At 42.7% G+C, this 1,153,433-nt stretch overlaps 1 protein-coding gene across 6 annotated transcripts; it reads left to right on the top strand.

Moving 5' to 3' along the window:
* The first annotated feature begins 50,018 nt into the window (after window positions 1-50,018).
* Window positions 50,019-948,884, top strand: NAV3 (neuron navigator 3). 6 transcript variants are annotated; one of them, XM_077265345.1, is made up of 40 exons: window positions 50,019-50,370; window positions 276,852-277,252; window positions 645,383-645,500; window positions 646,051-646,103; window positions 683,742-683,814; window positions 717,044-717,227; window positions 735,100-735,168; window positions 773,305-773,444; window positions 785,830-786,799; window positions 793,363-793,478; window positions 804,815-804,923; window positions 806,111-806,494; window positions 814,691-814,810; window positions 832,054-832,186; window positions 834,021-834,267; window positions 834,380-835,058; window positions 837,814-838,305; window positions 839,693-839,755; window positions 845,109-845,269; window positions 847,372-847,560; window positions 847,913-847,965; window positions 877,165-877,188; window positions 878,996-879,073; window positions 881,861-881,944; window positions 885,756-885,867; window positions 889,852-889,976; window positions 897,410-897,430; window positions 904,190-904,362; window positions 907,020-907,173; window positions 908,526-908,700; window positions 909,317-909,414; window positions 911,370-911,465; window positions 916,529-916,697; window positions 918,676-918,911; window positions 920,542-920,693; window positions 924,962-925,033; window positions 925,252-925,448; window positions 933,760-933,878; window positions 934,355-934,555; window positions 946,479-948,884. In XM_077265345.1, exons 2-40 carry the CDS (start codon window positions 277,181-277,183, stop codon window positions 946,596-946,598), a joined length of 6,831 nt encoding a protein of 2,276 aa, XP_077121460.1. In that variant the 5' UTR covers window positions 50,019-50,370; window positions 276,852-277,180; the 3' UTR covers window positions 946,599-948,884. The 6 variants fall into 6 exon arrangements, with proteins under 6 accessions (XP_077121460.1, XP_077121461.1, XP_077121457.1 ...); XM_077265346.1 differs by lacking the exon at window positions 735,100-735,168 and having other exon boundaries at window positions 50,036-50,370; XM_077265342.1 differs by lacking the exons at window positions 50,019-50,370; window positions 276,852-277,252 and adding an exon at window positions 542,651-543,000 and having other exon boundaries at window positions 878,999-879,073.
* The last annotated feature ends 204,549 nt before the right edge of the window (window positions 948,885-1,153,433 follow it).

Consider the following 1,153,433-nt stretch of genomic DNA (forward strand, 5'->3'; position numbering starts at 1 on the left):
ATTATATGGGGTTCAGTTTTTGTGCGTGCTCCATACATATGGACCTGACATGCTCTGTAAATGTATGGCAGATGTTGGGAATGGGTGAAAAAGTTAAACTGAAATAATAATAAAAAAATTTGCATAAAAATAAATGTTTGAACTATTAAAATATTACATAATATATACCCCAAGGTGAACGTCGTAACAAAAAATGCCAGCATGGTATTTTTTTACCTGTCACTTCATCTACTCAAAATACATACAAAATAAGGTGATAAAAGGTAAAAAATGAGCAAGAAAAACTATAGGTCATCTTATGCAAAAAAGCCCTCACACAGCTTGACAAAAAAATATATGGGTCTTCTGACTGATAGAATAAAAATAACACATCAATTTCAACACACTATATTCAATAAAAATCAAACTCCTATCCTTATTGTTGAATATAATTTCCATATATAGTCACATAGGTTAAAAAATGACCTAGATCCATCAAGTTGAACCTTTTTCCACCAGTTATACATTCTCTAGATTATTTATAACCTACAATGCCATTTGTTGTGAGAACATCATCCAGCTCTTTTTTTTTAAAGCTGTTATAATGTCAGCCATTACTACCTCTTGTGGTCGGCATCCCACAGTCTGTCTGCTCTAACTGTAAAGAACCCTTTCCTGTTTAACTGCCGAAATCACCTTTCACATAATAAATGCCTCCTGGTCCTTTATCTGGTCCTTGGAAGGAATAAGTCATGTAGCAATCCTTTCTATTGACCACAGTTGTATTTATACCTATATAAGAAACCTCCTCTGAGACATCTTTTTTCCTAAGCTAAACAAGCCCAACTTTTCTAACCACTCATCATATGAGAGGCCTTCCATCCTCTGTAATAATCTAGTTGCCCGCCTTTGAACTGACTGTAACTTCTGAATATACTTTTTAAAATGCGGGTCTCAAAAATGGATCCCATATTCTAGATGTGGCCTCACAAGTGATTTATGGAGTATCAATTCAATGGGATCACAGGATTTTATCTTTTTTATACACACTAAAATCTTGTTTGCTTTTGCTGCTGCTGCTTGACATTGAGTACTGCTGCTCAGCTTACTTGTAACCAGAATATCCAAGTCCTTCGCCTGTCTGTAGTCAGATACAGGCATACTTGTTTTTCTGTTAAATTAATTATATCAGGTGGTGAACTTTGATTTCTGCCTTGCTGAATGATCCCTGGAACAGTCAGTTCCTTGGTGAACACATATGAAGAGTGCCTGTTCAATATCTCAGTATTATCTTTGTCCTCTATAATTATCTTGCCATGATCATCTTTTAAGGGGCTGATGCCATCAGAATTTTTTTTTGTCATTAACATAGTTTTGTAATAAAAAAAAAATATGTTGTTTTAGGGTATGTGCACACGTTCAGGATTTCTTGCAGAAATTTCCTGAAGAAAACCGGAAATTTTCTGCAAGAAATCCGCATTTTTTTTTTTGCGTTTTTTTTCCGTTTTTTTCGCGTTTTTTTAGCATTCTGCAAGCGTAATTAGCTTGCAGAATGCTAAAGTTTTCCAAGCGATCTGTAGCATCGCTTGGAAAACTGACTGACAAGTTGGTCACACTTGTCAAACATACTGTTTGACAAGTGTGACCAACTTTTTACTATAGATGCAGCTTATGCAGCATCTATAGTAAAAGATAGAATGTTTAAAAATAATAAAAAAAATAAAAAAATGCTTATACTCACCCAGACATCTCATCAGCGGCATCCGTTCGTCTTCCTATAGCTGGTGTGTGCGCGCAGGACCTTCCGTGACGTCACGGTCACGTGAGCGGTCACATGACCGCTCACGACCAATCACAGGACAGTGACGTCATCGGTGAGGTCCTTCGCCGCACATCAGCTACAGGAACCGAACGGCAGCGTGCAGTGGAGGCGGGAACACTGCGCGGGACATCGAGGGTGAGTATATCGCTATTTTTTATTTTATTTCTTATTTTTTGACCACTTATATGGTGCCCAGTGCGTGGAGGAGAGTCTCCTCTCCTCCACCCTGGGTACCAACCGCACATAATCTGCTTACTTCCCGCATGGTGTGCACAGCCCCGTGCGGGAAGTAAGCAGATCAATGGACCCCTAGGTGTGCGGAATCCCTGCAATTCCGCATTTTTAATGAACATGTTGCTTTTTTTTCCGCTATGCGATTTTTTTGCGGAAAAAATCGCAACATTTGCACAAAAAATGCGGAATACCTTGTAAATAATAGGAGGCATAGGTTAGCGTTTTTTTCGCGTTTTTATCACGTTTTTATAGCGAAAAAACGCGAAAAAAACGCTAAAAATCCTGAACGTGTGCACATGGCCTTAATGTCATTGGTGATGTGTGTTTCAGTGCATAACTTTGCTAGTTTGATTTATTTTTTACATTTCCAGTTGAGATCTTCATACTCCTGAAATGCTTTTACTGATTTATTGGCCCAAGGTTTTGAATGCCATTTGTTTTTGTCTTATTCGACTTTGTACTGTACTATTTACCCGTAATGTTTTTATTTCATTCCTGGACATTGTATTTATACAGGGTATATTCCTTCTAAAGGATTTTAGTAGGATATATTTAAACAAGTCCCATTTATATTCAGTATCTCCATTTACTAGGATATGATCCTTTTCTACAAGACTAAGCTCTTCCATAAACCTAGTGAATTCAGCTTTCCTAAAGTTCCAGGTTTTTGGATTTCCCCTTTGAAATGTTATATTGAATATTACATTGAAACTCACCATATTATGATTGCTGCATCCCAATTACTCCTAAACATGTACATCTGAAATTGTATCTGATCTATTTGGTTCATCTACCAACTGAGATACGTAATTGTCCTGAACTGTGGAAAAGAATTTGCAACTTTTAGCACAACCAGAAGGGTTTATCTCCTAATGAATGTCAATGAATGGGCAGCACAGTAACTCAGTGGTTAGAACTGTTGCCTTGCAGCGCTGCCGTCCAGGGATCACATCACACCAAGGACAACATTTGCAAGGAGTTTGTGTGTTCTCCCTGTGTTTGTGTGGGTTTCCTTGAAGTACTCTGGTTTTGTCCCATACTAAAAAGACATATGGAGAGGGAATTTAAATTATGAGCCCCCAATTGGGACAGCAATGATACTGTCTGTAAAGTGGTGAGAATACAATGGTGATTTATAAGCAAATCATAATAAATAATGTCAGGATATTTAAAATCCCCCATAACAAGCACTAGTATTATTTGTTGCCGTTTCCATTTGTTGAAGCATTTCCTCCTCTACTTGCTCAGCTATATTCAGAGGCTTAAAGCAAAGTCCAGTTATCAGGTTTCCATTACTGCCATCCCTATGTACATTAACCCATACTGACTTTACATTGTCACAGCTCCCCCCAATGTGGTCATTAAGCACAGGTCTTAAGCTGGATGTAACAAAAATACAACCCCCTCCACCTTTTTTGTCTTTTCTGATTGTAGGGTAACGCTACTTTCACACTAGCGTCGTGCACTGCATGTCGCAATGCGTCATTGTGGATAAAAAAACGCATCCTGCAAAGTTGCCCGTAGGATGCGTTTTTTCTCCATAGACTTTTATTAGCGACGCGTTGCGACGCAGTGCCACACGTCGCAACCGTCGTGCGACGGTTGTGCCGTGTTTTGGCGCACCGCCGCCACAAAAAAAGTAACTTTTTTTGTGCGTCAAGACCGCCATTTTCGACCGCGCACGCGCGGCCGAAACTCCGCTCCCTCCTCCCCGGACCTTGCAATGGGGCAGCGGAAGCGTCGTAAAACTGCTTCCGCTGCCCACGTCGGGCATTTTTTGCACAGTATGCATCGGTACGTCGGGCCGACGCAGCGCGACGGCACCGTACTGACGCTAGTGTGAAAGCAGCCTAACCCTCCACATTCATCACCCAGTCATGGCCCCTATTCAGCCTGGTCTCCATAATGCCCACCACATCATAATCAGTGGTAGACATAAGAGACTCCAACTTTTTTCAATTTCTATTAATCGGCCTTTTTTTCTGTTTTTTAGTCCATTATTTGAAACATCATATTATGAAGCTATTAGAAATACAACTCATCCTGCAAAAAAACTGCTTATTATTAAAATCAATGCAAATAAAAAACCTATATAAGATTTAATGAAATGAATACTTATTTGTCAAAGTACTATATCTAAATAATGTACCTTGAAGACTTTGTCTGAATAATGCTACAATATGCTTGAAAGTTTCTTCATGCATGTTGGAAGATATGATAATACACCAATATTTACCAGCTCTACGCCACCTACATACTGCTAAACTGAACTGATTGAGAACAACTTCTTTCTAGATCTAAGAGTTGTATGAATATAAAACATGTTCTACTCCTTGCAGTGAGCAGCTATTAATCTACAACATGATATCATCACTGTAATATTGCTTAGGGTAGAGGAAAAAATTCAATTTCCATTTGTTTATCCTCTTATCACAAATATCCTTACAAGATACACACTGAAGAACAGTTATCCATTTATTTAGTAATCATGGTTAAATATTTTTTTATTTGCACTAGTAAAGCCAAAAGGCACTGCAACTATTGGATATTCTTGCCTAAAAAGTTCACATTCCCCATGGTTGGAGTTGTTACTTGGACTTGAGGTAACCCATAGCAGCCACATTGCCTTCCTCTATGATGTTTATGCCTTTGATGACAGCATTCAGTGGGTACATGTGTAATGACTATTTTAGCTTTGATAGAAAAGTGTGCAGATTTTCTAATCTAACTAAAGACAATGGGCATGATTTATAAAGGCTGGCGTTGTTCCTGACAGTTTTGACGAGGAGGTATGCTGGAGTCAGACACTCCTGATACAGGCGCCTCTTCATGTATCCGGAGCGTCGGCCGCGGTGTGTAACACCAATGTGTGTGCCATGCTACAAATCCTACCCCAGTCCTTACTGTTGTAAATGTCGCCAACATCATGAATTTGATGAGCGTCGGTCGCTACGCCGGTCACGCCCCAGCTTTGCCCACTTTGGCAGAGCTAGAAGAACCTGGTGTGAAGTTGCCAAAAGTCGCAAAATTCCAAGTTTTGCCTAAATTTTGCCTCTTTTCAAAGCTTTTATGGCAGAACTCTGGCATGAAAGCTTTGATGAATGAGGCCCAATCTATCTTGGTGAGAGGTTGCTTTTAAATTATCAAAGCCGGCTGCATATTTTTCACATTAGTGAGCAGTTCACATTGTAAAAGCTAAATATTTCCTCCTATTAATATAGGAAATACACACAATTTCAACTATATTGCAAGTTTGATAAAATATCTAAATCATATCAAATTTTAGTATTACAGCTATGTCCTATTTATGAAGACATTTATTCTGATTTATTTGGGTGTTTTTGTCATTTATTGGTTGAACAAATAATTTTGTAGATAACCCTTACAATGTATAACGATCAGGACAAATCCATATAAAAAATGTACTTTACAACACTATTTTATTTGCTCAGATTGAAAGGAATAACAATTACACATACCATGCTCTGCTTGTGATTAAATAAAAACCCTAGATTTATGGAAAATGCAGACTTGGTCATTACCACATTCAGGATGGGCTGTGGAGTGGTACTCTTTCCAGAGGGCAGTAGTGTCCAATATGTATTCAATTCAACAAAGAACTGTAATAGTAGAGGCCGCCGTACACAAAAACTAATTCACAGAAGCACACAAAAGTTTTCTAATTTCTGGATCTTCCAGTTCCAGCCAAAAGGCAATATACATGGTTTGGTGTGACAATCACACACCACTGGATTCATTGCTCATGCCAAAGTAATATACAACCACATGTTGTTATTGCTGACATCCAAGAGATGATTGTTTGTGAGAAGCCAGAGGAAATTTGTGTGAACATTCTCCCAGACACTATACATAAGAACTATAAAGACCAGTTTGGGAAGGCACCACTAAAAGTGTATAAGCAAACTGCTTATTTTTCAGGCGGAACCCACCTAAAAAAAGCATAATAAAGGTCTAAAATAATGAACATATGCACAACTACACCGTGTTCCAAATTATTAGGCAAATTGGATTTAAGTGTCATAAAGATTTACCGTATTTTTCGGACTATAAGACGCACCGGACTATAAGGCGCACTCAGGTTTTAGAGGTGGAAAATAGGGAAAAAAATATTTGAAGCAAAAAAATGTGGTAAAATATTTAATAACATACTATTATATGTGGTGTTATGATATATAATAGTATGGTATTATGTTGGAAGCTGCGGGACCAGTGTGGTGTCTGTGAAGTACTATATGATGATGCTGGAGGGTGAGTATAAGAATGGGGGTACAGGGCTTATATTGAAAGCACCACTCCAGCACTGCAAAATAACACTGGAGTGCTGCTTTAAAATCCCATGGGAGAATTATAACTCCCAGCATGTCCTGCAGATCCTATGACATGCTGGGAGTTATAGTTCACTAAAGGAGTGGCAGAGTGCTTTATTGTGTTTTGGAAAGACTAACCTCTTAATTGTGGCAGCCAGCCACACTGTGGTGAGGTAAAAGTATCCCATGACTGCACACACAGAGCCCTCCCTCTTGTTGCCTTTCCACAGCACAGGTAATGGAAGTCAGCAGATTCGGGGAGTCTGAAGGACCTGTGATGATGTCAAGAAGAGGGAGGGCTCTGTGCTGCCATGTGATGCTCCAGCCCGCCCACTTCTGACATCATCACAGGTCCTCCTTGTGCACACTGCACAGCACTCAGCTCCAGCCCAGGAAGGTACCAGCGATCTCCTCTCCCCTGGACCCTGCTACTGCTGCCTCCTCCCCCGGACACACGGATCTTCCCAGCTGCTGCAGGAATCAGCACTGGGGAAACCATGTGTGTCCCTGCTTAAGTGCAGTATTCATTTGCTGCTCCCGGCTCACCGCTCAGGTGATAGGTGGGCGGGGAGTAGCTAATGAATATTCACTGCACTTAATCATCGGGACCACTGGTTTCCCCAGCACTGATTCCCGGCAGTGGGGACATTTTTCTGCCTCCTGAAGTGGGATAACATTGCAATCCCACTCGCTGCTGCCCCCCTCCCCACATGCTACATCCCTACCATAAGATGCACCCACACTTTCCTCCCAAATTTGGAGGAAAAAAGTGCGTCTTATGGTCAGAAAAATACGGTAATTGTTTTGTTTTTCAAATAAACTCATGGATGGTATTGTGTCTCAGGGCTCAATGGATCACTGAAATCAATCTTAAACACATGTGATAATTAGTTCTCCAGGTGATTCCAACTAAAGGAAAACTACTTAAAAATGATGTTCCACATTAGAAAGCAGGCCACAGTTTTCAAGTAACATGGGAAACAAAAAGGATCTCTCTGCTGCTGAAAAGCATCAAATAGTGCAATGCCTTGGTCAAGGGATGAAAACATTAGATATTTCCGGAATACATAAGCGTGATCATGGTACTGTGAAGAGATTTGTGGCTGAATCTGAGCACAGATGCATTCATACTGATAAAGGCATAATGAGAAAGGTTTCTGCCAGGCAAGTTCATCGGATTAAGAGAGCAGCTGCTAAAAAGCCATTGCAAACCAGCTAACAGATATTTGTAGCTGCTGGTGCCTCTGGAATCCCTCGAACCTCAAGGTGTAGGATCCTTCAAAGCCTTGCTTTGGTTCATAAACCTACTATTCTGCCACCCCTAAACAGTGTTCACAAGCAGAAACGGTTACAGTGGGCCCAGACATACATGAAGACTAATTTTCAAACAGTCTTGTTTACTGACGAGTGTCGAGCAACCCTGGATGGTCCAGATGGATGGAGTACTGGATGGTTGATGGATGGCTACCATGTCCCAACAAGGCTGTGACGTCAGCAAGGAGGTGGAGGAGTCATGTTTTATGGGGAAACAGCTGGTATGGCCCTTTAAGGTTCCTGAAGGTGTGAAAATGACCTCTGAAAAGTATATAGAGTTTCTGACTGACAACTTTCTTCCATGGTTAAAAAGCAGAAACGTGCCTTCAGGAGCAAAATCATCTTCATGCATGACAATGCACCATCTCATGCTACAAAGAATACCTCTGAGTCATTGGCTGCTATGGGCATAAAAGGAGATAAACTCATGGTGTGGCCACCATCTTCCCTTGACCTCAACCCTATAGAGAACCATTGGAGTATCATCAAGCAAAAGCTCTATGAGGGTGGGAAGCAGTTCACATCAAAAACGCAGCTCTGGGAGGCTATTCTGACTTCATGCAAAAAAATACAACTAGAAACTCTCCAAAAACTCACAAGTTCAATGGATGCAAGAATTGTGAAGGTGATATCAAAGAAGGGTTCCTATGTTAACATGTACCTTGGCCTGTTAGGATGTTTTGGAGTTAATTACCTTTTTTTGTTCAGTGAATGTGACCTCCTAATGCTGCAAATTCCACAAATGAGCATTTTCAGCTCTTTAAAAAAAATCGAATATTTAGAATTTCTACTGTGCCTAATAATTTGGAACAGTGCATTTTGAGTTTTTATTAATTTTGGAGATTATATTGTTATCATTGGGAGGTTTCTTCAATAAAATTTGATGTATACTCTAACGGGTGATGACTTTTATTAGACTGACTGTCATTTGCACCGACCATTTAGGAAAATCTGAGAAAAATATAATTTGCATAAAAATTTGGAACATGGTGTATGTCAAAACGACTTTCAGTACATACGTTTTATCCTTAACTTCTGTTAACTGCTTTAGGCTTCAAAAGCCATAAAGCTGCTATCAGAAGTTACCTGATCACTGTTTAGTATTAAAAACACTTAATAATCACACAAAGCCATATCCATGAAGTCAAGTAAAATATGGGATAAAACCCTCAACAACAATGCTCATATTCAGGGGCGTACATAGAAATCATAGTGCCCCATAGCAGAAGTTCTAATTGAGCCCCCACAAAAAAAAATTAACAGAAGAGCTTATCTCACAGAAGATTGTATGTCACAACTTTGCAGCATTCACAAAGTAATTTTCCTCCTACTGAAGCCCTAGATCCGCCTTTCATTGCACTTATAAAGTATAATGCAAACAAAAGTACCCCATAAAGACTGTATGATACCCCCATAGTGAATTCCTCCATAGTACTCTCCACACATTATGAGGACCCTACTTTACCCCACTTCAACTCCCTCGACAAAGTATGGTGACCCCAACACATTATGATCTCCAACTGTGGCCCTCTCACAGCACTCAATGCAATATAATGGGCATACATACAATATAATGGCACTCACACCTCTCCACACTATATAATGGCCCCCACTAGCCCTTCAAACAGGATAATGGCCCCCACATAGCCCTCCATAAAGTATAAATACTCCTATATAGCCCTTTAAATATTATAATGGCCTCCATATAGCCCTCCAAATATTATAATATTCCCCACATAGCCTTCCTTACAGTATAATGCACTTTCCATAGTCCTCCATAGAGTATAATGCACTCCCCAGAGTACTCCATACAGTATAATGCACTCCCCATAATCCTCCCGATAATATAATGCACCCCCCACAGTCCTCCATATAATATTATGCAATCCCCATAGTCCTCCATATAGTATAATGCACTCCCCATAGTCCTCTATATAGTATAATGCACTTCCTATAGTCCCCCATGTAGTATACTATAACCCATATTCATCCATAAAGCATAATGCACCACTTAATCCTCCACAGAGTATTATGGCTGTCATAATGTATTTACTGACATTAAAAAAATACAATACTCACCTCTCTGTCTCATTCTCCAATTGTTCTGGTCTCTGCAGCATGTGGTCTGAAGCACAGCACACCTCAGCGCAGCGGGCACCATACAGTGGCTTTTTCGTGCCTGCTAAACTAGGACTTCAGATGGCGAGGAAGAATAATGGAAGAGGAAGCATCAAGCGACACTCCCTATTTCATCATTACTTTCAACTTTGTCAGCATCTAGGATGCCAATATAGTTGAACACATGAGCCCCATAAGGGTAGCGTGGCCTGCCACCAATGCTGGTATGCCACTGCTCCTATTTCCTATGATTAAGAATGTATTTTTCTTTTTAAACTAAAATACCGCATTTTTCGGATTATAAGACGCACTTTTTTCCCAAAAATGTTTCCCCCAAATTTTCCCACACTCCTGAGTTCAGTTCAGGTCAGGCTGTGAGGGAGCGCAGCTTCAGTGACATCAGTGCTAGTCGCTGAAGCTCCGCACCCAGCATCTCATTCATTTATCAGTGGTTTACAGCCGGGGCGGTCGCATCTTGGCACCGTCCTGGTTGTAAATTGTATATGCCCCAAATATGGATTACAGCATGGGACACAGCAATGGACAGGTATGGTATATTGTTGCTTTTTTATTTTATGTTTATTACAGGAGATCAAGGGCGTCGCAGGAATTAGGTGTGTAATGAAGATGGGAAACTGTGTAGTGTTTTATTTAATTAAAAAACATTTTTCTTGCAGTTTCTTTATTTAACCTGTAACAACTACAGGATTAGTAATGAATAGGTGTCTTATTGACACCACTCCATTACTAAGCCGGGCTTGATGTCACGTTAAAATACAAAGGTGGCACTAACGCTCAAACTATTACCCCACTTGCCACCACTAGAGGGCAAGTGGGAAGAGCAAGGCTAAGTGCCAGAATTGCCACATCTTACAGATGCGCCTGAGTGCTGATGTTTTTAGCCGGGGGGGGGGCAATATCCATGGCCCCTTCCTAGGCTATTAATATCAGCCTGCAGCTGTTTGCATAGCCTTAATAATAATAATCTTTATTTTTATATAGAGCTAACATATTCTGTAGCGCTTTACAGTTTTGCACACATTATCATCACTGTCCCCGATTGCGCTCACAATCTAAATTCCAGTATGTCTTTGAAATGTGTGAGGAAACTGGACTACCCAGAGGAAACCCACGCAAACATGGGGAGAACATACATACAAACAGATGTAGATGCAGATGTTGTCCAAGGTGGGATTAGAACCCTGGACTCCAGCGCTGCAAGGCTGCAGTGCTATCCACTGAGCCACCGTGCTGCCCCCTTTTGCTGGTTATTAATTATAGGGGGACCCCACATCATTTTTTGGGGAGTCATCTATTTTAATAGCAGTAAAGGCTAAGTATACAGCTGTGAGCTTATATTAATAGCTTGGGAAGCTCCATGGGTATTACCCCCTTCACAAGCTATAAATATCTGCCCCCATTCGCTGGCTTTCCCTCTGCTGGTTTTGAAAATTGCGTGGTAGCCCATGCCATTTTGTTCCATAAAATAATCTTTTATTAATTAAATATGCAGCGCCCCAGAGTCCGGGTCGTTGCAGTACTGTCGCTCCGCCACTAAGGGGAGTGATGGTACGTCTGATGGCACTTAAGGAGTTCACCTGACCAGGTATCACAGTCACACATTACACTTCACACTCTGGCCACCAGGGGGAGCAAAGGGTTCTATGATTAGGCCACTCCTCACAATCTGGTAAAACTGGGGGCTGGATAGGAAGTTAGGCAGAAAGCTGACTGGGTTTTGCCCAGGCAACACCTAGTGAGAGAAGAGGTTGCTTGGGAGGATTCAGGGGGGTCCCTGTCAGGGATGGGATCCTGACAGAGGCCTAGCGAAAAGGACAGATTGTTACGGAACCGCGCCTGCACTTCATTGCGGCGGTATCTTAAGAAAGGATAAGAAGCGAGATTTATTGTGGAGAAGTGAGAAACGAGATCACAGCACAAAGGCGAAAGAACCAGTAAGAGTCGTGCCCCGAGATCGGCAACATCCTACTGAGGCGCGTAGCCGGTGGCCGGAACGCCGAGGAAGTATTGGGCTCCACGCATTACTTCAAACCAACGGCAGGGCAGTTAATTACAGGTTGGCTGCCTCACCTAAATCACCTAATGAAGACAATGGAGGCAATTGTGGGAGAGGGTCCCTATAAAATAACTCCAGGCCTACCCCGTCATACGGGTGCGTCCTATCCATATCATCTGGGGGACGGAGAGAAAGAACAGAAACATACATGACAGTTGTGAGGACTATCCCGTGGTGCTCAGCAGGGAAGTACTACAACACCCAGGCGCTAGTAGGTAGGCACTGATTTCCACCTGCAAAGGGAACTCTGGATGTGCCTTCGGACCGGCCGGTCTCAGCCAGCCCAGTTAACAGTGCTCTGGATTGCGGATGCCGAAGCCTTCAGTAAAGAGGTAAAGAGACTGCAACCCTGTGTCCTCGTTATTTACTGCGACCTACACCACCACCTACACCTTTCATTGGGCGCCCCTTAGCAGGACCACGGACCGGGTCAGGCCACCGTGACACCCTCAGAACTGATAGACCCGGGGGCTGCTCCAAATACATGTACAGTAATTTGCACACACTGTACTAATTGTATTTGTCACTGACATCTATTTATCTATCTATTCTTAAAGTATTTACTATATGAAATCCATTTCTCCTATCCTGTCGGCTCCTGCAGTGATTTTACAGAAGCCAACAAATGAATTACCGGCTTTTCTTCTATCTCTCTATGAAATATAAAGATATACATATACAGTACAGACCAAAAGTTTGGATACACCTCCTCATTTAAAGATTTTTCTATATTTTCATGACTACGAAAATTGTAAATTCACACTGAAGGCATCAAAACTATGAATTCACACATGTGGAATTATATACTTAACAAAAAAATGTGAAACAACTGAAAATATGTCTTATATCCTAGGTTCTTCAAAGTAGCCACTAGGGTTGAGCGACCTTTACTTTTATAGGATCGGGTCGGGTTTCACGAAACCCGACTTTTTCAAAAGTCGGGTCGAGTGAAATCGGCCGATCCTATAAAAAAGTCGGGGTCGGGGTCGGCCGAAACTCGAAACCCAATGCAGTGCATTGGGTTTCCAATGGTTCCCAGGGTCTGAAGGAGCGGAAACTCTCCTTCAGGCCCTGGGATCCATATTTAAGTGTAAAATAAAGAATTAAAATTAAAAATATCGCCATACTCACCCTCTGCCGGGCCCTGGTACTAACCGGGAACCTTCCTTCCTTAGAATCAGCCTTCCATGACCTTGCGGTGACGTAACGGTGACGTTGCGGCTTGTGATTGGTCCGCGGCCGCCCATGTGACCGCTCGCGCGACCAATTACAAGCCGCGACGTCACCGTGACGTCACCGAAGGTCCTAGAAGGGCTGATTCTTAGGAAGGAAGGCTGTCGGAAAGAAGCCGAGGGTGAGTATATTCCTATTATGTATATACTCACCCTCGGACATGCCCTGCTTCTTTCCGGCAGCCTTCCTTCCTAAGAATCAGCCCTTCCAGGACCTTCGGTGACGTCACCGAAGGTCCTGGAAGGGCTGATTCTTAGGAAGGAAGGCTGCCGGAAAGAAGCCGAGGGTGAGTATATTCCTATTATGTATATACTCACTCTCGGACATGCCCTGCTTCTTTCCAGCAGCCTTCCTTCCTAAGAATCAGCCCTTCTAGGACCTTCGGTGACGTCACGGTGACGTCGCGGCTTGTGAATGGTCGCGCGAGCGGTCACATGGGCGGCCGCGGACCAATCACAAGCCGCGACATCACCGTGACGTCACCGCAAGGTCATGGAAGGCTGATTCTAAGGAAGGAAGGATCCCGCTTAGTACCAGGGCGCATCAGAGGGTGAGTATGGCGATATTTTTTATTTTAATTCTTTATTTTACACTTAAATCTGAATTCCGATACCAATTCCCGATATCTTAAACATATCGGGAATCGGTATCGGAATTCCGAATCCAGATTCAGAAGATTGCCGACTTCATGGCCGACCCCACACAGGGGTCGGGTCGGGTTTCATGAAACCCGACTTTGCCAAAAGTCGGCGACTTCTGAAAATTGCCGACCCGTTTCGCTCAACCCTAGTAGCCACCTTTTGCTTTGATGACTGCTTTGCACACTCTTGGCATTCTCTTGATGAGCTTCAAGAGGTAGTCACCGGAAATGGTTTTCACTTCACAGATCTGCCCTGTCAGGTTTAATAAGTGGGATTTCTTGCCTTATAAACGGGGTTGGGACCATCAGTTGTGTTGTGAAGAAGTCTGGTGGATTCACAGCTGATAGTCCTACTGAATAGACTGTTAGAATTTGTATTATGGCAAGAAAAAAGCTGCTAAGTAAAGAAAAACGAGTGGCCATCATTACTTTAAGAAATGACGGTCAGTCAGTACGAAAAATTGGGAAAACTTTGAAAGTGTCCCCAAGTGCAGTTGCAAACACCATCAAGTGCTACAAAGAAACTGGCTCACATGAGGACCGCCCCAGGAAAGGAAGACCAAGAGTCACCTCTGCTTCTGAGGATAAGTTTATCCGAGTCACCAGCCTCAGAAATTGCAGGTTAACTGCAGCTCAGATTAGAGACCAGGTAAATGCCACACAGAGTTCTAGCAGCAGACACATCTCTACAACAACTGTTAAGAGGAGACTTTGTGCAGCAGGCCTTCATGGTAAAATAGCTGCTAGGAAACCACTGCTAAGGAAAGGCAACAAGCAGAAGAGACTTGTTTGGGCTAAAGTACATAAGGAATGGACATTAGAGCAGTGGAAATCTGTGCTTTGGTCTGATGAGTCAAAATTTGAGATCTTTGGTTCCAACCATCGTGTCTTTGTGCGACGCAGAAAAGGTGAACGGATGGACTCTACATGCCTAGTTCCCACCGTGAAGCATGGAGGAGGAGATGTGATGGCGTGGGGGTGCTTTGCTGGTGACATTTTTGGGGATTTATTCCAAATTGAAGGCATACTGAACCAGCATGGCTACGACAGCATCTTGCAGCGGCTTGCTATTCCATCCGATTTGTGTTTAGTTGGACTATCATTTATTTTTTAACAGGAAAATGACCCCAAACACACCTCCAGACTGTGTAAGGGCTATTTGACCAGAAGGAAAGTGATGGGGTGCTACGCCAGATGACCTTGCCTCCACAGTCACCAGACCTGAACCCAATCGAGATGGTTTGGGGTGAGCTGGACTGCAGAGTGAAGGCAAAAGGGCCAGCAAGTGCTGAGCATCTCTGGGAACTCCTTCAAGATTGTTGGAAGACTATTTCTGGTGACTATATCTTGAAGCTCGCCAAGAGTGTGCAAAGCAGTCATCAAAGCAAAAGGTGGCTACTTTGAAGAACCTAGAATATAAGACATATTTTCAGTTGTTTCACACTTTTTTGTTAAGTATATAATTCCACATGTGTTAATTCATAGTTTTGATGCCTTCAGTGTGATTTTGCAATTTTCATGGTCATGAAAATACAGAAAAATCTTTAAATGGGAAGATGTGTCCAAACTTTTGGTCTATACTGTATATATATATATATATATATATATATATATATATATATATATATATATATATATATATATATATATATATATATGTGTGACTCTGACATATATATATATATATATATATATATATATATATATATATATACACACACTGCTCAAAAAAATAAAGGGAACACTTAAACAACAGAATATAACTCCAAGTAAATCAGACTTCTGTGAAATCAAACTGTCCACTTAGGAAGCAACACTATTTGACAATCCATTTCACATGCTGTTGTGCAGGTGGAATAGACAACAGATGGAAATTATTGGCAATTATCAAGACACACTCAATAAAGGAGTGGTTCTGCAGATGGGGACCACAGACCACATCTCAGTACCAATGCTTTCTGGCTGATGTTTTGGTCACTTTTGAATTTTAGTTGTGCTTTCACACTCGTGGTAGCATGAGACGGACTCTACAACCCACACAAGTGGTTCAGGTAGTACAGCTCATCCAGGATGGCGCATCATTGTGAGCTGTGGCAAGAAGGTTTGCTGTGTCTGTCAGCGTAGTGTTCAGAGACAGGAGGCACTACCAGGAAACAGGCCAGTACACCAGGAGATGTGAAGGGGGCCGTAGGATGGCAACAACCCAGCAGCAGGACTGCTAGCCTTTGTGCAAGGAGGAACAGGAGGAGCACTGCCAGAGCCCTGCAAAATGACCTCCAGCAGGCCACAAATGTGCATGTGTCTGCACAAATGTTAGAAACCGACTGCATCAGGATGGTCTGAGTGCCCGACGTCCACAGATGGGATTGTGCTTACAGCCCAACACTGTGCAGGATGCTTGGCATTTGCCACAGAACACCAGGATTGGCAAACTCGCCATTGGCGCTCTTCACAGATGAAAGCAGGTTCACACTGAGCACATGTGACAGACGTGACAGGGTCTGGAGACGTCATGGAGAACGATCTGCTGCCTGCAACATCCTTCAGCATAACCAGTTTGGCAGTGCGTCAGTAATGGTGTGGGGTGGCATTTCTTTGGAGGGCCGCACAGCCCTCCATGTGCTCGCCAGAGGTAGCCTGACTGCCATTAGGTACCAAGATGAGATTCTCAGACCCCTTGTGAGACCATATGCTGGTGCGGTTGGCCCTGGGTTCCTCCTAATGCAGGACAAAGCCAGACCTCATGTGGTTGGAGTGTGTCAGCAGTTCCTGCAAGATGAAGGCTTTGAAGCTATTGACTGGCCCGCCCATTCCCCAGACCTGAATCCGATTGAACACATCTGGGACATCATGTCTCACACCATTCACCAACGTCACATTGCACCACAGACTGTCCAGGAGTTGATGCTTTAGTCCAGGTCTGGGAGGAGATCCCTCAGGAGACCATCCGTCGCTTCATCAGGAGCAAGCCCAGGTGTTGTAGGGAGGTCATACAGGCACGTGGAGTCCACACACACTACAGAGCATCATTTCCTTGTCTTGAAGCATTTCCACTGAAGTTGGATCAGCCTGTAACTTCCTTTTCGACTTTGATTTTGAGCATCATTCCAACTCCAGACCTCCGTTGGATATTAGTTGTGATTTACATTGATAATTTTTAGGTTTTATTGTTTTCAACACATTCCACTGTGTAATGAATAAAGATTTACAACTGGAATATTTCATTCAGTGATATCTAGGATGTGGGATTTTAGTGTTCCCTCTATTTTTTTGATCAGTGTATATACGTGTGCTTTGATAAATTTTTCCTTTGAAAAAGATGAGTAAATGACATAGAGAATTGCTGTATGTAAAAGCTCATGTTAAAATCGCATTGCAATCGGATGTAAATTGGATGTTAGGTGTGAAAATTGCATTGTACTCGCATGACACTTGCATAGCACTCATCCATTTTTTCGGTCCGGAAATCGGAGCGTTTTTTTTCTCGCAAATGGGTATTAGGCATTAGCCCTTTAAGGTAATTTCCCAAGTAGAAAAAAAATCACAGAATTTTCCACTGTATATTTACTTGTGGAAATTTGGCTGCACTTTAAATGTCCAGTATAGTACATGAAAATTCTAAGTCTCATTCACATGCTATGAAATATATCCACAGCAATAAATTTAGCAAAGCTACAGATAGAGATCCACAGCTTGTCATGAACACGCATTCAGTTGCAACATAATGCAGCACAAAAAGTCTCTAGCTTCCGGCACCCCAAAAGTTAGTATGGCCGCTGGCCTATCAGAGGCCAGCAGATTACATTGACGTGGGCGGCCTATGATGCCAATGCCATTTGCCGCCCACCTGCGCCACATACAGTACAGACCAAAAGTTAGGACACACCTTCTCATTTAAAGATTTTTCTGTATTTTCATGACTATGAAAATTGTACATTCACACTGAAGGCATCAAAACTATGAATTAACACATGTGGAATTATATACTTAACAAAACAGTGTGAAACAACTGAAATTATGTCTTATATTCTAGGTTCTTCAAATTAACCACCTTTTGCTTTGATGACTGCTTTGCACACTCTTGGCATTCTCTTGATGAGCTTCAAGAGGTAGTCACCGGGAATGGTTTTCACTTCACAGGTGTGCCCTGACAGGTTTAATAAGTGGGATTTCTTGCCTTATAAATGGGGTTGGGACCATCAGTTGTGTTGTGCAGAAATCTGGTGGATACCCAGCTGATAGTCCTACTGAATAGACTGTTAGAATTTGTATTATGGCAAGAAAAAAGCAGCTAAGTAAAGAAAAATGAGTGGCCATCATTACTTTAAGAAATGAAGGTCGGTCAGTCCGAAAGGTTGGGAAAACTTTGAAAGTGTCCCCAAGTGCAGTGGCAAAAACCATCAAGCGCTGCAAAGAAACTGGCTCACGTGAGGACCGCCCCAGCAAAGGAAGACCAAGAGTCACCTCTACATCTGAGGATAAGTTTATCCGAGTCACCAGCCTCAGAAATCGCATGCTATTCCATCTGGTTTGCGTTTAGTAGGACCATCATTTATTTTTCAATAGGACAATGACCCCAAACACACCTCCAGGCTGTGTAAGGGCTGTTTGACCAAGATGGAGAGTGATGGGGTGCTACGCCAGATGACCTGGCCTCCACAGTCACCAGACCTGAACCCAATCGAGATGGTTTGGGGTGAGCTGGACCGCAGAGTGAAGGTCAAAGGGCCAACAAGTGCTAAGCATCTCTGGGAACTCCTTCAAGATTGTTGAAGACTATTCCCGGTGACTACCTCTTGAAGCTCATCAAGAGAATGCCAAGAGTGTGCAAAGCAGTCATCAAAGCAAAATGTGGCTACTTTGAAGAACCTAGAATATAAGACATATTTTCAGTTGTTTCACACTTTTTTTTAAGTATATAATTCCACATATGTTAAGTCATAGTTTTGATGCCTTCAGTGTAAATGTACAATTTTCATAGTCATGAAAATACAGAAAAATCTTTAAATGAGAAGGTGTGTCCAAACTTTTGGTCTGTACTGTATCAGCAAGAGGACGCTGTTCACTGAGGAAGCACAGGTTGGTAAAAAGAATTTTTTTTCTGTGTGGCAGAACAGCAACTAGATTACTATTATTATTTATTATTATAGCACCATTTGTTCCATGGCACTTTACATGTGAAAAGTGGTTTGCATAAAAAAAACAAATGCAATCATCTTAAGCAATGCAAGTCATGACTGGTACGGCGAGGGCTCACAACCTCCAAGGGATGAGCGAGGATACAATAGGTGAGGGCAGAGCTGGTCATGCAACAGTTTGGTGGGTCAGTGGTTACTGCAGGTTGTTGGCCTGTCGCAAGAGGTAGGTCTTCAGGTTCCTTTTGAAGGTTTCCACGGTAGGTGAATCTGATATGTTGAGGTAGAGAGTTCCAGAGTAGGGGGATGCGCGTGAGAAAGCTTGTATGCGATTGTGGGAAGAGAAGATAAGAGGGGAGTAGAGAAAGAGATATTGTGAGGATCAGAGGTTCCGTGCAGGTAAGTACCGGGAGACGAGGTCATAGATGTATGGAGGAGACAGGTTGTGGATGGCTTTGTATGCCATGGTTAGGGTTTTGAACAGGAGTCTCTGAGTAATGGGGAGCCAGTGAAGGGATTGATAGAGAGGAGAGGCTGCGGAATAGCGGGGGGACAGATAGATTACTCGGGCAGCAGAGTTTAGGATAGATTGAAGGGGCGCAAGAGTTTTAGAGGGGAGGCCACAGACGGAGGTTGCAGTAGTCAAGGCGGAAGATGATGAGGGAATGCAATAGAGTTGGGAAGTCGAGTGAGACAGGTGAAAGATGATGAATTCTGTTTTGTCCATGTTAAGCTTTAGAAATCTAGAGGAGAAGGAAATGAAATAGCGGACAGACATTGTGGGATTTTGGTTAGTAGTAAGGTGATATCTGGTCCAGAGAGGTAGATCTGTGTGTCATCACCAGAGAAGTGGTACTGCAAGCCATGAGATTCTATGAGCTGTCTCAGTCCGAAGGTGTAAATGGAGAAGAGCAGAGGCCCTAGGACTGAACCTTGTGGGACTCGGACAGATAGGGGGTGAGGTGAGAAGATGGTGTGTGAGTGAGAGACACTGAATGTCCAGTCTGTTAGGTATGACGCGATCCAAAATAGGACCAAGTCTGTGATGCCAAGAGATGAGAGGGTCTGTAGTAATAGGGAGTGGTCCACTGTGTCAAAGGCAGAGAACAGGTCCAGTTCTGTAGACATGCACCCCGATAAATAAGCGGGCTTTCATTGCTACAGAACTTACAAACATGTGGATGTTAAATGTGATTTAGGTACACTTTGTGGCTTAGAAGGAGGGGGGGATTTGGATTTGGGAATGCAGAATTTGCGAGGAGTCATTTTGCTTTTCCAGAGCCTTTGTACTACCAGTAATGTAGAAGTCCCCTATATTTCCGTTAACAGATAATGGACCTGAGTGAGGACTTGCTTTTTTGTGGATTGAGTTGATGCTTTTATTGGGAACATTTTACATAACATTTTGGATGACATTTATCTTGCTCTACGCTGAGCAGGAAAATAGGGATTTCCATAGAAATCTCTGAATGATGGATCCAATCACTATAATCAGGCTGCATTTGGACTCCATCTGGCCTCTGTTCAGCAGTGTCCTCCTTTTCAAAGGTGAAAAAAACTGTGGCTGATCGCGCTTTTATGCATGCTTATAAAGAAGGACACTGCTGGATCATAGGCCAGAGAAAGGCGAAAGAGTCTCCATTTGCCTCATTATAGTGAATTTTCTGCTGAGGGTTCCATTTGAATCATGTAATTCAGATATTTACACTGAAGCTCCAGTATAACCAGTAAGCACGATAAATGGTCAATATTTTACACCATTTCTCGTGTGGTATAGATATGTGATTAGATGGCTTTATTCTTCGATTTGATGAGATTACAGCAATACTAGATTTATATCATTTTTTGAGTTTGGCTGCTCTCACACACTAAAAAACCCTTTTTTTTTGCAAAAGCAAGTTTTTGCATAACAATATTTTGAGACCTATAATTTTTCTTATTTTCTGCCTACAGTCGTGTAATGGCTTGTTTTTTTCAGGAGGAGTCGGAATTTTTAAAAGTATCATTTTCAGCACATAGCTTTTTTATAACTTTTTATTCTGATTTTTTGGAGGCATAATGAACAAAAACCAGCAATTCAGATTTTTTAAATATTTTTTTTTCTTTTTTTTTTAAAACCGATCACCATGTGGTAAAAATGATAAGACAGCTTTATTCTTTGGGTTATCACAGCGGTACCACATTTATGTCTTGTGTTTTTGTTTTGGTGCTTTTACACAATAAAAACTATTTTATAAATGTTTTTGCATCGCTATATTCCAAAGGCTATAGCTCTTTTATTTCTCCACTGACGGAGCTGTATGCAGCTTGTTTTTTGTGGGACAAGGTGACATTTTCAACAATACCATTTTTATTTATTTATTTTCTTTTCGATCACATTTTATTCCTATTTTGCTTGGTGTTATTATTAGAAAGTATAGCTTTTGTCTTTTTGCTTGTGCATCTTTTTCTACCACACTTTTTCCTTCCATTCAACCTTCCACTAATATGTATGGATACAGCACTCTGTGAACAGCCAGATTCTTTAGCAATGACCTTTTGTGGCTTACCCTCCTTGTGGAGTGTGTCAATGACTGCCTTCTGGATATCTGTGAAGTCAGCAATCTTCCCCATGATTGTGGAGCCTACTGAAACAGACTAAGGTACCTTTTTAAATGCTTAGGAAGCCTTTGCAGGTGCTTTTTGTTAATTATTCTAATTTACTGACTTTTTATTGGCTGTAAGCCATAATCATCAACATTAACAGAAATAAATTCTTGAAATAGATCAGTCTGTTTGTAATGACTTTATATAATACGAGTTTCACTTTTTGTATTAAAGAACTGAAATAAGTTAACTCTTTGATTATATTTTAATTTGGTGAGAAGCACCTGTAAGTTCAACAGAGAAATGAAACAGAGGACCACATGTTGCATTTGCATAGTTATATCCAATCAATATGGAATTATATAAAGGGTATAATACCAATATACATTTCTTAATAGATACAAACTTATCCTCCAGAGCTAGTGGAATCCGCCCTAGCCTGCAAGTTCGGCTGAAAAGATTTCACCCCAAAGATGATTGAGAAAAATCATCACTTCTCCCACCTCCCAAAAGAAAACGTAGATGCACCACCTGCACCATTGAAACTGGTGGAAGAAGGATATCAAATTATAAGGCTATTTGTGCACGTTGCGTATTTGCTTGCAGAAATTTCTGCAAGGTTTTTGCATCTCTTGGCAGAAAAACAAAGCTGAAAATACACGTGTTTTTAATGCATTTTTATGCGTTTTTTCATGCATTTTTTTCTTGCGTTTTTGTAAATCCATAGAGCTAAGTAAAGATATATTATTTCAAAAAAAAGAATGGTGATGTGATTTCCTTGTTCAATCTCTTCAGCCAGATACCCTCATTAATATTAAATAAAGACACACACATACAGTCACCAGCCTATGTAGGAGCATTAACATACTTAACCTACATATGCTGTAGCAAAACAGCAACTGTCAGAAATCTGCGTGAAATGCAATATCTGTTTTTCAAAAAATAAAAAAAAATTGTGGGCTCCGACATAATTTTCATAACCAGCAGAGGGAAAGCCGACGGCTGAGGGTTGATGTTAATATTCTGGGAAGGAGCCAATAGCCAAAGGTTATCAGGCTATTAATATCAGCTCACAGCTGTTTGCTTAGCCTTTACTGGCTAGTTTACAGGGGAACCCCAGAAAAAAATTGACATGGGGTCCCCCTATAAAATCAAACCAGCAAAGGGTAGGCAGACAGCTGTGGGCTGATATTAATAGCCTGGGAAGGGGCCATGGATATTGGCACCCCCAGGCTAAAAATATCAGCTCTCAGCCACCCCAGAAATGGCGCATCTTATGGATGCGCAAATTCTGGCACTTATTAACATAATCATAAAGCACCAGTGTATACTGTGACCGGGAGCGAACAAAAAACGCTCTCCCAAGACACCCCAAAGGTGTCACATCAAACGGACAACTCCGAAAAGATATAAGCAAGAAAAGTTGGAGTAAAAATGTCCCAAACAACATATTTTAAGATTAAAAAGTACAAGATTTATTTATTCAACAATACAAATAACAGGTGTGTAATTATACATGTACAAGTATAAAAACCAGGCGATAAGACAGAGGAAACATGACGGTACGCCGGGTTAAGGAGGGGTAACAAAGTTCATCCCCAGGGTGCAAGCATCACATAGAGAAGATAGAAATGATCCCACGGGCCTCCAGTAATAAAAGTTACAATGTGTCAATACAGATAAAGCCCAATATACCCCACAGTAATTTCAGTAATGCATGCTTACTAGTGTTGAGCGATACTTTCCGATATCGGAAAGTATCGGTATCGGAAAGTATCGGCCGATACCGTCAAAATATCGGATCCAATCCGATACCGATACCCGATCCCAATGCAAGTCAATGGGACGAAAATATCGGAATTAAAATAAACCCTTTATACACTTGTAGGTTCATTCTACATGAAGGAAAACAACTAAGAATAATGTAGGATGTATTGGGGGACGTGGCGGAGACATTAAAGGCACAGAGGTTTAGCCCAATGTAATAGAATAGCAGGATTTTTTTTTTTTTGGATGACGTTCGGCGTTAGAAAGAATTTGACTATGTTAATTTTTTTTTTTTTTATGCCACATATTGATGTTTCACTACTTCAACGCCCTTCACCTTCTTTTTTTCTTCTCCCACGCTTTCTTCTTCATTATCCTCATCATCAGCTTCTTTGACATCAACTTCTTCACCTTATTCATCTTCTTCTTCATCTTCTACCTATTATTTTTTGGGTTACATTGTTCATATTCTTTTTATTTTACTATTATCTTCATCATATTCTACTTCTTCATCATATTCTTATTTGTGACAGGCATTCCCGTAGTTGTTATCTATAAAAGTTTGAAGATTACACCTTCCGTTCTGCCTGTCACAAAACAGTTACATTTGTCCGCGTTCAGTTTGGCCTGCAGCATCAGGCTTTATCCAGGGGCACCACGAGGAGGAACGGACTCACCCCCATACACTGCTTAGTCTTCTTCTGCTTATAATTTAGATAATATTTTTTGCTCTGATATTTAGTGTTATGCTTAATGTTCTTCTGCTCTTTGTTCTGCAGCCTCTTGTTCTTCTGCTTCTCGGTCTTCCAGGTCGTCGTCGTCTCTAGGGTCGTCATCTCCCGGGTCGTCGTCATCGGGGTGGTCTTCAGGGTCGTCGTCTCCGGGGTCGTCGTCATCACGGTGGTCTTCAGGGTCATCGTCTCCAGGGTCGTCGTCATCACGGTGGTTGTCGTCTCTGGTGTCGTCGTCATCTTAGGGGTGTTCTTCCGGGTCATCGTGTTTAGTCTCTTGAACTTGGAAATGTAGCAGAAGGTACAAGAAGGCTGAGAAAATGCCGAGAACCAGCTGATGGAACTGGAACTCGGATGGCTACCCAAAGGTCCAAGAGCCAATGGAACTACCGAGGACCAGCTGACGTTACTGGAACCCGGTTACTAAGCAGGAGGTACCCGTGCCTGAAAGCACTACCAAGGACCACCTGACGTTGGTGGAACTCGGATACCCAGAGGGAGGCACCTAAGCCAAAGGCTCTGCCCGGAACCAGCTGACAGTACTGGAACCAGGATGGGGAGCAGAAGGTACAAGAGCAAAAGACAGTGCCGAGAACCAGCTGACGGTGCTGGAACCCGGATGGGTAGCCGAAGGTCCAAGAGCCAATGGAACTACCGAGGACCAGCTGACGTTACTGGAACCCGGTTACTAAGCAGGAGGTACCCGTGCCTGAAAGCACTACCAAGGACCACCTGACGTTGGTGGAACTCGGATACCCAGAGGGAGGCACCTAAGCCAAAGGCTCTGCCTTTGGAACCAGCTGACGGTACTGGAACCAGGATGGGGAGCAGAAGGTACAAGAGCAAGTGTCTGCGTGGCTTTTGCAGGACACGATGCCGGCTGCACAGCAGGGGAACAGCTGGCGGTGCTGAACCCCACTGACACATTGGCGAGGTGTTTTTCTCTGTGCAGCTAGCAGTACCGGGCCCCAACTGGCGGTGTTGGAGCCCGGGGTCAGCAGGAGGAGGAGAGGGAGCAGAGTGTAGGCCGAAGCCTGCACTGGCGGCAGCTTTGGGTCTGTTGTGCCTGCGTGGCTGTTGCAGGACACGTTGCCGGCTGCACAGCAGGGGAACAGCTGGCGGTGCTGAACCCCACTGACACATTGGCGAGGTGTTTTTCTCTGTGCAGCTAGCAGTACCGGGCCCCAACTGGCGGTGTTGGAGCCCGGGCTCTGCAGGGGGAGCAGAGTGTAGGCCGAAGCCTAATCGAACCAATTTCAAAGGTAACCTTTAACCCCCCCTCAGGGGTTACAAAGTAGAAGAGCCACAGCTTATGCAGCAGTAGTGGTGCACAAGTCAAAGGTTGCTCTTTTAATTTGGCTCCTTGCACACGCTGAATGGAACACGTATAACATTTAGCCCTTTATACAGTCAAACTGTGTTGGAGGCGCGAGTTCCCTTTGTAATGAGACGCAGCACAGATGTCGAGAATCCCACCTTGGTGCTGGGTGCAGCCTCCTGAGCGTTGTTATTTGCTGTACAGGAGTCTGCGCTGTCGTGTTATCCCCTGGCCTAGCGCTGTTAGCGCTGCCCATCTTCTGACCTCATTTAATGTTGGCTGGTGCGGTTCGCGATGCCCATGAATCACAGCCCCGCAGTGTATTGACATAGTTAAAACACTGCGGGGCTGGGATTCATGGCCTGGCGCAGTACATATGTTCGCCTCTCGCTTGGGTTCTTACACCTGCTTCAGACTATGTGGTGTCAGCTGATCCCTTATCGCATGCCACGGCCATGAAGCCGCACAGTCTGAAGAAGGCGGAAGGAGATGAGGGACAGGCGAACTGATGCACTGCTCATGCCCATCAAACACACCCTCGCAGTCCCAAGAAATAAGACACCGAGGGGCGTTGTGTGGGTCAGGGCGGCCGCAGAGGCGCAGGCAGCCAAACAATGATGCCAGAAGACGGGCAGCGCTACCAAGGGGGTTGCAGCGTGTCATTACAAAGGAAAGTCACACCACCGGGACGGTTAAATGGTCACACAGAGGACACATTTTAGACGTGTTTTCCGTTCCACATGTGCGAGGAGAATACGTTTATGAGCCACCTTGCACACATGCAGCATTACCGCTGTACAAGGTGGCCTTTAAAATGTACAAACGCCTGGGGGAGGGGGGACAGGTTCCCTTCAATTTCAGTTCTGGTGTCTGCGTGGCTTTTGCAGGACACGATGCCGGCTGCACAGCAGGGGAACAGCTGGCGGTGCTGAACCCCACTGACACATTGGCGAGGTGTTTTTCTCTGTGCAGCTAGCAGTACCGGGCCCCAACTGGCGGTGTTGGAGCCCGGGGTCAGCAGGAGGAGGAGAGGGAGCAGAGTGTAGGCCGAAGCCTGCACTGGCGGCAGCTTTGGGTCTGTTGTGCCTGCGTGGCTGTTGCAGGACACGTTGCAGGCTGCACAGCAGGGGAACAGCTGGCGGTGCTGAACCCCACTGACACATTGGCGAGGTGTTTTTCTCTGTGCAGCTAGCAGTACCGGGCCCCAACTGGCGGTGTTGGAGCCCGGGCTCTGCAGGGGGAGCAGAGTGTAGGCCGAAGCCTAATCGAACCAATTTCAAAGGTAACCTTTAACCCCCCCTCAGGGGTTACAAAGTAGAAGAGCCACAGCTTATGCAGCAGTAGTGGTGCACAAGTCAAAGGTTGCTCTTTTAATTTGGCTCCTTGCACACGCTGAATGGAACACGTATAACATTTAGCCCTTTATAAAGTCAAACTGTGTTGGAGGCGCGAGTTCCCTTTGTAATGAGACGCAGCACAGATGTCAAGAATCCCACCTTGGTGCTGGGTGCAGCCTCCTGAGCGTTGTTATTTGCTGTACAGGAGTCTGCGCTGTCGTGTTATCCCCTGGCCTAGCGCTGTTAGCGCTGCCCATCTTCTGACCTCATTTAATGTTGGCTGGTGCGGTTCGCGATGCCCATGAATCACAGCCCCGCAGTGTATTGACATAGTTAAAACACTGCGGGGCTGGGATTCATGGCCTGGCGCAGTACATATGTTCGCCTCTCGCTTGGGTTCTTACACCTGCTTCAGACTATGTGGCGTCAGCTGATCCCTTATCGCATGCCACGGCCATGAAGCCGCACAGTCTGAAGAAGGCGGAAGGAGATGAGGGACAGGCGAACTGATGCACTGCTCATGCCCATCAAACACACCCTCGCAGTCCCAAGAAATAAGACACCGAGGGGCGTTGTGTGGGTCAGGGCGGCCGCAGAGGCGCAGGCAGCCAAACAATGATGCCAGAAGACGGGCAGCGCTACCAAGGGGGTTGCAGCGTGTCATTACAAAGGAAAGTCACACCACCGGGACGGTTAAATGGTCACACAGAGGACACATTTTAGACGTGTTTTCCGTTCCACATGTGCGAGGAGAATACGTTTATGAGCCACCTTGCACACATGCAGCATTACCGCTGTACAAGGTGGCCTTTAAAATGTACAAACGCCTGGGGGAGGGGGGACAGGTTCCCTTCAATTTCAGTTCTGGTGTCTGCGTGGCTTTTGCAGGACACGATGCCGGCTGCACAGCAGGGGAACAGCTGGCGGTGCTGAACCCCACTGACACATTGGCGAGGTGTTTTTCTCTGTGCAGCTAGCAGTACCGGGCCCCAACTGGCGGTGTTGGAGCCCGGGGTCAGCAGGAGGAGGAGAGGGAGCAGAGTGTAGGCCGAAGCCTGCACTGGCGGCAGCTTTGGGTCTGTTGTGCCTGCGTGGCTGTTGCAGGACACGTTGCCGGCTGCACAGCAGGGGAACAGCTGGCGGTGCTGAACCCCACTGACACATTGGCGAGGTGTTTTTCTCTGTGCAGCTAGCAGTACCGGGCCCCAACTGGCGGTGTTGGAGCCCGGGCTCTGCAGGGGGAGCAGAGTGTAGGCCGAAGCCTAATCGAACCAATTTCAAAGGTAACCTTTAACCCCCCCTCAGGGGTTACAAAGTAGAAGAGCCACAGCTTATGCAGCAGTAGTGGTGCACAAGTCAAAGGTTGCTCTTTTAATTTGGCTCCTTGCACACGCTGAATGGAACACGTATAACATTTAGCCCTTTATACAGTCAAACTGTGTTGGAGGCGCGAGTTCCCTTTGTAATGAGACGCAGCACAGATGTCAAGAATCCCACCTTGGTGCTGGGTGCAGCCTCCTGAGCGTTGTTATTTGCTGTACAGGAGTCTGCGCTGTCGTGTTATCCCCTGGCCTAGCGCTGTTAGCGCTGCCCATCTTCTGACCTCATTTAATGTTGGCTGGTGCGGTTCGCGATGCCCATGAATCACAGCCCCGCAGTGTATTGACATAGTTAAAACACTGCGGGGCTGGGATTCATGGCCTGGCGCAGTACATATGTTCGCCTCTCGCTTGGGTTCTTACACCTGCTTCAGACTATGTGGCGTCAGCTGATCCCTTATCGCATGCCACGGCCATGAAGCCGCACAGTCTGAAGAAGGCGGAAGGAGATGAGGGACAGGCGAACTGATGCACTGCTCATGCCCATCAAACACACCCTCGCAGTCCCAAGAAATAAGACACCGAGGGGCGTTGTGTGGGTCAGGGCGGCCGCAGAGGCGCAGGCAGCCAAACAATGATGCCAGAAGACGGGCAGCGCTACCAAGGGGGTTGCAGCGTGTCATTACAAAGGAAAGTCACACCACCGGGACGGTTAAATGGTCACACAGAGGACACATTTTAGACGTGTTTTCCGTTCCACATGTGCGAGGAGAATACGTTTATGAGCCACCTTGCACACATGCAGCATTACCGCTGTACAAGGTGGCCTTTAAAACGTACAAACGCCTGGGGGAGGGGGGACAGGTTCCCTTCAATTTCAGTTCTGGTGTCTGCGTGGCTTTTGCAGGACACGATGCCGGCTGCACAGCAGGGGAACAGCTGGCGGTGCTGAACCCCACTGACACATTGGCGAGGTGTTTTTCTCTGTGCAGCTAGCACATCTGGGCCCCAACTGGCGGTGTTAGAGCCCAGGGTCAGCAGGAGGAGCAGGGGGAGCGGAGTGTAGGCCGAAGCCTGCACTGGAGCAAGTTGAAAGGAAACCTTTAACCCCCCCCCCAGGCGTTTGTAGCTGGAAGAGCCATCGTGTACAGCACTAATGCTGGAAAAGGTAAACTTAGCTCTTTTAATTATGGTCCTTGCAGATGCTGAACCTAACACTTATGAAATGTGTCCCCTCACAGCGTTCAACCGTCCGGTAGGTGGAACTTTCCTTTGTCATGTGACGCAGCACAGCCGTCATTTTTACCCCCTTGTCGCCGTGCGCCGCCTCCTCAGCGTTGTTTGAATCTGTCCCGGAGCCTGCGCTGTCAGGTTACCCCTTGGCCATGCACACATTTTGCGCTGCCCGTCTTCTGACATCATTTGCTGTCAGGCTGGCTGCGCCTGTGCGGGTGCGCTGTCCGAGATTCAGCCTCGCGGTGTCGTCTAATGTAATCCCACCGCGGGCCTGGGATCCGTGTCCATGCGCAGTGCATATCCTCGCCTCTCACTCCCCTCCCTACGGCTTCTTAAGACTGTGCGGTGTCACGGCCGTGGCATGCTATTAGGGATCAGCTGACACCGAACAGTCTTTAGAAGCCGTAGGGAGGGGAGTGAGAGGCGAGGATATGCACTGCGCATGGACACGGATCCCAGGCCCGCGGTGGGATTACATTAGACGACACCGCGAGGCTGAATCTCGGACAGTGCACCCGCACAGGCGCAGCCAGCCTGACAGCAAATGATGTCAGAAGACGGGCAGCGCAAAATGTGTGCATGGCCAAGGGGTAACCTAACAGCGCAGGCTCCGGGACAGATTCAAACAACGCTGAGGAGGCGGCGCACGGCGACAAGGGGGTAAAAATGACGGCTGTGCTGCGTCACATGACAAAGGAAAGTTCCACCTACCGGACGGTTGAACGCTGTGAGGGGACACATTTCATAAGTGTTAGGTTCAGCATCTGCAAGGAGCACCACGAAAAGAGGCACTTTTTCCCTTTGCATCATTACTGCTGCACAAGGTGGCTCCTTCAGTAACAAACGCCTGGGGGGGGGGGGACAGGTTCCCTTAAATTTAACTTGTTGTGCCTGCGTGGCGGTCGCAGTACACGTTGCCGTATACACAGCAGGGGAACAGCTGGCGGTGCTGAACCCCACTAACACATTGGCGAGGTGTTTGGCTCTGTGCGTACAGCACTTCTGGACGGCAACTGGCGGTGTTGGAGCCCAGGGACAGGTGGAGGAGGAGGAGGTTGGAGGAGGTAGGAGGGATTGCCACACACACAGCAGGGGAACAGCTGACGTTACTGAACCCCAATAACAGAGGAGGGACTGTTGACTGTGCGTACAGCACTTCTGGACGGCAACTGGCGGTGTTGGAGCCCAGGGACAGGTGGAGGAGGAGGAGGTTGGAGGAGGTAGGAGGGATTGCCACACACACAGCAGGGGAACAGCTGACGTTACTGAACCCCAATAACAGAGGAGGGACTGTTGACTGTGCGTACAGCACTTCTGGACGGCAACTGGCGGTGTTGAAGCCCAGGGGCAGGTGGAGGAGGAGGAGGTTGGAGGAGGTAGGAGGGATTGCCACACACACAGCAGGGGAACAGCGGACGTTACTGAACCCCAATAACAGAGGAGGGACTGTTGACTGTGCGTACAGCACTTCTGGACGGCAACTGGCGGTGTTGGAGCCCAGGGACAGGTGGAGGAGGAGGAGGTTGGAGGAGGTAGGAGGGATTGCCACACACACAGCAGGGGAACAGCTGACGTTACTGAACCCCAATAACAGAGGAGGGACTGTTGACTGTGCTTACAGCACTTCTGGATGGCAACTGGCGGTGTTGAAGCCCAGGGGCAGGTGGAGGAGGAGGAGGTTGGAGGAGGTAGGAGGGATTGCCACACACACAGCAGGGGAACAGCTGACGTTACTGAACCCCAATAACAGAGGAGGGACTGTTGACTGTGCGTACAGCACTTCTGGACGGCAACTGGCGGTGTTGGAGCCCAGGGACAGGTGGAGGAGGAGGAGGTTGGAGGAGGTAGGAGGGATTGCCACACACACAGCAGGGGAACAGCTGACGTTACTGAACCCCAATAACAGAGGAGGGACTGTTGACTGTGCGTACAGCACTTCTGGACGGCAACTGGCGGTGTTGAAGCCCAGGGGCAGGTGGAGGAGGAGGAGGTTGGAGGAGGTAGGAGGGATTGCCACACACACAGCAGGGGAACAGCTGACGTTACTGAACCCCAATAACAGAGGAGGGACTGTTGACTGTGCGTACAGCACTTCTGGACGGCAACTGGCGGTGTTGGAGCCCAGGGACAGGTGGAGGAGGAGGAGGTTGGAGGAGGTAGGAGGGATTGCCACACACACAGCAGGGGAACAGCTGACGTTACTGAACCCCAATAACAGAGGAGGGACTGTTGACTGTGCTTACAGCACTTCTGGACGGCAACTGGCGGTGTTGAAGCCCAGGGGCAGGTGGAGGAGGAGGAGGTTGGAGGAGGTAGGAGGGATTGCCACACACACAGCAGGGGAACAGCTGACGTTACTGAACCCCAATAACAGAGGAGGGACTGTTGACTGTGCGTACAGCACTTCTGGACGGCAACTGGCGGTGTTGGAGCCCAGGGACAGGTGGAGGAGGAGGAGGTTGGAGGAGGTAGGAGGGATTGCCACACACACAGCAGGGGAACAGCTGACGTTACTGAACCCCAATAACAGAGGAGGGACTGTTGACTGTGCGTACAGCACTTCTGGACGGCAACTGGCGGTGTTGAAGCCCAGGGGCAGGTGGAGGAGGAGGAGGTTGGAGGAGGTAGGAGGGATTGCCACACACACAGCAGGGGAACAGCTGACGTTACTGAACCCCAATAACAGAGGAGGGACTGTTGACTGTGCGTACAGCACTTCTGGACGGCAACTGGCGGTGTTGGAGCCCAGGGACAGGTGGAGGAGGAGGAGGTTGGAGGAGGTAGGAGGGATTGCCACACACACAGCAGGGGAACAGCTGACGTTACTGAACCCCAATAACAGAGGAGGGACTGTTGACTGTGCGTACAGCACTTCTGGACGGCAACTGGCGGTGTTGAAGCCCAGGGGCAGGTGGAGGAGGAGGAGGTTGGAGGAGGTAGGAGGGATTGCCACACACACAGCAGGGGAACAGCTGACGTTACTGAACCCCAATAACAGAGGAGGGACTGTTGACTGTGCGTACAGCACTTCTGGACGGCAACTGGCGGTGTTGAAGCCCAGGGGCAGGTGGAGGAGGAGGAGGTTGGAGGAGGTAGGAGGGATTGCCACACACACAGCAGGGGAACAGCTGACGTTACTGAACCCCAATAACAGAGGAGGGACTGTTGACTGTGCGTACAGCACTTCTGGACGGCAACTGGCGGTGTTGGAGCCCAGGGACAGGTGGAGGAGGAGGAGGTTGGAGGAGGTAGGAGGGATTGCCACACACACAGCAGGGGAACAGCTGACGTTACTGAACCCCAATAACAGAGGAGGGACTGTTGACTGTGCGTACAGCACTTCTGGACGGCAACTGGCGGTGTTGGAGCCCAGGGACAGGTGGAAAAGCAGAGGAACACAATGTAGGCCGAAGCCTGAGAAAGTCGAAAGGGAACCTTTAACCCCCCCCAAGGCGTTTGTAGCTGAAAGAGCCAGCTTGTGCAGCACAAAAGATGCAAAAGGAAAAGGTGGCTCTTTTCATCATGCTCCTTGCAAACACAGAACTAAACACTTATAAAATGTGTCCCCTGCAACCGTAAAACCGTCCCGGAGGTGGGACTTTCCTTCGTAATGTGACGCAGCACAGCCGTCATTCCTACCCCCCCGGCGCCGCGCACCGGCTCCTCAGCGTTGTTTTATTCCGTCCCGGAGCCTGCGCTGTTATGTTATCCGGTGGCCAGGCACACTTAGCGCTGCCCGTCTTCTGGCATCATTTGGTGTCAGGATGGCTGCGCCTGTGCGGCCGCGCTGGCCGAGAGCCCGCCTCGCAGTGTCTTCTGATTTAATCCCACTGGGGGCCTGGGATCCATGGACATGCGCAGTGCATATCCTCGCCTCTCACTCCCCTCCCTACGGCTTCTTAAGACTGTGCGGTGTCACGGCCGTGGCATGCTATTAGGGACCAGCTGACACCGAACAGTCTGAAGAAGCCATTGGGAAATGAGTGAGAGGTGGAGGTTCAGATATGCACTGCGCATGTCCATGGATCCCAGGCCCCCAGTGGGATTAAATCAGAAGACACTGCGAGGCGGGCTCTCTGCCAGCACGGCCGCACAGGCGCAGCCATCCTGACACCAAATGATGCCAGAAGACGGGCAGCGCTAAGTGTGCCTGGCCACGGGATAACATAACAGCGCAGGCTCCGGGACGGAATAAAACAACGCTGAGGAGCCGGTGCGCGGCGCCGTGGGGGTAGGAATGACGGCTGTGCTGCATCACATTACGAAGGAAAGTCCCACCTCCGGGACGGTTTTACGGTATCAGTGGACACATTTTATAAGTGTTAAGTTCTGCGTGTGCAAGGAGCTAAACAAAAATAGCTACCTTTTCCTTGTGCAGCATTACTGCTGCACAAGGTGGCTCTTTCAGTAACAAACGCCTTGGGGGGGGGGGACAGATTCCCTTACATTTCAGTTGTTGTGTCAGCGTGGCGGTCGCATGACACATTGCCGGCTACACAGCTGGGGATCAGCTGACGTTACTGAAACCCAATAACACTGGGTCGTATGTTTTGACTGTGCAGACGGCACTTCTGAGCCTCAACTGGCGGTGTTGGAGCACAGGAATTTAAGTTCAGGTGGTAGAAAGATGAACACAACAGGAGACCTGGATAACGTATACAGTGACCTAATTATTTAATCAGGAGGAGGAGTGGCAAATTCCTGCGAGATCCAGGCCTTGTTCATTTTCAGGAAAGTAAGCCGGTCAACGTTATCGGAGGATAGTCGCATGCGACGGTCAGTTAGTACACCACCTGCAGCACTAAAGACACGTTCCGATAATACACTGGCCGCAGGGCAAGACAGCACCTCCAATGCATACTGGCTTAGCTCTGGCCATGTATCCAGCTTTGAGACCCAAAACTTGAAAGGGGAAGAGCCGTCTGGGAGTACAGCAAGAGGGCAAGACATGTAGTCTGTCACCATCTGACGGAACCGTTGCCTCCTGCTGACTGGAGCCGTCTGTGATGGTGTAGACTTTTGTGGGGGGCACAGAAAACTGTGCCACAGTTGGGCCATACTGGTCTTGCCTTGGGCAGAGGCACTGCTTCTGCTCCCTCTTTGTGCAGAGCCTCCTCCACTGCCTGGACGCACTGAGCTGCTTTGTAATGCACTAGCAGCACTTCTCTCAGTTGGAATGGAGAAGATGATGGAATTGACCAGTGTGTCTTGGTACTCCCGCATTTTTCGCTCCCGGTTCAACGGTGTGATGAGGCTTTCTACGTTGTCCCGGTAGCGAGGATCGAGGAGGGTGAACACCCAATAATCAGACATGTTGAGAATGTGGGCGATGCGGCGGTCGTTTCTCAGGCACTGCAGCATGTAATCCACCATGTGCTGCAGACTGCCAACTGCCCAAGAAACGCTGTCCCCTGCTGGAGGCGTGATCTCTGCCTGCTCGTCATCACCCCACCCTCGCTGTACACACTGAGTACTGGACAATTCGGTAACTCCCTCCTCTGGACGGACGTCTTCCTCCTCCATTGACTCCTCCTCATCCTCCTCACAAACTGTCCCCTGCCTACGCGTTTGTGAGGAACCACGTGGCGCTGACTGTCCAGAAGATGATGGAAATGGTGAATCCTCATCCTCCACCTCTTCCACAACATCATCCCTTAGCGCTTGCAGTGATTTTTCAAGCAGGCAGATAAGGGGGACAGTCATGCTGACTAGTGCATCATCTGCACTCGCCATCCGCGTGGAATAATCAAAGGGACGCAAAACCTGGCAGACGTCATTCATAGTGGCCCACTCTGTGGTTGTGAAGTCTGTACGGCGCTGACTGCGACTTTTTTGCGCCTGAAGCAGCTGGTACTCCATTACAGCTTGCTGCTGCTCACACAACCGCTCCAACATATGTAACGTGGAATTCCACCTGGTAGGTAGGTCACATATGATGCGATGTTCCGGCAGGCGGTGTCGGCGCTGCAGAGCCGCAATGCGCGCTTTTGCCGTGCTGGAACGCCGCAAGTGAGCACACTCTAGGCGGACCTTGTGCAGCAGTGCATCAAGATCCGGATAGTCCCTCAAAAAGCTCTGCACGACCAAATTGAGCACATGTGCCAGACATGGGATGTGAGTGAGGTTGCCGAGGCCCAGAGCTGCCACCAGATTTCGGCCATTATCACACACTACCATGCCTGGCTGGAGATTCGCTGGCACAAACCACACATCGCTCTCCTGCTTGATGGCATTCCAGAGCTCCTGCGCTGTGTGGCTACGATTCCCCAAAAAAATTAATTTCAACACGGCCTGTTGACGTTTGGCCACGGCTGTGCTCATGTCGGTCGTAACAGGTACACGTTCATCACGGGTCCATGTGGAGGTGGACTGTGACGGCTCCTGCAGCGATGATTCTGAGGAACTGGTGTAAGAGGAGGAGTCAATGCGTACAGAATGGATTCCTGCAATCCTTGGAGTGGGCAGGACACGTCCTGCGCCACTCGCACGGTCTGTACCTGGCTCAACGACATTAACCCAATGGGCAGTGAGGGAAAGGTATCGCCCCTGTCCATGTTGACTGGTCCACGCATCGGTGGTGAGGTGGACCTTGCTACTGACGGCGTTCAGAAGCGCGTGTTTTATGTGTCCCTCCACATGCTTGTGCAGGGCAGGGACGGCTTGCCTGCTGAAGTAAAAGCGGCTGGGCCCATTGTACTGTGGGACTGCCAATGACATCAAGTCACGGAAGCTGTCAGTCTCCACCAGCCTGAATGACAGCATTTCCAGTGACAGCAGTTTGGCAATGCCTGCAGTCAGAGCCTGTGCTCGTGGGTGGTTTGACGAGAAAGGCCGCCTTTTCTCCCATGCCTGTACTACCGATGGCTGTAGACTGGGCTGGGAGTGTGTGGATGACTGGGAAAGTGGTGCTGCGGGTGGAATTACAGCGGGTCTCTGGACAACAGGGCCAGAGGTTCTTCCACGGCGATCCTGGGAGGAAGCCGAACCAGCTGCGTGTGAGCTAGAGGAAGAGGCAACACGAGCTGAAGAGGTGGTAGCTGCCGCTGTTGGTTGGCCTACCTCTTCAGTGTGTTTTTCTAACTCCGCCGGGTGCCTGTTGCGCACATGTTTCCACATGTTGGAGGTATTGAGGTTGCTGACATTTCGACCTCTTTTGACTTTTTGATGACACACGTTGCATCTGACATAGCAAATGTCATCTGCAACTGTGTCAAAAAAGGACCAGGCACTGCAAGTCTTGGGAGCGCCCTTTTTGGCTTTTGGAAGAGACATGCTCCTAACGGGTGCCAAAGCGGAGGCTGCAGGATCCGCAGTCTTACCCCTCCCTCTCCCTCTTTGGGCCGTACGGGGAATCTCTTCCTCAGAGCTGCTCCCACCACCTTCCTGTCCCTCACGCCAAGATGGGTCGAGGACCTCATCATCTACACTACCCTCTGCCCCCAACTGCTCCTCCTGGGTAGTCTCAGCAGCAGAGCACGCACCAGTAAGTGGCACCTGAGTGTCATCATCAGCTGATGCGGCCTGCGATGTGGTGACCGGAGCCACTGGCCCACCCGCCTCTTCAGAGGAAGACAGAAAAAGCTGTTGGGCATCACTGCACCCTGCCTCTTCTTCCATTTCTCCAATGCTGCTTGGCTGGCCCCCTGTTTCCAAGCCAAGAGATTCAGAGAACAGAAGTAGAGACGGCTCCTGTCCTGGGCTCTCTGTCTGCCTGGGCAATTTGGCAGGTGGTGAAGAGACAGATGGCTGCTCTCCAGTGCTCTGTGTCTGAGAGGATGTGGCACTAATGGAAGTTGATGCATTAGCTGCCATCCATCCGACAACAGCTTCAATTTGGTCTTGACGCAGCAGCGGTGTACAGCGCTCTGACACAAAGCTGCGCATGAACGACTGTTGCCTGGTGAAAGTGGGTGCTGATGAGTCACCGGTGCCCGCAGCAGGCACAGAATCCCCACGTCCCCTCCCTGCTCCGCGCCCACGCCCACGCCCACGTGCCTTACTCACTGCCTTCTTCATCTTGGTTGACTGATAAAGATAAGCAGAAAAGTACTAACGGATTTGTGTGCTTATTCCTGAGCAACTCCTCCTAACAGGTATAAGAAACACTAATTTTCTAAAGTGTGGACTAGACTTTAATATGAGCTAATGTGGCCTACAGAAATGTAAAGTGGTGTAACTGGTGTGTTTGGTGAACTTTATTATTTATTTCTTTTTTGGGGGTTGAACTGACAACAGATAGAGCTGCAGTCACACAGAGACCGTGCAGACAGACGTAAACGGCGCTGCAAGGCCCAAAAACCCTCCTCTACTTTATCCTATGTAGTGTTTTTGCACAAATTAGCTGGAGACGGGTGGAAAGACACTAATAGGATTTTTTTAAATTAATTAGCAGCAGACTACACTACTTGAAAAAAAATTAAAATTGATTTGGCGGTATGACGCAGTGAACAACCCTGAGCTGGAGACAACCAGGCTACGGCTGCTCACAGACTACAGGGCGAGCTGCAGTCACACGGAGACCGTGCAGACAGCCGTAAACAGCGCTGCAAGGCCAAAAAACCCTCCTCTACTTTATCCTATGTAGTGTTTTTCCACAAATTAGCTGGAGACGGGTGGAAAGACACTAATAGGATTTTTTTAAATTAATTAGCAGCAGACTACACTACTTGAAAAAAAATTAAAATTGATTTGGCGGTATGACGCAGTGAACAACCCTGAGCTGGAGACAACCAGGCTACGGCTGCTCACAGACTACAGGGCGAGCTGCAGTCACACGGAGACCGTGCAGACAGCCGTAAACGGCGCTGCAAGGCCCAAAAACCCTCCTCTACTTTATCCTATGTAGTGTTTTTCCACAAATTAGCTGGAGACGGGTGGAAAGACACTAATAGGATTTTTTTGAATTAATTAGCAGCAGACTACACTACTTGAAAAAAAATTAAAATTGATTTGGCGGTATGACGCAGTGAACAACCCTGAGCTGGAGACAACCAGGCTACGGCTGCTCACAGACTACAGGGCGAGCTGCAGTCACACGGAGACCGTGCAGACAGCCGTAAACGGCGCTGCAAGGCCCAAAAACCCTCCTCTACTTTATCCTATGTAGTGTTTTTCCACAAATTAGCTGGAGACGGGTGGAAAGACACTAATAGGATTTTTTTGAATAAATTAGCAGCAGACTACACTACTTGAAAAAAAAAAAAAAAAAAAAAAAAAAAGAACAGTATGAGGCAATGAACCACCCTCCCTGAACTGAATACAACCAGCTATGGATGGCCTATGTGGCTGCACTCAGACTAGAGAGTGGGCTGCACTCACACACACACACACACACAGACCTTGCAGATCGCTGTGAAAACAGCGCTACAAGGCAAAAGCAAGGTGAATAGTAGGTGAACACAGCGGTTGCTAAATTAGCCTTTGGAAAGCACAAAGAAGCAAATCGCTATCTCTAAACTGTCCCTCAGTCAGCAAACAGCGTCCTGTCACTAACTGAATTCACAGCAGAGTGATCGCAAAATGGCGCCAGCGACTTTTAAACTGCATCATGACATCATTTCAGCAGCCAATCACAGCCTTGCCAGTAGTTTCATGCCCTCCATGCTAAACAGGATGTGCCCACACTTGGAATCATTCTCATTGGCTGAATTTCGGAATTTTGAATCTGGGAACTTCCGATTCCGGTATCCGATACGCGGCAAGTATCGGAATCCCGGTATCGGAATTCCGATACCGCAAGTATCGGCCGATACCCGATACTTGCGGTATCGGAATGCTCAACACTAATGCTTACCCATTGAATAATCAGGGGAAAGTTCCCACCATGCCCAGCAGCCGGTTCCTGGTTTTTATACTTTGTATACAGCATGTATAATTACACACCTGTTATTTGTATTGTTGAATAAATAAATCTTGTACTTTTTAATCTTAAAATATGTTTTTTGGGACGTTTTTACTCCAACTTCTCTTGCTTAAATCCTGCCACTTAGCCTCGCTCTTCACACTTGCTCTGTAGCGATGGCAAGTGGGGTTCATATTTGTGGTGATGACGTCACCTTTGTATTGTCAAGTGACATCGAGCCCACAGGTTAGTAATGGAGAGTCGTCTATAAGATACCTATCCATTACTAACCCCATAGAGATATTGTATAAATACACAGACACGAAGAATAAAATCCAAATATGATTAGCCAGTGTTGCTTCTCTAAGTGTAACTGTGTTTCTTCTGCTGAACATGTAACCTTGGAATTCAAAGTTTGTTTTTTAAATCTCTTACAGAATTCAAGTTAATCATATAAAAATGTGTGTGTGGCTTACAACAGTCCATCAAGTGGGACCAGTGCCACCAGTTTTGGACCTTTAGTGGTTTTAGGCTATTCATACAACCTCATTCCCATAGAATGTAAGTCCGCAAGGACAGGGTCCTCTCCCCTCTGTACCAGTCTGTCACTGTAAACGTGTTTACTGTAAACTATATCTGTAACTCTGTATGTAACCCCTTTCTCATGTACAGCACCATGGAACTAATGGTGCTATATAAATAAATAATAATAATAATAATAATAATAATAATAATCTGAGTGAATAGTAATCAAGTAGATGTTATGTCTGCTGGTGCCTTCACATGGCTCCCCTCTTCCCACCATGCGGGGATATCGGCTTACTCATTGCCCTGGCCCCAGAATCAGCAGCTTCCTCGCGTGCTCCCTCCTCCTTCCCTGTGCACTGGCGGTATGTGTAGTGCACCCGCTCCTCTCTTCTTAAAGGGGCAGTAAGTACACATGGTAAAATGCCCCCAACTCACAGCTGGTAGGCATTTAGTTAATGTGTTCATCTGCAAGGTGTCTCCCAGGCAATTACTGGGAGATATCTTGAATAAAAGTCACTCTTCCCAATTGTAAGGTGCCAGAGCAACCCCTATAGTTTCTGCTAGGTAATTCGTTTGCAACAAAAAAAACTGACTGGCACATCCAAGTTAAGGTACCGTCACACTAGGCGATATCGCCAGCAATCCGTGACGTTGCAGCGACCTGGATGGCGATATCGCTGTATTTGACACGCAGCAGCGATCTGGATCCCGCTGTGAAATTGCTGGTCGCTGCTAGAAGGTCTGCACATTATTTGGTCGCTAGGTCGCCGTGTATCGCCGTGTTTGACAGCAAAAGCGACGATACCAGCGATATTTTACACTGGTAACCAGGGTAAACATCGGGTTACTAAGCGCAGGGCCGCGCTTAGTAACCCGATGTTTACCCTGGTTACCAGCGTAAAAGTTAAAAAAACAAACAGCACATACTCACCTGCGCGTCCCCCAGCCTCTGCTTCCTGACACTAAAGCGCCGGCCCTAAACTGAAAGTGAAAGCAACAGCGGTGACGTCACCGCTGTGCTGTTAGGGCCGGAGCTCAGTCAGCGTCAGGATGCAGAGGCTGGGGGACGCGCAGGTGAGCATGTACTGTTTGTTTTTTTAACTTTTACGCTGGTAACCAGGGTAAACATCGGGTTACTAAGCGCGGCCCTGCGCTTAGCAACCCGATGTTTACCCTGGTTACCCGGGGACCTCGGCATCGCTGGTCGCTGGAGAGCGGTCTGTGTGACAGCTCTCCAGCGACCACACAGCGACGCTGCAGCGATCGGCATTGCTGTCGCTATCGCTGCAGCGTCGCTTTAGTGTGACGGTACCTTAAGTCTGAATAGGTGCAAACCAGGAGCAGCTACCTCCATATACAATATACAAAAAAAGGTTGCAGTCTATCGTGCTAAAGCATGCCAATGTGAAATATATGAAATATGAATAGCAATATCGCTTTTGAATATTAGGAAAAAATTAATGAGACGCTTTGCACAAAAAGCCAAATAATGTCTGCCCATCAACCATCGTCAAGGTGGTCTCATAAGATTGATGGGTCCCTAACCAATGTGAATACCTCTCTTAGGGCTCATACTCACTTGCGACTGCGAGAAAAACAGAGGAGTGCAATCTGATAAAAAATTGGATTGCACTCAGACCAATGTTATTCAATAGGTTACATCTCATTTGCAATTTTTTTCTCGGCCGAAATCAAACTGAGAAAAAAATCTCAGCATGCTGCATATTGATGCGTATCTCAGATGAGACTCGCTAATGTAAGTCAATGGGTGCGAGAAAAAAATAGCACAGCACGCGCACCATGTGAGTGCTGTCCGATTTTTACACACCTGTGTCCTTTGAAAAGCCAGCAATTCATGTCCGGTGTACAGTAAAATCACACTGACATGTTAAGAATAGAAAAGATAGAATAGATATACAGTATACACATACTGTACAATACATATATATGTATACACTGCTCAAAAAAATAAAGGGAACACTAAAATACCACATCCTAGATATCACTGAATGAAATATTTCACTTGCAAATCTTTATTCATTACATAGTGGAATGTGTTGAGAACAATAAAACATAAAAATGATCAATGTAAATAAAAATGAATATCTCATGGAGGTCTGGAATTGGAATGATACTCAAAATCAAAGTGGAAAATCAAATTGCAGGCTGATCCAACTTCAGTGGAAATGCCTCAAGACAAGGAAATGATGTTCAGTTGTGTGTGTGTTGGCTCCATGTGCCTGTATGACCTCCCTACAACGCCTGGGCATGCTCCTGAAGAGGCTACGGATGGTTTCCTGAGGGATCTCCTCCCAGACCTGGACTAAAGCATCCGCCAACTCCTGGACAATCTGTGGTGCAATGTGACATTGGTGGATGGTGGGAGACATGATGTCCCAGATGCGTTCAGTTGGATTCAGGTCTGGGAAACGGGCGGGCCAGTCCATAGCTTCAATGCCTTCATCTTGCAGGAACAGCTGACACACTCCAGCCACATGAGGTCTGGCATTGTCCTGCATTAGGAGGAACCCAGGGCCAACCGCACCAGCATGGTCTCACAAGGAGTCTGAGGATCTCATCTCGGTACCTAATGGCAGTTAGGCTACCTCTGGTGAGCACATGGAGGTCTCTGCGGCCCTCCAAAGAAATGACACCCCACACCATTACTGACCCACTGTCAAACTGGTCATGCTGAAAGATATTGCAGGCAGCAGATTGCTCTCCACAGCTTTTCCAGACTGTCACGTCTGTCACATGTGCTCAGTGTGAACCTGCTTTCATCTATGAAGAGCACAGGGCACCAGTGGCAAATTTGCCAATCCTGGTGTTCTATGGCAAATGCCAAGCGTCCTGCACGGTGTTGGGCTGTGAGCACAACCCCCATCTGTGGACGTCCAGCACTCAGACCATCTTCATGTAGTCGGTTTCTAACTGTGCAGACACATGCACATTTGTGGCCTGCTGGAGGTCATTTTGCAGAGCTCTGGCAGTGCTCCTCCTGTTCCTCCTTGCACAAAGGCTGAAGTAGCGGTCCTGCTGCTGGGTTGTTGCCCTCCTACGGCCCTCTCCTGGTGTACTGGCCTGTCTCCTGGTAGCACCTCCAGCCTCTGGACACTACGCTGACAGACACGGCAAACCTTTTTGCCACAGCTTGCATTGATGTGCCATCATGGATGAGCTGCACTACCTGAGCCACTTGTGTGGGTTGTAGAGTCCGTCTCATGCTTCCACGTGTGGGAAAGCACAACCAACATTCAAAAGTGACCAAAACATCAGACAGAAAGCATTGGTACTGAGATGTGGTCTGTGGTCCCCACCTGGAGAACCACTCCGTTATTGAGTGTGTCTTGATAATTGCCAATAATTTCCATCTGTTGTCTATTCCATTTGCACAACAGCATGTGAAATTGATTGTCAAACAGTGTTGCTTCCTAAGTGGACAGTTTGATTTCACAGAAGTTTGATTTACTTGGAGTTATATTCTGTTGTTTAAGTGTTCCCTTTATTTTTTTGAGCAGTGTATATACATATATATACACCTATGCTATGTGTATATATCCATTCTATCTATTCTATTCTATACTGTACGCGGCAGATCATTTGCCGGCTTTTAATCTATCTACCTATCCATCTGATATATATACAGTATATATACTGTATATACATATATATATAGTGTATATATATATATATATATATATATATATATATATATGCGTGTGAGTTTTGATGAATATTTTGTGTTAAAATGAAATGACTTAAAGAATTTCTCTGTAAATGCTCATAATTATGACATGGTGGGGATATCTGAAACATGGCTGGATGAGAGCCATGACTGGGCTGTTAACTTGCAGGGCTATAGTCTGTTCAGAAATGACCGTACAGATAAGCGAGGGGGAGGGGTGTGTCTGTATGTAAAATCCACCTTAAAACCCATCCTGCGTGATAATATAGGTGAATCTAATAAAAATGTAGAGTCCCTGTGGGTGGAGATAAGGGGAGGGGGAAAAAATAATAAATTATTGATAGGGGTTTGTTATAAATCTCCAAAAATAATGGAAGCAATGGAGAATATCCTCGTAAAGCAAATAGATGAAGCTGCGACTCAAGGAGAAGTCATTATTATGGGGGACTTCAACTACCCTGAAATAGATTGGGGAACAGAAACCTGCAATTCCAGTAAAGGTAATCGGTTTTTGACAACTATGAGAGACAATTACCTTTCACAACTGGTTCAGGACCCAACAAGGAGGGGGGCACTGCTAGACCTAATATTAACCAACAGGCCAGACCGCATATCAAATATAAGGGTTGGGGGTCACTTGGGGAATAGTGATCACAAAATAATAAGTTTTCAGGTCTCCTTTAATAAGATGTGTAGTAGAGGGGTGACAACGACACTAAACTTCAGGAGGGCAAATTTCCAACGGATGAGAGAGGATCTTGGTGCAATTAACTGGGACTATATCCTGAGACATAAAAGTACACAAAGAAAATGGGAGACGTTTATTAGCATCCTGGATAGGACCTGTGCACAGTATATATCGTATGGGAATAAACATACTAGAAATAGGAGGAAACCGATATGGCTAAATAGAGCTGTAAGGGGCGCAATAAGTGACAAAAAGAAAGCATTTAGAGAATTAAAGGAAGTAGGTAGTGATGAGGCATTAAATAAATATAGAAAATTAAATACATTCTGTAAAAAGCAAATCAAGGTAGCAAAGATTGAGACAGAGAGACTCATTGCCAGAGAGAGCAAAAATAACCCAAAAATATTCTTTAACTACATAAATAGTAAGAAACTAAAAAATGATAGTGTTGGCCCCCTTAAAAATAGTCTGGGTGAAATGGTGGATGAGGATGAGGAAAAAGCTAATATGCTAAATGACTTTTTTTCATCAGTATTTACAAAAGAAAATCCCATGGCAGCCAATATGACTAGTGATAAAAATTCCCAATTAAATGTTACCTGTTTAACCCAGCAGGAAGTACGGCGGCGTCTAAAAATCACAAAAATTGACAAATCTCCGGGCCCGGATGGGATACACCCCCGAGTACTGCAGGAACTAAGTACAGTCATTGATAGACCGTTATTTTTAATCTTTAAAGAGTCCATAATAACAGAGTCTGTACCACAGGACTGGCGTATAGCAAATGTGGTGCCAATATTTAAAAAGGGGACAAAAACTGAACTCGGAAATTATAGGCCAGTAAGCTTAACTTCTACTGTGGGTAAAATCCTGGAGGACATTCTAAGGGATGCTATACTGGAGTATCTGAAGAGGAATAACCTCATGACCCAGTATCAGCACGGGTTTACTAGGGACCGTTCATGTCAGACTAATCTGATCAGCTTCTATGAAGAGGTAAGTTCCGGACTGGACCAAGGGAGCCCAGTGGATGTAGTGTATATGGACTTTTCAAAAGCTTTTGATACGGTGCCACACAAAAGGTTGATACATAAAATGAGAATAATGGGGATAGGGGAAAATATGTGCAAGTAGGTTGAGAGCTGGCTCAGGGATAGGAAACAAAGGGTGGTTATTAATGGAGCACACTCGGACTGGGTCGCGGTTAGTAGTGGGGGTACCACAGGGGTCAGTATTGGGCCCTCTTCTTTTTAACATATTTATTAATGACCTTGTAGGGGGCATTCAGAGTAGAATTTCAATATTTGCAGATGACACTAAACTCTGCAGGGTAATCAATACAGAGGAGGACAATTTTATATTACAGGATGATTTATGTAAACTAGAAGCTTGGGCTGATAAATGGCAAATGAGCTTTAATGGGGATAAATGTAAGGTCATGCACTAGGGTAGAAGTAGTAAGATGTATAACTATGTGCTTAATTCTAAAACTCTGGGCAAAACCGTCAATGAAAAAGACCTGGGTGTATGGGTGGATGACAAACTCATATTCAGTGGCCAGTGTCAGGCAGCTGCTACAAAGGCAAATAAAATAATGGGATGTATTAAAAGAGGCATAGATGCACATGAGGAGAACATAATTTTACCTCTATACAAGTCACTAGTGCGACCACACTTAGAATACTGTGCACAGTTCTGGTCTCCGGTGTATAAGAAAGACATAGCTGAACTAGAGCGGGTGCAGAGAAGAGCGACCAAGGTTATTAGAGGACTGGGGGGTCTGCAATACCAAGATAGGTTATTACACTTGGGGCTATTTAGTTTGGAAAAACGAAGACTAAGGGGTGATCTTATTTTAATGTATAAATATATGAGGGGACAGTACAAAGACCTTTCTGATGATCTCTTCAAACATAGACCTGAGACAGGGACAAGGGGGCATCCTCTATGTCTGGAGGAAAAAAGGTTTAAGCATAATAACAGACGCGGATTCTTTACTGTAAGAGCAGTGAGACTATGGAACTCTCTGCCGTATGATGTTGTAATGAGTGATTCATTACTAAAATTTAAGAGGGGACTGGATGCCTTTCTGGAAAAGTATAATGTTACAGGGTATATATATTAGATTCCTTGATAAGGCGTTGATCCAGGGAACTAGTCTGATTGCCGTATGTGGGGCCGGGAAGGAATTTTTTTCCCCATGGTGGAGCTTACTCTTACCACATGGGTTTTTTTTTGCCTTCCCCTGGATCAACATGTTAGGGCATGTTAGGTTAGGCTATGGGTTGAACTAGATGGACTTAAAGTCTTCCTTCAACCTTAATAACTATGTAACTATGTAACTATGTTAAAATTGCATTGCAGTCTGATAGCAATCGCACTGCATTCTGATGTAAATCAGGTGCTAGGTGTCAAAAATTGGATTGCATTCGCACAAAAAATGCATGACACTCGCATGACAATTGCATTACACTCGTCCGACTCTTCTGCATCAAAATCGGACCGATTTTTAAATCGCTAGTGTGTCTCCAGCCTAATATAGGTATTCACATTGGTTAGGGACCCATCAGTCTTATGAAACCACCTTGACAATGGTTGAGGGGCAGACAATATTTGGCCAAATTTTAAGCAAGGTATCTCATTCATTTCTAAATATTTAAAAGCCATTTTGCTATTCATATTTCATATATTTCACATTGACATGCTTTAGCATGATAGAGTGCAACTTTTTTTGTATACAGGTCAGTAGTGTAGCTATGGGGGGCAGAGGGGGCCATCTCCCCAGGCCCCGCCACATGAAGAGGCCCACCGAGAGCCCCTGTCACTTTTTTGACAAGGCACAACACAGCACAGGAGGAGAGCAAGAAAATGCCTGCTCCCCTGCCTGCCGGAGATTCTGCATCGGACTAGCTCAGTGGCAAGTTGCAGAGTCTGCATAAAGTGCAGGCTTTACTGACCTGAGGAGCTTCTGTCAGGCTGCAGTTTTGTACACGCTGGGTCCTAGTGCCCACCTTGCATTTCACTCAGACACTTCCTTGTCCTGCCTCACTGCCTGCAAACTTCACTGGTAAGTGGGAATGGAATTTATTAGATTGATTAAATGAAGGCATGTCATGGTCACTGGAGGGTTCCTGCTGCATGAGCCCCAATATCACTGGCATTTACCAGGCGGTCATGGATCCCATGTTTGCTATGTACTTGTGTCAACTAGAAAGGGTTGGCTTCTCTCAATAGAAGAGAATTGAGAGAAGCCAAAACAGTCATCACACGACCCCCTGCTGACATCAACGATACTGGGGCCATTGTTACTGTGCTTGGGGGGACTCAGGGAACATTATTTAATGTTAAAGGAAACCTGTCACCCCCAAAATCGATGGTGAGGTAAGCTCACCGTCATCAGGGGCTTATCTACAGCATTCTGTAATGCTGTAGATAAGCCCCCAATGTTACCTAAAAGAGGAGAAAAAGAGGTTAAATTATACTCACCCAGGGGCGGTCCCGCCGCGGTCCGTTCCGATGGGTGTCTCAGGTCTGCTTCGGGGCCTCCTATCTTCATTCCATGACGTCCTCTTCTGGTCTTCACGCCGCTGCTCCGGCGCAGGCGTACTTTGCCCTGTTGAGGGCAGAGCAAAGTACTGCAGTGCGCAGGCGATGGGCCTCTCTGACCTTTCCGGCGCCTGCGCACTGCAGTACTTTGCTCTAGCCTCAACAGGGCAAAGTACGCCTGCGCCGGAGCAGCGGCGTGAAGACCAGAAGAGGACGTCATGGAATGAAGATGGGAGGCGCTGTACCGGACCTGAGATGCCCATCGGAGCGGGACCGCCCCTGGGTGAGTATAATCTGTCTTTTTCTCATCTTTCAGGTAACATCGGGGGCTTATCTACAGCATTCCAGAATGCTGCAGATAAGCCCCTGATGATGGTGGGCTTACCTCATCATCAATTTTGGGGGTGACAAGTCCCCTTTAAGTGGGCACTTAAGCATTATTGTTATAGGAGCAATCAGAGTATTGTGACCATCAAAGTTGCATATGGGGTGTTATTACTTTTTAGGTACAAAATGTGGAGGGCACCAGCACAGGGCATTATTTTTTAGGGAGGGATTTTACTATCTAGAAAGCACAAAGACGTCATTATTACTATGTAAGGGGCACAGTGGAGGCACTACTATGTGGGGCGGTAAGAGGAGCCGTTATTGTACCACATAGCAGGTGCAGTAGGACAAATATGGCAGCAGCAGCTCAGTATTGGGGTATCAGCAGAATGAGTAGTTTGCACATAGATATGGACGGTGCTGGAAATGTGAGAGTCAAATTTGTCTTTGTTGTAGTCTCTGCAGCTGAGTCCTGGCTGGAGAAGTTGTCATGTCGGTCTGGGCCACATGGAAAAGACGGGAAAACTGAATGACTCCCTAAGAAAGAACATCCTCTGTAAGTCACCATCTATAACTGTACTGTGATCTCTTATATGGTCTGCAGGACTGGTATCTACCAAGATATGGCCCTCATATATCGTTTTTGTATATAGATTTATTTTCAATCACAGCGCAGTCATCTGTTGATGTTCCCCTATACTTGCAATTAGGGTGCGCCACATAGCTATAGTCAGGATTACCTGGTTAAAGGCCCACTCACATGTTTTGCCCTCCCTAAGCTGAAATCCTAGCTATACCATAGGTGATTAGTTTGTGCAACTGAATGTTGCCAGGTAACCCGTCTCTAGTCTGTCAATGTTTCCCATGTCCCATATACTGTGTCCCATTAGTCCAGTATAGTAATCCTTCCCGTGTCAGCTTCCGCGGTACCTGAACTGTTACCTGAGACCAGTGTCTCTAACCTGTCTCTGTGGCTGTCCTGTCTGCTATCCGGTGACTGCACAGTCTGAACCTGTCCCAAGAGGCCGTCCTGTTGGCACCATCTTAACCTGTCCCAAGTGGCAGTCATGTCCTGGGTAAGATTCTGAGTAAACGGCTTAGACCCTTGGGGTCAGCTGCTACTGCCGGACGTCACCCTAGAGTGACACCTGGCAGCTACCTGCCGCACAAACCTGATCTCACCACTAGAGGCTCCATTGAACACCAAGGTAACTGCTTAGTCTCGTCCCTCCAGGGTAAGTCCGGAGGTTGTTTTAATATGTTCATGATTATAACATTTTCTTTTTGCCATCTGATTTTGTGTGCTCTCTCTTAGTACATCCTTATGAAGGTCACTGATTTCTTTTAGAGTCCTAAAATTGAGATAATTAGATATTGTAGGTGGTTTTATAACCTGTGCCTGACAGACGCACTGCTCCTGAACTCGGGAGTGCCAGGTGCGCCTGGCGGAAGGTTAATTAACTTAATTTTATATCAAAAGAGCCATCCAATTTCATCAAGGTGTACCTAAATATGGATGGTCCCTATCACCGATGTCCTACCTCTCCATGTGCCAAACCAGCATCATCTGAATGGTGAAATGAAAGGGAAACCAGGCATAGGAGTGGGAAAGATGAGTAGATAAGGATGCTGAGCCCCCCAGCCTCCCCAGTGTATACTACTACCAAAAATAGGACCTGCACATCTCTAGTATTAAATGTACGGATGCACAATACGCCATATGGCCATACATGTATGATGCTCAGCACACTGTGATTTATGCATGCATGAACTCCACTATAGCGCGTACATGTAAGAACCGTAAGGTACTTATGCCACAAATGTTACCTAAGAACCTTGCGTTTTTACATGTACAGCAACAGTGGAGTTCCCACAGTGTATGGATATGTTAGTATATACTGTATATATTTGCTCATTTATTCCAGTTTCTTGACATTTTACTTTACAAACCTTAGTTCCTTCCTAGCAGAATGTGGGATTAGTGGTCCACCTGCTGGTACTGACCTCTGTCCTCCTGGATGCCCTCCAAGCAGAGGGGAGAGGGAGGCAATGATCAGCTGTCCTGGTGGCACTCAGTGCCTGCTCTCAGCTGTTACCCACCAGTCCTTACTGTACAGCCCCATCAGTGGGGGTGCTGCCATGGTGCCTGCTGGGGGAGCCTTGCAGCATACAAGGGGTTAGCAGGATTGATTCTTGCTAATAGCCTCTCCTGTGCTGGCCAGGCAGTGTGCAGCATGCAATGATCCAGTCTCTGCTGTGTGCAGAGCCTGCGTGGCTGCTGCTTTTGTGCCTGGAAACCAAGGAACAGCGCCACTTGCTGCAGAGCTCTCAGCCCAGACTGGTGTGAGGATGGCATGCTGCTTCCAGGCACTGGCACGGTGAGGAGCTGATCTGCTAGCCTTGTCCCCCCGGGGAAGGAGTCCTGGCAGCAGGCTGTGAGCCCCATCACTGGGTGTCACTAGGTGAATGGGATGCAGGGCTCAGCCTTGCCCATCTGGAAGAGCATTTCCATAGTAACCTGCTAAAAAGGGTTTTGCACTTGACCAACCTGGAATTACACCCCTGGAATGGCATCTGTCAGGTACCCTTCCTTCCTTCCTTTTGCTTTGTTTCATGCTTTTTGTGAGAATGTATCCCTGGATTGGGGGCTTCTGTACATTGTGTCTTCTAAGGTGATGCTAAGACTAGGGAAATGCAGCCAGCAATGAAATGGTTTGTGGTGGGTGTGTAATGCTGTGTACTGTTGTGTGACCCTCTCCTTGCCCATGTGTGTGGGGGGCCATGTCATGCCCCCTCCAAGGGGCTGTGGACCACTATGTGCCTGAACATGTGATGCTATGCTAGTGTCTGCCTCATGTCACAGGCACATGCTGGATGTGTGCAGGTCCCTGTGCTGTCAGAGCTGCTCCTTCACCAGCTTGCCATTGATCTAGCAGGGAACATTAGTAATTAATCATCACACATGCCCAACAGTTCCTGCCAGACCGCTAATGCTGTTCCAAGAGGACTCAGTGTGGATGATGCGGCATACAGAATTCTTCTAAGACTATGATCATATCTTCCCAGTGTTACTTGTGGTTATAGCAGGATTGTTCTGCTCCACCACTATGACATGCTTTTTTGGATTCATTGTTAGAATTCTCCTCCCATTGTACTGGAGCCAACAAAGGGAATATTCACACCTTTGTCTAATTTAACTGCTGGTTGTAAGATAATAGAAACTCCCTCCATGTTGTAAGACTCCGTGCTTGTAAAATAGCAAAATTGTGAGTATTGTGCCTGGCCTTAGTGAGAATGTGCCTGTACCTTCAGCTATAGTTTGGCTTGTAATTTGGTTACTTCCCAAAAACTAAATATTAGGTAAAGAAATGCTGAAATTCTCCCTTTTTTGTCCATGGTGGTCTGCTTGGAGTTATCCTTGGCTTTCTTTAATGAATGAAACTCTGATGGGTCATGGAGTCATAAGCTGCAGGTCTAACATGTAACTGACTTATTGTTGTATCCATCCGGTATCGTGATGTGTATAACATTTGGATGAAGCATAATGTTCTCTCCAAGCGTGCCTGCTTACTATTTACACTTTGCTTTTTTCTGGATATTGCTCTCTTAGGCTAGGTTCACACTCTCTGCACTGTATAAAACATAGGAGCATAATCAACCACCCCCGGGTTAGCCCCCCCTTATTGAGAATTTGGGTAAAAAATGATTCCATTCGTTAGATCTTTGTTAGATCCGGTTTGATCAACCAAAATTAACGTTAGATCTCCCCTACAAAATTAGATATTTACGATCTATTTCAGGGGGGGCTAACCCGTAGCTAACCCCCCCTACTTTGAAATTTGCCGTTTTTTGGATGGATTCTAATAGATATTCGTTAGATCCGGTTTGATCAGCAAAAATTAACGTTAGATCTCCTTTCCTTCCCGAGATATTGGGGGTGTCAGGTGGGGGGTTAGCTACGGGTTAGCCCCCCCTACTTTGAAATTTGTCGTTTTTTGGATGGATTCTAATAGATATTCGTTAGATCCGGTTTGATCAGCAAAAATTAACGTTAGATCTCCTTTCCTTCCCGAGATATTGGGGGTGTCAGGTGGGGGGTTAGCTACGGGTTAGCCCCCCCTACTTTGAAATTTGCCGTTTTTTGGATGGATTCTAATAGATATTCGTTAGATCCGGTTTGATCAGCAAAAATTAACGTTAGATCTCCTTTCCTTCCCGAGATATTGGGGATGTCAGGTGGGGGGTTAGCTACGGGTTACCCCCCCCTACTTTGAAATTTGCCATTTTTTGGATGGATTCTAATAGATATTCGTTAGATCCGGTTTGATCAGCAAAAATTAACGTTAGATCTCCTTTCCTTCCCGAGATATTGGGGGCGTCAGGTGGGGGGTTAGCTACGGGTTAGCCCCCCCTACTTTGAAATTTGCCGTTTTTTGGATGGATTCTAATAGATATTCGTTAGATCCGGTTTGATCAGCAAAAATTAACGATAGATCTCCTTTCCTTCCCGAGATATTGGGGGCGTCAGGTGGGGGGTTAGCTACGGGTTAGCCCCCCCTACTTTGAAAGTTGCTGTTTTTTGGATGGATTCTAATAGATATTCGTTAGATCCGGTTTGATCAGCAAAAATTAACGTTAGATCTCCTTTCCTTCCCGAGATATTGGGGGCGTCAGGTGGGGGGTTAGCTACGGGTTAGCCCCCCCCTACTTTGAAAGTTGCCGTTTTTTGGATGGATTCTAATAGATATTCGTTAGATCCGGTTTGATCAGCAAAAATTAACGTTAGATCTCCTTTCCTTCCCGAGATATTGGGGGTGTCAGGTGGGGGGTTAGCTACGGGTTAGCCCCCCCTACTTTGAAATTTGCCATTTTTGGGATGGATTCTCATAGATATTCGTTAGATCCGGTTTGATCAGCAAAAATTAACTTTAGATCTCCTTTCCTTCCCGAGATATTGGGGTGTCAGGTGGGGGGTTAGCTACGGGTTAGCCCCCCCTACTTTGAAATTTGCCATTTTTTGGATGGATTCTAATAGATATTCGTTAGATCCGGTTTGATCAGCAAAAATTAACGTTAGATCTCCTTTCCTTCCCGAGATATTGGGGGTGTCAGGTGGGGGGGTTAGCTACGGGTTAGGCCCCCCCTACTTTTAAATTTGCCGTTTTTTGGATGGATTCTCATAGATATTCGTTAGATCCGGTTTGATCAGCAAAAATTAACGTTAGATCTCCTTTCCTTCCCGAGATATTGGGGGTGTCAGGTGGGGGGTTAGCTACGGGTTAGCCCCCCCTACTTTGAAATTTGCCATTTTTGGGATGGATTCTCATAGATATTCGTTAGATCCGGTTTGATCAGCAAAAATTAACTTTAGATCTCCTTTCCTTCCCGAGATATTGGGGTGTCAGGTGGGGGGTTAGCTACGGGTTAGCCCCCCCTACTTTGAAATTTGCCGTTTTTTGGATGGATTCTAATAGATATTCGTTAGATCCGGTTTGATCAGCAAAAATTAACGTTAGATCTCCTTTCCTTCCCGAGATATTGGGGGTGTCAGGTGGGGGGGTTAGCTACGGGTTAGGCCCCCCCTACTTTTAAATTTGCCGTTTTTTGGATGGATTCTCATAGATATTCGTTAGATCCGGTTTGATCAGCAAAAATTAATGTTAGACCTCCTTTCCTTCCCGAGATATTGGGGGTGTCAGGTGGGGGGTTAGCTACTGGTTAGCCCCCCCCCCCCCCCACTTTGAAATTTGCTGTTTTTTGGATGGATTCTAATAGATATTCGTTAGATCCGGTTTGATCAGCAAAAATTAACGTTAGATCTCCTTTCCTTCCCGAGATATTGGGGGTGTCAGGTGGGGGGTTAGCTACGGGTTACCCCCCCCCCCCACTTTGAAATTTGCCGTTTTTTGGATGGATTCTAATAGATATTCGTTAGATCCGGTTTGATCAGCAAAAATTAACGTTAGATCTCCTTTCCTTCCCGAGATATTGGGGGTGTCAGGTGGGGGGGTTAGCTACGGGTTAGCCCCCCCTACTTTGAAATTTGCTGTTTTTAGGATGGATTGTAATAGATATTCGTTAGATCCAGTTTGATCAGCAAAAATTAACGTTAGATCTCCTTTCCTTCCCGAGATATTGGGGGTGTGAGGTGGGGAGTTAGCTACGGGTTAGCCCCCCCCCCCCCCTACTTTGAAATTTGCCGTTTTTTGGATGGATTCTAATAGATATTCATTAGATCCGTTTGAGCAGCGGTCTGAGGTGTAGATGGAGAAGAGGAGGGGTCCAAGGACAGAGCATTCGGGGAAGACCAACAGAGAGAGAGTGAAGTGAGGAGTTGGTGAGTGAGTGGTACAATCTGAAAGTTCGGTCAGTGAGTCATTGTCGCCCCCCGTGATGCCTACAGGCCCGCCTCTCCACAATTATCGCAGCACACTGCTCCCCTTCCCCACCGCGACACATCCTGATGCTGCCCACAACTGGCCCCTGCCGAAGTCGCCGCTGCTCAAACAGATCTAACGAATATCTATCAGAATCCATTAAAAAAACCAGCAAATGTCGGGGGGTAAAAAGTAGGGGGGTAACCCGTAGCTAACCCCCCACCTGACACCCCCAATATCTCAGGAACGGCAGGAGATCTAACGTTAATTTTTGCTGATCAAACCGGATCTAATGAATATCTATCAGAATTTAGAAGAAAAAATGCAAATTTCAAAGTAGGGGGGCTTGTTTTTTGCGTAGCAAGTTGTATTTTTCCTTGACACCACTTTGGGGTGCATATAATGTTTTGTATAACTTTTATTTATTTTTTAGGAGAGGGAAAATTAAAAAAAAAATAATTACGCTAATGTTTTTTGAGTTTTATTTTTAGTTAATTTCCCGTGCGTTAAAAATAACAGAATGACTTTATTCTCCGGGTCAGGTCGGACACACCAATACCAAATTTATGTAATTTTATTTTTTTTTACTACTTTTAAAAAGTAAAACCGTTTTTTTTAAATAATAAGAGAGGATTTTGCCTCGCCGCATGCGCAGCCCCGTAGCGCTTTTATTAGTCTGACTACAGAGCTGTTGGATGCCTCATTTTTTGCTGGAAGAGCTGTAGTTTTTATTCGGACCATTTTGGGGTATATCCGATTTGTTTATCGCGTTTTATGACTTTTTGACTCAAACAGAGAAAAAAAATAGAAATTATGGCTTTTTTTATTTTTTTGTGGCGTTTACCGTGTAGAATAAATATTAAAATATTTAATTTTGGGGGGTTGTGATCCCAGCTGACGGTAGGACAGCTGGGATCCTGCGATTGCCGACGGGGCTAGCTGGGGCTGCCATTCCCGCGCCCGACATGAAAACTCTATGTCGGAGGAATAAGGCCCGACTAGCCTCGTCGGCAAAAGTCAATGGCCGGTCATCAAGGGGTTAAAAATGCCTGTACATAGACTAAACAAAAACTCATGTGGTCTCATTTTTAATCAATTTAATTATCAGAAAAATAAATCTTACTTATTAGTACAGTGAAAAACACAAGTAAAAGTAATACCTTACAGAAATAGATATTTAACAATGGAAACCTGAAAGTTTAGGACTGCAAATCCCTGTAATATAAATAGAACACATATATTTTAACATCTAGACGGAGTTCCTGAGTTATCGGTGTTTGACTTATACAAAAAACAGAGAAAATTACTAATGTGACTAGATATAAATGTATTCAAATGTTTAATATCATAGCATACCAATAATAATTTACAATAAATATTCACGAAAGATGTAGGCTGTATCTAAAGAATAGAAGGACTGAAAATTCCCATGAGTGCAAAGTAACTCAAACAAAAGAAAGAAGAACACCATAAGACCCCAACACCGGGGTGTTACTGTTTTTCTTCTTCTTTCCTTTGTTTGAGTTATTTGGCACTCATGGGAATTTTCAGTACTTCTATTCTTTAGATACAGCCTACATCTTTCGTGAATATTTATTGTAAATTATTATTGGTATTCTATGATATTAAACATATTTGAATAAATTTATCTCCATTTCCCTTATAGTTTTTATCCACTCATACAAAAACCCTACTTAGGAATGGAAAACAGTCTTTGGATAGAAAGAAGTGCGTGGCGGTCAGAACGCTCCGAGGCTGGCTTTAGCTCCTAGTAGATGCTGTAGCTGTGCTCAGCCTGTGAGGAGCTGATTCAAGCAAAAGTCTTTGTTTTGTTGTATTCAGCCTCTTCTTTTTGACAGAGGAGCTGAATGAAACCCCCCTGACCCCCAGCCTTAGCTTTACAAGAAGTGTTTTAAAGAATAGCTTAACTTTCAAACCAGTTTAACTCAATTGGCTTCCCCACCCTCATTATAACTTACCTTAAGGTACCGTTACACTAAACGACTTACCAACGATCACAACCAGCGATCGTGATCGTTGGTAAGTCGTTGTGTGGTCGCTGGGGAGCTGTCACACAGACAGCTCTCTCCAGCGACCAACGATCAGGGGAAAGACTTCGGCATTGTTGAACCTTCTTCAACGATGCCAAAGTCCCCAGGTAACCAGGGTAAACATCGGGCTACTAAGCGCAGGGCCGCACTTAGTAACCCGATATTTACCCTGGTTACCATTGTAAAAGTAAAAAAAGAAACACTATATACTCACATTCTGAGTCTGTCACGTCCCCCGGCATTCACGCGCTGCTGCCGAGAGCTTTTCTGCACTGCACGCCATAAAGCAGAGCACAGCGGTGACGTCACCGCTGTGCTCTGCTTTACGGCCGGCGCTGACAGTCATTGCAGGGAAGCTGATGGCGGAGGACGTGACAGACATCGGGATGTGTGTATGTAGTGTTTTTTTTTTTTTTTTTTACTTTTACAAAGGTAACCAGGGTAAATATCCGGTTACTAAGCGCGGCCCTGCACTTAGTAACCCGATGTTTACCCTGGTTACAAGTGAACACATCGCTGGATCGGCGTCACACATGCCGATCAAGCGATGACAGCGGGTGATCAGCGATGAAATAAAGGTCCTGATTATTCCCTACGACCAACGATCTCCCAGCAGGGGCCTGATCGTTGGTCGCTGTCACACATAACGAGATCGTTAGCGGGATCGTTGCTACGTCACCAAAAAGCGTGACGTTGCAACGATATCGTTAACGAAATAGTTATGTGTGAAGGTACCTTTAGTCCTGCCAGTTTTGTGTTCCTACACTGTGGTATCAGCCATGGTTCTTGCCATTTACACCCACTCTGTCTACCTGACATCCACCCAATATTTTCTCTGGCAAGTGTCTACATGTGTAGTCACCCAAGATAGCATCAGCCCCAATCGGAGGCTTCCTTTCCTCTGAAATCTGATTAGCAATAAGGAAAGGAAGGCTCTGATCACTTCTGGTGCAATCTTGGGTGACTGACTACATATGTAGTCACCAGCAAGATGAAATATCTGGTGGACATTGGGGAGACAGTGCAATGCAGCGGCCAGTTGCGCTGTACTGCTGCAGGACTAAGTAAAGTCATAACAACAAGGCCCGAGGAGACAATAGAGGTAAACTTGCTTAAAAGTTTAGCTACTCTTTAAAGAGCGACTGTCTTTACTCATTTGTTATACCTGTAAACAGGAAAAGCTACATTTTAACATATATTACAACTTCTGCATTTCCACATAATTTATTTGGGTCTACGTTTTTTACAGAGTAGCTCATGTCGTCGTAAACTTCCCAACAACTGTCCTTTCTTCTACAATAAGAAATGTAATGGTTTCCTTGAACATGCATTATAATGGCTCCTAATGTATAACGTATATCTGATATGATCACTTGAGTGGGGAATTCAGAGATCCGTTGCTTTATCGGTAAACCAACACGTGGCTCTATTATAAGATGTGGTCCTGGTTTGTAGATAATCGTAGTACGTTGGCTGCAGTTGGGTGTACATGGTTTATTAATGACCTTAGATGAAATTTGCATAGCATGCTCAAAACCATGTTTTACATCATTAGTGTTGATTGGCCAAAAGATATTGCATCGTTCTTTGTTGTTTTTACATGTGACATTTTGACATGTAGATATTTCTGTTGAACTGGGGATGTCTTTTAAAAACACTTCTACTGTATGGCCAATGTAATCTTCTGCATCCAAACTCGTAATTCCACCTACAAGTGTGTGGCTTGTGTAATTTTCCAGTATCAACTGAGCTCTCTTTCTGTACATGTTTTGATTTGCTCCAAATTCCACAAAATACTTAACAACACCCAAAAATGGGTTTTTAGAGTTAATTATGAAGTTTCTGTATGAGTCATAATCAACAAACATGGTTGACAAACTATGCAGCAGAGAGTCAAATGGACATGTATTATTGACCTTATACACGTTATTATTTATATTAATGGTGTTCAAGAGATTCCCATTGCGCAGGATACCTAAAACTTTTCGTGTACAAGGATCATCAATTATTTGACATATATTTGGATACGGCGTTAAATATGTTGGTCTCTTCTTGAAAGGTATATTCAGTGGGGAAAGTAAATCCTTGGACTTCAATGATTTATCACCTTCATTTTGTGCTATGGGAGCATGTACAATTTTCAATTGAGAGTTGGTTTTACCCCGCCAACATTCTTCTTCCCTAAGCTCTACCACACTCTGTTCTGTGTTCCTACTTTCTAAAACACTTGTTTCTTTCGTAGATTGTTGAAGAGGCAGGAGAGTGTCTGTCAGTTTCTTTATGTTTTCACTAACCACTTCTTTTTCATTACTTTTTTCCTGCTGCCTATGTTTGTCTATGGCAGATTCATCGATGACCTCTTCCTTTTGCAATGTTACTAAACTGTTACTTTCTGTGACATGTACAGCAGCTGCTATTTTTGAGCGCCCACACAGAGCACTTAAATGTAATGCAACAAATTTGTCAACTCGCATTGGAGTTTGAATATGCTGAAGAATGGAGTTCTTCAAAAGGCCAAAATCTCCCTCAACTGATGCAGAAGAGGCTGTTTTATTTGGTGATTTAAAAACTGGTTGCATCACAGATGTCCAAATAGGAAAATACTTCAGAAGCTGAACTAGTTTATGAGAAAAATCTGGACAGAAGTAAGGGTTTGGCTGTTCCCCCTGTTCTAGACTTGCAGTTTCTGCTTCTTGCACAATGTCATTTAGCCAACCTGACAGTGGCTCACTATAGTTCTTTTCATTTTCATCACTGAGTATTTCAGTCTCCTGACAATTCTCCATATACTCATCAATAATTCTCAAGTTCCCAGTCTCGATGCAATGGCAAAGGTATGCCTTTGATGTTTTATATTTTGATGTTTCACGATCACTGACATTACCTGTTGTCTCAGATACACAAAGAATAAAGGTACTGAGAACAAGTTGTTTAAGAATGTCAAATGATTCACACTTGACCAGAAGTCCAACACATCGTATATAGAACTTCCTCACAAGTTTTGCATTTTTTGGAAAGCACTTCCACCGACATACAGTTTTAATCAGGTGGGCAACATCTCCTCGTATATAGCATTTCGGTTTTTCACTTCTATTGCCAAGTAAGAGGAACAAGCAAGTCCTCAAGTATGTGTTAAGGCTACAGTCATTTAGAGCTCGTGACAATGCACCAAGTAATGCATGAGAAAAGTCACAGACACATTCTTTAGGCAATTTCTGTACATCCTTTATCCATTTTTCCAGCCAAAAAGTTATAGTTGGAGTATCTTGAGTTTCACTCAACATTTGAGATACACTCATTTGTGTATTCTCAAAGTTAATAACAATCTCATATAAAAAAATATGAGCAGACAATTTTTTTTCTCGTTTTATTTTGCATACCAAACTCCCTGTGGCATCTACTTGAATGCGAGGGAAGCAATGCTTTGAACAATACTTCTTAAAAATATATATTTGTTCCTTTGACCAATAATGAACAAAAAAACCATCATATGAGATAGTATGAATATCTCCTGCATACTTATGAGTACTCTTCATCTGAGACAGTGATAAAACTGGATCTTTCAACTTTGGTGTACCAAACATCCTATCCATAGCTTCTTGCCTAGCATCTTGACAAATTCTTAGTGATGGTATGGTTGGTGGTTCCTTTTCTCCAAATGCTATTTCGGAATCAATTGTTTCTCGTCTCCAATTGGAGGGTAAAGTTTTTAACATTTCTTCTCCAAGTTTCCTTCTCTTCTCACCTCTCAACTGATTTTTTTTGGAATGTGGTATGGGTCTTGTGTCAGGGGCTCGAACATGAAGAATTAAAGGGTTTCCCAGATCAGGTTCCTCTTCTGCAGAAATATGCACTGCTGCTTTGCACTCTGTGCAATGCCCATCTGCAGTTAAGAACTTTCTTGCTTTGTCTTCACCCATACGAACTTTGTTCCTCCTAAAGGAGAAGGCACATGGGAGTCCATGCTGTTTATAAAGAACCTCTGTTATAATAGAAGTCCATGCGTGTTTTTTGAGCACCCTGCGCCTCTTTTTGCTGTCACCCTCATTATAGAACACTGTTTTGGGCTTGATCTCTAAGTATTGGTCATAAGGGATTAATACATGCCATAGAAGTGTTGGTTCTTGTCCCTGTGTGCGCACAAAGCCACCCTCTGAAGAGTGTTCGTCTGAAGAGTTTTCATCAGATGTGCTTGTGTCAGGCCACAACTCCTTAGGTTCTGTATCTTTTGATTGAGGCAAGATGTTATGTTCCATACGTAAGAATGTCTGCAAATCATACCTATTTTGAAATACATAGTCATGTATCTGTTTGGGTTTAAATATAGCCTGGGAAGTTTCTGATTCCTCCATCAAGGAGCTATATTTCTGCAAGGAGGGGTGAGAACATACTTCCCTCCAGATAGGATCAGAGGCTGACTTTAACTTTCCATTAGCATTGAAAATGCCAGGATAAGATTTTAATGTTTTTTTTAATGTCTGACTATCAATAGAGGGTTTTCGTGGCATCTAAAAACAAAAATAGGAAAACAATTAAATGGATAAGCTAGTATGTTTTTTTTTCTTGTCACTATTAAGATATTAAAAGGTATATGTCTAGTTTCAAAAAACATTATTATTGCATGTAACATGGAAAGTGATCCTACTTAATCGCCAATACACCAGGGACATCTCAGTGTTTTGGTTGGAATGTCATTGTAAAGTTGAACTGTCATCAAAAAATGGATTTTGTTAAAAGGGTACCGGAACCTTCTTTTAATTTTTCATTTTTTTTAATTCTGTCATGCTTTGGCTGCTGGCCACAGCATGACAGTAAGGTATGTGCTTTAGTGCTGTGGGACATCTGTCCCCAACGCCGCTGCACTGGTCGGGGGCCCCCCTAACCCGCCGAATCTGGTGAGTGGAAACCTTCAATGAGCTGGTGATGAACCAGGTCATTAGGCATTACACCGCCGCTGAGGCCCGCCCACCCACAGCCATTGAACGGGCCAAGAGCCGACGTCGCATGACGCGGCAGTCTGCTGCATCATGTGATGTTGCAGGGGGCGTGGCCTTCATTCCAGGAAGCGGCCACATCGCAGCCACTCCTGGCCTGCCCCCAGCGCGAGGACCTAGACTCATTTATCATTTTGCCAGATCAGTCAAGCGATTCCTGGCTCTGGCGGTGGGAGGAGGGGTGATGTGGCATTTGCAGCAGCACTGCGGGCTGCAGGAGGCCTGGAGCACAGCTGCAGCTGCACACAGTTTTCTGTCATGCTGTGGCCATCAGCCACAGCATGACAGAATACAGAGTAAAGGTTCAGGTACTCTTTAAGGCTGTGTCCATGCTCACAATTTTTCCCCATCAATGACTGCCATCATGGCAGGAAAAAAAAAGGCGACGTGACGGTCCCATTCACTTTAAATAGGACTATCATTACCTTTTTTTCCCCCACTACTTCACCGTCCCGTCATGTCATCGTAAGACTGGGTGGGAAAGTAGTGGGGAGAAAATGCTGCTCGCAGCATTATTCTTGCCGTCATTCCCTGATGGTCAGAGCACTGCCTGTCGTCTGCCCCTCAGAGAATTAATAAGTTTCAATGCAGTTTCAGGCCGCCGACTATCATTTCTCTGGCATCTCCTCTGGTCCATGAGCTGGAGGTGGTTGGATAGCTGACATCTGGCACACTCTTGTGTACTTGCAATCTGCACATGAGCCTGCATGGAAGTAAACAGTGCCAGCAGGGGAGTTCCTCAAGTATAGTGGATGATGTCGGCCATCTAAACACATAAGCTGGAGGAGGAGACAGATAAGATAATTAGCTGCCTCAGACTGCATGCCTCTGCACACCCATCAGTCTGGGAATGCCTCTTTAATGGGCATCATGCTTCTTCTTATTATTATTATTTATTTATATAGCACCATTAATTCCATGGTGCTGTACATGAGAAAGGGTTATAGATATCACTTACAGTAAACCAGTTTACAGTGACAGACTGGTACAGAGGGGAGAGGACCCTGTCCTTGCGGACTTAGATTCTATTCTTTTTCTTTTGTATTTATATATGTTGGTGTGCATAAAAGGGAATCTTCCACCTAATGCTACCCTATGCAGCTGTCAGCAGGCCTGTATTGTCCTGCAGACACACAGAATAATGACACCAGTGGCGCTCCACTCCGAGGTGCCGTCTGGGTGCTGCAGTGCCCGGAACTGAGCGCATGCCGGCTATCTAATAGCACGATTAGGCTGGCCATGTGGTCTGTGGTCACTAGACCCAGCTCTGCTGCCAGTTCTTAGCATTTCAGTGAAGCATTTAACACTTGTGTGAATGACTAATATTCTATATATGAATAAATTGGCCAACACAAATAACGTAATGGAGAAGCTTGAAGTAAAGGACTGGTTTGCAGCTACTTGGCACATTTTCCTATTGTGCACTTATGTGCTTAAGGCTACTTTCACACTAGCATCGGCCCGTCGCAGTGCGTCCGCCCAACGTACTGATGCATACTGTGAAATTGCAGCACAACGGGGGCAGCGGATGCAGTTTTACAACGCATCCGCTGCCCCATTGTGAGCTCCGGGGAGGAGGGGGCAGAGTTCCGGCCACGCACCCACGGTCGGAAATGGGGGACACGACACACACAAAAAGTTACATGTAATGTTTTTTTGTGCCGACGGTCCGCCAAAACACGACGCAACCGTCGCACGACGGTTGCGACGTGTGTCAATGTGTTGCAATGCGTCGCTAATGTTAGTCTATGGGGAAAATACGCATCCTGAATGACGCATAGCGACGTGCGTCGTACGACGCTAGTGTGAAAGCAGCCTAAAGTGGGATTTAATTTCCTAACACACAGCTCTCTACATCCATTCTCCTGCTGCCATCCATATCTGCATACATTGATCAGCAGATCCATACACACACTCATGCACAGATAAAGATAGGATAGTTACAAACAGTAGATCAGACCTTCCTGCATAGAAATATGCCATACATAGGAAATCAATACCTACCTTCACATTTAGTTAGTGAACACACTTGTATGAGGATGTGTTTCTCTGCCTGCTCTTATGACTGAAGTGAAAATGAGCATCCAAAGAAAGGGTCAAACAGAGGGTGGGATCAAAATCACTCAAAAGTTGATACATTGTGTTGATAAAACTACATGCAAATGTAAAAGGAGCTAAGTTGGTTTTCAAGCCATTGCCCCACCTGGTTTTTCCATATATGGTTTTCAATGGCATCATGCAGTGCTTAGGGAGCTGATAAGCATGTGATCGGCTCCATCATGCTGTGTTCCTCTGTTCCACTGCTATCCCACCTGTTAACTTTCAGGTAACTTTTGATATGTCATAGTGGCATATTAAAGTTTATCTGCTGACTTAAGGTACCGTCACACTCAGCGACACTGCAGCGATATAGACAACGAGCCGATCGCTGGAGCGTCGCTGTTTAGGTCGCTGTAGAGACGTCAAACACAGCAGCTCCAGAACGATGCAGGAGCGATCCAGTGACGTAACGGTGACGCACTTACCGTTCTCACAGGTCGTTAGCTCCATGTAAAACATTGCTGACATCGTTGCTTTTGCTGTCAAACACGACGATACACGCCGACCTGACAACCAAATAAAGTTCTGGACTTCTAGCTCCGACCAGCGATATCACAGCAGGATCCAGATCGCTGCTGCGTGTCAAACACAACGAGATCGCTATCCAGGACGCTGCAACGTCACGGATCGATGTCGTTCTCGTTGTAAAGTTGCTGAGTGTGAAGGTACCTTTAAGCTACTTTCACACTAGCATCGGTACGGGGCCGTCGCGCTGCGTCGGCACGACGTACCGACGCATACTGTGGAAGCGCCGCACAACGGGGGCAGCGGATGCAGTTTTTATACGCATCCGCTGCCCCATTGTGGGAGGAGGGGGCGGAGTTCGGAAATGCTGCACACGACACACCAAAAAACGTTTTTTGGTGCCGACGGTGCGACGCAACATGACGCAACCGTCGCACGACGGTTGCGACGTGTGTCAATGCGTCACAATGCGTCACTAATGTTAGTCTATGGGGAAAAAACGCATCCTGCAGACAACTTTGCAGGATGTGTTTTTTCCCCTTAACGATGCATTGCGACGTGCAGTGCACAACGCCAGTGTGAAAGAGGCCTTAGGCTAAGTTCACACTGCTTAAATATGACACCTGTTTTGTCTGAGCCGGAATTAACCCCTTCTTAACTTTTGGATTTTCCGTGTTCGTTTTTCGCTCCCCTCCTTCCCAGAGCCATAACTTTTTTTTATTTTTCCGTCAATATGGCCATGTGAGGGCTTATTTTTTGCGGGACAAGTTGTACTTTTGAACGACATCATTGGTTTTACCATGTCGTGTACTAAAAACGGGAACAAAATTCCAAGTGCAGTGAAATTGCAAAAAAAGTGCAATCCCACACTTGTTTGTTGTTTGGCTTTTTTGGTAGGTTTACTAAATGCTAAAACTGACCTGCCATTGATTCTCCAGGTCAGTACGAGTTCATAGACACCTAACATGACTAGGTTATTTTTTATCTAAGTGGTGAAAAAAAATTCCAAACTTTGCTAAAAAAAAAAAGTGCCATTTTCCGATACACGTAGCGTCTCCATTTTTCATGATCTGGGGTAGGCTGAGGGCTTATTTTTTGTGTGCCGAGCTGGCGTTTTTAATGATACCATTTCAGTGCAGATACGTTCTTTTGATCGCACATTATTGCAGTTTAATGCAATGTCGTGGCGACCAAAAAACGTAATTCTGGCGTTTCGAATTTTTTTCTCGCTACGCTGTTTAGCAATCAGGTTAATGCTTTCTTTTATTGATAGATCGGGCGATTCTGAACGCGGCGATACCAAATATGTGTACGTTTGATTTTTTTTTTTTATTGATTTATTTTGAATGGGGCGAAAGGGGGGTGATTTAAACTTTTATATTTTTTTTACTTTTTTCACATTTTTTTTTACTTTTTTTTTTACTTTTGCCATGCTTCAATAGCCTCCATAGGAGGCTAGAAGCTGACACAACTCGATCGCCTCTGCTACATAGCAGCGATCATTAGATCGCTGCTATGCAGCAGAAATGCAGGTGTGCTGTGAGCGCCGACCACAGGGTGGCGCTCACAGCTAGCTGGGATCAGTAACCATAGAGGTCTCAAGGACCTCTATGGTTACTATAAAGAAGCATCGCTGACCCCCGATCATGTGACGGGGGTCAGCGATGCGCTCATTTCCGGCCACCTGGCCGGAAGCGCCGGTTAAATGCCGCTGTCAGCAATTGATAGCGGCATTTAACTAGTTAATAGCGGCGGGTGAATCGCGATTTCACCCGCCGCTATTGCGGGTACATGTCAGCTGTTCAAAAACAGCTGACATGTCCCGGCTTTGATGCGGGCTCACCGCCGGAGCCTGCATCAAAGCGGGGGTTCTGACCTTGGACGTACTATCCCGTACAAGGTCAGAAAGGGGTTAAACTCTGAATGTGGTACTGCAGGGGCTCCTTGGTGTCTCCTGCTGGTGGGGTGACGTCGCCCCTCCAGTGTCCTATGCCAGGGAAACGCCAGGGAACCACAGACAAGCCCTGCAGTACAAGACCCACAGGTAGCCGACAGCAAGGGAGGCCGTGAGTACCCGTGCCGCTGCAGTGAAGTGGTAGGACGATATGCAGGGGAGCACTGCTCACCGGCATTTCTCTGTTGTGGCAGTGTAAGGATTACCTGAGCTTTCCCGCTGGCAGGGTGACGTCACCCCACCAGCGTTCTGCAGCCTGGGGAAATCCCAGGGAACCCCTTCAGCACCATACATCACATGCTCACATTGGATTACAGATCAGGTACTACCAGGGGTCAAGTTCTGGGAAAAAAGTGTGGGAACTCACCCAAGATTTCCTACTTGCCCCCACTCTGATGAGAGTTACACCAACGTAGTAATAAAATAATACTGCCATACTGTGACTAAATAAAACACCATGCAAAGACCAATATTACCCCCTTACAGTGACCATAGATAGGCAGAAACTAGCTCCACAGGCGCTCTGCAGACCGCACTAGTGATTGTTACCTTTAGGCCTCTTTCACACGATCATATGCGTATTGCGCGTTCTCACTGTGTATTTACCGTCGTATTTCACGCAGCCCAGTGATTTGTATTAATGGGCTAATCGTGTAATATGCTACAAAATAGAACATGCTGGATTTTTTTTTACACGCATTTGCGTATGCGTGAAAATAACACATGAGAATAAACGCATCGGTTTCAATGGGTACATTTCATCGTGAAATACACATGCGTGAAAAACAGAGTATTACACAACAAATCTAAGATCATGTGAAAGAGGCCTTATATCGAATGGTCACATGCGATGTTTGCTGTTACTGGGGTCATTTGCTTTTCCTATTTCTAGTCCAGACCGCCACAATGAATTTTCCCAGCCGCTACTTGTCTCTGTAGGATTTTGCATTCAGACAGCTACGGGTTAGCCCCCTCCCCCAGAAAAAGATTGTAAATATCTCGGGAAGGAAAGGAGATCTAACGTTAATTTTTGCTTATCAAACCGGATCTTACGAATATCTATTAGAATCCATCCAAAAAATGGCAAATTTCAAAGTAGGGGGGGCTAACCCGTAGCTAACCCCCCACCTGACAACACCAATATCTCGGGAAGGAAAGGAGATCTAACAATAATTTTTGCTTATCAAACCGGATCTTACGAATATCTATTAGAATCCATCCAAAAAACGGCAAATTTCAAAGTAGGGGGGCTAATCCGTAGCTAACCCCCCACCTGACAACCCCAATATCTCGGGAAGGAAAGGAGATCTAATGTTATTTTTTGCTGATCAAACCAGATCTAACGAATATCTATGAGAATCCATCCAGAAAATGGCAAATTTCAAAGTAGGGGGGGGCTAACCCGTAGCTAACCCCCCACCTGACGCCCCCAATATCTCGGGAAGGAAAGGAGATCTATCGTTAATTTTTGCTGATCAAACCGGATCTAACGAATATCTATGGGAATCCATCCAAAAAATGGCAAATTTCAAAGTAGGGGGGGCTAACCCGTAGCTAACCCCCCACCTGACACCCCAATATCTCGGGAAGGAAAGGAGATCTAACATTAATTTTTGCTGATCAAACCGGATCTAACGAATATCTATGGGAATCCATCCAAAAAATGGCAAATTTCAAAGTAGGGGGGGCTAACCCGTAGCTAACCCCCCACCTGACACCCCCAATATCTCGGGAAGGAAAGGAGATCTATCGTTAATTTTTGCTGATCAAACCGGATCTAACGAATATCTATTAGAATCCATCCAAAAAACGGCAAATTTCAAAGTAGGGGGGGCTAACCCGTAGCTAACCCCCCACCTGACGCCCCCAATATCTCGGGAAGGAAAGGAGATCTATCGTTAATTTTTGCTGATCAAACCGGATCTAACGAATATCTATTAGAATCCATCCAAAAAACGGCAAATTTCAAAGTAGGGGGGGCTAACCCGTAGCTAACCCCCCACCTGACGCCCCCAATATCTCGGGAAGGAAAGGAGATCTAACGTTAATTTTTGCTGATCAAACCGGATCTAACGAATATCTATTAGAATCCATCCAAAAAATGGCAACTTTCAAAGTAGGGGGGGGTAACCCGTAGCTAACCCCCCACCTGACATCCCCAATATCTCGGGAAGGAAAGGAGATCTAACGTTAATTTTTGCTGATCAAACCGGATCTAACGAATATCTATTAGAATCCATCCAAAAAATGGCAAATTTCAAAGTAGGGGGGGCTAACCCGTAGCTAACCCCCCACCTGACACCCCCAATATCTCGGGAAGGAAAGGAGATCTAACGTTAATTTTTGCTGATCAAACCGGATCTAACGAATATCTATTAGAATCCATCCAAAAAACGGCAAATTTCAAAGTAGGGGGGGCTAACCCGTAGCTAACCCCCCACCTGACACCCCCAATATCTCGGGAAGGAAAGGAGATCTAACGTTAATTTTTGCTGATCAAACCGGATCTAACGAATATCTATTAGAATCCATCCAAAAAACGGCAAATTTCAAAGTAGGGGGGGCTAACCCGTAGCTAACCCCCCACCTGACGCCCCCAATATCTCGGGAAGGAAAGGAGATCTAACGTTAATTTTTGCTGATCAAACCGGATCTAATGAATATCTATTAGAATCCATCCAAAAAACGGCAAATTTCAAAGTAGGGGGGGCTAACCCGTAGCTAACCCCCCACCTGACACCCCCAATATCTCGGGAAGGAAAGGAGATCTAACGTTAATTTTTGCTGATCAAACCGGATCTAACGAATATCTATTAGAATCCATCCAAAAAACGGCAAATTTCAAAGTAGGGGGGGCTAACCCGTAGCTAACCCCCCACCTGACGCCCCCAATATCTCGGGAAGGAAAGGAGATCTAACGTTAATTTTTGCTGATCAAACCGGATCTAACGAATATCTATTAGAATCCATCCAAAAAATGGCAAATTTCAAAGTAGGGGGGGGTAACCCGTAGCTAACCCCCCACCTGACACCCCCAATATCTCGGGAAGGAAAGGAGATCTAACGTTAATTTTTGCTGATCAAACCGGATCTAACGAATATCTATTAGAATCCATCCAAAAAACGGCAAATTTCAAAGTAGGGGGGGTTAGCTACGGGTTAGCCCCCCCTGAAATAGATCGTAAATATCTAATTTTGTAGGGGAGATCTAACGTTAATTTTGGTTGATCAAACCGGATCTAACAAAGATCTAACGAATGGAATCATTTTTTACCCAAATTCTCAATAAGGGGGGGCTAACCCGGGGGTGGTGCATTCATGTGTTGTGATATGGATGGAGGATGATGTTCTCTTCCCATCTGTACTGGCAATGACCTGACCTTATCACAGCAGAAATGGGCAGAATGCCTGAATCGCTCCGTTTAGAGAAGATCCAAAAACACAAGTAAATGTTGTTCTTTAACACTGGTATGTGCAATGTTCCAACCATTGGTGGCCTTTCTATAATTCTTGAGAACGATCCGGAACGGTTACATTGTTGCATGTGCCTGGATCAACTTTGTTGTTTGTTTCTAGGGTGTTTGCATGTTCCTTGGACCTCAGACGTAATGTGGCTTTGTACCTCCAAAGTGGAAGAAATGTGATCTGTTGACATGCTTTTAAGGCTCACGTAAAGACGTTTTGGAGTCTGCTGTGTATTTGCTTGCAGAAAATCTCTTAACGTAGCTGTGAATTAGATTTCAAGAAATCTCATTCATGTAATGCTAAGAAAATCTGCAACATAAACTGGTGGTTTCTGCACAACTGAATCTGCAGCTGAGGATAGGACTAGGGATTTTACCCTTTACAAGTAATGAAATGTGCATAACACTGTTGTATATTGGCAAGGGAACTGGAAGCAGATTTGACCACTTCAGATTTCACTGCAGATCGTTCGCTGTGAGAGGTCTGCATATACCCGAAAGGGAATTTCTTAGCAGTTTTGACCCTCTAAACTACTATTCGTGCTTGATAGGCTTTAACATATCCGTTTCCTGAGTCATCCAATGTCTTCTCCAAATCTGCTGGAGACCTCCCCATACACTTCACCGGTGATCGATCTCCCAGCAGACACCGGTAGACTCATTGGCCTAGTGCGCATGAGTGATTAAGGGTATGTGTCCACGTTCAGGATTGCATCAGGATTTGGTCAGGATTTTTCATCAGTATTTGTAAGCCAAAACCAGGAGTGGAACAATTAGAGGAAAAGTATAATAGAAACATATGCACCACTTCTGCATTTATCACCCACTCCTGGTTTTGGCTTACAAATACTGATGAAAAATCCTGACCAAATACTGATGCAATCCTGAATGTGGACACATACCCTTAGACTGCCGTCACACTAGCAGTATTTGGTCAGTATTTTACATCAGTATTTGTAAGCCAAAACCAGGAGTGGAACAATTAGAGGAAAAGTATAACAGAAACATATGCTCCACTTTTGCATTTATCACCCACTCCTGGTTTTGGCTTACAAATACTGATGAAAAATCCTGACCAAATCCTGATGCAATCCTGAACGTGGACACATACCCTTAGAATTCATTTTCAGTGTTACACTAGCGCTGTGATCGGCAACATGAATATGTGGGAACTTGTTTCCCCAGCTGTGATGGCACTTTAGGGAGATCATGAGAGTCGAAAGGTTCCATGTAAGCAGTGACCTACTGTATGTAAAAAATGAAAGTCTTCAGATTCCGATTCTTACTTTCAGAGGCTCTTTGGAAAATTTGAGCAGCTCCCTGATTTCTCACTATGGAAAATGCACCCATTTTTTGTTAAATTTATACACTTCATTTTCTAGGCTATTTTACCTTTAAAAAAGTCTTTTTCACGCACCCATATTGTTTACTGTGAAAAATGGCTTGAACTTTAAATATTTTCTATATCATAAATATTTGTAATTAAAATATCCTGATGTTTTGTGTCTACAGCACCTTACTGTGTTTCTATGATCACCGACTACAAATAAACCCCGTGTTGTCCAATCTTCCAGTCTGCTCCATACTTCTTATGACGGGTGCTGCAGATTTGAATGTTTAGGCCATGTTCACAGATTGGTTTTTTTCAGACGTGTTTAATCAAAATGCTCCAAAGATTGAAGATATTAATTTCCATATAAAAATGACTTGCTGTTCATATATCAAGCCGTTAAAATAAGTGAGCGGACCGTTCTTACACTCTGAAGAGCTTCAATAATTAACAATACAAGTCGATGGGAAAGCTTAAAAGACGCTTTGCTTCAAAAATCTCCTGCGGTTTCTTCATTGTTGAGTTAAAAAAACGTCAGTAGAAAAGATGCCAGAAAAAACTCAGGGAAGATCATAAAAAAAATAACCTGCTGGAGGTTCAAACCGTCAAAGTGTTCATGAAATGACAACGGGCAGCATATTTTTTTAAATACAACCCTGCAAAGTAGTTAAAGGGGGACGTTCAAGAATTTAAAGGATTGTCCAGGTTTGGGATGAAAGTCAGTACTCACACTATGTTACTACAGACATCTGGATGGTAAACACGCGGCGTGTGCATCGCAGACTACTAGGATTCTCCGGAGCAGGTGGTCACATGACAGCTAGTATTTGATTTGCATACTTCTGGCCACTGTCATGGTTCCCAATGGCAAGGGAACGTAAGAAACATATAAGTAACGAACAAGCTCTCGGGTGATGGAAACTCGAGTTGACCGTGAGCTAAATCTACCACACAACTAACAGTAGCCAGGGAGCATACCTACGGCTTCCTATATGCCACGCGCCAGCCGGAGGACTAACTACGCCTGGTAGAGGAAGAAACAGACCTGGCTTACCTCTAGGGAAATACCCCAAAAGATGATAGCAGCCCCCCACATGTAATAACGGTGAATTAAGAGGAAAAGACATACACAGTATGAAAGTAGATTTAGCAAAGAGAGGTCCACTTACTAGATAGCAGAAGGATACAAAAGAGGACTTCACGGTCAACTGAAAACCCTTTCAAAAACCATCCTGAAATTACTTTAAGACTCCTGTGTCAACTCATGACACAGGAGTGGCAATTTCAGCCCGCAAGAGCTTCCAGCTACAGAGAATAACAAAACTGCAAACTGGACAAAAGGTACAAAACAAAAGGACAAAGTCCACTTAGCTGATCAGCAGACTAGTAGCAGGAACATGCAACCGAAGGCTCTGGTTACAATGATGACCGGCAAGGAAAAGACTGGAGAGCAAGGCTAAATAGGAAACTCCCAAACACTGATGGAAGCAGGTGAACAGAAGCAGCAAAATGCAAACAAGTCACCAGTACCACCAGCAACCACCAGGGGAGCCCAAAAAGCGGATACACAACAGTACCCTCCCCTTAAGGAGGGGGCACCGAACCCTCACAAGAACCGCCAGGGCGATCTGGATGAGCCCTATGAAAGGCATGAACCAAATCCGAGGCATGAACATCAGAGGCAGTTACCCAAGAATTATCTTCCTGACCATAGCCTTTCCATTTAACCAGATATTGAAGTCTCCGTCTGGAAATACGGGAGTCCAAGATCTTCTCTACGACGTACTCCAATTCACCCTCCACCAGCACAGGAGCAGGAGGTTCAGTAGAAGGAACCACCGGTACCTCATATCTCCGCAACAACGACCGATGGAACACATTATGGATAGCGAAAGATGCTGGGAGGTCCAAACGAAAGGAAACAGGGTTAAGAATCTCCAAAATCCTATAAGGACCGATGAACCGAGGCTTAAATTTGGGAGAAGAAACCCTCATAGGGACAAAACGGGAAGACAACCACACCAAGTCCCCAACGCGAAGGTGGGGACCAACACGACGACGACGGTTAGCAAACTGCTGAGTCCTCTCCTGGGACAATTCCAAATTATCCACCACTTGTCCCCAAATCCGATGCAACCGATCCACCACCGCATCCACTCCAGGACAATCCGAAGATTCAACCTGACCAGATGAAAAACGCGGATGAAACCCTGAATTGCAAAAGAAAGGAGAAACCAAAGTGGCAGAACTAGCCCGATTATTAAGAGCAAACTCCGCCAACGGCAGAAAGGCAACCCAATCATCCTGATCCGCAGACACAAAACACCTCAAATAAGTCTCCAAAGTTTGATTAGTTCGCTCCGTCTGGCCATTGGTCTGAGGATGGAATGCAGACGAAAAGGACAAATCAATGCCCAACCTGGCACAGACTGCCCGCCAAAATCTAGACACGAACTGGGTACCCCTGTCAGAAACGATGTTTTCCGGAATACCATGCAAGCGAACCACATCTTGAAAAAACAGAGGGACCAACTCAGATGAGGAAGGCAACTTAGGCAATGGCACCAAATGAACCATTTTAGAAAAACGGTCACACACCACCCAGATGACAGACATCTTCTGAGAAACAGGGAGATCCGAGATAAAGTCCATAGAGATGTGCGTCCAAGGCCTCTTCGGAATAGGCAAGGGCAACAACAACCCACTAGCCCTAGAACAACAAGGCTTGGCCCGAGCACACACATCGCAAGACTGCACAAAAACACGCACATCTCGAGACAGGGAAGGCCACCAGAAGGATCTAGCCACCAAATCTCTGGTGCCAAAAATTCCCGGATGACCTGCCAGAGTAGAAGAATGAACTTCCGAGATGACTCTAGTGGTCCACTCGTCAGGAACAAACAGTCTACCAGACGGACAACGATCAGGTCTATCCGCCTGAAATTCTTGCAAAGCACGTCGCAAATCTGGAGAGACAGCAGACAAAACCACTCCATCCTTAAGGACACCAGCAGGTTCAGAATTCCCAGGAGAGTCAGGCTCAAAACTCCTAGAAAGAGCATCTGCTTTCACATTCCTAGAACCCGTTAAGTACGAGACCACAAAATTAAACCGGGAAAAGAACAACGACCAACGTGCCTGTCTAGGATTCAGGCGCCTGGCAGACTCCAAATAAATTAAATTCTTGTGATCAGTCAAAACTACCACCTGATGTCTGGCACCCTCAAGCCAATGACGCCACTCCTCAAATGCCCACTTCATGGCCAAAAGCTCCCGATTACCAACATCATAGTTTCGCTCGGCGGCCGAAAATTTTCGCGAAAAGAACGCACAAGGTCTCATCACTGAGCAGTCGGAACTTTTCTGCGACAAAACCGCCCCCGCTCCGATCTCGGAAGCATCGACCTCAACCTGAAAGGGAAGAGAAACATCAGGCTGGCGCAACACAGGGGCAGACAAAAAGCGGCGCTTAAGCTCCCGAAAGGCCTCCACGGCAGCAGGGGACCAATTGGCAACATCAGCACCCTTTTTAGTCAAATCCGTCAGAGGTTTAGCAACGCCAGAAAAACCAGCTATAAATCGACGATAAAAATTAGCAAAGCCCAAGAATTTCTGGAGACTCTTCAGAGAAGTAGGCTGCGTCCAGTCGTAAATAGCCCGAACCTTGACAGGGTCCATCTCAATAGAAGAAGGGGAAAAAATATACCCCAAAAATGAAATTTTTTGAACCCCAAAAACACACTTTGAACCCTTTACACACAAAGAATTCTCCCGCAAAACCTGAAAAACCCTCCTGACCTGCTGAACATGAGACTCCCAGTCATCAGAAAAAATCAAAATATCATCCAAGTACACAATCATAAATGTATCCAAATATTCACGGAAAATATCATGCATTAAGGACTGAAAGACAGAAGGTGCATTAGAAAGGCCGAAAGGCATTACCAAATACTCAAAATGGCCCTCAGGCGTATTAAATGCGGTCTTCCACTCATCCCCCTTCTTAATTCGCACCAAATTATACGCCCCACGAAGATCAATCTTAGAGAACCACTTAGCCCCCCTTATGCGAGCAAACAAATCAGTCAGCAAAGGCAACGGATACTGATATTTGACTGTAATTTTATTCAGGAGACGATAATCAATACAAGGCCTCAGAGAGCCATCCTTTTTAGAGACAAAGAAAAAACCAGCTCCTAAAGGAGATGAAGAAGGACGAATGTGTCCCTTTTCCAGGGACTCCTTAATATACTCGCGCATAGCAGCATGTTCAGGTACAGATAGGTTAAACAAACGACCCTTTGGAAATTTACTGCCAGGAATCAGATCTATGGCGCAATCACAATCCCTGTGAGGAGGGAGTGAACCAATCTTAGGCTCTTCAAAAATATCACGATAATCAGACAAAAATGCCGGAATCTCAGATGGAATAGATGACGAAATGGACACCATAGGAGTGTCCCCATGAGCCCCCCGACATCCCCAGCTTAACACAGACATAGCCTTCCAGTCAAGGACTGGGTTATGAGACTGTAACCATGGTAATCCAAGCACCAAAACATCATGTAAATTGTACAACACAAGGAAGCGAATCACCTCCTGATGGTCTGGAGTCATACGCATAGTCACTTGCGTCCAGAACTGTGGTTTATTACAAGCCAAAGGTGTAGAATCAATACCCTTCAGAGGTATAGGGACTTCCAGAGGCTCTAAATCAAACCCACAGCGCCTGGCAAAGGACCAGTCCATAAGACTCAGAGCGGCGCCAGAGTCCACATAGGCATCCACGGTAATAACTGATAATGAACAAATCAAGGTTACAGACAAAATAAATTTGGACTGTAAAGTGCCAATTGAAATGGACTTGTCAACCTTCCTAGTACGCTTAGAGCATGCTGATATAACATGAGCAGAATCACCACAATAGAAGCATAACCCATTTTTACGCCTATAATTCTGCCGCTCGCTTCTGGACATAACTCTGTCACATTGCATTTTCTCTGGCGTCTCTTCAGAAGATACCGCCAAATGGTGCACGGGTTTGTGCTCCCGCAAACGCCGATCAATCTGAATTGCCATTGTCATGGACTCATTCAGACCTGTAGGCGCAGGGAACCCGACCATAACATCTTTAACGGCATCAGAAAGGCCCTCTCTGAAATTTGCCGCTAAGGCGCACTCATTCCACTGAGTAAGCACAGACCACCTACGAAATTTTTGGCAGTATATCTCCGCTTCATCTTGCCCTTGAGATAGGGCTATCAAAGCTTTTTCAGCTTGAATCTCCAAATTAGGTTCCTCATAAAGCAACCCTAAAGCCAGGAAAAACACATCCACATTGAGCAACGCAGGATCCCCTGGTGCCAATGAAAATGCCCAATTTTGAGGGTCACCTCGCAGCAAAGAGATTACAATCTTAACCTGCTGGACAGGATCTCCTGAGGAGTGAGGTCTGAGAGAAAGGAATAATTTACAATTATATTTGAAATTCAAAAACCGAGATCTATCTCCGGAAAACACCTCTGGTGTAGGAATTTTAGGTTCAGAAATAGGAGTATGCATAACAAAATCTTGTAAATTTTGAACCTTCGTAGCAAGATTATTTAAACCTGCAGCCAAACTCTGAGGATCCATCTTTAAACAGGTGAGCTCAGAGCCATTCAAGGATTAGAAGGAGAGAAAGGCAAAGGCTGTAATTAGAGCTGAAATACAACTGATCCAACTATGGAGCAAACATAGGAAAAAAAAATAAAAAAATCTACAGACTTCTTTTTTCTCTCCTTTCTTCTGCCAATAAGTTTAACACAGGCCGGTCATACTGTCATGGTTCCCAATGGCAAGAGAACGTAAGAAACATATAAGTAACGAACGAGCTCTCGGGTGATGGAAACTCGAGTTGACCGTGAGCTAAATCTACCACACAACTAACAGTAGCCAGGGAGCATACCTACGGCTTCCTATATGCCACGCGCCAGCCGGAGGACTAACTACGCCTGGTAGAGGAAGAAACAGACCTGGCTTACCTCTAGGGAAATACCCCAAAAGATGATAGCAGCCCCCCACATGTAATAACGGTGAATTAAAAGGAAAAGACATACACAGTATGAAAGTAGATTTAGCAAAGAGAGGTCCACTTACTAGATAGCAGAAGGATACAAAAGAGGACTTCACGGTCAACTGAAAACCCTTTCAAAAACCATCCTGAAATTACTTTAAGACTCCTGTGTCAACTCATGACACAGGAGTGGCAATTTCAGCCCGCAAGAGCTTCCAGCTACAGAGAATAACAAAACTGCAAACTGGACAAAAGGTACAAAACAAAAGGACAAAGTCCACTTAGCTGATCAGCAGACTAGTAGCAGGAACATGCAACCGAAGGCTCTGGTTACAATGATGACCGGCAAGGAAAAGACTGGAGAGCAAGGCTAAATAGGAAACTCCCAAACACTGATGGAAGCAGGTGAACAGAAGCAGCAAAGTGCAAACAAGTCACCAGTACCACCAGCAACCACCAGGGGAGCCCAAAAAGCGGATACACAACAGGCCACATTCCTAATAGACATGCAAGGCCTTACTCAGTACAAGTCAACTGAGCAAGGCTGAGCATGTCTAGTCGGCATGTGACCTAATTTATTCAAATTACTCTTGCCGATGCCACCGGAGAACCCTGACAGCGTGCAGTGCACACATTGTGAGGAGTCAAAAGTCTGCGGTCACGTAGAATGACTGCAGACTTGAATCCAGCCCCTTTTGGGTGGATTCACATATGGCAGATATTAATGCAGACATTTCTGCAACTAAACATCCATTTGATTCAACTAAATGGGGTTGTGTTAGCTGCAAGCACATGGATTTTTGCACGTTCCAATAAGATGAATGAGAAAGTTAAAAAAAAATTGCAACTAAAACATCTACTCTTGAAGAGCCCTGGTACAAGAGCGTTTTTTCTAACACCGCCTTAAAGGAGTATTGTACATGAGTACCATTGCCCTTTAATTCCCAATAGTTCTGTCTCCTCTTATTGATAGCATATTAACTTGATTTTGGTGGGAGGGAAATTATTTTTATTTTTTCAATACTGCCATTTAATATTTCAAACACATGATATATGCAAAACTGAATATACTGACTGTCTTGTTTGTCCTTGTCCTCTGCAACATGTTTATTGTTAGGACTGCTGGTAACGTACCTTAACAATGAAGTGATGGAGCTTCTACGATTCATTGTTAGGTTACCATGGCAATATATTTTGACGATTCGTATGGGTTTTGTCCTTAAGTCAACGACAGAGCAAATTCATTAACCTTGACCCTATTTTTTAAAACATGTTCTTATATGCTAATTATAATTTATTTTTTTCATAGCAAACCACTTTTAGACATGTAACTGGAAGATAATCCAGTGGCATAGCTGCTATCAGGGCTTAATAACACCTGATCCCCATGTCACACAAGAGAAAAACATTGCAAATGATGTCTCATGTAAAATTTTGCCAGACAAATCTTGTTAATTCAAACAACTCCTTAGGACTATATATTTAAAAATATATATATTACACAGTGCCTTGAAAAAGTATTCATACCTTTTACACTTTTTTCATATTACACCCACAAACTTATATATATATATATATATATATATATATATATATATATATATATTTATTTATGTGATATAACAACACAAAATAGCAAGTATTTGTGAAGTGTAACAGAAATAATAGTTTTCTGAATATTTTAAAAATATAACTCTGAAAATTATGACGTGCATTTGTATTAGGACCACCTTTCACTGCAACTACTGCTGCAAGTCTTTTTGGGTATGTCGCTACAGGTTTTGCACATCTGGAGGTCGAAAATTTTGCCCATTCTTCTTGGCAAACTACCTCTAGCTCAGTGAGATAGGATGGAGAGCGTTTGTGAGCAGCAATTTTTAAATCTTGCCAAAGATTTAGGACTGAGCGATGACTGTGCCATTCAAACACATGATTATTCTTTGATCTAAACCATTCCATTGTAGTTCTGGCAGTATGTATGAGGACAATGTCCTGCTGGTAGGTGAACCTACTACCCAGTTTTAAGCCTTTTGCAGTCTCTGATGGGTTTTTCTCCAGGATTGCCCTGTATTTAGCTTCATTGATCTTCCTATCAGGTCTGACCAGCTTTCTTGTAGCTCCTGACGAGAAAGCATCCCCACAGCATAATGCTGCCACCACCATGTTTGACAGTGAGGATGGTGTTTTCAGGGTGATGTGCAGTGTTACTTTTCCGTCACACACAGGGTGGATTGATTTAAATCACGCCGATTTAAATCATGATTTAAATCACGATTTAAATCAAAAGATTTTTTTCTATTTAAATCGGATCGATTTAAATCATGATTTTAATCATGATTTAAATCACTGATTTAAATCAAAAGGGTTTTTTTAATATAAATCACGATTAAAATGAGAAGTGAGAGCAGTGCGCATGTGCACCCATAGTTACACGGACGAAACTAGGGGCAACGATCTAACGCCAGGGTGAGGGGGGGACCCCAAAGTAAGTAAAAATCTTTTTTGTTTTACTATATGGCAATAGGTAGGTGTTTAAAAGCAGCATGTCTTAATTGTATAAACTATTAATAGCCTCCACATTTTGTTCATACTGCCCCTTTAATTCCACACTTCTAGCTTGGTTTCACTTTTGGTTTAGTTTCTTTTTCCATTCAGTTGACATGCCCAAACTTGTTGGATAGTCAGCATCCTACAGAAACCTCTGGAAGAGCATGGCATTGTGAATGTTACACATATACAGCCTTTATTCTACTGAGTTAAACAACTCAGCTTTATCTCATGATGGAAGAACCTTTGGATGGTAAAATATTTTCCTCAAAAAGCAGTTTATTGAAAAAAATCCGATTTAAATCAAAAAAATCCGATTTTTTTGATTTTTTTAAAAAAACATTGATTTTTATCCACCCTGGTCACACATAGCCTTTTGCACTTAGCCCAAAAAATTCTATTTTGGTCTCATTTTACCAGAGCACCTTCTTCCACTTGCTAGCTGTGTTCCCTAAATGGATTTTTTCAAATTAGACTTCTTATGGCTTGCTTTAAAAATATGGCTTTCTTGTTGTCACTCTTCCATATAGGCCAGATTTGTGGCGTGTACAACTAATAGTTGTCCTGTGGACACTCCCACCTGAGGTGTGGATCTTTGCAGCTTCTCCAGAGTGCCAATGTGCCTCATGGCTGCTTCTCTAATTAGTTCACTCCTTGCTTGGAATGTTGGTTTAGGTGGACGGCGATGTCTTGGTAAGTTTGCAGTTGTTTCATACTCCTTACATATTTGGCTGATGGATGAAACAGTGCTCTGTGAGATGTTCTGAGCTTGGGCTATTTTTTTTTTGTAACCTAACCCTACTTTCCTCTTCTCTACAACTTTATCCCTGACCTGTCTGATGTGTTCCTTGGTTTTCAACACACAGAACAGCAGTAGTTATACTGAGAATAAATTACATTTAGGTGGACTCAATCTACAAATTATGTGACTTCTGTAGGCAATTGGTCACTTACATTTTCATTTAAGGGTATTGAACTACAGGAGGCTGAATACAAATACAGATCACAATTTTTAGATTTATATTTTGAAAATAATTAAAATAATTTCCTATACACTTCACAAATTAAATTCTTGAATTGGCATATCACATGAAATTTCTCTAAAATATATTTGTGGGTGTAATGTGAAATTTTGAAAAGCTCACAGGGTATGAATACTTTTTCAATGCACTAATATATATAATCTATGTAGACTACTTGTATGAATTAGGATTTGTTTCTCTTCGCCTTCCATTGCTGTAGGAGGATTGCTTACAGCTTCAGTTCAATTATTTACATGTATGTCTTGTTCTGAAGAGCGCTTAGAGAATTGGCTTGTTCCGTGTTTCTGAAAAACCATAATGTAAGTATAATGCAGGGCTCATTGATCCCAGTGCTATTACACAACAAAATGCTATAAGCTCAGGATGGGAGACAAAGATCAGACTACAAGGAGTGCTCTGTTGCATAAATCTAGAACTAAACATTATACCAGGCACTAATAGGATTAGCTTATTGTTAGTAAAATAAAAACTCCGTGAGTCATTCTACCAGACATCTTTTATACAACTTCATAAATCTAAAAATTTGACCATACTGAACAGAGACAATAATAGTGTAGTACGCCTTGGTGCTTATTCAGATATCAGTTTTTCTCATATAAGTTTGATCCCTGTTTTTCATGGCTAGGACCTATGATAGTTTATGGGGTAGTTCATATGTCCGTGTGTTCTTGTGGACTGAGTGGTCCATAAAAAATCACAGTGACTTGTCCAACTGTGATCCAAGTCTCTGATCAAAATAGCCAATGCAAGTCTTTGGGTTCTTGAAAAAATCATCCAGCACTTAGTTTCCATCTGTGTGTCCGTTTTTGATGGACCATTTGGTAGGAGAAGCTTGAAAATCTTCCTTCAGTTCATTTTTTCATCAGAGAAAAACTAAAAAAAACTAATGAAACTGTAACAAAACTAAACTCTGGTAAAAACAGGTTCCCTTTAGCATAGTGAGAATAATGCTTTAAATTTTACCTGTCACTATGTAAAAGTTTTTTTTATGTCTGACAGGTGCTGCACAGTGCTTCTGATTGGTGGAGGCCTGAGACCCCCAGTGATCAGTGACAACACTGCTCTGAAGTCCACAGTTCCTGCGTGAGTTGCGTGCATAGAGCTGTCTACCGTCTGTGAGAATACATGTACAGACCTATAGGCTTACTACTGAGCCTGTGTGTGCAACTCATGCAGGTGTCCCAGGACCCAGACCACCACTCATCACCAGCGCCCAGGCTTGGACTGGCCTAGAGGAGAACAGGAGAATCCTCTGGTGGGCCTCTCTTCAAGAGTGGACCACCACCCTCTTACATGAGCAGTACTTGGCACAATATACCTGAATTACTATGTACAGACAGAGGCAGCATCTTAGTTATTTACTAATCTACCCAGTTCATTGTTATATATTAGTGATTAAGGATAATGTTACATTTGCAAGTAGCTGAAAATAGAGGTCCTGGGCTTGGTTACTGGTGGACCCTTGGCACCACAGTCCGACACTGGCAGCTCCTAATAAAAATTTTATATATAAGTATTATTTTTTTATTTTTTTATGTAATGACAGTTACACTTTAGATCAGAGCTCTGACTTGTGAATTTATGTCACCAAGATAGTATATGATTATATGTTTTTCGTGCTCTTGATGTTCACCATAATAAATGCACAATATGGAGCCTTATATACCATGTGTTGGCGCATGATGCATTTGTTTTACCTCCATTACATCATACACTTGACAAAGTATATATTGAGGTGTAAATATACAGTTTGTTAATGCTACATTAAATATAGTTGTATCAGTAAATTGTAAGTATACAGCTTACCAATAAACTTGAACTAAGAAGGGTGCATCAGAACCATCAGAACCAGATCTCAGTGCCCAAGGGTCTGACACATGAGTGCTCAATGTTGGCATGCGATCAGAGCAGTGTGTAAAGGGGGCTGGCCGAGTGGCTCATGTAATAGGTAGGCCAGCTTACTTTTTGTCACAGCTGATGCTTACATGTCACTGATAGTAAAGAACAAGACGTGCACTCTCGCTGGTAATGGTGCAGACTGTACGTGGAGGAATCCTCCAAAGTCTGGTCTCAAACATAAACAGTCACACTCGAAAAAAGTATCTTCAGAGTGTTATTAGCCAAACAAGTGGTTTTTTTTTATTTTGAAGAACACCAACAATTAATATAAAGAATTCACCGCAGTGTTGCAAGGTAACGTTTCGACCCACAGGGTCTTTTTCAAACCTTACTTATGGAGGTAGAAAATAAGAGGAGGGCAAAGTCCCTGGAGAGGTGCAGGAGTCCCGTTTAGGGGCTGTCCATGTGTAGTATCAGATATTCAGCGGTGGTGGTGTCACTGATGACATACTGACTCAGAAAATCTCTCTTGAGTCTCTCTTGTGTTGAACTTAAGCTGGAAGTTGAATTGTTTGGACCCAGGACTAGCCTTGATTTCTTGAGATTGAGCCACCTTTTTTTAAAAAGTTGCCCATTTTCAGAAAATCTTAGTCTCTGGTTTCAGTTTGTTATAAAACAAACAAACCATGCTTTACTTACCGTCCCTGGGGCCGGTGCTGAGTCACTGGTGCCGCGCCCCGTGTCTGGCTGTGGCATTGACACCATATCAACAGCTTATTGCAAACAGCTTAAACATCTCTTCTACAGAGTAAGGGCCCCGTCTCACATAGCGATTCACCAACGATCACGACCAGCGATACGACCTGGCCGTGATCGTTGGTAAGTCGTTGTGTGGTCGCTGGGGAGCTGTCACACAGACAGCTCTCTCCAGCGACCAACGATCAGGGGAACGACTTCGGCATCGTTGAAACTGTCTTCAACGATGCCGAAGTCCCCCTGCAGCACCCGGGTAACCAGGGTAAACATCGGGTTACTAAGCGCAGGGCCGCGCTTAGTAACCCGATGTTTACCCTGGTTACCAAAAAAAACAAACAGTACATACTCGCCTTTCGGTGTCCGTAACGTCCCCCGGCATCTGCTTCCTGCTCTGACTGAGCCGCCGTACAGTGAGAGCAGAGCGGTGACGTCACTGCTGTGATCTGCTCTCACTGTACGGCGGCTCAGTCAGAGCAGGAAGCAGACGCCGGGGGACGTTATGGACACCGGAATGTAAGTATGTAGTGTTTGTTTTTTTTTACATTTACGCTGGTAACCAGGGTAAACATCGGGTTACTAAGCGCGGCCCTGCGCTTAGTAACCCGATGTTTACCCTGGTTACCAGTGAAGACATCGCTGGATCGGTGTCACACACACCGATTCAGCGATGTCAGCGGGACCTCAACGACCAAAAAAAGGTCCAGGCCATTCCGACACGACCAGCGATCTCGCAACAGGGGCCTGATCGCTGGTACGTGTCACACATAGCGAGATCGCTACTGAGGTCGCTGTTGCGTCACAAAACTAGTGACTCAGCAGCGATCTTGCTAGCGATCTCGCTATGTGAGACGGGGCCTTTAGAATTGGACTAGAATGGAGAACCCTTTACGTTCCTGATGCTAGTAGGGCTTGCAATTTAATTTTACCCCTGGAATGTCTTGAAGTTTCTGGAAAAAAGGGAGATACCCTGGGTGAGGACCAGCATTAAGTACTAAAGTGACATGAGCGCATGCTTGTTAGCTAAATCTAGGCTTATTGTTGTGTCCTTTCATTTAAAGTTAATCCATGGCTGCAGACTGTTATAAAGAACCAAACCAGACAGTAGTCACCTTCCTCGGGTCTACAGAGGAGGCTCCCGGTGTTTGGCTGTCACACTATTGATGCGACATCTGTATTGCAACCAGTGCCAGTCAGTGAGATCACTGGTTACAACTTGCTGGCCCTACGCCATTCACGTGACGTCATCGTAGCACCCAAAGCCAAGCAGAGCAATCAGGGTCTCTGAGCAGGACTATATGGGAACACCCCGCCAAGAGCTGCTGTGGGCACTGATTGGTTGCCTTGCTGTTGATGTCATGTCAGTGCTGCAACCAATGCCAGCAGCGGCGAGATTCATCAGTGGACCCGGTAAATGTGAGTACGCTGCAGTTTGTTTCTTTATAAAAGCCAGCGGCCAGGGATTACCGTACTTTTAATGAAAAGGAACAACCCCATTATCAGCAGCGTGACTGATTAGAGGTATTATCTGGCAGTCACTGATTACGGTGGTAGTCTCTTCTAGCACTGGTCTGTCTTGCTTGGGTTGTCCGCTATTCCATTCATAGAAATCATCCCTACAAGATATTTTGGTCATCAGAAGATTCGAAACGCCTTGATTTTTTTTTTTTTTTGTTTCTAACGGAAATATTGACTATAATGTTCTTTCCCTACTATCGGCTGTCTTAGCTAAATCCTCCGCGCCGAGACTATTTTCTTTTTCTGTGCTTCTAATAGTGTCTAGACTCATGGTGACGCTTGTGTCATGCTAGCTTAGTGAAGATTGAGCACATTTCCTGTGAAAAGCTAGGACAAACCATACATGCATTATAGCAAATGGTTTATCGCTGACATTACGCTAACATTTCCCCAGGACTGTAGAATGTGTGTGGTACTTATCCAACTCCTTTTATACCTTCCGGTTCCTCTGCGGATATTTCTAGAAATGCTTAGCATGTTGTAATCTCGTCTACATTTGATATCTGATAATACACACTGACTATAGGGAAATTGAGAATTCAGAAGCCAGCTTTGTGTCATTGGAAAATCCTCATTACGATTCTAGTTAATATACACGCTAAGCTGATTTTGGTTCAGTTGTATTTCTTCCAATTTTAAGTGTCAATCTTAAATACCTTAATCATAATATCAGTCAAGAAGTAAAGCCCTAACACGGTAAGGCAGATGGCTTTCTATATACTCGCTGTGGCGCTTCTTCTACCCCTTGTTACATTGCACACAATAGGAAGAATTTGTTAAGGATCTAATCTAGTTTTCCGGTGTGCGCTCCAGGCGACCTCTACCCAAAGAAATGGAGAGCTTCATGAGCCCGCGGAGTCGCTGTAGGCTGTGGGAGTTACTATTCGTCATTATTTAATGAAGAAAAGTGACCAAGAGAAAAGAATATTGGATTATTAAAACCATGTTATTTTATTGTCTTGGCTTGATCCTCTAGGTCAGTTAATGGCCATTTCCATTGTAGACTTTCTATGTCCTCGTTAATTCACATTCTGTATTGCATTTTTCTTTTATTATGGATTACACTATGAAACGAAATCAGAATTTTCCATACACTAATAGGAACCTATTCTCTCCGCATTGAGTAATTAAAGTGAAGGGCTACAAGCCATTGTTTTCTTCCGCAGCTGGCAGAAGAAAAAAATTGTAGTAGGCTTTTAATAAGTAACTTATTCCATGATATGAATCAAAATGTACTAAGGACTGCTCTTATCCCATAAAATTAAAGGGAATCTGTCACCAGGAATTTGTTATAAAATCTGAGAGCAGCATAATGTAGGGGCAGAGACCCTTATTCCAGACATGTATCACTTACTAGACTGCTTGGTGTAGTTTTGATAGAATCCCAGTCTTCTGGTTTAGGGTCCGTGCAGACAACGTATTTTCTGTTCTAGTGCTATCCGTCAAAACACCGCCGATTTTTCTTCCTCAGACCGAGTCTGTCCAATTAAAAAAAATCGCAGAATGCACAATTTGCATCCGTAAATCAGATCGACATCTATGAAAATCGGATCACATCATGATCACACTCAGAATCAGAGTGAGATCAGAGTATGAAAAGCATAATTTGACTGGTTTTATCAGATGAGAAAAAATATGGTTATGTAACAATAGCGTTAGGTGTAGCAGTGGTCAGACTGCTGAGATGTGTATAACTCCGTCCACACCACTGATTGGCAGCTTCCTTTATACATTGCCAATCAGAGTTGGGGCCAGGTCAATCAGATTATCTGGACTGGCTTACATGTGAGGCCTAGTCCAGTAGTGATAACTTCCTGCTTATAAAACGCTGATTGTATTGAAACTACAGCCTAGTAAGGGACACATCCCTGGAATCTGGCTCCCTGCCCCTATTCTGATCTCAGATTAAATTGCAAAAACCTACTGACAGATTCCCTTTAAAGTTAAGACTGCCACATGAATATGATGTACTTTTATATAAAAAAAATATTTGACTTCAAAACAAAAATAATAAAAAGAAAACAAAAACTGTGCGAAGTAGTTATCTGTGCCAAACAGTGCTACTTTTGTCCAAAAAAAGGGAAAAGGGACATTAATTTGACAAGTATAGACATCAAGTATTTTTTTTATTATTTATGACCCTTTTGCAGTTCAAGTTTTAATAGTTTAAAATGACTCATTCTTTCCATTTCCTATACAAAGTCGTATACAGTTGGAAACTGTGGAGTATTTTCTGAAGGCTTTGATATCCTTTTGTTTTACCAGTTATCAATTCCATTTTAAAGGCCACATCTACATTCCCACCCCCTGATGTTATTAAAGGCATTTTTTGGTAGATCTTTTCTCTTATTATAGGGTGTTGATTAAAAACTTTTACTTCTGAAGCTCAATTCCTGCAGGAGACCTCACAATATACTATTCTTTATCAAAGAATCAATCTCTTGTAGAATTGAATGGTTTGTTTTTTTTCGTGATCGAATGAACGGTTCTTGATCTGACTCACAAGTCTATTCTGCGGGAAACAGTTTTTCATTTCAAGCTTTTGTATACAGAAGCTATAATCTTCCAAAAGTCACAAATCTGCTAGGCTTTAGAAGTTCCTTAGAAGTAGATTTCCACCTGACGGCAAGGTACAGGAACAGTGACCTTGTGGGTTCAGTGTTTTGTGCAGCATTCACATGTTGCTCTGATAGAAGTTTTAGAATGCTAGATTAATTTTATCATGTTAATATCGAAAATTCAGTGAGGAAATTACATATTATGTCTTTAGACCGATTCAACCATGTATTCACTTAGTACACCATATTTCCTCTAATATACAAAGGATCGGTAAATTTATTACAAGTTTTGTTCCTACTTGGTTTCTTATGTTTTTGGAGCTAATTCATTCTGTAACTGGTCGTTCATTTGATCCAGAATGTGCACTGCAGTCAGAGGAAGAAAAACCAAATGCAAACTGGTGGATCATATACCTTCCAACAGGCATATATTGCCAGGACAATCCTGTGGCCCAAACCATCAAAGGGCATGCTCTCTGTAAACCGCGTTCAAAAATGGCTATTCTTATCCATTTTAGGGGTGATCCCAAACATAAATGTCCAGGATGTTGAAATGGTTGCAAGTGTTGCATCGTAGAGCTGTAATGTATTGTGTAGCAGAAGAAAATGTATTGTATCACATTCACTAGTACTGTATGCAGGTTTGGACTGGCCCATAGAAAAGCAGGCAATTCCCCGTTGGGCCTCCCACACACCTATCTGAACAATACACGTGATTGATACTTACCAAGGCAACATGTAATCATATATTGTCATTTTCTTCTGAGTACGCCGATACCCCATATGTGGTGGAAAACAGTGAAGATTTTGTTGTTATGGTTTAAGGGTGCCATGAACCACTGGAAGAGGCCCTGAGGTGCCAGAACAGCAGAAACTCCCATAAGTGACCCAATTTAACAAACTACACCTCTCAATGAGTTAATATAAAGGTGCAGTCATCATATTAACACCAAGGGTGTGTCTCAAAACCTTATGCCATTGAGCAGTAAAGAAAAAATAATTACATTTTTACCACAATAATGTTGTTATAACCCCAAATTTTACATTTTCACATGGGAAAATGAGTAAAAATTGCACCAAACTTTGTCACACAATTTCTACTGAATGTGGCCATACCTATATGAGTCTGTATCGTACTGCTTAGCCATACAGCAAGACTCAGGAGGGAAGGAGGGCTGTTTGACGCTTGGAGAACAAATTAGTATAGAATATTTGGCAAACTGCATTTACAGAGCCCTTAAGTTCCAGAAGAGCAGAATCCCCTCTCAAGTGACCTCATTTTATCAACCCTCTGGGAATTTATCTACAGGTGTAGTGCTGATTTTGACTCCATGGGTGTTATCCAGAAACGAGCAACTGTGTATGTTGTCGAGTGAGAATTGCAAATCTGCCATTCTAGAGCCCAGTACATTGTAGTGCCAATATATTATGCCCAGCTTGTGCTTCTGGAGACCTGCACCCCTAATTTTAGCTTGCTCTCATCGCTGCAGAAATGCTAAACATGTGGATTCTAAATGTGGTTTAGGCAGACTGTGGGGCTCAGAAGGGAGAGGGACGTTTGAATTTGGGAGCTCAGAATTTGTTGGAATTCTTTTGGGGGGTGAGGAGCCATAACGCTTTTCCAGAGCCTTTGTACTATTAGTAACGTGGAAGCCACCTATATTTCCATAATTTATAATAATAATTTTTTATTTATATAGCGCCAACATATTCCGCAGCACTTTACAATTAAGCGGAGACATGTACAGACAATAAATTCAGTACAAGTTAAGACAATTTAAACAGTGACATTAGGAGTGAGGTCCCTGCTCGCAAGCTTACAGTCTACAAGGAAATGGGGGAACACAATAGGTGAAAAGTGCTTGTTATTTCAGGTCTGGCAATTATAATACATAGGGATTTTCATTTAAAGCTGCATGATCCGGTCATCAGCCCGTGTGTTTAAGTGCAATAGTCAAGTATCAAGTGCAGTTAATCGTGGGCATGGAGGGTGTGGAGACAGGTGAATAGTAGGGTGCAGATTTAGAATAATATTTGGAAGGAGGGAACAGGGCAAAGTTAGTTTACTGAGTAGTTGATGTGGTAGGCTTGTTTGAAGAGATGGGTTTTAAAGCGCGCTTGACTAGGTCGGGGCTAGGTATCAGTCTGATCGTCTGGGGAAGTGCATTCCAGAGAGCTGGCGCAGCACAAGAGACATCTTGGAGACGGAGGTGCGAGGTTCGGATTATGGGGGATGTTAGTCTTAGGTCATTTGTAGAACAGAGGGCACGTGTAGGGCGATAGACAGAGATGAGAGAAGAGATATAAGGCGGTGCAGAATTATGGAGAGCTTTGTGGGTGAGAGAGATTAGTTTATACTGGACCCTGTAGCGAATGGATAGCCATTGTAATGACTGGCACAAGATGGAGGCATCGGTGAAGCGGCTGGACAGAAATATGACCCTGGCTGCATCCAAGATGGATTGGAGAGGAGAAGGTTTGGTAAGAGGGAGACCGATCAGAAGAGAGTTGCAGTAGTCCAGACGAGAATGAATAAGAGCGACAGTAAGTCTTAGCAGTTTCAAAGGTGAGAAAAAGTCGGATTCTTGAGATGTTTTTAAGATGCAGGTGACAAGAGCGAGTGAGTGATCGGATATAGTGAGTAAAGGAACGTTCGGTGTCGAATATGACCCCAAGACAGCGGGCTTGCTGCTTGGGAGTTATGGTTGAACCCTCCAGGGTAATTTCGATGTTGGGGTGTGTGCATTGTCAGGACCAAGTGGCACATGTAAGGTACAGATCCTCCTAATTAATTTCCTTTTGTTAGCACCTTGCACTTTGCACACTTTTGCCCTATGTATGGGCTTTTTGTTGCTTGATTTATTTGATCACGCTTCTTCATTGATTTTTCTCAATAAGGATACATGATTTGTTAGTTAATCCAGGGGTCAATGGGATCACTTGTGGAGTTTTTTTGATCGTATGTAGTTTCACAGGAGATTTTATATATGTTTTCTGGGTGCCTTAGGTTTCAATATATTAGTGAGTTTATGCATATTTGCTTTTATTATTCCTTGTCCTAAAACATGTGCACACAATGTATATTGTATTTTAACTGTTGCAAATAAAGCTTATTTAATTCTATATCCTTGCTAGTGTTTCTTTAGGTTTTGCTCCATAGTTCTGGTGACTGGTCTTACACTAATAGTTGAGTGGTTTCCACTTCCTTTTTTGTTGCACTGGGGAGGAACATATAATTTCACTTTTATATACTCATATATGGATTGCATTGATTATTTGATTATTTCTGAAAGGTATTAGTCCTCTGAGGTGTATACATTATTGCTTTGGGTAGAGTGAGGTTAGTAACACATGGAAACACACTGACATGCATGCCGACCCCTAGATTTGAATGGAGGAGGTCTAAAATACTTTTTTTTTCTTAAATAAAGTTTTTGCATCACCATATTTTGAGGCCTATAATTTTCCTCTATTTCTGCAAACAGTCATGTGAGGGCTTGTTTATTGCCCGCATGATCGTCATGACATAAATTTACATAATTTTGCGGTTACCCCTTCCCGACCATTACGTGAACATATGTCAAATGTCGTGAAGGGGCTAATAAACTATCCAGTTTACAATTTATATAAAAGCGAGGTAAATTTGTGAATCAGGGTAATGTAATATTTACATGTAGCTGAACAGTGGGCCTCAAGAATTATTGTTGGACCTTTGGCACCCCTTCCTGGCACTGACTTTGGGTATACATGAAATTGAGGCTATTCTGAGTTATCCAACTTTTCCTGTCTGTCAGGATATTTGAAATAAAGCAGTTTTTTAAACAGCATAGCACAACTTCTGTATTTCAAAGATTTACATATCACAAGAAGATGGTTCATACATTGAAGTGGCTCTAGTCCCATAGTGCCCAGCTTGATAATTAAATACTGTAGTTATTGAGGCTCTGGCAGCTGACTAAAATGCCAGTGATGTGAGGACGTTACGGTCTATTGCCATGTTAAAACTTAGTCGCTAAAAGAGCTTAAATTACTATATTAAAATCATGATGCTTGACTAATTATTTTCTATAACATGTTACTCGAAGCTCCCTTCTTTGTATTATAGTGGATTGGACAGAACGCTGGAATTGGAGACACCGATATTCTTTTTTGAATACCTAAGATCAGTGTTCTATTTTTGCCTAGCTTCTAGAACATTTGACAGACCTGTCTATCAAAGGCTGCCATTTGAAAAGGAAATTTATAATGGAGCAATGATGTTTTAGATTTAACATTATACCATTGTAAATCCTGGACTACTAATGCCTTAAAGGCTATTTACTTGGACGATAATTGTCATTCATTCATTTCCGATCATTGCCCAGTAGTCCAATGTGAGTTCAGTTGAATTTGTCATCAGCACATCCCTTTTGAGTAAACTAGGAATGTGTTGATGGTAGTAATATATATACTGTATGGAAGAGGGGAAATGAATGATCATTGTGGCAAAAAAAATGTGAGATATTTGCAACATGTATGATAGTAAAGCACCAGCTGAATTTTTAGATCATTGATCGACACTCATTAAGGGCAATTTCTTTGCCTGTGTAAAAGGATTGCTAGTTGCTAATACTACCAAATTCCTCAGTTCTTGTTTGCCAAGGTCTTGCACCCGTTCTAGCACTACGCCATCTTATGGACCCAAAAGAACATGTCCCTGGAACGTATAGAGAATTGCATGCTTGACAACATTCTGAAAGATTGGTAAAAAATCCTCAGTTTGTGTGATGACAAGTGAACATAAAATGTTTCTTGAGGCTACGTTCTTGAGTACTTGGTGCTTTGGGTTTTTTTATGCATTTTTATTGCCTTTTTTCAGCTCCAGTTTTTGTCTCCCTTCCATATGTCACGTTTTAAATAAAACTTTTGTTTTAGATACTTTCTGTTACCTTAAAGTTTTATCAAAGCTCCATATTTATGTGGAGATCATATGCTTCCATTGCATATCCGCTGGAAAAAAAGCAATTAAAACACACATTTTTGGGGGGGACTCTGATGATATATATATTTACTACAAGAAAAGTTGCCAAAATTGAATAACGAGTCCTATTCCACAGCATTAATAAGAAGCACAATGGGTATGAGATCTTTGTATAAATCCCATACTCTTTGGTAGAACTATAATACATGGGGGGGGTTTCAGGACAAAAATATGCTGTAAAAAATTTACCAAATACTTATACAAAGCGAATTACTACATAAAATCTCTGATTTATTTTTTGGGGCAGAGTTGACTAGTGGGCTTTAGTCCAAGCATAAGTCCAAAATTGGGCTCAGATATATCCTAAATACTCTAACATTTATGTAAACTGTAAAACAGATTGCAAGCCAGTGTACTTTTTTTTATCTTGCAGTACAATTGTAGTTAGTTTACAAGAATAATGAGTGGTGATGTATTTGTGTTTCTATTGCGATTTTGAAAACATCTCATATAGTCATATAGTCGCTATCTAGACTGAACATTATTTTGAGAAAGATTTCAATATAATGGAAAGTAAGCAATATCTAATCTTGTACGAGCCATGACTTCTTGTAGCCTCCTGTCTGAGTCTGTAGGAGAACTAGAACAGAAAGTAATCCCTGTTCGCTGCCAAATACTTAATAATGATGCTGTTAAGTCATGTGAATTGGTGTCATGGAAGAAAACAATCATGGCTGATTGGGATAAGGATGCAGTAGTGCTAATAGAAAAGAAGTAGGCGGTAATAGAACATGCAGGCCAAGATAAACTTTTTATGGAACTCTGTTTAATTAGCAGTCGAATCAAGCATGAAATGAAAGTTCACACGTTGACCTTCTAAAAGGTAAAGGAACCGTGCCTTAATGGTAAATTCACTATTGATGTCGTTCTTTGGATTACGGCGAAACGCTTGACATCCATAAGTGCTTCATTTAACATGTTACCATGGAGACCGGTGTAGCACGGGCCTGCTGTTATATCTTTCTACTTTCTGCCATACTTCTTCTGTAACAAGTGTACAGGTTTCCATGAATTTATGATGGAGTGAAAATACATACACACGTTGGAACATTTTACTATGTAGAGTAGGAATCCCAGTTCATACAAAAAGCGGAGAAAGGTTTTCTTTTCTTTACCATTGACATGTCACGGTGAAGGACCTGAAACCTACAAGTATTATCCCATCCCAGATTACTTTGCTTACATAAAAGAAAACATGTCGTTGTGAATACTACATTAAAGGTTTTCTGTTCGGTTGACACTTCAGGTGTTTCTTGGCTATATATATATTTTTTTTAAATGTGTTTTTTTTAAGATTACCGCTCCTCCCACAATTAGGGCTATAGATATATGAGAACCCACTGATCTAGGGAATAATATTTAGTGTATTTTTTTTTATTATTGCACATATACAGCCCTATTGCGAATGTTTTACTTTATGATGATCTATTAGTAATGGATTACAAAGTAGATGACCTTTTTATTTACAGTAAATACTCTTCAAAGATTCGCTCTCTAATTTAGACTTATTTTTCCATTTACAGCCTTAGAAATGGTAAGAAATTCAATATCCATTTGGAAGATAAAATCTGTTTGAAAAATAGTAATAAGATGCTAAAAAGGAACTGCGAACATGAAGACATATCTGATTATTAACACTTAAAAGGGTGTCCCCATCTTGTACATTATATGGCATTTCCAAAAGATATGCCACAAATGTATAGCAGACGTGGATGCCACCAATACCTGCACTGTCTTAATTACAGGGCCCCATCTGAAGCCGATCTTAGTTTAGAGGTGGTTGAAATACCCATACAAATGAATGAATAGGACCCCATTTAGAGCAAATAGCGAGGGGGACTCATGGATTCGTGGCACACTACACCCTATTCCTCCTTTTCTTTATTGATTTTACATGATTTAAGGTCTTTGGTTAAATCATGTTATCCTTTATTCTCCTCCTATTTTTACCTCCGAATTAGTTATGGTTTGACATGTTTCACCTCTCCATGGTTGTTGGGGGTATTGTTACTCGCCCTTTAGATAATTTTTTTAGTCGATCAGCTGACTGGGCAGATTTTGCTGACATTTTCCCAATTGTCAGATCATCACTTGGTGGGAAGCAGAAGATGGATATAAACCCAGCTTTATAGACATCGGTGTCCATGCCAGTCAGTGAAGTAGATGGAAGCATCTTCCCTCCTACCCTCCGCTGGTCATTGTTACAAGTTGTGGTTTTAATTAGTTTAGTGGTTCACCCACCTAAGGCCGGGTGGACACCATTTTATTCAAAGTTATTTGTAATTTTTATGGCACTTTATTAATTTTAAAAAATATTTGTTAATAATGTTTAACTAGAAAGTAACCCATTAATAAATACCACAGCCTCTATTCACCAAAAATATGCTCTTTTGTAATTATCAGTAGGGTTGAGCGAAACGGGTCGTTCATTTTCAAAAGTCGCCGACTTTTGGCAAAGTCGGCGTCTCATGAAACCCGACCCGATCCCTGTGGGGGTCGGCCATGCGGTACGCGATCTTGGCGCCAAAGTCGCGTTTCGTATGACGCGATTAGCGCCATTTTTTCAGCCAATGAATGAGCGTGGGCAGAGTGATGACATAGGTGTTAGGGGAGTGAACGCCTATCGTCATGTTATCGCTTGTGCGCAGTAGCGATTTGGAATGTGCAAATCGAAATTTTCTGTTCTGGGACGGAGGGGAGAGAGAGAGAGAGAGAGAGAGAGAGAGAGAGAGAGAAAAAAAATATATATATATATATATCTTCACTGGGTTTCGTGTTTCGGCCGAAACCCGACTTTTCACTGTGGTCGGCCGATTTCACTCGACTCGACTTTTAAGACAGTCGGGTTTCACAAAACCCGACTCGACCCTAAAAAACTAAAGGTCGCTCAACCCTAATTATCAGTATTTCTTGGGGTTACTTCGATTGGGTGGGGTGTTTTGTGGCATCTAAGAATCCAAGGGAATTCTGGTCACCTCTTCAGTGACTTCATGAAGCATGTTTTTTGAGATAGATGCAGCCATTTTCCACTATTCTTTCCACATCTACTACTCATTTATGGCATATTCTGTGGATATGCCATAAATGTACATGATGGAAATAACCTTTTATCAAAAGAACCTGTGACTTCTCAAAAGATGTTTAGTGAATCTTGTCACTTTAGTTTTATTTGTTCTTACTTTTTTTTTGTTACAGCATAGATGAAAATAGGAATTTACAGTTATATAGAACACTTTTTTCCTGAATGTAATTATTCAGTAAATCTAGTAGAAAGAACACTAATATTTCTGCTTAAAGAGTTAAGAACTTCACAAAGTTGTCTTCCTAATCATGGCAGATTTAGATAAATAACACCAGCATTACGTTTTACTCACTTCACTAAAGTGGAAATGTTATTGCTCTCATAAACTGAAATTTGATTGCCACCAGTATAACTGCATAGCTTCATCAGCAAGAAATCATTTCACTCACAAATATGAAGGTGAAGTAATAAGCCGTAGATGAGTTTATACACAGCACTGGCTGATGAATATCCCATGAGAAGACTGTCTTTGGGCACTTATCACATATAACGTGTCCAGAGGGCTTCTCCAATATGTGCGGCTTGTTTTGACATTGTGTCAAACCCACTGAAATCATCTGTCACTGCCACGAAAGCTTTTGTGTAGGTGCTCATTTTCTACCGCACCCTAAACAGACATTTAGTGATTTCTTTACATGCCAGGTCCCCAATTCCACAGTATTTATTACAACTTAGTTGGTTCCTCCTTATACTTTTTTACGTAACAGAGTCCTCCCTCTACAGGCTTTTTACTAGATTCTAGATAAAATTTATGACTGTATATGATAACATTAATGGGGTTGGGCCCAGATGTTGACAAAGCCAGCACTCTGCATTTCAGTGTGTTCGGTGAGGGTAGGATAGTTTTCCATTAAGTCAGTCTAGTTTTCTCTTTGTTAAGTATGGGGTCAGATGAGCGTATGGAAAACAGACAATTATTGATCTCTATAGTGTTCTATTCCTCCGTTCTTCTAAATTTCCCATCTGTATTTCATACTTGTATCCGTTTTTGACATGTGTATGCCATTTGTTTAGACATCCACAATTATGAAGTTATAAAAGTCCTATTGCTGCATTTGGTTCATTAAAACCTGGATGCCTTGCAGATATTGTACGACCGTGTTAAAACGACAGTATTTTATGTCCATATGTTTTTAGTGGTGCGTTTTTTTTGGGGGGGGGGTGAACACATTCATCTGCACAAGCCCATCCAAATTTATTGGGACAAATGCTCATCGTATGCTATTACTTTTGCACATGGACATATATCTTGACTGAAAAATTATATTTTTGCATGTTTTATGGCACCATCTAGGGTGAAACTTCAATGAGTGTTTCGCACCGGGGTTATGTTTCATAGGGTTTCCAACAGGTTCCTTTGGCCTGTATGGAAAAAAAACAATACTATTATCCCCTTTCCGATATCGGGCGTATATTTACGCTGATGTTGGACTCCCTCCCTTGGATATGGGCTCCGGCGGTCATCACGGGTCACCGGTGTGTTGGCATGACAACTGGAGGTCTCCTGGAGACCTCTATGGTTGTCAGTGCCAGATTGTGTGAATGCCACCCAATGGTCGGCGCTCATAGCAAGTGAGTAATTCTGCTATATAGCGGCGATCTGATCATCGCCTCTATGTAGCACAGACGATCAGGTTGTGGCCGCTTCTAGTCTCCCATGAAGACTACTGAAGCATGCTAAAAGTTTTTAAAAAATGTTTTTTAAAAAAATATAAAAGTTCAAATCACCCCCCTTTTGCCCCATTTAAAATAAAACAATAAAAAACGCAAACATACATATATTTGGTATCACCGCTTTCAGAATTGCCCGTTCTATCAATAAAAAAAAATTAACCTGATCGCTAAATGGCGTAACGAGAAAAATAAAAATCAAAATGCCAGAATTACGTTTTTTTTGGTCACTGCAACATTGCATTAAAATGCAATAACGGGCGATCAAAAGATCGTATCTGCTCCAAAATGGTATACCGTATATACTCGAGTATAAGCCAAGATTTTCAGCCCATTTTTTGGGGCTGAAAATCCTCCTCTCGGCCTATACTCGAGTCATACCCAGGGGTCGGCAGGGGAGGGGGAGCGGGGTCTGCCTAATCATACTCACCTGCTCCCAGCGCGGTCCCTGCAGGTCCATGGTTCCCCAGCTTCTTCCTGTACTGAGCGGTCACATGGTACCGGTCATTACAGTAAGGAATATGCGGCTCCACCTCCCATAGGGGTGGAACCGCATATTCATTACTGTAATGAGCGGTAATGGTGACCGCTCAATACAGGAAGAAGCTGCGGCGCCAGGGAACCAAGGACTGCACCATGCCAGGAGCAGGTGAGTATAATGGTGAGGGGGAGTGCTGCGTGATATTCCCCTCTCCTCGTTCTGGCGCCCCTCCGTCTTCAGCATCTTCTGCAGTGACGCTCGGGTCCCTCTGCCTGAACGACAGTGCAGAAGATGCTGAAGACGGAGCGGCACCGGAACGAGGAAAAGTGAATATAGCAAGTGCCAGGGGCCTGAGCGACGAGAGGTGAGTATGTGATTTTTTATCGCAGCAACAGCAAATGGGGCAAGTGTCTATATGGAGCATCTTATGGGGCCATAATTAACGTTTGTGCAGCACTGTATGGGGCAAGTGTCTATATGGAGCATCTTATGGGGCCATAATTAACGTTTGTGCTGCACTGTATAGGGCAAGTGTCTATATGGAGCATCTTATGGGGCCATAATTAACGTTTGTGGAGCATTGTATGGGGCAAGTGTCTGTATGGAGCATCTTATGGGGCCATTATTAACCTTTATGCAGGATTATATGGGGCATATTTTAATATGGAGCATCTTATGGGGCCCATCATAAACTTTATGGAGCATTATATGGGGCTCTTGATTCAATATCAATATTCTAAAACACTTAACCTACTGATGTCTCAATTAATTTTACTTTTATTGGTATCTATGTTTACTTTTGAAATTTACCGTTAGCTGCTGCATTTCCCACCCTAGGCTTATACTCGAGTCATTAAGTTTTCCCATTTTTTTGTGGCAAAATTAGGGGGGTCAGCTTATACTTGGGTCGGCTTATACTCAAGTATATATGGTAATTAAAAACGGCAGCTCGGCATGCAAAAAATAAGCCTTTAATCACCCTGAGATCACAAAAAATGGAGACGCTACGGGTATCAGAAAATGGCCCTTTTTTTTAACAAAGTTTGGAATTATTTTTCACCACTTAGATAACAAAGAAGCTAGACATGTTTGGTGTCTATGAACTCGTAATGACCTAGAGAATCATAATAGCAGGTCAGTTTTAGCATTTAGTGAACCTAGTAAAAAAGCCAAACAAAAAACCAGTGTGGGATTGCACTTTTTTTGCAATTTTACAGCACTTGGAATTTGTTTCCCATTTTCTAGCACACGACATGGTAAAAGCAATGGTGTCATTCAAAATTACAACTCCAGTATTGTCTCAAAAGAACAGCGCTCCACCGGGTGTATCAATCCAAAGCAGTCTTTATTTAGCCATATAGTATCAGCAACGTTTCGACCATGTGCTGGTCTTTTTCAAGCATGCTTGAAAAAGACCAGCACATGGTCGAAACGTTGCTGATACTATATGGCTAAATAAAGACTGCTTTGGATTGATACACCCGGTGGAGCGCTGTTCTTTTGAGACAATACTGAAGCTTTACCCAGGAGGGTTCCCTGGATATGGAACGAGCGCCCAAATGAGTGAGTGCTGTCAGCCACTTTTTTATCTCGTTTTCAAAATTACAACTCATCCCACAAAAAACAAGCCCTTAAATGGCTATATTGAAGGAAAAATAAAAAAAGTTATGGCTCTGAGAAGAAGGGGAGCAAAAAATGAAAACGCAAAACCGGAAAAAGCTCCTGGGGTTAAGGAGTTAAAGACTCATGATAGTTAATTGCTCTGTTGGCTATTTTGCATTGGAACCCAGAAGCTTCAAGTTTTGACAGAGTTCCAGGGTGCATTATGGGAAGAGGACAAGTGGAGGAGGTGTAATATTCTGGGCATTCTACTGAAACCTCTTGGATCCTGATATTCATATTAATCTTACACCATACCGTATTTTTTGGCATATAAGACGCACTTTTTCCCCCCAAAAAAAGGGGGGAAAATGGGGGGTGCGTCTTATATTCGCAATGCAGGCTTACCGTGGACCCTGGCGGTAGAGGTGCGGCGGCAGAGGTGTGGAGACGAGGAGGCACAGTGAGCGGGGTCCCTTTCCCCGGTGAGGTGATGCAGCAGCCCCGGTAATGCAGCAGGGCCGGGTGAATCCTGTTGTTATCGGTGCGCGCGGCCATCTTCCTGAGGCCGCGCGTTCGCAGATGGAGCTCTGCTGCCCGGGGCTTCAGGAAAATGGCCGCGGGATGCCGCGCGTGTGCAGATGGGGATCGCGGCGGCCATTTTCCTGAAGCCCCGGGCAGCAGAGCTCCATCTGCGAACGCGCGGCCTCAGGAAGATGGCCGCGCGCACCGATAACAACAGGATTCACCCGGCCCTGCTGCATTACCGGGGCTGCTGCATCACCTCACCGGGGAAAGGGACCCCGCTCACTGCGCCTCCTCATCTCCACACCTCTGCCACCACGGTAACCACAGGATTCACCCGGCTCTGCTGCATTACCGGGGCTGCTGCATCACCTCACCAGGGAAAGGGACCCCGCTCACTGCGCCTCCTCGTCTCCACACCTCTGCCACCACGGTAACAACAGGATTCACCCGGACCCCTCTCACGCCATACCTCTCACTGTGCCTCCTCATCCCAGCACCTCTGCCGGTAACCACTGCTGCCACCCTCCCATGGACACCAGGCCGTGGCGTCGCCCACCTAAGCAGGAAGGGACCCTGCTCAGGTGCACGCCGTACCGCCTCACCCCACCTCTGCCGACACCATGCCTCCTGTGACCCTGCTCTGCCACCGCCAGCCCACAGGTAAGATACTGTAAATTCGGATAATAAGACGGACCCCCCTCTTATAAAAAAATCTTTTTTTCTGCAATTTTCACCCCAAATTTGGGGTGCGTCTTATGGTCCGGTGCGTCTTATAGTCCGCGAAATACGGTAACTAGTTGTTCTCTGTGTGGCATTGACTATAGGTTTTGTATGCTCTTAGCATCTTTTTTCTACCTTTTGGTATTATTTCCACTGAAAGTGTTTTAGAGTCCAAATATACTGCTATGGTCCCTAGATATTGTTTTTATGTTTATTGTTGTAAAATATAAATAGCTGAGATGAGCGACTGACTTGACATGCTCTATTTGAGACCTGGAATGTACCTTTTTAAAGCTGTATATCTATAAATAAGGTTAAAACATCAACATATGATGTCACATAAATAAGTTTGTATTTTGGGGAAAAATGCTATATATCCAAAATAATCTGGATGTCCACATTGTATTGCTCACCCTTGTAAAATGTAGGTAACACTGTGGCAGTGATATCATTGCCAATGCACAGTGTAAGAACACTGGTTACCGTGGTTACTGAGATAGCTCATTGGTTACAATATTATCAAGATGGATTGAAATGCATCTATTGTTCTATTACCTGGAGAAATCAATGTCAGGCCGTGCAGTAAAGTCGCAGCGTTGTAACAATAGAGCACCTCCCTTCACAGGCTGGAGTGCTTACCCATGTGATTTTTGCTCATATTATTACTGCAAACCGAATTACATTTTCTGCAGTCCTATTTGCTTTTTTTATGGATTCTAGGCTGTCATTGATTTCAGGATAAAGTACATTTTGGAGGATCTGGCTTGATTATAGCATACACAGGATTACTGTTTTTCTGATTTACTAATTTACATGCAGTAAATCCAACACAAGTATGAAAGGTGTATCTAATTGCTTCCAAGTCCCCAGCTTTCATTACTGATGTCTCAGAAAAAAGAGAGAGAATGTAATTGCATGTTACACTGTAAACTGTTTTCCATCAATGTTTTATCATTTTCCTACAAAAAAAAATGAAACAACAAATCAACCTTCTTGCTAATGTGAATATTCCAAGTGGTAAAAAGCCATTTCATGTGAAGCAATATTGTGCTTAGTTCTATAAATATCATTTCTCTAGTAAAGTGCTGGCATTGGAAACCAAGGAATGATCTCAGAATATCCTGCTGGTGCGTGCACCATGGCAGATTGTAGGGCTGACCTAACATGCATGAGTTTCCCATGTGTTCTTTTCCGATGCTGGTTGGTGTATGTCTCTGCTCTGGATTTATATGCTGTCCAATGTTTTCTCCTCCTTATACCTGTACATTTATCTTTATTGGTGATTAATTTTTTTTATTCTATTATTAATAAAGTGTTTTTATTATACATTCTTGTTGGTGGTTTCTGGTTACTCCAATTAATTTGCTCTTTTGCCAGTTCCATGAACAAAAGGGAGGACTTTATGCTTCCTGTCCCTAGCCTTCAGTTATATTATGAGTTTTTTTTTACTTTTTTTTACTATTAAAGGGAAGTGTGAAGAACATTGGAGATATAATTCCATGTCAATCAATTGTATCCTACTTGGCATGGGATCATAAAACCTCTTCCGTAGGCATTTGTAATGGATGGAACACCTAGCAGCAGCAGGGGGTCCAGAGTCAAAGGGCTGTGAATGACAGATCAGAGTAAAACAAAAAGCTTGCTGCCATTTGGGTACCACTTGGTCAAAAATGCTTTGTTAAGTCAGCTGTGATTCCATCAAGAGTTATGGAGATGCTATACGTCTTAGCCGTACAACGTGTCTAATTCCGAGATCTCTGGACTGGACTGAATGCCTTCTAGGGTCTTGATCCGTTCAAGCCCCACAGGGTGGGGAGATACGTAGAACAGCTAGTAGGAAGCAGATTAAAAAAGCTTTATTTGGTCTTAACGCAAAACAAGGGCCTGGCCGGATCTGATGACGCCAGAACCGCTCCTAGGACCATCCAAAAAGGGCTTAGGATCGATCTGATTTAAACAGCTATCATGTGCTTTAACAGTTGCGTGCCTCTGACAGCGGCACACCCAGCAGGCAAGTAACGCGTCATTCCATGTGCTTATCGGCGCACCTGTGACATGATCGCAGGGCGCCAGTGAGTTGTCATGACAGCTTGGGGTCTGCTGTCATTACGATAGTCATGTGAAATGCAGCCCGCAGCTGGTGTTCATAGGAGATGGTGATTTTCTCTATACATAGCAATCCTGAAGCCCTGCTATGTATAGCACAAGTGATTGTAAAGTGTTTTTTTAAAAAAAAAAAACATACAAAATCAAAAATAAAACAATTAAAAAAATAAAATACACATTTGGTATCGCATCGTTTGTAAGAGTATCCTATTAAATATAAAGTAAATTAATCTGATCGGTAAACAACGTAACGAGAGAAAAAAAATGAACATGCCAAGCCAAAATTTTTGTCATTTTTTTGTTTTAATATGTCACAATCTTAATTAAAAAAGGAAAATAGAAATTTTACAACTTTCATACTGGCCAGAGTGAAAATTGCAATATTAATAAAAACATAACTTTACAATTTTATTTTAAATTGTGTTACAGATTGGTTTTATAACACCTTTGTCAAATTCATAACAATACTAAGCATAACCTAAGACAAAGCAAAACAAACATGTCACCTTATTAAATAAGTACAGCAAGCAAATCCCTTTTTTTATCAAGAACTATGAATTCAACAATAAAGATTGTATTAGTAATCTCTTTTAAATTGTGTCTCTTACTGATTACTTAGCATATACCTCAACTATAACTAGCAATAGTGAATCATACCTTACTCTTCTCATTTCCCCTATTCCACCATCTTAATCAGATCAATCCCAACCTATATCTCACCAGTACTCTTCACACAAGTCCAGAATATCATTCTGAAGAGTCTATATTTGTTCGAATTTATTAATAACTCCCTTTTTCCTATATGTACTGTGGGAAAGCCAGGTAGGCTTGGGGTTATGTCCTAACACTACAGGTCCTGATTAGGTGCACCTGGATAGCTATGACTAGAACCTGGCCATGTGTTCACTGGTCAATCAGCTGCGAAGCTGAGCAGAGTGGGTTGTTTTGTGTTGGAGCTGGTGAGAGAGACAAGCCAGAATCTCTCTGAGACTGCACAGACCATGTGCACCAAACTGCAAGAATCACTGGTTGCTATGGACCATAGCTGTTTTGTGTGACCAAGGTGGGAATAGCACCGCCTTGTCTGAATAGCCAGGGTCTATATTTTTTAGTTAGTGCCTGGACAAGGCTAGGGATTTTGTGTGTATGATTTTGTTTTTAGAACTGTACAACCAGTGGAAATAAACACTATTCTGTTTGTGATATAGAAATCCCTAAGGCTTTGTGTTCCAAGCAGCTACCCAAGAGGGTGTACTCCTATAGTTTCTTTTTCAAGATATAAGAGCCAATTTATTTTTTTATATGTTCCTTTTTATGGGGCTTTTACCGTCAGACCAGTTTTAAGCAATTTATTTTTGTGCCATATGTAACGTATGGACTATTGTCAATTTGCCAGGTTCAGTAATCTGGAGATCTTCCACATATCCCAAAACACAAACTAGCAGAGATGTCTCTAGATCTATCTCAAACACCCAACCAATGACATCAATTCGCCTTCTCCATTATCTTTCCAACTCCGTACAAGACCACATCATGTAAAACTCCATGGCTATTAAATCTTGGGAAGTTGTAAGGTTTTGAGAGATGGAAGGAAAGAGGAGTGAGGAGGATATCCCAGTTAGGAATGGTTAATATTATTTTTTTCTGTTTCAATAGATTTTTATTTATTTTTCCAAATGGGTAATATTTTTAAGTCCTTCTCATAATTTTAAGTTTAACATGATATGAGCTGAAAGAATTTTTACAAATGTTTACAGTTGCATCATGAAGTTTGTTGTTGAAAATTTTTCCAATATATAGTAGGTAAAGGTGGGAGGCTGAGGTGTGTCCCATACAGGAAGGGCAATGCTTGGAGATACTGGAAAAGATTCCCTGTAGTGAAAAACAGTTTGATAATCTGCAAGAAAAAAAGCACGCTGAGAGCATATCATGAGAAAACAATGAAAGTTGATGAAGTTGATGAAAATGTAAGAATTTAAAATGTAAATTATATATGCTTTATTTGCACTGATGTGTATCCTAAACTTCAAAAGTTGAGCCTTGTTTAAATATGGCTTTTATAATTAGTCAGCAGTGAGTGAATAGCAGAAAGCAAGCATGGAAGACTTTAAGAAAACATGCAAGACAGCATTGTTAAAAACTTTAGGTGACGTAAATAAAACAAACTTTTTGTAGTCCACTGCCACTGTGGCCCTAATATCAATAGGTCCAGGCGGTTAAATGCTCGATCAACAGGTCAAAGGATCATATGGAGCAACATTGATAGGCAATTTTACCTTGTATAGAGCAGGTTTATAAAAGGAGCTGGTGTCAGTGGAATCCACATTTAGAGAAGTCCTTCCACGATGGAGAAAGGTAATTACTATAAAGAGTCGTTATCTTCTGGGGCACTGTCCCGGCCAGTGACCGGCATCCCTCGGTGACTATCCTGCGTGATGCGGGAGCCAAGTCTCCACTATGAAAGCCAGCAAGGTGCAATGAACTTGCAGGACCTTACGTGACGTCACGATCATGTGATTGATCATGTGACTGGCTACGGAGTGCAATCTGGATCGTTAATCCAACGCGTTTCGGATTTCACGGATTCCTTCATCAGGGATGGTCCAGTAATTGTCATGGGTACTTTTATATCTCTAAATGATCATGCGACAGCCTATAACGTATTAAAAGCAAACAGTTCAATCTCACTGTTACCGTCCATTGGTTATCAGTGTCCAATTCAAATATTCATCTACTTTCTTTGTGGGACATTTGCTGAATGTAGTTGCCTTTTCTCCAGTCTTCCATGCTTGCTTTCTGCTAATCCCCCACTGCTGACTAATTATAAAAGCCATATTTAAACAAGGCTCAACTTTTGAAGTTTAGGATACACATCAGCGCAAATAAAACGCTATATAATTTACATTTTGCTTATTTGGACAAAGTTGTTGTATTGTCCTACTATTTGCAGCTGGTATCCTAACTACGCTAGCACCATTTTTTTTGTATATTTATTGAAAATGTAAACCTGATTAAGAATTCCCTTAAAAACTATAAAACATTAAATGGGTTGTCTGCATGAATTCAAAAGCTGTACAAAGGCAGCGGAACAAACAATAACACTCCCACCCATTTCAATCTTGCCTTCTAGGTCCACATTTCCAATACTCCTTGCTGACTTTTGTTAAACTTGGCTGCAGTCAGCATGTCATCACACATGACCGCTGCAGCCTATCACTAGTCTCAGTGATCTTGTGCCCCACAAGGAGTTTTGAAGCTTGTAAAAATATTTTTACATCTGTTTAAAATAATAAGAAAATATAAACTTTAAAGGGGATGTCCAGTCTATGCAGAAAATTCTGCAGTCTCTCTGTGACTGTAGACTGTAGAATTGTAACTATGTGTGATGTTTAGACTGCCATAATTTTCTTATATTAACCGTGCGAGCACGTGACCTCATGTATATAATTTACATACTTGCTGTCATGCGCTGACTAGACTCTGTTCCACTAGAAAAATTGAGAAGCGGAGGAGAGTCTTGAAGGCATGCAACAAACAGCAAGTGTGCAAATCACATACATGTGGTCACACTACTGCCCACCTACATGGGGAATACAGCTGAATCGTGACAGTGTGCCCATGGCACACTGTTACAATTTGGCAGTTTTGACTACTGAGTTTTTTTAGCTGAGTTTTTGAAGCAGAAACACTCCAAAAATTTCAAAGTTCAAAAACCACAAACTTTGGAGTGTTGGGAAACTTTTTTGCCCCGAAACCTCAGAAATAAAACTATGTTAACACACTTTTAGATGATTCGGCTGACCTGTTGTGGTGGATCCTCCAAGCTCCTGGCCTGGTTGGCCACACAGGCATCATAGCAGCAGGTAAGGCATTTGGGATACAAGGATTGAAAACACTGTGGACCACAGGTAGACCAGACACCAGAAAGTAGATATGGCTATGGAGCTGGTTCTGGAAACATGGGAGACCAAAGGCAGACAGGACACCGAAAAGCTGATCTGAAGCAGGCACTGGAAGCATTGGTGCTCACAGCTAGACAGAACACAGGTGGAACTAGGAGTCTTAATACCAAAACACAAGTGTGTCTTGGTGGCCTTTAAAGGCCTAGACAGATTATCACATAGGAGCAGGCTTAGCCACTTGCAAAGCCAGATGCGGACAAAGTTGAGCGGACAGTGGCGATAGAAGCAGAGCCTGGACCTTGGACAGGAGTGTAATATTAGACTTCACAACACCTTTAATTATCAAATATTAACCGATTACAGGTTTCAGCACTTCTGTTTAGAACTTAGGTATGACACAGATATTCTTATCTCGGCATGTGACCAGTGTGGTTTATAAGAGGGGCTCACTATGTAGATCATTTCAGTAGCTAAACAAGTCGCATGGCTGACACATAGAGAAGGGCACTGGCTCAGCTATTGCAATATGCCAGGCAGCCCTTTTCACACACTGCAGTGGTCATCATGAGCTGACACAGGAAACCATGTCATAGGTTAAACCCACTGAAGATGGAACTGCTGGGACCTGTGCTGATATCTGGAGATGGAGGAACCTTTTGTTATTTCAGTTATATTAGTACACTGTATATATTTCTATTACAAATGCATCTAAATATATGTTTTCTAAACTGGATAATTCTTGTATTTTGTCTTGCTACTGCTCCTAAATCTAATTTATTAATATATACATTCGGGTAGAAATACTCTTTCAATTGTCTTCAATCTAATCTTTAGTTTAAATACTTTATTAAGAAATATACATATTGCTTTGTAATTGAAATGCTGTCCTGTAGCATACAATATGAATGGATTCCTTAATTGCATCTAAAAATGTAGGCCTTGTCTGTATATTTGTTCCATCGGACTCATTCAGAGAAATCCCATTGTTTCCCATTGTCACTCAGTTGTCATCCAACCAGATTATCACTTCATCATTTCGGTGATGGTTCTTGCCAAATTACTAGCGCCACAACCCACCTATCTTGCAAATAACTTGGCACAAGTCTACAACAAATCAATTTGCGGGTTAGTCATGTCCTGATGTCCTACAAAAAATAATTCTATTTTCTTATAAATTGCTTTCTTTGTTTCTTCATTCTGCACAACCCTCACACATGTGTTACTGAATCAGAAGCCACCTGTTCTTTGTGGCATATTACCAGATCTGAGGTAGAAAGCCAAGTCTGACAAAATCCATTTGTTTCTATAGCTGCATTTTGCACTGCAGCTGAGATCTGATTGTTGCTTTCTGTTAACTCCCTACCAGGTGAAATAAGAATGTGCTGTCACAGTATGGGGGAAACACATTGACAGGCAGTGTAATTTATGAGTGGTCAATGTATGTGTTTACAAGCTAACCTTAGAATTACCACTGATTTAGCATTATAGACAGCTTTGTCCAATATATTATTGGTGACATGTTAAAGGGCTTCCCATTCCGAGAGCAGCACACAGAAGAAACAGAGTCCCCGATTCTAATGCTGGTTCACTTACTAGTAGAGTGAAGCAAAAAGATTCACACTACGCTGATGCGGTGTCCACAGTGCAAACTTTCTTGACCGTCATTCTAATCCTGGTATTCTAGGCACCTTTTTCGATTACTAAACCTCTTGTGATGTCATGATGACGTGTATCGTGCCAAAACATTATGACACAGGTCCTAGCAATCATAAAGGATGCTGACATTCAGATGAGAACATTTGTAATGCTCCCATTACTCTACACGGTGTACCGAAGTGAATGCTGGACAAGGGTAGTACCATTAATTTTGCTCATCTCCACATACTGGGCTTTTTTCTGTAATATTGTTCAAATCAGAAAACTTTCAATCCTTGGTGGGGCAGGATCATAAATATCAAGGACTATGTAGCAGAATGAGAATAGTAGCAGAGATGCAGCAGATGAAACAGTGTTTTATTAAAACTACAGCCCAGTAAGTGGCCCAGCAATAGAAGTAGGGTATTTGTGCCTATTGTATGCTACTCTTAGATTGGGTGCCATAAGCCAGGTGACAGATATTCTTTAAAGTAATTTAAACCCTTTCTGACATTGAGCGTAATAGTATGCTGATGTTGGACTCCCTCCCTTTGAGGTGGGCTCTGGCACTGAGCCTACATCTTTTCTGGCACATGTCAGCTGTTTTAAACAGCTGACATGTGCCTCTAACAGCCGCGGGTGGCATCGCAATCCACCCGCGGCTGTTAACTAACTCTGACAGCGGCATTTAACACGTGCCGGAAATCCCACCCATCGACGCCCGTGTCATATGACCTCGGGTTGCCGATGGGTTAGCATGACAACCAGAGGTCTCCAGCAGACCTTTATGGTTGTCACTGCCAGATTGGTATGAGCGACGTGCGGTGGTCGGCACTCTTAGCATGTCAGCAATTCTGCTACATACAGGCAATCTGATCATCGCCTGTATGTTGCAGAGCTGATTGGATTACGGCAGCTTCTAGTCTCCCATGGAGACTATTGAAGCATGCCAAAAGTTAAAAAAATGCTCTTTTTAAAAATATTAAAATAAAAAAATATATAAAAGTTCAAACCACCCCACTTTTGCCCCATTCAAAATAAAACAATAATAAAAAGAAAAACATACACACTTCTGGTATTGCAACATCACCCGATCTATCAAAATTTTTAAAAAATTAACCCGATCGCTAAGTGGCGTAACGAGAAAAAAAAAAGTAAAAATGCCAGAATTATGTTTTGTTTGGTCGCCGCAACATTGCATAAAAATGCAATAGAGGGCGATTAAAAGATTGTATCTGCACTAAAATGGCATAATTAAAAACGTCAGCTCAACACGCAAAAAATAAGCCCTCAACCAACCCGAGATCACGAAAAATAGAGATGCTATAGGTATTGGAAAATGGCACAATTTATTTTTTTTTTTACAAACTTTGGAATTTTTTTTCACTACTTAGATAAAAAAGAACGTAGACATGTTTGGTGTCTATGAACTTGCAATGACCTGGAATATCATAATGGCAGGTCACTTTCAGCATTTAGTGAACATGGTAAAAAAACAAAACAAAAAACAATTGTGGAATTGCACTTTCTTTGCAATTTCAACGCACTTGGAATTTTTTTCCTGTTTTCCAGTACACAATATGTTAAAGCCAATGGTGTCATTCAAAAGTATATCTCATCCCATAAAAAAACAAGCCCTCACGTGGCCATACTGACAGAAAAAATAAAAAAGTTATGGCTCTGGTAAAAAGGGGAGCAAGAAGCGAAAACGCAAAAATGAAAATTCCTCTGGGGTTAAAGAATTATTTAGCACCTTCTTTAACTGTGGGTTTTATTACAATAAGTGCAGCCTATGTTGCCTCCTAACTTAGTCTCCAGTTTTCAATATAGGTCACCCTACAGTAGTGTTCCTAGTATGCCAGTGTAGGATCTCTGTAATGTAGCCTGATTTTACTGTCAAAACTTCATTACATATATATTACCAGTACTTATCACTGATCTGAAGTTCTTTTTATTTGCAACCAGGGCTGTGGAGTTGGTAAGTCAAACCTCCGACTCCTCAATTTCTATGACACCGACTCCGACTCCACCAAAATGGGCTCCGACTCCAACTCCACAGCCCTGTTTGCAACCATAAAAACGTGCCCTAGATGTAATTACATGAATTTAACCCCCCATACACATTAGATTTAAAGCGCCACTCTAGTGTTTTTTTGGTATTTCAGTGCTGGAGTGGTGCCACTAATCTAAGTTCCCCTACCCTAGTGTTATAGTCTCCAGCCTCTGTCTTTAACTGTCCCAGATACCTCTCCGGTCTTGTGCCGCCATCTTGTAACCGCAACTTCTGACTGACTAGAAGTCAGAGGTAATGGTCACAAGCTCTCAATGTAATTCTGTGACCGCCTCGTTCTCACCTAATTTTTTCTCTCATAGACAATGAGTAGTGACCTACAGATCACCCAGAAAAAACTGAAACGATCTGGCTTGTCACAACCTGCAGATGATTGACCAGAGCAGCACTGATAAAAGATGAAGATGGTGGCTGGTAAGTATAAGACTGGGATCAGAGACCTTACATTAGTGTCACCACTCCAGCATTAAACAAAAAAAAAAAAACACTGGCGTGCTGCTTTAAGGTTACTGAACCCACTGATATTGGCGTGATCGAATATCAATTTAATGTGTGTATGGGCCTCCCAACTCTTCCCTTATGCAAGATGTCAGGGCAGATAAGGATCAACAGTTTACATTCAGTCCCCTTATTACTACCTCCAGGAGGTAAGCTATTGCCAGAGCTCGCTGGCAGTGGCTTTTTCCTGTTTCGTTAGCGAAAGCACATGAAGGTCATATGAGTGGGAAAATCAGGAGTGATAGCTGTTTGCTGGGTGAGTGTTCAGCTGAGAACATGTGTATAGCCACCTTTATTCTCCATATAACTGTGCCATGGTATACCCTAATGCCTATTTTTGTGCAAAGTTAGAATTATGAGTTTGATTCCATGAAGGTAAATTGCAGTGTAATCATATTTTCCTGAAATATACGTTTTGGGGAAAACATTTTATTCATTTTAGATGCATAAAACTTGGCCATCAATATACTTTATAAGTTATACTTTATTAGATCTGGAGTCTACAGTATTGCAAAGTGCAGTTATAGTAATTTACAGTTTTAGGCCCCCTTCACACTGTGCAATCAAAGTCTGAACGAGCGTTCGATTTGTGACGTTTATCCGTCCTCGTTCCGAGGTTGCAAAGTGTGACATGGCGTTACGATCTGCGACGCAGCCCAGCATCGTACGATGTGAAAGAAAGAGCAGAACTTTCTTTCGTCGTAAATGTCTCGCTGTGGCGGTCGAAATCGTAGTATGTGACGGCGGTCATACGAGCTCGTAATGCGACTACGTGGGTTGGGCTTCCGCATACCTGTCTCCTGATTGGGCGTGACGTTTTAGCACGCCCATGCTGGTAATACGTCACGCTCGGAGTCGTAGGACTATGGCGGTGTGAAGGGTAGCGTACGATTGCGACGCGTGACGTTCACATCGCAACTACGTCAGAAAAAGCGTTAACATCGTAGAGTGTGACCGCTGGCTACGAGCTCGTACTGCGATGTCGAATATGACGCAAATGCGTCGTAATCGTAGCAGAATCGACCAGTGTGAAGGGGCCCTTACTTGCAAAACCTTTAAAAGACCATTCAGTGTTTACTGGCATTATAACAATCTAGATTCCCTACGATAATTAATCTGCCTCTTGCCCTTCATTTTGTCAGCCTATTTTGCTGAGCAACAAGCAGCCAGATGTAAAGTAGGGGCCACTGGTGTGCTAATTTGTAATTTGCTGGTGTGAGAGACAATAGCTGATTAAACAGACTAATTAGCTGGTTTCCTTGTTAATTAAATGAAGAATTCCCTATTGTTGTCCAGACCACTATATCACATTGTCTATATTGTTTGTATATGCAAATAGCGAAGTTTCCTTTTGTTCGTAAATCTGTTTGTGCTTAGTGTTTATGACCATTGTAACCAAGAGGGGAAGGAGAGTTTAGCCATCCTACGTGTCCAATCGACTTCTGCCTCATCAATATGTTTCTAAATGAATTTTTCTAATATTGTAACCCTATCATACTCTTATATTGTTGCTGCCGCTCTGATCTTCTTTGCAACACTGCCAGAGTTGAGCTGCCCACTTGGCCACTCGGTAGGGCTCATTCCTACTTTTCCCAGCCTATCAGCGGGATGTCTCAGTTGCCAATTCAGATAAGGAGAATTTGTGGATAATGTGCGCTGCTGGTATCCCATATAATAAATCCAAATCCAGACAGAAAGTACATACTTTTTTTTTATTCAGTCAACTTATTTCGAACTATTACAGACTCCTTGCTCTGATGTATCGTAGGTAAGAGCGCCCCCCACTTTTTGCTCCTACCTACCAAACATCAAAACAAGAAGTTTGTGGTATTTCGAAACTCATTGGCTGAATAAAGGAAAACCTCATTTACTTTCTGTATGGATTTGGATTTATTATATGGGATACCAGCAGTGCAGATTATTCACAAATCCTTCTTATCTGTGTTTTCCCAGTATAATGACCCATTGGACCTGCAGAAGCTGGATTTATAAGTGATTGAAATGTTGTGTATACACAACTAAATCAGGTTAGTATAACCTTATTTAACACCCTTATCTCCCTTGGATAAAATTCTATTGTGCTGTCTCTTACCTTCCAGTTTTATTCAGTGTCCAATTGACATTTGTGATGACCTTTACCTAGTGGTAGTTGTATTCTATATGCTACCTGGTGGGTTTATACAGGATTTGTTTTTTGTGTGCTTACGTGGCTATTGTTTGACTACTCCTCTTTCAAGGGAAGGTGCCATAAAAGAAAAAAAAATCAACAATTGAAAAAATGTAAAGTATTAATGTTTTAATTTTTTTTTAAATATATCATTTGTTTTTAATAAAGTAAAATATGTAAAATAATGTTGAAAGGTTTGATATTTCCACTTTTAAACAATAGGGGGAGCACCTGCTGAAATTTGCCATGAAAACCTAGTGTACAACCAGCTCACATTACGATTGCAGCAAATATGGGCTAAGTCTGCTCACGTGTGTGATCTCACTCTTCTCCTCCCCTTCTGGGTGTTTGTTAAAGGATAAGAGAGGATGAAGTGTAGGATCATAGTGAGGAGCCATTTTGTTGATGACTGCCAGTGATACTGACGAGTACAGTGTCATCAAGGATGGCCGGCAGCACCGATTCTGTTAGTTAGTGATGCTCGCTGTAGTTTAAGCTGGGGATAGATATGGGGATTGAATCACATGCGGGATTAGTTACGCTTAGAGTAACACACTAGGATTAGACATAGGGCTCAGTCTGGAGTATCACATGATGGGATTAGTTATTGAGCTCAATGGAGTCTATCACACAGGATGTAGTATCTAATGTATGTAAGATATGACCCCGCTCCGTCCACTTCTATGGGAGCAGTGATGTAATGTGTGACGTCCAATAGCTTAACTATCGGGGGCAGAGGGAGTGGTTACCCCTGGCCCTGCACTCTGAGGGGCCCACCCAGAGCTACGCTACTGTAAACTGTATTGGCGTGCGCCGATGCAGTTAAACTCTGTGGCAGAGAAGGGAGACATGATCTCCCTGCACTGCCATGTGGCTGAGTGGGGCCTGTGAGCAGGGCGTGGAGAGGGGCCCATCACTGAGCCCCTGCCCATCATCAAAAATTCAACTGCATTGGCTGGATGCCCATACAGTTGATTGTAATGAGGGGGCGTGACACTTCCTCTGCCATCAATCCCTCTCTGCTTCTGATGTCACTGACATATATTAGATTTGTTAAAATCAGAGCTGGCATCAAGCTCTACATTAGTAATGTAGAGGCGCCTTGGACACCCCCATAACTAAACCAGTAATGAAAGAAAAATACGCAGGCATAAAAAAAAAAAAAAAAACCACTCCCCAACACATCCCCTGGTTCACCAGATTATTTTAAAAAAAGAAACCCGTGCAGGTCCGCTGTAGACCAGGGAATCTGCTGTAGTCCACAAATGGAAGCCTGAAAAATGAGAGATATAGAGACAAGGTACTGTCCCTTGTTGACCATTTTATTAGAAAACAAGTTCACACACAGGTCCGACGTAGCCCATGGCGTTCCCAAGACGATCCCGACTTCCAAAGGTTATGGAGAGAACAAAGCTCCATAGGCTGTAGCAGCAGAACCTGCGCTCCACGAGACCTGGCAGCGGTGATGAATGGTAATGCCAATAACCACACAGCTCATCAGAGTCGCCGAGCCCCTCTGTATAATTGCCACATATATTGCCTATAAGAGAAAAATATAGTCCCGGATAAACCCATTAATGACTGTTTGTCTCATGCTCTAGTTTTGACCTTGGACTGATTTTCCTCCTTCAATTGCCTGTATGTGTGTCTCCTAGATTTTAGTCTATCTTTTCAAGATATTGCTCTCACACTCTGATATGGAGATAATATGTAAGCAGTGCCTATTTAAAGTGAACCCGTCAGCAGGCTTTTGCTAAGTAAACTACAGGCATTGTCATGTTACCCCTGTTAAACTGATTAAAATGATACCTAGGTGTTGTGAATTCTGCTCTTGGGTTCCCTCCGGTGGTTGTTGATAGTAATGCAGTTGTCCCTGGGTTGCAATCCTGGGCAGGTGTCCCTGCTGATTGCAGCTCTGACTGGGATATTTAGGTGTGCAGGATTCATTAGCCCTTGCCAGTTGTCCAATGTTCTTGGAGGTTTTGCATCTCTGTCTGGTTCCTCCTGTCCTGTTGCCAAATCAGCTAAGATAAGTGTCCGGTTTTGTTTCTGCAGCACACATGCTGTGTGCTTTACAATTCAGTACTATTCAATGTTTTTTCTTGTCCAGCTTAGACTGTGTTTGGATATTTCAGTCAAGTTGGATTCTCAGGAGATGCAGATATACATTCCATGTCTTTAGTTAGATGGTGGAATTTTTGTATTCTCTGCTGTGGATATTTTTAGGGTTTTAATATGGACCGCTTAGTATTCTGTCCTATCCTTTCCTATTTAGCTAGCGTGGCCTCTTTTGCTAAATCCTGATTTCTGCCTGCGTGTGTCTTTCCTCTAATACTCACAGTCAATATTTGTGGGGGACTGCCTATCCTTTGGGGTTCTGCTCTGAGGCAAGATAGAATTCCCATTTCCATCTATAGGGGTATTTAGTCCTCCGGCTGTGTCGAGGTGTCTAGGATGTGTTAGGTACACCCCACGGCTACTTCTAGTTGCGGTGACAGTTTAGGGTTTGCAGTCAGTACAGGTTCCACCTACTCCTGAGAAAGTCTCATGTGGCTCCAAGGTCACCGGATCATAACAGTACAACTGGCCAACAATGAGTTAAATGCATCTCAGAAGAAGGGAAGAAAGAGCCATTTTTTTTTCTGTAGCCTGCTTTGTCTTTTCTTTCCTCTTTTTCTCTGGGTGGCTGAGGAGCCTTGTGCTGGCATGGATGTTCAGGGATTAGCTTCTCGTGTAGACCAGCTTGCTGCTAGGGTACAGGGTATTTCTGATTATATTGTTCAGACTCCAGTTTTAGAGCCTAAGATTCCTACTCCTGATTTGTTTTTTGGGGACAGGTCCAAATTTTTGAGTTTTAAAAACAACTGTAAACTGTTTTGTGCTCTGAGACCTCGATCCTCTGGTGATTCCATTCAGCAGGTTAAAATTGTCATCTCCCTGCTGCGTGGCGATCCTCAGGATTGAGCATTTTCCCTGGAATCTGGGAATACGGCCTTGCTTAATGTAGACGCCTTTTTTCAGGCCTTAGGATTATTATATGATGAAGCAAATTCTGTGGATCAAGCGGAGAAGACCTTGTTGGTCCTGTCTCAGGGTCAAGAAGCGGCAGAATTGTATTGTCAGAAATTTAGAAAATGGTTTGTGTTGACTAAATGAAATGATGCTTTGGCGGCAATTTTCAGAAAGGGTCTTTCTGAATCCGTTAAAGATGTTATGGTGGGGTTTCACACGCCTTTCGGTCTGAGTGATTCTATGTCTCTGGCCATTCAGATTGATCGGCGTTTGCGGGAGCGCAGAACTGTGCGCGCTGTGGCGTTGTCCTCAGAGCAGATGCCTGAGTCAATGCAGTGTGATAGGATTCTGTCTAGAACGGAACTACAGGGATTCAGATATCAGAATAGGTTGTGTTTTTATTGTGGCGATGCTTCTCATGTCATTTCAGTCTGCCCTAAGCGTACAAAGAGGATCGCTAGTTCATTTTCCATCAGTACTGTACAACCTAAATTTTTATTATCTGTGTCCTTGATCTGCTCATTGTCATCATTTTCTGTCATGGCGTTTGTGGATTCAGGCGCTGCCTTGAACTTAATGGACTTTGAGTTTGCCAGGTGTTGTGGTTTTCCCTTGCAGTCTTTGCAGAACCCTATTACTTTAAGGGGGATTGATGCTACACCTTTGGCTAAAAATAAGCCCCAGTTCTGGACACAGGTGACCATGTGCATGGCGCCAGCCCATCAGGAAGATTGTCGATTTCTGGTGTTGCATAATTTACATGATGCTATCGTGCTGGGTTTTCCGTGGTTGCAGGCACATAATCCTGTGTTGGATTGGAAGCCTATGTCTGTGACTAGTTGGGGATGTCAGGGGGTTCATAATGATGTTCCTTTGATGTCAATCTCCTCTTCTTCCACTTCTGAAATTCCAGAGTTTTTGTCTGATTTTCAGGATGTATTCGATGAGCCCAAGTCCAGTTCCCTTCCACCGCATAGGGACTGTGATTGTGCGATTGACTTGATTCCAGGCTGTAAGTCTCCTAAGGGCCGACTTTTCAACCTATCTGTGCCTGAACATACCGCCATGCGGAGTTATGTTAAGGAGTCTTTGGAGAAAGGACATATTCGGCCATCTTCTTCACCGTTGGGAGCGGGATTTTTTTTTGTTGCTAAGAAGGATGGCTCCTTGAGACGCTGTATTGATTATCGCCTCTTGAATAAGATCACGGTCAAGTTTCAATACCCTTTACCTCTGCTTTCCGATTTGTTTGCTAGGATTTAGCGGGCTAGTTGGTTTATGAAGATTGACCTTTGGGGGGCATATAATCTTGTTCGTATTAAGCAGGGTGATGAATGGAAAACTGCGTTTAATACGCCCGAAGGCCATTTTTAATACCTTGTGATGCCATTTGGGCTCTCTAATGCTCCATCTGTTTTTCAGTCCTTCATGCACGATATCTTCCGGACTTATCTTGATAAATTCATGATTGTATATTTGGATGACATTTTAATTTTTTCCGATGATTGGGAGTCTCATGTGAAACAGGTCAGGATGGTATTTCAGATCCTTCGTGATAATGCTTTGTTTGTGAAGGGGTCTAAGTGTCTCTTTGGAGTGCAGAAGGTTTCTTTTTTGGGCTTCATTTTTTCTCCCTCATCTATAGAGATGGATCCGGTTAAGGTTCAGGCCATTCATGATTGGATTCAACCCACATCTGTGAAGAGCCTTCAGAAATTTTTGGGCTTTGCTAATTTTTATCGCTGTTTCATTGCTAACTTCTCCAGTGTGGTTAAACCCTTGACCGATTTGATGAAGAAAGGCGCTGATGTGACGAATTGGTCCTCTGCGGCTGTCTCTGCCTTTCAGGAGCTTAAACGCCGATTTACTTCTGCCCTGGTGTTGCGTCAACCGGATGTTTCACTTCCGTTTCAGGTTGAGGTTGATGCTTCTGAGATTGGGGCAGGGGCCGTTTTGTCTCAGAGGGATCCTGTTGGTTCCTTGATGAAACTGTGTGCCTTCTTTTCCCGTAACTTTTCGCCCGCTGAACGCAATTATGATGTCGGCAATCGGGAGTTGTTGGCTATGAAGTGGGCATTTGAGGAGTGGCGACATTGGCTCGAGGGAGCTAAGCACCGTATTTTGGTCTTGACCGATCATAAAAATCTGATTTACCTCAAGTCTGCCAGGCGGCTGAATCCTAGACAGGACTAGTAGAGTGATTTCTGAGGTTCATTGTTCTGTGTTGGCTGGCCATCCTGGTATTTTTGGTACCAGAGATTTGGTTGGTAGGTCCTTTTGGTGGCCTTCTTTGTTACAAGATGTGCGTTCTTTTGTGCAGTCCTGTGGGACTTGTGCGCGGGCCAAGCCTTGTTGTTCCCATGCTAGTGGGTTGCTTTTGCCTTTGCCGGTCCCTGAGAGGCCCTGGACGCATATTTCTATGGATTTTATTTCTGATCTTCCGGTTTCCTAGAAGATGTCTGTCATCTGGGTTGTTTGTGACCGGTTCTCTAAGATGGTCCATTTGGTGCCTTTGCCTAAATTGCCTTCCTCTTCTGATTTGGTTCCGTTGTTTTTTCAGCATGTGGTTTGTTTGCATGGTATTCCGGAGAATATTGGGTCCGACAGAGGTTCCCAGTATGTTTCTCGGTTTTGGCGGGCCTTTTGTGCTAAGCTGGGCATTGATTTGTCTTTTTCTTCCGCATTCCATCCTCAGACAAATGGCCAGACCGAGCGAACTAATCAGACTTTAGAAACTTATCTGAGATGCTTTGTGTCTGCTGATCAGGATGATTGGGTGGCTTTCTTGCCATTGGCCGAGTTTGCCCTTAATAATCGGGCTAGTTCGGCTACCTTGGTTTCGCCCTTCTTTTGTAATTTTGGTTTTCATCCTCATTTTTCTTTGGGGCAGGTTGAGCCTTCTGACTGTCCTGGTGTGGATTCTGGGGTTGACAGGTTGCAGCAGATTTGGGCTCATGTGGTGGACAATTTGGTATTGTCTCAGGAGGAGGCTCAACGTTTTGCTAACCGTCGTCGGTGTGTTGGTTCCCGGCTTTGGGTTGGGGATCTGGTCTGGTTGTCTTCCCGTCATGTTCCTATGAAGGTTTCTCCCCCTAAGTTTAAGCCTCGCTTTATTGGTCCTTATAGGATCTCTGAGACTATTAATCCGGTGTCTTTTCGATTGGCCCTTCCGGCTTCTTTTGCTATCCATAATATCTTCCATAGATCTTTATTGCGGAAATATGTGGTGCCCGTTGTTCCCTCTGTTGATCCTCCGGCCCCTGTGTTGGTTGATGGGGAGTTAGAGTATGTGGTTGAGAAGATTTTGGATTCTCGCTTTTCGAGGCGGAGGCTTCAGTACCTTGTCAAATGGAAGGGTTATGGCCAGGAGGATAATTCTTGGGTTTTTGCCTCTGATGTCCATGCTGCTGATTTGGTCCGTGCCTTTCATCTGGCTTGTCCTGATCGGCCTGGGGGCTCTGGTGAGGGTTCGGTGACCCCTCTTCAAGGGGGGGTACTGTTGTGAATTCTGCTCTTGGGTTCCCTCCGGTGGTTGTTGATAGTAATGCAGTTGTCCCTGGGTTGCAATCCTGGGCAGGTGTCCCTGCTGATTACAGCTCTGACTGGGATATTTAGGTGTGCAGGATTCATTAGCCCTTGCCAGTTGTCCATTGTTCTTGGAGGTTTTGCATCTCTGTCTGGTTCCTCCTGCCCTGTTGACAAATCAGCTAAGATAAGTGTCCGGTTTTGTTTCTGCAGCACACATGCTGTGTGCTTTACAATTAAGTACTATTCAATGTTTTTTCTTGTCCAGCTTAGACTGTGTTTGGATATTTCAGTCAAGTTGGATTCTCAGGAGATGCAGATATACATTCCATGTCTTTAGTTAGATGGTGGAATTTTTGTATTCTCTGCTGTGGATATTTTTAGGGTTTTAATACTGACCGCTTAGTATTCTGTCCTATCCTTTCCTATTTAGCTAGCGTGGCCTCTTTTGCTAAACCCTGATTTCTGCCTGCGTGTGTCTTTCCTCTAATACTCACAGTCAATATTTGTGAGGGGGCTGCCTATCCTTTGGGGTTCTGCTCTGAGGCAAGATAGAATTCCCATTTCCATCTATAGGGGTATTTAGTCCTCCGGCTGTGTCGAGGTGTCTAGGATGTGTTAGGTACACCCCACGGCTACTACTAGTTGCGGTGACAGTTTAGGGTTTGCGGTCAGTACAGGTTCCACCTACTCCTGAGAAAGTCTCATGTGGCTCCAAGGTCACCGGATCATAACACCTAGGGTGAAGAAATCCATCTTGTGGTCCTTGTGTAATCAGTGTTAGAAGTTTTCAAGTAATGATATGCCCGTGCTCCGGGGTGGGACTATAGGTAGTCTTATCTAAGCCAGAGAAACCAAGGAAAGACCTGTCCATGGGACGCCCCTAAGCACAAACCTGTTCCTCATCATAGAGACAGACTGTGTGTGCTTTGGTTTCTTCACCCCAGGTAACATTTTAATCAGTATAACAGCGGCAATATGACAATGCCTGTAGTTTATTTAGCAAAATCCTACTGACCAGTTCACTTTAAGGTCAACAGCGGCCATAAATAGTTTTGTACACTGACTGCCCATGATTTGATGGCAAAGGGCTTCAAGGACTAATATATTTATATTAGTGGAAAATCAAAGCAGCATAGACATATCAAGTTACATAAGTTGAAAAAAGACACAGGCCCATGAAGTTGAAAAAAGACACAGGCCCATGAAGTTCAACGTTTCTCGAATAAGGTATCCATTATCTATTGCTAGATTATTTATAGCCCACAATGCAATTTGCTTTGAGAAAAGCATCTATCACTTTTTAAATGCTGATATAGTATCTGCCATTACTATGTCTTGTCATATGGCATGCCACAACGTGACTACACCAGTGATTCCCAAACGCCAGTCCTCACGGCCCCCATCACATCATTCTTTCTGGATTTCCCTAGTATTGCAAAGGTGATGGAATTATTATCAAGAACTGCCATATGTTCCTCTCAACATTAAGGAAATCTGGAAACATGATCTATTGGGGGGCATGAGGACAGGAGTTTGGGAAGCACTGGATTACGCTAACCAGTGAAGCACACAGACCGAAGACGGCAACTGGCTGTGCAGGAACACTATATGTGCCCTTTACTGTCCAATAGCTCATAATAATTCCCCATTTATGTGTATGACAGAAGCTGTTTGCTACTTTGGAGATAGGAGTGGCCCCCTTATCTCTTGGGCTCTTTTGTGGCTGCACAAGTTGCACCAATGGTATGTTCACTCTTGACTCTAACTATAAATAACCCTTTCCTATTTAGCTGTCAAAATAGAAATTTTTTCAAACATGCTGTATGTCCACTTTAAGTAATAAGTCATGTGCCAGGTCTTTATAATGACCAAACATGTATTTATAGATACTTTTCTAACCTCTCATAATAGGAGAAGCCTTCCATCTAATAATCTAGTTGTCCTCCTTCAAAATGCCTCTAGCTTTTCAATATCCTTTTAAAATGTGGAGCCCAAAACTGTATCCAAATTCTAGATGTGGCCTTACAAGTGATTTATAGAGGGTTTACCTAAAATCTTTTTTGCTTTTGCGGCTGCTGCTTGACATTGAGTATTGCTGCTCAGCTTTCTTGTAACCACAATATCCAAGTCCATGTGTTCTATAATCTATAGTATCTTTCCATGTATTGTATTTGCAGCTTTTCTATTCTTTTATATTGAGAAAATGCTGCCAACATCTTAGAAAGAAAAGACTCCTAATGATGTCAATTTAATTTGCTCTCCTAGTTCCATATAAATACATGGCCATGTACTTCTTTCAAAATTCTTCCTATGGTCTCATCTTCTCTTTTTTACAAGACTGATATTTTGTGAATCCCAACGAATGTCCTGTGCTCAATAAAAATGCACATGGATTCATATTTTGTGTCACATTTTTAGATTGATTTTAGAGGCTGAACAAACAGGAGCTGTCTATGGCGTCTTATCACCTAGTTCGTGTTCTCCCAAAAGTAATGTGTGGAACGATCGTTTTTCCTTGCCGGCCTCTGTGCTGAACACTGGGAGAGGATTTATGCTTAATTTGCTTGTTCAATTTGGAATGCTACCGTAAAGCATCGGTGGCCGCCCGCGCTGCATGTCCCGGCTCTGTGTTGTTGCCATAACAACCTGGTGCACCTCTCTCCTCTTCACGTTGACGTTCCTGTCTCTTCTGTACTAAAATACAGCAGTCATTTTGGAGAACTAAAAATATGTTCCCCCACTTAAACTGCTAATTGATACATAGTCAGCATAAAAAAATCCCATGTGATTAGCTAGTCTCTAGATAGTCCTATTTTTGCGGCTCATACTCTGCTCTGTGCAGACATGTTGTGTAGGCGCATTTTATTTTAAGCTTTCTCCGATTCTAAAAAGAAATATCATTCAGATATATACTTGAAAAATATACCGTTTATTGCGCTCCACTAGCAAAATGGAAGAACAGAGTAAGATAACACATTGCCTGGCTGCTAATTATTCATGCTACTGTGTGTGGTATATGTTTTCTCCCATATACGTAACTCGCCATTAGTTACCTTCATTAGAATGAGTGGAAAATCTTTACACAGTTTATAGATGTTTCACATGAAAGAACACGGATTTCAAGCTGATAAGAGGGCTGATTGACGTTTGCTTGTTTCGCCTATTAGCAAGTCTGGTGATTCAGTCTTTATCCGGAAATTACCAGACAGACTAAGAGGATTTTTTTTCTCGTATGTGAAATACAACTACTGAATTTTACCAGTGAGTCCTTTTTTTCATCTGTTTTTCTTGCATAAAAAAACTGATGCAAGTTTCTCAAGCTGAAAAGCAATCAACTCTTAGACAGTACTCAGACAGCTCACTGATGAAATCTTAGTAAGTTTTGCACAGACCCATAGACCTGCATTGGACGTTTGAACTGTGACTTGGATCAAAAATGGACGTCTCTTTTTCTTATTTTCATTGGGGACACTGTGTCCCCCCAAAAATCATGGAAACGTTAAGAGATCCATAGACTATAAAAGGTACATGATCTCTCTGAAGAAAACAAAAAATGGATAGAACTTGTATCTAACAATGGTCATATGAATGAGGCTCTAGTCTAGGGTATGTGTGCACGGTGTCTGTTAGGTGACGGCATACAGCTAGGTGTTAGAAATGGAAGATGTTTTGGGAAAACACCAGTGATAGTTTTCTGAAGTGTCTTCAGTGGTATCTAGTTGTTTTTGGGGCAGCTTTGCTGCCGGTGTCTGTTTTTTTTTTTAACAACTGTATATACGTGAGATGTATGGAAGCCACCAGAAGATTGGCCAATTCACTTTTAGACACTTTATAGCTCTCAAACCCTAAGGCTGTTATCTTTTTGCCTTTTTTAGCACTTTTACAGGGTAAATGCACTTGGAGTCTTTTTCAGCCTAGAATCTACCTGACAAAAGCACCACAAAACTGCTGCAAAAAAATGAACATGATGCACAGCAATGTAAAAACAACATCTCTGTGCAATTGTTTCATATTATTTTACTTCTTTTAGTTGCTTTATGGTTTGGAAACCATGAAGGGGTTAAAAGAAGTTGCATGTTCATTCTTCAGGCAGCATGCTAGCTAAGGCTCGCTCCCACTCGTGAGTAAATCAGATGACTGCAATTCGATTTAAAATATGATTGCTTTTGTACCAATTTAATCCTGTGCTTGTGTTCTCCATGCCTTTTTTACTGCTCCGATCGGAGATGTGAAACATCGCACTGCACTCGGATGTCACCAGAGTGCAGTGCGATTCCCTCGGACACAAGCAACAGAGTAGATAGAGAAATTAATTACTCCGTCTCCTCCGCACCTGTGCTCCGATCCTGGCATGTGAGAAGATCAGAGCAGAGATACTCACAGCAGAGCAGGAGTCGAGGGTCATCTCGCATCCGATGCTCACACTAATGACACTCCGACCTTATAGTTTAAATTGCTAAAAAGAGTTCTGGTATCCGAACCGATTTTTGGAGAAAAGTTCAGACAAGCCCGAACATCCATGGGTTCGCCTATCCCTAGCGCTGAGGCCGGAGGTTACCCTTTTGAAGGTGATATTACAATATGAAATGCACTAGCTGTAATGAATTTGTTTTGTGGCATTTTTGTAGTGTTGTAGAGTTATTTTTTATTTGCATGTTATAACTGGTGTTCTTTCCAGAATGTTTCTTATAGACTAGCTTATAAAGTGCAACAAAAGAAAAACATCATGAAAAATGCTATGAAAGACGCTTTCAAAATAATGGCATTTAACAAGCATTTGTAGTGCGATTATTATGGCCAGATGATGCCTTCAAGTCAACATTGAAATATAAATTGCACAGCATTGTGTTGCTGCTTAGGGTCTAGGCTTTTTTTTTTTCAAATCCGGGCATGCCCTTGTTATACTGGGTTTTTCGACTTGAAAAATGCATCTACAAGATGAGACCTATTAAACACCAATAAAAATACCATAAAGGAAGTTTTTTACATCTTAAAAATATTACATTTTAAAGTGCCAGAAAATAAGACCGTGTGAAGAAACCCCCTAAGGCTACTTTCACACTAGCGTCGGGCTCGGTCTGTCGCAGTGCGTCGGGCCGAGGTCACCGACGCTAGCGTTGTCTCCGCTGCACAACAGGGGCAGAGGATGCATTTTTCCAGCTGCCCCATTGGGAGGTGCGGGGAGGTGGGGGCAGAGTTCCGGCCGCGCATGCGCGGTCGGAAAAAGTGGACCGTCGGGAGCAAAAAACGTTACATGTAATGTTTTTTGCTCCCGACGGTCCGCCACAACACGGCGCAACTGTCGCACGACGGTTGCGACATGTGTCAATGCGTCGCAAATGCGTCGCTAATGTTAGTCAATGCAGAAAAAACGCATCCTGCAAGCACTTTTGCAGGATGCGTTTTTTCGGCAAAACGACGCATTGCGAGTGCGACGTATTGCAGTTAACGCCAGTGTGAAAGTAGCCTAAAAGGGATCTCCAGAAATACATGCTGTAAATGAGAATAATCACACTTCCTAATAATATGCATATTCCAAATCCCACACTCCTCATTCATTTCTTATAATAGACGAAGTGGGTCATGTATAAGTATTTCCTTTGTAAAACTGTTTGCTAGGGTCACAAAAGCACATAAAAAATTGGTTCAGTTTTCATCCAGAAAAGTGGGACGATTTATTCTCACTTGTCATCCATGTGCAGTCCGTATACAATCCATTTTTTTACTGACCAATTATTAATCATTTTCAAGAACATTTACAGTTTCCTGTGTAACAGATTTGCAATGTATCCATAAAAATTGGATGCTATACTGTGGCTCCGTATGGCATCCGATTTTTTTTTCTTGCACCCATAGACTTGCATGGATGAGTCTCATCTGATTTCAGAGTCAAATCGCAGCATGCTACAATTTTTTTTTCTTGCTCAGATAAAAACATTGCTCAGCACTGCCTCATTGAATACCATTGGTCTGAGTGCAATTCCTGTTTGCACTCGCCCGATTTATACGGTGGTGTGAGCAAGCCCTTAGGCTACGTTCACATTAGCGTTGTGCGACGCAGCGTCGGGCACTGCTGCGGCGACGCATGCGTCATTTCGCCCCTATATTTAACATGGGGGCGCATGGACATGCGTTGCACTTGCGTTTTGTGACTCATGCGTCACTGCGGCGCACGCGTCAGGGCGCAGAGGACGCAGCAAGTTGCATTTTTTGTGCGTCCAAAATCAAGCAAAAAAAGGACGCATGCATCACAAAACAATGCGTTTTGCATGCGTTTTGCATGCGTTGTGCGTTGTGTCGCCGATGCGTCGCCGATGCAACACACAGCAACGCAAATGTGAACGTAGCCTAAATGTGATGCTTTCGGAAACTGAAAGTATATATGTCAAACAAAATTTTAAAACACATAGGTATATGCATATGATAAGTATTTAGTGCTGCCATTTTGGCACCATTTCTGTATCACTTGGCAGGAAAAACACTGCTTAAAATATAGGTGCGTCTTTTATGTATTTTTTTACATGCCTTTTTTATGCAAATTTTTCCTCTCTCATTAGTATGAGGGATATTCATGCCAATAACGCGGACAGAATTCACATGCAGCAGATTTAAATCTGCACGTCAAAAACAAACAATGTGCATGAGACTTCGGTAATCTCCCTCCCATTGCTGGCATCAGGGCAGAGAAGTACGCCCACGAAGGATCGAGGTGCCGAGGAGACGCATCATCCAGGAGAGCGGCATCGCAAGAAGAAGGGAGGCGCCGGACGAAGAAGAGTGACACCCATCGGACCGGACCGCCCCGCAGGTGAGTATAATAAGTTATTTTTCTTCTCTTGCAGGTTGTGTTGGGAGCAGATATACAGTATTATAGAATTCTGTACAATATATCAGCCATGAAAGGTGGTGGCCGTATCTCTTATCGGCCAAACCTGGTGACAGGTTCCCTTTAACAATGACTGGAGAAAGGTGCCTCTGCCATTGGTCTTGTGGTCATTGTTGAAGGTGGCGTTTTAGAGGGACTCCTTAGTACTCATGATCGGTGCCACTCTAACACAGATCACATATTGATGGCATGTCCAAGACAAACTCCCAAAGGTATCTAGAACCGCTAGTAAGCTTGCCTTTATTCATAGGTCAGGCTTGCATTGCCCCATTTGACCTCCACAATATACCCCATAACATGCTGTCTTCATGTGGTGGGTAATGATGAATAGGCTTATGTTTAAAATTGCAGGAACATAAGTGGATTACATGTAAATCAGGTTGGGGGCTTTACAGGTGTACTCAGATATTTCCTACTTGTAAACTGCATTTATCAATGTGATAATGCAAAGCCCATATGATTTCCAGCATGCAGTGCAATAAGGGGTTTCCTGCCACTGATCATACACCTGTTTTGTATAACCGTAATAACCATAATCTGTCTTTTAATTCATTCCTTTATGATTAATAATTCCTATTTTGCGATGTTAAGAATCATCTGCATTAATGTATGCCACATTTTGTGCTGCTCAGAGGCGTTATTCCCTGTCTCTCCTAGTCAGACTCATAACATTAAATGTTTCTCTGACAGTCTTATTATGATCCCAACAGCCAAACGGATGTTGCAGATGCCAGATTGTACCAGTTATTGGTCAAATGACTCTCTATAACGTTTATATATTTTCCACCTGTAATTAGACTGACACCCGCTCTCGCATACTCTCTCTCTCTTCCTTTCATCCTTACCTGTCGCTCTTTATTCTCCCTTCCCCGTTCACTTTATCACTTTCGTCCTCTATTTTGCTCTTTTTTTCCATTTATTTCTCTCCTTTTTTATTTTTCTCATTCTCTCTTCCTTTTGTGTTCTCTTGTCTTTCTTTAGTTCTCATGATGACCATTTCTTTACTGTTTCACCATTGCAAGCTGTTAAATTAATTACAGAGATAGCCAAACAGATGAGTTTTACTTGTTAAGGTTACCCCAAATCACATATAAATGACATGAAAATAGTACTGGTACTCCGCATTATGAAGTTTTATCTCTCAATCACAGTTTAGACCTTAGAACGCTAAATCTAGGATTTCCCAATGGATGCCTCCAACATACGCCACTGATGAGACCTTTACTGGCATACATATCTCATAGGCTCCCATGTAGAAAAAATGTATATTTTGTGGAACACATTGTTTTACTGGATGTATTTGTATAAGACCTCAGACATCCGTTTTTCACATATGTGTTCTGTCTGTGGCTTTCAGATAATGAACACATACCTTTTATAGTCTTTGGGACTGTTCACATGTTTGTGTTTTTTTGCGGACTGTGTGTCTGTTCAAAAATCACAGATCCCAAATGAAGAGTAGATTTGTATTATTTATTTACCAATACAATGATGGCGTTCAGATCCAAAACACTGAAGACGCTCAGATCCAAAACACTGAAGACGCTCAGATCCAATACACTGATGACACTCAGCTCAGATCCAAAACACTGAAGACACTCAGATCCAAAACACTGAAGACACTCAGATCCAAAACACTGAAGACACTCAGATCCAAAACACTGAAGACGCTCAGATCCAAAACACTGAAGACGCTCAGATCCAAAACACTGAAGACGCTCAGATCTAAAACCCTGAAGACGATCAGATCCAAAACACTGAAGACACTCAGATCCAAAACACTGAAGACGCTCAGATCCAAAACACTGAAGACGCTCAGATCCAAAACACTGAAGACGCTCAGATCCAAAACACTGAAGACGCTCAGACCCAAAACACTGAAGACGCTCAGATCCAAAACACTGAAGACACTCAGATCCAAAACACTGAAGACACTCAGATCCAAAACACTGATGTCACTCCTGCCATTTTTTGTATACGGGAACAAATACAGATGACTGCATGAGTCCTTAAATAGTGTAGTATACTGTAGTTTACACTTCTTGCTGTAAAGAAAAGCAATATAAGCACCAAATGTATATCACAGAAGCCGTGAACTGCAGTGTGGATGCTGACTATGTTACCAGCTATGGTGACCAGACCAGATAACAATTTGTTGAAATAGTAAAAGTACACATTTTTAATCATAGCAATAGTCATGAGCTAGTGAATGTATTGAAATTAGTTTTGGTTCCATATTGTCTTGCAGCACGCACACAAGTTGTTTGATGCAACTCATTGGATCTCTACCTATTGGGAACATGGTGTGTCATACAGAAACCTTGATTTCCATGCCTTATCCGTGTATCCACAATGACTGAAGTGTTCTGCACTGCCGTGGGGTGCAGCTTGACATTTCTTACAGCCTCACCAGTGTTAACCCAATAACCCTCCATGGTTCTACCATGTGCCTGTGCAATACTGTAAATTACATTCCATATCCTGGCTTGCAATGTTACTATGTATCAATCTATGTCAAACTGAAAAATGCTTCAGAAATCCTGTTTATTATTCCTACCCACATTATCCTTCATGTAAAACCAGAGGATTTAGATGGCAAAACCACTTATCTAGTATCCATGAGGGATTTGCTAATACAAAAATTAAGGCACTGTACGCCTTTTGTTTGATAAGCACAGGCGCTTCTAGCTTCATGCCCTTCTTCTAATTTCTTTTGAAAAGATTAAAAAAATTATCTAAGTGAACGTAAATGGCAGATTTAAAGAAGGGCATTTATTGGTAGAAGAAGCGCCAGGTATTTCTATTATTCTTTTCTAGATGTGTGCACAGGTTAGGGGAAGATCATCAGATTATTATGTGATCTCATCCAGTCCTCTATAGTGCTAAATTATGTATGAGATGGCCCCTGAGACCGTAAAATGATTGTTCATTGCATCATTGCAACTCAAGGGTGGCATCATTGCTGCCTTCTCTGCCGAACACAAGCTACAGGAAAATGAAATCAGGTTCTGCTGGGTACATTTTACAAGGCGCAGCTCTATATTATTACATTTCTTCTATAAAATGAAGGTACATAGGAGTAATAGAAGAAACCTCCTTTCTATCCGCTAGTTTTTGTGCATGCTATAACGTACCGCAGTTTGAATATACAATTTGTTCTCCATTCTATAATTCTGATGCTTCAAGCAATTCTTAGCCATAAGACACAAATGGTGATTTACTTGTTGACGCAGCATATTGTACATTGCATTAATAAGTACCTTAATTCTCCAGGGGATAATATTAAGCCTCATTCAGATGGAAGATGCTGATGTGGCCGGGGGGAATAATTTACTATTGTAGAATTGAGCTTCCATCTGCAAGCAAGGTAATTTGCATACTTTTCTGTGCCTTTTACGGAGCACTTAAATAGTGTGATGAGAACGTAATTTACACATCACAAATCCACAAGATACAAGGTACTGACGTCTTCCTGTGATAACCTCTACTGTCCACCAGTTTTTGTATTTACCATTAGAATATTTTTTCTAATATGTTCATGGCCTTTAAGAGTCAGTCCCATGGTTGCAAGTTCTGAACTGGTGATAACTTGAAATTTTGCCATAATTCTTTATCGTTTTCTCTTTTTTTAAAATAACTATTGACTTACTAAAAATATTAACTAATGACCCTTAGTGTCTAACATTTTCAACTTCTATGTACATACGATTGCTGTAAGTTACACCTAAGAAATTAAGGCTGCATTCTGTAACACTATAGCATGCAAACATATAATATATGAAATTGGAATTACATTACTGTTTTAGAAAATAGGAAAAACAAAGATACTTAGCGCATGAATTGTCCAATTCATGTGTACCCAGCAGCCATGCCAAGGAGATCTTCTTTGCTGGGAACCTAACCTAATGTGTTTATGTTTCCTCTCTTGGACTGATAGCCTACATTTAAATGAGTAGGTAGGATCCTGCTTTGATTAAAACCGCCATAAGCTGATGGCTGGAGTGTTCAGTCAGAGAGCCTATGTATACAAATAGAAAAAGACAGAACATCACTTCCAAGCACAACAGGTGTGAACAGGTGAATACTAAGTGGAGTTTGCTACTCTTAGGCTTGGTTCCCAGCAAAGAAGATCTCCTGGCCGTGGCTGCTGGGCATACATGAATTGGCCAATTTATGCACAAAATATTTTTGCTTTTTTCCTATTCTATTCTTATTCCTATTCTAGAGCAGTAATTCAATTACAATTTTATATATTTCTTGTTTGCATGCTATAGCACTACAGAGTGCAACTTTTTATTTGTTAAATATGCAGATAGCTACTCTTAGTATGCCCAGGTTCACACCTGTTTTGTCTGAAAGTGATGTTCAATCTTTTGATAATTGCTGTAAGTTATAGATCGTAAGTCTCAAGCTGAGATTTTGGCTACTAGAAGCAATTTTTCCCCAGGTTACCTTGTACTGCAAAGTAGCGAAACCAACAGTGCCCACACAAGTTTATTTTAGCTACTTAATTCAGTTGAAATAGATGATCTCTACTGTATACCTATATATAGGAATAGTCTTTGGTCATATCAATCCTTAGCCATTAATGTGGCTTGCTGGTTCATAACATTGCTTTTCAATTCAGCCACAATATTTAGGGGCTAATTCATGAAGACCGTCATTGCGTACGCCTTTTCATAATGAAGTGTTTGCTGGAGTATACTGCTCTGAATTTATTAAGAGGTGCAAATCCACTTAGTGAATTTTCCTCATCTTTTAAGTGGCATGCACCTACCCAGAAATGTTAGTCCAGTTAGGGGACTGGAACAACTTTTTTGGTATAACAAAGCACCAGCACTTTTAAGGAATTTGATGGGTTAGAATAACTCCATTCTGCTCATTTTAATAGAGCTGCTTGGACTTGGGTAAACAGTTTTGCAATTTTTCAAAGTATTTTACGTCTGTTTTCTGGCAAAAACACCTAGATGAATTGCTTAGTTAATCGTTCTTCAGCACATGGATTTTCTTTAGGGGGAAGATTCCTAAGTGGAGACCAGTACCTAAATGGGTTTCTATTCTTGATCTTTTATTTTTGCGGCAATATTTGCTTAAATTTATGTTTTGCAATGTCCTAGTGATATCATTCTTTCCCCACCATTCATACTTTTTGGGAACTGTTTCTCACAGATGTGCGAGTTGAAGTGATGGAATGGTGAGCTGACTGTACCTTTGTTTAATTGTTGTCCCCAATAATGTGTGGGCTTTGGCAAGGTGCTCTGCCCCCTCTCTATGTGTCTGACATAGGGAAATTAGACTGTGAAATTACATATTCCTAGAACCATTCTAAAGCTCAAATCCTAAAAATTCTTTATAAAATAATTAGATTAATAAATTCTTATGAGGCCATTCCAGCTTTGGTTGGCTAATTGGCATATTTCTACCATTAGATGGGCACGAATCCAGGTCAGTTATTTCTGTTTTTGAATGAGAAAAGTTTAGACATTATCTCTTACTGAGATAATGAGGTATCCAATAAATTGGCAGTTCTCCATTATGTGTTGATCTCATTATAAAACTAATTTTTCTAAAACAATTACTCCCAATATAGCAAGGCATTGTCTGCACGTGGCGGTAGATTGCCGGTGACAGTGGTCTATCCAGATGCAGCTATATTATTTCACTGCTGTGCTTTTTTTTGTGCTTTTTTTCAGTCGCTTGAAGAGAGTGTTGTAAATTTTAAGTGCGTTGTAGGAACTGCAGCCGTTGCATAGTTCTTTTGATTTTATTAAAGTAGGAAAGAATATTGTGTTAAAGTTACAGAACTCATGTTTACGAGTTTTTCCCTAGAGTCTCTACAATAAAATCAATAACTTGCAATTATCTCCTGGGGCTTGACGTACCAACCACCACCCCATCCCCCAAGTTTGCCATCAATATATCACGAAAATGAGTTTGAAAATAAAAAATCCTGTTTAGTTGTAACATCCATGTGTTAAAGTAGTAGAATATATGATCTAATTTAATAATGAGGCAACCACTTTAATTTTTCCGACTGTCCCCACATGCCTACTTGTACTGGGAGTGCAATATGTTCTTTATATTATTGCCCTAAGTGACAGACCATGTTGATAATGAGGACACAGGCTTCACGGCAATTGATCCATGGCATTGCTGTCTTTTGAGACCACAGTATGCACTAGCTCATTAATCCACCGCTGTTGCTTCCTTGCAAAGCTTCAAAAAGTCATCCCTTTTGTTTAGATTGTCGATGTGTAGAAATGTTCTATCAATTACTGCTCTTGTGATTCACCCTGCCTAGCAACTATCCCAGTCTGCAAGGGTTCAGATCAACAAGGTGGCAGATGTAGAACATTACCTCTTGTGATTCATAACATACACTGCGTACTGAATATAGGCTGAATGGAAAGTAGGCATTGTAGATCAGTTTTATCTTGTGCACTTGTTAACAGAAGCTGTTCTATAAGATTTAAAAGGCTTTAATACAAGAACTGTTTTGTAGACCAAAGAAAGGACAATTCAGCATGTATTTTTTACCATTGCATAATGAAATAGTATATTATTTCACAGTAGTCTACCGTCTCATATATTAGACCATGGCTGACCATATTGTTTTCTAAGCCATGTTCTGATTTAGCATTTTACTGGAAATGTGAAGATCTTTTCTAAAGTCAACCATATTACTATAGCTTTTTGTGAATATACGTAAACGAAACCTGTCACATCCTGAACCACTGCATCAATAGGGGTAACCTGCAGGTATATAGCTTTTAAATCCCTTGTAACCAGCTTAGTGGAGCAGTGGGTAAAAGTAGAAAAAGAAGTTGTATTCTCCCTGCAGCTGCTCGCTGGTTATTACCACCATTTACAATACTGTGATTGTTCTGTAATCACTCCCTGACATATTGATTGACAACCTGCTCTACACACATACACTGCATATACACACACACACTCTGCAGAGCAGGCTGTCAATCAAAGTGTCGGGGAATGATTATAATGCGCTCACTGTATCACAGTTTCTTGCATCACCCTGATGACTGGATGTGAGCAGCTGCAGGGAGAAAATAACTGCATTTTCAACCTGTCGCTGCTTTATTAAACTCTATCTAACTGCAGATAACCTGCAGATTACAACAATATCTTCAGGTAAATAGCGATTCTGGATGTGACAAGTTCTTCTCATTGCTTGGTTGAACTTATGAGTGTCCACTTAAAAGGTCATATCTGGAAACTTAGGATATACTTGTAGACTTCATTTTACTGTGCATAGCTGGCTATTACCATTTGTTTTTATTAGAGCTTACAATTTAGTAGGTGTTTATCATACACATGATTTAGGGTATGTTCCCATGGTCAGTAAATGCTGCGGGTTGGACGCTGCGTACATCTGCAGCATCCAAATCACAGCGACCAGATGTTACAGCATAGTGGATGGGATTTCAAGAAATCCTATCTTTACTATGCGTGCACAGATTTATCTGGCTTCTCTGCGGAGACGGATATGCGGTGCGTCTTTCCAGACCGTAGCATGTCTATCTTGCGGAGATGCTCAGTCTCTGCAAGATAAATATCACCAGTCCAATATATTGGACGCTTGTGATTCCGCACGGTTCAGTGAACACATGCTGAATCACCTGCGTTCAAAAGCCAGCAGCGCTTTGGATGGAGCGGACATGTGCTGCGTCCAAAGCGCTGCCGGTTACTGACTGTGGGAACATACCCTAAGGCATCACATGGCAGAATTAAATAAGGGGCTCATGCACTCTTCCCCTTTATGGATTTGTGTTGTGTGGATCTTTAACGGTGCAGCTCTAGAAATCTAAGAAAGGAATATTTGTTCAAGTATTATTGCGGGAATGGTTCAATATGATTCATTCTCTGGCCCTCAGGCCAGAAAATGTAATGGCAGAAAGGAAACACAAAATGTGACATTCAACTACAAGGATAACTGAAAAATTATGTGTAACTAATAAGTCCAGTGAAGTTGCGCCCATCCTGTCATAGATTGACAGTCTACTGTGTAAGGTATATAACAGCACGTCAGTCCCTGCATGGTGGAAGCTTTGATTATGTATACACCAGACTTATAAACTATGGTAATAGACTGATATTCTATACTGGAGAATATTGGCGGAGTAAGATCTTCCTAATTCTTCCTAACATTCTTTAGGGGGTGCACACTGCTGAAGTTGTGGCTGCGCGTCTTCCAGAAATTAGGTTTTGCCTTAAACAAGCTTAGGTTTACACTGCTTCTGCAAAGTACAACCTTGTTTGGTAAACTTTGCTATGTTTTTTAAAGTGTGAAGAAGGGCAATAATGTGCAAAGATGGTGCACTAAAACTTTTTTAACAACATCTTTTTTAACACCTAAAGGCTTTGATTTTCCCCCCAGCTATATATGTATATGTGTAGCACATTCATTCAGCGCTTCCAGTAGCCGAACGGCACTCACCATTACGCAAAGCAGCAAATTAAGCTGGCAGAAAGCCTTTAATAGCTGTATAATTAATATAAGATTGAAACGACAAGGCCATATTCGTATTTAAACCTTATTTTAATGGCTATATTTATTGCTAGAAGTGAGACAAGAATAACGTAGAATGTTTTATTCCCCTCGTTGTGGATTCTATTTGTTCTTTACTTTCAGAAAGCGTAACATCTCCTGCCTCTTTAATCTATCATTGATTGTCTGCCTTGATCATTCCTCCTCTTGAGGGTAATACCCTAGTCTGCCTGTTTAATGTATTTTGCCCATCAGAAATACAGTGTAGTTCTTGACCGAGTTCAGATGAGGAATAGATCCAGAAATTGTGCAACAAAATCTGAACACTTTCTTGAACTGTAGTATTCTTGGTTGTATATATTTGCCTATTCCACTGAGACTTTTTCACAGCAGCACCATTAGCTCCAGTTTGTTCCACCTGACCTGTAATTGGTCTGTCTGCTATTAACTCAACGCATCCTGACTCGGAAAATGGAGGCAGACAAGGAGGGTTATATGCCCCACTGACCTAAATAAATATACAGACTGATTGAACAGGTGCCAGCATTCTCATGAGGTGAGGTTTCTGGTGCATCTTTGACCTTCTTCATAAAAAAAATAATATGTATACAACCAGTTGGCTACTGCTTGGTGCTTTTTTTTATCCAAACCTTGAATTTGCTTATTTTTATTATTTTCATTCCATCTCAAGCACTGCCATTTTGCCCCTTTTATTGTTTTGCAGTAGTTGTAAAACTGTTCCAATGATTGCCAAATGTATTATTTCAAGAAAAAAAGAACTATAATCACTACTTGTATGCAGAATGATGTTGGGAAGAAAGAAAATCAAATGTTTATACTTCTCTCCGCAGTGATGATATATGTAGTAAGATGGGAGTAGATTGCTAACGGTTTCTGGATATGAGACCTCTTTTCATATCTTCCTATCTGCTTATTCTGCTTCTGAAATGGATTTATCAAACTTAATCTCCCTTAGATTCATTAAACAGTGTGCTACAGGATTAATTTACATACATATATCACAGTTATACTAAAATGTTTCTTTTCTTTTGGAGTGGAAATAGCTGCAGTTCGTTAAAATGTTCTCGACAAGCCTAAAAGCAAATAGAAGTTTCATAAAAAGACTCTTTAATGTAGATAAAGAATGCAATATTTATGTGAGATATAATTCATGGGCAAAGTCTTTCCTCCGCCGATCCTGGAAAAAATACCTTTGAAGGAGTTGTCCAGTGAAAACAACGATTGACGGGGATCTTTTATCCTCTTTAGAAACTGGAGTGGCACTCCATTCATTCTTTATGTGGATACTGGATAAAACTGAGTGCGATGCTCTGCAGCCCCATAGAGAATGAATGGAGTAGTGGTCAAGCTGTTCCAGTCTAGCAGGGATAAAAGTTCCCCATTTTGCTAATCTCCGTGGACCCCAGTTGTCCGGACCCCCACCCATCAACAAGTTGTCGCCTATCCTACATATAGTTGATATCTTGTCTTCTTGTCTTCTCCAGACAACCCTTTTAATCAGAATTACAGCCTCAGACTTTGGTTTTTGAGCTTGTTATTTCAAAGTATCTCACCAAAAGTTACAAATTATTTCAATAATTCTGTTCATATTTGTTATGTATATTAAATGGCCATTAGACAGGTTGTCCGGCCTTAGCACTGTGCTAACTGTATGTGACTGCAGATTTGTGAATCCTCAAATAGCGCACACCATGCAATGTGAGGATTCTAAGGCAGTGGCGGGTGCGTGAACACAAATATGTGATGTGGTCACATGCCTACTAGACCAAAGCAAGTGTATTGAGCGAGTCCAGATACTCCTAGTCGGAAGGTGGCCAGAAGTATGGAAATCGCATACTTGTGGTCACATGCATCAGAAAATGCTCACAGTGTGCAGTGCACACATTGTGACCATTCACAAGTCTGCAGTCACTCCAAGGCCGGACAACCCCTTTAACGTTCTCTTTTTCTACATCTATTCGGCATGAATTGATTTCCGTTCAAATTTTTCAAAAGCCTTTGAGATTTGCAAACCGCTGAATTACTTAAAAATGGCAATTGACCTTCAGGACAGTCTAGCAGCCTTCCCCATAATGCATTAAAGCTGCCCTATCCTATAGCAAAGCCAGGCACAGTCGTAAGAGGCTGTAGGTGTGCCGACACAGGAGACTCATAGCCTCTATAATAGCCCAAGCAAGAAATGCTGCTGTTGCCATTTTGTGGGACTTGTGGCTAGGAGAAAGGACCGTGGAGCTCAGTCAGATATAGAGAGAAGGCGATAAAAGACACTGACACTGTGTTAGGCAGGGTTGCTACTGTCATTGCTGCGAAGCACCCGAACACCGTGGAGACCTCACTGTGTCAGAGCATCTTTTCAGGGTAGTTGGAAGCTTTGGAATACATTTCATTCATGCCGAATTGATTCTGTCCAAATCAACATTTTCGGCTGAATCAGACAAATTGAATCTGAAAAGAATTTCAGGAATTTGGCTCATCTCTGTTAATAATGAAAATCTGTTGTGATTAAGAAACTGTAAAGCAAGAACATCTATCAAAACACAGTGGACTTGATTTGTTCTAGTCTACTAATTAGAATTCCTTGACCTTTTTAAAAAGAATCACTCATGTGCATTGGCTGCATTGCTTGCTACAGTAGTTATAAGTCTGCTGAAAACCATGATAATGAATTATCTGGTATATGAGCTGCTGTGAGGCTTCCTTCTTCTAAGCATCCATAATTACATCTTGTCTAATTTAAAAAAAAAACATAGTTTTTGCACTTTACCTAGTTAAATATTGGTTTTATATCTTGCAAGCACTATGCATTGCAGGCATATATTCTAATGGACAGGCTATTAAAAAACAAGTCACAATTATACAGTTTAACCCCTTCATGACCAATTACATATATTTATGCCATCGGCCGTGTCCCTGCCTTTGATACGAGCTCATACGCTGAGCCTGCATCTTTCCATGCAGTTGATGGCTGTGTTAACTAGCCATCAAGTGCCACTAACAGCAGTGGATGGAATCGGGATTCATCCACTGCCATTAATGAGCTAATTGCTGCTGTTAATCACTGACCGTGGCATTTAACATGTTCGAACAGTGATTCCGCACATCGGCATCCTTCAATGGGTCGTCATGACAGCCGGGGGTCTGCTAAAGACCCCCTTACCTGTTATCATGATCCTCCTGTGAATGCTGAAGAAGCAGAATAAAATGCGCGTCGGGGCAGAGGGGACCCTATCATATGCATCACGGTTCACATAGCAAGGTAATAGTGACTTTACACCAAGTATCTTACCTATATATTAAGACATTTCTTGATAGCAAATGCACTTTAATAAATGTAGGCTATGTAGCCATTCACTAAAGCTATCATTTTAAAGTTCAGAAAAAGGATGACTGGACAACCTTGCTGCTAAATCCTGTATGCTATAAAGGAGTCCTATCCATTATACTGCACTAACACTTCCTTGCAGGCAATAGGCATATTTGTTTGTTTGACACATCTGATAAGGTGCATATTTTAACCTAATGCTTTGCATGCCTTGATTTCGTCACCCTCATGCTAGCACCTTTCTAATTTTAAATTGAATTTTTTACTTTGTGAATAAAGAAATTGTTTTTTAAATAGAAAAAAATGTGTGATTAAGGATTATTGAAGTGGAGGTATTTCTTATCAAATGGTAATGTTATTTACAATGGACTAATATTGGTAAAATCTAAGGATCGTGAATCTGGTTCTTTCCCTTGTCAAAAGATGGGTTCTCTTTAATAACAACATGTGCATAGACGCTGATGGTATGTTGTATATAGAGGTTGCAGTTATGCCTCGTCTATTGGTTTTATGTTTCTCTTTAGAAATTTGTTATACTGTCTGAAGGTATACAAGCACTAAGCCACTGGTGACTTGCTTGAATAGGCAATATAAAATGAAGGATTACAGACGTGTTTAATATGAAGAGCTATGAGTTGATTACAATTGTTATCTAAATTAAATTCTAAATGAAACCAATAAAATGCTCAACTAGATTAACCTACAGCAGATTGGATATGTCGGTAAATTGTCTTTGGCTAGATATGCTGTCGTTTAGGCTTTAATGCATTGTATTTTCCCAGCAACTATTGCATCATTTTATGGCATCAGATGTTCTTGGGACAGTGCAATGTGTAGATTCAAAGCGTCAGTTGAGTACTTACCCGCTATGCTATTTTTAATAGGTAAAATCAGACCGTGGCACATATTCCTTTTTTTTTTTTTCTTTTTTCTAAGCTGTTTTTATCTTTTGTTTTTCTAGATTTTGGATTAAATATTCAGTACATGAATATGGGAGCAGTCATCTTACCCGAGCTTCTGTTAAAAGGATATGATTACAGCTACACAGCCCCCAAAAAAACTCGAGAAGTTTATTAACTACTGTAGAATAGTTTTGCAGGTATTCTCTGTTACAATATATATGCCGTAACCTAGAAAGTAGGCTGCAAGTCAGTGGGCCAGTGTTTGGACAGATATAAAAAAAATATGGTTCTCATAGACTGCATGTAAACAGAAAACCTACAGATATGACAACACTTGTTATTAAAATAATAACTTTTACTATATCAAAGCATAAAATGTACACAGTAGACTAAAGAGGTAATGTCACACCAGGAAATTTACAAAAAAATATAGCCAAGCACCTTATATACATTTCACAATAAAGAGAATGTAGAATAAATACATAACCAAAATAGGTACTGTTTACACTGCAAGGTCAAAAAGAGGATGACTGGAGAGACAATATAATGAATCATAGAGGGCATGTGTAGATGATAAGTAAAATAAATAAGTAAAGTGTGCATAGTGCCAAGTAAGAGAGATACACTATGACGCCTGAGAAATCTAGTAATGGTAAACCAATCAACTGAACATTAGTTAAGAATACCTTTGCTGCACAAATGCATGATATATATTAGATTGTCAAAAGTCCACTGTCCATAGTGCATAGCCTATATTACCTTATAATCCCTGACACGCGTTTTGCCGTGTCTTTTTCAGGAGCAAAAATACACTTGAGAAGTTCATTGGCTACTATACAATAGTTTTTCAGGCATTCTCTGTTAAATGTGCAAGTCCCTGTACGATGAGGTGGAGGATGTGAGCTGTGACCATCAACTATTGAGAATGGTAGAGACTATACGTAGTCAAAAGAAAAAAAGGGGTTTGGTACCATTTTAGCCAGTTAAAAAAATAATGCTCTCAGTGTGAAAAACAAGATAATTTTGTAGTTATGATATCTTTTAATGGCTAACAAAAATAAAATGAATGATGTTACAAAGCAAGCTTTCGGAACTTCTTAGGTCCCTTCCTCAGGCATGGTATAACAAAGTTTCTGAAGAAACACAAATGTATGCACAAACAATAAAAAGAAATGAAAATATATATATATTTGTGTTTCTTCAGAGACTTTGCTATACCAAGCCTGAGGAAGGGACCTAAGAAGTCCCGAAAGCTTGCTTTGTAACATCATTGATGATTTTATTTTTGTTAGCCATTAAAAGGTACGTATAACTACAAGATTATCTTGTTTTTCACACTAAGAGCATTATCTATATGTAGATGATACCTTTCACTGTAATCCAACTTATGAAAACAGTGAGATGATTACCAAAAGTCTGAGGATCAAGAGCTAAATACAAACTACAAAGTTCTTCAAAATATAACTAAATTGTATTAGTTTTTTTAATTTTATTTCATAAATTAATAATACACATGAAAATCAGCAATTCTGCAATGTATCTTATAAGAGAAATCTGCTTCTTTTAAATTTTGAATTCTCAGGTAAAATCTGTATTCAGTGAAGACAGACTTTCCCATTACAGAGATAGGAAATGGTGGCTGCTACTGATAAAATTGTATGTGGAAAGAAGGGAAAGGCGCTTTAACTATAACTCATCCCTCCTCCCTCCCATTTACATAGAGTCTTATGAGCCGGAACTGATCATCTCCCATATCAGTAATGGAAAAGTCTGTCATCACTTAATACAGAGTTTACCTCAGAATTTAACATTTTGAAAGTGATTGCTTAGTCCTGGTGGACAAAGGATCAGATCAGATTACAAAGTTGCTTATTTTCATGTTTATTATTGATTTGTGAAATAAAAATTTACCCATTGGTAACAGAGCCATTTTGGTACTTAATGACCAAGCCAATTTTTACAATTCTAACCACTTTCAATTTATGAAGTTATAGCTCTGGAATACTTCAACGTATTCCACTGTTTCTGAAACTGTTTCTTCATGACATATTGTACTTCATGCTAGTGATAAAATTTATTCGATATAACTTGAGTTTATTTATGAAACAGACAGAAATTTGGCAAAAATTTTGAACATTTTGCAATTTTCAAACTTTTAACTTTTGTACCCTTAAATCCGAGAGTGATGCCACACAAAATAGTTCATAAATAACATTTCCCACATATCTACTTTAAACCAGCACAATTTTGGAAACATTAATTTTTTTTGTTAGTACGTTATAAGGGTTAAAAGTTGACCAGCAATTTCTCATTTTTCAACAAAATTTACAAAACCATTTATTTTAGGGACCACCTCAAATTTGAAGAGAGTTTGGGGGTCAATATAACAGAAATTACCCAAAAGTGACACAGTTCTAAAAACTACACCCTTCAAGGTGCGCAAAACCACATTCAAAAAGTTTATTAACCGTTCAGGTGCTTCACGAGAGCTAAAGCAATGTGGAAAGAAAAAAATGAACTTTTGTCATGCTGCTGCTATGCAGGTAGATGCAAGCTCCACTAGATGGCAATAGAGTGGTGGGAGGACTGCACACTGCCAGAACAGACCTGCAGTGCAGCAGCAAGGCTACCACCAGGTGGCAGCAGGATAGTCAAACAACCTGGGTCGATATTAGTAGCGCAGTACCAAAGGTATAAACAAACAGAGTCAGAGACAAGCCAAAATGTACTAAGTAATTATAAGGGGGCACCACGGATTGTGGGATCACACTTAGACCTGAAAAAATCACTGATATGCAAACAAGAGAGAACAGACCAGGTCTATATAAGAGAGAGTGCGGGTTACTTGCCCTATTGTGGGCTTGCTTCTATGGCAATTGTATGCCTTTTTAAATGTTTTTAAAAGTATATGTGGTTTGCTACGTGCATTGTTGTTTTGAATAAAGCTGTGTTTTTTGTATTATTCAGTGTGGTGATCCCTGTGTATATAGACCTGGTCTGTTCTCTCTTGTTTGCAGACAAGCCAAAATGGTCAGTACCAATCTAGAGCGGAAATACCAAAGACAAGAGACAAAAGAAGGTCAGGGTCCAAGCCAAGTCAAATACCAGGGAGTCCACACACGAAGGGGAAACACAGAGTTGGGACAGGAAGAGGGGAATAAACAGATGCGGGCACAGTTAGCAAAGGCAGCAGGACAAATCAGGGTTTAAGCAGAGTCAGCTACTCACGCCATAAGCAGAAACTATAACTGACACTGCCTGCAGGACACAGTGGAGAGAAATAGCCAAACAGGCACCAGAACAAGGCAGAGAAAAGTTAACCCCTGACATGACCAGACCGGGAAGGGGAGAACAGGACTCAAAACCCAGACTGGATCATGACACTCTTACTTTTTTCACAAAAAATTTACTTTGAAACCATTTTTTTTATTTTCACAAGGGTATAAGGAGAAAATGGGCCACAAAATTTCTTGAGCAATTTCTCCTGAGTATGCCGATACCCTGTATGTGAGGGAAAGCCACTGTTTGGGTGCATGGCTGGGGTCAGAAGGGAGGGAGCACCGTTTGACATTTTGAACACAAAATTGGCTGGAATCAATGGTGGCACCATGTCGCGTTTGGAGACCCCCGATGTACCTAAACAGTGAAACCCCCCAATTCTAACCCCAACCCTAACCCCAACACACCCCTAACCCTTATCCCAACTCTAACCATAACCCTAACCACAACCCTAACCCCAACACATCCCTAAACCTAATCCCAACCCCAACCATAATCCCAACCATAAACACAACCCTAACTTTAGCCCAACCCTGACTTTAGCCCAACTCTAACTTTAACCAAACTCTAACTTAAAAAAAAACACAAAAATTGAGCTTAACTTAAGTTGGTACACATGCAGCACATGAACGCATGTACACATTGGTCATAAATAGGGTTGAGCGAAATGGGTCGGCCATTTTCAGAAGTCGCCGACTTTTGGCAAAGTCGGGTTTCATGAAACCCGACCCGACCCCTGTGTGGGGTCGGCCATGAGGTCGGCGATCTTCTGAATCTGGTATCGGAATTCCGATTCCGAGTTCCGATATGTTTGCGATATCGGGAATCGGTATCGGAATCCATATTTAAGTGTAAAATAAAGAATAAAAATAAAAAATATTGATATACTCACCTCTCCGACGCAGCCCGATGTAACCGGCAGCTTCGGTACCTCAGAATGAGCGCTTGAAAGACCTTAGATGACGTCGCAGCCTGTGATTGGTCGCATAGCGGTCACATGACCGCCACGCGACCAATCAGAAGCTGCGACGTCATCTAAGGTGTTTCAAGCGCTTGAAACACCTTAGATGATGTAGCAACCTAGCGGAAAACAAGAGTGGACCCTCTGGACCGTGGGGAGCCCTACCCCTGGGCGAGCGACCTAGGAGGGAACGACCCCTATACAGGGACCGCAAGGAGCAAGCCCAGAGGTCACTTACCCATGGTGAGATACCAGCAGGGACGGCTCCAGGAAGAGAGACAAAAGGAGGCAGGGTAACGGAATGAAATACGGGAAGCAGACGAAGGGCCTGGAGAACGAGGAGACTGGAACGGAGGGAACCTGAGGAAAGGAAAACAAACCAAAGATCAGAGGTAAACAACAGGAGTATTAGAGCAGGGGCTGAAGGGAAGCTACCAAGGGAAGGAAGGGAACCAGAGGGTAGCACGGGCTAGCACAGAGTACAGGCACAGAGTATAGAGCAATACGAAGGGCCAAACGTAATAGCAAAATGCTAAAACAATCAGGCACCAGGAAGCAGGAGGAACTAGCCTTTATAGGAGGAGCAGGAACGGAATTGGATAGAAAGGAACACATGACTTCAGGAGGAGGAGGCAGGGATGCTGAGCCTGCTTCCTATAGGAAAGCTGGAGCGCCTGCGCAGGGAAAGAACACCAGCCGAGGGCCTGGCCACCGGAAGTGCCAGGGAAGCAGAGGAGCGTGCAGAACCGGACGTTGCAGCGGTGGATTGAGGACGCAGGAGCGCAGCGCTGGAGCGGTGAGAACGGGGACGCTGGAGCGCAGCGCTGGAGCGGTGAGAACGAGGACGCTGGAGCGCAGCGGTGGAGTTTGTAACAGATGACGTCGCGGCCTGTGATTGGTCGCGTGGCCAATGACCACCACGCGACCAATCTCAGGCCGCAACGTCATCTAAGGTCTTTCAAGCGCTCATTCTGAGGTATCGAAGCTGCCGGTTACATCGGGCTGCGTCGGAGAGGTGAGTATATCAATATTTCCTTCCTATATCCTTCAGACCCTGAGAACCATAGTATCCCATTGCACTGCATTGGGTTTCGTGTTTCGGCCGACCCCGACTTTTTTATAGGATCGGCCGATTTCACTCGACCCGACTTTTGAGAAAGTCGGGTTTCGTGAAACCCGACCCGATCCTATAAAAATAAAAGTCACTCAACCCTAGTCATAAAACATATAAAACCTACAGGAGAAAAACTGAGCAAGAACCCTGCTGTAAGTAAGTAAAAAGCAAAAAGTGCATCTAAATAAGTTTTTAATAATACTGTTTTTGATCAAAAATAGCATAAAAGCCATCCCACCACGATAAGGTAACTGATCAGGACAGTCCTACACTGTCTAATATTAAAAACCTTACCATGTGTCAATGTTGATCTCAGTGTGAATAAGGGCAGACAGCAGGACTGGGCCCAGCCAGTAGAACACCGGTCTGGGGGGAGCCTTGTATACAATTTCCAGCTCAGAAAAGAAACTTTATCCCAACCATAACTTTAGCCCAACCCTAACTTTAGCCCAACCCTAACTTTAGGGTGTATCACAGTGATCAAAATGAACCAATAGGAAAAATTTCCTATTGTTGCTTGGTGCCAGCCGGCAGATCTCGGCGGGTGCACTGGGCATGCGTATATACACCAGAGAGAGTAGCGGGCACCGCAAAAAAATAATAAATCTGGGATCAACCATATGCATATAAAAGAAACCATTAAACACTAAACAAGAAAAAAGATATGCATAGTGATGGGATCAACCAAGGAATAACTTTATTAATACAAAAAACAAGGTAGGACACACATTTAAAAGCATTTAAAACCAGAAAGCAAGCACGTGGTCAATACACTACATGCAATCCCCCCAGAAAATGGAAAATAAATGCCAACCAGCACCCAATAGATTACAATACATCGAATAAATGGCGTATGCATATACATGTCCAATCCAAGCCGCCCATCTATTACCAGCTATACCCTACCTATATCATACAATTAAACCACACAATAGTGCTAGGAACCGGACACAGATTTCATATCCCAAACATATTTGCATATATGCACTGGGCATGCGCCTGCCATTTTCTTCCTGGAAGATGCCGGTGGCCCGGGGGACTTCAGTGTCCCTGCAATCCCCCCTGGAGGTACCGGTGGGGAATCGGGGTAACCCATTTCTATCTCCTCTGATCTGCAATCACATCAGAGGAGAGAGAAATTACATGGGAAATCTGACTTTTTTTTTGCGGTTGCCATTCTAACGTTAAGGCCGGGGTCATACTTGCGTGTGTAATGCGTGAAACTCACGCTAGACTCTCGCATCAATACCCAGCAATGACGCCGGCACTCAGGACCAGAGTATTTCTATGCAGCTGCTGAAATCTCAACTCCCGAGATCTTGGTGCCGAGCTCTCCATCTGCGCATGTGCCGCCCCCCGGCGGACATTTTCCCGGAGTCTACCGCACAGGAAACCATGGAACTGCAGAGGCTCTGGCCTTTCACAAAATGTCGGCAGGGCCCCCGCAGCAGCATCGGAGACCCCCGCTTCACCAGACACCCGAAGCAGCACCGGACACCCCTGCAGCATCGGACACTCAAAGCAGCACCAGACACCTGAACACATTGGAACACCCCCTCATCCCAGCCTGCGGCCTGCAGCATCACCCCACTCCTGCCTCCTCGAGCAGCGACCCTGGGACCCCGCTTTCACGCAGCCACCACCCCCGGTAAGCAATAAGACACATGGATTATAAAAAGCACCACCATTTTATTAAAAAAATTCCCTATTTTTATCCTCAAAATTTGGGGTGCGTCTTATAATTCGGAGCATCTTATAATCTGAAAAACACGGTATATATTTTTCCAATTTTTTTAAACTTTTTTTAACATTATTACTTAGCCCTTTATGGGACTTTCACTTTTAGCAGTCTGACCACCATTGCAATGCTTTATAATGGTCAGTTGTGCACTGACACACAGGTTTGTTAGACCATGTCAGCTTGCCCCCTTCCTCTCCCTGCCTTCTAAATGCTGCGATCGATATCTGTCTCAGCATTTAGGGGGCACCGCTCCTGAAAATGAGAGCCGGTTGTCTGCTATGATGTTATAAGAACACCTGGTAGCTATCACACAAGCACAAGTCCTGCGTGTTCAAAATCGCTATGACATACCCACTACGTCCAAGGTCTGCAAGTCATTACTTTCCATGACCTATTGGGAACGTTCAATTTCGGGAAGGGGTAAAGGATGTGTCACCTACCCTACTGATTACTTGCCAGGAAAGACATAAGGGAGACTGCAGAGGTGGAAAGTATGCACTTTTTTTATTCTCTGCCCCAGACTGCAGCAATTAATAAGAGTATCACCTCCCCCAAGGATTCATGTGGTCATGTGCTTAACACGCAAATGGTGGGCTTATTACAAGACAGATCTGATAACTGTACTCTGTACTCTGCTACATTTTCAGAATAAGTTCAGCTATGATATCATTTGCTGCATATGACTAGCACATACTGTATGTGTAAATAGAAAATGTCCCCGGGTATTAGCAATATGACCAGGGAATCAGACATCCACTAATTATCTGAGTAGTAGAAACATCCCCAGGTAAAGGCTGTTGTTCATGTCAACCGGCCTCTCTCCATCTTTTTTAGCCATGATGTTAATATATCTCATGTTTTATCAAATTTCCTTGTCTTTCTTGTTAGTATATCTTAAAGCTTTTTCATTAATCATGTCCTAAACTGCTCTTAGAGAGTTGAATAATGAAGAAAATAATTAATGCTATTGTTTCTGTTCTTCTGGCTCATTTCCAGCGCCTGCAGCTTCTGTCTGACTGCGAGACAGTCTGTAGCATTTCATTCGTCTCTGTGCTGGACATCAAAGATCACTCGTGTTTCTGTGGACAAATACATTCCGAAGTTGTCAGGAATAATAATTTCACAAAAAGCCAATAGCGGTGCGGAACATCCTAAGTAGTTTAGCATCTTTTGACAGATCTGCATAGTAATGAAAGAGGGGAAGAAAGAATACTACCAAAATTGCTAGCTCAACAGTGCAATAATACACTGGTGGCGTATACTTTAGTACAAATATTGGTCTATCTAAGTGTATAAATAGACCTTGTCTCTATTTTTCATCAATATTTGTGTTCTTGTATTTCCATCTGCAGTGCCATGGTTGTCCTGTTTGACAATCTATCCCTCTATATTTGACATCTTTAACTTTTTATTTTAAAAAACCATTAACTCTTTAATGACCAAGTCAATTTTGACTTTAAAGGGAACCCGTCACCCCCCCAAGCATTTGTAACTAAAAGAGCCACCTTGTGTGGCACTAATGCTGCATTGTGACAAGGTGGCTCTTTTAGTTCTTGTTCCTGGCACTGCTGCAATAATCGTTTTTGAAATTTGCCCCTCATACCTCGAAATCGCCACAGGGGCAGGTCTTTCCCCCCTAAACCAGACGCACCACAGCCATCACTCATCGCCTCTGCGCGCCGGGTGGCACCTCCTCTTCCTTCATTAGTGTCCCCAGCACCTGCGCTGTAATTTTTTTTTCAGGCATGCGCAATTGCGCTGCCCTTCGAACTTAAAGCTACTGCAGTGAAATTATTGCAGCAGTGCCAGGAAGAAGAACTAAAAGATTCACCTTGTCAGAATGTAGCATTAGTGCAGCACAAGGTTGCTCTTTTAGTTACAAAAGCCGGGGGGAGTGACAGGTTCCCTTTAATGACCAAGTCAATTTTTAGAATTCTGAACAGTGTTACTGTGTCACTATGAAGTTTTAACCCCTTCACCCCCAAGGGTGGTTTGCACGTTAATGACCGGGCCAATTTTTACAATTCTGACCACTGTCCCTTTGAGGTTATAACTCTGGAACGCTTCAACGGATCCTGGTGATTCTGACACTGTTTTCTCATGACATATTGTACTTCATGATAGTGGTAACATTTCTTCGATATAACTTGCGTTTATTTGTGAAAAAAACGGAGATTTGGCGAAAATTTTGAAAATTTCGCAATTTTCCAAATTTGAATTTTTATGCCCTTAAATCACAGAGATATGTCACACAAAATACTTAATAGGTAACATTTCCCACATTTTATAATCAAACAGGGTGATCCGATATATATGTATGCCAACACAATATAAATCTCCGTCCGTGTCATCAACAACTCACTTGAGCAGTGACACAGAAAGCACACATGTTTTATATATATAAAAACATTCTTTTATTACATGTTTAAATATTTTAAAATACAGTACACATAATTAACAACCGGACAATTTCAGATAGACAAAGGGACCGACAGACTACTCCATAAAATAAGCAAAAATTATGCAACAAATATATAGGCAAATAAGATTTTAAATATACAGACAGGCTGAGCACCAATGGTCAATATATCCCTTCACTAATACCTAAACTAGTGGGTATAATCCAGTGTGCTACTGCCATTGTCTATGTTATGCAAGTTTGCCAGTGATTACCGTATCTCCACTACAAAATATCCCTAAACTACTCATAGGATTTGTGGAGTACCGTAGGCAAGGTCTTGCAAAAAACATCAGCCAGAAAAGGTATGCAATATGCATTGTTATGCTTACATTGCTGAATACAGAGTGTCCGGTCCCTCTTACCCCGACGCGCGTTTCGTGCCACAACTTCTTCAGGGGGCGTCACGCCCCCTGAAGAAGTTGTGGCACGAAACGCGCGTCGGGGTAAGAGGGACCGGACACTCTGTATTCAGCAATGTAAGCATAACAATGCATATTGCATACCTTTTCTGGCTGATGTTTTTTGCAAGACCTTGCCTACGGTACTCCACAAATCCTATGAGTAGTTTAGGGATATTTTGTAGTGGAGATACGGTAATCACTGGCAAACTTGCATAACATAGACAATGGCAGTAGCACACTGGATTATACCCACTAGTTTAGGTATTAGTGAAGGGATATATTGACCATTGGTGCTCAGCCTGTCTGTATATTTAAAATCTTATTTGCCTATATATTTGTTGCATAATTTTTGCTTATTTTATGGAGTAGTCTGTCGGTCCCTTTGTCTATCTGAAATTGTCCGGTTGTTAATTATGTGTACTGTATTTTAAAATATTTAAACATGTAATAAAAGAATGTTTTTATATATATAAAACATGTGTGCTTTCTGTGTCACTGCTCAAGTGAGTTGTTGATGACACGGACGGAGATTTAACATTTCCCACATGTCTACTTTACATCAGCACAATTTAGGAACCAAAATTTTTTTTTGTTAGGGAGTTATAAGGGTTAAAAGTTGACCAGCAATTTCTCATTTTTACAACACCATTTTTTTTAGGGACGACATCTCATTTGGAGTCATTTTGAGGGGTCTATATGACAGAAAATACCCAAGTGTGACACCATTCTAAAAACTGCACCCCTCAAGGTGCTCAAAACCACATTCAAGAAGTTTATTAACCCTTCAGGTGTTTCACAGGAATTTTTGGAATGTTTAAATAAAAATGAACATTTACCTTTTTTTTACACAAAATTTATTTCAGCTCCAATTTGTTTTATTTTACCAAGGGTAACAGGAGAAAATGGACACCAAAAGTTGTTGTACAATTTGTGCTGAGTACGCTGATACCCCGTATGTGGGGGTAAACCACTGTTTGGGCGCACCGCAGAGCTCGGAAGGGAAGGAGCGCCATTTGACTTTTCAATGCAAAATTGACTGGAATTGAGATGGAACGCCATGTTGCGTTTGGAGAGCCCCTGATGTGCCTAAACATTGAAACCCCCCACAAGTGACACCATTTTGGAAAGTAGACCCCCTAAGGAACTCATCTAGATGTGTGGTGAGCACTTTGACCCACCAAGTGCTTCACAGAAGTTTATAATGCAGAGCCGTAAAAATAAAAAATTATCTTTTTGCCCCCAGTTTTGTATTTTCCCAAGGGTAAGAGAAGAAATTAGACCACACAAGTTGTTGTGCAATTTGTCCTGAGTACGCCGATACCCCATATGTGGGGGTAAACGACTGTTTGGGCGCATGGCAGAGCTCGGAAGGGAAGGAGCGCCATTTGACTTTTCAATGCAAAATTGACTGGAATTGAGATGGGACGCCATGTTGCATTTGGAGAGCCCCTGATGTGCCTAAACATTAAACCCCCCACAAGTGACACCTTTTTGGAAAGTAGACCCCCTAAGGAACTTATCTAGATGTGTTTTGAGAGCTTTGATCCCCCAAGTGTTTCACTACAGTTTATAACGCAGAGCCATGAAAATAAAAATTCTTTTTTTTTTTCGCAAAAATGAAATTTTAGCAACCCAGTTTTGTATTTTCACAAGGGTAACAGGATAAATTGGACCCCAAAAGTTGTTGTCCAATTTGTCCTGAGTATGCTGATACCCCATATGTGGGAGGGAACCACTGTTTGGGCGCATGGCAGAGCTCGGAAGGGAAGGAGCGCCATTTGGAATGCAGACTTAGATGGATTGGTCTGCAGGCATCACGTTGCATTTGCAGAGCCCCTGATGTACCCAAACAGTAGAAACCCCACAAAAATGATTTTTAGCCCCAAAATTTATATTTTTCCAAGGGTAACAAGAGAACTTGGACCCCAAAAGTTGTTGCGCAATTTGTCCCGAGTACGCTGATGCCCAATATGTTGGGGTAAACCCCTGTTTGGGCGCACAGGAAAGCTCGGAAGGGAAGGAGCACTGTTTTACTTTTTCAATGCAGAATTGGCTGGAATTGAGATCGGACGCCATGTCGCGTTTGGAGCGCCCCTGATGTGCCTAAACAGTGGAAACTCCCCAATTCTAACTGAAACCCTAATCCAAACACACCCCTAGCCCTAATCCCAACGGTAACCCTAAGCACACCCATAACCCTGACACACCCCTAACTCTAATCCCAACCCTAATCCCAACTGTAAATGTAATCCAAACCCTAACCCCAACTTTAGCCCCAACCCTAATGCTATCTTTAGCCCCAACCCTAACCCTAACTTTAGCTCCAACCCTAGCCCCAACCCTAGCCCCAACCCTAACCCTAGCCCTAACCCTAGCCCTAACTCTAGCCCTAACCCTAACCCTAGCCCTAACTCTAGCCCTAACCCTAACCCTAGCCCTAACCCTAGCCCTAACCCTATTCCTAGCCCTAACCCTAGCCCTAACCCTAACGGGAAAATGGAAATAAATACATTTTTTTAATTTTATCATTTTTCCCTAACTAAGGGGGTGATGAAGGGGGGTTTGATTTACTTTTGCAGCATTTTTTATATCAGATTTTTATGATTGGCAGCCGTCACACACTAAAAGACGCTTTTTATTGGAAAAAAGTTTTTGCGTCTCCACATTTTGAGACCTATAATTTTTCCATATTTTGGTCCACAGAGTCATGTGAGGTCTTGCTTTTTGCAGGACGAGTTGACGTTTTTAATGGTAACATTTTCGGACACGTGACAGTTTTTGATCGCTTTTTATTTTGATTTTTGTGAGGCAGAATGACAAAAAAACAGCTATTCATGAATTTCTTTTGGGGAGGCGTTTATACCATTCCACTTTTGGTAAAATTGATGAAGCAGTTTTATTCTTCGGGTCAGTACGATTACAGCGATACCTCAATTATATCATTTTTTTATGTTTTGGCGCTTTTATACGATAAAAACTATTTTATAGAATAAATAATTATTTTGTCATCGCTTTATTCTGAGGACTATAACTTTTTTATTTTTTCTTTGATGACGCTGTATGGTGGCTCATTTTTTGCGGGACAAGATGACGTTTTCAGTGGTACCATGGTTATTTATTTCTGTCTTTTTGATCGCGTGTTATTCCACTTTTTGTTCGGTGGTATGATAATAAAGCGTTGTTTTTTGCCTCGTTTTTTTTTTTTCCCCCTACGGTGTTCACTGAAGGGGTTAACTAGTGATACAGTTTTATAGGTGGGGTTGTTACGGACGCGGCGATACTAAATATGTGTACTTTTATTGTTTGTTTTTTTTATTTAGATAAAGAAATGTATTTATCGGAATAATATATATATTTTTTTTCTTTATTTAGGATTTTTTTTTTTCTTTTTTTTTTACACATGTGGAAATTTTAACTTTTTTCCTTTGTCCCAGGGGGGGACATCACAGATCGGTGATCTGACAGTTTGCATAGCACTCTGTCAGATCACCGATCTCACTTAGAGCACTGCAGGCTTACCAGCGCCTGCTCTGAGCAGGCACTCGGTAAGCCACCTCCCTCCCTGCAGGACCCGGATGCCGCGGCCATCTTGGATCCGGGACCTGCAGCGAGGAAGGAGGTAGGAGACCCTCGGAGCAACGCGATCACATCGCGCTGCTCCGGGGGTCTCAGGGAAGCCCGCAGGGAGCACCCTCATGATTGATCGCAGTGTGCCGGGGGTTAATGTGCCGGGGGCGGTCCGTGACCGCTCCTGGCACATAGTGCCGGATGTCAGCTGCGATAGCTGACACCCGGCCGTGATCGGCCGCGCTCCCCCCGTGAGCGCCGCTGATCGCGCTTGACGTACTATCCCGTCGGTGGTCATACGGGCCCACCCCACCTCGACGGGATAGTACGTCCAATGTCAGAAAGGGGTTAACTCTGGAAGCCCTCAACGAAGAAATAGAAATTTGGCTAAAAAATTTTAAATTTTGCAATTTTCAAAATTTGAATTCTTATGCCATTAAAACAGAGCGATATGTCACACAAAATAGTTTATAAAAAACATTTCCTACATGTTTACTTTACATCAGCACAATTTTTGAAAAAAAATATTTTGTTAAGAAGTTATAAGGGTTAAAGGTTGACCAGCGATTTCTGATTTTTTTCCACAAATTTTACAAAACTATTTTTTTAGGGACCATCTCACATTTGAAGTGACTTTGTGGGTTCAATATGACAGAAAATACCCCAAAGTGACACCATTCTAAAAACTGTAGCCCCTCAAGGTGCACCAAACCACATTCAAGAAGTTTATTAATCCTTCAGGTGTTTCACAGGAGTTTTTGGAATGTGTAAAAAAAATAACATTTAACTTTTTTTCACAAAACAGTTCATTCACTTAAATTATTTCGGATCCAATTTTTTTATTTTCACAAGGATAACAGGAAAAAAATCGACCCTAAATTTGTTGTGCAATTTCTTCTGTGCACGCAGGTATCCCATATGTGGAGGAAAACTACTGTTTGTGCGCGTGGCAGAGCTCTGAATGGAAAGAGCTTTATTTGACTGTTGAAAGTAAAATTTGCTGGAACAATTAGCGGATGCCATGTTGTGTTTGGAGAGCCCCTGATGTGCCTAAACAGTGGAAACCCCCACAAGTAACTCCATTTTGGAAATCACACCCCTCAATGATTTTATCCAGGGGTATAGTGAGAATCTGGAACCCACTTGTACAACCCAGAATTTGATAACATTAGGTTGTCATATTTAATATGTCGTCATTAGTGTTGTAGTTCAAGTGCTCGCTACTTATAGTCTGATAGTCTGATAGTCCGTACATATCCAACCATCTGCTGCAAACTTGAGTAGAGATCATGTACGCTCAACACTTGCCATCATATCATCATTTTTATTTTTTACTTTTGAAAAAAACTCAACCTTAACACAACCCTAACCCCAACCCGAACCCTAACACACCCCTAACTCCAACCCTAACCCTAAGCCCAACTGCTAAGAATGGAAGAATGTAAAAAATAATATAAATAATATTTTATCATTTTAAGGTGACAAAGGGGTTTGATTTGCTATTTTTTTATTTTGATCAATGTGATAGGACCTATAACAGTGATCAAAAGAAACCAATAGTAAAAATGTTCTATTGTTGCTGGGTACCGGCCGGCAGATCTGTGCACCACCATTTTTTTCCCAGGAAGATGACGTTAGGTCAGGGGACGGAGCAGGAGGGACCGGGGGATGGCGGTGGTACCAAGGGGCCTCAGGAGGCATAATTTCTCTCTCCTCTGACATGTATATCATGTCAGAAGAGAGAGAAATCATTGAAACAGCCGGCACACCTTTTTTTTTTGTTGACTGAATAACGTCAATGCATGAACGGACACCGGAAAATGTGGCCCTGATCATTTTCTCCGGGGTCTCGACTACCCCGGTAGCTGAGACCCTAGAGATTTTCCACCTCAGGGGGTGCTACAGCCTTATTATATATATATATAAGAAACCTTAGCAGCCACCGTTTTAATGCGTATTGGCGGTCACTAAGGGGTTAATATGTACTAACTGTTTCAACAGAGATCATATATTTAGACTTTTTATCCCACCAAGGACAATATCTGCAAGAAGTTTGTATGTTCTCCCTGTATTTGCGTGGGTTTCCTTCGGGTACTCCGATTTCCTCCCACACTCCAAAAGACATACTGATAGGGAATTAGCTCCATCGGGGGCTGCAATGATAATGTGTGCAAACTGTAAAGCACTGTGGAATGTTAGTGCTATATAAAAATAAAGATTATTATTATTGTGGTTTAGTCCTGATGAAGAGGTTTGAAAGTCTTGAAAAGCGCTGACAAAAAAAGCATGTGTGATCATATGTTTGAACCTTGGGCAGCGTGGACTCTGAGCTGCCACATTCCTCATTTATTGCAATGTATCTCCTTGATGGTCGTACTGCAGCCTTTACATGCTTCTATAGGAGTTGTGTCTGTCACAACCCTATCAGGTGAGCGTACCTATAATGTTTTCTAGCACTTGGTTATCAGATAAGACCTTATTTGTACTTTTTTCTATGAGCAAGTGGCATATGGGAACATTAATGCTGATTTTTTTGGTTATGTTTTTGCGAGGGCCCAGTGCTATCAGTAGTAGTCTTGTACCTCTGGACATTTCAAATACAGTAGCCGTGTAAAGCTGGACATTCTTAAACACAGTAAAAGGACCCTCTTGAAGAGAAAATAACCCTTAAAGGGAACCTGTGACCCCCAAAATGGAAGGTGAGCTAAGCCCACTGGCATCAGGGGCTTATCTACAGCATTCTGGATGTATCCTGAAAGATGAGAAAAAGAGGTTATAATATACTCACCCAGGGGCATTCCCCGCTGCGGTCCGGTCCAATGGGAGTTACGGTCCGGGGCCTCATATCTTCATAGGATGACGTCCTCTTGTCTTCATGCCACAGCTCCGGCGCAGGTGTACTTTGTCTGTCCTGTTGAGAGCAGAGCAAAGTACTGCAGTGCGCAGGCGCCGGGCCTCTCTGACCTTTTCCGGTGCCTGCACACTGCAGTACTTTGCTCTGCCCTCAAAAGGGCCGGCAAAGTACACCTGAGCCGGAGCTGCGGCATGAAGACCAGAAGAGGACATGATCGTAAGAAGATGGGAAGCCCCGGACCGTGACGCCCATCGGATCTTACTGCCCGCCCAGGTGAGTATAATCTAACCTCTTTTTCTCATCTTTCAGGTTCCATCTTTCAGGTTCCAGAATGCTGTAGATAAGCCACTGATGCCGGTGGGCTTATCTCACCTTCCATTTTGGGGGGACAGGTTCCCTTTAATGTGGGTATATGAAAAATTAAATGGTTTGTCAATTGCCACTCACTTCTCATCGGAATTTGCGCTGATGACGTTTCGTTGGGAGATGCTGCAAGGAAGCATGGGCAATTGGCAAGTATCATGCACCTGTTAGATGTATGCATGATACCTATCAATTGTTCATGTATCCTGGTAGGCATCTGCTGAAGTAAAGAAATCAGCACAGCTCACCTCCCCCCTAGTGTTGAAGCCGCAGATCCCTTTCAACATTCTCAATAAAATGTTTAGTATTAACTTGTAAAAACAATATGGTTTCTGATGGTTACTGAAATTGTAGCAAATAGCACAGATGGTGAACTGTAGTATCATTACAGTCTCCAAACTCTTCCATTTAGGGCGCAGTCAGACGGCAATATAACATGGACGCCGGTTGCATCGCAATACTTGGACAGGCCGTTAGCTCTCCTGACATTAGCGTGACAGCTGCATAGAGATATAGGTTACAAAATACAAAAAACTGACTGGCACATCCAGACTAGTGTGAATAGGTGCATACCAGGAGCAGCTACCTCCATATACAATATACAAAAAATGTTGCACTCTATCATGCTAAAGCATGTCAATTTGGAATATGTGAAATTTGAATAGCAATACGGCTTTTGTAGGATTAGGAAAAAATATGAGACGCTTAGCTTAAAATTTGGCCAAATATTATGTGCCCATCAACCATTGTCAAGGTGGTCTTAGCATAATGGGTCCCTCCAAAGCCGTATTGTTATTCAAATTTCACATATTCTAAATTGACCTGCTTTAGCATGATAGAGTGCAACCTTTTTTTGTGTATAGAGATATAGGTTGTCATGTTCTGGCCAAATGAGCTGCCAGCGAGTCTGAGCATTGTGATGTGAAGTTCGTCCTTGTGTTATGGCCATCTGACTGCGCCCTTAGTTGTAATGTTTGTATGTCAGATGCCTTCTGTGGTTTCCTTGACTTCTTTGTGTACAGAGGTACTCAATGGTTTAGCTATTTACCACACTCTATAACTGTTCTTTTGCAGTTCCTGGCTTCCAGGCTCATATTGGAGAACTTGAGGTAATGCAAGCAACCAGTACCACTCTGACAATTTCTAACCATTGTTTGGTTAAATCTCCCGCCTGAATTTGGTGCACTGCACCACACTTCTCTATGAATAGTCTTCATACGTGACTACTCCGTTCCTCAGTCCTACTCTGGAAAGAGTGCATATTAGTTATCAGGGAATATAAGACTCATGCTAGCTAACATAACTTGTGTTGACAAGCACACACAAACCTAAATCTGCGAGGCAGCAGTTTTCCTAATTTTATGTACAATCCAGCAGGAGAACCAACTGAGTAACATCCAGATCTTCAGGATCCTGTTGTCAGATATATTAGTAAATTGTGATATTATATTTGGCCACCAATGATCTAAATCAGTAGTGTCTAACCTTTCTTTCCTTGAGAGGTCTGATGATCGCAAGCCACATTTAGTGAGAGCCCTACCACTTGCGCCATACCGACACCAAGAACCCCACACTTTCACTAAAATGACAGCCAAAACTTTCCCCAGAGAAAGTACAATGAAACCTTGTGCCTTCTTCCTCCCTTATAGGCAGAATACCTACATCCATAGATCCCACTTTACCATTTTTCTTAGTATTCTTACTTTAAGCACATTAATCAAATTATTACACCCAGACTCAAGCAACCCTCTAACTGGCAGTATCATCCTATCTCCAAATTACTATATTTATCCTCCCATACCCACCACTAAACATGCATTCAGATCTGCTCGTCCATGCTGGGCATCTCATAGAAGTCACCATTTGAAGACCTTCTCTTCATAGTTGTTTTCTAAACCTGGTGCTTACACACCAAGCTGGCAGGCAGTCGTGAAACACACAGCATGGGTCATCGAGCCACATGGGGTTGCTGAGTCACAGGTTGAGGAGCCCTGCTCTTTATACATAAATACAGTATAATACAATCCAAGTGGATTAAAAAGGTATGTGCATGTGTATTTCTTTACCTTTTCTCTTGGCTTAACATATCCCAAGGTGACCAGCTTTGAAAAATAACATGAGTTATGATACTCTGTTGGGAGTGTCTTTATGTGGCCTCCAAGTGGTTGTGTTGTTAGTAACAACATATCCAGGATATGTGTCTAAATTTATATTCTTTTATGTATTTCTGGAATGGTGAACACATCTGTATATATAGTTTTAAACATTTATTATACATTTCATCACATGTTCAGATCTTGGCCTGACCAATCAGTAGCACAATTTCTTTATCCAGAGAAATATAGCACTGCACAACATGCAACTAATTAATGATTTCTTTGTTAAAGGGAGATGTTTATAAGAACCAAGGGAAATTAAAAACCTTTGAATTTCTTCCTAACATCAGTGTTTATGGTTTTCATGTCTTTCTACTTAAATCAATTATTGTACATGAATAGGAGGCTTAGAATTGTGAAATCAATTACTCTGCCTTTTCAGAATTCATTAGCACTTAGTTTCACGTAAACATTGTTTTTATGACAATATATCGTTTTTCCTAGAGACCAACTATAGTTGGGATCTGGGACACTTTCTTTAATTGTTTTCAATATGTTTTCTGATCTTTTTAAAATGAATTGGTTTATGGATTGTCTTGCATAGAATCACATTTATTTGAACAGATAACTGCTCAACTATATATCTATATGTTGCAATTAAAATATTAGACATAAGTACCGTAGGTACTTTTTTTCTATTGAAAGATGAAAATAGAGTCATTTGTATACTAATCTTCTACTCCTCTACCATTCAGGAGTATAAAATGGTGAAATTTGTGTTGCTTAACATTTTTTTTTAAAGGAGACTCGTTAAGTCTGACATTAGATGGTTACGGTAATTTTGGAAAATTCTGTAGCTGAATATTCAGATGTAATGGTAAACTTTTGCTGCAATGAGAAACTTTGTTCACTATGAATTCTTCAATTCCAAAGGTGATAAATATGTTAATATCATTGAAGGTGTCTCTGTAGAATTTATGATACCGATGTTTTTTATATTTACTAGGTATTGTGGTGCACATTTTGTAATCCTAGCTAATATGTTTAATAATGATTATTTAAACCTGCTGTCACAGAGAGACTGTGGGATAGCAAGGGACAATAGGTTCCTACTCTGTTCCTCAGGCTATCGGACACTAGGATATCCCTGTCCGCAGGATAACCCCTCATGGTGGAGACACCTGGGTCTCGTTCTTCGCTATGCTTCTAAATAACATTAATCTGTCTCCCCTTGTTTTCCCTGGGAGGAAGGGCAGAAGTTTATGGGAAAACACCAACAAGATAGACAGGGACAAACAAGCACAGTCACATAGCACCCTCACAGGAATAAACAACAAGGAACAAAAAGTGTAAGAAGCAACACAAAGACACCAAATGGAAAGGAAAAGCTACACCAAAAACCGCTGTTAACAAACGTAGAAATAAACACCAGTAAGCCTGCATACATCCACCTCTTTAGACCAGGATAGACAAACTATAGCTGGCATTACGTGAATAGTCAAGCCAGCATAAATGGGAGAGAAGATGTGGCTGGTTCTGCCACAGCATGTGACTAAATGAGATTAATAACCTAGCCCAGCAGAAATGTAACTCTTGCTAACCTGTCTAGGAGCTACAAGTCATTGAGTCGACGCCCAATTCTCCCTGTGCTGATTAAAAGGAAGAGTGCAAGAATCTGTGGATTTCACAGACCCTAATGCCACCCTGACATTCGGTGGCCATTACATATCACAGTGGTAACTCCACCTTTCATATAAAATGAGCTCTGGAGGCAGATTATCAGGGAGATCAGTGTCCGGCCCAGAGATCTTAACAGCTCATTTACATATAAGGAAAATGTGGATTTTTATGGAATAAGACATCAGATTGCAGATATCAAGGTATCATTTTATTCACCTTCTTATGACATATATGTCCATACAGACAGCTTGATCCTACTGGAATATTCCCTTTAATGCTATAAGGTTCTTTTCACACCCTGCTCTTTTACGCCTTCGCATAGTTTATCACACTGTTAATCTTTAGCCCATACCTGTTGTCTTGAATACATTGTGAATTCTGCTTCAGTGACTGTTCAGCATCTTGAAAAACTGCACATTGAATATCTGACAGGATATTGATTACTTGCCCAGCAGATATCTTGTCATCTGTGTATCATTCATGTCTGCATCCTGAGAATAGGCTGTTTATTTGCTCATGTCATGGCCATCAATATACTGTCTCTGTTCACTCATCTATTCACTCAGGACCTCAGGCGTTTAGTAGAGATACAGTATTTGACCTTAATCACAAACCAATGTTCAGTCCACAAGAGTTCCATATTGGGAAGGTCTTGAAATGTCCCTAATATTAGACAATGAATCTATTGCTGTCACTGTAGCTTTGTACAGTATGTCAGCATTTCATTATCAAGCACACATTTTATCATATTTAAAGCTATGTTATTATTTTAGATTTCAGTGGTGTATCCTGGGTTGCAGGCATTTTAGGCAAGGCACATATTTTAGGTCTCCCTGACCAGTCTGACAGCAATCCCAAGTCCAGTACACCAGTGAAATATTGAAACCGTTATCCCTCAAGCACATATTGTATTGTAAGAAAATACTGATGTAATTATAGTTTGCCCTTTATTCCGCTACTTATTTTCTACCTGTTGCTGAAATTCAGTAATAGCAATAAACTTTGCACTTAGAAATGTATAAACTTGTAACAGATTTATTGACAATCCACAATATAACATATTGGTCTGGCGCTCTTACCAAAGCAACATGGATCGCGCTCTGACAGCAATCAGTTCTGATGAAGGTCTAAACAGACCGAAACGTTATATTGTGGCTTGCCAACAAATCTGTTACATGTTTATAAATTCCCGCGTGCCAGGTTTATTGCTACTACTGGATTACGGGTTGGAACCCTACTTGGGTACCTGGATCACTCACCAGCAGTGTCATATATTCCTTCTTTAAATGTTGCTGAAATTCAACATACAGTTTAAAAAATAAAAACTTTTATATTTAGTTTTCTACTTTTTATTACATTTTTTGTGTTGTGTTATTTATGTAACTATTACATCCAAGCTTTTTACCCTAACCGTAGTTAGGGTTAGAAAAATTATGTAGAAACATAGTTTATTAAACTCTTAGTGTTTGGGGGATTTTTACAAGTGATAACTTTTAAAAATTTTGAAATCTCTCATAATGGTTCTTTTTCTCTCCTCGCCTAAAAATAAAAGTGAAAACAGAGGTGGGGAGATTTGGGCATGCACAGTACAAGATTTGTCATCCCAGTTAATGGCTATGAGTTTGATGAGTTTGTCATTGGCTGCTGTGAGTCACCCATCAGGGCAGTGGGGTACTCGGCACCGGGTCCGGTCACAATTAAAGGGGTGGTCAAGGTGGCAGCGACCCGGTCCATGGCCCTTGGCACCCAAGTAAAATGGATGGTCTTTAAAGGGGTTGTGGAAATAATAATAGTTTGTGACGCCACCTGTGGTTCTCGGTCATAGGTGACCACCGCTGCTTAAAGAGGTCCTCTGGGGACGATGGTGCTGCAGCAAAGATGGTATCACTTCCCGGTGTATTTGGCATGGATGCTGAATGTCTGCAACTGGAGGACACAGGGTTGCAGTCTTTACCTGGCTTATTGGTGTTAAGCAGCCTCAGTCCAGGGTACCAGCAACAGGTGTAAATGGAGTCCAGGCAGCCTGAAGACAAGTGGAAATCCCCTTGACAGGTCAGTTTGGGAGCCTTCCACTATGCGCTGGTCTGTAGTCCCTTGCTGCCTGTAGTTGTCTAACAAGGTCCTCTTTCTTCCCTGTCCAGGGACAGTACCTGCACGGTAGGCAACTTGAGCCATCTCTTTGGAGTCTTTGTCAATGGTGACTCCGGACTCTGATTGCTGCGGTACCTCAGGTATTATGTGGGCAAGTCCCTTTTAGTTTCCTGCCCTCTGGTTCTGCCATGGGACCTGTAGTTCTTCACGACCTCAGGCTCCCAGTGCCTGGTTTCTGCGCTCATCTTAGAGAGGCTCAGTCACAGCCTTTCTCTATCTCCTAAGTCCTTCTGTACTCCTTCACTGTCTGCTACCAACTGGCAACTGTCTGCTTGTCTCCACCAGACTAACTGACTCCTCCTTCAGACCAGGATGTTTATAGGGAAGTTCCCCTTGAACCGGGTTTAGAGCTCCCCCTTCTGGCCTGGATTCAGAATGTGTTGCATGTAAGGTTACCTGCCAAAGGGATTCCTCCTGTCTCCAGGCATGGCACTGCCCTCCCTGAGAGGAAGGCAATACCACTGTGGTACCTTAACTTCTGGGCTGCCACATTCACATTCAACATTGACAGCAGCTGAGATGACAAAGGTTACTTCATCATACGGAGAGGTTTGTCATTTCAGTTGCTTCCTATGCACTTGTCATCTCAGTTAATGCCTATGCAGAGTACATCACTCAAGATGAATTTGTAATTGGCTGCTGCATTCAACAATGACAGCAGTTGAAATGACAAAGCTTTCTTCATTATACTGAGGGGTTTGTCATTTCAGTTGCTTCCTATGCGTAGTGCAGCAGCCAGAGACTCCTCTTGACTGCTGCACTCTGCAAAAGAACTTGCACCAACAATGTCATAGTAGCCACTGGCTTCTTTACTCATCTAGCTTACAAGCAGCCTGTTGGGCTATCACTATGACTGTATTGCTCAGGAAGTAGTGGCAGTGGGGGCAGAGGAGAAATTTTGTTCCCCAAAGAATTTGACGCCCAAGGCAAGCATCTTATTGCTTCCCCACAATACACCCGTGTTAGATGCTCCCATAATAGAATGGAGGTTATAGCAAATGACATCTGTAATTACATCCCTGTTGGTATCTGTAATAATTAATGGGCAATGATTAATGGGCATAACTTGGAGCTTCTACACAAAGTTCACTAAATGTTTACTTACAAATGGGAATGGTCAACATTTTCAGAAAATATATTTTGGTAAAATGCTTGTGTCATCACAAAATCAGAATATTCACACTTAAAAGTGTTCACTAGGAAAATAAATGAATAAATAAAGAAAATATGTTTGTAAATATATTCCTAAAATAACATGTCAATTGCTAGTTAAAATTTATTTTGTCTAGCAAGATAGTTGCTACTAAAATGACTGCATTTTTGGTACACTCTATAAACATACATACATTTAACCTAGAGTGTTAGTAGGACAGATGCCCCTGAACATGTGGAAATTCTGATCTGTGGTTTATTTAGGTTAATAAACCTGAATATTTAAGAAGGTAAAAGGTGAGGTTTTGTCTTTCTTGGGATAATATCTATTTGTGCATAATTATTGGGTTAGAGGGCAGAATTATTATGCAACTAGATGAAAAACATAAATTTTCCATCTCAATTGTTTCATCTGTTAAAATGAGAATAATAGCCGAACTAGTCAGAAATAATATGCCAAGTATTTTTAAAATTGTACCAATTTTATTAAACATTTAAGACATACATAATAAAAATTATATACTTCTTCAGTGGGTAAACACCAAAGGATCTGCAATTACAGGAACATAAATATCATTGGTTTTAACCATTGTAATTGTAGAGAAAGAAGCCCTTTAATAGAATGATCACATAAAGTTAGTGCCTATAAAATTCAACCTATGTCTCCAAACCCTTAATCTTTGGCTAGTAATAGGGATGATTGATTAAATTGGTACTTAGAGAAGTTACCATACATGCATGGATCTGGTTATATATGATATTAATAACTAAATAATGTATCCTTCATGTAATTTGTACAAAATTTTACATAGCAAAAGATAACAAACTGCCTAATAATTCTGCACACCTTGATAAAGGGTGTTGATATTCTAAGGCCACGCCCTTCTTCATTACACAAATACAGATCACCTGACCTGCTTCATCCAACAAGCATTCAAGTTTATACTGCTTGGAGTTGGAATACCTACATAGAAATTCTGATATGGTCAAAATAGTCATTTGCCTAATAATTGTGCAGTGGATTAGCAGTGTGCTTATTGTGTATTACCATCTATCCTACAAAATAACTTGGTGCTTAATGACAGCTGTTTAACAGTAGATATAGATTATTATGTTCAACTAGTGTTAAAAAATACTTGTCACTTGCTTGAAAAAATTGTGTTAAATACCATACAAACATCAATAACCTCCAGGAATTTGGATGCTTTTATTTTCCACTTTGCGCTGCATCACTCTATTGTGGAGATATTGACATTTATTACTTTTGGAGCACAGTATGTGACATCTCTGCTTCTAGACCACTCTGCATTTCTTCCGAGTCTTCTCTGAAGCCAAGTGCTTTCACTCCTCCCTCTCAGATGCTGCCAATCGCAATTTAGTAACGTCTGAGACTACTATACTGGTATATCTGCTGCTAAGTTTTAATTGGCAGTGTCTTGGAGGGAGGGGTGTAAGAATAAGATGCCTCCAGAGAAAACCTAGATGCAACATTGTACTACGGAGATGTCACATACTAAGCAACAGATGTGAATATTTCTGCAATGGAACAACGCAACGTAAAATGGAAAAAAGTGTCAAAATCGGGACTTAAAGTTTATTTACAAGTTTTAAAAATGGCACTGGCCACCACCATGGTCTTGTTACTCCACTTCCTCGGTTACTTGAAATGTGCATGGACCTGGAGGCTGAAGGGATGAAATTTGTAATAGATGAGTTATTCTTCCAGCATTATCATTTTTTATTTCCTTGTACTGAGTGGAGTTTTATTATTCATGAAAGCTATTTGTCTTTCCAAGAGCTTTCCTCATTAGGAAGTCAATTTTACTTCAATGTTTCACAGAAGTAATTTTGACATATATGCAAGGTACATGAATAACAACTCACTGACAGTTGGGAATGAATACGTCAAGTTATAAATCTACTCAACCAGATTATGTTCCTAGTGCAGTATACGATTAACTATGACATGTTTCAACATTTTCTATAAGTCACCTTCCGACCTTGTAGGAAATATGTCTCTAACTGGATTTGTCACATTAAGTGAAAATGAATCAATCTTTACCTTGATTTTTACATAAACACCTTCCTACTGTTTTCAAGGAGAAAATGGAGTTAAAAATAGTCTTCAAAAGCTCAGTGTGTGATATAATCTCTTCTTATTACAGTCATGAATCCTACCATTAAAATGTTACAGTGATGTACTAATTTTATGTTTTGCAAGGAAATTCGAGGATCCTCGCAGTGAATCACATCTGAAATTTCTTTGAAATTGCTATTGAGAATGTCTGCTTTAGGCAAATATACCATATCTGGTAAGAAATGTTTGTGTATTGAACAAGGGCCTGTAACTATTGTATTTTTCCATAAAGCATTAACAAAAAAAGCAAAGAGCATGTGTAGTTGACAATATGGCTATCATATTTAAAACTCACCTCCCATGCCGGAGCCGTTCCAGAGTTGTCTGCACTTGCGCTCCCGGGGCTTTTGTACGGTTGTTGTAAAATGTAACACCGGCGCTCAATCAGAGCTGGTGTCACTGTCTCCGCGTTCAAACGAATTGAACACAAAAAGGAAGTCAGAGATCAGCTAGAGCCCAGACTTCCTTTTCATGTTCAATTTTTATGAAGACAAGGACAGTGACGCTAGCGCTGATTGGGCGCCGGGGTTATGCGTCACAACAACTGCACAAGAGCCTGGGGACCATGAGTACCAAAATTGTGGCAACGGCGAGGTGAGTAAAGGCTTTTTTATTTTATTGTGGCCAAACATTTAGATCGAGAAGGGGTTGTCCTTGTAGTGGACAACCCCTTAACATGTTTATTGATGCTGTAAGGTCAACAGTTCCACAACTTTAACTTCTTGGTGTTCCAGTTTCAATCTTGAGGAGTTTGTTATAAATTGCTTAAAGAAAACCTTTAGGGTGATTCTTACTGCCCTACCTGTGGCCCTCATGTAACACGGAAAGGCTCCCTCATTGCAGACATTTAGGCTATTCTCTGGAACACTGTGGCACTTCAATGAAGACATGGTTTAGAAAGGAGATGTGAATTAATACAACAGTCATCCTGGGGACTGCAAGATTAATTCCCATTCCCTCTTGACTTTATTGACAGACTCTCTACATTAAACTGCCATTGGCTTGCGCAGAATTAATCGCTCAACAAGTTCATTTTAAAAACAATATTTCCTCAGTAAACAGACCTATGTATTGTTTAAAACACAAAATAAGCATTTGAATGTGAATTTATTTGGGAGACTATTAGATCTCGCTGTTTTCTCTCATAATTTGCATTTCATGCGTTTATCCTGAGAATTAGATCTTCAAACTTCAGTGTAGGAGTAACGTACCTGTAGTGTATAAGTCACAAATGACACTGGAAGCTTATGGCTGTGAATATGAGAATTGTAGAAAAATGTTCTCATGTAGATGAGTCATTCTCTGAATCTCTATGAAGCATTATGACTATGGTTACCAACTACTATACATTAATATTAGGTTTGCAGCGCTGCAGAAAATATTAAAAACTGGTGTTCCAATTGTACATGTATTTGTTATATTGGTTGTTGGTAGGGTTGAGCGAAACGGATCGTTCATTTTCAAAAGTCGCCGACTTTTGGCAAAGTCGGGTTTAGTGAAACCCGACCTGACTCCAGCGTGGGATCGGCCACCTGGTCGGCGATCTTGGCGCCAAAGTCGCGTTTTGTATGACGGCTTCCCCGCCATTTTTTCAGCCAATTAAGGAGTGTGGGCAGCGTGATGACATAGGTTCCGGCCTGGTTTCTGCTGCGTCATAGAGCCATATTACCGTTTGGGCTGCAGTGATTTCCGCAGTCAAACACAACATATGCTTTGCACGGAAGGGAGAGAGAGAGAGAGAGAGAGAGAGAGAGAGAGAGATTAAGTAAATGTAAAAAATAATCCACATTGACTTGCATTGGGTTTCGTGTTCCGGTCCGGAACCTGACTTTTCAGTAGAATCGGCCGATTTCACGCGATCCGACTTTCGAGAAGGTCGGGTTTCACAAAACCCAACTCGATCCTAAAAAAGCAAAAGTCGCTCAACCCTAGTTGTTGGTACTACAAGGTCATTATCTCTATTTTCCATGAGTCCAGTTATAGTCAAGTAGTCGAGTATAGAAATAGGACATTGGTTATGTATGTGATCCAAAAGCAATTGCTTGTGTCACTTACAGTATTAACAGTGACTCAATAGACGAGTTTCCTAAGTTATTTAACCCCTTCACAACAGGGCCCATTTTCGTTTTTTTATCTTCATTTTTTCCTCCCCTTCTTCCCAGAGCCATAACTCTTCTATTTTTCTGTCTACATAGACATAAGAACTCTTGTTTTTTGTTGGATGAGTTGTACTTTTCAATTACACCATTCAACTACATTCCTAGATAGGGCGTTGATCCAGGGAGGGAACTAATCTGTTTGCCGTATTTGGAGTCGGGAAGGAATTTGTTTCCCCAATGTGGAGCTTACTGTTTGTTGCATGTTTTTTTTTTGCCTTCCTCTGGATCAACATGTTAGGCTATGGGTTGAACTAGATGGATTTAAAGTCTTCTGTCAGCCTTAAATACTATGTTACTACATAGTGTACTTGAAAACAGGAAAAAAATTCCTTGTGCGATGAAATTGTGAAAAAAGTCACAATTCTGAAATTGTTTTTTGGGAACTGTTTTTAAGGTGTACGTTTTGTGGTAAAAGTGACCCTGCAATATGATTCTCATTATTAATGCAATTATCACGATACCAAATATGTCCATTTTATTTATTTTATTTTAAACTTGTAGTAATGATCTTCTGATAAAACAGAGGGCATAGGAAACCTGTCAGATAAGTTTCACGTCCCCGAAATCAGGGTCGCTGTCTTTAAATTATATTGCTGTCAGACTATGTGGCAAAAACCCGCTAACAGATTACCATTAATGATGAACAAAAAAAGTAACAAAACAGGTAAACACCTATAAAATACACTTTAAAGAAAGCGAAAATATAAAAAAGAAGGAGCAGATGTAAAATAGACTAAAACAACCATAAAACTGTTAAAAACGCAATAATGAATCTGGACCCAAATTCTATATTTTTATACTCTTTCCAATGTGATTTGATGTGTAGGTGCCCTAAAAAGTCAAGGATTTCATATATTGTAAGATATGCAGATGTAATTCAGCTCGAGGCTTAAGACATTTAAATGAACTCCATAATATATTCCTCTACATGGATATGTTTGGCTGCTATCCAGTATATTATATTGAAAACCGGTCAAGATGCACATATTAAAAAGAGGCAGAAGAACGCCAGCTAACTGAGGCGTGATGGTTGATTGCTTGAATTTGGCATGTGTGCTGTTCCAATTCAAAATCTAAGGTTCAGTGACGTTGGGACGGAGCCAAGTCAATTCTGGCTACAATTCTTCGTTAAGGTTAACTAATTTTCTGATTTTGAGATGAGATTAAATGGATATGCCTACTGTAAATTAGCTTTAGAACAGGCTTGTTGATGAGCAGCAAGCAGTTATTTGGCATTTAGGAGGTTTCCTCCCTTTCCACTGAACATAAAGGTTACGTTTCCTACTGCAGGGAAATGCATTCATATTCCGTCTGCATAATATGAATATATTTCTTGGTGGAATAAAGAATGAAGGCTAAGTGAGCACGCATCTCCATTGTGGGTATAATACTCATCTAGTATTAACATGATCTATTTCTGACAGACCTTCTAATTAGGATTTGTACAAGTGTAGTAAAGCTGGTTATTCTTACAGTAAGCGCTGGCATTTGGATTGACATTAGGGATTATTAGAATCCGGCACAGGGCATGGAGTCCATGAATCTTGTGGATGTTTGATGTATGAGGTGCATATCAAGTGGGTTTAAATGCAACTCCAGGAGCCTGGTTGTTTTATGTTTGGGTGTACCTGATTAGTCACGCTGTGGAGCTACCGCATGAGAAGCATCTTTTCTATTTCAGAACACTTGTGATGATTGGTGTGAAAGCTTTAGCTCCGTATTTTTAGCCGAGCTTTACCCATCATGAGCTTAATGCCAAGTGTTAATGATGAAAAGGTAAATGCCTACTCATTTTTAGTATGATCTGAACTGGGAATTTGTTTATAATGTCCCTGTCATAATGAATGGTTGATTAGATCACCATTTTGTCATTCTTAAAGGGAACCTGTCTCTATCAAAATGCTGTCTAGTTCACAGATATCCTGATATACACCCGGAGAAGCTTAGCCGTATCATACATAACGTGTGAAAATATTTAGTTTAACTTGTAGCTCATTGACGATGTCAAGCAAAGATTTATACAAAATATAAAATCACATTTTATTAAAACCAAATATAAAATTAGACATGGAAGCCCACTGGATTATCAGACATGAAAAATACGCATGGGTTAATAACAATGTCACAGATATGTAGATAGGTACCTATGTATGCAAAAATCAACTCAACATTTAATAGTGTCAATGCCTAGTGCAAAAAAGTCAAATATAGATATCTTAAGATGCCAGAAAAGAGAAATCTTCAGAAGTCAAAAGGCTAAGTAGCCATTGTAAGAGAGATACCAATGCTCACCCACCCAGGAGGAATCTGTCATGCTTCGTCTGGGTTTATTATTCGATTTAAATGGAAGCTGACAGGTTCCCCATGCCCTCCAATGCACCAGCATTTGTATATTTCTTTATAAATACCCTGCCTAATCAGCCCTTTATACTGTTTGTCACATAAACAGATATTTTAAAATAAGTCTTTTTATAGTCCATTTTTAAATGCAAATTTTCTTTTTACTAGCTGATGGGGCGTTTGTTTCCCCAGACTAGTCATCCCATTCAGCATATTATCACTTCCTGTGGGTGTGATAACATGATTTGCCGGCATCATCGCATCACATGCACACAACTTTCTTGTCTACACGTCATTGTGCTTCTGAAGCTAGGTGTATTCTTACCAACTTCAGAGCTGTACTGCGCATGTTCTGATCCTGTATTAATGTAGATATAGTAATGTTAGGCTATGTGCGCACGTTGCGGATTTTCTTGTGGAAATTTCTGCGCGGTTTCTGCATCTTTTTTAGCAGAAAACGCAATGGAAATTCCATGCGTACTTGATGCATTTTTGTTGCGTTTTAGATGCTGACTTGATTTGGATTTGATGTGGATTTTCACACGGATTTGTAAGCTAAATAAAGATAAATTATTAACAAAATGTGATGTAATTTCCTTGTTCAACATCTTCTGCCAGATACTCTCATTAGTATTAAATAAAGGCACACACACACACACACACACACACACACACACACACACACACACACACACACACACACAGCCTATGAATAAGTGCCACCACCTTTGACTGCTCCTGTATTTTTGGGGGCATACATGGGGAGTCAGGAGCTGACAGACATGTTTGTGGAATGCAGCACAGGAGCAGTTCATAGGCTCAAAATCTGGTGACAGGTTCCCTTTAAATAAAGACACACAGTCACCAGCCTATGTAGGAGCATTAACATAATTAACCTACATATGCTGTAACAAAACAGCAGCTGTTATTAGGCTACCTCTCCACAGTCAGTAATCGTCAGCGCTTTGGACGCAACACATGTCCGTTGTGTCCAAAGCGCTGCCAGCTTTTGGACAAAAGTGTCAGGTGTTACTGACTATGGGAAAATACCCTCAGAAATCTGCATGATATGCAATATCTGTTTATTTTTCAAAAAAATTAAAAAAATTGTGTGGGCTTGCAAGTAGCTTTAATAACCAGCAGAGGGAAAGCCGATGGCTGATGTTAATATTCTGATAAGGCGACAATAGCCATAAAGGTTCCCAGGATATTAATATCAGCTCACAGCTGTTTGCTTAGCCTTTACTGGCTAGTTTACAGGGGAACCCCAGAAAAAAATTGACATGGGGTCCCCCTATAAAATCGAGCCAGCAACGACTAGGCAGACAGCTGCAGGCTGATATTAATAGCCTGGGAAGGGGCCATGGATATTGGCCTCCCCAGGCTAAAAACATCAGCTCTCAGCCACCCCAGAAAAGGCGCATCTCTAAGATGCGCCAATTTTGGCACTTAGCCTCGCTCTTCCCAGTTGCCCTGTAGCGGTGGCAAGTGGGGTTCATATTTGTGAGGTTGATGTTACCTTTGTATTGTCAGGTGACATCAAGCCCACAGCTTAATAATGGAGAGGCATCTGTAAGACACCTATCCATTACTAATCCTATAATTATATGTAAATAAAAACACAGCTAGAATAATGTCCTTTATTTGAAATAATCACACAAACTCCTTTATTGAGTCTTAATTTGCCATACTTACTGAACGCCTAATCCCCAACGTCTTCGTTCTTCTGCAACAAAAATAAATAATAAACCAACATATAACACTCCCTGTCTGCCATAGTCCATTTAAGAATGAGTGTCCTACGATGATCCCATGTGTAGAACAGTCACATCAGAGATGTGACCACTCTACCTGGCCTCTGGCTATACACTTGCAGGAGGTTATCCCTCCCACGGCACCGCTGCATGGGAAAGTTCTCACACAGCAGTAGTGCCATAAGTCACAGCATCTGAGCTGATCAGCTGATACACTGGGAGATATTACCTCCTGTCAGTGTATCACCTTTGGCTGGGTAGAGCAGTCACATCTCCCGATGTGACTGTTCTACATGCGAGATCGCCGTGGGACACTCGGATTACCTGTGCTACGGTGGACAGAGAGTATATATTGGTTTATTATTTTACATTATTTCTAGGAGACAAGGACATTGGGGATTTGGTGTTGAGTATAATGGGTTTTTATTTTTATGTAAATATGTATGTAATTTTACTTTTTTTTTTAACTGTGAGCACAGGCACCGGCAGATGATACTACTCTTCCATCAGTGACACCTGCTGTCACTGTTATCAGTGACAGCAGACGTAGCCGGATGGGAACAGTAGTCAGCCCATGCCTGCTTTCTTTTCGCGGGTCACAGTCAGCTGCGGAATCATGCTGACATCTTCTAGTATGATCCCGCAGCACTGTGACCAACAGTACCGATGTTAGCATTACTGCACACAGCCGCAGACATCCGCACACACAGACACCCGCACGCAGCCGCACAGACACACACTGATACCCACACACACACACACACCCACACAAACCCACACAGACAGCCGCTGCTGATTTGACCGACTCAATGGAAGTCAATGGGTGCAGAAACGCTGCAGATCCGCAAAGAGAATTGAAATGCTGCGTAAAATGAAACGCTGAGAATAAGGACTGAAATTTCCACAGGATGTGCACAACAATTCAGGAATGTCAGTGATTAACATTGCTTTAATTATCCAGTGTGGATTTATAGCATTTCCGTGTGGAAAAAATGCTGTGGAAATGCAACAAATTTGCAACGTGTGCACATAGCCTAAGCCATAACAATAGATCATTGTATGGTCAGTATGTAGTATATTGCACACAAAGACAATGCAATACTGAAAATACAGTATTTTGAACAAAGTCATATACGTAAGTCAGCCAAACAAGTGTTTCACTGAAGCCCCCCCACACACACACACACTCTTAGATAGCTGTTGGCCAAATCATACTGTATTTCTTAGACTACAAGACGCACTTTTTTTCCCCAAAATATTTTTTGGGGGAAAATGGGAGTGCGTGTTATAGGCCAGATACACTTACCAGGAGACACATCCCAGGCTGATGTGCGGCAGTTTCAGTGCCGAGATCTCATTCTGCACATGTGCCGCCTCCGGAGGCTATTTTCATGGAGACCAATTCTTTACATCAGTGGAAGTGTGGGGGCTCTCGCCTTTCACAAAATGTCGGTGGAGCCCCTGCACCACCGAGCATCTACAAAAGTGCCTGGGATGGATGTGTGGGGGCTCCGGGATTTCCACAAATGCCGGCGGTGCCCCGCACCACCGATCATCTGCGAAACTGTTGCGCATCAGTCTGGGATGGATGTGTAGCTGCTTTCTCAAAATGGAGCCCCCGCACCACCGAACTTGCTGCACCAGCCTGGGATGAGCCAGAACACCAAACACCTCCTGTGAACCCGCTCCCCCAGTGCTCCCTATCACACCCTACCCCCCAGGTAAGCTGAATAATTCAGTCTGTAAGACGGACCCTCATTTGACGCATTATTTTTTTTCCCTATTTTTCATTGAATAAGTCTCTATGAGCTTTCCACATTTCACCACTTGGATTTTTTGCCCATTCATCAAGACAAAACTGCACCAGCTCCTTCAAGTTAAATGGTTTCTTCTGCTGAACAGCAATCTTCAAGTCTGTCTAGAGATTCTCAATTGGAATAAGGTCTGGGCTTTGACTAGGCTAATCCAAAATTTACATGTTTCCACTTAAACCTCTTGAGTGCTGCTTTAGCAGTATACTTTGGGTCATTGTCTTGTTAGAAGGTGAACCTCCATCCCAGTCTCAAATCACTAACAGACTGAAACAGGTTTTGCTCAAGAATATACCTGTGTTTCGCACCATCCATCTTCCCCTCGACTCAGATAATTTTCCCTGTCCCTGCTGCCAAAAAACTTTGCCACAGCATGATGCTGCCAGTCTGCCACCACCATGTTCACTGTGGGAATGGTGTTCTTGGGGTGATGAGCTGTGTTGGTTTGGCACCAGACATAGCATTTACAATGGTGGCCAAAAAGTTCAGCTTTAGTCTAATCTGACCATAGCACCTTCCTCCATACATTTGAGGAGTTTTCCACATGTCTTTTTGCAAACGCAAAATGAGCCTTACAATTTTTGTATGTAAGTAAAGGCTTTTTTCTGCCCACTCTTCCATAATGGCCACCACTATGGAGTGTACGGCTTATTGTGGTCGTATGGACAGATTCTCCAGTTTCTGCTTGGGAACTCTGCAGCTCCTTCATGGTTACCTTTGGTCTGTATTCTACCTCTCTGATTAATGCCATCCATGTCCGCTATGAGAGTTTTGGTGTGCAGCCGTCTCTTGGCAGATTTGTTTGGTGGCATGTTCTTTCCATTTGATGATCATGGATTTCATGGTGCTTTTTCTATAACCCAACCCTAAGGCTAGGTTCACATTGCATTAACAGCAGCCCTTTCAACACATAACGCAGGTGCCGATATGTCGTTGCGCTAGCGCAGATAAAGCTAGCACATGCTCTATCTGCACTAGCAGTGACAGATCCGGAAACGCTGCAGCCAGCGTCCCAGGATCCATCACTCAATGACGGTACATCGCTAGCGCACGCCCATTGTGGACGTGCGCTAGCGATGCGTCCGACATAGGACTTAATAGCGACATTAATGGACTGCGTTACACCGCGTTATGCCGCAGTGTAACATAGTCCGTCTAACAGACGCCTCTAACGCAGTGTGAACGCAGCCTAACTTGTCCTTCTCAACAACTTTGTTCCTGACTTGTTTGGAGATCTCCTTGGTCTTCATATTGTGGTTTGGTTAGTGGTGCCTTCATAATGTGGTTTAGTTAGTGGTGCCTCTTGCTTAATGGTGTTGCTGCCGCCTTTCAGAAAAGGTGTGTATATACTGACAGTCACTGTGACTGTTCAGTAAGCATGTCTTATGAAGGCAATTGCTTGCACAATACATTTTCAGGGGCTACATAGCAAAAGGATGAATATATATGCACATGTCAATTTTCAGTTATTTTATTCCATAAATTTAATTTATAACTACAGTATATTTTTCTCACTTCACCAACTTAGACTGTTTAGTGTTGATTAGTGATGAGCGAGTGTACTCATTGCTCAGGTTTTCCCGAGCACGCTTGGGTAACTTCCGAGTATTTATGACTGCTTGGAGATTTAGTTTTCATCATGGCAGCTGAAAGATTTACAGCTAGTAGCCAGGCTGAGTACATGTGGGGGTTGCCTGGTTGCTAGGGAATCACCACTTGTAATCAAGCAGGCTAGTAGCTGTAAATCATTCAGCTGCTGAGATGAAAACTTAATCTCCGATCAGTCATAAATACTCGGAGGTCACCCGAGCGTGCTTGGGAAAACCCGAGCAACGAGTGCTCGCTCATCACTAGTGTTGATGCATCACACAAATCAAAAATATTTAAACATAGGTATTAATGTATCAATATAGGTAAACAGCCAAGACCGATGGATACTTTTGCAAGCCACTATATATCTTTAGCTGCATGGAAGGACATACAGAAGGACAGGAAGGGTGGAGCAGACTGTGAATGACTGTAGTCTGACAGCTTTTAGAAGGGATTTGATAGTTGATGTCCTACTGTAGTTATAAGAAGGTCAGAAACTGACTTCCTGTGCAGACATTAGCGCATGTAATGGACTAGTTGTCAGACTAGAAATTACATAACCCGACTTTCCAAAATGAAACGGGGTAAAAGTATAGATGTAACTTTCATGGGATGAAATACATTAAATAATGAATACATGAAACTGAGAATATTAATCGTGAGTAACCATCATATGTGCAAAGAATAACGGCTGGAGTGTTTCTTTAAAGGGAACCTGTAACCAAGAATAACACTATTAACCTGAAGATATATAGTTAATCTGCAGGTTATTAGCGTTGTAGATAACGCCGGAACGTGAGATGTCCTCATGGACAGGAGGCAGATCAAGAGTTAACAGGTTTATTAACAACATGTATACTCCGTGCAGGGAGTGTAAGGTCTCAGGAGATGTGTAAGGGAGAAGGGCTGAACTGTGAGCTAGGATGGGATAGGGCAGGAACGAGCGATAGTTCGATAGGACGAAACAAAGGCAATAAAACTTATCAGTCTGTAGTCTTCTTGATTGCAGCGTCTCAGTTCTCCAACGATGGCACCGACAACAGCGGCACATGAAGTCTAGGAGGTGTCTGTAGAGGACGAGGTTCCAATCCACGGAAAGGGTGACGGGTCTCTGCAGGGTGAGGAGTGCTCCTGCACTCACGAACGCCAAATGCTGTGCTGAGTCCAGTACGCAGTACCGTCATAACGAAGCCTCGCTCCGCGGTGTATACAGGTACCTGGATAAGGGGCTCTGGCCTAGTCACCTACTTCTCACTGCGCTGGGTGCACATTAAAGTCACTGATTTAAACTGAGAGTCACTTACTGGTGTGGAGGTTAGCGGGAAACTGGCAGTTTGTCGTCCACTTACTGCCGACCGGTACGCAGTGGATGTCAAGTCAGCCTGCGCTCAAGGGATGCTCTGCTTTCACAGCTGACACTGCACCCGACTGTCCGCTTAGCTTTCCTGCTTGGACTATGAACTTTTTCCTGTGCGCAGTGCCTTTTAACACAGCCCCGCCTACCGCAATCACATGCAAGGGTCTGTCCTTGTCTGAAAATCATCCCCTCTGCAACATTGGTGATAGTCCCAGTAGTTCTGGAGGCGGCGTGAGAAAGGTAATAATATAAATTTTTATTTCTATAGCGCCAACATATTCTGCAGCACTTTACATTGGAGAGGGGACTTGTACAGACAATAGACATTACAGCATAACAATAAACACAGATCAAAACAGATACCAAGAGGAATGAGGGCCCTACTCGCAAGCTTACAATCTATGAGGAAAAGGGGAGACACGAGAGGTGGATTGTAACAGAACATGATGCGAGGAACCTGATTATGGTTTACGTTTTTTGAATGGGCCACACAGGGAATGCATTGAGATGGTAATCCAGTCTGAACAAATGCGTTATTAGGGCACGCTTAAAACTGTGGGGATTGAGGATTAATCGTATTAACCTGGGTAGTGCTTTCCAAAGTGTTGGTGCAGCATGTGAAAAGTCTTGGAGATGGGAGTGGGAGGTTCTGATTATTGAGGATGCTAACCTCAGGTCATTAGCAGAACGGAGAACACGGGTAGGGTGGTAGACTGAGACCAGGGAGGAGATGTAGGGTGGTGCTGAGCCACTGAGCCCTTTGTGGATAAGGGTAATAAGTTTGTACTGGATTCTGGAGTGGATAGGTAACCAGTGTAATAAGACATCGGAATAATGGTTGATGAGGAATATGATCCTGGCTGCAGCGTTCAGGACAGATTGGAGTGGGGAGTTTGGTAAGAGGGAGGCCGATTAGTTAGTTACAATAGTCCAGACAAGAGTGAATAAGAGAAACAGTAAGAGTTTTTGCAGAGTCGAAAGTAAGAAAAGGTTGAATTCTAGAAATGTTTTTGAGGTGCAGATAACAAGAGCGAGCCAGTGATCGGATATGAGGGTGAATTAAAGCTCGGAATCAAGTATGACCCCAGGGCAGCGAGCATGTTGTTTGGGACCCGTTGAAGCGCAGTCGGCGCAAAACGGCCGTCGTCCTATTTTATCACCCTTGCACCCTCGTATGTACCTGCCGCCTATGAATAATGTCCTCATCCCATGATATGGGGAAATAAAAGGACTTTTATTGCAACACAACCTGGTGAGTAATACATCTTCATTTTTTCTTTTTCGAGTGTATTATTTAAAATTGACAAACGATGTTGAGCACCATATTGCCAATGTGAATCAACACCAAAGAAACGGTTAAGCAGACTGTTCATTCGTGATGTTTGGATTGCCACTTGTCCTAGTGCCGTTCTACTAGCTCTTTTCTTGAAAAACTATGTTGCTTGGGAGTAATGGTGGAACCACACACGGAGATGGCAATGTCAGGCAAAAGTAAGATAGCAGAGGGAGAGAACACGATAAGTTCAGTTTTTGACAGGTTCAGTTTCGGATAGAGGGAGGACATGATGTTCGTGACAGCAGTAAGACAATCACTGGTGTTTTCTAAAAAGGCAGGCGTGATATCAGGAGCAGAAGTGTATAATTAGGTGTCATCAGCATAGAGATGGTACTGGAACCCAAATCTACTGATTGTTTGTCCAATAGGGGTGGTATACAAAGAGAAGAGGGGGCCTAGGACTGATCCTTGAGGAAACCCAACAGTAAGGGGAAGATGAGAGGAGGATGAAGCAGCAAAAGATACAGTGAAAGAGTGGTCGGAGAGATAGGAGGAGAACCAGGAGAGAAACGGTGTCCTTAAGGCCGATGGAGCGGAGCATAGTGAGGAGGAGCTGATGATCCACAGTGTCGAATGCTGCGGAGAGATCCAAGAGAATTAGCATGGAATAGTGACCATTAGATTTAGCTGTCAGTAAATCATTAGAGACTTTAGTGAGGGCAGTTTCAGTAGAGTGTAAAGAGCGGAAACCAGATTGAAGAGGGTCGAGATGAGAGTTATCTGAGAGATAGCAGATAAGACGGGAGTGAACAGGCATTCGAGGAGTTTAGAGATGAAGGGAAGATTAGAGACAGGTCTATAGTTAGCAGCACAGTTTTGGTCAAGGGATTTTTTTTAAGTAATGGATGTATGGTGGCATGCTTAAATGAGGAGGAAAAGATACCAGAAGAGAGAGAAAGGTTAAATATTTTTGTTAGGTGAGAGGTGACAGCAGGGGAAAGGGACAGGAGGAGATGTGATGGAATAGGGTCACTGGTGCAAGTGGTCGGGCGAGAAGATGCAAGGAGCCTAATTACTTCTTCTGTGACTGGTTCAAAGTCAGAAAGTGAGCTAGATGCAGTGGGGAAGAGAGGGCAGTGCATGATATGAGGAGATTGGGAGATAATTTCCTGTTGGATATGGTCAATTTTTTCTTTGAAATAATTGGCCAGATCGTCAGCAAGGAGATCCGTGGTTGGCGCTTGCACTCTTGGGTTGAGTAGGGAATGAAAAGTGTCAAAGAGACGTTTAGGGTTATTGGACAGTGAGGTGATGAGGGTATTGAAATAGGTTTGTTTGGAGAGGTGAAGGGCAGAGTTGTATGTTTTAAGCATAAACTTATAATGGATAAAATCTTCCGGTAGATTAGATTTTCTCCACAGGTGTGCGGCGCACCTGGAGCACCACTGTAGGGAACGTGTTTGCAGCGTGTGCCATGGTTGTCACCATCTGTGCTGAGTTGTTCTATGTATAGGAGGTGCAATTTCATCCAGGGCCCTTTGCAGGGTTCCATTGTAATGCTTCAGTGCAGAATCAGGACATGATAGGGAGGAGATTGGGGCCAATGAGGACTGCAAGTTCTTCATAAGTTTCTGGGTGTTAATGGCCTGTATGTTTCTGTAAGTGTGGAAAGTGGGAGTGACCTGAGCGGTATGGCAGTTCTTGATAGAGAATGAAAGAAGGTTGTGGTCAGAGAGCGGGAGAGGGGAGTTTGTGAAATCATCCACTGAGCAAAGCCGGGAGAAGACCAAGTCGAGGGAGTTTAAGTCTTCATGAGTTGAAGAGTTAGTATGCTGTGAGAGGCCGAAAGAGGAGGTTAGAGATAAAAGGTGAAAAGCAGATGGGGAGAGGGGAAAAGCAATGGGGATGTTGAAATCACACATGATGAGGGTGGGGATGTCGCAGGAGAGAAAGTGCGGAAAACAGGTGGCAAAGTGATACAGGAACTGATGGGAGGGGCCCGGAGGATGGTACACCACCACTCGCATGGAGAAGGCGATGTTGAGTCTGATCGCATGGACCTCAAAGGAAGGGAAGACAAGTGAGGGTACTTGGGGGATAACCTGAAAGGTACATTTGGGTGATAGGAGCAGACCAACGCCTCCACCTGCTCTGTTGTCCAATCTTGGGGTAGGAGAAAAGTGTAGTCCACCATATGAGAGAGCAGCAGCAGCGGTGGTGTCTGACTGCTGGATCCAGGTTTCAGTAAGAGCTAGAAGGTAAAGAGAATCAGAAAGGAAGAAGTCATGGATGAAGGAGAGTTTATTACACACTGAGCAAGAACTCCAAAGGGCACAATTGAAAGAGACAAAGGTATGCCCGATATTGATCTTCCTCTTACAGTGTTACTAACTGACCTGACGCCTGCACATAGCTGAATGCAGTGGGGAAAAGATTAACTTTATTTTCCTAACCAGCATTCAGTTTCAGTCATGAAGGAGCTGACTGCACTGGTTCAGTCAGGACTTTGAGAATACAAGGCGGCTGCTGTAACCACACCCCTGGCCCTAACTGACAGCTGGCCCTAATGCAGAGCCTGTGTCAGGGCCAGGGTCGCAGTTACAGCGGCCGTTCTGTATTCTCAGAGCAGCGCCTTCTCCATGACTCAAATCGAATGCTGGCGAGGAGAATAAAGTTAATTTTCTCTTACCCCCTCCACAATAGCACAGAGGAGGTTTCCTTCCCATCCTAATTAGAAACATGAAGCCCTCGCCTTCCCTCTATCCCCAGTGTTTTCCTATCCCTAAGGGATGAAGACTTTTTTTGTGCATTCCTGAGAGCTGGGCCGGCAACACTCTCTTGTAAATACCTTTAATCCGGGCAGGGTGGGCCAATCATCCTGGACCTTCCTCCCACAGTTGCTCCTGCCCCAGGCGGGACCTCACCATCCTCTGGCACCTGGCAATGCTGGATGGTGAGGAGTGGCTGGGGGCCTCCCGTAGCCCCCCAACCTCATAGTTTCTCTCCTTGTGCCTGCATGCTGGCAGAGGCTTCTGGGTTCTCCGGCAGTCCTGGGCATGCATAGGAAGTGACGTACACTGCCGAAAGAGATGGCACAACGTCACTTTTCAAACCAGGAAAGGCTCCAGAAAACAGGACCTATCACAGAGGGGGGGTAGATCTCATCCTATTGGATGAGAAGAAGCCCTGGGTCTCGGTTCCTGTATAAAATGACCCAAACTGAAGACTCCCCAAGGTAGGACTGAGGTTCTAATGATGGATGCTCCTTCTCTTAGATCTGCCTCTGCAGAACCCAGTGCTAACCCTGGCCTAGTGAGTATACCTGGTAAGAGTAGGCCCTTTGGTACAGGATCCATCCTTATGAAAATTTCCCTTCTCTCTTCTAGGAAGACAAGGATCCTGCATCAAAATCAAGTGAAAAAAAACTGCAAATCGCAAATGCGCCATCTGCAGTAAAAAACTTCCATCTGGCCATAAAAAAAACTTTGTCAGCTATGTATGGAGAACACTTTCCGGGAAGAACAGCCATCCCTGATGGATGAAATGAGAGGGATGGTGTGACAGGAGATCCAGTCGTCTCTAGCTACCTTCACCCAGTTATTTTCAGGGGGCCTGTTGTGAACTCTGTTTTTGGGCTCCCTCTTGTGGTCACAAGTGGTACTGTGTGAGTGCTGTCTTTGGGCTCCCTCTGGTGGCTCTTTGTGTCATTCTGCAGGTCTGAGGCTTGTTCAGCTGTCTTGTTATCTGTTAGCTGGTTTTCTATTTAGCTCACCTGGACTTTCAGTGGTTGCCTGCTGTCGATTTATTCAGTGCTATTTTGATCTCTCCTGAATCCCTTCGTTATCAGTCTCACCAAGAGAAGCTAAGTTTCTGTTTGGTTATTTTTTGCTCATCAGTGTTCAATATGTTTCTTGGTTATTTATTTGTCCTTGTCCAGCTTGCTAATATGTGATTTCCTTGCTTGCTGGTAGCTCTAGGGGGCTGAGTTTCTCCCCTCACACCGTTAGTTGGTGTGGGGGTTCTTGTATTCTCAGCGTGGATATTTTGTATAGGGTTTTTTACTGACCGCACAGTTCCCTGCCTGTCTTCTGCTATCTTGTATTAGTGGGCCTCATTTGCTGAATCTGTTTTCATTTCTACGTTTTGTATTTTCCCCTTACCTCACCGTTATTATTTGTCTTTTTCGTCGGCCTTCCATCCTCAGACGAATGGCCAAACCGAGCGAACTAATCAGACCTTGGAAACTTATTTAAGATGTTTTGTTTCTGCTGATCAGGATGATTGGGTGACTTTTGCCATTGGCCGAGTTTGCCCTTAATAATCGGGCTAGTTCTGCTACTTTGGTTTCGCCTTTTTTCTGCAATTCTGGTTTTCATCCTCGTTTCTCCTCGGGTCAGGTCGAGCCTTCTAACTGTCCTGGGGTAGATTCTGTGGTGGATAGGTTGCAGCAGATTTGGAACCATGTGGTGGACAATTTGAAGTTGTCACAGGAGAAGGCTCAGCGCTTTGCCAACCGCCGTCGCGGTGTGGGTCCCCGACTTCGTGTTGGGGATTTGGTATGGCTGTCTTCTCGGTATGTTCCTATGAAGGTCTCCTCTCCTAAATTCAAGCCTCGCTTCATCGGTCCTTATAAGATTTTGGAAATCCTTAACCCGGTGTCCTTTAGTTTGGACCTCCCAGCGTCGTTTGCCATTCATAACGTGTTCCATAGGTCTTTGTTGCGGAGGTATGTGGTGCCTGTGGTTCCTTCTGTTGAGCCCCATGCCCCGGTGCTGGTTGAGGGTGAATTGGAGTATGTGGTGGAGAAGATCTTGGATTCTCGTGTTTCTAGATGGAGGCTTCAGTATTTGGTTAAGTGGAAGGGCTATGGTCAGGAGGATAATTCCTGGGTTGTCGCCTCTGATGTTCATGCGGCCGATTTGGTTCGTGCCTTCCATGTGGCTCATCCTGATCGCCCTGGGGGTTTTGATGAGGGTTCGGTGACCCCTCCTCAAGGGGGGGGTACTGTTGTGAACTCTGTTTCTGGGCTCCCTCTTGTGGTCACAAGTGGTACTGTGTGAGTGCTGTCTTTGGGCTCCCTCTGGTGGCTCTTTGTGTCATTCTGCAGGTCTGAGGCTTGTTCAGCTGTCTCGTTATCTGTTAGCTGGTTTTCTATTTAGCTCACCTGGACTTTCAGTGGTTGCCTGCTGTCGATGTATTCAGTGCTATTTTGATCTCTCCTGAATCCCTTCGTTATCAGTCTCGCAAAGAGAAGCTAAGTTTCTGTTTGGTTATTTTTTGCTCATCAGTGTTCAATATGTTTCTTGGTTATTTATTTGTCCTTGTCCAGCTTGCTAATATGTGATTTCCTTGCTTGCTGGTAGCTCTAGGGGGCTGAGTTTCTCCCCTCACACCGTTAGTTGGTGTGGGGGTTCTTGTATTCTCAGCGTGGATATTTTGTATAGGGTTTTTTACTGACCGCACAGTTCCCTGCCTGTCTTCTGCTATCTAGTATTAGTGGGCCTCATTTGCTGAATCTGTTTTCATTTCTACGTTTTGTATTTTCCCCTTACCTCAGCGTTATTATTTGTTGGGGGCTTCCTATATCTTTGGGGTCATTTCTCTGAGGCAAGTGAGGTCTTACTTTCTCTATAGGGGTAGCAAGTTTCTCAGGCTGCGTCGAGACGTCCAGGAATTTAGGCACGTTCACCGGCTACCTTTAGTGTGTTTGTTAGGATCAGGTTTTGCGGTCAGTCCAGTTACCACCTCCCTAGAGCTCGTTCTATGTTCAGTAACTTAGCTAGTTCATTCTGTGATCCTCAGCCACTAAGGATCATAACAGGGGCCCTCTGTACCAAAAAAGAGGAAATACGCCCCTTAGGATAGCTCTGACTCAGAAGCTGAAATATCAGGCCCAGAAGAATGGATGGAAGAAGGTGATATTACTACGAGTCATATGGAGGATAATAAAAGATTATTATTATTATTTTCCTCTGGAGATATGGAGAAACTACTGCTGGCAGTCAGCAATACGATGGGAGTTAAAGAGGAGAAAATATCCCGTACTGTCAAAGATGAGATGTTCAGTGGTATGAAATCAAGAAGGAAAATGTTTTTTCCCATCCATGGCAATGTTTGAAATTTAATCCTGGATGAATGGGAATTCCCAGAAAGGAAACTGAACGTCCCAAGTGATATGAAGGATCACTTCCCTCTAGATGACGATGTCTCAAAGTGCTGGACTGAGATTCCCAAAATGGATATCCAGGTGGCTAGGGTAGCCAAGAAAACTACGTTAACCTTTGAGGACTCCTCTCAACTTAAAGATCCACTTGACTGCAAGATGGACAGCTAATTGAGGAAGTCTTGGGAAGCATCGGCGACCCTCTTAGGCTACTTTCACACATCTGTTTTTTGCTGTCAGGCACAATCCGGCAAATTCTCAAAAACGGATCCGTTTTTTTCCCATAGACTTGTATTAGCGTCGGATTGCGCAGATGGCCTTCCTTTTTGTCAATTGTTCGTCGGATCCAGCAAAAATTGTGGATCCGGCGGCCGGACGAAACGGACAGATGAACATTTTTTGTGTCCGGCTTTTCCTATAATGGAAGCCTATGGTGCCGGAATCCATCAATGACGGATTCCGGTGACGGATTCGGTTTTTTTTAACTGCACATGCCCAGAAATGGTATTTTTCCATTCTGGAGTCTCTCTCCGGAACAGGAAGTTCAAACTCTACTATCCACAGGTTTAAAAAAAACAAAAACGGATCCAGCAAAAAAATGCATCTTTTGCATCAGTTTTTCACAATTTGCAATGGATCCATTTTTTTAAAAATTCACTGGATCCTGAATGACGGCAAAAAACGGATGTGTGAAAGTAGCCTTAAAGACAAATGTCGCATCCACCTGCGTCACAAGAACCATATTTCTTTGGTTGCAACAATTGGAAGACCATATTAGTGGCAGTACCCTCAGAGAAGACCTTCTGGTCTCATTGGCTCTCCTACAGAAAGCTGCTGTTTCCTTGCTGATGCCTCAGCTGAGTCAGTTCGCATTGCTGCGAGGACATCGGTACTCTCCAACACCACCCGAAGGGCATTATGGTTAAAGATGAGGAGCGGAGACATCCTATCCAAGTCTAAATTGTGATCTATTCCCTTCAAAGTAGAATACGTGTTTTGTCCTGCACTGGACGAATTATTGGAGAAGGTGACCGACAAAAAGAAAAATCTTCCTGAGCCAAAAATCCTCAAAAAGAGGCCATTTCTTCAACCTCAGACACAGACCGCGCAAAACAGAAAGGCAAAACTGGGTGGTGGAGCTACCCGAAAGGGGGTAAAGGAAGAAATATTTTTCAAAACTCACGTTCAGATAGGAAATGACGCCAAATGAGTAGGGGGCAGGATTTCAAACTACTTCTCAAAATGGCGGGAAGTAACATCAGACCGCAAAATCCTGGACTCATTCAGAAGAGGAGTAGAAATAGAATTTTCCTCTGTTCCCCTACTAAGACTAGAAGTGAAATCTCTACCATCATCAAGGCCACAGAATATTCTGTACACAGAACTCCAGCAAATGCTATCCTCTGCGATAATATCACCAGTTCCAGAAGCAGAGCAAGACCAAGGTCATTACTCCTGTGTGTTACTTATAAAGAAGCCTAGTGGAGATTACTGGGTTATCATCAACTTGAAATGACTGAATCAATACATCGTGTATCGACAATTCAAATTGGAGTCGGTAAAATCTACAATCCCATTTATCTGAAAGGGGTTCGCCATGGCCACCATAGACCTCCAGGAGGCATACTACCATGTACCCATTTATGCAAACTACCATCGGTATCTGAGGTTTGCGGTCACTCTAGGCCAGGAGGTATGTCACTTCCAGTTCAAGGTCCTTCCCTTCAACACATCATCTGCCCCCAAACATTCCCAAATACCATGGCAGAGGTTGTAGCCTTTTTCAGGAAGCAAGAAATCTTCATTGTTCCCTACTTGAACGACCTTCTCATCATGGCTCCTTCCTGTGTTACTCTAAGAGCACATCTCCATTCAGTTCTTCATACCCTAACATCTTTAGACCGGATCATAAAGTGGGGAAAATATAACCTGAACCCATCAAACGAGAAGATCTTTTTAGGAATCCTCTTAGACTCCCAAAACCAAAAATCCTTTCTTCCGGTCACCAAACAATTAAGCTTAAGATCAAGGGTTTGGACCCTAAAAACTCAGAAGAGGGTGACCCTAAAATTTGCCATGTCATTCCTGGGATCAATGACATCATGTATTCAGGCAGTTCCCTGGGCCCAGGCTCACTCGAGGATCATCCAAAAATGTATCCTCTCTCGTTTCCTCAACACCTAAAACTATCCCTCAACTGGTGGCTCAGCTGAGAAAATCTGGCACAGGGAATACCTTTGATGACCCTCCTCATTTAAACATGCTATCATAACCCCTTTACTTAAAAAGCCATCCCTGGACCAGAACTGTACTGCTAACTACAGACCTGTCTCTAACCTTTCCTTCATCTCTAAACTCCTGGAACGCTTGGTCCACTCCCGTCTAATCCGTTATCTCCCGGATAACTCTCTTCTTGACCCCTTACAATCTGGTTTCCGCTCTTTACACTCCACTGAAACTGCCCTCACTAAAGTCTCTAATGATCTAATAACAGCCAAATCCAAAGGTCATTGCTCTCTGCTGATTCTCCTGGATCTATCTGCCGCATTCGACACTGTGGATCACCAGTTCCTTCTCACTATGCTCCGCTCCATAGGCCTCAAGGACACAGCCCTCTCCTGGTTCTCCTCCTACCTCTCTGACCGCTCCTTCACTGTATCTTTTGCCGGCTCCTCTTCCTCTCCTCGTCCCCTTACTATCGGGGTTCCGCAAGGCTCAGTCTTAGGCCCCCTCCTCTTCTCTCTTTACACGGCCCCTATTAGACAAACAATCAGCAGATTTGGGTTCCAGTATCATCTCTATGCTGATGACACTCAATTATACACTCCTTCCCCCGACATCACCCCTACCCTAATTCAAAATGCTAAGGATTGTCTGTCTGCTGTCTCTAACATCATGTCCTCTCTCTACCTGAAACTAAATCTCTCCAAAACGGAACTTCTTGTGTTTCTCCCTTCTACTAACCTCACTCTACCCAACATCAAAATTACCCTGGAGGGTTCAACCGTAACTCCCAAGCAGCATGCCCGCTGTCTTGGGGTCATATTCGACTCCGAACTTTCCTTTACTCCCTATATCCGATCAGTCACTCGCTCTTGTCACCTGCATCTTAAAAACATCTCCAGAATCTGACCTTTTCTCACCATTGAAACTGCTAAGACTCTTACTGTCGCTCTTATTCATTCTCGTCTGGACTACTGCAACTCTCTTCTAATCGGTCTCCCTCTTACCAAACTTTCTCCTCTCCAATCCATCTTGAATGCTGCAGCCAGAGTCATATTTCTGTCCAGTCGCTTCACCGATGCCTCCATCTTGTGCCAGTCATTACACTGGCTGCCCATTCGCTACAGGGTCCAGTATAAACTCATCTCTCTCACCCACAAAGCTCTCCACAGTTCTGCACCGCCTTATATCTCCTCTCTCATCTCTGTATATCGCCCTACATGTGCCCTCCATTCTACAAACGACCTAAGACTAACATCCCTTGTAATCCGAACCTCACACCTCCGCCTCCAAGACTTCTCTTGTGCTGCACCAGCTCTCTGGAATGCACTTCCCCAGACGATCAGACTGATACCTAGCCCCGACCTATTCAAGTGAGCTTTAAAAACCCATCTCTTCAAACAAGCCTACCACACCAACTACTCAGTAAACTAACTTTGCCCTGTTCCCTCCCTCCAAATATTACTCTGAATCTGCACCCTACTATTCATCTGTCTCCACACCCTCCATGCACACGATTAACTGCACTTGATACTTGACTATTGCACTTGAACACACGGGCTGATGACCAGATCATTACAGCTTTGTATGAAAATCCCTCTGTATTATAATTGCCAGACCTGAAATAACAAGCACTTTTCACCTATTGTGTCCCCCCATTTCCTTGTAGATTGTAAGCTTGCGAGCAGGGACCTCACTCCTAATGTCACTGTTTAAATTGTCTTAACTCGTACTGAATTTATTGTTTGTACATGTCCCCGCTTAATTGTAAAGTGCTGCGGAATATGTTGGCGCTATATAAATAAAAATTATTATTATTATTATCTAATATCCAGTGTCTTCAGTAACAACAGATACCAGCAAATGCTGTTGGGGAGCCGTAACATCTTGAGGAGTCTTTCAGGGAATCTGGCTCAAAAAGAGAATTGAGGACTGTAGAGGAGGCCCTGAGAGCAGCAAAACCAATACTCCAATACTCCGATTTTTCTCCGACAACATGACCACTGTGGCCCATCTACATCATCAGGGCAGCACAAAATTTGAGAGTCTGCAGCAGGTCTTAGCAAGATTTTCATATGGGTGGAACATCACATCCTGTCTTTATCTGTTCTTCACCTAAAAGGATCTGACAACATTGAAGCAGACTTTCTAAGCAGGAAGGATTTAGACCCAGCAAAATGGAGCCTCAGTACAAGAGTATTCCTGTTAATAACCAAAAATGGGGTCTTCCGGAGGTGTACCTGTTTGCGAACCAGCAAAACTCTCAATATAGCCAAATGCAACCCAATCACAGGTGGATGCCTTCTCTCACCCGTGGAGTTTCAGGTTGGCCTAAGTGTTCCCCCCAATTCTGCTGTTACCAAAGATTCTGCAAAATGTTAGAATGGACAGGGTCAAAACCATCCTGATCATTCCTCTCTGGCCAAAGAGGAACTATTTTGGGGCTCTGGAACTCCTAAGCTCAGAACAACCTCTGACCCTGCCACTGGACTACGACCTTCTACATCAAGGTCCCATTGTTCACCCGGCTCCCCACAGCCTAGGCTTGGCAGCCTGGCTTCTGAAGCCACAATCCTGATAGCCAGAGGCCTCTCAGATGCTGTCATATCCACTTTGCAAAAAAGTAGGAAACAGATCGCAAATGCCATCTACTCCAAAATGTGAAAGATCTTCTCGGTATGGTGTGGATCCACTCCCAGCGATTCTTTCCACACTGACATGACTAAAATACTAGACTTCCTACAGGATGGCTTATCAAAAAGGCTGAAACCCAGTACCTTTAAAGTCCAGGTGTCGGATCTGAGCTCCAACTTTGATCAGAACCTGGCAGACCACCCGTGGATAAGGAGGTTCATGTCAGCTGCCTCCAAAATCCGTCCAAGGAAATCGAATATAATTCCAACTTGGGATTTAATATAGTGCTGAAAGGTCTGATTATTCCACCATTTGAGCCTATGGACCAGGTCCAGATAAACAGACTATCCTGGAAAGTGGCACTACTTGTGGCCATTACAACAGTAAGAAGGGTTTGCGAGATCCAGGCCATATCCAATAGGGAACCTTATTTAATTAAGAATTCTGAATGACAGAATAATATCATTTCTGCCAAAAGTGTCATCTGACTTCCACAGGTCCCAAGAAATAATTCTGCCCTCCTTCTGTGACAACCCAAAGGATGAGCGAGAAGCGGGATTCCATCTTCTCGATGTTCGACAGACTATTCTGTTCTACTTGAGTCAAACAAAACCTTGGAGGAAGAATCAGAATCTTTTTGTCCAGTACGGTGGACCAAACAAAAGAAAGAAAGCCTCCAAGACCTCTCTGGCGATTTGGATCAAAAAAGTAATCGCAGACACGTATAGAAATCAGGACCTATCTCCTCCAGAATTGCTAAAGGCCCATTCCACTAGAGCTGTCACCATCTCCTGGGCTGAAAGGGCTAATGCTTCCATGGAGCAGATCTGCAGAGCTGCTACCTGGTCCTCGGTGAATACCGTCACTAAACCCTACAGATTAGATCTAATGCCCATAAGAGATCTAGCCTTTGGCAGGAAAGTCCTCCAGGTTATTGTCCCTCCCTAACCATTATTCTTTGGTATTTCTCTTGTGTGCTGTCGTGGAGGGGATTAGAGAAAATAGAATTACACTTACCAGTAATTCGGTTTCTAAGACCCTTCCCGACAGCACGGGATAAAACCCTAATAAAGTCATGTTCATTTGATTCCTTAGTGTAAATAAAAAAACTCAAGCATTCATTTTGTCTTGTCCTTGGAAAACACTGGGGATAGAGGGAAGGGGAGGGTTATTTAAACCACTTGTTTCCTGTCCCTAATTAGGATGGGGAGGCAACCTCCTGTGTGCTATCATGGAGGATCTTAGAAAACAAATTACCGATAAGTGTAATTCTGTTTTCTCCCCACTGCATGCGGCTACATGCAGGCGCCAGGTGGTTAGTAATGCTCTTAACCTGCAGTTTGACCACATATCTGCAAGTTAATAGCATTATTTCTGGTGACAGGTTTCCTTTAAATTGCTTTTCTGACATGTTTGAGGTAAATGAAATTACTTTGATAAGAAAATCCAAAAAAGAGATAAAAGGATTAAGATAAAATCTGTGATTTCTTCAGTAAAGGTACCTTCACACGAAGCGACGCTGCAGCGATAGCGACAACGATGCCGATCGCTGCAGCGTCGCTGTTTGATCGCTGGAGAGCTGTCACACAGACCGCTCTCCAGCGACCAACGATGCCGAGGTCCCCGGGTAACCAGGGTAAACATCGGGTTGCTAAGCGCAGGGCCGCGCTTAGTAACCCGATGTTTACCCTGGTTACCAGCGTAAAAGTAAAAAAAACTAACAGCACATACTTACATGCGTTCCCCAGCGTCTGCTTCCTGACACTGACTGAGCTCCGGCCCTAACAGCACAGCGGTTTCACTTTCACTTTAGGGCCGGCGCTCAGTAAGTGTCAGGAAGCAGACGCTGGGGGACGCATGTAAGTATGTGCTGTTTGTTTTTTTTACTTTTACGCTGGTAACCAGGGTAAACATCGGGTTACTAAGCGCGGCCCTGCGCTTGGTAACCCGATGTTTACCCTGGTTACCAGTGTAAAACATCGCTGGTATCGTTGCTTTTGCTTTCAAACACAACGATACACAGCGATCGGACGACCAAATAAAGTTCTGGACTTTATTCAGCGAGCAGCGACATCACAGCAGGATCCTGATCGCTGCTGCGTGTCAAACGAAACGATATCGCTAGCCAGGACGCTGCAACGTCACGGATCGCTAGCGATGTCGTTTCGTGTGAAGGTACCTTAAGTTGCACAATCTTATCTGTGAGCTGTATCTGGTTTGAAATAATGTCAGTTTTAGAAGTTCCAGGCAGTTATTGGTTAAACAATAGATCACAATCTACAGGAAAACTTGACAGAACTCCACTCCTACAAAAAATGGAGAGGTCTGTAATTTTTATCATGAGAGACATAATCTTAAAAAAAAATCTAAAAAAAATTGTATGATTTTTACATAATAAATTTGCATATTATTGCATGAAATAAGTATTTGATACAATAGAAAAACAGAACTTAATATTTGGTACAAAAACCTTTGTTTGCAATTACAGAGGTCAGACGTTTCTTGTAATTCTCGACCAAGTTTGCACCGACTGCAGCAGAGATTTTGGCCCACTCCTCCATACAGATCTTCTCCATATCGTTCAGGTTCCGGGGCTGTCAATGGGCAATATTGAGTTTCAGTTCCCTACAAAGATTTTCTATTGGGTTCAGGACCTTGAAATGCATCTTATGGAGCCACTCCTTAATTGTGTTTCGGATCATTGTAAAGCTGGAAATCCAGCCACAACCCATCTTCAGTGCTTTCACTGAGGGAAGGGGTTTGTTTTCTAAAATCTTGCGATACCTGACTTCTTTAAATACGGTACAGTTCTTCTGTCCCCTTTGCATAAAAGCACCCCCAAAGTACGATGTTTCCCTCACCATGCTTCACGTTTGGGACGATGTTCTTGGGGTTGTACTCATCCTTCCTCTTCTTCCAATCACAGCGCGTGGAATTGATACCAAAAAGTTCTTTTTTGGTCTCATCTGACAACATGACCTTCTCCCATGCCTCCTCTGGATCATCCACATGGTCATCGGTGAACTTCAAATGGGCTTGGACAGGTACTGGCATAAGCAGGATTTTAATCCATGATGGTGTAGTGTGTTACGTACGGTAATGTTTGAGACTGTGGTCCCAGCTCTCTTCAGGTCATTGACCAGGCCCTAGCATATAGTTTGGGGTTTATTCCTGACTTTTCTCAAAGTCATCCTTATCCCACTAGGCAAGATCTTGCATGGAGCCCCAGACCGAGGAAGATTAGTCATCTTTTGTGTCTTCCATGTTATAATAATTGTGCAACAATTGTTGCCTTGTCACCAAGCTGCTTGCCTACAATCCTGTAACCCATCCCAGGCTCGTGCAGGTCTACAAGTTTGTCCCTGGTGTCCTTAGACAGCTCTTTGTTCTTGGCCATGGTGGAGAGGTTGCAGTGTGATTGAGTGTGCGGACAGGTGTCTTTTATACAGATATCAAATTCAAACTGGTGCAATTAATACAGGTAATGAGTGTAGAGTAGGAGGGCTTCTTAAAGATAAACTGATAGGTCCATGAGATCCAGAAATCTTGCTGGTTAGTAGGTAATTAAATACTTATTTCATGCAGTAAAATACAAATTAATTATTTAAAAATCATGCAATGTGACTTTCTGATTTTTATTTTTATATTTAGATTCTGTCTATCACAGTTGAAGTGTATCTGCGATAAAAAAAATTACAGACCTTTCCATTCTTGTAGGTGAGAAAACTTGCAAAATCGGCAGTGTATCAAATACTTATTTTCCCCACTGCATTTTTCATTGCTGTGATCTTTCACCTTAGTACACTGATTTAAGGGCAGGTGCACATGTACATAGATTTCTAGGAGGAATTACATGAACAATTAAATGATGTTCATTTTTCTAAGTGAAATGCTCGACTTTTGTTAATTTATAGAAAATACAAGTATGTATTAGAGAGAAATGTCAGGAGACCTATCAGACACACTTTTATTGTCACCAAATTGGATGTACAGAATTTGTCTGATTTTCTTTGCTTGATTACTAGGGTTAAATCCTGTGTGTGTGTACCGTAGACCCATAGGTGCAGTATTAACACACCATCAAGGCTGTGCGTTGACTCTGCAGTCAATAATCGTAGGAACCTCAAACACTCAATCTGTTCTCCACTTTTTAGGCAATGAACTCCTTTATTACAAGTGAAATGTCAATCAAACTCCAGGCTGTTTTTGGTTTATTCATGAGTATTGTAGTTATTTTTTTTCAGTTCATGGCAGAAATCGGAGCTCAGATTGTGTCCTGGTTATATTTGTGGAACTCTCAATACATTGAAATGAATAGCTGAAAAGGTCAATGTCATTTGTATTTTGCGGCAAAAATGAGTTGGCATGTTACCAACATTACAAATAAAAGTAGATGCCGCAGAATTCTACAGAACATTAACCAATATCTCAGCTGATGCACAGCTGCCTAACTACTGAATAATTTCTAGTAACCAAGACTTGATGCGTTTTTGCACAGGGCATTTATTTGTTGCAGAAAGCCCCCATATAGATTTGTATTCCATGTATATAAAACTCTAGAGTTTTCTGAGAGTTAAAATGTGGTACTGATCGTGTATGGAATTATTGGATGCTGCAGGGCTTTTAATTTATTTCGAGCCCAGAAGTTGAAGTCCTATTAAATATCCTCCTCATCTCCTATGCATGTCATTCATGGTGCACATTTTCAAACTAAATGTAGAATTTTTGACACCTAATTTTTTTTTTTCATGAATTTTTTTCATAATGCGTTCAAAACGAAAATTAATTATCTTTTTTTTAAATTATTTTCCTTGCATACTCTTTCTGGAGCTATTGCTAAATGAAATGCCATTCTCAGATGTTCTGGGTATCTCTTTGTTATTAGCTGGGCTTGATGAGTTTAATTGTACCATTCACTACGGAGTCGCAAAGGTGTAGATTAGGTAAAATTCTATGTCACTGAACTGGTAATAATCGTGAAGTTTCAATTATGGAATAATTTTTTCCAATTATTCAGTTTCATTCTATGAAGCTAAGGTTGCTGGAATATATTTTCTGCCTGTGACTACGGTAGATACCAGAAATCTCATCTGTAGTTTCAGCATAAATTCTCACCAACGCACAGATCTCTACAGTTGTGTGTGATTAATGGGAAATTTTTGTAAAGGTGTCTAGTTATGAAAAGAAATTTGGAGGCAAGCTTTTTATTTTATAAAACTGGTTAAGTACAGTGTAATTCCACGTAGCGGCGTCCATTATATTTGCCCTATTCAAGAAATAGAATTTTAAAATTACAGTGGCTGCCCATTACCAAATTACTGCAGAAGGTCAGCCACAATTTACTGTGACTTATGGCCGGCTACAAAGTGTCTGACTAAAGGCATCTGATGGTATCAGGAAAAGTTACAGAGTATGAACCGGTATGTCAGAGATGTGATGCTGCTTCATGATAACTGCACAATAATATACGTTTAGGAAACTTGCTATATATAATTGAGTGCTTTTCTAAGGTTTTTAAGGTGTAGTTTGTTTTATAAAAAAAACCTGAAATTGACTTGTCCTATTTGGTTCCAGTGATGAGTCTAGTCCCCTACTCCATCAGTCTATTCTTGTCTGCATTGCTGGCGATTACGTTGACAGCACTGCAGCCATTCAGTAATCTCGGATCACAATCAGGCCAGTTTTCAAAATCCGAATTTCACGGTCTGAGTATGGACCTCAATGTCTGCACCAACTATGGATCTCACGATTCAAGCTCAAAAGCCTCAAGTATTCAAGTGGTTCATTTTGGGTGAGGAATCCTGCAGTTGGTCCCTATGATGCATCTTTACTCAGAGCGAGAATGTCAGACATGCAAAACCCTTCTAAGTTGTAAGAAAGGCATCTGTCTGCACATTAAACAACACACATATAAAGTATATACGGATAAAATCAAAGATGAAGAGCAAGCGAAAGAATACACAAATGACTCAAGAAACTCAGTTTAAGGGTATATGCACACGATGTGGAAAACGCTGCGGATCCGCAGCGTTTCCGCAGCTGTCGGTCCGCAGCAGTTTCCCATGAGTTTACATTACAATGTAAACCTATGGGAAACAAAAAACGCTGTGCACATGCTGCGGAAAAAAAAACGCGGAAACGCAGCGGTTTACATTCCACAGCATGTCACTTCTTTCTGCGGATTCTGCAGCGCTTTTACAGCTGCTCCTATAGAAAACTGCAGTTGTAAAACTGCAGTGAAATCCGCAGAAAAACCGCGGTAAATCCGCGATAAATCTGCAGCATTTTTTCCCTGCAGATTTATCAAATCCGCTTGATGAAACAGTTTTCTGTTATCGGCCCCATCTCCTGGCCATGTGAGATTAAAGATAGCCACCAGTTCTGTAATCTCACATCTGCAGATAATGGCACCACTACGATCAGATGTCAAGTAGAGATAGTTGGGTAGAGTTAGGCTATGTTCACATGTCCAGTAATGTTTTATTAGAACGGATCCAGCGCCAGTCCATTGGCAAAAAAGTTGTGGAGAGACACTTTTTTTTTTGTCCGTTTAAAAAAAAAAAATGATTTCATCTGGATCTGTTGTTTTAACATTGAACTCTATGGACAACAGATCAGTTAATAAGCCATACAATATTTTCCATTTGAAACGGATCCTGTAATTAAAAAATGGATCCTTGACAAATTAAAAAACAAAACAAATTACTGTTTAACAGATCCGTTGTCCATACACTGCGTTCCAAATTATTATGCAAAAAATATTTCCTCATATTTTCTCTAAATTACCTACAGTGCCTACAAGTAGTATTCAACCCCCTGCAGATTTAGCAGGTTTAATAAGATGCAAATAAGTTAGAGCCTTCAAACTTCAAACAAGAGCAGGATTTATTAACAGATGCATAAATCTTACAAACCAAAAAGTTTTGTTGCACAGTTACATTTTTATAAATTTTAAACATAAAAGTGTGGGTCAATTATTATTCAACCCCTAGGTTTAATATTTTGTGGAACAACCTTTGTTTGCAATTACAGCTAATAATCGTCTTTTATAAGACCTGATCAGGCCGGCACAGGTCTCTGGAGTTATCTTGGCCCACTCCTCCATGCAGATCTTCTCCAAGTTATCTAGGTTCTTTGGGTGTCTCATGTGGACTTTAATCTTGAGCTCCTTCCACAAGTTTTCAATTGGGTTAAGGTCAGGAGACTGACTAGGCCACTGCAACACCTTGATTTTTTGCCTCTTGAACCAGGCCTTGGTTTTCTTGGCTGTGTGCTTTGGGTCGTTGTCTTGTTGGAAGAAGAAATGATGACCCATCTTAAGATCCTTGATGGAGGAGCGGAGATTCTTGGCCAAAATCTCCAGGTAGGCCGTGCTATCCATCTTCCCATGGATGCGGACCAGATGGCCAGGCCCCTTGGCTGAGAAACAGCCCCACAGCATGATGCTGCCACCACCATGCTTGACTGTAGGGATGGTATTCTTGGGGTCGTATGCAGTGCCATCCAGTCTCCAAACGTCACGTGGGTGGTTGGCACCAAAGATCTCGATCTTGGTCTCATCAGACCAGAGAACCTTGAACCAGTCAGTCTCAGAGTCCTCCAAGTGATCATGAGCAAACTGTAGACGAGCCTTGACATGACGCTTTGAAAGTAAAGGTACCTTACGGGCTCGTCTGGAACGGAGACCATTGCGGTGGAGTACGTTACTTATGGTATTGACTGAAACCAATGTCCCCACTGCCATGAGATCTTCCCAGAGCTCCTTCCTTGTTGTCCTTGGGTTAGCCTTGATTCTTCGGACAAGCCTGGCCTCGGCACGGGAGGAAACTTTCAAAGGCTGTCCACGCCGTGGAAGGCTAACAGTAGTTCCATAAGCCTTCCACTTTCGGATGATGCTCCCAACAGTGGAGACAGGTAGGCCCAACTCCTTGGAAAGGGTTTTGTACCCCTTGCCAGCCTTGTGACCCTCCACGATCTTGTCTCTGATGGCCTTGGAATGCTCCTTTGTCTTTCCCATGTTGACCATGTTTGAGTGCTGTTCACAAGTTTGGGGAGGGTCTTAAATAGTCAGAAAAGGCTGGAAAAGAGATAATTAATCCAAACATGTGAAGCTCATTGTTCTTTGTGCCTGAACTACTTCTTAATACTTTAGGGGAACCAAACAGAATTCTGGTGGGTTGAGGGGTTGAATAATAAATGACCCTCTGAAAAAACTTTTTCCAATTTTTTAAAAAAATAAACAAAGAAATAACATTCTTTTTTGCTGCAGCGCATTTCACACTTCCAGACTGATCTACAGTCCAAATGTCACAATGCCAAGTTAATTCCAAAATGTGTAAACCTGCTAAATCTGCAGGGGGTTGAATACTACTTGTAGGCACTGTATCTGAATTGCAGTCATTGTTATTTTCCAGTCATCTACTATTCTAGTATAATTGCAATGTTTTGGAACAAACTGCCTATGAAAACAGTATCTTTTAAAAAAAAATAAACACTCAAAATGCATGTTCCAAATTATTATGCACAGCAGAGTTTTCAACCTTTTTTATTTTATTTTGAACAAAAAAATGGTCAATTGCGAAGTTATAAGCATTATCAGCTTATTACAAAATGAAATCAAACAGATTTCAAGTGAAAACTTTATTTTAGGTGATGTTACATTTGCACATAGGACCTCTTGTTCGAAAGAAGCTTCTGAACTCTCTCGTCCATTGAATTTGTGAGTTTTTGGATGGTTTCTGCTTCAATTGTTTTGCATGTGGACAGAATACCTTCCCAGAGATGTTGCTTAGATGTGAACTGCCTCCCGCCATCATAGACACTCCTTTTGATGATGCTCCAGAGGTTCTCAATGGGGTTGAGGTCAGGGGAAGATGGTGGCCACACCATATGTTTGTCCTCTTTTATGCCCATAGCAGCCAGAGATGCAGATGTGTTTTTTGCAGCATGAGGTGGTGCATTATCATGCATGAAAATGATCTTGCTGAAGAAAGCACGGTTCTTCCTCTTGAACCATGGCAGGAAGTGTTGTTTTAGAAACTCCACATAGATTATGGAGTTCATCTTTACCCCTTCAGGGATCATAAAGGGGCCGACAATCTCTCTCCCATGATTCCAGCCCAAAACATTACTCCACCTCCTCCTTGTTGGCACCTTAGCCGTGTTTTCATGGGGTGTCCATCAACCAGCCATCCTCCACTCCATCCATCTGGACCATCGAGCGTTGCACGGCACTCATCGGTGAACAAAACAGTTTGGAAGTCAGTTTTCATGTATCGTTTGGCCCACTGGAGCTGTTTCTGCTTGTGTGCAGTGGATAGAGGTGGTCGACAGGATGGCTTACGCACCTCTAAAGGACCCTGCATCTTGTTGTTCTGGGGACGTTGGAGGCACCAGCAGCTTCAAAAACTTGTCTGCTGCTATGACAAGGCATTTCTGCAGCTGCTCTTTTAACCTTATGCAATTGCCTGTTGGAAAGGGTCCTCAATTTTTCCTTATCAGCACGCACACGTGTGTGCTGGGAATCAGCTACATACTTCTTGATTGTGCGATGATCACGATGAAGTGTTTTGGCAATGTTGATTGTAGTCATGCTTTGACCTAAATACTCCAGAATTTGTTGCTTCTCAGCAGCCAACACATCCTTTTTCTTTCCCATTTTGGCCAAAAATGTAGGCTGCTTAATAATATGGAACAGCCTTCTTAAGTAGTCTTGCCTTTATTTGGACACACCTGCCAAACTAATTTGCACAGGTATCTGCAATTGCTTTCAGTGATATAAAGAGCCCCGACACACATCATCATCAATGAGTTTAAGTGACAAACAAAAAAATTCTAACCTTATCACTCCTAAACTCTTTGTGCATAATAATTTGGAACACAGTGTTGACTTCAATGTAAAAAAAAACCCCCGATAAACCTGAAATTAATTTTTTTAAAACTGACAGTCTACACAACTATTTTTGCTAATGGATTTCTGTTGGATCTGTTCTCATGGACTTATGAGCATAGCCTTAATTAGCTGAATGCACAATAAGTTTGGCTGTGTTTTCTTGAAAAAAAACAACTTTAACAATCATTTTCTGATCTCATTGTCAAGGGGGCGCAGCTTGTGAAAAGTGGGCATGACTTGCTGAGAAAGGAATCTTGGCACAAATTGTGGGCCCATGTGCCAAAATTGTGCTAGTTTGGTGCAAACTCTTCTTGCAAACTATGCCAACTGATGGACGGTATAAACTTAGACTAGATGTTCTTAAAGATGCCCCATATTTATTAAACGTCCTAAACCACTTTGATATTTTTTTCCATGTAAAGACTATGTAGTATAAATTTGCAGTTGTGGAGACACAGGACAGTGAGTGCTCTATTTTCCCTTCATTACTTTTCTTGTCACTACTCAGACAACATAGGGTAAGGGTAAAACAGTGTTGCAATAATTTATTGAACCAACAAACACTAACATATAGAACAGTCTCAGCAAATACCCAAGATAGTGCAAATTACACCCTTTTGCTAACTCCCCGGGATTAGAGCAGCTGCGACTTCCAGTCTTCCAAGGCTGGCTACCCCAACCAAGTGCACCCCGCATTTGACGGGCAACCACAAAGAGACGGTGATGACAAGCTTAGGATGCTTTCACACATCAGTTTTTTGCCTTTAGGGCCCCTTTCCACTTGCGAGGAAAACGGACGCGTGCAATCCGATAAAAAATCGGATTGCACTCGGACCAATGTTAGTTAATAGGTGTCTTTTGATTTGCGATTTTTTTCTCAGCCGAAATCGGACTGAGAAAAATCTGGATCGGCTGAGAAAAAAATCGCAGCATGCTGCGTATTGCTGCGATTCTCGGACGAGACTCGCCAATGCAAGTCAATGGGTGCGAGAAAAAAATCGCACAGCACTCGCACCATGCGAGTTCTGTCCGATTTTTAAGCACCGGTGTCCTTTGAAAAGCCGGTAATTCAGCGCGGTGTACAGTAAAATCACACTGACAGGTTAGAATAGACTAGATATATACACATAGAATGTGTCTATATACATATATATATGTCAGTGAGACATCTATATATGTATATTTATATTTAATGCAGCGCTAGATAGCATTAAAGCCGCTAATTCAATTGCCGGCTTCTCATTTCTCCTGCACAAACCCGACAGGATATGAGACATGGTTTACATACAGTAAACCATCTCATATCCCCTTTTTTTTGCATATTCCACATTACTAATGTTAATAGTGTGTATGTGCAAAATTTCAGCGCTGTAGCTGCTGAAATAAAGGGTTAAATGGCGGAAAAAATTGGCGTGGGCTCCCGCGCAATTTTCTCCGCCAGAGCGGTAAAGCCAGTGACTGAGGGCAGATATTAATAGCCAGGAGAGGGTCCATGGTTATTGGCCCCCCCGTGGCTACAAACATCTGCCCCCAGCCACCCCAGAAAAGGCACATCTGGAAGATGCGCCTATTCTGGCACTTGGCCACTCTCTTCCCACTCCCTGTAGCGGTGGGATATGGGGTAATGAAGGGTTAATGCCACCTTGCTATTGTAAGGTGACATTAAGCCAGATTAATAATGGAGAGGCGTCAATTATGACACCTATCCATTATTAATCCAATTGTAGGAAAGGGTTAAAAAACACACACACATGATTTAAAAGTAGTTTAATGAAATAAACACAGCGGTTGTTGTAATAATTTATTGTTCTCTCAATCCATCAGGAAACCCTCGCTTGGCAAAATAATAACCGCACAAGATACATACCTTCTGATGTCCGATCATGTCCCACGAGTTAATCCATCTGAAGGGGTTAACTAATATTACAGGCACGAGCTGCGATAAACCACTCACTGGTGCCTGTAATCCCCCGGGTGCTGAAAGGAAAGCAGGATCTGTACTTACATTGAGTCGTGGTGAGGCGCCCTCTGGTGGATGTTCTCATGAACTGCAGCCTGGGAACTTTTTCCCACGCTCCAGGTCATATGAGGATATCCACCAGGGGGCGCATCACCGCGACTGAAGGAAATGTAGGTCAATGACCTACATTTCATTCATTCGCTGGGGAATTACAAGCACGGAGCACAGCTGCATTTGCAGGGCTCCTGCCTGTAATATTAGTTAACCCCTTCAGATGGATTACATCGTGGGACGTGATCTGACATCTGAGGGTATGTATCTTGTGCGTTTATTATGTTGCCAAGCGAGGGTGTTCCTGATGGATTGAGAGAGCAATAAATTATTACAACAACCGCTGTCTTTATTTCATTAAACTACTTTGTAATCATGTGTGTGTGTCTTTTTTAACCCTTTCCTACAATTGGATTAATAATGGATAGGTGTCATAATTGACGCCTCTCCATTATTAATCTGGCTTAATGTCACCTTACAATAGCAAGGTGGCATTAACCCTTCATTACCCCATATCCCACCGCTACAGGGAGTGGGAAGAGAGTGGCCAAGTGCCAGAATAGGCGCATCTTCCAGATGTGCCTTTTCTGGGGTGGCTGGGGGCAGATGTTTGTAGCCACGGGGGGGCCAATAACCATGGACCCTCTCCTGGCTATTAATATCTGCCCTCAGTCACTGGCTTTACCGCTCTGGCGGAGAAAATTGTGCGGGAGCCCACGCCAATTTTTTCCGCGAGTTAACCCTTAAATTTAATAGCTACAGCACCCAAATTTTGCACGTACACACTACTAACATTAGTAGTGTGGAATATGCAAAAAAAAAGGGGATATGAGATGGTTTACTGTATGTAAACCATGTCTCATATCATGTCGGGTTTGTGAAGGAGAAATTAAAAGCCGGCAATTGAATTAGCGGCTTTTAAGCTATCTAGCGCTGCATTAAATATAAATCTAGATATATAGGTGTCTCACTGACATATATATATGTATATATACCTATTCTATGTGTATATATCAACTCTATTCTAACCTGTCAGTGTGATTTTACTGTACACCGCGCTGAATTGCCGGCTTTTCAAAGGACACCGGTGCGTACAAATCGGACAGTAATACGGATGTCATACGGATGATGCGATTATAAAAAACGGATGATGCGATTAAAAATCGCATTGTACTCGCATGACACTCGCATGAAAATCGCATACGTTCCATCCGTTTTTTCGGTCCAGATTACGGACCGTTTTTTATCTCGCAAGTGGAAAGGGACCCTTAGGCTCAATCCAGTTGCTCGGTGGATCCGTCGTAAATTGTGAAAAACTGATGTAATGGATCCGTTTTTCCGCCGGATCCGACTAGCGGATCTGGCAAAAAAACGGATCCGTTGCATCAGTTTTTCATCCGTTTTACGATGGATCCGTTTTTAAAAATGCTCATGGGAGGCTCCCAAATGTTATTGGCTACTGAAAACCTATATATACAGTGTTTCTACAGCCCATCTTTGACAGGTTGTAGAGCATGTGGCAAAGATGGAAGGCGTGATGGCAAACATTCTGAAGATTTATATGGAGTTCAATTTTGAGGTGAATTGTTTGAAAGCGATTGTTCTGGAGAAGGAGTGAGAAAGGCAGAGCATCATGCGTCTGCGCCGACAACGTTTTTGGATCCACTCAATCACAGCACAGAGAATGACACGTGGGGTGTATTCAACATTATACACAACATATCAGGGATTGTTAAGCACACCTGCCATGCATTGTGGGACTGTTTACATGAAGAATTTATCCCACATCCCACAACAGAGAGTTGGTTGGATATTGCAGAAAAATTCCCAAAAATGTGTCAGTTTCCCAATTGCTTGGGTGCAGTGGATGGGAAACATATCCACATCATCAAACCTGCTGCATCTGGCTCAGAATATTTCAACTAAAAGAAATATTTCTCCATTGTGCTCATGGCCATCGCAGACGCAGAATACAAGTTTATAGCGGTCGATATTGGGGCCTATGGCCGCTCCAATGATTCTCAAGTTTTTGAAGTGTCTGCAATGGGCTGTCATCTCTATGGAAACAGCTTCCAATTTCCACCACCAAGACCACTGCCTGAACCCTCTGGGCCAGCAATGCCATTTGTATGTGTTGGAGATGAAGTGTTCCAACTCTCGGAACACCTGCTGAAGCCATACTCAAGTAGTGGATTGATGCCAACTAAAAGTTTTTAATTACCGCCAAACATGAGCACGAAGAATGGTTGAGTGCACTTTTGGGATTCTAACATTCAAATGGCGAGTTCTGTTGACTGATATAAGCCTGAATACTGACACTGTGGATGATATGGTGAAAGCTGGTGTGGTCCTGCAAAATTTTGTGATATGCAAGGAACAGATTGCCATTGATGACCATTTCGAAGAAACCACCTTGAATGATTATCATAGCATTACTTTTAGAAATTCTGTGTCAGTTTCCAGAATGAGGGACACATTTGCAGAATACTTTATTTCACCGCAAGGAAGAGTACACTGGCAGGATGAGATAGTTTGAAAAATTTGTCTTGGATCTTGTTACCCAAAGTATTGGACCTTGTTTTACTCAAAGTATTATACCTGGTTGGGTTTTACCCAAAGTATTGTACCTGTTTTACCCAAAGTATTATACGTGGTTGGGTTTTACCCAAAGTATTGTACCTGTTTTACCCAAAGTATTGTACCTTGTTTTACCCTAAGTATTTAACCTTATAATTAAATAAATGAAAGGAAAATGTTTTTAAACTAAAACAATATTTTTTATTTACAAATTTTATACAAAAATTTATAAGTTTAAGTAGTGTGGGGTCGAGATAATACTGGAGGGGCTTTCAGATTGGACCACTTTGACAGTGGGAGTGTGGAGAGAGGACTGTGGTGGTGACGGATCAGAAGGTAAAACTGAAGGTGAAGGGGTGGAGAAAGAAAGAGAATGGGTGGACATAAAACCGGGAGTAGGGATGGGAATTTGGAAGGTTTGATGGGTGGAGTGGAGGCATTGGGAGGCAAAAGAGGTGGTGGGTGGAGGAGGGTTGTGTTTGGGGCATGATGGGTGTGGAAGGAGACTGGTGGTAGTGGGCAGGGAGTAGAGGTTGGGCAGGAAGTGGAGGCACAGATGATGTGATTGGGAACTGGTATGGGGCAAGAAGCTGGTACGGAGCAGGAAGCTGGTACGGGGCAGGAAGCTGATATTGTATAGGAGGGGGAGGAGAGACAGTGCGGGAGGAAGACGGTGCTGTGGAACAAAGAAAGAAAAATGTAATTAATATATTGTTATCGCTTGGCCCTGGCTGAAACCAAAAAAAGGTTACACATGTAAACATTTTTACTTAGTAAATGGGGTGAGGAATATTTACCTTCTGCTAACCATAGTCGACTGGAGGAATGACAGGGCTCTAGCATATTTGTATTTGCTCCTGCGTCCTTCCGATCCACTCAGGGCCTGCATCTCCTTGTTGAACTCCTTCTTGAAACGATCGTTGAGTGACTGCCACTGGTTGATAACTCTGTCACCTGTAAAGTAAAAGAACAAATTGGTTAGTATACAACACATTACATCCAGCAACTGTAACAATTATAGCGGTACACTCAGGAATCTCTTGGCTTGAGACAAATAAGTCAATATACCTATAACAAGGGCACTCAAAGTAAATGCTCCGCCATCGCAAAATGTCATATAAACGCCCCCCGAGGAAGCAGCATTTGCGAAACGCGCGTCGGGGCTCCTCTTTCCACGTACGGTCGCAGGGTGGGATTCTGTGTGTGCATCCACTATTCAGTAAGTATTATACTGCTTCACCCATGTACGCTTTTGGGACTTTCCCTGTATATGTGCACCCTTGTGCTGAGGGTAGCATGGCGGTATAAGGTTTTTTTGCCGTATTACTTTTTGCATTAGGCATTTTATCTATACTTTAATTTCTATGCATACTCAGTTTCTCCCTGCACCTGCTTATTATTAGTAAGCTATTCTATGCATTATTGCTACTATATGTCCGGTTGGTTCTCTCACCACTAATATCTAAGGTTTATATAAGCTATTCTTTGTATTTTTTGTACACCCCTGTGGGACAAGTATATACAAACCTTTCTTGCTCTTTAGCTTGTTATATACGTACGTGGCACTAGTGTTGCCTTTTGTTTTTCTATTGCATCGTTTTTATTTATATACTCATCTGTGTATTTATGTATTGTTTTAATGGTTTTTCAATAAAATTGTTATCCTTAGCTTTGGTGTCCATTTTTCTTTCGGTTTATTGAGACAAATAAGGCAGCAGAACCAAAGTGAAGTGTAAAGTCTGTATAATTCAATAAACACAGGTGCAAGGCGTGAGCAAGTACAAAGCACAGCAAACAAGGTGATATCAGGAGAAGATGCTTTGCAGCTCTGCTGCAGGCAGAGTCAATGTTTATATGCACAAACGTGGGTGCAGCATGTGCACATAAGTTCAAGTGAATGGTAAGCAAGGTCCTTCTTAGGAGTAGTTCATTTGCAGCTCCACTGCGGGCAAAGTCTTATGGGTGTAGCACTCTATGGAGTAAAGCAGATCATAGAACACAGTTCATACCAGGGTTCGCAGTCACTAGAAAAGAGTCCTGAAGCAGAGCAGAGCTTCGAGTCCAGGAACAGTCAAATAAACTGGCAACCGATACCAAACTAGATAGCTGCAGCAGGCAGAGCTTACATGTCCACACAGGCAGGAGGAGGATGCAGAGAAACACAGGCAAAACAGCTTGCAGCACAAACACCTCTGAGAGCTGGAAAGGTTTGCTGAGGAGGCGGAGCCGGAGTATCTGAAGCAGGAAAATCTCTTGCAGCACAAGCCAGGAGTACTAGCAGAATACACAAACAAGGAGTGGGATGTGAACCAGGGTTATAAAGACAGGGAATGTGGATCACATGGGCAGAAGTGAAGCCGCAGATGCCATCTTGGAAAAAGGCAAACAGTACCACAAAAGAAACAGGGAATCCAGAGTCTTGACAGCAACATAACTGAACTGTGAATACTTATGCTCTTGATTCTGGGCCCAAAACTCAAGGTCCTCCCAATGGTCCACTACTTCATGTCATACTTCCTCCCAGAGCCGACGGGTCACACCAAGATCAGTGTGGCGGCGGTCCCCCATATTCCACAGTGGCTCCCGCTCTCAGATTAGATCGATGAGGAGGTCGATATCTAGACCAGCCTCCTGTGAGCCTGTGAAGCCTGTTAAAAAAGACAAAAAACAAAAACATTACACTGAAATCATAAACATGAAGTGGAAAAAAATCTAAATAAAAAAGGTACTTATTCGATGGCGACCCCCCTGACGCTCACGCCGACAATCGTGGGTGGCGATTTGAGGACCTCTAGATCAAGCCCCAGAATCGGAAGACAAAAAAAACAAACATTATGTGCTTGGGTATTTCTCCACCCTGTCAGCCTCCTTCTGGAAGCACCTCCGATGCTGCAGCTTCCTGTTATACAAAAATTATATATTAATTATGTATATACAGTGTATATATATATATATATATATATATATATATATATATATATATATATATATATATATGTATTACGTGAACATCACCAAAAAGAAAATAAAAATATTTACCTTGCAGGGCTGACGACGCGGAGGAGGGGTCCCAGAAGAAGACATGCAGTGGTTGGCTGCTGGCCTGGTAGGCTGTGGCTGGCTGCTGGCCTGTAGGCTGTGGCTGGCTGCTGGCCTGGTAGGCTGTGGCTGGCTGCTGGCCTGGTAGGCTGTGGCTGGCCTGGGGCAGGTTTTAGCTCTGGCGGCAAGTTGAAGCTCTGGCGCAAGTCTGTTTCTTGCTTGCTGGCTGGTGAATGGAGCAGTGAAGCCCTACATGGCAGGCTTTATATATACCTTTCCTAACTGGGGGCTGGCCAATGATATCTGAGAATGCGCAGTTAAAAAAATCGCAATCCGGTGCCGGATTCCGTGATGTGATGGATCTGGCGCCCATAGGCTTTCGTTCTAGCAAACACCGGATGGGGCCGTATCCGGCACTGTCCGGCTGTAATAATTATAGGGGATAACTCAGGAGACTCTTTGCGTGGAATAAGACAACTACAGGACACAGTTCTATAAGTGGTAAAGTCTATATTATCACACGGTGATTCAAACAGGTGCAGAGAGAAACTCAAGTCCACCACACTTGGTGTAAATATTAAATGCAGCTTAACAGTCTATAGGGAACTTCAGAGGAAAATGTAATCAAGCAGAAAGTCTATGAAAAACACAGTTATACTTGAGGATACTTGACACGAATAAGTCCTTGTTTAGTCCAAACACATAGCTATGCTTATAAGGCAGTTCAAATAATATCTTAGCTCAACCAGGGAGGCCTGGGTAATAGTCTCAGGTTTTTGCAGGGCAGCAACAGCTTACCTATCCAACAAATGCAGATGGAAGTAAACACAAGTAGGCAAAAGAAGGGGGAGTACTGGAAACCGGTGTATGCAGCAGGAACTCAGAGCAGAGTAGCAGGATCACCACACAGGTACACAGGAGCAGGTACAAAGCCAGGGAGCCACCAGAGTCAGAAGCTGGATGCAAGGCAGAATACTCTAGCACAGACTAAAGGCTGGGGTGGAGTTATATAGCAGGAAGACCAAAGACACCATCTTGGAAAAGGGCAGTAATGCACAAAAGGTAATCAAAAATGTTCAGAATCCTGACACCGGCTTTTCGCCACAGACAAAAAATGTTACTTTGTTCTTTCCTGCCACCAGATCAACAATTTTCAATGGATCCGGCGAACGACGAATGAAACGTGAGGCCATCCATCGCAATCCGTCGCTAATACAAGTCTATAAGAAAAAAATGTATCCGGCGGCTTCATTCGCCGGATCCGTTTTTTTTTCAAAATTCGCCGGATTGAGCCTGATGGCAAAAAACTGATGTGTGAAAGGGGCCTTAGGCCTTAATTGTCCCAACCTTGATTTTTCAAGATGTCTGATGGTCCAGCGATGGTCAGTAGAGCAGATCTGTTTTCTTCCAACTGGAGCCATCGTCCTCTAAGCTGACATCATGTAGAATGTTCCTGGCTGTGGTTTTGTAAAGTCTCTCTGATTCTCTTCGCAGAATGATAGAAATCCCTTTTTTTACTCACATCTGTGGCTCATATCATCATCCACAGGTCAGGGGGGAGGTGGGATGAGTTTAACTATCATTGAGTATTTAATCAATCTGCATAACTCATTCTTATCTGTTTTGCAAGTCAACAAACTAGCTAGCCTGGTATGTGTTATCAATATATTATCAAACATCTTTTGTTCCATGACCCTGCGTCTGTGTCCTCCAGAGATAACAGACAATAAATTACAACAAGCATCAACTCAAGTGTCAACATTCAGACAATATGACAGTAGTCCATGTTTCTTGACCAACCGAAGAAATAAATACATACATTCACTAGTCAACATTCAGACAATAGCCTATGTCTCTGAGTCTACTGAATTTACGACTGGCATAATTAAGAACATATACTGTGTCTTCACAGCGCTAAGATTATGTTCACACATGGTGGCAAAAAAGCTTTGCCGTTCTATCGATATTTTGACAATACAATTCTTTGAGGCCACAACAATTGAGCAGAGTCTAAAAGGTCAAAAGTTTTAATAAATGAGCCCCAATGGGCTTCAAACTTTTTGCAATGTAGATCAGAATATTTGATTCTATGATTAAGCCAAAAAGGGTTGGAAATTGGGTAATAGCTTCCAATGTGCTTCAGTCCAAGGCGTATTGTGAATAAAGACCATGAACCAGTGGTTATGAGGTTTAAGCCACACTTTTGCCACAATTTCCGTTGATAGACCAAAAAGTGTCTTTTCATATGGCTGAGATTTATGTGGTTTCCATTACTGTGATCAGCCTATATTCCTTCTATATAGTGATGTCCACGATTCTTGAGTTACACTTACCTTTATGCACCTTATGTCAAACAAACAGTGCGTATATGAACCATTGTGCTCCCATCAATGCCTCATGTTTTTGTATTACAATTGCTTATTTTATCTCTTTGATGGTGATATGTCTTCATTGAATTCTATCATTGCAATTATTGCTATAGCCAAGATCACTGACCCCTTGGCATCAAGTTCTGCAGATATCTAGCGTATCATAATTGCTTTTTTGAACCGGAGGCTGTTCTGTCACCACAATGGGATTCTTATCCCTCCTCACCTTCAAGTTACATTGGATGCTGTATGTGTTCCAAATTTAAGGCTTTCAGATTTTGATAGTAACATTGTCTCAAGGCTCTTTGGTGGTTCTTTGAAAAATTACCTCCCATCTAATGTTATGATCACAAACCTCAGAATCTGAGGCTACGATTCATCTTCCTTACAACGTACAAAGATCTCAAAATGAAAGGATCAGGTAATGCTCTGATTGCAACTGTAGCAAACCATCAAGTGGATTGACTCTCTTTTTACTGTGATAATGAATTAGTAAAGTATAATATTACTAATAACGCATTCATATTATAAATCTATTGCTGGAAAATTATTTTAAAGAAAATTAATCTTCAAATCAGAAAAGGATATAAGACCCAAAAAAATTTTGTCACAGAAAAATGTCCATGTTCTCATCATTACTAGGAAATTAGAAGCCTGACCACCTTTTTCATAATGGCATAGCCCCACACACCTGCCAATATTCAGACCAGTGTAAATGTGGCAATGATTATGTATGATTATTTGGATGCAATGTATGTACTTATGACAAAGCCTAAATAGAACCTGACACGTAAAAAAATGGAATTTACCTGTAGATATAGAGTTTAAATTCTGTTCAGCCAGCTTACTGGAAAAGTGTCTAAAGGGAAAAAATGTGGTTACAGTAGCATGTAAAAGTTTGGGGACCCCTGGTCAAAATTACTGTTATTGTGAACAGTTAAACAAGTTGAAGATTAAATGATCTCTAAAAGGGCTAAAGTGACACATTTCCTTTGAATGGTTAAGCAAACAAAAAGAAATATATTATATTTATGCTTTCATCTTTTACATCTTAAAAATTAAAAAAAGTAAAATGGGCCAATGCTACAGTTTGGGCACACTGCATGGTTAGTACCTAGTAGCACCCCCTTTTGAAATATCATAGCTTGTAAACACTGTTAATAGACATCTAAGAGTCTTTCAATTTTTGTTTAAGGGATTTTCATCCATTCTTCCTTGGAAAATTCCTTCAGTTCTGTCAGATTCCCAAGTCATCTTGCATGCACTACTATTTAGAGTGCTAGCCACAGATTTTCAATGATCAGATCAGGGGACTTTGAGGGCCATTGGAAAACTTTCAGTTTGCGGTAGTCTATATTGTGAATTTTAAAGTGTATTCAGGATCATTATGCATTTATAGAAGCCATCCTCTTTTCCACTTCAGCTTTTTTACAGATGGTGTTATGTTTGCATCAAGATTTTTTTGACATTTCATTGAATCCATTCTTCCTTCTAGCCGTGAAATGTTCCATGTGCCATTGGCTGCAACACAACCACAAAGCATGATTGATCCACCTCCATGCTTAATGGTTGGAGAGATGTTCTTTTCCTGAAATTCTGTGCCCTTTTTTCTCCACCTATATCTTTGATCATTGTGGCTAATTTAATTTTATCGATCCAGAGGACTTGTTTCCAAAATGCATCAGGCTTGTTTAGTCTACGTTCACATTAGCGTTCGGCGCCGCAGCGTCGCCGCATGCGTCATGCGCCCCTATATGTAACATGGGGGCGCATGGACATGCGCTGTGCTGCGTTTTGCGACGCATGCGTTTTTTTGGCCGCAAGCGTTGGGCACAGAAAACGCAGCAAGTTGCATTTTTTTTGCGTCCAACTTTCGGCAAAAAAGGACGCATGCGTCGCAAAACGCAGCGTTTTAGCATGCGTTTTGTTGCGTTTTTGTTTGCGTTGTGCGTTGCGTTGCCGACGCTGCGGCGCACAACGCAAATGTGAATGTAGCCTTAGATGTTCTTTTCCATACTTCTGATGCTGATTTTTATGGTGAAAATGCAGTAGAGGTTTCTCTTCTTATGACTCATCCATGAAGGCTATATTTGTGCCTGTGTCTCTGAACAGTAGAACAATGTACCACAACTCCAGAGTCTGCTAAACCATTCTGAAGGTCTTTTGCAGTCAAGCAGGGGTTCTGATTGGCTTCTCTAGTAGTCCTAGGAGTAGTTCACACTGAAATTTTGCATGATTTTCTAGACCATATCTTGACCTCCACTGTTCCTGTTAGCTGCCATTTGTTAATTACATTTCAAACTGAAATACCCTTCTCCTGCTTTGTGGGCCTCCACCATTTTCATTTTCAGAGTTCTAGGCAGCTGCTTAGAAAAACCCATGGCTGCTGTTTAGAGGAGGCTGAGTTTTTAAAAAGATGGGAAATTTGCATCACCTGGCCTTTCCCAGCGATGATAATGAACAAGCCATAACCCTAACAGGCTAATTAAGATCTGAAATCCTGGTCAAATTTATTTGAGCACACAAATCTCCAAGGCTGCCCAAGCTATTGCTTTGGTCCATTTTCCTTTTTGTAATTTTTAAAATGAAAAAATTACAATATATATATTTTTTTTACCTAAAATACAAATTACGGTAAATGTGTCGTCATCTTTAACTTTAGGCCTTTTAGAGATGATTTCATCTTGAACTTGCTTAACTGTTCACAATGACAGTAATTTTCACTAGGGTTGGCCAAACTTTTACATACCACTGTATATTCTCCCTGCAGCCACTCATTTTCAGGCACTTTTATTGACAGTCTTCATCAGTCAAACAAAGAAAATACTAATACAGACTAAACTTTTGGGGAAAAAAAGACCTTTATTGTTTTTTTCTACAGGGAGCACATTCTTTTTTCTCCTGATAGAAGGTCTCTGAAGACTATTATGTATGTATGTATTTATAGCATATCCTGTGCATATGCCAGAATGTTTGTTTTATAGTCATTGAGGTTACTAAAAATAAAGTAAAAATAATACAGATTGTTTTAAAACATGTAATAATTCAAATATTCCACCTTTAGAAATACATTTAATAATATTAAGTATAATAGAAGAAAAAGTATTTGTTCCAGCTCCTTTAGAATAAAATCTTCAAACATATTTAATCCATTTATCCCTAATAGTGATGAGCGAATATACTCGTTACTCAAGATTTCTCGAGCACGCTCTGGGGTCCTCCAAGTATATTTTAGTGCTCGGAGATTTAGTTTTTTTTGCTGCAGCTGAATGGTTTACATCTGTTGAGTATATTTGCTCATCACTAATCCCTAATTAAAGACGCTCTCCTCCCATCAAAGATTTTATCTTCTTAATATATTGCCGTAATCATATTATATAGCACTGTGTACTTACAATTGCTCACTTTGCCTTTCTATCCAGTGAATTCTTCTTTTCTCTACTCTATCTAGAAACAGGCAGTCTTTTGTCCTTGCATGACTTATTCCCATCTTCAATTCCTGACCCAGCTGCTCTGCACCTTCCCCTGCCATAGACGTTTGCACTAACTCATAACTTGTGCAAAGAAAAGAGACTTCCTGTCTCTACATAGAGCTTACAAGGATTCAGCTAATCAGTTTTTAATCACGTGATGTCATAGACCTAATGAAAAAGAGAAGAAAAGAGAAGAATTATCTGGGTTCAAAGGCAAAATAAGCAATTGTAAGAACACAGTGCTGAATAATATGATGACAGCAATATATTAAGAGGATAAAAACTTTGATGGGAGTGCTTCTTTAGAAAGTTATCAACAGCTATAATATATGCCATAATATGGTATCAATAAAAATGTAAGCTTACCACACAAAAAATAAGTACTCACAATAAGTACTTCCCCATTGACGGGGAAAAAAAAATCTATGGGTCTCAAAAAAAGTTGACACAAACCAAAATTTTTGTTTTATAAATTTGAATTTTTTTTTACCACTTAAGGAAAAAAAAAGAAACTAAAAACTCATAAGCTGTACAAGTTTTGTTTTACCATAAGCATCCTAGCCTGGAGAATCATGTAGGTCATTTTTTATACCATAATGAGCACCGTAAAAACATAACCGAATAACAATAGTGAAATTGTGATTTATTTTGTTTACCATTTTTCTAAATGAAAACTGTTTTCCAGTTCATTGTATGGTAAATTGAAAAGCAATTGAAACTACCCCAAAAATAAATGAGATAAGAAAAATGATGGCTCTTATAAGAAGGGGAAGGAAAAAAACCCAAGAGAACAAAATCGCCTGGTCATGAAGGGGTTAAATTGTTGCTACTTTTTTTTCTTCTGTTTTTGGTGTCTAAATAGGTGCCATATTCAGTGCTGACATTTTTTAATATTTTTTTGTTACTTGATGCTTAAAACAGTCTTAAACCTAGATTATTTTCTGTCTCCAATGGTTTCCATTGTGCTGCTGATAATAAGTAAAATATAATAAGATGTAGGCACATTTGTGTTCTGCTTATGTGTAGTGTAATAAATATGCTCTGTAAGGGAGGAAACAGATAATTAAATAAAAATAAAGAACGGATTTATCTGTTGGTAATAGGATTACATGGGTCATTTCACCTTGGAAACACACAGAACTGGAAGGTGATAAAACATGACTGTAGAAAAGAAAGAATTAATCCGAGTATATGGAGAGATTAAAGTGGTAATTCAAGTGGGAGTAGTTAAGGGCTTGGACAAACAAGGTCATTAGGGGAATTAGGATGCAGAAGAGGGGTGTATGAGACAACAACAAAGAAACTGCTCATAATGCAATTTGTTATGGTTGGCATCTCGACTTTATCCAAGATCCCACCTGTCTGATTGGGGCAGGGCAGGACTCTCGTATTATTTTCCAGTTGATCGTGGCACCTCACAAAATGCACATAATAAACATGATAGGCCTGACTTGTGATGAAATATTGCCGGTATTCCATATCAGAAAGTAGATTTCAGTAACCCAACCATTGTAATCTTACATGAAAGTTTTATCTACCCTGTGTGAAGTTGAGAGGCACAATGAGTGTCAATTAAACCTTTTTATATAATTCTGCCATTTCATCCATTACAGTCATGGCTTAAAGGGGTTGCCCACTACTCGGACAACCCCTTCTCAATCACTATTTTCCTCCCTTATAAAATGACAGCTATAATCACTTCTGCAGCACCGTTCCAGCAGTGTAGGCACTGGCTCTCCCGGGGCTTGCGTGACATTACCGTATGCCACGTGATCATTGCAGCCAATCAGATCTGGCTACACTTCTCCTTTGGAAAATTAACATATCTGGAAGAAGTCAGATTTGTGGCTGCTTTATCACCTCCTCCAGTCTGAAAATGGTGAGAGTGAAGCAGCTGCTGATTAGCTGCAGGGATCACTTGACATAATGTCATACAAGCCCCATGAGAGACAGTGCTGACATGGCTGGACCGGCACCTAAGGTAAGCATATCTGTTATTATTTTATAAAGGGTGAACATTGTAATTAAAAAGGGGTTGTCAGAGTAGTGGAAATCCCCTTTAAGTGATCACTTAACACTGACACCTTCCCACAAAGTGCGTCCTATGATGAGCAGCAGGCTTTCACATCAATGACAGACACAGACCTCCATATACCCACATGTGACAGTGAATTTTCCCATACTAGCAACAGCTTTTCTTCCATCTTATTCCTCCCTGACAGGAATTGTCAAGTGAGCAAGTGGGTCTTTACATTTTGGAATGCGGCCTTATACCACAAGGGATCAGTGTGAGACAAATCTTATTGATCTGGTAGGACCAGTCCACTTCTGGCAGACAAAAAACACAAAGAAAACGAAACAAGGTCCAATATAACGTATATATCACAATATTTATTAAAATATATGGTAGAGTGGTCCGGTGGAAAAAATACCATAAAAAGCACTACTCCAGGGACAAATGAATGGCAATCAGAAAAAATCAGAAAAAATATATAACCACAGTGGGGATTCAACATATATGTGCATACCTATATATATATATATATATATATATATATATATATATATATATATATATATATATATATATATATATATATATATGCCATAAAAGTATAAGTAGCGGCAATACCAAATCCATATAATAAAGTGCATGTGCATCATGAATAAGGTGGCAGCAAAACCTAATAGGAAAAAGAACCTAATAGGAAAAAGTGTTGACACTGAGTGAAGTCAATCATAGACACCATAAACAAAGCAATGATGCAACTGGTCACTTTTGTATAGAAAAACTCAATATAATCTTTATTAATAATAATTTAAAAACACATCATCACATCAAACCAAATTTGGGAAAAAGGGTGAATATTGGAGCACCTTATACACTCTGTGTGTTACATAGGTGACGGACGTCCATGTCCGGACTCAGAACCCACCACTAGGTATATATAGCTGTGTACATGGTCCAACAATGTGGAGTTTAGCAGGCGTTTTTACTTCAATAGTATTGATACCGATCACCGGTTAACATAAGTACACACTGCTAACATTACCATATAACACATGCCCCCCCCCCAGAGAGTTACCACCAAAAGGTCATAAACAAGCCGAAAAAATCAGCTGAAATCATTACCTCTGTAGCGGGGGTATCACGGTGAGGCTGTAATCCGGGCGATGGCGTCTGCAGACATCGCGTCAACAGCACAACAACCAATCAGTGAGCTCAAAGTTTCTAAATGGGTAGTTCCATCTAAACAGCAACACCCTGCTAGCGTCACTGAATGATTGTTGTTTTATCCAGGTGGCATTGCCAAACACTGGAAGCAGCAGCTGAGACTCACAAGGAAGATTAGTACATCGCCGTTTGTTTGTTTTTTTATAGCAAACTGCAGCCAGAGGAGAAATTTATTTGCAAGGAAACAATCCCTTTAAGTTAGGGAAAACTGCGTGAAGACAAATTTTGTCACAAATTGATACAAGGAAAATTCCTATTTTAAGCATTTATATTATGTTGGGAGAATGTGGCTGCCTGTCGCGATTCCAACCTTCAGTGTGTCTGGGATGCTGTTACTGACAGCTCAGTCACCCAATGTGGTGCTGAGGCGAACTGAGCTGTCTGTTTTGATTGACAGTTCGGATGGTCAATCTGAGACTGGGAGGTTCAGGGCTGCACTCAGGTATTCCCTTCCCAGGTGATTGCCCTGTTACTTAGCTGGGCTGTCAGTCCCAGATCTCTGCCAGATGTACATTCAGCTCTGTGTGGTTTGTCTCCCTGTGCCTTGTGTTCTGCCTGACCTTGGACCTCGTTCTGGCCATCCTTTTTGCCTGCTCCATCTGCTCTGATCCGCTGTCCTCCTGGTATTCGGACCTCGACCGTTACCCGACTACTCCTTTGTCTTTTCCCTCTGTTTATGTTGTACCTTCCTGTTATTTTACCTTGGACTTCTTGAATACCCTGATTTTCGGCTTGTCCGTTGAGAAGTGACTCAACATCATACTGTTATGATTCAGACCTTCATTTTTCCCAATATGTTAAATTCCAAGGGGACTCATGCCTGTCAGCCATGTGAAATGCCACATGGATATGCTGTAATTACTTAGCATGGTATACCCCATTAAGGGCGTTATTAGTGGATAGTGGTGCATGTGGATTTATTTACCAGCCAATTAAAACCTGGAGAAAGCAGTGGTGTATATTGGCTTAAAAGCTGGCAAGACTAGCAATTTAATTAGTTGTGTGCTTTGCATTTGGCAAATTAATTGTAGCAGGTAATATATGGGCACTATGGCTTGTATTATAGGTGCTTTCAAGCATGTATTCTGTGTGCGCTACAAGTGATGTTTCTATATGAACACTGTTATACTGTTACGTGGGTATGATGAGTGTCGAAAATGCATGACTTTTCATCTACATGTATTCTCCAGTGACATTCAGGAGAAGCTAATGGGGTGAGCTTTAAACAAATCTCCATACACAGCTGAAATTCTCTGCATCTATTCCGCAGGGAAATCAGCAGCAATTGTCGATTTATCAATGTGGATTTCCCTGTGGATACTTGTAGAAATGCTGTAAAAATTTTCCACAGTCATTCCACTTTGTATGAATGTGGTCTTGTAGTTACGTTCTGTAGCTTATTTTTGCTTGGTATGTTACTTAGAATATAAATGTCATATCAGTCCCCATTGTTTTGGAGCTTTGAAGTCCCCAGGCCACATTTGCTGCTAATGTTTCCTCCCACTTATTGATCTGGCTGTGTTAGTGATAGAGTGTTTTAGTGTATGTTCACAAATGAGTAATAATTTGAAAATGTCCTTCAGCCGATGAGATTGTTGATTAAGTAAATTAAAGGAAGTTATTTCTGCATCCGTAGCAGGAAAAATAGCTAGAAAGTCTTAAATCAATAGAGAAAGAATGACCGGTATAAGTGGTATTTGGAGATCTAGGCTTTACCCTTATTTCTAAACTTGCAATAAAGTTTCTCAATTGCTTGTTCTAACCCTGCCATGGATTTGCTTGGGAATGATTTCATCACCATAAGGCATTTGGCACTCCTCCGATCTGCTATGGCAGTGCTAAATTCAGTAAAGTGACTTGGGATGTTGATAAAACACATATTTAAAAATGGAAATGGGATTAGAGCTAAATGTTCTGTCCACAGAGGCTCCATAAAAGTGGAGCAATAAGACATATCTGCAGGAGGAAGCGTTATTGAGATTTAAAGTGTAACCTTAGACGACCATTCCAGGGACAAGTCCAGGCATTGCTGTTCATATATACACACCACGAAATACAGCCTTGTGAGCGTAGTCTAAGGCCGGGGTCACACTTGCGAGTGTGATGCGAGAAACACTTGCGAGTCTCTAGCATCAATACTCGGCACAGCCATCGTCACTCAGGACCGGAGTGTGCGGCTGCATGTGTGACCCCAGCCTAATATGGTGTCTTATGAAAGCACCATAAAATGACACACACAGAAGTGTCTATGGGTCTGTTATACACATGGTCTGTATAATTGGCAGTGTACATAAATCCTTATCACAGAGAAGCATTTATTAGATAATTGGTAAATATAACAGTATTTTATCAATAGCTCCCGACGTCCCAGACTCAGTGGGACTGTGCCAAATTAAAGACTCAGTCCCACCACGTTAGGACTTCAAATACCTTTCTCCAATGTCTTCATCTCTTAGCCTCCTCCTCCTCGAGGGGCAAGGCTACAACTGTCTGCTCAGTGCATAAATGAAAGCAAACTACTGCCTTCTTGTCTTGTGATCGGGTCTCTCCCGTACACAATCTTATGTTTGCAGATAGCAGCTCTAGCAATGAGCCACAGCCCACAATGAAGTAGACAGGAGAATTTGGCAATGAACATTATAGCAGTCAGTGAACCCAAAAGCAGATTATACTATTATACATAGAAAATACATTGTATAAAGCAGTGTATTCCTATGTATTTGTATGCTACAGGGAAAGAAAGTCATATTTTTTGTTCCTGTAATACTACTAAACAAATTGAAAATCAACAGCAAAAAAGTAATTTTCTCTTTTGTGCGAGACTCAAACCAACAACCTCTATAATTGCAGGTAGGAGCTAAAGCTACTGAGCCACAGGGTCACATTATGTCAATTGGAGAACTTTGTATACTTTATCTGCATTGTATCTACTATCGCCACAGGCAGATTAGATATAGAGATACATGTTATATAACAGTGTATTTTTATGTCTCTGTATGCTAAAAGGAGAATAAAAGATTTTTTTTCTCCGATAAAATTACTAAAAAATAAAAATAAAAATAATAATAATAAAAAAATTACATGTCATTTTTGCTGCGCTTTTTAAAAAATAGTAATCATCACAAGCCAGCAAATAACATGGACATATTTGGAGTACCAGTAATTATAACGACCCACACAATACAATCATCTGATTATTTATGAGGATCGGTAAATGGCATGATTAATATTTTTTCTCTATTAAACCTATTAAAAATTGTAATAAAATGTAACACTGACATCGTGTTCACACATAGCATAAATACTACACTTTTTCTATTTCATTTTTTTTTTCTACAGTTTCCGTACACGATGCAATAACAATCTTCTCTGGTTATTGCATGCTTGCTGCTTTTCTTTTATGCGTGTTCCTCCATATTTAATGCGTTTTTGGTGCAGATGTGAATCTACATTTTTAATGTTTTTTTTATTACTACAGTAGAACTTTGATTCTACTCTTAAAAATTCTACAGCTTTTTTTCCTTGCATTTTTTTCAAGCACCATATAGAAGCCTATTGAGACATAAAGTACCAAAAACACAGAGTATAATAGCATTTTTATACACGCCGATGGCAGGAGATTTCATGAATTTACATCAAGTTTCCTTGGACATTTAAACCATGTTCACATGCTGCGTATTTTCTGCTGCTTTTTTTGCAGAGAAATGTTGATGTGTTTATCTCTCCAAGGAAATTGGATATGATTTCATGAAAACTGCGCCCCTGTGCTTCTAAAGACATTGCTGAACTTGGTGGCTTCGGTGCTTTCTTCTTTCAGGAGCTTTCTATCTGAAGCCTAAAAAAGCTAATGTAAAAAACTGTAGATACTTTTTAAGTAAAGAATCAAAACTTTTCTGTACTATATAAAAACACATTAAAATGCAACCTCACACCTTTCCCCAAAAAACACATCGAATAAGGGGGAAGAGGCATAAAATGCAGTAAAAATGCCAGAACCAGAGATGATTGTAATTGCATTGTTTGGTGTGGACACCTGCAGAAAACAAAAACACAGTATGTAACGTGTGAACACAACTTTACAGACACAAAAAAGCCAGATGTTGTGAAGCTACATGAATATGAGGTCGTTCTGGAGACTACAACTGTGAGTGAATGAACAAAAAGTAATTCCACAGATCCCAACAAAAGATGGCTAATCAAAAGCCTCGCAGGGGGCGCTGGAAGGTAAGAATTTGCTGGCCTGCATCCAGCAGCCAGGTACCACTAACTTGCACACTTTACCGGAGTCCCGTGAATCAATCTACTTCTCTCTAGTCCAAACTGCCCTGGATACAGCGGACAGTTCCAGATTTGGGTCTACGCCCAGTAGTCTCAAGCTGCTGCTGAATGTCCCTCACTGCCACTACTCCTCTGATATCTCATCCTGCCAGGGCAGAAATAAATGGTAAATAGGCCTGGATTGGATGTGGCCAGGGGCGTGGCCAAAATTTACCGCTCCACTTAATTTGTCCCTCTTTGTGACCTTAAAAAAAATGGGAGGCATGTTTTATGCACTTGAGAAAAGTAGATGGTAATTTCCGAATGTTTCTCCTATTGAAATTTTCACTGTCCTTGGTCCTGATTTCAGATTAATACAGGGGCAGTAATGTTCTATCATTTCACAAATTATTTTCCTTATTAAAATCTAGAAATGCACATACATTTTAATGATTTTCATTTATTTTTCCATATTCCTATAGATAGATATCCTGTTATAAGTTATGCACATGTTCTCACCCATAAATATGACACCCAAGAAAAAGTGATTCATAGTTTAGTCTCATTGTAGGTGTATCCAGTTATGGTATGGGTCACCATGGGCACACTGACCGATCTGCTGGTAGAGCGCCTTCTACATAGCGACCTGTGATGCACTACGCGTTCTGAAAATGTGGCATAGCCAGTATTATTATTTTCAGCAATTTGTGCTAAATTTTCTCTTCTTTTGAGATTGGACAGGACGGACTAGCCTTTGCTTCTTACAAGCATCAGTGAGTCGTGGTTGGAAGTTTGCTGCTCTGACCCTGCCATCTAGTTTGACTTTTGTCAAAGTTGCTCACATTGTAAATTCTTGCCCATTTTTCCAGCTTCTAACACACCATCTGTTAGAACTGTCTACTTATTGCCTAATATGATGCTCTTGTTGACATGTGTGACAAGTTACTTCAACTTTCAGGGTCTGTAACGCTATGGCTGATCGATGTAATCTCCAATGATTGCTCAATCATGATCACGCATATGCTGCAAACTGAAAAGATTAAGTCACATCAATTAGATTAAAAATATATTTTCAACAGGGTTAATGTATTGGTTTCATGCAGTGTTTAGACTTTATTTAATTAGTTACAGTTGTGCACAGACAAAATTCAATCCCACAACATGTCGTCTTTGATAAATACTATTAATATACTGTTGACTGCCCTAATAAATGAATTGAAAAACATGAAATATGCGTCCGTGAGTAATATAGCTGGAGCAGGAGAAGGCAGCCATTAAATCAAGGGTTACTCATCCAGTTTTAATTCTATCCAGTGGTTTGATCTAATTAAAAATAAATCTCACCTGTCTTCTGAGAACTGAATCACAACATCTAGAGATTGTGAGAAATATTGGTATGGCAGTGGATATTTGCCTACATTTCTCCCAGCATTTTTTAATTTGTAACAAATTTTGTTTTCTAATGTCAAGGATAATGAAAGTAAAAAGATGAGAGCACTTTTCCTCTAATTTAGGGCTCACTCACATGAGCGTATAACTTGGACGAGTGCTATGTGATGATTTATCTGATAGCGCTTGGACCAATGTTATACTATGTTGCAGTGCAGATCTGCGAGTGACTCCACAAATTGGATCACATAGATCCAATCAAGTCTATGGATGCGAGTAACACATCTGTCTGCACTCGAATTTCATCCAAATGCATTCTGATTTACACGGACGCAGACAATGGAGAAGATGGAGAAATTAAGTTCTCCGTCTTCTCCACACCTTTGATATGATCTCTCATGGAAGAGAATCGGATCACAATAAACTGACACTCTGAACAGAGTTTGAGCTGAGTGTCATTAGCATAAGGCCGGGGTCACACTTGCAAGTTCAATGCGAGAAACTCGTGCATCAATACCCGGCACTGCCGCCGGTTGTTCGGACTGGAGCGTGTAGCTGCATAGAAATACATGCAGCTGCAAACTCTGCTCCCGAGTGCCGTCGGCAGTGCCGGGAATTGATGCGAGAGACTCGCGCAAGTTTCTCTCATTGAACTCGCAAGTGTGACCCCCGCCTAATCGATGTAATTCTCTCGAAAGAGAGAATACTCGCTCATGTGAGAGAGCCCTTATATTGTGTAACACTGGAAACAAGATGGCCATCGACTACCAATGCAAAGAATGGTAGCCCATTGGTTCCAGAACCTTGCATTTATCTGCTACTACATAGAATTTGGAGACAAATGCATTGTAACATAAGCACTTGTTACATGTGGATATAAAGAGAACTTCACTCTTTGCATTGCAAAATTAAAAATTGTGTGACTTTTTTATTTTTGCCTGTAAAACCTCTTCATTAGCATTCTTCTTTGCTCTGGGGGAATGTTGTCCACACAAAGAATCAAAGACCAATCTGCCACTCTTCTTCTGGATTAATGCTGTATGTCTTAGAAAATACATAATATATACTGTAAATATGTTTTTGACAGGTCACATCATAGTCATCCATTATGACTCTTACCAATCTTTTTCTCTCTGTTTCCATATTGAATTAAGAATGATGTGAAATAAAGAACAGTAGCCACATCACAGTATCTATTCATAAAGTACGCTAGGTTCTCCAAGCTTTCTGTATGCTGCGTGGGAATACGAAGCAATGGTAGCTTAGCTTTGCCTCAGCAGCAGTCTCCTGTCATCATTGTGCAGGAATACCCCCAGTAAGGTGAAGCATGTCCAGTATAATACACAGTAGTAAGTAAAACATATTGGGCCTAGCATTATCCTATATGCTGACTAGTGTGTAAACAATATAATATGACAAGAATATTAAGCTTGCCCAGTAATGTACCCATGATGCTAATGCAAAGCTAAATTAGCCTCAGGCCTGCGTTGTGCTGAGAGCTTCTTTATATGTGTACCATAGTGTTGCCTCGGATGACCCCAGCTGTCTTTCTTAACATTAAATACTTTGCTTAGCTTCACATTTAGTCTCAAGTTGCCCTGACTGCTCCATTTGAGACAGTCTCAAGAATTTCTTGACTATTCAGCAAAAAAATGTCATTTAGCCAGTCAATTATTTTTAGTTGGTGTGCGCTGCTTGTTTGACTCTTTCCATAACTCCCAATAGCACTCAGGGGAGAATAATAGTCTGGAATTGCTTGAATTTCTTCCTTTTGCTTTTTTGTATCATTTCCATGTACAGTCATGGCCAAAAGTATTCACACCCCTGCAATTCTGTCAGATAATACTCAGAAAATGATTGCAAACACAAATTCTTTGTTATTAAACATAGATTACATACTCACCATTACTTGTCATTTTGATCCCCGAAGCCAGTGTCAACCTGTAAAAAATATGAAAAAAACAAACAACCAATATACTTCCTGTCCGCAGAAATCCACGAGTGTCCCACGACGATCTCCCGTGGAGAATGGTGGCAACAGCTGTTGCGACCGCTCTCTAGGGGCTCCAGGAACACAATGACGGGAGGAAGGTATTCCTCCACCGCTGTAAAAAAATAGTCCCTAGTCTCACTTATGGCATTGCTGGGTGAGACATTTTCTCACGCAGCAATTGCCATAAAGTGACACTTTGAACTATAGTAACCTCAGTGATGCACTGCAGTAGCCATTGTCTCCTGTCAGTGTGTCACTGAGGGTCCTATAGAGCAGTGACATCACCCGATGTCACTGTTCTATATGGGAGATCGTCATGGGACACTCGTTATTGATTGGACTACGGCGGACAGGTAGCATACGGTTTATTTTACATTTTTTGCAGGCGCTGAAGTATGGTAAGTATGGTTAAATGAAGAATATTAAAATACTTTTTCCTAATGTGTGCGTGTTTTATTAACCCTTTCTTACTATTGGATTAATAATGCATAGGCATCTTATTGACGCCTCTCCGTTATTAACCCGGCTTAATGTCACCTTACAATAGCAAGGTGACATTAAACCCTTATTACCCCATATCCCACCGCTACACGGGAGTGGGAAGAGAAGGGGCTAAGTGCCGGAATTGGCGCATCTTTCTGGGGCGGCTGCGGACTGGTATTTGTAGCCGGGGGGGTGCAATTTCCATGGCCCCTCTCTAGGCTATGAATATCAGCCAGCAGCTGTCTGCGTAGCCTTTCTGGCTATAAAATATAGGGGGACCCTACATCATTTTTTTGGGGGTCCCCCTATTTTAATAGCCAGTAAAGGCTACGCAGACAGCTGCGGGCTGATATTCATAGCAGGCTACAAATATTGGCCCCCGGCCGTCGGCTTTCCCCCTCTGGCGTAGAAAATTGCACGGGAGCCCACTCCATTTTTTTCATTTTTTTTGTGTTTTGTTTTAAAAATTCAACGCTCATAAAGGCCTCTTTCACACTTGCGTCGGTACGGGTCTGTCGCTATGCGTCGGGCCGACATACCGACGCACGTTGTGAAATTTGTGCACGACGTGGGCAGCGGATGCAGTTTTTCAACGCATCCGCTGCCCATTCTGAAGTGCGGGGAGGAGGGGGCAGAGTTTCTGCTGCGCATGTGCAGTAGAAAATGGCGGACGCGAAGGACAAAAAACCGTTCACTTGAACGTTTTTCATGCCGACGGTCCGCCAGAACACGACATGTAGTTTTTGGTGCAGTTTTTGATGCAGTTTTTGGTGCAGTTTTTGATGCGGTTTTTGATGCTCTTTTTGATGCAGTTTTTGATGCGGTTTTTGATGGTTTTTGGAAATAAATAAATAAACGGAAAATGTGCATGATTTGAATGGAAACATGCATGAAAAAATGGATTCGGAGGCCGGATTCATCATTTCACATCTCAGTTTCATCCGTTTTTTGCTGGATCCGTCGCTGTGCGATTTTTCGCCGGACAGAAAAACCGTTCCTCTGTATGTGTTTTCCGTCCAGCGGAAACAGCTTTTTTGATGGATCCTGCAAAAAACGGATGAAACGGGTGGCCATCAGGTGCAATCCGGCGCTAATACATCTCTATGAGAAAAAAAACGGATCTGGTGGAAAAAAACGGATCCGGTGGAAAAAAAACGGATCCAACACAAGAAAATGGATCCGGTGGAAAAAAACGGATCCGGCGGAAAAAAACATCCGGTGGAAAAAAAACGGATCCGGCGGAAAAAAAATGGATCCGGCGGAAAAAACGGATCCTGCAAATGTGCTCGCAGGAAGCGTTTTTTACCCATAAACTTGTATTAGCGACGGATCACGACGGATGGCCACACGTCGCGTCTGTTGTGCAACGGATCCGTCATGTTTTGGTGGACCGTCGGCACGAAAAAACATTTAAGTGAATGTTTTTTTGTCCGTCACGTCCGCCATTTTCTACTGCCCATGTGCGGCAGAAACTCCGCCCCCTCCTCCCCGCACTTCAGAATGGGCTATTAATCCAATAGTAAGAAAGGGTTAATAAAACACGCACACATTAGGAAAAAGTATTTTAATATTCTTCATTTAACCATACTTACCATACTTCAGCGCCTGCAAAAAACGTAAAGTAATAAACCGTATACTACCTGTCTGCCGTAGTCCAATTAATAACGAGTGTCCCACGACGATCTCCCCTATAGAACAGTGACATCGGGTGATGTCACTGCTCTATAGGACCCTGAGTGACACACTGACAGGAAACAATGGCTCCTGCAGTGCATCACTGAGGTTACTATAGTTCAAAGTGTCACTTTATGGCAATTGCTGCGTGAGAAAATGTCTCACCCAGCAATGCCATGAGTGAGACTAGGGACTATTTTTTTACAGTGGCGGAGGAATACCTTCCTCCCGTCATTGTGTTCCTGGAGCCCCTAGAGAGCGGTCGCAACAGCTGTTGCTGCCATTCTCCACGGGAGATCGTCGTGGGACACTCGTGGATTTCTGCGGACAGGGAGTATATTGGTTGTTTGTTTTTTTCATATTTTTTACAGGTTGACACTGGCTTCGGTGATCAAAATGACAAGTAATAGTGAGTATGTAATCTATGTTTAATGTACTGTATGTCTATATGTATGTAATGTACTGTATGTAGTATGTATGTAGTATGTATGTATGTAGTATGTATGTAGTATGTATGCAGTAGGTATGTAGTATGTATGTATGTAGGATGTATGTATGTATGTAGTATGTATGTAGTATGTATGCAGTATGTATGTAGTATGTATGTAGTATGTATGCAGTATGTAGTATGTATGTAGTATGTATGTATGTAGTATGTATATAGTATGTATATAGTAGGTATGTAGTATGTATGTAGTATGTATGTAGTATGTAGTATGTATGTAGTATGTTGTATGTATGTATGCAGTATGTATGTATGTAGTATGTATGGAGTATGTATGGAGTATGTTGTATGTATGTATGCTGTATGTATGCAGTATGTATGTATGTAGTATGTATGTAGCATGTATGTAGCATGTATGGAGTATGTATGGAATATTTTTTTTTTCATTCAACTTATTATCCGGATGATGGGACTAGTACTGTCCCATCATTGGCTAATGTGTCAATCACTGTCAGTGTAGCAGGCGTCGTCCAATGGGACTCGTAGTCCCATCGGACGATGCCTGCACACACGCACAGACCCCCCACGCCACACAGACCCCCGCAACGCTGCACAGAGACCCCCCACGCCGCACAGAGACCCCCCACACCACATAAAGACCCCCCACGCCGCATAGAGCCCGGGCAGCCCACAGAGATCCCCGGCACGCCGCATAGAGCCCGGGCAGCCCACATACAGCTCTGGCACGCCGCATAGAGCCCCGGTAGGCCCACACACATCCCTGGCAGGCCCTCACAGACCTTGCCCGCACACAAAGACACTCACAGTGTCTGCCCACGCACCGCCCACACTCTTCCCCCCTCCAGAACAGCATATAAAATGACAGAAAGGGCTTATTTACGTTCCGATATTTGTATCCCATTGACTTGCATTGGTATCGGGTATCGGTATCGGCAATATCCGATATTTTTTGGATATCGGCCGATCCAATCCGATACCGATACTTTAGAATATCGGAAGGTATTGCTCAACACTACTCATTAACAGTTCCCATCACCAGATCACATATAGAGCCAGCAGCTTTTGTTTTGGTCAAAAGATTTTTTAAGCATCCCCCACAACAAGGTAGCCTCTTTTGACCATGCCCCACTCTTTAACTCATTAAACATGTCTTAAAATATTCAATACTCTTTTTAGATATATTTTTCTTTATTTTTCTTCTAAGGGATTGAGTCACATACATTTTTTTTAAAATGACCAATAATACAACATTCAAGGGACAAATACTGTCACACCATGACCAGACCACATATTACCACCATATATTGACTGAATAATACCACATATGAAGGAAAAATAACACCACACCATGACCAGACAATATATATTACCGCCACATGCTGACTGAATAATATCACATACTACAAGGGACAAATACCGCCACACCATAACCAGACCACATATTACCACCACATAGTGACTGAATACTACAATACTGATCATAAATAAAAAAAACACAATACTAAGTGCCATTATACACAGGAGATTTGTATATACTGAACTGTACAGGTAGTACAGTGATCATCAGTGACATTATACACAGGAGCTGTGTATATAGTGTCATTGTACACATAATACAGTGGGGTCCCAGGGGTAACGTTTCTCCTTATGGAGAGTGACATACCAGCTGGCTTGTCAATGTAAGGAGGCTTATTCGCCGTGCAATGCTCCTCTGGAAAATTAAATATGCAAATTGCCTCTTCCGAGAAAAAGAGGACTTAAACTCTATAGCGCCACCTGTTGGAAGTAGCGATCCTACAAGTCACAATCAACCCTTTAACGAGTCGTGCAATATAATAATCTTTATTATAATAATCTTTATTTTTATATAGCGCTAACATATTAAGCAGCGCTTTACAGTATGCACACATTATCTCATCGCTGTCCCCAATGGGGCTCACAATCTAAATTCCCTATCAGTATGTCTTTGGAGTGTGGGAGGAAACCAGAGTGCCCGGAGGAAACCCATGCAAACACGGAGAGAACATACAAACTCTTTGCAGATGTTGTCCAAGGTGGGATTAGAACCCAGGACTCCAGCGCTGCAAGGCTGCTGTGCTAAGCACTGCGCCACCGTGCTGCCCTATATGACTTAGGATAAAAGCCAAATCAGTATCTCAATTCGCAGACACCAAAACACCGTGTCTGCGAATTGAGATACTGATTTGGCTTTTATCCTAAGTCATATTGCAAGACTCGTTAAAGGGTTTATTGTGACTTGTAGGATCGCTACTTCCAACAGATGGCGCTTTAGAGTTTAAGTCCTCTTTTTCTCAGAAGAGGCAATTTGCATACATAATACAGTGATCACTGGTGACATTATACACAGGAGCTCTGTATATAGTATACAGTATATAGTGTACAGGTAATATAGTGATCACCAGTTACATTATACACAGGAAGTATATATATAATGTCAGTGTAAAGGTAATACAGTGATCCCTGGTGACATTGTACACAAGAGCTCTGTATATAGTGTCAGTGTACAGGTAATACAGTGATCACAATGCAACAAATCATATGGCATGGTTTGATTATAAGGGTTGCATATGCATATGATTTTTTGCATTGTGTCAGGGATATGCCATTCATATTGACTTGTAATCCTCTATAGGTGACACTTCACTACCCCACTACCTGCTGTGTCCTCTGCAATTGTTTTTGACTATGTTGTACACGCATGCTCTTTCCCTTACCAGTATTTATTTTATTTTCTATTTTGAGATCAAATAAAGTATTTGTATATTTTGCATCTAGACTAGTGGATAATTTTTTCCCCTCCTTTTGATGTATTGCATAACGATTATCTTCTATCAGTCCACTACTTGGCAGATGTCGATATTACTCCATTGCACAATAAGGCTAGGTCCACATTGCGTTAGGGCGATCAGTTTAGCGGATCCGTTACTTAGTGGCACTAACGTAATGTAACATCTGTTAACGCGCCCATAGACTTACATTATCGTAACGCATCCTGACGCATGTCAAAATCGGCATACTTTAGCAATGATGCATTACTTGTGACGCACCCTCGAACGTGGTCTACCGTGTTTTCGGGTACGTTAGGTCTAATAACAACGAACAGACGCGTTCACTGTGCATAAGCCTATATTACTTGCGCATGCCAATGCAATGGTACCATGAGCGATTGTAGAAAAAAAGAGATTTTGGGCATCAGCGTTAGTGCATCCGTTAAACGGATGGCACTAACGCCATGTGAGCCTAGCCTAAGTTTATATATACACTTTTCTAACAATTATGCCAATTCTTTCTTTTAGCTGTTGTTATTGCTATAAAATAACATAGTTACCTAGAGCACAGCTTCCAGAGCACATTCCCCACTTTTTCACTTTCTTGTACACTACACAGCTGAATACAGAGGTGCACCTACAATTAATACATAATTAGTTATTATGCAACCCACCATTCCAAATATAAATTATAATATGCCATTGAGCCACCACCAACTATAAATAGCCACTTTCCCTACCTAATAAAGATATAAACTAATTAGCCCCTGTAGCCCCTGTACTCTTTCCCTCAATTCAATACCAGTCACTGCATCTTCAACGGCCCCCACTATGTACCTCCTGCTTCCCCGACTCATTATATTTACATGCCCCTTCTGCCACAATTCATTGTCATGTCCTCTCTCTCCCACCACCACCCTCTATTTCATTAATGCCTTCTCTCACCCACATTGAATACATCATTTACTCTCCCCCACCCTCAATTTCTCATTATTTGAAGCCCCACCCCAATTTGTTGTCCCTCATTTTCAATTCATCATTTACTGTCCCCATCCACCAGTCTCAATCAGGCTCGGACTGGCCCACCGGGGAATCGGTGGATCCCCCGGTGGGCCCAGGCACTGACACCTGCTGGCAGGGCCCCCACTGCTCCAGGGGCCCCCACTGCTCCGGGGGCCCCCTTGGCCGCCCCCCACCCACCCTCCTTGAAGACGATACTCACCCTGCTCCAGCGATGGTCTCGGCGTCTGCTCTGCACTGCATCTTCTTCCTGCTTGTGCGGTCACGTGGTACCGCTTCATTAAGGCCATGAATATGCGCATATTCATGACTTTAATCAGTATCACATGACCGCACAAGCACAAGCAGGAAGAAGATGCAGTGCAGAGCAGACGCCGAGACCATCGCTGGAGCAGGCAGCAGGGTGAGTATCGTCTTCAAGGAGGGTGGGAGGGTGGCGGCCGGGGGGCCCCCAGAGCGGCCCCCGGAGCGGCGGGTGCCCCTGGAGCAGTGGGGGACACTGATTTGGGCAGAATGCTGGACACCCACTGGGGGCAGATTGCTGGAGACACACTGGGACAGAACGCTGGACAGACACGGGGGGCAGAACGCTGGACAGACTGGGGGCAGAACGCTGGACAGACTGGGGGCAGAACCCTGGACAGACTGGGGGCAGAACGCTGGACAGACTGGGGGCAGAACGCTGGACAGACTGGGGGCAGAACGCTGGACAGACTGGGGGCAGATTGTTGGACACACGAAGGTAATATGCTGGACACACTGGGGCAGATTGCCGGACACACTGGGGCAGATTGCCAGACATACTGGGGCAGATTCCTGGACACACTGTCTGGGGGCAATGCTGGACATACTGGGACAGATTGCTAGACACTGGGGCAGATTGCCGGACATACTGGGGCAGATTGCTGGATACACTGTCTGGAGGCAATGCTGGACACACTGGGGCAGATTGCTGGACACTGGGGCAATATGCTGGACATACTGGGGCAGGTTGCTGGACACACTGGGGGTAATATGCTGGACACACTGGGGTAGATTGCTGGACACACTGAGGGCAGGACTGGAGGCATGGGCAGAATGTAGATACAGGGCATGATTGGAGACACGGGGCAGAATGAAAGACATGGGGCAGGATTGGATCATGGGGCAGGATGGATACGATGGAGACAGATGGGGCAGGATGGGGAGATCATATGGGGTAGAATGGATACTCATGAGGGCAGGATGCGAGAACATATGGCTGGAGCCAGGAATGAGATAAACGGGGCCAGGGTGGGGAATATTATTACCATAGGGGCTAATTAAGGGATATTATTACTGCAGTGATGTATTTATTTTATTTTTTGAGTATACTGTTTTAATTGGGGGGCGGTCCTGTTACTGTGTAGAGTGACACTATGTCGCCTCTTTTTCTTCATGTGGTGTAATGCAGAAGTTGTGAAAAATTAAGTAATGTGTTCTGCAAGTGGAGCTCGAGATAACTGTGTTATTTCCTGCAGAAATGAGTCCTGGCTGGAAGAAATGATGGTGGTCTGTGCTGGATGAAAGATGAAGGACTTCACCTAGAGACGTCACTGGTGAGTCAGTGTTACCTATACACTGACACTATACACTGTATACTATATACAGAGCTCCTGTGTATAATGTCACCAGTGATCACTGTATTACCTATACACTATATACAGAGCTCCTGTGTATAATACCACCAGTGATCTCTGTATTACCTCTACACAGACACTGCATACTAAGTACAGATCTCCTGTGTATAATGTCACTTAGGCTGCCGTCACACATTCAGTATTTGGTCAGTATTTTACATCAGTATTTGTAATCACACGTAATTGCTCTATGTTTTTACAAAGACAAATCCCTTCAAAACGAAGGGTATATGTACCACCCAGCAAAACTTCCACATATAGTGGGATCTATGCAATAAAGCGATCTCCACTATGGTACTACTATAAAATAAATTTTATTGAACATAATGTTAAAAACACAAATAGGATAAAATTACTACATGTAAGAAAGGTACACAATCCAATAAAAGGGACTATACTGCCATGGGAGATTGCAAGATGGCTCAGGCTGAATGCAGTATATATACAATGAGAAATACCTATGCTATGATATGAGAGTCCATGGATGGAAAGCTGCCTCTATCAACGATACCTAGCTTAATAATATGGTGTCCTAAATCAGACCCCTCAAAAATACATGGCATATGCTAGAGGGACGCCGGGGTCATTGCAGCAGGCGAACAGTAAGGTAATATCCTTTTACTACCTCTAGCATATGCCATGTATTTTTGAGGGGTCTGATTTAGGACACCATATTATTAAGCTAGGTATCGTTGATAGAGGCAGCTTTCCATCCATGGACTCTCATATCATAGCATAGGTATTTCTCATTGTATATATACTGCATTCAGCCTGAGCCATCTTGCAATCTCCCATGGCAGTATAGTCCCTTTTATTGGATTGTGTACCTTTCTTACATGTAGTAATTTTATCCTATTTGTGTTTTTAACATTATGTTCAATAAAATTTATTTTATATTAGTACCATAGTGGAGATCGCTTTATTGCATAGATCCCACTATATGTGGAAATCAGTATTTGTAAGCCAAAACCAGGAGTGGGTGATAAATGCAGAAGTGGTGCACATGTTTCTATTATACTTTTCCTCAAATTGTTCCACTCCTGGTTTTGGCTTACAAATACTGATGTAAAATACTGACCAAATACTGCTAGTGTGACAGCAGCCTTATGGTGATAGTATTGTGTTTTTTTTTTATTTCTGATCAGTATTGTAGTATTCAGTCACTATGTGGTGGTAATATGTGGTCTGGAAATGGTGTTGTGGTATTTGTCCCTTGTATGTGCTATTTGGTCACCAAGTGGTGGTAATATGTGGTGTTGACACGGTGCGGTGGTATTTGTCCCTTGTATGTAGTATTATTCGGTCACTATGTGGTCTGGTCATGGTGTGGTGGTATTTCTTACTGTATGTGGTATTATTGGTCTTGGTATAGTGGATTGTGTTGTGTATGGCAGTCATTTGTTCTCTCTGATATTAATTAGGAGAAGATTCTTTATTTCCATTAGAGTTTTAATGCTTTGTTCACAGCGGCGGAGATGCACTTACAGGGGTTTCCTGTGGAAAAAAGTAATCACCTCTCCACAGGATAAGTGATAACATATTGATTGGTGGGGGTCTGACTGCTTGGACCCACTCAGCAAAATGTGGAACTTTTCATCCCCATTAGACTGGAGTGGCATGTCCGACTAGATCACTGATCCATTCATTCCCTCAGTGGCTGCACTTGTTTTTTTCTGGAAGCCCCAAAGAGAATGAATGGAGCTGCGGTCAGAAATCCAACCTGCCGCTGCATTTTAAAATAGTGATAAAAGTGTCCTGTCAGGGATAAAACTTCCCCAGTTTCTAATGGTCGGATCTAAGCGATCACCTATCCTGTGGAGCCCATGGATCAGTGATAACTTGTTTTACCTAGAACCCCATTAATGTAAACTACCGGAATTATACATCCCAGTTATTGGGGCACACGGTAGATGTGCAGCAGCCGCCGGTGTTTTACAGCCGATGCTCCACTATAATGACAGATATTTGCATATAGCTGTAGGGTGGGCCCCTAGAGTCCATTCCTCTGGTGGGCCCCAGACACCCCAGTCCGACGCTGGTCTCAATACATCATTATTTACTCCCCCACCCTCAAAATTCATCATCATTTGCTCTCCCCACCCCCCACCTTCAATTCATGACTTCCTCTCTAAATCCCCACCTTCGATTCATGACCTGCAGTCCCTCAACCTCAATTCATAATTTGCAGGAACGCTCGGTCAAGCCGATATTTCCAGTGTACGAGGGTGTCAAAACAGATAATTTTCCTTTGTCTAGTTGCCTTATTCAGCAGACACTGATATCCATGTCCCTTATTCATTAGTAGAGTTGATGCTCGTGTACTAATAATGCTACATCGGCCACTCCATTGTGGTAATAGTTGCCTCACCTCTCCCCAACCTTCATCACTTGCACTCCCCCTCCCCCAGCTCACTTCAACATTTGCAGTCCCCTTCCCCTCCCTCATTTCATCATGTGCAATCCCCCTCCCTCCACTCACATCATCATATGCAGTCCCTCTCCCACTCCCTTCATCATTTGCATTCCCCCTACTCCCACTCACTTCATCATGTGAAGCCCCCACCCCTGCTCACTTCATCATTTGCAGTCCCCTTCCCCCACTCACTTCATCGTTTGCAGTCCACTCTACTCCATCATGTGCAGTCCCCCTCCCTCACTTCAGTTGCAAACCCCTCCCCCACTCACTTCCTGATTTGCAGTCCCCCTCCCCCCACTTCATCATATGCAGGACTCCTCCCCCCACTTCATCATGTGCAGGGACCAACAAAATAAAATTGTGTACCAACATGCATATTGCTTGCTGAAGTGACTTCATTTACGAGACACATGTAGGCAGTAGTCCCGTGCTCACTATCGTAGAGTTGAGATTAGGGTCACTTATTAGGGCGTTTTCAGGGATGGATTTCAGTGATTACTCTGCTATACTAGAGTGTACAGTAACCATAAATTACTATGGACCAAAATGCTTTACCCTCACCCCTCTTGTACAGGTATTTGTGTTACCGGTTTTAGGTAATTACTCTAGTATTTGCCTTGGTTGCTAGTAATAATATAATTTGTATGTCTATATTTTGCGAAAGGACAATGGCCAACTGTCTGTTTTCTGAATATTAATGACATTTTGATCATTTTACTGTAATGTTTTCTAGATATTATTATTCTTTCAGTGGATTGATATTGGTGTAGTCTCTTCCATTCACTTGTACAGGGAGAACATACTGTGTGCTGCTTTATAAGACTGTGTCTCTGTAATAGCATTGCTTCTCATCTATCTAATTGATTTTCTTTGTGAATCCCCTGACAAACTATCGTGGGATTAGAGGTTGTAGTTCACCCTGCCCCAATATGTCACCTGTGAAACAACAAGAGGATACAGGACCATTTTTTCTTGTCACACCATTTCCCACTTGTACTTGAGCTTTACTACATTTTAGTGATTGCTTTTGGAAGCATTTGCAAAGTAAAAATAATTGAAGATTTTAGATAGAGTAAGGTCAGACGAAGCCGCTTGTCATTTATAACACACTCAAAGCTGCATTGTACATATGTTGAATAGCAGTGCCAGAAAAGAACACATACAGCATCTTTCTTGCCAAAGGGCTTCAGGAAAAAATGTTAAACTGCATTAAAATGACACAAATGATTTAATATGAATATAATAAATGCTAAGAATTCTTGTTTTCTTTTTTTTTGTCATTTTAGGAAGACTTTGTATCCAAATATTTTACTTCTTATTCTCCTGAACATACTGTATGATCTTAATAATGTTGTATGCATCCATCATCATTTTCTTAGTACAGTTTCAAAATGATTTTGGGCAGTGACTGGTGTCAGAAAGAAACAGCCTTCTAGGAATAAACTTTGTAAGCAGGTGGTTGCAATGATGGTAATATATCTTCTCTAAATGAATCTGAATAATTCTTCATAGTGTTTTAATAATTTATATTATTATCATTATAGCACCTTATACTCGTTTTTGTACATTTTATTTCTTCTTTTGTTGCATACTAGGCCTTTTCACAGCTTTTTGCCCTGTTTTTAGAGTGTATACTGGAAAAGATCCCAGCTTACATTTTAAACATGAGTCAATTGCCATTTGAAGGCCAAAAGAGCAGGTATATATCAATGTACCAAAAAATTCATGCGGAATAGCATAGTAGAGTACATGGTTTTTTTATAGATTGGATCCAATGAAACGTATTCATTAAACAGATGCCACTATTACCAGTGTTGTATCCATAAATACCGTATATACTCGAGTATAAGCCGAGATTTTCAGCCCAAATTTTTGGGCTGAAAGTGCCCCTCTCGGCTTATACTCGAGTCACGGTCTGTGGCAGGGTCGGCGGTTGAGGGGGAGAGGGCGCTGAGGCATACTTACCTAGTCCCGGCGATCCTGACGCTCCCCCTGCCCGTCACACTGTCTCCGGGTGCCGCAGCTCTTCCCCTGTACAGCGGTCACGTGGGACCGCTCATTAAACTTATGAATATGTACTCCACTCCCATAGGGGTGGAGCCCCATATTCATTTCTCTAATCAGCGGTGCCGGTGACCGCTGATAGAGGAAGAGGCTGCGGCACCCGGAGACCAGCTGTCCGGGGGAAGGAGCGGGACGCCGGGAGCAGGTAAGTATCGCATATTTACCTGTCCTCGTTCCACACGCCGGGCGCCGCTCTGCCTTCCCGGCGTCTCTCCGCTCTGACTGTTCAGGTCAGAGGGCGCGATGACGCATATAGTGTGCGCGCCGCCCTCTGCCTGATCAGTCAGTGCGGAGAGACGCCGGGACGGGACGCTGAGGAGCTGCAAGCAAGAGAGGTGAGTATGTGGTTTTTTTTTTTATTGCAGCAGCAGCAGCACCAGCGTTATATATGGCACAGATTTATGTGGAGCATCTATGGGGCCAAACTGAATGCTGCAGAGCATTCCATATGGGGCAGCTTTATAATGAGCATCTATGGGGCCAAACTGAACGGTGCAGAGCATATAGGGCACAGCTTTATAAGGAGCATCTATGGGGCCAAACTGAACGGTGCAGAGCATATAGGGCACAGCTATATAAGGAGCATCTATGGGGCCAAACTGAACGGTGCAGAGCATATAGGGCACAGCTATATAAGGAGCATCTATGGGGCCAAACTGAATGGTGCAGAGCATATAGGGCACAGCTATATAAGGAGCATCTATGGGGCCAAACTGAACGGTGCAGAGCATATAGGGCACAGCTTTATAATGAGCATCTATGGGGCCATAATGAACGGTGCAGAGCATATATGGCACAGATTTATATGGAGCATCTATAGGGCCATAATGAACGGTGCAGAGCATATATGGCACAGCTTTATGTGGAGCATCTATAGGGCCATAATGAACGGTGCAGAGCATATATGGCACAGCTTTATGTGGAGCATCTATAGGGCCATAATGAACAGTGCAGATCTTTGTATATGTGGCACAGCTTCATATGGAGCATCTATGGGGCCATAATGAACGGTGCAGAGCATTCTATATGGCACAGCTATATATGGATAATATATGGGGCAATAATCAATGGTATGGAGCATTATATATGGCACAGCTTTATATGGAGCATCTATGGGGCAATAATGAATGGTATGGAGCATCTATTTTTATTTTTGAAATTCACCGGTAGCTGCTGCATTTTCCACCCTAGGCTTATACTCGAGTCAATAAGTTTTCCCAGTTTTTTGTGGCAAAATTAGGGGGGTCGGCTTATACTCGGGTCGGCTTATACTCGAGTATATACGGTAGATAACTAACAACAGCATCTGTCATCCATTGGCTATTATGTAATCTGTTTAATGGATATGTCTTATGAAGATCACAGTGGATTCATATAGCAGACCCCATAATATTCTACAGATGATGGATGTCACTTCATCTATTACATCCTCCATTTAATATATACATCTGGAACTTTTCCTGACATATACGATAACAGAAAACCAAAAATGTAAAAATGTAATGTGAACCCAGCCTTAACCCCTTCACCCCCAAGGGTGGTTTGCACGTTAATGACCAGGCCAATTTTTACATTTCTGACCACTGTCCCTTTATGAGGTTATAACTCTGGAACGCTTCAAAGGATCCTGGTGATTCTGACACTGTTTTCTCGTGACATATTGTACTTCATGATAGTGGTAAAATTTCTTTGATATTACCTGCGTTTATTTGTGAAAAAAATGGAAATTTGGCGAAAATTTTGAAAATGTCGCAATTTTCCAACTTTGAATTTTTATGCAATTAAATCACAGTGATATGTCACACAAAATACTTATAAGTAACATTTCCCACATGTCTACTTTACATCAGCACAATTTTGGAACCAACTTTTTTTTTGTTAGGGAGTTATAAGGGTTAAAAGTTGACCAACAATTTCTCATTTTTATGTAAAGAAGTACACCAGCGCTGCGTTCCCAAAATCACTGAGCCGCAGGAACCGAGACAGAAAGGGGCTTAGACTGTCAGATAGTGAAGACAATGAACATAAAAAACAACTGGGTCCGCGCTACAGTGCTAATAAACAACTATAAATGAGTACCCAAAGCTCCGCTTGGATACTACACAATGTGACAGTAAGAAAGATAAGTGCTGCGTTGTCCAGCACAGCCCAGGACCACCATATGCCTGATATCCCTGGTCAGGGTTGAGACCTGGAGACAGGGATGAAGGTGTGCCTAAAAAAGAAGATAGTGCACTAACCGTTATGATGCAGTGGTCCGGCAAACGATAACAAATGGGGTCCAGTTGGAGGGTAATGTCCGTCGGGCAGGTGTGTGGGCAGGCGGGCGGGCAAACGGAGAAGTATGACCGCCGAGCAGCGTGCCTAGCTGTAGCTGCGCAGAGCCAGGGACGACTCCGGCCGGTAGCGTCCCTGGATGCGAGCGGGAATCAACAGAGGGAGGAGCTCGCTGGCACAGGGCTCAGCGCGTGACGTCACTGAGCTCAAGAAAGATACGGGGTGTCACAGGGATCAAACCGACGCGTTTCGAAGGAGAGACGTCCTTCTTCGTCAGGGTTGAAGAAGGACGTCTCTCCTTCGAAATGCGTCGGTTTGATCCCTGTGACACCCCGTATCTTTCTTGAGCTCAGTGACGTCACGCGCTGAGCCCTGTGCCAGCGAGCTCCTCCCTCTGTTGATTCCCGCTCGCATCCAGGGACGCTACCGGCCGGAGTCGTCCCTGGCTCTGTGCAGCTACAGCTAGGCACGCTGCTCGGCGGTCATACTTCTCCGTTTGCCCGCCCGCCTGCCCACACACCTGCCCGACGGACATTACCCTCCAACTGGACCCCATTTGTTATCGTTTGCCGGACCACTGCATCATAACGGTTAGTGCACTATCTTCTTTTTTAGGCACACCTTCATCCTTGTCTCCAGGTCTCAACCCTGACCAGGGATATCAGGCATATGGTGGTCCTGGGCTGTGCTGGACAACGCAGCACTTATCTTTCTTACTGTCACATTGTGTAGTATCCAAGCGGAGCTTTGGGTACTCATTTATAGTTGTTTATTAGCACTGTAGCGCGGACCCAGTTGTTTTTTAATTTCTCATTTTTACAACACCATTTTTTTTAGGGACCACATCTCATTTGAAGTCATTTTGAGAGGTCTATATGATAGAAAATACCCAAGTGTGACACCATTCTAAAAACTGTACCCCTCACGGTGCTCAAAACCACATTCAAGAAGTTTATTAACCCTTCAGGTGTTTCACAGGAATTTTTGGAATGTTTAAATGAAAATGAACATTTAACTTTTTTTCAAACAAAATTTACTTCAGCTCCAATTTGTTTTATTTTACCAAGAGTAACAGGAGAAAATGGACCCCAAAAGATGTTGTACAATTTGTCCTGAGTACGCTGATACCCCATATGTGGGGGTAAACCACTGTTTGGGCGCATGACAAAGCTCAGAAGCGAAGGAGCGCCATTTGACTTTTCAATGCAAAATTGACTGGAATTGAGATGGGACGCCATGTTGCGTTTGGAGAGCCCCTGATGTGCCTAAACATTGAAACCCCCCACAAGTGACACCATTTTGGAAAGTAGACCCCCTAAGGAACTTATCTAGATGTGTGGTGAGCACTTTGACCCACCAAGTGCTTCACAGAAGTTTATAATGCAGAACCGTAAAAATAAAAAATCATATTTTTTCACAAAAATTATCTTTTCGCCCCCAATTTTTTATTTTCCCAAGGGTAAGAGAAGAAATTGGACCCCAAAAGGTGTTGTACAATTTGTCCTGAGTACGCTGATACCCCATATGTGGGGGTAAACCACTGTTTGGGTGCATGGGAGAGCTCGGAAGGGAAGGAGCGCCGTTTGACTTTTCAATGCAAAATTGACAGGAATTGAGATGGGATGCCATGTTGCGTTTGGAGAGCCACTGATGTGCCTAAACATTGAAACCCCCCCACAAGTGACACCATTTTGGAAAGTAGACCCCCTAAGTAACTTATCTAGAGGTGTGGTGAGCACTTTGACCCACCAAGTGCTTCACAGAAGTTTATAATGCAGAGCCGTAAAAATAAAACAAAAATTATTTTTTAGCCCCCAGTTTTGTATTTTCCCGAGGGTAACAGGAGAAATTGGACCCCAAAAGTTGTTGTCCAATTTGTCCTGAGTACGCTGATACCCCATATGTGGGGGGAACCACTGTTTGGGTGCATGGGAGGGCTCGGAAGGGATGGAGCGCCATTTGGAATGCAGACTTAGATGGAATGGTCTGCAGGCATCACATTGCATTTGCAGAGCTCCTAATGTACCTAAACAGTAAAAAAAAACACAAGTGACACCATTTTGGAAAGTAGACCCCCTAAGGAACTCATCTAGATGTGTTGTGAGAGCTTTGAACCCACAAGTGTTTCACTACAGTTTACAATGCAGAGCCGTGAAAATAAAAAAAAAAGAATTCCCCAAAAAAATATTTTTTAGCCCCCAGTTTTGTATTTTCCCAAGGGTAACAGGAGAAATTGGACCCCAAAAGTTGTTCTCCAATGTGTTCCGAGTACGCTGATACCCCATATGTTGGGGTAAACCCCTGTTTGGGTGCACGGGAGAGCTCGGAAGGGAAGGAGCACTGTTTTACTTTTTCAACGCAGAGTTGGCTGAAATTGAGATCGGACGCCATGTCGCGTTTGGAGTGCCCCTGATGTGCCTAAACAGTGGAAACCCCCCAATTATAACTGAAACCCTAATCCAAACACACCTCTAACCCTAATCCCAACAGTAACCCTAACCACACCTCTAACCCAGACACACCCCTAATCCCAACCCTATTCCCAACCGTAAATGTAATCCTAACCCTAACTTTAGCCCCAACCCTAACCCTAACTTTAGCCCCAACCCTAACTGTAGCCTTAACCCTAGCCCCAACCCTAACCCTAACCCAAGCCCTAACCCTAACCCTAGCCCTAACCCTAACCCTAGCCCTAACCCTAATGGGAAAATGGAAATAAATACATTTTATTAAATGTTTAAATTTTTCCCTAATTAAGCAGGTGATGAAGGGGGGTTTGATTTACTTTTATAGCGGGTTTTTTAGCGGATTTTTATGATTGGCAGCCGTCACACACTGAAAGACGCTTTTTATTGCAAAAAATATTTTTTGCGTTACCACATTTTGAGAGCTATAATTTTTTCCATATTTGGGTCCACAGAGTCATGTGAGGTCTTGTTTTTTGTGGGACGAGTTGACGTTTTTTTGGTAACATGTTCGGGCATGGGAGATTTTTTGATCGCTTTTTATTCCGATTTTTGTGAGGCAGAATGACCAAAAACCAGCTATTCATGAATTTCTTTTGGGGGAGGCGTTTATACCGTTCCGCGTTTGGTAAAATGAATAAAGCAGTTTTATTCTTCAGGTCAGTACGATTACAGCGATACCTCATTTATATAATTTTTTTATGTTTTGGCGCTTTTATACGATAAAAACTATTTTATAGAAAAAATAATTATTTTGGCATCGCTTTATTCTGAGGACTCTAACTTTTTTATTTTTTCGCTGATGATGCTGTATGGCAGCTCGTTTTTTGCAGGACAAGATGACGTTTGCAGCGGTACCATGGTTATTTGCGTGTTATTCCACTTTTTGTTTGGTGGTATGAGAATAAAGCGTTGTTTTTTGCCTCGGTTTTTTTTTTTACGGTGTTCACTGAAGGGGTTAACTAGTGATATAGTTTTATAGGTGGGGTCGTTATGGACGCAGCAATACTAAATATGTGTACTTTTATTGTTTGATTTTTTTTTTATTTAGATATAGAAATGTATTTATGGGAATAATATATATATTTTTTTCTTTATTTTCTTTATTTAGGAATTTTTATTTTCTTTTTTTTTACACATGTGGGAATTTTTTTTTTTACTTTTTTACTTTGTCCCAGGGGGGGACATCACAGATCACTGATCTGACAGTTTGCACAGCACTCTGTCAGATCACCGATCTGAGTTCCAGTGCTGCAGGCTTACCAGAGCCTGGTCTGCGCCCGGAAGTAATCCCTGCAGGACCCGGATGCAGCCCCGCGGCCATTTTGGAACCGGGGCCTGCAGGGATAGGAGGTAAGAGACCCTCGCAGCAACACGATCACATCGCGTTGCTCCGGGGGTCTCAGGGAAGCCCGCAGGGAGCCCCCTCCCTGCGCGATGCTTCCCTGTACCGCCAGCACACCACAATCATGTTTGATCGCAGTGTGCCGGGGGTTAATGTGCCGGGGGCGGTCCGTGACCACTCCTGGCACATAGTGCCGGATGTCAGCTGCGATAGGCAGCTGACACCCGGCCGCGATCGGCCGCGCTCTCCCCGTGAGCGCGGCCGATCGTGCTGGACGTACTATTCCATCCTTGGGAAGTATGGCCCACCCCACATGGACGGAATAGTACGTCCAATGGCAGAAAGGGGTTAAAGAGGTTATCTGGTCAAAATATATTGTTGAACTATCCTTAGGATAGGGCATCAATTTCAGATCGGTGGAGGTCCGTCAAACGTCACCCCAGCTGATCAGGTTCTACAAGCATTGGCGAATGTAAATATATTGAATACAGCTGCATTGCGTATCTCCATGCATTGTGTAGGTACTGCAAATTAGTTCCTAATCTTCTGAAATGTAATACCTGGACACTGCCACTACGCATTGAATGGAGTGCAGGTCCCATCAGTGTTTACATCCTGGCCGCTGGCAAAGCTTGTTACAGCAGATCCATGGGGGTGCCAGGTATGTGAACCCCACAATCAGATAGTGAAGACCTATACTGAGGATGGATTACCAACATATTGTGATCAGGCAACCCCTTTTAAAATGACTGCTTCTGTTGGCATAAATTATGTGATCTTCACATCTGTCTGGACCTCAGAGCTCAAAAAAAAGTTTCCTACACTTTAAAATACTGCATTTTATACTAGCAGTGGAATACATGAAATTAGTTTGCACTTCATGGGTAACATTGCCTAATGGCAAAAGCTACATGTGGAAGTTGTGAATTTTGCTGTTGATTTGCAGGAGATGTAACCACAGCTCTCACTCCTCTATAGAAGAAAATCTTCATAGGATGCCTTAGGTTTATTTTGGGGGGCATTTTCACCACAGGTCAGCATGAAAAAATGTGTTCAATTCCTATCCACATGGCTGGTACTATAATCCACTGTAAATAAGACATGCACAAGTAAGTACAGAAAACCCGCAGAATCAGTATTTCCATAAGGTGTTGGCATACGCTGGGGTAATGTTTATGAAAGCTCTTGACAATTTAATGTCGGGGAAATATTGATTGGGCATGTCCAATTTCAAAATTGCTGATCTTATTTTCTCCTGATGATGTAGCCACTACTAGGCATGGATCTCTCATAGAGGATGAAGAGTCGCCTGTAAAACGAGTGCTCTTGTCCATGGGAGAGCTGGTCTAGATGGCTGTTGGCTAAACGATCAGTCGAACCATCATTCTAATGTGTATTGGTGGTCTTAACAGCTAAGTTGAAGAACAATTTTTACTCAATCTGTAGATAAGTATGCATATTTTATTGTGTGAGCTAAATAACATTTAGCTTAGCATTTTCACTAATATATTTGATAACTAATATCTAACTTAATATCTATTATTTACCAATATCTGTTGCAATCTAATGAATTGACATTAGTATTTCCGCCTCTTGATTCAAAGCCATGTCTATGAAAAAATATATCACTTTACAATGTTATACCTGTTGTTTGGCATGTATTGTACTTTGTTACAGTTAGGGGTTGGTTTCTGAAATGACCTAGTGGTGGCTCTGTTATTAAAAATATCTCTAACTCAGTTTGGTGCCCTCATAGCAAGTCTGTTTTATTTAACTACCTTTATAGTCTAAGGAAGGTTCCTCTGAGATTTCTCAGTGCCTTTACTTATATCAAGTGCTTTTGGTAGTCTGTTCCCAAAAGAACTAGAACTGCCAAAATGATACATGCTTACGTTCTTTGTCAGTATAGGGAAAAGAAAGTAACTCCAGTGCATTTAAAAACATGTGTTAAATTCGGGGTACATAGCCTACTCTGGGCTTATTCCATAAGTCTGGTATTTTTTGCCCCTTTTAGGAATACTAGTTGCATGTTCATTACTTGTTCAGCATACTGCATGAAAACAAGGATATATGGAAGTCATGCCATGACTTCAAGGACTATTTATTCTTTATGCTGAAGGTAGTTATTATTATTTATTATTTTTTATTTATATAGCACCATTAATTCCATGGTGCTGTACATGGGAAAGGGGTTACATACAGAGTTACAGATATAGTTTACAGTAAACACGTTTACAGTGACAGACTGGTACAGAGGGGAGAGGACCCTGTCCTTGCGGACTTACATTCTATGGGGTAGTTCTTAATGACTGTACCCTTAGGGTGTACCCCAAGAGTGAAACACATGTTGGGGCACCAGGACCATATGCTATCAGTATCTACCAAAATGTCATATGTAAGTATTATCGCCACCATTTTTGATAACCTTATTCTCCCATTTTGGGCTTAATTTGCATGTTAGCATATCATTACCATCTTTTTTTGATGACCTTATCCTTCTGCTATGGGATCTAATGTGCATGTATGTGTGCTGCTACCACCACTCTTTGACTACCTTATCATCCCACTGGGGATCCAATGCGCTGTGCCACTATTGTTTTTTTTTTTTTGCCTGGCTCTAGTAAGGAGTTTTTTTCATCAGGCATTTGTTTATTAATACTGTATTTTGGATAAGTTTGTCCTTCTATTAGGTAGATTATATTGTGTTCATTTAACATATAATCATCACTGGCTGTATATGATCATTTAAAGGGCCACTGTCACCCCCTCCAGCCGTTATAAACTAAAAGAGCCACCTTGTGCAGCAGTAATGCTGCATTCTAACAAGGTGGCTCTTTTAGTTTTTGGTGCATGTATTCCCAAAATAAAGCTTTTTATAACTTCTCCAAAATACCTGTCTTTCGCCAGGGAGGCAGGTCCTCACCCCCCTGCTTGAAACGCCACACTGCCGTCACTCAAATCTTCAGGGGAGAGGGCGCCGCCCCCATCGCGCTGTTTTCACATGAAATCCGGCGCCTGTGCCGTGTAGTACTGTCTGGTGCAGGCGCAGTGAGCTCTGGCCGCCTGACGTCACAGCCAGGCTTGCAAACTGCGGCCGCTCTGCTTGTGAATCCCAGCCCCGCACTCTGCATAATGCATAACACACTGCGGGGCTGGGATTCACAAGGTGGGTGGCCGCACTGGCCACACAGGTGCAGTCTGCAAGCCTGGCTGTGACGTCAGACGGCCAGAGCTCACTGCGCCTGCACCAGACAGTATTACACAGCGCAGGCGCCGGATTTCATGCAAAAACAGCGCGATGGGGGCGGCGCCCGGCGGCCCCTGAAGATTTGAGTGACGGCAGTGTGGCATTTCAAGCAGGGGGGTGAGGACCTGCCTCCCTGGCGAAAGACAGGTGTTTTGGAGAAGTTATAAAAAGCTTTATTTTGGGAATACATGCACCAAAAACTAAAAGAGCCACCTTGTTAGAATGCAGCATTACTGCTGCACAAGGTGGCTCTTTTAGTTTATAACGGCTGGAGGGGGTGACAGTGGCCCTTTAATCTAAAATTTATTTCAGTATACAGTATGTCCATAAAGTCATGGTGCACTTTTGACCAGTCACTGGAAAGCAACAAAAAAGATAAAAATGTGAAATCTGCTTCAAATAAAAGAAAAACTTTCCCAGTCTCATACCTATTCAGTGCAGTTTGATGTGGGCTCCATTTGTTGCCCTATACTCATCAAAACAATAGGATAAGCTTGTGGTTGCATGATGTCACAGACCTGGCAGTATATTAATCAGAGCTCAGTTTATCAGGGGTTAATCTGACTGGGGGCTCAGCAACAGCTTAAATGAGCTTGTGTTGTTTGATTGGTTCTTGTTATCTCTCCTCATGAACGGGTCTGATATGATTGAGCCAGAGAAAGGGCGCCAAAATGTAAACTATAAAAGTTCACCATGACTTTACGGACACACTGTATATATGTGTAGGGGGTCCTCTGTGGGATTACGCTGTCATTTTTTAGTGGTTTTATTGTATAATTTGTTTTTTCAATAAATGCTATGTTTTATGAGACTTGCATGCACTGTTTTGTTCTCTTATTGGTAGTTTATTCTGTGGTGCATCTCCAGGCACATATATTGATGCCACATTTATATGCTCCTTTTTGTCATTTCTAATGTACCCTTAACATTGTTGTCCTGCTGCAAAATTGTTTGGAGACAAATCTGAGAACTCTGTGATTGTATTACATGATGTAGTATCTGCCACTATGTCTCAGCATTGAACTCAGCAGGAAATGGGCCATGTTGAGTACCACAAATTCAGTGGTCGGCCAAGGAAACAGTGCAGCAGAAAAAGAAGACATATGCTTGCTTCCCTTTGAAATCTGAAATATTTCAACAGTGCCATCAGCTCAGAGCTGACAGCAACCAGTGGAACCCAATTACACAAATCCCCTGTTTGGAGAAGTCTGGCCAGAAGTTGACTTGGGCCCAAACCATTTCTTTAACATGGAAAAATATCAAGTGACTCAACTATGCACAAAAACATAGTAATTGAGGTGCAGAGAAATGGCGGCAGGTGCTCTGGACTAATGAGTCAAAATATTAAATATTTGGCTGTAATGGAAAGTAGTTTGTTCCCTAAAGGGCTGGAAAGCAATAGAGTAATTAGTATTTGCAGCCAACAGTGAAGCATGGTGGAGGAGTTTTACAGACTTGGGGCTGCATTTCAACAAATGGAGTTAGCAGTTTTGTCAAGATTTATGGTATCCACAATGCTGAGAAATATACAGTAGGTATTTATCTATCGTGCTGTACCATCAGGGACGTATGTGATTGGCTACAAATATATTTTGCAGCAGGATAATGACCCCAAACAATCATTCAATGTCATTCAGAACTATCATCAGTATAAAGAAGATCAAGAAGTGCTGGAAGTGATGATATGATCTCTACAGAACCTGATCTCAACATAATTAAGCATGTCTAGAAATCACAGTAAGAGGCAGAAGAATTTTTGTAAGCATACATCCACAGAAGATCGTAGTTATTTCTCCAAAATATTTAGAACCACCCTGGCGAGTTAAAAAGTGTGTGCAAGATGAGATTTTTATAAGAACTGATTTATACATTTTACAGACTATTTGCCACAATAGCTTTTGCTAGCTGCTAATAAGTCTTTGCTTTTCAAGTTATGATGACAATTTTTCCATTATAGGGAACCTGGCAGTCGATTCCTGCTGCCCATTCAATAGGTAGCATTAATTAGAGCCTAGTTATAGCATTACCGAGAAAATATAGTTTGAAGAGCTCCTTGTAAGCCATAAGTTCCATGGAGCTTTAATAAAGAAGCTCTAGAAATCTATTCAGAAAAATAGGGGAGAAAATGCCAGCTCACCGTAACTTCTTGTTTCTGTCTGGAGCATGGAGTAAACGTCACTCGAAATCTATACCTATACTTAACCCCAAGCAAATCCCAATGGAAGCCATGTTACGAAGATATTCTACACTAAGTATTATTATTATTATTATTATTTATTGTTATAGCGCCATTTATTCCATGGCGCTTTACAAGTGAGGAGGGGTATACATAATAAAAACAAGTACAATAATCTTGAACAATACAAGTCATAACTGGTACAGGAGGAGTGAGGACCCTGCCCGCGAGGGCTCACAATCTACAAGGGATGGGTGAGAATACAGTAGGTGAGGATAGAGCTGATCGTGCAGCGGTTGGTTGATCGGTGGTTACTGCAGGTTGTAGGCTTGTCGGAAGAGGTGGGTCTTCAGATTCTTTTTGAAGGTTTCGATGGTGGGCGAGAGTCTGATGTGTTGTGGTAGAGGGTTCCAGAGTAGGGGTGATACGCGAGAGAAATCTTGTATACGATTGTGGGAAGAGGAGATAAGAGGGGAGTAGAGAAGGAGATCTTGTGAGGATCGGAGGTTGCGTGTAGGAAAGTACCGGGAGATGAGGTCACAGATGTAAGGAGGAGACAGGTTGTGGATGGCTTTGTACGTCATGGTTAGGGTTTTGTACTGGAGTCTCTGGGCAATGGGGAGCCAGTGAAGGGATTGACAGAGGGGAGAGGCCGGAGAATAGCGGGGGGACAGGTGGATTAGTCGGGCAGCAGAGTTTAGAATAGATTGGAGGGGTGCGAGAGTGTTTGAGGGGAGGCCACAGAGCAGGAGGTTGCAGTAGTCAAGACGAGAGATGATGAGGGCATGGACTAGGGTTTTTTGCAGATTCTTGGTTGAGGAATGAACGGATTCGTGAAATATTTTTGAGTTGAAGTCGGCAGGAAGTGGAAAGGGCTTGGATGTGTGGTTTGAAGGAGAGATCAGCGTCAAGGATAACCCCGAGGCAGCGAGCTTGTGGGACTGGGGAGAGTGGGCAGCCATTTACTGTAATGGATAGGTTCGTTGGGGGGGTCACGTGAGATGGGGGAAAGATGATGAATTCTGTTTTGTCCATGTTAAGTTTCAGAAATTTAGCGGAGAAGAAGGATGAAATAGTGGACAGACATTGAGGGATTCTGGTTAGTAGGGAGGTGATATCTGGTCCAGAGATGTAGATCTGTGTGTCATCAGCATAGAGGTGATACTGAAAGCCATGAGATTCTATGAGCTGTCCCAGGCCAAAGGTGTAAATGGAGAAGAGCAGGGGCCCAAGGACTGAACCTTGTGGGACTCCGACAGATAGGGGGCGAGGTGAGGAGGTGGTGTGTGAGTGGGAGACGCTGAATGTCCGGTCTGTTAGGTATGATGAGATCCAGGATAGGGCCAAGTCTGTGATGCCAAGGGATGAGAGGGTCTGTAATAATAGGGAATGGTCCACTGTGTCAAAGGCAGCCGACAGGTCGAGGAGGAGGAGAACAGAGTAGTGTCGCTTGCTCTTGGCGGTTAAAAGGTCAGTGGTGACCTTAGTTAGGGCAGTTTCAGTGGAATGGTGTGGAAGCCAGATTGTAAGCGGTCAAAGAGGGAGCAAGAAGAGAGATGGGAGGACAGTTCAAGGTAGACGTGTTGTTCCAGTAGTTTTGAGGCATAGGGGAGAAGTGATATAGGGCGATAGCTAGATACAGAGGATGGGTCAAGAGAGGGCTTTTTGAGGATAGGTGTGATGGAGGCATGTTTAAAGCTTGAGGGGAAAACACCATTTGTTAGTGATAGGTTGAAGAGATGGGTTAGGGTTGGGATGAAGATTGTGGTGAGGTTTGGGATGAGGTGGGTTGGGAGCGGGTCAAGTGCACAGGTGGTGAGATGCGATCTTGAGAGTAATGCTTTTTGTGAAAGAATATCTCTTTCTCACTATAACACATACTACTCTATAATACAGAGTTAAAGGAACGCATGCTGCCATATAGGCTTTACTGTTAGCATGAGCCCTAAAACAAATTTTTATCTTGTAGAGTGAGATAAATTTCAGAAATTGTTCAATTCTATGAATTAAATCTTCAGAATATTGATCTTTAAAACAATGTGTATAAATGAGCAATATTTTTGATTTGCATGGTTTCTAACAAGAATACAGAATGGAGTATGTATGTACAGTATCAGTGGTGTTCGATGTTGCTGCATCTATTAATTCTGATTGATTTTGATTCAAGATTCTAAAGCACATCATATCAAATCCTACAATTTATTTTTTCTTCAACTGCAAAATTTCTGAAAATTTCTGCTATAATCAGATTTAAATAAAACAAATTGTTGGCAGCTAGGAAGTCTAAAACTGTAATTCTTTGTTAGCTTTCGTAAAACTTATAAGCAGTGCTGTGATGCATTCCCCTATGGAGGGTTAGCATGTGTTAATCTCTCTCTCCATATCCACCGCGATTTGTATTTGTTTTCTGCTAGCAAACATATTGTCTCTCAGGGCGCAGAATAATAATAGCTGGTAAAATCAAGTGCTAGGTGGGAAATACAGAAAACCTTTACATAATGTGCAGTATGCATAATCAAACATTCCCAATTCCATTTTTTTTTTAAATGTAATTATTAGCAAGTGAAGGACAAAAGCCTCTTTATGTGCTGAAAATGCGTGTGACCTGGGCACTACCCAGCAGCTGTTCTCAGTGTATATACCGTCTCAGGATCCAATGTGAGAAAAGCTGTAGCAGTTCTAATGGGCCCGAGTCACAGCAGGTTAGGCAGGTACAGACTGAAGCATCAGGTATCTGATGGAGCCTTGGTGGACTGGCGTAATGCCATAATGTTCAAAGCTGATTGCACAGAACGTAAAAACAGCAGCAGACTCTACAATGCAAATGTATGACTTGGCCAGCCTCCAGTAAATCAAACACAGAGACATAAATCTACCACAAAGCTTTAAAAAAAATAGCACAGAGAACTGAAGCAGCATTACACAAATTCTGACCAATTAAATACGAATATCTACAGTTTTATTGAAGAATTTCAAGTCAACTCTACTTTTGATACCTAGCCATTTCTAAGCATTCAAACTTGGCCTTACGTGGGTCAACCTGACAGTCTGCTCTGCTGATTGGGTCACATTTGGGCCATATATGCAGAAATACGTAACATTTATTTCATATGATTATTTCCATTTTTTTAAAAAAATTTCCATGCAGTGACTATGTGAATATGATCCTCGACTTCCTCCAATGAACTGCCCCTCAGTTGCCTCAGTTTATATACTATGAGACCAGAGTTGAGGAGGACTGGTTTATGTTTATGGGCATTGGGCTTAAATCCATTTTTTTTTTAATATCCTATAGTCCTCTTTTTACAGCTAATGCAGTATGCCTGTGATGGCAAGTAGCCCTTCTAATTTTCATTTGTATTGCCAAAATAGATAGAAGTTCAGTCAATCTTCTGACATTACTATCCAAAATAAAGCAATTTTCTCCTAGAAAAGATCAGTATGATTTCTGGTATAATATAAGGAAATTAAAAAAATGTTTGCTTTCATAAAGTCTACCAAACAGGGGGAAGTGTTCTGGGGGATTTGTGACAGTGAATAGGAAGCATTAGCAAGCTACTTTGCCTTATTTAAAGTGCGAGGAAGCTGTGTTACATAGGAATTTCAAACTGAGAGTCCTTGACAGATAAAAAGCAGTACTTTTTCTTTCCAAAAAAACATTGTATAGGAAAAAGTCCATATTTTGCACAACATAAACCTTTTACATAAGCCAGTTCTCTAGCCATGGTCACAAATTTTTAGAGACTGACACAAATTTCGACTTTCACAAATTTTGATACTTCAGTAACCACAGAGACACTTGAGTAAAAGATCTAAACACGCCGAAGTATCAAACTTTGTGAAAGTCGAAATTTGTGTAAGTCTCAAAACTTTTGCCCATGACTGTAGGTCCGCATACTATCATGTTCACCAGACAAGACTGAATTCACTATATAACTGAAGATGGTCTGCACGCTTTTATTATTGGCCTCGGTCAGATGAGCATATGAAAACTTATCCAATTTTCAAGTAGAAAATTCTGATTGTCATCTTTGTTTCCATCCATGTATCCAATTTTTATGTCCATGTGATGTCTGTATTTAGCCATCATCATTTTAAAATGTACATAATCAAATAAAGTTTCCTAGGTTAATAGCAATATATATGTATCAGTAAAAAATCCAATGTATTATGGATGTTCCACATAGGATTCGCACCCAAAAACTTGAATGTGCGAGTTTCATGTGATATGGAAGAGACTAATGTGAAACAACTAAGTAGTAGAAATGACAGAGCCTCAAAAGTTGGTGAAAAGGAATCACATTTTACTCCGCCTCCTGTAGCCACAAGAGGCGGAATAAAATATGATTCTTTTTCACCAACGTTTGAGGAGCGGTCTTTTCTACTACTTGGTATGGACTTTTTTTCTGGGATGAACTCCCTGGTTGTGACTTGCGTCCTAAATAGTGTCCTGTAGGACTCTGGCTATATGAGGTGCGGTTTAACATATTATTTTGATTTAATGTGAAACAACTGTCATCTGGGCAACCCTACTGATTTACATTGGTCAATGTGTTGTCCGATATTTACTTGGAGAGCACGCGTCCATGTAATGTGGTCGTCTGAAAAAGCCCATAAGGTTAGAGCAAAATACTCAACTACAGGTGAAATTGTTACTCAGAAACAATTATTATTTAAATATTTTGTCCCTGATTCATTAGAGGCATGCACCACTTAAAGAGTTAGGCAATCTCATATCTGGCATGCGCCAGTATATAGTAAAATTTACCTTACAAAAGTGGCATAAATTTCCATGAATTAGACAGCCTGGCTTCATCACAGTCCATCCTGCACTCACACTGCCCATTTTGGCCAGGATTGGCGTAAAAATGCAATTGTTCTCAGTATTTTCCTTGGCATTATTACATTGTTCCTAGACACACACCAAAAGAATAAAATGGAGCATTAGATGACCAGCCCAAGGACAAAAGTAAGAAATAAGAAACTTTCACACCAAAGTTTTGCCAACCTAATGTACCACAACCAGGGTTATAAGTGTGAAAGAAAACATTCTACTTCTTAACAGCAATCTGAACCTTTGCCCAGGTGATTTTGACCATGACCAAGTCTTGACATTAGACCCCTGAATTGTAGTTGTTACATTTCCTAATATCTAGATGATGGTTGGCCTTGTTCTGTTTAGTTTTATTTGGTACATCCTGACTTACCACAGAATCATGATTAGCATTTGCTTGATTATTGGGCGGAAAATGACTTTAGTCCATGCATGGATAAGTTTCATTCCTGACCCTCAGGCTCCCCATCCTTATTGTTTCTCTACTACCTTTTTTTTTATTCCTCTTTGCTGTTATTTTCTCATTTGAAGCCGTTTAGTCTCTCGATTACAAAGTCATTGAAAACAATCAATATCCAAGTAATAGGGTGGTAAACAGAGCCGAGTGAGGTGATGAGGGTAATGTTATAGCATCTGAAAGACTAGACGAGACACGCGATGCTTGAGAGAATAAGAGACCTGAGATTTCTTGAATAATGATGGTAAGTATTGACTGTGAAGCTTAATTCATTTTTATGCCAGCCCATTTATCTCTTACATTGGAGAAGGTCAGGGTTGTGCTTTTAAAACGTGTCCAGGGAATATGCTGCATAGATTGGTCACTTGTGAAGAGGAAGAAGCATCCCTTTGGGTAGCTCCTTTCCTTCAGTTCTCAGCATATTGTTTTACATGTTTGCTTACTACATGTTCATTATCAGATGCCATCATATAAAGATGTCAGGACACCGTGCATCACAGCTTGGTGGGAATGGGGCTGAAGTGTCAGATTAACCAAATAAATGAGCCAGAACATAAGTTAGTAAACATGCAATGTGTAGGAACATGTTCATACTGTGACCATTGCACAGACAAAACTCCCCCCCAAAAATAAAAGCATATGCACTGTAGTAGCTAAATAATAATAGTACATGTAAATAACAAGGATGCTTAGTTAACACTATTTTGATCAAAAAAGCCTAAAAGCCATCCAACCTTGTTAAGATATACCCAGTCAGGACAGTCCTGTCTCTAGTATTAAACTGTCACTATGTGTCAGCCGACGTCAATATAGATAAGGGCAGAACAGGACCCAGGTCCAACTGTTTAGACACCTGCCCATGGAAAGCTATATAGATGAGATGCTTAGCTAAAAGAGGTGAAGCCCACCACATATTAATGTAAGTGTTGCCATCTTGCTTGTTTAAGCATACGATTTTCTGATGTGACCATCGTTCCACATAAGGGGACTTTAACCCCTGATAGTGCTTTTTTTTGCATACAACCAGCTTGATAAGGCACCATTGCACTACGTGATATAATATATGATGTTGTGTTACCATTCTTTTGTAAATGTCCAGTAGTATTTATATATTGTAATTTTTTATTATTCATAGAATTTAATAAAATAATTTTAAAAAAAGGTTTATACTCTTTTTGGTTATTAACCATTTTTTGTGACATGTATTTTTGAGTCAAAGTACCTAATAATCCTAGTGGGCTCTATTTTGGGTTTAATTGGTAACTGGGAACCAAGGTGCACTACGGCAAGAGGATACATCAGCAAAGACTGAGTTATGTTTTGGAAAATTTTCTGCTGGGAACTTTGGGCCCTGATGTTCATGTGGATGTTACTTTGACATTTACTGCCCACATTATTGCAGACAAGAACACCACTTTATGGAAATGATGGAGGGTGGCAGGAAGATCCATACTAATGTTTCTATTAGTAATCAAAGCCTAAGTCAATTATAGCAGTTGCAAATCACGAATCCACATACCGTACTTCCCTCTTGATGTATCACTCTAGTGTTTTTATTGAGGTTCACAAATATGACAGTAGCTACCATTTAAGAAAAAAAATATTCCATTCTCCAGAAGTGATTTTTGATTTCCCTGTGCAAAAGTACATTTTTTTCCACATTTCCCAGATAGCCACCTGATCTTTCAATTTGATCATACTTCTTTAGTTCTTGTACGGTTATTCAACGTTACATATTAGATTAAGTGACGCCTGAGAATCCAGTTACTTTTGATCAGTGCAAGAAAACAGTGATCCAGCGCCACAGAAGTCACAAAAAAGTCTTCTTTATTGGTGCGGATAGAAAAACATTTCAGTCAGTAAGTTTAAAATGCCATGGAAAAAAACAATGTGTTTTAGGTATTGAAACTCTTAATCATGATACTGATTGAAGTGTTTTTCTATCCACACCAATAAAGAGGAAATTTTTATGATTTCCATGGAGCTGGATCACTTTTTTTTCTTGTATTTACCCACATCTAAGGCAGACATCTCCTCTTCTCACCAATTAGTGCATACGGGTGAGCAGGACTTTTCCTCTTGAATTAGTATTCATTTTTAGTTTTAATGCTGATTCCAACTATATTAGGTATAATATTCCCCACATTATATATGTGGTCTGCTTATTAATAGGAAGCACCATTTAGGGATGAAATGTCAGTCAGCCTATTTTAGTATTCACCAAGTAGAGCTCATGTTGTTTTTGTGGAGGTTTTGTGCACTGTTGTCTCCATAATGCATTAATGTTTTCTCTGTTGGCACAAAGTAGTAGAAAAAATGAACTTTCACTTAGAATCAGTCTGGAATACAGATTTCTTGCAGATGAGTTTGAAGACCTTCGTAGAAAAACGAAAAGCAAAGTGAATGAACAAAAGAGAAATCTAAATCAGATCAATATTTGATTTGCCTTCAAAGCATCAGTTATTATAAGTACCCTTGTATATAGTGTTACAGAGTCACTGGCATATTATGTGAAGGGAGATATGTGTCACTGCACGTACTGCGGTCAGTGATGTAAAACCCGAGTGTTTTTGCCTCCAGCATGCCAAGTCCTTAGAGAGTTAATAGGAACCTATGTTTGGGCTGTTTTTAGTGGATCTCCATAGAGCGGGTGGGGGGGTCCACCGTACCTCCACCTGCAGAGTCCTGACAGGACCTGTGTGATAAGGTCATGTGATCATCACATGGGCTGTTAAATACCTGGCCATGAGAGTCAATGAGGTCCGTGTTGTTGGAGAGCAGGAACTCCCAGATAGCTCCCGGAGGAGCTAAGGACTGTGTGGGGAAGCAGCAGGTTGAAACCTGTAGAGAAAGGACTCTGTTATACTTTATTTTGTTTTCCATTAAGCCATGAAGGCTCTGATTTTGTTTTTCTGAACCCTGCCTTGGTGTATGCTAACGTTAATAAACCAGCAGGTGATTCACCACCAAAGTGCTCCTCTGTCTACCTGAAGAAGCAGCTAAGCGGCTTGTACTCCATTTGCTGCTTTTGAGCAATTGGAGTATGGAATTTGGTCAAAATTCATTGTGTCCTGCTGAGAAATACAGCCAGATAATTAGCCATCATGCAATACCATCAGGGAGATGTCTGGCTCAAAATTTATTCTGCAGCAGGACAACAACTCATACATCATACAGCTAGTGTCTATAAGAACTATCTTCAGCATAAAAAGGAGCAATTAGTCCTGGAAGAAATTATGTGGCCCCTACAGAGCCCTTATCTGGGGTTACAAGAGGAGAGAGAAGAATTTGTGCAAGTCAATATCCACAGAAGGTCTGTGATTAGTTCTCCAAGACATCTAGAAGAACCTCCCTGCCGAGTTCCTTTAAAAACTGTGTGCAAGTGTAAAGGTACCGTCACATTAAGCGACGCTGCAGCGATATAGACAACGATGCCGATCGCTGCAGCGTCGCTGTTTCATCGTTGTGTGGTCGCTGGAGAGCTGTCACACAGACAGCTCTCCAGCGACCAACGATGCCGAAGTCCGCGGGTAACCAGGGTAAACATCGGGTTACTAAGGGCAGGGCCGCGCTTAGTAACCCGATGTTTACCCTGGTTACCAGTGTAAATGCAAACAAAAAAAAACAGTACATACTTACATTTCGGTGCCTGTCGCGTCCCCCGGCGTCCGCTTCCCTGCACTGTGTAAGCGCCGGCCCTAAAGCACAGCGGTGACGTCACCGCTGTGCTTTGCTTTATGGCCGGCACTGACACATTCAGTGCAGGAAGCTCTGAGCAGCAGCGCGGACGCCGGGGGACGTGACAGACATCAGAAGGTGAGTATGTAGTGTTTTTTTTTTACTTTTACAATGGTAACCAGGGTAAATATCGGGTTACTAAGCGCGGCCCTGCGCTTAGTAACCCGATATTTACCTTGGTTACCATTGTAAAACATTGCTGGCATCGTTGCTTTTGCTGTCAAACACAATGATACACGCCGATCTGATGACCAAATAAAGTTCTGGACTTTAAGCTCCGACCAACGATATCACAGCAGGATCCAGATCGCTGCTGCGTGTCAAACACAACGATATCGCTATCCAGGACGCTGCAACGTCACGGATCGCTATCGTTATCGTTGGAAAGTTGGTCAGTGTGAAGGTACCTTAAGAGTTGATACTTAGATGCAGTTTTGATGGCACAGTGTGGCCATATAAAATATTGATTTAATGTAGATTTATCTTCTGCTCATTCACTTCTCATTTTGTTAATTGATAAAAATAAACTATTAAAGTGAATGTAAAACAACTATTAACCTGCAGATATTGGGTTTATCTGCAGGTTAATAGAGTTCTAAAGCTGTGTGTCAGGCATACTGAAAACATGGCTAGCGAGACAATATGAACTTTAATCATCATGGCAGCCTCGGGCTTCCAGTCAGTGGCATGGCGCCAGGGAACAGCGCTAACTGTACCGCTGCTTGTCAGGCGCTGGTGCGTGCCACACGGATGACAATGCTGTCTGTCCTCCATGTGCACGTGTGCGGGATGTTTTGCTGCCTGTGCTGCCGGTAAAAACGGACATGTTAGGCTACTTTCACACTAGTCCGTCGGTACGGGCCGTCGCAAACCGTCGGCCCGACGTACCGACGGACAGTGTGCTAAATGTAGCACAACGTGGGCAGCGGATGCAGTTTTACAATGCATCCGCTGCCCATTGTGAGTTCCGGGGAGGAGGGGGCGGAGTTTCGCACTTTACATGGAACTTTTTTTGTGCTGACGGTCCGCCAAAACATGACGCATCTGTCGCATTGTGTCGCTAATGTAAGTCTATGGGGAAAAAACGCATCCTGCGGGCAACTTTGCAGGATGCGTTTTTTCTCCTAAACGACACATTGCGATGTAGGCAAAATGACGCTAGTGTGAAAGTAGCCTTAGCGTGTTGTGCCCACGGACACATGGTCTGTGGAAGCACACGGACGTACAGAGACCCATTCACTTGAATGGATCTACATGTTCAAGTGTCTCTGGTATGTGTGAAAACTGTCACCACACGTACCAGACACACTGACGTCTGAAAGAAGTCTTAAAGATAGGCTACCGGGTGAAGTAAAGATCATATCCTCCCAGTAGCTGGGACTATGAAGCAGCAGCTGCGTGGTTTTTGAACGCTGTTAACCTGCATATTAACACCATATTTTTAGGTTAATAGTGTTTTTTTTTATATATATATGATACTTTCCCTTTTACATTTCTACTATGGAACTCATTCTTACTTTGCATCATTATTTCCATATCTTAATAAAACTTTGCACAGCAATGTATATGTAAGAATTAATAACTAATAAGTGTTATTATTAGATGGGCTTCATATGTAGTATACTGACTAAAACAACATGTTGGAATGCATAGTGTATTTGTGTGTGAGATGGAGAAATTAGATGGCCACTATTCTTCTAAGGCCTGAGACGCACAACCTCTACTTGCGCTGCACAGTATGTTGCTGCTGTATACTTCATGCAATCAGAAATGATAATCTGTCTGAGAGCATTGCTATTAAAGCCTCATTCAGACATCAGTGACACATACATGTTCTACCCGTATTTTTCACTGACGGAATGTGTATCTATTAGACTGCCGTCACACTAGCAGTATTTGGTCAGTATTTTACATCAGTATTTGTAAGCCAAAACCAGGAGTGGAACAAATAGAGGAAAAGTATAATAGAAACATATGCACCACTTCTGCATTTATCACCCACTCCTGGTTTTGGCTTACAAATACTGATGTAAAATACTGACCATATACTGCTAGTGTGACGGCAGCCTTATAGTCTGTGGGGCTGTTCATATGTCTGTGGGGTTTTTTTGCAACCCGAGTAGTCCACAAAAGTTCATGGAGGCATGTGTGTTTTGATCTGAGTCTCTGATCAAAATTCCCGATGGGTCCATGAAAATCACAGACGTTTATGCGCTATCTGCAGTATGTGCTGTCCTTGATTCGCATTGTAATGTATAGGAGACGCTTTGCACTTGTTTTGTTTGTTTATTTTGTAGTTAAATGTGTATTGCTAAGTTGTGTACCTAGTCTTGATGAATTGTCACACTTTATTAGTCCATCTTTTTCATTTCCATTATCTTTTTTTTCCATCTCATTTAAGTTGCTTTTTTCCCCAGTCTACCTGTTACGAGCCCAAGCCCTGACTGAGGCCATGTATTCGCATGTAAAATGATAATTTATGGTTCTAACAAGGGGCACAAAACATGTTAATGAATTGACCCGTTAATAATTTATTTGGAAAAGCATGTGGCGCTGCTTCTTCTCACTGCAGCGCTCTCAGTGTGAATTCCGAGCCCTCGAGAGCAGAGGTTTAGCTTTTTTTAACCTCTCTTGGCAAGGAAGGATCAGAGAGAACTGTGTTAATGTATGTACATATTGTTAACAGGCAGGCCTTACCGGGAGCTGTAGTCTACAAATGAGGATGCTGATTTATTTTGCTTCATTTTGCAGTATTTCTTTAGGTTTTTGGGTGTAAGATATGCTTGGCAGCATGGAAACCGATATTAATATTATTCTCATGCACGTCCGCTAAGGCTTATACTATGTCTGATTAATATGGCTTGGCATAGACAAAAAAACCTGCTCTGCAATGGGATGTGTGTAGTGCTTACTTATGTGGACACGGACTCGGATGGATTTAATGCTTCTACATGAATTCTGTCATTTAGCAATATAGGTTTCTAGGAAGGATGAGCTGTCGCTACTCTTGATTTGTGTAAAGCAAATAACTCTCATGAGAGGTAGCCGTTCATTATACTTCTTCCTCTACAACCATTAATTTTTTATCACCAGAATGTGATCTACTTGTTGGTGAAGCCATTTTATATTTTGCAGCTTTCAGCAAAAAAAAACAAAGCAAAAAAACCTACAGTGGCATGTAACATAGGCTGTGAACAATAAAAAACAAACAAACACATTGTTGCAGTCCACAAATAAGTCCCCAAGTGAAATGGCATTTTTATATAAATGCTGGCAACATTTAAATGAGTGTGATGAGGTGAGCATAAATTGCCATAAATTATCAGATGTTTCCTGTCTGCGTTTGACTCAATGGCACATTCTCAATAATTCATTTTAATTATCTGGAAATCTCTATGAAATATGTTCAGAATCAAGAGAATTAGATATTAATATATTTTAAACACTTCATATCTGTTTTAATAAAAATTTTAATAATTGTTCACCGACATTTGACTTTCCACGTGCCGGTCTACAGCATTGTAGGGACCCAAAATGTTTACTCAATCCTCTTTTCATGCAGGAAATATTAATCTCTTATTCAGTATCTCTTTTATTTGTACTTCTGTACCCAAAAAATTAAGAGGGTACTGCGATTGTAGGGCCTGGAGACCCCCAGAAAAATTAAAATCCCTCAACCTGTGAAATCTATCCTGAATAGAGCAACCAGGCTCCTAAGTTTGTGCCACAAAGCTCTCTACAATTCTCCAGCACTCTACACCTCACCCTTTCTTGTCTACCACCTTACTCCTACTACTCGACTTTCTGCAATAATCCTCCATAGTTTGAGCCATTCACTTCTACTTCAAAACTTTGCTAGACCAGTTTTCTAGTATTTTCTACATTGGAAATAATTATTCACACCATCTACAGTTTTAGTTTTGCCTTAGGGTATGTTCCCATGTCACGTTTTTGCCAAATTTGTGCTGTAAAAAATGCACTGTTTTACTGTCCTAGCAAAGTGAATGAGATTTCTGAAATCTCACGCACATGTTGCTTATTTTTTCCTTCCAGATTTGAAGCAGTTTCAAATCTGCAGCATGTCAATTTTTTCAGCGTCTTTGCAACGTTTTTCACTCATTCTAGTGAATAGAGGGAAAATACATAAAAAGCATCAAAAAGTGCACATTTTACCTGTTTTTTCCTGCCAAGAGACACGTTTTTGATGCAGAAATATCTTCACCAATACTGAACGTGTGCACATACTGATAGAAAGCCTTCCATACTCCTTAGGCCCCTTCACACTTCCGTTTTTTTGTCTCTGTATTAGGTCCGTTTTTTAAGGGCCGCAAATATGGACACATGCACACTGGTTGTATTCAGTGGTGGAGCGCACATGTCAGGTTTTTCACATAGACCGTGTGCCGGTGTGAAAAACTCACACACATGTCAGTCTTTTATCAGCAGACTGGACCAAATGCGTGCAGTACACGTGTACACTGATAACACACAGATGACATCCGTGTGAAACGTACCAGTATGAAGTGACACGTACACAGGAAGAGGCCGAAGTATTGAAATAAACATACAGTAAGAATAAAATACTTTATTTGAAATAAAACAAAACACTGTTTTACACATTTATTTAAAAATAAGAAACGCAGTTATACTCACCTTTAAACTTAATCCATTGAAGTCCTTGTCCCCTGTAAAAAAATTAAAATAACAAACAACCACATTCCTCACCTGTCTGAAGTGGTTTTTACTGGTCCCATTTTTGGCTCCTGCGTCTTTTTATCACTTTTTTGATTCATTCTTTTCATAAGAGACATAAACAAAGAAATAATAAATCTTAAATTGCTTTTTTAAAGTCATTCTTTTTTACGGCATTTACCATGTAGTATAATTCACATGTTAAGTTGTGTCTTTTTCATGTTTCTTTTAAGTCACTTTTAAAAAAAAAATCTCTTTTTGTGTTATATTGTGAGAGTTCTAACTTTTTCATTTTTCTGAGTACAGTTTTAGTTTTATCGCTGACTTTTTGGGATACATATGAACAAAAACTGCAATTCTGACATAGTGTTTCATATTTTTCTATGGCATTCACCATGAAGAATAAATACCGTATTATATTTCATCATTTGTTTTTTGTTTTTTTTACAAATTCATTTTAGTTATTAAAACAGCGATTTGTGGGGTTTGTGTCTATGTATTATTTTTTATTTTTAAACCTTTTTTTAATTTTTTTTCAATAATTCTTAGCTAGCATTGTTGTAGTTTTGAATGACACCATCCATTTTACCATATGTTATTCTGAAAAATAGGAAAATAATCAAAGTGGGTTTAAATGGTGATAGAGTGCAATATTGCATTTTTTTTAGGATTTTTATTTACAGCATTAAAGGTGCAGTAAAAGGGACCTGGCAACCCCAAGCTTACATAGCTTTTATTTTGTTTTACTGGTTAATTTGAAATATTTTTAAAAACAAAACAAAAAGAAAACAAAATGTTTTCTAAGGTTCCAAAGTTAAGTTATATGTAGGATTGTTTTTTGAGTGATTAACTGTAGTTTTTATTAGTACTACTTTGCGACACATACAACATTTTGATGATTTTTTGTTATTGCATTTTTGGGAGTGAACCACAGTGACCAAAAAGAGCAATAATAATATTTTGATTTCTTCACTGCATTTATTGGATTAAATCACAGTTCTGCAACGGTATAATTGTTTGAAAAATAAGAGGCAATTTTTATATACTTTCTATCCCTGAACTCAGTAAAAATATAGAACAAATTCCATCATGTACATTTTTTTTTTTTACAAACACTGACTTTTTCTTTTCACCATACTTTGACCCCTTTGTGTGACCTTTGCTGGATGATTTTGGTGTCATTAGAAATGGTTTTTGATGTTACAGAAGAGAAAAGGAATTCCTTCCGTACTCTTTTAAAGATGGTTCTCTAGTGTATAGCAGTGATGTTCCTGGGCTGATGGAAAAACTTACCATAGAGTATAATGTGAGCGAATGGAGACTCTTTATTGATTCATCCAAAAAAAGTCTGTAAGCTGTACTACTGCACAATGGCAGCACATATGCTTCAGTTCCTATAAGTGAAAAATGGAAAAATAGCTTATTTAATACTAAACTCGTATACCTATAATAGCCACACAGCAGTTGCTCCCACCAACTGACTTGCAAAACAAAAAACTGCACAACAGGTTGTTTTTCTTCTTAATGTATCCAATAAAATTTCATCCAATATGTATACACATAGAAATAACTTTGCAGTATATTCCTCACTATGAACAAATTCTCCAGACTGTGGTAAAAGATTCCCACTTGCAGACAGATCCTGGGTGCGAGTAATCCCTGTGCAGATATGTGCTTCCATGGATTGAGCAGGAGGGCAGACATACTGACTGATGAGGGATACACACCCGCAGCAATATTTTAGGGGACCTAGGCTTGAGAAAAGGGGAGGTACTCCGAAACATTGTTCAATCACGTACTGCAGTCTGGGTGAGTTGTTAACAGTCGTGAATATATTGCAAACTGAGTTCCTGCATTCTGTGCACTAGAAGGAAAGCTATAAGAATTTAGACTTTATTCTCAAGAAACATAACTACGAGGATCAAGGATAGTCAATATAATAATGATTTTTATTTTTATATAGCGCTAACATATTCCACAGCGCTTTACAGGTTGCACACATTATCATCGCTGTCCCCAATGGGGCTCAGAATCTAAATTCCCTATCAGTATGTCTTTGGAATGTGGGAAGAAACCCACTCAAAGTCCTTGCAGATGTTGTCCTTGATGGGGTTTGAACCCAGGACTCCAGCGCTGCAAGCCTGCAGTGCTATCCACTGAGCCACCGTGGTGCCCGATCTGATAGTTCTCTCTTTGCTCCGTGGGCATCAAGAAGGATACACAAAGTACCCATGCTTTTTGTGTGAATTGGACAGCCGGGATAGGACTCATCACTGGAGCCCAAAAAGTTGGGCAACGAAAACATCTTTGTAACCTGGGCTCTAGAGCATAGTGGTGGAAAGTTTAGTTGATTTCACTAAAGTTCTCCTGCCGCCACTCCACATTAAGCTTGGACTGAAGAAGCAGTTTGTGAAAACTCCACCGAAGGAAGGAGAGACTATTAAAGAACTGGTGTGCCAAGTTTCAGGAACTGTCTGACACAAAACTGAAGAAAGGGATTTTTGTGTTTTCGGATATTCAGAAACTCATGAACGATGATGAGTTCGAAACAAAAATGAAAGTTGTTGATAAAAGGGCTTGGGGTTCTTTGTAAAGGGAATCTGTCACCCCAAAAATCGTATCTGAGCAAAGGCCACCGGCATCAGTGGCTTATCTACAGCATTCTGTAATGCTGTAGATAAGCCCCCGATGTAACCTGAAAAGTAAGAAAAACAGGTTATATTATACTCGCCCAGGGGCGGTCCTGCTGCGGTTCAGGTCCGGCGCCTCCTATCTTCATACAATGACGTCCTCTTCTTTTCTTCCTGCTGTGGCTCTGTTGCAGGCATACTTTCTCTGCATTGTTGAGGGCAGAGTAAAGTACTGCAGTGCCCAGGCGCCAGGCCTCTCTGATTTTTCCCGGCGCCTGCGCTCAACAGGACAGACAAAGTATGCCTGTGAAGGAGCCGCGGCAGGAAGACAAGAATAGGACGTCATCGTATGAAGATAGGAGGCGCCGGTCCCAGACCACGATGCTCATTGGACCGGACCGCAGCGAGACCACCCCTGGGTGAGTATAATATAACCTGTTTTTCGTACCTTTCAGGTTACATCGAGGGCTTATCTACAACATTACAGAATGCTGTAGAAAAGCCCCTGATGCCGGTGGCCTTATATACGATTTTTGGGGTGAAAGAGGTTGTGAAGAAATTTCTAGGTAACAGCAAAGATCCAAAATTGAAGTCCATCTTGGAGAACATGCTGAAATGTTTCTAAGCCCTGGGCTGTTTGTTAAATTTGAAGTTAGATTTTTTATCTTCCCTTTTGGACTATTTTACTGAAAACCTTGGTGCTGTTAGCGAAGAGCAAGGAGAAAGATTTCATCATGTTATCAATGAGATGGAACGATACCAAAGTTGGTGAAACGTGAACATGATGGGGGGACCACTGCTGGATGCTTCACAGAAAAGTTCCACAGGCCTTCACTAAGAGAAAAAATATCAAGAGAAGCTTTGAAGAAAAAGGGAAAAGGCTCAATAATTAATTTCCAATAAAGTTGCAGAATGAATGTTCAATACATTTTTATATATAATATTGTGTACAAAATCTATATGAGATGGTCAACAATATAAGTGTTTTTTTAAATCGGGGTATAAGAAAATATAAAAATCAGTCACTGGATTGGAAACCATTTTCATAAACCCAAACTTTGTGTTTTACGGTTATGGATATATCAAATATACAATTTATTTTATTTTCATATTTGTAAAAGGGGTTGTTTTAAGATTGTGGATTTTTTACTTTATATTTTTTACATTTTCTATTTTTTCTATTTTTTTTAGTCTCGATAGAGAAAGTGAACTTGTGATTATTTGCTAAATATTGTAGTATATAAAGAAATTAACAATCTCGAGCCACAGACTTGGTCTTAAAAGCATGGCGGCAACCATGGTAACCCATCAGGACCCCACAGTTGTGTAGCAAAGGGAAACAAGGAAATAGACACGTTATCTGATTCTGTCCACCTCCTCCTGGGAAAAATTACTTACATGCTGCTGTCAGAAGTTTTCATCCATGAAGCACTTAGCTCCAATCATAGTACTTTAGAGTCTAGTTCCGGCTGTATAACGCAGCTGAATCTTTACTTATTGAGATACATAGGTAAAAGGAAGCATTTGTACTCCTGAAGAACCCCTGCATGATGTGGCATTAGTGAGGAAAGACTGTCATCTGTTGGCTTGACAAAACCAATGGAACCAACCAGCACCATAAAAGTTGCCAGCAGTCTGCATTATGAATAGCTAATCAGAGCACAAGATACATGAACCCCGCATTAGGACTCGAGCATATCATTAACACAAAGCTGAAAATAAAGATTAAGAAACAGCAACAAGACGGATTTCATCAACCAAGGTATCATTTTATTTAGTATAACGGCACCGACCTGACACTGTGTGTAGGTTACTATGCATAATCCTGCTGACAGGTTCCCTTTAAAGGGAACCTGTCACCCCCAAAATCGAAGGTGAGCTAAGCCCACCAGCATCAGGGGCTTATCTACAACATTCTGTAATGCTGTAGATAAGTCCCCGATGTATCCTGAAAGATGAGAAAAAGAGGTTAGATTCTACTCACCCAGGGGCGGTCCCACTGCGGTCCGGTCTTATGGGCGTCGCTGTTCAGGGCCTCCCATCTTCTTAGGATGACGTCCTCTTGTCTTCCCGCTCCAGCTGCGGCGCAGGCATATTTTGTCTGCCCTGTTGAGGGAAGAGCAAAGTACTGCAGTGTGCAGGCACCAGGAAAGGTCAGAGAGACCCGGCGCCTGCGCACTTCAGTACTTTGCTCTGCCCTCAACAGGACAGACAAAGTATGCCTGCGCCAGAGCTGCAGCATGAAGACAAGAAGAGGATGTCATCCTAAGAAGATGGGAGGCCCCGGACCGGACCGCGACACCAATCGGATCGAACCGCCCACCCAGGTAAGTATAATCTAACCTCTTTTTCTCATCTTTCAGGATACATAATTATTTACAGCATTACAGAATGCTGTAGATAAGCCCCTGATACTGGTGGGCTTAGCTCACCTTCGATTTTGGGGGTGACAGGTTCCCTTTAAATATGAGGCTGAACAATTTGTGTTTTTTATTTTATTTTTTTTAAGTGGCACACAACTCACACAATAGTTACTGTTTCCCAAGGTATTCTTACAGTTTTAAGATGATGCATGATAACTTGTTTGACTGAAGTCAAGGACAAACTGAGTCACTGGGAAGCACATCTCCATTAGTAATTTGCACCTTCTGTTCAGATCTGTTCAACATTTTAAGATTTCATGCCGAGCTGCCAAGCACCTGTCTTCCCAATCCTATCTGCATCTGATATTTTTTAACAGTTTCAATTTGAATGGCAGTGTCTGTATGAAGTGTGACCCTTGCCTGATAAACCTATACATTTTCTACAGTATGAATGACAAATGATTACTCAAAATATTATTGCATTGTGAAACTGTAATATCTGAGAATTTACAAATGTATAATCCTTGGTTTAAAGGAATTTCTGTCATACATTACCAAACGCTAGTAACTGAAAAGGAAATTTCAGCGTTGCAGCCAACATTACATCAGTCCCTGAATTATAATAATTTATGTACAAAGTAAATAATACAAACAGTTCATGCACAACAGTATCCTGCTAACTAAAGAAGGCAACCTGTCAGCAGTTTAGGCCGATATAAGATACGGCCACTGCCTTTCAGGGCTTTTCTATAGAATTCTATAATTCTGTAGAAAATCACCCGGTCTGACCTGCAAGAGAAGAAAAATAAGTTTTATTATACTCACCCAGGAGGGAAGATCCGGTGTGGTCCGGTACGATGGGTGTCGCAGGTCCGGGTCTGGCGCCTCCCATCTTCTTGCGTCGCCACCCTCCTGCTTCATCGCTCCCCTGCATCGGCGCTCCTGTGCAGGTGTACTTATCTGCCCTGCTGAGGGCAGACCAAAGTACTGCAGTGCGCAAGCACTGGGAAAGGTCACAGAGGTCCAGTGCCTGCGCACTGCAGTACTTTGGTCTGCCCTCAACAGGGTAGATAAGTACGCCTGCACAGGAGCGTGATGCCAGGGAGCCTGTGAAGCAAGCAGGAGGGTGGTGGCATCACAAGAACATGTGAGTATAATAAAATTTATTTTTCTTTTCTTGCAGGTCAGATCGGGGGCTTATCTACATTCTTATAGAATGCTGTAGATAAACCCTGAAAGGCAGTGGCCGTATCTTATATCGCCAAAACTGGTTACAGGTTCGCTTTAAATCATACCTAGATCCATCTTTCCTACCTTCTAAGGTTTCTCCCCACCTATTTATGCCAACAGTACCCATAATGAATACAGATTATTAGAAGGGCAGCATGGTGGCTCAGTGGTTAGAACTGCAGCCTTGCAGCACTGGTGTCCTGGGTTCAAATCTCACCATGGACAACATCTCCCCATGTTTGCGTGGGTTTCCTTCAGGTTCTCTGGTTTCCTCCCACTCTCCAAAGACATACTTAGACTAAGAGCCCCAGTGGGGATAGTAATTATAATGTTTGTAAAGCGCTGTGGAATATGAAAGTTCTATATAAGCAAAGCATAATAATAAACAATAGATGCATAAATATCAATTAATCTACAGTAAGTTCCATTTCCAAGTGGACACCCAACACTCATCAAGATTGTAGACATTGGAAACCGGAGGATCAACCTGGATCTCAGAAAAATATTTGGAGAAACAGTTTCTAATTAGGTTTAATCATAAACATATTCCTTATATGTAACTATAGACTTGATCCTTAGAAATTAGTGATATTTACTCCATCTACATGATTTGTAATTATGTAATGATGACAGGCTTGAATCTTGGAGGTCCTACTTATAAAGGCAATTCAGAGTACTAAGAATTGATCACAATTACTGGATGTGGCCCTTCATCCCATATTTATATTATACTCTAAAGACTAACACCCTTATTTACAAAATCTATTCTGCATCTGCATACTGAACGGCCCTCAACTTGTAATGCCTGGTCTAAATGTATGCATTTTTTTAATCTAGCATGAAAATTGACAAATTAATATCATCTGAAGGTTCGTTTGGCCCAAAACTATTTGTACAGTCCTCCATACATATTAGATGTGGTCAGCCGAAGGATGGTTTGGGCTGATCATTCAGCTATCAGTTATTTTTCCTCTCCCTCCCCCCTGAGTTCTCTATAAGAGAATTGCTGACAGACATTTTGGGCCACAGATCACGTAAGGGAGGAGAAAAGGATCAGCAGTCCAAAATAGGTAATGCTAGATCTTTAATGCCAATCGTCTGTCCGGGGTCCATCATACATATTAGTAGTCCAAGCTTGGCGATAGCAGCCGGTTTGGCCAATGTTGGTCTAATGTGTATAAGAAATTAAGGTACATGGCCAGTTTTAGAATACATTTCCTTATAATCTATAATAATTTATACTTTCTATTACTGGCTCAAGAGTGAAAATTACTGGATCGTGTGTTGTGAACTCTTGTCAGTACCTGCAACAAAAAGATTTAACAATTGATTAATAGTTTTTTGGAAGATATAGATTTAGCAGTTAATTCTTAGACCATTACCATTGAATACTAATCATTATGGTTTTGTAATTCATTAGAATGAGCACATATAGGCACGCTTTACATTAGCTAACATGCATTCTTACATGCCTTATTGTATGATATATCATATCGTACTTGTGTGTTAATCATTACAAGTATTCAATATGTCACTGCCGAGATCTGTAGATGAAAGAAAGCTTTCAGGGTAAAGGTGTCTGATTTCTCATCTGATTCCCATTCTGCCTTTTTGCTCACTTCTGGGGCTACTTACCAGATTCTGCCCTTGTACAGATCATTCTGAAGAACTCCCAATTATTAAATACCTATTTTTTAGTTTATTTTATGGAAGCTGTTACGTACTTGACCAACATATGCTCAGAAAATCATATAAATAAAAAGATGTATATACATTTTTTTTAGCCATCCTTCAGCTGTCAGTCAAGCTAAAGCGGCTGGTGCTAGCTGGGGTGCTGGGGAGGCGGAGGCTCAGGAAGTGCTCTGTCACACCCAGTGCACTTAATGCAAATGAGCTATTAAACTGATAATTTATCAGCAATACAGCAACAAATAGAAATAGAAATGTATCAACAACGTTATATGTTCTAAGATGTGCATGCTCATATATAGAGTTTGTGAGTGGGGGCAGTGATCTTATTGATAGATTCCCTTTAAAACAATGTTTCTTCTATAGGTTATATGTTAAAGTGTGCTATATATTGTAGTGTATTTGACAGGGTCACTGGCACAGTGTATCAAGGGAGATATGTGTCACTGTGCATGTTGGCATCAGTGGTATGAAACCAGGATATTTTTACTCTAGCACACTAAGTGTTGGGAGTGTTAAAGAAAACTGCATACATTGGCTGGTTTTATGTGAGCACTCATAGAGTGGGAGGGAGAGTGCTCACCATATCTCTTCCTGTAGAGCCAACACCGACATGTGTACTAGCAGGACCTGCAGTGATGTCACAATCATGTGATCATCACATGGTCCTGGTTAAATACTTGGACATGAGAGACAGTCTGGGTGGTGTCTTGGGAGAGGAGGTACTCCCTCAGAGCTCCAAGGAGGAGCGAAGGACATTGCCAGGTGTCTGAATGAAACCTGCAGAGAAAAGGACTCTGTTATACTTTATTTGTATGGTGTTCCTTTAAGCCAGGAAGGCTCTGCTTTTTATTTTCTGAACCCTGCTTTGGTGTATGCTGACTTCAATAAACCAGCAGTTATTTCACTACCAAAGTGTACCTGTGTCTATGTGAAGAAGCTGCTGAGCGTGGCAACCCCTCACATGTAGCATATTGTATAAGTCTAGTATATGGTATACTCTAGTTCAGGTGTGCACAACCTGCGGTCCAGGGGCCACATGCAGCCCATGATATTCTTCTGTGCGGCCCTCAACCATCTGCATAGTGTCTGCTCATATGTATTTTCCATATTATGGAAAAGACCAGTGGTGACTAGTAACATAGGAACAGGTATCCGTGAATTCGATGCTGATTAGTCATTTTTTGGGCAGCCATATTTTAGCAGAATGGGTGAGTCCTAAGTCATGTAGCACAGAAATGAGCTGTCCAGATGAAGGGGCTGTTATGTTCATTGGATTTTATGGAAGAAGGGAAACACTTGATTGTTTCAGCAACTGGCATATACCATGATGTAGAGCTCTTAATGCATAGTCTCTTCCTTTTTGGACTGCAAACGCATGAGAACCCCATAAATGGAACCAGCGCCTATTAGATATTTATGCTTCATGATTTCAATATGCAATAAATCTATCAGAAGGTAATACTTTAGTAATATTGCTGTCCATGAAGTTAATCTGAAATTGGGCCGCTCGGACCCAAAAAGGTTGAGCATCACTGCTATATGTTATATGTTGTACTATAAATCTGTTATAGGTTATGTATTATACTATGTCTACTATTAGGTATACTTTAGGTTTACTATAAGTTAAAGATGATATAGGTTTACTGTGGATCAAAAAACCTGTAATGATCTTTTATTAAACAAACAATAGAACTGTTCCAGTCAGCGTCGGACTGGAGCACCTTGGGCCCACCAGAGAAAATCATTCTTGGGGCCCACTATGTAGCTACAGAGAAATACATTCAAGACCATCAATTGTGCGGTAAAACACGCTAATATCAGGGCATAATATAAGGTAGTACATGTCTTAATTATGTAGCAGGGGTTGGGGTAGCCCCTCATAGAATATAAAGTAGCCCCCCTCATAGAATATAATGTAGCCTCCCACAGAATATAATGCAGCCCCCCATAGAATATAATGCAGATCCCTCATAGAATATAATGTAGCCTCCCTCATGGAATATAATGCAGCTCCCCCTCATAGGGTATAATACAGCACCCCACAAAATATAATGCAACCCCCTCATAAGGTATAATGCAGCCCCCCTCCACAGAATATAATGTAGCCCCTCAGAGTATAATGCAACCCCCCATAGAATATACTGTAGCCCCCTCATAGGGCATGATGCAGCTCCCCTCATATAGTATGATGTAGCCACCTCAGAGAATAATGCAGCCCCCACATATAATATAATGTAGCCCCTCCACAGAATATAATGTAGCCCCCTCAGAGTATAATGCCAACCCCTCATAAGGCAGCCCCCCATAGAATATACTGTAGCCCCTCATAGGGAATAATGCAGTTCCCCTCATATAGTATGATGTAGCCCCCTCAGAGAATAATGCAGCCCCCACAGAATTATAATGTAGCCCCTCATAGGGTATAATGCAGCACACCTGAAAGGGTATAATGCAGCCCCACCACCATCATCATTGTTTTCCCCCTCCACCATTGTACTCATTACCACCTCCACCATTGCCTCCTTCCCCCCCACCATTGTCCTTTCCACCACAACCATCTTTATCCTTTACACCACAACCATCATTGCTTTCTTCCCCACCATCATCATTACCTCCCCCACCACCATCATCATTGCTTCCCCCTCCACCATCACCATCATCATTGCCCCTACCACCATCATCATTGCCCCCACCACCATCATCATTGCCCCCACCACCATCATCATTGCCTCTAGCACCCTCATCATTGCTTCCAGAATCATCATTGCCCCACCACCATCATCATTGCCTCCAGCACCATCATCATCATTGCCCCCACCACCATCATCATTGCCTCCAGCACCATCATCATCATTGCCCCCACCACCATCATTGCCTCCAGCACCATCATCATTGCCCCCACCACCATCATCATTGCCTCCAGCACCATCATCATTGCCCCACCACCATCATCATGGCCCCCACCACAATCATCATGGCCCCCACCAGCATCATCATTGCCTCCAGCACCATCATCATTGCCCCCACCACCATCATCATTGCCCCCACCACCATCATCATTGCCTCCAGCACCACCATCATCATTGCCCCACCATCATCATCATTGCCTCCAGCACCATCACCATTGCCCCCACCACCATCATCATTGCCTCCAGCACCACCATCATCATTGCCCCACCACCATCATCATGGCTTCCCCCCGCACACACACAGCTGCACACATGGAGGCAGAGACGCACACACAGACACACACAGCCACACGCACACATGCAGGCACACACACACAGACACACGCAGGCACACTCGCGCACACACACAGCACCCACTCACCTCTCCGCACGTTCCCAGCAGCCGCAGCACATCCCAGCAACTTTCTGTCTGAAACAGCCATGCTGAATGATGATGTCATCTAGCCACGCTGATTCAGACAGGAAGTGCCGACCAGGAAGGAGGACGGCGTGGGTCAATGCAGCTCCGCTTTGGTCCCAAGCTGCAGGGATCGCAATCAAGGATCGCCACCCTTTAGGTGCCCACCTCCGGGACCCCGATTTAGCAGCAGTGGCGGGCAGTGTTAGCCTCAGCCTGCGGCTAACGCTGCCCACCAATAAAGTGAAATGGTATTCATGCCTCTCCATGCCCATGGGGGCGTGGGGAAGCGTGAATATTAATTTCTCTTTAGCAGCGGGGACAGGCTCCTGTCCATCTGCTGCTCTCTGGCACCAGAAGGGCCCCCCTTGACTCAGGGGCCCCATAGTAGCTGGGTGTGCCACTATTAGTGGTTCCAGTTCTTTTATCACACATTATAGCAGATAATGTATTGCCCTTTCCAACCATATCTGTCCACTTGTGTGCAGGACGGCCCACAGATAAACTGCAATACAAGACACCATGTGTTGACAGGTGTAATTCTGTTTTTGAAAGAAGATATGTTTTTCTTAAGCCAAATTCTATCTCTGTAATTATCCATTTGAAATGAAAAGCTGGATGAGTTTCAAACTGATGAAAAACTGATGCACTTTAAGACCACATTCACACGTTCAGTATTTTGTCAGTTTTTTACGTCAATATTTGTAAGCCAAAATCAGGAGTAGGTAAAAAATACAGAAGTGGTGATGTGTTTCTGTTATACATTTCCTCTGATTGTTGATTTTGGCTTACAAATACTGAGAAAAAATACTGACCAAATACTGAATGGGTGAACATGGTCTAAAACAGATCCGTTCACATTGACTTTAATAATTTAACAAACAGATGAAGCAATAATCAGGTTTTTTTGTATGGTAAATCAAAGTCAGTGTGAACGGATCAGTATTTCATCAGTTTGAAACTGATCCAGATTTTTCATAAACTGGATCTATTTCAAACGTTTGATTACTGGACATGTGATCTCAGCCTTAGCCAAGACATTGCCTATAAATCAGAATGTATTTTTGTCTGAATGTAGAGGAAGGTACAGAATGCATGAGATTTGAAGTCAAATCACAAATATTGATTATGCATCAAAACAAAGTAATCTGAGAAATGGAACAAGATACACAATTAATGTCCATCAGTTAGATCTTTAATTAGTGAAGGTATAATTGAGGGGCTATTGACTAATACAGCTAATGCAAACACTGGTATTGGCTAGTTAATCTATTGCTCTGAATTAACAGTTGCTATAAATTCTCATTTTATTATTCTGTTGTTGTTTTCTAAGACATTTAATGCATTCATTTCCCCTGAAGCCCAAATCTAGATCTTTAGTCAATTATAGTTAAGTTGATTCTTGTGAAGTCTTTTTCTGTCCGGTAATTGAATTAAAAAAGCTGCCTACGGGAAAAAAGTTTGACTAAGTCTAAGGGTACTGTCACACAGTGCAATTTTGATCGCTACGACGGTACGATTCGTGACGTTCTAGCGATATCGTTACGATATCGCAGTGTCTGACACGCAGCAGCGATCAGGGACCTTGCTGAGAATCGTACGTCGTAGCAGATCGTTTGGAACTTTCTTTCGTCGCTTGATCACCCGCTGACATCGCTGGATCGTTGTGTGTGACACCGATCCAGCGATGTGTTCGCTTGTAACCAGGGTAAACATCGGGTAACTAAGCGCAGGGCCAAAAAACAAACAGTACATACTCACATTCCGGTGTCTGTCCTCCAGCGTCTCAGCTTCTCTGCACTGTGAGCGCCTGCCGGCCGGAAAGCGAGCACAGCGGTGACGTCACCGCTCTGCTTTCCAGCCGCTGTGCTTACACAGTGCAGAGAAGCTGAGACGCCGGAGGACAGACACCGGGATGTAAGTATGTACTGTTTGTTTTTTTTACGTTTACGCTGGTAACCAGGGTAAACATCGGGTTACTAAGCGCGGCCCTGCGCTTAGTAACCCGATGTTTACCCTGGTTACCCGGGGACTTCGGCATCGCTCCAGCGCCGTGATTGCAACGTGTGACCGCAGTCTACGACGCTGGAGCGATAATCATACGACGCTGCGACGTCACGGATCGTGCCGTCATAGCGATCAAAATTGCACTGTGTGACAGTACCCTTACCATTGTAACGGGCTTACCTAATTTCTTTAACTACGTAATATATCTACTATTGAAATTTGGCCTCAATGTATTGATCTCTGTGATGTTCATGCAGGGAAAAGTTGTCGCATATATCTATTTTATTCAGGCCACTATATGCATAGAATTCTATGTATAAAATGATAAGTACCAGCATCAGTTCCATTATAACGTTTATTATTTGTATTATGTATCCAATATAACATTATCTCTATGAGAACAGTTTTGTATTTTTCATAGAATACCATTTTGATTGTTAAATGATGACCATAGCCCTTATTTCATTTGCCGAAATTATCCTCTAATATTTTGGAAAACTACCAAACTTTTGTAAAATGCTTTACTTACAAATCATGACCTGTAGCAGAGTGGTAGACTAAAAGATGGAGTCCAAAGTTACTTTTATTAATTCTGATAAGGCCATGTCTGAATTTCATTTTTTAGGGTTTTAAACGAACGCCTCAATGTAGTCATGAAAAGGTATAATGTGAATCTGGGCTAAAACATGAGAGCAAAGAAATGTTCTGTTCATTTGATAATTTGGGCCTCCATAAACATTAGGCTGATATTGATACGTCTAGCCAACAGTCTAGAATGTTTGGGGGGCGGTGTCGACGAATGGGCGGGAGAGATGTTGATCTCCCATATCTGATTTCGGATTGCTGATCTCATTGTTTTCCCTGAGATAAGCCGGAAATCAGTGGCTTTCTCACAGAGAACACAGGAGTGAGTGCTCCTGTACATAGCTTCAGCTGAGATGCCTGTCAGCTGAAGGATCGTTCATCTGACATCCATCCAAGGTGTATGGCAAGCTTTTGGCCCCGATTCATCAGGACAGGTGTCAGCAATGCTTGTTTTCATGAGAGGGGCATGTTGAAGTCAGACGATGTTGATTCCTCATGAGGTCAGAAATTCAATTTAGTCAGGAACTGGTGTAAGATTTGTGGCATAAGGAACACTACAGCTCGTATCGAATTTGATGAGCTGTGGTGTCACCCAACTGCTGCAGACTCGCTCCACCCACTTTAGTGGAGATGGGTGAAACTGGTGTAAAAACGACAAAAGTTGCAAAATGTTTGCGCTGCTTACAAAATAGAGTAGCGAAATTTTACTGCTTTTCAATGCTATTTTCTCCAGAATTTTGACCTTGCCACTTTCATATTTGCAGCCTTTATGTTTAGTTGAACCAATGGTTAGAAACTATCATTTTGAAGAAACATTTGCCTTAAATCAGAAAGCGTTGTAAGAAGCTGTAAAACATATTTCTTGGTACTTTAAGATACAGTTGGCCAGGAAAGACCATTGTTTGTTTAAAATATTGTATTCTTAAGGACCACTTTGTATGGATACTATATTACTGCTGCCTAACACAACATGCATCAAACCATCATGTCATAAATGTTACGCTATCTAAATGGGATATAGTCAGCAGTGGGGACCGCAGGGATCTGTGCTAGGACCGATTCCTTTTAACCTCTTTATTAATGACCTTCTAGATGGGATTGAGAGTAGAGTGTCAGTCTTTGCTGACGACGCCAAACTATGTAGGATACTAAAATCTGACCTTGACAGTACAATATTGCAAAATGATCTGAATAAGATGACTGAATGGGCAAACACTTGACAAATGAGGTTTAATGTAGATAAATGTAGAGTAATGCACCTAGGACGGAGTAATCCTATTGCTGCATATACATTAAATGTGAGTAAACTCAGGACTACAGAATAGGAGAAGGACTTGGGCATTCTGGGTACAAGTAAGCTAAGCAGCAGTACTCAATGTCAAGCAGCAGCCGCACAAGCAAACAAGATTTTAGGGTGTATAAAAAGAGAGAGAAAATCCTGTGATCCCAACGTATTGCTACCTGTTTATAAATCACTGGTGAGGCAACATCTAGAATATGGGATCCAGTTTTGGGCTCCACATTTTAAAAAGGACATTCAGAAATGAGTGTCAGTTCAAAGGCGGGCAACTAGATTATTACCAGGAAGCTTCTCATATAATGAGAGGTTGGAAAAGATGGGTTTCTTTAGCTTAGAAAAAAAGACGGCTCAGAGGGGATCTCATTTAGATGTATAAATATATGTGTGGCCAGTAGTGTTGAGCATTCCGATACCGCAAGTATCGGGTATCGGCCGATACTTGCGGTATCGGAATTCCGATACCGAGATCCGATACTTTTGTGGTATCGGGAATCGGTATCGGAACCATATTAATGTGTAAAATAAAGAATTAAAATAAAAAATATTGATATACTCACCTCTCCGACGCAGCCTGGACCTTACCGCTGTGAACCGGCAGCCTTCTTTGCTTAAAATGAGCGCGTTTAGGGCCTTCCATGACGTCACGGCTTCTGATTGGTCGCGTGCCGCTCATGTGACCGCCACGCGAACAATCACAAGCCACGACGTCATCCCTCAGGTCCTAAATTCCCTTCTAGGAATACAAACAGTTAGAGCAGTCAGACTGTGGGATGCCGACCACAAGAGGTAGTAATGGGAGACACTATAACAGCTTTTAAAAAAGAGCTGGATGATTTCCTCAGTACACAGATCATTGCTGGTTATAGTTAAATTAGTGACAAAATGTACAATTGGTGGAGAAAGGTTCAATGTGATGGACCTAGGTCTTTTTTCCACCTATGTAACTATATATCTATGTAAAAAGATGTTACTGCATTTCGTCAGTATCAGTGGGTTCTGCACTAATATAAATGTTCCAATTCAAGTGCTAATACTTGTAATTTGTGTACACATTAGAACAGAAACCCTTTCAACTCTATGAATCTTCTGGAACTGAACTATTAATGTTTTCATGTTACCAATGTTTGGCTGACAACCTGCCCTCTTCATACACATCATTGGTTACATACTGACACAAGGTGCAGGGAAGGATACTAGAATGCTTTTATACTAGCTTTTTTAAATGTACACTATTGTTCCAACGATACAGGCAAACAATACAGCTTGAGCACTGCTGTAATGCAGGCAATGTACTGTCAATGTGTAAGTCAGTGGTTTATATTACAACATTGGTGTATTCAGTGAATGCTTAAACAGTGTCTGAGTATTTATTTTAGAAAATGTACTATGGGTCTTTTTTTTTTTAATGGGAGCCTATTGGCGACGTATGTCTATACAGTCACATACGAGCAGCATGGTGGCTCAGTGGTTAGCATTATTGCTTTGCAGCACTGGGGTCTTGGGTACAAATCCCACCAAGGGCAACTTCTGTTTTATCCCAGACTCTAAAGACTCTCCAATGGGGACAGCGATGACAAAATCTGTAAAGCGCTGTGCATTATGAAGGCGCTATATAAGTAAGCATACTAAGCAGCAGGGTGCATTGCATCAGAGGTAAGCATTGAGAAATTATGGCAATGCATACTTCCAAAGGCTGAAACAGTATGTCAGGAGAGCCTAGCAGGCCATGATACTTCTTTCATAGTGTTTCTAAATATACAAGATATATGTATCATAAATTACTCAACAAGTCTTTAGATTATTTTTCTCTTCTCGTGAATGTTGAGCATTTTTTTATATCAGTTTAGACAAAGTAAACTGAATATCTGTTTCTTATCTCGACAGGTTTATAGATGAAATGTAAATCTTCTTCAGGATGGGACAGAGCGAAGAATGCAGAAGATAGCAATTGGAATTGGAATTCTGGATGGATGAGGCTCTCGTACAGTGGAAGTGGTTTAGACCGATATGCTGATACTGAAGGCTCTAAGACAGATCTGCAGATTTGCAAGGGTTATCGCTTGGGTTTGATAAATGCTTTTTTTAATCAGTTGAGGACTCAGTAAAGTTCGGAGCACTATTGTGATGGCAGAAAAGGCACATCTGTGTATTTGTAACTCCCAACTTGTGGATTAGTTTGCTGATATCTGTTCCAAAGGGCAAAAGTAGGTGTGATGGATGTGTCTTCAGAAATGAGCAAGCATGGGAAGAATCCAATAAGTCATAAACTAGAAGATCAGAAGAAGGTAAGGTTACATTTAAAGGACTGCTTTTGATATTTTTTTTTTTCATTTGTATTTGGGTAATTTGCCTTAAAATCAACCCATAAATCCATTTTATCAAGCAATGTATGTCAAACCTGGAAACTCTAAAACATATTGACTGTTTAAAGGTTTAAAGACTAAACCACACAACAGTCAAGGATGTTGATACCCATATGAACATCTAAATATAATAAGAATAATTCAAAACAATTTAGAATTTTGCCTTTCTGCCAAGTTATGACATTACATTATTAACAACAAACTAGGTGAATCCTTCTAAGCTCTATGTCAAAACTGGAAGTCAATTTTCCCTGAATGAGTCATGAGTCGCTGCAAAAGTCTCTGACAGGGGGAAGCGGGAGCAGCTGGGTCATGAGTTGAAGAGGGGAATGATAAATGCAGGGAAAAAAAGACTTCCTGTTGCTACATAGAGTTGAGAAAAGAGAAGAATTAGCTGGGTAGAAAAGCAAAATGAGCAATTGTAAGTACACCGTGCTATATAATATGATGACTGCAATATATCAAGAGGATAAAAAATTTGATAGGGGTGCTCTTTAATCATGCTTTGCCCAAGTATATGTGTAGGAATAGGGTGTAGATAGTAATGTCTCAACAAGTACTAACATTTGAGGCACAAGGACCAACAAGAGAAAACAAGCATAATTTATACAGTTATATGTGCTAAATGCAGCAGACATATGGCACATGGGCACTATCATCACAAGAGTCAAACAACACTTCAAAAAGTGATCAATATTTGTGACACACACTAAAATGTGCCAGTAGTCTTACATTCCCAGTAGTTATTGTCTGTGACTAGTTTTGTACACTGTTTGTTTAAATGGCAAAATCACATGAATTATTAGCTCTTCCCAACTAGAAACACAAGCACTTGTTTCTATTAAAACAGATGTAATGCCTATTTTATCAATATAATCTCACACTTGTATTTAACATATTATTATTATTATTATGCTTGTTTTCCCAATGTTTTCTTTGTACCCGGAATATAATAGTGAGTTTTTGCAGACTGAACCGTAATATGAAACATCTGTTTATTTGATTGTTGCTACCTTTTGTAAGTAATTCAATTTTCAGTTTAAGTGCACAATTTGTGTTGCTATGACATTCATGAAGTAGTAATTTACTTAAAAAAAATCTACTCTTAGGAGCCGATATCCAAATCTCATACAACACTTTTACTTTTTACTGTTACATAGGTTGAAAAAAGACCTAGATCCATCAAGTTAAACCTTTTTCCACCAATTGTACATTTTGTGACTAATGTAACTATAATCCACAATGCTCTGTGTATCGAGGAAATATTCCAGCCCTTTTTTATAAGCTGTTATAGTGTCTGCTATTACTACATCTTGTGATAGGGCTTTCCACAGTCTGACTGCTCTAAGTGTAAAGAACTCTTTCCGATTTAGCTGTCAGAATGTCTTTCTTACACACGTAATAAGAGCCCCTTGGTCCTAAGTATGGTATTTATTGGAAGGAATAAGTCATGTGCCAGTCCTTTGTACTGACCACATATATATTTATACGTGTAAATGAGATCCCCTCTGAGGCATCTATTTTCTAAGCCAAAAAAGCCCAACTTTTCTAACCTCTCATCACATGGGAGGCTGTTCATTCCGAGCAATAATCTAGTTGCTCGCCTTTGAACTGACTCTAATTTTTGAATATCCTTTTTTAAATGTAGAGCCCAAAACTGGATCCCGTATTCTAGATGTGGCCTGATTTATAATGGGGTAACAATACGTTGGGATCACAGGATTTTATCGCTCTTTTATACACCCTAAAAATCTTGTTTGCTTTTGCGGCTGCTGCTTGACATTGAGTACTGCTGCTCAGCTTACTTGTAACCAGAATACCCAAGTGCTTCTCTTGCAGTCCCGAGTAAATTCTCATTTAAATTAAATGCAGCTATAGCATTACTCCGTCCCAGGTGCATTACTCAACATTTATCCACAATAAACCTTATTTGCCAAATGTTTACTGATTCAGTCATCTTATTCAGATCGTTTTGCAATATTGTACTTTCTAGTGACTATGTCAGGCTTCCTGGTGGGTAGTTGCCTAGATCCACCTACTTACCTTTCATATATCGGTATCACGTGACCCATCCTCCAATTCTGTGGAACAAGAGAGTCTAAGAATATAGGATACAGCAGTCTGGCAATTACTGAACTCAATTCCCTTAGTATCTGTAGATGAATACCATCTGGGCTGGTGATTTGTCAATGTTTAATTTGCTCAGATGCAGACGTAACTTGTCTTGTGTTAAATTAGTTATATCAGGTGGTGAACTTTGAATTTTGCATTGTTGAATGATCCCTGGAATAGTCAGTTTACTGGTGAACATGAATGAAAAGTGCTTGTTAACATCCCAGCCTTTTCTTTGTCCTCTATAATTATCTTATTATCATCTTTAAGGGGCTTATACCATCTTTTTTCTTTTTGGCATTGATGTATTTATAAAAATGTGGGGGATTTTTTTTAATGTTGCTGGCGATTTGTTTCTCTGTGGATAACTTTGCTAGCTTGATTTATTTTTTACATTTCTTACCGAAATCTACTCCTGAAATGCAATTTCTGTATTCTCTGCCTTCAATATTTTGAATGCCCTTTGTTTTAGTCTTATAATACTTTGTACTGTCTTATTTATCTGTTATGGATCTGGTGGTTAGGTGCACCTGGAATGACCTGATGGTTAAACTAGATGTCAGGACAAGCTCTGGGAAGTGGGAACTCTGCTGACCGCAAACCCTAATCCTATAACACACAACTAGAAATAGCTGTGGAGCGTACCTAACTCTCCCTAGATGCCTCTTCACAGCCTAAGAGCTAACTACCCCTAAAGATAGGAAATAAAGCCTTAGCTTGCCTCAGAGAAATTTCCCCAAAGGTAAAGACAGCCCCCCACATATATTAACTGTGAGTTAAGAGGAAAGTCACAAACACAGGGATGAAACAGGTTTCAGCAAAGGAGGCCAGACTTACTAGATAGACTGGGGATAGGAAAGGGATCTATGCGGTCAGCACAAAAAACTACAAAAAGCCACGCAGAGTGTGCAAAAAGACCCCCGCACCGACTCACGATGCGGAGGTGCCACTCTGCACCCCAGAGCTTCCAGCTAGCAAGGCAAAATCATATAAGCAAGCTGGACTAGAAATTAGCAAGTACTAAGAAATATATTCAGTACAAAATGAACAACAAATGAACTAGCAGGAAATTAACTTCTGCTGGAGTAGACAGGTCATCAAAAGGATCCAAGAGAGATCTGAACCAGTACTGATACATTGACAGCTGGCATGGAGTAACGATCTGAGTGGAGTTAAATAGAGAAGCCAGCCTAGCCGCAAACGAGGGCAGCTGAGTGAGCAACCTCAGAACCAGCAGTTCCACTCACAGCCACCAGAGGGAGTCCACGGACAGAACTCACCGAAGTACCATTCATGACCACAGGAGGGAGTTCGAGAACGGAATTCACAACATTTATCCTTAATTGCAATTCAGAAGAATTCACGGTAATTCTTCTGAATTGCAGATAAGAACTTATAGCTTTTAGCACAACCAGAAAATTCTATGTCCCATTGAATCTGGATAGTTAAAATCCCCCATAATAAGGACCCTTCTATTTGTTGCCTTTTTAATTTGTTGCAGCATTTCCTCCTCTACATGTTCAGCTATAGTATGAGATTTGTAGGAAACTCCAATTAGCAGGTTTCCATTATTGCCATGCCTATGTACATTTACCCATACTGATTCTACATTGTCATAGCTCCCCCAATGTAGTCATTGAGCACAGGTCTTAAGTTAGATTTAATAAAAATACAGAACCCTCCGCCTTTTCTGTCCTCTCTAAATGTTTGTCATCCAGTCATGGCTTTTGTCCAGCCAGGTTTCCATAATGTCCACCACATTGTATTCTGTGTCTGACGTAAGTGTATCCAGTTCATTAATTTTGCTTCCAATACTTCTTGCATTTGCCAGCAATGTACTACTAGCCTATTTATTTCTCCTTGTTACCTTCCTATGTTCCTTGCATGTTCCAGCCCCCCTAAATCCTCAGTGACCCCTGTTTTCTAACTCTCTCTGTTCTTTATCTCTCCCCTTTTTAGCAAATCTACCTTCCCTCTCCCCAGATCTTAGTGTAAAAGCCCCTCCATCCATTTGATCATTTTTTCCCCAAGCACAGCTGCACTCCCTCAGATATGCATACCTCATCCTCCCTTCTATGGTCGCTGCAATCAGGGGTCTTCTGCACAGGTGCCGGCGAATTGCACTCCAGTGACCTCTGTTGTGTGCATCGATAAGGTGTTCTCCCCACTTGCTCCCTGCATAGTCATCGAAATGTACATATGGTTCCTAGCGATGACTGTCAGGGAGGAAGTGGTGAGAGCATCTTATCGGCGTGCACACCGAAGGTCACAGTGACTCACTGGCGCCTGCCCAGGGAGGAGGAGGTATGTATTTCTCAGGGAGTGCAGGGCGCAGGCTCAGGATTCCAGGATTCTGGGGCTATAACTGATGCTGATGGGTAGGGGTAAGTATTACAATGAGAACAGGAGGCAAAGATTTTTTCCAGGCACCGCACGCCCCAGAGCCTGGAAGAAATCATTAACATAAAGAAAGAATATAACATTTCTCAGCAACAAATCCATTAATATGATGCATACAGGTAGGACTAGTGTAACATATCTATTACCTGTATGCCCATATTAATAGGCCATATATGTCCTGGGAGTGACAGACTCCCTTTAAGCTTTCATATCACACAGCCAGTGTGGGGGGAGGGGAAGAACAGCAGCTTACAACAATGTGAGGAAAGCTGATAAAAGTGTTTGTAATGAGACAAAGCACAGTGAGGAAAGTAGGCAGTCTATCCTTACATGTCTTACACATGAGAGTCTGCTTTCCTGATCTCACTGCATAGCTGGAATCAGGCACAGCTAACACTTTTTAACCCTGAAATGTGTGTTTAATCACACTTATGTCTGCTCAACTTCGGGCACTGTAATAACACAAAGCTCTGCAGAGACATCAGTGAGAGCAAGCCATCAGTCATTACATGTCTCACACTGGTAGCTCCACCCTTACATTTAAAATAAGCTCTAGAGGCAGATTATGGAGGAGATCAGTGTCCGGCAACTAGATTTTAACAGCTCATTTACATTAAGGAAAAACGTTGATTTTTCTGGAATAAGACATCGGATCGCAAATACCAAGGTATTTTATTCAACTTTCTATGACCTGCTTGCCCATATAAACAGCTTAGGACGGTTCATCCTACTAACAGATTCTCTTTATAAAAAAAGAACACTAACCTGATCGATTACTGTTTTGGCAAACAATAGTCAGCTGCTCTAGGCCATCATGAATTATTAGTTGTTTCAGGCATTTTTCATCTTGTGTATGGGCAGCTTTACTATTGATAAGGCTTACTCAAAACTGGAGACATTTTCAAACAATATTTTTCTGTTCTTTGAGACTGAGCTGAACCTTGTGTGCACTGCTTGGCATGTATGAGGCCCCTTAGGGTGTTTTATAAAAAAAAATGATACATTAGGGTGTTTTATAAAAAAAAAAAAAATAATAATAATAATACAAGGAATTTTTACTCATAGCAACCAATCCGTTTTTATATAATATTATTCCTATGAACACATATTCCACCTTTCCTTCCAGCAGTTATGATAGCTTATCCTCATCGGGCCCGATTCATTAAGACTGGCTTTGTGCACGCCTTGGTTAATGATTTGCATGCTAGAGTAAGATACATCATTACAGAGAGTACCAGCAGTATAACACTATTTACTTCTTCAGATTACTCATACATAAATTATATAGATAGGAGGACAAGGAGTTTACTGAATATATTATTTATTAAATCCAAAAGATTTGCACAATAAAAATGGATAATAAATATCAAGTACATATTACATAAAAAGAGTGAACTACCCAGGTGAGTATAAAATGACCTATGGGCCACACAGAAAAACAAGACAAAACTTGCTAGTGCACAATGGTAGTAACATTCCAATGCCTCAATGTCGTTTATGTGATTGGACCTTACACTCTAGTCTCAGTGTTCTACCAGTGGGCCACTAATCACTACATATCAACATGACTAACTACATTGGTTTTATGTCCAGGTAAAGATTTAGTGGTGATAATTACCCATGTGTTGTTTGATTCCTGTGAGGACCTCGGTCTCCCCAACGCGCGTTTCGCGTGCTATCAATAGCCTCGCTTCCTCAGGGGGCGTCGCCTCCTGAGGAAGCGAGGCTATTGATAGCACGCGAAACGCGCGTTGGGGAGACCGAGGTCCTCACAGGAATCAGACAAACAACACATGGGTAATTGACACCACTAAATCTTTACCTGGACATAAAACCAATGTAGTTAGTCATGTTGATATGTAGTGATTAGTGGCCCACTGGTAGAACACTGAGGCTAGAGTGTAAGGTCCAATCACATAAACGACATTGAGGCATTGGAATGTTGCTACCATTGTGCACTAGCAAGTTTTGTCTTGTTTTTTTGTGTGGCCCATAGGTCATTTTATACTCACCTGGGTAGTTCACTCTTTTTATGTAATATGTACTTGATATTTATTATCCATTTTTATTGTGCAAATCTTTTGGATTTAATAAATAATATATTCAGTAAACTCCTTGTCCTCCTATCTAGAGTAAGATACGCCTAATTTATTAAGAGGTGCATGCCATTTAGTTAATTTGGGCACATCTTACAACTAGGGTGCACTTCCATGTGCCTCTGCTAGAATCAGGGATTGGAGTAACATTTCTGGCATAAGTTAAGCCACAACTTTTCATAAATTTTTCAGGCAGGCTTTGCCACTCCTTGTACTGCCCCTGCCTTGTCAACTTTGGTTGGTATAGCTGGCCAAAAGTGACATGAAAACACTAACTGTTGCCAAATTTTTGTGGAAGAAAAAACTGTTGGCGACACCTTCATGAATTAGGTCAATATTTTTTTTCTTACACTTTTTATATTTTTCTTTGTGACGGGATAGCCATAACAATATTAGCCATTTGCTGATTCCTGTAAGTAACATTTCCATAACAAGATGATCATCACGTAAAGATTTATATTTGAATATATTTTTTCAGGTCAAACATTTTCAAAGTAAATCTTTACTCTGAAAATCAAAATTTTGTTAATGTAGGTTTGATATTGCTTCCCCTTGGTGCTGATATCCATTTTTGTGGACAATCTAATTTTCAAGCTCCTGTGTGAGATGTGTGTAAGCATTCATACATGTTTAATGAAGCTCACAATGTGCGATGCTGTACAAAAAGCAGTGTGTATGTTGTCAATCTGTTTGTTTGCTTGCTTCAGCTTGCACGCAGTTGTTTATGTTGGCAGAAATGCATGTAATTGAGATAAATAGTGGTTTGTTGGGATATGTTTTATTCTGGGACTCAATGCTTTCTTTTGGAGCTTGATAGTTTCTGCACTTCCTGAATGATTTGCTGAAATTCTCTTTTGATAATATACCACTGAGACCTTGGTTCTCCCATGTTAATATGCAGTTTACAAGCTATTATTTATTTGCGAGCAGATTCCCAATGCAGTATAAACTAAGTATGTAATTAAGATTCAATGCATCATTAAGCTTTCGCTAGTGTCTATGGCAATAAAAATAATCATATTGTATATAGTTTCAGTACTGGCAGTCGAGCCAACAATTTATTACTCAAGCATAATATACTATAATTGACCAAAAGATTGGGTTTATGTGTTAATATATAGAATACAGCTAATCTGAAAGAGCAATTTCTTATTGAAATGTAAGAAGAATTTTAGAAAGCTGCTGAATTGACATCACATAATTCTTCCAATTTATACTGCAAAAATTCCTTAAATCTCAGGGAATCGGAGCAACTGTGAAAAGTATCCTCTGGCCAAATTATAAGTGTACTATTTCATGCAAGAGCAACCAGTATTCTAAGCCACGGATTTAATTTAACTTGCCAGTGTCTACAGTAGCATCAGTCAACATGCATGAACATCTTGGCCGTTTGCATTTGACATTTAGAAAGCCATCCGGCCTAGGGATGGCACAGTAGGTTATCGCTGGCAACTTGAAATCACTGAGGCTATACGTTTGTATGCAACCGTAAATCTGCGCAGGATTGGTATCTTTTCCAACTGTTTTCATCAATGACTTCTCCGTCCTCCTGCTATTTTTGGGTTAGGTGATTTTTAATTCACTTGTGAAAAGAGATTCCCTTTGTAGGATGAACCTTGATCACAAAAAAAACTGACTTGTACATTTTTTAACTGTGTTGTACACTTTGCCAATGAGAATATGTAGAATAGAATATATTGTTTTAAACTAAATCTTAATGACATAACATTTTCAGAAAATAAACAGTGATTTATGGCTTAGCTTAGCATGTCATTTTAAATGTAATACATTGCAGCTTTTCCCCCCAAATAATATTTCTAATTATGCCCCTGAATGCTATATCTGTTATAGCAGAAATCACTTTATAAAACCTTTTATTGCAATGTAGAATACCATAGGATATTCATCTCGGTGGAGTCCTGATCAGGAGCAGTCAGAGCTTCAAACTGACCTTTCTGGCATAATTATTATCATTCCAGTGGTGACCTACACCAGCCGGAAATATAGTAGGAATGGGGATAAGACCCCTACACACATTACACCAAAGTTGTACCAGATGGACAATTTTGACCAATTGGATTGTTCACCCATCGGGTGTTTTAGATGACCTGCAATCGACTTTTGGGCAACAAAAGGGCATGTCTGATACTTTTCTACAAATATTTTCCATGGCATTATGTGCATGTGGTCATTGTTCAAAAAATAAAAGATCTGTTTTCCTTAACCAATGCCATCAATTATTGAATGTTTTTGTTCCTTATTCTTTAAAAATGTATGGCTTCATCTATGGAATATTTGTAAAGTGTATTTAGACATGTGTATGATGCGGTCATGCACAATCTTTTGTATGAACGATCCGTTCGATTATCATCTCATGTGTGGAGACTGGCTGGGTGACTGACTGTTCGTGATCTTGTCATTGCCCAAATGGTTATTCTATACTGATTTACAAACAACACACTTTATTTTTTTAACTTATTTTTGTAATTTGGCTAGATCGGATATTATTCAGGGGACAGTTTATATTTTAAAATAAGGTTCAAAAAGAGCTGACAAGTTTTGCTTTTGAAATTTTGCTTGAATTGGTTTGGTGTTAGATCCTAAAAAAACAAATGAGTGTATTGTGATTACCTTTTATCTCACTTACCTTCCAAACACTACAGAAATACATAAGATTTGCTGGAAAGTTTAATATAGATTAATAAAAGAAGTCTACAGTTTTATTCCATTCCTAAGTTTTGTGCTAGCAGTAGCAAGATACCAAATACTGTAACCCATCTACTGTTTGTCTGTGGATGAACACGGTACCTTTTACAGTTTACTAGGGGGAGGTTGCCCACCTCACACCTCATTAGCGCTTCATTCCACTCTGGGTAGTATAATGTAGCACAAAACCACCAAATGCTGAAAATGACTTTCAGAATCACCAGATCTCGGTTTATTGTGTCAACTTTGCATAAACCATTGGGGAATGTGGACATTTCTTTTCCTGACGCAAAGTCCAAATTCAAATAGCAAGAAAGTTACTTCAAACAAGGCCAGTTTTACTCAATATGGTATGACTGCTCAGAGCACATTAAGTATCTGTGCAAATCAAGTTTTGAGTAAACATTAGTCATTTGTATCATAATACTTGGTGCCTTGATTGTATTGCTTTTTAATATTTATCACCTCTCTAATCAATTTAACCCACATATGTCTCTTGTGGCTGGTTCTCAGTCCACTCTTGATTGCATCTAGTGATGAGCTCAGAGGTATTATCAGAGCATGCTTGGATTCTAACTGAGTATCTTTGACATGCTCAACAAATATGTTCTAGTCTCCACGCATGCATGGCTCTCGGTTGTTCGCCAACTGCAACACATGAAGATATTACCTGACAAACAGTCAATCCCTGCATGTGTTGTGCCTGTTGAACAGCCGCGAGATATGCAGCGGCGGGAACTCTTAATATTTTTCAAGCACGCTGAAGACACTCTGTTAGTACCCGAGCATGATCCGATAACACCTTGTCCCAGCACTTTCGCTCATCACTAATTGCAACTTCTCAAATATTAGCTAGACTACTGTATTATCTTCTCAAGCAGGTCTTTTACTCACACCTTCTATTGGTGTCTTAAGCTCCACATTGTTGTGGATTCTGTTTGTGGGCTCCCTCTGGTGGTTACTGCTGGTACTGGGTGACTTTGGTGGGTTGCGGCCTTTGGTTTCCACCTGTCCATCAGAGGCTGGGTGTTTCCTATTTTACCTGGCCTTTCTGTCATTCCCTTGCCGGCTATCAATGTATTCAGATGTGCTCTGTTTGGTTCCTGCCTACCTGCTCCCAGATCTTTCAGGATAAGCTAAGTGCTGATTTTCAGTTGTTGGTTTTTTTGTCCAGCTTGCTTATTATGTCTCTATGCTAGCTGGTAGCTCTAGTGGACTGAGGTTCTCCCCATGTGCCATGAGTTGGCACATGGGTTCTTGTAATCTCAGGATGGTTTTTTTGATTAGGGTTTTTTGCTGACCGCTCAGACCCCTTTTGTATCGTTCTGCTTTCTAGTTTACAGCGGGCCTCAATTTGCTGAACCTATATATATCATCTCTATGTGTGTGCCTTCCTCTCATTTCACCGTCAATACATGTGGGGGGCAACTATACCTTTTGGGGTTCATTCCTCTGGAGGCAAGTGAGGTCTTTATTTTCTCTGCAGTACTAGTTAGCTCTTAGGCTGGTGCGTGGCGTCTAGAACCAACGTAGGCACGCTCCCTGGCTATCTCTAGTTGCGTTTGTCAGGCGTAGGGCAGCGGTCAGCCCAGGTTCCATCACCCTAGAGCTCGTCCGATATTTTGTATTACTTTGCTTGTCCCTTGCTATCCCTAGCCATTGGGATTCATGACACCACATGCACATGGCTGAGCAACAGTTTGGCCTATCATTTGGCCAGCAGCCATCTCGGTTGTCTCACCCATATTCTTTATAAAAGAGCAGTGTCCGGACATGTCTGGCTGTAATTTATTTAAGGGTGTACAAAAGGACCTGCAGTTTAGGATGGTCAGTTTAAATCGGACATGCAGAATCATTAGCACCCTTGACTATCAATTGTCTAGACTACTACACTATCCCGTTAGACTATTAGCCGAACCTGTTGTTATCAGTGGATTCGATCGACATTAGTTTCATTTATTTCGTTAGTGGGGTTTACATTCACAGCCAATCAAAAATTCTTACAGATCTTAAAAGTAACTGTCCTTATCTTAGTACTAATTCACAGGGGCTTGTAGGTAAGGTGCCCACTGATGTCTTAAAAGCTATTAAATTGTAAACGGCACTGAGCTTATAATGTCATGACTCAAAATTACTGATAGATTGTTAGGGATACCGAAGACAAAGGTTCCCTATGGTGAGTTATTGAAATAACCAGGGGCTAATTATTGTTCTTCGATTAGGTCCCCTGCTATCTGTCTCTGCCCTGATGACTGTTAGCTGGCTGGTACACTACATCATTGAATATGGTCCCTTTGGGAGACACACATAAATTGTTATACAATCTCAATATACTTCTGATGCAAAATAAACAGAGACTCCTCTCACATAAGAATATTGACAAGCACATAAGATCGCTGTTAAAGAGGAGCTTTAAAACAGTCCACAGAAACATTCTCCTTATTGCTGTCTACTGAATGCATTCAACCAGGCAAAGCCTTCATTTGATGACTTGGGCTGATATCCGGGATATGCTTAGAACTATTTCCATACGTTTATTTTCTTCTGTTCTGTGTAGTCATAGACATCCTAATCATTTTCTATTGCTATAAGATTGTTAAATATTTTTACATTTATGTATTATTTTATTTGGTCTGTGAACTAAATCTCACACACCTTCATAGTGTTTTGGGCTCTTTATTACTCGAGATGAGATTTCTGAATTCATATTGTAGATAAGGAAATGTATCAACTAACAATGAATATTTTTCTCATCTACTTTATTTTTATTGTATACATTATTTACAACAGATATAGTTTACATGTTGATCTTGCTATGCGGAGTTATCAAAGCACCCTAAAAATATCAGTTTAATTATATTCCTAAGAGATTGTATGTTAACTTAAGCATGTAGTGGGTATCCAGTATTTTTTTTTAAAAAAAAACTAAAATAACCTGGCATGTAATGTTTCAGATTTCCTATACCTTTTGGCGATATGTAAAATCTACTCAAAGTGCTTGATTTGCAGGATATTACTGACTAGTTGCTGTTATCAGAAATATTTAGAGATATTTGTATCTCTGCTCTTTTTAGCATGTTAAATTCTCATGTTGAGAAAACCTAAAATCGAATCCTGTGCACAAATAAACATTACTTCTACAGAGGGTTAATAACTGCAACAATCAGTCTTTGTTCATGCTTAATTAATCAGTATAGCTAATTGACGTGGAAACCATTCTCATGTAATTCATGAGCTTTTTTTTTTATTTTATAATCAGCATAAAAATTAAACAGGGATAATGCCACTCATCTAATATTTGTAATGCCAGCTTTGTAGGTGGGCGAAAGAGTATTGGAAAACAATGTCTTCAAATTAGAAAATATTACGTCCCAAAAATGTACTTTAGGCTTCTTTCACACTTCCGTCGGTACGGGGCTGTCACAAAGCGTCGGCGCGACGTACCGACGGACGTTGTTAAAATTCGGCACAACGTGGGCAGCGGATGCAGTTTTTCAATGCATCCGCTGCCCGGGGAGGAGCTAGAGATCTCCGCCTGGGCATGCGCACTCCAAAGTGCAGGATGCGATGTACAAAAAACGTTTTTTCGTGACGACGGTCCGCCAAAACACGACGCATCCAGTGCACGAAGGATGCGACTTATGGCCATACGTCGCGATCCATCGGCAATAAAAGTCTATGGGAAAAAACGCATCCTGCGGGCACATTTGCAGGATGCGTTTTTTTCCCAAAACGACACATTGTGACGGATCTAAAAAGACGGAAGTGTGAAAGTAGCCTTACTAGCGCATGGAGAAGACGAGTACACAAAAGGCAGAGAAGGGCTTCTACTATGATCTAATAATCTCTATGTGTTTGTGGTGCAAAATTATCACTCGACTATAGATTAATAGACAGACAGGGTGCTTATTACTTTAGTGTAGATGTTACTGTGGCGTTTCCACCTCTGTATGTGTAGTTATAGTTCAATGTTGCTGTTTGGGTTTGTCTAAAATAAGCAGGAGCTTCATCAACAGGGCCATCACTGGGAGGAAGAGAGGTTGGGTCTAATGGGACTTCTTCCTCCAGTGCTCTATAAAATGCCTCATCTTTTACCTGAAAAGGTCCCCAAACATCGTGGATCGAATAATTGTAACGTGATCAACAGTTATCTCTGAACAGTCAGCTCAGCCATTCATGTGTTCTATATCGGAAGAGTCCGGCTAGGGACATACTGCATTTATGGCCACTCTTGGGCGGATACACTCAGGAGGTGTATACTCCTGACAGTGTCCACTGTCCGGAAAACCTAGAACCGAGGGTTATCTACAGTATTATATACACACAGTGCAGGCCGAAAGTTTGGACACATCTTCTCATTTAAAGATTTTTCTGTATTTTCATGAAAATTGTACATTCACACTGAAGGCATCAAAACTATGAATTAACACACGTGTAATTATATACTTAACAAAAAAGTGTGAAACAACTGAAATTATGTCTTATATTCTAGGTTCTTCAAAGTAGCAGCCTTTTGCTTTGATGACTGCTTTGCACACTCTTGGCATTCTCTTGATGAGCTTCAAGAGGTCGTCACCGGGAATGGTTTTCACTTCACAGGTGTCCCCTGTCAGGTTTAATAAGTGGGATTTCTTGCCTTATAAATGGGGTTGGGACCATCAGTTGTGTTGTGCAGAAGTCTGGTGGATACACAGCTGATAGTCCTACTGAATAGACTGTTAGAACTTGTATTATGGCAAGAAAAAAGCAGCTAAGTAAAGAAAAACGAGTGGCCACCTTTACTTTAAGAAATAAAGGTCAGTCAGTTTGAAAAATTGGGCATACTTTGAAAGTGTCTCCAAGTGTAGTGGCAAAAACCATCAAGCGCTACAAAGAAACTGGCTCACATGAGGACCACCCCAGGAAAGGAAGACCAAGAGTCACCTCTGCTTCTGAGGATAAGTTTATCCGAGTCACCAGCCTCAGAAATCGCAGGTTAACAGCAGCTCAGATTAGAGACCAGGTCAATGCCACACAGAGTTCTAGCAGCAGACACATCTCTACAACAACTGTTAAGAGGAGACTTTGTGCAGCAGGCCTTCATGGTAAAATAGCTGCTAGGAAACCACTGCTAAGGACAGGCATCAAGCAGAGGAGACTTGTTTGTGCTAAAGAACACAAGGAATGGACATTAGACCAGTGGAAATCTGTGCTTTGGTCTGATGAGTCCAAATTTGATATCTTTGGTTCCAACCACCGTGTCTGTGTGTGACGCAGAAAAGGTGAACAGATGGACTCTACATGCCTGGTTCCCTCCGTGAAGCATGGAGGAGGAGGTGTGATGATGGGGGTGCTTTGCTGGTGACACTGTTGAGAATTTTTTCAAAATTGAAGGCATACTGAACCAGCATGGCTACCACAGCATCTTGCAGCGGCATGCTATTCCATCCGGTTTGTGCTTAGTTGGATCATCATTTATTTTTCAACAGGACAATGACCCCAAACACACCTTCAGGCTGTGTAAGGGCTATTTGACCAAGAAGGAGAGTGATGGGGTGCTACCCCAGATGACCTGGCCTCCATAGTCACGAGACCTGAACCCAATTGAGATGGTTTGAGGTGAGCTGGACCGCAGAGTGAAGGCAAAAGGGCCAACAAGTGCTAAGCATCTCTGGGAACTCCTTCAAGATTGTTGGAAAACCATTCCCTGTGACTACCTCTTGAAGCTCATCAAGAGAATGCCAAAGCAGTCATCAAAGCAAAAGGTTGCTACTTTGAAGAACGTAGAATATAAGAGATAATTTCAGATGTTTTACACTTTTTTGTTAAGTATATAATTCCACATGTGTTAATTCATAATTTTGATGCCTTCAGTGTGAATGTACGATTTTCATAGTCATGAAAATACAAAAAAATGTTTAAATGAGAAGGTGTGTCCAAACTGTATGTAAAAAATGCATCGCAAGATATACATTTTTTTGTGGGGTCGCCCTGTAAAGGAAAGCACAGCCTGCTGCGTTTACTTAATTAAATGATATGAAGCCACATACTGGCCTGATAGAGGTTAATGGAGCACACTGTCTAATAGGCTTCTGTCTGATGAATAGAGGCCTATAAAAGTGTAAATGATCCCTGTGTATACTTCAGGTTAAATGCACACAGTGTAGCAGCAGCTTGTTTACTTTCAGACCAAAAGGATCGGGCGTTGGAATGCAAACTGGCTAATGCTTATCTCCCCAAACATCATTTGTTGGGGAGAATTAAGAGGTCCCCATGTCCATGATATGGTTCATGAGTTCCACCGAAAGTAGTGGGTTCAGCACATTATATGTGCATAGGGGCCTTTAGACTAAATTCCCAGTTTTAAATTTGCCGTTTTTCTGCAATATTAAAATTGAAAACTTTAAATTGAAACATTGCATGATGGTAACATCATAAAATTGCTTAGTATGTTCTTTACTATTGTGCCGTCATTACTATTGTGATAGTCCAACTCACGTGGCGGTATGCAGAGGTAGAAAATAGGAACACCGTATCTGGTTTTATTGTATTGCGGCATAAACCAACAAGAAGGGAAAATAAATGCAGCGTTTCCGGCTATAACAGAAAACAACAAAAACACTGCAGCACAGTCCATATGTTGTGTGTGGCCCCCCGCTCTGGAGCAACACAGGTTCAGATTCTTCAGGACACCAGTCTACTGGAGAATCCTCTCTCCAGTCTTGCTGAACCCAGCCTGCCTCTAGAGCCCATTTATTTAAACCCCAGACCATGTGGCTCCATCATGTGACAGACCACATGATCATGACATCCCACAGGTCCTGGCAGCTCTGCAGGTGGAGATATGGTGGACCTCCTCACTCCCGCTCTATGAAGGTCCACATAAAACCAGCCCATTATGCAACTTTAACTTAACCCTCACAACTAGTGTTGAGCGATACCATCCGATACTTGAAAGTATCGGTATCGGAAAGTATCGGCCGATACCGGCAAAGTATCGGATCCAATCCGATACCGATACCCGATACCAATACAAGTCAATGGGACTCAAGTATCGGACGGTATTCCTGATGGTTCCCAGGGTCTGAAGGAGAGGAAACTCTCCTTCAGGCCCTGGGAACCATATTAATGTGTAAAAGAAAGAATTAAAATAAAAAATATTGCTATACTCACCTCTCCGAGGGAACCGGCAGCGTTGTTTGCTTAAAATTCGCGCTTTTCTTTCCTTACGTGAAGTCCCGGCTTTGTGATTGGTTGCGTCGCAGTCACATGGGCGACGCAACCAATCACAGCAAGCCGTGACGTAATTTCAGGTCCTTAAGGATTTTAAAATTACGTCCCGGCTTTGTGATTGGTTGCGTCGCAGTCACATGGGCGACGCAACCAATCACAGCAAGCTGTGACGTAATTTCAGGCCCTTAAGGATTTTAAAATTACGTCCCGGCTTTGTGATTGGTTGCGTCACAGTCACATGGGCGACGCAACCAATCACAAGCCGTGACGTCACGGGAGGCTGGACACGCGCGCATTTTAAAATGCGCGCTTGTCCAGCCTCCCGTGACGTCCCGGCTTGTGATTGGTTGCATCGCGGTCAACCAATCACAAGCCGGGAGGCTGGACACGCGCGCATTTTAAAATGCGCGCGTGTCCAGCCTCCCGGCTTGTGATTGGTTGACCGCGACGCAACCAATCACAAGCCGGGACGTCACGGGAGGCTGGACAAGCGCGCATTTTAAAATGCGCGCGTGTCCAGCCTCCCGGCTTGTGATTGGTTGACCGCGATGCAACCAATCACAAGCCGGGACGTCACGGGAGGCTGGACAAGCGCGCATTTTAAAATACGCGCGTGTCCAGCCTCCCGTGACGTCACGGCTTGTGATTGGTTGCGTCGCCCATGTGACTGCGACGCAACCAATCACAAAGCCGGGACGTAATTTTAAAATCCTTAAGGACCTGAAATTACGTCACGGCTTGCTGTGATTGGTTGCGTCGCCCATGTGACTGCGATGCAACCAATCACAAGCCGGGGCTTCACGTAAAGGAAAGAAAAGCGCGAATTTTAAACAAAGAACGCTGCCGCTTCCCTCGGTAAGGTGCAGGCTGCGTCGGAGAGGTGAGTATAGCAATATTTTTTATTTAATTCTCTCTTTTACACATTTTTACATTAATGTTGTTTCGATACCGATACCCGATACCACAAAAGTATCGGATCTCGGTATCGGAATTCCGATACCCGCAAGTATCGGCCGACACCCGATACTTGCGGTATCGGAATGCTCAACACTACTCACAACCCACAGTGTGCTGGAGGAAAACACTCTGGTTTCATATCACTGGCGCCATTAAGCGCAGTGACATATCTCAATTCTATTACATTACTAGTGACTGTCACACTATATATATATATATATATATATATATATATATATATATATATATATACTAGCTGAAGAGCCCAGCGTTGCCTGGGCATAGTAAATATCTGTGGTTAGTTATAGCACCTCACTTCTCTTATTTTCCCATCACGCCACTCATTTTCCCCCTCACATCTCTCATTTTCTCCCTTACTCATTTTCCCCCTCACTCCTCTTATTTTCCCCCTCACTCCTCTCATTCCCCCCTAACACTTGTCATTTTGACCTCACATCTGTCATTTTCCGATCAATCCACTATTTTCCCTCACTCCTCTCATTTTGCACTCACACCTTTTCATTTTCACCTCACACCCCTCATTTTCACCTCACACCTCATTTTCCCCTCAGTATATACATGTTTGTCATCTCCCTTATATATAGTATGCACCTGAATGTCATCTCCTGTATATAGTATATACCTGCTGTATGTCATCTCCTCCTGTATATTGTATATACCTATGTGTCATCTCCTCCTGTATATAGTATATACCTGTATGTCATCTCCTCCTATATATAGTATATACCTGTATGTCATCTCCCCTGTATATAGTATATACCTTCTGTATGTCATCTCCTCTATATAATAATCTTTATTTATATATAGCGCTAACATATTCCGCAGCGCTTTACAGTTTGCACACATTATCGTCGCTGTCCCCGTTGGGGCTCACGATCTAAATTCCCTATCAGTATGTCTTTGGAATGTGGGAGGAAACCGGAGTACCCGGAGGAAACCCACGCAAACACAAACTCTTTGCAGATGTTGTCCTTAGTGGGGCTTGAACCCAGGACTCCAGTGCTGCAAGGCTGCTGTGCTATCCACTGCGCCACCGTGCTGCCATATCCTCCTCCTGTATATAGTATATACCTGTGTGTCATCTTCTCCTGTGTATAGTATATACCTGTGTGTCATCTCCCCTGTATATAGTATATACCTGTGTGTCATCTCCTCCTGTATATAGTATATACCTGTGTGTCATCTCTCCTGTATATAGTATATACCTGTATGTCATCTCCTCCTATATATAGTGTATACCTGTATGTCATCTCCTGTATATAGTATATACCTGTATGTCATCTCCCCTGTATATAGTATATACCTGCTGTATGTCATCTCCTCCTCTATATAACTATGTGTCATCTCCTCTTTTATATAGTATATACCTGTATGTCATCTCCTCCTGTATATAGTATATACTTGTGTCATCTGCTCCTGTATATAGTATATACCTGTGTGTCATCTCCCCTGTATATAGTATATATGTGTGTGTCATTTCCTCCTGTATATAGTATATACCTGTATGTCATCTCCTCCTGTATATAGTATATACCTGTGTGTCATCTTCCCTGTATATAGTATATATGTGTGTGTCATCTCCCCTGTATATTGTATATACCTGTGTGTCATCTCCTCCTGTATATAGTATATATCTGTGTGTCATCTCCTCCTGTATTAGACCTCGTTCACACGTTATTTGCTCAGTATTTTTACCTCAGTATTTGTAAGCTAAATTGGCAGCCTGATAAATCCCCAGCCAACAGAAAGCCCTCCCCCCTGGCAGTATATATTAGCTCACACATACACATAATAGACAGGTCATGTGACTGACAGCGTCCGTATTTCCTGTATGGTACATTTGTTGCTCTTGTAGTTTGTCTGCTTATTAATCAGATTAATCAGATTTTTATTTTTCATGTGTCAAGTTGTGTGTGTTAAGTTGCGTGTGGCGACATGCATGTAGCGACTTTTGTGAGATGAGTTTTGTGTGGCGACATGCGTGTAGCAACTTTTTGTGTGTTGCGTTGCATGTGACAGGTTAGTGCAGCAAGTTGTGTGCAGCAAGTTTTGCGCATCATGGCACGTGATGAGTTTTATGTGTGGTGCATTTTGAGTATGTGCAAGTTTTGTGTGAGGCAACTTTTGCATGTGTTGCAACTTTTGTGCATGTGGCAATTTTTCCGCGTGTGCAAGTTTTGTGTTTGGCGAGTTTTCCATGAGGTGAGTTTTGCACGTGTGGTGAGTTTTGCGTGAGCCTAGTTTTTCATGTGGCGAATTTTGAGTGGCGACTTTTGTGTTTCGACTTTTATGTGGCGAGGTTGGTGTATGTGTGGTGAAATGTGCGCTGAGGGTGGTATATGTGTTCAAGCACGTGGTAGTGTGTGGCGCATTTTGTGTGTGTTCATTTCCCCGTGTATGGTGAGTATCCCATGTCGGGGCCCCACCTTAGCAACTGTACAGTATATACTCTTTGGCGCCATCGCTCTCATTCTTTAAGTCCCCCTTGTTCACATCTGGCAGCTGTTAATTTGCCTCCAACACTTTTCCTTTCACTTTTTCCCCATTATGTAGATAGGGGCAAAATTGTTTGGTGAATTGGAATGCGCGGGGTTAAAATTTCGCCTCACAACATAGCCTATGATGCTCTCAGGGTCCAGACGTGTGACTGTGCAAAATTTTGTAGCTGTAGCTGCGACGGTGCAGATGCCAATCCCGGACATACACACATACATACATACACACATTCAGCTTTATATATATATATATATATATATATATATATATATATATATATATATATATATATATATATATATATATATATATATATACACTCACCGGCCACTTTATTAGGTACACCATGCTAGTAACGGGTTGGACCCCCTTTTGCCTTCAGAACTGCCTCAATTCTTCGTGGCATAGATTCAACAAGGTGCTGGAAGCATTCCTCAGAGATTTTGGTCCATATTGACATGATGGCATCACACAGTTGCCGCAGATTTGTCGGCTGCACATCCCAAAGATGCTCCATACAAGGCAGGATGGATCCATGCTTTCATGTTGTTTATGCCAAATTCTGACCCTACCATCCGAATGTCGCAGCAGAAATCGAGACTCATCAGACCAAGCAACGTTTTTCCAATCTTCTACTGTCCAATTTCGATGAGCTTGTACAAATTGTAGCCTCAGTTTCCTGTTCTTAGCTGAAAGGAGTGGTACCCGGTGTGGTCTTCTGCTGCTGTAGTCCATCTGCCTCAAAGTTCGACGCACTGTGCGTTCAGAGATGCTCTTAGGCCTACCTTGGTTGTAACGGGTGGCGATTTGAGTCACTGTTGCCTTTCTATCAGCTCGAACCAGTCTGCCCATTCTCCTCTGACCTCTGGCATCAACAAGGCATTTCCGCCCACAGAACTGCCGCTCACTGGATTTTTTTTCTTTTTCGGACCATTCTCTGTAAACCCTAGAGATGGTTGTGCGTGAAAATCCCAGTAGATCAGCAGTTTCTGAAATACTCAGACCAGCCCTTCTGGCACCAACAACCATGCCACGTTCAAAGGCACTCAAATCACCTTTCTTCCCCATACTGATGCTCGGTTTGAACTGCAGGAGATTGTCTTGACCATGTCTACATGCCTAAATGCACTGAGTTGCCGCCATGTGATTGGCTGATTAGAAATTAAGTGTTAACAAGAAGTTGGACAGGTGTACCTAATAAAGTGGCCAGTGAGTGTATATATATATATATATATATATATATATATATATATATATATATATATAATAGATTTTTATTTTCAATATGCTCAGAGATAATGATCTATATTTAATGTTATTCAATTAAATACTTTATAATTAGTGACATGCATCACGTCATTGCTACAAATGCAGTATCTGTTTGTGTCTGTCAGCGACTTTAAAACCAAAGCGGTGGTTATATTTTTATAGATTTTCATGTCACTTTTGAAATAGGAAACTACAAAAACCTCCCGGGGGATTCAGAGATATGTAGTTTACAAAGCTAAAATGGTGTCCTCAATAACTCTGAATATATCATCCCAGAGACCAGAGATTTATGAGGAACAGCAAAAATGGAATCTTGATAAAATGCTGAGCGCTTAACCTCATTCTGTTTGCTTGTAACGCTCCTGAATGTGTGTTTATACTAATAGCATAAATCGACGACTCTCTTTTTTTCTTAAAAAGGATATAAATAAAAATAACAATCATTATTAAAAGTGGAGCAGTGAGGAAATTAATTAAGATTGGAGAACTGCAACAAATAATACAAGGTATCAAAGCAAAGCAATCTGAAAATAAACACGCAGTTCGGCATATATATTTTCAAATTAATTAATTTCACATAAATATTAAGCTAAAAATTATTTTCTAGTCTTAGCAGCTTTAGTTTGATAGTATAAAACGCAGAAGGGTTAGATGCATTTATTGCCTGGACTTAGGATATATCTGGATTTACAGTCACTGAATGAGCCTGTATTTACACTCCCAAGGAATGGATCTACACTAGTGCAAGGGAAAAATCGAGAAGCAGCCCAAAGGAACCAGCCAGAGGTCTCCAAAAAATAGAAGCAGGGATCTACTTTTTTCTATGGGCAACTCTTTGACTTTTCAGTTGCACTAGTGTGGATAGATATCTCTCAATTATTTCAGTAACCTAAAGGAGTTTTGTAAGAATATGGCAAGCTGCTTTCACACATCAGGTTTTTGTTTTCAGGCTAAATCCGACCAATTTGTAAAAAAACGGATCCGGCGCAAATTGTGAAAAACTGATCTGTTTTTCAGCTGGATCTGGTCTTCTTTAATGCTCATGGATTTTTTGACTTCCTGGTTCCGGGGAAGAAGAGAGAGAGAGAGAGAGAGAGAGAGACCAGAACGGGAAATCTACATGATTTGTATGGGAAATGCTTTGAAAACCGGATCCTGCCACCGGAATCAGTTTTTCACATCTCCGTTTCATGTGTTTTTGGCTGATTCCGTCAGTGTACGTTTTTTTCCACCGGACAAAAAAACATTGCAGTGGACGTTTTCTCCGTCCGCCGGAAACGACTATTTGGATGGATCCGGAAAAAAACGGCTGAAACGTCTGGTCATCAGGCACAATCCGGCGCTAATACAACTCTATGGGAAAAAAACGGATCCGGCGTAAAAAAACGGATCCGTTTTTTCCAAAAATTGCCGGATTGTGCCTGAAACAAAAAGCCTGATGTGTGAAAGTAGCCTTAGCCATTTAAACATTCAGGATTTTTCTCGTATGTTAAAAAAACAAACCATTTTTCATCTGTGTTTTCGATCCAATTTTTATTTTTTATCAGTAAAAAAAATAAATGAATAACTTAGAAAACTTTGCCTATCCATAGCAGTGTTAATGATCGGCAGCACACCGACTGTACACTGATGCCCATCGTGTACTAGCTGTGATTTTGATGGACTCACAGATTTTGAACAATTGATCAGATCAAAAAGGACATGCCACATTGACTTTTTTGCAGACAACTTGGTCTGTTAAAAAAAACAGACATGTGAACAGACCAATATCATATAATGGATATGTGGACACGCACATAACCCCTCAGATGTACGGTACAATAACATTTTAAAATGGTCAACCCCATTACCTATGTATATACATGAGCATGTAATAATAAGAAAATAAAAATAATAGTTTTTGCAAATAGTCTACATTTTTGTGCTTATTGTAAGAATTAGAGCAAGAAGAAAATGTATTGGAACATTTGGGTAATAATTTGCTTAGATTTTGTAGTACAGTTTGGTATTTGGCCTGATAAAGACACCAATTTGGTATTAACACGTAGCAAGAAACCTTAATTACATCCTGTCTTCTTTGGGCTGTTATTACCAGCAGCGCCCGTGTGCTGCATTTTCTTCTGTAATGTAGTGTATGCAATTGGCATGGTTATGATTATGCATGTGCCCATTTTTGGCATATCACTAAAAACTAAAGTGCAAGGACTTCTGATTTACTTATTCTGCCAGACATTTAGGAATATAAACCATTCTGTAGAACATTTTCAATTACCCTTTTCAGCTGCAACAGAGCTATGAAATATTATCAAGTAATATTTCTTTGTCATATTTACGTCAATGAATTTTATGACCACAAGGTAGAGTTATGAATGTCTTTCTTTGACTGTTGTCATTAATGATAAATGAGCTGTGGCTTACAAATGTGCAGCTAATACAATTTAGTTGTTTGTATGAATAACAAAAATATAAGACAGGTCACGGGTTTCTGTTTAAAGGATCCCCAACTGTGAGGAAGGAAGGCTAGCTGAGCATTTACAATCCAGATCATATCCGCAAGGCATGACTACACATATTTAAAGCCGTATTGGATTTTTATTATCTTCAGCTAAATTTTGGATAACCTTTTGAATACTGAGATTTTTTTCTTCATTGCTAAATAACTCGTATAACCTCTCATTTGCTTTTCTAGTCATTCATACAGGATAACTTGTAAGGTTATAATGAGGGATGGAAGTAGAAGCATATAAAGTCCCCCACATAAAGGATTGTCTAATTTATCCTATTACAGAGATATGAATTGATAGAGGGGGTCCTCTGTTCAGAATTTTCCACTTGACCAAAGTGAAGAGCGGCTATGAAAGGCCCCTCTTGCTCTTGAGGATATACACATTACACAGACAACCACTTGATTAATTAAGTTAAATTAGACTTGGGCAATGCTTAGTTCCCCTACTGGTGGCTTTGTGGGGGGAATTGTACCCTTAAAGGTAAGGTACCGCGTTTGTAGATCATTCATTAATCAATGTAATGTAGCATAACATGCTGTTATAACCAAGATTTGAATGCATGTAAAACAGATTTTGTGTGTTATACCAGTAGAAAGAAGGAACTGGGGGCTGACATCTTGGTTTCACAGCAGTAGCACGACACTAGCAGTGTCATTTTACGGCACCCCATGGACATAGGAGATAATAGACCACCGCGGACCCTATCTATAACATTGAAGAAGCATTAGCAGTGAGCTGGGCACGCCTCTGTGGGCTGTACAACTCACTGCTGTAGGTGTGACTGGCCGCCATTTTACTATAGCCCAGTGCTATCTGCCAAGCTCCACTTGCTCTCTATCGCTGCAGGACAGAAGCGCTGACTGGAGCCGGAGAGTGGGGAGTGCGGGTGATTTACCTCCCTGCTCCTCTGTCTGTACTCCAGGCACTGCACATTCTGAGCAGACATCCTCTGCTCTCACACGCTGCCCTCCCTGGGTGCTTCTCTAGTTCTCCTGCTCTGTCTCCACCTCCCCCCTCACACACAGTCCCAGTGATCTCCGGTAAGCTGCACTCTCCCCCTGTGTCGCTCTCCCTCTCTGTGCGGCGTGGGGGGTCTCTATGCATGTGTGCAGGCATCGTCCGATGGGACTAAAAGTCCCATCGGACGATGCCTGCTACACTGACAGTGATTCACACATTAGCCAATGATGGGACAGTAATAGTCCCATCATCCGGCTAATGTGTTGAATAAAAAAAAAAAATACTCCATACATACATGCTACATACATACATGCTACATACATACATGCTACATACATGCTGCATACATACATGCTATCTACATACATGCTACCTACATACATGCTACCTACATACATGCTACCTACATACATGCTACCAACATATATGCTACATACATACATGCTACATACATACATGCTACCTACATACATGCTACATACATACATGCTACATACATACATGCTACCTACATACATGCTACCTACATACATGCTACATACATACATGCTACCTACATACATGCTACATACATACATGCTACATACATACATGCTGCATACATACATGCTGCATACATACTACATACATACATGCTACATACATACATGCTACATACATGCTACCTACATACATGCTACCTACATACATGCTGCATACATACTACATACATACATGCTACCTACATACATGCTACCTACATACATGCTACCTACATACATGCTACCTACGTACATGCTACCTACGTACATGCTACCTATGTACATGCTACCTACGTACATGCTACCTACGTACATGCTACCTACATACATGCTACCTACATACATGCTACCTACATACATGCTACATACATACATGCTACATACTCCATACAGTACATTCATACATTACATACATGACATACATATAGACATACAGTGGGGCAAAAAAGTATTTAGTCAGTCAGCAATAGTGCAAGTTCCACCACTTAAAAAGATGAGAGGCGTCTGTAATTTACATCATAGGTAAACCTCAACTATGGAAGACAAACTGAGAAAAAAAAATCCAGAAAATCACATTGTCTGTTTTTTTTTATCATTTTATTTGCATATTATGGTGGAAAATAAGTATTTGGTCAGAAACAAAATTTCAAGATTTCTGGCTCTCACAGACCTGTAACTTCTTCTTTAAGAGTCTCCTCTTTCCTCCACTCATTACCTGTAGTAATGGCACCTGTTTAAACTTGTTATCAGTATAAAAAGACACCTGTGCACACCCTCAAACAGTCTGATTCCAAACTCCACTATGGTGAAGACCAAAGAGCTGTCAAAGGACACCAGAAACAAAATTGTAGCCCTGCACCAGGCTGGGAAGACTGAATCTGCAATAGCCAACCAGCTTGGAGTGAAGAAATCAACAGTGGGAGCAATAATTAGAAAATGGAAGACATACAAGACCACTGATAATCTCCCTCGATCTGGGGCTCCACGCAAAATCCCACCCCGTGGGGTCAGAATGACCACAAGAACGGTGAGCAAAAATCCCAGAACCATGCGGGGGGACCTAGTGAATGAACTGCAGAGAGCTGGGACCAATGTAACAAGGCCTACCATAAGTAACACACTACGCCACCATGGACTCAGATCCTGCAGTGCCAGACGTGTCCCACTGCTTAAGCCAGTACATGTCCAGGCCCGTCTGAAGTTTGCTAGAGAGCATTTGGATGCTCCAGAGGAGTTTTGGGAGAATGTCCTATGGTCTGATGAAACCAAACTGGAACTGTTTGGTAGAAACACAACTTGTCGTGTTTGGAGGAAAAAGAATACTGAGTTGCATCCATCAAACACCATACCTACTGTAAAGCATGGTGGTGGAAACATCATGCTTTGGGGCTGTTTCTCTGCAAAGGGGCCAGGACGACTGATCCGGGTACATGAAAGAATGAATGGGGCCATGTATCGTGAGATTTTGAGTGCAAACCTCCTTCCATCAGCAAGGGCATTGAAGATGAAACGTGGCTGGGTCTTTCAACATGACAATGATCCAAAGCACACCGCCAGGGCAACGAAGGAGTGGCTTTGTAAGAAGCATTTCAAGGTCCTGGAGTGGCCTAGCCAGTCTCCAGATTTCAACCCTATAGAAAACCTTTGGAGGGAGTTGAAAGTCCGTGTTGCCAAGCGAAAAGCCAAAAACATCACTGCTCTAGAGGAGATCTGCATGGAGGAATGGGCCAACATACCAACATCAGTGTGTGGCAACCTTGTGAAGACTTACAGAAAACGTTTGACCTCTGTCATTGCCAACAAAGGATATATTACAAAGTATTGAGATGAAATTTTGTTTCTGACCAAATACTTATTTTCCACCATAATATGCAAATAAAATGATAAAAAAACAGACAATGTGTTTTTCTGGATTTTTTTTTCTCAGTTTGTCTCCCATAGTTGAGGTCTACCTATGATGTAAATTACAGACGCCTCTCATCTTTTTAAGTGGTGGAACTTGCACTATTGCTGACTGACTAAATACTTTTTTGCCCCACTGTACAGTACATTAAACATAGATTTCATACTCACCATTACTTGTCATTTTGTTCCCCGAAGCCAGTGTCATCTGTAAAAAATATGAAAAAAACAAACAACCAATATACTCCCTGTCCGCAAAAATCCACGAGTGTCCCACGACGATCTCCCATGGAGAGCAGCAGCAACAGATAATGCGACTGCTCTCCAGGGGGGCCTCAGGAGCACAATGACAGCAGGAAGGTATCCTTCCACCACTGCATTCCTACGCCGCTGTAAAAAAAAAGTCCCTAGTCTCACTTTATGCCATTGCTGTATGATAAATTTTCCCAGGCAGCAATTGTCATAAAGTGAGACTTTGTCCTAAGGTAACCTCTCAGTGATGCACTGCAGGAGCCATTGTCTCCTGTCAGTGTGTCACTGAGGGTCCTATAGAGCAGTGACATCACCCGATGTCACTGTTCTATAGGGGAGATCGTCGTGGGACACTCGTTATTAATTGGACTACGGCGGACAGGTAGTATACGGTTTATTATTTTACGTTTTTTGCAGACGCTGAAGTATGGTAAGTATGGTTAAATGAAGAATATTAAAATACTTTTTCCTAATGTGTGCGTGTTTTATTAACCCTTTCTTACTATTGGATTAATAATGGATAGGCGTCTTATTGACGCATCTCCATTATTAACCCAGCTTAATGTCACCTTACAATAGCAAGGTGACATTAACCCCTTATTACCCCATATCCCACCGCTACACGGGAGTGGGAAGAGAGGGGCTAAGTGCCGGAATTGGCGCATCTTACAGATGCGCCATTTCCGGGGCGGCTGCGGACTGGTATTTGTAGCCGGGGGGGAGGGGCAATATCCATGGCCCCTCTCTAGGCTATGAATATCAGCCCGCAGCTGTCTGCGTAGCCTTTCTGGCTACAAAATATAGGGGGACCCCACGTAATTTTTTTTTTGCGGTCCCCCTATTTTAATAGCCAGTAAAGGCTACGCAGACAGCTGCAGGCTACTATTCATAGCAGGCTACAGATATTGGCCCCTGGCCGTCGGCTTTCCCCCTCTGGCACAGAAAATTGCACGGGAGCCCACGCCGTTTTGTTTTTTTTTTCAACGCTCATAAAGCCTCTTTCACACTTGCGTTGGTTCGGGTCCGTCGCTATGCGTCGGGCCTACGTACCGACGCACGTTGTGAAATTTGTGCCCGACGTGGGCAGCGGATGCAGTTTTTCAACACATCTGCTGCCCATTCTGAAGTCTGGAAGGAGGGGGCGGAGTTTTGGCAGCGTATGCTGTTTTTTTTTCCGCCAGATCTGTTTTTTCCCTCCGGATTCATTTTTTTCCACCGGATCCATTTTTTTCCACCAGATCCGTTTTTTTCTTCCACTGGATCTGTTTTTTTTCCGCCAGATCCGTTTTTTCCACCGGATCCGTTTTTCCACCGGATCCGTTTTTTTCCCGCCGGATCCGTTTTTCCACCGGATCCATTTTTTCCCCACCGGATCCGTTTTTTTCCCGCCGGATCCATTTTTTCCCGCCGGATCCGTTTTTCCACCGGATCCATTTTTTTTCCCGCCGGATCCGTTTTTTTTCCCGCCGAATCCGTTTTTTCCCGCCGGATCCGTTTTTCTCCTGCCGGATCCGTTTTTTCCCGCTGGATCCGTTTTTCCACTGGATCCATCTTTTTCCCACCGGATCCGTTTTTTTCCCGCCGGATCCATTTTTTCCCGCCGGATCCGTTTTTCCACCGGATCCATTTTTTCCGCCGGATCCGTTTTTTTCCACCAGATCTGGTTTTTTTTCCGCCAGATCCGTTTTTCTCTCGCTGGATCCGTTTTTTCCCGCCGGATCCGTTTTTCCACCGGATCCGTTTTTTCCCACCGGATCCATTTTTTCCCGCCGGATCCATTTTTTCCCGCCGGATCCGTTTTTCCACCGGATCCATTTTTCCCGCCGGATCCGTTTTTTTCCCGCTGGATCCGTTTTTTTCCGCTGGATCCATTTTTTCCGCCGGATCCATTTTTTTCCTGACGGATCTTTTTTTTGTCGCCGGATCCATTTTTTTTCCGCCGGATCCATTTTTTTCCGCCGGATCCAGTTTTTCCCACCGGATCCGTTTTTTTATCTGATGCTGTTGCTCTCCACGGGAGATCGTTGTGGGACACTCGTGGATTTCTGCGGACAGGTAGTATATTGGTTGTTTGTTTTTTTCATATTTTTTACAGATGACACTGGCTTCGGGGAACAAAGTGACAAGTAATGGTGAGTATGAAATCTATGTTTAATGTACTGTATGTCTATATGTATGTCATGTATGTAGTATGTATGTATGTATGTATGTATGTAGTATGTATGTAGCATGTATGGAGTATTTTTTTTTATATTCAACACATTAGCCGGATGATGGGACTACTACTGTCCCATCATTGGCTAATGTGTCAATCACTGTCAGTGTAGCAGGCATCATCCGATGGGACTTGTAGTCCCATCGGATGATGCCTGCACAGGCACAAAGACCCCCGGCAGGCCGTACAGACCCCGGAGATGCCGTACAGACCCCCCAGAGAGGCTGTACAGATCCCCCAGCAGGCCATACAGACCACCCACGGTCCCGCACAGACCCCGGAGAGGCCGCACAGACAGCCACGACCAATCAACGACCGGCACAGTCCGGCAGAAAAATGGCCGCTCCTTCCTCCCCGCAGTCAGTGCCCGCTTCATACTCCCCTCCAGTCAGCGCTCACACAGGGTTAATGCCGGCGGTAACGGACCGCGTTATGCCGTGTTTAACGCACTCCGTAACCACTGCTATTAACCCTGTGTGTCCCCAACTTTTTACTATTGATGCTGCCTATGCGACATCAATAGTAAAAAAAATGTAATGTTAAAAATAATAAAAAAAAACTGCTATGCTCACCCTCCGTCGTTGCATCCTCTCCTCGGCAGTGCAAGCGGCAGGCTCCAGTGCCAAGGATGGTATGCGAGAAGGACCTTCCATGACGTCACGGTCATGTGACTGCGAAGTCATCACAGGTCCTGCGTGCATCCAACCCTGGGACAGGAAGCTGCCGCTTGCACTGCACACAGGCAACAGGACTACAAGGGCTCCCTCGGAAGGTGAGTATATGTTTATTTTTTATTTTAACTCTTTTTTAACCTGTTACATACGTGTCTGGGCAATATACTACGTGGCTGGGCAATATACTATGTGAGCTGTGCAATATACTACGTGACTGGGCAATATACTACGTGGTTGGGCAATATACTACGTGACTGGGCAATGTACTACATGGCTGGGCAATATACTACGTCACTGGGCAATATACTACGTGGCTGGGCAATATACTACGTGGCTGGGCAATATACTACGTGGCTGGGCAATATACTACGTGGCTGGGAAATATACTACGTGGGCTGGGCAATGTACTACGTGGCTGGGCAATATACTACGTCACTGGGCAATATACTACGTCACTGGGCAATATACTACGTCACTGGGCAATATACTACGTGGCTGGGCAATATACTACGTGGCTGGGCAATATACTACGTGGCTGGGCAATATACTACGTGGGCTGGGCAATGTACTACGTGGCTGGGCAATATACTACGTGGCTGGGCAATATACTACGTGGACATGCATATTCTAGAATATCCGATGCGTTAGAATCGGGCCACCATCTAGTACCATATATGTATATATGCCATGGATGAGGCCACAGTAAAGTGTATCTTTATTTGGGACAAAATGTAACTCACAGGTCATTGCAGATGATGATGATGAACATACAATTTGTCATTCCTCCTACACAGTCACATACCAGGGAGGAAGCCACTCAGGCCAGTGTAATATTGCACCTTTATTTGGGTCACATGGTAACTCACATGCATTTATTTCCAGTCCACAGACTCCACTCTACCTCTCTGCTGTCTGCTCCTCCCACATGAGTCACAGTCACACTTGACTGGCTGAATCTGATAGGCTGCCAGGCCCAGACAAGAAAGAAAAAAAACAAAAAACTTCGATTCACTCACGCTGCAGAGCCGACTCCTTTCATTCACAGCAGGGAGCTGGCTCTTTGTATCGGCTTGTTCACGAACGACACATCACTAACACACACACCACTTCACTCTTCCTCCAGTCCACCATGCTGCTGAGCCCACTCTCTTCTGCTCTTTTGTAAACTGTGTAGCTGTGTTTCTGATGCAGTAACTACTGGTGATAGCAGATCACAGAGCAGTCACACACAAAATGGCTCTGCCCTGTGATGCTGCTCTTCATTCTGCCCCAGGGATATTAGACCACCCAAAAGGGGAGGGAAATGGTGATGTCAGCAGTTACTGCCCAGATTTTTCAGCTAACAGTAAAGCTGGTAAGTGTAGCGCCCCCACTGCCACAGGGCCGAAGGGTACCCGGTACTGGGCCTCTGAGTCTCTGCTCTGGGGTTGTCACGGTGGCAAGACCCGGTCCGTGACCCTGCTGAGGGGCGTACAGTAATAGATGTGGATGGTGGTGGTGGTGCGGTGCAGTAAATAACAAGGACACCAGGTTGCAGTCTCTTTACCTCTTTACTGAAGGCTTCTGGGTCCTCAGTCCGGAGTACGGTTAACCAGGCTGCGCAAGTCCGGCCGGTCCGATGGCACCTCCAGAGTTCCCTTTGCAGGTGGAAATCTGTGCCTTCCTTCTAGCGCTTATGTGTTGTGGTCCTACCCTGCTGTGCTTACGGGATAGTCCCCACAACTGTTGTGTCTGTTTCTCGTGTTCCCTCACAACAACTCGATTCTGATGTTCTTCTTAATCTCGTCCCCCAGATCTTATGGTAGGACGCACCCGTATATGACGGGAAGGCTCGGAGCTCTTCCGGGACCCTAGAGTCGCCCCTCTCCACAAGTTGCCCCCTATGTCTGCGTAGGTGATGTAGGTGAGACAGCCAGCCTATAGCTCTCTGTCCTGCCGTTGGTTTGAAGTAATGCTTAGAGCTCTGTACTTCCTCGGCGTTCCGGCCACTGGTTAGTTACGCCTCAGTAGGATGTTGCCTCGGTCTAACAGCACGACTCCTACTGGTATTTCTCCCTGTTGCGTTGATCTCGTTTCTCACTCAGCACAATAAATCTCGCTTCTTGTCCTTTCTTAGGGCACCACCGCTATGAAGTGCAGGCGCGGTCCCGTAGCTTTCTCTCTGATTGCCAGGCCTCTGTCAGGATCCCACCCCTGACAGGGACCCTACCGAATCTTCCCCTACAACACCCTCTGCCACAAGGTGTTGTCTGGTTCCAACCCAGTCAGCGTTCTCTATAACTTCCTGCCTAACCCCCAGTTTTACCAGACTGTGAGGAGTGGCCTAATGAATAGTACCTTTAGCTCCCCCTGGAGGCCAGACTGTGAAATGTATTGGTGTATGTGATACCTGGTCAGATGAACTCCTTCAGTGCCATCAGACGTACCATAGCCCCCCTTAGCGGCGGAGCCACAGTACTGCAACGACCAGGACTCTGGGGCGCTGCACTCCCCCCGGTTAAATCCAGTACTCCTGGACTGGGAAGAAAACAACAATATATGTCAGCAAAAAGACATACAATTTTGAAAATGCAAGTACAAGTCAACTTTTTAACAGAGCTTCCCTTTATGGGAGGTGAGGACACTTGAACGTTACAAACATGGTTAAATACTTTTAAATAACTTGACTATAAATAACTTTTCTTACCCAACCGGGTATTCTACTAAGTGCAAAATTTTTGAACAATAATCCAACTTTGCCTTTAAGGACGTACTCGCTAAATCCACTAAAGACCTTCTTATATCACATATAGGGCTAATTAACTTTTATGCATTCTCCTTCTTTAAATCTGCAGGACCGCCTGTCCTAACTGCTCCAGACCTACTGCCTCTCCTTTCTGTTACAGTACCGCTCCTTTCCGCCCGAGCCTACTGTCCTTCCACTACTATACACAGTATAGAACATATCATTTTTCTTTCAGTTTAGGATCACTGAGCCATCTCTATATGGCTCCTAGGAGGACTCACTACTAACTCCTACGGGTTCACTTCCTGTCCTCATTCTTCTATTAACATTATTGAACATTCTTACAATCAACTAGTTGGCTACATTTTAACTTTCACATATCAACATCATCAATACTTTCTTTTCAGGACATTATTGCCATTCAACCATCTTAAGGCAACACTGTTCATAAGTGCAGGATGTGAACATCCCCTTTAAGAGGGGACCAAGTCTCTATGAGGTAGTGCAACTTTTCAAGCTGCAAGTCCGTATGCAGCAAGGACTCCAGTGCAGGTTCCAAATACCGTATCTTCGCAAAGAGTCCGTCTTTTATGTAAAACCAGTAGAGAGCACCTTTAAGAAGGTGCAAACTATATACAAGGAGTTTGTATCATGCATTGTTCATGATTCAGCAGTTCTTTGATAACTTGTGCAAACATAGAAAACAACAAAAACAATAGGGATCCCGGGTCAACAAAGGGATCCCTTTAAGAGTAACCCTAGATGGGTTTTAGCAGCAAAACAGTGAAAACAATTAACTTATTTACAGTCATTAAAGCATTTTTGCTTACTCAGTCTTGTAGTGTAGGGGGTGGTCTTCTGTCCCTGGCCGATGCAACACCTGTGCTGGTAGTTGGTCTCTCCGGTGCCATCAGATCAGCCGGTGTCTGGATTTGAAGGCTAACCCTGCTTGCAAGCTCGGCGGCTGCTACAAAGCGGACGGTGGTGATAGTAACGAGATCTGTCAAATCTGGATCAATCGGGGTTGCGGCAACAGGTGACGCTCCCTCAGGCTCACACTGGTGAACGTTTCGAGCGCACCATCCTTGTGCATTCCGGCGGCTAGTGTAGGTCACCTGATCCCCCCTTTGCAATGGGTCACCATCTCGACTGCAGCAGGGAGTTTTTACGTTGTAACTAGTAACGAAGACATCAGTTGGTAGTCCCGGTTCCTGTATGGAGCCCCAACCCCTCTTCGGGTGGAAGGCTAGCACAGTCCCCCGCTTTACCACGTCGTTCCTATTGTGCGCAGGCTTCCTGCGTTGCGTCTTCGGCATATCAGATTGCTCTGTTTCGTCTCGGTTTTTCCAGTGTTGGATCAGACATTGTTTATACTGTTCCCAAGTGAGCACAGCAAGGGTGAGGCTCTCCCCCGGAGCTCCGTACGGCTCGTTCCAGGGGGTGTCCCACCGGAGGATCACCCCATCTGGGCCCACATCTATGGGTTCCCCCATCTTGGTCGGTAGGGGAGGTACCAGCTTCCCCATCACATCGGGGGTGAGGACCACCCGTTCCACCGTAAAGGCGCGGTTATTGTTGCTGGGGTGAGGAGCGGTCACAGGAGCGGGATCGGTCAGGGGAGCCGTATCGGTCAGGAGAGCAGAATCGGCTGGGGGAGTAGGGGTGCCGTCCATACCTGCGCCTGATGTGATTCCACCGATGTCGATCTGTTCCGTTGACGAGGACACTGGAATCGGCTGCAGCCCGGACCGCGGCTCTTCCGGAGTGGCCTCTTGATGTGGCTCCGTCCTCCATGGCTCCGTGGCTGGGATAGGTAAGCTCGGCTCCTCCACTGGCGGCTCCAAGGAGTTCAGGTCCTTCACCGGCGGTGGATGCGAGTCCGCCTCTGATGGGTGAGGGCAAGCCGGGATCGCCTCGCCGTTGCTCGGGCACTTGCTGCTCATCATCGCTGTCTGGCACTCGGCGGCAACGCATGCACCTGGCTCTGCCATTTCTCTGAGGTCGAGCTCCCTCTTCACCTTGTTCCCGCCATTGCAAATCAGGGGGCGGTTCTCCTCTGCTGCTGTGTAGGTCATCCTCTCGCAGCAGGAGTCGGACGGGGAGGTCGCTACTTCTGGCGCTGCTTTGGTAGTCTCCTCCCATGGCACTCCCTTCTTCCTCTGCGCTCCCTGTGGCGCTGCAATGGCGGTGACTTTTGGCGGGAACTTTTGGCGGTAAATGGCAACACACAGTCTTTGCAATAAAGTACAGTCCAAGCACAGTAAATCACAGTTCCAAGGCACACATGACCCGATTCCTCAGGCTTAAGTAGATCGTGTTCGTGACGCCAAGTTGTAGCGCCCCCAATGCCGCAGGGCCGAGGGGTACCCGGTACCGGGCCTCTGAGTCTCTGCTCTGGGGTTGTCACGGTGGCTAGACCCGGTCCGTGACCCTGCTGAGGGGCGTACAGTAATAGATGTGGATGGTGATGGTGGTGCGGTGCAGTAAATAACGAGGACACCAGGTTGCAGTCTCTTTACCTCTTTACTGAAGGCTTCTGGGTCCTCAGTCCGGAGTACGGTTAACCAGGCTGCGCAAGTCCGGCCGGTCCGATGGCACCTCCAGAGTTCCCTTTGCAGGTGGAAATCTGTGCCTTCCTTCTAGCGCTTATGTGTTGTGGTCCTACCCTGCTGTGCTTACGGGATAGTCCCCACAACTGTTGTGTCTGTTTCTCGTGTTCCCTCACAACAACTCGATTCTGATGTTCTTCTTAATCTCGTCCCCCAGATCTTATGGTAGGACGCACCCGTATGACGGGAAGGCTCGGAGCTCTTCCGGGACCCTAGAGTCGCCCCTCTCCACAAGTTGCCCCCTATGTCTGCGTAGGTGATGTAGGTGAGACAGCCAGCCTATAGCTCTCTGTCCTGCCATTGGTTTGAAGTAATGCTTAGAGCTCTGTACTTCCTCGGCGTTCTGGCCACCGGTTAGTTACGCCTCAGTAGGATGTTGCCTCGGTCTAACAGCACGACTCCTACTAGTATTTCTCCCTGTTGCGTTGATCTCGTTTCTCACTCAGCACAATAAATCTCGCTTCTTGTCCTTTCTTAGGGCACCGCCGCTATGAAGTGCAGGCGCGGTCCCGTAGCTTTCTCTCTGATTGCCAGGCCTCTGTCAGGATCCCACCCCTGACAGGGACCCTACCGAATCTTCCCCTACAACACCCTCTGCCACAAGGTGTTGTCTGGTTCCAACCCAGTCAGCGTTCTCTCTAACTTCCTGCCTAACCCCCAGTTTTACCAGACTGTGAGGAGTGGCCTAATGAATAGTACCCTTAGCTCCCCCTGGAGGCCAGACTGTGAAATGTATTGGTGTATGTGATACCTGGTCAGATGAACTCCTTCAGTGCCATCAGACGTACCATAGCCCCCCTTAGCAGCGGAGCCACAGTACTGCAACGACCAGGACTCTGGGGCGCTGCATAAGTCTTACTATAGCTGCTTGAGGTCTAAAACGGAAAATGCTCCCCCTAGTGGTAAATATATATATTTGTAAGAAAATATATAATATTTTTCATATAGAAATGTTTGCAAACAGTGCAAACAGCATTAGTACATTTTATTTACTATTTTAAGCTTAATTTCACACAAAAAAAAAATACAAGAAAACTGGTGGCACCTTCCCTTTAATGCTAAGTTTCTTCACAGGTTACAAGTAATCACTGGCATACCAGCAGGGGAGCAGCTTGTGATCAACTTGTTGTCAATAGATTTTTCTACAAAAGTAAGAATAGTCCAACGTGGGTAATCCCTTTAGGACCGTAACCATAGCATAGCCTTCCTAAAATAGTTATTACTTCATTACTTCCCTTATAAATCCTAGAAGGCTAAATAGTTCCTTGATTTTGTATAATATGGTCACCCATTAATGTTATTCCTTTCATTTCTTCATCTTCTATCTTAAAATGTGGATTAAACATTTTGGGGGAGATTCGTTAAGATTGGCATAGCACAATACACTGGAGTATAATGATCTGATTCATTAAGAAGCATTCGGCACTTATGAATCAGGCACGTCTGGTGATCGGCATGCACCGTTGGCAGAGACAGATGCCAGCCAGGAGCTGATGTTCATTTGTGCCACAAGGTATTCATAAGCGGCAAGGCTTATGATGAATTTGATGGTTCGCCCATGCCACGCTGATATAAACTCAGTTTGTTAAATATTGTGACTTATTAGGCTGTTTACGCCAGATTTCTTGGATAAGCACCCTAGGTCTTTGTGATGATATGCCCACACATGGGGGTAGATTTATTAGGCCCTTATTCACAGAGTAGTTTCTATAAATCAGTTTGCTGTCTGTTTTAAATTATGACAACACAAGGACTCATTTAATGGATGTGTGTGACTAATGTGAGAAAAACTGTACATGCCCTGTTTCGGCTCATTTTTGTGGATCACAAATTTAAGTGGCTAAGACAAGGTTCAGGCTAAGACAAGTTACTTTTTGTGGCTACCATAGAAATAAGTTGCAAGCATGGTACATGTTAAAGCATCTCTCCACTCTAGGAGTCCATGCACTGGGTCCATCTCAATATGAATGTAGGTCTCTCCTCTGGGACCCACATCAATCTCAAGAATGTGGCCTCAGTGCTTCAGAAATTGCCAGTCATGTTCACTCAGCAGCTTTTAGAGAAATGAATGGAAAGAGACTCACATGCTCAGACAGAGAAAACCACTTCCTGTTGTTTGTGGAGAAAATGTAACTTTATTTAAACGAAGTGAGAAGTTTTAAATTGGGATGTTCTTCGAAAGGAAAGTTTGTCCCATCTTTATAATGTGTTCCATAAATGATACAATTAAGCATAGCAATTACATTGCAGCAGGAATTATGAAAGCCATGCATATTAAATAATTTCAAGCCATATTTATTTTGCAATAAGCTGTGGCCATTGAAAATATTAAACTAATATGTGAAGACTGAACAGAGCATTTGCATTCGGAAGCCTTGAGCAGCCAAGTGTCTAGTTTTATCATCATAGGACCTTATGTACCCTGTTGGTTAAAATACTAAAACTACAGCTGGGATCAAAATAATCTTCATTGAAAACAAAGTCGTCAAGACACATACATTAAAACCATATATGGCAATACAGACAAGAAACAATAAATGAAGGATACAGTGCAAAAATTATGATTTAAGTATATAGTAAAGAGTAAACCAGACAAAATAATTAGATAGGAGATCCTATAGACCTTGTTAATGATCAAAAAGCGCTTAGATCTTGATATCCCTATTTATAAATATAGTAGTCAAAGTGCAGAGTAGAAGGAGAGGTGAAGGACAAGCAGTGCACTTTGACTCTATGGGTTTGTTAATCATTTACCATATATACTCGAGTATAAAGCTGAGATTTTCAGCCCATTTTTTTAGGCTGAAAGGGCCCCTCTTGGCTTATACTCGAGTCATTGTTGGTGGGGGAGGGGGAGTGGCGGCTGTCACATACTCACCTGCTCCTGGCTAGGTCCCTGCATCTCCGATAGTCTCCGGGCGCTAACAGCTTCTTCCAGCATTGAGTGGTCACATGGTACCGCTCATTACAGTAATGAATATGGACGCGACTCCACTCCCATAGGGGTGGAGCCGCATATTCATTACTTTAATGAGCTGTACCAGTGACCGCTCAACGCTGGAAAAAGCTGTCAGCGCCCGGAGACCATCTGTAAGAAAGAAGCAGGGACCGTGCTGGGAGCAGGTGAGTATAATGGGGAGGGTGAGCACTGCGCAATATTCACCTGTCCCCGTTCCACCGCCACACGTCGCTGTGTCTTCCGCATCCTCTGCAGTGACTGTTCAGGTCAGAGGGCGCGATGACGTGTTTAGTGCGCGCTGCCCTCTGCCTGAACAGTCACTGCAGAGGACACGGAAGACACAGTGATGCGCGGCAGTGGAACGGGGACAGGTGAATATGGCAAGTGCTGGGGGCCTGAGCGACTAGAGGTGAGTATGTCATTTTTTTTTTTTAAATCGCAGCAACAGCATATGGGGCAAATGTTTCTATGGAACATCTTATGGGGCCATAATCAGCATTTGTGGAGCATTATACGGGGCAAATGTGTCTATGGAGCATCTTATGGGACCATGATCCGCATTTGTGCAGCATTATATGGGGGCAAATATCTGAATGGAGCATCTTATGGGGCCATAATCAGCATTTGTGCAGCATTATATGGGGCAAATGTCTGTATGGAGCATCTTATGGGGCCATAATCAGCATTTGTGCAGCTTTACATGGGGCAAATGTCTGTATGGAGCATCTTATGAGCCCTTATTAACCTTTATGCAGCATTATATGGGGCAAATGTCTCAATGAAGTATCTTATGGGGCCATAATCAGCATTTGAGCAGCATTATATGGGGCAAATGTCTGTATGGAGCATCTTATATGGCCCTTATTAACCTTTATGCAGCACTTTATGAGGCAAATGTCACAATGGAGCATCATATGGGGCCATAATCAACATTTGTGCAGCATTATATGGGGCAAATGTCTGTATGGAGCATCTTATGGGGCCCTTATTAACCTTTATGCAGCATTGTATGAGGCAAATGTCTCTATGGAGCATCTTATGGGGCCATAATCGACCTTTATGCAGCATTATATGGGGCACATTTTCTATGGAGCATCTTAAAGGGCAATAATTAACCTTTGTGCAACATTATATGGGGCATATTTTAATATGGAGCATCTTATGGGGCCCATCATAAACTTTATGCAGCATTATATGGGGCATATTTTGTATGGAGCATCTTATGGGGCCCATCATGAACTGTATGGAGCAATATATGGGGCTCCTGATTCAATATGGATATTCAAAAGCACTTAACCTACTGATGTCTTAAATAATTTTACTTTTATCGGTACCTATTTTTATTTTTGACATTTACCGGTAGCTGCTGCATTTCCCACCCTAGGCTCATACTCGAGTCAATAAGTTTTCCCAGTTTTTTAAGGCAAAATTAGGGGTCTCTGGCTAATACTCGGGTCGGCTTATACTCGAGTATATACGGTAGTTGTTCTTATATTGATGTGACCACCTCATCTACTAACTTTTTATACCCTTAAGTGATCTATTTTTTATATTGCATCATTCTTTATAATTTCAACTCTACATTCTGATGAATTAAGTGATGCAGATTATTGTGCACTTGCACTTTATTTTTACACTCTACTTTTGTGACTACTATATTTATAGATAGACATTGTATACATAATGAAAAAAAAAACAGACAGAAACATAGAGATTAAATACCCTGCAGTAAGTAAATAAACAGCATAGTGCATGAAAATAATATATGGTACTCAGTTAACATGTTTTTTTATTTAAACAAAATGTGAAATCCATCCCACCACTCCACGGTGACCATAGTTGGGACAGTCCTAACTCCAATATTAAAATCCTTACCATTAGTCAAGTTCCATGCATGTAAATAAGGGCTGAGATAGACTGGGTCTGACTAGTGGACACACAGCCAAGGGAGACCATATCAATAATGCCCAGCTCAAAAGAAAGGAAGGCCACACCCTTATATGCACATGATGCAAACAGACAGAAAAAAAACCAAAGGGTTTGAACTGGGATATAAATTGGTGTGAATGCAGCATTTAAGCGCACGTTCACACTAGCCACCAATCAGAAAAAAACAAATATTGTATACATAATGCAACAAAAAAACTGCAAAATATTTCACTATACGCCAAAAAAGGAGCTTCAGGAAAAACACAGCCAGCGTTGCCCTGAAGCATCTCCCTATTGGAACACTAAAGCCGGCGTCACACTAGCGAGTTTTACGGACGTATGAGCGCAAAAAATACGTCCGTAAAATACGCATTACACACGGCCCAATGAATCTCTATGGGGCAGCTCCTATCAGCCGTATATTACGCATCCGTAATATACGGTATTGTACGGCCGTAGAAAAATGCAGCATGCTGCGTTTGTCAGCATATTGCGCAAAAAATACGCCAATGAAAGTCTATTGGGGCGAGAAAATTACGGATTACACACGGACCAGCAGTGTGACTTGCGAGAAATACGCACCGGTGTACTATCGAAAAGCCGGTAATTCAATTGCCCGCTTTTCATTTCTCCTTCACAAACCCGACATATGAGACATGGTTTACATACAGTAAACCATCTCATATCCCTTTTTTTTTGCATATCCCACACTACTAATGTTAGTAGTGTGTATGTGCAAAATTTGGGCGCTGTAGCTGCTAAAATAAAGGGTTAAATCGCGGAAAAAATTGGTGTGGGCTCCCGCGCAATTTTCTCCGCCAGAGTGGTAAAGCCAGTGACTGAGAGCAGATATTAATAGCCTAGAGAGGGTCCATGGTTATTGCCCCCCCCCCTGGCTACAAACATCTGCCCCCAGCCACCCCAGAAAAGGCACATCTGGAAGATGCGCCTATTCTGGCACTTGGCCACTCTCTTCCCACTCCCGTGTAGCGGTGGGATATGGGATAATGAAGGGTTAATGTCACCTTGCTATTGTAAGGTGTCATTAAGCCAGATTAATAATGGAGAGGCGTCAATTATGACACCTATCCATTATTAATCCAATAGTATGAAATGGTTAATAAAACACACACACACATTATTACAAAGTACTTTAATGAACTAAAGACACAGGGTATTTTAATATTTTATTATTCTCTTAATCCACCTGAAGACCCTTGTCACCTGAAGAAAAGTAAAAAAAAAAAAAAACAACAATATTCCATACCTTCCGTCGTTCTGTCCCACATTGTAAATCCATCTGAAAGGGTTAACTAATTTTACAAGCAGAAGTCTGTTAATGCAGCCGCCCCTGCCTGTAAAAACCAGTGGAATGAATGGATTGCAGGGGAATGACCTGTAGTTACCTTCAGTCGCGGTGATGCGCCCTCTGCTGGATGTCCTCATATCAACTCGAGCTTTGGAACTTTTCCCAGGCTCGAGTTCATGAGGACATCCAGCAGAGGGCGCATCTGCTTGTAAAATTAGTTAACCCTTTCAGATGGATTTACAACGTGTGACAAAACGACGGAAGGTATGGAATATTGTTGTTTGTTTTTTTAACTTTGTTTCAGGTGACAAGGGTCTTCAGGTGGATTAAGAGAATAATAAAATATTAAAATACCCTGAGCCTTTATTTCATTAAATACTTTGTAATAATGTGTGTGTGTTTTATTAACCATTTCATACTATTGGATTAATAAAGGATAGGTGTCATAATTGACACCTCTCCATTATTAATCTGGCTTAATGTCACCTTACAATAGCAAGGTGACATTAACCCTTCATTACCCCATATCCCACCGCTACTCGGGAGTGGGAAGAGAGTGGCAAAGTGCCAGAATAGGCGCATCTTCCAGATGTGCCTTTTCTGGGGTGGCTGGGAGCAGATGTTTCTAGCCAGGGGGGGCAATAACAATAATATCTAGGCAATTAATATCTGCTCTCAGTCACTGGCTTTACCACTCTGGAGGAGAAAATTGCACGGGAGCCCACGCTAATTTTTTACGCGATTTAACCCTTTATTTTTAAAGCTACAGCGCCCAAATTTTGCACATACACACTACTAACATTAGTAGTGTGGAATATGCAAACAAAAGGGATATGAGATGGTTTACTGTATGTAAACCATGTCTCATATCATGTCGGGTTTGTGAAGGAGAAATGAAAAGCCAGCAATTGAATTACCGACTTTTCTGCTATATCGCGCTGAAGTAAACATATATATATATGTGTCTCACTGACATATATATATATATATATATATATATATATATATATATACTGTATATATGTTTTACCGAACATTTGAGCCCATAAATCCATTAGATGTCGGTTTTGCAAGCCTGCGAGAAAATCTCGCAGTACAGATGCCATACGGATTACATACGGAGGATGCCATGCACTAAATACGCTGCCACACCCTGCCTACAGATGACATACGAGTTCACTATTTTGGGAACATTTCTGCATATTACGGCCGTAAAAAACGGACCGTATTGTCTTACGCCTAGTGTGACGCCGGCCTAAGGGGGCATCATTACCAATGAGGAACATCATATAAAGTGCAGCATTTCAGATCTTTTGTTACTCACAAGCAATAAAACACAGAAAATATCCCTGGCTTGCTTTAAAATGTTCCAGTAAATCGTACGGGAAGAACTGTCTGGAGCAGAATATTGGCTTGTATCAGTCAATAAATAGGGTCACAATCTATGATGGTCTTTAGTCTTCTAGAAGAATTTACTTTGCTCTTTCTTTGATACCATCTAATTTGTGCTGTGCTTTTCAGCTGTTTCAATTACAGTCAAAGTAAATTATTTCCCTTTTGTTGCCTTCTGAAGCCCAGACATAATGGTTTTGCAATGCTCTACTGTAAGCCATACATTTCATATAATGCAAATCATAGTCCATTAGAAAAGGTTAGAAAATAACCATTTGTAATCCTGTTTTGAATTTGAAGTTTCCTAGTCATTACTCATTGTATTGTATGATATTTTTACACCTTAGTTTTCAGCGTACCACATAACTGAATGAATGTTTTACTCAAATTCAGACATGAATTGGCGTGAATTGCCTGGTAGGCAGTCTGCTCGTAGTTACTCATGATCAATTAGTTCTATGCTTTGAGAATGTTATTTACATTGTACAATATGTTGATTTTGACAAATAGTGTGTTTTTAATGGTTACATATATTGCATTCTCTGTCACACACTGTGTGTCACATTTCTGTTGTCAGACTACTCGGGGCCAGGGGCTCCTACCCTGTCCCTGGTGCTAGGGGTGCCCTAACTATCCCTGCTCCCAGATTACTTCTGATGGTGAAGATGCTGGGGCCATGTACCTTGCTGTACTCCTAAATCAGCCCTTATCTGTCCCCTCCCCCACACAGAGAAGTGGGGAGGAACAGTGTATGTATTTACAGAAAGCAGACAAACAAGGAGTGCTTTACAGGGATAAATGAATATAGCAATTATACAAATATGCACTCACAGACAACAGAGGGAAACTAAATAGGAGAGGACGGGGCATTGCACACAGCCGAAACACTTAGCAACAGTCACAGAACAACTATCCAAAAATGCCTCTACCGAACTCTGAATCCTTCACTCCTTCACCAGGCACTGCAAGACTTAACACTGGCAACCCAGATTGCCAGAGGCCAGAATGTATAGGAGAGGTGAGTAGCTGATACTGCACAGCTGAGATCATCCAAGCTGAACAGTTTAACCCCTGCATTGTTGAAAGACACCTCCATCATTTAATATGAGGGAAAAAGTGCTTCTATTCAGTGGAGGAGTATGAGAACTCAGACACTGCGGTGTTCTGTCTCCTCTCTGTGGCGGAAAACCCATAACACCTTGACTCCATTAAACAGAAAAGTATCTCAATAGGGGCTGTTCAGTATTTGAGATTCTAGATAAGGTAACGTTTCTCATTTGTAAAGAGTAACAAGCCAAGCCTGGCATGTCAGAGTGAGGAGACTTATAAGCCGTACATGCTCTTCTGGGAAATTTAAATATGCAAATTGTCTCTTCAGAGAGAAAGAGGGCTAGAACTCCAGCACGATCTATTGGAAGCAGTGATCCTAAAAGTCAATATCGCATCTTTAATGAGCCTTGTAACATGACTTGGGATAAAAGCCAAACCAGAATCTCAATTTGTAGACACGAAGCTTTGGGTTATTGCCCCTCGTCCCTTCAAAGTATGAGAACTGATTTGACTAGGGTGTGAAGACCCCACCCTGAAGTTTTAGTCCTCTTCCTCACTGAAGAGACAATTTGAATACAAGATTCTAGGTGAAAATTCAACCAGAGCAACATCAATATGAAGTTGGTTAGTTTTTCCCTTGCTTAGTGGGTTTTCTCCAACAAAAAAGATTGATTTATCCATATGTTTACTCTTGTTGTCTAAGATTTCATTACTATAATGGTATGTGATATGCTAAGCTAAAATGCTAATTTTATATACTTGCTTGGTATATGTACTGTAGTCCCCAACAGCTTTGCATAGTGGAGTAGAATTCAGCATATGCTCCAAGTAACAGGTGTTTGTCAGCAAAAAATGACTGTTTAAATTAAGTACAGGTGCTCGATCCACCCTTGGCATGGCCAAAGAGTTCAATGCAACCTCTTGTTTTCCATCTATCTCTGCATACATTTGAAGCGATAAAGCCAGAGGTTTCAATCGAAGAAGAAAGGTGTGGAAATAGATGAAAAACAAGTAGGTCCGAAGATACACTAAACTGTTCAGCCACACTAAGTGAGCACCAAGCACTTTTGTGCTTGATTTGAACAGTCATTTTGCTGACAGACTGAATTTAAGGCCTATATGCACAATATTTTTGACAGGACTAGTCAACTAGTTAATAGAACCAAATATAATGGAGAGTTGGGATGGGCTAGGCACATTACTTGGTTGAACAATTCTGGCAAAATGATTGGGTTTGATCCCACTAGCCAACAATGTTAAACTACTATTTGACACTTTTAATTCCGTGCTCAGTCCAAGAGTTCAGGCCCCAAACAACCAACCTCACAATCTGGTTAATTATTTCAAGGAAAAAATTGACCATATCCAACAGCAAATTTTCTCCCAGTCCCCTAATATCATGCATTCAATCCCTTCTATATTTCATCTAGCTCACTTTCTGTCTTTGAACCAGTCATGGAATAAGAGGTTACCCAGTTCCTCGCATCTTTTCACCCTACTACCTACACCAGTGACCTTTTCTCCCTCACGTCACCTTGAGTCCATTTCCCCGGCTGTCACCACTCACCTAAAATATTTAACTTCTCTCTCATCTGGCATCTTTCTCTCTTCCTTCAAATATGTCAGCATACACTTATTGCTTAAAAAAAAATCCCTTGACCAGAACTGTGCTGCTAACTACAAACCTGTCTCTAATCTCCCCTTTATTTCTAAACTTCTCCAATCTAATCCGCTATATCTCAGGTAATGCTCTTCTTGAGTCTTTATAATCCAGTTTCCGTTCTTTACACTCTTCTGAAATGCTCTTACCCAAGTCTTTAATGATCTACTAACTGCTAAATCTAATGGTCACCACTCCCTGCTGATTTTTTCCTGGATCTCTCTGAAGCCTTCAATACTGTGGATCACCAGCTCCTCCTCACTATGCTCTGTTCTATCTGGCTCAAGGATACTGCTCTGTTGGTTCGCCTCCTACCTCTCTGACCATTCCTTCACTATATATTTTTCTGGCTCCTCTTCCACTTACACTCGAGGTTCCTCAGGGTTCAGTTTTATGTCCCCTCCTTTTCTATTTACATACTGCTTCTATTTGACAAACTATCAGAAGATTCAGTTAACAGTACCATCTACAGTCATGGCCGAAAGTATGGGCACCATTGAAATTGCTACAGGAGATGAAGTATTTATCTCAGAAAATTATTGAAATTATGCATTTTGTTGCAAACGTTTATTTCTTTGGTGTGTATTGAAACAGCACAAAAACTGCAAATTGTACATAATTTCACACAAAACCCCAGAAATGGTCCTGACAAAATTGTTACAAGTACATGTTACAAGTTACAACTATTACTTGAAACTTGTGCAAATGATGTTCATTCTACTGTACTTTGTGGTCCTGTGGTCAGGAGCAAGAAAACAGAGGCTTGAGGGTCATGTAGCCTCTGCAGCATCTACTCTGCCCCAAACATGTTTTATCTCTCTCTGGTATACCCTTCCTTACTTTGTACCACATGCCACTCTCCAACCCTCCAAATCCCATGTAAGAACTCCTCTGCTATTGTATAGTACTTTAACAATGCTAAATCACTTATAACTAGAGGTGAGCGAATTTGTTCGGTGTCCCTCTTATTCGGCAAGCTATAGCACTTACCGAATAAGCTGCAGAGGGAACCCGGCTACCCGGATAGCTGCATGTGTCGCGGCTGTGTGACAGTCACAGCACATGCATGGAAAGCCCAATAAATAGGCTCTCCATCATGCAGGTACTGTGACTGTGACACAGCCGCGACACATGCAGCTGCAGCATCGATCAGCTCACCAGCCGGCACGATCCAGGAAGCCGGGTTCCCTCTGCAGCTTATTCGGTAAGTGCTATAGCTTGCCGAATAAGAGGGAAACTGAACAAATTCACTCAACTCTAGTCATAACCAATAGGTGTGACAAACTTTAAAAGACACTCCTAAAGATCACCTACTATAAAAAACAAACAATAGTATAAGAAACAAATGAGATAAAAACGCCAGATGTATTATTAACCGAATTCCCTGTTTACACTCCACACTGATATTCTTTTGATGTAATAAGCAGTCACATCCTGTTGCGTGTCAAGGAATTAATAATATATCCTCTTCTCACTAAATCTCCAGTACACCAAAATAAAATTTATCTTTTTACCCTGTAAAGATCCTTCAATCCATTTTCATTTTCCATTGATTAATATAGTGGAACGCATTGGAACACTTATTATGGCAGACAGGTTCTTAGGCTTCTGGCTGGCTCACATTGAACACTGTTCATCACTGGCTCCATTAGTAATGTCAAGACTGAATACAAGACAGCCATTTGTGTATGCTCTATAATGAAGTCTTGCATATAACTTATTGCCTAAATAGTCAGTAAATTTTTCTTGCGTATGTAAAGTATTAGCTAAGGGCGTTTTTCCTTATTGTTTTTGCGATCTGCTTTAGTATAGTTCAAGTCTTATTATATCCCAGAGAGATTTCTTCATTATATAGTGCCTCTAGACATCTAATATAAAATCTGCAAAATGTTCTCATCTATAATATCAGATATTTGTAGTGCATTGTCCTTTCATGTTAGGGTATGTTCACCTGCAGCAATTCCACCAGAAATCACAGTGACATCTATTGCGGTAATTCTCACCAAACTATGTGAATCTTGGTGTAGTTTTGCTTGGAGAATTTCCACTGATTTAAAAAAAAAAATACGATATATAATAATACTCTGTCAATGTCTGTACAACGCAGCCTACTGCTATGATGTCTGATTCCACTTGACCGCTATAGCCTAGGCATGTGATTTTCTCAGCAGATCTGAAAATCTCGCAACACAGAATTGAGGAAGAGCTATTTGCTCAGTGTCAAGGTGGCAAATGACCATAGGAGTGGGACGTGAAGAAGAGAGCTAAATGTGATGGAAGTATTCACATTTTTAAAACTGTTATATGAGATCTGGACTGCACAACATAGAGCCTGCGGGCCATATGCAGGATTTTTTGTAGCCCACAGAGAACCAAGAGACTTACCGTATATACTCGAGTATAAGCTGAGATTTTCAGCCCAAATTTTTGGGCTGAAAGTGCCCCTCTCGGCTTATACTCGAGTCATGATCGGCGGTGGGGTTGGCGGGTGAGGGAGAGAGAGGACTGTCGCATACTCACCTAGTCCCGGCACTCCCCCTGCCCATCCCACGGTCTTCGGTGCCTCAGCTCTTCCCCTGTTCAGCGGTCATGTGGGACCGCTCATTAAAGTTATGTATATGAACTCCACTCCCATAGGGGTGGAGCCGCATATTCATTTCTCTAATGAGCGGTAACGGTGACCGCTGACAGAGGAAGAGGCTGCGGCACCCGGAGACCAGCTGTCCAGGATAAGGAGCCAGGGACGCCGGGAGCAGGTGAGTATTACATATTTACCTGTCCACGTTCCACCCGCCGGGCGCTGCTCTGTCTTCCCGTCCTCTTGCTCTGACTGTTCAGGTCAGAGGGCGCGATGACCTACTAGTGTGCACGCCGCCCTCTGCCTGAACAGTCAGTGCGGAGAGGCGCCGAGACGGGACGCTGAGGTGAGAGGTGAGTATGTCATTTTTTTTTTTTTTTTATTGTAGCAGCAGCAGCATTATATATTGCACAGATTTCTATGGAGCATCTATGGGGCCATAATGAACGGTGCAGAGCATTACACTATGTTCCAAATTATTTTTATCGGATTTTCCTAACTGGTCGGTGCAAATGACAGTCAGTCTAATAAAAGTCATCACCCGTTAGAGTATACATTGAATTTTATTGAAGAAACCTCCCAATGATAACAGTATAATCTCCAAAATGAATAAAAACTCAAAATGCACTGTTCCAAATTATTAGGCACAGTGGAATTTCTAAACATTTGATATGTTTTAAAGAACTGAAAATGCTCATTTGTGGAATTTGCGGCATTAGGAGGTCACATTCACTGAACAAAAAAGCTATTTAACTCCAAAATATCCTAACAGCCCAAGTTACATGTTAACATAGGAACAATTCATTGATATCACCTTCACAATTCTTGTATCCATTGAACTTGTAAGTTTTTGGAGAGTTTCTGCTTGTATTTCTTTGCATGAAGTCAGAATAGCCTCCCAGAGCTGCTGTTTTGATGTGAACTGCCTCCCACCCTCATAGAGCTTCTCATGATGATACTCCAAAGGCTCTCTATAGGGTTGAGGCAGGGGAAGATGGTGGCCACACCATGAGTTTATCTCCTTTTATGCCCATAGCAGCCAATGACTCAGAGGTATTCTTTGCAGCATGAGATGGTGCATTGTTATGCATGAAGATTATTTTGCTCCTGAAGGCATGTTTCTGCTTTTTATACCATGGAGTAAAGTTGTCAGTCAGAAACTCTACTGTATATAATTTGCAGAGGTCATTTTCACACCTTCAGGAACCTTAAAGGGCCCTACCAGCTGTTTCTCCATGATTTCGGCCCAAAACATGACTCATCCACCTCCTTGCTGACGTTGCAGCCTTGTTGGGACATGGTGGCCATCCACCAACCATCCACTACTCCATCCATTTGGACCATCCAGGGTTGCTCAACACTTATCAGTAAACAAGACTGTTTGGAAATTAGTCTTCATGTATGTATGGGCCCAATGCAACCATTTCTGCTTGTGAACACCGCTTAAGGGTGGCCAAATAGTAGGTTTATGCACCACAGCAAGCCTTTGAAGGAGCCTACACCTTGAGGTTTGAGGGACTCCAGAGGCACCAGCAGCTTCAAATATCTGTTTGCTGGTTTGTAATGCCTTTTTAGCAGCTGCTCTCTTAATTCGATGAACTTGCCTGGCAGAAATCTTCCTCATTATGCCTTCATCAGCACAAACACATCTGTCCTCAGATACAGCCACAAATCTCTTAACAGTACGATGATCACGCTTAAGTTTTTGGGAAATATCTAATGTTTTCATCCCTTCACCAAGGCATTGCACTATTTGATGCTTTTCAGCAGCAGAGAGATCCTTTTTCTTTCCCATGTTACTTGAAAACTGTGACCTGCTTAATAATGTGGAACATCATTTTTAAGTACTTTTCCTTTAATTAGAATCACCTGGAAAACCAATTATCACATGTGTTTAAGATTGATTTCAGTGATCCATTGAGCCCTGAGACACAATACCATTCATGAGTTTATTTGAAAAACAAAACCATTAAATCTTTATGACACTTAAATCCAATTTGCATAATAATTTGGAACACAGTGTATATATGGCACAGATTTATATGGAGCATCTATGGGGCAATAATGAACGGTGCAGAGCATTCTATATGGCATAGTTTTATATGGAGCATCTATGGGCCATAATGAACGGTGCAGAGCATTCTATATGGCACAGCTTTATGTGGAGCATCTATGGGGCTATAATGAACAGTGTAGAGCATTATATATGGCACAGCTTTCTATGGAGCATCTATGGGGCCATAATGAATGGTGCAGAGCATTATATATGGCACAGCTTTATGTGGAGCATCTATGGGGCGATACTGAATGGTGCACAGCATTTTATATGGCACAGCTTTATAAGGAGCATCTATGGGGCCATAATGAACGGTGCAGAGCATTCTATATGGCACAGCTTTATATGGAGCATCTATGGGGCCATAATGAACGGTGCAGAGCATTTTATATGGCACAGCTTTCTATGGAGCATCTATGGGGCCATATTGAACAGTGCAGAGCATTATATATGGCACAGCTTTATGTGGAGCATCTATGGGGCCATAATGAACGGTGCAGAGCTTTATATATGGCACAGCTTTATATGTAGCATCTATGGGGCCATAATGAACGGTGCAGAGCATTCTATATGGCACAGCTTTATATGGAGCATCTATGGGGCCATAATGAACGGTGCAGAGCATTTTATATGGCACAGCTTTCTATGGAGCATCTATGGGGCCATATTGAACAGTGCAGAGCATTATATATGGCACAGCTTTATGTGGAGCATCTATGTGGCCATAATGAACGGTGCAGAGCTTTATATATGGCACAGCTTTATGTGGAGCATCTATGGGGGCATAATGAACGGTGCAGAGCATTATATGTGGCACAGCTTTATGTGGAGCATCTATGGGGCGATACTGAATGGTGCACAGCATTTTATATGGCACAGCTTTATAAGGAGCATCTATGGGGCCATAATGAACGGTGCAGAGCATTCTATATGGCACAGCTTTATATGGAGCATCTATGGGGCCATAATGAACGGTGCAGAGCATTTTATATGGCACAGCTTTCTATGGAGCATCTATGGGGCCATATTGAACAGTGCAGAGCATTATATATGGCACAGCTTTATGTGGAGCATCTATGGGGCCATAATGAACGGTGCAGAGCTTTATATATGGCACAGCTTTATATGTAGCATCTATGGGGCCATAATGAACGGTGCAGAGCATTCTATATGGCACAGCTTTATATGGAGCATCTATGGGGCCATAATGAACGGTGCAGAGCATTTTATATGGCACAGCTTTCTATGGAGCATCTATGGGGCCATATTGAACAGTGCAGAGCATTATATATTGCACAGCTTTATGTGGAGCATCTATGTGGCCATAATGAACGGTGCAGAGCTTTATATATGGCACAGCTTTATGTGGAGCATCTATGGGGCCATAATGAACGGTGCAGAGCATTATATGTGGCACAGCTTTATGTGGAGCATCTATGGGACCATAATGAACGGTGCAGAGCTTTATATATGGCACAGCTTTATGTGGAGCATCTATGGGGCCATAATGAACGGTATGGAGCATCTATTTTTATTTTTGAAATTCACCGGTAGCTGCTGCATTTTCCAACCTAGGCTTATACTCAAGTCAGTAAGTTTTCCCAGTTTTTTGTGGCAAAATTAGGGGGGTCGGTTTATACTCGGGTCGGCTTATACTCGAGTATATACGGTAGTTTCTCATCTTCCTATTTTCAAATGTATTTGCATATTTGAGACCCAAATATGTTTGAATACTTCAGCACTGGGACAGTGACAGAGGAGTGCTCGTCAGCATGGTCATCATGGCGTCTCTACTATATGGATACAAAAGGGATAGGAACGACTCCAATCAAACAAGATGTGACCTATAAGGTACCTGGAGATAAATGTTTATTTGTGATACTGACTGTGTTTCATTAGTACTGTGGTTCCTGTAAAGTAAACAGCTTCCAGCATCTCCTTACCATTAAGGACATACTGGGAGTTGCAGGTTCATGTGATATGTGTATATGGGGCTGAATATAGAAAGCTGTGACCACCAATCAAATATAGTATGAAAAGAAGGATGTGATTATTTGATTAAAAATTAACTTTTAATAAACTTGTTAAAATAGGGTGCCTCAAAAAACACACATATAGGACAAACAGTATATCACCTTTCAAGAAGGGAAATGCCAAAATATAGAAATACCAATGAACCGCACTGCTATAGACCTCACAATCGTGAGATTCCTATAAACAGGACTGTCGCACACCTCAAGATGTACGGTCCTAAACCTTTTGGCAGTGCGGAATAATATCAGCTTTCACCTCAAAAAGTCATTTAGCCAAACAAGAAATAGATTAAACCACATATATTCTTTAGGTAAACAACTATTGCTGGCTGAATAAAAATGACTACTTAAATAATGCGTGAAAGAAATGCAAAAAAATCCTACACAATCTCACCCTGTTGTCATAATGGGTAAGATAATAACCGTTTTTATATATATCTGGTGTTATAACTGGGGAGATGGCACATACTCGTCCATACTAATCCCCCATCACTCGAAATCACCAGTATCTATGCAAGCCCCCAGATAAGAGTAGATACGAAAAAGCGTTTCGTTTCCATGTACTCATCAGGGGAAGGTTCCTGTATCCCTCCATCTAAGTAGGAGGTTCATCCGGCAAAACGGGGTGCTATAACGGTTATGCGCGCCTCTTCTCGGCCGCCATTAAATAGGCTACCCGCTCCTTTCCATTTCTTTCACGCATTATTTAAGTAGTCATTTTTATTCAGCCAGCAATAGTTGTTTACCTATAGAATATATGTGGTTTAATCTATTTCTTGTTTGGCTAAATGACTTTTTGAGGTGAAAGCTGATATTATTCCGCACTGCCAAAAGGTTTAGGACCGTACATCTTGAGGTGTGCGACAGTCCTGTTTATAGGAATCTCACGATTGTGAGGTCTATAGCAGTGCGGTTCATTGGTATTTCTATATTTTGGCATTTCCCTTCTTGAAAGGTGATATACTGTTTGTCCTATATGTGTGTTTTTTCAGGCACCCTATTTTAACGAGTTTATTAAAAGTTAATTTTTAATCAAGTATATGGGGCTGACCTGAAACTGTAATTTATCGCTGTAGTAAGCTAGGTGCTGTATTCCTATAGTGATGGTGGTTCTGGCCCTGCATTTATGTACTGACGGTGGTTCTAGTGCTGTATTCATGTACTGATGATCGTTCTGATCTTGTACACACAAAGCAATCTACTACCTGCTTCATGGCTATGTTAAAACTGAAAAATCCTCAAAACTTAATGTTTTGAGATTATGAAAAGGATTTGGTAAGTTTCTACTGAATTTCTGTAAGTTAGGGTATGTTCGCACTCATCGTTTACAGTACAAACTGAGGAGAAACTCTCCAAATCCTCAAATATTCAAAACTTCATTCTGGTGATGTATTAATGTAGTGATGGTAGTACCCCTTTAAATCTCTTTGCGGCTTTAAGAATTCATTCAGTATGACAATGTGGCCATTGGACCGGCACATGTCTTGCCCCCCCTGTATTACACATATGCAAATGTATATTTCAATATTAATTATAATTTTGCTAACAATTTTTCCAGTCAGCCAGTCCCTTTTATAATAAAAACATATACCGTAATATTTGACATATGGAGATATGGCATACCCACGTATTTCCATAAATAGCCTTTATGTAGATGTGCCATATGCTATTTGTAACGCTCTTCTGTTTTCAATCATCTTTGAATTATATCATTATGTGTATGGCGGTTGTTGTACAGACTTATTATGTCCTAGATTATTTTATAGAAAATAGGTTGTTGAGATATCATTGTCTTTGTATACACTCCTTGCTCACTGGACTGTGGTGTGTTTATTTAATGTGAGCTACATCAATTGGACGTCAACCATGACTCGCTAGAAAAACATTGATTTTTAAATTACCTGTAATAGATTTTGGGGGGGGCAAAATAGTCATTACCTTGTTTGATAGAGGGCCTATTAAAATTCTCAAACAGCAGGCTAGCCACGCATAAAATTAAAAAAGAGACAGAGCAAGGTTAATCAGTAAGCAGTATGTCTTGCTAGATGGCTTTGTCCTTTCGCCGCCATTAAAAAGCAATGTGCCTGGCCATAGTTAACATACATGATCCATTCCTTTACCAGAGAGTATTAGAAGCCTGTTCAATCATCTGCTCATAGTCAGCCACATTTGGTTACACTATAAACTACTCTTCTAATATTCCTCCAAAGTAGTACTGAAACCAAACTACCAGTTTTGGTCATAATTACCACCATTCGTTATCATCGTTTAATGAGCAACACATTGTGCGCTTCTGTTGCTATGGCAACTCATATCTTCTTCTAAGTGCTTAATGTTAATTTATGAATTGGAGGTTTACAGTGTGAGAAAATCGCTTCTGACTGATGTAAAGTGTGTGCATCACATCTGCTAAGTGCTGGCTTATTTCATCTCATTTCGCCTTTTGTGTTAAGGTTCTTAATGTCAATAAATGGCTTTACCCAGCCACTAACCATGAATCGAGAATTTTTTTTGTTGTTTTATATATATATATATATATATATATATATATATATATATATATATATATATATATATATATACTAGATTGTGGCCTGATTCTAACGCATCGGGTATTCTAGAATGTGCATGTCCCCATAGTATGGGGGCCTCGACCAATCAGAGATGCGGGATTTCTACATCGATACTGTGCCCGTCGCTGATTGGTCGAGGCCTGGCGGCCTCGACCAATCAGGGACGCGGGATTTCCAGGACAGACAGAAAAACCCTTATTATATATATAGACCAGATTGTGGCCCGATTCTAACGCATCGTATATTCTAGAATATGCATGTCCCCGTAGTATATGGACAATGATGATTCCAGAATTTGCGGCAGACTGTGCCCGTCGCTGATTGGTCGAGGCAACCTTTATGACATCATCGTCGCCATGGCAACCATTATGACATCTACGTCGATACTGTGCCCGTCGCTGATTGGTCGAGGCACCGGCGGCCTCGACCAATCAGAGATGCGGGATTTCCAGGACAGACAGAAAATTATATATATAGATATACAGGGTGGGCCATTTTTATGGATACACCTAAATAAAATGGGAATGATTGGTGATATCAATTTCCTGTTTGTGGCACATTAGTATATAGGAGGGGGAAAACTTTCAAGATGAGTGGTGACCATGGTGGCCATTTTTAAGTCAGCCATTTTGGATCCAACTTTATTTTTTTCAATGGGAAGAGGGTCATGTTCATGTGACACATCAAACTTATTGAGAATTTCACAAGAAAAACAATGGTGTTATTGATTTTAACCCACCACCCATAATGTTGTGGTGCACCATCTTGGGTGACAGGTCTGAGCATTCCTACATGAACAGTTTCCTGGAAAGTGGATTGGTCATTGTGGGCCAGTTAAATGGCCACCAAGGTGTCCTGATCTGACCCCCTTAGACTTTTATCTTTGGGGTCATCTGAAGGCAATTGTCTATGCTGTGAAGATACGAGATGTGTAGCATCTGAAACAATGGATGCTGAAAGCCTGTGCTAGCATTTCTTCTGCAGTGTTGCTATCAGTGTGTCAAGAGTGGGAGAAAAGGGTTGCATTGACAATTAAACACAATGGGCAGCACTTTGAACACATTTTATAAGTGGTCATAAACTTGTAAATAATTCACGAAATAAAAAAGTTACGTTAAAAACAAGAACACCATTGTTTTTCTTGTGAAATTCTCAATAAGGTTGATGTGTCATATGACCCTCTTCCCTACCATTGAAAAAAATAAAGTTGGATCCAAAATTCAAATTGGCCGCCATGGACACCAGCCCATCCAATATACTAATGTGCCACAAACAGGAAGTTGATATCACCAACCATTTACATTTTATTTAAGTGTATCCATATAAATGGCCCACCCTGTGTATATATATATATATATATATATATATATATATATATATACATATATATATATATATATATATATATATATATATATATATATATATTTATATATATACACTGCTCGAAAAAATGACACACTCAATAAAGGAGTGGTTCTGCAGGTGGGGACCACAGACCACATCTCAGTACCAATGCTTTCTGGCTGATGTTTTGGTCACTTTTGAATGTTGGTTGTGCTTCCACACTCATAGTAGCATGAGACGGACTCTACAACCCACACAAGTGGCTCAGGTAGTGCAGCTCATCCAGGATGGCACATCAATACGAGATGTGGCAAGAAGGTTTGCTGTGTCTCTCAGCATAGTGTCCAGAGGCTGGAGGCGCTACCAGGAGACAGATCAGTATACCAGGAGATGTGGAGGGGGCCATAGGAGGGCAAGAACCCAACAGCAGGACCGCTACCTCAGCCTTTGTGCAAGGAGGAACAAGAGGAGCACTGCCAGTGCCCTGCAAAATGACCTCCAGCAGGCCACAAATGTGCATGTGTCTGCACAAAAGGTTAGAAACCGACTCCATGAGGATGGTCTGAGTGCCCGACTTCCACAGATGGGGGTTGTGCTCACAGCCCAACACCGTGCAGGACACTTGGCATTTGCCACAGAACACCAGGATTGGCAAATCCACCACTGGCGCCCTGTGCTCTTCACAGATGAAAGCAGGCTCACACTGAGCACATGTGACAGACGTGACAGTCTGGAGATGCGGTGGAGAGCGATCTGCTGCCTGCAGCATCCTTTAGCATGACCGGTTTGGCAGTGGGTCAGTAATGGTGTGGAGTGGCATTTCTTTGGAGGGCCGCACAGCTCTCCATGTGCTCACCAGAGGTAGCCTGACTGCCATTAGGTACCGAGATGAGATCCTCAGACCCATTGTGAGACCATATGCTGGTGCGGTTGGCCCTGGGTTCCTCCTAATGCAGGACAGTGCCAGACCTCATGTGGTTGGAGTGTGTCTGCAGTTCCTGCAAGATGAAGGCATTGAAGCTATGGACTGGCCCGCCAGTTCCCCATACATGAATCCAATTGAATACATCTGGGACATCATATCTCGCACCATTCACCAATGTCACGTTGCACCACAGACTGTCCAGGAGTTGGCAGATGCTTTAGTCCTGGTCTGGGAGGAGATCCCTCAGGAGACCATCTGCCGCCTCATCATGAGCATGCCCAGGTGTTGTAGGGGGGTCATACAGGCACATGGAGGCAACACACACACAACTGAGCATCATTTCCTTGTCTTGAGGCATTTCCACTGAAGTTGAATCAGCCTGTAATTTGATTTTCCACTTTGATTTTGAGCATTATTCCAAATCCAGACCTCCATGGGATATTCATTTTGATTTACATTGATAATTTTTAGGTTTTATTGTTCTCAACACATTCCACTATGTAATGAATAAAGATTTGCAACTGAAATATTTCATTCAGTGATATCTAGGATGTGGTATTTTAGTGTTTCCCTTATTTTTTTGAGCAGTATATATATATTTAAATATATCAATTTTTTTTCAACTTGGTTTATATTTACAAAGTAGATTACTTTTGACATAGGCTCTGTGGGCAGCGTCAGACTGGAGCACTTTGGCCCACCAGACAAAATCATTCTTGGGGCCCTGTTGTGAATTCTGCTCTTGGGCTCCCTCCGGTGGTTGTAAGTGGTAGCGCTGCTGTCTCTGAATCGCAGCATTTATCAGGTGTGTTCACTCTCTGCAAATCTGACTGGGCTATTTAGTCTTGCTTCACCCTTTAGTCAGTGCCAGTTGTCCATTGTTCCTGGAGGATTCACACCTCTGCCTGGTCTCTCCTGCTTTGCAGTTCTTTTCAACAAAGATAAGTTCTGGCCTTGATTATTTGCTGTCCACATGCTGTGGCCTTATAGTTCAGTTCTTTTCCATTTTTTTTTTCTTGTCCAGCTTGGTCTGTATAAGGATTTGTTTAGCCAAGCTGGTATCCCTGGAGATATACCCTCCATATCTTTAGTTAGCTGTGGAGTTTTTGTATTTTCTGTGGTGGATATTTTCTAGTGTTTTAATACTGACCGCATAGTACTCTGTCCTATCCTTTCTATTTAGCTAGAAGTGGCCTCCTTTGCTAAATTCTGATTTCAGTCTGTGTATGTTTTTTCCCTCTCCTCTCACAGTCAATATTTGTGGGGGGCTGCCTATCCTTTGGGAATTTTCTCTGAGGCAAGATAGTTTTCCCTTTTCTATCTTTAGGGGTAATTAGTCCTCCGGCTGTGTCGAGATGTCCAGGGAGTGCTAGGTACATTCCACGGCTACTTCTAGTTGCATTGTTAAGTTCAGGGTCTGCGGTCAGTACAGGTACCACCTTCTCCAGAGTACGTCTCATGCTGCTCTTAGGCCACCAGATCATAACAGGGCCACTATGTACCTGCATTGAAAAAAATACCAGACCACCAATTGTGCAGTAAAACACGCTAATATCAGGGTATAATATAAGGTACTGCACATCTTCGTGATATAGCAGGGGCTCAAGTAGCCTCCCTCATAGAACATAATGTAGTCCTCCTCATAGAATATAATGTATCCCCCTCATAGAGTATAATGTAGCTCCCCTCATAGGGTATAATGCAGCCCCACCATAGAATATAATGTAGCCCCCTTATAGAGTTTAATGCAGCCCCCTCATAGGGTATAATGAAGCCCTCCCCATATAATATAATGCAGCCCCCCAAATATAGTAAAAAGCAGCCCCCATAGAAAATAATGTAGCCTCTCATAGAATATAATGTAGCCCCTCATATAAAATATTGCAGCTTCACATAGAATATAATGTGGCCCCCTCATAGGATATAATGCAGCCCCCAATAGAATATAATGTAACCCCCTCATAGGATATAATGCATCCCCCTCATAGGGTATAATGCAGCCCTCCATAGAATATAATGTAGCCCTTTTATAGGGTATAATGCAGCCCCCCATACAATATAATGTAGCCCCCTGATATAATCATACAGCCTCCTCATATAGTATAATGTAGCCCCCATAGAATATAATGTAGCCCCTGATAGGGTATAATGCAGCACCCCATAGAATATAATGTAACCCCCTCATATGGTATAATGCAGCCCCCTCATAGGGTATAATGCAGCCCTCATAGAAATTAATGTAGCCCCAAGAGGCATGGGGAGCAGTGAATATTCATTTCTCTTTAGCAGTGAGAACAGGCCTGCCTCCTGTCACCCACTACTCCACCGCTGCTGCTCCAGTAGCGCCGGATGGGCTCCTCCTGACTCACGGTACCCATATCATATAATTTTAGTTTCATCAGACCACAGGACATTTCTCCAAAAATTAAGGTCTATGTTCCTGTGTGCATTTGCAAACATGAATCTGGCTTTTTTATGTTTCTTTCGGAGTAATGGTTTCTTCCTAGCAGAGTGGCCTTTCAGCCCATGTTGATACAGTACTCATTTCACTGTGGATTTTGACACCATCTTACCAGCTTACATCATCATCTTTACAAGGTCTTTTGCTTTTGTCCTTGAGTTGATATGCACATGTCGGACAAAAGCACGTTCATCTCTGGGACACAGAACTCGTCTCCTTCCTGAGCGGTGTGATGGCTGGACATTCCCATCTTGTTTATACTTGTTTGTTCTTGTGTATAATTGTTTGTACAGATGAACTAGGTACCTTCAGATATCCTGAAATTGTACCTAAGGATGAGCCAGACTTGTGCAAGTCTGCAATTCTCTTCCTGATGTCTTGACCGATTTCTTTACACTTTCCCATGATATGATGCTAAACAAAGAAGCAGTGTGTTTCAGGTGTGTCTCGCTCAAAGTCTAACTCAGTTGTTGCCAAAAAGTTTCAAAACACATGACATCATCATATGGGCAGTACAGAATTGAGTACAGAATTGTTTAAAGGCATAGTAATCTTAGTGTATGTAAACTTTTGACTTTGCAGTAAGTAATAATGCTTTAAAACATTCTCTCTCTCATTATTCTAGCACTTGGCAAATATTAATAATTATGGTAATCCTAATTGACCTAAAACAGGAAAAGTTTATTCTGATTTCATGTCAGATATTGTATTTTTAAATACTGTATGTAAACTTCTAGTTTCAACTGTAGGTCTTCATAATAAAATGAGGACTGAACATGGGCCATAATATTTTTTAAATGACTTGGATGCAAACAGCAAGATTGGATTTGGTACAAGTGGAAGATTTGCTTGGGGACCTTCTCCGTACACAGAATGCATGGCTTTGTCCTGCCCATTCTTTTTAATGTGTTGACTCTCTGCAGATTCACAAATGTAAACTATGTACTGGCAGGATTTTTATTTATTTATTTGTTCATACAACCCACTGGAAAATTTTGAATACTAAGAAATCAATCGTCTGCATCCAATAACTCCAATTTACCACCTTTTATTCCATTATATAAATGTAGCCCTGCTGTGCTTTCTTTGTGAGGTTGTAAGCCCTTTAATTGTATATTAAAGTATCACTGTAATGTCAGCTGTGTTGTTTGTGATACATCAATAAAAATGATGGAGATTGGCCAGAAAACGAAAGCCATTGTGCTATGAAAAAGAAAATAATACTTTCTGGCTATTGGATTTTACTTTCAAATGTTTGTTATAATAAAGCATGAGCTCAAGGGAAGTGAGAATTGATTCATCTTTTGTTTTAGCCCTGCAAAGCTAATATAAAAATAGAAATCTAAAAATTTGGAACAATAAGCTGTTCACAATTCCACCACAAGCAACGCGATGTAGTGTAGCGTCTATTGCGTTTCCAGTGGCAGCAGCAGACAAACAATGTATCTGATGTGTTTGACTTGGATAGCTGTGAAAAAGACTCATGATCAACAATATATTTATGTTTTCTTCCATTTTTCTAATGGTCTCTTAATTTCAAAACTGCCCTTTGGGCTCAGTAGAAAAGAGTGCTAGAATCAGCTAACTTAGACACCATTCTATAGCTGTAGATAACATGCTCACCCTCACTGATCCTCCAAAGCTCCTGTTTGAATGCCTGCCCTGTGTCCATGGGTCTGTGCATACTGATCTGTTTTCAAGTCACTGTAGCCAGTCTAGGATACTACCGGGAAGCACAAACCGTTAGGAATAATGTAAACGCCTGAATGGGAGCTGTTGGGAATCAGAGTGGTGAGTATTATTTCTTTTAAGCAGCGTGAGACCTTTAAACAATATTTTTTATTACCTGCAAGGATTATGCATAGAACGGTTACATGATAGAATGAGGGATTGGCTATGGTGCCACAGACCGATTATATCAAGTAGAGAATAGTAGTTTCATATTTCGATCCCTGCTCAGCAAAACTTTTATGCAAGAAAAGTGGCGTAAAGACTTTTGAAAATTGCGAAATTTTGGTGTGAATCAATTTGTGCGAACATTTTTGACTCTTGATATTTTCACGCCAGCGTTTCACAGCTCTGCCAAATTGGGTGGAGCTTGGGCTGGAGGTTTTTTTTTTAGTGCATGACATGTTGTAGCATTCTAAATACCAGAAGTCTCACTCAAGTCACTGACTGGAGTAAGATTTCTCGCGTAGCACATGGAGACGCACTCCACTTGTCAGACACTCTTCACCTCTTCATGGATCGGGAGCGTCTGACTCCAAAACACCCTTTTATCAACACCAGTGAGAATATGAGTCTAATGTAATCTTGTTACCTAGGAAAATATCTAAACTTGATGTTGAGACTCTTAGTAGTGTTGTAAGTGGGGAGGAGAGCCAACACATATGGTGGTCCCTATCTGTTGGACCCCCACTTATCTTGCATTTGTCACCAATTGAATAGATAGACGAATGCTACTAGACAGAATTCCCATGACATGTAATGACGTGCTAGGGGGCAAGATACTCATAATACAGAAAAAAGGAAAATTGTGCTCCAGGAAAAACTAGAAAGAGATGACATCTTCATTACATACTCTATCCACATTTCACCTGGATATTATGACTCCTGAAAGATGAGGACTTTCCCTTTGCTCTTATGACCTTTTTTTCCCCAAAGTGAAACAGTTATGCTTTGATTTGCTACCAGCGGTGATTAATTCCTTTATAGATATACTTTTCTTAATAGCTTAATTTTTACACAATTAATTAAATGTATCAAAGTGATGCCTTGTTTTTGGTCATTATTATCTTGTTTTTCCCACAATGGATCCATTTTTAATCTCCAATTAAGTAATTTGTTATTTTCGGAAGAAAATCTCTTCTTTTGTGAGATAATTAAAACAAAGGCTGCAGTTCACTTAAGGTTGCATACTGATAATGTTCTGCAGCTCTTGACCCTTATTGATTAACAGCATTAATGAGGTGGTACAAGAACATTGCTAGCATAAATAATGGCCTGCTTCCCACTCCCAAACAGTAGTTGCATTTACTTTCAGATGTAGCAAGCGCCAAACTAACCTTTAGTTTGACTCTAACGAAATATCACTGCCTATTATGCCATTCACGTAGGTTGGCTTCCTATTAACCTTGTATTGCAGTGGCCAAGCTATGTCAGTAGGGTCTCGGCCTTGAATATTTGTCAGGTACTCGCTGTATCTAAAGCCAAATATTTATACATTTCTTCTCATACAAATTGTCTTCAGACAAAAACTTTTTAAAATATCCCAGTTTGGAAGCCCTTTCAGGCCACTAATTTCAGCAATAATGTCAGACTACATTGTAGAAACTACCCGGTACTGCTGAGCTTATATTAGTCTTTGTTCCCACGATGAGTTTTTGTGAGGGTTCGCAAACAGACAAAATTGCTCTCCACCCAATTGCCAATGAAGGCAACTGATCCCTCAATAAAGACGGTTAAAATTTAACTTTTAATAAACTATTTAAAGAATAAGATTAAAAGATACCACAGTCAGTGTGTATGAGGGGACATCGGGATATAACCCCTTTCTTTCGCTATGCTCACAGTATAGTAACTCCCTATATCCCACACTAGTGAGTATTGATAAGTATTTGCTTGGTGCGGCCCCTACCAACTGCTCTATAATATTGTTGCCAATAACACAGACTGACTGAAGCCAGTAAACCTAAAGCCTCTCCAACATGTTTCACCAGGAATCTGGCATCATCAGGGGACAGAGGCTTAATGAACAGTTAAGTTGGTAGCTACCGCACCAAGCTAATACTTATCAATACTCACTATTGTGGGATATAGGGTGTTACTATATTGTGAGCATAGGGGAAAAAAAAGGTTATATCCTGATGTCCCCTCATACACACTGACTGTCGTATCTTTTAGTCTTATTCTGAAGCCAGTAAACCTGAAGCCTCCCCAACATGTTTCACCAGAAATCTGGCGTCATTAGGGGACAGAGGCTTAGTGAACACGTTTGATGAGCCTGTATCCCGTGATGACGCCAGATTCCTGGTGAAACATGTTGACAAGGCTTTATGTTTACTGCCTTCAGTCAGTCTGTGTTTTTGGCAAAAATATTACAGAGCAGTTGGTAGCTGCCGCACCAAGCGAATACTTATCAATACTCACTAGTGTGCGATATAGAGAGTTACAATATTGTGAGCATAGCAAAGAAAAAGGGATTATATCCCAATGTCCCCTCATACACACGGACTGTGGTATCTTTTAATCTTATTCTTTAAATAGTTCATTAAAAGTTAAATGTTAGCTGTCTTTAGTTAGGCATCAGTTATTTGGTGAGGTTTTGACACTGTTTTTTCACTGCATAAAAACACAGCACCTTAGTTCCAGAAACTCGCCAAAAACTCACTGTAGGCACACAGCCTTATAGTTCAGAGCTGTATTCATAATTCTGCTAGCTTCTATTCGAACAATGTTTGTCCGTGGCTAAATCAAGTTTGTTAGACAATCACAAAGCAGCAGCTGCTAACTACTGCTGTGGTTCCTAGCCACAATCTGACAGTAACAATTGACTTGAAGATTTGGAGCTCATCCCCATCAAAGCAAAAACATTACCAGACCCATCCAATGACAGCCATGACACTGTTTCTGAGCATAAAGTAACTCTTTTAGTTCTAATCCCTGAAAACTACTTTCATTGTCCGTTTTATGTATCAGTTCTTTAACATTTAAGAAACGATGCACTTAGCTGTAATGTAAGAAAGCTTTTTCTGGTTCCCATCTCCCCAGTTATGAGCCGTTCTGTACAATAGTCCATTTAGTGCTGTGTACTGATTATCACCCACTGATAACACTGGATAAGTCTTGTTTTAGGACCAGTTCAATAAAGCTAAAACAATCAGATACTTCTATTGATTACATTTATTAAGATCCCGTTTTAATTTGATTAAGAAAAGTCGAACCCGGTGGCTATACAGTTCAGTCTCGTATGCCGTGATTATTACTAATTTGGTCGAATACCCCAGGGGAACACTTTGATGATACAGTCTGAATTTAATATGCTATAGCAAATGAATTCTTAAAGCATATAATTATTAACTTGCCATTGCTCCGGTTTTGTTGGATTGCATGGGATTATGTATTATAGATATGTTGTCTTGGTGGATGTAGTTAAATCTCTATCTTGCTCCTTTCATTCCTTTTGTTGGCATGTCATTGATGCATAACAGCATGAAAAAAATGAAATGAAGCCATATGAATTACAGCATAATTTAGATTCTGGAAGACTTTAGTTTCATTTAGCCATAATTTATCATCAACAAAAGGAACAACCTTAAGTCTTACTTCATGCAGATCAATATTTCATATTCCTTTGGCACCATTGCTGTTATCTATTACCTAATGTTAGAGATGGGCGAACACATGGATGTTCGGGTCGGGCGGGTTTGGGTTTGGGTACCAAAACAGTACCCGGACCCCATTTACTTGAATGGGGGGACCGAATATCCAGTGTTTGCCATGCTGTCATGGGCATGACAGCGTGGCAAACACCACTTCTGATCGGTGGTAAAATGATCACCATCATTAAGACAGCTGTGATTCCCACGCTTTCAAAAGGCAGCGTGAGCCAGCAGCCGTGTTCGGAGGTGTAAAGTTTACCTACAGTCACTGGTGTATTTTTGATAATCAGCCAGGCAAAACTCACAGCTGAGGGCTATAACCCTTAGCTGTCAGCTTCAGCAAGGCTGGCTATCAAGAATAGAGGGGTCCGCACTCCGATTTTTTTAATTATTTAAATAAATAATTAAAAAAATGGCATGGGGTTCATCCCATTTTTGACAACCAGCCTTGCTAAAGCAAACAGCTGGTGGCTCATATTCTCAATCTGGTAAGGGGCCATGGACAGTGGCCCCCCACAGCTGCCTAAAATAGGCATATCTATTAGATGTGCCAATTCTGGTGCTTTGGCTGGCTTTTCCCATTTGTCCTATAGCGGTGACAAGTGGGGTTCATATTTGTGGGATTGATGTATTCTTTGTATTGTCAGGCGACATCAAGCCCACCGATTGGTAACAGAGAGGTTTCTATAAGACATCTCTCCATTACTAATCCTATAGTTTTATTGTAAATAAACATACAGCATGAATAAAGTCTTTTATTTTAAATAAAACAAAACACAGTTTTCCATTTTTATTTTAAAATAACATACACAGTTATACTTACCTAATGCCCATTCCATTAAATCCCTTGTCTCCTGTAATAAAAAAAAACAAAAAAAAAACCAATAATATCCCTCACCTCTCTGTCGTTCTGTCCCATGCCATAATCCATGTCTGGGGATAAGATGCGACCGTCCAGGCTGAGAACCACTGGTGAATGAGCTACTGTGAGCACAGCATCAGTGATTAGCGGTGACATTATCGAGGTTACTGCCGGTCAGAGACTACATCCTCATCTGCATATATGACCTCGGTGAAATCCCTGCTAGCACCGTGAGAAAAAGACTCACGGTGCAGAGGCGAGTTCGGCTACTTTCACACTTGCGTCGGTACGGGGCCGTCGCCATGCGTCGGCCCGATGTACCGACGCACGTTGTGAAATAAATGCACAATGTGGGCAGCGGATGCAGTTTTTCAAAGCATCTGCTGCCCCATTGTAATGTCCAGGCAGGAGGGGGCGGAGATTCGGCCGCGCATGCACGGTCAAAAATGGCGGATGCGACACACAAAAAACGTTACATGTAATGTTTTTTTATGCCGACGGTCCGCCAAAACATGACGCATCCGTTGCACGACGGATGTGACGTGTGGCAATCCATTGCAATGCGTCGCTAATGCAAGTGTATGGAGAAAAAACGCATCCTGTGGGCAACTTTGCAGGATGCGTTTTTTCTCCAAAACGACACATTGCGACGTGCATCACACGACGTAAGTGTGAAAGTAGCCTAAATTGCAGTTCACCAGGAGAATTTCACTGCGGTGAATTTGAACTTCACTGTTCGGATTCTACCATTTCTACCTACTGTCAATTTACTGGCACCCACTTTCCTTGAAAACAATTTTACAAATGAATTTGCTGGACATTAAAAGCTCAACATTAGTGCATCACAATTACTCTCTTCAGCCCTTTTTCGTTTTTGCGTTTTCGTTTTTCACTCCTCTTCTTCCCAGAGCCATAACTTTTATTATTCCGTCAATATGGCCATGTGAGGGCTTATTTTTTGTACTTATGAACAACACCATTGGTTTTACCATGTCTTGTAATAGAAAACCGGAAAAAAATTTCAAGTGTGGTGAAATTGCAAAAATAGTGCAATCTCACACTTGTTTTTTGTTTGGCTTTTTTGCTAAGTTCACTAATTGCTAAAACTGACCTGCCATTGTGATTCTCCAGGTCATTATGAGTTCATAGACACCAAACATAAGTGGTGAAAACAAATTCCAAACTTTGCTTAAAAAAAAATTGTGCAATTTTCCGATATTCGTAGCGTTTCCATTTTTTATGATCTGGGGTTGGGTGAGGGCTTATTTTTTGCGTGCCGAGCTGACGTTTTCAATGATATCACATTTGTGCAGATACGTTATTTTGATTGCTTGTTACTGCATTTTAATGCAATGTCGCGGCGACCAAAAAAAACGTAATTCTGGCGTTTTGAGTTTTTTTCTCGGTACACCGTTTAGCGATCAGGTTAATCCTTTTTTTTATTGATAGATCGGGCGATTATATGTGTAGGTTTGATTTTTTTATTGTTTTATTTTGAATGGGGCGAAAGGGGGATGATTTAAACTTTTATATTTTTTTTTATTTTTTTCATATTTTTTTAAACATTTTTTTTACTTTTGCCATGCTTCAATAGCCTCCATGGAAGGCTAGAAGCTGGCATAGCCTGATCGGCTCTGCTACATAGGAGCGATCCTCAGATCGCCCTTATGTAGTAGAATTACAGGCTTGCTATGAGCGCCGACCACAGGGTGGCGCTCACAGCAAGCCGGCATCAACAATATAGAGGTCTCAAGGAGACCTCTGGTTGTTATGCCAATGCATCGCTGACCCCCGATCATGTGACGGGGTCGGCGATGCGAGCATTTCCGGCCCAATGGTCGAAAGCGGTAGTTAAATGCCGCTGTCAGCATTTGACAGTGGCATTTAACTAGTTTATAGCGGTGGGTGGATCGCAATTCCACCTGCCACTATTGCGCGTACATGTCAGCTGTACAAAACAGCTGACATGTCGCGACTTTGATGTGGGCTCAGAGCTGAGCCCACATCAAAGGGGGAGACATGACATGCGCAGTACTAGTACGACGCACGTCGTGAAGGGGTTAAATCTATTGGGGGCATGTCCCAAAGAATGAGAACCTAATGTGTAGAGCCATTCCTTAAAGCCGGGGCGCACAACCTTAAGCATCAGATATGTCTATGACGCTGTAAGTTCTGGTTAGGCATTGTGATCTGTATATGGTCAGTGAAATATGCCCCTCTGAATCCAGCCCTACTCACATATGTCTTTCTGGAGTGCTAAACAGGCATCAAGGAAATCTAATATTTTGATGTATGGAGGGCCCATATATAGTTACACAGTGCTCTACTGTTCCTTGCCTATTCCTGTGCTACTCTTCTTCCTTCTGACATGGAAACTACTGCATACAGGAGTTACCACACTAAATGGCTTTTAAATATGGGAATTGGACAATTTTAGATCATTTATGAAACACAGGTTTTCTTGATAAGTAATATCCCCTAAATAATGTGCTTGTAAAGATACAACAAAAACCTTATTTGGAGACACACAGAGTCACTAGGTTTCCGTATTATGAAGCCATTAGCGCTGTGTGTGCTGCCGTAAGCCACATGTGAAGAAAGACATTATTACTAATGATTCTACAGGAAAATGCCTATTACATGCCATGGAATTAAACGATATGGAGTGAGCCTGTCAAAGCTATAAGATCAGCATTCTGGATCAATTCAATTTTGGCCTGTAAAACTATCATCTGCATGAATCCTAAAGATGCATGTACACGGAAAGTTCCTAGGAATGCTCGTTTGTAAAGATCTTGCTTTGTAAGCCAGTTGTCTGTCTCTGGTTGAACAAGCAAAATGCTTGCTCGTCATATGAAATTATTTTTGATCTTGCCTAAAAATAATCATTATTGGCAGCACATCATCCTGTGTAAATACTGAACGATTTATTACAGGTCATTCAGTGTGCATTGTTGAGCATGGTCTGCTTGTGTAAACTGGCTTTTAAACGACCATCAATCGATAGATGTTACTGATCGGTGGTCGGTTAGTGTAAATAGACCCTTGGTCTCCTGTTGTGAATTTGCTTTTTGCTCCCTCTAGTGGTTACTAGTTTTTTGACTCTGGTTTTTCTGTCATTCCTTTTATCCGCACCTGGGTCGTTAGTTAGGGGTGTTGCTATATAAGCTCCCTGGACCTTCAGTTCAATGCCTGGCAACGTAGTTATCAGAGCTAGTCTGCTGTGCTCTTGTCTACTGATCCTGGTTCCAGTTATATCAGCTAAGTCTGCCTTTTGCTTTTTGCTGTTTGTTTTGGTTTTGTATTTTTGTCCAGCTTGTTCCAAATCTATATCCTGACCTTTGCTGGAAGCTCTAGGGGGCTGGTGTTCTCCCCCCAGACCGTTAGACGGTTCGGGGGTTCTTGAATTTCCAGTGTGGATTTTGATAGGGTTTTTGTTGACCATATAAGTTACCTTTCTTTATTCTGCTATCAGTAAGCGGGCCTCTCTGTGCTAAACCTGGTTCATTTCTGTGTTTGTCATTTCCTCTTACCTCACCGTCATTATTTGTGGGGGGCTTCTATCCAGCTTTGGGGTCCCTTTCTCTGGAGGCAAGAAAGGTCTTTGTTTTCCTCTACTAGGGGTAGCTAGATTCTCCGGCTGGCGCGTGTCATCTAGAATCAACGTAGGAATGATCCCCGGCTACTTCTAGTGTTGGCGTTAGGAGTAGATATATGGTCAACCCAGTTACCACTGCCCTATGAGCTGGATTTTTGTATTCTGCAGACTTCCACGTTCCTCTGAGACCCTCGCCATTGGGGTCATAACAGTTTGCCAGGCCAGTATTAAATGTTTAATGCATTGCAGAAGAGGGATTATAAGAAAGAAGATTCTGAGGTTTTTTTTTTTTTTTCTTTCTCCTTCCCCTTTACCTCAGAGTGGCTATGCTTGCTGCAGACATGAATGTCCAGACCTTGATTACAAGTGTGGACCAGCTGGCTACTCGTGTGCAGGGCATACAAGACTATGTTATCAGAAATCCTAGGTCAGAACCTAAAATACCGATTCCTGAACTGTTTTCCGGAGACAGGTTTAAGTTTAGGAATTTCGTGAATAATTGTAAATTGTTTTTGTCCCTGAGACCCTGTTCATCAGGAGATTCTGCTCAGCAAGTAAAAATTGTTATTTCGTTCTTACGGGGCGACCCTCAGGATTGGGCTTTTTCGCTGGCGCCAGGAGATCCGGCATTGGCTGATCTTGATGCGTTTTTTCTGGCGCTCGGTTTACTTTATGAGGAACCCAATCTTGAGATTCAGGCAGAAAAGGCCTTGCTGTCTATGTCTCAGGGGCAGGACGAGGCTGAAGTGTATTGCCAAAAATTTCGGAAATGGTCCGTGCTGACACATTGGAACGAGTGTGCACTGGCCGCTAATTTTAGAAATGGCCTTTCTGAAGCCATTAAGAATGTTATGGTGGGTTTTCCCATTCCCACAGGTCTGAATGATACTATGGCACTGGCTATTCAAATTGACCGGCGGTTGCGGGAGCGCAAAACCGCAAATTCCCTCATGGTGTTGTCTGAACAGACACCTGATTTAATGCAATGTGATAGAATCCTGACTAGAAATGAGCGGAAAATTCATAGACGCCGGAATGGCTTGTGCTACTACTGTGGTGATTCTACACATGTTATCTCAGCATGCTCTAAACGTATAGCTAAGGTTGTTAGCCCTGTCACCGTTGGTAATTTGCAACCTAAATTTATTCTGTCTGTAACTTTGATTTGCTCACTGTCATCTTATCCTGTCATGGCGTTTGTAGATTCAGGTGCTGCCCTGAGTCTCATGGATCTCTCATTTGCTAAGCGCTGTGGATTTACTCTTGAACCATTAGAAAATCCTATTCCTCTTAGGGGTATTGATGCTACACCATTGGCAGCAAATAAACCGCAGTATTGGACTCAGGTTACCATGTGCATGACTCCTGAACACCGCGAGGTGATACGTTTCCTGGTTTTACATAAAATGCATGATTTGGTCGTTTTAGGGCTGCCATGGTTACAGACCCATAATCCAGTCCTGGACTGGAAGGCTATGTCAGTCTCAAGTTGGGGCTGTCGTGGTATTCATGAGGATTCCCTGCCTGTGTCTATTGCTTCTTCTACGCCTTCGGAAGTTCCGGAGTATTTGTCTGATTATCAGGATGTCTTCAGTGAGTCTGAGTCCAGTGCACTGCCTCCTCATAGGGACTGTGACTGTGCTATAGATTTGATCCCAGGCAGTAAATTTCCTAAGGGAAGACTGTTTAATCTGTCGGTACCTGAACATACCGCTATGCGTTCATATATCAAGGAGTCTCTGGAAAAAGGACATATTCGTCCGTCTTCTTCCCCTCTTGGTGCGGGATTCTTTTTTGTGGCAAAAAAGGACGGATCTTTGAGACCTTGTATTGATTATCGGCTTTTAAATAAGATCACTGTCAAATTTCAGTATCCTTTACCGCTGTTGTCTGACTTGTTTGCCCGGATTAAGGGTGCCAAGTGGTTCACCAAGATAGACCTTCGTGGTGCGTACAACCTTGTGCGCATTAAGCAAGGTGATGAATGGAAAACCGCATTCAATACGCCCGAAGGTCATTTTGAGTACTTGGTGATGCCTTTTGGGCTCTCCAATGCGCCTTCAGTTTTTCAGTCCTTTATGCATGACATTTTCCGGAAGTATCTGGATAAATTTTTGATTGTTTATCTGGATGATATTTTGGTTTTTTCTGATGATTGGGATTCGCATGTGGAGCAGGTCAGGTTGGTCTTTAAAATTTTGCGTGAAAATTCTTTGTTTGTCAAGGGCTCAAAGTGTCTCTTTGGTGTACAGAAGGTTCCCTTTTTGGGGTTCATTTTTTCCCCTTCTGCTGTGGAGATGGACCCAGTCAAGGTCCGAGCTATTCTTGATTGGACTCAGCCCTCGTCAGTTAAGAGTCTTCAGAAGTTCTTGGGCTCCGCTAACTTCTACCGTCGTTTTATCGCTAATTTTTCTAGCATTGTGAAACCTTTGACGGATATGACCAAGAAGGGCTCCGATGTAGCTAACTGGGCTCCTGCTGCCGTGGAGGCTTTCCAGGAGTTGAAACGCCGGTTTACTTCGGCGCCTGTTTTGTGCCAGCCTGACGTCTCACTTCCCTTTCAGGTTGAGGTGGATGCTTCGGAGATTGGGGCAGGGGCCGTTTTGTCGCAGAGAGGCCCTGGTTGCTCTGTTATGAAACCTTGTGCCTTTTTCTCTAGGAAGTTTTCGCCTGCCGAGCGAAATTATGATGTGGGCAATCGGGAGTTGTTGGCCATGAAATGGGCATTTGAGGAGTGGCGTCATTGGCTCGAGGGTGCTAAGCATCGTGTGGTGGTCTTGACTGATCACAAAAATCTGATGTATCTCGAGTCTGCTAAACGCCTTAATCCGAGACAGGCCCGCTGGTCATTGTTTTTCTCCCGCTTTGATTTTGTTGTCTCGTATTTACCAGGTTCAAAGAATGTGAAGGCCGATGCTCTTTCTAGGAGCTTTGTGCCTGATGCTCCTGGAGTCGCTGATCCTGTTGGTATTCTTAAAGATGGAGTTATCTTGTCAGCTATTTCTCCGGATCTGCGACGTGTGTTGCAGAGATTTCAGGCTGATAGGCCTGAGTCTTGTCCACCTGACAGACTGTTTGTCCCGGATAAGTGGACCAGCAGAGTCATTTCCGAGGTTCATTCCTCGGTGTTGGCAGGTCACCCGGGAATTTTTGGCACCAGAGATCTGGTGGCCAGGTCCTTTTGGTGGCCTTCCTTGTCAAGGGATGTGCGGTCATTTGTGCAGTCCTGTGGGACTTGTGCTCGAGCTAAGCCTTGCTGTTCTCGTGCCAGCGGTTTGCTCTTGCCCTTGCCTGTCCCGAAGAGACCTTGGACACATATCTCCATGGATTTCATTTCTGATCTTCCGCTATCTCAGGGCATGTCCGTTATCTGGGTGATATGTGATCGCTTCTCCAAGATGGTCCATTTGGTTCCTTTGCCTAAGCTGCCTTCCTCTTCCGATCTGGTTCCTGTGTTTTTCCAGAACGTGGTTCGTTTGCACGGCATCCCTGAGAATATTGTGTCAGACAGAGGATCCCAGTTCGTTTCTAGGTTCTGGCGATCCTTTTGTAGTAGGATGGGCATTGATTTGTCGTTTTCGTCTGCTTTCCATCCTCAGACTAATGGACAGACGGAGCGAACCAATCAGACTTTGGAGGCTTATTTGAGGTGTTTTGTCTCTGCTGATCAGGACGATTGGGTGACATTCTTGCCGTTGGCTGAGTTTGCCCTTAATAATCGGGCTAGTTCCGCCACCTTGGTTTCGCCTTTTTTCTGCATCTCTGGTTTCCATCCTCGCTTTTCTTCAGGTCATGTGGAGCCTTCTGACTGTCCTGGGGTGGATTCTGTGGTGGATAGGTTGCAGCAGATCTGGAATCATGTGGTGGACAACTTGAAGTTGTCACAGGAGAAGGCTCAGCGCTTTGCCAACCGCCGCCGCGGTGTGGGTCCCCGACTACGCGTTGGGGATTTGGTATGGCTTTCTTCCCGCTTTGTTCCTATGAAGGTCTCCTCTCCCAAATTTAAACCTCGTTTTATTGGGCCTTACAAGATTTTGGAAATCCTTAATCCTGTATCTTTTCGTCTGGATCTTCCTGTGTCGTTTGCTATTCACAATGTATTTCATAGGTCCTTGTTGCGGCGGTACATTGTGCCTGTAGTTCCTTCTGCTGAGCCTCCTGCTCCGGTGTTGGTTGAGGGCGAGTTGGAGTACGTGGTGGAGAAGATCTTGGATTCTCGCCTCTCCAGGCGGAGGCTTCAGTACCTGGTCAAGTGGAAGGGTTATGGTCAGGAGGATAATTCCTGGGTGGTCGCCTCTGATGTTCATGCGGCCGATTTAGTTCGTGCCTTTCATGCCGCTCATCCTGATCGCCCTGGTGGTCGTGGTGAGGGTTCGGTGACCCCTCACTAAGGGGGGGGTACTGTTGTGAATTTGCTTTTTGCTCCCTCTAGTGGTTACTAGTTTTTTGACTCTGGTTTTTCTGTCATTCCTTTTATCCGCACCTGGGTCGTTAGTTAGGGGTGTTGCTATATAAGCTCCCTGGACCTTCAGTTCAATGCCTGGCAACGTAGTTATCAGAGCTAGTCTGCTGTGCTCTTGTCTACTGATCCTGGTTCCAGTTATATCAGCTAAGTCTGCCTTTTGCTTTTTGCTGTTTGTTTTGGTTTTGTATTTTTGTCCAGCTTGTTCCAAATCTATATCCTGACCTTTGCTGGAAGCTCTAGGGGGCTGGTGTTCTCCCCCCAGACCGTTAGACGGTTCGGGGGTTCTTGAATTTCCAGTGTGGATTTTGATAGGGTTTTTGTTGACCATATAAGTTACCTTTCTTTATTCTGCTATCAGTAAGCGGGCCTCTCTGTGCTAAACCTGGTTCATTTCTGTGTTTGTCATTTCCTCTTACCTCACCGTCATTATTTGTGGGGGGCTTCTATCCAGCTTTGGGGTCCCCTTCTCTGGAGGCAAGAAAGGTCTTTGTTTTCCTCTACTAGGGGTAGCTAGATTCTCCGGCTGGCGCGTGTCATCTAGAATCAACGTAGGAATGATCCCCGGCTACTTCTAGTGTTGGCGTTAGGAGTAGATATATGGTCAACCCAGTTACCACTGCCCTATGAGCTGGATTTTTGTATTCTGCAGACTTCCACGTTCCTCTGAGACCCTCGCCATTGGGGTCATAACAGTCTCCTAATACTGAAACTTTCTTGTGTTGGAATATGCTGACTTCATAAATTGCTATGCATGCCTTGTCCTCAGGTCCCATGAGAATGAGCTTATGTTGTTACGATGTTTGTTTTATGTGGTATTTGATGCTCTTGATATAATGATCAGTTGTAAGTCCATTTAGATATATCTATGTTGGTATAATGTTTGCCACAGAGCTTTTAATAAATCATTATGTATCTAGGTAGTGTTTATTAAAATAAGAGCTTTAAATACATTTTTTTCTTGTTCAGCATAAATTTCGTCTCCAAGGGTTTTGCTGTTTGTTAAATTGCTTTGAAGCTTAAGCTGTATTTAATGCATATTTACTCTGTATGTCAGGAATCCTATGTAATATTTTGTCATACCAGCATTGTTGACTTTGATTAATTATATTTAAATCTCTTTTGGGCTTTAATTCCTGTATTTAAAGAATTCTAGAATGTTCTGTATTTAGTATATTCGCGTCTTATTTTCTGTAGCTCTGGTGTTGGCAATCTTTTGTAGTATTCACCAATTTTTATGGTATATCCATTCAAGATTGTTTTAGGCCTTGACAACATTCTTAAAGAGATACAGTAAGATTATGATTATACACCCTTGTTAATATGGTTAGATCTAAAGAGATTAGATGGAACTTTTTTTTTGCTATGAGCTGTAAGAAAGTGAACAAGAGAGAAAATGAGAAAAGTTGATGCCTAGCTGGGTAACTGCAAGCGAACACCACCATCTGATGGACAAAGGTGAAAGTAAAGACAGAATTACAGTAGTAGGATCTTAATAATGGGAACCTATTTTCCAGCAGGAAGAGTTTAAAGATGACACCAGGTCAGGTGTGCTAATTATAAAAGGCCTGGCCAGCCGAGAAGCGGCAGTTGGTGCCAGAGCCCGTATCAGGACAGGTCATGTGGCTGTTAGATAGGCTTACAGCCACCGTTGCCCCAGAAGGGTCCAACAGCAGTCAGTTGCCAGATAAGGCCTGAGCTGTGAGGAAGATCCATGCATGGCGCCAGTAGAAGTCTGTGACCACCGCCAGTAGAAGATCCGTAAGCAGCATCGGTAGAAGACTGTGACCAGTTCCGAACCAAGTTTGGGAGATGATCTGGCTGTAGCAGAGAACCATTCCGGTGGGTCATAATGTCCAGCGTAGACATATGGTACAGGGTGTGGGCTGAGGCTGTGCTTCAGGGAACAGAGATGGCCAGTGTGATGAGCACACTGCATACTCAGTGACTTTCATATCTAGGACTTGCGGCCTAGCGGGTAAACCGGTGACCCACTAGGGCCAGTGTAACAGTCTGAGGTGTTTATAGAGACTACGATGGGGAAGGGCCTAGTACTGAGTGTGACGCTGGTGACGTTGAAATATAAAGGCATTAACTGAAGCCTGTTTTCACCTTCCTCACATGGCCAATTTTTTCAATTTTGACCAGTGTCACTTTATGTGGTTGTAACTCTTAAACGGATCCCACTGGTTCTGTGATTGTTTTCTCGTGACATATTGTACTTCATGATAGTGGTAAAATTTGTTCCATATGACTTGCATTTATTTGTTAAAGTATAGGGAATGTGATGACAATTTTGAAATGTTTGCAATTTTCCAGCTTTTCATTTTTATGCCCTTAAACAAGATTTATGTCTGTCAACAAATAGCATTTCTCACATGTCTTCTGTATAGCAGTACAGTTTTTCTTTTTTTTAATTGTTAGGAAGTTAGAGGGCTTAAAAGTTGATCAGCAATTTCTCATTTTTCCAACAAAATTTACAAAACCATTTATTTTAAGGACCACGTTACATTTGAAGTGACTTTGAGGGGCCTATATGACCGACAATGCCCAAAAGTGACACCATTCTAAAAACTACCCCTCAAAACCACATTCAAGAAGTTTATTAACCTTTCAGGTGCTTCACAGGAAGTAATGCAATGGGGAAGGAAAAAATGAACATTTTCCAAAAATTTTATTTTAGCCCCAATTTTTTTTTATTGTAACAAGGATAACAGGGGGAAATGGATGCCAACATTTGGTGTTCAATTTCTCCTGAGTACACCGATACCCCATATGATGCTGGAAAACTACTGCTTGGGCAGGGCTTGGAAGGGAAGAAGGGCCAATTGACTTTTGGAATGCAGAATCGGCTGAAGTAGATAGCGAACACTATGCTGTGTTTGCAGAGCCCCTGATGTGCCTAAACAGTGGAATCCACCCAAAAGTGACCCCATTTTGGATACTACACCCCTCGGGAAACTTATCTAGAGATATGGTGAGCACCTTGAACCCACAGGTGCTTTACAGAATTTTATATCATTGAGTTGAAAAGAAGTTGCTTTAGCATCAATTTTTTTTTCATTTCCACAAGTGTAACAGGAGAAAATGGGCAGTTTAATTTTTTTGTGCAAATTTTTCTGTGTACATAGATACCACATATGTGGTGGAAAACTACTGTTTGGTCACAGGGCAGGGCTCAGAAGGGAAGGAGAGCTAATTGGCTGGATAGATTGTGAATGCCCCTGACATGCCAAAACAGCAGGAAAACCCGACGAGTGACCCCATTTTGGATCCTATATGCCGTGAGGAATTCATCTAGCAGTATAGTGAGCATTTTTAACTTTCAAGCGATTCAAAGAATTGTATAACACTGAGCTGAGTTAATGGAAAATTACTATTTTACCACTAAGATACAGAAAAGAGATATATCTTTGTACCATGTTAGCCAGTAGATAGAAAAATAGTTAGATGTGAGAGTCCTCAGTGGTTTCACTGGTATCAACCACTGAGGACTCTCACGTCTAAAGATTTTTCTATTTTACCAGTAAATTTTTTTAATTTTCAAAAAGGATAAAAGGAGAAAATGGACAATAAAATGTGTTGTGCAATTTCTCCTGAGAGCATTTATACCTAATGCGTGGTCAAAAACTACTTTAGAGGAAGGGAAGGAAAGGAACGCCATATTGTAGTGTACATATACAGTATTATGGCCCCTACTTTTCTCCATACATGGTATTCTTAGGATGTGGAGACCAATGAAATCCAGAAGCTGGGTGAGGATGGGGGCAATGCCATTGGGTATTGATTTCCCTCAACCAAGCTCGGGCGGCCTGCCACTGTGGATGCAAATAAAGGAGAGGCCAGGGTCTACCAGAAGTTTTTTTAGTTCTTTAATGGGTCAGTCTAATGTTGAGTGTGTATAGATTTATGTATATATATATTTACACAATATGTCTGAGGATAAAGAAGTAGGGACTAGAGATGGACGGACACCTGTATGTTCGGGTCCGGTGGGTTCAGCCAAACAGTTATAAAAAGTTCGGGTTCGGGTACCAGAACAGTACCCGAACCCGGACCCCATTCACTTGAACTGCCGTGACCTCGGTGAGATCCCCGCTAGCACCAGGAGAAAAACTCTCACTTGTCCCGCAAAAAACAAGCCCTCACATGGCCATATTGAAGGAAAAATAAAAAAGTTACGGCGCTGGGAAGAAGGGGAGCGAAAAACAAACACAAAATCGAAAAAGGGCTCCGTCATGAAGAGGTTAACAGGGTGTTGCCCTCTTCTATTGAAGAAAAAATGTGTGATTTACACAATGACTACTAGCTAATAAAGGTAATGGATTGGAAAAGGACTAAGCAGTGAACATTTTTAGATGGTTAGACTCTACTGTTGCTACATATTTTGCTCATATTAATGTACTACAGTTTACATGAGGAGAATAATAATCGTGCCAAGTTGTGTGAATAGTTACACTAATTAGCTGCATAAAACACTTTATTAAATTAATTCAATGTCCTCATTAAATAAAACTGAAAATGTAAAATAATTCAGATTATTCTTAGAAATTAAAATGTATTTAATATACTTTACTGTTTAAACCAAGTTGGTGTTTGCATAATTATGCAGAATGGTTTGATTGAAGCAAAATGAATTATTAGATAAGAATTAGACAAGTTGTTTTTTTTTTTTTAAATGAGACTAATATTAGATGTTGTGCACCTTACGTACAATCTATTTATGTACTGTACAGAGTGATTAAAATGTCTCCATATGTGAAAAGCATTAAGTATTAAGAACATGTAAAAAATATTACTCAATTTAAACCCTTCTACTGCTTCAAGATTAAAGTTGCCCACTAAAATAATATTTTTAAAAATATATTTTTAAATAGATTTATTTACTTACTTCCCAGCTCCATTTTTGCACTTACGTTATTTCCTCTTCTTCCAAGAGCCATAACTTTTTATTTTTTCTGTCAATATATCCATATGAAGGCTTATTTTTTTGCAGGACAAGTTGTACTTTTGAGTTATACCACTCATTTTATCATGTGATATACTGGAAATCAAGAAAAAAAAATCCAAGTTCGGCAAAATAGCAAGACACACAATTATGCATTTGTATTATAAAAGTGCTTCTCACTAAATTAGAATATCATCAAAAAGTTAATTTATTTCATTTCTTCAACACAAAAAGTGAAACTCGTATATTGCATTGAATCATTACAAACAGAGTGATCTATTTCAAGTGTTTATTTCTGCTAATGTTGATGATTATGGCTTACAGCCAATGAAAACCCAAATGTCATTATCTCAGTAAATTAAAATAATTAACAAAAAACACCTGCAAAGGCTTCCTAAGTGTTTAAAAAGGTCCCTTAGTCTGTTTCATTAGGCTCCACAATCATGGGGAAGACTGCTGACTTGACAGATGTCCAGAAGGCAGTCATTGACACACTCCACAAAGAGGGTAAGCCACAAAAGGTCATTGCTAAAGAAGCTGCCTGTTCACAGAGTGCTATATCCAATTAATGGAAAGTTGAGTGGAAGGAACAAGTGTGGTAGAAAAAGGTGCACAAGCAACTGGGATAAGGCTGGTTTCACACTTGCATTGGGCAGAGCTGCAGAGGGCTGCATAGATCCTCTGTTAAGCCCCACCCACTGCCGCACCTCTTCCATTCAGCTCCGCCTACATCGGCATGTAACCTGCATACCTATCTATCATTGGGTATGCAGGCCATGCGAATGTATGCTGCTGTCAAAGCAACCTGGGCTTCCATAACACCTCAGCAGTGTCACAGGCTGATTGCCTCCATGCCACGCCGCATTTTTGTAGTAACTGATGCAAAATGAGCCCCGACTAGTGTTGAGCATTCCGATACCGCAAGTATCGGGTATCGGCCGATACTTGCGGGTATCGGAATTCCGATACCGAGATCCGATACTTTTGTGGTATCGGGTATCGGTATCGAAACAACATTAATGTAAAAATGTGTAAAAGAGAGAATTAAAATAAAAAATATTGCTATACTCACCTCTCCGACGCAGCCTGGACCTCACCGAGGGAACCGGCAGTGTTGTTTGCTTAAAATTTGCGCGTTTACTTCCTTACGTGAAGGCCCGGCTTGTGATTGGTCGCGTGCCGCCCATGTGGCCGCGACGCGACCAATCACAGCAAGCCGTGACGTAATTTCAGGTCCTTCAGGATTTTAAAATTACGTTCTGGCTTATGATTGGTCGCGTCGCGGTCACATGGGCGACGCGACCAATCACAAGCCGTGACGTCACGGGAGGCTGGACACGCGCGCATTTTAAAATGCGCGCGTGTCCTGCCTCCCGTGACGTCCCAGCTTGTGATTGGTCACGTCGCCCATGTGGCCGCGACGCGACCAATCACAGCAAGCCGTGACGTAATTTTAGGTCCTTCAGGATTTTAAAATTACGTTCTGGCTTATGATTGGTCGCGACGCGACGCGACCAATCACAAGCCGTGACGTCACGGGAGGCTGGACACGCGCGCATTTTAAAATGCGCGCGTGTCCAGCCTCCCGTGACGTCACGACTTGTGATTGGTCGCGTCGCCCATGTGACCGCGACGCGACCAATCACAAAGCCAGAACGTAATTTTAAAATCCTGAAGGACCTAAAATTACGTCACGGCTTGCTGTGATTGGTCGCGTCGCGGCCACATGGGCGACGCGACCAATCACAAGCCGGGACGTCACGGGAGGCAGGACACGCGCGCATTTTAAAATGCGCGCGTGTCCAGCCTTCCGTGACGTCACGGCTTGTGATTGGTCGCGTCGCCCATGTGACCGCGACGCGACCAATCATAAGCCAGAACGTCATTTTAAAATCCTGAAGGACCTAAAATTACGTCACGGCTTGCTGTGATTGGTCGCGTCGCGGCCACATGGGCGGCACGCGACCAATCACAAGCCGGGACTTCACGTAAGGAAGTAAACGCGCGAATTTTAGGCAAATAACGCTGCCGGTTCCCTCGGTAAGGTGCAGGCTGCGTCGGAGAGGTGAGTATAGCAATATTTTTTATTTTAATTCTTTCTTTTACACATTAATATGGATCCCAGGGCCTGAAGGAGAGTTTCCTCTCCTTCAGACCCTGGGAACCATCAGGGATACCGTCCGATACTTGAGTCCCATTGACTTGTATTGGTATCGGGTATCGGTATCGGATTGGATCCGATACTTTGCCGGTATCGGCCGATACTTTCCGATACCGATACTTTCAAGTATCGGACGGTATCGCTCAACACTAGCCCCGACCATTAAATTTCAGTAGGCCAACATTTTGGATTTTAAAATTGTTTTTCAAGCTGGTGTTATAAATTATTCTAATTTACTGAGATAATGAATTTTGGGTTTTCATTGGCTGTAAGCCATAATCATCAACATTAACAGAAATAAACACTTGAAATAGATCACTCTGTTTGTAGTGACTATATAATACTAGATTGTGGCCCGATTCTAATGCATCGGGTATCCTAGGATATGCATGTCCCCGCAGTATATGGACAATGATGATTCCAGAATTCGCGGCAGACTGTGCCCGTCGCTGATTGGTCGAGGCAACCTTTATGACATCATCATCACCATGGCAACCATTATGACATCTACGTCGATACTGTGCCCGTCGCTGATTGGTCGAGGCGAATTCGCGGCAGACTGTGCCCGTCGCTGATTGGTCGGGGCAACCTTTATGACATCATCGTCGCCATGCTGTGCCCGTCGCTGATTGGTCGAGGCCTGGCGGCCTCGACCAATCAGAGACGCGGGATTTCCAGGACAGACAGACAGACAGACAGACAGAAAAACCCTTAGACAATTATATATATAGATGAGTTTCACTTTTTGTTTTGAAGAACTGAAATAAATTAACTTTTTGATGATATTCCAATTTAGTGAGAAGCACTTGTAATTTTTTAATTCACAACATTTATTATACAGTATAAACAAGCTGGCAACATGATTCTCCAGGTAATCGTTTACATTTTCAGGTCAATATTACTCTGTGAGAGCTATTTTTTTGTTTCCAGAGCTGATATTTTTCGTGATAACATTATTTGATAGCATTTTATTGCATTTTTTTTCTGATTTTTGTGGCATCCGAAAAGCCGCAATTCTGGAGTTTTGATTCTTTTTTCTTGGTACCCTAGTTTAATGATATTGGGTTAGTTCATTCTATGTTTTGATAAAGCAGACTTTTATTAACGTGAAAAGTCTACGTGGGCATTTTTTAAATTTTTTATTTCTTAATTTTTCAAAGGAGAAAAAGAGGGTGATTCAAACTTTTCAAATTTTTTTACACTTTTTTTTTAAAACATTTATTTGAAACCTTTTACTTTATTTTGTAATCATCCTGCAGTAATCCGATCACTTATGCTATATACAGCAATACCAAATCATTGCTGTATATAGCAAAAATGTAAATTTCCTATGAACGCCAACCACAAGCTCGCTTTCACAGGATTATCATCATGACTGTTTTCTGGCTGTCGTGACAACTCATCAGCATCCCACAAGGCAATTGTCTAATTGACAGCGGCATTGAATAGGTTAACTGATGCAGGCTGAACTCATCTCCGTGCGCAGCTGGTGAAGGCAAATGTTGGTTGGCTGAATAATACAACCATCATCTGCTTGTACAGATGCGGGCTCAGGAGGAGTCAGGGAGCTATCACTTGATGTATCTGTACATCATATGTCTGTACAGGGTTAAAAAAAAACTATTGTGTATTGTACATAAAAATAATAATAACCTTGCCACTTAACATATATGAATTTTATGCCCCAATTTGTACCAGAATTCTGGTGCATCTTCTAATTTTGTATTTGTGTTTTTGTGATTCTTCACCAGTAATTTGACTTCTCATATGGAGATCAGGAGCGGATATACCAATCGTGAAACTTGTTCAGCCATACAAGGGCCCAATTGGTAAGGGGGGCCACTTTCACCTCCAAAGCAGTAAACTGCTTCTGTCCTAGACATATTTTTGGACTACAAAGGGCCCATATACCGTTCTTGCACAGAGGACCCTTTTCTGGATATGTGTGAATACAACTCAGGCAAACACCACACAATAAGGCATCATTCTATGATATCTCATCTGATTCCTCAACAGGAGGAGCTTCTGCAGATGATTACATTTGTGGACAGAGGGAGCCACTCTTCTAAAATATTTGCCCAGGAGACTAAAAGCCCTCATACACATTAGACTTAAGTAGGCCAAATCTGCCAATAATGGGTTCAGCTGACAGTCTAACCCCTTCACGGCCTGACATGTAGATACATCCTTGGTCCTTTTCGGGCATGTGACAGCTGATTTGATTCACTTGCTGCTGTTAACATGTGAAATGCCGCTGTCAATCTTTGACAGCGGCATTTAACACGATCGTGCTGGGTTGCATAACAAACCTCACCCATCGGCGTCCCTTGGTCGAGGGGCACCGATAGGTTGGCATGACAACTGGTGGTCTGCAGAAGATCCCTGTGCTTGTAATTGTAGATCTATGAACTGCTGCCCTGATATGTGTAGCACAAGTCATCAGATGATCGCAGAATCAAGTCTCATAAGGGGACTATTGAAGAAAGTAAAAATTAGAGAATTTTTTTTTATTCTAAAAGTTCAAATCAACTCCTTTTAGCCCTATTCAAAATAAAACAATAAAAAATACAAATATTTAGTATCGCCGCATTCATAAACGCCGAATCTATCAAAATATAAACTAAATTAATCTGATCTGTAAACAATGGAATGAGACAAAAAAAATGTAAACTCTAGAATTTTTTTTTTTTTTAGTTCCTGCAACATTACAATAAAATGAATTATTGCTCAATCAAAACATTGTATCTACCCCAAATGGTATCAATACAAACGTCAGTTCAGCAGCCAAAAAAATAAGCCCTCAGCCAGCCCCCCAGATCTCAAAAAATGGGGATGCCACAGGTTTCGGAAAACAGTGCCTTTTTTGCTTTATTTTGTTTGGGTTTTTTTTTTTTACAAATTTTGGAATTTTTTTTCACCCATAAAAAAGAACCTATACAAGCTTAGTATCTCCGAACTCGTAATGACTTGGAGAATCATAACGGCAGGTCAGCTTTAGCATTTAGTGAACATGGTAAAATAAAGCCACAAAAAACCATTGTGGAATTGCATTTTTTTGCAATTTCACTGCACTTGGAAATATTCTACCATTTTCCAGTACACTATATGGTAAAACCAATGGTGATGTTCAAAGGTACAACTTGTCCCACAAAAAACAAGCCCTCACATGGCCATATTGATGGGAAAAAAAAAGTTATGGCTCTGGGAGGAATGGGAGCAAAAAACAAAAACACAAAACTGGAACATCTCAAGGTCATGAAGGGACTAATGTGTACGGGGGCATCGGCCTACTGTTGCCTGGAAGAGATGTCGATCGCACATATCCAATTTCTCGCATTGTTCTCCGGGAGATTGGCTTTCTCATAGAGGACAGTGGGAGGGTTGGATGAGATGGCTGTCAGCTGAACAATCTGCTGAAGCATCATTAGGCACCAGCTATCTAATGTGTATGGCCAACTTTACTTATATGATGATCTGACAATGCTTAAGAATTCATAGGGATTCATTTTCCCAAACAATTACTCATGGATAGTGTTGAGCATTCCGATACCGCAAGTATCGGGTATCGGCCGATACTTGCGGTATCGGAATTCCGATACCGGGATTCCGATACTTGCCGCGTATCGGATACCGGAATCGGAAGTTCTAAGATTCAAAAAGCAGAAATTCAGCCAATGAGATTGATTCCAAGTGTGGGCACATCCTGTTTAGCATGGAGGGCATGAAACTACTGGCAAGGCTGTGATTGGCTGGTGTAATGATGTCATGATGCAGTTTAAAAGTCGCTGGCGCCATTTTGCGATCACTCTGCTGTGAATTCAGTTAGTGACAGGACGCTGTTTGCTGACTGAGGGACAGTTTAGAGATAGCGATTTGCTTCTTTGTGCTTTCCAAAGGCTAATTTAGCAACCGCTGTGTTCACCTACTATTCACCTTGCTTTTGCCTTGTAGCGCTGTTTTCACAGCGATCTGCAGGGTCTGTGTGTGTGTGTGTGTGAGTGCAGCCCAGTCTCCAGTCTGAGTGCAGCCACATAGGCCATCCATAGTTGGTTGTATTCAGTTCAGGGAGGGTGGTTCATTGCCTCATACTGTTCCTTTTTTTTTTTTTTTTCCCAAGTAGTGTAGTCTGCTGCTAATTTATTCAAAAAAATCCTATTAGTGTCTTTCCACCCGTCTCCAGCTAATTTGTGGAAAAACACTACATAGGATAAAGTAGAGGAGGGTTTTTGGGCCTTGCAGCGCCGTTTACGGCTGTCTGCACGGTCTCCGTGTGACTGCAGCTCGCCCTGTAATCTGTGAGCAGCTGTAGCCTGGTTGTCTCCAGCTCAGGGTTTTTCACTGCGTCATACCGCCAAATCAATTTTCTTTTTTTTCAAAGTAGTGTAGTCTGCTGCTAATTAATTTAAAAAAATCCTATTAGTGTCTTTCCACCCGTCTCCAGCTAATTTGTGGAAAAACACTACATAGGATAAAGTAGAGGAGGGTTTTTGGGCCTTGCAGCGCCGTTTACGGCTGTCTGCACGGTCTCCGTGTGACTGCAGCTCGCCCTGTAATCTGTGAGCAGCTATAGCCTGGTTGTCTCCAGCTCAGGGTTTTTCACTGCGTCATACTGCCAAATCAATTTTCTTTTTTTTCAAAGTAGTGTAGTCTGCTGCTAATTAATTTAAAAAAATCCTATTACTGTCTTTCCACCCGTCTCCAGCTAATTTGTGGAAAAACACTACATAGGATAAAGTAGAGGAGGGTTTTTGGGCCTTGCAGCGCCGTTTACGGCTGTCTGCACGGTCTCCGTGTGACTGCAGCTCGCCCTGTAATCTGTGAGCAGCTATAGCCTGGTTGTCTCCAGCTCAGGGTTTTTCACTGCGTCATACCGCCAAATCAATTTTCTTTTTTTTCCAAATAGTGTAGTCTGCTGCTAATTTATTCAAAAAAATCCTATTAGTGTCTTTCCACCCGTCTCCAGCTAATTTGTGGAAAAACACTACATAGGATAAAGTAGAGGAGGGTTTTTGGGCCTTGTAGCGCCGTTTACGTCTGTCTGCACGGTCTCCGTGTGACTGCAGCTCTATCTGTTGTCAGTTCAGCCCCCAAAAAATAAATAAATAATAAAGTTCACCAAACACACCAGTTACACCACTTTACATTTCTGTAGGCCACATTAGCTCATATTAAAGTCTAGTCCACACTTTAGATAATTAGTGCTTCTTATACCTGTTAGGAGGAGTTGCTCAGGAATAAGCACACAAATCCGTTAGTACTTTTCTGCTTATCTTTATCAGTCAACCAAGATGAAGAAGGCAGTGAGTAAGGCACGGGGGCGTGGGAGCCGTCGCGGAGCAGGGAGGGGACGTGGGGATTCTGTGCCTGCTGCGGGCACCGGTGACTCATCAGCACCCACTTTCACCAGGCAACAGTCGTTCATGCGAAGCTTTGTGTCCGAGCGCCGTACACCGCTGCTGCGTGAAGAACAAATTGAAGCTGTTGTCGGATGGATGGCAGCTAATGCATCAACTTCCATTAGTGCCACATCCTCTCAGACACAGAGCACTGGAGAGCAGCCATCTGTCTCTTCACCACCTGCCAAATTGCCCAGGCAGACAGAGAGCCCAGGACAGGAGCCGTCTCTACTTCTGTTCTCTGAATCTCTTGGCTTGGAAACAGGGGGCCAGCCAAGCAGCATTGGAGAAATGGAAGAAGAGGCAGGGTGCAGTGATGCCCAACAGCTTTTTCTGTCTTCCTCTGAAGAGGCGGGTGGGCCAGTGGCTCCGGTCACCACATCGCAGGCCGCATCAGCTGATGATGACACTCAGGTGCCACTTACTGGTGCGTGCTCTGCTGCTGAGACTAACCAGGAGGAGCAGTTGGGGGCAGAGGGTAGTGTAGATGATGAGGTCCTCGACCCATCTTGGCGTGAGGGACAGGAAGGTGGTGGGAGCAGCTCTGAGGAAGAGATTCCCCGTACGGCCCAAAGAGGGAGAGGGAGGGGGAAGACTGCGGATCCTGCAGCCTCCGCTTTGGCACCCGTTAGGAGCATGTCTCTTCCAAAAGCCAAAAAGGGCGCTCCCAAGACTTGCAGTGCCTGGTCCTTTTTTGACACAGTTGCAGATGACATTTGCTATGTCAGATGCAACGTGTGTCATCAAAAAGTCAAAAGAGGGAAAAATGTCAGCAACCTCAATACCTCCAACATGTGGAAACATGTGCGCAACAGGCACCCGGCGGAGTTAGAAAAACACACTGAAGAGGTAGGCCAACCAACAGCGGCAGCTACCACCTCTTCAGCTCGTGTTGCCTCTTCCTCTACCTCACACGCAGCTGGTTCGGCGTCCTCCCAGGATCGCCGTGGAAGAACCTCTGCCCCTGTTGTCCAGAGACCCGCTGTAATTCCACCCGCAGCGCCACTTTCCCAGTCATCCACACACTCCCAGCCCAGTCTACAGCCATCGGTAGTACAGGCATGGGAGAAAAGGCGGCCTTTCTCGTCAAACCACCCACGAGCACAGGCTCTGACTGCAGGCATTGCCAAACTTCTGTCACTGGAAATGCTGTCATTCAGGCTGGTGGAGACTGACAGCTTCCGTGACTTGATGTCATTGGCAGTCCCACAGTACAATGTGCCCAGCCGCTTTTACTTCAGCAGGCAAGCCGTCCCTGCCCTGCAGAAGCATGTGGAGGGACACATAAAACACGCGCTACTGAACGCCGTCAGTAGCAAGGTCCACCTCACCACCGATGCGTGGACCAGTCAACATGGACAGGGGCGATACCTTTCCCTCACTGCCCATTGGGTTAATGTCGTTGAGCCGGGTACAGACCGTGCGAGTGGCGCAGGACGTGTCCTGCCCACTCCAAGGATTGCAGGAATCCATTCTGTACGCATTGACTCCTCCTCTTACACCAGTTCCTCAGAATCATCGCTGCAGGAGCCGTCACAGTCCACCTCCACATGGACCCGTGATGAACGTGTACCTGTTACGACCGACATGAGCACAGCCGTGGCCAAACGTCAACAGGCCGTCTTGAAATTAATTTTCTTGGGGAATCGTAGCCACACAGCGCAGGAGCTCTGGAATGCCATCAAGCAGGAGAGCGATGTGTGGTTTGTGCCAGCGAATCTCCAGCCAGGCATGGTAGTGTGTGATAATGGCCGAAATCTGGTGGCAGCTCTGGGCCTCGGCAACCTCACTCACATCCCATGTCTGGCACATGTGCTCAATTTGGTCGTGCAGAGCTTTTTGAGGGACTATCCGGATCTTGATGCACTGCTGCACAAGGTCCGCCTAGAGTGTGCTCACTTGCGGCGTTCCAGCACGGCAAAAGCGCGCATTGCGGCTCTGCAGCGCCGACACCGCCTGCCGGAACATCGCATCATATGTGACCTACCTACCAGGTGGAATTCCACGTTACATATGTTGGAGCGGTTGTGTGAGCAGCAGCAAGCTGTAATGGAGTACCAGCTGCTTCAGGCGCAAAAAAGTCGCAGTCAGCGCCGTACAGACTTCACAACCACAGAGTGGGCCACTATGAATGACGTCTGCCAGGTTTTGCGTCCCTTTGATTATTCCACGCGGATGGCGAGTGCAGATGATGCACTAGTCAGCATGACTGTCCCCCTTATCTGCCTGCTTGAAAAATCACTGCAAGCGCTAAGGGATGATGTTGTGGAAGAGGTGGAGGATGAGGATTCACCATTTCCATCATCTTCTGGACAGTCAGCGCCACGTGGTTCCTCACAAACGCGTAGGCAGGGGACCGTTTGTGAGGAGGATGAGGAGGAGTCAATGGAGGAGGAAGACATCCGTCCAGAGGAGGGAGTTACACAATTGTCCAGTACTCAGTGTGTACAGCGAGGGTGGGGTGATGACGAGCGGGCAGAGATCACGCCTCCAGCAGGGGACAGCGTTTCTTGGGCAGTTGGCAGTCTGCAGCACATGGTGGATTACATGCTGCAGTGCCTGAGAAACGACCGCCGCATCGCCCACATTCTCAACATGTCTGATTATTGGGTGTTCACCCTCCTCGATCCTCGCTACCGGGACAACGTAGAAAGCCTCATCACACCGTTGAACCGGGAGCGAAAAATGCGGGAGTACCAAGACACACTGGTCAATTCCATCATCTTCTCCATTCCAACTGAGAGAAGTGCTGCTAGTGCATTCCAAAGCAGCTCAGTGCGTCCAGGCCGTGGTGGAGGCTCTGCACAAAGAGGGAGCAGAAGCAGTGCCTCTGCCCAAGGCAAGACCAGTATGGCCGAACTGTGGCACAGTTTTCTGTGCCCGCCACAAAAGTCTACACCATCACAGACGGCTCCAGTCAGCAGGAGGCAACGGTTCCGTCAGATGGTGACAGACTACATGTCTTGCCCTCTTGCTGTACTCCCAGACGGCTCTTCCCCTTTCAAGTTTTGGGTCTCAAAGCTGGATACATGGCCAGAGCTAAGCCAGTATGCATTGGAGGTGCTGTCTTGCCCTGCGGCCAGTGTATTATCGGAACGTGTCTTTAGTGCTGCAGGTGGTGTACTAACTGACCGTCGCATGCGACTATCCTCCGATAACGTTGACCGGCTTACTTTCCTGAAAATGAACAAGGCCTGGATCTCGCCGGAATTTGCCACTCCTCCTCCTGATTGAATAATTAGGTCACTGTATACGTTATCCAGGTCTCCTGTTGTGTTCATCTTTCTACCACCTGAACTTAAATTCCTGGGCTCCAACACCGCCAGTTGAGGCTCAGACGTGCCGTCTGCACAGTCAAAACATACGACCCAGTGTTATTGGGTTTCAGTAACGTCAGCTGATCCCCAGCTGTGTAGCCGGCAATGTGTCATGCGACCGCCACGCTGACACAACAACTGAAATGTAAGGGAATCTGTCCCCCCCCCCCCAAGGCGTTTGTTACTGAAAGAGCCACCTTGTGCAGCAGTAATGCTGCCCAAGGAAAAGGTAGCTATTTTTGTTTAGCTCCTTGCACACGCAGAACTTAACACTTATAAAATGTGTCCACTGATACCGTAAAACCGTCCCGGAGGTGGGACTTTCCTTCGTAATGTGACGCAGCCCAGCCGTCATTCCTACCCCCCCGGCGCCGCGCACCGGCTCCTCAGCGTTGTTTTATTCCGTCCAGGAGCCTGCGCTGTTATGTTATCCCGTGGCCAGGCACACTTAGCGCTGCCCGTCTTCTGGCATCATTTGGTGTCTGGATGGCTGCGCCTGTGCGGCCGCGCTGGCAGAGAGCCCGCCTCGCAGTGTCTTCTGATTTAATCCCACTGGGGGCCTGGGATCCATGGACATGCGCAGTGCATATCTGAACCTCCACCTCTCACTCATTTCCCTATGGCTTCTTCAGACTGTTCGGTGTCAGCTGGTCCCTAACAGCATGCCACGGCCGTGACACCGCACAGTCTGAAGAAGCCATAGGGAGATGAGTGAGAGGTGGAGGTTCAGATATGCACTGCGCATGTCCATGGATCCCAGGCCCCCAGTGGGATTAAATCAGAAGACACTGCGAGGCGGGCTCTCTGCCAGCGCGGCCGCACAGGCGCAGCCATCCAGACACCAAATGATGCCAGAAGACGGGCAGCGCTAAGTGTGCCTGGCCACGGGATAACATAACAGCGCAGGCTCCTGGACGGAATAAAACAACGCTGAGGAGCCGGTGCGCGGCGCCGGGGGGGTAGGAATGACGGCTGGGCTGCGTCACATTACGAAGGAAAGTCCCACCTCCGGGACGGTTTTACGGTTGCAGGGGACACATTTTATAAGTGTTTAGTTCTGTGTTTGCAAGGAGCATGATGAAAAGAGCCACCTTTTCCTTTTGCATCTTTTGTGCTGCACAAGCTGGCTCTTTCAGCTACAAACGCCTTGGGGGGGGGTTAAAGGTTCCCTTTCGACTTTCTCAGGCTTCGGCCTACATTGTGTTCCTCTGCTTTTCCACCTGTCCCTGGGCTCCAACACCGCTAGTTGTTGCCTGGTAGTGCTGTACGCACAGTCCCAACAGTCGCTCTTCTGTTATTGGGGTTCAGTAACGTCAGCTGTTCCCCTGCTGTGTGTGTGGCAATCCCTCCTACCTCCTCCAACCTCCTCCTCCTCCACCTGTCCCTGGGCTCCAACACCGCCAGTTGCCGTCCAGAGGTGCTGTACGCACAGTCAACAGTCGCTCCTCTGTTATTGGGGTTCAGTAACGTCAGCTGTTCCCCTGCTGTGTGTGTGGCAATCCCTCCTACCTCCTCCAACCTCCTCCTCCTCCACCTGTCCCTGGGCTCCAACACCGCCAGTTGCCGTCCAGAAGTGCTGTACGCACAGTCAACAGTCGCTCCTCTGTTATTGGGGTTCAGTAACGTCAGCTGTTCCCCTGCTGTGTGTGTGGCAATCCCTCCTACCTCCTCCAACCTCCTCCTCCTCCACCTGTCCCTGGGCTCCAACACCGCCAGTTGCCGTCCAGAAGTGCTGTACGCACAGTCAACAGTCGCTCCTCTGTTATTGGGGTTCAGTAACGTCAGCTGTTCCCCTGCTGTGTGTGTGGCAATCCCTCCTACCTCCTCCAACCTCCTCCTCCTCCACCTGTCCCTGGGCTCCAACACCGCCAGTTGCCGTCCAGAAGTGCTGTACGCACAGTCAACAGTCGCTCCTCTGTTATTGGGGTTCAGTAACGTCAGCTGTTCCCCTGCTGTGTGTGTGGCAATCCCTCCTACCTCCTCCAACCTCCTCCTCCTCCACCTGTCCCTGGGCTCCAACACCGCCAGTTGCCGTCCAGAAGTGCTGTACGCACAGTCAACAGTCCCTCCTCTGTTATTGGGGTTCAGTAACGTCAGCTGTTCCCCTGCTGTGTGTGTGGCAATCCCTCCTACCTCCTCCTACCTCCTCCTCCTCCACCTGCCCCTGGGCTCCAACACCGCCAGTTGCCGTCCAGAAGTGCTGTACGCACAGTCAACAGTCCCTCCTCTGTTATTGGGGTTCAGTAACGTCAGCTGTTCCCCTGCTGTGTGTGTGGCAATCCCTCCTACCTCCTCCTACCTCCTCCAACCTCCTCCTCCTCCACCTGTCCCTGGGCTCCAACACCGCCAGTTGCCGTCCAGAAGTGCTGTACGCACAGTCAACAGTCGCTCCTCTGTTATTGGGGTTCAGTAACGTCAGCTGTTCCCCTGCTGTGTGTGTGGCAATCCCTCCTACCTCCTCCAACCTCCTCCTCCTCCACCTGTCCCTGGGCTCCAACACCGCCAGTTGCCGTCCAGAAGTGCTGTACGCACAGTCAACAGTCCCTCCTCTGTTATTGGGGTTCAGTAACGTCAGCTGTTCCCCTGCTGTGTGTGTGGCAATCCCTCCTACCTCCTCCAACCTCCTCCTCCTCCACCTGTCCCTGGGCTCCAACACCGCCAGTTGCCGTCCAGAAGTGCTGTACGCACAGTCAACAGTCCCTCCTCTGTTATTGGGGTTCAGTAACGTCAGCTGTTCCCCTGCTGTGTGTGTGGCAATCCCTCCTACCTCCTCCTACCTCCTCCAACCTCCTCCTCCTCCACCTGTCCCTGGGCTCCAACACCGCCAGTTGCCGTCCAGAAGTGCTGTACGCACAGTCAACAGTCGCTCCTCTGTTATTGGGGTTCAGTAACGTCAGCTGTTCCCCTGCTGTGTGTGTGGCAATCCCTCCTACCTCCTCCAACCTCCTCCTCCTCCACCTGTCCCTGGGCTCCAACACCGCCAGTTGCCGTCCAGAAGTGCTGTACGCACAGTCAACAGTCCCTCCTCTGTTATTGGGGTTCAGTAACGTCAGCTGTTCCCCTGCTGTGTGTGTGGCAATCCCTCCTACCTCCTCCAACCTCCTCCTCCTCCACCTGTCCCTGGGCTCCAACACCGCCAGTTGCCGTCCAGAAGTGCTGTACGCACAGTCAACAGTCCCTCCTCTGTTATTGGGGTTCAGTAACGTCAGCTGTTCCCCTGCTGTGTGTGTGGCAATCCCTCCTACCTCCTCCTACCTCCTCCTCCTCCACCTGCCCCTGGGCTCCAACACCGCCAGTTGCCGTCCAGAAGTGCTGTACGCACAGTCAACAGTCCCTCCTCTGTTATTGGGGTTCAGTAACGTCAGCTGTTCCCCTGCTGTGTGTGTGGCAATCCCTCCTACCTCCTCCTACCTCCTCCAACCTCCTCCTCCTCCACCTGTCCCTGGGCTCCAACACCGCCAGTTGCCGTCCAGAAGTGCTGTACGCACAGTCAACAGTCGCTCCTCTGTTATTGGGGTTCAGTAACGTCAGCTGTTCCCCTGCTGTGTGTGTGGCAATCCCTCCTACCTCCTCCTACCTCCTCCTCCTCCACCTGCCCCTGGGCTCCAACACCGCCAGTTGCCGTCCAGAAGTGCTGTACGCACAGTCAACAGTCCCTCCTCTGTTATTGGGGTTCAGTAACGTCAGCTGTTCCCCTGCTGTGTGTGTGGCAATCCCTCCTACCTCCTCCTACCTCCTCCTCCTCCACCTGTCCCTGGGCTCCAACACCGCCAGTTGCCGTCCAGAAGTGCTGTACGCACAGTCAACAGTCCCTCCTCTGTTATTGGGGTTCAGTAACGTCAGCTGTTCCCCTGCTGTGTGTGTGGCAATCCCTCCTACCTCCTCCTACCTCCTCCAACCTCCTCCTCCTCCACCTGTCCCTGGGCTCCAACACCGCCAGTTGCCGTCCAGAAGTGCTGTACGCACAGTCAACAGTCGCTCCTCTGTTATTGGGGTTCAGTAACGTCAGCTGTTCCCCTGCTGTGTGTGTGGCAATCCCTCCTACCTCCTCCAACCTCCTCCTCCTCCACCTGTCCCTGGGCTCCAACACCGCCAGTTGCCGTCCAGAAGTGCTGTACGCACAGTCAACAGTCCCTCCTCTGTTATTGGGGTTCAGTAACGTCAGCTGTTCCCCTGCTGTGTATACGGCAACGTCTAATGTAATCCCACCGCGGGCCTGTGATCCGTGCCCGTGCGCAGTGCATATCCTCTCCTCTCACTCCCCTCCCTATGGCTTCTTCAGACTGTGCGATGTCAGCTGGTCCCTAATAGCATGCCACGGCCGTGACACCGCACAGTCTGAAAAAGCCGTAGGGAGGGGAGTGAGAGGAGAGGATATGCACTGCGCACGGGCACGGATCACAGGCCCGCGGTGGGATTACATGAGACGACACTGCGAGGCGGGATCTCGGCCAGCGCACCCGCACAGGCGCAGCCAGCCTGACACCAAATGAGGTCAGAAGACGGGCAGCGCAACATGTGTGCATGGCCATGGGCTAACCTAACAGCGCAGGCTCCGGGACAGATTCAAACAACGCTGAGGAGGGGGCGAACGGCGACAAGGGGGTAAAAATGATGGCTGTGCTGCGTCACACGACAAAGGAAAGTTCCACCTACCGGACGGTTTAACGCTGTGTGGGGACACATTTCATAAATGTTAGGTTCCGCATGTACAAGGACCATAATTAAAAGAGCTAAGTTTACCTTTTCCAGCATTAGTGCTGTACACAATGGCTCTTTCAGCTACAAACGCCTGGGGGGGGGGGGGGTTAAAGGTTTCCTTTCAACTTGCTCGAGTGCAGGCTTCGGCCTACACTCCGCTCCCCCTGCTCCTCCTGCTGACCCTGGGCTCTAACACCGCCAGTTTTTGCCCAGATGTGCTAGCTGCACAGAGAAAAACACCAGCCAATGTGTCAGTGGGGTCCAGCACCGCCAGCTGTTCCCCTGCTGTGTAGCCGGCAACGTGTCCTGCGACCGCCACGCAGACACAAGAACTGAAATTGAAGGGAACCTGTCCCCCCTCCCCCAGGTGTTTCTATGTTTTACAGCTACCTTGAACAGCAGTAATGCTGCATGTGTTCAAGGTGGCTCAGAAACTTATTCTCCTTGCCCATGTTGAAGTGAACACGTCTAAAATGTGTCCTCTGTGACCATTAAAACGTCCCTCAGGTGTGATTTGACTTTGTATTGACACACGCAACAAGCTCCTTGGTAACGCTGCCCGTCTTCTGGCATCATTGTTTGGCTGGCTGCGCTTCTGCGGCCGCCCTGACCCACACAACAGCCCTCGTTGTCTTATTTAATGGGACTGCGAGGGTGTGATTGATGGGCAGGATCAGTGCATCAGTTCGCCTGTCCCTCCTCTCCTTCCGCCTTCTTCGGACTGTGCGGCTTCATGGCCGTGGCATGCGATAAGGGATCAGATGACGCCGCACAGTCTGAAGCGGGTGTAAGGACCCGAGTGTGAGAGGCGAACATATGTGCTGCGCCAGGCCCTGAATCCCAGCCCCGCAGTGTTTTAACAATGTTAAGACACTGCGGGGCTGGGATTCATGGTCATCGCGAACCGCACCGGCCGACATTACATGATGCCAGAAGATGGGCAGCGCTAACGGCGCTAGGCCAGGGGATAACACGACAGCGCAGACTCCTGTACAGCAAATAACAACGCTCGGGAGGCTGCACCCAGCACCAAGGTGGGATTCTTGACACCTGTGCTGCGTCTCATTACAAAGGGAACTCTCGCCTCCATTACACAGTTTGACTGTATAAAGGGCTAAATGTTATACGTGTTCCATTCAGCGTGTGCAAGGAGAAAAATTACAAGAGCAACCTTTGACTTGCGCAGCACTGCTGCTGCATAAGCTGTGGCTCTTCTACTTTGTAACCCCTGAGGGGGGGTTAAAGGTGACTTTTGAAATCGGTTCAATTAGGCTTCGGCCTACACTCTGCTCCACCTGCAGAGCCCGGGCTCCAACAACGCTAGTTGCTGTCCGGAAGTGCTGGCTGCACAGAGCCAAACACCTCGCCAATGTGTCAGTGGGGTCCAGCACCGCCAGCTGTTCCCCTGCTGTGTAGCCGGCAACGTGTCCTGCAAAAGCCACGCAGACACAACACACCCAAAGCTGCCGCCTGTGCAGGCTTCGGCCTACACTCCCCTCCCCCTGCTCCTCCTCCTCCTGCTCCTCCTCCTGCTGTCCCTGGGCTCTAACACACCGCCAGTTTTTGCCCAGATGTGCTAGCTGCACAGAGAAAAACACCAGCCAATGTGTCAGTGGGGTCCAGCACCGCCAGCTGTTCCCCTGCTGTGCAGCCGGCAACGTGTCCTGCAAAAGCCACGCAGACACAAGAACTGAAATTGAAGGGAACCTGTCCCCCCTCCCCCAGGCGTTTTTACGTTATCCAGCCACCTTGTACAGCGGTAATGCTGCATGTGTGCAAGGTGGCTCAGAAACGTATTCTCCTCGCACATGTGGAACTGAAAACACGTCTGCAATGTGTCCTCTGTGTGACCATTTAACCGTCCCGGTGGTGTGACTTTCCTTTGTAATGACACGCTGCAACCCCCTTGGTAGCGCTGCCCGTCTTCTGGCATCATTGTTTGGCTGCCTGCGCCTCTGCGGCCGCCCTGACCCACACAACGCCCCTCGGTGTCTTATTTATTGGGACTGCGAGGGTGTGATTGATGGGCAGGATCAGTGCATCAGTTCGCCTGTCCCTCCTCTCCTTCCGCCTTCTTCGGACTGTGCGGCTTCATGGCCGTGGCATGCGATAAGGGATCAGATGACGCCGCACAGTCTGAAGCGGGTGTAAGGACCCGAGTGTGAGAGGCGAACATATGTGCTGCGCCAGGCCCTGAATCCCAGCCCCGCAGTGTTTTAACAATGTTAAGACACTGCGGGGCTGGGATTCATGGTCATCGCGAACCGCACCGGCCGACATTACATGATGCCAGAAGATGGGCAGCGCTAACGGCGCTAGGCCAGGGGATAACACGACAGCGCAGACTCCTGTACAGCAAATAACAACGCTCGGGAGGCTGCACCCAGCACCAAGGTGGGATTCTTGACACCTGTGCTGCGTCTCATTACAAAGGGAACTCTCGCCTCCATTACACAGTTTGACTGTATAAAGGGCTAAATGTTATACGTGTTCCATTCAGCGTGTGCAAGGAGAAAAATTACAAGAGCAACCTTTGACTTGCGCAGCACTGCTGCTGCATAAGCTGTGGCTCTTCTACTTTGTAACCCCTGAGGGGGGGTTAAAGGTGACTTTTGAAATCGGTTCAATTAGGCTTCGGCCTACACTCTGCTCCACCTGCAGAGCCCGGGCTCCAACAACGCTAGTTGCTGTCCGGAAGTGCTGGCTGCACAGAGCCAAACACCTCGCCAATGTGTCAGTGGGGTCCAGCACCGCCAGCTGTTCCCCTGCTGTGTAGCCGGCAACGTGTCCTGCAAAAGCCACGCAGACACAACACACCCAAAGCTGCCGCCTGTGCAGGCTTCGGCCTACACTCCCCTCCCCCTGCTCCTCCTCCTCCTGCTCCTCCTCCTGCTGTCCCTGGGCTCTAACACACCGCCAGTTTTTGCCCAGATGTGCTAGCTGCACAGAGAAAAACACCAGCCAATGTGTCAGTGGGGTCCAGCACCGCCAGCTGTTCCCCTGCTGTGCAGCCGGCAACGTGTCCTGCAAAAGCCACGCAGACACAAGAACTGAAATTGAAGGGAACCTGTCCCCCCTCCCCCAGGCGTTTTTACGTTATCCAGCCACCTTGTACAGCGGTAATGCTGCATGTGTGCAAGGTGGCTCAGAAACGTATTCTCCTCGCACATGTGGAACTGAAAACACGTCTGCAATGTGTCCTCTGTGTGACCATTTAACCGTCCCGGTGGTGTGACTTTCCTTTGTAATGACACGCTGCAACCCCCTTGGTAGCGCTGCCCGTCTTCTGGCATCATTGTTTGGCTGCCTGCGCCTCTGCGGCCGCCCTGACCCACACAACGCCCCTCGGTGTCTTATTTATTGGGACTGCGAGGGTGTGATTGATGGGCAGGATCAGTGCATCAGTTCGCCTGTCCCTCCTCTCCTTCCGCCTTCTTCGGACTGTGCGGCTTCATGGCCGTGGCATGCGATAAGGGATCAGATGACGCCGCACAGTCTGAAGCGGGTGTAAGGACCCGAGTGTGAGAGGCGAACATATGTGCTGCGCCAGGCCCTGAATCCCAGCCCCGCAGTGTTTTAACAATGTTAAGACACTGCGGGGCTGGGATTCATGGTCATCGCGAACCGCACCGGCCGACATTACATGATGCCAGAAGATGGGCAGCGCTAACGGCGCTAGGCCAGGGGATAACACGACAGCGCAGACTCCTGTACAGCAAATAACAACGCTCGGGAGGCTGCACCCAGCACCAAGGTGGGATTCTTGACACCTGTGCTGCGTCTCATTACAAAGGGAACTCTCGCCTCCATTACACAGTTTGACTGTATAAAGGGCTAAATGTTATACGTGTTCCATTCAGCGTGTGCAAGGAGAAAAATTACAAGAGCAACCTTTGACTTGCGCAGCACTGCTGCTGCATAAGCTGTGGCTCTTCTACTTTGTAACCCCTGAGGGGGGGTTAAAGGTGACTTTTGAAATCGGTTCAATTAGGCTTCGGCCTACACTCTGCTCCACCTGCAGAGCCCGGGCTCCAACAACGCTAGTTGCTGTCCGGAAGTGCTGGCTGCACAGAGCCAAACACCTCGCCAATGTGTCAGTGGGGTCCAGCACCGCCAGCTGTTCCCCTGCTGTGTAGCCGGCAACGTGTCCTGCAAAAGCCACGCAGACACAACACACCCAAAGCTGCCGCCTGTGCAGGCTTCGGCCTACACTCCCCTCCCCCTGCTCCTCCTCCTCCTGCTCCTCCTCCTGCTGTCCCTGGGCTCTAACACACCGCCAGTTTTTGCCCAGATGTGCTAGCTGCACAGAGAAAAACACCAGCCAATGTGTCAGTGGGGTCCTGCACCGCCAGCTGTTCCCCTGCTGTGCAGCCGGCAACGTGTCCTGCAAAAGCCACGCAGACACAAGAACTGAAATTGAAGGGAACCTGTCCCCCCTCCCCCAGGCGTTTTTACGTTATCCAGCCACCTTGTACAGCGGTAATGCTGCATGTGTGCAAGGTGGCTCAGAAACGTATTCTCCTCGCACATGTGGAACTGAAAACACGTCTGCAATGTGTCCTCTGTGTGACCATTTAACCGTCCCGGTGGTGTGACTTTCCTTTGTAATGACACGCTGCAACCCCCTTGGTAGCGCTGCCCGTCTTCTGGCATCATTGTTTGGCTGCCTGCGCCTCTGCGGCCGCCCTGACCCACACAACGCCCCTCGGTGTCTTATTTATTGGGACTGCGAGGGTGTGATTGATGGGCAGGATCAGTGCATCAGTTCGCCTGTCCCTCCTCTCCTTCCGCCTTCTTCGGACTGTGCGGCTTCATGGCCGTGGCATGCGATAAGGGATCAGATGACGCCGCACAGTCTGAAGCGGGTGTAAGGACCCGAGTGTGAGAGGCGAACATATGTGCTGCGCCAGGCCCTGAATCCCAGCCCCGCAGTGTTTTAACAATGTTAAGACACTGCGGGGCTGGGATTCATGGTCATCGCGAACCGCACCGGCCGACATTACATGATGCCAGAAGATGGGCAGCGCTAACGGCGCTAGGCCAGGGGATAACACGACAGCGCAGACTCCTGTACAGCAAATAACAACGCTCGGGAGGCTGCACCCAGCACCAAGGTGGGATTCTTGACACCTGTGCTGCGTCTCATTACAAAGGGAACTCTCGCCTCCATTACACAGTTTGACTGTATAAAGGGCTAAATGTTATACGTGTTCCATTCAGCGTGTGCAAGGAGAAAAATTACAAGAGCAACCTTTGACTTGCGCAGCACTGCTGCTGCATAAGCTGTGGCTCTTCTACTTTGTAACCCCTGAGGGGGGGTTAAAGGTGACTTTTGAAATCGGTTCAATTAGGCTTCGGCCTACACTCTGCTCCACCTGCAGAGCCCGGGCTCCAACAACGCTAGTTGCTGTCCGGAAGTGCTGGCTGCACAGAGCCAAACACCTCGCCAATGTGTCAGTGGGGTCCAGCACCGCCAGCTGTTCCCCTGCTGTGTAGCCGGCAACGTGTCCTGCAAAAGCCACGCAGACACAACACACCCAAAGCTGCCGCCTGTGCAGGCTTCGGCCTACACTCCCCTCCCCCTGCTCCTCCTCCTCCTGCTCCTCCTCCTGCTGTCCCTGGGCTCTAACACACCGCCAGTTTTTGCCCAGATGTGCTAGCTGCACAGAGAAAAACACCAGCCAATGTGTCAGTGGGGTCCAGCACCGCCAGCTGTTCCCCTGCTGTGCAGCCGGCAACGTGTCCTGCAAAAGCCACGCAGACACAAGAACTGAAATTGAAGGGAACCTGTCCCCCCTCCCCCAGGCGTTTTTACGTTATCCAGCCACCTTGTACAGCGGTAATGCTGCATGTGTGCAAGGTGGCTCAGAAACGTATTCTCCTCGCACATGTGGAACTGAAAACACGTCTGCAATGTGTCCTCTGTGTGACCATTTAACCGTCCCGGTGGTGTGACTTTCCTTTGTAATGACACGCTGCAACCCCCTTGGTAGCGCTGCCCGTCTTCTGGCATCATTGTTTGGCTGCCTGCGCCTCTGCGGCCGCCCTGACCCACACAACGCCCCTCGGTGTCTTATTTATTGGGACTGCGAGGGTGTGATTGATGGGCAGGATCAGTGCATCAGTTCGCCTGTCCCTCCTCTCCTTCCGCCTTCTTCGGACTGTGCGGCTTCATGGCCGTGGCATGCGATAAGGGATCAGATGACGCCACATAGTCTGAAGCAGGTGTAAGAACCCAAGCGAGAGGCGAACATATGTACTGCGCCAGGCCATGAATCCCAGCCCCGCAGTGTTTAAACTATGTCAATACACTGCGGGGCTGTGATTCATGGGCATCGCGAACCGCACCGGCCAACATTAAATGAGGTCAGAAGATGGGCAGCGCTAACAGCGCTAGGCCAGGGGATAACACGACAGCGCAGACTCCTGTACAGCAAATAACAACGCTCAGGAGGCTGCACCCAGCACCAAGGTGGGATTCTTGACATCTGTGCTGCGTCTCATTACAAAGGGAACTCGCGCCTCCAACACAGTTTGACTGTATAAAGGGCTAAATGTTATACGTGTTTCATTCAGCGTGTGCAAGGAGCGAAATTAAAAGAGCAACCTTTGACTTGTGCAGCACTACTGCTGCATAAGCTGTGGCTCTTCTACTTTCTAACCCCTGAGGGGGGGTTAAAGGTTACCTTTGAAATTGGTTCAAGTAGGCTTCGGCCTACACTCTGCTCCCCCTGCAGAGCCCGGGCTACAACACCGCTCGTTGCTGTCCGGAAGTGCTGGCTGCACAGAGCCAAACACCTCGCCAATGTGTCAGTGGGGTCCAGCACCGCCAGCTGTTCCCCTGCTGTGCAGCCGGCAACGTGTCCTGCAAAAGCCACGCAGACACTTGCTCTTGTACCTTCTGCTCCACATCCTGGTTCCAGTACCGTCAGCTGGTTCCGGGCAGAGCCTTTGGCTTAGGTGCCTCCCTCTGGGTATCCGAGTTCCACCAACGTCAGGTGGTCCTTGGTAGTGCTTTCAGGCACGGGTACCTCCTGCTTAGTAACCGGGTTCCAGTAACGTCAGCTGGTCCTCGGTAGTTCCATTGGCTCTTGGACCTTCGGCTACCCATCCGGGTTCCAGCACCGTCAGCTGGTTCTCGGCAGTGTCTTTTGCTCTTGTACCTTCTGCTCCCCATCCTGGTTCCAGTACCGTCAGCTGGTTCCGGGCAGAGCCTTTGGCTTAGGTGCCTCCCTCTGGGTATCCGAGTTCCACCAACGTCAGGTGGTCCTTGGTAGTGCTTTCAGGCACGGGTACCTCCTGCTTAGTAACCGGGTTCCAGTAACGTCAGCTGGTCCTCGGTAGTTCCATTGGCTCTTGGACCTTTGGGTAGCCATCCGAGTTCCAGTTCCATCAGCTGGTTCTCGGCATTTTCTCAGCCTTCTTGTACCTTCTGCTACATTTCCAAGTTCAAGAGACTAAACACGATGACCCGGAAGAACACCCCTAAGATGACAACGACACCAGAGACAACAACCACCGTGATGACGACGACCCTGGAGACGATGACCCTGAAGACCACCGTGATGACGACGACCCCGGAGACGACGACCCTGAAGACCACCCCGATGACGACGACCCGGGAGACGACGACCCTGGAGACGACGACCCTGGAGACGACGACGACCTGGAAGACCGAGAAGCAGAAGAACAAGAGGCTGCAGAACAAAGAGCAGAAGAACATTAAGCATAACACTAAATATCAGAGCAAAAAATATTATCTAAATTATAAGCAGAAGAAGACTAAGCAGTGTATGGGGGTGAGTCCGTTCCTCCTCGTGGTGCCCCTGGATAAAGCCTGATGCTGCAGGCCAAACTGAACGCGGACAAATGTAACTGTTTTGTGACAGGCAGAACGGAAGGTGTAATCTTCAAACTTTTATAGATAACAACTACAGGAATGCCTGTCACAAATAAGAATATGATGAAGAAGTAGAATATGATGAAGATAATAGTAAAATAAAAAGAATATGAACAATGTAACCCAAAAAATAATAGGTAGAAGATGAAGAAGAAGATGAATAAGGTGAAGAAGTTGATGTCAAAGAAGCTGATGATGAGGATAATGAAGAAGAAAGCGTGGGAGAAGAAAAAAAGAAGGTGAAGGGCGTTGAAGTAGTGAAACATCAATATGTGGCATAAAAAAAAAAAAAAATTAACATAGTCAAATTCTTTCTAACGCCGAACGTCATCCAAAAAAAAAAAAATCCTGCTATTCTATTACATTGGGCTAAACCTCTGTGCCTTTAATGTCTCCGCCACGTCCCCCAATACATCCTACATTATTCTTAGTTGTTTTCCTTCATGTAGAATGAACCTACAAGTGTATAAAGGGTTTATTTTAATTCCGATATTTTCGTCCCATTGACTTGCATTGGGATCGGGTATCGGTATCGGATTGGATCCGATATTTTGACGGTATCGGCCGATACTTTCCGATACCGATACTTTCCGATATCGGAAAGTATCGCTCAACACTACTCATGGACTGTTATGTGGAAAATCCCACGTTGCTTAAAGCTCTGCTTTTCTGATTGGACGCTTTTGTTTTTCTCTTTTTGACTTTTACTGGAAAAAAACCTGGTCACTCCTGATAGTGAAAGAATATTAATTTTCTTTGCCCCGAAATTCACACAGACATTGCAACATTGTAAGGTGAAATTCATTGTTTAAAAGAAAATAATCAATAGTTATTAAAATCCATAATTTGCTGAAATGTTAAATTACTTGCTGTATGTCAGTTATGTACAAACTTTATAAAATGATGTTAGGTTTCTGCTTAAATAAACCAAAGCCAAGCCTGTGGATATTGTTAGGGCGTTGTGTAACGTTCTGTAAGATGTTGTACTAAAGGTGAGATTCTCTCGTAATCATGGTCCCTGGAAGCCTTCTCTCCTCAGTCTTATCCCTGAGAACTAATTGTTATATTAGGCAGACACCTCTCACATTCATAGAGGTCTCCGTATACACTTTTTAAATATTATCCTTCTCTATATCTTTTTAATTGTACTTTTATTCTAAATACATCTTCTTATTATTTAATCACCTGTGAAGACGGATCTTTGTAAGTTTTCTTTATCATATAACTATATGAAACACTAATATTTTTCATACTTTAATCTCTACAATCTTGTGTTCTTGTTACTTCAGTCCATACAGATCATTTCTGTTTTTATATATGACTGTCAGGATGCTTTGATTTATGAATACACTGCTTCAAGGTTTGCATTTATTATATGCTGACGCACTTGTCTTTGTTAAAGAATATTGTTGGACTTTCCTATGTGAGGTCTGCATCCTGTTTTCTTTGCATATTTTATGACATTTGTATTGCTTTATTCTAATGCCTATTTCCTTTTATGTGGTACCATTTAAACATAGCATTCATGAATAAATATCTATATACATATATGTGTGTATGTATATAGATCTACAGTGCCCAAAATAAATGAGTACGGTACATCCCAAACAGATTTGTCAGAAAACTTTTAGTTTCCTTTTAAAATCAATATTTTCTTTAGTATACCATACTACAAAATACTCCAACAAATGTGGTCCATTGATTGCAAGCAAGATTTTTTTTATTTTGCACACCTAAAAAAAGTAATTTTCATAACAAATTCACCCAAAACCATATAGCCAAAAAGAATACACCCCAATGAAATTTTTAGGCGTAAAGCTAAACCTTAGACTAGAATTTTAATTAACAAAAGTTCAACTACAAATAAGCATATCTATTCACTAAACTGGTGTCCAGCAGACATGCAGCTATAAAAGAACATTACCTAGAAAAGAAAATGTCTTCCCATTTCGTGCTATCAGCAATAGCACCATATGGAAGAGAAATGTCACAAAACCTGAGAAAGAAAATAATTTCTGTAAACAAAAAACGTGAATGTTAGAAGTAGCTTAGCAAAGCTTTACTTATCAGTCAGAATACTGCAGCAAAAGTGATGCAAAAATGTAACAAAGATGGAACTGCAACCATCTCACTCAGTTGTCTAGGCCCACTATGAAAGTTAAGTATTTCCCATGACACAATATGATGTATACTGCAGAGGAATGGCGTGCATGGGTGTTGTCCTTGAAGAAAGGCTCTTCTACAGCATATGCACAAAAAAGCTTGCCTACAATTTGCATGGGTACATGTTGAAAAATTTGAAGACTACTGGGGCTCTAGTAGTGATAAGACCAAGATACATGTTTTTGGAATGGAATACAGTTCCAAAACTGTATTGCATCACAAAGGTGAGGAGTCCAAAGAAAAATACTTTGCTGTCTCTAGACGCAGACTGGAGGCTGGAATGGGGCAATAGATGCTGGCTTGGAGGTCTATCTGTGTCACCCCAGGAGTTCGGTTGCCACAGTGGCATTGCCTCCCTCACAGGGGGTTGATGCCATGCCTGGAAGCAAGAAGGGATCCCCTTAGCAGGTAACACTGGCATTCAACACTTTCCTGACTCCAGACGAGAAGGGGGAGCTCTAAACCCAGTTTCAGGGGAGCTGCCCTATAAGTTCTGGTCTGGAGTCTGAGTCCAAGAGAGGAAGAGTGAGGAAGCTGACAGTGAAGGAAGAGAAAGCAAGTGTGGAAAGCCTGGGAGTGGAGCTGTGACTAAGCTCACTCCAGGACTGAGCGCAAAAGGCTGGACACCGGAGTCCGTGGTTGTGTGGGGACTGTAGGCAACTGAATCCGGAGGACAGGAGATTGCAGGTCTCCTGGCCACAACTGACACCCGAAGATACTGCAGCAGACTAGAGTCCAGAGTCACCACGAGGGATTGACACCTGGAAAAGGCTCAAGCTGCCTGCCATGCGGGTAGAGTTCCACTTAAAGGACAGAGAGAGCGAGGACATCAAGAACCTGGTGAACAGCACTGTAGGAAGGCCTCCAAATCCACCTGGCTAGGGGGATCCTGAAATGCTTCCAGGCTGCCCGGACCTCCAACATCACCTGTCACCAGTGCCCTGGCCTGCACCTTCAACCAGGAATTAAAAACCAGTGTACACACCTACATGTTTGCTTACTTATGGTCCCTACTAACCCACATCAGTACCTGTCCAGACTCCTGTACCCTTAAACAGCTCACCCAGCTCCCTTAGGGTACGTGTTCACGTTCAGGCTGGCCGGCGGTTTGGATGGAGCATCAAATCCGCTCCGCCCAAAGCTCCGCCCCCTTCTGTAGATGCGATGATGCCGGATATGTTCATTGCACACATCCGGCATCATCGCACCCCACACATAGGGCCCTGTGTTTTTACCTTGTGGCGGCGCAGCGGCGCCGCAAGGTAAACGGACGTGCTGCGATCTAAAAAGACGCGCAGCATGTCCGGAATCACAGGGCCGCCGGGTGCGTTTGTTTCATAAAATCCCCTCCACTATGCTGTAACATCTGGACGCTGCGTGTTTGACGCTGCGGCTCTACGCAGCGTCAAACACGCACCGTTTCGTGAACGTGGAAACATACCCTTACTGCTCTTTACATTATTTCTGGGGCACCAGAGTTCTCATTTTCCACTTGCTGGGACCATTAGTAATCAAATCTGCCACTTTTCAGAAGTTACTTGCTATTACTGCTGCTCTCTGCAGAAACTATAGCCTAACACATTTTGTGACCACTAACTATTCACTGACTCCTCCACTGTTGCTAAGGCCCTCTAAGTAGCTCCAAGTCCTTTTTAAAGATGACCTTTCACTTATAGATATGGAATTATTTTTAAATAGTGTAAATATCGCTGTATATAAATGTAGTTGTTTTCTACAACTGGGTGTGGTGCCGATGAACACTCCCATGGTGAAGAGTTGAGAACCACATCCACTTAGATCAAAAGACTGGATTTATTCGCAAGAAAGAGAAGGTCATTCTAGAAGCGGAGCGGCGTAGGAGGAACAAAAGAAAAACGCATCCGATCCTCTGTAACCAGTGTCTGCAAATGCTGATCTGCTCAGTAACTAGTACATTTCTCTTTACAGCAATTCAAAGTGTAAGGGAGCAAGTATATCAGACGTCTACCATAATAATGAATGGATGCAATATAATTGTCACACACTGTAATCAGGAGGTGCTATCTTCTTTCTCACTCACTTACATGCATATAATTAGTAGATGTGCACATGTTTGCATGTATATAGTAAATCTGCATATGTCTTTGAGTCTGTATCTTGTCTGCATACTAGTTTGTATTACATGTGACCTTTGCTTACTGAACTAGTAAATCTAGCGTGTGTGTATGTAGAGGATGGTTGTGTATATATAGTGAGCTTGCATACATTTATTTGGGTACTGTATCTTGAAAATTATTTTATCACTTAAGGTTATTTCGCTCCTGTTAGTGTTTGGGCAGGCGGAGACAAACGTATTTGCTGTCCAAGTGTGATCCGACAAAACATCTGATTGCACTTGGACCAATAAGTCTATGGGGCCGTGTACATGTACAAAGAAAAAAAATTGCTGCATGCCCGATTTCAATCTGATATTCAGATCGCACTAGGCCATGCAAGTCAATGAGTGCGTGGGAAACATTGGACTGCACTTGGATGACATCTGAGTGCAGTCTGATTTCTACACACTCACAGACTGCAGAAGATAGAGAAATTTGCCCTGGCCTTTCGAAGACATTATATGACATTTGAGCAGTGACACATTATTTGCGAAGTATGTAGACATTATCAGATCTTATAAATGAATGTTTATGTGGGACATGTATGTTGCTATGTCTGTTTAGTAGTATAGGCAACTCTATAGGGCTGTGAGGTATGCTGTTAGGATCAAATTAACATCTTACTTGATATCTACTGCGATAGTAATATTTTTGCCATATTAATTCCATCCTAGAAATAGTGTGTGCTCTAGTACAGCTCCTGCTACCATTGTAAGGGTGTATCTGCATGCATTAGATTGGTGGCAGACAGTTCCATTCATCTGAAAAACAGGACTATGTACAGTACAGACCAAAAGTTTGGACACACGTTCTGATTTAAAGATTTTTCTGTATTTTCATGACTATGAAAATTGTACATTCACACTGAAGGCATCAAAACTATGAATTAACACATGTGGAATTATATACTTAACAAAAAAATGTGAAACAACTGAAAATATGTCTTATATTCTAGGTTCTTCAAAGTTGCCACCTTTTGCTTTGATGACTGCTTTGCACACTCTTGGCATTCTCTTGATGAGCTTCAAGAGGTAGTCACCGGGAATGGTCTTCCAACAATCTTGAAGGAGTTCCCAGAGATGCTTAACACTTGTTGGCCCTTTTGCCTTCACTCTGCGGTCCAGCTCACCCCAAACCATCTCGATTGGGTTCAGGTCTGGTGACTGTGGAGGCCAGTTCATCTGGCGTAGCACCCCATCACTCTCCTTCTTGGTCAAATAGCCCTTACACAGCCTGGAGGTGTGTTTGGGGTCATTGTCCTGTTGAAAAATAAATAACCGTCTTGTTGGTTTGTTGGTTTATGCCGCAATACAATAAAACCAGAGACGGTGTTCCTATTTTCTACCTCTGCATACCGCCACGTGAGTTGGACTATCACAATAGTAATGACTGCACAATAGTAAAGAACATACTAAGCAATTTCATAATGTTACCATTATACAATGTTTCAATTTAAAGTTTACAATTTTAATATTGCAGAAAAATGGCAAATTTAAAACTGGGAATTTAGTCTAAAGGCCCCTATGCACATATAATGTGCTGAACCCACTACTTTTGGTGGAACTTGTGAACCATCTCATGGACATGGGGACCTCTTAATTCTCCCCAACAAATGATGTTTGGCGAGATAAGCATTAGCCAGTTTGCATTCCAATGCCCGATCCTTTTAAGCTGGAGTCACACTAAACGACTTACCAACGATCATGACCAGCGATACGACCTGGCCGTGATCGTTGGAAAGGGCTTGTTTCCATTTGCGAGAAACACGTCCGTGTCTCGCATGTGGAAACCAAGCTCTGGTGCCGGCACTTTGGAGAGGAGCGTGCAGCTCCATGTGTTCCTATGCGGCCGCACGCTCCGCTCTGGAGTGCCGGCGCCACAGCTTGGTTTCCACATGCGAGATACGGACGTGTTTCTCGCAAATGGAAACAAGCCCTAAGTCGTTGTGTGGTCGCTGGGGAGCTGTCACACAGACAGCTCTCTCCAGCGACCAACGATCAGGGGAACGACTTCGGCATCGTTGAAACTGTCTTCAACTATGCCGAAGTCCCTCTGCAGCACCCGGGTAACCAGGGTAAACATCGGGTTACTAAGTGCAGGGCCGCGCTTAGTAACCCGATATTTACCGTGGTTACTATTGTAAAGTAAAAAAAAAAAAAAATGCTACATACTCACATTCTGATGTCTGTCACGTCCCCTGCCGGCATCCACAGGGTTAAAACTGCTTTCGGCAAGAGCGCTGCTAATGCACGCGCTGCTGCCGAGAGCTTTCTGCACTGAATGTGTCAGCGCCGGCAGTAACAGCGGTGACGTCACCGCTGTGCTCTGCTTTACGGCCGGCGCTGACACAATCAGTGCAGGGAAGCTCTTGGCAGCAGTGCGTGCATTAGCAGCGCTCCTGCCGAAAGCAGTTTTAACCCTGTGGACGCCGGGGGACGTGACAGACATCAGAATGTGATTATGTACTGGTTTTTTTTTTACTTTTACAATGGTAACCAGGGTAAATATCGGGTTACTAAGCGCGGCCCTGCGCTTAGTAACCCGATATTTACCCTGATTACAAGTGAACACATCGCTGGATCGGCGTCACACACGCCGATCCAGCGATGACAGCGGGTGATCAGCGATCAAAAAAAGGTCCTGATCATTCCCCAACAACCAACGATCTCCCAGCAGGGGCCTGATCGTTGGTCACTGTCACACATAACGAGATCGTTAGCGGGATCGTTGCTACGTCACAAAAAGCGTGACGTTGCCACGATATCGTTAACGATATCATTATGTGTGACTCGGCCTTTAGTCTGAAAGTAAACAAGCTGCTGCCACACTGTGTGCATTTAACCTGAAGTATACACAGGGATCATTTACACTTTTATAGGCCTCTATTCATCAGACAGAAGCCTATTAGACATGGTGCTCCATTAGCCTCTATCAGGCCAGTATGTGGCTACATATCATTTAATTAAGTAAATGCAGATGGCTGTGCTTTCCTTTTTAGAGCGACCCCACAAAAAAATGCATATTTTGCAATGCATTTTTTATATACTGTATCTCATACGTTTCATATATTTAGAGTGAGTATTCAGTACCTTAAAAAGTGATTTGTAGGGTCACTGACACAATAAAAATATATTTTTTTACTCTAGGGCTTGTCATTATTAGCTCCTGTGAGATATATATACTATTTTGGGCTTTAAAGACCCAATTTTACATTATTCCAGGGCCAGGGGAGGAGCTGGAGGAAGCCTATTACTCAGCACCGACCACAGTATGAAAGGCTTAAGTGGTCAGGATAAAAGTAATCTCTGATACTTGCCATTAGAGAAGGGTGACCACTCTATAATATAGCCGAGGCCCACAAGTCAAGGCGCTGTCACAACTCCTGCACTCGTACCTCACTATGACTCACTGTGCCATCAGTACACAGTTCCTATAAGAAAATAATGCATCATAGTGTGGAAGGGGGGTGAAGTTGTCACTGAAAATTCAACAACTTAGTTCTCGCTTACACGGCCATCAATTCTTTCATGCAAGAGAATTGGCTGATTATGCAAAGGACATTTGGCTCAAACTCTGTCAGTCTGATCCGAGTGTCCATTAACTGTGAGAGAATCACATGAGAGAATCGCAGCCAAAGGTGCGAAGGAGACAGAGAGGTCTCTTAAGGCACCTTAAGGCTTGTTTGGCAATCCCCTCGTGTTCAGACTGTCTATCGATGCCAAATATGCAGCTGCAGGGACTCGAACATATTATCCTAGCATGCCCAAGATACTCGGATAACACCCGAGCATGCTCAGATAACATGTTATCTGAGCACGTTTGCTTGTCACTAATAGTTTGCATTGGCACTGATGCACCTTGAGCCTGCAGGACAGCTTAAATTTCTTTTGAACTTGATTGGGGCTGCTTATCCACCATCAGGACTATTCTGTGTTGCAATCTTTAGTTTAGGTTTCAGGTGTGATTTTCATATTGCCCACATCTGTTACTTGCCACAGGTGAATCTGAACAAGCATCACGTGCTAGAAATAAAGTTGTTGACCCAAAATTATGGAAAGCTGCCAATAATCTGTCCTGCCCATTTTGGGTGTTTTTGTGAAATTATATCCAATTTGCCTTTTTTTCTCTGTTTTTTCACACACAGCTCAGTTGCTACTAGTGATGAGCGAGTATACTCGTTGCTCGGGTTTCCCAGAGCATGCTCGGGTGGTCTCCGAGTATTTGTTAGTGCTTGGACATTTAGTTTTTGTCGCCTCAGCTGCTTGATTTGAGGCTGCTGGACAGCCTGAATACATGTGAGGAATGCCTGTTTGTTAGGGAATCCCATCATGTATTCAGCCTGTCTAGCAGCCGTAAATTATGCAGCTGCCGTGACGAAAACTAAATCTCCGAGCACTAACAAATACTCGGAGGCCGCCGAGCATGTTCTCGGAAACCCGAGCAACAAGTATACTTGCTCATCACTTGTTGCTACAGATCCTCATAATACACCTCAGCTACTGCAGAACCTTGTAATACACATTTCAACTGCTGCAGAACCTCATAATACATCTTACCTGTTACCGTTGCATTAAATTGATAGAATGCCTTTTACTTCCGTATTGAACCATTACACGGTGATCTGGAGATGGCAGCATGTTATGTAAAATGCTGAGGCTTCCAATATTATTTTGCCACACGATAAGGAGCCTGAGAGCTGATTCCTACTGCACGATTCCCCCGGACTGCATGAATCAGACATTGGTTTAATTACTGCAGGCGTGCCTGTTTTACTCTAAAGCTGGCGCGTTTCAGACAAAAACATCTTAACCCCTTCATGACCTTGGGATTTTCCGTTTCCGTGTTCATTTTTCGCTCCCCTCCTTCCCAGAGCCATAACTTTTTTATTTTTCCGTCAATTTGGCCATGTGAGGGCTTATTTTTTGCGGGACGAGTTGTACTTTGGAACGAAATCATTGGTTTTACCATGTCGTGTACTAGAAAACGGGAAAAAATTCCAAGTGCGGTGAAATTGCAAAAAAAGTGCAGTCCCACACTTGATTTTTGTTTGGCTTTTTTGCTAGGTTCACTAAATGCTAAAACTGACCTGCCATTATGATTCTCCAGGTCAGTACGAGTTCGTAGACACCTAACATGACTAGGTTATTTTTTATCTAAGTGGTGAAAAAAATTCCAAACTTGCTAAAAAAAAAATAAAAAGAATTGCACCATTTTCCGATACCCGTAACGTCTCCATTTTTCATGATCTGGGGTCGGTTTAGGGCTTATTTTTGCATGCCGAGATGGTGTTTTTAATGGTGCCATGTGGTGCAGATACGTTCTTTTGATCGCTCGTTATTGCATTTTAATGCAATGTCGCGGTGACCAAAAAAAACGTAATTTTGGCGTTTCGAATTTTTTTCTCGTTACGCCGTTTAGCGATCAGGTTAATGCTTTTTTTTATTGATAGATCGGGCGATTCTAAACGCGGCGATACCAAACATGTGTAGGTTTGATTATTTTTTTATTGATTTATTTTGAATGGGGCGAAAGGGGGGTGATTTAAACTTTTATATATTTTTTTTTTTTCACATTTTTTTTAACTTTTTTTAAAACTTTTGCCATGCTTCAATAGCCTCCATGGGAGGCTAGAAGCTGGCACAACACGATAGGCTCTGCTACATAGCAGCGATCTGATGTTCACTGCTATGTAGCAGAAATGCAGGTGTGCTGTGAGCGCCGACCACAGGGTGGCGCTCACAGCTGCCGGGGATCAGTAACCATAGAGGTCTCAAGGACCTCTATGGTTACTATTCTGAAGCATCGCCGACCTCCGATCATGCGACGGGGGTCGGCGATGCGCTCATTTCCGGCTGCCCGGCCGGAAGCGCCGGTTAAATGCCGCTGTCTGCGTTTGACAGCGGCATTTAACTAGTTAATAGCGTCGGGTGAATCGCAATTTCACCCACCGCTATTGCGGGCACATGTCAGCTGTTCAAAACAGCTGATATGTCCCGGCCTTGATACGGGCTCACCACGGAGCCCTGCATCAAAGCAGAGGATCTGACCTTTGATGTACTATCCCGTCCGAGGTCAGAAAGGGGTTAATATACACTTACCTTCTAATGTCTTCACATCCTGTTCCATCCAGATGTGTCCGGATCCCAGAATTCCAAGCGGCGGAAGTTCATCGACCGCCATTTTGGGACATCCAAGTGATGGGTGTCTCAATATAGAAACTGCTGGTGGTACCAGCCTCTTGCGCGGTACCACCAGCGGAACACCGTCGTACCACACACACACACACACTGTATATGCCGTACACAACACACACACACAAACTGTATACGCCGTACGCATCACACATACACTGTATACGCCGTACGCATCACATACACACACTGTATACGCCGTATGCACCACACACACTGTATACGCCATAAGCAGCCTCTTGCGCCGTACCACCAGCGGAACAATGTCGCGAACATGCCGCCACTGGGATCAGCCGAATGATTCACTGACAGCCGCCATCTTTGTACAGGAAGAGCACATGCACGGTTTTAATGTGACCTCCACTATCTGTCTGCACAAACATGGCAGAGGTCTGATTTACTGTGCCTGCGTGGATTCCGCACAAGCGCAGTGAATCATTCAGCTGATCCCGGCAGCAGATGCGCAACGTGTTTACAGGCAGAGGAAGCCAGTCACATTAAAGGGGTTTTCCCACGAACAAAAGTTAATTTTAAAAATTGTCTGTGTCTGACCATGTATGGAGCATACCACATCTCCTGGGCAGGGGAGGAAGCAAAAGACAATACTGACATTACAGTAGGGGATCACATCATTTTGTCAGGTAAAATATTTCACTGACTGTTTTAAACAATATTTTACCTCACAAAATGTATCCTCTGCGATCTCCTGCTGTAATATCAGTATTGTCTTTTGCTTCCTCCCCTGCCCAGGAGCTGTGGTATGCTCTATACACGGTCAGACACAGACAATTTTGAAAATGAACTTTCGTTCGTGGGAAAACCCCTTTGGGGGAGGCAGCTCAAACAGCACATGAGGGGAGAACTCCGCACAGGAAGAAGAAAGACAGCAGACAAGGGGGATAGCACATGGGGTAGACAGGTCAAAGAAGAGAGCACAGATGGGAGAAGTCAGCACATGGGGAAAGAGAGAGTGGATAGGTGGGTGAGTACATGGGGGAGAGATTCTCACTGCTGCAAAGCCTGCATAGCATATGGTCTCAATCTAGTACATTTAATATCTGTCCAGTGACTATAGATTTCTATAAGATATATACAAACTTTCATATTTTCATGTGTACTACTATTGATTTATGAAGTGAAACCTAAAGCGATGGTTACTCTTTAAGAGATTTTTCCACTAAATACATTTAAAATCTTTGGGGTCCTCACATTGTTCTGTATGTCCCTGAAGATAAGATGAGCCCCCCAATGGAGTGAATAGTAGGAGTAGCAGGATGAAGACCACCAATCAATGCTATCAAACAGGGTAAACTACATCATAGTATAACAAATATTAACATTTTAGTTTCCTATAAGTAGCGCTTTGGCTCCATTACTCTAGGATTGGTTGGGGTTCTGGTACTCAGACCCTCACTGATCAGAAAGTGATGATGATTGGCATCACCGCCATGACATGAGCTGTCACTCCAGGCCTTGATAAAATGAAATGCAGTGGATGAAATAGATTTCCATCATGTAGACCAGGGGAATCAAACTGCATTACTCGAGGGCCTCAGACTATGCGTGTTTTCAAGATTTCCTTCGCATTGCACCAGGTGCTGGAATCATTCTGTGCAGGTGATTAAATTATCACTAGTGTTGAGCATTCCGTTACTGCAAATATTGGGTATCGGCCGATATTTGCTGTATCGGAATTCCGATACCAAGTTCCGATATTTTTGCGGTATCGGAAATCGGAATCGGAAGTGTGCGGTGCGTATGGTTCCCAGGGTCTGGAGGAGAGGAGACTCTCCTTCAGGCCCTGGGATCCATATTCATGTATAAAATAAAGAATAAAAATAAAAAATATTGATATACTCACCCCTCCGGTGGCCCCTGCTCTTAGCGGTGCCTCCGTTCCTAAGAATGACGAGTTTAGGACCTGCGATGACGTCACGGCTTGTGATTGGTCACGTGAGCGGTCACATGAGTGGTCATGCGACCAATCACAAGCCGCGACGTCATCGAAGGTCCTTAACTCGGCATTCTTAGGAACGGAGGCATCGCTAAGAGCAGGGGCCGCCGGAGGGGTGAGTATATCAATATTTTTTATTTTTATTCTTTATTTTATACATGAATATGGATCCCAGGGCCTGAAGGAGAGTTTCCTCTCCTTCAGACCCTGGGAACCATTCCGATATTTTGTGTCCCATTGATATGCATTGGTATCGGGTATCGGTATCGGCGATATCCGATATTTTTTGGATATCGGCCGATCCAATCCGATACCGATACCTTTGCATATCGGAAGGTATCGCTCAACACTAATTATCACCTGTGCAATACAAGGAAATCCTGAAAACATGACCTGTTTGCGGCCCTTGAGGAATGCAGTTTGAGACCTCTGATGTAGACTGTAATAAGATTGTTAGATATTGATCTTTTTTTCTTTTAACCTTTTTGCATTTGTGCGTTTTGCCTGTTATTCTGTAAGTCTGTTCCTGTGCGTTTTATTCTGTTAGGGTATGTGTCCACGTTCAGGATTGCATCAGGATTTGGTCAGGATTTTACATCAGTATTTGTAAGCCAAAACCAGGAATGGAACAAGTAGAGGAAAAGTATAACAGAAACATATGCACCACTTCTGCATTTATCACCCACTCCTGGTTTTGGCTTACAAATACTGATGTAAAATCCTGACCAAATCCTGATGCAATCCTGAACGTGGACACATACCCTAAGTCAGTTCCTGTGCGTTTTATTCTGTAAGTCTGTTCCTGTGCGTTGTATTTGTCGTTGTCATTCTGTGCAGTGAGCTGTTACTTATGGAGGCCTGAAGGACTATCGATTATACAGAGTGGCAGCGGGGCCTGAAAGCTTTTTCATAATATATACTGCCATAACCATGTTTAACTACACACCGCAAATTAACAAAATGAAAAATGTAAAGCGCTCTGTTATTTAATTACTGATACCTAAATATGAAGTCACCAGGAACTAAATATGGTCAAAGTAATTATTGATATGCACAAAATACTACCTGTGATCGATTAAACTGTGTAATTGGATTAGCAGAAGTGAATGTAATAATCCAGTTATTCTTCATAGAGGTTATTTGGAGAGTTCATTTCCCATTCCTAATTTCATTTTTTGCATGTTTATTTACATGATATTCCCCTTGCCACACTTGCACTTTTTTATCGGTGACATATAATGAACTATTCTTCCACTGTATGAAGTACATTCTAGAAGTGATTTTTGGTAAAGAACTCAAATCGGACTCGACCACAATGGCAATTGTTCATTTGAGGCCATTAAAAACTCAATTAATGTCATGAGTCATGCTTTGACAATTCAATTACAGTCTGTGACCTTCCTATGTTAATTGCATCAGTTGTTGCTGTGTACTTTAATAGAGCTCTAGATCAGCTCATATGCCATCATCAGCATGCATAGGTCTGCATGAATATCAGAGCTTAGCAAGTCTATGTAGAAATACAAGCCAGGCTGTCAGGTCATAGAAAATATTCCCTTGTGAAATGATGAGATAGAAAATACAAAGTTATATTCTTGGAGAGGACCAACTTTCCAATCTTCCAACTCAATGACCTGGAAAGCATCACCCTTGACAGCCTGCTGGAAGATAGGCTTCATTGTATTTTTCACAGTCAGTATGTATAGTGAGTCTGGGGGTCCTAAAGCTTTGACACAGAGATAAGTCTTCTTGTACCAGTAATTTGTGGTGTTTAAAGGGAACCTGTCACCAGGTTTTTTCCATATAACCTGTGGCCACCACCTTTTATCCCCATGTGACCACATTCTAAAATGCTGTATATATGACTCTAATTCACCCTGCAATGCAAAAAACACCTTTTATTATACTCACATACAGGGCAGTCTCATCCAATAGGCGTTGCTGTTTTCATTCAGTGCCTCCTCTCTTCTTGCAATGCCGTTCTCCTTCTCCCCTTCATTTCCTGTGCAGGCATACTTCTCTGCCCTGCCGAGGTCAGGCCAAAGTACTGTTCTGCGCATGTACGGGGAAAATCTAAAGAGTGCCGGTGCATGCGCTTTACAATACTTTGCTCTATCTTCAGTAGGCATCGAGAAGTATGCCTGTGCAGAAGCGCGAAGGGGAACAGTGTGTGTATGACGTAGGAACGTGGACGGCATTACAAGAAGAGAAGAGGTGCTGGATGAAGACAAGCAATGCCCATCGGATTGCACTGCCCCATTGGTGAATATAATAAAAGGTCTTTTTCTGCCTTACAGGGCGAATTGGAGTCATATATACAACATTATAGAATGCTGTCACATGGGGCTGAAAGGTGGTGGCCCTAGGTTATATGGGAAAAGCCTTGTGACGTGTTCCCTGTAAAAAATATTTCCCCACCTTTTGGACTGGAGGGCACAATTCAAATTGATAATTGCCAAGCCTTCTGAATCAGAATTTCACTATGTGTCAAGAATTAATATTGTAGTGAATATGTTATTATAAAGTTCATAAAAAATACAAAAAAAACTTAATGTGACAGAATTCTGTCATGATGACTTGTACCATATTTATTATGAGTTTTAGGAATTTGTTGCACCTTGCTTGACCAGAGGAACGTGACTAAACTGAAAAGAGGTTAGCATGGTGGAAGGTCTATGTATGGTGTAATAGAGTTGTGCACAATCTGTGGCCTGGAGGCAGCCCACAATGCCATTCTGTGTGGAACCCAACCATATGGATGGAAAAATGCTTGTCTGACAGGATAACTATATGTGGACAGCCACACACAGAAGAGTAGTGGCAGCAGCTGAGGAGCAGGGACTGGCACGTACTAATGGTGCCCCTTGAAGATGTCTCTTGATGCATCCTACAACACAAGAATGGTGTCACCTAACCCATCTGGCAGTCCAGAAAGGAGTATTTATTAGACCAGTGGCCTTCCATATCTGTGACTCTTCCACTGTAGTTCACAGGAGTTCTGAAGCATTAGACAGTAAGTACTAAACCCATTACCTTAGAGTGCTGATTGGTGGAGATAAGAGTCCTGTAAGTAGACTTTGTACCTATCAGACATTTATAGTATATACTTTCGATATGCAATAACTGTCACAGAAGGTAATATACCACTAATTTTTAGTGCATTCCCTGTATTTGTTTAGTATGACAATATGGCCCTTGGTTGCGCCCCCCAGGTCTAACTTAAGACACCAAAACTAAGCATTGCGCCATTGTGATATCATCAAAGGATGTAACAGCAAAGTTCACAAAAGGTATATGAGTGAGAATGTTGAAAAGTGGTGGCTAGTGGGCAAAGAGCTTGGATGGGAATAAGTTGTTCATGGCTCAATCCTAAAGGAACCTGCCATGCATAAGTGATATATCTGGGCTCAGTTTTATATAAACAGTGTGTATACTATGTAACAGCACTATTCTGTCACATCTCCACCAGAACTTGTTCCTGCTACGTCTGCTTCTGTCACTAAGTGGTGCCATATTCACTCTGCTGGTGGCACTAAGGCTAGGGAGGCTGGTACCTGTAGTTCTGTCCAGTTTGACAGTATGGATTTGTGTGCTATCCAGCTTGCGCTATCACCTCCTTAATCAAACCTATTAGACAGCACTACACCCTACTGAAACCTCCAGCTTACTGCTGGAAGCTGCCAGATATACTGTAGCTTTCTGCTCCTCTGTTAAGGTCTGTGGTTTCTTCTTAGCATTTGTGATTTCCTGTTTTGACCATGGTGTCTTTATTGACGTTTCTCCTTCCTGACGGTTTTGTACCTTTGTTGCCATTTTGCTGCAATTCTTGCACCAGTTTACAAAATATGCAACTTAAGTCACACAAAAATGTTAGACAAAAATAAAAACACATTTTTAACTTTATGCAAAATGTACTTTATTCTGAAAATTTGGTGCCAAAAAATGTCCCCAGGGCCACTGGCATCTTCTTCCGGGAGAAAATAGCGGGCGCATGCGCAAGGTGCCCGCCGAGATCTGGCCACTTAGAATAAATATCAATTGCACACTCCTTTTAAATGCAAACAAGATTTATTTTATTAAAGTTCAAAACCTAAGAGCAACCTTTGAATGTCAACACGTTTCGGCTAACTTGGCCTTTTTCACAACAGTTGCACTCAGTAGGTATTCTCTTCTAGAAAGGGATTTCTCTTCCCTGGAGGTGTGATTTGTTAAGTCTGGAAGGTATTGTTCACACCGGGTGCTTACTTAAAACATTAAATCGCACCTCCAGAGAAGAGAAATCCCTGTCTAAAAGAGAGTACCTACTGAGTGCAGCTGTCGTGAAAAAGTCAGAGTTGATATTTATTCTACATGGTCTAAGAGGGATCTCACCAATCCCCTCAATTGGCACCTCCACTAGTGAAACTCAGAATGCATGCCAATATCTATTTTTCATGAGATCTGCCGGCACCCGGCAACAGTAGGAATTTTTTTCCTATTGGTTCATTGTGATCACTGTGATAGACCCTATCCTTTATCACACCCTTAGGGAAAAATAATAAAATAAAATAAAAAAATTCCATTAGGGTTAGAGTTGGGCTAAAGTGACTTGGGCTAAAGTTAGGGTTACGGTTAGGGTTAGCTTTAGGGTTAGGACTAGGGTTAGGGTTGAGATTACTGTTGGGGTTGGGGTTGGGATTAGGGTTAGGGGTGTGGTGGGTTTAGAGTTATGGTTAGGGTTGGGATTAGGGTTAGGGATGTGTTGGGGTTAGGGTTGTGGTTATGGTTATGGATAGGTTGGGATTAGGGCTAGGGGTGTGTTGTGTTTAGGGGTGGAGTTAGAATTGGGGGGTTTCCACTGTTTAGGTACATGAGAGGGTCTCAAAATGCGAATGGGGCTAAAGTTAGGGTTAGGGTTGGGGCTAAAGTAAAGGGTTAGGGTTTGGATTACATTTACGGTTGGGAATAGAGTTGGGATTAGGGTTAGGAGTGTGTCAGGGTTAGGGGTGTGGTTAGGGTTACCGTTGGGATTAGGGTTAGGGGTATGTTTGCATTAGGGTTTCAGTTATATTTGGGGGATTTTCACTGTTTAGGCACATCAGGGGCTCTCCAAACGCGACATGGCGTCCGATTTCAATTCCAGCCAATTCTGCTTTGAAAAAGTAAAACAGTGCTCCTTCCCTTCCGAGCTCTCCCGTGCGCCCAATCAGGGGTTTACCCCAACATATAGGGTATCAGTGTACTCAGGACACATTGGACAACAACTTTTGGGGTCCAATTTCTCCTGTTACCCTTGGGAAAATACAAAACTGGGGGCTACAAAATAATTTTTGTGGAAAAAAAAGATTTTTTATTTTCACGGCTCTGCATTATAAACTGTAGTGAAACAGTTGGGGGTTCAAAGTTCTCACAACACATCTAGATAAGTTCCTTGGGGGGTCTAGTTTCCAATATTGGGTCACTTGTGGGGGGGTTTCTACTGTTTAGTTACATCAGGGGTCTGCAAATGCAACGTGACGCCTGCATACCAATCCATCTAAGTCTGCATTCCAAATGGCGCTCCTTCCCTTCCGAGCTCTGCCATGCGCCCAAACGGTGGTTCCCCGACACATATGGGGTATCAGCATACTCAGGACAAATTGGACAACAACTTTTAGGGACCAATTTCTCCTTTTACCCTTGGGAAAATACAAAACTGGGGGCTAAAAAATAATTATTGTGACAAAAAAAGGATTTTTTATTTTGACGGCTCTGCGTTATAAACTGTAGTGAAACACTTGGGGGTTCAAAGTTCTCACAACACATCTGGATAAGTTTCTTGGGGGTCTAGTTTCCAATATGGGGTTACTTGCGGGGGGTTTATACTGTTTAGGTACATCAGGGGCCCTGCAAATGCAGCATGATGCCTGCATATCAATCCTTCTAAGTCTTCATTCCAAATGGCGCTCCTTCCCTTCCGAGCTCTGCCATGCGCCCAAACGGTGGTTCCCCCCCACATATTGGGTATCAGCGTACTCATGACAAATTAGACAACAACTTTTTGGGTCCAATTTCAACTTTTACTCCTAGAAAAATGCAAAACTGTGGGCTAAAAAATAATTTTTGTGGAAAAAGAAAATATTTTTTATTTTCACGGCTCTGCGTTATAAACTGTAGTGAAAAACTTGGGGGTTCAAAGTTCTCACAACACATCTAGATAAGTTCCTTGGGGGGTCTAGTTTCCAATATGCCATCTGTCATGAATCCCCAATGGCTAGGGATAGCACAGGATAAGCAAAGTATAAAAAATATCGGACGAGCTCTAGGGTGATGGAACCTGGGCTGACCGCTGCCCTACGCCTGACAAACGCAACTAGAGATAGCCAGGGAGCGTGCCTACGTTGGTTCTAGATGCCACGCACCAGCCTAAGAGCTAACTAGTACTGCAGAGAAAACAAAGACCTCACTTGCCTCCAGAGGGATTAACCCCAAAGGTATAGTTGCCCCCCACATGTATTGACGGTGAAATGAGAGGAAGGCACACACATAGAGATGATGTATATAGCTTTAGCAAATAGAGGCCCGCTGAAAACTAGAAAGCAGAATGACACAAAAGGGGACTGAGCGGTCAGCAAAAAACCCTAATCGAAAAAACCATCCTGAGATTACAAGAACCCATGTGCCAACTCATGGCACATGGGGAGAACCTCAGTCCACTAGAGCAACCAGCTAACAAAGAGACATTCTAAGCAAGCTGGACAAAAAAAAACAAACAACTGAAAATCAGCACTTAGCTTATCCTGAAAGATCTGGGAGCAGGTAGGCAGGAACCAAACAGAGCACATCTGAACACATTGATAGCCGGCAAGGGAAATGACAGAAAGGCCAGGTAAAATAGGAAACACCCAGCCTCTGATGGACAGATGGAAACCAAAGGCCGCAACCCACCAAAGTCACCCAGTACCAGCAGTAACCACCAGAGGGAGCCCGCAAACAGAATCCACAACAGTACCCCCCCCTTGAGGAGGGGTCACCGAACGCTCACGAGAACCCCCAGGGCGATCAGGGCGAGCCCTATGGAAGGCGCGGACCAAATCAGTCGCATGAACATCGGAGGCGACCACCCAGGAATTGTCCTCCTGACCATAACCCTTCCACTTAACCAAATACTGGAGTTTGCGTCTGGAAACACGAGAATCCAAGATCTTTTCAACAACATACTCCAATTCTCCCTTCACCAGCACCGGAGCAGGAGGTTCGACCGAAGGAACAACAGGCACCTCATACCTCCGCAACAACGACCGATGGAACACATTATGAATAGCGAACGATGCTGGGAGATCCAAACGGAAAGATACAGGGTTAAGAATCTCCGAGATCCTATAAGGACCGATGAACCGAGGCTTGAACTTAGGAGAAGACACCTTCATAGGGACAAAACGAGAAGACAACCACACCAAGTCCCCAACAAGAAGTCGGGGACCCACGCGGCGACGGCGATTAGCAAACTGCTGAGTCTTCTCCTGAGATAACTTCAAATTGTCCACCACCTGATTCCAAATGTGATGTAGCCTGTCCACCACCACGTCCACTCCAGGACAATCCGAAGACTCCACCTGACCAGAGGAAAAACGATGATGAAACCCCGAATTACAAAAAAAAGGAGAGACCAACGTGGCCGAACTAGCCCGATTATTAAGAGCAAATTCGGCCAGTGGCAAAAAAGCAACCCAGTCATCCTGATCAGCAGAAACAAAACACCTCAAATAAGTTTCCAAGGTCTGATTAGTTCGCTCCGTCTGGCCATTCGTCTGAGGATGGAATGCAGACGAGAAAGACAAATCAATGCCCATCTTGGCACAAAACGTCCGCCAAAATCTAGACACAAACTGGGATCCCCTGTCAGAAACGATGTTCTCCGGAATCCCATGCAAACGAACCACGTTCTGAAAAAACAAAGGAACTAACTCAGAGGAGGAGGGCAACTTAGGCAAGGGCACCAAATGAACCATCTTAGAAAAGCGGTCACACACAACCCAGATAACGGACATTTTCTGTGAAACCGGGAGATCAGAAATAAAATCCATGGAAATGTGCGTCCAAGGCCTCTTCGGGATGGGCAAGGATAACAACAACCCACTAGCCCGTGAACAGCAAGGCTTAGCTCGAGCACACACTTCACAAGACTGCACAAAGGTACGCACATCCCTAGACAAGGAAGGCCACCAAAAAGACCTGGCCACCAAGTCTCTTGTACCAAATATTCCAGGATGACCAGCCAACACAGAAGAATGGACCTCGGAGATGACTCTACTGGTCCAATCATCCGGAACAAACAGTCTTTCTGGTGGACATCGATCCGGTTTATCCACCTGAAACTCCTGCAATGCGCATCGCAAGTCTGGGGATATGGCGGACAATATTACCCCATCCCTAAGGATACCAGCAGGCCCAGTGTCTCCAGGAGAGTCAGGCACAAAACTCCTGGAAAGAGCATCTGCCTTCACATTCTTTGAACCTGGCAGGTATGAAACCACGAAATTGAAACGAGAAAAAAATAACGACCAACGAGCCTGTCTAGGATTCAAACGCCTGGCAGACTCAAGGTAAATGAGATTCTTGTGATCAGTCAAGACCACCACGCGATGTTTAGCACCCTCAAGCCAATGACGCCACTCCTCAAATGCCCACTTCATGGCCAAAAGCTCCCGATTACCCACATCATATTTGCGCTCGGCGGGCGAGAATTTTCTAGAGAAGAAAGCACATGGCTTCATCACTGAGCCATTAGAACTTCTCTGTGACAAAACCGCCCCCGCTCCAATCTCGGAAGCATCAACCTCCACCTGAAAAGGAAGTGAAACATCTGGTTGACACAACACAGGAGCAGAAGAAAACCGGTGCTTAAGTTCCCGAAAGGCCTCCACGGCCGCAGGAGACCAATCAGCAACATCAGCACCCTTTTTAGTCAAATCAGTCAAAGGTTTAACAATACTGGAAAAATTAGCAATGAACCGACGATAAAAATTAGCAAACCCCAAGAACTTCTGAAGGCTCTTAACAGATGTAGGTTGTGTCCAGTCACAAATAGCCTGAACCTTAACGGGATCCATCTCAATAGTAGAAGGAGAAAAAATGTACCCCAAAAAAGAAATCTTCTGGACTCCGAAGAGACACTTTGAGCCCTTCACAAACAGAGAATTGGCCCGCAAAACCTGAAACACCTTCCTGACCTGTAGAACATGAGACTCCCAGTCATCAGAAAACACCAAAATATCATCCAAATACACAATCATAAACTTATCCAGATATTCACGGAAAATATTGTGCATAAAGGACTGAAAGACTGACGGAGCATTGGAGAGTCCAAAAGGCATTACCAAATACTCAAAATGGCCCTCAGGCGTATTAAATGCGGTTTTCCACTCATCACCCTGTTTTATCCGCACCAGATTATACGCACCACGAAGATCTATTTTAGTGAACCACCTAGCCCCCTTAATGCGAGCAAACAAATCCGTAAATAATGGCAATGGATACTGGTATTTGACTGTAATCTTATTCAGAAGGCGATAATCTATACAAGGCCTCAGGGAACCATCTTTTTTTGCCACGAAAAAAAAACCTGCTCCCAGAGGGTACGAAGATGGACGAATATGTCCCTTTTCCAAGGACTCCTTAATATAATTCCGCATAGCAGTATGCTCTGGCAGTGACAGATTAAATAAACGACCCTTAGGGAACTTATTGCCAGGAATCAATTCTATAGCACAGTCACACTCTCTATGAGGAGGGAGCGAATTGAGCTTAGGCTCCTCAAAAACATCCCTATAATCCGACAAAAACGCAGGGATCTCCGAAGGAGTAGATGAAGCGATAGAAATCGGAGGTGCATCATCATGAACCCCCTGACATCCCCAGCTTAGCACAGACATTGTTTTCCAGTCCAGGACAGGATTATGAGTTTGTAACCATGGCAGACCAAGCACTAGTACATCATGTAAATTATACAGTACAAGGAAGCGAATCACCTCCTGATGAACGGGAGTCATGCGCATGGTCACTTGTGTCCAATACTGCGGTTTATTCATAGCCAATGGTGTAGAATCAATTCCCTTCAGAGGAATAGGAACTTCCAGAGGCTCTAGACTAAAACCGCAGCGTTTAGCAAATGACCAATCCATAAGACTCAGGGCAGCGCCTGAATCCACATAGGCATCGACGGAAATGGAAGACAGTGAAAAAATCAGAGTCACAGACAAAATGAACTTAGACTGCAGAGTATCAATGGCAAAAGATTTATCAACCCTTTTTGTGCGTTTAGAGCATGCTGATATAACATGAGCTGAATCACCACAATAAAAACACAAACCATTTTTCCGCCTATAATTTTGCCGTTCACTTCTGGACTGAATTCTATCACATTGCATAGACTCAGGTGCCTGTTCAGAAGACACCGCCAACTGGTGCACGGGTTTGCGCTCCCGTAAACGTCGATCAATCTGAATGGCCATAGCCATAGACTCATTCAGACCTGTAGGCGCAGGGAACCCCACCATAATATCCTTAATGGCCTCAGAAAGACCATTTCTGAAGTTTGCAGCCAGGGCGCACTCATTCCACTGAGTAAGCACCGACCATTTCCGAAATTTCTGACAATATATTTCCGCTTCATCATGCCCCTGAGAGAGGGCTAATAAAGCCTTTTCAGCCTGAATCTCTAGGTTAGGTTCCTCATAGAGCAATCCCAATGCCAGAAAAAACGCATCCACACTGAGCAATGCAGGATCCCCTGGTGCCAATGCAAATGCCCAATTCTGAGGGTCGCCCCGTAGGAACGATATAACAATCTTGACCTGTTGAGCAGGGTCTCCAGAGGAGTGAGATTTCAAAGAGAGAAACAAATTACAATTGTTCCTGAAATTCAGGAAGGTAGATCTATCTCCAGAAAAGAACTCTGGAATAGGAATTCTAGGTTCAGACATGGGAGTGTGAACCACGAAATCCTGTATGCTTTGAACCTTTGCCGCGAGATTGCTCAGTCTGGAAGCCAAACTCTGGACATCCATGATAAACAGCTAAGATCAGAGCCATTCAAGGGTTAAGAGGAGGTAAGAAGCAGCTAGACAGCAATTAAGGGCTAGGCAGCAAAACTCTGAAGGGAGAAAAAAAAAAAAATTTCCCTTGACACTTCTATATCTCCTGCTTCAGCCCAAACAATTAACACTTTGTTGGCCGGCTATACTGTCATGAATCCCCAATGGCTAGGGATAGCACAGGATAAGCAAAGTATAAAAAATATCGGACGAGCTCTAGGGTGATGGAACCTGGGCTGACCGCTGCCCTACGCCTGACAAACGCAACTAGAGATAGCCAGGGAGCGTGCCTACGTTGGTTCTAGACGCCACGCACCAGCCTAAGAGCTAACTAGTACTGCAGAGAAAACAAAGACCTCACTTGCCTCCAGAGGAATTAACCCCAAAGGTATAGTTGCCCCCCACATGTATTGACGGTGAAATGAGAGGAAGGCACACACATAGAGATGATGTATATAGCTTTAGCAAATAGAGGCCCGCTGAAAACTAGAAAGCAGAATGACACAAAAGGGGACTGAGCGGTCAGCAAAAAACCCTAATCGAAAAAACCATCCTGAGATTACAAGAACCCATGTGCCAACTCATGGCACATGGGGAGAACCTCAGTCCACTAGAGCAACCAGCTAACAAAGAGACATTCTAAGCAAGCTCGACAAAAAAACCCAAACAACTGAAAATCAGCACTTAGCTTATCCTGAAAGATCTGGGAGCAGGTAGGCAGGAACCAAACAGAGCACATCTGAACACATTGATAGCCGGCAAGGGAAATGACAGAAAGGCCAGGTAAAATAGGAAACACCCAGCCTCTGATGGACAGATGGAAACCAAAGGCCGCAACCCACCAAAGTCACCCAGTACCAGCAGTAACCACCAGAGGGAGCCCGCAAACAGAATCCACAACAGCCGTCACTTGTGGGGTGTTTCTACTGTTTAGGTACATTAGGGGCTCTGCAAATGCAATGTGACACCTGCAGACCATTCCCTCTAAGTCTGCATTCTGAATGGCGCTCCTTCACTTCCGAGCTCTCCCATGCGCCCAAACGGTGGTTCCCCCCACATATGGGGTATCATCATACTCAGGACAAATTGGACAACAACTAACAACTAATAAACTTCTTGAATGTGGTTTTGAGCACCTTGAGGGGTACAGTTTTTAGAATGGTGTCACACTTGGTTATTTTCTATCATAAAGATCCCTCAAAATTACTTCAAATGTGATGTGGTCCCTGAAAAAAAATGGTGTTGTAAAAATGAGAAATTGCTGGTCAACTTTTAACTCTTATAACTCCCTAACAAAAAAGAAAATGTGGTTCCAAAATTGTGCTGATGTAAAGTAGACATGTGGGAAATGTTACTTATTAAGTATTTTGTGTGACAAATCTCTGTGACTTAAGGGCATAAAAATTAAAATTTGGAAAATTGCGAAAATTTTCAAAATTTTTGCCAAATTTCCATTTTTTCACAAATAAACGCAGGTAATATCAAAGAAATTTTACCACTGTCATTAAGTACAATATGTCTTGAGAAAACAAGGTCAGAGTCATCGGGATCCGTCGAAGCGTTCGAGAGTTATAACCTCATAAAGGGACAGTGGTCAGAATTGTAAAAGTTGGCCCGGTCATTAACGTGCAAACCACCCTTGGGGGTAAAGGGGTTAAGTACCAAATTGGCTGTATCACTAAGGTGTTAAAAAGCCCAAATGCTAAATAATGGCCACCGTTTCTTATTCAAGGTCTCCTGAGCGAATTAGGCATGTGTTTTTCTTATACTACCCCATGAATTTTGTGGTCCTACAGATTCTGCTTTAGTTGTGCTGTCTAATTTGTATACAAGAAACATTGTAAAATAAAAATGCTAAATGAGCATCTAAAATTCCAACACATTGTTTGTCTTAAGCGCTAGATTTATTCTTCAAGGTTGTCAGGGTTTGTAGTCTGCCGAGGACTGGCCATTAACTACCCCAGGATAGTGTGACAGCGATAGGATTTATAGTCCTGAACTAGATGGCATCAGACTATTCTCATTGATGTATGGGGAATTGCTATAAAAAATACCGGGAAAATAATGTTGAGTTTGCAATGAACATACTTGGAGCTCTATTTTGTTATAAAATATTTTTACCTCCTTTTTGTTAGATTATCCCCTTTTGTAAAAGAAGTGACTTTATAAATAATAGTATATAATGTAAAATAGCTGTAAATGCTATTTCCAAATATAAAATCATCGTGTCACCTAGTGATTTTCATTATATTATTGCGTATACTGTTGGCTTTTATTATACGTCAGTTTTTTTCAGAAACATTCAGGTTGTTCGGACTTTTCCTGATAATATAAATGTGGTCAGATTTATGAATTTGGGTTGTGGGTTATCTGATGGCATGTAACTAAATCACCAAAGACATGACTTATGAATGGTCATCTATAGCATTTGTGCGAAGTCCTGATAGACATTTCCAAGGCCCAAGTCTCATTCTGTGTTTGTAGTTAGTGCCATCTACTGCTCAAATAATTAAATGCAAAGCCTAATGTATGCATTATACTGTATGTCTTTTTTGTATGAATGCTCATCTGATCTGATCATCACCTGCATGTAGCAGAGTAGATCAAAGTAATGCAGCTTCTAGTGTCCCATCAAAACTATTGAGCATGCAAAAAGTAAAAAAAAAAGTTTTTAAAAACATAAGAAAATAAAAAAATATAAAAGTTCAAATCACCCTCCTTTCGCCCCATTCAAAATAAAACAATAAAAAAATCAAATATACACATATTTGGTATTGCCACGTTCAGAATCTTCCGGTCTATCAATATAAAAAAAAAAATAACCCAATTGCTAAACGGCATAACAAGAAAAAAATTCAAAACGCCAGAATTACCGTATGTTTTTTTTGGTTGCCACTAAATTGCAAAACATCAACTCAGCATGCAAAAAATAAGCCCTCACCCAGCCCCAGATCACAAAAAATGGAGATGCCTTGGGTCTCAGGAAATGACACCATTTTTTTTTTTAACAAATGTTGTTAATTTTTTTCACCACTTAAATAAAAAACAGCCTAGACATGTTTTTGGTGTCTTTGAACTCGTAATGACCTGGAGAATCATAATGGCAGGTCAGTTTTAGCATTTAGTGAAAATGGTAAAAAATAAAAAAAAACCTATGGAATAGCACTTTTTTGCAATTTCACCACACTTATAATTTTTTTTCCTGTCTTACAGTACACGATATGTTAAGACCAATAGTGTAATTCAAAAGTACAACTTGTCCCGCAAAAAAGAATCCCTCACATGGCCATATTGACTGAAAAATAAAAAAAAGTGACAGCTCTGGAAAGAAGGGGAGCAAAAGATGGAAACTCAGAAACGGAAATACCCAAGGTGGTGAAGGGGTTAAAAGGAGCCCTCCAGCAGTTTTTTTCATTGCTCTCTCATTTAGGCTAGGTTCACCATTGCGTTCAGGAGGGCTGCGGATGGCTGCGTTCTAACTCGCTGAAGCTCCGCCTAGTCTCCGCCTACTTCTGTATGCATCCTGCGTTTCCCTACATACCTATCTTTAACATTGGGTACGCAGGGACATACGTTGTTTGTGGATGTGTCCGCATGCGGCAATTTGACATGTGCAGCTACCGCACAGAACGCAAATGTAAAAGTTCATAAAGGCATATAAGAGAGGCTGATAGTATAACAACTAGCTTTATTAAGTACAAAGTGCAAATATTAAAAAGGTGGAAAAGTCTGAGGAAAGCGAAGACTCAGCAACGTGTGCAAAGTCCAAATACTGATAATAAATGGACATATAACAATCTTCCACAAAAAATACAATAATATTAAAACTTGACATGGCAATACAAAATAGATATACATGAATGTGTACCATGGCATATGCATGTATTGCTTTACCCATGATTATAACAACACATTACAGAAGGACCGCAACGTGTATGGTAACAAACCCATCCAACAATGATGAAAGATTAAATGTGAAGGTGAACGGAATATATGTGTGCTATCCCGCAGTGTAAACACTGGTTATATCAATCAGATCAAGGAACTGATGAATAATCTGAGGAAAAAAAGAAGCACAACAAGATCATAAAATGGGAGAGAAAGGGAGAGCGTACCAGGCCCCACGTGTTATGCCACACTTGGTGGCTTCATCAGGGGTATTGAGAAATAGCAAAATGAGGGATACATATCATAAGCCAGTGAGAAGAGGCAGAATTCAGATTGGAGGAGACAATATCAATTGACCCAGCACATGTGCGTACCTTGATTGACCACATGTGTGACCATACATGATGTAGGAAATACAAATAGTTCCCCTAGTCCATGTGAGCATGAATGAAGGCACGCTCCCGACACCAGTACACAGCAAATGTGCTGGAACGCATGGTATGCTCTACGGTGGCAGAAGTGACCATGCCGGAAATTGTCACCACTCACCGGAATTGAGCGGCTGCCCAGGAATACATCATGCTCTCCACTGGGGGCGGAAACAATGTGCTCGGAAATCTTAAAAACACAATTTCCATGTGTTCCACACTAGAACTCATGGAGGTGCACAATTGAACGGGGAATAGAACAATAAGAGGGGCATAACCCGATGAACTATAATAAACCAGGTACAGTATGCAAAATACAGGGTGGAGCGCGGTAATTTGCTTTTTTGCACTGCATGCTGTGGCGGCACTGTCGGTCGAAGAGATGGGAGAGTGGGTGTGGCTTACAGTGGCTGATGGGAGATTTGTATTCCTCCGCCTTTCAGTTGCCATCATGCAGTGGACACGTGAGGAGAGGTCATTTTGTGTTGAAGCGTATTTTTCAAATGCCCACTCGATCATTGCAGTGCAGCGTGCTTTTCGTTTACAATTCGCTGTTCCTCCACGCGGACGTGTTCCTGGACGGCAATCAATTGTAAATTGGGTGAATGCATTCAGAACAGCAGGGAATGTGTCATGTGTACAAAGGGGACCTGAGAGAAGGATTACAACACCACAAAACATCGAGAGAGTTAGAGCAGCAGTAGTGCAATCTCCGAAACGCTCTGCTCGGAAGCAATCATTTGCTCTTGGCATTTCAAGACGTTCTCTCCACCGGATTCTTCATGATGAACTGAATTTTCACCCGTATAAAATGTGCGTGGTCCAACAATTGTCAGCACGGGACTATTTGACACGGCGGACCTCTTGTGAAGACATGTTAGCAACGATACCCCGTGACGCAATTGTGTTTTTTTCTGATGAGGCACATTTTCACCTCAGTGGGTGTGTAAGCAAACAAAATATGCGTTACTGGAGTGAAACAAACCCCAGAGAAGTTCACGAGAGACCTCTGCATTCGGACCGCGTCACTGTGTGGTGCGCCATATCACGAGTAGGCATCATTGGTCTTTACTTTTTTCAGGATAACGGTCGTGCCATAACTGTGAACTCTGAACGGTACTTGTCTATGATACAGGATTATTTTCAGCCGGCTCTTGAGGCAATGGAACTAGAGGATACATGGTTCCAACAGGATGGTGCTAATGCACACACAGCGAGGGTTACCATGAATTGTTTGAGGCAAATGTTTCCTGGACGGCTTATCTCTTTGAGGGGAGATGTGAACTGGCCAGCACGCTCACCAGATTTAGCCCCATGCGATTTTTTCCTTTGGGGTTACCTGAAGTCTAAGGTGTATATCAACCGTCCCAACACCTTGGAAGACCTAAGGAACAATATTGAAGCTGAAATTGGCAGAATACCAGTGGACATGCTTGTTAGAGTTCATGAAAACTTCAGAAAATGTATGCAGCAGTGTGTGGATAGCGAAGGTCAACATTTGCCAGATACACTATTTAAAACCATGTAATTTAAAAATTCCATTACTGTTCAGTATAATTAAAATATAAAATAAATTTTTCTAATGATCATAATTTTTTTATTTCATTCCCAAATCAGCAAATTACCGCGCTCCACCCTGTACATAAACACAAAAAAAATACACAGAAGAAATATGCACAGACTTTTTTACATATATACAGCGTTATGCACAGTCACCAGATATTGATGCAAAGACAATCATATAAAAGCAGAGTTTACATGAAATAAAAAGAATAACACACTGGTCAACCAATCAGACTACACTGTCAAACATATCAGTACTGATATACACTGCTCAAAAAAAATAGGGAACACTTAAATAACACATCCTAGATCTGAATGAATTAAATATTCTCATTGAATACCTTGTTCTGTACAAAGTTGAATGTGCTGACAACAAAATCACACTAATATCCCACGGAGGTCTGAATTTGGAATGATACTCAAAATCAAAGTGGAAAATCAAATAACAGGCTGATCTAACTTCAGTGGAAATGCCTCAAGACAAGGAAATGATGCTCAGTAGTGTGTGTGGCCACCAAGTGCCTGTATGACCTCCCTACAACACCTGGGCATGCTCCTGATGAGGCGGTGGATGTTCTCCTGAAGGACCTCCTCCCAGGCGTGGACTAAGGCATCTGCCAACTCCTGGGCAGTCTGTGGTGCAACGTGACGTTGGTGGATGGTGCGAGACATGATGTCCCAAATGTGTTTAATCGGATTCAGGTCTGGGGAACGGGTGGGCAAGTCCATGGCTTCAAAGCCTTCATCTTGCAGGAACTGCTGACACACTTCAACCACATGAGGTCTGGCATTGTCCTGCATTAGGAGGAACCCAGGGACAACCGCACCAGCATATGGTCTCACAAGGGGTCTGAGGATCTCATCTCGGTACCTAATGGCAGTCAGGCTACCTCTGGTGAGCACATGGAGGGCTGTGCAGCCCTCCAAAGAAATGCCACCCCACTCCATTACTGACCCACTGCCAAACCGGTCATGCTGAAGGATGTTGCAGGCAGCAGATTTCTGTCCATGGCGTCTCCAGACTCTGTCATGTCTGTCACGTGCTCAGTGTCATCCTGCTTTCATCTGTGAAGAGCACAGGGCGCCAGTGGCAAATTTGCCAATCCTGATGTTCTGTGGCAAATGCCAAGCATCCTGCACAGTGTTGGGCTGTGAGCACAACCCCCATCTGTGGACGTTGGGCACTCAGACCATCCTCATGGAGTCGGTTTCTAACCGTTTGTGCAGACACATGCACATTTGTGGCTTGCCGGAGGTCATTTTGCAGGGTTCTGGTAGTGCTCCTCCTGTTCTTCCTTGCACAAAGGCTGAGGTAGCAGTCCTGCTGCTGTGTTTTTGCTCTCCTATGGCCCTCTCCATGTCTCCTGGTGTACTGGCCTGTCTCCTGGTAATGCCTCCAGCCTCTCGACACTATGCTGACAGACACAGCAAGCCTTCTGTTCCATCCTGTATGAGCTGCACTACCTGAGCCATTTGTGTGGGTTGTAGAGTCCGTCTCATGCTGCCATGAGTGTGAAAGTGCTACCAACATTCAAAAGTGACCAAAACATCAGCCAGAAAGCATTGGCACTGAGATGTGGTCTGTGGTCCCCACCTGCAGAACCACTCCTTTATTGAGTGTGTCTTGACAATTGCCAATAATTTCCATCTGTTGTCTATTCCATTTGCACAATAGCATGTGAAATTGACTGTCAGTCAGTATTGCTTCCTAAGTGGACAGTTTGATTTCACAGAAGTTTGATCTACTTGGAGTTATATTCTGTTGTTTAAGTGTTCCCTTTATTTTTGTGAGCAGTGTATATATAATTGGACGACTTAACGTTTATAAAACCACGTGAACTGAAGATCTCCATTAATGCACTTTGGAGAGACACAGTCTGATAAATCCAATGGCTTTCATTACATAATAACACCGGGGTAATGTCACCCCTTTGATATTCATATCCAAACCCACAATCCTAGTGCCACCAATTCTACATTTTGAATGTGCAGCAACCATAGACAGGATCTTTCCCTGTCTATGGTGCTTTTCAGCAAGTGCAATGTTGGAAAATTGTTTTTGTAGCCTTTTACGTAATTCCTGAGTAGTCCGGCTGACATACATTAAAGGACAGTGGCAGATCAGGACAAAGATTACTTTTTGGGCTGACAGTTAATATATTTATGAAGTGGATATAAACGTTGATTTCTAGCATTGGTAAATGAAAGTGTAGAGGGCATGAAAGGACACACCAAACAATCACCATATGCATGTGAACACTTAAGGACAAAGCCTCGGTTGAGGCTGGTAGATGGACGTACAAAGTGGCTTTTGGTTAGGTTGGTCCAACATTTTTAGCTCTCCTAACCGTAAGGAGAGGTTTAGGGGGAGACAACGTTTCTCAGTTTCACTTTTGCAAGATGAATGCTCCAGTTTTTTTTTAGTAATTTATGAAGATCTCGCCACTGTTTATTATAAGATATACTAAGCCGAGGAGAGTTGTTGAGTGACTTAGTTCTGGGATGCAGTAAATCCACCCTATTTAGTAGGTGAACATGCTGAAAAGCCTCACTAACGTGCTTGGGGTAGCCTCTGGCCCTAAAACATTGAGTGAGTAGTTGAGCCTGTAAACTGAAGTCAGAGTTATTACTATAGCTTGTTAAACTGTTCATAGGGTATACCCCTTTTAAGATGTGATGGATGAAAGCTAGTAAAATGGAGCATGCTATTCGTGGATGTTGTCTTGTGAAAAAGTTATGTAATGAACTTATTATTATACAGTAGATAGAAAGCTGTACATCCAAGAAATTTAAGTTGGTGTACATCATTGAGGTGAGTACTATGTTACAGAAGTTGGAGTTCAAAATGGAAATTAACTCAAAACATAGTTCAAGGGGGCCAGTCCAGAAAAAGAGAACGTCATCAATATACCTACACCATCTTGTGACATGGGTTGACAGAGATCCAAAGGGTGCATGTGTGTCACCTCCCTCCACCCCAGGAAGAGGTTGGTGTAGGAGGGAGCACAACATGCACCCATGGCTGTGCCAGAAAATTGCTTATAGAAGGTACAGTCAAAAAAGAAAGTAATTGTGCTTGAGGACAAATGATAGGAACTCCAAAAGGAAAATATTATGTGGGCTATTTGTGTCACCTGTTTGATCCAGAAAAAAATGTTGTTGCTGTAGACCTAGCTCATGCGGTATGCTTGTATAAAGGGACTCCATATCCACTGATACCAATAATGTTCCTGGCGGGAGTATGACATTCTCCAAGTTCTCCAATAGGTGCATCGTGTTCCGGATGATAACCAATGGCTGTAAATAGTGAACCAAATATTCACAGATGCGTCCACCAATACCACCAGTCCCATCCACAATAGGCCTACTGGGGGATTGGATGGGGACTTATGAACCTTTGGTAAAAGGTAGGAAGTGCGAGTGACAGGTTTGGGAGTAGTTAGAAAATCTCACTCACCTTTGTCTATGATCCCTTCAAGCAATGCAGAGCTCAGTAGTAGATCCAATTTCTTCTTGAAAGTGGCTTCTATGCACTGCACTCCAGCATTTCAGAAAACGTATATGAGACCAGACCAGTAAGGTTCTGCTGTGGCAGGCTTTGCCTAGCGCTGCAGCAGGTGACTGACAGATCTCTGGCTATGTACACGTGGGGGGGAGACCTTCAATAACCTGCTGCGACACTGGCAAGCGGCTCTTCAAAATATCTGTTGTCTGAAATGACGGAGCATTTGTAAAAATAATATACCTGTCTTCCGTCATGCAGTCAGGTTGCAATTTATGCTAAACAAAATATAGGCAGAATGAAGCACCTGATAGGTTTTTCTTTTAAGGAAATCCAGGAACAGGTTTTTGCCACCTTATTTGAGAGCAGCATAATGTAGAGGCAGAGTCCCTGATTCCAGTGATTGGTCACTTACTGGACTGCCTGCTGTAGTTTAGTTATAATCTACTGCTGATAATACAGTGATTTTTACAAAGGCACTAGTAAACTTGTTGCCATACAGTCCTCCATATTCATCAGCTCTATAAAACCCCAGCCACCACCACCAATCAGCAGCTTTCTGAAAATTCACAGTATACGCAAAAAGCTGTCAATCTTGGTCAAGTGGTTTTACCAAACTTTATCAAAACTGCAGCAAGCAGCCCAGTAAGTGATACATTGTTGCTATTTGGCTCTCTGACCCTACGTCATGCGGCTCTCAGATCAGAGATACCAACCTGATGACTGATTCCTTATTTAGTGGTGTTGGACAGTGCAGTCATCTATAGTTACCATTAGAGATACAGGGCCCGAGTCATTAAGACCGGCTTTGTTCACATTGGTCTCGGTGAGGGGCATGCTTGAGTCTGACCCACATTGGACAAGTGGTGTGCACCTCTGTGTGAGCCTGGGACTGGAGAAAGATTTATGGCATAAGGAGCGCCATCACTTGAGCTGAATTTGGCGAGCTGGGCTTGGCATGGCCCCGTCCCCTGCAGCTCTGTCTACTTTGCGGTAGCTGATCGAATATGGTGTGAGAACGACATAAGTCGCAAATTAATGTTTTAGCATGGTCCCAAGTTGTGTTAACATTTTTGGGACTTTTCAAATGCTTTTACAACCAAGTTCTGGCTTAAAAGCTTTGATGAATCGGGCACACAGTAATAGATATTCTGCATAACACAGGACAGCTAGTTTTATCCATATTCCGCTCATACATATTTCTAATAATTTTTGCTTTTACTGTTAAACTAACATAACTTTTTGCTTAACCCTGTATAAGGATATAATGTAGTTTGTATCTGTTGAATATAATTCTGCTGCGCACATTTTTTGCACATTTTGTAGGCGATCCAAATAGTCACCCTTGATTTATTTTGAAAAATGACTTAAATTTCTAGGTTGTTTAGACATGCAAATACTGATTCTTGCAGACTGTTCACTTAAACCTTTCATTTCAATGTTGGAATATTTTAAATACATTGAAAATGCAAAGTATAACTTCATTTCAGAAATCTAAATGTTGTTTTCTGTAAACTGTGAGGACTATGCAGACTCTCAGAATATCTCTATTTTGAATGCTGTTACAGCAGCCATATAGCAGGCGTGCTGGCTGTATTGGCGGACATGGATAATATGCCCTCTTGTGGACATGTATGAAATATATAGTAGCCTTCTTTTATCTATGTTGTACTCAGGACTTTGTAAACTGATTTATAAATTGCTATTTGGGAACTTGGTATGATCACACATTTAATTTGATTTTTTAGTAAAAACGAAAAAAGTGCATAATGACACAACAATTAATTCATTTACATTGATCAGCCAAAACAATAAGGGTGTGTCCACGTTCAGGATTGCATCAGGATTTGGTCAGGATTTTCCATCAGTATTTGTAAGCCAAAACCAGGAGTGGAACAATTAGAGGAGAAGTATAACAGAAACATATGCACCACTTCTGCATTTATCACCCACTCCTGGTTTTGGCTTACAAATACTGACGTAAAATCCTGACCAAATCCTGATGCAATCCTGAACGACGTGAACACATACCCTAAAACAACTGAGAGGTGAAGTGGATAAGATTGATCATCAACGTGTTACTATGGCACCTGTATTGAGTAGCAAGTGAAGTTAATTTTCAAAGTTGATGTGTTGGAAACAGGAAAAATGGACAAATGCCAGGATCGGAGGAACTCTGACGAGGGCCATATTCTAATGGCAGGATGACTTTTCAAAGTTCATCTCCAAAACAGCATATAAAAAGAAAAATGTTCAGCTCACCCCGTTGTGTCCAGGTTCCTTGGCTAGTCATCGGCGCATGGAGCCGCCCTGGTGCCGGCAGTATAGAAATCCAATGTGCAAGAAAAGTTGTCTCCAGCAACCAGAGGAGAGATGATTCTTAAAACTTGACATTCATTTATCATCATATTAAAAAGCACAGATATGAGCAATCCCAGTGCAAGGAGAGAATCCCACATGTTTCAACCTACAGGGTCTTAATCATATCTCCTGTGGTCGCTGGAGACAACTTTTCTTGCACATTGGATCTCCAAAACAACAGTTGAAGTGAAGATGGAGAATAACTTTCTCCATCTAGTCCATTCTATCACTGTGTGGAAATAGACTGCACTCAGATGTCATCCGAGCGGAGGTCAATGATTTCCACTCACTCACTGACTTGCATGGCCGAGGGCAATTCGAATGTTGGATCAAACTCAAATGCTACAATTTTTTTTCCTTGGATGGCCCGGTCCTATGAAAAAAATCGGACATGTGCACATCCCCCCAGACTAACATTGACACGAGTGCGATCCAACATTTGGTTGGAAAGCACTTAACCATACAATACAGTGGTTGTGGGTGAACCCTATTGGAATCTGAAGATGTAAACTGACTCGGCTGTGCAAACTACCAGTCCTGTGTCCACTGGGAACACTGATCTGTGACTGATCACCAGTGCACAGTATGATAATCCACTAAGTGTCACATCTGCACTGCAAAACAACATTAGCCCACTCAACGGTGCTTCGGCAATGTAGGAAATGGTGCCAGATAAGTAAAATTTTCTCTAATCGTGTATTGAATCTCCGTGTTCAAATTCGCATGGAACTGCGAATTTGAGAAAATTAGACTCAGACCCAATCTTCCGCCAATTGATCCGCTCATCTTTAGATAGTACTTCCCAAAAGTGGTCTAAATAGGGTGAAATTGTGAGCAAGCCAAGGTTACTTTGTTTGACCCAGTCACGCTGTGAAGTTACTGTAGTACAAATTACTCATAATGGCAATGATAGAAAGGTGACAGAAAACAAAGGGCATCGGAGCAGCATGCTGTGTACCCCTACCCACCGCTGAAAGTGCCTGCAGTGGACTTGTGAGTGGCAGCACAGTACCATGGCGCAATGGTGTGGTGAATCACATATTTTTATTGTCATCACATGAACAGCCGTATGTGCCAAAGATAGCACCAGGATACAGTTAGAGATGGGCAATGTTCTGACACTACAGTGAAAGTTATGATCACATATACTAGATACCTAAATGCTGCTACAGACCAAATACACCTTTTCATGGAAACTGTGTTCCTTAATAATAGTCCTTTGACCAAACTTGTGCTTAGCTCGGCAGGGCCTCCTACCGGGTCCTAAAACAATGCAGAAATTCAAAGAAGCCGAGGCAGCAGGTTCTTGATAAAAACTTGATCTTTATTCCATATTAGTTAAAATCATAACAGGAAGACAATGCAGGCAACGTTTCGGCCATAATTGGCCTTTCTCAAGCCTAAAAAATACCACTGTTATACATTATGTATCAAGTTTTTATCAAGAATCTGCGGCTTTGGTGCCCTGGCTTCTTTGAATTTCTCCCTAAGAATTTCTTTCAGCAGAATAATGCACTCTGCCACACTGTGCAGATTGTTCCGGTGTGGTTTGAAGAGCATGACAAACATTTAAGATGTTGACCTGGCCTGCAAATCCCCCAGATCTTAATTCATTCAAGGACCTTTGAGATGTGCTTGGAAAACGAGTGCAATCCATGGAGGACCCACCTCACAACCTCCTGGACTTGCAGAGTCTGCGTCTTACATCTTGGTGCCTGATGCCACGGGCCACCATTTGAGCCTTTCACTGGAGTCTATGACTTAATAGGTCATAAAGTGGTGATCAGCAACCATGCCTCCCATCTGTTTTGAATCTACAAAATCCCACATGGTATGAAGGTGCCGCCACTCATCAACATGTGTGAATCCCAGTTAAAATATTGATATATAGCACAATACATATGTTGTAGTACGTAAGCCCAAATGTATTTTTCAGACAATTAACAAAATATTAAAATGCATTAACATTTCTTACAGAGAAAAAGATTGATAAAAATCAAACCATCTTATATTCATATTCTGAGATAATTATTAACGTATGGTTCTCACCAGACAAATAAATATAAATTGATGGAGACTTTTCCTGTGTGTCAAATGGATAGAATCTGCGGAATGGATTGTCAGACACCATAAGTATTAAACGTAATTTTGGCTCCAGATTTGTAAACTTGTGGATTTATTTCCACCAGTTGTGTGCCAGGCAGAATTAAATATGACCACTTCATGATCTATAATTATCAGTTTTATACCATTTGTGTGCACATTTATAACCCTCAGTATGTATCTGTATAAAATGATAAAATAGAGTGTGCAGCCAAACCAAGTGTGTCTCTTAGCGATGACTACAAATTAATGCTGACCTGTAAAATTAGTTTCTGTATGTATACCACATCATCACTATCGCTGGTCACAAATATGCTCCGTATAAATACAGGAGATGCAATGAATAATTATAAATGGTTCACGAGCCATAAAATAATATATTGGAAAAAATAATCCTCTCCAAAGGGGATTAAGAAGCCATTTTGCATATCACTATACTGGACAACTGCATTTGAAGAATATAATATATTAAGCACTATGTGGATGCCTCAATTTTGCCCTATTGGGCTTCCGTGATTCAGGGCTCATTACCTTTTTCAGCCTTGAATGCAAAACTTTTCTGAGACTGTCCTGGAATTTCTGGACATTTGGCAACTCTGGCCCTCAATACACCTTGACCGATACATTAAAAGGATTCTATAAGGTTCTAAAAGGGTCTACACCAGTCTGATCTGTTGGCTGTGACTGGCGTTGCAGCTCTTTTTTTTCTGGAATGTATCATATTTAGCACACAGTAGAAAAAAAGGTTCCAATTTTTATGGACTGTCTATCCCTTAGATTCCTCAGTCAAGGTAAATGAGAACAGCGTCCAATCCGGGTGCACAAATGTAAAGGAACTTTATTCCGCCATGTAGAGCATACAACATTTTGACCAACAGGCTTTTATCAAGTATGCTATACATGGCAGAATAAAGTTCCTTTAAATTTCTACACCCGGCTTGGACGCTGTTCTCATTTACCTTGACTGCTGCTACTTTTCCAAGTGGGTAAATTGGATCGAGAGCGGGCATCCATACTTAGCGAGTGTTGTCAGCCTTCCCTTTATGTGTCTGTCCCTTAGATCCATGTCTTAGTCTCTCACCTAGCCAAATCAGTTCTCATACTTTGCACTGACGAGGGCAATACCCCTGAAACACCGTGTCTGCAAACTGAGATTCTGATTTGGCCTTTATCCTAAATCATATGGCAAGGCTCATTAAACTGTCGATATTGACTGGTAAGATTGTTGCTTCCAATAGGCGGCACTAGAGTTCAAGTCATCTTCCTCTCTGTAGACACAATTTGCATATGGACTGTCTAGGAATTTGCAGACAGTTGACATCTCTGGCTCATTATCACTCATTTTACTTCAGCGTATACGCCTGTATCTGTTTTCTGGAAGTCTGGAAATAAGCCCCAACTGAGCCACTGAACATAGTGACAAACGCTATGTGAACCCTTCCTTATTGCGGCCCCTTGAAGTAGAAAAGTATGCCAATGCATCCAGATGACTAATGCACCCTTGCCCTATGAAAACCTTTTTTCTGGTTTCTTTACTGCTTTCTTCTACTTCATTATTAGGAGAATAGATAGTAAAAATGTACATATCTACAGTATGAAAGAAGCCGGAAACACACCAATAAAAAAAAGTTTTTTGGCATGTCCAATGAACAAATACAGAAATATCAATCTTTATTGGCAATAAACATGCATGAAAATGACACAACAAATCAGTTAAAAACACCTAAAACCACACTAAGTGCATAAATTCCAGCTGCGGTTTATTATAAAGCCACACAGCTGCCGAACAATCTGAATAAATAAATATCAAAGGGCGAAATCCATATTCTTCTAAATAAACAAAAATTCAAGTATAAAGAAAAAAAAGTACAGCATCAAGAAAAATCTGATAGAAATAATTTCATAATATACCCAAATGCAGGATTACATTTCAAAAGACCAAGGTGCATGAAAAATCTCACTGCGTATAGCTGGTAACCAAGCTTCAGCAGGGGGTATTTGGAGAATGCAGGAGTCCATCTTAATACTCTGAAGCCATGAGTAAATGCATAAAAATGAAACTGGTCAATTTATAAAGTATTAAATATCATAGTGATGTGTTGAACCCTGACGTCCAGGAACAAATGTAAATGATCCTCCCTTCCAGGAACTAATGCAACATGTGAGGGCTATGTCATAAAAATGCATTGTACCTATTTCAAGATGCAGTTGCTCCTGGAGTTCGTCAGCAGGCATAAAACTCGTTTGTGCCAAACTCATGATCATTGTAAAAGCGCGTAAGCACACACAAGGCTTGTACGTACAGATGTAATTGCACGAAAACAGCTGATAATACATCCCTGGTTTAAATAATACATAGTAATATAATAAAGCAATATTTTAAAGGGGTTGTCTGGTCTTTTGCTAAACGTCTGCAGTCACTCTATGTGACTGCAAGTTAATGAATCCTTACAGCGCGCAGATCACAAGCTGTCAGGATTCTCCAGTGTTACTGTCAAAAGCGGCCGGATATGTAACCGCAAGTAAGAAATTTGCATACGTGCAGTCACATGCTGGCTGGACATGTTCAGCCTCACTCAATATAAGTGAATTGAGTGAGGCCAAGAACGCCTAGTCGGAATGTGGCTGGACGTGCATGAAGCGCCGGCCAGTAGCTGCCAGCGAGGCACTGATCTTCTCCTGTGACTCCCCGAAGTGCTACATGAGAGAGTGGGTCCTTGATGGGTGTTGGTGCTGTGAGGTCCTTGCGCCCGTGCAAGCCGCCTTTAGCTGACAGTCTTAGCATGCCAGGACCATAAGTTTAAAAGTTCAGTAAAAAAAACAAAACAACTGAATTCTGTGATTTAAGATGTGTGTCCTAATAAATTTGTCCATATACTTTGCCCTATCACTTGCTATTGTTTTATGTTATTCATCCTGTCTCCATGTAGACCCTGATTCATCAAGACCAGCATTGATCATGCCAGTCTTAATGAGAAGACATGCTGGAGTCAGATGCTCCTGATTCATTAAGAGACAATCTAGTCCCTGCTGGAGAAAGATTTGTCGTGTAGCGAATGCCGCCACTTGTCAATTTCCAGTTGTGTCACAATTTTGTGACTTTACAAAGCTTTTTATGCCAGAATTCTGGTATGAAAGCTTTGGTGAAACGGATCCTCAGTCTTTAAGTACAATAGCAAAAGCTAATTGCTAAAAGATTGTGAAAGCTTTCTAAGTTACAGAGGTTTATCTTCTCGGCAACGACTTTTCATATGCCCTATGTGTTCATATCGAAATGATAAAGTAACCTGCCTGGGACTTCTTTTGAGGACCAAGAAAAGGGAGTGGCGAACAAGCAGCAACTTAAGCTCTTGGATGTAATATTACATTTCTCTGAAGTGGCCCTTTATATAAAAAATTTTTTTAGCCAATAGTGACTTACCCCAGCAAAACACTTTTTCCCAGTGGTCTCACTGCACAAAATCTCATTGGCATGATAGATCTTAAAGGGTTGTCTGTAGTGACCAAATGTAAAATGCCGAATGTTACAGGTAGATTACCTGTAGTGCCAAATTGTAAGCTTAGTTTGGCTACATCTGCACAATTTGACACTGTAAAGATGAAGATCCTATTTTATTCCATATCTTTCGTAGGTCTTGAAATACAGTTTAAGAAGTATGTTTTGAAGGGACTTTTGCTAGGCTGGTTTTAGAATACAAGTCTTTGAAGATCGGGTACAACCAATCTGTCTTAGAAGCTGGATATTCTGTAATTTTCTGTGGTATTCACAACAAGTAAACATATCTCATGCCAGGACGCGCATCCCCTTGGCATAGCTCCGTTGTCTGTGTGCGCCTGTGACAAAGTGCATCCACTGTGTGACAGTTGTTCAGCTCTGTGATTGCACTTCTCATGGTAAGTAATCCCAATGGTAGGAAGAGGGTGATAGATGAACTTCAGTAAAAGCTGCAAACTGTATAATTTGGGAGCACTATGTTATTACAGCATATTAGTATCTTGAGGACAAATCTCTGGAATGTATCTATAAACAGATGGATGTGGTGAACCACAACTTCTGCTCCATCGGCTGAGGCCTCTCTGAGGGAGCCCTGTTCGGTATATACAACACATGCTCTAGAAGGACTGGACATCAATGTAACAATGAATACAGTTCAGCCTACACCCTTGGGAGCTGATGTTTCAGAAGTTTTAATGCATGCTTTCAAGCCAAAAATTCCCCAAAAGCGGTGCACATGGGAACAGTTGGACATCGCATGGTCTCTGATCCATCTCCATTTAATTTAATCAAGGCATATCAGCATTCTAGCGTGCAGGGAAGAAAACATGTTAAATTAGTTTATTATTTAAAAACTTGTTGGAAGTCAGATTACCTCCTGGTTAAGACGAGCGAGCAATGGAGAAAATGAGTAGTAGATTAATGACTTGGCTGTTATAGAACATTTTTTTAGCAGGCAGCCTTTTCTCTGATTTGTATGGTTATGTGCCTCTAAAAAACAAGTCTCCATTAAATTTATTCATAGAAATATTAATTTTGGAAACTGTAAATGGTGTCAATAAATCGAGTATTGATATTTTACCAATTTGAGGTTTGACATTGCAGCCTACAGAACGGAACAAGTTGATGCAGTTGTATTTTTAGACGACCCGTCATTACTGGTCTTCCTATAATAGGTTAATCACATTGGGACGACATTTGTTTTCTTTGAGAAAGCACTGAAGGCAATCTGGTCTGCCTCAATTGCTTTAACGAATGAGAGATCCTATGGCTTAAATTGGCTCTACCTATTAGACTAATTAAGTTTTCCGCAGGATGAAGCGATCTTCAAATGTATATGGGAGCATCCAACTCTCTCTAATGGAAGATGGTTGTGGAAAACAGAATGAGGCATATTGGGTTTCAACATGCTCAATCCTTTGACGCTAAGCTTAGCTTAGGTTCTCATTGCGTTTTAGTGTGAGCGCTAACGGACAGCGTTGCACGGCAAAATTAACACCGTGCAACGCGTCCGTTAGCGCTCCCATTGCCAGCAATGTTAAAGCGTATTGCTAGCGCGTGCCATTTTCGGCACGCGCTAGCGATGTGCCGTTCTTTTGTGGCGCGCCTCGGACGCTGCTTGCAGCGTCCACGGCGTGCCCGAGGTCCGTTCCCCGCTCTGGCAGATCGGGGATCTGCGCTAGCGGGGACGTTTAATGCGATCCCTAAAAAGACATTGCGTTAGCGCAATCCGCTAGCGCTTAGCGCTAAACGGATTGCCCTAACGCAATCTGAACCTTACAGAATATAAGCCACAGCTGAAGGAGCCTGGAGCGCTTATTCCCATTATTCCTCTCTTCCAGGAAAAAAGAAAAACCATTATAGCCTTTGCTGAGCAACCATCTTTGTGAGGGGTCAGGAGGAATAGCTATGGCTGAACCAATAATAGAATAAGTTCTCTGATGAAATGGAAGGATTACTGGGTAGGGGATCATCTTCTTTGGATATTTAAAGTGAACTTGTCACCAGGTTTAGCCGATAAGAGATACGGCCATCAACTTTCAGGGCTGATATACAGCATTATATATTGCTGTATATAAGGCCCCAACCTGACCTGCAAGAGAAGAAAAATAGCTTTTATTATATTCACCTGCGAGGCAGTCTGGTCCATTGGGCGTTGCTGATCTTGGTCCGGCGCCTCCCATCTTTTTACGATCTCCATTCTCCTGCTTGCTTCAAGTGAATGATGCGTCCCTTCATCATCCACACAGTCTCCTCGGGACAGCACTCCTGTGCAGGCGTACTTCTCTGTCCTGTCGAGGGCAGAGCAAAGTATTGCAGTACTTTGCTCTGCCCTCATCAGGGCAGAGAAGTACGCCTGCGCAGGAGCATGGTGTCAAGGAGATGCATCATCCACATGAAGCAAGCAGGAGGGCGGCATCGCAAGAAGAAGGAGGCGCCGGACGAAGAAGAGCGATACCCATCGGATCAGACCACCCCACAGGTGAGTATAATAAAAGTATTTTCTTCTCTTGCAGGTCGGGTTGGGGGCAAATATATAGCATTATAGAATGCTGCATATCAGCCCTGAAAGATGATGGCCGTATCTCTTATCGGCCAAAGCTGGGGACAGGTTCCCTTTAAGGGTAAATAATGAGTCAAATTATTTTTCTAGTATGAAGCTGGCTATTTATGGTACATGACATTATTCTAATATATTATCAACAGTAATTTCTAGTTATACCATAAGAAGCACTAAGCAGACAAGCCTGAATCATAGAAATAATTGGCTTCTTGCTTTATAACTTCCTACAGCAACTTCAGTTTCCTAGCCACTTAAGACATATTCAATACTTTTCCTCTCCTGACCTTGTCTACCATTATTCATCCTACACTTACTTCAGTCTGTTCTCCAGTATGACTAAAAACTCTGCCAGCTTCAGCCCAAGTCTAACCTGTACAAACTTACTTTTCCTGGTGGTACATCTGAGCTTTGTCTAATTGCTTACAGTGAACCTATCACCAGGTTTGACCGATATGAGATGCGGCCACCACCTTTCAGGGCTCATATATAGTATTCTAATATGCTGTATATATGCCCCCAACCTGACCTGCAAGACAAGAAAGACCTTTTATTATACTCATATGCGGGGCAGTTGGATACGAGGGGCATTGCTGGTCTTGGTCCAGTGCCTCCATACTTCTTGCCATACCGTACTCCTTCTTGCTTCGTGTGGATAACACGTCCCTACATCATCCATACAGGGTCGCCGGCATCATGCTCCTGTGTAAGGCATACTTTTCTGCCCTGACTATGGCAAATTAAAGTGCTGAAGAGTTTTTAATTGGTTACAAACAAACATTAGGGCTCCTTAGTTGACTGTGACACGGGCATCCATCAAGATAAAGGGTTCAATAACATCAGCAGGCACATTAGACTTTTTGCCCCATCTTGGTCTCAGCTATCCTTCATACTTCTTAATTTAGTGATCTGCCTCCTATTTTGTAACCCAGCAATTATTAGTAATATGCTTCTAGTACTAATTAACTGCTAACTAATTCTGGGGTGTAGAACATTTGCTGGTCCAAATGGCCATATTGCTAAATTAAACCTCTCCCTAGCATTAAATATTAGAGGGATTGTCTGATTTGACAGTATATGTCATACATATCTGATAAGTATGGAGGGATTCAAATATGTAGGTGCATTGGGTGTAGGCCAAATAAATGAGATGCCTGAGTGCTCCACAGCATGGATAAATAATTCTGACTAACCTGATAATAGATCCAAGAAGCCGTGGGAACATAATCTCCCAATCTAGATGGCTATTAGGACAACAATGCCAAACTTATTGATTTCCTGGCAATCTGTAACACGTGCTTGTGAATTTTACTATCCAAGAGAACTGGACCATTTTTTTCTCATACGTCATCCATGTTGCATCCTAGTTTCATACTTATGGCATTAATCTTTTCCTACATTCCTTTCGTTCAGTAAAAAGAACCTTGGAAGGTCCATGTTTTATGCGAATTTATCAGTAACCATCAAATCCATGAGACATGGAATTAAATCTGAAACACTCCAATTTGCATCCCTATTTATGGATCCATATGGATGTGAATGGCTAAGCCTGTTTTGCAAATACTGATCAAAACAAGACCTGCACCGAGTCTCTTGGATCTCGTACTAGGATCTGTGATTTTCATAGATGTGTGTATAGATCCATTCAACTATATGGATTTGTGTGCTGTGCGATAAAGAATCAAACAGCATGCGGACATTTCACATGGATGTGTGAATGCAGCCCCATGCACATAAAATGAAATTACTGTATTTGCAATTATCCACTCTATGTATGAAGCTTTTAAGCTTTTTCTCACGTAAGGTGAATATATATTTTAAGAATTTGATATTCCTAAAGCCAGCAATCAGATTCAAAATAAAAAAATAATGATGACATTTTGACCTTTGTGGTGAATGTTACTTGGCTAGATCACTGGCCCAATTTATAAGATGGTAAGTTCCCCTTGGCTTTTCACATCAAAATGTGGTCGGCACCCTTGTATGTTGTCTTTGGACTTCAAATACAGCAATTGAGGGTGAGGTTTGTTGACTTTGCTTCTCTTTGAAACAAAAGCTTTGCCGGCTAAAGGCATATGCAATTCTACGAATACTAAACAAAATCTAAAAGTGGAATCTTTATTTAGGAGGAGCACAATTCTCATGATACCACATGCTTCCCTCTAAACACATTTTTGGTTAATTAGTAGTTTAATGTTCCTTTCAGACAGTCAAAGAAAAGGGAGTATAAAGTAGATTTCAATCCAGATAATTAAAAAAAAAGTGCTATGGGTACAAAATGTCTACGCTATGTCAAAATCTGATCAAAAACTAAAGATCCATATAAAGTATCCATTTTCTGCCAATAAATGAGCATTGATGCACTATGTACAAATCGATCACATGTGCCAACACAACTGTTTGGGCACAGAATGATAGCTGATACGATCGTTGTGTCCCCATAGAGAATGCATGTGTTTGTCAGCTCATCCCCTATTTACAAGCAGGTAATGTGTTGCCGACAATGTTAATTTAATGGCTGCCTTGAATTATGCAGTCATCCGATGAATCAGTCTTTTGGTCATTGGTGGGCTGACCCGCAGCATATTTACATGGGCTAATGATTGCCAGTTATTGACCTCTGTAAATGGGTTTTAATGTGTGTCCAAGTTGATAAATGTCTGACATATGATCCTCTAAAAAAAAGTCCCTAAACGCTATTAGCTGGGAAGGAGCTTCCTTACCATAGACTCGAAGAATATTTGCACTCTAGTTCAATAGGCTAATAGTTATGGAATGATCATTGTTTAGCAGTCCCCCTTATTTAGTAGTGCCCTTTGGTGTAAGATGCTCATTATCTTAAAGTCAAGGCTATTAACAACCCTTGTTTATCCCGTAATGGATACTCTTTTTATGTTTTCATCTGTGTCTAAATGTCACAGAGAAATATAGGAGATATAGCACAATATTTAATATGCACTGCTAATATTTTACAGGAATTGGACATAAATGCACAATGATGGAATTTCAAGATATGATATAAGTATATGCATATTCATAATGCACCAGGTGGTATCGTAGATAAGTGTCAGTGACCATCCGCCTGGTCTGCCCGGTGCCGATCTGACAATTCCCCTACTTCATTTCTCATCAACAGAGCAGCATCTTCTCTTCTGGTCTGCTCTGTAGACAGAGTGTCACTACTGATGTCATGCTGATTGAGAGCAGGGAGCCAGCTATCAATCAGCATGACGTCTGCAGTGACTCCCTGTCCACAGAGCAGACCAGAAGAGAAGATGCTTCTCTGTTGGCCAGAGGTGAAATAAGATTGTCCAGCTGTGGGGTGGGGAGCTAGCTGTCAGAAGAGATAAAGATGGTTTACTACCATTTTTATCTTCTTGATCTTTGTGTTTTGTATACAGATTAGGAAGCATTGAGGGTGCCTGATCAGTAACAGGGTAAATTGCCGGTGTTCAATTGATTGATAAAGATGAATAAAAATTAATAACGATTGTGATATGAACAGAAAAACATTTTATTTTAAAAAATACTCAAAACAGAAAAAATCTGAATTAAACAATAGGTCATATTCTGATGATCGCTTCCTTTACAATTATTTTGGTTTATTTACTTCTTACAGCAGAAAGTTGGTATATTATGCTACTTAGCCTAATTTACAATAAAGGGTTGAATAATGATTACAAGTCTATATTGATAGTGATCAATGCATTTCTTAGCAATTTAGTGGAATGGCTAGTACAAGCGTACTGTATAAGGCTGGCTATCTTCACTGCATATCGAAATATTCCAAGCTAAGGCAAAAAAAAGTAAAGTGTTACCATCTGGCAATCATTCAATGCAGTTATACAAAGAATAACATCCAGTGATGAAGCAATGGGACTTTTCAATTCAGTGTCTGCTGAGGTATACCAGGCTCATTTATCTTTTCTGCTTAACTCTGCATATTCCTTGTGTAGAGGAAATATCAGGATGCTGCTGTACTCCACTCGACTCCTCTGATTTGATACTGATACAACTCAGCAGATTTCTAGAGGCTCACTTTACAAATGCACTCAAAGTAACCAGCAGATAATCTGTCTTGATATGTAAAATATTGTAATTAGACTTTATGATAATTATGCTGTGCTATAATTTACACACATGAATTGTACAGTTTATCATAAATTAAACAGATTTCCAGATTTAAAGGGAATCTGACAGCTGGATTTCACCCCCAAACTATTTATATGCACATGTAGCTCTTTCAAAGACAAATGAAGAAATACCATTAGCTAGCCAGTTTGTTTCTCCATCACAAAGAAATTAGCTTTTGAAATGTATATGTGTCAGGATCCTGCCACTCATTGTGTCCTAGGGACTCACAGAGTGACAGCTCAACCGTCCTATGGACTGCATGTCAGGCTGTCAGCATTTTGAGTGACAACTCGTCCATCCTATAGTATGCAGTGGCATGCTGGGCTGTCAGTTTTTTGTATGGGATTTCATTGCACCCTAATTAGGCTGGGCCTGCTGGAAGTCCTCCCGGTGTCTGCCTTTCAGGGTGATTTCTTGACCATTTAGCTTGCTGGCTATGCTGGGACTATTGCCAGTCATAGCTTTCAGCTCAGTGGTGTGTTGCTCTGTGCTCTAAACTCTGATATTCTGATCTTTGCTGCCAGACCTTGTATTTGCCTTTTGACTACCCGTTTGTATTGCCTTTTGCCTTAACGTACTGACTTTGGAATTCTGACCCCAGACCGTGTCCTGACTACATCTTTGTCTCTTTCCCTGTTTATGATATACCCTTCTGTCTCTTGACCTCCAACTACTTTACTTTCCCGACTCTTCCCAAACCTCTGCCACTTTTGCTTTATTCCCTGCCTCCTTCTTCTTGACTGACAGCCTCTATGCTCTATGACTTTAACCCCTTCCCGACATTTGACGTACTATCCCGTCGAGGTGGGGTGGGCCCGTATGACCGCCGACGGGATAGTACGTCATCACCGATCAGCGGCGCTCACGGGGGGAGCGCGGCCGATCGCGGCCGGGTGTCAGCTGCATATCGCAGCTGACATCCGGCACTATGTGCCAGGAGCGGTCACGGACCGCCCCCGGCACATTAACCCCCGGCACACCGCGATCAAACATGATCGCAGTGTACCGGCGGTATAGGGAAGCATCGCGCAGGGAGGGGGCTCCCTGCGGGCTTCCCTGAGACCCCCGGAGCAACGCGATGTGATCGCGTTGCTGCGAGGGTCTCCTACCTCCTTCCTGGCTGCAGGTCCCGGATCCAAGATGGCCGCGGCATCCGGGTCCTGCAGGGAAGGAGGTGGCTTACCGAGTGTCTGCTCAGAGCAGACACTTGGTAAGCCTGCAGCCCTGCACAGCAGATCGTCGATCTGGCAGAGTGCTGTGCACACTGCCAGATCAATGATCTGTGATGTCCCCCCCTGGGACAAAGTAAAAAAGTTAAAAAAAAATTTTTCCACATGTGTAAAAAAAAAAAAAAAAAAAATCCTAAATAAATAATAAAAAAAAAATATATATTATTCCCATAAATACATTTCTTTATCTAAATAAAAAAAACAAAACAATAAAAGTACACATATTTAGTATCGCCGCGTCCGTAACGACCCAACCTATAAAACTGCCCCACTAGTTAACCCCTTCAGTAAACACCGTAAGAAAAAAAAAAAAAAAACGAGGCAAAAAACAACGCTTTATTACCATACCGCCGAACAAAAAGTGGAATAACACGCGATCAAAAAGACTGATATAAATATCCATGGTACCGCTGAAAACGTCATCTTGTCCCGCAAAAAACAAGCCGCCATACAACATTATCAGCAAAAAAATAAAAAAGTTATAGTCCTGAGAATAAAGCGATACGAAAATAATTATTTTTTCTATATTTTAGTTTTTATCGTATAAAAGCGCCAAAACATAAAAAAATGATATAAATGAGATATCGCTGTAATCGTACTGACCCGAAGAATAAAACTGCTTTATCAATTTTACCAAATGCGGAACGGTATAAACGCCTCCCCCAAAAGAAATTCATGAATAGCTGGTTTTTGGTCATTCTGCCTCACAAAAATCGGAATAAAAAGCGATCAAAAACGGTCACGTGTCCGAAAATGTTACCAATAAAAATGTCAACTCGTCCCGCAAAAAACAAGACCTCACATGACTCTGTGGAGCAAAATGTGGAAAAATTATAGGTCTCAAAATGTGGAGACGCAAAAACTTTTTTGCTATAAAAAGCGTCGCTGGTTTCACACTTGCGTTTTTGTCTGCAGCGTTTTTTGCACAAAAAAACGCATGCGTTTTTTCCCTATATTTAACATTGAAAACGCATGCGGTTTTTTTGTACGCGTTTGGTCGCGTTTTCAAACGCATGCGTTTTTTTTCTGCATGCGTTCATTTTCAGAAATACAACCTGCAGTATTTTCTTGCGTTTTTAAGCACATGCGTTTGTTTGCGTTAAAAACGCATGCATTTAAACACACTGAAAAGCCACCCACCACCATCAAGGTGATAAAGGGATCCAAACCCTAACCCTAACTCTACCCCTAACCTCACCCCTAACCGTTTAATGAACATTTTCTGACAGTCATAGTGCCACGTATTTCAGTGCCACGTATTTCAGTGCCACGTATTTCAGTGCCACGTGTTTCAGTGCCACGTATTTCAGTGCCACGTATCACATATTTCAGTGCCACGTATCACGTATTTCAGTGCCACGTATCACGTATTTCAGTGCCACATATTTTAGTACCACGTATTTCAGTGCCACGTATTTCAGTGCCACGTATTTCAGTGCCACGTATTTCAGTGCCACGTATTTCAGTGCCACGTATCACGTATTTCAGTGCCACGTATTTCAGTGCCACGTATTTCAGTGCCACGTATTTCAGTGCCACGTATTTCAGTGCCACGTATCACGCATTTCAGTGCCACGTGTTTCAGTGCCACGTATTTAAGTGCCACGTATCACGTATTTCAGTGCCACGTATTTTAGTGCCACGTATTTCAGTGCCACGTATCACGTATTTCAGTGCCACGTATTTCAGTGCCACGTATTTCAGTGCCACGTATTTCAGTGCCACGTATCAGTGCCACGTATCACATATTTCAGTGCCACGTATTTCAGTGCCACGTATTTCAGTGCCACGTATTTCAGTGCCACGTATTTCAGTGCCACATATTTCAGTGCCACGTATTTCAGTGCCACGTATCACGTATTTCAGTGCCACGTGTTTCAGTGCCACGTATTTAAGTGCCACGTATCACGTATTTCAGTGCCACGTATTTCAGTGCCACGTATTTCAGTGCCACGTATTTCAGTGCCACGTATTTCAGTGCCACGTATTTCAGTCACGTTTAGGGTTAGGGTTAGGGGTAGGGTTAGGGTTAGGGTTGGAGGTAAAGTTAGGGTTGGGGCTAAAGTTAGGGTTGGGGCTAAAGTTAGGGTTAGGGTTTGGATTACATTTACGTTTGGATTAGGGTTGGGATTAGAATTATGGGTGTGTCAGGGCTAGGGGTGTGGTTAGGGTTACCGTTGGGATTAGGGTTAGGGGTGTGTTTGGGTTAGGGTTTCAGGTAGAATTGGGGAGTTTCCACTGTCCAGGCACATCAGGGGCTCTACAAGCGCGACATGGCGTCCAATCTCAATTCCAGCCAATTCTGCGTTGAAAAAGTAAAACAGTGCTCCTTCCCTTCCGAGCTCTCCCGTGCGCCCAAAAAGGGGTTTACCCCAACATATGTGTTATCAGCGTACTCGGGACAAATTGAACAACAACTTCTGGGGTCCAAGTTCTCTTGTTATCCTTAGGAAAATAAAAATTTGGGGGGCTAAAAATCATTTTTGTGGGAAAAAAAAGATGTTTTATTTTCACGGCTCTGCGTTATAAACTGTAGTGAAACACTTGGGGGTTCAAAGTTCTCACAACACATCTAGATAAGTTCCTTGGGAGGTCTAGTTTCCAATATGGGGTCACTTGTGGGGGGTTTGTACTGTTTGGGTACATCAGGGGCTCTGCAAATGCAACGTGACGCCTGCAGACCAATCCATTTAAGGCTGCATTCCAAATGGCGCTCCTTCCCTTCCGAGCTCTGTCATGCACCCAAACAGTGGTTCCCCCCCACATATGGGGTATCAGCGTACTCAGGACAAATTGGACAACAACTTTTGGGGTCTAATTTATCCTGTTACCCTTGTGAAAATACAAAACTGGGGGCTAAAAAATCATTTTTGTGAAAAAAAAAAAGAATTTTTATTTTCACGGCTTTGCGCTATAAACTTTAGTGAAACACTTGGGGGTTCAAAGTTCTCAAAACACATCTAGATAAGTTCTTTGGGAGGTCTAGTTTCCAATATGGGGTCACTTGTGGGGGGTTTGTACTGTTTGGGTACATCAGGGGCTCTGCAAATGCAACGTGACGGCTGCTGACCAATCCATTTAAGTCTGCATTCCAAATGGCGCTCCTTCCCTTCCGAGCTCTGTCATGCGCCCAAACAGTGGTTCCCCCCCACATATGGGGTATCAGCGTACTCAGGACAAATTGGAAAACAAATTTTGGGGTCCAATTTATTCTGTTACCCTTGTAAAAATACAAAGCTGGGTGCTAAAAAATCATTTTTGAGAAAAAAAATAAAAATTATTTTCACGGCTCTGCGTTATAATCTGTAGTGAAACACTTGGGGGTTCAAAGCTCTCAAAACACATCTAGATAAGTTCCTTAGGGGGTCTACTTTCCAAAATGGTGTCACTTGTAGGGAGTTTCAATGTTTAGGCACATCAGGGGCTCTCCAAACGCAACATGGCGTCCCATCTCAATTCCAGTCAATTTTGCATTGAAAAGTCAAATGGCGCTCCTTCCCTTCCAAGCTCTGCCATGCGCCCAAACAATGGTTTACACCCACATATTGGGTATCAGCGTACTCAGGACAAATTGCACAACATTTTTTGGGGTCCAATTTCTTCTCTTACCCTTGGGAAAATAAAAAATTGGGGGCGAAAAGATCATTTTTGTGAAAAAATATGATTTTTTATTTTTACGGCTCTGCATTATAAACTTCTGTGAAGCACTTGGTGGGTCAAAGTGCTCACCACACATCAAGATAAGTTCCTTAGGGGGTCTACTTTCCAAAATGGTGTCACTTGTAGGGGGTTTCAGTGTTTAGGCACATCAGGGGCTCTCCAAACGCAACATGGCGTCCCATCTCAATTCCAGTCAATTTTGCATTGAAAAGTCAAATGGCGCTCCTTCCCTTCCAAGCTCTGCCATGCGCCCAAACAATGGTTTACACCCACATATGGGGTATCAGCGTACTCAGGACAAATTGCACAACATTTTTTGGGGTCCAATTTCTTTTCTTACCCTTGGGAAAATAAAAAATTGGGGGCAAAAAGATCATTTTTGTGAAAAAATATGATTTTTTATTTTTACGGCTCTGCATTATAAACTTCTGTGAAGCACTTGGTGGGTCAAAGTGCTCACCACACATCTAGATAAGTTCCTTAGGGGGTCTACTTTCCAAAATGGTGTCACTTGTAGGGAGTTTCAATGTTTAGGCACATCAGGGGCTCTCCAAACGCAACATGGCGTCCCATCTCAATTCCAGTCAATTTTGCATTGAAAAGTCAAATGGCGCTCCTTCCCTTCCAAGCTCTGCCATGCGCCCAAACAATGGTTTACACCCACATATGGGGTATCATCGTACTCAGGACAAATTGTACAACATTTTTTGGGGTCCAATTTCTTCTCTTACCCTTGGGAAAATAAAAAATTGGGGGCAAAAAGATCATTTTTGTGAAAAAATATGATTTTTTATTTTTACGGCTCTGCATTATAAACTTCTGTGAAGCACTTGGTGGGTCAAAGTGCTCACCACACATCAAGATAAGTTCCTTAGGGGGTCTACTTTCCAAAATGGTGTCACTTGTAGGGGGTTTCAGTGTTTAGGCACATCAGGGGCTCTCCAAACGCAACATGGCGTCCCATCTCAATTCCAGTCAATTTTGCATTGAAAAGTCAAATGGCGCTCCTTTCCTTCCGAGCTCTGCCATACGCCCAAACAGTGGTTTACCCTCACATATGGGGTATCAGCGTACTCAGGACAAATTGTACAACAACTTTGGGGGTCCATTTTCTCCTGTTACCCTTGGTAAAATAAAACAAATTGGAGCTGAAATAAATTGTGTGTGAAAAAAAGTTAAATGCTCATTTTTATTTAAACATTCAAAAAATTCCTGTGAAACACCTGAAGGGTTAATAAACTTCTTGAATGTGGTTTTGAGCACCTTGAGGGGTGCAGTTTTTAGAATGGTGTCACACTTGAGTATTTTCTATCATATAGACCCCTCAAAATGACTTCAAATGAGATGTGGTCCCTAAAAAAAAATGGTGTTGTAAAAATGAGAAATTGCTGGTCAACTTTTAACCCTTATAACTCCGTCACAAAAAAAAATTTTGGTTCCAAAATTGTACTGATGTAAAGTAGACATGTGGGAAATGTTACTTATTAAGTATTTTGCGTGACATATGTCTGTGATTTAAGGGCATAAAAATTCAAATTTGGAAAATTGCGAAATTTTCAAAATTTTCGCCAAATATTCGTTTTTTTCACAAATAAATGCAAGTTATATCGAATAAATTTTACCACTAACATGAAGTACAATATGTCACGAGAAAACAATGTCAGAATCGCCAAGATCCGTCAAAGCGTTCCAGAGTTATAGCCTCATAAAGGGACAGTGGTCAGAATTGTAAAAATTGGCCCGGTCATTAACGTGCAAACCACCCTTGGGGGTGAAGGGGTTAATCAAACAAGCTGATAGTCAAGCAGGAGGAGGTAGAACAGAAAGCACTTCAATCTCATTTGCGTATGCATTCAAAAGCTGTTTTGTCTTTAGCAAATGAATGGACTGTCCATGTAAAGATATTTAAAAGAGCTACATGTGCATTTAGGTCATTTTGGAGAAAAATTCAACTTAAGGTGAACCTGTCAGCAGAATTGAGCTCAGTAACCTACAGACAGTGTTAAGGCCCCGTCTCACATAGCGATTTACCAACGATCACGACCAGCGATACGACCTGGCCGTTGTGTGGTCGCTGGGGAGCTGTCACACAGACAGCTCTCTCCAGCGACCAACGATCAGGGGAACGACTTCGGCATCGTTGAAACTGTCTTCAACGATGCCGAAGTCCCCCTGCAGCACCCGGGTAACCAGGGTAAACATCGGGTTACTAAGCGCAGGGCCGCGCTTAGTAACCCGATGTTTACCCTGGTTACCAAAAAAAACAAACAGTACATACTCGCCTTTCGGTGTCCCTTGCCATCTGCTTCCTGCTCTGACTGAGCCGCCGCACAGTGAGAGCAGATCACAGCAGTGACGTCACCGCTGTGATCTGCTCTCACTGTACGGCGGCACTCAGAGCGGCAAGGGACACCGAAAGGCGAGTATGTACTGTTTGTTTTTTTTGGTAACCAGGGTAAACATCGGGTTACTAAGCGCGGCCCTGCGCTTAGTAACCCGATGTTTACCCTGGTTACCAGTGAAGACATCGCTGGATCGGTGTCACACACACCGATTCAGCGATGTCAGCGGGACCTCAACGACCAAAAAAAGGTCCAGGCCATTCTGACACGACCAGCGATCTCACAGCAGGGGCCTGATCGCTGGTACGTGTCACACATAGCGAGATCGCTACTGAGGTCGCTGTTGCGTCACAAAACTTGTGACTCAGCAGCGATCTCGCTAGCGATCTCGCTATGTGAGACGGGGCCTTTAGGTTTGCGCCGATATACTGATGAAAATTATACCTTGGTTGATGAAATCTGTCTTGTGGTTGTTGTTTAATCTTTATTTTCAGTTTTTAATCAATGAGATTCTCATGCTTCGAGGTGGACTTGTGGGGGGGTTCTTTATGTGGTGTTCTGCTTAGATATTCATCTGTATGGCTTATGACAGGTCACCACTCCCTCAGTGGCCTGCCCCCAATTTTACATACGTCATTTCTTATGGTTTGAACAAATAAAAAAAAAAATTACATTCATAATGCAGGTGCCTGCAGTGGCTCAGTGGTAGCATGATATAATCTATGGTAGCATGATATAATCTATAATATCCATATTTTCATTTACTTTTGTCATATAAATTTCTTGAGAAAAAAAAAATTATCTTAATCAAAATGGCAAAACATGATAAATGCTATTGTGCAGGTGCTGCTACTGGCGCCATTTTGCTAGAAAAGAAAAGAAAATGTAGCCGACAAATGCTACTGTGCAGGTGCCACCGCCGTCACCATTTTGATGGAGCCAATTTTCTTTTCCCTCTAGCAAAATGGTGCCTGCGCAGTAACATCTATTGTGTTCCGAATTATGGTACTGTGCAGGCCGGGCGACTCCAACTTGAAGGAGGCAATTTTTTTCTCTGGCAAAATGGCGCCCTCGGCGGCGCCTGCATATTAGCATCTATTGCGTTCCAAATGGTTAAGATCTTTTTTTTCCTCAAGAAATTTATATAACAAAATTAAATGAAAATATAGATAATATAGATCGTATCATGCTACAACGCAGTTGATGATGAATGTAATTTTTAATTTTATTTTTCCAAACAATAAGATATGTAGTATGTAAAATAGGGGGTAGGTCACTGAAGGATCAGTGACCTGTCACTAGCCAGTACTGATGAATAGCTAAGCAGAGCACCACATTAAGCCCCCCACCTGCCCAGAGGCCGCCCCGAAGCACGAGAATCTCATTAACTGAAATCTGAAAGTACAGATTAAACAACAACCACAGGACGGATTTCATCAATCCAGGTATCATTGTAATCAGTATAACAGCGCCGACCTGACACTGTCTGTAGGTTACTGAGCACAATCCTGCTGACAGGTTCCCTTTATAGAGATTCTCTGTAAGGCTTCATGCACTTTATGATCAAGCAATTATATTATACCTCCCAATTTACTAAGTTTGATCTATAGATCAATTTATTTCATTTTTTGCATTTGCTTTTTAGGGCAGCATGGTGGCTCAGTGGTTAGCATTGCAGCGCTGGGGTCCTGGGTTCAAATCCTACCAAGGACAACATCTGCAAAGAGTTTGTATGTTGTCCTCTGTTTCCTCTGGGTTATCTGTTTCCTCCCACATTCCAAAGACATACTGATAGGGAATGTAGATTGTGAGCCCCATCGGGGACAGCGATGATAAAGTGTGCAAACTGTAAAGCGCTGCGGAATATGATAGCGCTATATAAAAATAAAGATTATAATTATATCTCAATATTTGATACACTTACCTTACATATTTTATTAACAGTCGCCATTACCAATTAAAAATCTGTTTTCCAGTTCAGAAATTTGTTTTAGTCTTATATAATTTTCACTGAGTGTTTTATATTACAGTTTACAGAAAATTAAAAATCAGCGGTTTACCATTACTGCACATGCTACTAAATTTGACCTCTTTCGCATGCTTCAATTAGTGTAGATCAGAAAATCAAACTTAAGCTTTGCCACTGGCATGTTAAATTTTTACATTTGGAATGACACAAAGGCATATTTTGGGGCATAATAGACCATTATATTATTGCACAAAATCATAAATACTGGAAGATTCTGTGAATTTTTTTTTTTTTAGTAATCAGACTTGTTTAGCTTTATGATAGTTTATTGCACAATTGCATTTACATTGTAAAAGCACATGTACATTGTATTCCAGGTTTGGTTTTCACCCTGATGAAGAGGTTGTGTGTAACCTTGAAGCGCGGTGACACTGTAAACATGTACAATAAACTTTCTCAAGTCTTAGGCTAGGTTCACATTGCGTTAATGTGTGCACGCTAACGGACAGCGTTGCACGGCGAAAATGTCGCAATTAACGCCGTGCAACGGGTCCGTTAGCGCACCCATTGACAGCAATGTGAAGTTTCCCTGTAGCGCATCGCAAGCGCGTGCCTTTTTCGGCTCGCGCTAGCGATGTGCCGTTCTTCTGTAGCGCGCCTCGGACGCTGCTTGCAGCGTCCGCGGCGCGCCCGAGGTCCGTTCCCCGCTCTCGCAGATCGGGGATCTGCGAGAGCGGGGACGTTACCGCGACCCCTAAACGCGGCCCCTAAATAAACATTGCGTTAGCGCAATCTGCTAGCGCTAGCGCTAAACGGATTGCCCTAACGCAATGTGAACCTAGCCTTAGGGTACCGTCTCACTATACGATTTACCAACAATCACGACCTGCGATACGACCTGGCCGTGATCGTTGGTAAGTGGTTGTGTGGTCGCTGGGGAGCTGTCACACAGACCGCTCTCCAGCGACCAACGATGCCGAGGTTCGCTGGTAACCAGGGTAAACATCGGGTTCCTAAGCGCAGGGCCGCGCTTAGTAACCCGATGTTTACCGTGGTTACCAGCGTAAAAGTAAAAAAAAAAAAACCGTACATACTCACCATCTGATGTCCTTCAGGTCCCTTGCCGTCTGCTTCCCGCTCTGACTGAGTGCCGCTGTACAGTGAGAGCAGAGTGCAGCGGTGACGTCACCGCTGTGATCTGCTCTCACTTTCCGGCCGGCAGACAGTCAGAGCGGGAAGCAGACGGCAAGGGACCTGAAGGACATCAGATGGTGAGTATGTACGGTTTGGTTTTTTTTACTTTTACGCTGGTAACCACGGTAAACATCGGGTTACTAAGCGCGGCCCTGCGCTTAGTAACCTGATGTTTACCCTGGTTACCAGCGAATGCATCGCTGGATCGCTGTCACACACAACGATCCAGCGATGACAGCGGGAGATCCAGCGACGAAAGAAAGTTCCAAACGATCTGCTACGACGTACGATTCTCAGCAGGGTCCCAGATCGCAGTAGCGTGTCAGACACTGCGAGATCGTAACGATATCGCTAGAACGTCACGGATCGTACCGTCGTAGCGATGAAAATGCCACTGTGTGACGGTACCCTTAATCTGCACCAAGTCTTTATCAGCAGCGCATTGAATGACACCTTCATTCCGTTCCATAAAGTTTTATCTAAACTGTTTAATGACATTAGTTTTTGCAATATCATGGTAATCTCCACTGAACACTTTATGACAGTTTAGAATACTTTAATTCTGAAATATTCATATGCAGAAATGGCTGAGAATTTGATAAAGGTGTTACTTCGTGGATCTTAGAGGAAGACAACATAGCATTATTCCTATTTGATGAATGTTGAGTATGTCAACATTGATTGCATTATCTATATTTTGGAAGCTATGTACGACTGTTGTAAATATAATATCAGAATTCAGTGGCCTCAATGTAAAGTGCAAGCAAGCAACCACATTTCTATTGCTGTGGAAAACTTTGGTCTACCCTATGATTACACTAAAAACTGTGCTCCCAAATCTGCTTATGCAAAGAATCCAAGTAGTTTAGGGAAACCGCATTAAAAGGTTTGTTGTCGTCAATTAGGATGGTTTATTCTGGCAAGTTGATAGGATACAACTGAAGAAAACAAGATGAGGGGTCTAGAGTGGTGCTGGCTGGGAAAAGGCATACGTGTGCCAAAAAAAGCATTTCAGAGCAACATTTGGGCTGCTGGGCATTTATGTTGTAAAAGCTACGTGGTCTAAATAATTGTTATATTATTTAGGAAGCACTGGCATTTTTACAACAATGTAAAGAAAAATGTATTTCCTTGATAATTATAGTTGATGTACAGCAAGGAATGAAAGAGAATTACATTTTTGTTTTTGGGGAGATTTTTTTATTCTCCAGTATGAAATGCTTCTCAGAGTAAATGAACAATATTAATTTTGCAATTACTACTTATCAGACTTTGCTTGTCTGCCTTCAGCTACAGCCCCAACCCCTTCTTGTTTTGTATAACTTACTTCTGGGGCAAACAAAGACTGGTAGGTAAAATGTGATAGTTGACAAATGTCAGGGCACTGTCCAGAAGTCCCCAATTTGGTTGAGACGGAAGGGCCTTGGAAAATAGGATTACATTCATGTCATGTTGGTGCCACAATTCCTAGTTTAGGACTACTTGTGAAGTTTTTAATATTGGTGCCCTTAGTGGAACCTACAGGAGTGAGACATATAATCCATGCTCTCTGCACTTCTTTTTTTTATCCCATTCCATATTTTAGCTCAAAATTTTTGCAGCATCAAAATGTAAAATGTGATCTGGTTCATTGCTTCTTGAAGAGATAAGAGTTCTCAATTTGTACCTAAGCTTTTCTCTGGTAGGGGGAAATTTCTTCATGAACCAGCTTTGATAAGTTGTTACACGCACTGCCAATTTCTATTTTTTTCTGATTCATGCTAAGGGATGACTTTTTCTTTAAAGAGAACCTGTAACCAGGTGAAGAATGACAAGTTTTTGTTTTTTCCTGGCTTTCACAAGATGGCTGATAATGACAATCAAATAAATAAGGCAGCTCACTGCGGCTCTAAAACATGCAAACATGAAACATGAAAATTGAACTGCATTACTGCTCTAGAAATATAAAAAAATGAGAGCCTTTAGCACATAAATTGGCCAATTCATGTGTACCTGGTAGCCACATTAAGGCATCTCTCGTATACCAGGTCCTTTCCTTGCTGAGAATAAACGTCTTCATCTGAATGGGAACCTGTGAATTGTTGAAATTTTTGAAATTTGGATGATAATGACAGGCATGTAAAAGAAAGAATAAAATAATAATAAACATTATAATTATATTTACCTGTCCAGGTATTCATTGCACTCAGCAGTCTTCGACTTTTTCCGGCAGTGTTCATGTGGTGACGTCAAAAAAGTAGAAGACTGCCGAGTGCAGTGAATACCACTGAAAGGTAATGAGCGGCCCTGGAAGCAGATGCAGCCGAGAGACAGCAATACGGGAGAAAGCGTCGCTGGACAGGTAAGTATATTATTTATAATGTTTATTATTAATTTTATTCTATCTTTTACAGGCCCTGGACCCGAACTGGACCTGAACTGTGAGGGTATGTTCACACGTCAGGATTTTGTGCAGAATTTTCCTGAGATTTTCCTGAGGAGAATCTGGCACCACTCCCAGGAAATCTGCATGCGTTTTTTATGCGTTTTTTATGCGTTTTTATGCGTTTTTTATGCGTTTTTTACATGCTTTTTTTGGCGTTTTTTACAACAGATAAAGTTGGTTGAAAAAAAAAACATTCCATGAGGTCATTTCCTGGTCCAACCCCTCTTCACCATTTTGCTTCCTTGTTGAATTCAAGATGCCGCACCATCGTCTAACTCCACAACAGAACTGCCTACTGTTGCATACGGCACTGCTTTTGCTGCACCACCACAGCGAGATGGTAAGAAAATGTCATTAGATGTGAACACTTTGCGTATTAGGCTGGGTTCACAATGTGTACAGCAGCCCGTTCAACACATACGTTCACGGTCTGCTGTAACGCAAGTGCTGACTTTGGCACATCGCCAGCGCAGATGGAGCATCTGCTAGCTCTATCTGTGCTAGCAGTGACAGACCCGGAAACGCTGCAGTCCGAGTCTCCGGGTCCGACTGTCACTCAAATGATGGCACATGGCTAGTGATGTCAGACATAGGAGTCAATGGCGGCGCTAGCGGACTACGTTTCACCGCGTTATGCAGCGGTGTTACGAAGTCCCTCAAAACGGACTGGGGGAACGCAATGTGAACCCAGCCTTAGGCTGCGGAGATGCCGAGTTTATGACGTTGCGGATTGCCAGCTGTATTCCATGTGTTGTACAGTTCCATGTAATAACACATACTTTATTCTCCCATAGGAGCAATCTCGGAGAAGAAGGGATAGCAGACGCCAAAAAAGGATGTGGGTTCATCCCATTATTCAGGAACGGGAGGAAAAGGGACACTTCCATGTTCTTTATCGTGATTTAAGGAGGTAAGATATAGTGAGAAATGGTATATTGACAGCTGTGTTTCTTTGAAACTTTTTTTTTATATATACAACATACATTATGTGTGTGTTTAAAATTATTTAAAGTTTTATTTTCCTTTTTATTTTCAGCTTTCCAGAAAAATTTTCACAGTTTTGCCGTCTTTCCATTGAGGCATTTGATCGGCTTCTAATTCTTCTTGGTCCACACCTCGCTTACGAAGATACGGTCATGCGAAGAGCGATCTCTGCAGAAGAAAGGGTGCTCATCACCTTGCGGTAAGGCCTTGGTGCTATTGCCCCCCTAAATGCTGCCACAAATGCTGCCAGTTTAACCCATAATGCTGCCGCTATGGTGCGAGTGCCCCCATAATGCTGCCAGTTTCCCTCATAATGCTACCGCAATGCTGCGAGTGCACCCTGTTTCCCTCATAATGCTGCCCCAATGCTGCGAGTGCACCCTGTTTCCCTCATAATGCTACCGCAATGCTGCGAGTGCACCCTGTTTCCCTCATAATGCTGCCCCAATGCTGCGAGTGCACCCTGTTTCCCTCATAATGCTACCGCAATGCTGCGAGTGCACCCTGTTTCCCTCATAATGCTACCGCAATGCTGCCTGTGTCCCCATAACGCTAGTGGCCATGATGTGTATGTTTTATCTTGCAACACAATTTGTGTTCATAGGTTTTCTAAATTATTTTTTTCCCTTTCTTCAGGTTTTTAGCCACAGGAGAGAGCTACACATCCCTGCACCTCCAATTTAGGGTTGGCAAATCCACCATCTCGCAAATTGTATGGTGCACATGTACCGTCATCTGGCAGAAGTTGCAGCCCATCAAGATGCCTTGCCCAACCGAGGAGACTTGGCTGCAGGTTGCAGCAGGCTTTCAAACTGTGGCCAATTTCCCCAACTGCGTAGGTGCTGTTGATGGCAAACATGTTAGAGTGCTGAAGCCACCACGATCAGGATCACGCTTCTTTAATTATAAGAAGTATTTTTCTGTGGTCCTGATGGCGGTGGCTGACGCACATTACAAGTTTGTTGCTATCGACGTCGGTGCTTATGGCAGTTCTGGGGACTCTCGGGTGCTGCAATCATCACAGATTGGACTTCAAATTCTTCGAGATGGCGGCACGCTCCCAGCCCCAAGACCTTTGCCGGGTTCCACACATCCAGTACCCTTTGTGATGGTATCAGATGAGGCATTTCCCTTGAAGCCTCACCTGCTTCGCCCATACCCACGAAGAGCACTGGATGACCGGCGTAGGATTTTTAATTATAGGCTGAGCCGTGCACGAAGATATGTGGAATGTACCTTCGGGATCATGTGTAGTCGGTGGAGGATCTTTCACACTGCCATCCAGTTAGATCCGGAGACCGTGGACACTGTCATAAAGGCATGCTGTGTGCTCCACAACTATGCTCGGGAATACAGCACTGAGGTAGTTGAGGAGCCACAGGTGTCAGAATTAGATGCAGTGGACAACTTTGGTCAAGGAAGGCAATGTAACACGGGTGTGCGTGTGAGAGAAACCTTCGCAGACTACTTCATGAGTCCTGAAGGTGCACTTGCAATACTCTTGTGCCGGTGTTGAGCAGCCTGAACTGCAGAGAAGATCGGATGCCTAAACAGAATCAAGGCCCAAGACTGGACGTGAGATATAATAGCAGAGAACATATGACGGCTGAACCCTATCCACTAGCGAACCAGTCTGTATGGCACAGATGCTAACACCTGTGAAAATGCGAGGCGTAATCCCTATCTACCGTCACCAAATCCCTATCTACCAAGGCCCCTTTTTAAAAAATCAAATTGTAAGAAAATAATTGTTAATAAATACAAAATATTATTTAAACATTAATCGTTTCCATGTTGTTATCGTTTACTGTTGCTTAAATCAGATTCTTCTATATTTTTATGATAATAAGAAATCTGAGTAGTTAAAATAAAATATTTTTTAATAAAGTAAAATAAAATTTTATTACATTAAAGAAACTGTTTTTAATATATATGAACTGACATTTTATAACAAAACTTAAAGGGAACCTGTCACCCCGAAAATCGCGGGTGAGGTAAGCCCACCGGCATCAGGGGCTTATCTACAGCATTCTGTAATGCTGTAGATAAGCCCCCGATGTTACCTGAAAAAGGAGAAAAAGACGTTATATTATACTCACCCAGGGGCGGTCCAGCTGCTGGTCAGGTCAGATGGGCGTCTCCGGTCCGCTGCGGCGCCTCCTATCTTCTTTCCTTGACGTCCTCGTCTGATCTTCAGCCACGGCTCCGGCGCAGGCGTACTTTGCTCTGCCCTGTGAGGGCAGACAAAGTACTGCAGTGCGCAGGCGCCGGGCCTCTGACCTTTCCGGCGCCTATGCACTGCAGTACTATCCTCTTCCCTCAAGAGGGCAGAGCAAAGTACGCCTGCGCCGGATTTTTGGGGGGACAGGTTCCCTTTAAATAACTTTATAAGATTTTGTCATGAACTCAACGGTTTAACATTCTCTTCACTCCCATCTCTACTCAAAAAGGATGAGAAATCAAATCTCAAAATTGATGATATTCCGGTTGATAGCCCAAATCCGTAAATAAGTCTGGTTGGGAGGAGACACTGCTATTGGATGTACTGGAACGATGGCCAGTTGCACTAGGTACAGGTGTATGGCCATAACTGTATGCATTTACATGGTCGGCCCTGTATGTTGCCGCCTGTCCATAACGCTGCGATGCAGCTGGTGGTGGTGGTGGTGGTGGAGGCATAATGGGGTTGCTGAAAAGGTTGAAAATACCCGTCATAACTTGTGGAGCAGGGGGTAGGGTGGATGTGCCATCAATTGCCATAAACAGACAATTGACAGCTGTCACGAACATTTGATGCTTGTCCCGTGGCAACGCGGTCTGCCAAAAGTGACCCAAATTTTTCATGCTCATCTTGCTTTGATGAATTATCAAGTAGATTGAGCGTTTTGCTAGTTAACTGTTCTATAATTTGAACTTGTTTGGTCTTCTTTGGTACCGCCCTTTTCAAAGCCACGGGACGGGCAGAAGCAGCCCCCATCCCCATGTGCCTCGACACACCACCACCAGAGTTTGCATCAGCGTCCGAGGAAGTTGAAGTAGTGTTATTAGAGTTCAACAATTCTCCTGTATGTGCTGCAATGTCACGTTCTCCAAGACATGTTCCCCGGAGATTCTTGGCTGTCCATTATGCTGTCTTGTACTTCCTCTCCAATACTGTCCACCGTGGTGTCACCTTCATTAAGGTCCGGAGGTGTTTGGGCACAGACGTTGCTTTCTGTTCTGCAGACCAAAAGAAAAACCAAAGGTTACAAAAATACAAATCATGACGTCAAGCAACACAATTTTTAAATATTATCTACCTCCTCAAACTCCGGCTTCCCAATATGAACTGCAGCTGGTCTCCATATGGCACCTTCATCCTTGGCGCCGAGCTGCCACTAGGACTATTGAGCGATTTCATAAATCTGTCTGTGACAGACCGCCATCTCGTCTTCACATCGCCCACTGAAATTTTAGAATTTTAAAATAAAACATTCCAAATCCATTTTTCTTACATTTTAAATAAAATGTAAAAAAATCGATACTTACAAATCTGTGTTTGCTGCTGTGTTGGGAGATTCGGCCACTCTGGAAAGAGAGCGGTTACTATTTTGGGCCAGGCATCACGTTTTGCCCCCTTGTACTTTTCACTTGACCGGTCCCAGACCTCTGGGTGTTCTTCAATCTAAAAAATTACAGATAACAAGGGAAAAACTACAAATAATTGTGGGCTAAAATAAATACACGGTTATCTACATTAGCATATTGTATATACACTAGTATATTCCACAGCCACGTAGTATATTCCCCAGCCACATAATATATTGCCCAGTCATGTAAGGCTGGTTTCACACTTGCGTTTTTGTCTGCAGCGTTTTTTGCACAAAAAACGCTTCAGTTTTTTCTCGGCAAAAAAATGCATTGCTGTCTATGTAAACGCATGCCTTTTTAAGCACATGCGTTTGCGTTAAAAACGCATGCGTTTTTATAGAAAAAAAAAACACACTGAAAAGCCACCCACCACCATCAAGGTGATAAAGGTTTCCAAACCCTAACCCTACCCCTAACCTCACCCCTAACCGTTTAATGAACATTTTCTGACCGTCATAGTGCCACGTTTTTACAGTGCCATGTGTTTCAGTGCCACGTATTTAAGTGCCATGTATTTAAGTACCACGTATCACGTATTTAAGTGCCATGTATTTAAGTGCCACGTATTTAGTATTTAAGTGCCACGTATTTAAGTGCCACGTATTTAAGTACCACGTATCACGTATTTAAGTGCCACGTATTTAAGTGCCACGTATTTAAGTACCACGTTTCACGTATTTAAGTGCCACGTATTTAAGTGCCACGTATTTAAGTACCACGTATCACATATTTCAGTGCCACGTATTTCAGTGCCACGTATTTAGTATTTAAGTGCCACGTATTTCAGTGCCACGTATTTCATTCACGTTTAGGGTTAGGGGTTGGGGTAGGGTTAGGGTTTTCTTGTGTTTTCTTGTGTTTTCTTGTGTTTTTCTATAAAAACGCATGCGTCTAAAAAACGCGTTTACATGCATTTTTCTTAAAAACGCATACAGATAAAAATGAAAGTGTGAAACCAGCCTTATATATTGCCCAGCCATGTAGTATATTCCCCAACCACGTAATATATTGCCCAGCCATGTAGTATATTCCCCAGCCACATAGTATATTCCCCAGCCACGTAATATATTGCCCAGCCACGTAATATATTGCCCAGCCACGTAATATATTGCCCAGCCACGTAGTATATTCCCCAACCACGTAATATATTGCCCAGCCATGTAGTATATTCCCCAGCCACATAGTATATTCCCCAGCCACGTAATATATTGCCCAGTGATGTAGGATATTGCCCAGCCACGTAGTATATTGCCCAGTCACGTAGTATATTGCCCAGTGACGTAGGATATTGCCCAGCCACGTAGTATATTCCCCAGCCACGTAGTATATTGCCCAGCCACGTAGTATATTGCCCAGTCACGTAGTATATTGCCCAGTGACGTAGGATATTGCCCAGCCACGTAGTATATTCCCCAGCCACGTAGTATATTGCCCAGCCACGTAGTATATTGCCCAGTCACGTAGTATATTGCCCAGCCACGTAGTATATTGCCCAGTCACGTACTATATTAATGAAATAAAGACACCTAGTTTTAGACCACATTTTATTGATCTGGTAATCCAAGGGTTCTAAAAAAAAAAAAAATTGGTTTACAATGGAACTGGTGCAACTGCACCTGTCCCGTTGTAAACATTACTGCAGATGACATATATCATCTCTGCGCAGCCTCACCGGCTGAACGGAGATGAACTGATAGCATGGGAAAATTTTCCCACGCTCCAGAGTTCACCTCCGGTCAGCCGGGGAGTCCGCGCAGCTGCAGTGACTACCGAACGAATTTCCCCGAACAGCCCGAGCTGCGTTCGGGAGAACTCGGTATACAGTGAACGGGATCGCATTACGATCACGTTCATTGTATCGGCGGCCGCGGTTTAGAGCAGCCGCATGTTATGTGGCTGCTCTAAACTCAAGATCATCGTGGGACAATCGTTTAAATTGGATGCTGTGGAGGGTAGGTATACGTTGTGGTTTGTTTTTTTACTTTTTTCTGACGAGGGATTCATGGAATTGGGCGTTTGGGTGAGTATGGGTTTGGTTTTTTATTTTTTATTTTAGGTGGCGAACGCCGGGGACAGGTATTTATAATTTTTTTTACACAGGTAACCACTGGCCACCAATGAAAAGGAAAAATTATTTTATTATTTTTTTTTCCACTGGCCACCAATGAAAATGAATAATAATTTATATATAATTTCCACTGACCACCAATGTTAATAAAAGGGACTATAGGATATATTTAAGTAAATTAACACTGGCCACCAATGTTAATTATTATACACTGGCCACCAATGATAATTTAGTTTAGGGGTGAATAGGGGTGAATAATTGTATTGTTTAGGGGGAATGGGCCCGTAACCACTGGTCACCAATGACCGTTTTTTAGGGGACATTTGGTGGGGGAAATTATTGGGACATTTTATTTGATTTTAGGGGGAGGGGGCTACAATAAAATTAAATAAAGTACATAACAGCAGGGACAGTTCGATGGGAAATACTGCTCCCATCGAGCTGAGCCTGCTGCAACGACTTGGAGGGAACAGACATAGGCCGATGAGACTAGTCTCATCGGCCGATGTCCGAACACACGCACACACATATATACACAGACACACACACATATATACACATATACATACACACACTTACCACACTTATCATCTGCGGCACATCCAGGCTCATCCGATAATACCCCTCCATGTCGGCAGCCATAAAACAGGAAGACGGGAATGGTGTGGGAGTTTCCTCTTCCTGGATTATGGGATGCGCATGAATGGCATGATGGGATAGCCATTATGGGATGTCACTTCCTGTAGTTTTTCCGGAAATAAACGCTAAAAATCCGCAAATTTTTATATGATTTGCGGATTTCTAGCGCTCAATGCAAGTCTATGGATGCGGGAAATCAGCGATTCCGCAAAAATAATGAACATGTTCCTTTTTTTTCCGCGATTCGTTTTTTTTGCGGAAAAAACGCTACATTTGCACAATTTTTGCGGAATCCATACAAACGATTGGGAACCATATGTTAGCGTTTTTTTCACGTTTTTATCGCAGTTTTATAGCGGCAAAAACGCTAAAAAAACGCAAAAAATCCTGACGTGTGCACATACCCTACATGGGTTTCCCATGGAAACCCGTGTTCAGGACCTTGTGACCGGACACTATGTGTCCGGTACGGGTCCCAAACTTTACAGTTCAGGTTCGCCCATCCCTATTCTTCTACTAAGAATTTGCAAAAACACTAGTCCATTGCCGCATCATCTCCCGCCTTGACTACTGCAACCTCCTGTTTTTTGGCCTCCCTTCTAACACTCTCGCGCCCCTCCAATCTATTCTAAACTCTGCTGCCAGACTATCCCTCAGTTGTTCCCTGGCCTCTCCCCTCTATCAATCCCTTCACTGGCTCCCCATCACCCAGAGACTCCAGTTCAAAACCCTATCCTTGGCATACAAAGCTATTCACAACCTGTGTCCTCCAAACATCTGTGACCTAGTCTCCTGGTACTTACTTGCATGCAACCTCCAATCCTCACAAGATCTTCTCTACACCCCTCTTATCTCCTCTTCCCACAATCGCTTGCAAGATTTTGCTCACATATCCCCCTACTCTGGAACTCTCTACTCCAACATATCAGACTCTCACCTACCATGGGAACCTTCAAAAGGAACCTGAAGACCCACCTCTTCCAACAAGCCTACAACCTGCAGTAACCCTAGTTTCACCAAACTGTTGCATGTTGAGCTCTACCCTCGCCTACTTTTATCCTCACCCATCCCTTGTAGAGTGTGAGCCCTCATGGGCAGGGTCATCTCTCCTCCTGTACCAGTCTGTCACTTGTTTGTTTAATATTACTGTACTTGTTTTATTATGTATACCCACTTTCACTTGCAAAGTGCCATGGAATAAATGTTGCTATAATAATAAATAATAATAATAATAATAATCTCTGAAACCATATGGCTGATTAAAAAAATAAGAAAAAAGCAGAATATTCAGGGGAGCAGTGGTAAAAAAAAATAAGAGAGACAACTGGCCAATTTTGGAATGGGACAGTCCCTTTTTAAGTTAAATTATCTCCATGTCTATGCGGTCTGAAAATATTTTTTTTCACCCCCCCCTCCTTCCAAGAGATTTAACTATGCATAACAGAAATCACAATCTCCTCTCACAGAATGCTCGTAATGACCATCATGGGGGTCATCAGCAGACTCCTGGCTGTTATGGGAAAACCCACCAGCGTCCTGCCATCATGTAACAGGGGTGCCAATGGACAGGATGAATGACAAGCTTCCAGTCAGCGTGTGTTAAATCCTGCATCAGTGACTGACAGCAGGATTTAACTGGTTAACAGCTGAGGGTGGAGCACCACTTCACCCTCAGCTGTTAGAGGCACTTGATGGCTGATGAAAGAGAATCTGTCAATCAATTTCACTATACAATCTGCATGCATTATTAAATAGATCTTTTAGGCCTTGTTCATTTAGAAATTTCCACAATAAATCTGCCATGTGTGAATATACATTAGGTTCAGACTTTATTGCGTCAATAAGAGTACTAATCATTTATTTGTGTTCTAAATATTATTCCTGGTCTGGCATAGTAAATTCTTATTGCACGTGTACATGGTCACTTACAAAAAAAGATGAAAACCACAACTTCCAGCATGTCCTGACTGCTGAGAACTAGCTTTACAACAGATAAGGGGAACTTGTTGGACATAACTGTGAATTCAATACCATGTACAAATATGCATAAAATGTCAAATATGCAAATTAAAAAATTAGTATAATTAACAGGGCTTGGCTTGTGCCATAGTTCAGACATAGGATAGAAACGACAAAGTGTTTTCTTGGGGAAGAGCTGATTCTGCAGACTGCTGAGTCAGCAATTATAATTGCTTCAATTTTTCCTATTTAAATGTGAAAATAAAACTGGACTTGGTGGGACATTAACAAAAAATAGTCGTTCACACATTTAAAGGCTGAATGAACCTGGGACTTGTGCGATCTCTGTTCTGTAAAGTCACCTTCCTGTGTAATTTCAGTCTCTTTATACAGCAGTTTTGTTTGTTCAGGCAGTTTTTCTATGCCAATTGTGGTGTATGCTTGGTCTTCTAAAAATGGTAGAAGTTTTCCTTTGAGGTTATCTTTTCATGCCTGTTGCCAAAGCCACAACTGATGTACTATTCTTTTGACTTTTTGTTCTTAATTTAAAACTGGAGCTTGGAATCCCTTTAGCATAAAACACAGAACACGCTCTATTCAGAAGCTGCATGGCGGCTAGATTAAATACTTTTGATATTGACATACAAACTTGCCAACCCAATCAACACTTTGCCTTTCACAAACTGTCACTGTTGTTACAGTACTGTAGGTATGGAATTACATCCAGAACAGTCAAGCAGCCCAGTCTCTGTTTATCTGTACTCCACATACTAAAAACAATAGTATCTGTTTTTTTATGTATATTACTTACACAATGCTTGACTCTCTGTTGAACCATACTGGTATGAACAGTAATACCATTGTATATCCATATCTAATTGGTCATTATTGAAGTGCTACTAATTGCCAGTTGGATATAACCAGCGCTGATTATAGACAAAGAGGGGCCCTGGGTAAAAGTTGAAAGTAGGACCCTAAATGCTAACATATTACACCAATACACATAAACATTGAGGTTGCATTTACATGGGCTGAATTTAGACCATTCTGGATTTTTTTTTTAGATTTTGTCTCTCTGTCTCTCACAGTTGAAGTGTATCTACCATAAAAATTACAGACCTCTCCATTCTTCGTAAGTCGGAGAACTTGCAAAATCGGCAGTGTATCAAATACTTATTTTCCCCACTGTATAATCTCTTGTCTGTGTAGATGGGATATTTAAATGTGGATGCTACACACACAGTATGTGGCACAAACACTGCATATTACACACATATATATGTTTACACAGAGCATATACACAGAAGTAAAAACATACAAAATACGTACAGATAAATGTATAGACAGAGCACATACATACGGAAACATGTATACACAGAGTACATACACATGGACATCTATATATATAATTGTCTAAGGGTTTTTCTGTCTGTCTGTCTGTCTGTCTGTCTTTCTGTCTGTCTGTCCTGGAAATCCCACGTCTCTGATTGGTCGAGGCCGCCAGGCCTCGACCAATCAGAGACGGGCACAGCATGGCGACGATGATGTCATAAAGGTTGCCTCGACCAATCAACGACGGGCACAGTATCGACGTAGATGTCATAATGGTTGCCATGGCGACGATGATGTCATAAAGGTTGCCTCGACCAATCAGTGACGGGCACAGTCTGCCGCGAATTCTGGAATCATCATTGTCCATATACTACGGGGACATGCATATTCTAGAATACCCGATGCGTTAGAATCGGGCCACAATCTAGTAGTATATAATCACCAAACTCAGCTGTGCTAAATCCATAGTCTCATCATATAAGTACGATGATGGGCAACACCAAACTCAGCTCTGCCTTGACTTTAGTTAAAGCTTAAATGGATTGCCATATAGTTAAATAGTCTGATTGTGCAACAAAGTAAGCTCTGCTACAACTGTATTGTCTCATCATACAAGTAATATGAGGAGAAAAACAAACTTTGCTCTGCTTCATCTGTATGCAAGTGCCATATGCTCCGTAACATTATCACGATCATATAGGTAACAAGGTGACTAAAAGCAGACTGTACATCCGTACAGTCTAACAATACAGGAAAAGTAGCAGAGCAAAGTGTGTTTTTGCTGTATATGTATATGTTCTGTATCTAAATTGTACAAATGTAGCAGAGCTGAGCAATGATTCTGTCACTTCATCTGCATGTGCCCAGCAAAGTCTGCTCTGCTACATCCACGTAGTCTGATCATACAACACACTCCACTCTGCTACATCTGAAGTGCACGATCCGCAGACTTCATCAGAGGATACATTTCAAGTCCACTCTATAAATGATGCACCCTCCACTTTGAGACATGTTTTTAAATTCTCAGCTAAGTAAATGCCATGTACCTAACACTTGGCCAGAATGCTGTCCACAGACTGCATCGGTTAAACATTGGATACTGATTCCCAGGATGGCCAGGTGTCTAGCCAGTTCTGGCTCCAAGGTGTCAAGCAGGGCCGGACTGGCCATCTGGCAATTCTGGCAAATGCCAGAAGGGCCTGTCTGGTCATGTGCTGCCTTGTCTGCTACATTGTTAACAGAGTCGGTGTTCTCAAAATACCCATAGTGTTAAGAATTGTGATGGAGCACAAAGTTGCTGACTCCGTCACTTACCCCAGCATGCCTCGGGTATCATTAGAAATATTGTTCTTGTAGAAAATCTTCCTTTCCTCCATCCAGGGTAATATTAGTAATATATCCCATCTGGTTCATGGGGATGGGGACAACATGGGCCTGTGGGATTTCAAATGACAGTCCCAGTCCGTACCTGGTGTCAAGGAAATAGCAGACACAAACTCAGACAGTGAATCAAAAGAACTCACTGAGAAAGCACGGTAAAGTATACACCTATATATAATGTGTATAGGTGTGAGAGTATAGTCAAGTGAATAGTAGCATGGGTGTAGTGTGAGGCATCACTAAAAGACATGAACATTAAAGAATTATATTACAGTACTAGCTGAAGAGCCCGGCATTGCCTGGACATAGTAAATATCTGTGGTTAGTTATAGCACCTCACTTCTCTTACTTTCCCATCTCGCCTCTCATTTTCCCCCTCACATCTTTCATTTTCCCCCTCACATCTCTCTTTTCTCCCTCACACCTCTCATTTTCCCCCTCACTCCTCTTATTTTCCCCCTCACTCCTCTCATTTTCTCCCTCACACCTCTCATTTTCCCCCTCACTCCTCTTATTTTCCCCCTCACTCCTCTCATTTTCTAACACTTGTCATTTCGACCTCACATCTGTCATTTTCCGATGATCACTCCACTATTTTCCCTCACTCCTCTCATTTTGCACTCACACCTTTTCATTTTCACCTCACACCTCTTATTTTCACCTCACACCTCTCATTTTCCCCTCAGTACATACATGTTTGTCATCTCCCTTATATATAGTATACACATGTATGTCATCTCCTGTATATAGTATATACCTGTATGTCATCTCCCCTGTAAATAGTATATACCTGCTGTATGTCATCTCCTCCTGTATATTGTATACACCTATGTGTCATCTCCTCCTGTATGTAGTATATACCTGTATGTCATCTCTTCTGTATATAGTATATACCTATGTGCCATCTCCTCCTGTATATAGTAGATACCTGTGTTATCTCTTCTGAATATAGTATATACCTGTATGTCATCTCCCCTGTATATAGTATATACCTGCTGTATGTCATCTCCTCCTCTATATATCTATGTGTCATCTCCTCTTTTATATAGTATATACCTGTATGTCATCTCCTCCTGTATATAGTATATACCTGTATGTCATCTCCTCCTGTATATAGTATATACCTGTATGTCATCTCCTCCTGTATATAGCATATACCTGTATGTCATCTCCTCCTGTATATAGTATATACCTGTATGTCATCTGCTCCTGTATGTAGTATATACCTGTAAGTCATCCCCTCCTGTATATAGTATATACCTGTATGTCATCTCCTCCTGTATATAGTATATGCCTGTAAGTCATCTCCTGTATATAGTATATATCTGTGTGTCATCTGCTCCTGTATATAGTATGTACCTGTATGTCATCTCCCCTGTGTATAGTATGCACCTGTATGTCATCTCCTGTATATAATATATAGCTGTATATCATCTCCCCTGTATATAGTATATACCAGTGTGTCATCTCCTCCTGTATATAGTATATACCTGTAAGTCATCTCCTGTATATAGTATATACCTGTGTGTCATCTGCTCCTGTATATAGTATGTACCTGTATGTCATCTCCTCCTGTTTTAGACCTTGTTCACACGTTATTTGGTCAGTATTTTTACCTCAGTATTTGTAAGATAAATTGGCAGCCTGATAAATCCCCAGCCAACAGGAAGCCCTCCCCCTGGCAGTATATATTAGCTCACACATACACATAATAGACAGGTCATGTGATTGACAGCTGCCGTATTTCCTATATGGTACATTTGTTGCTCTTGTAGTTTGTCTGCTTATTAATCAGATTTTTATTTTTGAAGGATAATACCAGACTTGTGTGTGTTTTAGGGTGAGTTTCATGTGTCAAGTTGTGTGTGTTGAGTTGCGTGTGGCGACATGCATGTAGGGACTTTTGTGAGATGAGTTTTGTGTGGCGACATGCGTGTAGCAACTTTTTGTGTGTTGAGTTGAATGTGACAGGTTAGTGTAGTAAGTTGTGTGCAGAAAGTTAAGGGCATTATATTTTTACTTCATTTCCACCAGCTCTCAACATCCAATGTCCAATGAGGTGAAAGAGAAAGGTGTTGGACAACTCCCTATTAAAAATGTTCACATCTTTATTAGAAAAAGTTTAACTATCATGCTAAAACTAACCCCTTAGACATCCTATTAATATGGCTAAATATATCCGATAGAGTAAAATAGTGCAAAGCAATATGACAACATTAAACCAACATGCTAAAAACTTACAAAGGTAACAGATCATAATATAGAAGGACACAGTGACAGCCTCTACCTAAACATAATTTTTCTCAGAAAATGTTTATCTAAGGGTGGAGCTATAGGGATAGATTTAAAGGGGTTGTTTACTCTTGCACCCGGATGGTTCCAGCGCTGTCAACTCCAAGTCTTCCAGATCTCGTATGACATTGTTATGCCAAATGAGCCCTGATGCCAATCACCGACTGCTATAGGGCTAATTCCGCTTGCCTGAAGGGTCAATTGAAAGAGGTGAGAACACAACAGCTGCTGATTGGCTGAATGTCTCATGTGACATAACAATTTCACATTATTCCCACAGCTGATATTGCTGGAAAAGGTGATCGTGTGTGAGGTCAATAAATGTTTCTTTTATTGTACAAGGGCGAATACTTCATTTAGCAAGGATTAGGGCCACAAATCGTGTATTATAAAGGAAGTCATGTCACTAAATGGCTTTTATTGAATCTCTGACAAAAAGTTTAAGGCCCTAGTTCCTTAAGACTAATCTTTTTTGCATGCCAATCTTGATTAACTGAGTTGGAGTAAAATGTTCCAAATTCATTAAGGAGTGTGTGAGTTGTGATTATGAGTTGAGACATTTCAAACAGATTTACATCAAAATTCTGGTGAAATATTTGATGAATCTGGACCTAAATGGTCATTTCATATGCTATTTTTTACCATTCTTGCTATTTAATTGAATATTTTAATACATTACACCTAGTATACCACTGGAAGTGTTCCAGCTCTTTTCTTTGGTTGCGCTGGAAAGTATAGCCTAATAAAGAAAAATTAAGCTATTAATGTGAATGTACATTAGTGTGCATATTATTTTTGCAATAAAACACGTTTTTAAGCCCTCCTAAGACATGATCTTCTCCTGTTAATAAGTTTTAGCTAAATCGGTGTTTAAAGAATAACCCAGCCAATTCTGAGAATTTAGGTTTGTCTAGAAATTCCTTGCCTGAGGAGATGGTGATGGCGAACTCAGTCGAGGGGTTCCAGAAAGGCCTGGATGTCTTCCTGGAGCGTAACAATATTGTATCTTACAGTTATTAGGTTCTTTAGAAGGACGTAGATCTGGGGGTTTATTCTGATGGAACATAGGCTGAAATGGATGGACAAATGTCTTTTTTTGGCCTTGCTAACTATGTTACTGTGTTAATGGTCACCATACTAGCTGCCACGCTATATAATGGCCCCCACAGTAGTACTCAAAAAGTATAATGGCCCTCACATTAACTACAACGCTATATAAAGGCCACCATATTAGCTGCAGCACTATATAATTGCCACCACAGTAGTACCAGAACAGTATAATGGCCCTCACACTTTGAGGGCCCCCCACCATAGCCCCTACAATGTATGAGGGACTCCTCTTCCCCATTGTTTATGATGCCTCCACACTACATCACAAGTTTTAGTTAAAATAAAACACATCATATGCTCACCTAATCCATGATGCTGATGAGACCACCTGCAAAGCACTGATGCACGCATAGGATGTCAGAGGCCCAGCATGGTACGATGACGTCACCGTGCTGGGACTCCGATGTCCAGCGTGTGCATTGTCACTCCAGACACTGCATCATTCTGCTCTTCTGTAGACTACAGGCTTAAAGTTACCTGCGGTCTATAAAATAGAGCGCAGTAGTGCAGGTAGACTGAGTCTCCTTGCTCTACTACATGTCTTAAATATATCGGCCCACTGAGCACGCTGACATTAAGGGTAGCTTAGTTTTAGGTCACAGTGCCCGGGGTGTGGGTGACTACTAGCTATGCTATTGGCCTACAGTGCATTCCTATTTTGACCCATCACTGACTGTCTGTGAAAAACACTGTTCTGTACTATCTTTAGGAAGTATTTCCATTTTTGCTACATATCTTTCCTTCTTCCTAACTCACTAACAGGGAATTGTAATGATTATCTGCCAGGTTACAAATACAGTAGAGCTGCAGCCCCATCCAGTCGCTCTTTCTTCTAGCCTGCAGGCTCACATTAAATATTTGCCTCCTTTAACCCCATGAATCCATGTAGATGTGGCTGTGCACACTGGATATTTTGTTAGCTAGCAACTTTCCTCTAGAGACACATAGACTGTCTGCTTGTCATTCTTGATTTGGGTAACACTGTCTGACTGTCTATCTCTATTTAGCCATCTGTCTCAGCCAGGAGGTAAAGAACTGCAGAGATTCAAGTCTTCTACTGTGTATCATCCAGAAATGACTAACTAGCATATTTTTAAGGAAGGAAGCCAAAAAATGACTCAATTTTAACATACCGTATATGTATAAGCTACATAATCTAGGCGTTTTTAATTGGGTTGCTTTTTGTCTTCTTGCCAAACCTGTCCTTTTTAACAGCATTGAGAAAACAATCTTATTGTATTTTGCTCTCAAGGATCTTTGTGGCCATGCGTTGACAGTCTTCCATAGGTCCTCTGATGAACCCTAATAATACCTGGGGTGAAACGCGTTGGTACATGGATATTTATGGAGCTTAGAAGCTATGTGAAATAAGTACTATGTTTATCAACTGTATACCAAAATCCTAGGTGTCTCTCATGGTAAAGGATATCATATCTCTTGTGCTTATTCCTGAATGTTTGGGAAATTTAATATATGTATTGGTATTGACCATATGGTAGGGTGTGTTACCTGACCACTGACCTTTTTCCCAAGTACTATCCAGACACATATATATGTCCCTATTTGATATGCACCTGGACATTGTATATTTTTTCACTACTTGTGCTGCATATTAATTATAGTTTAGGTGTGAACCAAGGTCTTTAGGGATACCAACATTGAGTGAGGGCACCAAAACACAATTATTAGGGTGCCAACCTCCGCAGATAAGAAGGGTAAAAGTCTTTAGAAAATATTAAGGATTTGTTAGCCCCCTGTATGGTGCTAAAACGTTATATGGACCCGACATATTCGATCTATTGAATATCACATCTCTATATTTTTTTATTTTTAGAGTGTTTACTTTTCTTGAGAGTGTTTTGTCAATCCTTTTAAAAATAATGATTAAAGCTATATTTTAGTGGTCTATTTTTTTCCGTTGGTTATATGAATTATTGAGGCCTTGCTTTATATCAATATTTTGGTTTCTCTGAGATCTTGAAGTCTCCCTTTTGCCTTTTGAATACTGGAAGAAAATGTTTGACTGTAAAGATGAAAAAAGTCGACGTTACTGTAAACTATTTTACGCGGCGTAGAAGAGGGCAGCTTTACCATAAGCTCTTAAAGTTCAGAGTTAGAAGTCCCACGCAGGATCCGTTTATATTGCAATGACCCCTCTCTCACATCTAACTGAAGAGCTGTCATTATGCTTTAGAAGCCATAAACCACTTTCAGGATTTGTTTTTATACATTTAGAGTCTCCCCATGAACTTGTAAATGATCAGTCTGCCAAGATCAACGTGCAACAAAACTCAACGGCCAACTGAAGGCCGGTTAATGCAAATGAAGCTGTAAATTATGATTAGAACAAACCGATGTTTGTTCTACTTAGATGAGGTTAATGCCGAGGCAGATTGGGTGACAGTTTACGTGAAGTCTGTAAAATAGCTGATCTTGTAAAACGGGCTGATAGATTTCCATATTGTTTTTACTTTTCCGCTTTTTCTTGGTTTAGTGTAATTTTAGAGGTCATTAGAAACATGGATTTTCTGGAAAGCTGCCCAAATGTACACATAATTATTAGTGTTGAGCATTCCGATACCGCAAGTATCGGGTATCGGCCGATACTTGCGGGTATCGGAATTCCGATACCGAGATCCGATACTTTTGTGGTATCGGGTATCGGTATCGAAACAACATTAATGTAAAAATGTGTAAAAGAGAGAATTAAAATAAAAAAATATTGCTATACTCACCTCTCCGACGCAGCCTGGACCTCACCGAGGGAACCGGCAGCGTTGTTTGCTTAAAATTCGCGCTTTTCCTTCCTTACGTGAAGTCCCGGCTTGTGATTGGTCGCGTGCCGCCCATGTGGCCGCGACGCGACCAATCACAGCAAGCCGTGACGTAATTTTAGGTCCTTCAGGATTTTAAAATTACGTTCTGGCTTGTGATTGGTCGCGTCGCGGTCACATGGGCGACGCGACCAATCACAAGCCGGGACGTCACGGGAGGCTGGACACGCGCGCATTTTAAAATGCGCGCGTGTCCTGCCTCCCGTGACGTCCCGGCTTGTGATTGGTCGCGTCGCCCATGTGACCACGACGCGACCAATCACAGCAAGCCGTGACGTAATTTTAGGTCCTTCAGGATTTTAAAATTACGTTCTGGCTTGTGATTAGTCGCGTCGCGGTCACATGGGCGACGCGACCAATCACAAGCCGTGACGTCACGGGAGGCTGGACACGCGCGCATTTTAAAATGCACGCGTGTCCTGCCTCCCGTGACGTCCCGGCTTGTGATTGGTCGCGTCGCCCATGTGACCACGACGCGACCAATCACAGCAAGCCGTGACGTAATTTTAGGTCCTTCAGGATTTTAAAATTACGTTCTGGCTTGTGATTGGTCGCGTCGCGGCCACATGGGCGGCCCGCGACCAATCACAAGCCGGGACTTCACGTAAGGAAGGAAAAGCGCGAATTTTAAGCAAACAACGCTGCCGGTTCCCTCGCTGAGGTCCAGGCTGCGTCGGAGAGGTGAGTATAGCAATATTTTTTATTTTAATTCTTTCTTTTACACATTAATATGGATCCCAGGGCCTGAAGGAGAGTTTCCTCTCCTTCAGACCCTGGGAACCATCAGGAATACCGTCCGATACTTGAGTCCCATTGACTTGTATTGATATCGGGTATCGGTATCGGATTGGATCCGATACTTTGCCGGTATCGGCCGATACTTTCCGATACTGATACTTTCAAGTATCGGACGGTATCGCTCAACACTAATAATTATCAAATTCTTATTACGTACTATATAGATAAATACAGATATAACAATTCTTACACTAACACACAAGAAAGATATTGCTGTCCCAAAAATGAACTCTAAATACATAACACCACAAAAGCCATTCAACTTGTGTTAAAGATTATGTTATAGATTAAATAAATGCAATATCACTAGACACCATGCAGCATCTCCTGTGTGTAGATATATTAATTAGTGAGTAGCTGACAGTTTCTGGAAGAACAAACTTTTACTGTGTACTTTCTCGTTAGCAAATTCTTGCAATATCAAAGCTGAAGATAACTGTCCCTAAGGCAGATACTGTAGGTCTTTTCTACCCCATACTCAGGATATCACATTGCAATGGAAATTCTATATTTCCATGCCATATCAATAATAATGTGATATTAACTCCATCCACAAATATATCTGTGATCAGGGAACATAAATGCCTCTGTGAGTTCAAGCGCCAACATTTTTGGCCTTGAGACCACAGAAATGTGATATCAACGCGAATTAAATCATATTACTACACTATAAGGATCCTGTGACAATATATGACAATAATAATAATTTAGTAGTTATGTCTTTGCTCCCATTTTCTGTGCATACTATTAGCAATCTTTTTCTCACCTGACCAGGAGGAGGATTGAGAGGTGTGTATAGAACCCATTATTTATAATCTCTTCTTCAGAAAACCTCATTGTCAGATCTCAGCAAAACAACGGGTATTGTAGATCTGTCCAAATGTATGCGGTTACTCCTCTGCAAAGAAACGCTCTCCAATCTAATCATAAGAATTTTCTACATTTATCCCTTTTCACAAAACTTCAAAGGGACCACAAATGTATAAAAGTAACAATTTTAATGCATAAAGACATAAAAGATATGGCGAAGCACCTTCCATCCAAAAACAATAGGAAAGTTCTACAGTCATTACTTTTTCACGATCATTTTACAATGATTAAGGAAACTAATTAGAGTACCATTACTACAAAATATATAGTAGATATAATTCAAGCTTTGTTATACTTCCTGTTTATCTGTAATGTTACCACCCACTTTTTATATTGTTTGGATATTTTATGTCTTTATCCAATAAAATTGTTATGTTTATAAATGTGTGGTCACACTTATAGGTTTTGTGTCATATGCTGATGATGACCACCATTTCTTTACATTTGTCACTTCACTAGCCTACTGGTTTGCTGTCAGTTCTCTAGGTTATATATCATTTTATGCCTTGTGTTTTATACTGTTTCTGCTTTTATGTCTTTTTTTTAATTTCATTATTTGTTACATTGTAAGCACTGTTCTCTTTGTATATTAAATCTAAAATTGAATATGTTTGTTCCTTGCTGTGCGAAACATACCCACAACTCTAAAGAGGGAATGTATAGCTTGTTTACGCAAGAAGTTTACATGTCAGGTTCTTGGGAAAACTCGGTAGCGTGTGTTCTAGTTTTACTCAGTACAAGATTACCACTTGTCCATCAAACGGCTGGTGATGGCAGTGAAATGTGTAGTGTTTGTAGTTGAAAGAAAGGATCTTTTCAGCAAACAGTCCAGGTAGAATGAAAAATCTTTATTTAGGCATAATTAAACCATATTTAAAAAGGAAAACCGTGAGTTTAACACCTGATGCGTTTCTGGAAGCCACGGCAACAAGAACATATTAAAGCACACCTAAGATGCTCTAGCACACTCGCTCATCATTACTGGCCACGCAATATCTCATCAGTGTCCACTGCATAGAAAATGTAGTATTACATACCAGCCATTCAAATAAATGGATCACCATGTACTACATGTCCACCAACCGGAGAGCTGATCATTGTTAGCAACTCTCCGCTCTGTCAAATAAAAGGAGTTCACAATTTCAAGAACCCACTTTATACTGCCTAAAAGGCTTTGTGTGGCAAATTGGAAGGGTTTAAGACAACTCCTGTAGGTCATGTTCCATGTGAAAAAATGCTGCTTTTTCTTGCAGGTGTCCCCAGCAAAATACCCTATATCAATCTGCTTCGATTATTGCAATTTTGCTGTGTTTTTTTTGTAAATGTTTTTGCCCATTTTTGTATATGTTTTTATTGCAGATTTAAAACATTTTTTTAGTGCAGAGGCACTGAGACTTTGCACTTAAAAACGCAACTGTGTTGTTTACATTTTGTTTCTTGTAGGTTTTATGCGCTTTATGGCCAATGTGAACATGCGTTTATACGCTGCATGTATACCAACTTAATCCAAGCTCAAATTTTGTGGGTTTTTTTTCTTTATATTTTTGCATTTTGGGCAAGCTGGGGCGTGGCCTCCATTTCCTGAGCTGGAAATTACCGTATATACTAGAGTATAAGCCGAGATTTTCAGCCCACTTTTTTGGGCTGAAATTGCCCCTCTCGGCTTATACTCGAGTCATACCCGGGGGTCGGCAGGGGAAGGGGAGCGGGGGCTGTCTAAAAATACTCACCTAGTCCAGGCGCGGTCCCTGCAGGTCCCTGTCTTCCCCGGCGCCGGCAGCAGCAGCTTCAGCTTCTTCCTGTACTCAGCGGTCACATGGTCCCGCTGATTACAGTAAATGAATATGTGGCTCCACCTCCCATAGGGACCGCTGAGTACAGGATGAAGCGCTGCAGCGTCGGGGAAGCAGGATCTACACAGCGGCAGGACCAGGTGAGTATACGGGGAGGGGAGCGCTGCGCTGCGCGATAGTCACCTGCTCCTCGTTCTGGGCGCCGATCTGTCTCCAGCACTGACGCTGAGGTCAGAGGGCGTGGTGACGTGGTCAGTGCGCGCCCTCTGCTGAACGTCAGTGCTGGAGATAGATCGGCGCCCGGAACGAGGAGCAGGTGACTATTGAAAGTGCGGGGGCCTGAGCGACGGAGAGGTGAGTATGTGATTTTTTTTTTTTATCGCAGCAAATGGGGCAAGTGTCTGTATGGAGCATCTATGGGGCCATAACGTTCCTGCAGCACTATATGGGGCCATAACATTCCTGCAGCACTATATGGGGCCATAACATTCCTGCAGCACTATATGGGGGCCATAACATTCCTGCAGCACTATATGGGGGCCATAACATTCCTGCGGCACTATATGGGGGCCATAACATTCCTGCGGCACTATATGGGGCCATAACATTCCTTCAGCACTATATGGGGCCATAACATTCCTGCAGCACTACATGGGGCCATAACATTCCTGCAGCACTATATGGGGCCATAACATTCCTGCAGCACTATATGGGGCCATAACATTCCTGCAGCACTATATGGGGCCATAACGTTTCTGCAGCACTATATGGGGCCATAACGATTCTGCAGCACTATATGGGGCCATAACATTCCTGCAGCACTATATGGGGCCATAACATTCCTGCAGCACTATATGGGGCCATAATGTTTCTGCAGCACTATATGGGGCCATAACGTTTCTGCAGCACTATATGGGGCCATAATGTTTCTGCAGCACTATATAGGGGCATAATGTTTGTGCAGCACTATATGGGGCAAGTGTCTGTATGGGGCCATAAATACTGTTTGTAGGGCACTACGGTATATGGGGCAAGTGTCTGTATGGAGCATCTTATAGGGCCATAACGTTTGTGCAGTACTATGTGGGGCAAATATCTTTATAGAGCATCTTATGGGGCCATAATCAGCATTTGTGCAGCATTATATTGGGCAAATGTGTCTATGGAGCATCTTATGGGGCCTTTATTAACCTTTATGCAGCATTATATGGGGCATATTTTAATATGGAACATCTTATGGGGCCATAATGAACAGTATGGAGCATTATATGGGGCTCCTGATTCAATATGGATATTCAAAGACACTTAACCTACTGATGTCTCAATTAATTTTACTTTTATTGGTATCTATTATTACTTTTGACATTTACCGGTAGCTGCTGCATTTTCCCCCCTAGGCTTATACTCGAGTCAATAAGTTTTCCCAGTTTTTTGTGGCAAAATTAGGGGGGTCGGCTTATACTCGGGTCGGCTTATACTCGAGTATATACGGTATGTTTAAAAGCTTCCCCAGACTGGTATCCATAGATTGGGACCCGGTCCTTTTGTCTGCCTTTATTCACACACCGAGGTCAACTCTGACACATGGTAAGGTTTTTAATATTAGACAGTGTAGATTCCGTCCCTATCAGGGCACCTTGTTGACGGTGGGATGGCTTTTGTGCTATTTTTTTTTAATCAAAAACAGTATTATTAGGAACCTTGAGCTATTTAAATGCACTTTTGTTTTTTTACTTATTTAGTTACAGCAGGGTTTTTGCTCATTTTGTTTCTTACTCACAAAAAAGACCTACTATTAGGTAGTCAAGAAGAAGCGAACCATATCTTTTAAATAATCTTTAATAAATATTGATGATTTTAATAATAACTGACAAAAAAAACATAATCATAAAGACATTCAACAGGAGGGGCTCCAGACAGTATGGCAATATGCTTGATCAAAGATGGTAAGTATACAGCTCCGCTATGGCATTGAATAGATACCCCATAATATTGTATATATCTTAATCCATTCTATAGGGGTAATGTATAGAAAACAATTCCACCTATATAGAAATAGCCGAGAGCTGAAAAAAGACCACGCTGGCATATGTCACTCAAGACCAACATACCGTTTTCAATGTAGATGAAGGTAAATAACGCTGTGTATCTAAATATCTCATCAACATCAATGGGCCTGGAAACACCATAGACCACAGTGGTAATGGCACACAGTCTCTGCTCAATACCACCATCATATTACTTGTCAGGATGCTGCACAAGAATGATAATGTCAATAGTAGGTCTTTTTTGTGAGTATGTATTGTTGAAATGCCATTGTGGTAACATACAGGGACTCTTTTGGTTGCACTCATTTTGTTTCTTGTAGGTTTTGTGTGTTGTTTACATGCATTTTTTCAGGTTCCCAATAGAAGCCTATAGAAGAAAAAATGCAGCAAAAAACAAACAGTTCAACAGCATCTTTAAGCCCACAGCGAACATGCCTCATCATGAAATCACATTCCATTTGCTTTAACTGTTACATGGAGCAGTAGCACATTTTCTGCATAAAAATCACAGCGTAAAAAAGCACAGCATTTATTCCTATGCGGGACCATGGCCTTAATATCACATATTGATGGGTAGGAGATACACGGCTCAAGATGGCAGATCAGGTGTATTCTGTTATGTTCCAATGAGCTTTCATGAGGGTGGGTTGTGTGAAATAAAGGAATATTTGACTGCTCATCTAAGACTGCTGTGTGTCCTGAATCTCTTTGTATATGATGATTACTAATCCTTTACTTGGAGATCAGTACTTGGCATCACTATTGGTGGGAGACACTGCAAGCTTTGTATGAAGGGAAATGTGTAATATTCTGTATTTGCATCATCTTATACATGCAATCCATGCAGATTTACAGTCCTATTGAAAAGTGTATTATCAATACATAAAAGGACATTACATTTCATCTCTAGTATTGCTCTTATGTTTTCCATTTCATAATTTCTTCCATTTTAATCATTAAGGTGGCAATGTACTTATATGGAAAAACATTCTGTATGATTATTTCAAAATTACAGTAACTCTATTAAACACTTAATACTTTTGTTCTCAGGAATAAGTGATTTTCCATCCGAGTTATGCTTGCTTTTGACTTGTGTAATTGTTTCAGTACTATGGCTTTTGCTTTTCATACATTCTTTTTCCTGCTCCAGCTTCCCTATTTATTAGTAAATGATTTTATGATTACAGTATATACTCAAGTATAAGCCAACCCGAGAATAAGCAGAGGCACCTAAATTTACCACAAAAAAACTGGAAAAACGTATTGACTGGAGTATAAGCTGGGTATGCATTGTCTCCTCTTCCCTATCGTGGTGTGCATGGCTCCCCATCCCTCTCCTTGTATGCATGGCTCTTCATCCCTATCCTGGTATGCATGGCCTCCTCATCCCTATCCTGGTATGCATGGCTCCTCATCCCTATCCTGGTGTGCATGGCTCCTCATCCCTATCCTGGTATGCATGGCTCCTCATCCCTATCCTGGTATGCATGGCCTCCTCATCCCTATCCTGGTGTGCATGGCTCCTCATCCCTATCCTGGTATGCATGGCTCCTCATCCCTATCCTGGTATGCATGGCTCCTCATCTCTATCCTGGTATGCATGGTTCTTCATCCTTATCCTGGTGTGCATGGCCTCCTCGTCCCTATCCTGGTATGCATGGCCTCCTCATCCCTATCCTGGTATGCATGGCTCTTCATCCCTATCCTGGTATACATGGCCTCCTCATCCCTATCCTGGTGTGCATGGCTCTTCATCCCTATCCTGGTATGCATGGCCTCCTTGTCCCTATCCTGGTATGCATGGTTCCTCATCCCTATCCTTGTATGCATGACTCCTCATCCCTATCCTGGTATGCATAGCCTCCTCATCCCTATCCTGGTATGCATGGCTCCTCATCCCTATCCTGGTATGCATGGTTCCTCATCCCTATCCTGGTATGCATGGTTCTTCATCCTTATCCTGGTATGCATGGCCTCCTCATCCCTACCCTGGTATGCATGGCTCCTCATCCCTACCCTGGTATGTGTGGCCCCCATCAGAAAAACATAAAAGAAAAATAAACCTTCCTACTTACCTTCCTACACTACCTCGCAGCGTCTTGTTCCGGTGCCAGCAGCTGATTTATGCTTGTAAGCAGCACATGGCAGGGACATCATGCGCTGCTTACAAGAAGAGGACAGCTGCTGGAATACTTACGGCTCTCCACACCGGGACTATATGCATGGAGGGCAGTGAGTATTCATTGCTATTTAGATTGCACAGTGTCAGCCGCAGCATGTGTGCCAGTTACTTAAGGGAATGAATATTCACTGACTTCCATGCCTATCGGAGTGGAGAGAAGTGAATATTAATTTCTCTTAAGTAGCGGAACGCATGATCACCATATGCTACAGAAAGCCGGCGGCTGACACTGAGCACACTATTATAGAGAAATGAATATGCATTGCCAGTGCAGTGAATATCAATTTCTCTTTAGCAGCAGGCACAGGCTTTAGCCGCAGCAGCCGGCTACTGCCTCCTGTGACCCATTGCTCCTATGCTGCCACTCCCCCTCCCCCTCCATCATCTGTACCCTCACTCGAGTTTAAAGGGCCACTGTCACCCCCCTCCAGCCGTTATAAACTAAAAGAGCCACCTTGTGCAGCAGTAATGCTGCATTCTAACAAGGTGGCTCTTTTAGTTTTAGGTTCAAGTATACCCCAAATAAAGCGTTTTTATACTTAGCCACAATTCCTGTCTCTAGCCAGGTAGGCAGGTCCTCACTCCCCAGCTTGACCAGCTCCTCTGCCGTCACTCCAATCTTCCTGCGCTTTCGGCGCCGCCCCCTCAGCGCTGTTATCGTTTAAAAACCGGCACCTGCGCTGTGTACTGGTGTCCTGCGCAGACGCAGTAAGCTCTGGCCGTCTGATGTACCAGCCAGGCTTGCACACAGCGCCTGCGCGGGCATTGCGGCCAGCCGCCTTTGGAATCCCCACCCCGCACTGTGCATAATGTATAACACAGTGCGGGGTGGGGATTCCAAAGGTGGCTGGCCGCAATGCCCGCGCAGGCGCAGTGTGCAAGCCTGGCTGGGACGTCAGACGGCCAGAGCTTACTGCATCTGCGCAGGACACCAGTACACAGCGCAGGTGCCGGTTTTGAAATGATAACAGCGCTGAGGGGGCGGCGCCGAAAGCGCAGGAAGATTGGAGTGACGGCAGAGGAGCTGGTCAAGCTGGGGAGTGAGGACCCGCCTACCTGGCTAGAGACAGGAATTGTGGCTAAGTATAAAAACACTTTATTTGGGGTATACTTGAACCTAAAACTAAAAAAAAAACACCTTGTTAGAATGCAGCATTGCTGCTGCACAAGGTGGCTCTTTTAGTTTATAACCGCTGGAGGGGGGTGACAGTGGCCCTTTAAGGCAAGGGGGGCGTTTTCAGCTCAAAACAATGTGCTGAAAAACTTGGCTTATACTCAGGTATATACGGTATATATGTGAAATCTAGATTTTAAAAATACAGACATGGATTTGATGCTATTCTGGCTTGTGTAAACTTTTTTTTTCAATAAAATAAATTGTGTTTTACACAAAACAACATGATCGTTAAATTATTCTCATCTTGCATAATTATGACAGATCCCATAAATATATGATAAATGGTGGTCTCATTGGAAAAGCTATTACTGCAAGTGAAATAAGCATTGAGCATGTCACCAATTTTCTAAGTAAATATATCTCTAAAGGTGCTATTCATATGAAATTCTCATCAGATGTTGGTAACCACCCATCCAATCCACACAAGCAAATAAATCACACTTGAATCCAATAGAACATTTATGGAAGGAACTAAAGCTTAGATTCCATAGAAGGAGCCTACCCTAACCTTCAGGATTTGAACGGTGTTTATGTGGAAGAAAGGGCCAAAATCACACCTGAGCAATGCTTGCGCCTAGTTTCTCCATACATGAGTCATCTTGAAGTTGTCCAGCAGTCACTACAACTCTGCCTATCTGGGGAATGTGCAGTACAACTCTGCAGTCACTACAACCCTGCCTATCTGGGGCATGCGCAGTACAACTCTGCAGTCACTACCACCCTGCCTATCTGGGGCATGTGCGGTACAACTCTGTAGTCACTACAACCCTGCCTATCTGGGGCATGTGTGGTACAGGCCTGTAGTCACTACAACCCTGCTTATCTGGGGCATGCACAGTACAAGACTGCAGTCACTACAACTCTGGCTATCTGGGGCATGCGTGGTACAAACCAGCAGTCACTACAACCCTGCCTATCTGGAGCATGTGCAGTACAACTCTGCAGACACTACAACCCTGCCTATCTGGGGCATGCACAGTACAAGCCTGCAGTCACTACAACCCTCCCTATCTGGGGCATGCGTGGTACAACTCTGCAGTCACTACAACCCTCCCTATCTGGGGCATGCGTGGTACAAACCAGCAGTCACTACAACCCTGCCTATTTGGGGCATGTGCAGTACAACTCTGCAGTCACTACAACCCTGAATATCTGGGGCATGCGCAGTACAACTCTGCAGTCACTACAACCCTCCCTATCTGGGCATGTGTGGTACAAACCAGCAGTCACTACAACCCTGCCTATCTGGGGCATATGCAGTACAACTCTGCAGTCACTACAAACCTGCCTATCTGGGGCATGCGCAGTACAACTCTGCAGTCACTACAACCCACCCTATCTGGGGCATGCGTGGTACAAACTAGTAGTCACTACAACCCTGCCTATCTGGTGCATGTGCAGTACAACTCTGCAGTCACTACAACCCTGCCTATCTTGGGCATGTGCAGTACAACTCTGCAGTCACTACAACCCTGCCTATCTGGGGCATGCGCAGTACAAGCCTGCAGTCACTACAACCCTCCCTATCTGGGGCATGTGTGGTACAAACCAGCAGTCACTACAAACCTGCCTATCTGGGGCATGTGCAGTAAAACTCTGCAGTCACTACAACCCTGCCTATCTGGGGCATGCGCAGTACAACTCTGCAGTCACTACCACCCTCCCTATCTGGGGCATGTGTGGTACAAACCAGCAGTCACTACAACCCTGCCTATCTGGGGCATGTGCAGTACAACTCTGCAGTCAGTACAACCCTGCCTATCTGGGGCATGCACAGTACAAGCCTGCAGTCACTACAACCCTCCCTATCTGGGGCATGTGTGGTACAAACCAGCAGTCACTACAACCCTGCCTATCTGGGGCATGTGCAGTACAACTCTGCAGTCACTACAACCCTGCCTATCTGGGGCATGCACAGTACAAGCCTGCAGTCACTACAACCCTGCCTATCTGGGGCATGCGCAGTACAACTCTGCAGTCACAACAACCCTCCCTATCTGGGGCATGTGTGGTACAAACCAGCAGTCACTACAACCCTGCCTATCTGGGGCATGTGCAGTACGACTCTGCAGTCACTACAACCCTGCCTATCTGGGGCATGCGCAGTACAACTCTGCAGTCACTACAACCCTCCCTATCTGGAGCATATGTGGTACAAACCAGCAGTCACTACAACCCTGCCTATCTGGGGCATGTGCAGTAGAACTCTGCAGTAACTACAACCCTGCCTATCTGGGGCATGCGTGGTGCAACTCTGCAGTCACTACAACCCTCCCTATCTGGGGCATGCATGGTACAAACCAGCAGTCACTACAACCCTCCCTATCTGGGGCATGCGCAGTACAAGCCTGCAGTCACTACAACCCTGCCTATCTGGGGCATGCGCAGTACAAGCCTGCAGTCACTACAACTTTGCCTATCTGGGGCATGTGCAGTGCAAGCCTGCAGTCACTACAACCCTGCCTATCTGGGGCATGTGCAGTACAACTCTGCAGTCACTACAACCCTGCCTATCTGGGGCATGCATGGTACAAACCTGCAGTCACTACAACCCTGCCTATTTGGGGCATGCACAGTACAAGACTGCAGTCACTACAACTCTGCCTATCTGGGGCATGCACAGCACATGCCTGCAGTCCCTACAACCCTGCCTATCTGGGGCATGTGCAGTACAAGTCTGCAGTCACTAGAGCCCTGCTTATTTGGGGCATGCGTGGTACAAGCCTGCAGTCACTACAACCCTGCCTATTTCAGGCATGCGCAGTACAAGACTGCAGTCACTACAACTCTGCCTATCTGGGGCATGCACAGCATAAGCCTGCAGTCACTACAACCCTGCCTATCTGGGGCATGCATGGTACAAACCTGCAGTCACTACAACCCTGCCTATTTCGGGCATGCGCAGTACAAGACTGTAGTCACTACAACCCTGCCTATCTGGGGCATGTGCAGTACAAGCCTGCAGTCACTACAGCCCTGCGTATTTGGGGTATGCGTGGTACAAGCCTGCAGTCACTACAACCCTGCCTACCTGGGGCATGTGTGGTACAAGCCAGCAGTTGCTACAATCCTGCCTATTTGGGGCATGCGTGGTACAAACCAGCAATCACAGAAGTGCTCACTGAGTTCTTGGTGATTGTAGAGAGAAAGCTGCACAGAACAGCGAGGTTTTTCTCCCTCACTTAGGAACTCAGAGCATCTCTCTAAACAGTATTCTGATGCCTACTTACAGTGGGTTATGTGCTCGTTGGTCTCGGCCACATAGCCTATCTAATACAGAAAAAAGATCTACACATACTCGATCATAGCAGAACATGGCTGTTGCTGGACAAGCTGCACCATTAGCAGCCTGTAATAAAAAATAATGCAATTTTAAAAATGAATTGTTTTTGAAGTTTATTGTCTTTCAAAGACTTTTTACATGGCATGCATTTACTATCCCAGTAAAACCCCTTCATTTTATTGTACTTAGTTTACTATAACCAGTGTTCCCGTTCCGTTTAAATCGTTAATACTAATATGTTTCCTCCTCGCAGTTCTTAGTAGCACATCTGTATAGCAAGACAAAAGTTGACTAGTTAGGTAATGTTAAAAATGTCCGCATACTTGCACAAGGTAGATCATAGCTCCTGTGGAATCAATTCTTGTCCAAGGAAATTGCGGAATGATGAAAGTGGCTACAAAATATTACCTTATGTTAAGATATTTTTACTTTTTGATGACATATTTCATCTGCTCCCACCACATTAAAACAATGTTGCTTGTTACGTGCAGCAGACGACACATGAGTCTTTGTAGTATTAATATAAATGATATTAGGAAACCATGATACTTTCCAAACTTCCAAAGTGAAATGTATCTCTAATTTTTAAAACTGTTTCCCATTCTGTATAAATTTTTCTCTGCTCCCAGTTTTTTGAGAAAATATCACTGTGAAACTTTTTCCTGGTATAGTCACATGAATTGCCTACTTTTATTATGATCCAAGGGGTAATGTGGAGAGTGAAATGCCAAGCCTGGCATGCCAATGTGAGGAGGCTTTTAGCCTTGCAATGCTCCTCTGGAAAATTAAATATGCAAATTGCTTCTCTTGACATGAAGAGGACTAGAACTCTAGTGCCACCTATTAGAAGTAGCTATCCTAAAAGTCAATATTGATCCTTTAACGATCCTTGCCACATGATTTAGGAAAAGAGGCAAACCAGAACCTCAATTTGCAGACACTGTGTTTCCAGGTGCTGCCTTTCATCAGTGCAAAGTGTGAGATCTGATATGGCTAGGTGAGAGGTATCTGATAGGGATCCAAGGGGTAACTTTTTCATTGTAGAGAGTGACAGCTAAAGTGAGGAGGCTTTTAAGCCTTGCAAGGCTCATTAAAGGGTCAATATTGACTTTTAGGATTAATACTTCCAATAGATGGCACTAGAGTTCTGTTCCTCATCTCTCTGAGGAGGCAATTTGCATATTCTACTTTCATAATGAACTAGATGGTGGCCCGATTCTAATGCATCAAGTATTCTAGAATATGTATGTATGTATATATATAGCAGCCACATAGCATATAGCAGAGGCCACGTAACACAGACAACCACGTAGTATATAGCACAGCCATGTAGTGTATAGGAGCCACGTAGTATATAATACAGCCACGTAGTATATAACACAGCTCACGTAGTATATAACACAGCCCACGCAGTATATAACACTGCACACGTGGTATATAACACTGCCTATGTAGTATATAACACTGCGCACGTAGTATATAACACTGCCTATGTAGTATATAACACTGCCATGTAGTATATAACACAGCCCACGTAGTATATAACAATGCACACATAGTATATAACACTGCCCACATAGTATATATCACTGCCCACGTAGTATATAACAGTGCCACGTAGTATATAACACTGCCACGTAGTATATAACACAGCCCATGCAGTATATAACACTGCCAAGTAGTATATAACACAGCCCACATAGTATATAACACTGCCCACGTAGTATATAACACTGCCCACGTAGTATATAACACAGCCCACGTAGTATATAACACTGTGCATGTAGTATATAACACTGCCCACATAGTATATAACACTGCCCACCTAGTATATAACACAGCCCATGTAGTATATAACACAGCCCACGTAGCATATAACACTGCACATGTAGTATATAACACAGTTCACATAATATATAGTATCGATGCAGTATATAACACAGCCCACTGTTATGATCCGGTGACCTTGGAGCCGCATGAAACTTTCTCTGGAGTAGGTGGAAACTATACTGACCGCAGATCCTGAACTAACACCGCAACTAGAAGTAGCCGTGGGGTGTGCCTAACAAACCCTAGACACCTCGACACAGCCGGAGGACTAAATACCCCTATAGATGGAAATAGGAATAATACCTTGCCTCAGAGCAGAACCCCAAAGGATAGGCAGCCCCCACGAATATTGACTGTGAGTAGGAGAAGAAAAGGCACATACAGGCAGAAAACAAGATTTAGCAAAAGAGGCCACTCTAGCTAAATAGGAAAGGATAGGACAGAATACTAGGCGGTCAGTATTAAAACCCTTCAAAAAATATCCACAGCAGATAATACAAAAAATTCCACAATCTAACTAAAGACGTGGAATGAATATCTGCAACCCAGAGAATCCAACAAGACTGAGAAAATACTGATACAATCTAAGCTGGACAAGAAAACACAAAAGAATAGCACTGAATCATGAAGCACACAGCATGTGTGCCACAGAAAAAAAAACAGACACTTATCTTTGCTGATTTGGCAGAAAGGCAGGAGGAACCAGGCAGAGGTCCAACACCTCCCAACAACAATTGACAACTGGCAAGGACTAATGAATCCTGCACACCTAAATACCCCAGTTAGAACTGCAATCAGCAGAAACACCTGACCAGGACTGCAACTCAGGGACAACTGCATTACCACCTACCACCACCGGAGGGAACCCAAAAGCAGAATTCACAACAGTACCCCCCCTTGAGAAGGGGTCACCGAACCCTCACCATCGCCCCCAGGCCGATCAGGACGAGCCAGATGAAAGGCACGGACCAAATCAGCAGCATGGACATCAGAAGCAAAAACCCAAGAATTATCCTCCTGGCCATAACCCTTCCATTTGACAAGGTACTGAAGCCTCCGCCTCGAAAAACGAGAATCCAAAATCTTCTCAACCACATACTCCAACTCCCCATCAACCAACACAGGGGCCGGAGGATCAACAGAGGGAACAACGGGCACCACATATTTCCGCAATAAAGATCTATGGAAGACATTATGGATAGCAAAAGAGGCCGGAAGCGCCAATCGAAAAGACACCGGATTAATAATCCCAGAAATCCTATAAGGACCAATAAACCGAGTCTTAAAGTTAGGGGAAGAAACCTTCATAGGAACATGACGGGAAGACAACCAAACCAGATCCCCAACCCGAAGCCGGGAACCAACACACCGACGACGGTTAGCAAAACGTTGAGCCTCCTCCTGAGACAACACCAAATTGTCCACCACATGCGCCCAAATCTGCTGCAACCTGTCAACCACAGAATCCACACCAGGACAGACAGAAGGCTCAACCTGCCCAGAAGAAAAACGAGGATGAAAACCAAAATTACAAAAGAAAGGCGAAACCAAAGTAGCTGAACTAGCCCGATTATTAAGGGCAAACTCGGCCAATGGCAAAAAGGCCACCCAATCATCCTGATCAGCAGACACAAAGCATCTCAAATAGGTCTCCAAGGTCTGATTAGTTCGCTCGGTCTGGCCATTTGTCTGAGGATGAAATGCAGAAGAAAAAGACAAATCAATGCCCAGCCTAGCACAAAAGGCCCGCCAAAACCTAGAAACAAACTGGGAACCTCTGTCGGACACAATATTCTCCGGAATACCATGCAATCGAACCACATGCTGAAAAAACAACGGAACCAAATCTGAAGAGGAAGGCAATTTAGGCAAAGTCACCAAATGAACCATCTTAGAAAACCGGTCACAAACAACCCAGATAACCGACATCCTCTGGGAAACCGGAAGATCAGAAATAAAATCCATAGAAATATGCGTCCAGGGCCTCTCAGGGACCGGTAATGGCAAAAGTAACCCACTAGCACGGGAACAACAAGGCTTGGCCCGCGCACAAGTCCATCAGGACTGCACAAAAGAACGCACATCACGTGACAAGGAAAGCCACCAAAAGGACCTACCAACCAAATCTCTGGTACCAAAAATACCAGGATGACCAGCCAACATGGAACAGTGAACCTCAGAAATCACTCTACTAGTCCATCTGTCAGGAACAAACAATTTCTCCACAGGACAGCGGTCAGGTCTGTCAGCCTGAAATTCCTGAAGAACTCGCCGTAAATCAGGGGAAATGGCAGAAAGGACCACCCCTTCTTTCAGAATGCCGACCGGTTCAAGGACCTCAGGAGAATCAGGCAAAAAACTCCTAGAAAGGGCATCAGCCTTAATATTCTTAGAACCCAGAAGATACGAACCCACGAAATCAAAATGGGAAAAAAACAAGGACCATCGAGCCTGTCTAGGACTCAGCCGTTTGGCAGACTCGAGGTAAATCAGATTCTTATGATCAGTCAGGACCACAATACGGTGCTTAGCTCCCTCAAGCCAATGTCGCCACTCCTCAAACGCCCACTTCATAGCCAACAACTCCCGATTGCCGACATCATAATTGCATTCAGCAGGCGAAAACTTGCGGGAGAAGAAGGCACACGGTTTCTCAAGGAACCCACATAATCCCTCTGAGACAAAACGGCCCCTGCCCCAATCTCAGAGGCGTCAATCTCAACCTGAAACGGAAGGGAAACATCCAGTTGGCGCAACACCGGAGGAGAAGTAAATCAGCGTTTAAGCTCCTGAAAGGCAGAGACAGCCGAAGAGGACCAATTCGCCACATCAGTGCCTTTCTTCGTCTAATCGGTCAAGGGTTTAACCACGCTGGAGAAATTAGCAATGAAACGGCGATAAAAATTTGCAAAACCCCAAAATTTCTGAAGGCTCTTCACGGATGTGGGTTGAATCCAATCATAAATGGCCTGAACCTTAACCGGATCCATCTCCATAGGTGAGGGAGAAAAAATGAAGCCCAAAAAAGAAACCTTCTGCACCCCAAAGAGGCACTTACACCCCTTCACAAACAAAGCATTGTCACGAAGGATCTGAAATACCATCCTGACCTGTTCCACATGAGACTCCCAATCATCGGAAAAAATCAAAATATCGTCCAAATATACAATCAAGAATTTATCAATATAAGTCCGGAAGATATCATGCATGAAGGATTGAAAAACTGATGGAGCATTAGTGAGCCCGAATGGCATCACAAGGTATTCAAAATGGCCTTCGAGCGTATTAAACGCAGTTTTCCATTCATCACCCTGTTTAATATGAACAAGATTATATGCCCCCCGAAGGTCAATCTTAGTAAACCAACTAGCCCCCTTAATCCTAGCAAACAAATCAGAAAGCAAAGGTAAAGGGTATTGAAACTTGACCGTGATCTTATTCAAGAGGCGATAATCAATACAAGGTCTCAAGGAGCCATCCTTCATAGCAACAAAAAAAAAATCCCACTCCCAACGGTGAAGAAGATGGCCGAATATGCCCTTTCTCCAAAGACTCCTTAACATAACTCCGCATGGCGGTATGTTCAGGCACAGACAGGTTGAAAAGTTGGCCCTTAGGATACTTACTGCCTGGAATCAAGTCAATCACACAATCACAGTCCCTGTGCGGTGAAAGGGAACTGGACTTGGGCTCATCGAATACATCCTGAAAATCAGACAAAAACTCTGGAATTTCAGAAGAGGAAGAAGAGGAGAATGACATCAAAGGAACATCATTATGAACCCCCTGACAACCCCAACTAGTCACAGACATAGACTTCTAATCCAACACAGGATTATGTACCAGCAACCACGGAAAACCCAGCACGATAACATCATGCAAATTATGCAACACCAGAAATCGACAATCTTCCTGATGGGCTGGCGCCATGTGCATGGTCACCTGTGTCCAAAACTGAGGCTTATTTTTAGCCAAAGGTGTAGCATCAATCCCCCTTAAAGGAATAGGGTTCCGCAAAGGCTGCAAGGGAAAACCACAATGCCTGGCAAACTCAAAATCCATTAAGTTCAAGGCGGCGCCTGAATCCACAAACGCCATGACAGAAAATGATGACAATGAGCAGATCAAGGACACCGATAACAGAAATTTAGGTTGTACAGTATTGATGGTAAATGAACTAGCGATCCTTTTTGTCCGCTTAAGGCAGACTGAAATGACATGAGAAGTGTCGCCACAATAATAAAACAACCTATTCTGACGTCTGAATCCTTGTCGTTCCATTCTAGACAAAATCCTATCACACTGCATTGGCTCAGGAATTGGCTCTGAGGACGACGCCACAGCGCACACAGTTCTACGCTCCCGCAAGCGCCGATCAATCTGAATGGCCAGAGACATAGAATCACTCAGACCGGAAGGTGTGGGAAACCCCACCATAACATCTTTAACATTCTCAGAAAGACCCTTTCTGAAAATTGCCGCCAAAGTATCATCATTCCATTTAGTCAACACAGACCATTTTCTAAATTTCTGACAATACAATTCTGCCACCTCTTGACCCTGAGACAGGGCCAACAAGGTCTTCTCAGCTTGATCCACAGAATTCAGTTCATCATATAATAACCCTAAAGCCTGAAAAAAGGAGTCTACATTAAGCAAAGCAGGATTCCCAGATTCCAGGGAAAATGCCCAATCCTGTGGATCACCACGCAGCAGGGAGATGACGATTTTAACCTGCTGAATGGAATCACCGGAGGATCGAGGTCTCAAAGCAAAAAACAGTTTAAAATTGTTTTTAGAACTCAAAAATTTGGACCTGTCGCCAAAAAACAAATCAGGAGTAGGACTCTTCGGTTCTAAAACAGGAGTCTGAACAATATAATCAGAAATACCCTGTACCCTAGCAGCAAGCTTGTCTACACCAGAAGCTAATTCCTGAACATCCATGCTAGCACAAGACTCCTCAGCCACCCATAGATAAAGAGGGAAGAAAAGACAAAACTGACTACAGAAAAAAAAATGGCTCAACACCTTTCTTCCCTTCTTCTGAGATGCATTTAGCTCATTATTGGCCAGTTGTACTGTTATGATCCGGTGACCTTGGAGCCACATGAAACTTTCTCTGGAGTAGGTGGAAACTATACTGACCGCAGATCCTAAACTAACACCGCAACTAGAAGTAGCCGTGGGGTGTGCCTAACAAACCCTAGACACCTCGACACAGCCGGAGGACTAAATACCCCTATAGATGGAAATAGGAATACTACCTTGCCTCAGAGCAGAACCCCAAAGGATAGGCTGCCCCCACGAATATTGACTGTGAGTAGGAGAAGAAAAGACACACGCAGGCAGAAAACAAGATTTAGCAAAAGAGGCCACTCTAGCTAAATAGGAAAGGATAGGACAGAATACTAGGCAGTCAGTATTAAAACCCTTCAAAAAATATCCACAGCAGATAATACAAAAAATTCCACAATCTAACTAAAGACGTGGAATGAATATCTGCAACCCCAGAGAATCCAACAAGACTGAGAAAATACTGACACAATCTAAGCTGGACAAGAAAACACAAAAGAATAGCACTGAATCATGAAGCACACAGCATGTGTGCCACAGAAAAGAAAAAACAGACACTTATCTTTGCTGATTTGGCAGAAAGGCAGGAGGAACCAGGCAGAGGTCCAACACCTCCCAACAACAATTGACAACTGGCAAGGACTAATGAATCCTGCACACCTAAATACCCCAGTTAGAACTGCAATCAGCAGAAACACCTGACCAGGACTGCACCTCAGGGACAACTGCATTACAACCTACCACCACCGGAGGGAACCCAAAAGCAGAATTCACAACAGCCCACGTAGTATATAACACAGCCCACGTAGTATATAATACTGCCCACGTAATATATAACACTGCCCACATAGTATATAACACAGCCCACGTTGTATATAACACTGCACACGTAGTATATAACACTGCCACGTAGTATATAACACAGCCCATGTAATATATAGCATCCACGCAGTATATAACACAGCCCAAGTACTATATAGCACTGTGGGCACCATATCCCTGTGAAAAACGAATGAAAATAAAAAATATATAATTGTCTAAGGGTCACTTCCATTTTTCTGTCTGTCCTTCTGTCTGTCTGTCACATATATTCATTGGCCGTGGCCTCTGTCTGTCATGGAAATCCAAGTCACTGATTGGTCACGGCAAAACGGCCACGACCAATCAGCGATGGGCACAGTCCGGCGGCAAAATGGCCGCTCCTTACTCCCCGCAGTCAGTGCCCGCTCCATACTCCCTTCACTCAGCGCTCACACAGAGTTAATGGCAGCGGTAACGGACCATGTTATGCCGCGGGTAACGCAGTCCGTTACCGCTGCTATTAACCCTGTGTGACCAACTTTTTAATATTGATGCTGCCTATGCGGCATCAATAGTAAAAAAGATCTAATGTTGAAAATAATTTAAAAAATAAAAAATAGTTATATACTCACCGTCCGTCGGCCCCTTGGACCCAGAACCGACCTTTCCCGCTCCTCGTGATGCCCCGGTAACCGCTCCATGCATTGCGGTCTCGCGAGATGATGACGTAGCGGTCTCGCGAGACCGCTACATCATCATCTCGTGAGACCACAATGCACTCTTGGGACCGGAGTGCGCGAGGAGCATCGGTAAACGCTTCGCCTGGATCCGAGGCCAACGGAAGGTGAGTATATAACTATTTTTTATTTTACTTCTTTTTTAACAGGGATATGATGTCCACATTGCTACATACTGCGTGGGCTGTGCAATATACTACGTGGGCTGTGCAATGTACTACGTGGGCTGTGCAATATACTACATGGGCTGTGCAATATACCTCTTGGGCTGTGCAATATACTGCTTGGACTGTGCTATATTCTGCATGGGCTGTGCTATATACTGCGTGGGCTGTGCTATATACTTCGTGGGCTGTGCATTATACTACGTGGGCTGTGCTATATACTGCGTGGGCTGTGCAATATACTACGTGGGCTGTGCAACATACTACATGGGCTGTGTAATGTGCTACGTGGGCTGTGCAATATACTACGTGGGCTGTGTTATACACTACGTGGCCTGTGTTATACACTATGTGGGCTGTGTTATACACTACATGACCTGTGTTATACACTACGTGGGCTGTGTTGTACACTACGTGGGCTGTGTTATACACTATGTGGGCTGTGTTATATACTGTGTGTGTGGGCTGTTATATACTATGTGAGCTGTGTTATATGCTACGTGGGCTGTTATAAACTATGTGGCTGTGTTATATGCTATGTGGGCTGTTATACACTCCGTGGGTTGTGCTATATACTACATGGCTGTGCTATATACTCCGTGGGCTGTGTTATATACTATGTGGCTGTGCTTTATATTCCATGGGCTGTGCTATATACTCCGTGGGCTGTGCTATATAATACGTGGCTGTGCTATATACTACGTGGCTGTGCTATAAACTATGTGGCTGTGCAATATACTACGTGGCTGTGCAATATACTATGTGGCTGTGCTATTTACTACGTGTGCTGTTATATACTACATGGCTGACCGTGAACAATCAGCGACAGGCGCAGGTGCGCGGGATTTGAACCACGCTTCGCTAATTGGTCGCGGCTGGCCGAATCCTTTGTATTCAATGTATTATTCTAAAATCTTCATAAATAAACTACATACATATTCTAGAATACCCGATGCGTAAGAATCAGGCTACCATCTAGTAATTATATACTCACCCTCCGGTGTCCAGCGAAGCTGTCCCTATGCGCGCGATGCGGCCACCAGCTTCCGTTCCCAGCGATGCATTGCGAACTTACCCAGATGACTTAGTGGTCTCGCGAGACTGTAATGCATGGCCCGGAGCGTCGCAATAAGCGGGAAAGGCACCGGGAGGTGAGTATATAATGATTTTTTCTTTTTTTTCTTATTTTTAACATTAGATCTTTTTACTATTGATGCTGCATAGGCAGCATCAATAGTAAAAAGTTGGTCACACAGGGTTAATAGCAGCGTTATTGGACTGCGTTACACTGCAGCATAACGCGGTGTAACGCAGCCATTAACCCTGTGTGGGCGCTGACTGGAGGGGAGTATGGAGGGGGCACTGACAGAGAGTAGGAAGGGGCGAATTCGCAGCCGGACTGTGCCTGTCACTGATTCAATCAGCGAAGCAGGATTTCCATGACAGACAGACAGACAAACAGACAGAAGTGCCCCTTAGACGATTATATATATAGATGTTTTGATATTAGCTCCAGAATACAGCAGGCTTTTGATGTGTTACTATGAAGTAGGAATGCAAACTGACATGGAAAATGCTGCCAGGACTCTGAATACATAATTTTGGACCAGTTATGCAGCTCTCTCTCTACAACTCTAAGTCCCTGGTTTCAGCCTGCCATGGAAAGGCTGCAATGCTCACATAACATAATAATGTCATGCGGCATTACTGGTATGGCCTCAGTCCACCTGGTGAGTATATTGTGTTATTATTTTATATGGTACCATGTTAGATTTAAAGGGTAAGCGGTCAGCTCATTCTACTTCCCAAATCGATTACATGTGTCTAGGTTATAAGATCCCAAGAGAATCCATACCTTTATAAAACAAAGATGCCGCTCTATTGCTGCACTGCCTCAGCCTCCATCTCTATTCTCAGACTAACTTTGGTTGAGAAGGGAGCTGGGAGCAGTGAGTGCAAGTGCTCTATCCTGTCAAGAGCACTTCCAGTTCATTTGCATATAATTTCTGAAGTGGATCTCTCAGGTTAGATCTTATAACTGACACATATGGTAATTCATTTACATAGTTACATAGGTTGAAAAAATACCTAGGTCCATCAAGTTCAACCTTTCTCAAGCAATTGTTTTTTTGTCACTAAATTATCTATAACCACAATGTTATGTCTACTGAGGAAATCTTCCAGCCCTTTTATAAAAGCTGTTATTGTGTCGGCCATTACTACCTCTTGTGATCGACATCCCACAGTCTGACTGCTCTAACTGTAAAGAACCCTTTCCTGTTTAGCTGTCGGAATCGCCTTTCTTCCACCTGTAATGAGTGCCCTCTGGTCCTTAGCACGATCTTTGGAAGGAATAAGTCATGTGCAAGTCCTTGGTACTGACTGCACATATATTTATACATATAAACAAGATCCCCTCTGAGACCTCTTTTTTCTAAGCTAAACAAGCACAACTTTTCCAACCTCTCCTCATATGGGAGGCTTTTCATCCCTGGTAATAATCTAGTTGCCCACCTTTGAACTGACTAATTTCTGAATGTCCTTTTTCAAATGTGGAGCCCAAAACTGTATCACATATTCTAGATGTGGCTTCACCAGTGATTTATAAAGTGGTAACAATACGTTGGGATCATGGGATTTTCTCTCTCTTTTTCTACATCCTAAAATCTTTTTACTTTTGCGGCTGCTGCTTGACATTGAGTACTGCTGCTCAGCTTACTTGTAACCAGAATACCCAAGTCCTTCTCTTGATCTGTAGTCCCGAGTATACTCCCATTTAATCTATATGCAGCCATAGTATTACTCCATCCTAGGTGCATTACTCTACATTTATCTACATTAAACCTCATTTGCCAAGTGTTTGCCCATTGAGACATCTTATCCAGATCGTCTTGCAGTATTGTAATGGCAAGGTCAGATATTAATATCCCACATAGTTTGGCGTCGTCAACAAAGACTGACACTTTACTCTCAATCCCATCCACAAGGTCATTAATAAAGAACCAGTCCTAGCACAGATCCCTGCGGTCCCCACTGCTCCCAGTACAGATCCCTGCGGTCCCCACTACTGACTATATCCCATTTAGAGAACGCACCATGTATGACGACTCTTTGTTTCCTGTCATTTAGCCAGTTCCTTACCCATCTGCATACAGTTTCCCCCCAGTTCTTGCTTCTGTAGCTTCAGTATAAGGCTGTTATGTGGTACTGTATCAAATGCCTTTGCAAAGTCCAGATAAATCACATCAACCGCATTACCAGCATACAGACTTGCACTCACCTCCTCACAGAAACCCAACATGTTAGTTAGGCATAACCTATCTTTCATGTATCCATACTGGTTGTCAGTTATTATATAATTATCTACAATATAACTCTGCAGGTCATATCTTATAATGCCCTCAAAAACTCTGCACATTACTGATGTCAGGCTTACCAGACGGTAGTTGCTCGGATCCACCTTCTTACCTTTCTTATATTTCCGTACCATGTGAGCCATCCTCTAATCCTGTGGCACCACCTGTTACAAGAGAGTCTAAGAATATGATACAGAGGTCTGTCAATTACTGAGCTCAATTCCCTCAGTATCCGTGGATGAATGCCATCTGGGCCGGGGGATTTGTAAATGTTTCATTTGTCCAGACACAGGCATACTTCTTGTGTTAAACTAGTTATGTCAGGTGGTGAACTTTGATTTTTGCATTGTTGAATGACCCCTGGAACAGTTAGTTCATTGGTGAACATGGATGAAAAGTGCCTGTTTAATAGCTCAGCCTTTTCTTTGTTCTATATTATTATCTTGTTGTTATAGTTTTTTAAGGGGCCTATGCCATATTTTTTTTCTTTTTGGCATTGATGTATTTGAGGCGGTAGAATGAACTGACAGATTCCCTTAAAGAAGGGACAATCATGTGCATTTTAGTGTACCTTACTTTGAAAATGGAAATCCTCAAATTATTATCAGGAAATTTGCTATGTGGGTTTATGGCACATGGTGGGCTATACAGTTAAACAGCTAATCCCTAATGCTCCTCTAAATTTCCCTGTTACACATGAACACATAGCTTGAGAAAGCCAAGCGTGCATCGGTTCTGAGTAGGGTAAGGCCGGTCTGCTGCTGAGCGACATCTAGCGATAGTTTATCTCCCTTATGAGCAGAAAGATCAGGCGTCTTAACTTTCCATATACTTACATTCTTGCTTAAAGGGAATCTGTCGGGTGATTGCGGTTGCTTATTTTTCGGGCAGCATGCATCACCTGACTGGCTCCCTTTAAGCATCACAGATAGGCTCTCTTATTGCAAATATCAATATTCCACTCAGAAAAAAAACATTGTTTTAACAGGCTGGGAATGAAGAGATATAAGGGAGCTGTTTGACAAGACTTACCCTATGTGATATATTATTTTTTCTTGTCTAATATTGTGCTTTATTTCAAGGTTTGATGAGAAACCTGACAATGTATAAAAGGAGACATTTGGAAGGGGACATATGGTCTTTCTCATCACTGCAACTATTCAGGTGTAGTCATGTCTGTTTCACTCTCCAAACTGCCCAATTTCTAGGAAACTAACGTGAAAATTCATTATAAAGAAAGGTCTGTTGCTCAGAGAACTCGGCTATTAGATCAATATTGTGTGGACCTAGTGCACGTCATGGACTTGGCTCAATTACATATACAGCTTTGAAGTAAAAGTAGAGCTAGACATTTACAACTTCATGGGATAAAATCTTGGATATAAATAAAGCGAGTACTTTGTATTATTATGAAGAATCAGTTTTGCTAAGGGTCAAAATGGTTTATAGCAAGAAAACATACTTTTTTTCATACTATGAAAGACCACTTGCGTCATTGATATATTGACTCTTTCAACTCCCCCCCCCAAAAAAAGTGTTAGAAACCTTTTTCTTTTTTATACACCTCAAAAAACTCCTTCATCAAACTCCACCAAAATGTAGCCGCCTAACTCTGTCTGCACTAATTACAGACTCTATATAATGCAACATCGGCACATGAGCTTAACCCACGACGCTGTGTTCCCACGATGAGCTTTTGGTGCGTTTTTCACGCTGCGCATTTTTGCTGCATCAAAAGTGTGGATAGGATTTATAGATATCTCATGTCGCTGTCGTTATTTTAACTCAACGTAAACTGACATGTGGTGAGTGTTTCAAATCCACAGCATGTCAATTTCCCTTGTGGGTATGCTCAGTTTTCTGCACAGAATTTCCCCATAGACTAACATTAAGTGCGGAATTTCCATAGGTAATAAACGCAATTGCATTTGAAGTGAATTTCTGTGGTGGGAACACATCAAAGACAAATGTAGCCCGCAGTACACTGCTCAAAAAAATAAAGGGAACACTAAAACAACACAATGTAGCTCCAAGTCAATCACACTTTTGTGAAATCAACCTGTCCAGTTGTGAACACCGATTTACAGGTCTGAAAAAAAAAATAATTTCAAGAGCTGAGGACTAGAGGACTAGATCTCTAGTGCTTCTTCCTCTCTGAAGAGACAATTTGCACAATTTCCTAGAGGAGCATTGCGGCTTTAAGCCTCCTCATCTCGGCATGCTTAACATGTCACTCTCTGCAAGGAGAAATGATACTTCTTGGATCCCGGTCAGACGCCTGTCAATCAGCCAAACCAGATCTCACACTTTGCACTGACGAGGGGCAGTACCCCGAAACACAGTGTCTGCAAGTTGAAATTCTGGTTTGGCGATTATCCTAAGTCATGTGACAAATCTCATTAAATCTCTACATTGACTTTTAGGATTGCTACTTCCAATAGGTGGCACTAGAGTTATAGTCCTTTTCCTCTCTGAAGAGACAATTTGCATATTTCCCAGAGGAGCATTGCGGCTTTAAGTCTCCTCATCTCAGCATGCATAACATGTCACTCTCTGCAAGGAGAAATTATACTTCTTGGATCCCGGTCAGACGCCATGTGCAAAAATGTTTTCTTTACAGTTTTTAAAGATCGGGTATAATTAATTTTATATTTTTATCAAACTTTTCTGAAGACGTTGATGTGTGTTTTTCTGTTTTATTTTACATTCATTTATTTTTAACTAGGGGTGAATCAAACTTTTTCTTTTTTTTCTTTTCTTTTTTCTTTTTTCACAAGGGAGGATTTCGACATATCCTTGTTCACCCACAGCGATTTCCCTAAGACTGAAATGAGGTTTTTACATACTTTTTTGGTGATTGTTTTGTGACAAAGTCACTGGTAAAATGCTAGAAGGGAGGTATGCTTCACCTCGCTTAATGGCATCAGTGATATAAAACCCAAAGTTTTTCCTCCATCACAGTAAGTGTTGTGAGGGGTTAACTAATTTGTATAATGAGCTAGCTTTTATTTGGACATCCATAGAGTGGGTGGGACGATGTCCACCTGCTCTCCACCCCAGGGTGTGGTCTGGGGCCTAAATAGCTGGACTCCAGAGGCTTTGTTCAGCAAGACTGGAGTGAGGATCCCCAGTGGTTTGTGTCCTGAAGAAGAAAGACTGAGCCTGTATTGCTCCAGAGATGGCAGGTCCCTGCAATTGTATGGACTGTGTTGCAGAATTTTGTTTTCTTCTTTTTCCTGTTTTACCCCAAAGGGCTGTATTTATTTTTCCCTTCATGTTGGTTTATGTCATCTGTCTAATAAACCAAGAGAAGATTTAAAGGGACAGTGTTCCTTTTTTATACCTTCATGTACCGCTGAGTGAGCTGAACTACCACAGTATGTTTGTAAACACAGTTGTAGATTGGAGATTAGAAACATTTTTCCTTCTTCCCGTACACAGCACAACTGTTATCCATGCGCTGTCTTTAGCAGCTGTCTCCTACACTACTATGTTCTAAAGTGGTGCAGTAAAACATTATGAATTTACATAAAAACATAGATGTTAGAAATGTTTTAAAGTCATGAACCATGGCAGACTTTTCTTTATAAACTGAACATCTGTCACTTGTTTTTTTAATTTATCAGCTGCAAATAACTTGGGATAATCAGAATCCATTGCTGTAGCTGTTTTACGTGTTTGCCAGGAAACATTTGCTTGTACTCTGTAAGATAATATCGACATTTATGGATCACTTAAACATAATATAGTGACCTAAATGGTTCTTTCCTTGGAATACTTCTGTTCCAAGGTAATAAAATAATGATTTAACCATTATTTAGGTTGGCTTTCTTCAACCTCTCTGTTAAAAAATTAATAGGGCATTTATAAAAGCCAGATTGTGAAGGGGCTTTATTTGAAAGATTATTAACATATGGGAATAGGTTGGGCGATAATTTCCGATATTTAAAGATCTGATGGTGTGAAGACAAAATGCTTTGGCTGAAAAGTACTTTTGTTAGTGTTTTGATGGATTGTTCTGTGGGGAGTGTTTCCTGTTAAACTAAGATATGAGTGTTCTTGTAAAAACCCTAAATGTTTATGAAGGGCCTGCATCTGGGTGCAATCTGCTGCTAGCACGTTTGCTTTGGTCAGTTGTTCTACCGAGCAAGCGGCTACATGCGATTCTGACATATACGTGGGTCTGTCCATAAATACTGCATTCTCTTAAAGGTTAAGCATGTAAAGAGTTCAATCATCTACAATGATAAGGGCAAGATAACTATCCACCTCCAGTGATGAAAGGAAAGTTACTGGAGCATTGACGTTTCATCACCTTCCCCCTTAAATACAAATGTTGCATTTTTGTGATGTTTTGTAGACTTGAACTCAAAGTATGTATGAAAGGCAACATCGTTGTGCTTAAAAGGAACAAAAACAGATCTACCAGTTACTGCTTTGAAAACTTAAATATTTAATGTTCATGGAGAAGGACACCCAATGTGTTACTGTATGTACAGTAATTTTGCATGGCAGGAGCTAAGATTTAGGGGTGCTCAGGAAATAATTATACCCGAGTCCTATAGCATAAGAGAGTTCTTCAAAATAAACCATTATTATAAATGGGACATAGTAGGTGGGAAGGCCATGTTGTAGATTTTGTATTGGGATGCAGGGTTTTTAAAGGATTCTCCAGGTACATTCACAGCACAGATGATAATGGTTACCCAGTTACAGGAAACTTATAACCTTCAAGAGTATCTAATAAAATTGACAACTAGACTGAGGCTGGGGTCACACTTGTGAGTTCAATGTGAGAAACTCAGCATTGCCGCCGGCGGTTCGAACCGGAGCGAGTGCCGGTGTCAGTGTCAGGAATTGATGCGAGAGACTAGCGCAAGTTTCTTGCATTGAACTCACAAGTGTGACCCCGGCCTTAACAACAGAAAAACTGTAACAAACTAAGCTTGACAACCCTATTAGACCCAAAAGAAGAAATGCTTCCTAGCTACAGTGACATGCAAATGTTTGGACACCCCTGGTCAAAGTTACTATTATTGTGAGCAGTTGAGCAAGTTGAAGATGAAATGATCTCTAAAAGCCCTAAAGTTAAAGATGACACATTTCCTTTGTATTTTAGGCAAAAAAATAATTAAAAATATATCTATCTATACCTATATATACAGTAGGTACGGAAAGTATTCAGACCCCTTTTACATTTTTCACTCTGTTTAATTGCAACCATTTGGTAAATTCAAAAAAATTAACTTTTTCACATTAATGTACACTCTGCACCCCATCTTAACTGAAAAAAACAGAAATGCAAACATTTTTGCAAATTTAATATAGAAGAAAAACTGAAATATCACATGGTCATAAGTATTCAGATGCTTTGCTCAGACACTCATATTTAAGTCACATGCTGTCCATTTCCTTGTGATCCTCCTTGAGAAGGTTCTACTCCTTCATTGGAGTCCAGCTGTGTTTAATTAAACTGATAGAATTTGATTTGGAAACACACACCTGTCTATATAAGACCTCACAGCTCACAGTGCATGTCAGACCAAATGAGAATCATGAGGTCAAAGGAACTGGTCAAGGAGCTCAGAGACAGAGTTGTGGCAAGGCACAGATCTGGCCAAGGTTACAACAGAATTTCTGCAGTACTCAAGGTTCCTAAGAGCACTGTGGCCTCCATAATCCTTTAATGGAAGAAGTTTGGGACCACCAGAAGTCTTCCTAGACCTGGTCGTCCAGCCAAACTAAGCAATCGTGGGAGAAAGAGTCTTGGTGAGAGTGGTAAAGAAGAACTCCAAGATCACTGTGGCTGAGCTCCAGAGATGCAGTAGGGAGATGGGAGAAAGTTCCACAAAGTCAAATATCAATGCAGCCCTCCACCAGTCAGGCCTTTATGGGACAGTGGCCCCATGGAAAGCTCTCCTCAGTGGAAGACATATGAAAGCCCGCATAGAGTTTGATAAAAAACACATGAAGGACTCCCAGACTATGAGAAATAAGATTCTCTGGTCTGATGAGATGAAGATAGACCTTTTTGGTGATAATATGTGTGGAGAGGCACTGCTCATCACCTGCCCAATGCAATCCTAACAGTGAAACATGGTGGTGGCAGCATCATGCTATGGGGGTGTTTTTCAGCTGCAGGGACAAGAAGACTGGTTGTCATTGAATTAAACATGAATGAGGCCAAGTACAGAGATATATTGGTCAAAAGCCTCTTCCAGAGTGCTCTGGACCTCAGATTTGGCCGAAGGTTCACCTTCCAACAAGACAATGACCCTAAGCACACAGCTAGAATAACAAAGGATTGGCTTCAGAATAACTGTGTGACCATTCTTGACTGGCCCAGCCAGACCCCTGACCTAAACCCAATTGGGCATCTCTAGAGAGACCTGAGAATGGCTATCCACCAACGTTCACCATCCAACCTGATAGAACTGGAGATGATCTGCAAGGAAGAATGGCAGAGGATCCAGGTGCCAAAACCTTGTTGCATCATTCCCAAGAAAACTCATTGCTATACTACTCAAAAGGGTGCTTCTGCTCAATACTGAGCAAAGGGTCTGAATACTTATGACCACGTGATATTTCAGTTTTAATTTTTTAATAAATTTGCAAAAATTACTACATAAAGGGAGCACTAAAATCCCACATCCTAGATATCTCTGAATGAAATATTCCAGTTGTAAATCTTTATTCATTACATAGTGAATAACGTTAATCACAACTAATATCCCACAGAGGTCTGGAGTTTTAATGATGCTAAAAATCAAAGTGGAAAATGAACTTACAGGCTGATCTAACTTCAGTGGAAATGCCTCAAGACAAGGAAATGATGCTCAGTAGTGTGTATGACCTCCCTACAATGCCTGGGCATGCTCCTGATGAGGTGGTGGATGGTCTCCTAAGGGATCTCAAACAAGACCTTGACTAATGCATCCACCAGCTCCTGGACAGTCTGTGGTGCAGAATGACATTGGTGGATGGCGCGAGACATGATGTCCCAGATGTGTTCAATCGGATTCAGGTCTGGGGAACAGGCGGGCCAGTCCATAGCTTCAATGCCTTCATCTTGCAGGAACTGCTGACACACTCCAGCTACATGAGGTCTGGCATTGTCCTGCATTAGGAGGAACCCAGTGCCAACTGCACCAGCATATGGTCTCACAATGGGTCTGAGGATCTCATCTCGGTACCTAATGGCAGTCAGGCTACCTCTCGCGAGCACATGGAGGGCTGTGCGGCCCTCCAAAGAAATGCCACCCCACACCATTACTGATTCACTGTCAAACCGCTCATGCTGAAGGAGGTTGCAGGCAGCAGATCACTCTCCACGGCATCTCCAGACTCTGTCACGTCTGTCACATGTGCTCAGTGTGAACCTGCTTTCATCTGTGAAGAGCACAGGGTGCCAGTGGCGAATTTGCCAATCCTGGTGTTCTGTGGCAAATGCCAAGCATCCTGCACGGTGTTGGGCTGTGAGCACAACCCCCATCTGTGGACGTCAGGCACTCAGACCATCCTCATGGAGTCAGTTTCTAACCGTTTGTGCAGACACATGCACATTTGTGGCCTGCTGGAGGTCATTTTGCAGGGCTCTGGCAGTGTTTCTCCTTGCACAAAGGCTGCGGTAGTGGTCCTGCTGCTAGGTTGTTGCCCTCCTACGACCCCCTCCACATCTCCTGGTGTACTGTGCCTGTTTCCTGGTAGCACCTCCAGCCTCTGGACACTATGCTGGCAGACACAGCAAACCTTGCCACAGCTCACATTGATGTGACATCCTGGATGAGCTGCAGTACCTGAGCCACTTGTGTGGATTGTAGAGTCCGTCTCATGCTACCATGAGTGTGAAAGCACAACCAACATTCAAAAGTGACCAAAATATCAGCCAGAAAGCGGTGGAACTGAGATGTGGTCTGTGGTCGCCACCTGCAGAACCACTCCTTTATTGAGTGTGTCTTGATAATTGCCAAAATTTCCATATGTTGTCTATTCCATTTGCACAACAGCACAGCCTGTGATTGTCAAACAGTGTTGCTCCCTAAGGGGACAGTTTGATTTCACAGAAGTTTGATTCACTTGGAGGTATATTCTGTTTTCTATGTGTTCTGTTTATTCTTTTGAGCAGTGTGTGTGTGTGTGTAGATATATATATATATATATATATATATATATATATATATATATATATATATATATATATATATATATAATATATATATATACAGCTCTGGCAAAAATTAAGAGACCACCACATTAAAACCCTGTCATGGACAGCCCATTCTCCAGACCTGAGCCCCATTGAAAACCTCCGGAATGTAATCATGAGGATGATGGATAGTCCCAAGCCATCAAACAAAGAAGAACTGCTTACATTTTTGCGCTAGAATCATTGTGAAAGACTGGTGGAAAGCATGCCAAGGCGCAGGAAAGCTGTGATTAAAAATCATGGTTATTCCACAAAATATTGATTTCTGAACTGTTCCCGGGATAAAACATTAGTATTGTTGTTTCTAAATGATTATGAACTTGCTTTCTTTGCATTATTTGAGGTCTGAAAGCACTGTTTAAAAAAAAAAAAAAAAATTGACTTTTTCTTTGTCAGAAAAAAAATACCAAAGTTATTGCCTGGAAATTCGGAGACGTTGTCAGAAGTTTATAGACTAAAAAAAGAATCTACATTTTACTCAAAAATATAGCTATAAAGAGAAAAATCATACAAACTGAACATTTTGCAGTGGTCTGTTAATTTTTGCCAGAGCTGTGTATATATATATATATATATATATATATATATATATATATATATATATATATATATATATATATATATATAGTAAGATTGCACTTACTGAGTGTATTGGGGGACACTCGCTTGGCATAGGATTCAAGCACTCAGACACGGTACCTCACACAAATCTGGTCAAATGGTTTATTTAACCCCTTCACCCCCAAGGGTGGTTTGCACGTTAATGACCGGGCCAATTTTTACAATTCTGACCACTGTCCCTTTATGAGGCTATAACTCTGGAACGCTTTGACGGATCTTGGCGATTCTGACATTGTTTTCTCGTGACATATTGTACTTCATGTTAGTGGTAAAATTTATTCGATATAACTTGCGTTTATTTGTGAAAAAAATGGAAATTTGGCGAAAATTTTGAAAATTTTGCAATTTTCCAACTTTGAATTTTTATGCCCTTAAATCACAGACATATGTCACGCAAAATACTTAATAAGTAACATTTCCCACATGTCTACTTTACATCAGTACAATTTTGGAACCAAAATTTTTTTTTGTGACGGAGTTATAAGGGTTAAAAGTTGACCAGCAATTTCTCATTTTTACAACACCATTTTTTTTTAGGGACCACATCTCATTTGAAGTCATTTTGAGGGGTCTATATGATAGAAAATACCCAAGTGTGACACCATTCTAAAAACTGCACCCCTCAAGGTGCTCAAAACCACATTCAAGAAGTTTATTAACCCTTCAGGTGTTTCACAGGAATTTTTGGAATGTTTAAATAAAAATGAACATTTAACTTTTTTTCACACAAAATTTATTTCAGCTCCAATTTGTTTTATTTTACCAAGGGTAACAGGAGAAAATGGACCCCCAAAGTTGTTGTACAATTTGTCCTGAGTACGCTGATACCCCATATGTGGGGGTAAACCACTGTTTGGGCGTATGGCAGAGCTCGGAAGGAAAGGAGCGCCATTTGACTTTTCAATGCAAAATTGACTGGAATTGAGATGGGACGCCATGTTGCGTTTGGAGAGCCCCTGATGTGCCTAAACACTGAAACCCCCTACAAGTGACACCATTTTGGAAAGTAGACCCCCTAAGGAACTTATCTTGATGTGTGGTGAGCACTTTGACCCACCAAGTGCTTCACAGAAGTTTATAATGCAGAGCCGTAAAAATAAAAAATCATATTGTTTCACAAAAATGATCTTTTCGCCCCCAATTTTTTATTTTCCCAAGGGTAAGAGAAGAAATTGGACCCCAAAAAATGTTGTGCAATTTGTCCTGAGTACGATGATACCCCATATGTGGGTGTAAACCATTGTTTGGGCGCATGGCAGAGCTTGGAAGGGAAGGAGCGCCATTTGACTTTTCAATGCAAAATTGACTGGAATTGAGATGGGACGCCATGTTGCGTTTGGAGAGCCCCTGATGTGCCTAAACATTGAAACTCCCTACAAGTGACACCATTTTGGAAAGTAGACCCCCTAAGGAACTTATCTAGATGTGTGGTGAGCACTTTGACCCACCAAGTGCTTCACAGAAGTTTATAATGCAGAGCCGTAAAAATAAAATATCATATTTTTTCACAAAAATGATCTTTTCGCCCCCAATTTTTTATTTTCCCAAGGGTAAGAGAAGAAATTGGACCCCAAAAAATGTTGGCCAATTTGTCCTGAGTACGATGATACCCCATATGTGGGTGTAAACCATTGTTTGGGCGCATGGCAGAGCTTGGAAGGGAAGGAGCGCCATTTGACTTTTCAATGCAAAATTGACTGGAATTGAGATGGGACGCCATGTTGCGTTTGGAGAGCCCCTGATGTGCCTAAACATTGAAACTCCCTACAAGTGACACCATTTTGGAAAGTAGACCCCCTAAGGAACTTATCTAGATGTGTGGTGAGCACTTTGACCCACCAAGTGCTTCACAGAAGTTTATAATGCAGAGCCGTAAAAATAAAAAATCATATTTTTTCACAAAAATGATCTTTTCGCCCCCAATTTTTTATTTTCCCAAGGGTAAGAGAAGAAATTGGACCCCAAAAAATGTTGGCCAATTTGTCCTGAGTACGATGATACCCCATATGTGGGTGTAAACCATTGTTTGGGCGCATGGCAGAGCTTGGAAGGGAAGGAGCGCCATTTGACTTTTCAATGCAAAATTGACTGGAATTGAGATGGGACGCCATGTTGCGTTTGGAGAGCCCCTGATGTGCCTAAACATTGAAACTCCCTACAAGTGACACCATTTTGGAAAGTAGACCCCCTAAGGATCTTATCTAGATGTGTTTTGAGAGCTTTGAACCCCCAAGTGTTTCACTACAGATTATAACGCAGAGCCGTGAAAATAATTTTTATTTTTTTTCTCAAAAATGATTTTTTAGCACCCAGCTTTGTATTTTTACAAGGGTAACAGAAAAAATTGGACCCCAAAATTTGTTTTCCAATTTGTCCTGAGTACGCTGATACCCCATATGTGGGGGGGAACCACTGTTTGGGCGCATGACAGAGCTCGGAAGGGAAGGAGCGCCATTTGGAATGCAGACTTAAATGGATTGGTCAGCAGCTGTCACGTTGCATTTGCAGAGCCCCTGATGTACCCAAACAGTACAAACCCCCCACAAGTGACCCCATATTGGAAACTAGACCTCCCAAGGAACTTATCTAGATGTGTTTTGAGAACTTTGAACCCCCAAGTGTTTCACTAAAGTTTATAGCGCAAAGCCGTGAAAATAAAAATTCTTTTTTTTTTTCACAAAAATGATTTTTTAGCCCCCAGTTTTGTATTTTTACAAGGGTAACAGGATAAATTAGACCCCAAAAGTTGTTGTCCAATTTGTCCTGAGTACGCTGATACCCCATATGTGGGGGGGAACCACTGTTTGGGTGCATGACAGAGCTCGGAAGGGAAGGAGCGCCATTTGGAATGCAGCCTTAAATGGATTGGTCTGCAGGCGTCACGTTGCATTTGCAGAGCCCCTGATGTACCCAAACAGTACAAACCCCCCACAAGTGACCCCATATTGGAAACTAGACCTCCCAAGGAACTTATCTAGATGTGTTGTGAGAACTTTGAACCCCCAAGTGTTTCACTACAGTTTATAACGCAGAGCCGTGAAAATAAAACATCTTTTTTTTCCCACAAAAATGATTTTTAGCCCCCCAAATTTTTATTTTCCTAAGGATAACAAGAGAACTTGGACCCCAGAAGTTGTTGTTCAATTTGTCCCGAGTACGCTGATAACACATATGTTGGGGTAAACCCCTTTTTGGGCGCACGGGAGAGCTCGGAAGGGAAGGAGCACTGTTTTACTTTTTCAACGCAGAATTGGCTGGAATTGAGATTGGACGCCATGTCGCGCTTGGAGAGCCCCTGATGTGCCTGGACAGTGGAAACTCCCCAATTCTACCTGAAACCCTAACCCAAACACACCCCTAACCCTAATCCCAACGGTAACCCTAACCACACCCCTAGCCCTGACACACCCATAATTCTAATCCCAACCCTAATCCAAACGTAAATGTAATCCAAACCCTAACCCTAACTTTACCTCCAACCCTAGCCCTAACCCTAACCCTACCCCTCACCCTAACCCTAAACGTGACTGAAATACGTGTCACTAAAATACGTGTCACTAAAATACGTGGCACTGAAATACGTGGCACTGAAATACGTGGCACGGAAATACGTGGCACTGAAATACGTGATACGTGGCACTTAAATACGTGGCACTGAAACACGTGGCACTGAAATACGTGATACGTGGCACTGAAATACGTGGCACTGAAATACGTGGCACTGAAATACGTGGCACTTAAATACGTGGCACTGAAATATGTGATACGTGGCACTGAAACACGTGGCACTGAAACACGTGGCACTGAAATACGTGGCACTGAAATACGTGGCACTGAAATACGTGGCACTGAAATACGTGGTACTAAAATATGTGGCACTGAAATACGTGATACGTGGCACTGAAATACGTGGCACTGAAACACGTGGCACTGAAATACGTGATACGTGGCACAGAAATACGTGGCACAGAAATACGTGGCACTGAAATACGTGGCACTGAAATACGTGGCACTGAAATACGTGGCACTGAAATACGTGGCACTATGACTGTCAGAAAATGTTCATTAAACGGTTAGGGGTGAGGTTAGGGGTAGAGTTAGGGTTAGGGTTTGGATCCCTTTATCACCTTGATGGTGGTGGGTGGCTTTTCAGTGTGTTTTCTGTTTTTTTTCGATAAAAATGCATGCGTTTTTAACGCAAACAAACGCATGTGCTTAAAAACGCAAGAAAATACTGCAGGTTGTATTTCTGAAAATGAACGCATGCAGAAAAAAACCGCATGCGTTTGAAAACGCGACCAAACGCGTACAAAAAAACCGCATGCGTTTTCAATGTCAAATATAGGGAAAAAACGCATGCGTTTTTTTGTGCAAAAAACGCTGCAGACAAAAACGCAAGTGTGAAACCAGCGACGCTTTTTATAGCAAAAAAGTTTTTGCGTCTCCACATTTTGAGACCTATAATTTTTCCACATTTTGCTCCACAGAGTCATGTGAGGTCTTGTTTTTTGCGGGACGAGTTGACGTTTTTATTGGTAACATTTTCGGACACGTGACCATTTTTGATCGCTTTTTATTCCGATTTTTGTGAGGCAGAATGACCAAAAACCTGCTATTCATGAATTTCTTTTGGGAGAGGCGTTTATACCGTTCCGCGTTTGGTAAAATTGATAAAGCAGTTTTATTTGTCGGGTCAGTACGATTACAGCGATATCTCATTTATATCATTTTTTTATGTTTTGGCGCTTTTATACGATAAAAACTAAAATATAGAAAAAATAATTATTTTGGTATCGCTTTATTCTCAGGACTATAACTTTTTTATTTTTTTGCTGATGATGCTGTATGGCGGCTTTTTTTTTGCGGGACAAGATGACGTTTTCAGCGGTACCATGGTTATTTATATGCGTCTTTTTGATCGTGTGTTATTCCACTTTTTGTTCGGCGGTATGGTAATAAAGCGTTGTTTTTTGCCTCGTTTTTTTTTTTTTTTTCTTACGGTGTTTACTGAAGGGGTTAACTAGTGGGGCAGTTTTATAGGTTGGGTCGTTACAGACGCGGCGATACTAAATATGTGTACTTTTATTGTTTTGTTTTTTTTATTTAGATAAAGAAATGTATTTATGGGAATAATATATTTTTTTTATTATTATTTATTTAGGAATTTTTTTTTTTTTTTTTTTTACACATGTGGAAAATTTTTTTTTTAACTTTTTTACTTTGTCCCAGGGGGGGACATCACAGATCATTGATCTGGCAGTGTGCACAGCACTCTGCCAGATCGACGATCTGCTGTGCAGGGCTGCAGGCTTTCCAAGTGTCTGCTCTGAGCAGACACTCGGTAAGCCACCTCCCTCCCTGCAGGACCCGGATGCCGCGGCCATCTTGGATCCGGGACCTGCGGCGAGGAGGGAGGTAGGAGACCCTCAGAGCAACGCGATCACATCGCGTTGCTCCGGGGGTCTCAGGGAAGCCCGCAGGGAGCCCCCTCCCTGCGCGATGCTTCCCTATACCGCCGGTACACTGCGATCATGTTTGATCGCGGTGTGCCGGGGGTTAATGTGCCGGGGGCGGTCCGTGACCGCTCCTGGCACATAGTGCCGGATGTCAGCTGCGATATGCAGCTGACACCCGGCCGCGATCGGCCGCGCTCCCCCCGTGAGCGCCGCTGATCGATGATGACGTACTATCCCGTCGGCGGTCATACGGGCCCACCCCACCTCGACGGGATAGTACGTCAAATGTCGGGAAGGGGTTAAACTCCGCATAAACCAGGCAGGGTACAGTCCGTTTCATTACAGCCACAAAACATTATAGGACATCAGTCAGTTCATGTAGCAGATAGCCTTCTCTGCCATATATTATAGTCCCGTTGTCCGGGGTTACCTTTCAGGAGTTCCACTCCTCACGCTGACTTCACGTCAGTCCCAGGTCCTCAACACAGACTGTCCAGGTCTGCGGTCTCTAGGTGCTTCCAGGACCTACAGCACACAGGCCACTCAGTGCCAAACACAGGAACCTCCCAAGACCATGTGACCCACACCCTGGTCACATTATCTACCTGTAACCACTCCCATGGGTGGGAGTGTGGGTGTGTGGCTAGTTTGTCCCACCCATCTCACACAACTAAAGTATTTTATTGTCTCATGTGAATAGTCAAACTTGTTTGCTGCAGTTATTTTAAAGCTAGCCATTCGCATAAGGCCACCTTACAAATTAGATGGTTTTTGGCCTCATGGTGCTCCAGATGATTGATTGACTTACAGCTATTTGTGCCGGCTCTACCAGCTCTCCCATACATAGGAGTACTTATTTTGGCAAAATGCTCTTGTGTTCTCCATGAGAAAATTGTTGCAGACATGTCTCAGGCTCTCATATACTTTAGATTATCAGCCAAACCTGCTGATATTGGCTGGTTTGGCCAACATTGTTTAATGGAGGGGTTTTAGCTAAATTGAGAGCGTAAGATAAGGTTACCTTTGTGTAAGATAAGCTGTTAGTCTAAACAACCTGTCCGATGCTTGCTACCCTCCAATGGTGATTTTTTTTTCAGATAAAAATTAACATTTGCAAAAATATCCAACCAACCCTTTCATGATTTATCCCTGTGTTAGGGTACTGTCACACAGTGCCATTTTCATCGCTACGACGGTACAATTCATGACGTTCTAGCTATATCGTTACGATATCGCAGTGTCTTGACACGCAGCAGCGATCAGGGACCCTGCTGAGAATCGTACGTCGTAGCAGATCGTATGGAACTTTCTTTCGTCGCTTGATCACCCACTGACATCGCTGGATCGTTGTGTGTGACAGCGATCCAGCGATGTGTTCGCTTGTAACCAGGGTAAACATCGGGTAAATAAGCGCAGGGCCGTGCTTAGTAACCCGATGTTTACCCTTGTTACCAGCGTAAACGTAAAAAAACCAAACAGTACATACTCACATTCCGTTGTCTGTCCTCCGGCGTCTCAGCTTCTCTGCACTGTGAGCGCCTGCCGGCTGGAAAGCGAGCACAGCGGTGACGTCTGACGTCACCGCTCTGCTTTCCGGCTATGGTGCTTACACAGTGGAGAGAAGCAGAATGCCGTGGGACAGACACCGGAATGTGAGTATGTACTGTTTGTTTTTTTTACGTTTACGCTGGTAACCAGGGTAAACATCGGGTTACTAAGCGCGGCCCTGCGCTTAGTAACCCGATGTTTACCCTGGTTACCCGGGGACTTCGGCATCGCTCCAGCGCCGTGATTGCACCGTGTGACCGCAGTCTACGATGCTGGAGCGATAATCATACGACGCTGCGACGTCACGGATCGTGCCGTTGTAGCGATCAAAATTGCACTGTGTGACAGTACCCTTAGACATCCAGGGATTGTTTCCAAGGAAGATTACTGATAGGCTCTACTGAAATCCAATGTCATTGGCCATGTTCATGGTATGTGCATAAGATGTCTTTTTCAGGTGGATTCTTCCTGGAAGGAATAAACCTGAAAAAGCTCCACAAAGAATAAACACATGAGAGCTTAGATTAGGAATATAACAATAGAAAACAAAAACCCATAAAATATCTTTTAATTGTAAACATAAAAGCAACATCCAATAGCACATATCTTAAAGGTGCCTTTTAAGATATACAGTATGCTATTTTATGTTGCTTTTATGTTTACAAGTAAAAGTTATATTTTAAGGGTTTTTGTTTTCTGGTGGTATATCTGGAATCATTAGCACCTGATGTGCCTAAACAGTGGAAACCTTCCACAAGTGATCCCATTTTGGAAACTAAACTAGGAGAAAATGAACCCTAAATCTGTTGTTGGGGAAACTAATGTTTGGGCGCACAGCAGGGCTCAGAAAGTAAGGAGTGATGTTCCAAAGTGCAGACTTTGATAGAATGGTCTGCTGCTGCTCCTGATGTGCCTAAACAGTGGAAAACCCCCACAAGTGACCCCATTTTGGAAACTAGACCCTTCAAGGTATTTATCTAGATGTGAATTGAGCACCTTGAACCCACAGGTGATTCACAGAATTTAACAACTTTGTTCTGTGAAAATGATAAAAAAATGTTTCCCATTAAAATTATATTTTTTCACCAAAAATTTTTCATTTTCGCAAGGATAACAGGAGAAAATGGACCCCAAAATTTGTTGTGCCATTTCTCCTAATTACGCCAATACCCCACATGTGGTCGAAAACTACTGAAGGGTAGGAGTGCCATATTGGATTTCAGATTTTGCTGGACTGGTTTGAGGGTGCCATGTCACATTGACAGAGCCCCTGAGGTGCCAGAAAAACAGAACCCCCGCTGAGCACTTACTTTGGGGTTTCCATCTAAATCTCCAAATGACATGATTCAGATGAAACGCCCAAGGGATTCATTCACCATAATGAGGCAGCAGCATTACTCTGGACTCCATCTGGCCTTTGTTCAGCATTGTCAGAAAGAAGTTTCAGAAGTGAACAAAACTTGGGTCGACTGCACTTTTATGCACCCCTAAAAAGACGGGCATCGCTGGATCAAAGACTACACAGCATCCACAGTGCCTCCATATGCCTCATTATAGGGAATCTTAAACCTGGGGTTCCCTCAGAAGTACGTATTTCAGAGATTTACATGGAAACCCCAGTGTAAAGGTACCTTCACACTAAACGATTTACCAACGATCACGACCAGCGATACGACCTGGCCGTGATCGTTGGTAAGTCATTGTGTGGTCGCTGGGGAGCTGTCACACAGACAGCTCTCCAGTGACCAACGATGCTGAGGTCCCCGGGTAACCAGGGTAAACATCGGGTTACTAAGCGCAGGGCCGTGCTTAGTAACCCGATGTTTACCCTAGTTACCATTGTAAATGTAAAAAAAAACAAACAGTACATACTCACCTTCTGCTGTCTGTCACACGTCCCTCGCCGTCTGCTTCCTGCACTGACTGTGATTGCCGGCCTTAAAGCACAGCACAGCGGTGACGTCACCGCTGTGCTCTGCTTTTACTTTACGGCCGGCGCTCACAGTCAGTGCGGGAAGCAGACAGCGAGGGACGTGTGACAGACAGCAGAAGGTGAGTATGTACTGTTTGTTTTTTTTTACATTTACAATGGTAACCAGGGTAAACATCGGGTTACTAAGCGCGGCCCTGCACTTAGTAACCCGATATTTACCCTGGTTACCATTGTAAAACATCGCTGGCATCATTGCTTTTGCTGACAAACACAACGATACACGCTGATCTGACGACCAACTAAAGTTCTGAACTTTCAGCAATGACCAGCGATATCACAGCAGGATCCAGATCGCTGCTGCATGTCAAACACAACGATATCGCTATCCAGGACACTGCAACGTCACGGATCGCTATCGTTATCGTTGCAAAGTCGCTTAGTGTGAAGGTACCTTAAGCGCTCAGCGTAGCGTGCAGGATAACTGTGCACCGAGCCTTATCAGATCTTAGGGATGCAGAGTAAATTCCTCGTGCGGTATAAATGATTAGATTACTTTATTCTTCAGGTTGGTGCAGCAATACCAGATTCATCTTTTTTTATGTTTGACTGCTGTCACACACTAAAAGACTCTTTCTATCAATCCCCATATTTTGATAGCTATAATTTTGCCATATTTTGTTTGACAGAGTCATGTGAGGGCTTTTGTCGGACGAGTAGTCTTTTTTATTGGTACCACATGACATTTTTTGATCGCTTTCTATTCTGATTTTTGAGAGGCAGAATGAACAAAAAACAGCATTTCAGGAATTGTTTTTTTTTATGCCGTTCCAGGTGTGTTCAAATTGATAAGGCTGCTTTATTATCCGGGTCAGTATGATTACAGCGATACCATATGTATTTTTTTTTTCTGTTTTGGCACTTTTGCACAATAAAAACTATTTTATAGTAAAAATAATTATTTTTGCATTGCTTTATCCTGAGAGCTATAATTTTTTTTTTATTTTTCCTGTGATGGATCTGTATGGTGGCTTGTTTTTTGTGGGACTAGATGACGTTTTCAGGGGTACAATTTATATCTACATTTATCTATTTGAATAAATTTTATTCCACGTTATGTTTGGTGGTATGATGATCGTTTTTTTTCCTTTTGTTTGTCTATGGTCTTTACTGAAGGGGTTAACTAGTGTGACAGTTTTATAGGCTGTGATACCAAATATGTGTACTTCTTTTTTTTATTTAATTTTTTTCAGAAAAATATTTATTTATGAATATATATATATATGTATATATATATATATATATATATATATATATATATATATATATATATATATATATATATAATTAGTTTGTGATTTTATTTTTAGATTTTTTTAAATTTTTTTGTAAAACTTAGTAATACTAAGCATATGGATTGGTGTGAGGTGCGCACTTTCTGCATGGAAGTCCGTGTCAGGCCGGAGTCACACTAGAGAGGAATACGGACGAGAGCTATGCGAGAAAAAATCGTATAGCACTCGGACCACTGTTAATCTATGGGGCAGCTCCCATCACTGTATTTTTTCTCGGCTGTATTGTACGTGCGAGGAAAATCGCAGCATGCTGGATTGTACGTGTATATCTGCCGAGTCTCACCAATAATAGTCTATGGGTGCAAGAAAAAAACGGACACCACACGGACCATCCGTGTGACTTGCGAGAAATACGCACACATTTTTCTCATTTCAGCCCATTGATCCATTAAATTCAATGAGGAAAAGCAGTGAGATATGTAAAGCCATACTGATATCATTCTGATACATAGATGCGAGGAAATCGCATCATCGCATTGCAAACGGATTACACACGAAAGACCATATGGAGAACATTGGTGCGATTATCGGCTTAGAGAATAGGACCGATTTTTCATACTGCAAGTGTGACTCTAGCCTCAAAAAGGAAATCATCCAGCTAACACAAACAGAGTCTAATTTTATTTGTCACAGCTGTGTCTTTTTGATGGACAAGATAAAATAATTCAGGTTTACTGTTAAAAGAATGCCATGAATTTATGCAATAATTTTGTCTGGCCCATTTTGGGGGTTTCGTGTGAAATTATGTCCAATTTCTCTTTTTTTCAGTTTTTTTGTGTTGTTCCAATACACACAAAGGAAATAAACGTGTGTGTAACAAAACGTGTAATTGCAATAGTTTTCTGGGAAAAATGCTTCATTTTCGGAAACAATTTCAAGGATGCCAACACTTTCAACCATGACAGTATATACAGTATATAACAAAAGTGAGTGCACCCCTCACATTTTTGTAAACATTTTATTATATCTTTTAATGAGACAACACTGAAGATGTGACACTTTGATACAATGTAAAGTAGTCAGTGTACAGCTTGTATAACAGAGTAAATTTGGTGTACCCTCTAAATAACTCCAATGTCCATCAGCTCCGTGATGTCGTCACGGAGGAGTGGAAGAGGATTCCATCCAGTGGCAACCTATGAAGCTCTAATGAACTCCATGCCAAAGAGAGGTGAGGCAGTGCTTGAAAATAATGGTGGCCATACAAAATATTTACACTTTGGGCAAAATTTGTCCATTTTCACTTAGGGGTGTACTCGCTTTTGTTGCCAGTGGTTTAGACATTGATGGCTGTGTCTTGAATTATTTAAAGGGTACACAAAATTTTACATTGTTATGCAAGCATTGACTGCTTTGCATCGTATCAAAGTGTCATATCTTCAGTGTTGTCCCATGAAAAGATATAATAAAATATTTACACAAATGTGAGGGTGTACTCACTTTTGTGATATACTGTACATATGTGTACATATATACATATGTGTATGCATACATATGTGTATGAACATAATACAATATCTATTTATCTATCTATTGTATTTATGTGGAAGGTGAAGGCTACAGTGATTCCAGTGGTAATAGGAGCACTTGGAGCAGTGACCCCTGTAAGAAAAACACACACACTAGAGGACCAGGGGGATACTGATATCACCCTGCCGTCACCAGTCTGTGACGGAGCTTACACAGTCGCAGCTCTCTGGCGCCCCCCTTACCCTCCGGTCAGTCAGGCAACTTCACCTAGGATAACTGGTCGCCGGAGAGGCTGCCCTGTCACGTACTGGTTATCGGGGCACTCTGCAGTGAGGGCGGTATATATATCACCAGTCTCAGGCCAGGAATATATATATATATATGAATATATATATATATATATACCTCTGATATGTCACTGCCAGGATCCCCCATTAACACCAGAACGGTATGCTGCCAAAAGCTTATATCGGGTCAGAAACCAACCCCAGGTGGCGTATAAGCACTAGCCGGCTCGCGGACATGGGAAATTGGGTTGGGAGTTAAAAGAGCAGCTCAAAAATTAATTGATATTTTAATTGCCTAAAGGCGCACTAGAATCTACAAATATATAGAGAAATATACAGAAAATACAGCCAGAGGTACAGATAAAAATTAGGGTACGTGTTGGGATAGCAGTTAGCTGTATGCTTCAAGTTACCATGTCTTATAGCATGTGGGCCCCAGGGAAGCGCTCGAGTCCACAGTTACTTCCAAAGTTTCTGGTATGTCTCCACACGTGACGCGACATGGCTTCCATGGCAGAACAAAGACGGGGCTAAAGTGTGTACCCATATTTTCCACCACCCCTCTGGGTTGGGCTGAATTCTCCTCCCTTTACCTCCTAGCCAAAATAAGTCCCAAGGATGGGTCATAACTTTTCAGGGGGAGGTCCAAATGGGAAGACTGACGTCTCAACGGGTTAGATTGGGCTGGACCGATACAGAGAGTCCAAACTTGGGTCGACTAAGTGGTTCTGGAGAGCCAGTCTCGATAGCTCGGAATCTAGGACCTCTGGAGAAATATGAGAAGCAGGAGTGCATGCAGGGGGCTCCCAGGGATCTGGTAGTATATTGGACATAACCTTGAGATGCACGGCACTTTCATAATTCATCTCTAGATGTCAGTGACGAAAAGTCTAGAGGGTTCCCTTGAAGTATTATTGATGCTTGCAGCCTTGCACAAAGGACAGAAAGGGGTCTCAGCTCTGCTCCTCCCTACCTTCATTAACACATGGCCTCTAATTATCTGACCATTTGGAAAAAGTCCTGCTCTTGTGGGAATCTGTGTACTTTTCCCAAGGGAGGGGGGCCACTTCAGGAGTGGAGGGAGATTCCTGGGTAAGCTATGGGGCCTGAATTTATAAATCCAAAGTGGAGTCTCCTTTGTCCCTCATACCTCCCCACTTTAGACGGTGCTAGGGGGTTTCACATTCCTGTGTTTCCCCCCCCCGCACACCCTTCCGCAAACTCCCCTCAGCATTCCCGTGGTCCTGCCCCCTTTTTTGGCGAATGGTGAATTGGTATTGCTGGAGCACAAGGCTCCAGTGTAGCAACCTCCCATTCATCCCGGAGACCGTGTGTAGCCAGCTGGGGGGGTTGTGGTCCATCTCCACAGTGAAATGGCGCCCGTATAAGTAGGGCTGCAGACACTGCAGGGCCCATACTATTCCCAGACATTACTTTTCCATTGTGGAGTAGGCCACCTCCCTCAGCAATAGCTTCTTGCTCAGGTACAAGACAGGATTATCCTGGCCCGTTGAGTTAATCTGTCTGAGCACAGCACCGAGGCCAATGTCACTGGCGTTGCTCTGTACTACAAAAGGCCATTCAAGGTCTGTGGCTTGTAGTACTGGAAAGCTAGAGAGGGTGGTTTTGAGCACCTGGAAAGCTGTCTCACAGGGGACTGTCCAGTCAACTGCAACGAGCAGCTTCTTCTTGGTGAGGTCCTTCAGGGGCTTTGCCAGGGTACAGAGTGTGGAACAAACCTCCTATAGTACCCATCGGCCCCCAAGAAGGATATCACCTGCTTTTTGGTCCTGGTGGTAGGCCAGGATGCAATGACATCCCCTTTCCCGGGTTCTGGCTTCAGAACCCCCCTCCTACCTGGTGACCCAGGTATAGGACCTCGCTCATGCCCAGCTGGCATTTTTCCAGCTTGGTGGTCAAACCTGCCCGTTGGGTCCACCCGAGCACCTGCACCAGATGCTCTAGGTGATCCTCCCAGGTGAGACTGAAGATGCCAATATCATCCAGGTACACGGCCACATACCATTCAAGTCCCTTGAGCAGTGTTTTGACCAACTGCTGAAAAGTGGCAGAGGCATTCTTCATGCCGAACAGCATCACTGTGGACTCATTCAGTCCAAAAAGGGTAATAAAGGCAGACCGTTCCCATGCCTTATGGGTCAGAGTTATCTACCAATATCCCTGGCTCAGATCCATGATTGTCAGGTACTTAGCCCTGCCCAACTGGTCTAACAGGTTATCGATGCGTGGTGTGCGGAACGCATCTGTGACTGTCACAGTGTTGAGCCCCCTCTAGTCAATGCAGAACCAGGTTGTTAGGTCCTTTTTGGGAACGAGGACTACGGGCAAGGCTCACGTGCTGCTGGATACTTGGATCACCCTCAGCTTCAGCATTTCCTCAATCTCTTGGCACATGTGCTGCTGCATCTCGAGAGAGACCCGATATGCTGAACGACGGATCGGGGGGTGATTCCCGGTGTTCACGTCATGGACGGCTGTCTCAGTCCTTCCGGACAGGCTTCTGAACAGCTCCCGGAAGGGGCATAGGGTGATCCCTAGCTGGGACCACCGAGAGCTTGTTGCCAACCTTCACGTCCTCAATGGATCCACCCGCCTTGGCTTGGGTGATGAGATCCAGGAGGGTTTCTGCCTCTCCTTCCTAGGTAAGGTTTCACATGGGGAGGGCTTGGCTCATGATGGGCCTTCATCATCTTCACGTGGAACACCTTTCTCCTTCCCTGGGCATGGTCCATGGTGACCAAGTGCGTGACGACGTCTATCTGCTGATGCACAAGATATGGTCCCTCCCAGGCTGCCTTAAGCTTGTTCTGGGGTACGGGGACCAGTACCCACACTTTTTGACCCACCTGGTAGGTCCTAACATGAGCATTCTGGTCGTACCAACTCTTCTGGTCAGTCTGGGCTTGCGCCATATTGTCATGCACCAGCCACATCAAGGCCTTCATCTTGTCCCGGAAGCGCATGACATTCTCGATGACCGACACTCAAGGGGTGGCCAAGTCCCCTTCAAATGCCTCTTTCACCAGAGCCAGGGGCCCCCACGCATGTCACCTGTGGAATCTCCTGGTAGGCAAATAACAGGTGTGGGAGGTACTGCTCCCAAACTCTCCCATGGGAGTCGACCAACATCTTAAGCATCTTCTTCAAGGTACCATTGAACTGCTCACACAGGCCATTGGTATTTGGGTAGTACTGGCTGGCCACCAGATGTTGCACATGTATTTGCTTACAGAGGGACTCCATCAGCTGCAACATGAACTGGGTCCCTCGGTCGGTGAGCATTTCCTGGGGAAACCCCACTTGGGAGAAAATCTCTAGTAAGGTGGTAGCCACCTTGTTGTTCCGAATGGACGACAAAGCTACCGCTTCCTGGTACCGGGTGGCATAGTCTACTACTGTCAGTATGAAGCATTTCCCGTATATAAATTTATATATATAAATTTTATTTTTGTTTAAATCCACTATGGCACCTTATAAACTTTATTACAAAAGTATCCTTCCCTAAAAGCATTCATAATGTAATACAGTGCTGTACCATACTGTAAGCAGCTTCTTAGTACACAGTCACAAAATCTCCATTCATATAGCCATAATACGTAACAAGAGCATACCACATTGTGTCAAACATCAGAGCCTACAAGGATGAACCAGGGAAATTGTTACCATCAGAATCTTCAGGAAAAGCATCTATGCTTTGGTTTTTGGCACAAAATATATGTCTTCATATAGATGACAGTGGATATATTTCCATGGACTCATCCAACATCCATTGATCAGGCAAAGCTGCAATTTATAAAAGGAAAATATTTTTTCTCTAATTTTTAAATTAAATTCCACATCCTATACTGTACATGGCATACTCTAAACCAGGAGTGGGAAATCTTTTTTCTGCCAAGGGCCATTTGGATATTTATACCATCCTTCGGGGGCCGTACAAACTCCTCCCACAAAGCACATCCTGACTCTGGCACTGGTTTCAGGACATAATCTTTCATTGCATGCCCTTCAGTGTTCGGTAGTGAACACTGCATGTGTGTGCTAACAGAGCAAGAAGAAATGAATGAGCTGGTTGTAATCAAAATAAACCTCCCTGCCCAAGAATGCGGTCCCCGAGAATCTGCTCGGGGGCCTGATAAAAGGTCATCGAGGTCCATAAATGGCCCTGGGGCCTGAGGTTCCCCACCCCTGCTCTAAACTGATGGAATAAAGCAGCCTACTTACTCGTGAACAATGAGACGGAGAGAAAAAACTGCCTCCCTGACCAGATGCTTACCACAAACAGTGCATTCCTCGAACTGCTCCAGATCACCTTGGAGTGTGTTATTACACCACTGTATATGTTCCTGGCAGGTAGAACTTGAGATGGTAATTTTATATGGCTCACACACACATTGTCATTGTTGTAATTAGCCTATAGCTGCCAAGACTGCTGAGACCGCTGAAGGGACAGTGCCAGTTGAGGAGTATTCATATGTATGTGATTATCAATAAGTGCATGGCAAGATACACAGGGACTATATAGCATACCTAATGCATAATAGCTGCTGGTATAACGTATAGTTTTCCCCTCTACTGTTGGAGTAACTGTAAGCACGACATTAGTAATTACATAAGCAGGAATACCCCAATGTTGTTTCTACAGTGAAATGTAAGACATAACAAACAGAGATGTTTCGTTGAACATTATACTAAGATTTAAAGGAGTTATTTCATCATGACTGATGTTACGTATGCTGTATATTAATTATTAATGTCAGGCTTGACTATTAACCCCTTCACCCCGAAGCCTGTTTTCACCTTCCTGACTGGACCAATTTTTACAATTCTGACCACTGTCACTTTGAGGTCATAACTCTGAAACGCTTCAATGGATCCCACTTAGGCTGCTGTCACACTATCAGTATTTGGTCAGTATTTTACATCAGTATTTGTAAGCCAAAACCAGGAGTGGGTGATAAATGCAGAAGTGGTGCATATGTTTCTATTATACTTTTCCTCTAATTGTTCCACTCCTGGTTTTGGCTTACAAATACTGATGTAAAATACTGACTAAATACTGATAGTGTGATGGCAGCCTGATTCTGAGATGTTCTTGTAACATATTGTACTTCATAATAGTGGTAACTAGTGTTGAGCATTCCGATACTGCAAGTATCGGGTATCGGCCGATACTTGCTGTATCGGAATTCCGATACCGAGATCCGATATTTTTGTGATATCGGGTATCGGTATCGAAACAACATTAATGTAAAAATGTGTAAAAGAGAGAATTAAAATAAAAAATATTGCTATACTCACCTCTCCGACGCAGCCTGCACCTTACCGAGGGAAGCGGCAGCGTTCTTTGTTTAAAATTCGCGCTTTTCTTTCCTTTACGTGAGTCCCGGCTTGTGATTGGTTGCGTGCCGCCCATGTGACCGGGACGCAACCAATCACAGCAAGCCGTGACGTAATTTCAGGTCCTTCAGGATTTTAAAATTACGTTCCGGCGTTGTGATTGGTTGCGTCGCAGTCACATGGGAGACGCAACCAATGACAGCAAGCCGTGACGTAATTTCAGGTCCTTAAGGATTTTAAAATTACGTCCCGGCTTTGTGATTGGTCCGCGTCCCGGCAACATGGCCGCCATTAACCAATCACAAGCCGTGACGTCACGGGAGGCTGGACACGCGCGCTTTTTAAAATGGGCGCGTGTCCAGCCTCCCGTGACGTCCCGGCTTGTGATTGGTTGCGCCGCGGTCAACCAATCACAAGCCGGGAGGCTGGACACGCGCCCATTTTAAAATTTTAAAATGCGCGCGTGTCCAGCCTCCCGGCTTGTGATTGGTTGACCGCGGCGCAACCAATCACAAGCCGGGACGTCACGGGAGGCTGGACACGCGCCCATTTTAAAAAGCGCGCGTGTCCAGCCTCCCGTGACGTCCCGGCTTGTGATTGGTTAATGGCGGCCATGTTGCCGGGACGCGGACCAATCACAGCAAGCCGTGACGTAATTTCGTCACGGCTTGCTGTGATTGGTCCGCGTCCCGGCAACATGGCCGCCCTGACCAATCACAAGCCGGGACTTCACGTAACCAAGTAAAAGCGCGAATTTTAAACAAACAACGCTGCCGGTTCCCTCGCTGAGGTGCAGGCTGCGTCGGAGAGGTGAGTATAGCGATATTTTTTATTTTAATTCTTTCTTTTACACATTTATATGGATCCCAGGGCCTGAAGGAGAGTTTCCTCTCCTTCAGACCCTGGGAACCATCAGGAATACCGTCCGATACTTGAGTCCCATTGACTTGTATTGGTATCGGGTATCGGTATCGGATTGGATCCGATACTTTGCCGGTATCGGCCGATACTTTCCGATACCGATACTTTCAAGTATCGGACGGTATCGCTCAACACTAGTGGTAACATTTCTTTGATATGCTTGTGTGTATTTGTGAAAAAAATTGAAATTTGGCGAACATTTCAACATTTTCAAACTTTCAATTCTTATGCCCTTAAATCAGAGAGTCATATTGCACAAAATAGTTAATAAATAACATTTCCCACATGTCTACTTTACGTCAGCAAAATTTTGGAAACATCTTTTTTTTTGTTAGGAAGTTATAAGAGTTAAAAGTTTACCAGCGATTTCTCATTTTTACAACAAAATTTGCAAAACCATTTTTTTAGGGACCACCTCACATTTGTAGTGACTTTGAGGGGCCTATATGATGGAAAATGATCAAGCGTTACAGCATTCTAAAAACTGCACCCCTCAAGGTACTCAAAACCACATTCAAGAAGTTTATTAACTCTTCAGGTGCTTCACGGGAATTTTTGGAATGTGGAAGGAAAATATAAACATTTACTTTCACAAAAATTTTCCTTTACACCTGATGTTTTTTTTTTTACTTTCGCTTGGGTAACTGGAGAAAATGGACCATACAATTTGTTCAGGCTGATACCCCATGTGTGGGGGAAATCTACTGTTTGGGTGCACGGCAGGGCTCAGCAGAAAAGGAGCGCCATTTCACTTTGTGAATGTAAAATTTGCTGGAATAATTAGTGGATGCCATGTCACGTTTGGAGAGCCCCTGATAAGCTTAAACAGTGGAAACCCCCACAAATGACAATATTTTGGAAACTAGACCCCTTTGGGAACTTATCTAGATTTGTATAGAACACCTTGAACTCCCAGGTGCGTCACAGAGGTTTATAACTTTAAGCAGTGAAAATAAAAAATATCACATTTTTCCAAGATAAATCTTTTTTAGCTCCAAATTTTGCATTTTCATAAGGGTAACAGGACAAATTGCTCTATAAAATTTGTTGTGCAATTTCTCCTGAGTGTGCAGATACCCTATATGTGGAGGAAAACAACTGTTTGGGCGCACGGCAGGGCATGGAATGGAAGGACTTGACTTTTGAATGTAAATTGCTGGAATAATTAGCGGATGCCATGTCGCGTTTGGAGAGCCCCCGATGTGCCTAAACAGTGGAAACCCCCACTAGTGACACCATTTTGGAAACTAGACCCCTAAGGGAACTGATCTGGCTATGTATTGAACAACTTGAACCCACAGGTGCTTCACAGAAGTTTATAACGTTAAGCCGTGAAAATAGAAAAAAAAACACATATTTCTCATAAATAAATAATTTTTTTAGCTCCAAATTTTTTATTTTCTCAAGGGTAACAGGAGAAAATGGACCCCAAAATTTGTTGTGCAATTTCTTCTGAGTTCACCGATAGCCCATATGTTGTTGAAAAGTACTTTTGAGGTACAGTGAAAAGCTCAGAAGGGAATAAAGCCATATTACAGTGCAGATTTTGCTGCACTTGTTTGAGGGTGCCATGTTACATTGGCAGAGCCCCTGAGGTGCCAACACAGCAGAACCCCCCATATATGACCCCATTTTGCAAACTAAACTTCTCAATGAATTCATCTAGGGGTGCACTGATTATATTGACACCACAGGTGTGTCACAGACTTTCATACCATTGAGCAGTGAAGATAAAATAATTTAAATTTTTACCACCAAGATTGTGTGTTAGCCCCAAGTTTCACATTTTCACACTGGGTAATGGGTAAAAATGGCACCAAAATCTGTCCCAGAAATTCTACTGAATGTGACAATACCCCATATGTGGCTGTGCAGTCCTACGTAGTGGAGGGACGGAACACAGATTTTCCAAGAATAATTTGCATATTCCTTATAAAGAGCCCCTAAGTGCTAGAAAAGCAGAATCTCTCCTCAAGTGACCCCATTTTGGAAATTATAATCCTTTAGCAATTTATCTACAGATGTAGTGACGATTTTGACTCCATGGATGTTTTCCAGAAACAAGCAGCAATGGATGTTGCTGAGTGAAAATTGCAAACTGCCGTTGTAGTGTAGTGACCAGTACATTATGCCTAGCTCATGCTTGTGGAGACACACACCTGTAAACTAGGCGGGCTTTTATCACCACAGAAATGCTAAACATGTGGGCGCTAAATGTGATTTAGGCACACTGGGGCTCAGAAGGGAGGGGGGCATTTGGATTTGGGAGCAGAGAATTTGCTGAATTTCATTTGGGGGCAAGGAGCCATTTCGGTTTTCCTGAGCCTTTGTGCTATTAGTAACGTGGAAGCCCCTATATTTCTGTTAACAGATGACGGACCTGAGTGAGGGCTTGCTTTTTTGTGGATTGAGTTGAAGCTTTTATTGGGAACATTTTACACAGCATTTACGATAACATTTATCCGGCACTCTCCACTGAGCACTTATGTCAGGGTTTCCATCTAAATCTCTGAGTGACGTGACAGATGAACCCCCCGATGGATCCATTCATTATAATGAGGCAGCAGAGTTACTCTGGACTCCGTCTGGCCTCTCTTCAGTGGTGTCCTTTTCAGAAGTGCAAAAAACTGTAGCCGATGGCACTTTTATGCAATCCTAAAAAGACGAACACCACTGGATTACAGGTCCTATGGTGCCCACAGTGCCTCCATCTGCCTCATTATAAGGAATCTTCCACCAGAGGTTCTGTCTGAATCATATATTTCAGAGATTTACATGGAAACCCTGGTGGAAGCGAGCAGGGCAGTGCACAGAATAAATATGCACCGAGCCTTACTGCGATCTTTGGGAAGCAGAATGAAAAAATCAACAGCATGTGAAGAACTGTTTTTATTTAATTTTTCCTCCGTTCCTCATGCAGTATAAGTGATTAGGTGACTTTATTCTTCGGGTCGGTGCAATTACAGCAATACCAGATTTATATTAGGTATTTATGTTTGGCTGCTGTCACACAATAAAATACACTTTTTATTGCAAAAATAGTTTTCAAATTGCCATATTTTGAGAATTATAATTTTTCCATATTTTCGCGCAAAGAGTCATGTTATGGCTTGTATTTTGCGGGACAAGCTAACATTTTCATTGGTACTATTATCGGGCACATGACATTTTTTGATCGCTTTCTGTTCTGATTTTTGGGAGACAGAATGAACAAAAGCCAGCAATTCAGTCATTGCTTTTTGTTTTGTTTTCGTTCCGCATATAGTAAAATTGGTAAGGTACCTTTATTTTTTGGGCCAGTATGATTACAGCGATACCCAATTTATAGTTTTTTTTTATGTTTTGGCACTTTTACACAATAAAAACTATTTTATAGAAAAAATAATAATTTTTGCATCGCTTTATTCTGAGAGCTATAACTTTTTTATTTTTCTGCTGATAGAGCATTATGATGGCTTGTTTTTTGCAGGACAAAATGACATTTTCAGCAGTATAATTTTTAGTTACATTTGTCTTTTTTGATCGCGTTTTTATTGCACTTTTTCTTTGTTGTTATGATAAAGCATTGTTTTTTGCCTCGTTTTTTATTTATTTTTTTACGGTGTTCACTGAAGGAGTTAACTAGTGGGTAGTGTTGAGCATTCCATTACTGCAAATATCGGGTATCGGCCGATATTTGCTGTATTGGAATTCCGATACCGAGTTCCGATATTTTTGCGAAATCGGAATCGGAAGTGTGCGGTGCGTATGGTTCCCAGGGTCTGGAGGAGAGGAGACTCTCCTTCAGGCCCTGGGATCCATATTCATGTAAAAAATAAATAATAAAAATAAAAAATATTGATATACTCACCCCTCCGGCGGACCCTGGCTCTTAGCGGTGCCTCCATTCCTAAGAATGCAGTGAGTGTAGGACCTGCGATGACGTCGCGGCTTGTGATCGGTCGCGTGTGCGGTCACATGAGCGGTCACGCGACCAATCACAAGACCGCGACGTCATCGCAGGTCCTTCACTCCCTGCATTCTTAGGAACGGAGGCAGACGCTTGGACCGGTGAGAGCCGGAGCCGTCGGAGGGGTGAGTATATCAATATTTTTTATTTTTATTCTTTATTTTATACATGAATATGGATCCCCGGGCCTGAAGGAGAGTTTCCTCTCCTCCAGACCCTGGGAACCATTCCGATATTTTGTGTCCCATTGATATGCATTGGTATCGGGTATCGGTATCGGCGATATCCGATATTTTTTGGATATCGGCCGATCCAATCCGATACCGATATCTTTGCATATCGGAAGGTATTGCTCAACACTACTAGTGGGACAATTTTATAGAGTAGGTCGTTATGGATGCGGCGATACCAAATATGTGTACTTTTATTGTTTATTATATTATTTATAATATTTTTACACTTTTCAATATATATTTTTTTACATTGTCCCAGTATGGGACATTACAGTATTACATCAAATCACTGATCTGATGTTCTGCAATGCCGAACATTGGAGCAACATCTGACAGGCAGGGAAGGAGGCATCTCAGGTCCTGCTCCCTGCAGGGCACGGAAGGACCCCGTGGCCATCTTGGTCTCCATGGAGACCTTCAGGACAACGCGATGCCCCTCTATGTCGCTGTCACTGTTGACAGCGGCATCAGAAGGGTTAAATTCCCACTATCAGTGCTAGCATCGACAATGGGCGCTGCTGCGAGATGTCAGCTGTCACATACAGCTGACACCCGCACCCAATCCCCACGGCACTCAGCGTGAGGCCACGCGACCGGTGCTCCTTACTAGTATTGCTGTTTGCGGGAAACTGGGTTAATAATCAATATCTGGCTAATACCTCACCTGTTACTACTCAGATTCCTTTACAGTGTAACAATAGAAGGTATTTATTACACACACGTCTACAGTTATATACTACTAAATTATCACACTAACACCGTATACAAAAATACACAAGACTAATATACAATTAACCTCACAATAACCCAATTATACTTCCCACCCACTTACCTAAAACATACAATAATTACAGCCCATCCGCCTATCACTAATTATCCCTATGGGAAACAAGGGGTTAATTGCAATGATAATTAGCCAATCCTGCTGGAGGGATGGAGGAGCAGCTCTTTAATGGTTGAGAGGTACGGAGCAGGCTGCTGCAGAGTGCAGAGGTTGTGAGGCTGCAGGTTGCTGAAGACAGGGAGGTTGTGGGGGGCAGTGTTGGAGGTGAGGAGAGGGAGGGGGCTTTGTGGATGAGGTTGGCTGCAGGACAAGCAGTCAGAAGAGGCATGTGGGGCTGGAGAGGGGAGCAAATAAGAGCAGAGGAGATGATGGGACTGACAGAGAGAGAGGTAGTGCTGAAGAGATCAGCACCAAAGCTCGGTGGACTAGAGAAAGGGGGGGCACACAGGGGAGTACGAGGATAATGTTGTGGTGGCATGTGGGGCTGGACAGGGACACGTGGGGCTGTGACAGGCGAAGAGCTAGGAAAGACGGCTGTGATGGCGGAGAGAGCAGAAGAGAGAGCCTGTGGGAGCGCCACCGCGCTATATTTTAATCCGGCAGGGCATGCTCCTGTTTGGCCACGGCCCCCACCCTCCTTCTGCAAGAGTGCAGGCAGGGTGCAAGCACTGTCGTGTACAGCACATCAGCGCCCAGCACACCCATTCATACTTGCACCTTGGCATGGTAGCAGGGTGCTTTGAAGGGCCAGGCGCCCGCACTGATGTGATTATATGAGCACTGGCATCCGGACCCCTGAAGGCAGCGGCTACTTCCAGAGCACAGGATCTCTTTGATCCTTTCGATCTAGCAGTGTGGCTATCTCCTGACATTGTAATTAACCATGTCTGCAAATAGACACATACAACAGATGGACAACTGTCCATCTTCTACATGTGGGGTACATTATTATAAGGGGTTGAGGCACCAGGGAATGATATTTGAAATATAGGGGACCATAGGGATATACTGTGTGTATATATATATATATATATATATATATATATATATATATATATATAGTGATGTAGTGACCCCTGTAACAGGTAGGGGGCGCTGCATGATCTCCCCGGTATGTGCACGAAGTCGTATTGAGGCCGTGAGGATCGACCTGCAGTGATGTCAGGATCAGGTGACCCGCCCAGGTGATCCATTACTGTGGGTGTGCTTACGGGTACATAATGTGGCCAGGGTGTGGGTCACATGGTCTTCTGTGTGGTTCCTGTGTGGTTCCAGTGTTTGGACCTGAATGGTCCAAGTGCAAGGTCCTGGAAGCCTGTGCATGAGCTGTGTGCTCCCGTGTTGGAAGCCCTGGGAGGAGGCTTCCTGTGTATGCACATGGTTTGGACCTGGTGGCCTGGGTGTTGGACTAAGTCCTGAATAGCACCCAGACAGGCCACATGCCTCTGTGTTGGACGGTCCCAGGTGGGATGGACGTCCTGAAGACTACAGTATGATCATGGTCCTGGACAGTCTGTGTTAGAAGCTCCTGTGAGTGGAGTCTTCTTGGAGCACCTGAGAGACTGTGGACCTGGATGATCGGTGTTGGGGAAGCTACCGTCCTTCGGTGGCTCTGGACTGACTGTTGTGTGCTGGCCAGGCATGTTGGTGAACCCCGTAAGGCAGTTTCCCCAGGAGAGAGGACTGACAAGGAGTCAGCAGATGGAGCAGGAGCTCCCATAAGGTACCTCCATAAACTGTTGGTGCTTGTAACATGAACGGCGTGGTAGACCCTCGGCAACTGGTCAGTGAGGACCAGCGTGTTTAGTGTCCGTGAGTCAAAGCCGTAAATGAAATGTAAGTTAAAGCTGCAAGTTTATATCACCAGTTGGTGCCGCATGTGTTTCATGAGATGTACACAATGAACTGTGCATAACCCGGTTTATGAGGCATAATAAACCGCATGGACTGTTTTGGTTTTAAAAACCCGTGCCCGTGTGCTGAATATCGCGGCCAAGCGAGTGTCCCCCAATACACTGAGTAAGAATAGTCTTACATTATCTTACAATATATATATATATATATATATATATATATATATATATATATATATATATATACATATATATATGCGGTATACTGTATATACAGGTGCTTCTCCCAAAATTAGAATATCATCAAAAAGTTAATTTATTTCAATACAAAAAGTGAATCTACCGAAATGTATATTCAGTAATTGCACTCAATATTTGGTCGGGGCTCCTTTTGCATCAATTACTGCATCAATGCGGCGTGACATGGAGGCAATCAGCCTGTGGCACTGCTGAGGTGTTATAGAAACCTAGGTTGCTTTGATAGCAGCCTTCAGCTTGTCTGTATTGTTGGGTCTGGGGTCTCTCATCTTCCTCTTGACAATACCCCATAGATTCTCTATGAGGTTAAGGTCAGGAGAGTTTGCTGGCCAATCAAGCACAGTGATACTGTTGTTTTTAAACCAGGTATTGGTACTTTTGGCAGTGTGGACAGGTGCCAAATTCTGCTGGAAAATGAAATTTCCATCTCCAAAAATCTTGTCGGCAGAGGGAAGCATGAAGTGCTCTAAAATTTCCTGGTAGATGGCTGCGCTGACTTTGGTCTTGATATAACACAGTTGACCTACAACAGCAAATGACATGGCTCCCCAAACCATCACAGATTGTGGAAACTTCACACTAGACCTCAAGCAGCATGGATTGTGGCCTCTTCACTCATCCTCCAGATTCTGGGACCTTGATTTCCAAATTAAATGCAAAATTTACTTTCATCTGAAAACAACACCTTGGACCACTGAGCAACAGTCCAGTTCCTTTTCTCCTTTGCCCAGGTAAGATGCTTCTGGCGTTGTCTAATGGTCATAAGTGGCATGACACAAGGAATGCGACACTTGTAGCCCATGTCCTGGATACGTCTGTGTGTGGTGGCTCTTGAAGCAATGACTCCAGCAGCAGTTTACTCCTTGTGAATCTTCCTAAAATGTTTGAATGGCCTTAACAATCCTTTCAAGGCTGCGGTTATCCTGGTTGCTTGTGCACCTTTTTCTACCACACTTTTTCCTTCCACTCAACTTTCCATTAATATGCTTGGATACATCACTCTGTGAACCGCCAACTTCTTTAGCAATGACCTTTTGCGGCTTACCCTCCTTGTGCAGTGTGTCAATGACTGTCTTCTGGTTATCTATCAAGTCAGCAGTCTTCCCCATGATTGTGGAGCCTACTAAAACAGGCTAAGAGACCTTTTTAAACTCTTAAGAAGCCTTTGCGGTTATTTTATGTTAATTATTCTACTTTACTGACATAATGACTTTTGGGTTTTCATTGGCTGTAAGCCATAATCATCAACATTAACAGAAATAAACTCTTGCAATAGATCACTCTGTTTGTAATGACTCTGTATAATTTATGAGTTTCACTTTTTGTATTGAAAAACTGAAATAAATTAACTTTATGGTGATATTCTAATTTTTTGAGAAGAGCCTGTATATATAGTACAGACCAAAAGTTTGGACACACCTTCTCATTTAAAGATGTTTCTGTATTTTCATGACTATGAAAATTGTGCATTCACACTGAAGGCATCAAAACTATGAATTAACACATGTGGAGTTATATACTTAACAAAAAATTGTGAAACAACTGAAATTATGTCTTATATTCTAGGTTCTTCAAAGTAGCCACCTTTTGCTTTGATGACTGCTTTGCACACTCTTGGCATTCTCTTGATGAGGTTCAAGAGGTAGTCACCGGGAATGGTCTTCCAACAATCTTGAAGGAGTTCCCAGAGATGCTTAGCACTTGTTGGCCCTTTTGCCTTCACTCTGCGGTCCAGCTCACCTCAAACCATCTTGATTGGGTTCAGGTCTGATGACTGTGGAGGCCAGTTCATCTGGCGTAGCACCCCATCACTCTCCTTCTTGGTCAAATAGCCCTTACACAGCCTGGAGGTGTGTTTGGGGTCATTGTCCTGTTGAAAAATAAATGATGGTCCAACTAAACACAAACCGGATGGAATAGCAAGATGCTGTGGTAGCCATGCTGGTTCAGTATGCCTTCAATTTTGAATAAATCCCCAACAGTGTCATCAGCAAAGCACCCCGACACCATCACACCTCCTCCTCCATGCTTCATGGTGGGAACCAGGCATGTAGAGTCCATCCGTTGTTAGGGGTCGAGTTCCCGCCTCTGCACAGGGGGAATCTCGGGCCATCTCCGCTGCGGTCTCCCATTCGTCTCCTGCCGCAATGGAGTCTGCTCAGCGGAGACGTCGGTCCCAGTGTCTCGCTCAGTCTGACTCTGTACAAAGGGTTACTGCTGCTTTTCCAGCTTCTGCCATTGAAGCCAGTGCTGGGCAGCGGCGAGCAGATGCTTTTGGGACTAAGTCCTGCTTTTCTCCTTCTGAGCATGCCCAGGGTAAGATCTCTCATTGGAGATCGAGGGTCACATGCTTGGATACTGCAGCAAAGTCCATTGGTTCTCCAGGAAGGTCCTGAAGGTGCTCAGGCTCTGTGGCAGCCTCTCATTGGTCCTTCTAGGAAGGTCTTGTACTTGCTGCAGCTATAAAAGGCTCGCATGGCCGCACGGCAATGCGCTAGTATCAATCCAAATATGTGCTTTGCGCCAGTGTGGTTATGTATGAATGGATTCAGGGACACGGCTGAAATAAGCCCCAAGAATTCTGGCACCTCCGTTGAGGAGATTGCTTGTGTGCATAACCACTGACTGCTATGAGTTCGGCAGCAAGCTTGTGCTCCTGTGAGGCTAACAGGGAGCAGTGCTTTCCTCTCACGGCTACTCTGTGAAGTAACAGAGCTAGTCTATACCACCAAACAGTGCCACCATTTACTAGCAGCAGGTTCCTCCTGCACGGTGGTCCCCGGGCTGCGAACGCACCATTTATAATAAACAGCTATATTTACTCGGTGCGTTCCGCTAGCCGTAATATCCGTTCACCTTTTCTGCGTCGCACAAAGACACGGTGGTTGGAATCAAAGATCTCAAATTTGGACTCATCAGTAGTGTTGAGCATTCCGATACAGCAAATATCGGGTATCGGCCGATATTCGCGGTATCGGAATTCCGATACCGAGTTCCGATACTTTTGCAATATCGAATAACAGAATCGGAAATTCCCATAATGCAAAGAGACAATTTCATTTAATTCAGCCAATAAGGAATCATTAGAAGTGTGGGCACATCCTGTTCTGCATGTTAGGAATGTAACTACTGGCATGGCTGTGATTGGCTGCTGAGATGATGTCATGATGCACTATAAAAGCCGCCGCCGCCATTTTGGGTTCGCTCTGCTATGAATTCAGTTAGGGACAGGATGCTGTTGTTCTGACTGAGGGATAGTTTGAGATAGCGATTTGCTTCATTATGCTTTACCCAGGCTAATTTAGCAACCGCTGTGTGAGAACCTTGTTTTTGCCTTGCAGCGCTGTTCACGGCTGTCTGCAAGGTGTCTGTGTGAGTGCAGCTCACTCTGTAGTCTGTTCTGCAGCCACAGCTGGTTGTAGTCAGCTCAGGGTGCGTTACTTCCTCATACTGTTCCATTGTCCTTTTTTCAATTAGTGCAGCCTGCTGCACATTTTTTCAAATTCATCCTATTAGTGGGTTTCCATCCATATCCTGCTAGATTGTGGAAAAACACTATATAGGATGAATAAGAAGATGAATAAGGTGAAGGAGAAGTTGATGAAAAAGATGCTGCTGCTGAGGATGATGAAGCAGAAAGTGTGGGAGAAGTATAAAAGAAGGTGAACAGCATGGCAGTAGTGAAACATAAATATCTGACTAAATATAAAAAATCTTAACATAGTCAATATCTTTGTAACTCCGAACGTCTTAAAAAAAAAAAAAAATTCCTGCTATTCCATTTGATTGGGCTAATCCTCTATGCCTTTAATGTCTCCTCCACCTCCCCCAATACATCCTACATTATTCTTAGTTGTTTTCCTTCATGTAGAATTAACCTACAAGGAAAGAAAGGGTTTATTTTAATTCCGATATTTTTGTCCCATTGACTTGCATTGGTATTGAGTATCGGTATCGGCGATATCCGATATGTTTTGGATATCGGCCGATCCAATCCAATACCAATAATTTTCGAATACCAGAAGGTATCGCTCAACATTACTCATCAGACCAAAGCACAGATTTCCACTGGTCTTGTCAGTATTCCGGGTTTTCTAAGTCACCTTGTGAATGATTTTGCCCTTCGTTAAGATGGAGTTTGCTGTTTTTGTCTGCCCTACTTCCTGTTCGTTTGTTTAAAACCTGAGTCAGGTGTCAGCCTCTTTGCTGGAGTATTCTGATTCTGTTCTCCTTCAGCTCAGCTGCTGGTTCTGAGTGTGTCTACCTCTGGCTCTGGACATTCCCTGCATATATAAGCTACACTCTCTATGTTATCATTAGTCTGCTGACTTGGAACTTAACCCTTGGTTCATTCCTCCTGGTAAGAACTGTGTTTTTGGAACGTTGTTTATGGACTTGTTTCTGGACTGTGAGTTGCTACGTAATCCTTCATTTACTCCCCCCGGTGGGAGCTGTTGGAAACAACACCAGTAAAATACTTATGTGAACCTGTTTCTGAACTTACCTGTGTTTATGCCAAATTTGGGATCAACTTGTGAACTAGTTTCTGGACTTACCCGTGTTCATTTCACACCTGGGATGAACTTGTGGACTTGTTCTGGACTTCCCTGTGTTTACTTCATACCTGGATTTGACTCTTTCTGCCCGACAGTGTTTGGATCTGCACCACGTCACCTGTCACACTCACCTTTTGCTCACCTTGCTGAGGACACTGCCTTAAGAACTCTGCCGATTTACTGTATATATTTCAAGGACTCGTTTCATTCCAGGACACTGTGGGTATCAGTATATTGTTTTGGGTGTTATTGCTGTTGTACAAGTACACTATTTGCACTTAAGAAACCCGTCTCTGTCTGTTCATTGCCCCATGCTATCAGAATCCTTGAGTTCCTACAATAGTATTACAGGTCTAATGTCCATTCCTTGTGTTCTTTAGCCCAAACAAGACTCCTCTGCTTGTTGCCTGTCTTTAGCAGTGGTTTCCTAGCAGCTATTTTACCATGAAGGCCTGCTGCACAAAGTCTCCTCTTAACAGTTGTTGTAGAGATGTTTCTGCTGCTAGAGCTCTGTGTGGCATTGACGTGGTCTCTAATCTGAGCTGCTGTTAACCTGCGATTTCTGAGGCTGCTGACACGGATAAACTTATCCTCAGAAGTAGAGGTGACTCTTGGTCTTCCTTTCCTGGGGCGGTCCTCATGTGAGCCAGTTTCTTTGTAGCGTTTGATGGTTTTTGCCACTGCACTTGGGGACACTTTCAAAGTTTTCCCAATTTTTCACACTGACTGACCTTCATTTCTTTAAGGAATGATGGCCACTCATTTTTCTTAACTTAGCTGCTTTTTTCTTGCCGTAATACAAATTCTAACAGTCTATTCAGTAGGACTATCAGCTGTGTATCCAACAGACTTCTGCACAACACAACTGATGGTCCCAACCCCATTTATAAGGCAAGAAATCCCACTTATTAAACCTGACAGGGCACACCTGTGAAGTGAAAACCATTCCCGGTGACTTCCTCTTGAAGCTCATCAAGAGAATGCCTAGAGTGTGCAAAGCAGTCATCAAAGCAAAAGGTGGCTACTTTGAAGAACCTGGAATATAAGCCATAATTTCAGTTGTTTCACACTTTTTTGTTAAGTATATAATTCCACATGTGTTAATTCATAGTTTTGATGCCTTCAGTGTGAATGTACAATTTTCATAGTCATGAAAATACAGAAAAATCTTTAAATGAGAAGGTGTGTCCAAACTTTTGGTCTGTACTGTACATGTGTTTGTACGCATGGCTAGCATGCAAATACATATATAAATGTGCAATCTTCGGCACTTCCCTTTATTTACAACTATTAAGTTCTGAGGCATTTAGCTTCGTACAACCCCAATGATCTATTAATACTGAATAGATAAGGAAATCTGGAGCAGCCTCTCATTTATGCTACAGTGGCCATAACAAAGAAAATAAAGTATCAAATTGAGATAAATTGGTGATTCTGTACCGTAATATATTGACATACTGGGTACACTATAGTTAGTGGCTCTCCACTCTTGGTAATAGAGATTGGTAATGAATGGATGGACCGAATGCACCATAGTTATTGGCTTTTTGTTTTTTTTAATAGAGGCTGGTCTTTAGGTTGGAAATGGTTGTCTTATTGAGAGAACTACATTTATTTAAATTGTCAGAATTAGAGATAGGAGAATCAATTCACAGGACTTGGGTCCATTGGCCAGGGCAGTAATCTGCGACCTCTGGATGGGAAATCTGTGAATCTCCTTATCTCCCGGTCTTCCCTGTTCTTCCTTTGATTAGCCGGGCTGGTGCAATGTCATGTGTATGTAATGATGACTTCACAGCAGTCTAGCTTAACCAAAGAACAATCTGGGAGTTAAGGTACCTTCACACGAAGCGACGCTGCAGCGATAGCGACAACGATGTCGATCGCTGCAGCGTCGCTGTTTGGTCGCTGGAGAGCTGTCACACAGACCGCTCTCCAGCGATCAACTATGCCGAGGTCCCCTGGTAACCAGGGTAAACATCGGGTAACTAAGCGCAGGGCCGTGCTTAGTAACCCGATGTTTACCCTGGTTACCAGCGTAAAATCTAAAAAAAACAAACAGCACATACTTACATTCACGTCCCCCTGCGTCCACTTCCTGACTGACTGAGCGCCGTACAGTGAGAGCAGAGCGGTGACGTCACCGCTGTGCTGCTTTCACTTTCACTTTGCGGCGCTGAGTCAGAGGAGGAAGCAGACTGCAGGGGACGCAATGTGAGTATGTGCTGTTTGTTTTTTTTACATTTTATGCTAGTAACCAGGGTAAACATCGGGTAACTAAGCGCGGCCCTGCGCTTAGTAACCCGATGTTTACCCTGGTTACCAGTGTAAAATATCGCTGGTATCGTTGCTTTTGCTTTCAAACACAACGATACACAGCGATCGGACGACCAAATAAAGTTCTGGACTTTATTCAGCGACCAGCGACATCACAGCAGGATCCTGATCGCTGCTGCGTGTCAAACGAAACGATATCGCTAGCGAGGACGCTGCAACGTCACGGATTGCTAGCGATATCGTTATAATGTCGTTTCGTGTGAAGGTACCTTAAAGAAAATTCGAACAACTCCCATCTAGCAGTCACAGATTATTGACCTGGCTGATGGACCAGAGTCCTGCCAATTGATTCTCCCATATCTACTCACAATACTTTTTACATGAAATTTAGATAGCATTTCTATCACTATGTGCTTTACATAGTTAATATAACCTAATGAAAAGACCTCTATACAAGTTAGATTAAATATGGCTGAACCTGTCTCTGCCTTTCTCAGATCTGGCCTGTTTCTCTGGGTGATCTCTCAGTTTTTCTGGGGAGATGAGCTCTCTCACAGAGAACACCGGACACTTGGCTGAGCCTGGGGTTTCTTTTTTATGTGGGAGTCAGGATAGCTGTTGACTGAAAGCTTGGCCGACCACTGTCTAATGTGTATGCCCACCCTTAGTTTATGTCCTCAAACTCTTAATTTGATTTTGCCATTTCATACAAATATACTATCGCCTATGACCAATTTATTAGAAAATGTATTAGTATATTTATGGAGTGAGGAATTAGGGGAGATTTTAAAACTCAGAAAAGTCATCAAGCACAAGGAGAACATGCAATCTCTTTGCAGATATTGGCTCAGTTGGACTGAACCAATGTTTGATCACAATTTTGATTCTTATGTAACAAATATATAATATTTTCAGTGTATGCAATAGAATGAAATCTTTTAAAGATATGCACATCTTTAGACTAGTCCTAGTTTTCTTCTTTTCGCCTTTTTAAATTTGGGTATTTTTCCAAACGAAATCCTCAAATGAGGAGTTTATACATCCATCTACTTCCTCAAGTGTTTCCTGCAGCTTTCTGAGAATTATACTTGACTGGTCTCGTAGTACATAGGTGGGGGTGGGAATAGTGGCACAACTTGAAGCTCATGGTCCCCAATACAGGATCTCTGGCAGACAGGCCCCCATCTATCATGGTAATAGTATTGGCCAATATCATATGGGGCAAAAGGACTCTTTTGCCCACCTATGCTCCAGGACCCATAAAGTACTACCCATGCACCCACATGTAGTTATACCCCTGGGTGAGTTATTATCTAGAGCTATGGGGTAAATAGTTTTGGGGTTGTATTTTTATTTTGTGGTTTGCAGAGTTTATCCCTCTGGATACATAAATTCTTCACTATATTCCTACTTAATATATGGTTAAAATATGCTTGTCAAATACACCGTAATTTCTGCTAATGTTTGGCAAAGTGCAGTCTTTTTATAGATATAAATATAAAAAATAAATTTTAAGTGCATTCTTTCTATCTCAACTTCTGTGTTTAGGATTCATTCTTTATTTTCTCCCACCATTTTTCAGTCATTGACTTTATAGCATCGTGTTGTTATTTGCGTATATACAGACATCGACATCAAAGTGTTTTGCATGTCAGATTTTCTTCCTCGTGCGCCTTAGGGTACCGTCACACTAGGCGATATCGCCAGCAATCCGTGACGTTGCAGCGACCTGGATGGCGATATCGCTGTATTTGACACGCAGCAGCGATCTGGATCCCGCTGTGAAATTGCTGGTCGCTGCTAGAAGGTCTGCACATTATTTGGTCGCTAGGTCGCCGTGTATCGCCGTGTTTGACAGCAAAAGCGACGATACCAGCGATATTTTACACTGGTAACCAGGGTAAACATCGGGTTACTAAGCGCAGGGCCGCGCTTAGTAACCCGATGTTTACCCTGGTTACCAGCGTAAAAGTTAAAAAAACAAACAGCACATACTCACCTGCGCGTCCCCCAGCCTCTGCTTCCTGACACTAAAGCGCCGGCCCTAAACTGAAAGTGAAAGCAACAGCGGTGACGTCACCGCTCTGCTGTTAGGGCCGGAGCTCAGTCAGTGCAGGATGCAGATGCTGGGGGACGCGCAGGTGAGCATGTACTGTTTGTTTTTTTAACTTTTACGCTGGTAACCAGGGTAAACATCGGGTTACTAAGCGCGGCCCTGCGCTTAGCAACCCGATGTTTACCCTGGTTACCCGGGGACCTCGGCATCGCTGGTCGCTGGAGAGCGGTCTGTGTGACAGCTCTCCAGCGACCACACAGCGACGCTGCAGCGATCGGCATTGCTGTCGCTATCGCTGCAGCGTCGCTTAGTGTGACGGTACCTTTATGTTGCCAGCCTAGGCCAAAAACCTGCTCTTCATGATAACACCAGATGTTACTCTTTTCCTTGAGCCAGTGGAAACCGTATGGAATAGTTTGTTTTTTTTCATTCAGTCCAGTAGAAAATGCCAGTTCAGCCGAGACTTTAAAAATCCTCTGAACTGACCCAAATACAGGTTTGTGCCAGAGGTCTCAGAAGCAATGGTTTCCATTGTAACATGAAAGCATTCATTTGCCACTGAGACCTTGCCAGAGAGTTTATGGAACCTGTTAACATCTTTCCCTCCATGCAGGCTGTCCTTTTAACACTCAGCAAGTGCTGCCCACAGGTTCTGGTGATGAAAAAAAATCATTAACTCTTCATATCGACTACAGCCGGTACAGTCTAATGGAGCAAAAAGAGTAGAAACGGAAAATTAAGATTTCTTTTACATAAACATTTTACTTTTGCCATGTGTTCCAGGAGGAATTACAGTGCAGCTGTTAGTAGAGCTTCTTAAAGCTATAGTGCATTATTCTAAAAAATGCATTTCCGTTATCAACAAAAGATTCAAATATAGATTAGATAATTCCATAATGCTGCATTTGAACTGGCAACCAAGGCAGATGATCGGCTACATATAAGATGATGGGCGATTGTTTCCATGCACACAGAATAATCATAATAATAATAATTTTTATTTATATAGCGCCAACATATTCCGCAGCACTTTACAATTAAGCGGGGACATGTACAAACAATAAATTCAGTACGAGTTAAGACAATTTAAACAGTGACATTAGGAGTGGGGTCCCTGCTCGCAAGCTTACAATCTACAAGGAAATGGGGGGACACAATAGGTGAAAAGTGCTTGTTATTTCAGGTCTGGCGATTATAATACATAGGGATTTTCATATAAAGCTGCATGATCTGGTCATCAGCCCATGTGTTTAAGTGCAATAGTCAAGTATCAAGTGCAGTTAATCGTGTGCATGGAGGGTGTGGAGACAGATGAATAGTAGGGTGCAGATTCAGAGTAATATTTGGAGGGAGGGAACAGGGCAAAGTTAGTTTACTGAGTAGTTGGTGTGGTAGGCTTGTTTGAAGAGATGGGTTTTCAAAGCACGCTTGAATAGGTCGGGGCTAGGTATCAGTCTGATCATCTGGGGAAGTGCATTCCAGAGAGCTGGCGCAGCACGAGAGAAGTCTTGGAGATGGAGGTGTGAGGTTCGGATTACCGGGGATGTTAGTCTTAGGTCGTTTGTAGAACGTAGGGCACGTGTAGGGCGATAGACAGAGATGAGAGAGGAGATATAAGGCAGTGCAGAACTGTGGAAGACTTTGTGGGTGAGAGAGATGAGTTTATACTGGACCCTGTAGCGAATGGGTAGCCAGTGTAATGACTGGCACAAGATGGAGGCATCGGTGAAGCGGCTGGACAGAAATATGACTCTGGCTGCAGCATTCAAGATGGATTGGAGAGGAGAAAGTTTGGTAAGAGGGAGACCGATTTGAAGAGAGTTGCAGTAGTCCAGACGAGAATGAATAAGAGCAACAGTAAGTCTTAGCAGTTTCAACGGTGAGAAAAGGTCGGATTCTGGAGATGTTTTTAAGATGCAGGTGACAAGAGCGAGTGAGTGATCGGATATAGGGAGTAAAAGAAAGTTCGGAGTCGAATATATCCCCAAGACAGCGGGCATGCTGCTTGGGAGTTATGGTTGAACCCTCCAGGGTAATTTTGATGTTGGGCAGAGTGAGGTTAGTAGAAGGGAGAAACACAAGAAGTTCCGTTTTGGAGAGATTTAGTTTCAGGTAGAGGTAGGACATGATGAGACAGCAGACAGACAATCCTTGGTATTTTGAATTAGGGTAGGGGTGATGTCGGGGGAAGAAGTATATAATTGGGTGTCATCAGCATAGAGATGATACTGGAACCCAAATCTGCTGATTGTTTGTCCAATAGGGGCCGTGTAAAGAGAGGAGAGGAGGGGGCCTAGGACTGAGCCTTGCAGAACCCCGATAGTAAGCGGACGAGGAGAGGAAGAGGAGCTGGCAAAAGATACAGTGAAGGCGCAAACAGAGAGGTAGGAGGAGAACCAGGAGAGGGCTGTGTCCTTGAGGCCTATGGAGCGGAGCATAGTGAGAAGGAACTGGTGATCCACAATGTCGAATGCGGCAGATAGATCCAGGAGAATCAGCAGAGAGCAATGACCTTTGGATTTGGCTGTTATTAGATCATTAGAGACTTTAGTGAGGGCAGTTTCAGTGGAGTGTAAAGAGCGGAAACCAGATTGTAAGGGGTCAAGAAGAGAGTTATCCGAGAGATAACGGATTAGACGGGAGTGCACCAAGCGTTCCAGGAGTTGTTTGTACTATTATTTTGTGTGCATAGCTTATTGTGTTCATGGACGCACATTCAAGTTGAACATGTCTATGTGCTGCTGAGAACAGTGATTTTTAAGCTTGCTAAAAATCATTTCACCATATGATCAAGCGTTTTTCTCATTTGTGCGGTGATTGGTGGTATGTTTAGACAAGCCAATAATGAGCGGTCCAATGAACAATCATCCCAAGCATCAGCCAATGGAAATGGGCCCTAATAGTTACATTATCAAGATCATTTCTCTGCTAGGTTAATATTGATTTTTTTTACACAACATAGAAATATAACATCTGTTTTTCAAAACTCATTTCATAGTTTCCCTTAGAGAATACTTCATAATAAGAAACTGCATTTGCAGTTGTGCAATATATATTTAATTTATGAATATACAGGTTTTATAAAGCAGGTCTGCAAATCATTTCTATTTCCCCACCTCTTCCCATCATACCCACACCATAATTATAAGGGCTTATTTACATGGACGTTTTTTGCCTATAAGTGCCATCCATGTTTTTCATAGATAGCAGTCGTACCTATAATAGGGAATGGGGATTTTCACATGTCCGTGATTTTTCATGGATTGAGCCGTCAGTGCAAAATCACAGAGACATGTCCCATATTGATCCGTTTGTCAGATCAAAATTGGCAATACAAGACTATGGGTCCGTGAAAAAATCAGACAGAAATTGGATGCCATCCAAGTGTTTTCCAATTTTCATGGACTATTAGGAAAATGTGGAAGAACTTTTCTTTTTATTCCACATACGAGAAAAACTGATGAGACTCGGATCAAACTTTGATGAAAGTTTAGTCGAAATTACTAATGAAATGCTTTTGTCGTATGTGAAAAAACTGACATGTGAATGAGCTTAAGGCCTCTGTCATGACTCTGTTGTAGGGTATCCTAGGGCCAGGGGCTCCTTCCCTGTCCCTAAAGCTTGGGGAGCCCGTTGCTATCCTTGTTAACCAGATTACTTCTAATAGTGAAGATACCGGGGTCACCTTGCTGAGCTCCTGAATCCGCCCTCAGTCTGTTCCATCCCCCCACCCAGGGAAGAGAGGGGAGTAGTAGTATATGGCTACAAAAATGTACTCACAAACAACAGAGAAAAACACGGGGGAGTGAAGAATGAGAAAAACCAAGGTAGGAGAAGAAGAGGATTTGCACAGAACCAGAAACTAGCAACAGTGTTAGATAAATCCACCAAAAACCTTCTCAAATAGCACACCACCAACTCCTGAACCATGCAGCAGTGAAGTTAACTCTGGCATTTCCTGATTGCCAGAGTGCAGTTTATAAAGGAGAGGAGAGTGGCCAACAGCAAAGAACTGCTGATAGCCTAAGGTAAAAAAGCTTCCAGGAGCTCTCAACTGGGCAGATTAACCCCTGCACTGCTAGCAGAAATCCACTCCATTTAATACAAACGTGAAATGCTTCTAGTCAGTGCAGGAGTAGATTGTGTGGTCTTCTGGCTCCTCTATGTCGCGGCAACCCCGTGACAGCCTCATTCATTCATACGTTTTCAAATGACTTCTTCATGTTTATCACAGTTTGAACTCATACCCATTATAGTCTACAGGGCTGTTCATACCGGTTTTCTGTTTGGAAGTGAAGGTCAGTCTTTGATATATGTATTTTGGTGGACTGAGTTGTCAGCACCAAAACACAGAGGCGATTTTCATCTGATTCACAGATCGAACCTGCCAATGCGAGTCTATGGGTCTGTAAAAGTTAGGCCGCACTCCTATGCCTTCTGTTTGCTGGTTGATTTTCACGTTTCTTTCATAAGAGAAGCTTGAGAAAACTTTTTGAATGCTAAAAAATAAATAAAAAATCCTGATGATAATCTGATGAAAAAACACAGTTGAAAATCAGCCAAATATTAAGAAAAAATGAGAAAGTAAATGCCACTAGGACAAAGAGGAGAACAACCTAAAAAAAAACCCAAGTGTTTCTTCAAAGGGCTTTGACTGGATGATTACGGTACTTAGACTGGTTTCCTGTGAGTTTATGTATATTACACTTATATCTACGATCATTTAGCCATGTGTTCTTTATATTTGTAACTTGATTCCTATGTTTTATCATTTATTATTGATTTTTCATTGACCTCAGGACCTGTATTCATACTTGGGTCTGCTACTCTCTGAACTTTTCGGTTGGCCCAACCCTTGTTCCATTTGTCTGGTTTTTATCATGCAAGATAATAAAACTCATTCATATATTTCATTTTTTTTATTGTGTCCTGCACAGTTTTGTTAAGGGTCTAGGCAATTTATGTAATCAAAGTCTTACAGTCTCTTAGCAAGAAAACAGGCTAGGAGAATGTTATGTGTGCTTTGTCTTCTCCATGTGCTTGTAAAATCTAGAATAATGGAGCCATGGGTTTTGCAATTGCCCCCTTTGACTTACCCTGCATTTATTATACATATAACTACCTCCTTGTAACAGATGTACAGCACGTAACCTATTTTATTACTAGTGAGAGTGTTTCTTGATTTTTGTGTGGCAGTTACCACTAATCTAGACCTTTAATTAATACTTATCTCCTCCCCTTGTCCTAATTGACTGCATAATAGGAACATTGGAAACTGAAGATAAAAAGCTTTTTACTAACAAAAGAAAAAAAACTAATTTCAGTGCCCCCAAGACAAGTAATTTGTAATAAATGCATATGTAAAGGAATCCAGATCTCCTGTGTCAGGATGATTAAGGAATCCAATTACTCAGTTAAATTGATTATAAACTAGTTTCTTCTATTCTTTGACCATAGGGGTTTTAACTGTATGTAAAGAGTAAAGCTCAAATGGACTTGGCTGAAACTAAGAGGTTATTAAGACTGTAATTCAGTGGATTTATGATATACCAAAAGAAAGAAAATCTATGAAGCAATACTCCCTGCCCTGGGACGTCCAAAGGCGGATCAGTCACTGAGCGTGAACAATTGTCTCTGGTAATGTGAGTGTATAACACAAGACCTGTTATAGCAGTACATTGTTTTTATGTGTTGATGTATCAGCATAGTTTCTAGGTGTCTACACTGCTACCAGTTCATTGGTCCTGTTGGTTAAATTGGTCAGTTATATACATCATTAACCCCTTCCCGAACGGGTGATTTTTCCGTTTTCTGAATAACACGGCCATCATCTGGCGGCAAAGATGCAGGCTCAGCTCTTGAGCTAGCATCAAAGAGAAGAAGCTGACATATGACCTAATTTGGCCATAATGGGTTATTTTGTGATTATTAGGAAACCCACCAATGTTTACAATGAAGAGTTTTAATTGACAAGTTGACAGACTGAACTGCAATGCAGGCTCATTTCTGTGACAATGCCTTCTTCAGATTAATTTTTTTTACATGTGAGGAAAGGCTGACCATTTTTGATCAGTGCGCCTCATTGGCTTTTTATCTATTTATACCTCGTAAGTCAATTTTTACCATCAGTGTGGCATCTATACTTCTTGTATTCAAAAAGACATTCCAAGCATCTCCTACTGACTTAGTAGAGTATAGTAAAAACATAGACCACACTTCAAAAAATAGACAAGACATATCCATAGACTATGCTTTGTACAAAAAGAAAAAAAAAAAGAAAAAAAAAAAAAAAAAAAAAAGAGCATGAACCGCACATCCCAAAATCATATGTTGATCTAAAGCCGCTAGGCAAAAATTTAAATACTGAATATGAGGTTTTCAGTTTAACATTCTGATCAGACTGTATGAAGCCCACTGCCCCTTCACGGCAAACCTCGTAGTGGGTCCTAACGCCCTAACGGAGCGGAGCCGTGCGGCGACCACCGCCGCAGCGGCCATGCACCAGCAGGGCGGACGGCCTGTTGCCCCACAGCACCCATGCTGCGAGACTGAGCCCCCATGACTCCAGACCGCGCCGCCCCACCAGCACAAAGCCACAGCAACAATGGCCGCCACACAGCACCAGCACCAAAATGAAAAGGAGCATTTAAACTCACCTTCCTCCAGCTCTTCAGTGAGAGCCAAAATGGGCTAGACCCCTTACTTTGCAGTCTCCTGCTAATTAAAATCACCTGAGCCAAATGGGAGGAGTGCTGGTCCAAGAAAGAGACAAGAACATGCTTTGTACAAAAAGAAAAAAAAAAGAGCATGAACCGCACATCCCAAAATCATATGTTGATCTAAAGCCGCTAGGCAAAAATTTAAATACTGAATATGAGGTTTTCAGTTTAACATTCTGATCAGACTGTATGAAGCCCACTGCCCCTTCACGGCAAACCTCGTAGTGGGTCCTAACGCCCTAACGGAGCAGAGCCGTGCGGCGACCACCGCCGCAGCGGCCATGCACCAGCAGGGCGGACGGCCTGTTGCCCCACAGCACCCATGCTGCGAGACTGAGCCCCCATGACTCCAGACCGCGCCGCCCCACCAGCACAAAGCCACAGCAACAATGGCCGCCACACAGCACCAGCACCAAAATGAAAAGGAGCATTTAAACTCACCTTCCTCCAGCTCTTCAGTGAGAGCCAAAATGGGCTAGACCCCTTACTTTGCAGTCTCCTGCTAATTAAAATCACCTGAGCCAAATGGGAGGAGTGCTGGTCCAAGAAAGAGACAAGAACATGCTTTGTACAAAAAGAAAAAAAAAAAAAAAAGAGCATGAACCGCACATCCCAAAATCATATGTTGATCTAAAGCCGCTAGGCAAAAATTTAAATACTGAATATGAGGTTTTCAGTTTAACATTCTGATCAGACTGTATGAAGCCCACTGCCCCTTCACGGCAAACCTCGTAGTGGGTCCTAACGCCCTAACGGAGCGGAGCCGTGCGGCGACCACCGCCGCAGCGGCCATGCACCAGCAGGGCGGACGGCCTGTTGCCCCACAGCACCCATGCTGCGAGACTGAGCCCCCATGACTCCAGACCGCGCCGCCCCACCAGCACAAAGCCACAGCAACAATGGCCGCCACACAGCACCAGCACCAAAATGAAAAGGAGCATTTAAACTCACCTTCCTCCAGCTCTTCAGTGAGAGCCAAAATGGGCTAGACCCCTTACTTTGCAGTCTCCTGCTAATTAAAATCACCTGAGCCAAATGGGAGGAGTGCTGGTCCAAGAAAGAGACAAGAACATGCTTTGTACAAAAAGAAAAAAAAAAAAAAAAAAAAAAAAAAAAAAAGAGCATGAACCGCACATCCCAAAATCATATGTTGATCTAAAGCCGCTAGGCAAAAATTTAAATACTGAATATGAGGTTTTCAGTTTAACATTCTGATCAGACTGTATGAAGCCCACTGCCCCTTCACGGCAAACCTCGTAGTGGGTCCTAACGCCCTAACGGAGCGGAGCCGTGCGGCGACCACCGCCGCAGCGGCCATGCACCAGCAGGGCGGACGGCCTGTTGCCCCACAGCACCCATGCTGCGAGACTGAGCCCCCATGACTCCAGACCGCGCCGCCCCACCAGCACAAAGCCACAGCAACAATGGCCGCCACACAGCACCAGCACCAAAATGAAAAGGAGCATTTAAACTCACCTTCCTCCAGCTCTTCAGTGAGAGCCAAAATGGGCTAGACCCCTTACTTTGCAGTCTCCTGCTAATTAAAATCACCTGAGCCAAATGGGAGGAGTGCTGGTCCAAGAAAGAGACAAGAACATGCTTTGAAAAAAAAAAAAAAAAAAAAAAAAAAAGAGCATGAACCGCACATCCCAAAATCATATGTTGATCTAAAGCCGCTAGGCAAAAATTTAAATACTGTGCTGTGGGGCAACAGGCCGTCCGCCCTGCTGGTGCATGGCCGCTGCGGCGGTGGTCACCGCACGGCTCCGCCCCGTTAGGGCGTTAGGACCCACTACGAGGTTTGCCGTGAAGGGGCAGTGGGCTTCATACAGTCTGATCAGAATGTTAAACTGAAAACCTCATGTTCAGTATTTAAATTTTTGCCTAGCGGCTTTAGATCAACGTATGATTTTGGGATGTGCGGTTCATGCTCTTTTTTTTTTCTTTTTGCACATAGCATGTACTTGTCTCTTTTTTTTGGACCAGCACTCCTCCCATTTGGCTCAGGTGATTTTAATTATCAGGAGACTGCAAAGTAAGGGGTCTAGCCCATTTTGGCTCTCACTGAAGAGCTGGAGGAAGGTGAGTTGAAATGCTCCCTTCATTTTGGTGCTGGTGCTGTGTGGCGGCCATTGTTGCTGTGGCTTTGTGCTGGTGGGGCGGCGCGGTCTGGAGTCTTGGGGACTCAGTCTCGCAGCATGGGTGCTGTGGGGCAACAGGCCGTCCGCCCTGCTGGTGCATGGCCGCTGCGGCGGTGGTCACCGCACGGCTCCGCCCCGTTAGGGCGTTAGGACCCACTACGAGGTTTGCCGTGAAGGGGCAGTGGGCTTCATACAGTCTGATCAGAATGTTAAACTGAAAACCTCATGTTCAGTATTTAAATTTTTGCCTAGCGGCTTTAGATCAACGTATGATTTTGGGATGTGCGGTTCATGCTCTTTTTTTTTTCTTTTTGCACATAGCATGTACTTGTCTCTTTTTTTTGGACCAGCACTCCTCCCATTTGGCTCAGGTGATTTTAATTATCAGGAGACTGCAAAGTAAGGGGTCTAGCCCATTTTGGCTCTCACTGAAGAGCTGGAGGAAGGTGAGTTGAAATGCTCCCTTCATTTTGGTGCTGGTGCTGTGTGGCGGCCATTGTTGCTGTGGCTTTGTGCTGGTGGGGCGGCGCGGTCTGGAGTCTTGGGGACTCAGTCTCGCAGCATGGGTGCTGTGGGGCAACAGGCCGTCCGCCCTGCTGGTGCATGGCCGCTGCGGCGGTGGTCACCGCACGGCTCCGCCCCGTTAGGGCGTTAGGACCCACTACGAGGTTTGCCGTGAAGGGGCAGTGGGCTTCATACAGTCTGATCAGAATGTTAAACTGAAAACCTCATGTTCAGTATTTAAATTTTTGCCTAGCGGCTTTAGATCAACGTATGATTTTGGGATGTGCGGTTCATGCTCTTTTTTTTTTCTTTTTGCATATCCATAGACTATAATGAGTACATATTCTATCCATGAAAAACATGGATATCACATGTAAAAGAACAATAGATGTGTGAATAAGGCCTAACCATTTACCTTTTTAGTTTAGACTTTTCACTCATCAGATATTGATGGCATATCTTAAAAGAAAGGTCATCAATGTTCATTATGAGGAAACTCTTTTAAAGGGACACTGTCACCCCCTCCAGCCGTTATAAACTAAAAGAGCCACCTTGTGCAGCAGTAATGCTGCAGTCTAACAAGGTGACTCTTTTAGTTTTTGTTGCTGATATTCCCACAATAAAGGTATTTATAATTTTGCTCAAATACCTATCTTTGTACCTGGAGGCAGGTCTGAAGCCTCCTCTTTGAAGCGCCCAACTGCTGTCAGTCATCACTTCTGGGGCGATTGTCGCCGCCCCCTCAGCACTGTTTTCGTCCAAAATCCGGCGCCTGCGCTCTGCTCTTCTGCCTAGAGCAGGCGCATAGAGCATTGACCGTCCTAGCTCTGATGCCAGGTTCCGGTCTGCGCCTGTGCGGGCAGTGCGGCCACCCTGTTACTGAATCCCCGCCCCGCACTGTGTTATGCATTATGCACAGTGCGGGGCTGGGATTCCTGGGCATGCGCACTGCGCTTGTCAGATGCTCCCCCAGGTCCCCCGCCGTGTGCATTAGCCTTACAACATACAAACACAGACACCAAGACAAAACAAACACCAGCTTGCTGGAATATACAGGTATTCTTGCCGGCACTTGGAACAGCTGCACAGAACAACACTGGAAGGCGGGGGACCTGGGGGAGCGTCTGACAAACGCAGTGCGCATGCCCAGGAATCCCAGCCCCGCACTGTGCATAATGCATAACACAGTGCGGGGCGGGGATTCATTACCAGGGTGGCCGCACTGCCCGCACAGGCGCAGACCGGAACCCGGCATCAGCGCTAGGACGGCCAATGCTCTATGTGCCCGCTCCAGACCGAAGAGCAGAGCACAGGTGCCGGATTTCGGACGAAAACAGTGCTGAGGGGGCGGCGACAATCGCCCCAGAAGAGATGACTGACGGCAGTTGGGCGCTTCAAAGAGGAGGCTTCAGACCTGCCTCCGGGTACAAAGATAGGTATTTGAGCAAAATTATAAATACCTTTATTGTGGGAATATCAGCAACAAAAACTAAAAGAATCACCTTGTTAGACTGCAGCATTACTGCTGCACAAAGTGGCTCTTTTAGTTTATAACGGCTGGAGGGGGTGACAGTGTCCCTTTAAAATCAATTTTCATGCAGTAAGAATAGAGGTTTTTGAGAGACACATCCAAACAAAAGTTTTGTCCACTATTAGACAACTCCAAGTAAATCGATTCAGGGCCACAATTAAATTAGAAGTGATGGATACTCCTCGCCCTTTGTGGTGTATTCCAACAATGTCAGTGCCACTGTTCCTGGAGAGTGACAAAACTTGTATCATGTGTAGGCTGCAGTCAATGACTGGATGCTTGTTATCTGCAGCCCTTACTATTTCCTCAGAGCGAACATCTGCTCTGACGGGATACTGAGCTGCAGTCACTCAGTGACTGCAGCTGTCATGATCTGTTTTTGGATTTGTGACAGCTCTGGTTCCACTCTGTTTTAAAAGTAGCTTTTTTTTCCTTTCAGAACCAGCGGGGGTTAATGTCAGTTTTTCTCCCCACTGGCAATCTGGTGCAACTTCAGTCTTGCTAGGTCAGCTGTTGTGGGTAGTGACCACTCCCACCATCCTTTAAATGGTCACCTGATGCATCAGTTGACTGGTGGTGATAGAGTTTTCTCTATGGAGACCAGCCTTTCAGGAGCAGCTCTCTGGTGTCAACCGCTTCTGGTGTTTGGAGTCCTGTTGCTGTGCTATCTGCGGTGTGGAGCTTGGCAACGGTGTTTGGAAGCTAAGTGCTGAGTTTACTCCTTGTCCCTTTTGTGTTTGTCACTATCCCCTGTGTGGTACCATCTGCAGTGGTGAGGCTAGCGCTTCTTGTCGGCCAGTGCACTCGTCATGGCAGTGGGAGGTGACAGTGAGGGACGAGGTTCCTGATGATGGTCGGGGAAGGACCCACTTAGGGCGTTAGGGGAGTGCAACGACAGGCTCAGGTTTGAGCTCAGGGGTGTCTCTTCCTTCATTTCCCTATCGGTAGGGCCTTCCTCACCCCTTTTCCATCCCGTTGTGTGTGTGTTGCGCTGCCCGCTGACTGACCTCCCTGTTGGGTAGCAATATGTATTATGACATTACCACCAACCGATACTTTTTTTTTCAGGTGAACCGATGACTGAATCACAGACTTTTGCTCAGCTGATCCAGACCCTCACTGATGAGGTTAAGAATTTGCGGTGTCAGGTGGAGCCGCAGCTTCAGCAATTGTCGGGGTTCTGAGTCTTGGCTCATGTGCATGTTCAACCGGAACCCAAGATATCTCTCCCTGACAGGTTCTCTGGAGGGAGAGATAAATTCTTGGTTTTTCAGGAGGCCTGTAAGTTATATTTCAGGCTCCGCCCTCGTTCTTCGGGGAGTGATGAACAGCGTGTGGGGATTAGTCTCCCTTTTAAAGGGTGATCCCCAATCCTGGGCCTTCTCCCAGCTGACCGATTCACAATCTCTGCGGTCAGTGGTTGAGTTTTTTGCAGCATTGGCGATTGTGTATGGGGATCCTTATGGCGTCTCCCAGCCTGAGTCTAGACTCCATAAAATCAAGCGGGGGGGTGGCCAACTGAGGAGTACTGCTCAGAGTTTAGGAGGTAGGCCACTGACACTCAGTGGAATGACCCTGCTCTTAGGAGTCATTACCTCGGCTACAGGATACTCTGGTGGAGTATGTTACTCCCGGGTCATTGGAAGCCGCCATGGCCCTTGCTATCCAAGCAGATAGACACCTCAGGGAGAGACATACACTGAATCTACCCCCTGTTGTCCTTTCTGTGGAGGAGAACACACTGGGGCAGACGCATGAACCCATGCAGGTGGGAGCAGTCTCCTCTCAAACTAGGTTGCCTGCGGTTCGCCGTGGGACAGGGGCATGTTTCTATTGTGGTCAGACTGATCATTTCATCAATGACTGTCCAGCTTGTGCCAAATTAGGCTCGCCATATCAAAAGCCGAGTCCCCCTGGTCGTGTGGAGGGAGGCGACCAGGGTGTGTGTATTTCCTCCATCTTTACGTCTCCGTATACCATTCCTGCGAAGTGGTGGTTTGGGGGGTTAGGGGTTACTGAGACAGTTCCAGTGCTTGTAGATAGTGGAATAGGAGTCAATTTGGTGGATTCTTGCTTTGTCCAGACCCATGGCCTAGTGGGTAGGATGCTGGCGAGACTCCTTAGCGTTCAGGCAATTGACTCTGTCCCACTCAGCCAGGGGAGGATGACCCAAGTCGTAGATAATATAATTGACGGTCCAGGGAAGTAGTCACCTGGTACCAGTCGTGTAAGGACTGCCGCCCAGGAGCTACAATCTCTGCCGTCCTTCTCCAACCTTCCCCTTCTTCTCCATTGGGGGTAGCAGAGGTGCTGCCAGGGATTAGGGGTAAGACTCAACCCTCACCACCAGTAAACTCTGAGTCTCAGAGTCCTCTTAGGAGGAAGGGTCAGGGGAGGGTGGTGGTTCCCTCTGTATGTAGTGAGGGTTAGAGTCTGGTGACACAAGGGGATGCCACTGTTGTCTGTTACTCAGAGAAATTACCATCTGTTGGCAAACGTAAGCGTGGAAATAAATGGTCAGGTCCGGACCTGTGTGTGAATGAGTACTTGAGGGTGTCCACAAAAAACATCAGGTGGAAGTATGCATCTGGGACCTGAAGTTCTAGGGTGATCAGCCATATCGGGTGTCAGCCATTCTCAGCCCAGGGACTTTCTAGCTGGAGTTACCCCCAGTAATGGACGTACACAATATATTCCACAGGTCAGCGCTCTGGAGATTTGTTTCACCTCCAGAGCCTACATTATTGCCATCTCCATTGGGCTGCATTTGCCATAAACCTGAGGATCAGGTGACTGCGGAGGTGAATCCTGGTGGATCGAGGCATCCTCACTGTATGTTGTTTCCGGTGAGGTCAGTTGTTGAGGGTCCAGAGGCCCATCTTTGAAAGGGGGGTACTGTCACAATCCATTTTTGGATTTGTGGCAGCTCTGGTTCCACTCTGTTTTAAAAGTAGCTTTTTTCCTTTCAGGACCAGCAGGGGTTAATGTCAGTTTTTCCCCCATCTGGCAATCTGGTGTAACTACAGTGTTGCTAGGTCAGCTGATGTGGGTAGTGACCACTCCCACCATCCTTTAAATGGTCACCTGATGCATCAGCTGACTGTTGGTGATAGAGTTTTTTCTATGGAGGTCAGCCTTTCAGGAGCAGCTCTCTGGTGTCAGCCACTTCTGGTGTTTGGAGTCCTGTTGCTGTGGTATCTGCGGTGTGGAGCTTGGCAGCAGGGTCTAGAAGCTAAGTGCTGAGTTTACTCCTTATCCCTTTTGTGTTTGTCGCTGTTCCCTGTGTGGTACCATCTGCAGTGGTGAGGCTAGCGCTCCTTGCTGGCCAATGCACTATCCAGGGCAGTGGGAGGTGACAGTGAGGGTCGAGGTTCCTGACGAGGTGGAGGGAAGGACCCACTTAGGGCATTAGAGGAGTGCAGGGATAGGCTCAAGTTTGAGCTCAGGGGTGTCCCTTCCTTCATTTTCCTATCGTTAGGGCCTTCCTCACCCCTTTTCCATCCCGTTGTGTGTGTTTCGCCGCCCGCTGACTGACCCCCCATTGGATTGCAATACATATCATGACAGCAGCCTTCACATGATATAAGTCATATTACTCACCAGTAACAATCGCACCCTTCCTGGAAGGGTGCTGCCGCAAGAGGTGACTATACACTATTTTTCATTTTAATTGGTGCCTTGAACTGATTTAGCTGGGTTTTCCAGTATTGGCAAACCTAAAAACTATTGTCCATGGATGTGTAATCAGGACTGACCTAAGGTTGTCCTCATCTCTGCACAATATCAGCTATTAATTTCTGCTCTTATAATGTATCATATAGTGCCCAAATAAACAAGAAGGCTATATTGCACTGCTAGAAAGAGGATTTACATTATGAGCCCCACTGGGGACATTACATGATGACAATGTCTGTGAACCGCTGTGGAATATGAAAAATTGTGAAAGATTTTATAGGCTAAGTGATTCATAAGTGTAACAATCCAACATAAATACATTGTCTAAATAGATTGTCTCATGCCTCAGTTAGCCTATGACTAAGGGTGTGTATACACCTGAAATGCATCAGGTACGAGGCCTCACCTTTTAATGTTTTAACTACGGTTAAATAAAAAATCCATTTTATCCCTGGATGGTTGTGCCAGAATCTTTCCCTATTTTTCATCTACCTTCTTGTGATCACCAGTGGAAACGACATCCTCAGGAGGAACTCCGAGTCAAATTTCCAGCTACACATTCTCAGTGTGGTAACCTCCTTCGTCCCTCTCCCTGCATCTCACCACGCTGTGGAATATGTTGCCACTAATTACGCATATAAACTAGGAAGCTATGAAATGTGGGATTAGGGGGTCTATGCTTTGGGAGTCCATTCCATCAAGGCCATTTGTGACCATAGAGGCACCCTGTGTAAACGCACAATTAGCACACTCCTATGGCCGATATTCTTCATATATTTTTGTTCTCTATTTCTTTTTTCCAAATATAGTGACTACATATATGATCATTTGCTTTCTGTAGTAACCTTGAACCATTGTGCTCACTGAGTTATTACTTCTCGGTGTCACCTTTTGTGATTTCACACCTATGATTGTCATTTTTGTTCATTGATGGTTTCATCACTAATCCTATTGTCTCTTCAGAGAGGATGAGAACTAGAACTCTAGTGCCACCTATTGGAGGCAGCAATCCTAACAGTCAATGTCGACCTTTTAACGAGCCTTGTCACATGACTTAGGATAATAGCCAAACCAGAATCTCAATTTGCAGACACTGTGTTTCGGGGTACTGCCCCTCATCAGTGCAAAGTGGAGATCTGGTTTGGCTGATTGAGAGGCGTCTTACCGGGATCCAAGAAGTATCGTTTTTCCTTGCGGAGAGTGACATGATAAGCATGTCGAGGTGAGGAGACTTAAAGCCGCAATGCTCCTCTGGAATATATGCAAATTGTCTCTTCAGAGAGGATGAGAACTAGAACTCTAGTGCCACCTATTGGAGGTAGCAATCCTAACAGTCAATGTCGACCTTTTAACGAGCCTTGTCGCATGACTTAGGATAATAGCCAAACCAGAATCTCAATTTGCAGACACTGTGTTTCGGGGTACTGCCCCTCCTCAGTGCAAAGTGGAGATCTGGTTTGGCTGATTGAGAGGCGTCTGACCGGGATCCAAGAAGTATCGTTTCTCCTTGCGGAGAGTGACATGATAAGCATGTCGAGGTGAGGAGACTTAAAGCCGCAATGCTCCTCTGGGAAATATGCAAATTGTCTCTTCAGAGATGATGAGAACTAGAACTCTAGTGCCACCCAGTCCCAGAGGAGCATTGCGGCTTTAAGTCTCCTCACCTCGACATGCTTATCATGTCACTCTCCGCAAGGAGAACGATACTTCTTGGATCACTAATCCTACAAAGGTTTGTGGTGTTCACGAACCTTGTTTTTATGGTGATGTTGTTTGCAGGAAAATTAAGATCTGTTATGAAAATGGAAGGAAACAACATGAATTAACCAACAGTTTTGCTGAGCGTGTTTCCGGGCGGACAAGCGTGTTGAACAGCTGCTTGTTTTGGCCACTCTCAATGTCCTGCCTTCTTATTTAAAGTGGAAGCTGAATTGTATTTTTCTCAGAAAGAATGCAGGCTGCAGTCAGGAAGAGCTGAACTCTCAGGGCTGTTCTGACACATGCAGTAAGAAATTTCTTCATGCCTTCTCTTTTCCCATTTTTTTTTTCATTCTTGGAAAGCCCATACTTGAAATGCCTCTAAAGAGGTGGAGATTAAAACTATATCCCAGACACACAGATCTGTGAACGTTACCTTCAATCGACTCACGCCCCAAAGGAGTGTTTAATCTGATTCTGCAACTGACTGGCTGAATTGATTCCGTGAGAGTAAGCTAAAAACCCTCCAAGATGAGGAAAGTCCTAGACACATTATGAAAGCGTGTAGGATTCCAATTCTTAGGAAAACACATGGCTGAGACTTTGATTTGCCGTATTCTAGCAGCGGAGATGTACTGATTGCAGGCTATGCTAAAGGAAAGCTCTGCCAGCAGGTTTTTATTTTGTCTGCAGAGCTAAAATACTTGTAGAAAGTATGTCTGTGCTTGGCGTTTCCTCCAAGTTAAGACAGCCAGCTGTAGGATCAAAGCCAATACATACAGCTCTACCTATACCGCATGTTGGCAAGGCTATGTCACAGCAATATCCATCAAGGTCCCTGGAGCTGATGAAGGCTGAGAAGTCATTGAATTCTTGTCAGCTCATGTTAAAGCCATCTTGTGATTTTGATGAGAAGAAAACTTTTCAAGGCACTGTCAGACAAGCTGAAGATAGAAAGGTGAGTCAACGCTTACATAACTCCTATCCCCTTACTCTGATCCAAGGGGAATATTGATTTGCTGCTTCAATCTCCGCACTTCTCATTCATACATTCAGTTGTCCTCATGAAGGATGTTTTCATTTTGCTTTATGGAATTGGGAAGTACCTACATCTCATTGTGATTGCTTACTATGCATATGCTTTCCATGTTGTTTCGGGCCAAGGTGGGGGGAGTTTATTGATTGTAGTGGGGTTTCCGGCATTATTGCTTTGTGACACTGAGTAAAATCAGCATTTATTGCAAGGTGTCATATAAATTTATAATGCAAGGACTATACAGAATTGTAAATCACATTACAGTGAATCAATATATCGCTGCAAGACATTATTAGGATTAAAATGTGGATTCTGGATGTGGTAAAATATATTGAATGGGACCGTTTTTACATTGTAGCCCATATCTAGTCAAACCAAGACACTTAATAAATCCAAATGTTACCTGTAAACTTACTTTAGATGTAAGCTGTACCTGAACAGAACCAAAAAAGGATGATCTGGTCTGAAGATATTGATGATGTAACCTTAGGATAAGTAATGAATATCAGATTGGGGGTGTTTGAAGTCCACTTCCCATACTAATAATCAATTGTTACCAGGTCCCCCAGCTGCTAGTATTACACAGAGTACTTAGCCGGAGCACCGCATCTCCCTATATTGGCCATTCCATGGTCCTGCAGCTCATCTTTTGACCTAAATGGGAATTGAGCCACCGTACCCGACAATGGTCACTGGCTACATAAACTGTGTACTTCCTGCAACCAGGGGACCTAGTGACAGCTGATCAATGGGGTATCAGGTATTGGACCCACACCATTCGCATGTTAGTGACCGTTCTAATCTCACCAGTGCTATCCATGGTTTTGACGTACCCATGTTATTATATGGGAACGTGCACATAACCAATTTTTCCTCGGACCACATGATCCAAGGAAAAAAATAGCCACATGCACAATTGCATTCATTTCTATGGGTCCATGAAAAAATCAGACAACACTTGGATGACAGACGAGTGTGGTCCGATATTCACAGACTGTCATAAAGGAGAAGACTGGAGAACACTTAAATTCCGGTCAAACTCCAATCAGAGTCTGATCAGCAAAATTGGACCCATTTTCTTGGATGGAGAGAAAACCTGCACCTGCCCTAAGAATGAGTCATTGATATATTATAACTCCTGTGCATCACATTGAATAATGAATCAATTAAAAGCATTTTGGGCCTACCCAGACCTTAAAGGGAACCTATCACCCCGTTTTTTTCGGTATGAGATAAAAATACTGTTAAATAGGGCCTGAGCTGTGCATTGCAATAGTGTAGTTTGTGGACCCCGATTCCCCACCTATGCTGCCGAAATACGTTACCAAAGTAGTCGTTTTCGCCTGTCAATCAGGCTGGTCAGGTCGGATGGGCGTGGCTTCTTCCCCCAGATATTGCGTAGTTTTCCGTTGGTGGCGTAGTGGTGTGTGCATGTCCAAGGTCCCGAATCCTGCACAGGGGTGTAAAAATAGCAGCGATGTCCGTTATTCCATTGGTGATCGGTGGGCGCGGCCATCTTGCTTTGGCCGCGCGTGCGCAGAAGCGGCGCTCTGCTGGCCGCGGCTTCAGGAAAATGGCCGCAGGATTCCGCGCGTGCGCAGATGGATATCGCGGCGGCCATTTTCCTGAAGCCGCGGCCAGCAGAGCGCGCTTCTGCGCACGCGCGGCCAAAGCAAGATGGCCGCGCCCACCGATCACCTATGGAATAACGGACATCGCTGCTATTTTTACACCCCTGTGCAGGATTCGGGACCTTGGACATGCGCACACCACTACACCACCAACGGAAAACTACGCAATATCTGGGGGAAGAAACCACGCCCATCCGACCTGACCAGCCTGATTGACAGGCGAAAACGACTACTTTGGTAACGTATTTCGGCAGCATAGGTGGGGAATCGGGGTCCACAAACTACACTATTGTAATGCACAGCTTAGGCCCTATTTAACAGTATTTTTATCTCATACCGAAAAAAACGGGGTGATAGGTTCCCTTTAATCTCAGCCAGAAGCATGTTGCGTTTCACACACTGGTTGTGTCAAAGGTTCAGAAAGGACTGAAGCTTTGGCCATTTGCATTATATGTCAAATCAATACATCTTCTTAAACTTATAAATTTGACGGCTGTGGTTATTCATGAAAATACAAATTGGGATAATTTTCCCTACCACAGTGGCACCTCTATTGAGGTATGAGTGACAACTATATCTACATTTTGTATAAATAGTGACACTTCTTTAATTTAATATCTGATCATCCAGAAAAATATATTCTTGTGCTTTATTCCATTACAGAGGCGCATTTGTAATTAAATTGTAGCTCCAATTATACAGAAAAATTCTTATAGTGTAAAGCGTGTGCAGTGATCATTGTTCTAAACCACATTCATTATCGACTTTGCTCAAAATAGCAGCTGTGGTTCATTCTGTCTTGTCGATCTCCAATAGTGAAGCCAGTCACATTGCATTCTGCATCGGTGGCTTCCGCACAGAAGACTAATACCTTGGAGACCGCATGAAACAAGGCTGAGTCGTGGTGCAATTTAGAAGTAAAATTGCAGTGCAAGTGATTTTGAAAATATTTCAAAACCCCTTAACGACTAGAGGTATTTTTGGTTTTGCATTTTTATTTATTGCTCTCCTTCATCCCAGAGCCATAACTTTTTAGTTTTCGGTCAATATGGCCATGTGAGGGCTTGTTTTTTGCGGGACGAGTTGTACTTTTGAAAAACGCCATTGGTTTTAACCTATCGTGTACTGGAAAATAATGCAAAGTGCAATCCCACAGTTGTTTTTTGTTTTGCTTTTTTACTATGTTCACTAAATGCTAAAATTGACCTGGCATTATGATTCTCCAAGTCATTACGAGTTCATAGACACCAAACATGTCTAGGATCTTTTTGATCTAAGTGGTTAAAAAAAATATGTCAAACTTTGTTAAAAACAAAAAAAATTGTGCAATTTTCCGTTACCCATAGCGTCTCCATTTTTCGTGATCTTGGGTTGGGTGAGGGCTTATTTTTTTATTGAGCGCTCGTTTTTAATTATACTATTTTGGTGCAGATACGATCTTTTGATCGCCCGTTATTGCATTTTAATGCAATGTTGTGGCGACCAAAAAACCATAATTCTGGTGTTTTGACTTTTTTCTCACTATGCCGTTTAGCGATCAGGTTAATCCTTTTTTTATTTGGTGGGCGATTCTGAATGCTGTGATACCAAATATGTGTATGTTTGAAATTATTTTTTTTGAATGGGGCAAATGGGGGTGATTTAAACTTTTATATTTTTGTATTTTTTTTATAACCCGATCGTCTCTGCTACCTACGGGCGATGATCAGATTGCCTGTATGTAGCAGAATTACTCACTTGTTATAAGCGCCAACAACCGGGCAATCCAGCAGTGACAACCATAGAGGTCTGAAGTAGACCTCTGGTTGTCATGCCAACCCATCAGTGACCCGCGATCACGTGATGGGGGTCACCGATGGGCGGAGTTTGACATCGGCATTTAACAGGTTAATAGCTGTGCGTGAATTGCGACATGTTCAAAATAGCTGACATGTGCCTGGAAAGATGTGGGCTCAACACTTGAGCCAACGTCAAAGGGAGGGAGTCTGACATTGGCGTACATTTAAACCCGATGTCGGAAAGGGGTTCAGAAGGACAATTATAAAATCTCCATTGTGTTTTAATTTCTTTTAGTCAAGTTTATGCATTCTAACCTTGCAATTCAACTGTTTGTTAACACCCCTGTAATCCAGAATTTCTGATATTCTGGAACCTATCAGGTCTCATTATTCTGAAATTTTTAAAGAAAACGTTTAAAGAATCATTCTGGCATTTTTTTAAATGTCACCATGGGAATGGTATTAATCTATGTTCCCTGCCTCTAGAATATAGTTGCAACCCGTCTTCTGCTCTTCCTGCTCCACACTGGTCCTGTTCTGCCATCTTGTTACCGCAACTTCTTACTGACCGGAATCCAGAGGTGACAGTCACAAGCTCTATGTGTAAGTTTATGACAGCCTCATCCTAGCCTCATTCTGATTCTCATAGACTTACATTGAGAAGTGACTTCCGGCTCTCCCAGCAAATACTGGAATGATTCGGCAGCTCACAACCAGCAAAAGACAGCTGGAGTGTCCCTGAGGATATCAGAACACAGCAGCTGGTAAGCATATTACTAATGGGAGGAAAAAAAGGAATTAGTGACTCCATTCCAAAGGTAAAATTTTTTAAAAAAACAGTATCAGAATATAAAATTATATTATTCAAAACCTCCTCTTTAATTTTTATTAACTTCATTTGAACCTAAAATATAATTAAAGGATTTATTTGTGTCAAGTATCCTCAAGAATAACTGTGCTTCATAGACTTTCTGCTTGATTGCATTTTCCTCTGAAGTTTCCTATAGACTGCTAAGCTGCGTTTATTATTTGCACCAAGTGTTGTGGACTTGAGGTTCTCTCTGCACCTGTTTGAATCACCGTGTGATAATATAGACTTTACCACTTATAAAACTGTGTCCTGTAGTCGTCTTGTTCCACGCAAAGAGTCTCCTGAGTTATCCCCTATAATTATTACAGATGGTAGGTAAACAGCGTATAAATAACAAATACAATGACAGTAGTTACTCTCACTAACACCGACTAAGGGTATACACAGGTACACTTAAACAGAGCTAATAGTTATATGCAAGCAAAATACAATGTGATTAACTCTTTCTATGCATAAAACAATAAAACTACAGTGTTGTGGAAGTAGTTTAGTTATGGCCAATTTACAGCAGTTTTCTAAATGTTATCATGGTTAGGACATGTTTAATGTCCTGTTCTCTTAGGGTTAATTTTGCTGGCCTCCCTTTGGTTATGGGAGGGGTATTTATACTCACTCCAGAATAGGATTCCCTGTCAGCTATACGTGCTATTTTAGTCTGTGTGCCTGACCCCTGGAGTGTGTGCTCGGTTTGCATAGTGTTTCCCTTGCTCTCCGTGCATTACTCTGTTTGTTTGTTCTTCTTGATTACTGACCTCAGGCTTCTCTTCTGACAATCCCCTGTCTCTCCTCTTTGGTACTTCCTGATCTCCTAGCTCTGACCTTTTGTTTGACAACTCTCTTGTGTTTATCCTTTCTCTGCACCCCGGCGTCTGGCTCCACCCCTGACTACCTCCCACTCTGTCACATGTTTCAGGTCCTGTTTTTAACCAGGTTAGTAACCCGGTGTTTTGCTCAGCTCCCTTGCTGCTGTGTGCAGCGTTCCCCACAGTAGTATTACCCGAGAGTCGTGACAAATGTCTTTTACAGAAGAGGCCTTTTTCCCTTACTAACTAGACCTCTATAACATTGTTTGTATATGCGCATATATATTCAGATGTAATATGGTACTTATATGTCCTGAGACTTAAGTAGCTGGTCCTGGGCTGAGTCCCGAATAATCAGAAATGCCATCTTGAAGCTCTTAGGGAATGCCAATCTCTCCAATGTAGTGCCTCCCTAAGTCTTTAGACATGAGGCCTCATATGGCCTAGCCCAACATGCTCTGCAGCTGGTTGTCCTCACCGACTTGGTTCATGTCAAATTGAGCAACGCCGCATCTTAGAGTCACTAACAACAGATCCAGAGTTGCACCGCACTATCCAGACTTTTCACAAGGATCAGCACCTCCACTTTCCTCTGGTACCTTCTTCGCCTCTGCCAAACTGTTCACCAACAGTAGTGGCCGGAGCTGGAGCCGCCCCTCCCCCCCCAGCGGCGTAAGTGAAGGCAAACATGACCATGGGATGGAGGGAGGGGTTAGGGTTATTGGGGAGGAGTAATGGAAAGAGCGGGAGCTTATATAGTGGTGGGGGGGTGGGCCAAGCAGTTCCCGCTCTCCTGGCTTCGTGAGTACACCTACCTGACAATGGCTGCGGTGGACCAGATCTTGGAGAGCCTGAGGGCTGCGGCTGCCTCGCACCCTCCCGATTGGCTGCAGCAGCAGGTGGCGGGCATCCTGGGGAGCGGTGGTCAGGCTGCGGCTGCGGCGGCTTCCCCGCTGCGGCGCTCGCGCCGCGCCAGACCGCCGGAACGACTCTCACCCGACTCTGCACCTCGGGCCCCACGTAGGCGTAGGAGCCCCTCCAGGGACCCTCCAGGTCGGGCGCCAGCGGGTCGCGGTGCTAGAAGGCCCCGGCCTGGGAGGAATCCATTGGCCACGAGGGGTTCATCTTCGGCTACTAGGCCTCCGCCTCGCAGCACTGTAGGGGCGGAGCCTGTTTGAGCTGGGCAACGAGGAAGGACTTGTACGATGGGGGGCCGCAGCGGTGATGTCCCTGCCGCGCGGCCTGCCTCAGCGTCACCAGCGGCTACGCAGAGCGGTGGTTCCGGGACGGGCGGCTTGGGGTCTCAAGCACTGGGGCCGGCCCGGGATGCTGCAGCAGGTTACTCTCCTGCTCCAGGAGTTCAGGACGGGATGGCGTTTTCACCAGGACCGGTTGGTGGCTCCGCAGCTTCGTCGGTGCAGTCATTTGGAGGGCGGCTGGCACCAGATCGGACACCTCGTCGGCTAGAGCATCGCAGAGATTGCAACAGGATTCATTCCAGGGGCCCAGCATGGCACCCCCCTCTGATGGATCGTTTGGAGCGTGACGGAGTCGGCAGGACCCTGGTACTCCGGCTGGAGGGATCACAGCTCCTTCGCAGCCTGGTGAGTGTGCGTCTTTGTCTTTACTATCTGATCAATTGTTATCCTCGCCAGTGGTTCGGGGTTTGCAAGGCGATGGGGGGTCTGTTTTTGGGGCCGTGGGCCCGAGTGCAGGGGATGCAGGGGGGGTAAGTGCGCTTTTGGAGAATGTGAGGGATTTATTGTCAAGATTGGAGAGGGGTATGAATGATCAGAGGCATTTGGCAGCATGGATAGGTGCTGGTGGTGTGGGTATGGGAACTAGGGAGGTAGCGGTTAGCCCTGTGGCTCCGGTTTCAGTTTCAGTGCAGACGGAGAAGGAAAAAGAATGCCGTATTCACTTGGATGATAGGGCGCATGGGGAGGTGTATGTTTGTTTTGAGGGCCCCTTGGGGGCACACCTTAAAAAAGAGGTGAGAGAAAAAATTGTAAAGAATGAGTATGTGGAAATTTTTTCATTACTTCCCCTTGAAAAATTTAATCTGGATAAAGGGAAGAAAGAGGACAGTAAAAAGGAGGAGGAGGAGAAGCGCAGATGGCGTTTAATTCCCCAGACTTTTGTTAACTGGCTGCAAGCCTTTGCTATTTTGGCTAGTGTGATTGGGGAAAAGGCGCCAGAGAATTGTTTGGGCCTGTTCTGCTATATGGATTCCATTGGGGAAGCTCATAGAGTGTATGGGGGGCAGGCTTGGTTGAGGTACGATGAACAATTTCGTCAGCGTAAAGCGATTCAGCCGACATTGCGGTGGGACCAAAAGGATATAGGGCTATGGCTGCGCGTGATGGCGCAGTATAAGTTCGGTCATTCCTTTCAAGGGGGGGCCGGATCTTCTGGTCAAGGTAGCCAATCCACCGGCACGGGGGCGTCAAGCCAGTCTGGTCAGGCAGGGCGGCGTAAGGCAGGCCTGTGTTGGCAGTACAATGACGGACAGTGTAAGTACGGGGTTAATTGCAAATTCAAGCATCTGTGCTCCCATTGCAATGGATCTACACACGGGGCAGCAAAATGTTTTAAAAAAGGCAAGTCAAAGACAGGGGCAGGGAATTCCTATGGGGGTGACGCCGGTGAGGCTGGAAAGGATGGCCCCCTATCTAAGTAGATATCCTGAGAGGGAGGCAGCAGAGTTGTTATTCAGTGGTTTTCAGGTCGGTTTTGTTATCCCGGCTCCGTCGTTTGAGGTGCCTCGGGTTCTTAAGAATTTGCGTTCGGCTTTGGTTCATAAGGAGATTGTTTCGGAAAAATTGAATAAGGAGGTGACGTTAGGGAGGATGTTGGGCCCGTTTTCGTCATTGCCGTTTAAGGATTTGGTAGTTTCCCCGCTGGGTGTGGTCCCTAAGAAGGAGATGGGTATGTTTCGGCTCATTCACCATCTTTCTTACCCGCGGGGACTATCGGTTAACGATGGTATCGCTCCTGAGCTCTGCTCTGTGGTGTATGCATCATTTGATGAGGCCATTGGGTGGGTGCGTAAGTTTGGGAAGGGGGCGCTGTTGGCAAAAACAGATATTGAGGCGGCATTCCGGTTATTGCCTGTTCATCCAGGTAGCGTAAGACTTCTTGGTTGTTTTTGGGAAGGGGGGTTTTTTGTGGATCGATGTTTGCCCATGGGTTGCTCGTTATCATGTGCATTGTTTGAAACTTTCAGTTCGTTTCTGGAATGGGCAATTAAGGACGTGTCAGATTGTGATTCAGTGATACACTATCTGGATGATTTCTTGTGCGTGGGTCCGGCTGGGTCCGATCGTTGCCATAGGCTTTTGAGGGCAGTGGAATGGGTGGCTGAGCGGTTTGGGGTACCTCTGGCTCCTGGTAAAACAGAAGGCCCGTGCACGTGCTTGAGTTTTCTGGGCATTGTCATAGATACTGTGGCGTGGGAGTTTCGGCTTCCGGTGGAGAAGATTCAGGGGCTTCGCCAGGATTTGGTCAGAGCGCGGGTGAAAAAATTGCCATTGCGGGATGTACAGTCTTTGCTGGGAAAACTCAATTTTGCGTGTAGGGTGATGTCGATGGGGAGAGTTTTCTCCAAAAGGCTGGCTAGTGCTACTGCGGGTGTCTGAGCCCCACATCATTTTGTGCGGTTGTCAGCTGATTTAAAGGAGGATTTGGCGGTTTGGAGCACTTTTTTGGAAACTTACAATTGTCGTTCATTGGTGATGGAAGAGGTTGTGGGAAATGACTCGATGGATTTGTTCACGGATGCGGCTGGCAGCAGTGGTTTAGGAGCGTACTTTCGAGGGCAGTGGTGTGCGGCGCCTTGGCCTGCGGAATGGTTCTCGGAAGGGTTGGTGCGGAATGTTGCGTTATTGGAAATTTTTCCTATTCTGGTGGCCGTTTACTTATGGAAGCAGGAATTTCGTAACAGGCGCATTCGTTTCAACTGTGATAATATGGGGGTGGTGTGTGCGGTCAATGGTCTCACGGCATCGTCGCCTCCGGTGGTAAAAGTTTTGAGACAGCTGGTTCTTCGTTGTTTGGAGTTGAATTCTCAGGTTACGGCTACTCATGTGCCTGGGGTGTGTAATTCAATAGCTGATTCTCTTTCTCGTTTTCAGTTCGACCGTTTTCGGTCCTTGGCTCCAGAAGCGGAGAGCAGCGGTTTGGAGTGCCCGGCGGAGCTTTGGCTAGTGGTGTCCGGGACGCAGAAGATCTGATTAGATCGTCGTTGGCTCCCAAGACTTGGGAGGCTTACCAGGCGGCTTGGTTGTTATGGGAAAGAGAGTTGTTTTTTCACCATGGTGAGGGTGATCCTGATGGACAGGTGGGGGTCTTGTTGTCATGGCTGAGTCGGGGGTTTTCTGAAGGTTGGTCCTGGTCTAAAACGTCGCGTTTGATAGCTGCGTTAGCTTTTGGTTTTAAGCTGAGAGGACAGCGGGATTTATCAAAAGTGTTCCTGGTAAAACAGGCAGTTAAGGGTTTTCGTAGACAGTATAACCGTTTGGATTCGAGGCGTCCAATTTCTTTCGTGATGTTGGAGCGGTTAGGCGAGGCGTTAGGACAGTGTTGTGAGTCGGAATTTGAACACTGTCTGTTCAGACTGGCTTTTTCTTTGGCCTTCTTCGGCGCTATGAGAATTGGAGAGTTGGTGTCTCCCAATAAGAGAGTAGTGGGGGGTATTTTGGCACGCGACGTAATTTTGCATGACGAGTGTGTGGAATTTTGGTTACGTCGATCTAAGACGGATCAGGCGGGTCGAGGTAAGAAGATCGTTCTCGGCTCAGTTAGTGGTTCAAGGATGTGCCCAGTTGATTGTTTGAGAGTTTTTTGGGGACGGGGTTCGTCCAGGGCGGGTTCGTTGCTTTGCCACGGGGACGGTTCCTCGCTGTCGCGATATCAGTTTCATATGGTCTTTAAAAGGGCGATTGGAGCTTTAGGGCTAGATGATTCTCGATTCGCTCCTCATTCGTTCCGGATTGGGGCAGCAACCGCTGCAGTGAAGGGGGGTCTGGGTTCTGAGGTCATCAAGCGCATTGGTAGATGGAAGTCTAACAGATATCGCACTTATGTTAGGAATTGATGGTGGAGTGCTGGGTGGCATCAGGTTTGATGTCCGGGTGGTTTTAGCGTTGGTTTAACTGCATGTGTTTGTATTTTTCAGATTCCCCTCCGCTGCTTGTGTGGATTTTCGGCCATTCTTATGTTCATTGGGGAGCCCTGAGAGCTGATGTGCGGTCGGAAGGTAGACAGCTGGGATTCGATCGCTCGGTGGCGGTGGTGCGATGGATTGGATTTAGGGGCTTGGTCTGGAATAAGGTGCTGAAGGAAATCCATAAGGCAGTTATTTTGGATAAGTCACCTGATATTCTGGTGTTGCATGTGGGGGGTAATGATTTGGGGGCAAGACCCTTTAGAGAATTAATCAGGGATATTAAGCAAGATTTGCTTCGGGTATGGCTCTTATACCCGGGTGTGATAGTAGTTTGGTCTGAGATAGTGCCGCGGAAGCATTGGCGGAACATGAGATCTTTGGACAAGCTTAACAAAGCACGAATTAAAGTAAACAGAGCGGTGTCTGCTTTTGTTGTGCGGAATGGAGGAGTTGCCGTGCGGCATTTTGAATTGGAAAAAGGTGAGGGGGCCTTTTGGCTGGCGGATGGTGTCCATCTGAATGCAGTCGGAATGGATTTCTGGGCACTGGGTTTGCAAGAAGGTGTGGAGAAGGCCATAGCGTTTTGTTTTGGTGGGGTCTTGGGTCTTTGAGGTGTTCAAAGACCCTCGTTGTGGTGGCTGGGGGGAGTCCTTGGAGTTGGTGGAAATTGGGTTGGGGGAGCCATTGGCTGATGGCTCCTCTGTATTTAGAGGTCAATTGGTTTTGGATCTGGTGACTGGGGTGGGGGTTCCGGCAGGGGTGGTCGGTTCCCCTGGAATATTAGCGTGAACAGTTAACCCTATGGGGTTCTTTGGTGCTCCCGAGCCAGTAGGGTAACGGCTGGGAGTAATTCTGGTTTGGATAAAGTCACGCTATGCTGTGTTGGTCACCAGATTCTTGGGAGCTCCAAGGACTCCTTCACAGTTTTAATGATTGGTGTTTTTTATATATTCAATGTTGTTTTTGTTGTTTTTATGTTAAATAAATAAAAAGGCTGCTGTGGCCGATATTATTCCAAAGAATATGTTGTAAGTGTGTTTTTGATGGGCAATGGGGGTGGAAAACGGAGGTATGTACAAGTTTAAGTAGGATGGGGTGTTTCCCCGCTACCCCAATCGCTCGACATTACCAGGGTCGTGCCATTCCTCCCCCTTCCCCATGCTCTAACTCGGGTCTCTGCTTGTCAAAACATTTATTACATCACGAATCTCTAAAATACAGTAAACTGCAATTAACCCTTAAAGAGGAGCAGGGATTGTCTAAAGTAGGGAACCCCTTTAATCATTTTTGGGACACTTTTGTGCCAACCAAAATTGTCAAGTTGGCTGGTCAAAGATTAAATGAGTTGTAATCTTTAATGTCATTTGCTTATCCCTCAAACCAGTTCTTAATGCCAATTCACCTGTCTCATAGCAGCTGTACTGGTGGTTGTAGATAACAGATCTCAAATTTCTTGTTTATTTTATATGGGCTAAATCAACCAATTATGGTACCAAAGCCAGGCCTGGGAGACAAGAAAAGCAATTCAGCTGGGCATAAATTATAGAAGAATGCAGGTTGTTTTTAAGGCAGATGAATAATAGCAGACCTTGTTACGTAATACATTATAACTCATGGCTTCATACCTTCGTAATATAATGTTTGCTTTGCATCTAAAGAGAACCATTGTTTTCATTAGACAGACTGCATTGTTGTGTTAGAGGGTCAGTGCCCAGCCTTAACTGTGGTGCTAAAGAGTTATTTGGCACAATTTTCCCTATAAATATACACAAAATATCCACCCAAGATACTGGTGAAAGTTTGGCCAGACACGATATGAGTCACATTATCATTTTTTTCCACACCCTCATGGACTTGGGATTCCCTTAGCACGGCTCATTTTCCTTATTTCCCAGACGTCAGTCCATCTGGCTGTTGCAAAATGTTAAGTTGTAACTTCAATAGAAATGCTTTTTTACAAATATGACTTTAGCACATAATTCAGAAAATTGCGAATATATGGAAAGTTAGTACATGTATGATATCATAGTAATTGGTGTTTCTAGGTCGAAGAACGTGTCGTGTGATTGGGAACATCATTTCACAGTGTTCTTGTCAGGATGCTACATGTTAATGTATAACCAGGATATACTATAAGATAAAATATAAAAAAAAATTTCTGTTCAGTGCCTCTAACCACCCAATCAGAGAGTTTATCCACTCTTATATTATAATATCCCAGTCTGACTTTAATGCCTAATAAAGGGTTACCTGGTTTACATAAAGTCTTCATAGGTAGGAGGAAACATCCCACTCGGAACTGTAAAATGTGTCTTTTAAAGGGAATATATAATAAGAAAATTACCTATTGTTTAAATCAGGTTTTTGTGCTAAATGCATTTTTTAAAATATTTTTGCTAATGTTTTATTTTGCATATAGGAATCTGTATTAAAAATAAAAAATAGAGCTCTTGCGATTTTTACACTGGCATCTGGGGCTTTTCAGACGATAGCTTCCTGTTGTTTCAGGAAACAACACATGTACACAGCCACAGTGACCCTGTCTTTTGTATTGATTGTCTGGTGAGCTTGTGCAATGGTCATTGTGAAGGGAGATCAGGTCTGGTGTGACATCACCTAATGTGATTGGTGGCTACTGTGTTATCAGCTGTCTACAGAGGTGTTACCTGTCATTGAAATCCTGGCTTCTTCTGTAATATGGAGTCTTTCATAAAACTCTTACTGAAAGAACAGGAATTATGAGTCTTTAAAAGGCCCTGTGGCCATTACAATTTTTATTCTTGCCAAAATTAAGAAAAAAAAAGAAAACTATAACAAAAGCCTGATGTCAACAACAGATCATTTCCGTATGATAGCTGTGCTTTAAAATAGGCCTTGCAGTTTGATCAACTAGGTTCTGCAAAGAAGGGAGAACTAGTAGTGATACTTCTATTAAAAAATTGGAAGCAATAGGTCAGCCTTAGAAAATTCACTGTGAAGTCCAAAAAATCAATATAAAGATTACAATGAAAAGTCACTGGATAAAGTTGCGTTTAAGGAGTATTCCATTGTATTGGCTGCAGTCTTATCATGCCTTGAACACTTTTAAAGAAAAAACTACCTAATATAAACTTAAAGGGTTTGTTCTTTTTCTGCAAACAAATACCCCCTCCTGCTGGTTATTATAAAGGAACAACCCACACTGTACTCACCTTCCCTGACTCCACCAGGGAGTATCTGTTGCTTCTCTCACTGTCTGTCATTAGCTGTGGCGTTGACCTCATTTCAACAGCTCTGCAGCCAATCAGTGAGCTCAGTGGCTTTGCCAGTGTAGACAAAAAGCGCATTGATTGGCTGCCACGCTATTGACGTGATGTCCGTTCAGCAGCCAATGCCAGATACCATTGAGCATCAGTGTAGACTGCAGCATGGGACATTAATTTACTGAAAGGGAACAACTCTTTTTAGGAGTTCTCTGATCTCTTATTGATCTGTCACGGGTTTACCGTGACAGAGAGGAGCCAGAAGACTGCGCGTCTGATTTCTCCTACTCCTGCACCGATTAGAAGCACTTCACCTTCATATTAAACAATGTAAATGTATTTTAGCAGTACAGGGGTTAATCTGCTCAGTTGAGAGCTCCCCAAGCATTTAGGCTCTCAGCTGTGCACTGTTAGCCACTCCCATCTCCTATATAATCTGGGACCTGCTAGCACTATTTGTCAGAGTTAGCTTTTGCTGCATGGCTGGAGATTGTTAGTGGTTATCATTGGAGAAAGGCGTTTGGTGGATTTATGTGTGACTGTTGCTAGGTTTTGAGGGTGGGATAATTCCCTTTATTCTCCTATTTTAGTTTAACCCCATCCTCCACTCCCTGGTGCATTCCTCTGGTGTCTGAGTATATTTGTATGTTTGGTATTTTTCGTTACCCCTGTGTATTACCTTGTTGGGCTGGTTGGTGTATTAGGGTACACTACTACTCCCCTATTCCCTGAGTGCGGTAAGGTTACAGACTGAGGGCGTATACAGGAGATAAGGCAAGGTATGTGGCCCCGGCATCTTCACCATTAGAAGTAATACAGGGAAGAGCAAGCTAGAGCGCTCCCCTAGCATTAAGGACAGGGAAGGAGCCTCTGGTCCGGGACACCCGATAAGAGAGTTGTGACATGATCTTTGGTATCGGACTAGTGAAGGTGTCATCCTCAAAACTCTCATCAGAACTAAGTGCCAGTGAGTTTTCTGGCACTGGAACTCAATCCCATGGACTAAATGTCAGCTGCATTCCCAAGCACAACTGCATAAATTCATGGTCTTTTGTGCCAGATTAAAATTTGAAGTTACATCAGTCCTTAATCCCTTCACTCTGTTTGTTCCTAAGGCATAGGCCATAAATCTACTGAACATCCTGAGAACACCTCACAAAGGCACCATAATAACACATTTTAAGGGATTTTACAGGAAAAATATGATAAGCCATCAATATCAGATTGGTGGGAGTCCGTATCCTTATTCAGTCAACTATTCAGTGGGGATGCTGGGGTTGACAGGCTTCCTAATCTGAAATTAGCATAAATCATAGGTCAAATAATCCTGGAACAGTCTTTAATTCGCTAGCTGTGTCCCATGAATATGTTGTCTGCAAGTCTCATTTACTGATGTCCAAGTACTGTAGAATTAATGGCAGCAATAGCATTGGGACTTTGTGAAATTAAATACATACCATCTGCACAAATGCCTGTCAAATGTACATATATTGTACCACTGTATAGCATACGGCATGACCTTTAAAGTGATTCTGTCACCAGGTTTTTGCCAACTCATCAGAGAGCAGTATAACGTAGAGACAGAGACATTGATTCTAGTGATATGTTACTTACTGGACTACTTGCTGTAGTTTTGATAAAGTAGGATCAGTAGGAGATTATCATTAGAGGACTAGTAAACCTGATGCCATGTAGTCCTCCATATTCATGAGCTCTGTATGAACTCGTTCCCATCACTAATTGGCACCTTTCTGCCTATGCACAGTGTACACAGAAAGCTGCCAGTCAGTGGATGAAGTTATACAGAGCTCAGCATTCAGAGAACTGCAATAGATAAACCAACTTTATAAAAATGGCAGCACGCAGCCCAATAAGTGATACATCGATGAAATCAGGGTCTCTGCCCCTACATCAAGCTGCTCAAAGATGGGGTAGTGAAAACCTGGTGACAGATCCTCTTTAAATAAGGCTCATAAAGTTGACAGTTGTACATTTATTATGACCTGTTCCTTCGCCAGCATTAGTGCATGTTGTTATTGTTATATTATGGTGTGAGATAGTCATCCTGTGCCTGCGTAGTTCAGACTTTGTGAAAGATTTCACAGTGGAGAAAATACCTTTAGGCTATATGTGCTGATAGCACAAGACAGGGATTGTCACTAAAAGCAGCAGCATTCCTTACATGACAGGACTGTCAGGATCTGATGCTTGAGGAAGTTTATCTCGAAACAATAGCCCATTCATGATATTTTCAGTATGTACGTCTATTTTATTTATTTTATATACCCTTGTCCTTGACGGTCCATGATACATAGCATTCTCTGTTATTCCTCTAAAACAGAGGTCCCCAACGTTTCTGACGTTGAGAGTCACATTCTGCTCTGAGAGAGGGTCACGAGCCACATTCAGGTACCGCCCCCCTCACAATAGTGGCAACCAAAGCCCCCATTACAGACATAATGGTAACCAAAGCTTTTCCACAAAAATCAATCACCCAATCACCCAGAATGCTGTAGATAAGCCCCTGATGCTGGTGGGCTTAGCTCACCTTCGATTTTGGGGGTGACAGGTTCCCTTTAACCCTCTTTCCATGACTTTTGAGACAATTCCTTACCCAGTCTGCTGACAATTCAGTGCCTCAGAACAGGGGAGTTCTGAATGGTTTTCACCAAACAATAGGAAAGAGTATCAAAACAACAGGAGCTCTCCTCTCTCTCCACAAAGTCCATGGCAATCGGTGTATGACCTCTGCTTGATATAGAAATATTAAACTAATATAAAATGACCTGTATGCTGACAGCTAATCCATACATCATGAGGAAGTAACATTTCAATATGGAATAATATCGAAAAGGAAGGGTTGTTGGGTAAAGAACGTATAAAGAAATGACTGGTCATGTAATTCCTCGGTATCTTTGTGGAGTCAAAGGTGAGTCTACATTAGAATAATAGTTTTATTCTTGGCTGCAGAAAACACATTTCTGTATTATATCTACTGTATTGTATCCCCAGTCTGGATTAAATATACATTTTAATGAGTCTCCGGGTTAGCTCTCACTTTCCAGAAATGTACTTATTCATGCTCATTCTTGCCGGAAGACTAGTTCGTAAGTTGAAAACCCCTAATATGCCCTGATATATATGGAATGTCTCACTCTTTTCCTTCCATTTCTGTCTAATTACATGTAAATATTACATACTTATGGAAAGGGTAAGTATAGACTGAGGTTTATGAGAGGTGATCTTTCTCATGGTGAAGGTCATACCTAAATAGAGAAGGGGTAGATAGAATAATACTTTCTCTCCTTTTAGTACTGTGACTATATAAACATGTTTTGTTGTGCAGCTATTGAAATCTACCTGGAATTTGTGCTATGCGGTGAGAAGTATGGAATGTTTCTCATTCAGAACATATTAAAAATCACTAGATTGTCTATTTGGTTTAACTGGTATTTCCTAGATATAGATCATCATTGGTCAACATGTCTCAGTACTTACAGGTGCTTCTCACACAATTAGAATATCATCAAAAAGTTAATTTATTTCAGTTCTTCAATACAAAAAGTTAAACTCATGTATTATATAGAGACATTACAAACAGAGTAATCTATTTCAAGGGTTTATATCTGTTAAAGGGAACCTGTCACCCCCCCCCCCAGGGACTATTAATGTAAAAGAGCCACCTTAAGCAGCACTAAGGCTGCATTTTGTGAAGGTGGCTCTTATGTTTATTATCTCTAGGAACGCTGAAATAATGAATTTTATAAATTTCCTGCCTTACCTCTATCGAGTCAGGGAGGTATGGTTTCTCCCCCTGACTCAACCGCCTCACAGCCGTCCATCATCCACCTCTGGCCTCCGGGCACCGCCTCCTCTCTTTTTAATGACGTCACCGGCGCCTGCGCTCTGCAGTCAGTTCTCAGACAAGCGCCATGCCTGCTGCCCGGGAACTTGCATCAGGTGATGTAAGGATATCGTACCTGCATGTAGTGGAGTCCACAGATCCCGCCCCACAGGGTGTTATGATGTATTCACACTGCAGGGCTGGGAATCTGGCACCTGTGCAGTGAGGATCTCTGTGCTTGTCCCCATCTCCCTCTGCCTCTTTCCTACAGAGATTATCACTGCGCATGCGCCAGATTCCCAGCCCTGCAGTGTGAATACATCATAACACACTGCGGGGCGGTATATGAGGCCTCCGCTACACGCAGGCGCGATATCCTTACATCACCTGATGTAAGTTCCCGGGCAGCGCGCACGGCGCATGCCTGAGAACTGATTGCAGAGCACAGGCACCGGTGACGTCACGAGAAAGAGAGGAGGCGGCGCCCGGAAGCCAGAAGGGGACGATGGACGGCTGTGAGGCGGTTGAGTCAGGGGGAGAAAACATATCTCTCTGACTCAATAGAGGTATGGCAGGAAATTTATAAAATTCATTATTTCAGCGTTCCTAGGGATAATAAACATAAGAGCCACCTTTAGAGAATGCAGCCTTAGTGCTGCTGAAGGTGGCTCTTTTACTTTAATAGGCCATGGGGGAGGGAGGGGTCACAGGTTCCCATTAGTGTTGATGATTATGGCTTGCAGCCAATGAAAACCCAAAAGTCACTATCTCAGTAAATTAGAATAATTAACACCTGCAAAGGCTTCTGAAGTGTTTAAAAAGGTCCTTTAGTCTGTTTCAGTAGGCTCCACAATCATGGGGAAGACTGCTGACTTGACAGATGTCCAGAAGGAAGTCATTGACACACTCCACAAGGATGGTAAGCCACAAAAGGTCATTGCTAAAGAAGCCGGCTGCCCTTCACAGAGTGCTAAATTCTAGCATATTAATGGAAAGTTGAGTGGAAGGAAAAAGTGTGGTAGAAAAAAGTGCACAAGCAACTGGGATAACCACAGCCATGAAAGGATTGTTAAGAAAAGGCCATTAAAAAATGTGAGGGAAATTCACAAGGAGTGGACTGCTGCTGGAGTCATTGCCTCTAGAGCCAGCACACACAGACATGCCCAGGACATGGGCTACAAGTGTCATATTCCTTGTGCCAAGCCACTTATGACCAATAGACAACACCTGAAGCGTCTTACCTGGGCAAAGGAGAAAAAGAACTGGACTGTTGTTCAGTGGCTGTTTTCCGATGAAAGTAAATTTTGCATTTCATTTGGAAAACAAGGTCCCAGAGTCTGGAGGAATAGTGGAGAGGCACACAACCCAAGCTTCTTGAGGTCTAGTGTGAAGTTTCCACAATCAGTGATGGTTTGGGGAGCCATGTCATCTGCTGGTATAGGTCCACTGTGTTTTATTAAGACCAAAGTCAGCGCAGCCATCTACCAGGAAATTTTAGAGCACTTCATGCTTCCCTCTGCCGACAAGCTTTTTTTAGATGGAAATTAAATTCTCCAGCAGGACTTGTCACGAGTCCACACTGCCAAAAGTACCAGTACCTGGTTTAAAAACAACTGGATCACTGTGCTTGATTGGCCAGCAAACTCTCCTGACCTTAACCTCATAGAGAATCTATGGGGTATTGTCAAGAGGAAGATGAGAGACCCCAGACCCAACAATGCAGACGAGGTGAATGCTGCTATTAAAGCAACCTGGGCTTCCATAACACCTCAGCAGTGCCACAGGCTGATCGCCTCCATGTCACGCCGTATTGATGCAGTAATTGATGCAAAAGGAGCCCCGACCTGGTATTGAGTGCATTTACTGAACATACATTTCAGTAGGCCAATATTTCGGATTTTAAAATAATTTTTCAAGCTGGTGTTATAAATTATTCTAATTTACTGAGATAATGACTTTTGGGTGTTCATTGGCTGTAAGTCATAATTAGCAACATTAACAGAAATAAACAATTGAAATAGATCACTCGGTTTGTAATGACTCTATACAATATAATGAATTTCACTTTTGGCATTGAAGAACTAAAATAAATTAACTTTTTGATGATATTCTAGTTTTGTGACAAGCACCTGTATATAGTGTATACATACAGTTTAATTATTAATCCTCTTTGTAGCCCTGCATATAGTATAGGCCTGAACACAGTAACTTGTGACAGATTATTCAAGGAGTAAGTGATTTGTTATATTTTTAATATAAAAACATTCCCTAATTTAGGGTTAATTTTGTAGAAACCTCTCTAAAATTGGAAATAATCTATTGAGCTATAGCTTCTGATAGATGTGAGCTACCTGAGTGATGCTTGAAACACGTAGGTTCTAAAACCGCTGAGTGCAGAAAATAAAGATGGTAGAAGAAACTAATTATTTTATTATAAATTTCCTAGGAGTAGAAGGAGAGGAAGGTAATGTGAAAAAAAAGTTGTTGGTATCATAAAAAATTACAATTTTTATTTCCTCCTTTTTTGAAAAGTTAAAAAAAACATATTATGATTAAGACCAGTATTCAGTATCATGTAAAAGTTTGGGCACCCCTGGTCAAATTTATTATCATCTTTAACTTTAGGCCTTTTAGAGATCATTTCATCTTCAACCCACTTAACTGTTCACAATAACAGTAATTATGACCAGAGGTTCCCAATTTTTTACGTGCCACTGTATATATGGTCAAAATCCGTTAACATGATTCTTACCAGCTTCTCTGTATTATGAAGTTTTTAATAATGACAAAATAAAGATTGGAATTTTTTATGATACCAAAATATTTTTTTTCTTCACATTACCATTTAATCACATGAGCTAGCGATTTTGCTGTTGGATCTCTATTGGATATGAAAGGCAGAATCAATTTATTCATTTGCAAGCGTCAATGAGTTTACTCTCTCCTTGAATTGCTTTGTTGAGGAAGCATAGGAGAAATTATAATATTATTTTTTTAAATGTTTCCAGGTTAGTGAGTTTCTTTTTAAATGATCACCTTAAATATTTATCAGAAATATCCCTTTTAGAATATATGATCTTATTTATCATGATAGGCCTTACAAATAAAACCCATTATCCTAATATATGTATAAATGTATATAAAGTAATAATGGACCTAGTCTGGCATTGGTAATGCTATTTTTCTTTGTAGAGGATTTCCAGTTCCTCTATGTCATAAATACATGAGAAAATAGAGGTGACTGTCAAATGACTTCCACAGATTACAGAGGAACAGGAAATTATCCCATGGCTCATTGGTGGCTTATTCAAAGTCATATGTGGAATTGCATGTGTTTTTTGTATTACAGACAGAACAATAGGATTTCCTGACAAACAGTTATACTGATTTAGTTTCATAACATCATAGAGGAGATATTCTATTGTGGAAAAAATGTGATATAACATGTCCCACCTTGGAAAGTACTATGTTAAAGGGTTTCTCCAGGAATAAAAACGATAAATAAAAATATGAATAAATGAATAAATGCCTTACTGTACATGAAAATGGATACCATACACTCACAGAAACCTAGCCTAGAATGTTAATAGGACAGCTACATGTGTGCATGTGCAGTAAGAAGCTCTGCTACTGAGGTAACCCATACAATATACTGTCAAGTTATTTCCAGGTCACAAAATATTGCAGTCAGAAAGAATGGGTGGACAGCAGTGTGAGCAGCCTCTTCTTACTGTAGCTCACCTGATATCCCTAGTATTGGATCAGAAATGCATGGCGGAGAGTGGTTGTAGCATCATCTTCTTGGCCTCAGCACTTCTAGTATTCCCTTTTCTTAATCAGCAATACAGAGTGGACCGTAGTGTGAGCAGCCTCTTCTTACCTCAGCACTAGTGATGAGTAGTGTTGAGCATTCCGATACCGCAAGTATCGGGTATCGGCCGATATTTGCGGTATCGGAATTCCGATACCGAGTTCCGATATTTTTGTGATATCGGAAATCGGAATCGGAAGTTCCCAGTGTATGGTTCCCAGGGTCTGGAGGAGAGGAGACTCTCCTTCAGGCCCTGGGATCCATATTCATGTAAAAAATAAAGACTAAAAATAAAAAATATGGATATACTCACCCCTCCGACGGAGCCTGGACCTCAGACGTGCAACCGGCAGCCTCCGTTCCTAAGAATGAGCGAGTGAAGGACCTGCGATGACGTCGCGGCTTGTGATTGGTCGCATGAGCGGTCACATGAGCGGTCACGCGACCAATCACAAGTCGCGACGTCATCGCAGGTCTTTCACTCGCTCATTCTTAGGAACGGAGGCTGCCGGTTACAGCGGTTACTACCAGGGCGCGTCAGAGGGTGAGTATATCCCTATTTTTTATTTTTATTCTTTATTTTACACATGAATATGGATCCCAGGGCCTGAAGGAGAGTTTCCTCTCCTTCAGACCCTGGGAACCATCCAGGATACCTTCCGATACTTGTGTCCCATTGACTTGTATTGGTATCGGGTATTGGTATCGGCGATATCCGATATTTTTCGGATATCGGCCGATACCATCCGATTCCGATACTTTTAAATATCGGAAGGTATCGCTCAACACTAGTGATGAGCGAATATACTCTACTCGAGATTTCCTGAGCATGCTCGGGTGACCTCTGAGTATTTTTAATGCTCGGAGATTTCGTTTTCTTTGCCGCAGCTTGATGATTTTCAGCTACTAGCCTGTTTGATTACATGTGGGGATTCCCTAGCAACCAGGCAACCCCCACATGTACTTATGTTGGCTAATAGCTGTAAATCATTCAGCTGCCGTGATGAAAACGAAATCTCCAAGCACTAAAAAATACTCGGAGGACACCCGAGCGTGCTCGGGAAATCTCGAGTAACGAGTATTTTCGCTCATCATCACTACTCAGAACTCCTGGTATATCCAATGATACTGTAGATCTGAAAGACATGGCAGACAGCAGTGTGAGCATTTTCTTACTGCAAAACCCCAGGTATCTCCAGAATTACTTTAGATCTGAAAGACCGGATGGATAGCAGTGTGAGCAGTCTCTTTTTGCCTCAGCACTCCTGCTATATCCAATGATAGATCAGAAAGACATGGTGGACAGTAGTGTGGTCATCTACATCTTACCACAGCGACTTTCAGATCTCCAGTATTTATTCGTAATGACAAGGTACACAGCAGAGTGAACAGATTCTTCTGGCTTCATAACTCTTGGTATCTCCAGTGTTAGATCAGAAAGACAGGGTGGACTGCAGTTTGATCAGCCTATTCTTATGTGTACATTTCCAGTATTAGATCAGAAAGAATTGTTAGTATCCTTTTTTACCTCAACATCCTTGGTCTCTCCAGGATTAGACTAGATACACAGGGTGAACAGCTATGTAGTCAGCCTCTTGTTACTTCAGCTCGCCTGGTATCATCAGTATTAGATCAGAAAGACAGGATGGATAGAAGTGTGAGTTGCCTCTTCTTACTTAAGGACCCTTATTACCTTCAGTATTATATCAGAAATATAATGTAAACAGTAGTGTGAGATCAGAAAGACAGAATGGATAGCAGTGTGAGCAGCTTCTTATCTCAGCACCCCTGGTATATTCAGCAGTAAGCCAAAAAAAAGGGAAGGTTAGCGGTGTGACCATCCTTATTTTACATCAGTGCCTCTGGCATCTTCAGTATTAGATTAGACAGACAGTGTGGACAGCGGTGTGAGCAGCCTCTTCTTACCTCCACACCACTGGCATCTTCAGTATTAGAATAGACAGACAGTGTGGACAGTGGTGTGAGCAGCCTCTTCTTACCTCCACACCACTGGCATCTTCAGTATTAGATTAGACAGACAGTGTGGACAGTGGTGTGAGCAGTCTCTTTTTACAATAGCACCACTGGCATCTTCGGTATTAGATTAGACAGACAGTGTGGACAGCGGTGTGTGCAGCCTCTTCTTACTTCAACACCACTGGCATCATCAGTATTAGATTAGACAGACAGTGTGGACAGTGATGTGAGCAGTCTCTTCTTACATCAGCACCACTGGCATCTTCAGTATTAGATTAGACAGACAGTGTGGGCAGTGATGTGTGCAGCCTCTTCTTACATCAGCACCACTGGCATCTTCAGTATTAGATTAGACAGACAGTGTGGGCAGTGATGTGTGCAGCCTCTTCTTACATCAGCACCACTGGCATCTTCAGTATTAGATTAGACAGACAGTGTGGACAGTGGTGTGTGCAGCCTCTTCTTACCTCCACACCACTGGCATCTTCAGTATTAGATTAGATAGACAGTGTAGACAGTGGTGTGAGCAGTCTCTTTTTACAATAGCACCACTGGCATCCTCAGTTTAGATTAGACAGACAGTGTGGACAGTGGTGTGTGCAGCCTCTTATTACATCAGCACCACTGGCATCTTCAGTATTAGATTAGACAGACAGTGTGGACAGTGGTGTAAGCAGTCTCTTTTTACAATAGCACCACTGGCATCCTCAGTTTAGATTAGACAGACAATGTGGACAGTGATGTGAGCAGCCTCTTCTTACATCAGCACCACTGGCATCTTTAGTATTAGATTAGACAGACAGTGTGGGTTGTGGTGCACAGCCTCTTCTTACATCAGCACCACTGGCATCTTCAGTATTAGATTAGACAGACAGTGTGGACAGTGGTGTGTGCAGCCTCTTCTTACCTCCACACCACTGGCATCTTCAGTATTAGATTAGACAGACAGTGTGGACAGTGATGTGCGCAGACTCTTCTTACATCAGCACCACTGGTATCTTCAGTATTAGATTAGACAGACAGTGTGGACAGTGGTGTGAGCAGTCTCTTTTTACAATAGCACCACTGGCATCTTCAGTATTAGATTAGACAGACAGTGTGGACAGCGGTGTATGCAGCCTCTTCTTACATCCACACCACTGGCATCTTCAGTAGTAGATTAGACAGTGTGGACAGTGGTGTGTGCAGCCTCTTCTTACATCAGCACAACTGGCATCTTCGGTATTAGATTAGACAGTGTGGACAGCGGTGTGAGCAGTCTCTTCTTACATCATCACCACTGGCATCATCAGTATTAGATTAGACAGTGTGAACAGTGATGTGTGCAGTCTTTTCTTACATCATCAGCACTGACATCTTCATTATTAGATTAGACAGACAGTGTGGACAGCGGTGGGAGCAGCCTCTTCTTACATCATCACCACTGACATCTTCAGTATTAGATTAGACAGACAGTGTGGACAGTGGTGTGTGCAGCCTCTTCTTACATCAGGACCACTGGCATCTTTGGTATTAGATTAGACAGTGTGGACAGTGATGTGTGCAGCCTCTTCTTACATCAGCACCACTGACATCTTCAGTATTAGATTAGACAGTGTGGACAGTGGTGTGTGCAGCCTCTTCTTACATCAGGACCACTGGCATCTTTGGTATTAGATTAGACAGTGTGGACAGTGATGTGTGCAGCCTCTTCTTACATCAGGACCACTGGCATCTTTGGTATTAGATTAGACAGTGTGGACAGTGGTGTGTGCAGCCTCTTCTTACATCATCACCACTGACATGTTCAGTATTAGATTAGACAGTGTGGACAGTGATGTGTGCAGCCTCTTCTTACATCAGCACCACTGGCATCTTCAGTATTAGATTAGACAGACAGTGTGGACAGTGGTGTGTGCAGCCTCTTCTTACCTCCATACCACTGGCATCTTCAGTATTAGATTAGACAGACAGTGTAGACAGTGGTGTGAGCAGCCTCTTCTTACATCAGCACCACTGGCATCTTCAGTATTAGATTAGACAGACAGTGTGGACAGTGGTGTAAGCAGTCTCTTTTTACAATAGCACCACTGGCATCCTCAGTTTAGATTAGACAGACAATGTGGACAGTGATGTGAGCAGCCTCTTCTTACATCAGCACCACTGGGATCTTTAGTATTAGATTAGACAGACAGTGTGGGTTGTGGTGCACAGCTTCTTCTTACATCAGCACCACTGGCATCTTCAGTATTAGATTAGACAGACAGTGTGGACAGTGGTGTGTGCAGCCTCTTCTTACCTCCACGCCACTGGCATCTTCAGTATTAGATTAGACAGACAGTGTGGACAGTGATGTGCGCAGACTCTTCTTACATCAGCACCACTGGTATCTTCAGTATTAGATTAGACAGACAGTGTGGACAGTGGTGTGAGCAGTCTCTTTTTACAATAGCACCACTGGCATCTTCAGTATTAGATTAGACAGACAGTGTGGACAGCGGTGTATGCAGCCTCTTCTTACATCCACACCACTGGCATCTTCAGTAGTAGATTAGACAGTGTGGACAGTGGTGTGTGCAGCCTCTTCTTACATCAGCACAACTGGCATCTTCGGTATTAGATTAGACAGTGTGGACAGCGGTGTGAGCAGTCTCTTTTTACAATAGCACCACTGGCATCATCAGTATTAGATTAGACAGTGTGGACAGTGATGTGTGCAGTCTTTTCTTACATCATCAGCACTGACATCTTCATTATTAGATTAGACAGACAGTGTGGACAGCGGTGGGAGCAGCCTCTTCTTACATCATCACCACTGACATCTTCAGTATTAGATTAGACAGTGTGGACAGTGGTGTGTGCAGCCTCTTCTTACATCATCACCACTGACATCTTCAGTATTAGATTAGACAGTGTGGACAGTGGTATGTGCAGCCTCTTCTTACATCATCACCACTGGCATCTTCAGTATTAGATTAGACAGTGTGGACAGCGGTGTGAGCAGTCTCTTTTTACAATAGCACCACTGGCATCATCAGTATTAGATTAGACAGTGTGGACAGTGATGTGTGCAGTCTTTTCTTACATCATCAGCACTGACATCTTCATTATTAGATTAGACAGACAGTGTGGACAGCGGTGGGAGCAGCCTCTTCTTACATCATCACCACTGACATCTTCAGTATTAGATTAGACAGTGTGGACAGTGGTGTGTGCAGCCTCTTCTTACATCATCACCACTGACATCTTCAGTATTAGATTAGACAGTGTGGACAGTGGTATGTGCAGCCTCTTCTTACATCATCACCACTGACATCTTCAGTATTAGATTAGACAGACAGTGTGGACAGTGGTGTGTGCAGCCTCTTCTTACATCAGGACCACTGGCATCTTTGGTATTAGATTAGACAGTGTGGACAGTGATGTGTGCAGCCTCTTCTTACATCAGCACCACTGACATCTTCAGTATTAGATTAGACAGTGTGGACAGTGGTGTGTGCAGCCTCTTCTTACATCAGGACCACTGGCATCTTTGGTATTAGATTAGACAGTGTGGACAGTGATGTGTGCAGCCTCTTCTTACATCAGGACCACTGGCATCTTTGGTATTAGATTAGACAGTGTGGACAGTGGTGTGTGCAGCCTCTTCTTACATCATCACCACAGACATCTTCAGTATTAGATTAGACAGTGTGGACAGTGGTACGTGCAGCCTCTTCTTACATCATCACCGCTGACATCTTCAGTATTAGATTAGACAGACAGTGTGGACAGTGGTGTGTGCAGCCTCTTCTTACATCAGGACCACTGGCATCTTTGGTATTAGATTAGACAGTGTGGACAGTGATGTGTGCAGCCTCTTCTTACATCAGGACCACTGGCATCTTTGGTATTAGATTAGACAGTGTGGACAGTGGTGTGTGCAGCCTCTTCTTACATCATCACCACTGACATCTTCAGTATTAGATTAGACAGTGTGGACAGTGGTATGTGCAGCCTCTTCTTACATCAGCACCACTGGCATCTTCGGTATTAGATTAGACAGTGTGGACAGTGGTGTGAGCAGGCTCTTCTTACATCAGCACCACTGGCGTCTTCTGTATTAGATTAGACAGTGTGGACAGTGATGTGTGCAGCCTCTTCTTACCTCCGCACCACTGGCAACTTCATACATGTCAGCATTAGTGGCGTAGGAGGTCTGTGTGTAGATGCTTGTGCTCCAACCCCTGCAATCAGCTCCACTGTTGACAACTACTGTTATTGGCCATAGTTTACCAATACAGATTCGACCAAAAAGTATATACGGTGTACCGCCATAATCAAATATATCCAAAAGAAAAGGGAGGTACCACACAAAAGGCAATATAAAATTCAGATTACTTTATTAAAGGTAGTTAAAACCAAGAAAATTTTTTTTAAACAAAACATACTAGGACAAGGGTATAGAAACAAGGCAGAGTGGCCCCACAGCAGTCCACACAAAGGTTAAATAACCAGGCATATGCATACAGAAGTAATAAAGCTGTGTTAAATGTATAGTAAAACTCTATGCAACAGCAGGCTCAGGATTTGTAATAGCATATATTGCTGAAGGTAATTCTATGTGAGTAGATATCATGGCTCATAGAAGTATATGTAAGTATGTCCCATAAAGAATATAATGCACGTATATATATACTCTAAAGAATAAATAACCATATCATGAGGTAGGTAAAAAAGCTAATAAAGTGTCAATGCACACACAAGGTTAACCATTAAACCTGTGAATAATCATATAGGGACAGAATAAGGGTAATGAAAAGTACAGAGCACTCGATATCACATAACTACCTGCTGGCAGGAGGACTGCGGTAGGGGAATGAACCCCATTATTTATTATTTTATGTTATTGGCCATATTAGCGTTCGTGGGGCTTATTGGTGTGTCATCTAATATTTTAGCTTCATTATGTCTTTGTCAAGACTGAAAATGATCTGGTAAGAATGACCAATTGTCTATTTATCCATTATTAATGTGACAGACGGATACAATGCTTTACCATAATGTATTGTCTATAAATTTACATTATTTTTCTGTATGAGAGTTGAAACATATGGAATACTGAGAAGTGTAAAATGGCAAAGGGTAGAACTATCTCCTCCCATTAGGAAATGAATGAAGCTAGCAACTGGAAAACCTATCTGTATGAAATAAAGTAAAAAAATGTGGCATTTTCATTGAGATGAAGAAGCATACCTTGAACAGGTTTTTTTTTGCAATCTCAGGAAATACACTTAAATATAAAATGAAACCTGATGAAAGTCTCTTTTATCTTTTTAACCTGCGCAATGAAAAATACATAAAGGAGCCATTGTTGTCTTGTGTTCCCTATAAACTGGGCGAACTGGATTTGTCACAGTTCCAAGCCTTAGCAATTTGTCAGCTGTATGAAATCTTTCATCAACTGCTAGAACCTATTTTTTGTCCTCCAGATTTCTATTACGTCTCCGTTCTCGCTACCATTCACTATATCAGCTAGTAACTCCAATTCCAGCTCTTCAACATTTCCTCCAACTCACACCCGCAGGTGTTTTTCTTACTACAATATGATAAAATACCTTACTATTTCTTTTCCTTTATCAGGTGTTTTGAATGTAAAACCATCTCCAATATTATTATTTTCTTCCCGGGCCATATTCATTCATTTCTGATTGTTTGAATCACATTGAAAAAGCAATTTTTGGACTGGTTCCTATAAGCTTTCTTTTATCAGTTAATTTTCATCCAAGGATACATTGTACTAAAGATACTTGTTCTTATTTTCCCAGGAAAATGGGTGTTTGCAGTTAAAGAAGTTCTTCTGGACTACAATATTAATGGCTTATTCCTGGGACAAGTGATTAATCTCAGATCATTAAAAGGGTATAACCATCTCCAAGATCCTATACCGACATGTAGTAGTAATAATAATAATAATAATAATAATATTAGCAAATACCTGCAATTAGAAATGTAGTATAGTTCTACAGATCAGCAATGCCGCTAACCTCATGTGCAGGGCATTGCAGTAGCTTAGTTATCTATGGTTAAAACCACTAGCAACTAACTAACTGTCACTATATGAGTGACCACAACCATGGATACCTAAGCTACTGCATTGCCCTGCACATTGAGTAAGCTACATAGCTTATCAGTAAAACTATACTACATTTCTTATTAGAGGTATTTGCTAATATTATTACACCTACTACATATTGGGAAAGGATCTTGGAAATGGAAATACCCTTTTAAATATCTGATTTTAGATACCCTCATCAGTCATCTGATGGTAGAAGCTGTAGCACCAACTGGTTCCCCTCATTGATTACCAGGCACAGCACTTGCACATTTTCTTGTGGTTCAAAGTAGCTCTGCCCCATTTAAGTAAATGCGAATGGACTTTCATATCAATAATAACCCTTGTCCAGAGCTGTGCCTGGTAAACAGTGAAGAGGACATAGTGCTCCATGCCATGTCAGAGCCGATCCCTCATTCATTACCGTCTAATCTCAGTGGGCATTGGGTAAGACTGTTTCCTGAGGTGGCACTGCAGGTTACCTGAACATAGGCTGCAGGCAGGTTATAGCTGATGTCACATCAGTGGGCAGTAGAGATGCACAAATCTATTCGCGAAAAATTGAATTTACAAAAAAAATAAAGATTCTTCTGATTCAGCTGACTTTAGAGCATGATAAGGAATATTTGATTCATACTGAATAACTTTGATGCAAATCAAATTTACTAGTCAAATTTGAATGAACTAGGGAGTTAAAATTTTGACAAATTTGTGTATCATTAATGGCATTCTACAAAATCGATTGGTCAAAGTGGACAATTTAAAGTAGTGGTTAAGTGCACACACACAGAAAAAGAATGTCCATTCCCAAATGGGTTAAAAATACATTTTTATTTAAGCAATTCAATAAACAATAAAAATCATAAATAGTCAAATACGTATTGCACAAAGGGGAATACACAAAACAGGGACAGAAAATAAAAGTGGGACACCCAGAAATTGCAAAGCAATATGTAAATTACAATACTGATATAAATTATCTGCTTACATGGGGATATCATGTGCCCAAGTATACCCAATATCAATGTAATTTCAAATAAAGTGCATGTGCTATAAATATAGTAAAAATAAACCACATGGTTGATATAGACACAATGTGATATCCCTATGAATTGCAGAAAGAAATAATGAAACACAGTGTCACATAATTGAGATAATAGATCTTATAAGTACTATCAGAAGCATAACCAAAAACAAGTAAAGCAATGCATATTTACCTCCAAGTGTAGGTATCCAGGTGCCCACCACACCCGACGCACGTTTCACTCTGAAAGCTTCGTCCAGGTAGTGGTTAAGTGGTTAAAGTGTAACAATCAATTTATTTTTCATACACATGTCATATTTACACGTGTTGCCAATTGGTGGGAATCTAGGCCCTGAGACCCCCACCGATCGCTCAAACCACTTTTGCCATTTGCTCACTTCTGCTCGGCTTTTGCGTGAGTATACACCGAACGGTCCATGCTCTCAGTAGATCAGTCAATTAGCTCATACTCCACTCTGTGAACAGGCTCATAGACTTTCTACGGAGTGCGTACATCACTCTTTGCTCAGGCTCGTATAAGAGCTCAGCACTCTTGCTGTAGATTGATCACATTTAAGTTTCTAAAATATTTAAAAAAATGATATTAAAAAATAAATAAAATGATGGGAACCCATTAACTAGAAATATGCTGATACCACTGCTTGTCAGTGGCCAAGACCACTATTAACGGACTGAAAAACCTGTGGTCCATTGTGAAGCATAATGCATTGAAATGTACTTACCCCCCGCGCCTATGTAGGAGACAGTTACAGTCTTGGTTAGCATTATATTTATCTCAGTGTCTAGGACTATACAAGGTTTTCCAGGGAAACGTTTCAAGAGACGCTGGCTCTTGTTCACTTTGCTGGAGACAGATTGAGAAATCACTGTTATCTTACAGCTAAGGATTTGTGGTTCTTCATCTGAAAACAAAACTTTACAAGATTGAAGAATATATACAATTAACTGTGATAAAAAAAATAAAGTAAAACAACGATTGACTGTTTACTGCACAGTCTGCAGATACTTTACTCTAAAGTACATCTAGTAGACGGCAGAGACCTTGAATGAGACATGTTTGTCCGTAGAGTATATGTTATTTCATAGTGTTATACACAGGGTGTTGGTTGAAAATATGCGGATCCCCAACAATTATTTTGTATGTGTAAATTTATGTTGCTTACTCCATTCTTCTGGTTGAAAGTAACAATCACAATGCCTTGTGGACGCCATGACAATAGCTTGGACCATGATCATAGGAATAGAAAGGATTATGAGTAAAGCCCTATTGCCCCAGCAGTGAAGTAATTAAATTGAAATTTCTAATATTGTTCCATCTACACACGAAGAACAAAGCAGAGAACATTGCTTTGTGTTTTCATTAATTTAGTTTGTTGGCTTCTTTTCAGAATGCGCCTCTCTATTCCAAATGCCAGGTTTGTTATTCTTTTAAAAATATTTATTTTAATTGTAAAGCAAAATTAGAGACTAGTATTGCCCAAAGTGCCACTACAATGCCCCTTAAACTATGTGAGCCATGTGTGGTCTTGTCAATTTAATCCCCTATGCGACCATATAATGTACATATGCATCCTATGTGCCCAGCGAGTGTATGGAGAGAGCTCATGAAACAAGCCCATGTTACAGACTATATCTACCTGTAACAGCAGTGACCGGAGCCAGCTCCAATTGCTGCTGATGTTGCCAAATGCCTGTGGTGTTGGTCCACAAGTGTGCCAGTGCCCATCGCCTCTCAGGAATGTGATTGCAGGATAGGTTATTATGGCAGCCAGTGCAATCCCCCAATGGCTGCCATGTTAGTCCTACCATGATACAAGTTCCTACAGCCCTTGAATAGGCTTCTTAGAACCTCTATTTAACTGTGTACTACAATACTGTGTAAGTTCTAATCCCCAAAAATCTAAAAAATAAAGTAAAAATAAAAAGTTTTTTTTAAAAGTTATAGTTTAAATTACCTCTAGTGTTGAGCATTCCGATACCGCAAGTATCGGGTATCGGCCGATACTTGCGGGTATCGGAATTCCGATACCGAGATCCGATACTTTTGTGGTATCGGGTATCGGTATTGAAACAACATTAATGTGTAAAAGAAAGAATTAAAATAAAAAATATTGCTATACTCACCTCTCCGACGCAGCCTGGACCTTACCGAGGGAACCGGCAGCGTTCTTTGCTTAAAATGCGCGCGTTTACTGCCTTCCGTGACGTCACGGCTTGTGATTGGTCGCGTGCTGCCCATGTGGCCGCGACGCGACCAATCACAGCAAGCCGTGACGTAATTTTCAGGTCCTGAATGCCTAATTCTAGGCATTCAGGATTTGAAAATTACGTTACGGCTTGTGATTGGTCGCGTCGCGGTCACATGGGCGACGCGACCAATCACAAGCCGTGACGTCACGGGAGGCAGGAAACGCGCGCATTTTAAAATTATGTCACGGCTTGTGATTGGTCGCGTCGCCCATGTGACCGCGACGCGACCAATCACAAGCCGTAACGTAATTTTCAAATCCTGAATGCCTAGAATTAGGCATTCAGGACCTGAAAATTACGTCACGGCTTGCTGTGATTGGTCGCGTCGCGGCCACATGGGCGGCACGCGACCAATCACAAGCCGTGACGTCACGGAAGGCAGTTAACGCGTGCATTTTAAGCAAAGAACGCTGCCGGTTCCCTCGGTAAGGTCCAGGCTGCGTCGGAGAGGTGAGTATAGCAATATTTTTTATTTTAATTCTTTCTTTTACACATTAATATGGATCCCAGGGCCTGAAGGAGTGTTTCCTCTCCTTCAGACCCTGGGAACCATCAGGGATACCGTCCAATACTTGAGTCCCATTGACTTGTATTGGTATCGGGTATCGGTATCGGATTAGATCCGATACTTTGCCGGTATCGGCCGATACTTTACGATACCGATACTTTCAAGTATCGGACGGTATCGCTCAACACTAATTACCTCCTTTTCCAAGTTAAACATTTCAGCTGCACTTACCTAAATAAAAAAAGCGATAAAAATCTTGTTTGTACTTTAAAATGGATTTAATGAAAGTGTCAACTAGGTAACCAAAAAATAAGCCCTCACTCAGGTTAATCTATGGAGAAATAGAATATAAAAAAGTTACAGGTCTTAGAAAATGGTGATAAAACACAATTTTTGGCTACGCTCAAACTGCCATATAACACGACCGAGTGCTATGTGATGTTTAACACACAGCACTCAGTCCGATGTTATACTATGGGACAGTCCCCCTTATGGTATGTGCACATGCTGCGTTTTTGTTGACAGAGTTTGAGTCCAGTGTCATTCGCATAATATGCCCCATTCTCTCGCATAAGAGTCTATACACCAGTGTGAGCGAGCCCTTTTGCAAAGTTCTGATTTTTTTATTAAACACTAACACAAAAACAAAAAAATCTTATGTTTACTTTCTCTGTAGTAATACTGACGTAAAGCATCATATTGCACGGTAATTTTTACCTCCCAATGAACACTGAAGAAACAAATCACCAAAACAATGTCAAAATTGTGTTTTCTTGTCACCACATTTTACATTTTCCCCTGTACAGTCAGGGCCGGACTGGCCATCGGGCACTTCTGGCAAATGCCAGAAGGGCCGGTGCCAGTAGTGGGCCGCTCGATCCGCCTCCCCCCGCCCCCGCATTCAACTATACCGGCGTATAGACGCCGGTACAGTTGAATGCAATGATGGAGGAGAGAGCATCTACAGATGCGCCCTCTCCCATCCCCCGCTCTGCCTCTGACACTGCGGGTGCGCGATGACGTCATATTATCGCGCACCTGCTGTGTCCCGGGCAGACTGCAACTGCTAAGAGTGAGACAGGAGCAGGAACCAGGAAGCAACGCGGGGCACGAAGAGAGGTGAGGAGAGTTTTGTTTTTTTACTGAACTGTGTGGGGCCATTCTGGGGGGGGGTGGAGGAAGAGAAGAGATGCGGGCTGTGCTCTGTACTGTATACTACTGTGTGGGCTGTGCTATATATAGTACTCTGTGGGCTGTGCTGTATATAGTGCTCTGTGGGCTGTGCTGTATATAGTACTCTGTGGGCTGTGCTGTATATAGTGCTCTGTGGGCTGTGCTGTATATAGTTCTCTGTGGGCTGTGCTGTATATAGTACTCTGGGCTGTGCTGTATACTACTGTTTGGTCTGTGTGCTGTATACTACTGCGTGGGCTGTGCTGTATACTGCTGTGTGGGCTGTGTTATCTACTACACGTGCTGTGCTATGTTATGCAGGCTGTGCTATATACTATACGGTTTGTGCTATATGGCTTTGCTATATACTATGGGGAGTATATTATATTCTATGGGGGAGGCCATGTTATGTACTATGTGGCTGTGTTATATACTATTGTGGGGGTATATTATATACTATTGGGGAGGCTGTGTTATATACTATGGGGGAGGCTGTGTTATATACTATGGGGGGCTGCATTATATTCTATGGGGGGCTACATTATATATTATGGGGAGGTGGGCTGTATTATATTCTATGGGGGTTACATTATACTCTGTGGGGTGGCTGCATTATACTATATGTGGGCTACATTATACTGTATCGAGGACTATGGGGAATACGTTATACTATATGAAGAACTATGGGGTGCATTATACTATGGGAAGTGAATTGTAGTACATGGATGACTATGGCGGTGCATTATACTATATGGAGCACTGTGAGGAGTGTATTATACTATGTGGAGGACTGAGCAGTGTATTTTAATATGGAGGACTATAGGGAGTGTATTATACTATATGGAGGACTGTGGGGCACATTATAATATATGGAGGACTATGGGGTGTATTTTACTAAACAAGTAAAATGCTGCATATTCAGATTGTTCTTGCTGGAACAAAAATCATTGTTCTCAGCAGCACATCGCCAGCGTAAACTGTAGATGTGCTGCTGATAACATGATACTGTATGGTGATCTGTTAGTGATCGTTCTGTCCCATCATTATTCCTCAGTTGGTGGAAAGAGGCCGGGAAACAAGCGTTGAACAACTTCCGTATTGTCGATCAAACTCATTTAGCGGCCTGAACTCAGCGCACGTAAATACAACAGAAATGCTTTTGTGTGATGTGCAATATGTTAGCATTTGGGGCCCCATTTTAAACTTTACCTAGGGCCCCACTTTGCCTAAAACCGGCCCTGCCTACAAGTGTACAAAGATATTATACAGTCACCATATGACAAGTGGGCCTGTGTAACTTCAAATGCCAGGGCTGAATTTTAGTCCCAGTCCGGCCCTGTGTACAGTACATTATTTTAGAAAGTGAATAGTGTTATTCAATACCACAACGTGCCCCACAAAAAACAAGTTCTCATATGACTATGTTGATGGAAAAATATATATTTTTTTAGCTCTTGGAAAAAGGGCCGGAAAATACTATTGTGTAAAAACCTAAAATCACTTATTCATGAAGGGGTTATATTGATTGAAAAAAACGTGGGTTCATCATGTTCCACCTTTCTCTACCAGTTATACATCCTCCATTATGAGCAACATCATCTATATGACATGCCAAAATGATGACCAAAAACCACTCTGGGGATCCCGGAAGATAACAGATTCACAACCATCCCATTCATACACCAGATACTGTAGACCTGGCCGTTAGACCAGAGTCCCGAGATCAATCCACCCAATTGTAGTGTCTGCTATTACTACCTTCCCCGGTAGGTTACTTTACTGCCTGACTACTCAAACTGTGAAGGACTCTTTTCTATTTAACTGCTGGAATCGCCTTTCTTCCACCCATAATGAGTGCCCTTGGTCCTTGGAAGGAATAAGTCATGCGCTGGTCCTTAGCACTGGCCACACATATATTTATACATCTAAATGAGATCCCCTCTGAGGCGTCTTTTTTTCTAAGCTAAACAAGCACAACTTTTCCAACCTCTCCTCATATGAGAGGCTTCCATCCCTGGTAATAATCTAGTTGCCCACCTTTGAACCGACTCTAATTTCTGAATGTCATTTTATAAATGTGGAGCCCAAAACTGGATCCCGTATTCTAGATGTGGCTTTTTATGAGTTATTTTTTTAATTTTCTGTTGAACCACAGTTCAAAAATTATTATTATTAATTATTATTATTAATTTATATAGCACCATTAATTCCATGGTGCTGTACATGAGAAAATGGGTTAAATACAGAGCTATAGATATCGTTTACAGTGAACAAATTTACAATGACAGACTGGTACAGAGAGGTGAGGACCCTGTCCTTGTGGACTTACATTCTACTTACATTCTAATGTCTGATTTTCAGTTGATATCCAGTAAATTGAAACTGAAAATTAATTTTTGTCAGGTTCTGGTTATTTCAGTGACCATTGTGTGTTTTTCTTACGTAAACAGATGGGTAACAACAATTTTGTCCATGTTTTATCTGAACCTGACCATAGTGCATGCAGATAGGTGGAAAAAAGCTAACAAGCTAACATCCACACTAGTCCCCCTTATGGTATGTGCACATGTTGCATTTTTGTTGCATTTTTTTAAGCTTAGCTTTGTTAGAAAAACTGAAGAATTCGTTACTACTAGCAAAGTGAATGAAATTCCTTAAATTTAATGCACACATTGTGTATTTCTTCCTTGCAGATTTTCAGCAGATTCCTATCCTCCCCTTTGTTTCACACCTGATTGCATTTCTAAGCATTTATATTGTGAGCAACAAGTCTGCATATACGATGCAAGAGCAGACTAAAGTCTAAGTGTACTATAATGAATTAGACCAGAATTGAACCAGAAGGGAACAGAAGCTAACTGGATCCATAGTCACTTTAAACAATGTTTCAGTTTGTTTTCACTCTCACCCCCATAGTCCTCCACTTCCTATTAACCCCCTAATTCCTACATCTAGTAATGAGCTGGTCATCTCTCCCTCCATCCTCTCCATCCATCTCACGTCCTCCTCAGATCTGTTCCTCAACATAAAATCCTTTGTCTCCAAACACACAGCCACCTCATGCCCTCTCCTGCTCCCATCTACTAAAGGCCCCGTCTCACATAGCGAGATCGCTAGCGAGATCGCTGCTGAGTCACAAGTTTTGTGACGCAACAGCGACCTCCATAGCGATCTCGCTATGTGTGACACGTACCAGCGATCAGGCCCCTGCTGTGAGATCGCTGGTCGTGTCGGAATGGCCTGGACCTTTTTTTGGTCGTTGAGGCCCCGCTGACATCGCTGAATCGGTGTGTGTGACACCGATCCAGCGATGTCTTCACTGGTAACCAGGGTAAACATCGGGTTACTAAGCGCAGGGCCGAGCTTAGTAACCCGATGTTTACCCTGGTTACCAGCGTAAATGTAAAAAAAAAAAAACAGTACATACTCGCCTTCTGATGTCCGTCAGGTCCCTTGCCATCTGCTTCCTGCTCTCACTGACACCCGGCCGTACAGTGAGAAGTGAGAGCACAGCAGTGACGTCACCGCTGCGCTCTGCTCTCACTGTACGGCTGGATCTCAGTCAGAGCAGGAAGCAGACGGCAAGGGACCTGGACACCGAAAGGCGAGTATGTAGTGTTTGTTTTTTTTGGTAACCAGGGTAAACATCGGGTTACTAAGCGCGGCCCTGCGCTTAGTAACCCGATGTTTACCCTGGTTACCCGGGTGCTGCAGGGGGACTTCGGCATCGTTGAAGACAGTTTCAACGATGCCGAAGTCGTTCCCCTGATCGTTGGTCGCTGGAGAGAGCTGTCTGTGTGACAGCTCCCCAGCAACCACACAGCGACTTACCAACGATCACGGCCAGGTCATATCGCTGGTCGTGATCGTTGGTAAATCGCTTAGTGAGACGGGGCCTTAAGAGCCCTTGTCCATGTGGTCTTTCTAAAGACAGCCAGGCCAGCGGACGAGAGCACCCACTGACCCTCTTGTCACCACAACCCCTTTTCACATGTAAAGCATTATGGAATAAATGGCACTACAGTAATAATAATAACAATAAGAATATCTGCAGCATGTCCATTCTTCCGCATATTTCAAACATACTAATGAGTGGGGAAGATATGCAACAAAAACACATAAAAAACAAGGCAAAAATACACATTTTTTTGCTGCATTTTTCTGGCCAACACATCAGGATTTTCAGCATGGAAACGCTGAACCTGTGCACATAGCCTTACAGAAGAAGTCAAAGATAATCCAGCACAAAAGTTAAATTCAAGCTTTGTTTTTATGCAAAAGAAAAACTCATAGTGTGTTCACCCATAATTTTCTAACAGTTTTGCTAAAAACTTAGATTTCTTGTTATACAAATGTAATACACTATTGTGAAATGCTAGCAAAACCTTGATAGCATGCAAAGAGCATCATAACTAGAGTTGAGCGAATTTTTTAGGAATCGGTTACCAAAACTGAATTTGTCATATTCATGCCATATTGGTGCCCTATTCATGCCGAATTTATGTTTGACGATCGATTCCAAACATATTTGGTAATTTCTACTCCCATTACCTCCAATGACGTTTGGCTGTGTTCGGCGAATATTGCAAATACTAAATTTGCCGCCGATCGTAATCAGAACCGAATTTTGAACAATTCGCTCAAGTCTAGTCATAACCACCATGTGGCAAACTGCCACCTATGGCTGTTAGACTCAAGTCCTGGCTGTGTGTCACAGACATTATCTGCTGTGTGTGGGGCAGGCTCACCCCCATGAGCCTGCTTCATAGACCCGCTACCGACCACTTGGTTCACAAAAAAATCAGACTTGTACCTATGATAGTCTATGGGGCAGTTAACGAGTGCGATATGTGAAAAAGTGGAGTGGATAGCACTTGTACGTGAAAAACTGATGTGTCAATGAGCCTTTAGGTTGTTTTTAGCATATCTAGAAAAGAGGCTGCAAAACACATAAAATAAAATATTTAATAAAATAAATATGCATTATAAATTTGACTGTGTGCAGATTTTAATCTGAACACAATGTGGACCAGGAGAGATTGAATGGAATTCTATTAAGATGCTTATCCTGAAGGAAAAAGAAAATATCTGTTGTATGTTTGTGTATAAAATGTGACCCTTCAGATGTGTTAAACCATGCCTGATGAAGAGACCTAAGTGGCCTTAAAAGCTTTCTATCTTTCATTACCTTTTCAGTTAGTTATTAAAAAAAGGTATTAACTACTGAGGAATCTCAAATTCAATTTTTTTCTATCCTGGAGGAACAATTTTGATTAATCTTTTTTTTCTGTTCTGTGAAGTATAATTATGTTTCATTTCAAAGTATTTCATCTATATAATGACTCTAAAAATTTCTATGCAGTAATTAGTTACATTTGTATGAAGACCAATGTATTTGGGATAATCAATGCATCTCTAAAGTCTCCTTGATAAAGACTGAAGTTATCTGAAGCCTAAGAGTCTAGAACGTCTGCAGGCTCTGGGCCAAACTTGCTTGTGACTCTTCTGGAAAGGTTCAGGATAGTTCATGCAATTTGCCACTGATGGTATCTTAAATCCTCTGTAGCCTCTTCATGAATAGACAATGTGATATGAACTGTGTAAGGGGAACACTGGGAAAACGAGTGTAGCCAGCTGTGCATGTCTAAAGGCCAAATGATACTGTTGGCAAGTTGTCATTAAAAATATTGTATATTTTGTACTGCAGAGCGTAATGGAGCATAATAAAATGCCTTTTTAGAGCTTAAACACTATACATCTGTTAAGAACTATAAACTGTATTCAAAAGAGGATTTTATTTTTACTGTGACCAATGTCTTTCTACCAATCATTGCAAAAAAGGCTGAATTTCACAGTGTTAATTAATTATCTGTTAGAATGCAATTAAGACATTATTCGTTATTAGGAAATAATTTAAGCCATTTAATTAAGTTTGGCGGCTTGCAGTGACTTGTAGTGAGGAGAGCTGAAGTGATGAGATGATATTCTGGTCCTTCATAGATTTGGGGTGTAATTCAGTACTTCTTCCAGACTATTTCTTAAGCAGCCTATGAATTTTGTGTGAGGGCTCCTCAGCTTTCATTGGGGAGAATTACTTATGAGAAATTTATAGTAAGAGTTCTTCCCATAGTCTGCACAATTTATGTTCTGTTAGAATAGTACACATACAATACAGACCAAAAATTTGGACACACCTTCTCATTTAAAAAATGTTCTGTATTTTCATGACTGTGAAAATTGTACATTCACACTGAAGGCATAAAAACTATGAATTAACACATGTGGAATTATATACTTAACAAGAAAGGGTGAAACGACTGAAATTATGTCTTATATTCTAGGTTCTTCAAAGTAGCCCCCTTTTGCTTTGATGACTGCTTTGCACACTCTTGGCATTCTCTTGATGAGCTCCATGAGGTAGTCACTGGGAATAGTTTTCACTTCACAGGTGTGCTCTGTCAGCTTTAATAAGTGGGATTTCTTGCCTTATAAATGGGTTTGGGACCATCAGTTGTGTCGTGCAGAAGTCTGGTGGATACACAGCTGATAGTCCTACTGAATAGACTGTTAGAATTTGTATTATGGCAAGAAAAAAGCAGCTAAGTAAAGAAAAATGAGTGGCCATCATAACTTTAAGAGATGAAGGTCAGTCAGTCCGAAAACTTGGGAAAACTTTGAAAGTGTCCCCAAGTGCAGTGGCAAAAACCATCAAGCGCTACAAAGAAACTGGCTCACATGAGGACCGCCCCAGGAAAGGAAGACCAAGAGTCACCTCTGCTTCTGAGGATAAGTTTATCCGATTCACCAGCCTCAGAAATCGCAGGTTAACAGCAGCTCAGATTAGAGACCAGGTCAATGCCACACAGAGCTCTAGCAGAACTCTTATTATCCCACATATAAGTCAAACATACAATGTCTTAGCTTTAGATTTCAGTTTGAGACTATAATGTGTATGTGTTTTATCACTGACATACAGAAGATACAAGATTCACAGATGACTGAAAGAGGCATTAGTATGGGCAGCATGACTTTGTTACACTTTTGCTATTATCTTTGCTGGACACTTAAAGGAGGAAGCTAGTGGAAGCCAAAGAGGAACTGCCCAGTGGACACTTCTCTTGGTACCAAGCCAATAACACTATCCATGACTCAGTGCTAAACATTTCCGTTCTGTGCTGTTAAATATAGCTGAATATGATTGTAGGATGAGTCTGTAAAATATGCTGTTCATGCAGCATATTGGACTTATGCTATTTCTTCTTCTAAAAGAAAAAGTCTAAAATCAAATGTTTTTTCTTAAGTTTAAGGATATTATGGCTTGGCCCTAAAAACAGTGTTGATCCATGTTATGTTCCTATCATTTGTAGAACTGTACAATCATCTATTTAAATCATGTTGTCTCTTGGGCCAGATATTGTTGAAATGGTCTATGACTTGGCCATCACACATTAGGTCAGTTTTGTTAAATTTTGCAGTATGTTCGTGGGAATCCATGAGAGGAAAACATCTGGAGAATACTCTAAAGAGTGATAACTAATCCTTAAAGTTAATTGAATTCTTGTTAGAAATTTTCAGAGCCTATCAAAGTTCTGCTTTAAGGAGAGGGCTAAACAGCAACACATTCCACTCATTATTGACCATGTAAAGTCATGAGAACTTCTCATTTGGCATATTTATCTCACCTTTTTGTGCCCCATACATTTAAGATGTAATGTAGAAATTTAGTTGACTGGTGTGACAAATACCATTTCTAGCCTGTCATGTGAAAAAAACCCTATTAACCTGCAAATATGGGGTTAATTTACAGATTATTACTGTTCTAAACCTGCCCAACACATTCCCTGCTGCCAGGAGGAAATTAACGTTATTTCTCCTGGTAGCGTTCGGGTTTCAGTCACGGGGGCGGCGCCAGCGCATATTCAGTCACCGCTCTGTGGATAGACAGCGGCCAGTATAACCATGCCCCGGCACTGACTCACAGCCGACCCTAATGCTGAGCTGTTGTCAGTCAGTGTGAGAGGGCATGATTACAGTCACCGCTCTCTATACATTGAGCGGTGATTGAACCTGCACTGGCGCCGCTCCCGTGACTCCGTGACTTAAACTTGACTACTAGGGAAAGGAATAAAGTTTATTTTCTCTTGGCAGTGGGGGTTGAAATGCTGGCGTCAGTTCAGAACCCTATTAACCTGCAGATTAATTCCATATCTGCAGGTTAACAGCGTTTTTTTCATGTGTCAGGTTCCCTTTAATTCCTGGTAAAGTTTTTGTAGTCGGTTGTGGGAAGCTTTAGTGCAACAAATAAAAAGAAGCCTTTGGCTGTTTAGTTTGGCTTTTTCTAGTTTAAAAGAAAAAATTTGAAAAGTAATTTTCAATTCTTTTTAAAATATAACTTACACCAAGAACAGCAAGGACATAGTACAATAGAAGGAAGTATGTTTAAGCATGCAGTCTTAATGTCTTGTTTCCTTTACTTATTTTGTAGTGATATATGGTACTGGGTGAATTATAGTACAGTTCCAAAAAAAGACAAGCACTTAGTTTTCAAAATATTTACCTGTATAGCTAAGTTGTCCTGTATGTACAGATAATGAACAATATATGACTTGAATCCTGCATTTTCACGAGTTTTCCCCTCTTCAGGCTCAATCTGTTAATTTGCAATTGACTCTAAGCTGGTGAGAGAACAATGGCGGCTGTGATGTCTCCTATACACGTTACAGCACACAAGGATTGATACCTGCTTTTCATGCCTTAGCTAGCATACAGATGGAAGTAGTATCAGAATAGAGAACATTATTTAGCATTATTGAGCAGTGTAGATGTGAATCCATCTCTAGGTTGAGGTAATAGACTTTCTAGATTGCTCAGCATGATCTTTCTGTATCTAATCATGCCTGTTTTCTCTATTTGCTCCTTACTCCATTAAGTATAATAGGCTATGCAATCTGACACCTGACTATGCTGGCTAGATATCTTGTATTGAACAAGAGGAAGATGAGCTTTTTTTTGAGTGGATGGCCAGTTCAGGGGGATGGGAGGAAGGAAAAAAGTAGCTATAGAATGGGAGAAGGGATATAATTATTTAATAAATTTATATTACAAAGCTTCATGTACTATTGATTTATGCAAAATTTGTTGAAAGTATAGTTTCCTTTTGACTTTTAAAGATATAGGCTCAACTCATCAAAGCTTTCACGCCAGAATTCTGGAGTAAGTGCTTAGAAAAGTTGCGCCTACGTTTGGCGACTTTTGGCATCTTCACTTCAGTTTCTCTCAGCTCTGCCAAAATGGATGGACCTGGGGTGGGGAGGGGGAACGGCAAGGCGTGACACCACAGCACATCTAATTCATGATGAGCTCTGGCTTTCATTACTCCAGACATCTCATTTTAGTACCTAACTGGAGTGAGATTTCTGGTGTATCACATGGAGGCATATGCCACTCATAAAACACTAAAGTTTCATGTAGAGGTGTGCACCTCTTCATGATTCAGGGGTAAAAAGTCTGTAAATAATAATATCCATCAAGCAGTTAAAGTATAATTAATTTAAAATTAAAATGTGAATGCTTGAATTTCAAGCATAGACAAAATGTAAAACATGTACAGGGGTGGGCAACTAATTTACCAGAGGGGCCACATGAGAGACTGTGACTGTTGTGGAGGGCTGAACCAATAGGCTGAAAATAACTCTGCTCAATATTAATATTAACATATTAATTCTTATGTTATATTTATTCTATCACTTAATATTGAGCAGAATCAAGTATGCTGACATCACCCTATATACCATATGAGCTGGCACACAGCCCTCTTATATACCATATGAGCCCCCACATAGCGCCCTATGTATGGTATGAGCTCCCATATAGCCTCCTATATACAGTATGAGCCCCCACATAGTCTCCTATGTACAGTATGAGCCCCACATGGCCTCCTATATACAGTATGAGCCCTCACATAGTCTCTCTATATAGAGTATGAAATCCCACATAGCCCTTATATACATTTATTCAAAGAGCCTCCACGTAGCCCCCTGTATGCAGTAAGGGCCCCACATAGCCCCTTATATAAGTATGAACCTCTACATAGCCTCCTATAAACAGTATGAGCATCCACATAACCCCTCTGTTTATAGTATGAGCCCACTCATAGCCTCCTATATACAGTATGAGCCCACACATAGCCTCTTATATACAGCAGGAGTCCCACATAGCCTCCAATATACAGTACGGGCCCTAGATAGCCTCTTATATACAGTATGTGCCACCACACAGCCTCACATATACAGCATGAGCCGCACATACCCTTTTATATACAGCATGAGCCCCCACATAACCTTCTATGTACAATATGAGCACCACATAGCCTCCCACATACAACATGAGCTCCCACACAGCGTCCCATATACAGCTTGAGCCTCCACATAGCCTCTTATATACCGCATGAGCCCCACATAGCCTCTGATATTCAAAATGAGCCCCCTATAGCTTCCTATATGTAAACATCCAATACACATGAAAAAAAAACAACACATACTTCGCTCCCGTTCCCTCGGCGCTCTGCTTCTGCTCTCTCTGGTGCACTGACTCTGCACTGGACAGATGATGTAATGAAATTATGTCATCATGCCTGCTGCCTGATTGGTGGAGTCAGCAGCGCCGCCCTCCGTCAATGTATTAACCGCTGTCTGCATCCCGATCGGGTGAGGGCATGATGTGGCCCATGTACCGCTGTTTTAGCCCTTCGGCCATCTTGATCCACGGGCTTGATCAGAACAGCTAGAGGGCCTGATGTGGACCGTGAGCTACAGTTTCTTCGGGTTTGCTCTAGAAGGATATAGAGGGGTCTACATTATCCCACTTACAGTACTATAATGATTAATTGATATATATATATATGCTATGTAATGGATTAAGGTACTGTATATACTTCATAAAGTAGTTGAAAATTCAGCAACTGGAAATATATATATATTTTTTTACAGATGTGGCTCATTGACCTTTGTCTGGCTTTTTAACCATCTCAAGCTTATTACTGTGAATACTCAGTTTTCTCAGACTGGGAACTATATAGTGGAGTAGAATTTGGGTGTAAATATTTTATGGGCAGACCAGTCATTTTGGCACAGTAACTTCTAACTGAATACAGGCCACTTGCACAGCTTTTGTCTGGCAAAAGGACCAAGAGTTTTCAGCATGGATGTCAGATGACCTTTATTTCCTATTGTTCCTGTATTTTTCACATTGAGCAATCAACATTCTCAAACCTAGCATTTGCTGGCAAAGAAGCGGGCAGAAATTTAGAATCAAAGTGAACATATTACACCATCTTTACTTCTAATGAAAACCAGATTTATAAAATGTTCTTGTGTGCTCTAGTAGAGAAAACCCATGCTTGGATTTATATTATTAAGATAATAACCTGTGCATGATATTGCAGACATTACTGAACCACACTGAACTGGTTATATGATGTGTTTAACTGGTGATAAATAGGTGATTATGTAAGAGGACCAAAGTCTGTTCTCTGTAACTTTTTAATACACTATTTAAAGGGAACCTGTCACCCCCTCTGGCGTTTTTAACTAAAAGAGGAACTTTGTGCAGCACTAATGCTGCATTCTGTGAAGGTGACTCTTTTTTTTAGGGTCCCTTCCAATGCTGCAATATCACTTTTTATAATTTGCCCGCGAGGCCTTTAGTCTGTCCGGGGGGCATGTCTTTTTCCCCGGACACAAACACATCCCAGCCATCACTCAGCCCCTTTGTGCACCGGACACCGCTTCCTCTGCCTTCATTAACATCCCTGGCGCCTGCACTGTAAGTTCCCATCATGTGATGTGAGTCAAAGGGCAGTGCAAACTGCGCATGCCCGAAAAAGGAACTTACAGCGCAGGCGTCGGGGAAATTTTAAAGGGAACCTGTCACCTGATTCGTCCAAGCCACGGGTAACATGAATCAGATCCAGGCTGCAGACAGTTATTTTTCTCAGAAACACACTGGCATTTCAGAGAAAATATACTTTATACTTCTATAAAGATCACAGAGGACAGTGTCTGACTAGTCTTGTCACTGTCCGGCTTCTTCCAGTGCTGCACTACGTGGTTGACAGGTCTTTACCTATGTACACATGAAGGAGAAACCTGTGTATCACCTGCAGTGGTGGATTTTTAAAGTATATTGCTAAAGTATTTTTTCTGTAAAATGCCACAGCGATTTAGAGAAAAACTGATTGTAATCATGCAGCGCCATCTTGTGACCCCAACTTCTGACTGGCCGTAAGTCAGACGCAACATCACAAGCTCTCAAAGTAAGTCTCTGAGGGGCAGAACAAGAGTTGTGACCTCTGCTCAGCTCCAAGTAACACTGCAGCGATCTGGCAGGTCACAGCAGGTGAAGACGGCGGCGTGTGAGTAGAGTACTCAGGTTAGAGACCTTAAATTAGAAGCACCACTCCAGCGCTGCAATAAAAAAACACTGCAGTGGTGCTTTATAAATGCTGTTGTCAATCTCTGACATGGCATTTACAGCTTGCCAGCACGGGGATGCATGCATCATTCCATGCGTCCACCTATGCCCCCATGACTCGTATGCAGGGCGACGATAGGTTGCTATGATAGGTGGGGATCTGTTGAATACTTCTGTGCCTGTCATCAGGCTGGGTTTCAAATGAGATTGTAATTTTTGCTATATACTGCCATACTGTATATACTATCACAGTTTCAAGTCCCCTAAAAGGACTAATAAATGCAGAAAAAAGTAAAGAAAAACATAAAAAACCCTAAAGGTTCAATTCACACACCTTTTTCCCCCATTAAAAATAAAGATAATTAAAAAAAAATACAAATATGTGGTATCACCATGTCCATAAAAGTTTGATCTTTCAAAATATAAAAATAATTGACCTGATTGGTAAAGAGAAAAAAATTCAAAACGCCAAAGTGCCGTTTTGTGGTTGCCGCAAAAATTATTTAAGGATCATCAAAATATTATATCTGTCCCTAAATGATAGCAATAAAAACGTTGTCCTGCCCCACATAAAAACCCCTGACACAGTTCTATTGACCGAAAAATGAAAAAGTTACACGTCTCTGAAAATGGTAACACAATAATAGCAAATATATTCATAGCCATAGTCATTCAAGACACTTTTTAACTGAACATCATAAGGATCCTACTAATTTGAAATTAACCGTATTAGACCATGTATCAGAGAACACACCGGACAGACTGCAAAGGCTCATTAATAGGGAGTCCTGTTCGATCTTCAGACTTTGTAGATAGTTTAAATGAGTGTAAAGGTAACACCGGATAACACTAAGGGACCACTGTGATTATATTTCAGGATGTTTTTCTTGTACCCTTTCTAGGGGCAAAAAATACAATTTATTTGTCAATTTTAATTTAAATGTTACTATTTAAATATAATTATTTATATTTTTGGTATATAATAATGGATGAAATCTTTTGCAAAAATGTTGCTGTTATTCAATGACATGACACAGCTGTTAACAAACTAATGTGAACACCTGATCTGCTAGATGACACCCTTTGTGTTTGTATATTTTGCCTTAAGAAGCATCTAGAACAGTTTTGAAACACGTGGCAAGCTAATAAACTTTTAAAAAGTCATCACCTCAGTGGTATTTCGTATAACTAATCCTCGGCACCGCTATTTCAAACCACCTTCATTCTCCATTCATCCATTAAAAAGTACAACTCACCCCACAACAAAAAAAGCCCTCATATATCTATAAGGACAGAAAAATAAAAAAAAAGTAATGGCTCAGAAATGGAAAACAGAAGCTGGCCATGTAGGGAAGGGGATAAAGGTTGTGGTGCAGATGGGAAATTACATCACTATTCCATACTAATTACTCCCAAAGTAACCACATTTTGTTAAATAGAAGCATAAAACCATTTAAAAAAAAAATTAAAAAAAATCTTGTTAAAAATGTTTTTTTTTTTAAATAATTATCATTTTAAACATATATTCTAGATTTACTTTCTATGTATATTATTATTTGGAGGAAGCGCAATATCAATCTTTGGGTCGGGGGAATTACCATCGCCCTAATACAGATAATGAAAGGAGGATATTGCATCTATACATCTTTTGTGGCTCGTATCATAACACAAGTACTTAGTACATTTTTTAAATGTGTTTTAATTAATTCTAATAAACATAACATTTTAATTATTTTTCTAGGATATTGATTGTTATACATATGTCATTTCTATGCATATTTTATACCACATGGTAGTGTGATCTAGCCATTGTCAGTTGATTTGGCCTCCACCTGTCAGCAATGCTTAGCACTAGGGACTAAGTGTGTATATATAAATGGCTCAACCGGGTAGACCATACCCTGAGGAAGAAGGACTGTGTCCTTCGAATGGCATCATTTTTTTTGGCCTGAGAGCCTGTGGCATAGGGCTACCACTAGCATGCCCCCCGCTAATCTCGTTACTCCACGGCAGCATTTCCGGCCAGAGCACACCGGGATCTAACATTTTTTCGCGAATGCACAGGGAGGCACGCCAACGGGAGGATGCTCCCACTACACACCACTTGCTCTATTAGGACCACATTAGCATCTGACTTTGGATCTGTACGTGAGAATCCTAACTGTCTCACATTGGCATATGCTTTTTAATCTTATTACTTTAGTCTTTCTAACAATGACTTATGGGTTGTTACTGTTGTCATAAACTTACTTTCACATAGAATAATGAAAGGCTGGGCTTGTCTGGCGCGGAGTACATGACCTTTATGTTATATAGATGCGGTGGATGCATTACATTCATTGAGTCCCAATAGGTTGATTGAGTAATTTGCTCCGTTTCCGTTTGACAAGTGAGGATATCTATAAAGGTCAATTACTTCCACATGGTGTTATTTTTCTGTTCTAATTTTCTGGAAGAGTAGCCAATGCAAAACATCAAGTTTTGCACTTTCATCAGCTGCAGTTTTTAAGGCTACACACTATTCAGTAAAATATATTTGAAAGGCCAAGAAAGAATAGTAGATGTACATTTGCAAGTCATTGTTGAATTGATGGCAAATATAAATACCTAGTTTACAAAGTAAGCCTAATTCAATATTAAGTGACTGGAAACCAGAAATAAATCACATTGGATATATGGGTAATCCTCTATTGAAATGTTAAAGGGAATGTCCCATTTATGGCTCACCAATAATGATATGCCATAAATGTCTGATAGATCTTGATACAGGAAATATATATATCTTTGTACCGTGTTAGCCAGTAGATAGAAAAATATTTAGAATTGAAAGTCCTCAGAGGACTCGCAATTCTAAATATTTTTGATAGATCTTGGGAATTGGGTATGATTGCTGGGGTGTCGACTGCTGAGATCTCCACTGATCCCAAGTATAAGGGTCCCATAGTCTCCTTTGTGAATGAAGCAGTAATAATAGAGATGACCAAATTGTTTTACAGAACCCTGGATCAGCAAACACATCTGAATTCTATGGCTGCTGGACAGAACCAATGCTGTTGTGAACTCTGTTTTTGGGCTCCCTTTAGTGGTCACAAGCGGTACTGTGTAGTGTTGTCTTTCTGCAGGTTGGCAGCATCAGCTGGTTCGTTATCCTTGGCTGGTTTCCTATTTAGTTCACCTGGATACTCAGTTCCTTGCCTGCTCTCAATGTATTCAGTGCTCTTCAGATTCCTTGTGACTACCTTGCTCCCAGTCTCTCCAAGACAAGCTAAGTTTTTGTTTGATCATTTTTTGATTATCAGCATTTATTATGTTTTTAGTCCAGCTCGCTAAAATGTGATTTCCTTGCTTGCTGGTTGCTCTAGGGGACTGAGTTTCTCCCCCCCCCACACCGTTAGTTGGTGCGGGGGTTCTTGAAATCTCAGTGTGGATATTTTGTAAGGTTTTTTTTACTGACCGCACAGACCCCTTTACTATTTTCTGCTATCTAGTATTAGTGGGCCTCATTTGCTAAATCTGTTTTCACCCCTGTGTATGTGCCTTCCTCTTACCTCACCGTTATTATATGTTGGGGGCTTCTATTTCTTTGGGGATTATTTCTCTGGAGGCAAGAGAGGTCTTTCTTTCTCTCTAGGGGTAGTTAGTTCCTCAGGCTGGCTCGAGAAAACTAGGATTTTTAGGCACGTTCACCGGCTACTTCTAGTGTGTTTGGATAGGTTCAGATTTGCGGTCAGTCCAGTTTGCCACCTCCCTAGAGCTTGTCCTATGTATGTTACTTAGCTGGAGTAATTTGTGATCCTCATCCACTAAGGATCATAACAGTAGAGCAGGCCTCAAAAGTGTTTAATGCATCGCAGAAGTGGGATAAAAAGAAGACCTGAGTACATTTTTTTTTTCCTCCCGCTTTTCCTTTGCTGCAGTCTGTTTAGCTTCTTTCATTCCCTTGAACTCTGGGTGGTTTTGAGCTCAGCTGCAGACATGAATTTTCAGACTCTGACTTCTAGTGTGGATCATCTGACTGCACGGGTGCAAAGTATTCAGGATTTTGTTATTCATAGCCCTATGTCAGAACCAAAGATACCCATTCCTGAGTTGTTTTCTGGTGATAGATCTAGGTTTCTAAACTTTAAGAATAATTGTAAGTTATTTCTATCTCTGAGACCTCGTTCCTCTGGTGATTCCGCTCAGCAAGTTAAAATTGTTATCTCCTTGTTGCGTGGCGACCCTCAAGATTGGGCTTTCTCTCTGGCGCCAGGAGATCCTGCATTGCTTAATGTAGATGCATTTTTTCTGGCTCTTGGACTGCTTTATGAGGAGCCTAATCTTGAGAATCAGGCAGAAAAAGCGTTGCTGGCTATCTCTCAAGGTCAGGATGAAGCAGAGGTGTATTGTCAAAGGTTTCGGAAATGGTTGGTGCTTGCTCAGTGGAATGAGTGTGCCTTGGCTGCAAATTTCAGAGAAGGTCTTTCTGAGGCCGTTAAGAATTTTATGGTGGGGTTTCCCACCCCTACAAGTCTGAGTGATTCTATGGCTTTAGCCATTCAGGTTGATCGGCGTTTGCGGGAGCGCAAATCTGCTCATCCTTTGGCGGTATTTTCTGAACAGAGACCTGAGTCTATGCAATGTGACCGAACTCTGACCAGAATTGAGCGACAAAGTCATAGACATCAAAATGGGTTGTGCTTTTACTGTGGTGATTCTACTCATGTTATCTCAGCATGCTCTAAACGCTTAAAAAAAATCGCTAAACCTGTCACCATTGGTACTATGCAGCCTAAGTTTATTTTGTCTGTTACTTTGATTTGTTCTTTGTCATCCTACCCGGTTATGGCTTTTGTGGATTCGGGTGCTGCCCTGAATCTGATGGATTTGTCGTTTGCCAGGCGCTGTGGTTTTGTCCTGGAGCCTTTGGAATTTCCTATTCCTCTGAGGGGAATTGATGCTACGCCATTGGCTGAGAATAAGCCTCAGTATTGGACGCAAATGACCATGTGCATGACTCCCGTACATCAGGAGGTGATTCGCTTTCTTGTTCTGCATAATTTGCATGATGTTGTCGTTTTGGGTCTGCCATGGCTGCAGGCTCATAATCCAGTTTTAGATTGGAAAGCTATGTCTGTGTCAAGTTGGGGTTGTCAGGGAATTCATGGCGATGTTCCGTTGGTGTCTATTGCTTCTTCCACTCCTTCTGAGGTCCATGAGTTTTTGTCTGACTACCAGGATGTATTTGATGAACCCAGGTCCAGTGCCCTGCCCCCTCATAGGGATTTGTGCTCGGGCTAAGCCTTGCTGTTCTCGTGCCAGCGGTTTGCTTTTGCCTTTGCCTATTCCGAAAAGGCCTTGGACGCACATTTCCATGGATTTTATTTTGGATCTTCCGGTATCTGAGAAAATGTCTGTCATCTGGGTGGCATGTGATCGTTTTTCCAAGATGGTCCATTTGGTGCCCTTGCCTAAGTTGCCTTCTTCCTCCGATTTGGTTCCTCTATTTTTTCAGAATGTGGTTCGCTTGCACGGCATTCCTGAAAATATTGTGTCTGATAGAGGATCCCAGTTTGTGTCCAGGTTTTGGCAGACTTTTTGTGCTAAGATGGGCATTGATTTGTCTTTTTCGTCGGCCTTCCATCCTCAGACTAATAGCCAAACGAGCGAACTAATCAGACGTTGGAAACTTATTTGAGATGTTTTGTTTCTGCTGATCAGGATGATTGGGTGACTTTTTTGCCATTGGCCGAGTTTGCCCTTAATAATCGGGCTAGTTCTGCTACTTTGATTTCGCCTTTTTTCTGCAATTCTGGTTTCCATCCTCGTTTTTCCTCGGGTCAGGTTGAGCCTTCTGACTGTCCTGGGGTGGATTCTGTGGTGGATAGGTTGCAGCAGATTTGGAACCATGTGGTGGACAATTTGAGGTTGTCACAAGAGAAGGCTCAGCGCTTTGCCAACCGCCGCCGCGGTGTGGGTCCCCGACTTCGTGTTGGGGATTTGGTGTGGCTGTCTTCTCGGTATGTTCCTATGAAGGTCTCCTCTCCTAAATTCAAGCCTCGCTTCATCGGTCCTTATAAGATCTTGGAAATCCTTAACCCGGTGTCTTTTCGTTTGGATCTCCCAGCATCGTTTGCCATTCATAATGTGTTCCATAGGTCTTTGTTGCGGAGGTATGTGGTACCTGTGGTTCCTTCTGTTGAGTCTCCTGCTCCGGTGCTGGTCGAGGGCGAATTGGAGTACGTGGTGGAGAAGATTTTGGATTCTCGTATCTCTAGACGGAGGCTTCAGTATTTGGTGAAGTGGAAGGGCTATGGTCAGGAGGATAATTCCTGGGTTGTCGCCTCTGATGTTCATGCGGCCGATTTGGTTCGTGCCTTCCACGCGGCTCGTCCTGATCGCCCTGGGGGTCTTGATGAGGGTTTGGTGACCCCTCCTCAAGGGGGGGGTACTGTTGTGAACTCTGTTTTTGGGCTCCCTCTAGTGGTCACAAGCGGTACTGTGTAGTGTTGTCTTTCTGCAGGTTGGCAGCATCAGCTGGTTCGTTATCCTTGGCTGGTTTCCTATTTAGTTCACCTGGATACTCAGTTCCTTGCCTGCTCTCAATGTATTCAGTGCTCTTCAGATTCCTTGTGACTACCTTGCTCCCAGTCTCTCCAAGACAAGCTAAGTTTTTGTATGTTTTCTTTGTTTTTAGTCCAGCTCGCTAAAATGTGATTTCCTCGCTTGCTGGTTTCTCTAGGGGACTGAGTTTCTCCCCCCCCCACACCGTTAGTTGGTGCGGGGGTTCTTGAAATCTCAGTGTGGATATTTTGTAAGGTTTTTTTTTACTGACCGCACAGACCCCTTTACTATTTTCTGCTATCTAGTATTAGTGGGCCTCATTTGCTAAATCTGTTTTCACCCCTGTGTATGTGCCTTCCTCTTACCTCACCGTTATTATATGTTGGGGGCTTCTATTTCTTTGGGGATTATTTCTCTGGAGGCAAGAGAGGTCTTTCTTTCTCTCTAGGGGTAGTTAGTTCCTCAGGCTGGCTCGAGACGTCTAGGATTTTTAGGCACGTTCATCGGCTACTTCTAGTGTGTTTGGATAGGTTCAGATTTGCGGTCAGTCCAGTTTGCCACCTCCCTAGAGCTTGTCCTATGTATGTTACTTAGCTGGAGTAATTTGTGATCCTCATCCACTAAGGATCATAACACAATGCATTAGTTGGACTTTTATTAGAACAGTGGTTGCACATGCTCATTAACATTTAATTCAGATATGAGTGTTTGGACCCCAAATCTTACCATCAAGGAAGGTCCCAGTGGATGATCCCCCATCGACTGTGCTCTGATTACCTATCCTATATAGGGGTGATATTTGTTGCTTTTGGGCCAACTCCTTTTAATAACTGAGCCTTGCATTCAAGTCAGTGGTGCATATAGAAGTCATTGGACACAGTTGAACATGCACAGTATTGAAGGAGTTGGTCAGTATTGGACAAATTCCTACCAATAGGCCCGGGAAGATGAGTGAAATAAAAAAAAAGTTAATCAATATTCATCTACTGGTCCAGACTATAAAAAGCTGGGTTACCCAATGAGAAGTGTTCACATGTGGGGGCAGCTTAAAAGCTGATGTGCTCCATAATTTACTCTCCTCTCCTGAGGAAAACAGGATAACTGTAGATGGAAACATTTAGGTTTTTCTGTTATTTAGCCCTTTTTATTTTATAACTGTTTTGCATATTTGTGTGGCATTGTATTTTTACCTTTTTCATATATTTATTGTACGCACGGTATATTTTTTATATTAAAGCCTTAAATTGTTAATAAGTTAATCCTTGTTTATTCTAAAGAACCAATAGCATTTCAGAGAGCGTGTGACATTTTGATTGTCTGACGGTAACATCTTTTGGGGACTCATCACCCCGTGTGTTTGATAGGTGGTGGCAGCGTAAGAAATCGGGGTGTCTAGAACAGAGGTTGAGTGCTGGATTGAGTGAGAGGAGATAAATTAACCCTTGTAGGTGCATGCAACGTCACGTGCTTAGACATGTGTACGTGACAACCACTCTCACCAGGGTTAAGTTAATCTGTATAGACGAAGTGTCGCAGCCTTCATTCCAGCCATATCCAGCAGATACGCTGCATCATCTTCAAAATGTCTGCACCTATTGCCATGTTTGATGCCCATACAGCATCTCTACCAGATGTCAATTTATTTAGAAGAAAAAAATGTACACTGCAAATGGGAATTTTTTATAACGAAGCATTGGAAAGAAAAATGTTTTGGGTACCTGGTATTTCATTGACCGTCAGTGAATGGCAGCTTTGGGGAGAAGGTGGATCACGGTACTTAAATAACGAGGTGTCTTATTATGCTGTGTGGCGTAAAGGTCGATTCATTGAATTAAATATTTCTTAAAGAAGTATGCTTTGCCCAACTGCAGGGAAAGCCGAAAAGCATTACTGCGCATGCACCGGTGCGCTATGTCCCAGAACACAGCTAAATACTTCCGGGACATAGTGTGCCAGCGCATGTGCAGTAATGATTTTCGGCTTTGCCCGCAGTTGGGCAAAGCATACTGCGCGTGCACGAGCAAAGATTGCATTGCGCACGCGTACACTATGGAGGACAAGTACTCTTATTCACGAACATATTGCGGACAACAGGGACGGATGGGGTGAAGAAATGAAGACGAAACGCCACCCAACGGACTGGAAAAAAAGCATTTACATATCCCGCCAATTTGAGGTGACAGGTTCCCTTTAACTTTGATTTTTTGTATAGTCGCACATTCACTCCCCAAAGTTGACTAACATTCTCGGCATTTACAGTAGTAGATACATTATTTCAGGCTGGAAATTAAAATAATTCATATCAGACATGGATTTATAGCCTTTTATCTATTTCCATCCTAATCCCACTCTTTCTGCTTATTGTCTATTTTCATTTGTTTGATGTTACAGCTACATTATCTTTCAGCTCCTTAGATGGAAGTGCTGCATCCTCATATATGGATCAGATAGAATGAAAATTACCATAGGACAAAGACTTCTCTAATTGTGCTCAGTAAATGAATCTGCTCCATTCTTCTAAAGCCAAGATTTCTTCTCCCTTACCAATATTATTTCAGTAAATATTTGTTTTCATTTCCATTATACACAATGCACAATTGTTTTCATCATTTTGTGAAAGCTGATCCTAACCACAATAACTGAATTAGTTTTTCTCATTGTGTGACAGCGAACACTTGCAAGCTGGGAAAATGTTTAGAACAAATATTTGAGTATTATACGTTTGCTGTGCTTGGATAACGTAGACATTTTTGGGGGATGAACAATGTAGGAGAGCTTGATCCTTTTCCCAGAATTACCAGTTCTCTAAAACAATACAACTTGACCTGTTTAACCTTGCAGTTTATTCCTTGGCTCTCAGCACATATATAAATAACAATCATACCTATTATAATGTATTGCCTCTAATTTCCATAATATACTGAATTATACACATTGTGGTGACTGGTTAGTTTTAAAGAATCTGACATCAGCAAGGCTTAGTGATAATATATCAGGCAGCAACTTCTGACTAAATATTTTACCTATTATATTGGTCAGTGCATTTCCATTATCATCCCTGTATTCGTTTGGTTAAAGGGAATCTGTCAGCAGGTTTCTGAGAATAGCAGGATATAAAGGCTGAAACACAGATTTCAGAGATATGTCACTTGTCAAAGTGCGTGCTGTTATTTACTAACTGTGAAGATTTATCATTAAGAGATTAACATTGCTGGACTACACTAATCTGGCAAAGCTCGCTCCTGTGATAGGCACCTCACTGTCTATGGACTTTGTACATGGAGAGCCTGGTGTGGGCGGGGTTAGCTTTCCCAGCTCTGCTTCATTCTAAATCTGAAAGCTCTGATTGTGTCAGAAACATTGCACCAGTAAACTAATTGATAAATTGTTTCATTCAGCTTCTCTCTGCCTACATCATGCTGCTCTCAGATAAGGTGGCAAAAAACCTGCTGATATATTCCCTTTAAGGGAAATTTACACAGAATTGTATTTGAAGCTCCTAGGCCCCAATAGCAAACTGGTACATGGTACTTATACAACAAATATTTTCTCCTCCTATTTGACAGAACTGGGGCAAACAGAGACATAAGATGGCCCAGGTGCAAGAACAATATGTAAATATATAGGCTCTTTGCAGTCCAATATCTCATCATAAGACCGGGGTCACACTTGCGAGAAACTCGCACGAGTCTGGCATCTCAAAACCCGACACTGCCGCCGGCACTCAGGACTGGAGTGTGCAGCTGAATGTATTTCTATGCGAGTTTCACACAAGTATGACCCTGGCGTAATTCTCCAGCATTGGAGGTAGAAGTGGGTTCCATTTCCTCTTGGGCCCCTGTTTGATTGTACATATTGCACCAATGATATATCCACCCCTTGGGCAGAGAGATCTTTAGGGCCCCCAGAGGCTCCATTGCAAGGGAGCAACAGCTACACTTGGATCCCTAAAATTAGCCTTCTATATGTGCAACTGATATACATACAGAGAGAGAGACGAGCCCACACTGAAGTAATGATCAGACAACACAACAATTAGTACAATTGTAAAGGTCGGCCAGGGGTGTCATCATTACCAAGATACTGCAACACCTGAGCCCTGGCCTCCCTTCACAGACACACTCCGGATCCTGTGGAACATCCTTTTCTCTTCATACTGGAGACTGAGAGGTTTCTCAGGCAAATGAGCGGACGCACAGTCACAGTAAAAGGTGAAATGCAACACTTTAATATCCGTATTTCTCCGAACAGCCATATCCAGCATAGCGTTAATGGCTGCCTTTACTTCACATATCAACTCTTCCTTTCTTTCCCTGGTTGCTCTGTCACACGGTTCTACAACGGGTCGTACCTCTCTGTACGCTTCACCGGTATGTTGCCTATGCAGCCCAGCTTCCTTTGGGGGTTCCTACTGCTGCTTCGCCTCAGCTAGAAAGGTGTGTGCCCATCTTAGGTTCTGCCACATGCTGAACATCCGCCCTCTTAATCCTGCTGTGACACCTATCTACAGGTACTTTCCTGACAGCTCTTCCGACCGTATGTGTTACTCCCAGCTATCTGTCTCCACTTGTAATGTGGGCTGGTGATAACCCACACTGGGGAAATGATGCTACCTCCCCACTATCTGGATGTCTGGGCACTCATTTGATTGTTGTGGGGATAGTGGGCAGCCCAGGCCTATAGCCCACCCAAGCACCCAGGGGTATACCCCCTGACTGGGCACTTTCAGCTTCCTAGCCCGACTGACCCAAAAACAGGAAGCATTCCTACCTTACTCCCCAGCTAACCCCTACTATGTGGTTAACTATTTACAGGGTGGATAGACTATAGGCCTCGATGTCTCCATCTAATGGCCAATCTATCCACTGCACTTTCCCTATTAAATACATTGTGCAAATAGCAGCGACATATATACACGAGTATAAAGGTGATGCACACCTTCACACAGATTTTTGTACAGTTAATTCCTAAATACAACATTAGCTGCTGCTATCGGAGGTAACACATCTCCCTGCCTGTTTTATCACAGGAGGGGGTGTTTATTCTGTGTCTCCAGCTCTGAGTTCATTATAATACAAATCAGTGATGTAGGAGCACAGGGACTGCCAGAGCTCCTATGTCACTGACTGGTATTTCCTCCCCTGGCCAGGAGATGTGGTTTGTGCCGACCATTGAGCAGCTTTGCATCGTTGTACACAGCCATTACAGTACTTATTAGGGGCATATTTATAAGATTATCTCAGAACAGGGAAAAATTTACAGTTCAATTATGGAACTTATTATTATTCCAAGATCTAGTAATTATAAATGCACCATTTTACTGCTGCAGAAAGTCTGTAAATCCTTCATTTAGCTGCCTGCTTTTGCTGCAAAAATTTTGCAAATTCTTCATGCTCCTGCTTCTGACAGCACTGTTTTCCCCTGCTCTCTGTCTACAGTTAAGGTTAGCAGCAGGCAGAGGGGGGATTTGCAAAGATCTTAAGTATTGTGAAGGCAGATATATCTATAGTATCAGAGATGGAAAGCAAAACAGAAGACAGTGAGGAAAGCACATGAAGGGATACATAAGTAGAAAGTAGAAACTGTGCTTATATATTAGAGGGAAGAAAGCATCACCCTGGATACCCACATAGCTCATATCCAGCCTATGTTATAGGGAGAAACAGTCAAGCAAGAAATTTAGATTAGCCTGCAATTTTTAACCAGGAGGTCTGAAACTAAATGAAACAATGAGTATTGCATACTGAAACATAGTGTAATTTTACTAACTAAAGGTAACCACTTACAGTACAGACCAAAAGTTTGGACACATCTTCTCATTTAAAGATTTTTCTGTATTTTCATGACTATGAAAATTGTACATTCACACTGAAGGCATCAAAACTATGAATTATCACATGTGGAATTATATACTTAACAAAAAAGTGTGAAACAACTGAAATTATGTCTTATATTCTAGGTTCTTCAAAGTAGCCACCTTTTGCTTTGATGACTGCTTTGCACACTCTTGGCATTCTCTTGATGAGCTTCAAGAGGTAGTCACCGGGAATGGTCTTCCAACAATCTTGAAGGAGTTCCCAGAGATGCTTAGCATTTGTTGGCCCTGTTGCCTTAACTCTGCGGTCCAGCTCACCCCAAACCATCTCAATTGTGTTCAGGTCTGGTGACTGTAAAGGCCAGGTCATCTGGCGTAGCACCCCATCACTCTCCTTCTTGGTCAAATAGCCCTTACACAGCCTGGAGGTGTGTTTGGGGTCATTGTCCTGTTGAAAAATAAATGATGGTCCAACTAAACGCAAACCAGATGGAATAGCATGCCGCTGCAAGATGCTGTGGTAGCTATGCTGGTTCAGTATGCCTTCAAGTTTGAATAAATCCCCAACAGTATCACCAGCAAAGCACCCCACACCATCACACCTCCTCCTCCATGCTTCACGGTGGGAACCAGGCATGTAGAGTCCATCTGTTCACCTTTTCTGCGTCACACTAAGACACGGTGGTTGGAACCAAAGATCTCAAATTTGGACTCATCAGACCAAAGAACAGATTTCCACTGGTCTAATGTCCATTCCTTGTGTTCTTTAGCCCAAACAAGTCTCCTCTGCTTGTTGCCTGTCCTTAGCAGTGGTTTCCTAGCAGCTATTTTACCATGAAGGCCTGCTGCACAAAGTCTCCTCTTAACAGTTGTTGTAGAAATGTGTCTGCTTGCTAGAACTCTGTGTGGCATTGACCTGGTCTCTAATCTGAGCTGCTGTTAACCTGCGATTTCTGAGGCTGGTGACTCGGATAAACTTATCCTCAGAAGCAGAGGTGACTCTTGGTCTTCCTTTCCTGGGGCGGTCTGCATGTGAGCCAGTTTCTTTATAGCGCTTGATAGTTTTTGCAACTGCACTTGGGGACACTTTCAAAGTTTTCTCAAGTTTTCGGAATGACTGACCTTCATTTCTTAAAGCAATGATGGCCACTCATTTTTCTTTACTTAGCTGCTTTTTTCTTGCCATAATACAAATTCTAACAGTCTATTCAGTAGGACTATCAGCTGTGTATCCACCAGACTTCTGCTCAACACAACTGATGGTCCCAACCCCATTTATAAGGCAAGAAATCCCACTTATTAAACCTGACAGGGCACACCTGTGAAGTGAAAACCATTCCCGGTGACTACCTCTTGAAGCTCATCAAGAGAATGCCAAGAGTGTACAAAGCAGTCATCAAAGCAAAAGGTGGCTACTTTGAAGAACCTAGAATATAAGACATATTTTCAGCTGTTTCACACTTTTTTGTTAAGTATATAGTTCCACATGTGTTAATTCATAGTTTTGATGCCTTCAGTGTGAATGTACAATTTTCATAGTCATGAAAATACAGAAAAATCTTTAAATGAGAAGGTGTGTCCAAACTTTTGGTCTGTACTGTGCATAAGTAAAAAATGATGTATACCTTTACCTCTGGTGGTAATCTGCAGGTTAACACAGTTTTACAGGTGCAGCAGTCTTAGAGGAAGTGCAGCTGTATGGAGAAAATGAAGTACCGTAATAGGTGATCTGCGCACGTTGAGTTTTTGCTTGCAGAAATTTCTGCAAGGTTTCTGCATCACTTGACAGGAAAGACGCTGCGTCAAAAGAGTGCATTTTTGCCACATTTTTGTACAGCAAGGAAGGCTTTTAAAAAAAAAATGTTTTGTGATATTATTTCTTGGTTGAACACCACCTTTTTAATTCTGAAGCAGTGGCATCAGGGTAATGAATTAGGGCTTGGTGTCAGCTCAACACCCTCATTACCAACCTGATAAGTAAACACAAACACACACAGAAACAAACACACACATACATTGTCGCCAACCTATGTAGGAGCATTAGCAGAACAAACATACATAGGCTGTAACCAAACAGCATCTGCTAATTTTAAAGAAAAAAAATGAAAAAAAAATTGCGTAGGCTCCCACGTATTTTTAATAACCAACAGAGGGAAAGTCAACGGCTGAGTGCTGATGTTAATATTCTAGAGGTTCCCAGGCTATTAATATCAACTCACAGCTGTTTGCTTAGCTTTCACAGGCCAGTTTGCAGGGGGACCCCAGAAAAAAATTTACATAAGGTCTTCCTATAAAATTTAACCAGCAAAGGCTTGGCAGACAGCTGCAGGTTGATATTAATAGCCTAGGAAGGGGCCATGGATATTGGCCCCCTCCCAGACTAAAACATCAGCTCTCAGCTCCCTCAGAAAAGGCGCATCTATAGGATGCCGCAAATCTGGTATTTAGGCTCGCTCTTCCCACTTGCCCTGTAGCTGTGGAAAGTGGAGTTCATATTTGTGGGGTTGATGTCACCTTTGTATTGTCAGGTGTCATCAAGCCCACAAGTTAGTAATAGAGAAGCGTTTATAAGACACCCATCCATTAGTAACCAAACAGTGATATTGTATAAAAAAACACACACCTAGAAAAAGTCCTTTATTTGAAATAATGACACAGACTCCTTTAATGAATCTTAATAAACCATACTTATCGAATGTTTAATCCACTGACGCCAACGTCTCCTGAAACAAAAATAAAATAATAAACCACAATATTCCTCACCTGTTCGCAGAGAAAATAATCCATAATGTCTCACAACGATCCTCTTGACTTTGAGAGCAGTCACTGATGTGACTGCTCTCAAAGACAGCCAGTGATACACTGACAGGAGTTAATCGCTCCCGCAGTGTATAGCACTGAACTGCTGTGAGAAAGTTCTCATGCAGCGGTGCCATAAGTGAGAGCACCGGAGCTGATCAGCTGATGAACTCCAGTGAACGGTCTCATGGCAGCTCAGTGATACACTGCGGGAGCGATTACCTCCTGTCAGTGTATCGCCGGAGGCCAGGTAGAGCAGTCACATTTCACAATGTGACTGTTCTACACGTAAGATCGCTGTGGGACACTCGGGATTACGTGGACTACGGTGGACAGGTGAGTATATGGTGGTTTATTATTTTACATTTTTTCTAGGAGATGAGGGCATCGGGGATGTGGTGTTAGGTAAGTATAATGTTTTTTTTTTTTTTTATTTGAATATATATGTAATTATTTTACTTTTTTTTTCAAGTTTGAGCACAGGCGCCGGCAGATGAGACTACATCTCCCATCAGCAGCACCTGCTGTTACTGTTATCAGTGACAGCACAAATAGCCCATTGGGAGCAGTAGTTTCATCAGCCGGAAAAGGTCAGAGAGTCCCAGCACCTGAGCACTGCAGTACTTTGCTCTGCCCTCAACAGGACAGACAAAGTACGCCTGCGTCGGAGCGTGAAGACAAGAAGAGGACGTCATTGTAAGAAGATGGGAGGCCCGGACCGGACCGCGATGCCCATTGGATCGGACCGTCCGCCCAGGTGAGTGTAATCTAACCTCTTTTTCTCATCTTTCAGGTTACATTGGGGGCTTATCTACAGCATTCCAGAATGCTGTAGATAAGCCCCTGATGCTGGTGGGCTTAGCTCACCTTGGATTTTGGGGGTGACAGGTTCCCTTTAAGATAAACAGTGGCATTTCCAGTGTCTGTAAGCAAACCCTCAGAGAAGGGTCAACTTCTGGCTGTGGCTGCCGTAAGAGTTGACAATGAACCTGCCGGTTCTATACTGCTGTTGTATTCATGGCAGGTACCTCTGTAAAATTGTCTCATGGAAAAAATGAAGCTCTTCATTAACCTGCAAAATGCATTTCATATAGAGGGGATTGTCATTACCACAATTCAGATCAGGTTTTACAACCTAGTTATAAAATACAGAGGTTTGATCTGATTCTATATAGAGCTGGGGCCGGTGCCATACTTCTGTTTTTATCGTTAATTTGGTTTCCACTCGTCTTTGAAATTCAAAACCTTTTGGGTATATTTTGGTATCTTCTGGCACATCTAAAACATATGTTGTTGGCCCAGAAGTCCATTGAAGCCCATAAAGAATTTTGCTGTAATCCTTATTATTATTAACTTCTAGCTCTAAAGCGTTGTAGTATAACCATTCATATTTGTAATGTTATAGTACGTCAAGACAACCCGACAGCATTAAATGTTTATACTTTACAATATTTCTGTACTTCTTCTTGACATTTTTGTCATTTAGATATAGTTTAACCATTATCGGTAATAGACCATGCAAATTGATAAATGCATAAATAAAATAATTTGTATATATGCTGTAGTGGGTATGTAAAAATACAATTTCTTAAAGGGTTTTAGGATTTAACAAAATATGTCAAACAGCAAGCAGTAAAATATCATAAAATATCATATATAAAAGATTTCACAATTTAATTATTATATTGCATCACGATTTAATGATCACAATTGTAATGCACTTCAGGATGCAGCAGGCCCCCGTAATGATGGCGAGGTTTTCACCAGTATTTTGCACCTGTGCTGCCTCCGTCTTTATCATGGGGCCCTACTGCATAGTGTAGTGCATTAGTATTGTGACCAGGGTATATTTTTGATTCATTTTTTTTATGAATAGCATAATAACATACCCATAATTCACCTTTCAAGGCACCATCACCCTTACGATGCTCTCTTGTTTTTCAACTGTTCATGTACCATATGTCATTCATGCCTCTGCTGCAGCCATTCAGTGGTCTGAGCGGTCACATGACTTACAGACCACTGCTGGGCCAGTAATTGGCTGTCCTAGATACCTGAAATATGTGCTGTGCATTAAAAGGTGAGTTCTAACTATTTTATTATGTTATCAGAATGACTGCTGTCAAACATCCCAGAAACCCTCCTACAAAAGCATACGTTAAGAGGTTGTGCACTACTTGGACAACCCCTCCTTGATCCTCATGTTATTATTTTACAAAGGGAAACACCTACTGTATACTCACCTCTGGTGCCAGCACCGTTCCAGCTGTGTCTGCACCGGTCTCCCGGGGATCGCATGACATTTTTATGTCACACGATCCCTGTGGCCAATCAGTCTTCACTTTCTCAGCCTTCGGGTGCATCACATACCTCCGAAGGATGTGAGAAAGAAGCAGCTCTGACTTCCTCGGGATGTATGTGATTTCTCCATACGTGGAGAGAGTGAAGCCAAAGCTGACTACATTTTTATGTTGCGTGATCCCAAGGAGAACCAGTGCCAAACCACTGGAGCGATGTCAGCATCAGGGGTGAGTATGAGTGTTATTATTTTACAAGCGAGAAAACAAAGTGGTTTGTCTGAGTAGTGGACAACCACTTTAAGAAATAGGCATTCTAATAATTTTCATGTAACGTTTATTCAAATTGCTCTATAAATTATGATAATATCATACCCAGATTAAAGATTGATGGCACATTAGACTAAAGGAGGGCAAACTTGCCAATATCCGCATGATCAGATGACAGCATAATGTGTAGAGCGGCCTTCTGACTCTTCCCCGACACCTGATCTTGTTGTTTGAAGCAGAGATAAGCCACCGCCAGGGAAGCTTGGCTGCTGCTCTCTCATAGGGAGCACACAAGTGCTCCACCAAGCCAAGGGTTCCTGTGTATGGAGGAGTTAGGAGGGAGAGCTGTTGGATTAAGAGGATTAAAGCTGGTATTTATTGTACAGTTGGGTGGTGGTCTCCATCTTTTACAGATGTCATTTTAACCCAGTGATGTGAATTTTGCAGCACATCTGGTCAGGGAAATTCTCAGCATAAAATACATATTTTTGAACAATAAAAATCATTGATGCTGTAATATCCCCAAATCCTGTAGTCCTGTAGAGATAAAAGGCATTGTTCTGTTTTCTATTATTTGTATATAACTTTGCAGAACACCAAAACAGAACAAAGGAGAGCGGTCCTGGAATCAATTCTCAGTTCTGCTCCTCATTATAGCGCGTTATTAAGACATGTAGAATTGGTCATTTACAGTCCTTCACATACTTAAAAGCTAATATCTTTTCAATTTCCAGTGCCCCTACAATGGCATGGATATACATGGTAGGAAATAGCGATAGGTTAGCTGGCTTCCAATAGAATCGATCATAGTGTATGTTTCTTTGAAAGGTAAGTTACATTGTAAATGCCACTGTAGGCAGGAATTACTGGTGCATGTAATGCCAATTTCTATATGCCTGGACGGAATTAGCTAGCCCTATAGAAGCAAATTATAGAATCAGGAATTAGAAGTCTGATCCTGGAAAAGAAAGATGGGAGGAAGCCTAAAACAGAATATGCTGCAGTTCTCTCTAGCTAACACTTGGTGTGTCGCGTTCCTTCTCTTTTATGGTTACGATGGATTATATCCGCTTTCTAGATGCTGTACTGTTGGAATTGTGCTTTTTATTATGTTTGATTTTTATACTGTCATCTAGCCATAATAGCTTTATAATGATTGCATGTAAATTGGCTTACACTTTATATGTAAACCTCTGCATTATAATTAAAGTGGAATGAAACCTAACAAATAGAGCATAGAGCGTTGTATAAGGTTATTTTCTGCTGCTGTGTTTATTCTAAATGCTCCATTTTCTCTGATTATTTGTATCTTACATGAAATTGTTTTATTTGAAACACTTCTAAAATCTGCACTTTCTTGATAAAATGGAAAGCCCTATTCACATTACAAATGCTTCTCAGTCTAGTCTGAGTGTATCGTGAGCTCTGTGTCCCCCTAGTGGAGAACATTGAAAATGTCACCTTCCAGTGTAACCTATTTCATTGTTTTATAAACCTGTTTGGACCGTTTCTCTTTCTTTTTCTAATCATCAATTTGTAAAGATGCTACTTTGTGGAATTACATTTATACTACCAAATTAAAACGTTTCCTTGGTTATCATGCAAGTTTTATAGATGTAATGTTTGGCTAGGTAAAATAATAAAGTTGTTTCACATGTAACTTTGGCCTGGGGTTCACATCCGGCCACAATGCAGGGAAAGAAGCCGCTTTGCACTTTTATTCTTAACTGAATACTTAGAGCAAATGTTTGTGAATTGAAAGTTTAATTATGTTTCAATGGAAAGTCTTATGTTCCATTCACAACATATTTGGCAGATAATTTTCTAAAATACCAGTATGGATTAGAATGTTTACTAAGAGGGTGATCTATACATGTGCCACACATCCAGCTGGCATCTGAGTGTACCCGAGAGCTTACAGTCCCCTTCCATTTCCCTTTACTGGAAGTAAGGGGCCACACTAAAGCCCCCGTAATAACATTATAGCTGTTACACCAAATGTTACAGTACAAGACTATGCATTCTGGTGGATGGCGTTCTCTGGCACTTATCCAATCAAGATTCATCTACATTTCATATGGCGTAGCTGAAAGCCCTCCTCAAATGTGTGATGTGGGGAAAACAGATACTTGTAATAATAATAATAATCTTTATTTTTATATAGCGCTAACATATTCCGCAGCGCTTTACAGTTTGCACACATTATAATCACTGTCTTCGTTGGGGCTCACTATCTAAATTCCCTATCAGTATGTTTTTGGACTTTGGGAGGAATCCAGAGAACCCAGACGAAACCTACGCAAACACGGGGAGAACATACAAACTCCTGGCAGATGCTGTCCTTGGTGGGATTTGAACCCAGGTAATGCAGCGTATCAGGAACCACACCGCATCAACACTTAAAGGGCCACTGTCACCCCATCCAGCCTTTAGAAACTAAAAGAGCCACCTTGTGCAGCAGTAATGCTGCATTCTAACAAGGTGGCTCTTTTAGTTATTGGTGCAGTTAAAGCCAAAATAAAGCGTTTTATAATTTTGCCAAAATACCTGTCTTTAGCCAGGGAGGCAGGTCTTAACAGCCCCGCAGTGTGTTATGCATTATGCAGAGTGCGGGGCTGGGATTCACAAGCAGGGTGGCCGCACAGGCGCAGTCTGCAAGCCTGCATCGGAGGTCAGACGGCCAGAGCTCACTGCGCCTGCCCCAGCCAGTACTAAACAGCGCAGGCGCCGGATTTCAGTGGAAAACAGCGCGGAGGGGGCGGCGCCCGGCGCCAAAGAAGATCTGAATGACGGCAGTGTGGCATTTGCAGCAGGGGGGTTAAGACCTGCCTCCCTGGCTAAAGACAGGTATTTTGGCAAAATTATAAAACGCTTTATTTTGGCTTTAACTGCACCAATAACTAAAAGAGCCACCTTGTCAGAATGCAGCATTACTGCTGCACAAGGTGGCTATTTTAGTTTCCAACGGCTGGAGGGGGTGACAGTGGCCCTTTAAGCTTCAGTTTAATATGAAGCTGTAGAAACCCCCTCATTATGCCGTAATTAAACATTATTAAAGGATTAGTCCTATCTCATAAAGTGATCGCATATCCTACCAATATACTATCAATTCATGCTATACAGGGAGGGCCATTTATATGAATACACCTAAATAAAATGGGAATGGTTGGTGATATCAACTTCCTGTTTGTGGCACATTAGTATATGGGAGGGGGAAACTTTTCAAGATGGGTGGTCACCATGGCAGCCGTTTTGAAGTTGGCCATTTTAGATCCAACTTTATTTTCTTCGATGGGAAGAGGGTCAAGTGATACATCAAACTTATTGAGAATTTCACAAGAAAAACAATGGTATGCTTGGTTTTAACGTAACTGTATTCTTTCATGAGTTATTTACAAGTTTATGACCAATTATAAAATGTGTTCCAAGTGCTACCCATAGTGTTGGATTGTCAATGCAACCCTCTTCTCCCACTCTTGACAGACTGATAGCAACACCGCAGAAGAAATGCTAGCATAGGCTTCCAGTATCCATTGTTTCACATGCTGCACATCTCGTATCTTCACAGCATAGACAAATGCCTTCAGATGACCCCCCCAAAAAAAGTCTAAGGGGGTCAGATCGGAAGACCTTGGTGGCCATTCAACTGGCCCACGATGACCAATCCACTTTCCAGGAAACTGTTCATGTAGAAATGCTTCACCCATAATGTTGAGCCTGCATCTTTCCCCACACTGATTCGATCGGTCATCAAGTGACTTAAACAGCCGCGAGTGAATTGGAAATCCACCCATGGCTGTTAACCAGTTAAATGAAGCTGTCAATAACTGACATTAGCATTTAACACACGCTGACAGAACGCATATGATTGATCCCGCCCATCTACCCTCCTGTCACGTGATTGCAGGGCGCCTATGGGTTGTCTGCTGAAGACCCTCGTGCCTGTCATTTTTGATCCTCCTATGAACGCCAGCCATGAGTCAGCGTTCATAGGAGGACTTCTCACTTTGTCCGGTTACCATGGGTGACCGTACACCGAACAGTTCATCAATATCCATGGAACACAACAAGCACCAACAGTCTGTTCCACTGGCAGATACAGCTCTGCTGTTATGATAGCCCCCTTCCCAGGTGTTACCTTTCTGGAGCTCCTGCTCCACACGCTGACCTGTCAGTCCTCTCTCCTACAGGGAAACTGCTGAACTGGGATCACCGACTTGCCTAGCAGGCACACATCAGTCAGTCCAGGTCCTCAGACGGGCTGTAGCTCCCCCAGTGTAGTGCCATTGCAGACTGCATCCACTCCTTCCCATGTGCTCTTCAGGAATCCTACTCCCAGGACTTCCAACACAGTTTGTGCTATTCAGGAAGCCTACTCTCAGGACTTCCAACACAGGCCAATCGGTGTGTTATTCAGGATATCCGTCCCCACCTGGGACCGTCCAACACACAAATCTCTCAGTGCCCTTAACAGGGATCCGATCCTACTCCCAGAATCTCCCAACACACAGGTCTTCAGATCCACGGCCTCACAGTGCGCTATTCAGGAATCCAGTCCACACTCAGGACCTCCCAACACACAAGCCGTCCAGGATCTCACACAGTCTCCATTACAGAGACCACTACACCACTATGTAACCACACCATGGTCACATTAAGTAGTTGTGACCATTCCCATAGATGGGAGTTGTGTGTGGCTAGTTCAACCCACCCAGCTCTCATAACTAGCCCTGTAAGCCTCCCTTCATAACTATACAAACACTTGTGGGACAACAGGTCCCAGAACAACAACATTACATCAGGCTTACAAGCAGACTCCCTCTGCGACACATATTGGCCATTTACAATTCTGCCAGTCACTGTTTCACCATCATTATAACCACAGATACGCCTCCATGCATATCCCAAGGAGCACACACAGTGCCCCCTAGCTGCATCAGAGGTCACTGCATCACAACGGCATAATGAGAAAAAAAAATTAAAATCCATAATTACAATTTTTCTGGGTCGTATCCTCCAAATAGTATCTGTAAAAATGTCAGTTCGGTGCAAAATATAAGCCATTTAAAAAAAAAAAAAAAACTATACATGTTTGGTCGTGTGTGCTTGTACTGACCTGGGGAATCATATTCTAGTCTTTCCTTGTGCAAATGAGAATAAAGATGATCCTTCTACAATGTGACAGCCCTTGCGATATTTGTAGACAGCTATAAAGTCTCCTCTCAGTCTTCTTTATTGCAAGCTAAACATTCCCAAATTCTGTAACCGTTCCTCATAGGACATGGTTTGCAGACCGGTCACCCTTGAGGTCACTTTTCTCTGAACTTGCTCGAGTTTGTTGATGTCTTTTTTTTTAAATGTGGTGCCCAAAACTGGACACAGTGTGCCAGATGAGATCTGACCAAAGAGGAGTAGAGGGCAATAATGACTTCACGTGATCTAGACTGTATGCTTCTGTTAATACATCCCAGAATTGCATTTGCCTTTTTGGCTGCGACATCACACTGTTGACGCATGTTCAGTTTATGATCTACAGTATTAGAATACCCAAGTTTTTTACACATGTGCTGTTGCTTAGTCCTATTCCTCCCATTCTGTATATGGCAGCTTCTAGTCTCCCATGGAGACTATTGAAGCAAGAGTAATGTAAAAAAAAATGTTAAAAAAATTTAAAAAATTAACAAATGTAAAAGTCCAAATCACCCACCATTCGCCCCATTCAAAATAAAACAATAAAAAATGTAAACATACACATAATTGTTATCACCGCGTTCTGAATTGCCCGATCTATTAATATATAAAAAGAATTAATCTGATCAGCAAACGGTGTAACGTGAAAAACATTTTTTTCAGTGCAATATCTGGGAAAACTAATTATGTTGTTCAAAAGTACAACTTGTTCCACAAAAAACAAGCCCTCACACGGCCTTATTGACAGAAAAATATAAAAAGTTCTGGCTCTGGGAAGAAGGTGGAGCACAAAATGGAGACACAAAAACGAAATACCCCTGGTACTATTGGGGTTAAAGGGGTTGTCCAGTATTGAAGAATTATTTCTTAATTATTAATGTGGCCTATTTAAAAAAAAAAAATTCTGTAATCCCAGACCTCTGCTTTAACGTAATCGTGAAGATCACAGCCAATCATCATTCGATGATTTTCTGTAGTGGTCACATGAGGTAACAGTGTCACGTGCCGCTGATAAGAGAAGTCACCAACATCACTGGGGGGTATGTGCTTTTTTCTATTAAATGGGTCACTTTATTAGTTTAGAAAGGATTGTCTAGTAGTGGACAACCACTTTGGGTTAGTGGAATAATTTAGACTTTTTGAATTGTAAATTTGGCTTAAAATTTAGGAATTTTTCTTACAGATTTACTATATTTATTAAAAAGCCGATATTCTAGTTTACTACATGATGATCCGAGCATGAAATGTTTTCTGCTGCTCTTGCCACATGTTATGGATATGTAGAAAGGAAACTGTGATGAATTTACTCTATCGTGGGTCTCTGGAAAATCTCCTGGAATCACTTTGTCTAGTAGACACTCAATTAGCCACCCATTTAAAATAATAACTGTGTTGAATGCAAACTTATTTACAATATGGATGTGCTTTATGGCATATAAAATAAAGTATAATTTAATAAAATTAATTTAATTATGTAATGTAAAAAGTAATGAAAGCTCAGCTATTTTTCATAGGAATAAAAGACTTAATAAAATCTTATATAAGCTAGATCACAGAAAATGTGTATGTAAATCATTATCCCCTTAGATCATTTGGTTTTCATTAATACTCTGGTATGTTTCACTTTCTGTAGTTCTTCCAAACATTACCACAAAGCAGATGGTGGACCAGGAGTGCGATGACACATCATAAAATGCTACATGTTCATATATACCTGTACTAAAAGTAGTTGTCTGGGATGTCAATTATCCATAAAACTATATTCATTTACATTTTTTAGATTATTTCGCACTGCAACGAATTATACTGACGATAAATTATGTTTGTCATCTTGTCACTCATCCCACTGTTTTTGTGTATTCAATTATTAGCATTTTACTAAAAAATAAATTGTCTATTATTAAATAATACCTCATTATTACATACTAGATGGTGGCCCGATTCTAATGCATCGGGTATTCTAGAATATGTATGTAGTTTATTTATGAAGATTTTAGAATAATACATTGAATACACAGGATTCGGCCGGCCGCGACCAATTAGCGAAGCATGGTTCAAATCCCGCACCAATTCGCGGCCGGACTGCCCCTGTCACTGATTGTTCGCGGCCGGCCACGTAGTATATAGCACAGCCACGTAGTATATAGCACAGCACACGGAGTATATAGCACAGCCACGTAGTATATAACACAGCCCACATAGCATATAACACAGCCACGTAGAATATAACAGCCCACGCACGCAGTATATAACACAGGCCACATAGTGTATAACACAGGCCACATAGTGTATAACACAGGCCACGTAGTGTATAACACAGCCCATGTAGTGTATAACACAGCCCACGTAGTATATAGCACAGCCCACGTAGTATATAGCACAGCCCACGCAGTATATTGCACAGCCCACGTAGTATATTGCACAGTCCACGTAGTATATTGCACAGCCCACATAGTATATTTCACAGCCCATGCAGTATATAGCACAGCCCACGTAGTATATTGCACAGGCCACGTAATATATTGCCCAGCCCATGTAGTATATTGCACAGCCACATAGTATATTGCCCAGCCCACGTAGTATATTGCACAGCCCACGTAGTATATTGCACAGCCCACATAGTATATTGCCCAGCCCACGTAGTATATTGCACAGCCACGTAGTATATTGCACAGCCCATGTAGTATATTGCACAGCCCACGCAGTACATAGCAATGTGGGCATCATATCCCTGTTAAAAAAAAGAATTAAAATAAAAAATAGTTATATACTCACCTTCCGTTGGCCCCCGGATCCTGGTGAAGCGGTTACCGACGCTCCTTGCGCGCTCCGGTCTCAAGAGTGCATTGCGGTCTCGCGAGATGATGACGTAGCGGTCTTACGAGACCGCTACGTCATCTCGCAAGATCACAATGCATGGAGCGGTCACCAGAGTGTCGCGAGGAGCGGGAAAGGCCTGTTCTGGATCCGAGGGGCCAACGGACGGTGAGTATATAACGATTTTTTATTTTTGTATTATTTTTAACGTTAGATCTTTTTACTATTGATGCTGCATAGGCAGCATCATTAGTAAAAAGTTGGTCACACAGGGTTAATAGCAGCGTTAACGGAGTGCGTTACACCGTGGCATAACGCGGTCCGTTAGCGCTTCCATTAACCGTATGTGAGCACTGACTGCGTGGAGTATGGAGTGGGCGCTGACTGTGGGGAGTAAGGAGCGGCCATTTTGCCGCCGGACTGTGCCCGTCTCTGATTGGTTGTGGCTGTTTTGCCGCGACCAATTAGTGACTTGGGATTTCCGTGACAGACAGACAGACGGAAGTGACTCTTAGACAATTATATAGTAGATGCATACTGTATTAGTCCATAAGACAACCTTAACAACTAGAGGTTGCACTCCGTATCATAATGAGCTAATCAGAACCCAAAAATGAGAACCGAAAACAAGGAGTGTATTGAACAATAAACAAGATTTTATTAGTACATTTAAAAAACTTGGTTAAAAATGGATGCCTCGTGTCAAACACAGACTCAACAAAAACTAGCACCACATTGTAGGTTAAATTTTGAATTGCTTGCATGCTCATAATAAGATGTATATTCCAAAGGTGGTTAATTACATGCCCTTATAACAATACTCTTAGTAATAGCATTAAGCAAAAGTGCCTTTTGTTGTGTTCATCTAGAAGTGCATGTGATCATCTTAATATATACTTACCTTGCAATGTCTTCACATCCTCTTCTGTCCAGGTGTGTCCAGATCCCAGAGTTCCAAGCGGCGGAAGTTCACCGACTGCCATATTGGGACACCCAAGTGATGGGTGTCTCAATATGGAAACTGCTGATGGTACCGGCCTCTTGTGGTACCACCAGTGGAACGCTGTCGCACCACACTCACACTGTATACGCCATACGCGCCACACACACACAAACACACACTGTATATGCCGCACGCACCACACACACTGTATACGCCATACGCAGCCTCTTGCGCGGTACCACCAGTGGAACACCGTCATGAACACGCCGCCGCCGGGATCAGCCAAATGATTCACTGACCACCGCCATCTTTGTACAGGAGGAGCGCATGCACAATTTTAATGTGACTGCTGCTATTTGTCTGCAAAAAGATGGCAGCACTCTGATTTACTGCCCCTCACATTTTGTCAAGTAACATATTTCACTGACTGTTTTTAAACAATATTTTACTTCACAAAATGTATCCTCTGAGATCTCCTGATGTAATGTCAGTATTGTCTTTTGCTTCCTCCCCTGCCCAGGAGCTGTGGTGTGTTCTGTACATGGTCAGACACAGACAGTTTTTAAGATGAACTTTTGTTCGTGGAGTTTGGTGGGTGAGCACATGGGGTGGAGAGATTCTCACTGCAACACTGCAAAGCCTGCCCCTATCGTGACATTACCGCCCTCCCGATGTGATAGCATAAGGCCTCCATCTAGTATTATATAATAGGAAAGAGGCTAAACATTATGTTTGGATACAGATGTAATTATACCTCTGTGCATATAAACAAGAAATAAGATGACCGAAATTGTCACACCCCCCCAGACGAAGAATAGGTGAAACGCGCATTGGGGTGGGAAATGCAGCAGTCCTTTGCATTCACCCAGGTAAAACAAATATACTGTGCACTTTATACAAGAGGGTTTTCAATCTATCCCATAGGTTTATTGGCAGCATGCTATATTGGAAGGCATAATTTGTTGAGCTTGCTATAAATCCATTGCATTTTATTTGTTTACTGTCTAAAAATTTTCAGCAATATCATGATTCATATGCACTGAAGCACTTTATGGCAATTGGTCAGACGCTACAGGTCTCGGAAAATGCCGACTTTTTTTTTCTGATATACAAACTTTGGATTTTTTTTTTCAACATTTAAATAAAAAATAACCTATACATGTTTGGTATCTATTAATTCGTAATGACATGGAGAATCATAATGGCAGATGCATTTAGCATTTAGTGAACATGGTAAAAAAAAAAAAACAATTGTGGAATTGCACTTTTTTTGCAATTTCACAACACTTTCTTCCGGTTTTTCAGTACACTATATGGTAAACTTGTCCTGCAAAAAACAAGTCCTCACATGGCCATATTGACAGAAAAATAAAAAAGTTATGGCTATGGGAAGAAGGGAAGCGAAACAGAAAAACTCAAAAAAGGTGGTGAAAGGGTTAATGGTTGTTTGAGAAATGTTCTGCCATGCGGAATGCACTTGATTCTTTTCTTTTTCTGCCATTTTGATGTAAATTGAGGAGAATTAAATCTTGGGGTAAAATTTTAATGTATTTGCTCATTTCCATCTTACATAAAAAAAATTTTTTAGAATTTTCTAAGAAAGTAGATTTAAAAGTAAGAAAATTACTATTATTTAGAGCCCTTAAAAGAGTGTGTGTGATGCATAAGTGGAGCACCAAGATAAAGCCAAAGTACTTATTAAAAACTCAATACTTTGAAACTATACTTTGAGCCAAGATACCGTATTTTTTTTTTAAGACGCCCTGGACCATAAGAAAAAAAATAATGTGTCAAATGGGGTCCGTCTTACAGTATGAATTCAGCTTACCTGGGGGGAACGGCACAGGTGGAGGAGTGGTCACAGGGGAGCGTGGTCACAGGAGATGTTTGGTGGTCCAGGCTGGTGCGGTAGCCTCTGGTAAATCCCATCGCAGGCTGGTGCGGCAGTGGTGCTCTGAGGTTCCCGGTGGTTCCGCCGGTGTTTTCCGACAGATTCAATGGTAGTGCGGCAGTGCTCGGCCGGCATTTTGTGAAAGCCTGGAGGCCCCCACAGATCCATTGATGTGATGCCGTGGTCTCTGGGAAAATGGCTGCAGAGGGCGGCGCATGCTCAGATTGAGATCTCAGCAACAAGATCTCAATCTGCTACAATGCGGTGTCCTCCGCGAAAATGGCCGCTGTGGGCGGCGCATGCTCAGATTCAGATCTCGGCAACGGGATCTTGTCTCCGGAGATCTCAAGATGAGATCTCGGTGCCGAGATCAGTCTGAGCATGCGCTGCCCCGGCGGCCATTTTCCCAGAGGCCACCGCCTCGCAGGAATGGCTCTGCGGGAGCCTCCGGGTTTTCAGAAAATGCCGGCGGACCCACCCTCATCACTGCCGCACCATAGAATACGACCGCCGCACCACAGAGCACGGGACCTGGACCGCCGCCACAGTATTTTGTAAGTATATTCTGACTATAAGACACCCCCCCAAATAGTCCAAAAAATATGGTAACTACGTTTTAGGTATGAAATGTACGAAGGCAACAAAAACAATGAGTTACTAGTAAAGGAGAATAATGTCAGAAAAATATGTATTTCTCTTTGAGGCAAAAATTGAAATCTGTATTAAAATGTAGAAAGTGTAAAACAATAGCTATTCCTATCATGGATGTTGCTACAATGTGTGCTGTCGATTTGCTGAAAGATGTATTTTAAGATTAGTGCTTGCAGCTGCTCTAAACTGTCATAAGGGAGATATCTGGAGTCAGACTTGATCAGGTTTGCAGAAACAATGTCAGTAGAGCAATATACTGGTCAATATGACAGATTTCATAGTTAAAGTTTTCAATACATAGAGATTATTATTTTACCTTAAAACTAAAAGAAGTAATACCAGCTGTAGAATACAGCATTATTCATAGAATCATACAATGGTAGAGTTGGAAGGGACCTCCTGGGTCATCTGGTCCAACACCCTGCTCAAAGCCGGATTCACTAAACCATCTCAGACAGATGTCTGTCCAGCCTCTGTTTGAAAACTTCCATTGAAGGAGAACTCACCACCTCTCGTGGCAGCCTGTTCCACTCATTGATCACCCTCACTGTCAAAAAGTTTTTTCTAATATCTAATCTGTGTCACCTCCCATTCAGTTTCATCCCATTGCTTCTAGTCTTTCCTTGTGCAAATGAGAATAAACATGATCCTTCTGCAATGAGACAGCCCTTGAGATATTTGTAGACAGCTATTAAGTCTCCTCTCAGTCTTCTTTTTTGCAAGCTAAACATTCCCAAATCCTGTAACTGTTCCTCATAGAACATGGTTTCCAGACTTGTCACCATTCTGGTCGCTCTACTCTGAACTTGCTCCAGTTTGTTGATGTCTTTTTTAAAATGTGGTGCCCAAAATTGGACACAGTATTCCAGATGAGGTCTGACCAAAGAGGAGTAGAGGGCAATAATAATTATTAGCCGAGTTCATTATAGCGCAAATAAGAAGAACTGGTATAAGAAACCAGAGACTGAGAGACTATGTAGTTAGAGCTTTGTTGTTGTAGACATTCACTTTTGTGGGCAAAACAACTTGTGGTTCTGGTTCTCTAGGTCAAAATTAATATGCGGTAAATACATTATATTGAGTTTTGGAACTTTCTTTGTGTAAGGAGTGTTTCCTGAGTCACCACTAATCACCATAAGCAATGTGTCTGGCTTATGGGTCAATGCGAGCATGCATGCTGCCTGTGGCTATAGTCTTTGGCTTGGCATTCAGGTACCTCTTGCACTTACTAGCACCTGTGACATCATGACGTTGGGATTGACACATGTCATGACGTAGCTTAGTAAGCACATGAGGAACCAAGGATGCTGACCACAGAAGTGAAGACTGCCCTTGTCCAGCTGCCACTGAAGACCAGAGTGGAATGCTCAATTCTAGTGAGCATGCTTTTAAATAGGTTTGTGTTGGATGACAATCTAGATAAAATGTATTTAAATACTGAATAATCCCGAAGCTAAGATCTCAGAGACCACGGCTATGAGTTTGTGTGTGTTTTTGATTTTCATACACACAGACATGTCTTAATTGCAATGACTATGGATATTCTGTGTATATGGCCGTTGTCACACTTGCGACTTCAATGCGAGAAACTCGCGTGAGTCTCTCGCATCAATACCCGACACTGCTGCCGGCACTCGGGACCGGAATGTGTGCAGCTGCATGTATTTCTATGCTGCCACACACTCCGGTCCCCAGTGCCGGTGGCAGTGCTGGGACTTGATGCGAGAGACTGGCGTGAGTTTCTCGCATTGAACTCGCAATTGTGACCCCGGCCTTTGTATGTAAATCTCTGCATTCAAAAAGCCACAGACCATGAATCACAACTTGAACTACATATAAATAACTCTGCGCTATCCGAAGTGGAACAAATGCAAACTATTTTCTAATTCTACACATCTGATGTCATAACTGAAAGTCTTTTCAGGCCTGCTCAGGCGCTATATGATTTTTGAGTATTCATGTAGTAGTGCATACTGCTGCCATGTGCTTTCCATGTGAAGCCACACTTTCAACTTCTGTTCTGCTACAGACAGCTGTTTGATTATCTACTCAGATGGACCCGAGTGATCTCCAGCATTCAGTTCTTACTGCTCAACACAGCTCTGCTCTTTCTGGTGCTGTCCACACCATCAATTCTGCTATATCAAGTAATCTGTCAACATGAATACTACCTCTGCTATTCCAAGTTGCTATTCACTCCATCAACTATGCTGGATATAGGTACCTTCTAGCCATCTTATTACTGATATTCGTTGTTCTGCCTGCGCCCTCAACTCTGCTGTTCTAAGGTACCTGCCAGCCTACTCGTCTCTGTTATTCCCATGTGTTTTCTGCACCCTTGCAAATGTAGCTCTAAAGAGGTAGGGAGCAAAGGCATGAATTGTTATGAGAAGTGATCCAGTCTATGTATGTGGAAAATATGAAAGCAAAATAATGGAATTTACCGAGGGTGTTGTAGGCAGACAATGCCAGGAACTAAAATCTTTTATCTGAATTTATATAAAATACAACATAAAGGGTGATCCATTACTATCTATTATTTCAGCAATGATCATTAGAATTGCTGTAATATCTTAGTTATTACTAACAACCTAAATAGAACTTGTGAAAGATCGTTTGCATTCTAAGCAATGCAGAAAATGTTTTTCACCATACCACACAGTCCATTCATGTGCAATCCATAATCTTAATCCACAGTAATTGATTTGGAATGTAAATTGCAATTTTAGGGACTCTCCACAGAAGAAAATAACACAACTTTTTTGTTTTTGCACTTTCTCTTTCATCCAGAGACTTCTGACAGTTCTTGTCATAAAAATCTTTCTCTATTTATCTATCAGAACTCTGGAGAGTCTCTTGATGGAGCACATAACTATATTTTGATGTAATACATTGACGGGTTAATGGCTTCAACCTTAAAAGTTATTCAATTGTAACTTGAAACTACAGCATGAGGTTCCGGGTTTTAATGTCCTGTTAAGTAGAAGGAGCTTCATTGTATAACCACAACCTGATTGAAAAAGTGAAATAAGAGTTTAGTGAAAGCTAGTCTGGCACTGCACAAGGGGCGCTGATCTTTGAAGAGTCCACAGCTAATATTCTTCTTATACATGTTTCATGGGTGTATGTGTCAGTAGAAAAAGTGAAAGCATTACAAGGAAATGAGTAAGTATAAGTCACAGTTATTCCAGTTACAATGAGTAAGACCTAGATAAAATCAGACTATGATGAATTACAGCAGCTTTAACCCTAAATTGTGTGATGTTAGGATAATAACAATGCAGTAATACAATAGATCAAAGAAACCAATATATATATATATATATATATATATATATATATATATATACTGCTCACAAAAACAAAGGGAACACTAAAATCCCACATCCTAGATATCACTGAATGAAATATTCCAGTTGTAAATCTTTATTCATTACATAGTGGAATGTGTTGAGAAAAATAAAGCCTAAAAATTATCAATGTAAATCACAACTAATATCCCACAGAGGTCTGGAGTTGGAATGATGCTCAAAGTCAAAGTGGAAAATGAAGTTACAGGCTGATCCAACTTCAGTGGAAATGCAAGGAAATGATGCTCAGTTGTGTGTGTGGCCTCCACGTGCCTGTACGACCTCCCTACAATGCCTGGGCATGCTCCTGATGAGTCGGCGGATGGTCTCCTGAGGGATCTCCTCCCAGACCTGGACTAAAGCATCCGCCAACTCCTGGGCAGTCTGTGGTGCAACGTGACTTTGGTGGATGGTGCGAGACATGATGTCTCAGATGTGTTCAATCGGATTCAGGTCTGGGGAACGGGCAGGCCAGTCCATAGCTTCAATGCCTTCATCTTGCATGAACTGCTGACACACTCCAGCCACATGAGGTCTGGCATTGTCCTGCATTAGGAGGAACCCAGGGCCAACCGCACCAGCATATGGTCTCACAATGGGTCTGAGGATCTCATCTCAGTACCTATGGCAGTCAGGCTACATCTGGTGAGCACATGGAGGGCTGTGCGGCCCTCCAAAGAAATGCCACTCCACTACATTACTAACTCACTGCCAAACCGGTCATGCTGAAGGATGTTGCAGGCAGCAGGTCGCTCTCTACGGGGTCTTCAGACTCTGTTACGTCTGTCACATATGCTCAGTGTGAACCTTCTTTCATCTGTGAAAAGCACAGGGTACCAGTGGCGAATTTGCCAATTCTGGTGTTCTGTTTCAAATGCCAGTCGTTCTGCACGGTGTTGGGCTGTGAGCACAACACCCATCTGTGGACGTCGGGCACTCAGACCATCCTCATGGAGTCAGTTTCTAACCGTTTGTGCAGACACATGCACATTTGTGCTGCTGCTGGAGGTCATTTTCATGGCTCTGGCAGTGCTCCTCCTGTTCCTCCTTGCACAAAGGCTGAGGTAGCGGTCCTGCTGCTGGGTTGTTGCCCTCCTACGGCCTTCTCCTCATCTCCTGGTGTACTAGCCTGTCTCCTGGTCGCGCCTCCAGCCTCTGGACACTATGCTGACAGACACAGCAAACCTTCTTGCCACAGCTCACATTGATGTGCTATCCTGGATGAGCTGCACTACCTGAGCCACTTGTGTTGGTTGTAGAGTCCATCTCATGCTACCACGAGTGTGAAAGCACAACCAACATTCAAAAGTGACCAAAACATCAGCCAGAAAGCATTGATACTGAGTTGTCATCTGTGGTCCCCACCTGCAGAACCACTCCTTTATTGAGGGTGTCTTGATAATTGCCAATCGTTTCCATCTGTTGTCTATTCTGTTTGCACAACAGCATGGGAAATGGATTCTCAAACAGTGTTGCTTCCAAAGTGGACAGTTTGATTTCACAGAAGTTTGATTTACTTGGAGATATATTCTGTTGTTTAAGTGTTCCCTTTATTTTCTTGAGCAGTGTGTATATATACAGTACAGACAAAAAGTTTGGACACACCTTCTCATTTAAAGATTTTTCTGTATTTTCATGACTATGAAAATTGTACATTCATACTGAAGGCATCAAAACTATGAATTAACACATCTGGAATTATATACTTGACAAAAAAGTGTGAAACAACTGAAAATGTGTCTTATATTCTAGGTTCTTCAAAGTAGCAACCTTTTGCTTTGATGACTGTTTTGCACACTCTTGGCATTCTCTTGATGAGCTATTCAGTAGGACTAGCAGCTGTGTATCCACCAGATCACTGCACAACACAACTGATGGTCCCAACCTCATTTATAAGGCAAGAAATCCCACTTATTAAACCTGACAGGGCACACCTGTGAAGTGAAAACCATTCCCGGTGACTACATCTTGAAGCTCATCAAGAGAATGCCAAGAATGTGCAAAGCAGTCATCAAAGCAAAAGGTGGCTACTTTGAAGAACCTAGAATATAAGACACATTTTCAGTTGTTTCACACTTTTTTGTTAAGTATATAATTCCACATCTGTTAATTCATAGTTTTGATGCCTTCAGTGTGAATGCACAATTTTCATAGTCATTGTACATTCACCCTGAAGGCATCAAAACTATGAATTAACACATGGTGAATTATATACTTAACAAAACAGTGAGAAACAACTGAAAATATGACTTATATTCTAGGTTCTTCAAAGTAGCCACCTTTTGCTTTGATGACTGCTTTGCACACTCTTGGCATTCTCTTGATGAGCTTCAAGATGTAGTCACCGGGAATGGTTTTCACTTCACAGGTGTGCCCTGTCAGGTTTAATAAGTGGGATTCCTTGCCTTATAAATGAGGTTGGGACCATCAGTTGTGTTGTGCAGTGATCTGGTGGAGACTATCAGCTTTGTATCCACCAGACTTCTGCACAACACAACTGATGGTCCCAACACCATTTATAAGGCAAGAAATCCCACTTATTAAACCTGACAGGGCACACTTGTGAAGTGAAAACCATTTCCGGTGTCTACCTCTTGAAGCTCATCAAGAGAATGCCAAGAGTGTGCAAAGCAGTCATCAAAGAAAAAGGTGGCTACTTTGAAGAACCTAGAATATAAGACATAATTTCAGTTGTTTCACACTTTTTTGTTAAGTATATAATTCCACATGTGTTAATTCATAGTATTGACGCCTTCAGTGTTAATGTACAATTTTCATAGTCATGAAAACACAGAAAAATCTTTAAATGAGAAAGTGTGTCCAAACTTTTGGTCTGTACTGTATGTATATATATATATATATATATATATATATATATATATATATATATATATATATATATACAGTACAGACCAAAAGTTTGGACACACTTTCTCATTTATAGATTTATATATCTTATATTAAAGAAATGTTTATATATTTAAGAAAGTTTGGACACACCTTCTCATTTTAAGATTTTTCTGTATTTTCATGACTATGAAAATTGTGCATTCACACTGATGAGCTTCAAGATGTAGTCACTGGGAATGGTTTTCACTTCACAGGTGTGCCCTGTCAGGTTTAATAAGTGGGATTTCTTGCCTTATAAATGAGGTTGGGACCATCAGTTGTGTTGTGCAGTGATCTGGTGGATACACAGCTGCTAGTCCTACTGAATAGCTCATCAAGAGAATGCCAAGAGTGTGCAAAACAGTCATCAAAGCAAAAGGTTGCTACTTTGAAGAACCTAGAATATAAGACACATTTTCAGTTGTTTCACACTTTTTTGTCAAGTATATAATTCCAGATGTGTTAATTCATAGTTTTGATGCCTTCAGTATGAATGTACAATTTTCATAGTCATGAAAATATAGAAAAATCTTTAAATGAGAAGGTGTGTCCAAACTTTTGGTCTGCACTGTTTATATATATATATATATATATATATATATATATATATATATATATATATCTACTATATAATTGTCTAAGGGTCACTTCCGTCTGTCTGTCCTTCTGTCTGTCTGTCACGGATATTCATTGGTCGCGGCCTCTGTCATGGAAATCCAAGTCGCTGATTGGTCGCGGCAAAACAGCCACGACCAATCAGCGACGGCCACAGTCCGGAAGAAAATGGCCGCTCCTTACTCCCCGCAGTCAGTGCCCGGCGCCTGCATACTCCCCTCCAGTCACCGCTCACACAGGGTTAATGGCTGCGTTGACCGCTTTGTAATGCACTCGGTTAACGCTGCTATTAACCCTGTGTGACCAACATTTCCTATTCATGCTGCCTATGCAGCATGAACAGTAAAAAGATCTAATGTTAAAAATAATAAAAAAATAAAAAATAGTTACATACTCACCCTCCGTTGGCCTCCAGACTCTCCTTGCGATGCCCCGGTGACCGCTCCATGCATTGCGGTCTCGCGCGATGATGACGTGCGGTCTCGCAAGACCGCTACGTCATCATCTCGCGAGACCGCAATGCACTCTTCAGACCGGAGAGCGCGAGGACCATCGGTAACCGCTTCGATCCAGGAGCCAATGGAGGGTGAGTATGTAACTATTTTTTATTTTATTTCTTTTTTTTTAACAGGGATACGGTGCATACTACGTGACTGGCCAATATACTACGTGACTGAGCAATATACTACATGGCTCTGTGCTGTATACTACGTGACTGGGCAATATACTATGTGGCTGGGCAATATACTATGTGGCTGGGCAATATACTACGTGGCTCTGTGCTGTATACTACGTGGCTGGGCAATATACTATGTCGCTGGGCAATATACTACGTGGTTGGGCAATATACTGCGTGGCTGGGCAATATACTATGTGACTGGGCAGTATACTACGTGGCTCTGTGCTGTATACTACGTGACTGGGCAATATACTACGTGGCTGGGCAATATACTATGTGGTTGGGCAATATACTGCATGGCTGGGCAATATACTACGTGGCTGGGCAATATACTACGTGGCTGGGCAATATACTATGTGGTTGGGCAATGTACTACATGGCTGGGCAATATACTACGTGGTTGGGCTATATACTACGTGGCTGGGCAATATACTACGTGGCTGGGCAATATACTACATGGGCTGTGCAATATACTACGTGGCTGGGCAATATACTACGTGGCTGGGCAATATACTACATGGCTGGGCAATATAATATGTGGGTTGTGCAATATACTACGTGGCTGGGCAATATACTATGTGGCTGGGCAATATACTACGTGGCTGGGCAATTAACTATGTGGGCTGTGCAATATACTACGTGGACATGCATATTCTAGAATACCCGATGCGTTAGAATTGGGCCACCATCTAGTATATATATTTTCCCAATATTAGGGGCTTGACTTTTCTATTTATAAAGCATATATTATTATTTTATTATTGTTTTATTATTTACTTATCTTTATTTATATTTTATTTATCATTAAGTTTTTAGTATGTGCATTCTTTGTCCAGTTAATGCATATGAAGTTTACTTGTGTATGAAGTATACTGTATACATGTTAGAACAGAGGTTGCTATATAAGTTCCTCACTTACAGTTAACAAATAGTCGTGGCTACATCTGCTTTTTTGACAAAAAAAATAAAGTAAAGAGGAAGTTGTGTGGCTTCATTTGTTTCAATTTATTGTTAATACTAGCAAAGACATGTATAATTTAAAGACATCACCATAAGCTGAATCCACCATTTTGGCATTTTCATGCTTAACATATTTGTACATTGGGAGTTAAACCGAGGCCAAAATTATGATGTGAAACCTGCATTTTTGGCCTTTGTATGGTTCACATCTTTAATCAAAGAACTACAACAGACTAAAGTTAAAAATCTATTACTTCTATAACACAATCATGTTTACCATGTGTATATTAGTAATGAATTGACCACTTATGTGCGTTCCTAATAAAAGAACGCTAAATATTGGGCCTTATTCATCAAAGCTTTCACAGCAGAATTCTGGTGTAAAAGCTTAGAATATTCGCAACATTTTGGTGCAACTCTGAGTTGCTCCAAAATTTTGTGACTTTGCAGGGTGGGACATCACAGCCATCTAATTCATGACTAGCTCTGAAGCTCCCTAAGCCAGGAATATCACTGCACCACTTTTCAGATGCTCATGATTCATGAAGCGGCGTGGACCTCTTAATGAATCGTGACCATTTGACTCCAGCATGCCCCCTCATCAAGACCAGTGTGAACAATGCTGGTCTTGATATATTGGGCCCAAAGTTCATATGAGACTGTGCTTCTCAATGTTGCAAAATGTGTGCAGTTTTCTTGAGTTTAGTACTCTGTTTATAAAACAAGAGCAATGGCTGCTAGGTGTAAATTTACCCTTTTACACACACATGGTCAAAATTGTTGGTACCCCTCGTTTAATGACAGAAAAACCCACAATGGTCACAGAAATAACTTGAATTTGACAAAATCAATAATAATTAAAGATCTATGAAAATGAACAAATGAAAGTCAGACATTGCTTTTCAACCATGCTTCCACAGATTTTTTTAAATAATAAAACTCATGAAATAGGCCTGGACAGAAATGATGGTACCCCTGAAAATGTGACAGACATGTTAAATCAAGGTGTGTCCACTAACTAGCATTACAGGTGTCTAAAATCTTGGAATCAGTGAGTGGGCCTGTATATAGGGCTACAGATACTCACTGTGCTGTTTGGTGGCATGGTGTGTATCACACTCAACATGGACCAGAGGATGCGAAGGAAAGAGTTGTCTCAGGAGATTAGAAAGAAAATTAAAGACAAACATGTTAAATGTAAAAGATATAAGACCATCTCCAAGCAGCTTGATGTTCCTGTGACTACAGTTGCACATATTATTCAGAAATTTAAGATCCATGGGACTGTAGCCAACCTCCCTGGACGTGGCCGCAGGAGGAAAATTGATGACAAATCAAAGAGACGGGTAATATGAATGGTAACAAAAGAGCCCAGAAAGACTTCTAAACAGATTAAAGGTGAACTTCAAGCTCAAGGAACATCAGTGTCAGATCGCACCATCCGTCGTTCTATGAGCCAAAGTGGACTTCATGGGAGATGACCAAGTAGGACACCATTGTTGAAAAAAATCATAAAAAAGCCGGACTGGAATTTGGTAAACTACATGTTGACAAGCCACAACGCTTCTGGGAGAATGTCCTATGGACAGATGAGACAAAAATTGAACTTTTTGGCAAGGGACATCAGCTCTATGTTCACAGATGGAAAAATGAAGCATATCAAGAAAAGAACACTGTCCCTACTGTGAAACATGAAGGAAGCTCTGTTATGTTCTGGGGCTGCTTTGCTGCATCTGACACAGGGTATCTAGCATCTGTGCAGGGTACAATGAATTCTCCAGACTATCAAGGGATTCTAGAGAGAAATGTGCTGCCCAGTGTCAGAAAGCTTGGTCTCAGTCGCAGGTCAAGTTTCTTGCAACAGGATAATGACCCAAAACACACAGCTAAAAACACCCAAGAATGGCTAAGAGGAAAACATTGGACTATTCTGAAATGGCCTTCTATGAGCCCTGACCTAAATCCTATTGAGCATCTTTGGAAAGAGCTGAAACATGCCGTCTGGAAAAGGCAACCTTCAAACACGGGCCAAAATACCTCTCGAGAGGTGCAGAAGTTTCATTGACAGTTTGCAGCAAAATATTAAGTTTACCATCATTTCTGTCCAGGCCTATTTCATGAGTTTTATTTATTTTTTTTTATTCTGTGCAAGCATGGTTGAAAAGCAATGTTTGACTTTCATTTGTTAATTTTCATAGATATTTTATTTATTATTACTTTTGTCAGATTCAAGTTACTTCTCTGACTATTGTGGTATTTTCTGTCATTAAATGAGGGGTACCAACAATTTTGACCACGTGTAGTTGATTTTTCATTTCCTCCAGTGTTCACCCTTGTTTCTTATTCATATGTTTCAGTTATAGGCTTATTGCAAACATAGCAAATATTTTATCATCTATCTTCAAAATAGAAACAACTAATCTCACATATCCATATACTGTATGTGCAAAGAAGAAGAGATTCCAAAATTATAATAAAAGCAGTTTTTATTGAAAAATTATTAAAAAACACATACATACAAAATGAATAAGTAAAAAAGCAAAAATACTGTAGGGGACACCTCAAAAACACCAAAATACATATATACTTATATAGAGGTAGGATGTGTCTACAGCCAAGGCGGGTGGTAAATCAATTGTCAGGAGATGAAAATACCACATCCGATAAATAAATATCTAATGAGCCACTGTGCTCTAGGATGCAGCAATGTGACTGTTATTCATAATTTTCTGATGTATTAGCAGCATTAATAATCTCCAGTTTCTTGTTGTCATCAATTTCATACCCGCCATATGCTGCTATTGTATTTAAGCTAAGCACATTAGAGATTTATTTATCTGATGTGGTATTTTCATCTCCTGACAATTGATTTACCACCTGCCTTAGCTGTAGACACATATTAAATAATTTGGCACTCAACTTACATGTATTTGCGGTTGTTGCTTTGAAATTTTTTTTTTATTGCAGTCCAAAATAAACGTTTCGGTCAGAACGAGACCTTAGTGTAGGAGTGTGCTGAGCTGTCTGTATTTTGATATACAAAATCAGATCGGAAACTGGGTGGTGCTGAGCTTCCTTCAGATGTTTCATTTTGTTAGTGATTAGTGAAGTTGGTTAGTGAAGTAGTGAAGTGGTTAGTGAAGTTTAGACAGGACAGGTTCATGTTCAGATACAGACAGGACAGTTTCAGGTTCAGGTGCAGACAGGACTGTTTCAGGTTTAGGTACCGACAGAATGGATTCAGGAACAAGGCCCTAAAAACTAAGAAGTGCAAGACTAACTATACACTAAAGTTGCTCAGGCCCCTCCCTACAGGGGAGGGTGCCTTAACTACATGATGCCTCTCAGCAATAGGCTGAAGGAACTTCCAAGTTGCTTACGCTGCCCCTTAAAAAAGCGGATTGATGTTGACTTGTTGAGAAGGAAATAATACTTTATATCCTAAAGAGCGAAAAGGCATGGTGAGCAATGATTGATGTGGTAACTCCTTTATGGTACAGATATTTTTAATCCTCAACTCTGTTAGTAGTAAAGCTTAAAGAAGTGGTAAAGTGTGTATCCATTTTCAAAGTCTCAATGCACAAGTATCCGTTTTGTCTTTGCTTTTTCAAAGGAGCCCTTTCAACAGTTAAAAAAATATCTTGAGACAGCAGAGCAATAAATATAAAAGAAAGAGAACTACTTCATAACTTCTTCTGCCAATCCGCAGCTGTCAGACCTTGTCTGTATGTATCCAGAATACTGGAGCCTCACCTGCTCTGCTGGCTTCATTCAGCTGTTACTTAACCTCAGGCCAAGACACTTAATATGCAGAAGCGTTATGGTAAATTTCTTTGTAGACTGATATTTTCAAATGATTTTGATTCTTTAATTAATCAGATTGAAGATGGGGGATTTTTCTAAATGTACTTGTACTGTAGGATTAGACATCTTTTACATATGAAAGTCCAAATGTCTTCATACAATTCATAAACAAAGTGATCTGAATGTATAGACAGGCCAGCATGCAGAATGACATAGGATATGCCACCACTTTATGATCATTGGGGGTCCGACCACTGGGACCCCTACCGATCCTGAGATTAAAGAAGCCACATCACAGTGCTGCAGCTCCTTCATTTTTCTTTCCTTTTCACAGCAGCACAACTGGCAGTTCACTTTGCTGGGATCTACAGCACAATCCCATTCAGGTTAATTAGTATAACAACTCCTTTATTCTCATGATTAGTGGGATCCAAGAGGATACTGGTGTCTTTAGGTTTTTTGTAACACACTGTATACTCTGGGTACAGCATTATTTCTGCCATTCTATGCATAGGCGTTCCCATATTACTTGAAAAATGGCAGGAAAATCGTGAAAATGTAACTAAAGGAAAGAAACAATTCTGATATTATAGGCTTCACCTTAGTGTTAGGAAATATACTTTTTTAATATCTTGATTAATTAAAAAGAAAATCTGTCAGTAGGATAAACCCACCTAAGCCGTATACATAGGTATGCAGGTTATAGCAAGCTGAATAAAATGATACCTTAATTTCTTATTTACGAAAATTTCACATTTTTTTCAATATGTAAATGAGCTGTTTAGGGCTATGGGTCGGACATTGAAATGACAGAAGGCGTTATAAGTGTGAGACATGTAACTAACTGTAGAATTGAAGTTTGTCTTCTTACAAACACGCTAGAAGCTGTAGCTCTCAAAGCTCTGCTGTTTTGTAACACTGGCTGCCTTTGAGATGGCAGCTGAAGCTGAGAGGAACCTGCAGGTGGGTCAGGTATAATCACACACAGCTCTGCAGTGAGATCAGGAGACCAGAGAGCGACCATCACATATCACACTGGTAACTCCCCCTTATATATAAAACAAGCTCTGGAGGCAGATCCTCATGCAGATCAGTGTCCAGCCCATAGTCCTGAACAGCTCATTTACATATAAGAAAAACATGGATTTCTCTGGAATAAGACATCAGATCTCAGATATCAAGGTATCATTTTATTCAGCTTGATATGACCTACATGCCCATATAGATCACTTAGTTGGGTTAATCCTACTGATATATTCCATTTACGAAGATCCTTTATTCACTTTTTTCCCCACTGACATTTATATATAAGTAACCTATTTCCACCTGTCGGGAAGTTGTAGCTCATCAAGTCCAATATTTTGTGTGTGTTTGTTTTTGCTTTGTTATTTGTGCCTTTTTTTCATGATTTTGAAGTATATGTGTTAGGTGTCGAGTTCCCGCCGCTGCACAGGCGGAATCTCGAACCATCTCCGCTGCCGTCTCCCATTCTCCTCCAGCCGCAGATGAGCCTGCTCAGCAGAGACGTTGGTCCCAGCGTCTGGCTCAAGCTGATACCGTGCGGCTGGTTACTGCTGTCCTTCCAGGCTCAGCCATCGTAACTAGTACTGATCGGCGGCGAGCAGGCACTCAGTGCGCTTTCCTAGCCCTAGTTAGGGTGGTTAGTGGCGTCCGCCAGAGCGGCACTGTACTCACTTTGTGCGGTAATCTTTAATCTGTTCTGACAGCCTGTCAGTGTAGGGTGGGAACTCCCGCTTGATCTCAGCATCTGACTCAGGGTGTCCCCAGGCGCGGGCTCAAAAGCCACCGAGGGTCAGAGCGAGATCAATCACCAGCATAGTGGGAATGAATTTCAGGGATCCCACTAACGTTCATCTGCTGCACCCTGTGACAACTAACAGGGCACAGCATTTATTTTATGTTAAATTTAACATGTTATTTTTGGAATATCTTTTTATCCTCTTTAACTACAACCAAATACATAACCATATATTCTATAACCATAGAATAGGGAATGATTTGCTTATCATTGAGTGTCCGACCGCTGCCCCCAGCAATCCCAAGAACAGTGCTCTGCAACCCTGTCTTGAATGGAGTGGAGGTAAACATGCTCAACCTCCACACCATTCATTGTCTGTGAGACTCCTGGAAGTAGCTAAGCACTGTACTCTGTACTACACTGTACTTGTGAGCAGTCCCAAAAACAATGAAAGGAGCACTGCTGCACCATTCAGGAAAGGGCTTTGTAGCCCCGTTCTCATGAGGTTCCGGAGTCCGCAACTTAGGATCACATGGGTCATACCACAGCAATTAGCAAATTATCCTTTGTTACTTTTAGAATAACCCTTTACGAAATAAATATTTTTTTTGTTGTTTTTTAAGAAATTAGAGTTTTTTCATTTTTTTACATGGTTGCTGTTCTTTCTATAAATCACTTTACTTTCACCAGCATCTAGACAGTTTCTTTTTTCAAGAAAGAGTGGAATTCATAATACTGAGTCAGATTTTCCAGGCTGAATGAAATACAAAGTGTTTGATGTGGTTATTCACTTAGACTTCACCTTTTGTTTTCTTTTTTGTCTCACTGAGTATGAAGAAACATGGAGTCAATCTGTTATACACAAGCTGAACTTTGCTATGACCTTCTAAGGCCAGAATAGGCCTTGGAGAAAATTTGACTGTCTATTCTTGTTCTTGAGATTTTCTTGCACCCTAAAGAGTTAGAATAAAATTCTCTTAAATTGAAATTCATAGTCATTTCAAGTCTTTTTAGATGTTTTTATTTTTACAGATAACAGTGCAGTACTTTTTAGGCTGCCGTCACACTACCAGGACCAGGAGTGGAACAAATAGAGGAAAAGTATAATAGAAACATCTGCACCACTTCTGCATTTATCACCCACTCCTGGTTTTGGCTTACAGATACTGAGGTAAAATACTGACCAAATACTGATCGTGTGACGGCAGCCTTAGTCACAGGGAGTATTATAAGAAACAAAACATATTTGGATGAAAATATAGAGCTTATATATCTTTGAGCATGTGAATAGCACATAAAATACTCCATTCACATTGTTTGCCAACAGAATGTTAGCAGTTTGCTTCACAATAACCCTCACCTAACTTTGACTTTGGCCTTTATTTTCATTTGCCTACAACTACTGAATCTGCCTAAATATGAGACTATACATGCTCTTTAGGGGCCAAAAAAGTCTGTGTGATTTGAAAGAACAATGGATTGAACAGGTAATTAACTCAAATGTTTCAATTCAGCAAAAAAAATTTCTGTCAGAAATCTGCCGTAAAACACTTTGAAAAGGCACAAAACTATGAAATAATGTGTGGTTGCTCAAAAGTTTTGTGACTTTTGACGTTTTCACTTCAGCCAACTCCGACAAAATGGATGAAGCTGGGATGGGACGAAATGGGACATGGTGATGCCCGCTTGTCTATTTCATGACTAGCTGTAGCATATCTTATTACAAAATCCTTACTACAGACTTTGACTAGAGTAAGATTTGTGGTGAGTTGCACCCCATTTTTAATAAATCTACATGACCTTGTTGATACCAAGCTTGATAAATTGAGGCCCAAGGCTCTTATCTAGAAATGATTCAACAGATCATGCAGATTTTGCATGGAAGCTTGACAGAAAAGTTATTCTCGTCATCAACAATTAGGTCTCTGACCTCACTACACTGGCAAGGCAATGGACATCATAATGTGATGTCACGATGTGCAGCGAGAAGGCACAACATCAAGGGTCTAGCCAGTGATCGAAGCCACAGTATAGAGTCATGTAACTGAACAGGATGCATGTGAAGTGGGAAATTGGAAAAAAGAGTCATGGAGGGCCAAGTTTCAGAGCTGACAGGATAGGTGAGGATTGAGGTTCAGCAAAATGGTGCCATTTTGCTGAATTTGCGTAAAGTGAATTGAAAAAAATTAGTATTCTGGAGATTTTTGTAAAATTTGGGGAGAATTCAATTTGTCTTGAATAATTTCGCTCATCTCTATTCTTAAGTATCATAAACAGTGGAATTGAGATTGTAAATACATGTTGTATTTTGCCTCATTCCTGTGTGTATTTAATATATCCCCTGAATTACTTGTGGCATAAATGTGGAGTGGGCACTTAATCCAAAAAGTTTGTGAATTGTTGACAACCCAAGCCTTCATTTCGTCATCACCTGTACAGTTTGTCATTAAGTATTTGTAGACTTATTCGACAGACTGTGTGCTACTTGTGTTATGGTGTGACAACTAAATGTGCAGCCGTGCTTCCATTACTGGTCTATAATAACAGAGCTCCAGAACACTAATAATAATAATCTTCAGTAAAGTACATGTAAACGCGTTGTCGTGACATAAAGATGTCTAGAAGTCTGTATTTTACCAAGGTAAAGGCTAGACTAGGCTATGCAAGGACAAGTTAGGTAATCGACACAGTTGCATATGGAGACTTTCTGAGAGATGTCTAAAAGAAAGTAAAATTGATTCAAGATATTTCTGCGTTGAAACGTGAACAGAAGATAATCTAAGCCCCATTATCTGTAAAGGTACCTTCACACGAAACGACGCTGCAGCGATAGCGACAACGATGCCGATCGCTGCAGCGTCGCTGTTTGATCGCTGGAGAGCTGTCACACAGACAGCTCTCCAGTGACCAACGATGCCGAGGTCCCCGGGTAACCAGGGTAAACATCGGGTTGCTAAGCGCAGGGCAGCGCTTAGTAACCCGATGTTTACCCTGGTTACCAGCGTAAAATGTAAAAAAAACAAACAGTACATACTTACATGCATCCCCCGGCGTCCACTTCCTGTACTGTGTGAGCGCCGGCAGTAGCAGGGCACAGCGGTGACGTCACCGCTGTGCTGTGCTTTCACTTTCACTTTGCGGCGCTCAGTCAGTGTGGGAAGCGGACGCCGGGGGACGCATGTAAGTATGTACTGTTTGTTTTTTTTACATTTTACGCTGGTAACCAGGGTAAACATCGGGTTACTAAGCGCGGCCCTGCGCTTGGTAACCCGATGTTTACCCTGGTTACCAGTGTAAAATATCGCTGGTATCGTTGCTTTTGCTGTCAAACACAACGATACACGGCGATCGGATGACCAAATAAAGTTCTGAACTTTATTCAGCGACCAGCGACATCACAGCAGGATCCTGATCGCTGCTGCGTGTCAAACTAAACGATATCGCTAGCCAGGACGCTGCAACGTCACGGATCGCTAGCGATATCGTTACAAAGTCGTTTCGTGTGAAGGTACCTCAAGTCTATGGATTTTTTTTCATGTTCCTCCTACTCCTCTAAGATTTAGACAATTTTAGACAAAGTATGGCATTACGCAAAATTAAGTCGGGGACCCAAATGCACATACCATACACTTAGTCACATACCACATAGTCACATACCATACACTTTGGTAACAGTCATTATGCAAAGACCAATATTACTAATATAACTAGCTATTGAACCCGTTCTACACCTGGGCGTCCAGCATTTTTATTGGTACATTTCTTTCTCTCTGTACTCTCTACTACAACCGACGTCCTGGAGATAATGACACAGAAGTGCGGCATGCGCTGACTCTTGCACAACACTGTGCAGGCTCTGGAGGCTTTAGACAGAAGGACAGGTCTATGGTTATATTATAGATGTTACTATACAAGAGCTCAGTAGTGGCTGAATAAAATTCCATACTGTAACTATGTAAAAACCACTATACAAAACAAATATCCCCATACAATGGCCATATATTGGCAGTTAGCACTCTGTGGACCTTATAAGTGAATTAAGTACTGTATATTAAATACAAGAATTACAGTTGATGTCTTTTTACACGTCTTCCATTTTGTCCATCTTTTGCAGCCTTGATCAATGCCTGCAGAAATCCTGCCCAGGCATCTTAGTTGTCTCCTCACTTTTCATGCAAAGTTCCTACCTTTTCCTAACCTACACAAAGTCTCCATCCTGCTCACACTCCCAAATGTTTGCCAGTTTCAACCCCAAATGGTGTTTCATCCTTAAAGCCATAGTGCTAGATAGTCTTAGTTATACACGGTGAGCTAATAGTGCCTATCCACTGTTCTTGTAACTCATTAACATACAATTTTCAAGTGTAGATTTCTCTAAAGCAACAAAACAGGGAAAGATTTACTCAGCATCACAGTGCCTTTATGTGCATGCCATTTAGTTTGTGGTATAAAATCCTGATGACCGGTTTTCCCACAAAGTACATGTTAATCAATAGATCTTGTAATAATGATGATTTCCACAATTGGATATGTTTAAAAAAATTTCCTGTGCTGTGACAATCTTATAAGATTATCTCAGCACAGGAACATTTTTTGCAAACATATCCAATTGTGCAACTTTTTTTACTCCAAGATATTTTAACATTTCCTTTTTTCTTGGGACAACCCCTTTATGGAGTGCGGTGCGGACTCTGTAGGGAACACAACGTACAGTGTGCAACAAAGTTAACTAGTCATGATCAGATTGGGAAAACGACAAGTTATACACAATCTTGTGTTACCTCTAAGCGATAGCAATGTATAAAAAATGTAACTCTGCTAAATCTATCTATGGGCTGCGTTAGTGTGTAAAATGTCTACTCCTCCTCTATACACCTTCTGTTTCTCCATCGACTAGCCTAGTTAAAAGGGTTTAATGTTTATGTACTAATTAATGGATTTCCAAAATGAACATTATCCTGTGTTGAGAGGAAGGATGTCTGTATGTTTATCAAACCTTAAACTTGATCCTGGTTGTTGTCTCCCCATCTGCTGGATGTTATGTCTATGGGAACTAAACCTTGGGAAGCTATAAAGACTAGGAAATGGTGATAAACATTACCCTTAAGAATTGTAACGTTATATGTAATATTCCAGGCAAACACCTGGATTGCTAGCACTTCATTAGTGGGGGCTGAGTCATGGATCCCAGGATATTGCATCTGCTAACCATATACAGTGGGTAATATTGACCATTTATGAACTATATTACTCGCGTATATACTGTCATTAGATTGTGGCTAAGATTAACTGGAAAAAGCAAAATGTACCACTTTATTTTAAGCAAGTGGAGAAAAGAAGAATGCCCTGGCCGTCACTATCTAATCCAGACTTCAACAGTGCGTTCTGATGCCTGTCATCCAGGGAGATCAGAAATGTGAAAGGGAAATAAGTCTCAGTCTGCTGAGAGCAGCATCGCGTTCGCCAAGACACAGCTAGGTACCTACAACCTCATGGTATTACTTTCTATGTTACTCCAATATTGCTACTATGACCCAGCTGCAGCATCCCGTTTCCTTCCAATGGTTAACTGTATACTTTCTGAGCTACAGACTACACTATCTGGGGGGACATAACGCACATACCTCCACCTAATATCCATGTGCTCACCATGTGTGTTATGCTTTGCGTGACTTGCTGATCAAGAAGCTGCACAATCTGCTCTGGAGGGATAGTGTCGGTCATGGGGTGCAGTGAACAGGAGTTAGCATTGTCTTGTTTTAAGCTGTAAACCTATATTTGTTTAATTATTCAAAACAGAGAATGGAAAAGTAATTCCTATATAAAATTTTGCAAATGGAATAATAAGTATTTTCAATTCGTATTATATTGGTGGTCAATGAATTCAGGGTACACTTTTAATAATTATGAAATATGGGTAAAAAATCTAAATATCTGAAAAATAATGTCGAGATTAGCAAAAAAAGCAATAGATTTGATATTTGTAGTGGTATCCAATGAGAAATATGGATAGCGTATCCACGGGATAGATGATAAATATGTGACTGCTGAGACCCAACAAAGTCAACAGAAAGAGGGTTAGATCCTCCATGCTCATACACTCACACATTATTCTGTGTCTGTGAAACTGGCAGAAATAGTTGAGTGCTGTACGAACGAGCTGTGAGCTCGGGGACCTGATTCTAGTTATCGGTGGGGGTTGCAGCATTGGGGGACACAGTAATCATTTACCATTTGAAAAAAGTCGATCAGGCAAAATTGTAATTTGCTTGTTTGTTCCAATTTTCCCAGAGAAATTGAATTTAATGTCCATTATTATGCTCTGGGATTTCTTGTGTGCCACAACCTTGTACGCACAAGCCCAGAACCGTCCCAAGCCTCAATAAAGTCGGAAGTCCCGGCTCACTGGGAGAGGGCCAGGGATTTCAGTGCAAGTAGGGGGGATTGGAATATGCCCCGATGACCGGATGGGTGATGGCGAGGAGCGGAAGGTCCAGAGAGAAGAGCGGTATTCAAATTTGCCTGTTCTTGCAGATTTTCTGGGGACATTGAGTTTATATAAACCTTATTATGGTCTAAGGTCTCATGTGCACCATGATCTTGTGCAGGTATGCACAGAATTGTTTTGGGCCTCATCAGAGCCGGAAGTCCTGGCTTAATGAGAGAGACTCAACAATTTCAGTGAAGGTGCAGGTGAGGAGCGGAGGATCCGGAGAGGAGAGTGGTATTCAAATTTGCCTGTTCCTGCAGATTTTCAAGAGACATTGAATTTAATGTCCCTTATTATGGTCTGAGGTGTCATGTGCGCTGTGACTTTGTGCATGCATGCGCAGAACGGTCCTGGGCCATATCACAGCTGGAAGTCTTGGCCCACTGTGAGGGGCCAGAAATTCAGCGCTAGCAATGTAAATCAGGTGATGTGTGTTTCAGAATATTGGACATTCATTTTGCTGCACCTGTTGAGTGAGAAAGGTACTGTGGAAGCTCAGCCGACACTCAGTGGTATCTCAAGAGATTCTCAACTCGGTCACTATGTAGTTCAGTAAATAAAAAGTGTAGAGCAATGTTTGTCCTCAAGTTCTCCCAACATGTGGACTAATATTAAAGAATATGGTTTAAAAGAAATTGCATGAATGGAAAATCTACTTGAGATGCTGACTGAATACCTGTTGAGGAGGTTGCCTATAGTTAAATAATTAACCATATGTGGACAACTTGTAGTAGCAGCAATAAACCTGGCACTCAGGATAGTTTGAACGTATTAGAGATTTATTTTGCAATCCACAATTTAACGTTGTGGTCTGTTTAGACTTCAGTCAGAACTGATTGCCGTGTGGGAACTGTCAGAAAATAGCCCTGATAAGGGCGATCCGAATTGCGACAGAAAGGCCTTTCTAGGTCTAGTAGGTTGGAACCCTACTTAGGCACCAGAGTCGCTCAGCCAGGAGTGCCGTATATCCCTTTTCTACATAGGTGGACAACTGTTTGTAGTCAGCGTGCCCTGTAAAATTATCCTGTTATCTTATGTGGCACTTTTATTGTGAGCAGTCTCTTTTTTTAACAATCATCCTTGTTTAAATTTTAAACCAGAAAGTATTATTAGAGATACAGTTATAAAGAAATATGGTCTCTGTCAAATTTCTGTTCTTGTGTTTAGCAGATGTATGTGGTATTTCAACAAGAAAGGAATTTCTAAACCGTTATTTCAAATTGCATTATGTTCATGTGTAGTCAACATTCTTTGGATGAGTTTGCCAAGTTTTTTTTTCATGGAAGGCTAAAGAGAGATGTATGTGTTGCTTTTCAAACACATGTTCCACACAATGGCACCACACAATTTTAGGGCAATATTTTCTTTTGCTACACTTTTTAGTTAGATAATGTAGCTTTGAGAGATCTTTTCTTGTCCTGCATACACAAAAAGCAATATTTTAGCTTGCGAAGGCCTGATTTGTCTAATTAGCACATTAAAAGATTCCAGTAGTGTATTTTTGTTTTTCCGTTAATAGAGACATTTTTCGTTTAATGCTTTAGCCTCATAGTGATTTCTAGTTTCTTAAAGGGAACCTGTCAGCAGGATTGTGCTCAGTAACCTACAGTGTCAGTTTGGTGCTGTTATACTGATTAAAATGATACCTTGGTTGATGAAATCCATCTTGTGGTTGTTGTTTAATCTTTATGTTCAGTTTTCAGTGAATGATATGCCCGTGCCCCGGGGCGGCCTTCTGCCCTTCTGCAATCAGATGCCAGCAATGTCACCTGCACTGCAGCATAATCACATGTTTACTGTGTTGTTAATAAATGTGGTTGAGGTTATCCTGAGGAAGATTAAAAAAAATCAATTTTAAAATGGCGCCCGCGGCACCTGCCAGTAGCAGCTATCGGTGTATATAGAGGTGATCTGATCGGCGATTGCCAATAGCTGCTACTGCACAGGCGTGGGTGGTGCCATCTTGGAGGAGGAAATCTTTTTTTTCTTCTCTATCAAAGTGGCGCCGCCTGCGCTATAGCAGCTATAAGATCACCTCTAAATACACAGATAGCTGCTATTGCACAGGTGAAGCAGGCACTATTTTAACATTGATTTTTTTTTTTTCAAAATTCAATTTTTGTTGAAAGGTTAAATAATTTTCAATCACAAAAATCCAACAAAAAGAAAAGAATAACTAGGACAATATCAGGATCAATATATCATAGAATAAAAGTATAACGACCAATAAAACATCAAGTTATAGGAAGAAAAAGGAGGTAAGATAACAATTTAGGCCATCAGTATTACAATTATGAAATTACTAAAATCCAATGAAAACCATACATACAGTGCCTTGCGAAAGTATCCAGCCCCCTGGAACTTTTTAACCTTTTCCCACATAGCAAGCTTCAAACATAAAGATACCAAATGTAAATTTTCAGTGAAGAATCAACAACAAGTGGAACACAATTGTGAAGTTGAACGAAATTTATTGGTTATTTTACATTTTTGTGGAAATTCAAAAACTGAAAAGTGGGACGTGCAATATTATTCGTCCCCTTAATACTTTGTGACGCCACCTTTTGCTGCGATTACAGCTGCAAGTCGCTTGGGGTATGTCTCTATCAGTTTTGTACATTGAGAGACTGAAAAGACTGAAATTCTTGCCCATTCTTCCTTGGCAAACAGCTCGAGCTCAGTGAGGTTTGATGGAGATCGTTTGTGAACAGCAGTTTTCAGCTCTTTCCACAGATTCTCGATTGGATTGAGGTCTGGACTTTGACTTGGCCATTCTAACACTTGGATAAGTTTATTTGTGAACCATTCCATTGTAGATTTTGCTTTATGTTTGGGATCATTGTCCTGTTGGAAGACAAATCTCCGTCTCAGTCTCAGGTCTTTTGCAGACTCCAACAGGTTTTCTTCGAGAATGGTCCTGTATTTGGCTCCATCCATCTTCCCATCAATTTTAACCATCTTCCCTGTCCCTGCTGAAGAAAAGCAGGTCCAAACCATGATGCTGCCACCACCATGTTTGACAGTGGGGATGGTGTGTTCAGGGTGATGAGCTGTGTTGCCTTTACTCCAAACATATCGTTTGGCATTGTTGCCAAAAAGTTTGATTTTGATTTCATCTGACCAGACCACCTTTTTCCACATGTTTGGTGTGTCTCCCAGGTGGCTTGTTCCAAACTTTAAAGGACACTTTTTATGGATATCTTTGAGAAATGGCTTTCTTCTTGCCACCCTTCCGTAAAGGCCAGATTTGTGCAATGTACGACTGATTGTTGTCCTATGGACAGACTGTCCCACCTTAGCTGTAGATCTCTGCAGTTCATCCAAAGTGATCATGGGCCTCTTGGCTGCATCTCTAATCAGTCTTCTTCCTTGTTTGAGATGAAAGTTTAGAGGGACGGCCGGGTCTTGGTAGATTTGCAGTGGTATGATACTCCTTCCTTTTCAATATAATCGCTTGCACAGTGCTCCTTGCAATGTTTAAAGTTTTGGAAATCATTTTATATCCAAATCTGGCTTTAAACTTCTCCACAACAGTATCACGGACCTGCCTGTTGTGTTCCTTGGTCTTCATAATGCTCTCTGTGCTTCAAACAGAACCCTGAGACTATCACAGAGCAGGTACATTTATACGGAGACTTGATTACACACAGGTGGATTATATTTATCATCATTAGGTATTTAGGACAACATTGGATCATTCAGAGATCCACAATGAACTTCTGAAGTGAGTTTGCTGCACTGAAAGTAAAGGGGCCGAATAATATTGCACTCCCCAATTTCCACAAAAATTTTAAATAACCAATACATTTAATTCAACTTCACAATTGTGTTCCACTTGTTGTTGATTCTTCACCAAAAATTTACATTTGGTATCTTTATGTTTGAAGCATGATATGTGGGAAAAGGTTGAAAAGTTCCAGGGGGCCGAAAACTTTTGCAAGGCACTGTAGCGTAGTCAGGCGCAAGTCAATGCGGAGCACAATCCGGATTAATTTGCAGAAGTTTTTTTGCAGTATGTACATACATTCATTATGTAAATTATGGGCCAGGTCACTGAGGGATCAATGACCTGTCAGCAGGCTGCATTATGAATACCAAATCAGAGCTGCCTTGAAGCACGAGAATCTCATTATCGCAAAACTGAAAATAAAGATTAAACAACCATAAGATGGATTTCATCAACCAAGGTATCATTTTAATCAGTATAACGGCGCTGACCTGACACTGTCTGTAGGATACTGTGTTCAAAGTCTACGTTCCAAATGTCACTTCTTCCTTTCTTAGCTCTGTCGTGTGCCCAAGCAGTAATTTTCCCCTACAAATTTGGTATTGGCATTCTCCGGAGAAATTGAACAACAAATTTTGGGGTCCATTTTCTCATTTTACCCTTATGAAAATAAAAAATTGGGGCTAAAACAACATTTTTGTGGCAAAAACATGTTATTTTCACATCTCTATGCTATACATTTTTGTGAAGCACCTGGGGATTCAAGGTGCTCATCACACATCTAGAAATGTTCCTTGGGGGGTCTAAATTCCAAAATGGGGTCACTTCTGGGGGTTTTCCACTGTTTAGGCACATCAGGGGCTCTTCAAACACAACATTGGGTCCACTTTCGATTCCAGTCAATTTTGCATTCAAAAAGTGACGCGCGGTGCTGCTTCCCTTACGAGTTCTGCCGTGCGCCCAAACAGTGGTTTCCCCCACATATGGGCTATGAATGAAATAAGGAGAAATTGCACAACAAATGTTGGGGTTCATTTTCGCCTGTTACCCTTGTGAAAATAAAAAAATTGGGGTCTAATATCTTTTTTCCTTCCACATTGCTTCAGTTCCTGGGAAGCACCTGAAAGGTTGATAAAACTTTTTGAAAGTGATTTTGAGCACCTTGAGGGGTGCAGTTTTGGATTGGTGTCACTTTGGTGTATTTTCTGTCATGTAGACCCCTCAAAGTCACTTCAAATGTGATGTGCTCCCTAAAAAATGGCTTTGTAAATTTTATTGTAAAAATGAGAAATAGCTGATCAACTTTTAACCCTTCTAACTTCATAACAAAAAAAAGTTTAAAACACTGCGCAAACGTAAAGTAGACATGTGGGAATTGTTGTTTATTAACCATTTTATGTGACATAACTCTCTGATTTAAGGGCATAAAAATTAAAAGTTTGCAAATTGCAAAATGTTCAACATTTTTGCCAAATTTCTGACTTTTGTTCAGAAATAAACGCAAGTCATATTGAAAACATTTTACCATTGCCATGGTCTATATGTCACAAAAAAACAATCTCAGAATCAGTGTGATCTGTTGAATAGTTCCAGAGTTATTTCCACATAAAATGACAGTGGTCAGAATTGTAAAAATTGGCCCGGTCATGAAGTTGAAAACAGGTTCGGGGGGGATGAGGGGTTAAACCTAGCATGTTATTGCACTGATGAGAATGAGTTGGATAGAAATAGAGAATAGAGAGCTCTTGCTGTAAATATCTACGGGTGCTGAAATTAAAAGATTTATCAGGTTCTGACAGCAAAACATGTGCAAATCTTAATCCCTGGCACTTCAGCGCTGATAAATCAATTGGTCTTAGTCATTAAGGAGGAAGTAACGTGACGGATTTGTGACAGCAGTTTCCTTGACAGCCATGAAGTGAGAGTGCATTTCTTGTGTGGCCAGAGAACTACAGCGACCCTTGTAAAAAAAGAAACGTGAGTCATTAGAGCTGGGAATAGGAAAGAAATTGTTTAAATAATAGTAGCATAACGGTTTCCTTTTGAGCTGTGACTTCCCCGGCTGGAATGCAGTCCTGAATACTTCTGCTATTGAAGTCAAAATGCCTTTCTGAATAATTTTTTATTATCTTCTGCCTCCCTTATCCCTCCCTCTTCCTTGTGTCTTGCAGATTTACACTGACTGGGCAAATCACTACTTAGCAAAGTCTGGTCACAAGAGGCTGATAAAGGATTTACAACAAGACATAGCTGATGGTGTCCTGCTGGCGGAGATCATTCAGATCATTGGTGAGTCTGGGGTCCCAGCTGTGCTACAGCAGAGGAGTAAGAGGCAGGGGCTTTGGGGCTGCTAGGATGGCTTTGGACTTGACAAGGTTAAGTTCAAAGTGTGTCTGTCTTCACTGCACTTACTAAGTCCAGATATTTCCCGGGCTCAGACGTTTGTGTGAGTTGTTTGAAAGTTCATTTGTATTAGAAAGCTGGGAAGTATCAGCCCAAGGGTTCCTCCACATGCTGCAATGTCAGAGATGAAGACTCGATCAAACCATGTGTCTCCCATGTGTGCATTTTGTTTGCTGGAGGGGATTATTCTTTGTAGGATGCCTTGAAACTGTAGCCCTGACCATGCAGAGACAATTGGGGAGGATTTCATGTCAGTAGTCACTTGGCAGGGAAATAAGCAGTAGATCACATTCACACTTCCCCTCCTGTAGGTTTTTGTATGTTTATGGTGAGTCTGAGAGGGTGTAAGGTTGTAGTAGTGCTCTTGGTGAGTAAATACACCTTAAGTAGAATGTGTCATTTTCTTATTCTCTTACACTTCTCTTTTTTCGCTTAGCAAATGAAAAAGTGGAAGACATCAATGGCTGTCCAAAGAGCCAGACCCAGATGGTAAGTCCAGTCTATAGTGGACCTCGTAAATATGTATATTGTACGTCATTATGTCAGTCATGCCATAGTAGAAAGGGATATATGGATAAATCTGCTGTGCTGCTGGTTGAGAAGATATCCAATGGAGATGATGGTGTAGAACACAGAGCAGTTTTATTAATCTACGCCTTTCAGAGTTGAACAAACTCCTTCATCAGGATTAAACACGATGTGAAGGAGTTTGTTCAACTCTAAAACGCGTAGATTAATAAAACTGCTCTTTGTTCAATGCCGTCTTCTCCATTGGATATCTTCTGCTATTCTTCTTCTTTCTACTATTGCATTTTCTGCTGGTTTATTCCAGCACATCCTAGCCAGGTGGACAATATTGGACTATGCAATGTTTATTGCCCGGGCTGTGTTCTATTGTGCGCTTTTTGTCATTTCTTAGCTAGGTTATGTCAGTGCTAGTATTTTCCATTTATTGAATGTGGTAGATCTTTAACCAAAATTATATGTATTACAGTATGTTTACTAATATAAAAAAGTGCATCCGAGTAAAAAAAAGTGGACATCTGGCCCTTTTAAGGCAACATTCCCAAGATGGGGTTTTGATGAGTTTTTATTGCGTTTTTGACTCTGCAATTTTGGTATCTTTTTGATATGTCATACTTTAAATAAAGTTGCTTTGTTTTGGATACTTCCTGCTTTTTTGACAAAACTTTATTGATAGTCATGTGCAGATTACATTGTTGACGCTGTAGAAATGCACTAGAAAAGCATGTATATTTTTACATGCAGATTTTACACATCTAGTGCGATTATTTGAGAAAAATCTGCACATAAAACTCAAGGGAAATTAGCGTGTCGTGGATTTGAAATACTCACCACAGGTCAATTTATGCTGAGTATACAAAAAAACACAGTGACCATGAGCTTTCTATTAGGCTGCTGTCACACTAGCAGTATTTGGTCAGTATTTTACATCAGTATTTGTAAGACAAAACCAGGAGTGGGTGATAAATGCAGAAGTGGTGCATATGTTTCTATTATACTTTTCCTCTGATTGTTCCACTCCTGGTTTTGGCTTACACATACTGATGTAAAATCCTGACCAAATACTGCTAGTGTGACGGCAGACTAAATCCCGTCCACATTGCTGGACCTGCAAGAATACGCAGTGACAAAAACTCACAAAAAACTAATCGTGGACAAACAGCCTAAAGCCCTTTTAAAAAATGGATTGAGGGAATGGCATAGTAATCATTGCAATCATGCCATTTCTGGTTTAGCTATATGTTAATGAATGGTGTTTATGCTTAGTGCCATATTTGAGTTATGTGCACACAGTGGGTTTTTTTGCAGCCTTTTTTGGGGTGCGGATTTCATGTGTGTTTTGTCTACAGTACATGCTTTTTATTCGCCAAAAACAGCAAAACCTGTTTGTTGTTTTTTTTGCAGCAGCATCTTTGCAGTTTCTCTTTACTTTCTATGAGTGAAAAAATGCTGCAAAAACACTGAAATAAGTGACATGCTGCTGATTTACTAAGTCAGGATGGAATAAAAATCAAGTGTGTGCATGAGATTTCTCATATCTCATACTGGTACTGTAAAACACAGTCTCTTATTGACATGAAAAAACACAGCAAAAAACTGTGCAAACATAGTCTTATGAAGACCACCACAACTGCAGCTGTTTTAGACACCTGCATCTTTTTAAACAATTGTTAGAGAAAATTGTTCACTATGTGGGAAAAACTTTCCTCCACTTTCTCATACATAAAAATCACAGTACACTATGCCACTTACAACTTGTTAGTTTATTATTGAATGTGCTGGCTGTGAATATGTAAGTGGTAAACATGCTGTGCAGGCTTGGACTGGCCCACAGGAGAACAGGAGAAATCCACTGGTGGGCCGCTGTGCAGGAGTAGGCCACCACCCTCTTATATAAGCAGTACTTGGCACAATACAGTATACTAGAATTACTATGTACAGATAAAGGCAGTCATTTAACAATCTACCCAGTTCATTGTTATATATATTTGTGATGAAGGATATTGTCACATTTGAAAGTAGTTGAAAAGTGGGGCCCCTTGAGATGCTTACTGGTGGTGGGCCTTTGGCACCCCAGTCCAACACTGACAATGTGGGTAGATATTGGTTCCAAGTGTTTGACATCACTCTGGCCATATGCATGGCTCCTTATCCCCGTCCTTGTATGCATGGCTCCTTATCCCCATCCTTGTCTGCATGGCTCCTTATCCCCATCCTTGTATGCATGGCTCCTTATCCCCATCCTTGTATGCATGGCTCCTTATTCCCATCCTTGTATGCATGGCTCCTTATTCCAATCCTTGTATGCATGGCTCCTTATTCCCATCCTTGTCTGCATGCTCCTTATTCCCAACCTTGTATGCATGGCTCCTTATTCCCATCCTTGTCTGCATGGCTCCTTATTCCCATCCTTGTATGCCTGGCTCCTTATCCCCATCCTTGTCTGCATGGCTCCTTATTCCCATCCTTGTCTGCATGGCTCCTTATTCCCATCCTTGTATGCCTGGCTCCTTATTCCCATCCTTGTCTGCATGGCTCCTTATTCCCATCCTTGTCTGCATGGCTCCTTATTCTCATCCTTGTATGCCTGGCTCCTTATTCCCATCCTTGTATGCATGGCTCCTTATCCCCATCCTTGTCTGCATGGCGCCTTATCACCATCCTTGTATGCATGTTTCCTTATCCCCGTCCTTGTATGCATGGCTCCTTATTCCCATCCTTGTATGCATGTTTCCTTATCCCCATCCTTGTATGCATGGCTCCTTATTCCCATTCTACTATACATGGCTCCTTATTCCCATCCTTGTATGCATGGCTCCTTATCCCCATCCTTGTATGCATGGCTCCTTATTCCCATCCTTGTATACATGGCTCCTTATCCCCATCCTTGTATACATGGCTCCTTATTCCCATCCTTGTATGCATGTTTCCTTATCCCCGTCCTTGTATGCATGGCTCCTTATTCCCAACCTTGTATGCATGGCTCCTTATCCCGATCCTTGTATACATGGCTCCTTATTCCCATCCTTGTATGCATGTTTCCTTATCCCCATCCTTGTATGCATGGCTCCTTATTCCCATCCTTGTATGTATGGCTCCTTATCCCCATCCTTGTATGCATGGCTCCTTATTCCCATCCTTGTCTGCATGGCTCCTTATCCCCATCCTTGTATGCATGTTTCCTTATCCCCATCCTTGTATACATGGCTCCTTATTCCCATCCTTGTATGCATGGCTCCTTATCCCCATCCTTGTATACATGGCTCCTTATCCCCATCCTTGTATACATGGCTCCTTATCCCCGTCCTTGTATGCATGGCTCCTTATTTCCAACCTTGTATGCATGGCTCCTTATCCCCATCCTTGTATACATGGCTCCTTATTCCCATCCTTGTATGCATGGCTCATTAATCCCAACCTTGTTTGTATGACTCCTTATTCCCATCCTTGTCTGCATGGCTCCTTATCCCCATCCTTGTATACATGGCTCCTTATTCCCATCCTTGTATGCATGTTTCCTTATCCCCGTCCTTGTATGCATGGCTCCTTATTCCCATCCTTGTATGTATGGCTCCTTATCCCCATCCTTGTATGCATGGCTCCTTATTCCCATCCTTGTCTGCATGGCTCCTTATCCCCATCCTTGTATGCATGTTTCCTTATCCCCATCCTTGTATACATGGCTCCTTATTCCCATCCTTGTATGCATGGCTCCTTATCCCCATCCTTGTATACATGGCTCCTTTTCCCCATCCTTGTATACATGGCTCCTTATCCCCGTCCTTGTATGCATGGCTCCTTATCCCCATCCTTGTATGCATGGCTCCTTATCCCCATCCTTGTATACATGGCTCCTTATTCCCATCCTTGTATGCATGGCTCATTAATCCCAACCTTGTTTGTATGACTCCTTATTCCCATCCTTGTCTGCATGGCTCCTTATCCCCATCCTTGTATACATGGCTCCTTATTCCCATCCTTGTATGCATGTTTCCTTATCCCCGTCCTTGTATGCATGGCTCCTTATTCCCATCCTTGTATGTATGGCTCCTTATCCCCATCCTTGTATGCATGGCTCCTTATTCCCATCCTTGTCTGCATGGCTCCTTATCCCCATCCTTGTATGCATGTTTCCTTATCCCCATCCTTGTATACATGGCTCCTTATTCCCATCCTTGTATGCATGGCTCCTTATCCCCATCCTTGTATACATGGCTCCTCATCCCCATCCTTGTATACATGGCTCCTTATCCCCGTCCTTGTATGCATGGCTCCTTATTTCCAACCTTGTATGCATGGCTCCTTATCCCCATCCTTGTATACATGGCTCCTTATTCCCATCCTTGTATGCATGGCTCATTAATCCCAACCTTGTTTGTATGACTCCTTATTCCCATCCTTGTCTGCATGGCTCCTTATCCCCATCCTTGTGTGCATGTTTCCTTATCCCCATCCTTGTATACATGGCTCCTTATTCCCATCCTTGTCTACATGTCTCCTCATTCCCATCCTTGTGTGTGTGGCCCCCATGAGAAAAGCATAAAAAAACCATCCTACTTACCTTCCCTGCACGCCCTTGCAACATCTCATTCCGGTGCCAACAGTTCCTGCGGCCGAGTGATCATCTGTCCTCACTCATTAAGGTAATAAATATTCACCTCTCTCCACGTCTGCTGACACTGTGCGCGCTATAAGGCTGTGTGCACACGATGCGGAATTAGTGCGGATCTGCAGCGGATTTTTTCGCGCAGAAACGCTGCAGTTCCGCACAGTGATTTACAGTACAATGTAAATCAATTGGGAAAAAAAAAGCTGTACTAATGGTGCGGAAAAATCCGCATGAAAACCACTGCGGATCAAAAGAAGTAGCATGCTACTTCTTTTGTGCGAAAGGGCAGCGTTTCTGACCGCTTCCATTATAGAAATTCGCAAGGGTAAAAAACGCAGAAAATCCGCACAAAATCCGCATCAATTCCGCAACAAAAACGCACAAAATCCGCGTAAAATCGGCGGCAAATCCGCACCTGCGTTTTCTGCCAGAAGATGCAGATTTTGTGCGGAAAATTCTGCACCCCAATCCGCAACGTGTGCACATAGCCTGAGAGAAATAAATGTTCACTACAAGTGCAGTGAATATTCATTTCGCTTTAGCAGCAAGCACAGGCTTTAGCCGCAGTAGGCAGCTTCTGAATCCTGTCACCCACTGCTCCGCCGCTCCCCCTCTCCCGCCATCTTCTGGGACAATGACTTGTGTATAAGCTGAGGGGGGCATTTTCGGCACAAAAAAATATGCTGAAAAGCTCAGCTTATACACGAGTAAATACGGTGTGTGTGTGTATATATATATATATATATATATATATATATATATATATATATATATATATGTATATATATATATATATATATATATATATATACTAGATGGTGGCCTGATTCTAACGCATCGGGTACTCTAGAAGTGGAGTTTAAATCCCTTCCCAATATCGGGTGCGACCAATCAGTGAAGCGTGGTTCACATCCTGCGCCAATTCGCGGCCGGACTGGGCCTGTCTCTGACTGGCCGCGGGCGGCTGGCGCGATCAATCAGCGACGCAGGATTTCTGTTACAGACAAACAGACAGAATTAGACGATAATATAGTAGATATACACTCACCGGCCACTTTATTAGGTACACCTGTCCAACTTCTTGTTAACACTTAATTTCTAATCAGCCAATCACATGGCGGCAACTCAGTGCATTTAGGCATGTAGACATGGTCAAGACAATCTCCTGCAGTTCAAACCGAGCATCAGTATGGGGAAGAAAGGTGATTTGAGTGCCTTTGAACGTGGCATGGTTGTTGGTGCCAGAAGGGCTGGTCTGAGTATTTCAGAAACTGCTGATCTACTGGGATTTTCACGCACAACCATCTCTAGGGTTTACAGAGAATGGTCCGAAAAATAAAAAAAATCCAGTGAGCGGCAGTTCTGTGGGCGGAAATGCCTTGTTGATGCCAGAGGTCAGAGGAGAATGGGCAGACTGGTTCGAGCTGATAGAAAGGCAACAGTGACTCAAATCGCCACCCGTTACAACCAAGGTAGGCCTAAGAGCATCTCTGAACGCACAGTGCTTCGAACTTTGAGGCAGATGGGCTACAGCAGCAGAAGACCACACCGGGTACCACTCCTTTCAGCTAAGAACAGGAAACTGAGGCTACAATTTGTACAAGCTCATCGAAATTGTACAGTAGAAGATTGGAAAAGCGTTGCTTGGTCTGATGAGTCTCGATTTCTGCTGCGACATTCGGATGGTAGGGTCAGAATTTGGCGTAAACAACATGAAAGCATGGATCCATCCTGCCTTGTATGGAGCATCTTTGGGATGTGCAGCCGACAAATCTGTGGCAACTGTGTGATGCCATCATGTCAATATGGACCAAAATCTCTGAGGAATGCTTCCAGCACCTTGTTGAATCTATGCCACGAAGAATTGAGGCAGTTCTGAAGGCAAAAGGGGGTCCAACCCGTTACTAGCATGGTGTACCTAATAAAGTGGCCGGTGAGTGTATATTAATGCTTAGGTATAGCCTTAGCAGTCAAATGCAGCCTACTGCACATTAGCTTTTTGATTCTTTTCACATTTGGCCATTTTGACTGAATTCTCTGACTGGTTACTTTCATACGCTGTATGTTCAGCATGTTCAGAGCATTGCTCTATAGCCCATAGGTGGGTGATTATGTTTGCTATTCATTATGTGATGCCAATTTATGGTGTTTTGTACAGCCTGTACTCCTCCACATCAGTTTGTGTTCTTGTTAAACTGTAGCTCTTGTGCCACTCAGAAACACGTATTTGGGAATCTGGCATACCTGTCACCATATTTGTTAAAGTGTTTTTAATGTGGTGCTATCTTTGATGTAATTTGTAGTATGCCTTACATTAAAAATCCAGTGCCTGCCCCTCAGATAATGCTCTATGGATATAAGTCGTAGCTTAGCCCATGGGTCGTAGTGCAAACCTGTGATGTCATGTGCTAGTAGATGTGATGTCATGCTGTGTAATGTACAGTATATAAAAGCATTCATTTTCACAGTTGTCTGACTAAATCATTTTTTGGCTAGTATGGTGTGCCAACTGCCAAGGCTTTTTCCCTTCGCTGTAGGAGCCTGCTGCTCTGCTACCTGACATCATGGCTTGAGGACATAGTCTGGACCTGATGTATTGTATATTACAAACTGAGAGCATTTGTGCTGTATATTTAGTTGTAGAGATCTTATAACCATTTAGACTTGTTTTGGAAATCAGCCCATATGCAAGCAGTATAGGTCACCAGCTCCACAAATTTATATATATTTACCTGTCCTCCTTAAAGGGAACCTGTCACCATGTTTTTGGAAGATGGGATAAAAATAGCGTTAAATAGGGGCAGAGGTGGGCGTTACATTAGTGTGTTTGTTATGCGTTTATTACCCACCTAAGTTGCCGAAATACCTTTGCAAAGTCTCCGTTTTCGCCTGTCAATCAGGCTGGTCTGGTCAAAAGGGCGTGTTGTCTTCCCCCAGATTTTGCGTAGTTTTCCGTTGGTGGCGTAGTGGTGTGCGCATGCCCAAGGTCCCGAATCCTCTGCCAGGGGATTTAAAAGAGCGCGCTGTTCGTTATTTCATTGGTGATCGGTGGGCGCGGCCATCTTCCTTTGGCCGCGCGTGCGCAGAAGCGGCGCTCTGCTGGCCGCGGCTTCAGGAAAATGGCTGCGGGATGCCGCGCGTGCGCAGATGGATATCGCGGCGGCCATTTTCCTGAAGCCGCGGCCAGCAGAGCGCCGCTTCTGCGCACGCGCGGCCAAAGGAAGATGGCCGCGCCCACCGATCACCAATGAAATAACGAACAGCGCGCTCTTTTAAATCCCCTGGCAGAGGATTCGGGACCTTGGGCATGCGCACACCACTACGCCACCAACGGAAAACTACGCAAAATCTGGGGGAAGACAACACGCCCTTTTGACCAGACCAGCCTGATTGACAGGCGAAAACGGAGACTTTGCAAAGGTATTTCGGCAACTTAGGTGGGTAATAAACGCATAACAAACACACTAATGTAACGCCCACCTCTGCCCCTATTTAACGCTATTTTTATCCCATCTTCCAAAAACGTGGTGACAGGTTCCCTTTAAGAACTAGTAGACATGTTAGCAGTAGTCCTTCCAATGTAAGCAATAACTATTGTGCTGTACGTATCAGTGCACATTGTAAGTAATGAGACAAATGACATCATACTTACCATCAATTTTGCAGATATTACAAATTGTAAGATGATTTACAGTAAACAGCAGCACCTGCTCATGCGAAAATCTATACAGAGCCATGGGAAATGTTCTTGTTCAGTCGGCGATACAATGACCCCTGTGGTTAGAATTAACAGGATTACATGAATAACAAAGCTCAGGAAGCTCCTCAAATTGGCCTAATCATTAAGATGCAACTGTGACATCAGGGCTTGAGTTGAATCATCCGTTACCGTCCATTGTGCTGGCATCTTGGGAGTGATCTCAAATCCAGTCATTTATAGCAAACGTGAAGGAGCAAACAAAATGATTCAACTTCTATTGCAAATTATTTTTATTAGCAAAATGTACAAACTTTCAGCTGTTTGCAATAAACCTATTATTATTATTATTATTTATTTATATAGCACCATTGATTCCATGGTGCTGTACATGAGAAGGGGTTACATACAAATTACAGATATCACTTACAGTAAGCAAACTAACAATAACAGACTGATACAGAGGGGCAAGGACCCTGCCCTTACGGGCTTACATTCTACAGGATTACAGGGAAGGAGACAATAGGTTGAGGGTAGCAGGAGCATCGGTGTTGGTGAGGCGGTAGCTTCCGTAGTGGTGAGGAGGCAGTGGGGTCAGTGCAGGCTGTAGGCTTTCCTGAAGAGGTGGGTTTTCAGGTTCCATCTGAAGGATCCGAATGTGGTTGATAGTCGGACGTGTTGGGGCAAAAAATTCCAGAGGATGCAGGATATTCGGGAGAAGTCTTGGAGGTGGTTGGGTGAGGAGCGAATAAGTGTGGAGGAGAGAAGGAGGTCTTGGGAGGACTGGAGATTCCGTGAGGGAACATATTGGGAGATTAGTTCAGAGATATATGGAGGAGACAGGTTATGGATGGCTTTGTAGGTCAGTATTAGTAATTTGAACTGGATACGCTGAGGGAACCTATAAAACAAGAACAATTTAAATAGCTCATCACAACTAATATAACAAGTGGTTTCTCCCAATTGAAGACAAAATGCCACTTTTAATGACCACTGCAGTCTCAGAATTATTCCACCCCTTTGTGAGAAGAATCTTTATACCTGCTGCAAACATGAGCTTCTGGCAGCATTCCTTAGGAATCTTGGTCCATTCTTCATGGGCTTTGGCCTTCAATATACAGATATTCTTGGTGTCAAAAAATTGGTCCAAAAAGCAAAGCAAAGAAATCATTGCATTGCACAGACAAGTGAAAAGATACAAAAAAGTCAAAGGTTCATGGTCAATGTTATAGAAGCACTAACTTCACTACCTGGATGCATCAGAAAGAGGAGGTTACCACCTGCTTCTATAAAATTCCTGAGGAAGCAGGTGGTCAAAAACTCTCTAGTGACTACAGAAGACTGGCAGCAAGACTTGATGGCAGATGGGACTGGGTTTATAGTTTTCACAATAAAGCATATACAAAATGCTTAACGTTTCTGTGCCCAAACTCCCAGACACCCACCCATTTTGACCCAAAAGCACAAGAAAAGTCAGCTCCAGTATTCCCAAAAATATGTAAATAAACTACAGAAGTTTTGGTAGTTTGTTCTGTGGACTGATAAAACAAACTACTGACCTATGGTTCAGTGATATGTCTGGAGGAGGAAGAATGAAGCATAGGCTGAAAAGAACACCGTGCCTACAGTAAAGCATGGCAGTGGATCGGTGATGCTCTGAGGCTGATTTTAATTTCCTGGTGTTAGAAACCTGGAGCATGTGGAGATAAATATCAATCAAGTATCAGGAAATTCTAGGAGAAACCATCAAGCCTTCTATGATGAAGCTGAAGCTTGTGTGTTGTTGGACCTTACATTGGGACAATGATCCCAAACAAAGTAAACCAAGGCTTGCTTCCAAAAGAAGTTCTGTAAGATTCTAGAGTAGCCATCACAGTCTCCTGTAGTAAACCCCTTAAAAAATCTTTGGTGAGATTTGAAAAAGGCAGCAGCAGTACACAGATGCAAGAATATTAGTGAACTGGAAGTCATTGCCGAAGAAAGGGCTTAGATTTCGAAGGAATTCTGTCACAAACTTCTGTCTGGTTATGCATCACATTTGCAGCAGGTCATAACAGACAAAGTTGTGCTTCTAAGTACTAAAGATGCTTGTTATGAAGGGTTTGAATAATTCTGGGTCCGCAGTGGTCATTTACCCCTTCACCACATATGACATACATGTACGTCTTTTTTATGTCCCTGCCTTTTATGCGAGCTCATACACCAGCTCTGCCAGCAGCTTTAACCTGTTAAATTCCGCTGTTAATCTCTGACAGTGGCATTTAACACTCGCTAGCAGACGGGCGCATCATTTCACATGCCCATCTGTGCACCTGGGACACCGATGGGTTGGAATAATAGTTGAGGGTCTGGTGATGACCACCTTGCCTGTCATTACAATCCTCCTGTAAAGGCCAGCATTTAGCTAGCGTTCATAGGAGATCATTATTTTCTCTATTCAGAGCAGGCAAATGCACTGCTATGTGTAGCAAAAGCAATCAGACAATCATAGATTCAGTATTAAATACAGTAAAATATATATATATTTTTTAAGTTTTAAAAAAATAAAAAAGCACAAGTCTGAATCATCCCCTTTTGTGTCATTAAAATAAAACCATAAAAAATAGAAAATACACATATTTGGTATTACTGCATTTGTAAAAGTCTGATCTATCAAAATACAAAGTAAATTAATCCAATCAGTAAATGGTTTAATGAGAAAAAAATAAAAATGCCAAAACTACGTTTTTTGGCCTCAACAACATTGCAATAAAAGGCAGTAAGAGGCGATCAAAACATAACATTAACCCAAAATGGTATCAGTAAAAACATCAGCTCAGGGCACAATAAATAAGCCATCAGACAGCCCCAGATCCTGAAAAATGAAAATGTTAAAGGTCTCTGAAAATGGCGACAAAAGCAGACATTTTTTTTTTTTTTTACAAAGTTCCACATATTTTTTTTCAACATTTAAATAAAAAAGCAGAAAAACAAAACCATACGTGTTTGGTATTTCTGTACTCATATTGACCTAGAAAAATCATATTTCTAGGTCAGTTTTACCATACAATGAACATGGTAGATTAAAAAAAAAAGATTGTGGAATTGCTTTTTTTTTTTTGCAATTTCAACACAATTGGAATTTCATTCACGTTTTATAGCACACTATATGGTAGAATGAATGGTGTCATTCAAAAGTACAACTCGTCCCGCAAAAAACAAGGCATCATACATGTATATTGGTGGAAGAATAAAAAAAAGTTATAACTCTTGGAAGATTAGTAGGAAAAAATTGTAAAAAATGGAAAATTGCCATGTCATGGAAGGTTTAACATAACAGTTGCATTTTGTGTTGAGATTGGAGAAACCGCTTGTTGTATTAGTTGTGTTGAGCTATGTAAATTGTTCTTGTGTGATTGGTTTATTGCAAACAGTGGAAAGTTTGTGACAAATAAGCCTAATTTGCACTGTAGATTGAAATATTTACAGCTGTACATAGAGAAAGACGTAGTGTACAGTGCTAGTGTTTCATAACCTGCTTCTCCCTATATTTTCTCTACTATTTATGTGCTACGTATAGAGCAGTGCTGCTGATGTTACCCTGCTGAGCTGCTGTCTGCGTCACTGGAGTGGAAGCCTCAATGGGGCCACGCTGTAGTTCCCAAACAGGGAAGGTGGTAGTGAACAGTATAAGGGTGTATCACAAGGCCGAGCGCTATGTCATGTTTTATCGGATAACACAAAGACCAGTGTTATATTATGGGGAAGTGCAGATCTGCCCTTATTTTCTCATGTCAATTCAGCATGGGGAAACTGCTGCGAGTACTGCCGATAATCTGATTACGTGCACCCATACAAGTCTGTGGGTGTGTGTAAAACATTGGACTGTACTCAGATGACATCCAAGTGCAGTCCGATGTACACACACAAAGACAATGGAGAAGATGGAGAAAATATTTTCTCCATCTTCTCCGCACTTGAGCTGTGATTCTCTCTTGTGGGAGAATCGGCTCACACTCAGATGACACTCGGCGCACACTCTGACAGAATTTGAGGCAAGTGTTATTAGCATAACTGTCCCTTTCCTCTCGCATGAGATAACATATGCCAGTGTTAGTGGAGCGCCCCAGAGTGCTGGTCGTTGCAGTACTGTGGCTCCGCCACTAAGGGGAGCCATGGTGCGTCTGATGGCACTGAAGGAGTTCATCTGATCAGGTATCACAGACACCAATACATTTCACAGTCGGGCCTCCGGGGGGAGCTAAGGGTTCTATTCACTAGGCCACTCCCCACCATAGTGGGTAAACTGGGGGTCAGGCAGGAAGTTAGATCAGAAAGCTGACTGGGTTGGAACCAGGCAACACCTTGTGGCAGAGGGTGTTGTAGGGGAAGATACAGTAGGGTCTCTGTCAGGGGTGGGATCCTGACAGAGGCTTGGCAACTTGAACGAATGTAACGGGACCGTGCCTGCTCCGGGTAGCGGCGGTGCCCAAGGAAGGATTAGAAGAGAGATAGATTGTGCTGAGTGAGAAACGAGATCACGCAAAAGGAGAAATACCAGTAGGAGTCGTGCTGTAAGACCGAAGCAACATCCTACTGAGGCGCACTACCGGTGGCCGGAACGCCGAGGGAGTATCATAATATTCAGCTTCAAGCAATACTCCAAACAGCGGCAGGACAGTCAGTCTAAGGCGGGCTGTCTAACTTTAATCACCTATGCAGTCTTGGGGGGCAACTTGTGGAGAGGGGCGACTCTAGGGTCCCGGAAGAGCTCCGAGCCTACCCGTCAAACGGGTGCCGTCCCAACCAGAACAACAGGGAGGGACGGAGGATTAGCAGAACATCATCTAATCGAGTTGTGAGGGAACTTAAGAAACAGACACAACAGTTGTGGGGACTTTCTGTAAGCACAGCAGGGAAGGACCACAACACATAGCGCTAGAAGGAAGGCACCGATTTCCACCTGTGAAGAGAACTCTGGAGGTGCTATTGGACCAGCCGGACTTGCGCAGCCTGGTGAACCGTGTTCTGGACTGAGGACCCAGAGATCTTCAGTAAAGAGATAAAGAGACTGCAACCTGGTGTCCTCGTTATTTACTGCACTGCACCACTACAGCCTCATCACCACCATCTACATCATACCTATCACTGTACGCCCCTCGGCAGGGTCACGGACTGGGCCTAGCCACCGTGACAACCCCAGAGCAGAGACTCAGAGGCCCGGTACCGGGTAGCCCCTACGGCCCTGCGGCGGTGGGGGCGCTACAACTTGGCGTCACGAACAGGATCTACTTAAGCCTGAAGAATCAGGTCATGTGTGCCTTGGAACTGAGATTTATTGTGCTAGGACTGTATGATGTTGCAAAGACTGTGCTATGACATTCCCCGCCAAAACCGTCGCCATTATAGTACTATGTGGCGCGCAGGGAACATGGGGCGTGTCATCGTGGGCGTGGCTTGGAAGAGCGGCGCGAAGATGGAGCCCACCCCTCACAGATACTACTATGTTCAGAAAATATGCCCATCAAGGAGAAGGGCCCGCCTCCTAGTGTGGGATGGTGGAGGAGAGAAAGGCCGTCCTCCGGATGGGGAGGAGCAAGAGCCTCTGGATGCCACGAGGCAGAATCCGATTGGCAGCATGGAGCGCGGAAGTCACCCCGGAGGGGGAGAGAAGACCCGTACCAGGCCCCGCCAATGGGAGCCGACGGAGTTCGTACCAGGCTGCGCTAATCAGGAGATCCTCGGGGCAGAGGTGGAGGAGCTGTGCCGGCAGTTCCGGAGTCTCTGTCAGCGAGCAACCATCCCTAGTGAGGAGCCGCACCCGCACCAGGCATCGATCCCGCAGCCGACCACAGAGGAGATCGGCACCGGAGATGCGGCGGAAGCAGGTAACGGCGCCAACCCGGGCGTGGCGATTGAAGAGCCCCTGCTGGTGGATGTAGGCTCGCCCCCACCACGACCACCCGGACGGGTGTGTAGCCGCATCGAGTGCGAGAGGCCCTGGGAAACCCTGCAGACAGCCGATAGCCCCCTGCGACCCATCAAGCAGCCCCCGCAGCTCCAGGGAGAATGGGTAACCTTCAAGTGGACCCGCGCGGCCACCACCAACCTGATGGGGTTTCCAGGGGATGCCCAGGAGGAAGGGGAGAGTATTGAGGTCATCCGCCAGAGGGAATACCGCCAGCAGCTGCGCCAGCAAGAAGAGGAGTGGGCCCGCAAGAAGGAGCTCCGGCGTCAGGCTGAGCGGGAGAAGGACCTCCAAATCAAAGCCCAGGTCAGGCAGGCTGCTGAGGAGAACTGGGGCCCGCAGCGCTATGGCGTGATCAGCACCTTCCGGCTGCAGGGAGGTTGGGGCTTCATTAAGGAGCCCGGTCTTGCCTTGGAGGTGTTTGTCAACCGGCGGGATGTAGAGGCGCACCTCATTGAGGGACACCCAGGCCGGGATCTCTACCCAGGAGACCGAGTTCGGTACACTCGCCACTGGGGAGATAAGGGGTGGTATGCCCTGCACGTGCGCAGATACAAGCCAGAAGTGACAGTACCATCCTCCGATGATTCACTGAGACCAGCGGTCATTGCCCCAATCTCCCTGTGTGCCAAATGTTTACGGACCATCACTCCGAGGAGAACCGTGAGTACCCAGACCCCAATCCAGGGTGCAGACGCCCTTTATGTGGTGGCGGGAGGAGGGCGGTGCTCACGGAAGCCACCCCCAGACTTGGAAGAATAAACCTCGATACACTGAGCAATGTAAATAGTTGTTGTTTTACTGTTTTGCTGCTAAACCCGTTCAGGGTTAACTCTTAAGGGGATCCTTTTTGTTGACCCGGGATCCCTATTGTTTTGTTTTTGTTTGTTTTTCCAAAGTTTTTGCACAAGTTTTTAGTTGAAAAGAACTGCTGAAATCATGAACAGTGCATGATACGAACTTTTTGTACATAGTTTGCACCTTATTAAAGGTGCTCCCTACTGGTTTTACTTAAAGAAGGACACTTTGTGAAGATACCACACTGGAACCTTTGCTGAGTATGGACTGGTAGCTTGAGAAGGCGTGCTACCTCATAGAGACTTGGTCCCCTCTTAAGGGGGATGTTCATTTGTCGCACTTAAACGATGATATTGCTTTGGGACAGGTAGCAATAATGTTTTGACGAAAGAAAGTGATGATAATGTTTACATGAGTAAGTTATATGTATTCAACTAGTTAATTGTGAAGAAATGCTGATGATGTTCTCTGAAAAGAAAAAGTGAAAGATAGCAGAAGGATGCAGTGGGCCCGTAGGGGGTAGACGTGGTGTCCAGCATGCATGTTAGTGAGAAAGATAATGAGAAGGTTTGATGTTATATAAAGAAAATGGTTGATAACGTTGATAGATAATTAGGATAGAAGGTAAACCCTGAGTCCTCATAGGAGTCATGTAGAGATGGCTCAGTGCTCTTAAACTGAAAGTAATGTTATGCTCTATACTGTGTATAGTAGTGGAAAAGGCAGTAGGCCCAGGCTGAACGGGGCGGTCCTGCATAGAAAGGAGAGGCAGTAGGTCTGGTGCCGTAGGGACAGGCGGTCCTGCAGATTTAAAGAAGGAGAATGGAAAAGTTAAATTACCTTATAATGTGATTATAAGAAGGTCTTTAGTGGATTCAGAGTGTATGTCCTTAAAGGCAATGTTAAATTATTGTTCAACAATTTTGCACTTAGTAGAATACCCGGTTGGGTAAGAAAGGTTAATTGTAGCATGTTGCTATGATATCTAACCATGTTTGTAACGTTCAAGTGTCCTCACCTCCCATAAAGGGAAGCTCTGTTTAAATATGCTTATTGTTATTGCACTCAACAAAACTGTATGTCTTTTTGCTAGCTTGTATTGTTGTTTTCTTCCCAGTCCCGGAGTACTGTGTTTAACCAGGGGGGAGTGCAGCGCCCCAGAGTCCTGGTCATTGCAGTACTGTGGCTCCGCCACTAAGGGGAGCCATGGTGCGTCTGATGGCACTGAAGGAGTTCATCTGATCAGGTATCACAGACACCAATACATTTCACAGTCGGGCCTCCGGGGGGAGCTAAGGGTTCTATTCACTAGGCCACTCCCCACCATAGTGGGTAAACTGGGGGTCAGGCAGGAAGTTAGATCAGAAAGCTGACTGGGTTGGAACCAGGCAACACCTTGTGGCAGAGGGTGTTGTAGGGGAAGATACAGTAGGGTCTCTGTCAGGGGTGGGATCCTGACAGAGGCTTGGCAACTTGAACGAACGTAACGGGACCGTGCCTGCTCCGGGTAGCGGCGGTGCCCAAGGAAGGATTAGAAGAGAGATAGATTGTGCTGAGTGAGAAACGAGATCACGCAAAAGGAGAAATACCAGTAGGAGTCGTGCTGTAAGACCGAAGCAACATCCTACTGAGGCGCACTACCGGTGGCCGGAACGCCGAGGGAGTATCATAATATTCAGCTTCAAGCAATACTCCAAACAGCGGCAGGACAGTCAGTCTAAGGCGGGCTGTCTAACTTTAATCACCTATGCAGTCTTGGGGGGCAACTTGTGGAGAGGGGCGACTCTAGGGTCCCGGAAGAGCTCCGAGCCTACCCGTCAAACGGGTGCCGTCCCAACCAGAACAACAGGGAGGGACGGAGGATTAGCAGAACATCATCTAATCGAGTTGTGAGGGAACTTAAGAAACAGACACAACAGTTGTGGGGACTTCCTGTAAGCACAGCAGGGAAGGACCACAACACATAGCGCTAGAAGGAAGGCACCGATTTCCACCTGTGAAGAGAACTCTGGAGGTGCTATTGGACCGGCCGGACTTGCGCAGCCTGGTGAACCGTGTTCTGGACTGAGGACCCAGAGATCTTCAGTAAAGAGGTAAAGAGACTGCAACCTGGTGTCCTCGTTATTTACTGCACTGCACCACTACAGCCTCATCACCACCATCTACATCATACCTATCACTGTACGCCCCTCGGCAGGGTCACGGACCGGGCCTAGCCACCGTGACAACCCCAGAGCAGAGACTCAGAGGCCCGGTACTGGGTAGCCCCTACGGCCCTGCGGCGGTGGGGGCGCTACATTAGCGAGCCCTAACCGTGTTAATCCCCCTGTATTCTTAGTATCGATGGAAATCTCAAAAGAGCATCATTAAATACTAAAGAATTGCATATCCCAGCAATAAGCAATTACTTTGTGACATGGGAGAACATCCTATAGTTGGTAAGACCAGAGATTTTAGTGAAGGTACTTGCATAAATTAGTTTATTGAGATTGTGTAAAAGATGAGGGAGTCTGGACATGCTATCTACACGGTGCGCAGCACAGTGGCTCAATGGGGTCCTGGGTTCAAATCCCACCAAGGAAAACATCAGCAAGGAGTTTATTAGTATCAAAAAAGTATCCTTACTCTTAGATGCAAAGAGAGATAGTAAGAGGTCTTTTCCAAAGAAAGAAAGAAAATACCCGAATAATTGCATCTAAACTGCTGGACAAAACTTATATAGTTCTACGTTAGTTTAAATAGGAACATATAGACAAAGAAAGTATATTGAACAAAGTAGAAAATGTATTAATAATCGCAACAAAGCAAAACAAAAATTATTTAAAATGTAGCCATGAATGCCTGAATGGAGCCAAAATAGATCTCAGTGGCACCACCTTGGGAAAACAAGCAAGTCAGTTATGAGTACAACTAAATGGCAAAGAATGGCGATGTTATACTAAAGGTACCTTCACACGAAACGACATTATAACGATATCGCTAGCAATCCGTGACGTTGCAGCGTCCTCGCTAGCGATATCGTTTCGTTTGACACGCAGCAGCGATCAGGATCCTGCTGTGATGTCGCTGGTCGCTGAATAAAGTCCAGAACTTTATTTGGTCGTCCGATCGCTGTGTATCGTTGTGTTTGAAAGCAAAAGCAACGATACCAGCGATATTTTACACTGGTAACCAGGGTAAACATCGGGTTACTAAGCGCAGGGCCGCGCTTAGTTACCCGATGTTTACCCTGGTTACTAGCGTAAAATGTAAAAAAAACAAACAGCACATACTCACATTGCGTCCCCTGCAGTCTGCTTCCTCCTCTGACTCAGCGCCGCAAAGTGAAAGTGAAAGCAGCACAGCGGTGACGTCACCGCTCTGCTCTCACTGTACGGCGCTCAGTCAGTCAGGAAGTGGATGCAGGGGGACGTGAATGTAAGTATGTGCTGTTTGTTTTTTTTTAGATTTTACGCTGGTAACCAGGGTAAACATCGGGTTACTAAGCGCGGCCCTGCGCTTAGCAACCCGATACTTACCCTGGTTACCCGGGGACCTCGGCATCGTTGGTCGCTGGAGAGCGGTCTGTGTGACAGCTCTCCAGCGACCAAACAGCGACGCTGCAGCGATCGACATCGTTGTCGCTATCGCTGCAGCGTCGCTTCGTGTGAAGGTACCTTAAGTGTCTGTGACATAGACAATTAAATGCAGCCTGAAACAATTGGTAATCCATATCAATGGCAATACATAATTACAGTCATATGACATGAGGATGAAGGTTTCAGGATTAGAAAAAAGACGCCAATGCTGCCAGAAAAAGGATTGAAAAAAGCTTAAATGATAGTGAAAAGATGCCTAAGGCTACTTTCACACTAGCGTTGTTTGTAATACGTCGCAATGTGACGTTTTGGAGAAAAAACGCATCCTGCAAAGTTGCCCGCAGGATGCGTTTTTTTCTCCATAGGCTTGCATTAGCGATGCATTGCGACGTATGGCCACACGTCGCATCCGTCGTGCGATGGATGCGTCGTATTTTGGCGGACCGTCGGCACAAAAAATGTAACTTTTTTTGTGCGTCATGTCCGCCATTTCCGACCGCGCATGCGCGGCCGAAACTCCACCCCCCCCTCCCCGGACATTACAATGGGGCAGCAGATGCGTTGAAAAACTGCAGCCGCTGCCCCCGTTGTGCTTTTATTTCACAGCATGTGTCGGTACGTCAGGCCGACGCATGGCGACGGCCCCGTACCGACGCTAGTGTGAAAGTAGCCTAACCTAAACCCAGATGGTGGTGCCACTTCCCCTATGCGCGTTTCAGTGGCGTGCCTTCGTCAGGGGGAGTCATAAGGAGTCATAAGGAGTCAAAAGGAGTTTGTATGTTCTCCCCGTGTTTGCGCGGGTTTCCTCTGGGTTCTCTGTTTCCTCCTACATTCTAAAGACATACTGATAGGGAATTTAGATTGTGAGCCCCATTGAGGACAGTGATGATAATGTGTGCGAACTGTAAAGCGCTGCGGAATATGTTAGTGCTATATAAAAATAAAGATTATTATTATCTACACTATGTGACTAGAGTAAAAGGCAACCTGTCAGCTAGTTGCTGTGCAATCAATAGCATGTTATGGAGTAGGAAGAGCAGAACAGACTGAGATGCTAGGAGTCAGACTACCCACTTAATTATCGTAGAATAGGCAGGGATTTCACAGAGTAAAATACAAGGTATAGTTAATCTGTACCTGAAAAACGGTATAACAAGCTGTGTAGCTCCTTTTGCTTTGCACACTATTTTTAAGCTGACAGATTCCCATTCAAATCTGATGGTTTAATGAGAGTGTTAGCATATATATATATATCTTCTATGAAAAGCTGATACAAATACACTGTAGTAGGGCAAGCATTGCACTGACATTTAGGTCAAGTTATTTGACAACTGCATTTTAAAAATAAAAGGCCAATCTCCGGTCATTCACAAATAGAACAGGGGACATGATTCTGTTCTTACATGTCATTTGCTTTTATCATTTAACATTGCTAACACATTTTTTAAATGTTCTTTTTATTAGTCTTTTAACCTGTCACCAGCAAAAACACTTTTTATGCTGCAGATATTGGGTTAATCTGCAGGTTAATAGTGTTACTAACCTGCCCAGCGTCTGTACATAGCTGGAATCCATATTATACTTACGGTAGTTAAATACTCCTTCAGCAATCTTTTTTTGTTAAAGCTAGTATTATGGACACAACACCTAGGTCTATCCCCCGTGTTGTGTTAGATCTGGCTGGGAGGTCCAGATGCTGAACTCGTGATACGACTGCAAACACACACTCCAATATTACACCTGTCTGAAAGTGGCTGTAGCGTGATCTCCCATGTTTTTTTGTTTTTTTTAAATCGTATGAACATATATTTTAACATCATATAAGAATGAATAACGAACAATAGACAGTGATTGAAAGGGGACAAAGGAACGGAAATTAGAGTCAAAATAATGTAAAATATATTAACCAAGAGATCTAGATGTAATTTGATTATCTCCCATGTAGCAGATTAGCTTAAATGTTATTTTTGCAACTGAAAGCCTGTTCAGTACATTTGAGTTGGGTTGTTTCTGCAGCATGTGGATGGTTTTCTGCAAGCCCAGTAAAATGAATGGCACGGTGGCCGAGTTTTCTGTAATAAATCTCCTGTGTATTATCTTATGGTTGCAGCAGGGCAAACTGAGTGTTAGGCTAGGGTCAGGCGGCCGTATGTGCTCTCATCTGAGAGAAGCAGACTGATTATGGAAATGACACTCTGATTAAACTCTGATCTGTCATCCGAAAGCAGTCCGATGTTTTCCATGGCCCCATTGACTTGTATGTCCGAGTGTGATTGGAATATCGGATCAAATTCGGACATGCTGCAATATTTTCATTGGACTGTCTCAGTCCTAGGAATAATTCGGACATGTGTGTGACCCCATAGAATATCATTGGTCCGAGAGCAATCCTATATTTTGTCGTATCTTGGACGAAATATACGGTGGTGTGCACCTGGCCTTAGATTGCGTTATTAAACATATGAATTGAATGAATCAAAATCATTGTTCATATGTGTTGGTAATATTTTTGGGAAACATATATTTTTTTAACATTTTTTATTCACTGATTATGTGTTACAAAACTGTTCTAAAAGCATAATACAATACAATGTAATAAATGATGCACTGTTAATAATGTAGTATAGCTTTACTATAATAACACTTTGCCGATAATCTTCATGGGAAGAATGTAATATATTAATAGCAAAAACAATGGTTGTTTTGAAAGAAAAGGGGTTTCACAATGGTGGGATCCTTATTAGAAGGAGAATGTGCAATCGGATCTGCTAAACTGTGAAGACAAAACACAGGAGGTGATGAAATGCAGTGTGTAATTGCCATGCAGTTATCTATGTGGTAACATCTTAGTAAGGGGAACTGCTCTATTTAGCACCAGGAAATAAAAATATATGAGCAAACATTAATAGGTTGAGCATAGATTTTTCTTGAAACATAGAATCATAGTCTTAGAGTTGGAAGGGACCCCCAGGGTCATCATGTCCATCTCCCTGCTCAATGCAGGATTCACTAGACCATCTCAGACAGATGTCTGTCCAGCCGCTGTATGAAGACTTCCATTGAAGGAGAACTCATCACCTCTCGTGGCAGCCTGTTCCACTCTTTGATCACCCTCACTGTCAAAAAGTTTTTTCTAATATCTAATCTCTTCTCCCTTTCAGTTTCATCCATTGTTTCTTGTGTTTCCATGTGCAAATGAGAATAAGGATGATCCCTCTACACTGTGACATGCCTTCAGATATTTGTAGACAGCTATTAAGCCTCCTCTTGGCCTTTTAAACATTCCCAGATCATCCAAGTAAGAAAGCAAAAACCACCATTCGGATCCTTCACTTTTCCTAATGTTCTTCCTTATTGTATTCTAGGCAGTTGCCCTTTTATGTTAGGGTCATGGTTTATTAAAAGATCCCATAGCTACAGCGTGACATGGACTTCTCCATTCCTAAAAGATGTCACTGTATTAAGGTGACCATACACATAATGTTCAGGCCAACTGTTCAATAATTCTGCCAACAGTTATATATCCTGACTCCGCATTAGCTTCTATTAGATTGTCTACTGATCAGCAAAAATTGGGTTCAGATAAGTTTTGTCTAAAGTGTAAAAGCATCTTTACTATATTAATAGCACAAATAGTAGCATATATTTTTCTCAAAGATTAATTACTAGTAATTACCACAACAGTATCTGATCATCTTTGAACTTCCGAATTTGATTTTTAATTGATTAAAACCATCAATAGTCAATGAACCACAGAATAGGGTGGTTTGTAGGTCTTATTTTTACCTCGCTGCTTTTGATTAGCAATTGCATCTCTTGAATGATGATGAAATTCGCTGATTGTCTCAAAGCTGTAAAAGCAAATTTTCAAACATAGTAATTTTGCAACATAATTTTAGCAAATATTTTCTACACTGTTTGGCATATGTCCCTTGTTCTTTTGCTGTAAGGGTTAAACAGTTCTGTTTGTCTCCTAAAGCTTTCAGTTCTGGGTTAACGCAGCTGTTTTGATTTCTCAACTACCCTATGGTATAAGTACTCATCTCTTAGCTTGGGTAGTTGCCAGTGATAGCTTGCTGAATCTTGGTATCGGTATGGAGGTGTGAGCCGTGGAAGGAGTCGTCTCCAGAGTTGGCTGTGTGGAAGTTTGTTTGGTGTCTTCCTTCTCTTTATCTCCCTTTTGGTTTGTCTCATCCTTCCTTTCCCTTTATACCTTTCTGTAGTCTGGGTGTGCATTGAGTGATTGCTGTTTCTTTTACCTTTGTCTGTCACCTTTTGTGTACATAAATATATATATATATATATATATATATATATATATATATATATATATATATATATATATATATATATATATATATATATTCTGTACAGACCAAAAGTTTTGACACACCTTCTCATTTAAATTTTTTTCTGTATTTTCATGACTATGAAAATTGTAAATTCACACTGAAGGCATCAAAACTTTGAATTAACACATGTGGAATTATATACTTAACAAAAAAGTGTGAAACAACTGAAATTATGTCTTATGTTCTAGGTTCTTCAAAGTAGCCACCTTTTGCTTTGATGACTGCTTTGCACACTCTTGCCATTCTCTTGATGAGCTTCAAGAGGTAGTCACCAGAAATGGTCTTCCAACAATCTTGAAGGAGTTTCCAGAGATGCTTAGCATTTGTTGGCCCTTTTGCCTTCACTCTGAGGTCCAGCTCACCCCAAACCATCTCGATTGGGTTCAGGTCTGGTGACTGTGGAGACCAGGTCATCTGGTGTAGCACCCCATCACTTTCCTTCTTGGTCAAATAGCCTTTACACAGCCTGGAGGTGTGTTTGGGGTCATTGTCTTGTTGAAAAATAAATGATCGTCCAACTAAACGCAAACTAGATGGAATAGCATGCCGCTGTAAGATGCTGTGGTAGCCATGCGGGTTCAGTACATCTTCAATTTTGAATAAACCCCCAACAGTATCACCAACAAAGCACCCCCACACCATCACACCTCCTCCTCCATGCTTCACGGTGGGAACCAGGCATGTAGAGTCCATCTGTTCACCTTTTCTGTGTCACACAAAGACACAGTGTTTGGAACCACAGATCTCAAATTTGGACTCATCAGACCAAAGCACAGATTTCCACTGGTCTAATGTCCATTGCTTGTGTTCTTTAGCCCAAACTAGTCTCTTCTGCTTGTTGCCTGTCCTTAGCATTGGTTTCCTAGCAGCTATTTTACCATGAAGGCCTGCTGCACAAAGTCTCCTCTTAACAGTTTTGTAGAGATGTGTCTGCTGCTAGAACTCTGTGTGGCATTGACCTGGTCTCTAATCTGAGCTGCTGTTATCCTGCATTTTCTGAGGCTGGTGACTCGGATAAACTTATCCTCAGAAGCAGAGGTGACTCTCGATCTCCCTTTCTTGGGGCAGTCCTCATGTGAGCCAGTTTCTTTGTAGCGCTTGATGGTTTTTGCCACTGCACTCGAGGACACTTTCAAAGTTTTCCCTATTTTTCAGACTGACTGACCTTCATTTCTTAAAGTAATCATGACCACTCGTTTTTCTTTGCTTAGCTGCTTTTTTCTTGCCATAATACAAATTCTAACAGTCTATTCAGTAGGACTATCAGCTGTGTATCCACCAGACTCCTGCTCAACACAACTGATGGTCCCAACCCCATTTATAAGGCAAGAAATCCCACTTATTAAACCCGACAGGGCACACCTGTGAAGTGAAAACCATTTCCGGTGACTGCCTCTTGAAGCTCATCAAGAGAATGCCAAGAGTGTGCAAAGCAGTCATCAAAGCAAAAGGTAGCTACTTTGAAGAACCTAGAATATAAGACATATTTTCAGTTGTTTCACACATTTTTGTTAAGTATATAATTCCACATGTGTTAATTCATAGTTTTTATGCCTTCAGTGTGAATTTACAATTTTTCTAGTCATGAAAATAAAGAAAAATCTTTAAATGAGAAGGTGTGTCCAAACTTTTGGTCTGTACTGTATATATATATATTTAGTAGGACTAGTGCTACTGCTGCTCCATGCACTAGCCAGGGCTGTGCATAGTGAAAGAAATGTGATCGCCACATGGGGTGAAAGAACCCGTCTAGGGATGTCGGGGAGCTCAGGGTTGCGCAGGGCAAGTTTCAGGGGTTGCTCTCTTTTCTTTCCCTTGTGGTAGTGCTCCCCTTCCCATCTGTCTAGCCATGTATCGTCTGGCTCCTAGGTGGAGCATGGCATCCACGGACTACCCAGGAGTGGTGCTTGGTGTCTGCAGGCAGCTATGTCCCACCATGACATCAGAGGGCATGTCCTCTTTGGAAAGCCTGGTCCGTATGCAGAGGGTTTTTATCTGCCAGCGTTACATCCCCTTTGCTACAGGTGTGTAAAATCAAGTATCAATATATGAAGTATAACTTTATTAACATTTGAAAATATAGGTCTTTCTAAGAAGCTCACTGAATTCAAGGTTTGATCCTGTAATTTCTACCCTCCCAAATATTTCATGATCAATTCTGAGTCTCATTATTTAAAAGTGGAAGTGTATAGAGAACCACAGCAGCTCAGCCACAAAGTCGCCAACTCTCTGCTACAGACTTAAAAACCTCCTCTGACATTAAAGAAGCCCTCCTCCCATCAAATTTTTTTCCTCTAAATATATTGCTATGATCATATTATATAGCACTGTGTACTTGCTATTGCTCATTTTGCCTTTCTACCCTGTTAATTCTTTTCTTTACTTTGCTCTATGTAGAAACAGGAAATCTATTTTCCTTGCATGAGTCATTCCCCTCTTCAACTCCTGACCCAGCGGCTCCACTCCTCCCCTTTGCCAGTGATTTTTCTCTATGACTACTGCAAGGAAAATTAAAGGGAACCTGTCACCCCCAAAATGGAAGTTGAGCTAAGCCCACCAGCATCAGGGGCTTATCTACAGCATTCTGTAATGCTGTAGATAAGCCCCTGATGTAACCTGAAAGATGAGAAAAAGAGGTTAGATTATACTCACCCAGGGGTGGTCCCGCTACGGTGGGCGTCACGGTTCGGGGCCTCCCATCTTCTTACGCTCACATCCTCTTTTTGTCTTCATGCTGCAGCTCCAGCGCAGGCGTACTTTGTCTGCCCTGTTGAGGGCAGAGCAATGTACTGCAGTGCATAGACATCTGGCCTCTCTGACCTTTCCCGACGCCTGCGCACTGCAGTACTTTGCTCTGCCCTCAACATGGCAGACAAAGTATGCCTGCGCTGGAGCCGCAGCGTGAAGTCAAGAAGAGGACGTCATCCTATGAAGATGAGAGGCCCCCGGATCGGACCGCGACACCCATCGGACCGGACCACAGCGGGACCGCCCCTGGGTGAGTATAATATAACCTCTTTTTCTCATCTTTCAGGATACATCGGGGGCTTATCTACAGCATTCCAGAATGCTGTAGATAAGCCCTGATGCCGGTGGGCTTAGCTCAACTTCCATTTTGGGGGTGACAGGTTCACTTTAACCTCCTGTCTCTACATAGAGCTTAGAAGGATTCAGCTAGTCAGTTTTTAATCACGTGAGGTCATAGACCTAATGGAAAATAGAAGAATTAACTCAGTAGAAGGGCAAAATGAGCAATTGTAAGTACACCGTGCTATATCACTTGATAGCTTCAATATTTGAAGAGAATAAAAACTTCAATTGGAGTGCTTCTTTAACATTAGCACGAAAACTGTGTAGAGGGAAGTTAATTGTGTGTTTTTCCATGTCTGAAAAGCTACTGCCTTATATTACCAAGCACAATGTCAAGCAGTAGATAGAGTGGGGTAAAGCATTCCGCCGCTGGAACAGTGGAAACGTGTTCTGTGGATCATGCTTCTCTGTTTGGCAGTCTATTGGATGAGTCTGGGTTTGGTGAATGCCAGGAGAACGTTATCTGTCTGACTGCTTTGTGCGAGCTGGAAAGTTGGGTGGTGGAGAGAAAATGTTGTAGGGTCAGACTATGACCTTTAGTTACAGTGAAGGGAAATTTTAATGCTTCAAAATACGAAGGCATTTTGGGCAATTCTAAATTTGTGGGGACAATTTGGGGAAGGCCCTTTTCTACTCCTGCAGGACTGTGTTTGGTGTGGAAGCCCTTGACTGAGCTCACCCCCTTTGAACACCTTTTGGATGAATTAGAAGAGAGATTGCATCTAAGCTCTCTCCTCTAACATCAATTACTCAACAATGGCTCTTCTGCATGAGTGGGCAAAAATTCCCACAGTCCCCTCCAAAATCTTGTAGAAAGCTTTTCCCAGAAGTATGAAAGCTGTTACAGCTACAAAGGGGGACTAACTCTAAATTGATGGCTAAGGATTTATAATGGGATGTTATACTTTTGTCCATTTAGTGTATTTGTCTACAGACACCAATAAAAGTTATTGGATATATTGGGCATAAAGCTTTGCAGTAATGCTGGGACCCAGTGGGGTAACTTGAAACTCATGGGTCCTGATGCGAAAGCTCCAACGGGGCCCCCAAATATTTTAAATCTTTTAATAGCAATAGTCTTTTTCTATAGGCCAAAGGGACTTTTAGGGCCCCCTAAGCTCCAGGGCCCGGGGTGCGATTGCAACCCCTGCACCTGTTGTAGTTACTTAGTTACACCCTTGCTGGGACCCCAAACAATGCCTAGTGTAAAGTGGGCACTATGTTTTATTTTTATAAACCGTAGCCATTTTGAATCCGCACATTTAATTAGGTATTTTTGACAGTATTATGAGAAATGCAATGATCTATATGTTAGTGTTTCCTAGTGAGTATTTCTGGTTCAGTAATGCAGCACGCTGCAGAGTTACAGAGGGATTGTGTGATACTGCACCTGTTCATTTTCAAATATATGGCATTTTTAAAGAAATTCTGGATAGGGTGCGAGCAGCAGTGGAAGTTTACTTTAGTAGACCCCAGCATTCTTACAAGCATAGCATGCTGCGAATACTATGGGAATATCTTGCGTGCTTGTTAGAACAGCAGAGAAAGTATTATTATTATTATTATTATTTATTTATATAGCACCATTAATTCCATGGTGCTGTACATGAGAAAGGGGTTACATACAGGGTTATAGATATAATTTACAGTAAGCAGGTTTACAGTGACAGACTGGTACAGAGAAGAGAGGACCCTGTCCTTGCAGACTTACATTCTATGGGTGTATGCAACGTAGCAGTCATAAAATACATGGGACCTCATGTATCATAACTGTGACAGGGGAAAATGTGGCTTTTTTGTATATAGTAAGACCCCTTGTTCCTGAGAATTGGTTGCTGTGGGCAATTATCCTTGTAGCCCTTTAGTACATGTGTTTTGCTATGATAGCATGTAGCACCTAGAGATTATGTATGGGTTATGCCTGTCGATTTGCTAAATGTAATTATGCTGACTTGCTAGGTCATTTTTACTGCACAATAACCGCTGTAATAAACAGCCCCAAAAAACAATGGCAAAATTATATTCACCACTTCACCTCACTTTTTTCACTACAATATATTGTAAAATTAATGGCGTCATTCAAAACTACAACTCTGTTCACAAAAAAGCAAGCTCTCGTACAGCTATGTTTAACCCCTTCACAACATTTTTCGGCTCATGTCAGGTCTCCCCCCTTTGATGTGGGCTCCAGCACTGAGCCCACATCTTTTCCGGGCACATGTTAGCTAAAAATCAACAGCTGACATGTGCCCCTATCAGCCGGGTCTGGAATCGTGATCCACTTGTGCCTGTTAAATGCCGCTGTCAATCTCTGACAGCGGCATTTAATAAGATCGCGCTAGAAGCATGTCACTAATCCTGCCAAATGGCACCCACAACACATGACCGTGGGTCGCCAATGGGTTTATTATGCTTAGCTATCTTATTCAGCAGCGCTTTACATACATTATCATCACTGTCCCCAATGGACACAATCTGCTCACAATCTAGATTCCCTATCGGTATGTCTTTGGCATGTGGGAGGAAACCGGAGTACCCGGAGGGAACCCACGCAAACAGAGGGAGAACATACAAACTCCTTGCAGATGTTGTCCTTGGTGGGTTTTGAACCCAAGACCCCAGCGCTGCAAGACTGCAGTGCTAACCACTGAGCCACTGTGCTGCCCAATAATGGACGATCAAAACATCGTATCTACACCATCATGGTATCAATAAAAACGTCAGCTCGGCTCCAAAAAATAAGCCCTCACCCAGCCCCATATCTCGAAAAATGGAGATGCTATGGGTCTCGGAAAATGACACAATTTTATTTTTTTATTGTATTTTTTTTAACAGACTTTAGATTATTTTTTTCACCACTAAAATAAAAAAGAACCTATACATGTTTGGTATGTACGAACTTGTAATACCTGGAGAATCATAGTAGCAGGTTAGTTATAGCATTCGGTGAACATGGTAAAAAAAAACACAGAATCAATTGTGGAAATGTACTTTTTTCAATTTCACCATATTTGGATTTTTTTTTCCTGTTTTGAGGTACACTATATGGTAGAACCAATGGCTTCGTTCAAAAGTACAATCCGTCCCGCGGTCCGGTGTCGCGGTCTGGTCCAGGGCCTCCCATCTTCATACAATGACGTCCTCTTGTCTTCACGCTGCGGCTCTGGCACAGGCATACATTGTCTGCCCTGTTGAGGGCAGAGCAAAGTACTGCAGTGTTCAGGCGCTGGGCCTCTCTGACCTTTCCCGGCGCCTGTTCACTGCAGTATTTTGCTCTGCCCTCAACAGGGCAGACAAAGTACACCTGTGCCAGAGCTGCAGCATGAAGACAAGAAGAGGATGTGATCGTAAGAAAATGGGAGGCCCCGGACCAGACCGCGACACCCATCGGACTGGACCGCAGCGGGGAACGCCCCTGGGTGAGTATAACCTCTTTTTCTCATCTTTCAGGTTACATCGGGGGCTTATCTACAGCATTCCAGAATGCTGTAGATAAGCCCCTGATGCCGGTGGGCTTAGCTCAACTTCCATTTTGGGGGTGACAGGTTCCCATTAACCGGTCCCTGTATTAAAGAGTTCTCAGGGATGGAAATGGATGAAAAATTGTAAAGTTAATATTCTTGAGTTAACCATTTAGGGTAAGTTCACACAGGACTTTTTTGCTGCGTATTTTTGCTGCGTTTTTTAATGCTAATTTAGGTGCTTTTTTTGGTGCATATTTGGTGCGTTTTTTGGGTAAGTTCACACAGGACTTTTTTGCTGCGTATTTTTGCTGCGTATTTTTGCTGCGTTTTTTATGCCAATTTTCAGCTGCTTATAGATGCGTTTTTTGTGCGGTTTTGGTGCGTTTTTTTGTCTATTTGTGCGTGATAATAAAGTTGAGTGACCCCAGTGGAGCTTAGCATCGCCTTCATCCCAGCGGGGGAACAATTTACGGCGAATTACAGGCCTTTTTTGACGATCACTGTAGTTTGGGCAAGCTACATCCCAAATTACAGGCATTGCTTCCACCTTGGAAAAATAAATGAAAAAGTAATTACCAAATGCAAGATGACATGAAGCCAACATTCATGACAAGGAAGATACAAACATACACATGCAGAACACATGAACATGTACATAACAGCACATGAGCATTGCAAAGTGTACCATGGCAAACAATCGGATAGATAGATATATCACAAATTAAAAAAAAATATTACCTCCATGATTAGTTGGGAAACATTAATGCTCATCCTCCTATACCAAGACATGGCTAAAGGTACTGTCACACTTAGCGACGCTGCAGCGATACAGACAACGATGCCGATCGCTGCAGCGTTGCTGTTTGGTTGCTGGAGAGCTGTCACACAGACCGCTCTCCAGCGACCAACGATGCCGAGGTCCCTGGGTAACCAGGGTAAACATCGGGTTGCTAAGCGCAGGGCCGTGCTTAGTAACCCGATGTTTAGCCTGGCTACCAGTGTAAAATGTAAAAAACAAACAGTACATACTCACCTTCGCCTCCCCCGACATCCGCTTCCTGCACTGACTGAGCGCCGGCCCTAATAGCAGAGCGGTGACGTCACCGCTGTGCTGTGGTTTCATTTTACGGCCGGCAGTCAGTCAGTGCGGGAAGCGGACGGCGGGGGACGTGAAGGTGAGTATGTACTGTTTGTTTTTTTACATTTTACACTGGTAACCAGGGTAAACATCGGGTTACTAAGCGCGGCCCTGCGCTTAGTAACCCGATATTTACCCTGGTTACCATTGTAAAACATCGCTGGTATCGTTGCTTTTGCTGTCAAACACAACGATACACGGCGATCTGACGACCAAATAAAGTTCTGAACTTTAATCAACGACCAGCGATATCACAGCAGGATCCTGATCGCTGCTGCGTGTCAAACACAACGATATCGCTAGCCAGGACGCTGCAACGTCACGGATCGCTAGCGATATCGTTTAGTGTGACGATACCTTAACACCTCACTACCAGAAGCTCCCTCACAATAGATCACAATCAGGACACCTCACAATGGCTCTTCACACCTCACAATGGCTCACAATGACTCTTCACACCTCACTAACCACACCCCTAAGCTCTTGGCTGTGAGATCACTCCCTGCTGGTCATGATTTTTCTGCACAAAAAATGCAGCAAATAATGCTACATGCGTTTTTGCTGCGTTTTTTCCATCACCCATTCAAGTCAATGGGTGAAAAAACGCTGCAAAAATACAGCAAAAACGCTGAAAGAAGTGACATGCCCTATGTCCAAAAAACGCAGCAAAGCAGAAAATACTGATCAAACAAAAACCCAATGTGTGTGCATGAGATTTCTGAAATCTCATAGGCTTTGCTGGTATTGTAAAAAGCAGCTGAAAATTAGCATAAAAAAACACAGCAAAAATACGCAGCAAAAAAGTCCTGTGTGAACGTACCCTTAGTCTGTAAATCTGCACATTTCTTTAATTGAATGTCTTTTAGAGGGTAATGTCCTTTTTTTCTGTACCTGGTTGTAGAAATAGTTATTAATTTTTGTCTACAGCAAAGGCTTTAAGTTCACAAGAGCGCTAATGTGTAAACCTTGTGAGTGATGTCTCACTCGTGGTAACACAGATTTGGCTCCCTCCATAAAGTGGGTATAGTATATAAAAGACATTCTGTTTATTATAGTCTCATATAAAGAGAGGACAAAAAACATAGCTGGATAATGTCCAAGGACTGCAGCTGCTGTTCCCCACTGTTTTCCTGATGCTTTATAACGTCTAAACATAAATCCTAAAATCCCGTGTGGTGCCGAGCTGTGAATGGAGAACCTACAAATCTGTATGTGCAATAAAAATAATAATCTTTCCATTACTTAACAAATGTGCAATTATTTTCAAATACAAGAAATGTTAAGATGAAGACTTAGGCCCGAATTCATGAAAACTGTTGTTTTGTTCTCCAGTCTTGAAGAACAATGTGGAGGAGCAAGATGTACCAAATTGTTTGAGAAGTTTGCGCCTCTTAATGAATTTGGTGCATCTTAGCTTCTGTGCACGTCCACAAGAAATGTACTATCAAAGACATTTCTGTTGTAATTTATGCATTTTGTGGCTATCAACTGTAGCAAAATTTCAGATGTCTTGATGACAATTTTCTAGCATAACAGGATAAGTTCCCTTGTAGAAATTCTTAAATTGGTGTTAGACTATACATTATTAACTGCAGGAAATAACATTACTGGGTTGACTGCTGTGTGAATCCACCATGTTTTACATTTAGCATATAATAAGGGAAATAAAGTTACAAGTAGTGTTGAGCATTCCGATACTGCAAATATCGGGTATTGGCTGATATTCGCTGTATCGGAATTCCGATACCGAGTTCCGATATTTTTGCTTTATAGGAAATCGGAATCGGGATCCATATTCATGTAAAAAATAAAGAATAAAAATAAAGAATATGGATATACTCACCCACCGACGGCCCCTGGCTCTCAGCGGTGCAACCGGCAGCCTCCGTTCCTAAGAATGCAATGAGTGTAGGACCTGCGATGACGTCGTGGTCTTGTGATTGGTCGCGTGACCGCTCATGTGACCGCTCACGTGACCGCGACGTCATCGAAGGTCCTTCACTCTACATTCTTAGGAACGGAGGCAGACGCTTGCAGCGGTGACAGCCAGGGGCCGTCCGAGGGTGAGTATATCCATATTTTTTATTTGTATTCTTTATTTTTTACATGAATATGGATCCCAGGGCCTGAAGGAGAGCTTCCTCTCCTTCACACCCTGGGAACCATCCAGGATCGCTCCCTATTACGTTCCGATATTTGTGTCCCATTAACTTGCATTGGTATCGGGTATCGGTATCGGCGATATCCGATATTTTTTGGATATCGGCCGATCCAATCCGATACCGATACTTTCAAATGTCAGAAGGTATCGCTCAACACTAGTTACAAGTAATCCAGAGCACTGTCCTTCACAATATCATCTACAATCAACAGGTTTTAATGGTCCATGAGGCTGCAGCAAAGCATAAAGTTGTGGTGGATAGTTTGTGCACCTTTCATAATTGTTCATAATTCTGCATAAATTTGATGTAATACTGCATCAAACTTCCACACAAGTCCTAAAAGTATATAAAGTGAGTCAAGTCAAACAATGAGTCAAAAATATTACAATTTGTAAGTTTTTAACTTGATTTATTATCACATGTCTGTGAGTGTCAAAAGTATTTGAACCTTTGCTTTATGTATCCGGTCTGTCTCCCTTGTGCAGCAAAAACTGTATCTAAACTGTTGCAGTAATTGTTGATTAGTCATGGAGGAGTTCAAGCCCATTCCTCCCTACAAAACAGCTTCAACTCTGATATTTTAGAGGGCTTTGGTGCATGAACTGCTCATTTCTATAAGATTAAGGTCCTTACTTTGACTCGGCCATTCAAAATTGTTTGCGTTTTTCTTCTGTGTAACCATTGTTTCGTAGAACAACTTGTGTACTTTGGGTTGTTGTCTTGCTGAATGACCCATGTTTGCTTGAAATTCAGCTCATGGACAGATGTCCATGACATGTGCTTATAGAATTTGCTGGTATAATCCATTGTTCCAAACACGCTGTCCTGGCCCAGATGAAGCAAAACATGCCCAAACTACCCTCATGTTTCACAGACAGTATTAGGTTTTTTTCAGCTGTAATTTAATGTTGTTCTTTCCCAAACATAAGGACTCTTATTTAAAGCAAAAAGCTCTAGTTATGTCTCATTGCTGGAATTGCCTATTGGTTTGTCCTGGTGATCTTTAGCAAACTGCAGATGAGCATCAACATTTGCTTTGGAGAACAGTGGATTTCCTCTTCCAACCCTCCCATGCACACCATTGTTAGTCAGTGTCCTCCTGATGGTGGACTCCTAAGCGCTGACATTAGCTAATGTAAAAGAGACTTTTAGTTTCGTAAAAGTTACCTTGGGTTCATTTGTGACTTGGTAAAGTATTATGTGCATTACTTTTGGAGTGATCTTTGATGGTCGACCACTCCTGCAAAGTGTAAAAATAGTCTTGAATTTCTGTCAGTTGTACTCAATTTGTCTGGCTGTGGAGTGGTGGAGCCTAAACTTTTTCCAGCCTGATGTGAATCAATAACTCTTCTTCTGAGGTCCTCAGAAATCTCCAGTGTTTGTGCTTTGATGTACCCACATGTGTTGTGAAGACCAAATTTTGATAGATCGCTATTATTTAAATAAGGCAGATCTTCCACTCACATACTTTACCACTCATAGAGATGTGATGCTGGATTATTTTTTGCATTTAAAAAATTACAAAGTCTTATATTTTGTTCTATTTGGTTCTATTTATGACTTGTGGGAAAACTTGACATAGTTTTATGTAAAACCTTTGGAAAATTTGGAAGCTTTCACAAACTTTCAAGTACCATTGTTCTCAAAATGCCTTTGATAAAAGCTCAGACAAGATGAATACCCCACGATCAGATTCATAAAACAGAATACAAACTCTACAATCAGAAAAAAAATGATACAAAATATTTGTCAGTTTTAACTATTGAAAATGAATAAAAATTATACATTCCCCCTAAAAATTAACTGAAAATAAAAATAATAAAAGTTTCCTTTAGATAACTGTTGAACTTGTCTGCACATTGAAGAAGTGACTAAATAAGGAAACTGTGGGCTGTTTTTCAAAGGTTCATAGGGAAGTAGCCACAATGGGATTTAAAATGAACTAGATGTAATCTGACCTAATTGTGGTGTGGTTTTATATATGTACTGAGGTTATGCCCTAACATGAGTGAATAAAGTATTTTCAGTAGTATCATATAAAAATCTAGAATAATATGTTTCTCATTATAATTACTTTGATATCAGCGCTTTATAAGGAATACATTCATTCCCTTCCCAAGTGTGCAGAGCAATTTCCATACTAATTTCCGCACTCACTCAATGCAACCTTATGGAGCAAAGCCGTGTTCACTGGATGGGTTTTGGCCTGGAGTATGTATAACACATACATACCCTCCAGTGCCAGCTCAGAAACTGACAAATCCCCACAGCGCACAGTGCACGTTGGGTTGGAATCACAAGTCTGCGGTCACACAGAGTGAGTACAAACTTAACAATTTGGACCGGACACCTTTAAGACTGGCATTTGAAAATGACCTGGGAGGAGGAGTACGATGTGCCTTAGGCTACTTTCACACTTGCATTGTGTGATGGGCGTCACAATGCGTCGTTATGTAGAAAAAACGTATCCTGCAAAGTTGCCCGCAGGATGCGTTTTTTCTCCATAGACTTACATTAGCGATGCATTGCAATGGATTTCCACACATCGCATCCATCGTGCGACAGATGCGTCGTGTTTTGGTGGACCGTCGGCTCAATAAAACGTTCCATGTAATGTTTTTTTGTGCGTCGAGTCTGCCATTTTCGACCGCGCATACATGGCCGAAACTCTGCCCCCTTCTCCCCGGAACTCACAATGGGCAGCGAATGCATTGTAAAACTGCATCCGTTGCCCACGTTGTGCTACTTTAACACACTGTCCGTCGGTACGTTGGGCAGACGGTTTGCGACGGCCCGTACCGACGGACTAGTGTGAAAGTAGCCTTATTCATTAAGAGTTGCGCAGCAGCTGCATGTAATGAAATAGACACATCTTAGGCTGGGTTCACATTAGCGTATGTGTGCGCAGCGTATACCTGCATACTGATCCACATGCATCTTGCGTACATATATTTAACATTGTGTACGCAGGGACATGCGCTTGCATCAGTTCGCATGCGATGTGTATTCATGCGTTGCTTCGCTGGGCGTGGCGAACACAACATGTTGCATTTTTTGAGGCGTCAATTAAGTGTCAATTAAGCGCAGATGTGGATGAGTGCATCAAAACAACGCTTACTGTTTATGGGAACGCATTGGTAAGCAAGGACGTTTGATGTGCTTGCATACTTCTGACTGTGCATGTCCAGGAACTGATTGAGGCACGCCCATTGAGACACGTCCTCCTGGAAATATGGATTGTGCGCATGCGCATAAACAATACAACCATAGGCAAAAATGCATACAAACGCATGCACACACAGCTTTTTTGCCATCATGCGTAAGCTGATGCGGATGAAAAAATGCAGAGTAAGCATGCGTTTAAATGTGTTTTGGCATGTGCTTGCACATGCACATGATACGCTGCGCACATATATGCTAATGTGAACTTAGCCTTATCACTGGCGTGCATATCACTAGAAATGTTACTCTAGTCAGGGAGTGGGGCACATTTCAGGTATAAGGTTACGTGTAATTTTTGAAGAATTTTCTGGGTGGACTTTGCCAGGCCCCATTCAACCATGGTCCACCATTTTGACAGGGTTGGCCAGGACTGGCATGAAAACACCAAAAATGTAACTTTTCAAAGTGTTTTACACTAGAAAACTAGCGAAAACACCTACATATTTTAAATCATAAAGTCAATTTTCTTTTTTCATCAAGGAACTCCTCTTGTTTCATTCAATCAAGCGTCTATTCAATCCACGTGTGCCATTCACAACACCCAGAGAGCACACAAACGCACTATAGCAAGGGTGCTAGTGAACATGGATGATGTTCCACATTGACTAGTGGTCCACGGGGTAAAAATATCCCAGCATGAAGTAATCTGGTCTATTTTATGGTCCATAATAGTATAAATAATAGTAAACTTGCACCCATACACTTTGCAGTTGATTGTACAGAGCAACAAACTGAACCACTCATGTCCGCAGTTTGCAGACTAGACTGGCACAATTTTTAATATGGTCAGTCTGAACCCAGCTTTACGTCACTATTAATGACCCATTGGGAACATTAAGAACTAAAATTGAAGCTAAAATGCCAGTGGTTAATTCAAATCCAATTGTCAGAAATATTAACGCTGATCTGTTAACTTTTTATTGGATTCATCTGACTTTTAGTATGTGTTTTTGATATTCCATGCTTCATGAATTTAACTTACTATGCCTATGGAAAAATTAGAAGAATTTCAATTGACTTCAGATTCTCAGAAATAATTAAATTTACCGTGGTATGGCTTAATAGTGTGCAAAATGATTGGAATATTTTGGTCTAAAGTGAAAAGCCGCGTTGTACATAATCCAGCCCCTCCATTGTCACTACCATCCATTGTACATTGGCACACTTCTCATGCAGAGCTGCTCAGTGTGACCATTCATTGAGAGTCCCGCTCTCTTCCAGGCATACACACACACAGTGTTAGGTCTTCTATGGACGCTTTCATTGCTTTCTTGTGCTGTGTCAAATTTGGTTTTATATTAAGTAGGTGGACTGCTGATCTCCCAGCATGCCTTTCTGGATTTGGCCTTTATGAATTGTTTCGTAAGCTTTCCAGCTGACAATAAAAGCTTTATAAGGGTTTCCTAATTAGCAGCTATGGTGTCTGTAAAGCACTGATGATGATGACTGGTGAATGTGAAGTATTCACAGCCTTTGTAACGTAAATTTCAGGCTGGCACATTGTGTAAGGCAACACTAAGTGACTTATTTTCCTTCATGTTGCAGACTGAGAATGTTGATATCTGTCTGAACTTTCTGGCAGCCCGAGGAGCTAATGTGCAAGGCCTCTCTGCAGAAGGTAAGACAATCCACTATACGCTAGTATGGTCTCCAGGCTCCTTCACATTGATAATTTAAAAAGCAGATAATCTACATTGCTAAGCATTGGTATTTATCATTTGAAGTAGTATAATTTCATGGTCCTTGAAATCTATACAGGTTTTAACATCAATAATTTACTTTATGTCCTGAAATCTAGACATGCTGAACTATTAAAATAACTCAAACCTTGGATGACCTTGGAATTCCATTGTTAAAGGTGCCTGAAGTAGGTTATGTCAGCACTAAACATTGCCAACTCTAAACCGTTTAGGAAAGTGATAAAAGTGGTTTTCGTTCTATCAAGTGATGGATACTTATTGCTTACTCATGTCCTCAAAGCAAAGGTTGACCTCAGTGGAAAATAATATACATTTGGGGCAATTACTAGTATATAGCCATAAAAGATGGTCGCCTAGAGCAAGTTTATCGTTTGTTTATGTCTAACTTGCAGGTTAAAAAATTGTTTTTCTTTCATTTTCAGAATTAAAACCTTTTCTTTTCATACTTTCATAGCTTTAAATTTGAAATAAGATACAAGTCTACCGAGTTTAACCCTATTGCCTAACATTGAACCAGATGAAGGCAAAAACCACATGAGCCAGACTCAAATTGCCCCATATTAGAGGAAAAATCCCTTCCCATCCCAATATGACAATCAGACTAGTTCTCTGGATCAATGCCCCATCTTCAAAATTTAATACCCATAGTCTGAGCTATTATATATTTCAAGGAAGGCACATGGACCCTACATTTTATTCTATTTTTTTTTTCTGTTTGAAGTATGATCTTACTATCCATTTGGTCTATCCCTTTACCACTAAATTCTTGAAACAGTTTTGTTTAGTAGTTGTCACTACTAGAAAAGTCTCCTATGAGACCTCATTGCTCTGCTGAGCGAATGAGAAGACTCAGAAAGAACAGGCATACAGGTGGCAAATTATATGCATGACCTGCTCTTTGTTCAGTGCTTGAGTCCAAATTGATTCTTCTAGCTCAGTATTTTTAAGGGATGGTAAAGATGTCAAGCTCCTGAATATTTTAGCACCTCACATGCACCTTTTTTGGAGGGGTTGCTGGAAGAATATAGTATTACACAAGAATGATTGCTTATCCAATACATACATACGTAAGTCCTCTACAGTGGGGTGTGCACTTCTTCACAGGTCATTACTAGCTAATAAAATAGTTCAAAGAGAGGACTCTCCTTTATGTAGTTCCTATGCCATAGAGCAAATTGATAAGAATTGTTCACTTGTTCACATATCAATTTGGAATATAATGATAATTGCATCTATAGCCAAATAAAAGAAGCCCTCCTATGAAGATTTTTTAATAAAATGTGTGTTTATGTGCAAGTAGTGTAGTGTGAGTGTATTAATATACTCCTCTACCGGTGCCTATTCTGGTATCCAGCGCCGCTCTTTTTATCTTCTCAGTGACGTCACCGCTCTTCATACTGTCCAGGTCGCTCTATCCTGTGTGTGAGAGCCGGGGTTCTCTTTAAAGCCCATGGAGCCTCTTTTTGATGCCCCCCAGGCTTACATTGTAAACGCCACTTCTGGATCACACAGAGCACAGCGTGATCTTGAGAGTATAGCGGTGACGTCACTGAGAAGAGTAGAACGGCTCAAGACCCTAGAAAAGAAAGCAATAGGTGAGTATATTATCACTGACACTACAGTACATGCACATACAGTGGGGGAAATAAGTATTTGATCCCTTGCTGATTTTGTAAGTTTGCCCACTGACAAAGACATGAACAGTCTATAATTTTAAGGGTAGGTTCATTTTAACATGGAGCGATAGAATATCAAAAATAAAATCCAGAAAATCACATTGTGTAAATTATATAAATTTATTTGCATTTTGCAGCGAGAAATAGGCATTTGATCCCTCTGGCAAACAAGACTTAATACTTGGTGGCAAAACCCTTGCTGGCAAGCTCAGCAGTCAGACATTTTTGTAGTTCATAATGAGGCTTGCGCACATGTCAGGAGGAATTTTGGTCCTCTCCTCTTAGCAGTTCATCTCTAAATCATTAAGATTTTGAGGCTCCCTCCATAAGTTTTCTATGGGATTAAGGTCTGAAGACTAGCTCGGCCACTCCATGACTTTAATGTGCTTCTTTTTGAGCCACTCCTTTTTATTTATTTATTCAAATTTTTTTATATAGCGCAAACATATTCCGCAGCGCTTTACAGTTTGCACACATTATCATCGCTGTCCCCGATGGGGCTCACGATCTAAATTCCCTATCAGTATGTCTTTGGAATGTGGGAGGAAACTGGAGTACCGGGAGGAAACCCACGCAAATACGGGGAGAACATACAAACTCCTTGCAGATGTTGTCCTTGGTGGGATTTGATCTCAGGACTCCAGTGCTGCAAGGCTACAGTGCTATCCACTGAGCCACCATGCTGCCCAGTGTCCTTTGTTGCCTTGGCTGTATGTTTTGGGTCATTGTCTTCCTGGAAGACCCAGCCATGACCCATTTTTAATGTCCTGGTGGAGGGAAGGAGGTTGTCATTCAGGGCATACAGTACATGGCTCCATCCATTCTCCCATTGATGCGGTGAGGTAGTCCTGTGCCCTTAGCAGAGAAACACCCCCAAAGTATGTTTCCACCTCCATGTTTGACAGTAGGGACGGTGTTCTTTGGGTCATAGGCAGTATTTCTCTTCCTCCAAACATGGCGAGTTGAGTTAATGCCAAAGAGATAAATTTTTGTCTCATCTGACCACAGCTCCTTCTCCCAATTACTCACAGAAACACCCAGGTGGCAAACTTCAGACAGGCCTGCAAATGTGCCTTCTTGAGCAGGGAGACCTTACGGGCATTTTACGATAGCGTAATGTGTTACCAATGGTTTTCTTGGTGACTGTGGTCCCAGCTGCCTTGAGATAATTAACAAGTTCCCCTGTGTAGTTTTAGGCTGATCTCTCACCTTCCTCAATATCAAGGATACCCCACGTGGTGAGATTTTGCATGGTGCCCCAGATCGATGTAGATTGACAATCATTTTGTATTTCTTCCATTTTCTCACTATAGCACCAACAGTTGTCTCCTTCTCACCCAGTGTCTGACTTATGGTTTTGTAGCCCATTCCAGCTTTGTGCAGGTCTATGATCTTGTACCTAAGTTATAAACGCGGGCACTACTAGTGGGAGGTGGTGCTCAAGTAAGGACCCAAGCCGTAATATATATAATAGTTGACTCGGCACACACCAAAGCGTAAATGTAGTGAAAGGGGGTTTATTAATGAGGTAAAGTACCACCACACTGGACAAGCGGTGGAACCGCGTCCATGGTCCGTATATACCAGCCCACCTTCACTGCGTGGTCTGCTCCCTCTTACCTTACTGGAGCCATTCACAGCAACAGGGACTGACTGTCTATTCTGTGACCCGGGGGTACCCGCTTCACTGTTTATGTGAGGTACATTGATGAAGGTCTAGTGATTAGACCGAAACGTCACTGTATGTACTTTACTTCATTAATAAACCCCCTTTCACTACATTTACGCTTTGGTGTGTGCCGAGTCAACTATTATATGATCTTGTACCTGACATCCTTATAAAGCTGTTTGGTCTTGTCCATGTTGTAGAGGTTAGAGTCTGACTGATTAATTGAGTCTGTGGACAGGAGTCTTTTATAAAGTTGACTATGTAAGACGGCTGTCTTTAATGCAGGTAACAAGTTGATTAGGAGCGTCTAACTGGTCTGTAGGAGCCAGAGCTCTTATGATTGGTAGGGAATCAAATAGTTATTTCTCATTGCAAAATGCAAATACATTTATATAATTTATGCAATGTGAGTTTCTGGATTTTATTTTTGATTTTCTATCTCTCAATGTTAAAATGAATCTACACTTAAAATTATGGACTGTTCATGTCTTTGTCAGTGGGCAAACTTACAAAATAAGCAAGGGATCAAATACTTATTTCTCCCACTGTATACACAGATTTAATTAAAAAAAAATTCATGGGAGGTCTTTAAGAGACACAATGATCCAGAAACTCCTGTGGTAGCTTGAAGTTCCTGGGCTCCAATGTAAAATTTGTACCAACTCCTTCACACCTACTACAGAATACTGGTGCCATCTTATATGGCATAAGGACACTTAGGCCTACAACACCAGTGCCTGGGTGTGATGTTTACCCCTGCTCCTTGTTTAGCTCCACATTTCTGCTAATTACATATAATCTAAGATGGAAATATAAAGCACAGGACAAGATACAAGTAGACACCAAGAAGCCTAATGGGAAATGCTCAGCTGCTGTAAACCATAGGGTGTGGGTTCAGTTCCCACAGAAACCTTCTAAGAGCAGTGTAAATGTTTGTTTTCTTAGTGATTACCAACAAGGGTTTGGAAACATATATGTGTGATTCATTCTTGATATTCAAATAGTGGTGTTGGTGTCTTTAGGATGCTGGTATTTAGAGACATTCCTTATCAACACAGAATAGAGTGCAATTGCAATCCACTTGTAATTTAAGATGAGAAAATGCCATTAACTATTTTTATAGCATGCTGCTGTGTATGTAATATATCTGGCGAATACCACAGCTGATATGGATATTCAAAAGTGTTGAGAAGTGCCAATCGCTCCTTTAAAATAACCAGTAAAGCATTTTCTTGTTGAGGGTATGTGCACACGATGTTAGATGCTGGCATATCTGTTAAGTTTTTCAAGTAGAAGATGCTTCAGAAAAATGTTTTTTTTTGTGTGTATTTGCATTCATTTTCTTTAGGCTTTTTGTATATACAAAATACTGTGAGCCTGCCAAGCAAAAGCCACTTGAACAATGGTCAGGTCACGTTCTTTTAACTGCTTCACAGCTTAGGAAGCCTAAGGAGTTAAAAGAAACTCCAAGGACTGAACATATACACAGCAAGTCATTTTTACACTCCAATGCATATGTTCATTCTCTTTTATGTTTATTTAGTGCTTTTTCAGGCAGGTTACAGAGCCTATTCATCTGAAAAAGACATTGTGTGCTCATACTCTTATTCTTTCAACTACCATACACAGTAGTGTGAAAAAGTGTTTGCCCCCTTTCTGATTTCCTATTATTTTGCATGTTTGTCGCACTTAAATATTTTAGATCACCAGACAAATTTAAATATTAGACAAAGATAACACAAGTAAGCACAAAATGCAGTTATAAAATGAAGGTCTTTATTATTAAGCGAAAAAGAAATCCAAACCTACAGGGCCTGTGTGAAAAAGTGATTAAACCTAATAACTAGTTGGGCCACCCTTAGCAGCAACAACTGTGTTCAAGTGTTTGTGATAACTGACAATGAGTCTTTTACAACGCTATGAAAGAATCTCAACAAATTAAGGTCAGGACTTTGAATAGGCCACTCCAAAGTCTTAATTTGAGATATAATTGTATACTACTACGTCTGTGTGATATAGCCCAATAGTTAATAGTACCTTCCCCTCAACGTAGCTCGTGCCCACAATGACATACAGTGTCAGTGATCTTAGTTTCAGGGGATCAGTAGTCAAAGAGTGTCCCCTGATCCAACGCAGGGAGACTAGCTGAGCTCAGTTGCACTGGTCCCTCGGTGCAGCCACAAACCGACACTTTTCAAATGAGACTTAGGGTACTGTCACACAGTGGCACTTTTGTCGCTACGACGGTACGATCCGTGATGTTCCATACTATATCGCTGTGTCTGACACGCAGCAGCGATCAGGGACCCTGCTGAGAATTGTACGTCGTAGCAGATCGTTTGGAACTTTCTTTCGTCGCTGGATCTCCCGCTGTCATCGTTGGATCGGTGTGTGTGACACCGATCCAACGATGCGTTCGCTTGTAACCAGGGTAAACATCGGGTTACTAAGCGCAGGGCCGCGCTTAGTAACCCGATGTTTACCCTGGTTACCATCGTAAAAGTAAAAAAAAAAAAACAGTACATACTCACATTCCGGTGTCCGTCAGGTCCTTTGCAGTCTGCTTCCCGCTCTGACTGACTGCCGGCCGGAATGTAAGAGCAGAGCACAGCGGTGACGTCACCGCTGTGATCTGCTTTCACTTTATGGCGGCACTCAGTCAGAGCGGGAAGCAGACGGCTAGGGACCTGACGGACACCGGAATGTGAGTATGTACGTTTTTTATTTTTTACTTTAACGATGGTAACCAGGGTAAACATCGGGTTACTAAGCGCGGCCCTGCGCTTAGTAACCCGATGTTTACCCTGGTTACCCGGGGCCTTCGGCATCGTTGGTCGCTGGAGAGCGGTCTGTGTGACAGCTCTCCAGCGACCACACAACGACTTTCCAACGATCACGGCCAGGTCGTATCGCTGGTCGTGATCGTTGGAAAGTTGCAGAGTGTGACAGTACCCTTAGTCCTTCTTCCTCAGGATATCTGAGGAAGAAGGACAGCATCTCCTTTGAAACATGTTGGTTTGGGTGCGGCTACAGTATGTGAACTCAACTTCCCAAAGATGTGATAAACCACAGTTAATTTATGTTTTAAGTGAGTGGGTAGTAATCACTTTTTCACAAGATACTGTAGGCTTTGATTTTTTTTCCTTTAATAATAAAGACCTATATTTAAAAACTGCATGTTGTGTTTACTTTGTCTAACATTTACATTTGTTTGGTGATCTGAAACATTTAACCCCTTAGTGACAGAGCCAATTTGGTACTTAATGACCGAGCCAATTTTTACAATTCTGACCACTGTCACTTTATGAGGTTATAACTCTGGAACGCTTTAACAGATCCCACTGATTCTGAGAATGTTTTTTCGTGACATATTATACCTCATGTTAGTGGTAACATTTCTTCGATATTACTTGCGATTATTTATGAAAAAAATGGAAAAATGGCAAAAATTTTAAAAATTTAGCAATTTTCAAACTTTGTATTTTTATGCCCTTAAATTAGAGAGATATGTCACAAAAAATAGTTAATAAATAACATTTCCCACATATCTACTTTACATCAGCACAATTTTGGAAACAATTTTTATTTTGTTAGGGAGTTATAAGGGTTAAAAGTTGACCAGCAATTTCTCATTTCTACAACCATTTTTTTTAGGGACCACATCACATTTGAAGTGATTTTGAGGGGTCTATATGATAGAAAATAACCAAGTGTGACACCATTCTAAAAACTGCACCCCTCAAGGTACTCAGAACCACATTCAAGAAGTTTATTAACCCTTTACGTGCTTCACAGGAACTGAAACAATGTGGAAGGAAAAAATGAACATTTAACTTTTTTTGCAAACATTTTTTTTCAGAACCATTTTTTTTTATTTCACAAGTGTAAAAACAGAAATTTAACCATAAATTTTGTTGTGCAATTTCTCCTGAATACGCTGATACCCCATATGTGGAGGTAAACCACTGTTTGGGCGCACCGCAGAGCTTGGAAGTGAAGGAGCGCCGTTTTACTTTTTCAATGCAGAATTGGCTGGAATTGAGATCGGATACCATGTCACGTTTAGAGAGCCCCTGATGTGCCTAAACAGTGGAAACACTCCACGAGTGACACGATTTTGGAAACTAGACCCCTTAAGGAACTTAACTAGATGTGTGGTGAGCACTTTGAGCCCCCAAGTGTTTCACAGAATTTTATAAAGTAGAGCCGTGAAAATAAAAAATCGCATTTGTTTACACAAAAATGATATTTTCGCCCACAAATTCTTATTTTCACAAGGGTAACAGGAGAAATTAGACCACAAAAGTTGTTGTGCAATTTCTCCTGAGTAAGTTGATACCCCATATGTGGGGGTAAACCACTGTTTGGGTGCACCGCAGAGCTTGGAAGAGAAGGAGTGCCGTTTTACTTTTTCAATGTAGAATTGGCTGGAATTGAGATCGGACGCCATGCCGCGTTTGGAGAGCCCGTGATGTGCCTAAACAGTGGAAACCCCCCACAAGTGACACCATATTGGAAACTAGACCCCTTAAGGAACTTATCTAGATGTGTGGTGAGCACTTTAAACCCCCAGGTGCTTCACGGACGTTTATAACGTAGAGCCGTGAAAATAAAAAATCATTTTTTTTCCCTCACAAATGATTTTTTAGCCTGCAATTTTTTATTTTCTCAAGGGTAACAGGAGATATTGGACCCCAAAATCTGTTGACCAGTTTGTCCTGAGTACGCTGATACCCCATATGTGGGGGGGCACTGTTTGGGCACCCATCGGGGCTCAGAAGGGAAGAGCGCCACTTGGAATGCAGACTTTGATGGGATGGTCTGCGGGCATCATGTTGCATTTGCAGAGCTCCTGATGTACCTAAACAGTAGGATCCCCCCCACAAGTGACCCCATTTTGGAAACTAGACCCCCCAAAGAGCTTATCTAGATGTGTGGTGAGCACTATGAACCCCCAACTGCTTCACAGAAGTTTAAAATGTAGAGCCATGAAAATAAAAAAAATCATATTTTTTTCACAAAAATGATCTTTTCACCCCCAAATTTTTACTTTCACAAGGGTAACAGGAGAAATTGGACCCCAAAAGTTGTTGTGCAATTTCTCCTGAGTAAGTTGATACCCCATATGTGGGGGTAAACCACTGTTTGGGCGCACCGCAGAGCTTGGAAGAGAAGGAGTGCCGTTTTACTTTTTCAATGTAGAATTGGCTGGAATTGAGATCGGACGCCATGCCGCGTTTGGAGAGCCCGTATTGTGCCTAAACAGTGGAAACCCCCCACAAGTGACACCATATTGGAAACTAGACCCCTTAAGGAACTTATCTAGATGTGTGGTGAGCACTTTAAACCCCCAGGTGCTTCACGGAAGTTTATAACATAGAGCCGTGAAAATAAAAAATCCTTTTTTTTTTCCTCACAAATGATTTTTTAGCCTGCAATTTTTTATTTTCTCATGGGTAACAGGAGACATTGGACCCCAAAATCTGTTGACCAGTTTGTCCTGAGTACGCTGATACCCCATATGTGGGGGGGCACTGTTTGGGCACCACACGGGGCTCAGAAGGGAGGAGCGCCACTTGGAATGCAGACTTTGATGGGATGGTCTGCGGGCATCATGTTGCATTTGCAGAGCTCCTGATGTACCTAAACAGTAGGAACCCCCCCACAAGTGACCCCATTTTGGAAACTAGACCCCCCCCAAAGAGCTTATCTAGATGTGTGGTGAGCACTATGAACCCCCTACTGCTTCACAGAAGTTTAAAATGTAGAGCCATGAAAATAAAAAAAATCATATTTTTTCCACAAAAATGATCTTTTCACCCCCAAATTTTTACTTTCACAAGGGTAACAGAAGAAATTGGACCGCAAAATGTATTGTGTAATTTATGCTGAGTAGGCTGATACCCCATATGTGGGGGTAAACCACTGAGCGCATGGCAGAGCTCGGAAGGGAAGGAGTGCCGTTTTGGAATGCAGACTTTGATAGAATGGTCTGCAGGCATTATGTTGTGTTTGCAGAGCTCCCGATGTACCTAAACAGTAGAAACCCCCCACAAGTGACCCCATTTTGGAAACTAGACCCCCTAAGGAACTTATCTAGATGTGTGGTGAGAACTTTGAATGCCCAAGTGCTTCACATAAGTTTATAATGCAGAGTCGTGAAAATAAAAAATATTTTTTTTCCACAAAAAAGATTTTTTAGCCACCAAATTTTTATTTTCACAAGGGTAACAAGAGAAATTGGACCCCAAAAGTTGTTGCACAATTTGTCCTGAGTACACTGATACCCTGTGTGTGGTGGGACCACTGTTTGGGTGCATGGCAGAGCTCGGAAGGGAAGGAGCGCCGTTTTGGAATGCAGACTTTGATAGAATGGTCTGCGGGCGTTATGTTGCGTTTCACATTCCAAACAAGAAAAAAGCATAACCGGCACTGAAACAGCTGTATACAAGTGAAAATACTACAACTGTGTTCCACTTAGACTGGACGAGCTCAGTTTCCAATTGAGACAACGGTGGTGCTCTGCATTGTGAGATGCATAATCCAATGGCATAAAAAAGAGAGAGAAAAATGCAGCACTCACCCACAATCTTAATCAAACTGTGTCCTTTATTTAGCATAACAAGCCATAATGGACATAACGCGGCATCGGCAGGAGTGTAGTAGGGAGCGGGAGCGTGCAGAGAGCGGACAAGAGCCCCCGGTCTACCTAAACAGTAGAAACCCCCCACAAGTGACCCCATTTTGGAAACTAGACCCCCCAAGGAACTTCTTTAGATGTGTTGTGAGAACGTTGAATGCCCAAGTGCTTCACAGAAGTTTATAATGCAGAGTTGTGAAAATAATAATAAAAAAATTTTCCACAAAAAAGATTTTTTAGCCCTCAAATTTTTATTTTCACAAGGGTAGCAAGAGAAATTGGACCACAAAAGTTGTTGTCCAATTTGTACTGAGTACACTGATACCCCATGTGTGGGGGGACCACTGTTTGGGCAAGGAGGGAAGGAGCGCCATTTTGAATGCAGACTTTTATAGAATGGTCTGCGGGCATTATGTTGCGTTTGCAGGGCCCCCGATGTACCTAAACAGTAGAAACCCCCCACAAGTGACCCCATTTTGGAAACTAGAACCCCCCAAGGAACATACCTAGATGTGTTGTGAGAACATTGAATGCCCAAGTGCTTCACAGAAGTTTATAATGCAGTTGTGAAAAAAAAACCATTTCCACAAAAAAGATTTTTTAGCCCCCAAATTTTTATTTTCACAAGGGTAACAAGAGAACTTGTACGCCAAAAGTTGTTGTCCAATTTGTCCTGAGTACACTGATACCCCATGTGTGGGGGGACCACTGTTTGGGCGCATGGCAGAGCTCGGAAGGGAAGGAGCGCCATTTTGAATGCAGACTTTTATAGAATGGTCTGCGGGCATTATGTTGCGTTTGCAGGGCCCCCGATGTACCTAAACAGTAGAAACCCCCCACAAGTGACACCATTTTGGAAACTAGACCCCCCAAGGAAATTATCTAGATGTGTGGTGAGAACTTTGAATGCCCAAATGCTTCACAGAAGTTTATAATGCAGAGTCGTGAAAATATTTTTTTTCCACAAAAAAGATTTTTTAGCCCCCAGGTTTTTAGTTTCACAAGGTAACAGGAGAAATTGGACCCCAAAAGTTGTTTTCCATTTTATCCCGAGTACGCTGATGCCCCATATGTGGGGGTAAACCACTGTTTGAGCACACGGCAGAGCTCAGAAGGGAGGGAGCACCATTTGACTTCTTGAGCGCAAAATTGGCTGTGGCGTTTAGAGACCCCCTGATGTACCTAAACAGTGGAAACCCCCCAATTCTAACTTCAACCCTAACCCCAACACACCCCCAACCCTAATCCCAACCCGATCCATAATCCTAATCACAACCCTAACGATTACCACAACCCTAAACCCAAAACAACCATAACCCTAATCAGAACCCTAAATCCAACACACCCCTAATCCTAATCTCAACCCTAACCTCAAACCTAACCCTAATCCCAATACACCCCTAACCCTAATCCCAATCCTAACCTTAACCCTAATCCCAAACCTAACCCTAATCCCAAACGTAACCCTAATGCCAAACCTAATCCAAACCCTAACCCTAATCCCAACTTTAACTTTAGCCCCAACTCTAACCCTAACTTTAGCCCCAACCCTAACCCTAAATTTAGCCCCAACCCTAACCCTAACTTTAGCCCCAACCCTAACCCTAACCCTAAATTTAGCCCCAACCCTAACCCTAAATTTAGCCCCAACCCTAACCCTAACCCTAAATTTAGCCCCAACCCTAACCCTAACTTTAGCCCCAACCCTAACCCTAAATTTAGCCCCAACCCTAACCCTAACTTAAGCCCCAACCCTAACCCTAAATTTAGCCCCAACCCTAATCCTAACCCTAACTTTAGCCCCAACCCTAACCCTAAATTTAGCCCCAAATCCTCTAGCTGCCGCCTGGCAGATCATGGCGGGCGCACTGCGCATGCGCCCGCCATTTTCTTACCGGAGGAAGAAGCCGGCAGCCAGGAGGGGACACAGGAGGACCCAGGGACACCGGTAAGTATAACAGGGTCCCCGAATCCCCCTATTACTCTGTCCTCTGATGTGCGATCACATCAGAAGACAGAGAATTACACATCCCTTTTTTTTGCGGTCGCCGGTAAACAGTTAATTACCGGCGATAGCAAAACAGAGGTTGGTAAAAACCGACCCCGATCATGTTCTTTGGGGTCTCGGCTACCCCCGGCAGCCGAGACCCCAAAGATCTTCCGGGTGCCGGCCGGCATGCGCAGTGCGCCCGCCAGTTTTTGGCCGGAACAACATGGCGGCGCCCATCGGGAGCCACGAAGAGCACCGGGGGAGACAGGTGAGTATCGGGGGGTGGTCGGGGACCCCATTTCTCTGTCCTCTGATGTGCGATCACATCGGAGGACAGAGAAATTAAATGGGAAATCGCTTTTTTGGGGTTTTTTTGCGACCGCCGGTAAACGGTTAATTACCGGCGATCGCAACCTGGGGGTCGGTAAAAAACCCCTGAATCATGTTCGCTGGGGGGCGCTATTCACTCTGGAGGGCGCTATTCACTTTTTCCACAGCGCCGTTAATTAACAGCGCTGTGGTTTAAGTACCCTTAACTGCCGCCGTTAAAAGGCATATCGGCAGTCGTTAAGGGGTTAAGTGCGACAAACATGCAAAAGAATAAGAAATCAAGAAGGGGGCAAACACTTTTTCATTCCACTGTATTTGTCGGATTTTACTTTATCTATATTGTGATGCCTTCATGCTGAGAATAGATGTGGAAATGTACTATTCCAGAAACATGTATCCGTACATCATATGTTGATTATGGATCTCCCAATTATGAGTGCAAGGAGAGCAGAGTCTCCAAGTGTGTGCACAATCTCCTTGTATAAAACAGTCACAGTGAGAAGAGTGCAGGAGTTGGGCTGCATGCATAGCGCTCGCACTGTGACTGCAGCATTTACACGCTTATATAGAAGGGAACATGATACAGTCGTGCTTATAATTGTCACAAATGGCTTGTCTCCTTTGCCCACAATGGCTCCAGGACCCTTACTTCTAGACAGAGTGATAGAGCAACAGTGACAGAGCTGTGCAAACACTTTTTATTTTGTTGTAGACAGCTTATCAAAAAATCACGGACAGGCAATCAAATGAACAATGACCCGAAGCATACTGCCAAAGTGGTAACAAAGTGGCTTAAGGATAACAAAGTCAGTGTTTTGGAGTGGCCATCACAAAGCCCTCATCTCAATCCTATTGAAAATTTATGGGCAAAGCTGAAAAGGTCAGTGCGAGCAAGGCGACCTACAAACCTGGATCAGTTCCACCAATCTTTTCAGGAGGAATGGGCCCAAATTCCGACCAACTATTGTGAGAAGCTTGTGGAAAGATATCCCAAATGTTTGACCCAATTCATTCAGTTTAAAGGCAATGGTACCAAATTCTAATGAAATGTATGTAAACTTTTGACTTTGCAGTAAGTAATCAAAATGCCTTAAAACCTTCTCTCTCATTATTCTGGCATTTGGCAAATATTAATAATTATGGTAATCCTAATTGACTTAAAACGGGAAAGGTTTATTCTGATTTCATGTCAGATCTTGAGAAAAACATGCCCATGTGTCTTTTTATATAGTGTATGTAAACTTCAACTAATAAAGTACTGTAGGGGAGATATGAGTCGCTGCGCTTAATGGAGTCAGTGATATAAAGCCAGAGTATTTTCCTCCGGCACACTAAAGTGTTGTGAGTAGTGTTGAGCAATACCTTCCGATATTTGAAAGTATCGGTATCGGATTGTATCGGCCGATATCCGAAAAATATCGGATATCGCCGATACAGATACCCGATACCAATACAAGTCAATGGGACACAAATATCGGAAGTGATCCTGGATGGTTCCCAGGATCTGAAGGAGAGGAAACTCTCCTTAAGGCCCTGGGATCCATATTCATGTGTAAAATAAAGAATAAAAATAAAAAATAGGGATATACTCACCCACGGACGCGCCCTGGTTGTAACCGCTGCAACCGGCAGCGGCAGCCTCCGTTCCTAAGAATGAGTGAGTGAAGGACCTTCGATGACGTCGCGGTCACGTGAGCGGTCACGTGAGCGGTTACGCGACCAATCACAATACCGCGACGTCATCGCAGGTCCTTCACTCGCTCATTCTTAGGAACGGAGGCTGCCGGTTGCAGCGGTTACAACCAGGGCGCGTCCGAGGGTGAGTATATCCCTATTTTTTATTTTTATTCTTTATTTTACACATGAATATGCATCCCGATCCCAATTCCCGATATCGCAAGAATATCGGAACTCGGTATCGGAATTCCGATACCGCAAATATCGGCCGATACCCGATACTTGCGGTATCGGAATGCTCAACACTAGTTGTGAGTCTTAAGTTAAAATTACATAAATGGGCTGGTTTTATGTGGACATCCATAGAGCAGGTAGGATGGGGTCCACCTGATCTCCACCTGCAGAGTCAGCACCACCGTGTGCCTTCAGGAGCTGTGTGATGTCACTGTCATGTGATCAGTCACATCAGTGAGGAGTCATATGGTCTGGGCTTAAATAGCTGAGTTCCAGAGGCAGTCAGGGTTGTTGAGTGTCTGGAGAGGAACCCTTCAGGGTTTGTGCTGTGGTTTAGGCCTGAACCGTGTGTCGTGTTAACCCTGAGCGGGCTGACCCCACTACTACAAGTACTGTACCTAGAGCTACCATTTTGTTTTGCAGTTTTGCCCAGTGGGCTGTGTTTATTTTGTGCCTAACCCTTGGTTTATGCTGTATTTAAGAAACCAAGTGCATCCTTCAAGCCGCAGTGTCCCCATGTCTAGCCCCATGTGCAGCCGAGTAAGCCATTCTACCACTATATATATTATATACATACATTATATATATATATATATATATATATATATATATACACTACTCAAAAAAATAAAGGGAACACTTAAACAACAGAATATAACTCCAAGTAAATCAAACTTCTGTGAAATCAAACTGTCCACTTAGGCTACTTTCACACTAGCGTCTTTGGCTGCACGTCGCAATGTGTCGTTAAGGAGAAAAAACGCATCCTGCAAAGTTATCTGCAGGATGCGTTTTTTCCCCATAGACTAACATTACCGATGCATTGCGACGTATTGCCACACGTCGCAACCGTCGTGCGACGGTTGCGTTGTGTTTTGGCGGACCGCCGCCACAAAAAAATGTTACGTTTTTTTGTGCGTCGAGTCTGCCATTTTCGACCGTGCATGCGCAGCTGAAACTCCACCCCCTCCTCCCCGGACCTTACAATGGGGCAGTGGAAGCGTCGTAAGACTGCTTCCGCTGCCCACGTCGGGCATTTTTTTCACAGTATGCGTCGGTACGACGCAGCGCGACGGCCCCGTACCGACGATAGTGTGAAAGCAGCCTTAGAAAGCAACACTGTTTGACAATCAATTTCACATGCTGTTGTGCAAATGAAATAGACAACATAGGGAAATTATTGCCAATTATCAAGACACACTCAATAAAGGAGTGGTTCTGCAGGTGGGGACCACAGACCACATCTCAGCACCAATGCTTTCCGTCTGATGTTTTTGGAACTTTTGAATGTTGGTTGTGCTTTCACACTTGTGGTAGCATGAGATGGACTCTACAACACACAAGTGGCTCAGGTAGTTCAGCTCATCCAGGATGGCACATCAATGCAAGCTGTGGCAAGAACATTTGCTATGTCTGTCAGTGTAGTGTCCAGAGGCTGGAGGCGCTTCCAGGAAACAGGCCAGTACACCAGGAGATGTGGAGGGGGCCGTAGGAGGGCAACAACCCAACAGCAGGACCGCTACCTCAGCCTTTGTGTAAGGAGGAACAGGAGGAGCATTGCAAGAGCCCGGCAAAATGACCTCCAGCAGGCCACAAATGTGCATGTGTCTGCAAAAATGGTTAGAAACTGACTCCATGAGGATGGTCTGAGTGCCCAACGTCCACACATGGGGGTTGTGCTCACAGCCCAACACTGTGCAGGATGCTTGGCATTTGCCACAGAACATCAGGATTGGCAGATTCGCCACTGGCGCCCTGTGCTTTTAACAGATGAAAGCAGGTTCACACTGAGTACATGTGACAGAGTCTGGAGACACTGTGGAGAGCGATCAGCTACCTGCAACATCCTTCAACATGACCGGTTTGGCAGTGGGTCAGTAATGGTGTGGGTTGGCATTTCTTTGTAGGGCTGCACAGCCCTACATGAGCTCGCCAGAGGTAGCCTGACTGCCATTAGGTAACGAGATAAGATCCTCAGATCCCTTGTGAGACCATATACTGGTGCGGTTGGCCCTGGGTTCCTCCTAATGCAGGACAATGCCAGACCTCAAGTGGCTGAAGTGTGTCAGCAGTTCCTGCAAGATGAAGGCATTGAAGCTATGGACTGGCCCGTCCGTTCCCCCGATTGAACACATCTGGGACATCATGTCTCGCACCATCCACCAACATCACGTTGCACCACAGACTGTCCTGGAGTTGGCAGATGCTTTAGTCCAGGTCTGGGAGGAAATACCTCAGGAGACCATCCACCGCCTCATCAGGAGCATGCCCAGGTGTTTTTGGGAGGTCATACAGGAACGTGGAGGCCACACACACTACTGAGCATAATTTCCTTGGCTTGAGGCATTTCCACTGAAGTTGGATCAGCCTGTAACTTCATTTTTCACTTTCATTTTGAGCATCATTCCAACTCCAGACCTCCGTGGGATATTAGTTGTGATTTACATTGATAATATTTAGGTTTTATTGTTCTCAACACATTCCACTATGTCATGAATAATGATTTACAACTGGAATATTTCATTCAGTGATATCTAGGATGTGGGATTTTAGTGCTCCCTTTATTTTTTGAGCAGTGAATGTATGTGTGTATATATACATATATATATATATATATATATATATATATATATATATAACATATATAGTGTGTATATGGATAATGTTTAAATCCTTACTACATGTGCTTGCTTAATTTGCTACACTTTTGGTTTGCTTATACCTGGTGAGCAGCAAGTATTAAAGTGAGCCTGTCAGCACATTTTTGCACATGGAAGTAGTGATATGAACGTTTATTCACAGACATCCCTGCACTTCCAGCTCCATTTCCATCTTGTAATTTAGATTTCTCATGATTGACACATCAATTCTCACCAAAAAAAGCTAACATTTTTATTTGGAAACTAGAACCTACACAGCCATTAGACTACCCTGCCTACATAAAAATGTGCTGACTGGTTCCTTTTAATAGTCCAGAATTTGAAAAATGTAGCTCCTTTCTTCAAATAATAGTGGCACACCTGTCCAGCATGTTTTATGTGTTATTGCAGTTCATTTCACTTCAATAGAACTGAGCTGTAATCTTAAGACAGATGAGGCGCTGATTATGGAACATAGCAGCTATGTTGTTCTAAACCTGGACCACTCTGTTAAAGGGAACCTGTCACCATGAAAATGCAGTCTAAACTGCAGGCACGATGTTATAGAGCAGGTAGAGCTGTGATGATTTAGGTCGGTTTCACATTAGCGTTTGCATGAGCTGCGGAGGGCTGCGGACTTCCTCCGTGAAGCCCCACCTCCGCCTCTAGATATGCCTACTTCTGCATGCGGCCGGCATGCGGTCTGCATACCTATCTTTAACATTAGGTACGAAGGTCATGCCGCTGTATGCGGATGCTTCCACATGTGTCGTTTTGACGATGCGGCGACCAGCGTAGGATGCAGCTTGTAGCAATTTTTTTTCCGCATCGTCAAAACGACGCATGCAGAAGCATCCGCATACTGCCGCACGACCTGCGTACCTAATGTTAAAGATAGGTACGCTGGCCGCATGCCGGCCGCATGCAGAAGTAGGCGGAGCTAGAGGTGGAGGTGCGGCCGAGGGCGGGACTTCACGGAGGAAGTCCGCAGCCCTCCGCAGCTCATGCAAACGCTAGTGTGAAACTAGCCTTATATATAGTTTTGTGAGAAAAGATTCAGTAAAACCCGTGTTCTCATAATTTAGTCTGCCTCTCTTTCTGGGATTTGGGTCCAGTGGGCGGTCTTTTCAGTGACTGACAGCTTTCTTTCTTTAAGTGTCCATACACAGAGCTGTCAATCACTAATAGAACTGCCTACTAGAGCCAAATCCCAGAAAAAGCAGAGGATTAAATAATGAAAACTCAGGTTAAACTGAATGTTTTCTCACAATATACAGTATATCAAGCTACGCAGCTGTAACAGTGATGGGAGCTGATGGATTGCTCCCCAACAGTCAAAGGTTAAATGAACAGTTACATAGTTATTAAGGTTGAAGGAAGACTTTAAGTCCATCTAGTTCAACCCATAGCCTAACCTAACATGCCCTAACATGTTGATCCAGGGGAAGGCAAAAAAAACCCATGTGGTAAGAGTAAGCTCCATCATGGGGAAAAAAATTCCTTCCCGACCCCACATACGGCAATCAGACTAGTTCCCTGGATCAACGCCTTATCAAGGAATCTAATATATATACCCTGTAATATTATACTTTTCCAGAAAGGTATCCAGTCCCCTCTTAAATTTAATTAATGAATCACTCATTACAACATCATATGGCAGAGAGTTCCATAGTCTCACTGCTCTTACAGTAAAGAATCCGCGTCTGTTATTATGCTTAAACCTTTTTTCCTCCAGACGTTGTGCTCAAAAGTTGACATTCCCCAGCAGAATTTTTGCTTTCTTGGCCTTTTTTCAGAAAATATGAATGATAACACCAAAACTTTTTTCCACTCATGGTTAGTGGTTGTATGAAGCCATTTACTGTCAAACTACTGTGTTTTTGCTTTTTTAAATCATAATGACAACCAAAACATCCAAATGACCCTGATCAAAAGTTCACATACCCTGGAAATTTTGGCCTGATAACATGTACAGAAGTTAACACAAATGGGTTTGAATAAAGTTAACATCTTCACCTGTGACCTGTTTGCTTGTAATCAGTGGGTGTGCATAAAAGCTGAGTGATTTTCTGAGATCCAGACAGACCCTTGCATCTTTTTTTTTTTTTTTTTTTTTTAATTTGTTTATTGATTGCAGGATAAATCATACACACATTTGCTGGTATTCATCATTATCCATTAATTACAGAAAATTACCATACATAGCCATGTCTAAAATATTATAAAGATAATAAACTGTGCATATTGATCATTAATGTCTTATTTTGAACCTTAACTACATTAACTTCTAATAAAACCTCTAAAACTAACATAGTGCCGCCTGCAGGAGAATTCTAAATAGATTCCACCCTGTGAGTAGATAGTGTCCGCATAATCGCACACCCTTTTCTTATGCATATATTGAGTTATTTCGACCTAAACAGTATGGCAGGAGGAGTTCCACCTTCCCCATATCTTCTCAAATTTGGCTGGACAGCCTCTATTTTGATACAACGTTCGCTCGTATGGAATAATCGAGTTCACTAAGTCAACCCATGCTCTAAGAGACGGACAAGAACCTCCCATCCATCGTAGTGCCAACACCTTTCGCGCGATAAACAGCGACTCCCTCAGAAAAATTCCCATGTGGTGATCCCAGGCCTCCGCCTCCCATACTCCAAACAAACATACCAGTGGCTCAAGTGGGACAGGGATCGACACCAAGGGTGTCAATAGTATCGTCACCTCTCTCCAATATTGAAAAACGACAGGACATTTCCATATCATATGGATAAAATCTGCATCATTGGAGTGACACCTCAAGCAGTCTGATGAATGAAAATGGCCCATTTTAAAAAGACGAGTCGGGGTCAAATAGGATTGATATATGATGTACAGTTGGGTCATCCTATTATTGATTGATGGGGAGACCTTAGTTGGAGATTCCAAGATTTCATCCCATTCTTCTCCCAGTGTATCTGGAAGAAGCCTCCCCCATTTTCCCTTAATTGAATCTATGGTAGATCCTTCGCCTATGGATAACAGATAGGTATATAAAGAGGAAAGAAGTCCCTGAGGACCCTGCGAATTAAGAATTCCAATTAACGGTAGAGTTGAAATAGCTCGACCTGTACCCATATTCCGCACATGTGATTGGAAAGCTGATCTTAATTGTAAGTAGCGGAAAAATTGAGACTTGGGTATGTTATGAGTATTTTGTAATTGTTCAAAGGAAACAAAAATTCCCTGATTATGTATATTACTCACTGTGAGGACACCATACGATATCCAAAATTCAGTAGACAGGTGGCCTAATAATCTTGGAAAATAACCATTATTCCACAGCGGCATTTCGGCTGCTATATCGACAAATTTTGTTACTTTTTTAATTTGCCTCCATATTGATCGTGCCAGCCGGAGCAAAGGCAGCAAACGAGGAACAGCAATTCTCTCCATCTCCAAAAAACCCAGCGGGCAATCGATTTTACCCTTGCATCTTTCATCCAGCCACTGACATTTCTGGATTATGAGTCATGGGGAAAGTGGATCTACAACGGATCTACGCAAAAAGGCAGTTGAACTGTATGAAACAGGAAAGAGATACAAAAAGATACCCAAGGAATTGATAATGCCAGTCAGCAGCATTCAAACTGTGATTAAGAAATGGAAAATCAGAGGCTCTGTAAAAAAAAAAAATAAATAAATAAAAACCAGTCAAGTAAACCAACAAAAATGTTGTCCACAACTGCAAGGAAAATTGCTCGGGATGCAAAGAAAAACCCCAAAATAATGTCAGCTGAAATACTGGACTCTCTGAAAACTAGTGGTGTGGCTGTTTCAAGATGCACAATAAGAAGGCATTTGAAGAAAAATGGGCTGCATGGTCGAGTTGCCAGAAGAAAGCCATTACTGCGCAAATGCCACAAAGTATCTCACCTACAATATGCAAAACAGCACAGAGACTAGCCACATAACGTCTGGAACAAGGTAATTTGGAGTGATGAGACCAAAATTCACCTTTTTGGCCACAACCATAAATGTTACGTTTGGAGAGAGGTCAACAAGGCCTATGATGAAAGGAACACCATGTTAGGGTTGGCGGAACGCACCGAGTATATATATATATATATATATATATATATATATATATATATATTATTAGGTGCGTTCGCAACCCGGGGTCCACCGTGCAGGAGAGGAACCTGCTGCTGGCAAATGGCGGCGCTATATGGCGGTGTAAGTGACCTCTGTTAACTCCACAGAGTTGCTAGGAACAAGATGCTGTGCCCTGTTAACCTCACATAGGTACACAGCTACCAACCAGAGCAAACTGTGGTCATGCAGTCAGAGAAAACAGACAAAGAACTCCTCACCAGAGGTGCCGGTATTCTAGCGGCTTATTTCAGCCAAGGCCCTGAATACACTCATACAAACTCCTCACCGCAGGTGCCGTATTCTAGGGGCTTATTTCAGCCAAACCCTAACTGCATCCAGACATGACCACACTGGCGCTGAGCTCATAGACATTGGTTTGATACTAGCACATGGCCGTGCGGCCATGAGAACCTTTTATAGCTGCAGCAACTTCAGGACCTTCCTAGAGGACAAATGGGAGCTGCTACTGTACCTGAGCAACTTCAGGACCTTCCTAGAGGACCAATGGGAGCTGCTGCAGTATCTGAGCATGTGACCCCCAACCTCCAATGAGAGGTCTTACCCTGGGCATGCTCAGAAGGGGAAAAGCAGGACTTGGTCCCAGAGACGTCTGCTCGCCGCTGACCAGTACTGGCTACAAAGGCAGAGCCTGGAAGAACAGTAGTAACCAGTCGCCCAGTATCAGCCTGAGCCAAACGCTGGGACCGACATCTCCGCTGAGCAGGCTCCACTGAGGCTGGGGAAGAATGGGAGACCGCAGCGGAGCTGGTTCGAGATTCCCCCTGTGCAGAGGCAGAAACTCGACACCTAATACACCATTCCTACTGTAAAGCATGGAGGTGGATCGCTGATGTTTTGGGGATGTGTGAGCTACAAAGGCACAGGAAACTTAGCCAAAGTTGAAGGAAAGATGAATGCAGCATGTTATCAGCAAATACTGGAGACAAATTTGCACTAATCAGCTCAGAAGCTGCGCGTGGGATGTACTTGGATGTTCCAATATGACAACGATCCTAAACACAAGGCCAATTCAACCTATCACTGGCTACAGCCAAACAAAGTGAAGGTTCTGGAGTGGCCATCTCAGTCTCCTGACCTCAATATCATTGAGCCACTCTGGCGAGATCTCAAGCATGCAGTTCTTGCTAGACAGCCTAGTAATTTACTGGAATTGGAGGGTTTTTGTCAAGAAGAGTGGGCAGCTTTACCATCTGAGAAAATAAAGAACCTCATCCACAACTACCACAAAAGGCTTCAAGCTGTCCTTGATGTTAGAGAGGGCAATACACGGTATTAAGAAATGGGGTATGTGAACTTTTGATCAGGGTCATTTGGATGTTTTGGGTTGTCATTATGATTTAAAAAGAGAAAACACAGATGTTTAACAATAAATGGCTTTACCCAATCGCTAGCCATGAGTGGAGAAAAAGTTTTGGTGTTGTCATTCATATTCTCTGAAAAAAGGCCAAGAAAGCAAAAATTCTGCTGGGGTATGTAAACTTTTGAGCACAACTGTATTTGATCCCTATGTATGTGATAAAGGTGTTACACTTACTGGAGATGCAGTCAGCTGGGACAGGGTTAACTGTAGTAGCCGGCCCAGTTTGGGAAGGATGCTTAAAGTCAGAAGAGGCCTGCAGGCCAGCATTAAGTGGAAGCACTACATACTTGGCAGTACACCGGGGCTGAGACACATCTTGTCTATAGGATGCCAGAGCGAGTGGGAACTGAAGCTTGCCCATGACTACCTCGCTTGGGCATCTTACACAGCTTCCCCGCTCTATGACATGGTACCTGCAGATTAGACTTCATTTTCATGATGACAGATTCCCTTTAATATCAAGTAAAAAGAAAAGAAAGTCTTTGGCACTGAATGGCTAGGCATGTTCAATGGCTGAATATTGTTCTGGGAAAACATTTTTAGATGGTTTTTTTTCGACTATTTTTCTATATATTTTGTATTATGCCACTTTTACAATACAAGGTGTTTTTGTTTTCCTCCTTGCATTTTTGACTGCCTTTGTATTTGTATATGCATCTCCCTGCACTCGCTAGAGTAACAAAACCACATTTGTCTAAACTAAGGTAACTGAACTTGGCATATCATTTACCCATTTGATCAGAAAAGATAACTCTCATCTGCGGACCAGATGATGGGTCTAAGGACGCGACCACAAACTTTTCATGTGTGCATTACAGACCACAAAGCATACTTTAGGGATGTCCTAGCGTATGATATTTATGTCTGACATAACAGCTTTCATGTGTTAGCTTTTTAGATCTCTTCTTTAAACAATACAAAATAGTAGCAATGCTATTTATCAATGTTTTACATAAAAAAACAGCAAAACTTTTGATGCAAAACTTCTTTTTGATATTTCTCTTGGAAAAGTGCCTTGCTGCAATGTGTGCTACAAAAACAACAATAGCATATGCCGTAATCAATGTGGACTTTTATCTCTACAGTATACTGCAAAACATACTAGTCTAATAAACAGAATTCAGTGGCTTTTAGTTTGTTTTGCTTTAATTCAAAGCTAAATTAAAGCCAGTAATGAAGTGAGACTTTGCAAGGGAGACCAAAAGCAATAAAAAAAATAAAAAACAATGATGAAGTGGTCAAAAATGATATTGAGAAGGCCAAACTTTTAAATTTATATTTTGCATCTGTGTTCTCTAAGAAAGCAATTGTAGCATCAATTGATATTCGCGGTGCTACTGAAGGAATAAAATATTCTACACGATCTATAGAAAGAGGAATGATGAGGGAACATTAATTTAAATGACTTTAAATCTCCTGGTCAAGATGGATTACATCCTAGGGTACTGAAAGAGTTATCAGAGAAAATTGCAGAACCTCTAGCCAGAATCTTTGAAAAATCCTGGATTACTGGAGAAGTCCCAGAAGATTGAAAAAGGGTAAATCTTGTCCCTATCTTCAAAAGAGGAATGAAGTTGGAGCCAGGAAATTACAGGCCTTAATTCTATAATAGGAAAGATCTATGAACAAATCATTAAACCGCATGAATGTACAGTAAGTACTTGGCTAAGAATACATTAATTAACCAGAGCCAGCATGGGTTTGTCATGCCAGATTAATCTAATTTCCTTCTCTGATGGAATCACTGAGTGGGTGGATCAGTGAAATGCAGTAGCTATAGTATATCTCAACTTCAGCAAAGAATTCTATATAGTATTTCATGCTATCAATTTGACAAGGTTACGGTTAGGTAAATTCATAATTGGCTCCGTGATCGTACTCTAATATCGGTAATGATTTCACATCCAATTGGAAGAGTGTTTCAAGTGGGGTACCACAAGGCTGTACCCTGGCCCCAGTGCTGTTCAACATTTTTATAAATGATCTAGATAAAGGAACTGAAGGCAAACTAATCAAATTTGCAGATGATGCTAAGATAGTAGGGATAGCTAACACCAGAGACGACAGAGAAAGGATTCAGAAGGATCTAGATAAGCTTTAACAATGGGCAGTGACTAATAGAATGGTATTTACTAAGGAGAAATGAAAGATTCTACATCTGGGCAAGAAAAACGAAAATTACATCTACAGAATGGGAAGAACAGAACTAAGCAACAGCACATGTGAAAAAGACTTGGGTATACTAATAGATCACAGATTGCACATGAGTCAACAGTGTGAGGCAGCAGGAAAAATGCAAACACAGAGAAGCATAGAGTCTAGATCATGTGAAGTAATTAACCTCCCTACCCTTCCTTGGTCAGGCCTCATCTGGAATACTGTGTCCAGTTCAGGGCAGCACATTTTAAAAGAGACTTTGAAAATCTGGAACAAGTTCAGAGAAGAGCTACCAGGATGGTGAGCGGACTGCAAACTATGTCCTACGAGTACTGGTTAAAGGATCTAGGAATGTTTACCTTGTAAAAATGAATGCTAAGAGGAGACTTAATAGCTGTCTATAAATATCTGAAAGGATGGCACCATGTAGAGGGATCATCCTTATTCTCATTTGCACATGGAAACATGAGAAGCAGTGGAATGAAACTGAAAGGGAGAAGATACAGATTAGAGATTATAAAAAAAGTTAACAGTTAGGGTGATCAATGAGTGGAACAGGCTGCCACAAAAGGTGGTGAGTTATCCTTTAATGGAAGTCTTCAAACAGAGGCTGGATAGACATCAGTCTGATATAGTTTAGTGAATCCTGCATTGAGCAGGAGGTTAGAAATGATGACACTGGAGGTCCCTTCCAACTCTAACATTCTATGATTCTATGAAATTGTAATATTGGGATAAAAGAATAAAATAGCAAATTCCATGATTATATAGGTCTCTGGAGCTGGGGTGGAAAGGTGGACATTTTGAAGATGTCTGAATTGGGTTTGCAGAAATTCATGAAAATGCTGCAGGCAAAACCCCATTTAGATGTGTGTAATGGATTTTCTACTTGCAGAAATTTTTGCAGCCGATTTGATGCATGTGAACTTATGCTAAGAGAAGTTCAGCTATAAATATCTCATAACCTAAAGTTAATTGGGTTGAGTTTCTAAAAGTCATGTGGACCTAAGCACCACATATTAGTGTATGTTTAATTAGTGCAAAGCTGAGTTTCTCTAGTTTGAGAATTATCTAGTGACATGTCTGCCATATTAAATACGTGTTTGCTTCATGAATAGCAGTTCTAGAGCATATTTTATTACTAAGTTGCATCGTGTCGTTCTACTGTTATTTTATGGGAAATATATATGTGTAAAGTAACTGCTGGGTTGAAATCTGAAGATGATCCAGTGATCACAACCTCTGCAGTCTAGCATTTATCAGCTAAGGTGTTAAATTCTTGAGTCAGGAACACCCATTTAAAGGGGTTATTCAGGACTATTTAAAGTTGCTAACTACCTGCCTGTTATGCTTAGTGCTGATCCCTGTCGGCTCAGAGTGGTCACACACCGCTCCTGCCAGAAAATCAACAGCTTCTGCTGATGTCCCGTTGACAGGCAACTACTTCTCTCCCACTCTGCTTTGTTGATGGGGCATGACTGCTGAAGTTATGCTTGTTGACAACTGGCTCTCTGTTGCCTAATAGCGTGGAGCTGGCTATCAATCAGTATAATGGCCGCAGTCACTCCCCCGTCAATATAGCAGACCAGAATAATAAGAGCTGCTCTGTTGAAGTGAAGCAGCTGAATCGCTGGCAGGAGCAGCTGAATCGCTGGAAGAGCAGTCAGTGACTGCTCTGTGCTGGTGCTGGGTAGGTAGAAAAGGCAGGTAGCTGCTTCTGTGACTGCATTCCTATTAGTTTTTAGTCCTATCATAAAAAAACAAACAGTCCTGCTTTAAGGGATATTTATACCTCTGAACACAGCATACAAGAAAAAGACAAATCATTAATCCATCCAGATATCGGTGTGTACAGTGGGGGAAATAAGTATTTGATTCCTTGCTGATTTTGTAAGTTTGCCCAATGACAAAGACATGAATAGTCTATAATTTTAAGGTTAGGTTAATTTTAACATTGAGAGATAGAATATAAAAAATCTCATTGTATAAATTATATTAATTTATTTGCATTTTGAAGTGAGAAATAAGTATTTGATCTCCTACCAACCATTAAGAGTTTTGGCTCCTACAAACCAATTAGATGCTCCTAATCAACTCGTTACCTGCATTAAAAACAGCTGCCTTACATAGCCATCTTTATAAAAGACTCCTGTCCATGGACTCAATTAATCAGTCAGACTCTAACCTCTACAACATGGGCAAGACCAAAGAGCTTTATAAAGATGTCAGGGACAAGATCATAGACCTGCACAAAGCTGGAATGAGCTACAAAACCATATGTTAGATGCTGGGTGAGAAGGAGACAACTGTTGGTGCAATAGTAAGAAAATGGAAGAAATACAAAATGACTGTCAATTGACATTGATCTGGGGCACCATGCAATATCTCACCTCATGGGGAATCCTTCATCATGAGGAAGGTGAGAGATCAGCCTAAAACTACACGGGTGGAACTTGTAAATGATCTCAAGGCAGCTGGGACCACAGTCACCAAGAAAACCATTGGCAGCACATTACGCCATAAAGGTTCAAAATCGTGCAGTGCTCGCAAGGCCCCCCTGCTCAACAAGGCACATGTGCAGGCCCATCTGAAGTTTGCCATGAACACCTGGATGATACTGGGAGTGATTGGCAGAAGGTGCTGTGGTTAGATGAGACAAAAATGTAGCTCTTTGGTATTAACTCAACTCACTGTGTTTGGAGGAAGAGAAATGCTGCCTATGACCCAAAGAACACAGTCCCCACTGTCAAGCATGTAGGTGGAAACATTATATTTTGGGGGTGTTTCTTTGCTAAGGGTACAGGACTTCACCACATCAATGGGAGAATGGATGGAGCCATATGCTGTAAAATCCTGAGTGACAACCTCCTTCGCTCTGCCAGGACATAAAAAATGGGTAGTGGCTGGGTCTTCCAGCAAGACAATGACCCGAAACATACAGCCAAGGCGACTAAAGATTGGCTAAAAAAGAAACACATTAAGGTCATGGAGTGGCCTAGCCAGTCTCCAGACCTTAATTCCATAGAAAACTTATGGAGGGAGTTGAAGCTCCGAGTTGACAAACGACAGCCTCAAAATCTTAATGATTTAGAGATGAACTGCAAAGAGGAGTGGACCAAAATTCCTCCTGACATGTGCGCAAACCTCATCATCAACTACAAAAAATGTCTGAGTGCTTTGCTTGCCACCAAAGGTTTTGCCACCAAGTATTAATTCTTGTTTTCCAGAAGGATGAAATACTTATTTCTCACTGCAAAATGCAAATTTATATAATTTATACAATGTGATTTTTTGGATTGTATTTTTGATATTCTACTTCTCAATGTTAAAATTAACCTACCCTTAAAATTGTAGACTGTTCATATCTTTGCCAGTGGGAAAACCTACAAAATCAGCAAGGGATCAAATACTTATTTCCCCCCACTGTATACTTTCCGTGTTTCATACTAAGTATAGCACCATTGTGGCTTAGCATCTTATTATAAATCAGTCCCATTCCTTTAATTATCGGATTAGCAGAGGTGTCAGGACTCAGTCTCCCAGTGATCTTCTATCAAATACCTGCCTTCTAAGGAAATGCCATTAGTTTAGCAGTCCTTGCCAGTGCTTTTCCATTCCAGTGAAGAGTGTTCAAATCTGTCTTTGCTATAGTTTAAAACTAATTTAAAAAAATGATGTGTTTAAAAAAAAATGTGATTGTTTTTATTCCTTGGTGTTTCAGCTAGCAGCTAGTTTATGATGTCTGGAGTAATGATAAAAGGAAGACGCAAATTACCTAACTGTTTTTTTTTTTTGTCATATTTATTGCACTTGAACCAATGCCATAAGGAACATCTATTTTATTCATTTGTGGTTAGTAGTTATGCCAAATCAACTTTAAAGGCAAAAGACACTTCCTTTAAGGACATCATTCATTTTATAAGGCAGCCTTACAGCACAATGGTATTCACATGTGTGTGTAATATCACATATGATAGTGTTGCCTATTTTCTGGCTCTTCTTCAAGACGTAGTGAAATGTATTCGCTCTTTAGATTGTCCCAAGAGTTTAAGGATTGCATTTTCATACAATCCAATGTTTGAATAGTGGGAGATTTTTAACCCATATTGGTTTTTTTTTTTTTGCAAAACTCTGAACGCGTTTTAGTTTCTGAAAAACATTCAATTATTGTGTTTCTTCAAAGCCTAACAATACTTATGGAGTCACTTATTTTACATTTCCCACTCAAATTGTTCTTGCTGCTTGTGCTGATGGCCATTTTTCCTCAGCTGTCAATCCCTTTTGTGTCAGTGATCCCATGACGTATACATGTAATACAAAATAGATTATGGCCGCACTCATCTGTGCTAAAGTAAGGACATGTGAAATATAAGGAATATGAATAGCATAATGGCTTATGAACTTTATGAAAAAAACACATGAGATATTTAGCACAAGATTTGGCCAAATGTTGTGAGCCCATTCACCAAACGTCAAGGTAATCTCAGATCGAATGGGTAACTACACTGACTGCCTGGTTTGAACACTTACCTATGGTATCTGAGCTGACTGCCCAATGTGAATACTTACTTGTGGCTAATGACATGATAAAGCCTACTTATATAGGAGGCTCAGAACCAACTGTGTTGAGATGTAATTAAAATACCAGCATGGTGAAGGGCGGGACGTTCAAGTCAGAAAATAGTATATAATAAAAATAAGTAAACTGACTGAACAATATATATAATAATTTATGCTAGTGCATAGCCAAAAAAGACACATACAAAATAGATTATGGCCGCACTCATCTGTGCTAAAGTAAGGAAATGTGAAATATAAGGAATATGAATAGCATAATAGCATAATGAGATTACCTTGATGTTTGGTGAATGGGCTCACAACGTTTGGCCAAATCTTGTGCTAAATATCTCATGTGTTTTTTCATAAAGTTCATAAGCCATTATGCTATTCATATTCCTTATATTTCACATTTCCTTACTTTAGCACAGATGAGTGCGGCCATAATCTATTTTGTATGTGTCTTTTTTGGCTATGCACTAGCATAAATTATTATATATATTGTTCAGTCAGTTTACTTATTTTTATTGTATACATGTAATAAACACGGGATCAGTGCAGAGGCCCTACTTATGGAGTAGGTGGAAACTGGCAATATGGTGGTTGAGCATTCTACAAGCTCAAAAGACTAGCTCTAAACACAGGAAAAAGAAGGGTTTTATTAAAAATTGTGATTTGGGGTCTTATTGCTATTCTTATACTCCACGCACCCAAAAGAACCATGTGTAGCCTAAGCTCTGCATAAAAAAGCACTTCTTTAAGGTAGTATGTTTTAATGGAATTTACTGAAAAGGCAAACAAGTCAGACGCTCACCTGTGCTGGTTGTGCTATTGTATAGGCACAACTCTAGCATTTGTCTACTTGATTGTAACTGTTGCACCTCCTTGATGTATTCCATGGTCCAACTTTCCTGTTGGTATAGGGGAATGGCAAGGAGACAAAAACGTATGAAGCTGATAAGGCCATGTGCACAGGAAACAGAATCCGTGGGCTGATATCACACAGTGGGAGGCAATCTGAGTGCCACCACATAATGCGTCTTTATGCCACTGTGTACCCACCTTGACGCGAATGCTTCTATGTGAAATAATGTGTTCTTAATTGCTTTTTCTGTCCATGTGTGGGAGTTTCCATTACCTTTGATATCAAGAATGGCTAAGCGTGCAGCTGTATTCTTTCAGTCAATTTCTGGAAGTCTTAATGGGTTATTCACAAGTTCTTAAATTGCTTTAATTACTTAGACAGAATGAAAATAAGACCATTTGCTGTTTTGCTGTTGACTGGCTTTTTCTATCTTCCGTCATTCTACTGCATTGACAACTTTACCTTTTATAGTCAATCTATCTTTGTAGATCTAGAAGTCCTTAGAGAATACCATGGGTAACCCCAGACTTGGTGATTTTACTTAATTTAACTTATTTACAAATATGTTGATAACTTTCCGTAATGCCAGGCTAAAGAAACTAAAGTTCCTGGCTGTGAAATCCTGGCAAGCTCCCTCCACCTTGTTATATGTGTAATTATTTTATGGCGTCCCGGGATGCTATTCCAATATTTCCTCTGTAACCTGCAGCATGACCATTCTACTAATGTAACTAATATGGGTACCGATCAATACCTGCTTAGTAAATGATGGGACACTATTGGTCTAGTTATAAGCGCGAGATCTCAGTCTTTCATATCGAGCGGATCTGTGGAGAGTTGTAGAATCTCACGTTGAGTGCCAGGATCCCAAAAACCTGGAAGTTCGAAGGTAAATTTAATAAATTTATCTGTCTGTGTCTGCCTATGTTTTTCTTAACCAGAAAGGGTCAATAGACAAGTGATTGAGACTCTTAAAAAATCTGCAATGTTTGGTTTTATTTTTTAGCATTGGCCCCAGTGTATCCAATATTGGCACATCTTCAAGCTCTAAGTCTTTCCTTGTCTTCTCAGTGTGTTTCAGTGGTTATAAGTGCATAACTGAAGTAGAGGTCTGTTAGGGATTAGAAGTGTTCTGTTCCAAAGTAATGTTTAGATAAAAATGAAGAAACGGCGAGTACCTTCAAACACCACTTAGTACAGGTCATGTGTGGACAACAGCAGTTCTCTGGAGGACAGAGAGTAAACTAATAGCGATATAAAGCCATACAAAGTCCTGGAAAAAAGCAGCAGACAAGACCGTCAGTCGATTTCTTGTTCTTATTTTCATGGAGACTGTTCATTCTCCAAATATTTTGAATATAAATTAAACTCGAATATGACCCTTACATAGAGAAGGTGGATGTTAATACAGCTTTCTGTTTTAGTTTGATACGTAGGATGTCTGTTCTCTATCCTCGCCTTTGGCAAGGCTTGACAACTGCCTGGTTTGGAAGTTAAATTGACACTTTTCATAGTACACATCGGTACCATATTGTCCTTTTTATGTGGACAAAGCAGAAGTTCAGCTGTTTATTGGCAGCAACATGTTGCAAATAACCCTAAGATGTTCATTACATTACATTGATGAATGTTCCCGCTTTATCAATCCTGATAACAATAAATACAATTTATGAATGTTGTAAGGTTTTAGCTGATAGTCGCTAAAAACAGATCTAATAGCAGAAATTAATAAATTACCTCGCCCAAACCCATAGAAGGCTACCAATGTTCCTTCATGCAGCCCATTAATATTGTTTACAGCCATTGGTTAGATATTGTTAAAATATAGAATTATCTCCGCGCTCGTAGATAAAAATTTAAAAATGAATAATAACCAAAGTCATCTTTGTCTAGACATACACTTAGGCCAATTTTATAGGATAGGGCCTATCAGTGCATTTTAGAGATTGGAAGAAAACAGTATACAGATTTAATACTGTTGTCGTTGTTCACCTGTAGCTCCGTATGGCGATAACCATTGTACCAGCATCGGACAGTAGTGCTCTCGTATATTATATAATATGTAAGCTTGCTAGATTTAAAATTCTAGGAAATTATTGAAACTTCTCTTCAGTTCCTATAATTTCCCCTGGTATACAGTAGTCAAAATTCAGCTAGTGACAATTAGAAAGCTACGATTGTCCAGCTCTACTCTACTTGACTTGGGAATGTAACTTCTGACAAGTTTGCTATTGCAGAAATGAGTGTAAATCTCTGGATCTGGCCAGCTTCATTGGCACAGTGTTCCTCTGAAACTACATCTGCTTGTTGCATTGGAGAGTGCACAGTTCTGGCCAGGAGAACAAGCATGCCACTGGTCTGACTGGTCCATCAGGAACGCACCGCCCCAAGGCAAGCAGGAAGCCGGGATGCTAAGTAGTGGTGCACACCTGAAGACAGTCCTTTAAAGCATGATTCCAGCTGTTTTTTTCAGCATGGAGGGCTGTTTCTAATATAAGGTCCCTGCCCCATGGTCTTCAACTTTTGCAGTGCCGCTTCAGTCTCACAAAGCCATCCTCTGACCACAACCTCTGACTGTCCAGAAGAGCCAGAAGGAAGCTCTCATAGACTTATATTGAGTTGTAACTTCCGGTTCGCTCCATGAAACACTGGAGCAGCCGGCAGATCACAAGCATAAGGAGATCGACTAGAGCGGTGGTGATAAAAGGTGAAGACAGTCACTGGTAAGCATAAGATTTGGGTCAGGGACCTTAGATTAGAAGCACCACTCCAGCTGTAAAATACAAATGCTGTAGCGGTGCTTTAACACTAAAATGCTAGTCTTATTCAACTTCCCCCACCCCAGTTACACCCCTGCTGCACTGTTTTTTGGCAGGGAAACCAGTAGATTTTGGATGACAGACTTTATTCACACTAATGTAATGGTTGAGGCTGGATATTGTGCAATGCCTAGTATTAAAATACACTCTTTTCTTATACCAAATAGTACACAAGAAATCTGAACCATATATCCCTGAAATGACACTGGTATTTAATTAGTATAACATTTTATCATCAATAATCTAGGACTAGCCTTGCTTAGAGATTTGGATATAAATTGAAAAGAAAAGTAGTTGCAAATAAACTATTGTGGTCCTTTAAATGCATCACTAATCGACCGAATGCAATGATGTTTTTTTTCTTCCTCTTTTGCTACAGAAATAAGGAATGGAAATCTGAAAGCCATTTTGGGACTGTTTTTCAGTCTGTCACGTTTCAAGCAGCAGCAACATCAGCAGCAGCAGTATTACCAGTCACTGGTGGAGCTCCAGCAGCAGGTGACACATTCCCCTCCACCTGCTGAAGGCAGTCAGCTGAGAACGCAGCAAGATATGCAGTCCAGGTAAGCGCCTGATCACACTGCCTACAGCACTCTCACCAAATATTGGCATGTGGCGATGGAGTTGAATTTCCGGTAGGAAAGTAAAGTATAGATAATATGGGGACTAATTTGGTGCTGGCATGTATATATTCAACATTACAAAGGTTACTTAGAGACAAAGATCTATAACTAGTGTTGAGCATTCCGATGCTGCAAGTATCGGGTATCGGCCGATACTTGCTGTATCGGAATTCCGATACCGGGATTCCGATACTCTTGTGGTATCGGGTATCGGGTATCGGAACAACATTAATGTTAAAATGTGTAAAATAGAGAATTAAAATAAAAAATATCGCTATACTCACCTGTCCGACGCAGCCGGGACCTCAGCGCAGGAACCGGCAGCGTTGTTTGTTTAAAATTCCCGCTTTTACATGGTTACGCGAAGTCCCGGCTTGTGATTGGTCAGGGCGGCCATGTTGCCGGGCCGCGGACCAATCACAGCAAGCCGTGACGAAAATACGTCACGGCTTGCTGTGATTGGTCCGCGTCCCGGCAACATGGCCGCCATTAACCAATCACAAGCCGTGACGTCACGGGAGGCTGGAAACGCGCTCATTTTAAAAAGGGCGCGTGTCCAGCCTCCCGTGACGTCACGGCTTGTGATTGGTTGCGTCGCGGTCAACCAATCACAAGCCGGGAGGCTGGACACGCGCCCATTTCAAAATGAGCGCGTCCAGCCTCCCGGCTTGTGATTGGTTGATCGCGGCGCAACCAATCACAAGCCGTGACGTCACGGGAGGCTGGACACGCGCCCATTTCAAAATGAGCGCGTCCAGCCTCCCGGCTTGTGATTGGTTGATCGCGGCGCAACCAATCACAAGCCGTGACGTCACGGGAGGCTGGACACGCGCCCATTTTAAAATGAGCGCGTGTCCAGCCTCCCGTGACGTCCCGGCTTGTGATTGGTCAGGGCGGCCATATTGCCGGGACGCGGACCAATCACAGCAAGCCGTGACGTAATTTCGTCACGGCTTGCTGTGATTGGTCCGCGTCCCGGCAACATGGCCGACCTGACCAATCACAAGCCGGGAATTCACGTAACCAAGTAATAGCGCGATTTTTAAACAAACAACGCTGCCGGTTCCCTCGCTGAAGTCCCGGCTGCGTCGGACAGGTGAGTATAGCGATATTTTTTATTTTAATTCTTTCTTTTACACATTTATATGGTTCCCAGGGCCTGAAGGAGAGTTTCCTCTCCTTCAGACCCTGGGAACCATCAGGGATACCGTCCGATACATGAGTCCCATTGACTTGTATTGGTATCGGGTATCGGTATCGGATTGGATTCCGATACTGTGACGGTATCGGCCGATACTTTCCGATACCGATACTTTCAAGTATCGGACGGTATCGCTCAACACTATCTATAACACATATACTAGAATACAAAAGGTAACAATGACATACTAATTATGTCCCCAGTAACAAGGGCCACGTAGTGCGTGTATGCAGGATCTTCAGGATGTAGCATTTTTCTGTACTATCAGTTCTAGAGTGCATGTCATAGATACAGTGACAATGGTTAAAGGGAACCTGTCACCCCCAAAATCAAAGATGAGCTAAGCCCACCAGCATCAGGGGTTTATCTACAGCATTACAGAATGCCGCCGATGAAACCTGAAAAATGAGAAAAAGACGTTAGATTACTCACCCAGGGGCGGTCCCGCTGCAGTCCAGTCCGATCGGCACCGTGCCTCTCTGACCTTTCCCAGCGCCTGCGCACTGCAGTACTTTGCTCTGCCCTCAACAGAGCAGACAAAGTACGCCTGCACCTGAGCCGCAGCGTGAAGACAAGAAGAGGACGTCATCGTAAGAAGATGGGAGGCCCCGGACCGGACTGCAATGCCCATCGGACCGGGACCGCTCTTGGGTGAGTGTAATCTAACCTCTTTTTCTCATCTTTCAGGATACATCGGGGGCTTATCTACAGCATTACAGAATGATGTTGGTGGGCTTAGCTCACATTCGATTTTAGGGGTGACAGGTTCCCTTTAAGTATATTTTCTAAATACATAAAGATATTGTAAAATTATGCCTTTTAGAATACATTTACATGGGTTTACAGGGATATATTACTGATGCCCTGTCCTTAAAACTGAGATAATATGATCGGTATTAGAGCTTGTTCACACGCTGCTTTTTTGCCCTTTTTTCTGCGGCTTTTTAATAATGTAGCAGCAAAGTGAAGTGCTTTACCTGCCAAATACTAACACTGGTTTGCAGCAGCATAAAAATCTGCTGCAAATTTGAAACATGTGCACATACTGTACTTTTACTCTACCAACCAAGGCCGCTTTTTACTGCCAATCTAATTAGATACTTAAGGTTATATCCCCCTAAAAATTGTAGGCATTGTCTTGTAACCTTCATTCATAGCCTATCCTTAGGGCTTGTTCACATGGCCATACTTTCGGTCCGAGTGCAATCTGACGAAACATCGGATCACACTCGGACCAATGATATTCTATGCGGCCGTTCACATGTCTGATTTTTTTTCTTTAGACAGAGCTAATCTAAGGAGAAAATCACAGCTTGCCCCAGTTTGATCTGATATTCGGATCGCACTCGGCCATGCAAGTCAATGAGTCCGTGGGAAACATCGGACTGCACTTGGAGGACAGAATTGAGGAGATGGACACTTTTTTTCTCCAGCTTCTCCTCATCCAAGAGAATTGGATCACAATGTGATCAAACTTTGCGTGACCTTAGCCTTAGGACACATAATTGATATGTGATCGGTAGGATTGTAAATAGTAAAGCAAAATGAAGGGCAGACAAACACACAGCAGCGCTTTACTTTAAAGTCCCATTCAAGTGGATTAGTAAATGTAGAGTACTAAGATGCCCCTCTATTGTTGCTACACACGACGAGGAACGTAATTCATGCTTTTGTGACTAGCTCCGTGGGAACTTCATGTTACTGAATAGGGGATCACCATGTTCCAACCACCTGCAAATCCACATTAATGGCCCTCAGTAAGGTTTGGTCATTGATAGAAATTCCTTGCTAATCACTTTAATGTGGTTTACTATGTTTTAACTTTTGAAAAAAAAATCATATGTTTATTAACAAATAAAAAGTTATAGATGTGTTTGATGTAATATGGGAGCTGACTAGTATTGCTCCTGGTATACTCCGTGATGCATTTGTGTATAGATGGAACCTATGCTGCTCATTGGTGTAAACATTTGCATCTTGTATCACTTCTATCATGCAATAATACAGGTATATTATTACTATGAAAGTGATAAGGATGTCGTGTGTGTCAGGATCTGTCACTTTGCATAGTTCATGCATTATCAGAACTATGCAAGTAATGTGAATTCATTAAAACTCCATTTTCACCCTATTGTTTTGCTGTCAATGGGAAATATGTGGGTAACACAGAATACAAACATACTTATACTATGTTCTACAACACAACAACAAGTCTGCTTAGTGGGAGAAGTATTCGGTGCGGTAATTTACATTTTCTGCTACAGAAGACACAAAAGACGTATTTTAATGTGTTTACCTCAGAACATGGGAAAAAATAATATCCATGCCTATTAAGATTGGTACATGTTACATTTTTATTCTTTAGGCTGGGGTTCCATGATGATTTGGATAAAAAAGACCAGATCAAATTGTTACCTAAATGTCATAAGTTGTGACTTTCTCCACAGTCATTAGTTACCATGAAGGAATCTGTCAGCGAGTTGTTGACACCTACTCTGAGGGCAGCATAATGTAGAGTTAGAGATCCTTGATTCCAGCGATTTGTCACTCAGGGCTGCCACCCGGATTTTCAGGGCCCCACACTGGAAACATTTTTGCCCCCCTTGAGACTCCGCCCAAGCTCCACCCCATCTCTGCCCCCACCCCGCAAACCTTCCACAGTCCCACCATCCTCTTTTGGAAAAACTCCTCTTCTGCACCACGTCCTCTCCAATCACACATTAACAGTTCGCAGTGAACACCAGAGCACATACATAGCCAGCAGCTTTTGTTTTGGTCAAAAGATTTTTCAAGCCACCACCATGTCAAGGTAGACTCTTCTGGCAGGGCCCTACTCTACTCTAACCTACTAAACATTTGTTAAAATACCCATACTTTTTTAGGTATATTTTTCTTTATTTTTCTTCAAGGGAATGAGTCACATACATTTTTTAAAATGACCAATAATACCACACACAAGGGACAAATACCGTCACACCATGGCCGGACCACATGTTACCACCACATAGTGGCCGAATAACATCATATACAAGGAACAAATGCTGTCACACCATGGCCAAACCACAAATTAACACCACACAGTAACCGAGTAATAACATATACAAAGAACAAATACTGTCACACCGTGACCAGTCCACATATTCCCACCACATAGTGACCGAATAATAACACATAGAAAGAGCAAATACCACCACACCATGACCAGACCACATATTACAACCATAGAGTGACTACAATACTGATTATTAATTAAAAAAAACCACAATACTAATATTACCATAAGTGTTATAATACACAGAACTGTATAGTATAGTTATTAAGGTTGAAGGAAGACTTTAAGTCCATCTAGTTCAACCCATAGCCTAATCTAACATGCCCTAACATGTTGATCCAGAGGAAGGCAAAAAAAAACCATGTGGCAAAGAGTAAGCTCCACATTGGGGAAAAAAATTCCTTCCCGACTCCACATACGGCAGTCAGACTAGTTTCCTGGATCATCACCCTATCAAGGAATCTAGTATACATACCCTGTAACATAATACTTTTCAAGAAAGGCATCCAGTCCCCTCTTAAATTTAAGTAATGAATCACTCATTACAACATCATACGGCAGAGAGTTCCATAGTCTCACTGCTCTTACAGTAAAGAATCCGCGTCTGTTATTATGCTTAAACCTTCTTTCCTCCAGACGTAGAGGATGCCTCCTTGTCCCTGTCTCAGGTCTATGATTAAAAAGATCATCAGAAAGGTCTTTGTACTGTCCCCTCATATATTTATACATTAAAATAAGATCACCCCTTAGTCTTTGTTTTCCCAAACTAAACAGCCCCAAGTGTAATAACCTATCTTGGTATTGCAGACCCCCCAGTCCTCTAATAACCTTCGCTCTTCTCTGCACCCACTCTAGTTCAGCTATGTCTTTCTTATACACTGAGACCAGCGGTGGATACCGCGTCTGGCAAGCGGCACATAACGTCAGGCCACCTCCAGTACCTACTCCGGTACAGCGCTCAGATCAGACGCTGCAGATATATGTGCCCTGAGACACTACTGTCTCATATGCCCGAGCTTCAGTTTAGTACGTAACTGATGAAGGTCCGTGTGGTGGACTGAAACGTTTTTGGGTACTACAATAAAAATCTCACATAAGCATCAGTTGAGTGCTAGGTTTTTTCTTTATTCGGATTAAGGTGTGGGAGCCTACCTCAGCACCATCTGACCAGTAGTGCACACGCTATTTAAAATTAGTCCTGTGGTACAGACCCTGTTATTATGGACTCTTTAAAGATTAAAAATAATGGTCTATCAATGACTGTACTTAATTCCTGCAGTACTCGGGGGTGTATCCCATCCGGGCCCGGAGATTTGTCAATTTTAGTGATTTTTAGACGCCGCCGTACTTCCTGCTGGGTTAAGCAGGTGACACTTAATGGGGAATTTTTGTTATCACTGATCATATTGTCTGCCATGGGATTTTCTTGTGTAAATACTGATGAAAAAAAGTCATTTAGCATATTGGCTTTTTCCTCATCCTCATCCACCATTTCCCCCAGACTATTTTTAAGGGGGCCAACACTTTCATTTTTTAGTTTCTTACTGTTTATGTAGTTAAAGAATATTTTGGGATTATTTTACTCTCTCTGGCAATGAGTCTCTCTGTCTCAATTTTTGCTGCCTTGATTTGCTTTTTACAGAATTTATTTAATTTTCAGTATTTATTTAATGCCTCATCACTACCTACTTGCTTTAATTCTCTAAATGCTTTCTTCTTGTCCCTTATTGCGCCCCTTACAGCTCTATTTAGCCATATTGGTTTCCTCCTATTTCTAGTATGTTTATTCCCATACGGTATATACTGTGCACAGGTCCTATCCAGGATGCTAATAAATGTCTCCCATTTTCTTTGTGTATTTTTATGTCTCAGGATATCGTCCCAGTTAATTGCACCAAGATCCTCTCTCATCCGTTGGAAATTTGCCCTCTTGAAGTTTAGTGTCCTTGTCACCCCTCTGCTACACATCTTATTAAAGGATAAACGAAAACTTATTATTTTGTTATCACTATTCCCCATATACACAATATATAGTGTAAGTGTGCAGGTAATAGTGAAAGTGAATAGGGAAGTGGATTCTGCATGGCAATAGATTTCAAATGAGTACACACGTTCCATTTCTGAGCGAATGGCCAAATCCTGCCCCGGGTCCCATACATCAGTAAGGGCAGTAATGCCCTGATGGTGGCCCTGGTGTCACTTACTGGACTGGTGGCTGTAGTTTTGATAAAACGACTGTTGTATCAGCAGGAAAATATAACTTGAGGACAACAAACCTGCTACCATGTAGTCCTCCATATTCATGAGATCTGTATAACTCTGCCCCCACCGCTGATTGGTAGGGTTTCTATGTACAATGTGTATGGGCAGAAAGCTGCCAATCAATGATGGGGGCAGGGTCATATTGAGCTCAGCATTAAAGAACTGAGCAGATAAAACAGTGATTTAATCAAAATGACAGCAAGCATCTCATTGAGTGACATATCGCTGGAATCACATTCTCTACCCCTACATTATGCTTCTCTCAGATGGGGTAGAAAAAACTTTTGGACCTATTCCCTTTAATCACTCAAAAATGGTGTGAAAAAGTTTTATTTGCTCATCAGGTGAATGCTCCCATACACATTAAACTATGGTAATATTGGCCAAACTCCCCAATATTGACTTGTTCAGCCAGACAGCTTATTGACGGGGGAGATGTTACAAGCATGTCTGATTTCAGAATGTTGAACACTTTGTTCTCTTGGAAATGATCTACCACCACAGCCGTCTCTCTGATAGAGAGCACAGGAGCTCTCGACCAAACAAGTGTTTCTTTGTATTGGAGAGCCGGCTGAGGTGACTGCTGGATGTACAAAAGGTTAAGCCATCGTTTGGCTGACAGCCATCTAATGTGTATGACGGGCTTAATAGGCAGCATGTTTAGGCAGGACGATAATCTGGAATACGTGTTCCCAATTAAAGGCTAGTGTAAATTAATTCTTACTCCGCCTTTCCCCTTCATGTACATGAAGAATAGGTAGTCCACGGGTGTCCATTAACCAGATAGCAGTTCTATGTGGGAGCTCTGCATTGCTTTGTTGGAGAATTTGCACCATACTGGTGAACACAAAAACTAACTCGTAGTGTAAACATGAAGAGTAAAGGAAAGTTTTTGTTCAGCTACATAATTAGTAGAGTAGTAACTACAAAACTGGGACTGTTATGTCGGAGACTATCTATGTTTTATCTGTTCTGATTACAGATAAACAAAATTGTCAAAGTCATATGTGAGATCTGACTTTTTCAAGTTTAGTGAAATACAGATAATAACTCCTTTGTTTAAATAAAGTTGAATACTATAAAGGCCCCCATACACATTAGATTAATACTGGCCCAACATGCCAATTACGACAGGTTAGTCCAACAACAGTCTAATATGTATGGGATCACTAGCTGACTGATAGTTGCGGACTAATCCGATCATGCATGTCTGATTTTGGACTGCAAACCATATTGTTCTTCCAGAGATAAGTCTCCAGATGATATGTCAGCTGGCTGCTTTCTAATAGAGAACACAGTAGAGTTCAGCTAAAGGAGCTCTCCTCTTAATGAGATATCTAATAGTCATTCAACTCTAAGGAACCTCTTTTTTGGGTAAAAGTATCATTGTTATGCAGAAACCGCTATCATACGGTCTGTTCTTTTGACAGAACTGTCCATTGCAGATGCATTCATATTAAAGGCTTACTAAAGTTTTTTTTTGTTAATTCAATCTCTCGAGTCTCGAACACAAGTTAATCTAATTATTCTGCAGGTAAACTGTCTTAAAAACATATTTTAATGGCCTAACTGAAGCAGCAGCTACAGGGAGAAAATGAAGTTATATCCTCCCTGCAGCTGCTCAATGCCAGTCACTTAACACTCACTATACAGTGATGAGTGCACTGTAATTATTCCTCTGCACTTTGACTGACAGAGCTGGCTATCAATCAAGATTCCAGGGAGTGATTATAGCTATGCTACCTGTATAGTGAACGGTGACTGTAACCGCTCCCTGCACCACCCCATTGACTGAAAGCAAGCAACTACTTTATTTTTATTTTTTCCCCATAGTCGCTGCTCCAGTTAGGTAGCCTAATGTTATTTTTAACACGACTTACTTACATACAGATTAACCCATTTTCTGCAGAAAAATAGTGCATGTGGACACGATGGGTTCTCTTTAAAGGGAATCTGTCAGCAAGGTTTTGGCTCCCTCATCTGAGAGCAGTTTAATGTAGGAAAAGAGAAGCTCAATCCATCAATGTATTACTTAAGATTACTGGGTGCAGCCGTTCTAAGAGATTTAAGATTTAGCATGAAGCAGAGCTGAGAAAACTAACTCCGCCCACATCAGACTCTCCATGTACAAAGACCATAGACAGTGAGGTGCTTATCAAAGGAGGGGGCTTGTGGGACCAGGGTACAAGGACCAGCTAGTCACAGCAATGATGAGCTCCTGCTGCTAAAACAATCACTGCAAGCAAACAAAACTATGGGGCTTCATAGGAGAGGTGTCATGATTCTCAATGGCGAGAGAACATAGCCCAGCATATATGAGAACTAGCTCTTGGAAGATGGAAACTATACTGACCATGAACTAAACCTGCCGCACAACTAGAAGTGGCCGGGTAGCATGCCTACGTTTTTTTATCCCTAGATGCCCAGCGCCAGCCGGAGAACTACCTAATCCTAGCAGAGGAAAAGACAGTCCTGGCTCACCTCTAGAGAAATTTTCCCAAAAGGCAGACAGAGGCCCCCACATATATTGGCGGTGATTTTAGATGAAATGACAAACGTAGTATGAAAATAGGTTTAGCAAAATCGAGGTCCGCTTACTAGATAGCATGAAGACAGAAAGGGCACTTTCATGGTCAGCAGAAAATCCTATCAAAACACCATCCAGAAATTACTTTAAGACTCTAGCATTAACTCATAACACCAGAGTGGCAATTTCCGCTCACAAGAGCTTTCCAGACACAGTAACGAAACAACAGCTGTGAACAGGAACAAAATGCAAAAACACACAAGGACAAAAGTCCAACTTAGCTGGGAGTTGTCTAGTAGCAGGAACATGCACAGAAAGGCTACTGATTACATTGTTGACCGGCATGAAACTGACAGAGGAGCAAGGTTATATAGCGACTCCCACATCCTGATAGGAGCAGGTGAACAGAGGGGATGATGCACACAAGTTAAATTCCACAAGTGGCCACCGGGGGAGCCCAGAATCCAATTTCACAACAGTACCCCCCCCTCAAGGAGGGGGCACCGAACCCTCACCAGAACCACCAGGGCGATCAGGATGAGCCCTATGAAAGGCACGGACAAGATCGGAGGCATGAACATCAGAGGCAGTGACCCAAGAATTATCCTCCTGACCGTATCCCTTCCATTTGACCAGATACTGGAGTTTCCGTCTGGAAACACGAGAGTCCAAGATCTTTTCCACAACGTACTCCAACTCACCCTCAACCAACACCGGAGCAGGAGGCTCAATGGAAGGCACAGCTGGTACCTCATACCTGCGCAACAATGACCGATGAAAAACATTATGAATAGAAAAGGATGCAGGGAGGTCCAAACGGAAGGACACAGGGTTAAGAATCTCCAATATCTTGTACGGGCCGATGAACCGAGGCTTAAACTTAGGAGAAGAAACCCTCATAGGGACAAAACGAGAAGACAACCACACCAAGTCCCCAACACAAAGCCGAGGACCAACACGACGACGGCGGTTGGCAAAAAGCTGAGTCTTCTCCTGGGACAACTTCAAATTGTCCACCACCTGCCCCCAAATCTGATGCAACCTCTCCACCACAGCATCCACTCCAGGACAATCCGAAGATTCCACTTGACCGGAGGAAAATCGAGGATGAAACCCCGAATTACAGAAAAACGGGGACACCAAGGTGGCAGAGCTGGCCCGATTATTGAGGGCGAACTCCGCCAAAGGCAAAAAAGCAACCCAATCATCCTGATCCGCAGACACAAAACACCTCAAATATGTCTCCAAGGTCTGATTAGTCCGCTCGGTCTGGCCATTAGTCTGAGGATGGAAAGCAGACGAAAAAGACAAATCTATGCCCATCCTAGCACAGAATGCCCGCCAAAATCTTCTGAACCCCAAAAACACACTTAGAACCCTTCACACACAAGGAATTAGACCGCAAAACCTGAAAAACCCTCCTGACCTGCTGGACATGAGAGTCCCAGTCATCCGAAAAAATCAGAATATCATCCAGATACACAATCATAAATTTATCCAAATAATCGCGGAAAATGTCATGCATAAAGGACTGGAAGACTGAAGGGGCATTTGAAAGACCAAAAGGCATCACCAAATACTCAAAATGGCCCTCAGGCGTATTAAATGCGGTTTTCCACTCATCCCCCTGCTTGATTCGCACCAAATTATACGCCCCACGGAGATCAATCTTAGAGAACCACTTGGCCCCCTTTATACGAGCAAACAAATCAGTAAGCAGTGGTAACGGATATTGATATTTAACCGTGATTTTATTCAAAAGTCGATAATCAATACACGGCCTCAAAGAGCCGTCTTTCTTAGACACAAAGAAAAAACCGGCTCCTAAGGGAGATGACGAAGGACGAATATGTCCCTTTTCCAAGGACTCCTTTATATATTCTCGCATAGCAGCGTGTTCAGGCACAGACAGATTAAATAAACGACCCTTAGGGTATTTACTACCCGGGATCAAGTCTATGGCACAATCGCACTCCCGGTGCGGAGGTAGTGAACCAACCTTGGGTTCTTCAAAAACGTCACGAAAGTCAGACAAGAATTCAGGAATCTCAGAGGGAATAGATGATGAAATGGAAACCAAAGGTACGTCCCCATGAGTTCCTTTACATCCCCAGCTTAACACAGACATAGCTCTCCAGTCGAGGACTGGGTTATGAGATTGCAGCCATGGCAATCCCAGCACCAAAACATCATGTAGATTATACAGCACCAGAAAGCGAATAACCTCCTGGTGATCCGGATTAACACGCATAGTCACTTGTGTCCAGTATTGTGGTTTATTACTAGCCAATGGGGTGGAGTCAATCCCTTTCAGAGGTATCGGAGCCTCCAATGGCTCCAAATCATACCCACAGCGTTTGGCAAAGGACCAATCCATAAGACTCAAAGCAGCGCCAGAGTCGACATAGGCGTCCGCGGTAATAGATGACAAAGAACAAATCAGGGTCACAGATAGAATAAACTTAGACTGTAAAGTGCTAATTGAAACAGACTTGTCAGGCTTCTTAGTACGCTTAAAGCATGCTGATATAACATGAGTTGAATCACCACAATAGAAGCACAACCCATTTTTTCGTCTAAAATTCTGCCGCTCGCTTCTGGACAGAATTCTATCACATTGCATATTTTCTGGCGTTTTCTCAGTAGACACCGCCAAATGGTGCACAGGTTTGCGCTCCCGCAGACGCCTATCGATCTGAATAGCCATCGTCATGGACTCATTCAGACTCGCAGGCACAGGGAACCCCACCATAACATCCTTAATGGCATCAGAGAGACCTTCTCTGAAAATCGCCGCCAGGGCGCACTCATTCCACTGAGTAAGCACAGACCATTTGCGGAATTTTTGGCAGTATATTTCAGCTTCATCTTGCCCCTGAGACAAGGACATCAAGGCCTTTTCGGCCTGAAGCTCTAAATGAGGTTCCTCATAAAGCAACCCCAAGGCCAGAAAAAACGCATCCACATTGAGCAACGCAGGATCCCCTGGTGCCAATGCAAAAGCCCAGTCTTGAGGGTCGCCCCGGAGCAAGGAAATTACAATCCTGACCTGCTGTGCAGGGTCTCCGGCAGAGCGAGACTTCAGGGACAAAAACAATTTGCAATTATTTTTAAAATTTTGAAAGTGAGATCTATTCCCCGAGAAGAATTCAGGCAAAGGAATTCTAGGCTCAGACATAGGTGCATGAACAACAAAATCTTGCAAATTTTGTACCTTTGTGGCGAGATTATTCAAACCTGTAGCTACACTCTGAAGATCCATTTGAAACAGGTGAACACAGAGCCATTCAAGGATTAGAAGGAGAGGAAGAGAGGAAGGCTGCAGTATAGCCAGACTAGCAAGTGATTCAATTAAGAGCACACTCAGAACTAGAGGGAAAAAAAAAAAAAATTGTAGCAGACTTCTTTTTTCTCTCCTTTCTCAGCCAGTAATTTAACCCTTTTTTGGGCCGGTCAAACTGTCATGATTCTCAATGGCGAGAGAACATAGCCCAGCATATATGAGAACTAGCTCTTGGAAGATGGAAACTATACTGACCATGAACTAAACCTGCCGCACAACTAGAAGTGGCCGGGTAGCATGCCTACGTTTTTTTATCCCTAGATGCCCAGCGCCAGCCGGAGAACTACCTAATCCTAGCAGAGGAAAAGACAGTCCTGGCTCACCTCTAGAGAAATTTTCCCAAAAGGCAGACAGAGGCCCCCACATATATTGGCGGTGATTTTAGATGAAATGACAAACGTAGTATGAAAATAGGTTTAGCAAAATCGAGGTCCGCTTACTAGATAGCATGAAGACAGAAAGGGCACTTTCATGGTCAGCAGAAAATCCTATCAAAACACCATCCAGAAATTACTTTAAGACTCTAGCATTAACTCATAACACCAGAGTGGCAATTTCCGCTCACAAGAGCTTTCCAGACACAGTAACGAAACAGCAGCTGTGAACAGGAACAAAATGCAAAAACACACAAGGACAAAAGTCCAACTTAGCTGGGAGTTGTCTAGTAGCAGGAACATGCACAGAAAGGCTACTGATTACATTGTTGACCGGCATGAAACTGACAGAGGAGCAAGGTTATATAGCGACTCCCACATCCTGATAGGAGCAGGTGAACAGAGGGGATGATGCACACAAGTTAAATTCCACAAGTGGCCACCGGGGGAGCCCAGAATCCAATTTCACAACAGAGAGGCATGGCTGAAATCTGTGTTTAAACCCCCACCTCATGCTGTCTCTGTCTTCAGATTAGATAGCAAAAATCTACTGCCAGATTCCCTTTAAATGGAATGTCCTATAATATAAACAAATTGTGATTCTTTTATCCCTATTTGGAAATACACTTTTCAATATTGAAATTGCTTCACTAAGAAGGAAAGTCGTGGAATTATGAAAATCACGATGTAGTTAGACATGTTCTTCATATGTAAATAATGAAAAAATTTAGACAAAATTGTCAAAACATCTAAATTTAATGTGCACTACTGAAAGAAATAGAATACAAACACTTACATGCCTTGGCATGTTATAAATGAGGTTATTAGTGAGTGTCTGAGTAATATTCTACAACACTGACAACACTAGTATGAGCAACATGCAGCCTACCTTCCATTATGTCAGCCCACACCATAAGCCCGGGAGTAGGACTGGTGACTTTTCTCTCATGAAGGCCTCTTCATGTTGCTGCCATTGTGTTATCTAGACCAATCTCCAGCTTTCATTGCAATAGAAACCAAAGTGGGACACATCGCTGAAGAGGATAGACTTCCATTTCAGCCTCCACATCTGTCTTGACCTGCATCATGAAAGTCTTTGGGAGTGGTCAGCGTGATGTTTATGAAACTCCTATAGATGGACATACGACTTGTCGCCTAATTTCATGCAAATGCCTTCTGATCGTTTGTGTAGATATTGTTTGACACTTTAGGTTTGGTATGTGGCGTCCAATTTCATTTATAGCGCAGAATGGGTCAGTCAAGGAACCAGCAATATGACCATTTCTGCATAGTGTCCCAGGAATGTTCCTCAACATGAAAACGCCATGCCACAGGTTGCTTCTGCTGCTGTGAGCAGCCTGCATGTGCTACCATGGCCTGCAGTGTCCATGGCCTGCAGTGTCTCTCATTGTGCACATCTGAGACATCATTGGTTGGCAATTGCAAAGGGTGCTGCCAGCAGCAGAGCTTGATGATTTGCATTGTCAAGTGTGTGCCCAAGTGCATTCAGCGTGGCAGAACTTTCATCAATCATTAATGACCTCAATGGTAACATGAGAGTGCGCGTAGCTCTATGCCTGAGCTTCATACTTATTATTGAATACACTTAGATGTTTTGCAAATTTAGATTCCATTTTTCATAATTTGCATATGAGTAACATTTCTGTCGACCCGATAATTTCCATAATTTCACGACTTTTCTTTGTTGACGTGGCAATTTTGATTTTGACAAGTGTAAATCAGTTGTTTTTAGTTCTGGACAACCCTTTTATGTGTAACTCTTGTAATAAGAACGTACTTCACAGTTCTCTCTATAAGGACCAACAATTGATCAGCTCCAGCCATCGCTGACACCGAGAACAGCTGTTCGGCAGGGGTACCGGGTATTGGGCCCTGACCCATCAGACATAGACGACCTATCCTAGCAATAGATCATCAGTGGACAGCCTCTTAAATATGCATAGCATACAGCACCTTTCACGTTTGCATTATGTCAAAATATCTAGCCTGAGCTGAAGTTTATCAGGTGTGAAACTTGTAAGCTACATTGTGATGCTCATTATGTACTGTTAACACAAACAATGAAGAACACACTGTAAGAGGTAAAAAAATAAAGGTTTATTCTGGAGGAAACCTGAAACTGGTATATCCAGTAATTTCACGTTCTTTATACATTGTGATAAAAACCAGCAGCCCTGGAAGGTGCTGACTATAAGACACATTATCCTCCAAGATAAGAGGAAGTTTATTTTTAATTCTGTAAAATCCTTACTAATCTACGAAGAATTCTTAGGATAGGGCCAGATGGAAGGTTTTAAAGTGGCTTCTGCATATCTTTTAATAGCTTGTTAAACAATCACATGATTGGGCAGTGAAATGGCTGTTTCAACCACAATACCGATTGGCTATTACAATTGCTGTGTAAATTTGGGGGGGAAACAGCTCATTCCTTGAAAAATAAAGTGATTGTCTGCTATAACACTAAATTGATGCACCTGATGAAGGCCTACAAGGCCGAAACGCGTTGTGTTTTATAAGGTTTTATTGTCTTCCAATTTTTAATTTTTACAGTTTCAGTTTTGTTGTATCACAGTCAATAAAACAATACCAGTTATATCACTGGAGATTATAGGGGTGTTTTTGGCTGTTTAACCTTTTAAGTTCCCACATTGGGTCAAGAATCCTTAGACGTAAGCGCCCTGAAAAATCTTCATCCATGACACTAAATTGCTAATTGTCACTGCAGTTTTTGGAACCATAGCCGCGCAGTTTGTCCCTACTATAAGTGTGAGCCCACACATTTCCCCTGGCTGCGTGGTAGGAGCTCTGCCAGCCCCAGGTCAATGGCGTCACAATAAATGATAATAAAGAGGACCTGTCACCATGTCACAAGTGGACAGTTTTTGCTGCTGTCTTATTTTGGCTGCTCATTAGTATTTTTTTTTAGTTTCACCATGGACTGCTTTTTTTTAGTGTACCCAGTATGATCATTTTTATGATCTTTACCAAAGCGGTGTTGATCGTAAGCCTTTAGCACTGTTTTTTTTTGTCTTGTAAGGTAGGGATGTGCCCATTTATTTATTAGGCCCCTGTGCGGCTGCACAGTTTGCACCTATGGTTCTGTCCACAACTTCTTCACCTACTCTGCATTAGTCTTATTTTCCAGTGACAAAGCAACATACTGTACATCAGACATCTTTTTTTTTAACCAAGAGTTAGGTATAACACTTTTTGCACACAATTGCATGGGTCAGAATGCTAGTGTCACCATCCCACTGACAAACAAGAGGTGAATCCATTTCTTATGTCATGTGTTTACCAAGAAATTCGACAGAAAGGGACTTTTTGTTACATATTGAATAAATGTTTTCTAGTAAAATAAGGGGAACCCTAATGTGCAGAACAAAACCCATGTTTTATTATTGTCTTGTTGCCCTTTACAACCAGAGCTCAGCTTTCATTTTGTAAAGTGGACCTACCATTCCTTATGAATTGCATTCTTAATTAAACATTTATTATCAACTTGTTAAGTGGGTGATATTGCTAAGTACTTGTAAAAACAAGCAACTTTGCAATTTACCTCTCATTAAAAATATTCTCCGTTCTCAAGGACATAGGGATCTTTAATTCTATTGTTGCTACCCATTGCCTAGGTTTCCGGACACCTCTGTAAGCAAATGAAAAGTGCTAATATCTCAAGAACGGCTGAAGATGAATTTACAAGCCCTATATGAAAAAGTATACGTATATTTATAAAGATGGGTATTTTATATATACATTTCTTACAGAGATAAAATAAGAACAGTGCAGTTCACAATTCTAAGCAAAGAGGCCCAAGAATTGTTATTTTATGGCTATGTATATAAAAATGAACATATTCAATAAATATATAAATATTATATACGGAGACACCTAAGCGACCAATTAGTTTAATATTTGCACATTGAAATGATTCCAGTTTCTAGTGCAGCACAGCGACTTTGGCATCGATGCCTTTTGCTTGACCGAATTCAATGGTGTTACTGCTACATCGCAGTGAATGGGGTCCAATTTCGACCTTGATGTACTGCGTCTGTGACAAATAAGTGCCAAAAAAATCTGACTTGGTTGGACTTCTAGTATCTTGCTTTTCATGGCTGCATTACCCTTATGGTCATCAGGAGACACCATTCACTGTATTGCGCTGCAATGTAGCAGTAACACCTAGCGAACTTTAGTTGTGCAACTCGTGTTGTGGCCAAAATCACAGTGTAGCCCAAGTCTAACACTTCATTTACACTGCGGGACAGTTGTGAAAGAGTGTTGCTAAAAACACTGTTTTTAAACTATTATCTTACAGTGTAAACTGGCTGCCGATCACCTGATGAACAATCAGAATGGTTCAACGGGCGAAACAATCTTTTTCGTAAAAGATCATTATACTTGACTGGGAATTGTCCTGTGTAAACAGGACTTGCACTGCTGAGAACCATGGCAGCCTGTGTGTACCGAGCAATCTAGTATATGTCGCTCAGTGCGTATCGCTCACTTTGATCTGCCTATGTAAACAGGCATTTAAATGACCGACAATCGGTAAAGTATACCGATCGGCCGTCACATCGTACTGCCTGTTGGACCTTGTAAATGGATCCTTATATAGCCACTGTGTATAGTGTAGGTATGCCATGTTTTATGTGCACATGACTGATTCTCACAGTTTCCTAAACCGCACTCTACTTGCAAATGAATATTTCTTAAATCAACAGTACATGTAGCTAGTATGTATTCATACATCCAAATAGACTATTTCATTATAATGTCTGTAACTCGTGGCTTTTCAGTGTATTGTCTTTGTTTTTTGTCTGTTGTGCTTTGAATTTTCAATATGTTACTCACTGTTATCTCATTGTAACTGGATGTTCATTACTTGCAGACATTGCCTTAAACATATTGGTTACCATTATGTATGTCGTCATGTGCATTGTTCTTGTCATCCATATGCCTAGTCGGTGTTAAGTTTTTGTGCATGATGTTTCAATGCTTTTATTTAATTGTTCTGTTTCTTCTCACACAGTCTGGCAGCCAGATATGCAACTCAGTCTAATCACAGTGGGATTGCAACAAGTCAAAAAAAGACTACTAGGTCAGTTGACACCTCTGATTTATTGTGTGCTAGTGATGGCCATGTATAATTGTGTCCTATTCCACAGACACAACAGAATAGAAGCAAATCCATTATCTAAGCTGAGCTGCCAGATAGCTTTCTTCATAATAACCAATCATGACCAGTGTGACTCTCTTCATTTATTAATTATTGCAGCATATCTACACACCATGATTTATTGAGGAGTTTTCAACGAAATTCTGGCGTAAAATCATCTTGAAATGTTGCGTAATTTTTAAGCAACTCGAAATTGTTCAAATATTTAGCAACTTAGGGCATTTTGACGCCAAGAAAGGAAGATGGGTAAAACTTGGACATGGTGTGTTAAAGCCAATCTGACAATTTCATCATAATTTACCCTACAAAAGTGGCGTAAGTTATGACAAAAATGAATTCCAACCACTGGCTGAAGTAACATTTCTTGTAGTGGTGCAAGACAGTTATAGGGTTTAGGGTAAATGCAAATGCAATAAGAGGCGCTCACCTCACATCTTATTCCAGTGCGTCTTAATTAATTGGGGCTGTGGTGTAAGTAACATCCTTTAATTTTTTTTAGCATTGTTAAATTTTTTTATAATTGAATGTACTGAAAACATTCATTTGATATATAAATGTATTATAAGTGTTACCAAAGCTTTAGTTCAACAGTAAAACCAACAATATGAAAGACGTTTACTCCTCTAGTCCTCGTTGCCTGTGACAGCGATAATGTATTATCCCACAGGCATCCCTCATGTACTAACTGGTAGATGTAGCTACCCGAAAGTCAATATCTGACAATTTAACAATGCTTACATCATGACTAGTTACAAATGTCAAGCAGGAAACTCATTTACAGACAGCCTGTTTCAGGGTTCTTGCCACTTATCGGTGTAGAGCTGGCTGAGTGCAGTGTCCTTCAGGAAAGTTTGATACCACATATTGCTCACACTGATATTTGACAAAGCTAAAAAGAAAATACAGTTTTGCCAAAAAGTGTAATTTACCAAATGGGCTAATTTTTAGACTTTACATTATGAGCTAAGCTACTTCTTATGTTCAATGGACTCTAAATTAATTCCTGCATTAAAATAAAGTACACCGACAGTACTGACTTTTAAAGAATTTCGTTAAAATCTTAATTGAGGAACTTCCTTTTAGCTTCTTTCCGTTTTTATAGAGAGCTTCTTAAAGGGAACCTGTCACCTGAATTTGGCGGTACCTTTTTTCGGTCCGATGGGCGGTGTTTTTGGGTGTTTTATTCACCCCTTCCTTTCCCGCTGGCCGCAATATTGGCTTGAAGTTTATTCGCTTCCCTCCGTAGAACACACCTGCGCAAGGCAATCTTGCCTTGCGCACACGCAGTATGCTTTGCCCAACTGCGGGCAAAGCCAAAAAGCATTAGTGCGCATGCGCCGGCGCACTATGTCCCGGAACACAGCAAAATACTTCCGGGACATAGTGCGCAGGAGCATGCGCACTAATGAGAAAAAAATGGAAAAATCCAGCTTCCAAAAATATCAAGATTTATTGAAGATAAAATCCAAAGTCCACAAACATGGTTCACAGGAAAGAAAATAGCAGCATGCTACGCGTTTCGAACAATAAGTTCTTTTTCAAAGCTGCTCACTCTGCATCAGAATGAGGTTTAAATAGCAGCTGTGACAGATCACAGTGAGTCACCCCATCACCTGATACAACAGTGATTATATACAATAAAAACGCAAAAATATCACAAAAAATGAAGCAATACATAATATACACAAATATAAAACATATAATATGACTAAACAATGTTAATCTATCAGTAATGGAACATGATTTCTTTGCGAGCATTTAAGCCCATGGGATAGCAAGTGTTAAGGCAGAACATCCAGTAGGCTTCACGCGTCATTAAGCGTCTTTTCAGATCTCCTCCTCTGGCTGTTATCACAAGCTTTTCAATGCCGACAACTCGAAAAAATGCAGTGTTTCTTTGATGACTGGTGATAAAGTGCTTTGAGGCATAAGACATAGAGCGATTATTATCAGTAGAAACAACAATATCGGTAATATGTTCAGAAATACGAATCTTTAACATACGAGTAGTACAGCCTATGTAGCTTAATTTACATTTGATACATGTTATCATATAGACTACATTTTTACTATTGCAGTTAATAAATTGCTGAATTCTATGTTCTTGTTTATTACTGCTATCAGTAAAGGAATGTGTGACAACAGAATGGGCACATGTGCGACATTTAGAAGTACCACAGTGGTAAAAACCTGTATGGTGTAGCCATGTGTGGGAGATTTTACTAGATCTAAATAAACTAGGTGAAAGAATGTCGGACAGAGTGGTAGCCTTTTTTGCAATTACCTGACAGCCCAAGGACAGAATTTTGGAAAGAGTCTCATCCTCATATAAAATGGGAATATTTTTCAAGATGAGAGACTTGATGCTGTTGTATTGAGGACTATATTTAATAGAGCAGAACGTTTTTTGATTTTGATAATGTTCACTCTTCTTATTTTTTGGCAACAGCATATCACTGCGTTTTTTTGGTGTACTATATATTTTTAGCTCTATTAAGAGACCAATTAGAATAGCCTCTTTTTTCCAATTTTTTGCAACACAAATCAATCTCTTGCTTTAAGATACTAGCATCATTACAATTTCTGGTTATTCTCTTGAGCTCACCCACTGGTATGGACTTCATTGTGTGTCCAGGATGGCTACTGGACGCATGTAAAATGCTATTACCAGACAATGGTTTGTAAAATGTAGAAGTAGTGATGACATGGCCCACAGTACTACGCAGTGTCAAGTCCAAAAAAGAAATGGTGTGTGGATCAACATTACATGTGAAACGGAGATTGAAATCATTAGAATTGAGATGAGTTAAAAACTCTGGTATGGTAGATACATCACCCCTCCATATAAAGAGCATGTCATCGATGTATCTACCATACCAGAATATGTCCATCAAAAATGGGTTGCGATCAGAATAGAGAAACAATTCCTCCCAGTATGACATTACCAAATTTGCAACGGATGGTGAGTGTTTGCCTCCCATAGAAACTCCTTTACATTGGAGAAAAAACTGCTGATCAAAGGAGAAATAATTATGACTCATCAAAAAATAAATAGCCTGCATGATGTAATTGCATAAATCAATAGTATAATTACTATACTTATGTAAATGAAATTCAAGTGCTTGAATGACAATATTTTGTGGGATACAGGTGTACAATGAGATGACATCACAACTCATCCATTTAAATTCATCATTCCATACAGTATTGGAGAGCTGATGCAGAACATCTCTTGAATCTCTCAAGAATCCCGGAACTCTCATAACCAACGGCTGTAAAAGGGAGTCCACCCACTGACTAAGATGTTCCGTTAAAGAACCCATCCCAGATAAAATAGGGCGCATTGGAGGAGGTGTGATACCTTTATGTACCTTAGGTAAACCATACATCGTGGGTATAGTGGGGCAATCAACCTTTAGGTATTCAACATGTGTTCTAGTCAGGACACCCAGAGCTGCACCATCATCAATCAAGCTGAACAATTCTTTTTTGTAAGAAGGTGTAGGGTCTGAGAGCAATTTCCTATATGTTGTGCTGTCATTCAAAAGATTGTTGATTTGGTCTCTATAGATCGATGTATCCATGACCACAATCAAGCCACCTTTATCTGCCTTTTTTATAGTGATCTCGTCCATATTTTTAATTTCCTGGAGAGCTTTACGCTGCTTCCAATTTAAATTACCTTTACATGTTTTTTGCTGGACATATGTGTCTAGAGATCTTAAATCTCGTTCGATGACAGCCTGAAATCTATCCATGCAGTCCACTCTCGATTGAATGGGGTAGAATAATGGTTTTTTTGTTGCAAATTGGTCAGCTTGATTTACATCTCAGTTTAAGGATACATTAAGACCATTTAAATCATTCAGATTTCTCAGAAGACATTGTTCATGCATGCGCACTAATGCTTTTCGGCTTTGCCTGCAGTTGGGCAAAGCATACTGCGTATGGGCAAGGCAAGATTGCCTTGCGCAGGCGTGTTCTACGGAGGAAAGCGAATCAACCTGAAGCCAATATTGTGGCCAGCGTGCAGCCAGCGGAAAGGAAAGGGTGAATAAAACACCCGAAAACACCGCCCATCGGACCGAAAAAAGGTCCCGCCAAATTCAGGTGTCAAGTTCCCTTTAAGGTGTTCATCTAATATATAAAGCTGAATGTGTGTGTGTATGTATGTGTGTGTGTATGTCCGGGATTGGCATCTGCACCGTCGCAGCTACAGCCACAAAATTTTGCACAGTCACGCGTCTGGACCCCGAGAGCGTCATAGGCTATGTTGTGAGGCGAAATTTTAACCCCACGCGTTCCAATTCACCAAACAATTTTGCCCCTATCTACATAATGGGGAAAAAGTGAAAGGAAAAGTGTTGGAGGCAAATTGACAGCTGCCAGATGTGAACAAGGGGGACTTAAAGAGTGAGAGCGATGGCGCCAAAGAGTATATACCGTACAGTTGCTAAGGTGGGGCCCCAACATGGGATACTCACCACACACGGGGATATGAACACACACACAAAATATGCCATACACTACCACGTGCTTGAACACATAGATCACCCTCAGCACACATTTCACCACACATACACCAACCTCGCCACATAAAAGTCGAAACACAAAAGTCGCCGCTCAAAATTCACCACGCGCAAAACTCGCCACATGCAAAACTAGGCTCACGCAAAACTCGCCACACATGCAGAACTCACCTCATGGAAAACTCGCCACACGCAAAACTTGCACACGCGGAAAGATTGCCACATGCACAAAAGTTGCAACACATGCAAAAGTTGCCTCACACAAAACTCTCAAAACTTGCACATACTCAAAAAACACCACACATAAAACTCGCCACGCGCAAAACTCACCATGCGCAAAACTTGCTGCACACAACTTGCTACACTAACATGTCACATGCAACTCGACACACAAAAAGTTGCTACACGCATGTCGCCAGACAAAACTCATCTCACAAAAGTCGCTACATGCATGTAGCCACATGCAACTCAACACACACAACTTGACACATGAAACTCGCCCTAAAACACACACACAAGTCTGGTATTATCCTTCAAAAATAAAAATCTGATTAATAAGCAGACAAACTACAAGAGCAACAAGTGTACCATATAGGAAATACGGCAGCAGCATAATAGACATGACCTGTCTATTATGTGTATGTGTGAGCTAATATACTGTATACTGCCAGGGGGGAGGGCTTCCTGTTGGCTGGGGATTTATAAGGCTGCCAATTTAGCTTACAAATACTGAGGTAAAAATACTGACCAAATAACGTGTGAACGCGGTCTAATACAGGAGGAGATGACATACAGATATAAACTATATACAGGAGAGATGACACACAGGTATATACTATATACAGGAAGAGATGACACACAGGTATATACTATATACAGGAGGAGATGACACACACATATATACTATATACAGGAGAGATGACACACAGGTATATACCATATACAGGAGGAGATGACATACAGGTATATACAGGAGGAGATGACACACAGGTATATACTATATAGAGGAGGAGATGACACACTGGTATATACTATATGCAGGGGAGATGACATACAGGTACATACTATACACAGGGGAGATGACACAGGTATATACTATATACAGGGGAGATGACACACAGGTATATACTATATACAGGGGAGATGACACACAGGTATATACTATATACAGGAGGAGATGACACACAGGTATATGCTATATACAGGAGGGGATGACCCACAGTTATATACTATATACAGGGGAGATGACACACACATATATACTATATACAGGGGAGATTACATACAGGTATATACTATATATAGGAGGAAGAAGCTGAAGAAGGTGGACTCGCACCGAAACGTGCATTGGGGAGTGAGTCCCGGGACACCTGCCTAACACGTTATGGGTAAATATCACGTTTAACTGCAGTGCCACTGTTTTATTCATGTCTCTTGCATCAGTAGCTGGCATGATTTGACAAGTCTGGTATGTGCACATGCTGAACTATCTGGGAGTAGGTGGGAGTGGTTGGAGTCCACAGGGACATATGGTATCCTTTAACTCATCTATTGCTCTCAGCTTTTTCGGCATGCTATGCAGGCTCTATTAGGAGCTAATGGGAGTGGTTGGCATTCACAGGGATGTATAATGTGCTTCCAAATTTAACTCTTTGTGCTACCTTTGTGCTAACAGCATACAGATAGGCTTTAAATTTAAATTTATTTTTACTGCTGTGATATTTTTATAAATTTTTTATAAATTTACTATGGCACTCTGATTAGGTATATTTACTATATTGTGCTGGCCCAATTGTGTAGGCAGGACCTTATTTGGAATTTTTGTCATGTACCTCATATTGTTATAAACATTACTGATTGCTCCAAGAACTGTATGCACTTGCACACTAACAGTTCTAGTTTTATGTATATGGATATTTAATAAAAGTTTTGTGTACGTTTGTATATTGTGAGCTTCTGACTCGTCTTTTCTCCTGTATTATTATACAGTTATATGAAAAAGTTTGGGCACCCCTATTAATCTTAAGCTTAATGTTTTATAAAAATTGGGTTTTTTGCAACAGCTATTTCAGTTTCATATATCTAATAACTGTTGGATACAGTAATGTTTCTGCCTTGAAATGAGGTTTATTGTACTAACAGAAAATGTGCAATCTGCATTCAAACAAAATTTGACAGGTGCATAAGTATGGGCACCCTTATCATTTTCTTGTTTTAAATACTCCTACCTACTTTTTACTGACTTACTAAAGCACTTTTTTTGGTTTTGTAACCTCATTGAGCTTTGAACTTCATAGCCAGGTGTATGCAATCATGAGAAAAGCTACTTAAAGTGGCCACTTGCAAGTTGTTCTCCTGTTTGAATCTCCTCTGAAGAGTGGCATCATGGGCTCCTCAAAACAACTGTCAAATGATCTGAAAACAAAGATTGTTCAACATAGTTGTTCAGGGGAAGGATACAAAAAGCTGTCTAAGCGATTTAACCTGTCAATTTCCACTGTGAGGAACATAGTAAGGAAATGGAACAACACAGGTACAGTTCTTGTTAAGGCCAGAAGTGGCAGGCCAAGAAAAACATCAGAAAGGCAGAGAAGAAGAATGGTAAGATCAGTCAAGGACAATCCTCAGACCACTTCCAGAGAGCTGCAGCATCAACTTGCTGCAGATGGTGTCACTGTGCATCGGTCAACTATACAACGCACTTTGCACAAGGAGAAGCTGTATGGGAGAGTGATGCGAAAGAAGTTGTTTCTGCAAGCATGCCACAAACAGAGTCGGCTGAGGTATGCAAAAGCACATTTGGAGAAGCCAATTTCTTTTTGGAAGAAGGTCCTGTGGACTGATGAAACCAAGATTGAGTTGTTTGGTCATACAAAAAGGCATTATGCATGGCGGCAAAAAAACACAGCATTCCAAGAAAAACACTTGCTACCCACAGTAAAATTTGGTGGAGGTTCCATCATGCTTTGGGGCTGTGTGGCCAATGCCGGCACCGGGAATCTTGTTAAAGTTGAGGGATGCATGGATTCCTCTCAGTATCAGCAGATTCTTGACAATAATGTTCATTTATCAGTGACAAAGTTGAAGTTACGCAGGGGATGGATCTTTCAGCAAGACAATGATCCAAAACACCGCTCCAAATCTACTCAGGCATTCATGCAGAGGAACAATTACACTGTTCTGGAATGGCCATCCCAGTCCCCAGACCTGAATATCATTGAACATCTGTGGGATCATTTGAAGACAGCTGTCCATGCTTGGCGACCATCAAACTTAACTGAACTGGAATTGTTTTGTAAAGAGGAATGGTCAAAAATACCTTCATCCAGGATCCAGGAACTCATTAAAAGCTACAGGAAGCGACTAGAGGCTGTTATTTTTGCAAAAGGAGGATCTACTAAATATTAATGTCACTTTTCTGGTGAGGTGCCCATACTTATGCACCTGTCAAATTTTGTTTGATTGCAGATTGCACATTTTCTGTTAGTACAATAAACCTCATTTCAAGGCAGAAACATTACTGTGTCCAACAGTTATTAGATATATGAAACTGAAATAGCTGTTGCAAAAATTTTTTTTTTATAAAACATTAAGCTTAAGATTAATAGGGGTGCCCAAACTTTTTCATATAACTGTATATACAGGAGGAGATGACACACACACACATATACTATATACAGGGGAGATGACACACAGGTATATACTATATACAGGAGGAGATGACACACTAGTATATACTATATACAGGGGAGATGACACACAGGTACATACTATATACAGGGGAGATGACACACAGGTATATACTATATACAGGGGAGATGACACACAGGTATATACTGTTTACAGGAGGAGATGACACACAGGTATATACTATATACAGGAGGCGATGACATACAGGTACATACTATATACAAGGGAGATGACACACAGATATATACTATATACAGGAGGCGATGACACACAGGTATATACTATATACAGGAGGAGATGACACACTGGTATATACTATATACAGGGCAGATGACACACGTATATACTATGTACAGGAGGAGATGACACAGATTTATACTATATACAGTAGCAGATGACACACATTTATATACTATACAGAGGAGGAGATGACACACAGGTATATACTATATACCGGAGCCAATGACACACAGGTATATACTATATACAGGAGCAGATGACACACGTATATACTATATACAGGAGGAGATGACATACAGGTATATACTATATAAAAGAGGAGATGACACATAGGTATATAGAGGAGGCGATGACATACAGCAGGTATATACTATGTACAGGGGAGATGACATACAGGTATATACTATATACAGGAGATGACATACAGGTATATACTATATATTGGAGGAGATGACATACAGGTATATAGTATATACAGAAGAGATGACATACAGGTATATACTATATACAGGAGGAGATGACACATAGGTATATACAATATACAGGAGGAGATGACATACAGCAGGTATATACTATTTACAGGGGAGATGACATACAGGTATATACTATATACAGGAGATGACATACAGGTGTATACTATATATAAGGGAGATGACAAACATGTATAAACTGAGGGGAAAATGAGAGGTGTGAGGTGAAAATGAGGGGTGTGAGGTGAAAATGAAAAGGTATGAGTGCAAAATGAGAGGAGTGAGAGAAAATAGTGGAGTGATCGGAAAATGACAGATATGAGGTCGAAATGACAAGTGTTAGGGGGAATGAGAGGAGTGAGGAGGAAAATAAGAGGAGTGAGGGGAGAAATGAGAGGTGTAAGGGAGAAAATGAGAGATGTGAGGGGGAAAATGAGAGGCGTGATGGGAAAATAAGAGAAGTGAGGTGTAGGGTTGAGCGAAATGGGTCGGCCATTTTCAGAAGTCGCCGACTTTTGGCAAAGTCGGGTTTCATGAAACCCGACTCGACCCCTGTGTGGGGTCGGCCATGAGGTCGGCGATCTTCTGAATCTGGTATCGGAATTCCGATACCGAGTTCCAATATGTTTGCGATATCGGAAATCGGTATCGGAATCCACATTTAAGTGTAAAATAAAGAATTAACATAAAAAATATTGATATACTCACCTCTCCGGAGGCCCCTGAACATCGCCGCTGGTAACCGGGAGCCTTCTTTGCTTAAAATGAGCGCGTTTACGGCCTTCCATGACGTCACGGCTTTTGATTGGTCGCGTGCCGCTCATGTGACCGCCACGCGACCAAAAGAAGCAGGGCGCGTCCGAGGGTGAGTATATGCCTAATAGGAATATACTCACCCTCGGCTTCTTTCCGGCAGCCTTCCTTCCTAAGAATGAGCGCGTTCAGGGCCTTAGATGACGTCACGGCTTGTGATTGGTCGCGGCCGCCCATGTGACCGCCACGCGACCAATCACAAGCCGTGACGTAATTCTCAGGTCCTAAATTCCTAGAATTAGGAATTTAGGACCTGAGAATTACGTCACGGCTTGTGATTGGTCGCGTGGCGGTCACATGAGCGGCACGCGACCAATCAGAAGCCGTGACGTCATGGAAGGCCCTGAACGCGCTCATTTTAAGCAAAGAAGCCTGCCGATTACCAGCGGTGATGTCCAGGGGCCTCCGGACGGGTGAGTATATCAATATTTTTTATTTTAATTCTTTATTTTACACATTAATATGGATCCCAGGGCCTGAAGGAGAGTTTCCTCTCCTTCAGACCCTGGGAACCATAGTATCCCATTGCACTGCATTGGGTTTCGTGTTTCGGCCGACCCCGACTTTTTTATAGGATTGGCCGATTTCGCTCGACCCGACTTTTGAGAAAGTCGGGTTTCGTGAAACCCGACCCGATCCTATAAAAATAAAAGTCGCTCAACCCTAGTGAGGTGCTATAACTAACCACAGATATTTACTATGCCCAGGCAACGCCGGGCTCTTCAGATAGTTAACTATAAAAAAGCTGTTATTATCTCGCCTGGTCCTACACTGTAGACTGATTTGTGTGGGAATGTGTCTCTTACAGCATCTCACCCAAACACAAAGCCACTTATAGGGGTAAAAGTCATGCAATGTATGTAAAGTTGAAATAGAGGCAACTTATGAATATACTTGAATAAATAAAGCTGCTTTGATCTTCAAATTTCTGAGCTTATTGTTGGCCTGAACAGTTCCTCTTCCCGCATTGGTGCAACACTGTGTAGTCTTTGACTGGTAATATTTTATGAAGAGGCTGAAAAAAAACAATAGGTGGCCTAGATTGAAGGCACTTCCATCAAGTAAATTAAACCTATAAACAAGAGGAAGCCTTATGCCAAATATATAAAAATGTATGGAAATATGTATTAGGACATATACATACATATAATTAAAAAGTGAATTTTTTGGGGTTGGATACAAATACAAAAAATTACTGCAGTCACAGAGAGTACACTAAGTTCATCAGTGGTTAAATGATTCCATATGTTTCCATGATTAACCAGATTAATTAATCTTAAAGAATAGTTTACAAGGTTGTATATGACCAATGTAAGTACATTTTATGAGGAGATATGAGGATATAATCTGAAAAAGGGGTTAAATTAGGCCAGAAGGCCTTAATACAAATTTAGAGGGCCAATATCACTCCTGTATTTCAATTGAAAGTATGAAGGTAAAAAATCATAAAGGTAAAGACTAGGTATAGCCTAAATGGAGCACTAGTGTCAGACTAGTTGGTGAAATGAAAGGAGAAGTTTCAACTGGAGATGCAATTCACACTGTAATGTTATATACGTATCTGACACAACTTTATTTGAAAGTGATAATATCCAGTGACACAGCTACTGCTTAAAACCATCTGACTATTGCTGGTTTGTATCTTCAGGCGACGTTAAGGGTATGTTTCCACGGTCAGGATTGGCTCAGTATTTGCTTAGGATTTGACCCAGGTGAAATCTGCATCTGAGGTCACTGGCAGGTCACCTGCGTTTTTGATGCTTTTTATCCACATGCACTTTTTCATTACATGCGTTTTTTTGTCACTTAAAATAAAGCTTATTGAAAGTTGGCTTCTGGAAAGTAAAAAAAAGTGATTTCCTGTTTGCAGATAGGGTATGTGCACACAGTCAGTAAACGCTGCTGGTTGGACGCTGCGTACATCTGCAGAGTCCAACCCGCAGCATCCAGATGTTATAGCATAGTGGTTGGGATTTCAAGAAATCCCTTCTCCACTATGTGTTCAAAGATGCAGGCGGTAGACCTGCGTATACGAACATGCGACGTTTCTTTCCAGATTGCAGCATGTCGCAGCGTAAATTTACCATAGACTATCATTAGGTAAAACCGCATCTAATTATTAGTCACATGCGTAATTATGTGGAAACGCAGCTTACTACGCATGTGTACTAATTTACATATGTTGAATCTTGTGTCACATCCGGAAGTACGTGACAGGCCGGGGTCACGCTTGCGAGTGTGATGTGAGAAACTCATGAGAGTCTCTCGCATCAACACCTGGCGCTGACGTGGGCACTCGGACCGGTGTTTGTGGCTGCATAGAAATACATGCAGCAGCACACTCTGGTCCTGAGTGCAGGGTGTTGATGTGAGAGACTAGCGCGAGTTTCTCACATCAGACTCGCAAGTGTGACTGACCCCAGCCACACAGAAAGTGCCTGAAAGCAGAGAAAGGAATATGTAATTTCCTTTCCGTTTTTTAAATTAAATAAATAATTTTAAAAAAAATGTCTCCCACACAATTTTCCAAACCAGCAGAGGGAAAGCCAACAGCTGGCAGCCGATATTTATAGCCGGTGAAGGGGGTAATACCCATGGAGCTTCTCAGGTCATTAATATCAGCTCACAGATGTATACTTAGCACCTTTACTGGCTGTTAAAACAGAGGGATAGAGGGACCCCCCAAAAAATGATGTGGGGTCCCCCCATAATTAATAACCAGCAAAGGCTAGGCAGACGCTGCGGGCTGATAGTAATAGCCTAGGAAGGGACCATGAATATTGGCCTTCCTGGCTACAAACACTAGCTCACAGCCGCCTCAGAAATAGTGCATCTCTAAGATGCGCCAATTCCAGCACTTAACCTTGCTCTTTCCACTTGCCCTGTAGCAGTGGCAAGTGGGGTAATAGTTGGGGGTAATATCACCTTTGTATTGTAAGGTGATCTCAAGCCCGGCTTAGTGATGGAGAGGTGTCAATAAGACACCTATTCATTACTAATTCTATAGTTGTTAAGGAGTTAAATAAAAACACAGCCAGAATAAAGTATTTTAATGAATAAAACACCACACAGTTTCCCATCTTTATTATACTCCTAATTCCCCGACACTCTCGATCTCCTGCAAAAAAAATAAAACAATAAACCAACACAAATACTCCCTGTTCCAATGTAGTCCTTAATAACGAGTGTCCCACAACGAGTCCAGCTCTGCTACATCTGGATGCCGGACATCCAGACATAGCAGAGCTTGTAGATGACCACCGGATATAACTCTCCGGTGGTCACCTGCACTGCAGTTCTCAGGATCAGCTGATCAGCTGACCATGAGAATCAGCCTAGTGACCGAAGATAACCCCGGTGGTCATGTGCATGGCAGTTCTCGCGGTCAGCTCAGTCATCGCAAGAACTGCAGTGGATGAGAACTAACAGTGGCCACAAGGTAAGACATTATGTAAATTAGTACACATGCATAGTAAGCTGCGGTTCTGCAGTTATTACGCATGTGACTAACAATTAGATTCCAATGATAGTCAATGGGAAATTTACACTGCGGAGACGGAGTGTCTCCGCATCGTAAGTAGACATGCTGCGGTCTATGAAGACGCGCCGCATGTCCGGTTACGCAGATCTAATGCCTTCGTCTTTTAACGCTTGCTCCTGTCCAATACCTGCTCCTTTACCCAAATTCCGCTACCACCCTCCGCTACTCTTCCCTCGTTTGAAGTGCACTCCATCTGCATCTATTCCCCCTCCAACCTCCAGCTGGCTGTCTTCTACCGCCTCCCAGAACTAGCCATCTCCACCTTTCTCGACCACTTCACCACCTGGCTACTTCATTTCCTCTCTGCTGACATCCCCACATTCATCATGGGTGACGTCAATATCCCCATTGACACTTCCACCTGAGCTGCCTCTAAACTTTTGTCACTCACTGCCTCCTTCGGCTCACTCAATGGTCCTCTGCGGCCTTTCACAAAGATGGCCACATGCTCGACCTTATCTTCACCGCCTCTGTTCCCTTACTAATCTCACTAACTCTCCCCTCCCCCTGTCTGATTACAACCTACTGACATTCTCTTCTCTCTCCACTCCAAGTGTGCAACCCCCACTCCACAAACTCATCCACTCTTGCAGAGATCTCAAACACCTCAATTTACAATCACTCTCTAAATCCCATCTCTGTTATGGACTGGTAATTTAGGAGCGACATGCGACTAGCTCTGAGCAGGTGGTAACTATACAGACCGCAGTTCCTGATCTTAACACAACACTAGCAGTAGCCGTGGGATGTTCCTGTCACTCCCTGGACACCTCGTCACAGCCGGAGAACTAGCTACCCCTAAAGGTAGAAACAGGAAAGCTATCTTGCCTCAGAGAAAATCCCCAAAGGATAGGACAGCCCTCCACAAATATTGACTGTGAGAGGAGAAGGAAATGACATACGTAGTATGAAACAAGATTTAGCAAAGAAGGCCACTTCTAGCTAGATAGATAGTAAGGAAAGAACACTGTGCGGTCAGTAATAAAAACTAGAAAAAGTCCACCGCAGAGATATGCAAAAATCTCCACACCTGACTAAAGGTGTGGAGGGCAAAATCTGCAGCCCAGAGCTTCCAGCTTAGCTGAATAGATCCATACTGATAAGCTGGACAAATGAGCAAAACATAAAATGTGCTGAACAATAAAGTCCACAACAAGTGGACTGCAAAAGGACAAGCAAGGACTTATCTTTGCTGAACTGGACAGAGTGTCAGGGAAATCCAAAAGAGCAGTGGCTCCAAGCAGGAACAATTGACAACTGGCATTGATTGAGGGATAAGGCCAGACTAAAATAGCCGAGCCAGAAAGACGATCAGTGGAAGCAGCTGCTGATGCTAAATCCAAGAAGCAGCTATACCACTCAAAACCACAGGAGGGAGCCCAAGAGCAGAATTCACAAAAGTGCTACTTACAACCACCGGAGGGAGCCCAAGAGCGGAATTCACAACAGTACTCCCCCCCTTGAGGAGGGGTCACCGAACCCTCACCAGAGCCCCCAGGCCGATCAGGACGAGCCAAGTAAAAAGCACGAACCAAATCGGCAGCATGGACATCGGAGGCAACCACCCAAGAATTATCCTCCTGGCCATAACCCTTCCACTTAACAAGATACTGAAGCCTCCGCCTCGAAAAACGAGAATCCAAAGTTTTCTCAACCACATATTCCAACTCCCCCTCAACCAACTCCGGGGCAGGAGGATCAACAGAGGGAACAACGGGTACCACATATCTCCGCAACAAAGATCTATGGAAAACATTGTGGATGGCAAAAGAGGCTGGAAGGGCCAAACGAAAAGACACTGGATTGATAATCTCAGAGATCTTATAAGGACCAATAAACCGAGGCTTGAACTTAGGGGAAGAAACCTTCATAGGAACATGACGAGCAGATAACCAGACTAAATCCCCCACACGAAGCCGAGGACCAACACACCGACGGCGGTTAGCAAAACGCTGTGCCTTTTCCTGAGACAATGTCAAATTGTCTACCACATGAGTCCAAATCTGCTGTAACCTGTCCATCACAGAATCTACACCAGGACAATCAGAGGGCTCAACCTGCCCTGAAGAAAAACGAGGATGGAAACCAAAATTACAAAAAAAAGGCGAAACCAAAGTAGCCAAACTGGCCCGATTATTAAGGGCAAACTCGGCCAACGGCAAGAAAGCCACCCAATCATCCTGATCAGCAGACACAAAGCATCTCAAATAGGTTTCCAAGGTTTGATTAGTTCGCTCAGTTTGGCCATTTGTCTGAGGATGGAACGCCGAAGAAAAAGACAAATTAATGCCCATCCTACCACAAAAGGCCCGCCAAAACCAGGAAACAAACTGGGAACCTCTGTCAGACACAATATTTTCCGGAATGCCATGCAAACGAACCACATGCTGAAAAAACAATGGAACCAAATCAGAGGAGGAAGGCAATTTAGGCAAAGGTACCAAATGGACCATTTTAGAGAACCGGTCACAAACCACTCAGATAACAGACATCCTCTGGGACACAGGAAGGTCCGAAATAAAATCCATGGAAATATGCGTCCAGGGCCTCTCAGGGACAGGCAAAGGCAAAAGCAACCCACTAGCGCGGGAACAGCAAGGCTTAGCCCGGGCACAAGTCCCACAGGACTGCACAAAAGAACGCACATCCCGCGACAAGGAAGGCCACCAAGAGGAACTAGCCACCAAATCTCTGGTACCAAAAATCCCAGGATGATCGGCCAACACCGAACAATGGACCTCAGAAATTACCTTACTTGTCCATCTATCAGGAACAAACAGCTTCCCCACAGGACAGCGGTCAGGTTTATCAGCCTGAAATTCCTGAAGCACCCGCCATAAATCAGGGGAGATGGCAGAAAGAATCACCCCTTCCCTAAGAATGCCAACCGGCTCAAGAACTCCAGGAGAATCAGGCAAAAAACTCCTAGAGAGGGCATCCGCTTTAACAATCTTAGATCCCGGAAGATATGAAACCACAAAATCGAAACGGGAGAAAAACAGGGACCATCGAGCCTGTCTAGGGTTCAGCCGCTTGGCCGACTCGAGGTAAATCAAATTCTTATGATCGGTCAAGACCACAACGCGGTGCTTGGCTCCCTCAAGCCAATGTCGCCACTCCTCAAATGCCCACTTCATAGCCAACAACTCCCGATTGCCGACATCATAATTGCGTTCCGCAGGCAAAAACGTTCGGGAAAAGAAGGCACATGGTTTCATCAAGGAACCATCAGAATTCCTCTGTGACAAAACGGCCCCTGCACCAATCTCAGAAGCGTCAACCTCAACCTGAAAAGGAAGAGACACATCCGGCTGACGCAAGACAGGGGCAGAAGTAAATCGGCGCTTAAGCTCCTGAAAGGCCTCAACAGCCTCAGAGGACCAATTTGTCTCATCCGCGCCTTTCTTCGTCAAATCGGTCAGGGGCTTAACCACACTAGAGAAGTTGGCAATGAAACGGCGATAAAAATTAGCAAAGCCCAAAAATTTCTGAAGGCTCTTCACAGATGTGGGTTGAATCCAGTCATGAATGGCTTGGACCTTAACAGGATCCATTTCTATAGACGAAGGAGAAAAAATAAACCCCAAAAAAGAGACCTTCTGAACTCCACATAGGCACTTAGACCCCTTCACAAATAGAGCATTATCACGAAGGATCTGGAATACCATCCTGACCTGCCTCACATGAGACTCCCAATCATTGGAAAAAATCAAAATATCATCCAAATACACAATCAAGAATTTATCAAGATAATTGCGGAAAATGTCATGCATGAAGGACTGAAATACAGAAGGAGCATTAGAAAGCCCGAAAGGCATCACCACCAGGTATTCAAAATGGCCTTCGGGCGTATTAAATGCAGTTTTCCATTCGTCACCCTGTTTAATACGAACAATATTATATGCCCCTCGAAGGTCAATCTTGGTAAACCAACTAGCCCCCTTAATCCGAGTAAACAAATCAGAGAGCAAAGGTAAAGGGTATTGGAATTTGACCGTGATCTTATTAAGAAGGCGATAATCAATACAGGGTCTCAAGGAGCCATCCTTCTTGGCAACAAAAAAGAATCCCGCTCCCAATGGTGACGAAGACGGCCGAATATGCCCCTTCTCCAAGGACTCCTTAACATAGCTCCGCATAGCGGTATGTTCTGGCACAGACAGGTTGAAAAGTCGTCCCTTAGGGATCTTAGAGCCTGGAATCAAGTCAATAGCACAATCACAGTCCCTATGTGGAGGAAGGGAGCTGGACTTGGGCTCATCAAATACATCCTGGAAATCTGACAAAAATTCAGGAACATCAGAAGAGGGGGAAGAGGAAATTGACATTAAAGGAACGTCACTATGTACCCTTGACAACCCCAACTAGTCACAGACATCGATTTCCAATCCAACACTGGATTGTGTACTTGTAACCATGGAAAACCCAGTACAACAACATCATGTAAATTATGCAACACCAGAAAACGACAATCTTCCTGATGTGCTGGAGCCATGCACATAGTCAGCTGAGTCCAATACTGAGGTTTATTCTTGGCCAACAGTGTAGCATCAATATCCCTCAAAGGAATAGGGCTCTGCAAAGGCTGCAAAGAAAAACCACAGCGCCTGGCAAATTCTAAGTCCATTAAGCTCAGGGCAGCGCCTGAATCCACAAATGCCATGACAGAGAAAGATGACAATGAGCAAATCAGGGTCACATACAGGAGAAACTTAGGCTGTACAGTACTAATGGTAACAGATCTAGCGACCCTCTTAATCAGAGATAGTATGAGCTGAATCACCACAGTAAAAACACAGCCCATTCTGACGTCTGTATCCCCTCTGTTCCACTCTAGTCAGAATCCTATCACATTGCATAGGCTCAGGACTCTGTTCAGAGGATGCTGCCATATGGTGCACCACTTTGCGCTCGCGCAGGCGCCGATCGATCTGAATGTCTAGAGACATAGATTCGCTCAGACCAACAGGTGTGGGGAACCCCACCATGACATCTTTAAGGGCTTCAGAAAGACCCTTTCTGAAAATTGCTGCCAGAGCATCCTCATTCCATTTAGTGAGCACAGACCATTTTCTAAATTTCTGGCAGTATAATTCTGCCGCTTCCTGACCCTGGCACAGAGCCAACAAGGTTCTTTCCGCATGATCCACAGAGTTAGGTTCATCATACAATAATCCGAGCGATTGAAAAAATGCATCTACATTAAGCAATGCCGGATCCCCTGACTCAAGGGAGAATGCCCAGTCCTGAGGGTCACCACGCAGCAAAGAAATAACTATTTTAACTTGCTGAGTGGGGTCACCAGAGGAACGGGGTTTCAGAGCAAAAAACAATTTGCAGTTATTTTTAAAGTTCAAAAACTTAGATCTATCCCCGTAAAACAAATCTGGAGTATGAATTCTAGGCTCTAAGGCTGGAGTCTGAACAACATAATCTTGGATACTCTGAACTCTTGCAGCAAGCTGATCCACACGAGAAAACAAACCCTGAACATCCATGTCCGCACCCAAATCCACTCAGAGATTAAGAGGAAGGAAAAAGACAAAACAGACTAAAGAAAAAAAAAATGGCTCAGAACTCTTTTTCTTTTCCTTCTTTTGAGATGCATTAAACTCATTTTTGGCCAGTTGTACTGTTATGGACTGGTAATTTAGGAGCGACATGCGACTAGCTCTGAGCAGGTGGTAACTATACAGACCGCAGTTCCTGATCTTAACACAACACTAGCAGTAGCCGTGGAATGTTCCTGTCACTCCCTGGACACCTCGTCACAGCCGGAGAACTAGCTACCCCTAAACGTAGAAACAGGAAAGCTATCTTGCCTCAGAGAAAATCCCCAAAGGATAGGACAGCCCTCCACAAATATTGACTGTGAGAGGAGAAGGAAATGACATATGTAGTATGAAACAAGATTTAGTAAAGAAGGCCACTTCTAGCTAGATAGATAGTAAGGAAAGAACACTGTGCGGTCAGTAATAAAAACTAGAAAACGTCCACCGCAGAGATATGCAAAAATCTCCACACCTGACTAAAGGTGTGGAGGGCAAAATCTGCAGCCCAGAGCTTCCAGCTTAGCTGAATAGATCCATACTGATAAGCTGGACAAATGAGCAAAACATAAAATGTGCTGAACAATAAAGTCCACAACAAGTGGACTGCAAAAGGACAAGCAAGGACTTATCTTTGCTGAACTGGACAGAGTGTCAGGGAAATCCAAAAGAGCAATGGCTCCAAGCAGGAACAATTGACAATTGGCATTGATTGAGGGATAAGGCCAGACTAAAATAGCCGAGCCAGAAAGACGATCAGTGGAAGCAGCTGCTGATGCTAAATCCAAGAAGCAGCTATACCACTCAAAACCACAGGAGGGAGCCCAAGAGCAGAATTCACAAAAGTGCTACTTACAACCACCGGAGGGAGCCCAAGAGCGGAATTCACAACACATCTCCCTCTTACAGACATAGCTTCCCTTCATGACACAGATGCTGTTGCCGCTTTTTATCACACCACAATAACAGCAACACTTGACTTGGCTGCCCTCCTCACAGACAGCAAACTCGTACAATCAACAGGCAGCCCTGGCTGACCAGCCTGACCAAAGAACTGAGATGGGCTTCCAGGGTCGCTGAGCGGAGATGGAAGAGATGCAGCTCTGCTAAGCAATTCTTCGCATACAAGCAGTCTCAGAACCCTAAACAGCTTTTCAACACTTTCAATTCTCTACTCCATCCCCAGCACCTCCTCGGTCTCCTCTCATTTATGCTGAAGACTTTGCCTCTTTCTTTAACCCTAGAACGTATACCTGGGGCCTCGCAAGCCTGCCAGGTTACTTGTTTTCTATTTTCTGTAAAAGTACTTTAGTTAGAATTTTGAAAATCTAGGTAATCCTCAGGTATATAGTTGTTAGTAATTTCCAGTTATTCATATATTTTTATGTTACAGACATTTCGGTATAACAACCTTTTTTTGGGACTACCCCATATTCACGCACCTGGGGCCTTTTAGGCCTGTACTAGGTTTACATGTGATACTCAGTCATTTTGTCTGTATTGTTGCTGGGGAAGAACTTTTATGACTCTGCTATTGCTGGGAAGAGTGTGGATTCTGCATGACAACATGGTCATGTGATCTTGGAAGGGAGGCTCCCTCATAAAGTCATGTGTCTCTGATAACCGATAAATTAGCCCCTATTAGCTATATCTGGAATCTTTTTATCAAGAACTGTACAAAGCTTTACCATTCCAGTGATAATGTGACAGTGGACGAGCAACTTCTTGCCTTTAGGGGATGTTGCAAATTCATTCAGTATATGCCCAGTAAGCCAGCTAAGTATGGCATAAAAATTTTCTGGATGTGCGATTCAGCAAGCTATTATGGGATGAATGGTCTGATTTACTGTGGCAAAGAAGCTGATGCTCCAGTCCAGAAAGACCTATGTTCCGACATAGTAAAAACACTTGCTCTACCAATTTTCAATTCAGGAAAAAATATTACAATGGATAATTACTTTACCAATTTTGAAATGGCCAACTTTTTGCTTCAAAAGCAACTTACACTTGTTGGTACTATCAGGCCAAACCGCCGCAAAATTCCTCCAATCATGAAGCACAATGCACAGCGAACAATCTACGAGAGTGTATTCGGTTTCTGCAATCAAGCAACAATGGTGTCTTATAAAGCCAAGAAAGAAAAATCCGTGATATTACTGAGTACAGTGCATCATGATGGAAGTATTGACACCAATGACAGGAAAAAAAAACCTGAAATCATACTGCATTATAATAAGACAAAAGGAGGTGTCGACAAGATGGACGAAATGATTGGAGAGTATTCGTGCAAAAGGCAGACTAAACGTTGGCTTGTTGCCCTTTTTTCCAATATCCTTGATGTGTCAGCCCTCAATAGCTACATTGTTTATTGTCAAACTAATCCAGAATTCCATGCCAACAGGAAAGACGAGACGTTTTTGACAGAACTTTGTTATGAACTTTTGATGCCTACTATGATGGAGAGAAGCAGCATGATATACTTATCAAGGCAAATTACAGAGGCAATGATCCGATGTGGAATACGCTTTCTGGAACATCCAGAGCAAAGAGAAAAAAAAAGAAAGCGCTGCTATATTTGTCCTGCAAAGAAGGAAAGAAAATCGGCGCATTTCTGTTCTACTTGCTGCCAAATTGTATGCAAGGAACTTTCAGCAGAAAAAATAATATGCGAGAATTGTCGGGGGAATATGTAAAGTTACAAATAAATATTCCTGCACCAAGTTTGCTACAACCAAAAAATGTTTTCATAAAAAAATTGCATATAGAATGCCTATATTTGGCGTGCCCGTTTACTTACTTTTTTGTTGTTTTATGCACATAATTATATTTTTAAATATACACATCTTAGGCTGTGTTCCCTGTTGTGAATTTGGATTCTGGGCTCCCCCGGTGGCTACTGGTGGAATTGAACTGGTGTCTTCATCTTCTCTGTTCACCTGTTCCCATCAAGATGTGGGAGTCGCTATATAACCTTGCTGCTCTGTTAGTTGCTTGCCGGTCAACAATGTTATCAGAAGCCTCTCTGTGCTTGTTCCTGCTCCTAGACAACTACTAGATAAGTTGGACTCTTGTCCATGTTTGTTTTTGCATTTTGTTCCAGTTCACAGCTGTAGTTTCGTTACTGTGTCTGGAAAGCTCTTGTGAACGGGAATTGCCACTCTGGTGTTATGAGTTAATGCCAGAGTTTTAAAGTAATTTCTGGATGGTGTTTTTGATAGGGTTTTCAGCTGACCATGAAAGTGTCCTTTCTGTCTTCTGCTATGTAGTAAGTGGACCTCAAATTTGCTAAACCTATTTTCATACTACGTTTGTTATTTCATCTCAACTCACCGCCAATACATGTGGGGGGCCTCTGTCTCCTTTCGGGGTATTTCTCTAGAGGTGAGCTAGGACTAATATTTTCCTCTGCTAGCTTTATTTAGTCCTCCGGCTGGGCTGGGCATCTAGAATCAACGTAGGCATGCTACCCGGCCACTGCTAGTTGTGCGTTAGGTTTAGTTCATGGTCAGCTCAGTTCCCATCTTCCAAGAGCTAGTTCCTATATATGCTTATGCTATGTTCTCTTGCCATTGAGATCATGACAGTTTGACCGGCCCGCAAAGTGTTAATTGTTTGGGCTGAAGCAGGAGAAAAAGAAGTGTTGAAGGGAAATTTTTTTTTTTTTTTTTTCCCCTCAGAGTTTTGCTGCCTAGCCCTTAATTGCTGTCTAGCTGCTTCTTACCTCCTCTTAACCCTTGAATGGCTCTGTGTCCACCTGTTTGTAATGGATCTTCAGAGTGTAACTGCAGGTTTGAATAATCTCGCCACGAAGGTACAAAATTTGCAAGATTTTGTTTGTCATGCACCTGTATCTGAGCCGAGAATTCCTTTGCCGGAATTTTTCTCGGGGAATAGATCCGGGTTTCAGAATTTTCGAAATAATTGCAAATTATTTTTGTCTCTGAAATCTCGCTCTGCCGGAGACCCTGCACAGCAGGTCAGGATTGTGATTTCCTTGCTCCGGGGCGACCCTCAAGACTGGGCTTTTTCATTGACACCAGGGGATCCTGCGTTGCTCAATGTGGATGCGTTTTTTCTGGCCTTGGGGTTGCTTTATGACGAACCTCATTTGGAGCTTCAGGCAGAAAAAACTTTGATGTCCCTATCTCAGGGGCAAGATGAAGCGGAAATTTACTGCCAAAGATTCCGTAAATGGTCTGTGCTTACTCAGTGGAATGAGTGCGTCCTGGCGGCGACTTTCAGAGAGGGTCTCTCTGATGCCATTAAGGATGTTATGGTGGGGTTCCCTGTGCCTGCGGGTCTGAATGAGTCCATGACAATGGCTATTCAGATCGATAGGCGTTTGCGGGAGCGCAAACCAGTGCACCATCTGGCGGTGTCCACTGAGAAGTCGCCAGAGAGTATGCAGTGTGATAGAATTCTGTCCCGAAGCGAGCGGCAGAATTTTAGACGGAAAAATGGGTTGTGTTTCTATTGTGGTGATTCTACTCATGTTATATCAGCATGCTCTAAGCGCACTAAAAAGCTTGGTAAATCTGTTTCCATTTGCACCTTACCGTCTAAATTTATTCTATCTGTGACCCTGATTTGCTCTTTGTCATCTATTACCACGGACGCCTATGTCGACTCTGGCGCCGCTTTGAGTCTTATGGATTGGTCCTTTGCCAAACGCTGTGGGTATGATTTAGAGCCTTTGGAGACTCCTATTCCTCTGAAGGGGATTGACTCCACCCCATTGGCTAATAATAAACCACAATACTGGACACAAGTAACTATGCGTATTAATCCGGATCACCAGGAGATTATTCGCTTTCTGGTGCTGTATAATCTACATGATGATTTGGTGCTAGGATTGCCTTGGTTGCAATCTCACAACCCAGTCCTCGACTGGAGAGCTATGTCTGTGTTGAGCTGGGGATGTAAGGGGGCTCATGGGAATGTACCTGTGGTTTCCATTTCATCATCCATTCCCTCTGAAATTCCTGAGTTCCTGTCTGACTATCGTGACGTCTTTGAAGAATCCAAGCTTGGTTCGTTACCTCCGCACCGAGAGTGCGATTGTGCCATAGATTTAATCCCGGGTAGTAAATACCCAAAGGGTCGTTTATTTAATCTGTCTGTGCCTGAACATGCTGCTATGCGAGAATATATAAAGGAGTCCTTGGAAAAGGGACATATTCGTCCATCGTCATCTCCCTTAGGAGCCGGTTTTTTCTTTGTGTCAAAAAAAGACGGCTCTTTGAGACCATGTATTGATTATCGGCTTTTGAATAAAATCACTGTTAAATATCAATACCCATTGCCGTTGCTGACTGATTTGTTTGCTCGCATAAAGGGGGCCAAGTGGTTCTCTAAGATTGACCTTCGTGGGGCGTATAATTTGGTGCGAATCAGGCAGGGGGATGAGTGGAAAACCGCATTTAATACGCCCGAGGGCCACTTTGAGTATTTAGTGATGCCTTTTGGTCTTTCTAATGCTCCGTCAGTTTTCCAGTCCTTTATGCATGATATTTTTCGCGATTATTTGGATAAATTTATGATTGTGTATCTGGATGATATTCTGATTTTTTCGGATGACTGGGACTCTCATGTCCAGCAAGTCAGGAGGGTTTTTCAGGTTTTGCGGTCTAATTCTTTGTGTGTGAAGGGTTCGAAGTGTGTTTTTGGGGTACAGAGGATTTCCTTTTTGGGATATATTTTTTCCCCCTCTTCCATTGAAATGGATCCTGTCAAGGTTCAAGCTATTTGTGATTGGACGCAGCCCTCTTCTCTTAAGAGTCTTCAGAAATTTTTGGGCTTTGCTAACTTTTATCGTCGATTTATTGCTGGTTTTTCGGATATTGCTAAGCCATTGACCGATTTGACTAAGAAGGGTGCTGATGTTGCTGATTGGTCCCCTGATGCTGTGGAGGCCTTTCGGGAGCTTAAGCGCCGTTTTTCCTCTGCCCCTGTGTTGCGTCAGCCTGACGTTGCTCTACCTTTTCAGGTTGAGGTCGACGCTTCTGAGATCGGAGCTGGGGCAGTGTTGTCGCAGAAAAGTTCTGACTGCTCCGTGATGAGGCCTTGTGCCTTCTTTTCCCGTAAATTTTCGCCCGCTGAGCGGAATTATGATGTTGGGAATCGGGAGCTTTTGGCCATGAAGTGGGCTTTTGAGGAGTGGCGCCATTGGCTTGAGGGGGCCAGACATCAGGTGGTGGTATTGACTGACCACAAAAATTTGATTTATCTTGAGACCGCCAGGCGCCTGAATCCTAGACAGGCGCGCTGGTCATTATTTTTCTCTCGGTTTAATTTTGTGGTGTCATACCTACCGGGTTCTAAGAATGTTAAGGCGGATGCCCTTTCTAGGAGTTTTGAGCCTGACTCGCCTGGTAACTCTGAGCCCACAGGTATCCTTAAGGATGGAGTGGTATTGTCAGCCGTTTCTCCAGACCTGCGGCGGGCCTTGCAGGAGTTTCAGGCGGAGAGACCTGATCGTTGCCCACCTGATAAACTGTTTGTTCCTGATGATTGGACCAGTAGAGTCATCTCTGAGGTTCATTCTTCTGCGTTGGCAGGTCATCCTGGCATTTTTGGTACCAGGGATTTGGTGGCAAGGTCCTTCTGGTGGCCTTCCCTGTCACGAGATGTGCGAGGCTTTGTGCAGTCTTGTGACGTTTGTGCTCGGGCCAAGCCTTGTTGTTCTCGGGCTAGTGGATTATTGTTGCCCTTGCCTATTCCTAAGAGGCCTTGGACGCACATCTCGATGGATTTTATTTCAGATCTGCCTGTTTCTCAGAAGATGTCTGTCATCTGGGTGGTGTGTGACCGTTTTTCTAAGATGGTCCATTTGGTTCCTCTGCCCAAGTTACCTTCTTCTTCCGAGTTGGTTCCTCTGTTTTTTCAAAATGTTGTTCGTTTGCATGGTATTCCTGAGAATATCGTTTCTGACAGAGGGACCCAATTCGTGTCTAGATTTTGGCGGGCATTCTGTGCTAGGATGGGCATAGATTTATCTTTTTCGTCCGCTTTCCATCCTCAGACGAATGGCCAGACCGAGCGGATTAATCAGACCCTGGAGACATATCTGAGGTGTTTTGTGTCTGCTGACCAGGATGATTGGGTTGCTTTTTTGCCATTGGCGGAGTTCGCTCTCAATAATCGGGCCAGCTCTGCCACTTTGGTGTCCCCGTTTTTCTGTAATTCGGGGTTTCATCCTCGATTTTCCTCTGGTCAGGTGGAATCTTCGGATTGTCCTGGAGTGGATGCTGTGGTGGAGAGATTGCATCAGATCTGGGGGCAGGTGGTGGACAATTTGAGGTTGTCCCAGGAGAAGACTCAGCTTTTTGCCAACCGCCACCGTCGTGTTGGTCCTCGGCTTTCTGTTGGGGATTTGGTGTGGTTGTCTTCTCGTTTTGTCCCTATGAGGGTCTCTTCTCCTAAGTTTAAGCCTCGGTTTATCGGCCCGTATAAGATATTGGAGATTCTTAACCCTGTTTCCTTCCGTTTGGACCTCCCTGCATCCTTTTCTATTCATAACGTTTTTCATCGGTCATTATTGCGCAGGTATGAGGTACCGGTTGTGCCTTCCGTTGAGCCTCCTGCTCCGGTGTTGGTTGAGGGTGAGTTGGAGTACGTTGTGGAGAAAATCTTGGACTCTCGTGTTTCCAGACGGAGACTCCAGTATCTGGTCAAGTGGAAGGGATACGGCCAGGAGGATAATTCTTGGGTGAATGCATCTGATGTTCATGCCTCCGATCTGGTTCGTGCCTTTCATAGGGCCCATCCTGATCGCCCTGGTGGTTCTGGTGAGGGTTCGGTGCCCCCTCCTTGAGGGGGGGGTACTGTTGTGAATTTGGATTCTGGGCTCCCCCGGTGGCTACTGGTGGAATTGAACTGGTGTCTTCATCTTCTCTGTTCACCTGTTCCCATCAAGATGTGGGAGTCGCTATATAACCTTGCTGCTCTGTTAGTTGCTTGCCGGTCAACAATGTTATCAGAAGCCTCTCTGTGCTTGTTCCTGCTCCTAGACAACTACTAGATAAGTTGGACTCTTGTCCATGTTTGTTTTTGCATTTTGTTCCAGTTCACAGCTGTAGTTTCGTTACTGTGTCTGGAAAGCTCTTGTGAACGGGAATTGCCACTCTGGTGTTATGAGTTAATGCCAGAGTTTTAAAGTAATTTCTGGATGGTGTTTTTGATAGGGTTTTCAGCTGACCATGAAAGTGTCCTTTCTGTCTTCTGCTATGTAGTAAGTGGACCTCAAATTTGCTAAACCTATTTTCATACTACGTTTGTTATTTCATCTCAACTCACCGCCAATACATGTGGGGGGCCTCTGTCTCCTTTCGGGGTATTTCTCTAGAGGTGAGCTAGGACTAATATTTTCCTCTGCTAGCTTTATTTAGTCCTCCGGCTGGGCTGGGCATCTAGAATCAACGTAGGCATGCTACCCGGCCACTGCTAGTTGTGCGTTAGGTTTAGTTCATGGTCAGCTCAGTTCCCATCTTCCAAGAGCTAGTTCCTATATATGCTTATGCTATGTTCTCTTGCCATTGAGATCATGACAGTTCCCAGTAGCGCTGGGGTTCGCCAGAAGGGGATCCATAATGAATCTGACCTCCTGGTAACTCCAGCTAAGGCTGCCGGAATGGCGGGATTCTGCCAGCCTTAGCTGGGGTTACCAGAAGGTCAGATCCATTACGGATCCCTTCCTGGCGGATCCCAGCACTAGTTGGAATGCATCCTTACCTTGCAATTGTAAAATAAATTTTGAAAAGTATTTTTATTTGAGTTATTCCGTGTTATTTGCACACAGGCCTAAAAGGCCCCAGGTGCGTGAATATGGGGTAGTCCCAAAAAAAGGTTGTTATACCGAAATGCCTATAACATAAAAATATATGAACAACTGGAAATTACTAACAACTATATACCTGAGGAATACCTAGATTTTCAAAATTCTAACTAAAGTAATTTTACAGAAAATAGAAAACAAGTAACCTGGCAGGCCTGCAAGGCCCCAGGTATGCGTCCGCCAGCCTTAGCTGGGGTCACCAGGAGGTCAGATCCATTACGGAATCCCGTCCTGGCGGACCCCTGCGCTAGTCAGAATGCATCCTTACTTTGCAATAAACTTTGAAAAGTATTTTTATTTGAGTTATTCCATGATAATTGTAAACAGGCCTAAAAGGCCCCAGGTTCGTGAATGTGTAGATTTCTATGGGTATGCGTTCTAGGGTTAAACAGAAGATCGATACGATCAGAGAAAGCTTTGGCCCACAGCACCCAAAGTCCTTCTTAGCCGCTCAGCCCTGTTCCTCGAAAACCAGCTTCTCCACCATGACAGATCAGCTCTCCACCCTCCTGTTAAAATCACACCTCACCACGTGCACGCTTGACCCGCTCCCGTCTCACCTCATCCCTAACTTTGCCACAGTCTTCTGCCCAACTCTAGCACACCTCCTAAACCTCTCACTTACACATGGTGTTTCTCCCTCATCCTTCAAACATGCCTCGATCACACCTATCCTCAAAAAGCCATCCCTCGATCCATCCTCTGTGTCTAGCTATCGCCCGATATCTCTTCTCCCTTATGCCTCAAAACTACTGGAACAGCATGTCCATCATGAACTGTCCTCCCACCTCTCCTCCTGCTCCCTCTTTGACCGGTTACAATCTGGCTTCCGACTTCATCACTCAACTGAAACTGCTCTAACTAAAGTCACCAATGACCTACTAACCACCAAGAGCAAGCAACAATACTCTGTCCTCCTTCTCCTGGACCTGTCTTCTGCCTTCAACACTATGGACCATTCCCTCCTGCTACAGATTCTCTCATCTCTTGGCATCACAGACTTGGCCCTATCCTGGATCTCATCATATCTAACAGACCGAACATTCAGTGTCTCCCTCTCCCACACCACCTCCTCACCTTTCCCCTGTCTGTTGATGTTTCTCAGGGCTCAGTTCTAGGATCCCTAATCGTCTCCATCTACACCTTCAACCTAGGACAGCTCATAGAATTGCACGGTTCGCAGTATCATCTCTACGCCGATGACATGCAGATCTACCTATCTGGACCTGACCTCACCTCCTTACTGACCAAAATCCCACAATGTATGTCTGCTATTTCAGCCTTCTTTTCTGCTCGCTTTCTAAAACTAAATATGGACAAAACAGAATTCATCATCTTTCCATCTCACTTTACCCCTCCACCAGACTTATCCATCAATGTCAATGGCTGCTCACTGTCGCCAGTCCCGCATTCTCGGTGCCTCGGGGTGATCCTCGACTCTGCCCTCTCTTTCAAGCCACATATCCAAGCCCTTGCCTCCTCCTGCTGACTCAAACTCAAAAATATTTCCCCGATCCGGGCATTCCTTGACCATGAAACCACAAAAACATTAGTGCATGCCCTTGTCTTCTACTCTAAGGCCTCCCCTCTAGCACTCTGGCACTACTCCAATCCATCCTACACTCTGCTGCCCGACTAATCCACCTGTGTCCCTGCTATTCCCCAGCCTCTCCCCTATGCCAAGCCCTTCACTGGCTTCATATTGTCACTGGCTCCAGTTCAAAGCCCTAACCATGACATACAAAGCCATCCACAACCTGTCCCCTCCATACATCTGTAACATGGACTCCCGGTACTTACCTACACGCAACCTTCGATCCTCTCAAGATCTCATTCTCTACTCTCCTCTCATCTCTTCTTCCCACAACCGCATACAAGACTTCCCCTGTGCTTCCACCATACTCTGGAACTCTCTACCCCAACACATCAGACTCTCGCCTACCACGGAAACCTTCAAAAAAGAACCTGAAGACCGACCTCTTCCAACAAGCCTACAGCCTGCAATGATCCTCAGTCTGCTGAACGGCCGCATAACCAGCTCTACCCTTCCCTTGTGTATCCTCACTCACTGTAGACTGTGAGCCCTCACGGGCAGGGTCCTCTCTCCTTCTGTACCTGTGTGTGCCTTGTTTTCTTCTCATGTTTATTGTACTTGTCTATATTTGCCCCTTTTCACATGTAAAGTGCCATGCAATAAATGGCACTATAAAAATGTCTAATAATAATAACATACCCTAAAGGGTTTTCATCTTTCAGAAAACCTCTTTTTTTTATTTTTGCTGTTTTTTTTTTGCCAAACAGGCAATCCCTGCATGTGTTGCGGCTGCCAGACATGCAGCCGCAGGAACTCGAACATATTATTCGAGCACGCTGAAGCCACTGTTAGAACCCGAGCATGCTCCAATAACACCTTATCCCAGCACGGTCGCTCATCATAAGAAGTAACATTATCATTTTAATCTCCTAATAAAACTATATGAAGCTACAACCTCACTAACCCCTGACTTCTGAGGCATCTTTATGTTCTGTTATTTCTTTTGCCGCTGAGACTTTTAATTCCAGTGTAGTATGACTGGTCGATATTCGGTTACATGTTATTATCTGTCATAGAATGACAAAGCAGTGGTTTGCAAAATCAGGGGAACATAAAATTACATTGGTAAGGTTTTGGTTACTGTGTCTGATGTTTAGTGCTATTAATCATAAGGATGAATCTGTTCCAAAAAAAGTTAATAAGCGCACATGAGAGATGAAATCTGTGTGAGAAGAAGTAAATGCACTAACAACTTTTTCCTATGTAGAACTTCTGAAAGCGTTAAGGATTTTGCTTGATTGAACATCCAAAGGACTATTGTCTCACATCTGTGATTGTCAACATTTTAGAGTATTTCATAGTTATAAACCACTCACACAGTTGTCATTGTCTATGGAGGAGAAGATTTATTGGATTAAGAATGGATATGCTGTGAGTGCATATATGGCTTATCACTGAGCACCATCTACAATCCAGCCCTTCACAACTACTGTATCCATAGTCTATCTTCATAAATATATTTACATACTAAAATAGTATAATCATCTTGATTTAGTATAAAAAAGAACGTGTTATTGGTCATGCATATTTATTTTTTATTTGGTGTAAATGTTCTCATGAACCTAGCATGGCATATTCCTTTTTTTAATTTTTCCTATGCCTCTCTGTTCCTGAGATATGGCCTCCCTCTTTCCTGTATATAAATTTATTCTTGTGGTCCTGAAGAAGAGTCCAAAATAGAGGAGTTAATGGCCATGCCCAATTGGCTAAATAAACTAGTTTTAGGAAAGATAGGGCTAAACCTCAGGACTGGCCAAGCGCAACAACAAAAGACAAGGAATGTCAGATTCAGGTAAACAAAATACATATTGTTGGCCAGTGACGTTTTTTTTTTAGGTAGCTGATTTGGTCTATCGATTGTGGGTAGCTTACCAGAGAAGCCAAAGTTTACTTAAATCTACTGAAAAACATGAAATAACAATTTTTTTGCAGAATTTCTTGCCCTGGGAACCAACAAACCTCTTCATATGATGGGATCTCCAAGTACTGTTGGCATGTATTGCTAAACACCACTAGTTTTCCACCATATATCGACAGGAATGTGGAGATACAACCAGGTGGCCTGGACCGTTTCTAAGCTACAGCAGACATATAAGGCTACATTCTCACATATGTGTGATACTTACTAGTGCTGTGAGCTTTTTCTCGGACTGCCCCCTTGACCCATAGTTTTTTGGATCCATAAACACGTTTCCTAATTAAATACATGCCTCCAGTTTGTCAGACTCCGAGCATGCCCCATTCTCATCCGTTTTGTGGATCTGTCTTTGGGAATAGACAGAGATGAAACTAGGAAAACATATTTTGTACTTCAAAGCTCCATCCAAGTTTCATCCATTTTAATGGAGACATTGTTGAGAGTCAATAGATAACAAAAAGTTCACACAGTCCACTTGCTTCAGTGGAAAAAAAGAGGAAAAGAAAAAACATATGTAGCTCCGATGACACTTGAGAAAAAAAATCTGCCCGTTTCTCTCACATGGTAATACTCACACGGACGTGTTTTCGAAGCATTAGGGTCACTGCTTAGAAAACAAAAAATGAAGAAAAAACAATATGGATGCCAGGAAATACTTATAACAAGGCTGGAGTTTCCCATTTTATTTCTTATTTATGTTCTCTTTCTGTTCAGGACCTGGATTAAACCAGTACTAATTCTAATTTTAGGTAAACTCTGTTTATTATTAACTATAACTATGACCCATGCATTTGCACAATTGATTGAAACTGGTTTAGGTATGTAGCTCCAGTCAATCATTACATGGCATTCATTCAACTAGAGAACAGACCAGGAATCACACATCTTTAAATCAGGTACAGGAGAATTTCTATATCTCGAAAATATTTTGTAGTTTGCTACAATGTGTTTTATACTGGTCATATGATTAGCATCATTTACCGGATAAGCTTTGGGATTCATTTTGATTTGCGTAATATATGCAAAGTATACTAATTGTTCCTCATTAAATTATAAGTTTACATATGCTATATATGCTATATACAGTAGATATATACAAATACTACTAACTCTTAGGCATGAAAAGAGGACAAAATGTTTATATATATATATATATATATATATATATATATATATATATATATATATAGTATATACACGCACAACTCAAAAAAAAATAAAGGGAACACTTAAACAACACAATGTAACTCCAAGTCAATCACGCTTCTGTGAAATCAACCTGTCCGATTATGAGGCAGCACTGATTGTGTATCAATTTCTCCTGCCGCTGTGCAAATGGAGCAGATAGCAGTTAGACATGATAAGCAATTAGCAATTATAAAAAATTATAAAGGAGTGGTTCTGCAGGGGGTGACCACAGACAATTTCTCTATTCTCATCCTTTTTGGCTGTTATTTTGGTCACTTTTGAATTTTGTCATTGCTCTTATTGCTCATCCAGAATGGCACATCAATGCAAGCTGTAGCCAGAAGGGTAGAGGTATCTGTCAGCATAGTGTCCAGAGCATGGAGCAGATATCAGGAGACAGACCAGTACACCAGGAGATGTGGAGGGGGCCATAAGAGGACAACAACACAGCAGCAGGGCCATTACCTCCTCCTTTGTGCAAGGAGAAACAGGAGAAGCAGTGCCAGAGCTCCAGCAGGCCACTAACATTCATGTGTTTGCTCAAACTGTCAGAAACAGACTCCATGAGGGTGATATGATGGCCCGACTTCCACAAGTGGATGTTGTGCTTACAGCCCAACACCATGCAGGGCAATTGGCATTTGCCAGAGTACACCAAGATTTGCAGATTCAACATTGATGACCTGTGCTCTTCACGGATGACCGCATGTTCACACTGAGCACATGTGACAGACATGACAGTCTGAAGATGCTTTGGAGAATGTTCTGCTGCCTGCAACATACTCCAGCATGACCGATCTGGCAGTGGGTCATTAATGGTGTGGGGAGGCATTACTTTAGAGGGCCACACAGCCCTCCATGTGCTAGTCAGAGGTACCCTGACTGGCATTAGGTACCGGGATGAGATCCTCAGACCCATTGTGAGACAATATGCAGGTGCAGTGGGTTCTGAGTTCCTTCTGATGCATGACAGTGCTAGGCCCTTATGTGGCTGATATGTGTCAGCAGTTCCTGCAAGATGAAAGCATTGAGGCTATGGACTGACCTGCCCATTTCCCAGGCCTGAATCCAATTGAGTACTTCTGGGACATCATGTCTTGTTCTATCCACCAATGTCACGTTGCCCCACAGACTGTCCAGGAGTTGACGGATTCTTTAGTCCAGGTCTGGTAGGAGATTCCTCAGGAGACCATCTGCTGCCTCATCAGGACTATGCCCAGGCATTGTAGGGCGGTCATACAGGCATGTGGAGACCACACACACTACTGAGCATCATTTCTTTTTGAGGCATTTCCACTGAAGTTGGATCAACCTGTAATTTGATTTTCCACCTTGATTTTGAGTATCATTCCAAATCCAGACCTCCATGGGATATTAATTTTGACTTATATTGATCATTTTTATGTTTTATTGTTCCCAACGCATTCCACTATGTAATGAATAGAGATCTGCTACTGGAATATTTCATTCAGCGATATCTAGGATGTGGGATTTTGGTGTTCCCTGTATTCTTTGAGCAGTGTGTGTGTATGTATGTATGTATATATATATATATATATATATATATATATATATATATATATATATATACATACAGCTATGGCAAAAATTAAGAGTCCACTGCAAAATGTTCAGTTTGTCTGATTTTTCTCTTTATAGGTATATTTTTGAGTAAAATGTAAAGTGTTATTTTAGTCTATAAACTTCTAACAACATGTCTCCGAATTTCCAAGCAATAATCTTTGTATTTTTTTTCTGACAAAGAAAAATGGTCAAATTTTAAAAAACAAACAGGGATTTCAGAACTCAAATAATGCAAAGAAAACAAGTTCATAATCATTTAGAAACAACAATACTAATGTTTTAACCCAGGAAGAGTTCAGAAATCAATATTTTGTGGAATGACCATGATTTTTAATCACAGCTTTCATGCGTCTTGACATGCTTTCCACCAGTCTTTCACACTGCTTCTGGCGCAAAAATGTAAGCCGTTCTTCTTTGTGTGATGGCTTGTGATTATCCATCATCCTCTTGATTACATTCCAGATGCTTACGATGGGGTTCAGGTCTGGAGATTGGGCTGCCCATGACAGGCTTTTGATGTGGTGGCCTCTTAATTTTTGCCAAAGCTGTATGTCTATATATATATATATATATATATATATATATATATATATATATAATCTTAAGCTTGTCTTTTAGCATAGTGAATGTACAATTTTACAGTAGTTTCACGGTTTCACTTTTTTTTATAACAGAACATGTTTTATTTGGATCAGGATAGTCATGGCGATGCTTCTCCACACTCTGGAGAGAATAAACTGTTTCTGGTCTTCTTGAATGCTCAGTGACTAATTGAATGTACTCATGAGTGCAATGTAGCGTTCTGCGGTATCATTCACGATTTTCAATCCAGCGACTTTTGAGGATGTATCGATGACACTTGCATTAGTGTGCCATAGACAAGGATCTTGATGAAGAAAATCTTGGGTTATTTCCAGTGCAACAAACAGTTTTTTGTGTGTTGGACGCTTGTGTTTTCATTTTGAAAAGTCCTGCATGCTGCGATTTTGGACTGATTTTAAAAGATAGTAGTAGCTACTATTTTTCCCACTGCAGCGTAAAACAGCCCCTGTGAAACAACACTACAAATAGTATAAACCTATAAAAAGACTACACTGTAAATGTGACTCGGTCACCAGGTTTTTGCTATGTAGTTAGAACACCATAATGTAGGAAGAGAGACTTTGATTCCAGCTATGTATCACTTACTGTGTTTTGCTGTTTCAATACAATCAGTGTTTTATCAGTTGGATATTATCACTGCAGGACAAGCTGACTCGTGCATCTTAGTCCAACCTTGTCCCAGCACTGATTAGAAGCTTTCGATAACTATACAATGTACACAGAAAGCTTTGGTGTGGGTAGGTTTAACACAGCTCAACAATTTAGTTCTACTAGTTTTACTAACTAGAAAACTAATGCTATCATAATTTCTGCACCCCCAGTAAGCTAGTGAAACATTGCTAGAATCAGGGTCTCTGACCCTACCTTATGCTGGTGTCAGAATACACAGCAAAATCTGCTGACAGATTTCCTTGAAGGCTCCGGTAACAGGTAAACTATCAAATGGTCTTCCCTATTTATACTTGTTATGTATCAGAATGAAGATTTATTATCTGATCAGTAACAGTAATCACAGATACAATTTCTTCTTTCCATTCATTATTTCTTCTTGGTTAAATATTGACTTTGGTTTCCATTACACAGGACTTTCCCACAGTGCTTTGGCAAGTGAAGTCATTGATCTTGCAGCTCCACTTTAATTTGAGGTCTGCTGTAAAGTGTTGGTGTAGGTCAAGGCCATTGTGGTGAACAGAAGTCTTGCGGCTAGAGATTACGTTTGTGTTTGGCCCCGCTCATATTAGTTAGATAGTGTTATGCTCGGGGCATTGATCGCTTAGATTTGATTCATGGCACAAACTACATAATGTATTTTGCTGCCATTTGAAATACTGTAGATTTCCTAATACGTATGCGTTTTGGGTTAGAATTGCTTGTAAACTGCTGAGCTATTGGTATTCAAAATTGTAGTTTGTTAGTAGAGATATATGACATAATGCCGTAAGAATAATTGCTTTCTATGTTTTGCACTTATTTTTATCTATTGGCCTAGTCAGTGTTTATATAGCATTTCTGGCTGGGAGATCATAAAGGGAGAGAACTTCTAAAATGTCCCTTTTAGTCTTCTTGAATTTTCTTACATTAAGAAATAGCAGTAATAAACATTTGAGCTTTTCCATAGGAGAGATGCTCAGGGGAGGTTGGAAGATGTGATTTGCAGTCCTTGACCCTTTCCTTAGCATTTCTACAAAGCTTTATAACAACATTTCTAAAATAGGTTCTTGTAGAGATGAGCGGATTGAGTTTGAGTCGAATTTCTTGAAATTAGTGGTACCATGTGAATTCGAACTATTTGCGATCCAATTTGCAAGGTTTAAAAAACAAACATACGTTTCCTGGACAACATTGAGGTGAATTGTGAAAGGTCAACAAATGGTAAAGAACACTCAACCTGATTCTCACCACTACGCACCACTCATCTCTCTGGCCACTCAGCTACTTGCTACCTACTGTCCTATTCTCAGACTCTCGTCTTTCAGCCATCACACTCCTACTCTGCTTGTTCCTCACTCTAGGCCGGTACTTCTGGCTGTGACCAGGCCTCAGTGGTTCCTGTGATTCGTAATGTCGGTACATTATAATGACAGAACATGTGCCGTGAATTTACAATGCGCAGTTACCACCGAGGCGTTGTCATTTCCAAAAATCTCAGCGTATAGTGAACAACTGGCAGATGAGGTGCGTGACAGCTGAAATAAGTAGGCCTGAGGACCAAAATGATGTCGAAACTGGGGCAGTCTGCCAGGTGAGTGGTGAGGTGATTGAGTTTAACTGGTGAATTCAAATTTCAATTAATCCGTGCATCACTATTGCTTTGCATTATTTTTTGCTTGTAAAAACTGGTAGTATCCTAGAGAAGAAGTTATACTGATCTGTTCCTTCAGATTTGACTAAGCATGAGTGTAATATAAATGGCACTTTGTATAAGTGCAGGATATACAGCATAATGGGGCATATTCACTAATCAAATTGAATTTGAATTTTATATTTAAGGGAAGTTGTCGATTCCAGAAACGTTATGTACTAGCAGATATAGTGCTAAATTGTAGGTGAGTAGCGTTTAAATCATGCCTGGCTGCCTAACTGGAGCTGCAGCTGCAGGGTGAAAATAAAGTTATATTCTCCCTGCAGCCGCTCTCTTCTAGTTATAGTGGAGGGTGCGGCAAGTGGTTACAGTCACATCTTATACGGTAAGTACACTGTAATCAATTCCTGCCTGCTCTGCAGACACACAGACACACACACACACACAGACTGAAGAGCAGGCTGTCAATCATTGTGCTGGGAGTGATTACAATGCACTCACTGTATAATTAGCGGCAACAGGAAGCCAGCAGCTGAAGGGAGAATGTAAGATCATTTTCTAATTTAAACCAGTCCAACGTGATTTGAAATCCTTATTAGCTGCAGCTAACTGGTATGTCTCCTGGTAAATCGCGTTCTGGATGTGACAAGTTCTCATTAAATAAAGCCAGATTGGCCAAATGCATCTCTCTAAACCTTCTTCTTTCAACCACAATGAACCTACCACAATTTTTACAAAATACCTGAATTACAATGACATATTAAATCTCAGAAAGACATGATCTGGATTGTAAAAACTGGTCACTGGAGAAAGTGATGCCAGGAAAGATCTGCCATAGTTGGCAATTTAGAGGCCAGGGTTTTATGCTATTTAATGGTTTTCATCTTTAAATTCATCCAATGCAACTGGTTTATGCTGTCTAAACTTGTTGACTTTGCTATTTACATGCAGAACACTTATTATTTCTAGACATGTAGCAAACAAACCAAATGTCACGGTGAATATTGACTGTCTATGTAATCTTTACACTTGATCTGTATACTTTTTACAAGACCTCTAACCAGTTTGTGTTGTGCACAGTAACTTTCCTGTCCTGAAGAAAAGCATTTATTGCACAACTGTCGGTACCAAGAAATACTTGGCATCAGTGCTGTGCTCCGTCGCTCTAACTTGGGCAATAACATCATTTTTGTGTGTACCCTAGACTTCCAGGACCTTCCCGGGTGCCAGCTGCAGGCAGCAGTACCAAGGGTCAGGGAACAGCGAATCTAAATCGTAGAAGTCAGAGCTTTAACAGCATTGACAAAAACAAACCACCTCAATATGCAAATGGAAATGATAAAGGTAAGCCGGATGAAATGTTCGAATGAATGAACAGCAGATCTTTGTGTCTTGTCTGATTGTTTATTATATTTGCTACATAGTGGCTATTGTGTGTACTATTCTATGATAACACTCAATGGAGATCTCAATTCTCTCTTCCAGTGTACTTGAATATAAATATATCCTGATCAGTGATTTAAGAGTGTTACTGGCTTTTATACTATATATCATACTGGTTACCGCTTTTACCTATTCTATAAGCAAATTGTATATTTATACTAGCTCCACGGGCTCTTAATGTGAATACATACTTAAATAGTGCTAGGCTAGCCAATGACATATGTACGGGTATATTACAGAAAATAATAAAATAATAAACCACTGCTTGTCTCCTTAAATATTACTGCATTGTTACTTGGAACATTTCAAGACTTTGCCAATTGCTATAATCTTCTGGCTGGCCACCAGATGGGGACAATGTCTAGGAAATGTTTTTCTGGCTTTATCTTTAGCATTCAGCCTTTATTCCAGCTTGGGAATTGATGCTGATAACCATTGTAATTAACTGTACAGAATTATTTGCTTCATAGCCTACAAGTGCTACATATAAATGATTGTACCCTTATGATCGGATTTAAAAAGAGCTGAATATTTTATGTTCCTATGGATTTATATTTATAAATATTGTAATGTTGTGCAGAAGAAAATTGCTAGATGGTATGTTTCTTTCAAAGTGTATCATCATTGCAGAGCAGCAGGCGGGGCACATGCTGATGTTACAGGCATCGTTGTGCGCTCGTACAGAAATGGCTGCAGCGCACGCTGCGTCTTAGGTGATTGCCGATGCAAAGGATTATTTTGTCTAGTTCAGCATTTCTATCTTGCTCACATTTTCTTTGATGAATTGCTGTGATTTTATAGCATCGCATCCTAATAAGTTCACTGTGTGCTTTCTTTAAAACTTCATGTTCTAGATGTCGATAATCAATCGGATTGGCTTTAAAGTTGGTGCATCTCTAGGCACTTGAAATGCACTTTGAATAAGTAATATATTCTATTATCTCAATATATAATCTTATAAATAATATCTAAAAATAAATAGCACCTACTCTTTCCATAAGACAATAATATTGAAAGGGAGATATTTATATTTTTAGCTTTCTAAGTATAATAATTTACCGACATAGTAAAGTGATTGTTTTAACAATGTTCTCTTCATCTCTGATCTGTTTTTATTAGCTTTTTTTTTTACTTAAAGGGAATCTGTCAGCAGCGCTTTGCTATGTAATCTGAGGATAGCATGAGGTAGGGGTTAAAAGACTGAATTCATGAATATGTCACTTATCAGGGTGTGTGCTGTTTACTTTACAATTAAGGTTTTATATCCAGGACATTATCCTTGCTGGAACTTGTTGCCTCTTGTCAAGTGGTCCAACCCCCTTCCCCCCCGCTGTGATAAGCAGCTCACTGCCAATAGACAGTGCAGACAGACAGCTGTGGTGTGGGCGGGGTTAGCTTTCTCAGCTCTGCTGCATTCTACATGGAAGAGCTCTGAGTTGTGCTGCTTTCAGATATGGAAGCAAAAATCTGGTGACTGATTCCCTTTAAAGGAGCTGGGAAAGAGTTATTTAGCAAAAGTAGGTTACATAGTTACATAGTTATTAAGGTTGAAAGAAGACTGTAAGTCCATCTAGTTCAACCCATAGCCTAGCCTAACATGCCCTAACATGTTGATCCAGGGGAAGGCAAAAAAACCCCATGTGGCAAAGAGTAACTCCACCATGGGGAAAAAAATTCCTTCCCGACTCCACATACGGCAATCAGACTAGTTCCCTGGATCAACGCCTTATCAAGGAATCTAGTGTATATACCCTGTAACATTATACTTTTCCAGAAAGGCATCCAGTCCCCTCTTAAATTTAATTAATGAATCACTCATTACAACATCATACGGCAGAGAGTTCCATAGTCTCACTGCTCTTACAGTAAAGAATCCGCGTCTGTTATTATGCTTAAACCTTCTTTCCTCCAGACGTAGAGGATGCCCCCTTGTCCCTGTCTCAGGTCTATGATTAAAAAGATCATCAGAAAGGTCTTTGTACTGTCCCCTCATATATTTATACATTAACATAAGATCACCCCTTAGTCTTCGTTTTTCCAAACTAAATAGCCCCAAGTGTAATAACCTATCTTGGTATTGCAGACCCCTCAGTCCTCTAATAACCTTGGTCGCTCTTCTCTGCACCCGCTCCAGTTCAGCTATGTCTTTCTTATACACCGGAGACCAGAACTGTGCACAGTATTCTAAGTGTGGTCGAACTAGTGACTTGTATAGAGGTAAAATTATGTTCTCCTCATGAGCATCTATGCCTCTTTTAATACATCCCATTATTTTATTTGCCTTTGTAGCAGCTGCCTGACACTGGCCACTGAATATGAGTTTGTCATCCACCCATACTCCCAGGTCTTTTTCATTGATGGTTTTGCCCAGAGTTTTAGAATTAAGCACATAGTTATACATCTTATTACTTCTACCCAAGTGCATGACCTTACATTTATCCCCATTAAAGCTCATTTGCCATTTATCAGCCCAAGCTTCTAGTTTACATAAATCATCCTGTAATATAAAATTGTCCTCCCCTGTATTGATTACCCTGCAGAGTTTAGTGTCATCTGCAAATATTGAAATTCTACTCTGAATGCCCCCTACAAGGTCATTAATAAATATGTTAAAAAGAAGAGGGCCCAATACTGACCCCTGTGGTACCCCACTGCTAACCGCGACCCAGTCCGAGTGTGCTCCATTAATAAGGTTGGATTCCTTATGACCACAATGCAGACCATGTATACTGAGCAGCTATAATATCAGCTTTAAGTCAATAACTTTTATCTTCTTACAATGGCACCTATCAAGGGGTAGGATATATTAGACACTGAGTTAACAGTCAGTCCTTGAAGATGATGTGCTGGAATCTGAAAAAAAAAGTGCCTAATTTTATGAATGACTTTTATATGAGGTAAATTGTGATGGCTAAACTGCAAAATGGCCTGTATCTGCGGCAGTTAGTAACTACCAAAAGTGATCCAAGTAAGGACAACAAATGGACTGGTGTCAGGATAGTAGCCATCCAAGTGTCAGTGATGCCTGTGGAGAATAAAAGTTGGCCCATTTAGTCCAGTCTCAGAAAAGCAACTGTAGCACAAACTGCTGAAAAACTTAAAGGGAACCTGTCACATTGCTGTAAGTAGTCTGTGGGCAGCCTGGTAAAGAGAAGGAGAAGCTGAGCAGAATGATATATAGGTTTGTTGGAAAAGATACAGTATAGCTTGTCCACTGTCCATTGAAATCTCTAGTGTTTTTATGTTTACGAGTCCAGTGGGCGGTCCTACTAGTGACTGACAGCTGTCTGTATATGCACAGTCATATCGGGAAGACTGATAATAACTGAATAGGTCCACCCACTGGACTTAAATGTGTATGAACTCAGGGATTTCAGAATAAACTTACTTAGAATTTTATATAGATTTTGGTGACATGATGACCCCTGTACATTGTTTCACACTCTATAAGTGAGCATCAGGACTGGACCATGGTGGCCTGGTCTAATGAATATTATATGGGTCACTTGCTTGGGGAAGAGATATCACCAGGACGCACTGTGAAGAAGGGAAGCCAGTAGAGGAAATGTGATGCTTTGGCATTGTTCTATCGAGAATCATTGGGTCCTGGTATCCATGTACATGTTACTGTGACATATACTAGCTACCTAAAATAGTTGTAGATCGAGCATACCTCTCTTTGTCAGCTTCCTCCCTAATCACAGTGGTATCTTTTAGTAGGATAGGGCACTCTGCCAAACTACAAAAGTTATTAATGACTGAGTTCAAAAATATAACAAAGAGTTCAAGGAGAAGATTTGGCCTCCAAATTCCCCAGATCTCAATCTGACCTTCTGTGGGATGTGTTGGAGCAATGAGTCTGATCCTTTGTGGTCCCACCTCACAGTGCACAGAACTTATAGTACTTGGTGCCAGATACCAGAGAAGACCTTCAGTGGTCCTGTTGAGTATATGCCATGAAGTAAGTATCATGTAAAAACAATATTTATTTAGTCAGCCAATGTGTTCTATGAGGGAAATAAATAATACAGATGATTACATAGAATTTATTATATAAAGAGGCAGATGCAATATATAGGAGTAATTCTGTGGGACAGGGCTCTCCACTCCTGTCCCAGTCTCTGTTGTTTGGCAGCAGTGGTGACATCACATTGACAGTGCTGCAGCCAATCACCAAGCACAGAGACTAATTTCATCTACAGCAGGGATTTTGTCAAATTCAAAAACACAGAGGGTCAAAATTAAAAGCTTGGACAACAGTCACAGGCCAACCTTGATATTTATTAATAAAAATATCTACAATTGAGGAAGTTTTTCTACAGGAGCGATTAACTATTTTATATAGAAACAAACTGAAAGGGGTTGTCCCATGAACAAAATACATTTTAATTAATAGATCTTTGAATAAAATATTGGAATAATGTAATATGTTATATAAGAGCAGTAAAAAGCATATGGCCTAAGGCCTAAGTAAAAGGGAACCTGTCAGCAGGATTGTGCTGAGTAACCTACAGACAATGTCAGGAGATGTCACTGTTCTACAAGGCCCACCGGCATGCAATGGTAGGAGTTAATCCTCCGCGGTGTATCCATCTGCCCCCGGGAGAGAGGTCACCTGAGTTCATGCTGTCACTGGCAATGCTGTGTGAGAAAATGAGGACCACATTGCGCTCCATACAATGCAGTATAATAGCCACCTCATAGTGCTCCACATGGTATATTGGGACCCATATAGCACTCCCTACAGTATAATGGCCCCACATAGCGGTCCATTCAGTATAATGGGCACCACATAGCGTTCCATACAGTTTAATTGGCACCACATAGTGCTCCATATGGTATAATGGGCCCCACATAGCGTTCCATACAGTAAAATGGCCCCACTTAGCGCTCCATACAGTATAATGGGCACCACATAGCACTCCATACAGTATAATGAACACCACATAGCTCCCCATACAGTATAATGGCCACCACATAGCGCTCCATACAGTATAATGGGCACCCCATAGTGTTCCATACAGTATAATGGGCTCCATATAGTGCTCCATACAGTATAATGGGCACCACATAATGCTCCATTGCTCATATAGCATAATAACCCCATATAGTGCTATGTTCAGTATAATGGCCCCACATAGTGCTCCATTCAGTATAGTAGCCACACATAGTGCTACATTCAGTATAATGACCCCACGTAGTGCTCCATACAGTATAACTGGGCCCTGCATTGCCTTCCATACAGTATAATGCCTCAACATAGTGCTCCATACAGTATAATAGTTTCCAAATAGTAGTCCATACAGTATAATGGCCACCACACAGCATTCCCTATGGTATAATGGGCCCCACATAGCGCTCCATACAGTATAATGACAACATATAGTGCTTCATACAGTATAATGGGCACCACATAGCGTTCCATAGATTATAATAGGCACCACATAGCACTCCATACAGTATAATGAGCTCCACATAGTGTTGTATACAGTACAATGGGCAAAACATAGTGTTCCATGCAGTATAATAGGCCACATAGCGCTCCATGCAGTATAATGGGCACCATATAGTGCTCCATATTGTATAATGGGCACCACATGGTGCTCCATACAGTATAATGGGCACCACATGGTGCTCCAAACAGTATAATGGGTACCACATAGTGCTCCATACAGTATAATGGGCACCACATAGTGCTCTATACAGTATAATGGGCACCACATAGTGCTCCATACAGTATAATGGCACATATAGTGTTAAATACAGTATATTGGGCACCACATAGTTTTCCATACAATATAATGGGCACCACATAATACTCCATACAGTAAAATAGGCCCCACATTAAAAAAAAAAATACTCACCTCTGTCCATGCCCCCGCTGCTCCGGTCTCTTCATGGTGTTTTCAGATCCTCTGCACATCTTGGTACTGCAGGCGCATCATCGCGCCCACTATGCTGAGACATCCGACAGAGAAGGGGAATGATCAGAGAGTGATTGCTTTCAAGTGTATTAACATCTAGGCTGCCGATATAGTTGAAAGTGCGATGTTGGGCATGAGGCCCGCTCGGCATCGTAGACCAAATATACTCGGTGGACCCACCCAACATTGTGAGCCAAATATACTCACCCTGAAGATCATATTTGGGCCAGAGTTTGGCATATGTGATCTACAGGGTATGTTACACTTAGTTTTTTTCTTTTTTAATAACTATCTTACTTTATAGCATAAAACTTTCTAAAAAGGGTCAACCCTTTAAAAATGAAAAATGTTCATATGGTGAAAGTGCCATAATCTACCTGTATTACATAGGTGCTGTATAAGTGAAGTTGTTCTATATTGTCCACATAGACAAAAGACAAATACATACTTAATTTGACTGCATTTAGCCATTGTGCCGTCATACAATTATTGAATGAGTATTGTAGTGCAGCGTTAGCACTCTGTGCAGTGATGAGGCAGTGACCCAGCAAAGTTCAAAGCAAAACGTCTCTTTAATGTTCAACTCATATAAACATAGCATAAAATATCCTCAGTCACTAAACATGCCAGTCCACCTCCTGAGACCAGTTGCCATGGGTGACTGCACCGCTGTGCACGCTGTGGTTGCCAGGCTTTTCAGCTGCCTTGGCCATTTAGCTCCACTGGCCTGTGTTGCCTCACACACAGGTGGAGCCCTGCAGAGTCTCCTACTCTGTACTCCTGCCAACACCAGACAGACACTGACTCTTACCCTGACACACCCAAGCCCTATACTGCTGGGTTTATAACTTGAATCTGTGGCCTTCAGCCACATGGAAGACCCAGCCAGGAATGCAAAAGGAATGCACAACTACCATCCTGCAGTTCGTTTCAAATCACAAAAGCCCATAGCAGGTTTTCCCTAAATCAGCCTTGGCTAAATAGCTTGTCCAGGACTAACACTTCCTTTTAGTCTGCATTACAGTCACCTCAATGCCTATGACTGCAATGCACTCCCATGGCCTCAATACGCCTCCGTGCATATCCTGTAGGGAACCTACAGCGACCCCTACATGTAACACCAGTCACTGCCTCACAATATATATGAAGTTTGTTTAACCCCTTCCCGACCTGTGACGCCACGTAAACATCATAAAAGTTGGTGCCACTCTGACCTGTGATGCCTATGTGGCGTCATGGCAGGATTGCGTTCCTGCAGATCAGGTGAAAGGGTTAACTCAAATTTCACCTGACCTGCAGGGACAGGGAGAGTAGTACTTGAGCCCAGGGGGGGTGGCTTTGCCCCTCCGTGGCTACGATTGCTCTGATTGGCTGTTGAAAGTGACTGTTTCACTTTCACTTTCAATCAGAGCAATCATAATATTTCACCAATGAAAATTGGTGAAATATTACAATCCAGCCATGGCCAATGCTGCAATAACAGCTCCCCTCTGTCATCTGTCCTGTCCTCTGCTCTCCTCCGTCCTCCTGTCCGCTCCCCCCATGCTCCGATCCCATCCCCGTGCTAAAATCCCACCCCCCCATACTTACCGACCTCCGGTGTCACTCCCTGTATCCGTCCGTCTTCTGCATGGGCGCCGCCATCTTCCAAAATGGAAGATTCGTTCATTCATTTTGATCACTGTGATAGATCATATCACAGTGATCAAAATAAAAAAAAGTAAATAACCCCCCTTTATCACCCCCATAGGCAGGGAACATAATAAAATAAAGAAAATATATTTATTTTTATTTTTCCATCAGGGTTAGGGTTAGAACTAGATTTAGGGTTAGGGTTAGAACTAGGGTTAGGGTTAGAACTAGGGTTAGGGTTGCAATTAGGGTTAGGGTTGCAATTAGGGTTAGGGTTACGGTTAGAATTAGGCTATGTGCACATGGTGCGGATTTGGCTGCGGATCCGCAGCAGATTGGCCGCTGCGGATTCATAGCAGTTTTCCATCACGTTTACAGTACCATGTAAACCTATGGAAAACCAAATCCGCTGTGCCCATGGTGCGGAAAATACATGTATACAAGTATAGAAATCCGCTGGTGAAATCTGCACAAAAAACACTGGAAATCTGCGGTAAATCCACAGGTAAAACGCAGTGCGTTTTCCCTTCGGATTTTTCAAACACTGAAAAATCCGCACACAAATCCGCAAGGTGGGCACATAGCCTTAGGGTTAGGGTTGGAACTAGTTAGTGTTGGAATTAGAGTTAGGGTTGGAATTAGGGTTAAGATTAGGGCTAGGGGTGTGTTGGGGTTAGTGTTAGGCTTGTGGTTAGGGTTATGGTTGGGATTAGGGTTAGGGGTGTGTTGGGGTTAGGGTTGTGGTTAGGGTTGGGATTAGGGTTAGGGGTGTGTTGGGGTTAGGGTTGTGGTTAGGGGTGTGTTGGGGTTAATGTTGTGATTAGGGTCATGGTTAGAGTTGGGATTAGGGTTAGGGATGTGTTGGGATTAGTGTTGGAGTTAGAATTGAGGGATTTCCATTGTTTAGGCAAATCAGGGGGTCTCCAAACGCGACATAGTGCCACTATTGATTCCAGACAATCTTGCGTTCCAAAAGTCAACTGGTGCTCCGTCCCTTCCGAACCCAGACGTGTGCCCAAACCGTGGTTTACCACCACATATGGGGTTCCAGCATACTGAGGACAAACTGGACAACAACTTTTGGGGTCCAATATCTCCTGTCACCCTTGTGAAAATAAAAAATTGCAGGCTAAAAAATCATTTTTTAGGAAAGAAAAATGATATTTTATTTTCCCGGCTCTGCATTATAAACTTCTGTGAAGCACTTGGGGGTTCAAAGTGTTCAACACACATCTAGATAAGTTCCTTGGGGGGGCTAGTTTCCAAAATGGGGTCACTTGGGGGTTTCTACTGTTTAGGCACATCAGGGGCTCTGCAAACACAACGTGACGCCCGCAGACCATTCCATCAAAGTCTGCATTTCAAAACGTCACTACTTCCCTTCCGAGCCCCAACATGTGCCCTAATAGTGGTTTACCCCCACATATAGGGTATCAGCATACTCAGAATAAACGGGAAAACAACTTTTGGGTTTCAATTTCTCCTGTTACCCTTGTGAAAATAAAAAACTGCAGGCTAAAAAAATAATTTTGAGGTAAGAAAAATTATTTTTTATTTTCATGGCTCTTCGTTATAAACTTCTGTGAAGCACTTGGGTTTTCAAAGTGCTCACCACACATCTAGATAAGTTCCTTGGGGGGGTCTAGTTTCCAAAATGGGGTCACTTGCGTGGGAGCTCCAATGTTTAGGCAGACAGGGGCTCTCCAAGCGCGACATGGTGTCCGCTAACAATTGGAGCTAATTTTCCATTCAGAAAGTCAAATTGCGCTCCTTCCCTTCCGAGCCCTGCCGTGCTACCAAACAGTGGTTTATCCCCACATATAAGGTATCGGTGTACTTAGGAAACATTGCCCAACAAGTTTTAGGATCCATTTTATCCTGTTGCCTATGTGAAAATGAAAAAAATGAGGCTAAAAGAACATTTTTGTGAAAATAAAGTACTTTTTCATTTTTACGGATCAAATTGTGAAGCACCTGAGGCTTTAATGTGCTCACTATGCATCTAGATAAGTTCCTTGTGGGGTCTAGTTTCCAAAATGTGGTCACTTATGGGGGAGCTCCAATATTTAGGCACACAGGGGCTCTCCAAACGCGACATGGTGTCCGCTAACGATTGGAGCTAATTTTTCATTCAAAAAGTCAAATGGTGCTCCTTCCCTTCCGAGCCTTGCCGTGCGCCCAAACAGTGGTTTACCCCCACATGTGAGGTATCTGTGTACTCAGGAGAAATTGCCCAACAAATTTAAGATCCACTTTATCCTGTTGCCTATGTGAAAATGAAAAAATTGAGGCTGAAAGAACATTTTTGTGAAAATAAAATACTTTTTCATTTTTACGGATCAATTTGTGAAGCACCTGAGGGTTTAAAGTGCTCACTATGTATCTAGATAAGTTCCTTGGGGGGTCTTGTTTCCAAAATGGTGTAATTTGTGGGGAAGATCCAATCTTTAGGCACACAGGGGCTCTCCAAACGCGACATGGTGTCCGCTAAAGATTGGAGCCAACTTTTCATTCAAAAAGTCAAATGGTGCTCCTTCCCTTCCGAGCCCTGTCGTGCACCAAAACAGTGGTCCCCCCCCACATAAGGGGTATCAACGCACTCAGGACAAATTGGACCACAACATTTGTTGTCCAGTTTCTCCTTTTACCCTTGGTAAAATAAAAAAAATTGTTGCTAAATGATCATTTTTGTGACTAAAAAGTTAAATGTTAATTTTTTCCTTCCATGTTGCTTCTGCTGCTGTGAAACACCTCAAGGGTTAATAAACTTCTGGAATGTGGTTTTGGGCACCTTGATGGGTGCAGTTTTTAGAATGGTGTCACTTTTGGGTATTTTCAGCCATATAGTCCCCTCAAACTGACTTCAAATGTGAGGTGTTCCCTAAAAAAAGGTTTTGAAAATGTTGCTTTAAAAATGAGAAAACACTGGTCAAATTTAAACTCTTATAACTTCCTAGCAAAAAAAAAATTGGTTCCAAATTTGTGCTGATGTAAAGTAGACATTTTGATAATGTTATTTATTAACTATTTTGTATCACATAACTCTCTGGTTTAACAGAATAAAAATTCAAAATTTGAAAATTGTGAAATTTTCAAAATTTTGCCAAATTTCCATTTTTTTCACAAATAAAAGCAAAAATTATTGACCTAAATTTACCACTAACATGAAGCCCAATATGTCACGAAAGAACAGAATCGCTATGATCCGTTGAAGCGTTCCTGAGTTATTACCTCGTAAAGGGACACTTGTCAGAATTGCAAAAAATGGCCAGGTCACTAAGGTCAAAATAGGCTGGGTCATGAAGGGGTTAATAAAAGTAAAGTGCTTTTCCCACAATTAAATAATTATTACTTTGGTACATCATATTAAATGGAACAAGTCTGAAAATTTGTTATATAAGAAAAGCTCCAGTCTTGAAATAATGCTAGTAAATTGTTATGCTGCCCTCTGGAGTTCATTTGAGTTCCTCTCATAACATCCAACTAAAGTATCCAGTGCCATTTTTAAGAAGCCGCCTCTATTGCTCTGATTCTTATTGGATGGCAGGCATAAAAAAAGGAATCTCTTCACTACCCGTGCCCAAAAAGATCTGGGTAGTGTGACTGAGTTACAGGAAATGTGTGTCTAGTGGCACAGGATGCATTAGATGAACTTTCTCAACAGGAATAAAAACAACATCAGGGTTACAATAAGTAATTTGTGATTTCAATTGAAAACCTTTTTTGCTTGATGCAACAAACTAAAAATATATACCCCTGGGTCAACCCCTTTAATTTATTATTTTATGTAATATGTGTTTTATGTATAAGAAGGGGGAGTCACATTGTGGCTTTAGTAATGGGTAGTGTTTATGGCATTAAAGGGGGGTTATCAAGTCTGGAAGCTATTAATTATCCATGGAATAGGGGCTAACTTCCTGATCACTGAGGATCTAACTGGCGGGACCCCCACTGATTCCGAGACATGTGGCTCAGAAGAGCTACGTGTGAATAGAATACTGGAGGATCATGTGCACTACTGCATCTCTCTTTCTTAATGGGATCACCAGAGATGGCTCAAAATGAATGAAGCGGCAGTGCGCCTGGTTGACCTTAGTTCCATTCACATGGGACTCTTCAGAGCCATGGTTCTCAGGATCGGGATGGGGGATAACGTCAACAGTTGAGAATACCCCTTCAAGCTTTTAATGTCTGTAGGCTCCTCAGATGCGAGTTTGTGCAAAAAGTTCTGCCTACAACAGCTGAAATTGTCTAGACATGTGTTTCATACAACAGAGTTTGCATTTTCTTTGTAATTGTAATACTCGTATTAGCTGTGATATACATCAAATGAAAGTAACACAAAAAGGTATTTCTAAAATACTAGTGTTATCTGCACAGAGCCAGTTGGCTGAAAAAAAAGAGCAGAAGCCTGAGATACTCAGATTTAGCTCTGTCGCTAAAATGTAAATTTTAAGCGTAATCTTAGTGTCACAAGCAGAGAAGATTACAGCAAATTCCCAACTTAATGTGATGCTGAAAACGACAAATAGGGCACAGTTTTTCAAAGTGTATTAAAAATTAATGAAGATAAATAGGATGACAGATCCTTGCTCATGCATGGACGAGATCATATTTGTCTTGTTAGGGAAAGAATCTGAACTGTACAAATTACAAGAATGCACAATCGTGAGTCTTAAACACCTTTTAGTGAGTAGTTTGCTCTTCTCATACTGTTTGTCTTTCCACAGAATCACCAAAAGGCCCTCAACAGTCTGCAGGCATGAATGGAAATGTGCAATATCCCACTAGCTCTGGTCAGCAAGTGGTCTCTGCTATACCCTCTCCAAATGCCAGTAAGCCTTGGCGCAGTAAATCCATGAATGTTAAACATAGTGCCACTACTACCATGCTGTCCGTAAAGCAGCCTAGCCCTGCAACCTCTCCTACTCCCTCCCCTGATAGACTAAAGCCCCCATTATCAGAAGGAATCAAAACTACTTCTTCTGGACAAAAATCAATGCTTGAAAAATTTAAACTAGTCAATACTAGAGTTGGCTTGAGATCCCAATCTTCGCCATCGAATGAGGTCATTATTGAGGATGACTCCTTATCAGAATGTGGAGAAAATGAAGTCAGTTCTGCCTTGAACAGCCCTAAAGTGTCACCCAAATTGACTCCTCCAAAGGCTGGAAGCAAAAATCTCAGCAATAAAAAGGGGTTGCCTCAGCCAAAGGAGAAAGAAGAGAAGGGTAAAGAAAAAAATAAATCAAGTGTAGAGAAAACTGTTAAAGAAGAAAAAGAACCAATATCAGAAGGGTCAAAAAAGAATTCTAAGATTGCAAGCTTGATCCCCAAAGGAAACAAACCTGCTCCAGTCAAAAAGGAGAGTCTGATTCCTCAGTCAAGTGGAATCCCTAAACCTGGGTCAAAAACACCAGCAATGAAACAAACCACTCCCCCAGGTACTGCCGCCACAAAAGAGCCTGAAAAAAATAGGACTACCAAAGGTATTCAGACCATGGCACCACAGAAATCTGTCATCTGTGAGAAAGTAGCTACACCCACTGAAGGGAAGGTCTCTGGTTCTTCCAATACCCACCTGGTCACAATAGGCTCATCTGGTGGTGCTGTCCAGTTCACAGGAAATGGGGTTGTGCAGCTTCCCCAGCAACAGTACTCGCACCCTAATACTGCAACTGTGGCACCATTCATCTACAGGTAAAAAAATACATTTTTTTTAGTGAATTTTAATTTATTAATAAATATAGTTTAAAAATGTTCTTTTCTGCTACTAATTAATACCCAAGACTAAAGGTAGACAATGGTCTATTTATATTAATCGTTGTAGCGGCGAGGGTTTTCTCATATGCCCTACCTGGTAAACAGTGCGGATTATTCTAATTAATCAGTTCACCACTGTTTTCTATACATATTTGATCATGAAAATTACTAGCTATCATGCATAACTAAAGTCATGGAAAGGTTCCATATGATTTACTAATCTGAACATGTTGGTCTATCTATCTATCTATCTATCTATCTATCTAACTATTATCATTCTATCTATCTACCTATCTGTCTGTCTAATCTATCCTAAGTTTTTATCTATGTAAAATAATAAACAAATCACTTTTCTAATATACTTTAATTGAAAAAGTCCCTATTGTTCACTCTCTGCTCTCTCTTAACTGCTTTTGTTTTATTTACCTACTTCCAGTTTGATTACATCTCATTTGAGTATAACCGCATGCCCTGGAGATTCTTAATTGAAATGTCATCAGAAGAAGGGAATTCGGTCACTGGCGCAGCCTCTGTTCCCACCCTGAAAAAAAAGCATAATCAGTGACGTTCATTTCAGGAGCTGGGCTAGTCCAATCTCTACTGAGTATACATCAGTTACAGTGCCTTGAAAAAGTATTCGGCCCCCTGGAACTTTTCAACCTTTTCCCACATATCATGCTTCAAACATAAAGATACCAAATGTAATTTTTCGGTGAAGAATAAACAAAAAGTGGAACACAATTGTGAAGTTGAACGAAATTTATTGGTTATTTTAAATTTTTGTGGAAATTCAAAAACTGAAAAGTGGGGCGTGCAATATCATTTGGCCCCTTTACTTTCAGTTTAAAGTTTAAAGTCTGATTTGGATACAAAATTATTTCCAAAACATATTTCAAATGTAAGCATATCAGGCTTATAAGCTGAAGGACAAGAACCCAGAAACTACAGCGTGGGGAAAGTTCAGTCTGGGGGAGGGGGGACAGTATAACTATCCCCTGAACTTGCGTTGTGGTTCCCTCTGTAGTTGTGGAGGGTTATCCCTCTTGGAATCTTCAGGTAATCCTGGCCCGTCCATTATTTTGGTGGTAAGAGGAGGGATTCCTAAGTAAGAGATAAAGGTTGGGATGTCATTAGGGCAGCAAAGAACATGAGTGGATTCAGAGTGACGAACTTGAAGGCGCAATGGAAATTCCCAGGAACAAAGACTCTTTTAGAGCTTCCAATAGAGGTCAGACTATATAACAGACAAGCAATGCTAGGGTATTTAAGCAGTGTCTTGGATCAGCCAAAATTTCACACAAAGTAAATATGTGGACCTGGTAAGTCCCTAATTCCCCCTTATTACTTTCCCTTCCTGGCAGTGGAGGTTGACACCCTAATTTGTACAACGTGATGTCCCAACTCAACATCGGTGTTCGTCCTCACCGTAATGCAACCTAGCCCAAATTGTAGACACAATACAGATAGAAAAAAGTGGTAAAAATTACAATGTATGTACATCAAAGTCCCCAACTAATCTATTGGGTATGCTTGTGTAAATGTGGCGCTAGCGGGCGCTCCATAAGCAGCCTGGCTCCATTGGAATCTCCAGGATGTGAACATATATAGGTGGAAATTACTGAGGCACAGGGATCGTGTATGCAGATATTATCCCAGTAAGCAGTGAGGTACTAGAGGGTCATCAGAGTACACAGTCCCTCCTATTAGGGATCACATATATAGAACACAAGTGAATGTTGGTTCCCACACTGCAAACCACCATTGAGGGCAATCAGTGTAAGCCGTCTAGTTAGATATCGCCCCTGCACAAAAGAACCATCAATATGGTATCAGAAAAGCAACCATCAGTATGGTATCAGGGAAGTATACCCACTTATCATTTTAGATCCCTTGCTCAAAGTCCACCCATCAAATATGGTATCAGAAATTCCCACCATCCAATATTATTAAATATCCAATTATTATTATTATTATTATTATTATTATTATTATTATTAAAAAAAAACACTTATCATTTAGAAGTCCCTTGTTTATAGTCCCAATAAGTGCGTATTCTTCCCTGAAACCGTACTGATGGTTGCTTTTCTGATATCATATTGATGTACTTCTTATTCATTTTTTCATTTATCATCTCCATTGCGGAAATATTAGCTTTTAAAGATTAGGATTTAATTTATGACAAGAATAAAGTGGTTATGAGTATTTCTGCACTTCTTCATGTTGCAAATCATACTTTTATTTTTCCAAGATAAATATTGTTTGGAAGCATACAGGACCATGGTCCTCCCAGTCATACTTTTTTGCATGATTTTTATTTTTGAAAAATAAAAATGGGATTTGTAGCATATAGAATGTTGGAATGCATCTCCACAACCACTACATGCTTGCTGTTACCTGCCTGGCCAACAGTATTCTTTGCACTCACTCGGTGGTGACTATTTAGAACATTTGCAGTCCGAGTGGAGGCAGTGAGGTTTATTGCTTTCTCTTATAACTTATGAGTCCAAGTGGCTTTAGCAAAGTTTCTTTCCTGGGGCATGTACTTTTTCCCATACATGACTTTGATCAATCATAAGCAGAAGGTGTCATGCAGGGGAAATAAGAACACACCTCTAGAATAGCCTAGAACAGGCTTTCTTCTGTGTGGGAATGCAGCAGAGCTGAGTGTTATTATAAACACTTCCATTTTTCATCTCATGGCAGTCAGTGTGGAGGGAGCGGTCAACACTTACTGCCCAGAGATGAAAGATGAAAGTGTTTTTAATCACACTGTATTCTGATGTATTCTACAGACGATTTGGTGGAGCAGCTTAGTATACATTTTTTTGCAAAAAAACGTATCAACTAAATAGCCTGTTTTCTTTACATCTTTTGACTAGCACTTGCTGATTACTGTGATTTTTTTTTTTTTAACAACAGAGTATTTTTGACCTCACTGTGCTCTTTTGTGTCTTCTAGCATTCTATGTAGTGGTAGTGAAGGAGGAGCTAGAGGCAGAGAGCTCCTTCCTCCTCTCCCTCCTGTATACATAGAATCTTATCAGTGGTGGTAACTGCCGTCTCCTATCTCAGTAATGTAATAATATATCATCACTGAATACAGATTTTACCTGGAAATTGACAATTTTGGAAATGACTGATCAGCCCTGATGGAGAAAGAGGCTGATTTGTCTATTAATATACAGTACAGACCAAAAGTTTGGACACATCTTCTCATTTAAAGATTTTTCTGTATTTTCGTGACTATGAAAATTGTAAATTCATACTGAAGGCATCAAAACTATGAATTAACACATGTGGAATTATATACTTAACAAAAAGTGTGAAACAACTGAAAATATCTCTTAAATTCTAGGTTCTTCAAAGTAGCCACCTTTTGCTTTGATGACTGCTTTGCACACTCTTGGCATTCTCTTGATGAGCTTCAAGAGGTAGTCACCGGGAATGGTTTTCACTTCACAGGTGTGCCCTGTCAGGTTTAATACGTGGGAGTTCTTGCCTTATAAATGGGGTTGAGACCATCAGTTGTGTTTTGCAGAAGTCTGGTGGATACACAGCTGATAGTCCTACTGAATAGACTGTTAGAATTTGTATTATGGCAAGAAAAAAACAGCTAAGTAAAGAAAAACGAGTGGCCATCATTACTTTAAGAAATGAAGGTCAGTGAGTCCGAACAATTGGGAAAACTTTGAAAGTGTCCCCAAGTGCAGTTGCAAAAACCATCAAGCACTACAAAGAAACTGGCTCACATGAGGACCGCTGTTATGGACCTGGTGGTTAGGAGCACCCGGAATGACCTGATGAGTAAACTAGAAATCGGAAGAAGCTCTGGGAAAGTGGGAACTCTGCTGACCGCAAACCCTACTCCTATCACACACACTAGAAATAGCCGTGGAGCGTACCTAACTCTCCCTAGACGCCTCTTCACAGCCTAAGAGCTAACTACCCCTAAAGATAGAAATAGAAGCCTAACCTTGCCTCAGAGAAATTTCCCAAAGGTAAAGGCAGCCCCCCACATATATTGACTGTGAGTTAAGAGGAGAGTCACAAACACAGGAATGAAACAGGTTTTAGCAAAGGAGGCCAGACTTCACTAAATAGTCAGAGGATAGAAAAGGAAACTATGCGGTCAGCACAAAAACTACAAAAACCACGCAGAGTATGCAAAAAGACCCCCACACCGACTCACGGTGTGGAGGTGCAACACTGCAGCCCCAGAGCTTCCAGCTAGCAAGGAAATATCATGATAGCAAGCTGGACTAGAATTTAGCAGTACTAAGAAATATATTCAGGCAGCAGTAACAACAAATGAACTAGCAGGGACTCAGCTTCTGCTGGAGTAGACAGGTCCTCAGAGAAGTCCAAGAGAGATCTGAACCAATACTGAAACATTGACAGCTGGCATTAAGTAACGATCTGAGTAGAGTTAAATAGGGAAGCCAGGATAACAATAAACAAGGGCAGCTGAGAAAGCAAACCTCAGAGACCAGCAGTTCCACTCAAAACCACCAGAGGGAGTCCAAGAGCAGAACTAACCAAAGTACCATTCATGACCACAGGAGGGAGTCCGAGAAATGGAATTCACAACAGACCGCCCCAGGAAAGGAAGACCAAGAGTCACCGCTGCTTTTGAGGATAAGTTTGTCCCAGTCACCAGCCTCAGAAATCGCAGGTTAACACCAGCTCACATTAGAGACCAGGTCAATGCCACACAGAGTTCTAGCAGCAGACACATCTCTACAACAACTGTTAAGAGGAGACTTTGTGCAGCAGGCCTTCATGGTAAAATAGCTGCTAGGAAACCACTGCTAAGGACAGGCAACAAGAAGAAGAGACTTGTTTGAGCTAAAGAACACAAGGAATGGACATTAGACCAGTGGAAATCTGTGCTTTGGTCTGATGAGTCCAAATTTGAGATCTTTAGTTCCAACCACCGTGTCTTTGTGCGACGCAGAAAAGGTGAACGGATGGACTCTACATGCCTGGTTCCCACCGTGAAGCATGGAGGAGGAGGTGTGATGGTGTGGGGGTGCTTTGCTGGTGACACTGTTGGGGATTTAATCAAAATTGAAGACATACTGAACCAGCATGGCTACCACAGCATCTTGCAGCGGCATGCTATTCCATCCGGTTTGCGTTTAGTTGAACCATCATTTATTTTTCAACAGGACAATGACCCCAAACACACCTCCAGGCTGTGTAAGGGCTATTTGACCAAGAAGGAGAGTGATGGGGTGCTACGCCAGATGACCTGGCCTCCACAGTCACCAGACCTGAACCCAATCGAGATGGTTTGGGGTGAGCTGGACAGCAGAGTGAAGGCAAAAAGGCCAACAAGTGCTAAGCATCTCTGGGAACTCCTTCAAGATTGTTGGAAGACCATTTCCGGTGAGGTGACTACCTCTTAAAGCTCATCAATAGAATGCCAAGAGTGTGCAAAGCAGTCATCAAAGCAAAAGGTGGCTACTTTGAAGAACCTAGAATATAAGACATATTTCAGTTGTTTCACACTTTTTTGTTAAGCATATAATGCCACATGTGTTAATTCATAGTTTTGATGCCTTCAGTATGAATTTACAATTTTCATAGTCATGAAAATACAGAAAAATCTTGAAATGAGAAGGTGTGTCAAAACTTTTGGTCTGTACTGTATATTACAGAGTTGCTTATTTTTACGTATGTTGGTGATTTTTAAAACAAAAATTAAACTTTACTCTTTAAGTTTTAGGTCATGATTATATTAAAGATAAGGGGTGGACAACCCTTTTTAGACCACTTTATAGCCACAATATTCCTGAATTTTAGTATCTGCATTAGGACCGCACCACATGGACCACATAGAGTTTTTTCTGAATTGATCTTAGATCATTACAGGGTGGTCATCAATGTTTGACTCAAAAGCACTGCAGGCCTTCAGGACATAATATAGATTCTGCATGTTTCTGTATACAATAATACCTGTACATAGCTGAGTCATACTGTAATATGTCTAATTTCTTGACTCATACATGGATTTAAGTAAAAATGCACAGGGAAATGCATTATATGGCATGCTAATAATTCCACATAATTACGTTTTTCTGTTAAAAGGGCTTCTACATAAGGGCTGAACGCTTATGAGCTTCCTCGGAGAGGCAGTATTCTTTGATAGTAAATACAGTAGTTGTCTGCATGAGCTGATTACAAACTTCACAAGAGACCTAACCTTCAAGTAATCATCTTCAAGTGGTTTGGTGCATTATTGAGATAACAGTGCAATCTCCAGAGGGCTATATCTCTTCTAGGAACATTACTTCCCTTTTGCATTATTTATGAAAATATTGTCTCAAATTAGTGCTTTTGTTTAATGTCACGCTGCCACCAGTCACTGGGTATAATACATGTAGTGAGGAGACACATATTTTTTTTTTAATTTCACACATTAATTAGCACAAATAATGATTCTTAAGATTTCAAAAGAATGATCTTCTAGATAAAGATGAGTAATCTTCTTCATTGCAGAACTCTCTCAGAAAATGAGACCACATCCTTACTACTGACTGATTCCTGCACAAGCCCAACTAAAAGTGAGTCATTATATAATAAGACAGCCAAACAGTGCCTGGAAGAAATTTCTGGTAAGCATTTCAGCCAACTACTGAGTGTATACAAATCATAATAACAGTCAAGCTTTATGTGCTATACTTTATATTGCAATTGATCTAGCTCATCAAAATTGGCAATTATTGATCTTACTTGGTGTCAGACTTATGGTTTCCTGGGTCGTTGAAGAAAGTATTATGCACACAAATCACATGCTTTTAACTGCATCGTAAATTAAAGAGGCTTTATTAAAAGTTACCAATGGTAAGCTGTCCTGATAAAGGTGTAAAAGAAATATACTCACCTCCAGAACCTATGTTTTGCTTCATTGCTGCTCCATCAGTCTCCTCTTGAGTGGAAATGATGACTATCTGCCCATTATTTAGTTGATCCTGCAACTAATTAGTGTCCTCAGCACTGGTAATCATGATGTCATGACTTCCGGTCAAAGAAAGGCTGTCGGGTGGCAGTGCTGAAGAGGAGGATTGAATCTGGAGTTTGTATGTCTTCGGTTATCAGAATGGCGTACCATAGTTAACTTTTAAAGGGGATCTTTCAGCCGTTTTTGCTATGCAATCTAAAGACCTCATGGAGTGGGGCTAAAGCACAAATTCTGTCATTTACTTACAGTTAATGTTTTCTCACTTGGTAATTATCATTGACATACAGCAGCTACAGCTCACGTGACCGCTAGTCTGACTCCGCCTCCTCCTCTGATAAGCAGCTCACTGTCAATTCACTATGTACATACAGAGCCTGGTGTGGGCGGGGTTAGCTTCCTCAGCTCTGCTGCATTGCTTAATCTAAAAACTCTGATTGTGTTTGAATCACTGCACCCAGTAAAACTAAGTGATATCTCGCTGGGATCAGGGTCTCATTGCCTACATTATGCTTCTCTCAGATGAGGTAGCAAAAACTTGGTAACAGATTCTCTATAATAAGCAGTGGAAAACCAATTTAGGTGGTTATTGTCATGCTCATATCATTAATACATTCTGGTAATAAGTTTATAAGTGAAAATATACTGTAAGATTTGTCTCTTGCAAAAAGTAGTGACTTCAAAACAATTGCAGATGGAGCTTTATTCTGCTGGTTCCCGTTACTGCACCAGAATCTGGGATCAACCGATGATCCTGTAGTACTGTGGAAGCTCAATCCGACCCTAGTGTGCTAATAGCATCTAACATGAGAGTAATCTCATCTTTTTTAGTTCATTGAAAACTCATGGGTCAAGAGAAGATGGATATTTTGCTTTAGAAGTTTCATATATAAAAGGATAAATGTGGCGCTTTTCCTAACTTCGTGAAGGCCATTTGGAATTTTCTTGTATCCCAAATCAAATTGTTTAGGTTCAACTACTATACCTGGGAGGGCTGTTTCTATTTCTTGCATCTGATTTTTTAGGCTACCTTTAGATCACCTTCTAATTAAGCTATGCAGAATGTTGAGAGATTATGATTTATGTGTGGTTATTACCAGAAGGAGGAGAATGAAAAACTTGCAAAACCTTTTTTCTCATTGCCAATTGCCAATTAATTTCTCCTACAACAGCTTTTTTTTACCAGAACCGTAATGAAGAGATTCTTGTGTACTCACTTGAATGGTTTGTTGGAGAACATTGAAGACAATCAAAGTGTTTGATTCACAATTCATCATAAATCCTAAGCCTAATTTGTAGTGGACGTAGTGGGCAGTTTCTTGTTCTGAATATTAAGACTTATTCATTAATAGCAAAGGCGGTTTATTTAGAATCATTTTCCAACTATGATTTAGCTTCATGTATTTCCAACCTTATTATAGTTATTATTGTGCCAAAATATTAATCAGGCTTTCATGTCTGAATCAAGAACTTGTGCTTTCTTCAAATCTCAGCAAAAGAGAAACAGATGGTGGGAAATGTAGTTTTTGAAATGTAGCCCATTATCTAAAAATTAAGTTTGAGTGCAAGCCGAACACTGCAGGGCTAGGAATTGTACTTATAATATTGGCAGTAAAAAAAATGAACGTTTAGTGCATAAATAACACAATAACTGGGAAATATCTGTATGATAATCGTGCACTATTTCCTCTCCTAAGTACTTTATGTAATATCACATAAGTTGAGGGCCAGTAAGGCCTGCCAACCGACTTAATTTTCTTTGGACAGTCCAATTTTACACAATGTTCATGGAGCAAGTTTTATGAAAAAAGACTTGGTTACATGGAAATGTAAGCAGATAGGGGCATATTGTCTAGGCTTTCCCAACTACTTAGAAACATTGTGTAATAAGGTCATCTTACAGTTTAAAATCCAATTAGTGGTTTATATACTATATAGTGCATATGATTCTGTACCCTCTACTATGAAATTTTATTTTACACTGCCCTGTGTGTTTATAACGTCAAAATACACCTTGGTGGGTACTAGTTTTGTTGTAGAAAAGAGGGCAAGTTAGGAATTGAGCCTCACCATGTGATGAATGGATGGTTTCTTCTCAAAAGTGCAGCCAGCATTCTAGTCCGTTGAGCATCGGAAATATTTTGGGCAAAAAAAGGGTAAAAGGTTCCATTGGCTGAAAATAAATAATTCAATTTTTATTTCATTCTATTAAAAGGGAAAGGTGTTGTCCAGACAGGTCAAAAAGAATCCATCATTCTAACGTGTTTCTGGCCCTTAGTAGTAATTTTCTTGTAATTTATTTCAAGGGGTACATTACCTTATATACAATATGATAAACATAAAATATAACTTCTTGGGTTCATCTACTGGAATATGAGTACCAATTCTAGTTGATGCCGCTTTTTAGCCAAATGTTGGCGGTAAAGCTGCAGTCACATATCCATGTACCTGTGGTTCTGTTGTGGAACAATTACAGAGCATTTATGAGAGCTTTGTGACTTTGGAGCTCTGTGGAGTCCCTGCTGTGCTGAGAAGAAAAGCAGCAGCAGATATTGATCCTGTGCAGACCCAGGCGGGTTGCTTTCAGGGAAGTTGTGAGTGACTGCTGGAGGAGAGAGGGTATCCTGTACCATCCGTATTGAGAGGGACTTGGACAATCCCTGTTGAAGTACTAACCCGTACTGTATCCCGAGTCTACAGAACTGTATGTCCCGTCATGTGGGGTGGGCTCGGCATCAGCCGACAAGACGTGGAGACTTGTTTTTCTGTAGTTGTTTTGGCACCGAAGATTTTGGGACTGGCTGCTGCCGATGCAAGTTACATGCCTGAGTAGAGACTCCCCTCAGGTTAACACTACCGTAATAATAAATACCCGGGTATCCCCAGATTAAGTGTTTAAGAGCTTCTGTTATATCTATATGTATTGCATTGTGGGTTTTGATCAATTTATACTCAGTGTGCTATCCCAGGGGGTCCCATAATATCATCTCATCCGATTTACACCTATTTTCTTGGTACCTTGTTTGACCTTTTGTTAGGTAAACTTATTCTAAACCTTAGTGTAACACACTCAAAGCGGGAACATTGGAATTGGCACATTGATTTCAGCTCTGGCTGAATGAGTGTAATTTAAAGGGAATTTGTCTGTTTCCTTTGATACTAAATCTCACTCCAACTGTCATTTTAGTAAAGACAGTATTGTTATTTGTGCCTCAGTCTCGGTTTTTGACCTACTGGATTTTATTCGGACCTCTGTTCATTACAATATATCATCGGACTTTGTACAACTCTTACTGATGGTGCTGTAACAGCTGTATAATATTTTTTTATTCCTGAACTCAGTGTTGAATTAGGAGGGAATCAATGACTCTCGCTGACCCAGAAACTTATTTACTATTTATGATGAGTATAGAAAAATGTCAGTTCAAAATCCACAGCCATTCACATGCTAATTTACCTGGAAAAATTGCTGTTACTTCTAAAAGAGAGGGTCATCCATACTGAAATTTGGACTGCACATACTTTGGTTCATGAGAAGTGAGAGTGCAATGAACCTCCGCAACAGCAATAAGAAACATCCTTGCGACAAGTGGTCGCATCAACTTGTCACCCTGCCAGTCATCTCCACTATGAGACAGACTTGTTGCATGCCTTTCTGTGCGCCAATAGTCTGCGTGGTGCTTGTATTTCACTCTTGCAAAATTCCTTCTTCATTTTATAACAATATACAGATACAGTTTGGAGGAGTGTGTTTTTATTGTGAAAACGTATTGGAAAACAGAGTCCTTAAAGAGGTGACAATATGAGTTTCTAAAAAGTTTGGAGGTTGAAATCTTCTGTTCAAACACTGTATTGAAGTCTTCTTTGATGAGTAATATCCAAAGGACTGTGCCCTTCCAAGATCACTGATTCAACACTGCCGGATTTTTTCCATTGGGGCCATTTGAAGTGTCGGTTTTACAGTAACAAGCCACAAATATTACAGCAACTCCGAGATAACACATATTGAGAAATACAGGCTATGACCCCAGACATCCAAGTAATACATTCAATAATATGCAATGGTGGACATTTTCAACACCTGCTTTAAAACATCAGTTTCTCATGAATTCTTGTGTTGTGAATGAGCATAGAGGTCATGCAGGTTGAGTGCATTACTTATTGTTTTCTTTGAAACAATTGTACCTGCCGATTCCAGGTCTTTCTGTAGCTCTCCAAAAGTGGCCCTTGGCTCTTGGAATACTCTTCTGATAATTCTTTTTACTCCTCTGTCTGAAATCTTGCACGGAGCACCTGGTTTATGGTTAAAAGATGTTCTTTCCAACAGTGCTCACTGGAACCTTCAGTAGATTAGAAATTATTCTGTAACCAATACTATCAGTATATTTTGCAACAATAAGGTTGTGAAGGTCTTGAGACAGCTCACTGGTTTTACCCATCATGAGATGTTTCTTGTGTGACACCTTGGTGATGAGACATCTTTTTAAAGGCCATCAGTTGAACAAGTTGATATTATTTTTTACTAAGTCAAAGGATTGCTAATTACTGATAGCGTTAAGCTGGTTCATTACTTTCCTTGGCTTTTTGCGCCTCTCTTTCCTCACGTGTTCAATGCTTTTTTCCCTGTGTAATTTCTCATTATTACACATTACTTAATTTATGGACTTCTATGGTTTGAATACTTTGCCTACGTGGATTAGATGGGTTGTTATTGACATATTGTGAGCATTACATGTCAATAGCACCTTTTAGAAATATATTTACTCAGAAAATTGGTGATGTGTTCAATACTTATTTCACAAGCTGTATGTAAATAAGCTGTTCAGCGCTATGGACTGGACACTGATCTGCTTGAGAATGTTCCTTCAGAGCTTATTTGAAATAAAAGGAGGAGTTATCAGTGTGGCATGTAATTGTTACATGTGTTACAAGTGTGATGTGCAATTGCAGCTCTCTGCTCTCCTGATAGCACCATTGAATTGTATGTAATGATATCTGACATATCTGCAGGTTCCTCTCAGCTTGAACTTCCATCTCACAAGGAGACAGTGTTACAATAGTGTTGGAAAATAGCAGAGCTGTGAGAGCTGCAAATTGTAAAGTGTTTGTAAGAACATAAAGTTCAGTTCTACTGTTCTGTGTTAGTTACATGTCTCACAATGGTATCATCCCCTTTCATTTAAAATATGCTCTGGAGGCAGATTCTAAAGTAGATCAGTGTCACAGGTGTGTCAGAGGCTGCAGACAGTCATACTGTATCTAGCTGCAGAAAGTCTGTGATTGGCCTTGCAGACACCTTCTTAACCCTTCTGACTCTTTGACTCAGTGGCAACCTTTCTCCGGCTCTAATTGGCACACCTGGACCTGGGTATTTATAGACTCCTAGCCTGCTGCTGGGAGTTGGCGGTGATATTTCCATTTCCCCTTGTTGAGGCTTGGAGCTATAGCAGTCGGCTATCTTCCTCTTTGGTATTGCTGTAGGACATCTGTGTTACATCCCTGAGTCTACTCAAGATAAGTGTTCTCCTTGTTCGTCTATCCCAGCTGTCTTTAGTGGTAGTGGGTCGACTAGCAGACCCTGTCATTCCCTAAGTAGGGCTTATTGCCAGGGTAAGGCAGGAATTAGGTTCCTGCTTGGTGATAGGTGCAGAACCTATATAGGTACGTTTAGGGCAGATAACATGACTTTAGATCTGCCTAGGGGTCTCCATTCCTCCCCCTTCCCTAGTGTTGGGCTCCTTTCCCCTCATCACTTAGTCTTTCCTACACTGTGCGTGACAATCAATGTCCGGCCCATAGCCCTGAACAGCTCATTTACATATAAAAACATGTGGATTTCCCTGTAATAAAACATAAGATTGCAGATATCAAGGTATCATTTTAGTTGACTTTCTATGACCTACATGCCCATATAGATGGGCTTATGAGGGTTCAACCTACTGACTGATGCCCTTTTAAATTTTCGTTATCTATTCTAGAGCAATGTGTGCCAAACTGGCATGTGCATACGTGTGTATTCTGGACTTCAGCTCCAATGCTTGATTCTACTTTAGTGCAAATGTAATCAACGTTTGTGTCATTATGTACTTCCAATTCATTGTATGCTTTGAAAGACAGATCTTACTTTTCTTGGTATCTGCAGTATAGTCAATAAATCTCTGAGGTGTGTTTCTCTGATAACCACTGCAGGCATAATGGATCCTGGCTGGGATTACAGTCTTGTAAAATCCTCGGAACTGCATTCTGCTTTCTGTGAGCATTTGTGGGTTATATAAAGTAAGCTACCGTACGTATGTCACATTATCAGAGTAAGTGAGCTACGGATGTCTACTGACTATGCTGGAGCCTTACCAAAGAGGAAAGATCTAATTTGTTCTGAATTATACATGAAACAGGCGCTGAGTTTTCTACTTAAGTTGGTTGCTGTAAAGATGAGTCAAAAGTTTCATAAATACAGTATATCCAACTTTTAGCACAAAAGTATTCTGGCAATATATCAGCACAAACTTCTGTTTTGAGTATAGGAAATGGTGCAAAAAATAAATTTAGCAGTTGACCAGGTAACGTTTTATTTCTCCAACTTTCCTTAGAAGATTGAGGTTAGTATATATGGCAACTCCACTTTTTGTCTACCCCACTATTATACATGAGATCCAAAGTTATTGGTAATAGCCTTAAATTAGCATTTACAAGTCAATCTATTAAACAGAGGCCCGACTTTTTTGGAAATTACAGTACTTTCAAGGGAATCGGTCACCTTATTTTGTCACCTAATCTGAGAGGGTTATACAAAGCTCACATTTAGAGAACTGGTAGATTTCAACATGGAAAACAGATTTTATAAAAACTGCAGCAAACGGCCCTGTATGTGACAGATCATTGGAATTGGGGTCTCTGCCCCTACACCATGCTGCTCTCAGGGTAGAAAAAACCTAAATTAATGGATTCTATTTAACTAACTTTCAATGTATGTGACATTGAGACATATTGTCCTTGTATAAAACAAAGCGGAATATTCTTCTGCTTTGAACGCTGTTGTAAACTTGTGATGTGAAAGCATTGCTTTAGGCAGTGACACTACAGTGAACTTCTCCTCTGCACACATTTATTTTTGGACTACGCAGATGCTATAGGGAAGAACAAATGAAATTGGATTATAAAACCATTTTATTTTATTTTCTGGGGGGAAAAGCAGTAAATTCTCAGAGCAACAATGCATATCTGTGTGGAAGAATAAATATTCTGAATACACGGTTGTCATAAAGCATGTCATCAGTGCTAGAATTCTTTTATTATAGCAGATGAAACCACTTGTATGTGATGGAACGGAGAGTCTGCTCAGATTCCCGATGTCACACCCTAGTGCAAACATCAGATTCTCTTCTATCCACCACAATGCATGCACTCTGAATGCTGACTGCTCTTTAAGAGGCAGACACAACAGAATATGTCAACTTTAACTTGTAAGTAGACGACCTGTCGCATTGTGATCTGGACAGCAGCTTGGTCTCATCTGGAGGCTGCCCGCTGCCATGGCAGCTAGCAGCATGTACTGCAGTGCACGGGAAGAGTCAAGTCTCAGGATGCAGGTTGAATACTAAATGTTTGCAGACGACTTGTGCAGAGCTGTTCTTCACTTGTATTGAGCTGTGACGTGAGCACCCTGTACTTGCAGCACTGTGTCAGATAAAGTGTTGGGGATCTGTTTCGAGAAGGCAAAGAAAAAACAAGGAGAATAAGACATTTCTTCATTAGGATTTTCACAATGAACATCTTGCTCTTGAAGACCTCTGGCTGTGTGACGGAGATCGAGAAATGGGTTATACTCCTAGGCTGGACTGGTGTGCTGAAGGAACATGCATTACATCTGTTTTCTTAGGATTCTAGCAGCGTTACTATTACCTCTGCAGATGTGACATAGAGATGGGTTTGGTGCTTCACACTGCACAATACAGCACATGCCTGCAAGGTGGAGCCTGCATTTCTGCTCATCGTCTTCATGTATATCTCAGCAATTTCAACCTTTTTTGAAGGATGCAACGCCCCACTGAATTGCCACTTGTCAAGAAGGATGTCCGAAGAGATGCTTGTCTCAGGAAACAAAAGTCTATGACAAATCTGTCATTTGTTAGTAAAAGCACAGAAAATGGCATGCTCTTCTCCTACCAAGCAAGTTGGCACGAAGAGGCCACCAACTCCCAACTTCACGTCATTCAGAAAGATGAGAAAGTTCAAGAGAATACTTGCTCTCTGTCAAAGGTGTTCTCCAAGTCTATGCAAACTCTTCTTCCTGCTGCATCATGGGAAATGGAAAATGAGACTTCAAGTTGTAGTCTTACCTCACAACGGAAGTCGTCATATCAGTTTTCTGGAGGTCAAGATCTAGTGATGCTTTCAGTGGCAGGATGCTCTCAGCTTGTGGAGAGCCAGCACAATACGAACTTGTGTGATATTCGCAAGAGCTGGTCTGAGGAAGATGAGGATAACTGTTTGCGGGAAGGAACTGCTTATTTGGATGAAGAAGTCATCATGACCATGCTAGTTGACCTTGAACAGGCATTGTGTTGTGAGTCACTTGGTGAGTTAAGAAACCTTTAACGAGCTGGAAAAATCTTAGTTGTCATCAAATGTAAAGATTTTAGCACTCTATATAGCTACTTGAGGGTTTTTTTCTGTAGCTTTTATGATGAATAACTTTGAAATGCCTGTAGTGGATTTTACACAACTTTCCACAAATCCTTAAGTCTGAAATATTTAGTAAGCTAAGGCATTATATTCACATGAACAATACGAAGTGTCCATCCTAGATAGGGATTACTGCACTGAATTGTGAAAGGTCACAGAAAATAAAATGTTACTCCCAGCAGAAAGCAACGTAGTATCTGCAGATATAAAATATGGTTACATTTTCAAGAGCTTCAGGTGTTTCCTTCAAGAATGTAGGGATTCATTGTGAGCTATTACATGTATTATGGGGTCTATAGGATGCATATTTTATCTTTATACTGCACATTACTTCTTTTCAGGGCTTCCTATCTTATAGTATAAGTGGTACCATTTAAATTGACCAATATAAATACAAGCCATCAATGTTTTAGTAATTTCTGCTTTTATACTATAATTTACTATATATATATATATATATATATATATATATATATATATATATATATATATATATATATATACGGTGTATATATATATATATACGGTGTATATATACGGTATATATATATATATATATATATATATATATATATATATTCACAAATCTGAACATATAACAGTCTTTTATGGAAATGAAGCAGTATACTCATGCTTCATTGACACACGTGCCAAAACATACATTTATATGTTTATTTGTTCCTCATTGTACTTTTATTGAGATACCATTGCTTAGGTGTGCAGAAATGTGAACACAATTACAGAAAATCATCATTAAAAATTGTATGTCAATGCGCAGGGCAGTAATGATGTGACTTTCTGCTGCACCATCCTTCATATTTGTGAATGTATCTCAAACTTAAATTATTGTGTGAAGTTTCCTAATTATCAGTTTAATGAACTTTTATATGATTTATTTTGCTGAAATGTCCTCTATAGAAGAAACCACACCTCTGTGCATTATGCTAAGCATTATTAAGGCTTCTATCCTTATAAAATAGATAATCTATAAGATCCTAATGACCATTGTGTTTGCTGTGTCATTGAGGACAACACAACGAGTGCACTGAATGTCATCGGTATAGAATAGAGTTTGGTCGGGTCACGGGTGGTCTAATTTTAGTCTCATCACTTCCTTTCTCTTCAGCCAGTTTCCAGCTAATTACCGCTGGCCACGTTCTCAAATCTTTTGCTCTGTCAGATGTCCATGTCAGCATGCCTATACGTATAAGTCTACTGCCATAACTGACCCGATATTCTTACCATGGAAGACCAGACTATAATAAGCTTAGTGCTTCAAAATGTATTTGTCTTGCTATTATCCATAAAGTGGACCATGGGAGAATACTTTAGAAATGATCTGCCACTAGATTTCACAATCCAAACTGCATACATTATTAAATAGATGAGTAAGATCTGACGTGTTTGGTGTACTTTCTTTGAAAATGCTTACAAGAATGGCCGTACAATTTTCTTTTTTTGTTTAGCTTTTCTACCTGATGTTAAAATAGACATTTTAAGTGTCCAGCTATAGCTGGTTGAAAATCTCTTTTTAATAATATATGCAGCGTGTAGTAAGAGATCTTGTGATAGATTCACTTTACAGTGGTTGGTCATGTTTAATAAAAATTCACTTGGATTGTACCTAGAGTATTTGTGTTCCATTCTTTCGTCGCCTATTTGTAGCAATCCGGTGGCCGGAATAGAAAGCCATTGGCTGTGCATCTGATTATGTCTTGTTCCAGGCACCTGACTACTGCAACCAATCACAGGCTCCAGCAGTCATGTGACTGAACAACACGATGTCATAATTTTCGATCCCAGTAGAATACACCGGAGCTGCCTGTGGCGGAGACACAAGGGTTCATCCGGATGAGTGTATAGTAATTTATCATTTTAAAGCATTAACATTTCGTCAAAGAAATTTTATTTAATCTGGACAATTCCTTTAAAGGGAACCTGTCACCTGAATTTGGCGGGACAGGTTTGCGGTAATATGGGCGGGGTTTTCGGGGTTTTACCGCAAACCTGTCCCGCCAAATTCAGGTGACAGGTTCCCTTTAAGGACATGTAATGTCTTACCAATTGGATTTGAATAGATGTAATCACAATAGTGACTGTTACTTATATCATAGAGATTATTGATATTATCATTTATAATGTTGCTCTGATCCTATTTCTGTAGCTTTAATGGGGTTGTACAAAGTATCGTAATATTAACTTATGGTATATACACATATAAACCCTTCAAATTCATAGTTAAATCTACTTCTACATTGTATATGGATTGATATTACCTGTTTTGTAATAAGATCATTTTTTGTCTAGGTGAAGATCCAGAAGCGAGGAGAATGAGAACTGTAAAGAACATAGCAGATCTTAGGCAAAACTTAGAAGAAACCATGTCCAGTTTACGTGGGACTCAAATAAGTCACAGGTATGGGTGCCCAGTGCTCATCTTTATTTGTCTGTAGATTTCAGTATTTCAGGTGGGCATTTCATGTCTACTCCTCTTCAGCATGTTGCTTTTTCCCTGCTTGGAAACCTATCACAAGTTGAAGTCCGTGAGATGGGAAGTAATGACCTTGACACATCTTCAAAAGTGGATGTAGGAGGCATTGGTAACCTAGCCAGCTGCTCCATTGTTTCATGGTTTTCCATATCTGAATCATGTGATCAACAGCATGAGAAGACTTTTCTTCTGTTCCTACTGAGAGCTTTTTATGTTATGTTATTTGTCATTGGTTTTAGTAGCAGTATTTACACAGTAGGATAATATACTACAGCTTATATGATGGAATTATAAGTTACGAAATGAAGGTGTCATATTCATCTTTTCTCCATAAGAAAGTGGCAATGAGCATGAATTCTTTTTAGATCAGAAATTCCTTGAAGGAATAGGGTCACCTATATAGAAATGTGATCCCTAGGATGCTTGCATGTCAGCATAAACTCCAGTTACAGAAATGGATGCGTTATACATAAAATGGTGTTGTAGTTACTCCATTAATGCATGCTTTTGATTTTTAAAAAGGAAAATGCTCACTCCTCTATTATTTGTCACATTTTGTCATTCTCTCATGCATCTTATTCACACGAACATGTCAGTTTTGCATCCACAAAAAACAAACATTATTTTCTACTTCCATTCATTTGATAGTCCGTTTTTCATCTGTTTGTGTTTCGTATGTCTGAAATTTTACCATCTGTGTGTAATTCATTTTTAATGTAAGCTAAAAAAAAAAAAAGGAAGGTGGTCCAAGAGTAGGTTTCTCAAGCTTTTCATATCAACCCATTCCAGAAAAATGGACAACATATCGTAATTCCATCATCAGATAAGCAAATAAGTCTCAATTTTTGGGGGGCCACTTTGCTCTTAGACCTTGCAGATCTTACACAGCAATTAAAGCAGCAACTATCAGTCGACTTTGGAAAAATCATATACAATTATTTCTAATGAAATTATAGTAAGAAATGAGAAGTATATGTATATGTGTATACAGTCCCATGTCTATATGTATTTCCAAGATTAGTATATAATGTAACTCTGACTTTGTATTGCCCTTTTTATAACATGTAGTATTGATTTATCATGAGGGTTTTTTATGTTTTTTTGTCGTTCAGCACACTTGAAACAACTTTTGATAGCACAGTAACAACTGAAGTAAGCGGGAGAAGTTTGCCAAGTTTGCCAAGTCGATCCTCTACAGTAACGTGGAGACTTGGACAGGGTAGCCCAAGGCTCCAAGCCGGTGATGCACCCTCTTTTGTTGGTGCTTATCCTAGAAGTAATACAGGACGCTTCATCCACACAGACCCATCACGTTTCATGTATACTACGCCTCTTCGGCGTGCTGCTGTTTCCCGGCTTGGAAATCTATCACAAGTTGACATCTGTGAGAAGGGAAATCATGACCTTGACATGTCTTCAGAAGTGGATGTAGGAGGCTACATGAGTGATGGAGACATTCTTGGAAAGAGTCTGAGATCTGATGATATCAACAGTGGGTGAGTGTACATTTTTTAGAATTTATATATCACTTTAAAATAATTTTATTTTGTTGTGCAGGGAAATAATGAATAATATGTAAGTGTTCAATAAATGTTGAAGAGCAGAAATAGCACATATATATATGTACTAGATGGTAGCCCGATTCTAACGCATCGGGTATTCTAGAATATGCATGTAGTTTATTTATGAAGATTTTAGAATAACACATTGAATACACAGGATTCGGCCGGCTGCTACCAATTAGCGAAGCATGGTTCAAATCCCACACCAATTCACCGGACTGGTCCTGTCGCTGATTGTTCGCGGCCGCCATGTAGTATTTAACAGCCCACGTAGTAAATAGCACTGCCACATAGTATATTGCACAACCACATAGTATATAGCACAGCCACGTAGTATATAGCACAGCCCACGGAGTATATAGCACAGCCCATGGAGTATATAGCACAGCCACGTAGTATATAACACAGCCCACGTAGTATATAGCACAGCCACGTAGTATATAGCACAGCCCACGGAATGTATAACAGCCCACATAGCATATAACACAGCCACATAGTTTATAACAGCCCACGTAGCATATAACACAGCAAACATAGTATATAACAGCCCACGCTCGCAGTATATAACACAGCCCATGTAGTGTATAACACAGCCCATGTAGTGTATAACACAGCCCATGTAGTGTATAACACAGCCCACGTAATGTATAACACAGCCCACGTAGTGTATAACACAGCCCACGTAGTGTATAACACAGCCCACGTAGTGTATAACACAGCCCACGTAGTGTATAACACAGGCCACGTAGTGTATAACACAGCCCATGTAGTGTATAACACAGGCCACGTAGTGTATAACACAGCCCATGTAGTATATTGCACAGCCACATAGTATATAGCACAGTCCATGCAGTATATTGCACAGCCCACATAGTACATTGCACAGCCCACGTAGTACATTGCACAGCCCACGTAGTATATAGCACAGCCCACGTAGTATATTGCACAGCCCACATAGCATATTGCACAGCCCACGTAGTATATTGCACAGCCCACGTAGTATATTGCACAGCCCACGCAGTACATTGCACAGCCCATGTAGTACATTGCAGAGCCCACGTAGTATATTGCACAGCCCATGTATTATATTGCACAGCCCATGTATTATATTGCACAGCCCACGTAGTATATTGCACAGCCCACACAGTATATAGCAATGTGGGCATCATATCCCTGTTAAAAAAAAGAATTAAAATAAAAAATAGTTATATACTCACTTTCCGTTGGCCCTGGATCCAGGCGAAGCGGTTACCGATGCTCCTCGCACTCTCCGGTCCCAAGAGTGCATTGCGGTCTCGCGAGATGATGACGCAATGCATGGAGCAGTCACCGGAACGTCGCGAGGAGCGGGAAAGGCTGGTTCTGGATCCGAGGGGCCGACAGACGGTGAGTATATAACGATTTTTTATTTTTTAAATTATTTTTAACATTAGATCTTTTAACTATTGATGCCGCATAGGCAGCATCAATAGTAAAAAGTTGGTCACACAGGGTTAATAGCAGCGGTAACGGAGTGCGTTACCCGTGGCATAATGCGGTCCGTTACCGCTGCCATTAACCCTGTGTAAGCGCTGACTGGGAGGGAGTATGGAGCGGGCACTGACTGCGCGGTAGGAAGGAGCGGCCATTTTGCTGCCGGACTGTGCCCGTCGCTGATTGGTCGTGGCCGTTTTGCCGCGACCAATCAGCGACTTAGATTTCCATGACAGACAGAGGCTGCGACCAATGAATATCTGTGACAGACAGACAGACAGAAAGACAGAAGGACAGAAAGATGGAAGTGACCCTTAGACAATTATATAGTAGATATATATATATATCACTTTTACATTTATTGAACACTCAAAATTTTATAGATATGTGTGTGCATATATATATATATATATATATATATATATATATATATATATATGTACACAGTAGATATAAAAAGTCTGCACACACCTGTTAAAATGCCAAGTTTTTATGATGTGAAAAGAATCTTACCAACTTTTTGTACCTTAAATATCACCTAGAATCTGTACAATTCAACTAATAAATAAACTGAAATCTTTTAATACTATTTAATACTAATACTATGAATTTATGACTGCTTTCAGTCTTTTTAGGCAGGAATCAGCATGGCACATCTAGCATCGGCAATCTTTGCCCTCTCTTCCTTGTAGTAGCGCTCAAAAGCTCTCCTGTGTACAGCGCCACACAGGTCATTTACAGATTTTCAAATGGATTCAAGTCTGGTCTCTGGCTGGACCATTTAAAATCTTTAATTGTTTGGTGAAGTCATTCTTTGGTAGATTTAGAGGTATGCTTAGGCCATTGTCGTGTTGAAAGGTGAAATTTCTCTTCATTTTTAGCATAGGTCTGAAGATTTTCTTGCAAAATTGACTGATATTTGGAACTGTTTATAATTCATTCCACCTTGACTAAAGTCCCAGTTCCAAAAAACAGCACCAACCCATAATGCTACTTCCACCATGCTTCACTATGGGTATGAAGTTGTTTTGGTAACTTGCAGTGTTGGCAATTATGGGCAAAAGAATCAACCTTAGTCTTATTAGACCATAAAACATCTTCCCACTTGCTTTGGCAGACTTGATGTAGGTTTAGCCTTGGATGTTTTTCTTTGTATGAGAAAAAAAGGCTTCCGTCTTGCTACCCTACCTCGCAGGCAAGACAGGTGAAGAATACGAGAGATTACCACATGCAGTATGCAACCATTAATTGCCAATAATTGCTGCAGCTCTATTAATGTTGCTTTAGGCTTCTTCTAGGAGTAGGATTATACATATATGTATATATATATATATATATATATATATATATATATATATATATATATATATACAGTACAGACCAAAAGTTTGGACACACCTTCTCATTTAAAGATTTTTCTATATTTTCATGACTATGAAAATTGTACATTCACACTGAATGCATCAAAACTATGAATTAACACATATGGAATTATATACTTAACAAAAAAGTTTGAAGCAACTGAAATTTTGTCTTATATTCTAGGTTCTTCAAAGTAGCCACCCTTTGCTTTGATGCCTGCTTTGCACACTCTTGGCATTCTCTTGATGAGCTTCAAGAGGTAGTCACTGGGAATGGTCTTCCAACAATCTTGAAGGAGTTCCCAGAGATGCTTAGCATTTGTTGGCCCTTTTGCCTTCACTCTGCGGTCCAGCTCACCCCAAACCATCTTGATTGGGTTCAGGTCTGGTGACTGTGGAGGCCAGGTCATCTGGCGTAGCACCCCATCACTCTCCTTCTTGGTCAAATAGCCCTTACACAGCCTGGAGGTGTGTTTGGGGTCATTGTCCTGTTGAAAAATAAATGATGGTCCAACTAAACGCAAACCGGATGGAATAGCATGCCGCTGCAAGATGCTGTGGTAGCCATGCTGGTTCAGTATGCCTTCAATTTTGAATAAATTCCCAACAGTGTCACCAGCTAAGCACCCCCACACATCACACCTCCTCCTCCATGCTTCATGGTGGGAACCAGGCATGTAGAGTCCATCCGTTCACCTTTTCTGCGTCGCACAAAGACACAGTGGTTGGAACCAAACATCTCAAATTTGGACACATCAGACCAAAGCACAGATTTCCACTGGTCTAATGTCCATTCCTTGTGTTCTTTAGCCCAAACAAGTCTCTTCTGCTTGTTGCCTGTCCTTAGCAGTGGTTTCCTAGCAGCTATTTTACCGTGAAGGCCTGCTGCACAAAGTCTCCTCTTAACAGTTGTTGTAGAGATGTGTCTGCTGCTAGAACTCTGTGTGGCATTGACCTGATCTCTAACCTGAGCTGCTGTTAACCTGCAATTTCTGAGACTGGTGACTTGGATAAACTTATCCTCAGAAGCAGAGGTAACTCTTGGTCTTCCTTTCCTGGGGCGGTCCTCATGTGAGCCAGTTTCTTTGTAGCGCTTGATCGTTTTTGCCACTGCACTTGGGGACACTTTCAAAGTTTGCCCAATTTTTCAGACTGACTGATCTTCATTTCTTAAAGTAATGATGGCCACTCATTTTTCTTTACTTGGCTGCTTTTTTCTTGCCATAATACAAATTCTAACAGTCTATTCAGTAGAACTATCAGCTGTGTATCCACCAGACTTCAGCACAACACAACTGATGGTCCCAACCCCATTTATAAGGCAAGAAATCCCACTTATTAAACCTGACAGGGCACACCTGTGAATTGAAACCCATTCCCGGTTACTACCTTTTGAAGCTCATCAAGAGAATGCCAGAGAGTGTGCAAAGCAGTCATCAAAGCAAAGGTGGCTACTTTGAAGAACCTAGAATATAAGACATATTTTCAGTTGTTTCACACTTTTTGTTAAGTATATAATTCCACATGTGTTAATTCATAGTTTTGATGCCTTTAGTGTGAACGTACAATTTTCATAGTCATGAAAATACAGAAAAATCTTTACATGAGAAGGTGTGTCCAAACTTTTGGTCTGTACTGTATATATATATCTACAAACAGGCTCCAAAATCCACATACAGTATTTTCTGATAGTAGACTTCCAGCACACTGTGAAAAAGCCAGCAGACATTTTAAAACCATGTGTGTCTTGATTTAATTTCACATCAAACTGTAAAATATTGAAGAAAAAAAAAATCGGTGTGGCTAAAGGTCTGACCCAAGCATAGACTCGCACAAAATAAAATCTACCAAAAATAAAAGTTTCAAATGTGCATAGTTCACACTTGCTATTATGTCTATGTTTACATGCACATATCTATGTTTACATGCACATAACATCACATTCTTCATTGCTCACTGGACTAAAAAGGTCCTTTTGTAGTAAGCTCAAAGTCAAAAGTGTACTGATTAGGCAAATAATGTACATGCAGCTGTTTATCTTCTTAACCCGATAACCCCCCTAGCATGGAATATTATTTTTTGTTTTGTTGAAAGGGGTGATAATGTAGATATTTCTTACTAAGAAATAAGGAAAAAGCAGCAAGAAACCAGGGTCACTATATATAGTATATGTGGGTATAAGGATAGTGCTGATTATGGCTTAGAAAAGGCCACTTGGTGGGTGAAAACGTCTCTGTTATCGAACTGTATTTGTTTTCATGATGGAAATACCATGACAAGATCATTGTGATATTATCCTATAGTGGCATTTTCTTGGATATTGGAAATACATTGACTGGAAGCCGAGCCTTGAGCCAATTGCATTACAGTATCTTGTTAAGAGTTTAAAAATCTAGCAGATTTTACCATAGTTGAGCATGAACTTGTGACTTTTTTCCCTTTCCATTAAGGAGTCATTAAAAGGTTTTTCTCCAGATGAAAAGCTATCTCCTTTCCAATGGACATAATCTACTACATGGACAATAAGCAATAATATCTGCGCCTTGTTTGCAGGTTTGCCTCAAGTATGCAACGAATTGTCGGCAAACTTATATTGCAGTTTCTTCATGTGAACTGCATGGTGTACAATCTAATTTCAAAACTATTATTTTACAGTGTTTTATATATTGTCTTCCTAAAATTGGGGCATTTTCAAAAATTTTCAAAGATACAGTCCTAATTAATGCTAGCTAATGCTACTGACTTTTTTTAAAAAAGCAATAAATTATATTTAGACAGCAATGAAAAACATTTCTGAAAGCTGTGGATAAGATTGGCTTCTTTCAAGCTAAGACTCTTGGCATGATGCTTGGTTAATCTCCCTTGACTTTAATGTTTCCCTGGACACCACAATAAATGCCTTTTACTTATACATTTTTTCTAGCATTACTGCTAAGTTTCGTGATGCATTTTTGACAACTTCTTAGTTTGGTAAAGGGGAATTGTCATACTTTAAACACTCATCCTCTTTGATTTGCAATTCCACATAGGCTTCTATTCTATTTTTAATCCTTTCATATATTTATGCTATCACTTAATTAAAACAATTTTCAGGCTGCATTAGTGTGATAAACAGAGGATTTGCATCCAAAAACTGAGCGTCGATTCCTTTGTGGATTATTTTAGTATTTTTGTAGCATAAGAATTGATTTAGGCAGAAATACAGGTGCTTCTCATGAAATTTGAAAATCATCAAAAAGCTAATTTATTTCAATTCTTCAATACAAAAAGTGAAACTCATATATTATATAGAGTCATTACAGAGTGATCTATTTCAAGTGTTTATTTCTGTTAATGTTGATGATTATGACTTACAGCCAATGAAAATCCAAAAGTCATTATCTCAATAAATTAGAATACTTTATAACACCAGCTTGAAAAATTATTTTAAAATAGGAAATGTTGGCCTAGTGAAATGTATGGTCAGTAAATGCACTCAACACTTGGTCGGGGCTCCTTTTGCATCAGTTACTGTATCAATGCGGCGTGGCATGGAGGCGATCAGCCTGTGGCACTGCTGAGATGTTATGGAAGCCCAGGTTGCGCTAAGTAGCCTTCAGCTTGTCTGCATTGTTGGATCTGGTGTCTCATCTTCCTCTTGACAATACCTCATGTATTATCTTTGGGGTTAAGGTCAAGTAAGGTCAAACATTTTTGCTGGACAATCAAGCACAGTGATACTGTTGTTTTTAAATCAGGTATTGGTACTTTTAGCAGTGTGGACAGGTGCCAAGTCCTGCAGGAGAACAAAATTTCCATCTCCAAATAGCTTGTCGGCAGAGGGAAGCATGAAGTGCTCTAAAATTTCCTGGTAGACGGCTGCGCTGACATTGGTATTGATAAATCACAGTGGACTTACAGCAGCAGATGACATGGCTACCGAAACCATCACCGATTGTGGAAACTTCACACTAGACCTCAAGCAGCTCGGATTGTGTGCCTCTCCACACTTCCTCCAGACTCTGGGACCTTGATTTCTAAATGACAATTTGCACAAATTGTAGAGCAAAACTTTTTTCACCCCACATGTGGCAAGTAAAATAGCTATAAGTTCTCTTGTAAAATCCATAAATCGTACTTAAGGGTTCACCCAGCAGTAGACGGTAGAAGTAGTCATACTTAACAATTCTGTCTGTATTGTGTGTGATGGAAGGAGCATACATTTTCTGGGATAAATTCTTGGATATAGCATAGTTTTCTATCTTTAGCCAATGTAATCCATTGTTTCCCTGTCTATTTTTCTATCCTTATACAATAACCTCTTAGCAGAAAATAGTTAAGATTGGATTGTCAATAAGTTGTGTGTCCTCAATACAACTGTGGTTAATGAGTTTACTCATAGCCGGAGGTGCAAGTATAATTACAATATCGACGTTTTCTCATGAGGCAGATTGTTTTTCGGACCCCTGTAGGCACCAAAATCTATGCATGACTGCTAGCTCTGCATCCCCTTCAGCCATATACTTGCTCATGGCTTTCAGTCAATTCTGTACAGGGGACTGTGGAATGGATTCCCTTGGATTTAGATTACAGTCAATCAGAATGATTGGCACATTAATAAATCAGTGGAAGGTAATGATTTAAAGGATTCATTCTCAGTTCTGTTCATTACAAAAGGTACGGGTTCCCTCCAAGGATTTCTTCTATTTCCATCTCAATGACAAGCAGGGTTGCCAACTCAAAATTTTATTTTGTATCTGGACAACTTTTCAAAAAATCACAGACAATATTTTTTGCGGACTCATTGAAAACCACAATAAATCATTATGATTATAAGTGATAATTGCCTACAGACCAAAATTTTGATATGAAGACATCAGCTGCATTCACTGTAAATTGTAAAATGATGATAATTAAAGCCAAACTATCTATAAGTTTCTCCAGCCTCAAATAAATCGTGGACACTTTAAATTTTTTTTACGGACAGGTAAAAAAAGTTCCTTATTTTTAAAGACTGTACTGGTTCTGGACGGTTTGGTAGTCCTGTTGACAAACAGCTGAGACATAAAATAACATGACAGAAATTAGAAGACTTTTACACCACAGTGAAAGCAAGAGAGAATAAAACCTCTCCCGCATAGCAACCTCAATCCATGAAAATCAATTATTAATCCATCTCAAATGTGATTTTTCTGCTTCTATTGTGCTTATCCAAGGTGACATACTGTTTGTACTTGACCTTGGTTTTTTTCACAGTTTATTTCAATTTCTTTGTGAACGCAATCTAAATCCAATCGACATTTTGTATTTGCATTAGGTATCTAACGGATGGTGGACTGAATTTATACACCAGGAGTCTTAATAGGATACCTGACCTTACAACATCTCGTGATGTCATTCATAGAGGGGTGCATGATATTGCTGTTGACGCAGACAGGTAAGATCTGGGAGTTTGTGTGTTGATTTTTATATCTCCAAATACAGAAAAAGATGAACAAATATTTGTAGAGATGTGAAAGCTAAGATTGTTGATGCTATTTTATTTTACCCGAGAGTGGACAAGCGAAGAATTCTTATTTTTAAGGCCGGGATCACACATGCGAGAAATAAAGCCGAGTCTCGCATGTTAATACCTGGCATTGCCGCCGTCACTCAGGGGCGGAGCATACAGCTGCATGTATTGATATACGGCCGCACGCTCCACTCCTGAGTGACGGCGGCAATGCTGGGTATTAACATGCGAGACTCGGCCATATTTCTCGCATGTGTGATCCCGGCCTAACAGGTTCCCTGTTTGCATGAGAGAAACCACATCACCTTTTCAGAGCACTTTCTGCAGACCATATGCAGCCATATCCTGCAGTATATTACTCATCTCAGTCTACTCTGTATACAGCCCCTTCCTAAAGAATATTGCTCTTTATATACAGCGCCCTCTTGCAGTACATCGCTCTTCTCAGCTCCTCGGTATACAGCCCCTCTGGCAGTTTATTGCTCCCTTCATCTTTTCTATAGACAGCCAAAATGCTAAGTATATCAATTCTCTCTACCCCCTCTATACATAAGCGTCTCTATATACAGTAAGCTCCTTCAGTAAATTGTTTCTATTAGCCCCTTTATACACAGCCACATTTTGCAGTATTGCTTTTCTCAGTCCCCTTAATAAACAGCGATCTTCTGCAGCACATTGCTCCTCTCAGCCACCCAATACACATCCCCATTCTGCAGTATGTCACTCCTCTCAGCCCTCTATATAAAGCCACATCCTACAAAATAACACTCCTCTCAGCCTCTCTATATACAGCCTCATCCTTCTCAGCCTCTCTACATACAAGCAAAATAACTCCTCAGCCCCCTCCTGCAGTACCTCACTTTTCAGAAACTCTATATACAACCCCCAAATAGTACATAAATCCTCAGTCTCCTTTATACAGCCCCATCCTGGTTATATCACTCCTCAGCTCCTCTATATAAATCCTTTTCCTGTGAAACATCGCTCCTCTTAGCCAACTAAACACAGCTTTATCCTGCTGAACATTGCTTCTCTTAACTGCCAAACATTGCTCCCCTTACCTATGTAGACGCTGACTGCTGCTGCTTCCGGATAAGAGCACCACACAGGAATGTTAGAGGGTCCACCTTTTCCAGTAGCAGCATACCTCACAGCAGCAGCTTCATTGTAGACCAGCATAGTGCAGGAGAGAAGTGTACAGAACTGTCAGAACAAGGTTGTAGTCATGTGATGACATTTGTAGACATTGCACAGGAGGAAATATCTTCACATGACTGCATTGTATCTCTGCTCTTAGCTTGTTTTCTACTTTACACTTTCCAAATGACATCGTTCCATCTATTCAGTGAGTTGACAGAGTACATATGCTAAGCTGTCTCCTCACTGAATATTAAATCAAATCACATCGAGGCACTTTTTCTCCATGATTCTGTGAAATAAATGGCTGTGAGAACAGGCCTCTGAGATTAGAGGTCCTATGTACTTCTCACACACAACTCCTACTCCACGCGCATTTATAGAACATTTGATACGTTCCAGAAGGTCAGAATATCCTATAATTTATGTGATTAAGTGTCACGCAGTGATGATCTTTTGTAAGCGAGAGGGGCTTCAAACTGTCCCTGGAAATGGGAACCTAACTATTCCTGTCCCGGGGGTACTCTTGAAGGTAGAGAGGCCCAGTTCTCGGACTTTACTATGCTCCTGTTAAACCCCTCCCCCACCACCATGATGCATGGGACATAAATGTAAGATAAACAAGACACACAGACAAAACAGGCATAACAGAAAACAACTATCATACAAAAGCACCAACCAACAATAGAGAGGAGGATAGAGACAGGGAGAAATAAACTAAACTGCAACATGGTCCAGAGTAAATGATAAGCAGTTGCATCTGAGAACAACCAGGCTGTATGGTCTCAGCCAGCATGGAAAGAGTCCTTAACTCTCTCAGGACTGAAGGAAAGGAAATCCATTTAAAATAGGACATAAATAATCCCATCTCTAAAGTGAACTGCGATTCATTTCCCAATGTAACCTTCTAACTCCAGGTTTTCTGGGGGGAAGTGACAGCTTCGTGACATTAAGGTTAATCAAGGAAACCCTTTCTGTTTATATGTAGACATTCAAAACACTCCGGACATTATTAGGATCATGAGGATAAAAACTTGGTGCATCATGTAAAGAAGAAACAAACAATTTTTTTAATGTGAAGTATATTTGGGGAACAAAATTAGAAAATGCTTAGTAATTTGAGTTTGGTCCGTGTTTCTATATTCTACATGTATGTACAGCGTGATCATTCTTGTGATACAAAGCATGTTATATTCTTTTTTATATAGATAACTAGTGTCATTTTTTTAAGTGTTATATATTGTTTAAACACATCTGAGGGTAATGATTACATGTTCCTTAAGGGATTTGTATTATGACTATAACCCCTTTGTAAATTTTGCTTCTGAATATTTGATAGGTGTTGGTTAGGCTACGTTCACATTTGCGTTGTGCGCCGCAGCGTCGGCGCCGCAGCGCACAACGCAAACAAAAACGCGGCAAAACGCACGCTAAAACGCTGCGTTTTGCGCCACATGCGTCGTTTTTGGCCGAAAGTTGGACGCAAAAAAAATGCAACTTGATGCGTTTCTTGCGTCCAACGCTTGCGGCCATGCGGCGCAAAACGCAGCACAACGCATGTCCATGCGCCCCCATGTTAAGTATAGGGGCGCATGACGCATGTGGCGCCGCTGCGGCGCCCGACGCTGCGGCGCTGACCGCAAATGTGAATGTAGCCTTAACCCCTTCACCAGGAAGCCTGTTTTCACCTTCCTGACCAGGCCAATTTTACAATTCTGACCACTATCATTTTATGAGGTCATAACTCTGAAACGCTTCAATGGATCCCACTGATTCTGAGATTGTTTTCTTGTGACATTGTACTTCATGATAGTGATAAAATTACTTTGATACAACTTGCGTTTATTTGTAAAAAAAATGGAAATTTGGTGAAAATTTTGAAAATTTAGCAATTTTCAAACATTTAATTTGTATGCCCTATTTTATGCGAGAGTCATATGTACAAAATAGTTAATAAATAACATTTACCATATGTCTAGTTTACATGAGCACAATTTTTGAGATATCATTTTTTTTGTTAGGAAGTTATAAGGATTAAAAGTTGACCAGCGATTTCTCATTTTTACAACAGAATTTGCAAAACCCTTTTTTTAAGGACCACCTCACATTTGAAGTGACAGAAAATACCCAAAAGTGAAAAGTGACACCATTCTAAAATCTGCACCCCTCAAGGTTTTTAAAACCACATTCAAGAAGTTTATTAACCCTTCCAGTGCTTCACAGGAATTTTTGTAATGTGGAAGGAAAAAATAATCATTTTCTTTTCTTTCACATAAATTTTCCTTTAGACCTAATTATTTTTACTTTCGTAAGGGTAACAGGAGAAAATGGACCATTCAATTTGTTGTGCACTTTCTCTTGAGCATGTCGACACACCATATCTGGGGGAAATCTACTGTTTGGGCATATGGCAGAGCTCGGAAGGGAAGGAGTGCCATTTCACTTTTTGAATGTAAAATTGGCTGGAATAATTAGCGGACACCATGTCATGTTTGGAGAGCCCCTGATGTGCCTAAACAGTGGAAACCCCCAACAATTGACACCATTTTGGAAACTAGATTCCTGAGCGAAATTATCTAGATGTGTATTGAGCACCTTGAACCCACAGGTGCTTCACAGAAGTTTATAATGTAGAGCCATGAAAATCATATTTTTCCCAGATAAATCTTTTTTAGCTCCAAATTTTGCTTCTTCATAAAGATAACAGGAGCAATTGCACCATAAAGATTGTTGTGCAATTTCTCCTGAGTGCGCAGATCCCCAATATGTGGAGGAAAACAACTGCTTGGGTGCATGGCAGGGCTTGGAAGGGATGGCGCGCCATTTGACTTTTTGAATGTAAAATTTGCTGGAATAACTAGCGAATGCCATGTCACGTTTGGAGAGCCCCTGATGTGCAAATGTATTACTTCAAAGCAATTCAAAGGAATGGCTGACAATATGGTACTGTACATGTACTTGTAAAGTACACCAGAGCAAGAAGTGCTCTTTGTGAACAGCTCTCCATTATGACTTTTAAATGGCAGTCCCAAGTTGTAAAACGCCTCTGTAATGTCCAAGTGCCTTAAATGGTACGTCCAAAAGATAAAATGTCTTACTACTTTTGTAGTTTGCTTAATTTAAAAATTCTTTACTATTCTGTTTACTTCCTAATGTTTCATTTGAGAAAAGTCTCAAATGGGATGTCATCAGGAGGATGGCCTCATAGTCACACCCCGCAGCTTCTATCACTCCCCCTGGACCAGGGCATCACCTCACCCAGATGCAGTCTACTATGTTTTAGTGTCCACCTCCTGTAGGAGTACACTCCTGAAAAAAGTGTATGGCAGAGCTAATTTCGCTCTTCCTTCACCATTATAGTCTATTGGCCCCGTCAGCGCATGCATTGGGACCCCTTTTGCTGGGGATTTCAGATGTATACCCCGCCGGAGAAACACAGCACAATGTGAAAGCACCCTTAGTCAGGCAAGTATCTGCATCAAATTTATGACCTGAAAGAAACTGGCAATTCAATCTCTAGGTGACATAAATACTGGAGAAAAAACTAAATATGCACCAAATCTATCAAGCACTGTATGATATAAATTTTAGAGTAAAATATGGCAGCACAGCCTCAATTAATGCTGACTTCAAAAAAATCCCCTGCTGGTGAATCTTCCCCTAAGATTTGCTTTAGTTTGATGTCGTAGAAATGTTTAGACTGTCTGTATATTAAATAGAACAAATAATATGTCTGCATTTAGCTGCTGCTGAGAACATCCCGGCCCTGTCTGAGAAGGACATTGTCCCCATTTTACATTACACTATTGGTGCAGGTGGTATGGTTTTATGAAATAATACTAATCAATGAATTGATTGATAATGGTTGTGACTTGCAGTGCGAAGGAATAATTTTATTTCCACATGCCTGGAATGAGCTGCACTTCCAGTCATTAATATTTCAGATATACTGAACATACTTTATGAAATGTGTTCTACCGTTCCTACATTGGATTAGCCTTCAGTAGTGCTGTCACTGCAGTCTTATTGCTGTCTCTGCAGGCTATGCTGTAGTCGCAGTGAATTGCTTTTCCTATCCAACCGTTTCTTGCTTGCAAAAGAAAATGAATAGCAGCTTTATTGACCCCCCTGAAGCAATATCACCAAAATATAGGTCGAAATTGAGATGGTAGATAGTTGTGTTTCGATTTTCCATCCTTAGATGTGTATGATTTGCAATTATCATGACAAATTACTGTTTTTAGAGCAGAGAAATCACAGAAGGTATGCAACTGCCAAATTGGTACCGCAAAACTCTTCAAGAACATTCTTCCCCCTGCCAGTTTAATTAAAGGGAACCTGTCCTGTTGTACGCAGAGAAGGAGATGCTGATAAGAATGATATGTAAATGGTTTGGTAGAATAATTTTGGGAAAATATTCTGTGTAACTTGTATTTTATTCATTAAATCCCTGGTTTTTGTATGTATGCGAGTCCTGTGGGTGGTCCTATTCAGTGAATTAAAGTCTTTCCGGTGTATGCAGAAATAGCTGTCAGTCACTGAACTGGACCACCCACTGGATTCATATGCAAGCACCAGGGATTTCAGTTTTCTGAAACTTTTCCCACAAAAATGTATACCTGAGTCATCAGCTCCTACTATATGGCTTTGCGCTGCAGATCAGGTACCATTTTCAACATAACAAGTTTTCTTTAAGCCATCCCATTTTGTGATTGGATTGGTAAGAAGGAATAGGGACTCATGACCTACGTACAAATAATTGGTGGGAAAAACTGTTAAGTTTTACTATCACTAGTAAAAGTTTGGGTATTCATAATACCTAACTTATCATGAATTATCAGATGTCTTACCTGAGAACATTTTCCACTTTCAGGTGCCTAACATGTAACTCCAAATGTCGCCATTATTGATTCCAAAATATGTGGGGGATAATAGGTGCAACCTATTAAAATTGCAACACCAAGAAGGAAATGTCATGGAATTATAATAACTACAGACGTGTTAATGATATGCAAATGATAAAAAATGGAAACACAATTTTCAAAACATTTTGATTTATTCAGTTTTATATAAGAGCATCATGTGCAGACTATGCATGTACTTAAAATCTTTGTCATGCTATCAGTTAGATTTATTTAAAGGGAATCTGTCAGAAAGTTTATACTACCTCATTTGAGAGCAGCATGATGTAGACAAAGAAACCCTGAATCCAACAAGGTATCACTTAGTTTACTCGGTGTAGCGGTTCTGACACAATCAGAGGTTTTAGATTTAGCATGAAGCAGAGCTGAGAACGCTACCCCCGCCCACACCATGCTCTCCATGTACAAGGTACATAGATAGTAAGATACTTATCCCAGAAGGAGGCGCAGTCAAACAAAAAATCATGTGTCCTAGCAATGATATTTCTCAGTGGGAAAAACAAGATAATCTTGTAGTTATCCCTTTAATGGGTGAGGATATAGGTGAGACCGGATGAGACATAGGGTGAGCTAGTGATAGGGTGAGACGTAGGTTTCTTCCCCATTTTTTCTGTCTTAGTCATAAAGTTTGGGCACAGTTCTTTTTTATGTCATAATAAATAAATTAATAAAAGTTAATTTGTGTTAAGTACAGCTCTGTGAACTTGTTCGGTCTCTTTGCCTATACTAATTTATACAACTTCTACAGTACCTTTTAATGGCTAACAAATATAAAATAAATGATGTTACAAAGCAAGCTTTCAAGACTTCTTATTGGTCTCTTCCTCAGGCATGGTATAGCAAAGTTCCTGAAGAAACACAAATATATGCACACAAAAAAACAGAGACATGGCATAATAAAGGGACATTCAAATAAACAAACTGAGCTCAGAGAATAAACCCATAATTGGATTAGGTTAGTGGTGTGAAAGTGTTATAGTCCCAATATCCCAGTAAGATCAGAGGCCTGGTGTCCTCACTGTTTTTGGAGCAGATTCCTCAGATTCTGTAGAGAGTCATAAATCCTCCTGATATATTTAGCCCTGCGTGGAGGGCAATAAAAGACTATAATAAGTTTGTATTCCCAAACCCTTCAATGCTTTTGTGTTTTAAAGTTGCCTTTTAATATGACAACGTTCATATTGCTCATGTTGTGTCCTGGACCACAGAAATGCTTGGCCACTGTAAAAAATTTTTTTAGTAATGATACGCTCATGGTGCTAAAACAATCACTGCAAGGAGTTGATAGAGAGAGACATTGCTGCAATCTGTATTTATCCCTTACTACATGCTGTCTTAAGATTGCAAAAACCTGTTAACAGATTCCCTTTAATGGCTCTCTGAGTAATGTCCTGCCACACTGAAGGCATTTAAGCACAACAATCATCAAGATCTGCTGCTTGCAGCTTTCTTTGTAATTCTTGACCAATGAGATGTGTTCAATAGGGGACAAGTCTGGAGAGGTTGCATGTATTAGTAGCATGTTTAGGCCCAGTCGGCTGTTCAAAATAACTTAAGCATCATACGGCTTGTCATTTTTATGTTGAAATATGTCTCTGAAGACCCTTTCACAAACCCTTATGAAGGCTTCTTCATGGCAATGCATACATAGTCTCCAAACCAATGTCTGGCTATCATCTCTTTGATGCCTTTAGCTTGGTATGTGACATCTAATTTCACTTGCAGTACAGAATGGATCACTACTTGCCATTCTTCTCATCTGATGAGAATCCATGGAGAACTCTGTGAAGGGGCCTTTGCTAGAGAATTTCATATCGGTCATACTCCTGGTATTATTGAATGGAGGGGTAAGATGTATGGTAGCCAGATCCATCTAGTTTTATTTCTAAATAAAATAATAAAGCTGGATAGACAGAAAGTGCAAATAGTGTGATAACTCTGATAAACAAATTAAATAAAATATTGTAGGTACATTCACCTGATAGGGTTGTGGCAGTCACAATTCATATAAAGCATGTAAAGGCTGCTGCCAGACCACCAATAAAATGCCATGAAGAAAATGAGGAATGTGGTGATTCAGATCTCGCACTGCCCAAAGTTCAAAGGTGTAGTTACACACAAGGTTAAAACACACACACGATTTATTGGGTCATCGCGTTTCAAGGTTTTCAAACCTCTTCACCAGGACCATTGATAGAATCATTGTGGCATGTAAATTTCTCCAAAGTATCCCAGGAGCTGTTTTTCAACTCGACAATGCCTGGCCATATGTTGCTCATGATTCAATGAGCAGGTTGCATGGATAGGTGTCACCATGGCCAGGAACTTCTCCAGACTTATCTCCCATCAAGCACATTGAGGATGTTGGTTGGTGTGATGACACAGCATTCATTCTTAATTATGCCAGATGTATATTTAATACGCTCAGGGACATGAACTATTGTTCATATGAGTCTGAATGTTGACTCTTGTTGTAGATTATATTGATGTTTGTGAATTGTTGAATGGCTGCTTATTACTTATTGTATAATTCTTTGCAGCGTATTGTTCAACTATCCATGGGAAACAAAGGCACACGATAATTGAACAATCGGTGTTTGTTAATATGTTGAATATCCATTGTATCCATGCAGCTTGTTATGCAAATATTGAAGGACAAACTTTGCAGGTTATTTGAACACAATGAGAGATGAACTCCTCACACCTTCTCCCAATCTTGTGGACAAATGCCTGAATAAGAGCTATGAACTATAATAAGAGGATCTGCCTCTGTTTGCAGAGACTTTACATGACAGTAGCCAAGGCACCGTGACTCCAACCAGAGGAATACAAAATTGACAGGATGTCAGCTTAAGGGACCACGGCCCAAGCTGGAGGAATACAGATCTGCTCCATTGACCATCACTGAACCCTCAAAGATATTTGGAGAATCCAGGTTGGGACAATCGGGTCACCTTGCCACATACCTCAATGTTCTCTGTCAGCTTTCTAAGCTTGCCACTACCTTCTCTCTGTGGGTGCCCGTCAAAAGCAAGGTGCCACTGGTTGGGGTAGTTGGCCCTTGAAGCTCGAATTTGTAGATGTTCTAATTCCCGGCGAGCCAGTGGAAGGACAAGACTCAGTCATTGCACCATCTTATGTACTTGCTGGGTCTGTACTATATGTTATTGTCTTGGTGGTTCAATGAATTATTTCCACACTGTGTTATTCTCACCTTTTGTTGTCTGAGTAGTATTCTGCCCAAAGGAAAGGAGTACGAATGTTCGGTAGGAAGAGTCCTAGTCAATGTGATCTTTCTAAAGACATCCAATCCAGTGGATGAGAGCACACACTGACCCTCATGTCTCCACAGTTGGCAATTGTAAAGTGAGCTGCCAGCAATGTATCTTGATGATTTGTATGCCCAAATCATGAATTCAGTGTGGCACAATGTTCCTCAACTATTAATAACCTTATTGATATATTTCCTAGGAGTATAAGTGTGTGTATTTCCGTATATGGTGCGAATACTCTAAAGTAAACAAATTCAGATGTTTTTAAAAAATGGTCTCCATTTTTTCATCATTTGCATATCAGTATCATGTCTATCGATTCTATGATTTTAATAATTCGACAACTTTTCCTTAATGGTGTTGCAATTTCAATGTTGAGGAGTGTATCTGTGAACCACTAAATAAAACATTGTATCATGTAATTTAAATGGTGAAAAAATATAACTTTTCTTTTACACATCAAAAACATGGTTAGTAACACCCTTGTCAACATGCTACAGGGCTCAAGAGTACATTTCTGCACATCCCTATGCTGAAATTGCAGCTTTTATAAGGAAGGGAAAAATGGAACTTATAAAACTGCCATGCACCGCTCTCATGAGTCAACTGGGTGGGTTTGCATGATCAAGGCCTCTGTAATGTGAGAAGTTCACTTTTCCTTGATTGATGCCCTGTCCAACACAGCTTGTGAAGATTTCACACACCGGGTGGGACATCAGTTGAAGAAGTGTATGTACTAATAGCAAGACTACTAACCCTTAAAATATGTTCCAAGATCTGAGCGCTGTCATTCTAGGGCAGGATAATGATGCTTTATTACAGCTTGGCTGGGAACACATCGCTTCCTTATACTGTGGTTGATTGCAAAAACAATTTCTTTTGGATAGCAGAACAAAGTTAATTTGTTCAATCTGTTTTGGATCTGTGATAGTGCCTGAGCCATTTATCACGTAACCAGTAGCTTTGAAAACAGTCATTCTCCTATTCTGAGGCCAGTCTGGGAGATTAAACTTAGTTATCGGCTTTTGGTTGAAATAGTGTTTTGGTTTTTATGGTTTATCATAACTCGTAGGAGTTTATTTACTATGCCTGAATGATGGACCTGTTTCATGTACTCTACCATTATGTACTTTGTAAAGAAATGATGGGACCTCAAATGAAAAACGTATTTGTGTCACAGAGGCGCTTCGTATTTCTAGTTTTCTTAACAAGCATTTCAATCCCATAATCATTAGAGACGAGTAAGAATGATTTCTTCAGCTCTATTTATTCTTAACTTAAGCTGTATTGGGGGAAAGCCAGACCACAATAAAGGACTTCCCAACAATCCAATCTACTGATCTCCTATATCTGGGCCTTTTATGTTTGATGTGATGTCCAAACTTTTAGTGGTTTATTTTTTAGTGAATATATATCTTAGATGACTAGGTTACATACAATGTGTGTGGTGGTGATATGTTTGGATAGAATCAGTGTTTCAAAATAAGAATTTACACTGGAATTACAAAATAAACACAGGTTGTTTTTAGGAAATATTCTGAACTATGTGCTTCATCATCTAAAAAATATTTAAAGGATTAGCAATCTAAATTGTAAAAAGAAAAAAAAATAAATTACACATCATATACCGTACTTCCTATAAGTGTCAAAATCAGACTGTCTGCCTGTCACATGCACTTTCATCTGACAGATATCACTATGACCTCCCTATGAACGTTCAGCTCCACGAAACATTCATGTGTTCTCAATGGGAGAAGACTGAGGAAAGTTGTTGCCAAACAGCTGTAGAAGCTTATCTCTGGGAGAAGAAAAAGCTGGGGCATTTACATTTTACCTGCCCAATAGCTGATATCTAGGGAACAGTCGGCAGGCTCCCATGCACATTAGCTGTATGCCTGAAATCGGCAGATTTGGTCAACTTCTACCTAATAGTTTAGGGGCCTTTAGATATAAAGAGGTGCTATAATCTAGAAATCAGGCCTGTCTGTCTGTTTAACCTTCCACTTTAAAGGAGTTGCCCATGATTTTTTTCTTAACTATAGGCCTATAAACTAACAGCAAGGTTGTTGCTAACAAAGGCCTACCTGTCTGTTCTACCCAGTGCCAGCTCATACCAGTCACATACCCCTCCAGCCAGCAATTCAACTGCCCCTTTTCAATTTCTTCTGGTCTGCTTAGTTGATGGGGCATAACTGCCAAAGTCATTCTAATTGACTGCTGGCTCCCCGCAGTTAAGGAATGGGGAGCTGATTGTCAGAACGAAAGTGAAGCCACTGCTCTGCTGACAAGACATCAGCAGAAATCACTGAATCACCGTCAGGAGCGGTCTATGACTGCTCTGTGCCAGCAGAGATCGACACTGGGCACAACAGGCATGTAGTCACTGTACTACCTGACTGTTAGAACCTAGTCCCTTAGTTAAAAAGAATAAATAAATAGTCCTGGATATCCCCTTCAACAAGATACAAGTATGAGAGTCATAACTAAGTAATCCTCTGCTCCCTCACCTCTCAATTATTACATGGAGAATGCTCAGAATCCTTGAATGGGTCAGTTCAGTATTTCGGCACTGCTATAAATCCTCTTAATAGTGAACGAATGGATGGATGGAAGTCCAAATGAAAGGTTAGCTAAACCCAATCTCTATATACGAAGAACAGCTGGAAAGACATTTGTTTCTTTTATCTATTAGCAAGCAAATAACAGTCAGTGAATTGTAGGCAAACATGTTATAGTCTGTGCACAGATACAAGGTATAAAATCCCCATATACAGCTGTACACTGTAGGTGCCAAGTAAATATTTAGGAACACCGAGTGTCCTGTTTACATTGTATCTCTGTCTTCCTAAACTTCACTAATTAAGAAGATTCCAATGTTTGGCTGTAATTCAGAAATATGTATCATTTGTAACTACATTATAAAGCATAGTAAAACAAATTGTTTCTCTGAGCTGACGGGTTTACTAAAAAAGAAAAGTGCACAAGAAAGAGTTGTTTTTTTTTATTCCAGATAGTATTTATATAGTTAGCACTAAATTAATATGAAATGGCAAAAATATTGCCAACATATTGCATATACCATTACACTAGTTGTCACTGGAAATGGTCAGGGCATATTTGCTCCCATCCCGTAGAAAGAAGGCTACCTACGTGGCTGATAAGGGGTAGTGAAGAGACAGCTTTCTTTCTTTTGGTGGAGAGCCAGTTTACATTCAAACTCATGGAGTAGTGCAGCACTATATTTTTTTATGGGCTTAAGAACTAATAGGCAGCTTACCAAGTACCTACCTGTTAGGTCCATAGTAAAAAAAAAATAGTCCTGGATAACCCCACCCATTCACCCACAGGCCATTTGCCATTTTCTCATTTTCATTTTTTTTCTCCCCTTCTTCTATGAGCCATAACTTTTTTATATTTTTTTGTCAACATGCCTGTATGAGGAGTTGTACTTTTGAGTGACACCCTTCTTTTCACCATATCGTATACTGGAAAACAGAAAAAAAAATTCAAGTGACTTGAAATTGCAAAAAAGGGCAATTCCACCACTATTTTTTCATTTTTTTTTTGTACCATGGTCACTATATCATAGAATTGCCTGGCAATATGATTCCCCAGGTCAGTACCAGTACGCAGATACCAAACCTGTATAGTTTATTTTTTATTTCAGACTTTTTGCTGTGACATCATTTTTTCCCTTTTCTGTCTTGATACGCTCCTTATTGACCTTTCATCATTTTTTTATTTCTTAATTATTTTCAAATAAAATTATATTATACAAATTCTTAAGTGATCTGCGTTGCTCCATTTTTTGCCTCTTTGTATGTTTTCATTTACTTGTTGTAGTGTCACTGTGATTACGTTTTTCACAGATAGCTTTGCTTTGTCACTTGTGTCCTAACCTTTCAGCTCCGAATTTTGCTCCTGTCCAGACATTTTCTAAACTGATCTGTAGGACTTAATGAACCATAACATTAGCTCATTAAATAACTCTCAGCTTCTGAAATGTAATTTAGTCGTAACTGTGATTTATATACTTACAACTATTTCTTTGGAACGTCTTGTCATATTTACTATGATAAATGAACGGTATATATTTAGTGTTGTGTGCTTAATGTCTTTAGCACTTTTTTAATATAACATAATGATATCACTGCTACTTTCTGTTGTACAGATGTGTCCACTTTTACCTTTTATTGAATTTGCTTAAAGTGGCAGTCCGACGTTTTCTAATTATCCCCTCCCGTATCCATCAGTAATATGTCCACAGTGTATGCATTAAATACTTGCCGCCTTCTCCCATTTCAAACGCCTCAACGGTCCTTAACTGCAACGTGTCACTGCAATTCAGTCTAGTCAGCTCACACATCATTTTATTTGTGGCCCAGAAGTCATTTTCTTGATGTAAGTCTATGAGTCTCACATCAAGGCTATCATAAGATTACTTAGAGAAAGCAATGAATTGTCTGCTTGTAAGCTAGCTAGTCCGAGCTGTGCTTACGAGGTACCACAGAGAACTGAAATGGACTTTGAAACGAGAGAAGGCAGTGATGCATAAGAATTTTAATGCATACAATGTGCACATTTTACCTATGGCTAAAGGAGGAAAAGATCATACAAATTCTACTTTGTCACAAAAAAATGAATAAAATATTGCAGCATGTTAGCAAAACACTTTATAGATTGAAAATCATACACACTGACACATATAAGATAGACATCTCCTGGCAAAGTATCTCAAAACCATATATTTTATTTATGATTTCTTGCACCGTACGTCATATTATGCTGCGCGAAGTGTCAAGATAAGGGAGGAAATAAATCTCAGGCTTTCAAGGCACCATTGTTTAAATGGCATCTGTCAGTAGGTTCAACCCCCCTAAGCCATATATATATGGTCATGATGGTCATAGAAGTTGAATAATATGATACCTTTACAGTATATCTGTGATCTGATGCCTTATTCTGAGGAATCCATATTTTTCTTATATGTAAATTAGCTGTTAAAACCTATAGGCCGGACACTGATCTCTATGATAATCTGCCTCCAGAGCTTTTTTATACGAAAGGTGGAGTTACCAGTGTCAGACATGTAGATCAGGAGAGCAAGCTGTCAGTCACTACATTCAAGCTGGTAATGCCCCCATTCTTGTAAAATAAGCTCTGAAGGCAGATTCTCATGGAGATCTATGTCCGGCCCATAGATTTCAGTGGCTCAGTTACATATTTTGAAAATGTTGATTTCTGTGTAATAACTTGATATCTGTGATCCAATGTTATATTCCAGAGAAATCCACATTTTTCTTAATATGTAAATGAGCTTTTAAGATCTATGGGTGGGACCGAGATCTCACTGGGTGGGACCGAGATCTCACGGAGAATCTGTCTTCACAGCTTATTTTACATGAAATGTGAAATAATGTAAAATAATCTTTAAAGGCAGATTTTCAGGCAGATCTATGTCCCGCCCATAAATCTTAACAGCTCATTTACATATTAGGGAAAATGAGGATTTATCTGGAATAAGACATTGGATTACAGATATCAAGTTATCACTTTATTCAACTTTCTATGGCCTGTGTGTCCATATAGATTGTTTAGGAGGGTTAATCCTTGTGACATATTATCTTTAATAAAGCTTGAAAGTGGTCCATTTTTTCCACTTTTAAGACATGTCTACTAAATACATTGTGAAACATGCTTTTTCCTTGAAGGTTAAGGATGAACAAAACCTATAAACAAGGGAGATTGTTCCACAGCATTATACAATATGAATAGTCTATATTAAATCATAATTGACAAAATGAAAAATATTTTTAAACACATTAAAAAATATTGACACGTTATGCAAGGAAACGATCCTGTTGTGCACCTGAATAGCCTAAATTTACGTCTCTATAAAATACAAATAAAAGTAAAGCTCTAAAACAATACTTTAATATATTGATCAGATAACTATAAAGGTCACCGTGCTTCACTCCATCCAAATTCAAGTAAGGAAACTGTAAGCAACAATAATGTAGTCAAAAGAAAAATCAGGCTAAATTGCACATACCACGGTCTGTAATGCACAACCTGGACCACCCCAACGCACGTTTCATATGAGCTTTTTCAAAGTGGGCTTACCACTGTGCAAATGAAAGGGTGATAAATAGGGACACAAATCAATAAAGATGATACTTTTGATGGAGCAGCTGGATCAGGAGCTCACCTTCTGCACCTCCGGGTTCGGCGTCTCGTTACGCCTCATCCCCCTTGTCAGCAGGGATGCGGCATTATGATGTGGATAGCCAGGTGTTCAACAGGACCATTTTGCTGTATCACTTGCTTATGTATTTTAACATTTTTGAAAATATTTGCTTGTCATGATTTTAATAAAGATTTTTCATTTTGTATAATGCTGTTACATAGTCTGCCTTGTTTGTAGGTTTTGTTTTAGAGTATCTTATTTATCGATGATTATCTTTCCCTTGTTTTGATTGATTATAAGGTTACAGATGAGTTAATCTGAAAAAAAGTATTACAGTCATACCATTTAAGGGATTAAGAGGCTGTTTTTACCATTAGGTGGTACCTTTTGGGCCCTATTATTGCAGTCTAATGAGGTCCACTCCATCATATCAGTTCCCAGTAACTATGATATAAAAAGCCTATTTTAGTCTCTACTCTGTCCTAATGTATCCTGCACACGCTGGCCTTCCTCTATATGTATGAACCCCTGAGAAGATGCTGGACTGCGTATATGAGTCTAGTATCCTTGTAGTTATGCCATCTCAATGTAGTAATAATTGTATTGTTCAGTTAGCCAGACAGTGTATTTCAGATTGCCATCATAGTGGCTCATTGGTTAGCTCGATTAGCTATGCAGTATTGGGTTCATCGTATATAGCATGGAAGAACAGCTGCAGAAAGTGTGACTTATCACATGACAGGGATCACTTGGATACAAGTAACTGTAAAGTGTCAAGAAAAGTGAGGAAATGATTATAAATTCAGAATAATGTGTAATGGCATAGAGTATATTTATGTAATGTGTGATCCTGTACAGTGTAGTTATTATATTACCTTTCATGGACATATACGTTATTCAGTGCATTACTGCTTACTTTTTACCTATCGCTCAGAGATGCATTGCATTTTCTCAATAGCGCTCGCATTTGTCAGCTAGATGAATGCCATCTCGTTTCAGGAGACCTTGACAACAAAGCAAATGGTCGCTGTTCATATTCAAAAGATTTGATGAATGTAGGCAATTTAGAAATGTTCTTGGGAGTGATCAGCTTTTTATTCCGTATTTCAAGCTTGTGTGTAAGCATTAGTGTATAAGGGCACCGGTGTTGTAGTGCTGCCGAGGAACTTACCGCCTCATTGGGGTCGAATTAAGACTTTTATAGTCAAAAAGTCTTTGTCGCATACGTTCTTTTGTTTAGGGGGTTTCTGAGCTGCTGAAAGCATTTAAAAAGCTTTAGAAAGTGTATTGAATGGAAAATCTCGCTTTTTACATGAAGGTAATTACACAGGTGGTAAACCTCTGCTGAACATGTCTTCCAAGGACATCCAGTGTGTGGTTGCCAAGGTATGTAATGGCTGGAAATTCAGCATCACCGGAGAGATTCTTAAGCGCTCTATCTTTATGAATTTACTCCTTCATAACAAACCTCCAACTACTTAAGCTTTATGTAAAGTGACAGCGGGGACATGCCATGTGACACTGGTTGTGTGGTATTGTTAGCAGTTCTTTCTAAGCGATGGATGTGATTATGTGATGGAGTACTTTGGTAATATACAGTGGCAGTGCTACTGTAGTACAGCACTAACAACATGGACTTCTTTTTTTTAGTTGGGACGACAGCAGTTCTGCTAGCAGTGGCCTTAGTGATACACTTGATAACCTCAGCAATGATGACCTGAATACATCCTCTATTGGTTCCTATTCCAATGCATTTTCTCCAAGGAAAACCAATCACAAACCGGTAAGTGCTGGCCATCATCACATTTCCATTACAGTTGATCATAATCTGTTTATAAATTTGAAGTTTAAAATGTAAATTTCTGCTGCATAATCTTAAATGGATTTGACAACAATTTCATATTGGCGGGCATTTGACACTTAGCGCCACCAGCAGTCAGCTAATTGTGTTGCTGGCAGAGGCAAGATGTAAACAGTATAGATCCAGAACACTACCGCTCCGTAGACAGTTTAGTTGCTGCTGCCAGGTACTGCAGATCAGTTCCTGTTTAAAAGCTAATTGGTGGGAATGCCACGTGTTGAATCTTCACCAATCAAATATTGGTGATCTATTCAAGGGATAGGTCATCAATATCAAAACGGTGGAAAACAGTGGTTTATAATGTTTTCCAACCTCCATACTCTTATTGGTTATTGAACCAATCTTTAATCACCATAGAACCCTATCATTTGCATTTTTTTAAATATATATATGATAGGGCAGCCTTGCGGCGCTGGGGTTCTGGGTTCAAATCCCACCAAGGACAACATCTGCAAGGAGTTTGTATGTTCTCCCCGTGTTTGCGTGTTCTGTGTTCTCCCACATTCCAAAGACATACTGATAGGGATGGGGACAGTGCTGATAATGTATGTAAAGTGCTGTGGAATTAATGGCTCTATATAAGAGGGTAAAATACATAAATATAGACCTCAAAGTGCTGCTGTTAGGGGGGGGAGTTGTGTCACGAGTTCCCCACTGATTAATGTCAGCATTGCTGTGCAGTCCTAAACTCCTGCTGGCACACGAGCACAACATAGTATATGGGCTCCATCTAACCTCCATGTGCCCGGTGTATGGACCTGTGGACTTACTACGTCTGCTCTTCTTCAATAGAACCTAAGTTGTGTGAACTGATCACTTTTAGTTTTGCATTTTTAGAAACCTGAAGGGACGCATCAGGAAAATGTATATACTTTGTTTGTTAAAGGCGCTCTCCAGTGAAGATAAGGCCTTACCTCTTCATAGTATAGATGATCGCTTGTAGATCGGTGGGGAAAAAACACTTTTATCCCTATGAGAATGGAACTGCAGTGCACATGCCCGAACGCCGATCCATTCCTTCTCTATGGGGCTGCTGAAATAAAACAAGCTCGGCAGCCTCATAGGGAATGAATGGGGTGGTGGTTGGGCATGACCGTTACCACTCCATTCTAACTAGGATAAAGGTGCCCATTCTGCCAATTGTTGTGCTGCCCAGTGGATGGACTATTCCCTGCAGATAGGTAATAACTTATCTTCACTGGACAGCCCATTTAAGACCAAAAGATCCCACGGTAGGTAAACCCCTCTCGCACGCACTACCCCTACACTAGGCATAAAACATTGTTGACATTTTGCTTAAAGTGTTACATTAAGAAGGTTTATTCCTTTCTTTGCAGAATTGCATTTTGAAAGTAGTCTCTAATGTGAAAATAATTATTTTTTAGCCTTATTTTAGTTTTGGATATTTATATATATTTTGTGTTTTTATTGTAAGTGAAAATATGTCATTCTGTTTAGGAACTTTACAGTTTTCTGATAACATTATGTATAATGCTGCACCTATAGTGCCTCCTGCTGGCCATATAGGTTCACATACACTGTCATACAGGGTTATTCCTGAAAAGTCAAAGGACTACTAGTTGTGTTCATTGTACAAATACAGGAAAAAAAAGATGATGGCAAACTGATATTTTAGAGCGTGCCGTACAAGCAGCAGTTTAAGACGGAGGTGGCATGTTGTTTTTTTGTAAACAGTATAACAAATCCACATTGCTGTACCTAGTATTTAACCATAGATCTGTTCTATGTGCTGCAGCTAAAGACAGAAGCTGAGAAGACTTGGTGCAATGATGAGATGAAGAAACAAGACGATGAATATGATTTCAGTATGGAGAGTGGCAAATGGAAAGGGTTTTCATCTGGGCTGTCCGACGATGCAGAAAAAGGAGGACAAAAGTCTCTCTCTATCTCCCAGACTGGGTCATGGAGGCGAGGAATGACTGCCCAAATAGGAACCACATCATCTAGGCACAAATCCGGAAGCGGCTCACTAAAAACTCCAGGTGTGAAAGATAATCTATTTTTCTTGCTGTTTTTATATTTCATTCTTTTTTAAATACCTTAATGTATTTTTCTAATATTCCTCTTTTATGAATGCATTCATTTTTCAACTAGGAAAAACAGACGATGTAAAAGCTTCTGAAAAAGTGAAAGCACCACTTAAAGGTGGCCCTTTGCAGCGCTCCCCCTCAGATGCAGGAAAAAGCAGCGGGGATGAAGGTAAAAAGCCACCTTCCGGAATTGCACGACCAACAGCCACTGGCTCGTTTGGCTTTAAGAAAGCTGGAGTTAGCTCACCCACAGTAACTGGAAGTGGGGTTACTGTGACTAGTGGATCAGCGACACTTGGGAAAATGCCCAAGTCATCCGGAATTGGAGGTAAAGGTGCTGGCAGGAAGACAAGTTTTGATGGGTCAAATCAAGATGATGGCGTGTTGCTGGCCAACTCTAAAGCCACTCTGCAGTATCGAAGCTTGCCGCGACCTTCGAAGTCCAGTACTAGTGGTATTGCAGGAAGGGGAGGACACAGGTCAAGCACAAGTAGCATTGACTCAAATGTCAGCAGCAAATCAACGGGCAGTAAACTACGAGAGCCTTCAAAAATCTCCGAGCGCTCCAGTCCTGTCAGTATCACTCAAGCAGACAAAGACAAGGACAAGGTGTCCGATTCAGAAAGTGTCTCTTTATCAAGCTCTCCTAAATCAAGTCCGACATCAGCCAGTGCCTGCGGCACTCAAGGTCTAAGGCAGCCGGGATCCAAATATCCTGATATTGCTTCTCCTACATTCCGAAGGTGAGGCCGTGTGTATGGCTGATATGTGGTCTCTGCACCGTCACCATTGTCCGTTAGGTTTGCTGGTAACGCTATGGCATTCAGACTCGTATGAAGTTTGCCGGGACTCAGAAATGATTTCAGTGTATCAGGAAATAACACAATACATTGGGCCAGGTTTACATTTCTATCAGGGTACATTAAATTGTCAGAAATGCAGGAAAAAAGAATTGAACATGCAACGCTTTTTTTCTGTTGAAGTTATAGACAATGTGATGGCTGCTCTGCCGACTGTCCTTCACGTTAAGGCGTTGTTCACTACTTTTAATGACTTTGAAATGGGCCCCATGGTGGTCCTAATGTAAAAACAACCTATACTGAGAGAGCTAGGACACTGTTTTTTTTCTGGCCTCTTAAAAGCCCCCCACTGGAAGACGAAGCAGTCCAGTAGATGAATATGTGGGGGTTTTACACTAGGACAGCCATGGGCACATTATTTAAGAAATTTAATTTGGTAGACAACCCGTTTATGGGTTAAGCAAATTTATGTACAGTACGTACATTAATATGATGTAATTATTTCTTAGGATAAATTTGCTAAAATTCTAGCACAATTCTGGCAGCAAAACCTGTTCTCCTTGACGTGCAACATAGCATGGTTCCCTTTAAGCATTACGCTTAATGCACATGGCAGAACACGCAGAATCCCTCCCACACTGTAGAGAAGGCACATAATAATAATAATAATAATATTTATTTTTAGACATTGCTTCTTTCCTTAAAAACAATTTTCAATAAATGATCATGTCTGAAATAAATTATTTTATCACAACATTCATACTTTCAAGGAATGCGTAATTAGGAAACGATAATTCCTATCCTGCAGATAGGAGTCTCATAAATATATGCAATAAAAGAACACATTTGTGATTAGCTGTAGCAGTTATTGTTACATCTCTGCTCTACTGCTGTAACCCCACCTCTTATAGATAAAGTGATTTCTAAATTTACATTCTGACCATGTGAACAAAAATGATGGAAAATAAAATGATTCCTTATCTAGAGAGCAGGCAAAATGATGTATTTGGTGTGGGGAGCTGTCTCCCCCTTGTGGGCAAAGTAGATATTTCGCTTTCTTTTCTTACATTTCTTCTTCAAGGAATAACTTTATTATTATTATTATTATTATTATTTATTGTTATAGCGCCATTTATTCCATGGCGCTTTACATGTAAGGAGGGGTATACATAATAAAAACAAGTACAATAATCTTAAACAATACAAGTCATAACTGGTACAGGAGGAGAGAGGACCCTGCCCGCGAGGGCTCACAATCTACAAGTGTAGATTGTGTATTATCATAGAAATCGTCTATTTTCTTGCCACTAATAAGGTAATGAAAACATATTTTTATGAGTTTCCTTTAATGTCCACTATAAAGCACATCTTCTAGATCTGGCATTATATTTGTACAGCCACAGATCTCTTATTAAGAAGCTGCCATATGACAATGACAGTAGCCAATGTACAAATCCTTTATTCTGCATATAGGCATTCCTAGTTCTAGTGAGTGCAGATGTATCGTTCCCTTTTTGTTCCCTGGGGCCTAAGGCTGACACATAAGAAGACATCAGTGTTATATTAAGTGGGGCAGCTGTTACTGATGGTGCATTTTGGACCAGAAGTATAATTGTCAGCACAAATTACATTAGAAAGATGAATTATTTGTATTTGTAAGGCCACATGTGACCAATACTAGAAATATTTGATCTTGGATAATCCTGGCATATATGGAGTCATCATATATGATCATGTGTCATGCTAGATAGATAGAAAGCAAGATGTGTGACCGTCACATGACCAGGACGTGTACTGAAAATTTCAATGTAAAATTTTCTTAAGGGCTTAATTTGTCACAAGGTAAATTGAATGCGTTCTCGTGCCTTGCTAACATAACCCTTGACAGGCTGGAATTCACATCACAACCACTGAGTGGTCACCCATAGATGCACTTAGCATACACTTCTCCCAACTTAGTATCGCAAACACATGGCCTATTTAAAACCTGGTCATCTCACGCCATACATCTTGTGATATGTGGAGCTAAGAGAAAAGGTAAGGAAGACCCCTAGAAGAAGAATCGATTCTGCACAGCTTTTATGCCAGTATTCTGACCCGAGAAGCTTGAAAATTCACATCATTTTGGTGCAACTTTTTGGCCTTTGCTGGAGCTGGGACATGGTGACAGCCACTTGTCAAATTCATGACGACTGACAACGTTCACTAAGCCACAAATCTTACTCCAGCGGGGACTGGAGTAAGATTTGTGGCAAGGATCAGGTAGAGGTGCACAGCTCTTGTCCAGCACTCCTGATTTATGATTTGGTGTGCGCCTCTTCATGAATCAGCAGCATCTGACTGCACCATGCCTCCTCATCACAACCGGCATGAACAATGCTGGCCTTGATGTATCGGGCCCATAGTATGTTAGAACAATTGTAAGCCATTGTATAAGAATTAATATGAATGGGAAATGTATAAATCTCATTTAACACCTTGTTAAATCTGTTTACAGCGTGTGAATATTTCCTTCCCGTAATTCATTACTTCCTCCGTATAGTTTATTTCCAATGTTTTTAGTCCATCAAGCATGTCATTGCAGCTACTGAGATAGATCAATGATCCATGTAGTCCATAAGTTATTTATGAGCTCCTGGTCATGAAAATTAAAAAAACGCGACATAATACATTTCTGACTTTTTCTATTACTTTGCAGATTATTTGGTACAAAGGCAGGAAATAAACCCTCTTCCCCTGTCAGCGTTGATGCTGTGAAGTCTGCTTCTGTCATGTCCAGCCCCAGCAGCACATCCCTGGCTAGACAAGGCAGTTTGGATTCTCCATCATCGGGGACAGGTAGCATGGGAAGTGCAGGAGGACAGAGTGGAAGCAGCAGCCCTTTGTTCAGCAAACCCAATGAATTAACCCCTGATGTTATCAGCTTAGGACATTCCTTGGCCTCCAGCCCAGCTTCAGTTCATTCGTTTACATCGGGTGGTCAGGTGTGGCCAACTAATTTGAGCAGTTCATCTGCCGGTAGTAAAGATACTCCTAGTTACCAATCTATGACAAGTCTTCATACCAGCTCAGAGTCCATAGATTTACCCCTCAGCCATCACGGATCATTATCTGGACTGACAACATGTACACAAGAACTACAAAGCATGCTTATGCGGACTGGTAGTGTGAGATCAACCCTCTCAGAAAGGTGAGTAGGTTGGTCAAGAATAACTGACAATTTTCTTTTTTTTAATTTCCTGTTTATTATGTAGAACCAACATATTATGTACATAGATTGTGGCCATTCACATTAGTCACTGTGCCCAGTGAGGCTAACAATCAAATCTCCATAATTAAAACACACATACATGAGTACATTTATTGAGAGCTAGCCAGTATGATTGGAGTGGTGAAAAGTCACCAGGACTGGTCCACCAAGCATTTAATGGAATGTTTTTGCTTAAAGACCGCAACATTTCAATACGAAACATACCATACCGACCTGAAATGGCAGAACCAGTGCCATGGTTCTGGCAGCATGAATCAGCTGTCAAGCGTTTATAAAGAGGTTGTCTTCATCAGAACTAACCCTTCCGATTGTGGACTTTCAGAATTCCTAAATTCTTTGAGATTTAAGACATGTTACTAGAGTACTCCATGGCAGCTGGACTAAGACTAAGTCGAGCACTTGAATGCTGACATCATGGGAGCTTTTAGCATTTACCAAGGCACCTGCGATGTCATGTCTAGGCCTCTCAGGGGCTTGTAAATGCTCAGGGGCCCAAGATGATGGCATTCAGGTGCTCAACTATACATGTTACTATTTAGTTCATAAGGAATTTTGCCCTCCAAAATGATGCTACCATGTTTAAGGTTTGTTCATACTACGTTTTTCCTGGCTGTTAAAAACATTTGTTTTCCAAGCACAAGATGTTTCAGGAATTGATCATTGTCACAGCCATTTTCTGAGGATTTTTTTAATTCAATTTTTGTAATGTTTTTTGTTGGTCCTTTCTTTGGGGTAGATTTTCAGACTTTTTTTGATCCATTAACCACTGAATAAAATGCTATCATTTTCAATATGATCAGAAAGGTGCCCGGGCATCCTATGGGCATTTTTTATAGCCTTGATTGCTATTATGAAGTATGGATGGTCCTCCTGTCAGAAAAAGTCTTTAGAATGGACTTGTTACGTCTTGGCGTTTTTGGAAGCCCAGAGCATTTAAAAGACACTCAAAACCCAAAAGCCTGAACATATGAACATCAAGCTATTTTTCCATAGAAATAAGTAGAAAGAAGCTTTTGAATATATTTGAATATATTTTGAAGCTTTTGACCTTTTTTCCCAGCTCAAAAAATGCCAGAATAAAACGTAATTTGAACACAACCTTATGGTCTGTATACTGTGGCCTGAATCTACGTAAAAATATATAGTATAAAAATGAATAGGGCAGCATTTTAAGTGCATGCTAGGACACAATAGTGGAAAGTATAATGACCAAGAGTGAGTAACTGTAGGCTTTCTTCTTTTTATATTGTACACATTTTTAATAGCAATAACTTTTTTTTCTGTTAATTTTTTGTCTTATTTGTAGGGGTTATCTTTATCTTAACAGTTTGCAACTTGACCGAAACACCCTGCCCAAAAAGGGACTGAGGTACAAACACTCCTTGAGCTTGACTGCTGCCTTGGTACACTTTGGGCGTCTCTTGCTTTCTGTCAGTCTATTTGGTTCCTCACTGTTCTGATCAATTTCCCTTTCATTAGAAACATGCTGGATATTTCTTTAGAAAGAGTGCGTTCACATATAGCTTTTTGGTATGGATTTTGGAGCAGATCTGCTTCAAAATCTGTGGAAAGAAAGTAATTGTGAACGTACCGTAGCATATCGTCTAGGATATGGTCACAGAACCTTGGCTGAAAAATGCTAGTTGACAGTAAGAATGAACTTCCTAAGCCATGAAAGTATTTATTATAGAAATCACTGGCCAAAAAGCTTACTTGTCATGGCTCTGCAGCGCATCTTCATGGTACAGGACCAGGCGAGATAATGTGTCTTCAGTGTTTCAGAACAAACTCAAGAATCTAAGCTCAAAACCTTTGACTCATCTTTGACTCCTTGTTGGCTGCTTTTACTTTCGTTCCTATTGATCTATGTATCTTTTTCTCCAGTCTTTTGTATCCAGCTTTGTGTACTGCTTTAAATGTTGTCTGTAAATTAATGGTATGTTGTTATAAGTGTATATTTTACACATGGGAAAATGGTACAATTGCTCTATTACAGCAACCTACGCTGCAAAGTACTCCTGGTTGAGAAGCTAAGCATTTCCATTTCTATTGCTTACTGTGGCATATCATTTCTAGCTGTTTTTATGCACAGGTTTAATGGTGTGCAGATAAAATCAGTGAAATAATGGCCTCAAGCAACTAATTAATACTTAGAGGCTAACAAATACAGGAACGTTCAGCTGCTACTTTTGGATGCATGAAAACAGCTGTTAATGGTTCCCTGTTCGGTGATGTTCTGCAGCAGAGCACACATTCCATTAGTAAAAACGCTGAATTTCCTACCTAGACAAAAAGGTGTTGTGAATGTCTAATTAAATTTTGTTATGTAGAGATTTTTTTATATCTAGTTTATTTAGAATTGGACATTATTTTCTAAACTGCACATACTCCATAGTCATTGGTTAGTAGATAGAGTTTGTGCAAATCGATTTGGACATCCAAAGCTATTGGCCATGATAGTGTTCTCTGGCCACTTGACGGGAGTGGGAGAACCAACTCTTTCTTACTTTACCATATGATGCACATATGAAGAAATGTAAATGCTGTCAGGCAACTGGTCGTTCTCCTACTTCTATCAATGGCCACAGATCACTGTTGCGGCCAATGGACTGGGTCTTGGGAATCGATTTCCACCACCTCTATTAGTAAACATATTCATGTACTCCTTAGGCACATGCCTTCAAGTGCCTTTCAATATCTTGTGCAGTATACAGATAAAATGATAGTCAGTGACATATGTGCACTGTGTTGTAATAGACTTTTACTTACTAATGAGGTTACTTTTAAGGTGCCTCTTTTTTCAACTTCAAATTAAGGAGGTATTTCAAACTTGGAGCTTTATGACATTTCAACAGGATACACCATAAATGCCTCATAGATGTAGTTTCCATATCTGAGAATTGCAGCTTTTTCAATAACAGGAGTTTATCTCATATCATTGCGAGTGGAGGGTGATCGTACATGCATAGCTTTTCCTATTACTTCTATGGGACTTTTGTAAACAGTTGCTCAAGCATGTGCTATGCAATTTTCAGAACTCTCTCTTTGAATTCAATCGGTTTATGCATCAGGGACATAATGAGAAAAATCTGGTCCTTAGAAGGTAGATACATACAATCTCAAATGGGCAAAAGCACAAGACAAATTTTACCACATCCTTATTTATTTATGTAAAATGCAGAAAAATGCAGAAACACTGTCTGAAAAATGAAGTATATAATTCAAAACAATTGGCAATCTTTCCGGTAGCGGACATCCAAGAAAAATCACGTCAAAGTTGAACTGTGCAGTGCTTAGAGAAATTGCAAAAAAAACCAAGAGCTGCAGCTCAGATTCTAAAGGCGTCATCATGTTAAATAGTCTAGTTCATAACAGCACATTTAGAAAGATACTGAACAACCTGTTTGGAAGGGTTGCTAGGCGTAAGCCTTTTCTTTATAAAGTGAACATGGTAGCTCAGCAAAAATTTGCAAAACTTGCAACTTAACAAACCATAAGATACCTGGAACAATGTCCTTTGGACAAACGAGACAAAAGTATTGATGTTTGGCCATAATGCCCTGAACCACATTTACGAAAACAAGATACAGCATATCAACACAAAAACTTCATATTAACTGAGATATTTACTGAGATTGGTATTCATAAAAAATGAAGTTATTGATGCTAAAAGTGTTTCTACAAGCTATTGATTCATGGGCTGTACTTAATTTTTCGCCCACTGCTCTAGCAGTTTGGTCTAGTTTTTACAAAATAAATAATGGGACATTGTAATACGTCACATTGTTTATCTGAGATTGTATTTAACAAATTTTAAGACCTTATGAGGACCAGAGGTTAATTATGACTTTTTTTTTGTAAAACCATAGAATTCAAAGGGGATGTACTTGCTTTTTGTCATTACTAGTGTTGAGCGATACCGTCCGATACTTGAAAGTATCGGTATCGGAAAGTATCGGCCGATACCGGCAAAGTATCGGATCCAATCCGATACCGATACCCGATACCAATACAAGTCACTGGGACTCAAGTATCGGACGGTATTCCTGATGGTTCCCAGGGTCTGAAGGAGAGGAAACTCTCCTTCAGGCCCTGGGATCCATATAAATGTGTAAAAGAAAGAATTAAAATAAAAAATATCGCTATACTCACCTGTCCGACGCAGCCTGGACCTCAGCGAGGGAACCGGCAGCGTTGTTTGTTTAAAATTTGCGCTTTTACTTGGTTACGTGAATTCCCGGCTTGTGATTGGTCAGGGCGGCCATGTTGCCGGGACGCGGACCAATCACAGCAAGCCGTGACGAAATTACGTCACGGCTTGCTGTGATTGGTCCGCGTCCCGGCAACATGGCCGCCATTAACCAATCACAAGCCGTGACGTCACGGGAGGCTGGACACGCGCGCTTTTTAAAATGGGCGCGTGTCCAGCCTCCCGTGACGTCCCGGCTTGTGATTGGTTGCGCCGCGGTCAACCAATCACAAGCCGGGAGGCTTGTATAATACATCAGCTGAGAGGTGATACATGGGAATGTGAGACACATCCTGCAAATTCGACCAAACTTATTATGCAATAATTGATGTTTTGACAACATTGGCAGTTTCCCCTTGTTTGGTTTAGTTCATCCTCACTCATTTTGTGCGCCGCGGTCAACCAATCACAAGCCGGGAGGCTGGACACGCGCGCATTTTAAAATTTTAAAATGCGCGCGTGTCCAGCCTCCCGGCTTGTGATTGGTTGATCGCGGCGCAACTAATCACAAGCCGGGACGTCACGGGAGGCTGGACACACGCCCATTTTAAAATGTCCAGCCTCCCGTGACGTCACGGCTTGTGATTGGTTGCGTCTCCCATGTGACTGCGACGCAACCAATCACAAAGCCGGGACGTAATTTTAAAATCCTTAAGGACCTGAAATTACGTCACGGCTTGCTGTGATTGGTTGCGTCCCGGTCACATGGGCGGCACGCAACCAATCACAAGCCGGGACTCACGTAAAGGAAAGAAAAGCGCGAATTTTAAACAAAGAACGCTGCCGCTTCCCTCGGTAAGGTGCAGGCTGCGTCGGAGAGGTGAGTATAGCAATATTTTTTATTTTAATTCTCTCTTTTACACATTTTTACATTAATGTTGTTTCGATACCCGATACCCGATATCACAAAAATATCGGATCTCGGTATCGGAATTCCGATACAGCAAGTATCGGCCGATACCCGATACTTGCAGTATCGGAATGCTCAACACTAGTCATTACTGTATATGGCCACCTTTTCATTTGATGTGACTCAAAATGGGGTACTCCTTTGGAGGTAGGTGTGGTTCCCAGCGTTGGGACCTGCAGCTATCAGTTATTTATGGTGTACCCTCTGGGAAGAGAATACATTTAGATAATTAGTTTACTCCCCTTAACACATCTATATAGTCAGCTTTAAACTTTCCAGTTGTTATGTCCGGCATTGTAGTACCAAACATGATATATTAAAGAATAGGCTTATAATTAATTTTTATAGAAAAAATAGCTACTAGTGGTTTTAGAGTATAACAAAATATATAGATTTTTATACACATTTAAACATGAAATTAAATGTATATATAGGTGAATTTGGGTAAAACTGTTGTGCATATTTTTTAGTCTTTTTATCTTTATATCATTATGTTAAAGTCTAGTGCCATAGTTTATAATTCCCCATTTTGTAAATGCTTAAGGTTGGGTCTTTTCCCTGGGTCACAAACTAATATCATATTATATCATCACGTTATGTGCCCCTATTCCTCATATGTTGCACCTAGTGCTTAATTTAACTAAACTGCTGAATATTATGATTTTATCATAAAGCACAATAGTGCAACCCTTTTCATCCGATGTCATTGTAGCTTTTATTATTCAGCAAATAGTATGCTTAATTAAAATTTTCACAAAGAGGAGGTCCTGCATTCCTTGAAATCTTAAAGTGAACCTGTCAGCAGGATTGTGCTCAGTAACCTACAGACACTGTCAGGTTGGCACAGTTAAACTCATTAAAATTATACCTGGGGCTGAATAAATCCGTCTTGTGGTTCTTGTGTAATCGGGGCGGCCTGTGCGCAGGTCTTTCCTTGGTTTCTCTGGCTTAGAGCAGGAAGATAAGACTCTGCCTACAGTCCTGCCACGGAGCACGGGCATATCATTAACTGAAAACTTCTAACAACTGATTACACAAGAACCACAAGACGGATTTATTCACCCCAGGTATAATTTTAATCAGTATAACAGCGCAAACCTGACAGTGTCTGTAGGTTACTTAGCAAAATCCTGCTGACAGGTTCGCTTTAATGTTGTATCCTCTTAAATAGTGCAATCCAAAACAAATATCGTGAGGCTTTTTTCACCACCAATACACGTTGCTCTGGCATGCATGGTTATTACATACTTATACTCTTCTATGGCATTCTGTCTGATGAAGGTCTAATGTGGACCCAAAAGTCACAATATTTGTTATGGATTGCACCATTAAAGAAATCCATACTTGAAGATTGCAAGGAGTACCAGCCCTCTTTTTCTTCATGTACATGGTGTTGTACCCCTCCCAAGCACCCGCTTATACTGAGTGACCTGTATCCGACACATTATAATTTAACATTTTCAGCAAACTAAATATCTTCATGATAATCTATATATCTAAGACAAGAGTTTCTGAGTTACTCATAAAACCAACCAAAATGTTCTTTTTCTTTCTATTCCTCAGGTACACGCCATCATCCCGACAGACCAGTCAGGAGGAAGGTAAAGAGTGGTTACGTTCTCATTCCACTGGGGGGCTCCAAGACACCGGCAGTCAATCGCCACTCGTCTCCCCATCAGGCATGTCCTCCTCTACTAGTGGGAAATATCACTATTCCAATTTGGGTAAGAAATTATAATAAGCAATCAGCTGAATTGTATAACTTGATTGTTGGGCGGGTCTCAAACATTTAACTGTATCCCTAACTATTCCTATTATTACTGTAGACTAATAAGGCCTACCACTTGCTAAGTACTACCCTATTTTCTATACTGTCCTTATCCCTGAGCTGAGGGTACCACAGGCCTTACCTTACAGTACCCACACAGCAGCATCAGTACTTGTAACACCTTGCATTATTCACATTTCACAATAAAATGCAATAAAACCGCATATGAATATTCACACTACACAAATTGTTGTCTTCATGGGCAGGTATACGACAGTCTCTGTCACACCCTTACATGTCAATCAACCAAAGGAGAACGGTGCTAGGCAGGGAATATAGCACAGGCCCGAGGGTGTAAAAGTCTGCCAGGTTTGCTTTAAGAACACTGGAGCTTATTTATCAGTATAAAATGGAAAAGTAGAAAAGGAAAGGATTATGGTACCTTCTGATGTAATTTTTTTGGCAGATGGGGAGCTACTAGATTGAGATATACTCCTAAATGATTGGTTCTTATAATTGAGTAGTATTACCGAAATGTCAAACCATAGCGTAGAATTTGCACAGCTCAATGAATTTTATTATACTGCATTAAAGTAAAGGATTCTCAATTATTCCTGAGGTTTCCACTTAGAAACCAAAGAAACTTTAAGTGCAACCTCCCCTTCCCCATTCAAGAGAACCCTGCGTTCTGCGCCTTAAGGAATTATAATTCCTCAATATTGTATTTTCCTAAAAATATGAGGTGCACTGAATGTTGTGTCATCATAATAATGCATGATTTAGTGATTGCCCACTGCTTTTTTATAACTGATCTTTATTGGAAAGTTTATTTTGTGCATGAACAGCCTATTTCAGGTTCCACCACAGAATTTCTTTTAGGTTCAAGTAAGGAGTAGACCTGATCTTAATAAAAGTTGAGTAACTCCCAAATACTCTGCTTTATTTACAGCATGTCTTAAATATCATTATCATGCCCTGCCGTAATCACAGTTCTGTGTGCTGCGATGCCAAGTTCTCCATGTAATCCCTGCTGAGTGCACAGAACTTGCTCCAGTAAATTGCATTTTGGAGACTGTGGTCAGTACACCGGGTCCTGCACAACAATCTCCTGAAGGAAACACTAACCATTTCACAATGCTTGCAGCACAATACAATATACAGTATTACAGGGCTCTACTAACACTTTTAATGGTATAACTTGAAGATTGTGGGCCCCAAAGTAAAATCTATATACGGGGCCTCACCCACCTCACATGGGTGGGTTATAGTATTGGCCTTCGTATATGTGCTAAAGGGACTTTTTCTGCCCACTTTACCCACCTAGTCTCCAGGGCCCTGGTGCAACCCCTACACCCACAATGCCACCAAACCCACCTGGTTTAAAGGGAGTCTGTCATAGCTTTTTGCTACCCCATCTGAGAGAACCATCATATAAGCCCAGGGGTCCTGATTCCAACTATGTGTCATTTATTGGGCTGCTTGCTGCAGTTTTGATAAGATCTGCCAGTTCTCTGAATGCTGAGCTCTGTATTACCCCGCCCACATCCACATCAGTGGATTAACAGCTTTCTGTGTACACTGCATAGGCAGAAAGCTATCAGTGAATTTCTACAAAGCTAATGAAAATGGATGACTAGATGGCAGCAGGTTTACTAGTGCCCTAGTGATAATATCCTGATGATAAAACAAGGCCTTATTGCTGGAATCAGGGTCTCTGTCTCTACATCATTCTGCTCTTAGATTAGGTGACAATGACCTAGTGACTGATTTCCTTTAAGTAGTAACCAGAAATCTGAATGTAGCTCTAGCCTATAATATAGTTATGGTGGCACTTTTTTACATTTTATTTGACAAACAGATAGCATTTAGCTCCTCATAGATGTAGTTCTACAACATCACTTCCCAAATTTGAAGATAAATGTAGGTACATCAGCAGTCCCTGCCAGACCATTGCCCTGTAAACCTCCTCCTACCTGTCAGCACCTCTTCTGATTATAAAAATGTCATCAATGCAAGTAGTAGATCCTTTGGGTTCTCTGAAATCCTTTTTTTTTGCAGTAAGCCCCACCAATCTATCTCAGTTTTCAATTTCTGGACCAAACATGATGCGATCAAACAGCATTCCTGCACAAGATGCTTCCTTTGAATTATATGAAGACTCTCAGTTGGGAGGAAGTGCTACCTCATTAGAGGACAGGCCAAGGGCAATCAGTCACTCAGGTTCCTTCCGGGACAGCATGGAAGAAGGTAATTAAGTGGCTTTGATAATGTTAAAAAAAAGGTTCTCCAGAATTGAAAAAAAAAAAAAGATTGTCTTTTTAGCTGAAAGAGCGCCATTCCTGTCCCAACCCTTTTACTGAAGTGATGCATCTTCTGGAGTCAAAGGAGAGCAGTTTCTCTAACCCCGATAAATACTGATTCTCTTTATATTTGTAGAATAGCTTTTATAATGTATGTTATACTCATAACACCGCCATTTGCCCTTTCACATGTCTGATATTCTACCGTTGTGCCTGGTGCTTGTCTTGTGTAGCATGTAGAATGTTTGCATTGTGCAGGTCATGAAAATCTAACTTCTCATTTCTTGTTTTTTTCCCAGTACATGGATCGTCATTGTCACTGGTTTCCAGCACATCATCTCTTTACTCCACTGTACGTATTAATCGCCTGCTGCGGATAAGTTAAAACATATGTGAAAATGTAGCAGTTTAGTGATTAGGGCAGAAAATCTGTCATCAACATATATTGCCTGATGTGGGTTTTGTGCTTTACAAAGCAAATGGTTGTTTGCGAGCTTGGACTGGCCCACCGGAGAGCAGGAGAATCCTCCGGTGGACCACCACCCTCTTATATGAGCAGTACTTGGCACTATGTACCTGTATCACTATGTACAGACATAGGCAGCATCATAGTCATGTAGCAATCTACCCTATTCATTGTTATATACATTTGTGATTGAGGATAATGTCACATTTGCATGTAGCTGAAAAGTGGGGCCCTAGAGTTGGTTACTGGTGGGCCCTTGGCACTGGTTGTGTGTATGAGAAAGGAAAGTGTGATGCACAACTGTCGTTATAAAGAGTAATTGATTGCAGTCAGATAATTGATGAGGCCTTACTCTGCCACTACACAGCTACAACTACTACTAGTCCTTGCTATAAAATATAGTTATTATATGGTACTTCAATATGCAACAACACAAACTGCTTGGGAATGGGAATCCCCGGGATTTAAATGAAGTAAACCAAAGAACCAATAATGAATAAATCTTTATTCTATATAATGAGTATATAAAAAGATGCCTCTTATGAGGGACACAGAAATGGGCAGTGCAAATCGACAAACAAATGGGGTCCTAGAGGGGGCATGGCAATAAAGGGGGATATGTCCCAAATAACCACCCAAATCCACCCTAGCACATATGCAACAACAACCAGTAAGGTGTCAACAACATATAAGTATACGCCAATAATATAGTTAGGCAATATTTACCTTAACACATGAAGCAAGAATTGAGCACAATGTTTGGCTGTGTTCCTCCACCCTGATGAGCGTTTCGCCCAGCTTCTTCAGGGGGCATGTCACTGTGGAGGACAAGAGCCACATAAAAGGAAAGACTGGCCAATTCGGAAAGGACATGTCATGGTCATGTGATGTCCACAGTGGTAGGCGTAGCATGGTTCTCCACACCTCAGATGAGTAACTCCCAGCTCGTGGCAGGTGGAACGCAAGTGAAACACATTTTGCTCAGTGAGTGCTGCAGGGAGGAGGAAATAGAGATCCGCTGGAGGTGCATGTGCACTGCCAGCACTACAGGAGCAGTCAGAAGGTGGGCCACATAATGAGGATAATTTTAACCCTCTACCGGGCTTTGTGTAGTATTATGGGCAAAGGCAGGATTACAAGATAAAGAAAGAGATGGTGAGCAAGATCAAACACAATAATATGATAATAATGAAAAAATAAACAAATAGAAAAAAGTGGGAATTGATGTGTCTAAGGTGCCCAGTGTGAATAGTGGTAGACAAATTACATAAAAACAATCAACAGATAGATGAAAGAAAATAGCATCAGAAAAAGTGGTCAGAAAAACAGACACAGGGGGTTAAATATGATACGTACGATGAAATATAATATACAGAAGCATGAAAATAGATTTAATGAAAACTAAAATTCATATAAAATAAATCAATAAACCATATTCATGAAAAATTACAAAAAGAAATTAAAAATAATTCCTAGCATGATAACGACAGTGTATGACAATAATAATAAAATATTGCAGTAAAAATAACATTTACAACTATAAGTATAAAAATATATTAGAATGATGTGAAATATAAAATATAATGTTAAAAAACATACAGTATATGGTGATGAAAAAAGTGTGTTGTAAAATCCAGCGGAACATTAAGAAAATATAAGTGATGGTAACACATCGTGATAAAGTTGAGTATATAGCAAATATAGTTAAGAATAGAAAAACATTGCATAAAGCTGTAGACACTCCATTTGTCTTAGGCTTCAAGTCTGCAGCCACTCGCTGTGACTGCAGACTTGTGAATCGTGCACACTGTGAGGATTCTCTGGTGCTGGCGATGGGAGCTGGTGGTCATGTGACCGCAAGTATGCTACCAGGCACATTATGACAGGTCTTATCTGGCTTTGTCGAATATACTTGCATTGAGTGAGGCCTTTCCCATATAGTCGACATGTGACTACATGTATGCAAGTCACATACTTACGATCACGCGCCTGCCACTTCCGGTGCCAGCACCTGAGAATCCTCACAGCGTGCAATGCACATGGTATGAAGCTTTACAAGTCTTCAGTAACATAGACTTGTGCCCTAAGGCCCGACAACCTCTTTAAGTAAGGCACCAAGCAGGAAAGCACTACGGGATCAAGTCATTAAGGTTTTTACTACAGAATTCTGGCATAAAACCCCAAAATACTGTTGCACAACTCAGAAATAACTTGTAACTTTTGGACTTTTCACGCTTGTTCCATCCAGTTACTGCAGTATGAGCGTAGCTTGGCTGCAGAGAGGCAGGACTACACCCGTCCAACATATTCATGAAAGTTAACCCACTTACTCCAGGTCTGGCAAGGTCTGGTTCGATGGGGGTCACTGCTCTTGATTTGGGGCCTCCTCTCTTCCTGCGATGGCTTTCCTCTTTCCCTGCCTCATGTGGATGATGCATTTTACATCATCCACACAGTGTCCTCCATCACGCTAGTGGGCAGGAGTACTTCTCTCTGCACAGCAAAATACTATAATGCGTATGGTCGGGGAAAGTTCAAAGAGCGACTGGGCATGTACACCCATTGGGCCATTTTATTGCCTTGCAGAATTGACATATACACAGCATTCTAGAATTCTGTATATGAGGGCTTACTTTATAAGTGGGAAACCTTGTGACTGATCCTTTAAGCGATGTGTGCCACTTTACACTGATGAGGAGCAAACACTCCGAAACATTTGTCTGCAAATGGAATCTCTGGTTTGGTTTATATCCTAAGTCATGTAGGGTAAGACGTTAAAGGGTTTATACTGACTTTTAGGATTGCTACTCCTAACAGGTACCACTAGAGTTCAAGTCCTCTTCCTCTCTGAAAAGGCTTTTTGCATATTTAAACTCCCAGGGAAGTATCACATGGCCTATAAGTCTCCTTAGGCTGGCTTTCCACTTTGCACAAGGAGACACCTTCCCCATTAGACTCTTAATGAATAAAGCACATTGTTCTCATAGGAGCCTTTTCATTAAGACTGACGTGTGACGTGTGCCACCAAGTACCTCCTAAGCAAGAGCATCATTTAAAAATATTATCAGGAGTCTGAAAAATCTTTGAACTTGATTCACCTAGGTCTTTTATCAACCTATGTAACTATGGAAAGCTTATGGTCTGCTCACATCATGGGCACATTTTCTATGTGTCTTGTGTAAGTCCTAAATGAGGAGGAAAAAAATCCTTCACTTTACAATAACGTTTCCTGTTTTTATTTAAAACATGCTGATTTTTTTTTACACTATATTCAATTCTGATCCCGAGCCAAAATCCATATACAAGTATGCTTCAAATCTGCTTGGGTTGAAACATTAACTTTTAATGAGATGAGTGCATATACTGTATCTTGTTTTTCCTGTGAATTTAAAAAAAAATTTTTTTGTGTATGGAGCGTTTTTTTTTCTGCTTCTGTGGGTATGTTCATACAGGGTATTTTGGCATGTTTTTAGAATATTTTAGAAATCTTTTTTGTGTTTTTTTTTGCTTCAGTTGATTAAGTACATATAGTTACATAGTTACTAAGGTTGAAGGAAGACTTTAAGTCCATCTAGTTCAACCCATAGCCTAACTTAACATGCCCTAACATGTCAAATTTAGAGCATTTGTTTCAAGCAGAAGTGCCCCAAGAGGCAGCTTGTTTCTTTTGACACGTGGAAAAAAATAAATTAACAATATGGAAAATAATGTAGGTGTGTTTTTGTAATCAATAAAGCCTGTATGAAAGTATTTGAAGCGGCTTTTTATCTGGCTTTTGGAGCAGAATCCTCTTCAAAGCCGATGTAAAAAATCTCCGTGTAAACATACCTTTATACTTTTGAATCCAATAGCGATAATTTAGTATACCATGATTCTAATAAATAATTTCCTTTCTATTGAGCTGTAATAATATTATAATACATTGGAATGATTCGGTAGGATTAGTTCTAGCGTGTTTAGCCAGAGAAGTGTAAGATTGCAGGCAGTGTTGTCGGTAGATGTCAGTAGTGAATCAGCTGCTTCCCGTATGTCAGTAGTAGAGACAGCAGCCAGAATGCACACAGCTGAACATTAGGCTCCAGCCATCATTATCTCAATTATTACTCACTTCTCAATTGTTCTCTCACTCATAACATTCAGTTTTCTCCAGGAACACAGGTAGAAAAGCCAGAAAAGTGTAGGTGGAAGAAATTGTAGGTACTGGCTGACAGACAGAATCTGTAATAAACTGTATAACATGGTTAGGGACCTTTCTTACATGATTTACTGTAATTAATGTTGTCAAAGTTTTAGATTTTGTGCTAGAAACTTCTCATTTAGAACTTAATATACCGTATTAGACTGTGTGAACGGTGCCTAGTGTAGGGTCACACTACAAAGTAGTGAGTTATGAGGAACTGGGGTTTTAAATGTCCCCAAAATGTGCACAGAAGCACTCACGAAATCTGCCAGAAGTGGTTTGCGGAAGAATCCAGCAAGAAATGGGCCAGTAGAAGTTATGTCTCAGCAGATGCAAGAGCATCTAATTCTTATACTTGTTTTCTTTCTTTTCATAGCAGTAAAAGTGTGTACAAGTTTGTTCCCCATCAGAATATGGATCGCCCCCATGGGGCCGTGGGGTACTCGGTACCCGGTCCTGCGGTTCACAGGGGATGTCATGGTGGCGACCCAGTCTGTGGCCCTGGGACGTCCGTATTAAAGGGAAAGGTCTTTAAGGGGAATGTTCGTGACGCCACCTGTGGTATTTGGTCAGGGTGACCGACGCTGCTTTAGGGGGTCCACTGGGGTGATGTTATGGCAGCTAGATGGTGTACCTTCCCACAGGTGAAGTATGTCCCCAGGGCTTCCCGGTGTGTAGGTGGTGGATGGTGAGAGGCGCAGAGAAGAACAAGGACACAAGGTTGCAGTCTCTTTACCTTTACTGAAGACTTCAGCATACACAGTCCAGGGCACCAGATCACAGGGCAGGCAGAGTCCGACCGGTTTGGAGGAAAGTCCGGAGTCCCCTTGTCCAGGTGGAAATCAGTAGCCTTCCCTTACACTGCGGTGGTGTAGTCCCTTACTGCCTATGGCTTCGCATAAGGGTCTCATAGATGTGGTGTTTCATTCTCTCTCTGTCCCCCAAATAGGATAGGACAATACCCGTATGACTGGTGGCTTTAGGCTGTTTATAGGGACTCTAGCATGCCCCGGCCTCTGAGGGGTGCCACCGTGCCTCCTGGGTGTAGGTGCGGACAGGTAACCTGCAATTAGCTGTCCTGACTGTCTCTGAAGTAAAGCATAAAGGTCCTTACTCCCTCGGTGTTCTGTGTTGTGAATTCTGCTCTTGGGCTCCCTCCGGTGGTTGTAAGTGGTAGCGCTGCTGTCTCTGAATCACAGCATTTATCAGGTGTTTTCACTTTTTGCAATTTGGACAGGGCTATTTAGTCTTGCTTCACCCTTTAGTCAGTGCCAGTTGTCCATTCTTCCTGGAGGATTCACATCCCTGCCTGGTCTCTTCTGCTTTGCAGTTCTTTTCAACAAAGATAAGTTCTGGCCTTGATTTTGCTGTCCACATGCTGTGGTCTTATTGTTCAGTTATTTTCCATGTTTTGTCTTGTCCAGCTTGGTCTGTATAAGGATTTGTTTAGCCAAGCTGGTATCTCTGGAGATGCAGATATACCCTCTATGTCTTTAGTTAGCTGTGGAGTTTTTGTATTTTCTGTGGTGGATATTTTCTAGTGTTTTAATACTGACCGCATAGTACTCTGTCCTGTCCTTTCTATTTAGCTAGAAGTGGCCTCCTTTGCTAAATTCTCATTTCAGTCTGTGTATGTTTTTTCCCTCTCCTCTCACAGTCAATATTTGTGGGGGGCTGCCTGTTCTTTGGGGATTTTCTCTGAGGCAAGATAGTTTTCCCTTTTCTATCTCTAGGGGTAATTAATCCTCCGGCTGTGTCGAGATGTCTAGGGAGCGCTAGGTACATTCCACGGCTACTTCTAGTTGCGGTGTTAGGTTCAGGGTCTGCGGTCAGTACAGGTACCACCTTCTCCAGAGTGCGTCCCATGCTGCTCTTAGGCCACCAGATCATAACAGTACAACTGGCCCAACAATGAGTTAACCGCATCTCAGAAGAAGGGAAGGAAAATGCTGAGCCATTTTTTTTTCTGTAGTCTGTTGTGTTTTTTTTTTCTCTTCCCTCTTTGCCTCTGGGTGGCTCAGGAGTTTGGCGCTGGTATGGATGTTCAGGGATTGGCTTCTCGTGTGGATCAACTTGCTGCTAGAGTACAGGGTATTTCCGATTATATCGTTCAGACTCCAGTTTTAGAGCCTAGAATTCCAACTCCTGATTTGTTTTTTTGGGGATAGGTCCAAATTTCTGAGCTTTAAAAATAACTGTAAACTGTTTTTTTCTCTGAAACCCCGTTCCTCTGGTGATCCCATCCAGCAGGTTAAAATTATTATATCTCTGCTGCGTGGTGACCCCCAGGATTGGGCATTTGCCCTGGAACCTGTGAATCCGGCGTTGCTTAATGTAGACACCTTTTTTCAGGCGCTTGGGTTATTGTATGACGAACCTAATTCAGTGGATCATGCTGAGAAGACCTTGTTGGCCCTGTCTCAGGGTCAAGAAGCGGCAGAATCATATTGCCAGAAGTTTAGAAAATGGTCTGTACTGACTAAATGGAATGAGTATGCCTTGGCGGCAATCTTCAGAAAGGGTCTTTCTGAATCCGTTAAAGATGTTATGGTGGGGTTCCCCACGCCTGCTGGTCTGAGTGATTCTATGTCTCTGGCCATTCAGATTGATCAGCGCTTGCACGAGCGCAGAGTTGTGCACACTATGGCATTGTCTTCCGAGCACAGTCCTGAGCCTATGCAGTGTGATAGGATTGTGTCTAGAGCTGAACGACAAGGATTCAGACGTCAGAATAGGTTGTGTTTTTACTGCGGCGATTCTGCTCATGTTATTTCTGATTGCCCTAAGCGTACCAAGAGAATCGCTGGTTCTGTTACCATCAGTACTGTACAACCTAAATTTCTGTTATCTGTGACCCTGATCTGCTCATTATCGTCATTTTCTGTCATGGCATTTGTGGATTCAGGCGCCGCTCTAAATTTAATGGACTTAGAATTTGCCAGACTTTGTGGTTTCCCCTTGCAGCCTTTGCAGAGTCCTATTCCTTTGAGGGGCATTGATGCTACACCGTTGGCTAAAAATAAACCTCAGTTTTGGACACAGCTGACCATGTGCATGGCGCCAGCCCATCAGGAAGATTGTCGTTTTCTGGCGTTGCATAATTTGCATGATGCTATTGTGCTGGGTTTCCCATGGTTACAGGTGCATAATCCGGTATTAGATTGGAAATCTATGTCTGTGACTAGTTGGGGTTGTCAGGGGGTTCATGGTGACGTTCCTGTGATGTCAATTGCCTCCTCCCCCTCTTCTGAAATTCCTGAGTTTTTGTCAGATTTCCAGGATGTATTCAATGAGCCCAAGTCCAGTTCCCTTCCACCGCATAGGGACTGTGATTGTGCTATTGACTTGATTCCAGGCTTTAAGTTCCCTAAAGGCTGACTTTTCAACCTGTCTGTGCCAGAACATACCGCCATGCGGAGCTATGTGAAGGAGTCCTTGGAGAAGGGGCATATTCGGCCATCTTCTTCACCATTGGGAGCAGGTTTTTTCTTTGTTGCCAAAAAAGATGGCTCCTTGAGACCCTGTATTGATTATCGCCTCTTGAATAAGATCACGGTCAAATTCCAATACCCTTTGCCTTTGCTTTCTGATCTGTTTGCTAGGATTAAGGGGGCTAGTTGGTTTACTAAGATTGACCTTCGAGGAGCATATAATCTTGTTCGTATTAAGCAGGGTGACGAATGGAAAACTGTGTTTAATATGCCCGAAGGCCATTTTGAATACCTTGTGATGCCATTCGGACTCTCTAATGCTCCATCTGTGTTTCAGTCCTTCATGCATGATATATTTCGGAATTATCTTGATAAATTCATGATTGTATATTTGGATGATATTTTGATTTTTTCAGATGATTGGGAGTCTCATGTGAAACAAGTCAGGATGGTATTTCAGATCCTTCGTGATAATGCCTTGTTTGTGAAGGGGTCTAAGTGCCTCTTTGGAGTACAGAAGATTTCTTTTTTGGGCTTCATTTTTTCTCCCTCATCTTTAGAAATGGATCCGGTTAAGGTTCAGGCCATTCATGATTGGATCCAGCCCACATCCGTGAAGAGCCTTCAGAAATTTTTGGGCTTTGCTAATTTTTATTGCCGTTTCATTGCCAACTTCTCCAGTGTGGTTAAACCCCTGACCGATTTGAGGAAGAAAGGCGCTGATGTTACGAATTGGTCCTCTGTGGCTGTTTCTGCCTTTCAGGAGCTTAAACGCTGATTTACTTCTGCCCCTGTGTTGCGTCAGCCGGATGTTTCTCTTCCTTTTCAGGTTGAGGTTGACGCTTCTCAGATTGGGGCAGGGGCCGTTTTGTCTCAGAGGAAGTCTGATGGTTCCTTGATGAAAACGTGTGCCTTCTTTTCTCGAAAGTTTTCGCCTGCGGAACGCAATTATGATGTCGGCAATCGTGAGTTGTTGGCAATGAAGTGGGCATTTGAGGAGTGGCGACATTGGCTTGAGGGGGCCAAGCACCGTATTGTGGTCTTGACCGATCATAAGAATCTGATTTATCTCGAGTCTGCCAAACGGCTGAATCCTAGACAGGCCCGATGGTCCCTGTTTTTCTCCCGTTTTGATTTTGTGGTCTCGTATCTTCCGGGTTCTAAGAATGTTAAGGCTGATGCCCTCTCTAGGAGCTTTTTGCCTGATTCTCCTGGGGTCCTTGAGCCGGTCGGTATTCTGAAGGAAGGGGTGATTCTTTCTGCCATCTCCCCTGATTTACGACGGGTTCTTCAGAAATTTCAGGCTGATAAACCTGACCGCTGTCCAGTGGGGAAATTGTTTGTTCCTGACAGATGGACTAGTAAAGTGATTTCGGAGGTTCATTGTTCTGTGTTGGCCGGTCATCCTGGGATTTTTGGTACCAGAGATTTGGTTGGTAGGTCCTTTTGGTGGCCTTCTTTGTCACGGGATGTGCGTTCTTTTGTGCAGTCCTGTGGGACTTGTGCGCGGGCCAAGCCTTGCTGTTCCCACGCTAGTGGGTTTCTTTTGCCTTTGCCGGTCCCTGAGAGGCCTTGGACGCACATTTCTATGGATTTTATTTCGGATCTTCCGGTTTCCCAGAGGATGTCAGTTATCTGGGTGGTTTGTGACCGGTTTTCTAAGATGGTTCATTTGGTACCTTTGCCTAAGTTGCCTTCCTCTTCTGATTTGGTTCCGTTGTTTTTTCAGCATGTGGTTCGTTTGCAAGGCATTCCGGAGAACATTGTGTCCGATAGAGGTTCCCAGTTTGTTTCTAGGTTTTGGCGGGCCTTTTGTGCTAGGCTGGGCATTGATTTGTCTTTTTCTTCCGCATTTCATCCTCAGACAAATGGCCAAACCGAGCGAACTAATCAGACTTTGGAAACTTATTTGAGATGCTTTGTGTCTGCTGATCAGGATGATTGGGTGGCTTTCTTGCCATTGGCCGAGTTTGCCCTTAATAATCGGGCTAGTTCTGCTACCTTGGTTTCACCCTTCTTTTGTAACTCTGGTTTTCATCCTCGTTGTTTTTCTTCAGGGCAGGTTGAGCCTTCTGATTGTCCTGGGGTGGACTCTGTGGTTGACAGGTTGCAGCAAATTTGGGCTCATGTTGTTGACAAGTTGGTGTTGTCTCAGGAAGGGGCTCAGCGTTTTGCTAACCGTCGTCGCTGTGTTGGTTCCCGGCTTCGGGTTGGGGATTTGGTCTGGTTGTCTTCCCGTCATGTCCCTATGAAGGTTTCTTCCCCTAAGTTTAAGCCTCGGTTTATTGGCCCTTATAGGATTTCTGAGATTATCAATCCAGTGTCTTTTCGTTTGGCCCTTCCAGCCTCTTTTTCCATCCATAATGTTTTTCATAGATCTTTGTTGCGGAAATATGTGGTGCCCGTTGTTCCCTCTGTTGATCCTCCTGCCCCGGTGTTGATTTATGGGGAGTTGGAGTATGTGGTTGAGAAGATTTTGGATTCTCGTTTTTCGAGGCGGAGGCTTCAGTATCTTGTCAAATGGAAGGGTTATGGCCAGGAGGAAAATTCTTGGGTTGTTGCCTCCCGATGTTCATGCTGATGATTTGGTTCGTGCCTTTCATTTGGCTCGTCCGGATCGGCCTGGGGGCTCTGGTGAGGGTTCGGTGACCCCTCCTCAAGGGGGGGTACTGTTGTGAATTCTGCTCTTGGGCTCCCTCCGGTGGTTGTAAGTGGTAGCGCTGCTGTCTCTGAATCACAGCATTTATCAGGTGTTTTCACTTTTTGCAATTTGGACAGGGCTATTTAGTAGGGTTGAGCGACTTTCATTTTTTTAAGATCGAGTAGGGTTTTGGGAAACCCGATTTTGTCCAGAGTCGAGTCGAGTGCAGTCGGCCGATTATCGCTAAAAGTCGGGGATCGACCGAAACACGAAACCCAATGCAAGTCAATGGGGAAGCATAGTCGGCAGTGAGTGGAGGCCAGGAAAACACCTACAGTGCCCATTTTAATGCCAAAAACATCCATTCTTGTTTCTGAAGCTTGTCAATCTTAATTAACTTTATAATAATAGTTGGGCATAGGGAATTGGGGGTCATTTGGCAAAAGTTGTGGGGGGAGTAGGGCCGGCTCAAGTTTTTCGTGGGCCCAGGAAATGCGGACTACGTCACGGCGGTGTTGCAGGGAAAGGTAAGTATTTAAAAGTTGCAAGTGCTGTGATCCTGAGCAAGCAGGGGGGGGGCCCACTCGTTCGCATTGCCACTGGCACAGGGCCCCTCAAAGTACGGCGGTGTGTTTGCATGGCGGGGGCGCCTCCCACCAGCAGCGACACTTTTGCGTACTCTGAGGGGCCCTGTGCCAGTGACGTCGCCAACGAGTATGCCCCCCCACCTGATGAAGGAACCTGCACTTTCATCTGCACCTTCCTCTTTGTCCCTGTGTAAGGTGGTATAACATGCGGGAAGGGGAACCTTACTTTCAGCAGGGACAGATTCTGGCTGTGTAGAGTACAAGGGGAATGTAGTGGTCTAGGTCAATGTACCAGCAGACTCATTTAGCAGTGGCTGGGCAATGGGCAGGATGAGGAGGAAACAGATATAGGGCCAAAGAATAAAGTAGGCTACATGCAGTTCAAAATTGGTAACAGGACTAAACAGGCGGCATTGCTTTGTTCAGTGGAGTAGCAAACCCAAGAGCAGCAGACACTGTTTCAAGGGCCTAACCACACTAGTAGGCCAAATGCAGTTTAATATCTGATAGTATAGGGCGAAAGCCAGAATGTGGAAGCTCAGCTTTGTTCAGTTGAGGACAACACCAGGGAGTGGCAGACACCTTTAGTAGGCCGGAAAAGCCTATTGCATTTTTTAAAATGGTAATTTGGAGCAGAAGGTTGAAGCTCAGCTTTATTTAGTTGAGGGCAACACCAGGGAGGGGCAGAAGCCGTTAGTAGGCCCTAACCACCATTTTTTTTTTAAAACCACTTAATGAGAGCCGGAAGGTTGAAGCTCAGCTTTATTTAGTTGAGGACAACACCAGGGAGGGGCAGAAGCCGTTAGTAGGCCCTAACCACCATTTTTTTTTTTAAAACCACATAATGAGAGCCGGAAGGTTGAAGCTCAGCTTTATTTAGTTGAGGACAACACCAGGGAGGGGCAGAAGCCGTTAGTAGGCCCTAACCACCATTTTTTTTTTTAAAACCACATAATGAGAGCCGGAAGGTTGAAGCTCAGCTTTATTTAGTTGAGGACAACACCAGGGAGGGGCAGAAGCCGTTAGTAGGCCCTAACCACCATTTTTGTTTTAAAACCACTTAATGAGAGCCGGAAGGTTGAAGCTCAGCTTTATTTAGTTGAGGACAACACCAGGGAGGGGCAGAAGCCGTTAGTAGGCCCTAACCACCATTTTTGTTTTAAAACCACTTAATGAGAGCCGGAAGGTTGAAGCTCAGCTTTATTTAGTTGAGGACAACACCAGGGAGGGGCAGAAGCCGTTAGTAGGCCCTAACCACCATTTTTTTTTTTAAAACCACATAATGAGAGCCGGAAGTTTGAAGCTCAGCTTTATTTAGTTGAGGACAACACCAGGGAGGGGCAGAAGCCGTTAGTAGGCCCTAACCACCATTTTTGTTTTAAAACCACTTAATGAGAGCCGGAAGGTTGAAGCTCAGCTTTATTTAGTTGAGGACAACACCAGGGAGGGGCAGAAGCCATTAGTAGGCCCTAACCACCATTTTTTTTTTTAAAACCACATAATGAGAGCCGGAAGGTTGAAGCTCAGCTTTATTTAGTTGAGGACAACACCAGGGAGGGGCAGAAGCCGTTAGTAGGCCCTAACCACCATTTTTTTTTTAAAACCACTTAATGAGAGCCGGAAGGTTGAAGCTCAGCTTTATTTAGTTGAGGACAACACCAGGGAGGGGCAGAAGCCGTTAGTAGGCCCTAACCACCATTTTTGTTTTAAAACCACTTAATGAGAGCCGGAAGGTTGAAGCTCAGCTTTATTTAGTTGAGGACAACACCAGGGAGGGGCAGAAGCCGTTAGTAGGCCCTAACCACCATTTTTTTTTTTAAAACCACATAATGAGAGCCGGAAGTTTGAAGCTCAGCTTTATTTAGTTGAGGACAACACCAGGGAGGGGCAGAAGCCGTTAGTAGGCCCTAACCACCATTTTTTTTTTTAAAACCACATAATGAGAGCCGGAAGGTTGAAGCTCAGCTTTATTTAGTTGAGGACAACACCAGGGAGGGGCAGAAGCCGTTAGTAGGCCCTAACCACCATTTTTTTTTTAAAACCACTTAATGAGAGCCGGAAGGTTGAAGCTCAGCTTTATTTAGTTGAGGACAACACCAGGGAGGGGCAGAAGCCGTTAGTAGGCCCTAACCACCATTTTTTTTTTTAAAACCACATAATGAGAGCCGGAAGGTTGAAGCTCAGCTTTATTTAGTTGAGGACAACACCAGGGAGGGGCAGAAGCCGTTAGTAGGCCCTAACCACCATTTTTGTTTTAAAACCACTTAATGAGAGCCGGAAGGTTGAAGCTCAGCTTTATTTAGTTGAGGACAACACCAGGGAGGGGCAGAAGCCGTTAGTAGGCCCTAACCACCATTTTTTTTTTTAAAACCACATAATGAGAGCCGGAAGTTTGAAGCTCAGCTTTATTTAGTTGAGGACAACACCAGGGAGGGGCAGAAGCCGTTAGTAGGCCCTAACCACCATTTTTTTTTTTAAAACCACATAATGAGAGCCGGAAGGTTGAAGCTCAGCTTTATTTAGTTGAGGACAACACCAGGGAGGGGCAGAAGCCGTTAGTAGGCCCTAACCACCATTTTTTTTTTAAAACCACTTAATGAGAGCCGGAAGGTTGAAGCTCAGCTTTATTTAGTTGAGGACAACACCAGGGAGGGGCAGAAGCCGTTAGTAGGCCCTAACCACCATTTTTTTTTTTAAAACCACATAATGAGAGCCGGAAGGTTGAAGCTCAGCTTTATTTAGTTGAGGACAACACCAGGGAGGGGCAGAAGCCGTTAGTAGGCCCTAACCACCATTTTTGTTTTAAAACCACTTAATGAGAGCCGGAAGGTTGAAGCTCAGCTTTATTTAGTTGAGGACAACACCAGGGAGGGGCAGAAGCCGTTAGTAGGCCCTAACCACCATTTTTTTTTTTAAAACCACATAATGAGAGCCGGAAGGTTGAAGCTCAGCTTTATTTAGTTGAGGACAACACCAGGGAGGGGCAGAAGCCGTTAGTAGGCCCTAACCACCATTTTTTTTTTAAAACCACTTAATGAGAGCCGGAAGGTTGAAGCTCAGCTTTATTTAGTTGAGGACAACACCAGGGAGGGGCAGAAGCCGTTAGTAGGCCCTAACCACCATTTTTTTTTTTAAAACCACATAATGAGAGCCGGAAGGTTGAAGCTCAGCTTTATTTAGTTGAGGACAACACCAGGGAGGGGCAGAAGCCGTTAGTAGGCCCTAACCACCATTTTTTTTTTAAAACCACTTAATGAGAGCCGGAAGGTTGAAGCTCAGCTTTATTTAGTTGAGGACAACACCAGGGAGGGGCAGAAGCCGTTAGTAGGCCCTAACCACCATTTTTTTTTTTAAAACCACATAATGAGAGCCGGAAGGTTGAAGCTCAGCTTTATTTAGTTGAGGACAACACCAGGGAGGGGCAGAAGCCGTTAGTAGGCCCTAACCAAAGTTGAAGGCCAAATGCAGTTTAATTTCTGATACTATAGGCCGAAAGCCAGAAGGTGGAAGTTCCGATTTAGACAGTGGAGGACAATTTGAATTAGGGACTGCAGACAGACTTAGTAGGCTGTCCCCTGTGGACCATGCATCCACCACATTAACCCATTGCGCCGTAATGGACACGTAATCTTCCGTGGCCATGCCTACAGGTCCATGCGTCTGTTGTCAGGTGCACCTTTGTACTCACAGATTGCCAGAGTGCATGGACAATGCGGTCTTCTACATGCTGGTGGAGGGTTGGGATGGCTTTTCTCGCAAAAGAAGTGTCGACTGGTTAGCTTGTAGCGTGGTACAGCGTAGTCCATCATGGCCTTATTAATAGTAAATAAAATATATAACTAGGCTCTATGAACTTTTAAATAGGTTCCAGGGGTACACGGGCAGCATTGGTGTGGTCAGTGGAGGAGTATTGCAAGTAGGGGCTGCAGACAGGCTATCAAAGGCCTAAAATAACAAACAGTAGGCAGTCATGGCAGTTTTACATCGGTTACATGGATACACAGGCAGGCACTCCAGGCAGCATTGTGGTCAGTGGAGGAGTATTGCAAGTAGGGGCCGCAGACAGGCTATCAAAGGCCTAAAATAACAAACAATAGGCTCATGGCAGTTTCACAGCGGTTACATGGATACACGGGCAGGCAGCTTGGTGGTGGTGAGTGGAGGAGTATTTAAAGTAGGGACCGCAGACAGGCTTCAAAGGCCTAACATAAGAAAATGGGCTGGCTGTAGGCACTTTATAATTGGTTCCAGGGGTACACGGGCAGCAGTGGTCTGGTCAGTGGAGGAGTATTTAAAGTAGGGACCGCAGACAGGCTTCAAAGGCCTAACATAAGAAAATGGGCTGGCTGTAGGCACTTTATAATTGGTTCCAGGGGTACACGGGCAGCAGTGGTCTGGTCAGTGGAGGAGTATTTAAAGTAGGGACCGCAGACAGGCTTCAAAGGCCTAACATAAGAAAATGGGCTGGCTGTAGGCACTTTATAATTGGTTCCAGGGGTACACGGGCAGCAGTGGTCTGGTCAGTGGAGGAGTATTTAAAGTAGGGACCGCAGACAGGCTTCAAAGGCCTAACATAAGAAAATGGGCTGGCTGTAGGCACTTTATAATTGGTTCCAGGGGTACACGGGCAGCAGTGGTCTGGTCAGTGGAGGAGTATTTAAAGTAGGGACCGCAGACAGGCTATCAAAGGCCTAACATAACAAACAATAGGCTCATGGCAGTTTCACAGCGGTTACATGGATACACGGGCAGGCAGCTTGGTGGTCAGTGGAGGAGTATTTAAAGTAGGGACCGCAGACAGGCTATCAAAGGCCTAAAATAACAAACAATAGGCTCATGGCAGTTTTACAGCGGTTACATGGATACACAGGCAGCTTGGTGGTGAGTGGAGGAGTATTTAAAGTAGGGACCGCAGACAGGCTATCAAAGGCCTAAAATAACAAACAATAGGCTCATGGCAGTTTCACAGCGGTTACATGGATACACGGGCAGGCAGCTTGGTGGTGGTGAGTGGAGGAGTATTTAAAGTAGGGACCGCAGACAGGCTTCAAAGGCCTAACATAAGAAAATGGGCTGGCTGTAGGCACTTTATAATTGGTTCCAGGGGTACACGGGCAGCAGTGGTCTGGTCAGTGGAGGAGTATTTAAAGTAGGGACCGCAGACAGGCTTCAAAGGCCTAACATAAGAAAATGGGCTGGCTGTAGGCACTTTATAATTGGTTCCAGGGGTACACGGGCAGCAGTGGTCTGGTCAGTGGAGGAGTATTTAAAGTAGGGACCGCAGACAGGCTTCAAAGGCCTAACATAAGAAAATGGGCTGGCTGTAGGCACTTTATAATTGGTTCCAGGGGTACACGGGCAGCAGTGGTCTGGTCAGTGGAGGAGTATTTAAAGTAGGGACCGCAGACAGGCTATCAAAGGCCTAAAATAACAAACAATAGGCTCATGGCAGTTTTACAGCGGTTACATGGATACACAGGCAGCTTGGTGGTGAGTGGAGGAGTATTTAAAGTAGGGACCGCAGACAGGCTATCAAAGGCCTAAAATAACAAACAATAGGCTCATGGCAGTTTCACAGCGGTTACATGGATACACGGGCAGGCAGCTTGGTGGAGGTGAGTGGAGGAGTATTTAAAGTAGGGACCGCAGACAGGCTTCAAAGGCCTAACATAAGAAAATGGGCTGGCTGTAGGCACTTTATAATTGGTTCCAGGGGTACACGGGCAGCAGTGGTCTGGTCAGTGGAGGAGTATTTAAAGTAGGGACCGCAGACAGGCTTCAAAGGCCTAACATAAGAAAATGGGCTGGCTGTAGGCACTTTATAATTGGTTCCAGGGGTACACGGGCAGCAGTGGTCTGGTCAGTGGAGGAGTATTTAAAGTAGGGACCGCAGACAGGCTTCAAAGGCCTAACATAAGAAAATGGGCTGGCTGTAGGCACTTTATAATTGGTTCCAGGGGTACACGGGCAGCAGTGGTCTGGTCAGTGGAGGAGTATTTAAAGTAGGGACCGCAGACAGGCTATCAAAGGCCTAAAATAACAAACAATAGGCTCATGGCAGTTTTACAGCGGTTACATGGATACACAGGCAGCTTGGTGGTGAGTGGAGGAGTATTTAAAGTAGGGACCGCAGACAGGCTATCAAAGGCCTAAAATAACAAACAATAGGCTCATGGCAGTTTCACAGCGGTTACATGGATACACGGGCAGGCAGCTTGGTGGTGGTGAGTGGAGGAGTATTTAAAGTAGGGACCGCAGACAGGCTTCAAAGGCCTAACATAAGAAAATGGGCTGGCTGTAGGCACTTTATAATTGGTTCCAGGGGTACACGGGCAGCAGTGGTCTGGTCAGTGGAGGAGTATTTAAAGTAGGGACCGCAGACAGGCTTCAAAGGCCTAACATAAGAAAATGGGCTGGCTGTAGGCACTTTATAATTGGTTCCAGGGGTACACGGGCAGCAGTGGTCTGGTCAGTGGAGGAGTATTTAAAGTAGGGACCGCAGACAGGCTATCAAAGGCCTAACATAACAAACAATAGGCTCATGGCAGTTTCACAGCGGTTACATGGATACACGGGCAGGCAGCTTGGTGGTCAGTGGAGGAGTATTTAAAGTAGGGACCGCAGACAGGCTATCAAAGGCCTAAAATAACAAACAATAGGCTCATGGCAGTTTCACAGCGGTTACATGGATACACGGGCAGGCAGCTTGGTGGTCAGTGGAGGAGTATTTAAAGTAGGGACCGCAGACAGGCTATCAAAGGCCTAAAATAACAAACAATAGGCTCATGGCAGTTTCACAGCGGTTACATGGATACACGGGCAGGCAGCTTGGTGGTGGTGAGTGGAGGAGTATTTAAAGTAGGGACCGCAGACAGGCTTCAAAGGCCTAACATAAGAAAATGGGCTGGCTGTAGGCACTTTATAATTGGTTCCAGGGGTACACGGGCAGCAGTGGTCTGGTCAGTGGAGGAGTATTTAAAGTAGGGACCGCAGACAGGCTATCAAAGGCCTAACATAACAAACAATAGGCTCATGGCAGTTTCACAGCGGTTACATGGATACACGGGCAGGCAGCTTGGTGGTCAGTGGAGGAGTATTTAAAGTAGGGACCGCAGACAGGCTATCAAAGGCCTAAAATAACAAACAATAGGCTCATGGCAGTTTCACAGCGGTTACATGGATACACGGGCAGGCAGCTTGGTGGTCAGTGGAGGAGTATTTAAAGTAGGGACCGCAGACAGGCTATCAAAGGCCTAAAATAACAAACAATAGGCTCATGGCAGTTTCACAGCGGTTACATGGATACACGGGCAGGCAGCTTGGTGGTGGTGAGTGGAGGAGTATTTAAAGTAGGGACCGCAGACAGGCTTCAAAGGCCTAACATAAGAAAATGGGCTGGCTGTAGGCACTTTATAATTGGTTCCAGGGGTACACGGGCAGCAGTGGTCTGGTCAGTGGAGGAGTATTTAAAGTAGGGACCGCAGACAGGCTTCAAAGGCCTAACATAAGAAAATGGGCTGGCTGTAGGCACTTTATAATTGGTTCCAGGGGTACACGGGCAGCAGTGGTCTGGTCAGTGGAGGAGTATTTAAAGTAGGGACCGCAGACAGGCTATCAAAGGCCTAACATAACAAACAATAGGCTCATGGCAGTTTCACAGCGGTTACATGGATACACGGGCAGGCAGCTTGGTGGTCAGTGGAGGAGTATTTAAAGTAGGGACCGCAGACAGGCTATCAAAGGCCTAAAATAACAAACAATAGGCTCATGGCAGTTTTACAGCGGTTACATGGATACACAGGCAGCTTGGTGGTGAGTGGAGGAGTAGTGCAAGGAGTGTCTGTCCCAGTACTCCCAAAATATAAATAGATGTTAATGTCTCGCAAAACAACCAAAACAAAAAAAAAAGGTGGCATACTTAGGTACAGGGGTGGGCTCATCTACTGAGTTTCTGACATAGTAATTTGGCAGTAACTATTTAATGGTGCCAATATAGGACACAGACACAGACTACTTTAAGTTGCATCATAGATGTCTACAAATTTGTATTGTCAGTGCCAGACATTGAATGATGTCAGCGAATAGACTAAAGATTGGTGGAGCTGTGCGACATAATTTTGCACGTGGTAGAGCACATTTTGAGCTGGGGTAGGGGGGAACTCTCTTGAGGCCGGCGGGACCGCCCCAGGGCCCCTCATGTTACAACGGTGTGTCTGACGTTGGGTGCGCACCACCACCGCCAGAGACACTACATTGTACTATGAGGGACCCAGTAGCAATGCCGTCAACCAAAAGCGAGCACACCCACCTCTTCAGACAAACAGCAGTCTCACGGGTGCTTGCGCCAAGTCGCGATACCACGGCCCCGTGTGGGGAGTTTTGCCATTTAGGGAGGTGTAAACATGTCGTATGCTGTACAATCAGCTGCAGCAAATTAGACATTAGAAAAGTAATTCACAGGCAAGAGCTTTTCATAGGAAAGCTAGGTGTCGGCCGGGCAAGGTGGGGCAAAAGATTTCGAAATCCAGTTGTGGTTCATTTTAATGAATGTTAGATCGTCAACATTTTGGGTAGCCAGACGAGTCCTTTTTTCGGTTAATATTGAACCTGCAGCACTGAATACTCTTTCTGATAGGACACTTGCTGCCGGGCAAGCAAGCTCCTGCAATGCATATTCTGCCAATTCTGGCCAGGTGTCTAATTTGGAGGCCCAGTAATCAAATGGGAATGACGGTTGAGGGAGAACATCGATAAGGGATGAAAAATAGTTAGTAACCATACTGGACAAATGTTGTCTCCTGTCACTTTCAATTGATGCAGCAGTACCTGTCCTGTCTGCGGTCATAGCAAAATCACTCCACAACCTGGTCAGAAAACCCCTCTGTCCAACGCCACTTCTGATGTGTGCACCCCTAACACTCCTAGTCTGCTGCCCCCTGGAGCTTGTGTGAGAACGATCACGTGCGCTGTGTGCTGGGAATGCCTGAAGCAAACGGTCAACAAGAGTTGATTGTTTGGTTGCTAATATTAGTTCCAAGTTCTCATGTGGCATAATATTTTGCAATTTGCCTTTATAGCGTGGATCAAGGAGGCAGGCCAACCAGTAATCGTCATCGTTCATCATTTTCGTAATGCGTGTGTCCCTTTTTAGGATACGTAAGGCATAATCCGCCATGTGGGCCAAAGTTCCAGTTGTCAAATCTCCGGTTGTGATTGGTTGAGGGGCAGTTGCAGGCAAATCTACGTCACTTGTGTCCCTCAAAAAACCAGAACCCGGCCGTGACACGCAACCAATTTCCTGTGCCCCCGTGAAAGTTTCCGCATTAAAAATATACTCATCCCCATCATCCTCCTCGTCCTCCACCTCCTCTTCGCCCGCTACCTCGTCCTGTACACTGCCCTGACCAGACAATGGCTGACTGTCATCAAGGCTTCCCTCTTCCTCTGGTGCAGACGCCTGCTCCTTTATGTGCGTCAAACTTTGCATCAGCAGACGCATTAGGGGGATGCTCATGCTTATTACGGCGTTGTCTGCACTAACCAGCCGTGTGCATTCCTCAAAACACTGAAGGACTTGACACATGTCTTGTATCTTCGACCACTGCACACCTGACAACTCCATGTCTGCCATCCTACTGCCTGCCCGTGTATCCTCCCACAAATAAATAACAGCACGCCTCTGTTCGCACAGTCTCTGAAGCATGTGCAGTGTTGAGTTCCACCTTGTTGCAACGTCTATGATTAGGCGATGCTGGGGAAGGTTCAAAGACCGCTGATAGGTCTGCATACGGCTGGCGTGTACAGGCGAACGTCGGATATGTGAGCAAAGTGCACGCACTTTGAGGAGCAGGTCGGAGAACCCAGGATAAGTTTTCAATAAGCACTGCACCACCAGGTTTAAGGTGTGAGCCAGGCAAGGAATGTGTTTCAGTTGGGAAAGGGAGATGGCAGCCATGAAATTCCTTCCGTTATCACTCACTACCTTGCCTGCCTCAAGATCTACTGTGCCCAGCCACGACTGCGTTTCTTGTTGCAAGAACTCGGACAGAACTTCCGCGGTGTGTCTGTTGTCGCCCAAACACTTCATAGCCAATACAGCCTGCTGACGCTTGGCAGTAGCTGGCCCATAATGGGACAACTGGTGTGCAACAGTGTCATCTGCCGATGGAGTGGTTGGCCGACTGCGTTCTGTGGAAGAGCTGTAGCTTCTGCAGGAGGACGAGGAGGAGGAGGAGGGGGTGCGAACGCCTACAGCCAACTGTTTCCTAGACCGTGGGCTAGGCACAACTGTCCCTAAATTGATGTCGCCTGTGGACCCTGCATCCACCACATTCACCCAGTGTGCCGTGATGGACACATAACGTCCCTGGCCATGCCTACTGGTCCATGCATCTGTAGTCAGGTGCACCTTTGTACTCACAGATTGCCTAAGTGCATGGACGATGCGCTGTTTAACATGCTGGTGCAGGGCTGGGATGGCTTTTCTGGAAAAAAAGTGTCGACTAGGTAGCTCGTATCGTGGTTCAGCGTACTCCATCAGGGCTTTAAAAGCTTCGCTTTCAACTAAACGGTAGGGCATCATCTCTAACGAGATTAGTCTAGCTATGTGGGCGTTAAAACCCTGTGTACGCGGATGCGAGGATAAGTACTTCCTTTTTCTAACCAGAGTCTCATGTAGGGTGAGCTGGACTGGAGAGCAGGAGATCGTGGAACTTTCGGGTGTGCCGGTGTACATGGCAGACTGAGAGACGGTTGGAGACGGTATTGTTTCCGCCGGTGCCCTAGATGCAATATTTCCTCCTACTAAACTGGTGATTCCCTGACCCTGACTGCTTTTGGCTGGCAAAGAAACCTGCACAGATACTGCCGGTGGTGCGGAAAATGGTGGCCTTACAGTGACGGAAGGGATGTTGCGTTGCTGACTAGCTTCATTGGCCGAGGGTGCTACAACCTTAAGGGACGTTTGGTAGTTAGTCCAGGCTTGAAAATGCATGGTGGTTAAGTGTCTATGCATGCAACTAGTATTTAGACTTTTCAGATTCTGACCTCTGCTTAAGCTAGTTGAACATTTTTGACAGATGACTTTGCGCTGATCAGTTGGATGTTGTTTAAAAAAATGCCAGACTGCACTCTTCCTAGACTCGGATCCCTTTTCAGGGATTGCAGACTGAGCTTTAACCGGATGGCCACGCTGTCCTCCAACAGGTTTTGGCTTTGACACGCGTTTTGGGCCAGATACGGGCCCGGCAGATGGAACCTGTTGCGATGTTGATGCCTGCTGCGGCCCCTCCTCCACCTCCGCTTCTGAACTACTGCCGCCTGCACCCTGTTCCCCCAATGGCTGCCAATCGGGGTCAATAACTGGGTCATCTATTACCTCCTCTTCGAGCTCGTGTGCAACTTCGTCTGTGTCACTGTGTCGGTCGGTGGTATAGCGTTCGTGGCGGGGCAACATAGTCTCATCAGGGTCTGATTGTGGATCTGTACCCTGAGAGGGCAATGTGGTGGTCTGAGTCAAAGGAGCAGCATAGTACTCTGGCTGTGGCTGTGCATCAGTGCACTCCATGTCAGAATCTACTTGTAATGGGCATGGCCTGTTAAATGTTTCACTTTCTAAGCCAGGGACGGTATGTGTAAAGAGCTCCATGGAGTGACCCGTTGTGTCGCCTGCTGCATCCTTCTCTCTTGTTGTAGTTTTTGCTGAGGAGGACAAGGAAGCGACTTGTCCCTGACCGTGAACATCCACAAGCGACGCGCTGCTTTTACATTTACCAGTTTCGGAAGAGGAGGCAAAAGAGCTAGAGGCTGAGTCTGCAATGTAAGCCAAAACTTGCTGTTGCTGCTCAGCCTTTAAAAGCGGTTTTCCTACTCCCAGAAAAGAGAGCGTTCGAGGCCTTGTGTAGCCTGACGACGAAACTGGCTCCACAGCTCCAGACTTAGGTGGAATATTTTTATCCCCACGACCACCTGATGCTCCACTACCACTACCATCATTACCAGCTGACAATGAACGCCCACGACGACCTCTTGCACCAGACTTCCTCATTGTTTAAAAATCGTAACCAAACTAACTTTATTTGTTGCTGTCAAACAACTTACACGGTGAGCTATAACTTCAGTATGATTTCAATATCCCTTAACAGGTTGGTGAGACCACAAGGAAAATCAGGCACAATGTTACACACTCTGTTTTCTGTGACACCAAATCACAGAGATGACACACACGCAGGACTGTCACTCAAGCACTAATGTCAATATTAATCTCCCACCTAATTTTTTTTTTTTTTTTTCTCTGTGAGACTTTAGAAACCAAATAATATTTAAAAAAAAACAAAAAAACAAGGCTTTCTATGGCCCACTGAATGAGAGATGGCACGCACAGGAGTGGCACACAAGCCCTGACTGAGGCCAATATTTTTCTCCCACTGATTGATGTAGTGTTTTTGTGTTGAGGTTGATTTTAAAACACAAATGAAGGAAAAAAATAAAAAGGCTTTCTATGGCCCACAATTAGAGAGAGAGGTGGCACACCCAGGAGTCAAGACTGGCACACAAGCTGAAATGGCAATATTACTCTCCCACTGTTTTTTTATGTATTTTTTTTTTATTTTCAGGGAGACTTTAGAAACCAAATAATATTAAAAAAAAACAAAAAAACAAGGCTTTCTATGGCCCACTGAATGAGAGGGACAGAGGTGGCACACCCAGGAGTCAAGACTGGCACACAAGCTGAAATGGCAATATTACTCTCCCACTGTTTTTTTATGTATTTTTTTTTTATTTTCAGGGAGACTTTAGAAACCAAATAATATTAAAAAAAAAAAAAAAACAAGGCTTTCTATGGCCCACTGAATGAGAGGGACAGAGGTGGCACACCCAGGAGTCAAGACTGGCACACAAGCTGAAAGGGCAATATTACTCTCCCACTGTTTTTTTATGTTTTTTTTTTTTTTATTTTCAGGGAGACTTTAGAAACCAAATAATATTAAAAAAAAAACAAAAAAACAAGGCTTTCTATGGCCCACTGAATGAGAGGGACAGAGGTGGCACACCCAGGAGTCAAGACTGGCACACAAGCTGAAATGGCAATATTACTCTCCCACTGTTTTTTTATGTATTTTTTTTTTATTTTCAGGGAGACTTTAGAAACCAAATAATATTAAAAAAAAAAAAAAAAACAAGGCTTTCTATGGCCCACTGAATGAGAGGGACAGAGGTGGCACACCCAGGAGTCAAGACTGGCACACAAGCTGAAAGGGCAATATTACTCTCCCACTGTTTTTTTAGGTTTTTTTTTTTTTTTTCAGGGAGAATTAGAAACCCAATAATATTAAAAAAAAAAAATAAATAGGCTTTCTATGGCCCACTGAATGAAAGGGAGAGAGGTGGCACACCCAGGAGTCAAGACTGGCACACAAGCTGAAAGGGCAATATTACTCTCCCACTGTTTTTTTATGTATTTTTTGTTTTTTCAGGGAGACTTTAGAAACCCAATAATATTTAAAAAAAAAAATAAATAGGCTTTCTATGGCCCACTGAATGAGAGGGAGAGAGGTGGCACACCCAGGAGTCAAGACTGGCACACAAGCTGAAAGGGCAATATTATTCTCCCACTGTTTTTTTAGGTTTTTTTTTTTTTTTTCAGGGAGAATTAGAAACCAAATAATATTAAAAAAAATAAATAAATAGGCTTTCTATGGCCCACTGAATGAAAGGGAGAGAGGTGGCACACCCAGGAGTCAAGACTGGCACACAAGCTGAAAGGGCAATATTACTCTCCCACTGTTTTTTTATGTATTTTTTGTTTTTTCAGGGAGACTTTAGAAACCCAATAATATTTAAAAAAAAAAATAAATAGGCTTTCTATGGCCCACTGAATGAGAGGGAGAGAGGTGGCACACCCAGGAGTCAAGACTGGCACACAAGCTGAAAGGGCAATATTACTCTCCCACTGTTTTTTTAGGTTTTTTTTTTTTTTCAGGGAGACTTTAGAAACCAAATAATATTAAAAAAAAAAAAAAAAAAAAAAAAAAAATAGGCTTGCTATAGCCCACTGAATGAGAGATAGCACACACAGCAGTGGCACACAAGCCCTGACTGAGGCCAATATTTTTCTCCCACTGATTGATGTAGTGTTTTTGTGTTGAGGTAGATTTTAGAACACAAATCACGGAAAAAATAAATAGGCTTTCTATGGCCCACTCAGTGAGAGATGGCACACACAGGGATGGCACTGTAGCAGAAATGCCAATCTTAATCTCCCACAAAAAAAAACAAAAAAAAAAAAAAAACTGTCCTACAATTACTATCTCCCTGCAGTAATGTAAGCCAGGTATGGCAGGCAGCAATAGGAGTGGACTGATGCACAAATTAAATAAAAAGTGTGGACAAACAGAAAAGATAGCTGTGCAGAAAGGAAGGAACAAGAGGATATGTGCTTTGAAAAAAGCAGTTGGTTTCCACAGTGGCGTACACACAGCAATACAGCTATCACGGAGCCTTCTAGGGCAGCCCAATGAGCTACAGCGCTGAGGGGAAAAAAAAAAAAAAATAGCTTCCACAGTCCCTGCACACCGAAGGTGGTGTTGGACAGTGGAAATCGCTGCAGCACAAGCGGTTTGGTGGTTAGTGGACCCTGCCTAACGCTCTCCCTGCTTCTGATGAAGCGGCAGCAACCTGTCCCTAAGCTCAGATCAGCAGCAGTAAGATGGCGGTCGGCGGGAACGCCCCTTTATAGCCCCTGTGACGCCGCAGACAGCAAGCCAATCACTGCAATGCCCTTCTCTAAGATGGTGGGGACCAGGATCTATGTCATCACGCTGCCCACACTCTGCGTTCACCTTCATTGGCTGAGAAATGGCGCTTTTCGCGTCATTGAAACGCGACTTTGGCGCGAAAGTCGCGTACCGCATGGCCGACAAGCACAGGGGTCGGATCGGGTTTCATGAGACGCCGACTTAGCCAAAAGTCGGCGACTTTTGAAAATGATCGACCCGTTTCGCTCAACCCTACTATTTAGTCTTGCTTCACCCTTTAGTCAGTGCCAGCTGTCCATTGTTTCTGGAGGATTCACATCCCTGCCTGGTCTCTTTTGCTTTGCAGTTCTTTTCAACAAAGATAAGTTCTGGCCTTGATTTTGCTGTCCACATGCTGTGGTCTTATTGTTCAGTTATTTTCCATGTTTTGTCTTGTCCAGCTTGGTCTGTATAAGGATTTGTTTAGCCAAGCTGGTATCTCTGGAGATGCAGATATACCCTTCATGTCTTTAGTTAGCTGTGGAGTTTTTGTATTTTCTGTGGTGGATATTTTCTAGTGTTTTAATACTGACCGCATAGTACTCTGTCCTGTCCTTTCTATTTAGCTAGAAGTGGCCTCCTTTGCTAAATTCTCATTTCAGTCTGTGTATGTTTTTTCCCTCTCCTCTCACAGTCAATATTTGTGGGGGGCTGCCTGTTCTTTGGGGATTTTCTCTGAGGCAAGATAGTTTTCCCTTTTCTATCTCTAGGGGTAATTAGTCCTCCGGCTGTGTCGAGATGTCTAGGGAGCGCTAGGTACATTCCACGGCTACTTCTAGTTGCGGTGTTAGGTTCAGGGTCTGCGGTCAGTACAGGTACCACCTTCTCCAGAGTACGTCCCATGCTGCTCTTAGGCCACCAGATCATAACAGTTCTGGCTACCGGGATTCTGCACCTCAGAAGGAGGCAGCCTGTGCAGGGCTGGTCCCCTTTCTAGTATCCTCTCCTTTGCTTTGCTTTCCTTGCACGCTCGCTGCAATACAGTTCTGCCTTTCAATGTCTCTTTCTGGGAGCTGCAGCTCTGAGGGCATGCACAGCTCCTTGGACCCTCTGTCCACCTCAGACTCTGGTCTGGAATGTTCTAACAGAACTCCTGACTGGAGCTCAGTCAGGAACCAACTCCTGTCTGGAACTGACTGACTTTCCATACAGACTACCAGTTACATTGGGGCAAAAAAGTATTTAGTCAGTCAGCAATAGTGCAAGTTCCACCACTTAAAAAGATGAGAGGCGTCTGTAATTTACATCATAGGTAGACCTCAACTATGGGAGACAAACTGAGAAAAAAAAATCCAGAAAATCACATTGTCTGTTTTTTTATCATTTTATTTGCATTTTATGGTGGAAAATAAGTATTTGGTCAGAAACAAACAATCAAGATTTCTGGCTCTCACAGACCTGTAACTTCTTCTTTAAGAGTCTCCTCTTTCCTCCACTCATTACCTGTAGTAATGGCACCTGTTTAAACTTGTTATCAGTATAAAAAGACACCTGTGCACACCCTCAAACAGTCTGACTCCAAATTCCACTATCGTGAAGACCAAAGAGCTGTCAAAGGACACCAGAAACAAAATTGTAGCCCTGCACCAGGCTGGGAAGACTGAATCTGCAATAGCCAACCAGCTTGGAGTGAAGAAATCAACAGTGGGAGCAATAATTAGAAAATGGAAGACATACAAGACCACTGATAATCTCCCTCGATCTGGGGCTCCACGCAAAATCCCACCCCGTGGGGTCAGAATGATCACAAGAACGGTGAGCAAAAATCCCAGAACCACGCGGGGGGACCTAGTGAATGAACTGCAGAGAGCTGGGGCCAATGTAACAAGGCCTACCATAAGTAACACACTATGCCACCATGGACTCAGATCCTGCAGTGCCAGACGTGTCCCACTGCTTAAGCCAGTACATGTCCGGGCCCGTCTGAAGTTTGCTAGAGAGCATTTGGATGATCCAGAGGAGTTTTGGGAGAATGTCCTATGGTCTGATGAAGCCAAACTGGAACTGTTTGGTAGAAACACAACTTGTCTGGAGGAAAAAGAATACTGAGTTGCATCCATCAAACACCATACCTACTGTAAAGCATGGTGGTGGAAACATCATGCTTTGGGGCTGTTTCTCTGCAAAGGGGCCAGGACGACTGATCCGGGTACATGAAAGAATGAATGGGGCCATGTATCGTGAGATTTTGAGTGCAAACCTCCTTCCATCAGCAAGGGCATTGAAGTTGAAACGTGGCTGGGTCTTTCAACATGACAATGATCCAAAGCACACCGCCAGGGCAACGAAGGAGTGGCTTCGTAAGAAGCATTTCAAGGTCCTGGAGTGGCCTAGCCAGTCTCCAGATCTCAACCCTATAGAAAACCTTTGGAGGGAGTTGAAAGTCCGTGTTGCCAAGCACAAAAGCCAAAAACATCACTGCTCTAGAGGAGATCTGCATGGAGGAATGGGCCAAAATACCAACAACAGTGTGTGGCAACCTTGTAAAGACTTACAGAAAACGTTTGACCTCTGTCATTGCCAACAAAGGCTATATTACAAAGTATTGAAATGAAATTTTGTTTCTGACCAAATACTTATTTTCCACCATAAAATGCAAATAAAATGATAAAAAAACAGACAATGTGATTTTCTGGATTTTTTTTTCTCAGTTTGTCTCCCATAGTTGAGGTCTACCTATGATGTAAATTACAGATGCCTCTCATCTTTTAAAGTGGTGGAACTTGCACTATTGCTGACTGACTAAATACTTTTTTGCCCCACTGTATATATATATGGGGAGTGACCTAATAAATAGGAGCAGAAGCTCCCCCTGGTGGTCTGGAGTGTGAAATGTGTTGCATGTTTGTGATACCTGGATGCAGTTATCCTTCTTTGCCTCCAAACGTAGCATCACTCTTCCCGAGAAGAAAGCAATACCACTGCCTCTGTCTCCCTGACTTAATGTCCACCTTCTTTTGCTTGACTTAAAGCTCACTGACTGTGTAGTCAAGCTAGTGAGCTGTCAGTCAAGCGTAAGGAAGAGTATTGAGCCAAAGAGGCGGAGGCTAGAGAAGTGCTCTGATCACTTCTGGAGCACTCCAATCTCATTTGCATATGGAATAAAACATTGTTGTTGTTTTTTTTCTAGTAATGGAGCAACGGATTGCTTAAATGTTGGTGCACATGGTCTAATGTATCAAAGTCCTCTATGAACCGTGTGGGGAGGGTGGAGTGTTAAGTCATATTCCATTGATGCACACATCCTCAAACATATCAGAAACGTGAACAAACTAGTCTCATAGAATCTGTAAAGATCAGAATTTATATTATTTCCTATCATGCATGCAAAAAAAGTTCATTTTTGCACAGTTTGCTACCTGGAATTGCTTTGGTTCTCTTAAGTTGAAGCACAGAATGTGCTAGTCAAATTGCATATCTCATATAGTAAAATATATGTTATGTTTTCTAGGCGGAAGAGAAAGCACACTCAGAGGTAATTTTTTTTTGGGGGGTGTGTTTTTTTTACAGTTCCCATAAAAATGAAAGCAGGTTAGAAATATCACTTTAAAATATGCATTGTTTCATAACTGAAACATTCCCAATGTAAGTCACAATTAATTGATTACCTACTGGTAGTATTTGGCAGAGGCTGTGTGTATGGTGCAAAGGGGCAGCAACTAATTGTGATCTGTGTACAATTCTTATCAAAACCAGCACTGGATGGAAAAAACAGCTTTTAATTCTGCTTTAATACTTTTATTTAGGATCCAATCTAAAAACACAGTAAATATGTCACATTGCTACCCACAGAATGTGAATCAGCGTGATATGTTCACAACTGCTTACACTTTGATACAAATAACAATTTTAACAATTGGTAAAAGGACTGATAAGAGGACAACCTCTTTGAGTTTAGGCGAGACAGTGACTTTTTATCTGTCTTTTATTCCACTCAGAAACATAAAATAACTAGCAGAGCTTTTATTCATCATCCCTGGGTCCGGCACTACCTCTCAGCTGCTGCTCTGATATTTGTTGATTGGCCCAAGCAGCTGAGCCCACTAATTAGCTTCAGTGCTGTCGATGTGAAGTCACCTGTGCAGCCGATCAACAAAGATTGGAGCAGCGTCCAAGAGGCATTGCTGGACTTTGGAAGCTCAGTTTGTTTCTGAGCTTATGGAGTAAAAATGTTAAAGGAGATCTGTTAACAGGATTTCAATGCCCAAGCTAGTAATATGTGCATGTAGCTCTTTCTAAGTCAAGTTCAGCAATACCACTACATGGCCAAACCATTCCTCTGTAACTGAGAAATCAGAGATTGAAATGATATGCAAATGAGGCTGTAGATCTGAATCCTCTGTCACACCAGCTTTATTGACTGTCCAGTACTGCCTCTTCCTGTTTGGCTGATGGCTTCTCTGTGTGAAGTCACACAGCATAGGGGCTGTTAGCAGGAAGAGGTGGCCCTGAGCGGGGAGTAGAGCTGGAGTGACAAAGTTTTCAGATCTACAGCCTCATTTCCATATAGTTTAAAACTCTAATTTCTCAATAACAGAGCAATGGACTGGCCATATAAAGGTATTGCTGGACTTTAATTTGAAAGCGCTATATGCACATATAAATAGTTTGAGGAGTGAAATCCTGCTGACAGATTTCCTTTAAAAGAAGACAGCCCCTTTAACTTTGCAGTCTTTTTCTGTGAATGAAAGGCGCCAAATAACATTTATTTGACTTAATCATCTTTTCACAGGATCATGATCTTGATAGCTGTTACGTGCCACAAATTTGACTTTAAAGGGAATCAACTTTTGCCCACTTGCTAAAGTGTTTATCATGGGCAGGAAATTGAATTTTTTTCATTTTTGTTTTCAAGAAGTCCAGTTTTCCTCCTGTCTTGTGACTCTATTACTTTTTTAATATCAGAGTAACATGACCTGTCTCATAATTGCCAGATTCCTATCTTCCAATCATTTTGTGAATGGCATTTCATATCCTGAAAGCCTGTTCAAGTTATGGAACAATTCTGGTAATGTTCAAGATATTACTTTCAATCTTCTATCCTTTACATTGCGCTCAGTGACAATACAGCACTTTAGGCCCAATTTTCTATTGCCGTCCTCTGTCATGGGCAATAAAATAGGTATTTATTTTCCAGCCACACTAGAATTATTCCCAGAGAAGAGAAACATTTGTGCCATTGTTGGTCTACAATAGGCAGCAAATTTTGCTTACCGGTAATTATTTTTGCTATTGAAAATCAGATGAGTGTTAAAATGTGTTATTTAAATGCTTTTATTTAGCAGGTACAAAAGTTGCGTAGGGAACTGAATGCGTCACAGGAGAAAGTTGCGACGTTGACATCTCAGTTGTCTGCTAATGTGAGTATGATTTGTTTATTCCTTGTTATTCACCGTATGTAGGAAATGGCTGATGTCAATTTTGAATGCATTCTGGCACTAGAAATTGTTTTGCTACACATAGCTGGTATAAATGTTTGATCAATGTATTATTATATGTAAGGGCCTAGCCACTTCCTTTTTTCAGCATACAACATGTGACTCATAAATAATGATAGATATATAAGAAGAATTCCTATTCGAAGGTTCTACTCCTTTCACACCAAAGTATTTGTCTGCAATCTTTTTGAAAATATATACGCTATATGATAAAACTAAAGGTTTTGGGACACTTATACATTTTACCTATAGAAGCTTTCAATTCTAAATCCTTAGGCATTAGTATGGAGTTGTCTTTCCCCTTCGCATCTTTAACAGCTTCCACTCTTCTGGGAAGGCTTTCTGCAAGATTTAGGAGACTGGCTATGGGATTTATTTCCCCATTCAACCAGAAAATAGTTTGTGAGGCCCTACTCTGATGTTGGACCAGAAGGCATAGCTTGCAATTTCATCCCTATAATGTTCAATGGGGTTGAGGTCAGGGAGGACTTTGTGCGGCCAGTCAAGTTCTTCCACATCAAGCTCACCCAACTATGGCATTATGGACCTCCCTTTGTGCACTGGGGCACAGTCATGTGGCAAGAGAGAAGTGCCTTTGCCAAATTATTCCCGAAAAGTTGAAAGCATACAACTTCAACAGCATTATCACTCATACACGGAACTTTACAATTTCTTACAACGCCTTCATGTGGATTTTGTTTTCCTGGTATTACTTGGCTCGCTGACAATATTTATGAAACAAGTTCCAGGAACATTTTAGTTAAATACTAGTGATGAGCGAATATACTCGCTACTCGAGATTTCTCAAGCATGCTCGGGGTCCTTCGAGTATTTTTTAGTGCTCGGAGATTTAGTTTTCCTCACCTCAGCTGAATGATTTACATCTGTTAGCCAACTTGATTACATGTGGGGATTCCCTAGCAACCAGGCAACCCCCACATGTACCTATGCTGGCTAACAGATGTAAATCATTCAGCTGCGGCAAGAAAAACTAAATCTCCGAACACTAAAAAAGACTCGAAGGATCCCGAGCATGCTTGAGAAATCTCGAGTAACGAGTATATTCGCTCATCCCTATTAAATACATTTCGGTCCATAATAGACATCAAATACGTTTGCAAAAATAGATAAATAATAATATAATAATCTTTATTTTTATATAGCGCTAACATATTCTGCAGCGCTTTACAGGTTGCACACATTATTATCACTGTCCCCGATGGGGCTCACAATTTAAATTCCCTATCAGTATGTTTTTGGAATGTGGGAGGAAACCAGAGTACCTGGAGGAAACCCACACAAACACAGGGAGAACATACAAACTCTTTGCAGATGTTGTCCTTGATGGGATTTGAACCCAGAACCCCAGCGCCTCAAGGCTGCAGTGCTATCCACTCCTTGCAAAACATGAAAATAAAGGTGAACTAAATGGAATGTTTGAAGCTCCCAATGGACATTTTTGTCTGAGGTGGTTTGGACCTATGTAGTTATTGATTCCGCAGAGCTCTTGGTCTGCTACTTCATGGCTGAGTTGAGTTGCTGTGCTTTCTAAACTCTTACATTTTTTAACAATATCACTTACAGAAGTGAATCCAATGGTGGTATATCCAGCACCAGGAGTGAAAATTAAAATGCAAAAACTTTATTTAATACATATTTAATAGAAATGAGTGAATCGATTCTCGTGACCCTGGTCCTGAGTCCACATCAGTAGTCTTAGCCTGCCATATGGAAACCCTGTCAACTGCCTCCTACATGTAACAATCAACTGCATTTTTCTGAAATGTAGGCCATCACAACATCAACTTTAGTCAGCTTTTTAGTATGAGGCATTCTTTCACGAATCTTAGTAAAGGCAGACTGCATGACTAGGTTTTTTTCAATGAGACATAATGTAAAACCTAAGTTCAAAGATTAAGGATCTTTCCCATACTTAGTGTATTTTTTTTTTTTAAATGTATTACAGCGAACCAAATGTATTTCAACATCTGTCCTTTTTTCTATGTTCATGTGCAATATGTTGGTTGTATTTTTTATGTTAATAAAATGCATGTGACAAAAGTAATTGAAGATGTAAATGTGCGCCATATGTATTTTACACACATTTGTTTCATTTAGTGATGAGCGAATGTGGTCCGATAACGTCTTATCTGAGCATGCTCGGGTGTTATCCAAGTATCTTTGGCGTGCTGAGATAATATGTTCAAGTCCCTGCGGCTGCATGTTTTGAGGCTGTTCGGCAGCCGCAAGACATACAGGCCTGGAGAATCGAACATATTATTCCAGCACACCTCACTTGTTTAGCACCCGAGCATGCTCGGATAAGACGTTATAGGACCACATTCGCTCATCACTAATATTCACTTAAATTTGTAAAGATAAATAACAAAGCTTAGAAATTGTTACATTGTATGCTTTTTATTGTGTAGGATTAAATAGATTTGAGCGAAAACAATCGATAATGATTTTAATTAGAACCAAAGTAAAATTAATACCTTCCACTATTATCAGTGCATTTTTGTCTATACAATTTCCATGTAGAAAAGATAATGTCACATCTTTCCACAGAAGATTTTACTTCTATCAATACTTTAAAAAAATGGATGCGAATAGAAAAAATACGGACTAATCTTATCAAGCTGATTTATGTGCCATGAATGCGAGCAGTTGGTACAATTTTGATGACTTTCCTCTTTGCTTCATTTCCAGTCTCATTTAGTGGCAGCTTTTGAGAAGAGCTTAGGAAATATGACTGGCCGCCTGCAAAGCCTTACAATGACAGCTGAACAAAAGGTGACCTAAAAAGCTTAGAAACATCTGTAGATTAAAGCCTAGAAAGTGATGAAAGGTTTAAGATTATATGAGCCATCACAAGGAGGTCAATATTCTCCTTTTTTAAATAGTGCATTCAACAATAGGCTCTAAAACTGTTAAACTTGACCTTTCATGTTTTCTTAGTTTTTTCATTGTTATTGGCTTGTATTGGTGTATTATGAAAAAATTATTGTGGCTTTCTTTATTTTGTAATTGATTGTTTTGATTTAATTTGTATACTCATCTATGTACTGTTTAAATGTGCAAGTCTGAATTAGCTACAGTGGGAAAAATAAGTAGTTGATACACTGCCAATTTTGCACCTACAAATTTTTGGACAGGTGTGTCATTTTTATCATAGATACACTTCAACTGTGAGAGACAGAATCTTTAAAAGAAAGAAAACAGAAAGTCACATTGAGTGATTTTTACAGAATTAATTTGCTTTTTTTTGTATGAAATAAGTATTTGATACAATAGAAAGACCGAACCTAATATTTGGTGCAGAAATTATTATTTGCACTTACAGAGGTCAGACGTTTCCTGTAGTTCTTGACCAAGTTTGCATTCACTACAGCAGGAATTTTGGCCCACTCCTCCATACAGATCTTCTCCAGATCTTTCAGCTTCGGGGCTATCGCTGGGCAACATTGAGTTTCAGCTCCATCCAATCATTTTCTATTGGCTTCAGGTCTGGAGACTGACTAGGTCACTCCAGGACCTTGAAATGCTTCTTCCAGGGCCACTCCTTAGTTGCCCTGGCTGTGTGTTTCGGGGAATTTTCATGCTTGAAGACCCAGCCATGACTCATCTTCAATGCTGTTAGTGAGGAAAGGAGGTTGTTGGCCAAAATCTTGCAATACATGACCCCATCCATCCACCCTTCAACACAGTACAGTCATCCTGTCCCATTTGCTGAACAGCACCCCCAAAGTATGATGTTTCCCCCACCATACTTCATGGATGGGACAGTGTTCTTGGGGTTGTACTCATCCTTTTTCTTCCTCCAGACACGGCGAGTGGAATTGATGCCAAAAAGCTCTATTGTGGTCACATCTGACCACGTGACCTTGTCCCATTCCTCCTCTGGATCATCCAGATGGTCATTGGTGAACTTCAAACGGGCCTGGAAATGGGCTGTCTCGAGAAGGGGAACCTTGCGTGCCCTGCAGGATTTTACTCCACGACAGCATAGTGTGTTACTCATGGTAATGTTAGAGACTGTGGTCCCAGCTCTCTGCAGGATATTAGCCAGATCCTCCCTTTTTAGTTCTGTGTTGATTCCTGACCTTTCTCAGAATCATCCCTACCCCACGAGGCGAGATCTTCCATGGAGCCCCAGGCCAAAGATGATTGACAGTTATCTTGTGTTTTTTTCCAATTTCTAATAACTGTGCCAACAGTTGTTGCCTTCTCACCAAGCTTCTTGCATATTGTCCTGTAGCCCATTCCAGCCTTGTGCAGGTCTACAATTTTGTCCTTGGTGTGCTTAGACAGCTCTTTGGTCTTGGCCATGGTGGAGAGGTTGGCGTGAGTGTGTGGTCAGGTGTCTTATATACAGGTAATGAGTTAAAAAAGGTGCAATTATACAGGTGCACAGTAGGAGAGATTCTTAAAGAAAAACTAACAGGTCAATGAGAGACAGAATCCTTGCTGGTTGGTAGGTGATCAAATACTTATGTTATGCAATAAAATGAAATTTAATTAATTAAAAATCATACAATGTGATTTTCTGTTTTTTATTTTTAGATTCTGTCTTTCACAGGTGAAGTGTTCCTATGATAAAAATTACAAACTTCTCCATACTTTGTAGGTTGGAAAACTTGCAAAATCGGCAGTGTATCAAATACTTATTTTCCCCACTGTAAATCCAATTCATGCATCAGTATTTTATTTTGCTTAATGTAGATCTGTCACCAGATTTCACAGTACAATCTCCATACATTATCAGATACATAGGCCTCTGTTCTTTAAAAATCTATGTCAGAATCCCTGCATAATTATTAGTTTTACCTGTTTCCCTTTAAGGGAATATGTCAGCAGGTTTTAGCTATCTGAGAGCATCATAATGTAGGCACAGAAACCCTGATTACAGTGATATGTCACTTACTAGGCTGATTATTGCTGTTTCAATACCATCAGTGTTTTATTCGCAGGAAATTACCACTACAGGACAACTTGGCACGTGCATGGTAGTCCAACCCTCACCCTCCTTTCCTCATCCAGCACTGATTAACAGCTCTCTGCCACCATGCACAGAAAGCTGTGGTGTGAGTGGAGTTTAACACAAATCAGCAGAGAAAACTCTATCATAACTGCTGCACCCAGTAAACTAAGTGACACATTGCTAGATCCAGGTTCTCTGTCTCAAGCTCATGCTGCTGTCAAATTACTTCGCAAAAACCTAGTGACAGATTCCCTGTGACTTTGAACATTTTCTAATATGTTGGATGCAACCACTACTACAGTGAGCACAGAACATTTGGAAGATGGAGTTATTATTGTGGTCAGTGCGTGCTTTACAAATCAGAATATATCAATCTCATTATAGTGTGGACACATAGAGTTTTGTCATTTAATTCTATGGCTGTGTGTAGGAGTATATTATGAAATAAAGCAGAATAGTTGGAGGTACATTATGAATGAGTTGGGCGCTATATCTTTATTTTAGAAAATGTGTTGGGGACATGATTTTGTGGCACTTGCTAATGTATAAGTATAACAGGTTCTCCTGTACTTCTTAGTTCTCCATTCTTCACAGAAAGTACTGTTCTCCTGTTCTCAGAATGGCTGATTATGGAGAGGCATGTGACCAGACCTATTCATCAGCCTCTACCACCACCAAACCTATCCATCAGCATCCACCTCCACCAGACCTGTCCATCAGTCTATACCTCCTTTAGATCTGCCCATCAACTTCCACCTCACCTGCCCATCACCCTTCACCAGACCTGTCCATCAGCTTCCACCTCCACCAGACCTATCCATCAGCCTCCACCAGACCTGTCCATCAGCCTCCACCGCCACCTGACTTGTTTATCGGCCTCCAACTCCACTAGACCTGTACATCAGCCTCCACCAGACCTGTCCATCAGCCTTCACCTCCACCAAACCTGTCCATCAGCCTTCACTTCCACCAGACTTGTCCATCAGTCTATACCTCCTTTAGATCTGCCCATCAACCTCCACCTCACCTGCCCATCACCCTCCACCAGACCTGTCCATCAGCTTCCACCTCCACCAGACCTATCCATCAGCCTCCACCTCCACCAGACCTGTGCATCAGCCTCCACCTCCAACAGATGTGTCCATCAGCCTCCACCTCCACCAGACTTGTCCATCAGCCTCCAACTCCACTAGACCTGTATATCAGCCTCCATCAGACGTGTCCATCAGCCTTCACCTCCACAAAACCTGTCCATCATCCTTCACCTCCACCAGACCTGTCCATCAGCCTTCACTGCCACCAGACTTGTCCATTAGCCTCCACCGCCACCAGACCTGTCCATCAGCCTCCACATCCACCAGATCTGTCCATCATCCTCCACCTACACCAGACCTGTCCATCAGCCTCCACCGCCACCAGATCTGTCCATCAGCATACACCAATTCAAAAAACAACTTTCCCATGTAAAGTTTTTCAATTGTACTTTAGCAGTATCTAAATCTTCTGCATCCAATCCAGATCCTGATCTACCTCCATATTTTGTATAATTCCACTAATAAATATCTTAATAATATTTTCTATATACAGGTTTTGAAAATGTCCTTTTTTGTTGTTTGTTTCCAGGAGTCAGAGCTTATTGAGCTTCGAGAGACAATAGAGCTGCTGAAAGTTCAGAATTCTGCAGCACAAGCTGCTATACAAGGAGCACTCAATGGTTCAGATCACCATAGTAGAGGTAAATCCTTACACTCGAGCTACTCCAGCATTGGGCTGTATTTACTTTTAAACAAATCTTCTTGCCTTTTAGAATTTGTCCAAATGCCATTCATTTCTTTAGTCTTGACAAGACAAACTATTGCGGAATTTGGTTTCATATATTCTTATTGTCAACTGGACTTTGTATCAGAACTTTCTTATACTTTAAGTTACAAATTACCTATTTGACCTTGACTGGTGATGTGTGTAATCATAACTACACAGTGTATGATGTGAATAAGAGGTGGATATTCACGTATCTTGTACAGATGGATTGTAAGCCTTCAGAATTATATCTTCAGAATTATGGGCTCAAGCGATGACAATCTATATAGCAAACCATGATTTAAATTAAAGGCGACCTGTCACCAGGTCAAAAGTATTCATTTCTTGCTCTAATTTAATTCCCACTACTCTTCCGAGTATTTCGTTTTTATAACATCCTCTATACAGTTCCAGATATATAATTTTTTATCTAGTGCTCCTTTTATGCTTTCTTACCCTGTTGCCTGAAAAAACATGCCCACAAAGAATCCTGTGATCCACATGCCCTTAACAAAGACCATAAAAATTAGCACTATATAAAAAGGTCCACATCTCTGGAACCATACGGCGGATAAAAAAAACAAACAGGAGCAGCGTGAACAAAATGAGAGCAAATACTGGCTACTTTTGACCTATTGACATGTCCTCTTTAAAAGATGCAAGACGATATTGGCTTGAGGACATTTTCTGATACTCAGGGCTGGAAATTTCTTTGGACAGTCAGAGAGTAAATGGCATAGCAGTTCCATATAAACTGATATAATTATGCATAGTAACTAACATTTAATGTTAGAATAATGCCTTGGTCGGTAAGTTGTATTTGGCTCCTTAGACTATTGTTTTGTTTTTGATTTTCCTATAAAAGAAATATTACTGTGCTGTATGATACCGCTAAATATATTTTCTTGTTAGTGCAAATTGGGCTGTTGGGAATTATATAATACAATTAAGCAGCATGTGAAAGTTGTGAGAGCGCTTACTAATTTATCGGTACTCCTTTGTAAATCAGAGCAGAATTACTATCTTTATTTCTATTTATGACTATATAGAACTCGAAGAGTAAAGGGAAATCTTTCTCCTTGTGAAGAGTTCCAAGTCAGCACAAGGAGACTTATCAGCCATGCATCGCTTCCCTGGAAATTGAAATATGCAAATAACCTCATGAAGCAGGAAGAAGATAAGAACTCTATTACCACCTATTGGAACTAGCAATGCCCTTAATGTCAATATCGACTCTTTAAAGGGTTGTGCCACATGATTTAGAATAAGAAGCCAAACCAGCATTACTACATCAGATAGGTGGCACTAGAATTCCTGTCATCATCCTCTCTAGAAAGGTTATTGTATATATAGACCTCCAAATATCCTTCTGTATATTATAACACCTCTAAATGGCCTCTGCCCCATAAAAGATTTCAACTTGTACCTAGTATGGGTGAAAAACTGAGCAAGAATTACTGGTGATCTTTTTGTTAGTTGCTACCTTATATTCCATATATGAGGTTTCTTCTGTAAGCAAATGTTCACTTTAATACTATGGATAAAAAATTAGTTTGTGAGTAAACTACAGTCCTAGCTCAAAAGCCATAGGACTCATCAGTAGTAAATTCTGAGCACTAACCTCGATATATGCAGAACATGTGCATGTCTGTGCATAGGTCATATTAATATATATTTATGCATTATATGTCAGAAAAACAATACAAATAGTCCTTCGTAGCAAGTGAAGAGCTCTTTGAGTCAGTTAGGGTTGTCACCAACTGGAGCTTAGTGGCTCGTTATTGGTTGCAGGACCTGTACCTACTGAGGGGTCTTCTCGAAGCCTGATGAGCATGGTTAATCATGGATCTATACCTTGCACTTCAGTGATCTTATTAAATATTGACTTGGTGCAAATAGAAAAGATTAAACAATGTGTTATGGAACTTTTCCAAGATAAACTTTTATTTTTATAAAGGTGTCAATAGTCACGATCAGCTGCAGCCGCTGATGCGGCCCAGCCCATAGACGCCCCCAAAGCCAACCGACCTCAGAAGGCGTGGGGCGCGCAATACGGGCCCTTTATACCGCAGAGGGGGACCCGGGTCTACCCGAACTAGGGGAGGGTAGAAAACAGGGTTCTGTGGCTGCTGAGCATGTGGACAAGGAAAGAGACACGTAGGACTTGATTACACCACACAAATTCAGGTATAGAGAAAGTAAAGTTTACTAAAGTAAAGTCACACAGTACATAAACCAAACATGACTATGCCAGGCAACTGATTCCACACCTCCCAGAAGGGTACCACCCAGTGGACCCCGAGGCACCAATGGATCACCGAGGCACACATAGGCGGGACATCAGGATACATGAGGTCATCAGGATGCAGGCAAGACATCATGTTACACGAGGTCATCAGGATGCAGGCGAGACATCAGGGTACAGACAGGACATTTGAACACAGGAAGGACATCAGGACACAGGCAGGACATCAGGAATACCGGATAGACATCTGGGACACTGACGTGGCAGCCCAGGGCATCAGTTACATTAGGGCATCGGACACAGGAAGGACGTCAGGACACAGGCAGAGTTACAGGGTACAGACAGGACATCAGGACATCTGGACCCAGGGTCACCAGCACACATCAGACAGGAGTCATTCGGTTCTGGACATCCGACATGACCTACAAGCACCACCAGTAATCAGGCTCCAAGATCCAGGCAGCGTTCATCAGGTTCCGGGCATCGGACCTAGGAAGGAACTCAAGCACGATGGTGCAAGCACCGTCATACTGGACGTGGGTCAGACGGGGTTAACACCGCATGGTAGTCAGAGCACAGAGTAGTAGATGCTCAGCAGAAACACCGGTTACAAGAGACTCAAAGTCACAGGGTGTGAGGCTCCAGATGCAGAGAGATTCCAGGAACATAATCATAGCAGACACAGTTCAGACAGGTTCAGGTACAGGACAGGTACAGGATCAAGGATTCGGGCCTGGATATACCACCTCCAGGACAGGCACCAGAACAGGACAAAACAGGAATCAAGGCAAGGACTTTGGTACCAAAACATAGACAGGAGAGGTGCATGAACACAAACACACATAGCAAAGTTCAGGAGCTTTGTGAGTAGCTCAGGCCCCGCCCATAGGGCAGGGGAACTTTATATAGGAGCTGCCCCTCAGCAATTGGCTGGGGACAGAATTTCAAGTACACACCCTAACCCTGATAAAAGCAGGGAAGGTGTGACCGCGCATGCCCTAAGCATGAACAGAAACCATTACAGCACAATCAGTGCAGGAACTGAGGCTCAGGGCACTAGGCTGTGACTGCACGCACTGACACGTGGAAAGTCATGCACCAGCTGCAACCTGAGGACAGCTTCCACAGCAGCAACCAGGGACCGCACATGCAGATGGTCATTCAGCAGGGCAAAGACCTAACCACCCATGTACGGCTGTGCAGCAGAGCAGGGAACTGAGAAGGCTCCATTCAGGTAACAGCCAATAGTATCCAAGCTCAAATTAGGGGGAAAGGAGCAAAGGGTTAAAGCAAAGACATGCATTGTCACGTCGAAAACCAGGTACAGACAGAACGGCGAGACATCAATACACCTTAGATAGCTGTCAACCAAGCTAGCCAACCCGGGTCAGACGACAGCAATCTAAGCCACCTCTCTCATTCACATGTAAGATTTCATGTTTTCGATGGAGAGTATAGAGGAAGCTGCTGCCAGACACCTTTGGCTTATTTAGTGGGAGAACAAAAGGATAAGTTTGAATTCAACTGCCTGTACTTCTTGTCCCCCAACGTTATCTGTGAAGGGATGGCTCGGAAGACTTCATTCATGTTATGAAATCGTCCAATGTGTGGCAAATGGACCTGATACACAGATGAAATGCTTCATAGACACTGACAGGATGGTTTCTCTTTCAGCAGACATGCGGATTAGAAGACAGCATTCTTCTGAGAGTGTCTCCAGCATCAATAGTGCTACAAGTCATTCCAGCATTGGTAGTAGCAATGATATTGATGCCAAGAAGAAGAAAAAGAAAAATTGGGTAAGATTTTAGTATTGAAATGTTCATATTGGGGGGGGGTGTTGTGAATTCTGCTCTTGGGCTCCCTCCGGTGGTTATAAGTGGTAGTGCTGCTGTCTTTGGATCGCAGCATTCATCAGGTGTGTCCACTTATTGCAAGTCTGACTGGGCTATTTAGTCTTGTTTGACCCTTTAGTCAGTGCCAGTTGTCCATTGTTCCAGGAGGATTCACATCCCTGCCTGGTCTCTCCTTCTTTGCTGTTCATTTCATCAAAGTTAAGTTCTGCCCTTGTTTTTTGCAATCCACATGCTGTGGGCCTTATTGTTCAGTTCTTTTTCATGTTTTGTCTTGTCCAGCTTGGTCTGTATAAGGATTTGTTCAGCCAAACTGGTATCTCTGGAGATGCAGATATACCCTCCATATCTTTAGTTAGAGGTGGAGATTTTGTATTTTCTGTGGTGGATATTTTTTTAGAGCTTTAATACTGACCGCATAGTACTCTGTCCTATCCTTTCTATTTAGCTAGAGTGGCCTCCTTTGCTAAATCCTGATTTCAGTCTGCGTATGTTATTTCCCTCTCCTCTCACAGTCAATATTTGTGGGGGGCTGTCTATCCTTTTGGGATTTTCTCTGAGGCAAGATAGTTTTCCCTTTTCTATCTCTAGGGGTATTTAGTCCTCCCGCTGTGTCGAGATGTCTAGGGAGTGTTAGGTACATTCCACGGCTACTTCTAGTTGCGGTGTTAAGTTCAGGGTCTGCGGTCAGTTCAGGTACCACCTTCTCCAGAGTGTGTCTCATGCTGCTCCTAGGCCACCAGATCATAACAGTACAACTGGCCAACAATGAGTTAATCGCATCTCAGAAGAAGGGAAGGAAAGTGCTGAGCCATTTTTTTTCTGTAGTCTGTTGTGGTTTTTTTCCCTCTTTACCTCTGGGTGGCTCAGGAGTTTGGCGCTGGCATGGATGTTCAGGGATTGGCTTCTCGTGTGGATCAACTTGCTGCTAGAGTACAGGGTATTTCCGATTATATCGTTCAGACTCCGGTTTTAGAGCCTAGAACTCCAACTCCTGATTTGTTTTTTGGGGACAGGTCCAAATTTTTTAGCTTTAAAAATAACTGTAAATTGTTTTTTGCTCTGAAACCCCGTTCCTCTGGTGATCCCATCCAGCAGGTTAAAATTGTCATATCTCTGCTGCGTGGTGACCCCCAGGATTGGGCATTTGCCCTGGAACCTGGGAATCTGGCTTTGCTTAATGTAGACACATTTTTCCAGGCGCTTGGGTTATTGTATGATGAACCTAATTCAGTGGATCATGCTGAGAAGACCTTGTTGACCCTGTGTCAGGGTCAAGAAGCGGCAGAATTGTATTGCCAGAAATTTAGAAAATGGTCTGTGCTGACTAAATGGAATGAGGATGCCTTGGCGGCAATTTTCAGAAAGGGTCTTTCTGAATCCGTTAAAGATGTTATGGTGGGGTTCCCCACGCCTGCTGGTCTGAGTGATTCTATGTCTCTGGCCATTCAGATTGATCGGCGCTTGCGCGAGCGCAGAGTTGTGCACACTATGGCGTTGTCTTCCGAGCGGAGTCCTGAGCCTATGCAGTGTGATAGGATTGTGTATAGAGCTGAATGACAAGGATTCAGACGTCAGAATAGGTTGTGTTTTTACTGCGGCGATTCTGCTCATGTTATTTCGGATTGCCCTAAGCGTACCAAGAGAATCGCTAGTTCCGTTACCATCAGTACTGTACAACCTAAATTTCTGTTATCTGTGACCCTGATCTGCTCATTATCGTCATTTTCTGTCATGGCATTTGTGGATTCAGGCGCCGCTTTAAACTTAATGGACTTAGAATTTGCCAGACGTTGTGGTTTCCCCTTGCAGCCATTTCAGAGTCCTATTCCTTTGAGGGGCATTGATGCTACACCGTTGGCTAAAAATAAACCTCAGTTTTGGACACAGCTGACCATGTGCATGGCACCAGCTCACCAGGAAGATTGTTGTTTTCTGGTTTTGCATAATTTGCATGATGCTATTGTGCTGGGTTTCCCATGGTTACAGGTGCATAATCTGGTGTTCGATTGGAAATCTATGTCTGTGACTAGTTGGGGTTGTCAGGGGGTTCATGGTGACGTTCCTTTGATGTCAATTTCCTCCTCCCCCTCTTCTGAAATTCCTGAGTTTTTGTCAGATTTCCAGGATGTATTCGATGAGCCCAAATCCAGTTCCCTTCCACCGCATAGGGACTGTGATTGTGCTATTGACTTGATTCCAGGCTGTAAGTTCCCTAAGGGCCGACTTTTCAACTTGTCTGTGCCAGAACATGCCGCCATGCGGAATTATGTTAAGGAGTCTTTGGAGAAGGGGCATATTCGGCCATCTTCTTCACCATTGGGAGCAGGTTTTTTTTTTTTGTTGCCAAGAAGGATGGCTCCTTGAGACCCTGTATTGATTATCGCCTCTTGAATAAGATCATAGTCAAATTCCAATACCCTTTGCCTTTGCTTTCTGATTTGTTTGCTAGGATTAAGGGGGCTAGTTGGTTTACTAAGATTGACCTTCGAGGGGCATATAATCTTGTTCGTATTAAGCAGGGTGACGAATGGAAAACTGCGTTTAATACGCCCGAAGGCTATTTTGAATACCTTGTGATGCCATTCGGACTCTCTAATGCCCCATCTGTGTTTCAGTCCTTCATGCATGATATATTTCGGAATTATCTTGATAAATTCATGATTGTGTATTTGGATGATATTTTGATTTTTTCAGATGATTGGGAGTCTCATGTGAAACAAGTCAGGATGGTGTTTCAGATCCTTCGTGATAATGCCTTGTTTGTGAAGGGGTCTAAGTGCCTCTTTGGAGTACAGAAGGTTTCTTTTTTGGGCTTCATTTTTTCTCCCTCATCTATAGAAATGGATCTGGTTAAGGTTCAGGCCATTCATGATTGGATCCAGCCCACATTCATGAAGAGCCTCCAGAAATTTTTGGGCTTTGCTAATTTTTATCACCGTTCCATTGCCAACTTCTCCAGTGTGGTTAAACCCCTGACCGATTTGACGAAGAAAGGCGCTGATGTGACGAATTGGTCCTCTGCGGCTGTTGCTGCCTTTCAGGAGCTTAAACGCCGATTTACTTCTGCCCCTGTGTTGCGTCAGCCGGATGTTTCTCTTCCTTTTCAGGTTGAGGTTGACGCTTCTGAGATTGGGGCAGGGGCCATTTTGTCTCAGAGGAATTCTGATGGTTCCCTGTTTTTCTCCCATTTTAATTTTGTGGTCTCGTATCTTCCGGGTTCTAAGAATGTTAAGGCTGATGCCCTCTCTAGGAGCTTTTTGCCTGATTCCCCTGGGGTCCTTGAGCCGGTCGGCATTCTGAAGGAAGGGGTGATTCTTTCTGCCATCTCCCCTGATTTGCGATGGGTTCTTCAGGAGTTTCAGGCTGATAAACCTGACCGCTGTCCAGTGGGGAAACTGTTTGTTCCTGACAGATGGACTAGTAAAGTGATTTCTGAGGTTCATTGTTCTGTGTTGGCTGGCCATCCTGGGATTTTTGGTACCAGAGATTTGGTTGGTAGGTCCTTTTGGTGGCCTTCTTTGTCACGGGTAGTGTTGAGCATTCCGATACCGCAAGTATCGGGTAACGGCCGATACTTGTGGGTATCGGAATTCCGATACCGAGATCTGATACTTTTGTGGTATCGGGAATCGGTATCGGGATTAATATCAATGTGTAAAAGAAAGAATTAAAATAAAAAATAGGGATATACTCACCTCTCCGACGCAGCCTGGACTTTACCGCCGTAACCGGGAGCCGTTGTATCTAAAAATGCGCGCTTGAAGGGCCTTAGATGACGTCACGGCGCACTGATTGGTCTGTAGCGGTCGCGTGACCGCTACGTGACCAATCACAAAGCAGTGACGTCACCTAAGGTCTTTCAAGCGCTTGAAAGACCTTAGGTGACGTCACTGCTTTGTGATTGGTCGCGTAGCGGTCACGCAACCGCTACGGACCAATCAGTGCGCCGTGACGTCATCTAAGGCCCTTCAAGCGCGCATTCTTAGGTACAACGGCTCCCGATTACGGCGGTAAAGTCCAGGCTGCGTCGGAGGGTGAGTATATCCCTATTTTTTATTTTAATTCTTTCTTTTACACATTGATATGGATCCCAGGGCCTGAAGGAGAGTTTCCTCTCCTTCAGACCCTGGGAACCATACAGGATACCATCCAATACTTGGTGTCCCATTGACTTGTTTTGGTATCGGGTATCGGTATCGGATTAGATCCGATACTTTGCCGGTATCGGCCGATACTTTCCGATACCGATACTTTCAAGTATCGGACGGTATCGCTCAACACTAGTCACGGGATGTGCGTTCTTTTGTGCAGTCCTGTGGAACTTGTGCGCGGGCCAAGCCTTGCTGCTCCTGCGCTAGTGGGTTGCTTTTGCCTTTGCCGGTTCCTGAGAGGGCTTGGACGCATATTTCTATGGATTTTATTTCAGATCTTCCGGTTTCCCAGAGGATGTCGGTTATCTGGGTGGTTTGTGACCGGTTTTCTAAGATGGTTCATTTGGTACCTTTGCCTAAATTGCCTTCCTCTTCTGATTTGGTTCCGTTGTTTTTTCAGCATGTGGTTCGTTTGCATGGCATTCCGGAGAATATTGTGTCCGATAGAGGTTCCCAGTTTGTTTCTAGGTTTTGGCGGGCCTTTTGTGCTAGGCTGGGCATTGATTTGTCTTTTTCTTCCGCATTTCATCCTCAGACATATGGCCAAACCAAGCGAACTAACCAGACTTTGGAAACTTATTTCAGATGCTTTGTGTCTGCTGATCAGGATTATTGGGTGGCTTTCTTGCCATTGGCTGAGTTTGCCCTTAATAATCGGGCTAGTTCTGCTACCTTGGTTTCACCCTTCTTTTGTAATTCTGGTTTTCATCCTCGTTTTTCTTCAGGGCAGGTTGAGCCTTCTGATTGTCCTGGGGTGGATTCTGTGGTTGACAGGTTGCAGCAAATTTGGGCTCATGTTGTGGACAATTTGGTGTTGTCTCAGGAGGAGGCTCAGCGTTTTGCTAACCATCGTCGGTGTGTGGGTTCCCGGCTTTGGGTTGGGGATTTGGTCTGGTTGTCTTCCCGTCATGTTCCTATGAAGGTTTCTTCCCCTAAGTTCAAGCCTCGGTTTATTGGTCCTTATAGGATTTCTGAGATTATCAATCCAGTGTCTTTTCGTTTGGCCCTTCCAGCCTCTTTTTCCATCCATAATGTTTTTCATAGATCTCTGTTGCGGAAATATGTGGTGCCCGTTGTTCCCTCTGTTGATCCTCCTGCCCCGGTGTTGATTGATGGGGAGTTGGAGTATGTGGTGGAGAAGATTTTGGATTCTCGTTTTTCGAGGCGGAAGCTTCAGTATCTTGTCAAATGGAAGGGTTATGGCCAGGAGGATAATTCTTGTGTTGTTGCTTCCGATGTTCATGCTGACGATTTGGTTCGTGCCTTTCATTTGGCTCGTCCTGATCAGCCTGGGGGCTCTGGTGAGGGTTCGGTGACCCCTCCTCATGGGGGGGGTACTGTTGTGAATTCTGCTCTTGGGCTCCCTCCGCTGGGTATAAGTGGTAGTGCTGCTGTCTTTGGATCGCAGCATTCATCAGGTGTGTCCACTTATTGCAAGTCTGACTGGGCTATTTAGTCTTGTTTGACCCTTTAGTCAGTGCCAGTTGTCCATTGTTCCTGGAGGATTCACATCCCTGCCTGGTCTCTCCTTCTTTGCTGTTCATTTCATCAAAGTTAAGTTCTGGCCTTGTTTTTTGCAGTCCACATGCTGTGGGCCTTATTGTTCAGTTCTTTTTCATGTTTTGTCTTGTCCAGCTTGGTCTGTATAAGGATTTGTTCAGCCAAACTGGTATCTCTGGAGATGCAGATATACCCTCCATATCTTTAGTTAGATGTGGAGATTTTGTATTTTCTGTGGTGGATATTTTTTGGTGTTTTAATACTGACCGCATAGTACTCTGTCCTATCCTTTCTATTTAGCTAGAAGCGGCCTCCTTTGCTAAATCCTGATTTCAGTGTGCGTATGTTATTTCCCTCTCCTCTCATAGTCAATATTTGTGGGGGGCTGTCTATCCTTTGGGGATTTTCTCTGAGGCAAGATAGTTTTCCCTTTTCTATCTCTAGGGGTATTTAGTCCTCCGGCTGTGTCGAGATGTCTAGGGAGTGTTAGGTACATTCCACGGCTACTTCTAGTTGCGGTGTTAATATCAGGGTCTGCAGTCAGTACAGGTACCACCTTCTCCAGAGTGCGTCTCATGCTGCTCCTAGGCCACCAGATCATAACAGGGGGGTAAACAAACGTTGGCGGTAGAAAGGAGCTCCCAGTTGCCATTTTTCCAACTTGATTGCTTTGGTCTACCTAACCATGTGTTAAGTTTCATACATTAATTCTCTCAGAATAAAGCTGCAAAAAAGGGTGAGTTTCTCACTAATGTCTAGGCACTGAACTACAGGGCTTCGAGTTCTGTATCCATGGCTCTTGTATCCTGTAGGGAAGGCCAGGGCTAAAAACTAACATTGCATTTAAGGCTATGTTCCCGCAATGAGTTTTTGGTGAGTTTTTATGCTGCGTATTTTAGAAAAAAATGCAAGTAACCTATTTTACTTAATGGGTGCCGAAATGGTGCAGATAGTCTGCAACATCAAAATCTCACCAAAAGCTCATTGTGGGAACGTATCTTTAAATTATTAGCTCCTCTATCGGATATTGAGCCTAAAAGTCTCCTTGGGCAGCATAAATATGACTAACCTGAAGAATGGACCGCGGTTGGTCTATGCTTAAATGTAGAAGCAAAAAATGTGCTATGTAGTGTTTGTAGAAAAGTGTGCCATCTAAAAGTCATTATGTATGTGCTTTGTTTTATGTATGCCACTCAGTATGTTCATGCCTAATGCCAAACGTCTAAATGAACATATTTCAGATACACTAAAACCACATGGCATAAATGGAGTCTGCCTGCACAAAATGACTGTTCAAACCAAGCACAAGCCTCAAATAGTTCCATTCACCTTCCCACCTACATTTTTTGCATCTGTCTCCACTCCCTTTTCCTTGATTAACAGCTCTGATTTTACAGGAGCCAGAGAATTGCAAAAATTGATGTCAACCAAGTAGGTAAGAACTTGCACTGAATTGTTTGGTCATGCTAAGGATGTACCAGTGCTTAGTTTGAACAGTCAATATTTGGTCTGACAAACTCCGTTTCAGTGGGGATAACATATTTGTGCGATAGCTGGAATAGCTCATTGTGTCTACCTTATTGCAATCTCAGAAGAGATATTACTATGCAATGTAATCAGGGAAATCGAAAATCTCAAGTCTGATAAATGAGCAATGCGCAAATCAACTGCAGCGCAACACTAACCTGCTGTCATTCCATTTCATTTATTTTCATTTCTCACAAGGTGAACTTCAATACAAGTGAGGTGAATATAGAACCTTGACTGGTCTGGCATGTTAAATCCTCTTTTAGCATGGCTGCTGTAATTTTGCACTATCTTTTTTTTTTGGACACTAGGCACATAATTTATTGCATGTAACTAAATGATTCAAATGCACAAATGCTTAAATATATATCAGCAAATGCATTTGCTTCTGTAGAATGTATTTATTAGCAATGAGAATGTTTCTCAACTGTGGATGCACTTTTAATCCTAATGAAGGAAGAAACCTGTCAGTTATAAATTCGCAAGACAAATGCCTTTCAGCCTGCTCAGATTAGCTCAGCACGGAGACAGGCAAAGCAGTAAGTAAATCAGCTCAAAACATAGTGCAGCTTTTCTTACCATTTAAAGAGTTTATTAAAAACGAGGGAGCAACATATGTGCTAAAATACCTAAATATCATATACCCCTTATAAAATTATCTGCCATTCCAGAGCCAATCATTTGATGATTGCTGCCGGGACATGTTTGCATATCATTATTGATGACATGCCATAGCAGCATGTGACTGCTACAGCCTATCCGTGTCCACAATGGTCAAATGCTATAGATGTGTTAGCACTGCTGCAGTCAGTGTTTGGATGCATCGGCAATGTACCATGTGTGGCCAGGACCTTTGATGCCAGAACCACAGAGTATTTAACAAGTGATTTTTATTTTTGTTCTTTTAGTACACATACAGCTGGCTCATTTTTTTTGGGGGGTGGGGTGGGGGTGGGGGGTTGTTTATAAAGAGAACCTAAGCTTTCACCAAATGCTTGATTGAGACATATAATGACAGACAGCCAAATCTCATATCATCTCATACAAGTTGCTGACACCTTTTGAGCTATTATCTCCTGGCAGTTTGTGTGAGGGAAAGGCAGCACAGCTGCATTTAGCTGTGTCACATTATAAACACTTTGATTAACTCTCCTCTCATAGGGCTGTGAGTTCAGCTGTACAGTGACAGCCCCCACATTTTGGCTAAAAGATGATAGCTCAAAGGTGTCAGTAATGACTTTCTGTTCTGCTGTGCTGACAGTAACTTGTAATTTCTCTGCAATGAGACCTGGCTGAATGTCATTATATGCCTCAGGCTGGGGTCACAATTGCGAGTGCAATGTGAGAAACCTGCACGAGTCTCTCACATCAATACCTGGCACTGCCGTCAGCACTCGGGACCAGAGCATTCAGCTGCATGTATTTCTATGCAGCTGAACGCTTCGTTCTCGAGAGCCATTGGCAGTGCCGAGTATTGATGCAAGAGACTTGCGCGAGTTTCTCGCTTTGCACTCGCAAGTGTGACTCCGGACTCACAGTAAGAAAACTGCTCTAAGCTATGATGGGGTGTTCTTTTTTTTCTTCGGAGTGTTGCTGCCTGCTTTTGATTGATCAACCTCATACAGGTGAAGCAGTACACGCTCCCAGTGAAAACTATTCTAATACTCATTTAGACTTAACAAAAACTAACTTATTAGGTGCCCAATTTTTGCTTCATCTGCTAACTTCTCTGTAATGGTGGGGTAAAATAAAAACAAACAAACAACTAAAAAGGTTTTAGTTTGCCCTGTAGTCACTACCACATCATCCACATCATGTGTTCAGTTCAACATGAAAAATTTGGTGAAAAGTCCTCTTTAAGCTAGTCAAACTTGATAAGGGCTTGTTGACCGTTTTAAAGCTTTTCATGTTTTATGCCAAATCTAGGATTGGATTTTTAAAAAGAAAAAAATATATTTTATATAATCTTTAGTCAAACAAAAACCACCCATGATTTTGCTCCACTCTTGATTCAAACACAATCTGAGGCTAGAATCACACAACCGGTTTTGGGTGCAGTTTCTGATGCAGTTTTCTGGGTTAGTGCTGGGAGCGTAAATGGTAAATACAACCTCAATTCCAAAAGAGTGGGGAAGCTAGGTAAAATGTAAAAAGAAAAGAAGAATGCAATGAATTTTAATTCTCTTACATGGCTTTAGGTCCCTTGAATGGTGCCACCATCTCAGCTATCAGAAACAGTTATCACAGTTATTGATGTTGACTACACAGTCCATCACACAGTTAATTCCTCTGTGTAATAATCTTGCAGCTATTATACTTTTTTAAAGGCTAACAATAATTCATTATATTTTACAGGAAACTTTCAAAGCGATGTACTATAACATCAAAGAAAGGCGGTCCAGAGACAGAAATAAGTCTCAGATCTTTTATCAATTTATTGATGATAGAACTTTTACACTTCTTATAAAAACTAATTAAGATTTAACTCTCTGAGAATATTCAGGGTTTTTTTTGTTAAATGACACTGTGTCTCTGATTGAGATATGTGTGCGTGTTTTTCTTCTAAGTAATGTAGTCTCGAAAGCTTGCTTTGTAACATCAGTTATTTTATTTTTGTTATTCCTTAAAATGTATCATATCAGCCATATAAAATTATAACTTTGTTAAAACATTGTATTACTTATTTTAGACTGATGCGGCGTTACTGCCTATTAGAGCCCTGAAATGTATTTATAATTTTGCATTTAGACCTGAAAACTCTCAGCAGTCCATGCGGGCTCAATGTCGGCATGGTACTTACTCAAATATTTAGCATTATGAGAAGTATCATCAAGTACTGTGCAGTAATCTGCTCTAGGAAAAACTCTTAGGGTTTATTTCTGACACCAAGCTTGTTGTTTGCTTTCAATAGCAACTAGCATAACCATGAATCCTGATCTGTATTATAGCTCAAGATCAGCTCAAGATAAGAAACACAATGTATGTACTAAATAATATGAATTATTTATCTTCAATAAGCAAACTATATACACTCACCGGCCACTTTATTAGGTACACCATGCTAGTAACGGGTTGGACCCCCTTTTGCCTTCAGAACTGCCTCAATTCTTCGTGGCATAGATTCAACAAGGTGCTGGAAGCATTCCTCAGAGATTTTGGTCCATATTGACATGATGGCATCACACAGTTGCCGCAGATTTGTCAGCTGCACATCCCAAAGATGCTCCATACAAGGCAGGATGGATCCATGCTTTCATGTTGTTTACGCCAAATTCTGACCCTACCATCCGAATGTCGCAGCAGAAATCGAGACTCATCAGACCAAGCAACGTTTTTCCAATCTTCTACTGTCCAATTTCGATGAGCTTGTACAAATTGTAGCCTCAGTTTCCTGTTCTTAGCTGAAAGGAGTGGTACCCGGTGTGGTCTTCTGCTGCTGTAGCCCATCTGCCTCAAAGTTCGACACACTGTGCATTCAGAGATGCTCTTAGGCCTACCTTGGTTGTAACGGGTGGCGATTTGAGTCACTGTTGCCTTTCTATCAGCTCGAACCAGTCTGCCCATTCTCCTCTGACCTCTGGCATCAACAAGGCATTTCCGCCCACAGAACTGCCGCTCACTGGATTTTTTTTCTTTTTCGGACCATTCTCTGTAAACCCTAGAGATGGTTGTGCGTGAAAATCCCAGTAGATCAGCAGTTTCTGAAATACTCAGACCAGCCCTTCTGGCACCAACAACCATGCCACGTTCAAAGGCACTCAAATCACCTTTCTTCCCCATACTGATGCTCGGTTTGAACTGCAGGAGATTGTCTTGACCATGTCTACATGCCTAAATGCACTGAGTTGCCGCCATGTGATTGGCTGATTAGAAATTAAGTGTTAACAAGAAGTTGGACAGGTGTACCTAATAAAGTGGCCGGTGAGTGTATATGGTTAGCTTTTATATCTTGGCAGCCAAATGTTTAGTTGCTTTTGACTTTTTGCTTCATAGTTCCTTTTTGTTTTGCTCTTTTTGTTCTGCAAATATTTGATATGTATATATTTTATAAAATCTAGCCTTAGGTCATACAATTCTAACTATAGTTTATGAATGGTTTAAGGTATAAAGTAAATTGGTCAAGGACTACTCAACAATACTGCACTTACTGTGGATATATTTGCTTTAGAATTTGCATCATAACTCTGATTTGATTTTTGCTCCGGGTTCCAGGGAAATACAGATCGGATTCTTCCACACAGATTTGAACTTCTAACTGTCATATGTGGGCACATGGTTTTGCCTCACTCAGTGACACTTATTGAAGCAAATCGGGAAAGGTCACAATATTTACTTTGTAAAAAAGTAAGAATCAGTTTGTGGATGCTGTTCATGTGGATTTTGGTCATTTTTAGGCAGTTTGTGGATGCTCTTTATGTGGATTTTTGTTATGCTTTTAGGCAGTTTGTGGACGCTCTTCGTGTCGATTTTGGTTTCATTTTTAAGGCGTTTGTGGATGCTCTTCTTGTGGATTTTGGTCATGTTTATCGGCAGTTTGTGGATGCTCTTCATGTGGATTTTTGTTATGTTTTTAGGCAGTTTGTGGACACTCTTCATGTGGATTTTGGTTAAGTTTTTAAGGTGTTTGTGGATGCTCTTCATGTGGATTTTGGTCATGTTTTTAGGCAGTTTGTGGATGCTCTTCATGTGGATTTTGGTTAAGTTTTTAAGGCGTTTGTGGATGCTCTTTATGTGGATTTTGGTCATGTTTTTAGGCAGTTTGTGGATGCTCTTCATGTGGATTTTGGTTACATTTTTAGGCAGTTTGTGGATGCTCTTCATGTGGATTTTGGTTATGCTTTTAAGGCGTTTGTGGATGCTCTTCATGTGGTTTTTGGTTACGTTTTTAGGCAGTTTGTGGATGCTCTTTATGTGGATTTTGGGTACATTTTTAGGCAGTTTGTGGATGCTCTTCAAGTGTATTTTTGTTATGTTTTTAGGCAATTTGTGGATGCTTTTCATGTGGATTTTGGTTAGGTTTTTAGGCAGTTTGTGTACGCTCTTTATGTGGTTTTTTGGTTACGTTTTTAAGGCGTTTGTGGATGCTCTTCATGTGGATTTTTGTTATGTTTTTAGGCAATTTGTGGATACTCTTCATGTGGATTTTGGTTACCTTTTTGGACAGTTGGTGGAAGCTCTTTATGTGGATTTGGTTATATTTTTAAAGGGACACTGTCACCCCCTCCAGCCGTTATAAACTAAAAGAGCCACCTTGTGCAGCAGTAATGCTGTATTCTGACAAGGTGGCTCTTTTAGTTAGTGGTGCATGTATTCCCAAAATAAAGCGTTTTATAACTTCTCCAAAATACCTGTCTTTCGCCAGGGAGGCAGGTCCTCACCCCCCTGCTTGAAACGCCACACTGCCGTCACTCAAATCTTCAGGGGCGCCGGGTACCGCCCCCTCCACGCTGTTTTTGCATGAAATCCGGCACCTGCGCTGTGTAGTACTGTCTGGTGCAGGCGCAGTGAGCTCTGGCCATCTGATGTCACAGACAGGCTTGCAGACTGCGCCTGTGCGGCCACCCTGCTTGTGAATCCCGGCCCCGCAGTGTGTTATGCATTATGCAGAGTGCGGGGCTGGGATTCACAAGCAGGGCGGCCGCACAGGTTCAGTGTGCAAGCCTGGCTGTGACGTCAGACGGCCAGAGCTCACTGCGCCTGCACCAGACAGTACTACACAGCGCAGACGCCGGATTTCATGCGAAAACAGCATGGAGGGGGCAGTGCCCGGCGCCCCTGAAGATTTGAGTGATGGCAGTGTGGCGTTTGAAGCAGGGGGGTGAGGACCTGCCTCCCTGGCGAAAGACAGGTATTTTGGAGAAGTTATAAAACGCTTTATTTTGGGAATACATGTACCACTAACTAAAAGAGCCACCTTGTCAGAATACAGCATTACTGCTGCACAAGGTGGCTCTTTTTGTTTATAACAGCTGGAGGGGGTGACAGTGGCCCTTTAAGCATTTTGTGAACGCTCTCCATGTGGATTTTGCTTACGTTTTAAGCAGATTTTAGTTTGCAGACATACTACTTATTGTGTGAAGCTGCTTTTTGGTTTGGATTATAAGTACAGTTATATAATTCCAATATGAATTCTGTGGGTCAATTCCATGTTAACTGATATTAATGGATGTTCAATTAAAGTAGTAATAAAGCTTGTAAACTTGCATGTGCATTACTGGCTCTTTCTGCATTTATTTCAAAGTATGCTTTTTTTTTAGTTTTCAAATGGCTTCTGGAGATCAACGTTTTGTAGTATTTTTTGCTTAACAATGGTGTTACAAAAACTGGCTATCAACGCCTAACAGCTTATACATATTCTGTGCCACACTACAGCAAAAGACTAAGGCTTTTAAAAATACTAAAACTAATTGTTAGCAAAGCCAGCAGGCATTAACTGCGGCTTTCAAATTGCTCATTAATTAATCTCTTGATTTTGCCAGAAAACAGCTATTTTGTATTCAAAACTGTGCAGCCAATTGTATTTTAGGGTCAATCTATGGTTCTTCTGCAAACTTATGTAACTGCTTCGCTATTCGCTTGCTAAACAAATACAAACCCAGCCATCACCCAGCTGGTCCATCTGGCTTTAGTTATATTCATTATTTTTGGTAAATGTTTAAATTGTTGCAGCACCAGTGTGGATAAGCAAATGGGTAATATGAAATAAGAAATGTTTATCAGAAACGTTTCCTGAATGATAAAGCTTTTTTTCTTTAACAAGACAATTAATCATGATTCCCATCCCTATCTATGTATAGCATTAATTGGGAGCAGGCCCTGCTAATGTAGTCAGCGTTATAGATAAAAGGAGCTGGGAACAAGATGACTAGCTGGGCAGGTTCCCCCTATGTTCTTCAGCTCAAAGAGTTAAAAAGAAAAACATATCTTAATAACCATTCCATCATGCAGTTTAGCTCGATAACGTTGTTTTTTTTCTAGTTGCGAAGTTCCTTCAAGCAAGCCTTTGGTAAGAAAAAGTCCAACAAACCACCGTCTAATCATTCAGATATTGAAGAACTTACAGATTCATCGGTGCCATCCTCCCCAAAATTACAACATAATTCTGGAGATTCAAGCTCTTCTACAATAAAACAGTCACCATCCAACTCAGAGTAAGTTGCTTGATTTCCTATAAAGTGGTAATTTGTCTTTATGTAGGTGAATAGGTCTATATATGTGCAAATGCTTTGTTATATGTGTGTATAAACATAAAAATATACACACACACACTCTGAAAGTGAATGTTGCTGGTTGTAACCCAAGGTATATGTTATAAAGTAATGAAATAGTATAAAAAAGCTATGAGTGTTCATATCTATTAAGAAGCACTTCCACTAAGTTTTTTATTAATTATGTATGTGTGTATATATGCATGTACTACTGCTGCTCTCTCCACTGTCCAGCACCGTTCTTCTCCTCTTCTCAGTGACATCACTGCAATTGCGACTAGTCACCTCACTCTATGCTCTATGCATGACCAAAAGTCTCTTTTAGATTGAAAGCCTGTGGAGCCTTGTTCTGACGCTCCATATGCTTACATTGTAAAAGTCATTTCCAAGTTACGTAGAGCGTAGTGTGACCCGGAGGAGTCTGCACAACCGTGATGTCACTGAGAAGAGGAGCAGAACGGCGCTGGGCACTGGACCAGAGAGCAGCAGTAGATGAGTATATTAATACACTTACACTACATATACACACATTTTATAAATGAAAAACTTTGTAGGAGTGCTTATTTAACCGTAAGGCTATGTGCACACATTGCTTATTGGGGTGCAGAATTTTCTGCGCAAAATGTGCATCTCCTGGTAGAAAACGCAGGTGCAGATTTGATGCGTTTTTTATGCTGATTTTGTGCATTTTTGTTGCGGATTTTGTGCGTATTTCATGCGTTTTTTACCACTGCAGATTTCTATAATGTAAGGGTGCAGAAACGCTGCAGATCCACACAAAAGAAGTGACATGCTCCTTCTTTTGATCCGCAGCGTTTTCCATGCAGATTTTTCCGAACCATTAGCACAGCATGCTTTTTTCTATTGATTTACATTGCACTGTAAATCACTTTGCGGATCTAAAGCGTTTCTGAGGGGAATAAAACGCTGCGGATCCGCAGTAAATCCACATCGTGTGCACATAGCATAAAAGGTTTGATAAACTGATGTGGACGTGGAAGATTCAAAACGTTTTTGTAAATTCTTTGTGTTCAGTACTTATGTTAAGTAAATCAATTTTTCTGTTATGTGAACTTAGGTCTGCTTTAAACTGGCCACCAAAGAAAAGGCAAAATGGCCTAGTGATCTACAAGCATGGGTCTCGGTAAAACACCGTGTGGTGCATGTGACTGAACATTTTTTTCTGAAATGTAGAATTTGCATGTACTTATGCACTAAAATTTAGCAACACATTAAATGAATAATTCACAATGGAAAGTCACAATTTTTGAGACAATTTAAAGAATGTGTGTGATCTATTAACAGTTGAGGGTTTGTCAAGGCATTTTAATCCAAAATTTACTAATGAAAGACATACATTTCAGTGTAACTAATTGTTAGATATCCCCAAATATTCCAAATGCACCCAATTTTAAAAATAATTGCATGTTATAGACAAATATGAGATGTTGGATGGGTTTCTAGACTCAACTAGGTTGCGAACATCTGCTGAAAATACCTGATTGTCTGTTTGATTTGTCATGAATTTCCCTAAACTAAAGGTACACTTTGAATTATTGTAGGACATTAAGACAAATGTTATTTTCACATTTTTTATCTTTTACCTTTGACATTCACATAGATCGAGAGTAATTTGTTGATTATAATCAATAATAAAAATTAGGTAATTAGAAATAAATGATGGTAAAATCTGGAGATATATTTTAATTGGTTTATTTTTAGAGCTAAAATCTTTGCCTGAGAATGACTGTTTTTTCTCTTATCTATCCATAAATCAATAGTACATAATAAATTAGAAACTTTGTAGTAAAGAAAAAGGCCTCATTTTACACTTTTGATATTGCAGTCTTCTTTAGCTCTATTGTCATTTGGGAGGTAGAGATGAAGGCATATTATAATTTTCACTGAGCTGAGAGGTTAGGTTACAGCGGGCAACAGCTGCCCAAGAAGATGTATGGGTTTTAGCTGATGTGGAGGAGTGGGCAGTTGCAGAGAGAGAGGCATGGGCTCAGAAATTCTGCTTCTGCTCCTAATTTACTAGTCTATCACATCCCAGGGCTGAATTCACAGCAACACTGCTTATTACTTCTGTACAAAATCCTCAATGCTGCTGCTTTTGTGTGTGTTAATGACATAGCAAAGTATAGGATCTCTTATTCTCTATTTTCTCTACATATGTGTGATAGAGAGAGAGAGAAGAACAGGACCTTTTTTTCTGTACGCTGTGTGCAAAGGACTTAATTGAACTGTGCTCAGTAGAAACTGACAAAGATGGAGTGTAATTGATACATGATGCAAGACATATGATGGTCCGAAAAATGATCTATTAAAATGTTGAAATGGTTCATTCCAAAGCTGCAGTATTTCAACAGATTTCTATTCTATATTATTTGTTTTTGAATGTATGTGAATGTGCTGACTATAACTGTTATATTCTTTTTATATATACCTCTATAGGCAGGCATTAGTGCTAGAAGCATCGCCGTTTCTTAAAGTGTACATTTTTCTCTAATATTTTTCCTATTTCATACTAAAATCACTGAATGAATTGTCAATTCATATACAAATAACTAATAGCACATGGTGTATTCTTTTCTTAGGATCTGTGAATGCACCGAAGCAGAAGCTGAGATTATTCTACAGCTCAAAGGTGAACTTCGAGAGAAAGAACTAAAATTAACAGACATACGCCTTGAAGCCCTTAGTTCTGCACATCACCTTGACCAAATAAGAGAAGTAATGAACCGTATGCAGGTTAGTGATTAAAGATTGAACTTTTTCAATAGTGGCTATTACATTCTCCCATAAAGCATTATACAAGACACAAAGTGTCTTTTATCTGTAGAGAAAAAAAAGTCAGCATATTATATTATTGTTTGACAAATGTTACAGATTATTTTCATGGCTGGTATTGAATAAAATTATTAATCATTGATTTGGGATGTGTTAACGTCATAATAATATCTTCAGCATGGTACGGTATGTCAATGAGATCGGCACTAAACCATAAGCAAATGAGAGAGGGCTTGTACCAACTGGTTAGTGCTCTGGATAATATTATGAGTTGTTTAGCGCCACCCCGTGCCCTTTTCTCGATATGTGATCTATATGTCCTACTGTAGAGGAAATTGTTAGTTGAAAAGAAACACATCTGAACATGGGGAAAAGGGAGCCCTCAGCCTATGAGTAATTAATCAGAAGTTTCACAAAAAGACCCCATAGTCATTAGCGTGCATGCCACTGCTTCATGCTGCCCTCAGAAAGATGAGCATAAGTGGGTTGATCTGTTCCCTTTAATAGATTTTCCTTTTCAAGATAACATATTGGCGATATACAGAATATTAATGTTTTCATACTTTGAATGACTAGGCATTGTCGTGTTAGAGCAGCATTAAAGGGGTTGTCCGCTACTGGTAAACTCGCTGTCAACAGCTCCACTATGCATCATAAATTGAGAACTGCTTATCTCCAAGATCAACGCAATTCCTCCGAACGCACCTCTGTATCCACCAGTAGGCAGGTTACAATAGTGGCTGTTGATTGGCTACAGCCTTGTCTATTCCATCAAAGTGGACTTTGCTATGACTGATTGGTTAAAGCTAGAGCCAAAGAGCGACCGTTGATTGGCTGCACTGCTAAAGTGACATTGTCCATGTCATGTGACCATCAGAGGATGCGATGTTGCGATCCGAGGAACAGCACATATTCAAGAAGTAATTATGTATTTCCTTATTTTATGATGCAGAGTGGAACTATTCATGAAGGACTGTGCAATAGTGGACAATCACTTTGAAAAAAAAAAGTTACTTTCATGCAATGAAAAAAGTGCATAATCAGAATTTAGATGAAGCAACCATAAGCTTACAAGTGGAATTTAATTAAACAGCACAGTTTGTTCTGGAGAATGAGTTATTGCAATTCTTTGATGTGACATCTGTCATGCCAGATTTTCATTAGCACCTTTGGATTTAAAATCCCTCTCTTCTTTTGGAATTAAAACTTTATGCTTTGTGTTTTTTCTACTTTTTTTTAAGTTTAGTTTTCAAACTTGTTTTCCCCTTAATCTTAAAAATCTGTATATGTTGATAATTATCGTTTTTTTGTAGAATGAAATTGAAATATTGAAAGCTGAAAATGACATGTTAAAAGCTGAGACTAACTCCCCAGGAAAACCAGGGCAACCATCCTCCGAATCGTCCAGCTGCGCATCATCTTCCTCTTCGCGGCAGTCCCTAGGTCTTTCGTTAAATAATCTAAATATAACAGAAACCGTAGCAACAGGTATGCATAAGGTGTTATATCGATGTATATGGTGATCAATGCCTTATACACAGGTGAATGCACACCACTGGTGGCACAGTTAATGGAATCGGTCAGAAACTTTTTCTCCCCAAACTGCTAACATTATTCCATAGGTGACATGGAAACTAGTTTAACCATCCTCAATCATACATAACTGAGAGAATCAAGTTGTAATGATCATGGGGCATTGATCAACCAGGGAATTGCCCGGAGCTCTTTGCTGCAAACCTTCCCCAATTGGACCCCTCTGCGCTTGATTGACATCTCTATTTGTTGCCAGAGTCATGCACTGAATCCAGATAAGACATTGTATGGTATCAGAGACAGCTAGAGACATCCATCAAAAGTGATAGGAGGTTCTTCAATCACAAGCCTAGGACACATCCCTTGTTAATAAATGCCCAGTAAATACATGGTCACCTATACAGCTCTTTCAACAATTTGACAATTTGAGTTTAGAAATCGCCAATAGATTTCCTTGAAATCATCAGATCATAAAGAAGCCTCCACGATTTGTGTCCACCCAAAAATCCTCATGTAATATGACATGTTGCTAAGTATTTTCTTAATAATGTGAAATTCTTTTTTCCAACAGATATTTTATTAGACGATGCTAAAGATGGAACATGCCACAAAGAAGGAAGAAATGTCAAAATTATAGTATCTATAAATAAAGGATTTGGACGGATCAAGGTATTTATTTTGTTGCAAAGCAGGACACTGAATATTTCCTGATTGCACAGACTATCTATGAATTGGTAGAAATATAAAGCTAGACGTATAAGGGAGTGGTCATTTTCCTGTATATTTTCTATTACACTGGCTACTATATTAGCAATTTATTTGACCTGCATATGCGAAGAGAAGCTGCTATGAGAACATTAAAGAGAACCTGTCAGCACGATTTTGTAGTGTAAAATAAATACATTGCTGTAATTCTGCTGCTATACTGATTATATTGATAGTGTTGGTGAAGAAATACGCTTTGTGGGTCTCCTTTAATCACCATTTGAAGTTTTCTGCTAATTAGGCTCTGGTGCACCGGGGCAGAGTCTCTCAATGCCTGTCTGTGATTCTCAGTCCCCTCTGCCGCCTCTAGGCTTTGATTGATAGGTCACTGTTTAGGGTTCAAACAGAGGGGTCAGGTCATTCATAGATTGGAGGCAGCAGAGGGATCGGGAAATCACAGGCAGGGAGGAGAAGGCCCCGTGTTCAGGACGGCCCCTGTGCACCTAAGTCTAATTATGAGAAATCTTCAAAGGGGACTAAAGAGGAACCACAAAGTGGATTTCTTCACCAAAGGTTTCGATTTAATCACTATTACAGCTTTGTCTTTACCTTTCATTACAAAATCATGCTGACAGGTTCTCTTTAAAATTCTCAATAATAGTTCTGCACATCAACACATAGAAAACCCTCCTTTTTATTATCACTATATACTCACAGGTAATGGATCATCATTAAAAATTACACAATTCATGTTAAATATTTTTCTAGCCCCTTCTGTACCAGAACATAGCTTTAATAAAGCACCTTGATTTCAGTGCTCACACATCTCCACAGTAGCAGAGCTTTACTGGACAGTGATGTGTATACTGTGCATGTATACAAGCATTTGTCTCAGTGTTTTGGTTTAAATACAGGGTGGGCCATTTATATGGATGCACCTGGGTGGGCCATTTATAAAGTTGCATTAAAAAATGTCCGACTTCAAAATGGCCGCCATGGGCACGACCCATCTTGAAAAGTTTTCCCCCTCCCTTATACTAATGTGCCACAAACAGGAAGTTGATATCACCAACCATTCCCATTTTATTTAGGTGTGTCCATATACATGGCCCACCCAGGTGTATCCATATAAATGGCCCACTCTGTACATCACATTATGTAACGAGTATAATTGAAGCCCCTGCACTATTATTTCTGAAAGATAAAGGCAGCAATTCAGAGCAGCCATATGTGCAACTAAATTATTTAGTCACATAGCCACTTTTCTTGCTAGAATAATTAGAGCAATCTCTACTTTCTTATCCTACGTTGGCACTAGACATAGTTTCATCCTACTGGAGAAGAGCTTATGTGCATCTTTTGTGAGATAAATCTGTAGATTGTAAATGGGTGTATGATTTAGGCTAGTTTCACATTTGCGGTTGGGAGGGCTGCGGATGGCAGCGTACTTCCTCCCTGAAGCCCCGCCTATGCTCCGCCTACTTCTCCATGTGTCCTGTGTTGCCCTGCATACCTTTAACTTTGGGTATGCATGAACGTGCGTTGTATGCGGATGTGTCCGCATGCAGCGATTTGATGTGTGCAGCGACCGCACAGAAATGCAACATTTTGTGTCTCTGTGTGGTCGCCGCACACGTGAAATCACCGCATCCGGACGCACCTGCATACAATACATGTCCCTGCGGACCCAATGTTAAAGATAGGTATGCAGGGCAATGCAGGAAAAATGGAGAAGTAGGCGGAGCGTAAGCTGGGCTTCAGGGAGGAAGAAGGGAGGAAGTACGCTGCCATCCGCAGCCCTCCCAACCGCAAATGTGAAACTAGCCTTAGCTGTATTACTCCACTAATTTTCTCTATTCAGTTGTATTCACATGTTAGTATTTTCAAATTTATTGATACCATGTGAACTTTTTTTCTAGGATGCCAAAAGTCATCAATATCTAATAGGATCTATTGGTGTTAGTGGGAAGACCAAATGGGATGTACTAGACGCAGTTATTAGACGTCTCTTTAAGGTAAATTGAAATTTGTAAGATTTTATATGACAAAGTGTATGAAAACACATTGTGACTGGATTACTAATCCTGGCCAACTTTTAGACAATGCACATGAAGATAGGTAGGCTTAAAAAAGTGCTCGATTTATCTCAAGGGTTTATGATGTTTGATGAACGTGGTATATATTTAGAGACAGTCCAACTTGCACCATCTATTAGCTGGCTTTTGCTTTGTCCACCAAGTTTCGACAAATAGTGGCACAATTTCCAAGCACAAACTCAAAATTTGAAGGGAACTTGTTTGCTGATTAATGCTGCACAAACTATGGGCGGCATGATTAGACTCTGGATGCACAATTGCAGCTGGTGTGTTTTTCTGTGAAATGCTCTGAAAGATTTAACTAGACCAGTGCCACCCCCAGCCAGCTGCTCCCTGCACCACTCTAGTCGATTGACAGACCTATCTCTATCTACACAAAAGAGAGGCCTGTTAATCACTTTGATCACTGTAGGAAGAAACCGGCCAGGGAAGGTACCAGATTAGTATTGTCTCTGCCTACTTTACCCTGATGGAACTTTAAGTTATGTTTTCTCTGAAACTCTGGAGAGTTTTGAGCAGCATGAATTGACTGACCGGTTCCCTTTAAGTTATTGCGTCACTCACACACTTTCTGCTAGCACATTGCCCCTAGATGAGAAAATTGTGTCTTTGGTCTCATTCACATATCAGTTTTTGCTGTACATATTCTGTCTGTTTTTTTTGTAATGGACATTACATGGACACATTAATTTCATCTGGAATATTCACACTTTTTTTCTGCAGACTAAAGGGCCACCAAAAAATGTAGATAAGTCTATTTTGATCTGATTAGTGGATCAAAGTTGCCCATTGAGGTGAACGAGCCATTGAAAAAAAAAACCCAGATAGCTTTGAGATGCCATTTGTGTATGCACTCCGTTTCTCACTGAATAGTTCATAGGAGAAGCTTCCTTTGTGCAGCATCCTTTTTCCCCTTTAAAACAAAAAAAATAGCAAATTGTAAAAACTGGATATATACAGGAGCTGGGGAGCAAAAAAAGCACAATAGGGTCTTACCCAGACAAAACAGTAAATATTTAAATGGTCATGCTAACCTGATAGAGTTGTGATTACACAACAATGTATAGGAATAAAAACTCCAGCTGCTGTAGATCCACTGGTCATCTGACTGATACAGCAGATTATGGAGAGAAAATGTGGATATATCCTTGTAACTGATGAGTAGAGTTGAGTGAATTTCTTTGGGTCCCCACTTATTTGGCAAGCTATAGCCTGTGTGTTGGGCTGGCCATGCATGTGCTGTGACAGTGACACAGCCGCAACATTGCAGCTGCGGTGCCGATCAGCTGGCTCGCTCCATGTATCCGGGTTCCTTCTGCAGCTTATTCGGTAAGCGCTATAGCTTGCCAAATAAGCGGGGACCTGAAGAAATTTGCTCAACTCAACTGATGAGTAGATTAAAGATCCAAAGCAAAGAGTTAGTATAAATGTAGTTTGTAATCTACGTGTTTTGAAGTAAACACTCCTTCTTCAGGATGAACTACATCTGATGTGGCTAAATCTTGAAAAAGTGCGTACTTCGAGACGCGTAGATTACAAACCGCATTTATACTAACTCCTGGCATTGGATCTTCAGTCTACTCATCAGCAGTGCCAAAATATCCACATTTTCTCACCCAAATAATTTGTAAAAACTGTCTGAAATCAAAAATGGATCCAACTCACTGAAAAAATTAGTTTTTTTCTCCTATGTGAAAAACTGACAAGTACATTTGGTCTGCAACACATAATAGACGTCTGCAAGTTTCTTTGGTGCAGATGAATCCGGTCTGGCCCATGTAGAATACTACCACACCATTATTTTATCGTGTGTAGTACATTTAACACATTGTAGAGTGTATTTATGAAACGATGCACATTTTATATGTAAGCAAGAGACTTGCAATTGTGATGGATATGTTTTTTCCATCACCGACAATTACCAGTAAGATTCCAGGCACAGTGAAGCACATTAGAGCCACTCATGACGGTTCATTTTTCCTCTTTTATAGCACTCCACCTAAATGAAATGAGTACTTAATTATTCATTATCTTCATGGGTTTACAACACTCTGCAAAAATAAAATAAAATCATATAACTACTGCCGACTTTGATGGCAGATTTAAGAAGCTTTCAATTGAAATTAAAGTTCATGTGTTTCAACATTGCACTCTGGAAAGTGATTAATTTCAGATTATCACAGGGCAGGAGAAATAAAGGGCTGACCCTCCAAAAGCCATTGTTGCTTACAAATCAGGACACATGCTTGAATCCTGTATAAACACTGTCTTTTCTTTCTCTAAAATCACATTTAGTTTCTGACAACCCCTTACTACTTTCCCAAGGCTCCACTCAAATGTCACTTTTTTCATGTACGCGTTCTATCCACAGATAGAACTTGTATCTATCTTTGGGGCTGTCCACATATCGGTGTATATTCGTCACGAGTCAAACTGAAACCCATAAAAAAAGCTTGGATGCCATCTGTGTTCTCTCCTTGGTTTTAACATTATACTAATGGATGTACTGTAGATGATGGTTTACAATATATCTTTTTTCATAAAAGAAAAACACTGCTGAAATGCTGATGGTTAAACCTTACAGACTGACCAAATACTGATGAAGCTCGGATCAAAAACACTGTCTTCTGTAGGAGGCCTAGTGGTGTTTTTTATGGCAGATGTTAAAGTTGATTCTTCTAACACACTGTCTTTTTATGCCACAATCCCAGCATCTAAGCTGCCGTTGGAAGCATTGAGCAATGATCAGATTCCTATAAAGTTAGCCTCCAATCAGTTAATGTCTTAATTTCTAAAACATATACAATATTAGGGGATTAGGATAAATATGCTGTTCTGTAGGATCCTTAAGCCAGGCAAATGGAATATCATCTGGGACATTCTGGAGCCAATTAAAAGTATTCTCTACTTACCAAGAGTAGAAATGTCCGTAATGAATGATCCTATTGGTAAATACCTTTCTGTATCAACAGTGTGAAAAAACATTTTTGGGAACAATATGTTTTGATTTATATTTTACATAATTAGTGGTATTTCAGTTTCGGTAAAGAAAAATTATTCTTTTTTATGAAAAAATATTCAGTTTTTCAAGGTGTCTAAGGGGTACCATTTCTCCTTGTGTAGAGTGGTGCCATGTCAGCGTAAGGAGACTTATCGGCCATGCAGTGCTTCTCTGAGGATTTAAATATGCAAATAGCATACATTTTCCACTTGTCAATTTTGGACAGCTTGTTGCCGTGCAGTAGGCATTTTCATTTTATTAGTTTTATTTTTTAGTTTTCTACTAGAAGGGTGCATCTACCGTTCATGTGGGGGACAAACAAATGCAGGACTGATTACAAGACACAGGTGTGATATGTGTGCAGTCACTGTAACAACCCAAGCACCTGAGTGTCCACCACACGGCCAGGAAATTTATATCTGCTGGAAGTAAATCATGACTGTTTCTAATGAAAGGCTCTAAATCTTGATGATGAAAATTGTGAGGCATTGATACTGAAAGGATAGTATCAAAAATGAATATAGCATATGCCGTTAACAGGCTGAATTCAAAGAAACCATAATATCTCTCTTGGTATTTTACATCCATATTCGACATCAGGAAAAAACTCTTGCCCTCTTATGTCTATTGCACCAACATATTCTGCAGCATTTTACAATTCTGGTCCTGCCTAAACAAAATCAGACATTACATACTGTTGTACCAGACTAATTACCAATACAGTGAGGGCCCTGATCAAAAGAGCTTACAATCTGCCAGGAAAATCTTAAAGGTAAAGGTGTTTAATTTGTATTTCCACCTTAAACATTTATGGATTGCATTGTCTGGAAACCTCCACCTACCTGACTCCCTTAGAAGTGAAGCCTTGATTACCTCTCTCCATTATTTTTCTGGATGCAATGGTAGGGGACTGCCTCATCACGTGATATAGTGACTGAGGACCCCAATTCTGGAAGTAGCTGTAGGTCCCAGAAATATACGGCTATCTTATGGATTTATTACAAATGCCTAAGGTGGGCATATCACCTTAACTCCCTCATTCTACAATTCTGTAATGTTCCTTTAAATAATATTTTTAATTAAAGTTCTCATGCAACTATAAATATATTAATCATTCTATACATGATCTAAGCTGTCACTGTTGCAACACTCTGGTCCACATTTATTAAAAAATCCCTAAATCTTAAGTGTTCTTTGTTAACTCCCATCAGGCCATCACTGCATATTAATCAAATTTTACATTTTGTGCAAATTACGCCAGTATACCGTTTTTAGTCTCTTTAGTACACTTTCCAGCCCTATATAAGAGAGAGAGAGACTAATGTGTCAAACGCTAATAAGCAATTCTGTAAATTGTAACTTGATATATTTGGACAGCACATTTACAACAAAAAATGTCACAAATTGTGCAAAATGCTGTATATAAACTCAATGATAAATGTCCCACTCCATGTCATACGTGTAAAACATACCTGCATGAGTCATTTCTAGAGTTGAGTGAATTTTTTCGGGTCCCCCCTTATTCGGAAAGCTATAGCGCCTGCCGAATAAGCTGCAGAGGGAACCCGGATACATAGAGCGCGCCGGCTGATCGACACCGCAGCTGCATATGTCACGGCTATGTCACAGTCACAACACATGCATAGAGAGCTCGATACACAGATTCTCCATGCATGTGCTGTGACAGTGACACAGCCGCGACACATGCAGCACTTGCCGAATAAGCAGGAACCCGAATAAATTCTCTCAACTCTAGTCATTACTACAAACTTATTTCATATTTCGTGTTTAAATTTAGTTGCACCAACAGCATACAATACCAATGGAAGCCATTAATGTACAGTATATTGGTTAAACTTCTTTTGCACATAAATAAAATTGGAGCTTATGTGGCCAGGATAGATTTATTTATTTTTTACTGTATTTAATTCTTGTATTTCTTTTCACCTCAAGTTCAACTCCATTCTATTTGGCTTTTTAGGAATATGTATACCGTGTGGATCCAACTTCCAATTTAGGCTTATCCTCAGACACCATCACCAGTTATAGTATTGGTGATGTAGTTAGATCAAATAACACAGAAGTGCCTGAAATGTTACCTTGTGGATATCTGGTTGGAGATAATAATATCATCACTGTGAACCTAAAAGGTAAATAATAGATATTTTTATTTATATTTATTTGGTCTATACATAAGTTTATTGTAATGAACTGTCAAATTATTTACCACTTATAACTTAGAAAAGTTGGATAGTGATGGTAGAGTTAATATTAGATTTTCCTTGCTGTAAATGGCATAAACCGACTGTAGATTTATACATCCAGATAGTTATCGCCATCTGAGTCATGCCTGAGAGAAGTTCAATGATCTGCCAAATTATCATCATTAGTATTTTTAGTTACATATATAACGATGCACAGCAATTTATAATTTGTAGATATAGAAGAGGCTCATAAACACGAGCCCTCACCATATGTCCATAGATTACGTGCACACAAAGGGTTATCTAGGAGAAAGCGCATCAAACTAGGCACCGTGCAAACAAAAGGCGGCAAAAAATGTTTCAGTATTAATACATTTTCTTCCAAAACTCTTTCATACTTTTCACAACCACTTCAGGAAATGCAAAACGTCTCAAAGGAACCTTTTGTGAAGCAGTTTTGAAGAGATTTTGGAGAGGTTTTTTTTTTCTTGTGAAGTGCAGCCTTTCGATTGGATATTGCCAAGTTTGGAAGATTTTCCATCCAGAATCAGCACTTACTTTCCTCCCATCAGTGACATGAACTTTTGTCCTATCAGGTGTTCTTAAAATCTCAAAGATGAAAAAATGTTCAAAATGCTAAACATATGAACAGCAAAGTGGTTTTACAACAGAAATGAATAGGGAGAGTCTTTCAACATTTTTTGAGCAATTTTTCAGGTGTTTTTGAGCAAAACCTTGCCACTTAGACATTACACATTGTGCAATCAATTCTGCAAGATGCATCTCCCCGACAGTATCAAATGATTGCTGGATTTTACAGAAACTTTATCGGACTTCTCGACAGTATCAGATAATTACTGGATTTTACAGAAAATGATGGTATCTTCATGAAGTCGCCTCATGAAAGACAAATCACAAATTATATGTAAACACAACCATCAAAATACCTCCTATACCTATAGGACTGTTTAAGTGGAGACATGGCTGTGTTTGTAGTTGGAGGTTAAACTTGGATCTGATCGTAAGTTAGAAGGAAATTAGTGAGAGATGCAATACCTTATGTCTGCAGGATTAGATTATACCAGGTTGTTTGCATTCTATAACACATTGGTATACACAGGAGATATAGACCCCCACAAAACAGGAGGGTGGCTGCAGACAAGACTTTTTAAAAATGTATTAAAGAGAACCTGGCAGAAGTTCTACACCCCCCAAAACTTTATATGACTGTGTAGCCCTTGAAAAGAATAAGCAAGTTCAAATTTGATGACTCTAAAGTGTTGCACCATCAGCGAGAAATCACGTTTTAAAGTTCTGTGTATTGTAGCAGGTGTTTCCTGCCATGTATTAGAGCCAATGAGTTGTCACTCAACCAGTGGAGAATAGTGTTAGGCAGGTAAGGGGATGTAAGTCATTCGTCATTCCCCAATGCATTTCCAGACACTTATACAGAACTTTAAAACATGATTTCTTACTGCTCATTTATTGGTTTGAGGTCATAAACAGATCAACTTTGACGAGGCACAAGTTTCTGACAGGACCCTTTTGAAAACAGTTGCTAAAGATAATCATGAGCTTTCTTTTTTTTATTGTAGAGGAAAAATGTAATAGACCTTACTCTACCAAAAAATATTTCACTGTTAATGTGAAATATTGCAGAAGGGTTCAATAGAGATAAGCAAGTGGAGCCCAGGAGGCCTGCTGTTCGCACTGCCCTGGTCTGGCTGCCATGGAGTACCATAGAGGAGAATGGGCCGAATTAGTCCGATTCTCATTGGAGTGTGTTCTGAAGTTATTTTTTTTTAAGACTGTGTGCTACACTACCCTGTAATGTGTTGATTAATGTGCATGCAGTATTTTACCTAAGAACATAACTTAATTTTAGAGAGTTGGATCCCAGTCAACTATGAATTTTCTTTCCTAGGTGTAGAAGATAACAGCTTGGACAGTTTGGTGTTTGATACCCTCATTCCTAAACCAATTACTCAGCGTTACATTAATTTATTGACTGAACATCGCAGAATTATATTATCCGGACCCAGTGGAACAGGAAAGACATATCTGGCTAACAAACTGGCAGAATATGTTGTAAATAAAAGTGGCAGAAAGAAAATTGAGGAAGCAGTTGCAACCTTTAATGTGGATCACAAATCAAGCAAAGTGAGTAAACAGAAACGGTTTTATGCATCCCTTCAAAGGTTCCAGAATAAGGAAAGTAGATCAGTTTTAAATAAACCATCACAATCAGCAATATGCTATCCAGCATACCATATTTTTTACTAAACCAATCTGTGCACAGAAATAAAAATAACTGTAGCAAGAGGGCAGTGTTTCCTACACTCCAGTCCTGATGTCCAACAAATCATGTTTTCAGGATATCATGCAATATATCATAGACTGAGACATGGAAGGTCAGGGTTTTTTTTTAGCTCCTTTCACTTGGTGGTTTTTCTGTGTAACGGCTATTTTTGCTGTGATGCTGTGCCTGTAGGGTGGTGTGACATGGAGTCATGGGGACCCAGCCTTGCAGCATGGGTGCTGTAGGTTACTAAGGTGCTCTGCCCGCTGTTTCACCATCAATACAAGGCGACTCTCCTTTAAGATCATTGACCCACAAAGAGGTTTCCATTTTCTTCTGGCTAGAATAATGTAACATGCTGCTGTGATCCGTCAAGAGCAATTTACAATTACACACTTGGGATGGTATTAGTATTGAGCATTCAGACTGCTGGCATTTTCATGCCACTAGCCTGAACTAAGAACTTCCCCATCCTGCTAGTAGGGACAGCTTTGAGAAGAGCAGGGGCAGTAAGGCTGGTTGGAATCAGCCAGTTTCAGAATAGAATGAAGCTTACAGCCATATACCCGGAGACTGCAGGGTGGCCGGATAACCTAGTTAACGAGCTGTCCATAATATCGAATTAAAAATCTCTCTGTTTTTGAGAACGAATAGGATTTTTAATAAGAGTTAAATTGCATATTCCCTTTAAAGAGAACCATTTATTCAATTCATTCTGCCTTAACTTATTCTCAGCTCCGATTTTAGATATTCTAGCTAAAGGAGTATCAGAAATTCTGTAGCATTTCAGACAAAAATATTGTGCAGCCAGGCTCGGATTCATGCTGTCCACAATTTTGGCAGCATGAATCACGTGACAGGTTCCATTTTAGCCATTCCTTATGGTGATCTCACAATATTCCCTCTAAAGTGTACCTCCTATTACAGAATCCATCATACATGACTCGCTCATCATATTTTCTATATTATACTCCATTTCTATAATACACATAAGCTATTACTTCCAACAAATAGAAGAATCTTCGCTGCCTGTTGCTACACTTACTGGGGGTTGATGGAAAACCCATCAAATTATTGATACTCTAAGAGCCGCCACTAATGCATTTAGTAATAAATCCTGCTATTTAATGTAGACACATCCCGATGTAATGTAATCTAAGTGTTCACATTCTCATGCCTATATGGAAATGCGACAGTTATTGTTTCCTTGTAACCTAGCTACTTGAAGAAGGTTTTCGAGTGGATTTCTAACTACGACATAAGCATAGGTCTGTCTGCTGATCAGGATATGAGGCGGCCTCTCTGCTCTCCTGCATGTTTAGGTCATTACTGCTTTTAGTAGGAAGTTTTCAGTCTATAACAATGTATCAGGGAATATCATAATGCAGTTCCTTTGAACATATATCTGTGGATATTTTATGTTTGTAATGATACAATAATTAATAAACATTTTATCTTTGTTATCTTTTTTCTCTTTATTTTATTTTTAAGGAGTTGCGTCAGTATCTAGCCAATCTTGCAGATCAGTGCAATGCCGATAATGATACTGACCCCCCACTAGTGATAATCTTGGACAATCTCCATCATATAGGATCTCTTAGTGATATATTCAATGGATTCCTAAACTGCAAATACAGTAAATGGTAATAACTTTGTTAATGAAACGATTTCCTCATTGCTATCTTTTCTTTTATATTTGATTAACACATTGTTAAAATGTATGTGTGAAAAAAGTTCATGTATCTTCACCCCAATCCATTAAGGTGTTTATGCCAAAATTGCTTGAAAAGCTGCAAAATTTTAGTTCAACTTGAAACTGCAGCAAAATTTTGCAACTTTTGGCGCTTTTACGTCATACTTGGCCAGCTCCACCAAAATGGGAGGGACGGGAGCGTGGCCTAGACCCCCAGTCTAATTCTTCAAAATTCACGCCTCTTCTGTGACATTTAAGGGGTTTCCACTACTCAGACAACCCTTTCTCAATGAAAGAAGAAAATGGTAACAAGTGCACCTGTTCATCAAACATCCTTTCCTGCCTCCACTTTTCCCTCTATCATACAGTTGCGGTTTTAAACATGTTTCAATAAAAGTACTTGGTCTTAATTGGAGCTAGAAATTACCATTTTCTTCTTTCATTGGATTTATTCATCAAGTCAGGATGAATTTCCGTGCTCTGCACTCCAAGATACCGCACAAGGTGAGCTGTCATTCACTTTCCTTTACTAACCCTTTTTCAATCCCAATGTTTTTCCCGAGTAAAATAATAACACTTATCCTAACAGCCATTTCTGGTGTTATTCCAGTGATGTCGGCACTGGCTCTCCAGGGGCTTGCGTGACATTGTTATGCCACGCAATCCCTGCAGCCATTCATTGCTGGCTTGACTCTTCTCTTCTACTGATGTACTTCTCATTCGGAGGAAGTGAGATCTGCATCGGTTCTCTCACTTCCTTCAGATGTCTTGATTTGTCCAAAGGAGTGTGAAGCTGAAATGCTGATGCCACAGGAAGTGAGAATAAGTGTTATTATTTTACTGGGAGGGGGAGGAAATAGCGGTTAAGAAGGTGTCTACCAAATAGTAGACAAACCCCTTCATTTCACCAAAAATGTGTTCCATTATCTGACTGGAGTAATATTTCTTACGGTGGCTATAAGGCTACTTTCACACTAGCGTCGTACTCGGCCCGTCGCAGAGCGTCGGGCCGACGTACCGACGCTAGCGTTGTATACGCCGCACAACGGGGGCAGCGGATGCATTTTTCCAGCGCATCCGCCGCCCCATTGTGAGGAGCGGGGAGGTGGGGGCGGAGTTCCGGCTGCGCATGCGCGGTCGGAAATGGCGGTCCGTCAGCCGCACAAAACGTTACATGTAACGATTTTTGCACCCGACGGTCCGCCACAACACAGCACAACCGTCGCACGACGGTTGCGACGTGTGGCAATGCGTCGCAAATGAGTCGCTAATGTTAGTCAATGGTGAAAAAACGCATCCTGCAAGCACTTTTGCAGGATGCGTTTTTTCACCAAAACGACGTATTGCGACGTATTGCAAAAAACGCTAGTGTGAAAGTAGCCTAAGAGGCACACACCAATTGTAAGGTGTGACAAATTCATTAAGAGACCTCTGAATTAGTTTGCCATGCCTTACTTTGAGCGGTTCTGATCATTAAACTTGGGGCTATTGTGTTTCCTCCCAAAAATATTCCAAGAATATATCTGGTATTGAAACTTAGCCACATTTAACTGAAGGCTGGTTTACCAACAGATCCTAGAACCACAGTTGTATGATAGAGAAAAATAAGGGAAGAAAAAAGGTAGAAAAGCAAAAATGAACTGCATGTATGGAAGACTCTGCATTGTAATGAATGATCAGTTCTTAATAGCCCAATTGCTGATTTTCTTCCAGTAACAATTTGTCATACTATCTCCCATATTGGTTTCTCTGTAGTGTGAGTATGATAGATACCACTAATTATATACGATGAGACTACTTATGTTGGTTACTGTATTGCTGAGCTTAATATTTTGTGATTTTCATCTTCTAAATATTGTTTTCATTTGCCATCTACCGTAGAATCCATTTATGTCAAGATGATTGTTTATGAGAGTTTTTCTTTACTTGTTCAGCTTTAGAAATAAAAAATGGCTCTAGAGTACATGAACATGTATATCTTTTATCAAACACAAGTCCTACCTGTCCGTATGTTTATTCTACACAACAAGTCGCATTATTCTTAAATAAAAGCTGTATATTGTCATGTTATTTCATGTTTCCTCTCATAAGTGCTCCTGAAATGTAGCAGGTATATTGGAGATCTTCTGCATGTCTAAGGGTACTGTCTCACAGTGGCACTTTGGTCGCTACGACAGCACGATCCGTGACGTTCCAGCGATATAGTTACGATCTCGCTGTGTCTGACACGCTACTGCGATCAGGGACCCCGCTGAGAATCGTACGTCGTAGCAGATCGTTTGAAACTTTCTTTCGTCGTCAAGTGTCCCGCTGTGGCGGCATGATCGCATCGTGTAACAAAGGTTGTATACGATGTGCGCACAGTAACCAACGGCTTCTACATCGCAAATACGTCATGAAATTATCGCTTCAGCGCCGCGTATTGCAAAGTGTGACCGCAGTCTACGATGCTGGAGCGATAATGGAGCGATGCCGGAGCGTCACGGATCGTGCCGTCGTAGCGACCAAAGTGCCACTGTGTGACGGTACCCTAAGGATATATAAGTGAGCTGCTGAACAAAATGTTTTATAGTGTAATATCAGCTCTTGAAAATGACAGGGGCAGAGCAGGACAAGTGGACAAATTGATAAATAAAAATGTAAGATAGATAGGTAGATAGATAGATAGATAGATAGATAGATAGATAGATAGATAGATAGATAGACACACATAAAAGTGTAAGAAAGCTGCAGAGTAAGAGAACCCTCTCCTGGAATGTCTCGCAAATCCTGTCCCTTTATTGACACCTTTAGTTGTATGTCCTTTTTACGGGATCTCCTAAATGAAACTGTTTCTGACCAAATTTGTACAGGTTTATTTTACACCTCTAGTTTTCTTTGTACAGTGTGAGGTCAATGGAAAATGAATGTTTGGTTACGGTTTCCCGTGGAAAAATTAGCTGTTTGCCATAGTTCCCAGGAGAAGGCAGATGATTGCTCCTCTGTGTGGATCTTGTAAAGAGTTGTCTAGCCATGCAAAAATTAAAATTGCTTACAATTTTGTAAAATAGCAAAAGATGACATACTAACTTTACCTATCCCCTGCTGCTCTTGTTTGGATAATTCTGGACCTCTGCTGGTCTCCGTTTTTCCTGCTCTAGTTGTGATGTCTCAACACTGTACAGATCACTGCTATGGCTAGTAATTGGCTGCAATGATCACATGTTGATTTTGAGACAGGAGAGAGCTTCAGCTTATCATTAATGCTGTGTGTGAATTGGGGTATTAACTAGTGATGAGCGAATATACTCGTTACTCAAGATTTCTCAAGCATGCTCGGGGGTCCTCCGAGTATTTTTTAGTGCTCGGAGATTTAGTTTTTCTTGCCGCAGCTGGATGATTTACATCTGTTAGCCAGCATAAGTACATGTGGGGGTTGCCTGGTTGATAGGGAATCCCCACATGTACTTATGCTGGCTAACAGATGTAAATCATCCAGCTGCGGCAAGAAAAACTAAATCTCCGAGCACGAAAAAATACTCGGAGGACCCCCGAGCATGCTTGAGAAATCTCGAGTAACGAGTATATTCGCTCATCACTAGTATTAACTACATATTTTAATAGCTAAACCAGCTCCCTTCCCTGTGATGGTCTTTCATGGAAAGAGAAGGGGGGCTGGCTAGATTCTGAAATTTACAGTCAGCCAGCCCCTTAACAGATACCAGCCTTAGGCTACTTTCACACTAGCGTCGGGCACTGCACGTCGCAATGCGTCGTTGTGGAGAAAAAACGCATCCTGCAAAGTTGATCGTAGGATGCGTTTTTTCTCCATAGACTTTTATTAGCGACGCTTTGCGACGCAGTGCCACACATCGCAACCGTCGTGCGACGGTTGCGTCGTGCTTTGGCGCACCACCGGCACAAGAAAAGTTACATGTAATTTTTTTTGTGCGTCTAGTCCGCCATTTTCGACCGCTCCTCCCCGGACCTTGCAATGGGGCAGCGGAAGTGTCTAAGACTGCTTCCGCTGCCCACGTCGGGCATTTTTTTCACAGTATGCGTCGGAACGTTGGGCCAACGCAGCGCGACGGCCCCGTACCGACGCTAGTGTGAAAGCAGCCTTAATTGATGTAAAATTGTATTGAATAGTATTCAAGCTTATTCATTCTGTATTTTTCATATGTGTAAACTCATGCTTAGCCTATTTATTAACGATCCTTGTTTTGTTTTGTTTTCCAGCCCATACATTATTGGAACAATGAACCAAAGTATTATATCATCTCCAAATTTAGAATTACACCACAATTTCAGGTAATTTGTTTGTGTAAAATATGATAATATTTGTAAAGAATATTTTTGAAACTACTTTATCATGTAATTAATGAAATTACCCATTTGTTGTTAAGAAAGAGCATGGAATGCTTTTAGAAAATTATGATTCAAATATTAATTCTAGGAATATGCAACTAGTGATATTGAGTTTGTTGTTTGGTCAAGTTTCATATATAAATCAGATTCTCTTTTTTTAGGTGGGTTCTATGTGCTAACCACATGGATCCAGTTAAAGGTTTTCTTGGAAGATACTTGAGAAGGAAGCTTATTGAAATAGAAATAGAAAAAAATGTAAGGAACAACGATCTCATAAAGATAATTGAATGGATTCCTAAGGCATGGCACCATCTCAACAGCTTCCTGGAGACACACAGTTCTTCAGATGTCACAATTGGTAATACACCTCCCTGAAGATTTACGCAAAGCCCAGTACATTGCATTTAATATATGTTGTTTAATGATTAGTTATATGCAGCAAGAAAACCTTAGAAAATGAGACATACATGAACAAACATGCCATTTTGTCCAGTCTTGATCTCACTGTTTTATAATGGGACAAGTAAGACAAGATTGTGTGTATATATATATCATGTAAAGATACTATCATTAGGAGGAAAAGTCTGAATAATATTGCATTTATACACTCACCATTTACTTGGATACCAAGTTAATTTTTACTGAAATTCTTTACAACCTTAAAAGAGACGGTTAAAGACAAGGTTACTTATTGGCGCAATGTTAAAAATAAATTATTATACAGGTTTAAATTTAACAGAGTTTTTGCTACCTTAAATGCTAGTGTTCGGAATCCTGTGACATCATTAAACCGTTATTTCAAAACTATTAAGTTGTCCCTCTTCTATAAGATGGTTGATTGCTCACTGATCACTGAGGTCCTGACCTCTGTGGATCCAGAACCATGATTTTGGGATCACAGGGGGTCCCATAGGCTTTCCTATGGAAAGACGATAACTTGCCATTTGGGGGATAACGCTTTAAATGGAGCCTGCTGGCACACAATGACTTTTCAACCCAAGTGCAAGCACTCGATGCACCATTAGCATGACCAAACAGTTCAATGCACCTTCCCACCTACTTGTTTTCTCTCTACCTCCACTGCCCCTTTGATTGATAGCTCTTGCTTTATAACGCCAGAAAAGGGCTGAGATGGATGGAAAATAAGTAGGTGGGAAGGTGCACTAAAGTGTTTGGCCACACCAAGCGTGCACCAAGTGCCTGGTTTGTACAATCATTCTATGCTGACAGACTCTCCTTAATGTATTACAGTATGTCTATGGTGGCAAATTAAAAGGTGTCCTCATGGATGTCTAAGAGACCATTGCTGACTCTCTGCTATTAAAGAACCCCATTGCAGTGCTTTTGTCACAGTAGGTAGGGTCATGGGCTCCTCCCTCCGTGAAACCTAGATGCAGTGGTCAGTAGAGACCATGGTCTTTAAAGGGTTAAATGACTAGGATTGGAGTAATCTCTGATCTTGGCTATTAGAGTAGAATGTTAGCTGTAGAATACACCTAGCACACCCAAGTGATGGTTCAGGTTCTCCTCCTGTGCCCTCATCATCTCTGCACTGTAATCGGTTTGGTGTTTGCATTAACTACTTTTCTGCTGCAATATAATAGTACATCAGAGTGTGAGAATGGGATAAACGGCCTTTTTTGCTTTCTTATACTATAGATTTTTCTTCAGTTCTGTTATTCTAACACTTTCCATAATTTTATATCTGCTCATCTTATATGCAATTGATTATCATGCTTGTTGTGCTATATAATAATGCCATTACCGTATTTTCCTTCTCATTAAGCTCTCCGTACAAGGCGCAGATTTCATATACATTTCATTAGACACGTCCGCATTAAAAACGTTGCAGCAATTTACTTTATTTTTTAATAAGTCAGTCTTCATTTTGTCTTAGGAGCTCCGTGTACTTTGCTTCCTGTTTCTTATCCCTTTGTCTTATCTGTCCTTATCTGTTCAACCACCTTACAATCCAATCTGAAACACTGGAACTTGTTCAATCTTTTATGTCAGACACATGGAAGGTTGCTGAAATCTAGATAAGCTGCATCTACTGCTCCACACTGATCTATTACCTTAATCGTCCAGTCAAAAAAATCAATTTCAAGGTTTGAGTAATATGATCTCCCCTCGCTGCAAGTCACTGGACTTTGGATTTTAAACAATTCTTTCTTTCAAGTGTTTTTTATTGTGTTTACACTTCTGAAAACAAGGTCACTGACTTGTAGCTTTCTGCCATGTATTATCCTCAGATTATACTGTGAGGGTCACATCGGCACACATTTTCAAGAGTAAAAGCAAAGTTTAACTCAGTTACTTATTCTTAGCTATGAAGGAATTTTCTCCATCTGTCAACTTAATGAGATACTATCATCAGAAAAAGACCTATTGTTTAAAACAGGGTTTGGGCTTACATGTGCAGTATTTCTGAAAAAAACTTGTGTGTTTTTTTTCATATCATAATCTTTATAAACAAAAATAAGCACAATTGGCAATTTTACAATTTTAAGTCATTAGGGCCATTTTAGACTCATACTTACCAGGAAGAGTTTTCAGCAGGCTCCTTATCAGCACCGGCAGAATTGTAGAGGCAGTGGACACCTCTGTAACACAGCTGATAACACAGGATAAACCTTTCACAATAGGAAATGTCACACTTGACCCCACTTCACCCTTCCTTCATAATGACCTTTGTACAGGCTTATTAGATACTTCAATACAAAATATTGGGTCAGAGTTTGTTCATTAAGGCTATTGTACTATTGTATTGTAGATTTCTATTTTTTTTATACGGATTGTGATGTGAAAAAAAAAAATGCCCCCAAAAATTAATTTAACAGAAATACCTAATTTAAGAAATGTAGTTATTTTCTGATTAAAATATTTATATAATATTAATATACTGGTAATACTTATATTTAAAAGTAGGGGTGGGCTTTAAACATAGTAGTTGGTAAAAGAAAATTATCCCCTTGATTTCCGCCACACAAAAAAAGAACAATGTATTTATACTTGAGTGGGTCTCTTCTGCTTCTGGGGTCGATAGTATCTACTATGGTTATGCCCATGCTCAAAACCATGCTTCATGTGTCCAAAGTGGGTCTGTTGTATAGTAGACAATTCTGTGGGTTATCTTTTTTACAGTGTGGTTAAGATTTTCCAGGCAGGTAGCTGCTAACTACCTGCCTGTACTGTTGGGCACCAATCTCTGCTGCCTCGGAGAGGTCATGGACTTCTGTAGTCTGTGATTCTGCTGCATTATTTTATCTCACAACAACAGAGCAGATCTTCCTCTCCCAGTTTAGTCTGTCAAAAGGACGTCACTGTTAACATCATGCTGATTGACTGCTGGCTCCCTGCAGTTAGGCAGCAGGTAGCTTGCTCTCAATTAGCATAACATCACCATAGACACCCCGTCAACAGAAACCAGTGGAAAACAAGAAGCTACTCTGTCGATGTGACATCACCAGAAGCTGAACAGTCAAAAGCAGGAGTTGTCCGTGACCACTCTGAGCCAGCAGAAATTGGCGCCATGCAGAACAGGCAGGTAGCTAGCAACTACCTGCTTATTATTTCATAGCCCAATAACAAAAAATAACCAAAGTCTCGGATAACTTCTTTAATCATTTAGACCTTTATGTAAATTGTAATGGACAAGTCCTAAGGTATAATTATGACAATTATAACTGTTAAAACTATAGCTATAATATGACCCAATATGCTGTTATTGGGTTACAATTATATTCAAATCAATACGATTTTAGCGAGAAATAAATTTTGGTTTTCACAAAGATTATTGCTTCAGTGTTTTCGGATCCTTTGCTCAAATGTTTCTATGCTTACTGAACTGCAATTTTAAGTGTTTATTTATGTTACTCATTTATATAGCACCATTAATTTCACAGTGCTTTACATACATAATCATTATTAGATTCCCTATCAGTGTGGGAGGAAACTGGAGTACCTGAAGGAAATCCGCGCAAACACGGGGAGAACATACAAACTCCTTGCAGATGTTGTCCTTGGTGGAATTTGAAGCTAAGACCACAGCGCTGTCAAAAATTATTTCATGTTTTGTCCCATATTTTTCAAGACTTCTGCACAGAGGCGTAGCTAGGGTTTCAGCTTAGGGGGGGCGAAACATCTGAGTGGGCCCCTAACCAGTTAAGGCTACTTTCACACTAGCGTCGGTACGGGGCCGTCGCACTGTGTCGGCCCGACGTACCGACACATACTGTGCAAGCGCCGCACAACGGGGGCAGCGGATGCTGTTTTTCCACGCATCCGCTGCCCCATTGTGAGGTGCCGGGTGGTGGGGGCGGAGTTCTGGCCAAGCATGCGCGGTCGGAAATGGCGGACCGTCGGCACAAAAAAAGTTACATGTAACGTTTTTTGCTGCCGGCGGTCCGCCACACCACGACGCAACCGTCGCACGACGCAACGTGTGTGCATACGTCGCAATGCGTCGCCAATGTAAATCTATGGGGAAAAAACGCATCCTGCAGATAACTTTGCAGGATGCGTTTTTCGCCAAAATGACGCATTACGACGTATGCAAAAAAACGCTAGTGTGAAAGTAGCCTAACCCTGATTACAGTTACGGTTGTGCACTCTAATTGTGAATATAGTGGAAACTCAGAATATGACTGCTCTGTTATTGAAAATAAATCAAAAACGAACATTGATTTTACCGCCATATTGTGACGATATGCAACTTTGATGGTCGCAATACTCTGAGTGCCCCTATAACAATACAGTAATGCTTAAGTGCCCACTTTACATTTAATAATGTCCCCTAAGTTCCCTCATGTACTGCTCCATTATACACAGTATGGTGAGCTCAAAGCTTCCATATACACAGTATGGTGAGCTCAAAGCTTCCATATACACAGTATAAGGCCCCCACAGCTCCCCTATACACAGTATGATGATTCTATAACTCCCCGATACACCGTATGATGTTCTCACTGCTCCCCTTTGCACAGTATAATGCTGACAGAGCTCCACTATAGAAAGTATAATGCCCCCCCAGAGCTCCCCTATATAAAGTGCAATGGGCCAACAGCTCCCATATGCACAATATGCCTTCACAGTTCCCTATACACAGTATGGTGGGTCCATAGCTCCCTTATAAACAGTATGATGGGCCTGCAGCTTCCGTCAAACAGTATGATGTCCCTCACCGTTCCCCTTTACACAGTATGATGGGGCCACAGCTTCCTTATACACAGTATGATGGGCCCACAGCTCCCTTATCACAGTATGATGGGCCCGCAGCTTCCTTATACACAGTATGATGGGCCCGCAGCTCCCTTATACACAGTATGATGGTCCTGCAGCTCCCTTATACACGGTATGATGGGCCCGCAGCTCCCTTATACAGTATGATTGGCCCACAGCTCCCTTATACAGTATGATGGGCCCACAGCTCCCTTATCACAGTATGATGGGCCCGCAGCTTCCTTATACACAGTATGATGGGCCTGCAGCTCCCTTATACACAGTATGATGGGCCCGCAGCTCCCTTATACACAGTATGATGGGCCCGCAGCTCCCTTATACACAGTATGATGGGCCCGCAGCTCCCTTATCACAGTATGGTGGGCCCGCAGCTTCCTTATACACAGTATGATGAGCCCGCAGCTCCCTTATACAGTATGATGGGCCCACAGCTCCCTTATATAGTATGATGGGCCCACAACTCCCTTATCACAGTATGATGGGCCCGCAGCTTCCTTATACACAGTATGATGAGCCGGCAGCTCCCTTATACACAGTATGATGGGCCCGCAGCTCCCTTATACACAGTATGATGGGCCCGCAGCTCCCTTATACACAGTATGATGGGCCCGCAGCTCCCTTATACACAGTATGATTGGCCCGCAGCTCCCTTATCACAGTATGATGGGCCCGCAGCTAACGTATACACAGTATGATGAGCCCGCAGCTCCCTTATACACAGTATGATGGGCCCGCAGCTCCCTTATACACAGTATGATGGGCCCGCAGCTCCCTTATACACAGTATGATGGGCCCGCAGCTCCCTTATACACAGTATGATGGGCCCGCAGCTCCCTTATACACATTATAATGGGCCCACAGCTCCCTTATACACAGTATGATGGGCCCACAGCTTCCTTATACACAGTATGATGGTCCCACAGCTCCCTTATACACAGTATGATGGGCCCACAGCTCCGTCATGATTTGGCAGTCTGCAGTCACATAAAGTGACTGCAGACATTTATTCCAAGCCTTTATCAACTTTATAGTAATAAATTGCTTATTATTAAATTATTAAAGTACCACTCTAGCAGGGTTTTCTTTCACCGCTGGAGTAGTGTTTTAAGTGCAAGTCCCCTGCCCCAGTCATTTACTCATCCCTCGGCGTATTCACTATTTTGCGGCACTGCTGCAGTCCCACGGCTCAAACTTGTGAGCGCAGCTTCTTACTTACCAGAAGTTAGAAGCTATGTCACAAGCGCTCAATGTAAGACTATGAGGCTATGTGCACACGTTGCAGATTCGTGTGCGGATTTTTCCACACCGTTTTTGCAAAATCCACAGGTAAAATGTGCTGCGTTTTACATGCAGATTTACTGCAGATTTCCTGCGTTTTTTTGTGAGGATTTCGCCTGCATTTTTACACCTGTGGATTCCTATACAGGAGCAGGTGTAAAACGCTGCTGAATCCGCATAAAGAATTGACATGCTGCGGAAAATACAATGCAGCGTTTCCGCGCGGTATTTTCCACACCATGGGCACTGTGGATTTGATTTTCTATAGGTTTACATGTTACACCGTATGGAAAACTGCTGTGAATCTGCAGCGGCCAAACCGCACCGTGTGCACATAGCCTGAGAGTGAGAAAGAGGCCAGAACGAGGTTCCCACAGACTCACATTGATTAGTGACCTCTGCGCTGCTCCATGAAACACTGGAGCCGTGGACAGGTCACAAACTGCAGGAGACGGAGCCGAGCGGAGACAAAAACAGATGAAAACGCCAGAAGAGGAGTATCAGACAGGGGGTAGGGGACGTGGATATTCAGCACCGCTCCAGCAATGAAATAAAAAATAATGCTGGAGTGGTGCTGTAAATGTGGTGCAGCTCCTGGTTACTGTATGCGGGCTTCGTATACTAATACTCATAAAGACCCAGGTGGTACGTATCAAAGGCCCCCTAACCCCCCCCATCTCCAGCCTCCCCAGACAGCAAATATTACATGTGATGGATCACATATAATATCATAACAAAACATTATAATATTCAGCCCCCAGTGACCTGCCCCTCCTCCCCCACTTCAGCCCCAATGCCCCCATCATCTCACATCCACCCCCTCAGTACCCTGTCCCACCTCACCCACCTTCAGCCCCCACAACACCCCCATGGTCTTACATTCACCCCCCAGTGCCCTGTCTCCCCTCCCCCACAACACCCCCATTGTCTCACATCCACCCCCTCAGTACCCTGTCCCCCCTCACCCACTTTCAGGGCCCACAATACCCCAATGGTCTCACATTCACCTCACAGTGACATACCTGAATTTAATAAACCTAATAAGTTCCATCCCCAGCACTTACTGATAAAGTTTGCACTGCAGGCAGGACCAGGAAGTGTCTAGGTGAAATGCAAGGTGTGGGCACTAGGACCCAGCGTGCCTGAGCCAATCCCAGCGTGCACAGAGTGAAGAAAACTGCAGTCGGGGAAAAGCTTCATGATCTCAGGTCAGACGGGCGAAACCATTCACTGCAGGAGGGAGACTCTGCAGCCGCCACTGTGCTAATAGCCAGCGTGCAGAGTCTCTGTCAGATAGGAGCAGACATTATACTGCTCTGCTCCTATGCGGTGTTCTGCCTCGTCACAGAAGTGGCCCTGGCTCCCGGTGGGCCCCTTCATGTGACAGGGCCCGGGGCGATGGCCCCCTCTGCCCCCCCAGTAGCTACGCTACTGCTTCTGCATATTGTCTGGCTTGATGAATATTATCTACTGGACCAAATCCTGACTGATGGCAACCTATTCTTGTCTAATCTGTACTTGGAATGTATCACAATTTCCGTGTTTTAGTTTGTCCAACTAGTTTTTGCGAATTGAACACAGGTTCTCAATGAGATGTGGGGTTTTCCTAGCCCAGGGCCAAAAACATCAATGTTTTACTCACTGAGCCACTTGGTTATCACTTTTGCCTTGTAAGATTATGCTTATTCATGTTGGAAAAGCATTGTTCCAAACCTATTTGTTACTGAATCATAAGAAGAAATTGCTTAGAGCCCATTCTTTATTTATGGCAGTGTTCTTAGACAAAATTGTGAGTGATTCCATTCCCTTGAATGAAAAGTACCCACATGTGAATTGTCTCATGCACTACTGATGGCATGATACAGGTCTCATGGTTGAGCCACCTTATCTTCTCCCGACCACAATTTGATCAGATATTACAAACAGTATGAAAGTGGCTTCATCACAACATATAAGTCTGCGGGAAGTATAGTGATTGTACTGCAGAGTACTGGAGTAAAGTTATTTTATCTGATGTAACCCCCTTCACACTGTTTGGGACATCTAGACACAGGGCTTGGCATATTTTATTTAGCATATTCTTACTAAACTAAAGTACCAAAAATTTAAAATCACCTTTTAAAATTATTCAATACTTGTTTGTTTTACAGGTCCTCGCCTTTTCCTTTCCTGCCCAATGGATGTGGATGGGTCCAAAATATGGTATACAGACCTTTGGAATTACTCTGTCATACCATATCTCCTAGAAGCAGTGAGAGAAGGACTACAGGTATAAAGTCAAGTTGCAAAAGTTACAGTGAATTTAGTTAACTATGTTCTTAAATATACCTTTAGATTGGTGGGGATGCTGGTCCTGAAAACACTACCGACCACTCAACCCAATCCGTGATGGTCTCAGGATCCAGACTCTCACTGATCTACGAGATGTTTAAGAGACCACAGAATATAAAAAATGTCATAATTATGACCATTTCACACTATGCAATAATTGCAGACTATACAGATGATTCCTTCCTTGCCTTTGCATGTTTTTCATGAGAAATTGAAGTTATTAATCAAATTCAAGCAAAGGTAAGGGTGAGTACATTTCTGCAATGTTGATATCAATAGTATCACTGTATAAATGTAATTTTTTTTAATTAACAAATTAATTTAGCGCACATTAGTTACAAACTGAAAAATGTTGACAAATATTTCATTGCTTACTATAAGAACCTATGATTTACATGTGCATTGCGTTTACAGATGTATGGCAAGCGAACCCCTTGGGAAGACCCAGTAAAGTGGATAACAGACACGTTTCCTTGGAATTCTTGCTCATCTCAGCATGAATGTCCTGCCTTACTTCAGTTACGGCCGGAAGATGTAGGGTATGATGGGTATGTCATCAAAGAGGGAACAGCCTCCAAACATGTGCCAGAGAGTGACAAAGACGGAGATCCACTGGTAGGTTGCATGAAGGCATCAAACTAAATTCTTTTAAATGACATTTTTTTTTTTTTTTTACAAAAATTGGTATTGTGACTAAAAAATAATGAATGAGGAAAATTGAATTGAAAAAAATATAATATAGAATATTTCATAGAAAATCTTTCTACGTTTTTGATTTTTTTCTGAACTGAATGCTGAATAAGAGGTGATATTGATTGGTAACTGTGTCCAAACTGGTAAGTTACCGTTATTTATCCAAAAATCTTTCTGTTAGGATAGCAATAACTTTAAACCAGTTTGATGTTTCCAGCCACAAAATGGAACTAGCAAGCACTTGGCGCAGCAATATGGAAACTATACCAGAACATCAAAAACAAAGAAGCCTTATCATATGAAGATGAGGAACTTTAAGTTTTATTTTATTTTTTTCACAGTAGTTCCAATGGGTTGCACTCCATGGAGAAATGGAGTCATTAAAAATCACATCTATAGTATAATGAATAAAATCCATTTTTAAACAGGTTGTGCAATATTTACATTTTTTGTTTGGTAGAAGACTTTACCAAACTAAAGAGGTTACCTCATGAATGACTTTTAGACCAAAACTTGACAAAAGTACACTCCCTGACCGAAGTTATGTCGCTTATCCATGTTATGTAAATAAAAGCTTATAACCGGACGTTAAATTGATCCATTGGTTGTATAAATTAGAACAGGCTATAAACAGGATTATTCTCCTTCTGGCAGATGACGATATAGTTCCCTCCTACTTTCCTTAAGGAGTTGTCTTCAGAGTATCAGTCTCCTTTCCTCTTTGACACCTGAGAATATAATCCCTTCGTAATTTTCTGCAGAAGTCTGCTCAGTATTACTACTATGCTACTGCGGATACTTAGCTCCGTGGCCTGCTTTGTCGGGGAAGAAGCCATTTGTATTGCCTCTCTGAGGGTGACTATGCAGTGGCCTGGCTGTGGAGGAAGTCTGATCATGAGTCCCCATGCAATCAGCTGGCACATTGCTGTGTAGCTTGAACTTCAGGTTATGCTGTATTGTGTAAGAAAATGTCCGATCTGTTCACTAATGGCAGCATTTCATTTTATCACTATATGACTTCTGAATTCAATAACGTAAAGCTTAAATGAATGCACTTTAGGATCAGATCAGTTCCATGCTGTATAGTAGGTATTTTACCAGTTACTCTGGGAAATAACAGCTGAGGGACAGCAGATGGCAGTGCTGGATATTTCTTTCTAATGATGCATTTTGAATATGTTCTTTACCACAAGTGCATTGTTTTCCTCAATAAATTGGGCAGTCTTCTAAAAAAAAAAAAAAAAAAATCTGAACGACATCATGTAGCATGTTCCACCAAGAATTCCTCTCTAATTAAAATGATAGTTTTATTCCAGATGCCGGGCTCTGATTGTATTATCATTGTTCATGGGAATGGTTTTATCTCCTTCAATAGAAAAAAAATACCCATGCAGTTCCTTTGTAGGGATAATGCATTATCAACAGTCACATGGGTGTCCTAGATATGAATCTAGAACAGCCAGCATGCGATCAGAGCAGGCTTTGATTATTCTTTATAAATTCAGTGCACTGTGTATTGGAATCCTATGGAAGACTCGTGTGAAAGTTTGACAGGTTCCATAGGGCATAATACTTTACATGGCTGAATGACATTGACAAATGCACAACCACATCCCCCCCCCTCACCTAATATTAACATTTAATCACATATACTTAAAACATAAAGACACATTGTTTAAAATTAAATCAATTTAATTCCCTGTGACTCATGCCATATGCATTGATCTACAATGTCTGCACTGCTCAGAATCATGATTGAAAATGTCTTTTTATTGTATGCCGCCTTCCTTTTGGTCATATGTCTCATTGAAAATCTTCCAGCTGCTTTCTCAAGAAATTGCTGCATAGATATTTAGCACTGTATGCATTTGAAATCCAAACAATTGATTAAGAGACATCATAAACTTCTCTTTCTGTTCTCTTGACTGAAAAATACAGAATCCGAACCTCCTGAGATGTGACAAGATACTGGATCAGTCCAAGTACTCACTACAAAATTCAGTGTAGTACATCAGGGTCCCCAATCTGTGCGTAGTGAGCCACATGTGTCCCGTGGGCCCATGTGTGGCTCACCATTGTCACCAGGTGTAGAAAACACCTATGAAAACATCATGGTACAAGTGTGTCACGTCCTTCTGGGAGATCTGGGGTTACGCAATCTTTACATACTGTGATTCGCAGGTCTTCCATTTAGCCTGTGTGTTTTGTTCCTCATATTAAATGGACTTTGTTGCTTTGGGCGTTGAAGAGGTTAATGACTCTTTGTGTGCTGGTTAGTGACATGCAGCTCCATCTTATAGCTGCTCCTGACCTGCTTGTTTTCTCTTTCTACATAAAACTTGGCCAGACCTTCTCATCTCTGCCTGTGGAAGTTTTGCTTCCTGGCTTGATGGAGTTGGTGTGCTGAAGTTGGAGTTCATAGTTGCTGCTGGAGATTGTTGTCTGCTGTTTTTGCACGTATGCTGTCTCCATTATCCTATTCCCATTTGGTTTGTACATTCCTATCCTTCCCTTTATTCCTCTCTGCTCTTGGTGTTTTTGTATGTAAGTTGCTTTTGGTTATCCCTGTTTGTCTTAGCTGTATATACACTAACATATTTGTCCCATGCCTCCTTGGGGAGGGGGAGGAGACAGCTTAGGACAATAACAGGAGCATAGTAAGGCTGGAGACTCGGGCCTCTCTACCTTTAAGAGTACCCACAGGACAGAGATAGTTAGGGTCCCAGTACCAGGGAAAGTTTGATGCCCCCATTTTCTTACTGAAGACCATCATAGCGTGACACATCATCTCCAGATGGTGACTTTTGTGAGAAGCCCAGAATAGAAGAGAAGATCTGGCATTGGTATAGGATGATTGTGTCAGCAAGAGAGGTCCTTGAAGCTGGATACAGTAGTGTGGTGCTTGATTTAAGGATACCAAATGATGGTAAGGTTGTCACACTTGGATCTAAGTATCCTGCCTATAAGGGAGAGGGCACAAGGTCTCAGTATTCTTTCTGTGAGGAAGCTTTGCCTGTTATCTTACCTGTCATGAGGGACTCTAGGTGTCACTACAGTTGGGGGAAAGGTTGCTGGATACGGGTCACGACCATCTCGCAGAGCTGCGTGTTTCCCTCAATGTAAAAAAGATTGGTGACCACTGCTCTTCATATTAGACTCAGTTCATCATTTGCAGGTTTTTTTTGCTAATCCGCTTTTTCTTTTTTCTTTTCATCCTGTATTTGATTATGTTTTTTTTTCACCAAATTCATCTACATGGCACAAATGGGTCATGAGTTTTGTGCAGAAATCAAAAATGTTCTTTATTTTTTTTCTTTTAACCTTATTTTGCAGCTTCATCTTTGCTAAAAAAATCACATATTACTGGAATATGTCTCAAAATGTAAGCAAAAATATAAGAAATACATAAAATCACACATAAAGGAAAAGGATTTGCTTTTGAAACTTTTTAAAAAGTTGCAGTTGATGAATGAGCTTAAAATCATTTTGAAAGGCCAAAAACCAGCAAAATGAAATACTATAACTCGCATGAAAGGAGGAACTGAACATGGACAAAACAGAATTCATCATCTTTCCTACATCTCACCCTACCCCTCCACCAGACCTATCCATCAATGTCAATGGCTGCTCACTTTCCCCAGTCCCACACGCCCTGTGATCCTCGACTCTGCCCTCTCTTTCAAGCCACAGATCCAAGCCCTTGCCTCCTGCCGCCTCAAACTCAAAAACATTTCCCGGATCCGCGCATTGCTTGACCACGACACCGCAAAAACACTAGTGCATGCCCTTATCATCTCCCGCCTCGACTACTGCAACCTCCTACTCTCTGGACTCCCCTCTAGCACTCTGGCACCACTCCAATCCATCCTACACTCTGCTGCCCGACTAATCTACCTGTCTCCCCGCTATTCCTCAGCCTCTCCCCTATGCCAAGCCCCTCACTGGCTTCCTATCGCCAAGAGACTCCAGTTCAAAACCCTCACAATGACCTACAAAGCCATCCGCAACCTATCTCCTCCATACATCTTTGACATGATCTCCCGGTACCTACCAACACGCAACCTCCGATCCTCTCAAGACCTCCTTCTCTACTCCCCTCTCATCTCTTCTTCCCACAACCGCATCCAAGACTTCTCCCGTACTTCCCCCATACTCTGGAACTCTCTACCCCAACACATCAGACTCTCGCCTACGATAGAAACATTCAAAAAGAACCTGAAGACTCACCTCTTCCAACAAGCCTACAGCCTGAAGTGATCCTGAACCTACTGAACTGCCGCACAACCAGCTCTACCCTCTAGTGTATCATCACCCATCCCCTGCAGACTGTGAGCCCTCGCGGGCAGGGTCCTCCCTCCTTATGTACCCCTGTGCCTTGTTTTTTGCTTATGTTTAATGTATTTGTCTATATTTGCCCTGTATTTCACATGTAATGCGCCATGGAATAAATGGCGCTATAAAAATGTATAATAATAATAATAACTGAACAATACTTACCCTCATGTGAGACCATCTATCATTAGATCTATACACTAATGGGGAAATACTTCCCAATATCTACCACTGTAGTTAAAGCCCCCAGCAGTTTACAATCACACTGCTTGAGGAGGTATTACGTTGATATATACCAGCAATACATCAAATCAGGACATCAGTAACTGTTGTGGACTCTGTATTTTTAATGAGCACAATTTTTTCATTATTATTATAATGAATAATTAAAAGTTATATTTTATTGTCTAAGGATCTTTAGTTAGGGTCTGTTTGCCATTCGGCAATTTGGTAATTATTGACTACGGCATTTAACATGTTAACAGCCACTAGTGGATCGTGATTGCGCTTGTGCCTCTTAGGGGCACAAGTCAGCTGATTTCATGTATTGGAAAACATGCGGGTTCATCGGCGGAGCCCGCATGGAGTGCAGGGACATGACCTATTATTATTATTATTTATTTATATAGCACCATTAATTCCATGGTACTGTACATGAGAAAGGTGTTACAAACAGAGTTACAGATATCATTTACAGTAAACACGTTTACAGTGACAGACTGGTACAGAGGGGAGAGAGGACCCTGTCCTTGCAGACTTACATTCTATGGGATAGTGGAGAAGAGACAGAAGGTCAGAGGTGCTGCAGCTCTGGCGGTGGTGAGGCTGATGCTCTGGCGATGGCGAGGCGGCAGAATGGTTATTGCAGGCTGTAGGCTTTCTTGAAGAGATGGGTTTTCAGGTTCCGTCTGAAAGATCCGAGGGTGGTGGATAGTCGGACGCGTTGAGGCATGGAATTCCAGAGGATGGGGGATATTCGGGAGAAATCTTGGAGGCGGTTGTGTGATGAACGAATAAGTGTGGAGGAGAGTAGGAGGTCTTGGGAGGATTGGAGATTACGTGAGGGAAGGTATTGGGAGATTAGTTCAGAGATATAGGGAGGGGACAGGTTGTGGATGGCTTTGTAGATCAGTGTTAGTAGTTTGAACTGGATTCGTTGGGGAATTGGGAGCCAGTGGAGAAATTTGCAGAGGGGAGAAGCAGGGGAGTAGCGAGGAGAGAGGTGGATTAGCCGGGCAGCAGCGTTGAGGACAGACTGGAGTGGTGCAAGAGAGTTAGCGGGGAGGCCACAGAGGAGGGTGTTGCAGTATTCGAGGCGAGAGATGATGAGGGCATGCACAAGAGTTTTGGTAGATTGTGGGCTGATAAAGGGACGGATTCTGGCAATATTTTTGAGTTGGAGGCGACAGGAGGTGGCAAGAGTTTGGACGTGCGGTTTGAAGGACAGGGCAGAGTCTAGAGTTACCCCGAGGCAGTGGATTTCAGGTGCGGGAGAGAGCGTGATGCTGTTTACCATAATAGATAGGTCAGGTAGAGGGGATATGTGAGATGGGGGAAAGATGATGAGTTCGGTTTTGTCTACATTGAGTTTTAGGAAGCGAGAGGTGAAGAAGGAGGATATGGCTGACAGACACTTCGGGATTCTGGACAGCAGAGAGGTGACATCTGGGCCAGAGAGGTAGATCTGAGTGTCGTCCGCATCCAGGTGGTACTGGAAACCATGGGACTTTATGAGTTGTCCTAGGCCAAGGGTATAGATGGAAAGAAGTAGGGGCCCTAGGACAGAGCCTTAAGGGACTCCAACAGAGAGAGGGCGGGATGAGGAGGTGGTGTGGGAGTGGGAAACACTAAATGTGCGGTCGGAAAGGTATGAGGCAATCCAGGACAGGGCAAGGTCCTTGATGCCAAGGGAAGAAAGAATCTGTAGCAGTAGGCAGTGATCGACTGTATCGAAAGCAGAGGACAGGTCAAGAAGGAGGAGGATGGAGAACTGTCTGTTAGCTTTGGCTGTGACTGACCAAAATTACTAATGACTTAGAGCAGTTTCGGTGGAGTGGTGGGGGCAGAAGCCAGATTGGAGGTTGTCAAGGAGAGAGTTAGATGAGAGGTGGGAGGAAATTTGAGCATGGACATGCTGCTCAAGGAGTTTCGAAGCAAACAGGAGCAGTGATATGGGGCGGTAGCTGGGCATAGCAGTTGGGTCAAGGTTAGTTTTTTTGAGGATGGGTGTGATGGTGGCATGTTTGAAGGCAGAGGGGAAGGTACCAGAAGATAGCGATAGGTTGAAGAGATGGGTTAGGGCTGGAATGAGCATGTTAGTGAGGTTGGGGAGCAGGTGGTGGGATGGGGTCAAGTGCACAGGTGGTGAGGTGCGATTTGGAAAAGAGGCGAGTAAGCTCTCCTTCAGTGATGTTGGAGAGGGAGGTTATTAGGGAAGGGCAGAGGTCTGGTATATGGAGTGGTTGGGGTGGTGGAACAGTTAGGGTTTGCCTTGTTTGGTCGATCTTGTTTTTGAAGTAGGTGGCAAAGTCCTCGGAAGAGATGAGGGGAGTTGGAGGTGGCAGTGGTGGGCGGAGGAGGGAGGTAAATGTGCTGAATAGTTGTTTTGGGTTGTAGGATAGTGAAGATACAAGGTTAGTGAAATAGGTCTGTTTAGCGGAGGTGAGGGCTAATTTGAAGTCAAATGTAGCTTGTTTGAAAGCAGTGAAGTCGTCTGGCAGGCGTGTTTTCTTCCAATGCCGCTCCGCAACCCTGGATGCTTGTCGAAGTTTTTTTGTGAGATTGTTATGCCAAGGTTGCCTACTGGCTCGTCGCACTGTGCCATGCATGAGAGGGGCGACCTGAGTCTATGGCTGATGTGAGGGTGGAGTTATAAAAAGCGGTGGTGCTGTCCGTGTCATGGAGTGAAGATATGGAGGACAGAGGTAGAAGAGAGTCTGAGAGTCTGTGAATGTCTAGATGTGCGAGGTTTCTGCGAGGATGTGGTAATGGCTGGACATGGGGGGTGTGACATACGTCATAGGGCGTGAAAGAGTTAAATGTGTTTTGTACATTTTTTGTTATTGTTTTTATTTTTTGTATAACTATTATTGATGAGTGAACATGCTCAGATAAGATGTTATCCATGGATGCTCGTGTGCTAACCGGGCGTGTTCAAGTAAAATGTTTGAGTCCCTGCGGCTGCGTCTCTCATGGCTGTTTGACAGCTTAACAGACAGGTAATCCATGCATGTGTTTCGGCTGTCAAACAGCCACAAGAAATGCTGCTTGGACCCGAACATTTTATTTGAGCATGCCGAAGTAACTCAGTTAGCACACGAGCATGCTCGGATAAAACCTTATCCGAGCATGTTCGCTCGTCATCATTAATCACTATATTAAATAAAAAGAAATCTCACAATTTTCACACTGGTCATGAAGCTTAGTATGAGAGTACTACTTCCTGTTGGGCACATGACCTTTATCAGAAGTAGACTGACTCATATTCTACTGAAATGTACAGATGTAGCCAAGTTCACCTTAAGGCCGGTTTCACACATCCTGGTATTTGCAGCATCGGAAAAAACTGTACCTGAGATATCAATGTTTGTGTGGGTAATACTTGTGGCATACGTGTGTCATCCGTGTGCATGTGTGCAGGATGTTTTGCTTCCCGTACTGCTGTTAAAAAATGGACATGTCAACGTATTTTGCCGATTGACACACGGTCCGTGGAAACACACTGAGATGTGCGCAGGCCCATTCACGAGAATGAGTCACCTCACGTACCAGACACACTGACCTCTGAAGGAGTACTAACACAGCACTGGGATCCATGACTTCAATTACACAAATGGAATTTAAATGGACTTGTGCGTTTTTTTCTCGGTGGTGTCCATCTTTTTATACAGGCACAATGTATATGTTTTGTGCCGGTAAGAAAAGACAGACACCACCAATGGATTTATTGGGGTTTCTTTCTAAGTCCTGTTTTTCAGGGATTCAAATGAAAACCTCCAGTCTCATTTCATATACGCAGTTTGAACAGGGCATAAGAACCTTGCTGCTATATATTTTATTATGATTATTTCTTTAAATATTGCTTTAATCTGTTTATGGTATATGAGAGAATAATTTTGTTGGGAATTTCTTTTAAGAAGCTATTTTGATTAAGTTCATCCAAGTTATTATAAAAGTCTTAAAGTGAAGGCCCACCCCAGAAAACTGCAGGTTTTTTTTTTTATATATTTTTATTGGCACTGTAGCACTGTATTTCTATTACAGGGCTGTGCCGATGAATATAGGGGAGAGTTTATAATTCCCAGCAAACCAAATTTGTGGGTAGGGATAAAGGGGCATTGCCTACCACCTCCCGACAAATGTGCTATAATTTAGGACACAAAACTCTCATACATTGTTTCTGAAATCTCATAGCTGGCACTGGTTTATTATTCCTGTGCACCAAACAAGCACCACATTTATTAAGAGGTGTCGGCATTCGTACAAATTTTGATGTACCTTACTCCAGTGGCTTGAAGGACAGCAAATGCCTTGGTAAATTTCCACTATATTTTTAAATCAAAACACACTGGCTGCCTCTAGAAGGAGCTTAGTAGCTTTCTTCATACTGTTATGCATTTAAAGGGGTTGTCCACTACTTGAGAGGGGAGTATTTTTTTTTCTTTTTAAGTCAGGTAATATAATATTTAGGAAGGGATTGTCAGAGAAATGGACAACCCATTTAGCTCAATGATAAAACATTATTATTATTATATTATTATTACTAGATGGAGGCCTGATGCTATCGCATCGGGAGGGTGGTAATGTCATGATGGGGACAAGCATGCGGCGCTGTTGTTGCCTAATGGCATCCTGTGATAATCTAATGACTTTTGAATCAGGGGACTCATGTGCTTGACACCTACGCTTATATGCATTGTTTTTGTCCCAGCAATGCTGTTGCTCTTCAAGAGTCTCATTTGCCCTTTGTTGTCTTTGACGTTGTGCCTTTGCTGCTTTCCTTTGATTGTCATTGGCGTACTTTTTCTGAGGAGCCATGTTGGCATTGATATTTGCTTTTTAAAGGGGTTTTCCCACAAACAAAAGTTAATTTAAAAAATTGTCTGTGTCTGACCGTGTACCAAACATACCACAGCTCCTGGGCAGGGGAGGAAGCAAAAGGCAATACTGACATTACTGCAGGAGATCACAGAGGATACATTTTGTGAAGTAAAATACTTTTAAAAAACAGTCAGTGAAATATTTTACCTCACAAAATGAATCCACTGTGATCCCCTGCTGTAATGTCAGTATTGTCTTTTGCTTCCTCCCCTGCCCAGGAGATGTGGTATGCTCCGTACATGGTCAGACACACTCACCCCTGTGTCTGACCGTGTACAGAACATACCACAGCTCCTGGGCAGAGGAGGAAGCAAAAGACAATAGTGACATTACAGCAGGAGATCGCAGAGGATACATTTTGTGAGGAAAAATATTTTTTAAAAACAGTCAGTGAAATATTTTACTTCACAAAATGAATCCACTGTGATCCCCTGCTGTAATGACAGCATTGTTTTTTGCTTCCTCCTCTGCCCAGGAGATGTGGTATGCTCCGTACATGGTCAGACACAGTCAATTTTTAAATTAACTTTCGTTCATGGGAAAACCCCTTTAATGTGACCGGCTTCCTCTGCCTGTAGACAAGTCACGCATCTACCTCCGGGATCAGCCGAATGATTCACTGCACCTGTGCGGAATTCGCACAGGTGTAGTAAATCAGACCGCTGTCATCTTTGTGCAGACAGATAGCGGTGGTCACATTAAAACTGCGCATGTGCTCCTCTTGTCCAAAATGGTGGCAGTCAGTGGATCATTCGGCTGATCCCGGTGGCGGCGTGCTCCAAACGGTGTTCCACTAGTGGTACTGCACAAGAGGCTGCGTTAGTGTGTGTGTGTGAGTGTGTGTGAGAGTGTGGGTGTGCGTGTGTGTGTGGTGCGTAAGGCATATAGAGTGTGTGTGTGTATGTGGTGCGACGGTGTTTCGCTGGTGGTACCAGCAGCAGTTTCCATATTGAGACACCCATCACTTGGGTGTCCCAATATGGCGGTCGGTGAACTTCCTCCGCTTGGAATTCTGGGATACGGTGACATCTGGACAGAACAGGAAATGAAAACATAACAAGGCAATTACATAAATAGATTATTATTATTATTATGTAAATATATGTCTTTTGTAGGAGATAAAAAAAGGAGCTGCAACAACTATAATTATTAAGAAATGTATCAGTACAGAATCGTGGAACTAAAATTACATCATGATAAAAGACAAATATTCAGTTTTAAGGCTCATCAGTGTACATATATATAATAAAAAAGTAGGGCAGGACTCACTGGGGCTCATTTATGATAACTAGTGTCCTAGAAAAATGACAGTTGGAGTCTAGCTTCTGTAGACACATCATCATTCCAGTCTAGTGTTCATGCATAAGCCCCACTGAGTGCAGATTATCATTGTATCCACTCCTTCAGAAGGGTAATAGTCTGTATAGGAATAATTTTAAAGACTAAAAGTGTACTTTTTCTCTATATTGATTTAGCCTTAGACTAAAGTGGAATATTACCTTTTATAATATCTTGTACTTTGTGCCCCTCACCTTCATATTAATAGAGTGCCAGCCTCTGCTCCCTCTATCAGCTGTTGTAACCCCCATAATGTGCGAGTTGCTGTACACTACATTTTCCTTAAATAATGTAAACCAAAAATGCCAACTTCACAACATTACATGTCACAAATGCCCTCATACTTTTCCAGCCCCAATGCCCCAAAGAGGGTCAACCACATTGTCTTCAAATAACAGCAATCAGTATCAGTAGTATCAGCAAAAGATGTTTTTTTCTCCAAAATAGTCATCTCACATGAGTCATCTCAAGATACGTAAAGCCAAAAGACGAAAAATAAGAAATGACACATCTGTACATTAAAGTGTTTTTTTTCTTGGAAACAGGAATTCATCTAACCTTGTTGCATGCCACATTGAATATTCTGTACTTCATGTTAATCTTTTCTAATACTTTGCTGTCACACTACAAATGTTAACCAAGAAATATTCATCCTGAAAACCATATAAGTCTCATTTTAACCTTGTCCTTTGAACTTCTCTTTCTACTATGGAGAAAAACAAAGCTTAAGAATGAATGCACATTTATCTGGCTCTTTGTTGTATTAGGTGGTGTAAACGCCTAATAAATCATTATTAATTAACATGCTGCATCCAGTTTATTAATATAAAGAAGACTGGAAGTGCTGCTCATCTTTTCATAGATGAATAATCTCATAACTAAGATGGATTGTTGTAGCAAGCTGGACGGACGGTGCCTCTGTTCTATCCTTGTTGCCGTTTTATATAACACTTGTTGATTGATTAAGAAGATAAGTCATAGTGTCAATAGGTTTCTGCCTAATGAAAGAACAGTTTTATGGTGTAAAATATCCGATCTGCATGCTTGGAGTAATGCATTATTTTCTTATTAACAGATGAGCATGCTAATGCGTCTTCAAGAAGCAGCCAATTTCTCAAGTGGACAAAGCTGTGACAGTGACGGCGCAAGCCACCACAACGAAGGTCTAGATCCATCTGTCGAGTCAACCCTCTGAGAAGCCACCTCCAGATGGTGTATTGGTATAGAAAACGGTTTGGTCCAGTAGATCACTGCCATTATGGAAGCAGCACAATGCAACACCCATGCCAGAATAATGTGCTGGTAGGCAGGTGACTAGGCTCTGACATTAAGTGAGGTGAAGAAATTGAAATGGATAGATTTAATTTGCTTCTCATCAAGGTATTTGAATATGAATGGAGCAATAAGAATCTCCATTAGTCAACTGGAAAAGGCCCAAGATACAGGGCAAACAAGCAGATTGCACATTTGTTAGCCAAACTGGAATGGTTTAGTTTCTTTGCAAGGTTTACAGCACAGATGTTTGTGTATATTGTGTGTTCTTGTTTTTTGACATTATGTATCAATTGTGCAGTGTTTTTAACCCACTTCAAATCTCTGATGTAAGACATTGTGCCGGTCACATGACTACATTGGTGAGATTGTTGTGTACTGCCTCCATACTAGATGATGCTCCTCAGAAAAAGCACAAAATGTATTTGTGCAACTAGAAGAAAATCTACTGTGATATACTGGATAAGTGCCAATTGTAAATCTGAACTGCCATGCTCGCAATTCTGAATTCCCCTGCGTTGAGTCACTTGCTTCAAATTGTCCTCATTGCAGCTATGGTGTTTTTGTAACCACCTGCTGCCCGCTTAAAAGATTTTATACAAATTACTAAGGCTTCCCCTGGAGATGCTTTCATGTGAGCATTGTGAGTGAAGAATGAAGGACAGGAAAAAAAAGAATATAAAGTCATATGGTGCTGTCTCATTGCCTTAAAATGTATCTTAATAGTCTTACAGTCAGAGTTCAGAATCTGCTGATGCGTCCTACAGTGTTTCCGTTACCCATTAGCTTTGAGATACTATTTAGTGCAGAGTCTTGCGTTCTTTTCATAAATGAGAACCAGTAATGACTGCATGCTCTGATGTTGTCTTAATCTCAGAAATACAGGTGAACAATAGCACATGTCTACCATAACAAAAGTGGAACAGTTGGTTTGAAAACCTTCAAGAATAGTTTTTTTTTTCTTTTGTTTAGAGAGACATTTTGGATGATCTCCCAGCAGAGCTGGGGGCACGCGATGAAGCATGAGCACAATTGGATTTTTTTTTGCCCTCTCTTGTGTCTTATATTCTAAGCATGTTTGAGTTACTCCTGTTTCAAGTTGGGTTCTCAATGTCGAGTAAGAATGAGGCGGTGTAGAATTTTTAATATAATTGGGTTGGTTTTTGCACAGTGTTTTGGGTGGGCGATGTATATACCTAGATATCATGACAAAAACAATGCCTTGCACCATGCAAACAAGACAAGTTTGTACTTTAATTTGTTGGTGTGTGTTTCATGACTTAATATGTTGCAAACAAATCTACAATGCAACTGTTGAGGCTGTTTTTTTCCAGTGTGCTTATCCTGTACTTATACTATGCAGGAGATACAAAGCTACATCGGCATGTTATTAAAAAAAAAACTTTCAAAACCTACATTACAAGGAATTATCAGACTTAGAACAGATTGCATTAGATCTGATTCCTGGTACAATAAGAAATGCAATGAATCAACACAATAAATGACGTAATTACATAAGGGCTATGGCATTGTGTAGAAAACATACAACAGGAGCTACCTTCAATATTGTAACTGGTGCTACACAACACTCGTGGCCACCATTTGGTCATCTACTGTAATTCTTCTGCAAGAACTCCGCTCTACAGCTCTTGGCTAAGGCAAGCTTATCCTACACGGTGCTATTGGCCCATTGTACAATCCTAATTATGTCGTGCATGTGCAAACTCCACATTAATCTAATATGTAGAAAGACAATATATACACCTACCGGCTCCATATATCTTGTCTCCGTCATGTCATCTGGATAAGATTGCAAATCTTTTCCTGACGTCTCTGACATGCACATCAGACAGAAGCATAGCTAGAACTTCCTGCAATACAGCTCAGTGAGTACACGTCGTTTACAACGAAGAAGAACAATGTTTGTGAAACATTTGTCTGTATACATTTTATATTTTGTACATTTTTTGATGTAACATATCATGTAAATAGACAGAAGCAGTGAAATAATTCATCTGAAAAGTTTTGTAGTCTTTGTAAAGCCCTTACAATACGTTTTGGTGTAATCAGAATCGATTGAATGATGTATTTTCTATAAGTTGATTGTTCTCCTAGCCTGTAAACCAGCTTGCATCTATTTTTTTGCAGATGTGCGCAGTGTAACTGTCTAAATTATTACTTTGACATTAAAGTGGAATTATTTATTGAATTGTACCATTGTCGTCTTTTCCATACTAGCGAAAAATAGGCGGCTGCTCCTATTAAGATGTCCTTCTTGCGAATCCTATCCCTAGACATAATGGGGAAAATATGTACCTGACCATATGTCATAGAGGAATTTGTCATCTAAATATTAATATAATAATAATTTTAGAACAAGATGCAATGTTAAGAATGATTTTATCAATAATTACACTGTATTAAAGTAAATCTCCAGGAGCTCCGTAACCCCCTAAATTCATTGTTTTCCCAATATATACAAAATGTGACCATTCTTTATAGTTTTTTACCTAATTGAAACGTTAATAAAAAGTACCGATCACCAGTTTTGTTTGAAATGCCAAAATCCCTCAAATGATAAGTTTTGCCTAAATTGGACTAATTAAAGAAAAAATTGCCGCATACCACTGTACAAATGACCTGATTCTCTTCATGAATAGTACACTGTAAAAACAGCAGGTTTCGCAAACAATCCCAGGATCTTTAGACTCTGATTAAAGGCCTCTATTGCATTATTACAGTTACCAATGTGTGAAGGTTTTGGCCTGCATGGCTCACATAATCTGGAAGTTCACAGATCACAGCTTTGTCCTAATGGCAAAAATATACAAAAAAAAAAGCTGCCAAACGGCAAGTTAAAGGAAGAAAAAAATAGCAGGTAATCAGTGCTTTTAAATACTGACTTACATACGTATCATTTTCAAGTTCACAACCAGTCAATTGGGAGTGAGTCATCAGAAAATGACCTATTATTTAAATAAGGTATTTATGTTAATTGCATTTTTGTAAATGTATGATAACACTCTTTCAATTTTCTGCATACCTATTCATCTGAAAATTCTATTGGAAACCTTGCAATATTAGATCCATCTGTAGGAGGTCTTTGCGTTTAGCTCAAGCGCCTTCTTGATTTTTGCATCTCTGTTATGGAGTGATATGCTTCTCCCTCTAGGACCCAATATTTACCTCCACCTTCTGCTGCTAATCACACACCTGGGCTGAAGGTTTACATACATTCAATTGCTACAGCATGTGCGGGTGTTAGCTCATGCTTGCCTCAGACTTGTTGGAAGTTCTAGCAGTCAGTGTCTTCCCTGAGAACTCTTAGAGGATTGCTGGTGTGACATCTCGGTTGTCTTCTCAAGCTAAGTGTTTCCCCCATCTGCCTACTCTCTCCATCTTTAGTTTTTGTGGGACTGACTAGTGCTGACCCCATCCCCTCTCTATCTAGTGCCTATCGGTAGGGTCAGCCAGGGATTAGGTTCCTGCATGGTGATAGGTACAGAACCTATATAGGGATTTTTGGGGCAGACAGGTTGATTTTAGATATGCCTAGGGTTCTCCACTCCCCTTTTCTCTAGTGTTTGGGCTCCCCGTTCGCTCTTTCTGTTGTTGTGCACTTACTTATTCTTCACCCAGTGTGACATATGGCTGCTGAAAAGAACAAGAATTTTAGTGACCAGTGTGAAAAATTGCAATTTTTTTATAGTTTTTGTTTTTTAAATGGGCATTTTGGTACTCTAATATTGATGGCCTATCCTTAGGTTAGGTCATAAATATCAACTCGGTGGTGGTGCAACATGCGGTACTCCCACCAATCAGCTGTTCCTGATTCTGGTAATGGCCAGATATGACCAGTTGCAGAGCTAAGCAACACAGGTCTGTCATTTGCATAATGGTGCAGCCAAGTACTTCATATCCTAAGGATAGGCCATCAATATTAACCTCTTTCCAGCATCGGGAGTAATAGTACGCCGATATCTGACCCCCTTCCTTTGCATAGTAACATATTTATTAAGGTTGAAGGAAGACTTTAAGTCCATCTAGTTCAACCCATAGCCTAACCTGTTGTGAAATTGGATTTTGGGCTCCCCCGGTGGCCACTGGTGGAATTGAACTTGTGTGCATCATCCCCTCTGTTCACCTGTTCCCATCAGGATGTGGGAGTCGCTATTTAACCTTGCTCCTCTGTCACTTCCATGTCGGTCAAAATTGTAATCAGAAGCCTTTCTGTGCATGTTCCTGCTACCAGACAACTTCCAGCTAAGTCGGACTTTTGTCCTTGTTTGTTTTTTGCATTTTGTTCCAGTTCACAGCTGCAGTTTCGTTTCTGTGTCTGGAAAGCTCTTGTGATCTGAAATTGCCACTCTGATGTTATGAGTTAATACTAGAGTCTTAAAGTAATTTCAGGATGGTGTATTGATAGGGTTTTCAGCTGACCATGAAAGTACCCTTTCTGTCTTCCGGCTATCTAGTAAGCGGACCTCGATTTTGCTAAACCTATTTTCATACTACGTTTGTCATTTTCATCTTAAATCACCGCCAATATATGTGGGGGCCTCTGTCTGCCTTTCGGGGAAATTTCTCTAGAGGTGAGCCAGGACTATATTTTCCTCTGCCAGGATTAGTTAGTCCTCCGGCCGGCGCTGGGCGTCTAGGGATAAAACGCAGGCTACGCTACCCGGCTACTGTTAGTTGTGCGGCAGGTTTAGTTCATGGTCAGTTTAAGTTTCCATCCTTCCAAGAGCTAGTTCCTATGTATGCTGGGCTATGTTCTCTTGCCATTGAGAACCATAACAGTTTGACCGGCCCACAAAGGGTTAAATTAATTGGCAGAGAAAGGAGAGAAAAAAGAAGTCTGCTGAAAATTTTTTTTTTTTTTTTTTTTTCCTTCAGTTCTGAGTGTGCTTTCAATTGAATCACTTGCAAGTCTGCCTATATTGCAGCCTTCCTCTCTCTCTCTCCTTCTAATCCTGGAATGGCTCTGTGTTCACCTGTTTAAAATGGATATTCAGAGTTTAGCTGCAGGTTTGAATAATCTCACCACGAAAGTTCAAAATTTACAAGATTTTGTTGTTCATGTTCCTATATCTGAACCTAGAATTCCTTTGCCTGAATTTTTCTCGGGGAATAGATCTTGCTTTCAAAATTTCAAAAATAATTGCAAGTTGTTTTTGTCCCTGAAATCTCGCTCTGCTGGAGATCCTGCTCAGCAGGTCAGGATTGTGATTTCCTTGCTCCGGGGCGACCCTCAAGATTGGGCTTTTGCATTGGCTCCAGGGGATCCTGCGTTGCTCAATGTGGATGCGTTTTTTCTGGCCTTGGGGTTGCTTTATGAGGAACCTCATTTAGAGCTTCAGGCGGAAAAAGCCTTGATGTCCCTATCTCAGGGGCAAGATGAAGTTGAAATATACTGCCAAAAATTCCGTAAATGGTCTGTGCTTACTCAGTGGAATGAGTGCGCCCTGGCGGCGAATTTCAGAGAGGGTCTCTCTGATGCCGTTAAGGATGTTATGGTGGGGTTCCCTGTGCCTGCGGGTCTGAATGAGTCCATGACAATGGCTATCCAGATCGATAGACGTCTGCGGGAGCGCAAACCTGTGCACCATTTGGCGGTGTCTACTGAGAAGACGCCAGAAAATATGCAATGTCATAGAATTCTGTCCAGAAGCGAACGGCAGAATTTTAGACGAAAAAATGGGTTGTGCTTTTATTGTGGTGATTCAACTCATGTTATATCAGCATGCTCTAAGCGTACTAAGAAGCTTGATAAGTCAGTTTCAATTGGCACTTTTCAGTCTAAGTTTATTCTATCTGTGACCCTGATTTGTTCTTTATCATCTATTACCGTGGATGCCTATGTCGACTCTGGCGCCGCTTTGAGTCTTATGGATTGGTCCTTTGCCAAACGCTGTGGGTATGATTTAGAGCCTCTTGAAACTCCTATACCTCTGAAGGGGATTGACTCCACCCCATTGGCTAGTAATAAACCACAATACTGGACACAAGTAACTATGCGAATTAATCCGGATCATCAGGAGATTATTCGCTTTCTTGTGCTGTATAATCTACATGATGTGTTGGTGCTTGGATTGCCATGGCTGCAATCTCATAACCCAGTCCTCGACTGGAACGCTATGTCTGTGTTAAGCTGGGGATGTAAGGGGATGCATGGGGACGTACCTTTGGTTTCCATTTCGTCATCTATTCCCTCTGAGATTCCTGAATTCTTGTCTGACTATCGTGACGTTTTTGAAGAACCTAAGCTTGGTTCATTACCTCCGCACCGGGAGTGCGATTGTGCCATAGATTTGATTCCGGGTAGTAAATACCCTAAGGGTCGTTTATTTAATCTGTCTGTGCCTGAACATGCTGCTATGCGAGAATATATAAAGGAGTCCTTGGAAAAGGGACATATTCGTCCTTCGTCATCTCCCTTAGGAGCCGTTTTTTTCTTTGTGTCTAAGAAAGATGGCTCTTTGAGGCCGTGTATTGATTATCGGCTTTTGAATAAAATCACGGTTAAATATCAATATCCGTTGCCACTGCTGACTGATTTGTTTGCTCGCATAAAGGGGGCCAAGTGGTTCTCTAAGATAGATCTCCGTGGGGCGTATAATTTGGTGCGAATTAAGCAGGGGGATGAGTGGAAGACCGCATTTAATACGCCCGAGGGCCACTTTGAGTATTTGGTGATGCCTTTTGGCCTTTCAAATGCCCCTTCAGTCTTTCAGTCCTTTATGCATGACATTTTCCGTGATTATTTGGATAAATTTATGATCGTGTATCTGGATGATATTCTGATTTTTTCGGATGACTGGGACTCTCATGTCCAGCAGGTCAGGAGGGTTTTTCAGGTTTTGCGGTCTAATTCCTTGTGTGTGAAGGGTTCTAAGTGCGTTTTTGGGGTTCAAAAGATTTCCTTCTTGGGATACATTTTTTCCCCCTCTTCCATCGAGATGGATCCTGTCAAGGTTCGGGCTATTTGTGATTGGACGCAACCCTCTTCTCTTAAGAGTCTTCAGAAATTTTTGGGCTTTGCTAACTTTTATCGTCGATTTATTGCTGGTTTTTCTGATGTTGTTAAACCATTGACTGATTTGACTAAGAAGGGTGCTGATGTTGCTGATTGGTCCCCTGCTGCTGTGGAGGCCTTTCGGGAGCTTAAGCGCCGCTTTTCTTCCGCCCCTGTGTTGCGTCAGCCTGATGTTGCTCTTCCTTTTCAGGTTGAGGTCGACGCTTCTGAAATCGGAGCTGGGGCGGTTTTGTCGCAAAGAAGTTCCGACTGCTCCGTGATGAAACCTTGTGCTTTTTTTTCTCGTAAATTTTCGCCCGCCGAGCGGAATTATGATATTGGGAATCGGGAGCTTTTGGCCATGAAGTGGGCTTTTGAGGAGTGGCGTCATTGGCTTGAGGGGGCTAGACATCAGGTGGTGGTATTGACCGACCACAAAAATTTAATTTATCTTGAGTCCGCCAGACGCCTGAATCCTAGACAGGCGCGCTGGTCGTTGTTTTTCTCTCGGTTTAATTTTGTGGTGTCATACCTACCGGGTTCTAAGAATGTTAAGGCGGATGCCCTTTCTAGGAGTTTTGAGCCTGACTCCCCTGGTAATTCTGAACCTACAGGTATCCTTAAGGATGGAGTGATATTGTCTGCCGTTTCTCCAGACCTGCGGCGGGCCTTGCAGGATTTTCAGGCGGATAGACCTGATCGTTGCCCACCTGGTAGACTGTTTGTTCCTGATGATTGGACCAGTAAAGTCATTTCTGAGGTTCATTCTTCTGCGTTGGCAGGTCATCCTGGAATCTTTGGTACCAGGGATTTGGTGGCAAGGTCCTTCTGGTGGCCTTCCCTGTCACGAGATGTACGAGGCTTTGTGCAGTCTTGTGACGTTTGTGCTCGGGCCAAGCCTTGTTGTTCTCGGGCTAGTGGATTGTTGTTGCCCTTGCCTCTCCCGAAGAGGCCTTGGACGCACATCTCGATGGATTTTATTTCGGATCTTCCTGTTTCTCAGAAGATGTCTGTCATCTGGGTGGTGTGTGACCGTTTCTCTAAGATGGTCCATTTGGTTCCCCTGCCTAAGTTGCCTTCTTCTTCCGAGTTGGTCCCTCTGTTTTTTCAAAATGTGGTTCGTTTGCATGGTATTCCGGAGAATATCGTTTCTGACAGAGGAACCCAATTCGTGTCTAGATTTTGGCGGGCATTCTGTGCTAGGATGGGCATAGATTTGTCTTTCTCGTCTGCTTTCCATCCTCAGACTAATGGCCAGACCGAGCGGACGAATCAGACTTTGGAGACATATTTGAGGTGTTTTGTGTCTGCAGATCAGGATGATTGGGTTGCTTTTTTGCCTTTAGCGGAGTTTGCCCTCAATAATCGGGCCAGCTCTGCCACCTTGGTGTCTCCTTTTTTTTGTAATTCGGGGTTTCATCCTCGATTTTCCTCCGGTCAGGTGGAATCTTCGGATTGTCCTGGAGTGGATGCTGTGGTGGAGAGGTTGCATCAGATTTGGGGGCAGGTGGTGGACAATTTGAAGTTGTCCCAGGAGAAGACTCAGCTTTTTGCCAACCGCCGGCGTCGGGTTGGTCCTCGGCTTTGTGTCGGGGACTTGGTGTGGTTGTCTTCTCGTTTTGTCCCTATGAGGGTTTCTTCTCCTAAGTTTAAGCCTCGGTTCATCGGCCCGTACAAGATATTGGAGATTCTTAACCCTGTGTCCTTCCGTTTGGACCTCCCTGCATCTTTTTCTATTCATAATGTTTTTCATCGGTCATTGTTGCGCAGGTATGAGGTACCGGTTGTGCCTTCCGTTGAGCCTCCTGCTCCGGTGTTGGTTGAGGGCGAGTTGGAGTACGTTGTGGAAAAAATCTTGGACTCCCGTGTTTCCAGACGGAAACTCCAGTATCTGGTCAAATGGAAGGGATACGGTCAGGAGGATAATTCTTGGGTGACTGCCTCTGATGTTCATGCCTCCGATCTGGTCCGTGCCTTTCATAGGGCTCATCCTGATCGCCCTGGTGGTTCTGGTGAGGGTTCGGTGCCCCCTCCTTGAGGGGGGGGTACTGTTGTGAAATTGGATTTTGGGCTCCCCCGGTGGCCACTGGTGGAATTGAACTTGTGTGCATCATCCCCTCTGTTCACCTGTTCCCATCAGGATGTGGGAGTCGCTATTTAACCTTGCTCCTCTGTCACTTCCATGCCGGTCAACATTGTAATCAGAAGCCTTTCTGTGCATGTTCCTGCTACCAGACAACTTCCAGCTAAGTCGGACTTTTGTCCTTGTTTGTTTTTTGCATTTTGTTCCAGTTCACAGCTGCAGTTTCGTTTCTGTGTCTGGAAAGCTCTTGTGATCTGAAATTGCCACTCTGATGTTATGAGTTAATACTAGAGTCTTAAAGTAATTTCAGGATGGTGTATTGATAGGGTTTTCAGCTGACCATGAAAGTACCCTTTCTGTCTTCCGGCTATCTAGTAAGCGGACCTCGATTTTGCTAAACCTATTTTCATACTACGTTTGTCATTTTCATCTTAAATCACCGCCAATATATGTGGGGGCCTCTGTCTGCCTTTCGGGGAAATTTCTCTTGAGGTGAGCCAGGACTATATTTTCCTCTGCCAGGATTAGTTAGTCCTCCGGCCGGCGCTGGGCGTCTAGGGATAAAACGCAGGCTACGCTACCCGGCTACTGTTAGTTGTGCGGCAGGTTTAGTTCATGGTCAGTTTAAGTTTCCATCCTTCCAAGAGCTAGTTCCTATGTATGCTGGGCTATGTTCTCTTGCCATTGAGAACCATAACACTAACCTAACATGCCCTAACATGTTGATCCAGAGGAATGCAAAAAAACACATGTGGCAAAGAGTAAGCTCCACATTGGGGAAAAAAATTCCTTCCCGACTTCACATACGGCAATCAGACTAGTTCCCTGGATCAACACCCTATCAAGGAATCTAGTATATAGTATATAACCTGTAACATCATACTTTTCAAGAAAGGCATCCAGTCCCCTCTTAAATTTAGGTAATGAATCACTCATTACAACATCATACGGCAGAGAGTTCCATAGTCTCACTGCTATTACAGTAAAGAATCCGCGTGTAATAATTATAGGGGATAACTCAGAAGACTCTTTGCGTGGAACAAGACAACTACAGGACACAGTTTTATAAGTGGTAAAGTCTATATTATCACACGGTGATTCAAACAGGTGCAGAGAGAAACTCAAGTCCACAACACATGGTGCAAATAATAAACGCAGCTTAGCAGTCTATAGGAAACTTCAGAGCAAAATGCAATCAAGCAGAAAGTCTATGAAGCAGTTATTCTTGTGGATACTTGACACGAATAAATCCTTGTCTTAGTCCAGACACAGATAGATATGCTTATAGGCAGTTCAAATCATATCTTAGCTCAACCAGGGAGGCCTGGTTAATAGTCTCAGGTTAATGCAAAGCAGCAGCAGCTTACATGTCCAGCAAATGCAGGTGAAGTAAACACGAGCAGCAGATGAAGGAGGATTACTGGAAACTTGTGTAAGCAGCAGGAACTCAGAGCAGAGTAGCAGGATCACCACACAGGTTCACAGGAGCAGGTGTATAGCCAGGAAGTAATCAGAGATCAGGAGCTGGATGCAAGGCAGAATACTCTAGCACAGACTGAAGGCTGGGGTGGAGTTTTATAGCAGGAAGACACAGTGCACATGAGACCAAAGACGCCATCTTGGAAAAGGGCAGTAATGCACAAAAGGTAAAAAATGTTCAGAGTCCTGACATTACTCCCTCCTTAGAAGTGGCCTCAGGATGATCCTGGACCTAGTTTCTCAGGGAATCTCTGATGAAAACGAGAAATCTTCTGTTGGGCATTGATGTTTTCCACAGGTTCCCAAGAGACTTCCTCAGGGGGATATCCCTGCCATCTTATCAGATATTGGAGCCGATTCCTGCGAATCCTGGAATCAATAATTTCCTCCACCACAAATTGTTCTTGCCCATCAATCACCACAGGCTGCGGAGGTGGCACAACACGTCCCTGGAAGGTTTTAGGAGATACAAGCTTTAATAAAGATACATGAAAAACTGGGTGTACCTTCATTGTCCTAGGCAGCCTCAGCTGGCAGGCCACAGAGCTCACAATACCGTTGATCTTGAAAGGGCCAATGAATTTCTGTCCAAGTTTTTGTGAAGGAACGTTTAACTTCAGATTCTTAGTTGCTAACCACACGGAATCTCCTACCTTGAACATGGGTGCAGGTTTACGGAATCTATCAGCCGATCTCTTATAACGTTCTTGAGCTGTGGTCAGGGATTCCTTCAGAACCTCCAGATCTTGTCTCATCGCAGTCAGCCTTTCCTCCACTGCCGGAACCAGAGAATTAATTGGAGACCTAGGTAAAATACACTGATGATAACCCAGAATGGCAAAGAAAGGTGTAAATTTAGTGGAGACGCTCTGAGAATTATTATATGAAAATTCGGCTAACGGCAACAACTCCAACCAATCATCCTGGAGATGGCTGACATAGCATCTTAGATATTGTTCCAGCGTCTGGTTGGTACACTCAGTCTGACCATTTGTCTGGGGATGGTAAGCAGAAGAGAGACAGACATTAATATTGAGTGCAGAGCAAAACCCCTTCCAGAATCTTGAAGTGAACTGTACTCCACGGTCAGAGATGATCTATTCCGGAACCCCGTGCAACCAAAAGACATTCTATATAACCAAGTTCACTGTATCTTTAGCTGAGGGGAGGCCGGTGCACGGAACAAAATGAGCAGCTTTAGTCAGGTGATCAACTACCACCATGATTGTATTCATGCCCCCTGATGTAGGCAGCTCCACAATAAAGTCCATTGATATAGACCCCCAAGGGCGGGACGGAACAGGTAATGGTTGTAGAAGACCCATAGGTGCCACATGAGGAGTCTTGTAACGGGCACATACCTCGCAAGAGAGAACATAGTCCTTGGTATCCTTCAGGCAAGTTGGCCACCAGAAGAATCGGCTCAGGAACTCTTGTGTCTTCTGTACCCCCTGTGACCAGCCAACTTGGAGTCATGTACCAACTTGAGGATCTGCAGACGGACGACCTCCGGGACGTAGATACGTCGATCTCTGAACCACATGCCACCCTTAAAGACAAGATTAATATCCACAAGTGGGTTGGCCAGAAATACATCACCTTCATAGGCCTCCCTGCACTCCTTCCACAAGTCCTGATCGTGGATAACTCCGATGAAATTGGCATCAGATAGAATGGTCTTGGACGGGGCTCCAGGTACGGAATCCGCAGCATGGATTTGGGATAAAGCATCAGCCTTCCCATTACGAGAACCTGGACGGTACGAGATAACAAAGTTAAATTGATTTAAAAATAAGTTCCAACAAGCCTGACGAGGAGAAAGACATCTAGTGGATCTAAGGAACTCTAGATTGAGATGGTCAGTTAGCACTATGATCTGTTGTGCAGCTCCTTGCAGATGATGCCTCCATTCCTTGAAAGCCACAATAATAGCCAGCAATTCCTTGTCTCCCATGTCATAATTCTTCTCTGCTGAGGTTAGTCTATGGGAAAAAAAAGCACAAGGATGTAGCAGACCCTTCTCTCCAGTTCTTTGGGAGAGAATAGCCCCCAAAGCATTATCAGAAGCGTCCACCTCCACAATGAAAGGAAATGTTGGATCTGGGTGTATCAACAACGGTGCTGATGTGAAACAGATCTTAAGCCTATCAAAAGCTTCTTGAGCCTGTGATGACCACTTAAAGGGCTTTTCCTTCTTTGTCAAGGAAGTAATGGGACAGACAATATCAGAAAAATTTTGAATGAAGCGTCTGTAGAAATTTGCAAAACCAATAAAACTTTGGACCTCCTTAACATTCTTGGGTACCGGCCAGTCAAGGATAGCCTGAATCTTACCAGATTCCATGTTCAGTCCCTGGGGAGAGATGATATAACCCAAGACATTGTCTCCCATGTCATAATTCTTCTCTGCTGAGGTTAGTCTATGGGAAAAAAAGCACAAGGATGTAGCAGACCCTTCTCTCCAGTTCTTTGGGAGAGAGTAGCCCCCAAAGCATTATCAGAAGCATCCACCTCCACAATGAAAGGAAGTGTTGGATCTGGGTGTATCAACAACGGTGCTGATGTGAAACAGATCTTAAGCCTATCAAAAGCTTCTTGAGCCTGTGATGACCACTTAAAGGGCTTTTCCTTCTTTGTCAAGGAAGTAATGGGACGGACAATATCAGAAAAATTTTGAATGAAGCGTCTGTAGAAATTTGCAAAACCAATAAAACTTTGGACCTCCTTAACATTCTTGGGTACCGGCCAGTCAAGGATAGCCTGAATCTTACCAGATTTCATGTTCAGTCCCTGGGGAGAGATGATATAACCCAAGACCTGTATCTCAGAACTATGGAACTCGCATTTCTCCGGCTTAATATACAGATGGTTCTCTTTCAGACGTTTTAAAACAGTTTTGACATGTTCTTCATGTTCCTGTAGAGAGTCAGAAAAGATTAGTATATCGTCCAAATAGATCACCACAAACTGGTCCAACAAATCTCTGAAACTGTCATTAGCAAGGTGTTGAAATGTTGCAGGGGCGTTACAAAGCCCGAAGGGCATCACAAGAGATTCAAAGTGTCCATACCGGCATCTGAATGCTGTCTTCCACTCATCCCCTGGACGAATAGGCACCAAATTATAAGCCCCACGAAGATCCAGTTTAGAGAACACCTTAGCATGGCGGACTCTTTCCAGTAATTCGGGAATCAGGGGCAAAGGGTAACGGTTTCGTATGGTTACCTTATTGAGTTCCCGATAGTCAACACAGGGTCTCAGGGTCCCATCCTTCTTCTGTACAAAAAAGATAGGTGCCCCTGCTGGTGAGGAAGAAGGACGAATGAAGCCTTTGGCCAGATTTTCATCAGTATACTCTTTTAAGGCTTGAAGCTCAGGTGCCGCCAAAGGGTATACGTTACCAAAAGGATCGGCTGCCCCGGGAAGCAGCTCAATGGGACAGTCATAATGCCTGTGTGGAGGAAGCTGATCTGCATTCTTCTTGTCACAGATGTCAGAGAACTCTTTATAAGCTGGAGGTAAAGAAAATACCTGTACATGTGTTTCCGTAGTTGTGGACTCAGGGACAGCTTCTGTTAACGCTGAGTTGCTCCTTGTTGCGAAGATAATCTCCTTGGTCTCCCAGTTGATAATTGGGTTCTGAGAACGCAACCAAGGAATGCCTAAAATCACAGGAAAATGAGGAGAAGAAATTAGCAAGAAAGAAAGTTGCTCCTGATGATTAGGCTCCAACAAAATTTCAAGGGGTACGGTCTCCTGATCCACAGGCCCAGAGATTAAAGGTGACCCATCCACTGTTTCCATGGTAATTGGAGAGGCTCTTTGCTGAATTTTAATACCATGTTCCTTGGCAAATGCAATATCCATGAAATTACCACCTGCACCAGAGTCAATCATATCTGAACTGGAAATCCACTGTCCTGAACACAGGATCTTAATAGGGAGAGAACAGTGAGAGTTCTTTTCCTTCAGTTCCTTGGGGGGGTGAAGTCATAGAAAGTGAATGGAATACAGCGTTTAAAGGCAGGCTACATTCAGAGATGTCAGATTCATCATCACAGTTGTCATACTCCCCTATTGCTGCTAGCACCTTGTTAGGCCATCTAGAACACTTAGGACAATTGATCAAGAAGTGGTCAGACTGCCTGCAGTAGAAACATAGACTTTCACGAAGGCGATGCTCCCGGCGCTCATTGATCTCGCGCCTCTGAACGGAATCAATTTGCATGGGCACCTCCTCCACCTCCCGAGAGGTTTTACCTGCAGGCTCTTTGGAAGGAAGGGAAAAGTTAGAAATACGGTTATATGCAGCAAATTTCTCCTGCCTATGCTCAGTAAGGGGAATGTCTATGCACACACAATCCTGTATAAATGTCTCTAGCTCTTGTGGTGAGTCAGAGAGGGCTAGTTCATCTTTTACAATACATGACAGACCCCTTTTAAAAATAGGCAATTGTGCATAACTGTCCCAATTGGTATCTACCGCCAATCTCCTGAATTCAGTGGCATACTCAATAACAGAACGTTTAGCCTGGCGTAAAGACAAAAAAGCAGATTCAGCGGTTGCATGGCGATTAGAGTCATCAAACATTAATGTCATAGCAGCCAAGAAATCATCTAAGTCATTTAACCGTGGGTCACGAGACTCAATCATCAGATTCGCCCAGGCGAGCGCTCATGAGGTCAGTAGCATTATTACACACAATACTTTGGATCTATCAGTAGGAAAACGGTCAGCATGCACATCAAAATATAGCATACATTGATTCACAAAGCCACAAAATTTGTCGCGATCACCATTAAATCTGAATGCGGGCAACTTAGGTGGGCTAGCTGGTGGCGGTTGCCCAGAGGGTAAAGTCACTTGTGCAGCTATTTGCTTGCTTATGTCCTGAAAAGCCCGTCCATACTGGGACTCTATGCCAGCAAGTTTGTTTTTCTGGGCTGCCATGCGTTTGCTCAGGTCTTGCAAAGTCTGTCCAAACATTTGTTGATTGAGTTCAAAGCTTCCAAACTTCTTTTGCAGGCCTTCCACATCTTTCTGCAGTGATCTAATTATGGAAAACACCTGCTCTAATCTGCTTTCTGCAGTCATTGTTCCAGCAGTCTCCTTTTTTTTTAGGCTAGAGTATCCTGTAATAATTATAGGAGATAACTCAGGAGACTCTTTGCGTGGAACAAGACAACTACAGGACACAGTTTTATAAGTGGTAAAGTCTATATTATCACACGGTGATTCAAACAGGTGCAGAGAGAAACTCAAGTCCACAACACTTGGTGCAAATAATAAACACAGCTTAGCAGTCTATAGGAAACTTCAGAGCAAAATGCAATCAAGCAGAAAGTCTATGAAGCACAGTTATTCTTGTGGATACTTGACACGAATAAATCCTTGTCTTAGTCCAGACACAGATAGATATGCTTATAGGCAGTTCAAATCATATCTTAGCTCAACCAGGGAGGCATGGTTAATAGTCTCAGGTTAATGCAAAGCAGCAGCAGCTTACATGTCCAGCAAATGCAGGTGGAAGTAAACACGAGCAGCAGATGAAGGAGGATTACTGGAAACTTGTGTATGCAGCAGGAACTCAGAGCAGAGTAGCAGGATCACCACACAGGTTCACAGGAACAGGTGTATAGCCTGGGAGTAATCAGAGATCAGGAGCTGGATGCAAGGCAGAACACTCTAGCACAGACTGAAGGCTGGGGTGGAGTTTTATAGCAGGAAGACACAGTGCACATGAGACCAAAGACGCCATCTTGGAAAAGGGCAGTAATGCACAAAAGGTAAGAAATGTTCAGAGTCCTGACACCGAGTCTGTTATTATGCTTAAACCTTCTTTCCTCCAGATGTAGAGGATGCCCCCTTGTCCCTGTCTCGGGTCTATAATTAAAAAGATCATCAGAAAGGTCTTTGTACTGTCCCCTCATATATTTACACATTAAAATAAGATCACCCTTTAGCCTTCGTTTTTCCAAACTAAATAGCCCCAAGTGTAATAACCTATCTTGGTATTGCAGACCCCCAGTCCTCTAATAACCTTGGTCACTCTTCTCTGCACCCGCTCTTGTTCACCTATGTCTTTCTTATACACTGGAGACCAGAACTGTGCACAGTATTCTAAGTGTGGTCGAACTAGTGACTTGTATAGAGGTAAAATTATGTTCTCCTCATAAGCATCTATGCCTCTTTTAATGCATCCCATTATTTTATTTTCCTTTGTAGCAGCTGCCTGACACTGGCCACTAAATGTGAGTTTGTCATCCACCCAGGTCTTTTTCATTGACGGTTTTGCCCAGAGTTTTAGTATTAAGCACATAGTTATACAACTTATTATTTCTACCCAAGTGCATGATCTTATATTTATCCCCATTAAAGCTCATTTGCCATTTATCAGCCGAAGCTTCTAGTTTACATAAATCATCCTGTAATATAAAATTGTCCTCCTCTGTATTGATTACCCTGCAGAGTTTAGTGTCATCTGCAAATATTGAAATTCTACTCTGTATGCCCCTACAAGGTCATTAATAAATATGTTAAAAAGAAGAGGGCCCAATACTGACCCCTGTGGTACCCCACTGCTAACCATGACCCAGTCCGAGTGTGCTCCATTAATAACCACCCTTTGTTTCCTAACCCTGAGCCAGCTCTTAACCCACTTACACATATTTTCCCCTATCCCCATTGTTCTCATTTTATGTATCAACCTTTTGTGTGGCACCATATAAAAAGCTTTTGAAAAGTCCATATACACTACCACTGGGTTCCCTTGGTCCAGTCCGGAACTTACCTCTTCATAGAAATTGATCAGATTAGTCAGACAGGAACGGTCCCTAGTAAACCCATGATGATATTGGGTCATGAGGTTGTTCCTCTTCAGATACTCCAGCATAGCATCCCTTAGAATGCCCTCCAGGATTTTACCCACAGCAGAGGTTAAGCTTACTAGCCTATAATTTCTAAGTTCAGTTTTTGTCCCCTTTTTGAATATTAGCACCACATTTGCTATACGCCAGTCCTGTGGTACAGATCCTGTTATTATGGTGTCTTTAAAGTTTAAATGATGTGGGCTCCGGCGCTAAGCCCACATCTTTTCCAGCACATATCAGCTGTTTTGAACAGCTGATATGTGCCTCTAACAGCTACTGTTGGAATCGTGATCCACCCACGGCTGTTAACTAGGTAAATGCCGCTATCAAACTTTGACAGCGGCATTTAACATGTGCTTCCGGCAAGCTCGCCGGAAATCCTGCCCATCAGCGCCCGTGTCACATGCCCGCGGTTCACCGCTGGGTTGGCATGACAAACAGAGGTCATCAATAGAATTCTATGTTTGTCACTGCCGAATTGCTATGAGCGCCACCAGTGGTCGGCGCTCATAGCAAGTGAGCAATTCTGCTACATACATTCAATCTGATCATCACCTGTATGTAGCAGAGCCGATCGGTTTATCACAGCTTCTAGTCTCCCATGGAGACTACCAAAGCATGCCAAAAGTTAAAAAAAAATGTTTTTAAAAATAAAAAAAAAATTAAAAAATATAAAAGTTGAAATCTCCCCTCTTTTGCCCCATTCAAAACAAAACAATAAAAAAAAAAATCAAACATACACATGTTTGGCTTTGTCACATTCAGAATCACCCGATCTGTCAATATAAAAAAGAATTAACCCGATTGCTAAACGGCATAATGACAAAAAAAGTCAAAACCCCCAGAATTATGTTTCTTTGGGCGATGCAACATTGCATTAAATTGCAATAACGGGCGATCAAAAGATCACATCTGCACCAAAATATCATTATAAATCTCAGCACGGTGCTCAAAAAATAAGCCCTCACCCAACCCGAGATCACGAAAAATGGAGGCGTTACGAGTATCAGAAAATAGTGATTTTTTTTTTTTTTTAGCAAACTTTGGAATTTTTTTTCACCACTTATATAAAAAAGAACTTAAACATGTTTGGTGTCTATGAACTCATAATGACCTGGAAAATCATAATGGCAGGTCAGTTTTAGTATTTAGTGAACATAATAAAAAAGCAACACAAGAAACAATTGTGGAATTGCACTTTTTTGGCAATTTCACCGCACTTGGAATTTTTTTCCCGTTTTCTAGTAAACGATATGTTAAAACCAATGGTGTAGTTCAAAAGTAGAACTTGTCCTGCAAAAAGCAAGCTCTCATATGGCCATATTGACAGAAAAATAAAAAGAGTTATGCTCTTGGAAAAAGGGGAGCAAAGAACCAAAACGAAAATACCTCCTGGGGTTAAAGAGTTAAATTACTGGAAACCTATTTAATATACAAGTGGTGTTCAAAAGTCCTGCATAGGCCTGAAGAAAACTATATGTTTCATACTTCTGCATCTCTACAGTGAAACTGGTGGAACATATGGAACATATATGTTTTTGTAATACCTCATTGTATGCCATACTCATTTTTGAATGTCCCAAGTGTATAAATTGTTATGGTATGCACATTTTTGATAATTTTTTTTACAGCATAACCATACCTACACCAGTACAGTGTGTAGAATGGTGAACAAGTTTCTAAGTTCATTAACTTCCAATGCAAGTTCACACAGACTTAATTTACTTTTTAAGATTTATTATTTTTTATTTCAGAGTCCTGAAAAGGGCCTTTTGAGTGCATCTTTAGCTTCTAATACTTTATTGGCCAGCCTTTGCTCTTGAGCACCACCTTGCATCTCTGTGGCTTTGAGTGAACAAGCTTCTGCAGATGTTCACGAGTGATGATGTGGTTCCAGGCCTGTATCAGAGCCTCAATCACCTCACTCACACAGCTCAAACACTCTGGCTTGTACTCTTCATGTGGGAGTGGGAACCTTCTCACATAAGACTTGCCATCATTTCCTAAAATGCAAAAAGTGCTTTCATCACTAAATAGCACTTTTTCCCACTCCTCCTTCCTCCATTTTAAATATTTCAATGCCCACAGTTTTCACCTTTGTCTTTGTATGGCTGTCATCAATGGCTTCTTTCGGGCCTTGCACCCTCTCAATCCTGCTTCCAAACATCTCTTCCTAACAGTTGATGTTGCTACCTCAATATTGCACTTTTCTTGCCATTCTCGCAGAAGCTGAGGAGAGGTGAGCTTTCGATTGGCAAGGGATGTTTTTATCAGTACTCTATCCTCCCTTTTAGTTGACTTTCTGGGCCGACCAAATCTGGGCCTGTCCTGGGTAATTCCAAGCTGCTTATGTTTCTGCAAAATTCTTACGATTGTACTCTGATTACAGCCGACCTTCCTTGCGATCTGGGGGCCAGTATAACCCTCTTCATGTAGCACCACAACTCGCACACGATCCTCCGCAGACAAAAATCTGAAGGCTCCCATCATAAAACTCTACAGTATGATTCACTAGATAGACCAACAGATAAAACAAAGAAACAAAGCAGCAGATGTGATGCAATGTAATGCAATGTGATTGGCTGCCATATCCAGGTTATGATTGGTCACAAGAACCTCATCTGTGATTGGCTAATTTTGGATCTGAAGCTGTACAATATTTAGTTGTGCTTTCAATTCCCATATTGTTGCAATAATTTCAGGCAAAACTGCTTCAAAAGCTAAAAATATTACAGGGAGAGAATGCAAAATTGTATTCTGAACAAAACCATATATAATATGTCATATTAGCATCGAAGTTATTCGACAGAAAACGTTTAAAACTTGAAAAATCAATTTATCCTATACCTATGCAGGACTTTTGAACACCACTGTAGATGCTAGAAAATTTTCAAAAGTCTCAAAAATAAATGAAATTCCTTGAGCATAAAAACCTGATATAAAAGCCTTACAACATGACCAGGGAAAAATATCAAGCCAAAGCTTATGTGCTGACAATGTTTTAGGGTAAAGGAGGTCTGGAGCAGAAAAAAACTATTTGCATTATTAAACAAGAAATATACTGCTTTTTACTGCAACCAGAACCCTGTAAAAATGACACAGCCCACAAATATTACTAGCTGGTTTTTCACAGATATAAAGATACTAGCCAAGTTGGATTTTTGCTTTGGATGCACTTGGGCAGTAAAATATTGCTTGCAAAAGTTTACATAAACTTTCTACTGAAAGAAATGCATGATCTCTGGGCAAAACTGCAGCATTAAATTCTTCAGAGCACAATCAACCATTTTTCGCTATATTGTGTAAAATGTTGTTCATCCATTAGAATATACAACATATCTAAAAAGAATATGTAGAAAATAGAGGAGTCCTAAGTAAGAGGCAAGTCTAAAGTCTGAGCAAGCATGATAAAAAATAAAATAAGTACAATTGAAAAGTCAAATATATCAGAGCAAGATTGGCAGTATACAAAGGACATACACTCACCGGCCACTTTATTAGGTACACCATGCTAGTAATGGGTTGGACCCCCTTTTGCCTTCAGAACTGCCTCAATTCTTCGTGGCATAGATTCAACAAGGTGCTGGAAGCATTCCTCAGAGATTTTGGTCCATATTGACATGATGGCATCACACAGTTGCCGCAGATTTGTCGGCTGCACATCCCAAAGATGCTCCATACAAGGCAGGATGGATCCATGCTTTCATGTTGTTTACGCCAAATTCTGACCCTACCATCCGAATGTCGCAGCAGAAATCGAGACTCATCAGACCAAGCAACGTTTTTCCAATCTTCTACTGTCCAATTTCGATGAGCTTGTACAAATTGTAGCCTCAGTTTCCTGTTCTTAGCTGAAAGGAGTGGTACCCGGTGTGGTCTTCTGCTGCTGTAGCCCATCTGCCTCAAAGTTCGATGCACTGTGCGTTCAGAGATGCTCTTAGGCCTACCTTGGTTGTAACGGGTGGCGATTTGAGTCACTGTTGCCTTTCTATCAGCTCGAACCAGTCTGCCCATTCTCCTCTGACCTCTGGCATCAACAAGGCATTTCCGCCCACAGAACTGCCGCTCACTGGATTTTTTTTCTTTTTCGGACCATTCTCTGTAAACCCTAGAGATGGTTGTGCGTGAAAATCCCAGTAGATCAGCAGTTTCTGAAATACTCAGACCAGCCCTTCTGGCACCAACAACCATGCCACGTTCAAAGGCACTCAAATCACCTTTCTTCCCCATACTGATGCTCGGTTTGAACTGCAGGAGATTGTCTTGACCATGTCTACATGCCTAAATGCACTGAGTTGCCGCCATGTGATTGGCTGATTAGAAATTAAGTGTTAACAAGAAGTTGGACAGGTGTACCTAATAAAGTGGCCAGTGAGTGTACATTATAAGCATATAATATATACAAAATAACAGAAGAAAAGTGCTATATATGAAGAGGCTAACAGACCTCTGAGGAAGCCGGTGCTCCAGGTGATACAGTTGTTCGGAAACAATTTGACGCCATATTATGCTTTGTACATGTTTACCGTAATATGCTTCTTGGTTTTATATAACATTTTCTGCTGTTTATGAGAAGGTAGAGAGTTCCCTTCTAAAATCATTGCCGACTTTTCCTCATTGTGTGTTGAATAATTTTCCTATATCAATTCAGTTTTTCAGTGCTAGATTAATTATGACATTCTGCCATTTGTAGATAGACAAGCATCTAGTCCATTTTTCAATGTTGTCAGTGTGTGCTGCATCCCGCAGTGATGGGCATTACACTCCCTTACTGGAGTATATGTTTATGCATTTGCTTGTAATTGTATTTTCTAATGAAAGTGATAATAAATCGCAAATAACTTTAATCATTTACATTCAATAAATGCATGTCGCTGTAGATGGAAATAAGGTTTGCGTTAAAACCTTCAATAAATCATTTAAGTATAAGCTTTGAGTTAAAGCCTACAATAAATGGGTATAAAGTTAATTTTAAATGGTTCAAAGAACTTATGACTTCTCTTAAATAGTGTAAGTTTAGGAAAATGATTACTGTCTGTTTTGCCTGAGGTTCTGAAATAAAATTGCCATAATAACATATATCTTCTAGTTTTCTCCCCGAATACATGCCTTCTAAAATTAAGTAATTAAATACATTAAAGTCAAATTGGATTTGACTGTACCCCTCTGCCCTGAGGACTTAGTTGTAGCTAAACCTTTGGCGTGATTAAGAAAACTCTTCAGAACATTTAGCAGTAACGTAATTAACTGCAGAGCAAGATGGAGACATCTGAACCAATGAAAACAGTTGAGTTGAAAATAATAGTGGTATCTTAGGTTAACTTTAATAATAAAAAAAAATACATAGGCAAACTGATACATATAATTCTACAGTCATGGCCGAAAGTGTTGGCACCCTTGAAATTGTTCCAGAAAATGAAATATTTCTCCCATAATATAATTGTAATTACATGTTTTGATATACACTTGTTTATTTCCTTTGGGTGCATTGAAACATCTGAAAAACAGAAAGAAAAGGCAAATTGGAAATAATTTCACACAAAACTCCAAAATTGTTGGCACCTTTCCAAAAATGAGGGAAAACAACTTTGTGTCAAGCTCTTGTCTCTACGTAAATACACTGGGGATTCTCATTTACTAGGCAAAATACAAAATGTACCTGTAAGGCTTGTCATTTGGTTAGACTTCTACAATTCACCAGAAGGAGTGCACCTTGATTTATGCTAAAGAAGCAGAAACGGTGCTGATCACATTGTCTACTTTACTATGCTATATCATGAGTGATGATATAATATTGTAAAGATTATTCCAGAAACTGGTACAAAAATATAGATTAATCTAGCCATTTATCCATTTGCAAACAAAACCTTTGTATCTGTTGTGGTAGATCGGCTCACTCGGCTGCACACAGAGGTAGACACAGGAACAGTATGGCTTGAAAGGTGCACTTGGTTTACTAAGGAATGCATAAACCAAGGGTTAAACACAAAATAAACACGGCCCTCTGTGCAAAACAACAAAATAAAACAAAATGGTAACTCTAGATACAGTCCTTCTAGTAGCCGGGCTGCTTACAGAGAACAGGTTTTGCTGAGTTTTTGCTGCATTTTTGTGAGTTTTTATTGCTGTGTTTTTGTTGTCTCTTATGCATGTTGATAAAGCACCCACAAAAAAGCTGGATTTACCTTCCTTAGGTTTTTGCACCAAAAACGTAGCAAAAACCGATATCTGTGTTTTTTATGCTTTTTGCACTTACCCATTGTTTCCTATGGGTGGAAAATGATTCAAATATGCACAAAAAATGCAGAAAAAAGTAACATGCTGCTATTTTCAAAAATGCAGAAGCTTTCCAAATCAGTCAGGAAAATGAAACCAATGTGTGTGCTTGAGATTTTTGAAATCTCATAGACTTTGCTGGTGCTGTAAAACGCAACTTAAAATTTGCATAAAAAAGGCCGCAAAAATGCAACATGCGAACAGTTCAGAGAGGCCATAATATCCCACCTATAGAGTATTAAACCAGGGGCGATGGGAGATGCAATCTTAATTGACTCTCATGGCTAGAAGAATCCCACTTTGCAGCACAGCACTGATCAAAAAGTGACAGTGCAAGGAGACAAATATATAGATAAAATAGACTATATAGCAACATTTCCTATTCAGAATAGGTTTATCTCTTGCTGCAAATGTTCTCTTCTATGTTTTGCCTATGAAAGATTTTAGCCCAGAGACTGTTTTCACTGAATCCAATTGTTGCAGCAGCTTCTCTTAGTGAATATGTAAAGTCACAAGAATAAATGGTTACCAGATATATAGAAAATAATCGATATGTATCGTTGTGCTCAAAAGTTTACATACCCCCGCAGAATTTTTGCTTTCTTGGCCTTTTTTCAGAGAATATGAATGATAACACCAAAACTTTTTCTTCGCTCATGGTTAGTGGTTGGGTGAAGCCATTTATTCTCAAACTACTGTGTTTTCTCTTTTTAAATCATAATGACAACCCAAAATATTCAAATGACCCTGATCAAAAGTTCACATACCCCATTTCTTAATACCGTGTATTGCCCCCTCTAACATCAATGACAGCTTGAAGTCTTTTGTGATATTTGTGGATGAGATTCTTTATTTTCTCAGAAGGTAAAGCTGCCTACTCTTCTTGGCAAAAAGCCTCCATTTCCTGTAAATTTCTGGGCTGTTTAGCATGAACTACACGCTTGAGATCTGCCCAGAATGGCACAATGATATTGAGGTCAGGAGACTGAGCTGGCAACTACAGAACCTTCACTTTGTTCTGCATTAGCCAATGACAGGTCGATTTGGCCTTGTGTTTTGGATCATTGTCATGTTGAAACGTCCAAGTACCATATTTTTTTGGATTATAAGACGCAATTTTTTCCACAGAATTTGGGGGGAAAATGGGGGTGCTTCTTATAATGTGAATATACTTTACCCAGTAGCGCTGCTGCAGGCCAGCAGCGCCGGACACCCCCATAGCACCGGAGACACCCGCAGCTAATGCCACAGCAGGTATCTGGAAAAAAATGCATCTTTCTATTTGGAGGACCCAGTAGGTGTTTTTTTTTACTATTCGACATGGACAGGTTACCAGTTTCAGTGAGAACTGTGGTGACTCTTTGGAGTAATAAACAGTTGCCTGAATACCTTCACAAATTGCAGCTGACAACAGTATCAACATTATCACTGTAAATAAGTTTTAGGCAGGTGTTGAAAAAAGTGGTAATGTAACAATGTTTGTTACTGGGAAGCAGCAGCAGGGCACCACACATTGGAACACCCCTTATCCCATCCTGCCTCCTCCAGCAGCAACCGTGGGACCCGCAGCCACCACCCCAGTAAGCAATAAGATGCATGGATTATAAGAAGCACCACCATTTTATTATAAAAAAAGTTTCCTTTTTTTTCCTCAAAATTTGTGGTGCGTCTTATAATCCGGAGCGTCTTACAATCTTAAAAATATGATACGTCCCATGCGCAGCTTCCGGGCTGATGAGTTCAAATTTGTATCCAGTATTTGCTGATGACATGGTGCATTCAACTTTGACTAAGTTTCCTGTGCCTTTGTAGCTCATACATCCCTAAAACATCAGCGATCCTCCTCTGTGCTTTACAGTAGGAATGATGTTCTTTTCATCATAGGCCTTGTTGACCTCTCTCCAAATGTAACGTTTATGGTTGTGGTCAAAAAGTTAAATTTTGGTCTCATCACTCCAAATTACATTGTTAAATAAGTTTTGAGGTTAGTCTCTGTGCTGTTTTGCATATTGTAGGCGAGATACCTTGTGGCATTTGCGCAGTATTGGTTTTCTTCTGGCGACTCAACCATGCAGCCCATTTTTCTTCAAGTGCCTCCATATTGTGCATCTTGAAATAGGCACACCTCTAGTTTTCAGAGAGTCCTGTATTTCAGCTGATGTTATTTGTGGGTTTTTCTTTGCATCCCGAATAATTTTCCTGGCAGTTTTGGCTGACATTTTTGTTGGTCTACCTGACCTTGGTTTTGTTTTTGCAGAGCCCCTGATTTTCTATTTGTTAATCACAGTTTGAATGCTGATGACTGGCATTATCAATTCCTTAGATTTTTTTTGTATTCCTTTCCTGTTTTATCCAGTTCAACTACCTTTTCCCGTAGATCCATTGACAATTCTTTTGCTTTCCCCTTGGTTCACAATCCAGAAACGTCAGTGGCTGGATGAAAGATGCAAGAGTCTGTCTGGATCATCGAAACTCACTCAGCTTTTATGCACACACACTGATTACAAGCAAACAGGTCACAAGTAAGGCTGCTTCCACACATCAGTTTTTTGCCGTCAGGCTCAATCTGGCAAATTCTGAAAAAAACGGATCCAGCCAAAGTTGCCGCCGGATCCTTTTTCTCCTCATGGACTTGTATTAGCGACGGATTGCGACGGATGGTCTTACGTTTCATCCATTTTTTGCCAGATCCATTGACAATTGGTTTTCCGGCGGACGGAAAGAATGGACATAGTAACGTTTTTTGTGTCCATTGAAAAAACAGACAGCGATGGATCTGTCGCGTCCATCGGCAACGGATTTCGTTTTTTTTAACTGAGCATACTCCAATTTTCTTGGATCAGCTAGTTGGATCCGTTGAAAAAACTGATCGTCGCATCAGTTTTTCACAATCTGCAATGGATCCGTTTTTTTCAACATTTGATGGACTGTGCCTGATGGCAAAAAAGTGATATGTGAAAGCAGCCTAAGGATGTTACCTTTAGCAGCCATTCAAACTCATTTGTATCAACTTCTGTGCATGTTATTATCAGTAGAGATGAGCGGTGTTCGAGTCGAACTGTTCGCCAATTTCTAATTCGAGCTGTTTTGGGCGGTGTTCGAGTTGTTCGACGAACCTGAACAATTTGCTTAAAATTCGGCTGTTCGAGTCTCTGTTCGATAACTGTTCGTTCACCAAAAGCCCAGCTTGATTTGCACATTAAAACTGTTTATCATTGTTAATGGACTGTTTCAGTGTATAGTGGATGGGGGGGAACGGGGGATAGATCTGTGCTGAAATAGCACCGATCTCCTTTTTTTTTTCTTTCCCGCATTTACAGAGGGGTGGTGCAGTCTCTCAGCAGTGCGCACACACACAGCAATGTGCATCTGATGCACACAAGCAAGGGCATGTGTCATTGGCTGTGTATGTCACATGTCCTTGCCCTATAAGAACCAGCCATTTGCCCCGTCACCACCATTTCCTCACTGCTGCAGCTTAGTGTTAGATGGCACCGCTGCTGCTGTGGGAGCCATACAGTCAAAAAGTCTTTTTTTGCCAGCGAATTTTCTGAGAGATAGGCTTAAGGAGTCGGGAGTTGGGACTAGTTGTAATATCAGCCCTTTTCAGGGTAGGTTGCAGCAGTTCATAGCACTGTTTGCCAGACAGGTCTGAGCCAGTGCTGTGCAAGTGTTAGTCACAGCATTTGATGTAATCTAGCTCAGTCAATCCTTTTGGGCTAGTAGCATTGTCTGATAGTCAACTGAGTAGCCTGCCTGTGAAGCTAGCTACACCACCTGTGTATCTCAATTTTTACTGCATGTAACCCAGTAAATCGTTTTGGGGTTTTGGGCTTTGCAGCAGTGTCTGCACGTTAGCAGAGTAGCCCGCCTGTGAAGCTAGCTACACCGCCTGTGTATCTCAATTTTTACTGCATCTAACCCAGAAAATCGTTTTGGGGTTTTGGGCTTAGTAGCAGTGTCTGCACATCAGCAGAGTAGCCCGCCTGTGAAGCTAGCTACACCGCCTGTGTATCTCTATTTTCACTGCATCTAATCCAGTTAATAGTTTTGGGCCTAGGGGCAGTGTCTGCACGTCAGCAGAGTAGCCCGCCTGTTGTGAAATTGGATTCTGGGCTCCCCCGGTGGCCACTTGTGGAATTGAACTTGTGTGCATCATCCCCTCTGTTCACCTGCTCCTATCAGGATGTGGGAGTCGCTATATAACCTTGCTCCTCTGTCAGTTTCTTGCCGGTCAACAATGTAATCAGAAGCCTTCTGTGCTTGTTCCTGCTACTAGACAACTCCCAGCTAAGTTGGACTTTTGTCCTTGTGTGTTTTTGCATTTTGTTCCTGTTCACAGCTGCTGTTTCGTTACTGTGTCTGGAAAGCTCTTGTGATCGGAAATTGCCACTCTGGTGTTATGAGTTAATGCTAGAGTCTTAAAGGAATTTCTGGATGGTGTTTTGATAGGGTTTTCTGCTGACCATGAAAGTGTCCTTTCTGTCTTCCTGCTATCTAGAAAGCGGACCTCGATTTTGCTAAACCTATTTTCATACTACGTTTGTCATTTCATCTAAAATCACCGCCAATATATGTGGGGGCCTCTGTCTGCCTTTTGGGAAAATTTCTCTAGAGGTGAGCCAGGACTGTCTTTTCCTCTGCTAGGATTAGGTAGTTCTCCGGCTGGCGCTGGGCATCTAGGGTTAAAAAACGTAGGCATGCTACCCGGCCACTTCTAGTTGTGCGGCAGGTTTAGTTCATGGTCAGTATAGTTTCCATCTTCCAAGAGCTAGTTCTCATATATGCTGGGCTATGTTCTCTCGCCATTGAGAATCATGACAGTTTGACCGGCCCAAAAAAAAAGGGTTAAATTACTGGCTGAGAAAGGAGAGAAAAAAGAAGTCTGCTACAATTTTTTTTTTTTTCCCTCTAGTTCTGAGTGTGCTCTTAATTGAATCACTTGCTAGTCTGCCTATACTGCAGCCTTCCTCTCTTTCTCTCCTTCTAATCCTTGAATGGCTCTGTGTTCACCTGTTTCAAATGGATCTTCAGAGTGTAGCTACAGGTTTGAATAATCTCGCCACAAAGGTACAAAATTTGCAAGATTTTGTTGTTCATGCACCTATGTCTGAGCCTAGAATTCCTTTGCCTGAATTCTTCTCGGGGAATAGATCTCACTTTCAAAATTTTAAAAATAATTGCAAATTGTTTTTGTCCCTGAAGTCTCGCTCTGCCGGAGACCCTGCACAGCAGGTCAGGATTGTAATTTCCTTGCTCCGGGGCGACCCTCAAGACTGGGCTTTTGCATTGGCACCAGGGGATCCTGCGTTGCTCAATGTGGATGCGTTTTTTCTGGCCTTGGGGTTGCTTTATGAGGAACCTCATTTAGAGCTTCAGGCGGAAAAGGCCTTGATGTCCTTGTCTCAGGGGCAAGATGAAGCTGAAATATACTGCCAAAAATTCCGCAAATGGTCTGTGCTTACTCAGTGGAATGAGTGCGCCCTGGCGGCGATTTTCAGAGAAGGTCTCTCTGATGCCATTAAGGATGTTATGGTGGGGTTCCCTGTGCCTGCGAGTCTGAATGAGTCCATGACGATGGCTATTCAGATCGATAGGCGTCTGCGGGAGCGCAAACCTGTGCACCATTTGGCGGTGTCTACTGAGAAAACGCCAGAAAATATGCAATGTGATAGAATTCTGTCCAGAAGCGAGCGGCAGAATTTTAGACGAAAAAATGGGTTGTGCTTCTATTGTGGTGATTCAACTCATGTTATATCCGCATGCTTTAAGCGTACTAAGAAGCCTGACAAGTCTGTTTCTATTAGCACTTTACAGTCTAAGTTTATTCTATCTGTGACCCTGATTTGTTCTTTGTCATCTATTACCGCGGACGCCTATGTCGACTCTGGCGCTGCTTTGAGTCTTATGGATTGGTCCTTTGCCAAACGCTGTGGGTATGATTTGGAGCCACTGGAGGCTCCGATACCTCTGAAAGGGATTGACTCCACCCCATTGGCTAGTAATAAACCACAATACTGGACACAAGTGACTATGCGTGTTAATCCGGATCACCAGGAGGTTATTCGCTTTCTGGTGCTGTATAATCTACATGATGTTTTGGTGCTGGGATTGCCATGGCTGCAATCTCATAACCCAGTCCTCGACTGGAGAGCTATGTCTGTGTTAAGCTGGGGATGTAAAGGAACTCATGGGGACGTACCTTTGGTTTCCATTTCATCATCTATTCCCTCTGAGATTCCTGAATTCTTGTCTGACTTTCGTGACGTTTTTGAAGAACCCAAGGTTGGTTCACTACCTCCGCACCGGGAGTGCGATTGTGCCATAAACTTGATTCCGGGTAGTAAATACCCTAAGGGTCGTTTATTTAATCTGTCTGTGCCTGAACACACTGCTATGCGAGAATATATAAAGGAGTCCTTGGAAAAGGGACATATTCGTCCTTCGTCATCTCCCTTAGGAGCCGGTTTTTTCTTTGTGTCTAAGAAAGACGGCTCTTTGAGGCCGTGTATTGATTATCGACTTTTGAATAAAATCACGGTTAAATATCAATATCCGTTACCACTGCTTACTGATTTGTTTGCTCGTATAAAGGGGGCCAAGTGGTTCTCTAAGATTGATCTCCGTGGGGCGTATAATTTGGTGCGAATCAAGCAGGGGGATGAGTGGAAAACCGCATTTAATACGCCCGAGGGCCATTTTGAGTATTTGGTGATGCCTTTTGGTCTTTCAAATGCCCCTTCAGTCTTCCAGTCCTTTATGCATGACATTTTCCGCGATTATTTGGATAAATTTATGATTGTGTATCTGGATGATATTCTGATTTTTTCGGATGACTGGGACTCTCATGTCCAGCAGGTCAGGAGGGTTTTTCAGGTTTTGCGGTCTAATTCCTTGTGTGTGAAGGGTTCTAAGTGTGTTTTTGGGGTTCAAAAGATTTCTTTCTTGGGATACATTTTTTCCCCCTCTTCCATCGAGATGGATCCTGTCAAGGTTCAGGCTATTGGTGATTGGACGCAACCCTCTTCTCTTAAGAGTCTTCAGAAATTTTTGGGCTTTGCTAACTTTTATCGTCGATTTATTGCTGGTTTTTCTGATGTTGTAAAACCATTGACTGATTTGACTAAGAAGGGTGCTGATGTTGCTGATTGGTCCCCTGATGCTGTGGAGGCCTTTCGGGAGCTCAAGCGCCGCTTTTCTTCCGCCCCAGTGTTGCGTCAGCCTGATGTTGCTCTTCCTTTTCAGGTTGAGGTCGACGCTTCTGAAATCGGAGCTGGGGCGGTGTTGTCGCAGAGAAGTTCCGACTGCTCCGTGATGAGACCTTGTGCTTTTTTTTCCCGTAAATTTTCGCCCGCCGAGCGGAATTATGATATTGGGAATCGGGAGCTTTTGGCCATGAAGTGGGCTTTTGAGGAGTGGCGTCACTGGCTTGAGGGGGCCAGACATCAGGTGGTGGTATTGACTGACCACAAAAATTTAATTTACCTTGAGTCTGCCAGGCGCCTGAATCCTAGACAGGCGCGCTGGTCGTTGTTTTTCTCTCGGTTTAATTTTGTGGTGTCGTACCTACCGGGTTCTAAGAATGTTAAGGCGGATGCCCTTTCTAGGAGTTTTGAGCCTGATTCCCCTGGTAATTCTGAGCCCACAGGTATCCTTAAAGATGGAGTGATATTGTCTGCCGTTTCTCCAGACCTGCGGCGGGCCTTGCAGGAGTTTCAGGCGGATAGACCTGATCGTTGCCCACCTGGTAGACTGTTTGTTCCTGATGATTGGACCAGTAGAGTCATCTCTGAGGTTCATTCTTCTGCGTTGGCAGGTCATCCTGGAATCTTTGGTACCAGGGATTTGGTGGCAAGGTCCTTCTGGTGGCCTTCCCTGTCACGAGATGTGCGAGGCTTTGTGCAGTCTTGTGACGTTTGTGCTCGGGCCAAGCCTTGTTGTTCTCGGGCTAGTGGATTGTTGTTGCCCTTGCCTATCCCGAAGAGGCCTTGGACGCACATCTCGATGGATTTTATTTCGGATCTGCCTGTTTCTCAGAAGATGTCTGTCATCTGGGTGGTGTGTGACCGTTTCTCTAAGATGGTCCATCTGGTTCCCTTGCCTAAGTTGCCTTCTTCTTCCGAGTTGGTTCCTCTGTTTTTTCAAAATGTTGTTCGTTTGCATGGTATTCCTGAGAATATCGTTTCTGACAGAGGGACCCAATTCGTGTCTAGATTTTGGCGGGCATTCTGTGCTAGGATGGGCATAGATTTGTCTTTTTCGTCTGCTTTCCATCCTCAGACTAATGGCCAGACCGAGCGGACTAATCAGACCTTGGAGACATATTTGAGGTGTTTTGTGTCTGCGGATCAGGATGATTGGGTTGCTTTTTTGCCTTTGGCGGAGTTCGCCCTCAATAATCGGGCCAGCTCTGCCACCTTGGTGTCCCCGTTTTTCTGTAATTTGGGGTTTCATCCTCGATTTTCCTCCGGTCAAGTGGAATCTTCGGATTGTCCTGGAGTGGATGCTGTGGTGGAGAGGTTGCATCAGATTTGGGGGCAGGTGGTGGACAATTTGAAGTTGTCCCAGGAGAAGACTCAGCTTTTTGCCGACCGCCGTCGTCGTGTTGGTCCTCGGCTTTGTGTTGGGGACTTGGTGTGGTTGTCTTCTCGTTTTGTCCCTATGAGGGTTTCTTCTCCTAAGTTTAAGCCTCGGTTCATCGGCCCGTACAAGATATTGGAGATTCTTAACCCTGTGTCCTTCCGTTTGGACCTCCCTGCATCCTTTTCGATTCATAATGTTTTTCATCGGTCATTGTTGCGCAGGTATGAGGTACCGGTTGTGCCTTCCGTTGAGCCTCCTGCTCCGGTGTTGGTTGAGGGTGAGTTGGAGTACGTTGTGGAAAAGATCTTAGACTCTCGTGTTTCCAGACGGAGACTCCAGTATCTGGTCAAATGGAAGGGATACGGTCAGGAGGATAATTCTTGGGTCACTGCCTCTGATGTTCATGCCTCCGATCTTGTCCGTGCCTTTCATAGGGCTCATCCTGATCGCCCTGGTGGTTCTGGTGAGGGTTCGGTGCCCCCTCCTTGAGGGGGGGGTACTGTTGTGAAATTGGATTCTGGGCTCCCCCGGTGGCCACTTGTGGAATTGAACTTGTGTGCATCATCCCCTCTGTTCACCTGCTCCTATCAGGATGTGGGAGTCGCTATATAACCTTGCTCCTCTGTCAGTTTCTTGCCGGTCAACAATGTAATCAGAAGCCTTCTGTGCTTGTTCCTGCTACTAGACAACTCCCAGCTAAGTTGGACTTTTGTCCTTGTGTGTTTTTGCATTTTGTTCCTGTTCACAGCTGCTGTTTCGTTACTGTGTCTGGAAAGCTCTTGTGATCGGAAATTGCCACTCTGGTGTTATGAGTTAATGCTAGAGTCTTAAAGGAATTTCTGGATGGTGTTTTGATAGGGTTTTCTGCTGACCATGAAAGTGTCCTTTCTGTCTTCCTGCTATCTAGAAAGCGGACCTCGATTTTGCTAAACCTATTTTCATACTACGTTTGTCATTTCATCTAAAATCACCGCCAATATATGTGGGGGCCTCTGTCTGCCTTTTGGGAAAATTTCTCTAGAGGTGAGCCAGGACTGTCTTTTCCTCTGCTAGGATTAGGTAGTTCTCCGGCTGGCGCTGGGCATCTAGGGTTAAAAAACGTAGGCATGCTACCCGGCCACTTCTAGTTGTGCGGCAGGTTTAGTTCATGGTCAGTATAGTTTCCATCTTCCAAGAGCTAGTTCTCATATATGCTGGGCTATGTTCTCTCGCCATTGAGAATCATGACACCCGCCTGTGAAACTAACTACACCGCCTGTGTATCTCTATTTTCACTGCATCTAATCCAGTTAATAGTTTTGGGCCTAGGAGCAGTGTCTGCAGGTCAGCACAGTAGCCCGCCTGTGAAACTAACTACACCGCCTGTGTATCTCTATTTTCACTGCATCTAATTCAGTTGATAGTTTTGGGCCTAGGAGCAGTGTCTGCACGTCAGCAGAGTAGCCCACCTTTGAAACTAACTCCGCTGCCTGTGTATCTCTATTTTCACTGCATCTAATCCAGTTAACAGTTTTGGGCCTAGGAGCAGTGTCTGCACGTCAGCAGAGTAGCCCGCCTGTGAAACTAACTACACCGCCTGTGTATCTCTATTTTCACTGCATCTAATCCAGTTAATAGTTTTGGGCCTAGTACCACAGTTTGGCCACTAAGTTCTGCTCGGTTTTCATCCATCGGTTGTTGTGCCAACAACTACAGATACAGAGTTGCCAATTAGTTAAGCACTAAAATGAGTGGCAAAAGGCCTGCTGCTGGTGGAAAGGGGAATAGGCATGATGGAAAGGGAAAAAAAGGTTGTGTCCGAGGGGTAGGTGGTAAAGCAACAGTAACATCTGCAGAAGAAAGACCATCTTCCAGCCAAAGTAAGATGTCTACTTCTTTTCGTGGACAATCTGATATGATCCCTTTCTTACGACCATCGCTACAAGCATCGCCAAAAATTCCAGATGAGGCACAAAAACAGCAGGTGCTTGAACGGATATCAAGTGCTCGTTCATGTGGGCTCTCCTCCATGTCAACTTCAACATCACAACTGCTCCAGTCATCAGAGTTGTCACCCCAATTGCACTTGCTTCCTCACAGCTCCCAAGTCTCCAGCTGCCCGTCTGAGAATGGGGTAACACACATGGTTGAGTCTGTAGAGCTGTTTACGCATACTATAGCCTGGGAATCAGAGGTCTGCTCCAGAGCTTCTGTGAATCCAGACGAGGAAATGATCTGCACTGATGCCCAGAATCTTTGTGAGTCGGATCCAGGCCCAGATGAAGAAGGTTCTGAGCATAATGTAGACCCTCGTTCCCAAACTGTAGGTGGAGACAATGATGAAGATGATGATGAGACTGAGATACCTGATTGGAACGAAAACTTGACTTTTCAGTCGGGGCAGGAAGAGGTTGGCTCTGAGGATGACGGGTGTGAGAACACACAGGATGATGATGATGAGGTTGTAGACCCCACTGTCAACCGCCAGTCTGCCAGTCCATGAGGTCAGCAGAGGAGGTGGATGAGGATGCTAGTGACGAGTCTGACGACGAGGTAACGGTGCGCCTTCCTGGACAGAGATGGAGTACTGGAAGCACGTCAACAACTGCATCCTCAACCCCAACTGTGCCTCAGACCAGAAGTCGTGGTGGCTCTTCAGGTCGCACGGCCTGGGCAATTTTTGACATTGCAAAGGTTGACCCAACTCATGTTGTCTGTAAGATTTGTCAACAAAATCTCAGTTGAGGCCAAAAAGTCACTAGCTTGAGTACTTCATGCATGAACTGTCACATGGATATGAGGCATAAGTTTCAGTGGGAAGCTCACTGTGCTACAAAGCGGCCTAGTGGGCCGGGTCAACCACCGTCTGCCCCATCAAGTGCATCTGCATCCTCTTCATCCTCTGTGACTGTTGGGACAGCAGTTGCACTTGGTTTTGGATGCAGACCTTCCACCTCTTTACCTGCAACAGCCAGTGTGATTGGCAGGTCGTCAGGACATTTGCAAGTGGAAACACCTGCTGGTGTTGAGCGCTCTCCGACATCGGCACCACATTTTGATCAAGGCAACATAACATCTCCGCCTGCACCTTCCTCACAGACCAGCAATTTGCCGGGGACACCCTACTCAACTCCGTCTAAGCACGCCAGCCAGCCCTCAGTCCCTCAGATGTGGACAAGTAAAAGACCATTTCCTTCTAGCCATGACAAAGCTAAGAGGTTGAATTTCTCCATCTGCAAGCTGTTGGCTACAGAAATGCTGCCTTTCCGCCTGGTGGACACAGAGGATTTTCGAGACCTTATATCCGTCGCAGTGCCCAAGTACCAGATGCCCAGTCGCCACTACTTCTCAAAGAAAGCTGTGCCTGCACTACACCAGCATGTCACACACAACATCACCGCTTCCTTGAGAAACTCTGTGTGTGACAGGGTGCACTTCACCACAGACACTTGGATGAGTAGACATGGACAGGGGTGTTACATGTCGGTGACTGGGCACTGGGTAACTACGGCGACATCAGGAGAAGGGGCTGCTGTCCAAGTCTTGCCATCCCCACGAGTTGCTTGTTGATCCTCTGCATCTAGAAGTTCCTCCACTGCTTCTGCCTCTTCAGCCTCCTCTCGGTTCTCCACCTGCACTTAAAGCCTGTCTGGTAATGCCACCTGTGTTGTAACTGCGCAGAAGGAATCATGCACACCTCCTCACTATGCTGTCACCAGGGCTCAACGGCATCAGGCAGTGTTTACATTGAAATGTCTGGGAAATGTGAGTCACACAGCTAAGGAGTTGTGGTCAGCTCTGGAGACAGAGTTCCATCAATGGTTATCTCCACTCAACCTGCAGCCAGTGAAGGCTGTGTGCGACAATGCTGCAAACCTGGGTGCGGCCCTTCGCTGGGGCAATGTCACACACGTGCCTTGTATGGCTCATGTTTTGAACCTGGTTGTCCAGCAATTTTTATCCCACTATCCCGGACTAGATGGGATTCTGCAGAGTGCACAGTCGCTGTGTGCTCACTTCCGCCATTCGCATCCCGCAGCTCGACGACTTGCATCTCTACAGAAGTCGTTGGGCCTGTCAGTTCACCGGCTGAAATGCGATGTGCCCACATGGTGGAATTCAACTCCGCACATGTTGCAGCAACTGTGGCAGCACCAACGAGCCCTGGTGCAATACGTTATGACGTATAGCATGGGCCAACGAGATCAAGAGGTGGAGCAAATCACGCTGCAGGAGTGGTCTCAGATCAGGGACCTATGCAGCCTTCTGCACAGTTTTGAAATAGCAATGAAGATGTTTAGTGCTGACGATGCCATTATCAGCATGACCATTCCGGTGATTTACATGCTGGAGCACACCTTACACAGTGTCCGGAGTTAGGTGGTGGAACAAGAGGAGGAGGAGGAGGAGGAACAGAAGGAGTCATATGTGGAAAGGATCATATCTCCAAGGTCAAGAAGGTTGGCAGCACCAAGGCTGCTGGCATTGGAGGCTGGGGAGAGGGATTACCGAGGGTGCATGGTAGCAGCCAAACTATTGAGGAAGGTGCAGGAGGTGAGGAAGAAGTGGAGGACGAACTGGCGCTGGGCATGGAAGACTCATCAGATGAGGGAGACCTTGATCAAATTTCTGTTGTGCGAGGTTGGCGGGAGAGGGCAGATGAAGGAAGCATGATTCTCACCTCGCCACCACCAAGACAACAAGGACTTGGTCTTCCTGGATGCGCAAGACACATGAGTGCAATCTTGCTGCACTACCTGCAACATGACCCTCGGATTGATACAGGATACAGGAGTATCAGCAGAGACTGTTACAGAATCTAACATCTGCTTTTTCACAAAACACCAGTGGTGCACGTAGTCAATCTCTGAGTTCTAACTTGCCAACCGTGGGACTATCGAGTCATCACTCTAACCATAACAGTAACATCATATCTGGTGGTAACAGCAATTTTTTCCAATCGTTTCAAGATTTTTTTAGACCATCCTTTTCAAGGCCACAGGAGACAAAAAGTCTGACGCACCGCCAATGCCTAGAGAGGATGGTACAAGAGTATCTCCAAGTTAATATCGATGCCATGACTGTGGAACTGGACCCTTGCTCATTTTGGGCTTCCAATCTTGAAAAATGGCCTGAGCTCGCCACTCACGCCTTGGAGATCTTGTCGTGCTCCGCAGCCAGCGTTCTCTCTGAACGTGTGTTCAGCGCTGCTGGTGGTGTGCTGACAGATAAGTGCACACGGCTGTCCATTGACAATGTAGACAGACTAATGTTCATCAAGATGAACAAATCCTGGATCCGCAAGGACTTTTCTACCCCTGTGTCATCTTGGGGAGACTAAAAGCTTGATGATTTTTGAAAATCACCTCACCAACCGTTTTAAAAAACTCTGGCGAAATTGATGCCACTTAAGTGGTGTCTGTGGCCGAATTTTTTGAAAAAATGGAGACTCTTTTATTTAGTCCCCTTGCTGAGTTTTACATGACATTACCATCGTCATTTCCTGGTGGCTGGGGTCGTCTGCAGAGCTGTTTACTCATACTATGGCCTGGGATTCAGAGGTCTGCTCCAAAGCTTTAGTGTCTGCTAGTCAGCAGAGTAGCCCAGCCATCCACTGCCTGTTTACCTAACTACTATTTTGTAATGGCATCTAGCCCAGGAAATCCTTTTGGGCCTAGTAGAATTTACTGCTACTCAGCAGCATCATACCCCACCCATGAAGCAAGCTACACCGCCTGTTGATCTAATTACTAATTTTTAACTGCATCTAGCCCAGGATATCGTTTTGTACCTAATAGCATTTTGTGCTAATCAACACAGTACCCCACCCATGAAGCAAGCTACACCACCTGTTTACCTAACTACTATTTTTTAACGGCATCTGGCCCAGGAAATCCTTTTGGGCCTAGTAGAATTTAGTGCTACTCAGCAGCGTACCCCACCTATGAAGCAAGCTACACCGCCTGTTTACCTAACTACTATTTTTGCAGTTTGTAAGCTTTTGGACACCTTTTATGGTGTTTTCTATGTGTTTTCCATGTGTTTGTATGTGATTGTGTTTGCCTGCCATTGGTTTCAATGGGGTTCGACGGTGTTCGTCGAACGTTCGACAAACAGCTCGTCGAACATCTCCCTGTTCGACGAACTGAACCGAACCCCAACACTGGGGAGGTTGCTCATCTCTAGTTATCAGGCCAAAATCACCAGGATATGTGAACTTTTAATCTTGGTCATTTGGATGTTTTGGGTTGTCATTATGATTTAAAAAGAGAAAACACAGTAGTTTGACAATAAATGATGGCTTCACCCAACCACTAACCATGAGTGTAGAAAAGTTTTGGTGTTATCATTCATATTCTCTGAAAAAAGGGCAAGAAAGCAAAAATTCTGTCGGGGTATGTAAACTTTTGAGCACAACTGTATGCTGCTAGCTTTGCATGTCTTCTTTTACAGCAATATTATTCTGCTACAGGCAAACTTATTATAATTATGCATCATTTCTGGCTGATTTTCTAATGTGTTACTAATATAATATAATACCCATCAAGGTTACATGTTTGTTTTCTGACCATCAATTAATTCCTAATGATTTGTTCAAATCTTTTAGCGTGGAATGTAAATTAAGAGACTGCAAAATTGGTGAAAATGTAGACATAATGAGCTATTATGGTGTTATTTTTCATGTACTTTTATAGGACTAATTATTCTATTAAAAAAAAGACCTGAAAGTGTAACTACTATTCAGGGGTGTTATCGGAGTATCTTGGATGTACTCAAATAATATTTTCAAGTCTCTGCAGCTCCATGTTAGACATCCGCAACACATGCGGGGATTGCCTGGTTGTTAGGCAATCTCCACATATGTTGCGCAGGTCTAACAGCCGCAAGACATGCAGCTGCGGAGACTCGAGTATATTATCCGAGCATGCCCAAGTTACTCAGATAACACCCGCTGATCACTAGTAGCTACACTTCAAAAACAAGGGCATCATTTATTTGTTATTATTATTATTATTTATTATTATTATAGCGCCATTTATTCCATGGCGCTTTACATGTGAGGAGGGTATGCATAATAAAAACAAGTACAATAATATTAATCAGTGCAAGTCACAATGGTACAGGAGGAGAGAGGACCCTGCCCGCGAGGGCTCACAATCTACAAGGGATGGGTGAGAATACAGTAGGTGAGGGTAGAGCTGGTCGTGCAGTGGCTAAATCAACCGGTGGTTACTGGCTCCGGTGGTTTTTATGTTTACATGCTACTCATGCCGATAAATAGAAGAGAACTGACTATATACATTGTCCCTCTTTAATTTCTTATCTCATAAAAAAGATGGATGATAATACTAAGGAGTCCAAACATTTATCCGGTACAATTCACAGGCCTCACAGAAGTAAATGGACACTCCAGGGGGCACATTTAAATTCCATTTTCTCGTACACAGATATAACTCCCTGAAGGAGTGCAAAGCACAGACTCTCCTAGTTTGAACGTGACCAAGCTGTTTTTTTCATTAAGAATTCAAACTCCATATCATGGATGACTCAAGCTATAACTATAATTTTGAGAACAGTAAAAATAGTAAAAATTTGTTTAGCTAGCATATATTAATCCAGGCATATAAATAAATATATTAAGTCCAAGAAAAGCTTTATGTAGAGATTTATTTATGAACAATCAAGAGCAACTAAACGGTGGTGCTTAGTCAGTGCTTCGAGAAAAACATACAGTACAAGTAGAATGCACTTTATTTTTTAGCGTGCAGTAAAGTAAGAATCCTTAAAATACTATATAATTATACACCCACCTAATATATTCAAATACAGGGAACTGAGACCACCTACACATTTCAAAGACTATTGTTCTAATGTGACTGGGTGATGTAGTATGTACTTTTTATATTCATAATTGCACTAGGAATAGCATAATGTAGAATGTCTCTAGGGCATCACTCACAAACATTTATAAGCTGTGGTTTTTCGAAATGACAAATTATTTTACAAGTTTACAGTTAGGAAGAGTACACTGAAAATCCTGAACACTATACTGTAGAAAATCTTAACAGGCTCAGCGCTTATTGCATCATTTTTCAATGCATTAACCTTTAAAATAGATTGATGCTAAAGATAAGATCTATAAATGAGGGAATCAATAATACACAAATCGATTTTGATACAAATTTTTCAAACTTAAAAAGTTTGCAAATTCTTAATTAATTTCAAATAAATTAGCTAAGATGGCAGCCACCATATTACAGATTGCATAACACAGGGGAAGATTCTGTGACTTTGGGTGCGACATAGCATAGTTCACCATTATGTTTTTCAGGTATCCCAAACTATAGCACAGCCATTCATGATGTTGCTGCTGACTCATCACCACTATAAAAGCCCATGCAGTCAATGCTGCTATTTTTAGGGAAATGCAAATAGATGACAGGACCTCAGGGCTCAGTCAAAGGGACATGGCACATGAACTAAAGATAGAGTTTGAAGAGAAAATAATGGATTCATTTAATTACCAGAAGCTGAGAGACGGAGAAACTGACAATGTGTAGGGGGATGCTGCTGTCAGTGCTGAAATTCACAATCACACAGTGTCCGTAGGGCTAAGTTCACATGAGCATACACAAAATTGTCAGAGTTTCGTACAGAAAACTCACAGTTTTTTTTACAAAAATGCATTTTTTGACAGCAATAGTGTTAGGAGTCGAGTTCCCACTGCTGCACAGGGGGAATCTCGAACCATCTCCACTGCGGTCTCCCATTCTCCTCCAGCCGCAGTGGAGCCTGCTCAGCGGAGATGTCGGTCCCAGCGTCTGGCTCAAGCTGATACAGTGCACTTGGTTACTGCTGCCTTTCCAGGCTCTGCCTTGGTAGCCAGTGCTGATCAGCAGCGAGCAGGCGTTTCAGGGACTAAGTCCTGCTTTTCCATACTGAGCATGCCCACGGGATGACCTCCCATTGGAGGTCGGGGGTCACACGCTCAGGTCCTGTAGCAGCTCCTATTGGACCATTAGGAAGGTCCTTGAGAGCTGCAGCTATAAAAGGTTTGCATGGCCGCACGGCCATGCGCTAGTTTAAACTTGATAACGTGTGTGTGTAGATGAATGTCTGTCAATTGATGAAAGCTCCTTAATCATTCCCATTCCTAGTGATGATGACTGCTCGCTAATGGTGGAAGCTACCAAGCGCCTGACATTGCTACCTGCACACTTAGCACACGTTTCAGCATCTATTCGCAGTGCCCGCCTGACAGCCGGTCAGTGTAGGGTGGGAACTCCTGCTTGGACTCAGCATCTGACTCAGGGTGTCCTCAGGCGTGGGCTCAAAAGCCACCGAGGGTCAGAGCGAGTCCAATCACCAGTTCAGTGGGGGTGATTCATAGGGATCCCACTAGTGTCTACCTGCTGCACCCTGTGACTGCTAACAGGCCACAGCATATTTACGGTGACTCTGTGAAGCAACAGAGTTCACTTCCATTCACACTGGGTGAGGTCTAACCAATGTGTGAACAAGCGTCCATCCGCCATTACTCAGCTGCAGTTGTCATCTCTGCACGGTGGACCCTGGACTGCGAACGCACCTCATATTCTGTAATATTATTATTTGGTGCATTCTGCCAGTCCTAACAAGTAAGTTATTAATAATTTACAAAACCATTTACAGTTTGCAATCTTAAAGCCCTCCAATATATCCGTAAAAGAACGGATGCTAAACTATGGCTCCATATGGCATCCAAATTTCATCCGACAAATTAAAAAAAAAAGTAGTGCATGCTGCGGTTTTTTCACATGCAAATTCGGTGAGTGAAAAATATCTTTCTCTATTTTTTCATTTTTGCACTTTAATTTTTTCATCAACTTCTTTCAAAAACCATGCCTTTTAACTTCTCTGTCAACATAGTCATATAAGAACACCATACTTTTTTCATACAATGTACTGATAACATGGTGAAAAGAAATGCAATTCCGTCATTGTTTTTTGTCTCTCAGAGGAGCATTGCGGCTTTAAGTCTCCTCATCTCGGCATGCTTAACATGTCACTCTTCGCAAGGAGAAATTATACTTCTTGGGTCATTGTTTTTTAGAATTTGTTTTTAGACTATTCATTGTATGGTAAAACTAATCAACAATCTTGATTCTCCAGGTCAGAACAATTACAGCGATAATAAGCTTGCAAAAAATTCTGAAGTTTGTAAAAAAAATAATATGGGTTTGTGTCACCATTTTCTTTCAATATTGTTGCGTGAGGTCCTATTTTTTGTGCCCAGAGCTGATGGTTTTACTGATATTAATTTGGGTACAAGTGATGCTTTGAATATGTTTATTGCATTTTGTTGAGAAGGTCTGGTGATCGAAAAACTACAATTCTTGCATTTTTTTTTTCTCTTTATGGCAATTACTGTGTGAGTTTATTAATTTTAATTTTGATACAACAGACTTTTATAAATGTGAAAATACCCCCCCAATTTTTTTGCTTTAATTTTTTTCTTTAAGTTCCTTATTTTTTTAATAGGGAAAAAGGGGAATGATTAGAATTTTTATATATATATTTTTTTTTAGCTACAATCAGTGAAACAAAACTCATCATAGCTCACCAGGTCAGCCATGAAGTATCCCCAGCTGCTTGACTCCTCAATAGGAATCTGCAGTGTGTTTTACCTGCAGATTTTTCTAAAACAGTGCAGAAAAACCCGCACACGGATCCGCAATGTGGGCACATAGCCTTAGAGATCCAAGCTAAGAAAAATTCCATCTCTCTGTTTCTTCAGTTAAAAGCATGATTCTTTATAAATCATTCAGATGCACGTCATTACTCATACCCCTAAGTAAGGAGATCCATTTGAAATGCAACGTACCAACACTCTCTTGCCTGCTCTTATTTAGCGTGTATTGGGTTGCAAACCATCTATATACAACAAGTGAAATAAGTATTGAACACTTGAGTCGAGCCTGTCCGAGTATTGAACAGATCACCAATTTTCTGAGTACCGTATATACTCAGGTATAAGCTGACCTGAGTATAAGCCGAGGCATCAAATTTTGCCACAAAAAACTGGGAAAAGTTATTGACTCGAGTATAAGCCTAGGGTGGGAAATGCAACAGCTACTAATACAATAAAAATAGATACCAATAAAAGTAAAATTAATTGAGACATCAGTAGGTTAAATGTTTTTGAATATCCATATTGAATTAGGAGCCCCATAAGATGCTCCATACAAAAATATGCCCCATATAATGCTGCATAAAGGTTAATGATGGCCCCATAAGATGCTCCATACAAAAATATGCCCCATATAATGCTCCATAAAGGTTAATGATGGCCCCATAAGATGCTTCATAAAGTTCATGATGGGCCCCATAAGATGCTCCATAGAAAAATATGCCCCATATAATTCTGCACAAAGGTTAATGATGGCCCCATAAGATGTTCCATATTAAAATATACCCCATATAATGCTGCATAAAGGTTAATGATGGCCCCATAAAATGCTCCATATTAAAATATGCCCCATATAATGCTGCATAAAGGTTAATGATGGCCCCATAAGATGCTCCATATTAAAATATACCTTGTATAATGCTGCTGGGATTAAAAAAATTGACATACTCACCTCTCGTCGCTACCCGATGCTCCTCAGTGTTGCCGGCTCTCTGCAGTGACTGTTCAGGCAGAGGGAACGCACTAACCACATCATTGCTCCCTCTGACCTGAACGTCACAGCCAGAGGACCCGGAAGACACAGCGCGGTGGTGGAACAGGGACAGGTGAATATCGCATGGCTCACCCTCCCCCAGTCCTACTCGCCCTCCTGGTGCTACATATCAGTCCCTGCATCTCGGACGCCAGCATCTCTCTTCCTGTCTTCCTTCCTGTACTGAACGGTCAGTGATACTGCTTATTAAAGTAATGAATATGCGCTCCAAGTCTATAGGAGTGGAGACGCATGCATACTCATTACTTTAATTAGCGGTACCATGTGACCGCTCAGCACAGGAAGGAAGACAGGAACCAGCACCCGAGATGCAGGGACTGATATGCAGCAATGACACCAAGAGGGTGAGTATGATGTCTACTTCTCCCCCACGCCCCCTCCCCCACCGGCAATGACTTGTGTATAAGCTGAGAGGGGCGTTTTCAGCACAAAATAATGTGCTGAAAAATCTCGGCTTATATACGAGTATATACAGTAAATACATTTCTAAAGGTACTATTGACATGAAATTCTCACTAGATGCAGGGAACAACCCATTCAATCCACACGGGCAATTAATCCAAACCATGAATTTCCATAAATTGTTATATGTAATAACAAGGAATGACACAGGGAAAAGGTATTGAATGCGCTTTTGGTGATATTGGTGATGACAGCTTCAAGATGTCTCCTGTATGGAGAAACTAGTTGCATGCATTGCTCAGGTGTGATTTTGACTCCTTCTTCCACACTCTCTTCAAATCCTGAAAGTTCAGAGGGCTCCTTCTTTGAACTCTGAGCTTTAGTTTACTTTCTTTTATTTTCTTTATCTAAAAGCAATTTGGAGCTTTCTTGGCTATGTGTTTGGGATCATTGTTGTTCAATGTTCACCCTCGTCTCATCTTCATTATCTTGGTTAATGGCTAGAGATGAGCAAACATGTTCAGGAAAATGTTTGCCAATCTCAAATTCGGCATGAACATAGCACATTCAGATTCATGTTTGTTTTCACGAGCATTTTTACACAAAGTCGGCAAAAGTCAGTCACAGTTCGGTAAATCATCGCATTTCCACTAATGCTTTTGTTATTACTTTGGCTATGTTAGTACTGCTGTATGATGAGTGGGTGGTACGGGGGGATGTGATTGATAAGGGGAGGGGGTATGGAGAGATTAAGAGGAGCATCTGAAGAGATTACAGGAGTGGCGTGCACTTCTTTCTTTTAATTCCCTTAACTTTTTGTGTGTTGATTCTGACAACCAATCAGGATGTAGAAACCATCCACAACATCCTGAAACAAGGACTTCTGTTATTAGCTGCCAAAGTCACATGTCCCTGGCCATATAAAAAGTGGACATCTTGTTTTGCTGGTGCCATTTGCTCAGTGTCACAATGCAGAGAGGTCGCCCCTGCGCTAGTGCTGATGCTAAAAGTGAACTTGTCAGTGAAATAGATAGGATCCTGTCCTGTGTGAAATCAATCTTCAAGCATCAAAGTAGTTTGTGAAAAAAACTTTATGGCAGCCTCCAGAAGCCCTATTTGCTACTCCGAATTGTTTTTGCTAAAACTGTGTTTCAGTGGCAAATCAGAAGGCCAGATTTCCACTAAAAATTGTTAGGCCTAATATAGTGGTGCTGCCATGAGGCCCAATTAGCTACTCCAAATCGTTTGTGCTAAACGATGTATAGATATTCAGATGTCAGTGACCAATTAGTACATTGTGTGTGAAATTTACTGTACATGTATTTAATTATTAAAAGATTATTTTTTAGAAAAAAAATGGCGTGGTTAATTTTATTAACCAGCAGAGGGAAAGCTGACGGCTGGGGGCAGATGTTTATAATCTGGGAAGGGGGTAATACCAGTGGAACTTTCCAGGCTATTAATATGAGCTTAAAGCTATATACTTAGCCTTAACTGGCTAATAAAATGGGAGACCCCTCAAAAATTTAAGTATGTTCCTCATGTAATTTATAACCAGCAAAGGCTATGCAGACAGCTGTGGGCTGATATTAATAGTCTAGGAAGGGGCCATGGATACTGGTGCCCCCCAGGCTAAAAATATCAGCACTAAGCCACCCCAGAAAAGGCACATCTCTAAGATGTGCCCATACTGGCACTTAGCCTCACTCTTCCCACTTGCTACTAAAGGTAACATCCTCACCTGTGACCTGTTTGCTTGTAATCTGTGTGTGAGCATAAAAGCTGAGTGAGTTTCTGGGATCCAGACAGACTCTTGCATCTTTCATCCAGACACTGACATTTCTGGATTGTGAGTCATGGGGAAAGCAAAACAATTGTCAACGGATGTACGAAAAAAGGTAGTTGAACTGTATAAAGCAGGAAAGGGATACAAAAAGATATCCATGGAATTGATATTCCTAGTTAGTAGCATTCAAACTGTGATTAATAGATGGAAAATAAGGAGCTCTTCTGTAAATACAAAACCACGGTCAGGTAGACCAGGAAAAATGTCGTCCACAACTGACAAGAAAATTGTTTGTGATGCAAAGAAGAATGCACAAATAACATCAGCTGAAATACAGGACTCTCTGAAAACTAGAGGTGTGGCTTTTTCAAGATGCACAATAAGGAGGCACTTAAAGAAAAATGGGTTGCATGGTCAAGTCAAATACAGGGTTTCCAAAAAGAGGATATAACAAAATTAAATATAGATCATAACTCAAATAACAAAGTATATTCACCAAAATACCCTTCCAAAGGTATTAAATCAATCAGAGGGTAAGAGAGTATGCTCAACCATTAAAAATAACAACAATAGTAAACAAAGTACCACAACAAAAAAGCAGGATATTGTATGGGATATTAGGATAGGAATATAGCCAAAAAAAACAATTTAATCTCTAATGGCAGTACAATGGCAAAGTGCAAGTGCATAATAAGAAAAAACATATGAAAAAAATGCAATCCATTGTGCTCATAAGATCATACTGAAAGAATCAAAGCAAAGTGCAAATGCAAATGTAAACAAAGGAGATCTAATGTGAGCTCAAAATCTACAAAGTAGCAAAGTGCATACTCATGTGAGGTGAAGATTAATGATGGTGTACAGTATTTAAGAAAAAAAGTGCCTGCTGTGCAGACAGAGAATTAAACATATAATAAAATGGGCTATTACCTACATAATATGAAGAGTAAATGTACCCCAACCTGCCGCCCCTACGCGCGTTTCGCCATGTCTTTGTCAGGAGGTGTGGTCTAACGTCATTTCAGGGCTAGTATATGTACTGAAAGAGGACCAATCAGGTGTATTGTTAATTGATGACGTGGAGTCCGGGTTCGGCGTGTGCGTGAATTGTTCGCCTTTAGTCCATATGTTTCACCAAAAGAAAACATTCGGTTCATTATGAAATGAAAAATGGAATATGACTTTTGGGTTTTCATTGGCTGTAAGCCATGATCATCAACATTAACAGAAATAAACACTTGAAATAGATCACTCTGTTTGTAGTGACTCTATATAATATATGAGTTTCACTTTTTGCATTCAAGAACTGATATAAATTCACTTTTTGATGATATTCTAATTTAGTGAGAAGCACTTGTAAATTTATATATCAAGCTTTTCATGTACACACTTATCAGTACATGACCTGGAGTGTGCTTGGAAGGGTTCATTTATCTCCTCTTGCTCATCCAGCTCTTGAACTCTCTTTTAGCTATAAAGTGAGCATAAATCACACCCCAACAAATTCAGGACACCCTGATTTCTTAACGCTGCTGCCACCACTCATCAAACACATGGGGTGATGAGTCCCCAAAATATGTTGCTGTCTGACGATCAAAAGGTCACACAGTCTCTGAAGGGCTCTGGGTTCTTTAGAGTATATAAGAATCAAACACATTAAAAATGTTAAGCTTTAATATAAAAATATGCAGAGTTTACAATAACAGATATAAAAGGGTAAAAATAAAACAACAGTTATAAAATAGAGAGGGAAAAATAACAGAAATACCTTGTGTTCTTCTTTTTCCTTAGAGGAAGGAGAAAATGAATTATCGACCACAATCAGCATCTGCCGCCCTCACATGTGAACCACTTTTTTGTGTCATCCAGTTTTTTATAGTCCTGACCATAAGCTCATATTTCCAGGATGACCCAGATTGGGTCATTGGATTGTATCTCCCCCAATCCTCTCTATACAGTCAATAGGAAATATTCTGCCTAATTGTAGACCATGTATTTACTTTGAAGCTTAGGGTACCGTCACACATTGAAATTTCCATCGCTACGACGTTACGATTCGTGACGTTCTAGCGATATCGTTACGATATCGCTGTGTCTGACACGCTACTGCGATCAGACACCCTGCTGAGAATCGTACGTCGTAGCAGATCGTTTGGAACTTTCTTTCGTCGCTTGATCACCCGCTGACATCGCTGGATCGTTGTGTGTGACAGCGATCCAGCGATGTGTTCGCTTGTAACCAGGGTAAACATCGGGTAACTAAGCGCAGGGCCGCGCTTAGTAACCCGAAGTTTACCCTGGTTACAAGCGTAAACGTAAAAAAACAAACCGTACATACTCACCCGTCGGTGTCCTTCAGGTCCCTTGCCGTCTGCTTCCTGCTCTGAGTGCCGGCCGGAAAGTGAGAGCAGATCACAGCGGTGCTGCGCTCTGCTCTCACTGTACGGCTGCACTCAGAGCAGGAAGCAGACGGCAAGGGACCTGAAGGACACCGACGGGTGAGTATGTACTGTTTGTTTTTTTACGTTTACGCTGGTAACCAGGGTAAACATCGGGTTACTAAGCGCGGCCCTGCGCTTAGTTACCCGATGTTTACCCTGGTTACCTGGGGACTTCGGCATCGCTCCAGCGTCGTGATTGCAACGTGTGACCGCAGTCTACGACGCTGGAGCGATATTCATACGACGCTGCGACGTCACGAATCGTGCCGTCGCAGCGATGAAAATTTCAATGTGTGACGGTACCCTTAGGGTCAAGGAGCTAAGGTGCCATGTTTGACACCTCTCAGTGTTTTCCCAGGAGACCCCCCTGTGATTCTGAGATCCTACAATAAGTATACAGATTATACAGTATATTTCATTCACAGTGTTGCTACCATCAATTTTTAATGTAATCATTTTTTTTTAAATGAAATAGAAAAAATGTCTATGTTCTTGTGATATTTTCTGTTGTTGTTCTGTTGAGAATAAAATATGCCATAAGAGATTTCCAAATAATTGCATTTTAGTGTTCTCTACATACTACACAGCTACCCAACTATTTTTGGAATTAGAGTTGAACAATCTGAATATTACATGTAATGATTGGATCACAAATGAAGGTTGCGGCTTTAAAAGATATTCAAGAATTTAAAATGTAAATTTGTATTTAGTCTGAAAACATCAAGCCAGTTTTCTGCTGTAGCAGCATTCCATCCAAGCAGTTAGTTGTTGTGTTCACATGATGTTCGTCACTGTGGATGTACTGCCTGCACTTACGGAAGAACAAGACGAGTCTCGGAGGATGCAAAAGTCTAAACTGGTAAGTTAAGTATATTGCAAAGCTTGTTATTTTTCAATTTAGAGTCCAATTTTATAGATTTTTATATCTAGGGAAACTCCTTTAGGCACCCAAGCATTCTGAGCCTGTCATTTCTGTTCATTATTGTATATGGGTAATGGCTTTGAAGAATTTTATGTTGAACAAATCTGCTGAAGAAAGTGCTATTTTTATATGACTTGACCACTGTGGAGACATGATGTTTAACAGTTACAGTATATACAGTATATTATGGGTTTGTTACAGACTTTGCAGTATAAAAATATATTTTAGAATAAATTGTACAAATAACTAAACTATATATAAATGTTCCTGTGTTTAAAAAAAACTACCGTAATCAGTATGAGCACATTGCCAATCCTTTCACTCAAGCATTAACCTTAAAAAAACCACTGTGCAACAAAATGGTAATTTCTTTCTCACATTCTTCAGGGCTGAAACACATTAAATAAATTGCGCAGGCAATGTGAAGTCCATCACTGTGAAAATAATCCCATGTTTCAGTGTTAGCAGATAAAATTATATGAAGTGACACTGTCAAAGGCTTTACGTCCTTAAGCTATGTAACTGCCATCTTGTGATATTAACAAGAGCCAATGTTCCAATTATGTGCAGTTACTATACATCTGTAGTCTCCATTATGAATTCAATTTACGGGAAATTTGATGCATGATACAACAATAAGCCAATAATAGAAGTGCAAATGTACAGACTTTTCAATTGTCCAGTGCACCTTATAACATAATCATTTATACATGTGACAGAAATGACTGAGTGCAAGGGCACATAGTTTATAATATGTACCTGATGCAATAAAGCCATAATGGGTAAAAGCAGTGGATAATTATACCTAAAATTACCTACTTCTAATTATCTTCAGATACACCATGTTACAGTATGTTAGGCTCAGAGCAATGTATTGTAGAGGGCACTATGATCTGTACATAGGATGTATCATTACATCCATTACATTGATCACTTATAGAATGCTGCTATTCTTACTATGGGCAATTCATATCTCAGATATTGAGCACTAACTGTATCATACACTTGCCTAGTTGTTTTCATTTCACTATGAACCTTTAATTTTATTGACTTTTTAATCATGCAATATTTAAATAAAGCTTCGCATTTTGGTTTTACTAATTGTAGTTCTAATTTCTATAGGTGACAAAAGGTAATAACTTTGAATGTAGCATAACCAAGGGTGAACATTTGGGTGAAGTTACCCTCCCTCCCCCAAAAGACCAGCTTCATTAGTCCCCACCTTAGTCCTTTTGTTATCTAATACACAATTCAAGTTGCCTTTGAGGTTGAAATGGGTCTCATTGTCTACTGCCCCAAATGTGCAGGTTGCACAAAGTTTTATAGAGCTACAGGGAGACACTAGTACATTTTTGGGGGGTAGTACTGTGCCTTCTAATTCATATAAAGTCACATGGAGAATTTCTTTTAAATTCCAGATGGATCCAACAGCACAAATCATGGCATGGTCCATTGAATACTATATTAATATTATGAATTCCATAATAAAGCACCACACCATTGCAGATGGAGTGCCTAAAGGACCTTAGTGCAGAGACACTGAGACTCTCTGTCTCTGTACAGTCTCCGAACACACCACTGCCATGTTCATGAGGCCTAATGCTGTATAACCAGATTTTCGAGACCATTATATAGTTATTTCCATAAGGTTAAGTTATTATGTTACCAATAAAATCCACAAACCTTGTAAAACAATTTTACACACACGATAGTACAGTAGAAATGCATTATCTCTCCACCTGAGTTGGGCGCAGCTTTAACGGTTACGGTAATTCAGTTTTCTAAATTGATGATAGGTGATACAGATTACAACACACAATGTCATGAAAAGAAACGTGAGAATTCTTTGCAATATTTCGACTCCTGCAATCTAATTAAATGCAACTGCTGAACAAGTCTTTACAACAGCAACAAATACACTTCACTCAGACAATTTTATTTCAGGCTAATGATGCCAGCAGTGGAAAATGGATCTGTCAGAGAAGATGAATTAACTTGGATTTGGACCATGTGACCTTCTTTCTAAAAAGAAATTGCATTTTCTTTCTTTTTAATTCTACTAAAATAAAAAATAAACATTGATAAATTGCTTTAAATAATCGTAATGCAACTTCTCATCACCTCCATATTCTACAAATGGCTTCTTGTGGAATTCACACTCAGGAAAGAAATAACAGAATATGTGTTGGGTATGCTGAGATTGTTTGCTACACATGACAGCTCTACAATACAAAATGAATGCTTGGTATCTGTCGTCATGTAACATGGGACTGGCTGGTAAGTTAATTTATTTCATTCATTTGTATGGCGTCGTTAATTCCACAGCTTTTTTTAGACATCATCATCACTGTCCCTGTTGGGGCTCACAATCTAAGTTAACTTTTAATATGTCTCTGGAGTGTGGGAGGAAACCGGAGAACCCAGAGGAAATCCACGCAAACACAGGGAAAACATAGAAATGTCTTGCAAATATTGTCCTTGGTGGGATTTGAATCCAGGACCCCAGCGCTGCAAAGCAACACTGCTAACTACTGAGCCACCTTGCTGCCCTAAGTTTTCACAAATGCAAATTTTCACAGACATACCATGATGGTACATGTTATCATATAATACATGTTAGGACTGGTGGAATGCACCAAATAATAATACTAGAGAATATGAGGTGCGTTCGCAGTCTGGGGTCCCCCGTGCAGAGATGACACCTGCAGGTGAGCAATGGCGGATGGACGCTTGCTCACATGTGGGTTTGACCTCACCCAGTGTGAATAGAAGCGAACTCTGTTACTTCACAGTGTCGCCTTAAATACGCTGCGCCCTGTTAGCAGTCACAGGCTGCAGCTGAAAGATACTAGTGGGATCTCTATGAATCACCCCCACTAAACTGGTGATTGGACTCCGCCAGTGTGAAGGTCTTGGAGAAGAGGAAGCATGGATGCTTCCGACCTTGAGCATCCTTTTGGTAGAGGACTGCTCCAGCACCGATGAAAGAGGCATCCACCTCCATGATAAATGGTTTATCAACATCGGGGCGATGTAAAATGGGAGCGCCAGCGAAGTGTGACTTGATGGAGAGGAAGGCCTTTGAGATTTGGGATTAGCTCCCTTCTTGGTGAGGGCAACCAGGGGAACTAACAAAGTTGAGAACTGGGGAATGAACTGGCGATAATAGTTGATGAACCCCATAAAGCGCTGCACCACTTTGAGAGAATGGGGTTCCTGCCAGTCCATCACAGCCTGTAGCTTGGCAGGATCCATAGCCAATCCTTGGGCAGAGATGATATAGCCCAGGAAAGGCAAAGACTCCTGCTCAAATACACACTTCTCCAACTTGGCATAGAGGGAGTTTGCCCGTAGGAGTTTGAAGACTTTGCAAACATCTCTCTGGTGGGAATCTATATCTGGAGAGTAGATGAGAATATCATCCAGATAAACTACAATCAAGGTGGAGAGCATATCCCAGAAGATATCATTTCCAAAGTTTTGGAAAATGGCTGGGGCATTACAAAGCCCCAAGGGCATCACCAGGTATTCATAGTGCCCATCCCTGGTGTTAAAAGCCGTTTTCCATTCGTCCTCCTCACGAATCAGGTTGTAAACACCCCACAGATCAAGCTTAGTAAATACCCTTGCTCCCAGCAACCTATCGAAGAGCTCAGATATCAGGGGCAGAGGATATTTATTCTTAACGGTGATGGCATTAAGACCCCTGTAATCTATGCATGGACGTAATTCTCCATTCTTCTTCTGCACAAAGAAGAACCCTGCCCCTGCAGGTGACATTGACTTCCTAATGAATCCTCTTCCCAGATTCTCCTGAATGTACTGAGACATTGCCTCTGTCTCCTGGAGACATAATGGGTAGACTTGACCCCGGGGAGGCTCAGCACCAGGCAAGAGGTCAATAGGACAGTCATAGGAGCGGTGAGGCAGAAGGGTCTCCACAGCCCTCTTAGAGAACACGTCCACATATGGCCAATAGTGCTTGGGGAGAGAGGAAAGATATGTGGGTACCTCAGTAGTAGCAACCTGAACGCACTCCCTCAGACATCTACCCTCACAAGATTCACTCCATCCCAGAATTCTCCCTGAGGACCACTCTATATGAGGGGAGTGGTAGCGTAGCAATAGTATCCCCAACAGGACCTCATCAATTCCCTCAGGAATGACTAGCAGGGAGATAATCTCCTGATGAGATGGAGACATGGATAAAGTAAATGGGATGGTTTGGTGTGTTATCTATCTGTGAGGGCAGTGTCAACCCATTTACCACTCGTACGGTCACAGGTTTGACGAGCATCACCAGGGGTATTGCGTGTCGCTGGGCGAAGGCAGATGACATAAAAATGCCCTCTGCCCCAGAATCGACGCAAAACTCTACCATAAGAGTGGATGGGCCTATAGTAATTGTCCCCTTAAAGGACAGTTTGGAGAAAAACGTCGTCGTGTCTAGTGTACCTCTTACAACCACTAGAAGCTGACGTTTTCCTGACCGCTGGGAACATCTGGAGGCAAGATGTCCTGACTGCTGGCAAACATGACAGACCTTGAGTGCACGAGTGGTCCAGGCGTTAGATCCCGCTTGTGACATCTCCATGGCCCCATGTGACTCAGACGCCTGGATCGGAGATTCCAGAGGTTTGGGAAAGGTGGGAGCCAGCAGAAACCTTTGCCTACACTGGGCTCGCTCCAACCTCCGCTCGTTAAAACAAAGGTTGATGCGAGTTGATACAGCTATTAGCTCCTCCAGTGTGGTGGAAATCTCCCTGGTGGCCAAAGTGTCCTTCACATAGTCAGCCAGTGCCCTCCAAAATACAGGGATGAGGGCTTTATCCGGACACTCCAGCTCAGATGCTAAAGTCCACAAGTGGACGGCAAATGGATGAGCCCTGGGTCTCAGAAGTGCTCAGAAACAGCGGAGCACTCTGCACCACATGATCGCTGCACTCCCACAGTGGCGTAACCCACTCCAACGCCCTGTCCGACAGAAGGGATATAATAAAACCCACCTTTGCCCGCTATGTGGGAAAACGTGCAGCCAGGAGCTCAAGGTGTACAGCGCACTGGCTTCCGAATCCGCTACATGGCTTGCTATCACTAGCATATTTATCTGGCAGCGGGAGGCGGGATAAGGTCAGAACAGGGGTGGCAGTGGACAAACTTGCTGCAGCTACGCTAGCAGCCTGAACAGCTACTGCGGTAACATCCACAGCTGAGGTTGTACGCTCGAGAGCCGCCAACCTGCCCTCCAGCTGCTGGATGTACCGCTTCAGTCGCTGTTCATCTGGCATTACTAGCCAGACCCTGGCGCTAGTATAATGTTAGGACTGGCAGAACACACCAAATAATAATACTAGAAAATATGAGGTGTGTTCGCAGTCCGGGGTCCACTGTGCAGAGATGACATCTGCAGCTGAGTAATGGCAGATGGACGCTTTCTCACACGTGGGTTTGACCCCGACTTCACCCAGTGTGAATAGAAGTGAACTCTGTTGCTTCACAGAGTCGCCGTAAATATGCTGTGCCCTGTTAGCAGTCACAGGGTGCAGCTGAAAGATACTAGTGGGATCCCTATGAATCACCCCCACTAAACTGGTGATTGGACTCGCTCTGACCCTCGGTGGCTTTTGAGCCTGCGCCTGAGGACGCCCTGAGTCAGATGCAGAGTCCAAGCGGCAGTTCCCACCCTACACTGACCAGCTGTCAGGAAAGCACACTGATTGTGCACAGTGCCGTACAGGGTCCGACGTCTCCGCTGAGTAGGCTCCACTGTGGCTGGAGGAGAATGGGAGAACGCAGTGGACATGGTACGAGATTCCCCCTGTGCAGCGGCGGGTACTCAACTCCTAACAATACATGTGATGATATTGAAAATTATTTGTTTGCATTTAGTAAAATTAAGGCAGAAATGGTGTTGCTTATCAACACTGTATTCTATTTTCTGTAATATTTGCAAAAAGTAGTGTTTTTACCCTGTTTTTAAAGATTAAGTCAAATGTGCCAAAAAACTGTAATTATAATAATTGTTTTACCAAATACATAATTCTCTTTCATTGTATTTTAGCCCCTCTGTGACCTTTGACGTACTATCCCGTCGAGGTGACCTGGGCCTATCTGACCCTTGACGGGATAGTACGTCATAGCCGATCGGCCGCGCTCACGGGGGGAGCGCGGCCGATCGCGGCCGGGTGTCAGCTGCATATCGCAGCTGACATCCGGCACTATGTGCCAGGAGCGGTCACGGACCGCCCCCGGCACATTAACCCCCGGCACACCGCGATCAAACATGATCGCGATGTGCCGGCGATGCAGGGAAGCATCGCGCAGGGAGAGGGCTCCCTGCGGGCTTCCCTGAGCCCCCCGCAGCAACGCGATGTGATCGCGTTGCTGCGAGGGTCTTACCTCCCTCCCTGCCTGCTCCAGACCCGGATCCAAGATGGCCGCGGATCCGGGTCCTGCAGGGAGGGAGGTGGCTTCACAGAAGCCTGCTCAGAGCAGGCACTGTGAAGCAGCCTGCACTTCAATCAGATCGGTGATCTGTCAGAGTGCTATGCAAACTGGCAGATCACCGATCTGTATTGTCCCCCCCTGGGGCAAAGTAAAAAAGTAAAAAAAAAAATTTCCAAATGTGTAAAAAAAAATAAAAAAAAATATTCCAAAATAATGAAAAAAAAAAAAAAATATTATTCCCATAAATACATTTCTTTACCTAAATATAAAAAAAACAAAACAATAAAAGTACACATATTTAGTATCGCCGCGTCCGTAACGACCCGACCTATAAAACTGGCCCACTCGTTAACCCCTTCAGTAAACACCGTAAGAAAAAAAAAAAAAAATCGAGGCAAAAAACGACGCTTTATTATCATACCGCCGAACAAAAAGTGGAATAACACGCGATCAAAAAGACAGATATAAATAACCATGGTACCGCTGAAAGCGTCATCTTGTCCCGCAAATAACGAGCCACCATACAGCATCATCAGCAGAAAAATAAAAAAGTTATAGTCCTGAGAATAAAGCGATGCAAAAATAATTATTTTTTCCATAAAATAGTTTTTATCGTATAAAAGCGCCAAAACATAAAAAAAATAATATAAATGAGATATCGCTGTAATCGTACTGACCCGAAGAATAAAACTGCTTTATCAATTTTACCAAACGCGGAACGGTATAAACGCCTCCCCCAAAAGAAATTCATGAATAGCTGGTTTTTGGTCATTCTGCCTCACAAAAATCGGAATAAAAAGCGATCAAAAAATGTGACGTGCCCAAAAATGTTACCAATAAAAACGTCAACTCGTCCCGCAAAAAACAAGACCTCACATGACTCTGTGGACCAAAATATGGAACATTTGTAGCTCTCAAAATGTGGTAACGCAAAAAATATTTTTTGCAATAAAAAGCGTCTTTCAGTGTGTGACGGCTGCCAATCATAAAAATCCGCTAAAAAACCCGCTATAAAAGTAAATCAAACCCCCCTTCATCACCCCCTTAGTTAGGGAAAAATAAAAAAAAAAGTATTTATTTCCATTTTCCCATTAGGGCTAGGGTTAGGGCTAGGGTTGGGGCTAGGGTTAAGGCTACAGTTAGGGTTGGGGCTAAAGTTAGGGTTAGGGTTGGGGCTAAAGTTACGGTTAGGGTTTAGATTACATTTATGGTTGGGAATAGGGTTGGGATTAGGGTTAGGGGTGTGTCAGGGTTAGAGGTGTGGTTAGGGTTACTGTTGGGATTAGGGTTAGGGGTGTGTTTGGATTAGGGTTTCAGTTATAATTGGGGGGTTTCCACTGTTTCGGCACATCAGGGGCTCTCCAAACGCGACATGGCGTCCGATCTCAATTCCAGCCAATTCTGCGTTGAAAAAGTAAAACAGTGCTCCTTCCCTTCCGAGCTCTCCCGTGTGCCCAAACAGGGGTTTACCCCAACATATGGGGTATCAGCGTACTCAGGACAAATAGAACAACAACCTTTGGGGTCCAATTTCTCCTGTTACCCCTAGGAAAATACAAAACTGGGGGCTAAAAAATAATTTTTGTGGGAAAAAAAAGGATTTTTTATTTTCACGGCTCTGCGTTATAAACTGTAGTGAAACACTTGGGGGTTCAAAGTTCTTACAACACATCTAGATAAGTTCCTTGGGGGGTCTAGTTTCCAAAATGGGGTCACTTGTGCGGGGCTTCTACTGTTTAGGTACATTAGGGGCTCTGCAAACGCAATGTGACGCCTGCAGACCATTCCATCTAAGTCTGCATTCCAAATGGCGCTCCTTCCCTTCCGAGCCCTCCCATGCATCCAAACGGTGGTTCCCCCCACATATGGGGTATCAGCGCACTCAGGACAAATTGGACAACAACTTTTAGGGTCCAATTTCTCCTGTTACCCTCGGGAAAATACAAAACTGGGGGCTGAAAAATAATTTTTGTGGGAAAAAATTTGTTTTATTTTTACGGCTCTGCATTATAAACTTCTGTGAAGCCCTTGGTGGGTCAAAGCACTCATCACACATCTAGATAAGTTCCTTAGGGGGTCTACTTTCCAACATGGTGTCACTTGTGGGGGGTTTCTACTGTTTAGGTACATTAGGGGCTCTGCAAACGCAATGTGACGCCTGCAGACCATTCCATCTAAGTCTGCATTCCAAATGGCGCTCCTTCCTTTCCGAGCCCTCCCATGCGCCCAAACAGTGGTTCTCCCCACATATGGTATATCATCGCATTCAGGACAACTTGGACAACAGATTTTGGGGTCCAATTTCTCCTACTACCCCCGGAAAATACAAAACTGGGGGCTAAAAAAATAATTTTTGTGGGAAAAAATTTTTGTTTTATTTTTACGGCTCTGCATTATTAACTTCTGTGAAGCCCTTGGTGGGTCAAAGCGCTCAAAACACATCTAGATAAGTTCCTTAGGGGGTCTACTTTCCAAAATGGTGTCACTTGTGGGGGGTTTCAATGTTTAGGCACATCAGTGGCTCTCCAAACGCAACATGGCGTCCCATCTCAATTCCTGTCGATTTTGCATTGAAAAGTCAAACGGTGCTACTTCCCTTCCGAGCTCTCCCATGCGCCCAAACAGTGGTTTATCGCCACATATGGGGTATCAGCGTACTCAGGACAAATTGTGCAACAACTGTTGGGGTCCAATTTCTTCTCTTACCCTTGGGAAAATAAAAAATTGGGGGTGAAAAATAATTTTTGTGAAAAAATATGATTTTTTATTTTTACGGTTCTGCATTATAAACTTCTGTGAAGTACTTGGTGGGTCAAAGTGCTCACCACACCTCTAGATAAGTTCCTTAGGGGGTCTACTTTCCAAAATGGTGTCACTTGTGGGGGGTTTCAATGTTTAGGCACATCAGGGGCTCCCCAAACGCAACATGGCGTCCCATCTCAATTCCAGTCAATTTTGCATTGAAAAGTCAAACGGTGCTACTTCCCTTCCGAGCTCTCCCATGCGCCCAAACAGTGGTTTATCGCCACATATGGGGTATCAGCGTACTCAGGACAAATTGTACAACAACTTTTGGGGTCCAATTTCTTCTCTTACCCTTGGGAAAATAAAAAATTGGGGGCGAAAAATAATTTTTGTGAAAAATATGATTTTTTATTTTTACGGTTCTGCATTATAAACTTCTGTGAAGTACTTGGTGGGTCAAAGTGCTCACCACACCTTTAGATAAGTTCCTTATGGGGTCTACTTTCCAAAATGGTATCACTTGTGGGGGGTTTCAATGTTTAGGCACATCAGGGGCTCCCCAAACGCAACATGGCGTCCCATCTCAATTCCAGTCAATTTTGCATTGAAAAGTCAAATGGCGCTCCTTCGCTTCCGAGCTCTGTCATGCGCCCAAACAGTGGTTTACCCCCACATATGGGGTATCGGCGTACTCAGGACAAATTGTACAACAAATTTTGGGGTCCATTTTCTCCTGTTACCCTTGGTAAAATAAAACAAATTGGAGCTGAAGTAAATTTTTTGTGAAAAAAAGTTAAATGTTCATTTTTATTTAAACATTCCAAAAATTCCTGTGAAGCACCAGAAGGGTTAATAAACTTCTTGAATATGGTTTTGAGCACCTTGAGGGGTGCAGTTTTTAGAATGGTGTCACACATGGGTATTTTCTATCATATAGACCCCTCAAAATGACTTCAAATGAGATGTGGTCCCTAAAAAAAAATGGTGTTGTAAAAATGAGAAATTGCTGGTCAACTTTTAACCCTTATAACTCCCTAACAAAAAAAAATTTTGTTCCAAAATTGTGCTGATGTAAAGTAGGCATGTGGGAAATGTTACTTATTAAGTATTTTGCATGACATATCTCTGTGATTTAAGGGCATAAAAATTCAAAGTTGGAAAATTGCAAAATTTTCAAAATTTTCGCCAAATTTCCATTTTTTCTGCAAATAAACGCAGGTAATATCAAAGAAATTTTACCACTATCATGAAGTACAATATGTTACGAGAAAACAATGTCAGAATCGCCAAGATCCGTTGAAGCGTTCCAGAGTTATAACCTCATAAATGGACAGTGGTCAGAATTGTAAAAATTGGCCCGGTCATTAACGTGCAAACCACCCTTGGGGGTGAAGGGGTTAGAAGATTCCTCAGGCATTCTTTTACTAATTGGAGTCCAGTGGAGGGTCTCACAGCCTTCCAAGTGTTCATACAAGGGTAACTTCATCCACCAAACTTTTAAGCCAAAAATTAGATTTAGCTAGAAATTAATCCTCAGCACTTTATATATCAGAGCATTGATATAGAAAGAAAATCAGACATTTCAGAGTATGAACTTATCAAAACTTCAGGAGCGAGGGTCCTGCTCAAAAAAAGCTTGCAATTAGTAATGAAAGATGTGACACAATGATGATAACAATAATAATCTTAATTTTTATATAGCGCTAACATATTACTCAGCGCTTTACAGTTTTTGCACACATTATCATTGCTGTCCCCAATGGGGCTCACAATCTAAATTCCCTATCAGTATGTCTTTGGAATGAGGGAGGAAACCGGAGTACCCGGAGGAAACCCACGCAAACACATGGAGAACATACAAACTCCTTGTAGATGTTGTCCTTGGTGGGATTTGGACCCAGGACTCCAGCACTGCAAGGCTGCAGCGCTAACCACTGAGCCACCGTGCTGCCCAATGATCCCGCTATCTGCACAAAAGAGTCACCACCAGTCAGATTGGAGAAGATGGAGAATTTTTTTCTCGATTTTCTCCTCATCTGAGAGAATCATAGTCACTGTGATCAAACTCTGATCAAACTGTCATCAGAGTTTGATTTTGCCATGGTTGTCTTGGATGGGAAAATACATATACACTCGTCTGCACCTGCCGTTACTTTGTTACCAAAAACAGAATAACTCTGAGCAAGATTTTTTGCCATTTCCATAATTAAGAAAAGAGAATATACTGAGAGATGTTTTTAGTATCACAGATCTTCTATGGTTAAGCAAAACTCACCATCAAAACAGAATATACATTAGTATATCCCATCACAGGTCATCAACTTAGCTTTTACATTATTGACAGATTGTTACATTAATCACAGTAAAGCTATCAGAACATACATACTGTCTGATATAGTTCTTGTAAATTGCTTTAAATGGTCACTGGCTCCTCAATAAACGTTGCAGAAATCAATCATACAAACAATAATAAGACAATATTCCTTATAAAAGAAATCTACTTCCTTCTCCACCACTTCTTTTCCTCCCTCTTCCTCCTGAACTCACAAATTACTTGGAAAAATAGCCCAAATCCTCTTTGGTCAATGCAAATACAGTGAGGAGTATGGATTTGTTTGTACAAGTGTAAAGCACGTGATCGAATGCAGATGAACACTAGATGGGAACACCAGTCAATGAACAATTTATTTCCTCCGATATGGCGGCAAATTACAGCAGTTATGAAAACAGTTAAACAGTATGAAACAGAATATTCACAAGTAAGTCCTGCAGTAAAGAATGTGTGTTGAGTCATAGAGTCTCCTTTAAACATTAAGGAAGTTCCTCAGGGATTAAACCTACCGTATTTTTGGACTATAAAACACACAGGACCATAAGACGCATGTAGGTTTTAGAGGAGGAAATTAGGAAAAAAAATGGAAGTAAAAAAATGGTCAATTTTGTACTTAAAATCCCCTATCCTGGTATATATATGGTCTCCTCAACCCCATTCTGATACACATGGCCCCTCATCCCTATCCTGGTATGCATAGCCCCATCCCAGTCCTGGTATAATTGGCCCCATCATTATCCTGGTATGATTGGCCCCATCTCGGTTTGATTGGTCCCATCCTTAATCTGGTATGATTGTCCCCATCCCAGTCCAGGTTTGATTGGTCCCATCCTTATTCTGGTATAATTGGCCCCATCCTGTTCCTGGTATGATTAGTCCCATCCTTATTCTGGTATGATTACCCCCATCAAGGTCCTGGTATCATTGGTCCCCTCCTTATTCTGGTATGATTTTCCCCATCAATGTCCTGGTATAATTGGTTCCATCCTTTTTCTGGTATAAATGGCCCCATCTGTTATGATCCTAGTGGCTGAGGATCACAAAACGGACTAGCTAAGTTTATGAACATAAACACGAGCTCTAGGGAGGTGGTAACTGGACTGACCGCAAACCTGATCCTAACCAACACACTAAAGGAAGCCGGTGAACGTGCCTAAAATCCTGGACGTCACGACGCAGCCTGAGAAACTATCTACTCCTGGAGGGAAAGTAAGACCTCACTTGCCTCAAGAGAAATCACCCCAAAGATATAGGAAGCCCCCAACAAATAATAACGGTGAGATAAGGGGAAAACACAAACGTAGAAATGAAAACAGATTAAGCAAATGAGGCCCGCTAATACTAGATAGCAGAAGACAGATAGGGAACTGTGCAGTCAGTAAAAAACCCTATGCAAAATATCCACGCTGAGAATACAAGAACCCCCACACCAACTAACGGTGTGAGGGGAGAAACTCAGCCCCCTAGAGCTACCAGCAAGCAAGGAAATCACATATTAGCAAGCTGGACAAAAATAAACCAAGAAACATGTGACCACTGATGGACAAAAAATGAACCAAGCAAAACTTAGCTTCTCTTGAAGAGACTGATAACGAAGGACTGCAGGAGAGCTCCAAAATAGCACTGAAGACATTGACAGCAGGCAACAACTGAGAGTCCAGGTGAACTAAATAGGAAACCAGCTAAGAGATAACGAGACAGCTGATCCTGCCTCAGACCTGCAGAATGACAAAAAGAACCACCAGAGGGAGCCCAAAGACAGCACTCACACAGTACCAGTTGTGACCACAAGAGGGAGCCCAAAAACACAGTTCACAACACCCATCCCCTTCCCGGTCATTTTAGGATTAGTCCCATCCTTATTCTGGTATGATTTGCCCCATCCCTTTCCTGGCATGTATAGCCCCATAAAAAATGATTTTAAAAAAACAAACCATTACACTTAACTTCCTCCACTCCCTCGCAGTCGCAGTGTCCTGCTCCGGTGCCAGCAGCTGCTTAATATTTGTAAGCAGCTCATGGCAGTGATGTCATGCGCTGCTCACAAGCAGAGCACAGTTGCTGGAATACCCACCGGGACCATTCATCACAGAGAGCGGTGAGTATTCATTCCTCTTCAGTAGCACGCAGTGTCAGCCACCGATTCCTGCTGCGGAGGTCACGTGTGCCAACACTTTAGAGAAATTAATATTCAGAATATTAATTTCTCTTAAGTATCGGCACACGTGATGGCAGGCAGCAGCAGGAAGGCTGTGGCTGACACTGCGCGCTACTGTAGACAAATGGATATTCACCGCTCTCTGCTATGAACGGCCACAGTGAGTATACTGGCAGCTGCTGGCATCGAAGCAGGACACTGTGAGGGAGCGGAGGACGGTAAGGGTAATGGTTTTGTTTTTTTTAATCTTTTCTGATGGGACCAAACATACCATACCATACATCAGAAAGAAATGAATATTCATTGCTCTCGATGCCCCAGAAGAAGCAGATGCAAAACGTGCGTCGGGGTGAGGAGGGACGCTAATCTCTTTCCTGGGTCTGCAGTTTACTTCACTAATCGGGTAATAAGTATTGTCTTCATCCATCTTAATAGTATGTTATTACAGTCTCTGCATTATAGGTATCCTAAGCACTGACTAGACATATCAGCCTCTATATAATGTCACTAGACTGGATATAATATTGCTGTACTTCTGCCTCATATATTTTTATGTCTTATATGTATTTCATGTTTGCTGCCTGATCAGATGTAAAGCCTTTCTGCCATAGAAGCAGCCCATTTTATTTTTGTGAAGGACTGATTCTGGCACAGTGTCCCTCCTAGTTAGGGCACTCCTGTTTCTTATTTTTATCTTGTATAAAATACTTGTTTGTTTTTTGTAATATCATTAATAAATATTTGGATTTTATTATCTGGATCTCATCTTTTAGAACCTTGAATAGTGTCAGTTCGTACTTTTGTAATTATCTGATATGACGTGCCAGTCTTTTGTTTATACTATTGGACATAATTAAGCTTATTCATAGGTATGGTAGATTGTTGTTTTTTATGTTACTTTTATTACAGGAGATCGAGGGCTTTTGTGGAATCAGGCGATAGGTGAGTATAACTGTTTCTTACTTTTAAATAAAAAAAGTAAGACTGTGTTTTGTCTTATTTCAATTAAAGGACTTTATTCTTGCAGTGTTTTAATTTCAATACAACTATAGGATTAGTAATGGATAGGTGTCTTACAGATGCCTCTCCATTACTAAGCCGTGAGCTTGATGTCACCTGACAATAGAAATGTGACAAAGAGCTGACAAAGGGGGTAACCTGGTAATTTTAGATAGATCATACTATATAGATGAAGCGCTCTCTCAATTGAATGATTCGGACACATATCTGGTTTTGGAAAAAAATCCAACAAATAAATTTAAAGAGAAATTAAGAAGTCTGCTAAGGAAGTATGTGGAAAAAGGGACAATATCTAGGAATAAAGCAGAGAAACTCTTACCAGAATTTCCAAATTTCCCGCACTGGTACAGTATTCCTAAAGTCCATAAGGATGCGAAAAAACCGCCTGGACACCCGATAATTTCGGGAAAGGAATCACTAACTGAACCACTCTCCCAATTCCTAGACTGGTTATTGAAACCGTTGCTCTCAAAAATTCCTTCTTTTGTAAAAGATTCAGGGGACTTCTTACTGGCCCTGAAATATTTTCAGTGGCAACCGACTTTTGCGTTAGCCTCTATTGATATAGTCAACCTTTACACAAGAATTCCCCAAAAAAAGGGACTAGAGGCAATACATCGAATTTTGGCAAACACAGAAAAAGACCAGGACTTTATTTTGTTTGTTATAGACGGATTAGAGTTTGTACTTTCACACAATGCCTTCAAATTTTTAGATAGATGGTACCTCCAGAAGACAGGTACTGCAATGGGTACTCCGGTGGCATGCGTTTTCGCGAACCTGTTCTTGGCAGCGTTCGAGGAAAGGCATGTCACCGGACCCCAGAACCCGTACCTTAAATACATACGGCTATAGCTACGGTTTGCCGATGATATTTTTCTAATATGGGATGGAGAAGAACAGATGTTTAATGAATTTGTATCATTTCTAAATGAAAATAATAATGAAAACATGAAATTTACGGCAGTGTTTGGTAAAAGTCAATTGGAATTTTTAGACGTGAAGGTAGAAATTAAAGAGGAACTAATTAAGACAAGCGTCCACAGAAAAATAACTGCCACAAATAATATCTTACATTTTCAGAGTGCCCACCCCAGCCATACCAAACAAAGTATTCCATACAGTCAGATGGTAAGGCTGAGAAAAATTAATAATGATGAGGTCAGTTACCAAAAACAAATTAAAGAATTAAAAACACGACTCATTAATAGAGGGTACCCTGATCAGGTTCTACAGCAGGCAGAACGTCGTGCGGTGAATTTATCCCAGATGAAACTCCTGGAAAAAGGCAAAAAAGGTAAAAATAAAAATAAAATAAAAAATCTTGCAGAAAATAGGGTGGATAATCCGGATAATAATCAGCGCTTTACTTTTACATTTAAACACAGCCCGATGGATAGGGAAATCCACGCAGCCATACGAAGAAATTGGCACGTTCTGCAAAGAGATGCGGATTTTGGTAATTTAACCGCATCCGCTCCTTTATTGGCTTACAAACGTTCAAAAAATATAGGTGACCTAGTAGTTAAAAATCGACTTCCCCGGCTAGAGAATAATTGGATCAAAAAAACATCACCACATGGTAACTTTAAATGCGGCAGTTGTAATTTCTGCCACTTGCACAGTACTGACAACCCCCTTAAATTGGGATCTATAGAGCACTTAGTAAGAGATTTTATAATGTGCAAAAGTAAGTTCATCGTATGTTATTTTCTGTCCATGCAACCGGTTTTACATCGGAAAAACCATAAGACCGTTAACGGTCCGGTTCCGAGAACACTTTAATTCAATATCCACTGGGAAAGGGCGAGTGCGCTTTGTGAAGCATATGCAGGAGGCAAACTGCGGTAACCCTAATCTCTTACGGTTTGCTGGACTTGAGACGGTTAATTTCCCTGAACAAGGGGGTAATCATGGCAAGTTACTATTGCAGTGTGAAGCCAAATGGATTCTAAAAACTAATGCACAAGGTCCCCTAGGACTAAATGACAAACTAGATATGGCGATCTTTATCTAACTCTGATGTAGAAAGCAGTCTGTAATTAAGGTTTGTTTTTAATATGACACAAAAGTTGTTTTATTTATGTGGTGAGCCTGTTTCTATAAAAGGAAATGACATCACCATTGTAACATACATGGACCCGTAGAAGCGCCTGAGCGCGAAATGGCCGTCGTCCTCCCTTGTCACTCCCCCGCTCCCTCGTGTACTCCTGCCGATGCCGCAGCATGTTTGTGAAGATTTAAAGTGCTGAATAAAGGATATTTTTAGCTGAAGATGGATGGTGAGTGCCGCAATTCTTTCTTATATCTGCTCAAGAAATGTGACATCAACCCCACAAATATGAGCCCCACTTGCCACCACTACAGGGCAAGTGGGAAGAGACGGGCACAGCGCTAGAATTGGCGCATCTAAAAGATGCGCCTTTTATGGGCAACTGCGGGCTGCTATTTTTAGGCTGGGAAGCCTATATCAACGGCCCCTTACTAGCCTGAGAATGGCAGCCCCCAAATGTGAGCTTTAGCAAGGCTGGTTATCAAAAATGGGGGGGACCCCACTTAAATAATTAAAAATAAGGTGTGGGGACCCCTCTATTCTTGATAACCAACCTTGCTGAAGCTGACAGCTGAGGTTTGCAGCCCTCAGCTGTAAGTTTTGCCTGACTGGTTATAGAAAATACAGGGGAACCCATGCGGGGTTTTTTATTATTTAGTTATATCGCAGGTGGCGGGTAAGGAATACCCCCATCATCCGCTCCTGCTGTCACTGTTATTAGCAGCTGCAGGTGTAGGTTGATGAGAGTAATAGTTCAAAAAGCCTCCACCTGCTGTCATTGTTCTGACTTGAATATAACTCTCATCATTCTCCTCCGCTCGCGCCGATCGCCGGCAGAGCAGGGGAGACTCATGAGAGTCATCTTCAGGAACAGCACTTACTGTAGTGCATATTCCCCAGCACTGATGTGTGTCACATAGATGACATCCATATGTGTTCTCTACGTGTGCATGCGTGTGGGACATTTTGGCCCCGTGCTGACTGTAAAAAAAGGACATGTCTACGTGTGGGGCACACAGACATATGGTGCATGGAAACACACTGAGGTGCACAGACCCATTCATTTGAATACGTCTACGTGTGTCAGTGTCTCCAGTACATGTAAAAAATGTCACCACACGTACCGGAGACTCGGACGTGTGAAAGAGGCATAAAGGTGAGGAGGGAGAGAAAAGCGATTCTCCTCCTCTGCAGGGATGGATAGTGATTGGTGGAGGGAACTGTTGCTGAGCTGCATCCACCAATCATATATTTGTCACTGCAAACTATTTATTGTCTCAACTACGGTACTCACAAGTCTGAGATACTTTTAGGAAAGGTGAGCAAACAACCCGATCATTCTTCAGAATATATTCTGAAGGATGATGGGGGTTCTAGCCATATTTAGTGTAAATATACACTCAGTATACACTGTACTGTAATTCACAGATCCCCCATAAAAGAGCGTCATCCACAGATAATATTTTTGGATTTTATTAAAGGTTTTTGCACACTATTTGGCTCAAAATATTTTTTTTCTTATTTTCCTCTCTAAAATCTAGGTGCGTCTTATAATCAGGTCCGTCTTATAAAGCAAAACATCTGGTAGCTGACACAACACTGACACCAGAGAGCTGCAACTGCAGAGTTACTATATCAGCTGATATGGGTGGTGACCACTCCTCCATCCCCCGGAGAACCACAGGCAACCTAGTTTGAGAGGAGACTCCTCCCACCTGCATAGGTTTGTCTGTCTGCACCAGTATGTCCTCCTTAACCTTATCCGTGAGGGTCTGGATCAGGTGAGCAAAAACCTGTGCTTGAGCCATAGGTTCCACGGAAAAAATATGGGTTGGTGTTAAAGTTATTCTATGGAGACCAGCCTTGGCGGCTGTCACAATCCATTTTTTTAATGCATGGTTCCACTATAGTCCCCTCCAACAACACAGGTGTAGCATACTCTGGTGCAGTATGCTTACTCCTGGGTCGTTGGAGGGGACTATAGTGGAACCAGAGCTGCCACACATCCAAAAATGGATCGTGACACCTCAGCTACAGGAAAATCGCAGCCATAGCAGTTGTTTGGGTTCCTAGAACACAGCAGCTCCTGTTCCGTCAGTACACTCAGTGATCACATGTTCACTGGTTCCAGAGGAGGAAGCGGGGTAAGTGCTTTCTAATCTATATACACAGTGTTAGTACAAGGAAAAACTCACAGCATGCACAATTTGCCTCTGAGAATCTGATGGCACTCGGCCATTCATGTCTACGGGCTCAGGATAAAAATTAGACCCCACTTTTATGATAAACTGTATTTTATGATTTTTACGGATTGACATAATGGAGAAAGTGGAGAAACTTTTTTTCTCTACCACTGAGAAAACCAGATCAAATTAATTTTCTCAGATGGAGAGAAAACGGTTGTGTGAACCTACCCTTACATTGCAAGATTTTATGAACAGGTGTTATTTGGAACGCTTGTTTCCCAATATTTAGATTTAAGAGTCCTCAGTGGTTGATACCTTTTAATGGCTAACTGAAAAGATGGTAACAAACTAATTCAAAATTTGAAGAATCACATATTTATACACAACATAGCACAGAAATAATGCAATAGATAAGACAAGTGAATTGAAGCAGTCTATTAGTCTATGCCTGATGAAGAGACCTGAATAGTCTCGAAAACTTGCAATTTGTTACCATCTTTTCAGTTAGCCATTAAAAGGTATGAACCAACGAGGACTCTCAAATATAAATATTTTTCTATCCACTGGCTAGCATGGTAAAAAGATCTATATCTTTCCTGTTTCCCAATAATCATGTAATGTACACAGCACCTGATGAATGATCAAAACGCCTAAAAGATCAATCTCGGCAGCACTCTCCTCAGTATAAACAAGAACTTAAGCTGTCGAGAACAGTGCATCTAAAGCATAGTCTACCTGCCTCAGCAGACTATTAAATATATGCTGACTGGCAAACATGTTGCTGACCAAAAGTCCTTTACAGCTTTTGTAAATGAACCATAAATTTGTACCATCTATTACATGGCTTACTTTTGTATCAGAAATGTGTGCCAATTGTGACTTGAGATGTTTCTTATTAGGCCATGTCTCTTTCCTGATTTGCCATTTGGGCAATGAGATGCTCGCTTGTTGGACAAGGTGCAAAAAAGTTTAGCCAGTGGTGGAATTTAAATATTCTGAAATGTATATCGTTTTGGCTAAAATGTAACTTTTAATTTTTTTTTTTTTTAAAAAAAGGGTAACTACAAAGTACAAAATACCAATAGGTACAAAAAAAACAAATACCTATTGGTATTTTGTACTTTGTAGTTACCCTTTTAAAAAAAAATATATATTAAAGGTTACATTTTAGACTAACACGATATACATTTAAAGGGGTTGTCCACTACTTTCTGTTAACCCCCCAATGTATCCCCCCGAGGCCCCTAATGAATTTTATAAATACCTTCTGTTGCCGTTTTTGCCTGTGAGCGGCGCTATGGTGGCGGCTGAGTCCGAGTCACGTGACGCTCAGGCTGCAGCCACCGCTAATTTCTGCTGATGTCACGTCAATTTCCAGACGCCGTGGCGGTGTTCGTTGCGGCGGCCTGTGCGGCTGCCGGTGCCGTGGTGGCGGCCGGTGCGTCGGCCGGTGCTGTGGCGGCGTTCGTTGCGGCGGGTGGTGCGGGCGGTGGGCAGTGTGGCTGCCGGTGCCGTGGCGGCGGCTGGTGCTGTGGCGACGTTCGTTGCGGTGGCCGGTGCGTCGGCGTCGGCCGGTGCCGTTGCGGCGGTCGGTGCGACGGCGGGGGTCTGCGCAGTGAAACCGAAGGTGCTGGAGTGTGGCTGTGCCGTGGTGGTGGCGTCGTCGTCTCTGTGTGCAGGCATCATCCGATGGGACTAAAAGTTCCATCGGACTATGCCTGCTACAGTGACAGACAGTCAGTGACACATTAGCCAATGATGGGACAGTAGTAGTCCCATCATCCGGCTAATGTGTTGAATGTAAAATAAAAACACATACACATATACAGCACATACATACATAGAACACACATACAGGACATGCGATGACATGCACCATGCGGCGCCATGAGACGACTTGCACCATGCGACAACTTGCACCATGCGACAACATGCAGCATGCAAAATGTGACATGTACCATGCGACGACATGCAGCATGCGACATGTGGCAACCTGCGGCGACATGCGACAACATGCGACGACATGCGACATGAGACAACATGCTGTGCCTTGCAACGAAATGCGCCATGCGATGAAATGTGCCATGCAACGTGTGATGACATGCGACATGCAGCATGCGACATGTGTCATGTGACATGCACCATGCGACATGCTACATGTGACAACATGCGACGACATGCAGCATGCGACATGCGATGACATGCGCCATGCGACAACATGCAACATGCATGTGGCAACATGCGTCATGCGATGACATGCGCCATGCAACATGTGACAACATGTGATGACATGCACCATGTGATGGCATGCAGCATGCGACATGAGACATCATGCGACGACATGCGATGACATGCGCCACGCGACGAAATGCGCCATGCAACGAAATGTGCCATGCGACAACATGCGACATGCAGCATGCAACATGTGACAACATGCGCCATGCAACGACATGCGCCATGTGACTCATGCAGCATGCGACATGAGACAACATGCGACGCCATGCGCCATGCGACAACATGCGCCATGCGACGACATGCACCATGTGACGAAATGCGCCATGCGACGAGATGCAGCATGCGACATGTGACAACATGCGCCATGCGACAACATGCGCCATGCAGCGACATGCGACGACATGCAGCATGTGACATGCGACATGCACCATGCGACATCATGCGACATCATGCGACATGCACCATGCGACGACAAGCTCCATGCGATGACATGCAGCATGTGACATGTGACATCATGCGACATGCTACATACAGTACATACATACAGTACATACATACAACATACATATAGACATACAGTACATGTAACATAGAGTACATACTCACCATCACTTGTTACTTTGTTCCCCGAAGCCAGTGTCATCTGTAAAAAATATTAAAATAATAAACACTATACTCCCTGATCTGCAGAAATCCAATTAAAACGAGTGTCCCTCGATGATCTCCCGTGGAGAGCAGGAGCATCAGTGTTGTGAATTTGCTTTTTGCTCCCTCTAGTGGTTACTAGTTTTTTGACTCTGGTTTTTCTGTCATTCCTTTTATCCACACCTGGGTCGTTAGTTAGGGGTGTTGCTATATAAGCTCCCTGGACCTTCAGTTCAATGCCTGGCAACGTAGTTATCAGAGCTAGTCTGCTGTGCTCTTGTCTACTGATCCTGGTTCCAGTTATATCAGCTAAGTCTGCCTTTTGCTTTTTGCTATTTGTTTTGGTTTTGTATTTTTGTCCAGCTTGTTCCTAATCTATATCCTGACCTTTGCTGGAAGCTCTAGGGGGGCTGGTGTTCTCCCCCCGGACCGTTAGACGGTTCGGGGGTTCTTGAATTTCCAGTGTGGATTTTGATAGGGTTTTTGTTGACCATATAAGTTACCTTTCTTTATTCTGCTATCAGTAAGCGGGCCTCTCTGTGCTAAACCTGGTTCATTTCTGTGTTTGTCATTTCCTCTTACCTCACCGTCATTATTTGTGGGGGGCTTCTATCCAGCTTTGGGGTCCCCTTCTCTGGAGGCAAGAAAGGTCTTTGTTTTCCTCTACTAGGGGTAGCTAGATTCTCCGGCTGGCGCGTGTCATCTAGAATCAACGTAGGAATGATCCCCGGCTACTTCTAGTGTTGGCGTTAGGAGTAGATATATGGTCAACCCAGTTGCCACTGCCCTATGAGCTGGATTTTTGTATTCTGCAGACTTCCACGTTCCTCTGAGACCCTCGCCATTGGGGTCATAACAGTTTGCCAGGCCAGTATTAAATGTTTAATGCATTGCAGAAGAGGGATTATAAGAAAGAAGATTCTGAGTTTTTTTTTTTTTTTCTTCTTCCCCTTTACCTCAGAGTGGCTATGCTTGCTGCAGACATGAATGTCCAGACCTTGATTACAAGTGTGGACCAGCTGGCTACTCGTGTGCAGGGCATACAAGACTATGTTATCAGAAATCCTAGGTCAGAACCTAAAATACCGATTCCTGAACTGTTTTCCGGAGACAGGTTTAAGTTTAGGAATTTCGTGAATAATTGTAAATTGTTTTTGTCCCTGAGACCCTGTTCATCTGGAGATTCTGCTCAGCAAGTAAAAATTGTTATTTCGTTCTTACGGGGCGACCCTCAGGATTGGGCTTTTTCGCTGGCGCCAGGAGATCCGGCATTGGCTGATCTTGATGCGTTTTTTCTGGCGCTCGGTTTACTTTATGAGGAACCCAATCTTGAGATTCAGGCAGAAAAGGCCTTGCTGGCTATGTCTCAGGGGCAGGACGAGGCTGAAGTGTATTGCCAAAAATTTCGGAAATGGTCCGTGCTGACACATTGGAACGAGTGTGCACTGGCCGCTAATTTTAGAAATGGCCTTTCTGAAGCCATTAAGAATGTTATGGTGGGTTTTCCCATTCCCACAGGTCTGAATGATACTATGGCACTGGCTATTCAAATTGACCGGCGGTTGCGGGAGCGCAAAACCGCAAATTCCCTCATGGTGTTGTCTGAACAGACACCTGATTTAATGCAATGTGATAGAATCCTGACTAGAAATGAGCGGAAAATTCATAGACGCCAGAATGGCTTGTGCTACTACTGTGGTGATTCTACACATGTTATCTCAGCATGCTCTAAACGTATAGCTAAGGTTGTTAGTCCTGTCACCGTTGGTAATTTGCAACCTAAATTTATTCTGTCTGTAACTTTGATTTGCTCACTGTCATCTTATCCTGTCATGGCGTTTGTAGATTCAGGTGCTGCCCTGAGTCTCATGGATCTCTCATTTGCTAAGCGCTGTGGTTTTACTCTTGAACCATTAGAAAATCCTATTCCTCTTAGGGGTATTGATGCTACACCATTGGCAGCAAATAAACCGCAGTATTGGACACAGGTTACCATGTGCATGACTCCTGAACACCGCGAGGTGATACGTTTCCTGGTTTTACATAAAATGCATGATTTGGTTGTTTTAGGGCTGCCATGGTTACAGACCCATAATCCAGTCCTGGACTGGAAGGCTATGTCAGTCTCAAGTTGGGGCTGTCGTGGTATTCATGGGGATTCCCTGCCTGTGTCTATTGCTTCTTCTACGCCTTCGGAAGTTCCGGAGTATTTGTCTGATTATCAGGATGTCTTCAGTGAGTCTGAGTCCAGTGCACTGCCTCCTCATAGGGACTGTGACTGTGCTATAGATTTGATCCCGGGCAGTAAGTTTCCTAAGGGAAGACTGTTTAATCTGTCGGTACCTGAACATACCGCTATGCGTTCATATATCAAGGAGTCTCTGGAGAAGGGACATATTCGTCCGTCTTCTTCCCCTCTTGGTGCGGGATTCTTTTTTGTGGCAAAAAAGGACGGATCTTTGAGACCTTGTATTGATTATCGGCTTTTGAATAAGATCACTGTCAAATTTCAGTATCCTTTGCCGCTGTTGTCTGACTTGTTTGCCCGGATTAAGGGTGCCAAGTGGTTCACCAAGATAGACCTTCGTGGTGCGTACAACCTTGTGCGCATTAAGCAAGGTGATGAATGGAAAACCGCATTCAATACGCCCGAAGGTCATTTTGAGTACTTAGTGATGCCTTTTGGGCTCTCCAATGCGCCTTCAGTTTTTCAGTCCTTTATGCATGACATTTTCCGGAAGTATCTGGATAAATTTTTGATTGTTTATCTGGATGATATTTTGGTTTTTTCTGATAATTGGGATTCGCATGTGGAGCAGGTCAGGTTGGTCTTTAAAATTTTGCGTGAAAATTCTTTGTTTGTCAAGGGCTCAAAGTGTCTCTTTGGTGTACAGAAGGTTCCCTTTTTGGGGTTCATTTTTTCCCCTTCTGCTGTGGAGATGGACCCAGTCAAGGTCCGAGCTATTCTTGATTGGACTCAGCCCTCGTCAGTTAAGAGTCTTCAGAAGTTCTTGGGCTTCGCTAACTTCTACCGTCGTTTTATCGCTAATTTTTCTAGCATTGTGAAACCTTTGACGGATATGACCAAGAAGGGCTCCGATGTAGCTAACTGGGCTCCTGCTGCCGTGGAGGCTTTCCAGGAGTTGAAACGCCGGTTTACTTCGGCGCCTGTTTTGTGCCAGCCTGACGTCTCACTTCCCTTTCAGGTTGAGGTGGATGCTTCGGAGATTGGGGCAGGGGCCGTTTTGTCGCAGAGAGGCCCTGGTTGCTCTGTTATGAAACCTTGTGCCTTTTTCTCTAGGAAGTTTTCGCCTGCCGAGCGAAATTATGATGTGGGCAATCGGGAGTTGTTGGCCATGAAATGGGCATTTGAGGAGTGGCGTCATTGGCTCGAGGGTGCTAAGCATCGTGTGGTGGTCTTGACTGATCACAAAAATCTGATGTATCTCGAGTCTGCTAAACGCCTTAATCCGAGACAGGCCCGCTGGTCATTGTTTTTCTCCCGCTTTGATTTTGTTGTCTCGTATTTACCAGGTTCAAAGAATGTGAAGGCCGATGCTCTTTCCAGGAGCTTTGTGCCTGATGCTCCTGGAGTCACTGATCCTGTTGGTATTCTTAAAGATGGAGTTATCTTGTCAGCTATTTCTCTGGATCTGCGACGTGTGTTGCAGAGATTTCAGGCTGATAGGCCTGAGTCTTGTCCACCAGACAGACTGTTTGTCCCGGATAAGTGGACCAGCAGAGTCATTTCCGAGGTTCATTCCTCGGTGTTGGCAGGTCACCCGGGAATTTTTGGCACCAGAGATCTGGTGGCCAGGTCCTTTTGGTAGCCTTCCTTGTCAAGGGATGTGCGGTCATTTGTGCAGTCCTGTGGGACTTGTGCTCGAGCTAAGCCTTGCTGTTCTCGTGCCAGCGGTTTGCTCTTGCCCTTGCCTGTCCCGAAGAGACCTTGGACACATATCTCCATGGATTTCATTTCTGATCTTCCGCTATCTCAGGGCATGTCCGTTATCTGGGTGATATGTGATCGCTTCTCCAAGATGGTCCATTTGGTTCCTTTGCCTAAGCTGCCTTCCTCTTCCGATCTGGTTCCTGTGTTTTTCCAGAACGTGGTTCGTTTGCACGGCATCCCTGAGAATATTGTGTCAGACAGAGGATCCCAGTTCGTTTCCAGGTTCTGGCGATCCTTTTGTAGTAGGATGGGCATTGATTTGTCGTTTTCGTCTGCTTTCCATCCTCAGACTAATGGACAGACGGAGCGAACCAATCAGACTTTGGAGGCTTATTTGAGGTGTTTTGTCTCTGCTGATCAGGACGATTGGGTGACATTCTTGCCATTGGCTGAGTTTGCCCTTAATAATCGGGCTAGTTCCGCCACCTTGGTTTCGCCTTTTTTCTGCAACTCTGGTTTCCATCCTCGCTTTTCTTCGGGTCATGTGGAGCCTTCTGACTGTCCTGGGGTGGATTCTGTGGTGGATAGGTTGCAGCAGATCTGGAATCATGTGGTGGACAACTTGAAGTTGTCACAGGAGAAGGCTCAGCGCTTTGCCAACCGCCGTCGCGGTGTGGGTCCCCGACTACGCGTTGGGGATTTGGTATGGCTTTCTTCCTGCTTTGTTCCTATGAAGGTCTCCTCTCCCAAATTTAAACCTCGTTTTATTGGGCCTTACAAGATATTGGAAATCCTTAATCCTGTATCTTTTCGTCTGGATCTTCCTGTGTTGTTTGCTATTCACAATGTATTTCATAGGTCCTTGTTGCGGCGGTACATTGTGCCTGTAGTTCCTTCTGCTGAGCCTCCTGCTCCGGTGTTGGTTGAGGGCGAGTTGGAGTACGTGGTGGAGAAGATCTTGGATTCTCGCCTCTCCAGGCGGAGGCTTCAGTACCTGGTCAAGTGGAAGGGCTATGGTCAGGAGGATAATTCCTGGGTGGTCGCCTCTGATGTTCATGCGGCCGATTTAGTTCGTGCCTTTCATGCCGCTCATCCTGATCGCCCTGGTGGTCGTGGTGAGGGTTCGGTGACCCCTCACTAAGGGGGGGGTACTGTTGTGAATTTGCTTTTTGCTCCCTCTAGTGGTTACTAGTTTTTTGACTCTGGTTTTTCTGTCATTCCTTTTATCCACACCTGGGTCGTTAGTTAGGGGTGTTGCTATATAAGCTCCCTGGACCTTCAGTTCAATGCCTGGCAACGTAGTTATCAGAGCTAGTCTGCTGTGCTCTTGTCTACTGATCCTGGTTCCAGTTATATCAGCTAAGTCTGCCTTTTGCTTTTTGCTATTTGTTTTGGTTTTGTATTTTTGTCCAGCTTGTTCCTAATCTATATCCTGACCTTTGCTGGAAGCTCTAGGGGGGCTGGTGTTCTCCCCCCGGACCGTTAGACGGTTCGGGGGTTCTTGAATTTCCAGTGTGGATTTTGATAGGGTTTTTGTTGACCATATAAGTTACCTTTCTTTATTCTGCTATCAGTAAGCGGGCCTCTCTGTGCTAAACCTGGTTCATTTCTGTGTTTGTCATTTCCTCTTACCTCACCGTCATTATTTGTGGGGGGCTTCTATCCAGCTTTGGGGTCCCCTTCTCTGGAGGCAAGAAAGGTCTTTGTTTTCCTCTACTAGGGGTAGCTAGATTCTCCGGCTGGCGCGTGTCATCTAGAATCAACGTAGGAATGATCCCCGGCTACTTCTAGTGTTGGCGTTAGGAGTAGATATATGGTCAACCCAGTTGCCACTGCCCTATGAGCTGGATTTTTGTATTCTGCAGACTTCCACGTTCCTCTGAGACCCTCGCCATTGGGGTCATAACACATCAGCTGATCTCCAGGGGCTTCAGGAACACAATGAGGGGAGGAAGGTATCCTTCCACAATGTATTCCCCACAATGTATTCCTACGCCCCTGTGAAAAAATAGTCCCTAGTCTCACTTTATGGCATTGCTGTGTGAGAAAGTTCCCATGCAGCTTTTTGCCATAAAGTGAGACCAGTGAACTATAGTAATCTCAGTGAAGCACTGCAGGAGCCATTGTCTCCTGTCAATGTGTCACTGAGGGTCCTATGAAGCAGTGACATCACCCAATGTCACTGTTCTATAGGGGAGATGGCCGTGGGACACTCGTTATTAATTGGACTACGGCGGACAGGTAGTATACGGTTTATTATTTTATGTTTTTTGCAGGCGCTGAAGTATGGTAAGTATGGTTAAATGAAGAATAATAACATATTTTTTCCTAATGTGTGTGTGTTTTATTAACCCTTTATTACTATTGGATTAATAACGGATAGGTGTCTTATTGACGCCACTCCGTTATTAACCTGGCTTAATGTCACCTTACAATAGCAAGGTGACATTAACCCCTTATTACCCCATATCCCACCACTACACGGGAGTGGGAAGAGAGGGGGTAAGTGCCGGAATTGGCGCATCTTACAGATGCGCCATTTCTGGGGCAGCTGCAGACTGGTATTTGTAGCCGGGGGGACCAATATCCATGGCCCCTCTCTAGGCTATGAATATCAGCCCACAGCTGTTTGCGTAGCCTTTCTGGCTATAAAATATAGGGGGACCCCACATCATTTTTTGGGGGGATCCCCCTATTTGAATTGCCAGTAAAGGCTACACAGACAGCTGTGGGCTGATATTCATAGCAGGCTACAAATATTGGCCCCAGGCCGTCGGCTTTCCCCCTCTGGCGCAGAAAATTTCGCAGGAGCCCACGCAATTTTTTTTTTCTCTTTTTTTTTTTTTACTGAAACATATTGTTCATTAACCCCTTTCTGCCAGCTGACGGAATAGTACGTCAGCTGGCAGTATCCTCCGCTTTGAGGTGGGCTTCGCGGTGAGCCCACTTCAAAGCTGCAACATGTCAGCTGTTTTCAATACAAAAAAAAAATGTACATGATCGCTAAACGGCATAGCGAGGAAAAAAATCAAAAGACAAAATTACTTTTTTTTGGTCGCCGCAACACTGCATTAAAATGCAATAATGGGCGATCAAAAGAACTTATCTGCACAAAAGTGGTATCATTAAAAACGTCAGCTCGGCGTGCAAAAAATTAGCCCTCACCCGACCCGATATCTCAGAACATATAGACGCTACGGGTATCGGAAAATGGAGCAATTATTTTATTTCTTTTTAGCAAACTTTGGAATTTTTTTTCAATTTTTTTTTTTTTTTTTGGTGTCTATGAACTCGTAATGACCTGGAGAATCATAATGGCAGGTCAGTTTTAGTCTGTGTGCACACGTTGCAGATTTGGGTGCAGAATTTTCTGCACAAAATCTGCATCTCCTTGCAGAAAACGCCGCTGTGTTTTGGATGCATTTTTTTCATGTTTTTTGCGCGGTTTTGATGCGGGTTTTTTGATTGGTTATGATGCAGTTCTTGGTGTGGCTTTTGTTGCGGTTTTTGCGTGTTTTTTCTGTGTTTTTGTATGCGTTCTTGAAAGCTAAATAAAGATGTATTATTGAACAAAAAAAAAGATTTGTGATGTCATTATTGTCCAACCCACACTCAATTACACACAGATAGATAGACATATAGATGATAGATGAAATGGATAGACAGATCTACATATAGATAGATCTATAGATGCATACATCTACCTATTCCTATATCTATCTATAGATATATCTGGATAGATATATCTATTGATAGATGTATGGATAGTGTAGGGTGCGTGTCCACTGTCCGGATTACATCCGACTTAGCTGCAGATTAGATGCTGCGTACTTTTAGTCCCATCGGATGATGCCTGCACACACACCCCAAAAGATCCCCCGTACAGCCCTGCACACACCCGAACAGTCCGCAGACCCCGCACACACCTGAACAGTCCCGCACAGCGCCGCACACATCCAAACAGTCCCGCACACATCCGAACAGCCCGCAGACCCTGCACACACCTGAACAGTCCCGCACAGCGCCGCACACATCCGAACAGCCCGCAGACCCCGTCCGCACACACATACACGCACACCGTCACCGCCCACACACTTCACTCCTCCCGAACTGCAGCTTTCTCGGACCCATATCCGCATCTAAACTGCAGATCTTTTTTACATCTGCGGTTTTGCTGCGGATGTGCCCGACTCAATGCAAGTCTGTGGGTGCAGAAACGCTGCAGTTCGGCACAAAAGAAGTGACATGCTCCGGAAAAAAAAAAGCTGTGTTTCGGTGCGGCTTTATCCGCAGCATGTGCACAACAAGTCTGCGGCTCAAATAGACTTACATTGGTTGTGCACTACACTGCAGATTTGATGCAATTGTGTGCGGCAAAAAATGCTGCGGATCTGTAATCAAATCCGCAACATGTGCACACAGCCTTAGCATTTAGTGAACCTAGCAAAAAAGCCAAGCAAAAAACAAGTGTGGGATTGCACTTTTTTTGCAATTTCATCGCACTTTTTTCACATTTTCTGTTACACGACATGGTAAAACCAATGATGTCGTTCAAAAGTAGAACTTGTCCCGCCGAAGATAAGCCCTCACATGGCCATATAGACGGAAAAATTATGGCTCTGGAAAGAAGGGGAGGGATAAACGAAAAAAGCTCCAGGGGTGAAAGGGTTTAGAAACATGGATATGGACATATATATGGAAATAGACATAGATATATCTGTATGTATCTATCTATCCATCCCATATCTATCTATCTATCCATCCCATATCTATCTATCTGTCTATCTATTTGTTATCTATCTATCTTATCTGTCTATTTGTTATCTATCTATCTATCTATCTATCTATCTATCTTTCCCTCTATCTGTGTGTAATGGAGTGTGGGTTGGACAAATGTAAAAGAGGAGGTTGGACAGAAATTACATCACAAATCTTTTTGAAGATAGAGGGGGGAGAGGAGGGAGGGGTTGGGGTGTGTTTTGGAGTGGGTGTGGTAGGTTTGAGCTTAGTGGTCAGTGCAATGCATCATGGAACTTGTAGTATTAGAGCACAGTAAGTCAGGAGAAAGGAAGTTGTCGATTAACCCCATGAGAGCTGGATCCAGCACTGAAGATGTGCTGCTACAGCATGATAAAAGGTAATATTGCTAAAATAAAGACAGTGGATGTTTTCAGTGGCACATAATAGCAAGATTTATGAAAAAAAAAATGTTTATTGTAGTGGACAACTTCTTTAAGGTGCAAAAAGTATCTAAAGCATAATAAATAAGGTGCAAGTCATGAAAGATGGCTTTATGGTGGCATTCCGGTTGTGCTAGTATTTGTACATTTAGCTTAATAAATCTGCCCAATATTGCAGAGTGGCAGACCATTGAAAATGGAGTATAGGTACCTTCACACTAAACGACTTTGCAACGATAACGATAGCGATCCTTGACGTTGCAGCGTCCTGGATAGCGATATCGTTGTGTTTGACACGCAGCAGCGATCAGGATCCTGCTGTGATATCGTTGGTCGTTGCTGAAAGTCCAGAACTTTATTTGGTCGTCAGATCGGCGTGTTACAATGGTAACCAGGGTAAATATCAGGTTACTAAGTGCAGGGCCGCACTTAGTAACCCGATATTTACCCTGGTTACCATTGTAAAAGTAAAAAAAAAAACACTACATACTCACCCTCTGATGTCTGTCACGTCCCCCGGCGTCCGCGCTGCTGCTCAGAGCTTCCTGCACTGAATGTGTCAGTGCTGGCCATAAAGCAAAGCACAGCGGTGACTTCACCGCTGTGCTTAGGGCCGGCGCTTACACAGTGCAGGGAAGCTGAAGGCGAGGGACACGACAGACACGGCAATGTAAGTATGTAGTGTTTTTTTTTTTTACATTTACACTGGTAACCAGGGTAAACATCGGGTTACTAAGCGCGGCCCTGCGCTTAGTAACCCGATGGTTACCCTTTTTACCTGGGGACTTCGGCATCGTTGGTCGCTGGAGAGCTGTCTGTGTGACAGCTCTCCAGCGACCACACAGAGACGCTGCAGCGATCGGCATCGTAGTCAATATCGCTGCAGCGTCGCTTAATGTGACGGTACCTTATGTCTGCATTGCATGTAAACAGCAATAAAGCAGAACTATGGAAAAACTGCAAGACAACAGGAAGAATAGTATTGGGGAATTCATATGTAAAGTATCCATTTCAGGACACACAATACTCATTAACATTCAATTCACTTGCATTGTACTTTAGATTCGTTTTGTTTTTTTTCTTTCAAATATCTCCTCTGAAAATCTGCAACATATTCATCCTTTGCGAATGTAGCCAGATATGATATTCCATTCTTTACACTATGGATCAAAATGTTCTTATTTGAATGGCTGGATGGAAAGTGACTATTTCATCAATCATAGGCTTCCATGTCTTCCATAGTCACATACAATAATTTGTAGCTATCTATGTAACATTGGGGCATTAACTGATTTATGTTTGTACAGAGGTAGAAATGTTGAGTTTATTAGCGCATATGATATTTAAAATGCTTTCAATAGTCAGTGCATTTTCTGTGTTCAGAGGCGTAATTGGTTTGGTTATGAACAAAACAAAAGTGTTTATTTTCTCCGAGCGTAAGACAGGTGGTTAATCTACGCTTCTGCTTTTCCGCTGTATTGTCTTGTCACATGCTTAGACTTTATTTTGCTTGTGACTCATCTCCAACATTGTCTAACACCTGGCAGTTTGCATTTAAGCTATGAAATTTTGCTATCTATTACCGGTAATTCTTTTTATATTTATTGTTATTGCACTCTTTGTTTCAGTTATTTTCTTCTTTTCCGTTTTTATATGCCTGTATTTTAAATGTGTTATCCCCGCTGGGTTTATGTCTGTGTATTATTCTACAACAAATTAAAACAACCGGTTGCTCTGTAGTTCTTGTTAATCTCTAACATCAGCAGCAAGCAGACTACAGAGGAGCCTTTGTAGGAACAATGTTCTATGTTGCTCACAATCCTGTACTGAACATTACAAGGGCAGCACAAGCGGTAAGGGGCCCTGACCCATAGCACTGAGCCAAGAATAGCATCTTTCTTGCAAGAGTGGCAAAATAATTTCAAATAATAAATGCCCTTCATATCCACAACCCAAAAAATATATACTATGCAAAATAACAATCTAACCCAGTCTTAATCTCATCCAAAACAAGAATGAACATACCATAAGTGTAAGGCCTTGTCAGTGTTTTTATCTGTGTGCTGCATGTTTCCACAGACAGCACAGGAACTCTGGTTACTAGTAGACACTTGAGAAACCTTCATCCAATTTTTTTTTTTAAATTGATGACACACTGATTAAAATGGATCAATACATTGATGAAAAATGGGTCTTGTTTATGGCAAATGGACATGCACTTATGAATAATGCTTAAAGGGGTTGCCTGGTTTAAAATGATAAGTCTGCAAACTTATGAATTCTCCCAGTGCATGCTCTGTGCGCTTCGACAATTAGCCGGTTTCTGAGCGGAACCGGCGGGTATGAATGAGTAATGCATACTCCAGGCCAGAACCCGATTAGTGTGGACTGCATCACTCCATACACTTGTATTGAATGAGGCCACACCTCGTCTAGTGACTTGGTCATCTAGTCGGAGTAGCATTGCTTAATTTTAAATTACTTGAATAGTAGAGATAAGTGGATTGATTCAATGCAAATTGAATTTTCTGTCGCATTATAGGAAATTAACTTCTGCTGGCATAATGGAACAATTTGCAATTCGGTTAGTGCGAATCATCAAAAATTGCCTATCACCATTTTACACACTGTAGAAGATTGAGTCAGCCAGATAAAGTTCACATTACCTCAGGAGCAGCTGCTTCAGCTCCCCCATAGAGTCATGTACCTATCACATCACATAGCATAGTGCAGCCAGTCATGAAGGACTATCATAGCCTGTATAAAAGCATAGGCAGTGAGTGCAGCAGACATTTTTCTGGTAATTTAGGATAGTGACAGAACATCGGTGCTGACAGATAGAGATAGGGAGAGAAAGCCCTGAAATACTGGACAAATACTCCAGACAGTGTGTGCTGTAAAACTACAGCAGTGAAGAAGATTAGTGTTAAAGCCTATGAATAATACAGGCATTAAATTGATAAGAGGAGACATAGCTAGAAGAAAAAAGAGTAGCAGTGCCCATGGGCAGGTGTTTAAACAGTTAGACCCGGGTCCTGCTCTGCCCTCATTTATTTTGGGACCTGCACACATTTAGAGAGGTGAACTACAAGAGATACTGTCCAATCTTGTTGTGGTTTGGTAGCTTTTACACATTTTTGAACAAAAAAGTGTCAACTAAGTACCATATTTTTCGGACTTCAAAAAGGAACTTTTTTCATCCAAAATTTTGGGGGAACCTGGGGGGTGTGCCTTATAGTCCGTATGTACATTATGTTATAGTCTGGCTGTGGATGGGGAGGTGGCAGCGGTGGAGCAGCGGGTTACTGGAGACAGTGGCTACAGCTAACACTGTGCCTGTTGCTAAAAAAAATGAATATTCACTGCTCCTTATGCATATAGTCCCCCCCACCACCTCTATGCACTGAAGCCGTTGCTGAGAGGTAGGAGGGACTGAGAGTGTGTGAAGCAATGAATATTCATCTTCTTTAATAGCAGGCACGGTGTTAACAGCAGCCACCAGCTTCCTGCAGTGTGCCTGCTATTAAAGAGAATAAATATTCACTGCTCCCTACACCCATAGTCTTGGGCATGGGGAGCAGTGAATATTCCGTCAGCTGATCTTGGCGTGTGTGTGCACATGGAAGTGACATCAAGCGCTGTTACACACTGAAATTAGCTGCTGGCATCAGCACATTATGCAGCGCTGAGAGGGGGAGGAAGAATGGTGAGTAGAATCATTTTTTTGTATTATTATTATTATTTATTTATATAGCACCATTGATTTCATGGTGCTGTACATGAGAATGGGTTACATACAAATTACAGATATCACTTACAGTAAGCAAACTAACAATTACAGACTGTTACAGAGAGGAGAGGACCCTGCCCTTGCGGGCTTATATTCTACTGGATGGTGGGGATTAGGAGACAGTAGGTCAAGGGTTGCAGGAGCTCCAGTGTTGGTGAGGCGGTAGCTTCGGTAGTGGTCAGGAGGCAGCGGGGTCAGTGCAAGCTGTAGGCTTTCCTGAAGAGGTGAGTTTTCAGGTTCCGTCTGAAGGATCTGAATGTGGTTGATAGTCAGACGTGTTGGGGCAAAGAATTCCAGAGGATGGGGGATATTCGGGAGAAGTCTTGAAGGTGGTTGGGTGAGGAGCGAATAAGTGTGGAGGAGAGAAGGAGGTCTTGGGAGGACCGGAGGTTACGTGAGGGATGATATCGGGAGATTATTTCAGAGATATATGGAGGAGACAGGTTATGATGGCTTTGTAGGTCAGTATTAGTAATTTGAACTGGATACACTGAGGGAATGGGAGGCAGTGAAGAGATTTATAGAGGGGGAAGTGGAGGAGTAGCCTGGAGAGAGATGAATTAGTCGGGCAGCAGAGTTAAGGATGGACTGGAGAGTAGTGTTGAGCGATACCGTCCGATACTTGAAAGTATCGGTATCGGAAAGTATCGGTCGATACCGGCAAAGTATCGGATCTAATCCGATACCGATACCCGATACCAATACAAGTCAATGGGACTCAAGTATCGGACGGTATCCTGATGGTTCCCAGGGTCTGAAGGAGAGGAAACTCTCCTTCAGGCCCTGGGATCCATATTAATGTGTAAAAGAAAGAATTAAAATAAAAAATATTGCTATACTCACCTCTCTGACGCAGCCTGGACCTTACCAAGGGAACCGGGAGCCTTCTTTGCTTAAAATGCGCGCGTTTACAGCCTTCCGTGACGTCACGGCTTCTGATTGGTCGCGTGCCGCCCATGTGGCCGCGACGCGACCAATCACAGCAAGCAGTGACGTAATTTTCAGGTCCTGAATGCCTAATTCTAGGCATTCAGGATTTGAAAATTACGTTACGGCTTGTGATTGGTCGCGTCGCGGTCACATGGGCGACGCGACCAATCACAAGCCGTGACGTCACGGGAGGCAGGAAACGCGCGCATTTTAAAATTACGTCACGGCTTGTGATTGGTTGCGTGCCGCCCATGTGACCGCGACGCGACCAATCACAGCAAGCCGTGACGTAATTTCAGGTCCTGAGTGCCTAATTCTGCATTCAGGACCTGAAAATTACGTCACGGCTTGCTGTGATTGGTCGCGTCGTGGTCACATGGGCGGCACGCAACCAATCACAAGCCGTGACGTCACGGAAGGCAGTAAACGCGCGCATTTTAAGCAAAGAACGCTGCCGGTTCCCTCGGTAAGGTCCAGGCTGCGTCGGAGAGGTGAGTATAGCAATATTTTTTATTTTAATTCTTTCTTTTACACATTAATGTTGTTTCGATACCGATACCCGATACCACAAAAGTATCGGATCTCGGTATCGGAATTCCGATACCCGCAAGTATCGGCCGATACCCGATACTTGCGGTATCGGAATGCTCAACACTACTGGAGAGGTGCAAGGATGTTAGCATGGAGGCCACAGAAAAGGATGTTGCAGTAGTCGAGGCGGGAGATGATGAGGGCATGCACAAGCATTTTAGTAGATTGAGGGTTGAGGAAAGGATGGATTCTGGGGATATTTTTGAGCTGCAGGTGACAGGAGGTGGAAAGAGCTTGGATGTGCGGTTTGAAGGACTGGGCAGAGTCAAGGGTTACTCCGAGGCAGTGGACTTCCATTACAGGGGAAAGTGTGATGTCGTTAATTGCAATAGATAGGTCAGGTAAGGAAGATCTATGAGATGGAGGAAAGATTATGAGTTCAGATTTGTCCACACTGAGTTTGAAGAATTGAGAGGAGATGAAGGAGGATATGGCTGATAGACACTCTGGGATTCTGGACAGCAGGGAGTTGACATCTGGGCCAGAAAGGTAGATCTGAGTGTCATCAGCATAAAGGTGGTACTGGAATCCATGAGACTTTATGAGTTGTCCCAGGCCAAGTGTATAGATTGAGAAGAGTAGGGGTCCTAGAAAAGAGACTTGGGGGACTCCAACAGAGAGAGGGTGGGATGAGGAGGTAGTGTGGGAGTGGGAGACGCTGAATGTGTGGTTGGAAAGGTATGAGGAGATCCAGAATAGGGCTAGGTCTTTGATGCCGAAGGAGGAGAGGATCTGTAGTAGGAGGCAGTGGTCAACTGTGTCGAAAGCAGAGGACAGGTCTAGGAGGAGGAGTGCAGAGTATTGTCCGTTAGTTTTGGCTGTAAGTAGGTCTTTAGTAATTTTAGTCAGGGCTGTGTCAGTTAAGTGATGGGGCGGAAACCAGATTGTAGATTGTCGAAGAGCAAGTTAGATGAGAGGTGGGCGGAAAGTTCAGCGTGGACTTGCTGCTCCAAGACTTTGGAAGGGAATGGGAGCAGCGATATTGGGTGATAGCTGGACATAATTGTTGGATCAAGGGTTGGCTTTTTAAGGATAGGCGTGATTGTGGCATGTTTGAAAGCAGAAGGGAAGGTGCCAGAACTTAGTGATAGGTTGAAGAGGTGTGTTAGGGATGGGATAAGTGTGGTGGTGAGGTTGGGGAGGAGATGGGATGGGGTCAAGTGCACAGGTGGTGAGGTGCAATCTGGAGAGGAGACCATTAAGCCCCCCTTCAGTGATGTTGGATAATGAGGTTATGGGGTTTGGGCATTGGTCTGGTATAGAAAGGGGTTGTGGTGGTTGAACAATGAAGATTTGCCTTGTTTGGTCGATCTTATTTTTAAAGTGTGTGGCAAAGTCCTCAGCAGAGATGAGGGAGGTTGTAGGGGGCAGTGGGGGGCAAAGGAGGGAGTTAAAGGTTTTGAATAACTGTTTGGCGTTGTAGGATAGGGAAGATACGAGGGTTGTTTAGCAGAGGTGAGAGCAGATTTAAAAGCGAGTGTTGCCTGTTTGAATGCAGTGAAGTCATCTTGCGAATGTATTAAAACAATTACACTGGCGCTCACCCTGGAAAAAAGTAATCCACAGCTGCTGGAATCAGGACAGAGCCGATGCTAGAATCTGTCCAATTTGAGGTTCAACACATATCACTAAAAATATGTCGCGCTAGAGGATTGTTACATGCAGATAGTATAACACAAAGCCACAATGGGAATGTAGTAAACCACCAATTAACACAATATCCACCCGCCTAGTGTTACTAGCATTAAAATACTCAAAGATTCCCTACAGGTCAGTGTGTAGTGGGGGGGGGTTATGGAGTCCAGTGCCGCATGTATCCAAAGTGCTTGTGTAGAGCCAGGGACTCCCCGGCTGAAGGCGTCCCTGGATACAGCACGGGACAGGAAAAAATGGCCGCTAGGCCTCGCCTGCCTGTGACATCACACTAAGGAAGGAGCGCTGTGGCGCTCAAAAAGGGATGGGTGGACCAACCAGTGCATTTCAAAGAGCTGCACCCTTCTTCATCAGGGCTACCTGGTGTCCGCTTCAAGTAAGAGATTCTGCATTTGGCATTACGGCATATTTGCAGTGACATCGCATGCTGGATGACACCCTGTATTTACAGGTAAGTTGACAGCTGTGTATACTTGTCACGTACACTCTCTCGGGGGCGACGGGAACAGTGGTCACAACTCCATAAACCCCTCCCATCACTACACACTGACCCATGGGGAATCATTTGAGTATTTTAGCGCTAACACCATAAGGTGGTTGGATATTGTGTTAATGAGGTGGTTTACTACATTCCCATTGTGGCTTTGTGTTATGCTATCTGCATGTAACAATCCTCTAGCGCGGCATCTTTTTACTACTACATCATCTTGTGAATGTGTTTTCTTCCAATACCGCTCTGCAACCCTGGACACTTGCCGGAGCTTTTTAGTGGTGTTATTGTGCCAGGGTTGTCTATTGATACATAGCACTCTGCCATGAACGAGAGCGGCAACCGTGTCAATAGCTGATGCGAGAGTGGCATTGTAGAAAGCAGTGGCAGTGTCTGTGTCGTGGAATGAGGATATGGATGCCAATGGTAGGATAGCGTCAGAGAGTGTGCGGGTGTCTAGGTGTGCAAGGTTTCTGTGGGGGTGCGCATGTTGCTGGATATGGGTGATTGGTGAGGAGGACAGGGATGAGAAGGTGATCAGATGGTGGTCTGAGAGAGGGAGAGGGGAGTTGGTGAAGTTAGATAGAGAGTAGAGACGGATGAAGACCAGGTCTAGTGTATGTCCATCTGTGTGGGTGGCTGCGGAGGACCACTGAGTAACTCCAAAAGATGAAGTAAGGGACAGAGGTTTGGAGGCTGTTGACTGAAGGGTATCATTGGGGATGTTGAAGTCACCCATGATGATGGTGGGAATGTCAACAGAGAGAAAGTGAAGAAGCCAGGTGGAGAATTGGTCAATAAAGGCGGTGGCCGGGCCCGGAGGTCGGTATATGATGGCCACTTGGAGGTTGGAGGGAGAGTAGATGCGGACAGAGTGGGCTTCAAAAGAGGGAAGGATAAGGGAGGGTAGAGGTGGTATTGGGTTAAAGGTGCAAGGTAAAGAAAGGAGAAGGCCCACTCCTCCACCATGTCTGTTGCCGGGACGAAGGGTGTGGGTGAATTGGAGGCCACCATAAGACAGTGCAGAAGGGGAGGCGGTGTCAGCGGGTGTTAACCATGTTTCTGTGAGGCCAAGGAAGGCAAGCTTGTGAGAGAGAAAAAGGTCATGAATCACATGAAGCTTATTGCAGATTGATCAGGCATTCCAGAGTGCTCTGGAGAGAGGGAGCAGGGGCGTGGGTGTCAGGGGCACGGGTTTTATGTTGGAAAGATTGTGTTAGTTCATATTAGATGGGGAGCGGTAGGAGGGGGTAGTAATGGGAGGTATGAGCTGTGGGGGTCCAGGGTTGGGAGATATGTCGCCAGCAGTGAGGAGAAGCAGAGAAAGGGAGAGCAGGTGGGAGACGGAGAGTGGCCGGCTTGTTTTATGCTTTATTAGGACAGATTTGAGGTTGAGGAGCAGGTCAGCAGAGGAAGACAGGTGGGTTGGAAAGATGGAAGGAGAGATGGTTATTTGGTTAAAGGGTGCTGGGATTTGTGGATAGCGAAGGAGAGTGAGGATTAGTGGAGCAAACACTGTAAGGGCATATGTAAACATGGTGAAGGAGTAATATGGGTGAATAGAAAAACTGGGTCCAAGTAATATGAAGTGCTTATTCAGTAGACATACCCAAAAGAGACAGATCCACAGAGTGGGCTCCTGACTCCTGCCGTGACTGCCTTTGAAATAACTGCAGCGTCTCTATGCTTAGCTGCGTGATGCTTTGCTGCAGAGAAGCGTGTGCCTGACCCCACACGCATGCACCCCTTAAGATGCTACTAAATTTATAGGACTGAGTAAAGGATCAGGTGAGAGGGATTGTGGGACCTGATTGGGGATAAATTAGCAACTGTCCATCACCCCAGGGGAGGTTACATGATCAAAGGCACTGAGCCTGGCTACAACCATATGCTCTAACACCATGCACACAATAATATCTCCTGTGACCCCAGCATGGATGTACAGCAGTAAGTAAAACAATGCAACAAATGAATTGTATGTATGCACCATGATGAGGGTCTTGTTTACAAGAATAGGGATGGGAGCCATGTATGCCAGGATGGGGATGGTGGGCAACGTATACCGGGATGGAGATGGAGAGCCATGTACATCAGGATGGGGATGGGGCCATGCATACCTGGATGGAGTGCTATGTATACTAGGAAGGGGATGGTGGGCCATGGATACCAGGATGAGGATGGGGGCCATGTATGCCTGGATTGAGGGCCATAAATACCTGGGTGGGGACATATGTACCAGGATGGGGATCATATATTCTAGGATGGAAACAAATATACCATGATGGGTGATGTTAGTACAGAATTGGGGGACATTTCCCCTATAACAGTGTCAGTCTGGATGTACTTTATCTTATAGTGAATTGGGCTGTGAATTGGGAGCGGCAGTGGCAGAGCAGCAGGTTACAGGAGGAAGGAGTCGGTGGCTACAGCTAACACTGTGCCCGTTGCTAAAGAAAATGAATATTCACTGCTCTCCAGGAATATAGTTCCTCCCAACTCTATGCACTGAAGCTGTTGCCGAGAGGTGGGAGGGACTATGGGTGTGTGGAGCAATGAATATTCATTATATTTAATAGCAGGCACTGTGTTAGCAGCAGCCGCCATCTTACGGCAGTGTGCCTGCTATTAAAGAGAATAACTATTCACTGTTCTCCACACCCATAGTCTTGGGCATGGGGAGCAGTGAATATTCCAACAGCTGATCATGGCATGTGAGAGTGCATTGAAGTGATGTCATGCGCTGTTACACGCTGAAATCAGCTGCTGGCATCAGCACAGGACACAGCGCTGAGAGGGAGAGGAAGAATGGTGAGTAGAATAATACTTTGTGTGTGTGCACCATGATGGGGGGCCTTGTTTACAAGAATGAGGATGGGAGACATGTTTACCAGGATCGGGATAAGGTAGCCATGTATACTAGGATGCGGATGGTGGACATGTACACCAGGTTGGGAGCCATGGATACCAGGATGGGGATGGTGGCCATGGATACCTTGATGGGTTTGATGGGCCATATATACCAGAATGGGGATGGGGGCCATGTACACCTGGATGGGGATAGGAGGCCATGTATATAAGGATGGGGATGAGTGGGCCATGTATACCAGGATGAGATTGGGGTCATGGATACCAGGATGGGGATGGTGGCCCTGTATACCATGATGGGGATGAGGGGCCATGTATACCAGGATGGGGATGGAAGGTCATGTATGCCAGGATGGGAATGGGAGGCCATGTGTAGCAGAATGGGGATGGTGGCCATATATACCAGGATGGGATGGTGGCCATTGATAGCAGGATGGGGATGGTGGCCATGGATACCAGGATGGGGATGGTAGCCACGGATACCAAGATGGGGACAGGGGGCATGTAAAGCTGGATTGAGGGCCATATATACCTGGGTGGGGACATTATACCAGAATGGGGATCATATGCACTAGAATGGGAACATATATATATAAAATAGTATGATGGGTGATAATAGTAGAGAATTGGGGGACATTACCCCTATAACAGTGTCAGCAGCAGATCCCCCTAGCAGTGCGTCATGACCACATTTTTTGCTTCAATTTTTTTTTACCTTTTCTAAAACCTAGGTGGGTCTTATGGTCCGGTGCATCCTATAGTTTGAAAAATATGATACCTTATTTACATGTACTATTAATATTTACTTATTTATTTACTTATTGGAGGGTATTTGATCATGTTCTTTTTATCTTTGGTTCTGTCTGTTAAATGGCTACAGTATTAAAAAGAATCTGGCAGCCACTTTTTGCTAGCTCATCTGAGAGCACTCTAATGTAGGCAAAGAAAAGCTGTGTCCAATTATGTAACATTAAGATTACTGGGTGCGAACTTTCTGAAAGAATCAGAGCTTTTAGATTTAGCAATGAAGCAGAGCTGACTGCAGGCAGATGTTTATAACCAGGGAAGGGTGTAATACACATGGAGCTTCCCAGGCTATTTATATCAGCTCACAGCTGTATACTTAGCCTTTACTGGCTATTAAAATAGGGGAGCCATCCAAAAAAGGATGTGGGATCCCCCTATAATTAATAACCAGCAAAAGCTTTGCAGACAGCTACGGGGTGATATTAATAGCCTAGGAAGGGGCCATGGATTTTGCCCCCACAGGCTAAGAACATCAGCTTTCAGCCACCCAGAAAAGGTGCATCTCTAAAATGCGCCATTTCTGGCACTTAGCCTCGCTCTTCGCTCTGGGGTTCATATTTGTGGGGTTGATGTCACATTTGTTTTGTCTGGTGACATCAAGCCAACTGCTTAGTAATGGAGAAGCATCTATATGACATCTATCCATTACTAAATCTTTAGTTGTTACATGGGAAGTAAAGACACAGCCAGAATAAATTCCTTTAATTGAAATAAAGATACAGACTCATTTAATATTCTTAATTAAACCATACTTACGACCACACCTAATTTGTGCAAAGCCCTCGATCTCCTATAATAAAAATAAAATAACAAACCAACAATATCCCATACCTGTCCGTCGTTGAGTCCCACACTGTAATGCATATCTGGGGGATATACAGTTATCAACCTGGACAGTGCCAAGATGCGACAGTCCCAGCTGAAAACCACTGGTGAATGAGGTGCTGGGAGTGGAGCGCCACTAGCAGTGACGTCACTGAAGCTGTGTTCCCTCACAGCCTGAACTGTGGTGACCTCTGGACCGTGGGAAAATGCCAGTGATGAGGGCTGCAGCATCATACCAGGATGAAACAGCACACAGACTTGAACCGCCAGGTGTGCGCTTGGAATTGGAGTGAAGGAGGACATGAATGCCCAGAGTGTCTGCAATTCTGAAGACATCACCCTAATTTGCATAGGGACATGTACGTTATAAAATCATTTACTCAGCGATCACAGGACTGTATTAGGGCAGACAGGGATGCTTAGGGATGTACTAGGAAGCTGCAGGGACAGCTAGTCATAGGTTTGGGGGCATAAAGTAGGTGACAGGTTCCCTTTAATTGCTAAGGTATCACATGTAAAGTAAAAATAATTCTCATGCTGACATCCCACATCGGTGACATTCCAGCAATGTTATTGTTATGTTTGCTGATGCTCATGTTTATGTCAAGTGAGCTCTGGCGAGATATTTTTTGGGTTTACATTTGGCACGTTGGCATTTAAAACTAGATTGCCTAGTACTGTACTGTAAGTTACATGTTATATTTTTTTAACCCCTTTACCCCAAGTGTGGTTTGCACGTTTATGACCGGGCCAATTTTTACAATTCTTACCACTGTCTCTTCATGAGGTTATAACTCTGGAACGCTTCCATGGATCCCGGTGATTCTGACACTCTTTTCTCATAACATATTGTGCTTCATGGTAATGCTAAAAATTATTTGACATTACTTGAGTTTATTTGTGAAAAAAACGGAAATTTGGTGAAAATTTTGAAAATTTCACAATTTTCCAAATTTGAATTTTCATGCCCTTAAATCACAGAGATATGTCACACAAAATACTTAAAAAGTAACATTTGGCACATGTGTACTTTACATCGGCACAATTTTGGAGCCAAAATTTATTTTTGTTGGGGAGTTATAAGGGTTAAAAGTTGACCAGCAATTTCTCATTTTTACAACACCAGGGGACTATATGATAGAAAATACCCAAGTGTGACATCATTCTAAGATCTGCACTCCTCAAGGTGATCAAAACCACATTCAAGAAGTTTATTAACCCTTCAGGTATTTCACAGGAATTTTTCGAATGTTTAAAAAAAAATAACATTTAACTTTTTTTAACAAAAAATTTACTTCAGATCCAATTTGTTTTATTTTACCAAGGGTAACAGGAAAAATTGGACCCAAAAAGTTGTTGTACAATTTGTCCTGAGTACGCTGATACCCCATATGTGGGGATAAACCACTGTTTGGGCGCATGTCAGAGCTCAGAAGGGAAGGAGCGCCATTTGACTTTTCAATGCAAAATTGGCTAGAATTAAGATAGGACGCCATGTCTGGTTTGGAGAGCCCCTGATGTGCCTCAACAGTGGAAAACCCCCCAAACTGACACCATTTTGGAAAGTAGACCTCCTAAGGAACTTATCTAGATTTGTGGTGAGCACTTTGAACCCCCAAGTGCTTCACAGAAGTTTATAATGTAGAGCTGTGAAAATTAAAAATTAAAAAGATTAAAAATCATTTTCAACAAAAATGTTCTTTCTGCCCCCAATTTTGTATTTTCCAAGGGTATCTGGAGAAATTGGACCCCAAAAGTTGTTGAGCATTTGGTCCTGAGTGCTCTGATACCCCATAGGTGGGAGAAAACTACTGTTTGGGCGCATGGCAGAGCTCAGAAGGGAAGAAGTGGCGTTTTGGAATGCAGACTTTGATGGAATGGTCTGTGGGCGTCGTTGCGTTTGCAGAGCCCCGATGTACCTAAACAGTTGAAACCCCCCGCAAGTTACCTCATATTGGAAACTAGACCCCCAAGGAACTTATCTAGATGTGTTGTGAAAACTTTGAATCCCTAAGTGTTTCACTAAAGTTTATAACGCAGAGCCATGGAAATAAAAAAATCCTTTTTTTTCCACAAAATTTATTTTTTAGCCCCTTGTTTTGTATTTTCCCAAGGGTAACAGGAGAAATTGGATCCCAAAAGTCTTTGTCCAATTTGTCCTGAGTACACTGATACCCCATATGTGGGAGAAAACTACTGTTTGGGAGCATGGCAGAGCTCGGAAGGGAAGCAGTGGCGTTTTGGAATGCAGACTTTGATAGAATAGTCTACGGGTGTCACATTGCATTTGCAGAGCCCCTGATGTACGTAAACAGTAGATACCTCCCACAAGTGACCCCATATTGGAAATTAGACCCCCCAAGGAACTTATTTAGATGTGTTGTGAGAATTTTGAACCCCCAAGTGTTTCACTAAAGTTTATAATGCAGAGCCGTGAAAATAAAAAATCTATTTTTCCACAAAAATTATTTTTTAGCCCCCAGTTTTGTATTTTCCCAAGGGTAACAGGAGAAATTGGACCCCAAACGTTGCTGTTCAATTTGTCCTGGGTACGCTAATACCCCATATGTGGGGGTAAACCACTGTTTGGGTGCACGGCAGAGCTTGGAAGGGAAGGAGCACCATTTTACTTTTTCAACGCAGAATTGTATGGATTGAGATCGGACATCATGTTGCATTTGCAAAGCCCCTGGTGTGCCTAAAGAGTGAAAACCTCCCAATTATAACTCCAACCCTAACCCCAACACACCCCTAACCCTAATCCCAACCCTAACCACACCCCTAACCGCAACACACCCCTGACCCCCAATACACCCCTAACCCTAATCCTGACCCTAACCACACCCCTAACCCGAACACACCCATAATCCTAATTCCTACCCCAACACAACCCTAACCCCAACACACCCCAAACCCTCATCCCAACCCTAACCATTCCTCTAACCCTGACACACCCCTAACTCAACCGTAAATGTAATCAAACCCTAATCCCCAACTCTAGCTACAACCCTAACTTAAGCCCCAACCCCAACTTTAGCCCCAACCTTAACCCTAACTTCAGCCTCAACCCTAACCCAAACTTTAGCCCCAACCCTAACCTTAGCCCCAACCCTAACCTTAACCCCTACCCTAACCCTAATGGGAAATAAATACATTTTTTAAATTTTATTTTTCCCTAACTAAGGCAGTGATAAACGGGGGGTTGATTCACTATTTATAGCGGTTTTTTATAGCGGGTTTTCATGTTTGGCAGCTGTCACACACTAAAAGACGCTTTTTATTGCAAAAAATATTTTTTGCATTACCACATTCTGAAAGCTATAATTTTTTCCAAATTTTGGTCCACAGAGTCCTGTGAGGTCTTGTTTTTTGCCGCACAAGTTGAGATTTTTATTGGTACCATTTTCGGTCACATGACATTTTTTGATCGCTTTTTATTCCGATTTTTGTTAGACAGAATGAGCAAAAACCAACAATTTGTGAATTTCTTTTGGGGAGGGCATTTATTCCTTTCCGCATTTGCTAAAATTGATAAAGCAGTTTTATTCTTGGGGTCAGTACGATTACAGCGATACCTCATTTATATCTTTTTTATGTTTTGCCACTTTTATAAAATAAAAACTATTTTATAGAAAAAATAATTATTTTTGCATCACTTCATTCTGAGGGCTAAAACTTTTTTATTTTTTTGCTGATGACGCTGTATGGTGGCTCATTTTTTGATGGACAAGATGATGTTTGCAGCGGTACCATGTTTATTTATATGTCTTTTTGATCGCGTGTTATTCCACTTTTTGCTCGGCGGTGTGATGATAAAGCATTGTTTTTTGCCTCGTTTTTTTTTTACGGTGTTCACTGAAGGGGTTAACTAGTGGGACACTTTTATAGGTCGGGTCGTTACAGACGCGGTGATACTAAATATGTGTTCTTTTATTGTTTTTTTATTTATTTACATGAATAAATGTATTTATTGGAACAATATACACTGTGTGCAGAATTATTAGGCAAGTTGTTTTTTGGATCACATGATACTTTTTATAAATAATAAATATAGTAATAGTAATAAATATGGACCCGACTCCACTCCCATAGGGGTGGAGCCGCATATTAATTACTGTAATGAGCGGTACCATGTGACCGCTCAATACAGGAAGAAGCTGCCGGCGCCGGGGGACTAGGGACCGCGCCAGGAGCAGGTGAGTATAACGCAGTGCGATTAGTGTGCGTGCCGCCCTCTGCCTGAACAGTCAGTGCAGAGGACCAGGAAGACGCAGCTGTGGCCAGCGGCATTGGAAGGCTTCTGGCATTAGTATACATACACTTTATGTATCTCTCTGTACCTCTATTCTTTCTTAAATTATTAATTGTTCTAACCCCACCCCCCATGCCACTGCCACCCCCAACTTCCTTATTTGTGCCCAGGACTCTATCTACACTATCTTCCCCTCCTATAAAATGAATACCTTCCCCCACATTCCATAGTTTAAACACTCCTCCAACCTTTTAGCCATTCTCTCCCCCAGCACAGCTGTATCTTCCCCATTGACTGTGTGCGGGTGTCTGTGTGTATCTGTGTGTATGTGTGCGGGAACAGCAAGTATACTGCTGGTTTATTATTTTATTTTTCTCTACAGGAGATCAAGGGCGTTGCATGGATTAGCTGAATAATAAAGATGAGAAACTGTGTAGTGTTAGTAGTAGAGCATAGGGAGGTTTCGTCAAACTCAATTTGACAGGTGGACCCGCCCCTATCAAAGTGTATCAAAAGTGTGTAACCCCTCCCCTCCCTGGCTGCCAGCTGTCAGCAGCTGTTCCCTGTGTGTCTGCTCTCCCCTTTTGATATAGTTTGATAATGTTAATTTGATACAGTGATTATTATCCCAGTATTGCTTTATATTAGATTTCCGTATTTTATGTAACTGCTGTGAGATTATTCTGTAATCAGGGCATTGTGTTTTATTTTATATTAGATTTTTCGTTTTATATGTAGCTGTTTTGGGATTATTCTGTAAGATGTGTTTCATTACCAATGAACACATATAGTGAATAGTGCAGACGGTTATGTGAAAGCCAGGGACAAGAACTATTTCTTACATAAACACAAACAGATGTGTCCGTGCAGCTAATGGCCCATCAATCAATACAGCAAAACTGTCTGCAATTTCGGTTCACATACAACAAGCAGCTGTGTGTGTTATGAGTTATGGTGGGATATGTTGGGCCCCACGGATGCTGCGACTTCTGGGGCCTGCAATTCCGGTTCACATACAACAAGCAGCTGTGTGTGTTATGAGTTATGGTGGGATGTGGTGGGCCCCACGGATGTTTCTTCCCTTCTGGGATCCCAGATAGATGTGCAAACACAGAACGGTTTAAAATCTTTATTGTCAGTACTAAAGCACAACAGAGCTAATTGCTAGCAGATGTCACCCTGAATATCTTTTAACTAGCTATCTGTCCTGGTCAGACATTTAGATCAACGAAGACAAGTACATTTTTTATTAAATTGATAACTCCAGTCAGAACAACGAGTTAAACTTGAAAATTTTGATGCAACAAAATCTGATACGATTCTATCATTTCTTTGAAAGTCAGAAGTGAAATGTTGTAAAAGTTTCTTGAATGGTAACCCGAGCGCTAAATGTTGCAATACATATACGCAATAATGGCCGCATACACGACTATACATATCTTGGATTTGGGCGTCTTGATAACAATACGCGGCACAATTCTTGTTCAGGAATGTCACAAAATCGCGTGGAAAGATAATATTTTCAGGACTAAAGCCGTAGCTATCAAAAAATATGTCCGTCTTATCATCGCAGAGTACGATTAATACCCAGTTGTTGTGATCCGCTTTTTGGGCTCCCCTAGTGGTGGCTGGTGGTACTGGAGACTTGTGTGTTCTTTTCTGCCTCAGCTCACCTGCTTCCATCAGTTTTGGGAGTTCCCTATTTAGCCTTGCTCTCCAGTCACTTCCTTGCCGGTCATCATTGTAACCTGAGTCTTTCAGTTGCATGTTCCTGCTACCAGTCTGCTGATCAGCTAAGTGGACTCTTGTCCTTTTTGTTTTGTATTTTTTGTCCAGTTTACAGTTTGTCATTTCCTGTTACTGGAAGCTCTTGTGGACTGAAATTGCCACTCCTGTGTCATGAGTTGACACAGGAGTCTTAAAGTAATTTCAGGATGGGTTTTTGAAAGGGTTTTTCAGCTGACCGTGAAGTCCTCTTTTGTATCCTTCCTCTATCTAGTAAGTGGACCTCGCTTTGCTAAATCTACCTTCATACTGTGTATGTCTTTTCCTCTGAACTCACCGTTAATATATGTGGGGGCTACTATCATCTTTGGGGAATTTCACTAGAGGTAAGCCAGGTCTGTTCCTTCCTCTTCCAGGTGTAGTTAGTTCTCCGGCTGGCGCATGGCATCTAGGCAGCCGTAGGAATGCTTCCTGGCTACTGTTAGTTGTGTGGTAGATTTAGGTCACGGTCAGCTTGAGTTTCCATCACCCGAGGGCTAGTCTGTTATTTTGTGTTTCTGATGTTCCCATGCCATTGGGGATTCATAACAGTATGACCGGCCGCTGTTAAAGTAATTGGCAGAAGAAAGGAGAGTAAAAGAAGTCTGTAGATTTTTTTTTTTTTTTTTCCTCACATGTTTGCTACTTAGTTGGCTCAGTTGTATTTCTGCTCTATTTACAGCCTTGCCTTTCTCTCCTTCTAATCCTTGAATGGCTCTGATCTCTCCGGTTTAAGGATGGACTCTCAGAGTTTGGTTGCAGGTTTAAATAATCTTGCTATGAAGGTTCAGAATTTACAAGATTATGTTATACGTACTCCTATTTCTGAACCTAAGATTCCTACACCAGAGGTATTTTCCGGAGATAGATCTCGGTTTCAGAATTTCAAATGTAATTGTAAATTATTCCTTTCTCTCAGACCTCACTCCTCTGGAGATCCTGTTCAGCAGGTTAAGATTGTGATTTCTTTGCTGCGAGGTGACCCTCAAAATTGGGCATTTTCATTGACACCAGGGGATCCTGCGTTGCTCAATGTGGATGCGTTTTTTCTGGCTTTAGGGTTGCTGTATGAGGAACCTAATTTGGAGATTCAAGCTGAAAAAGCTTTAATAGCCCTGTCTCAAGGGCAAGATGAAGCTGAGATATACTGCCAAAAATTTCGTAAATGGTCTGTGCTTACTCAGTGGAATGAGTGTGCCCTAGCGGCAATTTTCAGAGAAGGCCTTTCTGATGCCGTTAAGGATGTCATGGTGGGGTTTCCTACGCCCACAGGTCAGAATGAGTCCATCACAATGGCGATTCAGATTGATCGGCGTTTGCGGGAGCGCAAACCCGTGCACCATTTGGCGGTATCTTCTGAAGGGACGCCAGAGAAAATGCAATGTGACAGAATTCTGTCAAGAAGCGAGCGGCAGAATTATAGGCGCAAAAATGGCTTGTGCTTCTACTGTGGTGATTCCGCGCATGTTATATCAGCATGCTCTAAACGTACTAGGAAGGTTGACAAGTCTGTTTCTATTGGCACTTTACAGTCTAAATTTCTTCTGTCTGTAACTCTGATTTGTTCATTATCAGTTATTACCGTGGATGCCTATGTGAACTCTGGCGCCGCTCTGAGTCTCATGGATTGGTCCTTCGCCAGGCGCTGTGGGTTTGATTTGGAGCCTCTGGAAGTTCCTATACCTCTGAAGGGTATTGATTCTACACCTCTGGCTTGTAATAGACCACAGTTCTGGACGCAAGTGACTATGCGTATGACTCCAGACCATCAGGAGATGATTCGCTTCCTCGTGTTGCATAATTTACATGATGTGTTAGTGCTTGGATTACCATGGTTGCAATCTCATAACCCAGTACTGGACTGGAAAACTATGTCTGTGTTAAGCTGGGGATGTCGGGGGGCTCATGGGGACATACCTTTGGTTTCTATCTCGTCATCTATTCCCTCTGAGGTTCCGGCATTTTTGTCGGATTTTGGGGATATTTTTGAAGAGCCTAAAATTGGTTCTCTCCCTCCCCACAGAGAGTGTGATTGCGCCATAGATCTGATTCCAGGCAGTAAATTTCCAAAGGGTCGTTTGTTTAACCTATCTGTACCTGAGCATGCTGCCATGCGAGAGTATGTTAAGGAGTCCCTGGAAAAGGGACATATTCGTCCTTCTTCATCACCTTTAGGAGCTGGGTTTTTCTTTGTCTCTAAAAAGGATGGCTCGCTGAGGCCTTGTATTGATTATCGACTCCTGAATAAAATTACTGTCAAATATCAGTATCCGTTGCCGCTGCTTACTGATTTGTTTGCTCGCATAAGGGGGGCTAAGTGGTTCTCCAAGATTGATCTCCGTGGGGCGTATAATTTGGTGCGAATTAAGCAAGGGGATGAGTGGAAAACCGCATTTAATACGCCTGAGGGCCACTTTGAGTATTTAGTAATGCCTTTCGGCCTTTCTAATGCACCTTCAGTTTTTCAGTCCTTTATGCATGATATTTTCCGTGAATATCTGGATAAATTTATGATTGTGTATTTGGACGATATTTTGATTTTTTCTGAGGACTGGGAGTCTCATGTTCAGCAGGTCAGGAGGGTTTTTCAGGTCTTGCGGGAGAATTCTCTGTGTGTAAAGGGTTCTAAGTGTGTTTTTGGGGTTCAAAAGATTTCCTTTTTGGGGTACATTTTTTCCCCTTCTTCTGTTGAGATGGACCCTGTCAAGGTTCGGGCTATTTGTGACTGGACGCAGCCTACTTCTCTAAAGGGTCTTCAGAAGTTCTTGGGCTTTGCTAATTTTTATCGTCGATTTATAACTGGTTTTTCTGGTGTTGCTAAGCCTCTTACGGATTTGACTAAGAAGGGTGCTGATGTTGCCAATTGGTCCTCTGCCGCTGTGGAGGCCTTTCGGGAACTTAAGCGCCGCTTTTCGTCTGCCCCTGTGTTGCGCCAGCCTGATGTCTCTCTCCCCTTTCAGGTTGAGGTCGATGCTTCCGAGATCGGAGCGGGGGCGGTTTTGTCGCAGAAAAGTTCCGATTGCTCAGTGATGAGACCTTGTGCGTTCTTTTCTCGAAAATTTTCTGCCGCCGAAAGAAATTATGATGTCGGTAATCGGGAGCTTTTGGCCATGAAGTGGGCATTTGAGGAGTGGCGTCATTGGCTTGAGGGTGCTAGACATCAGGTGGTGGTTTTGACTGATCACAAGAATCTGATTTATCTTGAGTCTGCCAGGCGCCTGAATCCTAGACAGGCGCGCTGGTCGTTGTTTTTCTCTCGGTTTATTTTTGTGGTCTCATATCTACCAGGTTCTAAGAATGTGAAGGCAGATGCCCTTTCTAGGAGTTTTGAGCCTGATTCCCCTGGTGATTCGGAACCTACAGGTATCCTTAAGGATGGGGTGATATTATCCGCTATTTCCCCAGATCTGCGACGTGCTTTGCAAGAGTTTCAGGCGGATAGACCTGATCGCTGTCCACCTGGTAGACTGTTTGTTCCTGATGATTGGACCAGTAGAGTCATCTCGGAGGTTCATTCTTCTACGCTGGCGGGTCATCCTGGAATTTTTGGTACCAGGGATTTGGTGGCTAGATCCTTCTGGTGGTCTTCTCTGTCTCGAGATGTGCGTGTTTTTGTGCAGTCTTGTGATGTGTGTGCTCGGGCCAAGCCTTGTTGTTCTAGGGCTAGCGGGTTGTTGTTGCCCTTGCCTATTCCGAAGAGGCCTTGGACGCACATCTCGATGGACTTTATTTCTGATCTTCCTGTCTCTCAGAGGATGTCTGTTATCTGGGTGGTGTGTGACCGTTTTTCTAAGATGGTTCATTTGGTGCCATTGCCGAAGTTGCCTTCTTCGTCTGAGTTGGTTCCTTTGTTTTTTCAAAATGTGGTTCGCTTGCATGGTATTCCTGAAAATATCGTTTCTGATAGGGGTACCCAGTTCGTTTCTAGATTTTGGCGGGCATTCTGTGCCAGGTTGGGCATTGATTTGTCTTTTTCGTCTGCCTTCCATCCTCAGACTAATGGCCAGACGGAGCGAACTAATCAGACTTTGGAGACGTATTTGAGGTGTTTTGTGTCTGCGGATCAGGATGATTGGGTTGCCTTTTTGCCGTTGGCGGAGTTTGCTCTTAATAATCGGGCTAGTTCGGCCACTTTGGTTTCCCCTTTCTTTTGCAATTCGGGGTTTCATCCCCGTTTTTCTTCTGGTCAGGCGGAGTCTTCGGATTGTCCTGGAGTAGATGCTGTGGTGGATCGGTTGTATCGGATTTGGGAACAAGTGGTGGACAATTTGAATTTGTCCCAGGAGAGGACTCAGCGGTTTGCTAACCGCCAGCGTCGGGTTGGTCCTCGCCTTCGTGTTGGGGACTTGGTGTGGTTGTCTTCCCGTTTTGTCCCAATGAGGGTTTCTTCTCCTAAATTTAAGCCTCGGTTCATCGGTCCCTATAGGATTTTGGAGATTATTAACCCTGTTTCCTTTCGTTTGGACCTCCCGGCATCTTTCGCTATCCATAATGTGTTCCATCGGTCGTTGTTGCGGAGATACGAGGTGCCGGTGGTTCCTTCTGCTGAGCCTCCTGCTCCTGTGCTGGTTGAGGGTGAATTGGAGTACGTTATAGAGAAGATCTTGGACTCCCGTATTTCCAGGCGGAGACTCCAGTATCTGGTTAAATGAAAGGGCTATGGTCAGGAAGATAATTCTTGGGTAACTGCCTCTGATGTTCATGCCTCGGATTTGGTTCGTGCCTTTCATAGGGCTCATCCAGGTCGCCCTGGCGGTTCTTGTGAGGGTTCGGTGCCCCCTCCTTAAGGGGGGGGTACTGTTGTGATCCGCTTTTTGGGCTCCTCTAGTGGTGGCTGGTGGTACTGGAGACTTGTGTGTTCTTTTCTGCCTCAGCTCACCTGCTTCCATCAGTTTTGGGAGTTCCCTATTTAGCCTTGCTCTCCAGTCACTTCCTTGCCGGTCATCATTGTAACCTGAGTCTTTCAGTTGCATGTTCCTGCTACCAGTCTGCTGATCAGCTAAGTGGACTCTTGTCCTTTTTGTTTTGTATTTTTTGTCCAGTTTACAGTTTGTCATTTCCTGTTACTGGAAGCTCTTGTGGACTGAAATTGCCACTCCTGTGTCATGAGTTGACACAGGAGTCTTAAAGTAATTTCAGGATGGGTTTTTGAAAGGGTTTTTCAGCTGACCGTGAAGTCCTCTTTTGTATCCTTCCTCTATCTAGTAAGTGGACCTCGCTTTGCTAAATCTACCTTCATACTGTGTATGTCTTTTCCTCTGAACTCACCGTTAATATATGTGGGGGCTACTATCATCTTTGGGGAATTTCACTAGAGGTAAGCCAGGTCTGTTCCTTCCTCTTCCAGGTGTAGTTAGTTCTCCGGCTGGCGCATGGCATCTAGGCAGCCGTAGGAATGCTTCCTGGCTACTGTTAGTTGTGTGGTAGATTTAGGTCACGGTCAGCTTGAGTTTCCATCACCCGAGGGCTAGTCTGTTATTTTGTGTTTCTGATGTTCCCATGCCATTGGGGATTCATGACACCCAGTGGCGTCCAGCTTGATCCGCCGGGTCTGTATTCACGATATATGCCGCTGGTCTCTGAGTCACCCTTTCTTCCAGAAGCAAATCACACGGAAACACACCGGCGAATATGCGGTCTGTATAATTATCGGCCTTCAGTATCGTTGTAAGCTGCAGACTGTCCATCATTACTTAATTAAAATCGTACAAGATCTCTCTCCTATTATTAATTTCCAGAATGGTGAGGTTGACTGCAAAAACAATCATATTTATCGTGTGGGGTGTCGCTAGCGCAAAGCGGATTTCAGCACGTAGGTTACCTGTTTTAATGAGAAATGTCCTCCAGGCTCTTGATCAGGTGATAAATCAAAAGCAAATAGAGTGAATCCAGCCATAAATTCTTCACAGTCTATCGCCATGGCACAATCAGCCTTTTGCTTACCAGATATATGGGCAAGCGCCATATACTCTCTGATGGCTAAATCATCATTAAAATTAGGATTATAAGGTCTCGCGGGTATCTGCTGGCCGTCCAGATATAATGCAGCATGGTTGACGTGGTAGTGGTGGAAGTGGAACGGCTTTTTCGCGTAAGACCCGCTGAAGGCCTCATTATCTACAAACCCCAATATAACAGTTTTTGGTATCTGGCCTAGGAAGAGGTTCTCGTGGTTCGTGATCCGCGTCCCTGCGGCGATGCTGTACACTTTCAGACATGTTCGGTCAATAGCGTACTTGGCTTTTGCAGATAGGAGGGCCTGGCTGTGACCGATTCGGACAGCCGGAGACACCTGCACTCTTTTCACATAGAGAGCCGCTTGCGAGATTTGCACCTTCAGCGGCTCGGCTTCTGCGGACATGAGGCAGAAAGCATCCTTATTCCTTGTTAACTTAACCTTAAGGTCAAGGCCATTCAATATTAACTTTAGTTGATTAAATATATCCCCAAAAATGGGCCCCAAGAGGTCGATGGGCTTTGACCGAGAAGCTGCATTGGCTCTTTTGATAAACCCCGCATTTGCGCCATCCAAGCTCCGGTCATTATGATGGCCCGCAGTGTCTTTATAGAACAAACCGGCTGTAAATTGTGATGCCAGCGTCTGCGAGCTGTAATTTAAAAGGGTCTGTATGTACGCTCTATAGCTGTAGAGATTGTCCGATTGTGAGATAAGCCGATCTCCCAGAGTAATATCGACCTGGTTAAAAAGGGTGGCTAGAGGATAGTTTATGAGAGCCACACAGGAGCCATCGGCGATAGCCATACTATCTTGCTTCACGATGCGACAGCTTATGTACAACAGCATGTTGTTTAGATCATAATAATAATCGCCGCTCCCTGATATGAAAAATTCCAATGGGCCATTGTCTGACAGAGCCGCAACCGGTTGTACTTCTACAAATAGAGATTTCTCTATACTTGTTTGTGTCGGTACGTCAAAAATATCCAGTTCAGATTTTGCGCACTCTACAGAAGCGTCATGCAGGAAAGCCTTTATAACTGATTAGAAGATGTCGTCCGCAGAGCGTCTTACTCGTTTCTGACGGTGGTGTCTCTTGGTGGTAGTTTTATTCATGAGCATCGGTGGTAAAGGGGGGCAAGCACGCCTCTTTCTTTTTTGTGCTTTTTTAGCGACATAAATTATCCCATATCCGTCTTGCTGCGGTTGTGTATTTATCCGTTTCATAAGGGCCGTTGAGGCGGTCGTGACGGTGTCTGTCGCGATGTTCCGGACCGCCGTCTTTATGTGCAGTTTTACTAATTCTAAGCCTTTTCTGAAAAGCGGCACGGTGCGGCGAAATAATCCTTTAAATATCCCGGCCAGGCCAGAGCCATACATGTACTCGCTCCCGCGGAATCCCTCTAGCCCGTGCCCCGACTGAGCAGTATAGTAGCGGGCATAAATAGCGGGATCTCCATACACCCTTTCAGACACCAATTTATCGTGTCAATACTGTCGCGGTCTGAAATGTAATCGCACTATACACTTTCCATATCTGAATTTAACCGGCGTAGCCTGGTCCGACATGACTGTAATGTTTATGGAGTCAAAGTGTTGTTTGCACAGCGGTATGCAATCGGGATGCGTGTAACGCATCGTGACAATATCATTATCGCCGCTAACTTCTACGGTTCATAACAGTTGAACGTAACTGTCGCCTACAAGCTGATGTTGAATTATATCAGTGTATACAAAAAGCGAATAAAAACCAGCCTTTGAATCGGGGTAAAAGCGGCGATTCCACGGCATTAAAGCAACGGGGAGTCATCGACGGTCTGTAGGTCGAAAATAAATTTTAGCTTAGTACCCAGAGCAAACTGTATAGGGGCTGGGTCGGGCAGGATCACCTCTCGGCATAGCTCATCATACCGTATTCTGTAGGCAGGCGTGGATAAATTCAACGCCTCTATTCGGGCATTGACCGCGCCAACCAGCTTATGAATGTTCGAGTAAAATCCTGATTTTATGTGATAATGTTCTAATGGCTCGCCGTGTTTAGCTGCGTAGAAGTTCCCTTCAAAAGCCTCAAACGTGTTCGACATATGGGGGTACTGTATTTCCGTTAACGCCACTTCATAAGCGGCTGAAAGATGAACGGCCCTCGCTAACATGGTATTGTAATTCGATATGGTGTTATCGGGGTAGATTTTAATTGAGGAATTGCTGGGCAATGTCACGAAAAACGACCCCGCTTCCATGGCTATATATCTGTCAACTCCGAAGCCAGGATCCAACTATTGAATTTTTCGGGGTACCCCAGCCATTTGACGAAGCAGGGACTCACACCCCTGACACGTTTTTTTCTCAAAATCTTTTCTACTCTGTAGACACGATTCTCATCCATAGGTATTTTTTGCAGTTCTTCCTTATAAAATGACCCCTCTACAGCTAAATCACTAATTTTATAAAGAGGTTTATGAAATTTATTGGAGACACCGGTAATTTAAAAAATCTCTTTGCTGCATGTTTTTTCATACCCCTTACAGAACGTTCCCTTATAGCGCAATATTCTGACATGGTCTCCAACCTTTAAAGACATTTTAATCGGTTTATTAGTAATAGTAGAACTGTAAATATTGCGCCAGATTTGCATCGCGTTTTGCGAACTCACTTCAGCGGGACTACAGCGTATGGTAGAATGATAAGTATGATTGTAGCTATGCACCAAATCCGGTAAAATATCAATATACCTAAAGGTATTATGCTTTGTGAGATAGCGCCACATACGAGTTTTTAATGTGCGATTAAAGCGCTCTACGATAGCTGCTTTTACGACATTGTTGGTAAAAAAGTGGTGAATATTATGCATATTACATAGCTACTTGAGTGACAAATTTATAAATTCTTTGCCGCGATCCGTCTGCAATTTCTTCGGTATGCGCTTATCATTTTGAAATATTAATTTGAACGATCTGGCCACACTAGCGCCGGTCTTGTTTGATAAGGCCACGCACCACGCATATCTCGATAGAGTATCAATCACCGTCAGGATGTATTTGACATTATCATTTTCCCTTGAATAGTCAATTAAACTTATGAGATCCGCTTGCCACTGCGCATCAATGTCCGAGATGTAAATTTTATTTGTCAAAAACCGTTTTCTAACAGGCCGGTGTAGCGTGTATGCATCTTGGTTATTCAACCACTCAGCCACGTCAGATTTCTTTATTCCGCAGTCTCTCGTCGCTCTAAATAATTTGTCAATTCCGCAGAATGATCCGGGCTCCTTAGCTGTAAAATATTGTTTTTCTAATATTTCATGATACGAGTTAGACGCCATGATTGAATGAAATGATTGTGTCTCGATAATCAACAGCCGCTTGCCTCTTCAATTGTATAAAATTTCATATTAAATGCTGTATTTATTCCAAATATTCCAGTCCTAGATAATATATTTCATAGGAATTAGAAGCCATGATTGAATAAAATGATTGCGTCTCGATGAACAACATCCGACTGCTTCTTACAGAAATTCAATTGTATAAAATTTCAGGTTTTAATCCGGCAATATCATGCGTGAGTTAATACACGCTGTAATTGTCTGTATGGGTGTGTTATGGGTGTTAACAGAAGGCATGTGGCTGGGGCATAATTTGGAGTGTTTCTGGATGTTAACAGAAGGCCTGTTTTCTGCCAGTCAGGATAAATACAGCTGTCTCTACCACTGCAGTACATCAGGCATCCACCAGAAGCCAGACAAGACTAACAGCTGAGTTATTCTAAATGTAAGTATCTACAGTGCTCAGCATTATTCTATTTTGCCTTATTATTCGCAAATGCTTAACTATGTATAGCTAAAACCATAATTAAAGTTGTTATTTGTTTTAATAAGTTAGTATTATATTGGTGGTTAGTGGCATTATATGTTTTAATAATTTAACCGTATATTTATTATGACATAATTTGTGTAATACAGTAGTTAATAGCTGTTAATACAGCCTAACTAGCGTATTCATCGCTTACTTATTGCCTATGTTTTGGTTAGTATAAACATATTTATGCCGCACTCGCAAATATAGGTTTACTGTATAAACCATATTTGTGTTGTAAAATTAATATAGATAGCACAAAAATTTACACAGATAATTTATTTTAGATGGAATCCCAAAATTTTTCGGCTTTTTCCGACCTAGTTGAGGATTCGCTATTAGGTATGTTTCAAGCTTTATATAAATGTAGCAGTTAGTGTACCATTCTAAGTAAGGGCTGTTTTGTATATTATTTTTATATTGTTTTATTCTTACTTGTTTAAGATGAACTTATGTGGACCATCCCCGATGATTTTTTAAACACCTTCAGCGTGCCTACTCTGGAGTGTGATACACCAGGAGCTGAGTATAGTAACACTAATGAAGCTGACGCTGCTGTGTGGGATTTATCGCACGACATCATAGGTGCGTTGTGTGTCTGTGTGTATATATATATACACTCACTGGCCACTTTATTAGGTACACCTGTCCAACTTCTTGTTAACACTTAATTTCTAATCAGCCAATCACAAACTCAGTGCATTTAGGCATGTAGACATGGTCAAGACAATCTCCTGCAGTTCAAACCGAGCATCAGTATGGGGAAGAAAGGTGATTTGAGTGCCTTTGAACGTGGCATGGTTGTTGGTGCCAGAAGGGCTGGTCTGAGTATTTCAGAAACTGCTGATCTACTGGGATTTTCACGCACAACCATCTCTAGGGTTTACAGAGAATGGCCCGAAAAAGAAAAAAAATCCAGTGAGCGGCAGTTCTGTGGGCGGAAATGCCTTGTTGATGCCAGAGGTCAGAGGAGAATGGGCAGACTGGTTCGAGCTGATAGAAAGGCAACAGTGACTCAAATCGCCACCCGTTACAACCAAGGTAGGCCTAAGAGCATCTCTGAACGCACAGTGCGTCGAACTTTGAGGCAGATGGGCTACAGCAGCAGAAGACCACACCGGGTACCACTCCTTTCAGCTAAGAACAGGAAACTGAGGCTACAATTTGCACAAGCTCATCGAAATTGGACAGTAGAAGATTGGAAAAACGTTGCTTGGTCTGATGAGTCTCGATTTCTGCTGCGACATTCGGATGGTAGGGTCAGAATTTGGCGTAAACAACATGAAAGCATGGATCCATCCTGCCTTGTATGGAGCATCTTTGGGATGTGCAGCCGACAAATCTGCGGCAACTGTGTGATGCCATCATGTCAATATGGACCAAAATCTCTGAGGAATGCTTCCAGCACCTTGTTGAATCTATGCCACGAAGAATTGAGGCAGTTCTGAAGGCAAAAGGGGTCCAACCCGTTACTAGCATGGTGTACCTAATAAAGTGGCCGGTGAGTGTATATCTTTTAAGTATTTAGACGTGTAAACATATATTAATTCTTTATATTAATTCTTTACAGATATCGCCCTGAATATCTTTTAAGTGTTTAGACGTGTAAATATATATTAATTCTTTATATTAATTCTTTACAGATGTCGACCTGATTCCAGAACCAATTACCTTGGAACACATTCAGATGACTGCTGAAGACCTGTTGTACCAGACCCCCACACCGAGAAACAGCCCGGTTTCTAGAGCACCTAAAAAACCGCGAGGACCTGCGAGCAAGAAAGGAAAAGGTAGCAATCGTATGAAAACGTGTTTTTGCACAACCGCTCTGAGAAAATCCCTCTCGCCACTACTAAGCCCTATATCTTTATTTATAGCCTGTAAAGTGAAGCCTAGGAGAATTGTATACACAAAAGAGAATATACCGTTGCTAATGGAGAACCTCACAGAAGCTACAGAAGCCACCACGGCAATCATCCACCCCACATCGCTAGTCCGTAAGTGTATATTTTGATATACATGCACACTCTCTGTACAATCAATGATACACGTGCTTCTCCAATGAGCTCCTGGTTCCACACATATCTGACACATATCTGGCACATGTATAATCTTTCCACCAGCTAAACGCCGCGCCATGCAGCGGTCTCGCACATAACTGGCACATGTATAATCTTTCCACCAGCTAAACGCCGCGCCATGCAGCGGTCTCGCACACATATCTGACACATGTATAATCTTTCCCGCAGCTAAACGCAAAATCGTGAGAAAATCGCCACCAGCACTGCTACAACCACTACAGATCTCTGAGAATGGCGCAGCACCAGTGTGGACGCCAATACAGTCATCTAATGGACCTGTTAGAACAGCCCCAGTATCGTCGACCTGTGTGGTGCACGGCCTGGGAAACCCTGTGTCTGCGGCCCAGCGTGAAATACCCCATTCAAGTACTGAGCAGACATCGACCAGCCGTGTGAATGACCCAGCGCTACTATATCCAGAAGTGGTAGAGGCACCCCGAAAACATAAGCGAAAAACAAAGCATATTACAGAGCCAGCAAACACATCCGGCGCCGTGGGTGTCACAGCCGCGATGACTGGTGAAGCGCTTGATCGAGCGATTGATCAGCTCACTGATGGTAAGCAACCAGCCATAGAACCGATCATTATACGTATGGCACACACTATGCAGCCGCCAGCAGCGTATCTAACTGTACCTGCTAACTCCTCTGGTGCCGCCCCCACAGGCGCCTCTAATTTGGGTGGCACATCTCATGCTTGTGTATCTAACTCTGTTAATGTTAAGAAACGGTTAAGGAGGTCTTTACCAGCGAGTGTTAAGGTGTGTAAAAAGCCAAGGATTCAAGCGCCATCTACAAATCTGTTGCATGAATCCATCGGTTGGGGGATCGCTGAAATGACTGTGTTTCAGGAACAGTTCACCCGCTACTTACGCTACAAACTCTGGGGCCTGTTGTGGATTCTGTTTTTGGGCTCCCTCTGGTGGTTACAACTGGTACTGGGTGACTTTGGTGGGTTGCGGTCTCTGGTTTCCACCTGTCCATCAGAGGCTGGGTGTTTCCTATTTAACCTGGCTTTCCTGTCATTCCCTTGCCGGCTATCAATGTATCAGTGTGTCTCTGTTACCTTTGCTACCTGCTCCTAAAGCCTTCAAGACAAGCTAAGTCTGGATTTCCCTGTTTCATGTTTGCTTTCATGTTTTTAGTCCAGCTTGCAGATATGTAATTCTCTGCTGCTGGTTGCTCTAGTGGTCTGAAATTACCACTCATGTACCATGAGTTGGCACATGAGTTCAAGTAATTTCAGGATGGTATTTTGAAGGGTTTTAAGCTGACCGCGCAGTTCACCTTTTGTATCCTCTGCTATCTAGCTTAAGCGGGCCTCATTTTGCTGAATCTGTTTTCATAACTACGTTTGTGCCTTCCTCTCATTTCACCGTCATTATATGTGGGGGGCTGCTATTTCTATGGGAATATTTCTCTGGAGGCAAGATAGGTCTGTGATTATTCTGATAGGGGAAGCTAGATCTCCGGCTGGCGCGAGACGTCTAGGGGCCCCCCAGGAACGTTCCCCGGCTACTGTTAGTTGAGTGTTGAGGTTCAGGATCGCGGTCAGCTCAGGTTCCATCACCCTAGAGCTCGTCCTGTTTTTGCCCGTGTTATGTTTACAAATTCCCTGCCATTGGGATCATGACAGTATAGCCGGCCCACAAAGTGTTAATTGTTTGGGCTGAAGCAGGAGAAAAAGAAGTGTTGAAGGGAAATTTTTTTTTTTTTCCCTCAGAGTTTTGCTGCCTAGCCCTTAATTGCTGTCTAGCTGCTTCTTACCTCCTCTTAACCTTTGAATGGCTCTGACCTTAGCTGTTTAACATGGATGTCCAGAGTTTGGCTTCCAGCCTGAATAATCTTGCTGCAAGAGTTCAAAACATACAGGATTTTGTTGTTCACTCTCCTATGTCTGAACCTAGAATTCCTATTCCAGAGTTTTTTTCTGGAGATAGATCTACCTTCCTGAATTTCAGGAACAATTGCAAATTGTTTCTTTCTTTGAAATCTCGCTCCTCTGGAGACCCTGCTCAGCAGGTCAAGATTGTAATATCTTTCCTGCGGGGCGACCCTCAGAATTGGGCATTTGCATTGGCACCAGGGGATCCTGCATTGCTCAGTGTGGATGCGTTTTTTCTGGCACTGGGATTGCTCTATGAGGAACCTAACCTGGAGATTCAGGCTGAAAAGGCTTTATTAGCCCTCTCTCAGGGGCATGATGAAGCGGAAGTATATTGTCAAAAATTTCGGAAATGGTCGGTGCTTACTCAGTGGAATGAGTGCGCCCTGGCTGCAAACTTCAGAGATGGTCTTTCTGAGGCCAATAAGGATATTATGGTGGGGTTCCCTGCGCCTACAGGTCTGAATGAGTCTATGACTATGGCCATTCAGATTGATCGGCGTTTACGGGAGCGCAAACCTGTGCACTAGTTGGCGGTGTCTTCTGAACAGGCACCTGAGACTATGCAATGTGATAGAATTCAGTCCAGAAGTGAACGGCAAAATTATAGGCGGAAAAATGGATTGTGTTTTTATTGTGGTGATTCAGCTCATGTTATATCAGCATGCTCTAAACGCACAAAAAAGGTTGATAAATCTTTTGCCATTAGTACTCTGCAGTCTAAGTTCATTTTGTCTGTAACTCTGATTTGTTCACTGTCATCCATTTCTGTTGATGCCTATGTGGATTCGGGCGCTGCCCTGAGTCTTTTGGATTGGTCATTTGCCAAACGCTGCGGTTTTAGTCTGGAGCCTCTGGAAGTTCCAATTCCTTTGAAGGGAATTGACTCTACACCATTGGCTATGAATAAACCGCAGTACTGGACACAAGTGACCATGCGCATGACTCCCGTTCATCAGGAGGTGATTCGCTTCCTTGTACTGTATAATTTACATGATGTACTAGTGCTTGGTCTGCCATGGTTACAAACTCATAATCCAGTCCTGGATTGGAAAACAATGTCTGTGTTAAGCTGCGGATGTCAGGGGGTTCATGATGATGCACCTCTGATTTCAATCGCTTCATCTACTCCTTCTGAGGTCCCTGCGTTTTTGTCTGACTATTGGGATGTTTTTGAGGAGCCTAAGCTCAATTCGCTCCCTCCTCATAGGGATTGTGACTGTGCTATAGAATTAATTCCTGGCAGTAAATTCCCTAAGGGTCGTTTATTTAATCTGTCAGTGCCAGAGCATACTGCTATGCGGAATTATATTAAGGAGTCCTTGGAAAAGGGACATATTCGTCCATCTTCGTCCCCTCTGGGAGCAGGTTTTTTTTTCGTGGCAAAAAAAGATGGTTCCCTGAGGCCTTGTATAGATTATCGCCTTCTGAATAAGATTACAGTCAAATATCAGTATCCATTGCCATTATTGACTGATTTGTTTGCTCGCATTAAGGGGGCTAGGTGGTTCACTAAGATAGATCTTCGCGGTGCGTATAATCTTGTGCGGATAAAGCAGGGTGATGAGTGGAAAACCGCATTTAATACGCCTGAGGGCCATTTTGAGTATTTGGTAATGCCTTTTGGACTTTCTAATGCTCCTTCAGTCTTTCAGTCCTTTATGCACAATATTTTCCGTGAATATCTGGATAAGTTTATGATTGTGTATTTGGATGATATTTTGGTGTTTTCTGATGACTGGGAGTCTCATGTTCTACAGGTCAGGAAGGTGTTTCAAGTCCTGCGGGCCAATTCTCTGTTTGTGAAGGGCTCAAAATGTCTCTTCGGAGTCCAGAAGATTTCTTTTTTGGGGTACATTTTTTCTCCTTCTACTATTGAGATGGATCCCGTCAAGGTTCAGGCGATTTGTGACTGGACACAACCTACATCTGTTAAGAGTCTTCAGAAGTTCTTGGGTTTTGCTAATTTTTATCGTCGGTTCATTACTAATTTTTCCAGTGTTGTTAAACCTTTGACTGATTTGACTAAAAAGGGTGCTGATGTTGCTGATTGGTCTCCTGCGGCTGTGGAGGCCTTTCAGGAACTTAAGCGCCGGTTTTCTTCTGCTCCTGTGTTATGTCAACCAGATGTTTCACTTCCTTTTCAGGTTGAGGTTGATGCTTCCGAGATTGGTGCGGGGGCGGTTTTGTCACAGAGAAGTTCCGATGGCTCGGTGATGAAGCCATGTGCGTTCTTTTCTAGAAAATTCTCGCCCGCCGAGCGCAATTATGATGTGGGTAATCGGGAGCTTTTGGCCATGAAGTGGGCATTTGAGGAGTGGCGTCATTGGCTTGAGGGTGCTAGACATCGTGTGGTGGTCTTGACTGATCACAAAAATCTGATTTACCTTGAGTCTGCCAGGCGTCTGAATCCTAGACAGGCCCGTTGGTCGTTGTTTTTTTCTCGTTTCAATTTTGTGGTTTCATACCTGCCAGGTTCAAAGAATGTGAAGGCAGATGCTCTTTCCAGGAGTTTTTTGCCTGACTCTCCTGGAGATTCTGGGCCTACTGGTATCCTTAGGGATGGGGTAATATTGTCCGCCATCTCCCGAGACTTGCGACGTGCATTGCAGGAGTTTCAGGTGGATAAACCTGATCGTTGTCCACCAGAAAGACTGTTTGTTCCGGATGATTGGACCAGTAGAGTCATCTCCGAGGTCCATTCTTCTGTGTTGGCTGGTCATCCTGGAATATTTGGTACTAGAGACTTGGTGGCCAGGTCTTTTTGGTGGCCTTCCTTGTCAAGGGATGTGCGCACCTTTGTGCAGTCTTGTGAAGTGTGTGCTCGGGCTAAGCCTTGCTGTTCTCGGGCCAGTGGGTTGTTGTTATCCTTGCCTATCCCGAAGAGGCCTTGGACGCACATTTCCATGGATTTTAATTCAGATCTCCCTGTCTCACAGAAAATGTCCGTTATCTGTGTTGTGTGTGACCGCTTTTCTAAGATGGTTCATTTGGTACCCTTGCCTAAGTTGCCTTCCTCCTCTGAGTTGGTCCCTTTGTTTTTTCAGAACGTGGTTCGTTTGCATGGGATTCTGGAGAATATCGTTTCTGACAGGGGATCCCAGTTTGTGTCTAGATTTTGGCGGACGTTTTGTGCTAAGATGGGCATTAATTTGTCTTTCTCGTCTGCATTCCATCCTCAGACGAATGGCCAGACGGAGCGAACTAATCAGACCTTGGAAACTTATTTGAGGTGTTTTGTTTCTGCTGATCAAGATGACTGGGTTGCCTTTTTGCCACTGGCCGAATTTGCCCTTAATAATCGGGCTAGTTCTGCTACTTTGGTTTCTCCTTTCTTTTGTAATTCGGGGTTTCATCCTCGTTTTTCCCCTGGTCAGGTGGAGCCTTCGGATTGTCCTGGAGTGGACGTGGTGGTGGACAGGCTACATCAGATTTGGAATCAGGTGGTGGACAATTTGAAGTTGTCTCAGGAGAAGGCTCAGCAGTTTGCTAATCGCCGTCGCCGTGTGGGTCCCCGACTTCGTGTTGGGGACTTGGTGTGGTTGTCTTCTCGTTTTGTCACTATGAAGGTCTCTTCTCCCAAGTTCAAGCCTCGGTTCATCGGTCCTTATAAGATCTTGGAGATTCTTAACCCTGTATCTTTTTGTTTGGATCTCCCAGCATCGTTTGCTATTCATAATGTGTTCCATCGGTCGTTATTACGGAGGTATGAGGTGCCCGTTGTTCCTTCGGTTGAGCCTCCTGCTCCGATGCTGGTGGAGGGAGAATTGGAGTATGTTGTTGAGAAGATCTTGGATTCTCGTGTTTCCAGACATAAACTCCAGTATTTGGTTAAGTGGAAGGGTTATGGTCAGGAGGATAATTCCTGGGTGGTCGCCTCTGATGTTCATGCGACTGATTTGGTCCGCGCCTTCAATAGAGCTCATCCTGATCACCCTGGGGGTTCTCGTGAGGGTTCGGTGACCCCTCCTCAAGGGGGGGGTACTGTTGTGGATTCTGTTTTTGGGCTCCCTCTGGTGGTTACAACTGGTACTGGGTGACTTTGGTGGGTTGCGGTCTCTGGTTTCCACCTGTCCATCAGAGGCTGGGTGTTTCCTATTTAACCTGGCTTTCCTGTCATTCCCTTGCCGGCTATCAATGTATCAGTGTGTCTCTGTTACCTTTGCTACCTGCTCCTAAAGCCTTCAAGACAAGCTAAGTCTGGATTTCCCTGTTTCATGTTTGCTTTCATGTTTTTAGTCCAGCTTGCAGATATGTAATTCTCTGCTGCTGGTTGCTCTAGTGGTCTGAAATTACCACTCATGTACCATGAGTTGGCACATGAGTTCAAGTAATTTCAGGATGGTATTTTGAAGGGTTTTAAGCTGACCGTGCAGTTCACCTTTTGTATCATCTGCTATCTAGCTTAAGCGGGCCTCATTTTGCTGAATCTGTTTTCATAACTACGTTTGTGCCTTCCTCTCATTTCACCGTCATTATATGTGGGGGGCTGCTATTTCTATGGGAATATTTCTCTGGAGGCAAGATAGGTCTGTGAGTCTTCTGATAGGGGAAGCTAGATCTCCGGCTGGCGTGAGACGTCTAGGGGCCCCCCAGGAACGTTCCCCGGCTACTGTTAGTTGAGTGTTGAGGTTCAGGATCGCGGTCAGCTCAGGTTCCATCACCCTAGAGCTCGTCCTGTTTTTGCCCGTGTTATGTTTACAAATTCCCTGCCATTGGGATCATGACAGGGGCCCCAACATAATGTTTTTTTGTGATACTTTTGAAAAATTATTATCAACACGAGCCCCAACACATGCTAATAAGGCCGAACTATATGCACTCCGGAATCTGCAGCTGGCTGGGGAGACAACAGCTGCCGCTAGCCGATTATGACTGAATATGGTCGGCCACGGTATGCATAAACCACCTAAACCAACACTACCCAGCTATAATAGGGCTAGAGTTATAAAGAGGGCTCTAAAATTGTTGGTCAGCGCCAGGCGCGCGCTATGCTCTAGGAGGCGTCGTGGTGGCATGTGTCCTGCAATACCTCTACAGACCCCACACTTGCAGCCACAAGCGTCAGACCAGCATTCACATAGCCGCGACAACTCTGCAGATGCCATGCATACATCTACACAAAATTCACAAGCCTCAGACATTGACGCTGCCGCTGATGGTGATGTGTTGTACCCCGATCATACAGTATTTTTACAATGCATCTATCATCATCAAAGGGCTCTCCGCAATTTCAACGGGCATATACATACAAATCATTTTAGATTTGTAAATCTGGAGCGTGTACAATCATTTGTAGAGGGCGTGAATATTGTTCATGACGGCATTCAGTCATTACTGGATAGCATCATCAGGGACATTGAACCTGGTGACTTTGTACAGTTAAGACTTGAAGGTGGCCATACTCTAGACCCTATTTTCGCTACAAAACAGACCAGGGAAGATTTTAATTCTGAATCTTTTTTAAATGCTGTTGCCCGCACACTTCAAAGTAACACTGAATGCATAGCAACCAATTCGCTAAAGCTAGTCGTCACCATCATTAAAAACCGCCGTGGTGGTGTAAAACAAAGGCGCTTGAAATCTATAGCGAGCAGTCGGATCATTAAGCAAAAGAGGCAGTGGCTGTATGATTTTAACAATTACACGACAAATCTGTGTTTGGCTGCTAGTGTGTGCGCCCTGATGGACGACACGGATCTCGCTGATGGTGATTTACTGAGCCGCTCTAAAAACATACACACAGCACTGGGCATCCCTGATGGTCAGTTATTGAGCTTTAGCGACATTCCTGCATTTGAAAAATATTTGGGGGTAACCATTAAAGTACTGTACTATAGCCAGGGTGACTGGCGCTACTTTCAGAGCGGCAATACAACTAATGGTAAAACCGTATTCATATTGTTCCATGATCATCACTACTATGGTATCAAAAATATGAAGGGTTTTATCGGTGCTGATTACTTTTGCGAATGCTGCAATTCTGTGTTTCATCACAAGAGCAATCATTCCTGTCAGTATTTTTGTAAAGCCTGTCAGAGAGAGGATTGTGTAGAAACCACTGGCGAGCAACAGCCCAGGTGCCCTATTTGCAGGGTTTATTGCCGATCGAGCGAGTGCTTAGATTATCACACACAATTGGGTGTAGCTGACATTCTGCAGGCTTCAACATTTTGTGATCAATGCAACCGTTTTGTTTTCAGAAATAGTGAGACTGAGCATAAATGTAATGGTTTGCGCTGTCCTGTATGTCGCGGACGTATAAATAAATTCGATGCTCATCTTTGTTACATGCGGCGGTATGTAGCACAGGATGAGTCGGATTGTTATATCTTTTATGATTTTGAATGTATGCAGGAGACAGGCACACACATCCCGAATTACATTTATGCTACTACGCTGTATGGTCACCCCTCCTGGGAGTTTGAGGGTGATACCTGTACACATGACTTTGTACAGTTCTTTACAAGCGGTAAATTTTCAGATCACACATTTATTGCCCACAATGGTGGTAGATACGACTCATACTTTATTGTTAAGGAACTGATTTCTGAAAAACTACAGGTAAAGTTGATTACCCAAGGTGGCCGCCTCTTGTGTGTGACGCTACCCGATCTGTCTATAAGGTTCATAGACTCTCTAAATTTTATGCCCATGAAACTCAGTAAATTACCACAGGCCATGGGCTTTTCAGGAGGTAAAGGACATTTTCCACACTTTTTTAATACCAGAGAAAACCAAAACTATGTAGGCCCCATACCTGATGTAAAATATTATGGGGTGGAGTACATGTCACCTGGTGAGAAGTCAGAGTTCCTGGAGTGGTATGCGACACAGGTAAATACAACTTTTGACTTCAAGGCTGAGCTAAAATCTTATTGCAAACAAGATGTTGAAATTCTGAGACACGCTTGCGAGATCTATAGAGAGCGTATTATGCAAATGACACAAAAAAATACTGTAAGCGTCAAAAGCAAACGATTGTAGTGAGCAGATGTGTTGATCCTTTCAGCTCATCACCCTGGCCTCAGTGTGTATGGCAATGTACAGGTTTAAATTTCTTCCAAAAAAGACCATCGGCATTTTGCCTGGTGATAATTATCACAAGGCAAAAAAGCGCTACTCGTCACCAGCTATACAATGGCTCATGTATGTAGCACAATCCGAGAACATCGACATCCGTTACGCATTGAGAGGCGGTGAAAAACAAGTCGGGAAATATTTTCTAGATGGTTATGCCTATGTTAGCGGCCAACACATAGCATTTGAATTTCAAGGGTGTTTTTACCACGGGTGTCCCGTGTGCTATAATGAAAATGACACGAATAAGGTCACAAACACATCCTACGGTCAATTATATTACACTTTTTTAGCTAAAAAGCGCTACTTACAGGCCTGCGGCTACACAATAAGAGTGATGTGGGAGCATGAGTGGAATGAAATGGTTGAAAATGATTCTAACCTTCAATCATTTCTCCACCAGATGGAATTTCCCGTTCCTTTAGACCCCCGTGATGCGCTTTATGGCGGGCGAACTAACGCCATTAATCTCTATCACCAGCTGGTAGAAGGGGAGACTTTACATTACTACGATTTCACCAGTCTGTCCCCCTTTGTAAACAAAACTAAAACATACCCTGTAGGTCATCCAGACATCATCTCTGACAATTTTGGATTCATTAAAAAATACTTTGGCATTGCTAAAGTCAAGGTCTACCCGCCGAGAGATTTATTTTTCCAGTTCTACTGGTAAAACTCAACAAAAAATTAATGTTTCCCCTATGCTACACATGCGCTGTAAATTCCCAGGCAGATATTTGTGCTCATAGTGATGAAGAACGTGCATTGTCAGGCACCTGGTGCACTATAGAGCTCGAGATGGCGATAGAAAAAGGGTATCTGATCGCGCACATCTATGAAATATGGCATTTTCCTAAAACCACTGATGATCTGTTTGCTCCCTACATTAAATTACATCTGAGGGAGAAGCAGGAAGCCTCTGGTTACCCTAGCTGGTGCACTGATGAGGACAAGAAAAGGCAGTACATTGACTCCTTTCTTGAAAAAGAAGGTGTCCAATTACGGCCGGAAAATATAGCTGTCAATCCTGCTAAGAGACAGATCTCCAAGCTTTTCTTAAATTCTTTATGGGGAAAGTTTGCTCAGAGATCTAATCTATCATGTACCAGCATTGTTAGGGACCCAGATGAGCTTTTTAAGTATTTGTTCCTGCCTTACTATGACATCTCGATGTTACATTTCCTTGATGATGACACCGCAACCATTAACTGGAAATATGCAAAAGGTCACCACACCGTCAACAAAAACACAAACATTTTTATAGCGTGTTTTACAACAGCGTATGCTGCTGGACCATCTGCAGGAGAGGTGCCTTTATCACGACACAGATTCTGTTATTTTTGTACAGAGAGATGGTGAGTGGCAGCCGCCTTTAGGCGATTACCTGGGGGAGCTGACCAGTGAAATACCCGATGGTACACACATCACAGAATTTGTATCCGCGGGCCCCAAAACTTACGGATACAAACTCAACACCGGTAAAACTGTCTTAAAAGTTAAGGGGATAACACTAAATGTTGGTAACTCTCAATCTATTAATTTCAACAGCCTATAAGATCTAGTTCTGGACTACCCGCGCAATTCTGACACAGATACACAGAAACGTATTGTCGTACAGCAGCCGTCCATTGTGAGAAATAAAAAGTACTGGGAGATTGAAACGAGGCCGTTACGCAAAACACAAAAGTGCGTTTATACGGCGCCTAATTGACGCTTTCACAACCCTGCCTTTTGGGTATTAGCCGAGTATTGTGGTGATGGATACACGCCTGCAACACCCATTCTCATGCATTCTAGCAGGGCCGTCTAATTCTGGAAAGAGCTATTTTGTAAAACAACTGCTGTACAATATTGAAACAAATTTTTCTCAGAAACCTGATAATATTGTTTGGTTTTATTCGTGTTGGCAAAAACTATATGATGAAATCTCTCTCTCTTTTCCCCACGCCAGATTTGTGGAGGGCCTGCCGAATACATTCGTAGATGATGAATAATTCCCGCTTGAGAAGGTGAACTTGGCTATTGTTGATGATCTCATGGAGAGTGCTAGTGAAAATTGTGAGATAGAAAAAGCCTTTACCAAGTATGTGCACCACAGAAATCTCAGCATTTTCTACCTGGTACAAAACATATTTTGTCAGGGTAAGAAAAGCCGTACGATAAATTTAAACACAAAGTATATGGTGCTTTTTAATAACCCCCGAGATTAATTGCAAATTTTAACTCTAGCTCGTCAGATGTACCCCAGAAAAACACGTTTTTTCCTAGAAGCTTTTGAGGATGCCACGCAGGAGCCTTATGGGTATTTGCTTTGTAGATTTGAGAGCTAATACCCCTGAGGATCTTCGCTTAAGGACTGGATTGTTTCCACCAGCGTTGCCTGCTGTCTATGTTCAAAAGAAAAACACATCTAAAAAGTGAATTTTACCCAGGTATCAGACATTCTACGCTGTGTGCATTGTGCTGTAAAGATGTCTGAGAGACTCCGGCGTAACTGGGCTCTCTTAAAAACTCTGGTGAAAGCAACTCCCGCTGTCCGAAAGTCTATTTTGTGCAATGCAAGCAATGATTTAATTACAGCCATAGGCGAGATTGCTTTAAACATCTTAAACGGAGGGATTCCACTGAAAGAGCGTCAAAAAGGCATATTAAAGAAGTGGCGTAAAGCTATAAGAACCCTGAGCGACAGATCTCAGCCCATAAAGAAAAAGAAGCGGCTACTAAAGCAGGCCGGCGGGTTTATCGGCCCTCTTTTAGCTTTTGCAATCCCTATAATAACAAGTCTGCTCGCAGGAAGATAATGGAGCATACAGAGAAAATGTATCTAGTCCCCAAACAGGAGCTAGACAAACAAAGACCCAATGCTACAGTTAACATACGCAACAGCGTTATTCGTCGCCTTGATGGTGAAATTAGCGACATTTTACAACGTCGCGACATTCCCGATGATGTGAAAATTAAAATGTATAGCTCCGTGCTACAGCGCTACTTGGTACATACAAGGCACAGCTCAAAAGAAGTAACGGCTTTAAATCTCATTAGCACTCCTGATCCTGGTCAGCAACAATTGGCAAATACCGACTCTGATAAAAATCAAGAGATTGCTGAAATTGTCAGCCATATAAACCAAAGATATAAAAAGAATGCTGAATTTTTACTAAACAGGTTACTGCAGAATAGAAATGTTACAGCCTGGAATAATAAAGCTGAATTTATTTTCAAAGGATCCGTAATACCAGGGTCTAACTTACTGGATTTGGTACGTAGTACAATGCAGAGTCATGCTCTGACCGGCAGAAATTTACCGCTGGGTTGGGATTCATTTATGCAGGCTATGGCCGAACTAAATATACCGTCTACAGTTGTTGGTAACCCCATTACTAGGAAGCTTTTAGATGAATTAAAAATTTCCAGCAGTGAGACACATGCTGTATCTACGCCACAGAAGCTAGCTCCGATGCCACGTACAATTCAATCTTTACATTCCCCGTCATTAGGTACAACACGCAGAACTCTGCTACCTAAAAAAAGGTCTCTACCGATGCTACAATGCTACAAACCATGTGGCTCACGATGTAAAGAATGTACTGGATAAATGCTGTACATGGCTTGTAACACTATATTATTTATTTTGTAAGAAGTGTAATGATGTATGTTCATTGTACTTGTGATACTATTTATTTTGTAAGAAGTGAGTTGCTGTATGATCATTGTACTATTTAATGTTTTTGCTTTTATACTCTGTAAGAATTTTTATAGTATTGAAATGTCTTTGAGATGTATTTATTTTACAATAAAATCTTTTAAACTTTTACAATATCGTGTCTTTGGTTTTTTATAATCGTATAAAACACACCGCTACATACTTGCAGGTGTTGTAATATGGTCACATACATAATGTGCCCATATAATGAGACTGGTGTTATAATTCACGTGTAAAAATGAGAATCCTAGGATATAAAATTATTTAGTTGCACCGGTTTGTTATAAAACACAATTTTGCACTATATGTGCTCATTGGTAATGAAACACATCTTACAGAGTAATCCCAAAACAGCTACATATAAAACAAAAAATCTAATATAAAATAAAACACAATGCCCTGATTACAGAATAATCTCACAGCAGTTACATATAATACGGAAATCTAATATAAAGCAATACTGGGATAATAATCACTGCAGAAGTCGCAGCATCCGTGGGGCCCACCATAACTCATAACACACACAACTGCTTGTTGTATGTGAACCGGAATTGCAGGCTGACGCTCACATGCTGACGCACACACTCACAACTGTATACTTAACTTTTACTGGCTATTAAAATGAGGGACCCCAAACAAAAAAATATGACGTGGGGTCCCCGTATAATTAATAACCCGCAAAGGCTATGCAGACAGCTGTGGGATATTAATAGCCTAGGAAGGGGCCATGGATATCTCCCCAGGCTAAAAACATCAGCTCTCAGCCGCCCCAGAAATGGCGCATCTATTAGATGCATCTTTTCTGGTGCTTTGCCCGGCTCTTCCCACTTGCCTTGTAGCGGTGGCTAGTGGGGTTCATATTTGTGGGGTTGATGTCACCTTTGCATTGTCCGGTGGCATCAAGTCCACAGCTTAGTAATGGAGAGGCGTCTATAAGATGCCTATCTATTACTAATCCTTTAGTTGTATGGTAAATAAAGACACGGCCAGAATAAAGTCCGTTCTTAATCCTAATTAAACCATAATTACAGAACGCGTAATGCCCGACTCCCTCGTCTCCTGCAACAAAAATAAAATAACAAACCACAGATATTCCTCACCTGTCCGCCGAGAAGATAATCCATATGTCCCACAACGATCCTGATCACTTTGAGAGCAGTCACATCAGTGATATGATTGCTCTCAAAGACAGCCAGCGCTACAATGACAGGAGGTGATCGCCCCCTGCAGTGGATCACTGCGCTGCCGTGAGTATAATGTTTTTTTATTTTTATGTGAATGTGCATGTAATGTAACTTTTTTTTAAACTGTGAGCACAGATGTCGGCAGATTATACTACTCTCCCATCAGACATAGCCCAATGGGACCAGTAGTCTCATCGATCCGCACCTGCTTTTTTTTTACCCCAGGTCACAGTCAGCTGCAAAATCACTCTGACATCTGCCAGCATGATCCCACAGCGCTGTGACTGACAGTACCAGTGGTAGCGTTACCGCAGGTGACAGTCATAGCTGTGGGGTGACGCTGACATGTGACAGCATGACCTCCGCAGCTCCTGTTGTCACACGCACTGAGCTGTGTGTGCAAAGACATGCATGGGGGGAGGAGTTCATAGGAGGAAGTGTGACCCATGGGGAGTGAGACATGCAGGGGGGAGAGGAGTGCATAAGAGGGAGAGCGACACATGGGGAGAAACATGCAGAGGGAGAGGGACCAATGGGGAGAGAGACATGCAAGGGGGATAGAAGTGCATAGGAGCGAGAGCAGCCAGGCACAGGGGGATGGAGAGCACACATGGGGAGAGAGACAGCACACAGGGGGAGAGACAGTCACCTCCAGGGTCACAGAGGGAGATATATGGGGAAAGGAGCAGGGTGACCGCAGCACAGAGTATTTCAGGAGAGCAGTGTGCTGAACTATGTGAGATCACAGAGGAGATATATGGGGCAAGGGTATATGATCCCTCTTATGTGCATGCTACTTCTCTCCCCTGTTTTGTGAATAACATTCTTGCCATCCCCCCACCCCCCACCTTAATCACTGTCCTGTCAGCTGTCCTGCTCTTTCTCTGCCTTCCAGGTGTCAGCTCCCTCTCTCTGCAGGCTGTGAATGCAGCTAACTGGAGATCACAGGGACTGTGTGTGAGTGGGGAGGCAGAGACAGAGCAGGAGAAGGACACAGGGCAGCATGTGAGGAGCAGAGGATGTCTGCTCAGGATGCACAGTGCAGTGCCTGGAGTACAGGACAGAGGAGCACTGAGGTAAATTACCCGCACTCACTACTCTCCATCCTCCAACTCCAGTGAGCGCTTCTCTCCTGTGATAGAGAGTAAGTGGAGCTGAGCGGATAGCACTGGGCTATAATAAAATGGCAGCCAGCCACACCTACATCAGTGAATTGTGCAGCCCACAGAGGCGTGCCCAGTTCACTGCTAATGTGGCTGCAAAGTTAGAGATAGGGTGTGAAAACAAGATGTCAGCCCCCATAAACTCATATAACACACAAAATATGTTTCACATGCATTCAAAACTTGTTTATAACAGCATGTTATGCTACATTACATCGATTTATTAATGATCTACAAATGCGGTACCTTCCCTTTAACTCTGTTGCCTTTCTATCCCTAAGATTGTGCATGACAAACACAGCACTTTACCATTTACACAGTATAAGAACAGGCATAACAAACTGTGAGGTAGTGACCCCTGTTACAGCTAAGGGGCGCTGCTTGTACTCTCCAGAATGCGCGTGGAGGCGTAGTGAGGCCATGAGGGCGTATGGCAATCACAGGTGTGGCTGTGATTAGAGTGGTGAAGCCGTGACTGATTAAAAGCCCTGCAGTAGAGGGGGAGGTGTGTCAGTGTTGAGTTTGGAAGCAGACAGAGCAGTTGTCTGCAGAGCTCTTTCTGTGTGGAGCAACACAGAGGAAAAAGGAACCCAAAGGGACTGACACCCGGCAGTGTTTACCCAGCTGCAGTCCAGAGGATAAAAAGTGCAGTGCACTACGTGAGTACAGAGACTTGGTACTGGCGTGCGGTCGCCCAGGGAAACTGAACAGAGGGAAGTCCGGCCTGTTTATTGGCTGCAAACTAAAGCCATGTATTTCTAAAGGACTGTATGAAAAGGCAGTGTATTGTATAGACTGTGTGAAGTAACACAATAAAGGAATGTTTTGTTTGAACTTGCTTGGGTCACTGCCGTTTCACTGCATTACAAAACACAGCACATGACACATTGCACATTTCACATTAATACATGACATATCAATATACATTAGTGAGCCATCAGGGTGCCGCACTCGGTGTATAGGAGAGAGAAGGCAATTGAGGGTCCCCGCCACCTTCTTACAGAACTTGCTCCAGTCAATGTCTTTTTTAAAATGCAGCACCCAGAACTAAACACAATATTCGTGATGAGGCCTGACCAAGGAGGAGTAGAGGTGGATAAGTACTTCATGGGATCTAGACTCTACGCTTCTCTTAATACATCCTAGATCAGTATTTGCCTTTTTTGCTGCTGCGTCACACTATTGACTCATATGCAGTCTGTGATCCATTAGTATACCCAAGTCTTTTTCACACATGCTGTTGCTTCGTTTTATTCCTCCCATTCTGTAGATGCAATTCTCATTTTTCTTGCCCAGATGTAGAATCTTGCATTTCTCCCTGTTAAATACTATTCTATTAGTTGCTGTCCATTGTTCAAGCTTACCTATATCTTTAGAAATCCTTTCTCTGACTTCTCTAGTATTAGCTATCCCTTCTAGCTTTGCATTGTCTGCAAATTTGATTAGGTTGCCTTGAGTTCCCTTATCTAGTTAATTTATAAAAATGTTGAACAACAGTGGAGCTAGGACAGAGCTTTGTTGCACCCCACTTGAAGCACTCTTTCAAATGGATGTGCAACCATTTATTGCCACTCTTTGAGTGCGGTCACTGAGCCAGTTATGAATCCACCTAACCGTAGCCTTGTCGATCCCATACTTGGTAATTTTTTCAATAAGGATGATACTAGATACTTTATCAAATATTTTGCTTAAATCGAGATATACAATATACACACCATATTCATATCCACCCAGTCAGTGATTCCATCATAGAAGGAAATTATTCTGTATTCTTATCCACGTACTTACATGCATGTTGTTTAAAGGGACACTGTCACCTGAATTTGGAGGGAACAATTTTCAGCCATAGGGGCGGGGTTTTTGGGTGGATTGCCTTGTGCAGATTGCCTTGTGCAGGCATGTACTACGGAGGACAGAGAATGAACTTCAATCCAATATTGCAGCCAGCATGCAGCCAGCGGGTAAGGAAAGGGTGAATCAAACACCCGAAAACCCCGCCCCTATGGCTGAAAATTGTTCCCTCCAAATTCAGGTGACAGTTTCCCTTTAATAACTTGTTCCAAGATCTTTCCTAGTATCGGTTAATGTGGACACCTCTTTCAGTAAAGCCTACATTTATGGGTTGGCAGGAACCAGCTGTTTTCTGTTATTTATTTGTATGCTATTTTCTGACTGAGCTCTCCGCCCTTCACCATGATGTGATTTTCATTACAGCTGGTTCCTGCCAACCCATATATGTAGGCTTTACTGAGAGAGGTGTCCACATTCACCCATGCATTCAGACATTAGCCTTGGAGAGGTGTTCACACAGGTCAGGGACCCATCAGAGTCATGAGGCCACCTTGACGATGGTTGATGGGCATGCATTATTTGGCCAAATTTTGTGCTAAGCATCTCATGTATTTTTCATGTATTTTTTCTAATATGCAAAAGACATTTTTGCTATTCACATTTCAAAGATTTCACATTGACATGCTTTAACACAATTGATTGCAACCATTTTCGTATATTGAGCCAGAAAATGATTCTAAGGTACTCTCAGCTGAATCAAAATATTGTAGCATTTGACAACAAAGATAAATTCACTTAGACAGCTACACATTTTTGTATGCTTTGTGTAAAAAAAAAGAAGAAAAATCAAAAGCTAAAAAAAAGCAAACAAAACTCAGGACTATTATAAATTCACTCTGTCAGAAACTCCTTACTATTCATAATGTTGGAGGTCTTACCACATGTAGCAGAATAAACATTCTGCAACAAGAGAATATAAAACATTAGATTTCCAACAGTCAGCCTAAAAGAAAAGAAAAGAGAAGGAACAATAAAGAAACAATATTGTCAACAGTCGATGGGGATCTGAGACAGAACCATTTTTACAGATGTGTTGCTTGCTGTTTCTATTCAGCAAAGCTCCCATCCTTGTGTTTCACAGTTACTTACCACTGCGCTACTCTCAATTTCTTCAGTCAATATAGAGATTCTGTGATAGCGTTAGAAGTCTCAGTTGTTTATCTTCAGATCAGATAATGTAAAAATGGCTCCTATAAAAGATATCAGTTATGTCATTTCTATCTGTCATATGTAAAAGAACAATTACTCCTATTGATCCATTGCATGCAAGTAACTTGCTTTCTTCCACCAATGACATTCACTATTATCTCTTTGTACACATGACAATCAAAAGGGCACTGAAAACTACTTGAATATTGATTAAACAAACTGGTCATTAAAATTGTGGTTGACAGTCTCTGATCGCTCAAGCACATTCTTCTGCCTCACAATAACAATGTATCCATGCAGAGCTTTTAAGATCTGGGCTTAATATTGTGTGTGCCCTCAAAGTGTTGTTCCATTTAAAACCAGGGAACATTTTGTACAATATTATTTCAATGCATTTAATTTATAAATAGCTTTTCAAAAGGATTTGCATGTAATGAAGAGTCACTTCTTCCTGATATACATATTGCAGGAAGCTCAGCTTTGTTCATGCTTAACATTTTCAAATGTTCTAAGTAAGACACTGATAACTAATCCTAAGAATTCTATAGATCAAAGTCAAATGTCTTATAGCTATGTCAGTCTCTATTCACAGGAGCAAAATATGCCTATGTAATGTGAATCCTCTCCTAGGCTGAAGCCTGCATTTATGTGGGTAGATAAGATACTGTTTTGATTCAAATCGCCATAAGCTGATGGGTGGAGTGTTCGGTCAGAGAGCCTATGTATACAAATAAAAAAAGACTGACCATCCCTTCTAAACAGAAACTAGGTGTGCACATGTGTGAACTAATAATAGCCATCTCCATATATAACCAACAAATAAAGTTGCACTTTGTAGCGCAACAGCATGAAAGCATGAAATTGAGAATGCTTAGGGAATAAATTGGACAATACACGTGAACCCAGCAGCCGTGATCAGGCGATTCTCATTGCTGGGGACCTATCTGATGTAAATCCTCTCCTAGACTGCCACATAAAGGCAGGCTTCAATGGCTGCTGGGTGCACATGAATTGGCTATGCGCTAATCATTCTCAATTTGTCCTATTTTCTAGAGCAATAATGCAATTCATATTTCATATATTTATTGTTATCATGCTATAGTGCTATAGAGTGCTACTTTATTGTATTTATTTTGGTTATATATGGAGATGGCTTCTCTTAGTAAGCACCTGTACACATGTGATTGGCATTTGGAAATGAGTCAGTCTTTTGTTATTATGAAATATGGACATGGAGTGTCTTGGTGAAGCAAGCCTTTTAAAAATTACTTTAAAGGGAATCTGTTAATAGGATCAACCCTCCTAATCCATCTATATGGGTATGTAGGTCATGGGAAACTGAGTAAAATGATACCTTGATATCCGTAATCTGATTTCTTATTCCAGAGAAATCCATATTTTTGTTATATGTTATGATCTTTTCAGGAATTGGGAGGACACTGATCTGCATGAGGATCTGCCTCCAGAGCTTATTGTACATGAAGGGGAAGTTACCAGAGTTATATGTCATGGTCGCTCTCTGCTCTCCTGATCTCACTGCAGAGTTGGGTGAGGTTATAACTGACATCTGCAGGTTCCTTCCAGCTCCAGCTTCCATCTCACAGACAGCTAGGGTTACAATATTGTTGAAATACTATAGAGCTCTGAGAGCTGCAGCTGCTAACGTGTCTGTATGAAGACAACATTCTGTTCTTCTGTTCGGCATTAGTTACATGTCTCACACTGGTAATGCCCCCTTTTAGAAAAAAATAGATTTAGATTTAACAGCTCATTTACATATAAAAAATGTAGATTTCTCTGGAATAAAACATCGGATCACAGGTAACAAGGTATCGCTTTATATAGATTTCCAGAGTAAAAAAGGTAATTATTGTAAGAAATGTACCCTGGTACTGTTAAAATGGTCAGAAATAATAGTCAATATAGTGATAAATTAATTGTGTCTAAGTTTATTGTAATTTGGGACTCTAATCAGTTTTTAAACACATTCAACATTTACAATCAGAAGCGTAATTTCAAAATTTGATGCCAGCCAATCTATTAAATGTACATTATAGGGTACTGCGTGATATAAATTAGAGCGGTCTTATTTGTGGTTCACTTGCTCTTTGCCTTTTGTTAAATTTTCCACTTTACCAGCATCAAATCAGATCCATACATTGCATTTCCTACTCCGCGCTTGACAGAAGACATCAATCATTGTTTCAGAATCATTTCATTTGCGTAACATCTCCTATATATTCTCTTAAAGTCAAACAAGGCATCGCGCTCTCTCAAATTGCAGTTGTTAGTATGCTTATCCTCGCGTTCAGTTGTGCATGTTTGACCTCTACTTTTTTGTATCCTGATTAGATTCAGCTTACTCTACTTTCTTAAGACAGAGGTGGATACCTTTGTATGAAATCTTCAATTTATTGCCAATCTGACGCAGAATACCAGTAAGTAATAAATAAAATTGACTAATGTGCTTCTGAAAAAGCCATATCAATTTCACTATTTTTTTAAACACAAATTGGAATAAAAATACCAGTATCCTACATGCTTTACATTATAATTAACCCAAAGCTTAATTTCACACTTTTGCATTTGATCAGCATTTTTTCATCTATTTTTAAAATCAAAACTAGAAGTAGATTCTAAAAAGAAAATAAATACAATGGAAAGCTCCAAAGTAAAGCGAGGAGTGAGTCCAAAGAACAGAATTCTTCAATGCTTGGAGAAGTTGCAAAAATGTTGAGTATGTTTGGAATTTCATTCAATTTTTTCCCATATCAGCCAAAATGGGTGGAGCTGGGGTGGGATAGGGCATGCAACTGCTTGTCAAATTCATGATGAGCTGTGGCATACCTTGCACTGAAAACCTTGCTCCAGTCCTTGACTAGGGTCAAATTTGTGAAGAGACACATGAAGGCGCATATCACTTAAGACGCTGCTGATTCATTAATATTCTGTGTCTCTTAATGATCAGGCAAATCTGACTCCACCAGACCCACTCATTAAAAACTGGTGTGAACAATGCCAATCTTGACGAATTTAAGCAAAGCAGAAATACATTTTAAAAATGTGCAAACCTGAATATTACAAATGCATTTTTATCAAAAAAAGACTACAAGTGAAATGTTAAAACTAATAAAATCACAGTGACCAACTCAATTCCCACCGAATACAGTATATACTAGGCTGAATTACTATATACAGTACAGGCAGTTCTGAACCATATAGCGGTATACCCCAAAAGACATGTAACAGCCACAAGAGCCAACAGTAAATGGACTGGAGTGTTCTACTTCTGTTTGTGACAGAACATATAACAGATTTAAGTAAAGCTGCAATGACTTATCATTTATAAGTATATTTAAATATGCATTGTGAAAAAAACATGTAAAGTGGGGAGGTAGAATGCAGTAGAGGGTTTAGTGATAAGAAAACTCCAGTCATCTCCTCCCCTCAAAATAATCATATGTAGTCAGTCCAATAGTCACTGTTTGCATTGTGAGGCAGTGAACCCTGTTACAGCTAGGGGCACTGTTTGTGTTCCCCAAAATGCGCACAGAGGCATAAGAAAGGCCATAGGTGTGCATTGCAGTTGCAGGTGTAGCTGTGATTGCAATGTGATGCAGGTAGGGGTCGCTGTGTGTTCTCCCCAGGTTGTGCATGGGGACGGATGAAGTCCATAGGTGTGCATGGGAGTCATGGATTTCCGGTCCTGGTTTTCCATGTGGCTGAAGGCCACAGGTTTGTGTGTTAAAAGCCCTGAAGTAAGGAGTATTGGTGTGTCAGGTGTCAGATGTGAGGTGTAATGTCAGTGTCAGTCTGGTGTGTAGAGCAGAGGCCTGCAGAGCGATGGCTGAGAGCATGGAGGCACAGAACCCAGGGCAGCTGAATAGCCTGGCACCCGCAGCGTATACAGCAATGCAAGTCATCCATGGTACTGGTCTTGGATGTGGACAGTCCTTGCCTGGAGGTGGATGTCCTGTGCCTGAAAGAGGACTGGCATGGGTAACGATTGCAAACAGGTGGATATGGTGCCCGGCTGCTATCCGGAGAATATCCTGGGCTGTGTACGGCTGTGTGAGTAGAGAGACTGTGATGCAGGACACCCAAGGGAACTAGTCAGAGGAAGACTGGCGTGTGTAGTGTCTGCAAAATATGAAGCTATGTATGGAGACTGTAATATGGTGTGCGGTCACCTAAGGGAGGGTATGTTTCCACATTCAGGAAACGCGGCAAACACGCAGCGTCCAGATGTTAGACCATAGTGGAGGGGATTTCATGAAATCCCATCTCCACTATGCATTAAAAGACACATACGGCAGACCCGCGGAAACGCAGCATGTCCTTACAATGCTGAAACAATGCAAGAACAATGCAGGTGACATGCCAGTGACCTCAGGTGCAGATTTGGTGCAGATTTTACCTGCTTAAAATCCTGACCAAATCCTGATGCAATCCTTAACGTGGACACATACCCCATGGATACTGGACAAGGAAAGGTCTGGCATGTTTAGGGACTGCAATCTAAAAGCCATTTGATATGTAGTGCTATGAACGGGTGTGAACTGAACACTGATAATATACACTGAAGTTATATGCACTGAAATGATATGCACTTGTGGTTGAATTGGACTTTAATGTTGTGAGGAAACACATTAAAGAGACTTTGTGCTGAAACTTTGTGGGTCACTGCCTCTTCACTGCGTACTGTTGCTACCGCAGCATCACATATGGTGGAAAGAATGCGGACAGTGAGAACTGAGGCATACCACAAAGCGTGCTGCATAGAGTTGTGCAAATCTGCTGAAACATTTTTTCAAGACAGCTTGCTGTGGCTCAGCGGGGCCTCGAAGATTGAAGGCTTCTGGCGGTAACTCGGTGGGGTTACAAAGATTTGCTGTGGATCGGCGGTTCCATGAAGTCTTCGCAGCAAGAGGTTCTGCAGCAGCAGGAGCTGCAGTTCTAGCACCAGCAGCAAGAGGTGCTGCAGGTGCAGCGGAAGCAGCAGAGAATGTGTTTATGCACTGTGTCGGGCGTAGAACCCGAAAATGTTGAGATACGTGCCATAGGGGTCGCCAAATTAGGGTCAGAGTGTAATCCCGATTGGTTCCCCCTAGAGGTATTGTAGTGTCTGCAACATATGAGGCTGTGTATGGAGACTGTAATATGGCATGCAGTCACCCCATGGATACTGGACAAGGAGAGCAAAGTAGTAAAGTAACAGCGCTCCATCCAGGTGTAGTAGTTCAAACAGACAAGTTTATTTTGCCATAATAGAGCAACGTTTCGACCGAGTAGGTCTTTTTCAAGCATGCTTGGGGGTGAGTATTGTCACAGTGTGCATGACTGCATGTCCCTTCTCCACTGTAGCTGGCAATTCTTCATGGCGATGTGCACTGCTCGCCTCAGAAAACGAGTGTGCACGGCTGCGTCAATCCCTGGCATTCCAGCATGCCAGCTTTGTGCCAGGTGAGTAAAAGCAAAAAGTGGGTGGCCCAGTCCGGGCCCCTCTCTGCTGACTGGGCCCAATATTTCATTAAGGGCTACCAACTGCATCCTAAGAACATGCAATGCCTTTTCTAACCTTTTGTATCCTTTTCCTTGTTTGTGCAAGGCAACAGTCTCTTCTCTAATGCGTGGTTAACTCTCTTGATAACCCAAGAATATTAGTGAAATGAAGTAAAGTGAATGAGCCGTTGCTAGTGTTGAGCGATACCTTCCGATATCGGAAAGTATCGGTATCGGAAAGTATCGGCCGATACCGTCAAAGTATCGGATCTAATCCGATACCGATACCCGATCCCAATGCAAGTCAATGGGACGAAAATATCGGAATTAAAATAAACCCTTTCTTAACTTGTAGGTTCATTCTACATGAAGGAAAACAACTAAGAATAATGTAGGATGTATTGGGGGAGGTGGCGGAGACATTAAAGGCACAGAGGTTTAGCCCAATCTAATAGAATAGCAGGATTTTGTTTTGCTTTTTATGACGTTCGGCGTTAGAAAGATTTTGTCTATGTTAATTTTTTTTTTTTTTTTGTCAGATATTGATGTTTCACTACTTCCACGCCCTTCACCTTCTTTTTTACTTCTCCCACACTTTCTTCTTCATTATCCTCATCATCAGCTTCTTTGACATCAACTTCTTCACCTTATTCATCTTCTTCTTCATCTTCTACCTATTATTTTTTTTGTTACATTGTTCATATTCTTTTTATTTTACTATTATCTTCTTCATATTCAACTTCTTCATCATATTCTTATTTGTGACAGGCATTCCCGTAGTTGTTATCTATAAAAGTTTGAAGATTACACCTTCCGTTCTGCCTGTCACAAAACAGTTACATTTGTCCGCGTTCAGTTTGGCCTGCAGCATCAGGCTTTATCCAGGGGCACCACGAGGAGGAACGGACTCACCCCCATACACTGCTTAGTCTTCTTCTGCTTATAATTTAGATAATATCTTTTGCTCTGATATTTAGTCTTATGCTTAATGTTCTTCTGCTCTTTGTTCTGCAACCTCTTGTTCTTCTGCTTCTCGGTCTTCCAGGTCGTCGTCGTCTCCAGGGTCGTCGTCATCGGGGTGGTCTTCAGAGTCATCGTCTCCAGGGTCGTCGTCATCTCAGTGGTTGTCGTCTCTGGTGTCGTCGTCATCTTAGGGGTGGTCTTCCGGGTCGTCGTCTTTAGGGTCTTGAACTTGGAAATGTAGCAGAAGGTACAAGAAGGCTGAGAAAATGCCGAGAAACAGCTGATGGAACTGGAACTCGGATGGCTACCCGAAGGTCCAAGAGCCAATGGAACTACCGAGGACCAGCTGACATTACTGGAACTCGGTTACTAAGCAGGAGGTACCCGTGCCTGAAAGCACTACCAAGGACCACCTGACGTTGGTGGAACTCGGATACCCAGAGGGAGGCACCTAAGCCAAAGGCTCTGCCCGGAACCAGCTGACGGTGCTGGAACCAGGATGGGGACCTATTCAAGCTTGTCTTCCTAGAGCCCCAACTAGCGGTGTTGGAGCAAAGGGTCAGCAGGGGGAGCAGAGTGTAGACCGAAGCCTGCACTGGAGGCATTTGTAGGTCTGTTGTGTCTGCGTTGCTGTTGCAGGACATGTTGCCGGCTACACAGCAGGGGAACAGCTGGCGGTGCTGAACCCCACTGACACATTGGCTGGTGTTTTTCTCTGTGCAGCCAGCACTTCCGGACAGCAACTAGCGGTGTTGGAGCCCGGGCTCTGCAGGTGGAGCAGAGTGTAGGCCGAAGCCTAATTGAACCGATTTTAAAGGTAACCTTTAACCCCCCCTCAGGGGTTACAAACTACAAGAGCCACAGCTTGGGCAGCAGTAATACTGCACAAGTCAAAGGTTGCTCTTTTAATTTTGCTCCTTGCACATGCAGAAAGAAACACGTATAACATTTAGGCCCTTAAGCAGTCAAACTGTTTTGGAGGCGTGAGTTCCCTTTGTAATAGGGATTTAATTGCTCATTATTAAATGCATTCTAGCTTATGTATTTCAGGTTATATGAGCTATTATATCTGTTATGTACATTGATGTGGACAGGGCTCTTTGCTTATGGTTTTTAAGTATGTTTTATTTTTGTGTGTCAATAAAATCCTGTGTTTTTTCCATATACCATGTTTCTATTTTTTGCGTGGTGTGCTTCTTTGGAGTGATACTTTTTCCTATGTTGGTAGCATTCCCTTTGTAATGAGACGCAGCACAGCTGGCAAAAATACCACCTTGGTGCTGGGCGCGTCCTCCTGAGCATCACATTTTGCTGTACAGGAGTCTGCGTTGTTGCGTTATCCCTTGGCCATGCGCTGCCCGTCTTCTGACATCATTTCATGTCGGCTGGTGCGGTTCGCGATGCCCATGAATCCCAGCCCCGCAGTGTCTTTACAGTGTTTCACACTGCGGGGCTGGGATTCATGGCCTGGCGCAGTACATATGTTCACCTCTCGCTCGTGTCCTTACACCTGCTACAGACTGTGCGGCATCAGCTGATCCCTTATCGCATGCCACGGCCTTGAAGCCGCACAGTCTGAAGAAGGCGGAAGGAGCTGAGTGACAGCCTGGCGAAGATATGCACTGCTCATGCCCGTCAATCACACCTTTGCAGTCAAAATAAATAAGACACCGAGGGGCGTTGTGTCGGGCAGGGCGGCCGCAGAGGCGCAGCCAGCCAAACAATGATGTCAGAAGAAGGGCTGTGCTACCAAGGGGGTTGTTGCGTGTTATTACAAAGTAAAGTCACACCTCAGGGACGTTTTAATGGTCTCAGGGGACACATTGTAGACGTGTTCTGTTCCACGGGTGCAAGGAGAATAAGTTTATGAGCCACCTTGCACACATGCAGCATTACTGCTGTACAAGGTGGCTGTAAAACATACAAACACCTGGGGGAGGGGGGACAGGTTCCCTTCAATTTCAGTTCTTGTGTCTGCGTGGCTGTTGCAGGACACGTTGCCGGCTACACAGCAGGGGAACAGCTGGCGGTGCTGAACCCCACTGACACATTGGCTGGTGTTTTTCTCTGTGCAGCTAGCAGTACCGGGCCCCAACTGGCGGTGTTAGAGCCCAGGGTCAGCAGGAGGAGAGGGAGCAGAGTGTAGGCCGAAGCCTGCACTGGCGGCAGCTTTGTGTCTGCGTGGCTGTTGCAGGACACGTTGCCGGCTACACAGCAGGGGAACAGCTGGCGGTGCTGAACCCCACTGACACATTGGCTGGTGTTTTTCTCTGTGCAGCTAGCAGTATCGGGCCCCAACTGGCGGTGTTAGAGCCCAGGGTCAGCAGGAGGAGAGGGAGCAGAGTGTAGGCCAAAGCCTAATTGAACCAATTTTAAAGGTAACCTTTAACCCCCCCTCAGGTGTTACAAACTAGAAGAGCCACGCCTTATGCAGCAGTAGTGCCGCACAAGTCAAAGGTTGCTCTTTTAATTTTGTTCCTTGCACAAGCTGAATGAAACACGTACAACATTTTGGCCCTTATACAGTCAATCTGTCTTGGAGGCGGGAGTTCCCTTTGTAATGAGACGCAGCACAGCTGGCAAAAATACCAACGTGGTGCTTGGCGCGGCCTCCTGAGCATCGCATTTTGCTGTACAGGAGTCTGCGTTGTTGCGTTATCCCTTGGCCATGCGCTGCCCGTCTTCTGACATCATTTCATGTCGGCTGGTGTGGTTCGCGATGCCCATGAATCCCAGCCCCGCAGTGTCTTTACAGTGTTTCACACTGCGGGGCTGGGATTCATGGCCTGGCGCAGTACATATGTTCGCCTCTCGCTCGTGTCCTTACACCTGCTACAGACTGTGCGGCGTCAGCTGATCCCTTATCGCATGCCATGGCCATGAAGCCGCACAGTCTGAAGAAGGCCGAAGGAGATGAGGGACAGGCGAACATATGCACTGCTCATGCCCATCAATCACACCCTCGCAGTCAAAATAAATAAGACACCGAGGGGCGTTTTGTGGGCCAGGGCGGCCGCAGAGGCGCAGCCAGCCAAACAATGATGCCAGAAGACGGGCAGCGCTACCAAGGGGGTTGCAGCGTGTCATTACAAAGGAAAGTCACACCTCAGAGACGGTTTAATGGTCACAGAGGACACATTTTAGACGTGTTCAGTTCCACGTGTGCAAGGAGAATAAGTTTCTGAGCCACCTTGCACACATGCAGCATTACTGCTGTACAAGGTGGCTGTGAAACATACAAACGCCTGGGGGAGGGGGGACAAGTTCCCTTCAATTTCAGTTCTTGTGTCTACGTGGCTGTTGCAGAACACGATGCCGGCTACACAGCAGGGGAACAGCTGGCGGTGCTGAACCCCACTGACACATTGGCTGGTGTTTTTCTCTGTGCAGCTAGCACATCTGGGCCCCAACTGGCGGTGTTAGAGCCCAGGGTCAGCAGGAGGAGCAGAGGGAGCAGAGTGTAGGCCGAAGCCTGCACTGGCGGCAGCTTTGGGTCTGTTGTGTCTGCGTGGCTGTTGCAGGACACGTTGCCGGCTACACAGCAGGGGAACAGCTGGCGGTGCTGAACCCCACTGACACATTGGCTGGTGTTTTTCTCTGTGCAGCTAGCACTTCCGGGCGCCAACTGGCGGTGTTAGAGCCCAGGGTCAGCAGGAGGAGCAGAGTGTAGGCCGAAGCCTGCACTGGAGCAAGTTGAAAGGGAACCTTTAACCCCCCCCCCAGGCATTTGTAGCTGAAAGAGCCATTGTGTACAGCAGTAATGCTGGAAAAGGTAAACTTAGCTCTTTTAATTATGGTCCTTGCACATGCTGAACCTAACACTTATGAAATGTGTCCCCTCACACCGTTAAACCGTCCGGTAGGTGGAACTTTCCTTTGTCATGTGACGCAGCACAGCCGTCATTCTTACCCCCTTGGCGCCGTGCGCCGCCTCCTCAGCGTTGTTTGAATCTGTCCCGGAGCCTGCGCTGTTATGTTATCCCTTGGCCAGGCACACTTAGTGCTGCCCGTCTTCTGACATCATTTGGTGTCAGGCTGGCTGCGCCTGTGCGGCCACGCTGGCCGAGATCCCGCCTCGCAGTGTCGTCTAATGTAATCCCACCGCGGGCCTGGGATCCGTGGCCATGCGCAGTGCATATCCTCGCCTCTCACTCCCCTCCCTACGGCTTCTTCAGACTGTGCGGCGTCACGGCCGTGGCATGCTATTAGGGATCAGCTGACACCGCACAGTCTGAAGAAGGCGTAGGGAGATAAGTGAGAGGTGGAGGTTCAGATATGCACTGCGCATGTCCATGGATCTCAGACCCCCAGTGGGATTAAATCAGAAGACACTGCGAGCCGGGATCTTGGCCAGCGCAGCCGCACAGGCGCAGCCAGCCTGACACCAAATGATGTCAGAAGACGGGCAGCGCAAAATGTGTGCATGGCCAAGGGCTAACCTAACAGCGCAAGCTCCAGGACAGATTCAAACAACGCTGAGGAGGCGGCGCACGGCGCCAAGGGGGTAAGAATGATGGCTGTGCTGCGTCACATGACAAAGGAAAGTTCCACCTACCGGACGGTTTAACGGTGTGAGGGGACACATTTCATAAGTGTTAGGTTCAGCATGTGCAAGGAGCACCACGAAAAGAGGCACTTTTTCCATTTGCATCATTACTGCTGCACAAGGTGGCTCTTTCAGTAACAAACGCCTTGGGGGGGGGACTGGTTCCCTTAAATTTAAGTTGTTGTGCCTGCGTGGCGGTCGCATGACACGTTGCCGTATACACAGCAGGGGAACAGCTGGCGTTGCTGAACCCCACTAACACATTGGCGAGGTGTTTGGCTCTGTGCGGACAGCACTTCTGGACAACAACTAGCGGTGTTGGTGCCCAGGGACAGGAGGAGGAGGAGGTGGAGGAGATAGGAGGGATTGCCACACACACAGCTGGGGAACAGCTGACGTTACTGAACCCCAATAACAGAGGAGCGACTGTTGGGACTGTGCGGACAGCACTTCTGGACAACAACTAGCGGTGTTGGAGCCCAGGGACAGGAGGAGGAGGAGGTGGAGGAGATAGGAGGGATTGCCACACACACAGCAGGGGAGCAGCAGGCATTACTGAACCCAACTAACACATTGGCGAGGTGTTTGGCTCTGTGCGGACAGCACTTCTGGACAGCAAATAGCGGTGTTGGAGCCCAGGGACAGGAGAAGGAGGAGGTGGAGGAGATAGGAGGGATTGCCACACACACAGCAGGGGAGCAGCAGGCATTACTGAACCCCACTAACACATTGGCGAGGTGTTTGGCTCTGTGCGGACAGCACTTCTGGACAGCAAATAGCGGTGTTGGAGCCCAGGGACAGGAGGAGGAGGAGGTGGAGGAGATAGGAGGGATTGCCACACACACAGCAGGGGAGCAGCAGGCATTACTGAACCCCACTAACACATTGGCGAGGTGTTTGGCTCTGTGCGGACAGCACTTCTGGACAGCAAATAGCGGTGTTGGAGCCCAGGGACAGGAGGAGGAGGAGGTGGAGGAGATAGGAGGGATTGCCACACACACAGCAGGGGAGCAGCAGGCATTACTGAACCCCACTAACACATTGGCGAGGTGTTTGGCTCTGTGCGGACAGCACTTCTGGACAGCAAATAGCGGTGTTGGAGCCCAGGGACAGGAGGAGGAGGAGGTGGAGGAGATAGGAGGGATTGCCACACACACAGCAGGGGAGCAGCAGGCATTACTGAACCCCACTAACACATTGGCGAGGTGTTTGGCTCTGTGCGGACAGCACTTCTGGACAGCAAATAGCGGTGTTGGAGCCCAGGGACAGGAGGAGGTGGAGGAGATAGGAGGGATTGCCACACACACAGCTGGGGAACAGCTGACGTTACTGAACCCCAATAACAGAGGAGCGACTGTTGGGACTGTGCGGACAGCACTTCTGGACAACAACTAGCGGTGTTGGAGACCAGGGACAGGAGGAGGAGGAGGTGGAGGAGATAGGAGGGACTGCCACACACACAGCAGGGGAGCAGCAGGCTTTACTGAACCCCACTAACACATTGGCGAGGTGTTTGGCTCTGTGCGGACAGCACTTCTGGACAACAACTAGCAGTATTGGAGCCCAGGGACAGGAGGAGGAGGAGGTGGAGGAGATAGGAGGGATTGCCACACACACAGCAGGGGAGCAGCAGGCTTTACTGAACCCCACTAACACATTGGCGAGGTGTTTGGCTCTGTGCGGACAGCACTTCTGGACAGCAACTAGCAGTGTTGGAGCCCAGGGACAGGAGGAGGAGGAGGTGGAGGAGATAGGAGGGATTGCCACACACACAGCTGGGGAACAGCTGACGTTACTGAACCCCAATAACAGAGGAGCGACTGTTGACTGTGCGTACAGCACTACCAGGCAACAACTAGCGGTGTTGGAGCCCAGGGACAGCAGGAGAAGCAGAGGTACACAATGTAGGCCGAAGCCTGATTGGAGAAAGTCGAAAGGGAACCTTTAACCCCCCCCCCCAAGGCGTTTGTAGCTGAAAGAGCCAGTTTGTGCAGCACAAAAGATGCAAAAGGAAAAGGTGGCTCTGTTGTGAATCTGCTTTTGGGCTCCTTCTGGTGGTGGCTAGTGGTACTGGTGACTCGGGTGTGTTTTCTTTCTCAGTTCACCTGTTTTCATCAGTAGTGGGGAGTTCCTGTTTATTCCTGCTCTTCAGTCATTGCCTTGCCGGCCATCAATGTAACCAGAGCCTTTCTGTTGCATGTTCCTGCTCCTAGACTACTGTTCAGCTAAGTTGGACTCTTAGTCCTAAGTTTGTTTGCATTTTTTGTTCCAGTTTGCAGTTATATCATTCTCTGTAGCTGGAAGCTCTTGTGGGCTGAAATTACCACTCCGGTGTCATGAGTTGACACATGAGTCTTAAAGTAATTTCAGGATGGTATTTTAAAAGGGTTTTCAGCTGACCGTGCAGTTCCCTTTTGTATCTTTCTACTATCTAGTAAGCGGACCTCGCTTTGCTGAACCTACCTTCATACTGCGTATGTCTTTTCCTCTGAACTCACCGTCAATATATGTGGGGGGCTTCTGTCTCCTTTTCGGGGGAATTTCCCTAGAGGTAAGCCAGGTCTGTTTTTTCCTCTACTAGGGTTAGTTAGTCCTCCGGCTGGCGAGAGACGTCTAGGGATAAAACTTAGGCACGCCCCCCGGCCACTATTAGTTGTGTGGTAGGTTTAGCTCACGGTCAGCTCGAGATTCCATCACCCAAGAGCTCGTCCGTTATTTATGTGTCCTGACGTTCCCCTGCCATTGGGTATCATGACAGTATGGCCGGCCTAGTGTTAAAACTGTTGGCAGAAGAAAGGAGAGAAAAAGAAGTCTGCAAATTTTTTTTTTTTTCCCTTGGTGCTTGTTCTATAGTTGAATCAGTTGCATTTCAGCTCTAATTGCAGTCTTTGTCTCCCTCTCCTTCTAACCCTTGAATGGCTCTGATCTCACCTGCTTAAAATGGATCCTCAGAGCTTGGCTACAGGTTTGAATAATCTTGCCACAAAAGTTCAAGATTTACAGGATTTTGTTATACATGCTCCTATATCTGAACCTAGAATTCCTATACCAGAATTTTTCTCCGGAGATAGATCTCGTTTTTTGAATTTCAAATATAATTGTAAATTATTTCTTTCTCTGAGACCTCGCTCCGCTGGAGATCCCGCACAGCAGGTTAAGATTGTAATTTCCTTGCTGCGAGGTGACCCTCAAGATTGGGCATTTGCATTGGCACCAGGGGATCCTGCGTTGCTCAATGTGGATGCGTTTTTTCTGGCTTTGGGGTTGCTTTATGAGGAACCTAATTTGGAGATTCAGGCTGAAAAAGCCTTGATGGCCCTGTCTCAAGGGCAAGATGAAGCTGAAATATACTGCCAAAAATTTTGTAAATGGTCTGTGCTTACTCAGTGGAATGAGTGCGCTTTGGCGGCGAATTTCAGAGAGGGTCTCTCTGATGCCATTAAGGATGTTATGGTGGGGTTCCCTGCGTCTACAGGTCTGAATGAGTCCATGACAATGGCTATTCAGATTGATCGGCGTTTGCGGGAGCGTAAACCTGTGCACCATTTGGCGGTGTCTTCTGAGAAGGCGCCAGAGAATATGCAATGTGATAGAATTCTGTCCAGAAGCGAACGGCAGAATTTTAGGCGAAAAAATGGGTTGTGCTTCTATTGTGGGGATTCAACTCATGTTATATCAGCATGCTCTAGACGCACAAAGAAGGTTGATAAGTCTGTTTCAATTGGCACTTTACAGTCTAAGTTTATTCTATCTGTGACCTTGATTTGTTCATTATCGTCAATTACCGCGGACGCCTATGTCGACTCTGGCGCCGCTTTTAGTCTTATGGATTGGTCCTTTGCCAGGCGCTGTGGGTTTAATCTAGAGCCTCTGGAAGTCCCTATACCTCTGAAGGGTATTGATTCTACGCCATTGGCTAGTAATAAACCACAATACTGGACACAAGTGACTATGCGTATGACTCCAGACCATCAGGAGGTGATTCGCTTCCTTGTGTTGTACAATCTACATGATGTTTTGGTGCTCGGATTGCCATGGTTACAATCTCATAATCCAGTCCTTGACTGGAAAGCAATGTCTGTGTTAAGCTGGGGATGTCAGGGGGCTCATGGGGACGTACCTTTGGTTTCCATTTCATCATCTATTCCCTCTGAGATTCCGGCATTTTTGTCTGATTATCGTGATGTTTTTGAGGAGCCTAAGCTTGGTTCACTCCCTCCTCACAGAGATTGCGATTGTACCATAGATCTGATTCCAGGCAGTAAATTTCCAAAGGGTCGTTTGTTTAATTTATCCATACCTGAACATGTTGCTATGCGAGAGTATATTAAGGAGTCCCTGGAAAAGGGACATATTCGTCCTTCTTCATCTCCCTTAGGAGCCGGTTTTTTCTTTGTGTCTAAAAAAGATGGCTCTTTGAGGCCGTGTATTGATTATCGACTCTTGAATAAAAGTACAGTCAAATATCAGTATCCTTTGCCACTGCTGACTGATTTGTTTGCTCGAATAAAGGGGGCTAAGTGGTTCTCTAAGATTGATCTTCGTGGGGCGTATAATTTGGTGCGAATTAAGCAGGGGGATGAGTGGAAAACCGCATTTAATACGCCCGAGGGCCATTTTGAGTATTTAGTAATGCCTTTTGGTCTTTCAAATGCCCCTTCAGTCTTTCAGTCCTTTATGCATAACAATTTCCGTGAATATTTGGATAAATTTATGATTGTGTATCTGGATGATATTTTGATTTTTTCGGATGACTGAGACTCTCATGTCCAACAAGTCAGGAGGGTTTTTCAGGTTTTGCAGGCTAATTCCTTGTGTGTGAAGGGTTCTAAGTGTATTTTTGGGGTTCAAAAGATTTCTTTTTTGGGGTACATTTTTTCCCCTTCTTCCATTGAGATGGATCCTGTCAAGGTTCGGGCTATTTGTGATTGGACGCAACCTACTTCTCTTAAGAGCCTTCAGAAATTCTTGGGCTTTGCTAATTTTTATCGTCGATTTATAACTGGTTTTTCGGATGTTGCTAAACCTTTGACTGATTTGACTAAAAAGGGTGCTGATGTTGCTGATTGGTCCCCTGCTGCTGTGGAGGCCTTTCGGGAGCTTAAGCGCCACTTTTCTTCTGCCCCTGTGTTGCGTCAGCCTGATGTTGCTCTTCCTTTTCAGGTTGAGGTCGACGCTTCCGAGATCGGAGCTGGGGCGGTTTTGTCGCAGAAAAGTTCCGACTGCTCCGTGATGAGACCTTGTGCGTTCTTTTCTCGAAAATTTTCGCCCGCCGAGCGAAACTATGATATTGGTAATCGGGAGCTTTTGGCTATGAAGTGGGCTTTTGAGGAGTGGCGTCATTGGCTTGAGGGGGCTAGACATCAGGTGGTGGTATTGACCGATCACAAGAATCTGATTTATCTTGAGTCTGCCAAGCGCCTGAATCCTAGACAGGCGCGCTGGTCGTTGTTTTTCTCTCGGTTTAATTTTGTGGTCTCATACCTACCAGGTTCTAAAAATGTGAAGGCAGATGCCCTTTCTAGGAGTTTTGAGCCTGATTCCCCTGGTGATTCTGAACCTACAGGTATCCTTAAGGATGGGGTGATATTATCTGCTGTTTCCCCAGACCTGCGACGGGCTTTGCAGGAGTTTCAGGTGGATAGACCTGATCGTTGCCCGCCTGGTAGACTGTTTGTTCCTGATGATTGGACCAGTAGAGTCATCTCGGAGGTTCATTCTTCTGCGTTGGCAGGTCATCCTGGAATCTTTGGTACTAGGGATTTGGTGGCTAGGTCCTTCTGGTGGCCTTCCCTGTCTCGAGACGTACGAGTTTTTGTGCAGTCTTGTGATGTTTGTGCTCGGGCCAAGCCTTGTTGTTCTCGGGCTAGCGGATTGTTGTTATCTTTGCCTATTCCGAAGAGGCCTTGGACTCACATCTCTATGGATTTTATTTCTGATCTCCCTGCTTCTCAGAAAATGTCTGTCATCTGGGTGGTGTGTGACCGTTTTTCAAAGATGGTTCATTTGGTACCTTTGCCTAAGTTGCCTTCCTCATCCGAATTGGTTCCTCTGTTTTTTCAAAATGTGGTTCGCTTGCATGGTATTCCGGAAAATATCTTTTCTGACAGGGGGACCCAGTTCGTGTCTAGATTTTGGCGGGCATTCTGTGCTAGGATGGGCATTGATTTGTCTTTTTCGTCTGCGTTCCATCCTCAGACTAATGGCCAGACGGAGCAAACTAATCAGACCTTGGAGACTTATTTGAGGTGTTTTGTGTCTGCGGATCAGGATGACTGGGTTGCCTTTTTGCCGTTGGCAGAGTTTGCCCTCAATAATCGGGCTAGTTCTGCCACTTTGGTTTCTCCTTTCTTTTGCAATTCGGGGTTTCACCCTCGTTTTTCTTCCGGTCAGGTGGAGTCTTCGGATTGTCCTGGAGTGGATACTATGGTGGATAGGTTGCATCGGATTTGGGGATAGGTGGTGGACAATTTGAAGTTGTCCCAGGAGAAGACTCAGCATTTTGCCAACCGCCGTCGTCGTGTTGGTCCTCGTCTTCGTGTTGGGGACTTGGTGTGGTTGTCTTCCCGTTTTGTCCCTATGAGGGTTTCTTCTCCTAAGTTTAAGCCTCGGTTCATCGGTCCTTATAGGATTTTGGAGATTCTTAACCCTGTATCCTTTTGTTTAGACCTTCCGGCATCTTTCGCTATCCATAATGTCTTCCATCGGTCATTGTTGCGGAGGTATGAGGTGCCGGTTGTTCCTTCTACCGAGCCTCCTGCTCCTGTGCTGGTTGAGGCTGAATTGGAGTATGTTGTGGAGAAAATCTTGGACTCCCGTATTTCCAGACGGAGACTACAATATCTGGTTAAGTGGAAGGGTTATGGTCAAGAAGATAATTCTTGGGTAACTGCTTCTGATGTTCACGCCTCTGATTTGGTTCGTGCCTTTCATAGGGCTCATCCGGATCGCCCTGGTGGTTCTTGTGAGGGTTCGGTGCCCCCTCCTTGAGGGGGGGGTACTGTTGTGAATCTGCTTTTGGGCTCCTTCTGGTGGTGGCTAGTGGTACTGGTGACTCGGGTGTGTTTTCTTTCTCAGTTCACCTGTTTTCATCAGTAGTGGGGAGTTCCTATTTATTCCTGCTCTTCAGTCATTGCCTTGCCGGCCATCATTGTAACCAGAGCCTTTCTGTTGCATGTTCCTGCTCCTAGACTACTGTTCAGCTAAGTTGGACTCTTAGTCCTAAGTTTGTTTGCATTTTTTGTTCCAGTTTGCAGTTATATCATTCTCTGTAGCTGGAAGCTCTTGTGGGCTGAAATTACCACTCCGGTGTCATGAGTTGACACATGAGTCTTAAAGTAATTTCAGGATGGTATTTTAAAAGGGTTTTCAGCTGACCGTGCAGTTCCCTTTTGTATCTTTCTACTATCTAGTAAGCGGACCTCGCTTTGCTGAACCTACCTTCATACTGCGTATGTCTTTTCCTCTGAACTCACCGTCAATATATGTGGGGGGCTTCTGTCTCCTTTTCGGGGGAATTTCCCTAGAGGTAAGCCAGGTCTGTTTTTTCCTCTACTAGGGTTAGTTAGTCCTCCGGCTGGCGAGAGACGTCTAGGGATAAAACTTAGGCACGCCCCCCGGCCACTATTAGTTGTGTGGTAGGTTTAGCTCACGGTCAGCTCGAGATTCCATCACCCAAGAGCTCGTCCGTTATTTATGTGTCCTGACGTTCCCCTGCCATTGGGAACCATGACATGGCTCTTTTCATTATGCTCCTTGCAAACACAGAACTAAACACATAAAATGTGTCCCCTGAAACCGTGAGACCATCCCGGAGGTGGGACTTTCCTTCGTAATATGACGCAGCACAGCTGTCATTCCTACCCCCTTGGCGCCGTGCCCCGGCTCCTCAGCGTTTTTGATTCCGTCCCGGAGCCTGCGCTGTTATGTTATCCCTTGGCCAGGCACACTTAGCGCTGCCCATCTTCTGACATCATTTGGTGTCAGGCTGGCTGCGCCTGTGCGGCTGCGCTGGCCGAGAGCCCGCCTTGCAGTGTCGTCTAATGTAATCCCACCGCGGGCCTGGGATCCGTGGCCATGCGCAGTGCATATCCTCGCCTCTCACTCCCCTCCCTACGGCTTCTTCAGACTGTGCGGCGTCACGGCCATGGCATGCTATTAGGGATCAGCTGACGGCGCACAGTCTGAAGAAGGCGTAGGGAGATGAGTGAGAGGCGGAGGTTCAGATATGCACTGCGCATGTCCATGGATCTCAGGCCCCCAGTGGGATTAAATCAGAAGACAATGCGAGGCGGGCTCTCGGCCAGCGCGGCCGCACAGGCGCAGCCAGCCTGACACCAAATGATGTCAGAAGATGGGCAGCGCTAAGTGTGCCTGGCCAAGGGATAACATAACAGCGCAGGCTCCGTGACGGAATCAAACAACGCTGAGGAGCCGGGGCACGGTGCCAAGGGGGTAGGAATGACAGCTGTGCTGCGTCATATTATGAAGGAAAGTCCCACCTCCGGGACGGTTTTACAGTATCAGTGGACACATTTTATAAGTGTTACGTTCTGCGTGTGCAAGGAGCTAAACAAAAAGAGCTACCTTTTCCTTGTGCAGCATTACTGCTGCACAAGGTGGCTCTTTCAGTAACAAACGCCTTGGGGGGGGGGGACAGGTTCCCTTACATTTCAGTTGTTGTGTCAGCGTGGCGGTCGCAGGACACATTGCCGGCTACACAGCTGGGGATCAGCTGACATTACTGAAACCCAATAACACTGGGTCGTATGTTTTGACTGTGCAGACGGCACTTCTGAGCCTCAACTGGCAGTGTTGGAGCCCAGGAATTTAAGTTCAGGTGGTAGAAAGATGAACACAACAGGAGACCTGGATAACGTAGACAGTCACCTAATTATTTAATCAGGAAGAGGAGTGGCAAATTCCTGCGAGATCCAGGCCTTGTTCATTTTCAGGAAAGTAAGCCGGTCAATGTTATCGGAGGATAGTCGCATGCGACGGTCAGTTAGTACACCACCTGCAGCACTAAAGACGCTGTTGTGAATTCTGTTTGTGGGCTCCCCCGGTGGTGTTTTATGGTATTGCCACTTATTTGCCTTCTTCTATCCTTGATCACCTGTTGACACCCATTAGGGGAGTTTCCTATTTAAGGCTGCTTGGCTGCTGGTCCGATGCCGGCCAACAATGTATCAGTAGCATTCTGTTGCATTCTCCTGCCTCAAGTTCCAGTTCAGCTAAGTTGAATTTTGTTCCTAGTTAATGTTATTTTTTGTCCAGCTATCTGCAATGTGACTCTCTGCAGCTGGAAGCTCTCGTGGACTGAAATTGCCACTCCAGTGGCATGAGTTGTCACTGGAGTTTTAAAGTAATTTCAGGATGGTGTTTTTGAGTAGTGTTTTGAAGTTGACCGTGAAGTAACTCTTTCCTGTACTTCTGCTATCTAGTAAGCGGACCTCACTGTGCTAAATCTGCTGTTCATCCTACGTATGTCTTTTCCTCTTGACTCACCGTCAATATTTGTGGGGGCCTGCTATCTCCTTTTGGGGTTCATCTCTGGAGGTAAGGCAGGCCTGTATATTCCTCTGATAGGGGTAGTTAGATCTCCGGCTGGCGCGTGGTGTCTAGGGCATCGTAGGAAACACTCCCCGGCTACTTCCAGTGTTGTGTCAGGTTCAGGTCACGGTCACTTTAGTTTCCATCACCCGAGAGCTAGTCCGTTTGTTATTTTTGATTTCCCTGCCATTGGGAAAATCATAACAGTTTGGCCGGCCAGATGTGTTAAAACTATGCACTAAAGCAGGAAAGGATATGAAAAGGTTTTTTTTTTTTTCCTTCTGTGTTTGGAAAGTGCACTTTAGTGCTTATTTGTACTCCTTGCTTAAACTGCAGTCTTCATCCTTTTTTTTTTTTTCCTCTCCTCTTAATCTTTGAATGGCTTTGGTTACACCTGTTTGAATCATGGATCCACAGAGTTTGGTTGCAGGTCTGAATAACCTGGCTTCAAAGGTCCAGAACTTACAAGATTTTGTTATACGTGCTCCAATGTCTGAACCTAAGATCCCTATGCCTGAATTTTTTACCGGAGACAGATCCCGTTTTTTGAATTTCAGAGAGAATTGTAAATTGTTTTTGTCTCTGAAATCTCACTCTGCTGGTGATCCTGCACAACAGGTTAAAATTGTTATTTCTCTATTGCGGGGTGACCCACAAAGTTGGGCATTTGCATTGTCGCCAGGGGATCCTGCGTTATTAAATGTAGATGCGTTTTTTCTGGCTTTGGGGTTGCTTTATGAAGAACCTAATTTAGAGATTTTGGCTGAGAAAGCCTTGATAGCTCTTTCCCAAGGGCAAGATGAAGCTGAGATATACTGCCAGAAATTTCGTAAATGGTCGGTACTTACTAAATGGAATGAGTGCGCTCTAGCAGCTAATTTCAGAGAAGGTCTCTCTGATGCCGTGAAGGATGTCATGGTGGGGTTCCCTGTGCCTACAGGTCTGAATGATGCCATGAAATTGGCTATCCAGATTGATCGGCGTTTACGGGAGCGCAAATCTGTGCACCATATGGCGGTATCTTCTGAGCAAAAATCTGTGCACCATATGGCGGTATCTTTTGAGCAAAAACCTGTGCACCATATGGCGGTATCTTCTGAGCAAAAACCTGTGCACCATATGGCGGTATCTTCTGAGCAAAAACCTGTGCATCATTTGGCGGTGACCTCTGAAAAGGCACCAGAGCATATGCAATGCGATAGTGTATTGTCTAGAGGCGAACGACAGAATTACAGGCGCAAAAATGGGTTGTGCTTCTATTGTGGAGATCCAGCTCATGTTATATCAGCATGCTCTAAACGCATAAAGAAGGTTGATAAAGAGGTTGATAAATCTTTTTCTATGGGTACCTTGCAGTCTAAATTTCTTTTGTCCGTGACATTGATTTGTACTTTATCATCTGTTACTGTGGATGCTTATGTGGATTCTGGCGCCGCTCTGAGTCTCATGGATTGGTCCTTTGCCAAGCGTTGTGGGTTTGATTTAGAGCCTCTGGAGGTTTCTATTCCCTTAAAGGGTATTGATTCTACACCTTTGGCTAGCAATAAACCACAATATTGGACACAAGTGACTATGCATCTTTCCCCAGACCATCAGGAGATTATTCGTTTCCTTGTGTTATATAATCTACATGACGTATTAGTACTTGGATTACCATGGTTACAAATTCATAATCCAGTCTTGGACTGGAGATCAATGTCTGTGCTGAGTTGGGGATGTCGGGGGATTCATGGGGATGCACCTTTGGTTCCCATTTCTTCATCTACTCCCTCTGAGATCCCAGCATTTCTGTCAGATTTTTATGATGTCTTTCAGGAGCCTAAAACTGATTCTCTCCCCCCTCACAGAGAGTGTGACTGCGCTATTGAGTTGATTCCCGGTAGTAAATTTCCTAAGGGTCGCTTGTTTAATTTGTCTGTACCTGAACATACTGCTATGCGGGAGTATATCAGAGAATCTTTAGAAAAGGGTCATATTCGCCCCTCTTTGTCTCCATTGGGGGCAGGGTTTTTCTTTGTGGGTAAAAAGGATGGTTCATTGAGACCTTGTATCGACTATCGACTTCTGAATAAGATTACTGTTAAATACCAGTACCCGTTACCTTTACTGACTGATCTTTTTGCTCGCATAAAGGGGGCGAAGTGGTTCACTAAGATCGATCTACGTGGTGCGTATAATTTGGTGCGGATTAAGCAGGGGGATGAGTGGAAGACCGCATTTAATACGCCTGAAGGCCATTTTGAGTATTTGGTAATGCCTTTCGGTCTCGCGAATGCCCCTTCCGTTTTTCAGTCCTTTATGCACGATATTTTCCGTGAATATCTGGATAAATTTATGATTGTGTATTTGGATGATATTTTGATTTTTTCGGAGGACTGGGAATCTCATGTTCAACAGGTCAGGAGAGTTTTTCAGGTTTTACGAGCTAATTCTCTATTTGTGAAGGGCTCAAAGTGTATTTTTGGGGTTCAGAGAATTTCCTTTCTGGGATATATTTTTTCCCCTTCATCTATGGAGATGGACCCTGTTAAGGTTCAGGCTATTTGTGATTGGATACAACCTACTTGTCTAAAGAGTCTTCAAAAATTCTTGGGATTTGCTAATTTCTATCGCCGATTCATAGCGGGTTTTTCTGCCATTGCTAAACCTTTGACTGATTTGACCAAGAAGGGTGCTGATGTTGCTAATTGGTCCTCTGCGGCTGTGGAGGCCTTTCGGGAGCTTAAGCGCCGCTTTTCTTCTGCTCCTGTGTTGCGCCAGCCTGATGTTTCGCTCCCGTTCCAGGTTGAAGTAGATGCTTCCGAGATCGGAGCAGGTGCAGTTTTGTCGCAGAAAGGTCCTGACTGCTCAGTGATGAGACCATGTGCGTTTTTCTCTCGAAAGTTTTCGCCCGCTGAGCGAAATTATGATGTTGGAAATCGGGAGCTCTTGGCCATGAAGTGGGCATTTGAGGAGTGGCGTCATTGGCTTGAGGGTGCTAGACACCAGGTGGTGGTCTTGACTGACCACAAAAATCTAATTTATCTTGAGTCAGCCAGGCGTCTTAATCCTAGACAGGCGCGCTGGTCGTTGTTTTTCTCTCGATTTAACTTTGTGGTCTCATATCTGCCTGGGTCTAAGAATGTGAGGGCGGATGCCCTCTCTAGGAGTTTTGAGCCTGACTCGCCTGGTGATTCCGAACCTACTGGCATCCTGAAGGATGGGGTGATATTGTCAGCTGTCTCCCCAGACCTGCGGCGCTCTTTGCAGGAGTTTCAGGTGGATAGGCCTGATCGCTGTCCGCCTGGTAGACTGTTTGTCCCTGATGACTGGACCAGTAGAGTTATTTCGGAGGTTCACTCTTCCGCGTTGGCAGGTCATCCTGGAATTTTTGGCACCAGGGATCTGGTGTCTAGGTCCTTCTGGTGGCCTTCCTTGTCTCGAGATGTACGTATTTTTGTGCAGTCTTGTGATGTTTGTGCTCGGGCTAAGCCCTGCTGTTCCCGGGCCAGCGGGTTGTTGTTGCCCTTGCCTATTCCTAAGAGGCCTTGGACGCACATCTCTATGGACTTTATTTCTGACCTTCCTGTTTCTCGTAGGATGTCCATCATCTGGGTGGTGTGTGACCGTTTTTCCAAGATGGTTCACTTGGTACCTTTGCCCAAATTGCCCTCCTCCTCTGAGCTGGTCCCTCTATTTTTTCAGAATGTTGTGCGTTTGCATGGTATTCCTGAGAATATAGTTTCTGACAGGGGTACTCAGTTTGTGTCTAGATTTTGGCGGGCGTTCTGTGCCAGGATGGGCATCGACTTGTCGTTTTCGTCTGCATTCCATCCTCAGACTAATGGCCAGACTGAGCGTACTAATCAGACCTTGGAGACTTACTTGAGGTGTTTTGTGTCCGCTGATCAGGACGATTGGCTTGATTTTTTTGCCATTGGCAGAGTTTGCCCTTAACAATCGGGCCAGTTCTGCCACTTTGGTTTCTCCATTTTTTTGTAATTCAGGGTTTCACCCTCGCTTTTCGTCCGGTCAATTGGAAACTTCGGATTGTCCTGGAGTAGATGCTGTGATTGATAGAATGCATCAGATTTGGGGACAGGTTGTGGACAATCTGAAGTTGTCCCAGGAGAAGACTCAACAGTTCACTAATCGTCATCGGCGTGTCGGTCCTCGTCTTTGTGTTGGGGACCTGGTTTGGTTGTCTTCTCGATTTGTTCCTATGAAGGTCTCGTCTCCTAAGTTTAAGCCTCGGTTTATCGGCCCTTATAGGATTCTGGAGGTTCTCAATCCTGTGTCCTTTCGTTTGGACCTCCCAGCATCTTTTACTATTCATAATGTTTTTCATCGGTCATTATTGCGGAGGTATGAGGTGCCGGTTGTTCCGTCTGCTGATCCTCCTGCTCCTGTGCTGGTTGAGGGTGAGTTGGAGTATGTGGTAGAAAAGATCTTGGACTCCCGTGTTTCCAGACGGAAACTTCAGTATCTGGTTAAGTGGAAAGGCTATGGTCAGGAGGATAATTCTTGGGTGACAGCATCTGATGTTCATGCTCCTGATTTGGTTCGTGCATTCCATAGTGCTCATCCAGATCGCCCTGGTGGTTCTGGTGAGGGTTCGGTGCCCCCTCCTTAAGGGGGGGGTACTGTTGTGAATTCTGTTTGTGGGCTCCCCCGGTGGTGTTTTATGGTATTGCCACTTATTTGCCTTCTTCTATCCTTGATCACCTGTTGACACCCATTAGGGGAGTTTCCTATTTAAGGCTGCTTGGCTGCTGGTCCGATGCCGGCCAACAATGTATCAGTAGCATTCTGTTGCATTCTCCTGCCTCAAGTTCCAGTTCAGCTAAGTTGAATTTTGTTCCTAGTTAATGTTATTTTTTGTCCAGCTATCTGCAATGTGACTCTCTGCAGCTGGAAGCTCTCGTGGACTGAAATTGCCACTCCAGTGGCATGAGTTGTCACTGGAGTTTTAACCCCTTAACGACCGCCGATACGCCTTTTAACGGCGGCCGCTAAGGGTACTTAAACCACAGCGCCGTTAATTAACGGCGCTGTGGAAAAAGTGAATAGCGCCCCCCAGAGTCGGATTTTCTCTGGGGTCTCGGTTGCCGAGGGTAGCCGAGACCCCAGAGAACATGATTCGGGGGGTTTTTACCGACCCCCGAGTTGCGATCGCCGGTAATTAACCGTTTACCGGCGGTCGCAACAAAAAAAAAAAAAACGCGATTTGCCGTTTAATTTCTCTGTCCTCCGATGTGATCGCACATCGGAGGACAGAGAAATGTGGTCCCCGATGGCCCCCAATAGCCCCCCAATACTTACCTACCTCCCCCGGTGCTCCTCGTGTCTCCCCATGGGCGCCGCCATCTTTTTTCCGGGAAAAAATGGCGGGCGCACGCGCAGTGCGCCCGCCGCCCGGCACCCGGATGTTCTTTGGGGTCTCGGCTGCCGGGGGTAGCCGAGACCCCAAAGAACATGATCGGGGTCGATTTGCACCGACCCCTGCTTTGCGATCGCCGGTAATTAACAGTTTACCGGCGACCGCAAAAAAAAAAAAAAAAAAAAAGCGATCAGTTATTTCTCTGTCCTCTGATGTGATCGCACATCAGAGGACAGAGAAATAGGGGGATTCGGGGACCCTATCATACTCACCCGGGGTCCCTGGGTCCTCTTCTGTCTTCTCCTGCCAGCCGGCTTTTTCATCATGGCGGGCGCATGCGCAGTGCGCCCGCCATCTGCTGCCATCTGCCGGCCGGCAGGAGAAGACAAGTTGGGGCTAAAATTAGGGTTAGGGTTAGGGTTAGAGTTAGGGTTAGAGTTAGGGTTGGGGCTAAATTTAGGGTTAGGGCTAGGGTTAGGGTTAGGCTACTTTCACACTAGCGTTTTTTGGCTTCCGTCGCAATGCGTCGTTGGAGAAAAAACGCATCCTGCAAAAGTGCTTGCAGGATGCGTTTTTTCTCCATTGGCTTGCATTAGCGACGCATTGCGACGGATTGCCACATGTCGCATCCGTCGTGCGACGGATGCGTCGTGCTTCGGCAGACCGTCGACACAAAAAAAACTACATGTAACTTTTTTGTGCGACATGTCCCACATATTTCAGTGCCACGTGCCACGTATTTAAGTGACACGTGCCACGTATCAAAGTGCCACGTGCCACATATTTCAGTGCCACGTATCAAAGTGCCACGTGCCACGTATCAAAGTGCCACGTGCCACGTATCAAAGTGCCACGTGCCACATATTTCAGTGCCACGTATCAAAGTGCCACGTGCCACGTATCAAAGTGCCACGTGCCACATCTTTCAGTGCCACGTGCCACGTATTTAAGAGAAACGTGCCACGTATCAAAGTGCCACGTGCCACATATTTCAGTGCCACGTATTTAAGTGACACGTGCCACGTATCAAAGTGCCACGTATCAAAGTGCCACGTGCCACGTATCAAAGTGCCACGTGCCACGTATCAAAGTGCCACGTATCAAAGTGCCACGTGCCACGTATCAAAGTGCCACGTGCCACATCTTTCAGTGCCACGTGCCACGTATCAAAGTGCCACGTGCCACATATTTCAGTGCCACGTGCCACGTATTTAAGTGACACGTGCCACGTATCAAAGTGCCACGTATCACGTATTTCAGTGCCACGTATTTAAGTGACACGTATCACGTATAAGTGCCACGTGTCACGTATTTAATTGCCACATATTTAAGTGCCACGTATCAAGATTTTCCATGGAGAACAGACACATCCAGAGATATGTCTGCTCTCCACGGCTGCAGCAACACACTGACAGGAGCCATAGTTCCTGTCGGTGTGTCACTGCGCATGCGCGAGCGAGTTTACCGGCGGTCATTGACCCCGGCACTCTCGCTTAACGGCAGTGCTGCGTGGGAAAGTTCAACGCAGCTGTACTGCTGTTAACCGAGACGCCGGAGTCATTGAACTCCGGAACAGTACGCGATACACTGCTAGGAGCTTCGCTCCTGGCAGTGTATCGCCGGAGAGCAGCCGATCGGCGTGGGACACTCGTTTTATGGATTCTGCGGACAGGGAGTATGAATTTGGTTTATTATTTTTGGATTTTTTCCTGGAGGATCGAGGGCTTCGCCTACAAGTGTGCTGTTGGTGAGTATATACTCTGTGTTATATGTTGTATGTACTGTGTGTCATGTATGTGTATTGTGTGTAGGTGTTTTGTGTAACTTTACAATTGTGCTAAGTCGCCGGACACAGGGACAACTCTCCCATCCTAATACCGGATGGGAGTAGTAGTCCCATACGGCGACTTAGCACAATGGTGGCACTAGCGTCGCATGGGGACACACACACGCACACACACGCACACACACGCACACACACACACACAGAAGGACTCCATGCTGCTTCACTGGGGGGCGGGGGCTTCCCTCTTCCTGTCCGACGTCACGTCCGGTCCTGGGTGTCAACCCCTCCGTACAAAGACGCCGACACACAGGACAAAGGCGCTGTGTGTGGAAGGTAATATGGGGCCCTAGGGGGATACGCAGACACGCCGCTGCGTAAAGAATTGACATGTCAATTCTTTTTACGCCGGCGTGTTTGCAGACAAAAGCGCCGCGTTTTTTTGCGGTGTGTCTGAACGGCAAAGTGAATTTCTCATTCACTTTGCCGGCAGACGAAAATGACATTGCGCATTTTTGAAAAGCGCCCGCAAAATAGCGCTCAAAAATGCGCTATGTCTGAAAGTATCCTAAGGCTTCTTTCACACTTGCGTCGGTACGGGGCGGTCGCAATGCGTCGGCCCGATGTACCGACGCACGTTGTGAAAATTGTGCACAACGTGGGCAGCGGATGCAGTTTTTCAACGCATCCGCTGCCCAGTCTATGTCCTGGGGAGGAGGGGGCAGAGTTACGGCCACGCATCCGCGGAAATGGCGGACGCGACGTACAAAAAAAAGGTTACATTGAACTTTTTTTGTGACGACGGGGGCTAAAGTTATGGTTAGGGTTGGGGCTAAAGTTAGGGTTGGGGCTAAAGTTAGGGTTAGAGTTGGGATTAGGGTTAGGGTTTGGATTAGGGTTGGGATTAGTGTTACGTTTGGGATTAGGGTTGGGATTAGGGTTAGGGTTGGGATTAGGGTTAGGGGTGTGTTGGATTTAGGGTTTTGATTAGGGTTATGGTTAGGGTTGAGATTAGGGCTGTTTTGGGGTTAGGGTTGTGATTATCGTTAGGGTTGTGATTAGGATTATGGATCGGGTTGAGATTAGGGTTAGGGCTGTGTTGGGGTTAGGGTTGGAGTTAGAATTGGGGGTTTTCCACTGTTTAGGTACATCAGGGGGTCTCCAAACACGACAGCCAATTTTGCGCTAAAAAAGTCAAATGGTACTCCCTCCCTTCTGAGCTCTGCCGTGCGCCCAAACAGTGGTTTACCCCCACATATGGGGCATCAGCGTACTCGGGATAAATTGGACAACAACTTTTGGGGTCCAATTTCTCCTGTTACCCTTGTGAAAATAAAAACTTGGGGGCTAAAAATCTTTTTTGTTGGAAAAAAATATATTTTTTTATTTTCACTACTCTGCATTATAAAGTTCTGTGAAGCACTTGAGCTTTCAAAGTTCTCACCACATATCTAGATAAGTTCCTTAGGGGGTCTAGTTTCCAAAATTTGGTCACTTGTGGGGGTTTCTACTGTTTAGGTACATTAGGGGTCTGCAAACGCAACATAACGCCCGCAGACAATTCTATCAAAGTCTGCATTGCAAAATGGCGCTCCTTCCCTTCCGAGCTCTGCCGTGCGCCCAAACAGTGGTTTACCCCCACATATGGGGTACCAGCATACTCAGGACAAATTGGACAACAACTTTTGGGGTCCAATTTCTCTTGTTACCCTTGTGAAAATAAAAATTTGGGGGCTAAAAAAATCTTTTTTGTGGGAAAAGAAATATTTTTTATTTTCACTACTCTGCATTATAAACTTCTGTGAAGCACTTGGGCATTCAAAGTTCTCACCACATATCTAGATAAGTTCCTTGGGGGGTCTATTTTCCAAAATGGGGTCACTTGTTGGGGGTTTCTACTGTTTAGGTACATTAGGGGTCTGCAAAGGCAACATAACGCCCGCAGACAATTCTATCAAAGTCTGCATTCCAAAATGGCACTCCTTCCCTTCCGAGCTCTGCCATGCGCCCAAACAGTGGTTTACCCCCACATATGGGGTACCAGCATACTCAGGACAAATTGGACAACAACTTTTGGGGTCCAATTTCTCTTGTTACCCTTGTGAAAATAAAAACTTGGGGGCTAAAAAATCTTTATTGTTAAAAAATATATATTTTATATTTTCACGACTCTGCATTATAAACTTCTGTGATGCACTTGGGCATTCAAAGTTCTCACTACACATCTAGATAAGTTCCATGGGGGGTCTAGTTTCCAAAATGGGGTCACTTTTGGGGGGTTTCTGCTGTTTAGGCACATCAGGGGCTCTCCAAACGCGACATGGCGTCCGATCTCAATTCCAGTCAATTTTGCATTGAAAAGTCAAATGGCGCTCCTTTGCTTCCGAGCTCAGCCATGCGCCCAAACAGTGGTTTACCCCCACATATGGGGTGTCGGCGTACTCAAGACAAATTGTACAACAGCTTCTGGGGTCCATTTTCTCCTGTTACCCTTGGTAAAATAAAAATTTGGAGGCAAAAAGATCATTTTTGTAGAAAAAATGCGATTTTTTTATTTTCACGGCTCTACGTTATAAACTTCTGTGAAGCACCTGGGGGTTTAAAGTGCTCACCACACATCTAGATAAGTTCCTTAAGGGGTCTAGTTTCCAAAATGGTGTCATATGTGGGGGGTCTCTACTGTTTAGGCACATCAGCGGCTCTCCAAACGTGACATGGCGTCCGATCTCAATTCCAGCCAATTCTACATTGAAAAAGTAAAACGACACTCCTTCTCTTCCAAGCTCTGCGGTGCGCCCAAACAGTGGTTTACCCCCATATATGGGGTATCGACGTACTCAGGAGAAATTGCACAACAACATTTGTGGTCTAATTTCTCCTGTTACCCTTGTGAAAATAAAAATTTGGGGGCAAAAAGATCATTTTTGTAGAAAAAATGAGATTTTTTATTTTCACGGCTCTACGTTATAAACTTCTGTGAAGCACTTGGGGGTTCAAAGTGCTCACCACACATCTAGATAAGTTCCTTGGGGGGTCTAGTTTCCAAAATGGTGTCACTTGTGGGGGGTTTCCACTGTTTAGGCACATTAGGGGCTCTCCAAACGCGACATGGCGTCCGATCTCAATTCCAGCCAATTCTGCATTGAAACAGTCAAACGGTGCTCCTTCACTTCCAAGCTCTGCGGTGCGCCCAAACAGTGGTTTACCTCCACATATGGGGTATCGGCGTACTCAGGAAAAATTGCACAACAAAATTTGTGGTTAAATTTCTGTTTTTACACTTGTGAAAATTAAAAAAAATGGTTCTGAAGTAAAATGTTTGCAAACAAAAGTAAAATGTTAATTTTTTTCTTCCACATTGTTTTAGTTCCTGTGAAGTACGTAAAGGGTTAATAAACTTCTTGAATGTGGTTTTGAGCAGCTTGAGGGGTGCAGTTTTTAGAATGGTGTCACACTTGGTTATTTTCTATCATATAGACCCCTCAAAATCACTTCAAAGGTGATGTGGTCCCTAAAAAAAAACATGGTGTTGTAAAAATGAGAAATTGCTGGTCAACTTTTAACCCTTATAACTCCCTAACAAAAAAAAAAATTGTTTCCAAAATTGTGCTGATGTAAAGTAGACATATGAGAAATGTTATTTATTAACTATTTTTTGTGACATATCTCTCTGATTTAAGGGCATAAAAATACAAATTTTGAAAATTGCAAAATTTTAAAAATTTTCGCCATATTTCCATTTTTTTCATAAATAATCACAAGTAATATCGAAGAAATGTTACCACTAACTTGAAGTACAACATGTCACGAAAAAACAATCTCAGAATCAGCGGGATCCGATAAAGCGTTCCAGAGTTATAACCTCATAAAGTGACACTGGTCAGAATTGTAAAAATTGGCTCGGTCATTAAGTACCAAATTGGCTCTGTCACTAAGGGGTTAAAGTAATTTCAGGATGGTGTTTTTGAGTAGTGTTTTGAAGTTGACCGTGAAGTAACTCTTTCCTGTACTTCTGCTATCTAGTAAGCGGACCTCACTGTGCTAAATCTGCTGTTCATCCTACGTATGTCTTTTCCTCTTGACTCACCGTCAATATTTGTGGGGGCCTGCTATCTCCTTTTGGGGTTCATCTCTGGAGGTAAGGCAGGCCTGTATATTCCTCTGATAGGGGTAGTTAGATCTCCGGCTGGCGCGTGGTGTCTAGGGCATCGTAGGAAACACTCCCCGGCTACTTCCAGTGTTGTGTCAGGTTCAGGTCACGGTCACTTTAGTTTCCATCACCCGAGAGCTAGTCCGTTTGTTATTTTTGATTTCCCTGCCATTGGGAAAATCATAACAAGACGCGTTCCGATAATACACTAGCCGCAGGGCAAGCCAGCACCTCCAATGCATACTGGCTTAGCTCTGGCCATGTATCCAGCTTTGAGACCCAAAACTTGAAAGGTGAAGAGCCGTCTGGGAGTACAGCAAGAGGGCAAGACATGTAGTCTGTCACCATCTGACGGAACCGTTGCCTCCTGCTGACTGGAGCCGTCTGTGATGGTGTAGACTTTTGTGGCGGGCACAGAAAACTGTGCCACAGTTGGGCCATACTGGTCTTGCCTTGGGCAGAGGCACTGCTTCTGCTCCCTCTTTGTGCAGAGCCTCCACCACTGCCTGGACGCACTGAGCTGCTTTGTAATGCACTAGCAGCACTTCTCTCACTTGGAATGGAGAAGATGATGGAATTCACCAGTGTGTCTTGGTGCTCCCGCATTTTTCGCTCCCGGTTCAACAGTGTGATGATGCTTTCTACGTTGTCCGGGTAGCGAGGATCGAGGAGGGTGAACACCCAATAATCAGACATGTTGAGAATGTGGGCAATGCGGCGGTCGTTTCTCAGGCACTGCAGCATGTAATCCACCATGTGCTGCAGACTGCCAACTGCCCAAGAAACGCTGTCCCCTGCTGGAGGCGTGATCTCTGCCCGCTCGTCATCACCCCACCCTCGCTGTACACACTGAGTACTGGACAATTGTGTAACTCCCTCCTCTGGACGGATGTCTTCCTCCTCCATTGACTCCTCCTCATCCTCCTCACAAACTGTCCCCTGCCTACGCATTTGTGAGGAACCACGTGGCGCTGACTGTCCAGAAGATGATGGAAATGGTGAATCCTCATCCTCCACCTCTTCCACAACATCATCCCTTAGCGCTTGCAGTGATTTTTCAAGCAGGCAGATAAGGGGGACAGTCATGCTGACTGGTGCATCATCTGCACTCGCCATCCGCGTGGAATAATCGAAGGGACGCAAAACCTGGCAGACGTCATTCATAGTGGCCCACTCTGTGGTTGTGAAGTTTGAACGGCGCGGAGTGCGACTTCTTTGCGCCTGATGCAGCTGGTACTCCATTACAGCTTGCTGCTGCTCACACAACCGCTCCAACATATGTAACGTGGAATTCCACCTGGTAGGTAGGTCACATATGATGCGATGTTCCGGCAGGTGGTGTCGGCGCTGCAGAGCCGCAATGCGCGCTTTTGCCGTGCTGGAACGCCGCAAGTGAGCACACTCTAGGCGGACCTTGTGCAGCAGTGCATCAAGATCCGGATAGTCCCTCAAAAAACTCTGCACGACCAAATTGAGCACATGTGCCAGACATGGGATGTGAGTGAGGTTGCCGAGGCCCAGAGCTGCCACCAGATTTCGGCCATTATCACACACTACCATGCCTGGCTGGAGATTCGCTGGCACAAACCACACATCGCTCTCCTGCTTGATGGCTTTCCAGAGCTCCTGCGCTGTGTGGCTTCGATTCCCCAAAGAAATTAATTTCAAGACGGCCTGTTGACGTTTGGCCACGGCTGTGCTCATGTCGGTCGTAACAGGTAAACGTTCATCACGGGTCCATGTGGAGGTGGACTGTGACGGCTCCTGCAGCGATGATTCTGAGGAACTGGTGTAAGAGGAGGAGTCAATGCATACAGAATGGATTCCTGCAATCCTTGGAGTGGGCAGGACCCGTCCTGCGCCACTCGCACAATCTGTACCCGGCTCAACGACATTAACCCAATGGGCAGTGAGGGAAAGGTATTGCCCCTGTCCATGTTGACTGGTCCACGCATCGGTGGTGAGGTGGACCTTGCTACTGACGGCGTTCAGTAGCGCGTGTTTTATGTGTCCCTCCACATGCTTGTGCAGGGCAGGGACGGCTTGCCTGCTGAAGTAAAAGCGGCTGGGCACATTGTACTGTGGGACTGCCAATGACATCAAGTCACGGAAGCTGTCAGTCTCCACCAGCCTGAATGACAGCATTTCCAGTGACAGAAGTTTGGCAATGCCTGCAGTCAGAGCCTGTGCTCGTGGGTGGTTTGACGAGAAAGGCCGCCTTTTCTCCCATGCCTGTACTACCGATGGCTGTACACTGGGCTGGGAGTGTGTGGATGACTGGGAAAGTGGTGCTGCGGGTGGAATTACAGCGGGTCTCTGGACAACAGGGCCAGAGGTTCTTCCACGGCGATCCTGGGAGGAAGCCGAACCAGCTGCGTGTGAGCTGGAGGAAGAGGCAACACGAGCTGAAGAGGTGGTAGCTGCCGCTGTTGGTTGGCCTAGCTCTTCAGTGTGTTTTTCTAACTCCGCCGCGTGCCTGGTGCGCACATGTTTCCACATGTTGGAGGTATTGAGGTTGCTGACATTTCGACCTCTTTTGACTTTGTGATGACACACTTTGCATTTGACATAGCAAATGTCATCTGCAACTGTGTCAAAAAAGGACCAGGCACTGCAAGTCTTGGGAGCGCCCTTTTTGGCTTTTGGAAGAGACATGCTCCTAACGGGTGCCAAAGCGGAGGCTGCAGGATCCGCAGTCTTCCCCCTCCCTCTCCCTCTTTGGGCCGTACGGGGAATCTCTTCCTCAGAGCTGCTCCCACCACCTTCCTGTCCCTCACGCCAAGATGGGTCAAGGACCTCATCATCTACACTACCCTCTGCCCCCAACTGCTCCTCCTGGGTAGTCTCAGCAGCAGAGCACGCACCAGAAAGTGGCACCTGAGTGTCATCAGCGGATGCGTCCTGCGATGTGGTGACCGGAGGCACTGGCCCACCCGCCTCTTCAGAGGAAGAGAGAAAAAGCGGTTGGGCATCACTGCACCCTGCCTCTTCTTCCATTTCTCCAATGCTGCTTGGCTGGCCCCCTGTTTCCAAGCCAAGAGATTCAGAGAACAGAAGTAGAGACGGCTCCTGTCCTGGGATCTCTGTCTGCCTGGGCAATTTGGCAGGTGGTGAAGAGACAGATGGCTGCTCTCCAGTGCTCTGTGTCTGAGAGGATGTGGCACTAATTGAAGTTGATGCATTAGCTGCCATCCATCCGACAACGGCTTCAATTTGTTCTTCACGCAGCAGCGGTGTACGGCGCTCTGCGACAAAGCTGCGCATGAAGGACTGTTCCCTGGTGAAAGTGGGTGCTGATGAGTCACCGGTGCCCGCAGCAGGCACAGAATCCCCACGTCCTCTCCCTGCTCCGCGCCCACGCCCACGTGCCTTACTCACTGCCTTCTTCATCTTGGTTGACTGATAAAGATAAGCAGAAAAGTACTAACGGCTTTGTGTGCTTATTCCTGAACAACTCCTAACAGGTATAAGAAACACTAATTTTCTAAAGTGTGGACTAGACTTTAATATGAGCTAATGTGGCCTACACAAATGTAAAGTGGTGTCACTGGTGTGTTTGGTGAACTTTATTATTTATTTATTTTTTGGGGGCTGAACTGACAACAGAGAGAGCTGCAGTCACACGGAGACCGTGCAGACAGCCGTAAACGGCGCTGCAAGGCCCAAAAACCCTCCTCTACGTTATCCTATGTAGTGTTTTTCCACAAGTTAGCTGGAGACGGGTGGAAAGACACTAATAGGAATTTTTTGAAAAAATGTGCAGCAGCCTGCACTACTTAAAACAAAAGGAAAATTGTTTTACGGTATGACGCAGTGAAGAACCCTGAGCTGGAGACAACCAGGCTCTGGCTGCTCACAGACTACAGGGCGAGCTGCAGTCACACGGAGACCGTGCAGACAGCCGTAAACGGCGCTGCAAGGCCCAAAAACCCTCCTCTACGTTATCCTATGTAGTGTTTTTCCACAAGTTAGCTGGAGACGGGTGGAAAGACACTAATAGGATTTTTTTGAAAAAATGAGCAGCAGACTACACTACTTGAAAAAAAAAAAAAAAAAGAACAGTATGAGGCAATGAACCACCCTCCCTGAACTGAATACAACCAGCTATGGATGGCCTATGGCTGCACTCAGACTAGAGAGTGGGCTGCACTCACACACACACACCCACACACAGACCTTGCAGATCGCTGTGAAAACAGCGCTACAAGGCAAAAGCAAGGTGATTAGTAGGTGAACACAGCGGTTGCTAAATTAGCCTTTGAAAAGCACAAAGAAGCAAATCGCTATCTCTAAACTGGCCCTCAGTCAGCAAACAGCGTCCTGTCACTAACTGAATTCACAGCAGAGTGAGCGCAAAATGGCGCCAGCGACTTTTAAACTGCATCATGACATCATTTCAGCAGCCAATCACAGCCTTGCCAGTAGTTTCATGCCCTCCATGCTGAACAGAATGTGCCCACACTTGGAATCATTCTCATTGGCTGATTTCGTACAAATTTGTGCAGTTTGAATCCTGGGAACTTCCGATTCCGGTATCCGATACGCGGCAAGTATCGGATCTCGGTATCGGAATTCCGATACCGCTAAGTATCGGCCGATACCCGATACTTGCGGTATCGGAATGCTCAACACTAGCCGTTGCCCATGAGAAATGGGCTAAGATTCTACAGGAATGATCTAAGAAGTTGGTATCTTTCTATACATCACATGTCATCAAAGCCAAAGTGTGCACTGTTGAGTAATAATTGCCCTTGGCACACAGGGATTGTATACTTCTGAGCAAAAGTAACATTTAAAGTTAGTTTGGAAAAAACTTTTTAATTGATTTTATTTAGCTACATCATATTCCACAGTCTTTACAGACATCATCATTGTCTCTATTGGGGCTCACAATTTAAGTACCCAATCATTATCTTTTCGAAGTGTGGGAGTACCCAGAAGAAGCCCACACAAATACAGGGAGAACATACAGACTCCCTGCAGCTGTTGTGCTTTGGGGGACTCAAACACAGGACCCCAGCACTGCAAAACAACAGTTCTAACCACTGAGACACTGTGCTGCCATATTAAAGTAGTTGTGTTGAGATATTAAAATTCTTCTCGTTTAATTTGTTGATTGCAAACAGTTCGAAGTTTGTAAATTTTGCTAATACACTTAACCCCTTAACGACCGCCGATACGCCTTTTAACGGCGGCCGCTAAGGGTACTTAATCCACAGCGCCGTTAATTAACGGCGCTGTGGAAAAAGTGAATAGCGCCCCCCAGAGTCGGATTTTCTCTGGGGTCTCGGTTGCCGAGGGTGGCCGAGACCCCAGAGAACATGATTCGGGGGGTTTTTACCGACCCCCGAGTTGCGATCGCCGGTAATTAACCGTTTACCGGCGGTCGCAACAAAAAAAAAAAAGCGCGATTTGCCGTTTAATTTCTCTGTCCTCCGATGTGATCGCACATCGGAGGACAGAGAAATGTGGTCCCCGATGGCCCCCAATAGCCCCCCAATACTTACCTACCTCCCCCGGTGCTCCTCGTGTCTCCCCATGGGCGCCGCCATCTTTTTTCCGGGAAAAAATGGCGGGCGCACGCGCAGTGCGCCCGCCACCCGGCACCCGGATGTTCTTTGGGGTCTCGGCTTTGCGATCGCCGGTAATTAACAGTTTACCGCCGACCACAAAAAAAAAAAAAAAAAAAAAAAGCGATCAGTTATTTCTCTGTCCTCTGATGTGATCGCACATCAGAGGACAGAGAAATAGGGGGATTCGGGGACCCTATCATACTCACCCGGGGTCCCTGGGTCCTCTTCTGTCTTCTCCTGCCAGCCGGCTTTTTCATCATGGCGGGCGCATGCGCAGTGCGCCCGCCATCTGCTGCCATCTGCCGGCCGGCAGGAGAAGACAAGTTGGGGCTAAAATTAGGGTTAGGGTTAGGGTTAGGGTTAGGGTTAGAGTTAGAGTTAGGGTTAGGGTTAGGGTTAGGGTTAGAGTTAGGGTTAGGGTTAGGGTTAGAGTTAGGGTTAGGGTTAGAGTTAGGGTTAGAGTTAGGGTTAGGGTTGGGGCTAAATTTAGGGTTAGGGTTAGGGCTAGGGTTAGGGTTAGGCTACTTTCACACTAGCGTTTTTTGGCTTCCGTCGCAATGCGTCGTTGGAGAAAAAACGCATCCTGCAAAAGTGCTTGCAGGATGCGTTTTTTCTCCATTGGCTTGCATTAGCGACGCATTGCGACGCATTGCCACATGTCGCATCCATCGTGCGACGGATGCGTCGTGCTTCGGCGGATCGTCGACACAAAAAAAACTACATGTAACTTTTTTGTGCGACGTGTCCGCCATTTCCGACCGCGCATGCGTGGCCGGAACTCCGCCCCCGCCTCCCCGCACCTCACAATGGGGCAGCGGATGCGTTGAAAAAACAGCATCCGCTGCACCCGTTGTGCGGCGCTTACAACGCTAGCCTCGGTACGTCGGCCCGACACACTGCGATGGGCCGAGTACGACGCTAGTGTGAAAGTAGCCTTAGGCTTCTTTCACACTTGCGTCGGTACGGGGCGGTCGCAATGCGTTGGCCCGATGTACCGACGCACGTTGTGAAAATTGTGCACAACATGGGCAGCGGATGCAGTTTTTCAACGCATCCGCTGCCCAGTCTATGTCCTGGGGAGGAGGGGGCAGAGTTACGGCCACACATCCGCGGAAATGGCGGACGCGACGTACAAAAAAAAGGTTACATTGAACTTTTTTTGTGACGACGGGGGCTAAAGTTATGGTTAGGGTTGGGGCTAAAGTTAGGGTTGGGGCTAAAGTTAGGGTTAGAGTTGGGATTAGGGTTAGGGTTTGGATTAGGGTTGGGATTAGTGTTACATTTGGGATTAGGGTTGGGATTAGGGTTAGGGTTGGGATTAGGGTTAGGGGTGTGTTGGATTTAGGGTTTTGATTAGGGTTATGGTTAGGGTTGAGATTAGGGCTGTTTTGGGGTTAGGGTTGTGATTATCGTTAGGGTTGTGATTAGGATTATGGATCGGGTTGAGATTAGGGTTAGGGCTGTGTTGGGGTTAGGGTTGGAGTTAGAATTGGGGGGTTTCCACTGTTTAGGTACATCAGGGGGTCTCCAAACACGACAGCCAATTTTGCGCTAAAAAAGTCAAATGGTACTCCCTCCCTTCTGAGCTCTGCCGTGCGCCCAAACAGTGGTTTACCCCCACATATGGGGCATCAGCGTACTCGGGATAAATTTGACAACAACTTTTGGGGTCCAATTTCTCCTGTTACCCTTGTGAAAATAAAAACTTGGGGGCAAAAAACCTTTTTTGTTGGAAAAAAATATATTTTTTTATTTTCACTACTCTGCATTATAAATTTCTGTGAAGCACTTGAGCTTTCAAAGTTCTCACCACATATCTAGATAAGTTCCTTAGGGGGTCTAGTTTCCAAAATTTGGTCACTTGTGGGGGTTTCTACTGTTTAGGTACATTAGGGGTATGCAAACGCAACATAACGCCCGCAGACAATTCTATCAAAGTCTGCATTCCAAAATGGTGCTCCTTCCCTTCCGAGCTCTGCCGTGCGCCCAAACAGTGGTTTACCCCCACATATGGGGTACCAGCATACTCAGGACAAATTGGACAACAACTTTTGGGGTCCAATTTCTCTTGTTACCCTTGTGAAAATAAAAATTTGGGGGCTAAAAAAGTCTTTTTTGTGGGAAAAAAAATATTTTTTATTTTCACTACTCTGCATTATAAACTTCTGTGAAGCACTTGGGCATTCAAAGTTCTCACCACATATCTAGATAAGTTCCTTGGGGGGTCTATTTTCCAAAATGTGGTCACTTGTTGGGGGTTTCTACTGTTTAGGTACATTAGGGGTCTGTAAAGGCAACATAACGCCCGCAGACAATTCTATCAAAGTCTGCATTCCAAAATGGCACTCCTTCCCTTCCGAGCTCTGCCGTGCGCCCAAACAGTGGTTTACCCCCACATATGGGGTACCAGCATACTCAGGACAAATTGGACAACAACTTTTGGGGTCCAATTTCTCTTGTTACCCTTGTGAAAATAAAAACTTGGGGGCTAAAAAATCTTTATTGTTAAAAAATATATATTTTTTATTTTCACGACTCTGCATTATAAACTTCTGTGATGCACTTGGGCATTCAAAGTTCTCACTACACATCTAGATAAGTTCCATGGGGGGTCTAGTTTCCAAAATGGGGTCACTTTTGGGGGGTTTCTGCTGTTTAGGCACATCAGGGGCTCTCCAAACGCGACATGGCGTCCGATCTCAATTCCAGTCAATTTTGCATTGAAAAGTCAAATGGCGCTCCTTTGCTTCCGAGCTCAGCCATGCGCCCAAACAGTGGTTTACCCCCACATATGGGGTGTCGGCGTACTCAAGACAAATTGTACAACAGCTTCTGGGGTCCATTTTCTCCTGTTACCCTTGGTAAAATAAAAATTTGGAGGCAAAAAGATCATTTTTGTAGAAAAAATGCGATTTTTTTATTTTCACGGCTCTACGTTATAAACTTCTGTGAAGCACCTGGGGGTTTAAAGTGCTCACCACACATCTAGATAAGTTCCTTAAGGGGTCTAGTTTCCAAAATGGTGTCATATGTGGGGGGTCTCTACTGTTTAGGCACATCAGCGGCTCTCCAAACGTGACATGGCGTCCGATCTCAATTCCAGCCAATTCTACATTGAAAAAGTAAAACGACACTCCTTCTCTTCCAAGCTCTGCGGTGCGCCCAAACAGTGGTTTACCCCCATATATGGGGTATCGACGTACTCAGGAGAAATTGTACAACAACTTTTGTGGTCTAATTTCTCCTGTTACCCTTGTGAAAATAAAAATTTGGGGGCAAAAAGATCATTTTTGTAGAAAAAATGAGATTTTTTATTTTCACGGCTCTACGTTATAAACTTCTGTGAAGCACTTGGGGGTTCAAAGTGCTCACCACTAGTGTTGAGCGATACCGTCCGATACTTGAAAGTATCGGTATCGGAAAGTATCGGCCGATACCGTCACAGTATCGGAATCCAATCCGATACCGATACCCGATACCAATACAAGTCAATGGGACTCATGTATCGGACGGTATCCCTGATGGTTCCCAGGGTCTGAAGGAGAGGAAACTCTCCTTCAGGCCCTGGGAACCATATAAATGTGTAAAAGAAAGAATTAAATAAAAAATATCGCTATACTCACCTGTCCGACGCAGCCGGGACTTCAGCGAGGGAACCGGCAGCGTTGTTTGTTTAAAAATCGCGCTATTACTTGGTTACGTGAATTCCCGGCTTGTGATTGGTCAGGTCGGCCATGTTGCCGGGACGTGGACCAATCACAGCAAGCCGTGACGAAATTACGTCACGGCTTGCTGTGATTGGTCCGCGTCCCGGCAATATGGCCGCCCTGACCAATCACAAGCCGGGACGTCACGGGAGGCTGGACACGCGCTCATTTTAAAATGGGCGCGTGTCCAGCCTCCCGTGACGTCACGGCTTGTGATTGGTTGCGCCGCGATCAACCAATCACAAGCCGGGAGGCTGGACGCGCTCATTTTGAAATGGGCGCGTGTCCAGCCTCCCGGCTTGTGATTGGTTGACCGCGACGCAACCAATCACAAGCCGTGACGTCACGGGAGGCTGGACACGCGCCCTTTTTAAAATGAGCGCGTTTCCAGCCTCCCGTGACGTCACGGCTTGTGATTGGTTAATGGCGGCCATGTTGCCGGGACGCGGACCAATCACAGCAAGCCGTGACGTATTTTCGTCACGGCTTGCTGTGATTGGTCCGCGGCCCGGCAACATGGCCGCCCTGACCAATCACAAGCCGGGACTTCGCGTAACCATGTAAAAGCGGGAATTTTAAACAAACAACGCTGCCGGTTCCTGCGCTGAGGTCCCGGCTGCGTCGGACAGGTGAGTATAGCGATATTTTTTATTTTAATTCTCTATTTTACACATTTTAACATTAATGTTGTTCCGATACCCGATACCCGATACCACAAGAGTATCGGAATCCCGGTATCGGAATTCCGATACAGCAAGTATCGGCCGATACCCGATACTTGCAGCATCGGAATGCTCAACACTACTCACCACACATCTAGATAAGTTCCTTGGGGGGTCTAGTTTCCAAAATGGTGTCACTTGTGGGGGTTTTCCACTGTTTAGGCACATTAGGGGCTCTCCAAACGCGACATGGCGTCCGATCTCAATTCCAGCCAATTCTGCATTGAAACAGTCAAACGGTGCTCCTTCACTTCCAAGCTCTGCGGTGCGCCCAAACAGTGGTTTACCTCCACATATGGGGTATCGGCGTACTCAGGAATAATTGCACAACAAAATTTGTGGTTAAATTTCTGTTTTTACACTTGTGAAAATTAAAAAAAATGGTTCTGAAGTAAAATGTTTGCAAAAAAAAGTAAAATGTTCATTTTTTTCTTCCACATTGTTTTAGTTCCTGTGAAGTACATAAAGGGTTAATAAACTTCTTGAATGTGGTTTTGAGCAGCTTGAGGGGTGCAGTTTTTAGAATGGTGTCACACTTGGTTATTTTCTATCATATAGACCCCTCAAAATCACTTCAAAGGTGATGTGGTCCCTAAAAAAAACATGGTGTTGTAAAAATGAGAAATTGCTGGTCAACTTTTAACCCTTATAACTCCCTAACAAAAAAAAATATTGTTTCCAAAATTGTGCTAATGTAAAGTAGACATGTGGGAAATGTTATTTATTAACTATTTTTTGTGACATATCTCTCTGATTTAAGGGCATAAAAATACAAAGTTTGAAAATTGCAAAATTTTAAAAATTTTCGCCATATTTCCATTTTTTTCATAAATAATCGCAAGTAATATCGAAGAAATGTTACCACTACCTTGAAGTACAACATGTCACGAAAAAACAATCTCAGAATCAGCGGGATCCAATAAAGCGTTCCAGAGTTATAACCTCATAAAGTGACACTGGTCAGAATTGTAAAAATTGGCTCGGTCATTAAGTACCAAATTGGCTCTGTCACTAAGGGGTTAATTTGCAATGGGGATTGAATATTGAATATTGAATTGTATGCGACTCTAAGTCAGTACATGAACCTACTTCCATATCTAATCATCTCATGCGTCACTGTTATGATGTGCACAACCAGTCACGTTACATATACACTACTCGCTCATTAGTAATATTAGTAAGTAATGAATAAAATAACAGTGATCAAATTCATTTTCAAAGAAAATATTTTTTATCCACAAATCCAAGCTCCCTCACTGGTATTTGGTAGAACATAGAGTAGCTACAGACTGCTGACCGACTGCTGTTGTATCACAAAGGATGCACAAGGAGGAGGACATCTGACATTGCCTTTAATTTTTGTGTGGATATCACAGTATGACTTTGCTTCAAAGCCGCCTTGTATGCCATCGTTTGGGCAGCAGGTTTTGAAGTGCATGCTGTTATGTCTGAGCAATATCTGAATCTGTAGAACAGCGGGAACGGTAACAGAAAAGCATGCAGTGGGCAATTAATAGTAGGCTCCACTCAAAGGGATTAAATTCTAATGTTAGTGCTATGCAATTTCTAGCTATAAAGGCAGCAATCTCTTGAAAAAAAATTGACAAAATCATAAGCTTGCAGTTCTACTGAATGCACTGTGCTTTACATATACAGCACATTGATGGGACAAGCTCAAGAGCATATTTAACCCCTTGGATGGCAAAGTTGCATCCATGAAATTCCATAGTAAAGATATAGAGAAAGAACACCCCGGGCTGACATCACATAAAGGAAATCTGTCACCAGATTTTTGCCAACTAATCTGAGAAGAGAATATTGTAGCGACAAAGACACTGATTCTACTGATGTGTCATTTACTAGGCTGCTTGCTATAATTTTGATAAAATTACTGTTAAAATGCAATAAAACACAATCAAAAACAGTGAATATACCCCAGATTAATACCAATAAAAAAGTCAGTCCAGAACACAAAAAGAAAAGCCCTCATGCAGCTCCATTGACAAAAAAGAAAGTTTTTGGTCTCAGAAAATAGTGATAGGAACCTCCCATTTGTTTGCCATATCTAAAGTCTTTTTTGCTTTTTACAGGACTAAATGCACTTTTTTACCTAAGGATTTAATGTATTTCTTTGGGGAAAATCTATCTTAAGATAAAACAGCAAAGGGAAACTGATTGTTCAAAAAAGCACCACAGGTAAGTATACACAGTGTAAAAAAAATCATAGCCGGGTATGAGATTTCTAAGATGTTGCACAGCGAAAATATTCCAATAATTAGTACTACAACACCTTTAGCTGGTACAGAATAGCTCATCAAAACCAATATACTGTATATGGGGCATTTACACTGAAAGATAAATGAAAATGGTTAAAAATGCTCTTTTAACGATTATCTTTCTTGCTGTGTAAACAAGCTGCTGTTCATCAGTTGTAGTGATCTTTTGTGCAACACAAAAGATTATCTTCCTCAGAGGTGCATCACCCCCTGTAAACAGGACTTAGGGCCCCTTCACACTGGTCGATTCTGCTACGATTACGACGCATTTGCGTCATATTCGACATCGCAGTACGAGCTCGTAGCCAGCGGTCACACTCTACGATGTTAACGCTTTTTCTGACGTAGTTGCGATGTGAACGTCACGCGTCGCAATCGTACGCTACCCTTCACACCGCCATAGTCCTACGACTCCGAGCGTGACGTATTACCAGCATGGGCGTGCTAAAACGTCACGCCCAATCAGGAGACAGGTATGCGGAAGCCCAACCCACGTAGTCGCATTACGAGCTCGTATGACCGCCGTCACATACTACGATTTCGACCGCCACAGCGAGACATTTATGACGAAAGAAAGTTCTGCTCTTTCTTTCACATCGTACGATGCTGGGCTGCGTCGCAAATCGTAACGCCATGTCACACTTTGCAACCTCAGAACGAGGACGGATAAACGTCACAAATCGAACGCTCGTTCAGACTTTGATTGCACAGTGTGAAGGGGCCCTAACACTGCAAAGAACAATTGCAGCCTACACCCACTGGGCAATCTAGTATAGATCGCTCAGTGCACATTGTGTATTTTGGTCTGCAGTGTAAACAGGCATTAAAAAACATCCACCAGTTGGTAAAAGTTTACCAATCACCAGTCATATCGAGCCCCCAATCAGTCCATGTAAATGGACTTTAAGCCTTGTGTTCTCTGCTGGCAATCTATGAGACTGACTAAAGATTTTGTAGAAAATGCTGTAGACTTGGGCTGCGTTTACATTATGTGTAGTGTTGAGCGATACCGTCCGATACTTGAAAGTATCGGTATCGGAAAGTATCGGCCGATACCGGCAAAGTATCGGATCCAATCCGATACCCGATACCAATACAAGTCAATGGGACTCATGTATCGGACGGTATCCCTGATGGTTCCCAGGGTCTGAAGGAGAGGAAACTCTCCTTCAGGCCCTGGGAACCATATTAATGTGTAAAATAAAGAATTAAAATAAAAAATATTGCTATACTCACCTCTCCGACGCAGCCTGCACCTTACCGAGGGAACCGGCAGCGTTGTTTGTTTAAAATTCGCGCTTTAACTTCCTTACGCGAAGTCCCGGCTTGTGATTGGTCGCGCGCCGCCCATGTGGCCGGGACGCAACCAATCACAGCAAGCCGTGACGTAATTTTAGGTCCTTCAGGATTTTAAAATTACGTCACGGCTTGCTGTGATTGGTTGCGTCGCGGTCACATGGGCGACGCAACCAATCACAAGCCGTGACGTCACGGGAGGCTGGACACGCGCGCATTTTAAAATGCGCGCGTCTCCTGCCTCCCGTGACGTCACGGCTTGTGATTGGTTGCGTCGCCCATGTGACCGCGACGCAACCAATCACAACGCCGGAACGTAATTTTAAAATCCTGAAGGACCTGAAATTACGTCACGGCTTGCTGTGATTGGTTGCGTCCCGGCCACATGGGCGGCGCGCGACCAATCACAAGCCGGGACTTCGCGTAAGGAAGTTAAAGCGCGAATTTTAAGCAAACAACGCTGCCGGTTCCCTCGGTAAGGTGCAGGCTGCGTCGGAGAGGTGAGTATAGCAATATTTTTTATTTTAATTCTTTATTTTACACATTAATGTTGTTTCGATACCGATACCCGATACCACAAAAGTATCGGAATACCGGTATCGGAATTCCGATACAGCAAATATCGGCCGATACCCGATACTTGCGGTATCGGAATGCTCAACACTAATTATGTGATCTGCAGTATTAGGCAACTGTCAATCGGTACATATTTGCAAATCGGTGGTTGTTTAGTAGCCAGTTTAGACAGGAAGATCACATTTTACATGTGCACATGTAGGAGGATGGATCGGGCTAGTGGTCCCTCTTGTGTGTCCGGGTCGGAACTGTCGGGGCTGTCACCATTGTTGCTAGAGGAAGGACTTTCTGGCCAGAGCAGGCTTTTGCGCCTGACTGTTGGGAGCACAGCTGATATAAAGGAGACTGAGCGCAGGAGAATGGGGCTTTTGGCGGGTACCTAGCATGTGCGACAAGAGAAGGTTTAGTCCCTATCCACTGACCGACACCAACCTACATCCCCGCATTACACCCTTCAATCCCCCACGCATACAGACTGTGTACCTCCAGAGACCCTTTCCCTGCTATCCTCTGACCTCAACAGTACTAACCAGTCTGTACCATTGCCAACTGCCAACACGCTACGCAGTACTAATCCTTCGTTGCACAAAGTTTGTAGTAGCAAGACTGCGGCCTCCGCTCTGGGACTTTGTACACCATCTGCGGTTCTTCAGAGCTCCCTTCGGCCAGCACCTCTTTCCAGGACCATGGGACCACATGTGAGAAGAACAGGATACTTTGCCGCTGTGCAGAAACAGTGCTTGACTTTCCTCCAGGATGGCTCAGAGACTTCTCGCGTCACCTACGGCGCCATCGTGGGATTTTCCAGCCTCCACCATCCAGGAATCAGAGACTGATAAGTTAACCCGTTATTTCACCCGCTGTTACTACTCTATTACCATTAACACTTTGTGTTTCTATATATTCTCACCTCCATACTCCCTGCGTGGAGTATTTACTGCTGTGATAACTGTATATAAAAAAACCTGTTAACTCTTGCTCTGACTCCTGCTCATCACTGCATCCGGAAAGCCTGCTAGTGCCTTAGGGTACCGTCACACAGTACCATTTTAATCGCTACGACGGCACGATCCGTGACGTCGCAGCGATTGTATGATTATCGCTCCAGCGTCGTAGACTGTGGTCACACGTTGCAATCACGGCGCTGGAGCGATGCCGAAGTCGCCGGTAACCAGGGTAAACATCGGGTAACTAAGCGCAGGGCCGCGCTTAGTAACCCGATGTTTACCCTGGTTACCAGCGTAAACGTAAAAAAAAAAAACAGTACATACTTACATTCCGGTGTCTGTCCCCGGCGTTCTGCTTCTCTCCACTGTGTAAGCGCCATAGCCGGAAAGCAGAGCGGTGACGTCAGACGTCACCGCTGTGCTCGCTTTCCGGCTGGCAGGCGCTCACACAGTGCAGAGAAGCTGAGACGCCGGGGACAGACACCGGAATGTAAGTATGTACTGTTTGTTTTTTTACGTTTACGCTGGTAACCACGGTAAACATCGGGTTACTAAGCGCGGCCCTGCGCTTAGTTACCCGATGTTTACCCTGGTTACAAGCAAACACATCGCTGGATCGCTGTCACACACAACGATCCAGCGATGTCAGCGGGTGATCAAGCGACGAAAGAAAGTTCCATACGATCTGCTACGACGTACGATTCTCAGCAGGATCCCTGATCGCTGCTGCGTGTCAGACACTGCGATATCGTAACGATATCGCTAGAATGTCACGAATCGTACCGTCGTAGCGATCAAAATGGTACTGTGTGACAGTACCCTTACACACAGAATCAGTAATAGATTGTTTTATGTGCACAGGCTCCCATTGTTCTCAGCAGGTCATGTTTATCTGTTAACACAGAATGAGGTGCTGTTGAGAATGATGATGTTTTAAGCTTTGCAAAAATATAATGTTACCAGACAAACAAGTATTTTGCTTATTTATTAACAACCTATGCACACTGTATGATTTTCGGGAAAAGTACGTTCCCAAGGAACATTCATTCCTGATAATAGTGCTGTGTAAATGCACCTTAAGAAATTGTGAGGTCAACTATGGTCAAATTTATTTCTAGGTTTGGCACTCCTTTAAGGCAGCCAGTTCTTGTTTTCCTAATTTAATGCAATTCATCCGAAACTAGTTAACAAACTCATAGTAAGCAAACAATGGTCAACTTTAAATAGTGCGATTAATTGTTTTGTTGTTTAGCTTTGTATTGCATACATTTTTCCTCATTATAGTGTTTCTTAAATCTGCAAGTGCACCTGAGACTGCTGTAAAATTTTTCCATTAAAATACGCAGCAAAATCTTAGAAATAAGTGAATCTACTGAGATAATTAAATGAATTATTTAATAGCCATTACAAAATGCAGTTTAAACTTTCACTGCTTGCATAACTTGTGCTGATTTGTCTTAACTTCACAAATAAAACTGTTTTTCAGGTATTATTTTTTTTAAATACTTCAATTTCTGTGTATTTTAACCTCATTGCCCCCAAAGATTGTTTGGACGTTAATGACCAGGCCAATTTTTGCAATTCTGACCACTGTCAATATATGAAGTAATAACGCTAGAAAACGTCTATGGATCCCACTGATTCTGAGATTGTTTTTTCGTGACATTTTGTACTTCATGATAGTGGTAACATTTTTTCTATATAAATTGCGTTTATTTGTGGAAAAAAAATGAAATTTGGCAAACATTTGGAAAATATGATAGAAAATAAACAAAAGTGACACCATTATAAAAACCGTATCCCTGAAGGTGCTCAAAACCACTTTCAAGAAGTTTATTAACCCTTCAGGTGCTTGACAGGAATTATTGGAATGTGGAAAAAAATGAACATTTAACTTTGTTTCAGAAAAAAATTACTTCAGATCCATTTTTTTTATTTTGACAAGGGTAAGGCTACTTTCACACATCTAACAATAAAAATATATACAAAATATGTATGCACTTGCGCTACGTCCTATGTTGTCATAAATAGAAATGCCATTAGTGTGAAATTTACCTGCTCAAGGGAACGAAGTACTTGAATTTGTTCTAATGGGAACGTGAAGCAACAATAATGGTGTAAAGGTGTGCTTTCTAAAAGGAAGATAAAGGTAAATATTTAGGTATATATTCAAATGCCGTGCTCAAATGTATATATATATATATATACACACACATTGATATAGTCACTATATGATGAAACGTTATGTAACGTATCTTCAGGATATCTTAGGCATACAGATGAATATTCTGAATGTAAACCTGCAAAGATATATCCACCAAAAAGATTAGAACACTTTGAAACAGGTCTGATATCAACAGAGCTGGTAACTGCTTTGTACCTGTTCATAAAACTGTAAGGGAAATGCCGCAGATGATCGGCTATTTCTGTAGCCTGGGAGTTGCGGCTGGAGTGGGCAGAGCCAAATCCGGGGTTAGCACATCATAATAAAAATCACGCGACAGCGTTACTTATCTGTCCTTATTCTGTTAGGGTCTTGTGGTGGCTGTGGAAGCTTGGATCTTCGGCGCACGCCGTCCCGGCCGGTGACGGACACGCGCGTAACTGTAGATCTCCGCCGGAGGTAGTGAAGGACCTTCGTACCACGTGTTCAGCAGTCACGTGATGCTGCTCTTTGAAAAGTACGGATAACGATGGGAGCCAAAAAAATTAACCAACGCGTTTCGGGATTACTACGGATCCCTTCCTCAGGGTTGGCCCCCCCGTGTATTGAGCATCCTTAAGTACATGCCGGTTACTTTGCATAATCTATTTTTGCATAATTTATTCAAATGCGAATAACTCCACTTCGTTATTCAGTCCTTTCGGTCTCAAAGTATCCAGTTCAAAGATTAAACGGGTTTCTTCACGTGACATAAGTTTAATAAAATCACCATTTCTCCAATCTTTTTGGACCACTTTAATACCCATTACTTTTGTTCCCAGAACTGATCCTTTATGGTACTTGGCAAAGTGTTTAGACAAAGGGTGCAGGTCATATTTATTGCGGATATTACATAAATGCTCATTAATTCTTTTACATAGGGGCCGCTTAGTGCGCCCTACGTACTGTTTTTTACACGGGCATTCAATCACGTAAATCACTCCCTGCGTTGTACATGTAATGAAGTCTGTGATGTCTACTTGTGTGCCGTTATGAGATAGCACAAATTTTTGTTTGGTTAAAGCTAGTGATTTGCACATTTTGCATTTTTTGCATGGAAAAAAGCCCTTTGTTGTATTTTTGAGCCATCCCTTTATATCCCTTTGCCATTTAGGGTTCCTTACTGTAGGTGCAATGGTTAATCCCAAATTACGTGCTTTTCTAAAGACAAATTTTGGACGTGATGGAAGTCTATCTCCAATTACTTTGTCTTCTTTTAGAAGGTCCCAGTGTTTGTTTACAATTTTTTTCAGTAATTGGGTGTTAGAGTTATATTGCACAATAATCGGTATTAAAACTGAATCCTGTTGTTGGAGAGGATTTATATTGACTGATACATTAGTCCTATCCTGTAAAAGTTCATCTCTTGGTATATCCTGCACACTATCTCTTGCTTCCATTAAAAATTTATGATCGTATCCTTTGGTCAAGAATTTTTTGATCAAAACATCTGTTTCCCTTAGATAATCTATGGAGCTGGTGCAGTTACGATGTGACCTCACAAATTGACTCCGAGGTACATTCAGTAGCCATCTAGGGAGATGGCAGCTATTGATGGATATAAAGCTATTGGAGTCTGTTGGTTTAATATAGGTACTTGTTTGAATCTGGCATTCTAAGATGGAAATGTTTAAGTCTAAAAAATGTACATGCTCTCTACTTATTGTAGCTGAAAATTCAAGATAAAAATCATTTTTATTAATATCCTCTAAAAACAAACGTAAAGAATCCTCCTGTCCCTCCCATATAAAAAATATGTCATCAATAAAACGCAGCCATAGGGCCAGACCCGCGCGCAGCTCGCCCCCCTGATAAACGTGGGCTGCCTCCCAACATAACTACCCACATAGAGGTTTGCGTAGCTGGGCGCGAATCTGGTCCCCATGGCTGTACCCCATTTCTGGGTATAGTGGTTCGCCCCATATTTAAAAGAATTATGTGTAAGAATAAAACGGGCACATTCCTGAATAAAATTCACCTTTTCAGAGGAAAAAGACTGTGATGCCTTTAAAAAATTACCCATGGCTTCTAAGCCTTTATCGTGTTGAATTACCGTGTATAATGATGTGATATCAAGGGTACCCATAATGTAATTATTTTTCCACTGTAGTTTTCCAAGTATTTGTAGAATATGTTTGCTATCCTTGAGATACGCAGGTAAAGAGGGCACTATTTTTTGTAAGAAGCTATCTACATAGTGAGATAGATTAGAGGTTAAATTGCCAATCCCTGATATAATAGGACGGCCTGGTGGATTTAACGGATTCTTGTGGATTTTAGGCAGATGATAGAATACAGACATCCGAGGGTGCAATGTATATATGTATTCGAATTCATGTTTATTTATTAATCCACTATCTAGACCTTTGGTTGCTAATTGCTTTAAATCCTTTATAGATTCAGGGGTGGGATCACTAGACAATTTTTCATATGTTCTTGTATCGTTAAGTATACGTAATGATTCTTCCTCATACTTAGTTTGATCTAGAACCACGATCCCCCCCCCCCTCCCTTATCAGCAGGGCGAATAACAATGTCCTCTTTTTGTTGTAGTGTCTGGATGGCAATTATTTCTCTTTTAGAGAGATTTTGTCTAACTTGGGTACATTTTTTATTGCTGATTTTCTTCAGATCATGAATCACATTTCTTTGAAAGGCTTCAAAAGGTTCTGAATATTCACTAAGTGGATTAAATCGTGATTTAGCACGTAATTTAGTAAACCTATCCATCTGCGGTTCATTGCCTTGTGTTGGTGATCCCTCATTGGTCGGTGTTTTTTTAATAAAATATTTTTTTAAGGCTAGCTTCCGCATAAATTGTTTAAAGCCTATAAAGGCCTCAAACTTACTAAATTTGGTTGCTGGAGCAAATTTTAATCCTTTTTTTAAAAGAGTTGTTTCATTTTCTTTTAATATGTATGAGCTGAGGTTAAAAATCTTTTGATTATCTTCACTTATTTCTTTATGTTGTTTCTTCTTTTTTTGGGTGAGTTTCCCCCCCTACAGCCCCTGTAGTGTTTTTTCTTTGACCCATCTGAAAAAACTGATTCATAGTTGTGCCAATTCTTGCTGGTTGTTGTCTACTTTTACTTATTGTAGTCCGTGGTCTAACACTTGTGCTAGTTTGGGATTCTGATATGTTGTCATTTACCACTATTGATTCCTCCATTCTATTTAAGACTTCGAAACGATTTTGAGTTGGAGTTAGGGGTGTAGCCTGGATGTTACTATTAGAGTCACCGTTGTTTTGTGTTGTTATTATAACTTCACGGTGATCAGGTTGAGCTGGTATAGTATCAAAATTTGGTGATAGATGTACAGAGAAAGCTTCCTCCGATATACAGGAGCAACTTCCACTTATTTCATCAATTATTTCAAATTCCGGGCCGACTCTGGATTCAAAAGGGGGTACCGCGTCACGGCCAAATTTACGTTTCTTTTTTTCAATTATTTCCTTCTCTTTATTGTTGATACGATTTTTTATACTATTTGAGAGATTCCTGATTTCTAGATGGTTCTTATATGGGTCAATCTCTTTAAAGAGTTTGGAAATTTCATTTTTACTTGTTAGTAGTTGGTCTCTTCGTTTATTAATAATAAATGCCATGGTTTGTTTAGAGAATGTTTTTAATAACATATCCCATTCTTTCAAGGTATCTTCATCCCCTATATCCCCAGACAATGATTTCTGTATTGTTAATCCTTTTGGGATACAATCAAAGGCCATATATCTCTCTAAAGTGACCACTTCCCATAAGTCTCTCATTTCCTTTAGTAATAATTGCTCTAAACGTTTTAATTTATCTTTGATGGTACACAAATTACTTTCATTAAGACTACTGGAATTTTCTGTCCTTCCTAAGTTGAAGAAAGATTCTATATAGTGGATACGTTCTTTCCTATCGTCCCATAAGATACTCATTTTGGGTTTAATGTGGAGTTTATAAACAATAAAAAATAGAAAAATTATATAAATAATGTTTTTTTCTTATTTATGCGTTGCACTGCTGCCAGCTACTAATGTGATAAAATGTAGATAAAATTAGTGTATATAGATAGCGGCGCTGTTGCGTATGGTAAATATGGACTGCTGCAAGTGAAACCCTTTATCACTAGGGATATATGGTACTAACAATAAAAATATATACAAAATATGTATGCACTTGCGCTACGTCCTATGTTGTCATAAATAGAAATGCCATTAGTGTGAAATTTACCTGCTCAAGGGAACGAACTCCCAGGCTACAGAAATAGCCGATCATCTGCGGCATTTCCCTTACAGTTTTATGAACAGGTACAAAGCAGTTACCAGCTCTATTGATATCAGACCTGTTTCAAAGTGTTCTAATCTTTTTGGTGGATATATCTTTGCAGGTTTACATTCAGAATATTCATCTGTATGCCTAAGATATCCTGAAGATACGTTACATAACGTTTCATCATATAGTGACTATATCAATGTGTGTGTATATATATATATATACATTTGAGCACGGCATTTGAATATATACCTAAATATTTACCTTTATCTTCCTTTTAGAAAGCACACCTTTACACCATTATTGTTGCTTCACGTTCCCATTAGAACAAATTCAAGTACTTCGTTCCCTTGAGCAGGTAAATTTCACACTAATGGCATTTCTATTTATGACAACATAGGACGTAGCGCAAGTGCATACATATTTTGTATATATTTTTATTGTTAGTACCATATATCCCTAGTGATAAAGGGTTTCACTTGCAGCAGTCCATATTTACCATACGCAACAGCGCCGCTATCTATATACACTACTTTCACACATCTGTCGGTACGGGGTCGTCGCAAACCGTCGGCCTGACGTACCGACCGACGTTGTGCAAAATGTAGCACAACGTGGGCAGCGGATGCAGTTTTAAAACACATCCGCTGCCCATTGTGAGTTCTGGGGAGGAGGGGGCAGAGTTTCAGCTGCGCATGCGCGGTCAAAAATGGTGGACCCGGAGCACAAAAAAGTTACATTGAACGTTTTTTTGTGCGTCGCGGCCGCCAAAACACAATGCATCCGTTGCATGACAGATGCGACGTGTGGCCATACGTCGCAATGCGTCGCTAATACAAGTCTATGGAGAAAAAACGCAGGATGCGTTTTTTCTCCAAAACGACGCATTGCGACATATCCTTAAAGACGGAAGTGTGAAAGTAGCCTAACAAGAAAAAATGGACCCAAAAATGTATGCAACTTCTCTTGAGCATGCCAATACCCCATATGATGGAAAAAAAACACTGTTTGGGCGCATTGCAGAGCTCGTAAGGGAAGGAGCGCCATTTGACTTTTTGAATGCAAAATTTGCTGGAACAATTGGTGGATGCCTTGTCGTGTTTGGAAAGCCTCTGATGTGCCTAAACAGTGAAAATCTCCCCCACAAGTGGCACCATTTTGGAAACTAGACCCCTCAGTGAACTGATCTAAATGTGTGGTGAACCCTCGAGTGCTTCACAGAAGTGTAAAATGTTAAGCCATGAAGATAAAAGAAAAAAAATCATATTTTTCCCACAAATATGCTTTTATTCCCTGATTTTGCAATGTCATAAGGGTAACAGGAGATATTGCACTCTACATTTTGTTGTGCAGTTTCTCCTGAGTACGCCGATACCCTATATGAGGGAGAAAACAACTATTTGGGCACACAGCAGGGATTGGAAGAGAAGGAGCATCATTTGACTTTTTGAATGTAAAATATCCTGGAGTCATTAGCGGATGTCATGTCCAACTTGGAGAGCCCCTGATGTGCCTAAACAGTGAAAACCTCCCACAAGTGACCCCATTTTGGAAACTAGATCCCTCAAGGAATGTATTTAGATGTGTGGTTGGCAGCTTGAACCACCTAAGGTGCTTCACAGAAGTTTATAATGTCGAGCTGTGAAAATAAAATAATCACATTTTCCAAACAAAAATTTTATTTTGGCCCCAAATTTTGCATTTTCATAAGGGTAACAGGAGAAATTATTGTGCAATTTCTTTTGAGTATGCCTATACCCCATATGTGGGGAATTCTACTTTTGAGGCCATACTGGAATTCAGATTTTGCTGGAATGGTTTGAGGGTGCCATTTCACATTGGCAGAGCCCCTGAGGAGCCAGAAAAACAGAACTTCCCTGTATATGAACTCATTTTACAAACTACACTCCCCAATGAATTCATCCAGGGGTGCAGTGATCATATTAACACCACATGTGCCTTACAAAATTTTATACCATTTAGCAGTGAAGAAAGAATGAATTACATTTTTTCCACTAAAATGTTGTTTTAGCTCCAAGTTTTTAATTTTTCTAAGGGCTAAGAGGAAATTTTTTTTAAAAAAAAACGAAGGTCAATTTTTTCCTGAGTACGTCAATACTTTACATGTAATCAGGAAATATTTTTCAGGCACAGTGCAAAGCTCAGAAGGGAAGGAGCGCCATACTATAATGCAAATTTTACTGTTATGATTTGTACTGTAGGTGCCATGAACCAGTGGGAGAGCCCATGAGGTGCCAGAACAGCAGAACCCCTCCATAATTAACCCCATTTTATAAACTACACCTCTCAATGAATTTACCTAGGGGTGCAGTGCTCATATTGACACCACGGATGTGTCACAGAATTTTATACCATTGGGCAGTGAAGAAAAAATAATTACATTTTTACCACCAACATTTTGTTTTAGCCCCAGATTTTACATTTTTGCAAAATAAGTGGGTAAAAATGGCATCATAATTTGTCCAATAATGTCTACTGAATGTGGAAATACCTCATATGTGGCTGTACCGTACTACTTAGCCACATGGAGAGATTGGGAGAAACAGATCTATTTGCCTCCTGGAGTGCAGATTTTCCTAAAATAGTTTGGGGATGTTATATACAGAACCCCTAATTGCTAAAAAATCAGAATCCCCCCTGAAGACACCACACTTTTTAAATTATACTGTTTTGGGAATTTATCTACAGGTGTAGTGATGATTTTGACTCCATAGGTGTTTTCCAGAAACAACAAGCAATGAATGTTGCTGAGTGAAAATTGCAAACTGCTGTTGTAGTAACCAGTATGCTGTAGTGACCAGTATGTTGCAGTCACCAGTAGATTATGCCCAGCCAGTGCTTCTGGAGAAATGCACCCGTAAGTTAGGCAGGTTATCATCGCTTCAGAAATGCCAGATGTGGATGCAATATGTGTTTAAGCACTTTGTTGGGCTCAGAAGGGAGGGGGGCATTCGGATTTGGGACCTCAGAATTTGCTGAATTTCTCTGGAGGGTTATGGAGCCATTTCACTTTTCAGGACCCTTTGTACTACCAGTAATGTGGAAGCCCCCTATATATCCGTTAACAGATGACAGACCTGAGTGGGGACTTGCTCTTTTCGTGGATTGAGTTGAAACTATTATTGGGAACATTTTACAAAATGTTTGTGATCACATTTATCCAGAGCTTTTACTTTGGGGTTTCCATCTAAATCTGAGTGGGATTCATTCACTATAATGAGGCAGCAGAGTTATTCTGGACTCTGTCTGGCCTCCGTTTATAGGTGTCCTTCTTTTCAGAAGTGCACTAAACTGTGGACGATGGCACTTTTATGCAATCCTAAAAAGATGGACACCGCCGGATCACAGGTCAGACGACATCCAAATTGCCTCCTGCCTCATTGTAGGGAACATTCTGCCAGAGGTTCTTCTCTGAATCACAAATTTCAGATATATACACAGAAACCCCGATGTAAGCGTTCAGCGCAGAGTGCTGGATACATGTGTGCTGAACCTTTCTGCCATCTTTGGGAGGCAGAATGAAAAAAACAACAGCAGATGAAGAATTGGTTTTATTTATCTTTTATGCCGCTCCTCGTGCAGTATAAGTGATTAGATGACTTTATTCTTTGGGTCAGTGCGAGTATAGCAATACCAGATTTATATCTTTTTTATGTTTGTCTGCTGTCACACTAAAAGACGCATTTTATGGCAAAAAAACAGTTTTTGCATATTTTGAGAGCTCAAATTTTTCAATATTTTGGCCCACAGACTCATATGAGTGCTTGTTTTTTACAGGACGAGTTGACGTTTTCATTGGTTCCGTTTTCAGACACATGACATTTTTTGATTGCATTCTATTCTGATTTTTGGGAGGCAGAATGAACAAAAAACAGCAATTCAGGAATTATTTATTTTTGGGGGGTTATGTGGTTAAATTAATAAAGGTGTTTTATTCTTCGGGTCAGTACAATTACAGTGATATTACATTTACATCTTGTTACTAGAAAACACCAGGCGCTAGGCACGTGTGCCCAGAACAGCAGCAGGCAAACCAGTTAGTGGGGTGTGTAGAACTAACAGCAAGCCAATAAGTATTGTAAAGGTTGCCGCGCTGAACGGCACTTACAGCATGAAGTAACGTCCTGTTGGAAAAAAATAGCTACTTGTCTGGCGATGTCCTTCCTCACAGTCCAGGGATCTTTAGCAATGGGAGCGTCCTCCCTGAGGTTACAGTCCCCCGGAGTCAGAAAACCTCCGCCGCCGTGTGTCAGCGTTGAGCCACGGTCGATGGCGCCACCGACAGCGTCGCGAGGTGAGCGGGGGGCGTGGTAAACTGGTGACGTCACCAATGCAAGTCTATGGGTGCAAGAAAAAAAATCGGATAACCACACAACACAGACCATCAATGTGACTTGCGAGAAATATGCACACATTTTCCTCATTTCAGCCCAGTGAGCCATTAAATTCATTGGGGAAAGGCAGTGAGAAATGTAAAGCCATACACATGTCATGCGGATGTCATATACAAAGATGTGAGAAAATCACATAATTACATTGCAAATGCATTACACATGGATTTCCATATGGAGAACATTTCTGCGACTTTCGGCTGAGAGAATCGGACAGATTTTTCATACGTTAAGTGTGACGCTGGCCTCAGGGTACGTACCCATATGCGAGAAAAAAAATGTTCCGATATCAGGACTGAAAAAATGGACGAGTGACATTCAAGTGCCATGCGAGTGTCATGCAAATACAACGTGATTTTTCACACCTAGCACCCGATTTACATCCGAGTGCGTTGCGATTGCTATCTGATTGCAATGCGATTTTAACATGAGCTTTTACATACAGCAGTGCTCTGTCATTTACACATCATTTTCAAAGGAAATATTCGTCAAAACATATATATATATATATATATATATATATATATATATATATACTGTATATTTGATAGATAGAAGCAATTCATGTGTGCATACAGTAAAATCACACTGACAGGTTAGAATAGAATAGATAGGATATATACCCATAGAATAGATATATATATGTCAGTGACCAATACAATTAGTAGAGTGTGTGAGTGGGCACATTAGGGGACATGTATTTAATGAATAAATGATTAATTAGCTTATAGCCTGGGAAGGGAGCTTTCCATGCTATTAATATCAGCTCACAGCTGTGTACGTAGCATTTACTGGCTATTAAAATGAGTGACCCCTAAAATAATGATGTGGTGTTCTTCCATAATTAATAACCAGCAAAGGCTATGCAGACAGCTGCGGGCTGATATTAATAGCCTAGGAAGGGGCCATGGATATTGCACCCCCGGCTAAAAACATCAGCACTCAGCTGCCCCAGAAAAAAGCGCATCTCTAAGATGCACCAGTTTTGGCACTTAGCCTCACTCTTTCCACTTGCCCTGTAGCATTGGCAAGTGGGGTAATAGTTGTGATGTTGATGCCACCTTTGTATTGTAAGGTGACATCAAGCCCACGGCTTAGTAATCGAGAGGTGTCAATAAGACACCTCTCCATTACTAATCCTAGAGTTGGTGCATGTTAAATAAAGACACAGCTAGAATAAAGTATTTTAATGAAATAAAGCACAACAGTTTTCCCGTTTTATTGTTTCTCCTAATCCATGTGACGCCCTTGATCTCCTGGAATAAAAGTAAAATAATAAACCAACAAGATACCCATACCTGTCCGCAGTGGTGTCCCACGCCGTAAAAGAGGATGGTGCCAAGATGCGACTGCCCCAGGTGAAAACCACTGGTGAATGAGATGTCTACCAGCGTAGCTTCAGTGACTAGCAGTGCTGTCACTGATGCTGAGCTGCCACACAGCCTGACCTGCACTCAACTCTGGAGTGTGGGAAAATGTCAGTTCATTTCCACCGCTCGTACAAAAGCTGGCAGCGCTTTGGACAGAGCGGTGCCATTTCGGACCATGGAGACATACCCTTAGCCTACTCATTGACTCTTGGAGGCTCTTGGAGAGCCCCTGATTTGTCTAAACAATGGAAACCCCCCACAAGTGACACCATTTTGGAAACTAAATGCCTCAGGGAATTTATCTAGATGTGTGGTGAGCACCTTGATCCCCCATGTGCTTCACATAAATTTATAACATGGATTTTCAGAAGGGTAGCAGGAAAAAATGGACCTCCAAATTTTTAGTGTAATTTCTCCTGAGTACATATATGTGGTCAAAGCTACATTTGAGGCACAGTACAAAACTCAGAAGGAAAGCAGCGCCATATTGATGTTCAGAATTAGCTGCACTGGTTGACATGGGTGCCATGTCACATTGGTAATGCCCCTGAGGTGCCAGAATAGGAGTACCCCTATAAATGATATCTTTTTTACAATCTATGCCTCTCAAATAATTAATCTAAGAGTGCACTGATCATATTAACACCGCAGGTGTGTCACAGAATTGTATACCATCGGGAAGTGAAGAAAAAATAATTATATTTTTACCACCAAAATTTTGTGTTAGCCATCGATTTTAAATTTTCTTACTAGAAAAAGGGTAAAAATAGTACCAAAATTTGTCCCACAATTTCTGCTGGATGTAAACATACTCCATATGTTACAGTACAGTACTGCTGAGGAACACGGCGAGACTCGAGAAGGACGGAGTGCTATTTGCCTCTGGGAGCGCAGATTTTCCTACAATAGTTTGTGGACTCCACATACAGAGCCCTTAAGTGCTAGAAGAGCAGAATACCCCCATCAAGTGACCCTATTTTGGAAGTTATACCCCTTTCGAATTTATCTACAGGTATATTGACAACTTCAGCTCCATGGGTGTTTTCCAGAAACAAGCAGTAGTGGATGATGCTAAGTGAAATTTGCAAACTGCCATGGTCTCTCATCGCTACAGAAATTCCAAACATGTGGACGTTAAATGTGCTTTAAGCACACTGGGGCTCAAAAGGGAGGGGGTATTTGGATTTGGGAGTGCAGAATTTGCTGCATTCTTTTGGGGTGGCGAGGAACAATTTTGCTTTTCCAGAGCCTTTGTACTACCAGTAATGCAGAAGCCCCCTATATTTCCATTAACAGGTGACAGACTTTTTTTTGTGGATTGAGTTGAAGTTTTTATTGGGAATATTTTACATGACTAGTGTTGAGCATTCCGATACCGCAAGTATCGGGTATCGGCCGATACTTGCGGTATCGGAATTCCGATACCGAGATCCAATACTTTTGTGGTATCGGGAATCGGTATCGGGATTAATATCAATGTGTAAAAGAAAGAATTAAAATAAAAAATAGGGATATACTCACCTCTCCGGCGGCCCCTGGACTTTACCGCCGTAACCGGGAGCCGTTGTACCTAAGAATGCGCGCTTGAAGGGCCTTAGAAGACGTCCGCAGCTTCTGATTGGTCCGTAGCGGTCGCGTGACCGCTACGCGACCAATCACAAAGCCGTGACGGTCACCTAAGGTCTTTCAAGCGCTTGAAAGACCTTAGGTGACGTCACGGCTTTGTGATTGGTCGCGTAGCGGTCACGCGACCGCTACGGACCAATGAGAGCGCCGTGACGTCATCTAAGGCCCTTCAAGCGCGCATTCTTAGGTACAACGGCTCCCGGTTACGGCGGTAAAGTCCAGGGCGCGTCAGAGGGTGAGTATATCCCTATTTTTAATTTTAATTCTTTCTTTTACACATTGATATGGATCCCAGGGCCTGAAGGAGAGTTTCCTCTCCTTCAGACCCTGGGAACCATACAGGATACCGTCCGATACTTGGTGTCCCATTGACTTGTATTGGTATCGGGTATCGGATTAGATCCGATACTTTGCCGGTATCGGCCGATACTTTCCGATACCGATACTTTCAAGTATCGGACGGTATCGCTCAACACTATACATGACATTTAGAATCACATTTATGTGGCGCTCTACGCTGAGCATTTACTTTGGGGTTTTCATCTATATCTCCAAGTGACGCGACAGATCAAACCCCTGAAGGATCCATTCACTATAATGAGGCAGCAGAGTTACTCTGGACTCTGTCTGGCCTCTGTTCAGAGGTTTCCTTCTTTTCAGAAGTGCAGAAAACTGTGGTCGACTGTGCTTTTATGTATCCCTAAAAAGACAGACACCACTGGATCACAGGTCCTGTGGCAACCAAAGTGCCTCCATCTGCCTCTCTATAGGGAATCTTCCACCAGGAGTTTCATCTGAATCACGCATTTCAGAGATTTACATGAAAACCCCGGTGTAAGCACTCAGCGCAGAGTGCAGGATAAATGTGAGCCAAGCATAACTGCGATCTTTAGGAGGCAGAATGAACAAATCAACAAGTGAAGAATTGGTTTTATGTTTTTTTTTAACTATTCCTCATGTGGTATAAGTGATTGGACATTATTCTTCGGGTTGGTGCAATTATAGCGATTCCAGATTTGTATGTGGTTTTTATGTTTGGCAGCTGTCACACAGTAAAATAAGCTTTTTTATTGCAAAAACTAGTTTTTGCATCCCCATATTTAGACAGCTATAATTTTTCTATATTTCAGCCGACAGAGTCATGTGACAGCTTGTTTTTTGCAGGACAAGTTGACGTTTTAATTGGTACCTGTTATGATCCGGTGGTAGGATCTCAAAACTGACCTGACACATATGACCAGAATATAGGTATAGGACAAGTTCTGGGGAGGTGGAAGCTATACTGACCGCAATCCTGATCCTATCCACAAACACTAAAGGCAGCCGTGGAGCGTTCCTAAAATCCTAGACGCCTCGTTCACAGCCTGAGAAACTGACTACCCCTAGAGAGAAAGCAAAGACCTCACTTGCCTCAGAGAAATAACCCCAAAATTTTAGTCAGCCCCCCACAAATAATAACGGTGAGTTAAGGGGAAAAGACAAACGTAGAAATGAAATAGGTTTAGCAAATGAGGCCTGCTAACACTAAATAGACTGAAAATAGATAGAAGTCTGTGCGGTCAGTACAAAAACTATCAAAAATAAACCACGCAGAGAATACAAGAACCCCCACACCGACTCACGATGTGAGGAGCGCACTCTGCACCCCAGAACTAACCAGCAAGCGAAAAATCACATATAAGCAAGCCGGGCTGAACTCATCATATACAGAGAAAAGTTTTCAAGGAAATAATGAGCAAAATAAACAAACAAACTTAACTTCTCCAGCAGGAGACTGGTCACAAGGAATATTCAGGAGCTTTCAGAAACAGGACTGAATACACCGACAGCAGGCAACAAATGAAGGGCCAGGTGAATTAAATAGGCCCAGCATAGCAGGAAATGAAGCAGCTGAGCCCAGCCATATCGCTAAAGGCCACAAGAGGGAGCCCCAGAACAAACTCACACAGAACCGCTCATGACCACAGGAGGGAGCCCGAGAACGGAATTCACAACAGTACCCCCCCCTTGAGAAGGGGTCACCGAACCCTCACCAGAGCTCCCAGGCCGATCAGGACGAGCCGAATGAAAGGCACGAACCAAATCGGCCGCATGGACATCGGAGGCGACAACCCAGGAATTATCCTCCTGACCGTAGCCCTTCCATTTAACTAAGTACTGAAGCTTCTGTCTCGAAATACGAGAATCCAAGATCTTCTCCACCACATACTCCAACTCCCCCTCGACCAAGACCGGAGCAGGAGGATCAACAGAAGGGACCACAGGCACCATGTATCTCCGCAACAATGACCTATGGAACACATTATGAATGGCAAACGATGTTGGGAGGTCCAACCGAAATGACACAGGGTTGAGGATTTCCAAAATCTCATAAGGACTGATGAAACAAGGCTTGAACTTAGGAGAGGAAACCTTCATCGGGACATAACGAGAAGACAACCATACCAAATCCCCCACACGAAGTCGGGGACCCACACAGCGACGGCGGTTAGCAAAGCGCTGAGCCTTCTCCTGGGACAACGTCAAATTGTCCACCACATGGTTCCAAATCTGCTGCAACCTATCCATCACAGAATCCACCCCAGGACAGTCAGAGGGCTCAACCTGACCTGAGGAAAAACGAGGATGAAACCCAGAATTGCAAAAGAACGGTGAAACCAAAGTAGCAGAACTAGCCCGATTATTGAGGGTGAACTCAGCCAATGGCAGAAAAGTCACCCAATCATCCTGATCAGCAGAAACAAAACATCTCAAATAAGTTTCCAAGGTCTGATTAGTTCGTTCGGTTTGGCCATTCGTCTGAGGATGGAAGGCCGATGAAAAAGACAATTCAATGCCCATCTTAGCACAAAAGGATCGCCAAAATCTGGACACAAACTGGGATCCTCTGTCAGACACAATGTTCTCCGGAATACCATGTAAACGAACCACATTCTGAAAAAACAGTGGCACCAAATCGGAGGAGGAAGGCAGCTTAGGCAAGGGTACCAAATGGACCATTTTAGAAATACGATCACAAACCACCCAGATGACAGACATCCTCTGAGAGACAGGAAGATCCGAAATAAAATCCATGGAAATATGCGTCCAAGGTCTCTTCGGGACAGGCAAAGGCAAAAGCAATCCACTGGCACGAGAACAGCAAGGCTTAGCCCGAGCACAAATCCCACAGGACTGCACAAAGGAACGCACATCCCGCGATAAGGAAGGCCACCAAAGGGACCTCGCCACCAAATCCCTGGTACCAAAAATCCCAGGATGACCCGCCAACACTGAAGAATGAACCTCGGAAATAACTCTACTGGTCCATCTGTCCGGGACAAACAGTCTCTCCGGAGGACAACGGTCAGGTCTATTGGCCTGAAACTCCTGCAACACCCGTCGCAGATCAGGAGAGATGGCAGACAAAATGACCCCCTCTTTGAGGACACCAGTCGGTTCAGAAACTTCCGGGGAGTCAGGTACAAAACTCCTAGAAAGGGCATCGGCCTTCACGTTTTTCGAACCCGGAAGATATGAAACCACGAAATCGAAACGAGAGAAAAACAGCGACCATCAAGCCTGTCTCGGATTCAACCGTTTGGCAGACTCGAGATAAGTCAAATTCTTGTGATCAGTCAAGACCACCACACGATGCTTGGCTCCCTCAAGCCAATGTCGCCACTCCTCAAATGCCCACTTCATTGCCAACAACTCACGATTACCGACATCATAATTCCGCTCGGCAGGCGAAAACTTTCTTGAAAAGAAAGCACATGGTCTCATCACAGAGCCATCAGAGCTTCTCTGCGACAAGACAGCCCCTGCTCCAATCTCAGAAGCATCAACCTCGACCTGAAAGGGAAGAGAGACATCGGGCTGGCGCAAGACAGGAGCCGAAGAAAATCGACGTTTCAGCTCCTGAAAGGCCTCCACGGCTGCAGGAGACCAATTCGTCACATCAGAACCCTTCTTGGTCAAATCCGTCAAAGGCTTAACCACGCCAGAAAAATTATTGATGAAGCGACGGTAAAAATTAGCAAAACCCAAGAACTTCTGAAGACTCTTCACAGATGTAGGTTGAGTCCAGTCATGAATAGCCTGGACCTTGACTGGATCCATCTCAATAGTAGAAGGAGAAAAAATAAAGCCCAAAAAGGAAATTTTCTGGACTGCGAAGAGACATTTAGAGCCCTTCACAAACAAGGCATTGGCACGCAGGACCTGAAATACCATCCTGACCTGCTTCACATGAGACTCCCAATCATCAGAAAAGACCAAAATATCATCCAGGTACACAATCATAAATCTATCCAGATACACTCGGAAGATGTCGTGCATGAAGGACTGAAACACAGAGGGGGCATTAGAAAGCCCAAAAGGCATCACCAAGTACTCAAAATGGCCTTTGGGCGTATTAAATGCTGTTTTCCATTCATCGCCCTGCTTTATGCGCACAAGATTATACGCTCCTCGAAGATCTATCTTGGTGAACCAACTGGCCCCTCTAATCCGGGCAAACAGATAGGACAACAGTGGCAAGGGGTACTGAAATTTGACCGTGATGTTATTTAGAAGGCGATAATCTATACAGGGTCTCAGAGAACCATCCTTCTTGGCCACAAAAAAGAACCCCGCACCCAAAGGGGACGAGGACGGGCGAATATGCCCCTTCTCCAAGGACTCCTTTATATAACTCCGCATAGCGGCATGTTCTAGTGCAGATAAATTAAAAAGTCGTCCCTTAGGAAACTTACTACCAGGAATCAGATTTATAGCACAATCACAATCCCTATGTCATGGTTCTCAATGGCAAGAGAACATAGTAAAGAATACAAAAAGGACTAGCTCTTGGAAGATGGGAACTCGAGCTGACTGTGAGCTAAACCTACCGCACAACTAACAGTGGCCGGGTAGCGTGCCTACGTTTTATCCCTAGACGCCCAGCGCCAGCCGGAGAACTGACTGACCCTAGCAGAGGAAAATACAGACCTGGCTTACCTCTAGAGAAATTTTCCCCAAAAGGCAGACAGTAGCCCCCACATATATTGTCGGTGATTTCAGAGGAAATTGACATACGAAGTATGAAGATAGGTTTAGCAAATTGAGGTCCGCTTACTAAATAGTAGGAAGACAGAAAAGGGAACTTCACAGTCAGCTGAAAACCCTTTCAAAACACCATCCTGAAATTACTTTAAGACTCTAATATCAACTCATGACACCAGAGTGGCAATTTCAGCTCACAAGAGCTTCCAGCCTCAGAAATAATCAATCGCAGAGAACTGGAACAAAAATGCAAAACAAACTTAGGACTACAAGTCCAACTTAGCTGATAGTAGTCTAGGAGCAGGAACATGCAACAGAAAGGCTTCTGGTAACAATGTTGGCCGGCATAGAAATGACTGAGGAGCAAGGTTAAATAGAAAACTCCCACATCCTGATGGAAACAGGTGAACAGAGGAGATGAAGCACACAAGTGCAGTACCACCAGAAACCACCGGGGGAGCCCAGAAACCAAATTCACAACAGTACCCCCCCCTCAAGGAGGGGGCACCGAACCCTCACCAGAACCACCAGGGCGATCAGGATGAGCCCTATGAAAGGCACGGACCAAATCGGAGGCATGAACATCAGAGGCTGTCACCCAAGAGTTATCCTCCTGACCGTAGCCCTTCCACTTGACCAGATACTGAAGTCTCCGTCTGGAAACACGGGAGTCCAAGATCTTCTCAACAACGTACTCCAACTCACCCTCAACCAACACCGGAGCAGGAGGCTCAACGGAAGGCACAACCGGTACCTCATACCTGCGCAACAATGACCGATGGAAGACATTATGAATAGAAAAAGATGCAGGGAGGTCCAAACGAAAGGACACAGGGTTAAGAATCTCCAATATCTTGTACGGGCCGATGAACCGAGGCTTAAACTTAGGAGAAGAAACCTTCATAGGGACAAAACGAGAAGATAACCACACCAAGTCCCCAACACAAAGACGAGGACCAACACGACGACGGTGGTTGGCAAAATGCTGAGTCTTCTCCTGGGACAACTTCAAATTGTCCACCACATGCCCCCAAATCTGATGCAACCTCTCCACCACAGCATCCACTCCAGGACAATCCGAAGACTCCACCTGACCGGAAGAGAAACGAGGATGAAACCCCGAATTACAGAAGAAAGGAGAAACCAAGGTGGCAGAACTAGCCCGATTATTGAGGGCAAACTCCGCCAAGGGCAAAAAGGCAACCCAATCATCCTGATCCGCAGACACAAAACACCTCAAATAAGTCTCCAAGGTCTGATTAGTTCTCTCGGTCTGGCCATTAGTCTGAGGGTGGAAAGCAGACGAAAAAGACAAATCAATGCCCATCCTAGCACAGAACGCTCGCCAAAATCTAGACACGAATTGGGTTCCCCTGTCAGACACGATATTCTCCGGAATACCATGCAAACGCACCACATTTTGAAAAAACAGAGGAACCAGCTCGGATGAAGAAGGCAATTTAGGCAAGGGAACCAAATGGACCATCTTAGAGAAACGGTCACACACCACCCAGATGACAGACATCTTCTGAGAAACAGGGAGATCAGAAATAAAATCCATGGAGATGTGAGTCCAAGGCCTCTTCGGAATAGGCAAGGATAACAACAATCCACTAGCCCGAGAACAACAAGGCTTGGCCCGAGCACAAACATCACAAGACTGCACAAAACCTCGCACATCTCGCGACAGGGAAGGCCACCAGAAGGACCTAGCCACCAAATCCCTGGTACCAAAGATTCCAGGATGACCTGCTAACGCAGAAGAATGGACCTCCGAGATGACTCTACTGGTCCAATCATCAGGAACAAACAATCTACAAGGCGGGCAACGATCAGGTCTATCCGCCTGAAACTCCTGCAAGACCCGTCGCAAATCTGGGGAAACAGCAGATAATATCACTCCATCCTTAAGCATACCTGTAGGTTCAGAATTACCAGGGGAATCAGGCTCAAAACTCCTAGAAAGGGCATCCGCCTTCACATTTTTAGAACCCGGTAGGTAAGAAACCACAAAATTAAACCGAGAGAAAAATAACGACCAGCGCGCCTGTCTAGGATTCAGGCGCCTGGCGGACTCAAGATAAATCAAATTCTTGTGGTCGGTCAATACCACCACCTGATGTCTAGCCCCCTCAAGCCAATGACGCCACTCCTCAAAAGCCCACTTCATAGCCAAGAGCTCCCGATTACCAATATCATAATTTCGCTCAGCGGGCGAAAACTTACGAGAAAAGAACGCACAAGGTCTCATCACGGAGCAGTCGGAACTTTTCTGCGACAAAACCGCCCCAGCTCCGATTTCTGAAGCGTCGATCTCAACCTGAAAAGGAAGAGTAACATCAGGCTGACGCAATACAGGGGCGGAAGAAAAGCGGCGCTTAAGCTCCCGAAAGGCCTCCACAGCAGCAGGGGACCACTCAGCAACATCAGCACCCTTCTTAGTCAAATCAGTCAACGGTTTAGCGACATCAGAAAAACCAGTTATAAATCGACGATAAAAATTAGCAAAGCCCAAAAACTTCTGAAGGCTCTTAAGAGAAGAGGGTTGCGTCCAATCACAAATAGCCTGAACCTTGACAGGGTCCATCTCAATGGAAGAGGGGGAAAAAATGTACCCCAAAAACGAAATCTTTTCAACCCCAAAAACGCACTTAGAACCCTTTACACACAAGGAATTAGAGCGCAAAACCTGAAAAACCCTCCTGACCTGTTGGACATGAGAGTCCCAGTCGTCCGAAAAAATCAAAATATCATCCAGATACACAATCAAAAATTTATCCAAATATTCACGGAAAATGTCATGCATAAAGGACTGAAAGACTGAAGGGGCATTTGAAAGACCAAAAGGCATTACTAAATACTCAAAATGGCCCTCAGGCGTATTAAATGCGGTTTTCCACTCATCCCCCTGCTTAATTCGCACTAAATTATACGCCCCACGAAGATCAATCTTAGAGAACCACTTGGCCCCCTTTATTCGAGCAAACAAATCAGTAAGCAGTGGCAAAGGATACTGATATTTAACCGTGATTTTATTCAAAAGCCGATAATCAATACACGGCCTCAAAGAGCCATCTTTTTTAGATACAAAGAAAAAAACGGCTCCTAAGGGAGATGACGAAGGACGAATATGTCCCTTTTCCAAGGACTCCTTAATATATTCCCGCATAGCAGCATGTTCAGGCACAGATAGATTAAATAAACGACCCTTTGGAAACTTACTGCCCGGAATCAGATCTATAGTACAATCGCACTCTCTGGGCGGAGGTAGTGAACCAATTTTAGGCTCCTCAAAAACGTCACGATAATCAGATAAAAATTCCGGAATCTCAGAGGGAATAGATGACAAAATGGAAACCAAAGGTACGTCCCCATGAGTCCCCTGACATCCCCAGCTTAACACAGACATTGCTTTCCAGTCGAGGACTGGGTTATGAGATTGCAGCCATGGCAATCCAAGCACCAACACATCATGTAGATTATACAACACAAGGAAGCGAATAATCTCCTGGTGATCCGGATTAATACGCATATTTACTTGTGTCCAGTATTGTGGTTTATTACTAGCCAATGGCGTGGAGTCAATACCCTTCAGAGGTATAGGAACTTCCAGAGGTTCTAAATCAAACCCACAGCGTTTGGCAAAGGACCAATCCATAAGACTCAAAGCGGCACCAGAGTCGACATAGGCGTCCGCGGTAATAGACGATAAAGAGCAAATCAGGGTCACAGATAGAATAAACTTAGACTGTAAAGTGCCAATTGAAACAGACTTATCAACCTTCTTAGTACGTTTAGAGCATGCTGATATAACATGAGTTGAATCACCACAATAGAAGCATAACCCATTTTTTCGCCTAAAATTCTGTCGTTCGCTTCTGGACAGAATTCTATCACATTGCATAATCTCTGGCGCCTTCTCAGTAGACACCGCCAAATGGTGCACAGGTTTGCGCTCCCGCAAACGCCGATCAATCTGAATAGCCATTGTCATGGACTCATTCAGACCTGTAGGCACAGGGAACCCCACCATAACATCCTTAATGGCATCAGAGAGACCCTCTCTGAAATTCGCCGCCAGGGCGCACTCATTCCACTGAGTAAGCACAGACCACTTACGAAATTTTTGGCAGTATATTTCAGCCTCATCTTGCCCTTGAGACAGGGCCATTAAGGCTCTTTCAGCCTGAATCTCTAAATGAGGTTCCTCATAAAGCAGCCCCAAAGCCAGGAAAAACGCATCCACATTGAGCAACGCAGGATCCCCTGGTGCCAAAGCAAATGCCCAGTCCTGAGGGTCGCCCCGGAGCAAGGAAATTACAATCCTGACCTGCTGTGCAGGATCTCCAGCGGAGCGAGATCTCAGAGACAAAAATAATTTACAATTATGTTTGAAATTCTGGAAGCGAGATCTATCCCCGGAGAAAAATTCAGGTAAAGGAATTCTAGGTTCAGATATAGGAGCATGAATAACAAAATCCTGTAAACTTTGAACCTTCACAGCGAGATTATATAAACCTGTAGCTAAACTCTGAGGATCCATATTAATCAGGTGAAATCAGAACCATTCAAGGATTAGAAGGAGAGAGAGACGAAGGCTGCAGTAAGCAGAGATGCAAGTGAATCAACTAATGAGCAAACTCAGGAAAAAAAAAAAATTCTCTGCAGAGTTCTTTTCTCTCCTTTCTTCTGCCAATTATTTTAACCCTTGGCCGGCCAAACTGTCATGGTTCTCAATGGCAAGAGAACATAGTAAAGAATACAAAAAGGACTAGCTCTTGGAAGATGGGAACTCGAGCTGACTGTGAGCTAAACCTACCGCACAACTAACAGTGGCCGGGTAGCGTGCCTACGTTTTATCCCTAGACGCCCAGCGCCAGCCGGAGAACTGACTGACCCTAGTAGAGGAAAATACAGACCTGGCTTACCTCTAGAGAAATTTTCCCCAAAAGGCAGACAGTAGCCCCCACATATATTGTCGGTGATTTCAGAGGAAATTGACATACGAAGTATGAAGATAGGTTTAGCAAATTGAGGTCCGCTTACTAAATAGTAGGAAGACAGAAAAGGGAACTTCACAGTCAGCTGAAAACCCTTTCAAAACACCATCCTGAAATTACTTTAAGACTCTAATATCAACTCATGACACCAGAGTGGCAATTTCAGCTCACAAGAGCTTCCAGCCTCAGAAATAATCAATCGCAGAGAACTGGAACCAAAATGCAAAACAAACTTAGGACTACAAGTCCAACTTAGCTGATAGTAGTCTAGGAGCAGGAACATGCAACAGAAAGGCTTCTGGTAACATTGTTGGCCGGCATAGAAATGACTGAGGAGCAAGGTTAAATAGAAAACTCCCACATCCTGATGGAAACAGGTGAACAGAGGAGATGAAGCACACAAGTGCAGTACCACCAGAAACCACCGGGGGAGCCCAGAAACCAAATTCACAACACCCTATGAGGAGGTAGGGCACTGGATTTGGGCTCATTAAATACATCCTGGTAGTCCGACAAAAATTCAGGGACTTCAGAAGGAGTAGAAGAAGCAATTGACACCAAAGGAGCATCGCCATGAATTCCCTGGCAACCCCAACTTGACACAGACAAAGCTTTCCAATCCAAGACTGGATTATGAGCCTGCAGCCATGGCAGACCCAACACGACAACATCATGCAAATTATGTAGCACAAGGAAGCGAATCACCTCCTGATGTGCAGGAGCCATGCACATGGTCACTTGAGTCCAGTACTGAGAATTATTCTTGGCCAATGGCGTAGCATCAATTCCCTTTAGTGGGATAGGGAATTGTAAAGGCTCCAAGATAAAACCACAGCGCCTGGCAAATGACAAATCCATCAAATTCAGGGCGGCACCTGAATCCACAAAAGCCATAACTGAGTAGGATGACAGAGAGCAAATCAAAGTAACAGACAAAATGAATTTAGGTTGTACAGTACCAATGGTGACAGACTTGGCGAACCTTTTTGTGCGCTTAGAGCATGCTGAGATAACATGAGCAGAATCACCACAGTAAAAGCACAACCCATTCTGACGTCTGTGGTTTTGCCGTTCAACTCTGGTCAGAATCCTGCCGCATTGCATAGGCTCAGGTTTCTGCTCAGAAAATACCGCCAGATGGTGCACAGGTTTGCGCTCCCGCAAACGCCGATCAATCTGAATGGCCAAAGACATTGACTCATTCAGACCCGCAGGCGTGGGGAACCCCACCATAACATCTTTAAGGGCTTCAGAAAGACCCTTTCTGAAAATTGCTGCCAGGGCGCACTCATTCCATTGAGTGAGCACAGACCACTTCCTAAACTTCTGACAATAAACCTCTGCTTCATCTTGACCCTGAGAGAGAGCCAGCAAAACCTTCTCTGCTTGGTCTACCAGATTTGGTTCCTCATAAAGCACTCCAAGCGCCAGAAAAAACACATCCACATTTAGCAATGCAGGATCTCCTGGTGCCAGAGAGAATGCCCAATCTTGAGGGTCACCACATAACAAAGAAATAACAATTTTAACTTGCTGAACAGAGTCACCAGAGGAACGAGGTCTCAGAGAAAGGAATAACTTACAATTATTCTTAAAGTTCAAAAACCTAGATCTATCTCCGGAGAACAGCTCAGGAATTGGTATTTTAGGCTCTGACATAGGACTGCGGACTACATAATCCTGAATGCCCTGTACCCTTGCAGTGAGATGATCCACACTAGAAGACAGACTCTGAATGTCCATATCTGCAGCTGAATTCAGAACCACCCAGAGATTAAGGGGAGGAGAGAAGCTAAACACAGTGCAGAAAAAAAAAATGACTTCAGGATTTCTCTTCTCCCTCTTTTGCTGCATTAACACTTTGTGGCCTGCTGTACTGTTATGATCCGGTGGTAGGATCTCAAAACTGACCTGACACATATGACCAGAATATAGGACAAGTTCTGGGGAGGTGGAAGCTATACTGACCGCAATCCTGATCCTATCCACAAACACTAAAGGCAGCCGTGGAGCGTTCCTAAAATCCTAGACGCCTCGTTCACAGCCTGAGAAACTGACTACCCCTAGAGAGAAAGCAAAGACATTTCCCCTGATGAAGACGCTCTAGCAGCGTCGATACGCGTGGGGTCTTGATCCCCCCAGGAGCTCTGGTAACCCTGCCGCGCACTTCGGTAACCTTGCCATGCACTTTTAACCTTTTGAATGCAGGGTCCTGCACCGGCTGTCCTTGGGACGTCTGAGGGGATTGCTGATCTTTCTTCTTTCATTTTATCACAAATGATACAGCGCCCCGCAGGCTTTCATTATTTGGCTGCCTATTCTACGCTATAGGCTGAGGCAGGATTATAGGAATTGTGCATTAGTCCAATAAAACTTTGCTTATTTCTGCAGTATCTATATGGGAAACCATTTTGCATATGGACTTATGGCACATGCTTTAGGCCAGCTGGCAGCCTAGGGTTATTTGGGCATGTTATGTAGAACTGTTCATCACTTTTTGCCTATGTTATTTTAGGATACATATTTATGTGTCTATTTTGAGATTTGATTGTATCTACATAAAGGCATTAGTAATTGTGTGTATATCATCTCCTGGGGGATCTTGGACGTTGCACTTGGCCTGTTGGCCTTTTTAAATGTTTTTAATTGTGTGTCCGTTTTTTGCTCCTGTTTTTGTAATGTTTATTAAATAAAGATTTATATGGTTGGTTGATCCCACAAGTGTGCATATCTTTTCTTCTCCTTTTTCAGAGAAAGCAAAGACCTCACTTGCCTCAGAGAAATAACCCCAAAGTTTTAGTCAGCCCCCCACAAATAATAACGGTGAGTTAAGGGGAAAAGACAAACGTAGAAATGAAATAGGTTTAGCAAATGAGGCCCGCTAACACTAAATAGACTGAAAATAGATAGGAGTCTGTGCGGTCAGTACAAAAACTATCAAAAATAAACCACGCAGAGAATACAAGAACCCCCACACCGACTCACGATGTGAGGAGCGCACTCTGCACCCCAGAACTAACCAGCAAGCGAAAAATCACATATAAGCAAGCCGGGCTGAACTCATCATATACAGAGAAAAGTTTTCAAGGAAATAATGAGCAAAATGAACAAACAAACTTAACTTCTCCAGCAGGAGACTGGTCACAAGGAATATTCAGGAGCTCTCAGAAACAGGACTGAATACACCGACAGCAGGCAACAAATGAAGGGCCAGGTGAAATAAATAGGCCCAGCATAGCAGGAAATGAAGCAGCTGAGCCCAGCCATATCGCTAAAGGCCACCAGAGGGAGCCCCAGAACAAACTCACACAGTACCGCTCATGACCACAGGAGGGAGCCCGAGAACGGAATTCACAACAGGTACCATTTTCGGGCACATGACATTCTTTGATAGCTTTCTATTCTAATGAACAAAAACCAGCAATTCAGGAACTGTTTTTTTTCCTTTTTTTCTTCATGCCGTTCCACATATGGTAAAGTTGATAAGGCAGCTTTATTCTTTGAGTCAGTATGATTACCTTGATACCCTATTTATATTTTTTTTATGTTTTACTGCTTTTCCACAATAAAAAGTAATTTTACAGTAAAAATAATTATTTTTGCAATGCTTTATTCTGGGAGCTATAACTTTTTTATTTTTCTGCTGATGGAGCTGTATGGCGGCTTGTTTTTTGCGGGACAAGATGACGTTTTCAGTACAATTTTTATTTACATTCATTTTTAATCACATTTTATTTTATTTGTTCAGCAGTATGATGCTAAAGAATAGTTTTCTGCTCATTATTAATTTTTTTATTTATTTATTTTTTATTAATTATTGTTTATGGTGTTCACAGAAGTGGTTAACTGGTGGAACAGTTGCATAGGTCGGATTGTTCCAGAACCGGCAATTCCAAATATCAGTACTTTTAAAAAAAAAATTTTTACATAAATAAATGCATTTATAGGAAAAATATTTTGTAATTTTTTTGTTCTTTAGCTATTTTTATTTAAATATTTTTACAATTTTTAATACCCTTTTTTTTCATTGAACCACTATGGGACATTATCTTTACACTGATAAGATACCCTGCAATGCTTCTGAGTAGTACCAAATACAGGTCATATTTGGTCTCCTTTGCCTCTGGAAAGCGTATCAGTGGAAATGAAGTGGAGGTCATAAAAGAGTATATGTTCTATCACACATTTCAGTCACATCAGCGTGATGTAGCCTTTGACAGTGACAGCATCAGTTGGAAATAGTGTTCAGCTCAATCCACCTCCTCATTCATAATGTTGTATAGAGTAGAATTTGTAATTCATCAATGACACCAGATTTTGTTCTGCAACATAGTCTTTCTAGTCTTTACCCCACAGCAGCATGGGGGCTAAGGAACAAACTACACCAGTACAACTTCTTCCAGTTGATTTTTTGGAAAATATGAACTGTCAGCATTTATTCTCAGATGGCATGGGACCAGAAGAAATGGAGAACAAGATTTTAATGCCATGTTGGTGGTAGGGGCACCTTCAATAGTAGCAGCCCTCTGAATCAGGGCAAACACAGAGGTGGGAATTAGGCAAGAGGGTGGGGGGGTCAAGGAGCTCAGGCCATTTCCCACACCATGAAAAACTAGGAACCATACAGGGGTGCTCTCATCAGTGAAGGAGACTATTGGCCTTAGTGGTACACAGCATATGCAATCCATGGCTTAAACATAATCATATGCAAAATTAGCTTGTTTTGTGGTCAGCTCTCGAGTAGAGATGGGCAGACACCTGGATGTTCAGGTCCGGCAGGTTCGGCCGAACATTTACAAAAAGTTCGGGTTCGGGTACCAGAACAGTACCCGGACCCAAACCCAGACCCCATTCACTTGAAGAATGGGGGGCTCGAACATCCAGTGTTTGCTGTTCTGTAATGTGCATGACAGCGTGGCACACTGCTTCTGATCTCTCACGGTGCTAGCCGGGATTTTACCAAGGTCACTGCAGTTCATCCCAGCTGGCAATGGTGCCTCAGTGATGTCACCCCTGGTCAATGATGCTTCGCTCGCTGCAGCTCATTCACCAGTGATTCTCAGCCTGGACGGTCACATTTTGGCACCGTCCAGGCTGAAAACTAATTAGCCCCAGACATGGATTCCGGCATGGGACAGAACGATGGACAGGTATGGTATATTGTTGTTTTTATTTTTGGTGGATTACAGGAGAACGAGGCTTCAGTGGAATTAGGCGAGGTTGTAAGTATGGTCTAATTGAGATCATTAAAGAAGTCTGTGTCATTCTTTCAATTAAAGGACTTTATCCTTGGTGTCTGTGTTTTCTTACAATGTAACTGTGGGGTTAGTAATGGGGGCGTCTTATTGACGCCTCTCCAGTAGGGTTGAGCGACTTTCATTTTTTTAAGATCGAGTAGGGTTTTGGGAAACCCGATTTTGTCCAGAGTCGAGTCGAGTGCAGTCGGCCGATTATCGCTAAAAGTCGGGGATCGACCGAAACACGAAACCCAATGCAAGTCAATGGGGAAGCATAGTCGGCAGTGAGTGGAGGCCAGGAAAACACCTACAGTGCCCATTTTAATGCCAAAAACATCCATTCTTGTTTCTGAAGCTTGCCAATCTTAATTAACTGTATAATAATAGTTGGGCATAAGGAATTGGGGGAAAGTTGTGGGGGGAGTAGGGCTGGCTCAAGTTTTTCGTGGGCCCAGGAAATGCGGACTACGTCACGGCGGTGTTGCAGGGAAAGGTAAGTATTTAAAAGTTGCAAGTGCTGTGATCCTGAGCAAGCAGGGGGGGCCCACTCGTTCGCATTGCCACTGGCACAGGGCCCCTCAAAGTACGGCGGTGTGTTTGCATGGCGGGGGCGCCTCCCACCAGCAGCGACACTTTTGCGTACTCTGAGGGGCCCTGTGCCAGTGACGTCGCCAACGAGTATGCCCCCCCACCTGATGAAGGAACCTGCACTTTCATCTGCACCTTCCTCTTTGTCCCTGTGTAAGGTGGTATAACATGCGGGAAGGGGAACCTTACTTTCAGCAGGGTCAGATTCTGGCTGTGTAGAGTACAAGGGGAATGTAGTGGTCTAGGTCAATGTACCAGCAGACTCATTTAGCAGTGGCTGGGCAATGGGCAGGATGAGGAGGAAACAGATATAGGGCCAAAGAATAAAGTAGGCTACATGCAGTTCAAAATTGGTAACAGGACTAAACAGGCGGCATTGCTTTGTTCAGTGGAGTAGCAAACCCAAGAGCAGCAGACACTGTTTCAAGGGCCTAACCACACTAGTAGGCCAAATGCAGTTTAATATCTGATAGTATAGGGCGAAAGCCAGAATGTGGAAGCTCAGCTTTGTTCAGTTGAGGACAACACCAGGGAGGGGCAGACACCTTTAGTAGGCCGGAAAAGCCTATTGCATTTTTTAAAATGGTAATTTGGAGCAGAAGGTTGAAGCTCAGCTTTATTTAGTTGAGGGCAACACCAGGGAGGGGCAGAAGCCGTTAGTAGGCCCTAACCACCATTTTTTTTTTTTTTAAAACCACTTAATGAGAGCCGGAAGGTTGAAGCTCAGCTTTATTTAGTTGAGGACAACACCAGGGAGGGGCAGAAGCCGTTAGTAGGCCCTAACCACCATTTTTTTTTTAAAACCACATAATGAGAGCCGGAAGGTTGAAGCTCAGCTTTATTTAGTTGAGGACAACACCAGGGAGGGGCAGAAGCCGTTAGTAGGCCCTAACCACCATTTTTTTTTTAAAACCACTTAATGAGAGCCGGAAGGTTGAAGCTCAGCTTTATTTAGTTGAGGACAACACCAGGGAGGGGCAGAAGCCGTTAGTAGGCCCTAACCACCATTTTTTTTTTTTTTAAAACCACATAATGAGAGCCGGAAGGTTGAAGCTCAGCTTTATTTAGTTGAGGACAACACCAGGGAGGGGCAGAAGCCGTTAGTAGGCCCTAACCACCATTTTTTTTTTAAAACCACTTAATGAGAGCCGGAAGGTTGAAGCTCAGCTTTATTTAGTTGAGGACAACACCAGGGAGGGGCAGAAGCCGTTAGTAGGCCCTAACCACCATTTTTTTTTTTTAAACCACATAATGAGAGCCGGAAGGTTGAAGCTCAGCTTTATTTAGTTGAGGACAACACCAGGGAGGGGCAGAAGCCGTTAGTAGGCCCTAACCACCAATTTTTTTTTTTTTAAAACCACTTAATGAGAGCCGGAAGGTTGAAGCTCAGCTTTATTTAGTTGAGGACAACACCAGGGAGGGGCAGAAGCCGTTAGTAGGCCCTAACCACCATTTTTTTTTAAAAACCACTTAATGAGAGCCGGAAGGTTGAAGCTCAGCTTTATTTAGTTGAGGACAACACCAGGGAGGGGCAGAAGCCGTTAGTAGGCCCTAACCACCATTTTTTTTTTAAAACCACTTAATGAGAGCCGGAAGGTTGAAGCTCAGCTTTATTTAGTTGAGGACAACACCAGGGAGGGGCAGAAGCCGTTAGTAGGCCCTAACCACCATTTTTTTTTTTTAAACCACATAATGAGAGCCGGAAGGTTGAAGCTCAGCTTTATTTAGTTGAGGACAACACCAGGGAGGGGCAGAAGCCGT

This window comes from Ranitomeya variabilis, chromosome 5 (assembly GCF_051348905.1).
Source record: "Ranitomeya variabilis isolate aRanVar5 chromosome 5, aRanVar5.hap1, whole genome shotgun sequence".
Taxonomy (NCBI): Eukaryota; Metazoa; Chordata; class Amphibia; order Anura; family Dendrobatidae; genus Ranitomeya; species Ranitomeya variabilis.

Excerpts from the sequence above, each read along its gene's own strand:
- NAV3 (XM_077265342.1), top strand. The coding sequence starts at position 542,758 with ATGTCTGTGCTTGGCGTTTCCTCCAAGTTAAGACAGCCAGCTGTAGGA. Across the intron at positions 847,561-847,912 it reads CCGGGACAGCATGGAAGAAG|TACATGGATCGTCATTGTCA; the intron begins GTAATTAAGTGG and ends TTTTTTTCCCAG. Across the intron at positions 916,698-918,675 it reads CATCACTGTGAACCTAAAAG|GTGTAGAAGATAACAGCTTG; the intron begins GTAAATAATAGA and ends TTTCTTTCCTAG.